At 40.2% G+C, this 1,036,956-nt stretch overlaps 4 protein-coding genes, 5 long non-coding RNA genes, 1 other non-coding gene and 3 pseudogenes across 35 annotated transcripts; 6 read left to right on the forward strand and 7 right to left on the reverse strand.

The window, feature by feature from the left end:
• Nucleotides 1–16,896: 16,896 nt before the first annotated feature.
• On the forward strand, nucleotides 16,897–17,701 carry LOC109027676 (uncharacterized). The gene is made up of 2 exons (XR_002006702.3): nucleotides 16,897–17,090; nucleotides 17,180–17,701. It is a non-coding gene; the product is annotated as an uncharacterized lncRNA (long non-coding RNA).
• A 77,307-nt stretch (nucleotides 17,702–95,008) lies between these two features.
• LOC101130396 (26S proteasome regulatory subunit 4-like) lies at nucleotides 95,009–96,199 on the forward strand (annotated as a pseudogene).
• A 28,475-nt stretch (nucleotides 96,200–124,674) lies between these two features.
• LOC101152164 (coiled-coil domain-containing protein 86-like) lies at nucleotides 124,675–125,758 on the reverse strand (annotated as a pseudogene).
• A 32,654-nt stretch (nucleotides 125,759–158,412) lies between these two features.
• Nucleotides 158,413–295,764, reverse strand: HIBADH (3-hydroxyisobutyrate dehydrogenase). The gene is made up of 8 exons (XM_004045229.5): nucleotides 295,459–295,764; nucleotides 282,236–282,396; nucleotides 265,316–265,425; nucleotides 262,352–262,473; nucleotides 175,882–176,015; nucleotides 171,320–171,396; nucleotides 164,178–164,334; nucleotides 158,413–159,354 (listed from the first exon to the last, which is right to left on the reverse strand). The coding sequence occupies exons 1-8, from the start codon at nucleotides 295,547–295,549 to the stop codon at nucleotides 159,196–159,198; spliced, it is 1,011 nt and encodes a 336-aa protein (XP_004045277.1). The 5' UTR covers nucleotides 295,550–295,764; the 3' UTR covers nucleotides 158,413–159,195.
• LOC134758908 (uncharacterized) lies at nucleotides 250,403–260,483 on the forward strand. Its single transcript, XR_010134628.1, has 2 exons — nucleotides 250,403–250,690; nucleotides 260,213–260,483. It is a non-coding gene; the product is annotated as an uncharacterized lncRNA (long non-coding RNA).
• A 183-nt stretch (nucleotides 295,765–295,947) lies between the features above and the next one.
• Nucleotides 295,948–297,439, forward strand: LOC134758858 (uncharacterized). The gene is made up of 2 exons (XR_010134518.1): nucleotides 295,948–296,048; nucleotides 297,281–297,439. It is a non-coding gene; the product is annotated as an uncharacterized lncRNA (long non-coding RNA).
• Nucleotides 297,440–310,704: 13,265 nt separating this feature from the next.
• Nucleotides 310,705–377,584, reverse strand: LOC129523871 (uncharacterized). Its single transcript, XM_055347827.1, has 4 exons — nucleotides 377,417–377,584; nucleotides 372,685–373,539; nucleotides 313,976–314,121; nucleotides 310,705–313,157 (listed from the first exon to the last, which is right to left on the reverse strand). The coding sequence occupies exons 1-3, from the start codon at nucleotides 377,582–377,584 to the stop codon at nucleotides 314,071–314,073; spliced, it is 1,074 nt and encodes a 357-aa protein (XP_055203802.1). The 3' UTR covers nucleotides 310,705–313,157; nucleotides 313,976–314,070.
• Nucleotides 372,709–460,941, forward strand: TAX1BP1 (Tax1 binding protein 1). Of its 25 annotated transcripts, none has more exons than XM_031012663.3 (18): nucleotides 372,791–372,938; nucleotides 380,854–381,022; nucleotides 390,359–390,461; nucleotides 399,812–399,999; nucleotides 403,645–403,803; nucleotides 419,095–419,243; nucleotides 419,328–419,418; nucleotides 421,349–421,534; nucleotides 423,600–423,824; nucleotides 424,660–424,806; nucleotides 425,912–426,035; nucleotides 427,708–427,811; nucleotides 431,576–431,701; nucleotides 434,731–434,802; nucleotides 448,023–448,068; nucleotides 448,564–448,712; nucleotides 459,421–459,503; nucleotides 460,313–460,941. In XM_031012663.3, the coding sequence occupies exons 2-18, from the start codon at nucleotides 380,861–380,863 to the stop codon at nucleotides 460,512–460,514; spliced, it is 2,316 nt and encodes a 771-aa protein (XP_030868523.1). In that variant the 5' UTR covers nucleotides 372,791–372,938; nucleotides 380,854–380,860; the 3' UTR covers nucleotides 460,515–460,941. The 25 variants fall into 25 exon arrangements, with proteins under 25 accessions (XP_030868524.1, XP_030868522.1, XP_030868523.1 ...); XM_031012660.3 differs by having other exon boundaries at nucleotides 372,801–372,938; nucleotides 448,023–448,194; XM_055346908.2 differs by having other exon boundaries at nucleotides 372,803–372,938; nucleotides 448,023–448,194; nucleotides 448,564–448,730.
• Nucleotides 460,942–462,271: 1,330 nt separating this feature from the next.
• Nucleotides 462,272–818,697, reverse strand: JAZF1 (JAZF zinc finger 1). 2 transcript variants are annotated; one of them, XM_063708432.1, is made up of 7 exons: nucleotides 657,731–657,832; nucleotides 630,333–630,405; nucleotides 616,989–617,017; nucleotides 568,342–568,424; nucleotides 533,086–533,282; nucleotides 472,377–472,546; nucleotides 462,272–464,670 (listed from the first exon to the last, which is right to left on the reverse strand). In XM_063708432.1, exons 3-7 carry the CDS (start codon nucleotides 616,989–616,991, stop codon nucleotides 464,494–464,496), a joined length of 630 nt encoding a protein of 209 aa, XP_063564502.1. In that variant the 5' UTR covers nucleotides 616,992–617,017; nucleotides 630,333–630,405; nucleotides 657,731–657,832; the 3' UTR covers nucleotides 462,272–464,493. The 2 variants fall into 2 exon arrangements, with proteins under 2 accessions (XP_063564502.1, XP_004045278.1); XM_004045230.4 differs by lacking the exons at nucleotides 568,342–568,424; nucleotides 616,989–617,017; nucleotides 657,731–657,832 and adding an exon at nucleotides 818,211–818,697.
• On the forward strand, nucleotides 599,437–700,359 carry LOC129523639 (uncharacterized). The gene is made up of 3 exons (XR_008667198.1): nucleotides 599,437–599,923; nucleotides 695,686–695,782; nucleotides 700,269–700,359. It is a non-coding gene; the product is annotated as an uncharacterized lncRNA (long non-coding RNA).
• Nucleotides 737,268–817,608, reverse strand: LOC129523638 (uncharacterized). Its single transcript, XR_010134630.1, has 3 exons — nucleotides 811,335–817,608; nucleotides 809,186–809,322; nucleotides 737,268–805,051 (listed from the first exon to the last, which is right to left on the reverse strand). It is a non-coding gene; the product is annotated as an uncharacterized lncRNA (long non-coding RNA).
• LOC115935554 (U6 spliceosomal RNA) lies at nucleotides 755,836–755,942 on the reverse strand. Its single transcript, XR_004071162.1, has one exon. It is a non-coding gene; the product is annotated as a U6 spliceosomal RNA (small nuclear RNA).
• Nucleotides 818,698–923,014: 104,317 nt separating the features above from the next.
• LOC101131479 (peptidyl-prolyl cis-trans isomerase A-like) lies at nucleotides 923,015–923,510 on the reverse strand (annotated as a pseudogene).
• Between the last annotated feature and the right edge of the window lie 113,446 nt (nucleotides 923,511–1,036,956).

Raw genomic sequence — 1,036,956 nt, forward strand, 5'->3', positions numbered from 1 at the left:
AGAGAAAAAAAATGATTTTAGAAAGATCTGTCACGGCCTCCTACACATCTGTGAGGTGCTAAGTGTGGTTGGAGAAGGGAAAGGAGAATGAAAATATGGAAACTCAAAGTAAGACCGTGTTATTTATGTATGTATCCAGGAAAACAAGATTTCTTGGACGATTTTAAATTTATTTAATAGTAACAGTATCTCATATGTGTATAACAGTTACTTGTTTCCAAAGCCTTTCGTATCTTTTATTTTTTCACCTCTTGTGATATTCCGCCAAAGTAAACAATAGAGGTATTACAATGGCCAGTTTTACTAGATGAGAAAACTGAGGTTTGGGTAAATTGGGACTTGCACAGAGTAGTTTATACAGCAAATTGGCTGGTGCTTAGAGCCCGATTCTTCAGAATCCCAGGTGGACTCTACTGTGAAGGATCATTTTGTGCTTTCACTGGCAGGTAATAGAAAGGCCACCCCACGCAAGCTTAAATAATAAAGAGTTGCATTGGCTTGTGTAATGAGAAACCAAGACGGGGTGGGCTTCAGGCTTGGTTCCATCTAGGTTTTGACTCTGTTTTTCTGTAGTTCTTTCTGTTCTGTGCCCTTCTGGGAGCTGACTTTGGCTTCTGGCTGGTGGTTGGTAGCAATTGAGGCAGCATGCCTCCTAGTTCACCCCTATCAGGTTGACAGAGTCTGATTTCCCCATTGTTATCTCTTAAAAGCAAGGTAGGACTTTCCTGGAAACTTCCAGCAAGATTTTTCTTTCTCCAGAATTGGAGTGCATGACATCCTCAGTCAGTGACTAGCGTGGACCATGGGATTACTTTGATGAGCTTAGTCTAATCAAAGCCAATTCTGAGTGACTGGTTATTCTGAAGAGGGAATCTATCTGAACAAAAGCAGGGTCCTTGTAGGAAGAAAGAGGTGAGAATGGGTGATGGGTAGACAATCAACAGAGTCCTCTATAGTTACTTTGTAAGATTTCAGTAGGCCACACATTTGAGGAAATCCATGTGTTTGTTATGGAACAAGGTAGCCAAAGAGACCTTTTTCGTTTGGCCAGAGGGACTGATGAAACATCTAAATCCTGGTTGTTTCGCAGTCTCTTATGCAGCTTCTTGTTTCCCCAGCAGCATCTGTGCTCTCCCACATGGCTTCTGCTTGGTCTTCTGCCAGACCCTGGGCTTCTCACAGGCACAATGGCTGTGCCTTACGCTCAGGAAAGCCAGGGGTTTGCCAGAAGCACTCACTCCCCGAGTCCCTAACTTCATCCTCTCCTAGACCCCATTTCTGAAGTGAAAGTACACAGAGGAGTTAGTCATAGAGAGTCTTGTGCAATTCTAAGAGGGAAAATGGGTGAGAGTTCATTGTTTTCCCTGAAGCAAGGCTTGGCAGTCCAAAATATTCCCCAATGTGCTGAAGTTAGTTTACCAGCAATGTGTTTTTCTTATACCAAACTGCTGTCCGAGCCACAACCTTGTTGAAAAGAGTAGGGCCATACAGCTTACACAACTCTATCTGTCCTCCCCGACAATTACCTTATAGAACAGTACGCACTAGGAAACTTTAAATTTTTTGTCTGGAGAATCCTTGGTGTTCTAAATATGCAAAGCCTTCATCGCATCAGGCACCACCTCTTACCCTGAAGACAAGCCACACTCTGGCTGTTAATCTAGGCCCAGCCAAACACACCAGGGCCTGATGGGCCAGATCCCACAGTACAGAGGATATATGCTCAGAGAGCACTGCTTAAAATGGAGGTCACTGGAGATGCTGAGGAGGAGGTGCCCAGCTTCCTTTAATACCATCCTGTGTTTTCAAGTGGAAGATTCATTTAAGCAAGGGAAAATACCTTCTCCCTAGGCTTCAGGCCCAGGTAGGTAATAAAAAGCAAAGAACACAACTCCAAACCCCAAACACTATGTCTTTTTAAATGAGGTTTGAGGCTTAGTTACTCACGTGTGACTAGCAGGATTGGTGTCATAATTTGCAGGGCTCTGTGCAAAATGAAAATGTGAACTCCTTGTTCAAAAATTATTAAGAATTATACGACAGTGACAGCAAAGCATTAAATCAAGCATGGAGCCCTTTTAAGCACGGGCCCTATGCAACTGCACAGGTCTTACACCTACAAAGCCAGACTTGGTGACTGTGCTCTTTAAAGTGACAGAGCACATTTTCTCTCACTATTTACTGTAGCTATTTCTTAGCTCTAAACAGTCATTTCCTTTCAAAGAGCTCGGAGTATGGAAAACTAAATAGTTTGGATATTAAGAATTCTTTTAATTGAAGGAGGAGAGCCTAAAGACAGATAAAATTGTGAGTTTTTGTTCTGGAGTCAGCCTTGATTTGCTAGAGTCAAACCTGGTTTGATTGTACTTTAATCTCTGAATGGCCTTCAGTGAATCGCTTCAGTCTCAAAGTCATTGTCTCATTTATTGTAAAGCAGGGGCAATTCTTGTGCCTACCTTATTGGACTTCTAGAAGAATTAAATGCAATATTGAATGTAAAGTACTTAGCATAATGCCTGGCTCATATTATTGCTCAACAAATATTAGCAATTGCCATAATAATTATGAACTGAGAAAGGGATGGTTGAGGACTGAGACTCCTCGAAGGATATCATAGGATTCGGGGGTTTAATTTGTGTTCTGTTTGCCTGAGCCTAGTTACCACTAGAAAGTTTAAAAATGTTTTCTGATGATATATTCTTTATTTGTAGAAAATTTTAGAAAAAAAAATTAAAGCGAAATTTATACATGGATTAATCATTCAAAGGTAACAACTGTTAGTTTTTTAATGTATTTCCCTCAAATTTTCTTTTTTGCATGTATGTGTATGAGAATTGTACCCTAGTGTAGCTTTAGTTTTATATTCTGCTTCCTCCCCTTCCTGTAAATATCACCTTATGGCATTAAATTGCTTTAAAAATTTTTCATGACAGCTTAATTCTGTATCGTGCAGATGTTCCATAATTTGTTTGTTTCCCTATCTCATGGACTTTTAAGCCATTTTCCATTTTTCAGTATTGTAAATTATGCTATGAATGGCCTTGTGCATATATCGCTGATCACCTCTGACTATTCCTGTCTTAGAGAAGAGTCCTCTTTTAAAGAAGGGATCTAGAACTGCATGGGTTAAGCCTCTTGCCATGTATGATACTTCCAAAATGATTGTACCAGTTTCTCTCCCATCAGGTAGGGGTGGGGGTTCCTATCTTCCAAGACCTTCTCCAGCATGGAGCTATTTGTAAACCTTTGACCATTTGATAGGCACAAAAATTGTCATATCTATAATACTCTCTGTTGCTTTGATCAATAGTGAGATTGGGCATTTTTTCATGTTTATTGAGTATGTTTACTATTTACTAAGTATTTATGTTTCTTTGTGAATCATAAGTTCATGGCTTTTTGCCAGTTTTTCTATTGGACAATTTGATTTGTGCCCAATTATTATCTGTTTTTTGCCCAATTATATTATTTTTAATAAGGTACCCCAGATTCTTACCTCTCCTAATAATAATGCATAACGAATACATCAGGTAGTTTTCTGTAATAATGCAGTGTTACTTCTAAAAACATTTAGGACCAGAACAGAGTACGAAGTGGTGAGATGGTAAGGTATTTGACAAATATGGCTATTGACAGCTTCTTTCACCACCATAGTCATGTTAGGTGAAACTTGCATTTTAAGAAAAATTATTACAATGCTAATAGAGAGCAGTTCTTCCGTATTTTACGGGGTTATCATCAAATGTTAGTAGTAATTAGGACTGTGATTTTTATTTTATTTTATTTCCTATTATTCCTTGTATTTTTCAAAATTTATATCCTGAACACATATTGCCTTTTATTATCCGTTTTACAGTTAAACAATAAAAACAAACAAATTCAAAGACCTAGTAATGGCTAGAATAAGCCTGTAATATTTTTGTTCCATATGATTTAGCAGAACTGAAGTTGCAAGTAAAATTATTTGACAAATTACAAATGAGCTATGTAGTCCTATTACCTTTTTAGTCTTTATACAATCCAGTCTTGTAGTTGCCTGCACTCCCCTAAAGGGGATGTAATGCAGTGGGTACCACAATAGGATTTCGGGTCAACTAGATCTGAGGTCACATCCACATAGCCTCATGTTGGTTGTGTGACCCTGGACATTAACATTTTTGTGCCTTAATTTTGTTTCTTTTAAGCTGGGGACAATAATATCTTCCTCTTCCTAATAAGGTTGTTGTGAGAAATAAATGAGAGTATTTAACACAGCCATAGGCACCCAGTAAGTGCTCAACAAATAGACTTCATTTTTATTAAATAGAGTTGATGTTAAGCCTATTTGAACAAATATATTGGATTCAGTGACAGCACTGAAAGTCGAGCCTACAGAGGCCTTTTTTTATGCCTCTTCTGCCTTCACCCTGAGCAAGTGATGTCAAGGGACAAAGTCCACTGCGATCACACCTGCCTGCCAAATAGGGTCTCATGTAAAACAGACCACTGTTCTCCCAGGAAAGGCCCCGTGTGGCTGTGTGTGTAGACTTCTCTGTCTCTGTCTCTGTCTCTGAGTCTCTCCCTGGCTCGCCCTCTCTCTGTTTCCCACACACCACACATCCACACACCCACACACTCACAGACTCACACACTACACACTTACACATCACACACACACTCTCATACACCACACACTCAGACTCACACACACACCATACACACTTACACCACACATTCACAAACCACACATTAACACATACCACACACACACCACACACACACCACACACTCAGACTCACACACATGCCGCACACTCTCACATATCACATGCTCAAACACCCACACATTCAGACATACCGCACACACACACACCACACACTCACACATACACCACATGCTCACACCACACAGACTCACACCACACACATACACTTACATAACCACACAGACTCAGACACTCATACACCACATGCTCACCCACCACATACTCACAGACTCACACACACCACACATTCATACAATCCCACACTCACACACTACACACTTACACACCCACTCACCACATGCTCACACAGCACACACCCACACAGCACACACTCCTACACTACAAACACAACACATTCACAAACCACACATTAACACCCACAAACCACACACAGACACACTCACACCCCACACACGACACGCCCACACACCACACACTCACCTCACACACTCCTATACCACACACACAACACATTCACAAACAACACATTAACACCCACACACCACATACACCACGCACACACCACACCCTCTCTGATCTGAGCAAGTTGTTGTGGGCAGAAGAAAAATATTTTTTCCTTGCACTCATCTTAAGTTTATTGGCTGGGGCCCTGGTAATAAAAGACAGAGAAGAGCACACACATTTATGTGATCTAAGTTTTCTGACACATGGGAGACTTCATCAGGAGACACAGAGCCGAAGGAGCAGTTAAACTCGTGTGTTTCTCTGCTAGGTTTGAGGAAGAGCGAAGAGTGTTGGAGAATATGACAAGACAAAGGAGGTCTGAATGAAATGTTAGGCCTGGGGACCTTAGTAAGGCCTGCTCATCCACATTCCTGCCAGCATCCCTGCGTCTTCAGAGGCAACACTGCTGCTTCTCTGTGGGTCTAGGTGGTCACCTCTCTCAAGAGGGGCTTATGACCTGCTTCAGGGGAAGGTCAGAAGCTCTGTCTTGCACATGCTATTTCTCAAATTCCTTCAGCTTAAGATATTCAATATACCCCATGCCATATTTTGGAGTAGCATGTCCTGAACCCCATTATGTTGTGATGGAGGGTATACATTAGTTGATTACTTTCCACTGATTTTCATTGTACACGAGGTTGTAACCACAAATATGGTGGCAGTCAATGAGAAGTTTAAATGACAGAATGCGTTCCCTTTAAATGTGGACATAATACTTTAAAGCACACTCTATAACTAGAATTAAGCATTAGAAAGCAGATGTTTTAACAGGACTGCTTGACTCAACAGACAGACCAACTGTGATTAAGGCAGAGGCCCATGGGTGTACCCAGGAGGCTGACGTCCTTTCTCCCAATTAGATGGGCAGGCCCTATAAATCTTAAACTAAATGTTGTCTATAAATTTGGCAAAGAATTGCAACAACTCTAACGCTGGTAAGGGGAGACAGGCATTCTCATATCCTACCAGGGCAGTATAACTCGAGACTGTCATCTGGAGGGCAATTTGGCAATGCAAAGTTTGATCATTAAACCCACTGTGTATCATTAGTGAGGATACTTTTAGATGCAAAGAATAGAAAACCTAGACAAAAACAACTTAGCCAGAGAAGAAATTCATTATCTCACCTAACAAGAATTCTAGAGGTAAGGGAAATCCAGAGCTTGTTAACTGAGTAGCTCTGCGGTCATCAGGGTCCAGTGTCTTTTCTACCTTTCTGCTCTGCCACTCCCAACATATGGGGTTGTCCTCATGGTTAATTCATAATGGTCATAGTATGGCTGCAGCAGCACCAGCCATCACAGACTCATTTGATAATGTCCAAGGGCTGGAAGAATGTCCCTCTCTTGTGTCCCTATTGAAGAGGAAGAAACCTTTCCAGAAGCCCCTCTGTCTGCCTTCACGTGGCTAATTTTCCCTCTAAAATTTCCCTCTAAATTTTTCCCTCACATGGCTAATTGACTAGAAACATATCACACATCTATTTTAAATCCTATGATTGGCAAAGAGAGTGAAATTGCACAATTGGCTTGAGGCTGAAGAGAAACTTGGCTTTTTCTGAAGCACAGACCCTCCCAAAATCTGAATCAGATATGAGTTCAATCAACAAGGAAGAAGTTGGTGGATCCTTGCTGTCTAGGCCATCAGTAGAGTCTGTCATCCTTTTTAAAGCAGGGCTTTAGAGAGCTTTCCACAACACAGCACACATAGAAAATTCTAGTACAGGCTGGGCACGGTGGCTCACGCCTGTAATCCTAGCACTTTGGGAGGCCAAGGCGGGTGGATCACTTGAGGTCAGGAGTTCAAGACCAGCCTGACAAACATGGTGAAACCCTGTCTCTACTAAAAATACAAAATTAGCTGGGTGTGGTAGTACACACCTGTAAACCCAGCTACTTGGGAGGCTGAGGCAGGAGAATCGCTTGAATCCAGGAAGCAGAGGTTGCAGTGAGCCGAGATCGCTCCATTGCACTCCAGCCTGGGCATCTCAAAAAAAAAAAAAGAAGAAAAGAAAATTCTAGTACAATATTTGCATGGCACTCTGAAGTAAATTGGGGAGCTTCAATATGGGGCTTGGTGAAAATTACTATCTTTATGATACATAATTATAATAAAAGTAAAATGCAAAGTATTGAGAAAGATATTACACATTGAATTTGTATAAAACTTCCAAATAAAACCTTTTCAAGTTGTAAGACAAGAAACTTGAGCTTGCTTCTAGAGACACATATTTTTCTATTTCAGGTTTTATGTTGAAATAGCTACACTGAACTCTTGATCAAGACTTTTCTTTCAATGATGATTTCTTCAAATTCTTTATAGTCACCAGAGGAGAACTTTATTCTTAAAATAGGTGATAAAAATAATTAAATTGGCCAGGTGCGGTGGCTAACACCTGTAATCCCAGCACCTTGGGAGGCCAAGGTGGGCGGATCACAAGGTCAGGAGTTTGAGACCAGCCTGGCCAACATGGTGAAACCCCGTCTCTACTAAAAATACAAAAATTAGCTGGGTGTGGTGGCACACGCCTGTAGTCTCAGCTACTTGGGAGGCTGAGGCAGAAGAATCGCTTGAATCCGGGAGGCGGAGGTTGCAGTGAGCCAAGATCCTGCCACTGCACCCAGCCGGGGTGACAGAGCGAGACTTAGTCTCAAAAAAAAAAAAAAAATTAGCTGGGTGTGTTGGTGTGCACCTGTAATCTCAGCTACTTGGGAGGCTGAGGCAGAGGAATTGCTTGAATCAGGGAGGTGGAGGTTGCAGTGAGCCGAGATCACGCTGCTGCATTCCAGCCTGGGCGACAGAGCGAGACTCCATCTCAAAAAAAAAAAAATTTTTTTTAAACCATTTTTACAACCATTTGAACATTTTCTGCAGTTGCAAATCTATTTAAAAAATTAATAGGTCTTCTTTTTCTTTCACTGACAAATATAACAGTGAAATTTCTTTTATTAATGAAAGTGGATTTCAAGCTCATTTGAACTTTTTCATAACAGGTCTTTCAAAATCATGACACTGTTCTAATGTACATATGAAATGGTAAAGTGGGTATTATTACCTAGCCAAGATGCCGGTACAAAGGCACCTCAGGTACAAGTGAACAGAGGTGTACGGTATAGATGAAAAAAATGCCTCCTGGATGAGCCCTTCCAGAGCCCTGTATTCAGTCTCCATTTTGCCCCTCTGTTTAATAATTGCACTTGGGACATAAACTCCCCCAGCAGCTCCATAGGTCCTTGTCTACCAAGGGCATGGTGTGATCCATAGCCACCTGCTTGGGGAATCACCCTTTCCCCATGCTTAATAGGTTACTCAATAGGTTACTCTAGAACAGTGGTTTTCCGAGTGTAGTCCCCAGACCAGAAGCAAGAGCATCATCTGGGAGCTAGTTAGAAATGCAAATTCTGGGGCCTTACCCTAGACCTATTGAATCAGAAACTCGGGGTGGGCCCAGGCTGTGTGTCACAAGCCCTCCAGGTGATTCTAACGCGCCCTGAAGTTTGAGGGCTATAGTTGCAAACACTGAAGACATGTTGCTCATCATGCCCAACTATACATGCCCTGTTAGTCCTCACTCCAACTGTGGACTGAGAGGATTGCAATCTTGTGGTTAACCTGTGTCTTACTCCATTTGTGTTGCTATAAAAGAATACTTGAGGCTGGGTACTTTATTGAGAAATTTTGGCTCACAGTTCTGCGGGCTGTAGGATAACGGTATCAGCACCTGCTTCTGGTGAGGGCCTCAGGAATCTTCCACTCACGGTGGAAGGCAAAAGGGAGCAGGCATTACATGGTGAGGGAGGAAGGAAGACTGAGGGGCAGGGTCAGAATCTTTTAATAATCAGTTATCAGGGGAACTGAGAGAGTGAGAACTCACTACCACGAAGACAGCACCAGGCCATTCATGAAGGATCTGCCCCCATGATCCAAACACCTCCCACTAGGCCCCACCTCCAACATTGGGGATCAGATTTCAACTCGAGGTTTGGAGGGGACAAACATCTAAACTATATCAAACTGTGACTCATCCAAGGCACACAGTCTCTGCTCCAAAGCAAGGGTGCAGCTCCACCTCTTGCCTCTGGCAGTTTTGAATGAAATAGCTGAAAGCAGAAAGCAGGACAGAACAACAGCCAGGGGAGGAAGGCCTGAGGCAGCCACCCATGGGATAGTTAGGGCCCATTGTATGTTTCCTTGGCTGTGGAAGTCATATTTCCCTTAGCATTGTTTAAAGTTGTCCAAGATTGATAATGGTGACAAGCCTGCCTCTGTCCCCATCAGAGCTCCAGAGAGCAGGAGTAGCCAATCTCAGCCATTGGTGCCACCCACACGGGAAATGAGAGCACTTCCTCTTTTACACACACACACACACACACACACACACATCATTAGCAGTTATGGTTGGGCACTGTCTCACAAGATCTCACCTCCTATAGGGCTTGTCCCTTTGTTCATGAGGAAAGACGGGACCAGAATGCTGTGGGATGCAAAATCAATTCATTAGATCACAGGGTGCCTGGAAAGTGGTGTTAGATTTTTGACTTTAGAGAGAGGGTCTAGCAGACACTCAACCACTTACCAGATGTCCCTGAGTCTACTGCTCAAAGTCAAGACAGTCTTTCCTTCCAGGGTAACACTTTTGGTAGTCAATAAAATGTGCATGACAGCAGAGGGTGGCACTGGCCCTAAGGAAGAATTTACACTAGGCTTTGTCTCTCCCCTCTGGTGTGTTTTTTTCTTACCCTTGGAGGGTGATTTAGGATGGAGAGCTGAGAGGGTCCCCAAGAGCCAAGGGGCATCATTTTCCATTCCATTCCTCACCAGCTGAACAAAATAGTACTACGCCTTGATGTTGTGGTACTGACTACCCTATAGCATTTGATGCTTAAAAAGCATTTTCACATACTGGATCTTTGGAGTCTCCCTAGGACAGTAGTATGAAGGAGAATTTGAACCTCAGCATAAGTGACTTGCCCAAGGGAATATGTTTGATTTGTGCAAGTGGAGATCTGAACACAAAGTATCTGGATCTAAGCACCGTCCTCTTCTTGCCCCAAAACAAGACCTCCTTGCCACTTCACCTTGCTCATCCTCAGCAGGTCAGGGTCAGTTTCTTTCCTACAGACTTTAATGATGAAACTTTCTGAGACTTGCTTTGTCTAAGAAAACCATCTCATGTTGTTAAACATCTTCACGCTTGGGAAATTCTTCTTATATTGGACTAACATCCTTGCTTTAAAAATTGTAAGTAAGCCCATTTTTTCTCTTTCTTTCCTGGTAAAAAGTGGGGTATAGTAATAACAACAACTAAATTTATCGAGCATCACTATATTCTAGGCATGCTTCCTCAACTTCATGAGGAAAGTACTATTATAACCCCATTTTATAGATAAGGAAAACCCCATTTTATAGATAAGGAAAAACAAGGCATAAGATGTTAAGAACTGGTATAACTGGCCCAAGATGGAAAAAAACAGAGGCGTAGGATGTTAAATAACTTGTCAGAGTTAAAATGGCTAATGAGTGGTTATGTAGGGATTTGAGCCCAGGTGGTTTGACTCCAGAATCTGCCTGATTCCAGGACCATGTTGACTTTAAGTAAAAAAAAAAAAGAGATCCCTGATAACTTGCTTTCTTTGTGTATCTCAGTGTAATTCCTTCATTCTCTCTCAAAATAAATCCAGCTGCTTTTGTAGTTTTCCCCAGGTGTTACTTACCATTCAGTTAATCTCTTTTCTCCCCCCTGTTAGCTGCACTTCAGCAGTAAACACATTTGGGAGGCTGTTCTAACATTCTTTTACTCCTGGGTTATTACTTCCATTGTGGCAAAACTGTTATACCAAATTTGGGTGTAGATCTCCCTTAGGAAGTTTTTCCAGGTCCTGCTTCTACATGACCAGCAGGAATCTCCACTCCTGTTTCCTCCGGGCAACACACTTCAAAGTTCACATTAGACAGACGCAGCTAACCGTTATTCTTGAGGCTGCTATAAAATTTCCCAATGTAATCAGTATGAAAGATTTCTATCATTTTGCATAATTTTAGGTTAATTTACATGAAGTAATTAAAATAAAGACAAACTAAAGTCTAAACTGTCAGTTGAACCTGTTTTGTTGTTGTTGTTTTGATTTGTTTTTTGAGAAAGGGTCTTGCTGTGTATCTCAGGCTGCAAGCTGGAGTGCACTGGTGCAATTATGGCTCACTGCAGCCTCCACTTCCCAGGTTCAAGCAATTTGCCCACCTAAACCTCCAGCAAAGCTGTTTATTATGTTTTGTAGAGATGGAGTCTCCCTATGTTGCCCAGGCTGGTCTTGAACTCCTGAGCTCAAGCAATCCCCCTGCCTCAGCCTCCCAAAGTGCTGGAATTATAGGTGTGAGACACTACACCTAGCCTGAACCTGTTTTAAAAGCTTGGAATTCAGAAACACTGAAAGGAGTGTGTATTAAAAGAACTACCTGAGACTGGGTAATTTATAAAGAAAAGAGGTTTAATTGGCTCACGGTTCTGCAGGCTGTACAGCAAAAATAGCTGGGGAGGCCTCAGGAAACTTAGAATCATGGTGGAAGGCAAAGGGGAAGCAGGCACGTTTTACATGGCTGGAGGAGGGGGAAGAGAGAGAAGGGGGAGGAGCTAAACATTTTTAAACAACCAGATCTTGTGAGAACTCACTCACTATCAGGAGAACAGCAAGGGGGATATCCACCCCCATGATCCGATAACCTCCCACCAGGCCCCTCTTCCAACATTGGGGATTACAATTTGACATGAGATTTGGGTAGAGACACAAATCCAAACCATATCAGAATGGGATTAAGCCCAGACTATAAAGCTAAGAAAAACTTCATTATTACTCCTAAAATATCTGGGGACATTTCTGGGCATGAGATTGGGGAGCTGAGACAGGGATTGCCCCATCAAGCAGTACACCAGCTGTTCCCTTGTTCTGAAACTTCTTCCTTCTTCATTCCAAACTGTCCTTGACTATCATCACAGTCAGATGTCCACTTAGACATCTCCTCCTCTCTGGGGAGCTCCTCCCCGATTCCAAATTCAGTTAGGTGTCCCCCCCACCACCCCACCACCCCACCCCCCACAGAGCCCTCCTAGTGTCTTGTCCTTGCTCATTCTGCTGAATGGCTTGGCTTCCATCCTGTCCCAGGTTGCAGGTCATTGCCTGCGGGCAGTGACCTTGCCTCACCCTTCATTGGCTCCTAGTCCTACCTCGTAAAGGAACTGATTCATAGATACTCAATAAATATTTAGTAAATGAATGAATGAGACCCTATTAGTGCAGATACTTTTTTTGTTTGTTTACTTTTTCTCATCTCTATAAAAGAGGCAACCTTACTTTTCTATGTCAGTGAATATAATGAGAGCCTTTTTTTCCTGACTTCTCTCCTTTAGTTAGGTGGATCATGAAAAATCACAAAATACTTTAAAAAATGAACTGGTTCAGAACATCCTTCCCAATTATTAGCAGCTCCCAAGGATTCTACAAGGCGCTTTTCAAGGCACTCCCTCCCTTTTCCTCACTGACGTTTCCAGAGCCTGCTGGCGTGGAAAGAATGTCTGAGAAGGAAAAAGAGCTACACTGCAGAGACTGCTTTTTCAAGCCAGGTTCCCTCCCAGCCAGGACATTTTCTTCTACAGTTTCCCAGAGATCAAGCCAGCAGCTGCTTCCTGCCCCTTGCTGAGCTGTACCTGGGGGCTGATGGTTTTACTGTTCTTTGGTAACCATGCAGATTCAGAGCTGCATGTTCAGTAGCTAGAGGGCTCCCTTAAATGGACAAGGTTGGAGCCTCACATTCCACGAGCCATTGGAAACTCTCAGCCTTTGGTTCCTTATTATGAGAATGTTACTGTGGCTCTGGGCTAGACAATGAACCTAGCAATGGTTTTGATGTCTTTTGTTTCATGCAGCCCATAAAAAGCAGCCGGGCCCTGCTGTCTGCACTTGGTTTGGGCAGATAGACCCTCTACTATGACAGCCTTTAACTCTCACTCTAACCTGCCCTCATTAACTTACCTACAACAGGAAATCTTGCATATCATGTTTCATTTTATAGTGGCCTGTAGCACCCTCAAGGTGCCCATCCCACCTACTCACTTTGAAACCCTGACTTGGGAAGCTAAAGTGCGTTGTCCCCATTTGGTGATTCTTAGAACCATACATAGGTCACTTTAGTTCACTGGCCCATTCCCATCTTCCCTCCATTAAGTAGCTGCAACTGAATTTTGCGATAGCCTTTTCTTTTCTGCCTCTGAGGTGATTTTAGGGAATATGTGGAAATCTAAATCTCCTGCTGGTCAACAGGCAAGAGTTGGGTACCAGAGGCTGAGCTGCTGATAGGGCATTTGATTCTTTTTCATTCTGATTAAGCCTCTGGGGACTCATAGTCCAAACATGAAGAACAAATGGATTTTAAATTAGTTCTTAGGATCCAAAAACTCTGGCTGCAAGTACAAAGAGGTTAATGGTCATGTAGGCATTTTTACTTGCTTCTCAGTTTTACAGCTTTGAATCCTTATGTGAGCTGATAGGAGCTTCTTGTTGGCAAGAGATGTTAGAGAACTAAACCCAGGAAGAATAGAAATAGTGCCAGGAAAGACAGATAACCTGCAGAAAGGCTATAAGGCTGTTTTGGCTTCTCCCAACCTGTGCAAACTGCCATCAGGAGGGTAGGGGTAGACAGGTGACAGCCCCCATCTTTAACTACAAAAGTGCCTGGAGGTAGCATAAAGAACCATCGGAGCAGTGTCAAACTCCCTTCCTCCCTATTAGACGTGCCACCCAGAAGGTATGGTCCTGTTGCTTTTCTGTTTAATTTTCTGAACAGTGAACATGTATTAAATGAGGAACAAGTCCTTTTGCAGATCTTTGTACAGTATGCAAATATTCATTCAATACCCAAAATGTTGGAAAGTCAGATGTAAGCCAACATTAATAACAGCTAAGCCTGCAGGAAGTATGATTTCCTCAACTGCTACCAAAGGAAGTGACAAAGTATCAGATATATGTTTTTAATGTTTTACTTTTTAATATTTATGGGTACAGAGTAGTTGTATATATTTATGGGGGACATGAGATGTTTTGATACAGACATGCAATGGGTAATAATCACATCATGGAGAATGGGGGATCCATCCCCTCAAGCATTTATCCTTTAAATACCAGGTATTTGATTAAGAGAAATTGGGATGGAGAAGATAAATAACTGCAACAGAAGTTGTAATGGTCTTCAACTGTCTATATCATCATCAGTCTTCTAGCTCAAATGATGGCTTGAATACACTGCCACAAGAAGTATTTTCTGGTTCAAAAATTGAAAGCAAGTTTTCAAGTGCCAGGATGAAATCCACTGCAATAATGTAAAATGTAATCACCCCATTTATTATTACAGAGATTACCAAAGGTCTGATGGTGTTTTTAATGGCAGTGTGTTTTAATGGCAGTGTGTTTTATTTCTCTGGTGGAAAAAAGGGTTATGCTCCAGCGACCTAAAATAGCCCCACTGAGCATATTTCGCACCTCCACACAAGGCACTTGGAGATTTGTATGGGAAGAGTCCATTTTCTTGGGTTCAATGAGATGTGATTTGGAAAGGGAAAAGGTTGCTGAGGGCAGCAAGTATCTTCGATTCAACTAAAGTCATAGGTAGCTGTTGTCCTTCTGGTACCTTCCTCTGTCCCATGGGGGGCAGCAGTGGGCAAGAGGGCGTTATTTAGTTGATGGAGGTAAGGAAAAAATAAAGCGTATGAAGTCGAAGATTGAGCACTATGAGGAAAAGTTTTATTGTTAAGCAGGGAACCTGTGTCTAGGCTCTGGGGGATGAGATGCCCAGACTTGGGAGGGGGTGTGGGGAGAACTAGGGTGGGTCCTTCAAAGCCAAGACACTGCAAACTCTATTTGTGCCCTTAGGATAGCAAAGCCTCTGATGGTTGCTGTTGGGTTGGTGATGTGTGAACTGTCCCTGGGAGGTTCTCCTGCTTGGGATATGGTGGTATAAGATGTGGTGCCCAGCTGCCCCTGCTATGCACAGGTCATGCGGGTCAGGATTGGGTGGCCCAGTCCACTCTGCACCAGTATCAGCTGGCTCATGGCCAGGCCAGGGTTTATCAGTGGCCACAGTGGTGGGAGGTGGAGACAGTGTCCTTGTCATATATTCCTTTTTTTTTATTACACTCCCCTGCCCATTTCTACCATCTACGTCATATGGCACTTGGGAACATGCAGTTTGATCCTGGACACTACTCTCAGACTCTCTGAGCCTCAGCCTGCTCACCTCTGAGGAAGGGGGATAAACGCCCAGCACAGAACAAGCTTAACATCAGACATCCTGAACCACTGACTGTGGACCACCCTGACCCTGCAATCTCACAATGGGATTTTTTTTATCTTATCTCTTCCCAAATACTATGAACTCCTCCAGACACTGCATTCCTTATTAAACTGGACACATATGTCTAACTTAAAAGGTAATTAACTAAAAAGTCAAGGTATAGATCAGGGAACCAGGCCCCCCAGCAGCCCCCAAAGTTGTTGGTGTCTTCACACTGGAAAACAAGCCATTTGATTCCTTTTAGCTGGAGAAAAAATGCATTAAACTTTGTAACTGAGAACATTTATGATCCACCTGACCCCAAATCTCAAAACCCATTGAAAATGGCATTTAAATCTCACGGTGCCCTGAGATTCTGCCAACACCAGTGGGGAACGTAGCTAAGAGATTGTGTTACATCTTTGACCTGAGCTTTTTTTTTTTCTTTTAAATATGGTCTTGATAAATGATTTCCCATTTACCTTTTTCCTTTCTCTATTGTCTGTAACCTTGAAACTTGGTTTGCTATCCACCAGGCAACACTGATTTGCAACTTCACTAGATAGGTTGGAGGAGGGGGGGCTTACAGCCTCAAAACAACCCTGCTTTCCCTATCACGGGGCCAGAGGGAGTGGAGCTGTTTCTGAATTCTTGCTCTGAATTCAGCCTTGCTGAGTGCTACTCAAGGTACAAGTGCGGTGGGTGGTGTCCCCAGTTCCTAATCTGGGGAATTATCCCAGTGTACTTTGGGCAGCAAATTTCTGATGCAAAAAGGTGGTGTTTGTACTGCAGAGCTGTGGTCTTAACATTTACACAAAGTCACAAAGTTTGATATCAAAGTCGCTAAACCTCTCTGTGCCTCAGTTTCCCCATATACACAAAGGAATAATAACCCTCACTATCAGTAGGGTGTTTTAGCAGCAAATAACAGAAAATCCAAATCAAATTGACCTCAACAATAAGAACATTTACTGACTCCCAGAACCAGAACTGCAGTGGTTGGGTATGGCTTCCTCTCCCGTCATCTCTTGCCCCCATCCTGTTTTGTTCTCATAACAACTAAATCCTTAGGCTGATAGGAAAATGGAAGCAACAATCTGCAAACTGACATGGGCCAAGGTTTCAAGGATTTTATTTAAGGTAACATCCTAACAGGAGATTTTTGAACCACAAAGTTTCCAGCCCTTAATGGTGAGATTTAGTGCCTTACAGTCACTGGTATATCCTTGGGATGCTAGATATTATCGTGGCTAGCATAAGACCATAGGGTCAACTTTGCTTCCCTTGACATTCTGGAATGTGTCCACACCAGGCACAGGAGCCGGAATGGCTGTGCCTTCTGTGAGGTCACCAATATCATCAGAGGATGCTCCTTTTAGGGGTTGCAGGTAGCCAATGAACAGCCAGAGCTGAAGAGGCACCATGAAGCTGAAAGGTCACCTTGGGTTCCTTTGAAGGGAAGGATACAGAGTCCAGCCAGTGCTCATTCCGGTTGGTGGTCTTCTTCCAGAAGCCTAAAGTAGTGGTTCTCAAACTTGAGCACTGGCTTTGAGAGCTTCTCAAGGTACAGATTGCCGGCCCACACCTCAGGAGTCTCTGATCCAGCAGTTCTGGAGAAGGTCCTGATCATTTACATTGCTTACAAGTTTCCAGATGATGCTGATGCTGCTGGTCCAGGGACCAGAATTTGAGAAGCACTGACCAAGAGGATGAATGATGGAGTACGCTTTGCAGCAGAGACTAACAGCAGCCACCCGGACTCAGTTGACTTTCTGCTTACTCTGGCTTATTTATTCTCCATATGCTCCCCGTCATCATTGAAGTATCCTGGATCATTCATTTATGGAGGGAACCACATTTTTACCTTATAGGCTAGAGCTCTCTGTGGGAGAGCGGTGGGATTTTATAATTTATCAACTATGAGGAGCTCACTATTTCATACCCATGGCTGTTTAGAATGCTTAAGAGAACACAGAAGCTCCCTGAGGTGCGGCCCTTTTTTGTGCTGGATCTCCAACACTGGAAGCGAAAGGAAGTCCCAAACAGAAACTATATGCAGTGCTGAATCTACAGTGGCTCTGAGAACTTTTAACTAATGGGCACTTGTAAATCTCACAACATTTCCTACTGGCGTGAATGCCCTGGGTAAAATGCTCATTAAACTGTCAGCCAGCAGAGAGGTGTCGTTCCTGGAAAGAAAGTCACAGCATCCAGGGGTGGCAAATAGAAGATTTTCTAAAAGTGAGGTTGCCAGGCCAAAGTTTGTATATATATTTTTTTCTTTTGAGATGGAGTCTTGCCGTGTCACCCAGGCTGGAGTGCAGTGGCACAATCTCAGCTCACTGCAACCTCTGCCTCCTGGGTTCAAGTGATTCTCCTGCCTTAATCCCCCAAGTAGCTGGGATTACAAGTGCGTGCCACCACACCCAGCTAATTTTTTACGTTTTTGGTAGACACAGGGTTTCACCGTGTTGGCCAGGCTGGTCTCGAACTCCTGACCTAAAGTGATCCACCCGCCTCACCTCCCAAAGTGCTGGGATTACAGGCATGAGCCATTGTGCCCGGCCTAGGTTTGTATATTTTTAATTTTGACAGATTGCATTCTAGAGATTGCACCAATTCTCACTCCTGTCAACAATGTTCAAGAGTGCCAGTGACTCCCTACATATGCTCACCTGTATAGTGTGTTGACAAGTTTTGAAATTTTTGCCTCATAGGCAAAAATAATGCTATAATCTTCAGACCTATAATTCCCACTTCTCTTCTTATGATTGAGCACCTTTTTTTTTTTTTGAGATGGAGTCTTGCTCTGTCGCCCAGGCTGGAGTGCAATGGCGCCATCCTCGCTCACTGCAACCTCCACCTCACAGGTTCAAGCGATTCTCCTGCCTTAGCCTCCTGAGTAGCTGGGATTACAGGTGCACACCACCAGGCTCAGCTAATTTTTGTATTTTTAGTAGAGACGGGGTTTCACCATGTTGGTCAGGCTGGTCTCGAACTCCTGACCTCGTGATCCGCCTGCCTCGGCCTCCCAAAGTGCTGGGATTGCAGGCGTGACAGCCACCGCACCCGGCCGTGCACCTTTTCATATGTGTAAGTACCACGTGTGTTTCTTTGAAGTTTGTTTATCTCTTTTGACCAATTTTTCTATTGGTTGTTGAACTTTTTTTGTAGGTTATTTTTACATATCAGGAATTAACTTTTGTATGTCACACATGTATATTCTGTTGTAAGAATTTTAAGCATTTTTCCCCATTTTGTCATTTCTCTTGATTCAGTTTAAAGTGTTTTATGCCATGGAGTCATTTTTTATTTTTATATAGTTAAATATAATCATGCGTTTTCTTAGGGACTTCTGGGTTCTATGTCAATTCAAGATTATTAAAAATGAAAAAGAATATTCCTTGCTTTCTTCTAGTACTTTTGTGGTTTATAGTCTTGTGGTTCCTTTCTAACATTTAATTTGGTATAAGGAGAGAGGTACTGATACAGCTTTATTTTGCTTCCCAATGGCTCTCCACTTGTCTCAACACTGCTTACTGATGGCCCATTTACTCTTTACTGATATACAATGTCACTGTTGTAAACTAAATTCCCGTTTGAACTTGAGTGTGTTATTTGTGGAGTCTGTACTCATTCCATTGATTGGTCTATTCATTTGCCAAAATCTCGTTATAAGAAATAGAGCAAATTTATCATGCATTTTAGCATCTGCTAGGACAAGTATGCTCCATTACTCTTCTTTTTCAGAATTTTCTAGACACACTAGCATGTTTACTTTTGTGTAGAAAATTGAAAATCTGCCTGGAATTGAAAATTACCATGTTGGTACTTCTATTGAGATTGCATTAAATAGGTCTATTTAGATTGATTTAAGAAGAATTGACTTTTTATGATTATTAAGTCTTTCTATCCAATAACAAGGTAGCATTTCCATTTATTCAGGTTTTCTTTTGTGTCCCTTAGTAGCATCTTAAAGTTTCTTCATGCACAACTTCAACATTTCTTGTTAAGTTCATTCCTGGATATTTTTCAGTTTCTTATTATAAATGAGTATTTTTTTTATTTTGTTTTCTAATCTGTGTATATTTTGTATCTTATTTTCATACCCATCAATTTTCTGAATTCTTTTACCTGCTATAGTAATTTTTCGATTGATTATCTTTTTGTACTCTCTGCAAGTAGTAATTTTGCCCACCCTCTTCCCATGCTTCCACTTACTTCTTTCACCTGTTCTATTGTAATGGCTACTGCATCTGGAACACTGTCAAAAAGCAGCAGGAAGAATGGATATCTTGGTCTTGCTCCTGAGTTGAATTAGGAAGGCTTCTAGGGCTTCTGCATTCTGTATGATTCAGGATTTGGTGAATGATCTTGTTATTTTATTGAGTTAATATGTTATGAAAGCATCCTCAATAATATTTTGTTAAAAGTTGGATAAAAATTTTACAATGAATGTTAGATAATTAAATAACTTTTCAGCATCCAGGGAAGCAATTATGATTTTTCTCTTTTGATCTATTAGTATGTTAAACTATAGTCATAGCTTTTTCCGGTATTGGAAAATAAATAGGTAATGTTTATTCTGTGTTTACTTTGTGCCGGGCCCTATTCTAAGCACTTTACATGTGTTAATTCATGGAATCCTCTCAATATACTATAATTAACCCCACCTGAAAAATGAGAAAACTAAAGCACAGAGAAGTTAAATAATTATGTGTCCAAGGTCCTATACCTGGTGAGTACCAGATCCGGGAATCTGAACACAGGCAGTTTGGCTCCCGAATCTACATTCTCACCAGCTACTCTCAGCAACGGTCTTTGAAATTCTCATCAAGAGGTAGCATTCTCTTAAAGTGTACTGGATTCTCTCTGCTAACACTTTATTTAAGTGGGTTTTTTGCCTTGATATTAATAGATAACTTTGGACTACAGTTTTTCTGTGTGTATATTATCATTGTTGAGTTTTGGAATTGATATCTTGTTAGCTTCAAAAACTAATTTGAAAGTTTTTCTTCTTTTACTGTGGCCTGGAACAGTTTAAGTAGTCCTGGAATGATCTTTTCTTTAAAACATTCTTTGCACCTGTGAAGTGTCTGATTCTAGTGCTTTTGAGCGAGTTGGATTTTTGATAATGTACGCTATTTTTCATCCTCTAATCATTGGTTATTTAGATTTTCTGTAACTTCTATGATTGGTTTTTGTAGTTTATGTTTTTCTAGAAAGCCATCCATTTCATTCAGGTTTTCAACTTTATTTCAGTAGAGCTGAGCAAAGAAATATCTCAAAATTATTTTGTTTTGTATACATACAAAACAGTTCCTAATGTACTATTTTGATTTTGTATTAGCCTATGTTCATATTTTTTTCTTAATTATTTTAGCCAGCAGTTTTTCTGTTTTGTTCTGTTTTCAGAGAAGTAGCTCATGGATTTATTTGTTGGTTTTCTATTTTATTTTAACATTTTACTCTATTTGTGGTTACTTCCCTTACCCATTTCTAATTTTGTATATGTTGTTTCATCTTTTTACTTGACTAGGTTGGCTAATGGTTTGTTATCTATTTTATTGTTTTTTTGTTGTTTATTTATCCCAAGTACCATCTTTTGGATCCATTTTTAGTTCCATTTAAAAAACTAATTCCTTTTGCCATATTTAGTTATATTTATTATTATTTTTATAACTTGCCAGAATGACTGTTCCTATTAATTATTTTCATTATTTTATGTTTCACAACACTAGTTAGTAGAACTATGTGGTGAGAGGCAATATCCCAAAGATTGTGATACATGATTCTTGCATTATCAATATTTTCTAGATATTGCATTTTAAATTTTGTTTTAATTTCTTCTATGGACCAAGAGTTAAAGAGATAACTTCTTAGTTTCCAGGTGGTTAAGATTTTTTTGTCTCTTATAAATAGGGTTATTTTGATCAATATTTCAAGGACAATTATATAATGGGCATATTCTTTGTATTCAAGGTTTAGAGGTATAGATATGTACAAATATAGATATAGAGATACACACTTATGTGTGCACACACTCCACCCTGTTAACTATGGGATTTAAGTTGTCAGTGGCATTCTTTTTTGTCTACTTGATCTGTCATGGCCTGAAAAAGTGCTCACCACAGTTGCCTTTTTGTCTGTTTCTCTTTGTTTTTATTGCAGTTTTTCTTTTACGCATTTTGAAGTAATGCTATTTGCTGCATGAAAATTCACTAAATTGTGTTTACCATTATAAATTGTCCATCTTTGATTTGTATAGTGTGTTTTTTTGTCTTGAATTTAATATTATGATCCTTGTTATTTTTTTGCTTGCACCTAATTTCCATGTCTTTGCTTTACCTTTTACTAGCAACCTTTCTGAGTAATTTTATTATAAGTGTATTTCTTGAATGTGTAATGTGGCTGATTTATATCTTATTTCAGGTAAGATATATATTCAGATATCTTATTTCAGATAAGATATATATTATTTCAGATTTATATCAATCTGAAAGTGTTTTTCTTCTAAAAAGGGGAGTTTCCCATTTACATGTACTGCTAAACTATTTCTGAACTTAGTTCTATCATCTAACAACTTACTATTTTACTCTTCCTTTTTTGTTGTTTTCTCTATGGCTTAGGTTTTATTGCTTTATGCTCTGAGTAAATGTATTTATCTTCTACTAGTTTTTAAGATTGACATTTGGTTTCTATTATTCTAATGATACCCCAGTAACTTTTTTTTTTGAGATGGAGTCTCACTCTTGTCGCCCAGGCTGGAGTGCAGAGGCATGATCTCGGCTCACCGCAACTTCCACTTCCCAGATTTAAGAGATTCTTCTGCCTCAGCCCCTCGAGTAGCTGGGATTACAGGTGTGCACCACCATGTGTGGCTAATTTTTGTATTTTCAGTAGAGATGGGGTTTCACTATGTTGGCCAGCTGGTTTCAAACTCCTGACCACAAGTGATCCGGTCTCCCAAAGTGCTAGGATTACAGGTGTGAGCCACTGTGCCTGGCCCCCAGTAACTTTTAATATATTGAAACCTTCTTGCTTTGTCAAGTTCAAGCAATATTTTTCGACACCCTGCTATGAGAAATGAGGCAAATTAGCAAGACTCCCTCTAGCCCTCTGCACCTTCCTGTCCTTATTATCGCTGTCACCTTTGTTTGTACTCCATCACCACCATGAGTCCAGTTCTTCATGGCACTTATCACAGTGCGTAATGATGCTACTCATTCATTTGTTTACTTGTTTGTTCTTTAACTCCCCCTCTGGACTATAAAATACTTGAGGCCAAGGGCTTTGTGTGCTTTTGTGTGATCAGAAAGAAGTGACACAATTACAGGATAAGAGAAGGGTTATAAGGGGCCTTTAAGATTATCTCACCCAAGCTCTCACTTCAAGTTAGGAAATCGAGCCCTGGTGGGTGGAGACACTGGCCCTACATCACAGAGCTAGTGAGTGACATCACAGAGCTAATGAATTTCGATCACTTCACCCAAGCTTGTTCCAGAACTCCAGGCTCCCTCAAACATATGTTAACCACAAGGGAGGCTTCACATTTACATAGAACCAATGTGGATGATATTTTTTAGCAATTTCAATTGCTGTCATTGAGCATCTTTTAAATGACATATTTGAAAATAGCTTCATTATAATGTACAATTTAAAAAAATCATTGTTTCATATGTTCATAATAATCTTGTAACTTTTTTTTTTTTTTTCGAGACAGAGTCTCACTCTGTTGCCCAGGCTGGAGTGCAGTGGTGGGATCTCAGCTCACTGCAACCTCCGCCTCCTGGGTTCAAGTGATTCTTCTGCCTCAGCCTCTTGAGTAGCTGAGACTACAGGTGCACGCCACCATACCCAGCTAAATTGTGTGTGTTTAGTAGAGACGGGGTTTCACCATATTGGTCAGGCTGGTCTTGAACTCCTGACCTTGTGATCCACCCACGTCGGCCTCCCAAAGTACTGGGACTACAGGCGTGAGCCACTGCGCCTGGCCATAATCTTGTAACTCTTTACAGATATATTCTGAATCTAATCTTTTGAGGTTTCTTGGTGGAGGAAGCCTGAGAGGAAGAACACCCCCATTGTAAGTTGGGAACCAAGATTCTAATAAGTGACACACTCCAAGTCACTTAGAATGGCAAGAAATGATTCCAGAAAAGAATCTCTGTTTCCTGGCAACCAGCTCAGTACTCTCTGAAGGGCACTTGGAAGGAAAGTTCAATCAATGGAAGGGTCAAATGTTTCTTTTTCAAATGGCCATTTTGCATGTAATGGCTGTTCTGTGCAGACATTGTGGGCTGTTCTTCTCTTGTTCATAAGATCTAGGGTCCTTCTGTGCAAAATGTATGTGCTGTGGGTAAGAAATTACTTTAACTGAGTTTATTGGCATTTCTTAGCACATACAAGTTCAAAGAAAATTATTACAGGTAAGAGCTCTGTCCGTTAAAACAATGCTGTATAGATTACATAGTGATACATTTGGTCAGAGAGACAGCCAAGAAAAGCTCAGGACAGATCTTGCCAATTCCAAAGACCAGCCTTTCCAAAGGGTCTGTAAATCTTTCTCCCAACCCCAAAGCCACCTGCTTGGCCCTGATAATGTTTTCAATTTGACTGAATTTCTGCTAATGGGAATGTACGCAGTGTAGGAAGGGTGCTGGAATCAGACCGAACCGTTGGTTCGAACCTGAGCTTCTGCATGCTTTTCAGAAAGGTCTTATCGTGCCCAAGCCTTCATTCCTTTAGATGTGGACAGAGTATAATAACATTATTTTAGAAGGTTGTTGTGCTGCTTCAACAGGATTATGTGTGGGTATCTGCTACTTGGTATATTTAAGCCTTCTCCTGATCACAACGCATTACTAGCTGTCAGAAGATTGACAGGGAGATCTGGACCAAATTGAAAACAGTACTGACCAATACTGTATCATCATCTGTGCTCAATCAGAGACTTTGGTTAGTTTCTCTGCCAGCTCTCGAAACTCTGTATTAAGTGTACGTAATAACTCCTTAGGACTTAGAAACACGGACTGCCAGTTAACAGAAGAAAAAGTGGTCATCGAAAAGTAAGGCAATGAACCTAAAGCTACACGAGTCACTGGCCAGCTCTGTGGATGAGCAGCTCTCACAAGGGCCACTGTGGCACCCTGGGGGCCGCCTGTGTGTGGTGGGGGACGGGTGCCACGGATCTCTGGAGCTATGGTCTCTGGAGGGCTCTCTCTCTTTCTGACTGATAGGAGAGACTTTCTTAAATTTCAGTTGTAACACTGCAGACATTTCTTCACCTATTAATAACCATTAGTTCTTCGTGTGCTAGAAATCATGAGTTAGAGGGAATAGGACAGTCCTTTGTAAGACAGGCCATTGAGGAATAACACCAAATAGAAACAGTGAGTTGCAATTTCTCATTCAACAAAAATATTACTGAGCACTTCAGCTGTGCTGGGCTAGGTGAGTGCTGGCTGATGGCAGGGACACCATTGGTGAATCAGACCCAACCTGTCTAGTGGGAGAGCTACAAATAACTAGAAAAGACTGTGTGGTGTTCACCTTCGCCAATTTAACCTGGACCTCGATTCCTAAAGTACAAAAAAAGGAGACCTGGGCCAGGTGATTCCCCAAGGTCCATTTTAGTTCTTCAACTCATGTTTATATGAAACTTCACCCTCAGTTTCTTAAAAAAACAAACAAAAACAAAACTAAACTAAAGGATAGAGAAATATAAGAAACATTTTAAATGATTTTACAACATCTTAATTTCCTCTGTAAAAAGGTTTAAACTGAACTGGTAATGATGACTTCATCCAAGCAGCCAATTTTAGCTCAACATTTAGGAATCGCTGTGGAAGAGTCCCAAGAGCCTTGGCTATTCTTTCTTTTTCCGCCTTTGCTCTTTCTGGCCTGCTGCTGCTCAAAGTTTTCCATGTTGATTTTTTTCCTTCTCTCCCTGCCTGCTGGTTCCTCCACATTATTTACTGCTTGTGTTAATTCACTTTTATTTGACCCTTAGCATCATCCGTCAAATTCTTGCATGTTCACTAGCATACCATTGTTTTAGTAGTGGCTCTGCAGCTTCAGTCGACCTCTGGCCACAATTCCCCTAACTGTTGCTGCTGTTTCTTCTTCTTTCCTCATCTGGCTAGCTAGAAATGGGTGACATTAGCATTGAAAGGTCTATTCCCGTACATTCCTGTTTTCCTAAAATTTCAGCTTTTGAAACTGAACAAAGTGATACTGTAGTAAATATGCCTGTGCTAAGAAAACTGGGACTTTCCTTTAAAAAAAAATGGAGTTTCAAATTATAATGAATTTGAATTTTTCCTTTGAAAACATATTACATTCAATTAAGCTGTATTGCAAGCTAGGCTCACAGTCTGTGATTTATATTGTTGTAATTAGCAGATGAAATAAAGATTATAAAATACACTGAACAGGGAAATGCAACTTGAGAATATGTTAGAAGTGTTCATTCTAAACATTGCAGTGTTTGTTTCCATCACCCTGTTTCTAATTAGAAGCACAAGCACAAACTAAAACTAAAGGGTAGGATAAGAAATGGAGGCTATTTTAGGCCAGATGCAGTGGCTCATGCCTGTAATACAGCATTTTGGGAGACTGAGGCAGGAGGATCACTTGAGGCCAGCAGTTTGAGACCAGCTTGAATAATACAATGAGACTCCACCTCTACAAAAAATAAAAATAATAAAAAATAAAGCTAGATGTGGTGGCTTGTGCCCATAATCCCAGCTACTTGGGTAGCTGAGGCGGGGAGGATCATTTGAGCCAGGAAGTCGAGGCTGCAGTGAGCCATGATCACACCTCTGTGCTCCAGCCTGGATGACAGAGCAAGACCCTGTGTCAAAGAAGACCCAATTTAGGGTAAATATCAGACTTTCTCAGGTTTGCCCTAAGTCACTCAATGTTTTTGTCCTTTCTTGGTATATATTTCAGTCATTATTTTGTTTATTGTCCATCCCTCCCTCCTCTAGGGTGTAAGCTCCATGAGGGTAGGGAGTTCTGTTGTTTTTGTTTAGTGCTGTATCTTTAGGGTATAGAATCATGCCTGGCATATAGTAGGTGCTCTCTCTATATTTGAGTAAATGAAAGAATAGAGGAATAGTCATATTTGCAGGACTAAATTCCCGCATTATAAAAGGAAATTACTACACTGCAGGCTAAACATGGTAAATGGAACACATGTGTTTATCTCCGTTCCCTCCAGAAATGCCTCTAAAATAACATAAAAGGCCTAAACTCACAAAGACTAAAAGAACTAGAGAGAAGACTGCAGCAGATAAGAGATTTCAACAAAATTTTGATGGCTGATCACCTCGATGATTTTGTCAGGCTGGGAAAAACTGAAACCTAAGCCCGTGGGGGAGAAGCCAATTAAAAATAAGCTATTTGTACCACAGCTCCCTAGAAAGGCTCAGGATTTGGAGGCACTTTGTTCCTCTCATGCACCCTTCTCAGGAAGCTACTGAAGGATGTACTCCACTAAAACAGGGTAGAAGTCAAGGAAGAAAAAGACCTAGGGTTGGGGAAACAGGAATCCAACACAGGAGAGAGATAAAGGACATTTCCAGGATGAGAGTAAAGGGAAGTCTCAGCCTGACAGGTTAACAGGCCTAGGGAGCGACCAGTCCAGATGGTGGCAGGGGAACAAAAGACTCCAAGGTTAATGTCTTAAAGAAATAGAAAACATGATACTTTCAGGAACCATTTCTCTAGGTGTTAAAGAAGTAGAAGCAGCAGCAACAACCTGGTGTACTTGAACGTTCCCAGAGGAGATTTTACAGTTCTGTCAGAGGATTTAGGGTCCCATTAATTATACAAATGAGAAAACAAAGCAATTATAATCTCCAGGGAAAGCAAACAGCTATATGAAAAAGGAAATGGAATTATATTTTACTACTAAGGCTTAACTATGATTAATATTTACTTATTCATCATAATGCTATATATATTGGGATGTTCAAGGGGAGGGCAAGTGTTTGGTGTGTGTGGGGAGGAGACAGTATAAGAAAATAAAACCGGTATCTTCCATAACTGAGAATCAGTGGATGCTATCTAAAACTGAAAAATCATGGCTGGGTGCAGTGTCTCACACCTGTAATTCCAGCATTTTGGGAGGCTGAGGCAGGCAGACCACCTGAGGTCAGGAGTTCGAGACCAGCCTGGCCAACATGGTGAAACCCTGTCTCTACTAAAAATACAAAAATTAGCCGGGTGTGGCGGCACATGCCTGTAATCCCAGCTAATTGGGAGGCTGAGGCAGGAGAATTGCTTGAACCCAGGAGGTGGAAGTTGCAGTGAGCTGAGATCACGCCACTGCACTCTAGCCTGACTGACAGAGCGAGACTCCATCTCAAAATAAAATAAAACAAAACTGAAAAATCAAAAAATAGCAGCAGAAACATAGTATTCAAAGCTATGAAGGTAAAAACTCAAATAAATGGCTAAAATTTAAAAGTGCTGGCCTTTGGAAAGCTTACAAAGCTATGTGCACATGTGTTATATTTTTATATAAGTAAAAATAAAATTAGCAAGAGGAAATGAGGCTTTCATTATTCACCTCAAGAGAAGGATCTTGAAGTCAGATGTGTTCATCTTTCAATCTCTATACATAGAAGATATTTGATAAATGATGAATGAATGAGTGAATGGAGAGCTGTCATGAACTTATTTAGAGTTCATAACATATCTCTGGCAGCTGGTGGAATGATGAGAAGTTCTGCAAGAGAGAATGATTTAGGAAGCTTAGAAAAGATATGCAATTGTGTATCCCACTACAATGGAGCCCGAGGTTTCTGCTCAGTTTAACCTATTACACAGTGTAAGGCCGGCAAAAATTGTTCATTTCCGTAGAGCTGACTTTGCAGATTTAAAAAGTCCTGAATGGGAAATAAATATGCTGCTCTTAATAAATGTCTAGTTAAGGTATAGTTAATATAGTTAAATGTGAAAGTGTATAAATGATATATTTTAATAGCACCCAGAGCACATTTCAGGACTGAGATAAATGCAAACTTTTGAAAAACTCTAACATCCTCTAAACACATTGCCTTATCATAGTAAATGATAAATTACTAAAGAAAAATGTTATTCTGCAATGTTTTGAAGATTAAGTAGCATATGAGTAAAATTAACATTGTGTGTAAGTGAAGCTGTGACTATATCATGTCAGGTTGGTAATAAAATTGCAAAGGAGAGAGAATTAGAGTTTTATGCCACAGAAATGGAAGTAGTTTTCATTTTAATTGTTTTTCTTTAAATGGATTGTTTCTGTAATATACTATATTCTTTCCAGTTCACAGATGTTCAGGAGGGATAAAAGAGTTATAAAATATTCTAATGTGAGCTTTTAAAATAGCTTTTTTGGAACAGGAAAAGAGCAGTCTAAAGAATTCAGAATTTTTAGAGTACAGTAAAGCATTCATATTGCAAATTTAGTAATTTGTGTTTTGTGATATGGAAAAATAAATGGCCTTTTAACATTGACGCCAGTGCTGGCCTGTTAGTCACGTACATTCACTTTATGATTTTATTTTTAATGTCAGAGTTCTGACAGTTCACTTTCTTCCTTGCCTCCTCTCTTGCTAGCAGTTCTTTATTCCTGGCCTTAGGAAAGTCCACCTTTTCTCTAGCATCTAAATCTGGCCCTGGACTTTGCCTGGGCTGACCTGGATGGATGAATTTGTTGTGCTAATATCAGAGGCTTCCAGCTGTGCCTCTGCCACTGGCCAGAGTTCCTCCCCACTCCATCCTTCCAGCAGGCCCCACCCAGGTCCTCCTCAGAGGCCCTCCGATGGCACAGAGCCAGGGTGCTGTGCTCCTTATACTTGCTGCACTTAGTATTTCTTGTCTACTTCTCCCCATCTTCATATCTTTCCATGATTCTTTCTAAAACTACATTTATCCTTTGTGCTGTGTACAAAAGCTCCTGTTTATCTCAGGGCTCTGATCTTCTGTTACCATCACAGCTGCTTTTTCCCTGCTGCACACATGATCAGAGCCTAAGATGTACCCTGAGAAATGGGCACCATTGTGGAAACCAACATTGGGATCAAAATGCCACTTTATTTATTTGTTTATTCAACAACAACAGCAACAGATATCTACTGAGTGCCTGTTATGCACGAGGTGCTGGGCTGGTTTTATAATGCTGAGCAAGAGAAACATGGGCTCAGCTCTTATGCAGCTTACCATCTGGTGAGCAAAATATACGTTGAAATGAATTCGCCAATGAATCTATTAATTTCCAGTATCATAAGCACCGGGAGATAGATGTACAGGGTGATATGTGTACATAAAGCAGGGGTATCTGACCAAATTTGGGAGTTAGGGAAAGTTTTCTTCAGGAAGTGACACTTAAACTAGAGTCAGCTGGAGAAGAGCAGAGCTTCCTCTGCAGAAGCTCAGGAGTGAAGGCCTTGAGGCAGGGGAGAGAATGGAGAATTTGAGAAACTGAGAGAAGGATCCTTGCCCTTCATTGATGAGGAGGCATTGAAGGATGAGGCTGAATGGGCAGGAGGAGATGTTATGGAGGGCTGGCACGTGAGGGGCAACAGAGGCTTGAATGGGAGCACAATGGCATCAGACCTGCACTCTGACAGAGTGATTGCAGGGTGTAGGTGTGGATGGGGGACATCTGTTCCAATTCTCCCTCATATCCGAGGTAAGCTGGTACCCCAAGCCTCCCTGGGTTTACCCATCACTTCATGTGGTCCTGCCACAGGGTCACACACAAGCGAGTGAGGGAGCCAGAGGGCGAGAAGTGGTACATACCAGCCTGGAGAAGTAGATGTGAGAGACGCATGCTACCTTGATTAGAAGACTTCTAGATTTTTCTTTGGGCATTTCTCTTATTTCTCAATGTACAGTCAATGTGTTTTTTTTAACCTTGCTTCTGCCTGATCCTCTGATACCTCTTGGAGGTAGAAGAGGAAACACTAACGTAGCAAAGGCAAAGGGGAGTACTCTGTTGTTTTGTATAAGGGCTGTATCATCAACCAAAAAAATGAAGCTACACTTGAGGTAGGGGAAAGTATGTCATTTCGAATGGAAAATCCAGTCGTTAACTACATTTTAAAAATTATTAACAAGAAAAGGACCAATGATAGAATGAGACATTAAAGAAAAACACAGATATCAGAGTTTCTGTTTCCCACACTGCAAAGTTGAATTCCATCAGTCAAGCCAGAAGGTTAGGATGACCCTGCTCTTCTAGCCTCCTCTCTGTAATCCAATACAAACATATTCTTTGCGGAAAGCAACACTGTTTGGTGATATTTTCTGTTATGTCAGCTTTTTAGAGAATAAGTTATTCTACTCATCACTCCATGTATAGTTTTCCACCACAGGGCATTTTCCAATTTTTTCCTTGTAATGCAACACTTGGTTTCATGGGCAAAAATGTTTTCTGAGTATAAGAACAACTTCCTTCTTCCCCTCCTCTCTCCACCCTCCTGTCCTTCTTTCCACCCTTTCTTCCTTCCTTTTTCCTTCCCTTTGCCTCCTTCGTCAATAAGTATTGTTTAAGACATTCAAAGCACTAACTTCAAAATCAAATTTGTGCGAAGTGGCGGTTTTGATCATCATCCTAGCATTGTCCTGAAATGACTCCCCGTTGATTGATGACCTAATTCTGCCTGGTCAAGTCAGAGGAAGTCTTGGCCACATGGACTTTGTGGCCACAAATCCTGTCTAGCACATTTATTTTGATTCAGCTGGGTCTTCCCTATTTGGACACCTTCTTCGGAGATGTTTGAGGAAAGATGGAATGTTGGAGGAGGGGGTTGTCTTCTTTTCTCCAAAACAAAAAGGAGAGAGAAGGTGACAGTACAGCTCTACACAATAGAAAAGGAAAACCCAGGCCCCTGAGTGAGAGCCAAGAAGCACTGCAGAGACAGAAGCTTGTGCCTACAGGTAAACGACAGCAGCGCCCCTACATAGGAGCAGGGCCACTGCTATGGAGTCCAGCAGGGAGAGAAGGGGGCAGGCAGGAGAAGCAGGGGGAGATTTGCTTACCCGGCTCTCAACACTGCTCGACTAGGGCAATGTGGCCTCCCTGACCAGGTGGTGGAGGCACTGAGGACATCCCACATCTCTCTTTGGCACCATTCCTTTGCACACCTGGCCACCCATCATGCACTCAGCAAGCATCTGTTGAGTACCTTGTATGGACATGACATTGAGATGCTCACATTGTCTCACTCCTCAAGGCGCATAAAGTCTAGTGGGAGGCAAATAAATAGAACACAATTTGTGGCAGAGCAAATGAAGAAGGTGCTTTAACAGAGGGACATTGGCAAATAAAGAAGGTGCTGTCACAGATGGACATTTTCAGGCACACAGGGAGAAGGGGAGAATTTATTATGGCTGGGTCTGAGATTTAAATACGAGAATATGATACTTAAAGTGACAAGGTCATGCAACATACGTGTGAGGTGTCTGATAAACCTTCATGTCAAAGAAGCCTAGTGTATGAAAATTTAATCTCGGAAAAGTTAGGTGGGGCTGTTACTTTATAAATAGGTGCTTTACAACAAAAGATTCTTAAAATAGTAAGTATGTCTTATGTTAATATGACATAAAGTATTAACAGAAGGCATAGACTTAAAGGGCTTTTGAAATGTTAATATAGCTATGAAAATATGGTTCAAGCTACTAACATGTCATTGCACATTATTTTTCATAAATATTTCTGTTGCATAAGCTAAAACATACCTGTATTCGGGATCATAAGTGCAAACACCTCTAGGAATAGGACCCAGGCATCAGGAGTTTTTAAAGCTCGCTGGGTTGTTCTGCTGTGTGGCCAACACTGAGGACCACTGCTATGGAGTAGCGCCCCTCAAACTTGGATGTGCAGAGGAAGCTCAGGGGGTCTCTTAAGTGGAGGTTCTGACTCAGTAGGTCTGAGGTGCGGTCTGAGAGTCTGCATGTCTAATGGGAACTCAGGTGGTGGTGATGTTTCCAACCCAAGACCACATGGTGGAAATGATGTTGGTTTTAAACCATGTGCACGGTGCATCCTGGGGAGCCTCTGATTGGACAGTGGGGCCTTGATTTTTCCAGGGCTTCTCATCCTGAAGTACAAATTGAATTACACAACAATTACAACTCAGATGCCACCAGCTCTCATTTGAGCCAGTTCTCACAGGTGTACCACACTCCTGTCCCCACTCATGGAAAGAGAGTGCTGTAAATATGTCCAATAGTCCTGTCGTAGTTCTTAGGGGTATGTCACGTGCATGTCCAGTTAACTGCCCCATAATCATTTCTCTCTCTTCTCTTGGTTAGCCTTGTGACCGCAAACCCCAGCCCTACACCAGACCCACAACGATTCCAATGGGGGACAGCCAGGAGACGACTCTAGCTAAAAGACACCATCCTGTCCTCAGAATCACTGGTCCCAAGCAGCTCTTATAGCTCAGGGTGTTAGGTTTCATCATCCCTTATAACGAGTTCTCTCTGGAAGGTCTTCATGGCTCACGATAAAAAAAATTCAGGGGGCCCACCCTACCAAGGCAACAGCCTTGTCTGAATCCCTGCTCATTTTCACATAGGAACCATAGCCATACCAAGCTTTGTTTTGTTGCTGGAAAGAACAGGACAAGCCTAGCAGAAAAAGGAGTATGTGGAGACAGGAGGAAAAGAGTTCTCCGGGGAAATTCATGCCAAGGACCTCTGTAGCCACGGTCTCCACAGCAGTGGGAACACTGCCTGGGACTCTGATCAATGGGTTATATCTATGCAGGGAGGGCTGGACTTGCTTGCAGTATGTTAGTACAGGGCCTTAGGACCTTCTCAGATGGCCTTCACAGACAGCGTATCTCATCCTACAATGGACATGATGTGACTGGGCAGAAACCTCAGTTAGGTGCAGAAACCTCATCAGTAAAGGTTTCTGTGGTTAAGGGAGCACCCCACCTCCGTCTGCTGAACCAATCTCTCTATAAACTCTTCTCATCATGTTTCCAGGTACTCTGTTTCCTCTCTCCATTTTTTCCATTCCCATCATGTGTGTGCAAGATGGACACATAGACGTGGCATGTGTCTACACCCTATGTTATTGTTAAACACACAATCATCTTTTTCTTTGCCAAAATGCACATTTTTGTTGTGTTATTTGAGGAGCTACTAACAGTTAAAGTGGCCCTCATAATGATTTAAAATGTCCATATGCAGTAATATACAGCCTTCAGAAAATACTGGCACAGTGTCTATTAACATACTGCAGTGTGTGTGTGTATATTTTAAGACAGGATCTTGGTCTGTCACTCAGACTAGAGTGTAGTGGTATGATCATGGCTCATTGCAGCCTCAAACTCCTGGGCTCAAGCAATACTCCCACCTCAGCCTCCATAGTAGCTGGGACTACAGGTAGGTGCCACCATGCCTGGCTAATTTTTTTTTTCCCCTGTAAAGATGAGGTCTCACTATGTTTCCCAGGTTGGTCTTGAACTCAAGGAATTCTGGCCTCAAGGAATCCTCTTGCCTTGGCTTCCCAAAGTGCTGGGATTACAGGCATAAGCCACTGCACCCAGCTCTGCAGTATAAAATAGTAAATTCCAGGAAAATTTAAATGAGGCCAGAATTTCCAAACCATTCTGCTGCCATTTATAACAAATGGGCCTATCATATTATCTATTTCACTCTTTTGTGTGTATTTCTATTGTTTCATAAATACAACTCTCTCGACTAAGTATTGCATGCTTTCGGAGTAGAATGGAGATGCTACGTTGTTCACATCCTCAAAGGTTTTGTTTAAAGAGACAAACAGCTTAAGCAACACCCCAATTGGTAAGTTTAGCACAGTTTAGATGTAGAAAAGCAGAGATGTGCCTTACTGCAAATCACCGCCTCCACATTGCCAATATGTGAAAACCCAAACTTCCCAAACACACAAATTAAATTAATGCTGGATGTTTCATTTTACAAAGCTTTCATTAGATAGTGGGTTCCTAGAATGCATTCATGTGAAGGCAGCTCTTCAGAAGTCAGTCTCCTGCACAGTATGAAGCAGGCCTGCCTCTCATTCTGCATGAAACATTCCAACTATTTTTAAATCATGAGGTCTAGATTTAACAGCTTTTCAAGGAAAAAATTATCTAGGTTTTTACATGTGCAATAAGAGGATACAGTAAGGCCAAAAACCATCTTGAGCCAAGAAAATTTAGTCTTGGAGCAAACAGTGTTTAAGGATTTCCGATGTTACAGCAGCCCCTGGCAGAGCTGCAAAGAAGCCGAGAGATCTCCGTTCAAGTTACAGCCTGGGGCCAGCTTGAGCACGTGGGTGCCACTACTGCTGGGGCTTCCGGTAGATCAATGAGGGAGTCACTGGCTGAAGAACACAATCATGTCCACTGTATGGGCAGACATCACTAGGCATTGGTTCACTGTTCACTAGTTTTTTTCCCTACACCTGGTGGGTGCATGGAACTAGACTTAACCAGGTTATTAACAAAGTATTTCTGGACTGGAGAGATCTTAGAAAACCATGTACATCAACTCCCTCATTTATTATGCATGAGAAGGCAAATAACTTGCCCAGGAACATAACACAAGTAAAGGTTAGAGTTGAGACTGTAGTGCTCTTGGCTTCTAGTGCAAGACTCTTTCTGTACCTGCTACCATAACTCTTCATCTCCCACCTCCAAAATGGGGCAACTCCCTGGGGTTAACCTGCCAGTTAACCTGTTCATCACTAAAAAATGACCATGGTGAAACTCTGGGCACAAAGCTTCTCTAGCCACAGTGTGGGCCCAGCAGCAGGTTCATGTAACAACCCTGGGCTTTTACAGACTCACCTGCTCCCGAGCCTGGCTCCCTTTTATTCCGCAGCCTCACTCCTAACAGGCGTCTCAGCCGTCTCTGATTCTCTCCTTGTGGAAACCTTAGGACCTAATACCTTCAGCTCCTGCATGCCCAGCCATGGCAGGGCATTAATGCTGGCTTGATTTCCTCCAGAAATGAGCAATAGCTCTTCAAGCATTTTCTACAGGCTTCACATGGCTCCAAGTCACAACCCATGGCCACAAGCACTGCCAGCTCCCTCAACAAAATTGGGAAGTTTGTGGACCCCATGAGAGGCCTTATTTATTACCTCTCCCAGAGAAAGCAGACTGGGGCAATAATCGTCAAAGTAATATTTACCCCTTAATAACTGCCTATTTTTATACTGGTGTTAGAGGTTAATAGCAGTGTTATTTACTCCTCTGCCAAAAAGAACTGAAGGATGTGAAATGTAGCAGTCAATAAAGCTCAACAGTCAGATAAATAACATTCATATTATTTCCTGACAAATCCTTCTGCAACCCGGGGATATAAATAACCCTAAGAAAGCACTTCCTGCATTACAAGTTTACTGATGTGTAAAATGTAATTTAAAAGAGAGCTTCGAACCCTAGAAGCACTGGACTCTGTAACTGTACACCAACAGACAGCCCCACGATTGTGCACACGCACGTGTGTGGAGGCCATCCTCGAATGCACATTCATTCCCAGACACACTTATTATCACTAGTCCTTGAGTGTGGTCATTCCTCTCATTTCCTCTTGACTTCCGGGACGTGCACTTCTGCTTTTCCTCCCACCTCTTTGATGACCTTTCTTAGTTTTCTCCTCTCATGCTCTAAAGAGGAACTTATCCCAGTCCCAGGCATTCTGTTCTGGTGCTTTCCTCAGTGGTCCCGCCTGTCTTCACAGCTGAATCACAAATATGTATCCCCACCCACCATCTCCCTGAGCTCTAACTCCCTGACATTCCAACTGGCATGTATAAGAGGCACCTCAGTCATGGTCTGGCCACGATGTGGCTCTAAATCCCACCGTTGGCCTGCTCCCCAGTCCCTCAGCCCCTGTGGTCTTCCCCAAACCAGCAAATGGAATTACCTTTCATGCAGCTATTTCATGAAAATGCCTAGCACTTTTTTTTTTTTTTTTAAATTTAAGTTCTAGGGTACATGTGCACAACATGCAGGTTTGTTACACATGTATATATCTGCCATGTTGGTGTGCTGCACCCATTAACTCGTCATTTACATTAGGTATATCTCCCAATGGGATCCTTCCCCCCTACCCCCACCGCACAACAGGCCCCAGTGTGTGATGCTCCCTACCCCATGTCCAAGTGTTCTCATTGTTCAGTTCCCACCTATGAGTGAGAATATGCAGTGTTCGGTTTTCTGTCCTTGAGACAGTTTGCCCAGAATGATGGTTTCCAGCTTCATCCATGTCCCTACAAAGGACATGAACTCATCCTTTTTTATGGCTGCATAGTATTCCATGGTGTATATGTGCCACATTTTCTTAATCCAGTCTATCATTGTTGGACATTTGGGTTGGTTCCAAGTTTTTGCTATTGTGAATAGTGCCGCAATAAATATATGTGTGCATGTGTCTTTATAGCAGCATGATGTATAATCCTTTGGGTATATACCCAGTAATGGGATGGCTGGGTCAAATGGTATTTCTAGTTCTAGATCCTTGAGGAATCACCACACTGTCTTCCACAATGGTTGAACTAGTTTACAGTCCCACCAACAGTGTAAAAGTGTTTCTATTTCTCCACATCCTCTCCAGCACCTGTTGTTTCCTGACTTTTTAATGGTCGCCATTCTAACTGGGCCTAGCACCTTTTTAATCCCCTCTGATATTCCCCTGCTCCCACTTGGTATTAAAGCCACCAGCAAGTCCTGCAAGCCTCCATCCCTGTTCTGTCTCTGCCCCATCCCACAGTCCAAGGTCTCCATCTTTCTGATTGCTTTCCCAGCTGCTACTCCAGCCCCTCATTCATTCCCCTCCCAGAAGAGTGAGCTTTTAAAATATGAATCCAAGGTCTTTCCTTGGCCTACCGGCCCTATGTGACCTGGCCCTGTTCCTCTCCAGCCCCTCTCCCTCTCTCATAGCCCTCCAGCCACAATGGCCACCTCTTAGTTCCTCAGACAGATCAAGCAGGCTCCTTCTACCCAGAATGCTATGGATCCAGTGTTCCCATGCTGGCTTCCTCCTGTCACTCTGTGAGGGGTCCTTCCAACCATACAGTCTAAATACACGCTACTCCCTTTATGACACCGTTACTATTTTCTTCATAGCACCCATCATTTCTTGAAATTACATTGTTCCTAGGTGTGCTTGTGTGTTCATTGTTGATCTCTACCAGACTTCGACCTCCAGAAGAGCGGGGTCTTGGGCTGTCATCTTCATCAATGTGCATCCAGTGCCTGGGGAGCCATTGGGCACACAGCAGGCATCTGTATTAGTTTGTTAGGGCTGCCATGCAAAGCATCACAGACTGGGTGGCTTGAACAACAGAAATTTATTTTCTTAAGATGCTGGAAACTAGAAGAAATCCAAGATCAGGGTGTCAGCAGTGTTGTTCCTTCCTTCTGAGGCTTCTCTCCTTGGTTTGCAGATGGCTGTCGTCTTTCAGTGTCTTCACATGGTCTTCTTTTTTTTTTTGAAACACAGTCTCTGTCGCCCAGGCTGGAGTGTAGTGGCGCAATCTTGGCTCACTGCAACCTCTGCCTCCCGGGTTCAGGCAATTCTCCTGCTTCAGCCTCCCAATTAGCTGGGATTACAGGCACCCGCCACCACACACGGCTAATTTTTTTTGTATTTTTAGTAGAGATGGCGTTTCACAATGTTGGCCAGGCTGGTTTCGAACCCCTGACCTCAAGTGATCCACCCACCTCGGCCTCCCAGAGTGTTGGGTTGATAGGCGTGAGCCTCTGCGCTGGGCCCACATGGTCTTCTTCATGCATCTGTGTCCTAATCGCCTCTTCTTGTAAGGACATATAAGTCCCAGTCATATTGGATTAAGGCCCACTCTAATGACCTCATTTTAACTTGATCCCCTCTTTAAAGACTTTGTCTCCAAATGCAGGCACATCCTAAGGTACTGGGGGTTAGGGCTTCAACATATGAATTTTGGAGGGAACACAATTCAGTTCACACCAGCGTCTAATACAGGGTAATAGTGATGATGATGAAAACTACCATTATTGTGATTTTATTATGTGCTAGACATTGTTTCAAGTACTTTTCCTGTATTATCTTAATCTTCACAAACACCCTGTAAGAATGTCATTATTATCAGTTCCATTTTCCAGGTGAGAAAACTGAGGCACGAAGAAATTAGGTGACCTGCCTGAAGTCACAGATTATATGTGGTAGAGCCTGTTTGATTCTAGCATCTGTGGTCTTTACCACCACCCTGTCCAGCTCCCTGGTATTTACAAACCTCTGTTGAATGAATGGATGCAGGGGAAGTGACCCAGAATTCATCAAGTGCACATACACAGCAGCTAAGGCAGGCACGTGGCCATGCTGCACACATTGTTTCCATGTAACTAAATTTATCCATCTCTTTCTTTATGGCTTCCATGATGGCTCCTTGCCTTGCTTAGAAAGGTCTTTCCTTCTCCAACATTTACAAATTTGGGAATCGGCTTTTCTCCCTCATTTTGAGACATGAATTGCTCCTTAAATTGATCATGAGAGTCACCCTTTTTCAGGGTGACTTAAACAAGGTTTTTCTTTTGTTCATTCTTTTTTTTTTTTGGAGACAGGGTCTCACTCTGCTGCCCAAGCTGCAGTACAGTGGCCATCATAGCTCACTGCAGCCTCCTGCCTCAGCCTCTTAAGTAGCTAGGACTACAGGTTTGTGCCACAACACCCAACTAAGTTAAAAATATACACTTTTTTTAGAGATAGGGTCTTGCTATGTTGCCCAGGCTGGTCTCAAACTCCTGGTCTCAAGTGGTCCTCCCATCTCAGCCTCCAAAGTGCTGGGATTACAGGCATGAGACATCGTGCCCAGCCTCCAGTGTTTTTCTTAATCCACAAAACTGGAACTTTTGGCCTTGAATATAGCAGTGGTGGAGACTTGAAAATGTGTTGTTTCCAAAGCTTCATCAGGACTTCTCCCCCAAAAATCTCTCTTCTCACGTCATGTTGAACAGTTCGTTGGTAAGTGATGTGACACATTTTTCTAAGCCAGAAATCTCTGAACTTTTTCCTGATGTCAGCTACTTTTGACTTCTCTGAAGTCCTCAGACAAAGCAGGGAGGCAAGTGTGGGTGGTGGGGTGGGAGGGAAGGTGGCTGTGGCTATAGGCATATGACTATTCTTCTCTCCACTTTGGAATCCCTAAAAATCATGGCAGACAGAATGGGAGGACAGGCCTTGCAGTGATCAGGGAAAAACGGGGGTAAAAATGCAAGATGCTGCAAGAAAATGATGTGACCAAGCTGACTTGGAGATTGACCCAGTAAAACTTTGAACTTTATTAGTTGTAAATATCTTAGCCTGTAAAAACAAATACTGCTGAAATATTCTTAGTGTGGCATGTCCCATTCTGGAAATTTCAGGTAGTTGCAGTCTGGCATCATGTGGCACGTCATCACTGTCTCTTCTGCAAATTTCTGAGAATAAGAAGAATTGGTTGAAAAAACTTCTGACATCTCCATCGGTTTGTAATCAGTGAATACAGTAAGTGCAGGGAGTTGATGACTGCTTGCAGAGTACATTATTTTATGTATCTTGTGGGAGAGGTTGAGAAGGTTCTGTTTAAAAAGGCTACCCTAATAAATGATTTACCAGGGCAGCCAGAGATCAAAGAAATTGCTCAGAAATTGCATCTCAGGGCACCTAAAATTCAGAGTTTATGGAAGCCCTCAGAACCCCAAACCTTTTATGACTTTTATATTAGCTAACCACTAAATTTTCAAAGCAGTGTGACTGCCGTGGGTTTTAATAAGAGCTGCATGGCCCAATCCCTCCTCTGTTAATAAATGGAACGACGATGCCGTGAGAGACAATTTGAAAATATGGCACATGTCATGGAAGATCTAATACGGAGCAAGGCTCAGGCTGGATGGTGGAAATTTTAAATTCTGATGAGAAAAAAATTGACCCAAAACAAATCCCACATACTTTGAAACAAAATGATAGGAATTCTGCCTTGGACGTAGTGCCTTAGCTGGAGTCTGCACATCAGAGAACTGTGAGAGGCCGAAGAGCTCCAGAGATTAGAAACCCAGTTTAGTGCTCTCAGAGCAAGCTGGGCACTGACTTACTCCTCATCACCGTTGACAATGATGAAAGTTACCAGCACCCCTAGGACTTCAGAGAGTTTCCCTAGAACTAGCTGGTGTTCCTCTTCCCAAACAAGCCATGGTCCAATCTCAAAATGGAGAACCAAAAATAGGAAGGATAGGTCCTCAAAGTGTGTTCCAGGGACCCTTTGAGGGTTGGTCCCAGAGACCCTTTTAGGTGGTATGTAAGGTCAAAACTATTGTTTAATAATTCCAAGACACTATTTGCCTTTTCCATTCTCATTCTCACATGAGCATCCCCCAGCAAGACAGACAGAAGGATCACCCAACTGAATGCTGCTCAGATTGCAGAATTATGAGCACATAAAATGGTGGTTGTTTCCAGCCACTGAGTTTGGGGTGCCTTGTTTTGCAGCCATAGATCATTATCATTGGAACAGTCATGCCAGGGATGCATGTTGAGGCTGGTAGTATTGGTGACTTTTATTGATGAGCTTTTTTTTTTTTTTGAGACAGTTTTGCTCTTGTTGCCCAGGCTGGAGTGCAATGGCAGGATCTCGGCTCACTGCAACCTCTGCCTCCCAGGTTCACGCGATTCTCCTGCCTCAGCCTCCTGAGTAGCTGGCATTACAGGCACCCGCCACCATGCCCAGCTAATTTTTGTATTTTTAGTAGAGATAGGGTTTTGCCATGTTGGTCAGGCTGGTCTTGAACCCCTGACCTCAGGTGATCCACCTGCCTTGGCCTCCCAAAGTGCTGCGATACAGGCGTGAGCCACTGCACCTGGCTGGTATTGGTGATCTTGATGGGGGAACCCTCTAATGTTTTTTCAGCCACTTGAGGACTGAGTCTGGGTGTCACCAAGGAGAACGTTTAATAAAGGATCACTCACAGAAATGGAGATCAGAATTACTGATTTCTTGGCATATTGATGGCTTGAATCAGAAAATGAGGGTATTCGCACAGCCATAGTTTCCCCTCACAGACAGAACTAAAAGTGGTTACTGACAGTTGAAGATTTCTGCCGATGAATAACTTTGAGGAAATTCATCGAAATGATGATGACGATGGTGGTGATGATGCTGATGATGGTGATAATGATTGTGTGGTGCAAATGGAACTTGGCCCGGGACTCCAGAGTACTGAACCAAGAGAAATGCATGTTGGAGAGAACATGTTGTCATGGAGAGAGTATAGGCACTGGTGTCAGAAGACCTGGTCCACGTCCTGGCTTCATAATCTTGGACAGGTCATCCCTCCCACTTAAGTCCAGTTTCCTCACTGCTAAATGCAGACAGTGTACTTCCTGCTTCTCCTTTCACAGAGTTTTCATGAGGGTCAAGCTAGAGAATGTGGAAGTGCTCTACAAAGTGCCATGCAGAGGGGAAGAATATTAAGATATGATATGTGAGCTTGTTGCTGGAAGGAATCTTCCTGATATTTAAGCAGTTATGAAAAAAAGTAGCAGGTGATAAAAGACCTTTTTGCAAGAAGTTTTTGAAAAAAAAATTTTTTTTTGAGAGTTACTGGACTTGGTGCCTCCTACAGCTGATGTCCAGGAAAAGGTGATGTGGCGCCACAAATAAGTGCAAGCTCTGTGTTCCTGATGTCTGGAAGGTGTAGCATTTTCTGTTCTGTTTACCATCATCATGTATAAACTAGTCATGTCCTAGTTGTTCAACACTGTCCCAAAAATTGGGGATGGGGATTGAAGCACAAAAAGCAGGTCCTTCCTTTCTAGCCTGCTCATGGTATGCAGAATAATCCCCATCTCCTTCCCAAAGACGGCCACGTTTGAATCCCAGAACCTGTGGATGTGTTAGGCTGTGTGGCACAGAGGAATTAAGGTTGCAGATAGGATTATGGTTGTTATTAGCTGACCTTGAAGTGGGAGAGTGTCCTGGGTTATCCACATACATCCAACGTAAGCACAAGGGTCCTTAAAAGCAGAAGAGGGAGGCAGTGGAGGAGAAGCAGAGGGAAGGCTGGTAAGAAGGACTCGGCTGGATGTTGCAGGCGTTGAAGACGGAGGAAGGGGCCAGGAGTCCAGGGATGTGAGCAGCCTCTAGGAGCCGGACGAGGAAAGGAAAGGCATTCTCTCCTAGAGTCTCCAGAAGGAACAAATCCTGCCAACACCTCGATTTTAGCCCCATTAGACCTATTTTGTCCTTCCGACCTCCAGAACTGTAAGAATAAGTTTGCATTGTTTAAGCCAACAATTTCCTGGTAATTTATTATATCAGCAATCAAAAACTAATATATTGCCTGACATCATCTTAGGCAAGCTACCTTTGTGGGAGGACTGGGCGGAAGAATGGGAAGATTTGACCCAGGGCCACATATGATGTCAATGGAATTTTAGTTCCATTTGCCATGATACGTTCAAAGACCTAAAGTTACTGGACTTGGTAACTTTAGGTCTTTACTGGCAGGCAGCATGGAAGGTCTGAGATTTTCCCATTTGTGAAGCTGTAGTTGTATAGGCAGGAAGTGGTATCAGCACCAAGAGCCAAGCTGCATACAATTTACCATCTGACATCTCCGCATTGACTTATTTGGCTTTTGTCTGGCTTCCCCTCCCTAGAATATAAGCTGTGTCAAATTCACTGCTGTGACCTCAATGCTTAAAATAATCCCTGGGCCATAGTAAATGCTCAAGAATTGCTTAACAAATTCACTTATTCAACAAATTTTTGTTAAGACTGTGTATCAGTACTAGAAAGTAAGTTAATTGTGGGCAGAGAGTTTTATCTGTTAGCTGCTGCACTTCTGTATGTAGAGCAGTACCTGGCACTCAGTAGACATGTATGGAATAGTTGAATGAATGATTTAAAGAATAACACACAAAGGCTCTGCTTTTGAGGAGTATATAGTCTAGGGACTTCTGTTTTTAGGCTTGTCAGTATAGCTCCTTGTACCAAAATTGAACTTTATTTCCTCTCCCAAATTTTCAATAATTGGCAATGACTTGTCAATTCAATGTGTTGCAGGGGAGGAGAGGTGAAGGCATGAAGAGGGGCTGGAGAAATGACATGAGGTTCCTAAGTTAATATTTTTCCAGGTTATATGAGGATTTATCTAGACAAATAGAGTATTTGCTGAAACAATTTCTATTTTTATTATTTTAATATATGTATGCATATTTGCAATTTGACTACATGACATGCTCACTGTAAGAGAGTCAAGAAGCAACGGATTCCCCACCTTCCCAGTTCCACTCCAACCCCTCTCAGAGGTAACCACTGTTCACAGTTTGGTCTGTGTTCCCTTCTTTTCAAATATCTTAATAGAGGCCTTGTTTTCAGAACTGCTTAAAATAAGTATAGGCCTAGACCTTGATAGGAACCAAAATTGCTGAGAAAACAGCTTAAAAATACATACTAAAAATAATATGAAAGACAACTGTGTAACAGAAACTCCTAGATGGGAAAAATTGTTTTTTAAATTGCTGTGATTTCTACAATAGCTGGTTTTCCCATGCTCTATGTTTTTGTCCCTTTAAATTTTTTTATATCTTAAAATTACCAGGAGCCCTAAATCTATTTGCCTGGGAATGAACAAATAAGCCTTTACTACTATCAACAGCAAAAAAGAGCCTTTCCTGGCATTTACAGGGATGATATTTTTGTGAAAATTTGAGTGGAGTACTTTGGAAAACTTTGTGTTTTGCAGCAATATAGGGAGATGAGGTTATCAGTTGCTATCTCTCATCCAAATAATTCTCACCCATGATGACATCAAACCCTTCCAGAAGGAAGATATGTCAGCAAATCAGGACTGAAGCCCAGGCAGTAATCTGATGGCTGTCCTTGAACTTGTCTCTCACTCTTATATTCCCTCCTAACCTTGTGTTGGCCTGATATTTAAAGGCTAAGTTTATCCTATAATAATATTTACTATTTTTATATCTTTTTACAGATTATGAAGCAATTTCCTACCTGTTTTTTTATTTGATCCATGAACTTTTCAAGAGATGTGTGCTATTGCTGTTGTGGTGACCATTAGCTCCCATTTCTCAGATGAGGAAACTGAGGCTCAGTGACCTTAAATGACTTGCCCAAAACTATAAGGTCAGTTAGTGGTGGAACTTCTGCCTTCAAATTTCTTGTCTTTTCCTGGAAGCCATGTTGACCCCCAGATAAGAAACCACAGTTCATAACCTCCTGTTATTGTTATCAAAACCTTCACCAACTTACTGGAAAAACAATAATTATAAAAATAATAAAATTAGATAAGGTGTTTTATTGCATTTCGTTTATGCAGCAAATACAAGGCATAAACTGTGCCTCTCTAAGGTGGTCTCCCAAGATGGAGAATGGACTTTCTTGAGGGAGAATCACCAGGATGTGCATGTGGGCATCTCTGACTTTTCTACTGCACTGGCTGCAAGCCCTGGCTAGGGCCCCGGGTAACGACTTGCACAAGAATCCAGGGCTAGGAACTCCCATTTTGTCCAATAGGGCACAGAGGCTCCCCACAGCATATTCACCGGCCTCCCTCACTCCAGTATCCCTCTTCCCCTGGCTTGCTGCCTCATTGTCCATACTACCCTCGTAGCAGGCTGGAAACACAGACAAGTGGGGCTGGCAATACAGGAGCCTTCCAAGACTTTAGAGTTTAATTTCAGGTCTGGAAAGATGGGAAGCCCAAAGGTAGGACCTCTAGGCCTTCCTGGAGGGTGCGGCAGGCTTCAAGTGCTCTGACCCAGTAGCTCCATTTGTGCACATGATTGGAAAAGAGCATTATGGGAAAGTCCTTCAGTGAATAAATACAAGATGGTGGTGGAGCATGGGGGTGGGGATTGAGTTTGAATCCTGCCTCTGCCACCTGATAATTACAAGACTTCCTAATCTCTGTGACTCTGTCTTATCATGGAAGCAAAATGGAGGTAGCATTATCTGCCATTCCTGGTATTTAAGGCTGTTATAAAAACTCAATGAGTCATTAAGTAAAAGCACTTTAAAACCTATAAAATACCAAAAAAACCACCCCACATCTGCTTGATTTTTGTTGTTGTTGGTTTGTCTTTCAGATGGAAATCTCTGCCCATAAAAATCTTCCACAGTAAACAGACACTGATGCAAACACACTGGGCTTCCTTCTATTACCTCATCATCCATGTGCTCCTTAAAATTGATCACCAGTGACTTCCTCTCTTCTCCTTTTCCCTGTGCTTACGTAATTCCTTTCCTGAATGACTTATCTTAGTACCAAGCTTTGTCCTCCTTCCCGAGTAGCCCAGTATGAAGAGAACATGAGGGAGACCCATTTAGTAGTGGGAAAAGTAACTACCGGGTGAAAATGACGTTGATGTTTTCCCAACGTCAGCAACACTGCTTAGACTACTACTCCAATAGTTAATCAAGCTGGACTTCTAATGTTAGGGACTGAGTTTTTTGTCCCCTACCTAGTATGTACTTTCTCTTCTATAATAACAATGAAAATACAGACCACCCAATTTAAAAGTGGGCAAAGATCTTGAATAGAGAATTTCTTCAAAGCAGATATACAAATGACCAATAAGCAAATGAAAAGATTCTCAACATCTCTAACGTTAGGGAAATGCAGCTCAACACCACAGTGGGATGCCACTGCACACCCATAGATGGCTATGCCTTTTTTTTTTTTTTTAAAGGAAAATAGCAAGTGTTAGGTAGGTTGTGGAGAAACTGGAATCCTTATACACTGATGGTGGGAATGTAAACAACTCAGTTGCTGTGGAAAACAGGTTGGTAGTTCCTCAAAAAGTTAAATACAGAATTACCATGTGGCCCAGCAATTCCACTCCCAGGTATATACTCCAGAAAACTGAAAAGTACTTAAATGCATGTACACACATGTTCATAGCAGCATTATTCACAATAGCAAGGTGGAGACATTTCAAATGCCCACAATTGGATGAGTGGATGAACACTGGTGGTACATACATACAGTAGAATATTACTCAGGAATAAAATGGAATGAACCACTGACACAGGCTACAATGTGATGAACCTCAAAAACATTAAGCTAAGTGAAAGAAGTCAGATACGAAAAGGTCACATACTACATGATTCCATTTATAGGAGCTATCCAGAATAAATAAATCCAGAGAGACAGAAAGTAGATCAGTGGTTGCCTGGGGCCTGGGTGGGGAGAGGGGAATGAGGAGTGACTGCTTAATGGGTATGCAGTTTCCTTTTGGGTTGATTAAATGTTTTGAAACTAGATAGAGGTGATGGTTGCACACCACTGTGAATGCACTAAATGCCACTGAATGGTCCACTTAAAATTAAACTGGTTTTATGTCATGTGAATTTCACCTCAGCTGAAGAAAAAAACACAAAAAGCCATGGAACCCCAAAGCTACAGTAGGGTTGTTTGTTTCCAGAAAGACGCCCAGCAGTGCAGGGGTCTGTTTCAAACAAGAACCTGAGCCAGCTGAGCAACTAGGCCACTAATGAGCTCCCCTCCTCCCCGGAAGCAAATGTTTCTCCTCCTCCTCCTCCCAGCCATTCATTAGGCTCCAACCTGCTACTTGTCAGGTAGCATTAGTTGTACCGGTATCCTGGGGACTGGGGTGCCCTTGCTCTTCCTGGTTTCCTTATTTATTATGTTAATGAGAACATAACCAAGCTTCTGAGGCAGAAAGTCTGAGATGGATATTTGGGCTCTATTCAGTGGGCAGGTGGTCTCCACAGGGTGCTGTGGAAGGACTCCCACCAAGATGTCTGGTTTCAAACCCAACTATGTCACACACTTGCTCTATATTCTTGAGCAAGTCAGTTCTGAGGCTGAGCTTTCTTACCTTAAAATGAGACTAAACAAAATTTTTCTTAATTAATTTCAATGTCCAGAAACAGATCGCCTTGGTAACCCCTCACTTGCAATCTCCCTGGGTCTGAGCCACCATCATCTTTTCCTTGACAAATGCAATGGCCTCCTAACTGATCCCCCTGCGTCTGCCTATGCCCTCTTCCCAGCATAAGACCGGCTCTTTCAGACATAAGTCAGACCACCACATTCCTCCTCAAAGCCCTCCAGAGAGTCCAGGCACGGTGGCTCAACACCTGTAATCCCAGCACCTTAGGAGGCAGAGGCAGGCAGATCACTTGAGGTCAGGAGTTTGAGACCAGCCTAGCCAACATGGTGAAACCCCGTCTCTACTAAAAATATAAAAATTAGTCAGGCATGGTGGTGGGCACCTGTAATCCCAGAACTTGAGGGGCTGAGGCAGGAGAATCGCTTGAATGAGGCAGAGGTTGCAGTGAGCAGAGACTGTGCCACTGCACTCCAGCCTGGGCGACAGAGCCAGACTCCATGGCAAAAAAAACAAAAACAAACAAACAAACAAAAACCAACCCTCCCAGAGCTCTCAGCTCACTCGGTAAAAGCCAGGTCCCGACACGGGCATTCGTGGTCCCACACGAGAGCCTGCCTGCTGCTTCTTCAATCACACCTCTCACCACCCATGGCCCCTTGCTCACTCCATTCAAAACCCGGAGGTCTCCTTTCTGTTTCTGCCTCAGGACCTTTGCACTGGCTGTCTTCCAACCTGAAAGGTTGCTTCTGCCCTTGGTTCCTCCAGGTCTTGACTCAAATGTCATCTTACCAGTAAAGTCTTCACCTTGGCAGTTTTTATCCCTTTCTTGCTCAGTTTTTGTTTTATATTACATTGCAGTTAACACCATTCCACACTTAATACCAAACAACGTCTTCTTTATTTGTTTATTATCTGTCTCCCCCTAAAATGTAAGTTCCATGAGATTTTTTTTTTCATTGCTATATCCAAAATGCCTAGAGTTGTTCCTGGAACATAGTAGGTGGTCTGTACACATGAACCAAATGAATGAGTTATTTTGAAGATCAAAGACAATGAATGTGAAAGTACTGTACAAATGTACAATGTTTGGTTATTCATATGAAAATGAAGTTTCCTTGATACACCAAAGTCTACACCAGTAGAATCGAATTTGTGATGTTTGAAAAAAGCAAATAGCAAAAATAAAAATTTTCAGCTGGAAAACTGCCATGAGCCTCAAAGGATATTTTAGGATCTGCCAGAGCCTGTTTCTAGACTCTCATCCCAAATGGCACTGTTCAGTCAGCTTCCCAGAACTCATTTCATCAACCTTAACAGAACCGACTTCAGATGAGCAGGTTTCTGACGTGTGTAAGTCGAAGGAGCCTGGCTATTTCATAGCTGGTGTGGGATTGTATGGATATCAAATTGGCTTTTTATTTGCTACTGCAAAATTAAATTAGGAATGAAAGTGATTTGGTTCAATGAAAATAAAAAACTAAACTCAAAGTCAGGGGAAAAAAGGCCAAATCACACAGAGGTCAGGACTGCCAGGAAGGGTCCTTCTTAAAGTCTTATAAATAGAAGGTAATTTCTAAAATGTCAAGGGTTTCTCGGCTCAATTAAAATTATTTGTAGCACAAATGGCTGAGACCAGGGAGTGCTTTAAACCATGGAAATGCAGTAACAAGAATAATAAGCAACTAGGTTATTGTTGTTCAGGAGATGTCTTATTTAAATGTTGAAGAATTTCAATCATGTCAGATGCCAGAAAGGGCCAGTTATAAAGGGAACGAAGCTGTTGTCCTTCAGGTTCTTTTCCTCCTACTTTCACTTAGAAATAGGAAACAGCCAAGAGCCATTTTGCAATCGAAACAACTTCATTTCCCATGTCCATTTGGAAGAAAGAGCCATAACTCAACTAATACACGTTTAGGACAGGTTGGGGAATGGCTGTGATGCCGCAGCCCTGAGCTAAGAGCATATAACTTCTTTCTAAATGTGTGTTGGACTCTGTGGCTGTCATCTACTAAAGGATGAATTTTGCAAATATTATGAACTTATCCATTAGGGAAGCAAAAACAAATATCTGATAGACTCAGCTTTTGTCACAGATAAATAGTTCTTTACATAAACAAGCCCAAGAGTGTTTGGCACAGCCTCGCAATGTCCAGTGACATGTCAATTCAAGCCAGAGGTGTGATTGTTTATTGTCAGCGTAGACTGTCATCACTTATGGTCATAATCGGGAAAACCGCTGATGATTGATACCGATGGCAATGATGATTACTCTTGCAATAAGCTTAATTAAAATAATGAAGTGCTACTGCATGTGACTTAGCTGTGGCACACGAAGGATGTTGTATAGGCACCACCAGGCAGCATGGGGTTCATCTTTCAATCCCGACACACCTGGAAAGCCCCAAGGTATTGGGCGTGATTCTTGAGGTCCTCTGCCTTCTCTCCTGGGATCACAGTTCCTCATTCCTCCTGCATACATAATTGCTGGAATAAGTGCAATGACAGAGGTCTGCTGGTTACTAGTTTCAGCTGCAGATCCAGCCCAGGAGATGGTCTGTCTCCTCCTGGTCAGTCTTCCCGCGGAGCTACTTATCAATCTCCATGGGGATGGCGATTTAACCTGGGTACTACGAGTGGCTTCAGTCTCCCCCACCACTGGCAACTGACCCCATCAAAGGTGAGGGAAACCCTGGAGAGAGAAACGCTTCTGACCTCCTGGAACACTGGCTCAGAAATCTCACCCTCCATTGGCCTACACCATCCAGTTCATTTTTCTTCCCGGAGTTTCTTGCTGCTGACTTTTCCTCTGTTCTTCAGCACCTGGGGTGTAGGGGAGAGGGGAGGAGAAAGAATAAAAACCTTTGAGGGACGTTTGAACCACCCAGAAGGCCAGCCTCCAACCCAGCCCTGAGACCATTTCCCATAATTGGTGAGGGCCTTAAAAACACAAACAGCCCTCATCCACGGGGGGAAGATCAAAGGAACATTTACCCACTCACTTAACTCAGAAAAAATAAAACACCCAGCGCAAATTGTGGGCTTTTAACTATCTTGCGGGACCAAAAACCTAATCAGGGTACAGAGGACTATAAACATCTAGGAAGGGAAGCAGACAGTCATTAAAATTTGATTATGAGACTAGCAGCTCTGATAGGGCCTTGTAGGCTCAGAGAAGAAAAATCCCGGACTGACTGGCCACCTTCCCTGCAGAGGGGTCTGCGTGAGAGCGGAGAGAGTGAGTGAACAAAATCAGCCTGGAAGATCTTTCCTTCACATGTGTAAGAATTTGGAGCCACACAGGCCTCTGCAACTTGCCTCCTATTAAGAGAAAAATTGGCCTCTGCAGTTAATGGATTTTTTTTTTCGTATGAGCTTGCTCATGAAACATTAATCATATGTCCATCACAGGAAAATGCAAACCTTCACAGAGCTTACCATAGTGACATCTCCGGCTACTTGGAACTGGGATTTGTTTCATTCATTCATTCACTCAGGCATTCAGCAAATATGTATTGAGCATCTGCTTTGTGCCAAGCTCTGTTCTGGGTGCTGAGGATATAACAGTATGCAAAACAAAGATCCTTGCCCTGATGGATCTGAGGAAGTGCTTCCTGGACAAACTGGGATTGGAATAAGAAGAAATATCAGGGCAAGTTATTAAAAGGAAAGAGGGACAGGATTGGCATTTCTGGAGTGCCACCCCGTGACCAGTACAGTGCTGGTGGCTTACGGGTATTCTCGCTTTAAATTAAAGAGTGCCAGCCAGGCGTGGTGGCTCACGCCTGTAATCCCAGCACTTTGGAAGGCCGAGGCGGGCGGATCACTTGAGGTAAGGAGTTCCAGACCAGCCTGGCCAACGTGGTGAAACCCCATCTCTACTAAAAATACAAAAAATTAGCCGGGTTTGGTAGCCTATGCCGGTAATCCCAGCTACTCAGGAGGCTGAGGCAGGAGAATCGCTTGAACTGGGAGGCAGAGGTTGTGGTGAGTCGAGATCATGCCACTGTACTTCAGCCTGGGCAACAGAGCAAGACTCTGTCTCAAAAAAAAAAAAAATAGTGCCTTCTGTTGGCACTCATCTGATTGCAACAAGTTAATGCAGTCAAGGTCAAAATTGCTGAGGTCAGAACCTCAGGCTGTTTGTCACCCCAATTCTAAAGTGCTCTCTGGAGTCTAAATGACTTCAAGAAGTAACTCTTGGATGAAGGTCTTGCTTGCAGCAAAGTAAAACCACACATTTTCAGGGACCCACCTCTAGTCTATTAATTAGTCCATTAATTGTGTCACCCTTGGCACTATTAACATCCTGGATTGAACAGTCTTCTGCTGTGGGGGGCTGTCCTGTGCATTGCAGGGTGTGTAGCAGCCTCCTTGGTCTCTACCCACTAGATGCCAGTAGCATCACCCCAGCTGTGACAACCAAAAATGTATGTCTCCAGACTTTGCCCTAGATGACAAAATCACCATGGATTTTTGTTGTTGTTGTTTTGTTTTTTGAGACAGAGTCTTGCTCTATCGCCCAGGCTGGAATGCAATGGCACGGTCTTGGCTCACTGCAACCTCCACATCCCGGGTTCAAGAGATTCTCCTGTCTCAGCCTCCTGAGTAGCTAGGATTACAGGCGCACACCACCACGCCCGGCTAATTTTTGTATTTTTAGTGGAGACGGGGTTTCACCATGTTGGCTAGACTAGTCTCAAACTCCTGACATCATGATCTGCCTGCCTCGGCCTCCCAAAGTGCTAGGATTACAGGCGTGAGCCACTGTGCCTGGCCTAAAATCACCATGTTGAGAACCAGTGACCTAATGTGCACTGAATTAACCTTGAAAATAAATGTGTTTAAGAGAAACTCACAGAAACCTCAGCACTCATTCAGCACCACTCATTCAGCCACTCGTGGAGCCACTCCCGTGTGCCAGGGCAGGACAAGGAGACTCTAGGTGAGATCACAGCTGTATCCCACCTCCTGGCCCATAGCGAGACTGTCCTCTTTGGTTTCCTTGCCACCAGCCTGCTGCCTGCCACAGCCTCTCCATCATCCACACAGTTTCTATGAAGAGATCTGAACTATCACTTATCTCTTTAAGACCCTCAACAGCCTTAGAGGATAAAATCCCAATGCCCGTTAGGATACTCCAGACCCTTCACCATCTGGCCTCAGTCACCTGTGTAGCCCCCTCTACCCCAGTCTCCGACTGAATGGTCTAGTCCCCTTCACCTTCTCTGTCTGTGGCCTAAATGGGATCATGCCTCCTCTACCCTGACCACACCCTTGTCTCCACCCCTGCCTTGGCTCCAATTGCTCACTTTTTTTTTTTTTTTGAGACGGAGTCTCGCTCTGTCACCCAGGCTGGAGTGCAGTGGCATGATCTCGGCTGACTGCAAGCTCCGCCGCCTGGGTTCACGCCATTCTCCTGCCTCAGCCTCTCCGAGTAGCTGGTACTACAGGTGCCCGCCACCACGCCCGGCTACTTTTTTGTATTTTTAGTAGAGGCGGGGTTTCACCGTGGTCTCAATCTCCTGACCTCATGATCCGCCCGCCTCGGCCTCCCAAGGTGCTGGGATTACAAGCGTAAGCTACCGCGCCCGGCCCTGACTTTTTAAAAATTAATTTTTGTGAGTACATAGTAGGTATATATATTTATGGGGTACACGAGATGTTTTGATACAGGCATGTAGCATGTAATAATCACATCAGAGTAAATGGGGTATTCATCACCTCAAGGATTTATACTTTGTGTTACAAACAATCCAATTATACTCTTTTAGTTATTTTTAAATGTACAATTAAATTATTATTGACTGTAGCCACCCTGTTGTGCTATCAAATACAAGGCCTTATTCATTCTTTCTATTTTTTGTACCCATTAACCATCCCTACCTCCCCCTAACTCCCCACTATCCCTTCCAGCCTCTGGTAGCCATCCTTTCATTCTCAATCTCCATGGGCTCAATTGATTTGACTTTTAGATCCCACAAATAAGTGAGAACATATGATGTTTGTCTTTCTGTGCCTGGCTTGTTTCACTTAATGTAATGACCTCCAGTTCCATCCAAGTTGTTGCAAATGACAGGATCTCATTCTTTTTTATGGCTGGATAGTGCTCTATTCTGCATGTACCACATTTTCTTTCTCCATTCATCTGCTGATGGACACTTAGGTTGCTTCCAAATCTTGGCTATTGTGCAGTTCCTCACCGTTAAGCCACAGAGGCTCACTGAGCCTTTAAAGCTCAGATCTAGTTCCAACTCTTCAGCTAAGTCTTTCTCAACATTCCTTTCAAGCCTTTAAAAACAAATGGCTTCTGGAACTACATCCCCATAGTACCCCGCTCACACATCTGCTGTACATTGTGCCTCAGCTGGCCTGTTCTTCCATCAGCAAGTGTGTGCTGAGGACCTACTATGCGCCAGGCACTCTTCTAGACCCCGGGAGAGAGAGGTGAACAGATCTGGCAAGATCTGCCTTTGCCAAGCTTACACTCTAGATAGGGAGCTAGAAAAGAAAATAAATGACCAAACATAGTCAGAGGGTCATGGTGCCAGGAGTTGTACTCGGTTTTGGGAGTAGAAATGAGCTAGGCCCAATCCCTGCTTTCAAGGAGCTTATGGTCCTGGGGATGGGGAGGGAGGGGAGCATGAAATGAGGGAGTAGAGGTGGGGGGTTATGGGAAGAGGAGGAAAGAGCATCTAAATACTGGGCCCAAGTGTGAGGAGTCCCCAAAGTCATGGAGAGGTCAATGAGCGATGGCCAGAAACCACAGGGAAGGCTGATTTAGAAACTACTGGAGAACCTTCTGAGAGGATCAGGACATTGACAAGGTAGAATGCATTCTAGGTAGGCCCAGCCTGAGAGGGAAGAAAAAGAGATAGTTTCCAGAAATGCTTAGATGGTATCCCCATCCAAATTTACCTCAGTCCAGAATTTTCCCCTTTGCTTCAAGGCCACTTGACAATAGTGGTCAAGACAGAACTGGAAGTCCTAAGATCACATCCCTGATTCATATCCTGTGCCTGAAACCCTGCTACTTCCTGAATTCCTGTGCTCCTTGGGTAAGACTTCCTCGTGGAGATGGAGCTAAAGAAACTAAAAAACACTCCCACCCTTGTTAGGATAGACTTTATTTGCACATAAGGTCAGACAGATTTCCATAATGCCACCTGCTGTGGACTGAACATATTCCTGCAAAATTCATGTGTTGAAAGCTACTCCCCAATGTAATGGTATTAGATGAGGTTTGGGGAGGTGATTTGGTCATGAAGGTGGACCCCTCAAGAATGGGATTAGAGCCCTTGCAAGTGGCCAAAGCAACCAGAGTGTTCCTTTTCCATGCGAGGACATAGCAAGAAGGTCCCACCCAGGAGCCGTAAGCAAGCCCTCACCAGACACTCAATCTGCTTTCAATGTGGACTTCAAGGTCTGTGGGAACTGCGAGAAATACATTTCTGTTGTATATAAGCCATTCAGCATATGTAATTTTATTTTAGCAGTCAGTTCAAATGGGCTAGAAGTTATGCTTGAGGGGACCTCCAGGAATAGATAAAGGCTGTGTCCCATGTCTCCTGCAAAGCAAGAAGTACACCACAATATATAAAATAAAAAGCCAAAAATCATCCCAAGAAGTCGACATTATATCGTCATTAAGACCCGGTTGGTCTTTACTTGTCCTGTTTTCCATGGTTTGTCTGAATTCTCTCCCACCTTCCCACCATGCCAAGACTGCAGGGGTGTGTTGACTTTCATTGCCTTGAAATAGTTAATCTTTGCAACCAAGGTTCCAAATGGGAGGCTTAAACTGGGAATCGGCTCACTCTGCGTGTAGGTCATTTAAGAGCTCAATCTCATCTTTGAAATATAGATTAACCAGGAGAGTATGAGTTCAGCATTTCTCTATAATGTTGTTTCATTGATCCTGCGGGCCAACTGGACATGGCTTCAGACGGATACCTAAAAATTAGTTTTAAAACTTTCCCATCTTTTAATATTTTATAACCTGTCAGAAAATCAATTATGGACTCTGCCCCCTTTCAACACTTGGTTTCATAGGAGCTGATGTTTAACCAAAGCAAGGTTCTTTCCTCTCCTTTACAAAAAGCAATGGACAAGTTTAGAGTAAATGATGACTTCAGGGAAATTCTTGGATTTGTAAAGATTTAGAGATGAATTGAATAGCTTTGACCTGCCAAGTCCACAGCTTGGGTTTCTCTCTTTCCCGAGCCATAGCCAACAAATGGTTTCCCTAAACACTGGGAAAGATCAGGGATCCAGAGGTCAGTATTGTGGGAACCCAGCCATAATTTAAACTTGTCAAATATCTTGATATATTTCTTCAAGCCCAGTGAATCACAAAGGGCTTTTCTCCAAAACCTGTCCTTCCTCTTATGCACACAGATGCACATGGAGCACAATCTTTCAGGTTTAAAAAAATTTGTTTTTCATTTTTTAGTTTAGGAGGATTTAAGGGAAGAATAAAGATTAGGAGATATGCCAGAGCGATTTTCATTTTTTCTTTTTCTGTATTTCATAACAGTTCTAATATGAACATATATTAATTTTGTAAGAGAAAATAAAGTTAAAAAAAAAGAACCTAGGTAAAGTCACACTAACATAACACTAAGAATCCATGTTGAAAGAAAGTGGAATTAATTTTAGGTTAACAATAAAAATTTCAACTTCCATAGCATGCATACTCCAATTACTTCTGAATGGCCATATTCATCAAAATGAACTATAGTTTGTCCCATGAAAATAGGTAGAAGCCAGGAACCATGGTGCACATCTATAATCCCAGCTACTTAAGAAGCTGAGCCTGGAGGATCCCTCAAGCCCAAGAGTTCAAGGCTGCAGCGAGCCATGATCGTGCCACTGCACTCCAGCCTGGGCAACAAAGTGAAACCCTATCTCTATTTAAAAGAAAGAAAGAAAGAAAGAAAATAGGTAGATTAAGCGTTCATGTTTAAGAAATGGGTGAGGAAGAAAGAGAGAGAGAGAGGAAAGGAAGGAAGACAAGAGGGAGGAGAAAGAGATAAATCCTGGCCAGGATGAAAGGGGAGAAAAAGAAGGGGAGTTGTAGAATGAAAAAGGAAAGTGGATCGAGTCAGATGCTATTGAACTGATAAAGTGTTCAGTTCTGTTGGGGAAATTCCAGCTGGCCTCACACCCATGTTTATTGCAGTAGGTAGCAGCAGCAGTATAATACCTCTCATCCCTGGTAGTACCCATGGCACAACTGCACATTATGCTGTAAATGGAAGCAGAACACTTGCTATCTTTATTGTGCTGACATTTAATAACTAGAAGAGGCCTGGGAGAGAGATACCCACAAGATCCTGCCTTTGGTATGTTGGCCACAACTTCCAGAATGGGGATGCCAGTTACTTGCCTCTCTTTATGCTTTTGAACAAACTAGCCACCAGCTGGGCTTTTCAGATCTCTCAGTGGTTAAAGAGCTGGGGAATTCTCGGGAAGAAGGTGGTATGTTTAGCCTGGGGCACAGGGAAAGTAACATGGCTGCTGCTAGCAGGCACAGTGGTGAGGGAAGCCCTACATGGATTACAGTGAAATGGAGTTTACCTAACAAATTAACAAATAATGTGTTCAATTTCTGCTTTCGGCCTACCTGTCTGGTTGGTTCTGAGAACTCAAGTTAGTTCTTCCTTATTTCATTTGCCAAATTTGACAAGTCCCTGAAATGCATCACTGGCAGCTTAACCCAGTTTGTTTCTTCTACCAAATGCAAGGAACCAAAACATTTTCTTTTCTTATTCCCATTTGGCAATGACATTTTACTTTGGGTAGTGGGACATGTCTAAACATCCTCCTACTTATTAGTTACAAAGGTGCCATAATGTAGGCCTCAATTCAAATCCACCTCCCACATGCAGTGGGAACTTGGGCAAATTAATTTACCTCTCACTACCTTAGTTTCCTAACCTCTAAAATGCAGAGGGTAACAACAGTATCTCCTTGTCATGGACTTGTTGCAAGGATTGCCCATGTTCATGAATGTAAAGCATTTTGAACAGTGCCCAGTGTGAGTTTAATGCTCTGTGTTCACTATGATCATTTCAATCATCCACACATATTTTTGAGTCCCTGTTATGTGCCAGGCACCTTCCTGAACACCAGGAATAGAAAAGCGAGGATGTCTTTGGAGCTTATATTCCAGTGGAGCAATAGAGTCATAACAAAATGAACAACAATAACAGCCACTAATATTTATTGGGATTATAATATGCATAGCCTTACTTGATCTTTCTAATAATCCTAAGAGGTAAGTAAGAGTATTATTTCATAGGAGAGGAATCCACAGGCTTAAAGGGGTTCGATAACCTGATCACACAACACAGCTGCTAAGTGGCCCAGCCCAGGGCTGGAATGGAACAACATGGTTCCCAAGTTTTCAGTCTTAACTGTGTCTTTCACTTTCATGGAATTGGGCTATTTTCAACTAACAACCGTGGTTCTAGGAAACAACACAGCCACTTTGTCCCTTTATGTTATTCTTAAAGAAGCATTGCCCTGTCTCCCACTTTTATGCCAGGCACTGAGTTTTTGGTAGCCATTCACTGAATATGATCAAATTTAACCGCCCAGTGTAAAGGATTTTACCCGCTGGTCAGAGGAACAACTCAGCATTTGGAAGAACATTTAACACTGTACGGCGTTGGCCTTCATGCTGAGAGACAAGCGCACATCTCAAGGCCTACCCTGAACCAATCACTGGAGAATGGTTTAATTGGTTAATCATATAAATTACAATCACTTAATCATTTTAAGCACCATCAGCCAATTAGCTCAGAATTATGGGCTCTGAGGTAACAGTTATGCAAATGTTTGTTCCACTGCAGGCTATTAACAGCCATATTTTCTCTATCAAGATGACAGAGACTGATGGGTGGGGGAAGAAAAGGAAAGAGAGCATTTGTTTAGTTTAAACTTCTTTCCTGTTGGGTTATAACGAAGCATTCAGTGGGGAGGAGCGCCATGTGCAGTGATTTCTGTATCCTACTCAATGTGAGTCTCCGAGTGGATTGGAGGGAGGCCCCTGAGCAAAGAACTGCAAGGAATGGCTTCGAAACTGCTGAATCAAGACTGCGCAGGAGTTTAGCCTACTCTTGCTGCCAGGTGCTGGCTTTGTTGACCACCTGGTGTGCTCAGCCATGATACAGATAAATTGAGGACTGGCTGGGCACGGTGGGTCACACTTGTAATCCCAGGAGTTTGGGAGGCCGAGGCTGGCGGATCACTTGAGCCCAGGAATTTAAGACCAGTCTGGGCAACATGGCAAAACCCCATCTCTACAAAAAAAAAAAAAAAAAAAGACCCCAAAATTAGCTGGCCACGGTGGCACACACCTGTAGGCCTAGCTACTCAGGAGGTTGAGATGGGAGGGTAGATTGAGCCCAGGAGGTCTAGGCTGCAGTGAGCTGTGATTGCACCACTGTACTCTAGCCTGGGCGATACAGCAAGACCCTGTCTCAAAAAAAAAAAAAAAAAAAAGAAAGAAAGAAAGAAAGAAAAAGAAAAGGAAAGAAACTGAGGACCAAAATGAGGACATGACTTTTGTGGCTGCTTTTTCTCCACCAAGCAACAAAGAGTGTCCACTAATCATGCAGGAGAATAGATCAAGTTCAGACAGAGCGTCCCCATCTACGATAACCATTACTGTATACTAACAATGAAGAAAATAAAACAGCTCTGGAAAGCAAGGTGAGTCATCGTCAGCCAACCAGAAGCTGTGAACACCTGAACGTTTGCCAATGTGGGCGTAGAGGAGCTGTTTGTGCTCATCAGTCCCTGGTTTAGGGCCTGGTACATGGTAGCTTCCCAGTAAACTCTTGTGGATGAATTAATGATTAGTGGCCAAATGTGAACGTAAGAAGCAAGGAGATGGAGGAGCACTCATCTGTTTGATGTGGCTGTGCTCTGCCAGCGTGCCTGTGCAAGTGTGTGTAAGACAGCTGGACCCTGCAGTGGAGTCTTTGCTGGCTTCTGGCTCCGGCAGAGCCTAGTGTAACTGAGCTTTCTGTCGGGTGGTCAATTGAGTAGACTGGGTCATTTGCTAGCCTGCGATTGTAATATTTGCAAGTGCTGTGATGGTAAGGAACATCAGAACTTCAAAGATTACTTTTGTCAGGAACGTGTAGGAAGCAACATGGTTTTGTGGTCCCCAGTCACTTTGTGACTATGGCATTGTGGTCTTCAGACTTCACCTGTCTTGACTGATTAATTAAAGTTGGGGGTGGGACTGCTCCCAGCCTCTCACCATTTCCCAAGCCCAAGCGCGCGCACACACACACACACACAGGTACGTGCAACATATTTGTCATAAAACTTCATGCATTCATTAAATAATACATACTGGACTTTTATGTGCCAGAGATCATGCAAGGGACCAGGAAAACCGCACAGAACACATAGCACTTGCCATGTGATGGCAAAGTATGGTCAAGTGCAGAGAGGAGAGGAAGACTCCTGAAGGCTGACATAATCAAGGAGAACTTCCCAGAGGAGGTGGGGATTGATCTAGGGAGAAATTAGATAGACAAAGAGATGAAAGTAGGGTACTTCATTGCACTTGTCATGTTGACCTAGACTTAAAGCTTCAGGGAGAAAGTTTTCCAAATTAGGAGTTTTAATTTCCTTAAGGAAGTAACTGGCCTTGTTTTATCTTGTTTACACATGTCCCGGAGGTGCCTTGCCTGCAGGCAGCAGGAAAGGGTTCCTGGTAACTCCCTGTCTGACCTGAGCCAAAGGTGTGTCTCCCTCTCTGGCCTTGCTTTTTCTTCCTTAAACAGGGAAAAATGATACTGACCTACCATTGTGAGGAAAAACTGATACAAAATATGACAACACACTTCAGAGAGTGAGGTGCTCTTAGAAAAAAGAAAAGCCTAACAATAAGTATGCTGAGACACAGAAAACAATGGGTGGAAATAGAAAATTGGACTAAAATCATATAAAGAGGTTTTAAAGATTTTCTTACTTCAGCATTTACAACACTCTATTATTGACTGTAGATTTTTTTCTTGCACTTGATTAGTCAGAAACCAGGCGAACACTCTCTAAAATCCTTGTACAGGTCAGACACTAGCAGAGTCCATATTCCTAAGGACCAAGCTGTTGAGCCACTCCCATGTTTGATTACTTCCCTTTTAGTTTTCATGCACACTCAGCTTGCACTATGTTTATTTGCCCTTGAAAGTATGAAGTCATTTTGTTTGTCTCTGGGGATTCCTCACACTCCCCACCCCTGCCACTGCCTTTGCCCCAAAATAGGTTCCTAATTTCCTGGGGGATGTGTTTAATGAGGGTGTCTTGGCAAGAGAACTCCCTTAAGAGATCTTATAACATCAGAGCTGAGTCTGACTCCAGCCCCGATGAGATGTGGTCAGCTCACATGCCCAGTGGGTTCCAATTCCTCCCACCTTTCATGGTTCAGGATGGAGTTGAAACTCACCCTGGGAGTTCCCTGTACTCTTCTGGCTTGATTTATATAGCATAGAATAGTTTGTGTCATTGAGTTTCCCCAGAAGTAGACCCAGAGACAAGGGTTCAAATGCAAATGATTTCTTTGGGCAGGGAAGGAAGTATCAGCAGGGGAGAGGGGAAACGGGACAGGGGAGGCAGCCAGTAAAAGGTGCGTGAGTAAGCCAGCTGCCCCAGTGGGCAGCTGGAGCCAAGTCTAGGAAATGGAGTAGGACATAGCCCATAATTAGACCTCCAGAGGTGAGCACACTGGGACATTTAGACACCAACTCCTGTCAGTCATTGGTTGAAGGCATTGAGGAGGGGTTGTTAATTCCGAGGAGAGGTACTGGCAGCCGGAAGTCATCTGTCTTTTGGGGAGCACCTGGAAATGGTGGGGTCTGAGGGATGTGGATGGGACAGGAAGAGTATCTGTTAGGATTTGCATCATAACATTGATACTTTCTTGCCTAACGGTCCAAGTTCAGGGACATAGTAGCAGACTTATAGCACAATTACAAGCTTATAACATGATCGCAAATTTACATCAGGAGCCAGAGGATGATGAAAACAGCCCTTTGTTTCCCCTTTGGATCATTTATCACAGGAGACTGGGCCCAACCACTCAGACCCTGGAGGGGAGTCTTGTTTGTTGGTTTCATTCCTCTTGCTGATGATTGGTGTCCACTTGGCCATATGTCCCGGTCTCAGCCAATGAAACCTGAGAGAAAGTTGAGGGTGGACGTGCGGGGAGTCTGGAAAACAATGTTCTTGCTCATAAGAGAGATACCTGGATGAGAGCATCCCTCTTTTTTGCTAGACATCTTACAGTCGGGTTCTGATGCCTGGAACTTCTGCACCCACTTTGCCATCATGTGGGGTAATTACCTCCAGAGGGCAGGATAATAGAAAGATGGAAAACAGGAAACCGTTGGGTCTTTGTGAGCCTCTGAGTTACAACCCTGGAGGCACCCGCCTTTGGACTTCTTGTTCTTTTAGTTCAAGACACTTTTGGTTGGGTTTCTTTCAGTTTAAGACACTTATATTCCTTGTGCCCAAAAGCATCCTAAATGATACAATGTCAGGTAACCACGTGACTAGTGAGGAGAACCCCTACTATATATGAAAGCAAGTGAGTGTGGGACTGCATGGATAGAGTGAGTCAGGCTGGAAGCCTGCTCCCAGCTTGTGTGTAGCTGTTTCAGTCAGCTTGGACTGCCACAGCATAATATCACAGACTGGGTGGCTTAAACAACGGTAACTTATTTTCCTATAGTTCTGGAGGCTGGAAGTCCATGCTCAGCATGTCAGCAGGGCAGGTTTCTGGTCAGGCCTCTCTTCCTGGATTTCAGAGGGCCACCTTCTCCCTGTGTCCTCACATGTCCTTTCCTCTGTGCCTGTACTCCTGCACAAAGCACTTCTGCATGACAGCGTGACAGTTGTCTTGACAAAAAGTACTGGTGTGATTGATGAAATTGGAGATAACAGTAATGGATATAACTTTTTAATATCCTATAATAAAATGTTGAAAGTATATTTTCCACATGACCAATGTATGATGTTTCAAAATTGTGTGTGGGTAAGTGATCTCATCAAAGTGAAAGAGATACCAATACGTTGTAATTTAACAGAGTATGAAAAGTTCATTGATAATGGTTTTAGATTCCACATTGCAACTAACATTTAAGAAAGTGCTACTTGTCAAGTTTTGGTGTAATATCAAAGAAGAATTATCTGGAATTATCTGAAAAGCTAGTAATATGTAAGACCAGATTTTCTTTATATATGTCAACCAAAACGACAAAACATATTGCAACAGATTAAATTTAGAAGATAAGAAAATTGAACTGACCTCTACTTATTCAGACATCAAAGAGACTGGCAAAAATAAAAATTAATGTTACACTTCTCACTAATTTTTTTGTTTTAGAAACATTTTTCATACAATTATATTATTTCTGTTGATGTGAAATAGGTTTATTATTGTTATTTTGAAATGAATTAATAGATACATACTTTCTTAAATCTTAAGATATAATATGGTAAATATCGATAAATATAGCCTATCTAAACAAAAACTTTTCAGAGTTCATGATAATTTTTTAAGCCAGTAAAGAGATCATGAAACTAAAAAGTTTGAGCATTTCTGACATAATGAAAACCGTCTGAATAGATAGCTCTGCCAGGGTTCTCAGTTGCAAACAACAGAAACCCCTCTAGCTAGCCAGTTCAAGCAGAAAAGAAATTTATTTAAGGATGTTAGCTCCCCAAAGCTAGATGTCTCCTCCAGCACCTTTCTGGAAAAATGGACTCCATCCTTCTTACAGAGCTCTCTTCCACATCAGAGCCTCATGGGGGAACCTCCCACAGTCAGGGACACAGGCTCGGAGCTCCTAGAAAAGCAGGAGACTAGAAACGTAAGTTCTGACGGCATCTCGGGGAGGTGTGGGAATTTCACAATGTGTGAAATTCCCCAAACATAGGAAGGCCATGCAAAAGATTGCTGGGCAGCCACAAATGTCCACTATAGTAATTACTAATAGTCCCATTTTTTTCAGAGCAAAACCAAGGTTGAGGTGAGAGCTGTAAGGGAAGGAAGAAGCCATCATTTAAACTCAATTACTGATGCTGGATCCACTTCTGAACCAATGCACAGAGCCCAGAAATTCTTTAAGCTCCAAGACAGCTTCACTGCAGTTCGTCCCATGGGGGTCTCAGAGATTCCAGGGCTCAGGGAGGAGGACAATGTATTTTTTAAATATATTTTTTGTTTTCCTTATGATAACAAAAGTGAACATGTAATTCTGATAAATAACCCTCATTACCCCATCATGCAGTGATAAACACTCATAACATTTTGATGTATTTCCCTCCAGATATTTTACATTTGTTATTTTAAACAAAAATGAGTTCATTCTGTACATGTTATTTTTAACCTTTGAGGCTTATATATCAGGATTATCTTTGCATGTTATTAAATATTAATATTTAATATTCTTAATTTCGTGACTGTATAGTAGTCTACTGAATGGAGGGACATAGTTTATTAAATGATGATACATTGCTCTAGAAATATATCCCATAATACTTCTATTTCAGTGGCTCTCCGTTTTTCTTTTTTTCGAGACAGAGTCTCGCTTTGTCACCCAGGCTGGAGTGCAATGGCGTGATCTTTGCTCTCTGCAACCTCCGCTTCCCGGGTTCAAGCAATTCAGTTGTCCTGCCTCCATCTCCCAAGTAGCTGGGATTACAGGTGCCCACAACCACGCCCAGCTAATTTTTGTATTTTTAGTAGAGATGGGGTTTCACCATGTTGGCCAGGCTGGTCTCGAACTGCTGACCTAGGGTGATCCACCTGCCTTGGCCTCCCAAAGTGCTGGGGTTACAGGCCTGAGCCACTGTGCCTGGCTGGCTCTCTGCTTCTAAGACTAAAGACATCAAAGTCAATTTTTACTGCATTCCTAATTTATAAAGCTAATCCTTTCCTTATATCCACAGTGCCTAGCATAGAGAAGACAATCCAAAAATACTTGATAAGTGATTAAAAGAGTGACATACATTCAACATGAAAAATATAGTGGATCAATTCAAGCCTCATGTTTCAGAGTTTCAAGATTTGGAAGTTAATGTGGAAAAAAGGAAAGGACATTTGGAAATAAATTTTTCCTGTCTTGTGGTTGTCAGACACCCAACTGTTACAGAAGGAATACCCTGAGATAGCACAACCGAGAGTGGTCTACATTCTATAGGAAACAACTGGCGCAGGCAGTGAATCTTAAAGCCATAAAACTGAGAAGCATTGAAAGCACGAAGGAGCCATTCTAAACTCCTGACTTAGACTTTTAATACAACTGAGATGTGGCATTGCTGCCAATGAGGATAATGACTGAAAATCATGCCTCTGTCCATTCTTATAGGTAGAGAGAGAGAGAGAAAAAAAAACTGAGGAAGAATGGATGAACAGAAAAATAATGGGAATATCATAATTTTTAGTCAAAAGCAGTTAAGTTTCCAGCAACCAATAACCAAAAGATCCTATTCACCTTTGGTTCAAAGAGTAGTTCTTAGGCTAATTTATTGCATACCCAGGCAGATAAGCTCCATGAGGACAGACACTGGGGTGCCTTGGTTGTCACTCTACCCCTAGTGCCTACAACAATACTAGGCATGCCCACAAAAATTAAAAATTAAAAAAAATTTAAAAAGAAATAAAAATACAAAAAATACTGGGCATGTCACAGGCACTCAGGAAACACCAGTCGAAGGAATGAATGAAAGAGACTTCCTTGCCTTTCTTGTATACTCCAGCCACTCTACATTTCTTCCATAGCCCCGACACTTTCATAGGTGTGTACCTTTGCATATAAACCACTCATTTTAATACAACAAATAACAACTGAGCTCCCACTGACCATTCTGAGCATGGGAGATACATGGACAAATGGGCACAGAACCTGCCCTTGAGGAACTCTTGACTCATCAGTGTGTTTGCCAGTGCTTCCTAGACTTTAATGTGCATAGGAGTGCCCTGGGGATCTTGTTAAAATGTGCATTCTGCTTCAATAGGTCTGGGGCAGGGCTTGAGACTCTGCATTTTGAAGAAGCTTCCAGGTGAGGCTGATGTGCTAGGAGGCACATTGAGGACAAAGTATTCCAGCACTTCTGATTGTAGTATGACAACCAGGAAGATGGTTCTGTCAACAGATACTCATAGCCTGATTCCCTGATTACCACATATAGACTTAGCTCTGGTCTTTTTAACCCAAGAGTTCTTTGAGGCCCAGAGTGTGTATACCTCCCAGCACAGTTGGCCTGAGGCCAGGCAGGATTACCTTACAGTTCTGCCCAGGTGTGAAAGGGACAGGGTAGATACGGCCTGGATGCTGACAGCAGGTGAGAAACTCACATATCTTGCATCAGTCATAGAATCAGGGTTTCTTTCTTTTTACCACTGGAGACAGTTGAGCACATTCTCGTTGTCACATCTCGTTGAAATATTTCATAAATCTGCAGGGTAATCATTTAAAATTTAAGTTATTTCCTTCTAAAAAGTGTTCAGAGAGGATGTGAAACTGAGCAAAATGCAAAGGCTTTTTTTCCCCACATCATAAATGTGCTTCCTCAGCAACTAATAACTTTCAAATGATCTGTCACACTTTGCATAATTAAATCACAGTCTCAGTGGCAGCAAATCACTGCAGGAACAGTAAGAAAACACTAAGAGAAGATAGAATATGAAGGGGAGAAACTTCCTTCGTTAGTAAATTTTTCTTACATCAGGCTAAATACTCCACACCAGTCAATGAAGGTGGAGCAAAATTAACTCAATTTTTTTTTTTTTTTTTGAGACAGGGTCTTGCTCTGTCACTCAGGCTGGAGGGCAGTGGTGTGATCATGGCTCACTGCAGCCCCCACCTGCCAGGTGAAAGCAATCCTCCCACCGAGTAGCTGAGACTGCAGGTGCACACCACCATGCCCAGCTAATTTTTGTATGTTTTGTAGAGATGAGGTTTCACCATGTTACCCAGGCTGGTCTTGAACTCCTGGCCTCAAGCAACACCCACCTCGGCCTCCCAAAGTGCTGGGATTGCAGGTGTGAGCCACCATGCCTGGCGTAAACTCTCCATTTAGATCCACCAATAGGATATTTATAGGGCACCAACTGGGGTGGTTCCTGCCCACAAGGGAGCTTATAGTCTTATGAACACCAAAAAGTCAAACAGCAAAACAGAGTTCGTCAGTAGTGTTTCAGGAGAACTGTCTAGATAATGATATAATTGCAGGTCAGTTATAAAAAGGATCACTTCATGGAGTCATGTGGATTCAAACTTCTCATGTCCTCTTTCTTAATACCTCAGCCACCCAACAGCACAGGTCTTCATCCCTTAGACCTGCTCTCCCTCCAAGACTTTGAATTCAGAGACAGTTCCCACCATATCCCCGTTTCTCCCTGCTTTTCCTGTACGCCACTCTCTAAGCACACCAGGACTTTTTATCTTTTGAGACAATATAGTGATTCAGAAGACAGGAACACACATACTGAAGCCTGACTGGGTTTCTGTGACCTTGGGCAAGTCACCTAACAACTCAGTTTCCTCATCTGAAGAATGAGGATCATCATAATACTAGTTCATAAGGTTGTGGGGGTGATGCATGTAAGCACTGTGTAGGGGTTTGCTGTCCTTACCAGTACTCTCCTTATTCTCAGTCATCTCCAGCCATGCGACTTCCCTCACCTCCTGACTGATGATGGTCAGTCGGCCCATGCCTGCCTTCACAATGTACAACCCTGAAGACCCAGAAGTTGGTTTTGTCCATTCCCATGGCTAGGATGCCAAGTGTTATTAGGGGAAAATGAACCCTTCTTGGTGTGTTGGACAGACTCACTATGATACCTGTTGTTTGGAACAGTCACCAGTACACAGAGATGGGCTGCCAGTGAGCCCTTGTGCTCTGGCTGTAGCTGATTGTCTAGGAGTGAACACGTAGCCTAGGCTGGGCCCATCATTCCGTCTCCCAGGAACTTGACATCTGGAATGGAGGCCTTGACTCGATCCTGATCAATGGCAGAACTTGGGAGAAAGAATCTCTGACTTCTTAATGCCAAGTCCCCAGGGACTGCCCTGCCACCCTTGCTTCTCCTGGCTTCTGCTGAGATACCCCTAAGTCTTTCCAATAAATTCCTCTCTCCTCATACCCTGGTCAGAGTGCACCTCTACCTTTCACAGACCAAGGGAACCTCAGCTGAGGTTGCCAAGAAACAATGACAGTGAGGTCTTGCACAGAGCCACACTATTTGATTTCAGATGACTTGTCTGTCACTACAGCCCAGCACTTACTGATCATCTCTTTTTGACTCCCTGGGACTTTCACCACAGCAGCAGTGGTTTAAAATTTTCTGCACTCAGGCCTCACCCGACCCTCCTCCACCTCTTCACCTGCTCTTTAGGGCAGTGGTTCTCAACCCTGGCTCCACACTGGAATCACCCCCAGGGTGCCTGAAAAATCCTGGTGCCTGGGTCTCAGTGGGTCCTGATGGGGTGGAGACTGGCCTGAGTTATTTTCATTTGTACCCTGGATATAGTCCTCTCCCAGTCAGACCAAGACTATTCTACACAAGCCCCTTCAGCCTTCCCCCTCTCCCTCCAACAGTTTTTACTTTCTAAACCCTTTTTCCCTTCCATCCAGGTTTAGAGGATGGCGTGCACCTGCATTTTGCCAAGACAAGGCCTAAACTGAAGAAGGTGGCCAATCCTGTCCCTGTCTTCAATCCCCACCACCACATGCACACATTCCTTGGGAATCACTGGCCTCTCCTCCTTCCGTTTATTTCCTCAGGCTCCTCAGAGGAGCGGGCTGCAGCCTAAAGATTCTATTATGTGCTAAACCAAGTTAGGAAGCACTAAAGAATATATTTATCCTCCTGGGCATCACATGATTTAATCATTGTAATTAAGAGTTTTTAATGAGCAGAAAATGTAAATCATAAGAATAAGAATAGAAAACATGTAATAAAGCACTTACTATCTGTCAGGCACTGTCCTATGCACTTTTCATATATATCTTACCTAAATCTCCAAGCACCCTGTGAGACAGGAGCTGTTATTGCCACCTTACTGGTAAAGAAACTGAGTTATCGCAAGGCTAAGGAGCTTGCCCAAGGACATATAGCTGGAATGTGATGGAGCTGGGATGCAAGAAGATTATAATAAACATTTAGAAATAGGGCATTGTATTTTATTTAAGAAACAGATACATAAATGTTTTGTTTTCAACTTAAATGGTTTTTTACATATGGTTAACTCTAAGTTTGATTTTTTAAGTGGCAGTATGGCCAGGATTTTAAAATTAAAGCAGAAATTAAACAGCTGCTGTCCCTTAGACTACAATCACTTATTTCTGTAGTAATAGCCTTTTTCTTAAAAAAAAAAAAATGAGAGAATGTAGGAGGGTAATTGACAGCATTTTATCGTCAGTGTGGAGGCCAAAAATTATCCAGCCTAGTCATGTCATATGCTAATGTTGATTAAATTTAATGCTGAGATTTTTCAGCAAGTGAAAAAAAATTCAATCTATTTGTTTCAACCTAAGAGAGACCATTTAAGGAATTCTTGCTGTTTGTAATTGACCACTATTAGAGAAGGAACTGTGTAATGCAGCTGCCCTCTGTGATTATTTTCTGCTTTCTTTAATAAATTACAAGTTACAGTAGCACTCACTAGGAGCACTGTTTGCCACCCCAGTCTGCATGGGCAGACGGCAGAATCACCAAATGAGCACCAGCAAGGTTGAGATGAGGCCACCGCATGCCCACCATCATAACCAGTTCACCCAAGTGACAAACAAGCCAAAGCTACCACCTTGGCTAAAAAAAGAAATTGACTGCTGCTCAATTAAGCAGAAATGAGACTGTCACTCAGGGGGGTGAAGACTGAGAATTGCCTTATTTAGTGCTCAATAGCAATTTGGGTTTTTGGAAGTTATTTTACAGTTGTAATTACAAAGGGAAATGAAGTCTGTTTTTGCAGTGTTACCAGGTGCTCTTCCTTCCATTATAACCTTGATGAATAGCCCCCCAGAGCAAACACACTGGCTGCTCTGCTAACTGGTTTTATTATGCAAGTACAGGATTAAAAGGAATGCCATTCAGTTGAGGCAGCATCTTAAGACCTGGGGACGTCTGTCCCCATGTAAACCTTTTGGTGAATGATTTAAACTATCTCTACTAGGCCAACATCCTTTTAAGCTAAGAAAACCACATTCTAATCTAGACATTTTATATAAAAATTAGATTTCATGAAATAGCGTATATGTATTGTCATTAGCTCTTCTCTGCCATGGAATCACTGGAGACAAATGTGATCATGTGACAAGGTCCAGGTCCTGAGCTGGCACAAGAGAGCAGAACTCAGGCTCCACTCCTAACTTTCTATAGTCAGACCTCAGGGCACACCCTTCACTTTTCTGTGCTCCACTTTTCCCTCCTGTTAAATGGGGTTTTCTAAACGGAATACTTGTCAGGAGGGCTACTGAGAGAGATGCTGTGGAAGCAGACCACAGCAGAGTCACGGACTCCTAGAATGTTGGCGGGGACTTGAGCAGCCATCCTGTCCAGTCCCCTCTTTGACAGTGGAGGGAACTGAGGCTTAAAGGAGGAGTGACTGCCCAAGGCCACACAGCCACTTTAGTGTAGGGCCAGAGAGGGAAGCAGATCTCCGAGTCACAGGCCAAGAGCCTCTCCAGGAAAACTTCGATGCTGAGTGGAATTCAATGCAAAAGTCACAACTTCCACCTTAAATCTGACACACAGTGGGTTGCACAGCAATCACAGCCTCAATCTCAGCAAGAATACTAGCTGATGTCCAAATGATCAGGATATTCCCTCTTGAAATGGGCATGATTGCTGTGCCTATGTTAAAGAGGGAACCAATGACAGGACATAATTATTAAGCATGTGCCATCTGTCAAGTGCTGCCCTGATCAGTAAGCTTGCAGATGGGATCCCCATCTCCCCCAAACAAATGAGGAGAATGAGATCCTTCCATTCCCTTCTGCCTAAAAGTTTCCTCTAAAGCACAGACACAACAATGGAACTAACCAATGAATCTGTGTCTTCCAAGTATTCCGGAAACTCTACACCTCTGGTGGCCTGAGTGGGAAACCACTTGCAAGAGTTGGGTTGGTGAGCTAAGAGCTAACCTTCTGACCCTGGCAATAAACAAATAGTAAAGTTGTCTTTTGCTAGTCAGTACAAAACTCCCTCTCACTGCTCTAAAAACCATTTGGAATTGGTCCAACTTGCATATCTGTTGGATGTTTAAGAAATAGATTAAGAGGTCAACAGAGAAAACAAGACATCTCCAGATGGTTGTCTAAATGGACAATGGTAAGAAGAAAGGAGTGGAGGGGCTAGGGAGTTCATTGTGGTGGAACAAAAAGGGGCTAATCAGATCACGGAAGCAGAGAGAAGCCCAGAGTCACCAGTGGAGGGAGCCTGCGATTTTTAGGATTTGTTAAATCGAGAGTCATGGAAAATTCAAGTCAACAGGATTAAACTATATTGGGCAGTGCTTCTTGAACTTTAAAGTGCACATTAATTAGCTGGGGATCTTGTTAAAATGCCGATTCTGACTCAGGAAGTCTAGGATGGGACCTAAAATTCTGCATTTCCACAAAGCTCCCAGGTAATGCTGATGCTACTGGTCCTCAGAACACACTTACTGGAGTATTTAAGTCCATGTGACTGACAAGACAGCTGTAGAGGTAGGCTCCAGGATACTCAGTCCAGAGGCTCAATCTCATCCTTGAGGACTCAGTTTCTTTCCATTTCTCTGCACTGCTGGCTACAGCTTTGGGTACAGCCAAACAATGTTTCATCTAGTGCTCATGTAACAGTTTCCAGTTGTAATCTGAGCTACTGGCCTCTTCATTCTCATCCGGTGAGAGAATGCCAAGCAGAGCTCTGGGAATTCACCCTAACTGGACCAGCTTAGGTCATATGCCCACCCATGAGCCAGTCACTGTCAGAGGAATGGGCTATGCGAAGTTTGCTTATGCTTATCAGGCCCCATTCCTTGAGTTGGGCAAGGGAGGAGGTTACCCTCAAGCACAAGGGCTTCGTGGGCAAGAGGTGGCTGCCAGATGAAAAAATTGGGTGCCGTAGGAAGTAGTATGGAAGAATGAACACTGGGTATTTTCAGTTAATGATCCTTTGGTTATGGTGGTTGGTAAGAAATGTGAGCATTAGCGACATCCTTTGCCAGTCTTGGGTCTTTGGATGCCCCGAAGCTTTCACTTTGTGTGTGCAAGATCATATTGAGGACTTCACACCCACAAAGGTGTCTGCTAGTGTCACCCACCTACATCCACCCACACATACACACTTGTAAACCCCTGGTTAAAGTGGATGAAAAGGGCTAAGGTCATCTGTGTTTCATGAATGAAATCTGTTTGCCAGCATCCTTCTGTACTGTGGACCTCCTTCCGTGCCTCTACCATTTCCATAGTCCTGGTACAAGATCCAAATGTGTTCTTGGGACCCCAGTAAAGTGTACTTATCCTGTGTTTCATTTTCCAGGGTGACAACTAGCTGATCTGATAACCTGCTTGATATCATGTGTGCCCAATGGTAAAATGTGTTACTTCTCCCAAAGGGGTCATGCTTAGGTTTTTAACTGGTGTCCTCTGCAGCCTCAGCATCTTGAATCAAAGGATTGAGCCCAATAATGGGAATTCAGGCATCATGACAGACTCCGATGGGAAGACATTTGGGGACAAAGGAGCTTTTGGAGCCCCTTAGGCCACAGTATGTTGGCAGCCATGTGTCCTTACCCAGAGGGAAGGGTAGCCAAGATTGAAGAGAAAATGCACTTCCAGTTTAAAGGCTATTTTTCACAGGGGCACATTCTCTAATAGAAACACACACACACCGTGACATAAAAAAGCATGTTGCTTACGCCTCTATTTATTACTGTTACTTTCAGTATTTATTTATTTTCTATTTTCTATTTCTGATAGAACCTCATAAGATAAAGTCAAAATTGGCCAGGCGTGGTGGCTCATGCCTGTAATCCCAGCACTTTGGGAGACCAAGGCAGGCGGATCACCTGAGGTCAGGAGTTCAAGACCAGCCTGACCAACATGGAGAAACCCCATCTGTACTAAAAATAGAAAAATTAGCCAGGCGTGGTGGTGCATGCCTGTAATCCCAGCTACTCAGAAGGCTGAGGCAGGAGAATCGCTTGAACCCAGGAGGTGGAGGTTGTAGTGAGCCGAGATCGTGCCATTGCATTCCAGCCTGGGTAACAAGAGTGAAACTCCATATCAAAAAATAAATAAATAAATAAGGTCAAAATTAAAAATTAAACAAGTGTTTTGAGGATGACATCATTTTGTCTGTACATTCTATCAGATATCCATTGAAGTAGCCAAGGGAGCCAGCTGCATTAGGGCTGGGACCCTGCCAGGTCTCCCTAGAGAGGCCAGGAACAAGGATACTGAGGGTCTCCTGTGTAGTTACCTCATCAGCTCTGACTTGGGATCCAGAAGGACCCCGTGCCAAGCAGGAGTTAGAATGATCGTTGTACCCCAAGTCATCCTGCACTTTTCTTTGTCCCCCTAAGCTGGTGAGAAAACTATTTAGGTTTCCATTTTAAAATGTGGTAAGTTTTGCTTCACACTGGTTTAAATTATTGCATATTAGACCAGTAAGAGAAGAGTTTCAGATATAAGTTGAGATCCTAAAACATTCCCAGAATCTGCCTCCACAGTAAGCTGTCAAAGGTGCTATTTTGTTCAGAAAACTACTGGAGGTAATTTTCAGTTCTTAGATCTGGCTGAGGGCATATTATAAAAAGTTAAGAGTGGAAGGAGGAGACAGTTTTTGTTTTCTTTCCTCAAAATGGACAGTATTCTATTGAAAAGACACAGGAGCTCATATGATTCCCAAAGCTCCAGTGAGTGTTAGTTTGGGGCCTTTCTTCTTCTGCCCTGGAGAACAGAAGGGAGGCCTGGAGCAGTGGACCATAGGGAAGTTTCCTTTCTTACTCCAAGAAGTGCAGTCAGCTGCGCCTGCCAGGAAGCTGTTAGGATGGGGACTTTATCTTCGGGGAGTGCTTATACCTTTCTAGCTGTGGATACAACTGTACACAGGAGGAAAGAATCAAGTGTAACTCCCTAAGAAAGAAAAAAATTTAAAGATAAGAACTAAGAGATGGATACTGAATTGTTCCTAGATACATATTTTAAACTCTTGCTTTCATAAAACCAGACTCTAAAATGACATTTAATAAGGGAAGACAGCTGCCTTAGAGGGCCAGAGGCTTGGGCTTTGGTGCCATTTCTGCTGTTTACTGCTGTGTGCCTTTAGAAAGGCCACTTAACCCAGTAGAGTGACCGGCTCATCCTGATTTTTATGCTGAAAGTCCCATGTGCCTGGAAACCCCTCAGTCCCAAGCAAATCAAGGTGGGCCTTGCTGGGTCTCCCTTTACTTACTGATAAAATATGCAAGTTGGATTAGTTTTTTTTTTTTTTTTTGAGACAAAGTCTTGCTCTGTCACCCAGGCTGGAGTATAATGACGTGATCTCAGCTCACTGTAACCTCCGCCTCCCAGGCTCAAGTGATTCTCCTGCCTCGGCCTCCCAAGTAGCTGGGATTACAGGCACCTGCCACTACCACCCGGCTAATTTTTGTATTTTTAGTAGAGACAGGGTTTCACCATGTTGGCCAGGCTGGTCTCGAACTCCTGACCTCAAATGATCCACCAGCCTCGGCCTCCCAAACTGCTGGGATTACAAGTGTGAGCCACCACACCTGGCCAGATTAGATTGTTTCTTAAGTCCCTGTTAGCTGCAGAAAAAACTGATTACCTTAAATTGTTCTATTATTTTGTTTATTTACATATAATGGACTATTTTTACTAAAGGATTTGAGGCAGCTTATAGAGAATGAGCAGTATAAAATAGAAAATAGACTTAAAAAACAGGGCCAGTAAAAACATACAGAATAGAAGAACAAGGCCAAGGTTCAAGCTGAAGTAGAGAGATGCTGGACATTGATCCAATAACTATTACAATTGAGTGGCAAATCTGGCTCTGAGCTTCCTGGCAGTCAAAGCAAAAAAACAAAACAAAAAAAAGCCTAATCTATAATATGATTCATTGTGCATGAGGAAAAGTATTAATTTCTCAGGGGAATAAAAGATTTTCCTGGGATTTGGTCTGAAAGAAATTTTACACATGCATCTTTATACAGAGGATATTGAATTGGTTCAGAAACACTGACTTAACAACATCTTAACAGTAAATGCAATAATGACCTCACATGGCTGTTTATTGGGAGTCCTTCAATGTAAACAGAGGAGAGTACACCAGAGCAAACTCCATGGAAATAATCCCAGAGTCTGCCAAAATAATATTGTACAAGATGATATTTTTGGCTTGAAAAAGAGAAAATCTACGTAACTTAGAACACTTGGTATGCTGCATGGCCATCAAATAATCCTCTACAGATTAGTATCTTTCAGCCAGACATTTCCTTGGGATTATAAAAGGGTTACAAAGCAGGGAACTAAAGGGTAAAACTGTACCTCAGATAGAACCACACTAGGAGTTCATTGGCAATGGCCCTTGCTGGAGGTTGCCCCTGGATCTCTTTCCTCACACCCCGGCCCCTCCCACTCCAACCTCCATGTGGCAGGTCCTCTTTCTTCTCCCAAATGGAGTCCCTTCCTCTTTCCCACAGATCAAATAAAATGTCAGTGCATATGGTGTAGATATCTTCGTATCACTGTCCCAAACTGTTTATCATGAAACCTCCAATTTAGAATTTGATTTGGGTTTTGTCTTTAAATAACAAATGTCTGTTGAAGTGTTTCATCCTAATTAAGAGCTCAAACTTCCAAGAGGGAATTCAGATCTCCACCTGGAACTACAGATGGAATTTTAAGGCCTTGGGCGGTGCTCCAGAGTCCAGGTCAAAGCCTTTGAAAATGAAAACATTTTCCCCCAAGTGCTTATGGAACCCACCATTCCCTGGGGAATGTGGCTGGGGTTTTTGGAAGAGATCTTTCTTTATTTTCCATGGCAAATGCCAACGTCTCTGAACTTTTCTTTGTTATACCCATAACACAGATGTAAAGACAGAGAGAAATTAAGAAATTAGATCCAGGTGAAGGTAAATGAACATCTTACAGAAGCAGGGTCCTTTTTAAATTAATTTTGGGGGGGGTTTATTTTGTTTTTATTATTATTATAAAGTCAACACATGCTTACAATAAAAACTCAAATAAAAAAGAGTAAAAAGTAATACTTCCTTTCCCTCCAGACCTACTTCCCAGAGGAGATAGGAAAGATGCACAGCTTGCATATTTTTCTAGATATGTTCTATTGAGCCATATTTCTGATCAAAGATGATCTGTCAAGGATCTGGAAGCTGACTTAACAAATAACTTGCTATTTTTTCAAAAAAAAGTACAAGATACTGATTGAGCATAAAAGTCATGGTTCTTAATTGAATCTCAAATCAGAGCGAGTACCTTATCATTTCGTCAGTGTTTTTCATAACTAAGACCCTTACTCACCTAACATAGGCTACCTACCATAGGTAGCCTAGTATGACAACAGGGAAAGTGTTGCAGAAGAAACACATGTGTCTGGAGCAGTTAGCAAACACAAAGGTTCATTAGGGATCCTGTGAAACTCAGCAGCATATTTTACCATCATCTACAGAAATTTAGATATCCTAAGATATAACTTGAGACACTGTGGCATGAGATGGTAGATCTGTTAGATTAAGATCCTTTAAGATGGTGGGATTCTGCAGGTGGTCATATAGTTCTAAAACTGATTCACCGTTAAGGTTACTGAGTGTTGGAAACTAGAGCATAAGTGGTACCAAATTCAGGAAGAAGAAATAACAATTTGTCTGACTTCCTTGACTCTTGCCTTATTTTTTATTTTTATGAGTCCTTTTAAGGGAATCAAAGTTTCCCTTTCTAATAAAATATAAGTAATCTCAAGTTAACAGTAATAATGAGAAAAGTAAATAATGCAGTTTAAAACTTTTAGCATATGTACACATGCAATAAAAAACACCAGAGACATGTCTCTGCCTTTCAATTTCTTTATCTGTAAAATGGAAAGAACTTTCCTCATTGTGCTTGCCTGAACTAACAGATTACTGTGAAAAACTTTTGAAACTGTCAACACTATTTGTATTAGTTATCTATTGCTGTGTAACAAAATTACCATATATGTGGTGACTCAAAACTAGACAATCATTTATTATCTTCTGCAGTTTTTGTGGGTCAAGAATTCAGACAGGCCCAGCAGGGATGTCTTGTCTCTGCTTCTCACTGTTAATGGTTTTGGCTGGAAAACTCAAAGCTTCAGAACTGGAAGCATGTGAAGGCTCTTCAATCACATGTCTGGCAATTGATGCTGACTGTTGACTGAAGGTCTAACTGGGACTGTGGATTAGAACACCCACATGTGGCTTCTCTATGTGGCCTGGGCTTCCCTAAAACATGGTAGCGGGGTTCCAAAGGCAAGTGTCCTGAAAGAGCCAAGTGGGAGCTATATCCTATGAGAGGTCACATAGCATTGCTTCCACCATATTCCATTGGTCAGGGTAGTCACACCAAGATTTGAAGAGAGGAGACAGACTCCCATCTCTTGGTGAAGAAGTGCCAGGCATCTTGCAAAAAGAGCGTATGGGATAGAAGAACCTTATAGATATTGCGATTTCTGGAAAATACAATCTGGTACACTATTCAATGGAGAAAGGATTATTGTTAGTGGTAATATTAATGCTAGGAAGGTTTTTTAGACATGATTATTAACACTCCTTTTTTGTCAGATCTTGGACTATCTCTATGTGCAAAACAGTGAAATAGGTAAGGCTTGTTTTCAAAGATGTGCCCCTGCCCCTAGCCTTCTACTTCACTCTTACATTTATTCTTCCTCTCTCCCAGGGGTTCATCTTTCCATAACACTTCCCAGATTCCCAAGCTCCAGACATTTCTATTTTTCTACCTCCCATGCAAACTCAACTTTTGCTGTCCCCATCCACCAAGGCCTCAAGAGATCTCACTTTCAACCCCACTTGCTAAAGTAAAAATGGTTTATGAGCTATCTCAGAGACAGAACTAATTTCTACAGCATCAAGGCTTTGTGAAAGCAATGTCATATGCCAACACATATCTTGGGGGACCAGTAAAGCCAGTAAGGTTCTTGCACTGTAAAGGAATTTGCTCCTTGCTTCAGAAGAGCCAAAGCATGTCCTTGATAGACACCAGAATGTTACCTCTTGTTATCTGTGGAATTATGGGTGACTTTTACTTTATCCATTTGTATTTTCAATCTTTTATAAGTTTTCCACAGAGAATGTGTATTGATTTTGTCATTTGGAAACAAAGCTATTTTTTTAACAGCTTTATTGAGATATAATTCACAGACCATACAATTCGCACACTTAAAGTGTACAATTCAATGGCTTTTAGTGTATTTACAGAGGTGTGCATCCATCACCACAATCAACTTTAGAAACATTTTTATTACCTCCCAAAGAAACCTCACACCCCTTAGCTGTCCCCCTCAACTCCTCATCCCCCATTTTCTGTCTCTATGGATTTGCCTATTCTGTACCCATCATGTAAATGGAATCATATAATATGTGGTCTTTTGTGACTGGTTTCTTTCACATAGCATAAGGCTTTTCAAGGTTTTATGGATTATGGAATGTATCAGTATTTCTTTTTATTGCTGAATAGCATCTCATCATATGGATATATCACATTTCATTTATCCATTCACCAGTTGAGAGATGTGCCAAATCTTTACCCCTGGAAGTGAGTCATAGGAGCCAGAATTTCTCTTCCCCAAAGTGAGTCATAGAACCTAGAACTCCTCCCCCCAAAGCAAGCCATAAAACCTAGGATGATCACTCTCCCTCTTCCCTTCTCCCTTGAAGACTCTCATCCCAGAAGGATCTTGCTCAATCCTCAAGGAAGGAATGCTACACAGAGAGGCCAAGAAGGATTTGAACAGACAGGCCTTGCTGGGTTCCCCCTCTCCATCTATTACTATTAGATCATACCCTTTCAATCTAATCACATTTCTGCATGGCCGTCCATTCTTCATTAAACCTAAGCATAAAAATACACAATTTTCCCTGGTTTTTGGATCTTTATTTCTGAAGGCTCCTATGTCACATAAAACTTTGATTAAATAAGCTATTATACTGTTGTCTTGTTAACCCATCTCCTGCTATAGGCGTGTTGGTTGTGATTCTTATGATGGATGAGGAAAGGTACCACACCTTTCCACCCCTATAGGGACATCTGAGTGGTTTCTATTTTTTGCCTATTATACATACTACTACTGCTGTGGACATTCGTTTGTAATTTTGTGACTGGACACACATTTTCATTTCTCTTATATATACACATGTGAGTGGAATTGTTAGATGAAGTGGTAGCTGTTTAACCATCTGAGGAACTATAGGGCTGTTCTTCAAAGTTGGTGTACCATTTTACATTCCTACCAGCAGTGTCTGAGTGTTCTAATTTTCTCTACATCCTCCCCAACACTAAATTATTACCTGTCTTTGAGTCTAGCCATCCTACTGGGGTGTATCACATTGCGGTTTTGATTCGTATTTCTCTAACTGCTAGTGATGTTGAGCATCTTTTCATGGGCTTGTTGGCCATTTGTATATCTTCTTAGGAGAAATGTCGATTCAAATTCATTGCCAATCTTTCAACTGGATTGTCTTTTTATTACAGTAGTCCCCCCTTATCCACAGGGGATATGTTCCAAGACCCCCAGTGGATGCCTGAAACTGAAAAGAGTACCAAACCCTATATATACTTTGCTTTTTCCTATACATACATACCTGTGTTAAAGTTTAATTTATAAATTAGGCACAGTAAGAGATTCACAATAACTATTAATAAATGGAACAATCATAAAAATATGCCAGCATCACTACGATTGCACTTTGGAGCCACTATTTAGTAAAACAAAGGTTACTTGAACACAAGCACTGCAATATTATGACAGTTGATCTGATAATTAGGAAGGTTCCTAAGTGACTAATGGGTGGGTAGAGGATACAGCGTGGATGTGCTGGACAAAGGGATGCTTCACTTACCCGGTGAGGTGAAGCGGGGTGGCATGAGATTTCATCACACTGCTCAGAATGGCCTGCAATTTAAAACGTATTAATTGCCTATTTCTGGAATTTTCTATTTAATATTTTCAGCCCATGGTTGACTGTGGGTAGCTAAAACTGCAGAAAGCAAAACCATGGACAAGGAGGAACTACTGTATAGAATTGTAATTGATCTTTATATATTCTAGATACAAATCCTTTACCAGATGTGTGATTTACCAAATTTTCTATAGATTGTCTTTTCACTTTCTTGATGGTGTCTTTTGGAGCATAAAAGTTGTAATTTTGATGAAGTCCAGTTCATTTGTTTTTTTCTTGTCCATGTGCTTCGATGTCATATATATGTAAAAAAATCATTGCTTAATCCAAGGTCACAAAGATTTACCCCTATATTTCTTCTCAGATTTTTATACTTTCAGCTCTTACACTTAAGTTTTTGATCAATTTTGAGTTAATTTTTGTATATGCTGTGAGGTAGGGGTTCAACTTCGTTCTTACACTTAAGTTTTTGATCAATTTTGAGTTAATTTTTGTATATGCTGTGAGGTAGGGGTTCAACTTCGTTCTTTTGCATGTGGATATCCAATTTTCCAGCATTATTTGTTGAAGAGACTATTTTTTCCCCATGGAATTGTTTTGACACCTTTGTCAAGAAAATCAATTGACTAGAAATTCAGGGGATTATTTCTGGTCTCTCAACTTTTTTTTACTGATCTACATGTCTATCCTGAGAGAATAACTCACTGTCTTGATTATTGTAGCTTTGTAGTGAGTTTTGAAGTTGGGATATGTGATACTCCAAGTTTTTCTTTACTTGCAAGGTTGTTTTGACAGAAGACATACAAATGGCCAACAGACATATGAAAAAATGTGCAATATCACTAATCATCAGAGAAATGCAGATCAAAACCACAGTGGATATCACCTCACCCCAGTTGGAATGGTTGTTATCAAAAAAGACAAAAAATAACAAGAGCTACTGTAGAGAAAAGGGAATTGTTAGACACCATTGGTGGAAATGTATATGGAAAGCCATTATGGAAAATAGTATGGAAGTTACTCAAAATATTAAAAATAGAACTACTATATGATCCAGCAATCCCATTACTGGGTATATATCCAAAGAAAAGGAAGTCAGTATATCAAAGAGATAGCACTCCAATATTTACTACAGCATTATTCACAATATCCAAGATATGAAATAACTTGTGTCCATCTACTGATGAATGGATAAAGGAAATTTTATACACACACACACACACACACACACACACACACACACACACACACACACAGAAATACTATTCAGCCATAAAACAGAATGAAATACTGTCACTGGCTAGGTGCAGTGGCTCATACCTACAATCCCAGCACTTTGGGAGGCCGAGGCAGCAAGATCACTTAAGCCTGGGAGCTGGAGACCAGCCTGGGCAACATAGTGAAACCTCATGTCTACTAAAATTAAAAATTAAAAAAAAAATAGCCAAATGTTGTGGCATGCACCTGGAGTCTCCAGCTACTTGGAAAGCTGAGGTAGGAGGATCGCCTGAGCCCAGGAGTTTCAGGCTGCAGTGAGCCATGATTGCACCACTGCATTCCAGCCTGGGCAACAGAGTGAGACCCTGTCTCAAAAAATAAAAATAAAAGGAAGGGAGGGAGGGAGGGAGGGAGGGAGAAAGGAAAGAAGGAAGGAAGGGAGGGAGGGAAAGACATTCTGTCATTTGCAGCAACATGAGTGAACCTGGAAGACATTAGGTTAAGTGAAATAAGCCTGGCACAGAAAGATAAAGATAAACACACTCTCATTCTTGTGTGGAATCTAAAATCATTGATCTCATAGAAATAGAGAGTAGAACAGCGGTTACCAGAGAGTGAGGAAGGGGAGAAGAGGGATGGGTAGATGTTAGCTAACATCTAGCCAGTTACAGTTAGACAGAAAGAATTAAGTTCTGGTGTTCTATTACACAGTAGAGTGATTGTAGCTAATAACAATACATTGTATATTTCAAGATAGCTAGAAGAGAGGGCTTTTAATGCTATCACCACAAAGAAATAATAAGTGTTTAAAATGATGGATATATGCTAATTATCCCGATTTTACCATTATGCAATGTCCACATGCATTGAAACATCACACTGTACCCCATAAATATGTACAATTTTGTGTCAATTATAAATTTTAAAAGACAAAATAGAGACTGTTTTGTCTATTCTGTGTCTCTTGTATTTTTATATGAATTTCAGGATCAGCTTATCAATTTCTACAAAGATGTCAGCTGGGATTTTGAAAAGAATGACGTTGAATCTGCAGATCAATTTGGGGAATATTGCCTTCCTGATAATAGTACATCTTCTAATCCATGAACATGTGATGCTTTCTGTTTATTTAGGTCTTCCTTAATTCCTTTCAGCAATATTTTGTAGTTTTCAGAGTATGAGTTTTGTGCTTCTTTTATTAAATTTACTGATGTTTTATTCTTTTTTTCTTTTTCTTTTTTTTTGATGGAGTCTTGCTCTGTTGCCAGGCTGGAGTGCAATGGCGCGATCTCAGCTCACTGCAACCTCTGCCTCCCAGGTTCAAGTGATTCTCCTGCCTCAGCCTTCCGAGTAGCTGGGACTATAGGTGCATACCACCACACCTGGCTAAGTTTTGTATTTTTAGTAGAGAGAGGGTTTCACCATGTTGGCCAGGCTGGTCTTGAACTCCTGACCTCGTGATCCACCCACCTTGGCCTCCCAAAGTGCTGGGATTACAGGCATGAGCCACCATGCCCAGCCATTTTATTCTTTTAGGTACTATTATAAATGGAATTGTTTTCCTTTTAGTTTTTAGTTTTTGGGGATGGAGTCTCACTCTGTCACCCAGGCTGGAGTGCAGTTTTCTTAATATAATTTTTGCTTGCTCAATGCTACTGCACAGAAATACAGTTGATTTTACTGAACACATTTATTATTTCCAGTAGTTTGTTAATGGATTTCCTGGGATTTTCTATACATAAGATCATGTCATCTGCAAATAGAGATAGTTTTACTTCTTCATCTCCAATCTGCATATACTTTATTTCATTTTCTTCCCAAATTACCTTGGCTAGACCCTCCAGTACAATGTTGAATAGAAGAGGCAAGAATGGACATCCTTGCTTTGTTCCTAATCTTCGGGAGAAAACATTGTCTTCCACCATTAAGTATGACACTCACTATGGGTTTTTCATAGTTATCTTTTATCAGGTTGAAGAAGTTCCCTCCTATTCCTAGTTTGTTGAATGTTTTTATCATTAAAGGGTATTGGATTTTGTCAAATACTTTTTCTGTATTTATTGAGCTGATCATGTGGTTTTTGTCCTTATTCTATTGATGTAGTATATTACACTAATTGATTTTTGGATGTTAAACCAACTTTGCTTTATGAATCTGGGTGCTCCTGTATTGGGTGCATATATATTTAGGATAGTTAGCTCTTCTTATTGAACTGATCCCTTTACCATTATGTAATGGCCTTCTTTGTCTCTTTTGATCTTTGTTGGCTTAAAGTCTGTTTTATCAGAGACTAGGATTCAACCCCTACTTTTTTTTTTGCTTTCAATTTGCTTGGTAGATCTTCCTCTATCCCTTCATTTTGAGCCTATATGTGTCTCTGCACGTGAGATGGGTCTCCTGAATACAGCACACTGATGGGTCTTGACTCTTTATCCAATTTGCCAGTCTGTGTCTTTTAATTGGGGCATTTAGCCCATTTACATTTAAGGTTAATATTGTTATGTGTGAATTTGATCCTGTCATTATGATGTTAGCTGGTTATTTTGCCCGTTAATTGATACAGCTTCTTCATAGCCTCGATGGTCTTTACAATTTGGCATGTTTTTGCAGTGGCTGGTACCAGTTGTTCCTTTCCATGTTTAGTGCTTCCTTCAGGAGCTCTTGTAAGGCAGGCCTGGTGGTGACAAAATCTCTCAGCATTTGCTTGTCTGTAAAGTATTTTATTTCCCCTTCACTTATGAAGCTTAGTTTGGCTGGATATGAAATTCTGGGTTGAAAATTCTTTTCTTTAAGAATGTTGAATATTGGCCCCCACTCTCTTCTGGCTTGTAGGGTTTCTTCCAAGGGATCCACTGTTAGTCTGATGGGCTTCCCTTTGTGGGTAACCTGACCTTTCTCTCTGGCTGCCCTTAACATTTTTTCCTTCATTTCAACCTTGGTGAATCTGACAATTATGTGTCTTGGAGTTTCTCTTCTCGAGGAGTATCTTTATGGTGTTCTCTGTATTTCCTGAATTTGAATCTGGCCTACCTTGCTAGGCTGGGAAAGTTCTCCTGGATAATATCCTGAAAAGTGTTTTCCAACTTGATTCCATTCTCCCTGTCACTTTCAGGTACACCAATCAAAACGTAGATTTGGTCTTTTCACATAGTCCCATATTTCTTGGAGGCTTTGTTCATTTCTTTTTTCTCTAATCTTTGTTCATTTCTTTTTTCTCTAATCTTGTCTTCTCACTTTATTTCATTAGTTTGGTTTTCAATCACTGATATCCTTTCTTCCACTTGATTGGATTGGCTATTGAAGCTTGTGCATGCCTCACGAAGTTCTCATGCCATGGTTTTCAGCTCCATCAGGTCATTTAAGGTCTTCTCTGCACTGTTTATTCTAGTTAGCCATTCATCTAACCTTTTTTTCAAGGTTTTTAGCTTCCTTGTGATGGGTTAGAACATGCTCCTTCAGCTCAGAGAAGTTTGTTATTACCAACCTTCCGAAGCCTACTTCTGTCCATTCGTCAAAGGCATTCACCATCCAGCTTTGTTCCATTGCTGGCAAGGAGCTGCAATCTTTTGGAGGAGAAGAGGTGCTCTGGTTTTTAGAATTTTCAGCTTTTCTGCTCTGGTTTCTCCCCATCTTTGTGGTTTTATCTACCTTTGGTCTTTGATGTTGGTGACCTACGGATGGGGTTTTGGTGTGGTTGTCCTTTTTGTTGATGTTGCTGCTGTTCTTTTCTGTTTCCTTCTAACAGTCAGGTCCCTCAGCTGCAGGTCTGTTGGAGTTTGCTGGAGGTCCACTCCAGACCCTGTTTGCCTGGGTATCACCAGCAGAGGCTGCAGAACAGCAAATATTGCAGAACAGCAAATATTGCTGCCTGATCCTTCCTCTGGAAGCTTTGACCCAGAGGGGCACCCACATGTATGAGGTGTCAATCAGCCCTTACTGGGAGGTGTCTTGCAGTTAGGCTACACTGGGGGTCAGGGACCCACTTGAGGAGGCAGTCTGTCCAATCTCAGAACTCAAACGCTGTGCTGGGAGAACCACTGCTCTCTTCAGAGCTGTCAGACAGGGACGTTTAAGTCTGCAGAAGTTTCTGCTGCCTTTTGTTCAGCTATGCCCTGCCTACAGAGGTGGAGTTTATAGAGGCAGTAGGCCTTGCTGAGCTGTGGTGGGCTCCACCCAGTTCGAGCTTCCCAGCTGTTTTGTTTACCTACTCAAGCCTCAGCAATGGTGGACGCCCCTCCCCCCACCAGGCTGCAGCCTCGGAGGTTGATCTCAGACTGCTGTGCTAGCAGTGAGCAAGGCTCCGTGGGCATGGGACCCACTGAGCCAGGCATGGGAGAGAATCTCCTGGTCTGCCAGTTGCTAAGACCTGGGAAAAGCACAGTATTTGGGCAGAAGTGTCCTGTTTTTCCAGGTACAGTCTGTCACGGCTTCCCTTGGCTAGGAAAGGGAAATCCCCCAACCCCTTGTGCTTCCCAGGTGAGGCGATGCCCCACCCTGCTTCAGTTCACCCTCCGTGGGCTGCACCCACTGTTCAACCAGTCCCAATGAGATGAACCAGGTACCTCAGCTGGAAATGCAGAAATCACTGTCTTCTGCGTCAATCATGCTGGGAGCTGCAGACCAGAGCTATTCTTATTCAGCCATCTTGGACCATCCGATGTTAAACCAACATTGCGTCCCTAGGACAATCCCACTTGAGCGTAGTATATAATTATTTTTCTATATTACCTATCCTAATATTTTGTCAAAGACTTTTGTGCCTATATTCCAAGTGATGCTGATATGTAGTTTTTCTTTTCTTGCCATGTCTTTGTCTGATTTTGCTATCAGAGTAATACTGGCCTCATGAGTGAGTTGGGAAGTCTTCCCTTCTTTTCTGTTTTTTGGAAAAATGTGTGAAGAATTGGCATCAGTTCTTTTTTAAATGTTTGGTAGAATTCATCAATGAAGCCATCTGGTCCTGGGCTTTTCTTTATAGGAAGCTTCTTGATTACTAATTTAATTTCTACTTATTTTAGGTTTACTCACGTTTTCTGTTTCTTCTTAAGTAAGTTTGGTTGCATCTGCCTTTCCAGGAATTTGTCCATTTGATCTGTTATCTAGTTTGTTGGCATACAATTTTTTTATAGTATTCCCTTATAATTTTTATTTCTGGAACATCAGCACTAATGTCCCTCTTTCATTTTTGAGATTTATCTCTTTTTTTCCTGTCTGGCTAAAAGTTTGTCAATTTTGTTGATCTTTTCAAAGAACTAACCTTCAGTTTCATTGATTTTCTCTATTGTTTTTCTGTTTGCTATTTTACTAACTTCTGCACTAATCCTTGGTGCTGCCTTTTTTTCTGCTTGTTAACAAAGCTTTTTTGACATATTAAAAAGAAGAAAAAATTACTTATCCAATATACTTTTGATGGTTATTTGGGTTATTTCCTGATTGAGGCTAGAAGCTATTATGTGTAAAGTTGTATGAACATTCTTGCACATATATTTATACGAACATATATTTTTATTTATCTTAAGTACCTTGGAGTGCAACAGGAATAGGGTTGATGTATGTTTCAGTTTACAGAAAACTGTCAAACAATTTTCCAAAGTAGTTGTGCCATGTTATATTCCAACTAGCACTCTGAAAATCACCACATCCTCCCAACATTTGGTATTGTCAGTCTTTTTCCTTTTAGCATTGTGGTGGGAGTATAATGGTATCTGGTATTTTAGTTTGCATTTCCCTGATAACTAACGAGACTGATCGTCTTTTCACTTCTCTCAAAGTAACTAATGAAACTTTTGTCCCCTTTTCTGTTGACTTGTCTCCTTTTGTCTTACTGATTTGAGTTCTTAATATATTTTTTATATATGTCTTTTGTTGAATAAATTACAGGACCTTCATACAATGGATTACTCTAGAGTAATCAAAGTCAATTAACTATTGCTATATACAGTTACGTGTATAAACTCACAGACATAATATTGAGAAAAAGAAGCTTTCAAAAAAGAGTACATACTGTGTAACTCTATTTGCATAAAGCTCAAAACTAGGCAAAACCAATGTACTATATTAAAAGTCAAGTGAGTGGTCCCTATAGGATATTGGGTAATGACTAGGAAGGGGGCATGTGGGGATCCCTGGGTATCCTGGTAACATTCTATTTCTTCAACTGTACACAGGTTACACAGGTGAGTTCACTTGTGAAAATCTATTGATATGCCACATTGCAGTTTGTGCACTTTTCTGAATGTTACATCTGAGCAAACTATTTTAAAAAAAGGAAAATTGAATGAGTTCTTGAAAAAAATCTGTTAATTATCACATGATATTTGTTAGCAGATTCTCTGTATATGATGTATTTCTAACTTACTGTATTAAGGTGGGGGTTTTTGTATTAAATGCTTTCCTTGTTCATACTTTATATTGTAAGCCTAAAAATTTCATTCATAGGTCAATAACAGCTTAACTTTTCCTTTGCTCTGGACTGCAGACATCTTGGCAAATAACACAATCTGAGTTCCCAAGGGCTATACCGATTTTAAAATCTGCTCCTTCCCCATCAATCCCATAATGCTGAATACAATGCTCATACAATGAAATGCCACAGCTAACACTGCTCTAGCTGTCCCCTTAGGAATTCATTGTAAAAGGGTTTCACTGTACTTTGTAAAGCAATTTGGAATCCTTCATGATGAAAGGTTCTATATAAAGAAGGTAATATAATGGACTTGGCTTTCAACTTATTTCATTTAAGCCTTAACAGAAACATGAATCTACTATATTAGCATCATAAACCAATAGGTGCTATATAAATGCTGAATAGAAATATTCTGGGTGAATTAAATTGCGAATATAGCCATGTATTAGCTAAGTGCTTTACCAAGTATTATGCAAATACTGATTAATAAGGCAATTATACTCAATTAAAATAATAATAATGTTACATTCTTCTATATTCTCCCAATTCTCTGAGCACCCATTGACTTAGTTATTTTGTTTGTGTCTGCCACATAAATCTGAAGCCTAAATGCAAACTCACATAAGATGTCCCTTTGGAAGGAAACAGTCTTCCTCATGGGTTGGTACCAAACAAAAACTTCAGCAAGTGTATGTCAAGGGGGTGGGTAAAGGAAGTCCCTCTAACACATGTGATTGACATGCTTTTAAAAAGTCCATAATATTCGAAAAAAATACTCCCAGGTCCTGTGTAATACTGCCCAGAGTTACTTTTATACTCCTTAGCATTTCTTTGGAGACCAGATTCTCCAATGCTTCCAACATTATAATCATGTCATTGAACAGTTGCTATGCTTCACCCCAAAGACAGTGATGACCAGAAATGCCTGATGCAACCCCTACATGAAGTTTAAAAAGTTACTGGAGGCTGGGCGCGGTGGCTCATGCCTATAATCCCAGCACTTTGGGAGGCCGAGGTGGGCGGATCATGAGGTCAGGAGATCAATACCATCCTGGCTAACACGGTGAAACCCTGTCTCTACTAAAAATACAAAAAATTAGCCGGGCATGGTGGAGGGCGCCTGTAGTCCCAGCTACTCAGGAGGCTGAGGCAGGAGAATGGCATGAACCTGGGAGGCAGAGCTTGCAGTGAGCCGAGATCGCACCACTGCACTCTAGTTTGGGTGACAGAGCGAGACTCCGTCTCAAAAAAAAAAAAAAAAAAAAAAAAAAGTTACTGGAATGCTTTTGATGAAAGGTGTGTTAACATGAATCATTATCATCATCATCACTGCTCTTTTAAAAATTTCATCTTTCAGGACTGATAGATGATTCCTACTTTTATAGGAGCTGCATTTTAAAAATGTTTTGGGTTTTTATTTTTGTATTTGTGAGTCTAGATTTACAGAGAAATGTATTTATGGAAAAATGTGTTAAATCTACAGCTATTAGTTTTGCAGGTATGTCAGATGAAGTACTCAACTTGATGGGTGAAAAATGGAATTTCTATTTCAGCCTCTCATTTACTGTGCCTTACTGTGATGGGACAGGGCACAGCAGGGTCTGGTTAGAAATCAATTTTCTTGCAGTTCTAGCCCTCCGTACAAAATAATATAAATCACCAATCCTGTTGCAGAAAGTTTCAAATTTCACTTTGAATGGTCACAAATTTGAAAATGAAGAGAAGAGGGACTGCCAGACTGGAGATGCTGCTAAAGAGAGGATGGTGACCAGCTGTTGACAGTGTCACTGAAGATGGGGCCTGGTTTAACTGAATCAGGAAGGGTGAGGGTTTATATCCCTGAAAGGAGTTGCAATGAAACATGCAAGTCCCTCATCTCAAGGAAAGCATAGAATGAACCTTATTCTTGTCTCTATTCCTTTGAGTTGTAACATCACACATATTCTGTGCACAAAGATTCTTATTTTAAGAGTAGTCTAGCTGGGTGTAGTGGCTCACGCCTGTAATCCCAGCACTTTGGGAAGCCGAGGTGGGTGGATCACCTGAGGTCAGGAGTTCAAGACCAGCCTGGCCAATGTGGTGAAACCCCATCTCTACTAAAAATACAAAAATTAGCCAGGGTTGTGGCACATGCCTGTAATGCCAGCTACTCAGGAGGCTGAGGCAGGAGAATCACTTGAACCCAGGAGGCGGAGGTTGCGGTGAGCCGAGATCACGCCATTGCACTCCAGCCTGGGTGACAGAGTGAGACTCTGTGTCAAAAAAAAAAAAAAAAAAAAGTAGTCCAGAGGGTTTCAAAGCTCTTGTAGCTGTGGCACACTTTGTTCAAGGAACCTTTAACATGAAACCTCAAAGAGAAAACAAAAGCCCCAGGATCCTCCAGGCCTCCTCTCCTTCTCCAGCCCTCCACAGGGGCCCTCCCAGCCTGTTGTCACTGCTCTATTCTTGTGGAATGAAGATCCACAAGGTGAGGCCATTGTTAGACTCCCAAAACCTTCAGTGAGCTTCATGAAGCAGATGGGATCTGAACCAGGACTCTGTCGTGGGGGATGAGGGGGGACAACTTCGGTCACATCAAAAAGAAAGGAATGAAACACAGGGAATGAGGTTCCTACAAAGTCACTGGAGGGGCCGGAGGAATGAGTCATGGGGTCGCTAGGCTAGATGATTGGCTTCAAGGTCACACCACAGCAGTTATGATGAAGAAGTCAGGAAACTACCAGACACTGAACTGCCTCCACTCTGGCTGCTGCCACAGTCACCCTATACCCAAGAAATTGTTAGAGACCAGCTGCTGCCAATAGTGCTTGCTCGTCAGGCAGCACTGCTGCAGGAAGATGGCCTCTGCTTCTCTCTTTCTAATCTTTATGCAAGGGCATATCTCACTGCAGAATCTAAATCACATCCAGAACCATAGTCTAGGAGTCTGAGAGTCTAGCTGTCAGCCTTCCAGCTCCATGAGAGGAGACAGAACTAGGCGGATCTCAGTGGATCTGGCACAGAACAATTGGGGAAGAGGCAATGCTGTGAAGAGCCTGAGCGAAAGGGGTGTCAAAGTAAACTGGAGGTAAATTCTGGAAGTGGAGAGCTTTAGTCCTGCTGTGAATCAACAAAAAACACCAGCAGCCTTCAATGGATAAGTGGAAGGCAAAGAATCTCCTTCCATAGAAAAGTTAAATAATGAGGCTAGGTACGGTGGCTCACACCTGTAATCCTAGCACTTTGGGAGGCCAAGATGGGAAGATCACTTGAGGCCATGAGTTCGAGACTAGCCTGGGAAACACAGCAAAACCTTGTTTCTACACTGAGAAAAATATTACCAGGCATAGTGGCAGTCACCTGTAATCTCAGCTACTTGAGAGGTTGAGGCAGGAAGATTCCTTGAGCCAGGAGTTTGAGGCTGCAGTGAGCTATGATCACGCCACTGCACTCCAGCCTGGGCGATGGAGCAAGACCGTGAGTCAAAAAAAAAAAAAAGGAAAGAAAGGAAAAATTAAAGAATAGCTCAAGCCATCATTTTTAGGATCATTTAAGATGAAGTCTTTGATTTCTTTCCTATTTTTGTAACATAAGAAACTTATGTTCATTGTAAAAATACTAGAAAATGCATTCACTCAAAAAGAAAAATAAAAACCACCCATAATCCCACCATCCAGGGATAATCACAGTATTGGTGACTCTCTTTCCTTCCAGATATTCCAGGGTTATTTTACTATGATATCATTGTTTTAAACTTTCTAAAAATTATGAACAATGTCATCCAGTGGCATTATCAATGTTAACAGCCACATTGTTGACAGCATTCTGTTATAGAGCTGTCTCATACTTTAATAAAATATTTGAAGTCCCCATTTTGTTGGACATGCTAATATGTTAGATTAACAGTGATGGAATGGATAGAAAAGGCAATATTGCAGAGGAGGTTTGAATTGGGAGGTGCTTTAAGCTAAAGTATTAATGACATGGGAGGATGCAGGAAAACTCACAATCCGTTGAAGCTAGAAGGAACTTAGAGGTCATCCTCGTCCACCTTCCTCATTTAAGGGATGAGGGTAACTGCAGCCACATCACACTCTCTTTACCCAACCTCTCCAGTCCTCATTCTTCGTATTTCTTTATTCTGTCCTCAGCCATGTGTGTGATTCTTATTAAAACTCCAATCTAAACAGCAACTCACAGAAAATATGACTTAAAGAATAAGAACAACAAAAAATCCAAGTTGTAATAATTCCATTCCATTCATTCCTTTCACCTAGCATTTATTGAGAGACCGCTCTGTGGCTGATACAGTGTTATGAGGGAGGGGTTTAAAAATCCAACACAGAGCCTGGCGCGGTGGCTCACGCCTGTAATCCCAGCACGTTGGGAGGCTGAGGCAGGCGGATCACAAGGTCAGGAGATCGAGACCATCCTGGCTAACATGGTGAAACTCCGTCTCTACTAAAAAAAAAAATACAAAAAATTAGCCGGGCGTGGTCCGGGCACCTGTGGTCCCAGCTACTCGGGAGGCTGAGGCAGGAGAATGGCGTGAATCCGGAGGTGGAGCTTGCAGTGAGCCGAGATCGCACCACTGCACTCCAGCCTGGGCGACAGAGCAAGACTCCGTCTCAAAAAAAAAAAAAAAAAAAAGAAAGAAAAAATCCAACACAGATCCAACCCTCCACACACTCACTATCTTACAAAGGAGATGAGAAGTCTTTCAGTCACATTGAGGCACGTGCTTTTCCTATATGTGGGAATGGCCCTGGGACCCAGACAATTTCTTCCACAATTTTTTCCTTCTTGGGTTTTGGTTGTAAAAAAGCAGGAAAGTGAGAAAGGAGGGTGTATGTGGTTTTATGTCTTCCAGTACAAGAACATTTAAGACATGATCTCTAATATTTTTCTTGTCTAGACATCCCCATCTTTTTATTTTTTAATAAAGCAAAAGGCAGTTGTCCCTTGTGGTTTGTAGCAAGAGTTCATTATCAGAGGAATGCTTGGCTTTTAAATGTTGTTAACACTGAAATCCTCTTCTCTTCTCTTTTCCTAGTTAGGATTTCCTCATCTTGATCCTCTCTCCTCACATATTGATCACACATTGCATGCTTCAAAGTGTTCACTGAATCATTCTACTTTTTCCAAGAGAATAGCTAACTCTTAACATGCTGCAGGTTTCCAATTACACTTCCTTTGCCTTAAAAAATGTCTTGAAAGAGTAAATCTGCCCATGAAGAAACCACTCGGACCAAAAAGCCTTTGTACACATTCTCCCAAATGGAGCTGGACTGTAAGCAGGGAAGATGTAGCAATAGCATCCACACACTGTCTGGGGTTCCTGGACCCATTTATCAACTGGTCCCATTTGAATGGAAACAAAGCCTCCACCTGTCACTCCCTCACACTTGACTTGCACCTTCTGAGGTCTCAGCCACATGCATCTGAAGCTGTCTGGGGATTATCCATTCTACGAATGGTTTCAGATCTGGTCATTTTACTCTGTTGTTCTTGTATTCCTTCTGTTTGACAATTTGTAGCTTTTAATTTGGGGGACAGAGTAATAGCTCTTAAGAAGATGGTTGTCATTGGTCCCCAGGGGTGTACTTGGGGAGGGAGGTTGGATGGGACTCTCACCAAGGTTCTAGGATTCTGTGACTCACTCGGCTTGATTCCAGGCCAGAAGTGAGGTTGCTGATTGCTTCTAACCTGTTCTTCGTCAAGTAGTAAATGTCAATTGATCTTTCTTCATGTGGTGGGGATGATATCCATATAAGAGAACATGAAAAATTGTATGTGTTAAAATGCATTCGCAGCAGCCAAACCCATGCGTGCTTAGAATTAAGTTGTTGCATCCAGTCCATTTGTCATTCTTTTTATGTCCAAGTTTTAGTAACAGAATGTTTGCAAATAGTTTACATTTCTCTTGGGACATCTTCCCTAACCAAATGTCATACTAGTGTTAGGCTGGCATTATTTGGATTGCTCAATTCTTACTGTTTCCAACAAGATTTAGGCCATTTCTGCAAGTAGAATTCTGCATTGAAGATAATGGGCTTTTTCATGCCTGTCCATAAGGAGAAAAATTATTAGATCGGTGGGAATTTTAGAGTACATTATTGAATTCTTGGACATTAAAAACTTCAGTTACTTGGAACACACACATGACAGAAACAAACTGCAACTGACACTCAAAAGCACATCTGATGAAAATGTTAAGGTTGATGTTTTTCTTAATATTATCTTATGTAATATCTAGTGTTCTCTAAGGAAATTATATTTATTAGGCCTTTCTTTTTTCTTCTAAACTCTTTTACTGTACTCCAAAATATCTTTATTTTCTGGTTATGAAGTAGTAGATCTTCACTGTAGAAAATGTGAAAACATATGGAAAAGTATAAAGACAATTTTTAAAGTACCTTTGATTCTTCAATCTTGGGGTCTTATTTATTTATTTAGAGGCACAGCCTTGCTCTGTTGCCCAGGCTGGAGTGCAATGGCGCGATCTCAGCTCACTGCAACCTCTGCCTCCCAGGTTCAAGCAATTCTCCAGGCTGAGCCTCCTAGGTAGCTGGGATTACAGATGCATGCCACCACGCCCAGCTAATTTTTGTGTTCTTAGTAGAGACTGGGTTTCACCATGTTGGCCAGGCTGGTCTTGAACTCCTGACCTCGTGATCCACCCACCTCGGCCTCCCAAAGTGCTGGGATTACAGGCATGAGCCACCGCGCCTGGCCAGGTTCTTAATTTTTAAAAAGATAGTCAACAGTGAACATTATTTGAAATCTTATTAAATGTTAAACACTTTTTTCTGAATTAAAGATTTCCTGATTTAAACCCTGATTCATTCTTCTGCTACGGATCTTGCTCTAGTGTCAAAGCTCCCTGATGCCACACTTCAAATGAAGCTTAGTTCTAGAATGACTCCTTTTCAGATAAGTGGACAATAAGTTATGGGCAAAGGTTTAGCCTGGTTCATCTCACTGGGGTCTTGGTGAAACCACTATTTCCTTTTTAATGTAATATTCTGTGAATAAAATCAAGATTAGAACAATGCTTGCAATTAAAGGGATTACTCAGTACTAATAAGATAATTAGAAAATGAAGTATCAGCCCCAGCTGCAAGGAAGTATGGGGATGTGAGTATTTTGAGTAGGACACATTGCTGCTCTAGGTAAAATGATGTTTCTGAAATGGAAGGTGAAAAGAGAGTAATAACTAGTAGGCAGCTAGCTGTGCCTGCCACAGAGATACTCACAGAGCCACTCAGAACAATTCTGGGACACTAACCTAAGACTTCTAGCCACATATCCCATGAGTTTTGAGCTACAGAGGAGTTATTATGCCCACCTTTCCAGATAAGCCTGAAACCAAGTCAATAAGACAGTTCTGTTTTAGAATTGTTCAACACAGGTAGTGAAAGATAAAGTAATAGCTTCACAGAGCACATGGAATTTTACTGAACCAAATCATGTGGATGTATTTATGGCTGAATTTACCTTCTATCTTCAGTAGGCTTTTAAAAGCCAAGTCTCTGGAAGCAAATTCTTTCCAGATACAACTATCCTAAGATAGTTGCATCCATGTCAAGAAATGTTTGTTCTGTGACGGGTGCGATGGCTCACACCTGTAATCCCAGCACTTTGGCAAAAGGATCGCTTGAGCCCAGGAGTTCAAAACTAGCCCAGGCAACGTAGCAAGACCTCATCTGTACAAAAAAAATTTAAAAACTAGGCAGCTTGAGTGGCCAAGGCAAGATGGGTCAAAGTCAAGAGTTGTGGTCATGGTCTTGGAGCTGGAAAGAAGGATGATAGGACAAGAAAAAGAAATATGAACCTCCTATGCCAGCTAGAGTGAGGAAGAAGAAGAAAACAAAGGGACCAGATGCTGCCAGCAAACTGCCACTGATGACACCTCACACTCTGTGCCAGTTAAAATTATTGAAAGTTAGAGATAATTAAATACTGTCTTCTCATGAAGGAAGAATTCATTAGAAATCAGGAACAAATGAAACTATTAGAAGGAAAGCAAGAGGAGGAAAGATCAAAAGTGGATGATCCGAGGGGACCCTGATGTCAGTAGGAACCTTGGAAGAGATTATTGATGACAATCATGCCATCATGTCTACATCTGTGGGCTCACAGCATTCTTGTAGACAAGGATCTGCTGGAACCTGGCTGCTCGGTCCTGCTCAACCACAAGGTGCATGCTGTGATATGGGTGCTGATGGATGACACGGATACCCTAGTCACAATGATGAAGGTGGAAAAGACCCCCCAGGAGACCTGTGTTGATATTGGGGGGTTGGACAGCCAAATTCAGGAAATTAAGGAAATCATTCTGAATATTATGAAGAGATGGGTATAAAGCCCCCTAAGGGAGTCATTCACTATGGTCCACCTGGCACAGGTAAAACCTTGTTAGCCAAAGCAGTAGCAAACCACATCTTAGCCACTTCCTTGCAAGTGATCAGCTCTGAATTTATTCAGAAATACCTACATGATGGGCCCAAACTCATATGGGAATTGTTTCTAGTTGCTGAAAAACATGCACCTTCCATCATGTTTATTGATGAAATTGATGCTATTAGGACAAAAAGATGTGACTCAAATTCTGATAGTGAGAGAGAAATTCAGCAAATAATGCTGGAAATGTTGAACCAGTTGGATAGATTTGATTCAAGGGGAGATGTGAAAGTTATCATATCCACAAGCCGAATAGAAACTTTGGATCTAGCACTTATCAGACCAGGCTACATTGACAGGAAGCTCGAGTTCCCCCTGCCTGATGAAAAGACTAAGAAGCACATCTTTCAGATGCACACAAGCAGCATGACACTGGCCAATGATGTAACCCTGGAACGACTTGACACTTGACATCAAGGCAATCTGCACAGAAGCTAGTCTGATGGCCTTAAAAGAACATGGAATGAAAGTACAAATGAAAACTTCAAAAAATCTCAAGAAAATGTTCTTTATAAAGAACAGGAAGACACCCCCAAGGGGCTCTGTCTCTAGTGAACCACAGTTGCCATCAGGAAAATGGCTGGGAGATTTCCCAAGCCCTCAAAGGGATGAGGTTGGGGGAGTTGCCCAGAGGAATTCGTGTTCCAGTTTATTTTTATTAGCAACACTTCCTGTGAGTCTTTTGGAGTATGATGTGTAAGACGTCCATTGGGCCGCCTTCGCCTGTCGGTCACTGTGCAACACTCTGCTTCCCAATAAAGCGTGCTTTTTCTTTCTCTCTCTCTACACACACACACGAACTAAAAACCAGAAATGTTTGTTCTAGAACCAGTAGTTTTTCATATAATCAATTGCTAAGCTGAAAAATACGCCCTGCCTAACAAACATCAGGTAGGAAAAAATAAACCTATTTATTTAATTCAGCAGATTTTTGTTTTGATGTGACTTAGTACCGTAGGTTTGTGTATAGCAATGACTTTAATCTTCTAAGACATCATTGATGTAATGCACTTCAAATATGTGTTGATGCCAAAATTATCTATAAATCTAAATTTCTATGAGTTTTTCTTAGGCTTTTATCTTCCCATTCCAATTTGAAAGTAAAGGCATTCTCTGGCTAATATTCACAACCTTAACCCAACTCTAGGTTGAAGAACTTGTTAATTCTTCATAACTTTCCCATTCTTCACCTTCTGTCTCCATTTATCACAGCCATCCACTCACACTAGCCTATGGATTGGGTGAAGTTTAGAAGCATAAAGGAGATATTATTTGGAACAAGGTGTTGTTTCATTGCAGTCTTACCCTTTCCTGCTCTTTTCTTCAAGTGAGTGACTAATTCCTCGGAATTTCTAAGATTTGGGTTTAAAACTACACTGTCTCTAGGCTGTACCTATTATTGAATGAGATAACTACCCTTGCAGAGGTGCATAGATATGTTTTGATGGTAAAGCACATTCATTTGCAACCACTGCTGCACAGAATGAAGGAATGCAACTGCTATCCTCCTGGGAGAAGCCACTTAGGCAAGAAAATAAATAAGAGGATTTTGATTATATTTGGAACTCTTAAGCTTGTGCTCAGGGAGGCTCCATCTTTAAACTCTTGTCGTTTCATGTTTACACAAAAATTATAATGGAAAAAATAAGCTCATAGTTCTCTGTGCGAGCATGGCACGTTTTACAAATGTATCCATGTTTTATTGGGATAATACCAGCCACAATTTGCACATGTTATTGTATGAGACAACAAATGAAAAGGGCTCAGCATGGTCTCTGGCACGGTGTGGACCAGAAGTATCCTTTTTCTTCCATTCTCCCTCTTTTGCATGTATCTTATTGCCCCTACTTCTTGTTAGAAGTTATTCTGAAGAGAATGCAGAATTCCAGGTATCTGAGCCAGATACAGCTGTCAGAGCCAACGAATGTAGCACTCTGCCATTGGACAAATTCTCCTACTTCTCACTATTTTCTGTGCACATCATGTCTCTTCATTGGTGAGTGCAAAGAATCCATGTTCACACTGCCTGCTCTTCCCCTGCCACAATTAATTCAGCAAACGGAGTATCGGTCTAGTTGGGGGAGAGATGTGCACATGGATAATAACAATATGATTATTACTAAATAACATTATTTAATAATAATACTGTGTACCAGGCACCAGGTGCAAATACTATAATAACTGTTACTACTATATTTATTGAGCACTTATATGCCAAACATTGTGCTAAATGTTTTTACACATGGCAGAGAATTATTCGCTAAATGGGCCCAAAGAAGTAGGCTTTAATCTAGAAACTTCTTAATTTATCTCCTTCAAACACAGTCTATCAGAAATTGGACAGTATTAGATGCCTATCTCTCCCGGTCACTTTCAGTTATTAAAACAGTCCTGGCCAGGCTTTGTGGCTCATGCCTGTAATCCCAGCACTTTGGGAGGCTGAGGCATGAGGATTACTTGAGCCCAGGAGTTTGAGGCTGTAGTGAGCTAAGATCATGCTACTGCACTCCAGCCTGGATGACAGAATGATACCCAGCCTCTACAAATAAAAATAAAACAGTCCTAATCGCAGACATGTTAAGGTCCAATTCATCCTAAAACAAAACTTCAGACTCGTATCCAGTTTAGTTCTGCCTGAGTCCCTGACGGCTTCCTAGTTGCCATCTGTAATCCCCATGAAGACCAGCTGCACCTGACTTCCGTGAGCCACTCCTATACCTGTTTAATAGTCTCCTGTCTTTATTTGAGCAAGCTGGCAACCTTACAACCCACTAGTCAATCCCTGACTAGAAGAAGATGGACAGTACATTCTCAGCAGAGATTTTGAAAAAAAGACACTTTGGCTATTGCCACCTCCACCCTGGCCACCACCCTGTAATTCTGTCAGGAATCAGCTGCCTTTCTCTGCCTTTCCACCTCGATCAGTTCATGTGTTGTGGTTTCGTGATTTTTAACTAACATCTTTATTTGTGTAAAGACACCAGGCACAGTGGTGCATGCCTGTAGTCCCAGCTACTTGCGAGGCTGAGGCAGAAGGATTGCTTGAGCCTGGGAGTTTCAGGCTGCAGTGAGCTGTGATCTCACCACTGCAATCCAGCCTAAAGACAGAGCAAGATCTTGTCATAAATAAATAAATATCTTATATATATGGGGGGTGGGTTGCCGGAAGGTATTTTAGAAAAGGCTTTGCCATAGATCCTGAGGGAGGTTTCTGCCTTCTCCCCTCCAGTGAGGTAGGGCCCCCATGGGGCTACCTGGTAAACTTAATATGTAAGCCCTATGAAGTGCAGTGAAGCTCTAGCCTCCTCTTGGAAAGTCTACTAGGGCCATGCTTGCTGAATCCCTTTGTGAATCCGGAGGGATGTTTCTTGTTCCACTCTTTCAAATACAGAGTTCCTTTCCCCCCATGTCTCCATTTGGAAGTTCAGTCAAAACCTAAGACAACAGGATATGTCCCCCTGTACATTGTGTTACGTAAACATCGGATATAATCCTCACAACAGCCTTCTGAGGCAGAGAATAAGATCCTTGCTTTATAAATGAGGAAGTGTAGGGAGACTAAATATCTTGTTCTAGATCACATATTTAGTGATGCTAATACAGGATTAAAACCCAGGAGGCCGGTCTGATTCTGAAGCCTATCCTTTCCACCACATCCTGGCGGAGAAGAAGGCAAAAAAAAGTTGCAAAAGGTTGGTGCAAAAGTAATTGTGGTTTTTGCAATTACTTTTTTTAAAAAATGACCAAAACTGTCATTACTTTTACACCTACTTAATAGCTTAGTGTGAGCAGGGTCCTCGGGGGCAACCGGCAATGTCTGTGCTCTGTGGACAGGGTGCTCCTGGCCAGCTGGCATGGAGGGAGTCCATGGGGGGATGGTAGGAGACGGTTCTGCAGAGGTAAGGTCTGGCCAGACCATGGAGGGCCTTGGATGTGGGAGGTGCATGTAAAAATGGTGGGGAAGTTGGACTCTGCCACGGGTAACTGGGGGTCATTCAAGTTTTGAGCAAGTAAAGGACTCCTTCATCTCTGCTTCAGAGATTGGCCAGGTGGCCAGGTGGAAGCAAGTAGGAGGGGAGCAAGGTTGCAAGTGGAAGCAGATTGCAGATCCTGAGTGGATGCAGTAAGAGTCCAAGCAGGCAGTGAGGCAGTGCAGGGATAGGGATAGGGATAGGGATAGGGATAGGGAAGGAAGGACTGGGCTAGGAGAAAAACCAGTGGCCTGCAGTGCCCACTAGTTCTTCCCAGACACAGACAAAATTGAGGCAGGAACAGGAAATGAGTGTGGGTGCCCCAGATAAAACAGTCCTAAGGGCGTCTTCAGCGAACCCAGCCCAGCTGGCACACAGGACGACAGAGAGGTTCTGAGGTCTGCAAAGGTGAGTTCAGTACTCACCCAAATGCATTCCTGCAGCATTAGATGGCCACAGCCCCCGACATGTGTTTTTAATGGATTCCCAGGCTGCTAACAGTTAACATTGTTAATGACCTGCGGAGAGTTCAGATCCCTGGATAAGGGCTACCTGCAAATCTTGGTTATTACTTTTAAAGTATGCAAAGTGAACCTGAGCTGGTTCTTTTCTTCTTCCTTAAAAAATGTAGATTCTAGAGTCTTAAGGGTGTGGGGTGGTGTGTGTGTGTAGTCATGTCTATATCATCTCTCGCATTGGCAGACCACTTTCTCTGCCTGAGTCAGGTCACCTTGCTTAGGCTGAGAAACTTCATGTCAAGCATGAAGCTTTTCACTCTAAATCAGTTTTTACTTCTAAATTAGTTCCACAAAACAGCATCCATTAATCAATACCCTGTTCAATCATGAAGCCTTTTAAGCTGGAAGAGGTTGAGTGCAAGTGTCTGACGTGGGCTTCCAGATCTGCATCCCTAATCCCTGGAGGCCCTTCATCCTCTGCCCTTTCTTGCCCTTGTAGCCTCATCTCTTCCCTCTCAAGGGCTCCCTATTTCTCAGCCTTTCACCCAACATGCTTCTTCACACTCTAGGGCCACGGCACGTTTTGTTCTTTCTGCCTGTGCCCTTCAAGTGCAGCACCATGTGCTCCATCCTTTCCTCACCCAGCCCCAGCTCACCTTTAATGCTTGGTGCGGGTGACACCTCTTCTAGGAAGCTCTCCCTCACCTGCTGCTCTGTGTTTTCATCTTCTGTGTTCACACAGTTTTGTCGCAACACTTTCACACTATATTTAAAAAGTATATTTCCCTTGATTATAAAAGTCACTCACACTTGTAGAAAATGTGGGAAATAAAAAAAAAAACCTTAAAGAAAAAAATGCATATAAATTGACTACTTGGGGGTTATAAGCACTGTTAACATTTTGATGAATTTCTTTCCAGTATTTTTTCCATCTATATATTTGTAAAACTTTCATACTCAGAAAAGAAAAATAAATAAATGCTGTAAAAAGACAAGGGGAACTTTGACTGAGAAAAAGTTCAGTGCATTTATTGTTTCTAGGTGACTGGCAACTTAAAAAATTGCTTACTTTAAAAATCAAATTACAAGGGATTTTGGCACCAGCATAACAAAAGTGTGTGCTGGAAGATGAGTGCTTACACAAACAGTTGCTGTCCTCTTTTTTTTATTTAGCATTTTGTCATGTCCTAAGACTTCTTTGAAAATGTGTTTTTACTCCATAACCCTCTGTTTTCTGATTCTCATTATATTGCCCTGTTTGTTTACCTTTTGGTAGCCCCTATTGGACTATAAGCTTCTTTCTTTCAGGCAGGGCCTGTGATCTTACTGTTTTTTAATTCAATCCCTAACCCATTCTGATGCAGTGGGAGTAGGCATGTAACAACAGAATGCATTACCTGAGATTACCAAAAGATTACCTGAGTCTTCCTGAATTGCTTACTTACTCAACCCCTATTTGTTCTCTATGCTGAGGTGTCGAGACTATACCAGCATCCACAGGTGTGGTGGGTGCCACAGGCCTGCACCACCCACATGCCCCTTAAGGGATGAAGGGCCACTCTACAGCTGCAGGGACTGCTGCCAGCAGGAAGCCCTCAGAGATTGCCTCGCCCAATGGGGAGCTGCTTCATCCAAGGTCACCCCCTTTCCCGGGGTGGCCTGCTGCATCCAATGACTGGTCCATGGAGGTATAACGTCCTGGCCTGTGTTCCCCAACTGGGACAACTCTGAAAAGTTCTGCTTCAGAACTCTCCTTAGCATCTACCAAGGTTGCCATTGAGACCACACCGCAGCTGGACTCCTCCCACTACCCGATCCTGCTTCCCTCTCCTCCCTTCCCTTGGGTGTCATCCCAAGAGCACCCCCCCCACAAAGCTCCTGCAAATTCATCTTTGCCTCAGAGCCTGCTTCCTGGGTAGCCCAGCCTGCAACAGCAGGCATCTAAACAATGCCCAGACACACCCCTAACTTGAAGTGACTTACAAGCCAGCCGTGTCATGTGCTTCCAGGTTGTAGATTGTGAGTTCCTTGAACAGTGACCATGTCTTATCCCTTTCACAGTGCTGGGCCTCACTACAGTCCCTGGAGCACAGAACATGGCCAAGCACATCCCATGCCTAGAGGGTAACATCGAATGGGGAGGGAATAAGAGAAGAGTTCCCAGGGAGCATCAGCTGGGTGCTAATGGCTGTTGGGATACAAGGTGAGAATGATGAACAAGTGGTTTCTGAGTCTCAAGCCTGAGAGACTGAGAGAAGAGTGACTGCTGGAGTGAGAAGTTAATATTGTGGAAAATTGGTTTGATATTAGATTGGTGTGAAAGTGTTACATTTGAAGCACCAAAATCTTCAAGGGGAACTGTCCTGTAGGTGGTAGTTGAGGCAGAACCAGGTCTTGTGTACAGAACGATTTAGAAATAACGTTGAGGCACTATGGGTTCCCACAGGGCTGGTATTAGAAGCCATGAGAATAAGGACAGGTTCAGAGGGTTTCTGTTTGTTTTTCTTTTCTTTTCTTTTTAAGTTTAGACATAGCAGAGAAGAAAAGCCACCTAATGATAGCTGGACTTGAAGTGCAACATCAGCTCTTCCCTGGGTCTCCAGCCTGCTGGTCTACTCTGCAGGTTTTGGACTTGCCAGCCTTCATGAGCCAATTCTTTATAATCTCTTTCACTCTCTCCATATGCATATACATAACAAGAATGACAAATAGGTGGTTTCCAAGTTTCATACATATGTGGAGAGAGAGAGAGATAACCAATAGACTGTGTGTGTGTGTGTGTGTGTGTGTGTGTGTGTGTGTTTCTCCAGAGAGTCCTGACCAATACAAATTTTGACTAAAATCTGACTAAGCCACTTGATTAAGGAAAAAGAAGCAGCACTGAAAGGAAGGGGAAGTCAAATGTTTTACAAAGAGATTCACTATGGTGCAGTGTCTTCAGGGGCTAAAAGAACCAGGTTTCAATCTTGATTTCCTTCTGTTTCTTTGGCTCAAGCTGCACATTGAGTTAGCTATCCTATGATGCAGGCTTTGTAGAGGACACAGAAACAGTGCAAGGAGCGGGGGAAGCTTCTGGAATAGTGATTGATATCCTCAGAGAGTAAGAAAAATCAGATACTAGAAGGAAGGAAGATCCAGCAAACAAGACATAGCTCTTGGAAATTAAGCCCATGACGACAGAAATTTTAAATGTAATAAACGAATTAGGAGGTAATTGAGTAATTCTCACAGTAAATAGAATAAATAGTCAAAGAAATTGAGAAGAGAAAATTGGAGAATCAATTCAGAAGGTCTAATTTCTGAAAGACAGGACAGATAAAATGGACCAAGGAATTATCAAAAAATTATACAAAAAATTTCCCTGATGGATGTGATATTTCAGATTGAATGGGCTTAAAAGCCTGGCATAATTAATGAAAATGACTAATAACAAAGCATTTCATAATGATATTTCAGAGTTCTGAAGATAAAGAAAAGATCCTGAGAGCTCTGAAAGGGAGAGAGAGAACCGGTCACAGGTAAAATAAATATGGGATCAGACTTCTCAATAGCAATACCAGAAGTTAGAAGACAGGCCGGGCATGGTGGTTCACGCCTGCAATCCGAGCACTTTTGCAGGCCAAGGCGGGAAGATCATTTCAGCCCAGGAGTTTCAGACCAACCTAGGCAGCATAATAGGACCCATCTCTGCAAAAGTAAAAATAAAAAAAAAATTAACTGGGTGTAGTGGCACATGCCTGTCATCCCAGCTACTTGGGAGGCTGAGGTGGGAAGATTGCTCAAGCCCAGGAGATAGAGGCTGCAGTGAGCTGTGATCACACCACTGCACGCCAGCCTGAATGACAGAGTGAGACCCTGCCTCAAAATAATAATAATAATAATAATAATGTTAGAAGATAATGGAATAATGCCTTTGAGATCCTAAAGGAAAATAATTTCCAAACCAGGATCTTATACTCAGCTAAGCTTTCAGTCGAGGATGAGGGGGTTAAGACAAGGTCTCAAATATATCACTTTCTGAGAAGTCACTAGAAGACGCACTCCACCAAACCAAGACTGTTGTCAAGAAAGAGAAAGACGTGAGATTAACAACAACAACAATAAAAATAAAAATAAACAAAAGCCAGAGGATTTTCCACAGAAGAGCGGGAAAAGAGTTTCAAGGATGACGGGGCAGAGGAATATAAGAAAGCTGAATTCTGATCTTTCATAGCAGGAAGTCAGTGGGTGATATCTGTAAGTGAAAAATAAAGGGAAAACAGTATAATATTGTTATTTAGAAATATGAAGGTATATAGCAGGAGGAACGGCTAAAGAGATGAAAGGAATTTCCTTTGGGAAACAGGAATTGGAGGAGGGGGTTGAGTCGGGAAAGGATTGCTGTTTTTCTTCATAAGTCGTGTAGTATTATTTGACTTTTAAAGTAAGCACATTTATTGCCTTCATACAAATTAAATTTAAATAGGCAAAAGTCTATTAATATGCCAAAAATAATTTGTAAATTGTGAGTAAAAATAGACTCCTTGCCCACACTACTAGAAGTGGTCTTTCAGGGGAGAAAGCACGACCCTCCGATTTGTCTTTCTTCCTCTGCAAATGGTTTTTAAGCAAATTCTTGGGAACCCATCAATCTGCCAATTAGAAGAAAATGCAAGAGTAACAGCAGGAATCATGACTGCAAGGAAACAGTTACCATCCCATAAAATTATTGCCTTTACCAAATTAGAATAAACCTGTCAAGACAATGTTTAACTATCTTTATGTAAAAATCAAAACGGTCTGACTTCAACTGTCAAACAGAGTCTTCGAACTTGTCTGTAACAAAGTGCTCCCTTAGTAAGTCGTATAGTTCAAGTTGCATTTGCAATTTGGGGAAATGGAGCTGCCTGGCCCATGAATCCAGCAAGCTCGACTTCCATGGCTGCTGTTCCTATAGAACGACTGGCTCATTTAGTTGGCTGGGCAGTTGCAGCAGGCTGGGTGGGTGTTGCTCCTGCAGGAAAACTATGAAATAAAATATCATTGCACCTAACTTACTGATCAATAACATAAAAGAAAAAAAATCTAGCTCCTCTATTTGGACAAAAGGCAATTTTCTGTGGCTTCTCACATTTGCTAGAACTTTACAAATATGTATCACAAACTACCAGATGAGACAAATCGGTACAATACTAGTTATTTTTATGTGCTGCCTCATCCTTTATACAAAGTATCTCAGATCACTTTAAAGTGAGAGGTCAGAATGGAAAGTGTGATTTATAGAGCCTAAGGGACCAAGGCGAAGGCTGCAGAATAGGCAAACGGCCCACTAAGGATTCTGGGAAAGGAAGGCAGGCTAGGAGTCAGATGCAGACCTCACTGCAGCCCCTTCCAGAGACCAGGGAGACAAGTGTAGCGGGTGGCACAGCTTCAATTTTGCAGTTGTGGAGCTCATTATGAAAGGATGATCAAACTAGAAGATAAATGAACATTAACAAAAGTTGAACTGCTTCTAAAATTATCGGCTTGATCAGTTCTTTTTAAAAAACAACTGCTTTTTAAAAACCTCCTGGATTCAAGCAATCCTCTTACCTTACCCACCCCCCACCCCATCCCCCAGGGAGTAGCTGGGACCACAGGTCCATGCCCCAACACCTGGCTAAGTGTTTGATTTTTAGAAAGATGAAGTCTCGCTATGTTGTCCAGGCTGGTCTTGAACTTCTGAGCTCAAGGGCTTTCCCACTTCGGCCTCCCAAAGCGCTGGGATTACAGGTGTGAGCCACCGCACCTGGCTTGATATTTTTTAGTATATTTACAGAGTTGTGCAATCACTACAATTTTAGAACATTTTTATCCCCCAACCCCATACCCCTTAGTAGTCACCCTCCTTTCTCTTTCTACACCACCATTCCCCTACACACACACACACACACGCACACACATATGTACATGTCCATGCAGTTCCAGGAAACCACTATTTCTGTCTCTGAACATTTCATATCAACAAAATCATACCATACATATTCTTCTGTGATGTTTCTTTCACACCGCGCTGTGTTTTCAAGGTCCATCATGGTGCAGCATTATCAGCATCTACTCCTCTTTCTGGTGGAATAATCTTCCATTGTATGTACGTACCACATTTTGTTTACCCATTTCTCCATCCATGGACATTTGGGTTGTTCCCACCTTTGAGTTGTATCAATAATGATGCCACGAACATTTGTGTACGAGTTTCTGTACAGACACTTGCTTTCAATTCTCTCTGTTATAGACCTAGAAGAGGAATTGCTGGGTCGTATGATATATCTATTCTTAACATTTTGAGGAACTGCCAAATTATTTTCCAAAGTGGCTGCACCACTTTACATTTTCATCACTGGTGTATGAGGGTTCTGATTTTTCCACATCTCCATGTGGAAATTGTTGTTATCCATCTTTTTTTTATAGCCGCCCTGATTGGTGTGAGGTGGTGTCTCATTGTCCCAATAATTTCTCATCTTTAATGATGCTGCTATGCTCTCATGTTATGCAGATTTTAATATCCAACAACCGTTTTGTTAAAATCCCAAAATGGAAAGAAAAGATCAATAAAGAACTCTTGAACTTTGGTGCACCATTCAGAGTTGTCCATGGATCCCAATGCTAGGGAAAAATGTTTATTTGAAGGTATAATCGTGGATACTGAATAAACCACATATTATTACTATTCAGCAGCAGCTATTGAGAACATATTGGCCACCTAATGGCTATTCTAAGTGTCTTAGAGGAAATTAAAAACACACAGGCTCCTTACTGCCAAGCACTTGTAGAATTCTGGTACTCATAATGATGGCAATAATACTGTTTACATGCACCTTTACAGATTATATAGGGCTTTGAAATTTTAATTCTGATTTCTGTTCCTGGGGCCGAGAGTTTCAGCAGCCACGTCATTCAGACCCTAACATTGTTGTATTATAGGGGACTGGGAGGGTTTGGCAGGCTGAAAAACAGTGACCCTCCCAGGTAATTGCCTCTGACTGCCCTGACCTGCCCACAGAATCTGATCTTCAGCTTTGTTAGTTTTCAAAGAGGTGCCAGGATTCAGGGGGCCCCCATCCTTGTTAAATCCCCCAGAGACTGACTAGTAAGCCAGGCTGGCTATATACGAGCACACTCTGCCAAGAGAATCAGGAGAGTCTGGCTGACATTCTGTGCATTCTATCTTCAGAGGGAAAGTCTCCTGGGAGGCCCCAAGAATTAAAGAAAAGTGGGTTGGATGGTTTGCAGAGCCAAGTGACTGAGCTAAGAGCCCCTGATAGACACAGGTCCGCCCCAAGGCTGTAACCACCAAACAGACATCAGGATCAATATCGACAGCTGGGAACCCCCCTCCCCACAAAACAGTGCTGAAATTCTCTCACAAACTCGTCTTTACACTCTTCCAAAATGCTGAATCGGTCACCAGAGCTTCCACTATTACTTCACCTAATGACCAGCTTAGAAGCCCAACACCTGGTAGGTACTCAACAAGTAAATGGATGAGTTGGTGAATTAAGTTTCAAAATTACCTTCATTTGCTACACATTTAGATAAGATTGTGGAGCCATTCTCCTCTTAGGAGTCAGTCGCACATTATTTCTCGGGATGAGTTATCTCCTGGGAAGATTTCCAAAGAATCATTCATTAGATCACTTTTCACTTATTTACTCACTATTCATCTAACAAACATTTCCTGAGGGCCTACTACATACAAGGCTCAACAGCACATGTAATGGGGCTTTTAAAAAATTACATATATAAATATACAAAGAAAAAAAGGCATATCAAAATAAAGAACAAAAGATATACCAAAATGTTAACAGTGGTGGGATCATTCATCATTTTTCTTTCCTTCTTTTTGCTTATTTGCATTTTCTACAGTGCCCATGTCTTGTTTATTTGAAGTGTTCTAAGGCATTCAAGATGCATCTTGCCCTCAAAAAACATGGATAGAGTGAGTGGGCAGGAAATGGGACAAGACAAGCTGAAAAATGACAACTCTGACACAAGTGCAGACCGTGATCATTTCCCTAAGAGGCTTAAATGCTGTCAGGGTTAAGAGGAAATTGCGATGACCTTGACAGATGAGAGACCAGGTCACAGAGGTACCATCCTTGAAGGACAGGAGGGTTTCTCCAGGGAGCAGGACCTCAGAGAGTGGGAAGCATAAAGGTGGGGAGACAACAAGAAGTCTTCACATTTTCTATTTTCTCTTCATTGAGACCATTTCAGTGACTTTGCTTGCTATTCACAGGGCTCTGGCTCTCTAACCTCCTACCCCAACAAGGCAAAGGATCAGGGCTTACCAGGAGGTGGGGATGCTGGGGGAGGGCAGAGTGGCAGAGGGAACATCTCTGATGGGACACGCTGGGGGAGCCCCACGATGCTGGAGCACAATGATGAGAGCCAAGAAGGATGGGAAGTCTGAGAAGGAAGTCCAGTCACATCATGATTCCATGGGCAGGAGAAGTAGCTGGGTACAAAGAGGTAAACTGGAGGGCCCAGTGCCCAGATAGGCCCCAACAGAGTGGGACCAACCTGGAGGCATTTATTAAAAGCCTTTACCAGCTGGGTGCAGTGGCTCATGCCTGTAATCCCAGCACTTTGGGAGGCCAAGGTCGGAGAATCCCTTGGGACTAGGAGTTTGAGACCAGTCTAGACAACATAGTGAGACCCCCATCTCTATAAAAAAAATTGAAAAAATTAGCCAGGCGTGGTGGCACATACCTGTGGTCCCAGCTACTTGGGAAGCTGAGGTGGGAGCATCACTTGAGCCCAGCAGTTTGAGACTGCAGTGAGCTATGATGACACCACTGCACTACATACAGCCTGGGTGACAGAGCGAGACCCTATCTCAAAACAAACAAACAAACAAACAAAAAAACACCAAAAGCCTTTGCCATCTCATCACCACTTATAAGAAGGTGGCCAAAGTGCGGCAATCAATGCTGTTCTCAATGTAGCCTCACCCTGCGCCGCCCACTCCTCTGCTGCCCTTCTCCTGGCATGGGTCACTCTTCCATATGCTCTGCAAAGCCTTCCCTGATGCCCCTGGGCAGAATTGACTCCCTTTTGCATGTGTTTCCTCACCCCTTGCTTTATACCATCATTGCCCTCATCATTGTCTAGCATGCTGTATATAAAGTTGTGCCTATTTTAGTTTCTCAGATTGTGAGGTCATTGAAGGCAGGGTCTCTGTCTCATTCATCTTTCTATCAACAGTGCCAAAGTGGGCAATCCAAGTCAAAGCATTCAAAAGGGAGGGAGGGAGGAAGGGAGGGAGGGAGGAAAGGAGGGAGGGAGGGAAGGAAGGAAGGAAGGAGTAAATGAATTTAAGGGAAATACCAGATTTGTTTAGAAAAATACTTGTTTAGAAAAATATTGTCTTGGATAAATGTCATGACTAAGTTTATCTCAACATGAGATCAGAATAATTAGCAAATTGTGCTTATGTTTACACTTTTGTTCTCAAGAGAGACTGTTTACATATGCTCTCCTGCTTTGATTAGAGCTCTTTTTGATTAGTTCATACAGGATATAGAAGTATTATTTCAACCAAGATTGCAATAAAAACAAAAGAGAAATTAAAAAATGAAATGATTTTATTTACCAATGGTCATCAATAGCAATGAGCTAGAAGTGCAAAGAAATTCACAGTTCCTGAACCTAATTACTTTCCATAATAGTAAGATACATTAAAAAAGGGAGAAGGGCTGGGTCTTTAGTGATTTTCTAAGAAATGTAATGCACTAGTACATTTGCAGAACAATCGGGCAACATCAGAGATACCCTTTGTGGTACTTTATGTCCTCAGAAGGGAATTGATCTGCCTGTAATGAATTAAAGATGGCTGCACATTCTCTAGCACTGCTCTCATGGAGAGGCGGAGTCTATACTCTTTCACCTTGTATCTGGGCTGGCCCTTGACTTGTTTCATCCAGTGAAAAGTAGCAGAAGTCACATTGCATAACTTCTGAGGCTGAGCCTTGAGAGATCTGCAGTCTCTGCTTTTATGTGCTGGAAATGTTCCCTCTTAGAATCCAGACACCATGCTATGAGAGGCTGCATGGAGGGGTCTTCCTAAGGTGGTCTGGTCAACAGCACTGAGCTTACAACCAATAGCCAGTGCCCACCGTCAGCCATGTCAGTGATCCAGCTTTGACATTCCAGCCCAGTGAAGCCTCCAAATGACTACAGACCCAGCCAACACCAACATGAAGCAGAAGAACCACCTAGTGGAGCACAGTCAACCCACAGAATTGTGAAATATAGCAAATGGCTGCTGTTATTTTAAACCACGATGTTTCAGGTTGTTTGTTACGCAGCAATAGATAACTGAAACAACCCCTGATTTGTATTTACTGGAAAGTAAGAACAATTTGAAATTCTACTCATCTCTAGGAATAGCAAAGTAGGACAGAAATAAGGCTTTCTGTCTCCCAGGCAATTCCTAGGAGAAATAGCTTAGTTGGCTGTAGAAGAATTAATAAGAACATGCAGTAAAGTAAGTAAGACAAACTATGCTAAGTCAGCAGTGTCACTGGCAAAGTGTGCAAAAACTTATCGCACCATTAAGGCACGCAATCCAATTACTACAATACGTACAAAGTGAAATGATAAAGTTGATGGGAAGAGTATATAAAATCAGTGGCTGTAAAGAGCATGGTAGAATCATTAAAGTTTATGAAAATGGAATTAGTTGTGCATGAACGTGGGTAACAAACGCACAACATGTTCTATATTTAGGAAATAAGGACGGAGCCCTATGTGGTCTGAGGCTACATTCAGAATAAAGGGTTAACAAATACTCGTCTATTCCCTGATTTATTTTGATCACATCTAAGACTATTGGGTTTATTCTAATTTTTTAGGCTTTCCTTTTGCCTGTGTAGCTTCTGCCTCCAACCCAGTGGACTCCTACTTTTCAAGGTCCAGTGAACACTACCTCTGTGAAGCCGCCTTTATTTCTCCTGCCAGTAATTAGTCATGTCCCTCACTGTGTTCCAATGACACTTTTTACGAGTTGTTGTAATAGCACTTATCAGCTCTGTTTCAAATTCTGCTTACATGAGCTCATTGGGGATGGGACCAAGCCTTATTGAGTTTGGTGTCCCCTCTCATGAGTAAGACATCGTTCCAGGCAAGTAGAAAAGGCTACACTGTGAGTGCTTAGCATTCAAATAGATAGATGAATGGATACATGGATAGATGGATACAAAGAAGATTAAATGGATGAGTGTGTGAATCCCCACTAAACTGGGATTTATGAAGTATCCTAAGAGCTGGAAAGATAGGAAAGAAAAGTTATGTGGTATCTTGAGTATTCTCTATAAGATTAGAACCATTCATTGTTCTAATAGCTTAAATTCCGATCCAGGTACAATGGCAAGGACCACACTGTGTACAGGACACTCTGGCAACAGAATAAAAACATTGTCTGCAGATGAAGAGAGCCACATTGTATATACATTAATTCAGATGACATTTATTGAGTGTCTATGATGTGCCAGGTCTGTCCCAGGAGCTGGGATACAGGGATATGCAGCTCTTGTAGAGTTTATATAAGTCTAGTTAGAGTATTAGACATTAAATAATAAACACACTCATAATTACAAATTATGATAAGTGCTATGGAAGAAAGGACAAGATGATGTGATACAGAAAAATCCAGCTTAGATGGGGTGGAGACAGAAGAGGAAGGCAGGAAGCAAGTACCAGTTAGATTGAGAGCTTAGAGTATAATTCAATTATATATATATATATATATATATATGGAGTTGGAAGTTACTGTTAGGTTGAAACACATGCAATTACTGATACTTAACCATTTATGACCTACAAAATGGCAATTTCATGTGGTTCAAGCTAACTTATGTGTGTATTCCAGGTAGGGTCAGAGACAAAAGGGTATTCTATAATACTTTCATCAGAGCAGGCACAGATGGCTGCAAGATTAGAGGGAACTGTAGCAATGGAAAGAAAACTCGCAACCCCACATTATAAAAGTAGCACCAGAATTTTAGCAGTATGAATTGAGGTTTATAGTATTCTTTTGATTTTAAATACCCATGCTTGTTCTCAAAACACTGAATGGATGTTTGGAGAAAAATCTGAACTTCTATGATCTCACCTCCTTATGAAATAAAGGTGGAGTGGGGATGTTGTTTAAGTTTAGGCCTTGGACAGCAAAAGAAACTATCATCAGAGTGAACAGGCAACCTACAGAATGGGAGAAAAATTTTGCAATCTACCCATCTGACAAAGGTCTAATATCCAGAATCTACAAGGAACTTAAACAAATTTACAAAAAAAAAACCATTCAAAAATGGGCAAAGGATATGAACAGATACTTCTCAAAAGAAGACATTTACGCAGCCAACAAACATATGAAAAAAGCCCAACATCACTGACCACTAGAGAAATGCAAATCAAAACCACAATGAGATACCAACTCACGCCAGTCAGCATGGTGATTATTAAAAAGTCAGGAAACAATAGATGCTGGTGAGGCTGTGGAGAAATAGCAACACTTTTACACTGTCAGTGGGAATGTAAATAGTTCAACCACTGTGGAATACAGTGTGGCAATTCCTCAAGGATCTAGAACCAGAAATACCATTTGACCCAGCAATCCCATTCCTGGGTATATACCCAAAGGAATATAAATCATTTTACTCTAAAGACACATGCACATGTATGTTTATTGCAGCACTATTCACAATAGCAAAGACTTGGAACCAGCCCAAATGCCCATCAATGATAGACTGGATAAAGAAAATGTGCCACATATACACCATGGAATACTATGCAGCCATAAAAAGGAATGAGATCATGTTTTTTGCAGGGACATGGATAAAGCTGGAAGCCATCATCCTCAGCAAACTAACACAGGAATGGAAAACCAAACACTGCATGTTCTCACTTATAAGAGGGAGTCGAGCAATGAAAACACATGGACACAGGGAGGAGAACAACACACACCGGGGCCTGTTAGGGGGTGGGGGGCAAGGGGAGAGAGCATTAGGACAAATAGCCAATGCATGCAGGGCTTAAAACCTAGATGATGGGTTGATAGGTGCAGCAAACCACCATGGCACACATATACCTATGTAACAAACCTATACGTTCTGCACTTGTATCTTGGAACTTGAAGTAAAATAAAAATAAAAACAGTTTGGGCCTTGGGAATTGTGTATTTCTAAATGAATCAGCCAGTACTGTCACCGTGTACTGTTATGCAGTCACCATGTACTGTTTTGCAGTCACAGTGACAGGAACATGAGCACACAGCATTAGGTATGCTCATGTCCCTATTACTATGACCACATAACAAGCCACCCCAAACTTACTGGTGTAAAACTACAGCCATGTATTATGCTCACAGGTTCCAAGGGTCAAGTACTAGGAAGGGCACAGTAAGGATGGTTCTTCTCTGTTCTATGATGCCTCGGGCCTCAGCTGGGAAGATACGAACTGTGAGAGGCTGGAATACAGATACTTCTTGACTTACAATAGGGTTTCATCCCAATAAACCTATCATAAGTTTAAAATATTGCTAAGTAGAAAATGCATTTAATTCTCCTAACCTACCAAACACTTAGCCTAGCCTGCCTTAAGCATGTTCAGAACATTTACATTAGCCTAGACACAGATGGGTGTTTCATAGACATGATGGGATGTGAAAACACAAAACACAATATCTAAGAAATGCTGGCAACGCAGTACATGGTTGGGTATGGGTTGTTTACCCTTGTGATTGCGTGGCTGGCTGGGAGCATGGGAGAGTATCACAGGGCATGTCGCTAGCCTGGGAAAAGATCAAAATTGAAAGTACAGTTTCTGTTGAATGTGTATGACTTTCACACCATCTTAAAGTTGAAAACTCCTAAGTTGAGCCGTCCTAAGTTGGGGCCGTATGTAGTATGGTATGTGGTGGGAACTGGAGGATCCACTTCCCACATGCGTTCTTCACTCATTGTCTGGTGCCTGAGCTGATATGTAGGTGGCTGGCTCCACCAGGACTGTGGTACATGGCATCCCACGCAGTGTGGGCATCTCGCAGCCTGGAGGCTCAGTTTTGAAAGGAAGGGTTCCGATAGGGGGCCTTTGGAAAGGGAGAATTCTAAAAGACTAGGCCAAAGCTCCATGGCCCTTTCTTCACAGCCCATTCCTTCTAGTGTACTTTACTGGTAGAAACAATCACAAACTCACTCAGACCCAAGGTGGCGGGGGTGGCGGGGGGGAGGCTGCAAAAAACCCACCTCTCAATAGGAGGAGCGTCAAGGTCACAGTGTAGAAAGCACCTGGGATAGGAGATATTGCCGCATCTATCTTTGAAAATATAATCTGCCAGACAGGTGCGGTGGCTCGTGCCTGTAATCCCAGCACTTTGGGAGGCCACAGCAGGCAAATCGCTTGAGTTTGAGACCGGCTTGGGCAATGTGGTGAGACCCTGTCTCTACAAAAAATGCAAAAATTAGCCTAGTATGGTGATGCATGCCTGTGGTCCCAGCTACTTGGGAGGCTGAGGTGGGAGGATTGCTTGAGCCTGGCAGGAGTCAAGGCTGCAGTGAGCCTTGATCGCACCACTGCACTCCAGCCTTGGCAACAGAGTGAGACCCTGTCTCAGTAAAAAAGAAAAGAAAAGAAATATAATCTGCCATGCAGTGATTAAAGAGAGAGTAACACCCAAAGAAACTTTTATTGGAGGGCCAGGTAATAGCTTTGCACAGGATCGTTGCGTATCTGTACAAAGTGAAGGCGAAGGTGGAAGTATCCCCTATCACAAGAAGGGAGTGGCCCCACCAACAGAAGTTTTCCAAAAACAATCCTTCTCTTGTCATAGCATGCATAAAACTATTGGCTGTTTCTGAGAAGATGGAAACACACACACTCTGTCTAGAGAGACAGGTGACTTCTGCCAGCAGCGTTAGCATTTTGGAGAGCATAGTAGGGGAAACAGAGTACCCCAAAGCGATCAAAGGTTCAGGTTGGAAAGGCTGCTCTTTGAGCAAATCACATAAGCAATATCTGAGAGTTAGTGGTCTGAAGCAAGAATCAGATGTCAAGACTTAGATATTGCAGACTTCAGCCCAGAAGAGGGGGAAGGAGTTGACCTTTCTCAACTCCTCCCATTCCGTCTTCTTCCACTTCCTACCATTGGCCAAACCAAACCAAGCCAGAGGGCAGAAAGCCTGAGTGACACTGTCCTTAGATGCCAGCCTCCAGAGACACAGGGCAGGGTGCAGATGGGTGGAGGATGAACCTGGAGCAAGCCCTAAATGAAAGAACCCAGAACCTATTTATTACATTCAAGATCCAGTGGCAGAGAATAAGCAACGACAATTTTGTGTTATTAAGGCTTATTTCTGTCTCTATGCTAATGGTACAGTACTTTTCTGAAAAAAAATCTTAATTTGAATACATCTAGAAATCAGGATTTCTGTGCTCTGTCTGAATTACTGTAAGGTGGGCAGCATGGTGGTTGAGCCTGAGGCTCTGGAATCACACAGTCTGGGTTCAAGTCCTGACCCTGCCACATATTAGCTATGTAGCCTTAGGTGAGTTACTTAACATCTCTGTGCTTTTATTTCTGTCATTCAGAAGTTAGGGATGATGATTGCACCTCATGGAGTGTTCTAACAACAAGGTGAGATTGTGTGTAGCAAGCAGAGTGCCTGATGGGTAGTAAGGGGTTGATAAATGCTACTATTGTTTTTGTGCAATAGAAGCTTTCAGAGATTAGTTTATATGTGAACAGCTCTGTACTTTTTCAATACAGTATAAAGTTGTTTAAAACATACTTTTTAATGCAATTTTAATAACTTGCCTCTTAGTTATTCTTTAACCTTCATCCCTCTGACAATTTTCAAATGGACAAAAACATTACCAGTCAAAATTTAAAATCCATATGCCTTTTGACCCAGCAATGCTAATACTAGGATTTATTTAAAACATAGACTGTATTGCCGGGTGCAGTGGCTCACGCCTGTAATCCCAGCACTTTGGGAGGCCAAGGCGGGCAGATCATGAGGTCAGGAGATCAAGACCATCCTGGCCAACATGGTGAAACCCCGTCTCTACTAAAAATACAAAAATTAGCTGGGCATGGCGGCATGCCCCTGTAGTCCCAGCTACTTGGGAGGCTGAGGCAGGAGAATTGCTTGAACCCAGGAGGCGGAGGCTGCAGTGAGCTGAGATGCACCACTGCATTCCAGCCTGGGTGACAGAGTGAGACTCCATCTCAAAAATAAATAAATAAATAAACTTTTTTTTTTAGAGTTGTTTTAGATTTACAGTGAAGTTGAGCAGAGGCATGAAGAGTTCCCATATAGCCTCTGCCCCACACATGCACATGGTTTCGCCCATTATCAACCACCTCTACCACAGTGGTACATTTATTACAATTGATGAGCCTACTCTGACACATTGTTTTCACCCAAAGTCCGTAGTTTACATTAGGGATCACTCTTGGTGTTGTACATTCTATGGGTTTTAACAAATATATAATGACATGTCTCTAGTATTATAGCCCCATACAGCATCAATTCATTGCCCTTAAAATCCTCTCTGCTCTGCCATTTTACCCTTCCCTTTCTTACCCACCCCCAATCCCTGGCAACCACTGATCTTTTACTTTCTGCACAGTTTTGCCTTTTCCAGCATGTCATATGCTTGGAATCCTACACTAGGTAGCCTTTTCAGATTGTTTTCTTTCACTTAGTAATATACATTTAAGGTTCCTCCGTTCTCCCATGTCTTTTCATGGCTTGATAACTCATTTCTTTTTAGTGTGGAATCACATTCCATTGTCTGGATGTACTGTGGTTTATTTATCAATTCACCTTCTGAAGGACACCTTAGTTGCTTCCAAGTTTTGGCAGTTATGAACGAAGCTGCTATAAACATCCATGTGCTGTCTTTTTTTTGAGATGGAGTCTCGCTCTGTCACCAGGGTGGAGTGCAGTGGCATGATCTTGGCTCACTGCAACCTCCGCCTCCCAGGTTCAAGTGATTCTCCTGCCTCAGCCTCCCAAGTAGCTGGGACTACAGGCACACGCCACCACGCCCAGCTAATTTTTGTATTTTTATATTTAAGGCCCATGCTGGAGTGCAGTGGCATGATGTCAGCTCACTGCAGCCTCTGCCTCCCGGGTTCAAGCAATTCTCCTGCCTCAGCCTCCCAAGTAGCTGGGACTACAGGCACATGTTGCCACACCCAGCTAATTTTTGTATTTTTAGTAGAGACAGGGTTTCACCATGTTGGCCAGAATGGTCTCGATCTCCTGACCGCATGATCTGCCCACCTTGGCCTCCCAAAGTGCTGGGATTACAGGCGTGAGCCACCGTGCCCGGCCCCATGTGCTGTTTTTTTGTGTGAACCTAAGTTTTCAACTCCACTGGGTAAAAACAAGGAGCACAATTACTAGACTGTATAGTAAAATTATGTTTAGTTTTGTAAGAAGCTGACAAACTGCCTTCCAAAGTAGCTGTATCATTTTGCATTCCTACCAGTAATGAATGCGAGTTCCCCTTGCTCCACATACCCACCAGCATTTGGTGTTGTGAGTGTTCTGGATTTTGGCTACTGTCCTGGGTACATAGTGGTATTTCATTGCTTTAATTTGCATTTCCCTGATGACATATGATGTGGAGCATCTTTTCATGTGCTTATTTGCCATCTGTATATCTGCTTTTGTGAAGTATCTGTTAAGGTCTTCGGTCCATTTTAAAATTAGGTTGTTTTCTTATGTTGAATTTTAAGAATTCTTTGTATATTTTGGATAACAGTGCTTTATAAGGTATGTCTTTTAGAAATATAATATTTCCTCCAGATGGTAGCTTGTTATTTCATTCTTTTGAAAATGTCTTGGCCAGGCGCAGTGGCTCACACCTGTAATCCCAGCACTTTGAGAGGCCAAGGCAGGAGGATCACGAGGTCAGGAGTTCGAGACCAGCCTGGCCAACATAGTGAAATCCCATCTCTACTAAAGATACAAAAAATTAGGCAGGCGTGGTGGTGCGCGCCTGTAATCCCAGCTACTCAGGAGGCTGAGGCAAGAGAATTGCTTGAACTCTGATGGTGGAGGTTGCAGTGAGCTGAGATTGTGCCATTGCACTCCAGCCTAGGCGACAGGATGATACTCCATCTCAAAAAAAAAAAAAAAAAAAAAAAAAGAAAGAAAGAGAAAGAAAAAAAGAAAATGTCTTTTGCAGAGTTGAAATTTTTAATTTAATTTAATTTTATTATTTTTTTGAGACAGAGTCTCTCTCTGTTGCCCAGGCTAGAGTGCAGTGGCACCATCTCGGCTCACTGCAGCCTCTGCCTCCCAGGTTCAAGCGATTCAAGTGCCTCAGTCTCCCGAGTGGCAAGGATTACAGGTGTGTACCACCATGCCGGCTAATTTTTGTATTTTTAGTACAGACGGGGTTTTGCCATATTAGCCAGGCTGGTCTCAAACTCCTGACATCAGGTGATCCACCTGCCTCAGCGTCCCAAAGTGCTGGGATTACAGGCACGAGCCACCACTCCCAGCCTAATTTTTTAATTTTAATGAAGTGCATTAAAATTTTTTTGCATTGATTGTGCCTTTGGTATTGTATCTAAAAAGTCATTGTCATATCAAAGGTCATCTAGGTCTTGTCCTCTGTTACCTTCTAGGAGTTTTATAGTTTTGCATTTTATAATACTAGGATTTTTAACTCACAGATATGTGTGTTGCATCCGAACAAGTATGCTTGAGGATGTTCTCTGCGGTTTGTTTATAATTTCACAAAATTAGGAACAATACAATTGTCCATCAGTAGGGGACTGGTTAAATTATGGCACAATCTATACATGGTGATGTTGAACAAACTTCAAGATATACTGTTGAATGGAAAAAAATCAATATACAAAGCAATGTTAACAATGTGCCACCTCTTATACTTTGAAAAGGATACAGTGTATACACACACACACAAGCAAACAAACATACAGACACACATACATACATGCTGGTATATATGTAGACTATCTCTGGAACGACACAGAAAAAACTAAAAACAATGGTTGCTCCATGTGCAGGGGAAACAAAGGCCTGGGGAGTGGGGCAGGGATGGGAGGAAAGGCACCTCATCCTCATTGTATATTCTTTTGGACATTTTTAGCTTTGACATTGTGCATGTATTATTTAGTAAAATTAATGAAATAAAAATCCAAATACAATAAATGCACAGCAATGGACACCTGTTCTATACAATTCAAGGACACATTTTAGGGTTGAAGAAATAATGCTAATACATTATTTAGAATTTAATATTTAGGTATCATATTTTTAATGATGGTAAAGCTGACATTTCTGGGGATGTGGAGGAAACGGAGAGCGATAATCCACATACAGGTGGGCTTGCAGCATGGACATTACCTTGGGCTTTCCTCTGCTGGGAGATGCAGCTCCATGGGGAAGTCTCTGGGGGCGAGGAGGGGTCTCTTGCTGGGTGTCTGCCAACCATCCACATCAAAGGTCATTCTCACTCCTGCCATCTGGCAAAAAGGGTGTGAATTTTAGGAGGCAAATTATTAGACTATGGCATTCTCCATTTCTTCTTTACCTGGGTGTCATTTACTAGCATATTTTAGCAAAGTAGGATGGTGTTAAGGGTGCAGAGGTGAGGAAGCCTGGGAAATGCTTGGGAAGCGAAGGCCTTGACTGGACAGCAGCAGAGGTCTTTGAGGGATCCTCAGAAAGCATGCCTTGCCCTTCCCCGGTTCTAAACAGAAAGGCTGCACAGCAGGGAGCTCCGTGTGCCCCACCATCTGATTGCCACCCAGTGCCATTGAAGCTTAGCCTGTGCCCCAGGAGCCAAGCAGAGATGGCCAGCCTCCAGCCTTCCAGGAGCCTCCATGGCCTCCAAGACCACACTTCATCTTCATTGGTGGCCCATCTGCAAATGGGCAGGGATCTTAGTGACCCCCTTGAAGCCATATCCCTGGACCCCCTCCCACATCCACCTGCTCTGATGAACTGAGTCTGGCCTCCTTGGCACAGTGGCAGTTCCCTTGTTGGAGGCTGGCCACCTAGAGGACAGTGATTAGACCCTGGACCAGGCCAGGTTAAAGCACAGGTCTCTAAGTCCTATTGTGTAGAGGGTGGTGGAGTGCAGGGTTCCCCTGACTGAAACTGTGAATAAAGAAAGAAATTCCATCTCATTGCCTATCAATTGTTCCTGGTCTTCCCCCACAAGCCAAAATTACCAGAAAAGTACACACAGGTGAGCCAGAGAAACCAGGGAAATAAAGACCTGGGCCAGAGCAGCAGGGCACTGAATCTAAACAGGTGCTAGGATCCAGCCCCATGGATTTCTTCGGGGCCTGGTTTCATCTGGTGGACACTCACCTGGCTCGAGTCCTACAGATGACTGCACGGGCTGTCCTGTCTCTGAATCTCACTTCATACTTGGATTCAGAGATGGCTTGTCTGGAAGGAACACTCTGCCCCACATGAAGACATTTTCTAAAGAAAGATTTTTGTCTTTTAATGAGAAGCATCTTATCATTTTTACTTGACCCCTGACTGCAGTGGAAGCCACGTCCCAGCTTGCACATCCTCCCACTCTGGAGTGCAGACGACCTCCCACTTGCACCACGCGTTCCCTGTGTGCTGGGCCCCGCTGGGCGGTCAAGGGCATTGTCTCACTTACTCCTCACAGCATCCTCTGAGGTGTGCACTATTTCTAGCCCTATTTTACAGAGAGGAGACGGGTTTGGAAAGGAAAAGCAAGTTACCCAAAGTCAACTGGGCAGCCTGACTCCATCCCTCCACCCCTCATTGCTCTTTTAGTAGTTTAAACAACACATCCAAAAGTTAAAGATCTAAAATCCCATTTCTTGATCCCCTAAAGTCCGATGCTTGATTTCAGTGATGTGGTCCTGTAGCTCAAGCAATGCAGGGTAAAGGAGACGGGGTCAAAATCTGCTGACAGTGCCCAGTGCCTTTGCCCACGCAGGAGAGGGGACGGCTGCCCACTGTTGTCCTATGGCTGGCACCTTCTCCTTGTCCTTCCTCCGGAGAAGAGATGTGGTCACAGCTGATCTGCCACAGTGAGAAGCAGCTTCTCTTGGCAGACTGGCAGTGTGTATGGATAACTTCGGGGTTCATTGGACCTGCTCTTGCAGGTGGGGGTCTGCCCCACCAACCATCACCTTGTGTCCGCTCTGGCTCGGGACATCTGCTCCTGGGCACACGTGCAAAACATCTCCTCCCCAGGAATGGCTTTTGAGGGGATATCCTTGAGTGCAGCCTGGCTCGCTCAGACTTCTCTCAATTGGGAGATCACCTGCTTTCATCAGTCTCTAATTTAGAGTTCTCTACCGGATTTAACAAGACACTAGTGCTGTCCTCAGGATTCCTGGAGTCTACAAGTCTTTGCTTGGAAATCCCTGGGGAGAAAGAAAGGTGCCCTAAACTTCTTTCTTCCTCACCTTTAAAGGGGTTCCCATTGAAAATCCTCCCTGCTCCCCTCCTTTCCTAAACAAAAGGCATTCTTTACAGTCCCCCTAACTCACAGTTTGTTTTATTTTTCAATATTTGGTGGTTGCTTTAAGGTCCTTGGGGGATTTAAACTACATGGATTAAAGAAGAGCAGCTGGAAGGTGGAGAACGTTTCGGCAGAGTATCTTTTCTCTCTCTAATTGGTAGCAGCACAATCTGTAACAAGGTGAATCTAATTCCATTCTGCTGAGAGAGGAAGAGTTTTGTTTTTATTATCCTTCCAAGACTGGCAAATTGGCAGGGTTTTTTTTTTCTAATATAATAAAAAGTAGAAAAGCCCCAGTTTCTTCCCATTTCTGAGGAATCATCAAATGTGGGGGTCAAATGAGGACACAGACATGTCCCTTTCATCACACCATTGCCTTGCTCTAGAGACCCCTTGCCTGCCAGGACCCATCTTATCTAGTCCAGCCTGGTTCAGTGTTACTTGGAGACACCTGCCACCTTCTCCAGTCCTACCACTCTGTGCCCACACCTGCTGGGGCTGGTCTGAAGGGCACCTGCTTCACATCAGCAGCTTTCTCCACCTCTGGACCGGTCTGTTACCCACCTTCAAGACCTTCCTCAAGCCTCATCTCTCCACAAAGCTTCTCCAGACTCAACCAGACCCATAAGACTGCTCCCTTTATGTGAATTCCTTTAGCCCTTATGCCCATTACTGCAACCATGCACTGCTTGGCATAGTTCTTTAGGTGTGACCACAGCAGCATGGAGGGAACCTTCAACTGTCATAGACATAAACCCTGTGCACACTGTCAAAACAATTACTATAACCCCCTCCATACTCTTATTTTGGCAAATTAAAAAGCAACTAAATACAGCCCTAACAGAGGGTGATTTGGTAATATGAATTTACAAACTTAATATTTTGTAGACCCTTTGACCCAGCAATTACACTTCTAGAAATATCTCCTCAGAAAAAAATCATGTTTGCAGGAATGTCCATTAGGAATATTTATTCTAAAAATTGGAAATAATTCAAATGTCCAACAATAGGCAAATGGCTAAATTATAGAGCAGCTATGCAAAGGGCTATTCTATAGTCATTCAGATATTATAGAATAGTATTTAATGACAGGGGAAGATATTAAGGTTTTATTATTCAGTAAAACAAAACAAAATCAGACTTCAAATTAATGGCAAATTTTACTTTAAATCATCTATCTACAGCTCAGAAGAGCTAAAAAAGAAATAGATGAGTCATAGAATTAGAAGGTAAAGCTCTTTCGATGGGTAATGATTCATTTTCTATATGCTAGAAAAAAATTAAAATACACATAAGCAAAGGAAGAGAAAAATTGGCCAGCTGCCTCCACCCACATATAACCAAAATTAACATTTTGGTGGAGGCTTCCCATGACTTTTCTATGTGTGCATGCAAGTGCATGTGTGCTTGGGTATGAGTGCATGTATCAAGAGTGGTACTCTTTTAATAGTCCTTGGGTCATTAACATAGAGATGCAGTATACATCCTGATTTATAAAAGCCTGATGTTATTTTATACTTCTACCCTCTTCTGATAATGCCTTAAAATACTGATTTATTAATTTACCCCCTTCCATCCCACTCTGACCTTACATATTATTGTTGCCATGCATTTTAATTCCATAGGTATTATAAATTCCATGAAGCATTATGATAATCAATATTTATTTATATTTCCTACATACATTTTCCATTGCTCTTCATTCCTTTCTACACCTCCAATTTCTGTCTTTAATCATTTTTCTTCTGTGTGAAGAATAACCTTTAGTATTCCTTCAGTACAGGTCTTCTGCTGACAAATTTATCCATTTTTGGTTGAAAATGTTTTTATTTCATCTTCATTCTTCAAGGGTATTTGTACTGAGTGTAGGATCCTCAGTTGGTTGATTTTCTGTCAACTCTTTGAAGATGTTTTGAACAGTTTTGCTGTGATGTGCCTAGGTCTGCTTTTGCTTTTATTCGTCCTGCTAGGAGTTGGTAATACTTCCTGAGTCTGTGGCTCAATGTCTTTCATCATTTTTTGAAGATTCTCAGCTACTGTCTCTTCAAATATTGCTTCTACCCAATCTCTCTCCTCACTTTTGGGACTCCAATTACACATTATGTTAGATTCCTCAACAGTATCCCCATGTCTCTTATTCTTTCCTCTGTCATCATTCATCGTTCCAAATATTTTTCCATATCTTGCAGATCATTAATTTTCTATTCAGGTGTGTCTATTCTTCTATTAAACTCACTCAATGAATTATTAGTTTCAGTTACTGAATTTTTCAATTCTACAGATTCCATTTGATTTTTCTCTGTGAAAAATCACAATGTTATTTATTTATTTTTGCATTTTGATTGTTTATTATGTTTTCTCTCCATCAGAATAAAAGCTCCTACTTTGGTCTACTGTTTGTATTGGTTGGTGCCTAGGATTGTGCCTGTATGCGACAGGCACGCAATAAATATAAATATTTTTGCTGTAGACTGGATGGACATGAGTTAGATTCTCTGGGGCTTCTGCGGAGTTTGGTTTGGAAAGGGGGTGCTAGGGGAAAACCCTGCTCCCTGCAGCCTCCCATTTTAATCTTTCAGTGTTGAAAAGTAGGGAGGAGCTGGGTTCAGTTTGCTGGGGACAGAGCTAGTGGGGCACCGAGGTGCCCAGAGCAGCCTTTGGGAAGGTGTGGGGGAAGTTGGATTCCCAACTGCCAGCCTCCAGGCCTGGGATGGACCTAGGACGCTGAGACAGGACATACATCGCTAGGGAAGTCGCCCACCAGTCACCAGCTCACTGAGGAACCAGAATAATATACTATTCTTGGTTTGAAGGCACTTGAAGAAGGAGAGGAAGGAGGGATGGGGGCTGAATCTCTTCCCGCCCCATCTCTGCCAGGTCCCAGCCCCACCTCTGGACTTCTGTCCCACAGAGACCTGCCTGCAAGTCTTCAAAGGCCAAGGAACCCCAGTTGGGGGTCCCTATTCTGGAGCCATGGGGTTGGAGTGCCGGCTCCAGCAGAGTTGTCTGAGCAGCGGCCTGAGGTGCTGGGTCTGACATGATTGTTGGCCGTGGAAGGCCTCGGGCCATCCTGAGCTCAGATCTTGGCTGCCGGCCGCTAGGGCGGCTGCTTCTGCAGCAGGGCTAGGGTGTCCCACTTCTCAATGGAGCGCAGCTGCTGCTGCTTTGCCCCCTTGAGCTTGGCAGGGTTTCGGATCACTTGGACGATCTCCACCTTCCGCTCGTTCTCCAGGCGGCATTTCAGGTTCTCCGCCCGACGCTGTTTCTTCTCCTGGCGGCGCCTCTCCTACTTCTCCTTCAGGTGACGGGCAAAGTCCTTGGCCAGCTTCCTCTCCTGCTTCATCTTCCGCTGCCACGATATACGCAGGAGCTTGTCCTGAAGCATCTGAGAGAATCTTTTCTTGGAGCGGTCCTTCCACACTTGCCCTGATTTGGGCTTCCCCTTCGGGATTACAGGAAGCTGCTCCTCCTTCAGCTTCTTGGACGCTGGGGCCTGGGATGAAGAACCCTTTGGCTTCTTTGCCCCGAAGCCGTCTGTCACCATCTCCCCAGCTGGAAGTGGTTTGCTCTGCTCGTGCTGACCCTGGGGGAAGCCAGGTGCCTCAAGTGTTAGCTGCAGTAGTGGCTGAGAGGGCTCCGGACCCGGAGCTTCCTGACTGGGGTTAAGGCTCTGGTGATCCTGGGCCTGGGCAGTAGCTGGTGCTGGGGGGGCCCCTGGGATCAGCTCCTCCTTACTTTGGGCCAACTCCGAGGCCAGGTACTCCCTGGCCCTGAGAACACTTGGGTTTCTCCTCACTTGGCTTCGGCTGACATCGTGGGGATTGAGGACTGGACTCCAGCTGTCTTTGAGGCGACTCCAGGTGTAGGCCTTGCTGACACTGGGGGGACCCTGGACCTGATTCTGGCCGCCCTTGGGGGGGACTCCAAGCCTGCACCCTGCTGCAAAGACTGGGTGATCCTGGGCTTCTCTCCAGCGTCCTTTCAGGGGGCCCCAGGCCAGCTTGTTGCACACTCGGAGGAGACCCAGGCTCCCTCGTTTCTTCTGGGTCCAACTCGAACTCCACAAGGACCCATCTCCTACGCGAAACTGAGGTAAGGCTCTGGGGGGATTCAGGCCCTAGGCCTTCCAGCTGTCAGCTTCGCCTTGGCGGTGTATCCATCGTTTAGTCGGTAAGTTTCCAAACCCCTACACACATCCACAATGTTATCTTTAAACATATCAGGCATGGTTATTTTAAAGTCTATGTTAATACCTTCCTTGTTTGGATCCCCCGTGGACCTGTTCTTTCTCTTGATTTTCATTTGTACTTTTCTTTTTTCTCATATGCCTGGTTATTTTTGCATAAGTGCCTGAAATTGGTTATGAAAAATAGTAGAAAAAAATTAAAAGTTAGAAGAATGTTACCATGTCTTCAGAAAGGATTTATCTGTGCATCTGGATGATAGCTGGGGCATTAGCAACCTAGGATCCCATTAATCCAATTCAGTAATGAGAGGATTTTAAGCTGAGTTTCAGTCCCTTTGAAAGTTAGTTTACTTCTAGTTCATCTTTTCTTCCAGAGTATAGATAATTATGAGTATCACCTCAAATTATAGAATCCAGTTTCTGTTCCCCTGTGTTCTGCAAAGCAGTCAAAGCCCTGTTTATGTTTTTAACCTCTCAACCATCTCTTCTGGGATTGGCAGAGGTAGTCCTAAATGCCACTGGGTTTCCATTGCTCTGGGTTTCTGCCTTCCCCCAAATCTTAACCTGGTAACTCTTTTCTGCCTTATTTGTTCTCCAATGCCTTCAAGCAGATTTTTACAAACTACTTTGTTCAGCTTTTCTGATGGTCTTCAACAGATAGGTAGGTTGGTCCAAATATCCTATTCTGCCACTACTGAAAGCAGAAATCTGATATCTATTATGAAATTCATTTTTAAAGGGCTTCTATAGCTATTTTTTAACCCCGATTACTGAATAATTTGCTACTTTCTGTTTCTTATTACTGTTGAATTAGTTGTCCTTTGTTCCTTTGAATCTCAAAAGAATTGCCAACCAAAACCGTAGAAAATTACTTCTGCCTGGGACTGTTTAAGGATTTTTTCTCCTGTGGTTCATCTACTTATATCCCACTTTACTGCTCAGAAACTCAACCATGATATTGCCTGGCCAATTGGGACCCAAGACAAGAGTGCTCTTGAAGTCTCCCTGAGTGCAGACTACCCTGCCTCTTCCTCCCTGGGGTCTAATTCTTGCCAATGGATGAAAGCCTGTCGTGGCCCAGATCTACTATCCTAATTCTAATGCTTTGGGGCTCTATAGAAGAAAAATGCAGTCTACAATTCCACACACCAAAAGCCTGGGAAGCAAAGCCAAAGCATCAACAAGATCATATTTTAATCTGCCTTTTGCCTGCCTCTCATTTGTATTGGTGAGAGCTACAGCTACTGGCCCCTTTTCTGTCAGTGATTCACACAATTTTGTTGCTAGTGCTGAATTTCCCAGCTACTAGAAAGAGGATCTAATGTTTCTTTTTCAAAGGTCAAGTCTATCGCAGTTATTTTTTTGTTTGAGTTGATTTTAAGAACAGTCTTTGGAAGGATAGTGGGTGGTGTGGTATTCTATAACACAACTTCCCTGTCCAGGGCTCCTAATGAACAGAGGTGGGACCTCAGAAGAGGTCATTGCAGCGGTATCCAAGAATTCAATGTTGGGTTCCTTTTGTAACTCATCCATCCACCCACTCACCCCCCTACTCTTTGTCTTGGTTTGGGCTGCTATAACTAAGTGCCACAGACTGGGTGGCTTTGAAACAACAGGAATTTATTTCTCATGGTTCTGGAGACTGGAAGTCTGAGACAGAGTGGTAGGGTTCTGGTGAGGGCCTTCTTCTGGGTTGCAGATTGTCAATGAAAGAGTATGAGAGAGCTCTCTGGGGTCCCTTTTATAAGGACACCAATCCCATTCATGAGGCTTCTGCCTTCATGACCTAATTACCCTTCAAAGACCCCCCACCTCCTAATAGCATCACACTAGAAATTAGTTAACGTACGAATCTGAGAGTGACCCAAACATTTAGTCCATAAAACTCATTCACCTCCTCATTGAATATATACTTATTAGACCTTACCACTTGCAGGACTTTATGCTAAGTATAGTATTTCAGGGGATCAAAAAGGTTAGAAAGGCAAGGCACAGTGGCTTGCGCCTGTAATCCCAGCACTTTGAGAGGCTGAGGCAGATGGATCACTTGAGCCCAGGAGTTCAAGACCAGCCTGGCCAACATGGCAAAGCTCTGTCCCTACAAAAAAAAAAAAAGAATTAGCTGGGTGTGGAGGTGCAGGCCTGTAGTCCCAGCTATATGTGCAGCTGAGGTGGGAGGATCACTTGAGCCCGGGAGATGGAGGTTGCAGTGAGCCGAGATTGTGCCACTGCACTCCAGCCTGGGTGACAGAGTGAGACCCTGTCTCAAAAAAAAGAGAGATTAGAAAAATCATTATAGAAGGATGATGATCTAATAGAGGCCACTATCATGGCCCTAAAATGTCTGCACCATGTGATGAACACTGAGATGCTCCTCTGAGATTTTCCCTTCAATGAAAGACCAGTTGTCCCAGCTACTGGGAGGCGTGGGCAGACAGCTTTCAGTTGTCAGACCCTTCAGGGATTGCCTCAGCTCCCAAGAGCCACCTGGCCTGGTCTTCACAGGTGGCCTACATCCAATGAGTGACTGATGCATGAATATAAAGTCCTGGGTCAACTTGGGAACAGTCTGAGAGGCTATTCTAGGTTCAGAGCTCCTTGTGTGACTGGCTGAGTCTATTGCTGGGCCTGAATCACAGCCCAGCTTCTCTATCCAGTCCAACTTCCTTGCCTATGTTCCACAGGTGTCAATACCAAAGGTGCTCCTTAATAAATATCTGCACATTAAACTCCATCTCAGAGTCTGCCACCTAAGAAATTCAATCTGCCATACACCTGTCCCAGAATATCTAATAGTTACAGAAACTGCTAGAATAAGTCAGCTTCATTTAGACTCTTGGCATAAGTCTAGCCAGGGCTACAAAAGCAGTACTGCATGGGGAAAGGGTTGGCAAATTTTTTTTCCCTTAAAGGGCCAGTAGTAAATATTTTAGGCTTTGCAGGCCACGTAAGATTCTTGTTGTATATTCTGTGTGTGTGTGTGTGTGTGTGTGTGTGTGTGTGTGTGTGTGACAGTCCATTAATGTAAAAAACATTCTTAGCTCATTGGCAGTAGGAAAACAGGCTGCAGGCTGGTGGGCTGTAGTTACTAACTCCAGTGTAAGGTATTAAGAGCATAGACTTGTTGGGAGGCAATTATCCATGGGTCTTTCATGTTTCTACACACCTAGCAAAGCACAGATACCAAATAACATTGTTCTAAACTATCTTTTTGCATTAGGCCATTCTTTCACATTGCTATAAAGAAATACCTGAGGCTGGGTAATTTATAAAGAAAGGAAGTTTAAGTGGCTCAGGTTCTGCAGGCTGTGCAGAAAGCATGGGACCAGCATTTCTGGGGAGGCCTCAGGGAGCTTTTACTCATGGCAGAAGGCAGAACAAGAATAGGGGCATCACAAGGCCTACTCCCACTGTGGGAGCAAGAGAGAGAGTGGGGGAGAGATGCTGCACACTTTTAAACAACCAGACATCGCAAGAACTCAGTCACTACCCTGAGGACAGCACCAAGCCATGAGGGATCCATGACTCAAACACCTCCCACCAGGCCCCACCTCCAACACTGGGGACTACATCTCAACATGAGATTTGGAGGGGACATCCAAAGTATATCACTTTTGAAAAATTTTGTAGAGTGGTCAGCCTTCAAAGATACAGTGTCTCTTACCAGAGAAGAGATTGGGCATACTCTCTGTCCGTTATAAAAGACTCAGGTTCCCTCATCTTAGTGTTCGTCTCCTACAACTCAATCTACCACATGTAAAGGAATCAACTGGCCCTCTTTGTATTGCCCTGTGGCAATGAGGCTCATGAAACCAGCACAAGAAAATGCTGATACTCTACCTACTGCTATTGCTATGAGCAATAAATTGCTCTTTGTCTCTGATCCAGGAGTTTTGTGTCTATGGCCAAGCCATGAAACTGTAGCAGGCTAATTTGTTAGATTACAAGTAGAGTAAAACCTCAGACCCTTCATAGTTCTTAATTTCCTAGGTTCAAATTCTGGCTCCTTCACTATTTATAGGTTGGTTAGGTGGCCTAATGCCCAGGAAGGCCCAGAGACAGGGACAGGTAGGAACCATACCCAGGGACTGCCCACAGACCTCACCAGCTGACTGCATGTTGGGCTTGCCCCATCCCTGGAGTACAGAACTCTGCAGCTGCTCCCAACTGAGCTTGCCCAGACTCTGTATTTCCTTCACTCTTCAGGTTAGAGCAGTGGTTCTCAACATGTGGCCACCAGGCCTGTAGTACGAGTGCCCCGTGAGAATTAGTTAGACATGTCCATTTTCAGACCAAGCTCTCAACTCAGATGCACTGAATTGGAAATTCTAGGGGCAGAACCCAGCACTCTGTTTTACCAAGCCCTCCAGTGATTCCCATGAGTGTCTTGCTCTGGCTTTTCATCCCAAGAAGAAAAAAGCTCTGTTTCAAAGCCCGAATTCATTCTCACCTATCAGAACCCCAAAGGCACCAGGGTTTCCAGTGAGCAACTACACCTTTTAAGTAAATTAAATTCTTTCTGTGAAACTTTGACCCCCATCCAAGGATGTGTTCTAAGCACAAAATTAAAGGATCAAGAAACATGCCTCAAAGTCAAGGGCTCCTGTGAGAAGACAACAAATTCAAGCTTGAGAGTTTTGCAGATCTCTCTAGGTACACATTTTTTCCCCACCTAAAAGCCCACTGCAAAACTTTTCCTACTTGTTATCATGAGAAATAGCCCATGCCCTTTTGATAAATATTAAAATCTCAAAATACTTCTTTAAACATTTGAATTATCAATATCCTGACTTAATATAATAGTACTTTTACAAGAAAAATTATTTTGGTATTAAAAAACATTTTGGGGCGGGAGTGGTGGCTCACGCCTGTAATCCCATTATTTTGGGAGGCTGAGGCGGGCAGATCACTTGAGGTCAGGAGTTCGAGACCAGCCTGGCCAACATGGCAAAACCTACTAAAAATACAAAATGTACTAAAATACAAAAATTAGCCAGGCATGGTGGTGGGCACCTGTAATCCCAGCTACTCGGGAGGCTGAGGCAGGAGAATCGCTTGAACCTAGGAGGTGGAGGTTGCAGTGAGCCAAGATCATGCCATTGCACTCCAGCCTGGGTGACACAGCAAGACTCCAGCTCAAAAAAACACACAAACAAAAAGCGTTTTGATCATGGGCTATCAGTGTGAGTGTCACACACTTTCTACCTTAGGTAAAACATGGAGGCTGGATCCAATCTAAGTCTGTTAGCATCAGGCCCAGTTCATGATGTGTGCAAAGTGTACTGTGCCCGCTTCTTCCACCCCTTTTCTTTGTTCCTCCTTAAGGGAGCATGCTTCCTTTCCTCTCAGTTGAGAATCTCTGATTTAATATCAGTAGAATCACAACAGGGTGAAAAAGTATAGACCAGCACCCTAGAGTGTCACCTCCAATTGTGTCTGGTTTTTATTAGACTATATTAATTTTATATACTGCTATTTGTAAGATATAGAGGCACAAATACAGAAAAAAGGAATGAAGTAAGTCCTCATTTAACGTTGCCAGTGGGTTCTTGGAAACTGCAAGTTTAGGTGAACCGCCATAAAACAAAATCCATTTTCCCATAAGCTAATTGCTATAAACGGGAGCTAAGTTCCTGGAATATTTCTAATCACAAAAACATCACCAAACTTCTAAATAAAGACCAGAATGCTCCTGATATTAAACACTGAAATAAATATGAGCAATACATACATTTAAGACAAATTCATAGAAACAAGATAATTATTTTCCTGCTTACTCCAGTTCAGGGTGGCAGGTGGCCGGAACCAGCTGAGGGTGCAGGACGGAACCTGCCCCAGCCCAGACACCATCAGATCTCAGGGCGCACTCACACACACCCACACTCACACTGGGACCAGGTAGACATGCCATGTGCACACCTTTGGGATGTGGGAGGAAACCGGAGTACTTACAGAAAACCCACGCGGATGTGAGGAGCATGTGCCAATTCCACAGACAGTGGCCCCAGCTGGAATTGATTTTTCTTTTCTCATCAATGTTGTAAGAAAATAACGTTGAACTAAGTGTTACTTGGCCGGGCATGGTGGCTCATGCCTGTAATCCCAGCACTTGGGAAGCCAAGGCGGGTGAATCATCTGAAGTCAGGTGTTCGAGACCAGCCTGGCCAACATGGCAAAACCTACTAAAAATACAAAATCTACTAAAATACAAAAATGAGCCAGGCGTGGTGGTGCATGCCTATAGTCCCAGATACTTGGGAGGCTGAGGCAGGAGAATCACTTGAACCTGGGGGGTGGAGGTTGCAGTGAGCTGAGATCATGCTACTGCAATCTGGCCTGGGTGACAAGAGCGATACTCCGTCTCAAAAAAGAAAAGAAGAAAAACAACATTATTTGAGGACCTGCTGTATTTACTAATACTAAGTGCCAAGTATTGAATACGCATTACCTCGATTCAGTACACAGCAACCTTCCAAGGTAGCAGCAGCATTGCCGCCCCGGGTGGTTCTCATGTGCAGCCAGACTTGAGAGCCACTGATGGGTGAAGTTTGTTGGCAGATGTCGTGGTTAGTGAATGCTGGGGCTCACCAGCCTGCTCCTTCAAGGCCTCAGGTTCTCCCTGGAGCCCTGGAGCCCTGAAGCTGACACCGCAGATGGTAAGGGAAGACTCACAGGAGGCCACATCTATTCATGGATGTCTGGGAAGCAGCCAGTCCTCTGCCTGCCCCTCCTGGACCTGCCTGCTCTGGCCGTGGGTCTGGAATGGAAGACTTGAGACCCTCCACTGCTGATGGCACTCTTAGGTTGCCACTCGCCAGGAACATTCTGTGGCTCAATATTTGTCAAGAAGGTGGTCAGTTAAAATGGAACCTGCTTAAGAGAAAGAGCAATTATTAAAGCACCACTGTGCCCACTGTGGAGGCTGGAGACTGCAAGTTTATATGGCCAGAGAGAGAGGGGCCTGATGTGGGTTTTTTCCCAAAGCGTCACCGGAACAAAAACCACATCTCTGGCCCTTGCATGGTTATTCTCCCCTTGGTGCCAAGAGGGGCCTTGTGCTGGGCTCTGGGATGCCTGTTAGGCCTAGCTTCAAGAGCTGGGTAGCTAGCAGAGGGCTGTCCAAGCTCCTCGGCTGTTTACTTCTCTGCCTCCCTTACTGCCCACATTTTGGTCATTTTGCTGCTCATTAGCACCTCCTCCAGAAGGTGACCTGGTTAAGGGGAGGAGGTGAAACTCAAATCCAGCAATTTTCCTGCCTGTTAGCAGCTCTTATAAAAGTCTTGACGGACAAGCAGGTTAATGCTGTTGGCTAACCCTGGAGCCTCCAGCATCCCCGTCCAGGGGCTGCATGGGGGCTTGCATTTACTGAGCACCTACTGGCATCACTAGAGCAGCAAGTGATGTTCTGTGAGGTGCTGATGAGTTCACGGAGCACTTTGGAATGTATGGCTCAGGTGATCCTCACAGCAAACCTGTGGGGTCACTATAATTCTTGTCTTATTTTACAGATACAGAAGCTGAGACTGGGAGAGGCAAGTGACTTGTTCAACATCCCACAAACCACAGCAAATAAGTCCACCAGGAATGTGAATTCTGATAGGAAATTGGGAGTCCAGATCCTACTCGCATTACTATACCACTCTGTTTTTCTACCACGTCACATTCGGTGTGAGGATTTCAAGTTCCCATTCTTGATATACTTCTGACCTAATGGGGGAGGGATGGCATCTTCAAGGTGAAAACCTAAAAAACAAAAGGGAAAGGGGCATGTGAGATCACAGCTGCTATGAGGAAGATGAGACATCAACAAACCAGGGAGAAGGAGGAGGGGTATCTCGAAAGCAGTATCATAAATGCACTTGAGGCTGGGCATGGTGGCTCATGCCTGTAATCCCAGCACTTTGGGAGGCCGAGGCAGGTGGATCACCTTAGGTCAGGAATTAGAGACCAGCCTGGCCAACATGGTGAAACCCCATCTCTACTGAAAATACAAAAATTAGCGTGGTGGCAGGCACCTGTAATCCCAGCTACTTGGGAGGCTGAGGCAGGAGAATCGCTTGAACCCGGGAGGTGGAGGTTGTAGGGAGTGGAGATCGTGCCACTGCACTCCAGACTGGGTGACAAGAGTGAAACTGCACCTCAGGTGGAGGGCATTTTGAAAGACAGAGCCCAGAGGAGGTGCTAGGCAGGGATAGGAAAGCTGGGGGCAGTGAGCAGGGGCAGTGAGCAGGGGCGGGGGACTGGGCCAGCACTCCTGAGGAAGGAGACCTTGCAGGATGAGAAGAGTGTATGGTACAGATAAGAGTGTCGTGGGAGGTGTGGCCACTGTGCAGAATGTTAAGGCAGGTGCCAGGCTGGGGAGGCTGCGCTTCCTTCACAACTTCTGCCGGTGTCTGAGCAGATCAGGTCTGTGGTTGGAGCTGTGCTCCAGGAAGGCCAAGTGGCAACTGTGTGTGGATTAGGCCAGAGGGGACAGAGTGGAGGCAGGAGAATGAGTCTCACTGGCCAGGAGGGAGAAACAAAGGAAAGGAGGGGCCTGACCAGCAGAAAGACATTGTGCAAACCGAATCACCTCTATTTATGACTGCAATGAGCTCTCAGCAGTGCCTGTTGCACTAGGCGGCAGGGCTTCCATAATGTTATCTTGTTGTAGCATCAAAAGGCTTAGTTTTTTTTTTTTTTTAAGTTTTTAAAATGGTTTAATTTCTTTGAATATCATCGGACTAGAGTTTGCCCAGGTGGCGGAATTTAGTTAGGGCCTTTGGCTGAAAATTGTTAGTGCAGTGAAGGTTTACCCTGGGTGGGCAAAATATTAAGGATCCCTTTCAAGCTTATTTTCAATTGATAAAATGCTTATTCTCCTAACCAATTTTTTTTTCTTTTTCAACTTTTATTTTAGAATCCAGGGGTACACGTGCAGGATTGTTACAGAGGCCTATTGCATGACTCTGAGGTTTGGGGTATGACTGAACCCATCCCCCTGGTAATGAGCATAATCCCTAATAGGTAGATTCTCAGCCCTTTCCCTCGTCGCTCTCTCCCGCCTCTAGCAGTCCCCAGTGTCTACTGTTCTCCTTCTTATGTCCATGAGTACCCACTGTTAAGCTCCCACTTATAAGAACATGCAATATTTGGTTTTATTTCTGCATTAGTTCACTTAGGATAATGGCCTCCAGGTGCATCAATGTTGCTGCAAAGGGCATCATTTCATTCTTTTTTGTGGCTGCATAGTATTCCATGGTTCATACCACATTTTCTTTTTTTTTTTTTTTCATTAAAGTAGGCCTTTAATGGTGGAATTACAGTCATCTTAGTTGAAGAGATTTGTTTTTTTTTGGGTTTTTTTAAAATTTATTATTATTATACTTTAAGTTTTAGGGTACATGTGCACAATGTGCAGGTTAGTTACATATGTATACATGTGCCATGCTGGTGCGCTGCACCCACTAACTCGTCATCTAGCATTAGCTATATCTCCTAATGCTATCCCTCCCCCCTCCCCCCACCCCACAACAGTCCCCAGAGTATGATGTTCCCCTTCCTGTGTCCATGTGTTCTCATTGTTCAATTCCCACCTATGAGTGAGAATATGCAGTGTTTGGTTTTTTGTTTTTGCGATAGTTTACCGAGAATGATGATTTCCAGTTTCATCCATGTCCCTACAAAGGACATGAACTCATCATTTTTTATGGCTGCATAGTATTCCATGGTGTATCTGTGCCACATTTTCTCAATCCAGTCTATCATTGTTGGACATTTGGGTTGGTTCCAAGTCTTTGCTATTGTGAATAATGCCGCAATAAACATACGTGTGCATGTGTCTTTATAGCAGCATGATTTATAGTCCTTTGGGTATATACCCAGTAACGGGATGGGTGGGTCAAATGGTATTTCTAGTTCTAGATCCCTGAGGAATCGCCACACTGACTTCCACAATGGTTGAACTAGTTTACAGTCCCATCAACAGTGTAAAAGTGTTCCTATTTCTCCACATCCTCTCCAGCACCTGTTGTTTCCTGACTTTTGAATGATTGCCATTCTAACTGGTGTGAGATGGTATCTCATTGTGGTTTTGATTTGCATTTCTCTGATGGCCAGTGATGGTGAGCATTTTTCCATGTGTTTTTTGGCTGCATAAATGTCTTCTTTTGAGAAGTGTCTGTTCATGTCCTTCTCCCACTTTTTGATGGGGTTGTTTTTTTCTTGTAAATTTGTTTGAGTTCTTTGTAGATTCTGGATACTAGCCCTTTGTCAGATGAGTAGGTCGTGAAAATTTTCTCCCATTTTGTAGATTGCCTGTTCACTCTGATGGTAGTTTCTTTTGCTGTGCAGAAGCTCTTTAGTTTAATTAGATCACATTTGTCAATTTTGGCTTTGGTTGCCATTGCTTTTGGTGTTTTGGACATGAAGTCCTTGCCCATGCCTATGTCCTGAATGGTAATGCCTAGGTTTTTTTCTAGGGTTTTTATGGTTTTAGGTCTAACGTTTAAGTCTTTAATCCATCTTGAATTGATTTTTGTATAAGGTGTAAGGAAGGGATCCAGTTTTAGCTTTCTACATATGGCTAGCCAGTTTTCCCAGCACCATTTATTAAATAGGGAATCCTTTCCCCATTGCTTGTTTTTCTCAGGTTTGTCAAAGATCAGATAGTTGTAGATATGTGGCGTTATTTCTGAGGGCTCTGTTCTGTTCGATTGGTCTATATCTCTGTTTTGGTACCAGTACCATGCTGTTTTGGTTACTGTAGCCTTGTAATATAGTTTGAAGTCAGGTAGTGTGATGCCTCCAGCTTTGTTCTTTTGGCTTAGGATTGACTTGGCAATGTGGGCTCTTTTTTGGTTCCATATGAACTTTAAAGTAGTTTTTTCCAATTCTGTGAAGAAAGTCATTGGTAGCTTGATGGAGATGGCATTGAATCTGTAAATTACCTTGGGCAGTATGGCCATTTTCACAATATTGATTCTTCCTACCCATGAGCATGGAATGTTCTTCCATTTGTTTGTATCCTCTTTTATTTCCTTGAGCAGTGGTTTGTAGTTCTCCTTGAAGAGGTCCTTCACATCCCTTGTAATTTGGATTCCTAGGTATTTTATTCTCTTTGAAGCAATTGTGAATGGGAGTTCACTCATGATTTGGCTCTCTGTTTGTCTGTTGTTGGTGTATAAGAATGCTTGTGATTTTCGTACATTGATTTTGTATCCTGAGACTTTGCTGAAGTTGCTTATCAGCTTAAGGAGATTTTGGGCTGAGATGATGGGGTTTTCTAGATATACAATCCTGTCGTCTACAAACAAGGACAATTTGACTTCCTCTTTTCCTAATTGAATGCCCTTTATTTCCTTCTCCTGCCTAATTGCCCTGGCCAGAACTTCCAACACTATGTTGAATAGGAGTGGTGAGAGAGGGCATCCCTGTCTTGTGCCAGTTTTCAAAGGGAATGCTTCCAGTTTTTGCCCATTCAGTATGATATTGGCTGTTGGTTTGTCATAGATAGCTCTTATTATTTTGAGATATGTCCCATCAATACCTAATTTATTGAGAGTTTTTAGCATGAAGGGTTGTTGAATTTTGTCAAAGGCCCTTTCTGCATCTATTGAGATAATCATGTGGTTTTTTTGTCTTTGGTTCTGTTTATATGCTAGATAACATTTATTGATTGGCGTATATTGAACCAGCCTTGCATCCCAGGGATGAAGCCCACTTGATCATGGTGGATAAGCTTTTTGATGTGCTGCTGGATTCGGTTTGCTAGTATTTTATTGAGGATTTTTGCATCAATGTTCATCAAGGATATTGGTCTAAAATTCTCTTTTTTGGTTGTGTCTCTGCCCAGCTTTGGTATCAGGATGATGCTAGCCTCATAAAATGAGTTAGGGAGGATTCTCTCTTTTTCTATTGATTGGAATAGTTTCAGAAGGAATGGTACCAGTTCCTCCTTGTACCTCTGGTAGAATTCAGCTGTGAATCCATCTGGTCCTGGACTCTTTTTGGTTGGTAAGCTATTGATTATTGCCACAATTTCAGCTCCTGTTATTGGTCTATTCAGAGATTCAACTTCTTCCTGGTTTACTCTTGGGAGAGTGTATGTGTCAAGGAATTTATCCATTTCTTCTAGATTTTCTAGTTTATTTGCGTAGAGGTGTTTGTAGTATTCTCCGATGGTAGTTTGTATTTCTGTGGGATCAGTGGTGATATCCCCTTTATCATTTTTTATTGCATCTATTTGATTCTTCTCTCTTTTTTTCTTTATTAGTCTTGCTAGTGGTCTATCAATTTTGTTGATCCTCTCAAAAAACCAGCTCTTGGATTCATTAATTTTTTGAAGGGTTTTTTGTGTCTCTATTTCCTTCAGTTCTGCTCTGATTTTAATTATTTCTTGCCTTCTGCTAGCTTTTGAATGTGTTTGCTCTTGCTTTTCTAGTTCTTTTAATTGTGATGTTAGGGTGTCAATTTTGGATCTTTCCTGCTTTCTCTTGTGGGCATTTAGTGCTATAAATTTCCCTCTACACACTGCTTTGAATGTGTCCCAGAGATTCTGGTATGTTGTGTCTTTGTTCTCGTTGGTTTCAAAGAACATCTTTATTTCTGCCTTCATTTTGTTGTGTACCCAGTAGTCATTCAGGAGCAGGTTGTTCAGTTTCCATGTAGTTGAGCGGTTTTGAGTGAGATTCTTAATCCTGAGTTCTAGTTTGATTGCACTGTGGTCTGAGAGATAGTTTGTTATAATTTCTGTTCTTTTACATTTGCTGAGGAGAGCTTTACTTACAAGTATGTGGTCAATTTTGGAATAGGTGTGGTGTGGTGTTGAAAAAAATGTATATTCTGTTGATTTGGGGTGGAGAGTTCTGTAGATGTCTATTAGGTCCGCTTGGTACAGAGCTGAGTTCAATTCCTGGGTATCCTTGTTGACTTTCTGTCTCATTGATCTGTCTAATGTTGACAGTGGGGTGTTAAAGTCTCCCATTATTATTGTGTGGGAGTCTAAGTCTCTTTGTAGGTCTCTAAGGACTTGCTTTATGAATCTGGGTGCTCTTGTATTGGGTGCATATATATTCAGGATAGTTAGCTCTTCTTGTTGAATTGATCCCTTTACCATTATGTAATGGCCTTCTTTGTCTCTTTTGATCTTTGTTGGTTTAAAGTCTGTTTTATCAGAGACTAGGATTGCAACCCCTGCCTTTTTTTGTTTTCCATTTGCTTGGTAGATCTTCCTCCATCCTTTTATTTTGAGCCTATGTGTGTCTCTGCACATGAGATGGGCTTCCTGAATACAGCACACTGATGGGTCTTGACTCTATCCAATTTGCCAGTCTGTGTCTTTTAATTGGAGCATTTAGCCCATTTATATTTAAGGTTAATATTGTTATGTATGAATTTGACCCTGTCATTATGATGTTAGCTGGTTATTTTGCTCGTTAGTTGACGCGGTTTCTTCCTAGTCTCGATGGTCTTTACATTTTGGCATGATTTTGCAGTGGCTGGTATCAGTTGTTCCTTTCCATGTTTAGCACTTCCTTCAGGAGCTCTTTTAGGGCAGGCCTGGTGGTGACAAAATCTCTCAGCATTTGCTTGTCTGTAAAGTATTTTATTTCTCCTTCACTTATGAAGCTTAGTTTGGCTGCATATGAAATTCTGGGTTGAAAATTCTTTTCTTTAAGAATGTTGAATATTGGCCCCCATTCTCTTCTGGCTTGTAGAGTTTCTGCCAAGAGATCTGCTGTTAGTCTGATGGGCTTCCCTTTGTGGGTAACCCGACCTTTCTCTCTGGCTGCCCTTAACATTTTTTCCTTCATTTCGACTTTGGTGAATCTGAAAATTATGTGTCTTGGAGTTTCTCTTCTTGAGGAGTATCTTTGTGGTGTTCTCTGTATTTCCTGAATCTGAATGTTGGCCTGCCTTGCTAGATTGGGGAAGTTCTCCTGGATAATATCCTGCAGAGTGTTTTCCAACTTGGTTCCATTCTCCCCGTCACTTTCAGGTACACCAATCAGACGTAGATTTGGTCTTTTCACCAAATAGTCCCATATTTCTTGGAGGCTTTGCTTGTTTCTTTTTATTCTTTTTTCTCTAAACTTCCCTTCTCACTTCATTTCATTCACTTCATCTTCCATTGCTGATACCCTTTCTTCCAGTTGATCGCATCGGCTCCTGAGGCTTCTGCATTCTTCACGTAGTTCTCGAGCCTTAGTTTTCAGCTCCATCAGCTCCTTTAAGCACTTCTCTGTATTGGTTATTCTAGTTATACATTCTTCTAAACTTTTTTCAAAGTTTTCAACTTCTTTGCCTTTGGTTTGAATTTCCTCCCGTAGCTCAGAGTAATTTGATCGTCTGAAGCCTTCTTCTCTCAGCTAGTCAAAGTCATTCTCTGTCCAGCTGTGTTCCATTGCTGGTGAGGAACTGCATTCCTTTAGAGGAGGAGAGGCACTCTGCTTTTTAGAGTTTCCAGTTTTTCTGTTCTGTTTTTTTCCCCATCTTTGTGGTTTTATCTACTTTTGGTCTTTGATGATGGTGATGTACAGATGGGTTTTTGGTGTGGATGTCCTTTCTGTTTGTTAGTTTTCCTTCTAACAGACAGGACCCTCAGCTGCAGGTCTGTTGGAGTACCCAGCCGTGTGAGGTGTCAGTCTGCCCCTGCTGGGGGGTGCCTCCCAGTTAGACTGCTCGGGGGTCAGGGGTCAGGGACCCACTTGAGGAGGCAGTCTGCCTGTTCTCAGATCTCCAGCTGCATGCTGGGAGAACCACTACTCTCTTCAAAGCTGTCAGACAGGGACATGTAAGTCTGCAGAGGTTACTGCTGTCTTTTTGTTTGTCTGTGCCCTGCCCCCAGAGGTGGAGCCTACAGAGGCAGGCAGGCCTCCTTGAGCTGTGGTGGGCTTCACCCAGTTTGAGCTTCCAGGCTGGTTTGTTTACCTAAGCAAGCCCGGGCAATGGCGGGCGCCCCTCCCCCAGCCTCGCTGCCGCCTTGCAGTTTGATATCAGACTGCTGTGCTAGCAATCAGCGAGACTCCGTGGGCGTAGGACCCTCCGAGCCATGTGCGGGATATAATCTCCTGGTGTGCCGTTTTTTAAGCCTGTCGCAAAAGCACAGTATTCGGGTGGGAGTGACCTGATTTTCCAGGTGCGTCTGTCACCCCTTTCTTTGACTAGGAAAGGGAACTCCCTGACCCCTTGTGCTTCCCGAGTGAGGCAATGCCTCGCCCTGCTTCGGCTCGCACACGGTGCACGCACCCACTGACCTGCGCCCACTGTCTGGCACTCCCTAGTGAGATGAACCTGGTACCTCAGATGGAAATGCAGAAATCACCCGTCTTCTGCGTCGCTCACACTGGGAGCTGTAGACCAGAGCTGTTCCTATTCGGCCATCTTATCTCCTAACCCAAAAGGCTTAGTTTTTGATCCCTAGATGGCTGACATATCTGCCCTGAGATTTATAATTTTTGTAGAAAAACTAACATTCCTGATAATGATTCAGATCTTTCAGTAATAATTTTAAAACTCACAAACTTTCTCTAACTACTTCTTCCAGGCTTCATAAATGCAGCTATGTTATTAGGCTCTTTGAAGAGAGGTAAGGGGGGTACCTGTCTTCTACATAATATATCAGAAAATTTCAATTCTTTAGACTTACTCTCACCAGCCTCCCAGGTATGTAGTTTTTTGTCTTACTATAAGTCCCTAAAATTAACTGGCCCACAAAATGTCTTTAAAATCAATGTTTAGTTCCCCATACTCATCTTTCCTTCTTTCTCTCCCTAGAATAGGTCTGGCAGTAAATAAATTTAGAAACTTTTTTTATTTCCTGACTTAAACTGACATTTGCATTGGGGAGCAGGTAAGAGTTTTGTTTTGTTGTGTATGTGTGTGTTTTTTTTGTTTTGTTTTGTTTTTGACAGAGTCTTGCTGTGTCGCCAGGCCGGAGTGCAGTGGTGTGATCTCAGCTCACTGCAACCTCCACCTCTGAGGTTCAAGTGATTCTCCTGCCTCAGCCTCCCGAGTAGCTGGGACTACAGGCACATGCCACCACACCCAGCTAATTTTTGTATTTTTAGCAGAGACAGGGTTTCACCATGTTGGCTAGGATGGTCTCAATCTCCTGACCTCGTAATCCGCCCACCTCGGCCTCCCAAAATGTTGGGATTACAGGCGTGTGCCACCACGCCCAGCTAAGAGTTTTTTCCCAAGTTGCATTCAGATTTTTTATTGTGCAGTTCCTACAAGCTGTGATAAATTTAAGGTGGCCAGGGTCCCACCTCTCAGGCCTCTCGAACTGCCTGCCAGTCCTTGGCCTCCTCCCCTGCTGAGGTCAGCCTTCATGCAGATCATTTGTACCCCCAGCCCCTCGAGCTGATCCAGAGTCCAATTCTAGGCTAGCCAGTGACCTGTGGAAAGTTGGGAGCAAAACGTTTTATTGGACAGATCAGATTCTAGCTCTTGAGAATTTAGATGGAGGAAATCAGGCATCAGTATGAGCTGAAGCTGAAGGGAGATGCTGATGGAGAAAGGGGTTGGAGGGGCCATGATGGACCACGTCAAAGCCTAAGTTGTGCAGCAGCAGAAGCCATGAGGAAGCTCTGAAATGTGGTCTGTGAAGGGAGGAGAGTGGAGCAGACACAGGAGCTAGGGGCAGAGGGCAGCCTGTCCCTGGAGCTGCCTCCAGATCTTGCTTTCAGACTCCAGTTCAGGTGCATGTATATCCCATGAGTAAGCCCTCTGCTTCTTGGAGTGCTCTGGGTCTAGGATTCTTTCCTCGTATAGGACATCCCTTCAAACTAAAAACCTGCCAACGACCCTAAACACCAGCATCCCCTGGCACAGTGCGAGCTGAGGGATACTCAGCAGCTCTTCTCACGACAGGTCTGGCTGGCAGCCGAGGCTCTGCATGTCTATCACAGCCCTAGGTGCTGCCACTCCTGCGGGCCCCCAGTTCACAAGGGCAAGAGAATGGGTGACTTGCACGAGCAACCCTGTTACTCAATTAGAAAGAAAGAAATCCGGATCTAAAACAAATAAAACAAACAAGAACTAGGTTTCCAACCAATCTAAAAGACAGAATAAGTGATATTTCCTCACTTTTTTTTTCCCTTTCTGTGGCATTTAGGAAAAGAGTAGAGGAAGATGCTCAAATCTGGCATGACCAAGAGCCTCTGAGGCCTCAGGATCCGTAGTATCTTGAGGAATGCTTTTTTCTTTAATTTCTTTTTTTTTTTTTTGAGAAGAATTCTTGGGTTTTTAAATAAATCTGTTCTCTGATATCAATAAATTCACCCAGAGAGGAGGAATTTTTTTTTTTTTTTTGGCTAAATGGATTGGTCTTGAATAGTTTCTAAGTCTCTAACAAGAAACTGCTAGATTTCTCTAGAAGGTAGTATGATGGAATCTGGTAATCATTCTAAACTCAGCAGTAGGTCTCCTGATGTGCAATTTCCAAACATGCTGCTTTCCATTGCTGCTGAAGTCTGTTGAAGTTTTTGATGCATATTTTGCTTTTAAAATGAGAGGGCTGACTCTTGACCAAATGACTGAGTGCAAATGGTAACATCATTTTCCTTGCACATATTTTCCTGTTCTAACTTCAGGCTAGATCAATGTTTGCCCTCTTCAAACACTGGAAAGGCTTCACTGGGATAGAGGTAACAGTGAGATGGGAAATAAAGGGAAAACAAAGAGAACATTACTGCAAATACCAGTCAAACTTGGATCTGGTTCAAAAAAACCAAAAGGTATAATATAAAAATGTAAGCTTGAAAAATATCCAGTAGACTAAACATTCACTCATCCTGATTAAAAAAAAAAAAAAAGGCTTTGCCTTGGTGTCTTCTGGGCTAAACTCTTGGGCAATGGCTTTTAGTACAGTATAATTTGTTAGCATTTACTGCCGGTGATAAATTAGGAGGCCCCACCATGAGATTTTACTGCTTCAGGTAGGGTGATCACAGCTTTCCAAATTGTAAATTACTTTAGCAACTACTTGGGACAGAAGGAAGTGAAACAGAACACTTAAGCTTAGAAGACCATTTCTTATTCTTCCTCTACCCTGGTGCTTATCTGCATGGAATGCTTGGGTAAAAGCAGGCTTTAAAACATCCCACCATCCCTTGCCTGACCAGCCTTTTTAATTGTCTTTTGAGTAAACTTCAAAGCCATCTGTTAGTTATGCAAAAGATATCAGTACAACTCACCTGATGTTAAACATAGTGCTTACTGGAAGCACCACATTTTAGGTAATCATATTTTTTAAATGCTACTCTTGGACTTAATAATCCATACTTTGTTATTTAACCAACTTCTTAACAGAGTCTTTAATCAAAAAGGTCACTACAAGGGTAAATTCCTTAAAACCCCACTAAGATAGTGGAAACTACATATACGATAATAAATCAGACTGTTCATCTGGGACATAACAGAGTTTTAGAGATGTCACATTGATCATGTTTTTTGAATCTGAAATCATACATTATGTAACAAAGGTTTCTTAAGGAGACAACAGGACAAAGTATTTGAAAATGAAACTCATTTTTATTGAGTACCTTCCCTGGGTCAGATGCTTTGTATATGCTCTTTCATTTAATTCTCCCAATAGCTCTACAAATTGCTTTTCCTATTTTGTTTTAATTATTTTTTTTTTTAGAGACAGGGTCTTGCTCTGTTGCCCAGGCTGGAGTACAGTGGTGTGATCATAGCTCACTATAGCCTCAAACTCCTGGGCTCAAGTGATCCTCCTGTCTCAGCCTCTCAGTAGCTGGGACTATAGGCATGTGCCACCAAACCCAGCTAATTTTTATTTTTATTTAGTAGAGATAGGGTCTCACTATGTTGCCCAGGCTGATCTCTAACTCCTGGGCTCAAGTGATCTTCCTGCTTCAGATTCCCAAAGTGCTGGGATTGTTAACGTGAACCACAGCACCAGCCTGCTTCTCCATTTTATAGATAAGGAAACCAAGCTTCAGAAGTGTTAAGTAGTTTGCTATTTATTGGTAATTCAGGTACTCAAATATAAGTCTGCTATATTCCAAAGCCCCTGTTCTATTCTCTATGTCCTAAGATACTATCCTAAACAATGGCAGCTCACTCTCTAATCCTCTTTCCTTCCCCCTACCATCTTCCTGTCTTCCTGTAGCTCTATTTTACTATGAGCTCTATTTACATTCTATGGCCCTATTATGCTGGAAGCATGTTTGGCTGGCTATATGCAGTTATTTGTATTCCCTGCCTAGGGCATTTATTAAGCATCTACTACAGGTCAGTAACTAGGAGAGCTGTGGATGGCTGCAAGTGAGGAGGGATAGATAATTTTCACCAGCCATGTCATGCCCTATTGACAATTTAACAGTGGTAGGGAATACTCCAGGGTTCCTATGGTTCTTTTTTTTTTTTTTTCCCCCGAGATGGAGTCTTGCTCTGTCACCCAGGCTGGAGTGCCACGGCGTAATCTCGGCTCGCTGCAACCTCTGCCTCCTGGGTGCAAGCAACTCTCCTGCCTCAGCCTCCCGAGTAGCTGGGATCACAGGCGCCCACCACCACACCTGGCTAATCTTTTTATTTTTAATAGAGACGGAGTTTCACCATGTTGGCTGGGTTGGTCTCGAACTCCTGACTTCGTGATCTGCCAGCCTCCCAAAGTGCTGGGATTACAGGTGTGAGCCACCACGCCTGGCGTTTCCTATAGTTTTGTGGTGGCTCTTCCTACTTCACTGCCATCTCCAAAGCCAAACCTCTTCACCAGCTGCACTGGGCCTGGCAAAGCTTGGCTAGAAAGGGCCCAATAAGGAGACCAGGGCATGGAAAAGGATCTGAATCACTTGTCAATACTATTATATAAAACAAGCTAAGATGAATGAATACATTTGTAAATATTTCAGTGTTTAATTATAAATCAGTGTTTTTAAAATCTATTGGCAAATGATCCTCCAGCAAGATTTTTATCAGTCTACACTCCCATCAGCTGTGCACCAGCTGAGTCCCTGGGTTTGCAGACATTTAGCTAGCAATCTCCAGTTTGGTTTAGAGTGATGTCTCCTTGTCTGGCGGCTTCAGAATTTCTAAACGGGAAAGACTCAGGGACAGGGAGGTGGGAAAGTGCTTTGAACCCGCATCTGCGTAGCACTTTACATGAGATTGACAAAGTGTCCATTTTCCACATCAAAGAATGGGGTAGGGGAGGATTGCACAGGAGAGAGGACTTAAAGCCACCATTTGCCCCACTGGGCTGAGCACTAACAGCCATGGGCTGCGCCAAAGCCCCAGCTCTGAGTGGAATTCATTCAGCAAGATCTGTCTCCCAGAATATGACCTTGCAGACCACTGCTTTTGTCTTAGCAGATACAGCCAGTGAGTCCGCACATGTCTGACTTATCTTCTGCCAAGTTTGAGAGAGCCAGGCTTTTCGTATTCGCTATCTCTACTGGGTCCTACGGCACTAGAGAAGAAAAATCTCCCACAAGCAGATTCAAATACCCTCTTGCTAACTAACCAGAAACCATCTGAGGTAGAAGATGGCTGATGGCAGTCTTGTATTTATCAAGTTTGCTCTTCACCAACTGGCTTCTTGGTTACCAGTAGCTCATAAAAAGAGCTCATAAGTTTTAGTGAGCATTAACTATGTGGCAGACACCATGCCATGCCCTGTACCTACACTGTCTTATTTAAGCCTTTCAGTTATCCCCTAGGACAGTTACTGTTATCCGTATGTTACGATGAGAAAACTGGCACTGAGAGAGGCTAAGTTACCTGCTGAAGCCCACACTAGAAAATGGTATTGCTGGGTTTAGAACTCAGGCCTGACCTCTCCGTGGCCCAACTTTTAATACAGTGTTGAAGGATGTGGGAGGTGAGTAGGGCAGCAAAGGATGGCTTTCATTATTTTCAAAAGTTGATTATAAATTTGTAAAATAAAGCAGAGTGTTTAGACATATCTCAAGATATATTAAGTGAAATGAGATTAAGCAGTTTCTGGTCTCCTGCTATGGTGGGCTTCTGTGTTCTCTAAGCTTGAGTAGCACAGCAGCATTTCAATGTAACAGGCTCGTGACTCCAATCAAAGATCCTACCTGCCAGTATTCAGATGCAGTCACTCTGAGAGCAAGGGCATTTATTAAGCATCTACTACAGGTTAGAAACTGTGCTAGTGATTTATGTGTGTAAAGGGATGTTTAGAGGGCCTATTCCTGATGCTTTGGAATCGGCCCTGGGCCCATAATAACAGAGGTTATGTGTTCATGTTTCTAACTCAGGGAAAGCTTCCAAATATTGGGGCTGGGCTTCCTAAGACTTGGCAAACCTGCCTCACTACAATCAGTCCCTCATTTCCTCCAATCCTTCCTGCTTTAGAGCTCATGGAATCAGGACCCTGGGAGCTTTGGCTTTGCCTGTGTTCCTGGACAGCTAAAGGAAAGGGAATTACTAGTTCCTTAGTAATTTTATTAGTAATTCAAGAGAATTACTAATAAAAACTGGGGTTATCTCATTCATTTGTTCTTTCACTCATGCACCAAACAAATGCTGTGCGTGGGATCCATCCAATGTGCCAGGTGCTTGTGATACCTCAGTCACAAAACCACAGTCCCTGCCCTCATGGAGCTCGTGTTTGAATGTCTACTCAGGCAGTGGACATGCTCATTTGCCTCGTGCCAGCCTGTGGTAGAAATGCAGGTGCTGCCACGCATCAAGAGGCCTCCTCAGTAGGTAGGTGGGTTGGAGCCTTCTTGTCAGTGCCCATCTAAAGAGCCCAATAAGGAGACCAGGGCATGGAAAAGGATCTGAATCACTTTTCAATACTATTACATAAAACAGCTTAAGATGAATGAATACAGGAGGTCCCTGCCTATAAGACGCAGGTCTGTGCCCATATGGAAGTTGAGAGAGATGTGGACAAAGGCAAGCTGGAAGAGATCTTCCCATCAGAAAATAGTGGGGTTGGGGAAAGGTGCCAGCAAGAGGGACTGCAAGGCCCTCTGAGGCCTCACACATGGTGCCTTGAGAGATACAGAATACCCCCAGTTTTCTTAGGGAGGGATGCAGCTGTCTTACCTGGTCTCAAGTAGATTTTACTAGAATGCTCTCCCTAGCCATCTTCACAAGCAGACTAACAAGGCCTCCTCTTCCTCCTTAGCCTAATCAAATCCATCTAGAGAGACAGAGGGCATGGCCTCCCTTTACACCCGCTATCCATCTGAATTACCTGGACAGGACCCGGAGTCTTGCTCACGCCAGTATGAAATTGTCCCCAGGCTCTCTTCTGACACTTCCCAGAGCTGCACTGTGTCTTCCTGAGTGCAATGGATCCAAGGTGACATTTACAGGAGTGCTGATTTGATCTTGCTTCTAGGAAGCAGGGTAAGGCTGAGGTCCTTGGCCTTGACAAGGCAAGACCCAAAGGTCAAAGGTTGCTATTTAAACACACGTTTCTAGCTGAGCAAGTTAATGTTGCCAACGTTGACAATATTTAAAAAACATCTCCCATAAGCAGGATGCTGCTGCTGCAAGCCAGACAAAGAAGCACCCACTGTCCCCCGGCAGCTCACTGCATGCTTGGAAGTCAGTTGAAAACTTCGGAGATCACTTTGTTTTACTCAGAAACTGCTTATTTTTCAAAGTTAAAATTTTTTAAAGTTAATATTTTTCAAAGTCAAAATTAAGCGGTTTCTGATTTTTTGTTTCTACTGAGCTGCTCCGTTTGTTATCTGTTAAGTGATCAAAATAGGCAAAGGCTTTCTTTCGACATTTTTTCTTTTTTTCTTTTTTCTTTTCTTTTTTTTTTTCTTTTGAGATGGAGTCTTGCTCCGTTGCCCAGGCTAGAGTGCAGTGGCGCAATCCCAGCTCACTGCAACATCTGCCGGTAGGGTTCAAGTGATTCCCATGCCTCAGCCTCCTTAGTAGCTGGGATTACAGGCATGCACCACCACGCCTGGCTAATTTTTGTATTTTTAGTAGAGATGGGGTTTTGCCATGCTGGCCGGCTGGTCTTGAACTCCTGACCTCAAGTGATCCGCCCACCTCAGTCTCCCAAAGTGCCGGAATTACAGGTGTGAACCACCATGCCCTGCCTCTTTGGACATTTTTCTCACTCCAACAATTTAAGGAGAAGAGAGGTTCTTAGTTACTGACAGGAAGGTGATTGCCCATTATTCTGAAACTCAAAAATAAAAGTGCAGTAAGATTGATCAGAGGATTTGCTCTCTCTGGAAATACTGGTCTTGCCATCTTTCAAGCAAATAGCGGCTCACTGGTAGAAATTTCAAAACCTGTGCTTAAACTGCCAAATTTCTTTCCTCTGCTGTTCCCATTTCTCTGTAATGATGGCCCCAGAAGGGAGGCTCAGTGCAGGCTGACGCTTTCTCTGCCTTGGGCAGCATGGAATGTCTCGCCTTTGACACACAGCCAGGCTCCAAGGAGGTCCTCCGTAAACATTTGTGGATACATGTTTGTGGTCTGTGTCTGCAGTGCATTTTCCTTCTCTATTATAATTCACATTAGTCCTCCTTTGTCTCTCTAACAATAGAGAAGGGTAGGAAAACCTTTTTTGTAACCTAATTTCAAACTCATCACCTATTTCTTTCATTACAACCTTCATCATTTACAGCAAGCAAAGCAAGCCTTAGGTCATCATTTTCCCATTAGTAGAGGACAGCAAGGGTTCACTTTATATGAATATTCTTTCCCTTTCCCACAAAGTAATGATCTAAGACTTCTAGCTAGGGGGAAAAAAAATGGTGTTCTTCCCAACCTGGAAATGGCATTGCTCATTAAGTGACTGAGGCTTGCTGAATCCTATGCAAATCAGTCCTGATGAGCCTTTAACTAATCTGTTTACAAACCAGACCTGCTAGACAGGCCTCAGTGATTTTCTATCAAAGCAAAAAGCACTGCTCTTTATGGGCATCTGGCTGTCCCTGAATGGGTAGTTTAAACATAGACTCTTTCCTTCAAAGTAAGATCAAAGGCTTTATGACTCCTAAATGAGTGCATTATTTCCACTTACTACCTTCTTGTTTGCAATTTGTGTTTATTAACAGCACTGTCTCAGGTTTACTTTGTGAATTACTAGTTTCTGAAAACAGTATGGCAGTTTTATGGACCACAGTATACATTTGTGGAGATTATGTAGCATATAATATATAGAATGGCCCATCAGACAGGACATTAGGCAAAGACAGTTCTCTGCAAAGATGACAATGCCTGACCATGCAGAATACATTCATGATTTTTTTAAGGAAACCATCTGGCATAACAGGGCTAACACAAGAAAAGATTCCCCAGCTCTCCAGATTTGATAACTCTTTGACTACCTTAGAAGAATTTTCTTTGAAATTTTATTTCTTTTGAAGAGAGTAAGTACCTAAAGCTGTATCGTAGGTGAGGGAATGCCACTGGTACTTTTCAAGGAGAAGCACAAACAGGTTCTTTTACAGAACAAGCAGATTGTTTTAAAAACCACAACAAAGATTCCAGCATGTAACTAACCACTTAAGAAACCCTTCTTTTAGTCCTTCAGCTAGCAGCTTCCCAGTGCGAAGACAGAGGTCTCTATCGTCCCTGGTCCTAAGACAGAGATTAGAACCCTGTCCTTCACTCCCACCATCCAATTCATCTTAGGAGGATAAAGCTGCCAAGAAAATTGCATCTTTTAAGATTTGTGGTGACTCGGGTATACAAGCTTCAAGGTGTCACTGACCTATAAAAGGGACTAGACTAAACTGCAATGAGTACAGTGCAATGCAGGGAACATCCCGCTTTGGAAGGGGCAGCTTTTAATGTCACTAGATGGTCCAGCCAGAAATTAAATGGGATGGCCAGGAAAGGCTATAATCAGGGACCAAGCCACTGTTCAAAGTCATATCAGTTTTTAATAGATTTTTTTTTGGACACTGAAGTGAGCATAAATTCACAAGGATAAAAACACATTTGTCAGAACCCCATGGACAGACCCCCTACCAATCCAAAATGAATTGGGCTGAAAGTGGCAAGCTGGACAACAGGGAAACTAAACCCATCATAAATCTTCTCCTTAAAAGTCTCTTCCAGCTTATCACCTTCTAAGTGTCCTTGATGGCCCAGTTCTGCCATTGCAACTTTGAAAAAAAAAAAAAATCAGAGACTACGTATTAAACTCAAGTCAGAAAAGTATGCCTGCACACACAAGCAGAATCAGAAATTATGTTACAGAGGCTGGAGAAATAAGACATTCGGATCACAAAGTGACAAACACGAAAAATTTTAACTTGGAGATATGACTCCTAGAACTCACAAGAGGAAAGTAGTGTGAACAGGAGCACATTAGGCTTTAACTGTATAATAAAACATGTTAATGAACATTTATACTGGAACTATAATATGGCAGTTGAGGTACAGGATATAAAGATACTCTCCCTCTCCAGCAGTTTATTTTGTGTTTCACTCTAGGGTAGTAGTCTGTATCCTGACTCTTGTTTATGTCAACTGTTTGCATCTCTTTGTCTAAGACATAAACGTTTCATCTCTGAGACAAAGGGTCAATTCTAGGCAAAGCAAAAGCCAAATAAATGAGTTAGGAGTTAACTAGTAGAGCATACTTACATTAGCGCAAATAAGCTATCAGGTCTCCTGGTCATCTTGGCTCATTAAAGGAACAAAACTAAACCAAGCAAGGAGAATGAATCATGTTTGGCACTTACAGAGAGTGGTCCTCAGGTCAGGGTTAAGGTCATTAAGGGGAGGGAGAGAGAGACGAGATGAAAGCTGCATTTGCTCTGGAGTCTCTGGGATTGGAACTCTAAAGTGAAATTTCTGGAAAAGGTCTCAAATAGTCTAAAATTACCATAGAATACTTCAGTTCTATCCATAAATGGTATACAAACGAAGTTCAAGAGGCTCAAAACAAACGTAAAAGACTAGTGAACTTAATATCATCTGAACTCAGAGGGGCTGAAAAGCTCCATCTGGAAGTGAATTAACTCTTTCAGGGCACAAGGCTATCTCTTAATGGTGCTGGGAGGAGTAATTCACTTCCAAAAGGCCCAGACCATCATTTTTACAAGGAGAACTGGCAACAATTATGCTCAATTCATATGATTAAAGGGAAAATAGTGAAAAGATTTTAAGTTTTGATTTGACAATGTCCATGAGAAGTTTTCCACTCTAAAATCCTGTTTAGTATTGACACAATATTTATTCTAACCTACAGTAATCCAAACTCTAAAGTATTTTAGGCATTTATCATTTTTAATGACTACAGCAAATGCCAAATTTTGTCCTTTTGAAGATAAAATGCTGCACTCAAAAAGTCATGGGATTTGCATATACAGCCAGGGCTGAGAAACACACCCCAAACCTGCTTTTGATTTTATGAGTCTGGCTGTGAAGAAGGTTTCCATAGTTTCTTCCTCTGCCAATGTCATTATTTCACAGAGAGGCCTGCCAAAATGCAGCTCGAAGCTAAGCTTATGTGTCAGTTTTATTCAAGTGGCTCATTCTAGATGAGCTTTCCTGCTATCTCTTTACCAGGCATGACGGACTATCATTAATAAAAATGTATTGATCTCTGAATCTATTCCTGGCTATTAAAAAACCTTAATAAATGAGATGGCTATTTGAGCAATAAATAATACCTAACCAGAGAGAGTCCAAAAACTCAGAAGCACATGCCTCATGTTTTCTTAAACCCTTAACTACGGGGAATCAGAATTTTAGAGCTAAAACAAACCTTAAAGATCAATGGGATGCCCTCATTTTAAAGAGAAGGAAACAGATCTACAACACACACAGCTTAGTGCTGACCTAGGGCTAGAACTCAGGTCTCCTATCTCCCAGCCCAGGAACCATTCTTGTAACCAAGGCATTCGAAAGCACTCCCTGTAGGCTGGTTGCAAAGGGCTTCTGATTTACTGTGTTTTCCTATTAATGCTCTAATCTGAATAAAGAAGTCTTCATCCCCTTTAGATATTCTTGAATTATTAAGTGATGAATACAATTACATAGCAAAAGGTCATCTTCAATCTGTCTGCCACCAATGAGAGACGATTCCACTTGCGCATCGGTATGATGGACACGCTAGTTTATGGGTCTGACACCTTGCATGGAATGTTACAAATCCCTATGATGTCCTTAAGCTCCCTCTTCAATTGAACTGAAAGATGGCTAAAAACCCCACTCAAGCAGACGCCTCCCCATTGGCTGGCCATTTGAGAATGCTCAAGGGTGCAGTTACCGCAGCTGAGGCTGGTAGTAACTCGTGCTGTTTTCCTGAGCAGCAGCAGGCTTCTAACAGTAGCCTGGGTAGAATTTATGCACATGGATAATTTTGCCCCATTCTCTGCTCAGATTTGCCTTTCTCCACCCTATAATGTGGACATAATATACACATTTCTGATTGCTTAGAAAACAAGATAGAAATTTGTGTAATGTGAAGAATGGCCAAGGAGTAGGCCCAGTTCATTTGGTGTTCACTTACATGTGGACTCAGCTGTGGCTGAGCCGTGTGCTCCATTATAATGGTGTCAGATCAGTAGGATGGCAGAGTCTCTCAGACACCTATTTACAGATTCCCTTGAATAAATCAAACCTAGATTATTCTGAGATTCACCTCATGTCTCAAGGTCTACATAGCATGTTATGTAAGATTACATTTGCAACTGCTGTACTCCATAAGGGGAAATAGGTGCATGCTTTACTGTATGCAAGTACATAAAAGTTTAGACTAAGCTTGCTACCAAAAATGCATACTTTCTCTTCCAGAATTTCTCCAGTTTTAGCAGCATAAGCTAAACTTTTGACTAATAAACTTGGTCTGTTAAGCAAGAATCTTTAAGAAAACGTTTATGCAGTCAGTAATTCACCTAACATAAATGTAATGCCCTAGCTTTCACTCATTCATTCATTTATTCAAACGCTTATTGAGCTCTTAATGCTAGGTGCTGAACTCAACGCAAACCTCAAAGCTGATACGACACATTCTGTGCCATCCAGCTCACAGTCTGGTGAGGAAGACAAATGAGCAAAGCTGCAAATATAATGTAACAGGGCAAGTCCTATGATGAGAAAGATGTCAACAAACTGCTATGAAAACAGAGTGGAAACGACTGAGTCTGAAGTAGCTGAGGAAGGCTTTTTAGAAGACAACAGTGCCGAACCGGTCACAGTGCCAGAAGGGGCGGCATTCCAAATGGAAGAAATGGCATGGGCAAATGTACTGAGGTGTGCAAAGCATGGCACGTTTGGGAAAAGACAAGTATTGTGGGCAGTGGTGCTGGTGAAATAGAATAGAAGCCCCAGCAGGATGGCTTTGGAGACCAGACTGTATCCTAGGCTCAAACGTTCTAAACAGGGTTGGCTGGATTGGATTTCAGTCTTAGAAAGACCTCTCTTGCAGCAGTGCTCAGCAATTGGGAAATAAAACCAGGCTGGTGGCCAAGAAGCAGCTTTAAATCTAGAGTCAGAAAGCTTAGTAGCTGCCAATGGCTGGGGGCAGGGAGAATGAGGAGTGATAACAAATGGATCCAAGGGATTTTGCAGGGGTGATGGAAATGTTCTAAAACTGAATTGTGGTGAGGGTTGTAAAACTCTAAATTTACAAAAAGTCATTCATTGTATAAAAGGAGCAAATTTCATTGTATGTACACTATACCTTTAAAAAGCTGTTAGGGAAAATAAAAGGTGTCGCTGCAGATACTGAAGTGCCCTAGATCAGGGGTCTCCAACCCCTGGGCTGAGGACCAGTACTGACCTGGTCCTTGGCCTGTTAGGAACTGGGTTGCAGGGCAGGTGAGTGGCCAGCCAGTGAGCAAGCATTACTGCCTAAGCTCTGCCTCCTGTCAGATCAGCAGCTGCATTAGATTCTCACAGGAGCCTGAACCGTATTGCGAACTGCACATGTGAGGGATCTAGGTTGTGCGCTCCTTACAAGAATCGAATGCCTGATGATCTGAGGTGGAACAGCTTCATCCCAAAACCATTCCTCCAACCACCACCCATGGAAAAACTGTCTTCCACAAAACCAGTCCCTGGTGCCAAAAATGTTGGGGACTGCTGCCCTAGATAAGAACTTGTGAGGGCATATAATAGGCACTAGAGATTTAGAATTAGCTAAGGAGAATGGGTGGAGGAATGGAGGAGTCAGGGATGGGTCCTGAAAGCCTGGGAGGAGTCGTGGGATAGGACCAGAAGGAGAAGCAGGGCTTTGGGGGAAAATGAGGAGCTCAGGTTTTGATATGCTGAGTTCAGGTCTTGTGGAACATACACCTAGAGCAGCATTTCTTAAACTTTGCCTGACTGGCATTTTGGGCAGGATAACTATTGTTGTGGGTGCTGTCCCGTGCATTATAAGAGGTTTAGCAACATTCTTGGCCTCTGCCCACTAAATACCAGTAAAATGGACAACCAAAAATGTCTCCAGCCATTGCCATGTGTCCCCCCTGGCAAGCAAAACTGCCACAGTTGAGAACCACTTATCAAAAGATCTTAACTCATGATATTTTCCTTAGGCTTTTTAAAAATTGAGAGGTAATTCACTATTTACAAGTATACAACTCAGTGATTTTAAAATATATCCACAAAGTTGTGAACCACCACTATTAATTCCAGAACATTTTCATCACTCCCCCCAAAAAACTCCATATCCGTTAGCAGTCACTCCCCATTTCCCCCTCTCCAGTCCTTGGAAACCACTCATCTACTACTGTCTGTATGGATTTGCCTATTATCCGATACTTCAAATAAGTAGAATCATACAATATGTGGCCCTTTGCGTCTGCCGCCTTTCACTTGGTATGTTTTTAAGTTCATCCATGTGGTAGCATGGATCAGTACTTTATTCCTTCGTACGGCCAAGCAATCTTCCATTGTGCAGATATAACGGTTTGTTCATCCAATCATCAGTTGGGGGATATTTGGATTGTTTCCACTTTTTAGCTATTATGAATAATGCTGCTATGAACATTTGTGTACAAGTTTTGTGTGGATATATTTTTTTCCTTTCTTGGTTATACATCTAGGAGTGAAATTGCTGGATCATGCGCCAACACTGTTTAACCTTTTGAGGAACTACTGAGCTATTTTCCAAAGTGGCTGCACCATTTTATATTCCCAGCAGCAATGTATAAGGGTTCCAGTTTTTCCATATGCTGCTATCATGTGTGATTGTCCTTATATCTTTTGTTTTCATTTCCAGAAAGCATTTAATATTAAGCTAGATTGCTTATGACAACTTCATAGATGAGAAAATGAATGGTCAGTAGAGGGTGGCTTGTACAGGGTCACACTCAGAGGTAATTCCTTTCCAGCACAAATATCTTGTTCATGTTGAAAACTGTATAATTAATTACAATTCTATTCTATCCTTCATGTAAGATGCTGACGGGCTGAAATGTGATCTGATCTGTTTTTGCTGGTTCCTTTAATTTGCAGAGATTTGGCCACAGTTAAACCCCTTCCCTCTCAACTACTCAAAAGATATCATTTAGCAAGTAGCCTCTCTGTTGTGTCATTACTTTCCCCCTCATTACTGGATCATTCCACTTCCATCTGTATAATCCCATAATATTTCCTATTTTAAAAATATAATAAAACTCCTCCTGATCCCTTATTTGCTGCCAATGTCTATCCCATTTGTCTGCTTTCCTCTGCAGCAAAGCTCTTCAAGAATTCTCTATACTTACTGTTTCCAATTCCTCTCCCACTCTCAATCCAACTCTCATTTCCAAGACTCCACCAAAACTCTTGAAAAAGTCACCAGTGATAGCTCTTTTGCCAAATCCAAATGATTCTCAGCCCTATTACTCAACTCACAGATCATCATTCCCTCCTTAAAATACTGTTTTCATTTGGCTCCCGGGACACTGCTCCCATGTTTTTCCCCTACTTTACTGATCTCTCCGCTTCAGTCTCATTTGCTTGTCCCCCCTCATTTTCCGAACCACTAAAGTTACAGTAACACAGGGCTTAGTCCTTGGACTTTTGTTCTTCTTTACTTAGATGTCTATTAAGGCATCTCATATAAATCTCTGATTTTTTTCTCCTAAACTTCCTACAATCCTCCCCAAATCTTCCTCCCATGATCTTCGCCATATAGGAAATGGCAACTTCTTTCTTCTGCTTTCTCAGGCCACTGACAATGGGATTATCCCCGACTCCCTACTTTCTCTCTCACGCCATCCATCAGTTAGTGGCTCTGTTTTCTAGGTTCAGAATCTAACCACTTCTTGCCTCCTCCATCATTTTAACATTCTGGTCCCAGCTACCACCTCTCAACTGGATTATTACTATTGCCTCCAAATTGGTCTCCTTGTTTCCAGCCTTGCTCCTACAGACTCTTCTCCACACAGCATCCAGAGTGCTCCCTTTAAAAAAGTAGGTCAGATCACATCAATCTGGTGAAAAAGTTTCACAGGCTACTTGTGATAGGCTGTTTGCAAAAAGGCCACCATAATGCCCCTCTTTGTGTCCACACTCTTATGCAGACCGCTCCTATGCTGATTCTGGGCTTGGCTATGACATTTGCTGTGGCCAAGGGGAAAGTACAAACATGAAGCAAGCAGAGGCTTAGAAAGTCAGGGCTTGTCCTATGCTGCTGCTGAGATGTTTCCACCACTATGTGAACAAATTCATACCAGCCTCCTGGAGAATGCATGAAAACATGGAATGAGAAGCCCCAACCATTCCAGCTGTCCCAGCTGAGTAAAGCCAAACTAGACACTCTAGCTGCAGATGAGCTGGTCTAGGCCAGAATAATAATATGGCCAACCCACAGAATCTTGAAAAACAATACATGTTTGTTGTTTTAAGCCACTAAATTTTGGGGTGATTTGTTATCCAGCAAAAGCTAACTGATACATTGCCCATTTTGCTCAGAATAAAAGCCAGTGTCCTAACATACCCTGCAAGGCCCCATATGACCTGGCTACCCTCATTCTGTGCCACTTCACTTATAGCCTCCCTGTTATTCCTCATATTCAGTACTGTCCTACCTCAGGGCCTTGGTACTTTCTGTCCCCTTTGCTTGGAATGTTTGTTCCTCAGATACCTGCATTGCTTACTCCCTTACTTATCTCTGCTCAATTGACACCTTATTGGGGAGAACTTTCCTTATCACCCTAAGAAAATACCCCTGGCACTCCCTATCCATCCCCGTTATCCTGCTTTTTCTTTTTAGTTCTTCTTATCTGAAAAATACATATTTCTTGTCTGTCACAAACACATGAGACACCAGAACTTATGCTCTGCAAGGGCAGAAATCTTGTGTCTTGTTCATCACTGTATCCCCAGCACTTATAACAGTGCCTGGAATTTTTTATCACCAGTAAAATGATGAAAGTAGTAATACTTCTGCCAAATTTGGTGTCTAGGTCTATTACCTGGAATGTTTCTAGAGGCTGAGGTGGGAAAAGTGGTGACTGTGCTCCATATCGGGGCATGTTACACTTAATGCTGGCTGAATTCCTAGAGAACTGATGACCTAAAAAACATTTAAATGAATACTCAATAAGGATTCAGGTAAAGCAGCAAAACACTAGCTTGCCACTGGCCAACTCAGAGCTTTGTTCCTTTCGACCTCCCCTCCTTTCTCTTTCTTCCCATCCTTTCCCCATTAGTGTGAACATCAGTTTGTCAGAACATTAGTTCACCAAATGATGGGGAAGAAACAAAAACACCAAGAAAGTATTACCAGTATAGAAATTTATTTGAATTCAAAATAATATGGCTATATTTATAATAATATAATAATTATCTAAAGCAAATATCATCATTGGCTCTGAAATGGGTCTAAAGATGTCATTCTTAAGTCAAAAAATACATAGTAAGAATGTACAAGAAAGAAAAAAATATAAAAACAAGTCTGCTGAGTGTCGGGAGTTGGTGAGGGATATCCTACCATATTGTGACGGAGTCCAAATAGAAAACATGCAGCAACAGTTCTCCTGCTTTATCAGCTCCCTGGAAAATAAACCAGTAACCCTGGTAGTGCAGTAACCATTTGGTTAACAGGACAAACTTCCTGATGGACACAGATAGTAATTCACTGCATTTCCCTTCTCTAACTTCTCTCTTCACACCAATTCCTTTTCTTTCCTTTAAGATGGGTTTCATCCTGTTGACAAAAGATTTGGTTTTATTTGTAAAGTAAAGCAGATAATATCCTGATTGAAGTATTCAATGATTTAGTTGAGGATGCTTGGGGATCAAACTTTGTAAAAAGGTCAATTCAGCTAGTTAGCAGAGACTATCAGTGGCTTGCAGAAAAAAAATTCGGATAATATGTTTGTTAAAAAGACAAAAAGAATAAGCGGTTAAAAATGGGTGAAAAATCCTAGGGATTACTGTGACCTAGACAATCAAAAGCAGATAGGTGACCTTTGATTAAATCCATTTACTTGTGGAGTGAGCTAAAAGGAGGCTCCGAGACAGAGTTTGGTTCCCAACAGTGTCCATGGCCAAAGGGCACACTCAGAAGGTCTCCTCCTCTCGTAGGAACTGGAACACGGATGAGAAGTCTTTCTTTGAGTAGCCCTTTGCACACATCATCCTATAGATCTGATGGGCCAGACTGCCAAGAAGGATTGGGCTCTTTGTGCTGGTAGCAGAGTCTTGTGCCAATCCCAGATCCTAAATCAAACAGGAGGAGAGAACACGTTGAGACTGGTGATAAAGGCTCTTTGGAACTGTGGTTCTTTATGTTTTGGTTTCAAAGAAGGAAAAATGTAATCTGAAAAAATAAGATACTTATAAATACTATGGTAAGTTAACATTTTTAAATAAGTGCTTTCATATAACTGCAAAACTGCTCCAGACAAGAAACCTTGATTTCTGAGTGTCTCTTTGATTTTTCCACCTTCCACAATACCTGTTTGTTTTGTTCCACAGATTTGAAGAAAAAAAATTTCCCTGTGTAATCTTATCTGTGGAAATCTTTAAGACATAAATTTTTTAAAAAAAATTCTTAAATGAAAACAAGGAGAAATAAAACTGCAAAACAGGAAATACAGTTGCAAATATTACTTCATCCAATAAATATTTGAAGTGTGCTGACAATGTGCCAGAAGCTGGGATAAAATGATGAGCAAAACAGCCACAGCCCACCCAAACTCACATTGTGTTAAGGAGAAAGACAATTAAATAAGCATGGTATAATTGGATAGGAGGAGTACTATCACGGGATCCAAGGAAGCAGGGTCTGGGGTGCTGGGAAAGGTGAAGAAAAAGAAGACAGTGAAGCACAGACCTGGAGCCAGGTGAAAACATGGGGGTGGCAGGGAGGTGGTGGGCAAGGAAGAATGATCCTGGCAGATGGGACAGCAAATGTGAAGGTTTCCAAGAGACAGAACAAGAGGGAGAAGTGAGTTCAGCACGATGAAAGCAAGGAGAGGGGGATGGGAAAGAAAATCAGTCTGGTTGAGGCAAGCAAAAGCCAAGGCATCTGGGGGCTTGTCAGACAAGTTGCAGGGATGGACTTTAATCTCCAAGTAACTGAAACTACAAAAGCTTCAAAGGAGAAGTGACACAATCAGGATTTTACATTTTAGAAAGCTCACTCTTGCTTTGATATGGAAAATAAACTGGAGAAGATCAGGCTGAAAGACAAGATCAGTTAAGATGTATTTGTAGTACAACACAAACGAGGCTCAGCCAAGGTACAGCTAGCTGGGGAGGAGGGAGCTGGATGAATTCAAGGCATATTCAAGAAGCAGAATGAACAAACGTCATGGGGAATGAGGGAGAGTAAGCCAAATATGGGCACATCTTGTCTTAGCGTGCTTCACTTTATCATGCTTCACAGATAATGCATGTTTGTTTTTGTATTTTAATAATTGAAGGTTTGTGGCAATCCTGCATTGAGCAAGTCTATCAGCACTGTTTTTCCAACAGCATGTGCCCAGTTCATGCAGCTGTCACATTTTGGTAATTCTCACAATATTTCAAACTTTTTCATTACTATTATTTCTGTTATGGTGATGTGCAATCAGTGACACTTTTTTTTGAGACGGAGTTTCTCTCCTGTTGCCCAGGCTGGAGTGTAGTGGCGCAATCTTGGCTCACAGCAACCTCTGCCTCCCGGGTTCAAGCAATTCTCCTCCCGGGTTCAAGCAATTCTCCTCCCGCAGCCTCCTGAGCAGCTGGGATTACAGGCATGTGCCACCACCACACCCAGCTTTTTTTTTTTTTTTTTTAATTTTTAGTAGAGACGGGGTTTCACCATGTTGGCCAGGCTGGTTTCAAACTCCTAACTCCAGGTGATACACCTGCCTCGGCCTCCCAAAGTGCTGGGATTACAGGCAAGAGCCACTGCGCCCAGCCGATCAGTGATCTTTGATGTTACTATTGAAACTGTTTTGGGGTGTCACAAAGCGCACATAAGATGGCAAACATAATCGATAAATGTGGTACACATGTGTTCTGACTGCCCGGCCACTGAATGGCAGCTCGCTCTCTCTTACCCCTCAGGCTTCCCTATTCCCTGAGACACAAAATATTGAAATTAGGCTAATTAATAACCCTACAATGGCCTCTAAGTGTTCAAATGAAAGGAGGAGTCAGCTGTCTCACACTTTAAATCAAAAGCTAGAAATGATTAAGCTTAGTGAGGAAGGCATGTAGAAAATCAAGACAGGCTGAAAGGCAGGCCCATTAAAACAAACAGTAGAATGCAAAGAAAAAATTCTTGAAGAAAATTACAAATGCTATTCCAGTGAACACATGAATGATAAGTGAAACGGCCTTACTGCTGATAGGGAGAAAGTTTCAGTGGTCTGGATAGATCAAACCAGCCAAAACATTCCCTTAAACCAAAGCTTAACCCAGAACAAGGCCCTAACTTTCTTCAATTCTGTGAAGGCTGAGAGAGGTGAGGAAGCTGCAGAAGACGTGTGAAGCTAGTAGTGATTAGTTCATGAGGTTTAAGCAAAGAAGCCATCTCCATAACATAAAAGTGGAAGGTGAAGCAGCAAGTGCTGATGGAGAAACTGCAGGAAGTTAGTTATCCAGAAGATCCAGCTATCACTGATGAGGGTAGCCACACTAAACAACAGATTTTCAGTGTAGATGAAACAGCCTGCTGTTGGAAGATATCATCTAGGACTTTCGCAGCTAAAGAGAAGTCAATGTCTGTTTCCAAAGCATCAAAGGACAGGCTAACCCTCTTGTTAACGGCCAGTGCAGCTGGTGACTTGAAGTTGAAGCCAATGCTTACTTACAATTCCAAAAATCCTAGGGCCCTTAAGAATTATGCTGAATCTACTCTGCCTGTGCTCTACAAATGGAACAGCAAAGTATAGAAGAAAGCACATCTGTTTATGGGATGGTTTACTGAATATTTATTTTAAGCCCACTGTTGAGACCTACTGGTCAGAAGAAAAGATTCCTTTCAAAATATGACTGCTCACTGACAGTACACGTGGTCACCCAAGAGTGCTGATGGAGATGTACAGGGTGATTAATGTTGTTTTCATGTCTGTGAACACAACATCCACTCTGTAACCCATGGATCAAAGAGTCATTTTTCAACTCTTATGTGAGAAATATTTCATAAGGCAATAGCTACCATATATAGTGATTCCTCTGACAGCTCTGGGCAGAGTAAACTGAAACCTTATGAAAATAATTCACCATTCTAGATGCCATTAAGAATATTTGTGATTCATGGGAGGAGGTCAAAATATCAACATTAACAGGAGTTTGAAAGAAGCTGATTCCAATGCTCATGGATAACTTTGAGGCCTTTAAGACTTCAATGGAGAAAGTCACTGCAGACGTGGTGGAAATAGGAGAACTAGTATTAGAAGTGGAGCCTGCAGATGTGACTGAATTACTACAATCTTGTGCTAAACTTGAAGGGATGAGGAGTTGCTTCTTATGGATGAGCAAAGAAAGTGGTTTCTTGAGATGGATCTACTCCTGGTGAAATGACAGAATTTAGAATATTACACAAACTTAGTTGATAAAGTAGCATCAGGGTTTGAGACGATTGCCTCCGTTTTTGAAAGAAGTTCTACTGTGGGTAAAATGCTATCAAACAGTAGCACATAAATCTTCTGTGAAAGGATGAGTAAATCAATGCAGTAAACTTAAACTTCATTACTGTCCTATTTTAAGAAATTGTCATAGCCACCCAACCTTCAGCAACCGCCACCCTGGTCAATCAGCAGTCATCAACCTCAAGGCAAGACCTTCCACCAGCAAAAAAGGACTATATGACTCACTGAAGGCTCAGATAATTGTTAGCTTTTTTAGCAGTAGAGCATTTTAAAATTAAGATACGTATATTGTTTAGACATAATGCTAATGCACACTTAATAGACTATGGCATAGTATAAACATAATTTTTATATGTACTGGGAAACCCAAAAATTTGTGTGACTTGTGGTTGTCTGGAACTGAACCCACAATATCTCTAAGGTATGCTTGTGTGGTATCTAGGTATATGTATTCTTACTTTTTCTTTTTTTTTCTATTTGAGACGAAGTCTCGCTCTGTCGCCCAGGCTGGAGTGCAATGGCACTATCTCAGCTGACTGCCATCTCCACCTCCCAGGTTCAAGCGATTCTCCTGCCTCAGCCTCCCGAGTAGCTGGGCTTACAGACACGCACCACCACGCCCGACTAATTTTTTTTATTTTTAGTAGAAACTGGGTTTCACCATGTTAGCCAGGCTGGTCTCGAACTCCTGACCTCAGGTGATCTGCCCACCTCGGCCTCCCAAAATGCTGGGATTAAAGGCATGAGCTATCGCGCCTGGCCGTATTCTTACTTTTTAATCAGGAAAAACAAACAAACAAACAAACAAAAACCAACCCTCAACTGGGAGAAAATAAGCACTGCAGAAATCTGAAAGTTAGCTGGTCTAAAAATTATTTTCTGTAGTTGAGAACACAGACTTTCTAAAGTTGAGATCTCAAATAAGAGAAGGATGACAGTTTGCTTTTCCAATGACTTAACTAGTTTTTATATATAAATCCATATATTAAAATCTTAAAGCAGGAAGATGTATTTGGAAATCTATTATCAATGGGAAAATCCTCTCTCCTTTTGTGATGCATATATGCACTGCCAGTGTATTATTAACAATGAGAAAATTCTCAGTTCTCATTTAAGAAGTTGGTAAATTAACATAAATTTATGGTGAACGAAATTTTACCGGCTCATATAAACAAACCTAAGTGCGCGCACACACACACACACACACACACACACACACATACACACACACACATGGTCTGGCCCATTCTTCTCAACCAAAAGGCCAGGAATAAAAATGAACAAGATAAGGACTTTCATCTAAGTTAGGTTTTTACTCATTTTCAGTGAGAGTGAATATTCTAGTAATTTTGCCTCTTACCTGAGACATATGCTTTATTAAGAGAAAGAGAAGGAAGGTGTTATTGGACCATGAAACATTTTTCCTTCTCTCTTGGTTAGTGTCTACATTTACCATACCTTAGCCATGAGTGTTGTTCCAAATCCACCCTGATAGTTATTAGCCGAGGGAACGCCATCCATCACTCCAGGTACAGGATTATAAGTGTCACTTGACCAACACCGTCCTGAGCTCATATTTAGGATTTTAGCCAGTAGTTTTGGGTCAAGCCCTAACCTGTCAAAGGTCAAAGAAAAGAAGTGTTAAGTGTCAAAATGTACACGTCGTGCGTGACTTATTTATGTATGGGGATGCTCCATCTTCTCTCTCCATTTATTATATGTCTTCTAAAATCTAAGCAGATTGATACAAGAGTGAAGAATCCAATTTTGAATTATAGAGTACTAAACACTACTGGTTAAATAAGAATATTTTTGAGCCAGGACCATTTTGCATTTAGAGAAAACCTTCTATGTTATCCTATTATTAAGAAAAAATAATATACAATTGCATAAAAATATTGTTGGTTTATCACACTCATGGGTTTTCTAGTCTTTGGACATTACTACATTTATGTGTCACATAAGAACCTTAAAACAATATGATAATTTAAATTCTACATTCTTTACCCACAAATGATATATTTCAGAAAGAAATACTGACAGATAAACGATGCATCATGGGAGTCTGTGTGAATGCATTTATATGTATGTTTATTCCTTTAGTTTTTATGAGAATAAATGCAAGAGATGAGCCAGGAGCTGTAAACGAGCTTAAGAAAAGTTATTATAAAAGAAGACTTTTCTGCTGCAAACTTTTCCTTATTTATTAAATCTTTATTAGACAATCTTGCTTATGAAGCAAGTCTGCACAGAGTTGTGACATATGCTATCTATTCAGAGACATGCATTATAGTTCTGGGTCAACTGCTGATAAGGTTACTGATCCTGATAAAACAAAGCTTGCCCAAGCGGAAACATCATTTGTTCTATCACTGGGCTGATGGCATAAACGGCTGTTCAATGTGGACCCTAGAAAAAATAATAGAATCAAAATGCTCCATTACTTGGATTCTAAAGATATAATGCAGTTTGGGAAGCACAATTTTGCTAAGTATCACTGAATCAAGTTTCAAATAAAACTTTATTCCTAGCAATTTATTTGGTTTCTTTCATACACAGAGCCATTATGAAACAATTGTCATAAAAGCTTTCTGCTTTTTCTTAAAACCAACCTCTTCCAGAAAATAAAAAAAACACTGAAAAGAGACACTTATGTAAATGTTAAACAAACTGTGCATCTTGGCACGCTCAGATTGTTTACTCTGTGTGTCTGAAACACATGCCTGTTTATTTCAAAATCTGAATATCATGGCCAATAAAACATTTTTTCAGATGCTAGAGCAGGGGGCTGAGGCTAACAGCCAAAAATATGTATGGAATTACCACATAATACAACTGTTATGTAATCAGGCTTTCAAGGGGTAGCTGTGGTTCCCAGACTGCTATGTGGCATATCATGTATCTGAATTCATATGGTGGCCCATGTTATAGTGATGGATTTTACTAAGGATTATAACAGATACAGAAATTCAGTCTAAACTGGCTATCATTCATTCTGTTCAACTGTAGATTCCCAGAGAGAAACCCAACAGTTTCATTCATTCTTTTATAAAGATCCAAGTTGACTGCATGCATAGTATGCTACTGATGCTTGCTTTCTCCTTTTAAATAAGATTAGGCTATCAGTATGCTACTGTAGTATATCACTTAGGAAAAGATAAAGCCAGTGTGCTTAGGGAATAATTGTGAAAAGTAAAATCACAAATTAACAATTAGTTAATTTGCTATAACTGCAGAGTACAAATGTTCAAGAATGCATACATCTAATATGCTCCATAAGGAGAAAATACTTTTAAAGACTCCAAAACGTCGCTTTCTCCCTCCATTTGAAATATAATTTCAGGGCTTCCTAACTTAGATCTTTTAAGATGGTTCATCACATTTAAAGCAGCAGAATTCCTTCCTTCTTTCTAATCTACCAGGTTACACTCAGTAGTAGCTCACAAGAGCTTTTACAGCTAAGGAAATTCACTCTTTTCTATAATATTCAACAAAATGGTGAGCAAAGCTAATTATCCTAACTTTGTAAAACCCTACATTTTTCTTGAATGTTCAAGGAAAAGTACTGGTATTGATTGATGGAAACCCTTTCTGGTGAACACATTACTATTTAGAAGCATCCTGAGGGGCACACACAAAAAATCAGGTGGCAGTTGTTTCATTCTCACTTTTCAAATCTGATGCTTCCCCACCGTGCTGATTCCCTTCAGGAGATAGTTATTCCCTCTCCACTTCCCTCCCCCTGCCCCCACCCACAGCAAAGTGTATCATTAAAACGAGCAAGTTAGAAGTGTTTTGCATTTCATCTTTCTGAGGATTCGTTCTCTGGCACATACATAACTGACAGTTAAAATTAGACACGATATTAAAATCAGTTACTGAAGTCCTCTGTTTTCCACTGTGCCCAAGGCTTGTAATGGTCTGAAACCAGCTAGATTACACAGTAATTGTCATTCAGAGTCTATCCTAGAACGTCATGCTTCACTGGAGAAGACTGAGTTTCCATTCGAAATCAACAAATTAATCCAAGACAGGTATCTGAAAGGGCAAGTTTAATAGGAAGCAGCTACTGGGCTCTCAACCATGATAAAATGTTATTGCTGTTTCCCTGTAAATTGGCTGGGAACATATGATACTTTCTGCATAAGAGCCCCATTGCTGTTCAGAAGATATACAGCTCAAGCCATCAAAAGAATGACAGTCTGTCAGTCCCCATAATAACTTGCCACTGGATGTGGTTCGAGAGTGCATGCGTGCATGCATGTGGCTTTACAATTGCTGGAATGTTCTCTGATATAAACAATGAATTCATCGCTCTGACTGCATATATAATGCGTCTCAAACGTCACTGTGTCAAATCTACTCACCTCTAAAACAAGAATTTTAAATGAGGTTTGGAAGAAGTAAAAATAATGCATAAACTGCAAAAAAATTTAAAAAATTAAACATTTGCCTTCATTGTAACCAAGACTTTAAGGGCCAAAAATGTTTGTTTATATTATCTGCGAGTAATCTATACTGTCTGGTTTTACATAAGAACGAAATAAATTATGTCACTAAACTGGGATGTTTGTATCACAGGAACAGATCTGGAAATGAAACATCTAAGACCATGTCAATTTTAATTAATCAATCACTTATCCATCAACGTTTACTCAGATCTGCTATATCCAAGTGCTACACGTGCAGCAAAGGAGACAGTAAGAAGGAAGCTAAGAGGAGGCTGTGCCTGTCTGCCAGGAGGGCTGAGTTAAGACCCACCTGGATAACTTTTACCTTTGGCAAGAGAAGTGCCATATCTTATCCCCTCACTCACTCACTCCCCTACCTCCTCCCTCCTCTCCTTATTTATCTGACAAATCTTCACTGGGTGCCTAATACCTGCCAGGTATATTCTTAAGATATGGCAATGAGTAAACAAATCATTTCCCATCATGGAGCTTCTAGATGGGAAGACAGGTAATAAACAGACAAACAAATATGTAATGCCAGCTAGTGAGACATGTTAGGAAGAAAAAGATTAAAGTACAATTTAATTTCAAACAATAACCACCTCACCACAACCACAAATATCATTACCACATATCGACACCTACTATGTGCCAGAAACTATTTAATAAGTTTTATATGGATTAACTCACTTAATCTTCACAACAACCCAGTGGATAGATGTAATTACTTTTGTCATTTTATAAATGAGAAAAGCTTAAGTCTGTCGGACAGCTTGAATGCAGACCTACATGTATGCCCAAATGCCATCGTACTGGCTAGTAGTTGACTATTAAGTAGGTGGTAAACTTAATACTCAACAACTAGCCAGTACGATGGCATTTTATGAGTTTATTAAGAAATTTATATGATGGATAAGTGAATGATTTGGATTGACATGGTCTTAGATGTTTCATTTCCAGATCTGTTCCTGTGACACAAACATCCCAGTTTAGTGACATAATTTGTTTTGTTCTTATGTAAAACCAGACAGTATAGATACATACAAAGAACAAGCTTTTTGGCCATTTACAAATTACAAACCTTTGCCATCTGTTATATTTATTAGGGTAAACAACTAAGGCTCCAGTCATCACATAAATGCAAAAGCAACATCTTCTAAGGGCAGTATGCAAGAAACTATTAACAAAACTACATTGGAGGGAAAGTTCTCATCTTGAACAGCTTTCCAGAAGTTCAGCTGCTTCAAGCTTCTTTTGGCGGAAGACAATACAGTGGTTGCTGGAGGAGCCTGGGCCTGGTTGGCAATGCAAGTAACTTGTTATACCACCAAAAAAAATTTTTTTAAATCAATTTCCAGTGGAGCTGGTAATTTAAAACAACAAAACATCATCAATGTTATTTCTATGTGATACACAGGAACAAAACCTCTCTAATACAAGTAGGGTACTTTCAGGACCATAAAACTATGCTTCTAATGCCTATGTAGGAATCCAATTAGAAAGCAGAAAGGTCTAATAAAAAAGGAATCTCAAAATATATTGAGATATATTTTTTACTCTTTACTTTTTTTTTTTTTAACAACATTTAAAAATTTTGCTAACATCCATAAAGACTCACTGTAAAAGAGCATAGGGTCAATAAGAATTTTAAACTGTAAGATTTTATTCTTCAATTTTTTTAAAAAAGGGGAACAGTGTTCCAGAAAAACCACTGACTTAGAATAAAATTAATCAGAAATGATCACTTCACAGGAATGGGTGACTCAATTTGTAAATGTTGACATTAATACTCTGAAAAAATTTCACTTCAGAGTGAGCAGAATATAAATGTGGCTACACCATTTTGATGCTATACTACTTTGTGGGAATTTACTACTTGGGAATTTATGCTTGCTGATGCCAATTTTCTCTTTCACCTTGCAAAGCTCAATAAATCGTGGCCGCTGTCTATACTCTATTAGAGAACAATCCTGTCACTTTAAACCGTGTCTGTAAACCGTGAAGAAAAGACAATAGCAGAAGCATTCATTTTTAGGGTCTTTAAACCACTGAGAATCTTCGTAAGATAAAGTGATAAAATCCTCATGTTATGAAAATAAGCAATTCATTGGCATAATCTGAAACACTAGAAACTTATAAATTATTTTTAACAGTTAAGTACAACTAGTGAGTTTCTGCCTTGTGTTCAGACTTTTAGAATATATTTTATGTTATATATATCAGTATATATGTAGAGTTTTAGAAAAACGAAAGATTTAAAAGTTTCATATTTCTAAATAACAATTTTGTCATAGTTGGTCAGAGCCAAAAATAAGGGAAACTCTATTAATTGCTTCTGCTCTCTTACATGTCTATTTTTTATCACTTTTCATTTTCTCCTTGAAAACAAACCCACTACAAGTAGCCAATGGTTTTTACTTCATTGTACACCTCGTATTCTATTGTATTGCCTACAGTTGTAGCTGGTGTTTGCAGTAGAACTTCCACAAGCACTTAGCCTATACAAAACTTCATTTTAGAAGGTGAAATGATCATCTTATAGTAAGAGTTCTGACAGGAAAATTATTCAAGAAATGCCAGAGGATGCATCACTATGACTAAGGAACATCCTGGTCCAGTGATGCTCAAGGTGAGAAGCACAGAGTCAATGGGCAAAGAGGGAAAGCTGTAGTACAGTATAACCTAGGTTCATCCAGCCTTTTACTTTATATAATCATTTATATCCAGAAAAATAAAAATAAAATTCTAAACATACATATGCATACCAATCCTGGTGTCAACACCAATTAATTGTATATGCAATTTATGTTCCAGAAATGTACATTTTCCTCTTCCATGAAATTAGTCTAGAGAATGAACATGAAAACAAGTTACTAGTAACCAGTTTTTCAATTATAATAAGTGACCCATATCCTAAAACTGGCCACAATACAAACATAACACTCTGAAAAGGTCCCTATATACTACCACTTTTATTAAGGCTCTGTACAGACATGCTTTACCATCTTATGGACATTCAATTTTAAAATGTAAATGGTACATGATATTGATAAACCAATTAGTGCTGATGCAAAGCAAATTCCTCTTTTATCTCAATTACAACATGACAACTTAATAGGTCAAGATAGTTAAACATCTGAGACAAGGGCAATTCAATAAAACAACAGCATCTTGATATGGTAATTAAGAGGAAATGTGAATCCATTACTGTGTTTTCAAAAATATCTCAAGTATGTTGGCTCTTTTTATTACTTTTATCAAAAGCTATGGTATGAAACACTATTCTGTTTTGTGATATATTTGGTAAGCAGTTTTGGGGAATGTGATGAAAGCAACTGAGTAAAGCATCCTGCTCATTAAGCATTTTCTAAAGTAAGAAATGTATATTTATTATTTTCATGAAATATAAAACATTCAAAAATTAGGTGATTAATCATATGTAGCATTACTAACCCAAAAGATTAAAGGCTAAAATTAAGACATTAACCTTAAGCACTTAAAAGATGATCATCCATAGGAAAAACAGAATTCCTGAATCACTTTAAGCAAAGTATGCCATTTTAATAGAAAGATACATACGAATGCAAAGTAACTAAACCACAGGCAAAATAAAATGAAAGAGTTATGCATATGAATTGCATCTTTATGAATGCTATCCAGTTTTTAGCCTGAGAATGAACCACCAAGAACACTTTTAGTGCAGATTTGGGGGACTATATTTTTAAAAGGTACATAAACTAGTCACATGGTAGCATACCACTTGAATTCACTACACACTAAAACCATGTCTTATACAAATTTGTCCCAACATTGCCAAAGTATGTTTAAATTTTATAGAAAAATGTTTCTTGTATTTCAACATAATAGAAGAAATGGGGGTCCCACATAAAAAGGATAATATAACTTCAAATGCACAACTTCAAATGCACAGGCAATACATTTTATGGCTATGGCAAAGAGTATTTATGCTCTCCTGGGTCCTATTGCTTGTCCAATAAGCAAAGTCTATTAAAGTTCAATAATGAAGTACTTTCAGAATGTTATTGGATCAACTCATTTATCTCTCATGAATATCACTTTTTTAACATCAGAAAATCAAATAGGAAAGCCTATAAAAATGTTAGTATAAAAACGTACTATTCAACAAACCTGATTCCAAGATTCATAGCTTCAGCAGTTCCAATCATACTAATAGCTAACAGCATGTTGTTGCAGATCTTTGCCGCCTGAAAATAAATTGAGTACATATTAAATATCTGTATTTTCAAGGTATAACTCACAGGACGTTTTTCCTTGCCCAATTCCAGGGGCTGCTTTCTAAAAGAAATAACATTCAACTGTTGATTTTCTCGAGTGGGGAAGAGAACCTGATGCAGCATGGCTCCCTCTGAACCTCACATGCTATCCCAGAGCAGACTTGCGGGTCTCCTCCACTAGGTAATAAATTTGCCTATGTGAAAATTTATTTTCCACATAGCTACTATGGGCTCAGCACTATAGGGCACAACTGCTCTTTAAGGGATGGAACTTACAATCTAATTGGGAAATGGGAGTAATATGCTGTATGAAAAGGCAACAAAAACAAGTGGTGAATTGTAAGGTAGAGGCTATAAGAGATAGGAGTTCACAGCAACAAGACCACTGAAGGCAGGAACAGAGAGGAAGTGGAACCTGAAATCATCCTTTAGGAGGCCAAGGCAGGATTTAAACAGACAAGAAAGACAAAGAAGGAGATCCGGGGCGAAGGGTAAATATATAAGAAGGATTAAATATTTAAGAACATGGGATGTTGCTGGAGATCAGTAAGAAAATTGTTTAATATGCCTGCGTTTTAAGGAATGGTGAGAAATTTGATCGTTAAGACTGGGGCAAGAACATGTCAGCTATGAAAGCTAGGGTGGAGAGTTAAAATTTGACACGGTAGGAAATAGGGATCTATTCACAGTTTCAGAATGGGGAAGCACTATGATGATACAAGTATCTTGATGGAGTTGGTCTGGGTTATGATGTTGGACAGAGTGGTAAATTTGATATTCAGAGACTATTAGGCCCCCTGACCAGTAAACTAGGTGTGAGACACTGAAAGAAAGGCTTGGACCAGGTCCTGTGTTGAATGGAAATGAAGGTCAACAATGAGAGTAACTTGAAGTAATAGAGCTTGGAGACTGACTGGACGAGAGTATGGAGACAATAAATATATCTAAGATAATACCAAGTCTCGAGTGAGATAAAGAGAGTCCTAGTGACCAGGATAAAAGCATTAAGAGGAGAGTGTGTGTGTGTGTGTGTATTGGGAGGGGGAGGGACACAACTAACGATTTCAGTGTTCAGTATTGTTTAATCATCTCTGTCAATCACCTCATACTTCTAAATGAAAGTTACTTGCTTTTCAAGAAAAATTTGAAGTCCGTGGGTTATTGCTACATGATTGTACTACAAATAGAGCTATGGCAAGTACAGTTGACCCTTGAATGATGAGGGGGTTAGGGGTGCCAACTCCCAGTGCAGTCAAAAACCCATGTATAACTTTTGACTCTCCAAAAACTTAACTACTAATAGCCCACTGTTGACTGGAAGCCTCGTCAATAACATAAACAGTTGATTAACACATATTTTGTATATGTATTATATATTGTATTCTTACGGTAAAGCAAGCTAGAGAAAAAAATGTTACTAAGGGAATCATTAAGGAAGATAAAATATATTTATTATTCATTAAGTGAAAGTGGATCATCATCTTAATAATGAGGAGGAAGAGGAGGGGCTGCTCTTTGCTGTCTCAGGGTGACAGAGGCAGAAGAGGTGGAGGTGGTAGAAGGGGAGGCAGAAGGGGCAGGCACACTCCGGATAACTTTATGGAAATTGTAATTTCTATCTGATGTTTTTGCTCTTTCATTTCTCTAAAAACGTTTTTGTATGGTACCAATCCGTCTTCCACTGTTTGCTTTATTTTCAGTGTCTGTATCATAGAAGGGTCCATGTTGTAAAAGAAGTTGAAAGGAGTCTTGAATAATCAGAACCGTTCTGCCATACTGTCTAATCTCAATTTGTTTCCTGGCACTGCTTTTGGTACATCTTCTTCCTCATCATCTGGCACTGTTCAGAAGCACTCATCTCCATCAAGCCTCTTCTGTTAATTACTCTGCTGTGGTGTCTATTAGCTCTTGAATTAATCCAAGATCCATATCTTGAAAGCCTTCATACACTCCCCACCTTTTTTGCCATATGCACAATCTCTTTAGTGATTTCCTTGATTGGCCCTGCCATAAATCCTGTGAAGTCCTGCACAACATCTGGACAGTTTTTTCCAGCAGGAATTTACTGTTAGGGGCTTGATGGCCTTCAAGGCGTTTTCTACAATAACAATGGCATCTTCAATGGTGTAATCTTTCCAGATTTTCATGTTCTATCAGGGTTTTCTTCGACAGTGACAATCCTTCCCATAGAGTACCATGTGTAATGAGCCTTAAAGGTCCTTATGATCCCCTACTCTAGAGGCTGAATTAGGGGTGTTATGTTTAGGGGCAAGTTGGCCCCTTGGACACCTTCAGTGTTGAACTCATGTTATTCTGGGTGGCCAGGGGTACTGTCCAATATCAAAATAACTTTAAAAGTCAATCCCTTACTGGCAAGGTATTTCCTGACTCCAGAGACAAAGCCATTGATGGAAACAATCCAGAAACAGGGTTCTCATCGTCCAGGCCTTCTTGCTGTACAACCAAAAGACAGGCAGCTGGTATTTATCTTTTCACTTAAAGCCTCAGAAGTTAGCAACTTTATAGATAAGGGCAGTCCTGATTATCAACCCAACTGCATTTGTACAAAACAGTAGAGTTAGCCTATCCTTTCCTGCCTTAAATCCTGGTGCTGCTTGCTTCTCTTCCTAATAAATGTCCTTCGAGCATCCTTTTTTTTTTCTCTGTAATAGGGCACTTCTGTCTGCATTAAAAACTCATTCAGGCAGATATACTTTCTCTTCAATGATTTTTTCTTAATGGCGCCTGGGAACTGTCTGCTGTCTCTTGGTTGGCAGAAGCTACTTCGCCTATTTCTTGACATTTTTTAAGCAAACTTCTTCCTAAAATTATCAAACCATCCTTTGCTGGCATTAAATTCTCCAGCTTTAGATCCTTCACTTTCTTTTTGCTTTAAGTTGTCATACTTTTCTTGAATCATATTAGATGTAAGTATGCCTTTCTATAGCAATCCTGCATCTACATAAAAGCTGCATTTTCAATGTGAGATAAAAAGATGTTCTGCAAAAAGTGCAAGCCTGCTGGAGTAGCTGCAGTGATGGGTTCATGACTATTCTTTTCTTTTTTTACAATGGTCCTTACATTGGATTTGTTTATCTTGAAATGGAGGGCAAACGCAGCCGCAGACCTCAATCCATGGTATGTATCAGGCAATTCAACTTTTTCTTGTAATGTCATGACTTTTCTCAGCTTCTTAAGAGCACTTCCAGCATCACTAGTGGCACTTTGTATGGGTCCCATGGTGTCATTCAAGGTTTATGGTATTGCACTAAACATGATAAAAAATACAAGAGAATTCCAAGAGATCAATTTTTACTATGATACACAATTTACTAAAGAGACGAACCGCTCACACAAAGATGATTAGTGTCACATGACATTTTATGCCCAATACTTGTAACACTTGAGTTCACTGCAATAGCAACAGGTGGCCACAAAATTATTACAGTAGTACAGTATTACTACAGTTAATTTTATGCTATTATGATTTAATGCATCTTTACATTTCTCTCAACTGTAAATGGTGCCATGTATGGTCTATAAATATTTGTAAACTTTGATAAATTTTAACTCTTTATAACAGATTTGTGCATATTTATAAACTAGTATCTATCTACATATATTTTATGCGTTCATGACATAGATCTAACTTTTAATGTTTTTGATATTTCTAGGCCATGTGGTTCATCTGTTTTTTCAAACTGTCACAAATCTTCAAAAAAATTTTCAATATATCTATGGAAAAAAATAGATGTATAAGTGGGCCCATGGAGTTCAAATCTGTGTTGTTCAAGGGTCAACTGTAATTACAAAATTAGATGGAGGAAAATAGCAACTCAGAAACAAGCACTTCGAATAAGAGCAGTTTTAAGGATGATTTCACTAGCTGCTGGGATGACAGACATGTCAAGATCCTAATAATGAATTTTTTTTCCCGTTTTTTTTTTTTGAGATAGGTTCTTGCTCTATCACCCAGGCTGACTGCAGTGGCTCTATCATGGCTCACTGCAGCCTCAATCCCCCACCCCTGGGCTCAGGTGATCCCCCCACCTCAGCCTCCTAAGTAGCTGTGACTATAAGTGTGTGTCACCACACTCGACTAATTTTTTTGTTTTTTGTAGAGATGGGGTCTTACTATGTTTCCCTGGCTAGTATCAAACTCCTGGGCTTGAGTGATCCTCCTGTCTCAGCCTCCCAAAGTGTTGGGATTACAGGCATGAGCCATCACGTCTGGCCAATAATGGAAGTTTTTTAAATAAGTAAATTGGCTGATGTCTGCTTAAGCCCACAAGGAATGATGCAAAACTAATTTATTCCAAATAAATGTTTTAAAATCTGAGCAAACAAAGAATCCATAGGTTGAAGAAAGAAGAATAAAAATATGGTCAGGAAAGAGAAAGGAACATTAGTCAATTTTACATCATCAAGTCAAGGTCATTAATGTAAAAATCTTACCTGTCCAGTCCCAACAGCTCCACAGTACACCACGTTGGAGCCCATGCACCCCAGCAACTCTTGGGCAGCAGCAAATTCATCTTCAACTCCTCCCACCATAAATGTGAGGTTTCCAGATCGTGCAGCTCCTACACCTGAATCATTTGGGGGTAAAGGGATAGAAGCAAAAGAATATATTTCTTAAAATGTTTAGGCAGATAATAAAATTAGAGAAACCAACTAAAAACATCCTGCCTCCAATCTGTATTTATGCCAGGCATGTATAAGATACTCTAAATCTCTACAGAAATATTCAGCAATCAAGTATCACCCAGATTAATCACAAACCAAGAGAGACATACAGATTCAGTTGTACTCTCAATCTCAACTCACCTTAATCATTTTGGCACGATCATGGCCTAACAGATAAGGGAACTTAAAATGTAAATGTTATTATTCCCATGCATCTATTATTCTCCTAAGAAACCTATTAAGTTATAGAAAGTATACAAAAAAAAGTTTTACCTGGGCCCTGATCAGCAAAGGAGCAGCCAGAGAGAGGTCTGCTGCCCACGTTTGGATTCGGGGTTCTTGCTCACTCACCCACTCTCCAAATACTATCTATAAGTGAGATCTACAAAGAGGGAGACCTGGCTCTTTGTTCCTTAAACAAGTAGGCATTTCAGATGGTAGATTCTTTTTTTAAGGCAAGGAAAACTTTGCTTATTTTGACTGATTATTATCATGTGTACTTTTCAATATTATTTGATTTTTCTTTTCCTTCTTTCTATACATCTTTTGGGCAATTTATTTTTAGTGATATGAGCAAGAAGAAGAAATAAACTTTAACACTGACTTCACTACTCCTTAGTAGCTTTTAACAGAGGCTTAATGCATGTTCATTCATTCTAATGATTGGAGAAAGAACTTTCAATTTAGCACAGAAAATATAATCTAGACTTGTCCTAAAAGGGAGAGGAAGAAGCTTCATTCATCTAAATTTTTATTAACTATAAAATAAAACCAAGAGCGTTATTACTGTTTTTAATATTGAAAGAAATCTTGATTCATAATTTTCAAGTTAGGCTTTATTTTTCAAAACTTCCCAGGCAAGTATGTGGAAGAACTTATTTTACAGTACAGTAAGAACAAAGAAACTGTAATTGTCTGTAGTATGTATCAGATCTGGCCATTAGACAGCTGCAAGTAATGGCCTGCTTTTGAATTTAATGTGTTCAGTGTAATACAGTATTTATATGTTTTTTAAAAGCCCAAGTGAAGAGATACCTATTTCATTCAAATTGTGAATATTTTGCTATTGTCAAATCAAACAGCTTTCTATTTTACAGTTTATACTATTCATAACCAATTATTAAAAGCCAAAAAAAGTCAGCATTATGCTAGCCAAACAGTCTTGGAAGAGTGAGTGCCCACATGTTATGAAAACCTGAGATGCTCACACATATGGTTAAATTACACCATTTCACAATATCTTCACTTTGGATTATATACAAAAACCCAATTTATAAAAAATGCTTTCAATTAGCCAATCTATGTCATTCAAACATTCTTATAACGTTAAAGTGACTGCTGTTTTGTTAGTTTCTAGTTTATCAAGATGGTAAACCATTAATGTTTTACAATTATTTCGCTCAATTTCTAGCCATTTTTATTTAAACCATATAACCACCATTCCTCCTAATCCTGTTGATCTCACCTAGAGAAATTAAGTAGATGATTTAAGTCAAAGCTTACAAGCAAATCCAGCACTATCCATCATAGATCAATAGCTTTGCTTTGTATTTAGATTACAGACTGCTAAATAGCTTTGGAGTCATTTATTTAAAAAAAAATTAATGCTGACAATGGTTCTCAGCTAGTTAGTCTTTTGACAGGTGTACTTTCTCACTTGTTCAAACACATATTTTAAAAAGCAGACATAAGTTGCTTAAGCAAGAGAAGACCAGAAAAGAAAGAATAATTTATCTTTTAATTCAGAGGTCTGTGGTAGTTTGACTCTTTCCTCATATTGATGTGGTATCATAATTATTTCCGACTTCATCATAACCTACATCCCAAAGTAAGCATCTAACTAAAATGGGTAATTCTAAAGTTTTGACATACCTCAGAACCAAATCTTATCTTCTCATACATATTCCTTTAATCATATAACACTATCAAGCCTAGTCCCACAGCAAAAGACCTAAATTAGCTAGGCATGGTGGCTCACATCTGTAATCCCAGCACTTTGGGAGGTTGAGGCTGGTGGACTGCTTGAGCCCAGAAGTTTGAGACCAGCCTGGGCAACACGGCGAAACCGTCTTTACAAAAAATGCAAAAATTAGCTGGGCATGGTGGCATGCACCTGTAGTCCCAGCTACTCAGGAGGCTGAGACGGAGGATTGCTTGAACCCAGAAGGTGGAGGCTGCAGTGAGCTGAGATCGCGCCACTGCACTCCAGCCTGGACAACAGAGCAAGACCCTGTCTCAAAAACAAAACAAAAAGACCGAAATTATCCTGAAATAAATGTAACCATTTTGAACTTAGGAAAGAATATCTAGAAAGCTGCGACTCTAAAACTGTGTAAGACAGCTTATGGATTTCAGGAGACATTGTATAGATGTTTATGTCTATCAAAAACGAAGAAATTTATTACAATGACACGCCATTTTGATTCTAGTCCATTTTCTAAAATAGAAAAACACACAATGCATACTCGGGTAGTTGCTAGAATACTGGAAGAAATACTTATTTTACATATATTTTATTAATTATATATACAAAACCAAAATCCACCCTGTGCTTGATTCTATTACAGCATTTATCATACTTTATTAAAATCTTGGATTTTCTTGTCTGATTCCTCCATTATAAACTTCCTACAAAGTCAGCACTGAGGTCATGGCTTGCCAGCATCCCCATTATCTATTACAGTGCATGATATACTCAACAAATGGTTGGTTGATAAATAGCATGGTAGAAAGGGTAAAAGATCTGGAAATATTATATTTTGTTTTGGGGATGTGCCACTTGCTGGCAAATTGTGTGACAAATTATTTAACTTCTGAGTCTCAGTGTATAAAACAGGAAAAGTATTAATAACTTCTTCATAGATTGGCTGTGAATATGTGAGTGTATGCTGTAAAATAAAAATGCTATTTATTTATTTATTTTTTGAGACAGGGTCTTACTCTGTCACCCTGGCTGGAGTGTGATGATCATAGCTCACTGCAGCCTCAACTTCCCAGGCTCAAGCAATCCTCCCACCTCAGCCTTTCGAGTAGCTCGGACTACAGGCATGTGCCACTGTGCCTGGCTATTTGTTTTTGTTGTTGTTGTTGTTGTTTTTGGTAGAGACGGGGTTTCACTTTATTGCCCAGGTTGGTCTCAAACTCCTGGGCTCAAGCAATTCTCCTGCCTTGGTCTCCCAAAGTGCTGGGATTACAGGTATGAGCACCGTAACCAGCTAAAAATGCTATTTAAATGTAAGGGCTTACTACTTTTTAACTTGAATTTGTGAAGTGGGCATTTTCCTATTTAGTTACTTAAGCCATTGTCTTCTCTGGGATAATTTTAGCCTCTCTTTTTAAGTATTAGCGGGTTTGGGCTGCACCTATAAATAACAGAAGTAGGCTGGCACGGGTCAAGAAGAACTTTAGTGGTCTACAGCCACTATGTTAAGATGACATCACTGTGAAGACTTCTTGCAAAATCTTTCTCTGGCAGCATAGTGAATGGGAAAGACAAGAAATCTGCATTTGTTTTATCTATTCAACACAATTAACTGGGCACCTACTGAGAATCAGGCCCTGTGGTAAGCCCTTGGGTGAAGGATGAATCACAAATGTCCCTGCTCCTAAGAAGGTACACACTGGTGATTCAGCCACTTCTCTCACTGTCCATCCCTACTACCATGGTCTGAGCTACAGGTAACTCCTGCCTGGATTACTGCAATAGTCTCCTACTTTATTTGTCTTCTCCTCTTGTCTCTGTAGTCTGTTCTCCATATAGCAGCTAGAGGAATCCTTTTAAAGTATAAATCTAGTTCACCCAGCTCATGTTTGTTCCCTATTCCCAACCCTCCAAAGACTTCCTATCCCTCTCAGTATAAAATCCCAAGTCCTACAAAGCCCTACGTGATGTGGCTCTGGGCTACCTCTCCTATTTCATTTCGTATCATTCTTCCCATCACTTGCTGCTTTCCAGCCACCTTGCCCTCCTTGCTGTTCTTGAAACAGGTGAAGTATGTTCCCATCTCAAAGCCTTGAACTTGCTATTCCTTTTGCCTGAAATGTTCTTCCTCCAGATACTCATGACTGGTATAGTTTAGTTCATTCAGGCCTCTGTTCAAAATTCACCTCTTCAGAGAGGCCTTCCCTGACCACTCAACCTAACAATCTAAAATAGCATCTCATCACTCTCTCCTTTTCCTGCTTCAATTTTATTCATAGCATTTATCACCTCTTTAACAGTTTCATTTGTTTCTGGTCTGTATCCCCTAGAATAACACTAGCTCCATGAGGGCAGTGATTGTTGGCTCATTCACTCACATCCACTAGCTCTAGTACATAAGAGATTCTCAGGAGGCAAGAGAGAAGGAAAGTCTCAAGGAAACAGACAACGACTGTAATACCATGTGATAACTGCTCTCACAAGATATGCACAAGAGGCCAAGGATTACAGACAAAGCATTTCTATCATTCCAGCAAGTCATTAAATGCTGCTCACCCTGTTTCTTCATCTAGGATGTGAAGTGGTTAGAGAAAATTATCACTGAATTCCTTTTAAGCTTTTGAAATTCTATGATAATTTTGGGTTTTCAAGTTCATAATCATCCACTTTCCCACATTTATTATATTAATACACAAAACTATGGCATGTTTTACTTTGTACAAAAAAAATTGTTCCAAATGAGAAAAAAGAAAATTTTCTCATGTAACTACATTAACTCTAAAAAGCCTAAATATTTGTGGCTGCCTTTAGTGCTTTTTCTAACACTTTCCTGTGATGATGTCTCTAGTGTTTCTCTCCCATAATACTAGAATCAGAAACATTGAACTCATTTGTACAAATAAATGAAAAAGCAAATGCCCAAACTATGCAAAATGGGTAGCTGACTACCCTGATTTTAAAGTGATAGACATCTGTCACTTCTCGTGGTAGTCTGTTTTGATTTTAATAAGCCTTATAGTGGAGAAGCACTTTTAAATCTAAGCACAAATCCTCTAAGTCAGCCTCTCTCTCTCTTAAAAAAAAAAAAAAAAGTATCATAGAGGACTCCATTTGCTAAACTGCCTTCTTTCTTCCCTTCCACACCTACTTATAGTTGACATCAAAAATGTGATCATTGGAGATCCATTCTTCAGTGGTCCTCAACCCTGAGAATGAGGAAGAAACAATCCTTGTTCTCAAGGAGTTTGAAATCTTGTGCTTGTGATGGTTGGGGGGAGGGAGAAGTTGGAGAATGGAGGTGGGGGAAGGGATAAGGAAAATACATATAGCTAATAAAAAAGTCAGATTCATGCTATTAGAGGGCATACAGTTGTACAAAGGTCCAAAGAGGAAAAATATCATCAGCAAATATTTATTCAGTGCCTTTAACAACTTGCTAGATCTCTGTGCTATGTGTAAAGATTCAATGAGTAAACATATTTGCTGAATCAAAAATAAGGACTTGTTTTCTGTTATATTCAGAAACTACTTGAAATATGACCATCACAGACAGTCCAAAACGTAAGGTCATGGTAGATATAAAACCTAGTCTTTGCACTCAAAAAGTCCAAAATATAATTAGGGAAAAGAGATGTATAACCAGAAGAAAATGCCAAAAGGTAGCATCACATACCAAGTGTCAGATGAATGAGGGCAATCGCCACCAAATCCTGATTCCCCCTTTCCTTTCATTTTTCAACCCTCGTCATTGAAAGAATAATGAATTCTCAGAGAAGGGGTGAAAAAACAAGATATTGTTCTTGAAGAGTAATATTCTTGCTGTCAACTGTAGGTAGGCATATAAAAACTGACGAGAATACAGGTATTCTGAATCCATTTGTGAATCTAGTTCAGAGCAGTTTAACATGAACTGAGCAAGTAATCTGGTATGCTTTTTATTAGACGCTGAGTTCTGCCTGTTATCTAAATGCACATAATACTCCACCTCTTCACAACCAATGTGGGTTTGCTTATCAGAGCAAAAAAAATAGAGAGCTTTTAGAAAATCAGAAATAAGGAGAAATAAGTTCAAGAGACCTACTGTACAACATGGTGATTATAGTTAATAACAATGTATTCTTGAAAATTGCTGAGAGTAGATTTTAAGTGCTTTTATCACAAAAATAGTATGTGAGGTAATGCATATGTTAATTAGTTCGGTTTAGCCATTCCACAATATTTACATCTTTCAAAATATGTTGTACATGCTAAATATATACAATTTTTGTCAATTAAAAAATGAAATCGAATTTTCAAAGGAAAACAAAATCAGTATTAAGAACAATAAAAAAGAAACCATAGTATCTCACAACAAATCTCAAATATAGATCTGAGTATCTTAGAAGTCTTGGGAAACTCTATTTGGGAGCAAGCATATATTTTCCTTGAACTCAGTTAACATATTTTTTTAAAATTCTCATTTGGAACTTCATGCAGGAACAGTAAATGAAGTAATGAACAATGTTTTCACATTTTTGCATCAAAAATAGTGACCTTTTTTCCCAAGATAAACTGAATTGAAGCTTGGTTCTTGCTTTATATCCTTTTCAGGCTAATCTTAGCCTTATACCTGATAAAATAAGTAAAACTTAAATCACCTCATTCTAACATTTATGCTAATCTGTCTTCTAATCTTTGGGCAGTTTTATTTGATATAAGAATGAAAACAGGCTCAAGGCTTAAGTTATACATTAACATGAAAATAACCAGCAACTGAAAACATTATTCACTATTACTTAGCAAATGCTTTTTTTTTCTTTTCTTTTCTTTTCTTTTTGAGATGGAGTCTCGCTCAGTCGCCAGGCTGGAGTGCAGTGGCACAATCTCAGCTCATTGCAACCTCTGCCTCCCAGGTTCAAGCAATTCTCCTGCCTCAGCCTCCCGAGTAGCTGGGACTACAGGCGCGTGCCACCACACCTAGCTAAATTTTTTTGTATTTTTAGTAGAGATGGGGGTTTCACCATGTTGGCCAGGATGGTCTCGATCTCTTTGCCTCATGATCCTCCTGCCTCGGCCTCCCAAAGCGCTGGGATTACAGGCATGAGTCACCACGCCCAGCCAGCATTTCTTATATAGTCTCAAAGTTCCTCCCATTTTTTCTCCATTAAGTTATTCTTTCTGAAGTACCTGTATATTTATGCTTCAGCAAAAAGGAGAACTACATAACTCACTGTACCCTCTCTTCTGTCTTGAGTTGTAGGAAGCAATGAATTTTCTCTTCTCTCCTTAAATGAGCTCTGATTTTTAAATCTTTATTTTCCTTGTCAGTGAATCCTAATTACTTCTCTGGTCTCCTCATCTAACCCTTGCAACAAAAACTACCACTCAATGCACACTGAAAACTATTTGCAATGGCCAGAATGTGCAATGATTTTTCATGCACCCATGCCTATCTTGGGCTGTTCCCTCACATGAAATACCCTTCTCTGCCTTCTTTGCCTGGCTAACTCCTGCTTATTTTTCAAGACTCAACTCATGACAACTCTGAGAAGTATTTCATGACCCCCCTTTCTCTATTCTTAAAACATTCCTGGTGATATCTCTAATAAAGCACTTACACTACTCTAATCAATGATTTTTCTGGTGTGTCTTATTAAGATCCTTATTGTCATGAGCTGTTTGAATCTTTGCACCCAGCACATGGCATGTGTCTGATAAATGTTAATTTTCTTCTTAGTAGGCAGGCAGATATCAATGGCTAATAAAATGACCAAGAATACTCATTAAGACTCATTAAGACTTAATATTTTCTAGTTTATCAAAAAGCTCTTTTTAGTATCAATGTGTTTATTGTAATCTTGAAAATTACTGAGAGTAGATTTTTAAGTAACTTCACCACACCACACCAAACACACACATACACATACATACACACAGATGGTTAGTATGTGAGGTAATTAACTAGCTCAGTTTGGCCAATCTACAATGTATACATATTTTATAACATGTACACAATATATACAATTTTTATTTGTCAATTACTTTTTTAAAAGCTCAACTTTGGGGCAGCATGATTCTTTACATGTGGTAATGGCATTTTCACTTACTGCTACATAAATATGCATAAGCTAAGTGTACATGTATGGGGACATTATTATGAAGAGTTAAAAGTGAAAAACGTGATTGAGTTAAAAGACTTGGAAAGAAATCACAGTGCAGGGTCACACCTCTTGGACAAGTTATAACACCTCTCAATCTTGGTTTCTTCATCTGAAAACAGTGATAAAAACACTGGCCACACTAACTTTGACACTCAAATGAAAAATACATTGGAAAGGTATATAGCTATTACACAAATGTTATAAAAAATTTAAACATAACAAGTAAATTTATTCAGCTTAAACATGTCGAAGTCTTTGACCTAACAGTAGCAAAGAGCTGAAATTTGGAATTTAGCCTTACTGAAAAGCTGACCCAAAGAATTATGATAGATAAACCATGATGCAGGTGCTGATAACTTAGACGAACTACTCCCCAAGTTACAAATAAGGAGATCATTTTCAATTCTATGACTATTAGAAAGAAGGCTTCAAATCCAAAGAGGGAAGAGATGGAAAACTAAAAAGTACAATTCAAATTATATTTGTCTTTAATACTGTAAAAACATTGCCACCAAAGCACTTCCATTGATATACAGCCAAACATAGTAAATCACTTAATTTACTCAAAAGAACTTAAATGTTTTAACCAGTGTGCCATCAAAAGAGATCAAGAAGAGGACCAATGGGACTTGGGCTGCAATGTGAGCCATCTTTAAAATGCAATTGTTCTAATCATTTTCTACAGATGCAGCCTCACAAGGGGCTGCTGTCACAGGGACCATTTACGACTTGTTATGGTGTCTCTATTGTTTACCAGCGACATTCGCAGAAAAAGGCGACAGCTGGGACAGAAAGCTGCTACTCAACGAACAATATAATCCCGTGAAAGTAATCAACAAATTTAAGGGTGTTAATTAACTTTACACTTTATCATGTTCAATTAGTTGTCCTTTCTAGAAAAGATTGCCGTGCACAATCAGTTTAGAGCGTGCCATGTTTGATTTGTAAGTGATCACTGTTTCTGTTTCAGAGTCCATGTCAGATGTTCTCTTGGGTTTTGGTGACACAGATGAATGGCTTTGCACATGTTAGGGGTGATCTGGTTTAACATAAGCCAGCATAACATAACCCCTTGTTAACACTATTTCTGGCATTATCCAAGCTGGAAACAGAAAAGTAAAAACACTCACAGCACTCTTCTGGAGTCAGATAAACAAAGTTTAGTTAGCTTTTCCTGAAATAAACACAGACACAAATACATGAAGAAATAAGCAATTTTTCATCATTATTTTTCAGAGTAAGACTTGTCTTTCAGGGGCATGTTTGGGATCATTTCCTCCCAGCAAGATCTCAAAGCTCTGCTGCGTTATGCACAAAGCACCACTGTATCCTCAGACTTTACATAACGCAGACAGTCTTTTCTATGGCAGTTGAATAAACGCTAGGGATGTGTTGTTAAGTGCCGGCTTGTGTTAAATTCTAGAATATGACTTTTAAATCCAGAAACTGTATTTCACAAGTATGAAAAATCTGCAGGAAGAATATTAATCTATGAATGCAATTTGCCTTCTCTTTTACCTTAATGCACCTGTTCCTACTTGCTAATAGGACAAGGAAAAGCTCATGATGGAGTGACAATATATTCAGTATTGCATTTTAATGAAAGTCACTGCAGCAGTTCCTCTGAATTGATAAATAGAGCTCTGCATCAAAATATTTCATAAGCCACTGACAAAGTGAACAAAATTCAAAACTGAGATTTGGTAGGTGTTTATCTTTAAGAAAACAAAAGCAAGGGACATGCATCTATCTCTTTTTTTAGAAGAGATACCTACATACGATTGTGAAACATCTTAATAAAGCTATACCTTGCTCTTACAGACTAGCCATTTCCTGCACAACACACAAATTAAATGCATATAAATAAACTATAGCTGATTAGCTAAAGCCTACACAAGGACAAAGCTGAACTTCTTCAAAATAGAAAAGTTGTTAACTCTGAAAGCTAATAATGTCCTAAGTTAAATATTAAAGAAGGAAATTATAGGCTATATCTGAAACAGCTGAAACCACAATACACAGCAGCAGAAAACATTAGTTTTCTGCAGAAGATCTGCAGGGAGAAGAGAAGCGGTCGATAGATCCTTAAATTGGAAGCAATAGCCGTTCTTCTATCCCAAGTTGGCAGCTGCTACATTTGCAGACCTGGTTCATTATTTACCCATAATGACCATCAAGCTGCAGTCAAAGTCAGATCACAACAACTGTCAGCAGCTCTTTTAATTAGCCTTGCTTGAATTCAGATAAATATCACAATAGACCTGCTTATGCTGAAAGAGCAACAGAATGTTCCGCATGGAGCTGGCTGGCTTGAGGAGGACCGATGCAGTACAGAAGCCGTAAGACAGAAATGCAGAGTGGGGTTTTTAAAAGGAGGGCAAATCAGAGATGAAATGGTCTTCTTTTATTCTAAAAATCACTTTAAAAAGCAATTCCTTGGCATTCACCTCAGATCAAGATGGTGCACAATGTTGGTTTACAATAAAACACTAAACTCCTGAAAGCTAAATAGCTGGAGCACAAAGACAGTTAACTTAATGCCCCTGGAGAATATGATTTTTAAAACTCCGTCTTGCAAATAATGTATCTTTCAGCTTTAAAAGTCATTTTTATTTTTACTATTTATTTGAGATGGAGTTTTGCTCTTGTCGCCCAGGCTGTAGTACAAGGGCGTGATCTTGGCTCACTACAACCTCTGCCTCCCGCATTCAAGCGATTCTCCTGCCTCAGCCTCCCAAGTAGCTGGGTTTGTATGTCTGTTTGTTTATGGAGTTTCGCTCTTTTTGCCTAGGCTGGAGTACACTGGTGCGATCCCAGCTCACTGCAACCTCCACCTCCTGGGTTCAAGTGATTCTCCTGCCTCAGCCTCCTGAGTAGCTGGGATTACAGGCGCCCACTACCACAGCTGGCTAATTTTTGTATTTTTAGTAGAGACAAGGTTTCACCATGTTGGCCAGGCTTGTCTCGAACTCCTGACCTCAGGTGATCCACCTGCCTCAGCCTCCCAAAGTGCTGAGATTACAGGTGCGAGCCACCGCGCCCAGCCAAGTCATTTTTAAAAGCCAAATAAGAGGAAAAAAAAGCCAAATAGCTTGTAATCATTAGGTCCTTCTATTTTACTTTCTTTAGGCAACACATGGTTTGTAACATTTCTGTGATTGGAGTTGGCTATTTTCCTGTAAGTTTCACATGCATCCTTTCATTCAGCATTAACAATCACAAAGTAAAACAAGGCCAATAACCAAATTCTCAGTAATCCAATTACCACCAATACCACACCCTTCTGGATATCCTCCCATCCCTATTCCCTGTCTAGTTTGCTTGAGAAGAAAAACAGGCATAATAATCATGTGCCCTCTATTTTAAAGAGAACTGATTATTCACATGAGTTCTGTTATAACTTTGGCTACACTTGGCTAACCAGGAATTATCTCTTTCATGTGAAAATCCCTTGAAAATGTGGACTCTCATATTTTGGGGTTGGGGTACAGTTGAAGAAGGGTGCCAACTCCTACAATGAGTTGAGTATGGTCCACTCTGCCATTCTTGGTAGCCCCTCAGCCAATGCATAGCCTTTTGCAACCATTTCTGACGGTGCATTAACATAACATTAAGGAAAGGTAACTAACCAGATTTGCGTGAGGACAAAGGACACAGTACTGCTTGTATAGAGTTTGGATGCCACGTGACTGTTTCCTTATTGAGCAGAAAAACACTCCTCTGGGAAGTAGTTTAAAAATTATTATATTTTTGGTTTACTTCAAGGACTAAAACCTTGGAATAAAATTTTTACAGAATTCTGTATATGCGATAAAGGCAACCACTTCTTAATGGTGATAATTTAAGTGGGGAGAACTGTTCTTCCGGTTTCATGAGAACCAATCACAGCAAAAGGAACATTTCTTGCTCTACTTTTTTTTTTTTTTAAATAAAGACTAAGCCAAATACATAAACCTATTATGGATAATGGCCTTCTCCCTCCTCAGCCCTTAATACAACCCACCTCCTGACTACACACAACTTGTTTCAGTAGAACACTGAGTACAAAGACAAGACTCAACTTGTCAGTTCCAAGTCTAGAGTCAAAATTTCAACTATCTATCAGCTAATTCTTACTACTGGCCCTCAGAAGCACAATGAATTCAACATGTCCAAACACCTTTTGTCCCCCTACCCTCTCCTCAAATAGACCCCAAATTGGTCTCCTGCATGTCCATTCAGTTATGATGTTACCATTACCCACTTATGGCAGCATTTCCAAATCTACAGTGATATAAATGTATAGATATGTATTATTTATTTGAATCACTTGAAAGACAATTCAATACTATGTCAAGAAGTTCAGGCATATAAAAAAAGTACCCAGCCAGTCAAAATCTAGAGACATGATTCATGCATTATTTGCCAAAGTAAAACAGAAACAAATCCTCGTAAAAATCATGTCTATCTTCTCAAGTCAAATATATATGCATGCAAGTGTGTGTCCTGAAAGCTTAGACCTGTTAGGGTCACAGGATCAAGGGCAGCCAACTGCATTTCTTTCCTTGCCCTTTCTCTTCAAGGGGCATACTAAATAAACACCTTCAAGTGTATTCTGAAAACAAAATTTATATTAAAGATAGTCGTGAATTAGAGAATACAGAAAGGATTTTAACTTAATGCAAAAAAATTCCACTTTGATAAATTACAGTATTTGAAAAAAAGTCCACCATAAGTTACTAATTCTAAGACTCAGTTTTCTCACTTGTTAAATGAATAATATCTGCTTCGACAGGACTGTGAAAGACTACATAAGCAATGCTTGATACACGATAGTCATTCTGTGTCCTCTAGAAAAGTCGAGTATCTTTTTACATAGTTCACTGGGTTTCCTCTTCAGTAAATTGCCTATCATATGTTTCTTTACTTTTCTCCTGATTCTTGGTCTTTTTCTTGTTAATTATAGATTTTATGTCTACTCTGTTATATATTTTGCAAATAATTTCCCTCAGTCTGTTGTTGCCTTTTAACTTTTCTTTTTGTCACAAAGATGTGTGTGTGTTTTCAATTCTTGGATCTGTTAATTTTTTTTAATGGTTTTTTATTATTTGTCTTGCTTCAGAAGGTTTTCCTCATTCTAAGATTTTGAAAGAATTCTCTTAGACATTTCTTTGGCCTTACACATTTTTTAAAACAATCAGTTATTTAATCCATCTGCTATTTATTTTCAGTGTATGGGGTGAAGTAGGGATCTGCACCCCCACAATGAATTGTCCTAACACAATTTATTAAAGAATTCATTTCCCCACTGATCTGATTGCCTTACTCAGATTCTAAGTACCTATACATACAAAGGTCTGTTTGGGGACTTAACTCTGTCTCCCAGTCTGTCTGTTCTTGAACAAATATCATGCTGTTTTAATCACTGTAACTTTATACTGTGTTCTGATATTTATGGAGTCCTAACTGTCTTATTAAAAAATTTTTTTGGGCAGGTGCCTATAATATTTGGGAGGCCAAGGCAGGAAGGATAGAGGATAAAGGAGGATAGAAGAGGATAGAGCCTGAGCCCAGGAAACCTGCCTGGGCAACATGGTGAGACCCTGTCTTGACAAAAATTTTTAAAATTAGCTGAACATGGTAACACATGCCTGTGGTCCCAGCTACTCAGGAGGCTGAGGCAGGAGGATCACTTGAGCCTAGGAGGTTGAGGCTATAGCGAGGCATGTTCACACCACTGCACTCCAGCCTGAACAACAGAGTGAGACCCTGTCTAAAAAGGAAAAAAAAAAAAAAATTGGCATTTCTTATTTACTTATTCTCCCAGATGAGCTTAAGGTTTTTTTTTTTTTTTTTTTTTAAGAAATAACACGGTTTTGCATTACAATTTATATATTATCTCAAGAGAATGGACATGTTTACATGCTTTTCCAAGCAGATAAGTGGTGTCTCCATTTATTCAGATCTTATTTTGCCTTTATAGTTTTGTCATCTTCCTCATATAGGTCTTACACATTTCTTGTTAAATTTGTTAAGTACTATTCTAGACCTTAGAACCAAGAATAATATTAAACTATATTATATAGTTACATATTGTCTTAGTCTGTTTTGTGCTCCTATCACAGAATATTACAGACTGGGAAATTTATAAAGAGCAGAAATGTATTTTTTCACAGTTTTGGAGGCTGGGAAGTCCAAGATCAAGGCACCAACAGGTTCAGTTGTCTGGTGAGGGCTGCTCTCTGTTTCCAAGATGGCAGCTTGTTGCTGTATCCCCTCTAGAGGGGAGGAACATTGTGTCTTCACATGGCAGAAGACAGAAGGGCAAGCAGAACAAAATCCCTCCATTAAGCTTCTTATAAGGGGGCCTAATCCCATTCAGGAAAGGAGGAACCCTCATGACCTAATCACCTCTTAAAGACCCCACCTCTTAATATCTTTACATTGGCCAGTAGTATTAACACCTGAATTTTGGAGAGGACACATTCAAACCGTAGCACAATATACAAGAACTAAGTATTACTTGAAGACTACATAAGATTTGTCTTTTAAAACCATCTTTACTTTGTTCTTTCTTAGTAATGGCTGTTTGAATATCTCTGGTCATTGGAAGTTTACTCATGTGTTTACCTCTTCTTGAATCAATTTTGGTAACATTTTTTCCTAGAAAATCACCTATTTCTTCTGGACTTTCCATTTTTCTGCCTACAAACTTATAATTCCTTATTTCATCCATATCTGTGTGCAATCTCTTATCTTATTCTTGATGCTTATGGTTTCTATTTTTCTTGGTGAAGCTTCTTAAAGATTTGTCTTCTGAAAGACCCGTTCTTGGTTTTATTCAATGACTCTATTTTTCTTGTTGTTAACTAATTTCCTAATTGATTCCAATTACCACATATGTCACATTTCTCTTCTTATTTAAATAGATTTATATTTGTTTTATCCTAGTTTATTGAGTTTTAGAGGCTCTGCTTATTTTCCATTTTTTGGGGGGACAGGGTCTCGCTCGGTCACCCCGGCTGGAGTGTGGTGGTACAATCTCGACTCACTGCAACCTCCAACTCCCAGGCTCGAGCAATCCTCCCACCTCAGCCTCCCAAATAGCTGGGACCACAGACAGGCATGACCACACCCAGCTACTTTTTTGTATTTTTAGTAGAGATGGCGTCTTGCCATTTGCCAGTTGGTCTCAAACTCCTAAGCTCAAGCAATCCACCTGCAGTCCCAGCTACATAGGAGGCTGAGGCAAGAGGATTGCTTGAGTCCAGGAGGTTGAGGCTGTAGTGAGCCATATTCACTCCAGCACTCCAGCCTGGACCACAGAGCGAGACCTAGTCTCAAAAACAAAAAACAAAAACAAAACAAAACACAAGCATTTAAAGTCTATAAAATCTCTTCCACAGTTTTAGCTTTATAAGGGGGCCAAATCACATTCAGGAAAGGAGGAGCCCTCATATTTTTTATGTAAAATGTTCTCATTTTCATTTATTTTAGCTTAAAACTTCTCTGATCTTAAAACTATCCAGCAGAATATTTTCAAGTTTGAAATGGTAGCTGTATTAGTTTGCCAGGGCCATCATAACAAAGTACCACAAACTGGGTGGCTTAAACAACAGAAATTTACTGTCTGACAGTCCTGGAGGCTAGAAGTCTCAGATTAAGGTGTTGGCAGGATTGGTTCCTTTGGATGGCTGTGAGGGAAGGATCTGTTTCAGGATTTTCTCTTTGGTTTGTGGATGACTGTTTTCTCCCCGTGTCTTCCCATCATCTTCCTTTTATGTGTGTGTCTAAATTTCCCCTTTTTATAAGGAGAACAATCATATTAAATTAAGGCCCACCTTAATGACCTCACTTTAACTTCATTACCTTTGTGAGGACCGTATCTCCAAGGTGGTCATATTCTGAGATACTTGGGTTAAGGATTTCAACATATGAATTTTGGGAGCCCACAATTCAACCCAAAACCACAGCTTAAAACTGTATTTACGCTGGGCACAGTGGCTCATGCCTATAATCTCAGCATTTTATGAGACCAAGGCAGGGGGATTGCTTGAGCCCAGGAGTTTGAGACCAGCTTAAGCAAAAAAGCAAGATCTCATCTCTAGAAAAAATTTAAAAAATAAAATTAGCCAGGTGTGGTGGCCCAAACCTACAGTCCCAGCTTCTTAGGAGGCTGAAGCAGAAGCATCACTTGAGCCCAGGAGGTTGAGGCTGCAGTGAGGTATGATCACCCCACTGCAGAGCAGCCCAGCCTAGGTGACAGAGCAAGACTCTGTCTCAAAAAACAACAATAACAAAAAAACCCCTATACTTATGAGTAGGGAATCACAAAAACTATATATGTCCTTGTGATTAGGGAATATGACAGGATTTTCTATTTCTGAATCTTTAAAGGTTTTATCTGTGGCCAGTTCTCCCCATGGAAATGTGATAAGAAAGTATATTCTCTATTTGTAGTATTCTATTAAACTAAGCATCACTGTTAATTACTTTTATATGTGTTGTCATTTTGATCTGTCAAATGCTGAGAGAACTATTATAAATTTCCAATATAACTGTAGTTTTAAATCAAACTCGTAAATTTCTAAAGATTTTGCCTTTATGTATTCACTGATATATAATAATGCTGTATGCATAAAAGTGCATAATTTTGTTTCCTCTTCACAAGTTGTACAGTTTTGTTCCACTATAAGACATCCCTGTTCATCACAAATTCTGCCCTAAGTTTTAGTTTCTGTAATATGATGTTGCCATCAAATCTTGTTTACATTTCTATTATTATTATTATTATTATTATTATTATTATTTTGATAACAGAGTCTTGCTCTGTTGCCCAGGCTGGAGTGCAGTGGTGAGATCTCAGCTCACTGCAACCTTCACTGCCTAGGTTCAAGCGATTCTCCTGTCTCAACCTTCCAAGTAGCAGGGATTACAGGCGTGCGCCACCATGCCTGGCTAATTTTTTGTATTTTTAGTAAAGATGGGGTTTCGCCATGTTGGCCAGGCTGGTCTTGAACTCCTGGCCTCAAGTGATCCACCTGTCTCTGCTTCCCATGGTGCTGGGATTACGGGTGTGAGCCACTGCACCCAGACTTTTATTCATTTATTTTAAATATTTTTTATTTCATTAACTTTTGGGGTACAAGTGGTTTTTGGTTACATGGATGAATTGTATAGTGGCGAAGTCTGAGATTTTAGAGCACCTGTCACCTGAGTAGTGTATATTGTACCCAAAATAAATATATCTTTGTTTCTTCTTTTATTGTTAGCCTTTAATATAATTTTGTTTCAGATATTTCTTAAAAAGAGCAAAGAGCTGCATTTTGTTCTTTAACCTTGAGAATACTGTCTCAATAACATTCCATTACGTGCATATACCACATTTTGTTTGTCCATTTATCCACTGATGGACATTTGGGTTGTTTCCACCTTTTGGTTACTATGAGTACTGCTGCTATGAATATATGTGCTTTCAATTCTTTGGGCATATACCCAGAAGTAAAATTGCTGGATCATATGGTAATTACATGTTTAATTTTTTGTGGAACCACCAATATCATTTTCCACAGTAGTTGCACTATTTTACATTCCTACCAACAGTGCAAAAGGGTTCTAATTTCTCCACATCCTCAACACCACTTGTTTTCTATTTGTTGTTTTAATAATAGCCATTCTCATGAGTGTTCAGTATAATCTCTTTGTGGTTTTGATTTGCCCTTCCCTAATGGTTAGTGATGTAGAGCATATTTTCATGTGCTTATTAGTCATCTGTGTATCTTCTTTGGAGAAATGTCTGTTCAAATCCTTTGTCCATTTTTAAACTGGGTTATTCACTTCTTGTTGAGTTCATTTTAGTTTTCACTGTGTACTTTATATTGGAAAAAATTTAAGTTTTCTAATACTCACCTTGCCCCTTATATTTTCAAATTCCACTCAAAACTTGCATTCTCAGTTTCTTAAAAGTCCTGCTGCAGCTGCATCCCAGTTTAATATACAGGATTTTCATTATTGTTGAGTTCTAACATTTTTTCTTATATGACTTATTTGACTAAAAAAAAAAATTCTTTAGAAATGTGATTCTAAATTTTAAATGTATAGGTTTTAATTGTATTTTTACTACTAATTACATTGCATTGTAGTCAACAATGTAGTCAATGCAGTCTATAAGATACAGATTCATTGATGCTGGAGACTTGCTTCATGGCCTATTGTGTGGTCAATTTTTAATAATTTTTTGATGTGTCTTGAGAAATACATTCCTTCAATTGCTGGATATGAGGTTCTACATGTGTCCACCTGATCAAATTTATTCAAGTCTATATATTTACCAATATTTTTGTTGTTTGATCATCAACTGAGAGAAGTATACTGAAAGGTCCCACTGTGACAGTAGACATTTATAAATTTCTTCTTGTGGTTCTACAATTTTTTGCTTTATACATTTCTGAGGTTATTAGGTACAATACATACACGTTTACATTGTCATATCTTTTTGTTTAAGCCTTTTAATTAGTAATGATCCTCTTTATCCCTAACAGTGCTTTTTAATCTTAAGAAGTGTTACATTTAATTAATTAACCCATTTATTAGATATTAGTAAATCCATATTTCTTTTGATTGGAATTTGCATGGTATGTAAGAAAAAGATACTTATATTTTCTGAGTCTTTATGTTTTAGGGGTGTGTGTCTTATAAACAAGATTCAGCAGGAGTTTTCAAAAATCCAACATGATAAAAATCTGTCTTTAATTGGGTACATTTAATCCATTTTTTCCTACTATTTTACTTTGTGCTTTTCCTCTGTGTGATTTTTATTTCCCCTCCTTTCTTGTTTTTTAAATTGATTCAGGAGTTGTTTCTGTTTTCTTTTTTCCTTTACTGGTTTGGAAATAATATACCAAATTGTTTTCAAAATTTCACCATGCATACTTGAAGATGAACTGAAAAGTTAATCAACATCTTGATCAGTCTTTCATAGAACACAAGACCTTTAGACATTCCTTGCTCACACATTACTTCTGTTCAGTATTTTAGTTCTTTAATTCCACAATTTATATTTTATTATTTTTATTTAGATATTTTCAGATGTATCCAAATAATTTAAATTACCCAATCTTATAGACCATTTAAATTCAAATTCTGTGTTTACATTTCTTATCATTTCTCTCTTTAAAATTGAGACAGGATCTTGCTCTGTTGCCCACACTGATGTGCAGTGGTGCAATCATGACTTACTGCAGTCTCAACCTCCCTGGTTCAAGTGATCCTCCTGTCTCAGCCTCCTGAGTAGCTGGGACCACAGGCACAAGCCACCAATGCTTAGCTATGTTGCCCAGGGTGGTCTCAAACTTCCGGGCTCAAGTGATCGTCCTATCTTGGCCTGCCAAAGTGCTGAGATTATGGGTATGAGCCACCACACTCAGCCTTTGCCATTTCTTTTTGTATCTCAGACTTCCCTTTAGGATCCTTTAGGATCAAAGGATAACCTTTAGATGTTCTTTTAATGTACATCTCTTGGTGTTAAATTTTATCAGTCTTTGTTTACTGAAAATGTCTATGTTTAATCATCATTCCTTTTTTATTTTGAAATTATCATGCTGTAAAATTAAATTTTATGTCTGTGTAAAGTTCTACAAGTTTTAGCAAGTATACATTCATTCAACCACCATCATCAGTGAGGATACGGAATAATTCTCTCACCCCCAGAAGTTCTCTCATGCTACCCCTTTGTGGTCAAACCCTCTTGCCTTCTCAAACTCCTGATCCTACTATCTGTTGTTCATTCCCACAGTTTTGCCTTTCCAGGATGTTATATGAACATAATCATAGAATATAACCTTTCACACTGACTTCTTTCACTCATATAATGCCTTTGAGTTACCTGTTATTGTGGGTATCAGCAGCACATCCCTTTATATTGCTGAGTAATATTCACTCTATGGAGGTTACACGGTTTGTTTATCCATTCACCCATTGAAGGATTTTTAAGTCGTTTTCAGTTTTAGTGGATCATGAATTCAGGTACAGGTTTTTGTGTGTACACAAGTTTTCATTTATCCAGGCTAGCATGAAGGTTTACCTAGAGGTAGGATTGCTGGAAACTTAGATAAGTGTATGTTTAACTTCATGAAAAGCTTCCAAATTGTTTTCCAAAGTGGTTGTGCTATTTTGCATCTCCACTAGGAATATGAGCATTCCAGTTGCTCCATATTCTCATCAGCACTTAAACTGTTGTATTTTAAAAGTTGCTGTAGCCATTCTATAAATGATGTGTACTGGTATTTCACTGTGGTTTTAGTTTGAATTTTGTTTATGGTAATGATGTCAAGCATCTTTTCATGTGCTTATTTGCCAACTAGGTATTTTCTTTGGTGACATGTCGGTTGAAATCTTTTTGCTCATTTTCTAATTGAGTTGGTTGTTTTATTGTTGACTTTTGAGAAATGTTTATACATTCTGGCTACATGGCTTTGGTTGAACATGTAGTTTGCAACATTTCTCTTAGGCTGCAGCTTGTCTTTTCAGCCTCTTAATAGTGTTTTAGCAGAGGAGAAGTTTGTTAATTTTCTTTTTTTTTTTTTTTTGAGATGGAGTCTGGCTCTGTCACCCAGGCTGGAGTGCAGTGGCACGATCTCGGCTCACTGTAAGCTCTGCCTCCCGGGTTCACGCCATTCTCCTGCCTCAGCCTCCCAAGTAGCTGAGACTACAGGCACCTGCCACCACGCCCAGCTAATTTTTTGTATTTTTAGTAGAGATGGGGTTTCACCATGTTAGCCAGGATGGTCTTGATCTCCTGACCTTGTGATCTGCCTGCCTCAGCCTCCCAAAGTGCTGGGATTACAGGCGTGAGCCACTGTGCCCGGCCGTTAATTTTCATAAAGTACAATTTATCAATTATTTTTTATGAATTATGCTTTGGGTGCCATATCACAGAATTTTTTCCAAACCCAAGGCCAGAAGGATTTTCTCATATATTTTCTTCTGTAAGTTTTACATTTAGCTCATTTTGAGTTAATTTTTATATAAGATGTGAGCTATAGATCAACAACCTTTTTTTCTTAATATATGTAGAATTGTTTCATTATCATTTGTTGAAAAGACCATCCCTTCTCCCTGAATTGCCTTTGCATCTTTGTCAAAAAACAAAAAAATTCACGAGTCTTATTTTAAACTCTCTTCTGTTTCACTGATCTCTATGTCTTTCACTAATACCACATTTTATTAATATAGCTTTGAAGTAAGTGTGAAAATTGAGTAATGTGACTTCTCCAACTTTATTAATCACATTCAAAATTGCTTTGGCTATTTTAGTTATTTTGTTTTTCCATATAAAATTAATGTCAATTTCTCTATAGATGCAATAAAAAGTAATAGTGCTAAATTGGGGGAAATTGACATCTTTACTACACAGAGTCTTCAAATCCATCAAGCCATGAACACAGTACACTTCATTTATTTAGGTCTTCTTTAACTTCTTTCATCAACTTTTGTAGTTTTCACATGTTCTGCACATTTAGATTTATAGCAAGTAATTTAGTTTTTGAAACAAATGTAAATAATAATGTTTTAAATGTCAGTTACCAATTGCATTAATTTTGCCTTTTAATTTATTTCTGATGTTTTGAAATCTGGGCCCTTGCTGATCCTGGAGAGACTACCCCTCCCAGGGCTAATCAATTCCTAGAGAGAGTAAAAGACTAACCTTTAAGCGTGCCTTTCATATGCAAACCAACCAATCTAAAGCTCACATCCCCAACTACCTGCATTATAGAGCTCTTACGCTCCAAGCCACTATTTCTCTGCTCTAATCACCCCAGGGCCAAGTACCAGACACTTAGAGATAGCCCCTACACCCCAAAACTGCTGAAATTATTCAAACTAGCCAAGCCTAAGCCTGCTTACCCTGCCTCACCCATTCTTTCATGTGGAAACCACAACAAAGGCTCTTGCCCACGTTTTCCTTCTGTTCCTTCTGCCTCCTGATCGACCTTGATGCATCCCCATATGGCCTTGTGTGGTGTGACACGGCCCCTCCTCTTGGGAACTGTAAGTAATAAACTATCTTCTCAATGGTAGTGGTGTCCTGATCTGTTGGCCTCACTACACCTGCTTAATAATAAACTCTATATCTTAAAACACCAATGTTGATTGCTAGTGTAGAGAAATATGATGAATTTCTGCATGTTGACCTTGTGTTCTATGACCTTAGGAAACTCATTTACTGTTTATAAGCATTTACTTGTAGACTCCTTGAACTTTTCTACATGGACAATCATGTCATTTGTGAATATGAATAGTTTTATTTCTTTTTATTTTTCTTTATTGTACTGGCTAAGATTTCTAGTGAGAGACTAAGCAGTGAGAGTAGATATCCTGTGTTGTCTGATCTCAGGGGGAAAGCATTTAGTCTTTCACTACAAAGTATAACGTTAGCTATAGGTTGTTTTTGTTTTAGTATATGCCTTTATCAGTTTTAGGAAGTTCCCTTCTATTCCTAGTTTGCTGAGAGCTTTTATCATGAATGGATGTTGAATTCTGACATATAGATATATGTCATCTATATGTCATACATACATATATATTCTGTATACATATATATACATATGGATATTAGCATCAAGTCTTCTTTAGACTATTAATATTACAAAGACTGATTTCAGCTGAACAAGATTTGCATTCTAAGATAAATCCCACATGGCTGTATTGTTTTTTATGTATTGCTGATTCAATTTCTTATGTTGATCAGAATTTTTATGTGTACAGTATAAAGAATACTAATCTGTACTAGTCTTATAGTTTATCTGGTTTTAGTATCAATGTAACACTGGTCTCAAAAAAGGAGTTGGGAAATACTGCATACTCTTCCAGTTTTCTAGAAGAAATTGTGTAGAACTGCTATTTCTTTAAATAAGAAGAAATGTGGTAGAATTCATCACAGAAAACATCTAGGCTTCTGTTTTTCTTTTTCAGAAAGTTTTTAACTACAAATTCATTCTTTAGTTTCTTTTTAAATAATTTTTAGTAGTTTGTGGCTCTCAAAAAAAAAATGGTCCATTTCATTTACACTGCAAAATTTATGTCAATTGAGTTCCTTACAGTGCTCCATTCCTGACATTGGTAATTTGTGTCTTCTTTTATTTTTTGGTTAGGCTGGCTTTTCAAAAGTAGCAGCCTTGGGTTTTATTGATTTTCTTTAATGTTTTTCTGTTTCCAATTTCATTAATTTGTTCTTTATTATTTCCTTTATTCTATTTGCTTTGGTTTTATTTTACTTTCCTTTTTCTAGTTTCTCACAATAGAACTTAAATTACTGATATGAGACTCCTTTTCTAATACAAGCATTTAATTTTATAAATTTCCTCCCAAGCACTGCTTTAGGAGCATCCTACAAATATGTTGTATTTATATTTTTGTTCAGTTCAAAATATTTTCTAATATCCCTTGACATTTCCTCTTTGACCCACAGATTACTTAGGAATGTGTTATTCAATTTCCAAATATTTGAGGAGTAAATCTCCATATATATGTTACTGGTTTCTAGTTAAGTCTTTATGATTAAATAATACATTTTGTTTAATTCTAGTTCTTTTCAAATTGTTAAGGGTGGTTTTGATCCAGGATACCATCCATCTTGGTAAATGTGCACTGAAGTAGCATGTGTTTTCTGCTGTTGCTGCATAGAGTGTTCTATACATGTCAATTAGGTTCATTTGATTGACGATGTTGCTCAATTCTTTTATATTGTTGTTGATTTTTCTGTCTACTTGTCATATCCATTACTGAGAGAGAAGTGTTGAAGTCTCCAATAATAATTGTGGGTTTGTTCATTTCTCCTTTTCATTCTGCTAGTTTTTATTTCATGTATTTTGAAGCTCTATTATTAGGTACCTACAAATTTAGGACTGTTAGTGTCTTCTTGGTGAATTGACTCTTATCATTATGTAATGTCCTTCTATACCTTTGGTAATTTTCCTTGCTCTTTGTTTTGACTAGTATTTACATGGCATATCTTTTTCTATACTTTTAATCTACCTACATCATTATATTTAAAGTGGATTGCTTGTAAACACACTTTGGTTTCTTTTTTAAATCCAATCTGATAATATCGTGCCTTTTAGTTGGTGTATTTAGGTCATTTACATTTAATGTTAGTATTGATAGGTTTGGATTTAAGTCTACTAGTTTATTTTCTGCTTGTCCACTATGTTTTTAGTTCCTCTCTTTCTCCTTTCCCACCTTCTTCTGCATTACAGTATTGGAATATTTCTTTGATATTCCATTTTAATTTATCTATTGCATCTTTGTATAGGGTGTGTGTGTGTGTGTGTGTGCATACACACACACGTGTGTGACTGACCTAGGGATTACAATATACATACTAAACTTTTCATGTCCATTGAAAATTAATATTTTACCACATCAAGTGAAATGTAGAAAATTTACTATTACTGCCTTTAATATTATAGTTGTCATCTGTATTACATTTACATATATAGAAAATTCCACCAATGTTTTACAGATGGCCTTCGACTTAGTTTGCCTTACGATTTTTTTGACTTTACATTGGTACAAAAGCCATATGCATTCAGTACACTCCTTGATTTTCCATGGGGCTACATCTAGATAAACCCATCTTAAGTTGAAAATGCACATTCAACTTACAATATTTTCAACTTATGCAGGAGTTACTGGGATGTAATCCCACTGTAAGTCAAGGGGCATTGGTAATTTTTAATCACAACCATCACACATATTTTTAAGAACTTAAAAGTAGAAAAAATACTGTATTTATCCAAATGCTTACAATTTCTGTTTCTCTTCTTTCCTGCAGTTCTATAGTTCTCTCTGGTATCAGTTTCCTTTTACCTGAAGAAGTTCCTTTATCCTTTTTTTGGTAAAGCAGATCAATTGGAGATAATTTTTCTGAGTTTTCCTTTACCTGTGAATATCTCTATTTCATCTTCATTCCTGAAGCATATTTTTGTCACATATAAAATTCTGGTTTCAGTGCTTCAAAAATGTTATTCCACTGGCCTTTTGGCCTACATGTTTTTTTCTGAAGTTGTTGCAATCATTGTTCCCCTGTAATGCATCATTTTTTTTTCTAGCTGATCTCAAACAATTTTATTTCTTTAAATAGCCTTTTATTTTTTTGAGACAGAGTCTCTCTCTGTCACCCTGGTTGGAGTACAGTGGTATGATCTCAGATCACTGCAACCTTCGCCTCCAGGGTTTAAGCCAATTCTCATGCCTCGGCCTCCCAAGTAGGTGGGATTACAGGTGACTGCCACCAGGCCCAGCTAATTTTTTTAAAAATTTTTTTGTATTTTTAATAGTGACAGGGTTTCACCACGTTGGCCAGGCTGGTCTCAAACTCCTGACTTCAAGTGATCCACCCACTTTAGTCTCCCAAAGTGCTGGGATTACAGGCGTGAGCCAGCACCCGGCCAACACTTTTTTCTATGTGTCTGGTTTTTAGTAGTTTATGATAATCTGGGCATAGATTTCTTTATTGTATTTGGGGCTCACTGAGCTTCTTAAACCTCTAAGTTTGTCTTTCACTAAACTTGGGAAGCTTTCAGCCACCTTTTTTGTTTTTCCAAATTTTTTTTTTCCAATTTTTTTTTTTTGTACCACACTCATCTCTGTATGAAACTCCACTGGCACAAATGTTAGATATTTCTTGGTATTATCTCAGGGGATCCCAACGCTCTGTCCATTTTCTTACAGTCTTCTTCTCTCTTTTAGTCTGATTAGATAATTTCCATTCATGTAATTTCTGTCTCCAAATCCACTGACCCTTTTCTTTGTCACAAGCACTCTGCTTTTGAACATATCCAGTGATTTTCTTCAAATTTCTAATTATTGTATTTTCCAGTTATAAAATTTCCATTTGGTTCTTTTTTATAGCTTCTTTTTCTTAACTGAGATTATTATTTCTTAAAGCATGGTTATAACAGCTGTTTTAAAATCATCGCCTAATATAAAACATCTGGGTAATCTCAGGGTTGGTATCTTGTCTCTTCCCTTGAGACTTAATCAGACTTTCCTGGTTCTTTTTGTGTCAAGTAATTTTGTATCATATCATGAACATTTGGGACATAAGATGCTATGAGACTCTGGGTCTTGCTCCAATTCTATGAAGAACAGGATGTATTTGAATCTGTCCTAGATGTGCATCAGCCAGGAGCCAGCCTGATCTGTGGGTGGGCTATCTATCCCACAGCTACTTGGTATGCTGTTTAGGGTCAGATCTATGTTGTATGGCTCAAGGGTGGGCCCAGAAGTTCATATATAACATCATGCGGTCCCTTTATGAGCTCCCTCTTATCTGTGAAGGGCCCCACTCTCTGACACTCTACTACCCCACCTCCATCCCCCACTGCCACCCAGTCCTCTGACTAGAAAGTCTTGTACTTCCTGCAACTAGATCTGTCTCTGGGGCCAAACAGCAAGAGAATTAAAAAAAGAAAAAAGCAATAGGAATCATTCTACACTGTTTGGACCATAGTTCCTCTGATCAGAGAGGATTCACCTCCCTTGGATTTTTAAGTGTCTGGTTGGCTGCTGCTGCTACCACAAAACTGCAGGTTCAGAAGAGAGGATCATGTGGCAGAGCTGGGAGGGAAGAAAAACAAGACAGAGCATTTCTTCCACTTTCCCTGTCTCATAGAGCCTCTCTTCCTGCTCCTTGGATCAGAAATTTCCCCTGGAATTCTTGTTGTTTGCACCTGTGCACAGTCCTAGGATTCATGCTGTCTTTGAATTCAGACTGGGAGATACAAAAAGTGGGGAAAGGATCCAGGAAACTCATTGCCAGAGCTTTTGTACTTAAAAGTTCTATTTTCCTTCTCCAGTCTACTTGCTATCATTTACCTTTCAGAGTCCTCAGACAGCTTCTCCAGGCACTCTGCCCAAGGTTTTTAGACACATTCAGTAGGAGAGAAAGGACAGTATATTTACTTCATCTTAACCACAACTGGAACCTACTATCATTCTTGGTTCTGTTGGATGCAAATTCTAAGGTGACAGTTACTTGTATTTTGATGATATTGTTCTACTGTTTTCTGGCTTCAGTTGTTCTTAGGAGGTCTGCTATTAACACAAAAGGCTACCTATTGTATGAATTCTACATGCATATGTACATATTTACATGATATTTTTACATGATATTTTTACATGATATTCTAGAAGAGGCAAAACTATAGTATCAGAAAGCAAATCAGTGTTTACCTAGGGCTGAGGAAGGAACTGACTACAAAAAAGCATGCGGGGAGTTTCTGGAGTGATAGAAACTCCCCTCTGCCTTAAACGTGATGACGGTTACACGACTATATATAGTTGTCCAAATTCATCAATCTCTACACTTCAAACAGGTAAATTTTACTGTATATAAATTATACCTCAATAATGCTGGGGGCGGTGGGGGGAGTAAAAAGAAAGTATGGTATCAGTCTGTATTGCTCTTTTATAGGTAATGTGTCTTTTTTTCCTAGCTGCTTTACACGTTTGTATTTGGTACTTTGTAGTTTTACTATCATGTACTTAGTAAGATTTCTTTTTAAAAAAAATTTAAACTCCTATTTGATATACATTGTGCTTCCTGTTTCTGTGGGTTTATGTCAATTTTGAAAAATTCTCAGATATCATCATGTTGACCACTCTCTTCCCATTCTATCTAGAACTCCAATTAGATGCATGCATAACTTTTTCTTTCTAGCTTTCTATTCATGTCTCAACTTTTCTTTCATATTTTCCATTTCCAACTCTTTCTGTAGTACCTTTGGGTTATTTCTTTAGATCTCTCATTTACTAATTCTCTCTCTTCTGCTCCCATATACCATTTATCTATTAATTTTTAAATTTCAATGATTTTTCTAAATTCGGTCATTTCTGACATTTTCTGGATCCTTATTCATTTTCAGTCTATCTTTTATTTTTATTTTTTTTTGAGACGGAGTTTTGCTCTCGTTGCCCAAGCTGGAGTGCAATGGTGTGATCTTGGTTTACTGCAACCTCTGCCTCCCAGGTTCAAGTGATTCTCCTGCCTCAGACTCCCGAGTAGCTGGGATTACAGGCATGTGCCACCATGCCCGGCTAATTTTTTTGTATTTTTAGTAGAGACAGGATTTCTCCATGTTGGTCAGGCTGGTCTCAAACTCCTGACCTCAGGTGATCCACTTGCCTCAGCCACTCAAAGTGCTGGGATTACAGGCATGAGCCACTGCTCCAGGCTATCTTTTATTTCTTTAAATGTTTTATGTATAGTCATTTCATATTCTGTTTTGGAAACATCAGTATCTACAGTTTGTAGAGATTGAATATTTTTGTTTCTGTTGGCTTGTCTGGTGACCTGTCTCCCTTTGTGTCTGGTAATTTTTTTTTAACTGTGAGCTTACATTTATTGTACTTGATATTTATGAGTTCTAAGATTCCTGGATTAAGGATGATTTTCTCCAGAAAGAATTTTTATTCTTCTATGGATGACAAGTTCTAGCCCTACCAAATTAAGGTCTTAAATTTAATTATTGGTTGAGTATCTTCCCAATTGGATGAGTAATTTAAATTTGAACTCTACACCCATAAATTCAGAGCTACTATTATAAAGATTCAGGAGAAACTAATATACTTTAATTTCTCAACCTGTAACCAGCATAGACAGACAGATTTCCTAGTTAGATTCTTTAACTAGCAGGCTTATTATCCACAGAATACCCTTTCTCCCAGAAGTTATGGCCTCTTTGGGCATTTGGCTTTGTTGGGGCCTAAGGGTTGGCTTTCTCACTTTGTGTGAGCATAGGGCCTAGGTTTCCATTACCCCATGATTGTTTTACTCACAAATGTTAACATCCAGAGCCCCTGTTTTCTGGAATCAGCATTTGCTTCCAGGTCAGCCAGAGCTTCTGGCTTTATTTATTATTCTTATTTCAGATTACTACTCGATATTTGGTCACTGAAGATCTCCCTTCTCTAATGAGAAATGTAAAGTGCATTTAAAAGTACATTTATTGTAATTTATCCAGCACTGGTATTTTATAGCAGCAGGGTATTTTAATATACCTAGTCCACCATATTGCCAGAAGCAGTAGATGGCTATGTAAAGAAACAAAACAGGTCCTTAAATGTCAAAGAGTGATTTCCATTGTATTTTTATGCCAAGATACTTTTAACTGTTTTCTCATAATAAAACAGGTTTCATCTTTACCATTAGCACCTTCATTATTCATTATTACAGCAGAATGTTGCTTTTATGGCATCTACTTTTACAAATGAAATCAAGAAATTTCATCCAACTACATACAGCAGTCAATCATGTTAATGAAGACTTTCCATGAAAGTAATCTACAAGAAACATTAGGTACTTGAAATCTCTAGATCACTTCAATTTTGTGCTTTTGTTTTAAATATCTCATAAAAATATTTATTATCCACAAATCAAGTATTTACTGAATATCTTCTGTATACAAGGAACCCACTCTCAGCTTTTCAGGGTATACAAAAATAATTAATATGCAATTCTTGCTCAAATTAAGAATTTGATTTGGTGAGCCAGACTATTATTGCATTATAAAATTAACTTTAATACACAAAATATTGTCATACAAAAGTTAAAATGTTCAAAATTCCAAGAAGAGAAATATCACACTCATTTGGGGCATAAAACTACAACAGAAGAGTAAAAGAAGCTTCACTAAAAAGATCAGATCAATATGGGCCATGAAAGATGATTAAGATTATATATACTGGTAAGAAACGACTAGGGACAGAGAAAGAAATTCTGTGTAAAGTGATCTGCAAAAGCAAACGCATAAAGGTGAAAAAAGTAGGGAATTTGTGCAGAAAATCGTAAGTAGCTGAATTTAGAACAAACAAAACTCCAGATACACTGACTCTCATTTAATCTTCAAACATGCCATGCCCTTTTCTAATTCTCAACTTTGAATACTATCTCTTCTTGAAATGTCCTCATCCAGCTCCATAATACATGGTAAACATGGATTACTTCTTCAGGAAAGCAACTGCCTAGCAATCAGATCTGGTAAATGTGGATGACCCTAACTACATCATCGTCTTATCATGGAACTTCTTTATATCTCTTTTATGGCAATTACCAATCCATACTGTAACACAGTATCTTTTTTCATGCCCATCTCACTGATTAGACATCATCTAGACTAGACTAGAGTATGAGCTTCTTGAGAGCAAAGACCATGACTTATTCTAACAAAGTGGCTGATATATGCATTATTCTAAAAACAGGAGTGGAAGAAGTATAGGAAAAAAGGAACGAGAAAAATTCTGTAAATTTCCTTGCATGTATTTAACGAACTTTGACAGGTAGTGCAGAACCAGAATATGTCACTGGCTAAGAGAAAAATGTAGCGGCAGACTCTCTAAGGCTGTGTCCTGTCCCACAGAGTAGCTACTAGCAACATGTGGCTGTTGAGAACTTAAAATATAGCTAGTTCACATTCAGATGTGCTTTAAGTGTAAAACACACATATTTCAAAGACTTAGTATGAAAAAATGTGAAGTATCTCAATAATTTTTATATTGATTACATGTTGAAATTATAATGTTTTTGATATACTGGGTTAAATAAAATGTATTCCTGAAATTATCCTCACCTGTGTTTATTACTTTTCTAATGTGACTACTAAAAAATTTTAAATTACACATGTGGCTTATATTACATTTCTATTGGACAGTGCTACTTTCAGAATTTGAACCTAAAAGATTAGAAAAACTGAAATTGTAATATACTATAGAGGACCAAGAGATAGAGCTGGTTTTACTGAAATGAAAAAGTTTGACTCCAAAAACGAGCTTGATTGAAGGAGTCCAATAAATAAAAATGCAGATCCAGAAATCAGAAAAGTCTGTGATGGAAATACAGAGTTAGAAAATCTCTTTAGAAATTAGCTAGTTGGAATTTTGGAAAAGCAGTTGAATCCCCAGAGAAAATTTCAGATCCCACAGCTTAGAAAAGGGGAGGAAGAGACAGCAGGTGATTTTTTTTCCTCAAAGGATAGGATAGGAGGGGCTGGTATCCCACGAAGAATCTCTGAAATCATTTCCCACAGAAATATGATGCTAATTGTGTTATAATTTAGGGATATTCTCAATATATGTGAGGTTGAAAATAGGGACCTAAATATATTAGAAAATATTTTTTCCAAGGAAAAGTACATTCCAAACTTCAAACAGGTAACTCTTTACCTTTTTTATTTGTAAACAAACAACCTTGCAAGTTAGCTTCTGTCATAACTAAGTACATAGATAGGTTCAGACATGCAAAACTTTATTATTGCTGCTCTAATAGAGAAAAAAAGTGGTTATGCACACCTCCCCCTCTAATAATAATGAAATTTACATACTGTACTCAGCCACTGGAACTAATACTTGAAAAGAGCCCCCAAAATATAGTTCAAGTTCAAAATCCATGTATCTTCCACATCTCTTATTTTTACCAAAACACAAGCAATCTGGAGCTGTTATAAGCAGAAGACTGTTTTAACAAAACTCAATTTCTTCAAAATAGAGCTATGTACATATAATTTAAAACGGTATGTGCATTTTATAAAATACATTTTCCTCTCATTTAGGAGATTTAATAGAGAACTGTTTGTATTCCCAGTGATATTATAAAGCAGGTAATCGAGAAGGGCAAGCTGACTACTATTCTTATGTGTTCAGACAGAGCTCAACTTATTGGACAAAGGCTTATCTTTTGTAGATGAGAGTTCTAGGATATCCCATGACCTTCCCTAATATTACAAACCTTAGCATTATAAAATTATTTTACTTTTCCCAGAATAAAATTAGAAAGCCAGATACTCTGCCAAATAGGTTTTTTAACTGGAAATTTTAGCACTCTTGATTTATTTGTCAAGAATCTCTGGACTTACAGTGTAGCTGAGAACATAGGTATACAGTAATTACAATGTGAGGTGAGACCCTAACCTGTCATGGTGCTTCACAGGGAGGGTGACTTTTACCTAAGGAGGGATCACAGGAGGTGGCATCTACATTGGGCTTAGAATTTGATGGGTAAAAAATGAAGAAGAGGTTAAAATCCTAGTAGAAGAAAAGCATAAATAAGCACCAGGGACTTGAGTAAATAAGGTAAGTATTTAAGAATTAGTGAATAGTCCAGTTTGGTTAGAATTTAAGGCATGTGGAAAGAAGTAGCAGAAAATAAGAATGGAAAAGTAAGTTGGATCCAGAGTGTGGAGAGCCTTGAATGGCAGGCTGAGAAGGAAGACTGGGCTGGACTGGGTGAGCATCAGGAACCAGAGAAAGTTTCTGAACAATTTATCAGAAGTATATCTTGGGCAGACTGAAATCTCAGAACAGTGAGGTGGATATAACTGTATAGCAGTGGCATAGCAGCAGGGATGGTAAAAGCAGCAAGAAGTAGAGGAAGTCCAAGCAATGGTATGATGTGCCTGCTTTCTAAGAAATAATGCACAGGGCTGTTTTCAAAAAAAGGAAACACATGTGCACATGTTGTTTTTTCCCTAAGATCATGAGGCCTCCTCTTGAGCAACTAGCCTAGCCTGTAAGGAGGAAAACAGTTTTTATCATGTAAGTACGGAAATCTGCTTTTTCCTGAATGGATTCTGGGCTGGACAGCCTGAAGACAGCCATCTGCTCGCAGCAACAGCAGCAGCAGCATGCTTGCTTATATGCATACAATCTTCCTTTGCACTGCTGGTTGGCTCAGCTCAAGTTGCCCACCCTAGGATTACTTTAACATATGCAGTAAAAGTCACATTCTTCTACTCATTGAATCAAGGTTGGAAAGCTTGAGAAGAAACATTCAATCACTGACAAAATAAAGTGGAAAAGGAATCCAAAGGAGGGAAGGAAAGGAATAAGACAGCAGAGAAAGGGATGGGAGCAACAGAAACCAAGAATGAAGCAGGAAGACAAGACATGAGGGAGGAGGAGGAACTGATCATAACCATTACACCTATGTTCACTTAAAAGTAAATGTTATTTAGAGTAAAACTTTATTTCCAAAAACCGTGTGGATGTGGAGGCGGTAACAAGGTTAATTATGTCTCATAATTAGTAATTAAGATTATATAACAAAGCCTTTGGCAATGTTCTATTCTAATGATGGAGGGCCAACATCAGAAAAATATAATAGTGCATTAGCATAACCACATATGCAAAGTACACAAAACCATTTCCAAAGTTAACTTGTCATTGAATGATTAAATACGAATTCATAATTAGAAAAATCCACACTGTAATTTATTGGCTCTCCTGACTGTTCTGGTTCATTAAAAGTTGATTACTAAACAGTGACCTCTAGTGGCCCATAATTTTCCAATGCTATACTGTTTCTCTTAAAGAGTCAGCATAGATTTGAAGAACCTATTTACCCTAAATAAGGCAATTACTTTGAAGATGTTAATATTCCTTTTCATTATAAAGGGAAATATTCCTTTTTCCTATACTTAGCTCCTTAAAGTACATTCTGGCAAATACAAAATGCCAAAAAGCTCTCCTGCTTCTACCCAAGTGTCACACATTCATTAACAAATTATGATCGAGCACCTATTTGTGAAACCCTGGGGCTGGGTGTTTGGGGTATTTTATTAATAATTAGAAACTGACTTCACTAATTCTTTACTATCCAATAAGAAATGAAATCAACATTAATACAATTGTCATGCTACTATCTATTCACTGCCTATACACAGGAGACACTCTGAAAACATACTTGATTTTAAAATTCAAAGACACCAACAATTTCTGATTCAATGCATACCAAATTACTAAGGTTTATCTTAAAAGGCAATAGATTAACAACTGTAAAAAACAAATCCAGCTCATCTCTTAAATTTTTCTTAAAGAGATTTCTATAACAATGACCTTTCGGAAGAAATTACTTCTATAGCACATTTGTGAACTTTCCAAGCATCATTTCTCTTTTTTTTTTTTTTTTTTGAGATGGAATTTCGCTCTTGTTGCCCAGGCTGAAGGGCAGTGGCATGATCTCGGCTCACCACAACCTCTGCCTCCGGGTTCAAGCAATTCTCCTACCTCATCCTCCCAGGTAGCTGAGATTACAGGCATGCGCCACCATACCCGACTTATTTTTTACTTTTAGTGGAGATGGGGTTTCTCCATGTTGGCCATGCTGGTCTTGAACTCCTGACCTCAGGTGATCTGCCGACCTCGGCCTCCCAAAGTGCTGGGATTACCGGCACGAGCCACCGCGCCTGGCCAGGCATCATTTCTCTCTTAAAATGAATACAAATCTTTTTAAAAGACCCATACCCTTATAATAATAATTTATGTTAAATTTAAACCCAATTTAAAAATCCATAAATATATTTGTTTTTATTACTTGCAACCCAGGTACACTCATTATGAAAACAAGGTTTCAGAAAGGCTTGCAATATAAAGAGAAGACTTTGGGTGTGTTATTAAAAGGATTATATATCCCTTCATCCCCCCCAAATCAGTCAAGATAATCATCCTCGTTCCCTAAAGTAGTGGCAATGCTGTAGCATCCTTTAAGAATGTAGGTAAGCCTCCAAAAAAATTTGAGATGTAAATAAAAGAAACAAATATACTTCCCTGATGTACCATTGCTGCAGAACACATGGGTGTGGAGTGCCAATTGTTTCTGTAATGATTTAATATAGTAGCTGGATAATGAGTTGTACCTTCTGCAACAACTGAATCACCATTTAATGCTATTATCAACAGTTCATGACCCACCAGCAAGAAATGTCAACCTGATTAATCTAAACACTGCTGACCTCAAAAAAAACCTTACTCCTCACAGAATACTGTTATTAGCATCCATTGTTCATTAGAATGAAAATATATAAATCAAATCATTAAATAGTTTAGAGAGTTCAGTATGCTAATTTTGCTAAGTGAGAGTTAATAGGGTTCTGCAAATGTGGAGCTGAAGACATTACTTAAGCATGAATATTTGTTAAAACTAAGAGAATCTTTTTTTGAAGATACATTATTTTATAAGTTCAATATGTCAATGAAAATATTTGTTTTCTTAGTATTGTACATTAGGGTTACAGTAAGATTTCATTTTGGTTCTAAAGTTCAATGTTTAGATTTTTTTTTTTTTTTTGAGACAGTTTCGCTTTGTTGTGCAAGCTGGAGTGTAGTGGCACGATCTCAGCTCACTGCAACCTCCGCCTCCCAGGTTCAAGCAATTCTCATGCCTCAGACTCCTGATAGCTGAGATTACAGGCACCCACCACCACACCTGGCTGATTTTTTTTTGTATTTTAGTAGAGACAGGGTTTCACCATGTTGCCTAGGCTAGTCTCCAACTCCGGGACTCAGGCAATCCGCCCGTCTCGGCCTCCTGAAGTGCCAGGATTACAGATGTGAGCCACCGCGCCCAGCCAAATTCTTACTTCTTAACATAAATTTCAAAAATAACCAGATTATATTTAGAGCGCATATTGGACACTGATTTTTACTAAAAATAAAACCACATTTTTTTTTTGTTGTTACAATAAGCTAGGTCTTCAGTACCCACAAAAGTAGTCAAACTCTGCTTCCTTGCACCTGAGTTGAGAGGTTAGGACTCTAAGAAAAGCAGGTGCAAGCAGGCAGAACAAGTCAAGATTCTCTATAACTGAATACTACACTTCTTAAAAAATAATCAGACTCTATATGGTAACCAGAAAGATTTAACCTAAAATTAACAGTAAGAAAATAATCAGACAAATCAAGAATGAGGAACATTTCATAAAATAACTGGTCTAGACTCCAGAAATGTCAAGATAGATTATTTTTATTTTTAAAGGGAGGGCATGGGAACTGTTTTAGATTAAAGAAAGATGAAGAAACAGAACAACTAAATGTAACATATGAACTTTTATTAGATGCTGGATCAAAGAAAATTAGAAAATCCAGTTATTTGGGGGACAACTGAGAAAATTTGAATATGGGTTATATATTAGATGGCACTGAATCAAAGTCAAATTTCTTGGGTGTGATAGTAGTTTTGGAGTTATGTCCCTATTCTCAGACGATATATACTAAAAGTATTTAAGGCTGAATGGTTCCACCAAAAACAAAAATTATGTGGCAGGGGGCTGAAGGGGGCAAGAGAGAACACATAAATTAAAATTTAAAATATAACAAATAATTAGATAGCAGAGCACTGATACCACACATAAAGAGAATCTCTATACACCCATTATTTAGAAATGTTTCATGAATTCTATTTTTACTGTGTCTTCCAAAAGGGCAGAAAGTGAAGGAGGAAAAACTTTGGTCCCAAATACCAATGAAGGTAAATAGTTATCTTTTGATTTACAAAAACGGATATTTTATTGAAACATCTGAGTCAAATTTCTATAAACTGAATACTTAACCATTACTTCGTATTATTACATTGCTGAGTTACTCTGTATCTCCACTTTAACAAGCAGGTTTACGTATGTGCTTTCTGTCTCTAGTGGCTCTGAGTTTGCCCTGGCAATAGCTTTCCAAGTAAATGACTAACCACATTAATGGTGTTTGTTCTGGGGTATCCACCACAACATTATGTTTAGAAATGACCTAGCTGAGTTCTATTTTAGGGTTGTCCTACAAATAAAAACACAGCCACCAAAAAAGCAGCGAGGTATCTTTACCATAGTACCATTTGACTCACCTTAGTAAGAACTGCAGGATTCATGGACTGGTTCTATAACCTACTGCCACGCTACTAAGTTATAGCCCAAGAAAATCCATAGTACTTGCTCCCATACAAAAACCACACTGCATGTATTTCAAAATACATAAGAGTCTGTTTGAACAGCCACACTTCTACAAATTAGGATTAAGGGAAAAGAGATATAGAACTAAATTAAAATACATGTGGCTGTTTTCTATGATTTTTCATGAAACACAGGTGTCAAGGAAACAAACATGCTTCCCCTGATTTTAATGAAAGAAATGCAATCAATTATATTGAGACTATACTAGGCATTTCTCAATACAAGAATCATGCCCAGATTCACTTCAGTGAGAAAAAGTGATGGAGCAGGCAGTTGAACTCAGGTCTTCCAAGTAGCAGTAATGAGTAAAATGAACAGTTCTAGATTTGTACATATCTATTCACTTGTGAAACTGCCACCAGAGAAATTCATTTGAAAAGCAAAGCTTAACCACTTAGAAATCAGAAAAATCTCAGTTCCCAGTAACAACAACAACAACAAAAATCCAGATAACTAGGACTGTGTGCATAAAAATGCTAGGAAAAGTTTTCAGGTGAGGATAGTTATAGTAAATCAGCAGAAAACTCTTTAAATGAACATTGTAAGATGAACAGTTTAGCTCCAATTTGATCATAAAACACAAGGAAAGATTATTTACTAAGCTCTTCAGAGCTTGTACTGCAATTTATATCTTTTTTACCAGAAAGATTCATTTGTTCATTTATCCATTCACTCATCTATCCATTAAACACAAGACTGAGTGCCTACTATTGGATTATGTATTGTTACAGGCATTGAGAATACAGCAATGAGCAAGAGAACAAATCTTTGGTCTGTGGAGTTTACATTCTAGCAGAGTGGTTCTCAATCTCAACTACGTATTAAGGAACAACTCCTAGAAATTGATTTAATGGGGAAGAAGGTAAGGGAGGTGGAGATCAAAGCAAAAGTAGAAAGGCTGACTTCAGAGACCACTGCTGCTTGGCCAATTGTAACAGGAGGATAGGCAGAGTACATGCATACAAATGCATGCAGGTTAAGGGGTAGGCGATCATGTGAAAGTTCTTTCACGACTGTGTCTATTCTCAGTGAAAGTAAAAAGGAAAGGTCATCAGCTGGCACTGCGGGAGGATACCAGAGGCATAGAGACAAGAGAAGGTGTGAAATAATTGTTTAGGTGATGGAAAAGAATGAATGGACTAAGGAAATGAAAGGGAACTGTCAAGCAGCCCTAAGGGCCAACTTGGGATTAGTGATCATTAATTTAAAATTCAAGCCAGACCAACATGGTCATCCATTTACTCCAACCATGTTCAGCTACTCAAGGGCCAATGCAGGGCAAATGAACAGTTGGATTTGACCAGGGGTGGGGTCAAATTCAATAGAGGAAAGGAAGAACGAGGAAGCTGAGGATGTGTAATCATGTACAGTGGAATATAAACCAGTAGGGAAGGAAGCTAGGACATGAAGAGGGTAGAGATAAAGAAGCAGGTGTTTAATTATTCTGCTTCAGTTTTATCTACAACAGGTACTGCCATCAACTATAATTGCTTATCTTCCTAAAATTTGAAATTCCCTTCCTTTAGAATTATTCAATTCCTTTTATAGAAGGATGGAAGGTAGATTTCCTTTTCTCCTCCAAATTTATTAAGGTTTAATTGATAAAAATTTTATAGATTTATGATATACAACCTATTTCGATAAATGTATACATTGTGCAATGATTAAATCAAGCTAATTAACATATCCATCACCTTATATACTTATCGCTTTTTATAGATTACTTTTGCTCAGGAGTGGCCAAACTTAGTTTCTTTCAAAGTTCAGAAGACTCTAGTATTTGTGGATCCTTCAGCACTTAAAGACCACCATACAGAATATCATTTTTCCATTCTCATTTAAAAAAAATGAGATTCTATTACAAAAAGGAATCTACAAAAAAAAAACCCAGTTCAAATGGATTTAGCTTCTTGTGTTTTCTCTGATAAACACAGATCCTCTAGAAAAAAAATATAGTACTTGATTTTAGTCCCCAACTTCATTTAAAGTGACACATACTTATTTGAAAGAAGATAAAATAAGAGATGCTTGTTTTCTCTCTTTGGATGTAATTATTAGCATTTGAAATCAGAGGCCAAAAAGACTTCATGCTTTGACTTAGGATTAACAGTCTCTTTTGAACAGAGCTATCACTTGTCTATTCAACTTAGTAAAGTAATTGCTTCTTTATTCTCCTTGAAATGTTGTTGTATGCTTTACAAGTACACAATCCCTTCCCTTCAACTCTTATACAATAAGCTCTGAAATGCAAAAGAGTTTTTCTTCACTTCATTTGGCAGCAAAACTTTACCTGAACTGATTTAAGGCTATAGTCTTCATTTCTTCTGCTTAGCGTGAATATTCATATATTTCATTGCAGAAATTATTGGTGTTTTGATTACAGGGGGCTGCCCTGGTCTCTGCTGGGGATGTTACATAGCATATGGTAAATATACATATTACCTTTCTATAATTCTAAAACAAAACTCACATGACTCCAAGAGTTTCAAGTAAGGGATTGTGGGACTATGGGAATTTTTTTCTTTTCCTATTTTATGAACAGGAACCTAAATTTCTGGCTTAGTCATAGAATTATTGTAATAGTTCACTCCCACTTACTAAATAATTACGATATACCAGGCACTGGGTTTTACATATTTACATTATTGTAATTGAATGCTGTGGAATGAATCCTTATGGCCTAGAGATCTAAGTGTATGGGACTTTATCCAGGCTTCTCCCCACCTCAAAATCAATCTGGTTTCCCAGAGTAAGAAGCTGGGCTAGCTGCTCTTTGTGTCCGTATGGTGGTTTTTCATTTCTCTTTGGTTGGAGATTATTATATGGATAAAAAGCACAAACCTTACAGTCAGCCAGGCTCATGTCTGAATTAGCTCTACCTCTACAAATGAGTAGGACAAATTCTTTAACCTCTTTATGAGACCATTTCCACATCAGTAAAATGGGGATAACAACAGTACTGACCTCACAGGGCTTTTGTGAGGATTAAATGAGATGATGTCTGTAAAGTACTCAGCAATTTTATAAAATACCTGGCCTAGTACTTAGTGTATAATCATAAGCTACCTTACCTATCTTTACCAATAAGCATCTGCATGATGATAATTTACTTTCTGTATTACAGCTATTATTCCACAAAACTTTTTTTTCACAGAAATAAGATGATATTTACAAGATGTGTTCTTGTTTTCAAAAGACCCTTATTTTGACTTCAAGGGAAGCTTTATTAAGCATTAATTGTCACACCGCTATTATACAGAATTTTAAAAGCTAAGGAGATGTTAGAGGGAAGTAAAATATATTGAACAGCTTACTCTGTTAACAACCTTGATCTGATTTTTAAAGTAAGGAGAACAAAATTCAGACTTGGCCAATGTTACAAAACTAGTAAAAAGCAAATACCTACACCAAAAGCCAGAAGGAAACAGTATCCCATGATGCAGTCTAATACTCTTATGACAACTTCAAAAAAACTTTTTCTACCTTCCTTTTCAAGAAAAAGCTACCTAATACCTAGGTATTATAGAATACAATATTAAGCATATTATATATTAATAACTTTTTGTGACATTAATTCATGTATTGTTTCATAACCTGCTTTTACTACTAACACAACACTGTAAAATATTTTCATGTCAAATATTTATCTACATCACTGATTCATAATATGTAATTTAATCAATTCTCCCTTATTGGACATTTGGGTTATTTCCAAGGCCTCATCATTTTAAACCAGTGGTTCTTAAACTTTTTGGTCTTACTATTTCTTTATACTCTTTAAATATTTTTGAGGACACAAAAGCTTTTGTTTATGTGGATTATATCTATTGGTATTTACTGTATTAGAAATCAAAACAAATTTTAAAAACATTTCTCAATTGACTTAAAAACATCAATCATAAACCTACTACATATTAACATATTTTGGGAAAAATAACAAGCAAAAAAATTTAGTGAGAAGAGTAGCATTGCTTGACAATTTTTCAAATCTCTTTAGTTCTGGCTTAATAGAAGACAGCTGGATTTTCATAGTAGATTAAATGCAGAAGCAGATATATGTTGTTTTGGTTGAAATATATAAAGAAAAGCTGACCTCATATAGATAATGCAGTTTAAAAAAGTAAGAGAGAATTCTAATAACTTTTTCAGATAATTGTGGATATACTTCTTTTATATTAAACCCAAACTTGACAAATGGTGGTTTCTTAAAGGCTTGTTGCAATGTGGAAAGAACTTTTTATACTATGTTACATTAAAATCTATCCCTCTATTTTGTACTTTGCATCTTTTATCTAGGCATAATTTGGTAACATCATACAACGGTCACTTGGAAAATACTGGTTCAGTTAGTTATGCAGATATTCTAAATTCCCAGTATACAATAACAGAAACTCACATTATTTAACTGCACCAACAATCTTTTCACAAAAGTCTTTAAGGATTAGAAAGTTGTTAAGTTCATATGGTCAGATACAAGTTTTCCAAAATTCTAATTTTTACTTGAAAGATCCAGTTTTATCATTGGTTACAAATACCCTCAGTTGCTTTCCTTGAAGTAAGACTCACTTTTTTCTTTCTATAAGATGTCTTGTTATTCTTTGAAACAAAAATGGTGTTCCACAAAAATGCAGATAGTATAGCTGGCAACTCAAACAATCACCTAAATACTTCTCAAGACAACCCCAATACCAACTGTAGCAGGATCGTTTGGGGCATATTTTCCATTACGTCAAATAAAATATACAAAAGACATGTACTCAACATTAAGATTTAATAAAATTAATAATTTTTAATGCTTCATCAAGGAACATTAAGTGGAATGCTTTATGTGTAGCTGTTAAGAATACGATACCACTGTCTTGACTCTTGCTAAGGGTAGCAGTTTTACTCACCATTCCTTTTGCACCATGAGTATTATTACTCTATTATTAGAAAAATAATTTTCACTTTATGGCCTCCTAGGGATCCATGGAGGGTACACTGAGAACCAGTGTTCTTAACAATGCTAAAAGTACATTCTTATAGTTAAATCTGTACACATATTCTTACTTTGGGGGGATAAATTCTTAAAGTGGAATTACTAGGTAAATTATATATATTTGTAAAAATATACATACATAAATTACTAGGTAAATTTATAGACCTATAAATATAGAGCTTTTATACATACATACAGGTGTGCATGTTTTTTATATATGTATATATGTGTGTATATATGCACACACATATGTATGTATAAAAGTACATGTGTATATTTGCATGTGCACACACGTGTGCATATATACACGTATGTGTGTGTATGTATATGCACACACGTGTGTATGTATATGCACACACGTGTGTATGTATATGCACACACGTGTGTGTATGTATAAAAGTTTTTGATGCATACTACCAAACTGTTCTCTGAGTTGGTTCAAATAACTTACATCACCAAAGCAGTCTATGAGGCTACACATCTTCCCTATCTATGCTAAGACTAGACTTTTGTATCTTTGCCAATCTGAAGGTTAAACGTAATAACTTTTCAGAACCATCCTGACTGCCACAAAGACTGGGTGGCCCCAGATTAGCCAGGAGACACTACATATATTTGCCTTCATTATGGCTCACATTTCATCTCATCAAAATGAAGATATTATTTACCCTGTCTAATTCACTGGGATGATATGAGAAATAATTAGGAAAAGAATGAAAAAGTAAAAAGCATTTGTAAGACGATTCAAAGAGAAACAGATCAAATGTCAATGACACACACTCAAAGGAAGTGTATAAACTGGTTTCACCAGATTTTGGTTGTCCTAAAAGTGAGTGAGTTTGGGGCCTGTAACATTTAAGTTTTCTGTTTTACTGAAAAATGAATCTAGAGTTTTCCTGCCCTTAAAAATGGTTGTATTTTCTAGGTACATGATTTTTTTTTTAAATTTTTTTGGAGAAAATGTTATAAGATGGCAAAATTCTCAATTTAAGAACACAGATGTAAACTTTATTAACAGCAGGCAGAAAGCTGGCCTTCTTCCATGCTATTCTATTCTAATCTAAGAAGATAGGTGGTTATGTAATTCCTCCACATAAATTCAGTCCACCTGGACGTGAAGGGGGAGGTGACTTAACAAACTGACTTCACATCAGTTCACTCATTTTCTCTGCAATTTATTCTTTAAAAATGTTTTTTTCCCTATGAACAATACATTCAATATAAATTATTAGATTATCACCAATTTCTACAAAAGCAAATATGCCCTTGTTGCAAATATGCAAAAACAGAAGGAAAACACAAAAAGGAACATTCTTTCCATTCCAACTGATAGTCTACATGAGCTCTCAGGAAGTTTGGCAACTGGGTTTCAAGGTTTTAAGAATATTACAATAATCCAGAGCCACTGCAGTGTACAGCAATGTGGAAAAAAAGAAAGAGAGAGAGAGAGACAGGGAGAGAGAGAAGGAAGGAAGGAAAGAAGGAAGGGAGGGAGGGAGGGGAAGGGGTTGATTAAAGATGGTTTCATGAATAAAATATATCATGAAACCATCTTATTCTCTGCTAAGACGATTTTACTAACTATAATTTTGCTTCTAGAAATTAAAATTTCCTCAATTCCATCTGAGCAATCAATACTCTAAAAGCATAAAGTGTTATATTCTCTAATTATTTTTACTTTTTAACTCTGTTCTTGACCAGAAATGAAGGGGAAGGGGAAGGGGAGAGACAGAGAAGAAGAAAAAGGAGGAGGAGGAGGAGGAGGAGACAAAAAGAAAAGAGGCCTGCACTCTTAGAAAAGGAGGGAAATCACTCTGTGAGGCGTTAGCTTTGTGGTTCCAACAGTGACCACCTCGACTTTCCTGGGACAGATTTATTCAGCTTAACAACCCTCACTGGTGACTTGTGACATTCTCCTGCCAGTCCCTGCAGGTACAGTACCCTGACAGGCCATTATAAAAAGGCTCTCTAACAGGGCCACTGGCTGTCAGAAGCCACCAGCTGGCGTGCCACAGCCCTGCAGTCGCCAGGGTCCAGCTGCCAGTCTGGGCGGTGCTGTCCATGCTGCGCAACGTGCCACCCAGCTGCTGCATGGTCACGTCCATCTGGAGCTCTCTAGCTAGACAAATCTCTATGCCTGTCAGATCTCTTCAGCAAGCCTTGTTATGCAAATTCAATTACTCAAGTGTGCCCTATTACTGCTGGCTAACTGCTCCTAGAACCGATCTCACACTGACAGTTCACATTTTTTGCTCACCAAAAAGTACCTCATTTATTCTTGCTTTGCTACCTCCTTGTATCATTAAAGATGAACAGCCAAAGTCCATGGTATTCTAACCTCTCTGCAGTGGGCTACTGTTCTCCACAAAGAGCTGAGAGGAAAATTAATTGCAAAAGAAAACCTTCTAATCAGACATGAAGTGGTGTTAAAGCTGCAGATTCCCCACACTTGACAGATGATTTTACTACCAGAAATATGAAATTTAAATCTTAATGACCGAAAGGAAAATCTGGTATAACAAGTTATATTGGACAAAAAAAAAAAATAAATTATTAGGAGAAAATGCTGTAGTAGCTTTTACTAATACCTACTTTTAAATAAAAAGAAAAGAAGTGACAAGAAATTTCATTAGGTAAAGTTCATGTTGATAGCTCACTGCCTTGTCTACATTCTCCCCTCCCCTGCACCCTCTAGCCCTAGCCATGCCACTCCCAAACACATGCACTTCCTCTCCCCACTGCCTATACCCTCTCGCCTTACCGCTACAATTAGGAGGTTTCGTTCTTTTTCAATAACTCATTTTAACCCATCAGTGATTTGAAGGTTGAGATGAGTATTCGAAGCCATTTAACCATTTCTAATCCATTCAAGACAACTGAGAAAAAATTCCAAGGTACAGCTGTAATTCCAAGATTCTCACCCAAGCAACCTCATCATAAAATGAGACATTTTAATCAACTGAGGAGGTAAGAGAAAAAGAGTCCATCAGTAGTTACACTTTCAAAATAGCAGTTTCCACAACATGAGTATAGCAGTTTAGAAGAGAAAGGGAATAAGTAATGTCTGTTTATGAATCATGCAATGATACAAATACCAACAGAAATTTAGCTAAAATAGGTATTACACAGTGATATCTGGACATCAGTCCCCAAGAAATGTTTCTAATGCACAAATCTTTAGGATCTTTACTCTGAAAATAACAATTAACTGTTGATTACAAAACTAAAAAAATGAAAAGGCTGCTGGCCAGGCACAAGTCAAATGTAACCATGTTTCAGGTTTAAAGCTTATGGACAATGGAGGGTTGTGGGTTTTTTTGGTTTGCTTCATTTTCTAAGTGAACTTGGAAAATGTGTAAGGAAAGGAGGTCCAGGATAAATACAAGGCAAGAAGTTTTGGTAAACAGTTTTTATTTTTTATTTTCTTTTGTTTAAGAGATACGGTCTCACTCTGTCACCCAGGATGGAATGCAGTGGCATGATCATAGCTCACTGTAGCCTCTAACTCCTGGGCTCAAGTGATCCTCCTGCCTCAGCCTCCTGAGTAGCTGGACTACAGGTGTATGCCACCACACGCAGCTAAGTTTTTAAAAATTGCTTGTAGAGGCAAGGTCTTGCTGTGTTGCCCATGCTGTTCTCTAACTCCTAGCCTCAAGTGATCCTCCTGCCTCGGCCTCCCAAAGTGCTAGGATTACAGGGATGAGTCACCACACCTGGCCCAGTATAGAGTATTTTAAAATATATCATGAAACCATCTTATTCTCTGCTGAGATGATTTTACTAACTCTATAATTTTGCTTCTAGAAATTACTAAAATTTCCTCAATTCCATCTGAGCAATCAATACTCTAAAAGCACAAAGTGTTATATTCTCTAATTATTTTTACTTTTTAACTCTGTTCTTGATCAGAAATGAAAAAGTAGAGTGCCTATATGCTTGGCCTTAAACCCCTAAAATCCAATTGTTTAGGAATTGCTTTTCAAATGCCTCATTTGTAACCACTTTTTAAAATCAGTATCTCTGACGTTTTGAGAGACCCGACCACAGTTTTTTTAAATTATACTAGTTAAAACTGAAAGCAAACTATTTCACTCAAGTATGTGAATAATATGTATGAAAATTAGGAACTATCTGCATTTGCAGGGACAAATAGCTATCCCACAGGAATGAATTTTAAAATGTGGGAATGGCATTATTAGGTAATATAGGTATATTGAAAATGTGTATTTTTATGTTATAAAATGGTTTTATCAGCATGTTATATTTCCACTTAAAAATTCAGATTAACAAAAAAGGGTAAGTATGCTTCTATTACATTTTTAAAAATCACTAAAATGCTTATATTTGAATTAGGAAAACCTTAATTTTTTTGTTTTAATTTTTATAGTAAATAAAACCTTTTCCTTCAAATCTTTATACATAAGTAGAAAATGAGTAACTAGAATTTATCCTTAAACTATGCTGCTAGCTCTCAAATTCTTGACTAAATGAGAAATTCACATTTTCCCCTTAATAATTCCAATAGTGATTTTAATAACAATAGGAGTAATTAACACTATTCAGTACATACTGTGGATCAGGCACTTTTCTAGACCCTTGAGAAATCAACCCTTGAGGTATGTGTTATATAATAATGCCTATTTCACAGATGTAGAAAGGCACAGAGATATTAAATAACTAGGATATATGCCCACTATGCATCAGAGAAAGTGATTCTAACTCCACTGTCTTCAAATGTATGGTAGAAACTGAAAGGAAAACTGAAATCAAGTACTTGATTGTAAGACAATCAGTAAAAAGGCAATTTGGGGAAATACTTCTCTGTATATAAAATGAAGAGAGTTATGTTCTCTGAGCAACCTTTTCTGTGGCAAAGACTCTGTGGTTGACTTTTGGGTATGTGTGAACATACCCAAGTCATACAACTAGTAAGTGACCTACATTGGAGTCCTGAATCCAAATCCTGTGATCGTCCCATCACACCAAACTGCCTCTTCTCAAAGTTCTAGAAGTCCTGTTTTGTGAACCAGAGTAAGAGTTCTGATTTGGGTTACAACATTCTCAAGTAAGTACTAATGTGTATCTTTCCACAATGGTTACATTAGAACATTCTGATAATGTCAGCCCTGAGGTTAGGATTTTGGTGAGAAAAAAAGAAAACATCAAAATCTCATTTGATTTTCACAAAAAGTCAGGCCCTAAAAATGGCATTAGAGAAAGGAATATGCCCACTCCAAGAGCTTCAATGGTACATCATTTCATTTAAGTCTCAAAATAAGCAATGCATTTAGACTCAGCACCAACAGTCCCATCACTTTTATTTACACCCAGAAAAGTTGAGGCTCAGAAAAGTTAATTTGCCCAAAGTCACACAACAGATAGAGGAAATAACAGAACTCAGATCTGAGTTCAGATTTCTCATGTAAGTGCCCTTTTCACTATACCTAATGCACTTCTATACTGTAATTAATTGTTCTGGCCCATGAGTCAGAATTTCCTGCTTATCCAAAACTGTCCATTTTACAAAGCAAAAAGAGTAGGCCCCAAATTTCCAAACCATCTGAATAGTTTCTTCTTGATACTTTCAGAAGCACTAAAAAACATCAAGGTTACTCATGGAACCAAGTCAGCAAAAAATAAGCACTGTACTTAATAGACCTCTGGTTTGAAGATTTTAAAAGGGACATCTGCTATTACTTAACCACCACCCATCTAATCCCTTTAGAGCTCTACATCTATCTAAACACACCTCAGCTGTAAAGCATTCTGGAGGTATCTGTTAATCCCTTCATAGTCCCAGATAAGGATCTCACTTAATTCTATAAAATACAACTATCACTTTCTTCAAAGTTTGGTCATAATATTAGCAAATATTATTATTTGAATTAGAAAAGCACTTTCTTATACCATTTAAGAAGATACTACCAGGTATGGTTAAGTGAAATTATATTTCCAGCCTTTCAGTGAGGGACTCTGTTCGCTTCAATCCTTGAATATCTCCCTCAAATAACAGACAAATGGTTAAAGGCACGAGACAGGATCTCAGGAAAAATACTAACACTGCAAGAGAAAAGTTGATTTTTCTTTTTATAAGGAACTTAACTGATACCATCATATTTTGGTATCAAATGGTCTCATCTAAGTCTTACATTTTTAATTTGAAGTTTAGCTTTAAGTTTTTCCAAATTGAGGCACCATATAAATTCAATTAGTTAAATGAGTACGATCAAAACATCATTTAAAAAATTCTCTACGAATCTCCGAGACTCTCCAAGTCTCTCCTTAGAAGTAAATTTTAAGTTGGTGAGGACCTGAGCCCTCTCAGCTCACTTAAGATTATCACCTGTGGCCGGGCGTGGTGGCTCACGCCTGTAATCCAAGCACTTTGGGAGGCCGAGGCAGGCGGATCACGAGGTCAGGAGATCGAGACCATCCTGGCTAACACGGTGAAACCCTGACTCTACTAAAAATACAAAAAATTAGCCGGCCGTTGTGGAAGGTGCCTGTAGTCCCAGCTACTTGGGAGGCTGAGGTAGGAGAATGACGTGAACCCGGGAGGCAGAGGTTGCAGTGAGCCGAAATCACACCACTGCACTCCAGCCTGGGTGACAGAGCGAGACTCCGTCTCAAAAAAAAAAAAAAAAATTATCACCTAACCCACCACAAGTTCTGACTGCCTTCAGTGAAGAGCGTGGGAACTTTCATTATTTTATTTAACTTTCATTATTTTATCTGCAAGCATTTACATATACACACAATGTAAGGCATTTATAAAGACAGTATTTTCTAAAAGTACAACTAAATCTGTCCCCTTGAAACTTAGTTTAACAATTTACTTGTTAACCTAGGTAAAAACAGCATCTTTTAAATGGAGTTGTGGGCTTCTAAAATCTAAATACATTGCTATGTTAATTTCTCATGCTAGCCTTTTATATCCCCCAATCAATGTAAATGCTTTTCTGAATACAGTGATTCTAGAAGAACCTTCATGTGAGTGTCTTGTCAATCGAGCTAATCTCATCTCTTCCCACTTTCCTCTCCACTTACAACCAGAAATGCCAAAATCCAGAAATATCAAACTTCCATATTTCAGCAAAAACATTGTGTTATTTCACATTTCTGTATCTTTGTAAATGCTATATTCCCTTTGCCTGAAAACAGCCTTCCCCTTCCTCACTTGGAAAATCTCTATTAATCTTTTAAAACATAATTTGAACCTCACCTATTCCAGAAAGGCTTCCAAATGATGCCTCAAATGTATCAACAGCTTCATTTTGTGTGTTACATTTAGTGCAATGTGTTTTTTATGAATATGCATCTGTCTCACCTAATACATTATGATGATCTTGAGGTCCCTGAGGGTCCATTTATCTTTTTCCTCAGCACTCAGCAGAATGCATGATACAAGAGGTACTCAAATGTTTGCTGGATGAAAGAATGTTTAAGATAACGAAGAGACTATCTGAAGAAAAGAGACTGAATTTTTAGGTCAGAAACCAAAATAGGAAAGATGAGAAGAAATAGCAGGATGAGAATAAAAACAATAAAACAAAAAGTACTCAGACCAACTTGGTTATTTTTTATCCCAAAAGCCACACCTTCGCCTGGCCCCATTCATCCTATGAGTTATTCTTGGTGAATGTTATAGGCTGACTTCTTGTAAAGGCTAAATTTAAGGTACTTTTAGGAAAATAAACAAAAAAAAAAACATGTGACAACTTTTCTCTATATCTACATCTCTAGCTCAAGCTACCATCCGTGTGTGCCTGGACTACTACAATTGCCTCTCACTTGTCTCCCAGCTTTTACTCACACCCTGTCTCTAAAATGTTTTCCACACTATAGCTACCATAATCTTTTAGAAATCCTAATCTGATTATGCTGTCTCCTTACTTAAAACTTTCAATGGCTTCCCACTGTTCTTAGCATATGAACAAAATTAGTAACATGGTGAAAAAGGTCTTGATAGTCCAGCGCAACCTCTCTCTTCAGCCTCATCCAGCACCATACTTCCCTGTTTAAAATGTGCCACCAGGTGCTCAGAGCATGCTTTTCCTCTGTGCCTAGTTAACTCATACTCTCCTTTAAGGTCACAATCAATGGTACTTTTTCCAACAAGACTTTCCTGACCTCCAAGAAAATCCACCTTAGGTAAATACTCCTATGGTTCAATGTAACCCTGCTGTAGCACAGGGCAAAATATGGTACAGTTTTTATGATTATATGATTAATACAGGTTGAAAGGATCCCCAGTCTAAAAATCTGAAATCCGAAATGCTCCAATGAGCACTTCCTCTGAGCATCATGTCAGCCCTCAAAAAGATTTAGATTTTAAAGCATTTTGGATTTTCAAACTAGGGATGCTCAGCCGGGTATGTATTCTGCAAACACTCCAAAATCCAAAACACTTCAGGTCCCAAGCATTTTGGCTAAGCAATAATCAACCTGTATCAGTTCCCCCAAACAGACTGTAAGTTCCAAGGGCAGGGATTGTGTCTACTATTCTGATTGCTCACTTTCCAGGGCCAATGTAGTAACTGACTCATACTAGAAACATAATATTGGTTGAGGAAATGAATAATGCAAACATACATTTTAAAAAAAAGATATTTCTTCAACATAATTTTTCAAAAACCTCCTTCAAACCAAAGCTACCACTGTGTTTAAGATTAACTCAATAAAAGCATTTTCATTAATGTCAGGAACATGACAAGGACACTTGTTATCACTACTATTATTCAATATTATTCTGGAAGTATTAACCAAATGTTTAATAACCAGTTAAGAAAGAGAGAGAATACTTACAAAAAGAGGCAATATGATTTAGGAAAAAAAAGGCACAAAATGATCATTTTTAGACCTAGAAAATCAAAGAGAACCAACTGAAAAACTAGTAGAATAAGAGAATTCAAAAAGGAAGTAGAGTTCAAATTAATATATAGAAATCAATACCTCTCATATGTATAAACATCGATGGAAATTTTTTTTTTAAAAAAGAGGAGTCAGTTTACAATACCAGCAACAGAGACAGGAGAATGGTATGAACCCGGGAGGCGGAGCTTGCAGTGAGCCGAGACTGCGCCACTGCACTCCAGCCTGGGCGACAGAGCGAGACTCCGTCTCAAAAAATAAATAAATAAATAAATAAATAAAATAATACCAGCAACAACAAAGATAAAAAGACTTTGGAATAAGCTGTTGAAGAAATGTTTAGGTTGTTACATAAAGATGTTTTTTGTTGTTGTTGTTTTTTTTTTTTTTGAAACAGAGTTTCGCTCCTTGCCCCGGCTGGAGTGCAATGGCACAATCTCAGCTCACTGCAACCTCCTCCTCCCGGGTTCAACTGATTCTCCTGCCTCAGCCTCCCGAATAGCTGGGATTACAGACATGAGCCACCACGCCTGGCTAATTTTGTATTTTTAGTAGAGACGAGGTTTCACCACATTGGTCAGGCTGGTCTCGAACTTCTGACCTCAGGTGATCCACCCGCCTTGGCCTCCCAAAGTGCTGGGATTACAGGCGTGAGCCACTGCACCCAGCCTAAAGAAAACTTTAAAGTCCTAGTAAGAGACACACAAATCAATGAGTATATCTTATTCTTAAATAGAAAGATTTAGTTGTGTAAATATATCAATTTTCCATAAATTAATCCATAAATTCAGTGCAATCCCAACAAAAATATTAACAGAATGTTTTGGGAGGACCATGATAAAATGATTTTCATGTCTCTTTGGAACAATAAACAAGCAAAAGTAGTCTGAAAAATTCTGAGCAAGGGAAAAAGAGCAATGAAAGACAACTACCCTTCCAGACAGTAAAATAAAAAGCAACGGAAAGTTGTCCTACTCAGGAAACACTCAACAATGAGATATCAACAGACAGCTCAGAAAAAGACCCAAATACATGTTGGAACTGAGTGTATGAAATTAATGGGGCATTTGAAATTAGGGTAAAAAAACAGACTTTCATTAAATATATTTTTAAAAGAAAAAGTAATCTAGATTTCTACGCTCACCCCTTCAACTAAAATAAACTGCAAAGGAATAAAAAATTTAAGTTTTTAAAAATGAAATCACAAAATAACTAAAAGAAGATGTACATAAATTTCTTTTTAATTTTACAAACTTAGTGACAGTAAACCTTTTCTGGATAGGACACCAAACTCAGAAGCCATAAAGGAGAAGACTGATACACTCAACTGTACAATAATTCCAAGCTTCTGTATTTTAAAAATTACCATAAACTGAATAAAGAAAGGACAAACTGGCAGAAAATATTTGCAACATTTTTATCTCCCCACACATATTCATACTCATTAAAATGTAATTTCCAGCCAGGCGCAGTGGCTCACACCTATAATCCCAGCACTGTGGGAGGCTGAGGTGGGCAGATTGCTGGAGGACAGGAGTTCGAGACCAGCCTGGCCAACATGACAAAACCCCCGTCTCTATGAAAAGTACAAAAATTAGCCAGACATTGTGGTACGTGCCTGTAATCCCAGCTACTCAGGAGGCTGAGGCATGAGAATCATTTGAACCTGGGAGGCAGAGGTTGCAGTGAGCCTAGACCGTGGCAGTGAGCCTAGATTGTGACACTGCACTCCAGCCTAGGTGAAAGAGACTCTGTCTCAAAATAAATAAATAAATAAAAATACAGTGTAATTTCCATAAGGGCAGGTGTGTGTGTGTGTGTGTGTGTGTGTGTGTGTGTGTGTGTGTGTGAACAGCTATATTCCCAGGCCTAGACTAGTACTTGGTATATGACAGATAATATTTATTGAATAAATCAATGAGCATTTGATACTTATACATGCCAATTAGAAAAGATCAATGCCTAGCACAGTGCCTGGCAAACTGTAAGTACTCAAGAAATAGCTGCTGAATGAATAAATCTAATAAAATTATGCATGAAGGACAGGAATTAGCAATCACTTTTTAAAAAGGCAAATAAATGGCTAATAAATGTTCTTAAAATGCCCAAACAAGATCATAATTTGGAGGAAAAAAAGAAAAGAAAATCAAAACCACACTATACTATTTTTTACTTCTTATTAGACTAGAAAAGAAATGTAAAGATAATGTATCAGTTCCCCCAAACAGATTGTTGCAAATGTATGAATAAATGCTCTTTTTCCTTTTGTGCTCCTACAACAAAATACCTGACACTGGATAATTTATAAAGAACAGAAAAGTATTTCTCACATTTCTGAGACTAAGAAGTCCAAGTCAAGGTGCCAGCAGGTCTGTTGTCTGGTGAGGGTTCCAGCTCTGCCTCCAAGAAGGCACCTTGAATGCTGTGTCCTCTGGAGGGGAGGAATGTTGTGTCCTCACATGGCAGAAGGCATAAAGGCAAAAAAGGACCAAAGGACCAAACTCCCTCCACCGTGCCCTTTTCTAACATTATTAATCCATTCACAAGGGCAGAGCCCTCATGATCTGAACAGTTCCCAAAAGTTCCCAACACTGTTGCATTGGGAATTAAGTTTCTAACACATGAATTCTGGGGGATGCATTCGGACCACAACATTCTCCTACATTGTTGGTGGAAGTAAAAACTTTGATGAAAAGACTGGCAACATCTACCAAAATTTAAAACACACATACTCTTTGACCTAGAAATATCATTTCTTAAAATTTCTCCTACTGATAAATTTGCCTTTACATGAAAATATCTCTGCTCAAGAATATTCAGAGTAGCCTCTGTAATAGCAGAAGTCTGCCTACAAAATAAAATATTTTGTAGTAATTTGAAAGTATAAAGTAAATTTATTACAGGCTGAATGTCCCTTATCTAAAATGCTTGGGACCAAAAGTGTTTTGGATTCCAGATTTTTTCAGATGTTGGAATATCTGCATTGTACTTACTGGCTGAGCATCCCAAATCCAAAAATCCAAAATCTGAAATGCTCCAATGAGCATTTCCTTTGAACATCATGTCAGTACTCAAAAAGTTTCAGATTTGGAGCATTTCAAATTTCAGATTTCAGATGCTCAAGCTGTATATATGAAAAGATACATGAAATTTTTAAAAAGTAATTTGCAAAAAAATCCCATTTGTTTTTTTAAAAAGTGTGTGTATGCATATATATGCAATAAAAACTTTTTTTAAATATTAAGGCAAGTGTTAAGGAAAAAGTAGAGGTAGGGAGTCTTAATTTTATTAAAAAATTGGAAAAAAAAGCAAAGAAAATAAAAATTAAGGCAGGAATAAAAGTACATAGAGAAAGATTTTAAAAAGAGACAGCGTAGCACAAAAACCTGATGGCCCTATAATTCATATATTTACTTCCAAAAAGGATTTTGAGATAATCTGTAAGATGACACAAACATATGCACTATAAGCACTAAAAGGAAGGCAGGCAGGTCTCTCATGTATACCATTGTATTCTCAGTGCCTACCAGATAGTAGGGACTAAATAAATATTTTTTAAGCTAAAGACACAAGTGAAAATAGAAACCACACAGAAAGAGGGAAGGCCAGGGGAAAACGATGATTATTATTGGGTACCAAAATGTAGCTCCGAGCTTCCCATAGACTCAGTAAAAAAAAAAAAAAAAAAATCATGATGCTCGGAGTCAATAATCCTGTATTTTCAGGCTTAGAATAATATGCTGGGTACAGAGGCTACACCACTATAAGAGGCACTACCAGAATCCCCCAAACCAGACTCCTTTGCATCCTGTATCTCAGATGCCATAATCATAGTCAAAGACATGAGTGGACTCCAGATACCACTAAGACCACTTACTGTTTTGATCATAGTTCACCACTTTCCTCCAACACCAATAAAAAGAGGGGCTTAAGACTGTGGATGCTGCTGCTATCTTATTTTGCTCCTAACTACTGAAGGAAAGAATACCTATAAGATAGAAAATAAAATATAAAGGAATTTGAAGAGGGCGTTTCAGATCCAAGATCAATTTTTGATTACCTGTATTAGTATAAGAAAATATTAATGGCAAATAGCTGAGATGGAGGATAATAAAAGTTTGCGAATCACCCCACAGACTCAGTTCAGGCTATAAATTTACTCCCAATTGTGTCAAAGCACATCTGCAGTGGGAATCACCCAAGAAAGAAGAAAGAAACTCTGTCTCTAAATGCCAAGCAATTTGATTAGAACCTCCTACTTGTTTTTAGTAACAAGTTTATTTGTTGGGAGAATTTAATCAATCAAAAATTTATTTCCATCCAGTAGGTAAGTGGTGGCTAACAGCTTTCAACACAAGTGTAGATAAATTACAGACTGCATAAAAGCTATTAGAAGTACACAATTATCTAAAAATACTATTAGTCAAACTAATCAGAATAAAACTAAAGATTGCTATGCTACATGAATGGGAGAATTGAACATTTTATTTCTGGAATATAAAAGAACCACATAACTTCTTTGCTTTTATTTTCTTTTATAAAATAAGGGCAATCCTTCATTATATAGATATTTCTCTCTAGAAGTTATGAAGAAAAAGGTTTGACTATTTCTACCATTTGTTTTATTTTAGACAAAACTAATAATCAATCCTGGTTTTTATTCCTAAACCTTTGTTTTAAAGAAGGAAAAAGAATCACAAGCATCAATTAGAAGTACACATTATTATTGCTGGTCTGCTCGTGGACTTGTTTGCTTAATGGTTTGAACACTATGATTCCATTTTCTTCAGGAAACTGAAACGAACAGTAATCTTTCCAGATCAAACTTCCACCAAGCAGTTTTAGTACAACATTTATCATACCTAGCAAAAACACCAGAGGACAACTCCATCTGCCACAACAAAACAGAGAAAGATAAAGGTCTCCAAACACTTTCCCAAAAAAGGGCCATATACCTAACACCACTGCAAGAGAAATGCAATCTGCGCTTTGCAGACCTAGACAGGAATTGCTTCAATACTATCTTTTCCCCTCTTCCTCACCATAAAAACTACCCAACCCTAGTCATGAGGTACAGATCTACATCCCAAGACTCTTAGAAGATTAGGAACCTACAAATACCAACAAAGACAGGAAACAAGGACTTCTTTCCCACACAAGCTTTATGTACTGAGTGAGCACTGAAAAAAAAAAAAAAAGTATGACCACCAAGAGCCATAAAGTGAGTACAATTCAAACTCGACATACAGTAACATAATCATCTATGTCAAATGCAGAACACCTTACAATGATATGCGATTGATCCCATTCAAAAATTGTAGTTCGTTACGGAGAGGGAATAATTAAGGACACCTTCAGAAAGCAAACATCATATCAAAGATGTGTTCACATATGAGGTATGTACCAATTAGTCCGTCAGAGTTGTTATTTTGGATCCAAACAAAAAAGTTTATCAAATGCATTCCTTAGGTTGAACTTAAAGAAGGATTAAAATGAAAGAACATTTTTTAAAGGAATTTCTATAGAAAATGCAGAAAAATAGCAGAGCCAATTAGATCAATTCCCTTCCCAAACTTTGTTTTAAACCCTTTGTATTTCGATTTTTAATTAGTTTTAAAAATTGATGGCCGGGCACGGTGGCTCACGCCTGTAATCCCAGCACTTTGGGAGGCCGAGGCGGGCTGATCACGAGGTCAGGAGATCGAGACCATCCTGGCTAACACGGTGAAACCCCACCTCTACTAAAAATACAAAAAATTAGCTGGGCGTGGTGGCGGGTGCCTGTAGTCCCAGCTACTGGGGAGGCTGAGGCAGGAGAATGGCGTGAACCCGGGAGGTGGAGCCTTGCGGTGAGCCCAGATTGCGCCACTGCACTCCAGCCTGGGTGACAGCGAGACTCCGTCTCAAAAAAAAAAAAAAATTGATTACAGCTGAACAACAGAAAGTAAAATAATACAAATAAAACCAAATACCAATTGTTTAAAACATTCAGTTCTTTTTTAAGGGAAGTTTTTTTTCTTCAAAAAAGGTTTGCATGGAAAATTGTAAGTAAATGTTTGTTGGTCCTTTATAATTGTATATATTGTCTTATAATCACACAAAAAATTCAAAATCCAGACATAAGTAAAAGGAATGCTATATCACATTTTTGTTGCCAATGGGAAAAAAATCAAAGTTTAAGTTACTATGGGATATGGAAGAAATAACAGAGATAAGTAACTTCTTATTTCTCAGATGCTAAAATGTTTTGACGGGGTCAGGGAGTTCTCTCCCTTAAACAACAAAAACAGAATGGGTCTTCTTTCACATTCCTTATTTTTCTTCACCTTTATTGCTATGGTTTTCCCATATCATCTCTCCTTCATGAAAACACTGTCATATGTTCACTTAGCATACTTCCTAGAATGTAACAATCTACCCTTTTAAAGTTACAGCCTCTATCTTCAAAAAACACATCACTCAAAACATGCATAAAGATCAAGAATTGTTCTTTTTTTTTTTTAATGAAGAATCTCATTATCATAAGGCATTTTGGTTTGAAAAGATAACATCATTGAAGTCAGGCAAAGCTAAACTTGACCTTGGTCCTGCCATAATCAAACAACCCACTAAAGGTCTTTGCCAATCCAACCAACCACAGGAAAAGAGTAAAATCCCACAAAAATAAGAGTTGGCTAAACTCCAGTTTTCATCACTATCTAGTTGGGCAATTTTCTGGCTAGCAATAATCCTTATTCCCTTGGAACTTTATCCCAGTAAGGGTGAGGGTCAGAATATATTTTCAAAAGTAATTTTCTCTACTCATCCTTTTCTAAACCTTTCCTTTCACAGCAACCTATCTAGTAAGCATTTCTAGAAACAATTTAGTATATAACGAGCCAGGAATCTTTAGAATAAGAACAAGTTGAAATGAAAAGGTCTTCAGACACTACTTCTAAAACAATCTGGAAACTGGTAGATGACTCTTCTTTAGTGCTCTAAGCTATAGTAACAAAAATACTGGTTTATATTTTACTTTTGAACACAACAATGTAAGAAGAAGAGCCTCTTCTTTACTCTTCTTTCCAAACTGCTGACAATCTTATTTGGTGCAAGAAATCTATGAGTTATGAAGCCAGACTTACCAGACTACTGAATTCTCGTTCTTAGAATATGTAAAATCTATTGGGTAAGTGGGTTTTGGTTTGTTTTCCAAAAATACACTAGCATTTCGTACTTTGGATACTTGATCTTTGCAAAATTCAGACAAACACTGGCAAAGGAAAATGTTATAAACATCAGATTTTCTTACAGCCTTCAATGAAACCTATGTATAAAACTGTAAAAGTTAAATCATGATGAGTATGGGCCGGTTGATTGGATCTTTTTAACATAATCTAGAAAGTATCTTTCACTGAGTTCTCTTCAAGATAAAACTATTACACACACCTCACACTCTTGAAGGTCCTCTGTTTAAAGTTGTTGGAACAGATTTCTTTTGATGAAACTACTGAAAGATTATATATATTGAGAGGGATTAAAAATACTAACAAGATGAAAAGCATCAGTTACCAATATAATTCTTTCAGTACAACACCAAATGATAATTGCAATGCCTAATTAGCACTGAATAGTGTATTTTATTATGATTGTGCAATAAGCTTGATACACTGTTAATCATGTATTAACGTTAAATACCTATACTATAAACGTACTAAAAAAAACTTATCAGTGATTAATGTTGAATACTGAAATTCTCATTGATATTTTGTAAAGGTCAATTTTGGGTATTTAAAAAGTTATAAAAGTGCATTTAACTGGGTAATGTTGGAAAATAAAAGTTTAAAAATTTAAGGTAAAGGGGAAAATACGTGAAGCTGTCCTGTGTACTCATATTACGATTAATAACTAAATAAGGTATTCTGGCTCTTTTTAATAATCCAATTGCTAAAAGACCTATGAAGGTTATTATGTTAGAAGGTTAAAAATTCTGGTTTTCACTTGTTTATACATGTTTGCCCTTTTTGTTCCTTTAGTTAACTAGATTAAAGCACTTAAAACCAAAAATAAAATTACTTTAGATTACCTATGTGAACTTTTTTTGGTTAGCTAATAATTCTTTCTATATTTTGATTGTGGGTATTGTGTGGGAGTGGGGTCATTGAATGGTGTGATATCGATAGAACAAGAAAAAGTATTTTTCTCTATTTTGTTTTTAAATGAAACAAACCAAAGCCTTTTAGTTATTCTAGCAACCCAAAGAAACTCCAAACTTGAATGTATTAGTCTCCTGCCATAATATTGAAAATCCTCTACCTAAAATGTCTTATTTTTGCTAAATCAGGCTAATTCTTAAAATTGCATATTGTCCTATTGTGCCTTCCTGAGACTCAAATTCCTCACTGAAAAAAAAAAAAAGAGGATAATCTGCATTTCATGGGGATGCTATAAGGATGAAATGTTTTAAAATACAGAAACAACCCAGTGTGAGAACCTGACACACAAGAGGTACTTAATAAATCAGTTGACTTCTAGAAAATTCTGCATTATAAAACTTTAAGGTGATTAGAGATGTTTTGAATCTACTTATTGATAAGGCTGTGTGCATTTTCACACTTTCCACTCCGTTAAGACTATCAGATTTTATTCCAAGAAAGAGTGCGGGGAAGAAAAAGCAGCAGGCAAAAACTGAAACAGAAAAACAACATGGATGTTGTAGCTCTTACTTTCATTCTCTTATTTTTAAAAATAAACTTGACTTTTCATCCCTCTTGTTACCTATTTTTCAAAGAAATACAAGTTTCCTTAGTCTTTTAGTTTTTAGAAGCCATGTTTAGAGCTAAGCTGATATACTATGCCAAAAGTACACTTAAAACTGGGTATCTTCATTGCTGAACGTTTTACATTACAAGGCATCAGTCTTTAAAAAAATTTTTTTTAAACCTGAAGATTACTGACAAATAAGCATTCTCTAACAATTATGAATTATTTCACATCATTTTAAGGTTTCACTTGATCAATTTTACATGCAAACATACTTTCTCATTCTTTACTCTTTCCTACTATGTTTTGCATGCCAAAAAAAATCCACTAATAGATTATAAGCTCTGCTTGCCAGTTCCCTTCTCAACAACCTCCATCCATCCCAGCACCCACCCATTCCCAAAGAGATACCCAGCATTGTTTATGTGGAGTTGGAAACAATACACTCCCCACTGCTGGTTAATTTACATCAGATACAGCCAGGCCCAGGAAGCAAAGTGCCTGTCGTTTTCACCCCTTTTTTCTTCTGCCTTGCTTGCTCATGCCCCCTCACCCCTTTAAATTTAAATTACTCGTTTTAACTTAAAAACTTCTGGATGTTTTATTACCTTGGCAGCTTTTTCTCTGGATTGACTAAAAAGGTAAGTTTAAACAGTTTTTGTCAGTTAATATCTCTTTTTTTAATACTTGTATCTGACAACCAGAATCCATAGTGTTAAAACTGCAATGATGATGATGCTGCATTTTACCAGGCTAACTCAGGTTGGGCACAATTTCATTGTTTTTTTGTAACCTAAACATACAAAAAACAAAAATGTTACTTTGCATGCAGTTAAATTGGTTGTTCTCTAATCATCTCTATCTCTATAATCTTTATGTGCTCCTAAGGGATATAAAAAGATTTTATGTTAGGTTTTGTTGTTTTCATTCTTTATTTTTTTAACCATAAAATATTACACATGCAGATACAGTAAGTCATTGTTTCCTTGCCTATATATTTATAGAAAATTACTAAAAATTTTATAGTATAGTATTAAAAATACTATAAAGCCAAAATGCCAGCTTTTCTTTGAAAGCCACATTAACTGTGTCCTAGTCAGTTTTTCTAAATTTCAGATATTTAAAAAGAATTAAATATGATAACATCTTTAATAACATGTATAAAGCCATTTCAAAGACTGAAATCCTAACTCTCAAATTTCACTAAATTAAATTTTATCTAAAACCAAGTAAGTTAAACATATTCCACTGTACGTTAAAAATAAGATATGCAAAGACTCCCCAGTGTGTGCAAATGATACCAATAATTAAGAATCACATTTCGAGCTTTAAAACACTTCTATCTAAAAGAATCCAAAAGTGTGAGTAAATTGCTTTGACTGGTAACATTTACTTTCTGTAGTACTTTCTCTCCCCTCTTCATCCTAGCTCTCACCCCCACACCAACACACATACATAAAATAGATCATTTAGGCCAGTGGTATTTCAGTACATCGCCCCTCCTCCTCCACTTAGACAGTATTGCCTTTTATATCTATGTGGAGGTTCCCATGGCAACACTCACTTACACCAATACTATTTCCAACTGAAATGAGAGAATCCAAAATCTAAATGCTTCATTACTAAATAACATATACCCTAACAAGTAAGAATTGTTTTTCTCATTATCATTATTTTTCAATGTTTTTAGATTTCTGGAATTTCAGCAAAAAAATCATCATTTTAATATTATAGAAATAACTAGAAAAACAGTCATTGTAGGCAACTATATGTATGCATATCATTACATGAGATTTGTATGTGCTTACTCTTACTGCATAAAATTGATATGCTGAGCCAAGAAACCTCAATTATAATTATGAATAGTAAGTATAATTTTTACTAGTCCAGTTTACTCTGTCAAATTTGATTTTTTTTTTTAATGTTGGCTACATAGCTCACAAAAGACCCTGGTGAGAAATTCTAACACAACAAGCCAAGAAGCAATTCATGGACAGCAGGAGGCAATTCCAGAACACAGGCATAATCTATAAAGAGAAACCTCTACAGCTTTTTGATGTTAAATAAGTAGAAATATTAGCATACAACAAAGCTAAGAAGCAGACTGTTGTATCAAGTTTAAAAGTAAAAATTTCAGGGTCAAATGTCATGAGTACCTTTGTCTAGACTACTTTCAAAAGTGAAATTTCCTAATTTTTAAAACCAAAAGGTCTCTTTTGGTAATACTGAAGGGTGCATATATTTAGTTTTAGTACAACACACATTCTCATCAAGTTATTCAAAATATAAGGGAGGGGAGGGTTTTGCTTTTAAGTGGGAACATCAAGGTGGGAGGTCAAACATTTACTTTGAAAACATATACATTTCTTAAAACAGGTTGTGCACATTAAGAAGCCTCAGAAGAGGCAAGAGTATAAAATGAGTAGCACTAAGCTTTTTGCTAAATGATCAAAGCTAAGCATTAAACATCACTCTGCATGGTGAATACATTTTTTAAAAGAATAAAAATCAATAGAATATACACTGAGCTTTATTTATTCTGACAACATATCCTAGCACCTGGATAGCTGTATTAAGTAATTTAATTGTTTCTGCTACAGTTTATTAACTTATATTTATGGGTTCATAAAAATAGAACATGAATACGTATTTTAATGAAAAAAATCACACTTTTATAAAATTTATAATGAGCCTTTTTTTATTGTGCTTTTTACATTATCACTGTTTTAAAATGAGCTGATTCAAAAGACTATAAAGACTCCCTGAAAACCAGTACAGGAAACTCAAGAATTTACTTTCCCAAAAACAGCTTTTAAGACATGAACATGAACTGCCTAATGAATCTCATAGTTAGGCTTGTGAAAAGGACCAACTTGCACCTTTCAGAGGTCTCTCCCTCTTTTTAAAAATTCCCATACAGTAAAACCTGCTGACACATTTTTTTTTTTTTTTACAAGACCCAGGGAGGGGGGTGGAATCTTGCCACATGGTGGGGGGCGGGGATTTGAAATATTTGTGAGAATTTTTATAGGCTGGATTCCCCTCTCCAGTGTTTAGACAAGCAAAAAAAAAAAAAAAAAAAAAAAAAAGCCAAATGTTAAATGCTTATTTTACTAAATGAAAAATAGCAATCCCCTCCAAATATTTCATTTTCATTTACTTTCGTTTTAATATCAACAACCTAAAAACAAATATTTACAGAGTTTAGAAATCTTTTCAATTCTTTGGAGATACTTAACCTTGATACCAGATGTAGTTTTCAGTCAACTTCAAAAGTAAAATCTTTATATCTTTAACAAAAAATGATATATTTTATAATCCTTTTATCATTAGCAGGTTTGGATGCAATGCCACCTGGTGGCACAGATAAATTCTTAGCTGGACTTAGGTTTTTGGAAACTGAGCTGTTCTATGAAATACTAACCAACTCTTCTGACTACTCTAACCTCCTCCCAAACAAGTTATTCATCCCACAGTTTAACAATAAATGATCATTTTTATTTCAAAAATTTTAAGATTTTTAAGCAATTAAACTGTACATATGCACATGACAATTTCCTCAGCATTTAAACATCATAAAACATTTTTTTCATAAACCAAAATTATACCAAAGACTTACTTTTTAACAGTTGAAATGTTTAAATATGGGGGAGGGGGTAAGATGGAGTAACCAAGTTGCTTTGTAAAATTACACTGTATAATTAATTCCATGGTAAGAATGTTTTTATGGTGTGTTTTGGTGACCTTTTATTACCATCAAGTTCACAATGCTGGTGGGCTGCCTTTTAATCCCTCCGCAGACAAAGGCCCTAAATAAACACAGATCCCTTCCTGGGAAAAAGTCCACTCTGGTTAAATGGTAAGGAAATGAGTAAATCATTAGTAATCTTTAAAGCCAAAGCTATAAACTCAAGTTACCTTAAGTTGAAATGAAAGTGTCCTGCAAGAGTTTCAAAGTTCTGTCACAGATAGAAATCTCCAGCTCTTGACTCCAGACTAGGCGCCAGCTGATAAACAAACAATTTAAGTCAAGAGCTGGAGAATTCCCAGCTTTTTCATTTAATGGCTTTGGCCAAGAGTATTTATTGCCTCCAGTTTTATTCTCACTTAGCTCTAAGAGGAAATTTAAACTCATCATTATCTTAAAGCCCCATATGGGTAGCAGTCAGCTCACCTGATAATAGCTCCTATTACTCTGCACTGATTGTTGAGTCTCTACTAAAAGTGATGTAATAATATAAACTAATTAACCATAGTTTTAGGTTGACTTTTTAACAGGCTAAATAAATTTTGTTCAATATAGTTTACATTCCCACTTGGGATAGTTACAATTCCAAAAAGTTAAACTTTACAGTTTTCAGTAGAAACTACCAACTAAAATGGAAGAGGACAATGTAATCTCTCTCTCATTCTTGCATGCTCTGCTCTCTGGCACCCCCACCCCCTAACCCTTGTTCACTAGCTCCTGAATATTGCGTAAGGTAACTTTTCTGTATCAAATGTAGACTTTTCCTATTAGCTTGAAATATCCAGTGTTGCTCTATTTCCTAACAGAGCAAAGTGCAGGATTTAAGATGTAAATGCCGAATCATGAAAAGCTGTTGATTTTATACGTGTACTAATAAGAATATAAAAGTTCAGTCCAATTAAAGACCATAAGATGTCATCAAACCTTTCTAAATGCTGTTTTTAAAAGTCTGCGGCTGGGCGCCATGGCTCACACCTATAATCCCGACACTTTGAGAGACCGAGGTGGGCAGATCACCTGAGGTCAGGAGTTCGAGGCCAGCCTGGCCAACACGGTGAAACCATGTCTCTAGTAAAAATATAAAAAATTAGCCGGGCGTGGTAGCTCATGCCTATAATCCCAGCTACATGGGAGGAAGAGGCAGGAGAATCATCTGAACCCAAGAGACGGAGGTTGCCGTGAGCTGAGATCACGCCACTGAACTCCAGCCTGGGCAGCAGAGCAAGACTTTGTCTCAAAAAAAAAAAAAAGTTTGCTATTAAAGATTACAGGTCTCAAAGTCAGAATTATGTTGCTGCTCTTATTCCTTTCTCAAAATTATCATTTATTTTTAGAAAAACCTCACCTCTACCCAGGATTTTATATGGAAATAATTATTTTAACTATCTGAATGTTTGTAGATATTTAACAATTACAGTAAACTAACTAGCCTCTTTCCTCCAGCTGCTTATCTAATGAAAGAATGCTGCAAAAAAAAAAATGTTATAGCCTAAGGTAAAGGGTTAATAAAATATGCCATTAGTGCATAGAAAAATACTTTTCTTCCCATTTCTTAATTTTCACAAAGTTTTATAAACCTATCTTGGCTGTAAAAGCCAATTAACTATTTCAGTGTCTGCCAAGACTAGTTTCTATTCTTTTAATATATGGACATAGTACATTAAATATGTTGGTCACTTAAGAACAAGTACTACTCTCACACATAAGAAGCATTAGGGGAAATGAAATGTAATTAATGATAAAATTATTTGTATTCTGGCCTCATACTAAGTTTGATTTTTTAAAATCTCCCTAGGTACAATGTCCTCCTAGAGGCTGTAGTAGATAAACAATTATGATAACCAAAACTAACAGTCAATAATAACTCAAAGCAAAAAGATGTCAGATACTAATGTTAAAATTCTTAGTACTCTTTTAAAAGAAATCCACATCTTTCCTATCCCTGTAGGTAACCTAAGCTAAATGCAAAAAAACAACAATCTTCTACCTTCAGGTCAGGTCAAAATCCCTCCAAGGCAAAAGACAGAAGGCATATCTGCTGCCATACTTTCCTTGGACCTGAAGGAAAGATGACTACTATGAAATTTGCATGTAAATTTAAAATGTTCACAACTACATCACCCAAGCAATGCAAAACAGAATTTTATGGCGAATACATAGAAAGAGACTTAAAACTTAACGTCATATACTTTTCATCTGTTAACATTATCAAACTTCAAGAAAATCGGACTTCTTGAAAACTTCAAATAAGTCTGCTAAGGTTTCAGTTTGATTATGGTAGCAAGGCCCTTGTCAAATTCTCAATTACATCTCCTCCTCCCACCTCACTGCCAATGCTATCCAGGGATCACAAACAAAACAAAATAAAGACATATAATACCTAGAGTATACTGGAACTAGTTTCACATTGCTTAGAAATCAATAGATGTTAAAGAAAAATAAATTGTACATAAGTAATAGCTTCAGATTTGCTAAATTCACCTTTATATAAACAGGGCTCAGTAGTCCTAAACTGTGACCAGACCCAATTGTGTCTGTCTGACTTACATCCTGAATGGCAATTAAAGGACATTAAAAATACCCTGGGATTACTTCAGGCAGGACCCCTGCCTCATCCATATACTTTCCAGCATACCCATGTAAAGAGAACACAGGTTCCCCCTCTCCCACAGAACAGAGCCTGGCAAGAACAGCTGGTGTCATGGTTACTTGATTGGAAATTACAGTGCAATTAAAATTTGGCCTTCAGGTCTGGAGATAAAGGAATTGCAAACTGCAAAAGTAAATTTTTAGAAATAAAGTAGCTTGTTGTTGGCAATAATAGTAATTATTACTAACAATAAATAATGAGAGCAATAATAAAAAATACTGTAAAAGTGATCACCTTGCCTTCTCTAACACATTCTTCTGTAATTTTCTTAGGCAACAAACTGCTGGAGCTGCCTCAACCATGTTATCTTGGGCAGTGAGTCAGCAGTCTTCTTTGAATGTGTTAAGAACTTAACACCTTATATATGAATTCTTGTCTATGACAACTGTTGCAAGGCAGTCTTAGGCATGCCAAAGAATGTAAAAAGAGATTTTTATGGGCACCTCTTCTTCAGGACTAATTTCAAAGAAACCCTTGGAATTTATTTACCAAACATTTCTGAACTACTTGTGCAAACTGTAGAAAATCCCAGGCTAAAGATATTCTCCAGAGACAGAAAGGATACTTTATGGATACAGAGTGATAAGTAAAATTATGGGAAAATGTAAATGGCTAACATAATTGACCCAGTTCTGTGTACTAGTATTGATGAATCTTAACTCATTTCTAAGGAAATGGATTTGTCCCTCAAAGTAAGGTATACTTTAATTATAAGAGTTACTAAAGTTTTAAATAATAGCAAGTCAGACCAAGGAAAGTCTTATTTTATTTAATTTTTTTAAGACAATGTAATTCAAGCCTTTCATATAATAGTCAATGCACTAAGTACTTTAAATTTTATAATAAATAACAGCAATTGCTAATTAAAAAGTAAGTTTTTAAAAATTTATTTATTTATTTATTTTTTGAGACAGAGTCTTGCTCTGTCGCCCAGGCTGGAGTAGACTGTGCAATCTTGGCTCACTGCGACCTCAGCCTCCCAAGTTCAAGTGATTCTCCCGCCTCAGCCTCCTGAGTAGCTGGGATTAGAGGCAAGCACCACCACACCCAGCTAATTTTTATTTTTTTTTAGTAGAGATGGGGTTTCACCATGTTGGCCAGGCTGGTCTCAAACTCTTGATCTCAGGTGATCTGCCCACCTCAGCCTCCCAAAGTGCTGGGATTACAGACATGAGCCACCACGCCTGGCCAAAAGTAACTTTAAAATACATAATAGTACTATAACTCTTTAAAGACAGGAACCCATGGAGATGAATTATTTTACCAAAATATTTCAAATCATTTTTAAAAATTTTCTTAAACAGCCTTATTGAGGTATAATTGATATACTGCACATATTTAAAGTATACAATTTGGTGAGTTTGGACATATGCAAATACCCATAAAACCACCACCACATTCAAGGTAATAAACATTTCCATCACCTCCAAAAGTTTCCTCATGCCCCAAATGTGGTGGTGGTGGTTGCTTTGTGGTAAGAACACCTATCCTGATATCTACCTTCTTAACAAATTTTTAATACTCAACATGGTATTGTTAACTACAGGCACTATGTTATACAACAGCTCTCCAGAACTTATTGTGTGTAACAAAAATAAATTCTTACTGAGGTAAGAATAAAACATAAGAATAAATATCACATACAAGACTACTGTATAATCGAAGCACTTGTGAGAGTATCAAAAAAAGACCTATTCTGATAGCCCTTTCCCCTCCACACATTATAAACCAAGGCAATTTCAGTTATATGAAATTTGATGGAAGAATTTGCTTTTGGACAAAAACAGCAATGTTTCAGCCCAAAGCCAAGTAAAACTGCCAAGTTATAAACTTCTCTAAGAAAACGTTTTAATGGAAATGCCAAAAGACCCTTAACTATAATAGTGTTAGGTGCCAAAACAGAAATAATTTTTTGTGGTCCTTTTACCATAAATTAGATACAGATCTAGTGGAAAAACAGTAGGTAACCAGTTCAGTGAGCAGTAAGAGCCAAGCCTGCATGGTTGATTTTAAAAACAATAATGAAGTCTACATGAAACTCACTGAGATTTACCAAGCAAGCCTACCTCTCTAAGAGAAATTTCTTAATAGGTTTTGTGCTTATTTTAAGAATGCCTCAAACAAATTACTAAAACTTAACTCAGCCAAGTAGAGTATAAAATTTGGTTTTCTGGTATGGAACTGTTATACAAACACATACACACAAGTTCAATTATTTAATTTTGACATTAACTCCTACCTAGAACAATACAGTTTAGCAAATCAATGAGGCTTGCCAACATGCAGTGCCTGGGGCTAACTACAAGCGCCACTTCAGAGTCACTTCAACTTAAGGTCTCCGGGCAAATCTACAGATGAATTAGGCAATCAGTGAGTTTATTCTTCAATTATTCAAGCACAGCTATAATGATGCCCTGGGAGCAGACTGAACAGTATTTGGTCATTAGTCACTAGCAATAGTTTTTAATTTAGTTTTAATTTGCTGTATGTCTAGCATTCATTATAGACGAGAGCTCATCAAGTTGGAACCAACACTGTGGTAGCAGACCCACTGCGTGTGTGCGCACACACACACACACACACACACACGTGTATGTATCCAAAATGGCATGACTAAACAACATGAGACATTAAATAAGGATTACAACTTTCATAAAAATGTGATTTGCACAAGTTAATAGGGCATCATACTTATGAGACCTGTGCCATGGGCAAATTTATATAAAGCCCAGTTCACTTTACTTTGGAAACAACAAACTGATAAACAAAGGCATGGTATTAGACATACGGGGAGTCAGGTACAGGTTATTCAATTGAACAAACTCTGAGTGAAACAACTGCTAAGTCTGGTGATACAAAGATAAATGTTCCATGAACACACCAAGCTAGTTCAATGCCTCAGAGCCCTTGCAGAGCAACTCCTTTCAGTGAAACACTCTTCTCTAAACCTTTTCATTCAAATTTCTGCTTAAATATCACTTCCTCAGAAAGGGCATCCCATCCACTATCCAAAAGAGCACTCTCAATACTTTCTATCTCCCAAACTGTTACTCTTCCTTTTTTTTTTCCTTCATAGCAATTATCACTGAAATTATTTTTATGTTAACTCTCTCTATTCCTCTATAAGTTTCAAGAGGCAAAGGACTTTGAGTATCTTTAAAGCCTTATCCCTAGTGCCTTCTTTGTACGAAGTGGAAAATAAGGCAAGTCCCTTGTGGTGAAGATGCTGTCAGCATAATACAGAAGATGAGATTAAAGTGTATGATCAGAAACAAGTAGATAATCTTATAAGGACTATATAAATAATTTCAAGTACAAGATATTTTGTTGAAGAAAGAAATGCAGACCTTGATTTTTGAAGTTACATTCTCTTTTTCTTTTCCTTTTTTTTTTTTCTTTTTTTTTTTTTGAGAAAAGTCTTGCTCTTGTCCCCCAGGCTTGAGTGCAATGGCTCAATGTCGGCTCACTGCAGCCTCCGCCTCCTGGGTTCAAACGATTCTCCTGCCGCTGCCTCCCAAGTAGCTGGGATCAAGGTGACTGCCACCACGCCCGGATACTTTTTATTTTTTAGTAGAGACGGGGTTTCACCATGTTGGCCAGGCTGGTCTCGGACTCCTGACCTTAGGTGATCTGCTGCCTCGGCCTCCCAAAGTGCTGGGATTACAGGCATGAGCCACCACGCCCAGCCAGTTACATTCTCTTTCTAAAAGTACCAGGCTCAGCCAGACACAGGGGCTCACACCTGTAATCCCAGCACTTTGGGAGGCCAACACAGGAGGATCACTTGAGCCTAAGAGTTGGAGATCAGCCTGGGCAGCACAGCCAGATCCCATCACTACAAAAAAAATTTAAAAATTAGCTGGGCATGGTGGTGCATGCCTATAGTCCTAGATATTCCAGAGAATTCCTAGATATTCCAAGCAGAAGACTGCTTGAACCCAGGAGTTCAAGGATGCAGTAAGCTATTATTGCATCACTGCACTCCAGCCTGGATGACAGAGACCATCTCCAAAAATATATATATATATTTTATATATATATTATATATTATATATATATTTTATATATAGGATATATATTATATATATATTTTATATATAGGATATATATATCCAAATATATAATATTTATATAATATATAAATATATATTATAGTTTATATATTACATATAAAATATAAAAATTATAATTTATATATTTATATAAATATATTTTTATACAAATATATAAATATTTATATATTTACATTTATATTTATATATTTATCTTTCTGAAGCTGTCCTCCAGGTTATCTCCAGATTATTTAACTCTCTTTGAAGTGTAAGCTAACTGCCTCTACATTTTGTTTTATATATATATATATAAAAGAATAAATTGAAAGAAGTTTCCTTGGATGGTAGAAAGAGCCTCGTTTAGATAGATAGATAGATAAAGCACAACAACAAAAAAATAAAGGTGGTAGGAGAATTATATGAACTAATTCCCTTTCTTCTTTATTTAAAGAATATGTACTAAGGAGCTGTCAAATCTAATTCCAAATTCCACTGGTTCCCCCCAGGTTGTTGCTGGGAAGAAATTTTAAGAAATTTCCAGTTGATCTTTAACAGAAACTTTCCATTTCCAGAACTAAAAGTCCTTCTGTTGGCCTGGAATCAGCTGTATAGATTAAATCTAGTGGGGTTTTTTGTTGTTGTTGTGGGTTTTTTTTTTGTTGTTTTTTTTTTTGAGACAGGTCTCACTCTGTCACCCAGGCTGGAGTGCAGTGGCACAATCTCAGCTCACTGCAACCTCCACCTTCCAGGTTCAAGTGAATCTTCCATCTCAGCCTCCCGAGTAGCTGGGACTACAGGTACACGCCACCATGCCCGGCTAATTTTCGCATTTTTTGGTAGAGACAGGGTTTCACCATGTTGGCCAGGCTGGTCTCAAACTCCTGGGCCCCAGTGATTTGCCCACCTTGGCCTCCCAAAGTGCTGGGATTACGGCGTAAGTCACTGCTCCCGGCCTAAATCTAGTGTTATTCTCTCTTTAAATATCCAGAAAGCTGACTATGAGATAAAAGTGTAAATAATAAAAGTCAACCGAGATGGGATGAGGACTGTTTCTTTATAGTGCCTAGAATGCTGTTAGAGATTAAACTGGTAATGAGGAGTTCCATTTCTGCTTGTTAAATACTGGGAATACTGCTGTATTGCAATATTTTGCATTCTGTAACTATTTGCAAGTATTAGTATGTTTTTCTAAATTCTAAACTTTTAATGTAAGAACTTTCTCTTTAAGTTGTTCTGAGTATTTCTCTATTTCTCTTATCTCATCCCCACTAAATTGATCATAATCACACTCACCACAATGGCACCTAATATTACAATACAACATTTTAAACATAGTATATGCCTGCTACCTGACTGATAACAAAATGTAGTGGCAGTTAGCTTACACTTCACAGAGAGGTAAATAATCTGGAGATATCCTGGAGGACAGCTTCAGAAAGATGAATAACCGCAAGAAGGCTCAAAATATTTAACATCAGTCTTGAATTTTAAAAGAAGAAAAGATTCTTGATTCAACCAACCATACTTTATTGTCTACAAGGAGATATACATTGGAGATATAAAATTAAATAAGACATGGTGTCTGCCCTCTTCAGTCTAGTAGAAGAGACAGGCACAAACATAAGCATAACACAGTTGTCCTTGCAATAGCATAGATTTCGTACTATCATTGTTGCTATATAAAAATCCTCTCATCCCTTTGCTTTCAACTATAATTCTGTTCAATTCACAAATCCTTATATCTAAAAACAGATCTTATCCCATTAAACTAAAACATGTTAAAGATATGTCAAGGTATCACTTTACTTTTCTTTCTCTGGAGGCTTATTTGATGAAACAGCACTAGTCAGGTGGATCTCAATCAGGAAAGACCCCAAAAACTGGTTCCATCCCAATCCATCCACAGAACAAATGCCCCTTAGAGCCAGTTAACAAACATTCCAGGATGGACCTAACCTAATAGGACTGATCTGATCTCTCCTGAGTTCTCCAGATTCAAGAATAGTGGCTTCTCAATGATTCTTCTCGTGTGAATCTGAAACAGAAATGTTAAGCCTCTAATCTTAACAGAAATGTTAAGATTATAAAATAGCCTCTGAGAACTAGGAAATATGGCGATTCCCTGTTTTTACTACATGCCAGTGCCTATCAGCTAGCAACATAGGAGATAGAGAAGCAGTTGCCGGGGTAAATAAAATGGATACAAATGGAGTTATGAGAATCCCTTCTGATAACTATGACTGCTATGAAGAAGACAGGAGGCCACCAAGGAACGAGATTGAAGGGAGGAAGGTGTGACATAGTGTGGGAAGAACATTAGATTTAGCTGGAAAACTGATTCTAGTCCTAGAGTTGCTAACAACCTAGAGAACCCTGGGCAAGTCACTTATCCTCTTTGAACCTCGATTTTTCCATCTATAAAATGTTAATAGAGTTAAATTAAATTATTAGTAAGGTCCTTTCTAATAATAAAACTGAAGTCTAGGAGCACAAGAGACGTTTAACAGCTAGACATACTATCGCCATGCACTGCATAATGACATTTCAGTCAATGACAGGCTGCATATACAACACTGGTCCCATGAGATCATCACGGAACTGAAAAATTCCAGTCACCTAGTAATGTCACAGCACAATGCATTATTCATGTTTGTGGTGATGCTGGTATAAACAAACCTACTGCACTGGTAGTCAAATAAAAGTGTAGCACACAACAATTATGTACAGCACATAATACTTGCTAATGAAAATAAAACAACTCCGCTACTAGTTTATGGATTTATTATATTTTTAGAGTAAATAAAGTATAATCCTTCTATTGATAAAGAAAAGTAAGCTATAAAAAAACCCAGGCAGGTCCTTCAGGAGGTATTCCAGAAGAAAGCATTGTTATCTTAAGACATTATGGCTCCATGCCTGTTAATTGCCCCTGAAGACCTTTCCAGTGAGACAAGATGTAGAAGTGAGAGACGGTGTGTCTAAATGGACTACCATTTAGTGTTGCTATAAAGGAATACCCAAGGCTGGATAATTTATAAAGAATAGAGGTTTATTTGGCTCGCAGTTCTGCAAGCTATACAAGAAGCATGGCACTAGCACCAGTCCATTTTCTGAGGGCCTCAGGCTGCTTCCTCTCACGGCAGAAAGTGAAGGGGAGCCAGCACGTGCAGAGATCACAGGGCAAAAGAGGAAGCAAGAGAAAGAAGGGGAAGGGGCCAGACTCATTTTAACAACCAGATATTGTGGGAATTAAGACTGAGAATTCACTCACTCCTCACCTCCAAGGAATAGCATTAATCTATTCACGAGGGATCTACCTCCATGGCCCAAATACTTCCCATGAGGCCTCTCCTCCAACACTGGGGATCAAATTTCAACATGAGGTCTGGAGGGCTCATATATCCAAACCACACAGCACAGTAATATCAAATGAGTGAATGTGAAGGCTTAGGAAAGGCCCAGGCTAATGTGTGTGATCATGTCTTCGTTGTTTTTTTTTTTTTTTTTTTTTTTTAATATAGGGTTTTTCTGTCACCTAGGCTGTAGTGCAGTGGTGCCATCACGACTCACTGCACCCTCAATCTTCCAGGCTCAGTCGACTCTCCCACCTCAGCCTCCTAAGTAGATGGGACTACAGGTGCACACCACCATGCCCAACTGATTTTTCTATTTTTTGCAGAGAAGGAGTCTTGCCATGTTACCCAGGCTGGTCTTGAACTTCCAGGCTCAAGTGATGTGCTCGCCTTGGCCTCCCAAAGTGCTGGAATTACAGGCATGAGCCACTGCGCCCAGCCCCCATGTCTTCCTTTTTTAGAAAAGAGTTAAAAGGTAAAAAAAAAATTTTTTAATTAATAGAAAAAAAGCTTATAAAATAAGAATATCAGGAAAAAATATTTTTGTACAGCTGTATAATGTGTTGCTGTTTCGAGTATTATTACAAGAGTCAGAAAGTTTTTTAGAAATTTAAGTTTGTAAAGTAAAAATGTTACAGTAAGCTGAAGTTGATTTATTATTGAAGAAAGAAAAATATTTTTTATAAGTTTAGTGTACCCTAAGAATACAGTGTTTATCAAGTCTACAGCAGTGTACAGTAATGTCCTGGGCCTTCACATTCACTCACCACTCACTCACTGACTCATCCAGAGCAATTTCCAGACTCACAAGCTCCATTTATGGTAAGTGGCCCTATACAGGTGTGCCATTTTTTATCTTTTATATTGTATTTAATATTGTACCTTTTCTAGGTTTAGATATGTTTAGATACACAAATACTTACCATTGTGTTACAACTGCCTACAGTATTCAGTATAGTAACACGTTGTATAGGTTTATAGCCTAGGAGCAATAGACTATGGCAATACAGCCTAGATTCAGGTTTGTGTAAGTACACTCTATGATGTTAGAACAATGACGCAATTGCTTAACATTAAGTGACACAACACTGCATTTGATCTCAGCAGTCCTAACACTACAACAACTTATATTAAATTTTCACCAACTTGGTCAAAACACCTGGTTGAAAATGGCTGACGACAGATACCAGACAGCCACCCTCTCCAGAAAGAAGAGCCAAAATTAGGAATAAAAATACCTCAAATAGAAGAGAACACTAGAGTCCAAGGGTGAATTCACAGCAAACACCAGAGGCATAGAAAGAGAAGAAAGGAAGCAGCCAGCTTAACCAAGATCAACCAAGAGCCCCGAGGGACTCCCTATTACAGGAAAACGGTAAGTAAAAGAGCTTCAGCAGTCCATGTCTCTGCAATGGACTGTTGCGATCTGAACCACAAGAGAGCTCCTCTACTTACATGAACCCTGACACTAGCGCAGGTGGAGATCTGGAAACCCTGCAAGGGCAGGCACTGCACCAGACAGGAAACTCATCCTGGGTCATTCACCATCCCCCAAGACCTGAATGGCTGTGGTGGCACAGCACTGGCTGGATCCAAAGTGCTTTAACCCACAGGGTATACTACTCCCCAGGAAAAAAATGGTGCAGTGCGCTGAAAGGCAGTACCTGGGACAAAGGAAACTGAAGCACACTCTACAGTGTCTGAGAGCTCCCTGTCTGGGGCTGTGAGAAATGACTCCAAGCCCAGCAATTCACAAACCCTGTGCTTGGCTTTGCAAAGGAAGAGTGAACTCTTCTCCTACTGGTGGAGCAGCCTCTGTGATCAAGCTCTCACACAGAGCATGGTACCCTTCCCCCGCTCTGTACACTTGCTCCTGCTATCACCGGAGGCTGGGCCAGGCAAGCTGGAGGGCTACCTATCCGGGGCAGAGAGTGGTGACTGAAACCCCACTGGCAGCATGGCCTCCATGCTAAGGCTCACATGCAAAGGCAGGGCCCATACACCACTCTGTATAGCATGGCAGCATTGCTGCTATAGACAGCAGAAAAGCCTGGTAGCAGCATGTCTGGGGCTGTTGGGGGTGACCCTGTATTGCAGCCACCACCAGTATCGCAGCCACCACCATCACCAGCCCACACAGATAGGGACCCAGAAGGTAATCAAACCACCACTATTGCCATTGCCCATACCACTCCAGCTGGCCAGTGACATAAGAACCTGCTCACCTACCCAGCCCCCACTGCCACTACTGGCATTGGAGTAAGCCATGTGAAAGCCCAAGAATTGGTCCACTGGTAACCACTGACACAGGTGCCAGCAGGTATGAGGCTGTTCTTGCATTGCTATAAAGAAATACCTGAGGCTGGGTATTATAAATAAAAGAGGTTTAATTGGCTTTTGGATCTGCAGGTTGTCAGGAAGCATGGCATCAGCATCTGCACAGCTTTTGGATAACCCTCAGGGAGCTTTTTCTCATAGTGGAAGGCAAAGGGGGATTGGGCATATTACATGGCCAGAGTGGGAGCAAGAGAGAAGGGGGAAGGTGCCACACACTTTTAAACAACCAGGTCTCCTGAGTAGTTACTCATTATTGCAAGGACAGCACCAAGGGGATGGTGTTAAACTTTCGTAAGAAATCTGCCCCCGTGACCTCCCACCAGGCTTCACCTCCAACACTAGGGATTACATATCAACATGAGACTTGGGGAGACAAATATCCAAACTGTATCAATTGCCCTGGGGAACAAAGCATGCACAGCCCACTGCTGCCACCACTAGGGCCTGAACACTGGCCTACCTGGCTTCCCAGTCCACACCACAACTTCACCACAGCTTCCACTAATAACTTCACCCTAACCCTCCAAGGAAATAACAGATACCAGAAAAGCTATTTACAGCCAAGGAAACCATGCAGTGACTATAATAGTGCATGCAACCGTAATCAAAGCCAAAGAGCCCTGCTCAATCATGAAACCACAGATACACCTTTAAGAAAAAGTCTTCCCCTATAAAAAGTAAATTCAAAAATAGGAGGAAGAGACTGTTACGCCAGATGCACAGATATCAACATGAGGACACAGGAAACATGAAAAAGCAAGGAAATATGACATCTCCAAAGGAATACAACAATTCTACAACAATATATTTTAATTTTTAAAAATCTTCAAAATTCCAGATAATACATTTAAAATATTGATTTTGAAGAAGCTCAGTGAAAAACAGATTAATTCCAAAACACAATGCAAACAAATCAGAATAACAATTAAGGATATGAATGTGAAATTTACCAAAGAGATAGATACCTTTAAGAAGCAACAAGTAGAAACTCTGGAACTAAAGAACTTATTGGAGGAAATATAAAATACATTAGAAAGCTTCAACAATAAACTACACAAGGAGAAGATAAAAAGCTCAGAACTTGAAGATAGATTTTTTGAAATAATGCAGTCAGACAAAAATAATTAAAAAGAATGAGTAAAGCATTCATGACATTTGGGACAACATACAGTGACCAAATATACAAATTATCAGTATCTCCAAACCCACAGAGAAAGTGAAAAGATTAGAAAATCTATTTAACAAAAGAATAGGTGAAAACTTCCTAAGTCTAGCAAGAGATTTAAATATTCAGATACAGGAGGTTCACCAATTCCCAGAAAGATACAATGCTAAAAGATCTTCTTCACTACACATTTTAATCAGACTGTCTAAAGTCGAATCCAGCGGGATATGGTGGCTCACTCCTGTAATCCCAACACTTTAGGAAGCCAAGGTGGAGGAGCGCTTGAGCCCAGGAGTTTGAGATCAGCCTGGGCAATATACTGAGATTCCATCGCTACAAAACTTTTAAATTAGCTGGGCATTGTGATGCGTACCTGTGGTCCCAGCTACTCAGGAGGTTGGGGTTGGGGGGAATCGCTTGAACCCATGAGTTCAAGGGTGCAGTGAACTTTGATCACACCACTGCACTCCAGCCTGGGCAACAGACTGAGACCTTGTTTCTAATAAATAAATAAATAAAGTCTAAGCTAAATAGCAAGACAAAAGCATCTGGTCACCTATAAAGGGACCCCCATCAGACTAACAGAAGATTTATTGGCAGAAACGTTATAGACCAGAAGAGAATAGGATGATATATTCAAAGTGCTGACAGGAAAAACAACAACAACAACAACAAAAACAAAACAAAACAAAACAAAAAAAAAACCCTGGCAGCCAAGAATACTGTATCCAACAAAATTACTGTTCACAAATGAAGAAGAAATAAAGTCTTCTCCAGAGAAGCAAATGCTCAAGGAATTCATTACCACTAGCCCAGCCCTACAAGAAATAATCAAGGGAGTCCTAAACCTGGAAGCAAAAAGACATTTACCATCATGAAAACACATGAAAGTATAAAACTCACCAGCAAAGCAATCACACAAAGAAAAAAGGACTCAAATGGTACCAATACAGAAATCCACCATGCCATAATGACTAACAATGAGAGAAAAGGAAAGAAACAAAATATATAACACCATCAGAAAATAATAACAATATGACAGGGACAAAGCCTTGCATATCAATAATAACCTTGATAGTAACTAAACAGATTAAATTATCCACTTAAAAGATACATAAAGGTTGAATGGATTTAAAAAAAAACAATCCAACTGCTTACAAGAAACTCACCTCACTAATAAGGACACATACACAGCTAAAGTAAAAGAATGGAAAAAGATATTCCATGCAAACAGAAACCAATAGCAAGCAAGAATCGTTATACTTACATCAAACAGACTTTAAATAAAGAATAATAAAAAAAGACAATCATTAATGGTGGGGCATTAAATAATGAAAAAGGAATCAATCCAGCAAGATGATATAACAATTCCAAATATATATACACCCAACACTGGAGCACCCAGATTCATAAAACAAATATTACTAGATCTGAAAGAGAGATCCAATAATAGTTGGGGGCTTCAACACCCAATTCTCAATGTTAAACAGATCACCTAGACAGGAAGTCAAGAAAAAAACGTTGAATTTAAACTGGAGTTTACACAAAATGGACCTAACAGACATTTACAGCACATTTTATCCAACAGTTGCAGAATATACATTTTTTCCATCAGTATATGGAACATTCTCCAGAATAGACCTTTTATTAGGCCACAAAATAAGTCTGAATAACTTTTAAAAAACTGAAAACAGCCGGGCGCGGTGGCTCACACCTGTAATCCCAGCACCTTGGGAGGCCAAGGCAGGCAGACCACTTGAGGTCAGCGGTTTGAGACCAGCCTGACCAACACAGTGAAACTCCGTCTTTACTAAAAATACAAAAATGAGCCAGGTGTGGCAGCACAAGCCTGTAAACCCAGCTACTCAGGAGGCTGAGGCAGAAAAATCGCTTCAACCTGGGATGTGGAGGTTGCAGTGAGCCGGGATGGCACCACTGCATTACAGCCTGGGTGACAAAGCGAGACTCGATCTCAAACAAACAAAAAACTGAAAACCTGTTAAGTATCTCTTCGCGCCACAATAAAATATAACTAAAATTAATACAAAGAAGAATTCTACAAATACATGGGTGGGGTGGCGGGGAAACATGCTCCTGAATGACCACTGGGGTTGACTAAGAAATTAAGATGAAAATAAAGGCTGGGCACCATGACTCATGGCTGTAATCCCAGCACTTTGGGAGGCCAGCACTTTGGGAGGCCAAGGTAGGAGGATCACTTGAGCCCAGGAGTTCAAGACTAGACTGGGAAAACAGTGAGAATCCGTCTCTACAAAAATTAGACAGGTATGGTGGTACACACCTGTAGTCCCAGCTACTCGAGAGTCTGAGGCTGGAGGACCCCTTGTGTCCAGGAGATTGAGGCTGCAGTCAGCTGTGATTGCACCACTGCACTCCAGCCTGGATGACAAGGCAAGAGCCTATTTTTTAAAAAAAAGTTAAAAATAAGAAAACATGGAAATTAAAAAAATTTATTGGAACAAATGAAAACAGAAACACAACATACCAAAACCTCTGGGATACAGCCAAAGCAGTACTAAGAGAAAAGTTTATAGCAATAAATGCCCAAAGATCATAACATAACATAAAATGAACAGGAGAAAATAAATAATAAAGATCACAGCAGAGCTAGATGAAATAGAGACTTAAAAATACAAAGGATCAACAAAACAAAAATTTGGCTCTTCAAAAAGATAAATAAAATTGATAAACCATTGGCTAGTTTAACCAGGAAAAGAAGAGAGAAGCCTCAAATAAAATCAAATGAAAAATGACACATTACAACTGATACCATAGAAATACAAAAGATCATCAGAGACTATTATGAACTACTATACGCTTAAAAAGCAGGAAAACCCTACAGGAAATGAAAAATTTCTAGAAACATACGACCTACCAAGATTGAATCAGAAAGAAATAGAAAACCTGAACTGACATTATAGGTAGCAAGATGGAAAGAATAATAAAACATCTTTCAACATGGAAAAGTCCAGGACCAGACAAACTGACAGCTGAGTTCTACCAAACTAATACTAATCTTTTTGAAACTATTCCCAAAAACTGAAATGGGGAGAATTCTCCCTAACTCATTCTATGAAGCTGGAATCACCCTGATCCCAAAATCAGACAAGGACACAACAAAAAAAGAAAACTACAGGCCTATATACCTGATGAACACAGGTGCAAAAATTCTCAACAAAATACTAGCAAACAGAATCCAGTAGCATATCAAAAAGATAATACACCACGATCAAGTGAGATTTACACCAGGGATGTAAGGATGGTTCTATGCAAATCAACAAATGTGATACATCACAACAGAATGAAGGACAAAAACCGTATGATCATCTCAATAGACACAGGAAGCTTTGATAAAATTCCACATCCCTTCATAATAATCCTCAACAAACTAGGCATAGAAGGAACATACCTCAAAATAATAAAGGCCATATACAACAAACTCACAGCTAACATCATATGGAATGGGGGAAAGTTGAAAGCTTTTTCTCTAAGAACTGAAACAAGACAAAGATACCCACTTTCACCACTCCTATTTAACATAGTGCTGAAAGTCCTAGCCAGAGCAGTCAGGAAAGAGAAAGAAATAAAAGTCATCAAAATCAGAATAAAGGAAGTTAAACTGTCCCTTTTTGCTGATGATATGATCTTACACCTAGAAAAACCTAAAACTCAACCCAGAAGTCTTAGATTTGATAAATAAATTCAGTAAAGTTATAGGATACAAAATCAACACACAAAAATCAGTAGCATTTCTATAAACCAAGAGTGATCTAGCCGAGAAGAACATCAAGAAAGCAATCCCACTTATAATAGCTATGAAAAATAAAATAAAAGTATCTAAGAATAAATTTAACAAGGTGAAAGATCTCTACAAGAAAAACTACAAAACACTGATGAAAGAAACTGAAGATGACATAACCAAATGGAAAAACATGACATGCTCATAGATCACAAGAATTAATATTGTTTTTTGTTTTTTGAGACAAGGTCTCACTCTGTCACCCAGGCTGGAATGCAATGGTGCGATCTCAGCTCACTGCAACCTCTGCCTCCCGAGCGCAAGTGATTCTCCCGCCTCAGCCTACCAAGTAGCTAGGACCACAGGCGCATGCCACCGTGGCCAGCCAAATTTTTGTATTTTTAGTAGAGACAGGTTTCACATTGTTGCCCAGGTTGGTGTCGAATGCCTGAGCTCAAGTGATCCACCTGCCTTGGCTTCCCAAAGTGCTGGGATTACAAGCATAAGCCACCGCATGCCCGGCCAAATTAATATTGTTAAAATGACCATATTGCCCACAGCAATCTAAATATTCAATGCAATTTCTACCAAATTACCAAGTTATTTTTCACAATATCAGAAAAAAAAAATCCTAAAATTTGTATGGACCAGAAAAGAGCCCGATTATTCAAATCAATCCTCAGCAACAAGAACAAGGCTAGAGATGCCACATTACCTGACTTCAAAACATATTCCAAGGCTATAGTAATGTTAAAGCTGGCCTTCATATCAAAACCGCATTACAATAATTCTCCTTCAGAAAGAGTTTATAACACTTGTACTAAATAAGCACAGGTAGCACACTGATAATACAAGCAACATTAAATACTTCTACATAATTATGGAAATACCAACTTTATTGGCTGCATCAGTTATTTACTGCTACATAACATCCACCCCCAAATTTAGTGGCCTTACTTGTTCACAATTCTGTAGGTAAGCACTTTAGATTGGGTCTAGCTGGAATGTTCATCTGCTGCTTAGCCCTAAGGTCACTAATTCTTCCATTTAGCAACCTTTATTTCCCTCTTGAAATATATGAGAACTCTAGAAAATATTATTTCCTAATACAGTAGAATATGCATTAAAGAACCATCATATCAGTCCTTCAATTCTGCCACTGATCAACAGTATGGTCTTGAGGTAAGTTATCTAATATCTCTTGGTGTTACTTCCACCCTTGGTAAAATGGGAGTATCACTGCTTATCCTGTCTATTTCACATGGTTGTTTTTCCAGTTGAAGTCAACTCAAGTTTTTAAACATTTACTGAAGACCAACCATGTTCTAAGCATTACACTGGAAAAACAGAGACTAAAAAGACACCTTTCCATGGTGTGTAAGAATGCCAATATTTTTTTAACTTGGAAATAATCCAAATGTATATCACAATAGAAAGAAAAAATAGTGATGTATTTATATAGAACAATACCACAGAGCAGTTAAAATGAAAGAACTGCACGTAACAACCATATAATGGCAATACACTTTATGTACTGCACATGGGCATCTAGCCAAATGCGTGAGCAGGGGCTGACATTTAATCTACATTCAATGTGTCAAACCGCAAACCCTGACATAAGGCTACATGTGTCCACAGAAAGGCATACCTTTTTCTTTATACAAAGGTTCATTGTGCTCACCTGAAGGGCTATTTTGGTATAGAGAGGTGCCCTTTCTAATTCTCACACAGGTACCAAGTAAGCCAGTGGCTCTAGTAACACCAGGGTTGAAACTCAGAAATACAGTGTAAAGTGAAAAAGCAAGTCACAGAATATGCTCATTATGGAACATTTCTATAATGTTCCAAAGGTGGAAAATAAACTACTGTTTAGAAATAAAAACATATGGAGTTAAACTTAAAAAAAAAAGCATGGGAATGAGACATGAAATTCAGGATGCTGGTTGAGAGAAAAGAAAATAGGATCGGGGAAACAAGAACTTCAAAGGTAATAAATAGCAAGGCTCTAGTTCTTAAACTGAGTAGGGGGTACGTATTAGTTCAATGTATACTTACACTTTATACCGCACATATATTTTATAAATATGTTGTACATATATTCAATATTTAATTTTAAAAATTGGGGAAAAAAGCTTACTCCCTGCACTAAAAAAGCTCAAACTCAAGAGGAAGAGAATCATAGCCTAGAAATATAGCGTGATGTGGGCTCTGATAAAGATGTACACTTTAAGGCCAGGCATGGTGGCTCACGCCTGTATTCCCAGCACTTTGGGAGGCTAAGGAGGGCAGAACACCTAAGGTCAGGAGTTCAAGACCAAACTGGCCAACATGGTGAAAACCTGTCTCTACTAAAAATATAAAAATTAGCCAGGTGTGGTGGCAGGCGCCTGTAATCTCAGCTACTCGGGAGGCTGAGGCAGGGAGAACTGCTTGACCCTGGGAGGCAGAGGTTGCAGTGAGCCAAGATTGCACCACTGCACTCCAGCCTGGGTGACAGAGTGAGACTCCGTCTCAAAAAAAAAAAAAAAAAAAAAAGATGTACAGTTTGACAGCTTCAAAAAGAAGCACCAACCCCATTTTACATGATGTGATTATTAGGCAGTGCATGCCAGTATCGAAACATTTCATCTACCCTTTAAGTATATACACCTATTATATACCCACAAAAATTAAAATTAAAACAAACAAAAAGAAGCACCAAATAGGCTGAGGCATGCCAAAGTGCTTTATAAACTACTATCTATACTATAAAGTGATAACTACACAAATATTAAAGTGGTTCTTCACATTGGTTTCAGGATGATAAACATAACAGTTTAAGCATTACTTTCGATTTTTAAAAGAAGTCATATAGCACTTAAATACAATTGTATTCTTTCTAATAAGGATAATGTACGCAGGAGCCATTACACAGTGGGTCTAATAAGTATCAAAATGAAACCTGAGGAAAACTTTCCATCTGTTACTCCATAGGCTAGAAAAATGATTAAGTAATAATTCTTACTTTACTCCCCAGAATAATACTTACCAGGAAGTAGGGGGAAACGCTTGACTGAAGAAACCAATTGCTTCTCAAAAATCATTACTATTTTAAATTCATCTGAGTTTTTTAAAAAAACTTCTCTTTAAAATACTAACCATAGGATAACAGAAGTATAGTATGTTCCCATTTACAGTTTTAGAATACTACTCTATTTGTATGTACCTATATATAAATCCATGATGCATTTTTTAAAGTCTGGAATAGGAAATAGATGAAGACTTGGGAGAAAGGGATGGGGAGAAATTCTTCAAGTTTTGTTCAAATGATCTCGAAGATTCCATGTTTCAAGATTGATGAAAACTGGACTTCTATAAAACTGTGGGCCCATTTTGGGTATCTAAGCCATGCTTTCCCCACATCCCTTTTGAAACCACCCTCACAGAGTTGATGGAGAACTACAAGCCAGGCTTTAGGCAGAATTATAGTCAGGCATTGACCAGGGTGCACTGGGGTACTTCAACCCACTTCCCTGTAGCTGGTAACTAACCAAGGGTCATGCGGCATGCTGACCACCTGCTCCCCCATTGTTCCTATAGACAGAATCTCTGACACTGGACCTTTTTACCCAAGAATTGCTTATGGTGTTTTTCAGGTCCTGAATTCCAGCAGAATGGCTGAAGCCAACCAGTCTCAAGACCTCAACCAAGGAACCAACCAACTCTGCACAGGAATGCGGTTTCTTCATCTCCCTGTCCCAGGAATTCACCCCTTGCTTCTTGACCAATCAGCAATCCCCACATTTTAGCCCTACCTGTTCAGACCCTTTACAAGCTCCATCTCCAAACCCTGGAGGGAGGAGGATTTGAAGGTTCCTCCGTCTCATTTGACTGCCCTACAATTATTAAACTCTTTCTCTACTGCAACTCCCATTGTGTCTGCATACTGGTCTGTTACCATGCAACAAGCAATCAAACCTAGTGGTCCTATAACACTTTGGTTTAACTTTATTTAGTTAAAATACAGTAATTTTTAAACCAGCCTATTTAAGTGGGAAGGTGGAACAGTTTGTAACATACCATATTAAAAAATATGAACATAATAACAATAAGACCAATATAAATAAGCTGCTATTATATACTGGTTAACCTCATAATGATCATGTGTCAATCAACAAATTACCACAAATCATCCCTGCACAAAGCTTTTAACCTACTACATGTGCAGGTTCAGGTGTATTCAGTTATGTTAGCATTTTTGTACACTAAAACAACAAACCAAAGTTTAAAAATTGCTTGATAAGAACAAAAGAGTAATTTCAAAGTTTTCTCATAAGATTATATTTTAAAGGTTAAAATAATGTTTAAAAATCAAATTGGTATTTTTTATTATCAGATTATAATTTCAGGTTGTACTCTTGAGACCAAAGAAAATCAATCAATGGCAAGAACATTTGTACCATACCAATTTTCAAATTCAACTGCAGAACCACTCTAAGAAAGACCTGTTCAGTTTATTAATTCCATCCAATAAAAACCACATTAACGCCAACCTTAAAACTGCTTATTAGTATTTTGTAGGTACTTTTAACCAAAGTACCTATACCACATCATAAATTTTTATACCTAAATCCTATTTAAGTAATTCAATATAACAATCAGAAGAGCCAGCAATTATTTATTCCTCCACCTATATTCAAAAATCATTTGGGATATAAGGTACCTCTACAAGATCATTAAGTTCTTTATAAAAAAATACGAAATGATTTAAATTATTATATTTTACTTTTTAATTCTAAAGCCCACAATCAAGTTTAATGTCACTGGGATAAAATTCACATTCTGCTGTCTACTGCTATACTGCTACAAATACATAATATAAATGTGTACACAGTAATTCTGATTACACAGTAATCTTGGAAATTACAGAGAAGTCATACTATAATCCTGCCATTCCAAACTACCCAGATACCTGCTATTAATGTATGAGTTAATAGTAAGTTTTTAGCATTTCATTAGTGGGTCTTTTCTTCTAATTGAGACAATCATATGACTTTTAACCATGTTAACATGGTAAATTATATGCACAGATTTTCTAAAATTAAGCCATCTCAGCATACATGGGCTAAAGGAAACTTGGTTATAGTGTTTAATCTCATTCATACACGGTTGGATTCAGTTTGCTAATATAAAGTTTTTACATCTACATTCATGACTAAAATAAACCTATATTTATTTTTTCTCTTTTATAACATTTCTATCTGGTGTAAATATCAGAGTTACACAGGTCTTACAGAATGAATTGGGAAGTATTTCCTCTTTTCCTGTTCTCTGGAAAAGTTCGTATAAAATTTAGACGATCTGCTCCTTGAAATTTTGGTAATATTCATCTGTAAAATGATCTGAGCCAATGCTTCCCTTGTGAAACAACTGTTTTTCTTTTTTTCCCACTTGTTCAATTTCTTTAACAGTTACAGGATTATTTAAGCTGATTTTTTTTTCATTAGTTCCAAAAAAAATTTTCTAAAAACTGATGTATTCCTATCCACAGTAAATGGACCAAAAATTCACAACACTTCAAAGTTATGACACTTTTTTATCTGAATTTAAGACTAACAATGTTAGTTATTTAGACTTGAGAGTACTAAATAATGTATCAGTTTGGTTTTATTTTTAATGAGAATCCTGTAACAAGTCTAAAAATAACTACCACAAAACCATATGGTACAACAAAACCATAATCGCTACTTTTGACAAACATAAATAGGTTTGCATATATTTTAGCTACCACTTACCACCAGAAACAGGGGCATCCATGAAAACTGCTCCCATTTTCTCAACTTCTTTGGCCAATTCTTTTGAAACTGCAGGATCAATAGTGCTGGAATCTATTAATAATGAGCCCTTCTTCACTTTTCTAAGTAAATAAATAAAAATATTTGTAGTTTACAACTCTGAGTAAAAATTTCATGCAACTACCTACAGAATTAGAATCTGCTGAAAAGCTGCCATATATCAAGGAGGATTTTAGTTTAGTATTAAAAACATTATTAATTAGAACACGTTTAAAAATCTCATTCTTTTTGAGACCAATTGTACTTCAAAAGTAAACCCAAACTCTTTCAAAAGATCCAAAAAAAACCTAATAAAACCTAATATACTACATGGTATAAATTCTGATTTCAGATGAACTACACACTAACCATAATAATAAACATGAAGCTAAGATGTAAGCAATTTAAAACACCTATTAACTTTAAAAGGGTATTAGATAGGACTTAAATTTTTGTCTGTAAAGTAGTTGGATCTTTAAAAAGTAATTTATTTGTCTTTAACAAGCCATACTGCAAATTTCATATATCCGTGTTATTTCCACAATGAAGAATAAACATAACCAATTAAAATCTAGCCATTTGTGTTGGGATGGCATATTATTTTATAATTGTAACTTTAATGACAAAATAAAATATCAAGCAGGTAGAAAGGAAAATATATGAAAGAATCTGGAAATCTCACAGTCTTTTTGGCTTTTTAGGGTAACTTATATATATATACACACTATAAGGCAGTGTCTATCTTCACTAGCTAGGAAACTCTAACCTAAATTATAATTTATTTAAAGGGTATGGCTAACCTTTAATTCAAACTTTCCAAAGTTCTTTAAGACAGGGTCTCCCACCTCAGCCTCCCAAGTAGCTGCGACCACAGGTGCATGCCACCATACCCGTCTAAGTTTTAAATTTTATATTTATAGAGATGGGATCTCACCATGTTGTCCAGGCTGATCTTGAACTCCTGGGCTCAACCAATCATCCTGCCTCAGTCTCCCAAAGTGGTGGGATTACAGGTGTGAGCTACTGTGCCTGGCCAAACTTTCCAAAGTTCTTACTATAGATATACTAACCCAGAGGGCATGGAATCATGATAAGAAAATTAAAACTGAATAAATATAAATACTGAAGAAGAAAACAGAAAAATCACTGATAAAAACTATTAAAAGGAAAAATCTTTCTATTAAAAAAATAGCACACAAAATGGTTTAAACATAACCAGGCATGGTGGCTTAAAGCTGTAATCCCAGCACTCTAGGAGGCCAAGGCAGAAGGATCACTTGAGGCCACAGGTTGGAGACCAGACTAGGCAACATAGCAAGACCTCGTCTAAAATAAAAAGAAAAATATACATATTAAAAATTGTTTAAACAACAATTTTAGACATATGAATTGTTACAATTCGAATGCAATTGTTGGGTATATTTCACAGAAGAGAAATAGCATACTCTAAGAGTATGTAGGTTTCTCTTTAGCCTAAAAGAATAAGAATTAAGTTTATCAATCTGTGATCTTAATATTTTAAGATCTTAAACCTTTCAACAAATGGAAAATCATCCCAAAAATTATACATGCACTGGGTGTATGGAAATGATCCTCACCCAGAAAAAAATAAAGAATCACCCATAAGAAGCAAATTATAGTTCAATGTAAAGTCAAACTTTTTAAAAACACTCCCTGGACCAAACTGTTCTGATAGCTAGTCACCATATTCCTTAGCAAAGGATATTAACAAATGTAGGGCTATGTCTCCTCAGAAGTTTTTAGTAACTTTTCCTTCAGAGGTAAAGCAGGACCATAACTGTAACAGGCTAGGTAACAGGACAGCTAGGATGCCTCTGGACCACACACACGGTGGCCCTGAGAGCTCCATCCAAAATGAGTGTCTTTTAACCTTCCCTGAAATCTAAACATTTATCTTATCAGTTTTCTGCCTAATATCCAAGTGTCTTTTGCTTCCTTCCAAGTTGGTTAGTTTTCCAACACAATTCAATTACCAGACACTTTAAATTTCACATATTACAGTTTCCTGAAATTAAACCCTTTCTTTTAGCCCTTCTTGTGACTACAGTGTCTACCAGTTTGCTCTAGCTCTTTGCTGAAATTCAACGACAAAATAAGTTAGGAATAGAAACAGTGACATGAGAAAACTAAGCTGGGAATTCAATCACTATCATCCTAACATAACCGCAAGGGTTTGGCAATAAGCAGCAATTAACCAAAAGGTTTCTCAGAGCCAGGGAAGACAGGCACTGATTAGGAAACTGACCTAAACTGTATTTTACTTAACCCATTTATGCCTAGTATTCCATTTACGCTAAGTTTGTGGGAGTTATTTACATCCTACTGCTCAAGCAGTACATCCTACTACTCAAGGTCATTGCCAAGGTCTGATTTTTCACAAAAAAATTTGCAACCTCTGACATAAATGGGTTAAAGAGCTACTGCTAACCTTTAATTCCAACTTCCCAAAGTTCTTAGTACAAACGTACTAACCCACAGGACATAACTTTTTTTCGTATAATAAAATGTTAAACGATGGTGTTCTTTCCAATGTTTGGCTATATTTTTCATAAAACCCTTTTCCTGAATTTCTATAAGCTGTAAGAAAATTACATTATTAACAGTTGCAGTTTCAAATGTAAGCTTTAAAAGTCTCTTAAACATGTTACTAGTGAAAGGGTAAGTTTAACGCAAGAGTTAAAGGAAAGAAACGGAACCAAAAAATTTTATACACATTGTCACATACTTGACTTCAGTGAAAAAATAAGCCTTTTACAATGAGAAAACCACCACACTATTCACTTTATGAAATAAAAACAGTATAGAAAGGTTTAACAAACACAATTGTAATTTCCTAATAGTTCTAACACGTGAAATTCATGAACTATCATAACAAGAAAATATCCACAGGTGAGAAATACATACTTTAGAATCCCATTTGCTCCGGAATAAGCTTCTATTGCATTGATACTGGTGGGCAGCATTGTAATAATTCTGTCAGCTTTTTCAGCAACATCTGCTGGGGAAGATACTACCTTTAAAAAAAATTGCAAAGGCACATTATTTAAATTAAAATGTAAGCAGTTTCTAGAGCACAAACAGGATCCACTTTTCATGCATGCCTATAACAGTGACAGTGCATAAAGACTAATCCTTGTTTGCAAATGACCAAAAAAAAAAAAAAAAGCTTACTGCCCAAAATAAAGGCACATCATTATACATATACAGATGCAGTTTCTGTGAAATCAAATCTATCGTTTATTTTTAAAAGTGTGAAGGGAGTTGAGGGTAAAAGGGCAAAACCCAGCAGTCCTGGGAACAGACACACTTCTCATGGGTTCTTCCAAGTTGGATTCCTAAACAGCATAATCTTTGGTATACACTTTGACTAAGAAAAATATTCTAGTACAACAACGCTGGTAACTCAACTGTAGGATTCATTAGTGATTTGGTGGGCAGCAAAATCCCCTAACAAAATCTCAAGTCCCAGTCCCCACCATCCTCCAGTCTGTATTTTCAAGCAAAAAAAAAAAAAGAAAAAAATATCTGTTTCAGAAAAGAAAAGTCTGTTTCAGGAAAGAAAAGTCTGTTTCAGAAAAGAAAAGGTCAGGACAAGGACATAAACACTTACTACAATGACTGCAAGTACCACCACGAAGGCTAACAGTATGAGCTACCGAAACTTATGTGGAAACTACATACAGAATAAAGATATATGAATAGGCATCAGGGCACTCTCTCAACCCTCATTTCTGCTTTAATAATGACCACGAACATACTGCAAAGGAAAATTGCGCTGTCTATCCTGTTTGCTTAGGTGCATGCATGAGTAGATGCACTGTTACTCACATCCCCCATCCCCAGCTCTCTGGCTCTTTTCCACATACTCACCTTGATAAACCTGGCCAGCCAACTGGCAACCAAAGAGGTCAGGAGAGACCAGGAGCTCCCTCCTTGACTCAAACTCTCCTTTAATAGAAAGAATCAGCTGGGCACAATGACTCACGCCTGTAATCCCAGCACTTTGGGAGGCCGGAGCAGGAGGATTGCCTGAACCCAGGAGGTGGAGACCAGTCTGGGTAACACGGTGAGACTCCATCTCTACCAAAAAATAGAAAAATTAGCTGGGTGTAGTGGGGCACACCAGTAGTCCCAGCTCCTTGGGAGGCTAAGATGGGAGGATAACGTAAGTCCAGGCGTTGGAGGTTACGGTGAGCTATGATCGCGCCACCATACTCCAGCCTGCCTGGGCAACAGGCAGGTCTCTTAAAAAAAAAGAAAAAGAAAAGAAATCCGGCATCCCAACTGTCACAACATCTTCTGCAAAGCCTTTTTTCTCTTTGTTAAAAAAAGACAAAAGACGACCAGGCAGATTATTGAGGATCTCTCTCCAGAATGAGTTACATATGTAAAAACCGACATATTTCTACATACATTATGCATGTAGAAACGTATTTCTACTAGAAAATGTGAAGGGACATGTAAGCATCTTATAAATAGGAATGCCTCTGCTTTTCATGTGGTAGAAGTTTACACATTTTCTTTTTGTATTTTATGTGCATTTGATGAAAGTAAAAGAATAGGAAGCCAAACAGAGTGTGTAATCTAAATATTAAGAGCTAGAAGTAATTACATTTCAATTTTCCACAAGAGACTATCAGCTTCTAAATCAAATTCAGGATAAATGTAGCTTTAACAAAAAGCAGTTTCATAAGTCACTCTTTAAAATTTCAGTAAATCAAGTATCCTGGCATATTGTGTATTAACAAGCTAGGAAATGATATTATAAAATATCTCAGACCCTAAAACAACAAAACAAGATATTCTCTTTTAATGTTTCACTCTAAAGACAATGCAGCATTTTATAATCTACAATGAGATACATTCAACCTGTATATTTTGATATATAATGAGGACTTGCTACAAATAATTCTAAAAATTAAAAAATTTTCCATCAAATTACAAAGAAATAAGCGCTTAAGTTGCATGAAAACCTTTCCTACACCTTCATAAATATTGAGACTCTAGAAGAGGCAACTATTTCCTGGCAAACAGTTCAAGTTTACTCAAGAAAAATAGAGCTCAGTGAAATAAGAAAAAAAAAGTTGTAGTAGTCATACTTCTCTACTCCTATACTATACCAAAAATATGTTACTTAGTCCCATTTGTTCATCCTACTCTAATAAACACAATGCAAAACAATGGCATACTTTCCTTCTATTGCAGCTCCATCCTTCTAGACCTTTAAGGGACATCAGTAAGACCTGAGGTCTAAGAGTTAATTTCAACTCTCTCTTAGGAATTGAGTTCTCTCCCACTGAAAGAAATTAAATTCCATCTACATAACTCCTTTAGAGGGGCCCTGAAGGGCACCAACAATTAGCTCACAGGTCTAAGGATGTTTCACAGCTCCAAGTTTCTTAATCCCATAAACTGGCAGTGCCAATTCGGGCACTTGCCAAGTGCATGGGGTGGCCAATCAGCCCCCTGCATCCCTAGCATCTGCTTCTTGAGATGGCTGCATTGCCAGAATACTGCTAACCCCTCAATTATATAGGAAAGTAGTGTCAAAGCTCACAGGCCCGGAAAAAACACACAACGGTAGTGACAGCTGGAACGTCACCACTGTACTGGCCACAACTGCTCTATACCTAATAACACACACTCTCTTTCTCTCTCTCTCTCTCTGTGTGTGTGTGTGTGTGTGTGTGTGTATTTGGTACATCCTAACAGTCTCTAATTTGTACTACAAAGGCATGTTTATCAGACAGATAAACAGACATTCAAATAATCTCACCATCCATGTGATGACTTCAAGACCCTGAAATAATTGACTGACAAAATCTGGCCACAACTCAAAAGCTGAGAGGAAAAAAAAATCAACCTTGGTGCCAGTCTGACATCAACTACAAAAGCCTTTAGAAGCCAAACTAATTAGAGTCCTTCAATTACATTTGCTAATTGAATGGATAAGCAAAGACAGCATGGATCAGTGAAAGGAACACTAATTTGGGAAGCCAGAGACCCGGGTTTAGTTGCAGCTCAGCCAAGAAGTCATGGGTGATTTTGTGTAAACTATGTAACATCTCCAGCTTCAGTTTCCAAATCTATAAAATAAAAACAGTGATTTGGGTTATCTCTCAGGGTTCCTATCTCCAAAGTAAAAAGGAAACTTAGACAGAGATATTTTTTGTATTAATAATCTCAAGTTCTAAGAAGGTATGGTTCCCATGAAAAAGGGCTAAGGGGACTGGAAGCACGCGCAATGATTCAGCACAATGCACAGCATTTGCAGGACTTTCACCGTGCAGGTTTTCAACACCTCCATAACTGGGGATGGTCATTGGCCTGGCTGACTCTGGGACATGGCTCTGCTCTGATTGTCAAGGCTGCCCCAGACAGATCTCCTGCTAATTCCAATGGCCTCATACTTATACTATTATGAATTAAGATAATTCTACTCTTCTATTATCTCAATTTTGACTACACGAAATTGGTTTCTGTGTAAACCACAATATAGTCTTTAAGAATTCTTGCAGCCGATTTCTCTGAATTAGACTTTGATTTATCTGCATGCCAGTATGCATCAATGGTGGGTGTGTAATATAAAGAGCAGAGGACTGAATAAATGAAAAATCTGCTAAGATAAATTAAAAATCTGTTTAATAACAAAAAATCTGCTTTGCAGCATGAGGAGGGGGGTGAAGAGCCAAGAGTAATCTGAAGGGACTACACCCCCTTTTTACATATCCATTGGAAGAAGACAAATGTTACCTAGTTGCTTTACATGAAGAGAAAAATCTTGCTGCCTCTTCTAGATAAAACAGTCACATAAGTCAAGTTCAGCATTGCTTCCAAGTAAACCAGATGGGTAACAGAAATTTATAAAGAAACAAGAAGAACGTGATCTTGTTAAACTTGCCACTCCTGTGTTTTTTAATCTTTAAAAGTACTCTTTAAAAGTACTTTTTAAATACTTTAAAAGTACTCTTTAAAAGTACTTTTTAAATACTTTAAAAGTAGAAAAGCACAATTACTTCAAAAGCAACTACACTTGAAAAACTGACAAAAGCGCTTTGTGCCTACATCTTGAAACATTTGGTCAACAATGATGGAGCCCACTCAGCAAGAGGCTTTTAAAGCTCTCATTTAACAAGACCTGAGTGGATGCCAGATTAGATCCCAAGAGAATTACTTAAGCAAACATGTTCAGCCTTACAACTCAGGAACAACAAAATGGTTTCCAAGTTTTTAAAGAGAAAACAAAAGAAAAGAGAATCTAATTAAGCCTAGTTCAATCAGAATAAACTCACACAGAAGTGGTGCATACATCCCAGACTTTTGGCATAGATCAGCAGCATCTCCAAGGAAAATCCTAGACAATGAAAATGAAGCACAAGTCACATGTCCTCGATACTAAGGCTTAAGTTAAAAAGAAAAACCAGTATCTTCCGCAAAATAAAGGTGGGTCAGAAGGGGCAGTGCAGAGCAGACTCTTAAACAGGAATGCTGTCAAATCACTTTACCTCCTAGTTTGGTTTTAATTTGTATCTTCATTCTTTCATTTAGAAATATGTCTACATATCACTTCTTGGCCTTTTGGCTATAATCAAGAATGAAAATACATCTATGATTCTTTTTCAACATATTCTGGACTCATTAATGCAGCTGAGACAGCGGTGCTTGGGGTGTGTTGGAGAATAAAGATTTTGGAGAAATACGGCATAGATACAATAACAGCAGCAGCAGCAGTAATAGTAGTAGCAGCAGCAGTAATGGTACTTTCTATGTGCCAGGTTCTTTTGGGCTAAGAGAAAGGTACTCTTATCATCCCCATTTTATATAAGAATAAGAAATTTAAGCAGAGAAAGGTTAAGTAATCTGAAGTCACACAGCTAGCAAATGGCAGAGCTGAGATTTGAGCCCAGACAGTTTGGTTCCGGGGTTTATGTTTTTAAATCACTGCATTCACAATTTATTGATTCAAAATTTCTAAAATATTAAGATCTGATCATTATTATCAGTTACGTTTTTTAAAAAGATGCTAAAAGTTGAAATGATGCATCTGTTTCCAACAGAAACACGAATATAATAAAGGGATAAGCTATAACAAACCCACAGCCAACATCATACTGAATGGGCAAAAGGTAGAAGCACTCTTCTTGAAAACCGGAACCAGGCAAGGATGCCCTATCTCATCACTCCTATTCTACATAGTACTTAAGTCCTGGCCAGAGCAATCAGGCAAGATATAAAAGGCACTCAAATATGAAGAGAGGAAGTCAACCTATCCCTGTTTGCAGACATGACGCTGTATCTAGAAAACCCCATAGTCTCAGCCCAAATCTCCTTAAGCTGATAAACAACTTCAGCCAAGTCCCAAGACACAAAATCAATGCGCAAAAATAACTAACATTCCTATATACCAACAACAATCAAGCCAAGAGCCAAATCAACAACACAATCCCATTCACAATAGCCACAAAAAGAATAAAATACAGGAATACAGCTAACCAGAGAGGTGAAAGATCTCTATAACAAGAATTACAAAATACTACTCAAAGAAATCAGAGATGACACAAACAAATGGAAAAACATTCCATGCTCATGGATAGGAATAATCAATTTTGTTAAAATGGCCATATTGCCCAAAGCAATTTATAGATTCAGGGCTATTCCTATCAAACTACCAATGACATTCTTCACAGAATTAGAAAAAAACTATTTTAAAATTTATATGGAACCAAAAAAGGAGCTCAAATAGTCAAGGCACTCCTAAGCAAAAAGAACAAAGCTGGAGGCATCATGTTACCCAACTTCAAACTCAAACTTTTCTACAGGGCTACAGTAACCAAAATAGCATGGTACTGGAACAAAACAGGCACACAGACCAACGGGACAGAATAAAGTACAGAAACAACGCTGCACACCTATACCCATCTGATCTTTGGCAAAGTCAAAAAAAAAAAAAAAAAAAAAAAAAAAAAACAAGCAATAAGGAAAGGACTCCCTATTCAATAAATGGTGCTGGAATAACTGGCTAGCCATATGCAAAAAACTGAAACTGGACCCCTCCTTATACCATACTCAAAATTCAACTCAAGGTGGATTAAAGACTTAAATGTAAAACCTAAAGCTATAAAAACCCTGGAAGATAACCTAGGAAATACTGTTTCTAGACATAGGACCTGGAAAAGATTTCAAGACAAAGATATCAAAAGCAATTGCAACAAAAACAAAAATTGACAAATGAGACCTAATTAAACTAAAGAGCTTCTGCACAGCAAAAGAAACTATCAACAAAAAGTAAACAGACAACCTACCTAATGGGAGAAAATGTTTGCAAACTATGCATCCCACAAAGGTCTACTACTCAGAATCTAAAGCGAACTTAAATCAACAAGCAAAAACCAAACAACTGCATTAAAGAGTAGGCAAAGGACATGAACAGACACTTTTCAAAAAAAGACATACACACAGTCAACAAGCATGAAAAAATGCTGAACATCACTAATCATTAGTGAAATGCAAATCAAAACCACAATGAGATACAATATCACACCAGTCAGAATGGCTGTTACTAAAAAGTCAAAAAATAACAGATGCTGGCAAGGTTGCAGAGAAAAAGGAACACTTATACACTGCTGGTGGGAATGCAAATTAGATGAGTTACTGTGGAAGCAGTGTGGTGATTTCCCAAAGAACTCAAAGCAGAATTACCATTCAACCCAGCAATCCCATTATTGGGTACATACCCAAAGGAATATAAACAGTTCACCATAAAGACACATGCACCTGTATGTTCATCATAGCACTATTCACAATAGCAAAGACATGGAATCAACCTAAATGCCCATCAATGGTAGACTGAATAAAGAAAATGTGGTACATATACACCATGAAATACTACGCAGCCATAAAAAAGAATGAGATCATGGCCTTTACAGCAACATGGATAGAGCTGGAGGCCATTATCCTAAGCAAACTAATCCAGGGAAAGAAACCAAATACCACACGTTTTCTCACTTATAAGTGGGAGCAAAACACTGAGTACACACGGACACAAAGAAAGGAACAACAGACACTTGAGACTACCTGAGGGGGGAGGGAGGGAGGGTGAGGATCAAAAAACTACCTGCCAGGTACCATGCTTATTACCTGGGTGGCAAAATAATCTGTACACCAAACTCCTGTGACATGCAATTTACCTATATAACAAACCTGCACATTACCTCTGAACCTAAAAGTTAAAAAACATCAACTGCAAGCTTCCTGTGGGCCTTGGAGGCTGCCCTACAAACACACTAATTTTCTGAGTCCATCATTCTGCCCAACTTATTTTAATAAATGCTTATATAATAAAAACTTCCCTCTGATTTTGTTTTTAAATTAAAAAAAATAAAGGGATAAGGAAACGTCCACATATTTTATGAAAATGACCACAAATAACAAGTTCAACCAATTATAAATGCCTTATCAGAATAGGTTAACACTTAAAGGCATAAACAAGCTATTAAGTAGTCCTGTAAAACATATTAAACTTATCAAAGTTTTTATTTCCCTAATAATCCACGTACAGTCAAGCAAAAGAGATACGTTCTGAGAAATGCATTGTGAGAAAAGAAAAATAACTTGAAGTAGTCTGAACCATGTGAGGTTTGCAAAATTTATCAGGCCCAGAGAGACATAAGCATAGGACTTTGGCCAGCGCCACCCTCCGTGCCCAGTGGCAATTGCTTAAAGGCATTTTTGTTCCTGACTAGCTGCCTCCCTTATTATTGTCATATTCCTGGAATTTGGAATACAAAGAACAATGTACAGCCAATTAATAATTTATGTTAATATAAACTCTTGTTAAACAACTTAGGAACTGCCTCTTCTTTTTTCCTTAAAAACCCACCTGGGGCCAGGTGCAATGGCTCACACCTGTAATCCCAACACTTTAGGAGGCCAAGGTGGGCTGATCACTTGAGCCCAGGAGTTCAAGCCCAGCCTGGGCAACAAAGCAAAACCCTGTCTCTACAAAAACACAAAAATTGGCTGGGCATGGTGGTGCACACCTGTGGTCCCAACTACTTGGGAGGCAGGGGCGGGAGGATCACTTGAGTCTGGGAGGTTGAGGCTGCAGTGAGCCATGATCCCGCCACTGCATTCCAGCCTGGGTGACAGAGAGAGACCCTGTCTCAAAAGAAATGAACAAACAAAATCACTTGTAACATCTGCTAATCATATATATTCAAGGCAACTTGAATTTATGCTTCCAGGTGGCCATTTTCCACCTTTTGGGCCTGAATAAACTCTATACCTAATCACAGTTTCTGAATCATTATTTTAATAAGGTTGACAGTTGTTAGGCTATTTCATGTTGTGCGAACATCAGAGAGAGCACTTACAAACCTTCATGGTGTAGTGTATTTCTTCTAGGCTACAAACCTGTACAGCAACGTTAATGTACTGAATACTGTAGGCAACTGTAACATAATGTAAGAATTTGTACATTTAATGATCTATACATACAAAAGGTACAGTAAAAATACTCTATTATAATCCTATGGGACCACCTTTATGTATGCAGTCCATGACCAAAACATCCTTATGAGGTGCATGACGACGGTTTTACTAAAGCTTGAAGAAAAGCCTCCAGGGTCATAATATTCTAAAACACTTCTTCACCTGGAACTGCAGGTGGCCATCTTGCACCTTGAAGGGAGAGAGGAGCCTGATGGAGAAAAGCAGACTCAAGAAGCAAAGAGAAAAGAAAAGAATCTGGCTATATCTATGTCACTAAATTCAGCTTTGCCAGAGGTCAGGCCACTCCCCAACTCTTCCAATACATGAAACAATAAATTCTCAGTTTTTGCTTTCAAAAAAAGAAAAGCACTTCTTCAAAACAACATCTGATTTTCTTCCCTGCAAATCTCTCACTGAAAGAACAGCTGACATTAGAAATCAACTAACCAGCATTTCTGCAATCTTGGTGGGGTGCTGGGGGATGGGCTTGTTTTCTTTGGCTCTCACTTCATCAGCTTGACTTGATATAGTAACATAGAGGGAGGAAATGGACGCCCGTCCTTAAAAATGTATGAGTCAACTCAAATATACGCTGAATTTTTTAACCTTTAAACCCTTCAGGGCACTATTGTGGCAAAAAGTTTCAAGGTTTCACACATACTTTTCCATCTCATCCCAAGTCGTGTCTTGGCCTTATGGTAATAGAATGAAATTCGTTTTTTCTTTTATCCAACATTTTAAAAAACTAAACATAGCTATGAAATAAGAATGTTGACATTTTAATATATCAGAACGTATTCATCCAAATTAATATTACCTTTTAAAGTAGTGCTCTTAGGAAATCACACTTGTTCTGATGACATGGCCACTGTTCAAAACATTCTCTAAGCTGCCAATGTAAATCATTTATCAACAAATGCTTTCATTTTCTGTTGCCCTCAGGACCAAAGCTTTTTCACCCTTTACCTTTCTCACTTCATTCATCTGAATTTCACACTGTCCTACCTTCCACTGCTGTTAAAATCAATACTCAGAGGACCTCTTAGAGTCAAGATGCTTAAGAGAATGAGAGATGTGAGGAAGAGAGGCAAGAAGATTCTTTCTTCCAGGCTTCCTGCCTCAGGGTGAACCACACACAGAATTTTCCCCACTGTGTATTGGGGGAGGAGTGGCAACTATGCACAAGAAGCTAAGTCTTCGCTATTATTCACTAATCTGGGAGAAGCACCGACCCAGAACCCAACTTCTTTCCTTCTTCACACCCAGTGACATATTGTAAGGAAGAAGAAAAAGGAAAACCCAGTAACTGAGTCTGTGTCCTGGAACCCTCAAATTTTTATGCAGGAATCTTGGAGACCTTGTCCTTCATGACTTTCATTTCAGACTACAACGATAATACAATCTTTGTTGGGTGAGTAAAGATTATATGCAATCTTCCTATAATTCCCTATCAGAAATGAAATGATCCTTAAGAGTTGCTTTTTTCTTCCTCAAAAATTGCCTTAGCACTTAATTATAGTAAAATTACAATAGAAACTTCCTTGCAGTATTAGTTGGTCTTGCCACCTAAGACATATCCAACACCTCGTCACATCCAACTCAACCTGTTTTATTTCCCAACAGCATCAGGTAAACTACTAGACATTTGGTAGTTACTCAAGCTATCTCTGTTGACCTAAAGTAAAAGTCTTCAGCAAAGACTGAGGCTCCACTTTTTGAGGAAATTGCTCCTTTGTCCTCATTCTTAATCTGGATAAATCCTACTTATTCTTTTGCTGTCTGCCTAAATGTCTAGTCTTTAGAGAGAATTCCCCTAATCACCCTCTCACCTAATGTAACACATATTTTATTAAAAACTAATGTGACCTTTTACTTTTTCTTTAGACTTATCATCATTTGGAATCACATATTTGTGTAATTTGATAATCTAACACCGCCTATTGGTCCCTAAAGGCAAGGACTGTGACTGTCTTGTTCTGAGCTATATTCCCAGTGCCTGGCACATAGAAAGTTCTCAAGAAACATCTGTTACATTAGTGACTTAATGAAGGTCCTATCCCATTTTGCTAAGGTAGTCTACAGTAGCCTTAACCCATAGTGATTAGAGCAATAAAAAGTAACTTTTCTTCACAAAAAAAGGACAGAATATCTGATACTACCAGTTGAATGGACAGCATGAGAAGAGGAACAGCTGTGTACAGCAGAGGTGAAACTAAGGCATACAGAAACTAATTTATAGTTAACATTAACATACAGTGATTAATATGTGCCAAATGCTACTTTAAGCTCCATGCATAATTAACTCACTTAATCCCTATAACAAGTCTATGAAAACAGTATGATTATCCTTCATACATGTGGAAACAAGCGTATAGAGACACTGAAAAACTTGCCCAAGATTGCACAGATACTAAGTGGTAAAGAAAGATTCAAAACCTACACATTTTGTAGATTCCCAATGTTTGCTGCATTAGTTTTCCACAGCTGCTGCAACAAGTTACCACAAGCACCGTCACTTAAAACAACAGAAATTTACTCTCGCACAGCTCTGGAGGCCAGAAGTCTGAAATCAGGGTGTCAAGAGAGACACACTCCCCACAAAGGCTCAAAGGGAGGATCCGTCTTTGCCTTTTCCAGCTTCTGATGGCTCCTGATATTCTCTGGCTGGCAGCAGCATAACTCTAATGTCTGCCTCCATCTTCATATGGCCTTCCCCTCTGTGTCTCTGTGTCTTCTTTTCTATCTCTGGTAAGGACACTTGTCATTAGCTTTAGGGTCCACCCTAAATCCATGATGATCTCATCTTAACTTTAGATCATCAAAGACCCTGTTTCCAAAAAGGTCACATTCACAGGTACTAGGAGTTAGAACTTGAATATATCTTTTTTAATAGCTTCACTGACATATAATTCACGTACAATTCACCCATTTAAAGTATACCAAAGGCCCTGTTAACATATTCACAGATATATGCAACCATGATGACAATCAATTTTAGAATCTTTTCAAGAAGAAACCTGGCCAGGCATGGTGGCTCACGCCTGTAATCTCAGCACTTTGGGAGGCTGAGGTGGGCAGATCACGAGGTCAAGAGATCGAAACCATCCTGGCCAACATGGTGAAACCCCGTCTCTACTAAAAATACAAAAAATTGGCCGGGCGTGGTGGCTCACACCTATAATCTCAGCACTTTGGGAGGCCAAGGCGGGTGGATCACCTGAGGTCAGGAGTTCGAGACCAGTCTAGCCAGTATGGTGAAACCCCATCTCTACTAAAATTACAAAAATTAGACAGGCGTGGTGACATGTGCCTGTAATCCCAGCTACTCAGGAGTCTGAGACAGGAGAATTGCTTGAACCCGGGAGGCAGAGGTTGCAGTGAGCCAAGATTGCGCTACTGCACTCCAGCCTGAGCGACAGAGCAAGACTCCATCTCAAAAAAAAAAAAAAAAAAAAATTAGCTGGGCGTGGTGGCGCGTGCCTGTAGTCACAGCTACTCGGGAGGCCGAGGCAGAAGAATCACTCGAACCCAGGAGGTGGAGGTTGCAGTAGGCCAAGATCGCACCACTGCACTCCAGCCTGGTGACAGAGTGAGACTCCATTTAAAAAAAAAAAAAAAAAATCAGAAATCTTATATGCATTAGCTATCATTCCTCTGTGCCCAACTTTCCCTCTTCCCCAGCGCTAAGCAACCACTGATCTACTTTGTGTCTCTATATAGACTTCCTTATTCTGGACTTTCAGGAAAAGTCTATAGTATGTGGTCTTTTGTGACTGGCTTCCTTCACGCAGCATGCTTTCAAGGTTTATCAATGTTGCAGCAAATATTAGTACTTCATTTCTTTTTATTACTGAATAATCATCATTGTATGGATATAACACATTTTGTTTGGACATTCTATCCGCTGATACATTTTTGCGTTGTTTCCACTTTTTCGTGATGATGAATAATGTTGCTAAATACATGTTTCCGTGTGGATACAAATTTTTTATTTCTCTTGGGTATATAGCTAGGTGTGAAATTGCTGGGTCATGGCATAATTCTAAACTTTTAATTATTTGAGGAACTCCCAAACTCTTTCCCAAAGTGGCTGTACCATTTTACATTTCCACTAGCAGTGTATGAGGGCTCCAACTTTTCTACAACCTCACAAACACATTGTTATCTAACTTTTTAATCTAGATTCTAGTGGGTGTGTCTCATGGTTCTGATGTTTGTTTGTTTGTTTGTTTGTTTTGTTTTTGAGACAGAATCTTACTCTGTCGCCCAGGCTGGAGTGCAGTGGTGGCAATCTCGGCTCACTGCAACCTCCACCTCCTGGGTTCATGCAATTCTCCCACCTCAGCCTCCTGAGTAGCTGGTATTACAGGTGCACACCACCACGCTCGGCTAATTTTTTTTGCATTTTTAGTAAAGACAGGGTTTCACCACGTTGGCCAGGCTGGTCTTGAACTCCTGACCTCAAGTGATCCACCTGCCTCGGCCTCCCAAACTGTTGGGATTACAGGCATGAGCCACCTCACCCGGCTGTTCTGATTACATTTCTACGATGCCTAATGATGTTGAGCATCTTTTCACATGTTTACTGGGTCATTCATATATCTTCCTGGGAGAAATGTCTATTAAAATCCTTTGCCCATTTAATTGAGTTACTTGTCTCATGCTGGCGTTGTAAGACTTCTTCATATATTCTAGATACAAATTCCTTATCAGATATATGATTTGCAAATATTTTATCCCATTCTGTGAATTGTTTTTCACTTTATTGATGGTGTTCTCTGGAGCACAAGTTTTTAATTTTGATAAAGTCCAATTTACCTATTTATCATTTTGTTGCTCATACTCTTGGTGTCATATCTAAGAATCCTTCGCCAAATCCAAAGTCATAAAGATTTACCTCTGTGTTTTCTCCTAACAATTTTATAGGACATCTTTGGGGGTTGGGGAGGTGGGCCACTATTCAACCCACTAAACAACCCACACAATAGATAAATATTATTAAATTGTAACTCCGTGGGTACAGAACCACACAAGAGAAGGCAAGAGAGACAAATGATCAGTGGCTTGACTGATCTAGGCACCTTATTTTCCAGCAATCTAGTTTATAAATAGGTTAACAGGTAGCTACATTTCAGAATCATCAACACAGATGTCACATACACACATTCAAAAATGTCTTTCACATTAATTTCAAAAAGAACCAAAACTCTGAAGTCGAAGACCTTTGTTTAGACATTGGCTTTTGCTATTCATTCACTACACAGTGGTAACCCCTCCTCTGAGAGGTATACATTCCAAGACTCCCAGTGGATGCCTGAAACCACAGACAGTACCAAATCCTATACAGACTATGTTATATAAACATATAGACTATGTTTTCTGGTTTGTTTTTTTTCCTTTTAAGGCAAGGTCTCACTCCATCACCCAGGCTGGAGCACACAGCTCACTGCAGCCTCAACCTCCTAAGCTCAAGTAATCCTCCCACCTCAGCCTCCCAAGTAGCTGGGACTACAGGCACACACAACCACGCCCAGCTTTTTTTTTTTTTTTTTTTTTTTTTTTTTTTTTTTTTTTGAGACAGAGTCGCCCTCTGTCATCCAGGCTGGACTGCAGTGGTGCAATCTCGGCTTATTGCAACCTCTGCCTCCTGGGCTCAAGCGATTCTCATGTCTCAGCCTCCCAAGTAGCTGAAACCACAGACACATGCCACCGCGCCTGGCTAATTTTTGTATTTTTAGTAGAGCCGGGGTTTCGCCACATTGGCCAGGCTGGTCTTGAACTCCTGGCCTCAGGTGATCCGCCTGCCTTGGCCTCCCAAAATGCTGGGATTATAGGCACAAGACACCGCGCCCAGCCAGTTTTTCTTTATATATACACTCCTATGATAAAGTTTAATTTATAAATTAGTCACAGTAAGAAATTAACAACAACAATAAAATAGAACAATTGTAACAATATGCGAGCAACACTACTCTTGCGCTTTGGACCATTATGAAATAAAATAAGGGTTACCTGAAAATAAGCACGCGATATCACAACACCCGATCACTGAGGCGGCTAGTAAGTGACTAATGGGCCAGGGAGTGTCTACAGCATGGAGACGCTGGACAAAGGGATGATTCACATCCAGGTTGGGACAGAGCTGGACAGCACAAGACTTCATCATGCTACTCAGAACGGCATGCAATTTAAAACTTATAAATTGTTTATTTCTTGAATTTTGTACTTAACATTTTCAGACCACATTTGACCATAGGTAACTGAAATCGTAGAAAGTGAAACTGCAGATAATAAGAACCACTATATAACGTTAGGGATATTATTTAGCTTCTCCAAGCATCGGTTTCTTGATAGCACTTCTGTTGCAAAGATAAAATGAGATAATACATACAAAATATTTAGCAAAAGACCTGACACACAGTAGGTGCTCACTAAATACTGTATTAGATTCTTTTCTCTCCCTTTCAAAACATAAATATCTCCTTCATGCAGGGATAAGCCTTATTCTTAAGGCAGTCTTCCTTCATACCTACCTAAAATTAGCAACACTAAAGAAATAAGAAACTTGTTGGGAAACAGAGGTAAGCCTGGTAACTTCAGAGTATGAGGTAATTCAGGCAGAGCATCAGAAAGCTCTAGAATTCTGGGAAAAAGCAGGAGAGATTCACAAAGCAGTGATGATCATTACAGTCGTTCCACATACAAGCTGGAAGTACTACAGGCACAGAGGGAAGAGTACCTGTGTCTGTAACAACGTAAAAGGTCACAAGCTTCTGCTTTGCCAGTCTAGGGTAATAGTCCCCATTCAATTCCTACCCCACTCTTTGGTTAAATTCTGTATTTAATTGAAGATATTTCCTCTGTTTAGAGATCAAGTACCCTTGTTACTCTTACTAACAGATAAACCACTGTAAAATGGCAATACCAAATAGATGTGTTATCCCAAAAAGTAATAACTGTCTCCTCAAAATAACTACTAATTGGTTCATCTCAGACTGAATATCAACTTGAAATGCTCACCATCTCTGAAGATGGTAAAAGGCCACCTTTCCCAGATTCTCTACTATACAACTGATCAAATCTCTCCAACAAGGCTACTAAGTCCCTACATTAATTAAGCCTGTAAGCCTGCTATACTGGAAGTGTGATATCCGTATTCAGAGACTGAACAGGCAGAAGCAGCCACAACACTACCCTGAAAAGTTCCAAAGTCATACTTCCATCCTCACACTATACTGCTGCAATTTCCATATGGCACAAAAACCATGGAAAGGAAAAAGATTCAGATATATAGTTCTGAAAATGGCTTCTAAGTTACCTAAAGCTGTTCTGTAACTAGGTATAGCATTTTTCAGTATTTACTTTCAAGTCTATTATCTAGAAGTTGGCTGTGTAATTTTTTCTCTCACCTTTTTCTCAGGAATTTTTTAGTATTCTCTGTTCTGGGATCACACACTATCCTCAGTTACCACTCTACAACTTGACCAAGAAGAATTTCCCTCATATCTAGAAAAAACAAACTATATTCAGATACTGATACATGGTCTCCTGTAATTTGAGTTACTGATAAAGTTTAACAAATCCAAACAACTCAAGACTTAACCAGCAGATGTTATCATCCAACATGATAAACTCTAGTACCAAAATTCTTTAAACATGAATGATAGCCTAAAAACACTAGAGATCCACTATAACTCAACTCTTCATTATAGGACATAGTGTTTTTAGGCTGTCTCCTGGTTTATGGCCAATAACTAATAATTATTCACAAAGTGCTGCCATATGATGTTTTCAAAGTATGTTCACATACATTCTCTCATTTGAGCTTCACAACCTAATGGCATAGGTTGTCATCGTTCACATTTTAAGAATGAGGAAATCAGCAGAACTGATGTAACTTGCCCCCAGTAAGAAAGCATGTATCTGAGCTGCAACTCAAACTGAGCTTTATATCTCTAAGCCTACTCTTGTTTTAAAGACATATGTGCTTTTAATAACACAGGAGGTTATTTCCACCAAACTAACTACTTTAACAGCACAATCGGTAAAGTTACTATCTCAGAAAACTGATACAGAGCTAAAACAAGGCCCTCTGACCAAACGTGCAAAATGTTCCAAGTCACCTGCCAAAGAATAGATACCCCTGAATGTCTGACGAGAACTCTCCTTTACTGCAAATCTGGATGTTGGATGAATGATTACATATATATAAAATTAACACTGAATTAGGTTTACAACTCCATTGGGTATACTTCTAAGAAGCTGTCACTTATTTGAATGTATATTCATTTTTCATTCTCAAAATCTAAAACAAATATAAAGAAAACGTCTTACCTGTTCACCTGCATCTTGAAACTCTTTGCAGGCATCAGGGAACACATCATAAATAATAAGTGGATAGCCATGTTTCATGAGATTTTTTGCCATTGGATTCCCCATGTTGCCCAGTCCAATGAATCCAACTGGAGTCTTTGAAGCCACTGACCTAGAACACACTGATTTCAATACATTATTTTCAACAGGGGCAAATAACATTTTTTATTGTAAACATTCATTTAATATTAGCAAGTCAATTGTTCGATTTTTTTTTTTTAATAAAAGAAACTTTCAGGAACCAGGTGCAGTGGTGCACACCTATAATCCCAGCTACTTGGGAGGTTGAGGTAGGAGGACTGCTCGAGCCCAGGAGTTTTAGAACAGCCTAGGCAACACAGTGAGACCCCATCTCAAAAATAAATAATAATACATTTATTAAAAAAAACCCCACTAACTTTTAAAAGGCAAATTTTAAACTAATGGACCTAACCACATTTAAAGTTATCAACAATGTGCAGGCAGACTAACTTCTAATTATTTAGTTTTCTGGGGCACATTCACAAAATTTTAAGCATTTTTCCTGTTTTGTACCTGTATAACATTCTTTTACCATTTTTAACAATAAACTAAATAATGTTATCATTTATAAAACACCTAATATGTAATTTACTTATAATGTGAAGTATTCCATATTATCTCCCTTAATAATGTGTATAAAAGACAGAAAGTATTCAATAAGACCTATGTCTTGGACCAGCTTCAAGCATGGAAAAACTTTTTACCTTCCCACTCCCACAGTTACAGAAACCATCCCCTCCAATGATACAAAAAAAAAAAAAAAAACTCAAAAAGATGTTAAACCCAGGAGAATGGAATCACCAGTTTATAAAGGTGGTCCTGGGGGAGAAAGGGGAGATACCTCCATAGGCTTTAAATGGCAAGTGTAACAGTATCAGGACCTTGGTCTAACAACTCTGAACTTTCAGAAAAGACAGACTTCCTTATTATATTTTTATTTATTTATTTATTTATTTTTTTTTTTTTTTTTTGAGACGGAGTCTCACTCTGTCACCCAGATTGGAGGGCAGTAATGCAATCTCGGCTCACTGAAGCCTCTGCCTATTGGGTTCAAGCAATTCTCATGCCTTAGCCTCTGGAGTAGCTGCGATCACAGGCACGCACCACCATGCCTGGCTAATTTTTGTCCTTTTAATAGAGACAGAGTTTCACCATGTTGACCAGGCTGCCATTAAAAAAAAAAAGCCTTAAAAACTATACAGGTTTTATTTATTCTTTTCTTTTTCATATAAGACTTTTTGAAATTACTCCGTGGGCATATGAATCAAAGTAATGCGTTACAGAGTGGGGAGGCTTTATATTACTATGGAAATAATGTTAGATGCAATTTTTCACTTTCTAGATTTAGAACTCCACTCAATAAATATTCACTGCATGAAGTACTATGACAGAGCTCAGAGACAGACACAAGCAACGTATGGTCCCTGTCCTTTAAAAGCTCACAGTCTAGAGAGGGAAGAGAGAGAAGTAACTCTCCCTGCTCTTCCATTTCCCAGCATTCTTTTTCTTTTTTCTTTCAAGAACTCCAGCTTTAAAATTTGTAGTGTAACAACTAATCACAGTCCCTCTTTTAAGTTTCAGGTCCCCTCAACTGAACTTAATCTGCTCTTCCCTGAACTGAATCTGAATGGAATGAGATTTGTTAAAAGCAAATTATTTGAAGCCCTAATGCTTAAGAACTAGAGGTCTTCTTGGGTTAGAAGCATATTTAATTCCTTTAACTTAATGACTGACTCTAACACTTCCATTAAATGTGGGTGTCCTTTCTGTGCAACATCATTTAACAGGCGCTAAGTTTAATACACTGGTTTAATAGTACACTGGTATAGTTTGTCTTTCTGGCCTGCAAGGAATTCAATGACAGAAAAGTGACACCAAACTGAAATTTTATTTTGATATTAAACAGAATGAGTACACTTCATCAGAGAACTCTAACTAATGCTCATAAACAAACTAGCAATAATAGCCAGAAAGAAAATGTGGCATTACTGTGTTAAGGTTGAAAACGTATAATTTAGCAATCTAAAAACATCAGCAACTAGGAAGATTATAATTTAAAGACAGTTAATTTAACAGGCAATTCACTCTAGGTCAAACAATTCATAAGTATGGTCAGGTAGAACCACAATTCATTCACAAATTCAACAAACACTAAGCAACCATCACATGTACCAAAAGAGATGCCAAGGAAGGTAAGAGACACAGTCCTTGCCTTCAACAAGCTTGAAACCAAGAAGAAATAAACCATGTACATAAACACTAACATAAGACAGTTAAAGATAAAAACACAATGCTGATGAAAAATGAGAATTCATGGTGTGGGAACTTGAGGAATGTGGCATCTGACCTGGATATTATACAAGGGGTAGGATTTCAAGTGGATAGGATGGTAAGGAGGAGGGGAACTCCATACAGAAAAAGGAACATGAATATATACAAGGAACTAGGAGAGCCATGAAGAAATGACAGTAATAGTTAATATTTACTGCAATTTTACTACATGCGAGACACTGTACTAAGCACTTTATAAACAGACCTATTACCATATGCTATATATGAAGCCCATCTTACAGCTGAGAACCCTGATGCTGAGTTGAAGTAAAATACCTAATACTTTACTAAGTTGTAATGCCAAGATTCAAATCCAGACATTCTAATTCTAGAGTCTCCACTTGTAAACACTGTATGATACTGCCCTCTATTCTTCCTAAAGGATGCACAAAGAAACAAAACAGCAAGAGATTAAGATTAAAAAAAAAATGCAACCATAATGTGGAAGGATGGAAGGATGCTAAACAACTTGTATTTTGTAGGCAAGAGGTAGTTATTGAAACAGTGGGCAAGAGAAATGACAGATGAGACTTACACTTTAGGAACAGAAATGAGGCAGCAGTGTACAATGAATGAACTTGAAGAAAAGAGCCTGGAGGCAAGAAGACCAATATAAAAGTGACAGTAATCCTCTAGATGCCTTAGTTTGAGCTACTATAACAAATATACCATAATGGCTTAAATAACAAACACTTATTTCTCATAGTTCTGGAGGCCAGGAAGTCCAACATGAAGGTGACAGCAGATCCAGTGTCTGGTAGGTCCACTTCCTCGTTTGCCGATGGCCATTTTCTCACTGTATCCTCACATGGTAGAGAGCAGAAAGAGAAGCAGCTCTCATGTCCCTCTGTACAACAGCACTAATCCTATTCACAGGAGCTCTACCCGCATGATCTAATTGCCTCCCAAAGGGCCTAGCTCCTAATATCATTATATTGAGGGTTAGGAATTTTGGCCAGGCACAGTGGCTCACGCCTGTAATCCCAGCACTTTGGGAGGCCAAAGTCGGTGGATCACCTGAGGTCAGGAGTTTGAGACCAACCTGGCCAACATGGTGAAATCCAGTCTTTACTAAAAATACAAAAATTATCCAGGCATGGTGGCATGTGCTTGTAATCCCAGTTACTCAGGAGGGTGAGGCGGGAGGATTGCTTGAACATAGGGGGTGGAGGATGCAGCGAGCCAAAATCGCACCACTGCACTCCAGCCTGGGTGACACAGCGAGACTCCGCCTCAAAAAGAAAAGAAAAAAGGAATTCAACATATAAATTTTGTGGGGACATAAAATTTCAGTCCATAACAAAGTCAAAATTAATAAAGTGTGGTAGCCACAGGAAAAGACAGGTATAAAAACTATTTCAAAGACAGAAGTAAAAGGATATAACAATGGATTGGATTATAGGCTAAAATAAGGGTGAGGTCCAAAATGACAGTAAGAGAATAGTGTTATCAATACCTAAGTGAAGAAATCAAGGAGAGCTGGCTCAGTTTTACCCAGGGTAACTATGAACTGTCAATGAGCTGAAAAGATGTCCAACAGACTATTAGAAATACCATGACCGGCCGGGCGCAGTGGCTCACGCCTGTAATGCCAGCACTTTGGGAGGCCGAGATGGGCGGATCACAAGGTCAGGAGATCGAGACTATCCTGGCTAACAAGGTGAAACCCCGTTTCTACTAAAAATACAAAAAAAATTAGCCGGGTGTAGTGGCAGGCGCCTGTAGTCCCAGCTACTCGGGAGGCTGAGGCAGGAGAATGGCGTGAACCTGGGAGGCGGAGCTTGCAGTGAGCCAAGATAGCACCACTGCACTCCAGCCTGGGTGACAATGTGAGACTCTGTCTCAAAAAAAAAAAAAGAAATACCATGACCAAGGTTTCAGTGATAGGATGAGAAAAAAGAGATATACCTGGTAGCCATTTGTCTCAAAAGTTAAGAGGTGAAATTTGTAAAAGTTAATAAAATCACCAGATGAGTATGAAGAGTCTGAAGGCCAAAGTTGAACCTCTCTGAAGCCCAAGGGAACATGTATACTCAAAAGTCAAAAAGTCAAAACCAACCCTAAGCTGAAACAGATGTTAGAATTAGAAAACAAGGACGTTAAAAATCATAACTGTAGTCCATATATTCCAAAGGTAGAATTATGAAAGATATTTTTAACAATACAAATTAAATTTCTTGAGATGAAATCTACTAATAAAATATGTGAGATGAAAATTATACCAGAAGATTAACTGAAGAGTAGATACCAAAGGAAAGATTAATAACCTTGAAGACACAGCAACAGAAACTATTCAAAACACAAAGAAAAAATAATTTAAAAAATAAAGAGAGCATCAATAAGCTGTGAGACAGCTTCAACCACCCAAACACATATGTAACTAGAGTCCTCAAATGAGAAGAGAGAAGTGGGGCAGAAAATATGTGTGAAGAACAAATGGCCAAAAATGTTCCAAAGTTGACGAAAACTACAAACCCCATGCATCCAACGAACTCTATGAACCCCAATACAAGAAACATGAAGAAAACCATATTAAGACGCATCACAATCAAACGCACAAGAGCAGCCACAGGAAAAAGGACACACTATGTAGAAAGGGAAAAAGATAAGGATAAAGGCAGATTTCTCATCAGAAACAATGCAAGTGAGAAGACAGTGGTGCAACATTTTTTAAATACCGGAAGAAAAAAACAACTGTCAAGCTAGAAATCTATAACCAGGAAAAATATACAAATATTTGTATATTCCAGAGGTATGAATCAATCTCAGGGGTATGGTGATGGATATGTTTACTATTTTTTTGTGGTTTTTTTTGGACAGGGTCTCACTCTGTGCCCAGGCTAGAGTGCAGTGGCATGATCACAGCTCGCTACAGCCTCAACTTCCCAAGCTCAGATGATCCCACTTCAGCTTCCCAAGTAGCTGGGACTACAGGCACATGCCACCAGACCTGGCTAATTTTTGCATTTTTTTGTAGAGATGAGGTTTCATCATGTTGGCCAGACCAGTCTCGAACTCCTGAGCTCAAGCAATCAGTGGGCCTCAGCCTCCTAAAGTTCTAGGAGCGCAGGCATGAGCCACCGCACCCAGCCACACTCTCTTGACTGTGATGATAGCTTCACTGGCTTATATACATCAAAACTAATCAAACTGTATACTTTATGTACAACTTATCATATATCACTACATTGCTAATAAAGCTGTTTTTAAAAAGTCAGTATCATATTTATAGAAACAAACAAGAGAAGACAGTTCTCAATTAGTACTAAAGTGATAGATCAAATAGATCAAATGTAAAGTGTGAAGTCTGAATGGATTCTGACTTTAAAAAAAAAAAAGCTAGCCTTTAAGAAAATAATGAAATTTTGAATGTAAATTGTACATTAGATGATACCATGGAATCACTGCTAACTGGCTTAGGTAGGATAATGGTAGTTTGGTTACATAGGAGAATATCCTCATTCTTAGATTCATGCTGAAGCATTAGGGTTAAAGTGTCATGTCAGCAATTTACTTTCAAATGATTCAAGTGGGATAGCTATATATGTGGAAGAAAAAAAGTCAATGTGGCAAAATATTAACAACTGTTGTTTCTAAGGAAAGAATATATGGATGTCAGTTATATTATTCTTTCAATACTTTCTGCTTCATATTTTTCATAATAAAACAAGGGGAAAAAGATTAGCATATCTATATGGAAAAAATATCACAAACAGATAAAATACAAATAATAAGAAAAACACTCCAACACATGACAAAAATAGAGCTACTTTGTTTTATATGTAAAATAACTTTACAATCTGGAAGAAAAACATGAATAATTTTTTAAAGTAGGCAAAAATCACAAAATGACAACAGAAAATATGTAAATTACCCCCCCAAAAAACCTCTAAAAATATACCCAACTTGTCATAATTAGAGAAATGCAAAACAAAATGATGTGATACCATTTTTCTCCTGTTGGATAAGTTTTTTCTTTGATAAAAACTACTCTTGGTAAGAAATAACTGATGAAAACATATGCTCTCATATACTGTCAAATTGTATATTAGGTCAACCTTTTGGATGGTAATTTGGCAAAAAAAACTACATTTGAACTTTTATTTAAAATTTAAATTTAAAACATGCATACTCTTTGACCTAGCAATTCCATTTCTAAGAATATATACTACACATGAGGGGCCAGCCAACTTTGTCTTAAAGAGTCAGGCAGTAAATTATTTTCAGCTTTGTGAGCCATAAGCCTTCTGTTACAACCATTTCATTCATCTACTCTAGTTTGAAAACAGCCATAGACAACATACAAACAAATGGGTATGGCTGTGTTCCAATGCAATTTTATTTACAAACAAGGTGCCCAACTATGGGCCATAGCAATCCCTACTATGTATTAAATTCTGAACAACACAAAGATATAGTTTATTACAGCACTACTTGTAACACCCAAAAAACTGCAAATAACTATGTATTAATAAGGCACTTCATTCATAACTAATTATATATTAATAGGGCACTTAATTCATAACTAAATGTACATTGTAGGGCACTTGATAATTCACAGTAAATCAACACAATGAAATGTGCAAATGTTTAAAAAAAGGTGACATATTTATCTAAAATTATAGGAAAAAATCTCCAGGATAAGTTATCAAGTGGAAAAAAAAATGCTGAACATTATCTATAGGATACAGTATAAGAGAAGAAAAAAGGATACATATGCGTTAATTTTTCTGATTTTCTGTATGGATACACACGAAACAGTACTTACACCTGGAGAGTTGGACTACTGGGTCGGAGTTGAAGAAAATTTTACTTTTAATTTTATAACCGTTCCCATTTTTTACCATGAGCATGTAACTTTCGTAACTACTTTTATAATAAAATGAAATAAATGAAGTGGCACAGTGAAATTTAATATATGCTATGTGAATGAATAATAAACTAGGTAAGTTTCATCAAATGGGCATATGGGAATAAAAGCCAGTTCTAAAGCAATTACAAAGTAATGCTGCTGATAAAAGTGGACTGTGTAAAGATAAACAGTGTCGCAGCAACCATTACACATTGCAGGTTGACTCTCCAATATTCTTTCCCCTAGATCCGAGGTCAAGTTTCAAACTGCCTAAACTAATACATGGTAATGGCATCCTTCTGCCAAATGACTGGTTCAGGAGCTGCCAGCCCTAAGTTAAAGCTCTGGAAATGCTGTGGAAAATCTGAAAATGTAATGGGGAATAAACAAGAGATTAATGAAAGCATTGTATCTAATCAGCAAACTTCTGCGACTCTCAATATCACCAAGCTAAGTGACAGCTGGGGAAAGGCACAAACAGACCACAACAATGGATTTATCCAGAAATACAACAAGAGGCTGAAAAAAACAGTATTAGGCATCAGTGAAATTCCTAATTATAAATAAGTTTGAGATTGGGTACAGACAAACCTAGAGAGAGACCTTAGGAAACGAGGAAACAAGAAAGCATGTCTATGTACTTGGAGGCAAAGGGAGGGAGTCAAAGGACCAGGTGATGAGCATTATGTAACAGTATGTTTGTTAGAACAAGAATCACAGAGGGGGTTAAATCAACCAGAGACTAGTTCTGCTGGTGAAATCTCAGCAAGAGAATCACTCCTACTACTAAGATCCTAGAAAAACTGAAGTAGAGTGCTGATGTTACTGAAGCTGAAGAAGTTAAGAACAATGAGGCCATGTTGGATGGGCCAACATGAATGTGAATGAAGCTAAAGTTTTCAAAGGACTCAGCTCTCTTTATTTCATCTTTGTCTGTGGCAAAGTTAAAGAAAGGCCAGTATAATTAGATGAGCTGATGTCAAAAGAGAATAAGTTATTTATTGATGGTGATAATGTTTAAAATTTTCTCTGAGTTGGGAAGGCCTAGGTTCCTATCCCGATAAGTTCACTTCTTAGATGTATACCATTGAAGTTACAAGTTACTTAACTTCTCTAGACAACATCTGATCAATAAAAGTACCTACTTCAGAAGATTATTGTAAAGATTACTTGAGATGATGCATATAAAGCGTTAAACAGTGCCTGGCACACGATCGATAATAAGTATTAGTTACTCTTACCGAAAATGGTCAAGTAGTAGCAGTACAGGTCAAGTCCTATGCCAACTGCCCCTTTTTGCCTAGTGGGTTAGAAGAGCCAAAGAGATAGAAAAAGGTATAGATGACTGTAGGAGAAGCCCTGTATCTGGGGAAAGAAAGCTTTTAGTTAAGGTGAAACACCTGAATAAGCGCTTGGCAAATATAAAATAATTTGCACCCAAAGGGGCAGAAATCCATGAGTATAATGGAATGATTACTGCCCTAAAAACTCTCAAACCTAAATAATGCATCTCTCTTTAAATAACTTCTGACAGTAGTGCGTGGAAAAAGTAGAGTTAAAACATAAATAAAACCAAGCTGGGAGAAAAATCAATCAACAAAATACAAAGGTGATACTGGTTCACTGATTAAGAAACTAGCATTAGTGTCTATTACTGAGGACCAATGAAAAGAAACTAGCCAGAAAACTTGGCAAAGTTTGTTTCTAAATTTACAGATGCAAATTTACCGATTATGACCTCTTTCTCCAATGTAACAAGGGGAGTTATCCGTATCTTGATAACCTTAAGTGCTATCAAAAAGCAGGTTTCACTAAGTGTCAAAATGCAAAAATTGGTAACAAGTTAATTATTTTACATTTCTGAGGCTTCTTTTCTATTCAAAGTAATGCATTTTCATTGTAGAAAACTAGAATGAAAAAGTATACAGTCGTAAGGGGAAGCAATCTCATTACACAAAAATAAAAACTACATTTTGCATGGACTTTCAGTCTTTTGACTGCATTTTTCATTATATCATAAGGTTATATTTTCTATACAATGTATGTCTATTTTATCACATTATACTTTTTTATATCTATTTTATCACATAATACTACGTCATAAGCACTCTATCTGCTTTACTATTAAGAGTTACTAAACTAAGGGTGACGACTTTCTCTATAAAGGCCTTTATGGTTTCAGTCAACTTATTTTAGTAATAAATACGCTCCTTATGTAATTTCACAAGTTTAGGGTCAACTTTTAGTCCCAGGACCATGAGCAGCTTTTCAGAACTTCATGTGCAGCCCTAGAAGCTAATGTAAAGGGAAAAACTGCCATTATATATTTGATTTATCCAATGAGTTATGCTACTTTGAAAGTAAATTTCACATATACAAAAAGGACCAATAATATTAAAAATTGTATTCCTGTTTCTATACATGATGCTAATTTTTCCATTCTACCTTTGGTCAGGTGGTCACTTCAAGATGATCTGATGTGATTTATTTTTCCATGTACAAGCTGTAGAGTCACAACGTGACATTTTGTAGAGGGCCTATAGCTGTAGATTTTCTTCTCTGTACAAATAAGTCTGAAACTAAACTTAATTACCTTCTAAAATAACATACACAATTTTATCAAACAGGTGATGAAATAGTAATACGTGTACACTTTAACATTTCTCATTCTTCTATTTCCTTTTCAATGCTTTAAGTATTTTAAAATTAGGCTTAGGCACAGTGGCTCATGACTGTAATCCCAGTACTCCGGGAGGCTGAGGCAGGAGGATCAGTTGACCCCCGGAGTTCAAGACCAGGCTGGGCAACATGGTGAGACCCCATCTCTACAAAAAAAATAAATAAATAAAAAAAGCCAGGTGTGGTGGTGTGCACCTGTGGTCCCAGCTACTTGGGAGGCTGAGGCAGGGGGATTGCTTGAGCCCACGAGGTTGAGGCTGCAATGAGCCATGATTGCACCACTGCACTCCAGCCTGGACAAGAGAGAGAGAGAGAGACCCTATCTCAAATAAACAAACAAACAAACATTTAAAAATTAAGATGTGGCAGGCTGGGCACAGTGGCTAATGCCTGTAAGCCCAACACTTTGGGAGGTCAAGGCAAGAGGATGGCTTCACGCCAGTAGTTCTAGACCAGCATAGTAGGCAACTAGCCTTGTCTCAAAAAACATTTTTTTGTTAATTAGCTAGGCATCGTGGTGCACCCTGCAATCCTAACTACTTGGGAAGCTGAGGCGGAAGATCACTTGAGTACAGGAGTTCAAGGTTGCAGTGAGCTAAGTAGGTGCCATTGTACTCCTGCCTGGACAACACAGGGAGACCTGTCTCTAAAACGTATTTATAAAAAAGTTAAAAAGATGTGCTACTAACCGGCAACTTTCAGGTTTCATTTTTTTAAACAGTAAATTATATAGCTCCTTATAATATTATCATTCATATGATAAAAACATCTTAAACATACTACAAATATCCAACAGAATTCAGAACATCACACATTACTATTTGAACATGGTTCTTTTTCTTAATGTCATTTGACTCCAAACTTGCAGGCAGATTTTTTTCTACTCTTTAAGAATCTAATGTCAGAAAAGTTAACACTTTTGCAGTAAACTAAAATTAACAGAAATTTAAATGTTTAAAACAATTCCAGAGAAAGGCCGGGCACAGTGGCTCTCGCCTGTAATCCCAGCACTCTGGGAGGTCGAGGCGGGCGGATCACGAGGTCAGGTGATAGAGACCATCCTGGCTAACATGGTGAAACCCCGTTTCTACTAAAAAATACCAAAAAATTAGCCGGGCGTGGTGGCAGGCGCCTGTAGTCCCAGGTACTCCGGAGGCTGAGGCAGGAGAATGGCGTCAACCCGGGAGGCGGAGCTTGCAGTGAGCTGAGATTCCGCCACTGCACTCTAGCTTGGGCGACAGAGAAAGACTCCGTGGCAAAGAAAAAAAAAAAAATTCAAGAGAAAAAAAAATTGCTGAAGTGATTTAACCACTTCATCACAAAAGAACTATTTAAAATTTATCAGAAATCTATATTCTGACAATTATCTTTGGGCCAAAGAACCCAAAGTACAAGACCATATGCCAAAGTAGTCTAATCAGCACTCTGAGGTAGGCCCTCCCAGTTTACAGAGGCAAGTATTACATACAGTCTTAGGCCTCAGGCTCTTTCACCATGAATTGGTAAGAACTTTCATAACTCTAAAAGGTACATCAAGGGTTCATTAAAATACCATTAGAACACCTTGTAAAACCACTAAACAGCAAATATGTCTTCCTTGGCTAATGAGAACTGAAAGAATTGTGAATTCATGTGAAAACTGGTGCTACTGTGGAAAAGTGTCTATTCTTTTAGGGTTATCTCAGAAGTCGGAAGCATTTTTGTAGCTCAATATATGAAGCTCAAACAGTGGTTACATTCAAGTTTGGCATATTCTGAGTTTTTATCTTGTTACTGTGGTTCTGTATCAGACATCTGTTCTCTTGCATCTCACCGAGCCTCTGTTCTTCTCCAACCAGAAAGGAAATTCAGAGGTTTCACTGAGGGGGAGAATGGGAAGCTGTTAAGAATTGTAAGAGAAAGTTCTTACAATTCCCGGCCAGCCACAGTGGCTCATGCCTATAATCCCAACGCTTTGGGAGGATCACTTGAGCGCAGGAGTTCAAGACCAGCCTGGGCAACACGGCGAAACTCCGTCCCTACTAAAAATACAAAAATTGGACGGGCGTGGTGGCACATGCCTGTAATCCCAGCTACTCGGGAGGCTGAGGTGGGAGGATCACCTGAGCCCAGGAGGTCGAGACTGCAGTGAGCAGTGTGACTGGGCCACTGCACTCCAGCCTGGACAACAGAGACCCTGTCTCAAAAAAAAAAAAAAAAAAAAAAACAGGGCGGGGGGCCAAGGGGCTCAAATCCTAACCCACTATTTTTTTTAAGCAAAGATTAGAAAAAAATAATGCCAAGGTTTTTTTTGTTATTAATCCTCAGTATGATCTTGCTAAACGGTGCATTGTTACAACTCTCAAATTTTCAGTTTGAGGAAGACAACGGCAGTGTCCCCACAAATCAACCAATTTTTCAATTAAAGAGGAGTCCTGGTGTGATAGAAAGTTAAGGAATTAAGAACAACTGAGAACAACTTTCTAGGTCTTGCTGGGAATATCCTGATTCACTTATCCAAGGGGCCTCATGTCCCTCGTGCGGAGTATGAAAGACTGTATTAGATCTCCGTGGATCTTCATCCTGGCTCTAAAAACTGCCTCTTTGTAAGTTCATGGCTAGCTTCCACAATTTACCATGGTATGAGAAGAAGGAGGCAGGATTAATTCTGCCCACAATCTTGAGGACGCTGAACGTGTTTTGGTTCATAATTTGACAAAAATGACATTTTTTTAGGTAGCACAGTTACAGTAGAGGGGGGAAGCCCGTCTTGCTGGTCAAGGGTGACTGAAACTTTGCTGAAAGACTTACTGCCTGGCTTGTACAGCCACCGCTTGTGTAATAAGGCCATCCCCTCGGACTCAGGTGGTTAAACATCAGGCCCTGCTGCCCAAGTGTGTCCCCAACCCAAGGTGCACCCTGGGGGCGCTGAAAGACCAGGGGTCGCTGGGGTGAGTGCGGGGTTGCTCCTGGAGTTGGGCCCTCCAAACGTCCTCGGAGTCCTAACTCCAAAGCAGCATGCCGGGGTCACAAACACTCTTCTCTTCAGCCCAAGCTCTTCCCCACCTCTTCCTAAATCCCGAAAAGGGCGCTGAACCCGTTCATCAGGAGCCCGGGAGAAAGGGAGGGAAGGCAGAGGGGGGTACTCGCGGAGTGAGTGGCGGCCGCAGAAGAGGACAGGCCTTTAGTACCAGCCAAAATATTGTTTTTTAAGCCCCAGCCCAACCGCAGGGCCTCCCGAGAAAAGACTTCTTCGGCCGTCTGGACAGAAGAAGCGAGCGGCCGAAAGAAGGACAAGGGGGAGGAGGCGTGAGGTCCTTACCCGCTGCAAAGCTGCCGGCTGCCGGCCGCAGCCGCCGGCTCCAGTACCGGAGACCGGAGGCAGCTCCGAGGAGCCGTAAGGAGGCTGCCATGCTGCCCCCGCCCCTCTCCCCGCGGTGACCTCCGCCGCCTCCCGGAGGGCCCACTGACTGCGAGCGTGTGCAGCGGGACTGGCTGGCTCGCCCAGGGAGAAGGGCGCACGCGCACGCGCTCTCACCGCTCGGGGGCGGGTGCCCACGCGCAAGAGAAGGAGCGCGGAGCCGAGAGGAGCGGCCTGACGCGGCAGGGCCTGTCAATCCCTTTACGGACAGGGAAGCAGACCAATCAGACTTCCCAGGTCCGCAGCTGTGCGAAGGACCAATAAGAGGCCTTTTTGAACAGTGACGTCAGGCGCCCTGGCGCTGCCCCCAAGCTCGTGCCTCATTTACAGCCTGAGGGCGGGAGTCTCCTTGTTTACCAAAGCAGAGGGCGTGTGGGAGGCGGGGGCGGTCGCTCGCTCCCGCCTCCTCGGAAACCTTGTCCCCACAACCACTGCGTGTTAAAAAGGACAAAACTGACTCGCAGCTTGAAAAACACTCAGAAAGCTACCATGTGTGTAATAACTTTTAAATTCATTTGATTTTATTTAACACAACAGTTTCTCAATACTAAAAATAGTAGGAAAAGAAGTTGGTAACATTATCTTTGAAGGGAAGAATTACTAGAAACTTGCACTTTCTATTTCAAGGCATATTTCTCTAATCTTTGAAAATTCTACACCCTAAATCCATTTTGTAAGCAAAACTAAATATAAAATCCAGAAAGTAGTAGTATATGTATGTGTATTAGAAAGACCTTTTTTTTTTTTTTGGAGACGGAGTCTCTCTGTCACCCAGGCTGGAGTGCAGTGGCGCGATCTCGGCTCACTGCAATCTCCGCCTCCCGGGTTCAAGTGATTCTCCTGCTTCAGCCTCCGGAGCAGGTGAGGTGGGACTACAGGCCTGCCTGCGCCACCACACCCGGCTAATTTTTTTGGTACTTTGAGTAGAGGCGGGGTGTCGCCATTTTGCCCAGGCTGGTCTCAAACTCCTGGCGTCAAGTGATCCGCCCGCCTCGGCCTCCCAAAGTGCTGGTTATTACAGGCGTGAGCCACTGCGCGGTGCAGAGAGACAGACATTTAGTCATTCTTCTGTCAGTGCTTAGTGTACATATTTGAGTCTGTAAACCCCTTGGGGGTAATTGCAGGCCTTCTCATCTCTACTGACTCCACCAAAGGGTTGGAAGCCATGACCACACCAAAGCAAGACTATAGCCTTTGGAGAATGGCAATACAGCAGGAAAGAGAATGTGTATGGAGTAGCTAGGGAAATGCGAACCCCAATCTAAGTAGCACAATCAACAAAATTTGACTTTGACCTTTTTTTTTTCACTCAGTAACCCATGGAGTTGAAAGCAAAGGAATTGGATCATTTCCATCTGGGCTCTTTCATGTTTCTGGGCATGCTGGCAACGTTTCCAAAAACTTGTACAGAGTGCAAGGTCCCTATCTGTAACTGGGAGGAAGTTAATTCCCTTGTTTGACCATCACTCCACCCCAACCCTCTACCAACACTAAATGAAAAGAAGGAAGGAAAGGGACGAAGGGAGGGAGGGAGAAAAAACTCATTTCGGCAATTAGACCTTCTCCTAGATTTGGGTCCCCACCCCTACTAGGGGTTAATTAGTTTCTGGAGCATTTCCCACCTGTGCCTCTCTTCCTGGTTTCGTCAGGTTTTAGCTGGAACAGATCTCCTGCAGGCAACAAATGTGGGCCTACAGGTTTCTTTTTCTTTTTCTTCCTCCAGCACTACAGGTTTCTATAATTAACTCCTGAACTGCAATTGGTCTTTCAACTGTGTCTCCTCCAAGAAGCCCTGCATTGTCTTCTCCAACAATGTCTCCTTCAAGAAGCCCTACATTGATTCATAAACTAAGGAATTTTCATAGGTTTCCATGATGTTAAAGAGGCGTTATGAATTTTTAAGTAATTCTTACTGTTTGAAGGTGCTTGCAGATATTATTGTACTGGCAAATGCAGTTCCTGCCTATGGCTGGTTAGCTTTCTTCATTTGATTGCCCTCCTGATGCCCTTGTTTGAAAGGCACTGCAACTCCTCCCTGAGTCTTTGCCACGCATTTTTGTTTGTAATTGTTTCAATGCCTTATAGTGGCCCCTGACTTCCGCTTCCAGGAAGATGGAGGAGATAGGTTTCTCCCTATTCTTCTAAGTACAACTAAAAACTCAACATTATATGTAAGATAAACATAGGGAGACTTTGAAAGGTGGAGAGAAGTCACACTGGCTAGGGTCCAGAGAGCAACATGGTGGGAAGTTCCTTGGGTTTTCATGTAGCCTTATATACCCCAAACTGGGTGCTGGAGAAGCCAAAACCAGAAACCCCAAAATGCCAGGAAGCATAGATAGACAAAAAGTGCCCCAATAAAAGGCTGCTCTTTCTAGCCAAGTGATGAAAAAGGAGTAGCCTAGCAAGAAAGGAAACATTTAGAAGATAATCACTCTACTGTAGACAAACAATACACACATACATACACACACTGACCCCACCCCATAAAGCAAAGACTGAGTTGGGAGCCTAGACTTCCACACTCTCCAGGTTGTGATGAGACACCCCAGCATCCTAACACCCCAATCACTCTACTCCTCAACCCCTCTAAGGTGATGTCAGAGAAAACCAAAGAGAGGAATGGGATTTTCATCTTCAACTGGGCAGTAACAAGTAATCCTCCACACACATCCTTCCCTACTCTCAGTGTCACTGGAAACCATGGGGCGACCCTGGATTTCCACTCCTACCTTACAGTGGTGAGGCACCCCTCCCTTTCCCTGCTTAGATGGTGTAATTGGAGGTGTATTGGAGAGTCAGAGCTTTCATCATTGCCCAATGGTAAGGATGTCACACCCCTTCCCCTCCATGGTGTCACTGGAGGCTACATGGAGGCAGTAAGGAGCCACTCCAAGCCCTCTCAACTAGGGAAGTATCAGTGGACAACTAGTGGGGAGCTGAAACTCCCACCATTGCCCAGCAGTAACAAGGAACCACCCACCCTTGGTGTCAACAGAGGTGGAATAAGGAACCTAGACTTCTACTACCAGTTGCCATTTACAAGTTGATGCCCCCTGCCAGAGCAGTGTCAAGAAAAACTAGTTAAAATAAAAGGTTTAAATAATATCCAAAATATCATAATACCCAAATGTCCAGATTTCAACAAAAAATCACTCATGATACCAAATTTCAATTAAAAAATGACTCATGATACCAAAACCCAGGAAGATTTCAAGCTGAATAAAAAACACAATAGATGCCAACACTGAGATGACAAGTTAAAATTATCTAACAAAGATTTGAAAGCATCCATCAGAAAATATTTCAAGAAGCAATTAAAACATGCTTGAGGCCAGGCATGGTGGCTCACACCTGTAATCTTAGCACTTTGGGAGGCCGAGGCTGGCAGATCACTTGAGGTGAGGAGTTCAAGATCAGCCTGGCCAACATGGTAAAACCCCATCTCTTCCAAAAAAATACAAAAATTACCCAGGTGTGGTGGTGGGCTCCTGTAATCCCAGCAACTCAGGAGGCTGAGGCAGGAGAATCACTTGAACCCAGGAGGCGGAGGTTGCAGTGAGCTATCACGCCACTGCACTCCAGCCTGGATGGCAGAGTGAGACTCCTTCTCAAAAAGTAAAATAAAACAATAAAACATGCTTGAATTAAATAAAAAGAAATCTCAGCAAAGAAACAACATATAAAGAAGAAATAAATGGAAATTTTAGAACTGAAAAAATGCAAGAAATACAATTTTTTAACTCAACAGCAGAATAAAGAAAAGAATCACTGAGCTAGAAGATAGAACAGCAGAAACTATCTAATCTAAACAGAGAGAAACTAGACTGGGATTTAAAAAGCCACGAAGCACTGGACGAGGTGGCTCAAGCCTGTAATCCCAGCACTTTGGGAGGCCAAGGCGGGCGGATCACGTGGTCAGGAGATGGAGACCATCCTGGCTAATACGGTGAAACCCCATCTCTACTAAAAATACAAAAAAATTAGCCAGGTGTGGTGGCGGGCGCCTGTAGTCCCAGCTACTCGGGAGGCTGAGGCAGGAGAATGGCGTGAACCCAGGAGGCGGAGCTTGCAGTGAGCCGAGATTGTGCCACTGCACTCCAGCCTGGGCGACAGAGCGAGACTCCGTCTCAAAAAAAAAAAAGCCACGAAGCTCAGGGGCATGTGTTGTGACTCTTAACAAAGATCTAACATTCAGCTGGGTGTGGTGGCCCACGCCTGTAATCCCACTTTGGGAGGCCCAAGCAGGTGGATCACCTGAGGTCAGGAGTTCAAGACCAGCCTGGCCAACATGGTGAAACCTCGTGTCTACCTAAAATACAAAAATCAGGTGGGCATGGTGGTGGGCACCTGTAATCCCAGCTACTCAGGAGGCTGAGGCAGGAGAATCGATTGAACCTGGGAGCACGAAGTTGCAGTGAGCCGAGATCGCGTTATTGCACTCCAGCCTGGACAACAGTAGTGAAACTCCGTCTCAAAAAAAAAAAATCTAACATTCCTGTCATCAGAATCTCAGAATCTGGGAAGAAAAGGAATAAGACTTTCCCAACAATACCCACACTATCTAGTCATTTTTACGCCTATTCCTAAGATAGCATTCTCTTTGTACTCACCTCCCTGACAATGCAGTACTCTTTCCCTTTCCCAGAGCACTCTGAGTTCCTCAGGTTCTCTGTTTTTCTTCTTTCCTTCCTTTCTCTTTTCCACACATTCTAATACTGCTTCTACACTCCCCACTTGTTAGGACTCAACTCAAAATGACTTTCCTCAAGAAGTCTTTTTCTGAATAATATATAAGCAGTCATAAAAACAATCCAGTTTGATTAAGAAACTACATTTAAAGTCACTTTCAAAAACTATCAGCATCAGGTTTGGTTGGATAAAACAAAGTCCAAACGATAACAATTTGGTTTTTCCTCTCATAAAAGTAGTGTGGATGTAGGCAGAACCAGGGCCAGTTTGACAGCTCTGAGTTGTCAAAAATCCAAGCTTCTCATTTTGTTTTACTGTCTAAAATGATTTTCTAACCTCATAATTACTTCATGATCAAAGATAGCTGCTAGTGGTCCAACCATCTTGTCTGAGTTCCAGGCAAGAGGAAAGAAAAGGAGGGAAAAGTAAAGGAAAGAGGTGTGTCAGCAAACTGTTCTCATTTTCAGAAGCCTCCCTATAAGTCCCACCCCACAATTGTCCTTCCCACTGGCCAGAACTTAGTCACTTAGCCATAAGATTTGGATGGCATGACAAGTCTTTGTTCTAGGCAGTTTCAAAAATTTTGGAACACAAAACACCGGTAAGATAATTGAGTTGTGTCCTAAGATAAGAGCAAATCTAAGTACATATTATTGCATTTATTTAAATGGATTAAAGTTGGAGACATCAGTATGAACTCATGCTTAACTTAATATAGATACAGATGGTTACATATAGAAATATTTATCAATGTGTATATAGACACAGGTTAGTATACACATGTCTCTTTGCTCTGTCATCTGAGAGGGTCTAGAAGCAATTATAATCCAGTAGCAACAATTGTGTGTTTTCCAGTTCTATATGTCTACCTTTGACTGTGGTCAACAATTATCTTGTAATTGGATTGCAAGAGCCTTGTAAATATGGATTACAAAAGGTTACTGAATAAATTTAATTACCATGAAATAAATATCTGTTGATTTTGCCAATTATTATTATCATACAACCCAATTTATATTCAGAGTTATTTTACTTACTATGTGGCCCTCAACATGCAAATTCAATATGAACATATAATCAAATGAATTAACTATATTCTGTTTCATAAAACATATCCAAACATGTTAATGTTCATAAATACTATTGAGCAATGCACTACATCTTTCGTTATCTTTTTTCTTTTATTTTCTTTTTCTGAGACGGAGTTTCACTCTTGTTGCCCAGGATGGAGTGCAATGGCGTGATCCTGGCTCACTGCAACCTCTGTTTCCCGGGTTCAAGCGATTCCCCTGCCTCAGCCTCCCAAGTAGCTAGGATTACAGGTATGTGCCACCACACCGGCTAATTTTATATTTTTTTAGTAGAGATGGGTTTCACCATGTTTGTGAGGCTGGTCTCAAACTCCTGACCTCGAGTGATCCACCTGCCTCGGCCTCCCAAAGTGGTGGGATTACAGGCGTGAGCCACCACACCCAGCATACTTTCTAATATCGCATGATAGTAAGGAGCCTGAGACTTAATCTCTTTTGATGATGTCTATGGTATAAAGGTGTTACAAATTCCCATAAATCACTGTTCCATCTTGATAATTTTGTTCCTCAGTCATGGACCTGAATTTTTATGATCTCTCAGTATGGGAAGATTCAAAATCATCCTTACTTTTTTTCTAGTTATATAACTAGCAAAAAAAAAATTAACTAGCATATGAATTAATAATATTAGAAAGGGATGTATACAAGTGATAAAACTTTTTTTTTTTTTTTTGAGACAGAGTTTCGCTTTTGTTGCCCAGGCTGGAGTGCAATGGCATGATCTTGGCTCACCGCAACCTCCGCCTCCCAGGTTCAAGTGGTTCTCCTGCCTCAGCCTCCCACGTAGCTGGAATTACAGGCACCTGCCACCAGGTCCAGCTAATTTTTTGTATTTTTAGTAGAGACGAGGTTTCACCATGTTGCCAGGCTGGTGTTGAACTCCTGACCTCTGGTGATCCACCCGCCTCCACCTCCCAAAGTGTTGGGATTACAGGCGTGAGCCACCGCGCCTGGCCAAAACTATTTTAATTCTAATAAAGACCACATAGTAAATCAGTCTTTATGTCACAAGTTGTCTTAGTTCATTTTGTGCTGCTGTAACAGAACACCACAAACTGGGTAATTTGTAAAAAACAGAAATTTATTTCTCACAGTTCTGGGGTCTGGGAAGTCCAAGATTAAGGTGGCATCTTCTGTGGGCCTGCTGGCTGTGTCCTCACATGGCAGAAGAGTGAAAGAGGGCAAATGTACTCCCACAAGTCCTTTTTATAGTGGCAGAGCCCTCATGACCTAAACACCTCCCAGAAGGCCCCACCTCCCAACACTGTTGCATGGGGGATTAAGTTTCCAGCTATCAATTTTGGGGAACACATTCAGACCATCGCACAAATTATTTTAAAATTTTAATTTGCTTAAAGAAATAAAAAGAGGGTGTTGGTCTGCATTACTGAAAAGTCTGTAGTAGAGAGACTTGTTCCACTCTACCTGCCATGGTCTTGGCTTCATCTTCAAGCACCACGCACTGTCCTAGTTGCTCCCCTGGCAGTGGCCAGTGGCTATGGCTGCTTACATTCTCATACTGAACCATCCTGGGGTGGATATGAACTTTCTTATGGAAGACGGAGGAAAGTTTTGTCCTCACAGAAACTGATTAGATTCTTGCTTACCTCTGAATCAATTACTATTGCCATAATAATGGAATAATACAAAGCTCTGGTATCAGGGCTCACAGTGGAGCTAAGTTGAGGTCATTCTCACTCAAACTATGGCTTGAGCATGGGAGATGAGGGAAAGATATGTTCTGGGTTTTTTAACCCACAAGAGGATGAAGGGCTACAGGATAACAACAATGGGTGTCGACCTCAGACAGTAACTGAGCAAATTAATACATAGACGTGACTGTAAACAGGGTTTTAGACTGGCAGCTCCAGGTAAAATCTCATCTTCAAAATGTACTGCAGTGCTTTTAAAAATTGGAATCACAATCTGTCATGGGATTAGACTGAAATAATAAAAGAAAAAGAAAAAATTGGAATCAGATGCCTTTGGAGAAGTCAGGCAGTCTCCCATGTTGACATCGTATGTTTATGTAACCTACTTGCCCCTTTGTGATTGAGGAAGCAGTGGATCAACTTTGTTCAATATCCCATATACCAATTAAAACAAAAAAAGCTGAAGTATATGGTTTTGCTGTTGTTTATTTGATTTTGTTCAAGAGTTTAATTACCAGAGACTCATGACATAATTCTGGTAGCCTTGGATCACTCTGATATTTCCTAGTCAGATTACTTCTACATCTGGCCCAAGATGGTTCAGTTCATCTTCCAACCCACTTCCAATTCATCTTCACAGATCATAAAGCAATGGCTTGCCATCCTAAGTGCACATTAGAATTTTTTCAAAATGTGAAAATCCAGTCCCCATCCAAAAGTAATTTCTAAGGTGAGTCATCAACCATTTGATTTTTTTTTTTTTTTCAGATGGAGCTTTGCTCTTGTTGCCCAGGCTGGAGTGCAATGGCACAATCTCGGCTCACTGCCACCTCCGCCTCCCAGGTTTAAGCAATTCTCCTGCCTCAGCCTCCCGAGTGGCTGGGATTACAGGCATGTGCCACCATGCCCAGCTAATTTTGTATTTTTAGTAGAGATGGGGTTTCACCATGTTGGTCAGGCTGGTCTCGAACTCTGACCTCAGGTGATCCACCCACCTCAGCCTCACAAAGTACTGGGATTACAGGCGTGAGCCACTACACCCGGCTGAATTTATTTTTAATTTCCTCAAGTTCTGCTTTACAGTGATCATTGAGAGCCACTTCTATAAAAGGTAAAACTATCTAAGACATAAGAGATGCTCAGGAATAAATCATGCTGGCAGTGATAGCAAGCATAGAAAGAAAGAGGCAGGTATGAGAGATATCTGGGGTGCAAAATTAATATTATCACTTACTTCCAGGGGTTGAAGGAGACTTGAAGGAGAATGGATAATCTAGGTAGATTCCCAGGCTTTTGGGTGAGTGGATAGATGAAAGTGCCATCTCCCAACACAGGGAACTGTGTAACAGTGAGTCGGAAGTGGACATTATTCAAGGGCAGTTGGCCATATGGAGAGTGTGAGTTAGAGATATATATCTGGGAGTCGTGGGCTAACAGATGATACTTAAATCATCAATGTAGATGGGGTCATCCAAACATTTATAAAATGAGAAGGCAACATGGTTTCTGATAAAACCCCTGGGAACACCCCTAAGGAGGTGGGAAAGGGTGTAGAAAAATAAGTTTATGAAGATGGAGAAGGAGGGGCCGTTGAGGAGGAAAACAAGAATGATGTCATAGAAGTTGAAGCAGCAACAAAGCTCAAGGAAGGAATATTTCACAGTGCTGGTTATTATAATCAGTGATTGGTAAGATAAGTACAGAAAAGTCTGTATAGGCTTTTACAGCTAAGAGTTATTGTTGACTTTAATAAGGGAGAGCAGGTTCAGTGAAATGGTGGGGCCACTCACAATAGGTCAAGGGAAGAATGAGAAATGGAGAAATAAAGACAATGAATCTTGCCCACTTTTTCAAGAAACATGGCCTGTGAAGGAAAGGAGAAATCAGAAGACAGCAAATTTAATGAAGGTTTTTATTTGTTTGTTTTCATTTTAAAGAGGAAAGAGATTTGAGTATGTTTAAATGCTAAGGGGGAAAAGTGAGTAGAGGGCTGGGCAGGGTGGCTCCCACCTGTAATCCCAGCATTTTGGGAGGCTGAGGTGAGAGGACTGCTTGAGCCCAGGAGTTCAAGACACGCCTGGGCAACCCAGCGAGACACTGCCTCTACAAAAAATAAAAGAAATTAGCCAGGTGTGGTGGTGCATGCCTGTGGTCCCGACTACTCGGGAGGCTGAGGTGGGAGGACTGCTTGAGCCCAGGAGGTTGAGGCTGCAGTGAGCCATGATCACGCCACTTCACTCCAGCCTGGGTGACAGAATGAATCCCTGTCTCAAAAACAAAAAACAAACTTCCCCATTTAGTTTATACATGTGGCAAAGTAGTTAGCTGAATTGTGTTTATGTTCTAGTGTTTTGTGGAAGGTAGAACTCACAAGTGATGAAATTGGAGGTTTCTAAGAAGTGTTAAAGGAGGGGCTTGGTTCCTTCCATTTATAGTAAAATGCAGCAGGAGAGAAAATAATTGAAGATGAAATTGTCAAGCAAAAAGGAACCAGAAGTCAAAGCAATGTTTAGCAAGTCGCAAAAGAGTAAGTGCATTTATATGGTACTCAAAACAGGCAGAACAAAAAGTATTTCATTTTTTGAATACATATACAGATAGTAAATCTATGGTGATTTATTATTATTATTATTATTATTATTATTATTATTATTATTATTATTTTGAGATGGAGTTTTGCTCTTTTTGCTCAGGCTGGAGTGCAGTGGCATGGTCTTGGCTCACTGCAATCTCTGCCTCCCGGGTTCCAGTGATTCTCTTGCTTCAGCCTCCCAAGTAGCTGGGATTACAGGCACCCGCCACTACGCCCAGCTCATTTTTGTATTTTTAGTAGAGACAGGATTTCTCCATGTTGGCCAGGCTGATCTCGAACTCCTGACCTCAGGTGATCCACCCGCCTCGGCCTCCCAAAGTGCTGGGATTACAGGTATGAGACACCGTGCCCAGTCTAAAACTATTATTTTAAGCAAGAGAATAATTAACACAGGTTTCAGTTAGAGGTTACCTCTGATTGGGAGGAAGGGAAGGCAGGTTTATTATTATTCTTTACGTAATAGTAAGGTCAGGAAAATTTCACAGGGATTATTCCATGAGTCTAGATCAATGATTCAGAGAAATCAACATGTTTTATGTATTCTTAGTCACAGGGCATGACACTGAGCAGAACATTTCCAGCCTACCTTGCAGCTAGATTTGGTTATATAACTAAATCTGGGCCCATAAGATATGAGCAGAAGTGATGTGTGTGACTTCCACATCTTTCCTTAAAGCCAGAGTCCCTTGCCCTCGACATTTTTTTTCCGTTCCCACAGACTAGAATATAAACATGGAGAGAGCCGGTTTCAACCATATGGATGAAGACAATACCTAGAGAGGTGGTAAAGCAAGGAGACAGAAGAAACTTGGGTATCCGAACGAAACCCAGGCCTCTGCTCTAATGAAGTAAGACCCCCAGGCCAGCCCTGGACCTCTTACTCTAGATTTATAAGAGAGAAAGAAACTTCATTTTATTTAAGTCAATATATTTTGGAGTCTCTTTATTATAGCAGCTTAGCTTGCACCTTGACTAATAAAGTCACTGCCATGTATTTTTTTTGTAAATGTCAGTAGATAGGCATGACTTTAAAAATGGAATAGTGTGCACAATAGCAAAGACTTGGAACCAACCCACATGTCCATCAATGATAGACTGGATTAAGAAAATGTGGCACATATAGGCTGGGCGTGGTGGCTCACACCTGTAATCCCAGCACTTTGAGAGGCCAAGGCAGGCAGATCACAAGGTCAGGAGATGGAGACCATCCTGGCTAACACGGTGAAACCCTGTCTCTACCAAAAATACAAAAAATTAGCCGGGTGTGGTGGCGGGCGCCTGTAGTCCTAGCTACTCGGGAGGCTGAGGCAGGAGAATGGCCTGAACCTGGGAGGCAGAGCTTGCAGTGAGCTGAGATCCCACCACTGCACTCCAGCCTGGGCAACAGAGCGAGATTCCATCTCAAAAAAAAAAAAAGAAAAGAAAAGAAAAGGAAAAAGAAAATGTGGCACATATACACCATGGAATACTACTCAGCCATAAAAAAGGATGCGTTCATGTCCTTTGCAGGGACATGGATGAAGCTGGAAACCATCATTCTGAGCAAACTATCACAAGGACAGAAAACCAAACACCGCATGTTCTCACTCGTAGGTGAGAATTGAACAATGAGATCACTTGGACACAGGGTGGGGAACATCACACACTGGAGCCTGTAGGAGGATGGGGGGCTGGGGGAGGGATAGCATTAGGAGAAATACCTAATGTAAATGATGAGTTGATGGGTGCAGCAAACAAACATAGCACATGTATACCTATGTATCAAACCTGCATGTTGTACACATGTACCCTAGAACTTAAAGTATAATTAAAAAATAATAATAAAGTAGCAAAAAAAAAAAAAATGGAATAGTGTGCATGTGCCGTGGTATACAAGAAGACCAGCTGCTTCCACATCCTGGAAATGTCATTTTCTCAGTGCCTGGGAGTAATCAGGCCCTGAGAGACTGGGACAAGTTGTCTGAAAAGTACAAGAGACCAAAATAGGTACCAGAATGCAAATGTATTAATTTACTAGGAGAAATAAAACAGCAATACCCCTGTGGACATAATCAGCATATTCCCTCTCCTGTAATGAAGCTACATAGGAAGCTAAGCCATATTCAGAAGTCATTTCCGTGATTTGCTAGAAATGTTTGAAGTTCAGGTGGTCAACCCAGGCTCTCCCTGGTTGATCTACATTGGAATTAGATGGTTCCTTCATGAGTATGAGAGAAACAGATAAATCAAATGTTTAGTGAATGTCCTGTTACTTTTGCGACCATATTAAGAGGAAGTACTCAAAATCAATGCCTAACTCTGCTATATTTATCTTCGCATTGGAAATGGTGTTGCAAGGCCAGGCACAGTTGTCTCAGGTCTGTAATTCCAGCATTTTGGGAGGCTGAGGTGGGAGAATCACTTGAGGCCTGGAGTTCAAGACCTGCCTGAGCAAAATAGTGAGACCATGATTCTACAAAAGAAAGAAAGAAAAAATAAATGGTTTCGCAACTGGAACCAGGAATAGGTCAAATTTAGGTGGCATAGTTTCCTTTTGCTTGGACAGTGGACACTACTGGTGTTTGCCTTTGTGACTTTTCTTTTTTTGAGACAGGATCTTGCTCTGTGGTCCAGGCTGGAGTACATTGGCATGTTCTTAGCTCACTGTGGCCTCAACCTCCTAGACTCAAGCAACCCTCCCATCTCAGCCTCCTGAGTAGCTGGGACTATAGACATGTGCCACTACACCTGGTTAATTAAAAAAAAAAATTGGTAGAGACTGTGCAGGCAGCGGGGGGCCTCACTAAAATTCCTCACTCAAGCTCAAGGGATCCCCCCACCTCAGCCTCCTGAACCACTGGGATTACAAGCACAAGTCACTGTGCCCAGCCCCAACTATGACTTTTCTCATCCCATGGGCTGATCCAAAGAGTATTGCTTGCCTTTCAGGAGATTTTCACCTGTTGGGGGGAAAAAATCTCCCTAGATTAGTAGACTTTCTGGGAAGTACTATCTTTGTTCTGAAGATATGCTATTTGTATTTTTTGGAGACAAAACATCTTTCTTTTAGGACATGACAGCGGTAGTAGACTGTTAGATCTTTTTCATGCCAGTCTTGGGTAAATTGAAAAGTTGGCAGCACTTCATCACACTCTACAATTTTTTTTCTAACTTGGTCATAAAATTCAAAGTCCTGGAACTACTGTTCTGTCCTGCCACAGTTGAACAACGACTTGTTTTGATTGATACATTCTTAAAATGTGATAATAACTTCAAACTGGTTTCATTAAAATTTTCTGGGTCTTTGGCCGGGCGTGGTGGCTCACGCCTGTAATTCCAGCACTCTGGGAGGCCAAGGCGGGCAGATCTCAAAGTCAGGAGATTGAGACCATCCTGGCTAACACGGTGAAACCCCGTCTCTACTAAAAATACAAAAAATTAGCCAGGCGTAGTGGCAGGCGCCTGTAGTCCTATTTACATGGGAGGCTGAGGCAGGAGAATGGCATGAACGCAGGAGGCGGAGCTTGCCGTGAGCCGAGATCACGCCACTGCACTCCAGCCTGGGAGACAGAGCGAGACTCTGTCTCAAAAAAAAATTTCTGGGCCTTCGAGCTATCCTTCATGTGATTCCTTTTAGTTAGTTTTGTAACTAAAAATTTAGGGGCATTTTGTTTTATCACATTTGCAAGTTATCAATGCATATCACTATAGCTCTCAATTATTCACAACATCCTATGGATTCACTTTCTAAGAGCACAGGAATCATGTCATAGTAATAATAACAATGATCTCTACCATTTATTGAGCATACTGTATATGCTAAGCACTATGTAAGTCCTTTATATGGAGTAATTCAGGTCATCCTTTCAGCAACCCTTTGAAGCAATTATAATTATTATTTGCATTTGAAGAGAAAACATTTAGGAAATGAAGAGGTTGTTAACTTGTCCAAGATTACACAGCTATAAATAGGACTAGAACTCAAAAAAAGGCATCTGATTCCAAAGGCCATGCTCATAACCACTATATATTCTGTCTTTCAAAAAATCAGGGGCTGCATCCCCATTGGGAATTTGAACTCTGGTTTTCCATGAGAAAACAAAACTAGTGAGGCCTTGCAGGGCTTTTTTTTTTTTAATATTTAATACATAAAAAATATTCAGTGCTAAACCTAATCTATACCATCCATATAATACAAAAAACTTTCATTTTATATGGTAGAATAATGAAAATATTTCTCAATAAATTTTTTTTTTACTCTTTCTATTTGTAAACTTTTTGTCCCTAAAGAGATTCCTAACTACAGCTTTATCAAGAACAGTATACTTTAAAAAAGAAGTGGCAAGATGCGGTGGCTCACGTCTGTAATCCCAACACTTTGGGAGGCCGGGGAGGGCAGATCGCTTGAGCACAGGAGTTCGAGACCAGCCTGGGCAACAAGGTGAAACCCCATCTCCACTAAAAATACTCAGGAAGCTGAGCTGGGAGGACCGCTTGAGCCTGGGAGGCAGAAGTTGCAGTGCGCTGAGATTGTACCACTGCACTCCATCTTGGGCGACAGAGACACTGTCCCTCCCCCCAGAAGAAAAGAAGTCTATTCTTTCTTGCAGGTCCTTTTTTTGTTTTGTTTTGTTTGCTTTGCTTTGTTTTGTTTTTCCAACACACTTTCTGATTTTAACCTACCCAGCCAATGTGACAGAGATAATACCAGCCCTTGTCTCTCTATTCCATTTTCTGGGATATGGTCTTGGGTTCTGTTTAAGGAGGGTCCTGTCTCTGATTTGCATGTCTTTCTGCCATACTGAATCCTTCAAACCTTCCTTGGTCTTCCCGCATTGATCTCTCCTGAGTGTACCCTATGTAACTTGTCCTAACGGGGGTCTTTTGGGAAGTCTACAACATATGCCAATTTTCCGCATATTATTAGCCTCGGCTTTAGTGCTTTGGATCTCCCAACCATATTATGTAATGCTTGATGTATTCAGGGATTCCCATTCTGAACTCTAAGAAAAATAATCAAACCAAAAATTACATTCAAGACTTTCTCCAGTGGTTTCCGTATATTAACTGATATGTCAAGGGCCCCCAAAACCATCCCCAGATTTGGTTATTTGCTAGAAGGACTCAGGAGTCAGCATATGGTCACACTCATGGCTATGATTTATTACAGCAAAAGGGTACAAAGAAAAATCAGCAAAGGCAAAAGCACATGGAGCAAAGTCTAGAGGAAACCAAGCTCAAGCTTTTGATAATTCTTTCCCAATGAAGTCACACAAGACATGCCTAACTCCTTAGTAATGAGTCATAATGACATGTGGGAAGTGTTTTCTACCAGAGAAGCTCATTATACACTCTGCACCCAGGGTTTTACTGGTGGTTAAATCACATAGGCATCCTCTGCCTACCACCAAATTCCAGACTCCCAGAAATAAAGCAGGTATTCAGCATAAACTCACATTGTTTGTACAGTTTAGGTATAGTAAGCCACTTTTATCAGTTAGCATAGTAGAAACCTTTCCCAAATTCAAGTTCGCAGATGTCAGCCAAGGGCAAACCTGGTAAGGAGCCAGGCCTGCTATGTTAACTGTTTTTTGTTTTTTTAAATATCTAAGGAAATACAAGTAGAGGAGCTCTGGTAGAACAGATCTAAGGCAAATCTCTTGAGGGAGAGCCAAGGGTCTGAGGCTGGAGTCACTAGACATAACTGTCAAGTCCAAAGGTCTGCAGCTTGACAGTGAATGGGAAAGAAAGCCAAAATGGGAAACCGAGCAGGAAGCTGATTGAAGTACAGCCCACTGAATGCTTTGGTCAGAATTGATTCTTCCCAAATGCTGCTAGGTGCCCAAAGTTACCCCTCCAGGTGCATAGGTGAATCAAGCAACTTAAAGATACAGAGTCAAGATTGGCAAACACTCTCCAGATGCCACCCCCCCCCCCCACCATGACATGGCAAAGATTCCTCAGGGAAGAAAGGCTATGACTGGTCACTGAGGTGAGTGTTTGTGTTAGAAGGCCAGTGTTCTGAGTTTTCCATTTGTTTTTCCATTTGCTTTTTCCATTTGTTTCCAGCCAAAGTCTAATAGCTCTACAGTGTCTGACATGACCCATTCTTTCAATGATGCATTTGTGGCAGATGCTGAATTATGTGTATAGTAGCCCACAACATATAGCCAACTATTCTTGAAGAAAAAGAAAAGCCCCGCCTCACTTTAAACCAGGCTGCAGTGTCCCATGCTCCTTGGGAAGAATGAGAGGCTATGTCAGGAATACTGTGGCCTGCACATAGTGACCTTAGGGCGTCATTATCCACTCACTTCCTCTGCAGCCAGTACTAATAGGCCCTGAGAGGCTCATCAGAGAGTTAGATCTCTAAGGAGGCTAAAGCCTTGGGCATCTCTCTCAGGAAATAAAACAGTTTTTCTAAGCCCAATTCAGATGTTTGAATACTGGCTATAAATATTAGTTTCCTAGCAATTGATTAACAACATTTTTTATGACTCTCTGAACTAATAGACTTATTTGGTCCCTGGATCTTGCCTCTCACACATCTCTGGTGCTGAAAGTCCTGGACTGAAATGGATGTGGTATGTTGATCTCCAGGCAAACTGGAGAAATTCAATTCTGAATGCCTTGCTTGTAGAGAGCACCTCCTCAGACCCAATATCTATTCATAGATTTTGGATTTTACAGCCTCTGGCCACACATTCACTAGTCTAACTCTCCCACTGACTATTCTCTGGAGCAGCACTGTGCAAAAGAAACATAATTTGAGCCATTTAAATTTTCTAGTAGCCACATTTCAAAAGAGGATAGAGAAATAAGTGAAATTAATTTTAATAATATATTTTATTTAACCTGATACTAAAAATAGTATTTCTTCATATAATCAATATTTAAAAATGATTAACAATATATTTTACACTTTTTTAGACTAAATCTTTTAATTCCAGGTTCTATTTTATGCTTGGAGTACATCTCAATTCGTACCAGCTACCTTTCAAGTGCTCAGTAGCCACCTGTGGCCAGTGGCTACCGTACAGGACTTTGAAGTTCTAGGTAAAGGCCAGGGGGTCACTCAGAATCCAGTAGTCAGGAAGTCTGCGACCCTGTAATGCACCCTACACATTAGCATTCAATACCATTGTCCTAAGAAAATACCTGCAGACGTGCCCTGCTACATGCTTAGTATTTTCACACAGACTGATGCCAGATGAGCTTAATTACTAGGGTAGAAGAGCAACTCCTCACCATAAAGTTCACCTTCAACTCCTAAAGACCCCACCTCAAAAAGATCTATTGCCAGGCATGGTGGCTCACGCCTGTAATCCCAGCACTTAAGGAGGCCGAGGCAGGTGGATCGCCTGAGGCCAGGAGTTCAAGACCAGCTTGAGCAACACAGTGAGACCCCATTTCTATTTAAAAGCAAAAATACAAAAATTAGCTGAATGTGGTGGCACAGGCCTGTAATCCCAGCTACTGGGGGTCGGAGGTGCGGGATGCTGAGGTGGGAGGATCGCTTGAGTCCAGGAGGTCAAGGCTGCAGTGAGCCATGATTTCACCACTGTACTCCAACCTGGGTGACGGAGCAAGACCCTGTCTCAAAAATAGAAAAAAAGACTTATCACTCCTATTAAGTTCAGAATGAAGCCCTTAGCAGATATGTGCCACTATAAATTAAGGCCAGAGGCTTAATTCTTCCACTGGTTAATTTTAGGTTTTAAGGTGCTTTGAGACCAAGAAGTCAGAAAATTATCCCCATTCCATATCTTTCACTCAAAAACCTCTGCTATATAGTCCTACAACCTCAAAAGAACTGGAAAAACTCATACAGTGCCACCAAACAAAATTTCTGTATCTGTCCAATCTTACAGGGCTCTGAGCATACCCTGAGAGTCAGCCATGTGAACTAGGAGTAAGGAAGGCCTCCCATGCAAATACAGCCAGTTACATGTCCCAGCAGACAAGGCCTGGGTCCAGGTCTTTCTGCTGTGCCAGGATGCAATCTGAGAGGGCCACTGGGGCCCTTTCAAGGAAACTAATTTGACTCATTAGGGACTCTAATGGTCCCGTGTGTAACATAACTTCTTTCATTAGTCAGGCAAGTGCAAATGGTACTCCTGGCCAAAAAATAAATGGGTGATTCCCAAAATGCTATTATTCTTTTTTCTGCCCCCTAAGCCTGCTAGGGTACAATGTCATCCAATTTAATCATAAACTTTCCTGTTTATCTGGGTTCATCTCAGGGACGATGGGGCTATTAATGAAGATAGTTTTATGTATCACTTGTGCCTGACTACACGACACTGGACACTCAACCATCACCTGCAAAATGTGATAGAACAGTATAGACCACTGAGTAGATTCCTATCATACATGTAGAACCCTTTAGAGGACCTACACTTGTGACTCACCTTGTAAGACATCACTTCCAGGTCCAAATGTACTTCCCGTTACCCGGAAACTCACGGCCAAGAATTCATCAACCACGTGCTAGAATACTTCAAATTTAGGGCATCTTCTTAATAGGGTAATTGCCCTTAATAGGCCAAACTTCACACTATGAAATTTTAAAAAATAACTTCAGCCAATATTTAAAATACATACTACAATTATGTGTTTCAATCTGTCTTACATTATTTGGGCTGCTATAACAAAACATCAGCCGACAACAGAGGAATGAATAAAGAAATCATGGAGGCCGGGCGCAGTGCCTCATGCCTGTAATCCCAGCATTTTGGGAGGCCGAGGTGGGCGGATCATCTGAGGTCAGGAATTCAAGACCAGCCTGGCCAACATGGTAAAACCCCATCTCTACTAAAATTACAAAAATTAGCCAGGCGTGGTGGTAGGCGCTTGTAATCTCAGCTACTTGGGAGGCTGACGTGGGAGAATTGCTTGACCCCAGGAGGCAGAGGTTGCAGTGAGCCAAGATTGCATCACTGCACTCCAGCCTGAGCGACAGAGCAATACTCTGTCTCAAAAAAAAAAAAAAAAGAAAGAAAAAAGAAAGTGTGGTATATTTGTATATATACAAAAACATATATAAATATTTACATATATGTGTAAAAATACAAATATATTTACATATCTATGTACCATAATGTGTGTGTGTGTGTGTGTGTGTGTGTGTGTGTGTGTGTGTGTGTGTGTGTAAAATGGATATTTATTCCACCTTAAAAAGGGAGCTCTTGGTCAGGCACAGTGGCTAACACCTGTGATCCCAGTGCTTTGGGAGGCCAAGATGAAAGAATCATTTGAGGCCAGGAATTCAAGATAACAGTGAGCCATGATCATGCCACTGCACTCCAGCCTGGGTAACAGAACAAGACCCTGTCTTTTTAAAAAACAAAAAACAAAAAAACAAAGGCAGGTGCAGTGGTTCACGCCTGTAATTCTAGCACTTTGGGAGGCCCAGGCAGGTGGATCACCTGAAGTCAGGAGTTTGAGACCAGCCCGGCCAGCATGGTGAAACACCATCTCTACAAAAAAAAAAAAAAAAAAAAAGAAGGCTGTGGTGGTGGCTCATGCCTGTAATCCCAGCATTTTGGGAGGCTGAGATGAGACGATCACAAGGTCAGGAGTTCGAGACCAGCCTGGTTAACATGGTGAAACCCCATCTCTACTAAAAATACAAAAATTAGCTGGGCATGGTGGTGTTGGAAAATTGCTTGAACCCGGGAGGTGGAGGTTGCAGTGAGCCAAGATTGCACCACTGCACTCCAGCCAGGATGACAGAGCAAGACTCTGTCTCAGGGAGGGGAAAAAAAATACAAAAAAGTAGCCAGTCATGGTGGCAGGAGCCTGTAGTACCAGCTACTTGGGAGGCTGAGGCAGAAGAATCACTTGAACCTGGTAAGTGAAGGTTGTGGTGAGCCGAGATTGTACCACTGCACTCCAGCCTGGGTGACAGAGCGAGACTCTGTCTCCAAAAACAAAGGGCTCCTGTGATTTCCCACAACATGGATGAAACTGGAGAACATTATGCTAAGTGAAATCAGCCAGACACAGACAGAAAAGTATTACATTATCTTACTTACAAGTTGAATCTAAAAAAAAAAGTGAAATATGCAGAGATAGAGAATAAAACAGTGGTTACCAGGGTTAGGGGGGTGGAAGGAAGAAATGGGGAGACGTAGGTTAGAAGTCACAAAGTAGCAGGTATGTAGGATGAACAAGTCTAAGGAGCTGATGTACAACACCATGGCTATAGTACGGCTAGAGTTAATAAAACTGTGCTGTATTTAGAATTCCTGCTAAATGAGTAGATTTTACCTGCTCTTACCCCCTCTACACACAAAATGAGTTACCATGTGAGATGATGCATATGTTTATTTGCTCCACTCTAAAAATTATTTTGCTCCGTGTATCCTGTAACATGATGTCGTATACCTTAAATATACACAATAAAGTTTATTTTTTAAAAAGTATCATAAATGGGGTAGCTTATAAACAACAGAAATTTATTTCTTACAGTTCTGGAAGCTGGGAAATCCAAGATCAAGGCACCAAGAGATTCAGTATCTAGTGAGGGCCCGCTTCCCGGTTCACAGATACTGTCTTCTTGCTGTGTTCTCTCATGTTGAAGGGGTGAGAGATCTCTCTGAGGCCTCTTCTACAAGGGCACTAGTCCCATTTGTGAGCACTCCACCCTCATAACGTAATGACCTCCCAAAGACTCCATCTCCAAATTTCACCACTGAATGTATGTTAAGAGTTAACATATGAATTTGGGGGTGACACAGACATATAGTCCATTACACACCCCAAATAGTTCTCCGTTATCACTTCAATCACCACTACAACAACTCATCTAGAAGAATCCCATGCAGCCCAGAACTATCAAGCCTTTTGAGACCTAAAAGACTAGACTCTGAAGTCTAAAATACGGCCAACAATAATTGTTTTATAGATGGTGTCCATGAAATGTTCAGCTTCGCTTCCATTATGAGGTTCTTTGGGAATATCTCCTTTTGCTGGGCATACAATGAAAAACAGATAAGCTTCAATGTTCACAGTTGCCATTGTTTCTCTTGATAGCATCAGTATTTACTCTGTATTGGGCTAAATCTGGGAGAGATAGAACGTTCATGGTAATTTTAACATAAATTTAACATAACTTTAAAATTTTAACATAATTTGTATTAGCAAGGAAAGATTCTGTAGCTTATTTGTTAGGCTTTTTGTGGGCTTCTCTCTGTAACCTTTACATTGTTTCTTTGTAGACAATCATTAGTGAAGGAAAGTTAGACCTAATGAGTCCCACTTTGGAGTTTATAATTATATCTTCATTGTGATGATAATTATTCTATATCCTCTCCAAGTCTGACATTCTTGAAGATATAGTTCTATTTCTATTCCCCCAATGGTTGTATCCTAAGTAATAGGATAATCTAACAACTGATCTGTATCAAATGAGAGAACTTCCTATAAATTACATCTTTTTAAAAGACATATTATGATCATTATTGCCAGGCATTATTCTGTTGCAATAGAAGAAAAATTAATTCATTTTCTTTGACAGTAATTTACAAACTTTTTGGAGGCAGCAGTGGAAAGGCTTTTATAATAGCATTGAGGAAGATTAGAGTGGAAGTCATGGTCTTTGTTGGTTGCCTGCAAGGCACCAATTTCCCTCTCTTCCCTTTTCTAACAGTTTCCTAATTCAGGTTCCAGTATAATTCTTCTCTCGTACTTCAGGGAACACTGTTATACCTAGCTCCAGAGGAAGACTATTTTGAATGAAGGGTAATGTCATCTCCCTTGCCACAGTGACTGGTACAGGAACCCAGGCCTAAGCTTATCTGCATATGGCATTCCTTTGACCACAGGGATTAGTTCAGGAATGACATAAGAACCAGTTTAAGCCAATGAAACATAAGAGGACACGTGCAGAATCTTCTGAGAGTTTTTCTCTCTTTCTCTGGACATTAAGGAGAGCAGATGTGAAGGTAACATTTGGTCATGAGAAAAGCCAATGTGAAAAGGAATCTAGCCAGGCACGGTGACTCACGCCTGTAATCCCAGCACTTTGGGAGGCCAAGGCGGGTGGGTCACTTGAGGTCAGAAGTTTGAGACCACCCTGGCCAATATGGTGAAACCCCGTCTCTACTAAAAATACAAAAATTAGCCAGGCGTGGTGGCTTGCGCCTGTAGTCCCAGATACTTGGGAGGCTGAGGCAGGAGAATCGCTTGAACCAGGGAGGTGGAGGTTGCAGTGAGCCGAGATTGCACCACTGCACTCCAGCCTGGGTGACAGAGCAAGACTCCGTCTCAACAAACAAACAAACATTAGCTGGGCATGGTGGTGCACACTTGTAGTTTCAGCTACTCAGAAGGCTGAGGTGGGAGGACCACCTAAGCCCAGGAGGTTGAGGCTGCAGTGAGCCATGATTGTGCCACTGCACTCCAGTCTGGGTGGCAAAGTGAGGCCCTGTCTCAAAAAGAAAAAAGAGAAAGAAAATAAATCCAACAAACAGGAATAAATAACAGTCTTGGCAGCCTGCACCAGGTGAAACCTGAAGCCTGCCCTACTCTGGACTTCCGTTATGTAAATTCCCAGGTACATAAGCCAATGAAAACTAAGTGAAGTCTGGTTTTCTGTTACTTTCAAAAACATTCTAAATGAAATGGTGAGTTAGTTTTAATTTTATTTCACTTTTCGAGTATTTTAGAGCCTTAATTCACGCCTGTAATCCCAGCACTTTGGGAAGCTGTGGTGGGTGAATCACCTGAGGTCAGGAGTTCAAGACCAGCCTGGCCAACATGGTGAAACCCTGTCTCTACTAAAAGCACAAAAATTAGCTGGGCGTGGCGGTGGGCGCCTGTAATCCCAGCTACTCAGGAGGCTGAGGCAGGAGAATCACTTGACCCTGGGAGGTGGAAGTTGCAGTGAGCCAAGATCGTGCCACTACACTCCAGGCTGGGCAATAAGAACGAGACTCTGTCTCAAAAAAAAAAAAATTATAAGCATATGGTAAAATTCAAGCAGTGTAAAAGGGCAATCAAAGTAAATGTCCCTCTCATTTCAGGCATCATTCATCTCTCCAGAGTCAACCTCAGAACAAGTTTCGTGTGTGTGTGTGTGTGTGTGTGTGTGTTTCATTTCTACTCAAATACAAGACAATATACACATTATTTTACATCTTGTTTATTGTACTTTATATATCTTTCAATCAGTACATATAGATCTATCTCCCTTTTTAAAGACTGCATGATATTATATTGTATGGATATACCACAATTCATTTAACCAATTCTAATTTTTTACCATTGTAAATAGTGATGAAATGGACAGCTTTAAATTTACATCTTTAGACAAAGATGTGAATAGAAATCTGAGGATAAATTCCTAGAAATGGAATAACTGATTCAAAAAACATGCATTTTACATTTTAACAGCAATCGCCAAAATTTCTTCTAAAGAGGTTCTATACATTTACATTCAAGAATAAGATAGTTTTGATAATAGAAAAAGTTCTATCCACCCTCATAGATTTCCAAAAGCCTTAGCTGTTGTCTATTTCAAAATTAGCAGACAATATGGTCATCTCCTATATGCTAGGCACTTTGCTAAGCACTTAATATACACTAGCTTATTTAATACTCAGAACAGTCATGCAAGGCACAAAAGGATGAAGTAATATGCCCAAGGTCACACAGATAGTAAGGAACAAAGGAATTAAGTAACATACCAAGGTCACATAGCCAGGAAATGGTGAGGCTGAGACTAAACACTCATAAACTGACTTCAGAGCTCATGTGTCAGTTGCTATCCTGCCTCACTACTTTACTTTGAGTTTTATATTAATCAAAGTAATATGTATATATAGTTAAAATTTTTTCAGCTTATAAAAGCAACTATAATGAGAGACAATAGTCCTCTGCTCCCCAGAAACCACAGCTTTTAATCACTATGATTTTACTTCTAGTAGAGACTTCCATACATCTAAATAATATGTTCATATTTTCATTCCTTGATTTATTTAAAATCCACTTTAAAAGATGAGGATTTAACTCACTCTACTTACATCTACATCTCTTTCCATTTTTCCTTTTCTAGATATTTGATTGTTCTATCATTTTTTAAACTTTGTAATATTTAAGCTTTTATTTATTGTTCTCTTACTCAAAGACAGTATTTCTTAATTCCCCATTATGTTTTTTTTTTAAAAAAGGTTATTAGTGTCCCTATGCTTCCATTTACTTCTCTTCTTCAATTTTACCTACCAATTTCTATCAGCTTTATCTTTCTTTTATATTGTCAAGGGTGGTTTACATTCTGTTCTGTGGTCATAACATAATAACATTTTCTGTATCTTATCTATAAATTGATTCTAAAAGTTGAATCATAATTAATAACACATTTATTATTTAGACTATAAAGGTATTGTTCAATAGAGAGCCAGGAAGCTTGCTTTTTTACAAACTATAGATTCCATTGAGGATTGCTGTATACATGAAGGAGAATGCTTCTGACATCATAGTCAACTAGATTGTTTTTGTTTTTTTGTTTTTGTTTTTGTTTTTTGAGATGGAGTTTTGCTTGTCTCCCAGGCTGGAGTGCAATGGTGTGATCTCGGCTCACTGCAACCTCTGCCTCCCGGGTTCAAGTGATTCTCCCGCCTCAGCCTCCCAAATAGCTGGGACTACAGGTGTGCACCACCACCCTCAGCCAGATTGTTTTTTATACTATACTCTGCCTTATACTGTATTGTATTTCCTTTATACTCTGCCTTATACTGTATTGTATTTTCCTTGTACTCTAAATACAATATAATCCTTGCACTATAAATACAGTATAATATACAATTAAGTTATACTGTATTTTAGATTGATTAATATGAGGAATACAACTTTATTTCAGCATTTTTGTTTTCCTGGAGTTTCTAATTGCCTTGCTTTTTTTTTTCATGAAAAAAAGAACATGCTTACTTTGTAATATCCAAATATCTTCCAACCCTTTATTTATTCTACCTATGACATGGGATTCTTTCCTTTCTTACTGAAAATATTCTCTTTAGTCCCCACTGAATTCTTGTTCCAATTTGGAAAGACTTATTTTTAGGCCCGCAGTACCCAAAATAAGTTCTTTTTATTGAACTCCTGAGTAGTTCCACATTTTCTGTATTCTAAGTCATTTTCTTTCTGATTTCCCTCCCTCTTATTTTTTTCTTGGGTACATCAAGTAACTTCCTAAGAAAAGGAGTTTCTGAGACCTAAAGTGTCTTTATCTTCTTCTCATGCTTACTTGATGTTTTGACTCCAAGTTCTCCAGCCTCAGAGTTTCTCTGAAGTGCTGCCGGTCAAATTCATTCCTATTGCCACTGAAGCCCCTCCCGATTGTATCTGGGTTATGGCTTCCTTCCTTCTGTTTAATCCATTACATGATTCCATCTCTTTTCTGACTTCCATGAATTTAAAACAAATCTCATCTGTTGGTGATTCTCATTCCATTCTCTTCATTCTCGTGATTTTATTTCCTTTCCAATTTTTGTTCCTTTATTGCCATTTTAATGGCATCCAGATCAAATACATGTGTACAGTCTGCTATTGAAAATAGAGGCTTCTCCCTTGTCCTTTTTATTTTTTAGAGTCGCAAAGATTGTGTTGTTGGTTGTCATCATGCATAAGAATCCACCTTTCTACTTTTTCAACGAGCCAGGCACTATAATGTATGCCTGTAATTTCAGCTACGTGGGAGGCTGAGGTGGGAGGATCACTTGAACCCAAGAGTTTGTAACCAGCCTGGGAAACACAGCAAGACTCCATTTCAAAAAAGAAAAAAAAGAAGTAGCTCATGGTAAGATCTAACCTCTTATGTAATTATATAAAATTGAACTATATAGATGGGAATAAAACGTTACTTTCCAAAAATAGTATGCAGTTAGCATTTCAACATGGTTTTAAAGTCTCACCATGGATCTCACAGGAGTTCACTTGTCTATTTGTCACGAAAGCATTTAAGGAAATAACTGAATGAGAATTCCTATTAAGCACTGGTGACAGCCTGAACTTTTTGTAGCACTGATGGAGTATGATTTAGGGTGGAGTCATACTAGTCTGGAACTAAGTGAGTGCAAGTGGAATGAAATGATGCATTATTCATATTTTGTTATTATTAGCAATTAATTACAAACATATTACCTAGAAGTAGTGGTGCGCTAGTAAATGTTTAAAAACTGACTCTTCAGGGAATAAAAGTGTGCATACATATTTATATGTGTGTGTGTACATATAAGTTTACTATAAATTTCGTGACATAAAAGATATAGAGCATACGATTTACAAATAATAATAAAATATACAATACTTTTATTGTGACTTCATGTAGCCAATGGATTTGTGAAGAATGCATTTGTTAATTTTTGCCAAACTTTTGTTTCTGTAGCCAACATATGGTTACAATTGAGCAATGATTTGACAAATGGAGTTGCATCTCAATCTGCTAACTCTTTCCCCAGTAAATCTTTTGTCATTAAATCTGACATGTGTACTTTATTTTTCATGATGGCTTCATTTAACAACCAGCTTGAAAAATTCCTGAAAATTTAATACTCAGCTCTCACAATCTGGTACAAGCCAACTCCAGCACACCGTCACTTACAACTCCACTTCACTTACAAACTCCATGCAGAGAAGTTTACACTCCTTCCAAACTCCACTTACCAACTCCACTTCTCTGACTTGAAGGACAAAATGAGGAGCCATCTATTTTTGTTATCCAAATAATACTTCTCTGACATGAAAATATCTTTCTTCTCTGTAATCCCATCTCTCTGACCATTCCCACATCCCACCATAGGAAATCCATACACCTCAGGGACTGCACAGTCAGGTCTGCCTCTAGAAGAGAAAACCAGAAATTTGGCTCAAAGTGGCACACTGGGCTAGATCTAGGCTGTTGCTGGTGTCATAGCCACATGATGGCACTATTGAAACACAGGTGTTGCAGCTGCCTCAGTACCCCCTCCATACCCAGCCCCCAGCTTGTCCTCAGTCATGCAAAGCCTACATCTCTTCTAAAAACCTCACATCTCTGTCTCCTTTCACACCCAGTTCCTTTCAGTACAGGAAGTTCCTTAAGTGCCAAAAGCCCATGGGCATTCTGCTTGCCTAAAAGTCATATCACAGGACCTTCCTGTTGCATCTGTCCTGGCAACTTCTACCTTTTGACATCTGATTTTTAGACTCTGTCATCCATAAGTCACCAGGGCCTTCTCTGTCTCTCACTGATGCAGGCAATGCTTTGTCCGAATACCATTCCAGGGCCTGGGTTCAAGTTCTTATAATTTGTGTGTCCTTATTTATTTGTGTCTTTCTGTCTTCCATTGTTTACTTTATCTGCATGGCCTGCTCCATATGAGATCCTAATGGGAAAACTTGATTGTTTATCATTTTCCATAAGAAATCCAACACAACTCAGCATTTTTATGTTTTGGTAGCCTCATTGAAGTGCTCCCAGTTTCATATAAATATCCCAGGGAAAGATTCTAATTGGCCCCGCTAGGGTCATATGCCTACTACTGGGCCAGTGTGTGGCCAGGAGGATGGAATACTATGAATGATTAGACCTGCATCGCATGACAACTTCTATGATGGTAAGAATATAAATGAAAGCCCAGAACTGCATGGAGTGAAGGAGGAGCAATATCCTCAAAGAAGTGGGAAAATATTACCTGAAGATGGGAGACAGAAATACCGAGAGAATAAATGCAACAAACATTTCCTACTGGTAGAGATTTTACCCTTCCTTATGGCTAGTTCTCCTTTTTGGGATGTTTTACAATTCATGGAGAAAACAGGGAATGATATGCTTTGGGAAAGAATGGTAAAATGAAAACATATTTACCATAAAGTGATGCTGAAGAATGTCCTTTGAAGCATTCCTTTGAAATATCAGCTTATCTATTATGAAGCTTGGATTTTCACCCATATAATTGGCATTATCAAAGCAGGGGCATGATTTTGGCATGCTTTCAAACTCTCTGACATGTGGCATTACTTTAAATTCTCCCTTAATATTCTGTCATTATAATTTAGGAGCTTCAGTGGAAAGTAAATCAGAAGCTGCCTTATACTATTTTGGTAAAGCCAAAAAATGCAAAATAATCCTGCTATTTATTCTACTATTCTAGTTTTATATTTTTGTCTTATAGACTTTTTCATCTCTAAAAATTCAAAACATATAGATTAAAATAAAGAAAATAATTTAACTTTGGAATGTGAGTTCTGCCAATAGTGGGGCGTGTTCACAAAGGAGTTCCTTTTGCCCTACTGATTTTCTAGCAGGCCTGATGCTGTTTGCATGCCTCACCACCGGAAGCCTATCTTCTATCTAGCATCTTCATAGCACATGCACTTCTAAAAAGAGTTCAGGGGAGTAGGCTTCAAACTGGATACTCATATATTCCTAGGGTACATGAAGATTTTCCAAAAGCACATTGTGATGGATAGTGCAATCAGTTTCCAGATTCCCAACTTCTACATCTTGGTTTCCTGAGAGCTCCTCTTAAGGCCTGCCAATATCTGCCTTTACACATTCACCCTTCTTCCATCTCAGAGAAGACAGACTTATCTCTCTCCCAACTTGAATCTTACCTTGGTGTATTGCTCTGGCGTATACAAATCTTGAGGATAACTCATAAGGGGATAATTTAAAATGCACTGCTTCTGAGGGGGCTTCTTCTCATTCCTCCCTAACAGAAGAAAGAAGGAAAGAAAGAGAGGGAGGGAGGGAGGGAGGGAAGAAGGAAGGAAGGAAGGAAGGAAGGAAGGAAAGAAGAAAGGAAAGAAAGAAAGAAAGAAAGAGAGAGAGAAAGAAAGAAAGAAAGAAAACAAGAGCAAAGACAGTCTCAGTAAAAATTACTAAAGCCTGGCCGGGTGCAGCAGCTCACGCTTGTAATCCCAGCACTTTGGGAGGCTGAGGCAGGCGGATCATGAGGTCAGGAGATTGAAACCATCCTGGCTAACACGGTGAAACCCCGTCTCTACTAAAAATACAAAAACTTAGCCGAGCGTGGTGACGGGCGACTGTGGTCCCAGCTACTCGGGAGGCTGAGGCAGGAGAATGGCGTGAACCCGGGAGGCGGAGTTTGCAGTGAGCCGAGATTGCGCCACTGCACTCCAGCCTGGGAGACAGACCGAGACTCGGTCTCAAAAAAAAAAAAAAAATTACTAAAGCCTTATTTTATCCAGGCAACAAACTCTTGGCAAATCTCCATGCCTTCTCTCTCTACCTTGTCTCTGTCTCTCTACCTCGTCTCTGTCTCTCTCTTGCAGAATTAAGATTCACAATGATAGGCCATTCATTTAAATTTTGAAATGATAGGCAGTAAGTCTGATTTAGCTGATTGGTTTGACAGGGGAGACTGGCTTCTCCAGTAACGTATTTGTACAGTGGACTTACTCCATAAAGTGAGTGAGCTAAACCTGCAGCTCCAAGGATTTGATAAAAATAAAATTAGGCCAGCCACTGTGCCTAAAGCCTGTAATCCCAGCACTTTGGGAGGCTGAAGGGGGAGGATCACTTGAGGCTAGAAATCCAGATCAGCCTGGGCAACATGGTGAGACTGCCACCCCCTCCCCCAACTCCATCTCTACAAAAAAATGAAAAATAAGCTGGGCACAGTGCTGTGTGCCTGTAGTTTTACTACTTGGGAGGCTGAGGCAGGAGGATCTCTTGAGCCCAGGAGTTTGAGGCTTCAGTAAGCTATGATCAAGCCGCTGCACTCCAGCTTGGGCCACAGACAGAAAGACCTTGTCCCAAAAAATAAAATAAAGTACATATTCAAATTAGAATACCCCAGGAAATACATTATTTGCAATGACTTAAACTTAAGATAAAATATTTTTAGATATCCTTGTAAAATGTTCAAGAGACCCGTTGTTTTTCAAAATGCTTTTGAGATTAAATTTGCAAAGAATTTTGAAGGCCCTGGGTCTAAAGAACCAGAAAAATACTTTGAACAGTTTAAACTCTATTAAGAAAATATAACTATATAACTTACAGCCATAATTATTAAAAATACCCCATTGAAAAGAGAAGGATGGAAAAGAACATAACATGTTAGTAAAAAGTCAGTTAACTAAGCAAACTTTTTTTTTTCTTTTTTTTCTTTTTGAGACGGAGTCTTGCTCTGTCACCTGGGCTGGAGTGCGGTGGCACGATCTTGGCTCACTGCAACCTCTGCCTCCCAGGTTCAAGCGATTCTCCTGCCTCAGCCTCCCGAGTAGCTGGGATTACAGGAGCCCACCACCACCCCTGGCTAATTTTTTGTATTTTTACTAGAGACGGGGTTTCACTATGTTGGCCAGGCTGGGCTCGAACGCCTGACCTCATGATCCACCCGCCTTGGCCTCCCAAAGTGCTGGGATTACAGGCATGAGCCACTGTGGCCGGCCCTTTTTTTACTCTTGAGTCTATTCAAATGTGGGGATTTTCCTGTTGAATATAGAATTTGGCCAGAGGACATACTAGCTTTCAGTCCCACTATCTTTTATGCTATAGGAGGGAAGTACCTGGTGTTTAAATTCAATTTTCCCAATATTTAAGCCTATTACACTTATATTTTAACCCCTACAAGAGCAAACGTTTCTGATTACAGTTCTCCTGGTGGTAGTTTTTCCCCTCTGCTAAATATTTCTCAAAAAAGAAGAAAATAGCAATTTCCCCATAGTCTGGTAGATCCCATGACTATTTCTACCCTATGAAAAAGAAAATCGCGGAAGAACTACTAACTTTTACTTTCCCTCTTCCACCTCTGCTGCTTAGATACCTTAGGGTCACTTAACACAATTATAATGAAAAATTAATTACTAAAGTTTGATTATATTAAATTGCCAGATGGTTTCACTGACCCAGAGCCAAACTGGTTTTTCTACCAGAATTTTCCTCCCTGTCTCTAATAACTAAAAAAAAAAAATTGAAACTATAATATAAAGACTGTAAATGCTAAGCAGCACAATTTTCTCCACAAATGGTACCCTCTTACCCATTAATTTGCTGCCAGCTGAGAGAAAAATTTAGCAGGGGCAGGGAGACCCCTGAGAGCTAGAGGGAGGGAGAAGAAGCGACTGCAAAGAGAAAGGGAGCTGTTTGGAGATGTGCGTGTGACAGAGACAAACTTCCTATTGCATAAGCTTGCTTCTGGCAAGGCCAGGCCTTGAGGACAAGGCTCTCTTTAATCACCACATTTAACCTGGGATGACCTTGGTTTGGGGAGACATAGTAATGTATTGATACATATTTGGAGCAGAGGGTTAATTTTTGATTTAGCTTTTCTGCACTTAATTTTTATTTTCTATCTGCCTTGTAGGCAAAGCCCTTGCGATAATAAACTAGGTGTGGCTACAGCTTTTGGTACAAAAATCGAGCTTTGAAAAAGATATTCTAGCTATAGACTTGGAAGCGTTTTTTTTTCTCTTGTTTCCATAATATTTTTGATGTAGTGGCTGATTCACCTATATTTTGCACTTGTATCCTGTAAAGATTTTTCTGTTGACTCATTTGAGGAGTAAAAACTCCCCAATTTTTTTTTCAAGAATATAATCCCAAAAGAGTAATTACCTGTTCCCTGTGGTGATAGGAACATTTTCTAGTCTCATCAGCAGAGACTGCAGAGCACAGCCAATGAACAATGAATAACTGTTAATAAGGATAAAGCCATAAATAAGCAAAATTAAAATGTGATTCATTTTAAATTGTAATGGTGGACATGTTACCAAGAAGAAACAAGTTAATTACTCATGTAACATATTTTAAAATGATGAGAAAACCATTCATTGGTACAGAACTCCTCCTCAGCTCAGATTAAATGAAGATTTAAGTGCAGTTAAGTGCATACACGTGCACTAGAGAGTAGACAGAATCTTCTTGCCAACTGCTTCATACTAATAAGGACACTGAGGTCACTGAGGAATTCACTGAGACTCTGTCTACACAAGGGCCCAAAGTCATCAGTTTTGAGACAGTTCTTTACAAATCTGTTTTCACTATCATGTAGGAATAATCATAATTTTATAATATCAGTATGGTCTACCTTATAACTTTTGCGAACCAATAGGCGTCCCCCCAATTCCCCCGGTTCCTCAGCAGGTGCTGTTAAGGTAAAGCTTCTGTTTGCCTAGCCTTATAAGGATAATCTAATCAATATTGAATTATGTATTGACTTACTTCTTCAAGGCACCAAACCTATTTTCCATCAAGAGAATAGGAGAATGATGTACCAGAAAGCATACTGCAGACCAGAGGACTGACTCAATGTTTTAGCATGATATAGGATGAAATACAGCATAAGAAAGTGCAGGCAAGGAGAAAACATATGGATGGGAAATATATCTTGTCTGGAAACACAAATTTAAAGCATTCCCTTCCATATACTCTGATCAAGATGACAGAATGAGTTTACTTGGAAGCAACATCCTACCCACAAGAAAACCACCCTCTGCCCTCCACAGCATCATAGACAGAATGTTTATTTTAATAAATCTATACTTAAAAGTGATAAAGAAAAAAATTATTCAATGATGCTTGTTAAAGCATGCTAAAGAAGACTTTATTCAGGAAGACTGCGATAAGTGTAAGAACCATGGCAAGGGGATTTTGCAGTGGAGGAGAGAGATTGGGCTCAACTCCGAATACAACACAGGCAAATGGGAATTTATAGCCAAGAAGCAGGGTAGGGCTCAGTGGATAAAAATTACTAAGAGGAAACATTAAGGGTAAGGGGGATTCTGGTGAAATTGACCTAACAGGATTCTTGCTGAAGACAGGCCAGGGTGATCAGACATCTCCTGCAGGATGGCGGAGTTTGAGGAACCTGATCAAGCTATTGAGGGTGATAGGATATGCAGGGTGGAGGGTTCTTACTAAACTGACTTAGCAGGGCTCTTGCCAAAACTGGATTTTACAAGGAAGAGCATAGATGGGCCTAGGAGAAGGTTCAGGAGCCTGACTAAAATTTGGTCAAGCAAAGCATCTTTGTCAAAAGACATCTCCAAGTTCCAAAATGAGAAGCTTAAAATGGGATTTGAAATATGTCTCTATGTACACATGGAGAAATAAGAAACATGATAAATTTATATATTTTCTTTTAGAGAAGTTTGTGATATATTAAGTAAAAAAATAGTAAATTGTGGATTCACATTTATAATTCTATTTCACAGAAAACAAACTCAAAAATCAATGTGTGTGTGTGTGTGATGAGCAAATTATATAGGCTACATTATATTATATAATTTGTGAAATGATACATGTTGGTCATTTAACATGTGAGCCTTAGATGGCAGAGACAGAATATATACATAAAATAGTTTTTTGGCTTTTTAAAAGAGACAGGGTCTTGCTGTGTTGTCCAGGCTCACTGGAACCCCTAGACTCAAGTAGTCCTCCTATCTTAGGCTCTTAAGTAGCTGGGTCCACAGGCATGTGCCAGGAAAAATTGTTTTTTTAAAATATAACTTTGTATAATCTCAGTTGTTACAACTAGCCTGTATCATTTTTATAGTTTGAAAATCCCCAAATTAAGGAAAGTGTAAAAAAAATTACATGACTAAGTTTAACATAGTTTCTAGATTCAATAGTAAATTTCATACTGATTCAGGATTCATTTGTAAATTTTCTAAATTTCATCTAATTATACAAATATTAAACATTCATTTAAGAAATACTGAACAACAGAAAATCACACAAATACAAAGAAAATAGGTAACACCAATAATTCCAACTCTTAGAGATAAATATTATGAATATTAATATTTTGGTGTAATTATTTCTGGTCTTTTTTCTTTCTATGTGTGCTATGTGTGTGTTTGTATATTTAAAACAAAAATTTTAAAAAAATACTGGCTATACCCCACTGTTTTTGAAACCCAACAAAGGTTTTCCAAAAAATCAAATATCTTTCTTTTTTTTTTGAGATGGAGTCTCGCTCTGCGGCCCAGGCTGGAGTGCAGTGGCACAATCTCGGCTCACGGTAAGCTCCGCCTCCCGGGTTCACGCCATTCTCCTGCCTCAGCCTCCGGAATAGCTGGGACTACAGGCGCCCGCCACCACACCCGGCTAATTTTTTGTATTTTTAGTAGAGACGGGGTTTCACTGTGTTAGCCAGGATGGTCTCGATCTTCTGACCTCGTGATCCGCCTGCCTCGGCCTCCCAAAGTGCTGGGATTACAGGCGTGAGCCACCGCGCCCGGCCTCAAACATCTTTCTTTAGCAGCAGTGTAGTGACTATACTGCACACTGTAAGGGCAAGGATTATATTTGACTAAAATGAAACGGTGATTTAAACACAAAAGCAGGCAGTTTAGGGATGGTGTGGTGGTTCCTTGACGTCAAGGCTGACTATGTAATTGTGGGGCCCAGTGCAAAATGAAAATGTGGGGGCCCCTGTTCAAAAATTTAAAAAGTGTTTCATTAAGAGTACTGAAACATAGGCTGGGCGTGGTGGCTCATGCCTGTAATCCCGGCACTTTGGGAGGCCTAGGCGGGCAGATCACCTGAGGTCAGGAGTTCAAGACCGGCCTGGCGAACATGGTGAAAGCCTGTCTCTACAAAAATACAAAAATTAGCTGGGCATGATGGCAGGTGCCTGTAATCCCAGCTACTTGGGAGGCTGAGGCAGCACAATCGCTTGAGCCTGGGAGGCGGAGGTTGCAAACAAACAAAAAAAGAGTACTGAAATATAAAGATTTTTCTTTTCTACTGGGACCTCTCTCTTGACTTGCCCTGGTGTTTTTCTAAAATTTCCTATTGTTGTTCTAAGTAACAAAAAAAAATACATAAAAACATAAATTGATAGCATGAATTTTACCCTTCATCTTTATATTAAGCAATGCTAGTTTTAAATGCAAATATAAGAACATTTAATGTGTGTACATGAGATCACCGAAATCACATAATTCATATTTTATAATATGTGTGTGCATTTGTACTTTGTTCTTAACGAGAAGAATGAAAATGTTGCACAAAATGAAATTAACTGTTTTTATTTCACTTCTTGATACAAGCACCTTCTACCAACACTCTCTATCTTTGGCTTACTGATAAGTAAGGAAGGACTGAAATTAAAAGGAACTATGGGCTGTCTATCTTCCCTTTTCCTTCTATGTTATTATTTTCAGGGTAAGTTGTTGACTACTACAGGGAAGTAACATAAGTAAGAAATGACACAACAGGATTCCTTGACTGTTTATGTTCCTAGAAATGCCACTGCCTTCTTTCTGCATAGCAAGTTCTAGCTCAGATGGAAAGTGTGGCCTCTTGGGGCCATCAGTACTCCAATTAATTAGTCATAGATCTAACACATTTTCCTTGTACACTCTGAGTCTCATTGAACTCTCACTCATTGTGGGGCCTCCGGAATTCAGAGCTCATGAGACTACATGCAAATAGGGCAACAAGAAACAGCAGACGTGCTGATTGTGTGTAACTTCTCTTTTCACACACATGCTTCCTTGTTCTACTAGACTTTATGTAGAAAGCACAACCTCAGGCTGGGTGTGGTGACTCATGCCTGCAATCACAGCACTTTGGGAGGCCAAGGCAGGCAGATCACTTGAGCTCAGGTGTTTGAGACCAGCCTGGGCAATGTGGCAAAACCCTGTGTCTACAAGAAATAAAAAAATAAAAACAAAACAAAACAAAACAAACGGACGTGGACGCACATGCCTGTAGTCCCAGCTACTTTGGAGGCTGAGGAGAGAGGATCACTTGAGCTCAGGAGGCAGAGGCTGCAGTGAGACTGCATTGCAGCCTGGGCCATAGAGGGAAATCCAGTCTCAAAAAACAAAACAAAACCAAAAAATATAACATCAAAGATGACAGTTATTAAGAGTTTCAAGGTAGCAATAATAGAGCATTGAACCACATGTGAGGCCCTTCTGAGCAGAGGTCCTTGTATGACTGCACACTCCAAATCTTCCAGGATTTGGTCTTCTTTTATCTTTTTCCTCCTTCATATGAGGGTCTCCAACCTCAAGGTCACTTCACGGTCCAAGCTGACTGTTGAAGTTCAACATCAGCAAAAGGGGTGCAAAGGAGTCTCCCCTTTGGGCTGAATCAGCTCTCTAGAGGGAGACGTCGCAGAGGCCCAGCTCTGCTTTCATCTCATTAGCCAGAACTTAGTGATGGGACTACACTTAACTCTAAGGACAGCTGGAAAATGTAGTCTTTTTGCTGGATACGTGGCCACCCAGCAAGAAATAAGGCTTTTACTAAGAAATAAAGGTGAATGGATATGGGTAGGCAACTAACAGTCCCTGCCATACCAAGTGAAAAAAATATTTAAGCAAACCTTAATTTTTATTTACAAAAATCAGGTTGTATCTGATTTTTCACCATTATCGACATTACTTGCAAACTTTTCAATTGTGTCTTGCTCTAAATTTTTAAAAAACACATCCCTAAATAACAAGTACACTTCTTTGGAATAATTTTCTGTTTATTAAATCAAATTAAATAATTTGTATTTAATTAAGCTTGCAACAATAACAGTTGAGTTCTTTTTAAAAAGGAGGGCAATTGAATGTTTATACTGATATTTAGTCCTGACATAAACTTGACCTTGTGGGTCAAGGAATAGATGGCTAAGATAAAGATATGTTAAATTATGATTTTCTTTTTCTCTTTCTTTCTTTCCTTTCTTTCTTTCCTTTCTTCTTTTTTGAGACAGTCTCCCTCTGTTGCCTAGCTGGAGTGCACTGGCACAATCTTGGCTCACTGCAACCTCTGTTTCCCCAGTTCAAGCGATTCTCATGCCTCAGCCTCCCTAGTAGCTGGGACTACAGGCACGTGCCACCACACCCAGCTAATTTTTTTGTATTTTTAGTAGAGATGGGGTTTCACCATATTGGCCAGGCTGGTCTCAAACTCCTCACCTCAAGTGATCTGCCTGCCTTGGCCTCCCAAAGTGCTGGGATTTCAGGCATAAGCCACCATGCCTGGCCTAAATTATGATTTTCTATTCTTGTACAGTATTGCTAATTAATGTGTGACTACATTACATAAAGCAAAAGTGATGTAAGCAGCTTCTGAAGGTTGCTGATTTTTTAAAGATCATTTATGTCTACCTAAATCAATCTACTGCCAATATCTGGATGCATTGTATCATCTTGCATTAATGTTATCTACTTGAAGCATTCTAGATGACTAAATTTAAATGAGAAATAGCTATTGTTAATTTCTGCATTAGCATTTTACATGGCGTATAATCAAACTGCTCTTTAATTGGTGAAAACTAGTTCTCTGTTTGGTGTTAGTAACTCAAGGCTGAAATAACTTGAATTTTCTTAGCTCGTTTTTATGTTTCTCACATCTTTGCCAAGCTTATCAAATTATTTCCATGTGAAATGAAAAAAGACTTTACTAGCCTCCACAACATTTTTATTTCAAGTAAATAACTGTGAAAGAATTTACTTATTCCAACCAGTTTTTAAAATTTGTTTTTAAATTACAAGAACTTGTAGTTTATTAAACAGAACAATTTCTGCATATTTAGATTCTAATGTGAGATTTTTCTGAATGAATTTGGGCACAATTCTATGTCAAAAATGGAACCATTAAAATCTGAGTATTATGAGTAAACTATTATTTATAGAGTATAGTTCTACATATTCTGACATTTTATCTTTCACATATAAATATCTGGGTACATGCACATCTGAGCGTATAAAATTAAACTACCTGAACACCTTTAAAAAATTAGAGTAAAATGTAAAAATGTCTATAAAAAGAAATTCATTAGAGATTTCAAAATATCCGTAAGTGCTAAATAAGGTTTCCAGAAATCAGTGATTACGCTGAAACGTGTCACAAGGGGAACTGTTAACAAGTGTTACTTTGCCAATGGTAGGAAGATTGCCAACCTTTAATTGGCTTTAAAGTTGGTGTTCTATCAATGGTGTATTGTAAAAGGTAATAATGCCCACATTTATTATTTAAGCCTGAAATGGGAACTCTAGATTTGACTAAAGGTGGCACTGTGCACTAGTCCTTCTAATTAAAAATATTCAAATGCCCACATTTTAAATTTGATTAAGATGCACATTATCATGTTTATCATTAACAACAGCAAAACAAAAGATTGTCTACACTTTACAATACACAATGACCAGTCAACCTTCCCTTTTGGTTTGCTATTCATTAACTGTTTTGTTCTAAGGAAAATGCTGAAAATAGCTCTTGGTAGGTTGATAGGAAGGTACAAGTTTATTGAATGAAACCCGAATTTGGCATGCCATCTTTCTTTGTATTCTGTAAAGGTCAGGGAGGCTCCTCATTAATAAATGCAAATAAGGGATTATCTTATCTTCCAGAATAAATAATGCTCTATCCATTGGTTTCTGGATTTCTAACCATGAATTACCATATAATGACCCAGAACCTAGGACAGCACAAGAGAGCTCTTGAATAACAATTATGAACAAATAAATATGAGGAAAAACCAGTCAAACACTTAAGATAGAAAATTCTCACAGAAAGATCACTTTCAATACGTGTGAGGCTTCAGAGAGTAAGAAAAAGATCCATTGAAGATTTTTGAGGGAAATCAGCTGAATGTTGAATATCAGCATTCATCTGATTAACCTCGAAGTTTTGTCCTGCTGACTTGAATAGCTTTGTGGATTAGGGATAGTTTACAATTTTTCTGACTCTGGCACATTACATATTCATCAGACTAACATTCTATACCAGGCATGTGTCTTTTTTTTTTTTTTTTTTTTTTTGAGACGGAGTCTCAATCTGTCACCCAGGCTGGAGTGCAGTGGTGCAATCTCAGCTCACTGCAACCTCTGCCTCCCGGGTTCAAACAATTCTCTGCCTCAGCCTCCCAAGTAGCTGGGATTATAGGCACCCACCACCAGGCCCAGATAATTTTTGTATTTTTAGTAGAGACAGAGTTTCACCATGTTGGTCAGGCTGGTCTCGAACTCCTGACCTCAGGTGATCTGCCCGCCTCAGCCTCCCAAAGTGCTGGGATTACAGGCATGAGCCACCATTCCCTGCCGCCATGTGTCTTTTAGCCCTCTCCTCTTCCTTCCACCCATGTGACATTCACATCCTCCATGTTTTAGCTCATTGGCCGTAAGAAAGATGCAAGGCACATGGAGTGACGATAGCTACAAGACCCTTGTGGCAGACCTCGCTGGTTGCCTTCCCAAGGTCTCCTTCCTTGCTGGCAGGGCCATCTATATTCTATAACAGAGACAGAAAATACCCAGTACTCCCATTCCTAGCTTCCCTGTGACCCCAGTTCTGGTTTATGATGTGAGGTGAAGTCTGCTGAGAATTTCTGGAAAGAAGAAAAGAATAAAAGTTTCTCCCCACCCCCCATCCCCAGGCTTTCTGTTTTTAATGTGATTATGTAAAAGATGTGATGTTTGGAGCCCAGAAGGCCGTTTTGTGACAATGAGGATGAAGCTTAAGATATCGCATAAAAGCCAACTTACTGTCTGTTACCCAGGCTGTCACCCGGGTGGAGTACAGTGGCTTAATCATAGCTCACTGCAACCTCAAACTCCTGGGCTCAAATGATCCTCCTGCCTCAGCCTCCTGAGTAGCTAGGACTAAAGGCATGCACCAAAAAATAAGCTATCTTTTAATGCCACTTGTTAATTGATTTTTTTACTTGTATCCAAAAGCATCTTATCAATACCACTGAATCAATATAGTTTTCTAATATAAACAGACTGACCTGTGATGACTTAAGTTGCCTTTCAGACCATGCATAGTATCTACTAGATCATTTCTGAATCCAATTTCTATTATGCTATAGAAAAGTAGTTATCAATCAAAGGTATACATCTAATATGTTGAGATTTAGATATAATCTACATAGAGGGCCAGGTGTGGGTGTGGTCGGTCATGCCTGTAATCCTAACACTTTGGGGGGCCAAGGTGGGAGGATCACTTGAGGCTAGGAGTTCAAGACCAGCCTGGGCAACATAGTGAGACTCTGTTTCTATAAAAACCAAAAAAACCTAGCCAGGTATGGTGGTGCACACCTGTAGTCCCAGCTACTTGGGAGGCTGAGGTGGGAGCATTGCTTGAGCCCAGGAATTCAAGGTTACAGAAAACTATGATTGCACCACTGCACTCCAGCCTGGGCAACAGAGTAAGACCCCATCTCTTGAGAAAGAGAAAACCTGCATAGAATGAGGGTCTGTGAAAATTACTTATCCTGCATGACAAAATTCACTCATCCTCAACATGAACGCATTTTTTTCTCCCTAGATGCTTCTATAAACATAAGGCAGAATGCCTGTGAACATAAAAATGTCTTTTCCAGAAAAGGTGGATTTAAAAAAGTCTTCGTTAATACAATGTCTTGTGGAATGTAAAATATGAAAAGATGAAAATCATATCCACTAAGAGCTAAAAGTAATGATAATAATTTTAAAAGAAAAACAAAATTGACTTTAATATTTTGTTCATGCAACTCATTCTCATATAATCACAAACTATGAAATAAAAATCTAAGTATTTAAACCTGAGGTTTTGAGGTCATCTCAGGAACATTAGCAAATGCTAAGGAATCTTTTGCATTTATTCTCAGCTAGAAAAAATTGTCAAAAAATTTACTATATCCTGTAAGCATCACAATTATTCATTAGTCAGAAGAATAAAAATGTGGAAATGATATTAAATATGTTTAAGAATTGGCAAATCTCTATGCTGGGATTATCACTGAATTAATGGGAGCTCAAATATAAAATATCGACTAAATCACCTCATCTCATAGTCTGTCCCTTCATAGTCTATTCTATGATATGGAAACAATATTATTGACAGTTCCTGAATGTCCCCTGTGAGCTTGGAAAATTTCCCATCATGGCCGGGTGCGGTGGCTCACACCTGTAACCCAAGCACTTTGGGAGGGCAAGGCAGGTGGATCACTTGAAGTCAGGAGGCCAGCCTGACCAATATGGTGAAACCCAGTCTCTACTAAAAATACAAAAATTAGCCAAGCGTGGTGGTGGGCGCCTGTAATCCCAGCTACTCAGGAGGTGGAGGCCGGAGAATTGCTTAAACCTGGGATTCAAATGGGTTCAGTCGCGCCACTACACTCCAGCCTCAGCGACAAAGGAAAATGTCATCTAAAAAAAAAAAAAGAAAGAAAGAAAGAAAGAAAATTTCATACACACTGAAGGTTAACCCCAAGCAATTTATAACCTTATATCATTTAGGATTAGGCTAGTTGTTGGCAACATAGACTGAAGTTATAGCAGCTTAAACATATGGTTTATTATCTCTCATAAAATAAGTCCAGACATGGCAGTTTAGGGCTGATGTAAAGACTTCACAAAGCCATCAGGGACCCAAGCACTGCTATCCTTGATGCATGGCTTCTGTCCTTATTCCAGCCATCATATCTACATTCTAGCAGGAAGCAGAATGAAGGGAGTGGGAGGAAAAGGGCACAAATAGGGTAATTGCAACAAAGACACCTTTTCAGAAAAGAAGAGAATGTGAAATGTACAGAGTGAAGAAATCTTTAGTTACTAGTGTCATTCCATCGTTGATTTCTTGGTTTTGACAAATGTCCCATGTCAAGGTAAGATGTTAATATTAGGGGTAGCTTGTTGAAAGGTGTAAGGGAACTTTTTTATATAGTGGTAAAACTCACCATTTTTAAGTGTCCAATTCAGTAATTCAGTGGAATCAGTGCCTTCACAGTGTTATGCACAATCACCACTGTCCAAGTCCAGAACATTTTTGTAACCCCAAAAGGGATCCCTGTACTCATTAAGCACTCTCCACTCTCCCTTCTCCCCAGCCCCTGGCAAACCACTAATCCTTTTTTGTCTCTGTGGATTTGCCTGTCCTAGATATTTCATGTAAATGGAATCATACAATATGTGGGCTTTAGAGAGAGTAATCAGAAGACTGGCTTCTTTCACTTAGTATAATGTTTTCAAGGTACGGGAATTCTTTGTACTATGTCTTTTCAACTTTTCTGTAAATCTAAAATTATTTCAAAATAAAAAGTTTATTTAAAAAATCTTAGTAGGCTTATGGTCTGTTTTCTTCTAATACGTTCCCCTTGCTAGTGACTATAGTCAAAGATCAGGCTACATTTGTGTATGCTGAAGCCATCATGTTCATATTCCAGACAGGAAGCAGGAGTGGGAGTTGCAGGACGCATGGGATCATTCAGCAACTTCTGCTTACATCATGGCTGGGGAGTTGTAGTCTTTTAGCTGGGCACATTGCTGCCTGAATAAAACAGTGATCCTGTTACTTACTGAAGAAAAAGGTGAGAATGGATATTGGGTAGGCAACTAGCAGTCTGCCACAGATCTCCAACAAAATTCCTCATGGCCGTGAAAATTTGAAGCAAGTTTGCTTGCTTGAAGCTGTTTGCTCTAGGGAGCAACAGCATGAAACTTGAAGTCTCTCTGAAACCTGGCTTTGATACTATCTTTGTTACTTACTAGCTATGTGACCTCAGACAAGCTGATATCCAAACCCTAATTTATCTTGCATAAATGCAGAGAAATAAAATATGCTCAGTACTTGTCAGAGTGCCTGGCCATCATCATCATCATCATCATCATCATCATCATCATCATCATCATCTTCGATGCCTTATCTCCCAGTCCAGGAAATTTTCTGTTACAATATTTTGACTCTTTTTCTTTTTTTTTTTTTTTGGCAGGGTCTCACTCTGTCTCCCAGGCTGGAGTGCATAGGCACAATCTCGGCGCACTGTAACCTCCACTTCCTGGGTTGAAGTGATTCTCCCACCTCAGCCTCCTGAGTAGCTGGGACTATAGGCGCGTGCCACCACACCCAGTTAATTTTTGGTAGAGACAGGGTTTCACCATGTTGGCCAGGCTGGTCTCAAACTCCTGATCTTAAGTGACTCGCCTGCCTCGGCCTCCCAAAATGCTAGGATTACAGGCATGAGTCACCATGTCCTGCCAATATTCTGCCTCTTTTAAGATTCTTTTTTGGTTTTGTTTTTTAATAACTTTTTAAAAAAATTAAAAAGTAGATAAATTTTTAAAAAATAAAAATAAAATAAAATATGCTTAGCAAGATTAACTGTAATAGTAAGTGGGAGCTATTTCATATTTATCTGATGAGAAGTGATTTGAAAAGATAAGATCTAGAGCTGGAGCAGGACTTGGAGGGGTTTCTCAGGATCAGCAGCCTTGATGTTGAAAACAGGAGCTAATTGGTTCTCACAGATTTCAAAATTTTCTCCAATAGGCTGCTGACTAGCAGTGACAGCAGGTATTCTTGTTTCGTTATGGAAGACCTCAAAGGCTCTTCTGCCATAGTTCTCCATGATGGTTACTTTTATGTGTCATTTTGGCTGGGCCACGGTGCCCAAATATGTGGACTATTCAGGATGTTTCTATGAGAGTATTTTTGGACGAGATTAACTTTAAATCGTTTAAATCGGTGGACTTTGAGTAAAGCAGATTACTTTCTCTAATGTGGATGGGCCTCATCCAATCAATTGAAGAAGCCCTGACTACAACAAAAGGCTGACCTCCACCACCCCCAGAGGGAGTTCTAGTGGCAGACGGTCTTCACACTTGAACTGCAGATTTGGGGTTTACCAGTCTCCGTAATTGCTTTAGCCAATTCCTTAAAATAAATCTCTCTTTCTCTCTTTATATATGTACACACACACACACACACACACACACACACACACACCATCCCCTGTTGGTTCTATTTATCTGGAGAACACTGACTAATACATTCTCTGACAGAAAACCTAAGGGTTAATTTCACTGTAGTCTCTTTTAGCCTAGATCCCTTAGTAAAACTTACCCTTTTAAGATGTGTCTTAAAACATCACTGTATCTGAGGAAAGCACAGGATAATGACCCAATTCCAACAAGATTGGTTACAATGAGCCTCTGTTCGGATGATTAAGTGCGGAGAGAATTAACTCTTAGCTGGGTATAAATGTGCATTGCCTATTCCAACCATGTTTATGATAGACAAGGCCTTAACACATAAAGTAGGGGCTATATAAACACAGTGTTAAAGTGACTATGTGTCTTACTCATATTACTTTTCCATATTGAGCTGGTGATTTCCTGGAACGCTTATTAATGTGCATATTAATTGCATTTCTAAAAGCCTTTTGCAGCTTTTAAAACACAATTTATTAGCAAATATAGTTCACAACCACAAACTCTTACTACTTTCCAACTGTGAATGCATCAATTCATCATTCCTTGATACTTTTTCATCATACATTTCAAAAGTGCATTCTCAATGTTTGGTTGGAAAAACTTCAAGTTGGCACTGAAAACAAATTATTGAGCATGAATGTGATTTTCCTATTCTAAAATATAAAATTATACATGTAATGATGACCCATTTGCACAGGTAAACTAGAGTTTTATATAAGTAACTGAGAAAGGAGATATTTACGTTATGATTTTTCTAGTGTTGAATAAGAATTTTATGACTAGGTATGAGCCTTTTCAATATAAAGTAATAATTATTTTTCCACTAAAGATAATATGTAGCTTGTGCATTCAGATGTTTTTGATCACTTAAAGCATACAGCTTTATTTTTAGCTTTTGCATTCTAAAGAGCTGAAATAGTTTTAGGAACTCTCTCATTAATCTTCACAACATTCCCTTTGAGCTATAATGGGAATCAGTCATTATCTTTGGGTAACATAAGGATAATATAATATAGATGTATATTTATTAATATAAGTATTAATATGCTATATGCAGAATACACACATGCTCTGAGTATGTTCAGTTCTTAACATTTTTACTTAGACACAGGTTAAGTAACAGAGCCAAGCAAATGAACCTCTTTCATGAAATCTTTACCATCCGTATCTCACATGCATATGAAGGTCTAAAGACATTTAGTCTTGACTGGGCACAGTGGCTCACGCCAGTAATCCCAGCACTTTGGGAGGCAGGAGGACGGATCACTTGAGGTCAGGAGTTCAAGACCAGCCTGGCCAACATGGCCAAACCCCGTCTCTACTAAAAATACAAAAATTAGCCAAGTGTGGTGGCAGGCGCCTGTAATTCCAGCTACTCGGGAGGCTGAGGCAGGAGGATCGCTTGAACCCGAAAGGCAGAGGTTGTAGTGAGCTGAGATAGTGCCACTGCACTCCAGCCTGGGTAAAAGAGCAAGACTCTGTCTCAAAAATAAACAAACAAAGACATTTAGTCTTGATTACATTTGTATTAAACACACGCACAAAACAGTACTATATTTTTCCTATGTATATAATGCATGGAAATAATCTGGAAGGATGCATATTTAACTAATAACAGCAAATACCTTTGGAAAAGTAGTGCTTGCATCAGGATGGAAGTGGTGTTCTAAGAGACTTTAGTTTTATCCATTGCATATATAAACTCCTGGTCTCAAGTGATCCTTGTGCCTCAGCCTCTTGAGTGACTGGGACTACAGGTGTGTGCCACCACACCCAGCTGTTTTTTATAAGAAACTAAGTTATGTATTGTTTTAGTAATTAATTAAAAAAAAAATTTCCATCCTACCCAGCCTGAGGCAGAATAGGGTCTGGAGGCAGGGAACTTAAGGTTGACTTCATGCTGACTTCCCTGGAACTGAATCAAAAGGAAAACTCCAACTTTCCACACCCAAGTAACAAAAGGATCAGAGGCTACTTCCTTTGCAACACCCCCCACCTTCTGTGTTGCAGATGAAAAATGGAAGGTACCTCTGATTGGTACCCTCCTGCAACCAATCAGACATTTGCGTACGTGTAACTTTGTAACTTCACTTCAGCCTCACTGGTTGCCTTGTGCCAGAAAATTCTGTAACCCGCGCTCTTGAGCTGCTTGCTGGAGCCTGCTCCCACTCTGTGGAGTGTACTTTTATTTTAATAAATCTATGCTTTTGTTGGTTGCTTTGTTTGTGCGTTTGTCCAATTCTTTGTTTAAAACACCAAGAACCTGGACATCTTCCACCAGTAACAACCAGGCAGGCATAATTAAAATAATTTGTAAAATGAAACTGCTGGGCTGTTTTTCCTCTTTGCAAGATAGAATTACAAACAGTATTTGTCATGCCCATCACCTGGGTCCCTATAATCCTATATCACCACATTTGACCCTGGCCACCCAGTATCTGGTTTTAGAGACTCTTCTTACCACAGAGGAAAGGGTTTTGTGGAAATTTGTACATGAGGCTTCCTTGTACATATATGATGGCTGAGAAAGAATAAGTAACACACGTATCCCTTAAAGCTCTGTTTGCAGTTTTGTTATGAATAATAATCTGGGTTTAAGTAACAATTATTTATTCAGTGTCTATTTGGTATCTAGGACCAGGGTAAACATTCAACATATAAACATGCATAAAAGTGTTCTTGCTTTTAAGGAAAGGTGGAAGGAGTGGGCAGACATAAACAAAAGAATGAAAATATAGTGAGATGAAAGCTAATGGAAGTCTGGGCCAAGTGCTTGGGCAACACAGAGGATGAGGTAACTAGTAGTGCAGAGGATAAAGGTGAAGAATAAATCAGGGAAGACTCATAGTGATATTTAAGTTGATTCTTGAAGCAAGAGTAGGTGTGTGCTTGGCAAACAAGAAGAAAATGAGCACAACCAGGCAAAATAATTGTTAGACTCTCTAATCAAAGATCACCAGGAGTACCTGTTGATTATCCAAAGCTGGGTTTATTATGCATATTGAGCAAGGCAGAGCACGACTGTGACGGTGTCCCAAAAGGAAGGAGTCAGGGAAGGGTACTTGGGTAGGGGCTGCAGTTAATCATCAGGTGGTTTTAGGTGGCAGATAGTAAGTGTGGTCTTAGCAGGGATTGGTCAGAATATGTAAATGAAGTGAGCTGTTAGAAGAGTCAGTGGTCCCATCTGCACAAGATATGAGTCTGCAAAATTTCAGTTAAGTCAGTTTATCTGTGGTCTTACTTGGAAGATGTGAATCTGAAAGAGATAGGGTTAATTTGATCTTAGATTGTGTGTGTGGCACATTATGGTTTGGTGCAGTTTATCTGTTTTGTGAGTCATGGTGCATTTTCCAAGTTGCATTTCTGTTTCATTTCTAGGATCCATTTGTGCACTAAATATAAGGCCATAATCTGAGTAATATGTCACATGAAAATAATGACTCAGTCTGGATGTCAGCCTCAGGGCCAGGGCAGTGATCCATCACAGATGGTTTTTTGTTTCTCATTGCCCAGCAGGTCCATGGGACGGTATGGGGCAGGAGGACCAATCATAGCTCCAAGTTGTATGCCAGAAGGGCAAGAACAAATCTGCGAGATTTCTAATGTTGGAGCTGGAGAAGTGACTCCAAACAGGTTGTCAAAGCAAGGAAAGCCTGAGATGAGGATCTTGAGCCAGAGTAAGAAAGAACAAACAATAGTGATTTAAGCTGAACAAGTGGGATTCCTAGTGATGTGTTTGCCTATAATACCAGGGGTCAACAAGAATGTCAGAAAATCACACCCCAGATAAGAACTACATAGTCTCTGAAGTCCTTTCCAAATTCAAAACTTAATGGATCAAAAGGATGAAGGTAGAAAAGGGCAAGGTAGAACCGATGGACATAAGGATAAGCAAATGGTCATAAAATATATACAATTTTGTCAAGTGAAACTTCGTATCTACTCACTGCAACATCCCCTCAATGGGTGGTCATCTGCCTTCTGCATGACAACTTTCAAAGAGTTTATATACTACTTTATAATGTGTCCATTTTGTGTGTGTATGTGGGGGTACAGTTTTAATCATTAACTGAGGTAAAACTGGATTATCTGTCATTTCTGCTCATTATTTCTGCCTTGGGAACTATACGGCATATATCTTACCTTCCACACAATAGAGGCATGCAAATATTTTAAGAAAGTAACCAATATTATTATCTCCCCAATATGTTTCTTATTCCTGACTAAAGGTCCATTAAAATAATTTCTTGGCCAGGCATGGTGCCTCAATGCCTATAATCCCAGCACTTTAGGAGGCGAAGATGGGAGGATTGCTTAAGGCCAGGAGTTTGAGACCAGCTTGGTCAACATAGTGAGACACTGACTCTACCAAAAAAAAAAAAAATTCCACTTTTATTCTGATAATTTCTTGTCATGTACATATAGGAATAAATTATAAACATATATGTAAATTTTGACTTTTATGGTTTTAATATTGATAAATATTTTTAACAGTGAATAAACTTTTTATTTTAGAATAGTATTAGATTGATATAAAAGGTGCAATAATATTACAGCGAGTTCTCACATACCCCACACCTAGTTTCCCCTATTATTTATGTCATTATGGTACATTTGTTACAGCTAATAAACTGATATTATTAACTAAAGTCCATACTTTATTCACATTGCCTTAGTTTTTACCTAATGTCTAAAAGTCCACTTTTCACATGACAGTTTTCTGGCCTTTATAGTCCTGGACAAAGCCCTCTTCAAATGCTCAGAAATAAACATGATTCTCCGGATGTAATCTTCCCAAAGAAGATCCCTGGTCAGAAACTAGAAAGTGAATGAAAATAAGAAAGAGAGGTTGGGACAACCCGAAGAAAGGATATGAGGCCAGGCGCGGTGGCTCTTGCCTATAATCCCAGCACTTTGGGAGGCCGAGGCAGGCGGATCACCTGAGGTCAGGAGTTCAAGACCAGCCTGGCCAACACAGCGAAACCCCGTCTCTACTAAAAATACAAAAATTAGTTGGGCGTGGTGGTGGCACACCTGTAATCCCAGCTACTCTGGAGGCTAAGACAGGAGAATCGCTTGAACCCAGGAGGCAGACGTTGCAGTGAGCCGAGATGGTACCACTGCACTCCAGCCTGGGCAACAAAGCAAAGCTCTGTCTCAGAAAAGAAAAAAAAAAAGAAAGGATGTGAGATCAGCATCAAGGAGACTATGTCTTAAAAGCTGTGCACTGCTCATTGATGGATTCATTTAATCCTCCCAACCATTCAGGAGGTAGGTGCTGTCATTATCTTCATCCTTACAGAGACTCAGATAGGTTAATTGATCTCCCCAGGGACACAGATGTGTCTGACTCAGAAACTCATTGCATTGCCTCCCCTTGGTATATTTCAAAGAAAGGATGCCACGTCTCTCTCTCTCTCTCTTTTTTTTTTTTTTTTTTTTTGAGATGGAGTTTCATTCTTGTTGTCCAGGCTGGAGTGCAATGGCGCGAAGTCAGCTCACCGCAACTTCCGCCTCCCAGGTTCAAGCGATTCTCCTGCCTCAGCCTCCTGAGTAGTTGGGATTACAGGCATGCGCCACCACGCCCAGCTAATTTTGTGTTTTTTAGTAGAGGCGGGGTTTCTCCATGTTGGTCAGGCTGGTCTCGAACTCCTGACCTCAGGTGATCTGCCTGCTTCGGCCTCCCAAAGTGCTGGGATTACAGACATAAGCTACTGCGCCTGGCCAGTATGCCACGTCTCTTATCCATGAACCACTCATTGTTCATCCAACATTGTAACATGAAGGGCATTTAGCCATTCTCTGCTGTGAATTCATTTATTTAACAAGTGCTTTAGCTCCTGCTATGGGGCAGAAATGACTGCACTTTGCAGAAAGGACTTTGGATAGAAACAAAGGTCAGGCTGGGGCATGTGGCCCCAGCTAGTAAATGTAAGTGTGAAATATCAACACATTAGTGTTAAAGTCAAATTTCTTGCCTTTAACCATCAGACTCCTAAGACCAATAAATGCAGGGAAACTGTGTTCAATTATGATTTGGAGTTGTCAATAAAGATAGACCATAATTAAGAAACCAGTAGTACCCAGGTCCATACGTGTGCTATTTGTACTTCTATCTTAAGAGAGTAGGACATTATTAAGATTCAAGGGTAAACAGGTGACTCTTAATGTGTATCTCAAGGTTGAGAACCACTGGTTTACTGAGTAGGTTCTACATGGGTGAGAGACTATGTAAAAGAAAGTCCTTTTTTCTTTTGATATGTATTGTCCACCTAACTGTTGATGTAAAGTACTTGTGATATCATAAATATGTACTAATGATGTTGGCCACCATTTACTGAGCCTGTGGTGATGTGGACCAGCCTCTGCATTAAGTGCTTGGCATTCATTTTCTTATTTAACCTTCACAAAGACTCTTGTGGGAGATACCCTAATCACAATTCCACAAGGAGTGAATTGAAAATTAGAAAGATTAAGCACTTACTATTAGTAATTTCGTACTGAGCCCAGGTTTGAGCCTGGATTTGTCTGATGCCTGGCTGGCAGTGAAGAGGCTGTGGTTTACCTGGCTCAAGCATGAGCCATATGAGTCGGGGAACATGTGATGAATGGCTGGCCTCGAGGAGGTTCACCACTGGGGTTTGGAAAATAAAGATATCCTTTAAACATAAAATAGAAATGTTTAGCTAGTTCTGATGTATTAGTCCATTCTTGCACTGCTATAAAGATTTACCTGAGACTGGGTAATTTATGAAGAAAAGAGGTGTAATTGACTCACAGTTCCACAGGCTGTACAGGAAGCTTGGTTGGGAGGCCTCAGGAAACTTACAATCATGGGCAGAAGGTGAGAGGGAAGTGAGCATGTCCTTACATATTGGAGCAGAAGAGAGAGAGCAAAAGGGGAAGTGCTGCACATTTTTTTTTTTTTTTTTGAGACAGAATTTCGTTCTTGTCACCCAGGCTGGAGTGCAATGGCGCGATCTTGGGTCACTGCAACCTCTGCCTCCTGGGTTCAAGCGATTCTCCTGCCTCAGCCTCCCAAGTAGCTGGGATTACAGGTGCCCGCCAGTACGCCTAGCTAATTTTTTGTATTTTTAATAGAGACGGGGTTTCACCAAGTTGGCCAGGCTGGTCTCAAACTCCTGACCTCAGATGATCCACCCGCCTCAGCCTCCCAAACAGCTGGTATTATAGGCATGAGCCACCACACCTGGCCTTGCTACACACTTTTAAACAACCAGATCCTGTGAGAACTCACTCACTGTCACAAGAACAGCAAGGGGGAAATCCACACCTATGATCGAATCACCTCCCACCAGGTTCTTCCTCTAACATTAGGAATTACAATTTGACATGAGATCTGGGTGGGACACAGAGCCAACCTTATCAACTGGGATGTAATATTGTGTCATTATACTAAAGTCCAGATGCCAGGCTAGCACTGTAGGTAAAGAAGCCAAGCTTTGCCTAGGGGTGGATTGATAAGTTTGATATAGCTTATTCCAACAAATCTATGATATAGTTTATTCAATCAACAGGGCAATCAGTTTAAAGGAAAAAGAAATAAACTTTACCTACCCATGAGGGTAGGAGGAATGTGAGAAAGAATGAGGAAATTAATACATATAAATGTAGAGAGAAGGAAGACAGAGCCAGGTGGTGTCTTCCCATTCTGATATCATTAATACTAGTAATAATAATGATGATGATAGCGTTTTAGTCAGTTAGGGCTGCTGCAACAAAGTGTCATAGACTGAATGGCTTAGAAGCAACAGAGATTTACTTGATGGAGTTTTGGAGGTTGGAAGGCTGAGATCAGGGTGCCAGCATGGTTGGTTCCGGGATGGCCCTTTTCCAGGTTGCAGACTGCCAACTTCTCAATGGACTCTCACAAGGCAGAAAGAGGACAAGAGAGCTCTCTGAAGGCATTATAAGGGCACTAATGCCATTCATGAGGGCTCCACCCTTATGACATATTACCTCCCAAAGCTCCCTCCTCCTAATATCATCATACTAGGGGCTAGGATTTCAATATATGAATGTAGGGTGTGGAGCGGGGGGTATATATTCAGTCCATTGCAGATAGGAAACTTTTTTGAGTATTTATCATATGCAGGCACTTATGTGAATGTTTCATAACTATGAAATAGGTGCTATATGGATGATAAAAAGCTCAGAGAGGTGAAGTAATTTTCATAAGGTCACTCAGGTCTATCAGACTCAAAAGCTAAGAAACAGTACTATTTCTTTATCCATGTGTGTATCACCTATTATCCAGCCAGGATGTCCTTCAAACCTCCCTCTAAGAAGGCATGAAGACTAAGAAGGATGTGGAGCACAAGTATCTGGGTGATCTGAGATACAGTTTCACTGGATGGGATTCTCAGGAGGGTGTGGACACCACTGGTGAGAGCCTAGTGCTGTTTGGTTATTGTAGGAGGAGAAATCTGTGCTTTCTCAGCCTCACTGTACTTATGAACTTTGTGTTTTCTTTACGTTCTTTTATCTTCAATCATATTCCTTTGGGAAATTCCAGCTTGCTTTACTGTGCTGAGATAACAATGTTCTTTTGTTCATGTCTGAGCCAGAAAGTTTCTCTGCCAAGGGTAGAGGAAAGGATGTGATGGGATGGGGGTGGGCATGGAGTTAACAGTGGATTTCAAAATGTGAGAAGCTTAAAAGGGCGACCCATCTGCACACACACACTCCTGGGTCCTTTTCTCCTCCATGTACCGTTGCAAGGGAGAGGGCAATGAAAAATGGCAAACATCTTTTTACTTAACCTCGCTATGTTGTCCCCTCTTGGCTGTAGACGGTCTCTGCAAAACAGGCATCCAGTGGAGCATATGTAGGGTTCTCTGGGGACCGCTGTAGGGGTCCTCCCCACTGTTTAGTTCTCTGACTAGAGAGAAGCTAGCCTGATGCTTTTAAAAATCCGCCAACCCCCTCTCCTATCCCTCTTTTCCAGTCCTGCCGCCCCTTGATCTTGGGTCCTTTTGCCCCACAGGCAGCCCTCTTGGGCGGGGCACCTCCAAGATGGCTCAAGCCTATCTGTCTTCATCAGGGTCCACTCAGATCCTTGCCAAGCCCAAGAGAAATCTGACAAATTACTCATACAAAAAAAATAAAACCAAAACACACAACTGTTTCCACTGACCTATTTGTGTTTTACCAGCTAAGGCTAACATGGAGCCCTCTTTGAGTGCAGCTGTTCTACTACCTCAGCAAGGGAGCAGCCTGCTCCTAAACTGTCCTGTCTCCCTTCCTTGTTGTCACTCCCTGATTTCTTTTTCCTTATGCTCAAATGGGCATGAAGGATAAATCAGCAATATCAGGGCATAATTATAACTTCAGCCGGGGAATGACTCTCTCCTCACAGGCCCTTTCCAAATGTACAAATTTACCAGAGATTCTCTTACTGTCCTCCTCATGTGGCTTCGGTTGGGAATGGAGAAGGAAGAAGCACAAAAGAAGCATGGTGAAGAGACGGAACTCACCACATAGCTGAAGGATTTCTTGAGAATTATGAATGGGAAGTACAAGCACCTATTTTCCTCAGTTTTAGGATCCAATGTTCTCAGCTTTGGGGTTTTCCCAGCAATCAAGAGGTGACAGGAAAAATCTTATTTAACTTTCGGTTATATGTATATACTGAACATATAGGTGCAGAAATATATACTGAACAGCAAAGGTGCAGAAATATGTTTATCTCAATCATAGGGTTGATGTGAGAATCAAATGAGATAGTCAAAAGGCTAATAGCTCCAGCCTACGGTATCTCTTAAATTAGTGATAGCTATTCTAGTTCCACGATCCCTTATTTGAAACCTGTAGGGCCGACCATATTCTAAGATTCAGAAGTTTTTGGACTTTAGAATAGTAATTCTATATATTATAGCACCTCCAGGGAGTCTGGAGCAAAGTCTTCTAATCAAATACATTCATATTTCTGCAGTGAAATGTATAAATAGTAACAGTAAATGGTTTAAATAGATTTTAAATAGCCTGACATCAGTTCAGGTGATAATTTGCCACTAAATGAGTTCAGACTAGTCCAAGGTTTTGGCATTTTGAGATATGACAAATTGTCAATTTCAAGAGTTCTTTGGATTTCAAAATTTCAGATAAAACATTGTGGACTTGTTTTAAGAATACAAGGTCTTTGTCCTAGGAACTAAAGCCCAACAAACCAAGTGCTAGACTGTAGCTTTCCTTGCTGACAGTTTCCGTCATTGTGTCATTGACCCGGCCCTTCACAAAATAAACTGTGCTTTGTGAGACCCATTCATATTTTCCTTACCCAGCCTAAAACAATACCCTTTCTAAGTGTATCAATTTTTCTCCCACTCTGGCAAGAGCAGTTGGCTTCTAGTAGGCAAAGCCTCTTGGGTGACTATAACAGTACAGAGATTTATTAAAGGGTGCCCTGCTGGTTAACAAGCATTCACACAACTCTGAAACATGCCTAAGTTATAAGTAGGGATGGTCAAACACAAGGCTGAGTTCATTGGGAATTTTGCTCCCCTTAAAGAGTATAGAATACACTGTTTAGTCATTAGCCCCTTTAAAGTGTTTGGTTCTGGCTACTGTCCGTTGATTAGATATGCCATGAGCATTGGCCAAGCTCCAGGTAATCAAGGGTTCCTTCTACTTTTGAATGGCTGATTTTTTTTTTTTTCAGTTTAAAATAAGGTAGAATGAAAACCATAAATTTAATCCTCAGAGTCCCCAGATCACTTGCAACTATTATTTGACTTGGGATATTTACTACCAATTAGTTGACTCATTTAAAATAATATATGGTGGAAAGCTTCATTTTATGCTAAAAATATTTTTAATATAAACTTATTATAGCAATGAGAGATATTTTTAGCACAAATTAAAAGTGCCCTAGAGCTTTAAATTGAAAGAGTATGTTAATAACTTCCACAGAGTTGGCATGAAATATAATTTTCAAGAAACACATGGGATGATAAACACTCAATTCAGAATATTAGTTACCCCTGTATGGAGGGGAATGCAATCTCTGGGAGTACACAGAGCCCTTCTTTATCAATAAGTCAATACTCTGAGAGATTGATTTTGATAAAGTCAATATTGATAAAGTTTTGATAAGGTTTTATTTTTAAGATGGATTAAGGGTACATGAGAATTTATTACTCTTTCTTTTCTCCCTTCCCTTCCTTTCCCTGCCCTTCCCTTCCCTTCCCCTTTTCCTTCCCTCCCTTCCTCCCTTTCTCTCTTTCTTTCTTTCACAGGGTCTCACTCTTGCACCCAGGCTGGAATGCAGTGGCATGATCATGGCTCATTGCAGCCTCAACCTCCCTAGCTCAGGTGATCCTCCCACCTTAGCCTCCTGAGTAGCTGGGACTACAGGCACATGCCACCACATCTGGCTAATTTTTGTATTTTTTGTAGAGATAGGGTTTTGTCATGTTGCCCCGGCTGGTCTCAAACTCCTGGGCTCCAGTGATCTGCCTGCCTCAACCTCTCAAAGTGCTGGGACTACAGATGTGAGCCACTATGCCTGGCATTTATTATTCTTTATGCTTTTTTGAAAGTCTGAAATATTTCATGATAAATTAAATATACATACAATTTCATGAATTCATCTAGGCTAGGGTAGTGAAGCACAAAATAGACTTCTATATCATACATCTTGATAATGATGAACTATTTACTAACCAGCCATCCTTCCATGAGTTTGCTTCTCCCGTCCTCCAGTGATCAATGTTTCTTCATCACTGGCTGTCCCCCAAGCTCAGAATTCATTTTAGGAACTAGTCATTAGACAAAGGGAAAGGCCTCTCCATACAAAGTCTGTGAAAAATGATTTCATTTTAATGTGAGGTGTGACATTTTATTCTTAGAAGGAGATTGAAAGCACTCCTGGCCTCCCCTAAGGCCCACTGTGGTGAACATTTTTGCTTTCTTGCTCAGTTCTTGCATTGTCTCCTCCTGGCCTCACCTTTGCATGAGGCAGAAGTCGGTCATGCTATGTGTATTTTTTGTTCTATGCTTCCTTTCTCATGGAAACTATTGAAAATAAGGCATCATTACTGCATGGGAGTGGCCCTTCCCAGAATTCCAGGCTCTTTTCCATAAAAATTTATTTGTGAAAAGAGCCACAGTCCACATTAGTCAGATTTACAAAATGTGGGAACCTAATACTGGGCCTACTTGGTCTTTTCTAAGCAGAAAAATCTCCTTGAAGGCAGATATAAAGCAAACATTTTGAAAATGCTCATTTAGCACTATTTACACAAACTTTAGTAAGTTTAAGAATTTCTCATATTAAAATCGTATTCTCCTTTTATGCATTATTATAGTAATTATGTAACACTCCATTATGAGTATAGTTTAGATAAGAAAGGTCTTTGATATCATATACATATGCTACATATGTGTTATGTGTAATGCCTGCAATATGATTGTTCATAGAATCTTGGAGAAGTATGTTTATTTGTCTGAAGTAAAATACACTAAATGTGAAATCCTTAAATAAACTCATGATTTTCAAAATTTGTTGCTTCATAAAAAAACACTGAAGTTTTGTTGGAGTTGTTTACCTTCTGCCTGTGGGCAAGTCTTTGTGGAATGGGCAGCTCTAAAGCCTTCTAAATCAGTAGCTGTCTTTACTATTAACTCCTTGAAACAGGTGTGGGGAGCAGAACCAAAGTCCCAGAAGTCAAGATCTGGCAAGAGTGTCCAGAAATGACTGATATCACATTAAACAGAGCAGGGAAGGTAAGGAGGGAGAATGAGAGGCATATGTCCTTCAAGTCCCTTTGGTTTGCTGTGTGAAGACAGGATGCTAATTTCCTTAGTTCCATGGGCAGAGGCCAGGTCAGCCTTGTGTTAATGTGCACAATGGTACAGAAAAGGATCAGTCTACAGCTGTAAGGAGCTCAGAGTAAATTCAGTACTATTGGAAATGCAATCCAAAATTACGTTTTTCAAAGGATAGGGCAGTTATATTATGTCCAGGAAAAGGAGAAGCCAGTGTTCATTTGTGGAATAACATGATGGTCTATGTTTCTTTTCTTTCTTTTTTTTGAGATGGAGTCTTGCTCTGTCACCGAGGCTAGAGTGCAGTGGTACAATCTCGGCTCACTGCAACCTCTGCCTTCGGGTTCAAGCAATTCTTCTGCCTCAGCCTCTTGAGTAGCTGAGACTACAGGCGCCTGCTGCCATGCCCAGCTAATTTTTGTATTTTTGTAGAGACGGGGTTTCACCATGTTGGCCAGGCTGGTCTCGAACCCCTGACCTTGAGTGATCGGCCTTCCTCAGCCTCCCAAAGTGCTGGGATTATAGGCGTGAGCCACCGCCCCTGGCCAATGTTCTGTGTTTCTAAGGGTTAAGTTAGCCACAGTACATTTGTTTCTAGGCAGTGACCTCGAGAAGAGCCTATTCTAAAATGGAAGCTTTTCTAAGACATTACTACACTGCTGACCTCAGTGTAGTAATCTGACAATTCTTTTAGTCCCTCCAAACTGGACTGGAAATAATGAAAACTAAACTCTATAGGGCCTTAGCATTTGCAAAGTGCTTTCTCCCACCCCTAAACGCATGAGTCAGACAGACTCTGGACAGACAATCAATTGGTGGCAGACAGAGTAACTCAAAATAGCAGGTTTACTGATTTGGCTTTGATGAGGACTCTGAGCTGTATAACATGTACCTTCATTCATTTAAATTATATATATATATATATATATTTTTTTTATTTTTTTGAGATGGAATCTCACTGTCACCCAGGCAGGAGTGCAGTGGCACAATCCTGGCTCACTGCAACCTCTGCCTCCTGGGTTCGAGTGATTCTGGTACCTCAGCTGCTGAGCAGCTGGCATTACAGGCATGCGCCACCACACCCGGCTAATTTTTGTATTTTTAGTAGAGATGGGGTTTCGCCATGTTGGCCAGGCTGGTCTGGAACTCCTGGCCTCAGGTGATCTGCCCGCCTTGGCCTCCCAAAGTGTCGGGATTACAGGCATGAGCCATTGCACCCGGCCTATTTATTTAAATAACATTTTTTGAGTTTCTCTTACATGCAGCACACTGTTCAAGGCATGGAGACATTGCAGTGCAAGAAACAAATTAAGTGCCTCTCCGAATGGGGCCTATAATTTTTACAATCGCAAAGATGACAAATATCAGTTAATGAAGAGTATTATTTTAAAAAAGCAGGATAAAGGACTAGAAAAAAGAGTAAGTAGTAGGATAAAGGACTAGAAAAGTAAACAGAATAAGAGGGATGCTGTTTTGCGTAAGGTAGTCAGAGAAGGCCCCTCTTAAGAGGTGACATTTGAGCAGAGGCCAGAATAAATTAAGGAAGCACACTACATGGCGACCTGGAAGAACAATATTCCTGGCAGAGGTGACAGCATGTGCATAGGCCCTAAGGCAGAAGCATATTTGCATCATTTTTTCTTACTTTTTATTATGGAAAAATTTGAACTATACAAAAGTAGACAGAATTGTATAAGGAACCCCATGTATCCATTAATCTGCTGCTATACTGCCAACCAATTAATCAACACCCCCACTGGATTATTTTAAAGCAAATCAAGACATCATATAATATCATTCCAAAAAAAATTCAGTACGTATTCCTAAAGATAGGAGCACTTTCCTTTGACATGCCACATCACTGTCACACTTCAAAAATTGTCAATAATTCCTTAATATCATTGAATGTTAACTAGCATTCAACTTTCCTAGATTGACTCATATATATTTTTACTAGTCGGTTTGTTAAAAATCAGTATGTAAATAAGATTATCTACAACATCTGAAAAACAGCAAGGAGGATGGTGTGGCTGGAAAGAACATAGCTTGATACCAAAGATTACAGCTTCACAGAGAGGGAAGAAAAGCAGGATTGGAATCAAGATGTCCGTTAAAGGAAGTGGGAGAAGGTGATCAGTAGTTATGAGGATGCAATGAACAGGCTAGTGCTGGTTGGCAGAGGTGCACAGGCTTCTGTCAACATTTATGAGAAGTGTTGTCCTGTGGGTCCAGCTCCAGGAGGGGCAATCTAGAAGATGCTATTGCCCCATCCTTGAGATCCTTGGATCCTCTTGCCCCAGACAGGAGAGAATACTAATCGTTATATACCAGCTCCTAATTCTCACAGTAGCCCTGCAAGATGATAACTGTTGTTTATAAAAGATGAAAGAGGCTCAGAGAAGTCAAGTGTCTGGTGTGGTGTGGAGAATGAATTTGAGCACTGGCCTATCTGGCCCCAAAACTGGCCTTCACTTTCTGATATTATATCCTAAATCTATTTCTTTATTGTCCCCATCACGAGGGCAAGGACTTGTCTGTTTCATGCACTGTGATATCCTTGGACCTAGAAAACTAACTGGCACTTGGAAGAAACAAAACTATACATATATATTAATTTAAGGTATGAATGTACATGTTACATAACCTTGGGTCTCACTGACAATGCTTTTGCAGGGATCAACTCAATTTCAGATCAATTTCTGTGTCTCCATGGCTCAACATGATACTTTCTACCTCTCTCTACTTCCTTTAATTTTTTCTAGATCCACAGGTCTTGGATGGCTTGGAATATGGTCAGAGTTGGGAAAGATGAAAACAGCTCAGGAATGACCCCAACTGAGATACTATTTTATACTTACTAGATTAGTAAAAAGTAAAGGCTGACTATATCAAGTGTTGGTGAGGATGTGGACTAACAGGAACTCTTACATATCACTGGTGAGAATGTGAGTTGATAAAATCACTTTGGAAAAGCTTGGCACTGTCTTGTAAAACTGAACTTCTGCATATTCTAAGACTCAACAATTCCACTCCTAGACCTTATTCCTGGACAACTCTTGTACCTCTTTACAGGAGACTTTCATGGCAGCTTCATTCATAACAGCAAACAACAACAATACTTGTAGTTCTATTCACAGTAGAATGAGTTCATAAATCATGCTATTGTCACACAACAGAATTTTGTTGTTGTTGTTGTTGTTTTGAGAGGAAGTCTCGCTCTTGTCTCCCAGGCTGGAGTGCAATGGCGTGATCTCGGCTCACTGCAGCCTTCGCCTCCTGGGTTCAAGCGATTCTCCTGCCTCAGCCTCCCAAGTAGCTGGTATTACAGGCTTCTGCCACCATGCCCGGCTAATTCACACAACAGAATTTTATACAGCAGTGAAAATGAATGTGTGAGCTACAGCTACAAGCAACAATATAGATGAATCTTGAAAACATACCCTTGGGTGAACAAAATCAAGTTGCAGAAGACTATTTTAAATATGTTGTTTTTATAAAGCACAAAACAAGGAAGGTGAAACAGTGCAAAGTTTAAATATCTATATATTTATATTATATCTATCTACTAAAACCATTTTTTTAAAACATAGGAAAAACAAATGCAAACAAATCAAGATTTCAGTTACCTCTGAAAAGGCGGCAGAAAAATGAGAAGATTCTGTGAGGTAAAGGAGAGAAACATATATAGGTAGGTGAAAAAAATAGATAATGTTGTCATTCTTCTCAAGTTTGGGTGGTGTGTTAATGGCTACTTATTTTATTCTAATACTTCCAAGCTCAGAAATTAACTATGTGACTTGTTTTGTAGGTATCAAATAAATAAATAAATAAAACAAGCCAGTCAGCAGGATGGAGCAGTGTGTGAGGGCATCCTGTCTGCCATCCACACAGCCATCTGCTGGCTGCTGGCAGGAGTGTGCTTTTGGCATCTGGAAGCTGTTGTTTACTGTATGGCGGGTGCCAGGAGGTGTGCTGAATCCCTTAAGTGAGGAATGAAACACTTGCTCAAACTTGGAACTCCCAAGTACACATCCAGTAATTACACACCAGGGAGCAGACTTCATTCAGGGAATGCATAATTTATTTGTGCTTAGACATTCCTTTACTGTTTGACAATGTAGTGATCACACCAAGAGGTACCAAGGATTCAAATGTGTTCTTTTATAAACATTTTTCTTCATGCCCATCACGCTGCATAAAGCTGCCAAAGATCACGCCTTAAGTTCACTGAGCTTCTTTGCCACAGACACGGAGGCACACACATTCTCAGCTACATGTGTAGAATTAATATGTCTGATCTCACTTGGTCTCATGTGAGAAAAGTCACAAATTTCATCCATCTTTCTAGTACAGTTTCAGGACTCCTGGTGGCTCTTGCAATCTATAAATGGGGTAACTTTATTAATTCTAATTAAGTGTCAGAAATGAAAATAGAAAACATACAGACGGACTTTTTCCTTAATAAGAAATGTTAACACCATGTGATCTTAGCTTGTGCCAAAGACAGTAGTTGTACTGGAGTCTAAGGTGTCAGACTGTTTTGAAGAGTTTTAAAAGTATTGAAAAGGAATTTATTCATTCTTTTTAATGATAAGTTTTAGAGAATAAAAATCTATGCTTGCTCTCCCCACAATGAAAATGAAGATTTATAAATCATCCAGAAAATATGATCAATGTAAATAAACTGGTAATCTAGATACCTTTAGTTTTAGGCTTATATTGTCAACTGAATGTCTTTATCCCATGAATCAGACAATTGCTATATCTCCATTTTACTTTCTTCAAATTAGACACAGTGTTAATAATTACTCTGGCCTACAAGATCACTTTCTCGCAAATTAAAAAAAAACTTTGAATAAACCAATTGAAGAAGCCATGTGCATATATATAATATATAAACATATATGTGTGTATAATACATACATATTATATATGTATATAGTAATAGTACACACATACTTAAATACATATATATGGAAAAACATTTTTTTTTTTCTTTAGAGACAAAGTCTTGCACTGTTGCCCAGACTGGAGCGCAGCGGCATGATCGTAGCTCACTGAAGCCTGGAACTCCTGGACTCAAGCGATCCTCCCACCTCAGCCTCCTGAATAGCTGGGACTACAGGCATGTGCACCATGCCCGGCTAATTTTTTTTTTTTTTTTTTAGACAGAGTCTCACTCTGTTGCCCAGGCTGGAGTTCAGTGGTGGGAATTAGCTCACTGCAGCCTCCACCTCCCGGGTTCAAGCGATTCTCCTGCCTCAGCCTCCTGAGTAGCTGGGATTACAGGCACCCGTTACCATGCCCGGCTAATTTTTGTATTATTAGTAGAGATAAGGTTTCACCATGTTGTCCAGGCTGGTCTCGAAACTCCTGACCTCAGGTGATCTGCCCGTCTTAGCTTCCCAAAGTGCTGGAATTACAGGCATGAGCTACTGTGCCCGGCCTGCCCAGCTAATTTTTAATTTTTGTGTAGAGACAGGATCTCTACACAAACTAGCCTTGTTGCCAAGGCTAGTTTCAAACTCCTGGGCTCAAAACAATCCTCCTGCTTTGGCCTCTTAAAGTGTAGGGATTACAGGCCTGAGCCACAGCATCTGGCCAGGAAAAGCATTTTTAAAAAACTGCCTACTATTCTTAGACTATGTAGCAGTGGGTTTATAAAAATACTTGTATTAAAATGATATTCCATTAGATTAATTCACATGTAACTTTAAAATTTTTTTTTTTTTTTGAGACGGCATCTCACTCTGTCTCCCAGGCTAGACTGCAGTGGTGTGATCTTGGCTCACTGCAACCTCTGCCCCCTGGGCTCAAGTGATTCTCCTGCCTCAGCCTCCCGAGTAGCTGGGATTATAGGCACACACCACCATGCCCAACTAATTTTTTGCGTTTAGTAGACATGGGGTTTCACCATGTTGCCTGGGATGGTCTTGAACTCCTGAGGTCAGGCAGTCCGCCCACCTTGGCCTCCCAGAGTGCTGGGATTACAGGCGTGAGCCACTGTGCCCGGCCCACATGTAATTTTTAAAACTTACAATCATCAGTAAAGAATGACACTGTACACAACATGATGTACAAGTGTCCTTTTGTAGCTTAAGGGTCTGGTCACGTTGCTGGGACTATTTCTTACATAGTTATTAGTATTTTCCTTTACAAGCTTTTGGTTCTTGGGCACCATGATTATACAATATCCATTCATTTATTCATTAATTTATTCAACAAATATTTATAAAATATTTGAAAATAATACTGTGAGATGCTACTCACTTTGGTGCTGGGGCCATAATGATGGACAAAATCAAATATGACTCTTTACCTCACAGAATCTTCTGTCTAATGCTAAATATATTAATAAAATAATCACCAAAAAAGTTTTTTTTTAAATTTTTTTAAATTTTGAGATGGAGTCTTGCTCTGTTGTCCAGGCTGGAGTGCAGTGGCATGATCTTGGCTCACTGCAACCTCTACCTCCTGGGTTCAAGCGATCGATTCTCCTGCTGTAGTCTCCCAAGTAGCTGGGAAATACAGGCGCCCACCATCACGCCTGGCTAATTTTTTTATTTTTAGTAGAGTCAGGCTTTCACCACATTGGCCAGGCTGTTCTTGAACTCCTGACCTTGTGATCCACCTGCCTCGGCCGCCCAAAGTGCTGGGATTACAGGTGTGAGCCACCGTGCCCGGCCCCAAAAAGGTATATAATTATGAAATGTGAATAAAGAAAAGTATGTGGTGCTGAAAGATTATAATGGAAATATGCCTTAGTTTGGGAACATCTCAGAAGGCTTTCCTGAGAAAGCCATGTTTAAGGCGAAGAGGGCCTGGTATACAGAATCAGCCATGTGAATCTCATTTTCTTTAGAATTCTTTTTAATGCCTGGTGTTTTGCCAGTTACTCTCTAATTACTTTCAAAGTTGTATGATTAGTTATAATCAAATTCACAAAAACAGACTGAATACTTACTATGTGATGAGTAGTATAAGTACTAAAATAAAGTCCTTCCCTTCAATGAGTTACTTAGGGAAAAAGCACAATGTGATAATACAAAATAAAACTTACAAGCAAAATAAGAGATATGCAAGCTAGAGCACAAAAGAAGGAAAGCTTTCTTCTAGTTAGAAGTAGATTCTAGAGCATTTTCACTAAGCTTGTGGCATATATCTTGGGCCTTGCAGTATTGATAGGAGTTTGAAGATACAGATGGGGGAAAGTAATTCAGTGCAATGTAGGGATGGGAAAACATGAAACATATTCTAGAAATTGTGGGTCTAGTTTGAGTTCTGTAACAGGAAGTGGTGAGAGTTGTGGCTGGACAGTTAGACTGGAATCAGCCTGTGACAGTCCCTGATGGCCATGAGTTTGTATGGGCTTTTCAAAGTAGTAGATGAGCCAGCCTCAGTGGCTCACACCTGTAATCCCAGCACTTTGGGAGGCGGAGGTGGGCGAATCACTTGAGGCCAGGAGTTCCAGACCAGGCTGCTCAACATGATGGCACCCCATCTCTACTAAAAATACAAAAATTAGCCAGGTGTGGTGGCTCACGCCTACAATCCCAGCTACTCGGAAGGCTGAGGCAGGAGAATCAGTTGAACCCGGGAGGTGGAGGTTGCAGTGAGCCGAGATCGAGATCGTGCCACTGCCCTCCAGCCAAAAAAAGAGAGGGAGGCAGGGAGGGAGGAGGGAGGGGGAAGGAGGTAGAGAGAGAGAGAGAGAGAGAGAAGAAAGAGGATAGATAACTCCTTAGATGTGTAAAGAAGTGGATGATAGATAACTCCTTAGACGTGTGCATCCAGCCCTGCTCAGCTCTCCTACTCCATACTGTGGCACTAGGTCAAGAAAATGATTAACACTAATATCCCCGTCTGTTTCTGTTCCTTAAGCTGGGCAAAAGTGAGGCAGATAAATTGTGTGCATTTGGAGGAACACAGAGGGACTATATCCTTGAGGTTAGGGACCTTGTCCTATTCATATTGATATGCCTATCGCCTCACATAAGCCTGGCATTTGATTAGTAATAAGTAACTGTTAGTTCCCATATTAATCTACTCAGTCACTAAGTAGAAGACAATAAAAGATCAAAACGCATATATTGCCCTTTTTTCAATTACATTTTTTATTACAAGACACTGAGCAGACATAACCAAATACAATGTATTTTATTGGACCTTGGCTTGAAAAAAATAGATAAAAAAGGCATTCTGGGGACATTTGGTGAACTCTGAATATGGCTCATTTATAGGAAGATATTATGAAATTATTATTCATTTTCCTAGGTGTTTGCAACTTTCTCAAATGTTCAGAAAGCACACAAACATACATATAAGGCAAATATATAAAAATATTACTAATTGTTGAATCTGGATGGATGATATGCAGTTATTCATTTTACTACTCTTTTAACTTTTTTTTTTTTTTGAGATGGAGTCTTGCAATGTTGCCCAGGCTGGAGTGCAGTGGCACTATCTCTGCTCACTGCACTCTACCTCCTGGGTTCAAGAGATTCTCCTGACTCAGCCTCCCGAGTATCTGGGACTACAAGCACATGTCGCCACGCCTGGCTAATTTTTGTATTTTTAGTAGAGACAAGGTTTCACCATGTTGGCCAGGCTGGTCTCGAACTTCTGACTTCAGGTGATATGCCTGCCTCAGCCTCCCAAAGTGCTGGGATTACAGGCGTGAGACACCGTGCCTGGCCTTAACTTTTCTATATGTTTGAAATTATTCATAATAATAAGTTAGGGAGGCTTTTCATTTCAAAAATCAGTGTTTTTAGTGTCTAGTAAAGAAACAAACTCTGGCTTATCTAGGAAAACAGTTTTTACTGAACAGGGAGTGGACAGCTCACAGATCCTCTGGGAAGGCTTGAAAATCATAATATGAGGGACCAGTCCTTCGAAGAACTACTTACCTTTCCCCCACCATCCACGCAGCTGGTTCTGCTAACACTGATGCTACAATTACTGTCATGTCTCCCTCTGGAAACCCCATAGTTTCCACTGAGCTGCTGCCTCTCCCGGGCCAGAATGAATTCTATATGCAGTTAACTGGTGGAGCCCAGGACCCGATAACAAGGGAGTGTGAAAACACACATTTCTTCCATTTTCAATATTTATAATGGAATACAAAATCTGCTTCATAAGGTGGGGGATTCCCCAAAGCAAGGTGGTTCAGAAGTTGATTGGCCAAGAACAATAACAAAGGTCAACTACAGAAGTATGTATGTATGTATTATTATTATCTTTTTTTTTTTTTTTTTGAGACGGAGTCTCGCTCTGTCACCCAGGCTGGAGTGCAGTAGTGCAATCTCTGCTTACTGCAAGCTCCGCCTCCCGGGTTCATGCCATTCTCCTGCCTCAGCCTCCCAAGTAGCTGGGACTACAGGTGCCTGCCACCACGCCCGGCTAATTTTTTGTATTTTTAGTAGAGACGGGGTTTCACCATGTCAGCCAGGATGGTCTCGATCTCCTGACCTTGTGATCCACCCGCCACGGCCTCCCAAAGTGCTGGCGTGATCCACCGCACCCAGCCCAGAAGTATGTATTATTGAAGATGAAAGTTATACTCCTTCTCAGAAAGATAGGAGACATATGAAAAAAAAGTTATACCCCTTTCCAGAAGGCATCACAATTTTATATGTATCCTTCCATATATACAGATAGATATAAATACATATAGATATATAAGATACTGGTAAAAATATATATATATTTTATATAAACAATAATAATGGTAGTAGCTAACATTTACTGAGTAATAGCTATGTACTAGATACCATTTTGAAATATTGCTTATGTAAACTAACACATTTCTGCTGACAACACAATCCTCTGAGATGGGTACTAACATTACTACTCTAATTTTCCTATAAGAAAACAGAAGGCTAAGTAAATATTTAAACTATCCAGGTTTCCAGAACTAGTAAGTGGTGGAGCCAGGATTATGAATTCAGATAGAGCATACACTCTTTAAACACAGCCTCTCTAATACCTATTGTTTATTATTTTCCTTATTCACTTACAATATGTGATTGTCTACTTCATTCTTTTAATGGCTACATATTATGGGCATATCACAATTAATCTAACCATTCCCCCATTAGTCAACATTTAGTTTGTCTAATTTTTCCCTATTCAAAGTAATATGTCCTATTAAATATTTTTCTGCCTATGTGTAAGTATCTCCAAGAGTCCTGGAAGTACAGTTGCTGGTCAAATAGTACAAACGCCTTTAATTTTATGTATATTGCTAAATTGTCCTCTAAAAAATTTTGTACCAATTTACATCCCACCTCTCTGAGTATGAGGGTCTCTTTCTGTTATCAATCTCTACATTTGTATCAATTTAATGGTGAAAAGCATTTCATTGTGATTTTATGTTTCCCTGACCATTAGTGTAGCTCAGCATCTTTTCACGTGTTCATTGACTGTTTATAATTTTCCTTCTATGAATTGCTTATTTATGTATTTTAATCCATTTTTCCATTGGTTAGTCTTTTTTTTTTAATTTGAAGCTTTATAAAAAAATCCTTTGTCATGTTACTAATGGTTAAACTTTATCTAAACTGAGAACAAATAATTTAAAAAGCAAGAGACATGTGTGTGTCTGTGTATGCACTTGTGTGATTAAAAAATCAATCAGCGGTGAAATCTACACAGGGCCTGTGGTCTAGTTAACAGTATGGTACTAATGTCAATTTCCTTGCTTGGATATTGTACTATAGTTATACTAAATATTACCATTGGGGCAAGCCGAGTGTATTAGTTTCCTAGGGCTGCTGTAATAAATTATCACAAACTGGATAGCTCAAAATAATAGGAATTTGTTCTCTCTTAGTTCTGCAGGCTAGAAGTCTGAAATCAAGGTATTGGCAGATCCATGCTCTCTGAAGCGTCTAGAGGAGGATCGTTTCTGGCTTCTTCCCCAGTTTCTAGTGGTTTCTATCAAATCCTTGTATGCTGGTGTTCCTGTGCTTGTACATACAGTACTTCAATGTCGGCCTCTGTTGTCATGTGGTGTTCTCTGTGTACCTATGTCCAAATATCCCTCTTCTTACAAGAACACGAGCCACTGGATTGATGCCCACCCTAATTCAGTATGACCTCATTTCAACTTGATTATATCTGAAATAAGGTGACATTCATAGGTTTCTGGGATTAGGACTCGAGCATATGTTTTTGGCGCACGCAATTCAACTCGGGGGTGAAGGGTACAGTGGACTCCCTTTACTTTTTTTTTTTTTTTTTGCCACTACCTGTAAGCCTAATTATTTCAAAATAAAAACATTTAAAAAAATCTATCTGGAAAAACATAACAAAATTATTAACAACGGTTACCTCTTTAGAAGATTTTACATTTTATTTAATACATTTCAGGCCAGCTTGGCTTTCCTTGGGAGTTATGGTATATGACTTTTGTCATTTAAAAACTAAAATGACAAAAAATAGAAATTTGGGAGAAAAGAATGGTCTTGTCATTAAAGCACTTAGATCTTAGCCTTTTGGAAAGAAAACTTTAGTAGCAGTGTGAAGGGATGGTAAAGGGATGGTTTGATGCTAGAAGCTGAGAGACTAGATAAGAAATGTGTGCACTTATCAAGGTGAAAAGAGATAAGGACCTGAGCTGGGAGCACTGGTAGGGAACAGCAAGGAGGAGGTAAATGTGAGAAACATTCAGAATGCAACATAGACAGGATTTGGTAACTGATTGCATATAATGGAGTAAGTAAGAGCGAGGAGTTGAGACAAATTCCCAGGTTCCTGGCAAGCAAGACTGGGTCCTTGGTGTTGCCATTCATTGAGATAGGCTGGTTTTTGTCCATTTGCCCCAACAGAACTATTCTCCACCCTTTACCTCACTACTTTCTGCCCAAGAAGCTGACCTCAAGAGACCGAATCCCTGGGCTCCTTTTATCCCTGGTTTCAGGTTGGGTTTGGCCAATGAGTGGTATTAGCAAGAGATCAGAGAGAGGCCACACCTTCTGACAGAGAGCTCTTCCTCCACATCCAGGTCTCAAATGCTTCCCTGACCCAGTTGGGGGATAACAGCTTCCTCTCTGTTTCTGCTCCTTCTGCTGCTAGAGAGAAACTTTACTGGATTCTTAAAGGGTCCTATCATTAAACTCTCATCAATGACTTACAGAGTGTGTCATCCATTTCCTGCCAGGACCTTGATTGGTATAGAAAAGGAATGCAGGTGAAGGGGAGTGAAGTGAGAGAAAGATGGCAAATTCACTTTTAGAAATGCGGGGCTGGACATGGTGGCTCATGCCTGCAATACCAGCACTTTGGGAGGCCAAGGCGAGGGGATCGTTTGAGGCTAGGAGTTCAAGACCAGCCTGGGCAACACAGCAAGACACTGCCTCTACAAAAAATGAAAAATTAGTCAGGTGTAGTGGTACATGCCTATCATCCCAGCTATTCAGGAGGCTGAGGTGGGAGGATTGCTTGAGTCCAGGAGGTCAAGGCTGCAGTGAGCCGTGATTGTGCCACTGCCTTCCAGCCTGGGTGACAAAGCAAGACTCTGTCTCTTAAAAAAAAAAAAAAGAAGGCCAGGCGCATTGGCTCATGCCTGTTAATCCCAGCACTTTGGGATGCCAAGGCCAGCGGATCACAAGGTCAAGAGATCAAGACTATCCTGGTCAACATGGTGAAACCCTGTCTCTATTAAGAATACAAAAATTAGCTGGGCATGGTGGTGTGCACCTGTAGTCCCAGCTACTCGGGAGGCTGAGGCAGGAGAATCACTTGAACCCGGGAGGCGGAGGTTGCAGTGAGCCGAGATTGTGCCACTGCACTCCAGCCTGGCGACAGAGTGAGACCCCGTCTAAAAAAAAAAAAAAAAAAGCTGGGTTTAGGATGTTTGTGTGACATGTAAGTGGATATCTATTATACATAGGGTTGATGTCAGGAGGAAAGCCTGGGCTGGAGATATAGATCTGGTAGATCTGGTAGTTATTAATACATGTATTAGTATATTTGGCAATTGAAAATATGCAATCATAATCAGAAATAATTTAAACCTGAAGGGACTGATGGCTGGACTCTGAGGAAGATTAGTACTTATGGGAGCAACTGCAAAATGAGAAGCCCACAAATGAAATTGAGAAGGCATATTCAGAGAAATAAAAGGAAGACTAGGATGCAATTGTATCCCAAAGGGAATAAGGAAAAAATTTTAAGCAGGAAGGAGTGAACAATTCTATCATTAGAACTTCTTGGTTGAAAAGTTTGTGGAATAAGGTCTGAGAACTGAAAAGTAGGTTGGGAAATGAGGGTCATTGATGACCTTACCATGGTAACTTTCAGTGGACTGGTGGGGGTTGAGCACACTTCTTTTTTTTTTAAGATGGAGTCTGCTTTTGTCACCCAGGCTGGAATGCAGTGGCACGATCTTGGCTCACTGCAACCTCCGCCTCCCGGGTTCAAGTGATTCTCTTGCCTCGGCCCCCTAAGTAGCTGGGACTATGGGCACCTGCCACCACACCCGGCTAATTTTTGTATTTTTAGTAGAGACAGGGTTTCACCATGTTGGCCAGGCTGGTCTCGAACTCCTGACCTCTGGTGATCTACCTGCCTCGGCCTCCCAAAGTGCTGGGATTACAGGCGTGAGCCACCATGCCCAGCCTGAGCACATTTTATGGGGTGAGGAATGCAAGATTAATGAACATGTAGCAGTATGAATTTTAGCCCACAACTCAAGCTTGTAAAGAAATATGTTTTAATATATTCCACCAATTCAATTTCTGTTTTGAGTCTCCATTCTGGTTTTGTCAGGATTTTGAAATATTGCTCTGTACTAAGATAGGGTACGGGATATTTTGGAGACCCAGGAAGGTTAAACGGGCTGTGTGGTTTTGTCCACCTAGAAGCACCCTCCCACCCTCTCAGACCCAGAGAAATCTGTTTCTAGAGTTGAGGGGGAGGAAGATGCTGCCTGTTCTCCCTCCACCTATATACCCCTGCCCTTGGCTTCTCCTGAAGCCATTTCTCTGTGGCCTGAATCCTCTCCCCATTTGTGGGGTTTGAGAGCCTAGAAACAAAAGCCAGAAAGATTTTCCTTCAAGGATTTTCCTTTCCTTGAAGAAAGGATGTAGTCCTTTCTTCAAGGCAACAAACCTATGGGTGAGGGTTGGGAAAGTGGCAAGCTATACAAGGAATACCAAGAAAAATAGGTTAATATCTAAAATATCACATCGTATAGGTTGGTCCTTAAGAATTTCAGCTGGGAAGGAAAGAAAAAAAATAGGATGCTAGTTGGAAGAAGATATGGGTTAAAAGGAGCTTCTCCTGGAATGATAGCAACTGTGCTTAAAGAAGCACAAGGAAGTTTCCTTACTTAAAGAGATCCTCCCCCATGCATGGAAATCCAGCTTGACAGACTCATTACTTTATGCTCGTAGGTCTTATTTTGAGATCCTGAGACTTGCATTAAGTTCCTCACAGGCACAGAGATTACTACTGAGAATCAGTCTCTTTTTTTTTTTTTCCTGGATAAGACTGCTTGGTGCCCGAGGGGTGGAGACTGTTAAACCTGTGAAGGGTACCTGAAAAAGAGGAAAAAGTGTAGAAAAGGAAAGATTCAGGAAGGGGAATTTTGTCTACTCACAGCTTGTCTTAGAACTTGCTATATCGCACTATGTAACGTCAGAAGTCAATTTTCACAATTAACTAATAAAATGTATTACAAATTACTTTCTAAAGATGCTCAGCATAAGTACTTAGTAATAATTTCATTTTTCCTTTTGTCCTCATGGCAGGATCAGCCTAGCCACGGTCTCTTGTGAGAATAAAGGCATTTCTTTCATCTATTAAACCCAATGCTAAATGGCAATAAATCATCATTCATTGAATTCTGCAACCTAAACTATACCTTACTGAAGAAATTCTAGCCCCTATGCATCATAATTAACATCAAGTAGCAGTAGAAAATTACAGTACAACAAAGACCTACATTTTGGCAGCAACCCTACTTGGTCAGAACGGAATGAACTCTGAGTAATTACTTCAGGGGAAGAAAGAAAAATAAGACAGGCTTTACCTATGAAGCTAAACGAAGCAGTAGAATGGTTGTGTCAGTCTGGGTCCAATTAGTAGAGAAAAACCATATACGTAATATGAACAAGGAAAGTTTAATATAAAGAATTATTAACTATAACAGGAGATTGAAGTAACAAGGCTAACAGGAGTAAAAGAAACTCTAAAAAATATAAGAATGGCTGATATAAGGAGAGGCACCACCCCTAGATCTGAGATAGAGTGTCCAAGCAAGATCACCTCTCAGGGCTGACATCTAGGCCCTGGAGAGGGCACGTCTGTGGGTCCCTGAATAAAGTCCCACAGAGAAGTCTCACAGAGAAGTCCTTGTGTTGCTGAGCTGGTGAAACTTGCTGGAAATTCACCTTCTGGAACTTGCCAGAAATCTACCATCTGGAACTTGCTGGACATCCACTATCTGGAACTTGCTAGAAATCTGCCCTCTGCATCTTGCTAGAAATATGCCTTCTGGAACTTGCTGGAAATAGATGGAAGATGAGGAAGTATAATATAGACAATTCTTCCCAGAAGCGAGAAGGTTGCTTGTAAAGACAAAAGACAATAGGAGCTGGAAGGAAACAGGGAGCTGGGAAAGTTTTTAAAAATTGAAGAGACTTCAATATGTTTAAAAAGACAATGGAAAAGATCTCGTGGAGACAGGGGGCTTGAATATAAAAATGAGATAATGCAGGGTTCCTGAGAAGGTGGGAGGTGTTGGGATCTGTGAAATAAAAACATATTTGAGCCTAAAACTTTGATTTAGCCTTGGTTAAAATTAAACATTTGAAGATTATCTTAACATTTCCTTAAAATAATTTTTATTAACTTTAATTATCATTGATACACAGTGACTCACAAAATACAGGTATTTAATAAGAAACACTGGGAAGGAAGAATCTTGTTGACATAAGTACCTTAAAAATTCAAAGTACTCTGCTGGCTATTACTCTTCTCAGTAAGATGAGGAAGAGAGGTCGGAAAATATTTACATTCTAGTGACCTTTCAGTTGCACAAGGAACAAAGAACACTGTTAGGAGCCAATGGGGCAAAGGTCTTATATAAACCTCTGCAGGCTCTGTTTCTTAGTATCATAAATTATAGTTTCTCTTTTTGATAGTGCAAGAAACTTCCCAAAACACTCAATTTTAACTTCAAAGTTTCTGCTTAGTATTTCCAGACGTAAACTTTAGTGTAAAGCATGTGATGACTACAAAGTCTGTAATGCATTTGTTATAGGAAATTTTCCTTAATGTGCAAGATAGGAAGTCAAGGGAGTTTAAGGTGTTGGAAGTCGTGTTAATGAAATTATAGCCTATGGACTCTAAGTTGGATACTGAGGGAAGTATTAAAAAAAGAAATGGATTGAGATGCTGATGAGTTTGAAAAATAGTTCTGCTGGGCATATTTGAATGAGCAAGTTAGAAGAATAGGAGATTGTGGTCAAAGAGTAGGAGGCTTGCTTTTCAAGATGATGGCAAGGGCCAAGGTGTGACCACAGAAATAGGTATCTGGAGTGGAGTATTTGAGATGAGGGATTCAGGAAATTAAAATGCTGGGATGTTGGCCTTTTCATTTTAATCTCATCCAAGTAGACAATGAATGGGTTAGAATGGAGGAGACTGTGCACTAGGTGACACTCTTCACTGAATGAGGAACAGTGACTTGGAGATCAGAAGACGACAGCCACAGGGAGGGAAGACGGAGCATAACACAACAGTGTATATCTCAAAGGAGCAAAGGTGTGTTACAAGCACCTAGGTAGGTAATGATTGGGAAACAAGGAGCAATGAATATATCAATAAAATCTAACAGACAGGGAACGAGAAAATAAGCCTATTTTAGAGTGTTTGGAATCCTCTCTTTCTCTGCCTATCCAAAGCCTACCATTATTCAAATCTCATTTTTAAAGGCTCTCTTTTTAGATTGAGACCATCCTGGCCAACATAGTGAAACCTCGTCTCAACTAAAAATACAAAAAAATTATCTGGGTGTGGTGGCACGCACCTGTAGTCCCAGCTACTTGGGAGGCTGAGGCAGGAGAGTCACTTGAACCCGGGAGGCAGAGGTTGCAGTGAGCTAAGATTGCGCCACTGCACTCCAGCCTGGGTGAAAGAGTGAGACTCTGCCTAAAAAAAAAAAGCTCTCTTTTTAAAACAAAGGTTTACAAAGGTGTTTTTTTCTTTTTAATTAAGAATCATTTATAACAAAAGGAATCTTTAATACAAATTCTAATGTAAACCATTGTTCTAAGAAAGGAGAACAACTCATTTGCCTGGCTTTTAAAACCTGTAATGTTTCTAATAAAACATGTCTATTTGAACTTTTTCAAAAATTTTCAATCCATGTTTTGCTATCTAGTTGTCCCATCTGTGCCTTTTAAATTATATTATTCTATGTAAGCCTTTTTTTCATCTTTTCAAATCTTATCAGTCTTTTGAAGTTTAGAGACCAATCTCTTTTACAAAGTCTAGCTAATTTCAAAATCAATTATTCTGTATATCTTTCTACTTTATTTCTCATAGTCCATTTCCTTCAAATTTGCAGTTATCTATACCATCCGGTAACATCTTGACCTGATTTTAAGCAGTTTCAGGGAAGAAACCATGCTTGATTCCTTGTTTTTCCCAGAGCACATAGTAAATGAACAAAATGCTCTTATTAAGAACCGACATGACACAATGGTGAATGAATGAACTTTGGAGGAAATTATTATTTTTGGTTAACAATTTTCTTCTTACCTGATTCCCTTGCCCAAGCTCTTAAATCCTGACTGGAAAGTCCTCCTCCTCCATCTCCTCATCGAAATCATACCTCACTTTGACAGTCCAGGCCTGCCTCCCCCATGAAAAGTGTACTGCTAACATAAGCCTGTACTTTCTCCCATCTCTGAATATCTGTCTTCCTATTCATTTACACTTTAGTTACCTACATTTTCATGGGCTCATTTCTTTTCTTCCCTTTGCTATCATAAGTTCCTCTAATGAAAGAACAGTGCCTTTTAAATATAGTCAGCATATTTTCCCAATCAAACACAGGACAACTGCCTAGAAACTACTTGACACTGTAGTTGCTCCAGAAAAATCATGAGTTACTCACTAATTTACTTTCCAATAATTCTCTCAATATTCACCACTTCGAAATCTAAAAAGCTCTGAAAATTGGCCAGGTGCGGTGGCTCACGCCTGTAATCCCAGAAGGAGAATCACTCGAACCTGGGAGGCAGAGGTTGCAGTGAGCCGAAATCTTGCCACTGCCCTCCAGCCTGGGTGACAGGGCAGAGGGCAGAGACCCCCTCGCAAAAAAAAAAAAAAAAGCTCTGAAAATCAAATGTTTTCTCAACATTTGGTGGCAAAACCTGTTTGACCTGACTCATTTGTCATTAAAACTTGACCTGAACCCAAGGGCAAAGTGGCAGAACCTGACCTGAAAAACTTGACTTGAGCGAGACTATACATTTCACTTATCTTAGTGTGATATTCATAATTGCTCCGGAAAAAAAAGTTGACTGTGGGTGCTGCCCCAGATAGTGAGGAATGTCACATAAAGCACACCTCTCTAAAGTCTGAAAAATTCTGAATTCTGAAATCCATCTGGCAGAAAGATTTCACTTAAAGGAAGTGAATCCATATCTCTTCTAGCCATAGTCCACTGCCATACAAATAAGAGGCTAACTTTAAGAAATTCAATTAAAGCCGGGTGCGGTCTCTCATGCTTGTAATCCCAGCACTTTGGGAGGCTGAGGCAGGCAGATCACCTGAGGTCAGGAGTTGGAGACCAGCCTGGCCAACATGGAGAAACCCCGTCTCTACTAAAGATATAAAAATTAGCCCAGCGTGGTGGTGTGCACCTGTAATCCTAGCCACTGGGGAGGCTGAGGCAGGAGAATTGCTTGAATCTGGGAGGTGGAGGTTGCAGTGACCCGAGATCATGCCACTGCACTACACCCTAGGTGACAGAGCGAGACTCTGTCTCAGAAAACAAACAAACAAACAAAAAACCCAAACCCTACTCCCCCAAAATCCAGAAATTCAATTAAATACTAAGAGGGTATCTATTTATCTTGGCGGGAAAAACGTGGTCTAAAAATTAAAGGATCATTATTAAAATGAATGAAGCAAGCTAAAATTCCAGAACAAATACCTTCCTGGGGAAAATAAGGTCTAAAAATTCAAGAAATAATTAAAAATAACAAAGTAAAAATACCTGTGAAAATGTCTTTCGAGACCAGCCTGACCAACACGGCGAAACCTCCTCTCTACTAAAAATACAAAAATTAGCCAGGCATGGTGGCTGGCTCCTGTAATCCCAGCTACTTGGGAGGCTGAGGCAGGAGAATTGCTTGAACCCGGGAGGCGGAGGTTGCAGTGAGCCGAGATCGCGCCACTGTACTGCAGCCTGAGCAACAAGAGCGAAACTCCGTCCCTCTCAGGGCAAAAAAAAAGTCTTTCAATTATGGTTTTTATTAAGCATACTGTTTTTCTGATTTCATTAACTGAAAATTAGTGGTAATTAAAAATGTATTACATATAAATAGGAATGTGATTTAAACATACAAAACAGTGACATCTCTGACAAATTGTGCTTATAAAATTCACTGCTATGTTTACATTTCTTAAGGGACACAGTTATTTCTACTACCAGAAGGTTGCTACCAGTAACGCGAGTGATAACTTATGTTGATTATTCACACCGTTTTCTTCATCCATAAAATAAGGAGACTGGGACCAAATGATCTATTAAGGTTCTTCTGAAATTCTATGATCAAGTATAATACCCAGCACAAGACCAAGTTCAAAAATGTCAATACACAGGAAACAAATCAGTCTGTAAATATTGAGAACCTATGTTATCAAAGCTAATGTCTTCTGAAATAACTGGAAGTAAAGATGAAAGTATATGAAAGATAATTTTGAAAGTTCTGTATTTAGAATGTGCTTCAACATTTAATGCGATCTAATTTACATATCCTTTCTGGTGCTATTGCAAGGTTTATCAGGGTTTTACGGCAACAGAAGACTGATGAATTCGAATGGGACACATTTGCTTCTGTGGAGTTACGATTCAAACTGAATGTCTACTATAGGAAGGCAACATATACAACAAGCAAAAGTGATTTTAGAAATAACAGAACGCGGGAGAAAATTCACACACGGAAAATGATACGGATAACAAAAGCAGGTAACTCACAGAAATGCGGCTAGAAAAGAGGCCTCTGCTGGAGCGAGAGCAAACAGAATCAGAGGGCATTAGAACTGAAAAGCTCCTAGGAGCTTTCAGCGAACAAAACTTCATAGCCAAAAAAGCACAGGACTGGGCCAGGAGTTCAGAGACAGTCTTGGAGCTCAGGGGTTTGCAGCCCTAGCCGTGTGGTCACTCCCTTGCTTCTCTGGCTATTTCCTTATCTATAAAATGAGTGGGCTAGTTTAGGCCGACTGAGACGCAGACAGGGATACGGTACTGTCCATGGACCTCTGAGCTGCCCTTTCCACATCGCTGGTGAGTTACTTAAACCTCGTGTGTGTTTCCCCCTTTCGTATGTCAGAATAATAACATAAAATCAGAATGTAAATCCAGACGCATTGTTTTGCTGCGATTAAGTTGAACGAAAATAGCAAGGACGAAGTAAGGAGAGAGCCAGCCTACCGGCTGGATGAGGCGTCCCGCGGCGGAGTGGGCTGGGGGCGTGGCGTCGCGGAGGGGAGCTGCGAACCAGCCAGAAGGCGGAAGAGACCGCCCCGTGGGCGGAAGTGACGCAAGGCCTACTGTCGGCTGTGAGGGGAGGTGTAGCCGGTCTTCGGGGGTAGGCGGTAGTGGTGGAAGAGGTTCGGCGGCTGATGGCGGATCAGGATCGGAAGCCTGCGTAACTTTCTCCCTTGATCCGGGAGTCTTTCCACTGGGTAAGGCGCCTCCCCGGTCCACCGCAGCGCCTTGTGCCGGGCGGACTCCAGCTGCATCTCTTTTAGGGCTCGTGCTACACCCTTCAGCCCCTGTATTGTAGGGGCCTGGCCGGTCTCGGGAGAGGTCTCTGTAGTGACGAGGCTTTCCTTCCCGAAGACAAACCTTCCTTTCCAGACTGCGATTGTGACGGGGGTGTGGGCGACTCGGATCAGCTGTGGAGTTTTGGAATAGCAACGGGTGGCCGCCCCACGCGGTGGGAGGCCGGCGGGACAGGCCTTCGCGATTTGGGGGAGGCGTGTGGGACGGGGGCCCTTTGGCTGGGGACGAGTGACGCTGGCGACCCCCGAAGGAAAAGCTTCTGGTGTCCAAGGCTAAACTCTGGGGTGACTGTTTTGAGGGCAGTGTGGGTTTTACCGGCGCAGTAAGCTGAGAAAACACGTAGGTCGCGTCCGAGAAGGACGCTCGGGTTTTCCTTTGCGGAGAGAAACCCAACTGTTTTGGTTTGAGTCGCCGGTGGCGAAGGGGGCGGAGACTCCCTGCGCCGCCTACTTTTGAGGGCCGCGGGCGGAGTTGGCGGTTCTGGCTGATGGCCTGCTTCACCTGGAATCCATTCCCCACCCCGCCCCGTTCGCAAGGTGTGGACTAGTCCGGACCGACTTGCACTCCTGGCTTAAGGAATCTGTGGCTAGAGTTTAGCGTGCGCGCGCGCGCGCGCGTACACGTTATTAGTAAAAAATTGAGCTTAGCGTGCGTCTGTGTGGGTGTGTGTACACACCTTATTGGTAAAAGTTTTGTTAGAAAACACTGGCATTTGACTTTAGACATACACAGTGTTAGATTTCCGGTTTCACACAGTGGTTATGAATTGCTATTATGTTAGGCTTTAGATGGGAAAATAAGTCTTGATTTTTCAGCTGTCTGCATTCTGCTAATGTTAAAATTTCTACGAGCTGTGCACAAAGAATTAATAGTTACAAGTTTGGTGCTCAATTCCTAAAGGATTTAAAGAGATCATTTGAATAGAAACTAAAAGTGGGTCGATTGTCCTCAAAGTGCTTTTCGGGTTTAGGGAGGGAGCTTAGGACAGCCTTTCTCTTTCGTTCTGTTCTTTTCAAGGGTAAACTTGAAGGATTGTTTGATGATGCCGACTTCTAATAAGGTTTTATTTATTTATTTTTCAAACTGATTGTTCAACTTCAAAGAACATTGTAGTTTTTGTTTTCTAGTCATCACTTTCTTTTTTTTTTTTTTTTTTCCTTGAGACGGAGTCTTGCTCTGTCTACCAGGCTGGAGTGCAGTGGCGCGATCGCGGCTCATTGCAACCTCCGCCTCCCAGGTTCAAGCGATTCTCCTGCCTCAGCCTCCTGAGTACCTGGGATTACAGGCGCGCGCCACCACACTGAAGGGGTGGGTTGCCCCTCCACACCTGTGGGTGTTTCTCGTTAGGTGGAATGAGAGACTTGGAAAAGAAAAAGACACAAAGTACAGAGAAAGAAATAAGGGGACCCGGGGAACCAGCGTTCAGCATATGGAGGATCCCGCCAGCCTCTGAGTTCCCTTAGTATTTATTGATCATTTGTGGGTGTTTCTCCGAGAGGAGGATGTGTCAGGGTCATCAGACAATAGTGGGGAGAGGGTCAGCAGACAAACACGTGAACAGAGGTCTTTGCATCATAGACAAGGTAAAGAATCAAGTGCTGTGCTTTTAGATATGCATACACATAAACATCTCAATGCTTTACAAAGCAGTATTGCTGCCCGCATGTCCCACCTCCAGCCCTAAGGCGGTTTTTCCCTATCTCAGTAGATGGAACCTACAATCGGGTTTTATACCGAGACATTCCTTTGCCCAGGGACGGGCAGGAGACAGATGCCTTCCTCTTGCCTCAACTGCAAGAGGCATGCCTTCCTCTTATACTAATCCTCCTCAGCACAGACCCTTTACGGGTGTCGGGCTGGGGGACGGTCAGGTCTTTCCCTTCCCACGAGGCCATATTTCAGACTGTCACATGGGGAGAAACCTTGGACAATACCTGGCTTTCCTAGGCAGAGGTCCCTGCAGCCTTCCGCAGTTTTTGTGTCCCTGGGTACTTGAGATTAGGGAGTGGTGATGACTCTTAAGGAGCATGCTGCCTTCAAGCATCTGTTTAACAAAGCACATCTTGCACAACCCTTAATCCATTTAACCCTGAGTTTGACACAGCACATGTTTCAGAGAGCATGGGGTTGGTGGTAAGGTCATAGATTAACAGAATCTCAAGGCAGAATAATTTTTCTTAGTACAGAACAAAATGGAGTCTCCTATGTCTACTTCTTTCTACACAGACACAGTAACAATCTGATCTCTCTTGCTTTTCCCCACACACACCCGGCTAATTTTTGTATTTTTAGTAGAGACGGGGTGTCTCCATGTTGGTCAGGCTAGTGTCGAACTCCTGACCTCTTGATCCGCCCGCCTCGGCCTTCCAAAGTGCTGGGATTACAGGTGTGAGCCACTGCGCCCAGCCCATCACGTTCTTAAATTGTAGACCGCTGTTTATAGTTCTCACTGCAGCCATGTTTGTAGAATTAACCAGCAAATACCTTTTCCATAACAAAAGTAAAATTTTGGAATTCAAAGTTTCAACCTTTTTAATAATGTTAAAATAATCATGAAAGATCCTAATGATGCTCCTTGTATACTTCTTTTGGGGACTTTGTTGTGTTCTTTTGGAATGGATATGTTAAATCTGGGCTTTATGCATTTCTGTCTTTTTAAAGCTTATTTTGTCCCAAATAAACCTTTAGAAGAAGATAAAAATGTCCTCTCCCCTAATATGTGTGGGCCAACATCATAGCATTTTAGAAACCAACTTATAAAATCTAAAAAGTAAATAAAAGTGGTGCGGGTGACACCTGGGCGGAATGTCTTGGCACTCAGGTGTAAAGGATTCTGGAAATAGGGATGTCTGCAAGGGTGCAAATTAATAAGACTGGGGCTTTTGCTGTTGCCTCCTAGAAAAATTGCTGATTACATTTTTGGGGAGCAGAGGTCTGTTGAGAGTTGTTAGTCTTTCTTTTTTTGAGCCACAGTGTGAATAATTGGAAACTATTTGAATGCTGGACATTTTTTCCTTTCATATGTTTGTGTGTCCTATCGGATTAAAGTTTGGAGATAATTCTAAAGGTTTTTTAGCTGAAGATGTGAAAAACTTTCAGTAACTCTGTCAACCATTACCTGAATTACAACACTTCTAAGGGTACAAAGCGTTCATATTCTAAAATGCAGTGTTTCTGCTGCAGTGGGTCATATGTGGAGTGTTACTAATCTGTTTCATTTCTTTATTTGCTTTGGTTTTACTATTACAGAAATTTTCAAACATACACAAAGGAGAATGAACAGTAAAATGAACCGACACTTTACTAATCTTGTTTTATTACCCCCTGTAACATTAATTTTTTCCCCTGGAGTTTTTAAAGCAAATCTTAGACATCAAGACATTTCACTTACAGTTAGTTTAGTATCTTTATTTTTTATTTTTGAGACGGAGTCTCGCTGTCACCCAGGCTGGAGTGCAATGGCGCGATCTCAGCTCACTGCAGGCTCCGCCCCCCCGGGGTTCACGCCATTCTCCTGCCTCAGCCTCCCGAGTAGCTGGGACTACAGGCGCCCGCCACCTCGCCCAGCTAATTTTTTGTATTTTTAGTAGAGATGGATTTTCACCGTGTTAGCCAGGATGGTCTCGATCTCCTGACCTGGTGATCCGCCTGCCTCGGCCTCCCAAAGTGCTGGGATTACAGGCGTGAGCCACCGCACCCGGCCTAGTTTAGTATCTTTAACTGATAAAGACTTTAGAAAAACACAGAATCACCATAATTATATTATCACACATAACAAAATTACCTTATTTTTGAATTCTAATTGTTAGGACTGGCAAATTATATTTAGTATTTATCTAAATTAAAAAGCTTAATTTGGCTTCATATGTTTAATGTACAGAAGTTCTTACTATGGTCTATTTTTCAGTGAGTTCACTAAGGCTTACATTTTTGGGCTAAAGTAAAACAAGTATTGGGAACCACTGGAAAAATACTACCACAAAAGTCAAATCTGCTTTGGGCTTGAAAAAGTTACAAGAGGAGTAAGTAAAGATAACATTGAAATGCTTCCCCGCCCCCACCGCATGTTTATTTTAGCTGTATACATAACTGAGTGCCCACTATGTATTATTTATCTTTTTTTATAGACATTAATACATTCGCAAAATAATAAAATTGGAATTTAGACCAAAGACTTTATAATATACAGTTTACAGCATAACACACATAAAGAAATTCTAGAGGCATTGGAACTTGGGGAAGTGTAGTAGGAAACCTGGAAGAGGGCACTGTAGCCAGCATGTATAAGCATTTCTGATTTTGTTTCCCAGCCAAATGTGTCTGGCCCCCTTAATTGTTGACTGGACGTTTCGTACTTATCCTTGGCTTGCCTACTTACTATACTCCTGTTTGTAGAGGTGCACTTTAGAGAAGGGGAATCAGAATTTGACATGGTAAAACTGCTTGCTTCTACTTTCCTTTTTGTGTAGGGAGTGTACTTCTCTCCAACTGAGAGGAGGTTTGTACTTTTTCTCAGGATGTTAGTGAAGCTACACTTCCCAGGCATTACCACAAGGTGATGCAGTGACTTTGCATATTATTTCTCCACTCCTATGCGACCTTGACATTCTCAGTGAATTCCAACATTTTTATAAGCTTGCCTGTCTAAGTCTGTTGTCTGTAGGAGGAGTGAACCAGAGGAACTATGTGGGAATTAGAAATTTTATTATTTAAAATGGGTTGATTAATGACATAATTATATTTAGATTGCATTCATCCATGTAAACTTTTTAAATGATTAGTAGCTATATTGTAATTTAATAAGAAGAGTAAAAAATGACAAGGTACTGGAATGACTTTTGTAAAATATTTCTATAATTATAGCAATGAAATTTTAAAAAGATTAGAGTGTTGGAGAGAGATTAATGAAGGCCATTAATAGGATAATCACAAATTATTTTACTTTTCAGACTTGTAAACATTGTGAATACTATATTTTAAAGTGAAATACTAGTGTTTTCTATTAGAAAATGTGAAATTCAGGGGAGGGTTTAAAAATGGAATTTCTTGTTAATAGGGCTATTTAAAACAATAGAAATAATACATTTATGTATACTTGTAAAAATTCAAACAATAAATTGATGTAAAATTTAAGGCCCTTAAGTCTTCTTTTTACACACATCCCTTATAAGACTATTAACTCTATAGTGTATACTTCTTGAGTTCCTTTTGATGCGTTTGTAAACATATACAAATACATATATGTATACCTATGTGCTATTTTGTACCTCAAAAACTTCAGTGAACTAAAAGTATAAGGTTGGATTGTGGATTTTTAAAAAACTTATAATTGAGGTTAACAGAAGTTGAAACACTTTTGCCTTGTTTTATAAAAAAATAGTTACAGCTTTGTTGGTTTAATTTATTTTAGGAAATGACATGTTAAATTTTAAGAAAAAAGTATTATCCTTAATCAGCTTTTGATTAAAAACATGGGACGTTTATTCTAAGCTAGTTTATTTCCTTCTTACTGAATATCTTTCTTAAAGGAAGCGTGACTATTCACTCGCTTCATAGAAAAATATTATTCTCTTAATTCAGTTTTGGTAGTTGTATCTAATAGATGTTGGTTCTGTTGATTTAGCTATAGTTTCTTTTGTTGGTGTCTTATAACCAGTAGTGAGTTTTTTTTTTTCTTTTTTTTTAAAGAACTGGAATTGGTGTTTTTTTTTTTTTTTCCTTTGTGAAGCCAGTGACTTGAAAAGAGATAATCATTAATGACTTCATTAGTATCATGACCTCCCTGGGAGCCCAAATTAGCTCAGACAACTCAAAGAAACAAAATAATAGAACTCTTCAGTTATCTTAGGCAGAGTTCTCCAGTGTTTGTAAATGCTACCTGTTCATTTTTCTGATGGCTTTAGGTTACCAGGTAGAGAGTATTCATAGTTAAGTCTTTCCATGAAATATGGTTGCTGGTAGCAAAGTCCCTTTATTAGTGCAGAGATAAAGGAGGATTGCTACTGAATATACTCTTTACCTTGGAATGCTTGCAAACCTCAGGTAGGGAGAGGCTGACAACTAGCCTGGTACTCTACAGTGGTTTCCAGGTTCATGATTGACAGTCTCTTTTTGGGATATCCATTATATTCAGTAAAGCAGGACTTTGGCCATAACAGAAGCAGAGGGGACACAAGAAGAAAGTTGATATTTTTTAAAGTGCTTATTATTACAAAACTTTAAAAATTTGCCTTAGTATTTCAAACAGGTCAGCAAAAGAAACAGTTGTAAAAGCACACTGTTTTAGATCTTAGCAATAAGCCTTCTTACTAATGGCTAAAATATGAGTAGAGCCTTACTGCTGTGCTTGCTCTGTAGAAACTTCATTGATTTGTGAAGTAAATTAGATTAATTTGGTTAGCAAAAACCTTGCCCCAGTTTTCCCCATTATTACAGAGATGCCTGTTTTAATGACTCAAGCAAGTGCAGTCAGGACAGTCATAGTTTCTTATGTGTATTGTAGAATTAGTGATTGTACGGAGCCTGTGACAAACTCTACAGATTGCTTTTTTGGGTAAATCCTCATTTGTTTCTGTTTTCTCAAAAGTAGAGCACAAAATAGGGAAAACATTTGGATCTTGCAGTTTTTTATAATCTGCTTTCACCATTCATCTGCTATCCAGTGCTTAGTGTTTACTAAGCCAGTGAGCGTTCATGAATCTCTAAGAGATTTTCAACAGTGTGTATTTTATTAACACTACACTTTTATTTTTATTTTTAAATATAAGTTTATTTTAATCAGTAAACATGTGGAAAGGGTATGTGAATACTAGAAGTTGAGGTAGGATCATTGATTGGACCTATGATGAAATGATAGGTTTGTTGTAGGTGGAGAAGAACAAATAGGCTGAGCCATTTCAAGTAGACCAGCTAAGATTTTACATGGTTTGAGAGATTTGAACAAGCTTGTACCAGAAGCCCAAGAAGACAGGCTGGGTCTGGGATCTGTGGAAATGAGTGAGAGGTAGAAGTTGTTGGATAGTGGTTCTCTTTTCTGGTTGCATTACAGGATTGAGATTACTTGGGGCGATGTAGGGGCAGGGCTATGTATATTCGTATACACACCCACAGACACACATGCACACACTCCCAGGCCCCAATCCCAGAAAGTTGTTGTCATCTATTTTTTTTTTTTTAAAGGCCCCTAATGATTCTAATGTGTAACCAGGGTTGAGAAATGCTGGTCCAGGGGATTAGAAGGGCAGGAATGTAGGCACAGAGATGTTAGCGTCAGGTTTAGTTATAGGACCCCAAAACCTAGGGAGAGGGGAAGAGATGAATGGGATGGGCTAGGTTAGGGAGGAGAATGACGAAGCTCAAGGGTTCTACATAGGAAGGAAAAGTTAATTGACCCATAGCCAGTAAAATACTGACTTTTAACTGTTCTTGTTTCTGTTTCTTAGTGTTTGTTACTAGGAGCCAGCAGGTTTATATTGGCAGCGTGTGCACAAAAACACCTCTGGTTCATTTGCTTTTGATTTAAATAGAAGCAGAGGGCTAGGCTTTCCAGGAGAGTTAATTTTTGGTTTTGGTTTTTTAACTTTTAAATGCCCATATAACTTTCTGAGCCAAATGAGTTTTAGTTATTTTTCCAGTTTGTCTGTATTTTTATATTTAATCATATTTTTAAGAAGTTCCAGTATTTACAAAGTATATATTTTCTTAATTATGACATGCAAATATTCATGAAACTTATATTAAATATTATGTATTTTCTGAAGGCATAAGTTTATTCTTAGTTGGTATAATTTAACTTGTATGAATTACTTGTTTCAGATTCACAATGACATCCTTTCAAGAAGTCCCATTGCAGACTTCCAACTTTGCCCATGTCATCTTTCAAAATGTGGCCAAGAGTTACCTTCCTAATGCACACCTGGAATGTCATTACACCTTAACTCCATATATTCATCCACATCCAAAAGATTGGGTTGGTATATTCAAGGTAAGAAAGCTTTCTGAATATGTTCTCCATGTAAACACTTATGATTTTCTTTTAAAACAGATTGATAAGTAGCTTTTACTTGCCTTGTCTTAACTCTGCATTAAGACTCATTTTTGTAAACATCACCATGAAATATTTAACAGCGGGGAGTAGATAAAATGGATGTTGGGAACTCCATTTCACCAGATTTTCCTCTCCCTGATCAGAAAGTTTACCTTCACTTAAGGACTTGTGAAAATTTTTTCAGAATCTTCTTTTCCTATTTTCTGCATTCATTACCTGCAAAAAAAAAAAGATCTTTTTCTTTGGGTTCTTATATTATTTACCATTTTTTCCAGTCATTTGAAATTAATTTTATATAGCTTGACAGCCATGTTATTATCCCTTCTACTGTCCTGCATGGCTTAAATATTGCTCAGATTGTATTACACGGTTTTAAGAGTATTCTGTTTGTATTACACAGTTTTAAAGTATTCTGTTTAACATGACTGAATAGTAAACTCTTTGATGGCAGGAGTTCCAGTTCTTATATTTTACCAGTGATTTTGTATAATACTTTCTTGAAAATAAAGGTGATCATTACAGTGGTACACTTCACTGTGCAGGACTTTTTCTGGCAATTTTAACTCTTCAAAATGTAGTGGAAAACCAAAACATAAGAATGTCCTCTGAGCAGTCAAAATAATGTCACGAATGTCCAACCAGTAAAACACACTCACTTTTCTCCTGTGTTATTCTGTAGTGTTCCTCAGAATCAGTTTGTTTTATTTTAGTTAAGATTTTTATGGGCTTGAAATTTTGATTGTCTAATCTGTATAAAGTTAAACAACAAGGAAGAAAGAAATGAATAGCTGCTAGAAATTAGGCACATTGAAAGTGTCTAGAAGTAAAAGTCCAGCCTGACGGGAAGGCAGAAAAACATTTGGACAAAACAAAGTTTTGGCATTTAATGACTTAGTTCTTTTCTTTGAATTCCTCATTTCTTGATGTTTCTGAATACAACACAATAGTTATTTACTGTTTACTTTTTGTGTCAGTTTTTTAGGCTTGTCAAATCCCAAAATGGAGAAACATTCATTGTAACAATTTTATGAAATCAGGAGTAGTTTTTAAATTTTATTTCTTATTTTTTGAGACAGGGTCTTATTCTATCACTCAGGCTGGAGTGCAGTGGTGGGATAGTGGCTTACTGCAACCTGACCTCCTGGGCTCAAGTGATCCTTTCCCCGCAGCCTTCCAAATAGCTGGGATTATAGACACAACACCACGCCTGGCTAATTTTTAAATTTTTTGTAGAGACAGGGTCTCACTATGTTGCTTAGGCTGGTTTTCACTTCCTAGGCTTAAGTGATCCTCCTGTCCCAGCCTCCCGAAGTGCTGGGATTACAGGTGTGAGCCACCGCACCTGGCCTCAGTAGTAGTTTCGATTTTATGGGAGATACTGGTATCAAGTTAAAGATACTGATTGAGAACTGATGTTTTCTGTAGTAACAGAGCAGAGAGGAAGAAAACAGAAATGTGACTGAGGAAAAAGAAGGGCATTTCCAGCAGGAAAATGGTACAGGTTGAACATCCTAAATCTGAAAATCTAAAATCTGAAATGCTTTAAAATCCAAAACTTTTTGAATGCTGACATGATGTGCAAAGGAAATGCTTATTGGAATATTTTATGTTTTGGATTTGGGATGCCCAACCAGTAGGTATAATGCAAATACTCCAAAATCTGACAGATTTAGAAATCCAAAGCACTTCTGGTCTCAGGCATTTCGGATAAGGGATACTGAATCTGTATAAGCAGAGGCTTAGAGGTAGGAATGTTCATGAGAATGAGTAAGTCAGTTTAACTAGAGCATAAGCTTCAGTTAGGGAAGTTGTGGGAGATGAGATTGGAGATAAGTTTCATTCTGTCTATGGACGACCTTCAGTGTTAGAGAGTTTATGGACTTTTTTCTGAAGGGCAGTGGGAAGTCTTTGTATATGTATAGGTTGTTTGAAAAAGTATGTTTCAGGAAGATGAATTATTACCTTTTTCCTGCAGACTACTTGTTTATTTCTTATAATTTTTCATTTTTTTAAAGCCAAACGCCTGTGACTTTCCCTTCAAATCCAAACAATCAGTTCTAACCATTTTATTGCTTACGTATTTCTAAATCCTTAATATCACTAGTTCATGCCTTCCATATTTTTTACCAAGACTATTGCAATAGGTCAGCTGTTTTACCCACTTTCATTCTTGTCCTCTAACCTTTGTTTTTTAACTGCTCTATATAAGCTGTAAAATGGAAACCTGAACATGTCTTTCTGTTGTTTGAAACTCTTCATTGGTTCTTCATCATCTGTAGAATAATGCCAAGACCAAATAACCTAGAGCCATACAGGGCTCCTGTATAAGATTTTATTTCCAGCTTCAGTTTTGGTCATTCCTGCTGCTGCCTTTTTGCTTTGGTAATGCTAAACTATACTTCTTTCATTGTGCACTTTAAGGATTGTAAGTTATCTCTCAGCAAAAAAGAAAAAAAAAATCTTCTGTTTAATACCCTTTCCATCGTTTTTGCCAGCATAAAACTTTAAAACTCAATAGGAAGTTCAGGCATGTAGTAAAAATTTCAGGTAATACAGGAAGGCTCAAGGAAGAAAATAATCATGCTTAACACTTTTACCTACTGTTAACTATTGTTAACATATTGGTATATAGCTACATGTAATAAAATTACAAATAATTATACACATGCATAATGTGTGTATAATAAATATATACACACATACTACTGATGCATCATAGTGTGTGTATATATTCATTGAACCAGTTTCTTACTATTGGAATTTACATTGTTGCTAAATGCTTATCATTAATACTTAATAAAGATCTCTACCTATCTTTATTTTGTCTACTTATTTCATAAGGTAAGTTCTTGGAAGTAGAATCACCATGTTTATGGCATTGTATGTTTTTAAGCACTTTATGTGTACTGCAAATTGCCCTCTAGAGTGATTTTGATAGACACCATATTGACAAGCAGGCAGGAAGAGAGTGCCTGGGTAGCAATTGTAAGGGAGGAGGAATGAAGATGGGAAAGTAGTATGCTTGAGAAAGTGTTAAGGAATTTGATTTGCCTGGGACAGCTATCAATTAAAAATTTATTATTATTATTTTTTTAGAGACGGGGTTTTGCCATGTTGCCCGGGCTGGTCTCGAACTCCTGGACTCAAGTGATCCACCCGCCTCAGCCTAAATAAGTGCTGGGATTGCAGGCGTGAACCACCATGCCCAGCTACAGATACCAGTTTTAGAAGATGAATGGGAAAAGTTAGTTTGGATCATGTTGTAGATTGTTTTAATATTTGAGGGATAGTTTTTAAGTAAGGAGTAATAAAGTTTAGAAGTGAAGCTTAATCTTATAGTGCTGAGTAAGATAAGTTGGAATTCGAAAGGAATGGAGGTAAAGAGAACGTTTAGACTATCCTAATTTTCTATGTGAGATAATGAAAGCCTAAAGTGGAGAAGGAAGTAAGTTTTGTGTAATAATCCATAAGTAGAATTCATAGGATATGTCAACAGTCAATTGAATTAGAACTGGCACTCATTCTATGGCATCTCAGTAAGGAGGAGCAAGGTCATATGTTAAAAGTTGGGGAGGGCTTGAGTATAGATAATTGGCCTTGCTACTGTGGAAGAATGTCATAGGGAATCGGAGTGGCTTAACCAGAAGATTACTAAGCAGCAATTTTATGACTTTTTCCAGAGAGATTCAGCATCTGGAGTTGTGTCAAGAGTGCCAGAAGTGGCTGTCATTCAAATTGGGTGTTGGAAAAGGGTGGGAATGGGAAGGGAAGTTAAGAGGACAAAGGATACTATGGTGGTTTTCAGTACATTATTGAAATGATTGACTGATAGTGAAGTCCAGGTTGGGTAGGGAAATCAGTGAAGCCAAACAAGGGATATAGACCGGGTTGGAGGTTTTTGTTCCTTTTACTTTTTTTACTCCCTCTGAAGTATTGATTGATTAGTTTTAATTATAATGAAAATAAACATGTAACATGTTTATTATTTTATACATTCACCTCTCATCTGAGCATTATACTACCTGTTTTACAGATGAGGGAACTGAGGTCCAGAGAATAAAGTGACTTGTTCAAAGTTATCCATTATACGTTGGAGCTGAGATTTGAACCTTATGTAAATTGGCATTCAATAATTATTCTCTGGTTGTTTGGTTAAGTGAGAGATCTGATTATTCAAAATTAACAACAGAGTTGCTAATAAGTTCAGCATGGATTTTCTTTAGTGACAGAATTGAAGTAAAATTACAGGGAAAGATTTAGAACTGCACCTGATGCAGGCTGGGCACAGTGGCTCACGCCTGTAATCCCAGCACTTTGGGAGGCTGAAGTGGGCGGATCACTTCAGGTCAGGAGTTTGAGACCAGTCTGGCCAAAATGGCGAAACCCTGTCTCTACTAAAAATATAAAAATTAGCCGGGTGTGGTGGTGCATGCTGGTAGTCCCAGCTACTCAGGAGGCTGAGACATGGGTATCGCTTGAACCCAGGAGGTGGAGGTTGCAGTGAGCAGAGATTGTACCACTGCACTCCAGCCTGGGCGACAGAGTGAGACTCCGTCTTAAATAAAAAAATAAAAAGAACTTCACCTGATGCCATATCTTTATTATTAAACCAACATTAATTGCAGTAAAATATTATATGTTACATTATATTTGAGTTTTGTTCCGTTTTGTGTTTATGAATTTGATTTGGTCCTAGTTGTGTAAGTACATAAGCATGAGGAATTGGTGTATGTTTAGATTTATGCTTAGTACAAATTAAATTACCTTACAGTTAAAGACCCCCAGTGGATGCCTGAAATTACAGGTAGTACTGAACTCTATTTACACTGTATTTTTCTGATACAGTCATACCTATGATAAAGTTTAATTTATAAATTAGGCACAGTAAGAGTTAACAATAACTAAAAATAGAACAATTGTAACATGAAATTGTTATATTACCTGATACCCGGCCTGCATCATTAGCAACTCTGTTGCTAATTTGAATAATCAGATATTTCACTTAACCAAACAGCCGGAGTAAAAGTTATGTGAATGTGGTTTCTCTCACTCTCAAAATATCTTATTGTACTATACTCACTTATTTTGGGGTCTTGGTTGACCTTAGGTAACTAAAACCACACAAAGTGAAACCTTAGATAAAGGATGACTACTGTAGTAATGTTAAAGGTCCATGAGTTTTTGTTTTTTAAACTTTAGAGTCTTAGAATTCTCACATCTCCGAGATACTGTTCTAATTGGAATTCTCACATCTCCGAGATACTGTTCTGGTTGAGGAAACTGGAAGTGCAAAGTGGTCATGTGATATGTTCAAAGTCACATTGCTAATGCATAACATGTCCTATACTAGACAAATAAAACCTCCCTGTAAGGTACTGTTTTCACTGCATCCTGCTGTCAAGCACATCAAAAACTAAGTTGCCTGATTAGAAGGTGGATCCAAACAGTGATTTTATGCTTGAATATCCTGTTTCAAGCTTTTGTTTCTTTGTTCCTTGTTTTTCCTTCTCAAATTTTTTTCCTCCTTCTTCTGTTTTCCTGCCTTGGTCTCCCCTTCAGTCCTGTCTCATTCCACTCATTTTCTGTTTTTAAAAAAAGTCCTCTGGTTGTAAAAAAAATTTACAATTATAATATATATAATATATAAATATTTATAATTATACTTATTTATAATTATAAAATTAAAATGTCCTACAGTCCCACTACCAAAGTATATCCCTACATAATATCAATGGTTAGCACTGTTAATGTTTTAAGTATTTCCTTCCAGCCTTGTTTTATTAATGGAAGGAGACTTTCAGTCTTTTTTGTTTTTTGTTTTCATTTTTGTTTTTTGAGACAGAGTCTCGCTCTATCGCCCAGGCTGGAGTGCAGTGGTGTGATCTCGGCTCACTGCAACCTCCGCCTCCTGGGTTCATGCCATTCTCCTGCCTCAGCCTCCTGAGTAGCTGGGACTACAGGCACCCGCCACCACGCCCGGCTAATTTTTTTTAAATTTTTTTTATTTTTAGTAGAGACGGGGTTTCACCGTGTTAGCCAGGATGGTCTCCATCTCCTGACCTCGTGATCCCCCCACCTCAGTCTCTCAAAGTGCTGGGATTACAGGCGTGAACCACCCCACCTGGCCTGTCTTTTTTCTAATGCATATATTTTGAATGTTGCTGGCATATCTCATGCCTTTTTTAATGCCGTGATTTTTTCACTTAATCACTTACAATTAGTTCTGTACCATTTTATCTCGTTGAGGAATTTATGCTGTTTATGATATTTCTCTGTTGAATCAATGTTGCATACTCCCTGTGTATATCTAGGCATTTTTGCAGTCATTTTTTTCCTAAAGGAACTTTTCTAGTAACATGATTTTTAGAAGCTACATTGTATACAGAAGAAGGAAAATGAATGCTTCTACCCATTGTACTCCTACCTTCCCCAGTGATGTCTGTTGTTGTATGTTTCTGGATTAGAAAAATTCATAGGCTCATTTGATACTTTTTTGTGGGCGTTTTTCCTCACTTAATTATATTTCTTGGGAATCCTCCTATATCCATATGTAATCAGCTCATTTATTGTCAGTGCCTTTCCTACTCCAAGGCTTGTCTCCCTTTATTCATCTCCAAACATCAGTCCCCTCTTCTCTATTTCTTTCTTTCTTTCCAAGTGGTGTCTCATATGCTTTCCTCACTCTAATGTTTCTGTCTTTTTCTCAGTGTTTCTCCAGGATTTATTATCTTGATGTTTTTCTAGGTAACTTTGATGTTATTCTGGTCTTCTGTATGTTCTTTCTCAGAATTTCCTTTATGATCAAAACTTATCCAACATGTTTTTCTGAAATGTTAATCCTATTTAAAAGGAACACTTTGTGGCTTTCTCCCTTCTCTGTCACCCTTGTTTAATTTCCATTTTCTCATTTATTTTGCTGTTGCAGTAGTAACAAGAATGATGCCCACTGCTGTTGTAATTCTTCAGACTAAAGTATGTGACATATTCATTGCTTTAGTTTCTCTCTTAACATACATACAGCCTCCAGTGGTATCTGTGACTACAGTTAACTGGTTAACTAGATTCAGGTATATCTCCTAGAAGCAATGTATTTTGGCAGTTTTAGATAACTGGTATTTTGTCCCATTGTCTGAAGTGTTGCCATGTTCTCCCTGCCATTTTTCAATGTTTGAAAATTGCTGTTATTAACTTGAAGTGTAATAATTTTCTTTACACTTGGTAATGGTGGACTAAAAGACAAGATTTCTTGCATTTCAGTGTGTCCTGTAGCATTGAGCAGCAAGTTCTAGCCCGGTGACCAGGAAAATAAAACAGAGAATCAACCTTTGGTTTGGACACATTATGGTTTATTGACCCTTCTAATTAGATTTATTATTATTGCAGTGGACTCCTACATAATTTCCTGATGTTCATCTTTTGTGTTCCTTCCAGTATTGTCCACTCTAGCGTACTTTCATGTGGGAGCTTAGATATAAGACAGTTACATCCCAAAGGAGCCCATTCTCTGTATCTTTCCAGGTTGAGAGACTTCTACATTTATTTTTTATGTATGCCCAACATGCCCCTCTCTAAGTAACTTAAGAACTATTGTTTAGTTTTAGTTTTCCTTACTCAAAAGCAATTTGAAGTGTAGTTCTATATTTCTGACTTTTTACTCAGGATTGTATCTTGCCCCCAACTTCTTGGTAGGCTCAGTTCTCAGGCTGCTAACAAGCACTTATGTGATAGGCACTGTGCTGAATACAGGGATGAACTCACTTAATACAGACACAACCTTTTGAGACTGTTTTTGTTATTAGAGGAGAAAATAGAAATGAATAACTTTTCCAAAACCATACAGCTAGCAAATTATCTTTTCTGGTATTCTGACCTCACACCCTATGCTCTTAGTTATTACAAAATACTACACCTATAATAACTACCATTCATGGAGTGTTTGCCATGGATTAGGCACTTCAGATGCTGCTTTTAGGTTCATTATCTAATTTAATTCTTCCAACAACTGTGAAAGGAAAAATGGGCTCAAACAGGTGAGGTAAATGACTTGTTCACTGATTCCTCAGGTTTCATATCTGTAAAGAGATGAATAGTGTCAAATGTTTTTTACCTTGACACAGAACAAAGTAAATTGTAAGATTTGTCCCAGCATGCAGATACACCAGAAACTAAATTTCATGAAACACTTACCCTTAATATACTCCAGTACTTTCTCTTCTATATAATTACAAAATAAATGCCAGTCATGAACCACTAAATTGGTTTTATCACTTCTTACTGGGTTTGTAACCTGTAGTTTCAACCATTCCTTTGGAGGCTAAAGGTAACTAAGGTTCGTCCAGCTTCAGTATTCTGTTGTCTACAATCAGGCCAATCAGAATCATAGAACATGTATAATCTAACCTTGTGGCTGATGCATAAATTTTTGTAATATTACTAGCAAATGGATATCTAGTACCTGCTTTAAACATCTCCAGTTTTCAATATTTAACATGGTATATAGTCTATCTGGAAAATACAGATTGAGATATGTATATATTCATGTTGTAAGTAGAAAATGTGTTAGCATTAGGTGAGACATGGGTGGTCTGTTTGTGAATATATAAACATCTTGGTGCTAAAGTTCTTTTTACAAAATTTGCCAATTGGCTGCAGGCAAGACTTGCCAAAGATGAGAGATTAGTGAATTTAGTGGATTTAGGGGGAGGCAGATGTCTAAGTAAAACAAATAAAACACTTAAATTGGAGGTTTAAATTAAGTTTTTTGAATTTTGATATATCTGAAAATTCTTCAGAGGTGAATTTGTAATGCGTGTCTAATGTTTTAAATATTAATTTTCTTTAGTCTATAACTCCCTCAGTTGTTGGATCTGCTAGACATTCAGTATGTGCCACCTTTGAAAATAATACTCTGTGGTCAATAAAAAATAAATAACAAGTATTTAAAAACTCGCTGTGTTTAATGAAATTAAATTTTAATCAAAACACATTTGTATATTTGATCATATGGATAGTTAGATTATCCTTGAGAAATTGGATAGCAAATTGCATTTTAATATAGTAGAAACTCTATTATTCAATTTATGTAGATTTTTATAGCATTAGGCTGTAGTTTAATTTAGAAATAATTTGACATGCTTGTTAAAATACTCATGATTTGTAAACATATTAAATGTATATTTTAGCTGTAAAATACAATAAATAAACAGTATGCTGTATGAGCCTAATACTAAACTATTTGCTTATAAATCCGCCTTTTTTGTTATTTCCCTTTAGGTTGGATGGAGTACTGCTCGTGATTATTACACGTTTTTATGGTCCCCTATGCCTGAACATTATGTGGAAGGATCAACAGTCAATTGTGTACTAGCATTCCAAGGTAAGGACTGAAAACTGCAGAACTCAATGAAACTAGATGTCTTATTGCCATTAAAGATGTTGTACTCCATTGTAATGATTTGTTCAGGTATCTCCAGGGTACCAAAGTTGAATTAATTAGTGTCTTTACTTAGCAAAAGCCCTAAGAATGTAACTGTCTAGTGTAGGCCACATGATATTTTATGTAGACATTTAAAAGTTGTTGGTTGTTGTCTTAACTTTCACTGAAGAGTGGGTTTCTTTTTAGGTACTAATTTTTGGGGATTTTTTTTTTCAAGTGAGAAAACAATACAATAGTAATAACAGATATTAGAATAATGTAACAAAAAAGAGGTGAGGAAAATAGTCCAGATGAAAACCACAAACATGATTAACAGAACTTATAGTTATTTGAATTCTGTCATGTGTAAGTTCCTTTATTATAAAATGATAAAGTAATATAAAATTCATTTTTGTGTTAGCTTGGCATTATTTACAAAATTTAAAAAATACTCTTATTCAGGTAATTCTGACATATGCTACAATATGGATGAACACTGAGGATGTTATGATAAGTTAAATAAGCCAATCACAAAAAGAAAAATACTGTATAATTCCGCTATATGAGGTACTTAGAGTAGGGATAGACACAAAGTAAAATGGTGGTCTGCAGGGCATTCAGGTTCCCTCAAGGGAGGAATGGGGAGTTATTGTTTAATGAGGGTAGAGAGCTTCAGTTTTAAAAGATGAGAACAATTTTGGAGATAATGGTGGTGGTGGTTGCACAACAATATGAATGTGCTTAACATTGAACTATACACTTTAAAATGCTTGAGATAGTAAATTTTATGTGTTTTTTAGCACAACTTAAAAACTTGAAAGAAAAAATAACACTTATTCAGAGATCTATCACAGAATTTGCTGCAGAGTAATTTTGTATTATAATTGTACTGACTTTAGGATTGTATTAAAGTGAATTCTTACCCTTGTATATGTCATAGATTTCTTTTGGTCTGGTGAAGTTTATGGACTCTGTCTCAGAATAATATTTTAATGTATATAAAATAAGACATAAAATTGCAAAGAAAACCAATTATATTGAAATAATTAAAATATCACAGTAACAAATTTTTGATATATTAATACATGTGCTTCAAAATCTGTGTGTTAACAAGATGTATTTTATTGGCAGATTTAATCACTGCCATGATTTCCAAGTAAGATAACATTGAGATACCTGTAACAATTGTAATGTGGTATTAACAATATAAGTAATTCCTGTTAGTGACAAAAATCACAAATACTGATAGTAATCAAAGTACATGCTAAAATTTTAGTTAGATGTTAGTAAAAATAAAAATATAATGTTTTTCTCCATTAAAGTTGATGGATGACCTGAATTTTCTTTATCCTTTAACCCCAGGTTGAACATTCCCTAAAACTGCCTCTTTGCTATTGAGAACTTTATTTGCCTTTATGTTTAAAAAAAAAAAATTCTAGGACTTTATTGCTTTCCCCTGGGGCTGGCTATTAATAATTAAGACTTTTTCCTCTGGGTTTCTCATATCTTTAAGCAATGGGCTCTGTTAAGAATGTTCTTATGTTAGTAGAAAGAAGTTTACATTGTATGAATCACTACTTTAAAAAAATGTGCTCGGGATTATGAGATGAATGATTTAAAATAAAGTTTATTGTCTCACACATTTTCACATATTTTAATGCAATTTTAAAATTTTGTAAATCTTTTTTTTTTTTTTTGAGCCAGAGTCACACTGTGTTACCCAGGCTGGAGTGCAATGGTGTGATCTCAGTTCACTGCAATCTCTGCCTGCTGGGTTCAAGCGATTCTTGTGCCTCAGCCTCCTGAGTAGCTGGAACTACAGGTGCTCGCCACCACGCTTGGCTGATTTTTGTATTTTTAATGGAGACGGGGTTTTGCCATGTTGGCCAGGCTGGTCTCAAATTCCTGACCTCAGGTGATCCACCCGCCTCGGCCTCCCAAAGTGCTGGGATTACAGGTGTGAGCCACCATGCCTGGCCCTAAATCTTTAAAATGAAACCCCAAATCATTTCTCCCTTATCTGATCTGGTTTACCATCTTCAGAATGTTAAAAATTAAATTTGTTTTAACAAACTAAAAGAAAAACCTCTAAAAAACCAAACTATACTAAAATATTTATTTAATGAAAATACTTTGTTAGCATGCAAATACTTACTTCAGAAAGGAACCAAAAAACAGTTTGAATTTGGGATAAACATTTCTAGTATTATTTATTTTATTTTTTTTTTGTTTTTTTTTTTTGAGATGGCTTCTTGCTCTGTCTCCCAGGCTGGAGTGCAGTGGCGCGATCTCGGCTCATTGCAAGCTCCGCCTCCTTAGTTTACGCCATTCTCCTGCCTCAGCCTCCCAAGTAGCTGGGACCAGAGGCGCCCGCCACCATGCCTGGCTAATTTTTTTTGTATTTTTAGTAGAGATGGGGTTTCACCGTGTTAGCCAGGGTGGTCTGGATCTCCTGACCTTGTGATCCGCCCGCCTCGGCCTCCCAAAGTGTTGGGATTACAGGCGTGAGCCACCGCACCTGGCCGAAAAATTTTTACAGTGATCCCTCCCTTGAGTTTCAGTCAGTTTTTGTTATAGTCGCATCAGCCTGTTTTAAGGGCAGCACAACTTGGAGCCTATGCACATAGCTTTGGTATAGTGATATCCAAACTTAACTTTAATTTGGAATCCTGCGTGCTTTAAGACACACAGAAATTTATGTCCCACCTCCAGATGTTGTGATTTAATTGGTCTGTGGTATGGCCTGGGTTTTAGAATTTTGAAAAGATCAACAGGTGATTCTGTTATGTAGAAGTTTGGGAACCAGTGGCATGGCAGACAGTTTTCAGCAAATAATTGTTAACATTATCTAATTGATATGGTCTTATCTAAGTTAAAATGTCCTGTTTTTTTATCAGGCAATATCTGACTTGGATTTTGGTGACATGTGCAGAGCAGCCTTCTAAAATAACTAGGCTCAGATTAATCAGCTTCAGATGGTTTAATTTTAAAAAATTAAGATACTTTTTTGGAGCAGTTTTAGGTTTACAGAAAAAATTGAATGAAAAGTAGAGTTCTCTTGCAATCCCTTACACCACCCTTCCCTGCTTTCCTTAATTTTAACATCTTGTGTGCTCCATTTGTTATAATTGATGGACCAATATTAATACACTATTATTGTCTGAGTTCATGGTTTACATCAGGGTTCACTGTGTGATGTAAATTCTGTTGATTTTGATGAATGTATGAAGACATATACCTACTGTTGCAGTATCATAAAGAACAATAACTTCACTCCCCTAAAAGTCTCCTGTGTCCCACCAACTCATCTCTCCTTCCCTCCTGGTAAAACCCTGGCAACCAGTGATGTTTTACTGTCCCCACAGTTTTGCCGTAAAATGTCATAGAGTTGGAATCATAACGATATGTAGTCTTTTCAGATTGGCTTCTTTTACTTAGCAACATGTGGTTAAAATTTCCTCATGTCTTTTAGTGGTTTGAATAGCTCATTTCTTTTATTACTGATTAATATTCTATTGAATGGATGTATCATAGTTTATTAATCTATTGAAGAAGATCTTGGTTGCTTCCACGTTTTGGCACTTACAAATAATGCTGCAATAAAAACACTCGTGCAAGTTTTTGTGTGGATGTTAAGTTTTCATTTCATTTGAGTAAATACCAGGGAATGTAATTAATTAATTGTATAAGAGCATGTTCAGTTTTGTAGGAAACTGCGAAACTGTCTTCCAAAGTGGCTTGTACCATTTTATTTTCCTACCTGCAATGAATGATGAGAGTTCCTGTTGCTCCACATTTTCAGCAGCATTTGATGGTGTCATTGTTTTGGATTTTGGTGGTCTGTTTGTTTAAAAACTTTTTTTCACTTTATTCTGAATTTTGCATATGTTTGGTCTAAACATGAATTGGCAATGTGAGTTCATGGAACTTGCATATATAAAGAAATTTCCTTCTGTTCTGTGCCAGGAAACCAGTATGCAGAGGATAAAACTTCTGGTGAAATATGGGCAATGATTTAGGTACTCATAGATGTTTTTTGGATAAGGAAATGTTGTAAGTTATATATGTAGTTTATCTTTTAATAGCCTTTTTTAGATAATAAAATTTAGGTGTGTATTGGAACCAGTTTTGTTACATTTAAAACTTCTTTCCTGAAAGCTGTTGGTTTATTTTTAATCATTTTTATTGTGATTGGTTTCCCCTTAAAAAATAAGTTAACTGCCAGGTTAACTTATTTTTTAAGTGGTGACTCACACCTGTAATCTCAGCTGTTTGGGAGGTTGAGGCAGGTGGATGGCTTGTGACCAGGAGTTAGAGACCAGTGTGGACAACATAGCGAGACTCCATCTGTTGAAAAAAAAGTTATTCAATTTGTTATAGTGACTATTGCTTTTGTTTATTAGGGACTTAGGAGTAAGTTTAAAAGTGGTTAAAAAGTAGAGAAAAGCATCCAGTTTATTTCTGTTAATACTTTAAAAACATTTTTGGGCCAGACATGGTGGCTCACACTTGTAATGTTAACATTTTGTGAGGCTAAGGAGGATGGATTGCCTGAGCCCAGGAATTTGAGACCAGCCTGGGCAATTTGGCAAAACTTCATCTCTACAAAAAATACCCCCAAAATTAGCCAGGCATGGTGGTGTACACCTAAAGTCCCAGCTACTTGAGAGGCTGAGGTGGGGAGGATCACTTGAGCCCAGGAGGCTGGGGTTGCGGTGAGCCGAGATTGTACCACTTCACTCCAGACTCGGCGACAGAGCGAGACCCTGTCTCAAAAATTCATGGGCACTAAGCCTAAATGCAATATGTTTTACAAGTTTCTGAAAATTCAACAGTTCATTTTTATTTTGAATTTTGAAATTCAGAAATAAAAGCATCTCCCTGCCTAGAACTTTTTTGTTATATAAGGAAGTCAGGGAAAGCTTAGTCATTGAATATTAGAGTTATAGAAGGGCTTTCAAGCATAATGCAAATCACTCTGCTCATTTTGTGGATGAGTCATGAGAATCCTGAAATGCAAAACCCAAAACATCTAACAATACCTAAACGTGATTGTTTTCCTAAATGAACCCTTATTTATTTATTATAATCTTGTTGAATACTAAAGGCACAGTCTGTAAAATTTGACTCGAAAATTTAATTTTCACTTTTTCCCATTTTATTTTCAGTATCCATCTGACAAGTTTTTCCAGGCAGCTTTAAATTGCAGCTCTGAATAATTATGTCTATCTCAAATGGTTTTGAACCATATTTTTTAGCAGTTTATTTTAGTGAAGTTTTTGTTTTTTAAAGAATCAGACCTTGAGGCCGGGCACGGTGGCTCACACCTGTAATCCCAGCACTTTGGGAGGCCGGGGTGGGTGGATTACCTGAGGATAGGAATTCAAGACCAGTCTTGCCAACATGGTGAAACCCCGTCTCCACTAAAATACAAAAGAATTAGCTGGGCGTGGTGGCGTGTGCCTGTAATTCCAGCTACTCGGGAGGCTGAGGCAGGGGAATTGCTTGAAGCAGGGAGGTGGAGGTTGCAGTGAGCTGAGATCAGGCCACTGCACTCCAGCCTGGGTGACAGAGCGAGACTCCGTCTCAAAAAAAAAAAAAAAAAAGAAATCAGACCTTGAATACCTAGTTTGTACAGTTTCTAATGTCTTGATGCCAGAGCTGATTAATTATGCTATGTATTTGTTTTCTAGTTAAGCTTTTAAATAAGCCTAGTGGCTATTTGGAAATTGGTATGAATTAGTAAGTTTTTAGTAGATATTAGGAGGGTGGATTTTTAAAAACTTTAAAAATGTATGTTGCCAGATACATGTCTATGATATTTATTTAAACTTTGTATTTTGAAGTAATTTTAGATGTAAAGAAAACTTGCAAAAGTAGTACACAGAATTTCTGTATGCCCTTTGCCCAGCTTCCTGTCATGTGAGCATCTTACATGACCATGGTACATTTATTTAAGAAAACAATAGTTTAACAGTGGTACAGTACTATTGACTAAAGTACAAACCTTACTCAGATTTCACCAGTGTTTCCATTACTGTTCTTTTTCTGTTCTTAGATCCAGTCTTTAATCCCTCTTTGTATTTAATTGTCATGTTGTCTTAGTCTCCTTGGTTTCTTCCTTATCTTTCATAACCTTTACTTTCTTGTGAAGTACTGTTAGCATTTTGTGGTGGTGTTTGTTTTGGTAGCTTGTCTCTCATCTTGGTTTTGCTCGATGTTTTCTCATGATTAGATTGAAGTTATGCATTTTTGGGAAGAATGCCATAGAAACAGTACTGTACCTTTCTCAGTACATTTTATCAGGGAGTATGTGATGTCCATACATCTTATTACTGGTTATAATAATCTTGATTGCTTGTTTAAGATTGTGTCTTCTGGATTTCTCCACTGTAAATAAAGTTATTATTTTTTTCCCTTGTAATTAATGAATATTATGAGGGAGCTACTTTGAGACTGTGGAAATATCTTGTTTCTCCTCATATTTTCAGCCACTAATTTTGGTATCCCTCTGTGCATCTTGCCTACGATTATTGTGGTGTTTGCCTAATGAAGTTCATTACCTGTATATTTTTTAGTTGATCATTACGTTAGAAGGAATTTTCTTCTTCTCCATGGAATCATTAATTTCTTCTGTGAAATAAAGTCTAATACCATTTTTTTTTTGTTACTTAAATTGTTTCAGCTTTAGCCATTTGGAGCTTTTCAAGTGGGCGCCTGTATTTTTTTTTGACATGCTCCACCCCTCTCTTAATTCCTTTTTGTGGACTGCTACTTTGCTTTAAAGCGCCACAAGAATTTCTCTTATCTTATAGATTGTCTGCCTCTCCTCTCTGTTTCTTTTTTTTTTTTTTTGAGGCGGAGTCTCACTCTGTCGCTCAGGCTGGAGTGCAGTGGTGCAATCTCGGCTGACTGCAACCTCCGCCTCCCGGGTTCACGCCATTCTGCTGCCTCAGCCTCCTGACCAGCTGGGACTACAGGCGCCCACCACCACGCCTGGGTAATTTTTTGTATTTTTAGTAGAGACAGGGTTTCACCGTGTTAGCCCGGATGGTCTCGATCTCCTGACCTCGTGATCTGCCTGCCTCGGCCTACCAAAGTGCTGGGATTACAGGCGTGAGCCACTGCGCCCAGCCTCCCCTCTCTGTTTCTAAGGAGAAAAGCCAGCTGTTTTTTAAAGAGTGAAATCAGGTGAAGTAGGTATAATAACTGAGGCTGAAAATTTCAAGACATGAAAGAACAGCAGGTATAGTGACTATAGCTTTTGGGGTAGATATTAATAAGGTAAGTATATTCATCTTTGTTTATTCATTTCACAATTATTGAATGTTTCCTTTTTACAAGTCATTCTGGGGAATTCTGAATTTTAATATGTATGTGCACAAATATGTACATATATATGTGCCCTCAATGTGTGTGTGTGTGTGGTATCTATGGCGTTTTTGAGGTCTGATGTAGTTGTAAGGCATGTACATAGTAACTAGTAATGTTAGGTTTGCCGTGGAGGTATGTAGTTTTTACATTTGATCTTAGCCAAAAAGGCTGAGAAGCAAAAGGAGATATTTATTTTTTAATGTAAAAAGTACTACGTGAGCTTTGGTGAGGAGGCAAAGATTAATTTTAAGTTATAATAATCCAGCAGAATTTAAAATGGGATAACAATTAAATTGAAGAAAGAAGGGGGCAAATATTGAACACATTATTCTAGATACTATAAATATATTATCTATTTGTTAATATTTTGGATCTCTGAGACAGATGGCCCCTTTTTTCTTTTTTTAAAAAATTTTTTTTGAGATGTAGTTTTGCTCTTGTTGCCCAGGTTAGAGTGCAGTGGCACGATCTCGGCTCATTGCAACCTCCACCTCCCAGGTTCAAGCGATTCTCCTGCCTCAGTCTCCCGAATAGCTGAAATTACAGGCATGCGCCACGGCACCTGGCTAATTTTGTATTTTTAGTAGAGACGGGGTTTCTCCATGTTGGTCAGGCTAGTCTCAAACTCCCAACTTCAGGTGATCCACCCGCCTCAGCCTCCCAAAGTGCTGGGATTACAGGCGTGAGCCACCGCCCCTGGCCTTTTTTAAAAAAACAAAACAAAACAAAACATTAAGAGCCTGCGGCGGCCGGGCGCAGTGGCTCATGCCTGTAATCCCAGAACTTTGGGAGGCCGAGGCGGGCAGATCACGAGGTCAGGAGATTGATACCATCCGGGCTAACACGGTAAAACCCTGTCTCTACTAAAAATACAAAAAATTAGCCAGGTGTGGTGGCGGGCGCCTGTAGTCCCAGCTACTCAGGCGGCTGAGGCAGGAGAATGGCGTGAACCCGGGAGGTGGAGGTTGCAGTGACCCGAGACTGCGCCACTGCACTCCAGCCCGGACAACAGAGCGAGACTCCGTCTCAAAAAAAAAAAAAAAAAAAAAAAGAGCCTGCGGCTCAGGGAGGTTAAGTAAATAATAGTGGTAGAGCTGGATTTCTGAATAGATCTGTGTGGTTCGAAAGCTTTTTTTTTTTGGAGACAGGGTCTCACTTTGTCGCCCAGGCTTGAGTTCAGTGGCACCATCATGGTTCATTGCAGTCTTGACCTCCTGGGCTCAAGCGATCCTCCCGCTTCATCCTCCCTAGTAGCTGGGACTGCAGGTACATGCCACCACACCTGGCACATTTTTGTATTTTTTGTAGTGACAGGGTTTCACCATGTTGGCCAGGCTGGTCTTTAACTCCAGGCTCAAGCGAATCTGCCCACCTTGGCCTCCCAAAGTGCTGGGATTACAGGCATAAGCCACCGCACTGGGTCCTAAAGCTTATTTTTACCATACTGCACTAGCAGACCTCATCTTTTCTGCCTTCATATAGTTCACATGTGCAGCATATTACTTTAGTTAATATCTCTTATTTACATGTAATGAATGTCAAATTGGAGGGAAGATTTCTCTAAATGACATATTCCCACCCCTACTCCCAGTCCTCAGTAGACTTTTATATTGGTTCTTCCCTTGCTCCTCCTCCAGCCTCTTTCCCATTGTAAAGTATATACTTGCCTGTCCTAAATGAGTGGGTTTTGCCCTAGTGAAGATACAAGGGGAAAGGATATTCTGGGAATATAAGCTTAAACCTAAGAGAAGAAAAAATTTAACTTTGAGTAGGAAGGAAGAATCTAGTTTTGATAATTTGCAAAAGGAGGAAGGACATATCCCAGATTCTTGTCAAGAACAGTGTGGGGAATGAGACATGGCAAGTATTGTTAAATTGAAATAACATGAATTTTATAATAGGAAGTTTAATAATTTTGTTTGTTAACTTCCTCTTAGGATATTACCTTCCAAATGATGATGGAGAATTTTATCAGTTCTGTTACGTTACCCATAAGGGTGAAATTCGTGGAGCAAGTACACCTTTCCAGTTTCGAGCTTCTTCTCCAGTTGAAGAGCTGCTTACTATGGAAGATGAAGGAAATTCTGACATGTTAGTGGTGACCACAAAAGCAGGCCTTCTTGAGGTTGGTGTTCACAGTGAGATAGTGATTCATTGATAATTTTAAGAACAGAGCTCATGTTGGTTGGCATTTTAAGAATTTTAAAGTTATGTGAGAGTTGCCACAAAAATCGAATGCTTTGGCTGGGCGCAGTGGCTCACGCCTGTAATCCCAGCACTCTGGGAGGCCGAGGCAGGCAGATCACGATGTCAGGAGATCGAGACCATCCTGGCTAACACGGTGTAACTCTGTCTCTACTAAGAATACAAAAAATTAGACGGGCGTGGTGGCAGGCACCTGTAGTCCCAGCTACTCGGGAGGCTGAAGCAGGAGAATGGCATGAACCCGGGAGGCAGAGCTTGCAGTGAGCCGAGATCGCGCCACTGCACTCCAGCCTGGGCGACAGAGCGAGACTCCGTATCAAAAAAAAAAAAAAAAAAAAATCGAATGCTTTTTAACTAAAATAATAAAACTAGAGTGTCTTTTTTGAAATGCTTAAAAAATCTTTTGGCCACATTATGCTGTTGGTTCCACTGTGGCAGGGACTTTCCCTAGGGCCTATCCTTATTTTGCGCATAGTGGATAGTGCAGTAAGTACCAATTGGGAGAGTTTAGGTCTAAAGCTTTCCTTACGTTCCTTTGCCTGACTTTTTGTGGTGGCGTAATCAGTTCATTGTAGAATGTTACCGATTTGGGGATGAAGCTGCTTGGGATAATGGTGTAAATCAATACATCTAACTGTAATTGGATGTGAACTTTGTTTCACTACCATGAGCATTCTCTTTCTAAAGTGTGGCAGTGAGTCAGGGGAGCTTCGCAGTCTCTTAATTTAGATTGTACATTTTTAGAATGATTCCTGTTGTACTTCGGATGAAATGAATAAGCCTAGATTAACCATAATTTAAAAAGAAAATTTAAAAAGCTATTTACTCCTTACTGTTTTTGTAAATAGAATATTGTGGGGTCATGATCATGGCTTTAATATAAATTTACTATGTAGATGGTCTAATAATGCCTTGTGTATTAATTTTTAGTAGTCATTGACAGAAAAAATAGAGTGACATTCTTCTCTCATTTTAAGATCACATTTTTCAATATCTTTATCCTATACCTAAAAAACTACAGTGTTATATTTGAGTTGTTGTGATTAATTGTATATAGTGCTCTCTATTATAATAATAAGAAAAATAGCTTCTCAAATTGGTTCAGTATACATTTTTGGCTAATTTATATTCATATTTCTTTTATTACAGCTATTGCTTTTTCTTTATAGTTGGATAGATTTTTTTAACATGTAAATATTTAATACCTTTGATTTTACTTTTATTTACCTCAAAGAACTGAGACTGGAGTAAAAAGACAAGAGGTTACAGATATAATACTTTTATTAGACAGTCAAACTAGGTTAGGAGGAACTAATGATTTTTTATTGTGAATTCTTTCATATCTTTCCTTCCCCTTTACAGAAATTCCTCTCTTATCTTAAAGAAATGTAACTTTTATAGGGTGACTAAAACATTTTGTGGTGCAACTGCCTGATGATCAAGGTTTTTAGCTTTGTATTTGAATGCCAGTCAAAGATGCTGAAACAAACCCAGATCTTAAGAATGCAGTCAGTATTTATATTGTAGCTTTTTGAATACTTATTAGACCACCCTCATTTCAGGGCCTCCAACAGAAAAGTGATGGGCATTTTGGCATTCGCATCTATCTTGTAGTTTTTCTTCAAGTAGATTGAGACATATCTCATTCTGTTTCACTCCTTCCTACTCCACAAAGGGTACTTTATAAAGAAAATGAAAATTGCTGTTTCTTAAGTAAATATTTCTGAGATTAAATGTTTTTTTAACAAATATTTTGGTGAGTCTTTAAAATTCTCACATTCATTGAAATCTTTATCTAAAACTGCACAAAATTAGTACAAATGTGAGACATTATCTGGGGCCCTGTTGACATTAAAAGTGATTAGTGAGACATAATTTTGCAATCTGTGGACCTTGATTGTATCCTAGATTTAAAAAAAATTGGGGGGATAGTGAGGGATATTTGACTATGGCCTATTGGAGGATATAAAATTATTCTTAATATTCTTAGCTATAATAATAGTGGTGGTTTAAAGCCAACTGTCCTTATTAGGTGATGCTTGCTCTGAAGTATTTAGGAGTGAAGTGTCTGCAATTTCACATTAAATGGCTTAGAAGAAAAAAGGATACATAAACTTAGGTATACAAAGAGATAAACATGCAAGATATTAATAATCAGTGAATTTAGGTGATGGATGTTTGGATGATCATTGTAAAATTTTAACTATTTTGTATGCTTAACATATTCCAAAATACAAAATTGAGGCAAGAAATGAGACATATACATTCTTATCTAATTTGAATTCTTCTAAAAATGTCTACTTAAGCTTTAGTGAACTCTTGAGAAAGTATATGTGAATTAAATAAATCACCGGAAAAGGTGATTCTTTTATAAAGTCTATGTTGTGCTATGTCAAGATATATCTTTATTTTTAAGTTGCCAGAGTTTTGAGCCAGATTTAATGCCAAATTAATAACGACATTAACCTTTATGGGTGAAATACTTGCCTGGTTCTAATTTTCTGTTGACTTTATTGAATGCCATTTATTGCAAACTATTTCAAATCATTTTTTTAAAATAGATAAGATATAAAAAAATTCAATGATTGAATAAATAAACTTTTCCTGGCATTTTGATTTGATTTGTTGGAACAGGTAGAAGAGTCATTCAGAAAGTTTGCAGCTATTCAACTTTGATAAGAGCCATTTTAGAATTTAATCAGTTTGATTTCATAATCTCATGACCCTGGAAAATCAATTTGGGGTGTATGGAGGAAAAACATTTTACCAATTAAATGTATAATACCACCTTTGTTAAGTCTTCCCTCTGAGTCTTCATTCTTCCTGTAAGAGAAATATTAACTTTGTTTTGCTATCTTATGACCATTTATTTAGTAATCTTTTAGAATATTGAAGTTTATATTTTCCTGAACTATTAGCTGTTCCCATAAGAATCAGGTATATTGTTAATATATTGTTACAGTCTGCATGTTTGTCCTAAAATTTGTATTTTAGGACAAAACAAAAAAAAATACATAAAAATGAAGAGTATTTTAATTTAGCCAAGTAGAGGCCGTTTTATGTATGGAAACTATACATTTCTTGATGTCTTAAGGAATCAGCACTTTTAATAGTAATTCCATAGATGAAGGCCTTATATACCATATAGTAAGTTTGTGATAGATTCAAAGATTTCCTATAGGTTTGCATTCAAGAAGAGGTACAACTTTTCCTCTTGGAGTATCTGATTATTACTGTGGATAAGAAAGCCCCGTAATTAACGGGAACATTAATATGCCTTATTTTTAGTTCTGATCTCAAAAATGATTAGCAGCCAACTTCATAATACAGTTCTCTCATTTTGTAATATTTTCTTCTTTGCTCAACCAAAACAAGGTTTAAATTTATGATTGATGAATTTTTCTAACTGAAGGCTAAAAAAAGGCTGATTGATATAAAGTAGGTAGAATGTAAGAGTTCTTTCTGTGAATGTCTTCACTATTTTTTTGGAAATGGAAAACTAAATTCGTAATAACATTTTAGGATTAAGCAAAAAACTAATTAATCTGAGTTTTTTGCTTTATAGTTGAAAATTGAGAAAACCATGAAAGAAAAAGAAGAACTGTTAAAGTTAATTGCTGTTCTGGAAAAAGAAACAGCACAACTTCGAGAACAAGTTGGGAGAATGGAAAGAGAACTTAACCATGAGAAAGAAAGATGTGACCAACTGCAAGCAGAACAAAAGGTTAGTTGTGTCTTATGTAACTGATTGAAGTTGATAGTATATTGCCTGAAACCCACCTTTTTAAAGAGCTGAACCAATTAAGTAAGTGAAAACCAGGTACTGAGAAAAGTAGCCTTTTAGATAGACGTTTATACAAGAACAGGTCAGTTCCTATTAACCTTCTGCCACAGCTGCTTTTATGTTTGTAAGATGGTTAAAATACTTTTAGACTTTTGGTACCAGGCTTGTTGAGGTAGTCCCTGACAACTATTTCCAGATGTTTTACATCTAATTGTAGAATACTTGATTTTTTTTGTTGTTTAGAAATACAATTAGAAATGATAAATGCTGAATAAAGGAAAAATGGGATACATAAATTAAAATTACTTTTCAAAAACATAATTTGGTGAAATAAGATGTAGTATTAGACACAATTTTGAAATTTTTAATGGGTGAAATGCTATGTTATCCTAAGAAACAAACTAGTTAAAATTGGCAGAATTTCTTGAGCTAAGAAAGAGAGAGACAGGTACAATGAAGCAGAAAACATTGTGGCTTCATTAGTGATAGAAATAGACTTTTAAGAAGCCAAAAACAGTGAAAAAACAGTTATCTAGTCATTGACTTGTTTATTTAATATTTTCACAAGAAAAGCAGTTTGTTCTGATGAAACTTACACAGACTGTGATCATATATATTACAGTCTCATGTACAGTAGAGCCAGTTGGGCATATTTATGCCCATTTACAGTATTGAGCTATTGTTTCCTGAGGGTGGGGTCTGTTCCGTTATCCTTTTGTCCAACAAGGCCTCCAGCAATTGCTTAATAATTGCTAAATGAACCGCTAGTGCAGTGATTCTCAAACATTTGTATACTCCAGTGGAGTGGTTATATATTGCACACCTGGGCAGAGACGTTATACAAGTAAGTCTTAAATTCTGAAAAGATTTTCCTTGCTTTGTTCTATTTGTTTGAGGATTGCTCTTTTGAGTTAGAGGGTAAACATAATGTCAAGTACTATGTACATTTACAAATCTCCTTATAAATGTGAAGTCTTCAATTCTGTCTTTTCTATCGTTAGCCTTTTTAGTTAAAAATATGCAAGTATTTCCCAGTTTTACTCTTGGGGAACACTTAGTGTCCTGCAGCAGACTATAGGAGTAGGCTTTTCCGTTTGGTTAAGGAACTACTTTTTTCATTTGAACCTTTGAAGCAGGTATACCAAGTATTAAAATATAGTAAAATCTCATAATATGTGCCCTCGATGACTATTAGGACATTCAGCTATTTTTTTTTTTTTTTACTCATTTGTTGTAATTCTCTTGCTGCTTTGTGTAGTTATTACTCTCTTTTTCTCCATTCTTCACATATTTTTCTCATGATTTATACCTGGATTTGGCAGTTTTCCAAAGTTTAATGTCAATCTTTTTTTTTTTTTTCTCACTGTATTACAAGCCAGAGGGATCAAGGTGAGATAGATGACTCATGAAAAAGGCCCATTTCACCATGTCCTAAGCCCATGAGATCAAGAATATCCTGAAATGTGGCCTTTGAGGTTTTGACTCTGATTACTTTGAAATCCAAGGAAGGAATGGATGATTGTGAGAATAGGAATGGCGGAATGATAGGCCTTCATTTGTGTGAAATTACATATATATATATATACACACACACATTGGGCCATTTCTCTGGTCCATTTGAGTAGTAGCTGAGATTTAAACAGTCTCAGATTCTCTGTGCTCTCCAGGTGATAAAGGGGTTAAGGACTACAAACAAGACTAAAGTGGTAGACTGAGGTCAGGGGATTAATGAAGCAAAACTTGTAGGACATTGTGGCCTTGGTGATCAGAAGAGGTCTTCAGCAGAAGTTTTTATGCCAACTCTTAAATCTTGATGACAGTCGCTAATCTTGGAGGAGACTACTTCTCTGCTGCCATTCTTGCATTGGGGCATATTCTCTGGGAAGCACTTGAAAGTGATTTTTTAAATGATACTCCATATTATAGAAAAAAATTGACAAAGGACCTGGAATGGTACTTGATGCATGGGAAGTTCTCTCTAAATGTAAGTAGCTATTATTATTTTACTGTTTTTCATAATAGGAACCAGAGAATCATCAAGGAAGGACTACAATATAAAGTGTCATCCAACAGGACTGGAAATTCATAGCATTTCCCTCAGATTCTAAAAGTATAATGGATACATAATGTAACCAAAAAGCCCTCTAAGTTATAAGACATATGTGGTGACAATTGTTTATTTCTGGGGATAAAACGTGTTTGCCAGGAGAGATAGTTCCTCTTTGTTACTAGTCAATGGACTTTTAGTTTTTTTTTTTATGAATTTGCTTCATATTCCAAAATTAGTCTCCATTTTAATCAAGCATGCCTGCTGGGCAGCTACAACTCCAGACTTTCAAACTGGTCTGGTTGGATGGCTTATAAAATCTGTGACATTTCTTGGCACTTGTTTTAAATCTGTTCCATGGTGTGAATCCTATAGTAGTTCTAGAGGTCTTCTATTTGAGGTACTGAGTATATAAACTGTTGAATATCTGAAAGATTGTTCTGATGTATCATCTATAATTCATTTAAAGTTTTGTAATGGATTCTGCATGTAATAAGCAGAGACCTTCATTTTCTTCATAATAGGAGAAATTTATTGCATTTCCATTCTTTTATAAAATAATATGACTAGCTTATTACCTATTCCATACTTGACAAAAAATAAAAGTGAATTAAATTCTGTGATTGTTTATTAATAACATTTTTCATGTTTTATCACATTGACTTATCACTCTAAAGTGCTCTAATAATTAAATGAAATTCTGATAATTACAGTTCTTTAACTTGGTAAATTAAAAGAATTGGATATGTTGGGATTATTACAACAGATTGGTTTAAATTATATGTTTGTTTTTAATGTTATTTTATGAAATTGGCTGCTTGAAGGAATAAACTAGGATTACAAAGTAGATTAAAACTAAAACAAGATAATGTTTATAAATTGAGAAACAATAAATTACATATTGTATTTCCGCTAGATTTTTGTGGTATCTACTTCATTATTCATGTACATCCTAGATTTAAAAAGTAACTCTATTATTAAGGATAATTTTCCATTCCTTTCTGGTTCAACTGTAAGGGAAGATTTCTCCCCTCCTCTCTTGAAAAAGGCTCATTAATAAAAATAACTCATATAACACTTAATAAAAGCCAGATGGTGATTTGAGTGCTTTACATATGTTAGCTAACTTCGTCCTGTGAAGTAAGCAGTATCGTCTGCATTTTTCAGAGGTAGCACAGAGAGGCTACTTACTTGTCCGTGATTGCACAGTTAGTTAGTAAGTGATAGAGGCTAGCAGTATGGCTCCAGTCAGTGCTTTTAACAACTGCTCTATACTTCTGAGGGCCAAAGATGTGAGCTGATCTAATTGATTATTTTTCAAAACAACTTTATTGAGATGTCATTTGTATATCACAAAGTTCACCAGTTTATACAATTCAGTGGATTTTAATGTATTTACAAAATCATGCAACCATTACCATAGTCTAATTTAGGAACAAATTCATCCCCAAAAGAAAGCTTTTACTTACTTGCGGTTACTCTACCGTTTACCTTCTGATTGCTTCCCCCAGTCCCAGACAGCCACTAATTGAAATTTCTGTATCTATGGATTTGTGTATTTTGGACATTTCACATGAATGGAATCATATAATATGTGGCCTTTGTGACTGGCTTATTTCACTTAGCATAATGTTTTCAAGGTTCATCCATGTTGTAATATATATTGTTAATTCACTCCTTTTATTGCCAAATAATCTATTGTACTGATGAGTATTTTTGAAAACCCCATCTTTAATTTATCAAAGACTTCTGTGAAAATTAGCAGTTTGTGTGTTTCATTGTGTTCTTGTTTGTATTTTGGAGTGCTAGATACATATTGGAAATTGAAAGAGTTAAAACTGAGGCTCAGAGAACCAGTGATTTTGAATCTTGTTTTTCAAATAGGAGTAAAAAGAGCTGTGCCTCTGTTAAGTTTTTCAGTTAATTTAGTTTATAATTTTTTTCGAGCCTAAACTATGAATTGAGTTTTTTTCATATAATTGTATTTTCAACTTGAATAATAAGATGGATATGATGTACTTCAAGGCATTTTTGAACTATATTTGAGAATATTAAAGTAATATTGCCAAAACAATGTAATGGAGGATGTTACAAACTGTTAAATGTATTCATACTGTTTTGATTCTTAAGTTTCACAAACTGGGTAGGAGACATCATCAGGTATTTGGGAAGTATCATAGGTTTGGGAGTGAGAGAATGTGCAAGATCTCTTCTCTGGTTAGTGTGGACCTCTTAAGCTATCTTTATCTTTTTGGCTGTTTCTTCTCTAAAACGTAAAGATATTTTGTGTTGTTGTAGAGTGACAGCATATACTGCAAAGAATAACTTGTCATCAGATAGAGTTTTCCTTTTTATTCTCATTGAAATAAGGTGGTCACTTAGTTTTTCTGAGTTCAGGCTTCCTCATGGATAAGTTGTCTAGTTAACAAGTGGCAAAGTTGAGAACCTGAAAACCCAAGCTAGGTGTTTTTGTTACTATATTACAATGGCTTATAATAACAGATACAAGTATAGTATGTCTTTTTATTCATCAAGTATTTGTGGAATAAATAGATAACAATGAGTTTTGGGGCTTGTGGCATTCTGACCAGCTTTAATTGTAGTCAAAAGAAGGGTCTGAAGGTGACATTTTATTTTGAATATGGGATTTTATGGTCTTGAAAAAGGATTTAAAAAAACATATATTTAAAAACTATCATTCTTGGACAGTCCTGGCTTACTATATGTGAGCTATTTACAATGTTTTCTTTTTATGCATCTTTAGTGTTTTTCTGTGGCCTTCCAGTTCTTTTAAGAAGTTTTAAAAAAGCAGTATTTTGTACTTTATCATTTTATAAATATTGTGGGTATTCTGGTATTTAAAGGGATGAAAATACCAGTTTTTAACAGCTAACAAATGAATTGAAAGATTTTGTATTACTAAAACTCAGCAGTCATTTGTCTCCCTCTAGCGATCACATAACTGTGCCACATTGCCCATTTACTTATGTTTTGATTGAAAACCAGAAAAAAGAAGTTTAATACCTTTTAAATTATGTTGCACATTTTATGGAATTTGGTTTACATTTATTTAAGATTGTCCTGATTATAATTTTAATAGAAAATCAGTAGTTCCTGCAAAGATTTTGGGAAGCCTTTAATATCTTGCTTCATTGAGCCTGAGAAGCCATGGTGATACATCATTACCGCCAGGAAAAAAATAATCCAAGTAAACTAAGACATACCATTGATTGTAAGATGCATCTCCATTTCGGAAAGGATAAATTGTGGGAAAAAATCAGCATATAGTTTTAGTACAGTAATGTAATGTCTTTGTGGATATTAGTCATTGAAATGGTTTTCTCATTTATAGAAGAAATTTTTCTTATCAGAATATACTAGGACACATAATGGTATGGTTAGATGAAACTCATTGATAATACAATTGAAGGATCATATGTATTAAAAGTTTAAAGTTTAGAATTTTGAGTTGCGGGAACTTAAGTCAAATGGAGTTCTTTCTGATAAATGGAATTTTGTGGTGGTAGCTTTGTAATATGTCACCTTGCTAGGCTGAACTTATTTTCCAGAGTTCTCTTCTCTATAATTTGTTTAGGATGAGACACAAGAGAGATTCTTGCATGAGATTTGAAGGCAGAATTGAAGCAGCAGCCATTTTTGTAGCTTATACAAGTTGTGGCTTCTCTCCTGGCTCACCTGTTGGTATGAGGTAGTAGTAGCCAGGCTGCAATTGCCCTACCTTCTGTGGAATCCTCTTTCAATTTCTCCATCTCTTGGGTTAGGTCTGTCAGGAAGGACCCCAGCATGCTCAAGACATCTTGAGACTATCAGGGTCAGAATAAAAACCAGCATGGACTTCAGTTTTCAGTCCGTTGTGGTGGGCTTCAGCTGGTGATTGTGGATCCTATTTTGTTCTTGCTTTTCCCACTTTATAATGTCTTTCTTGATTGCCTGCCTTACACAAACTAGTTCCAGCTTCTACAGTTACACAAGATCAAATCTCTTAGTGTCTCTCTCAGTCTGTCTGTTCGTCTGTCTGTCTTTCTCTCTCTCCCCAGCTGTTTGCTTATCTGGTCAAGCACTGACTGATAAATTTACCATGGTACATAATTCTTAGGGAGATTTTATGCAATTTCAAATTTGAAATTCTAGTAATGTAAATTAACATTTAGGAAATTGAATTAACCATTTTCCCTTCAAAATGGTAGTGGTACCTTTTGGAGTACTTAAGTATTCTTCAGTGTATTGTAAGTAATTTTAAGGATTCTTATAAAGAACCAACCTGGTAAAATGCGTAGATAAAGGTCTGGTATAATTTTCCTTCTACCTGAAAGGACTTTCTTTAACATTTTTGTAGTGCAGGTCTTCTGTTGATGAATTTGTTCAACTTTTGTATGTTAGGAAAAGTCTTATTTTACCTTTAAGAGATTTTTGTTGTGTATAGAATTCTAGATAGATAGTTTTTGTATTTGAGTATTTTAGAAATGTGGTTCTTCTCACGTTTATTGTTTTTGATGAGAAATTCAGTGTCATTGGTATTTTTCTTCCTTTATATTTAAGGTGTTTTTTTCCTCTTACTATTTTTAAGATTTACTCTTTATCATTGAATTTAAGTGGTTGATTATGTTGTGTCCTCTTTATTTTCTTTATTTTTTATGCTTGGGGTTCAGTAACCTTTTTGTATCTGTATACTTATGGTTTTCATTAAATTTTGAAAATTTTAGGCCATTATTTCTTCAACTGTTTTTTCTGTCTTTCCTCTTCTTCAGGGACTCGAGTACACATATGTTTTGTTGCTTAAAGTTGTTTCAGAGCTCACTTGTGCTTTTTTTTTTCACTCGTGGTTTTTTTTTTTAAGTCCCTTTTCTCTCTGTTTCATTTTAAATAGTTAAATTTTATTTGTCTGCAAGTTCACTAATCTTTGCTTTGCAATATTTAATCTGCCATTAGTCCCATCCAGTATATATATATTTTTTATCTCAGACATTGTTGTTTTCATTCCTAGAAGTTTGATTTGAGTCTTTTTCATGTCTTTCATGTTTCTATGTATTTACTGTGTTCAATTTTCTTCTAGCTTCTTGAACATATGGAATACACATGTTTAAATGTCCGTTCATTAACTTGATCATCTGGCTCATTTCTGTATCAGTTTTGATTGATTGGCTTTTCTACTCATTATGGGTTATATTTTTCTGCCTCTGCATGCCTAGTAATTTTTGATTGGATGTCATATATTGTGAATTATACCTTGCTGGGTGTTGGGATATTTTTTATATTCCTAAAAATATTCTTGAGCTTTGTTCTGGGATGTGGTTTAATTACTTGGCAACAGTTTGATCTTTTTGAGCCTTGTTTTCAAGCTTTGTTTGGTGGTACCAGAGCAGCATTTAGACTGGGGTTACTCTCTCCCCACTACTGAGGAAAGACCCTTCTTTCAATTAGAGAATACTGTAATTGTTCTCCCATGAATTATGAGTTTTTCCACACTGGCTGGTAGGAATAACCACTATTCCTGGCCCTTTTTGAGTTCCAGGCACTGTTCCCTGTAGTCCTTTTTGGGTGATTCTTTCTCCAGCCTGGGTTAATTTCCTCACATGCATATGCTGATCACTAATCAGCTCAAGACTTGAGGGGGACTCCTTGCAGATCTCTCGAGTTCTTTTTCTACATGATTCTTCTCTGGTACTCTCTCCTGAAACTATTCTCCTTAGCTTTCCTAGACTCTCAGTTTCTCTCCATAACTCAGGGAGACCACTGGATTCTGCCTGAGTTTGCCTCTTTGCCCTGTGGCCTTAAAAGTCTCTCTAGACGGTAATAAGCTGGAGCAGTTATAGAGGTGACCTCTGTTGTTTCTTTTCTTTCAGGGATCACTGACCTTTTATCCTGATGTCCAGTGGCTTGAGAGCTGTTCTTCATTCATTTTTTTAGTTTTCAGATGGTAGAGTTCATTTGGTTCTTGTTACTTTATCTTGGCACTATTTTAGTTGCATCTAATTGTGTGTTTTAGAGTCGCTATCAGGAGAAATGTTTATTTAGAGGAGCCAAGATATTCTTTCTCAAGTGATTTGAATTATCTGGTATTCTAGGTACCCAGGTTTAAAAGCCTGTATGGTTTTTCTGCACGTATTTGGCATTCTGTTCTTAGTTTTCTATTCCATGGTACTCAAAGTAGCTGGTTCAGAAACTTTGTTACTGGTCTGTGTTGGAATGAAAAATGTACACTGCAATGTATGTAAATGCATTACTTTCTTCACTGAGAAAGTATTGCTATGAAAAGCTGTTAAGTGAACCCAACAGTGTGGTTAGTGATGTAGTTGATTTATATTTTGTACAAGTGTCTTGTCTTGATATGGCCTGGTAACTGTCGGTGGTCTAGTATTGTTCGCCTAGTCACACTCTTGAGTAGCTGCTTGTACTTTATATTACGTAGTTTAACAAACGTGGACTTTTATTTAATATGCTTTTTATTGTACTCAAGAATATAGATAGGTTCTGTAAGATTGTATCCAGGATTATTCAGTTGCAGATATAAAAGAAAGCAAGCATCCAAAAGCCAACCTATATTAACTTCAGTTACCTTGATTTTTAAAAAACTTATACAATTGGCCAGGTGCGGTGGCTCACGCCTGTAATCCCAGCACTTTGGGAGGCTGAGGTGGGTGGATCACAAGGTCAAGAGATCGAGACCATCCTGGCCAACATGGTGAAACCTCGTCTCTACTAAAAATACAAAAATTAGCTGGGTGTGGTGGCGCGCACCTGTAGTCCTGCTACTCGGGAGGCTGAGGTAGGAGAATTGCTTGAACCTGCGAGGTGGAGGTTGCAGTGAGCCAAGATCACGCCACTGCACTTCAGCCTGGCAACAGAGTGAGACTCCGTTTCAAAAAAAAAAAAAAAAGTATACAATTTGGATGGTTTTTTGTATATTTATAGACTCATGCCACTATCACCACAATTTACTTTTAGGATGTTTTTTATCATCCTGCAAAGAAACCTTGAGTCCATTAACAGTCACTCCTTACATACCCCTGTCTCCAGCCCTAGGTAACCATGAGTCAACTTTCTGTGTCTCTGTATTTGCCTTTTTTTTTATATTTGTGTAATGATTTTGAGGTTCATCCATAGATCAGTACTTTGTTTCTTTTTATTGCTTAATAATATTCTATATCTTGATGTAAAATTTTTTTTTTTGAATATAGAGGCAAGGCCTCACTATGTTTCCCAGCTGGCCTCAGACTCCTGGACTCCAGCCATCCTCTCACCCCAGCCTCTCAAGTGACTAGGACTACAGGTGTGCACCACTGTGCTTGGCTCATATCTAGATTTTTGATTTTTGAGGCAAATATCTTGAGGCACTTTCTGACAAGTGCTTTACTGTTTCGAGATCCTCTACCATATATATTTGTTGCCCTTCAAATTGGCTGTTTTTGGATTAAGTGTACTCAGTATCATAGCAGTGTTTGAACTAGCTTTGTAATTTCCCTATTTTTGGCTTTTAGTTGCTACATTTTCTCTTCAAGATTCAGATATTTAAAGTAATTTACAATAGTAGTTGAATTTGGGTATGATCAGTGATGCATATCTTATACTTTATTACATAGCCAATTTAATTTTTTGTCTTAATGGCAGTGTATCAGATGAGTTACTTGATTTGAATACTAGTCAGGGATAAATAATGAATTAGAGTGAAGACAAAGAAACCCAACAGTGTAAAGTTTTTGTTGTTCTTAATATAACAGTCTATGTCATAAGTCATTGAAGTCTGGGGAGGGGATCGCAGATATGCTTTGCATGATTATTCAGGGGCCTTGTTACCTTTTATATCATTCCACTGCCCACCCTTAGATTCCTAGAGAATTTATGTCTTCGTGATAGAAACTTGGTCACTGACATATCCTGGTTTCAGCTGGATGAAAAGGGGAAAGAGATCTTAGACAAGGCATGATCAATAGTGTAAGTTATAGAGGTGGAAGTAATATATATCATTTCATTTATATTTAACTGATGATAATTTAGATGACTATAATGCATTGCAAGAGAAGCTGGGAATACAGTGTAGTTGGGCAGTGATATGTAGTTACTATGGTTGAAAGGAGGTCATAATTTGGCAGACAACCAGCAGTCTCTGCCACAACACACAACACCAATATAGTAGTCTTTGAATTTAGCAGTTTGTGAATGAGATCTGGAAATTATCTTTGGAGAGTATCTTATAACTTAATCTGTTTATTAGTACCACTGTTAAGAAAGGTCATATCAAGAGTAGATAAAAATCAAATTACCAAAATTTCAGTACCTCAGTTATTAAAATTTTCAGTTATTATTTTAGAAAACTTTTGTTTAAAGATATTGGAAAGTTGAAATCATTCTCAGTTCTTCCATTTACTAGCTGTGTAACCTTTGATAAACTACTTAACTTCTCTGTGGCTCACTTTTCTCATGTGAACGAGCCTTATAGTTGTTCCTAATTCTTAGGCCATGTGCTCATCAAATGAGAATGTATTATACATAAAGCACATAGCATTTCCTACACAGTACCTCTCAAGATAGCTGTTATTGTTATCATAGCATTAGGTACCTGGTTTTGGACAGAGGCAGTTTAAGGCATTTAGTATCTAATACATCGAATTGCCAAAAACCAGTTTTGAATTTATGATCTCATTGAATTTGTTTTTGTTTGTTTTTGCCAATTGTCATCAAGAAAAGATACAAAAGGCTTAATTTTAATACATGGGGTGATGATTATAACTTATGTATACATAGCAATATATTTCTTTCAAGCCAATTACTTTAATTTTGTATCTGCTTTACAAAGTAATAGTTTTAAGAAACTCATATTATTTCTACAATATATTTATATACTTTTAAACCCATAATTTTTGTATTGATAAGTACAGAACTGTACAATGAAGCATTTTCATAGTTTATTTCATAAGACTACATCGAGTAGTTCCCATTCAATTTAATTAAAAGGCATTTTTAAGTAAAGTTATACTACCCTAAATTTTTGTACTTATTCCCTAACTCTTTAAAAATGTATATGAAACCTAATGCTAAAAAAAATCACTAGTATGTGGAATAAATTCATATTCAGGAAATAATTTAGACACTAATATATTTGTAGGCTGTCTCTCTTCCCCCTCCTCTCCACTCCAACCACAAAAATAGTGCTTGGATCTGTTATTTTCTATAAAAGTTGAATTTAAGTACATTTGTTCATAGCACATTTTTCAGTGAATTGAAGGTAGCCCTCATCACATTTTTTACTATAGTCATGCACCACTTAACAATGGGGATATGTTCTTAGAAATGTGTTGTTAGATGATTTCCTCTTTGTGCAAACGTCATAGAGTGTACTTACACAAACCTAGATAGTATAGCCTACTGCGCACCTAGGCTATATGGTATAACCTGTTGCTCCTAGGCTACAAACCTGTACAGCATGTTAGTGTACTGAATACTGTAGGCAGTTGTAACACATGGTAAATATTTGTGTATCTAAACATATCTAGACATCTTAGAAAAGGAAAGGTACAGTAAAAATATTGTATAAAATGTAAAATTTGTTACACCTGTATAGGGCATTTACCACAAATGGAGCTTGCAGGACTGACAGTGCTCTAGGTTATTCAGGGAGTGAGTAGTGAGTGAATGTGAAGGCCCAGGGCATTGCTGTACACTACTGTAGATTTTATAAATATTGTATACTTAGACTACACTAAATTAATTAATTAATTAATTTTTTTTTTTTGAGACGGAGTCTTACTCTGTTGCCCAGGCTGGAGTACAGTGCAGTGGTGTGATCTCGGCTCACTGCAACCTCCGGCTCCTGGGTTCAGGTGATTCTTGTGCCTCAGCCTCCGGAGTAACTGGGATTATAGGCGCACACCACCACACCTGGCTGATTTTTATGTTTTTAGTAGAGACAGGGTTTCACCATGTCGGCCAGGCTCTTGTACACCTGACCTCAGGTGATCTGCCCGCCTCGGCCTCCCAAAATGCTGGGATTACAGACATGAGCCACCGCACCTGGCCAGACTACACTAAGTGTATAAAATATTTTTTTCTCCAAAAATAAATTAACCTTAGCTCACTGTAACATTTTCACTCTCTTTTTAAAAACTTTTTGTTTCTTTTGAAATAACATTTAGCTCAAAACACAAACATGTACAGCTGTGCAAAAATATTCTTTCTTTGTATCCAAATTCCATAAGCTTTTTTCCATTTTAAAAACTTTTTGTTTTCTTTTCTTGTTTCATTTTATTTTATTTTTTTTTGAGATGGAGTCTTGCTCTGTCGCCCAGGCTGGAGTGCAGTGGCATGATCTAGGCTCATTGCAACCTCCACGTCGTGTGTTCAAGCAATTCTCCTGCTTGAGTAGCCTCTCAAGTAGCTGGGACTACAGGCACACACCACCACGCCCAGCTAATTTTTTTTTCTTTGGTATTTTTAGTAGAGATGGGATTTCACCATGTTGGCCAGGCAGGTCTTGAACTACTGACCTGAGGTGACCCACCCACCTAGGCCCCCCAAAGTGCTGGGATTACAGATTTGAGCTGCCACACCGGCCAAATATTATATTTTTGTCTGGTGGATTTGTGGAAACCAGAGAAGATGTCTTTATAGTCTGTGTAGCTGTCATCATAACTTGGTATTTTAGTTGATTTCAAAATTAGGTGTTTGAGAAAAGCCAGATTAAGTAAAATGAGTGATATTTGATTTAAAATCTGACTAGCAATTTTCATAAATAATTGTTTTGTCAATAATTTGTTATTTAAAGTGTTCAGGTGCTAGTTTACTAAATTTTACTCTGTGTATGTGTGAACCTAGAATACCATGCCTTTTTTCTAGATAATTGTTAGTGATACTGTATCTGGTTTCTTCGTATGCTTTTGTTTATAATCAGAATTTTATTTTTTAACATGAGAATAAATGTGCTCTGTTATTTTAAATACTTTTAAAATGTGTTTAGCCACGTAGATGAGTGATTCATAATCTTTTTATCTGGTTATTCATATGTGAGAGTTATGACTTGTGGGAATTGGTAATAGTGGCTCATGGAAACAGTGATTTTTTTAGTTTAGGAGTGGGAGGAAAGTTCCTGCATGAATCTGAAGTACTCAAATCTCTTTATCTCCCTTTGCGCCAATTTTTGTGATTGTTTTCATATCGGCGTACAATGTAGCAGGCTTAATTATCTGATGGAGGTTTTCTTTGTTTTAATATTAGAATTGTGATGTCCTTTTGGCATGATTTACAAATGACCAAAAGTGTTTTAGAAAAATTGTCTTTTAGATTTTATCTTTTAAAGTTAATTTTTGAAAGCATGATTCATAGTTGTTTGAAATGGCAAAGCTCTTAGCTTTTTCATGCTAAGAACGACTGAACCACATTGAAGATGCTTATGCTTAACTCAGACATGAAAACTACAGGCCTGAAGAATAATCCTTACTTTATTGTTTTCATGTGTTTTGAAAGGAGGCTTGGATGCTGGGAAGCTATCAGGTGCCTTTATGGGCACCAGAGAAAGAGTCTAAGACGCTTGTTGTAGTCAGAGTTAATTTATAATTCACTGTAAAGTTAACTGACTCAAAGCAATTAGTTCATGATTTACATTCAGTTGCTAGTGATTTTTTTCTCTTTTCCTATGCATTTTGTAGAATGCTGTATACCCGTTATAGGGCTTCATTACTTACAGGATTGGAAAGTAATTTTGTCCTAGGGAGAAATATTTGGGTTAAATCTGTAGTGTATTTGCAGTGCCAAGAGAGCACTGGTAAAACTAAAAATAAAAAAAATGTGAACATTATTTAGAAACCTCTCTGGCCGTCTTTATAAATCAACAAGACAAATCCTGAAAATGTGCCCAGTTTCACAGCAATCATTATGATTGCAGAGGAAATAAATATTATTTGTTTTTTTCTCTGGTATTATGGCATTGGAACCAAAAAAGCATTTTGTACAACAGTTTTTGGTTAGTGTTACAAATTCAGTCAGACAAACATTTGCTTTGACCAAAAATAAATCAATAGGGTGTATCTGACTTTTAGAAAATAATGTAGCAATGTTCATATTCTAGCAAGATATTTAAAATGATATTCTATCAATAAAATACTTGAGTGAGTTCTTTTATGTGAATTAAAGTGAATTATAAATACTATATAATCTTTCATACTTTTAACTTGGCAGAACGGTGATTTTTTTAGTTTTTGTTGCTGGGTAGGTAAGTATTACTGTTTTGGGGAGAAATTTTAAAATTGTTCTTTAATAAAAATAATTTTATCTTAATTTACCAATTCTTTTATAGTATAGTTTTCTATAACAAAGCACCTCCCTATATACACTGTTATATTTGAGTCTTATGAATTGTCCATTTAAAGTAGAATATTCCAAGTATAAATTCAATTCAACATTCAATTTGTTGCACTTACTACCTCTTTTATATTTGTCTTAGTGTCTTTGAATATTTGTTTAGGCCTCTGAGTCACACTGGCAAGAACATTAGGAACATGGCTTTAGGCATATGTTAGTGCTTTGATGGCAGTTAGTGACCTGTGCTAGAAAAAGTGGGTGTTAACCTTGATGGTGTCGTGTAAGACTTGATATGTCATGACTAATTTTAAAAATTTTTTTCTCATTTTTCTTGCCTGCCCCCTGGTGGAGAAAAGTTAGTAAAATCAACATACAGGGTACATGAAAAGTCTGAAGGTGGGGGGAAAATGTATATAAAAAAACTAATCATTGCTCATGCCTGTAGTCCCAGCACTTTTGGAGGCCGAGGCAGGAGGATTATTTGAGCCCAGGAGTTTCAGCCTGGGTGACATGGCAAAACCCTGTCTCTATTAAAAAAAAAATTAGCCAGGCGTGGTGGTGGGTGCCTGTAGTCCCAACTACCTGGGAGGCTGAGGTGGGAGGATCACCTGAGCTGTGATTGTGCCACCATACTGCAGCCTGAGTGACAAAGTGAGACCCCAAACAAAAAAACAAATTATCGATTAATTTAGTATATGAAAATTTAAATATATGTTATCATTTCAGGTTTTATAGTCTTAGCTTCTCAAATTTGGAGGGAACAAATGTGGGATTAAAATTCTAAGAATACATAGTTTTCTTAAAGATATGCAAATTTGCTTTACTGATTATGTTTCTGTGTTTTCTCAAAATACCTTGTTGTCACTTCTCAGGGTCTTACTGAAGTAACACAAAGCTTAAAAATGGAAAATGAAGAGTTTAAGAAGAGGTTCAGTGATGCTACATCCAAAGCCCATCAGCTTGAGGAAGATATTGTGTCAGTAACACATAAAGCAATTGAAAAAGAAACCGAATTAGACAGGTATTTCTCATGCTTTTAAAAAATAAATTCAATAAAAATTTTAAAACTTTAAAACATAATGTTACTTTATCATACCTATCTCAGTTTAAAGGACAAACTCAAGAAGGCACAACATGAGAGAGAACAACTTGAATGTCAGTTGAAGACAGAGAAGGATGAGAAGGAACTTTATAAGGTAATTTATTTTTACCATATCTATTGCCTGTTGCTTCAAAAGAAATGACCCCAGAACTTAGGGGCTGTAGGTCAGCAATTTAGGAGCAGCTTAGCTGAGTGGTTCTGGCTCTAGCCTCTTGTGTAGTTGCAGTCAGGATGTTGGCAAGGGCTGCAGTCAGCTAAGGGCTTGATTGGGACTGGAGGGTTTGCTTTCAAGATGGCTTACTCCAGTGGCTTTTGGCAGGAGAACCTTCAGCTCCTCTTGAAGTGGTCTTTTCATAGGCTGCTTGAATATCCTCACAGCATGGCAGCTAGCTTCTCTCAGAGTAAGTGATCCAGGAGAGAGCAAGGAGGAAGTCACAGTCATGTATATCACCCCTAAAAGTTAGTTTTCAGGGAATTAATTTGCTGCTGTTTTAGATACTTAACAGGTAGTGTGTAATAAGTTGAAGAGGTTTAATGGCATTAAGATACTTGTTTATCACAATTCAGGTAACTATTTTTCCTTTTTAAGAACATACACATATATATATACACATTGGGGAGAACATTAATTTAGTAATAATCCCATTTGAGAGTTTGACTTTTAGAATATCTTCAGAGATGTCATTTTGTAAAAATATCCTCACTGCTAACAAATCTTGACCGCTTGAAGTTTTGAATTTTTTTTTTTTTTTTTTTTGAGATGGAGTCTTGCTCTGTCGCCCAGGCTGAAGTGCAGTGGTGCGATCTCGGCCCACTGCAAGCTCTGCCTCTCGGGTTCACGCCATTCTCCTGCGTCAGCCTCCCGAGGACCTGGGACTACAGGTGCCCGCGACCACGTCCGGCTAATTTTTTGTATTTTTTTAGTAGAGACGAGGTTTCACCATGTTAGCCAGGATGGTCTCGATCTCCTGACCCGCCTCAGCCTCCCAAAGTGCTGGGATTACAGGCGTGAGCCGCCGTGCCCGGCAGTTTTTATTTATTTATTTTTTTAAGCAACCCTGAAATATAGGGTAGTTAGCTTAATTGTCAATAATGCTGTGGGTGCAAATTGAGACTTATTTTTTTAAGTGGCTCATAAGCATTTCCTGAAGGCAATTCCAGATGAGGAATTTCAAGAACATTCTGAGTTAAGTCCATTTCTTGTTAAGTCAATTTAATGAGCTGATGATTATGAACATCAGGTAGTGTTTTAAAGTGATGCTGCAAAGGTGTTGGTTGCTGCTGTCTTCAGAGAATCAGGAGTTAATATTCTATCCTTGTGAACAGGAATTAGTCCTTCAGCATTCTGTATATTTAAAGAGTAAAGTGCAAGAAGTAAGTTAATTCATTTCTCCTCAGTACTCTTAACTAAAGCAGGATATACTTGATAGTGTACACTACGGGTCTGTATTTATAATTCCAGTTATTGAATTTGATTTGTATGTCTGTTAGGAGCAAATCAGCAATAGCGAAAGTCATGGGAAAATCAATATAGTTGGGTTAGTCAACAAATACATTTTTCAGCACATTGAAACTAAATGATATCGTACTTTTCGCCTGCAGAAAATGGAATTGTTTGAGATGTTGTTTTTGAATGTACCCCTTCTAGTTTTCCAGAGTCTTGTCGTGCCAGATTTGAATATGCCATATAACATAATTTGTTTCCCCAAAAGAACAACCAAATCTATTTGCATTTTTAAAGAGAGCCTGAAACCATTAAATGAAAGGAAAAGACTTTAGAGATCAGGTAATGTTGTTAGGGCTTAGAATAATCTCTCTGGAAAATAAAAAAGCTTAGAAAAGCTGTGTTCTGCTCCTACATGCTTAACTAGTCATTTGGCAGAACCTGGGTCTCCTAAATCCTAGTCTAGTATGTCTTTCCTTCCTTTCGTTGTCTATGGGTTAGAAATATAATGGTATTTTAACTTTGACTAACTTAGGTCATGGAGTTAGAATATTCTTGACATTTTCAAACACCATTACAGGTACATTTGAAGAATACAGAAATAGAAAATACCAAGCTTATGTCAGAGGTCCAGACTTTAAAAAATTTAGATGGGAACAAAGAAAGCGTGATTACTCATTTCAAAGAAGAGATTGGCAGGCTGCAGTTATGTTTGGCTGAAAAGGAAAATCTGCAAAGGACTTTCCTGCTTACAACCTCAAGTAAAGTAAGTACTTTTGCTATATGTATTTGAAGATTGTAAAACATACCTATGAAATGTATGCAGTATGATTTTCATTTTTAATTCCCCCAAGCTTTTGTTTTAAAAAAGTTCAAACTTACAAAACAGTTGGAAGAACAGAACAATGAATACTAATGTACCCTAAAATATTTTACCATTCTTTGTTTTATCTCCCTCATTTATATGCCTTTTTTTCCTGAGCGATGTGAGTTGCAAGTATTATGATAATTTACTCTAAATACGTTAGCATGTCTCCCTAGTGCATTCTTCTTCATAGCCATAACACCATTATTACACCTAAGAATTTAGCATTGATTGAATAATAGTCATTCTCATAGTTAGTTCACATTCAAACAATCAAAGTCTTCAGCTTTTATAAGCATCCTGCAGTAAACATCCTTATAGCAATATGTAGGCACATTTATAATCCGAAGAATAAGTTCTTTCAAGTGGAATTACTGGGTCAATGAGTATTTAAATTTTGATAGTTATTTTCAAATTACCTTTCAAAAAAATGTTCTATTGATTTTTTTATTCCCACCAAGAGTATATGAGATATGTATCGTTTGTAATGTCTGCACAGACTTTGATTATATAGAGGTAGTATATCATAGTTTATTATAAATTCTCATGTTGGTAGACATTTTAGGTTCTTAATGATTTTTCATTATTTTAGTATTTTATTGAATCCTTGTAAAGCTAAACCTATGTCTATACCCTTTGATAATTTTCTTGGAAACTTATGGAAATAAAATTGCTAGATCAAAAGCTGTGAGAATTTTTAAGGTGCTGATGAATGTTGTAAACATCTGATGAGAAAAGATGCCAGTTGCAGTTTATATAAGCTCACCTGTTTGTGAATGTGCCAGTTGCCCTAAACCCATGCAAATATTGGAATGTTACTGTTTTTTTGATCTTTGTTAGTTTGAAAGGTGAATGGCATTTGTTTTAACTTATGTTTGATTGTTGGTGAGTTGAATTTTTTACTGCATAATCGCATTTATTTCTTTAAAAAATTTTGTATGTTCATGACTTTTGACTTTTGTTTTGTTTCTCCTTATTGACTAGAAAAGTTATTTATATCAAGTATTATTATACCTTTCTTGAATATATTACATATAATTTTCTTCTAGTTCTTTTTCTTCTCCTTTGACATATAGAAGTTGGCGATCTTTTTATAGGTAGATCTATTTAGTGTGATGCCTCCGAAGATTTTGTCCATGCCAACACTGCATGAAATCATCATTTACATTTCCTTCTAAGGGGCTAACAGTTTAGAAACCAATATTGGGTTGCATTTTTTTCCTGATTTTACATTATTTTTAGTACAGAGATTAAAAACAGGAAGTTGAATAAACTAAATTTATTGTGTTTATAATGTTTAAATGTTATAATGTTTAAACATTAATATTAAAGGAAATAATTTCACCATGGCAATTTTAGCTTTTTAAAGATACTTTTAGATTTGTCAAGCAGTATGAATTACTTTTCATTTTCCCAATGCCTCGTCTTTACTATTTGTATATCAATATTTTGTTTTTAGAACTAAGGCCTAAATCTGTTCTGTGTTTTTATAATGATATGAAATAGATTTATATTATATTGGATGTCTCTTAGGGTAGAAAGTAGGAAACATGTTTTAACCAAAATTTTTGGTGTTACAAAGAAGCTTTCGGAATGATTTTTACTGGTAGTCATACAAAATGAGGGTCAGTATTTCTAGCTGGAGAGATTCTGGGGGATGGGATCTTTTGTTTGAGCCTCAGTTTGGGCAGGTCCTTAAGCACTGGGTATGTTGCCTGACTCGCTGTACTTTAGTTTCCTTGTGTATAAAGTAGTAGCAGTGAAACCAAGTACATAGGGTTGTTATAGAGGGAACCTAAAACAAAGTTACTTCTTAAGTTTTTTGTAGGCATATACTCTGTAAGTCATGAGTAGAAAAACCAATATCTAAAATTTTGGCCCTGTTGAAATATGTGTGAAAATTGTTTCTGCTTCTGTTTTTTACTTGAGTGGTTGAATTACAAATATATTTATCTGCTTTCTTCAGGAAGATACTTTTTTTTTAAAGGAGCAACTTCGTAAAGCAGAGGAACAGGTTCAGGCAACTCGGCAAGAAGTTGTCTTTCTGGCTAAAGAACTCAGTGATGCTGTCAACGTACGAGACAGAATGATGGCAGACCTGCATACTGCACGCTTGGAAAACGAGAAAGTGAAAAAGCAGTTAGCTGATGCAGTGGCAGAACTTAAACTAAATGCTATGAAAAAAGATCAGGTAAAGCAAGTTAATTTTGAATTTGCATTTTGATTTAAAAAACCACTATAATCTCACAAAGTAGTAAATTGTGTTAAGATAAGACAGGTCAGATTTCTGCCTTATTTTAAATTTAAAATTTTCATTCCTTTTGTTTAGTCATTGTGACTTCTTGGCTTACAGTTAATGTGTGCTGTAAGGAAAACTTCTGTAAGCAGAATTCTTAATGGTTGGTGAAAGCTGCCCTATTGATTAAATATATTGATGTCAGATATGTATTGTTTTGTTTGGAATTTCTTACTAGCTGTATAAAACAGTATTATGGTTGTTTAAGGGAGTAATAATTGCTCTTCAGGAGGTGGATTATTTTTCTCTAGTTTTTTAAATGAACCTTAGTCCTAAGAATGTAAAACTGGACTTAACAAGAGACCCTATGTTGCTCTGTAGCCAAAATCCCAAAATAAAAAAGTGGCCGGGGACAGTTGCTCACACCTATAACCTCAGCACTTTGGGGGGCTGAGGTGGGAAGATCGCTTGAGCCCAGGAGTTCAAGACCAGCCCGGGCAACATAGTGAGACCTCATCTCTACAAAAATTTTCAAAAGTTACCCAGGTGCGGTGGTGTGCAGCTGTAGTCCCAGCTAGTCCAAAGGCTGAGACAAGAGGATTGCTTGAGCCAGGAGGTCAAGGCTGCAGTGAGCCATAATTGGACCACTGTGTTTCAGCCTGGGTGACAGAGCAAGACTCTGTCTCAAAAACAAAAAAAAGAAAAAAAGTAAGATTGAAGTTGGGGTTACTATTAACATTAGGAGGTATCAGATTTTTATTTTTTTCTTAGAATGTTTGTTTCTTTCTAGGACAAGACTGATACACTGGAACACGAACTAAGAAGAGAAGTTGAAGATCTGAAACTCCGTCTTCAGATGGCTGCAGACCATTATAAAGAAAAATTTAAGGAATGCCAAAGGCTCCAAAAACAAATAAACAAACTTTCAGATCAATCAGTAAGTATCATTAAATTTACACATAGTAAAATGTGTTGTTAGTATTTTTGTTCGAAAATCAAATTTGTAATATTCCAAATATCAACCTTTTAAATATTATTTATCTCTGCTTGATTTCAAGTCATTGGCCAAATATTGTAATAACTCTTCTTTAAAAAAGTCTGGAATTTTAATTTACTGGACAGCCAACAAAGGAAGCAAGGGCAGTAGCAAGGAAAAAACAGAAAAAAGTCTTCTTTTCTAGATAATTTCCCTCTTAAGTTCTTGATAAATATCTGTCACTCAAAACTCAATACTTATTATTGACTCTTGTGACCGTGACATCTATTCTCATTGTAGTTCACCATTAATCATCCCTAGGTCTTAGATGGTGTCTCAGTTGTAATTGGCAAGTTCTTCTTACTCATATTATGAAGATTCCTATTCCTATTAGATTAGGAACAGTTAAAGAGTGTTAGCTAATTCTTTTTTATTCCATTTGAGAATAGGTAGGTAGATTTGTAATATAGCAAAGAAGATGTTTTTGTTTTGAGGTATGTATGTTTCAATGTGGGTCCTTAAACTGTGCTTAAATACAAGGCTTACTATCTGAGGAACTCCTGGAAATGTAGAAGAAACATTTAAAACCTGAAATTGAAAGTGGTACTATAGCTCTCTTTTACTATGTGATGCATATACTTTCCTGGTCCTACTTTTTTAAATCAGAGGAGACAAGCAAGGAATGCATGTAGTAAAGTAGGAAGGCTTTTGTGAAAAAATATGATACTTTAAGTGTGACTCACTTACATGTATGAATTTGGCCTGGGGCCTTTTGAGTACATTATAACTTTGTAGTAGATTTCTGTGAATGACTTATTTTGGTGGTCTTTTGATGAGTTTATAAGAAAAAGCAAAATATAGTATATTTCTTTTGCAACATTTAGGTCAGTTAGCAAAATGATGTGTATAACTTTAGTCTTTGTTGGCTTTTAAAACAAGAGCAGCTTTGTGGACTTCTTAGGATTTCCTAAAGTAATATGTAAAGATATTATTTACTTAGTTACTGCAAGGAGGAAATATAACTAATTCATTGACTCATTTAACAACTTATTAACATTTTGAATAGGCTAATAATAATAATGTCTTCACAAAGAAAACGGGGAATCAGCAGAAAGTGAATGATGCTTCAGTAAACACAGACCCAGCCACTTCTGCTTCTACTGTAGATGTAAAGCCATCACCTTCTGCAGGTAAAAATCTTTTAGACTTTTTGTGTAGGGTGTCCTACATTGAAAAGTACTAATACTGCCTTCTTCCATGTGTAAGAATTTCAGGATATTCATAAAAATTTTCATGTGATAAGTAGGAATTGAGGCAACAAGAAAATAAGGGTATAAATGTAAAATAGAGTCATGCGTGTGGTGAATATACACAACATGAATATATAAAATGTGAATGTAAACTAGTAGTTATCTTCTTGAGACTATTCACACGTGTTAAAAATGAGCTGGTGCTTGTGAGTACTCATTTGGGCTACATAGGACAAAAGCCACGAATTGAATTTTTACTTTATGTTCCATTAAATCTATGGAATTATGAAGCATTTTATTTGTGGATTTTAATTTTTAAATTCTGCAGGGGAAAAAATCCCCTATTATTCACATACTTTTCTATTTATTCATTTATTTTTGGCTGCTTTGGATCAATGGGGGTACTTCTTCCCTTGTCAATGTACCTGTTGGCTGATGAGTTAAGTTTTTATTAGTTTATTAACTTATAGAACAGAATAGAGAGACATAGTGAAAACATTAATAACATGAAAATTTGGATTAACTAGGTTTTCATCTGTCCTGATTTTTTCACTTTTATGTAAATTTGACAGTAATGACGTTAAATACTAGAGAAAGTATATTTTCTTGTTTAGTGTGTGTAGTAATTGATCTTTTAAGTCTTTTTAAATGTAAACATCTTAGACTATTAAATATTAGGTTTATCCCCTGTAGGACAGAATTGAGCCTTCTGTTTCCGTGTATCCTCTGTAGTACCTAAAATGGTGTTATAGGGTATTTACTTAATAAAGACTTAGTGGTAATGAAGGGCTAGAAGAATGATTTAAAATGTGTTCTTGGTGGGGTATGGTGGCATGCGCCTGTACTCCTAGCTACTCTGGAAGCTGTGGCAAGAGGATCACTTGAGCCCAAGAGTTTGAGGCTAGCCTGGGCAACATAGTGAGACCCTGGCTTTCAGAGAGGGGAAAGAGAATTCTCAGAGTATGGTTTTCCTACTTACCCTGTCTATTCAGTTATATAAGGAGAACAATTTTTGTGCTGTTTTGGAACTCTTTTTAGCAAATTTTGTTTTGTTTTGTTTTGTTTTTGAGACAGAGTCTCACTCTGTCCCCCAGGCTGGAGTGCAGTGGTGCGATCTCAGCTCCCTGCAGCCTCTGCCTCCTGGGTTCAAGCAATTCTCCTGCCTCAGCCTCCTGAGTAGCTGAGACTACAGGTGTGTGTCACCATGCCTGGCTAATTTTTTGTATTTTTAGTAGAGACAGGGTTTCACCGTGTTAGCCAGGATGGTCTTGATCTCCTGCCTCGGCCTCGACCCGCCTTGGCCTCCCAAAGTGCTGGGATTACAGGCATGAGCCACCGTGCCCGGCTGCTTTTTAGCAAATTTTTAAAAAATCAAAGAATAATCCTTTATTATTGAATGCGAACTTGGTTCTGGCCAAACACATATTTTAAAATTCTCAACTAGAGTTTATATATCCTTCTTTGTATATCTAGGATATGAATAGATATTTCTGTCCTTCAGCATTCCATTTACTATATTTTACAGTATACTGACCTTTAAGTTATTCTGAACAGGAAGATAATATAAGGGGCAAAATACTTTTTAACAGTCTTATATTCTGCCTTTCTACAGCAGAGGCAGATTTTGACATAGTAACAAAGGGGCAAGTCTGTGAAATGACCAAAGAAATTGCTGACAAAACAGAAAAGTATAATAAATGTAAACAACTCTTGCAGGTAAGTTAACTACCTTGTAAGTGAAAGAGATTTATAAAATGTTAATGACTTAGCTTACCTTTATTGTTTCGATTGATTGGTATCTTTGAGTTTCTTTTCCATCTCCATATAGTGTTACTTAGTTTCACTTTGGCTTTTGGGATGATGAGGTGGGTGTTTTGTGTACCTGTTCACATAGGCGTGTGTGTAGCATCATGAGACCTAAAGTTACTATTTTCTTTTCACCTAATAAAATGTTCTTGTTTGGGTAATGGGCAAATAGTTAATTGAGGTTAGAAATTATCTGTCATCGTATAAAGATTCATGAAAAATATTTGAACTTCATAAAAGGGAAGTGCTGTTTTTAAATTTACTATTATCGGCCAGGTGCGGTGGCTCACGCCTGTAATCCCAGCACCTTGGGAGGTCGACGCGGGTGGATCGCTTGAGGCCAGGAGTTCGAGACCAGTCTGGCCAACATGGTGAAACCCTGTCTGTACTAAAAATACAAAAATTAGCCAGGCTGTGGTGGAGCATGCCTGTAGTCCCAGCTACAGTCTCCTGAGGCAGGAGAATCACTTGAACTCGGGAGGCGGAGGTTGCAGTGAGCCGAGTTTGCACACTGCACTCCAGCCTAGGCAACAGAGCGAGTCTCTAAAAAAAAATAATAAATAATTACTATTATAATAGCAAAGATTTTTACATCTTAAAGTGACTAGACTTGCATAGCGGAAAAGGGAATGTTAACCAAATGAATTGTCTCTTACGGTGTTTATTTTGATTATTATTATTATTATTATTATTTTTTTTTGATACGGAGTCTCACTCTGTCGCTCAGGCTGGAGTGCAGTGGCGCGATCTCAGCTCACTGCAATCTCCGCCTCCTGGGTTCATGCCATTCTCCTGCCTCAGCCTCCCAAGTAGCTGAGACTACAGGCGCCTGCCACCACGCCCAGCTAATTTTTTGTATTTTTAGTAGAGGCGGGGTTTCACCATGTTAGCCAGGATGGTCTCTATCTCCTGACCTCGTGATCCACTCGCCTCGGCCTCTCAAAGTGCTGGGATTACAGGCATGAGCCACCGCGCCCGGCCTATTTTGATTATTTTAAACAGCTTCATTCAGACTTTTCTGGTTTGCAGCCTTCTTGGTGTAGTATTCAGTACTGGAATATTTAAAGGAAAAGGGAAAATGCTTCTCATTTACATCAATTTGGCATAGAGAGGAAAAAGTGTTGTTTGTGCAAGTGATTTTTGTTTTTTTAAATGTGCTTTGTGTGTGTGTTTTTGTGTGCATTGGGAAGGGGAGGGGCATTTTTTAGAGCTATAGAATAAAATTTACACATTAGCTTCATGTTACTGTAATTTAATTTACAGTAATTATTTAAAATATTTTGTTGCTTATAAATAGCAAAATCTTTTAACCAAAGTTAAAATGAACTTTTTTTTTTTTTTTTTTTTTTTTGCTTGAGAGAATCCTGTGGAAGGGTTGATTAGAACAGTTTTACTCTTGAGTTCAGGGTAGTTTTTTGTAAGAGTGAACTACATTTTCATTAAAGATGAAACAATTCTGGATGAATATTTCAAGATTTTTCTATAGAAATAGTATTGAAAGGAAGATAGAATAATGTTCAAGCAAAAACCTTCCTCAGGGTGCTTTTTTTTTTTTTTTTTAAACAACCATATTGAGGTATAATTGAAATCCAATGAATTGCACGTACCTAGAGTATACAGTTGGATCAGTTTTGACATACACAGTTGTGAAACTATCACCACAGTGCCATCACTCTCCCAGTTTTTTTGGTACCTGTTTACAACACATCCCTTTCGTTATCCTTATCTCCAGGAAATTATTGGCCTGCTTTCTGTCACTATCAATTAGCCTACCTTTTAGACAATTTTATAAAATGGAGTCATGTAATATGTACTTTTTTCTACCCACTTTCAGCATGATTATTTGAGATTTATTCATATTATTGCATATATTTATTCCTTTTTTATTTTATCATTTGTTTATCCATTCACCACTTGATGGGTAGTTGGGGTTGTTTTTCGGCTGGTACAAATAAAGCTGCTTATGAACATTTGTTTAGAAGTTGTTTATGGACATATTTTTTTTTTGTTTCTTTTGGGTAAATGTCTAGGGGTGAATTGCCTGGGTGATATTGTAGTTGAATAACTCTGTAAGAAATTACCTCCTGGGTGCAGTGGCTCATGTCTGTAATCCCAGCACTTTGGGAGGCTGAGGTGGGAGCATCACTTGAGGTCAGGACTTTGTGACCAGCCTGGCTAATATGGTGAAACCCTTTCTCTACTAAAAATACAAAAATTAGCTGGGCATGGTGGTACACTCCTGTAATCCCAGCTACATGGGAGGCTGGGGCAGGAGAATCGCTTGAACCCGGGAGGTGGAGGTTGCAGTGAGCCAAGACTGCACCACTGCACTCCAGCCTGGGTGACAGAGCGAGACTCTGTCTCAAAAAAAAAAAAAAAAAAAAGAAATTACCAAACTGTTTTGTAAGGTGTTTGTACCATCTTACATAGCCAGCCTAATGGGTGTGTACTGATAGCTCATTGTGGTTTTAATGTGCATTTCTGTAATGACTTGATGTTGAGCATCTTTTCTTATGCTTATTTGCTCTTTATCTCTTGTGTGAGTGGTCGAATCTTTTTGGTAGTTTAAACATAGGGTTGTTCACCTTGAGATGTGTTTTTTTTTTTTTTTCTGTATATGTCTTTTGTCTGATATATGTAAGGTGAATATTTTCTCCAAGTCTGTAGCTTGCCTTTTCATTTCCTTAATGATGTTTTTAGAAAAGCAAAATTTTAATTTTGATAAAGTACAGTTTATCAGTTCATTTATGTTTTATGCTTTTTACCTTCTAAGGAATGTTTGCCTAATCCAAGGAGATAAAGATTTTCTCCTGTGTTGTCTTCTAGAAGTTTTATAATCAGCTTTTCTATTTAGGTCTGTGAATCATTTTGAGTTAATTTTTGTGTATAATATGGAATGTATAGTATGGATATTAAACTGACCTAGCGTTATTTGTTTAAAAGATTTTCCTCTCCATTGAATTGCTCAAAGTATATTTTTAAGTGTTCACATTGAACAAAATGTTCCAAATGGAATTGGACTAATTACCTTTTTGTCATGATTTGTAACTCTTCCTTTAAGATAATCTGGGTTGTAGAGAAGAGCAATGTATAAGAAGTCAACCTAAAAATTATCTTGGTCAGCAAATCCTAGAGTTTATCACTGCATGGAAACAACAGCATTATAAATATGACTTTATTTCCTCCCTTTGCAAAAGTAATATATACTTATTGTGAAATGTTGTAGTGTTCCGGAAATGAAGAGTAGAGATGGCAAAAATTACCTCTATCATTCTGATCCCCTGAGATAAGAACTATTAATATTTTGGTTTATATTTTTGTATACAACACAAACATATAGATATTGTATTATAACTGTGTAAAACAACTTATAAACAAAAATGGATTATATTATATATTCTATTTTAGCAACTTGCTATTTTCAATTAATGTATCTTAACATTTTTTCTTGTCAATTTGTACATCTGCCTTATTTAAAAATATATATACTATTTCATTGTGTGGATAGCAAATGATTTATCCAATTGTGTATTAATAGACATTTGATTATTCCAGTTTTTATGCTGTTACAACAGTGTTATAATAAATGTTCAGCCCATATCTAAGTACGTTCGTATAGATTTTCACTCTACATGAATGTAAAATCTTTTGGTAATTATACTACTTTCATTTAGGATGAGAAAGCAAAATGCAATAAATATGCTGATGAACTTGCAAAAATGGAGCTGAAATGGAAAGAACAAGTGAAAATTGCTGAAAATGTAAAACTTGAACTAGCTGAAGTACAGGACAATTATAAAGTAAGTTTGGTACTCCTTGTATGTAAACTTAAGGCATAAACTTCTGAAAATTAGTTATGTATAATTTTATTCAATCTAATGTACATTTTAAATATGGATAGTTGATAGTTTTTTCTACAAATAAAAATGTACTATATATTTAGTTACATAAATACTGTTCATTAACTTTGAATTGAGAAAATGGATACCATTTGCATTGCTATTGTGGCTTTAATTCTGTGGGTTCAGATGGCTATTAAAATTACATCTTTTAATTGTGTTTATTTTTAAGGATGAAAAGTGATCATTATCCTCCTGTTCATTTTGAAACAAACATGAATGCATATGTAAAATTATTTTAGGATGGCTGGGCGTGGTGACCCACTCCTGTAATCCCAGCACTTTGGGATGCCAGTCTGGGAGGATTGCTTGAGTCCAGGAGTTTGAGATCAGCTTGGGCAACGTAGGGAGATACCCACCCCCCTACCAGTCTCTAAAAAATAAAAATTAATAAATAAAAATAATTATTTTAGGGCCTTGACTTTTTTTGGAGTACAATAATATGTCATCAGTAATTTTAAAAATTTGGCTAGAGTTTTAACATTTATCACTAAAGTATGTGACTGTGATCCTAAATGAAATACTGTAAAAGCAAGTGATGTAATCTTAACTAATGAAAATTATTTTTCCAATATAATCTTGGGCAACAGACAAGCCCAAATGATAAATGATACTGTAAGAATGTTAGAGAAGGTCAGGCATGATGGCTCATGCCGGTAATCCCAGCACTTTGGGAGGCCGAGGCAGGTGGATCACGAGGTCAGGAGTTTGAGACCAGCCTGGCCAACATAGTGAAACCCTGTCTCTACTAAAAATACAAAAAATTAGCCAGGCGTGGTGGTGGGCACCTGTAATCCCAGCTACTCGGGAGGCTGAGGCAGGAGAATCACTTGAACCCTGGAGGCGGAGGTTGCAGTGAGCCAAGATCATGCCACTGCACTCCAGCCCGGCTGACAGTGTGAGACTCCGTCTCCAAAAAAAAAAAAAAAACAAAAAAAAAGAATGTTAGAGAAAAAAAAAAAAACAGGCTGTCCAGCTACTTAATAAGTAGAAATACGTGTTTCTTCTAAGGAATAAAGTATAATTTAATATATTTTAAGAAATGTATGTAGATATAATTTACATTTTTTTTTTTTTTTACTGAAGACCAGGAATTCTAAATGGTTTAAATATCATAGCTAATTGTACCTATGATCTAATTTTAAAGTTAGAATTACTTTAGTTTTCCCTTTTAGGGGCTGGAGATGTAGCACATTACAGGCTAAGTTACATTAGCTTATTATTTCCGTGATCCTTGTGGATATTCTTTTCAATAACTGGAACCTTCCTTAATTATTTATTAAGTGTGAATCATGAATTCATATGAAAAGAATTTTTTGCATATTGACTAGGAAAATGGTTTAGTAAATGTCTATTGAAGCCTATTTTACATAAAGTGCTATGTTAGATATTATGTGGGCGATCACATAAGGCACAGTGCTATGCTTAAGGAGTTTATAATCTAGTAGAGTGCTAGAAGTGTAATGGTAGTATGCACAAAATTTTCACACCACCCTAGGTAATCATCTATAAGCCATGGGAAGCTAAACAGGTAATTTTATTTCATTAATGTTAAAAGTAAGCATTGAGATCAAACAACATATCTAAAATATCGTAGTTGGTAAATGTGTTTGGCTTTTTATTTAGTTTCTTTTGCCCTATTTTGTACTGTTTTGACACAGACTAACACTGACCAGACAAGGCAAAATGTGATAAAGCTCCACATGAATGATAAGTTTAATTGCCTTAGAGTTGTGTCCAATCAAATATTTAGGGGGAAGACATTATGGAGTAACTAGACGTTTGAAAGAACAAACTGGAGGGGAGGAGAAGCAGAGCTAGGGAAAGGAAGCAGCAGCATTCTAAGTAGATGGAAGAGCATTAAGACACGTTTGGAGTTCAGAAGTGGAGCGCGTAGTCTGCGAACTGTGAGCAGTCTTGATCATTAGGACTTGAGTATCTATAATGGAGTAGCTTAGGCTTGAATGATAGCTTGAAGCCAGGTTTTAGAAGGCCTAAAATGGAATTTCGGTGCTAGTTCTGTTAAGAATGTTCTAGGAGAAAAGAGACCCAATCACAGCGAGTCTTTTTGAAAATAATTTGGCAGCATTGAAGAGGATTTAGAGGTGGGAAGGGTTTGAAGGTGAGGAAATCAGGTAGGAATATTCTTAGAATGAATTGATAAAGACCACCTCCTTTTGGGTACCTTCCCTGATCACCTGCCATTGAATGGGTTATGTGTCTACAAGAGAAAGCTGTGAAAGACATCTTTAGGGAAGAGCCATTGAAGAATGATTTTATTTGTATTTGTATCCATTAATGCTTAAACTGTAATAGGTGACCAGTGGGTGATTGCTGAATGAATGAATGATTTAGAGACTGAAAGTGTTGGGGAGTGGAGAAAGAGGAAAAGGAAAAAGTATTCCAATATAGTTTCTAAGCTTTAGTCACAGTTTAGTCGGAGATTGAATTCTGTTAACAGAAGTACGAAAGTAGGCTTGGGACATTAACCATCAATTTAAAAGGCAGATTTGGAACTTGGGAAAGAGAAAGTGGTACACGAGTTAATATTTGTGATTTATTCCCGGGGGCGTGATATTTGAAGGTATGGAAGAAGGTGAGTTTTCAGAGAGAATATTGAGAGAAGAGGCCAAAGAACAAACTTTGGAGAATACTCATATTTGGATTGGGAAGAAAAAACACACAAAAAAGGGCATGGGATGTTGAAAATATTCATGCAATTTCACATAAACCAAAGGAATAGTTCTAAGAATAAGGCAAGTTGGTCAATAAATGACAAGTAATTCAGAGAAGCCAAAGAATTAGCTGAGGAAAATACGTGGATTTAGTAATAGGAATTATTTTCATAAAACAGTATAAACCAGATCTCAAAGTTGCAAGGAGGGAGTAGGTAAATGAAAAAAAATAATGAAATTTCTTTCTTTATTCAGCTTCAATTGGTAGAGAAAGACAAAGAAATAAGTGGTCTGACTTCACATTTGGAAAACCTCTCCAGGGAGAAGGTATTGAGCAATGTAGTTAAAAAAATGTGTATCACATGAAACTGAATAATAATAGAGCTTTATGAAGAGACACATTTTGAAGTTCATGTGACAGTACAATGTTCAAATTTAGGAAAACAGTGAAATTTCTAAAAATTACATGAAATGTTTATCTGGTTTTCTGTTGTAATAGGAAACATTTTTGAAGTTGTTTAATGACTTACAGCAAAACCTCACATTCACATAGAGCAATACATTTGTAATGTAAAAGATGACTATAGTGCAGCATTTCTGAAAGTGGTCTGTGGTCCTTTTGGTGGTTCCCAATCCCCTTTCAGGGGCCTGCAAAGAAACAATTTTCATAATAATACTACAACATTATTTGATTTTCTCCCCACTGTTACATTCGCACTGTGTGAAAGCAGTGTGGAAAACTGCTTGTGTATTATTATGAATTAAGGCAGTGGCACCAAACTGCATTAGTAGTTATTGTATTCATCACCATCATGTGCTCACAGTAGAGAAAAAAAAAGCCAGTTGCACTGAAGATGTTAAAACAATAAAATGTGTTAATTTTATTGACGCTTGATCCTTGGGTACATGTCTTTTTAGTATTCTGTGTGATTAAATGGAAAGTACCCCTAAAGTTCTTTTGTTGCCTAATGAAATATGATGGTTAATAAAGGTAAAGTGCTTGTTTGTTTGAGTTGTGAGTTGAACTAGTCTCTTTTTTCATGGAAACCATTTTTACTTTAAAGAACAATTTCTATATTCAGACTTGGGTGTTTGACAGATATTTTCTCAAAGTGAAATGAAATGAGCCTGTTATTTCAAGGAAAAACAATTGATAATTTTTTTTGCCATTGATAATATTTGAGCTTTAAACAAAAACTAGAATTTTGAAAAACTTGTTATCTTCCAGTGTAAGCTTGATGCTTTCCAATGTTTACAAACTTTTCTAATGAGATGGTTGTAATATTTAGACTGTATTTTTTTAATTGTATAGCAAAATTTGTCAGCATTTAGAAGATCCACATAACTCAGTGAACCAATAGTTTTCCAAATGACCAGCGATGTTACAAAATCATGTATCATAAAAGAGCCATTCTAAGTGCAAGTTAGATTTCAAGGTTGTATGAGGTTACTGTGATAGTTGTGAAATTCTGATTTTTCAACTCATCACTTTTTCCACATTTGTCCTTTGGCATTCTACTATAAGGACGAACCTTCCTTTGTCCTTGTTTATGTATGTCTGTGTGGTATTGTTCCAGCAACGATTTTCTGATTCCAAAACTGGTATTCTACAATTCAGTTCAATTCTGATACTAACTACCATGAGTTAATGTAAACCTCTCAGGTTAAGGCTCAGTCCCACAGGACTGCTCCCACTTTAGAGGCCAGTTACAAGTGAGGTCCTCAGGCTACTGATAGCAGTCATTTTCTCACACTTATTCACACGTAATTCACACGTAAGTACTTAATAGCAAAAACTATTATGTACCATTAATAACAGTGAAAAAATAATGTGGCAGATGGGGAATTGTCTACTTGTGGCATCATGTCAGTGCTCAAAAAGTTTCAGTTTGGAACATTTCAGATTTTGGATTTTTTATCAGGGAATGCTCAACCTGTGTATGCTTTTTCTCAGCACTACTATATTCTGAAAATCATTCCATATATGAAGCTCATAGAAATCCTCCATCTTTTTTTAAACAGCTGTGTAGTACTTCATTATACTTACCATAATTTATTCAACCAACTTCCTGTATTTGGCCATTTAGGTAGTTGCTAATATTCTACAAATAATACTGCAATGAATGATTCTGTGCACATGTAGTTTTCTGGTGTTGGGGTGGTACCTTCAAGGTAAATTCCTAGAAGCGTGATTGCTGGTTTGAAGAGTAAATGCATGTGTAGTTTTGTTAGAGATTGCCAGATGCCCTTTCATAGAATTTGTATTATTTTTCGTTTCCACTAGCAATGTATGAGAAGTGGACCTGTTTCCCATATAAATTGTAATCAGGCTTTCTAATTTTTGCATATGGGAGAGATTAGGAATAGTACCTTAGTGTAGTTTTAATTTACATCTCTATTATGAGCAAGGTTAAACATCTTATCTTTTTTGTGAGTTCTTTGGCTCATTATTCTCTGATTTTTGGTTTGTTTTACTTATCTTGTTATATATATTTTTTCCCCTGTTAGAGATATTACCCCTTTATTTGTGATACATATGTGGTAAGGATTTTCTCTCAGTTTATTTGACTTTTGACTATGCTCACTATACTTACTTTTACCATGTAAATGTTCTTTATTTTTTTGTAGTCTAAAGTGTGGTACTGCCTTGACCAGCAGTGTTAGCACCATCTGGAAACTTGTTAGAAATGCATATTCTTTGCTGGGTGCTGTGGCTTACGCCTGTAATCCTAGCACTTTGGGAGGCTGAGGCTTGTGGATCACCTGAGGTCAGGAACTCGAGACCAGCTTGGCCAACATGGTGAAACCACGTCTCTATTAAAAATGCAAAAATTAGCCAGGCATGGTGGCTCATGCCATGAGCCCAGCTACTTGGGAGGCTGAGGTGAGAGAATTGCTTGAACCCGGGAGGCAGAGGCTGCAGTGAGCCGAGATTGTGCCACTACACTCCAGCCTGGGCAACAGAGTGAGACTCTGTATCAACAACAACAACAACAACAGAATGCATATTCTTGGGCCCTGTTCTGGTCCTGCTGAATCAGCAGCTCTGGAAGTGATGCCCCAAAATTTTTGTTTGACAAAAACCCTCCAAGTGTTTCAGATTTATGCTCAGCTTTGAAAACTACTGATGTGTTGCATTTGAATTTTTAGTTTTCCACAGAAAGCATTCCCTACACCCAGGTTATAGAGGAGTTCACTTGTGTTTTGTTCTAATACTGATAGAGTTTCAGTTTTTTTTTTTTTTTGAGGTGGTGTCTTGCTCTGTTGCCCAGGCAACAGTGCAGTGGTGCAAGCTCGACTCACTACAACCTCTGCCTCTCAGGTTCAAGCGATTCTCCTGCTTCAGCCTCCTGAGTAGCTGGGATTACAGGCTCCCGCCACCACGCCTGGCTAATTTGTATATTTTTAGTAGAGACAGGGTTTCGCCATGTTGGCTAGGCTGGTCTCAAACTCCTGACCTCAGGTGATCCACCCGCCTCAGCCTTCCAAAGTGCTGGGATTACAGGTGTGAGCCACCATCAGTTTTTTTTTTTACATTAAAATTTCTTATCCATTTAGAATTTATTCTTGGATATCACAGAAGGAATGCATCTAAGTTTATCTCGTTCTAAATTGCTATCTAGTTATCTCAATCCATTCATCAAAATGCCGGTTTTGTGTCCGTGATTTGAGATACTACATTTATTGTATAATAGATTTCCATATGCAGTTGGGTCTCTTTCTGTACTTTGAGTACTGTTCCATTGATCTGTCTACTCATATGGTAGTAACATGGTGTTTTAATTGTAAGAACTTTGTAGTCTATTTTAATATTTGGTTGGGTTAGTCCTTTCTCATAACTCTTTGTTTTCAGTGTTTTTCTAGCTTTTCTCTTGAACGGTTAGTTTTCCATAGCAATTTTAGTACCAACTTTTCTAGCTCTAGAAATGATTGTTGGTGTTTTTATTGATATTGCATTAAGTATATACATTAACTTAGGGATAACTAACATCTTGGTGATATTTCTACCTTTTAATAAAGAACAGGCAATATGGGATGTTTTGTTCAAATCTGTTTTGTGTCTTTCAGGAATTTTAAATAATTTTTTTCCTATGGGTGTGGAAGAATTCTTTTTAAAGTTTATTCCTAAGTATTTTTGTTTTTCCTCTAGAAAATGGGATTTTCTCTTTCATTGTATGTTGTAACTGGTTATTGTTTTTGAATATGGGGCTCTTGAACTTTTTATAGTTTTAAATTTTTATGTGATTTCAAACTCAAGTTGAAAAAATAGTATAGTGAACTCTCATTTATATTCTTTCCCCAACATTTGACAGTAACTGGAGGTGAAGACATAACAGTCCCTGCATATTGTATCCTCAGTACAAGGATGTTCTTTCAGCCATGTTAAAGTTAACAGATTTAGGAAGTTTTAACACTGACACAGTATTATCATCTAACCTACAATACATATTGAAATTGTATCCTTAGTACTTTGTTTATCGTTTATAGTCTTTTCCTCCCTGATCTAGGATCCAATCCATGATCATACATTGCATTTAGTTGTCATGTGTTTAGTTTCCATTTATCTGGAACAACTTTATAGCCTTTCTTAACCTTGACATTTTTGAAAAATATGGGCCAGTTATTTAATATAATACTAATTTTGGTTTAATATTTTGTCATGATGAAACTTGGGTTATGAATTTTGCCAGGAATACTATAGAATTTAAATATCCTTCTCAATACTGGTGATCTTTCATTATTTGGTTAAGGTATTGTCCACCAGGTTTTACTGATGTAAAATTAATATTTTCCCTTTGTAATTAATAAGTAATTTGTAGGGAGATACTTTGAGACCATGTAAATATCTTGTTCTTTATCAAACTTTCACCTGGTATTTTAGTATCTATTAATGATCTTCTAACTCCATAATTCCTTCTATATTGATTAGAATTTTTCTGTAAGAGCTATCTTTTCTTTCTCCCCAATTTGTTTATTTATTCATTGATTTTTATCATTGTAGACTCATGGATTCCCGTTTTAGTCAATGGATTACAGTCTATTTTTATAATCATTTTGATACTCAGATTGTATCAGATTTAACTAATAAGAGCCCCTGCAAACTAGCTCTTGTGGCTTAATATGTCTTTCATTATTCTTTGAGCACTTATTACTTTCTGGTGCAGAAGGATGTTCCAGGCTCATCTTGTTATTTTCCTGCCCCAGCCTGGAATCAGTCTTTTCTCCAAGGAGCCCTGTTCCATTTACTGGTGAATGTAGTTTAGAAACCAAGATCTGGGCTGTAGGTGTACCCTCATTGATTCCAAGTCCTTAGCAGACAGAGCTAGAAAATATGTTTCTCCCCGTCTCTTTCCCTCTCTGTATATTAAAAAAATAGCAACACACACAAAAAAACCATGAGTAAATACTTATACCTCCAATTGTAGTCTAAAACTACAGCATAAATTCTACTTCCAATTGTAGTCTAAAACTACAGCATAAATTCTACTTCCAATTGTAGTCTAAAACTACAGCATAAATTCTAGACTTCTCTCTTTCCATAATATAACTTCCTTTTCTAATTAGACTAGGAACCTGGTCTGAGTTTCCTTGATATATTTACTCAAGTGTTGAATACACAGAAAATAATTTCAGAATTGCTAACCCATAGCACTGTGAAAAGCACATCTAACTAGAGTTCAACATTTGTTTCATTTTTTTGGTGGGTGGGGTGGAGGGTATAAAATTTACATGTTTAGTTGTCCTATGGTGTACTCTCCGTGCTCCTTTACTCTCAGAACATCCCCATGATGGCAGAGAAGAGGAATATATTATTTCTCCTATTTACCAGTTGGAATATCAGAAACATCCTTAACTTGTCAAATAATTTGTAAAACCGGGGTCACTGTGAGCCATTTTGGGTACCGAAGAAAAAAAGTATTTAGGCACCCTGGCAAAGGCAACCAGCTAAACAGACTTGTTCCTGGGAGCTGGAACAGTAAGAGATGACTATTTCTGACAAAATCTCTTTCTTAAATTGTGGTGGCTATTTTAGGAAAATTATGAGTCAGCAGTTAATATTGTTTTGCTGAGTTAAGATAGCTACACTTATGTTATCCATGCCTTTGTAAGTAGGAGAGGTCCCCCAGGGATTCTTGACCATTTTTGTCTCTAGAACGCTTTGATATTTTGACAAAGTCTATTTTCAGAAAATGATTTAAAATGAATAGAGCAAAATGTGTAGAATCACAAAGGAAACACATTATTGTAGTTATCAAAATATTAAGACAAATTTGTGATATATATGATAGTAGAGTATGTGCTTATTCTTTTAAATGTTAAATAAGATTTAATAGCATGTCTAATAATGACTATAATTTTGAAGTGGTGATCAATAGAAAGGCTATTTTGAGATGGCTACAACAAATGTAATTCGAAACAAATGTAAGATTTAGCAGCATGTCTGATAATGACCATAATTTTGAAGTGGTGATGAATATAAAGGCTATTTTGAGATGGCTACAACAGATGTAATATGAAACAAATCTGTTTGATTTCTGTAGGTGGCCAAGTTACAGGTACTACAACCATTACTGTGTTTTTTGGCCTACATTCCTAATGGAAGAAAATCCTAAATTTTAGTTAGAAGTTAGTGGATAGATACAATTTTTTTGCCCATGTAAGTTCATGGACCTCCTGAAATCTAAACGTGGACCCCTTGAGGGGCTTTGTGAATGCAAGTTTAAGAACCTTCTCTAAGTCCAGGTATTATGTTTTGGAGGGGAGAGTTCAGTCTTCTGATTTGCAAAAGAACCTAACCTTAACTATCTTGTCCATGTGCATGCATTCTCTTTCCCCCATGAGGAATCAAAGCTGCTTGTCACCAATCCTATTCTTACCCTGAATCCTATTTGCAAATAATTTGTTGTATCTTTGATGGTAGAGTAGGCATATTAGATTAAACTCCCTATTAGGTTGGAACTCTCTATAAAGTTGCTCGACTGTACCAATGCAGCCTAAATCTTTTCATGAAACCCTTGACTCTATTTCAGTAGTGTATTATTTGCTTACAGAAGAATTTAAACTCTACTTCTTTAATTTGCATAAACTTTTGAATAAGTATTTTATTATCTCTAACTTCTTTTGTGCCTTTTTTTTTTTTTTGGAGACAGAGAATCTTGCTCTGTCACCCAGGCTGGAGTGCCGTGGCGCGATCTTGGCTCACTGCAACCTCTGCCTCCTGGGTTCAAGCGATTCTCCTGCTGCAGCCTCCTGGGTAGCTGGGACTACAGGTGTGTGCCACCACGCCTGGCTAATTTTTTGTATTTTTAGTAGAGACAAGGTTTCACTGTGTTAGCCAGGATGGCCTTGATCTCCTGACCTCATGATCCGCCTGCCTCAGCCTCCCGAAGTGCTGGGATTACAGGCGTGAGCCACCACACACAGCCCTTTTTGTTTTTTGAATCGTGTTTGAAATGTTTCTTGGATTTAACCTTTCTTTTTTTTCTGTAGTCACATGCCAGTCTTGAATGACTACAGTAGCATCTCTGGGGTTTTCAGTCATGGCAAGAGATGAAGGATATCTTTTGAATGCCTTTCTTGTTCTAAATGTATCTCCTATTTCTCAATAGCCCTGTAAGGCTTAGAAAAGGTAAATTCCTTAGGGTTATTAGTGCTGATCTGATAATCAAATCTAGGTCAGCCCGATTCCAATCTACCATGCTGTGCTGCCTTCCTACTAATTTGCTTCTGGTTTTGAGTATGCCCATTATTGTTTTGCTAGATTAACCTTACCAAGGACCATTTTTACCGTGTTGTTATTGTTAAAAAACCTGAAGGCCCATTGTAAGTAAATTGTATAACAGATTTGATACATCTGACCTCCAACTTGTCTTTTCAGCTATATCTCCTGCCTGAGACAGGGTCTTGCCTTGCTATGTTGCTCTGTAACTCCTGGGCTCAGGTGATCTTCCCTCCCAAAGTGCTGGGATTATAGGCGTGAGCCACCATTCCCGGCTCCTGCTGCTCTTAATATGCATCCTTTGCTCTAGTCGTATTTTACCAAGCCTGAAATACATTACTATTTCTCATATCTTCTGTATCTTTTTATTTACTTTATGTCAGAATGCTCTTCATCTGCTTGGTGAGAATTCCTTAGGATCCATCTCAAATGGCTCTTCTCTATAGTCTCTTCCTAGTATACAGTGTTTCCATTTTGATACATTGCATTTTACCTTCATCTCTATACGAGACCACTTACCACAATTAATTGCTAATTATTTATCTAGAGTTGTACCTTTTATTAGACTGAATTCTTTGCAGGCAAAATCCATTTCAAGTTCATCTTTGTATCTCTAGTTCCTAGTATGGCACCTGTTACATAATAGATGGTGTGCTAGGTATCTTGAAAGAGTATTTTCCTTTTTTGCTTAAAATTTCACAAGTCTTATTTTTGCAGTTAAATAATGAGTGATTGAAAGGCAGGAATGCCATCTTAACCTCACAGTTTTACACAGTACCTGGCATAGTTGATATGTGGACGTGTATGTTATGTATGGACTTGCTTAGAAAGAACTTTTAATTCCTGCATCTCTTATCAAACCTAAGTTGACTTGCATTTTTCTTAATGTTTGAAAGTTTTGCTCTTGATTATGACTTTCATTTTAAGGTTACTTAGTCCATTTATTGGATCATTTATGTAGGTAAAAATGTGTTAACTTAGACACAGTCTCATCTCTACCCCCAAGAAATGACAAGCAGCAAAACCAGCTCAACTTTCCAGACTAAATTTTTCATTCTTATATCCTTTGTTAATAAGGCCTCTGGTTGATTTTCTTTTTTTAACAGCTCTGTTAAGGTGCAGTTTACATGTAATAGAATCTGTTTATTTAAATAGAGTTTGATGACTTTTGGCAAATGCATGTAGTTCTGTAACTACCGTTTCACTCAAGCAGTGTAACGTTTCCATTACTGCACAAAGTTCCCTCTTGCTCATTTGCAGTCGTCCCCTCCTGCTACCCCCCGTCCTAGAAAACCTCTGGTCTGCTTTCTGTCCCTGTCGTTTTATGGCTTCTAGCATTTCATGTAATTGGAATAAAGCAGAATTTATCCATTCATTAGTTGATAGACATTAATCTACCAGCTGATGGACATTTAAATTATTTCTGATATTTTGCTATTACAAATAATGCTGCTATGAACATTCTTACGTAAGTCTTTTTGTGGACATATGTTTTCATTTTTCTTGGGTAGATACCTAGGAGTGGAATTGCGGGCTTATATGGTAAGTGTATGTTTTTAATGAAACGGCCGAATTGTTTTACAAAGTGGCTGTACCATTTTGTATTCCCACTGGCAGTGTATGAGCATTCCAACTGCTCCATATCCTCACCAGCACTTGGTATTTTTGTCAGTCTTTAATTTTAGTCATCCTAGTGGGTGTATTAGTGTTATCTCATTGTGGATTTTAGTTTTAATTTCCCTGATAACTAGTGATGCTGAGCATCTTTCCATGTGCTTGCAGGCCATTTGTACATATTCCTTTGTGAAGTTTCTGTTCAAATCTGTTTTTTTTTATTGAGCTGTCTGTCATCTTTGGTTGCGACAGTTCTTTATATATCCCAGATATAATTCCTTTGTCAGATATTTTGGTGTTATTTTCTTCCAGTCTGTGATTTGTTTTTTCTTTTTTTACATTATCTTTTGAAAAGCAAAAGCCTTGAATTTTGAGGTAGTCCAGTTTATCAGTATTTGTCTTAATGCTTCATGCTGTTTGTCCTATCTTAAATTTTTGCCTAAATCAAGGTTATGAAGATATTCTCCTATTTTTTTCTTCCAAAAGGTTTGTCGTTTTAGCTCTCTTACTTTAGATTTATGATCTATTTGTTTTTTATATGGTATGATATGTAGTTAAAGTTTATTTTGTATATAAGTACCCAGTTTTTAAAGATCATGTTGAAAAGACCATCCTTTTCCTCCATAGAATTTCCTCTACATCTTGAGGTATTTTAAATGTTGAAAATACTCTATAAGTATGGGTCTACTTTTAGAATCTATATTCTATTTTATTGATTTTTATCAAGGGTCAGCAAACTAAGGCCTATATGCTAAATCTGGCTTTATATAAATAAAACTTTATTAGCACATGGCCATGCCCATTCATGTAGGTATCATCTATGACTGCAATTGCAGAGACAGATTTCAGTAGTTGCAACAGAGACTGTGTGGCCTACAAAGGTGAAAATATATACTGTTTGACCCTTTGCAGAAAAAGATTGCCAGCTCCTCATCTATATTCTTATGCCAATACTATACCGTCTTGTTTACTGTAGCTTTATAATACGTCTTGAAATCAGGTTTCATAAGTCCTCCAACTTTGTTCTGCTTTTTTTTTTTTTTTCTTAAAGACGGCATCTCCCTGCCATCTTCCAGGCTGGAGTGAGTGGCTTGATCGTAGTTCACTGCAGCCTTGACCTCGACCTCTTGGGCTGAAGTGATCCTCCTGCCTCAGCCTCTGAAATAGCTGACTACAGGCATGTGCCACTGTACCTGGCTAAATTTTTTCTCGTTTTTTTTTCTTTTTTTTTCTGAGACAGGGTCTTACTCTGTCACCCAGGCTGGAGTGCAGTGGTGCCATCATGGCTTACTGTAGCCTTGACCTCCCAGACTCAGGTGATCCTCCCACCTCAGGTTTCTGAGCAGTTGGGACTATAGGCACATGCCATCACGCCCAGCTAATTTTTGTATTTCATGTAGAGAAAGGGTTTTGCCATGTTGCCCAGGCTGGGCTCAGGTGATCCATCCACAGCCTCACAAGTGCTGGGATTACAGGTATGAGCCACGGTGCCTGGCCATTTTAAAATTTTTTATTGAGATAGGGTCTCACTATGTTGTCCAGGCTTGTCTCAAACAGGCAATCCTCCTGCTTCGGCCTTCCAAGTGCCACATTGTGAAAATCAGTGAGAAACAGGAAATGAAGGTGGCTTGTCCAATCTGATTCAAAGGCTTGAGGAGTTGTACAGTGGCCAATAGTCACACACATCCCATTAGTAACTACTTATTTAGGAATGAAATAAACACATTAATTTTCTTTCAATTTATGTGTAGTTTTTTTTTTTAACGGTCACTATATTTGTTAGAAGACAAATACTTAATGGTCAGTAAGTCCTCACTTAACATCATAGAGCAGTTCTTAGAAACTGCAACTTTAAGCGAAAGGACTTACAGCAGGTTGAAAGAAATAACTCCTCATGATCCGCCCGCCTTGGCCTCCCAAAGTGCTGGGATTACAGGTGTGAGCCACCGCACTTGGCCTTTTTTTTTTTCTTTTTTTTTGAATCGTGTTTGAAATGTGTCTTGGATTTAACCTTTCTTTTTTTTCTGTAGTCACGTGCCAGTCTTGAATTACTACAGTAGCATCTCTGGGGTTTTCAGTCTTGGCAAGAGATGAAGGATATCTTTTGAATGCCTTTCTTGTTCTAAATATATCTCCTATTTCTCAGTAGCCCTGGAGTTACAGGCATAAGCCATCATGTCCAGCCTGTTCTGCTTTTTACATATGGGCTATTACAGGACCTTTGTGTTTCTGTGTACATTTTAGAATTATTTTGTTAATTTGTACAAAAGCCTACTGGGATTTTGTAGGTATTGTATTGTATCTATAGTTAATTTGGGGGGGGGGGAATTAATAGCATAAAAATACTAAGTTTTCTAGTCCATGAACATGTTATATGTCTCCCTTTGTTTATGCTCTTCTTAATGCATTATTTTGTTTAGCGTATAGGCTTTGCACATCTTTCATATATTTATTCCTAAACATTTTATCTATTGATTTTACTCTAAGTAGAATTATTAAAAAATATCATTTTCCAATTATTTGTTGCTGTATGTAGAAATACAATTGATTTTACATATTGATCTTGTATACTGCAACCTGACTAAATTATTTACACTCATTTTTCTAGTTTTTTTTTTGAGACAGAGTCTCATTCTGTCACCCATGCTGGAGTGCAGTGGCGTGATCTCGGCTCACTGTAACCTCCATCTCCCAGGTTCAAGCAATTCTTTCTGCCTCAGCCTCCTGAGTAGCTGGGACTACAGGCGTGTGCCACCACGGTTGACTAATTTTTTTGTATTTTTAGTAGAGACGGGATTCCACCGTGTTAGCCAGGATGGTCTTGATCTCCTGACCTTCTGATCCATCCCCCTCGGGCTTCCAAAGTGCTGGGATTACAGGCGTGAGCCACTGTGCCCGGCCATTTTCCTAGTTTTTATAGATTTTTTGGGATTTTTTACATTTATCCTCATACTATTGTGAATAAAGATTGTTTTGCTTCTTCCTTTCCAGTCTACCTTAATTTTGCCTTGATCCGCTGGCTATTTTGAATGGAAGTGTTGAGAGCGGACATCATTGTCTTATTATTATTGATCTCATTTTGATCTTCAGTAGAATCATTTAGTTTTTCACCATTAAGCATCACAGTAGGTTTTTATAGCTGCCTTTTATGAGGTTAAGAGAGTTCCTTTTTATTCTTTAGTTTCTGAGATTTAAAAAAAAATCATGAATGACTTGAATTTTGTAAAATATTTCTTCTGCATCAATTGAAATGATCATGTTTCTTTTTCCCCTTTATTAAAAGGTAAATTACATTTATTGATTTTTGGATGTTGAACTGCATTTGGTTTTTGGATGTTAAAATGACTTTTTTTGCGGTAAAGTCCATTTGATCATGTTTTATTTTTTAATATTGGGTTTGACGTGCTATAAGTTAAGGCTTTTGCATCAATATTTATGAGGGATAAGGTGTCTAGTTTTTTTGTGAAATCCTTGTTTTTGGTATCAGAATAATACTGGCTTTGTAAAACAAGTTAGGAAATGTTTCTTTGTTTTTTGAAAGAGTTCATACAGGACACATTTTTATAAAAAAATCTTTAAGTGATAGAATTCACGTTTTTCTTTTTTTAAGGAGACTTTTTGGCCGGGTGCAGTGGCTCATGCCTGTAATCCCAGCACTTTGGGAGGCTGAAGTGGGTGGATCAAGAGGTCAGGAGTTCAAGACCAGCCTGACCAACATGGTGAAACCCTGTCTCTACTAAAAATACAAAAATTAGCCAGGTGTGGTGGTGCGCATCTGTAATCCCAGCTACTCAGGAAGCTGAGGCAGGAGAATTGCTTGAACCCGGGAGGTGGAGGTTGCAGTGAGCCAAGATCGTGCCATTGCACCCCAGCCTGGGTGAAACTCTGTCTCAAAAAAAAAGACTTTATTCATACCTAAGTTGTAAGAGATTCACAGTTTACCCTACATTAACTCAATGAGAATGATGTACTTTCTTGGCACAAATAAATTTGAAAATACATCGGCTTTATCCTGCTTTCTGGTTTTGTTATATGTGGAGGATACATTTATGAGAAGTTGAGAGCCAGCTTTTCTAACTGTGTTTCCAGTTGCATTCCAACTTCATAATAGGAAATAATTTTATTGTTATATTTTGACTAAATGTTTAATACTGCTGTACTTATGAAATATTTTATTGCTTTGCTTATTCATCTTTGTTTTTGTTAATTTTAGGAACTTAAAAGGAGTCTAGAAAATCCAGCAGAAAGGAAAATGGAAGGTCAGAATTCCCAGAGTCCTCAATGTCTCAAAACATGCTCAGAGCAAAATGGTTATGTTCTCACATTGTCAAATGTACAACCAGTTCTGCAATATGGTAATCCTTATGCATCTCAGGAAACAAGAGGTTATTACAGTATTTTTGGTTTGGGATTAGCTGCATCTGGAGATTTTTTTATGGTTTATATTTTCATGGATTAGCAAACTGCTGGTATAATCAACCCTAATACAAACATTATTTTATTTGTATAATTAGCAGTTTTAATATTTAACACTGTAACTGGCTTCATCTAGAAGTGATGCACCATGAGATGAGTACTTTATTTACTTATTGCATATAGTTCACAATTTAAAAAATCACCTGGGTTAAAAATAAAAACATCTATTTTTTTCACATACCAAAGTGGTTCTTTATATCCTGTTCATCATATCTGTATATACAGATGTTAGTTGTAGTAACCAGTTTCACTCTACCTTTCCAAAAATTTTATTACAGATGGAGCAGATGGTGCTTTTTACCCAGATGAAATACAAAGGCCACCTGTCAGAGTCCCCTCTTGGGGACTGGAAGACAATGTTGTCTGCAGCCAGCCTGCTCGAAACCTTAGTCGGCCTGATGGCTTAGAGGACTCTGAGGATAGCAAAGTAAATGGAATTTTCATTGTGTGAGCCTGTCCCTTTTTTATTTTTTAGCTTATGTAGAGAGTTAAGGGTATGTGTGCATATGTGTATCTTTGTGCGTGCATGCGTGTGTGTGGAAGGAGAGTGTGTGCTTGTGCCTGCACACAATTGCCTACTTGATTTTTTGAAAAATGTGCTTTTATTTAAATTTGAAAAATCTACCAGTATGCTTCAGACTTATACTTTAGGATTTATATACTAAAGTAAAAGATTAAGTTTAGAGAATAATCTCAGAATATTGTAGTTATCAGATAGTTTAATCTTAAACATCACTAAGTAACTTACTATATTCTTTTGATTATAGATGTTAGGCTTGAAGCAGCAAAGTGTTAATGGCAGTATTATGCTTCAGTGTACATCTTTTCTTTATAGCATTTATATCCCACTTTAGATTTTAGTGTGGACTCTTTATTATCTTCAGTCAGAAAAAGAGAAAAGTGTATGTATCATATAGTGGTTTTCTTTTTTGGAGAAATACTATTTGAGATGTCTTTAGTATTTAGGTAGGATTTCTTATTCTCTGGCAGCAACACAATACTGATGATAATTGAATTAGTTTGTATAGCATGTAATTATTTTTGTAAATTTTATTTAAGAGATTCCTTCAACATTTAATGAATAGGTTTGTTTCCTTACAGCAGCTCTTTTTGGATAGATAATATGTTCTTTTCTTCATAGAAGCTCTTTTTGGATTTCCTGTACATTAAGATGAATTTAAAAGAAATGCTTTATCGTACTCTTTGCAAGTACAGTGGTATCATGACCTGTTTCTTATTTAATCTAGTTTGCTGCATTTAATTGCTATTAACCTTTGCAGAAACTGATCAGTGTTCAGACAGGCATGATTTTAGCCCTAGTGCTCAACACCCATAATGGAGAAAAATGTATTTCTCCCTCCTGCCTTTTGGCCTCCTGTGTCCATTACTGGGAATAATTAGGAAAACTGTCAGAACTTTTGTAGCCTATTTGAGGTCTAGAGTATCATCTTACTGCTTTTTCACAGCTTTACTTTACATTTTGCATATTTAATCTGATCATTCTTGGCACAGATGTTACATGTGACAAGCCCTTCTCTTCCGTAGTCATCTGCTTCAGTTTAATTAGCAGAATGTTCTTTCTGATCTGTGTGCTTTGCCCTCCTGCAAACCCAGGAGAAGCAGTGTTAGAGTCTTGTGCTCATTTGCTGACATGCTTAGATTTGGTAATGAGATGGAGGACTCTTAATATGCACACCTCGAGTAACTTTATTTTGCAGTCAGAAGATTTTTCACATTAGAAAGTAATTCTTATGTATATTCACAATTAAAAAAAATGTTGTTACAACAACAAAAATCACTTGCAAATGAAGTGTTTTAGTAAGTAATTTTAGTAAGAATATGGAAAGCAAATTTGAGTTGACCTGTTCTTTCTTTCTGTTTCTCTGCCCTGGGAGTGATTAATAGCCACAGGCCCCAGCACTTTTGAGTCAGGGTTGAGGTGACCTACCTACTCTTTCAGCTTACCCTAGTGCCTACACCTGCCATATCTCCTCTCTTCTGCACCAGAAACTGTGGTCAATTGTCAGATCAAAAACCTTTTGTGACTCCCGTTTACCTAATGATTGTAATAACTTTAACATCATAATTATGACAGCAGCAAACATTTCTATACCCCTCTTTGCCATTAATGCTGAACTCTTTAGATAGAGTCACTTATTTGTTCTTCATAGCAGTCCTATGAGGTAGGAATTGTTACTGTTACAACTTTATAGTGGAGGAAACCAAGAGACACATTAAATAGCGTGCCCCAAATCACTTAGCTGCTGTGGGTAGAGACAGGATTGAATCTCATGAGATTGGCTATAGAAGCTGTGGTCTTAGCCACCTGTCAAATGGACTAAACCAGAGGTTTTCATACTTTCTTAGTTCTAGTAACCCCTAGGCCAAAAGAAATACAGTAAGTCCTCACTTAATGTCATATATAATAAGTTACTGGAAATTGTGACTTTAAACAAAATGATGTGTAACAAAACCAGTTTTTTCCCTCATCAACGTTGTAATGAACCGATGAAAGAATGAAGTTATTTCTTTCAACCTGCTGTAAGTCCTTTCACTTAAAGTTGCAGTTTCTAAGAACTGCTCTATGATGTTAAGTAAGGACTTGCTGACCGTTAAGTATTTTATTTGTCTTCTAACAAATTTAGTGACCATTAAAAAAAAAAAGAAAAAACTACACATAAATTGAAAGAAAATTAATGTGTTTATTTCATTCCTGAATAAGTAGTTACTAATGGGATGTGTGTGACTATTGGCCACTGTACAACTTCTCAAGCCTTAGAATCAGATTGGACAAGCCACCTTCATTTCCTGTTTCTCATTGATTTTCACAGTGTGGCACTTGCTTTATATCACAGCAACTGCCAAAACCAGCATCTCGAAGATAAGATGGCATTGAAAGGAATGTGTAGCACATTTAAAGTTGAATCTGTGAGCCATCTCCAATGATTGTAGTTGTTCACGTGGTATATGACAAATGCAGATGCTCCTCAACTTAAGATGGGGTTACATCCTGATAAACCCATCATAAGTTAAATATGTGTTTTCGACTTGAAGGATATTTTCAGCTTACAGTGGGTTCGTTGGAACATAACCCCATCATAAGTTGAGGAATGTACTGAATGTGTATTGCTTTTGTACCATCTTAAAGTTCAAAAATTGTAAGTCTAACCATTGTATGTTGGAGACCAACTCTAATGAGTATTTCTATGTACTTCTGCATATATAATATCCTTAGAAAATTAAAATTATCCCACAGTAACCCTCGGAATTTACTGTGGTGCCCTAGGTACTTTCATACCTAGTTCTGCGAACTGTGGGTCTAAATCCTTGCTCCTCAAAAAAGTGGTTTGTAGACCAGCAGTAGTGGTATCTCCTAGGAGTATGTTGGAAATGCAGAATCTCCTGCCCCACTCCAGCCTTACTGAGAATCAGACTGCATTTAACAAAATCTTTAGGTGATCATATGATTTTTAACATTTGGGATACGCTATTTTAAAACTGCCTAACCCCAATCATTCAAGGCCAGATTATTTTCTCTTCCCTTAATTCATATCTTACTTTCTAGTTGCGTTCTTGCATTTCTTGGTGTTTCTCTTCTACCTTCATTCCTTTCTCCTCTGTCAAAGACGAAAGCCCACACATTCTATTAATATGTGGCTTATTTGAAACTTTTCACATGAGCCCTTCACTGTGAACCCCTAAACTGCAGACATTTTTTGTTGATAGACAATTTTTTCTTTTTTCTGGTGAGTTCTAGCTTTTATTCTCAGAAGCGTCTGTTACTCCAAAATGATTGAGAACCAGTGCTTGAGAGAGTCGAGGGCTGTTTCCCATTTATCATGGTGCACTGTTTGAGTTTTTGCCTTTCTCAAACTTGCCATTTTTCATATATTATCTTACGTTTTAAATTTAATTTTAATGTGTTCTCTGTTCACAAAAATAGTGTGTGATTACAGTCAATTCATTTTTATCAAGAGAGCCAAGACAATTCAAGAGGAAAAGAATAGTCTTTGCAACAAATAGTACTGGAAAAACTGTATATCCTGTTCGATGAAAGAATGAAATTAGACTCTTGATTCATAGCCTGTGCAGAAATTAACTCAAAATTTGATTTTAAATGTCAAGAGCTAAACTACAAAACTCAAAACATACAGATAAATCTTTATGACTTGGATTAGGCAGTAGTTTCTTAGATATGACACCAACAGCATAAGCAACAAAGGAAAAAATAGATATAGGTTGACTATCCCTTATCCAAAATGCTTGGGACCAGAAGTATTTCAGATTTCAGATTTTTTCAGATTTTGGAATATTTGCATTATACTTATCAGTTGAGCACCTCTAATCTGAAAATCCAAAGTCCACAGTGCTTCAGTGAGCATTTCCTTTAAGTGTCATCTCAGGGCTTAAAAAGTTTTGGATTTTGGAGCATTTTGCTCTTCAGATTTTTGGATTAAAGATAGTCAGCCTGTAATTGAATATGTCATCAAAAGGATTAAATGAATCTTTGCTGTTCCATTTAAAATTTTTTATACACAGTTATTTCCAACAGATAATATATAGCTGGTTGGCATCTCTTAATTCTGAATATTCCCTTTTCTATACCATATTAGTATAATACCTTTCATATAGTAGAGGCTTTTAAAATGTTATTAATGAGTTTAAAGAAATGTGTTTGTTCCATTTTTGTCTATTAAACTATTTAAAATTCAGGCCATCTTAGAAAAGTAATTGTTGGGCTGGGCATGGTGGCTCAAGCCTGTAATCCCAGCACTTTGGGAGGTCTAGGCAGGCAGATCACTTGAGGTCAGGAGTTCGAGACCAGCCTGGCCAACATGGCAAAACCCCATCTCTACTAAAAATACAAAAAAAATTTATCTGGGCATGGTGGTGCATGCCAGTAATCCCAGCTACTTGGGAGGCTGAGGCATGAGAATTGTTTGAACCTGAGAGACAGAGGTTGGAGTGAGCCAAGATTGTGCCACTATACTCCAGCCTGGACAACAGAGCAAGACTCAGTCTCAAAAAAAAAAAAAAAGAGTAGTTAATTTTTTGTGATAGCTTGAGATATAATTCACATATTATACAATTTGCCATTTAAAGTATACAATTTAGTGGTTTTTAATGTATTCACAGAGCTGTGCAACCATCACCACATTCAATTTTAGAACATTTTCCTCACCAGCAAAAGAAACCCTGTAGCCTGTAGCAGTTAACCTCTTCCCATTTATTCCCACCAGCCCAGGAAACCCTCAGTCCACTTTGTTTCTCTATAGATTTGTCTGTTCTGCATAGTAATATAAGTCAAATCATAAAATTGTTATCTTTTGTGACTGGTTTCTTTCACTTAGCATGTTTTCAAAGTTATCCGGATGTTTTAGCATGCATCCATGTTTAACATGAAGAATGGGTTTTATTCTTGTTTGTTTGGATGTTTAGATTGAGCATCCAAAATCCGAAACTGAGTGCTGACATGATACTCAAAGGAAATGCTTACTGGAGCATTTTGGATTTTCAAATTTGGGATGTTCAGCTGGCAAGCATAATGAAGTATTACAAAATCTGAGAAAGTCTGAAATCTGAAACACTTCTGTTCCCAAGCATTTTGGATAAGGGGGACTCAACCTGTCCCACATTTTGTTTACCCATTCATCTGTTAGACATTTGGGTTATTTCACCTTTTGGCTATGGCATACATGCTTTTGTTTTCGTACCTTTTTACTTCTTTGGAGAAAGTGGAATTACTAGGTCAGTTCCACTAGCAACTGCTGGAGTGGAAATCCTAGGAGTGGAACTGCTGGGTCATGTGGTAACTCTTATGTTTACCTAAACCTTTTGAAAAACTGCCCGATTGTTTTCCCCAGTGGCTGCATGACTCTACATTCCCATCAGTAGTGTATGAGGGTTCCACTTACTCCACATCCTCAGCCACACTTGTTACTGTCTTTGTGAAATGGTTCATCGTCGTGATTTTTGATTTGCATTTTCCTGGTGGTTAATGATGTTAAGCATCTTTCATGTGCTTGCTGGCCATTTGTATATCCTCTTTGGAAGAATATCTGTTCAAATCCTTCTGCTGTTTTCAAATTGGGCTCCTTATCAGATAATAGGGTTTGCATATATGTCTCCCATTCTGTGGGCTGTCTTCACTTTTACGATGGTGCTCTTTGCAGCACAAAACTTTTTAGTTTTAGTGAAGCTGAATTTATGTTTATTTTGTTGCTTATACTTTTGTTATACCTACGAAACCATGGTCTCTCCAAGGTTTTTAATTTACTCGTATGTTTTCTTATAAGGGCTTTATAGTTTTAGCTCTTATGTTTGGTTTTTGGTCTATTTTGAGTTAATTTTTGAATATGTAGCAAAGTAAAGCTTTTGAAAACTAACAGATTTGCAAAATTATTTTTAATTTTTGAATATGGAGCAAAGTAAAACTTTTGAAAACTAATAGAGATTTGCAAAATTATTTTCTTTCTGATTTTAAATGCTTTTAAATTAGATAAATTAAATAGTTCAATGTTATTTCTTCATTGATATATTACTAGAAATGAATGTCTGGCAAAGCATAAGCAATAACATCTCATAAGAAGAGGAGGAATACTGACTAATACTGTATAGTAATACAAAGTTTTGAGGGGCAAAGAGATATTCTCTTGTTTTAAATAAAAGTTACCCAGAGTCATTGGATACTCTCTTTTCTCTTATGCATTGATTTTGGCCTTAGCAAATATGTAAATTTCTTAAAGTGTGAATGCTCTTGAACTAAAGTAATAATTATCAACTTAGTAAGACTTTTGTTAAGTGGTGAAACTTTTCTTCCTCAATATTAATTACTAATTCCTGAATGATAACTAAATATTTCAATTAATAGTTCCTAGCAAAGGTAGAATTACAACACAGTTTGGGAAATGCTAAGTAGATAGAGTCCCACAGTCTGGATACTGATGATACAGATTATGTAACTCAGTCATTTACCCCTGAGTATGTATTGCCATAACTTGATCATGATAGATGGCATTTTTTTTATTGTGGTAGAATAAATATAAAATTTGCCATCTTAGCCATTTTTAAGCATATAGTTCTGTAATGTTAACTTTACTGCTGTGCAGCCAATCTCTGGAAACTCTTCATCTTGTAAAACTGAACTCCTTACCCATTAAACAACAACTCCCATTCCCTCTTCCTCCAGTCCCTGAAAACCACCAGTAATTTGAACTTGACTACTCTGGGTACCTTATGTAAGTGGAATCATATAGTATTTGTCTTTTTGCGAGTGGCTTATTTCACTTAGCATAATGACTTCAAGGTTCATCCATGTTGTAAACATGTATCAGAATTTCATTCCTTTTGAATAAGGGTAAATAATATTCTACCCTATGGATATATGCCACATTTTGTTTATCCGTGCATATATCAATAGACATTTGGGTTGTTTCTACCTTTTGACTATTGTGAATAATGCTGCTATGAACATGGGTTCGTGATTGAACATATCTGTTCAAGTCCTTGCTTTTAGTTATTTTGGGCATATACCCTGAAGTAGAATTGCTGGATAATATGGTAATTTTATTTTTAATTTTTTGAGGAACTACCGTGTATGATCATGATTGCATTTTGAAGTTAGTGTGATCTAACCCTAATTTATTTTCCAACAGGTTATAACCCCCTTTACCATCAGGCCAGGCAGGTGACTCATGTCTGTAATCTCATCACTTTTGGGGAGGCCAAGGTGGGAGGACTGCTTGAGCCCAGGAGTTTGAGACCAGCCTGGGTAACATAGTGAGATCCTGTCTCTTAAAAAAAATACCGAGTGTGGTGGTACACGCCGGTAGTCCTAGCTACCTGGGAGGCTGAGATGGGAGGATTGCTGGAGTCCAGGAGGTCGTGGCTGCAGTGATCCATGATCGTGCCACTGCACTCCTGGGTGACAGAGCAAGACCTTGTCTCAAAAAAAAAAAAAAAAAAAAATTACTATTCAAATGTCCAAGGTGGTCATATGCTTTTAATAAGAAAACAAGAATGTTTTTGTACAGAGTATATCCTGAGCAGATAATGAGAAGTTTTTGAGTTTCAAATTGAATGTCAGTTTATCTTAGCTTGTTTCCTTTGCTTAAAAACCAGTTTGTAATGGAAAGAGTATTGTGCTGATGGGTGTAAACATAGATGAAAACAATAGGGCGTTTAGATCTTTAAATGGATTAAAGTAATATTAATAAAAGTTTTCTGAAAAGGTATTTCTTAAAATTTGGAACTGTTCATAAATATATTTCAGTATGGTATTCTCAATAAAATTTGCTTACAAGATTATTTTAGTAGTTTAGCTAAAATACTAGGTGGTGATATTTTAAAATGTGCTGTTAAACCCTTTGGGTTTGTAAGGTTCAGTGCTGAAACTGATAATTTAATAATTTGGGGTAGAAATATTTCTAAAACAGAATGCATGATTCTCTGGCTTTCCATGCTTTCATTTAATATAACCTTGATGATTAAGGTTTATTTAAAAAATCAGTGTTACATGGTGTCATATTCTTTTAAGATGTATAGTAAGGCTGTGTGATCTATTACTAATAGTGAAATGCCTAACATTGGATATTTCAAGTTCTTGTCTTGCTTTTCTTTTTCCCAGTAGCTTTTTTTTTTTTAACTGTCAGTCGGCATGCTTTAAAAGCTTCATTTCCAAATTAAAGTATTTTTAATCTACTGTGGCTTTGAAACTAATTAACCAGGCTTGTTGAGTAAAATAGAATAAATGTATTCTCGAGTGAAGATTTCACTCATCATTTTGCCTGTCAATATCATGAGAGACTTTATTATATGTATTGATTGGCTCCTTAGAGTGCTTACTGCATACTCTCTGATTTCAACCTATGCTCTGGGTAGATGGTTCATGTTTTATTTCATGAGAACTTATTGTTTCTCATTATAACATGTAGAATTACACTCTTGAGCCCCTCTCCCCTTTTATTAGGTAATAGGTGGTAGAAGATAACAGAATAATCGGGTTATCATTGCCAAATTATATATGACTTAGAAAGTATAAATTACTTCTACCTTTTTTCCCCTCCAGGTATTTAACGAGCAGGGTTCACATGTCTGACAGTTTGTCTGAGTCTGGAACCTTAGCTACAAACTCTACTGTTAGCTGATTCATGGAAGCAGTAAATTGGTGTAGGCTGTTAGCTATTATAAAACAGGAAAAGGAGGTTATGAAACTTTTGGTTCCATTACATTTTTGGCCCCTAGAAAATTGTATTCTATTTTAAATATTTGTCGTTAAAAATTCTAAAAAATATAATATCAAGACCTACCTCATTTTATCTTTTCCAATTATTTTCTTCAGCATTTCAATATTTTGGATTTTTTTTTCAAAGATGAGTGAGAAAATTTTGTTCCTTATCACTGTTTTGTAGTTATTTAAGTATACTCAGTGTTTCAAAGATTGTTGCTGGGAGGCCTAAATCTGGGAGCTAGAGTAACCTGGCACAGAATCAGAATTCACTGTCCTACATACTAAGCTCAGCAGATTCAACTACTTTCTCATCTTCCTTCTTTGTATCTACAGACTTAAAAGCTGTCTGGATTTTAGTTACTTGATTGAATTTTTGAAGTATATAAAGTATTCGTGTTTTATCTCCCAATTTAATCCCCCATTAGGTTATCTGTCCCGTTTTCCTTTTGCTCAGTTATATCCTATGGGACTCACAGATAAACAAAAGTATTTTACCCCTTCTTTTACTTTTCAAGAGGGGAAAATTGTCAGAAGGATAGTCAAGTACTAGAAATACTCATTTTGTCTTTTGTTTGTTCACGTTGCACTTCACACCATATATACTTTTTTTGGTGCTCCTTCCCATGACAGACTTAACTGACGCATTAATAGCAGCTCTGGGGCAAGCATGCCTACCCAGTAACATAAAGGCTTCCTCAGTGCCGGCTGCACTTGGGGATATGCTGTTAGTTCATGACATGAGAGCAGCTAACGGCTGCTGAGAGATAAAAAGGAAATAGGCAATTTAGATGATGTGCCTGGTTTCAGTGTTAAATGAGCCTGTGTGTTTGGCTGTTGATGTAGCACGTACAGATCTCTAAAAACTGACTGCTGGGATGCAGCCATGGGAATCCAAATCAGTGTTTTCTTTCTGATTAAAACTAGATGCACAAATTTTTAGAAGTCTCACTTGACAACCTCTGAAATATTTAACTTTGGATTTTGTTCCTCTATAGCAGAGTTTTGAGGCTTGTAGTTTAGTGCATTGCTTTGCTTTAACATGTGTTAATCCAGTTGGACTTGCTTCCCCAAGAATATGCATATACAAACTCACACATACTTTATTAGTTTTTCATTATGATTTCTGTATATCATGCAATGGATGTATCTTGTCAGAGAGACTGTCTTTCTTGTAATTAAGCTTACAGTTATTAAATGAGAACATTTGGGACAATAATGCAGTCTGACAGTATTGAAAGTAGGGCCAGGCACAGTGGCTCACGCCTGAAATCCCGGCACTTTGAGAGACCAAGGAGGACGGATCACTTGAGGCCAGGAGTTTGAGATCAGCCTGGCTAACATGGTGAAACCCTGTCTCTACTAAAAAATACAAAAATTAGCTGGGCATGGTGGTGCACACCTATAATCCCAGCTACTCAGGAGGCTGAGGCATGAGAATTGCTTGAACCCAGGAGGCAGGGGTTGCAGTGAGCCGAGATCGCGCCACTGCACTCCAGCCTGGGTGACAGAGTGACGACTCCATCTCAAAAAAAAAAAAAAAGCAAAAAAGTGGTCACTCAGTCTGCGGAATGATAAAGTCAGTAAAAGTTACCTATGTATATAGGTTTGAAAAGGTCTACTGTTCTCAGCTTCATTTACACATACAGGTATGGTAAATGGTATTGTAAGTGGTATGTCTCTATTCCTCTGAATACTGCTTTTTATTTCAAGAACACCACAGTGTTAGTTTATAGAGAAATACTCTGCAAAGTTTCAAACATGTTTATTTGAAAGTCTAATTAAATGATAGCAGAGAGAAAATTTCCTGAAGTGTAATCTTCTTTTATACTGTATGTGCTCGATTGAATTAAGGAATTTATATTTGGTTTTACTTTTCTTAAAAGTTCCAAAATTATTTTTCCCCTAGGAAGATGAGACTGTGCCTACTGCTCCTGATCCTCCAAGTCAACATTTACGTGGGCATGGGACAGGCTTTTGCTTTGATTCCAGGTAGTTTTTTTCTTTCCTTTGTAGAATTTGGGTTATTTCGGCCAGTGGTTCTCAAAGGTGGTCCTTGGGAACTCATTAGAAATGCACATGTGTAGGGCCTGGCCTAGCCGAACCAGAAACACCAGGCGTAGGCCCAGCAATATGTGTTTTAACATGTCCTCCAATTTAGGGAGTTTTGTCAGAAAACATTTTTAACTTGCAGTATTTAAAAGAATATTTACTGTTCCTAAAATGTCATTCAAATGCATGTATTGTCTGTTGTTTGGGGATGGGAACTAGTTTTGCAAAAAACACCTAATGTTGTATAATAATGCACCAATGATCTTGCTGGTTAAAAATACAGTATTTTTGGCCAAAAACAAAAACATGTCCTCCGACTGATTCTGATGCATACAATCATTTGGGAACCAGTGCCATAAAAGCTTTGAGCTATTAAACCAAATGCACTGGTGGGAAGTTATGAGTTGTATTTATCCTTACAGTCTTACAAAAGGCATTTTCTGTGAAACGTGGAAGAATTCTTGGTACTAATTTCACATAATTGTGATTGGATTTGGGAGGTTTTAAGGGGGAAAAAAGGTTTTGTTAATCTAATTGTAAAACTGAATTTAGAGGCTCTATAAATGGGTTACACAATTGTCTACAGCAAGCATTTAGAAGCAGAGAAAGGTTTCTGGAGTAAAGACTTTTAAGGTAGGTTGTTTAGTATGAATATCAGCTAACTAGATAAATGGAACCTTGTCATATACGGACAAGTTGTTGTTCTACATTTATTAGAAATATGTAATTCTTTCATTTTTCTCTTTAAGCTTTGATGTTCACAAGAAGTGTCCCCTCTGTGAGTTAATGTTTCCTCCTAACTATGATCAGAGCAAGTTTGAAGAACATGTTGAAAGTCACTGGAAGGTGTGCCCGATGTGCAGCGAGCAGTTCCCTCCTGACTATGACCAGCAGGTGTTTGAAAGGCATGTGCAGACCCATTTTGATCAGAATGTTCTAAATTTTGACTAGTTACTTTTTATTATGAGTTAATATAGTTTAGCAGTAAAAAACAAAAAAAAAATCACCTAAAATAGACCACTGAGGAGACCATAGAGCGATGCTTTCATGCACCCTCTACTGCACTTTCTGACCAGGAGCTACTTTGAGTTCGGTGTTACTAGGATCAGGGTCAGTCTTTGGCTTATCAATAAATTTTAATCTCTGTTAATCTTACCTGCTTTAAAAAAAAGTTCTTGTGTGTTCATATCTTTATTTATTCCCTAGTTTGCAGAATTGTCTGAATAAAGGATACAAGGATTATCTCAATGTTACTGCACTGAAAAACGTGTATGTATTAGTGTGCTAGATTATTTAGCAGAATATTCACAAGTTTCTGTTGACCTTGTTGATTGAGCATGACTACTAAATATTATGTAATAAAAAGCATTTATCATAACAGTCTTGTGAAGTAGTTCTTCGAATATAGAAAGTTCTATAATTTAGCCCATGAAATGATAGGTTTTTAATTTTCAGAAATGGAGCTGCATGTAGAATGAGATCACATGCTTTTATATGTGAAATATTGGTTTTAGCAATTAACAGAAGGCATATTTTGCTAATTTTATGGCAAAATTTTAGAATAACCTGAATGATTATTTTTAAACTATCTTGAAGTTGTATGTATATATCTAATGGGAAAATGGAACAAGAGATGTCAGTATAATTGTTTTCCTATTAAATGATCTCATAACAGGGGTGTTTGTGGCATAAAATCACAGAATATATATCAGTATCTTTTTTACATTTTCCTGATGAGAATATATAAATTTGAAATATTCTCAGTAAGTGATTAAAAGTACAATACATAAACCCAAATCAAAGTAATGTGTTTCTTCAGTTATGTCTGTGCGGTATAGAACTCTCACTAACATTAAAGAAAGAGGACACATTTTCCAAGATCTGTAATTTCATTGTTGTCAAATTTATTTGTGAAAGTTTTTCATTAATCTAGCATTTTGAACATCTTTTTTTGGTTTGGGCCTTTAAAATACTTCTGAATTGTATTCCCTTTCCCTTTTATAATGTGCGTGTGAATAATTTAAAGTACCAACTAACTTTTGATTTTGCCGCTTTTGTAGTTATCATCAAAATAGTTTACATTTGTTCTGAGCAAACTAGCTATTGAAGATGTTAACCTAATATTTAGACTTGGTGGCATTTTGAGTTGCTATATGTGAACAACTGCAGCATATCATGTCACTTGTATTTGTTTGTGGAAGCAGAGTTTGTATATTGTTAGAATCCTTTAAAAAGTTTTTTGAGTCTAGGGCAAACCAGTATTAGGCATTCATATGCCAGCTGTTAGGACACAGCAGTCCTAGGAAGCAATAGCTTTGGAGACTCCAAGTTTCAGCTTCCAGATAGGTTATATGACAAGCAGAATATACTTAGGTAAAATATGTTCAACAATGGGAGCATTTTTGTTGGAGTTAATAATTATGGACCATGTTAATCCAAAAGTATCCTTGGAATATTTATTATAGTAGTAGACACTGTTCATCTTACTAGCCTAGAACTTATTTTAAAATAGTTTAAGTCCAAGCTTAATTTGTTATTGATAGAAAAGTAATACAGCCTAATCTAATCTAAGCAAAAATGTAAGGGAATAAAGTCTACATGCATCAACTGAACAGCCTTAGAATGAGGAACTGAATGGATATATTAATTTCCATGGTAAACTTGATACTGGTTTTCATAACGGACACTAAGGAAAATAAAGAGCCATATTTATTTTTGGGTCAGAGGCAGTTTATTTTAAATGTGATTTCATTTACATTTATAAGCAGCTTTTCTTGACAGGAATTTTGATTAAATTGCCTTCAGTTCTAAAACAAACCTCTGTTGCTTTCTGACTTAATGTGCTCTGTCCCCAACAAAACATATGAAAATATAATTTAAAGCACAGTTTTCACAGACACAGTACAATACATTCACTATACACAGTATAACAAAATATTCCCATCCTTACCTGTTTAGTAATACTGTCACAATGAATAAGTAAATAGAAATTGGAATTTATCTTTGAAAGCATTGAAAGAAATTTAACATGCACAATGACTATTTTATGACTGTTTAGCTGTTGAACTACTGATCCAGCCTGCAGTTTCTTGCACTAGAAAGAGCGAAGCTAAATAATAATTGCTGGCCTAAAAAATTTTTTTTGGTCAATTGTAGGTAGATATGAAATAGCCAAGTGGGGCCTTCTTATGCACCAACTAGTTGCGTCTCATGTCTGGATCACCCTTTTAAACATAGGATAACAACACTGTATATTCAGGACCAAGACCATACTTCAGATCTGAGGAAATTTTTAGAGGGCAGTGTTTTCATAAATACTTTGAATCCCTCATAATGAAGGATTTTAGAACTTATGAATATAGAGGTTTACTCATCTAACAGAACTGTCATCCTTTCAAAATGTCTGAAAATTGAGGAGGGACCCCTGCTTCCCAGTTATATGTGATGTAAGACTTTTCATCAAATGGGAACATGGAAGAAACTTTTTTATAAGCAATTTGAGTTTGTTTTATGGGCAGTTAGCTATCTCAAAGCATTTTTTATTGCATAATTAGGCAACTGGTAAACTCTCGTGTTTAAGGAATAGCACTTGGGAGAAAAGAACACTCAAGGCATGATGGTACTGTCGGTGAGGAAAAACTTAAGGAACGGTCCAGATGTAGGTTACTCTAATAGGTCGTATTAGTCACGCTTTTCTTTGACCACCTGCTGCAAGAAGCACTTGTCAATAAGGCTCATTTTCCTATTTCAGCAAAGTGTTTGTTTTATAAAGCTAAACAGACATTTCTAATGAGAATGCAGACCTCTCTACAATGTGATGAGAAAAGTGCCTTTTAAAAAAAGGAAAAAATGAGCATGAAGAAGAGGCAACAGGGGTCTTAACAAAAGTGTTCCTCTTTGAAACGTGCTTAGAATTTTAGTTCTGATTTGCAACCCACAGGTTTGGTAGGGCAGTGGTTGCAAGAATTGGCAACACATAAACATTAAATTGTTGGCAATAGAGAACTACAAAGTGCTTTAAAACTTCATCTGAATATGAAGATATAACTAAATTTCACACACACACACTTTGCACTTAAGTATTTCAAAGTGTTTTCTAACAGATTTCAGGGAAAAAAGTATTTCACTAAATGTGTATCTTGGTCCGCAGATATCAATAGGCGTAAATTGAATCCCTTGTACCCAGCAGGCACTCAATCAATGTGTGTTAAATGAATGAATGAACTGAATAGACTATTTTGTACAAAATGCCATTTATAACACTAAAATGACTAGTAAGTCAGATGGCAAGATTTTCAGCTTTTTAAAGGGCAAAAGGATTTGCAAGTAATATAAAACACAGAAAGCACACCTTTATGTATGTTATTTAAATATGAAAATATTTTTAGCATATTATGTTAAACATTCTTTCTTATTTATATTTCCATTACCTAAAGTCTTTCTACTCACAAATACTAACTCCATTATGTAAGGCATGGTAACCAGTTTGATAATGAAGGTATTATTTTGGTTTTGAACATACGTGAGTTGATGTGTTGAAAACTTCAATCACATTACAATCTTGAAAAAAAATCTCAGTGCCAGCCCCTCCTCCCCCCAGGTTGATACCACTGCAATACAATTCAACAATATGCAACATGCCCTCAATTTTATTTTGTTTTGGGGGAAATGTGCTGAAGAACCTAGAGCTTTTTTTGTTTAGCACCTTATATCAAAGTAATGAAAATGGGTATGATGATTACATGTGCAAATGTACAAAATCATTAACTCTACAAAGATACATCATTCCAAAATTACAGAAAAAATTTAAAGCATGCATTTAATTCTTTTTCTTTAAAGGGTTGCTGAATGCTTCCCCTGAAAAAAGGTGGCTGTTTTCAAAATCAGCAACTGCTGGTGAGGATTTCTTGGCACAGTTATGACCAGCATGTTATTGCTGCATCTTCCTGATAATCTCAGCCGACACCGGGGGATGGAAATTGATTGTGTGGTGCCGCAGGCCCTGAGCTGTCTTGTAACTCTTCCCACAGCGACATTTGAATGGTTTGCGGACACGAATCTGTGTTCTGTGACCATTCTTAGCGTGATACTTTATGCCATTCACATTCTGTGGAGAAGACAAAAATATTTATTAGATGGATTCACAGAATACCTGTCAAACTTTGGAAACCTCAATTTGGGTCTGGATTGCAGTTCCTGGATGGCAGCTGTTTAGAGCGTAGTCTTTTGCAAGGACTCCAGTTGGGACCCTTCAAGGACATTCTGGTGTGTCGGTCATGGGCTGTACGGATGGTCACACACACAGCTGACTCAAAATTTCAGATGTGCCTCAATTACTCTGAAAATGAAAGTACTGATTTCTTCCAATTTTATATAAAATATATATTTAGGACTTACAGACTGTATAAAGAAAATCCTCCGAATCTTTTCCACTCTAGAGAAAGTTAACAGTGAACAATCCTACACAAATATCCTCGGCATGACCAACAAAATATCTTTCTAAAGAACAACATCAGGGCATATCCCAAAAGTTTAACATATAGAAATTTTTGATTTGGAAACTCAATTTACAGCTTGCTTCTAGACAACTGTGTTAACAGTTCCCTACCATGCCTTAACCAGAGTTTTTGTCAGTTTTCTGCTCTGCACTAAGCCAGTATCTCTGATGCCACTGTGGGAGCTACTTGTTGCCCAAATCTTGTCCCCCCATACAGTTGTACATGTTTAATAAGCACCTGTAGTCAGACTAGTCCTTACCTTAAGTATTACATTCCAAACATACAATGAACTTTAAAAATTTAAGGTTATACAATGTTAGTCACTAAGATTGGACTTCTTAGCATCTGGATACTAAAGTTATCAAAATGCTTTCTAAATTTCTGTTTGTCGGTTTTGCTAGTTCACCAGCATATTCTGTGTAAGATTCCGTATTCTATGTAAGAGTCACTCTCTACAGTTTTAACCACCAGTAATCCTCATCTCAATTAAATGGTGAGGAAATGGGCTCGAGGGTAGTAAGTAACTGGTGGAAGATCTAAGAAGGGACGGCGGACGTGTGGTATTTGAGATAGGTCTTAATTTCCAAGTCAGCAATTGCCAGATTAGAGAGTAAGGGAACACAGAAGAGACAGCCTGAAACAAAAAGCACAGATTTTAGGAGAGTGAGCTGTTTCCTAAAATATTACCTAAATCCAGTCCTGCTAGACCCAGTCCCTTGCCCAAACTGAAGGATTCCAACACAATATTGTTCCCACTCTTCATGGGATGCCTTCAAAGAGCTCCCAGAAAACAGCTCCCTGCTGTTGTCTCATGAATATCTAGCACAGTGCCTGGCACATTGTAGATGCTAAGTCTTTGTGAGTGAATGAAGTTACAACAGCACTTCCCAAGTTCATGCCTCACTAGTCTGGAAGAAGGGTTGCTACTAAATATAAACGTGGTGGTTATTATTACTACATTAGAGATGTGCAGTACACATTAATGTTTTTTTAAAAGTCCTTGGAAGAGAACTCTGCTGGACTTTGTTGAACCCAGGGGTGCCAAGTAGCAGCTGGCTATGCTCAGAGTCTGAAGGTTGTCCAGTGATTTGAAGCAGAAGGACAAACACTCTCCCCTGAACACCTGGCTCCAGGCCTTCTGCACCTCAGCCTTGTCCTTCCAGCATCAATCCTTTCAAACATAAGGTACTTCAGTCTTGTTAAGAGGCATGCTGGGGGTTTCAGAGCCTGCTGGGGCAGGAAAGGGGAGGGTAGTGGCAGTGGCAGAATCAGACCCACTGAAATGTTAGATGGGTAGATATGCCCTGCCAGTCCCTGGCGGTTCCATCCCCTCCGAGGCCCAGGCACATGAGTGAAGAGGCCAACGTGTGTATCCAGCCCAAGTGAGCCTTCAGATGATTCTAGCCCCAGCTGGTGTCTTAGAGCAACTGCATGAGACCCCAGGCGAGAACCACCTTGTTGAACCAGGCAGCCCAGAGAACTGTAAAAGATAATTGTTTTAAGCCATGTATTGTGTGTGAGAGAGAGACAGAGAGTGAATGTTAGTTTTATGACCATTAGATAAAGACTTTCAACTTTAATATGGTGGAAAGTATCCTGGGTTACAAATGCTAGAAATGTGCACCTGCCTGCTTAGTAATATCCCATGTATAGCTCAACGAATATTGAGCACCTAGCAGGGTCCTCTTCCGTGGATGAAGGGCTACTAAAATATTTCATGTCCTTGTTTTCATGGGGAACTTGATGCAGGACAGCTCATTAATAATCCAGCTACCTCTGTGCCCCAAAACCATTCAAACCTTGTCAGAAAATAGAGGAAACCAAAAACAGAAAAGCATTAACCAAGAAACAAAAAGGCACAGCAACTCTTAACAGTATCAGGGCTTAGCCATTCCATTGAGGGCTGAGGTTTTTATAACTAATTAGGCTAAAAAAAAGATTTAAGACCAGAAATTGCTAAAGCCACAGAAGCCAGTCCAATGTGAAGCCAGATCTGTCATTCACCAAGAGAAGGACAAGCCAGGGCTGAGGGGATTCCGGCAGGCGCTGTGGCCCGTTCACAGCTTGAACGTAAACGCCATGTTGTGTGTCTGGCATGAGCTGTGAGGAAAACAGCCAACACCACACACACATCAGCTTTATGACTCTGGAAAAATCAGGAAGCACATTTAGAAACATAAAGTATTTCCAGGGTTGGTCAAAAAACCTGCTGTGCCATCACTCCTTTGTCTTTGCTGCTGTGATTAAAAAATGTTGACAAGTGTCAGTGGGTTGCCCTTATCACAAATGTTAGTACAAGGTCAAGTTAGACTCTATTAAGACATTTCCTCCATCCAGCCATTCAGTTATAGGCCACGGGAATGTCCTCTTTACAAGACCAGAGGAGCTCTGAAAAGATCCACCGAAGTTTATTTCATCAGTCCTGAAACAAATTTGATCTTTCAGAAATATTAGTAAAAAAATAAAATAAATGGCCGGAAACTGAAATACTGAAATTGCTGAAATTCTTTGGTCTTTGAAAAAAATGGAATCAAGCTTCAAAAGGGCAAGGAAAGTTGCTAACATTTATTAAGAGCTTACCATACTGGGTACTTGATGTCAATTGCCTTATTTAATACTCATGTTCTGGATGAGAGAATTGACTCCTAGAGAAGGTGAGTGACTTGGCCAAGATCACATGGCTGGTAAATTACAGAACTGGAATAGGAACCCAGGCATGTCCGATTCCATAGTCCATATTTCCTCATTTAGTCTCCTAATGTGCTAGGTACTTGTTAATTAGAACAACCAGCTAGTGGTCTTTGAAAAATCTTACCAGTTGGGAAGAAGGATTGGGATAACAGTCTGGAGAAAACTGTCTTTGAGTTTTCTCAAAGTGATGCTCTGACATCAAGCTAGTAAGGGAAGAAAGTGGGAAGGTAGGAGGTAGAAAGGAGAACTTAGGTGGGGGGTTCCACCATTAGGAACTACCTGTCCCCTCTGATGGAATTAGGCCAGTCAATAGACAGCAGGCGATTTAGAGGCTTTTCTAAAAAGTCTCCTCCAAATCGAATCATGAAGCCTAAAGTCCAGATGCTGAGCTGGGCCATCCTGTCCTTACCTGTATGGGATCTTTGTTGTCAGTACTCAGGCCTTCATGTGTACAACATGTGACACTTGCCCTAGATAAGCCCAGTGGTCAATTTCCCAGGGCCTGGATGTTGTACACAGCGGAGAAGATGAAGTTGCTTGGGGATTTGATGAGGAAGAAGAGTAAGAAAACAAATTGGGGATGGTAGTAGTGGTAATGGTGGGGGTTAAAAGTGAAACCACTTGCAGCAGTGTGGACACCTCACCAGCCCCAGAAAGCAGGAGGCCGAGGCGCACGCAGTTCCCTACTGGCCACTGCACAGCAGCACACACTGTGTCCAGCAAGTTGGGTGGGGTCTTCAGGAAAAAAAGAATTGCCTCTTCCCTCAGTCATTTAAATACCATGTTCAGTTAGACAATTGCAGAAATTCAGAAAACACAGAAGAGGATAAAAAAGAACAGATACTATCACTGTTAATATTTGAGGCATTTCTTTTCACTATTTTTTCATACACACACACACATTCTCTCTCTCAACACCTTTTTTCCACTCAATGTTACTTTGTGAGCACTCCCTCATCATTAAATGTATCTCGGTGTTTGGAAATGGGACACTGTATCTGGATCTGTCTCAAACAATCAATGTACTCTCTGCAGCAGAGGACTCCAGAGGAACTTTGGGGGGCGGGGTATTGTTCTGTTTTACATTTCTTAAAACAAAACAAAAAAACTTTAAAAATGCCTTTAATCCTCGCCATTCTAACATAAAAATTATCAAAGGTTAAGCACTTCAACCCATCTTTTAAACCTATCTGCATTATAAGGAAGGGAAGTCCTCTCTGTTCCCTGAATTCAGGCGAGCATGAGCAGGGCAAGGGTGGTGGGCTCAGTGGTTGTGGCCTGGAACGCCTCTGGGAAGGATACAAAGGAAAAGAATCCTCCCATGGCTTTGGGGCTCAGTGGGGAGCCCACATTTCCCCGTTCCCATGGACTACACCTTGATTCCTTTGCCCTCAGAGCATCTGTCACATCTGAGACATGTGCTGGGTGCTGAGGAGGGACAGTGAGCTCTGCGGGTTATGGGAGCAGTAAGGGAAATGGCGCCTCAATGTAGAAAGAGCATGTGGGGAGGATGAGAACTTGACCTATGAGGGGCGGAGAGGGGAGTCAGTCTGGGAGGTTGGTGAGGGGTCCCAGAGGTGGAGGCACTGGAGCTGTGCTGGAGAAAGGAGTGGAATTAAAATGAGAGATACTGAGGGAGAGAGGAAGGGACGGGGGACCCGAATATGCAACCCAAAAATGCCTCTTTGCCCTAAGGACTCTTTAGCCGAAGGCAGTTCAGCAGCAGCAGATGCAGGAAGGAGGCTCCTTGCTCTCCCTCTGTGTGCCTCAAAACAGGACACAAATTTACAAAGACAAAAGAAAGCCCACTCCCACTTCTTCCGGGGAGATCAAAGGTTAACCAATGAAGAGGACTTTAGACTCTTATTGGCCTGGAAATGGTACTGGAGGAATCTACATTAACAAGCTAATACACTAACAGGACTTTGTCTGCCTTTTTTTTTTTTTCTTTTTTCCTTCCACAAGTTGCTGCTTCCAGAGACTCAAAGCCCTTTTCCTTTGTTACTTCTCTAAAAATGTACTTAACTGTTCTTTGTTGAAGATGCCGTATAAGCTATGAGAACTGCCCATTCCCTGGGTGTCTTGTCTCCTGTGTGTATATGAAATACACATGTTGATAAACTGTTTTTCTCTTGTTAATCTCTCTTTTGTTAGAGAGAATCTGTTGCAACTAGAACTTATGATGACTGAGGAAAACATTATTTTTTCCTCTACAAAGGGCAGGGAGCGTCCTAGGCTAAGGAGTTAACATGGGAAGGAAATGTGGAGACTTGGCCTTACAGTGGGATCCTTCTCCCATTCCCTGCTCTGCATGAGGTCTGGGAGTTCGGTACCTCATCTTCTGTCTGATCCGTAAATGCCAATGAAATGGTGAGGACTGTGGATCCTGAGTCAGTGCCCAGGAGACTTGGCTGGCAGAGACTGCTGCCAGCAGCAAGCAGGGAATAAGAAAAGTCTGACTTGCCCTGAGAACAAATGAGGTGGCAGCACTTCTGGATTCTGCCCGAGTCCACAGTACCCAGCTTATCCCACCCTCTTCTCTCCAGTACCCAAGCCAGCAATGATGCTGTGAATAAGATGAAATACTAATCGCATTGGAGCACAGCCCTGCCTTCCAGCCAGCAACTTCGGGGCAGAAAGAGTCAGCCGCCAGCTTTGGGATGTAGGAGCAGCTCATCTCCAGCGCCTGGTCAGAGGTGTGGTCACAAGCCTGCTAGGGCCCTGTGTATCATGACCTGGCATTCTGGCCAGAAAAGGAAACTCACGCTTCCCTTGTGGGATCAGGACCACCAACTGCCACCCATGTCACCTGCCAGTTAATGGGGCTGGAGCCAGCAGCCCCTTCAGCCCAAGGCTCATTGAATTCTCAGTGGCCTTAGGTGGAGAGAGAACACTCAGAAAAGCCCCCACCAACCCAGACACAGATAACGGAAGGGGGAAACTGCCAGAAACCCAAGCAAAGGAAAAGTAAAAGACAAAACAGAAATGACAAGGAGGAAAGGATGCGAATAAGAAAAGGGGATGGAGCTGGAGGTGGGAGAGAGGGGATGCCTCCCCTGCACCCTGTGCCCAGAACCCAGGGCGTAGCTTGTATTTCCTTTGTTTTTTGGCGGGTCAGCCTGAGTACAGGTCATTACTTGGCTCCCGCTTTTAACATGGCCGATGTGCAAGACACCCCCGGCCTGGTGCTCGGCCCTGGAGAGCAGGCAGCAGGACCGCAGTGGTGGGGAGGAACAGCTGGGGTGAGACGCGGTGGGAACCAGCCCCAGCCCAGGCAGTGGCCAGTCACAGCCTTATCTGTAGAAATCAAGAAAGAAGGAGAAAGTCTCTTTCTGCAATGAAGCACTGCCCTCTGGAAAAATGGGCTTGTCCAACAATCCTGTGGATGTTTTGTATCCCAAGGTAACCCCTGAGCGGCCCTTCCCTCCTCTCCCAACTCCACGCTTCTGACACAGAATGTACAGATGCGTCCTGAGACCTGTTCTGACCCAAATGCAGCGCTCCTCTGCCAGCCCTCAGAGGCTTCTCACATCTGCATCCTGGGGAGTTCATTTCAGTTTAAACAATGAGCATCTGGACTTTGCATGATGGAATTGTAACAGTACATAGGGAAGGTGAAACCTAGAAATGCTAACTTTGTGATACATTTGTGTGCCATGCTTTTATATCCATAGCTGCTATGAAAAGTACTGAAATAGATTAGTGTTCAGAGACACATATTTAAGAAGGGGCAATATAAGTGCTTATGCTGTCTTTTTTTTTAAGCTTTAAAAAATAGTCAGTCTGCTATCCTATGAGTGAATTAGCATATCATCAAGCATACCAGGTATGTTTCTGATTTTTATACTCCTTGCTCACAGCTGGATGTGAAAGAGCTGCTAACAGCTCATGGGGAAGTTTGCAATTTTGTTTTTTAAAATGCCCTCTAGACCCATACTTGACTATTGTGCTGTTTCTCGTTGTTTTGTCCCTGTTCCTTATTAGAAAAGTTAGCACCCCCAGCTGCCCATGACACCCAGGCCCTCAGAGACCTGGGTCAGCAGACAGGCAGCTGAAGCTGAAGTGGGTGGTTTGGTGAGAAAAATATCAAAGACCTTTTTTCTCCTGATCCCCTTTCATGCCAGTGGGTGGAAGGAAGCAAGAACTTCCTCAGCTGGAAGCTAAATACCCTCCACACTCACCAAATGGCTCTGGGAGCCATCTGGGGCTTTTACAACTTCAAAGTGGTCTCCCGTGAGCCACCTGCAGGGCCATCCATTGGGGAAGGTGCTTAGCAAATAAATAGGTTGACATATTTGATATTCTGTTCTGATGGGTCCCCCAATATGACATGAATTTGAAGACTATCAAAGACATGATCCTCCTACAAAAGCTCTCTCTTGACTGCCAGGCTCCCACGTAGGTGAGCAGAGGGGAAAGCCCCGGCAGCAGCCGTGGCGGGTGAGCGCTTCCTTGAGGGCACCTGTGTGCACACAGGGGTGAGGCCCACACACTCCAATGCAGGAGAGGGGAGTGTCTCCCCCAAGCCCATACGCTCGCTTGAAAATCAAGAAAGGGCTGCTGCCTTCCATGAAGCTTGCCCTGTTTCCATGTGGTTATGCCAAGCATGCAGCACCTCTGTTACCTTGTATCTCTTTTTACATCCAGGAACTGGGCAGGCAAAAGGCTTCTCTTCCCCTCCATTCATGCACATGGAGCTGAGGATGGCTTCGGAGCTGATGGCACTCTCTGTGGTCCAGGACTCATCGCTGTCCGACTCCTCATAGTCCACCTCCTCCTCGTCATACTCGCTGCCTGCAGGACAAGAGAAGTGCAAGGACTGTCAGGAGCGCTCATCTCCCCACAGGTTCACCCGGCCACTCCCAGGACAGGAGATGTGGCCGTGGCAGAGCAGCGCTGACGGCCCAGGGAGAGGGCACTCCCGGCACCAGGGGACTGCAAACACGGCTATTCCCTTACAACCCTGGAAGCAGGAGCCCTGCATTCCCACCTAAGAGACCAGGGCAAGGGCTTCCCAACAATTCACAGCTAGGAGTTGGCGGAGCAAGAACATTAACTCGGTTCTATGGCAACCCAGCCTGTGGCTGCAAAGGCACAGGGAAGACTTGCTCTGGGGCCAAAACCAAAAATAAGCAACGATGACAGGCTCCTCACACTCCCCATGCTAGTGCCTGACACTCCCAAATGAGCAGAACCCTGTCCCCTTAGTTTTATGCTTTACTGGCCTAGTAAATGCAAAAGTCTCCAAGGTCGGGGGTTACGTTTTGGACTTCTAAGGCATTTCTACTTCAGTGGAATGAATTTCAGGTCTTTTTCTTTATAGATTTGAGCTGGGAAATTTGGAACTAAAAGAGGGTTACCCTCACGCTAGTGAGCAAGAGGCATAGAAGGCCAGGAGGTCTAAGGATAAATCGCCAGCGGCAGAATGTGGGGCAGCTCCTGGAAGACGAAGCGATCCCCTACACACGCAGTCCTAGGCACCGCATCTGCCCTTCAGCTCATGCGACACTTCCTGCTAGGGCTGACCCATCGCAGTTACGCAGCTCAGACAGGAAGCAGGGATTCTCTTTTATTCCTAAGGGCTAAGAGCTCTGCTGAGAATCGAATTGAAATAGACTCCACTGACTTCTTTGCAAGACGACAGGGATGGAGAACCACTTCAACAGGCAGCCTCTTTTGCTCTTTTTTAATGAGGCCCAAAGCCATTTATTTGGAGCTTTTGCACAATACAACCCTGAAGGACATAATTCTACCGATCATAAACAGTGTAAAATAATATGTTGACAAGTCCTAATGCATTTACAAGCCCCGTGGAATAAATAGGAATTATAGCACAACATTAATAAGAATTATATGGTAGCAATTACAGTTGTGAAATTCATCCCCCAGGTGTGAGGCTAAATTGCACCAGGGGCCTGCCTGGGTGCTTCAGGGGCTTACTCTGCTACATCAATTATTTCAACACCAAATATTGGCACTTTTATTGGGTTTCATTTTAATAGGCATTAATAAGATTGTTTGAAGAGCCAGTTGAGCCAGGAACAGGGACGCCAGCATCTGAGGCTAAAAGTTGAAAGGAGCCAGGAAGGAAGGAAGGGACCTGAAGTTTACTCAGTGCCTATGATGTTTCAAGCACATTCTGTGCATTATCTCATTTAATCCTCCAGTAACCCTAGGAGGTGGGGATTACTGTCACTGTTATACACACGAGCAACTGAGCCCTCGTGAGGTGAAAACGCGCATGCATTCTGAATTAGCCATTAAGGGACAGTGTGCTTTTTCCCTCATTGCTTCCCAGCCCCCAGTGCCAGGCTCTTCTGAGGGGTTCCCTTTTCATCTCCTTTGAGCTGCTGGCTCTTCACCATTTAATACTGGGATGGAATTCAAAGCAGTCTGTTTTGAAGTCTGTTAGAAATTCTCGGGTGGCGCAGAAAAAACAATTTGGCAAACATGAAGCTTTGGAGTTAAATGTGGGTTTCAATAAATTCTGCTGTACTTGGCCGTAGCTCCCTAAATAAAGAGAGCCGGTTTGGAAACGCTTGTACCAAGTGACACAGTGGTACCACTCGGCCACGTTGCTTGGGGTCTGTCCTGGAGCAAATCGTGAAATCTGTTTTTAAGTAGGGCATTGTTTAAGACATTTTACTCTTAAACAAATGCCACATGCTGGCGTCCTTTAACTTGCTTGTTAGAAAACTATAAATGCTATTTCGCAAAGCTCCTCCAGCGGGACTTCAGAAAGTTAGAATGACTAATTTATCCATCTAATTGGGCTAATTTGTTAACCTGAATACCAAGAGCCATGAAACATTTAGAATGGGGGAGGGTGGGGCACCTCAGACCAACTGGGGGATTAATGAAGCCCAACAGAAGAGAAAACTTCAAAACTCCACTGGATCAAAAGCGATCAGCCCGAGGGGTTGAAGCAGCCTACACCGTCTGCGTCTCAGGGGGAAGGCACGTGGTATCCAGCCCCAGGCAGGGCAGGAAGGGGCCACACAGCTTACCCTGCAAGTTGGAACACTTCTGAGAGGGAAAGGCAGTGTGGGCCGACAGGTGGTAAGTTGGGACTGTCCCAGGCAAGGTGGGACTGTCCCAGGCAAGGTGGGACACACACCACTCGGCAGCAGCTTACCACCAAGTCCTTGGGTGAAACTAGTCATCTCCCTCGGTTGCGACAAGATGGACTTTTGTTTATATACTGAGATTTGTCCTCTAACAGAGAACATCAACACAGACCTGGGTTCATGCCTTTGCTTTCGTTAGCTGAAGGATAAGCCACTTGGCTTTTATTTTCTCTTTCATGAAACAGGCACAAGTCTCTTCCTTGCAGGTTGAATTTAAGGATCAGAATGAGTGTGTATAGAATACCTGGGATAGGAGGACCTCCATAGAGTATGCACTGAAAACATGGAAGGCAGTGTAAGCAATGCCATCTTTGTGATCATATTACATATTCCATATAAAGTAAGATGATCTTTAGAAAGGCCTGTTGTGAAACCAAACAAAATAATTCCAAAAGGGTTGGGAATCCCTACTAGAAAAAACACAAGAGAGACTCCAGGACCAGACAGTCCCCATCTGCTTAAGCTCTGAGCTTAAGCTCAGAGAAGGAGCAAAGCACACTCCAGGCTCCACCTCCACGAGGCTACAGAGGCCAGGAGGGAGCGCAGCTGGGGCTCAGAGCACTGTGAGCCCAGGCAAGTGACGCCACCTCTCTGAGCTTCAAATTGCTCATCTGTAAAATGGGCGAACGCCTGTGCGCACTAAGGCTGTTGTGAAGAATAACTGAGTTCCTGTTTTCAGGACTCTGGACAAAATGCCTGGCCCATGGTAGGCATTGGAGTAGTACATGGTAAGAAAATAAACAAAATGCTATGTGAGCTGTTTATCTCATCTACTGTTGCCTTGCTCTCTCTTGAGAACAGTCCCCTTTTTAAACCAGAGGAACATGCTGGGGTTCTACTACAGCTTTTCTTACTGTACCCCAAATGCTCCCCTTTTATTAACCAGGCGTCCACAGCACCAGGCGGCAGCCAGAGGGCCTGCGGCGGGCAGCGTAGGGGCTGCGGGACTCGAGTCACAGGCGCTCAGATGCTGGCACCCATTCGCGTCCCTGACAGGGCGTGGGGTGTCCTGCAAAAAACTTTTGAGGCCAAAACACAACCGCTGTTAGTCTCCTTTCAAACATTTTGGAACTCTAGAAAGAAATACCCTAAAACTAAGTCACCAAAGCCCCTGGGCCAGCCTCTATCCTCTGCTTTATCCATTTCCTCATGTTTTCCCACAAGAGGAAAATAAATCCCAAGCTCCTTCATTCATCTTCAATCGCTGCTTCAGCTGCTATCTCTCAACACTCACCGCAGAATGAACAAATCCCCAGCAGTCTCCACACCCTTGCTAGGGAACTCCTTCCCCATTCCTGGAAAGCAGGAGGTAGCAAAGCTGCTTCTCCTAGCAACACCCTCCTAAGCTTTTACTCCTGCACTTCAATCAATAAAAAATCATGAGCACTGCCCCGACTACGAATGTGTGTGAATATTTTTATTATAAATGCCATATATGTACGAATATATTATTGCAAAAACCACATATGCAAAGAAGCAAAAAGGGTAGGGATAAAATAAGAATAAATATCTTAATACAGGAATAGTTTTAATAAATTTTTTATAAGTAGGTACAAAGAATTAATATCCCCTTCTCGCACCTCACTTTGAGCCCACTGCCCTGCATGCCAGCTGGGGCTCCAACGGGGCACATCACAGTCTGCACTGAGGCTATCAGGTTGAAATGAGGCTCTGGGCTACTCTAGGGGAAAATGAGGGGACCTTAAGGATGAATACATTCATTTATTCACATGGCAAACTTTTACCCAACTCCTGTCATTAAGTAGAGTTGGTGGTCGTTAGGTCCTGTCTACACTCCACCCTATAAACCAAAGGAGAGGTGCCGGGTGCCCCGCCAGGAGACAGAAGATCATAAGGAAATGAAATGATGTTCTTGTTCTGTGCCTCGCACCATCCCGAGACAAGAAATGTTAATTTCCATACAATTTTTGAAACAACAAAAAAATATATAAAGTATTTCCTCTGTGTAAAAGAGAGGGGAAAAAACAACTATGTGTATGTATAGTTATAAGCAGTTGGGGCAGGACAGGTCTTTGCAGTGTGAGAGTCACAGAAAGAATCTACCCTTTTGGGGCCCAGAGTGGGCATCTGTGGAGACACTGGCAGGTGTCCTCAATGCCACCCTCTTAGCAAGCTCTGCTGGGGAACTCTGGACTGGGGGGTCAGAATGTTGCAACTCACTTTAGAATGAACAATGCAGACCACTGAATCCCACGCTCATCTTGGTGTCTCAGAAGTTAGTGACTAGGGCTGGGCGCAGTGGCTCATGCCTGTAATCCCAGCACTTTGGGAGGCCGAGGCGGGTGGATCACGAGGTCAGGAGTTTGAGACCAGCCTGGCCAACATGGTGAAACCCCGTCTCTACTAAAAATACAAAAATTAGCTGAATGTGGAGGCACGAACCTGTAATCCCAGCTACTCAGGAGGCTGAGGCAGGAGAATCGCTTGAACCCGGGAGGCAGAGGTTGCAGTGAGCCAAGATGGCGCCACTGCACTCCAGCCTGGGCAATAGGGTGAGACTCTGTCTCAAAAAAAAAAAAAAAAAAAAAAAAAAAGAAAAAAGAAAGAAAAGAAAAAGAAAGAAAAGAAAAAGAAATTTAAAAAAAATGTTAAGTGACTGGCCCACAGTCACACAGTGGTCTGCAGCCTTTTCATGGGGGCTTCCCTTCTCCAGGTCTACCTCATGCAGGATTCTAAGCAGGAAAAGATCACACTGTGGCCTGCACCCATTCACATTCCCTCTCTTCTCCCTCTCTCCTCTACCCCACCCTTTCCAGCCCTAAATCGCAGGATGCTTCAAGGGAAAGGGACAAGGTGCTAAAAAACAAAACAGAAAAAACCTGTTATGTGCCAACCACCCCTCCCCATACGTTCCTGCTTGGGGGTCCAGAGGAAAGCTTTCTCACCACTACCACAAAGCTCTCTAGCTTTGTTCATCCTACGTACCTACTACTTCATAACTTCTAAGCTACATCTCCCCATTTCTTCCCTCCACCCCACAACCACTGTTTTATTCTCTATCTCTGTATATTTGACATTTTCCACATATAAGTGAGATCATGTACTATTTTTCTGTGTCTGGCTTATTTCACTTAGCATAATGTCCTTCAGGCTCATCCATGTTGTGGCAAATAGGATCTCCTTTTTGTAAGGCTGAATAGTATTCCATTGTGTGTGTGTGTGTGTGTGTGTGTGTATACACATATATATGTATATATGTATACGTATACATGTATATATATACATATATACACACAGATTCTTGGTGCATTCATCCACCGATGGACAAGTTGGTTGTTTCCAATTCTTGTCTGCTGTAATGCTGGGAGAACATGAGAGTGCAGACATCTTCGTGAGGTGATGATCTCATTTTCTGTGGGTATATATCCAGAAGAGGGACTGTTGGGTCATATGGTAGCTCTATTTTGCTAACACTTGTTATTACTTGTCTTTTTGATCAGAGCTGTCTGAATGGGTGTGCTCTTTTAAGTGCTAGCTCATGGTGGTTTTGATTGCATTTCTCTGATGCTTAGTGATGCGCACCTTTTCATATCCTGTTGGCCATTTTTATGGTTTATTTGGAAAAATGTCTATCCAGGTCCTTTGCCCATTTTTTAATCAAGTTATTTGTTTTTCTGCTATTGAGTTGTATGAGTACTTTGTAAATTTTGGCTGTTAACCCCTTATCAGATATATGGTTTGCAAATATTTTCCCTAATCCATAGGTTGCTATTTCATCTTATTGTTTCCTTTGCTGTGCAGAAGCTTTTTAGTTTGATGTAGCCTCATTTGTTTTTTATTTTTATTTTTTTGAGATGGAGTTTCACTCTTGTTGCCCAGGCTGGAGTGCAATGGCGTGATCTCGGCTCACCACAACCTCCACCTCCTGGGTTCAAGCGATTTTCCTGCCTCCCAAGTAGCTGGGATTACAGGCATGTACCACCACAGGCATGCACCACCACGCCTGGCTTATTTTTTTTTCTTTTTTTTTTTTTTAGTAGAGACGGGGTTTCTCCATGTTGGTCAGGCTGGTCTCGAACTCCCGACCTCAGGTGATCCACCCGCCTCAGCATCCCAGTGCTGGGATTACAGGCATGAACCACCATGCCCAGCTATGCAGTCTCATTTATTTATTTTTGTTTTTGTAGACTGAACTTCAGGTGTGATATCCAAAAAATTCATTGACAAGGCTAATGTCAAGTTGCTTTCTCCCCCACATTCTCCTGTTCTCTAAGAGTTTTACGGCTTCAGATCTTATATCCATTTGGAGTTGATTTGTGTGTATGGTATAAGATAAGGGACCAATTTCATTCAAGTCTATGTAGAAACCCAGTTGTCCTAGCACCATTTACTGAAGAGATTATCCTTTTCCCATTGTGTTCCCTTTGTGCCCTTGTCAAAAAGTAGTTGAATACATGTGGGCTCTCTCTTCTGTTCCACTGGTCTATGTGGCTGATTTCATCACAGTACCATACTGTTTTGATTATCTTGCTTTATAATTTTTATTTTGAGATGGAGTCTTGCACTGTCGCCCAGGCTGGAATGCAGTGGTGTAATCTCAGTTCACTGCAACCTCCGCTTCCTAGGTTCAAGTGACTCTCCTGCCTCAACCTCTTGAGTAGCTGGGATTACAGGCACCAGCCACCATGCCCAGCTAATTTTTGTATTTTTTGTGGAGACAGGGTTTTGCTATGTTGGCCAGGGTGGTCTCGAACTCCTGACCTCAGGTGATCCGCCCGTCTCAGCCTCCCAAAGTCCTGGGATTACAGCATGAGCCACTGTGCCCAGCCTATAATATAATTTTAAAGCAGGAACTGTGATGCCTCCAACTTTACTTTTTCTTTCTTAGATCACTTTGGTTATTTAGGGTCTTTGTGGTTCTACATCAGTTTTAGGATTGTTTTTACTGTTTCCGTGAAGGATGCCATTAGGATTCTGACAGGGATTGCACTGATTCCATATGTCACTTTGGGTAGTATGGACATTTTAAGAACATTCATTCTTCTGATCCATGAGCAAGGGATATTTTTCACTTATTTGTGTCTTCTTCAATTTCCTTCAATGTTTTAGTTTTCAGTGTACAAATCTTTCACCTCCTCATTAAATTTATTCCTTTTTTTGATGTGATCATAAATGGGATTGTTGTCTTGATTTCTTTTTCAGCTAGGTTGTTATTTGTGTATGGACATGCTACTGATTTTTGTATATTGATAATGTATCCTGCAACCTTACTGAATTCATCTTCCTCTGTACTTAAAAATAAAAATCAGTTGGATCAGATTTGTAATTTTGATGAAACCGTTCTCTATCAGAGGAGAATGCTCTCAGAGATCTACCTTTCAAAAGGACACAAGGTTTAAGGACACAAAGGATCCACCGGCTGTGACACTAGGTGAGTGCGACAATAGGGTGGAGAGTCAGCCCAGCAATCCCTTTTATTGGGATGGTTAATTGTTTCTGCTGATGCTCTGATTGAAGTGCCACGGTTTTGAGGCCCTATTATTTTTTAATGAACAAATGGGCAGATTGTAGGAATGTGTACATGTCATGGCAGCCAAAATGCCTGTTTTTTGATTTGGCCTCCTTTTGCTCTAAGCTATTAGCTCCTTAAATTCTGGCACTTGCCTTTATACCCAAACCTACCTGTACTTACTTGATTTTTTATTTTAGTAAAAATTCTAGCTGCCTAAGAATGGGCAAATTTTGTTTTACATGTGCATTTAACCAGAGAAACATCTTTGCCATTTAGGCTGGAGGTGCCACCTATGAACCTGGCCCTAGGAGAGGTGCTTTCCACATCACCAGCCTTTGTCTCCCCAACTGATCAGAGGGGAAAGCTGGGGTGTGGGAGGGTAAGGGATGTGCCACAGGTCACCTGGCTAGCAACAGGCCCATCAGGTCTTTGGTTGCAAAATTTGTGTTCCTTTGATTTATTTTTAAATTGAATATCCCCTGTGTGACGGGGAGAACAGAGACGCAACAAAGCAAGGCCCTGGAGACGGGCTGCAGAGAGAAGAAAACGAACACAATGCATGGAGTCGCTCAAAACCACACATGACATGCAGTGTGTGAGCAGGTGGGAGCAGCAGGCTAAGCCTCGTGACAGCCAGTGATGGGACCCTGCCACCCAGGTGGCTGTGGTCCAGTCTTCCAAAGGCAAGGGACAAGAGCTGTCTTTGTAAGGCTCTCTGTAGTCTCAGATATGATTAATCAATTTTAAAATGGTGTTCGCTAATGTTAGAGTTTCTGCAAGAAAATGTAATTTAACCTCAGACTGTCACATATAAAAATTGGCTGCCACTCATCTTTCTTGGGTTGAGCTTTCTATTTTCATACTCCATGGTTTCATAACCACTGTGGTGGGAGCCTGGGGCAGGCAGGACAGCAGCCGAGAGGGGCCTCAAGAGCTCATTTCAGCATTTCAGTTGGGGAAATGAGCAAAACCAAGGTAGGACCCTGTGATAAAACAAATATATTCCACGGGATGGCTGGGGAGCTTCTACTGGTTGTTGGCAAAGGAGGTAAAAATCAGTGTCAGTTTCACGAATCAATATTGGAACTCTTACACACACACACACACACACACACGCACACACACACACACATACCCCTACACCTCTTCCCGGCCGCCCACCTACACGGAGCCCACATCGCCATCCAGGGGCCCCGCCGGGTGCTTCTGCCACGTTTGCTCTCTCACTGGCCACAAGAAGATTTCCAATCTTGGGGGAGGAGCCAAGATGGCCGAATAGGAACAGCTCCGGTCTACAGCTCCCAGCGTGAGCGACGCAGAAGACGGGTGATTTCTGCATTTCCATCTGAGGTACCGGGTTCATCTCACTAGGGAGTGCCAGACAGTGGGCGCAGGCCAGTGGGTGCGCGCACCGTGCGCGAGCCGAAGCAGGGCGAGGCATTGCCTCACCTGGGAAGCGCAAGGGGTCAGGGAGTTCCCTTTCCGAGTCAAAGAAAGGGGTGACAGACGCACCTGGAAAATCGGGTCACTCCCACCTGAATACTGCGCTTTTCAGACCGGCTTAAAAAACGGCGCACCACCAGACTATATCCCACACCTGACACAGAGGGTCCTACGCCCACGGAGTCTCGCTGATTGCTAGCACAGCAGTCTGAGATCAAACTGCAAGGCGGCAGCGAGGCTGGGGGAGGGGCGCCCGCCATTGCCCAGGCTTGCTTAGGTAAACAAAGCAGCCGGGAAGCTCGAACTGGGTGGAGCCCACCACAGCTCAAGGAGGCTTGCCTGCCTCTGTAGGCTCCACCTCTGGGGGCAGGGCACAGACAAACAAAAAGACAGCAGTAACCTCTGCAGACTTAAATGTCCCTGTCTGACAGCTTTGAAGAGAGCAGTGGTTCTCCCAGCACGCAGCTGGAGATCTGAGAACGGGCAGACTGCCTCCTCAAGTGGGTCCCTGACCCCTGACCCCCGAGCAGCCTAACTGGGAGGCACCCCCCAGCAGGGGCACACTGACACCTCACACGGCAGGGTATTCCAACAGACCTGCAGCTGAGGGTCCTGTCTGTTAGAAGGAAAACTAACAAACAGAAAGGACATCCACACCGAAAACCCATCTGTACATCACCATCATCAAAGACCAAAAGTAGATAAAACCACAAAGATGGGGAAAAAAACAGAACAGAAAAACTGGAAACTCTAAAACGCAGAGCACCTCTCCTCCTCCAAAGGAACGCAGTTCCTCACCAGCAACGGAACAAAGCTGGATGGAGAATGATTTTGACGAGCTGAGAGAAGAAGGCTTCAGACGATCAAATTACTCTGAGCTACGGGAGGACATTCAAACCAAAGGCAAAGAAGTTGAAAACTTTGAAAAAAATTTAGACGAATGTATAACTAGAATAACCAATACAGAGAAGTGCTTAAAGGAGCTGATGGAGCTGAAAACCAAGGCTCGAGAACTACGTGAAGAATGCAGAAGCCTCAGGAGCCGATGCGATCAACTGGAAGAAAGGGTATCAGCAATGGAAGATGAAATGAATGAAATGAAGCGAGAAGGGAAGTCTAGAGAAAAAAGAATAAAAAGAAATGAGCAAAGCCTCCAAGAAATATGGGACTATGTGAAAAGACCAAATCTACGTCTGATTGGTGTACCTGAAAGTGATGTGGAGAATGGAACCAAGTTGGAAAACACTCTGCAGGATATTATCCAGGAGAACTTCCCCAATCTAGCAAGGCAGGCCAACATTCAGATTCAGGAAATACAGAGAACGCCACAAAGATACTCCTCGAGAAGAGCAACTCCAAGACACATAACTGTCAGATTCACCAAAGTTGAAATGAAGGAAAAAATGTTAAGGGCAGCCAGAGAGAAAAGTCGGGTTACCCTCAAAGGGAAGCCCATCAGACTAACAGCGGATTTCTCGGCAGAAACCCTACAAGCCAGAAGAGAGTGGGGGCCAATATTCAACATTCTTAAAGAAAAGAATTTTCAACCCAGAATTTCATATCCAGCCAAACTAAGCTCCATAAGTGAAGGAGGAATAAAATACTTTACACACAAGCAAATGCTGAGAGATTTTGTCACCACCAGGCCTGCCCTAAAAGAGCTCCTGAAGGAAGCGCTAAACATGGAAAGGAACAACCGGTACCAGCCGCTGCAAAATCATGCCAAAATGTAAAGACCATCGAGACTAGGAAGAAACTGCATCAACTAATGAGCAAAATCACCAGCTAACATCATAATGACAGGATCAAATTCACACATAACAATATTGACTTTAAATGTAATTGGACTAAATGCTCCAATTAAAAGACACAGACTGGCAAGTTGGATAAAGAGTCAAGACCCATCAGTGTGCTGTATTCAGGAAACCCATCTCACGTGCAGAGACACACATAGGCTCAAAATAAAAGGATGGAGGAAGATCTACCAAGCAAATGGAAAACAAAAAAAGGCAGGGGTTGCAATCCTAGTCTCTGATAAAACAGACTTTAAACCAACAAAGATCAAAAGAGACAAAGAAGGCCATTACATAATGGTAAAGGGATCAATTCAACAAGAGGAGCTAACTATCCTAAATATATATGCACCCAATACAGGAGCACCCAGATTCATAAAGCAAGTCCTGAGTGACCTACAAAGAGACTTAGACTCCCACACATTAATAATGGGAGACTTTAACACCCCACTGTCAACATTAGACAGATCAACGAGACAGAAAGTCAACAAGGATACCCAGGAATTAAACTCAGCTCTGCACCAAGCGGACCTCATAGACATCTACAGAACTCTCCACCCCAAATCAACAGAATATACATTTTTTTCAGCACCACACCACACCTATTCTAAAATTGACCACATACTTGGAAGTAAAGCTCTCCTCAGCAAATGTAAAACAACAGAAATTATAACAAACTATCTCTCAGACCACAGTGCAATCAAACTAGAACTCAGGATTAAAAATCTCACTCAAAGCCGCTCAACTACATGGAAACTGAACAACCTGCTCCTGAATGACTACTGGGTACATAACGAAATGAAGGCAGAAATAAAGATGTTCTTTGAAACCAACGAGAACAAAGACACAACATACCAGAATCTCTGGGACACATTCAAAGCAGTGTGTAGAGGGAAATTTATAGCACTAAATGCCCACAAGAGAAAGCAGGAAAGATCCAAAATTGACACCCTAACATCACAATTAAAAGAACTAGAAAAGCAAGAGCAAACACATTCAAAAGCTAGCAGAAGGCAAGAAATAACTAAAATCAGAGCAGAACTGAAGGAAATAGAGACACAAAAAACCCTTCAAAAAATCAATGAATCCAGGAGCTGGTTTTTTGAAAGGATCAACAAAATTGATAGACCGCTAGCAAGACTAATAAAGAAAAAAAGAGAGAAGAATCAAATAGACACAATAAAAAATGATAAAGGGGATATCACCACCGATCCCACAGAAATACAAACTACCATCAGAGAATACTACAAACACCTCTACGCAAATAAACTAGAAAATCTAGAAGAAATGGATACATTCCTCGACACATACACTCTCCCAAGACTAAACCAGGAAGAAGTTGAATCTCTGAATAGACCAATAACAGGAGCTGAAATTGTGGCAATAATCAATAGTTTACCAACCAAAAAGAGTCCAGGACCAGATGGATTCACAGCCGAATTCTACCAGAGGTACAAGGAGGAACTGGTACCATTGCTTCTGAAACTATTCCAATCAATAGAAAAAGAGGGAATCCTCCCTAACTGATTTTATGAGGCCAGCATCATTCTGATACCAAAGCCGGGCAGAGACACAACCAAAAAAGAGAATTTTAGACCAATATCCTTGATGAACATTGATGCAAAAATCCTCAATAAAATACTGGCAAACCGAATCCAGCAGCACATCAAAAAGCTTATCCACCATGATCAAGTGGGCTTCATCCCTGGGATGCAAGGCTGGTTCAATATACGCAAATCAATAAATGTAATCCAGCATATAAACAGAGCCAAAGACAAAAACCACATGATTATCTCAATAGATGCAGAAAAAGCCTTTGACAAAATTCAACAACCCTTCATGCTAAAAACTCTCAATAAATTAGGTATTGATGGGACGTATTTCAAAATAATAAGAGCTATCTATGACAAACCCACAGCCAATATCATACTGAATGGGCAAAAACTGGAAGCACTCCCTTTGAAAACTGGCACAAGACAGGGATGCCCTCTCTCACCGCTCCTATTCAACATAGTGTTGGAAGTTCTGGCCAGGGCAATCAGGCAGGAGAAGGAAATAAAGGGTATTCAATTAGGAAAAGAGGAAGTCAAATTGTCCCTGTTTGCAGATGACATGATTGTTTATCTAGAAAACCCCATTGTCTCAGCCCAAAATCTCCTTAAGCTGATAAGCAACTTCAGCAAAGTCTCAGGATACAAAATCAATGTACAAAAATCACAAGCATTCTTATACACCAACAACAGACAAACAGAGAGCCAAATCATGAGTGAACTCCCATTCACAATTGCTTCAAAGAGAATAAAATACCTAGGAATCCAACTTACAAGGGATGTGAAGGACCTCTTCAAGGAGAACTACAAACCACTGCTCAAGGAAATAAAAGAGGATACAAACAAATGGAAGAACATTCCATGCTCATGGGTAGGAAGAATCAATATCACGAAAATGGCCATACTGCCCAAGGTCATTTACAGATTCAATGCCATCCCCATCAAGCTACCAATGACTTTCTTCACAGAATTGGAAAAAACTACTTTAAAGTTCATATGGAACCAAAAAAGAGCCCACATTGCCAAGTCAATCCTAAGCCAAAAGAACAAAGCTGGAGGCATCACACTACCTGACTTCAAACTATACTACAAGGCTACAGTAACCAAAACAGCATGGTACTGGTACCAAAACAGAGATATAGATCAATGGAACAGAACAGAGCCCTCAGAAATAATGCCGCATACCTACAACTATCGGATCTTTGACAAACCTGAGAAAAACAAGCAATGGGGAAAGGATTCCCTATTTAATAAATGGTGCTGGGAAAACTGGCTAGCCATATGTAGAAAGCTGAAACTGGATCCCTTCCTTACACCTTATACAAAAATCAATTCAAGATGGATTAAAGATTTAAACGTTAGACCTAAAACCATAAAAACCCTAGAAGAAAACCTAGGCATTACCATTCAGGACATACGCGTGGGCAAGGACTTCATGTCCAAAACACCAAAAGCAATGGCAACAAAAGACAAAATTGACAAATGGGATCTAATTAAACTAAAGAGCTTCTGCATAGCAAAAGAAACTACCATCAGAGTGAACAGGCAACCTACAAAATGGGAGAAAATTTTCGCAACCTACTCATCTGACAAAGGGCTAATATCCAGAATCTACAATGAACTCAAACAAATTTACAAGAAAAAAACAAACAACCCCATCAAAAAGTGGGCGAAGGATATGAAGAGACACTTCTCAAAAGAAGACATTTATGCAGCCAAAAAACACATGGAAAAATGCTCATCATCACTGGCCATCAGAGAAATGCAAATCAAAACCACTATGAGATATCATCTCACACCAGTTAGAATGGCAATCATTAACAAGTCAGGAAACAACAGGTGCTGGAGAGGATGTGGAGAAATAGGAACACTTTTACACTGTTGGTGGGACTGTAAACTAGTTCAACCATTGTGGAAGTCAGTGTGGCGATTCCTCAGGGATCTAGAACTAGAAATACCATTTGACCCAGCCATCCTATTACTGGGTATATACCCAAAGGACTATAAATCATGCTGCTATAAAGACACATGCACATGTATGTTTATTGCGGCATTATTCACGATAGCAAAGACTTGGAACCAACCCAAATGTCCAACAATGATAGACTGGATTAAGAAAATGTGGCACATATACACCATGGAATACTATGCAGCCATAAAAAATGATGAGTTCATGTCCTTTGTAGGGACATGGATGAAATTGGAAACCATCATTCTCAGTAAACTATCGCAAGAACAAAAAACCAAACACCGCATATTCTCACTCATAGGTGGGAATTGAACAATGAGATCACATGGACACAGGAAGGGGAACATCACACTCTGGGGACTGTTGTGGGGTGGGGGGAGGGGGGAGGGATAGCATTGGGAGATATACCTAATGCTAGATGACGAGTTAGTGGGTGCAGCGCACCAGCATGGCACATGTACACATATGTAACTAACCTGCACAATGTGCACATGTACCCTAAAACTTAAAGTATAATAAAAAAAAAAAAAAAAAAGATTTCCAATCTTGCCCACTCTCCTCGAACCTCTGCCCGCAGTTCCCTTTGCTGACCCCTTACTCCGTGGAGATGGCCCAATTCTGTTTTACTACCTAAAGAGTTCTCATTCTTCATAGTCATAAACATAAAATAGTGACATACAGATAAAAGTCAACCTTTTCCAGAAACCCAATATGCCACATTTTTCTTATAATGTATATCATTAATATTCATGAAAAAGTGATAACTGCAGTGACAGCAAATTAAAACTTTCCTGGGGTATCAAATTCTGGCAAATACATTAGCAAAGAGTTGCCTTTCTGTCTTATAGATTTATCATTATAAATTAGCTTTAATTGGTACTGACCCACTTTACAGGAGCTGAAGCAACAAGTCTAAATGAATTGGCAATGAGTGATTACAATGAAAGACACATTAATGGCTCTGGGACCACGGGCCATGCCTGGAAAATTCTTGACCTCTTTGTTCCTGGGCCTTAGCTCATTACTGGAACGTCATTCTCCCCTGTCTCCTCCTTAACTATGGAATTGGTTCTGGTTCTCCAAGCCAGAAGTAATACTTCCATAGGACTTTACACTTTCTAATGAATTGCCAGCCCGGTGTTGGATTCATCTCTGGTATTTGGAGTTCTTGGTCATTATTTGTGATTACCTGACAGTTCCCAGGACACTGCTGGAACCACAAGGAGCCACTGGACATGTTTGTTGAATGAACGAATGAATGAATCAAGTTCAGAGGGGAAGGAGGACCCAAGATGACACAGCTTCAACTCTTGACTCCCTCTAATCTTTTTTAAAAAATTACATTATTTCACTTGCCTGCTTAAACCCTCCAGGGGCTTCTCACAGCAAAGAGCAGCCCTGGGCCTCATCATGACCTTTTTCTTTATCAAGGTTTCTTTATCAAGCCATCTTTCAGCTCTGAAGGACCATTTTTTTTTTTTTTTTCACTTAAGAACTATTTGTACTTGGTTTAATGATAAACTTTTACAACTATAAATCTAACAAACATTTCTAAATCTTTAGATAGTATTAAGTAATAATACATCGGAATGAATTTTTAAAATAAATTTTTTTTTTGAGACGGAGTTTCACTCTTGTTGCCCAGGCTGGAGTGCAATGGCGCGATCTCGGCTCACTGCAACTTCCGCCTCCCGGGTTCAAATGATTCTCCTGCCTCAGCCTCCTGAGTAGCTGGGATTACAGGCATCCGCCACCACGCCTGGCTAGTTTTTGTATTTTTAGTAGAGACAGGGTTTCACCATGTTGGTCAGGCTGGTCTTGAACCCCTAACCTTAGGTGATCCACCCGCCTCGGCCTCCCAAAGTGTTGGGATTACAGGCATGAGCCACCAAGCCCAGCCTAAAATAAAATGTTCTAATACATTTAAATATTGATTACAAACACACTCAAATTTGACATATTTCAACAAAATCATGCCAACTTTACTATGTAAGTTTTAAAAGATCTTAAAAATACATAAAGTCTGGGCATGGTGGTTCACACCTGTTCACACACACTTTGGGAGGCTGAGGTGGGAGGATCATTTGAAGGCAGAAGTTTGAAACCAGCCTGGGCAATGTAGTGGCACCCCATCTCTATCAAATAAAAATTAAAAAATTAGCTGGGTGTGGTGGTATACACCTGTTGTCCCAGCTACTCAGGAGGCTGAGGCGGGAAATGAGCAAAACCAGGATAGAACCCTGTGATAAGTTCGGGAAGATCACTTGAGCCCAGGAGGTCGAGGCTGCAGTGAGCAGTGATGGCACCACTGTACTCCGACAAGGCAAGACCTTGTCTCCTAAAAAACAAAAAAATGCAAACCAAAAAACGAATCACACCAATGATCACAGTGACTATCAAGCCTAAATTTAGCCTATTACACAGTTGGTTCTAAAGAGCTGAATTATTTTTTCATAATTTCCATACTTAGCTTTGACCTTCCTGGGTCACAAGAATCTGGTGAGACCTAAAAGACAGAGGAACTGACCTCGGGCCAGTGGAGGGTGTGTGTTCTGAGTTATGGACCCACACTGATGCCTGGGGGTTCTGAATTATGCACCCAACTGATGCCTGGGGGTTTTGAGTTATGGACCCACACTGATGCTTGAGGGTTCTGAGTAACGGACCCACACTGATGCCTGGGGGTTCTGAGTTATGGACCCAACTGATGCCTGGGAGTTCTGAGTTATGGACCCACACTGGTGCTCGGTCAGTATGCAGTCAGGACAAGATGATTCAAAAGTGAGCCTGTGTTTCCTTGCCTAGACTCCTAGGTTTTTTGACCAACGTTTGCTTCCTCAATAAACAGGACTTTTTTTTTTTTTTTCTTTGAGATGGAATCTCACTCTGTTGCCCAGGCGGGAGTGAAGTGGAGCGATCTGAGCTCACTGCAACCTCCACCTCCCAGGTTCAACTGATTCTCCTGCCTCAGCCTCCTGAGTAGCTGGGATTACAGACGTGCGCCCCAACAGCTGGCTAATTTTTTTTGTATTTTTAGTAGAGATGGGGTTTTACCACGTTGGCCAGGCTGGTCATGAACTCTTGACCTCAGGTGATCTGCTCACCTCAGCCTCCGAAAGTGCTGGAATTACAGGCATGAGCCACTGCACCTGGCCATTTTTGCCACTTTGATGCCTTCAGTCTAATTACTAGGGTCATTTGAGGTTGCACTTCCCTCAGTGTGGCCAGCCCTTTTCTTGGGGCACACGGCCTTTCTCCCATCTTGCAACCCTCTCTCAGGTCCTCTTTCTACCTGTTTGTGACCAACACAGTGTTGGCCAGTCTTTCCTACTCTTGCCCCAGGCCCTACTTTTTCTAGAACTGTGGAGTCACTCACAAGTCCCTGCCTACCTGCTAAAGGAGATGGAGAAAATATCTATATTTTATAAACAGCAATCTACTTTACAGAACACATTTCACCTGTTCTGATATTATAGCTACTGTTTGGGCACACTTTATACTACCTTCCCCATTTTGGACTCACTTATTTTCAAAGATTCAATTAATTACCAGTCATTATCCTACTCTGTGATGCTCAAATTACCACACCTTGGTCGATGGAAGTCCCATTAGATGGCCTCCTGGCTCTTTTGGTAATCCCCATTACTATTTTTTAATTTAAATTTTCTTCTCTTTAATCAAAGTTACAATTGCATGCAGTAAAAAGTCAGATAGGGCTATGAGGCTTGCCATGAACCACAGGAGTGCCCTGTCCTGCCCCTCCCTGCGGTGACGCCTTCCCAGTCTTTGACCTGACATTTACCTCCCCATTTCTAAATAATGTGCTTCTGCTGGTTTTTGGTGTCAGTTTTGGATTTCCTACTATGGAAGAGAAGAGTTTTGATCTTTTACATCCTCCCAACCCTCTTTCTGCACTTTCCCTCCTCCCAGAAAAATTTCATTACATTACAGCAGGTTTTTGTTCAATGTTGTTTTGTTGGAACATTGATGAGAAAAACTGATTCCCAGTAGGGGCCATTGTGTATGTGGAGTCTGCTGGTTCTCCCCTCATCTGTGTGGATTTTCTCAGGGTCCTCTGGTTTCTTCCCACATCCAGGGCTGTGCACGTGAGGTTCATTGGTGTGTCTGCATGATCCCATCTGAGTGAGCGTGTGGGTGGCCCTGCGACGGGAGGGTGTCCTGTCCAGAGTTGGTTCTTGCCTTGTGCCCTGAGCTGCCACGATAGGCTTTTGCTACCCGAGACCCTGAACTGAAATAAGCGGGTTAGAAAGTGAGTGGATACTCATTGGTTCCAAAGAAATTATTTATTTCTGCCTTCATTTCATTATTTACCCAGTAGTCATTCAGGAGCAGGTTGTTCAGTTTCCATGTAGTTGTACAGTTTTGAGTGAGTTTCTTAACCTGAGTTCTAATTTGATTGCACTGTGGTGTGAGAGACAGTTTGTTGTGATTTCTGTTCGTTTGCATTTGCTGAGCAGTATTTTACTACCAATTATGTGGTCAATTTCAGAATAAGTTTGATGAGGTGCTGAGAAGAATGTATATTCTGTTGATTTGGGGTGAAGAGTTCTGTAGATGTCTATTAGGTCTACTTGGTCCAGAGCTGAGTTCAAGTCCTGAATATCCTTGTTAATTTTCTGTCTTGTTGATCTAATATTGACAGTGGGGTGTTAAAGTCTCCCACTATTGTTGTGTGGGAGTCTAAGACTCTTTGTAGGTCTCTAAGAACTTGCTTTATGAATCTGCGTGCTCCTGTTTTGGGTGTGTATATATTTAGGATAGTTAGCTCTTGTTGCATGGATCCCTTTACCATTATGTAATGCCCTTCTTTGTCTTTTTTGATCTTTGCTGGTTTAAAGTCTGTTTTACCGGAGACTAGGATTCCAACCCCTGCTTTTCTTTACTTTCCATTTGTTGGTAAATATTCCTCCATCCCTTTATTTTGAGCCTATGTGTGTTTTTGCACGAGATGGGTCTCCCGAATACAGTACACCAATGAGTCTTGACTCTTTATCCAATTTGTTAGTCTGTGTCTTTTAATTGGGGCATTCAGCCTGTTTACATTTAAGGTTAATATTGTTATGTATGAATTTGATCCTGTCATTATGATGATAGCTGGTTATTTTGCTTGTTAGTTGATGCAGCTTCTTCATAGTATCTATGGTCTTTACAATTTGGTATTTTTTTGCAGTGGCTGGTAATAGTTTTTCCTTCCTATATTTAGTGCTTCCTTCAAGAGCTCTTGTAAGGCAGGCCTGGTGGTGACAAAATCTCTCAGCATTTGCTTCTCTGTAAAGGATGTTATTTCTCCTTTGCTTATGAAGCTTAGTTTGGCTGGATATGAAATTCTGGGCTGAAAATTCCTTTCTTTAAGAATGTTGAATATTGGCCCCCACTCTCTTCTGGCTTGTAGGGTTTCTGCAGAGAGATCTGCTATTAGTCTGATGGGCTTCCCTTTGTGGGTAACCTGACCTTTCTCTCTGTCTGCCTTTAACATTTCTTTCAACCTTGGTGAATCTGACGATTATGTGTCTTGGGGTTGCTTTTCTCAAGGAGTATCTTTGTAGTATTCTCTGTATTTCCTGAATTTGAATGTTGGCCTGTCTTGCTAGGTTGGGGAAGTCCTCTGGGATAATATCCTGAAGAGTGTTTTACAACTTGGTTCCATTCCCCACTTCACGTTCAGGTACACCAATCAAACATAGGTTCAGTCATTTCACATAGTCCCATATTTCTGGGAGGCTTTGTTTGTTCCTTTTCATTCTTTTTTCTCTAATTTTGTCTTCATGCTTTATTTCATTAAGTTGATCTTCAATCCCTGACATCCTTTCTTCTGCTTGATCGATTCAGCTATTGATACTTGTGTCAATGAGAACAAAGACACACTATGTATCAGAATCTCTGGCACACAGCTAAAGCAGTGTGTAGAGAGAAATTTATAGCACTAAATGCCCACAAGAGAAAGCAGGAAAGATCTGAAATCGACACCCTAACATCACAATTAAAAGAACTACAGAAGCAAGAGCAAACACATTCAAAAGCTAGCAGAAGACAAGAAATAACTAAGATCAGAGCAGAACTGAAGGAGATAGAGAAACAAAAAACCCTTCAAAAAAATCAATGAATCCAGGAGCTGGTTTTTTGAAAAAGTTAAAAAATAGATCACTAGCCAAACTAATAAGAAAAGAGAGAAGAATCAAATAGACACAACAAAAAATGATAAAGAGGATATCACCACTGATTCCACAGAAATACAAACTACCATCAGATTATACTACAAACACTTCTATGTAAATAAACTAGAAAATCTAGAAGAAATGGATAAATTCTTGGACACATACACCCTTCCAAGACTAAACCAGGAAGAAGTCGAATCCCTGAACAGACCAATAACAAGTTCTGAAATTGAGAGAATAATTAATAGCCTACCAACCAAAAAAATCCCAGGACCAGATGGATTCACAGCTGAATTCTAGCACAGGTACAAAGAGGATCTGGTACCATTCCTTCTGAAATGATTCCAAACAATAGAAAAAGAGGGACTCCTCCCTAACTCGTCTTATGAGGCCAGCATCATCCTGATACCAAAAACCGGCAGAGACACAACAAAAAAAGAAAATTTCAGGCCAATGTCCCTGTTGAACATCGATGCGAAAATCCTCAATAAATCCTCAATCCTTCTGTAGTTCTTTTAATTGTGATGTTAGGGTGTCGATTTCAGATCTTTCCTGCAAACCGAATCCAGCAGCACATCAAAAAGCTTATCCACCACCATCAAGTTGGCTTCATCCCTTGGATGCAAGTGTGTCCGGAATTGGTGGGTTCTTGGTCTCACTGACTTCAAGAATGAAGCTGCGGACCCTCGTGGTGTGTGTTGCAGTTCCTAAACGTGGTGTGTCCGGAGTTTGTTCCTTCTGATGTTCGGATGTGGTCAGAGTTTCTTCCTTCTGGTGGGTTCGTGGTCTCGCTGGCTCAGGAGTGAAGCTGCAGACCTTCGAGGTGAGCGTTACAGCTCTTAAGGCGGCACATCTGGAATTGTTTGTTCCTCCCGGTGGGTTCGTTGTCTTGCTGGCTTCAGGAGTGAAGCTGCAGGCTTTCGCAGTGAGTGTTACAGCTCATAAAGGCAGTGTGGACCCAAAGAGTGAGCAGCAGAAAGAGTTATTGCAAAGAGCGAAAGAACAAAGTTTCCACACTGTGGAAAGGGACCTGAGTGGGTTGCCACCGCTGATTCAGGCAGCCTGCTTTTATTCTCTTATCTGGCCCCACCCACATCCTGCTGATTGGTCCATTTTACAGAGAGCTGATTGGTCTGTTTTACAGAGAGCTGATTGGTCCGTTTTGACAGGGTGCAGATTGGTGCGTTTACAATCCCTTAGCTAGACACAAAAGTTCTCCACGTCCCCACTAGATTAGCTAGATACAGAGTGTCGATTGGTGTATTTACAAACCCTCAGCTAGACACAGAGTGCTAATTGGTGCATTTACAAACCTTCAGCTAGATACAGAGTGCCAATTGGTGCATTCACAATCCCTTAGCTAGACATAAAGGTTCTCCAAGTCCCCACCAGAGTAACTAGATAGAGAGTGCTGATTGGTGCATTCACAAACCCTGAGCTAGACACAGGTGCTGATTGTGTTTACAAACCTTGAGCTAGAGACAAAGTGCTGATTGGTGTATTTACAATCCCTTAGCTAGACATAAAGATTCTCCAAGTCTCTACCAGACTCAGGAGCCCAGCTGGCTTTACCCAGTGGATCCTGCACCAGGGCCGCAGGTGGAGCTGCCTGCCAGTCCTGTGCCGTGTGCCTGCACTCCTCAGCCCTTGGGTGGTTGATGGAACTGGGCGCCATGGAGCAGGGGGCGGCGCTCGTCGGGGAGGCTTGGGCCGCGCAGGAGCCCATGGGGGTGGGGGGAGGCTCAGGCATGGTGGGCTGCAGGTCCCGAGCCCTGCTTTGCAGGGAGGTAGCTAAGGCCCGGCGAGAAGTCAAGCACAGCAGCTGCTGGCCCAGGTGCCAAGCCCCTCACTGCCCGGGGCTTCCGGGCCGGCTGGCCGCTCCGAGTGTGGGGCCCGCTGAGCCCACGCCCACCCGGAACTCATGCTGGCCTGCAAGCGCCGCCCACAGCCCCGGTTCACACCCGTGCCTCTCCCTCCACACCTCCCCACAAGCTGAGGAAGCTGGCTCCAGCCTTGGCCAGCCCAGAAAGGGGCTCGAACAGTGCAGCGGCAGGCTGAAGGGCTCAAGTGCGGCCAGAGTGGGCGCCAAGGCTGAGGAGGCGCCGAGAGTGAGTGAGGGCTGTGAGGGCTGCCAGCACGCTGTCACCTCTCACAAGGCTGGTTCAACATATGCAAATCAATAAACGTAATCCATCACATAAACAGAACCAATGACAAAAACCACATGATTATCTCAATAGATGCAGAAAAGGACTTTGACAAAATTCAACATCCGTTCATGCTAAAAACTCTCAATAAACTAGGTATTGATGGATCATCTCTCAAAATAATAAGAGCTATTTATGACAAACCCACAGCCAATATCATACTGAATGGGCAAAAGCTGGAAGAATTCCCTTTGAAAACAGGCACAAAACAAGGATGCCCTCAAGGTCTCACCACTCCTATTCAACATACAATTGGAAGTTCTGGCCAGGGCAATCAGGCAAGAGAAACAAGTAAAGGGTATTCAAATAGGAAGAGAGGAAGTCAAATTGTCTCTGTTTGAAGATGACATGATTGTATATTTAGAAAACCCCATTGCCTCGGCCCAAAATCTCCTTAAGCTGATAAGCAACTTCAGCAAAGTCTCAGGATACAAAATAAATGTGCAAAAATCACAAGCATTCCTATACACCAATAATAGACAAACAGCCAAATCCCACTCACAATTGCTACTAAGATAATAAAATACCTAGGAATAAAACTTACAAGGGATGTGAAAGACCTCTTCAAGGACAACTATAAACCACTGGTCAAGGAAATAGGAGAGGACACAAACAAATGGAAAAACATTCCATGCTCATGGATAGGAAGAATCAATATCATGAAAATGGCCATACTGCACAAACTAATTTATAGATTCAATGCTATCCTCATCAAGCTACCATTGACTTTCTTCACAGAATTAGAAAAAACTACTTTAAATTTCATATGGAACCAAAAAAGGGCCCATATAGCCAAGACAATCCTAAGCAAAAAGAACAAAGCTGGAGGCATCATCCTACCTGACTTCAAACTATACTACAAGGGTACAGTAACCAAAACAGCATGGTACAGATGCCAAAACAGATATACAGACCACTGGAAAGAACAGAGGCCTCAGAAATAATGCCACACATCTACAACCATCTGATCTTTGACAAACCTGATAAAAATAAGCAATGGGGAAAGGATTCCCTATTTAATAAATGCTGTCGGGAAAACTGGCTAGCCATATGCAGAAAACTGAAACTGGACCCCTTCTTACACCTTATACAAAAATTAACTGCAGATGGATTAAAGACTTAAACATAAAACATAAAACCATAAAAACCCTAGAAGAAAACCTAGGCAATACCATTTAGGACATAGGCATGGACAAGGACTTCATGACTAAAACACCAAAAGCAATGGCAACAAAAGCCAAAATAGACAAATGGGATCTAATTAAACTAAAGAGCTTTGCACAGCAAAAGAAACTATCATCAGAGTCAACAGGAAACCTAGAGAATGGGAGAAAATTTTTGCAATCTATCCATCTGACAAAGGGCTAATATCCAGAATCTGCAAAGAACTTAAATTTACAAGAAAAAAACAAACAACCCCATCAAAAAGTGGGCAAAGGATATGAACACACTTCTCAAAAGAAGACATTTATGCGGCCAGCAAACATATGAAAAAAAGCTCATCATCACTGATCATTAGAGAAATGTAAATCAAAACCACAATGAGATACCATCTCACTCCAGTTAAAATGGCAATCATTAAAAAGTCAGGAAACAACAGATGCTGGAGAGGATGTGGAGAAACAGGAAGGCTTTTACACTGTTGGTGGGACTGTAAACTAGTTCAACCATTGTGAAAGACAGTGTGGTGATTCCTCAAGGATCTAGAACCAGAAATACCATTTGACCCAGCAATTCCATTACTGGGTATATACTCAAAGGATTATAAATCATTGTACTATAAAGACACATGCACAAGTATGTTTACTGCAGCACTGTTTACAATAGCAAAGACTTGGAACCAACCCAAATGTCCATCAATGATAGACAAAGAAAATGTGGCACATATACACCATGGAATACTATGCAGCCATAAAAAAGGATGAGGTCATGTCCTTTGCAGGGACATGGATAAAGCCAGAAACTATCATTCTCAGCAAACTAACACAGGAACAGAAAAGCAAACACCACATGTTCTCACTCATAAGTGGGAGCTGAACAATGAGAACACTTGGACACAGGGAGGGGAACATCACACACCGGGGCCTGTTGGGGCATGGGGGGCTAGGGGAGGGATAGCATTAGAAGAAATACCTAATGTAGATGACGGGTTGATGGGTGCAGCAAACCACCATGGCATGTGTATACCTATGTAACAAACCTGCACGTTCTGCACATGTATACAGAACTTAAAGTATAATAAAAAAAGAAAATGAATACAAATTATCAAAGTCTGTCAAGTCTATGATAATTGTACAAGTGCACGACAGTAAATGATGATGTGCAAAAGTGCTCAGCGAGCCTGCCACATCTGTTATTGCTGGTTTTTGAACTGTGGTGGGAGGAGATGCTCCTTACAATAGTCACACATTTATTTCTTAGTTTAACCCACTACCAAGAGGACCATTGTTACTCACTGATGCATCAAAACTTGGGCAAATAATTATCCTGTTTAATTAATTTTCTTAAATGTATGATAGCTCATATTTATTTTAATGTTTAATACTAGAAGTGTTTTGGGTCTTTATTTAGAAGTTTGCTGTTGTTTTTGTGACCAGAAATATGCTGTAGGAACTTCTCTTTGTATAAATTAGCCTTTGGGAAAATTGGTTCTGTTATATGTCATTTCACTTAAAGTGAAAATTTCCAACATTAAGTGAGGCCTTCTTGACAACATTAAGTGAGGCCTTCCCGTATTTGGCTTCATTAGTATTCAATGTTGCACTATGATGACACTGAGCCATGGGATGAACCAAGCTCACATCTTTATCTTCCTTGGAGTTCAACACCATTTCCACAACCTCTGTTGTGATCTTTCTCATCTTCATCTCCTCATCCTCCTCACTGCATGAGCAGCTGATGTGTATCTGGGGCTCACTACAGGCCAGGCACAGCTCTAAGTGCTGTACATCTATTAGCTCATTTAAATGTCACAACAACCCTTTTAGGTGAGTACTAAGATTATCTTCATTTTACATAAAATGGAAGCCCAGAGAGGCAGAGTATCTTGTCAGAGGTCACAAAGCTCCTCCGTGGGGTGCAAGGGTTCCCAGCTGGCCAGAGTCTGTGTTCCCAGCCAGCGTACTGCACTGCATACTTGAATTCAGCCTGACCCTCGGATGGACTGTAAGCCTCCTCTCAGTGTGTTTAAGCCCCCAGGTATTCTGGTTCCCCCCATCCCCACTTTCCTCTCTGCCTCCCCTCATCCCTCCTTTTTCCTAAGAGACAGTCTCTGGGCACCTGGTGCCCTCTGTCCTTCTACTCCAGAACCACCCTGCACGGCTGCCATCCTGGGATTCCCCTTCTCCACTGTCCCAGCACTTCCCTTTTCCTCTCCCCACATGGGGCCGATGCCTGTTCCAAGGTTCTGTGTCTTCCTCTTTCTTCGTTCACCACTTGCTTGGGTCATGGGAGGTAAAATCTGGAGTCCCTGAATGTCTGAGGACATCTTCATTCTACTCTCAGGTCGATGCCCACGAGTCCTGAGCTGCACTGACTCCCATTCTCAGATGTGTCCTCCTCCTGGGAGACTCAGCTTCTCGCTGCTCTCTGTCCTTCCACCTGCCATCCTTTTACTACTGTGCGGGGGACTCATCCACCTGGAAACTCACGCCCTTCAGTTCTGGGAAATTTCTTTGAAAATTTTTTTTTTTTTTATAATTTCCTCTCTTAGCTGTCTTTCTGGGAATTCTTTTTATTCTAATGTTACACCTCCTGGACTAATCCTCTCATATTCTTATCACTTCTGTTTTCTAAATCTCTGATTTTTTTTTTCCTTTTTACTTTCTGGGAGATTTTTCTAAAATAGCTCTCTGTCCTTTCTATAAATGTTTTCATTTCTGCTATCATCTGTTTTAATTTCCAAAGACTACTTTTTTATTCTTTTTTTTTTTCCATGCACAAAGCTTTCTTCTCTCTGTAAGGAGAAGGTTGTTGTTTGTTTTTATTTTCTCCTGCCCCATGCACTGTCACTGTTTCTCCGGTGTGCCTTTTTTCCTCTTTAATCTGGTCTCTGACACTGTCTGTCCTGGAAGCCATTCCCAAACCTTGAGGATCCTTGTCTGTCTGCTCATATTTAAAAGTGAGGCATAAAAAGCAGATTGGATGCTCTGGTGCATGGGTGGGTCTATCAAATGGTGAAGGTCCACACAGTGAACCTGGAGGGGGACCACCTCACAGGTCCTTTCCCCTTGGGCTGACCGTCCTGGGTGGTGTGAGTGGCTGTGGGTAGGGAAAGGGCACTGGACTTCTACCACTCAGGATGGAGTCTCTTCCTCAGCCTCCCTGTTCTAAGAACTGTGCCCTCACCCTGGGCTCTGCCTGGCAGCTCTGGTTCAGCATCTCCAGAGCCATGCTCTGTCACGGGAAGGATGGCAGCTGCCTGGCCTCGCAGAGTTAGGGAGGATACAGAGGGGGAAAGGAAGGGACATCCCGTGGAGACTCTCAGCCAGTTCTCCTGACTTCAGCCTTATCTCCACTCCCACATTCAGAGGTATCTGTAGCTCCATTTTTAAAATAGAACAGATTTTTTACTTTTTAAAAAATATTTTCAAGTTTTATTTTAGATCTAGGAGGTACACATGCAGGTTTGTATATTGTGTGATGCTGAGGTTTGGAGTACAATTGATCCCATCACCCAGGTCCTGGGCATAGTAATCAATAGTTAGCTTTTCAACCCTCGTCCCCTCCCGCCTCCCCCGCCCCAGAGGTCCCCAGTGTCTACTGCTGCCGTCTTTATGTCCATGAGTACCCAATGAACATAAGGCTTTACTGAGGTATAATTCACATACTATACAATCCACTTATTTCAAGCGTACCGCTCAAGGTTTTCCATATATTCACAGAGTAGTGCAGCCATCATCCCAAAAAATTTCAGACCATTTTCATCTCTCCAAAGAGAGACCATGTACCTATTAGGTTGCTCCAGATCTGGAGGCTTTCTGGGATTATTGAATGTGAATCAGCCCACCTCTGAGCTCACCCTTTTCAGCTTAAGTTCCAGCTTTTTCTAGTCTGCTAAGTCAGTGACCTCTTTTCCACTTGCTGTCCAGCTTCCACGCTTCTGTTGCTGCTGCCTCACCTCTATCTTTATCTTTGTGGATTATGATTTTGAAACCCCGCTTTCTGTATTTTGGGTGCATGTGCGTGTTCACACCACCTTTTTAAACTGGAAGTTCCCTGGCTGCTTTGAAATTATTCTTTTTTCTAGCAAGAACAAAAGTTCCAGGCCTGTCTTGGATTACTCCTGCCCTAAGACATGGGGTCAGCTCCTTTCCTTTCAATAGACGACAGCACTGAGACCAAAATCTATGTGCTGCTTGTGGGGCCCGATGGTCCCATGTGAGGGCTGCTTCTGGGTAGGGCCACCATTCCGGCCTGCCTTGGGGACAGGGCTCTCTGGGCTTCTCTTTAGGATCATGAATTCACTACTGACATTTCCAATTTAATGCTAACATCAACATGTGCTTCAAAATATTATTTCAGGTGAACATGCAGATTTATTTTCTCTGCCTACGGCTACTTCGTTGTCTATTCCTTCCCTGCCCATCATTATCCTTCCCTCTCTTTTATGACACTTGTATGTCTCCATGTCCATCTGGCTGGGGTCCCTTTGATGACCCTGTTCTCCCTGCTCTGAATTAGAGACCGGTGGCTATAAAATGCTGAGCCTGTCCCCGCCACAGGGCCTTCTTCTCATGGTGCCCTCTCCTTGGACTTTCTTATTCCGGTTTTTCTCATGGGTGGCTGCTCAGCATTCAGGTCATGTCAGCTCAAATGTCACTTCCCCCAGGAGGCCCGCCCTGATCACCTCCCTGCCGAGGGAGCCCGTCCTTGCCCAGGCACAACCTCCGTACCTGGGTGTCTCCCTCATAGTGCAGCTAACTTTCTAAATGATGCTGTTTTCGTCTTTGCCATCCTTCTTCCCCCGCCCCGCCACTGGAATGCAAGCTCTGCAAAACTGAATTCCTGGTATCCTTAAAAGTGACTGGCACACAATATATATTTGTTGAAGAAACAAATCAGAGGCAGACAATGTGCAAACACAGGGCCTCCTGACCCCCAGGCCACTGTCTTGTGACTACGCGATGTGGTTCCTTGGGGAACAGAAATCCAAGTACAAGGCTCAAGGGAGGAAGGCATAGTGAAGACACACAAAAACATCACCTACCTGAGATTCAGCTTCCAGCAAATGAAACGCCTAAGTTCAATTCCCTGTCACATTTCTCTTTGCCAGTTTTTGGCAAAGAAGTGAAACTCACAAGTTGATGGAATGCTTGTGGGCAGTGGCACTTCCCGCTAGGTCAACTGCCAAAGAGAGGAGCACAGGAGAATGCAGGGGCTGCCTCCTCCAAGCCGCCAGCTTTGTGAACAGAGCCCAGACTCACCAGGAGTGCAGGGCCCTGACTGCCGCCTGGCCGCTGTAACGAGACCGTCGTCATCCTAAGGGCTAATGACGCACAGAGGAGGCTGTGACTCACCCCTGGCTCCCTCACTCTGCATCAGGGAAGAAGGAAGAATGTCACCCTAATTCCATGGCCCGCAATTTAATTTGAGGTCAAGATCAAAGCTATTCAAATCAACATCTTCTAAAAACTGGAAATTCAGATTTTAAGACAATTCCACAAAGCCATAACAAGAAATTCTGCATGTATTTAAATAAGCACATTCTCAGAAAAAGATGAAAAAAATGCACACCCTAGGAAAAAACAGTCCCTTTCTCATTAACCCTAGAGTGCCAGGCCCCTTCATCCTTTTCTTCTTTTCATTTTGAGACTTCAAAGCAGCCCTCTGCTCACCTACTCAGTTTGGAGTCAAAACCCATGGGTTTGCCCGGCTCAGAGCCTACTGCCCCCCTAGCAGGAGTCCTCTCCCTGCTGAGGGCTCCGGTCAAGCTGACTTCTCCTGGTACCTGAGTTCCCTGCTCTCCCAGCTTGGTTAGAAGAGAAAGAAACCACCTGAGTAGCACCAAGAAAATATCATCTCCTTTATTGTTTCCATATGTTGTTTCAGGTCTCATTTCTTAAAAAAAATCCTACATTTTTAGGAAAAACTGAGCAACGAAAAATGCCAACGTCTCTTCAGGACAGCAGGGAGCTCAGAGAGACACCTTTCTCCATCTCTTAATCAAGTCAGAAGTCCCACTACTTCCCTCTTGGGGAGATCAAAATGACTTATTTTCCCTTAACAACATTTCTCAATGTTGCTACAGACTTGGGGAAATTTACTATAAAGTTTTCCTGTGGCAATGGGCTCCCTCACAGGACCTGCTTCCCCCAGAGTCTCGAATAGTGCTCCCAAACTGCAGACCGTGACCCAGGAGTAGGTTGTGAGATCAATTTAATGGGGCATGACGAGCATTTGAAAAGGGACAGAATGGAATAGAGAGTATCAGAGTATAAGGTGTGTTCATGGGCTGGGCACAGTGGCTCACAGATGTTAATCCTAACATTTTGGGAGGTTGAGGCAAGCAGATCACTTGAGCCCAGGAGTTCAAGACCAGCTTGGGCAACATGGTGAAATCCTGTCTCTAAGAAAAATACAGAAATTAGCCAGGTGCAGTAGCACACACTTGTGGTGCCAGCTATTCAGGAGGCTGAGGTAGGAGGATTGCTTGAGCCTGGGGAGGTTGAGGCTGCAGTGAGCCATGATCGTGCCGCTGCACTGCAGCCTAGGTGACAGAGTGAGACCCTGTCTCCAAACAGAAAACAATGACAAAAGAGATGTGTTCATGAAGCTTTTGTTTCAGGGGTGTATGTGCTCTCTCACATAAAATGTAGTTCTTACTACTTCAAACAGTAAAAATCTTTAAAGCCATATTTAACCATCAGCATCTAGTTTATAGGATTTCTTTATAAAAGAACCAACATTTAACCCAGAAAAAACATACTACTGAATAATGGTACCCAACATTTAAATAGGATATAAAACAGGCTAACAGAGAAAGAGAAAGGGAGTTTTTGGCGACCATCGACAAGATGTTGTGTTAGCTAGGAGTACAGTGAGTGCCACCCACCAGCCCTCCCCACCAGGAACCTAAAGTTTAACTGGGGAGCAGAGCTGTTGCCAATCCGACTTCCGTAGCTTCAGAAGGGCCCAAGTAGAAGGGAGCTGACAGCCACAGACACGAAAGTGACAGATACACAGATTGATGGACAGTATGCAGAAGATTCCCAGCTGATTCAGTATCCTTTAGGACACGGGGCCTATTCTTTGTGAATATTCTCAAGGGCAGTCCACCCTTGCTTTCTGAGCAGGTGACTTTGCTCTAGGGAACAGCCACAAGTCACTTGGGGCTGTTCTGCTGGACTAAGAATGATCATGTATGCGGCACTTTGAACTCCTTACTCAGGCCGTCATCAGGCTGCTACCTAGAATGGGTTCGCAGACAGGTTCAAGTCTTGCAGCACAACCTCAGCTCGTCTTCATGGAGTGAGGGCAGCACTGCCGGCACTGAAAGGATGGTGCTCTGTGACACAGTGCACGTAGGCATTTGTATGTAGTATGGATATTTTGTACTTAGTAATTTTGCTTACTTAACAGACCCTACAATTTCTATATGATAAAATGAAAGGAGACACAATGATGATAGGCCAGATTGCGATGTGCAAAGGTGCACACAGAACAGCTTCATCCTTCCATTAACCCTGATGAGCACAAAGACATAAACTCAACCCAACTGTCCAGAGCCCACATGGTGAGGTGGCTAAGAGAGGCACTTGGGAGCAGGCATCCTGTGCTTCATTCTGCTCTGTTCTGACAGTTATCTCACCTCTCCACACCTCCATTTCCTCATCTGTAAGATGGAAGTAATATTAGAGCTAACCTCACAGGGCTGTGGTGAAGATTCTGTGGTTTCATAAGCATATTAAGTTGACTTCCAGCACACAGTTAACACTATATTAGTGTTGGTTGCTACAGTCCTGTTAATCAGTATTTTAAAATTAAATGTCTGGATTTGAACGACGACCACGGAACCACAAGGGACTAACAATAATCTAATTTGAATTATCTGCCTATAATTAGTGGACTAAAATGTCTAAAATGTAGTTTACATTTCGAACACACTCGATTACAATACTGCTTCCTAATGGTGTTGGAGAAACATAATGTGCTGATTTAGGATTATATTGCTGAATTTATTTTCATTAATCCATTCACATTAGTGGAGACCTGGGGATAAAGAAGACACGCTGTCTCTCTGGCCTCGAGGTGCACGATGCAGAACTTGGGCGGGCAGACTGCATCACACCGTGGAGGAATGCAAGGTTGGAGATGGCCCAGACACTAAGGGAGTGCCTCACTCTTAACGACATGACTTCTGAAGGCAGTGAGAGTGAGTACTGTCTTTGTTGGACCAACTGCTGCTTGTGTCTGCACTGCGGCAGCCCTTGCCGGAGCTTGTTTTGGTATGATGATTTCCTTCTTAACTGTGAAATAAAATGTGCTATATTTATAGAGGGTACACCTACAGACAGGGTGGATATTTTTATGCCAAGAGAAAGCTCAAAAGGAGGGTTGGGAAAGGGAGGATGATTGATATAGAGAAAAATGTTGCAATGATCAAGATGAGAAATAATTAGGGTCTGCCAGCCAAAACCAGTTCCTACTACATCAGAGTAATTGTCTCTTCCCAGACATAGCATATGACATGAAAATGCACCAACAGAAAATAAGCTGCTTCTCTCGAGAATAATGTCGTGAGAGTCACTGAAAGTTCATGCAAATCTCAGAGATTGCCCATAAAAGCTTAGTTTCACACTTCGTCCCATGTGGAAACTACAGCCTATGCCGCATGAAAAACGAGTTTTATGAGAGTACCTCTGATTTTTAAGAAGGCTATTTGGCTTCCTAACAGGGCAGCTTCCTAAGAGCACCAGCAATGTCGCTTTTACATATTGCATGTACCAGGCAGGCCTCATAACCATCAGGGCTGCATTTAAATCTGGTAAAACGTTATGCGGGTGACAAACTTTGACAAAAGCCATTGGGAGAAACTGCAAGGGCAAGAATTTCCCACTCAAAGAGATCGTTTTAAGCATGAGATCTAAAAATCAGTCAGAATTTTACACTCCAGGCATGACAACAAAGACCGAGGGAGAGGTAGACAGCGTGGCTGTCCCTGCTCCCAGTGCCATTCATGTCCTACATGCTTACCTACTAAGCTTCTCTTAGACATGGGCATTGTGGCCAGTTTCAGAGGGCCAAGGTCTCAGTGGGAGTGCCCAGTGACCCTGGCGATGCTTTTCCTGTCATTTCTATTTCTTTCGCAGGATCTTGCCTGGTCATGAGAGGACACTTTGTGACCCACTAGCCTGGGTTCCATGTTGGTTTCTTCATGGACTCGCTTGGTGACTCAGGCAAGACATTCAATTCCATCTGCCATTTTCTTCTCTTGCTACAGAGCTCACTTCAGAGGATTCAATGAGTGAACACGACATCGGTGCTTGGATCAGTGCCTGCCATACTGTCAGCACTACCCGTTACTATTTTCACTGGTTGAACAGACACGTGAGTTCACACATGACACCATCTATCGGGACGAGTCATGTTGCTTGCTCAACAACTTTAAGGCCTAGGATCAGTGACAGAACTCCAGGAGCAGCGGGGTTAACACGGGTGACCAATTTCCCCTGCCCACTGTCACTCACATGGCCCATGCCTGCTCCTGCAGATGCTGTTCCCCGGTCCTCACCGCAACTCCCTGTGGGGTTGACTGCCGCTTGCTTCTCCCGCTCCCATCCCCCTCTCCAGATTCCTCCGCCCCTGCATGGGCTGCCTCATGGGGCTTTCTCACCATCCACTCTGAACAAGGCGTGGAGTTGCTTGCTCCAGCCTGGCTGGTTGGCTCCCCAGCTGCCCTGCCCCAGCCTATCTAGGTGACAAAGGCATGATGTCACTTCCTCTGAAGACTGGATTCTTCTTTAATTTGGACACAGTGGACTTCAAAAGTGGCACTCAGATTTCCCTGTTGCTGTGACTTATAAGCATTAACTCTGGCAGTGAGAGGTTGCCTCCTGGTAAGAGAGAGCATGGTACCCAAGTCAAACTGCCAACATTTAAACCCTGTTTGTGGGATTTGGGGACTTACTCCTTCAAGCTCCAGTTACCCCACTTGAAAAATGACAACCACAACAGTAGCTCGCTGTGGCAAGGATACAACTAATACATGGAGAAGGCTTTTCACGGTGCCTGGCAGAGAGCAGTAGCTCAGTCTAGACCCTGGGCAGATCGGTCACACCAAGAATGAAAGGCACGATATCTTTCTTCCCCAGAATAGAGGTGTGTGGGCTCTTTCCTCCACTCTTGTCCTTTGTTCATTCAACTTCAGGGCCTCTCTGGATACATGTATTGTTATGTATTGCTACACTGGAAATCCTGCATTCACAAGTCGCAGACTTCTCTGCGTGTTCATAAAATGTCTTGTGGAACAGAACGATGCCACATAAACACCACATAGTGATAAGCAAGAGGTTTTTACATGGTTTGGTAATAAGACTAAGTGTTATTAGACCTCTATTCAGGGCTGAAAAACAGGAACAGTCATGGCCTAATAAATCACACCTATCAGTTCCCAAACAAGCGGCAACAGAAATAAGGGAGGACCCCGCACCCTGCTGTGAATGGAAATGCGATGAATGACGTATTTACCAGTAGGACTCCAAAACCATCAGGTGCTTCCATTAGGTTCTGCCTGAACTGCGGGTGGCCAGTTTGGATAGTAGTTTCCATTGTAATAAATGCGGACAGACTAGGTATTTTTGGGACTCTAGACAGCGGTATCTCGACGGCACCAACATGGAGGTACAAACATCTGCAGCATCAGCTGTGCCATCCCCCTTCTCCTCCCCATGCTTCCGAGACAGATGATTAAATGGACACAGGCTTCTATTTGGGTCCCTTCCTAGTGTGGTGATCCCATGCAGGAACCAAGGGGTTGCTTCTGGCCTGTTTTCCAGAATCACATCCAGGACGGGGCAGGCCAGGAAGATGTCCCACCTGCCACTCATAATGTGCAGTAGGAAGTAGGCTTTGTGTAAAACAAAAATAGAAACACGGCAACAAAAGACACTATCTCTCTGTCCTTCTGCCATTTCTTCCCTTCTAGGGTTAGGAAATGGTATTTCTACCAAGGGCTGACTTTCTGTGCAAAGTAAAGGGAGGCTGGTTTGAATTTCTGTGTCGTATTTTCCTAGCCCCTCCACCATCAGGCCCTGCCTCCCTAACTACATTTATTTTATTTTGAGACGGAATCTCGCTCTGTCGCTCTGTCGCCCAGGCTAGAGTGCAGTGGGACGATACTGGCTCACTGCAACCTCTGCCTCCTGGGTTCAAGTGAATCTCCTGCCTCAGCCTCCTGAGTGGCTGGTATTACAGGCGCACACTGCCACACCCGGTTAATTTTTTTTTTTTTTTTTGGATTTTTAGTAGAGACTGGGTTTCACCATGTTGGTCAGGCTGGTCTCGAACTCTTGACCTCATGATCCACCCACCTCAGCCTCCCAAAGTGCTGGGATTACAGGCGTGAGCCACCACGCCTGGCCCCTAACTGCATTTAGAAAGCCCCCATAAGCTCATTTCCTGGGGTCTTGGAGGAGGTACTGGTCCTGCTGTGCCTCTCCCTCCAGCCCCAACTTGCTCATTGCCCCTGGCTCCGGCTCTGCTACCTGTGTTCTGGCCACGTCCCACCCCTTTCATGTATGAATTCCACATCTGCTTTAAGTTCCAAGTGGGCTGGGACCCTGTTTGATGAGTCTCTCCTACACAAGTCCCAAGTATGCCATCAGTACATACTTTCTGATAGATTTTAAAACACTCAAGCTTGACCTAAATACAATGTTATCACTGTGTCATAGAATAATAATATTTCAAGGCTGGAAAGAACCTCAGATTTCCTGTGCCAACCTCCCCTCTTACAGAGGACAAGACCAAGGGCCTGGGGAGGGGGTGACCTGTCCCAGGTCACATACTCAGCAAAGGTCCAAGCAAGGGTGGAAGTCCGGCCCCCAGGTCACTGGCAACCCCTCCAAGGTCCTGCTAGTGGCTGCCCAGGTCAAATAAATGGGAAACCAGCATTTGCAAGCCAGGTGACAGAGCCCTCCTGAGTCACAGATGCTGCTCGGGAGGCTGCTTAAAACTCATTCTCAGGCATACACCAGCGCACACATCCAGTACTCTGTGATTGTGTCCACCCAAACAAGCTGCTTATCTACTTTTCTGAACATGAGGTTCGAATAGTGAGTGCTTTTGAAAACTCCAGAGTAGTTGGCAATGCTTCCTGGATGATTTTCACTGGGTTCATGTACCCCCAGCCACGGTACGTATATGTAGATGCAGTTTCATGAATAGAGGAAGAATACCAGGTTTAAATGTGTCTCTTAAACTGTCATTGTAACGAGAAGTTACAAGTTCGGTCCTGAGGGAAATAAAAAGGAGAGATTTTCCAATTCTAAGTTCTCAAACCACTGAATAACTTCGCTGCTCCTCCTCCTCAACTGGTTTGGAGTTTGATTTGAAACCAGCACTAAATACAAATGGCTCATTTTTCAAATCAATCTTGATCTAGAGACATACAGGTCAACCTTGGGAAAGCAAGGTCAGTGCTGTGTGCCAACGGGGTTGTGACATCTGTAAGGAGATGATCACAATCTTTAGCCAACCTCCCATTTGTCAGCTCAAGTCTATTAACTGTTTCTTCCCTTGCTTTGTTTTGCTCTGTAAGGAGAATACCCCTTTTTATCTCAGGACAAACCAACGATATGTCATCCACAGATGTCCTAATGGGATAATCCATGTGTCACAGACAATAAGGAAAGTACTTTCCAGTTAGCTAAATAAGGATTAATGAACAGATACTCAGCAAACCTTCGGGGGAGACACAGACAACCTCTGCAACGGGTAGTGTCATCAATGTCCAAGAAGCCTGCACAGTATGCATTTGTAAATGGCCATTTCAAACTGCTTCAGGGGCATAATTTTCAAGTTTGTGCATCCAAGAGAAATGTTTTCTATGTCTATATTTTTCTAAAAAGTGAAGGTTTAGAAAAACATGCTTCGAATGTTAATTATATGATGATCCCAATCTTTTGGGGTGGGTTCTAGAATTAGAAGCGTGTGAAGGGTATATGGTTCAAGTGGGCAGAACTTTTTCTGCCTCAGCCGACTGTCACACGAGAACTGTCAAGGATGGAAGGTGGGGAGACACACATGTCAAGGATGGAAGGTTGGGAGAAAGTGGTGGTACTATCTGTGGCATGTGCTCCGTTCAGCGGGGCTCACTTCAGAAAATGCAGCTGAAACACTTCTGAGGTGCTAAAGCAAATTTTTTTAATGTCACTGTCTATGGTGCTGTTGAGGCTTTATAGCCACAGAGCACCCATAGTCTCTGGAAGTCATTCTGCATTCTCACATAAACTCTTCCCCGCCAGCAAGCTCCATTCTCCACAGAAAAAGGCCTTTCAATAATGAACAGCCGTCTGTTCCACAGAGCACAGGAAAAACATGATAAACCAAGTCACACAACCTTGGCTGTAAACATATTCTTACACAAGATTTCTCCAACTCCATATAAACAAAAAAACAAGCTATTAACCACTTGCAGAACAACAAAAAATGCATTGGGTTTCCTGCAATTAAGCTGCAATGTTTTACAGTGCAATTTTATTTATAACTGAAAAAGAGTAAATAAGTAAATATATAAAACGTCGAACAGACCCCTCCCGCCAAAGGCTTTTTCTGCAAATTAACTTTGCAGTAATAAAACCTGTGCCAGCTGGAATCTTTCCCCTGTGCTCTGTGGCAAGGGCAGCCCATGCGGGTATACGGCTGAGAAAAAACACAGTAGGGCATTTTCTACCTTCAGCCAGGGGATGTTAACTGAACTTTGGCAAGTGTTTAAAGATTTCTCTCTCCACATGTTCAAGAAAGAATTAAAAACAGTTGAACTGGGGAAAATGAACATCTGTTACTTACTTACACTCACAACCACAATGAAAAACATTCACAATTAAAGCGATTTTGCTTCCCTGCTAGTTACAGCTGTAATCTTGGGTTAAAAATATAAATGCGGAGGCTCCTTATTGTCTTTGGGGCTTTCTTCTTCAGGCTGCTTGTAAAAAAGGTAGTTTACTTGGGGTCGATTTTTTTTTTTCCCATTGGAATAACAATATCAGGAAACAGGTCTGCATAAAAAGATAGGGGATGACAACAAAAAGTACCTACGCAACGGAGCCTTGTTTTATGAAGCTATGAACCAGTAGTCAATAAGTGTTTTATATTTGGGAGTTAAATACACTTTACAGCTGTGTAAAAAACCAGAGCCATTTTGGGCCAAACATAAACATTCCAGCGTCTACAAAGTTTACTTATATTAAGCAACGGGGTAGGTTTCTATCAACTGGGAGGGATTTGTGTGTTATGCATGACAGCACTGAAAAGCTTCCACATCAAGTCATTTCCCGTCCAACATGCAGAAATTTCATCAAGAGAATCAAATCTATTTCCGACAAGGTCTTCATACTTCCACCCAGGCTAATGAAATAACCTCCTAACTGATATGCCAGGATCTAGTCTCTTGGCCCTCCAATCCATCCTCTTTCTGGCTGCCACATTCAACCTGCCTCCAAATAGCTGCAATCCATATCGCTCTTCTTTGATTGCATTAGTTACTTTGCTTATTAAAAATGGCTCCACTGCCAACTCTATTAAACACAAATTCCTTAGCGTGGCATTTAAGGTCCTTATATCTATGCATATGCTTCCCGAACCCAACACACCAGTTCACTGGTGTGGAATGGGTCCCCAACCATCCCCTGGCTGGCTGTCTAGGTTTTTCTGGCTTGAAATACACAACACTCAGCCCACGCTCTACCCTTTCCTGCACTCATTCTTGAAAACCTCTCAAATGCTACTTTCCCCCGGTCATTGTTAACTGAATTGTTGCCAGTAGATGTGCCCACTACCCCTTTTAACCATGATAGCGGTTCACTGAAGGCACTGAGGTTGAGTCTCCTAGGAGCTTTATTTACACCTTGTCTTCCTCTGTGACTTCACTGCCATCTCTCTGAGCGTGGCTCATCTTTGCATCCCCTCCAGCACTCAGTGCTGGGTCTTCGAGGAACAGCCGTTAGAGCCAGTTGCTTGTCTCTCTTCTAGAGAGTTGGTGGAACATTTCCTGACTCCACTCTGATATGCTGCTGAGAAGGTAGACTGAGACACTCTGATGCAATTATTATATGGACTAAAAACAATCAGACTTCCACCAGGATCATGTATAATTCAGTCAAACAGATTTGCCAGGCGTGGGTTCTAATTGGAATGGCAATCATAAGCAGCCTTTCTCCTTGGTCAGGCCAAGAAGGAATTAATTTGTAACTCATTAACATTTATTTGGAGGAATCTTAAACCATGGTGGGAATGAGTTCATCTCCAGCTGGGCGCAGGGCCTTGCTGCTGAAGGTCCAAGGTCACTGCCCAGGAAGGCTGGCTCAGCCTTGGAATGTGCCCATGGGCTCGTGCCAGCCCTGGCCCTGATCCCACACCACAGAACCCATGTGGCTGAAGGAGCTGAGGCTGGGAAAATCCCCAGGGAGCGGGCAGAAGACTGTTACTTCCTTAGCAGAACATGAGGCTTTTTCTGAGGTTCTGGAAAATAAGTCTGGACAGTTTTCTTTCAAAGTGGTATGGTTCAGCACACCTCTGCCCTCCTTTGCCACCCCCTCAGGAACAAAAACCAGAAGTGCAGAGGGAGCTGTCATGTTATTCCTGGCCCGACGAGAGCAGGAAGTGCCATAAATCTCTCAAGACAGCCTAGGCTCATGGGATTTCCAGAACCAATCTGTCGATTTATGAGAATCAGATCATTCAGACAGACATCCGAACCTTAGATCCTTATGAAAAAACATTAACATACAGGACATTCCTGTCACTTAGGAAAACATTATTCTTTCAAAGTTCCTCCCATAGAACACATCTCACATCTAGGAGAAAAGAGCAAAGAAGCATGGCCTGAATCAGGCCAACCACTGAATCTTTAATCTCGGAAGGACTTATCTGGGGAAATCGCTAGCAGCCTGCTGGACAATGATCAATGAGGGCTGGCTTGGCGTGGCACTGCCTTGGGCCCTGGGTGGGAAGGCTGGTCAACAGCCTTTGGGATCATCAAGCCTGGCCCCAGAAAACAGGAAACAAAAGCAGTGGCTTGCAAACACTATCTACAGATGATGTTGGACCGGCAGTGCTGGAGCGCCGGGAGCTGCAGAAAGGACCTGAGGTCCAGGCTCTATCCCCTGGAATTTGACTTGCTAGATTTGGGGTGGGTCCCAGAGAGCCGTATTTTGAAGGTCACTGGGAAAAGCTTGGGAACTATTGAAATACCATATATTGTGACAGAGGCGGTCAGTGATTTAAGACCATGTCTTGATTCTAAAAGAGAGTCCTTGACTGTAGGCTGCCCCTGAAAACCTGCTTGTCTCCCATCTGCGCAAGAAATGGCCCAGCCTCCACTCGACTGCCTGGGAGTCTTTCTCTCTCGCTTTCTCTTCCAGCCTCATCCAACTCCCATCGGCTCTACTCCAGAACATTCCGAGTTCATCCGCACCTCCCTGCTCTGTGATCCTCATCCCAGCCTTACATCACTTTCCTCTTTCCTCTGCACAGCTGGAATAGAGTCCCCCTTTTAGCCATTTTTACAGCCCAATCCCAGCAGTCATTGGTCAGTCAGAATAACCTTTTAAAAATGTGAAGCAAACCATGACATTCCCGTTTAAAACCCTCCCTTAACTTGCCCTCAATGTAGCAAAAAGTGCCAACTCCTGTCATCTGGGCATGTTTCCCCCACCCCACCCACCAGACCCAGCTAGCCTCACACTCCTGTTTTTTCTCTTCATCTAAGAGGTACTCATCCTTAAAGCTCAGACTGGGCATCATTGCTTCCAAGAGGTCTCCTGACTCTTCATCCAAGTCTGGGCTAGGCAGGTGCCTGCCCTGCATGGGCTCTGAGCTCATCCCTATCAGAGAACTGTCCACCCCATGTGAATCTTACCATCCGTCTCCCCACTAGTCTCTGGGATACTGGGGTTATGTCTTTTATCTCTGTACATTCATTAGGTACACAGTAAGCACTCAGATGTTTGTTCAGTATATTAATAAGACCTATCCTAGTTATACCTGGAAAACTAGTAATTATTCTAGGAGCTAAAATGAATGTTATGGAAGGACACACAAAGGAATCACATTTCCTATATTTCCAGTCATTCCTAAGTCCTCAGAGGCAGCAGAGGAGAGCACTCAGGAGTCTGCTTTGCAGCAAGGCAGCCCTGGGTTAAGATCCAGGCACCAAAACTTCCTAGCAGTGTGGCCTGGGGCATGTTACCTAATGTCTCTTACCTTCTGGTCTACATTTGCATAGAAAATGGGTATGTGAATGACCTGGTTAGCCAAGTGCCCAGTACATCCTGGGTGTCCCCGCATGGTAACTCACAGTGTTGTTCTTACTCCTTTAGGGGGCTAACCTTCTAATGCCTCTGGCCAAGGTGGGGTGGAAGGGACAGAGGGTCTCTCTTCAACCTGCTTCCAGAACTGTTTTATCTAATAAAGCATAACTCCTGATTTGTTTTCCTCTTTAGGTAATATTGATTTTTAGTATTTCTGAAAAGTCAACTCTACTGGACTCTAGAATAGCTTTGGTCATCTGTTTCCACCTTGACTCTTGGGAGAGCATCTGATAGGACCTCGAGGGGCACACCGTCCCTTTCTGCCCTTCTCCCTCCAGAGTGCACGTTTCCATTTTCCAGTCCCATTAACACCACCGTTATCATAACTGCTAGGATTTTGCTAAGTACTTAAAGCAGAAAGAGGCCTGGATTAGAATTCTGAATCCTTTTAATCTCTCTCTAGGTAAGTTTTGCCAGCCTAGTTTCTTAAAATGTCAAGTATTAAACTGCTTTTATCTCACTAATTAATAATTAGCTTTGGCAAGCAAGAAAGTAAAAGGCATGGCTGGATCTTTCTCAAAAATAAGATCCCGGATAGCAGACTAGGTATAAAATGCAAGGTGATGGCAAGATCATTTGGATTCAAATAAAGCAGAAATCATGAGCTGAGTGTGCTTCCTCAGAGGATGGAACTGGGCGGGAGAGTTTCCATTACTCTCCCTGGAGAGAGGTCTGTGCACTGGTGGGTTTCCACAATGAGCGCTCTATACTTGAATGCCCTTAAAGACTAGGGGCAGTCTTTTCTATTGCTGCTTTGTAGCTTGGAAATCCCAGCTAGTGATGACTTTATGGGGTTGTATGGTCTAGACAAGAGGGTTACTCTTTGGTGAAATTGCTCCTTGGGGAGGTTACTGTGAAAAATTCCCATACAACTAATTAGCATTCAGAAGGGCAGGCTACCGAGAGGGCGCTAGACTTTGGCAGAGGCCGCTGCTGGAAAGCCAGCATCCCCAGCTTTATCACCGACCACGTTTATTTTCTTCCCTGTCAAAGCACGGACAGGAAAGGGGAAGGAGAGAGCTAGCGAAAAACAACTCGAGGTAATAGTGGAGAACAAAAAATGAAGCCTGCCCATGGCTCTGAATGAGAGGTCAAGCCTTCTCCGAGAAATATGGAAATACCAAACTTTTTTTTGTTGTATATTTTCTACATAAAACATTTTCAGCTTTCTCAGCAGCTTCAGATCTTTGGAAGCAAACATGGAAAGGTATAACGGTCTGAACGGGGTATGGGGTAAAATGCTCCCCCAAATGTCAGCAAGTCAGTTTTAAAACCCAGAGGAACTCAGAACTATTTTCACCTCAGGTTTTACAGGGCCAATAGAGGTAGGTGGTTGTATGTGTTCCTTCAATACGGGGAAGAAATAACTTTCACCTACCCTAGGACTGAGCCAAGAGAAAACACCTGTCTAGAAAGCCTTGGGTTCTGGTCAGCTGACAAGTGGCCTCTGTGCAGGGATGTCAGCCTGTGCTCCCGAGTCTCATATCCAAATGCAAAACCCATTCTGGCAAGTCAGCATCTTCTCCAAGAAGTCCTTAGAGACCGGCCCTGCACAGCGGCTTTCCTTGCCATACGTGCTCTCAGATGATCTCACACTTACACAGACGTGGTTTCTTCACGTCTACGTTATTTGTGGGGATGCAGTTTCTTCTTCCTGTTGAGTTCATCAGGGTGTGGCACCTTCTCCACCTGCATTTCACCCTGATGGCCCTATGATTGTCTTGCACACTAAGTGCTTCACACCTAAGATGGAATAACTTAAGTATGCAAAGGGGGACCATCTACAAAAGAAGCCATATTTTAAAAAAGCATTTTTCTTCCTCTCTGTGGTTATGCTCCAGACATGGACTCTGTATGCATTCTGTTGATGCCGAGTCTGCAAGTGTTCCAGGGTCTGCAGGCCCAGAGGGAATTATATAGCTATGGCTTGATGGGGTCTCAGGAGTGAACTACGAACATGATGCAGTGTGATTATGGAAACACACTTGCTGTTTTGTAGTGGCTGGAATGTGACTGAGAGGAATAAGCACTACAGTGGGAATCAAGAAGCTTGGACTGTGGTACTGTTTTATGCAATTTAGCTACATGTCCTCAACTCTACACTTACGAAGAGATGAGCCTAGATCACTTGTAGCCTTCCAAATTTTTTGACCATGATCCATTGAAAAATATATTTTACATTACAACTCAGAAAACATCTAACACACACACACACCCCCACACACACCCCATTTCCCCAGGTAATACTTATCCTTATGAAGTGTGAAACACTCTATTTTCTGTTGTTTTCTTTTCTTTCTAAAATGCTGGTTATATCTTACCAATTAATTTCATGACCTATCAATGAGATGTGACTTCAGTTTGAAAAAAGTAGCCAAGATGATCTCTGCATAAATTTCTGGTTCCCAAATTCCATATATGTAAAGATCTGATGCTATTTCATACCATAGTGTTTTTCCTTCGTTTTCTTTAATTGGGAGGAGTTCGGGGCAGTAACACACTTTGTAAATTTAGGAGTGTTAAGGAACGACAACTTCCATAATGAAGCCATTGCCTCACCTGCCATTCTCCTAAGAATTCTCATCTAAGTGGTGGAATAGGGAATGGAGTCACTCTCTGGCCTCTTTGACCATCATTTTAAAAGAGAGCAGTAGGTGGAAACAGCTCCCTTCCATCCATGTCACTAGAATCCCTGTTCTTACCAGGCAACAACTACTGAAATGGTTTGCAGCTTCCCCATTTTTAAGACATACATTATTATTTTTGTTGATCTGTTTTCCATTCTTTTGAATATTCTGAGGACATCTGTACCGAACACAAAAGATGAACAGGAAGATCCACAACATGTTACAGCAATGCTGCTACTCTGTCAATGCATAAATGGAGGCCAGAGATCTTAACACAGAGCTCTCAGGAGTCTCTGAAATCTGTAATTCTTTTATTTCCAAAACATATGCAGTAAGACACGCATTGTAGTTGTTTTCTCATAACCATGATATTTTCACACTGACCTTGAGGGTAAGGCCAATCTTTGAGAATGTGATTTGTCCTATGTGTATGTTCCATTTCTTCATATCAAGCATCCTCTCTTTTCTGAGAGTCAAGGGACCACACTACCTGTTGTTTGACATTTAGCTAGCTTCAAGGACATGGTTCATGGCGCCAGGATGAAGCTAAGTTAACTGGCCCACAAGAGAATTAAACCCATGACCTCAGACTTATTAACACCATGCTCCTATCACCTGAGCTCCAGTTTGCAAGCATCATGAACAGAGAGGGAAATGACTTCTTATAAGACAACAATGAACAGGTATGCAGAACTGATGCGCTTTAGTATCTTCTCTAAGATACTTAATGAGTTAGTATCATTTAGTATCTAACTTCATCATAGTGAATTTTAGGGAGACTTTCAACACAATAATGGTCTAAAACTTGGTGGAATATTAGAAAGTAACCATTTAAAAGGGTAGGGCCTGCTCAAGATATAGGGTCATGATCACGCCTCAAAAACACCATCCTACATTTAGTATCTTAGAAAAGATACTAAAAGTACATTTATTTAATATCTTAGAAAATATACTTGAATGAGAGGAACCAATGATAAATATTAATTTGGCATCTAAGTAACAATATGGTTTATTAGGTTAATAAATTCAGACCACTCAGAACACTACAGACAAGAACCTGCGAACACTCTGAAGGAGCCACAAATTGCCATCTTCTGGAAGATAACAAAAGAGGCAAAATGTACTGAGAACACATCCATTCACTTTTCAGTCCTGCCATCTTTCCAAAATATACTATTATATAATAGAAAACACACAGTAAATAGAAATTCTAGGAGGCTGTTAGATGCTATTTTTAAGAGGCACAGCTACCACGAAGATGGAGCTACTTTCAAGTTTATACATAGCATAATTCATTTTCCAGTTTCCCCTCCTTGCTTGACAGAATTAAAATGACAATGTTCATCAGTGTGCCACATTTATAGCTTTAGCTAAAGGTCTCCCACATGGCAAAGGACAAGCTTTCTAGTCCTGGCAAAACTTCCATTTTTGACGATGCCAAGAAACACATATTTGTTGGAAAGCAAAAAAGGGAAGGAAAAAAAATTCTTTTTGAATATTTATTACTTATTCATTTTAGAAAACAGAGCCCTATAGATTACTTACAAATGTGTTAACTAGCTGGGCACAGTGGCTCATGCCTGTAATCCCAGCACTTTGGGAGGCTGAGGTGGGCGGATCACGAGGTCAGGAGTTTGAGACCAGTCTGGCCAACATGGTGAAACCCTGTCTCTACTAAAAACACAAAAATTAGCCAGGCACGGTGGCGGGTGCCTGTAATCCCAGCTACTCGGGAGGCTGAGGCAGGAGAATTGCTTGAACCCAAGAGGCAGAGGTTGCAGTGAGCTGAGATCATGCCACCGCACTCCAGCCTGGGTAACAGCAAGACTCCATCTCGGGGGATGGGAGGGAAAGGTTAACTAGATTTTACTAAACTTTGTTTTGTTTTGAGACAGGGTCTTGCTCTGTTGCCCAGGCTGAAGTGCAGTGGTGCAATCTAGGCTCACTGCAGCCTCAATCTCCCAGGCTCAGGTGATCCTCCTGCCTCGGCCTCCTGAGTAGCTAGGACCACAGGCACATGCCACTGCACCTGGCTAATTTAAAAACAGTTATTTGAAGAGACAGGGTCCCCCTGTGTTACCGTGGCTGGTCCTGAACTCCTGGGCTCAAGTGCCTCAGGCCTCACCTGCCTTGGCCTCCCAAATTGTTGGGATTATAGGCGTGAGCCACTGTGCCTGGCCTGAACTTTTAATTTACTATTTACTTGGCAAGTACTGCGTATTAGTTACCAAAGGTGTATTTATGTTTCTGTAATGCATATTTATTATACAGTTATTCCAGAAATGGTTTCATTTTTCTTTGATTTAAAGAAAAAGCCAATTTTTGTATTTGCAGTTACTTCATAATTTTATGGTTTTAGTTTCCAAAAGGGGCCTATTCATCTCCCGGGGTGGGGGCATGGGGAACCATTCCAGGTTAAGGTACATGGCCCACAGGTGGTGGCAGTAGCCCATCTAGCCCTTCAGAACCAACTCCAGTCAAGATCCCCTTGGTAGCTCACTCACAACTAAGTTGTGACATTTTAATTGCATGCTTTTAAATATTAACCATTTGTCAAGTTTTGTTAGTCTTAATTTTCCTTTACACACAACATAGCATAAATTATATATACTGGTATTACAGAAACCAAGTGGCTTTAATTAAACACTTTTTTCAAAGAATGCTTCCTTTTAATGGCAGTGAAATACCGTTCATAGCATCTAAGTGCTCTGCCAAAACTAACTTCATCATGGTGAATTTCAGGGAGACTTTCAACACAATAATGGCCCAGAACTTGGTGGAATATTAGAAAGTAACCATTTAAAAGGGTGCGGGCCTACTCAAGATATGGGAGTCACAATCATGTCTCAAAAACACCATCCTACATTGATGGCCCAGCATCAGTCCCCGTAACTGTTAGCACACTGTTAGTTCAGCCTGGATAACCCCAGACAGTTCTGTCTAGAGGAGGAGAGCTGAGGATGCACCAACAGAAACGCATATCGAGGGCCTTTCCACCCCGAATTTAAGACTCTAGGCAGCCATTTTCAAGTCAAACATTCTGATGAGACTTTAACTATACGGTGACACAGCTTATCTTAGAGAGCTCACATGAAAACAGATCACATGAAAAGCACCACTTCATCTGCCAGAAAGAAGTCTGCTTGACTTTTATTTTTTACTGAAAAATTTTGGTAATTTTGAAATAGGAATCTATGTGAAAAATAAAAAATGCATCCAGTCTCAGGCTGCAAGGAAACATCTTAGTTGGTAGACAATGTCAGGGACCGACTAATTCATTCAAAATTATTCAGGCTCCCTGAGAATGATTTGTCCTGGGGCCTGTAACTACTTAGAATACTCTGGCTGCCTTAAAATAAAACTGAAGAATTGGGGTACTGAGATAGAAAACACAGTACATCATGAGATCAGTAGATGTCAAATTCATATACAGTTGTCCCCCAACCAACTTTAGTTTCTTATGGTTGATTTTACCTATGTGTTCCATACTAAGCAGAGCCTAATTGGCTTGTTTTTTTTTTTTAAACAAAAATAACAAAAAACAAAAACTTATTCAGCCTAGTGGAATATGAAATAAATCTTTGATCTGATAAGATCAACCCAACTTGTTACAGCTAAATATGAATTAACACCAGTCCAATTTTCCAAGGAGGAACTATGTAATTTTGGTTGCAAGGTGCCAGACATGCACAATCTCTTTGTCCATGGTCCCAGAAAGGTTCTAGCAACCTCAGTTTCTTCCTGCCTGTCAAATACCACTTGTTCTGAGTGCATTTCCAACATCTGACACAAGTCCTGGGACAGGAGCGGTGAGATTCTGTCCCTTGTCTTTTTAGCAAAAACAAATTAGCTTAAAGCATTCTCAGTTTTCTGCAGGTTCTTTAATGCTGTGCAGCTGGGTGTGCCTGGGGATCATTTTATTGTTAAAACTTGAGCCACATGGAAAAGACATTAAAACAAGTTTGCCGCCGTGATACTCATGAAGATGAAAGGGCTTCTCTGATTTTAATATGCCATGTTTTAGACTGGTAGTGGCAGGGACGGGGGTGTGGAGAAAAGGTGTCTTTGGAAATATATGAGTTTGTCTGGGCTGTGAATTCTTCAGGTGCTAAATCTACACGACCTTCACAAGGGAGGTGTATGGCAGTCTCGGGCGTCTGTTTGTTTATTCATATTTTCAGTAGAATCCACACCATTTTCCAGGCTTACAATATGTTGCTCTCTTTAGCACTCATATTTCAGTTCTGGTTTGTGCTTCCAAAGGAAAATTACTGAGAAGTGTGCACTGATGGATGTTGGCATATGAGTGAGCTCTGGACGTTGGCTTAAAAAGATGGCATTCTTTCTTGGGGAGACAGGGTGTGAGCAGCACAGTCTTAATGTGTGCTCTTTAAAACAACTTTACCTTGTGATCTTTTTTGATATTTTTTTGGCCAATGCAGAGACCCCTGCTGGGACAAAGAAAAAGCAGCTAGGACCTAGGACCAATGCCTCACCACTAACCGTGTTTCTAGCACGAAGTGAAATATGGCTGTAAAGACCTTTGAGATTTCTTATGGGAATTCTTAACAGTGGACATACTATTTTTATTGAGTTTGATTAAACAACACAGTTAATAGTAGAGATGAAATTCAGGTTTTTAACTAAATGTAAATGGTCAAGTGTGGTATAGGATCACTTTGCATGAACATTATAAAAAATAACACAGAAACACTGAATTATTGGCTTTCTGTTAGTACAGATATTAAATCTGAGGATTTAAGTGCCTGCCCATCAGAGAAACTGGATTACTTAGAGTTTCTGAGGATGTGCTCAACATGGACTGAACCTGGACGGCTTTAATTTTCTTTCTGGTAATATTCTCAATGTAAGGAAGCACTCTTTATCTCATGGGAAACAAAACATTTTGGGTATTGGAAGACGTAGGTGCTGTAAATTCTATCAGAAACACTTTCAGTCATTAACCAATTCTCAACTGTGTCACCGGACTGAGAGTTTGGCAACAGCCCTTCTTTATCTTTTCTTCTCTGCTCCTTCTTTCTACTTAATATGTCCCGTAACTGGTTTATTTGTCCATGTTACTGCTTCCTTAGTGTTCCCATGCTAAGGATGAAGAATTCCGCCTACTGTCTTTCTTCAATGAACAGGAAATTCCAGAGATTTTCAAACTCAAACTACTGCATGTATTTACTTCATTGTTCCTAAATGAATTGTTTATAACAGAGGAAATGCTATTTGCTAGTTCAAAGAGTGACTGGAAGTTGTGGACTCCTGTTCTTCATTCCTGCCTGAGCAACCACTCTTTTGTTTCAATTAAGGTAAGATTTACACACACTGAAATGCACAAATCTTAAGTATATGCTTGTTTTTTTCTACAGGGTCTCACTCTGTCACCCAAGCTAGAGTGCAGTGGCACAATCACAGCTCACTGCAGCTGCGACCTCCTGGACTCAAGCCATCCTCCCTGCCTCAGCCCCGAGTAGCTGGGACTACAGGCATGTGCCACCACACCCAGCTAATTTTTTGATTTTTGTAGAGACCAGGTCTCACTATGATGACCAGGTTGGTCTCAAACTCCTGGGCTCGACTAATTCTCCCACCTCAGCCTCCCATGCTGGGATAACAGGTGTGGGCCACTGCATTGGGCAGGTATATAATTGGATGAGCTTGATAAATGTATACATTTGTGAAACCAACATCCCAATCAAGACACAGAATATATCCATCACTCAAGAAAGTTCCCTTGTCCACACCTTCCTCCTCACATACTCAAGTTAACTATGGTACTGATTTCTGTCACTGCAGGTTGGTTTGCCTGTACTTGAACTTCCTGAGTACCCTTTGTGTCAGGCTTAACTTGCTCAGCATAATGTTTTTGAGATTCATCCATTTTTTGTGTGTGTATCAGTACTTTCTTTTTATTGCTAAATTATACTCCACTGTCTGGATATATCACAGTTTACCCATTTATCTGTGGATGAACTACTTATCATTTTGGGGCTACTGTGAATAAAGGTGCTATGTACATCCTTGTATCCGTCTTTTGTGGATACGTGTTTTCACTCCTCTTTGGTAAATACCTAGAGTGGAAGTGCTGGGTCAACATCACTCAGCTCTGTGGCCCCGAGGAACCTATATCACACCTCTGTCAGTTTCACTCTCTCTGCTGGGCGGAGGGATAATGAGATCTGCTCCCCTCTCCCCTCAGAGCAGGTTTGAGGACATTCTCTGCTCTGCACAGGAAGGAGGGGAGGGAGTTTCAGAGACACTATAGTCAAAACTCCCCCGGTTCTAAAGACTTTGAGATGCCCTTTACATGGCCCCCTGACCTTGATTTAAATATTACCAGTGGGATGTTCAATTCTACACACCTTAAAGGGAATCTGAAATGTAAAAGTACCCCAAATTGGGTAGCACAAAGGGGTGTCCCCCCATTCCCAACTGTGATGATGGCTGGGCCTATGTGTGCACATCCTTCAACAAGAAAGAGGACAGAGCTCCTTCACCAGTTTGTTCACCTGCTGGAAACATCCAGTGCTCTGTTTCTTAGTACTCTGAGTCTCCACATTTAAAAGGGTTATTGCTACCTTTACTAAAATAACAACCAGGATATAAAAATTGGTCAACTTGCTCCATCTTCACTTCTGCCACCCCTGGCTATAAAATGATAATCTTAAATGCTTCTGTGTTAATAACAACAGTGTCATTTCCCCCCATTTCTAAATTGGGTTGTCCTTTCATTGTTGAATTGTAGGGGTTCTGTACGTATTCTAGATATGAGGCCTTTATCAGACACATGGCTTGCAAATATTTTCACCTATTCTGATTGTCGTCGCAATTTCTTGATAGTGTCCTTCAAAGCACACACTTCTTTAGTGTTGCCGAAGTCCAACTTCCATTTTTTTTTTCCTTTGGTCCCACAGACACTTTAGATATAGTGTTTGTATCCATTCTGACAAGAAAATGACCCCATCTCCTTCCTGAAAATTTATCCATGTCCAGAGCAGTCATTAGCAAATACCACCTGTAATGCACATTCCTGGAATCAGCCTTCTCTGAGGTTAGTGCAGACCAAAAGTAAAAATGCACAAGCAGCCCTCGCCAGGGCTGGTGAAATATTGTCTGCCCAAAAAGGCTGGATTCAGCTTAGAGCAAAAACTGTTTTGATTTACACGTGCTATATAGCTATTTCTAGAAGCCCTAACCTGACAACATAAGCCATTTCCACCATTGACAGTCAACAGTTCCTGAACACGGGGCTTATTTACTAATGCAGGGTATCTTGAAAGCAGAGCGGGGATATTCCTATGCTGATTTGTTTTCTGAACTGGTGGTTTAAGTAGAATCAGTGTAAACGCAGCAGTTGTTCCTGGCCCTATCCTTATTTTATTAATCCTCACAGTAAGGTAAACACCGCCTCCATTACACAGATGAGGAAACTGAGGCTTGAAAAGGTTTAAGTCCACCTGTCTCTCAAGCAGCAGGACCAAGATTTGGATCGAGACCCCTTTGGTGTCAAGGACTCTTAGCACTTTACTTCTGTGCTCCCAGAGTTCTGGAGGGTCTCCCAGAAAACTCTAGATTTGCATACCACCTTTAGTCAACACATCCAGGTCTGCTCACTAATTCCCTAACCTGACACATTCCATAATCATGGACTATAAAATTGTTTGCCCAAATCACTTTCCCTATGATCTCACCTTATTCCAACTCCTTTGGAACTTACATTTGCCTTGCAATTATCTATGACATTTTATGGGTGTGACTATACATCTTTTAATTGCATTAAAACAGCGTAGAATGACCCCATGTGTATCTCTTTATCGTCTTATTAATCATCTGTGCTAATTTAGCCCATGTGTGTATATATCATGTTCATTAGTTGTCTGTTCCACAAGCATATGTAGCCTGCTTCTATTAAGGGATGTAAGTTCTAAACCACAAAGGCTATGGTATGCCTTATGCTTTTCTGTATCCCCAATACTTGGCACAGTGCCTTATAACAAGATAGATGCTCAGATAAATGTTCATTGCAGCACTATTCACGATAGCAAAGACATGGAATCAACCTAGATGCCCATCAATGATAGACTGGATAAAGAAAATGTGGTACGTATACACCATGGCATACTATGCAGCCATAAAAAAGAATGAGATCATGTCCTTTGCAGGGACTTGAATAGAGCTGGAGGCCATTATCCTTAGGAAGCTAACACAGGAACAGAAAACCAAATACTGCATGTTCTTACTTATAAGTGGGAGCCAAATGATGAGAAAGAGCTAAATGATGAGAATACATGGACACATACAGCGAAATTATACATACTGGGGCCTTTCGGAGGGTGGAGGGTAAAGGGTGGGAGGAGGGAGAGGGTCAGGAAAAATAATTAATGGGTACTAGGGTTAATACCTGGGCGATGAAATAATCTGGACAATAAACCCCCATGACACAAGTTTACCTATATAAGAAACCTGCATTTGTACCCTGGACTTAAAATAAAAGTTAATAACACTTGCCTTGTGTCCCATCAAGTATTAACAAGGATCAAATTAGATGGTGAATGTGAAGGCTGTTGTGCACTATAAGGTTAGAAAAAGATCTATTATGATTACAGATCACCATTGATTTGTATTTATTTATTTATTTACTTATTTGAGATGAAGTATCACTCTGTCACCCAGCCTGGAGTGCAGTGGAGCAATCTTGGCTCACTACAACCTCTGCCTCCCAGGTCCAACTGATTCTCATGCCTCAGCCTCCCAAGTAGCTGGGATTACAGGTGCGCACCAACATGCCTGGCTAATTTTTGTATTTTTAGTAGAGATGGGGTTTTGCCATGTTGGCCAGGCTGGTCTCGAACTCCTGACCTCAGGGGATCTGTCCGTCTTGGACTCCCAAAGTGCTGGGATTACAGGCATGAACCACTGTGCCTGGCCAATTTGATTGTTTTCTTCAAGTCAAAAAAATGTTTTGTTTAGGAATGTTTTTTTCTAAGTGGTATAGCTGTGGAAAAACAAATAAAATCCTATTTCCTTGTTGCCATCCTCACTCCAACATTTTCAGTAGCAAGAAGAGATTAAAAATAAGTGGCTGCAGAAGATGCTGGGGAAGCAGAATTAGCCATAAGACTCGACCATGACACTCAGGCAGAGGAATAAAGGTTTTTACTAGTCAATCAAAAAGGAAGAGGAAGAGACAAGGATTAGAACATAGTAGTATATAAACAAGCAAATAAACTGTAGGCCAGGAAAGGGTCTTTCAGTGACCTACAGAACGCAGGCGGAGAATATAGCAACATCTTCTCATTCTCCAGCTACAAGAGCGGGTATTTATGTGAAAAGGGAAATGTAAATCAGATCAATACGAAGATTTTAGGGAACGTTGCTTAGGTATCATGCAGACATCCAACTCTTTAGGGAGAATTTGTTAGAAAAACCAAATCACAGCCTCAGGAATTCATATCACAAAATTCAGTCAGGCTGAAGAATTTCACCTTTCTCCCCTCATTTTCCACTATTAAACAGAATAGTATTTCTCTCTGAGATTTTTCCTTCCATTTTGTTCTTTTCTTTTGGGTAGGTGTGAGATGTATATTAGTTTATACTTTATTTTGGTTATCTTTTTTCTGTCTGGGATTTTTTGTCCTTACTAAGCCTATTTAAGTTTATTTTGCTTTCTAACAATAAAGGCATGAGGGAAGAGCTCACCTCAACTCCATTCAGATAGAGCTTCTAAATGCCAAGCAAAATTCTATCAGTCCTGTAAGTCTGTATTGCAGAGAAATGCCCACCCCGAGGGAAAAATGCTATATTATTTAAAATAATTTGCTGTGTATTAATAACTCCTGAAATTTTCAATATTTTTATAATCTGAACAATTTATTGTAAAAGCCATAAAGAAATGTTTTTTAAAAGGCCATACCAAGATACACAGGAATATGAAGTAAAATAAAACAATGCAGAAGCTTAAATTTTATATTAAGAATCTAAACAAGAAAACCTAAAAATTGGTTTAATTTCCTTGGGTGCCTTTCTGTGGTTTAATACTTGAATTTTTCCCCCCAGAGTGCGCCAAAATATATATACAAATATTTTCCAGGAGTAACTATGCGATGCTATTAGAACCAGAAACCCAGCCAGCTCTTTCCATGGCTTCTCCATTAAGACATGAGTGAGCATCTGTCAGTCCCACTGGATTCGTCCCAGAGGTCAAGGAAATGGATTACAGTAATCTTTCTCCAGACAACGTGGAATATGTTCAAAATTCAAGCTAGAAGGCACATAGATACTACAATGAGATGGGCCATGTTTTAAAACAGTGGTTTCTTAACTCTGGTTGTAGAATGACCCACCCAAAAGAGCTTTTAAAAACTCCCAATGCCCAAGCCCCACCCACCAGCTGAATCAGAGTGGCTGTGGGTGGAGCCCAGGCAGAGGTAGATTAAAATTTTTTCCAGGTGATTTCAACGTTCATCCTGATCGAAAATCACTGTTTTCAGAGGTTCAATGGGGAAATATGGGGGGAGGGGGGAGAAATTACTTTCTTAACTAAGCTGTAGGCAATAATAACCAAGACAACCTGCTCTCTAATGATGGATGCAAAAGCAAAAAGGCCTTTGCTATAGGATGACCCCACGTCAAAGGTCAATTAATTTGATGGAAAGAGATCCATTCAACTCTTTTTAGGGCCAGTAATTCTATATCTTCCAATCATATGTCCTAAGTTGTTTTAATTATAAAAAGAAAGACAAACTCATTTTAGAAAATATGGGAAAAGAAAAAGAAGAAAATAACATTCATCTTCCTACCATATTAAGGTAGTTAACCATGGTTAACTTCTCTTAAATAAAAGATAAAATTGAGATCATGGGCCAGGTGCGGTGGCTCACGCCTGTAATCCCAGCACCTTCGGAGGCTGAGGCAGGAGGATCACTTGAGGTCAGGAGTTCAAGACCAGCCTGGCCAACATGGCGAAAACCCGCCTCTACTAAAAATACAAAAATTAGCTGGGTGGTGTTGATGCGCACCTGTATTCCCAGCTACTTGGGAGGCAGAGGTCAGAGAATCTCTTGAACCTGAGAGGTGGAGGTTGCAGTGAGCTGAGATCACACCACTGCACTCCAGCCTGGGTGACAGAGTGAGACTTTGTCTCAAAAAAAAAAAAAAAAAAAAAATTGAGATCATATTGCTTATGCAGTTTTGAAACTGGATTTTCTTGTGTAACAAGATAATTGTGGTGAGTGCCTACAAAGCAGTCCATTGCTTGAAATGGTCATTATTTATTTATTGGTGATTGACTTTAGATTTATTTGCAGACACATGGATCCACGATTCCTTGACCTACAAACTAAGTAAGATTAATCTGGTAAATACTGAAAGGAAAAAACAGTGGTATAATGGTAAAGTGGGGCAGGGAAGGTCCTGATATGTAGCATTTGCCAATTTCACTGGTGTAAATACTCCCACCATGGCTGATTTCAAGGTAACAGTTTAGCAAACAGCTTGCAAACCCGATTATTTAACAACCGGCTATCTAGAGTCAGCTGACCCTTAGAGAAACCCTGGCTGAACGAAACTGTTAAGTCCTTCTGTTATGACATGCTGTTTGAATGGTAGAGCTGTGTGAAAATGAAAGTTACGGTGAATGAAGTCAAACCAAGGTTTCAGTAACTTAACATATTTTGAGTTTGGAGGTGTCAAGTTCACACACAGTGTGGATGGTGTAGTAAAGTTTAAAAAGAAGTATTAATGTAATAATAATGAATGTGGATAGAAAGTGTGGGTATACTGGAAAGAGCTCATTCTTTGAATAGACAGACATGGATGTGTGAAGTTAACCTTAGTAAGCCTCTATTTCTTATCTGTACATGGGAATAATAATGTCTCAGTGAGGCTGGTGTTAAGATTAAATACAATGTCATACATAAAGAATACAGTAAGCACACATAGCAAACACTCCACAAGTGCTACTTGCCTTTCCCTCTGAGTAATTGTACTTTAGATGTTACTACTTTTTTTTTTTTTTTTTTTGAGATGAAGTCTTGCTCTGTCACCCAGGCTGTAGTGCAGTGGTGAAATCTCGGCTCACCTCCACCTCTCAGGTTCAAGCAATTCTCCTGCCTCAACCTCCCAAGTAGCTGGGATTACAGGCGTGAGCCACCACACTTGGCAAATCTATATTTTTGGTAGAGATGGGGTTTCACCACGTTGGCCAGGCTCATCTCGAACTCCTGACCTCAAGTGATTTGCCTGCCTCTGCCTCCCAAAGTGCTGGGATTACAGGTGTGAGCGACCGTGCCTGGCCCATGTTACTACTTTTAAAAGGAGAAGGGTATGAATTGTCTTAACACTTTATTTTCAGATAATTTAATCACATTTATTTTTCAATTCCATTTCTCTATTATGTAAACCAGGGGTTGGAAAACTGTGGCCTATGGGCCAACTCTGGCCTGTTTTTGTACATAAAGTTTTAGAAAAACTTTTAATAGAACACAACATGCCCATTAATTTAGGTGGTTCTATAGCTGCTTGCACATTACAATGGCAAAGTTGAGTAGCTGAAACAGAGACCCTGTGGCCTGCAAAGCATATTTACTATATGGACCTTTATAGAAAAAGTTTGCTGATCTATGATTTAAACTATTCTAAGCTTTTCTTAAATGAATACTTTTTCTATATATTAAAAGAAAAAAAGACAAGGATAGGAAAGGAAAACAATGAGAGAAAAAGATTCTTCTAGGACGTAAAAATGGCAAAACAGGCCATATATGGTGGCCCCTGCCTGTAATCACAGAGTTTTGGGAGGCAGAGGCAGGAGGACTGCTTGAGGCCAAGAGTTCAAGACCAGCCTGGGCAACATAGCAAGACCTCATCTCTACAAAAAAAGTCAAAAAATTAAGTGGGCATTGTGGCATGTGCCTGTAGTCCCAGCTACACAGGAGGCTGAGGTGAGCTACACAGGAGGCTGAGCCCAGGAGTTTGAGGCTGCAGTGAGCTACGATAGCATCACTGCACTCCAGCCTAGGTGACAGAGTGATACAGTAAGACCCTGTTTCAAACAGAAAAGAAAAAAATTGCAAAACAAACATTGATTCCAAGTATACCTAAGAAATACTTGAAACTTTAGGATAAAGCTGAGCTCTAATTCAGTATTGTCAAGAAAGTATACCTTAAAGAACATTTTATAAATGAAGTTCCTACAAGATGACTATTACTTCTGAAGTGGGAATGCACCATGAATATAGAACTTGGAAGAGTGAATTTAAGGGGCAGAAATGTGGAATTTTATAACCTGGCAATGAAAGTGACTGAAACCACATTAGTCAGGCAAAATAAGCTGATCTCTCTAACTACAGGTAAAATAACATTCCAAACATTGAAAAATGTACACAATCAAAATTGTACATGGTAGGGGTTTAAGAAACCATTTCCCCTGCTAATTTTTGATGTTTACATGGAATGTTCTTCCAGCAGCAAATAACTTACCAATAATCTTGACAGACTGAAAATGATACATCTTTACCACAACATAAATTAATTCTCTCAATGGGAAATTGCTAAAATAGGCAAGGTGTCAGAAAGATTTCTTTATGTCTGAAGGAAAGGAAATGATTCCATTTCTTCCAAACATTCTTACATGAAAGATAATAAACTCTCACTTTTAAACTGTCTTTATTTTCATGGGGTCCTAGGCACCCGTCACTAATTGGGGCAGTCATAGTTATCTGGGGTTGGACATGAGTCAGTCCATATTACTTCAGGTATAAAACACAGCCAATGGGAAACTGCTCCCATAATTCATATTATATGTGAATAAGTATCATAGCAATACCCAGAAAAGAGGATTGCGAAATTACACTACACTCTCTTTCATTCCTTAGATTTACAACATAAATGTTACACAAAGATCCTGGAAAGTCAATCTTCACAAAATAAAATATAAGGGAAACATGGTGGTCTATTCAAGGAAATGGACAAATGCCTAACACAAATGAACTGGTTTGTCCTCTAGAAGCATGACCTTGATTCTGTTCCTAAAATACAAAGTTGAAAACCCCAGATGAAAGAAATGAACATTTATTGAGCACTGTGTTATACATGTGCTATCACATTTAACTTTGACAAAAAATCTATATAATGGGTATTAGTGACTTGCCCAAGGTGACACCATTTGTCAAGAAAGAAGTTAAGGCAGCAACTCTGGTTTATCTCCCATACCTAATCTGTTTTCAAAATGTTCAATCCTGATTGAACACAGGGTGTCTGTCAACCATGAGTCCCCTGAGATGCCCCATAAAGAAAGAGGTCCCCTAATCAGAGCAACTAAGTTTGGGAAATTTACTAAATCCTCCCCTTGGAGACTAACAGTGCATATTAAAGCCCCGAATTAAAGAAATCCATTTAACTTTGTCTAACTCATCATCTCCCTGAACTTACTAGGAAATCCCTTTTCCCCAACTAGTATTTTGTGAAGTTAGTATTCTGAAACACACTTTGCACAATGGAAAATGGATGACAGAGAAATACATAAACTGTCAGAGAAGATAATTTTAATCATGGCTAAGGAGATGATGGTGTGGTTACAAGTAGGTTCTCTTTGCTCTTCGATTCAACCAAAATTTTGAATGAGACCCCCAGTGCCCTAGTCCCCGCCTACCTCCTCAGTCTCATCTTACACTCGGGCCACCTGGCTTGCTTTCAGTACTGGGGACCTGCCAGGCTTTCCCCCTCCACGGAGCCTTTGCAGAATGTTCCCTTTGTGACATTGCTCCCCCTTTCCTCTTTACTTAGTTGACTCCTATTTATCTTTCAAAGGAAGCCTTTCCTGACCGGGTCAAACTTCTCTCCGGATGCCCTCCTATCACAGAATTCTATATAGCACTTGTCATGATTACAGGGTTATATTTACTTGCGTATTGATTTGATTAGTGATGGTCTATACTCCCACTGGGGGAAGAGAGCTATTTCTCTGTTTCTCAGACAGCACAAACATGCGGACCTCTTCCACCATCTCTATTCACTCCTGCCCAAGGAGGAACAGTGACTTAATGAAGCATGAACTAGGGAGGAAGGGCTGGGCACGCTCTGCTCAGGGTCCAGAGTGCGCTCTGGTCAGCTACCACCCTGGGGTAAGCTGAGAAGTGCACTTTGGGAAATAAATTGAATTCTGGGAAGACATACTAGGAAGCCCAATTGTTACAGATCCAAGCTCCATTCTGTGGTTTAGCTTTATGTAATAATACAGTTGATATTTTGTTCTTCGTCTGCGACTGCTGTTTTACTTTTTAATCATTTCCACACTTGGGAGAGGAAGACAAGAGTGATCTTGTTTGGCCCCTAGAATGCCAATATCCTCCAACAGGTGTAAGCTCCTGAGGTCAGGGAAGGGGGCCTCTCTCTGCTCACCTCAGTAGCTCAGTTTCTGGCACTTGTGAGGCATTCAAAATGCCATTTCGCCCAGGCTGGTCTTGAAATCCTGGCCTCAGGTGATCCTCCTGCCTCAGCCTCCCAAAGTGCTGTGATTATACATGTGAGCCACAGCACCCAGCTGAAGTCCTAGTTTCTTGAGACATGTAAGTCTACCAAGGTTTTCTTACTAATATTTTCTTTTAAACAACTGAACTTTGTCTTCAGATTATTATAGGCTAATCCTAATGTGGAACTGAGGATAAAGTTTTGGGCAGAGTTGATCCAAATCAATGAAGATGGTACCCTTAAAAGGACAGAAGCCTCTTTAAGGTGAGGATCTGGAGGACAGCAGATGAGAGTGCTGGAGTAGTGCACATCCACATGTGTGTCAGGGAGACTGACGGGAAAGAGAAGGCAAATAGGAGAGATGGACTGGGAAAAATAAAATGGATTACTTGATTGGTGAATAGGTGGGTATAAAGAAGCAAATGAAAAAGCTAAATTGAAGGGCAAGTTTCCACTATCTATAGAAAAAGCTGGAGAAGACAAGGACTCCCCCTTCTTCTCAAGGTGTTGTAAAAACAATGAAGTCTCCTTGGAAGAAAAATTATATCTAAATTTCTCCAAGACTGCTTAATAAATTATGTTTTCTCTAAAGGATACAATTATTTTAACTGTTTTAGAAGAGAAAATGTTCATAATATATTTAGTTGTAAATCGGGTGATGAAATATGTATTACAGAGCCCATTAAAAATGTTGTGTAGATGGGTATGCACAGTAAAAATGGGAAATATATTGACAAAAAATCTACAAAACCATTATCACATGCATATTAACAATAATCTATAAATATTTCTTCAATAATAACTTAAAGAATTTATCAATATATAGAGACTAGTGAAAAGATCAACGATGTGGTGGGTCTGTGTCGTCATCTGTCCCCAGCCCCTTTCTGCCCCCAGCACATCACACACACTTTCTCTTTCTCCCCTCTCCTCCTTCTCAAGGCGGTAGGGCCAGGCCACTCACCTGTCGGAGTGCTGCTGCGGAATGAAGAGGAGGGGGTGATGGGTGGGGTCACGGGGGGAGTAAGGCTTCCACTGCTGTGGCGTGGGGGAGTGGACACATTCCCTCGAGACACTGAGCTGGACAGAGTCAGTGAGAGCTTCGGCTGAATCTTCTTCTTTAGGGACTCCTGCTCTCGGCGGGCAGCATCTGTCATGAATCTGAAACAATAATGGAAGGTAAGGAACCTGGGCCATGTATAGAGCATGAGGACTGATGACATTCATTAGAGTTTCAGACATGCATGACCCTGGAAAAGGACCTTGGCCACAGGTCAGTCCCAATCTCAAAAACTCACAACAGCTTCCCTTTTCCAATGCAATGGAATTATCTTCTAGCTTGTTATTTTTAAGGTTTCTCAAAGTCAGGTCCATTTCTTCCCCAGCAAATCCTCCTTGCCAGGAAGCTTATACACACGGAATACATCTGCACCCACTGTAATACTTTCAGTTACAAGACTTCCTCTCTTGGAAGGTCTGCTCTCTTTTTTTCTACCCATAGGAAGCCCACACATCCTCAAAGTTCCCCAACCACTCCTAAGTAGACAGTGCTTCCTTTATCTGCAGGTTGGCAGTATTTCTTCTTTGTACCACTTAACTGCCATCTAACATAAACGGCCTCATGAAAACTTTTTTTTTTTTTTTATTTTTTGGTATTCCTTTGATTCTCATATTGTTATTTGGGTTTAAAAACTTTTCTTGGCTAATTGAGTCCTTGCTTCCCTAGTCATGAAGGCAAGGATTCTAGTCCCCAGTTCCTAGCACAGGGCCAGGCCCACCTCAGGAAAGACGGACAGAACTGCATACATCTGCCCAGGAAGATTCCAGAAGAAGGGAAGAGAGCAGCACAAGGAGGGAGGTCACCACTGATGATTTGTTTATGTTCTAATTTTATTACTCATAAAGAGAAAGGTGACTTTTCCTGATAGTTTCACTTTGGAAACTTGAGTTATTCTTCCAGTGCTTCTCTGATGTTGGTAATATTCAAACTTTGTTCTTTTCTGACTGTATAATCTACCATTTTGTAAATTCGTGTAATATGAGATTCAAAACAATCTATGAAATGGTATCTCCTACCTAAAGAACATTCACCTTTTCATATTGGCAGGCAAACTTTGTCAGCTGCATTTTTGAAAATTGCCATAGAAAGCATAGTCCATAAATGTATGATAGCGTTCAGATGATAAAACCACAGCTGTCCCCACCACCTAGGCTAAGAAACAGAACATTCCATGCCCCTCAAGGCCTCTCTCCAACACCTCCCGCATCAATTATATTTTGACTATTTCAATATAATTTATCATAAGCTCACTGCATTGCACTTAAACACGGTATTTTACCTAACCTATTTCACATTTTGTCTACAAAATTCCTTAGTATTTTTCCTCATTACACGATGAAGTTTTGGAAGTCAACAGATAGTTCTAATACCTGGCGAAAGCTTGAAGTCAATTAAACACCCAATGAAACAACAGTAATACTGTTACGCTGTCTTAAAATTTCTGTTTTTATACTTGGAACATGGATGGCACATTTCTTGAATGGTTCTTGCAATATAATCCAGATATATAAACTGGATTTTATATGCTGAACTGAGCTTAGTAATAAAGCTTTGCCTTGAGCTCTTAGGTTTTGTGCTATAGGATAGTGATGATTTAAAAAGAAGAAAGGACTGTCAAGGCAAAAGAGAATTGTTTGCACCTGGTAGCCAGGTAGGTACTCATTTATCTTCAGATGCAAAACTGGTTCTATTGTCCTTAAACTTCTTTTCCTCCGCCTCATAAACCTCTACTAAAAATACAGACTCACAGAGAAAAGCAAAGAACTAGTGCTTTTTTTTTTTTATTATCCTAAGAAGAACTGCTAACTAGCATGGTGCTGAGCTTCTCACACTGGGGTATGCAGTGTGCCAGGGAGTGGCAAAGCCACAGGATAAACAGGCTGTTGCTTCCAGGAAGGCCAATTGTTCTGGAGGGTTAAGTAATTCAAACTAGTGTTTCAAATAGCAAAATAAACACGGACATGCTTATGGGGGTAGAAAAAAATTTTTACATCTTGCATTTTAGTTAAGAGCATGGTATTTGGAGTCAGGCCGGGGTTCAAATCCTGGCTGGGTTATTATGTAATTTGAGGCAAGTTGATAAACTTCTCTGAATCGCAGGTTTATTCTCTGTAAAATTGGAATGAGAGAGTAGGTAAGGAATTAACATATGTCTTTTCCCTTTCTGTATGGGAGTCTGATCTTTGGCTAAATTTGGTAACCTGCTAAAAGACAGTATGTCAACTATGTTACTAGGCAACACTATCTACATAAGAATGACCTCTGACTGGTGAACTGCACAGCCTGGGAGGATCTAGGAACCTGTAGCTATCTGATAGGAAGCCAAGAATCCTGATTTGGACTTACCGAGCGTGGTGATCTTGTAGCTGGGAATGTCCCTTGCACAGAATGGGGAGCTATGCCCAGAGCGTGTTTCAAGAGCTTTGGCTCCTGTGGGGCATGAGGCTGTTCTACCAGGATAGCTTCCACTCCTACCTCTCTGCACCTGAACAGACTCCCACGTGCACTGCTGCAAGGGTGCCCGCAGAAGGTGACTTGTCCTCCACCCTCTGAACAGACCCAGTGCCCTATGTGGCCCACGGTCATCTGTGAGTCTGAATGTTCACAACCTAAGAAGGTGACCTGTTGGCAGACAGGGCAATAACATTTCAACTTCAGAGGACTGTTGTGAGAGTAAATGAGGTAATTGGCCTGTCATGTAGCAAGTGGCTCAAAATGCAGAAGCTGTTATTAATTACATAAAGCATTATTATATGGTTATGTCTCTATATTTTGTCCACCTTACTCAACTCCAAGTGTCTTGAGGACACACCACACGCCTATGGCTCTGAAAGCACTGAGCACACATGTGCCTCGTGTAGAGCAGAAATTCCGTTTGTGGAACGGCTGAATGGAATAAACCCAGAGGGTGCATATCCAGTGTAAGAGACAGAGGGAGAGACAGCCAGAGGCAGGGAGAGAAAGGCTTCTCTACATCTAACTCATATATATATATATACATGGGTTTGTTTGTTTGTTTTTTTTTGAGATGGAGTCTCGCACTGTTGCCCAGGCTGGAGTGCAGTGGCACGATCTTGGCTCACCTCTGCCTCCTGGTTCAAGCGATTCTCCTGCCTCAGCCTCCCAAATAGCTGGGACTACAGGTGCCACCACCATGCCCAGCTAATTTTTGTATTTTTAGTAGAGACAAGGTTTCACCACATTGGTCAGGCTGGTCTTGAACTACTGACTTCAAGTGCTCCACCTGCCTCAGCCTCCCAAGTGCTGGGATTACAGAACTCATACCTCTTGTTGTAAAATACTCTCCTACAGCTCAGATATAACACAACAACTATAAACAACCATAACAACATTCACACACACAAACCCCACCTTCACCCTCACATGGGTTTGGCCAGCTACAGACAGCAATCTGGATTGGGGTTATATCTTCTATAGTGCTTTCTAGAAGCAAGAACAAGGCACCCATGTTAAAAGCATTAAACATGAAACACATTCTTAAAGCCCTGTCGCTAAGACTTCCTCCTGCAGTTCTCCCTCCTCTCTTGGTGTTGTGAACTTGGACATACAACCTATAAATCATGGTAACCTTGACATACCAAGGTACACAGCTGCAAAATTTGTTCTAGTGACAACCATACACACACACACCCACACCACCCGCCCCCACAAACACACACAGGAATGCCACACAAACGCTGTGGGAACCCTGGTTAAAAAGGGCCCGTGTCTCCCCTGCACTAGCATGCTGCTCCTCTTCCTCCTCCCTTCATTAACCATGACTTAACCCATTTTCTGAGACTTAATTTAGTAAGTAAATTCTCAAGTTTTTGAGCAATGTTCCATCAGCACAGCTGTCTGTCAAAAGGTGGGCAGATTCCTAGTGGCAAGGAGCCATTTGGGGAGACAAAAGTGTCTAGAGAAGCCAAGGAGGCACAGCAAAGGCTGTGATTCTGGCCAACAAATGAGGACTATGTTCCCCGTTTCACCAAATATCAGGTCTGGAAAGATTCACCGTGTTGCCAAGGCTGAGTTCAGGTTAAGCGAGTCATGTGACTCAGTGGCCTAAGCTTTCCTCAATGAGTCTGGACACCACTGGTGATCTTTCTGAAGCTCTCAGTAATCAAGGCTGATGTGGATATTTTTTTGGAGACAGGGTCTCGTTGTCACCCAGGCTGGTATGCAGTGGTGTGATTACAGTGCACCGAAGCCCCAACCTCCTGGGCTCAAGCAATCTTCTTGCCTCAGCCTCCCAAGTAGCTGAGACTACAGGCACGCCCCCCCACACCCAGGTAATTTTTGGATTTTTTGTAGAGATGGGGTCTCACTATATTGCCCAGGCTGGTTTCAAACTCCTGGGCTCGAGCAATCCTCCCACCCAAAGTGTTAGGATTATAGGTGTGAGTCACTGCGCCTGACTCACTTGGGTTTCAGAGCAGGAAGGAACCTTGGTTAAGTCAGATCATCAGGTCCAGCCCCCTCATTTGTTACAGTAACTGTGAACTGAGGTGGTGTGACTTGTTTGAGGTCATTTAGGATAGTGGCAGAGCTGGCATCAGAGCCCAGTCAAGCCTGGGGACGCTGTCATGGTTTTCACAGTTGAAAGTGTTCAGGGAGCTGGAGCATGTGGCCTGGGGAAATGCAGTGAGGACTCCTCTGGCGGTTTACATGGGGGCAGTGGGCAGCTGGGAGAACAAAAGGCTCATCCTCTCAACGTCAGTCCATCCTGCTGTGTGGGACCACTGGGCTCCCCGGTTGTGGCGGGGGAGGTCTCTGGAATTGTAGCCCCACTGGGCTACAATCTGGGAAAGGCTGGCTGTGCCCACCTCCCAGAATTCTCTCTGCTTTGCAATGGTGACACTGCTCTGATCTGGCAGCCGCCGTGTGCTGGAGCTGGCTCATACTGGGTTGTGAAAGCTGACTTAAATTTTCAGGGATTTGGTGAGTCTGTTGTTAAACACAGCCGTTATTAAAAACTAAATGATGTAAATAATTAAATCAAGTGCTTTGTTAAAAACAAGGATATTTAACTCAAGGCTCATCACTTATTTTATTGCATTTTAATATTATCTATATTCTTGTTATTTACATTAACATTTTATCTATTTGGTAGAATTATTTATAACTATATTCTGTATAATGCAAAGTAACCTACTCTGTGTTCAGTAACATGTGGGTAGCTTAAAATTGGCTATGGCAGGAGTATTTACACCACAGAAACTGGCAATAACACAAATTGAGACTTTTTTCCTCCCCAAGTCAGTTCAACATTTGCCAGTACACCTTCTAGTGATTATTATTTTTTAATATGGGGGAAAAAAAGCATTTGAACCGGGCTTCTTGCCTACTCACTAAAGGAATTAATCAGGGAAGGAACGAAGAATGAATAAGAAAGTCTTCTTTTTGAAAATTGTAAAAAGTAATATATCTCAGTAAAGAACATTTACAGAACATTTTTTATGGATTTGTGACTTATGTTTAAAAAGTTTTTTAATTGACCAACACACAGGTTAGGAAAAGAAATGAAATAAAGGTATTTTTTAAAATTATGGAATATATATGCAAATCAATATATACATTTCCACACATAAAGATTTTAATAAAATAGAAATCCATGTACCTACCATTCAGCTTAAGAATTTTTGATGTTTCCTGTGTAAAAACTTTTTTTTTTTTTTTTCTAAGAGACGTATTACCCAGATAAAACTATGGTTGATATTTTAGGGTTTTTCCTTCTAACATTTTTCTACACATAGAGAACACTGAATATTTCTTAAAGAAAAAAAGTCACTTGAGACTCTTTCACTCACTGTTGACTAACAGCCTGAAAATCTGTGGTTAGGCAAAGCAGTGTTTTCATTTTGAAACTGAAACTGCTGTAAGATTAATTTCAACTTCCCTACAAATCAGAAATGTCTAAGTTACTTTAATTTAATATGGTCATTTGTAGCAATATTTGTTATTGCTAGGGGAAGTACATATTCCTTAAGTAAATTTTCAAGACTCTATTATAAATCTTTTAAATCCTCAGACCACAATGTTCATTCAGTCTGACATGTTCAACGTGGAAACATGAATATAACTCCACAGGGGGAAAATGTCAACTGCTGGTCCAGGGAGACTAGTTTCAACCACAAACTCAGGAAATGTACAGTATTTGCTGGAACCTGGGCAGAGACTCCATTGCCACCTCACTCCATGGCCAAAACACCTCGGTCTAAGTGACCTGCTGGGGAAAAAAATCACTTGGCTTTCACTGGATCAGAGAACTCAGAAACTGAAGTGACCACTTGAAACTGCAGTCTCAGAAAAAACTGAAAACTCCAAGATGTGTGGTGTGGTGTGGCTGTGATTATGAGACTCTGGAGAGGGCACATGGTCCAGAGGTCTGCACTGCATGTCGCCAGGAGGCTTGTTCTGGGGCAAAGAAACTGGTGGCCTCCGGGAGTCACTGTATTCACTTTTGTGGTCCTGGTTTTTCTACCTGTTAAAATTGAGATTTGGTTTTATGGATATATGGAATACATCACTGCTAGGGTCCTTCCCAGTTCTAACAGTGAATGATTCCAGCAATAGCACTGTGCAGTATTTTTCAAACTTTGTTTTGACTTCAACCCATTATAAGAAACGTAACTCACAGTGTGACCTGGTGCGCTCACATGTATAAACAGGCCTGCAACCTGCAATTCTGAGATCTCCAAAGCTCTGAAATCTGAAATTTTTTAAAAATAAAGTTTGGCACTAAAACGTCATTGGAAGGCAAACTAACCTGACTGGGTGAAAGGCTACTTACAGATTGTATTGTATTTACTGAAAATATTCATGTGTTTCACTGTATAAATATTAATGTACGTGACTATATGGGGCTGCCCCAGACCCTACTGGGGGTATTATGTAATATGAAGTATTTATACTATATTATCTTTATGAAATCTAAATAATTATGAATAATGAAACATTTCTGGACTCAAGGACAAGACATTTTAATATAAATATCTGAAACAGAAATTTCACAAAACAATCTTTACTACATGTGATATACTCTGGCATTTTTGTGTTCTATTTCATTTTAACAAAATATGATGGTCATGACCACCACATTGACTTCTTGACCCCCTGGGAGGTCATGGTCTGGAGTCTGAATATATTAGTGTAGCAGTTAAGAGGGTGGGCTTTGGAGGTAGACTGTCTAGATTCAAATCCCTGATCCATGCCCCGCTAGCTGTGTGATGACATTGGGCAAGTTACCTACCTAGCCTTTCGGTGCTGCCATTTTCTCATCTATAAATGGTGACAATGACAGGTCCGACCAAGGGTTGTGGTGAGGATTAAGTAAGTTAATATTCATAAAGCACTTAGAACAGGGCCTGACACTTCATGCTTAACAAATGTCAGGTTCCTGGTTCATAAAAGAAGTGATTAACATGCTGGGCGCGGTGGCTCACGCCTGTAATCCCAGCACTTTGGGAGGCCGAGATGGGCAGATAACAAGGTCAGGAGATTGGGACCATCTTGGCTAACACAGTGAAACCCCATCTCTACTAAAAATACAAAAAATTAGCCAGGCGTGGCAGCATGCGCCTGTAGTCCCAGCTACTCAGGAGGCTGAGGCAGGAGAATGGTGTGAACCTGGGAGGCGGAGCTTGCAGTGAGCCGAGATCGCGCCACTGCACTCCAGCCTGGGCGACAGAGCGAGACTCCGTCTAAAAAAAAAAAAAAAAGAAGTGACTAACACTTGTACTGGAAATCTTAACTCGCAAACCTTTCACCTTCTGCCATCTACACTAGCATTTGGTTACTTTGGGGCATGGAATATTAGGATTTTAAATACTGCCATCATGAGTTTTGCTGATTCTGAAAGCAAAGAGCCACCTTTACTGATTCTGCAGGCATTAATGTTATTTTTATTTATTTTTGGGCTCACTCTGTCGCCCAGGCTGGAATGCAGTAGCATGATCATGGCTCACTAGCAGCCGTGTGATTTTCTCATGTCAGCCTCCTGAGTAGCTGGGACTACAGGCGTTCACCACATCTGGATAATTTTTTGTACTTTTTGTAAAGATGGGGTTTTACCATGTTGCCCAGGCTAGTTTTGAACTCCTGGGATCAAGCAATCTGCCCACTTTGGTCTCCCAAAGTGTTGGGATTACAGGCGTGAGCCACTGTGCCTGGCCCAGGCATCTATTAAATTGCAATGGTATCTATTAAATGGCAATCACAGGCAAATTCAAGAAGACAGATACAATAACTAATTCATAGAACAGAAAAAGAAGGTTCCTCTCATTAGACAACACGCTGGGGCCCATCTATAAACTCATACACCTCTTCTTACTTCCTGGCCTTGATTTCTAGAGTAGAACAAAATTATAGAGGGTCTTTCCAGCAGGACAGGCAACAGGAGACCCTCCATGCCATGAGCTGCTGGACTGACATCCTTCCATCCAGCTAAGGGCTGTTCTCTGCTTGGCAGATTCATCAAGTTGCACAAGGCTCTGACTTCGTCTGCTAGCAGACCCTCTGTAGAACATCACATCCAACTACGCTTCATTTGAAGTTCAAAAGCTTTGTTCTGCCTTTTCAATGGCCCTTTCTTTGGGCATTGCCATTTTTCAGCAAAAACAAGCTTTTGAGAAAAGCTGTGGGGAGTTGGCAGATAGGCCCTGAGATTCCAAGCACTCCCAAATCTGGTAATTCATTGCTCCAGATGATGGTATTTCTGACATGACAATCTAACCTTCTGAAGGATAGTCTAACATGGAGAGTAAGGATTTTTCTTTTCTCTGGCTGTTACTATGCAATCCAGGACAAGGATGGATAGAGAACCAGTAAGTAAGCAAAACAGTGCATGGCACATTTGAAATGTGGCTGTAGGAAACGGTGATGGAAATAATGGGTACATTTCAGCATGCAACCATGTGTGGCCCACATGTCAAAGGATCTTGCTGCTCTAGGTCTCAATGTAATGATGGCTTTCAGAACATACATCTGCTAATAAATTCATGTGGCGGATCTTCTTATTTTAGCAGCAACTTAATTCCATAGTGAAACTAAAAGCGTATTTGGTTAAAACAGTGAGTTAGTAAAACGACCTAGAAACAGCAAGTGGAGTAATCATTTGTCAGCACCCCTTCGTTAACAGAATGGCCTTTTTTGGTGATCTGGGAACTTAATAAATGTACTTTTTAGTAGAAAAGAGAAAATCCAGATTTCCAAATAACATTAATTTCAGAAAGTTTCTAGTAATGCTTCAAATAATCCTATGTTTCACTTCTTATCCCGGAGTTATTTTTGACTTCACGATCTGAGGCCCATGGGGTGGATTTTGAAGCTTCATAAAACTTTTTGCAGTATCACCGAAACTCTGAGCCCCTTTTAACATGCTATTAAAATTCTAATGCAAAATAATAAAACTAAAAGCAGCACCAGGAAAAAAACCCACTTCATTTGATCAGATCAGTTTGGCACTTAACTTGTAAGAGGTATTTTTTGTGATTTTTCACTTGACCTTTACAATGGTTGTGGATATAATCTGAGTAGTACACAGCTAATGAAACAGATTGTGTTCTTGGGTACCAAACTAAAACTGACAGACTTACTGCATTAAGAGAGACGTTATTTTCTCTCTCCTTTTCTTTTTAAGACAGGGTCTCACTCTGTCAACCAGGCTGGGGTGCAGTGGTGCCATCACAGCTCATTGCAGCCTTGACCTCTTGGGCTCAAGTGATCCTCTTGCTTCAGCCTCCCAAGTAGCTGGGACTACAGGGATGCACTTCCAAACCCAGCTAATTTTTGTATTTTTTGTAGAGCACCACATCCAAGGCTAATTTTTGTAGAGGCAGGATCCCACTCTGCTGCCCAGGCTTGTCTCTATCTCCTGGGCTCAAGCAGTCTCGTTGCCTTGGCCTCCCAAAGTGCTAGGATTACAGGCATGAGCTACCCATGCCTGGCCTGTTTTTCTAAGTTTCCTAAGTTTATATTTGACATATATGGAAGGATACAGTTCCTGGTCTTTGGAGAATTCTAATTTAATTTTGCATAAAATAAATAAATATGAGGGCAAGCCAATTTCATACCAAACCTTGTAGCTTATTTTGCTTCTAGATGTTCATTTCTTTCTTTCTTTTTTTTTTTTGTGGGGGAGAGGGAAGAAGAAAAGGTGGGGTAAGGATAAAAAAAGATAAAAGGTGATCTTTCCTTCATCTACTATCTTGACAATCATATTTTATTTCTTTATTTTTCTTTTTATTTTTTATTTTTTTTCTTATTTTTATTTTCTTTTTTAAAGGCAGCTACAGTAAATTTATATTCTCTTTGGTATATTATAGTTTGGATATTCTATACCTTTTTTAGTATTTAAATAACATTGGGTTGCCAATTTTTATATTGCCATGTACACCTTATCTAACTACCATCTATCATCACCAGCCTCTAATTAAAAAGGAAAAACTACTTTAACATAAAATATAGGAAGAGCATAATCTTGGAATAAATCCTTGAGAAAGGCTTTCTTGAGAAAGATTCTTCTTTATTCTGAGATTATGATAACAGAACATAGGAAAAATCTACTTGAACTGTTTTGATGAAGAAAAGCCACAATATAAAATTTCATGTTATCATAACTTTATACTTGCATCACATATATATAGTATTATTTATAACATACTGTTTACAATTATTCTCTAGATGCAAATTTTTAAAAATATCTAAATGTGTTTTCTATTATTATCATTGCGAAAAATTCAGTTGCAAGGAATGCTGACCAAACAGAACTCTTAAATTTAGGTGGAATTGCTTGAAATATGCTGAGCAAACTAAAGAAGGCAAATACAAGGGCACTCAAATCCAGTAGCTTCTCCTTTCCAAGAGCTGGGAGGTGGTGAGCAAGAGCTGAGTGTCCTCTCACAGCTGGACACACAGAGGGGTGGTGAGGTGCTGGATGCCCCCTGTTCCCTGGCCCCACATGCCCCAGGCAGCTCAGACACTGCGGACCAGTGGAAACGTCCTCATGAACAGCAGCAGACTAGCAGCTGTGGTGTGGATAGCACTTAAGAACCACTTTTTTAAACCAGTAGTATCTTTTCCTAAATTTTGGAACTCAAATGAAATCCAGGCACCAAAGCTGAGCCATTGAAATAACAAAATCCCATTCCTGAATACTATTTCTTTGTATGTTCCCAACAAATATTGTATATTTTCTTCACAACTATGGAATGATATACTCAATCTACCTTAATGAAAGCTTGCTCAGGCTCTGGCAATCACTCTTTAAAGCCACAGGTCAGCATAAATTATCAGTGAAGCAATTAATTTTCATTTACTTTAGCCTGAATAAAATAAACCATGGTCTTTTCCGTCATTGATGCCAAGAATAAAAAACACTTCTGAAAGTTACTATACCACAAGTCTTTGGTTTGGAGACCAATGGAATATCTTTCTCTTGGCAACTCCCTATCCTCCTTTCTGTTCCTTTTCTACCTTCACTGAATTGCAAATAACTATGGCTATTTCTTACACATGGTTTTCATTGCTAATTTGACATCCACGTAAAGACTAATGAACAAAACAAAGAAGCTGCACTTTACAAGGTTTTGTGGTATTAAACTACAAATAGCTTTTCAGTTTTCTTGTTTTGCCTCCTCTAGAAGTAAATTAAATGAGTTATTGAGGTTTCACTGTAAGCTGCTAATGAGATGATGCGTAACTTTCCCCATAAACTAGAAGAAATTTAAAAACTGAAGAGAAAGTTGCACTTAGGTCTCTTAGAGTTTTAAATCCAGTATACAGCTGGGAACACAGCCTGGTAGGTGAAAAAATCTAGGTTCTGAAGGCAAACTCTTAATCTGACTTAGTTGGTGTTCAAGCTTAGGCAAATTAATGACTCCTTCTCATCTTGGGGTCCTCCTTATAAAACAGAGGTAATCCTAACACTTACCTCATGGGGGTTATTATCAACATCTCATTGGATAAATGCATGAAAAGCCCTTGGCTCCACATAATACTCAATATATGTTAGGAGACCACTCAGAGTTGTGGTATTTCCATGGGTGCTGGCCTTGTGCTCCTGACCCTTTCCCAGGAAGGAGAAATTGTTTATAAATTTAACAGCCATCTAGGAGAATTCTTACATAAGAGGTAATTTCTTGGGGGAACCTATGCAGTCCACAGTTGGGCTAAGATAGGTATCTAAGCCTGGGATTGGACATCTCCATTTCCAAAGAAAAGTACTTCTCTGATGTTGCATGGCCTTATCCTTAGGTGAATTCTTCTGACAAGGTCGGGTGGGTGACCATCAACATCCAGCTAAGAACAAGTGACTCCCGGGGAATCTAGCACCAGGGGGTGGGGCACACTGAAGGTGTCCAGTTAATTAAACACTGGGTTGAGAACGGGGAGGAGAAGCAAATGAGATGGTAGAAGATTCTCAATGTGAGAGGAGGTCTCAAACAGGTAAGGTTTTTCTAAGCCAGAGATGGCACACACAGTGCCACTTAAATGCACTCTGCCCAAGACGGCCACACTAATCGATTACAGCACTCTTGCCTGTGCTGCTTTGGGACTCAGCCTTACAGTTTTCTTCAGCACTGTCCCCTAGGTAGTCACTACAAACCAATGAAGGTGACATGTAAGCTGAAAGTTTGTGCCATCGTGGACTTACACATTTTCCTCTATATCTACTGAGATTTCCACTAATACCCTGGCCTGGGCATTTGGTACATACTTTATCCCTTCTCAGAAAATCAGAGAACAAAGCTGGCAGACTGTAATATCTGAGAGAGAAAGTTGAGTATGTCTAAGACAAGAGCTGTCCCCAAGCTAAAGCAAGAATATTAGTGACATATTCAGATAACAGCATCTATTCATGAAATGTAATTATGTATGGGCCAACTGCTCAAATTTATGGTGTATATGAGACTTATTTATACACAGAATAGCAGTCAGCAAATTAGCATTGTTGAAAGATAGAGCAGAGTTTACAGCACTTTTTCTTAAATGAACTACTAATAATAAGACAGTAAAACTATTTTGGGGGCAAAGCCAGTTTCAAGCATGGGCTGTTCTGTGACAAAGCATGTGCATGTGGGCATCTCAAGCTTACAGACCTCAAGTCTCATGGGTTTTGGGGGTTGATTTTTTTTCAGTGATTTTTTTGCCTTTTGTTGCAAGAGTTCAGTTAAACTACTACTGAACTTAAAAGCATTAAATAAAATTCATGGACAGTCACTGATTTGGACTAAGGTTCTGCACTAGGCCCCAACTGAGCAGACCAAACCAGAATGGAGTTGCTCAGGCTAAACTTTGAAATGGGCCAGTTTTCCAAAAACACAGGACAGTCACAGCAACCAATCAGAAGGGGCCCAGTTTACCTAAGCTGGAAGTCCCCTATAAGAACAACAAATGACTTTAAAAGAACCAATGCACTTTTTGTTCTGTTTCTGCTTTTCTCAGCCCTTTTCTGCCTATCAGGCCAACCTCATCTACTCAGCTCATTGGAACACACATTCTATTTTATAAAGAGGTGTTGCCTGATTCTAGAATCACAAATAAAAATCAAGTGAAGTCTTTAAATTTGTTGTAATTTTGTCTATTGACAAGTTTAGTTTTCCCTGTTATCCAGGAGGCTGGCACCTGTTGAATGTGTTCAGGTATTATTAGGTTATTCAGGTAAGTACACACTTGAATAATATTCATTCATTCATTCAGAGACAGAATCTCGCTGTGCTGTCCAGAACGGAGTACAGTGGCGTGATCATAGGTAACTGCAGCCTCGACCTGCTGGGCTCAAGCAATCTTCCTGCCTCAGCCTCTTGAGTAGCTAGGACTATAGTTGCACACCACCAGGCCCTGCTAATTTTGAATAACCACCCAGGCCCTGCTAATTTTGAATAACCACCCAGGCCCTGCTAATTTTGAATAACCACTTTTTTTTTTTAATTGAAGAAATGTGAACTTCCATGCCTCCTCTTCTGCCTACTGAAGGTTAACCCAATTAGTCTGAGTGCTAAATATACTTGGTAAACTGTGAACTGTGTGTAAATCTTGGGTATGGAAAGGATGCAGATGTTGATGATGGTGATAATTTAAACTTTTTATTAGGCATAATTTCAAAAAAAAACCCACCACTGGCCGGGCGCGGTGGCTCATGCCTGTAATCCCAGCACTTTGGGAGGCCAAGGCTGGCGGATCACCTGAGGTCGGGAGTTCGAGATCAGCCTGACCAACATGGAGAAACCCCCATCTCTACTAAAAATACAAAATTAGCTGGGCATGGTGGCACATGCCTGTAATCCCAGCTACTAGGGAGGCTGAGGCAGGTGAATCGCTTGAACCTGGGAGGCGGAGGTTGCGGTGAGCTGAGATTCGCCATTGCCCTCCAGCCTGGGCAACAAGAGTGAAACTCCATCTCAAAAACAAAAAACAAAACAAAACAAAAAAACAAAAAACCCACAACGACCGCCACAATGTCAATATTTTGCTATCTTATTTAAGCTTTCTCCCTTCCTCCCTTTTTAGGCCATGATTGATAATTCACATATTTTTCATCTTGTGTTCACATAATCACTTAAAAATATATAGGGATTTTTAAAAATGGAAGAAAGGAAAGACAGAAGAGAACAAAGGGAAAAGGAAATTTTTCCAACATAGTTCCTGGGAAATACCTAACATAGATTCACAATTAAGATGGCCAGCAGCATAACTGCAGGGACACAACACACACTGCCAAATGCTTGCAAAGGAGGGGCACTGTTATATAGAGTCTATACTACTGAATGACACTAAATGTTTATTAATTTGAAAATATCAGCCAATGGTTCCCAACTCTTTCAGGTATGAGAGTCTGTTATAATGTCAAATGGTATGCTGTCTTGCACAGTATAATGAGATTTTGGTGGTTAAGTTAGAGGGAAAAAAGAATGACATAAAACCACTATTCAGTAATGCTTTGAAATCAATGTGTATTTTATAAGCTCTCCTAGCCACCTTTCCCCTACATGCTCCATCCCATGCACAGCTCCCATGCAAAGCCTGCACAAATTTATGGGTTATCTGGAAAAAAATTCAGGGGGTATGTGTGTGTTTAAATTTTTCAAGAATGTCACTACTTAACTGCTAATGAAGTATTTCTTGGAGGGGCCTCTGGACCTTCTGCTGATTTACAAGGAGCAGCCTTCATTTGCATGCCAAAGGCATGCACTAATCCTGGGCATCAGCTGGCTCCCAGGAATGCATGCGTCCTACAATCCTGTTTATCCTGCTGGTTTATTTAGCAAAGCTTTTCTTCAGAGAGTACAGGCCCCTATTTCAGGCCAGCCAACCTGATTATCCCAAATCCCTAATTAGTGTAATTAAAGCTTTAATGGATTGCAGCCGGGATATAAACCAGGCAAACCCTCTTTAAAACCCATTACTTGCGTATGCAGGAATGGTCCACAGCAGAGGGCTCCTCGTTGAGTGACTGAAGGTCCTGGACACCTCTGCACCCAACACCCAAGCCATTTTTGGTGACCAGGGAGCCTCTTTCACCAAGTTCGTGTATGCAAACCAAGCGGTTGTTCCCCCTGCCCCAAGTATCCACTGAAGCAATGGGCATTTTCAGATGGGGTTACCTCTCAATCATTACTGCACCAGATGCTAGCCTCATGGAGATTTTCCTCCTGTTATTGTGCCCTGGGAAATGAGACAAATACCCTAACTAAAATAATTCCAACCAACTAGGAGAATCTTGTCAGACCCTGCCGAGCACTCTTATATTAACCATGATGCAGAGAATTGCTCAGAACTTTTCCAACAACCAAACACCGAAGCACTACAGCTTTAAGCCAGATTTAATCCATAGCGTTTTTAGGCGTTCCCAACAGTGTGCAAACTAACCCCTTCTTAAAATGGCTCTGGAGAGCGTTCACATTATCCAAGCTTCAGGTGGATATCTGGATGTTAATATTAAAGAAGGAATAAGGGCAAAAGATCTATGACTTTTAAAGTCTTTTTAGTATGTGATATGCTACGTGCTTTATCATTATTACCTTATTTAATACTCATAACAGCTTGCAAGGGGTTATCAGTCCTATTTACAGATACAAAATTGAGCCTTGAGACATTAGGTAGTTTGCCCAAGGACCCACAGCTAATATCATGCCATAGGAAAGTTACAAAATGCTAAAATTCTGTGTTGTTCAATACAGTAGCCATTAGCCATACGAAGCTATGAACACCTGAAATGTGGCTAGTACAGCCAAGGAATGAAATTTATAATTTTATTTAATTTTACTTAATTTAAGTAGCCACATATGGCTAAGGGCTACCATATTGAATAGAAAAATAAAATTTCCACGATCACAGAAAGTCCTATTGAGCAGTGCTGTTACAACTGATAAGAGCTCCATCTGGATATGCTGGGTGTGAAATGGTGGTGGGATACTCAAGGATGTGGACAAACAGGTCAGTGATCTAGATTTGGGAGTCATCCACCCAGAGGAGAAAACTAAGGGAGCAAGCAGGGAAAAAGAGGCAAAGGTTGAGAAGAGAAACTTGGGGAATACCTGCAGTATAAATGGCAGGAGGAGAGACTGAGTAATGGGTCTCATATATTTTTTTCAGACAATATTTTTATGTTTTTAGATGAACATCTGGGGTACAAACATTATTTGAGTGAAGATCTGAAATGAAAAAGTACATTTATTTATGAGTGTTTTATGCAAAGACGTCCTCTCAAAGGCATAGCATTTATATCTTCCAGCTCAGAATGGGGGTGTACTGGGAGCTGAAAAATGTTAATACAGGACATAAGCATCACGTGGCTTTTATGCAATAAGTAGCTCAAATTCAATTTCAATCTGTTCACAAACCCTCCTAAATAATGGGATCCCAACAATTTGCTGAAATAAAACTCTAACATTGGTACCTGCTGTGAAGGGTACTTTACAATAATTTTCACTTACACTTTTTTCAGTTGCCTGGGGAATTCTTTGTGATGTTAACTAACCTTGTATTTCTTACCGTGTAACCAAAAACACCTAGAGAAAAAGTCGACTCCTTTTCCTTATTGGAAGTGAAAAGTCTGCTCACAATGCAGGAATTTTACTTGGGTAAGACCTGAGACCAAACTGGGTTTCCCCTTGGAGAGGGTGAGAAAAATCTTGGGGCTAGTTTACCTCCATACTCTGCATCCTATGGAACGATAGGAGTCCGAAACTCTGACTTCAGAAGAAAATTTTTCACCCACCCCTATAAATGGAGGTGGGTGATGCAGAGAGGGAGGAAGGAAGAGGGAATAGTGAGAAAGGTATTAGAATGGGCTGTTAAGATTAAGGTTAAAATTAAAACAAAAACCTTGAAATTTAGAGTTCTGAAAAGCCAATTACATTTCCAACTTTTTTCCCCCTATATAATTTACAATGGGGCTTGGGTGACTATTTACAGAGCATGTGGCCCTACAATGCAGAATTTGGAAAAGAGGAATTCTGGGAATTAAAATGCAAAAAGTGCACAAACAGAAGGCCAGAGTTGCCTATGACAGCTGGGAAAAGACTGGAGACGGCCAACACAAAGCTCCCTTTCCCCTGTCCTCACTCGTGATGGTGGCAGGTACTGTTTCCACTCACGGTGCTGATGATACAGCTGACTCTGGCCTCATTTACGCAATTAACCACACATTCTCTGTGTCAGTATCGCTCCCTCGGAGAACATGAGGTATTTGTGAGGAGACATTGTATCTTTCAGGATATCTGGGAGCTACTTAGTGGGTAATTCACTGAATGCTACCCCAGTGTCTTTGAAAGAGTTAATTCACCTCCTGAGGGCCTCCAGAATCTGCCTCCTCATTAGGCCTTATGGGACCAAAGGAAGGTCAATACAGAACAGCATACATTAAAAAAAAAATTTATATACATTTTTTATATATGTATATACATAGATATTTATGTTTATATATTATATATTTATATATATTATATATATATTTGTGTGTAGCCAGATTGAGATTTTCTAACCATACAATGTGTTAAGAAAAGGGAGAAAGAAAAAAACAACAAAAGAACCAGAAGGCCATACCTTTTGGACAAGTAGGACAGTGAGGAGGGAGGTCTTCTCTAGGTCTGTCTCATCTCCGCTGTCTGTGGGCGGAGGAGGGTGGGGAACAAGGAGACCCCACGTGAACAGAGCTTGGTGGGAGGGGCGCTGCGGAGCTGAGTGGTCAGCACAGCTGCAGGAGGAGTGGAAACCCCTTGCTCTCTTTCACACTGAGTCAGAGCACACTGGGTCAAGCTTGCTCTTACCCTCTATTCCTTGACTGATTAACATCTCCAGAAGAAGAAAATCCAACCCACCTGTGGGAGCCCTTGCAGATGCCTCATTTCTTTTGCATTCAGGCAGTGAGATACCTTGGCCATTTGCTTTCTGACCTACCTTCTTCTTACTATAATTGAAGTCTAATTTCTCTCTTTCACTCTTAGTGAGTTGTTACCTAGCAGGGGCTCTTAGCAGAGAAGCAAAGGTGGGACCTGCAGGCAAGCCCTGTATCCAGCTTTACCACGTGCTAGTTACATGCCTGTGATGAGCTTTTAACCTCTCTGAGCTTCAGTTTTCTTATCTGTAAATGGGGGTTTCATTGATGTGTTTCTTTATTTCCACAAGTTCTGAAAGCACGTAAGGTGGCTCTTCAGGATAAAGATTTAAAACACAGTAAAATCGAATGAATAAGAGGGGCGGAAGAACTGAGAGAGAACAAACCTGGGGACAGAGCACAGGGGCAGGAGAAACAAAATGTGGAGGAGAACCGCCTGCTATCTGTTTGCTATGTGGGTTGAAAGTTCTTGAATACTTGTAAACTGGAAAGTTCTGAGTCAACAATGCAAGGAATTGCTCCTAATATTTTCAGATGCTGTAACTCCACTTCACAAGTAGTTATGGAGGTACCTGTACATGGGCTGAGGGGGCATGGAGATGGGGACAGGGTCTCTGCTCTTCAAATGCTGCTAACAGCCTGGAATAGGCACCTGACGGAGGGCACAAAAAATTCCAAAGCCAACTGTGGGGAGTATGTTATGCACAGGGTGAGGCCCAAAGCAGAAGACCACTGTGTATGGTTGGGCCGGGGGCTGTACTTTGGTCCTGGATGTTAAAAACTACTGCGTGTGCTCGTCAACCCCAGCTTCTGTTTTGTTTAGGTTTATATAAATCATGGCAACCTTTTGTTGCCTGACTGCATTCTGATTTTCTCATGCCTTCAGCAGGACTGCCAGGGAAGTAACCCTCACATCCCTTATTAACAATGGAAACTGCTGCTCACCAGCCAAGGACAAGAGTGCTGTGTGGCCAACATTTACCTTGCAATTGTTACTAGATCTCCCATATAGATATAGCACTTCTTCAGAAGCACAGGGCAACAGTTACCTTTCATTTCCACACAGGGGCCTCTCAGGATGCTACAGTAGATCGGTTCAGCCTTGACTCCATCTGATGCCCAATGTCCCTACAGGAAACAGCCTTCTGGATTTCACAAGCCATGCACTGGGCTCCTCTGTTCTAGAAGCTCCCTCTAGTGTGCTCATAGGACCTAGTTTATTCATGGCAGTAACGAGAGCACCATTTACTTTATGTAAAGGATTTTAGCTGGTGAAGAAATGAGCCCCAGCCCTTAAGCGAGGATGAGACCCAGCCTCAGCAACCAATAAGATGACAACCACCAGCCATTTTAGCTACAAATTACTGTTAAGAGTTTACTATGAGGATGATTCCTTCAAGCAGGCCCTATTAAAAAAATAATCACCATCTGCTAAACTCCCTTCTTTATTAAACTGGTCATTAATTACTGGTAACAACTAATTTTGTCTGGATTTTATTGAGTAATTATAAAATAAACAGGGAGGAGCTCAAACTTCCTGCCTTGCTGAAGGCAGGAATTCTTTATAATGCTATGTTTCAAAAGGGGGCTGTAATAAATCACCAAATTCCATTTAATATGGTAATTATAATTTGCAAAATTCATCCTTCCTGTGGTTAACGAGTGCCTTCTTTCAGCTTAGCTCAGCCTGACTTCATCTTGGGTCATTAAATAGCAAACTAGTCTTTACTCACTGGTAACAATAGATCTTTCATGGGTTATTGCCTAATTAATCAAGGTGCATAATTTGATCGCTAGCACTTTTTAAAAAGTGTTATATTCCAGGTATCATATAACAATATGGTATTGCTGTAGAGTAATTAAAAATGAAGTAAGTTTTAATGTTTTGATTAGAACAGGTTTATTATCCTGAATAAGGTGAAGTGCAAAGTTTCACTGATGTTCTTCAACTACAACATTTAGGTTGAAAAATTTGAAACAAGCCATTAATTTAACAACATGCTCATCCAAAACAAATCATAACTCATTTCTTTTTACTGCAAAAGTAATTGAGTAATGAATAATGAAAATCATCCCACTGAAAAGGGCAGTAAATATATTGACTTTATTATTAATACTCAATTTTGGTTAATAAGGCAGCTATTAAATTTGAAACATGATGGACCTGATTTATTGACTTATTCAAGATAACAGTGAAATACTATCCAGTAAATACTTGGGTTCTTACAAGAGAAGATTTGATTCTGAAAAATTAAGTAGAATTCAACTGAAATTTCAGTTCATATTTAGAATGATTTGACCTTAAATCTCTTATCCCTGTACTTTGCTTGTTCCTTCAAAGAATTTAAATTGCGTGTGTGCACAGGGGTGGGTATGGGAGGCCTCAGAGGGCCTTACACCATGCACTCTAAACCCTAGTGAGCTGGAATTCTCTGGTGAAGTCAGTAGTGGTTTGATCATTCTTAGACTCTCTCCAAAAGGAGTTCATAATAAAATACCACAAGGACATTAGTTACACCTAAAGGATTAGTTGCAGCCTAAGTCTCAAACCCAACATTTCAGTGATGGTTCAGGGAAAAGAAAAAAAAAATGTAAAAGGGATCAGTGGAATTTTTTTTCTCCTTCAAATAGGATTATTTATACTAATATGAATACTTGTTATTCATAGTACTAAGTTTCTTTGAAACCGAGTTAGTGTATACTGAACCATGCTCCTAGGGGAAATTCAAGGTTAGGTTCCTGCAAGCCTCTGGCCACAACATTTTCCTCAACGGATTAATACATGACCTTGTTTTAGGTGTGTTTCTGTTTAAACTTATCTTCTGTAAATACATATTGTTGATTCCTTGAACTCAGGGCCAACAGTACTATGACTCATGCTGGTGTAAACTTACCTGACACATATTTTCTCCTTAAGTCACCTCACAGCCTTCTTGTGCTTAGGGACTCTAGATAGCACTTTAGCGCTATGCTTGGTGCCATTTTAAACAGCAAGATTACCAATAAAAAGCTCAAAATGCAAACAACATGGCACTAAATACAGTGTGAAAAGGACATGCGTATAATATAAGAGCTGAAACAAGAAAGCAGAGCACTGCTTTGCTCAGCCTCAGCTGGGAACGTGTGCACTGGTCAACTCAAAAATCCCACCGTTCTGTCCATGTTGGTGAGTGACTGTGAAAGCACCACAAGTAGTGATTTGGGGACACAAATACATTTTAGTAAGAAGGCAAATTTACAAACACTTAATCCACAGATAATAGCAACTGACTAGGCCTGGCACAATGGCTCATGCCTGAAATTCCAGTACTTTGGGAGGCCGAGGTGGGAGGATTCCTTGAGCCCGGGAGCTGGAGACCAGCCTGGGCAACAGAGTGAGATCTCGCCTCTTAAAAAATAACCGATTGTACCTTAAACTACAGGCTCTTACTATGCATTCACCCATGTATTATATTTGCTTATCCACAATTTGGGGACATTTCAAGTGCTTGTCAAACATTTTCTTATTTATCTGCATATTTCAGAGAAGGGCTTCATTTCATTAAGTGGCATTAGGTAACATCCTGAGTTTGCTTTCCATGGAGGCACAGTCTTCTCTAAAGGCAATCAGGACCTGTTCCAGAGTGCCTCTCCTCACTCTCAACTCTGGCGTATTTCTCCTCAGGTTTCACTGGCTAGAACTATATCACAATATTGTTTACATCAATCACTGGCATGAGGAACCAACTGCTTCCATTAGCTTAGACCACAGTTCTGACTCAGTAGGTCTAGGGTGGCAACTAAGAATCTGCATGTCTAACAAGTTCCCAGGTGATCCTGATGCTGTTGGTTTGAGAACCACGGAGTTCAGACAATTTAAGATTTACCACCTGAACACACTTATGGCCCTTCCAGCAAATGAGAATGGGAGGGAGAGTTTTAGGTGGAAACAGGCAATGGAGCTCTTCTACATGGTCTTTGCAGACTTTTGATGTTTGCTGAGACACTGGTCAGGGTACCTGCGAGTGGGGAAAAGTACTGCAAAGAAGGCTAGCAACATGTATACCAGTATTCAGAAGCCAAGCAAGCTATTTTAAGATCCCTGGAAGGTAAGCTGGAGATTTTCATGCTATGACAAGTTTGCATAGACCGTTTTATTTACTCTAAGCATTGTATTCTGGCTAAAGATTACACAGAAAGATGTGGCAGTCACTGATGCTGTTTCCCACATATTTCTGACTCTCCACTTTTGGGCCACATGATAGTACTGCACTTCTTTGTTCCCCTTGAGGTTACATACGGGCAGATGACTTGATTTAGAAAATGTACAAGCGATGATGAACTACAGTGGCACCTCCTGCTATAGTGATTACAGAATGTGGGTTGAGATAAAGCTTCTATCAGACTAGGTTCCTGAGTGAAGGAGCAGGGCCTCTCTAATGAACCACGGTGGACACGCAGAGTAAGCAAAAAATAAACTCCTGTTGTGTTAAGTCACTGAAATTTGGGGATTTGTTACTGCAGTATAATCAAATCCATCCTAATACAAAGGATGTAAAACTTTTATACTGCACTTTAATTATTCATTTTTTTCCTTTAAGCTCAAATGCCCCTTTAAAAAAAGTCCTGATTACCCTTCAAGCTCTGGCTCGAGTTACATCTTCATCATCACTCCAGCCAACATTTATCTCTGTGTGTGAACACCAATTGCAACTCTAAGAAAAATCACGAGGTTTAGCAGTTATTTTATAATTGCCCATATATATTAGTATCACCTCACTGACTATATCAGAGACTTAGGAGGGCAGAGTTCATGTTGTAGGCATCTTTGTGCCATCTTGAGCAAAGGAGGAAAATGAGTAGTTTTTAGATAAAATCTAGCTGGAGAATGGATGTCAATATTTTCTAGTATTGGAACTTTTCCATGTGTTATTTGCACACAATCAGGCAGTTATTGAGCACATATTGCTGCAGAGTTATACAGAAAATTTGAGAGCAGAGTTGCAAGTAGCCACGTGCTTGCTTCATTAACTGTGCCTGTGGCAATTTTTACCACCTATGCAAATTTCCATTTCTCTGAACAATTTGACTATACATGTCCTGTTCACTCCCTCTTTCCAAAATGAATTAAGGAGAAGAGAAAACAGTGGTGATAAGAGAAAAAAAAAATCAGCTAGTGAGATTTAAAACAAAATTTGGTGAGCTTATACTAAATTGCTGCTTAAATATGGGAAATGACATTGATTGTTGAAAAGAAATACAGCCTAAGTTTCATTAACACCAATAACCTAAACATGGGACTTTGTGACGTTATCTGGCCTAGTCCTTTGTCTTCAGATTTGTGCTTTCAAGCATGAGAAGTATCATGGTTCTTAAAAGTTAAGAGGCTGACTGAAGGTCCCTTGCTTACTAAGTGATGAAGGTAGCACTGAAACACAGGTCCTAGTAATGGGCAACTTTAAATGCTCAACACATGTGGGTAGACTATCTTGTTAGCATGAAATGTAAAATTATATTTTGAAGAATTACAATTTTTGAGATCTTAGGAGGAAATGCTCAACATAGGTGTGTAGTCTATCTCATTAGCATGAAATGTAAAATAATATTTTGAAGAATTATGATTTTTGAGCTCTTAGGAGAGAAAAATATTTTGAACCTGGCCCCCCATTGTGAATAGAAACTAAAATGGGAAAATTTGGAGAAATAAACCAATAAGGAATAAAGATCATAAGTCACTCATGCTAAAACCTGTGATGAGAGTTAAAGAAAAGTCATTTAATTTTTCAAAGGTAAACGGAAAATGCAAGCATGTCTATAATGCCTTAAAGCTCAGTAGCTGCTTATCTTGTCAAAAATGTAACTATCAGAGCTGGATAACACAGAACAAGCATGAGGATGCACTTTACGATGATAAGGTAGCAACAGGAAATAACATATTTATAATCAATAAAATAGTGCCAAATTTGCTTGGGTGAAGTCATACAAAAGAGGGGTGACTTATGGTTACAAAAGGAAGGAGCAAGCTCAGTTTTGTGCTATTTGACTACAGGAGTGCTCTGGAATGCCAAGGAAGATTGGACCAGCAGTCCAATTCTACCCACACCATTTATTAAATAATTAATACATAATCATTTCAAAAAGTACTAGCTGGGAACTGGCTCTAAATCTAAATATCACTAATGACAATGTATGTAGAGGCAAATTCAATCCTGGTTTCCAAACAACTTCACAATAAACAACTTGTGGAGTTTACTCTGTGTGCAAGTTGTATTACTGCTTGCGCCTTGGAATCCTCCTTCATTGCTACCCTTAAAATCCAAGCTAAAGGGACTGTCTTACAGGAGTGAATGCCTTAAGGGAAGTGCCTTTGGTGTTTGAGGAACCAAAAGCTCCTGGCCCTGACCCAAAACTAATCCACATTATTGTAAGGTACATCCAATATTAAAGGCACTATGGTGATGTTTTAGTACAGTGAGTCCTTAGCGTTCCTTAAAACTTCAGCTTCATTTGGCAACTGATGCCTCTTGGGGAGCAAAATTACTTACATCGTTAAAACTTCATCAAGTCATAATTTTATTATAATTGTTAACATAAATAACTACAGTAAATAAGTATAGAGTGATCGATTTGTTCTTGATATCTCAAGGGAGTCTTTATTTAGCTTTGATATATAAAATCAGGACATTATTTATTTGCATTACAAACTGCATATCAACTATTCACTTGGGCATGTTTTAATTGGTTTTAGGTTTTGCACATTCCATAACTGAACTATGTAAGCAGGTTGGCTTCAAAAATAAGGTCTCATGTAACAGCTAAGTCTATATGACGATGTGTCATATGGCGTGTCAAACATTTTTCTGCTTTCCTCTGCTTCCCTTCCTGACATCAGAAAAAACTTTGTTCTAGTGAAATAGAAAATAAATTCTGCTAAGATGGGATAAAAGGGGAGCATGTGAATAAGACCCTCTTCTTTCCTGGCCAGCAGGAAGTGCCTCCAGCTGTCTGATCTGCCTCAGTAGCCCAGCACAAATTTTTCAGTTGACTAATGCTCCCCACTTCCGCAGACAACAGAGTAAGATATCACCTGCTAAGATAAATTACCATAATATAATGATTGAAGGGAAAATATATGTTGTAATAGAGAGGTCTAAATACCTGTAAGTGGAAAAAAGCATAAACGACCATTTTAATTAATTTCCTAATGTAAAACACAGCTGTAGTAATGTTGGCAAGTCTCACCTGCCCGTTTTAAATTTGTGACATGAAATCATGCCACTTAATTAAGTCTTAATGCACAAAAATATATTTTATTTACTTTTTATGGAATACCAGCATTTAAAGCTTTCTATTTATGTGTGTAAGCGCTTTATAAATTACTTGAAATACTGAAAAAATCTGACTACTACTAACCGGCAGTTACAAGTACCAGTTTTAGTTTCAATAATTAAATGCCTTTTTGGTGGACTCCTGCTGCTATGTGAACTAGCTGTAGGCTATTAAAGTAATGAGTCCCGGACAGAGTCATCTGATCTCATGGTTGGTGGAAAACTCAAGGAAAAGGGCTTTGCCCACAATTCCTAGTCTGTTTACCAGACTGCAACCAGACTGACTGCTGGAAGCATTATAAAGCCTCTGGGCTTCCCCTTCCCCCTTCCAGCAAGTATCTTTTTTTTTTTTTTTCCTTTTTACAAGTGTTGTCTAGGAAAATATGGTATTATAGAGCCCTCTGCAGGCCAGAAGTTTTGTAGTGTAGCTTACCAGCATGATTTTTCTTAAAGTGGCAGTAAGAGAGGGGAAAAGCATAACTGTCAAAACTTCGTAAATCAGATCTCATTAAGAAATATGTTTGTCATAAGGGCAGACTGGCATCAATTCTTCCAGAAGAGTCACTGAAAAAGAATATCTCTGTTAACTTGTTTAAGGGATGTTGCCTTGATAGCAAAATTTTGGTGGGCCCCTGGTAACTTCATAATGGGTTGCAGTGTTAGGGATTATATCATCTTCATCATCATCGTAATTCTTAAAATAATCCATGAAAAATACAGGGCTCTGAACTGTTCACTTAAAAATGCAATTTCTGGCCAGGTATGGTGGCTCAAGCCTGCAATCCCAGTGCTTTGGGAGTCCGAGGTGGTAGGACTGCTCGAGACCAGGAGTTCAAGATCAGCCATGTAGTGAGATCCTGTCTCTACAAAAATAGAAAAGTATTTTTTTTAAAAAAAGAATTTATATCACACCTGGGCTTTAGAAGCCTAGGTATAAGGAAGAAGAAATTGGAAGTCAGTTATACAAACTCTATGATTTCCTCAGCCAAGTTTTCATTAGAATGAATGAAGTGTATGCCTAGAAAAATTCAGTGAATTTCTTAAGTGTTCTAGGGAACTTAGTATAAATGTTTACAGGGCATTTTATATTGTGTTTTAAACTTTTTGGATGAAATGGATATAAATCATTACAGAAAGAAATACATAAAGATAAAAATGAGGAAGTGCATTGAAGACAAACAGAACAAATAAATAAGGTCTGATTTTCATTTAGATGGTACTTTTCGAACCACATTTTATGTTGGTTATAAAGTATTCTTTTTTTGTTGGAGACGGAGTCTCACTCAGTCGCCCAGGCTGGAGTGCAGTGGCACGATCTCAGCTCACTGCAACCTCCGCATCCCAGGTTCAAGCAATTCTCCTGCCTCAGCCTCCTGAGTAGCTGGACTGGACTACAGGCTCACACCACCATGTCTGGCTAATTTTTTGTATTTTAGTAGAGATGGGGTTTCAACGTGTTGCCCAGGCTGGTCTCGAACTCCTGAGCTCAGGCAATCCGCCTGCCTCGGCCTCCCAAAGTGCTAGGACTACAGGCGTGACCCACCGCGCCAGGCCTTATAAAATATTCTTAAAGTCAGCAAAATAACCAAATAACTTAAAGTCAGCAAAATAACTTTTAATAGGAAAATTTTTCCTAATATTTTCAAGTCAGCAAAAGTACTAACAGCTTTTAATAATGGTTTTTTTTTGCATAATAGTCAAGAGAGTATTAATTTAAAAGAGGAAGCATTTGACCAAAATATTTCCTTTTATTGAGCTTAATCTGTGCCAGGTAACTCATAAACCTCCTGGATCACCCAGAGATACATGCTTCTAACAACTCACAGAGGTGCCAGAGCCGTCTCCTCAAAGTTCCTCACCCTGGCAGTAAAACATTATGATCAACATTCGCCTAGAAGCCAGGATAAGTGGAAAAAATGGGAAGTGATATGATGATGAAAAGAATCAGATATTGCATATGTTAAAATTTCCTTCCACAGCATTTTAATCATTTAACAGGGTCTCTTTAAGGACCCGAAGGGAGTTATGGGGAGGCCGTGGTCTGGAGGCGAGAACCCAGGCTGTGGTTGTTGGCGGCAGTCTCCAGATGAGCCTCAGCAGCTCCCTGGGGACTCTGGTGACATTCTAAGACCATGCCTTCTGTGGTTGTTTAGCATAACTGACTGCTGCTTTTCCCAAGGACAGCCATTTGGTGTTGGAGGTTTTTCTAGTCTTCTCTACTCAGTGGTATAGACAAGACCAGCATGTCCTTAGGGTAATGTCTGCAAGGATTTGGGTTCCAGTAAAATGACTCTTCCAAATGAAAACCCGAAATTAAAACGTCGAGTTTCCAGATTTGTTGAATTCAGAAACAAGTGCTCTCAGCATGAACTGTCAACAGCCAAAGTTAAAATAGGCCAGCTGGTGGCTCCTGTGGGATCGTCTCCACACACTCTATCCCAACTTTGCAGAGTTGAATGTCAGACATTATTCTATCAGGCCTGGAATCCGCTGCCAGACTCAGCCTCCTTCATCCGGCTTATCTCCTACTGGGAGGCTGTGGCTGACTGGATGGAACTGCACACTTCCCAGCAGATGCTGGGCTGCCAAAGGATGGGAGCACGGCTGGGCTGGCGCCGCCAACATTTACAGTCATTCCTCTTGCTCCATTCCCCCTGCAGCCCCCAAGCCCTGTCCCACCAACGCCTGCTTGCAGACTCGGCACACTAGGAGAGGACAGGTGATGAGGATTAGGCCAAACGTATTTGCATATCCTCAGCACAGGGAAGGAAATTAACACCACAGTGACATGATTTAGTGGCTAACCTTAAACCTGAGAAAGGCCTGAACCAAGAAGTTTTGAGCACTATGAGACTGAGGGAGATGTAAAATGCAACGCATCTGGCAGGGATGGGCTTGTCCAGGGTTAATGGAAGAAACAGAAATGAATTAGTTTGAGTATGAAGTGTTGTTTAACGTTCACTCACAAGTTATGAGTGGGCCTTATACTTGGGCACAAGAAATGCCACCTTTACTGTATTCTTGTGGGATGGGGATGGGGACTGAAAATGGTGGGACAGTTTTCATGATCATTTTCTCCTCTGGCAGCTGTATCACAATCTTTTGAGACCGAGTCTTGCTCTGTCGCCCAGGCTGGAGTGCAGTGGTGCCATCTCAGCTCACTACAAACTCTGTCTCCCTTGTTCAAGCAATTCTCTGCCTCAGCCTCCCGAGCAGCTGGAATTACAGGCGCCCGCCACCATGCCCGGCTGATTTTTGTATTTTTAGTAGAGATGGGGTTTCACCATCTTGGCCAGGCTGGTCTTGAACTCCTGACCTCATGATCCACCCGCCTTGGCCTCCTAAAGTGCTGCGATTACAGGTGTGAGCCAGTGCGCCCAGCTCACAATCTTAATAGGCCCTTAAGGACGATGTTGACCATTTGTCTGCAGCCAAATTCAGAAATGCTCTGACAATTAGGTATTTCAGAAACTGAACATTTCATACAATTTTTGTTCACTATAATAAGAGCATAAAAACTTTTCACAATCTCTCACAAAGTTAAGTAAAAGAGAAAATGAATTAGTACCCATGAAGTATATTTTCATTTTTCTAAAGCTGCTTCTCATGGGAAAGTCAGAAAAGGGGCTGATTTTTTAAAATGATTATTTAGACAACTGAGTCATTCTGTAATTTGAAGCCAGCAAGAAGGCAGCTAATGCTATTTCAATTTGCTGTCATATGAAGGTACCTAGAAAAATGAATGCCGTTAAAACTTTCTTCTCATTTTTATGAATCCAATAAGGTAATGTGTGCATTCTCTGGGCAAATCCACATAAAGCTGCTTTAATTTGTTTTCTGCTAAGACAATGGTGAGTTAGTTTCTCTGTAAGTAAGCACAAGTCTAGCATCCCTTGGAACACAACATGACATCCATCGTGAACACAGTGCTTTACCAACACACAGTGACGGACTACAATCAAGCTAAAGACAAATGCCAGACATATATTTTTAAAAATAGGGTTATTCCCTTTAATGCTGCCATCTTAGGGGGATATATGTACTTACTCTACTGCACTGCCATTTTATTACTCAAAAATATTTTGGACTTCCTATTGAAAACACCTTTGGAAAATACCTGGACTTCTATGGAAGATCACTAAGGGTGGTAACTATCACTGAGGAGCCAAAGGCCATTTGTAGTCAAGTTTGGAGAATAAAGTAGGTAATTCAGCTCCCAGAACCCCTTAAAGTAAAAACCACACAGCAAAAACTTACCGAAAACAAATAAGGTGAAGCTAAATAGAATCTCAGCTTTTCATGAGATTGGAAATTATCTTTGAAGGCCATTCCAAAAAAGCAGCTGAAGACATATTTTGAGCAATGGTAGAGTCATTGAAACAGGTCAGGTAAACATCCCCCAGTGTGGTACTTTTTTAAAAGACAACATTCATTTATTTTATTTCTCTAGAGACAGGGTCTCGTCCTGTTGCCCAGGCTGGAGTGCAGTGGCAGTCATAGCTCATTGCAGCCTCTAACTCTTGGGCTCAAGTGATTCTCCCACCTCATCCTCACAAGTAGCTGGGACTACAGGCATGGGTCACTGTGCCTCACTGATTTTATTTTTAATTTTTTTCTAGAGACAGGCTCTTGCTATGTTGCCCAGCCTGGTCTCGAGCTCCCAGCGTCAAGGGATCCTCTCGCCTCAGCCTCCCAAAGTGCTGGAATTACAGGCATGAGCCATGTGCCCAGCCCAAGGCCAATATTCATTTGGATGTATACGTTCTGGTATGTTGTGTATTATGCGTCTTTTGCAGAGTAAGCAAAATGCCCATCGGAGGAGTTCTTAAAAATCATGGCAGCCCCTCCTACAACTAGGAATCTATTGAGGTCACCTGGATGCAGATCACATTTCTTCTGGGAAGCCACTTGAATGATACCTCTGTAGTTACAAAGAGAGGTGTACTAAAAACCTTAGAAACCTCACCATGGCTAGCCTGGAGAGTCCCCTGTGGTATGCAGAGCTGAATACCTGGAAGGAAGTGAACCACTCTGCACGAGTGATAAGAGAGTCCCCAAAGGGGAGTGATGTTATCATTAGGGCAGGCAGAGTGTGGACAGGCTCAAGACAGACAGGACATCTTAAGGACAGGCTCAAGATGGAGAGGAAGGCTGGTTTGGGAAGAGTATATGATGAGTTAGAAACTCCTTTGTAACCATCTTCCTGGACACAGTACTTGGGTTTGGGGAAATCTTGGCTGAGAGTACAATTATGAAACAAATCTGTGAAGAGAGGCCCACATAAGGATCTACCATGGTGTGAGCCATAAATGGACCTGCAAACCCCCCAAATAGCAGCTAATCCTTGGAACTGGCAGGACATACCTTCAACAGCAACACTGTACAAGGGAGATGGTGAAAAAGAGCCATTCAGGTCCTGGCTCGCACTTTTTCCTTAACATCTATAAAGCAAGACTGACCTTTTTGACTCTGAGCAAACCACTGGGTTCTTGGGTAATTTGTGCATGTCAAGAAGACATCAGACTTTCTTCTAAGAACATATAGGTGCTCTACTAATTGGAAAAAGTCACCATATCAGCACTCTAGCCTATTTTGTCATCTCTCATTCATTGCCTTCAACGTATGAACACACTCCACAAATATTTGTCAATACAAACGTTGCGTGATTCTCACAACAAAGTCAGTGATGTAGACAAAAAGAATACTACAAGACTCATTTTACAGACAAGGACACAGAGGAATGGAGGCACTGAATGGCTGACAGACAGCACTTCTTTTGAACGAGGAGTTCAAGAATCCTCTCAGGCTGGGGCTCTTCCCAGTTCCTTCCATGTTGGGGATTGGAGGTATGGCAGAGTCCAAATGTAGTGGCAGGAGGCAACAAAGAGGTAAGGTTTCTAGAAGCAGGTATGTATTGACAGCATTGATATCATGACAACAGCAGCCTGGCCCTCTTCTTTAGGGGATTAGACCACATCACTGTGGATTCTCAGGGGACAGAACATCTCCCCGGGAGTTCTTCATTTTGTATGGACAGACATATTCCTCCCTTCCATCTTCATGGTGTTGCCAGGGGCAAAAGAACGGGGTGAATTTTTTCTGCAAACTGATTCTGTTATCTTCTAGAAGTTGAGGAACAGGGAGAAGGGAGTAACTGAGTAGCCGAGGATGCACAGAAGATCCAGGAGCTGCTCTGTCTCCCCCTTCAGAATTTCCCAGGATTCCCAGAGGCAGTGGCTCCAGCACTCTCGTGCTCAGCTGGGAGTCCCCTGTGGAGCCCCCATCCTAATTTCTTCCCTGCACTTCTATTTATAGTATTTACTAAAGAAAGGAACAAAGAAACTCTCACTATTGGGAAGGTCACTTAGGAACATTAAGAGGATGGGCTGCGAAACCCTTCTGCTGTGATTTGAATCCCAGCTTGATCATCTACTCTCTGTGACAATGGACAAGTTTCTCAACATCTCTGTGCCTTAGTATCTTCATCTGTAAAATGAGGATAATAGTATCTTCCTTATAGTGTTGTTGTATGCATTAAATCATATAATAACTATAAAGTACTTATAGTCGTGTCTGGTATATAGTATTTAACAAGTAGTGAGATTTTAATGCCTCCCTCTGCTTTTTAAAGTAAACTATAAGCCTTTGTGGGCAAGGGCCTCATAGAATCATCAAGCTATATTTCTCATTTGAATAACATCTCACAAGAGATTTTTTTTATATTGCAATATAAAAATATAAAAAAGAACTATGAAGAGAAGTTACCAAAAAAATAATTCATAATGGTAGATATGGTAATGCTGTTTGGGTAAGGAGTTCTCAGCACCCTTTAAATCACCCCAAATGCTAATTAGTACCCTACAAGAAGGTCAGAGCAAATTCTAGAGGCAAGAATTTCTTCCCCAAATCAGTTTTCAGGAACCCTATGATGAAAACGTCTCATTTTACATGTACTTGATAAAATGAAATAATAATTGAATCTACAAGGCCCACATGCAACATGAGGTCATATAACTTTACGTCAACATGTTTGTGTTTTATTTGAATAGTTCATTTGTATTTATTTAATTATATATTTACTGAAAAGCAACAGAGACTTGTACTAAATTGTGCCAAATGGTATGTGATGGCTATACTTAAAATGCTCAGATTATTTTGAACAGAGGGATTTATTTTCTTCTCATAGCTTTTGGAAGTCTGGGCCTATCTGGTTTCAGTTAGGCAATAGTCTTTGGCCAGCATTTTCTGGTACATTTGAAACTGTTGAACAATGAAAAGTAGAAACTTTTCATTGCCAGTGCAGCTTAAGCCTAATACAGATATAAACACATTTAATAGCACTTTATTTAGGTTCAGCTTTATTATTCTTAACTTTCATAGCAATTTTGAATCACATTGCATTAACAAATTTTTATTGGGTTTCCCAATGGAAAGCCAATTGCAGGCAAGGCCTTTTACGACTGGGATGTCGCAGTCAATCTTAGATTTGCCTTCTAACAAAGAAGAAAACACAATTCTTAAAAGCTTGCTTTTGTTAAGTTCTGATATAGTATGCTCTAAAGGACACTAATTCTTTGCTTTGTTCTTTGCTAGTGCCCTTCCTAGGTATTGTGCAAGTACCCTTCTTAAACATCTTTGAGTTACAGCCTTCTAACAGAGCAAGCACATGGATGGAGCTGGAGGCCATTATCTTCAGCAAAGTAACGCATGAACATAAAACCAAATACTGTGTGTTCTCACTCATAAGTGGGAGCTAAATGATGAGAACACATGGACACATACAGGGGAATAACACACACTGGGGCCTGTCAGAGGGTGGAGGGTGGAAGGAGGGAGAGGATCAGGAAAAATAATTAATGGATGCTAGGCTTAGTACCTGGACGATGAAACAATTTGTACAACAAACCCCCATGACACTTTACCTATGTAGCAAATCTGCATATGTACGTATGAAAATATGTACCCCTGGACTTAAAAGTTAAAAACAGAGCACATGGCAGTTGGTGACAGGAAGGGCATGGACGATGCTCACCTACAGGCTCAAAATCTAACCTGGGCAAGAGGGGCACGTTCAAGATTTGATTTAAACTGGCAACTCACTTTTCTTGCAACTGAAAGTATTCTAAGCAACTTATCCCTCTGGACTCCTCTTCAAAACTAATAAATAAAGCAGTCTTCCAGGAGCCAGCTCCTTTAGAGGAGCTGCTATATTCTGGTTTCTGATTTATTTAGTGGTTAAAATATTTCCCTGTGATTTAGGGTAGGGTGGCTCCAGTGGGCAGCCAGGCATTGCCCGGTGGCCTGTGGCATGCCCAGAGCATATCGGGTGCTGTGGCCCCAGGGGGAGGGAGCAGAAGTGGCAGCCACCCTGAAAGATCTGGTGGCCAGCAGGCCAGGGAGTGTGTCCAGCAGACCTGTGGAGGAGATCCAGGCTCACAGAAGGAAGTTAAGGGTCAGCCTGGAATCTTCAATGAAAACCTTCACTACAGGGTATAAGAACCACTTTTACTAAATAGTACCTTAACCACAAAGAAGTTACTTAGTTTGCCAGTTACAAGCACTTTAGCTTATTGACTGTAAGCAGAAGTTTGTAGGTAGAAGAGTACATACAGTACCTAAGAATGTGAGTTTAGGCATGAGCTGTGTGACTTTGGGCAAAAGACTTAACCTCTTGGGTGAAATTTCTCATGGGTAAAATGAGGTTTATCCCATCTGTACATGAGGGATGCTGTCAGGATTAAGTGATTAAGCTGTTGCAAAGCGCAGAGTGAAGCCAAATAATAAATGGCAGTATTATTATTCCTAAGACAGTATAATAGCAATTTTTAAAAATGCATGTAATATATGTGGGAAAAAAGCCTAGAAAGATATACCCCAAAATATCAACAGTGGTTATCTCTGGGGAGCAAAATTTTGGGAGAATTTATTTCCTTCTCTATCCCTTCCTCCATATTTTCTGCATTTTCTCTCTCTCTCTCTCTCTCTCTCTCTCTCTCTCTCCCCCTCTCTCCCCCTCTCTCCCTCTCCCTCTCCCTCTCTCCCTCCCCCTCCCCCTCCCTCCCTCTCTCTCTTTCTTTCTTTCTTTCTTTTTGAGACGGAGTCTTGCTCTGTCGCCCAGGCTGGAGTCCAGTGGCACGATCTCGGCTCACTGCAAGCTCTGCCTCCCGGGTTCACACCATTCTCCTGCCTCAGCCCCCTGAGTAGCTGGGATTACAGGCACCTGCCACCATGCTCGGCTAATTTTTTGTATTTTTAGTAGAGACAGGGTTTCACTGTGTTAGCCAGGATGGTCTCAATCTCCTGACCTCGTGATCCACCCGCCTTGGCCTCCCAAAGTACTGGGATTACAGGCGTGAGCCACCGTGCCCGGCCAATTTTCTGCATTTTCTATAATGAACATATATTACTTTTTTTTTTATCAGAACACAGTTATTACAATACTAAAATGTATCTTACATGAAAATATAAAGAAAATGGCTACGAAGAACAAGATGAGAAAATGTTATTGCAAACCTGGCCACTGTTTTCCCTGACAGTATCTCTGGAACATTCCAACCTTGTCCTTTTCTCCCAAGAACACATTGCAAGTGGTCACACTGAGGTTAATGAAAACAGGCACATTTATAGCATACAAAAAGGCAATACAACACAAGTATGTTCACTTTTTGATAGTTTTATTGGTTTTGTGATATATTTTTTAAAAAGGAAAGACTAAACTTTTCTTCATGAAAAAACTGTTCAGTTATTTTTAGACACTTTCATAAAAACTCAAAATTGTAGGTTTTTGCTCTACCACTAAGAAAACGTTCATATAATCTAAATTTTGCATTCTTTTAAGAAACTATATTTATATCTTACCACTATAGCCCAAATATTCCAAATAATTTTATCCTATAGACAGCCATTTTTTTTTAAAAAAGGAAGAGATAAGTTGACAAAACAATATGCTAAATATAACACAGCCATCAGCAGGACAGTGGTATTATATGACCAGTAATTGAAGTTTTCCCATCACTTTGCTCTCAGAAAAAAAGCCAGTGTTAAAAATCACATCTTTACTGAATGTGAAACTAAATCTAAGTAGATTAAATGACTTGGCCAAGTCCTTTCTGTAAATTTGTGGCAAAGGAGAATTTCTCAGTGCAGTAATTACATCTTTGCCTTCCAGAAGGCCATCTACAATGAGATTACATGTAGAGCATGTGTTAGCAAACTTTCTGTACAGGGTCAGACAGGAAATATTTTAGGCTTTGTGGGCCAGAGTATTTCTGCTGCAATGACTTCACTCTTATAACAGTGTGAAAGCAACCATAGACAATTCATACATAAATGAATATGGCTGTGTTTCAATAAAACTTTATTTACAAAAACAGGTGGAGGGCCAGATTTGGCTCATAAGTCATAGTTTGCCAGTTGCTGGTGTGGAGGAACCTAACTGTTGAATTATAAAACCAGTCTTTAAAACCTGTATCCTAAAAAAACAAAACATAACAAAACAAAAAACACAGGACTATTACAAGAATAAACTCTGCATGTGGGAATTTGGGAGACCTTGGCACAGCAATGTGTGTGTTTGCACATGATGGCAAAAATCAGGTTTGGAGGCTGGGCGTGGTGGCTCATGCCTGTAATCCCAGCACTTTGGGAGGCTGAGGCAGGCAGATCACCTGAGGGTCAGGAGTTTGAGACCAGCCTGGCCAATATGGTGAAACCCCGTCTCTACTAAAAATACAAAAAAATTAGCTGGGCGTGTTGGTGCACACCTGTAATCCCAGCTACTCGGGAGGCTGAGGCAGGAGAATTGCTTGAACCTGGGAGAACTGCTTGAACCTGGGAGAACTGCTTGAACCTGGGAGAATTGCTTGAACCTGGGAGAAGTGCTGGAACCTGGGAGAATTGCTTGAACCTGGGAGAACTGCTTGAACCTGGGAGGTAGAGGTTGCAGTGAGCCAAGATCGCACCACTGCACTCCAGCCTAAGTGACAAAGTGAGACCCTGTCTCGAAAAAAAATAAAAATAAAAAATAAATAAATAAAAAAAATCAGGTTTGGGTGACTTCTTGAATGTACTTGGAAAGTACATTCCCTGGTTCATCATGGGCTCAGTCCTGAGCAGGAACTCGTTTGATAAACTAATAGCGTGGGCTATTTTAATTTTTTTAAAAACGAGGTTTGGGGGACTGGAGAAATAAGCCAAAGGAAAAGGGGGTAAAGACAGAGAAGAGTTTTATGTGTATGGAGAGTGAGAGAGGAAAGAAAGAGAAACCCAAGGTTTGGGAAGGTCATCTGGAGTTGGATAGGACTAAGGCAGTAAGTTTCCTAAGACATTTCCCCCAACTGTTCTCAAGTCCAACTGGGGATGAAAGGAGGCATGTGTTGTGTGTAAATCCATGTATAATGAGAATGCTGTTTGAAGTAGCATAATCTTGGCTCTATAGCCTGTCACAGTTGAGAAAAATATTGGTGTTTGATAGGTGCTCCCACATCATAATGTAATACTTTATGAGGACTGTTGCTATGTAAAGCCACAGACACAGTCATCTATAATCTAGGTGCAGGTGGAAGAGAGGGTACATCTTGTGCTCTCAATCAGCTGGAAACAATAAATAAATTTATGATTCGCAACATGAAATACAGACTTTTAAAAAGAAAGACTTTAAATGAAGGTTTTAGTTACACATTGTTTATCCCAAACCATTTTAATGTATATCCATTTACTGCAAACTAATCTTTTATTTAAATAACGACAGCTAGAAGTAAACCGAGACTGAAGACAAAAAACAAAGTATTTCAAGATGTGAAAATGAACTTGGTGATGATATTCAACAGACTCCTCACTCACACTCCTGCAAACCTATAAGCTGAAGAGATTTAGAACTATTTACATGTGTGGTGACTGGATAGGCTACCGAAAAACAATGATTCTTTTCTTCTAGCTTTAAGGCTTACATACTTTTTCATATTTATAATTTTTTTATGCTTCTTTAAGATGTTTTTGATATTGCGTATAAATATGAAAGGGCTGCACCAGACACGTGTAAAGATGATATACAAGATCTGGTAACGATGACTGTCATTCCCTGAGCATAAAGGCAGGCCAGGAGATGCTTTACAAATGTTACTGGGATGGACATTATAAACAGCTCTGTGGAATGGGTATTATTAATTCAATTTTCCAACGGAGGAAAATGGGCTCAGTGATGTATAGATGTTCCTGGTAAAAGCAGGACAAAGATGATTAAACATTTTTAAGATAATGCTCTGAAATTAGGGGTGGAGGGTTTAATAAAGACAACATTCAATCTATATTCTAAATGGATATATGATGTGATATGAGCATTTTGAATACAGATGGAGAATTCAAAAATAGTAAACAATCACTAGCTGACCAATAACTGCTAAGCAGAGATTTTCCCAAAATAATACTCCAAGCACGGAGAGGGTAAGAACTGACTGAAATATAAGCTCTAGAAAATGAGCAGAGCTGCTTCTGCAGTAGGAAATAGTCTACAGTAAAATCCTTCCTAGGCCCTCCTTTGGGACCCTCCAGTTTATTACAAAAAACACACATAAATATTACTATGTTTTGTGTTTTTGAAAAGGTGCCAACAAAACAGGTTGTTTGGCTATAGATTTTCTTCTCTAGATTTAGCAGTTTTGATCTTTGAATCACATTTACAACAATAGAGTAATTTTAGTAAGCCATATTTGGCTAAATATTCTTTAAGGCCTTGTTGCTTGTGGATATACTGTATTTTTGCACACTTGTGGACAAGATGTTGGCTTCATGTTACAACTAACATCTTGTCCACATCAGGGGAGCTTTCTCACACAGACATGCATACCATGTGGGCTACCTGCTGAGTTCTGGCAAGCTTGGCAGACTGCAGAACATAATGGGAAGGCGGTTGGAGTGGAAAAAAACCTTCCTGGGAATTTTTTAAGTGGTTAAAAAAAAGGCATACCATTTCCTAATGTCCCACACTGTGAGTTGGCACAGGAAAGATAATCCAGGAAATGAGATGTAAAAACTGTACACAGGTTTCTTAACAGAAGAGGCATTTTGCAAACAGCCAACATAAAGAATGCATTTCCATTTAGGAAGTCAACCACTTGAAAGTTTTACTTTTTAATTAGCCGCATGGAAATTGAAAGAGTATGAGCTGGAAATGATCATTAATTCCACATGGAGATCTTACAGTTGAGCAACCAGTTCTCAGAAGCCAGTATGCTCATTTGTTAGTTAGGGTGCACATTCAAAATAACCCAGTTGGAGAAGGATACTCATTGGGTAATGTCTTCAAGAATTTCAACTGAAGAAGCCATATCAGGTAAATGTGATCTAAATGCAGTTATTTTAGTTTTCTACTTTGGTGAAAGGCTTTTCTCTAGGAAATTACGTGGTTTACCAAAGCAAGATGTAAACCCTCTGATTTTTAAAGCCAAAAGGAAGAAAAAGAGAGAAAATGCAATAGCACCACCTAAAGAGCATTTCAATAGCAATAAAAACTAAATGAAGGTTGAAAACCAGTGAGGATTTTTCATTTTACCATACATACACACACGCACACACACATACACACACACACCCCATATATATTATATATAAAACATATATATTACAGTGTACCAGATTGTTATGATAAATGCAGTTTGACAGATGGTACACCTTGGTGGTAGCCTCTGGAGCACTTACATTTGGCTCCATATCCCATCGGGTGGGGGGCGGAAATCAATCCAATTTACAGAAAGGATCATTTTGCAAGGTTCAAAATTCAGTTGAATGAACTCATACACCAAGACGATCACAGACCTAAATGTAAATGTAAGAGCTAAAACTATATATAAAACTCTTAGAAGAAAACACAGGAATAAATCCTCCTTACTTTGGGTTAGGCAATGGTTCTTTAGATATGACACCAAAAGCACAAGTGACAAAAGAAAAAACTGGATAATTAGACTTCGTTAAAACTAAAACCTTAGTGTTGCAAATGATATCGTCAAGTAAGTGAAGACAACCCACAGAATAGGAGAACATATTTGCAAATTTTATATCTGATAATGAACTTGTATCCAGAACATAAAAAGAACTCTTACAACTCAACAATAAAAACATAAATAACCCAATTAAATAATGGCAAATGATTTGAATAGTTATTTCTCCAAAGAAGATATACAAATGCCAATAAGCATTTGAAAAGATGCTCAACAATATTAGTCATTTGAGAAATGCAAATCAAAATCGCAACGAGATTCCACTTCACACCTGCTGGAATGGTTATAATCAAACAGACAATAATAAGTGTTGGTGAGGATGTGGAGAAATTGGAATCGTCACCCATTGTTGGTGGGAATGTTAAACGGTGCAGCTGCTTTGGAAAATAGTTGGCGGATCCTCAAAATGGAACTGTACCTCAAGTGAGAAATGAATAAACAAAATATGCCATATTCATACACAAGAACATTCTTTGGCAATAAAAACAAAGTATTGACATATGTGATAACATGGATGAACCCTGAAAATGTCATGCTAAATGAAAGCAGCCAGACACTTTAGGTCACATATGATTCCACGTGTATGAAATCCAGAATAGGCAAATCTATAAAGGAGTAAAGTAGATTAGTGGTTTCCAGGAGCTGGGAAAGAGGGGAAATGGGCAGTGACAACTAATGTGTACGTGGTTTGAGAGATGACAAAAATATTCTAAAACTAGGTTGTACTGATGGCTGCACAGTGCTGTGAATATACTAAAACCAATGAATTATATACTTAACTATGTGAAATGTATGGTATGTGAATTATATCTACAAAGCTGTTACATTCAGTTGAACAGTTCTCAATTGCTAGCCCCCAGCAAAATAGAAGGTATTGTTTATATACAAAAATAAACCAAGTACAGCCTCTGTGATCCTGTAGTTTGCAAACCTCTTCTACCCAATTTTGAAGGGGGAAACAATGACAAGTTGGTGAGGTCACACAGCAGCAGAAGTGGGACCAGGAGCTGGGTCGCCCAGAGTTCCATGCAGGGCCAGGACTAGGGTGAGGAGTGAGGTACTTGGAGTGCCCCAGTGAAGAGGGTGCTCACTCCCAGTACCTCGTGTGCCTTGCCCTAGTCCCAGCCCTGGTTCCGCTTTCCATGCCACCTCCCTGGGAAGTTCGAAACAAGAACAGCTGCAAGTAGAAACACTATTGTTAAAGCAACAACCATCATTCTTCATTTGTTTTTCCTAAAAATGTTGTTAAAGAACAAGAAAAGATTTTTTCTTCCCCTTTACTTTTAGGGAATACTTTAGGGAAAAGAGAGATGACACAAAGAATGAGAAGTCAGGCTGAGCCTGGAAGAAAAACTAAGTGTGAAAAAATACATGCTTGCCAAGAGGACATGCTTTCTCTGGTGACCAGAAGTACCACCACCACTTATTTTAACAGTTTCATCTAGCATGGTCTTCCACGACATGCCTACTACAGCTGCCAGTGGAATCCAGATTGGCCAACTCTCTTCCTCATACGTGTCTATGCCAACATGCTTCAACTGGATTAGTGAGTTTCTTTGTGAGTGCAGTGGACATAGTGTAAATGCTACAATAAAAATGTGGCCTTACTGCTACCCAATAATCTTTTATTTTTTATTTACACATCTATGCAGTCTCTCTAAGGTAAGCTCAGCACACACTCTCTGCATGCTACATGGTTATATCCAATGCACAAACTCAGGCACAAAGTATTCCTGAAAGAGTACATAAGCTTTCAGCTTTATTTTGTCCGTTTGTTTACTTTGACATGAGATGGTGGTAGTAAAGATTAAAATGCTCTCCCATGTCTATCCTGATTATCTATCCTGCCTGTCGATGGTATAAAACGGCTCGTAAGGCCAGACTTTCTATTTACATGTTCTGATTTATTTGCTGTTGTCAAAGATTCCCTGTTTATTATCCCCTCCAGAATGAGCTCCATGCTCCAGCTAAACATATTTTTAATACCCTTTCCTGCTTTAATCATAGCCAAATATTTGAAATCACGGACATGCTTGCTGACTCTAAGTTTAAGTATCCCATTACACAGCAAGTTAAACAGATGCTTGGGCTTTACAGTTTTAATGTTTAGTTTTGCTCTATTCGTTTCTCTAAATAAGCATTGTACTCATCCTTAAATTTTCTTGTGAGGCTTTGCCAACAGTGTTAGGTTTTTTCTCATGCACTTCTATTGCTTGGTGTCAACTAGAGTTGTCAAAGCCTTGCCAAATTTACTTTCTTGGTATATATCTTACAAACCAAAGAGATTTGTGCATTATGAAGAGAGCTCTTATGTCCACAACATTTACGCCTCAAGCAAGCACACAGGCTTAATGTTTAAAAAGGACTCCACAAGACTAACTCATATACAGGGTCTGAAACCTCCCCCTACCACTTACTAGCTCTGTGCACATTCTTTACCCTAGCTCTGCCTATTTTCTTTAATGGAAAATGGCGACCACTATGAATAGCTCCTCCATCAGGCTGTTGTGAGGATTAAATGAAGTACATAGCAATCACTCAATAGAGGCGGTTGCCATTAGTATTGTTGAACTTTTGCCTTTAGGATGTTCCCATGACATCCTCTTATTCTGGTTTGCTTAGAGATAACCAAAATATGATCCTCTCCTTTAAGAGCATATGTGCTAATTGAAAAATAAATATATTATTGACTCAAAAACACTCAAAAACCTGTAGAATAGGTTTATTGCTCATAAACAAGAAAAAAAATTAAGCAATCAGTGTTCCCTCTTGGTTTTATGGATGGATGTATAACAAAAGAATCAATATGCTATGAAAAAGCTTTATATTCCATTAGGAAATCTTATACCTGAGTCAATAGAACTATCCATTTAAACCTGTTTTCTATCTCTTTCTTTGGAATTCAAAAGCAACATATCTTTCCATAAAAATGCAAACATCACCGGATTATTGATACTGTAAAAAAGGGAAATTCTTACAGTCCTATCCCAACAGCCACTGTCAGTTATTGGGAAATACTCCGGATTGCATTTTTTGGTGCATTTTCTTTAGCAACTTTTTTTTCTTCTTAAACTTAGCAGTAGATCTTGGACATCTTTTCAGGTCAGTACATATAGATCTACCTCATGGTTTTAAACAGGATGGATACACTCAATTTACTGAACCAATCTCAAACTGAAGAATATTTTGGTTACTTCCATTTTTCTTTTTCTATCACAAACACTTTCGTGGTCAAATTCTTAACAATTTCACAACCTGACCCAATCTCTATGTTTGAAAGGTTCTTCCAAGTTTCATGATTATCTATTGAAATGAATGGTAACATCCATCCTCAAATGAGCCCCGCTATTTTATGTCCTCTTCTCTTTAGAATCCTTAGGTTATATTGTATCCAGGAGCATGGTTTGTTTTGTTCTTAACTTTCCAACATTACCTCTTCCCTGGGAAAAACAAAACAAAACAACAAAAACAAAACACCAAAGCATCTGTGTCTATGTTACAATCCTCTGAAAATCTGTTTCTCTGTCCTGGCCCATTCATCTATTGACTAGCTCTTTGTCCTGTAGCAATTTCATGGAGGTCCAGGGCATATTAACCTCAGCTTCACACCTCACTGGTGCTACAGCCTTGGGCAAGGTACTTATCTCTGTGCCTCAGTTACCTCATGTGTGAAATGGGAATAATACAGTTGTGAGGACTGAATGAATACAATGCAAAGGGCTTCAAATGGTGCCTGGTAATAGCTATTCAGTAGGTCGCAGCCATTATTGTTAATAGTTGGTTGGTTGCTTTTAATGATTTTTTGAGATAGGGTCTGGCTCTGTTGCCTACGCTGGAGTGCAGTGGCATGATCATGGCTCACTGCAACCTCCACCTCCCAGGCTCAAGCAATTGTCCCACCTCAGCCTCCTGAATAGCTATTTTTTTTTTTTTTTTTTTTTGGTAGAAATGGAGTTTTGCCATGTTGCCCAGGCTGGTCTCAAACTCCTGAGTTCAAGCCATCCACCCGCCTCGGTCTCCCAAAGTGCTGGAATTACAAATGTGAGCCACCATGCCTGGCCATAATGATTCTGTTTTAAAGAACTGAAAATACTGATTTCTGCCCCCTTCAGGGAGAATGGCTCTCACTTGTTTCCATGACTGATGCCGCTTTTGCCACCATCACTGTTTAGCAAGAAATCTGAAGCTTGGGCCATTTCTCTAAAACACCTTGTGTTGCAGAGCCAAGTAGCAGCTGGCCATGAGGTCTACGGAGCACAGAGCAAACCTTCCTGCTTCAAAATGATATGGTTAGAGGCTCATTACTTGGAGCTTTAGGAATGGTTTTGTTATCAGGAATTCTCTGCTTAAAATATCAAAACTCCTGGGAGAAAAAACCTTTAGTTATCTCACAGCTCAGCAAAGATGAACTGACAGTCAGCTAAGCTAAAATAGGTGGAAATCACAGCTGGGGGTGGGAAGGACTGAGTAGCAGGCTGAGAAGCAGCACTGTGGCAGGGGAGGCAACAGGACAGGAGGGAGGCCTTGCTTCCTTTGCAGGGTGTGGTTCCCAGGTCCTGCCATACCCCCAATACTCTGAGGGCCCCAAGCCAGGTTTAGAGGCCCCTGGATCTGGAGAGAAGGGGATGAGCTGTGTGTCCCTGGGGTGAGATGGCCCCTGTGCCCTCTCCCACCTGCCAGTTACCCATGGCCTCAGGCTTTTTTCCTTCTCCATGCCCCTCGGATGGCAACTTCAGCAATGAGCCAGTGTAGGGAAGAAATGGCTGTGGCCTCCTAGAGGGGGAAGACCCTGTGTGTAAGGCCACAAGCCAAATGCGACTTTGCCATCAGCAACCCTAATGTGTTGCTTTTCTTGGGCACTCACAATAGGGAGACTGGTTTTATAACAAACTCACTCATGGTCTGTCTCTCCACTTCATGAGAAACCCCTTCAGAATTCAGACGGTTTTCACTCCTCGGTTCTCATCATAGGGTCTACACATGATGTTTATTGGGATGAACACATTGGAATCTGGGGCTCTGCTTTCCTCCTTGCATGTAAGTGACCCTGCCGCTTGCTAACAGTGGTTGAAAACCATTCCACGGCTGCCGTGGCCAGTGAGGAGGGTTCTGAGGACTGAGGCAGGCAGCAGGGCCAGACTGCAGGTGTTGGCCAGGAGCCCCGGCACAGCAGTGAGCAGCTCCCCGTCTTCTGGGAAGAAGAAACCCGGCTCCTGCCTGCTGCCCTCCTCTCACCTGCTCCCTACAGAGTGCTGCGCCAGCCCTGAGCATGCCCCCGGTACCATTCTCAGTGAGCCTGGAACACAAAGTCCTCTTCATGTTTAGTTTTGAGATAAGTTCCTGGGAAAGGCTGGTGAAGAAGGTGACACCTTTCTGCTCTCCTATCTTTCACAGGGCCGGGTCACGGCGGTGTGGTGATGGGGGTGCTCTCCCCGCCACCCCCCGTGATCAGCCTTACCCTGGCACCTCCTGAGCTCTAGCTCCTTCATGCACCCTGTGACCCAGACTCACCTCACAGTTCTTCTGCCTCAGCGTAATGCATCTTATTCTACAGCCTGCATTTCCAATACACAGCACACACACATGCCCAGATGCCGTCTGAGCAGTCAGCCTGCATGGTTTCACAGAGAACGACCACAGGCACAATTAGGCATTGAACAAAAGCTCTCTGATGATGCTGCTGATTTGGCTGAAATCCCTCAAGTCTGATGACAGCACTGAGATGCCAACCAGTCCACGAGAATGACTGACTGCTGCATCTTGGGTGGGTGACATACTTGGGTGGAGGCTGCCTGGGTCTTGGGTCTCCGATCAGAAGGGTTTTACACCAATGCAGCAGCCCTTAAAATTAATTTTCCATTAAAATCTAAGCCTTCAGTCCGATAAACGAACTGCACATTTACTGTGGATTCTGTATCTGACCTTTTACACTGGTTTTGTCAACAAAATTTACTGTATTCATAAATACTAATGTTCTCATTTCGTTCCCTATCTTTAGTATACTGTAAATTATAAGCAAGTACATAAATGTCTTGGCCTGGTAATATAGTGGCCTGAAATGACTTCCTTTTTCCTTTAAAGATGTTGCATGTTTTAATGGTAGGTGTTTTTAATTAACTTGAAGTGCCATAAACTGCCCATGTATGAACAAAGACAAGTGAGTTGCATTAAATTAAAAGTGCAGTATCTGACTAATGTTAACAAATTAGGCACGCCTTCAAGAGGCACAATTTCTGTTTGGAGTTGTCATTTTATTAATGCAGAGATACCAAAGCTCCTAGAATAGCCGCGCCAAATGAGCCTTTCGAAATTAATATTTTTGGCAATCAATTAGGAATAAGATTTCAAGCTTTAAAAAGATTCCCACTCAGGAATCTCAACATAGCATCCCTTCCCTTTTTCCTTCATAAATGAGCTCAATTTGGGGATCTGATCTTTTTGCCAATATCAGTGCAAATAAGCCCTGTAAATATTGAAATCAAATGTTACTACTTCGCCTAATTTTCTTTCAGCCTCCAGTTAATCTTTATTCAGCCTTAATGAGTATTTATTGTGTGACCCTGACAGCTTGCTACTGCTGTGATAAATTATCTGACTCAAGTCCGATTAAAAATGCAACCCTGAGTGCTAATTATCTCAACAGACCTGCTTAATAATAGCATTTCTTGTCAATTATGGAATCTCAGCATGGGTGTCAATAGCAACAAATGCACAGGCCTACCTTGGATGCTGACTTCCCATAATGCCCTTTTACTTGCCATATGTAAATCAGAGTGCTTCTGTACCTGTGATGACCTTTTATTAGCAAACTGTCAAAATGATAAAACTAGCCGTAGCAAAACCCCCACCACCATACAATTAGGGGCTACAGCTTAGGACAACAGGAGGGCAATCAGACACAGCTAATTATGATGCATCTTACTTGTGGCCTATCCAGCAGGAAGAATGAGCTGTTTTTGAAATTTATGCCAGCTTCAGCACGGCCCACAGGAGGGAAGCTGCTGGAAAGTGGGGTAAGGGGGAGGGGACAGGCAAGGAACTGCATATTTCTGCAGTTTTTCTGGGAATCTGGAATCAGATCCGAGTTCAAATTTCAGCTCACTTATTTGCTGTGTGACGTTGAATAAATCACTTCATCAGAAAAATGGAGGCAACACCATTTCACCTCATCGGGGGCTGGGTGAGTGAGGGGAATGGAAGGTAACAAATGTAGAAACACCTAGCAGAGTGCTATCACATAGAAGGTGCTGAGTATCTGTTTACTTTCTTCCCATTTGCCTTTTCCTTTCCTAATGATCAAGATAACAGATAACAACAGCTAGAAGTACCATTTATGGAGCTCTTGCATGCACCTTGCACAATGTCTTATGTGCAGCCTTCCTCCTTCACCCCTGTGGTCAGAACTGATGAGAACACAGCAGAGCTGAAAGCTACCCTACCCAGATCATTTAGTGCAGTCTCCCCTTTGTAGGTACAAATGTCTTAAAGAATTCAAAAGCAAAGACGACTCTCTTCTCAAAGGGTTACCTGAGTCAAACATTTTGCAACCTGCCTTGGTAATAGCAAATGGAGTAGCATTTATTTAACTGAGCATTTACTATGTGCCAGTCACCATGGGGAGCGCTTCACTTTGTTTAATCCACACAGCATCCCTATGAGGTGGCTACTCTTAGCATATTCCCTCTGGAGATGAGGAAAGAAGAGAAGAAAGGTTAAACGACTTGTGCAACATCCACAACTTGTAAGTTTCAGAGCCCAGGCCTGAGTTGAGAGCCAAAACACCCACTTCTCAAAACAGGGGGGACACCACAATACGTTTTAATTACCTCCACAATGCTTTTAGTAGAAAAGGACAGGGTGATACTAGCCTGAAAATGTTCCCCACACTGTTATGTGGCACTCTAATTATAAGGAACAATAAACAATACATGCCTTTTTGGCCCTCTGCTGTGACACTGCAAAGGCAGCAGGGCAGGAGGCAGGTCTGAAACATAAGCCTTGGCCTTTGCATGGGGCAAGGGGTGCTGGGAGTGAAGTAAGATGAGGCGCTATTTGGTCACATGACCTCAAGCGTGATCAGCCTTGGGTGGTAATTTATGGGGCACAAACCTCCTCTGGCTTAATCCAGAGAGGCTTCTTTTTCATGACGAAACAAATTCTGTCACATCGACGCGTTCCTGACTCACCTGCCTGCCCTTCCTAGGCCAATCTGACAAGAACCCGGAATAGAGCAGGGTTCTGAGCATAACTGGAAGCAACATCCTCAGATACAGTTCTGAATTTTCCCAGAATAGAAGGGGACTGTCTCAAGTGAACCCCTATTAAAACACAGATGTTCACATCCCCTACATCCGGACTGCCTGGCCTATGCAGACAGAACAGGGAATCCATCCTGTTCTGTAAGGAGCCAAATAGCATTTCCCTGGTGGCCACACCCAGGTTGTGATAAGGCTCAGGGTCGTGGGAAACAATGCAGAGGAAAGGAGGGTAGTGTAGACGCCTCCGCTGCTAGCTGGAGGCCGCGCACTGGATGGCTAATGAGGCCCAGATGCGGGTCTCTCACAGACTGATCCGGGGAGATGTGAGAAAGGAATGCGATCATTTCCGTCTGAAATAACGTGCTCCCTCTTCCCCGACACCTCGGGCCCACTTCATTACTTCCTCCACAGATGATCTCAAATTAGGAAGCCAATCCTTCCCCTCGATATGATGCCAAGTTAGTGCCACGAGGGTGTAAATCAAGTGTTTCATAAACACTGTGTGGGCTAATTTCTTTCCAGGGGTACTCAAGTCAGTCATCTCCCTCTCATGAGCATTTGCTGCTTTCCCATAAAGTGAGCGTGCCTGTGCTTTCTCTGATGAGTGATGCTAATTGTCATTTGGGGTGAGCTACAAAGCTCTTTCTCTAGAGCATTAGCTGAGAGTTAATGCATTCCACAGAGATATCTGGGGGCCCAGTTTTCAACATCCTGATGCTTCTCATCACCTTGTTCTGTCAAGGTAAACCCAGATTTCAGCTGGGAATAAAGCCTTGTGGGTTTAAGTCTGTCTCCTGATTTTCATACTTTCTTTGATTCCTATGACACAAAGCAATGTTGATAGGAAATTATTTTGTACCACACTTCCCTCCTTGGCGTGTCCTTCAACAGCCATTCAAATTCCACATAAGTTTCACAGGAACTATGGAAACATATCCTCTACAGATGAGCTTAGCATGAAAGTTATTGCCCCACTGTGCAGAGCCCCATGGTCTGACATTATTTACCTCCCTCTGAACACTACTACAAAAGGAACTACATCTTGCCGAACACTTTAGCAACAAGGAACATAATACATGTGCCCAGTGTGCTGTTAGATGCATATCTGTAGTCTCTGTATTCCAAATTGTTCTATGCATGAGTCCAGTGCAAGAAAAAATGTGGCTCAAAGGCTGTGTCTACAGTGCATAAGGTTTTAATGGCCTTTGCTTGCTTGCAGACCAATCCCTTAATTTTCCGGTTATCCAACCATTTGCCATTTGGCTTCCTATTTTGAAGAATATGCTTGTTGACACATTTTACTGAAAAATCAAGTAACCTGAAATACAAACTGTGACTTTAGTGGTAGATTATTTGTTTTGTAGGTGGGTGCCCAATTTGAGCAGCTATTATCTACTTTTTTCATTTTATAATGTTGACCAAATCTTAAAAAAAAATTTTATTTCAGTCTGGGTCTCAGGCCAACAAAACAGTCCCTTGAACTTGACTGAAACATACGGATGTGAGATTTCATTTATTGTTTTTGGTAAAGTCATGTTCCTCCACAAATTGTGCAGGGATCACATGAGAATCTTGGGTGCTGCCACTTGCCTGAAGCTGTTTCCACTAGCAACGATCTTCCTAAAAACACATGTCAGCAGTTAGCAATCCAGCAGTATGACTGAAGCCAGCCCTAGGGAGCTTCATTTCTATTTTGGAGACTCACTGGCCTTCCAAGGGACAGAAAAAAAAAAATTGGATCATTTGGCTTTGCAGGAAACCCCTTGCCTAATTTCTATTTCTCTAAGCCACACCCTTTCCGGAACGCTGTCATCAGCTACGATGTGACTGGTAATACATTTCGGATTTCGAGAAATAATCCTTGACACCTCCCAACTATGCATTATCATCTTAAAACTATCACAAGACCCGCAGGAAAACAGTTCTTCTATCTAGGATCTTTGGAAAAGTGATTGAGAACTCACTTTGGTACCTCTGGGGATACTGAAGTAAAAAAATTAAAAAAAAAAAAAATCTTGTTTCAGGGCCGGGGTTTAAGCACACCGCTGTTGGACACACTGTTAGAAAAGAAAGTAAATCCAGAAGCCGTGATTTCAAGCAGAACTGAGTGTGGGTGTTGGTTTTATGCGGCATTATGACAGAGCTAGCCTGTAAGATGTCCAGGGAAGCCCAGCGGGGCAAGCCATGCCCAGCACCAATTCCCTGGACTAGGAAAAGCTCTGCTGATCATCCCCTTGAGCTTCTGCGTAGCACCTCCCGATTCCTGACCTTGGTGTGGGCCAGCAGGGTCCTCTGCACCTCTTCTTAACCCAGGCCTTGTGGGTCCCTAAAATCAGATCTTTTCAGTTCTTCCTCCTCCTCTTCTCTGAAAGTTACTACCACTTCCCATACCCAGGTCAAGTTACACCTGTCCGTTTTTTACGGTTGATTTCCTCCAGACCAGCAACCAACACATATCAAGGGTTGTGGTTCATCACCATGCCCTTGCTGGGAGTTCTCAGAACCAGCTGCATCGGCGTTGCCTGGGCACTTGTTAGAAAGGCAGAATCCTAGACTCCACCCCAGACCTATGGGATTTGTATGCACTTTAAGTTTAAGAAGTACTGGTCTGGAAATGATAGGTCTTTCTTGAAAGCAACTTATTTCTGAGAGTTCATGAGTGATCTAGAATTCTGGGCCAATTCACAGAATATTGACAACCATGGCTGCCTTCTAAAATCTCACAGGTGAAGTGTTCATTCTGCAGACAGACTGATTTATGATAATTTGACTTACAATTTTTTGACTTTATGATGGTGCAAAAGTAATACACATTCAATAGAAACAGTACTTTGAGTACATACAACCATTTTGTTTTTCACTTTCAGTAAAGTAGTCAATAAATTATTTAATCCTCTACTATAAAATAGTGTTTGTGTGAGTTGATTTTACTAGAATAAAGGCTAATGTAAGTGTTTTGAGGATGTTTAAGGCCAGCTAGGCTAAGCTATGATGTTTGTTTGGTAGGTTAGGTGTATTAAAAGCCTTTTTAACTTAATGTATTTTTAACTTATGATGGGTTTATCAGGACATAACTTCATTATAAATCCAGGAACATCTGTATTTGGATATCCAGGAGATATGTTTAAATCTGTAGTAAATTTGTTTAGTTTAAAAGGGAAATTAAATGTTCTGGTTACCACACACACCAAATAAAGATATGTAATTTTTGAAGAATTAACCTAAAGAAGATCTATCTAATACGCAATCTGAAGGCACTTTGAAAGCTTGTAGTGTCTCATATTTAGCACCAGCTGACAAAGGCTGGGGATAAAACAGCCTTTGTTTTAACTGAAATTCTCCTGGAAAAAACATCCGAGAGTCTCCATGATTCCCCCAGTGACCAAATGATTTTCCTTGAAGTTTTGGAGTACTCAGTATTCACAGGGTTGTGAGTGGCTTCCAAAAATAGATTTCTGGGCTGCATGTCATCCCTAATAGAGCAGAACTGTCAGATGTTGGGGTAGGGATTTGTGGTTTTAAATCTCCCTAGTGACTGCAGAAGGACCATAAGTGGGAGCAATTATTCTAGGCCACTGAGGGGCTCCAAAGGTGGCTTCTGTCTTATGTTGTAGCTGTAACCTCAATCACAAACACAGATTTATACACAGAGATTTTGATGACATAGAGTTCTGAATCCAAAGGTGAGGAAGGGTTTTGTTGTCTACATGTCAGTCCTTGAACTTGTGTCTACATGTTTAGTAAACTACGGTGGTCTTTTATTCCACTGAGGACAGAATATCACTGTAACACGTAAATATATGCTACTGCCCTAAAGAAAAAAAAGAATGCAAAATGTTCTGAGTAGCTATGCTATGCCCACTGCATTCAGTCAGAAATGGTCCTGAATTTTTTGTTTTCAAGCAAACTTGGCTAAAGTCTAGATCATTTTATAGTGGAATCACAAAGCAATTTGTTTTTCCCCTCTGAGGTGAAAATATAAAGCCTCCTGTTACTTATGCCATGACATCTAAAAAGCAGATGATATTATACATTTTCATTATCTTCAAGAGTCTACATTTTTGTTCCTTTCTAGCAGATTATTTAATTACTCTGCCAAAGGATGCTCATAATGTCATGTTTGCAAAACAGCTTTAAATGCTTTCAAATACTTCCAAGATTAAAATAACTGCTCAGTTATTTTGCTTTCTGTGGACAGTTCAATTCCATTTCATCTCTGAATATACTCTTTTTCTGATGGATTTATAACTACTACACAATAGTAGCTATCCATAAAGAACAATATAATAGGTACTAAGAATCTAGCACTCACAGTCGTTCTGTTTTTGGCATTTGTGGCTCATGAGAGCCTCTGCTATTCCTTTCAAGTGAATCTGCTTTCATACAGCATTTACTTCTTGACAGTTCACATAATTTAGTCAACACTCCTTAATTTTTTCCCCTTTGATCCATGACTATGTGTAAACCAACCAAACAAAAAACTATGAAATTCTAAACATAGTGAATTTCTCCTGTTTTTCCTCCCTTCTCCTTCTAGTTGGTTATTTACATCACTAGTGACATAGTACAATAAATTGCCATCACCATCCCCTCCTCACTGTGGATCAAAGCCTTGGAGTGCTTGATGAAAATTTATTAGACCTCTGCCCACTGATTCCCACCTGGCTGCTCACAGCACCCTTGGCCAGCATTGCCTTGAGCTGGCTGGAGACGGACACTCTGATGACTAACAGCTGGGTGTCTCAGACAAGCCGTCTCTACCTCCAGCATCCACGGGCTAACTCTGCTTGCTTTCCTACTTCTCTTTTCTTATCTTACACTTAGGTCTTTGGTCAATTCATGGCAGAGGCTGCCAAGGATGTCAAAAACAAGACGTGGGGGCGAAGGGGTGGGTGTGGCCTGCAGATGGTCTATGTGCCGTACCAGGCCACTGGACGGTGCTGCTGGGCTGGTGATCTTCGGGTCACTGATGTGGGGTAGCCAGCCACTGAGAGGTCCTGGGGAGCCTGAAAATCACAGGCCGGGCAGAGAGAAACACTCTGAGGGGCTTTACTGTGGGAGATTTATAAGACCCAGGGGTGTTTACATCTGTGCTCAGTTTCAAGCATTTTCCCGACTGCTTCATGCCACGGTGCTCCAGCTTATCACTGCAAACACAGCCAAATAAAAACTACATGTGGCATTTGGTAAAATTTATACAGAGGGGCAGCTGTTGTATCCTGCCTCACCTGAGGCTCATCTCATCAAACAAATCTGGCAATAACGATGACAGACTGTAAAGTCCAAATGAAGCATTACTTTTTTTCTGCATCCCCTTTCCCACTGTGCCACAATGCCTATGGAAAATGAGACCAAATCAAAACCTTGTAAGAGTCTGTAATTACCCTGACAGCAATGACTTATCATTTGTACACCCCTGTATTTTCTGTCCCTTCTTCTGAAGATTCACTTCAGGCATGCGGGAGCACTTACAGCCAAGATGTCAGGAACAGAAACACAGTAACCATCTGAATATTGATTGTATACAATCTGTATACAATATACAATCTTTATATTGACTGTATATTGACCATCTGTATATTGATAACCTACAAGGGTTTGCAGATGGATTGCTAGATCATGTTTTTGGTGATTAAAAAGAGAATGGGGGCTCCTCGATGTAAAATATCATACTTGAAGGTAGTGGTCAAGTTTTGGAATTTTTTCACTTGCTTCATTCTACATTTGTGCAGCGTTCTACCCTATGTCAGTGATTAGAAAACTGGGCAATTAACTTCACGGATTTCTACCTGCCCTTAGAAGACATCCATTTTCTGAACACCCAGGAAGTCCTGACATATGCTAAAATGTGCACCCACAAACTCACAAGGCTGCATAAGAGGCCAAATTCAGCAGGCCCTGCTGTCAGCCACACCCTCATCCCACAACAGCTGCTCTCATCAGTTACACCCTTTGCATCCTTGTCTAGATGTTATTTTCTGGACTCCTCCAATTCCATAGTCACTCAGATAAATTCTGTAGAACAATAATACTGACATCTGGATTTTGGGAGGCCAGGGAGAGTTGAGGAGAGAGAAAGGGATGAGCTGAGAAGGGAAGGATTTGCGATGCAAGGCAACTGTCAACACAACAATTCTGGCTGATCACGCTGTTCCTTGGGCTCCCTGTTTGACCTCCACCAGCCTTTCTATTGTCGTGCCCTCCTGTCATTCCCCAGTGTTTTCTTTTCCTTTTGGTAGTGGAGGTCCCCACACTGTCAGCCTTTACAGTGCATGTGTAGTTCCAGGACCCAAACTACAAGCAGGGAAGTGTTGCCATGCTCATGCATGATGCTGACCTCCCTGTGGGTCTGAGCCACAAAGTGTGCTCTTGTGGTTATTTAAACGTCTGCCTCCGGCCAGGTGGATCATGTGAGGTCAGGAGTTTGAGACCAGCCTGGCCAACATGGTGAAACCCTGTCTCTACTAAAAATACAAAAATTAGCCAGGCGTGGTGGCACATGCCTGTAATCCCAGCTACTTGGGAGTCTGAGGCATAAGAATTGCTTGAACCCAGGACAGAGAGGTTGCAGTGAGCCGAAATTGTGCCATTGCACTCTAGCCCAGGCAACGGAGCAAGACTAGCAAGACTCTGTCTCAAAAACTAAATAGATAAATAAAATAAAATAAAATTAACAGTCTGCCTCCTAGACAATGCCAATCGTTAAAAAGCTGCCTCTCACAGCTCTGCTAGCCTCATGAATGTATGTCAGGAGTCTCAAGTTTACCCCTCAGACACAGGTCAAAATTATCTCTCCACTGTCTCCCAACCCCCAACTTAGGAACTTCCCAGGATTCCTGACTTTTACTAGACACTCAGCTTCAGACCTAAATTAGAGAGATAACTTACCTGCTTTTCATGATACTTTTGATACAATCTCATTCCACCTTCCACCCCTCTTTGTGAAACATTGGCATCATTGAGCTTTGCACCGGTTAACATTTTCAAGGTTCAAGACTTTGTAGTATCATCATGAGCATATCAAATGAGACTATGTATATCAAAATATTTTGTAATCTGTTAAGTAATATAGAAGTGGTTAGATCAGCCAGATACCAGAGCATTAAGACTCTCTGCAGAGTTGTTGAGGCTATACAGTCTGATGTCAGAGCAGGAGTCTCAGCTGACACCCTGAGCAGTTGACAGCGAATCACTTGAGGGACTAACTATGCAAAGCTGCTTCAAGCTCCAGGTGGCCCAGTGCCCGTAGGCACGTTTGGATCCATTGCCTTGGAATGCCATCCCTCCCAAGAGGGATTGGGATCATCCAGTAGCCCTATCTAGTTGAAAAGATCTACAGAAGACTACCAATGAAAAGCCACTATCACACCCACACCCACGGGACCTTTGAGTAGGTCTAGGTAGGCGTACACTTTACCAAAAACCAGGATTTTTATGACACTAGCCCTAATGATCTTCAACCTATAATAACTGAAGAACCAAATGTCAAACACAGGTCTGGTACTTATGAAACCATTCTAACTTTGAACCAAACTTGGTTAACAAAACTTCAATTCTGTATTGTCCAAGGGACCTGCAGAGTGTCCACTATGTGCCATGAGCTTGATATTTAGCCAAGTACATTGCCTGCATTGTACTACATAAGACTACATCGAGTAGTTGGTCACAGCATTCATAAGCTAATGGCTACCTCAAGGCCAAACATAGGACACAAAATAATTACAAATCAGTGCAATAGGCTTCTGTTAGAAATGAACAGATGGCTCAAACAACCTGAATTTCAATGACAAAAAAGGCACAACTCCTGTATGCAAGATAATTTCGTCTTTCTCTTCTAATTTTCTGCAAATACAAAATGAAGCAACTACATTTTCCATTTTAAATGATATTTAAATAAATGTTGGTATGAGTTCCATGGAATTTTGCCCATTCTTTTAGGATGGTGAACCCACGTAACCCAGCTTTAATTACTTCTATTCCCCATCTTACTGAAGAGGCTTAGCTCAGTGCCTGGCCCATAGTAAGGACTCAATAAAAGGTTGTTATAATTAAGCTTATCGCTCCTATTTAAATATGCTGTTCAATTTTCATCTGGGTGTGCTAACTTCCCTGCAGGAATGCTACTCTGGCTCACATACATCTAGAACCCCTCTAGATGTGTAATGGTCTTTACCCTGGCATTGCTTGATGCATTAGCCCTGCTAAGCCAAAAGAACAGTACTATTACCTTAAGAAATTGTATAGGTCTCTATTTAATAATGCAATTTCTTGCCAGGTTCTAAGGCATTTGCTGCCACAGTGTACATGAATAAAAAGGAAAAGCATGCATTTTAGACATTAAAGCATAAGCCTTATGGTTACTTTTCTGAAATGGTCATCTTTCCTGGGCAACCAGATTTGTTTTTATAGCTTCAAGAATCCAGGTGTGTCCAGTTTTGTAAAATGAATTAGTTCATTCAGCAAACATTCAGGATCCTGAATCCTTTTACTAGTTAATTATTACAGTATTTAGGTCCTGATGTTGGTGCTTATACTCAACAATTCTTCCAAAGGCAGAGAACCAATTAAGAAGAACACAGCATTGGTCCCACACTATTGGAACAAGACAAAAACACTGCTCAGCCATCTCCTAGTTTTAGAATCAACACATCAGAAAAGGTATCTGGTGTAAGAAGAGAAAGACGGCGGGTTCATAAGCCACACTGCTGACATTCTACAACCTCTCTCCTTTGCTGCCTCTGTGTCCTTCCTCAGATTGAATTACTGAGCTGAGCCACAGGTTCTGTCTCCTTTCATGCTCACTCCATTCCCTCCTATAGAGAAACTACAAAAGCCTACTCTTTGAGGAACTGAGCCAATGCAGAATATTCCTTGCATATACCTGTAGGATGAGACTAGGTTAACCTGTAGGTTAATGACTAGGCAGGTGGGGTGGGCACTCAGAGCAGCTGTGTCATCAGCAGTTCATGGCACTATAATAATGAGTTTGTGTTCACTTCCAGGAACATAATGAGTAAGAATTAGCACCTGCCTTCAAGGAGCCCATAGCCTAGTAGGGAAGGCAGGTTCACAAATGGAAAAACTTAACTACTTTGCACAAGGTAGAGGCCGCACCTAGCACAGAAGGGGTAATGAACCCTAAAGAGGTGGAGAGGGGTCAGAGAAGACATTTCGGAGGAGGTAGGTTGTGAGAAAACATCTGAAGTTTATCAGCCCTAAATGGGGATTAGGGGACCGATCCCAGCACCCAATGAAATGGCTCCCATGCTTCATCTGTGTCACCAATGTCAATAGGGGACCTTTCCCCACTTTCCACGAGGGGCTTTGCCCATGCAGACACAACCTATGAGTACAAAATTACATTGTAATCCACCAATTCTCTCTTACATTCTTTCGTAAGTCTCACAAGTAAACCAACAGCTGAAATACAGATCTGGCTACAAGAAGTTAAATCCCTTTAGGCCTTCCCAAAGTGGCTGAGCTGTAGTTGGCAGTGGAGTTGTTCTGTGGGCTATGAATCACTGAGGGAAAAGGGCCGGAGAAAACTGCAACCAGCTATAGGGCTGGGGGAGTTGAACAACAAGCATATTCCTTTCTATTAAAATCAGATGTTATCAAATTTCATCTGTTTTCTTGTTATGCACAGAAATGCACTGAAAACATGTTTGAAACATGTTTAGGAAAAAACACATTAAGATATTTTTATTCTTATGAGTGCAAGCACGGAGGGATTTGAAGTCATCTGCTATCAATATTCAATAAACAAATCTTACCTATTTGATCTCTTAAATGTTACCAAGTGGAACCACATCCTGATAACAAAGAGCTTCATAAGATTAAGCAAAATCATCTTTAGCAGAAAGAAACATGCAGTTTCCTCTTGTTGCTCTAAAGGCAGTAACATAGGATATTAGTTACAGCATTAGCATAATCCTGAGCTTACTTTATTTTAAAAGCATGGAACAAATATTTGATGATGCCTCAAGTTTTACCAAACTCAAGTTTTTCCAGCTGGCAAACCACAGGCTGAAAAGTTAAGTCATATAAGGCTTTATAGCCCCATGTACTAAAAATATTCCCAGCCAATGGGTAATTTTTTAAGCTGTTCTAATCTTACCTGTAGGTGGATAAATTTTAAGCTTGAACAACATTTTAAGGGGTAGGCTTTTTGTTAACTATAGCCAAGAGGTAAAAATAGTCCAAACCCAATTCTGGCATTCATTTGCAAGGTCATGTTTGAGACTAAAATTTATGTGTACAAAAAGGATTTACAAACTTAATGCTGAACCCAAAATGTGCCATATTAGTTACCATGACAAATGACAAATCTAGCCCTCTGACTTCACACTTAGCTGAAGTGCCTGCAGCTTAATGCAAGCTCAGCTTTGAGAGGATGAGAGGGCAGTAGGCTTCAAAAGGTTCTGTGGTTTGGCTGGGATGCCTGACCTCAGAATCCACCTACTCAGAAATGTCTGGATCCCAGGAATCTCTAAAGAGACTCCAACGAGGTGGCACGCACACACCTATATTCTTTGGGGGTGGAGGGTTATGAAGGATAAAAAAGACAAATTTAACTTGAACAACTAGAAAATAAATAGACTGAAAAGTATGTTTAAACCCCTTGATGGATCAAAGATCTGTAAAATATATACTTATCCTAAGTTATGGGCTGAGTCTGTGAGATGATAAGAAGTGCAGCTTCAATGATCTGGAGAAAAGATGGATGTTTACCCTGGATAACTGTAACACAGTCAGCTTCTTACTGGAGATGTCATCAGAGAAGCCACAGTGACAGTATTCACACTGCCTCAGCATGGCAGATAAAGGCATACATCCTGAGCTAGATGACATGACCCACTGGGCTTCCAACCTCTTCCCACCCTGGTGTCCTGCCATGTCCCACCCTGCGGTGAGCTCATTAATCCCTCAGCCAGTCCTTCCCAGTTAGTCTGTCTAGGAACCAATGAAGATGGGACTTTAGATATCTAACTGCAAACATCCTAGAGGCTTCTGATAGACATCATTTGTCCTTCTGTAGTAGCCCAGCTCAGGGATCCAAGCCATCATAGCTCCTAGAGGTAAATACTTTGGTTAGTGGGGTCCATGGTGCTTCTTCTTCCTGCTGCCTTTCACTATTTCCTGCTCAACTACTCTGCCCAGCCTGACTGGGGCTGTGTCTCACTGATCATGCAATGTCAGTAAAGATGGCCCCCGGAAGCTCAGTGCCTGCCGTCATCTGCAGAGGAACATTCTCTGTGGAATAGAGTATGGTCGGCAGTGGGTGTGGCTGCTGAGTTTGGGAACACTAATTTAGGATGGTGGCTTTGGCAGGGCATCCTTGTCCATCTGCAATATTGATCTTGTCCTCCACCCCTCAAAAAAGAAGTTCAGTCTTGTACTCCAGCAGCTTTTCAATATTATGACTAGTCAGCCCATATATAAAGGTCAAATTCAGCAACTCAAATGCAGGTGGCTTAGGGTATCAACTGGTAATGTGTAAATGCAGTTACTTCTGTGACAATCGAATGTGTGAAGGTTGAGGCCCATGGGTGGAGGGCAAGGCAGCATGTCACTCCAATCTGTAAACAAGGTCACTCTCTAAGCATCACACTTGATTTTCCAGACTGCGAACAGGACTTATTATTTTTTTTTTAGACGGAGTTTTGCTTCTGATGCCCAGGCTGGAGTGCAATGGCATGTTCTCGGCTCACCGCAACCTCTGCCTCTTGGGTTCAAGGAATTCTCCTGTCTCAGCCTCCCGAGTAGCTGGGATTACAGGTATGCACCACCATGCTCAGCTAATTTTTGCATTTTTAGTAGAGATGGGGTTTCTCCATGTTGGTCAAGCTGGTCTCGAACTCCCGACCTCAGGCGATCCACCTGCCTCGGCCTCCAAAAGTGCTGGGATTACAGGCATGAGCCACCGTGCCCAGCCAGGACTTCTTTCTAATTGATGTCTTCCAACTAAATGACAATTAAGTTGCCTGGCCAATAAATTCTTGTGGTTTGGTCTACACAAATTTCTTAAAAAGTATATTAGTCTTTTACATGTTCAACATTGGTTTCTGCCAGATTTGTGAAGTAATAGAAAAAAGTGGTCATAAATGAAACACATCCTTTGTAGCTCATATGAAAAGGATGCCAACATGCATTCCCTGAATTCAGTGTGTTTTTAGAAAAAGCAGTATAATTTATATCATTTCATTTACAACAGTGCTAAGTTAATGCTCTTGGCTAATTTTGACAGAGGCCTTTCCAATCGAACTGCAATGATTTGTTTCCCTTAAACACTTACCGTACTGAAGGACTTTTAATTAGCTTTCTAGAGTGTTTTCCTGATGGACATCACCTCCCTAAAGCCTTGTAAGTTTCCTGGCTTCTAAAAAAGAACAAGAAGTTAAGGGGCATTCTTTGGGTTTCAGGCTTTCTGTGAGTCAAGAACAAATCGTTGTTTCGTAAAATTGGGTGCAACTGCTTACTGGGAATCATGGAGAGGCTTCTTTCTCCACCCTCTCAGTCCAGTCCCCAAACCTGCTCAGCAATTTGACTATATTTTATTTTACAACTCATTGTGACAGTGTCACTAAAAGGCAAGTTTTTACACAATAATGTCAGCTGGGAGTGGTAATATGAGACCACAATTAGGCATGACATTTACTTAATGAAGCAATCCCTAAAGGGTGGTGGAGGAGTGCCAAAGCTCAACAAGGTTAACCAGATTATCTTTAGTGAATAAAATTCTCAGAGGCTTGAATCTGCACTGTGAGTCTTTTAAATCTGTACCTACAACCTACAGCAGGTCCCAAACTCAACCACAGACTCCTTCTTTGGAAGAGCATCTCATGAGATGAGTGTTCTCAAGAACTCACTTTGGGCCAAGTTGACTTTCTTCACTGAATTAAGAAAGTGCTGGAGGAAGGGACGATGACCTTGTTGTGTTCTGATTGGGTGGGATGAGGTAGCAGAGATGAAGTAGTGACGGAGTGTCAAGGAAGTTTCTGAGTAGGGTGTAGCAGAGCTTAAAGGCGTTTCACAAAAATCAGAACCTTTATTTGGCTCCAAGATCTGTCATGAAGTACAGCGAGGAACGTAGTGGAGGGGCTGATGTGGCACCTGTGAATGTGCAGCTATCATTTCCCCTTCACACTCTCATGAGAGCAGTCGACTAGCCATATATTATAAAACTGAGGGTCCTTTGACTCAATTACTTCCCTCACTGATTCTGCCAGGTGACCAAAGACCCCTATTAAGATCATGCTCTTTGGGGGTGTAACCCAGGCATTCCGAAGATTTTAAAGTGGGAATGCTATCAAGGAGAATAATGTGCTAGGCCATGGTTAGTCAATGCCCTTGAACCTCATGACTTGCTCATTATTATTCCCTAATATCCCCTCCACTTGGAATCTTCATTTATTGTTCCCTGTTTTCCACTCCTAACCAGGCCTCTCAACACTACTGGGGAGAAAGTCTATTTTCTCTTCATAAAAGTGCCAGGGACTGCTCTTCTGGAAGAAAGGGCCCTATGTGGTAGGGCTTCAGAGTACAAGGCCAGAAAACACCAGGCAAGTCACACCATGGCCCAAAAGCAGGATGGGGTGAAAATGCGGTCATGCCAAACCTCACCTCACAGTTCTGGCTACGGCCAGTCCGGGCTGCTGAGGACATCTGCCTCCATGGCTGTCGGAGAAGAATATTTTCAAATTGTCAATTCAACCACTGGGGGACTGGGAGGCTAGAGAGGCAGTAAACTCTGTTGAGTGTCACTGCCAAAGCAAGAGTCTATTTATGTGAGATCACACTGAGGCAAGGCTGCACACGAATAATGGCAAATCTTGCTCTTGAGTTTTAGTAGAAAAATGAAGTGTGGTACCTCATAAAGCCATTTGTCAATGGAAAGTTCGTGCCGCTGACTCAGTTCTGCTCTGCCCTGAGTCTGCATTTTTCCCTCCCTTCCCCCAGTGGCAAAGGCCTATTTGGACCTGACATAGGAATCATCTTTGGTTCTCTTCCGGGTAAGTGAACTGAATTTAAATCCTCAAAGCACTCCTCCTGTGACCTTCAGGAACAGCAGCTAGACCCTGACATCAGTTGGCCACATTTATTCCTGAAACTTCTAGCTTTTGTGTCCTAGATATGAGGCCCCACTTGGCACTTGAGAAGTAGTTCAGTGCTTATTTATAAAATAAATAACATGATTTTGTGCTTTTATTTTATAGGATATGATGACATAAGGGATGATGTATGTTCAAGGTAGCCTCAGAGGAAGCAATACCTCGAGGTAGTTCATCTAAGTGGGGACATTTCTGCAGGATTTCAAACGACGCAGCTGGTGTGAAGCATTGTACATTTCAAGAACACCAGATACAGATGTATAAGAAAGTGGATGAATGAAAACAAACTCAAAAGTACATTCAAACGGAGCACTTTGGTTACGCTGGACTACTGTATTTTCTACCCAGCCCAGTTCCATTGATGTAACATCCTACCATCTAGAAGATTCTCCTATTTTAAGACACTATCTTGCAAATGCCCCTGCTCCATACTCAGACTACTGCAATTACACAGTAAGATTAATGAATTCACAGGCTGTTTCTGAGGATTTAATGACTTCTTAATAGAACAGAGTGCACACATAGCTAGACTATGACAAATCATAAAAGCTTCTTAATAAGAAACCCCAATTAGTTAATTAAAATTTGCTAATTGAAAATTCTAAGAATAGCATGTAAAATATTCCAGACCTTGAGATAAAGCAGTAAAACACATATCTAACGTGCCCACCAGACAAGTTTTACATATCTATGCAATAGGAGACCTTGGTAAGTGAAACAAGAAATGAGGGAATAGGTCATCACATAGAAACCTTGAAAGTGGTCTAATAGATCAAGAGTGAGAACTGGAAATTATTATTATTTATCACACAGAGAGGAGGTGCAAGGAATGGGGTCACCTTTATTAATTTACTCATACATTTCTTACTCCCCCTACTCCGTTACAGATTCATCTCTCTGTAATGGTATAAAGGCATATGTAAGAAACATTGCACGGATCTTATCAATTTTGGATATTTTAACATTCATTCCTGTTCTTAAAATATGCACTTGATGCTCAGGGTGGCTCTACAAGAAAATGCTCAAAATGTGCCTCATTAAGATAGCTGATGTAAATTTTTACTAAAGAGTAGGTGAAATGTTGTAAGGAAAGGAATACCTTCTAAAGCAAGTAGAGAGAAACCATTTTTTAGCTCCAAATGCCACATAACCAATTCTAAGTTAAGGGGAAAGGAGGAAGAAGGATAACAGAGCTACAGGACTCAACCTCCATGAAGTCATCACATGGAAACCTTGACAGCAGTCTAATACAGCAACCCCTAGTTTGTGTGCTGCAGAGGGAACATGGCTGCTGCTCCACCAAAGCAATCTGGCAGGCTAGACTTTACAGCTCACTCAAAGCATCCTTGGAGCTGTCTACATGGCTCCAAGCCCAAAGCGCAGCCCAGGCTCTCTGATTCGTTCTTGTTTCGAGCCAGGGGTCCAGTTCTGTGTGACTTACCTTTCCTCACCATAACTTGGGAGTAAAGTAAGGTCAAATGTTCTGGCTTTGACTTCAGCCTTCAAATTTGATTTTGCAGTCCAGACGGTACCAGATCCACCCTAGCATCCCCAAGTCAGGGCTCCTTACAAAGAATTTTTGGAAAGAAGAATGGATGACAATGGGGAGGGCAGAAGGAGACAAGCAGGGAAGGAGCCGGGATGTGACCTGCTAATAGAAATTAGAGTAGTACTAATAGCGGTAACTGGTTTTACTAGTAGTACCAGTAAAGTGCAAGAGTAATGGCAAGATTAGCAATGGCAGTGGTGGTGGCAGAACAGTGACAGTAGTAGGAGTAATGTTAATGGCAGCAATCATTTGAGGAAATGCCTACTGAGTGGTAAAATAAAAAGACATGTTATTAACTTTTCTGTATTATCTTTACTTTGCAGATGAGAAAATTATAGCTGTAACCTGCCAAGGGAACCTGTCCAAGGCCACACACAGAGTAAACAGCAGATAAAGATTTGACATCAGGTGTCCCAATGCTTTCTAATTATGATCAGGGTTCCCTGAACAAATCTCAGGAAATACTTCTAGGCTAGTCATTTTACCATTCCTTTTACATAAAATGTCATTCTCCTTCTCTAGCTAGCCAACTCCTCTTTATACTGCAAAGTCCATCTCACTTTTTCCTCCATGAAACTTCTCTGATTACTTTAACCCTATGAAGTTATAGCACTGATCATTTGAGCTATTAGCTTGGCACAAGGACATACTGTGACATACTTTACATTGCTATTTAAGTTTCCATGTTTGTCATCTTGAGTATCTAGACCCACCAGTTATATTTCTTTGTCTCTTCTAAAGCACCTGGCACCCATGAGTATATAGTAACCATTCTCTATACAGAGCATATGTTACAGACACTCTAAAACTGAATTAACAGCTGGGCGCAGTGGCTCACGCCTGTAATCCCAGCACTTTGGGAGGCCGAGGCAGGCAGATCCCCTGAGGTCACGAGTTCGAGACCAGCCTGACCAACATGGCGAAACACGGTCTCTACTAAAAATAAAAAAATTAGCCGGGCATGTTGGTGGGTGCCTGTAATCCCAACTACTTGGGAGGCTGAGGCAGGAGAATCGCTTGAACCCAGGAGGCGGAGGTTGCAGTGAGCCGAGATCATGCTATTGCACTCCAGCCTGGGCAACAGAGTGAGATGCTGTCTCAAAAAAAAAAAAAAAATGTGCAGATGAGTTTCTTAATCTTGTGGAAGTGCATGATACTCAGATCAGATGCCCTTTCACAGATGATAAGGACAGACTGTACCAACATACCGGGGGTCTAAAATGAGGTTAGAGTGAAATACTGCTACCTTGCCACCTACTTTACTCAGCATAAAAATGCATTTAAATCCCTCAGTTCTTCTCTCTGGAAAAGGTATACATCTGTGAGCACCTCCTAAGAGAAAAAGGCAAACTTCAGAACATGAAATCTTCCCAGTTAGACTTGTTGTGCTTATTTAATTGAATGGCATTTTCACTGGAAAATTTTAATCAATTCATGTGTCTCCTTTAAATCACAAGACTGAAAGGACCCAGGGAATCCAGTAGTGAGAATTTACTCCTTTGGGTAAAAAACCTCTAAGTGCTAATTTTTAACCTGCATATCTTTCTTGCCAAGGGCACTACGTTTATCTTGTGTGCACAATTTCTTTAGGTTACACTCACTTTGGGGTAACCCATGCCAAATGAACCCAGCAGGCGGACTTAGAAGAGAAGGCATTGTGTAAAAATGTAACAAGGATTGACTGGCTCTAACAATGTCTGACAGTCTTGCTGGTATATTCTTCAGTGCACAACAGGGTATTCTGTAGGAGTTAAGCTGTGGCATGAGGTGGAAGTTCAGCCTGGCTGCTGACATATTTTGGACAGCAGAGAGGGCTGAGGTTGCTGTGGTTGCCCTGACAATTGAGGGGTTGGCACATCAGCAGAATGAGAATTGGAGAAATCTGGCAAAAAGTAAAGCCACAGGAGGGTGAAACCTGGAGGAACAAAGCCTGGTTTCCCAAGCCACCCAGCAGGCTCAGGTCCGTGCGGCTCCAACTCATAACCTGGTCGAGGCTGCTGGGAGAAAAGTGCAGGAAGGTACGCAGACAAGGAAGGAATGGCAAGGGAAGGAGCAGAGGGGAGATGCTGAAGGTGGGCAGAACAGACAACAAACACGGCTAAGAATGAGGAGTCCAAGAGAAGCATGACAGGCCAAAGAAAACCCTGGGGTGTTATAGAGGGAGCATGTGAGAGCAGGCAGTGCAGAAGCAAATGGAGTCAATCAAACCTCTTCATCAAAATGGAAACACAGCATTTGAGGACTTACTGTTTGAACTTCTATGAGAAACCAGGACAATAAAAGCTGGCAGTTTTATTGCTTACTATGTGCCAGGCACTGTTCTAACTGTTTTACAAACATTAACTTATTTAGTACTTATAACAGTCGTTAGGGTAGCTATTACAACCTCCATTTTACAGATGGATAAACTAAGGCACACAGAGGTTAAGTAACTTGTCAAAGGCCATCAAGCTTATCAGAAGCAAAGATGAAATTTCAACTCAAGTAGTCTACCTCCAGAGTCTGTGTTCCTGGTCACTAAGCTATACTCTCTCCCACGGACCCACGACATGTAATTATAATATATGATTTGTATATGAAACGTAATTGCCTGAGGCAGGATTCTCAATTCCGACTGCTGCCCAAGGCTGGTGTGTGGGTGAGTGGCACAGGCGATGACTCAGACCCACTGATTGTCCCAGACCACATCATAACTGGGAGAAGCTGGTTTCTATTTGTCACCACGCATATGCCCAGGAACTCTGGTGAAGACATTAAAGAGTTTATTTTTCAGGAAAATATTCTCCCTAAAGAAAGCTTACTGCAAGAGCCAGAGGTGGCAGGAAAGAAGGAAAAAGGGACAGGTTTTGCCAGATTACAGAAGAATTCCTTTTTGGATAAAGAATAGAATGCCGACTTTGATGCTAGTTGGACTTGTCCACCAGACAGTCAATATAAAACAAGGAAACACTGTCATTTAAACAGTTCCAGTAGGAGCTCCGGACAGAGAAACACTGCATTTTAAGGGGGAAACTGTACACCCATGCCATGGTATTTGAGAATCTAGGGACTCATGGTGCTCTCCGGATCTTTCCATCATGGGTATCAAAGGTTTACTGTCATCACCTAGAGGCAGAAGGCTATATGCCGGTCCAGGACTTTGGCACTGGAGAGACCTGAGTTCAAATCCCAGCTCCACTAGTGGTGAGTAACCTTTTTGAGCTCTGTTACCTTATCTATAAAATGAAGATGGCATCTCAGCCATAATAATAGATTATTTAAATAGTGATCATAAACACTCTTTGCTTTTTCATATCAACTTTTGTTTGATGTGAATTCTTGAGAGTCTTCATGTACAACAACACGATTCACTGCAGTATGGATATTCTCACTTAATTTATTGAATATTTACCAAAAACAAGACTAACTGTACACAAGAGGAAATACACATAGGTAAGAAGTATTAAATCATTTTCCTCAACATTTTCTGATTGTAGATGTGCCTTTGTTGATGTTATGTTAGAAAAGGATAAAAGTGATCATAGTAATATTCAGGAAATTACCCTGACAACCATACCCATTAAGTGTTAGGAAGGCCAAGCCTCACAGTTCATATGCATCACTTATGAAAAGTTTATCCAACTGGCTCTCATGGCTGGGTGATTCACGGTCTTCCCCAATCCACAGAGAGTCAAGACTTGCTTTTCTAAAAACAGAAAGCTTTCATGCTAATCCTGGAATCTCTGAGGGACAAGAGAAGCCAAAGGGATCAGTCCTTGTATTTTATAAATGGTGGATACAAGTTATATTTGGAATCCCATATTGAATGCAGAACTAACAAATTCATAGAGGAAAGGCAGTAGGCTTTCCCAGCCCATAAATTAATTACCTTTAATGGCCAGGCTTAGGGTAAAAGCAAGAAGATATGCAAGGGCTTCCCTATCTGCTGCTTTCATTTTGTATTTAGTCCTGGAATTAAAATCACGTCTAATCAGCAAGAAAAGCAGTTGTTTTAAAAACAGTAACATGCTGAGGGGAGAATTTCCCCTGATATTCTAGGGAATTTGAACTTTGGCCCTTGCTGTGGAATAATCCTACATATGCCTTTCTGAAATACACTGCAAATCTTTTTTGTCCTTGTTAAATGAATCGACTGAAGCTCTGAAGCTTAACAGAAATGATCTACCCACTATCCCTCCTTTTAAAACCTCACTGTGTGGGGTTAGCATTCACCTGTTTAATAAACTCAGCAAGCTGAACATGGCAAACCTTCAGAATTAGGGAATCTGAATTCCAAATTCAGATTGTGCTGCAAAGTTTAATTCTTTGGGATGGATATTCTGTGAATGAAGGGGAATACACAATAATACAGAATTTTCTGGAGAATATGTTCTCATGTATACTATGTTACAATTTGGCATACAGCATTCTGCAAACATTTTCTATTTAAGTCAAGGACAATTTTAGGAGTATGGTAATAATCATGTTCCTCCATATCACAGTTAAATTTCAATTAACTTTAAATTGGAAACAACGTAGCTTTGGAGCTCTCTTTCCAACTGTTAAGAGGATCAGAGCAAATTCTTGGATGAGAAAAAAAAAACTACTCTTTTATTTCATTCCAAATTCAGAATTGCCATGCTTGTTCCCTATGATTACTCATATTAAGTTATAACGGTAAATTGGGGGTAGCTGTCAATCCTGGGGTCTTGCATATTGTTGTGATGTCACAAACATTCAAATAATTGCACCAATGACAGCAAATGGATCAATGTTTGCAATTCCCCCCTCCCCCTTTTTTTTTTGGAGACAGGGTCTTGCTCTGTCATCTAGGCTGGAGTGCAGTGGTGCAATCACAGTTCACTGCAGCCTTGATCTCCTGGCCTCAAGTGATCCTCCTATCTCAGCCTCCCGAGTAGCTGAGACTGTAGGTGCACGTCACCACACTGGTTTTGTTTTGTTTTGGTAGAGGCAAGGTCTTGCTACATTGCCCAGGCTGATTTCAAACTCCTGGGATCAAGCAATTCTTCTACCTTGGGCTCCCAAAGTGCTGGGATTAAGGCATGAGCCAACATGCCAGGCAATGGCTCCATTTTTAATAAACTGAAGTAGATTGAAGATTAAAGGCCTGGATGTAAGCAGCACTTTCTTTTAACACAATTTCTTCAATGAAGAATGAGGACAACATCTGAATTGGTTGCTTATATACCTATATACCCATAATATAGTGATGGCAATTGTGAATTTCTCTAGTGCTTCCATTATACCCTCTTCCCCCAACATGTTTTGGGATTTAGTAAAAGTCTAAGTTTTCCCTTGGAAATGTTTAATGAATATTATCATCCAAAACACACAAAAATTGTTACAAAAATTGGAAACTCACTGGTAAATAGCATTGTAACATCTGTATCCTTTTCCCCAGTCTAACCACTTCTGAGAAAAGGTTCTATGAAAATGATCTAAATGGAAAAAAGATCCATTAGGTGGATCTTTTTTGGAACAATGAAAAATGTTTGCTTCAGTGTAATTTATAATAATGAAAGCTTGTAAGCAGCCATCATGACGAAATGAAGGGCATGTTTCAGTGAACTCTATCTTATGGAATATTATGTGGCCATTAAAACAGTAATTTTGAAGATGCAGCAACATGGAGAATGCTCGTGATACAATAGTTAAATGTATGATCCAATTATAATCTTGCCACAGATGCTTATAAAATTAGAATGGGACTCAAAAAATTGAACCACTGAACATAAAATACTGTACAAGAATGGGTACAATATAAATGATCCACCCCTACCACCAAAATCATTTTCAAAGCTTACTTTTTACTATTTCCCTAATAATCAGAAAAAGTTTTTTCTTTTTTAAATGGCTGACACAGTATATTATGTTTTTAAAAAGAAGTCAAGCAGAAGATGACCAAGGAAACCAAAGGAAAAAAGAACCAACATATTTTGGTAGTCATGAATCTTACCAAAGGCTAGTTGGGTCACCTCAGATGCCAACAATGGTAACTCATGAATCTGTTAGTCCTTAAAATATTGGCTAAAATGGTCAAACTAATCTCAATAAAAGTCATTTTAAAAAGCAAGAGAGCAAGAGAGATGCCTTTCCCAGTATATCTTGTGGTCTGGAATTTATTGCGGTATCTGTGACGGAGAAGAGTGTATGTTCGCATGTGTTTCTTTTTTCTAACATTATCAGCATGAGAATGACTAGAAATGAGCTGTAGGTTTTTCAGAAGTCAAGACAGCTGCGACAGCTACAGGGTTTCATTTATAGATACTGACACTGCATATTTCAGTATATATCAGACACAAAGGTTAAAATATGTACATACTGTTCTTCAGCATAAAATCTAAGCAAAGATCTTAACTCTTGACAGCACCAAAATGTTGCTCTTACTTTTTCCAGTCATTGTACACCCAACATACTTTATTCCCCAATATTTATAACACAAATAAGCAAACAAAAAATCAGGCATCTAATCAAAATGCATCCATTCTATATTCAAAGTCTAAGAAAGTAAAACTGGTGACAGGTATTAAAAGAAGATCTGAACATGTTTATTTTTATAGTCAAGTTGTCTCACAAAGCATAGATACATATGTTTTCCTTATAGCTAATATTAACACACATAAATGTCTTTCACTTAAGTCTTCTGACATCCCAAAATTACTGCTTGAGATGAATCAAGGCTGTGGATCACAACATCCTTAAATTTGACTGCAGGAAGAAGACTGGCAAATGTCTCCCTGTTTTAAAAAAATGTTATATTTCTATATGAGACATCTTTTTGGAATACATTTGAGCATATTCAGTAAAATGCTGATTAACCTTTCTTGATCTTTACTTGTGACAATAAATGAAAGATCCTTGTATTTTATAAATCTTCAGCATATTAGATTTCGGTAGTCTAAAGACTAATGAAAAACGAAAGAGAAAAACAAAGCCAAAAATCATAAATCCTTCCTGACCAGAAGGCATTCCTCCCTTATCCCTAAAAGAAATTCATTCCTGCACATCTTGTTTGAATTTAACTTCTGAAGTTTGTCTTGTTCCATCTCTAGGACAAGTCAGGCTGCAGGGTATAGAGATACGACTACATGAATAAAAACACATGAGCAATGCAACCACTGCATATACAAAACCAAGATGACTGTCAAGTGACATGTCACTTGGATACATGTGTTTCTGTATTTTGTCATGAATGTTCAAGCTGAAAGCTACTGGAAGAATCTGAATTATCCTTCCCCTGCTATTGCAGAATATGGTAATGTAATTAGAAAAAGCTAATGCTTTATGAGCAGCATGCTGGCATCCCTTTTTAGCTGCAGAAGATTCATTTTAAAAAAAGCACCCAACACATTAACACTACACAATACATTCCACAACTCTACAGTGAGGGCAAGACTCTCCTGCGAACACAATCCCAGGTTCTTCTGAGGAGGTGCCTTGCACAGATGCTGGGTTTGAGTTTTACTTGGGAAGAGGGTGCTGCTTTTCTTTAATCCCTACCCACTCTTTCTTACACCAGCCTTACATGATTTATAGCATTTTTATTACAAATAGAGAAACGAAACCTTGGTTTGTGCAGATTGAAGCGGTGATGAAGGAATTGGGGTGGTTTGGCAACGGATGAAGGTAGAGAGTGAGATGCAAAATTCTATTCCCATCACAAGTGAGAAAAACACAATTCAAGGCTGACCCTGGACACAGTCAAGTTCACAGGGGTAGTCCAGGAAGGGAAGGGCACTGATGGTGTATGTGGCCACGCCTGTAAAGGAGATGAGGTCCATAAACTGCAGTTCCCCTTTTTCTGGGTCTCCATAAATGCATGGGAGAAGCAGAAGCAGGGTAAGTTTGCAGCAATCGTTAGTGGTGGCCAAATTTCTCTGGTGGAAAAGGCAGGTTTTCTTTTTCATGCTTTTATATTAGTTAAAGCCTTTGAATAAACAAAATTCTTAGGCAACTCTCAAGGGGTAATTTTGTCCAGAAAGTTCCTTCTACTTATTTCTTAATTCCTTTAAAGCTGTGGGATTCTGACCTGGTAACTTGCAATGAAGCAGTATAAGCAACAAAGATGAGGTACTGGTTTAACTTTCCAGCTGCTTCAACTTTAGACACGAAAAGAAACTGATGGGGGCATCCAGGTTGCTTGGCAAGATGGTGCAGACTGCACAGGTCTAAGGAACTGACTAGTCAGGGTCTACGCCAGTGATAAACCAAGAGATCTGAAAAGGCCCAACTACCATTTCTTATTACAGTCTCCTCTTCATAAAGCACATTTTTATGCTTTCATTATACACATATGTATCCCAGACACATCGGTTTTATTTTTTAAAAATAAAGCTGTCCTCATTTGAGGTGGGGGAAAGAAATTCAACTAGCTGCACCCTCCTCAAGATGGTTCTGGGCAGCGGGTCAAAGCCACTGGCAGACCCATGATGCACCTGACAGAGCTTTGGAGTAGATGATGCAGGACCCCCGTACCATGCTCTGGCCATACCCCTACCCCTGAGACATGAACAGGAATAGCTAAGGGATCTGTGGGGTCCTCTGCTTGCACATCGGAAGAGAAAACAGAACATAGGGACATCTTACAGCTTTCTGACTGTCCGATCCCTCTCATAGTGATAAAGGGAGGGACCCGAGAGACTAATACTTTTAGTTGTAAAAAGATGAAGTAATGTCTTCTTGCCAGCCATATTTGTGTACTCAGATCAATCAGGGTCATTAAAAACTATATATTACTAAATAACAATCTACAAAAACATAGGTTAAATGAAAAAGCAAAATTTAAAGAAGTTCCTCTAATGCAATTTTACACATACGTGTGGATAAACACTTGAAGGGAAATATAAAAGCATCTTATTTGTTGATAAATTCCTGGTGCTATTTCTTTCCATTTTTGTTCCTATTATTTTTAAATAGAAAAAGAGATAAGATGGATCAAAAATAAATTGCTCTATATACCACTATACAACTACAAGAATGACTAAAAGTGAAATTACTGACAATACAAATTGTTGGTAAGCATGCAAAACAACAGGAAGTCTCAAACCTTGCCAACAGGGCAGTATTGTGGTCCCACCATTTTATTTTTAAACAGTTTAACTGGTTGCCTGTTTCTACTAGCTAAACACACATCTATACCACAAGCCAGTGATTCCACTTATAATAATATATTAGAAATGAGTGCTACATACACAAAAAGACTGGGAAAAGAATATTCATAATCTCTCTCTTTATAGTAGTCAAAGACTTTCAACAGAGAATAAATAATTGTGGTAATTCATATAGTTGGATGGTATATAACAAACAACAAAACATCTACTAACACATGCAGTAATATGGAAGAAACTCAGAAACATGCTGAGCAAAAGAAATCAGACATAATTAAATGAAAGTTAAACGAAGACCACCTGAAATTCCAGATTAATTTGCTTTGCCATAACAGGTATTATTCTATACATAATATAATTAGTCCCATAACTCACAGTCACATAATAAACTTATTAACAGATGGGAGAGGTGGTAGCAACTGGTGAAGTACTTGTCTTGAAGATGGAAAAAAAAATGCTTATATAAGGTAGAATTCCAGAGCCTGAGCCTGGTCTTTTTGCATTCAGCATCTTTCAGTGGCTACAAGGGTGTTTGTGCCTAGGAAATCAGAAATTGCAGGGCTTACCACAGTTTTCCAATTTAAATTAATAACTTTGACTTTGCTATTATATACAAATATGCACATGCCTCTTTAAAACTGTAGAAAATAAGACCTTGATGCCTTAGCCCTTGAGACAAATTTATGCCAAACACCAGAAAGTGCTATTTTCAAAAACAGTAAATAAGTTAAGAGCATAATGTGCCTTTATTATTAAAAGCATTCTGGCTTTAAGTTTTCAAAAATATTCCTGCTGTCTAGCAAAGATTAATGCAATATAGAAACCAGCTTTCCATCATACTTATTTGGCCCAGGAGAACTGTACATCACTGAATCTGGTTGGTGTTGAACATAATGATAAAATGGGCAATAAAAGAAAGTAGGGATGTTTGTATGGGCACAAGGAAGACAAGTCTAAGCAACTTCCCAGCTAATTTGCTCCAAATGAATTTATCCCAATAATAAAAATGAAAAAAAATCAATCAAGTTTGTACGAATAATAGATAGTATTTTTCCTAGTAGTATACAGTACCAAGATGGCCCCCAATGTCTAAGAGTAACATAGCACTCTTTCTCTGGGTATCAGGATGTGATGCCATTTATCCTTTTCTGCTAACCTTTGTCTGGTCAATAGGCAAACTTGGACAACTCACAATTTGCCAAGGTGATACTGTGATTTCTGAGAGACACAACTATTGACTATTGCTAAGCTCTCTCAATTTGAAATGAAAGAGTGAGTCAGCCAAGTCTGGCATCATCAAGAAGAGATGCATGCAGACATCACCAAGAAGGCAGGGATAATTCCAAAAGCCAGATCCCATTTCTGGTCTTGGCATGCTGAATATCTCATTAGGGGAGAGAGGATGTTGGCAAGGACTGATTGTATGCCGGCCCTACCAACTGTAAATTACACAGGGCCATGTTGTCACCTAAATCTGCAGGGAAATTTCGGTGGTCACGGAAGGTGGAAGCTGCTTGGAGGGCTTCTCTGCGAATCCTTCTGCTTGTTGAACATCACGTTTATGGCCTTAGCAACGGTGCAGAGTGAATTGACTGTCAAGGAAAATGCACTAACTCATATCAAGCCAGGGAAAAAAGCTCCTGGGACAAGACTGACACGAGTGCAATGACCAGAGACTAAATTACCACCTGCTTAGGGTGGAATGAAAAAAACAAACAACAAGCAAGGGGATTTATCTGCAACTGGAGACAATGACATAAAATACAAGCTAGCACTTCAATTATTCAAGTCTGGTAATTCCACACAGTCTGTATGTCTGGTTAAATAACTCTGTGTAAATTCTGAGCTGCAGGTTTTTAGAGGCAAAGTGTATGAGGCAAGACAATGGAGTTGGAGATTAGGAGACACAGGCCTTGCCTTGGCCATGCCTTGATTCCGTGCAGTATGGCGAGAAATCATCTAGCATCTTTTTACCTTTGTATCTGAGCAATCCAGAATAATGATAAAAACAGGGATGTACAATAGAAAGATCTCGGAGTTCAAACCTTGTCTGCCATTTATTAGCTGTGTAAACTTGGGCAAGTCACTGAATTTCTCTGATCCTTATAAAAAATAGTGGTAAGAGCAATCTTTTAAAGTAGAATCATGGCTCACATGAGCAAATGACTTTGTAATAAACTAGACACCTGGAAGTATCTGCGCAAGTTCTTTGTAAAATAGAGAGGGTTATATACATTTTGGTTTTCATTACTGCTTCTGCTATGACTTACCACACAGGGCAGTGTGATGAAGTGTACAATATATAAAAGATCTTACAGAAAGCAAGGTATTAGTATGGAGAGGTTCTATGATATCCAAGAAAAAACAAAACTTTGGAATCACATAAATTTCGGTAAGAACCCACTTCTAAAAGCTTGACTACTTAGAACTGTGATGACACCTTACTCAGGCATTCTTAACCTGAGGTCTGTGGACCCAAAGGGGTCATGGGGAGAATTTAAGAGATCTGTGAACCTGAACAAAAAAAACAAAACAAAACAAAATAAAAAAAAACCCAAAAAACTTACATCATTACTTTCAACTAGCCTGTAACTGAAATGTAGCATTTCTTTCAATTATGAGTATATGGAATGAGTCACAGTATTTTTACAGTATCTACGTATGACTTTGTACCTGTAGAAGTCAGATATTTTGATATCACAGTACGATTGTAGCAGATATCTCAAAATATTATTTGTACTCATTACTAATTGAAATTATGGAAGCTACTAACCCAGTGCCTAAGCTTCCTTATTTAAGGCTTTATTAAAGAAGCACACATTAGTGTATCACAAGTTTGTAATTTTACTATTTTGACAACAGCATTTCAATGTAACTGGTTTTCTTTGGAATCTTACATATTTTAGTTTATGAATCTTAGTTTACTTTAACTAGTTTTAGTTAATTCCAAAACACTATTTTGGGAAGCAGTCCACAGGCTTCACAAGTTCGCCAAAGGGCTCCCACAACCTCCCTGGGAATCCATTTCTTTAGGTGTCAAAGAGAGCTAAGAGCTATGATGTATGGTCACCGTGAAGATTCCAGATGACAGAGAAGCACACTGCCTGTGCTCCACACATAGTAGGCATTCAAAAGAAGCCAGTATGCGTTGAAAACAATGAGAGAAGGGAATTAATTTCTATGTTATGCCTTTCATTCTTCCTAATTTCAATACAGTTTATTTTTGGTATTTCAAGGATTTAAGTCAATGAAGACTTGACTGTCTTCATTTGCTGGATGGCTTTGGGTGTCGTTTGTGATGATATGGTTATGTGGATGTCCTTTCCTTCTAAGTTCAAAGTGCTATCGCTGGAGACAACCTCTGCACAGGCCAGACGGGAGAGCTCTGGGGATGAGTCCACGCTGGCTGAGGATGGGGGCGCCTTACAGGGGATATGCCGCTGACTTAGCTGCACTGCTTTGAGCCAACGGGCAAGGTCTTGGCCACAGGGGAGGAAATGAGAACAAGTAATTTAGAAACTGGGAACACAGAGCTATTTTATTAAAGCTTGCCAGTGAGAGAGCCTTCAAAGACAGGACTAGTCTTTAGGCTCAGCATAATGAACCTCAATGTGAGAAAATTAAGTAATGTTTCAACGTGAGTCCCAAATCAACAGTCTCAGCAATATGAGAGTATTCTACAAATGGGAATGCACTAGAGCTACAGAGGGAAGATTCATGGCCTTCTTAATTAACTCCGAGGTGCCGCACATAAGGGGAAAATGATAAATCAAGTAGATTACTGCCGGCAATCTGAATTTCCAAATGAAATAAGAGAGGTGTAGCACCTTGAGTCATTTTGTAAATGTGTATGGTGGGGGTGGAAGGGAAATCTCCAAGGTCATCTCTTGTGTTTAATTCGCCACTTTATGATTTAATTTCATACCATGTGCAAAGTACTTGCTATACAATCAGGTGTGAAAAGATAGGAAATAGAAAGATTAGTAAGACATGATGGGAGGGCAATGCAATATACACACATGTAAAACTGTAAACTTGTTACTTATGCATTTATCCCAAATATATTTATTGAGCTACTACTGTGTAACAGTGTACTACCTACTGTGTAACAGTGTTCTAGAAGCTGAGGATGTAGTAATGACCAAGATGGACAAAGTCTCTGCCCCAATGGAGCCCACATTCCTTAGGGGAAGACAGGTACTCAACAAGATAATTACATAAACTGTGATTTCAAGCAGTGATAAGCACTATGAAGAACAGAAGAGAAGAGTAAGGGCACAGAGAGGGATGAACAGGATACTGTTTAAAGGAGGGAAGCCCTGCTGTGCAAGTGACATCTGACCAGAGACCAAAAGAAGGGGAGGACATGAACTGTGTAAAGCTCTGATTGGAGGGAGAGCATCCCAGTAGAAGGGCCAACAAGGACAAGAGACTTGGAGCAGGCCTGAGCTGGGTGTGCTCAAGGGGCAGGAACCCCAGCTCTTTTAGGGGAAGGAGGATGGGGGTAAGAGGTGAGGCTGGAGAAGTGAGGGGATGCCTGGTCGCAGAAGCCATGTTGGCCATGATAAGAAGTTTCACTTTTACTTCAAGTGTGACAGGAAGCCTTTGGCAGATGAAGGAGGTGATATGACTTAGCTCCTGCTAAGATAAAAACACAAGCAAAGAAATATAGGTCTGTAGAATAAATAAGGATTAATCCACATTGCAGGATTATCGTTAGTGGTGAAAAACAAACACATGCAAGCAAGCCTGGAAACAACTGGGATATCCACCACTTAATAGTGAAATAAATCATTATATATCTGTATCATAGTATTTTGCACTGCTGTTAAAAAGAACGACTTAGATCTATCTCTATTGACCTGGAAGGATGTTACATGAAAAACAAAAGATAAGTGTGTGGGGGGAATGATATATATATATACACACATATACATATACGTATATATCTATATACGTATACGTATGCAATATATAGATATATTTTATGCATATATATGTATATGTGTGTGTATATATACACACACACACACATACACATGTAATATATGATGTTTATTTTAGGCTTGCTCTCAATTTTATTTAAAAAATGTCACAACCAATTAGAGCTATATATATACATATCTCCATACATGGAGAATACCCACCACAACGTTAACATTTGTTAACTTGGGGTGGGGCAGGGTGGGGTGTTAGGGAGACAGGAGAGAAGCTATTAATCTTAAATATATTTGTACACAATTTTAAAATTTATATTATTCAATAGTCATAGCCAAATGTGTTAATGTTATGATTTTTAAAATTTTAACTTTTTAGGAGATGGAGGTCTCACGTTGTCACCCAGGCTGGAGTGTGTGTGTGTGTATATATATTTATTTTTATTATTTTCTGAGACAGGGTCTCACTCTTTTACCCAGGCTAGAGTGCAATTATAGCTCATTGCAATCTTGACCTTCTGGGCTCTGGTGATCCTCCTCCCTCAGCCTCTTGAGCAGCTGGGACTACAGGCTCATGCCTCCATGCCCAGCTAATTTAAAAATTTTTTTGAAGAGATGGGGTCTTGTTTTGTTGCCAAGGCTTGCCTCGAACTCCCGCGCTCAAGTGATCCTCCTGCCTTGGCTTCCCAAAGTGCTGGGATTACAGGTGTGAGCCACCATGCCCGGTAGGGGGTGTATGATTTTGAAAAAGGAACTTAATCAAATATTTAAACTATTTATTCTCAGTGATTGGGGAATCTTTGTAAAATAGATAGTGTTAAATGTCCATCTTGAAGAACAGGATTATCACAGCCAGAAAGAAGTGGAGAGAAGAAGGAGGATGCTGCAAGCCAACGGCAAAACAATGGAAGGTTTTCATTCATGGCACTGACAGACTGATGCTTTCCACAGCTCTTGTGATGGCAGCTGGTGGACAGGGTTTCAGTGGAGAGAATGGAGGCAGGCAGGGAGATCGGTGAACTCTTGGGACAATCCCAAACAGGAAGTTAGAGCTTCAAGTAAGGACAAGAGCAGGGGAAGCATTCAAGAGGTGATGAGGATGCAAAGGTAATACATTTGGTGCCTGATTATTTGGAAACAGGGGTGAGGAAATGAGATGGCTGGAATATAATTCCAAGCTTCCTAGACTAATGAATGGGTAGGTGCCATTAAACATAGTATGAATCAAAAAAAGAGGAGGCATTCTGGAGAAGGATATAAAATAACGGGCCTGGCACTAGATGAGCTGAGCCTGTACTGAACATTCCCAAACCCCACAGGTAGTGGGGTGTTAAAAATGGGGGCTGAAGGAAGCATGGGACTAGGGTCCTCTCCACGTCGGTTAACAGCCAAGGTCAAGGCACGGAACAAATACAGATAGAACAGCAAAATGCTAGGGACGAAACTTAGGGAGAGGCCACCGCTTTTATGGCAAAGAAGTAGAAGAAGAACCAGGACAGAACAAACTAATGGGCACAAAGGAAGAAAGAATTTCAGCACTGAGAGCATCCGCTGACGAGGGGATGGGGACTTCCTTAAGGAACTTGAGTACAGTGTGAAACACTTCAAACTGAACTGCAGTAAGTTTAGCAAGGTTTTGACCTGAGAATGTTACAGGTCAGTCTTGAGGGTCCAGCCGAGGTTGGAAACATTGCATTTGAAGTGGGACAAATCATCCTGCTATATACTTTTAAGTAGCAATTCTCCGCGTCCACTAAGTAGAGAGGCACATATTAGGTTCATCTGAGGCTGAGGACTGGAGATGATGAGTGGGCAAGGTCATGGGGACAAGTCAAAGTTGAATTTAGCAATTGAGTGAAGGCAAGTTGTGTTTGGCTGTTCTTCTGAAGCTATGAAGGAATACCTGAGACTGGGTAATTTATAAAGAAAAGAAAAGAGGTTTAACTGGCTCACAGTTCTGCAGGCTGTGTAAGTATGGTGCCAATATCTGCTTGGCTTCTGGGGAGGCCTTAGGGAGTTTTTTTTTTTTTTTTGAGATGGAGTCTCGCCTCTGTCACCCGGCTGGAGTGCAGTGGCACGATCTGGGCTCTCTACAACCTCTGCCTCCAGGTTCAAGCCATTCTCCTGCCTCAGCCTCCTGAGTAGCTGGGAGTACAGGCATGTGCCGCCATGCCTGGCTAAGTTTTTGGTATTTTTAGTAGAGATGGGGTTTCACCATGTTAGCCAGGATGGTCTCGATCTCCTGACCTCATGATTCACCTGCCTCGGCCTCCCAAAGTGCTGGGATTACAGGCATGAGTCACCGCGTCAGGCCAGGGAGCTTTTATTCAAGGGTCGAGGCAAAGTGGGAGCAGGTGTGTCACATGTTAAGGGCAGGAGCAAGAGGAGGGGGAGGTACCACATGCTTTTAAACAACCAGATCCTGTGAGAACTCATGATCTCAAGGACAGCACCAAGGGGATAGTGCTAAATCAGTCATGAGAAATCCACCCCTATGATCCAATCACCTCCCACCAGACTCCACCTCCAACACTGGGGATTACATCTCAACATGAGATTTGGAGTAGACATCTAAGCTATATCACATGTCAAGGAAGGACGGGCTGAGACCCTAGAGGTCTCAAGGCAAATGTGACACCCAGGAGAGGACACAGCAGGGGAAACACTGGAGCCTCTGGTCAATAGGTCAACTTCACAGTTTGAGATGAAAGTACAGCAGCTCTTGCTTATGACAAACTCCAGGAAATGGCTTCCTACATAAAAAAGAAATAGGAAATCCACGTCTATGTCTAGGGTGTTTCTTTATCACTGAATTTCTACTGACCTGTGATAAGTTTAAAAATTTTGAAAAATTATAAAGCAGCTTTGAATTGGGCTCAAAGATGCATAAAAAGATCAGTCATAAATACTGATGAGTGGACATAAAGATTTTTAAAAATGGTCTGATGTGATTTCAATTGTATAAGCAACCTGTTTAAAACACAGAGTGTCCTAAGAATGAACTGTAGACTACTGGAGGCACAGTTCCTAACAAATGAATCACATCACCCAACTGTGACAAGACTCACCTCTCCTACCAAGTGTTTTGTGTGAGCAATGCAAACTAATTCTGTTGGAGCAAGCCAAAATGTCACATAAGGGTTGTCCTTCCAGCTTCCCAGTGTCCCTCAAGAATATATGGTCTTTCTGGGCTAGTCGCAATGGCTCACGCCTGTAATCCCAGCACTTTGGGAGGCCAAGGCGAGTGGATCACGAGGTCAGGAGATCGAGACCATCCTGGCTACCATGGTGAAACCCCGTCTCTACTAAAAATACAAAAAAAATTAGCTGGGCATGGTTGTGTGCTCCTGTTGTCCCAGCTACTCGGGAGGCTGAGGCAGGAGAATGGCGCGAACCCGGGAGGCGGAGCTTGCAGTGAGCCGAGAAGCGCCACTGCACTCCAGCCTGGGCAACAGAGCCAGACTCCGTCTCAAAAAAAAAAAAAAAAAAAAAAAGAATATATGGTCTTTATGGAACACAATGAGCACACCAAATCAAGTTACAGATATTACAAGGAAAATCTGGCAGGCAGCCATCTCAGCTTTGTTTCAACTGATGTCCATAAAAATATAGGCTAAGAAAATGGTAGCACGATGCCTGGTGATTGAGACCTAAGAGCATGCAACATGTTTATTATGGCATGTATTAGGCCACAAACTTCAGTCTGGAGCTGGGGCACACAGCAGAACCTTAGTTCTAGTAGACAAGGGAGGAAAATAGGAAGGCATGCCTTGTACTGTAATAAATATGACTGCTCTCAGAAGACCATAAACAGGTGGTTTCATGAAAAAAAAAAGTCACTGCTTTTAGATTTAAAAAACATCAAATGCTTCAGGCTTGTTTGTATTAAAAAAATAGAAGGCCAGTACACACTCAGCTAATTATAGCATTTTTTATGAGGCTATGGCTGACTAAAATCTGGCAAAAATGAGTCCAACTGAAACACCAAGAGTGAGAGTTTGGGAGGATTAGGTGAGGTTTTGGAGTGGGAAGAAATGTGGGAAAGAGGAAGAAAGCTTTCATTAAGCAGCTCACATTCTGGTAGAAGGAGGAAAAAAAAGCATCCAGACTGATTTTATTTTCATTCAAAACAACCTCTTATTCCATACATTTTTACTTTAAATCCCTGAACATGTTTATAATGGCTACTCTGAAGTCATTGTCTCTTAAATCCAACATCTGGGCTATCTCAGGAAAGATCTCTATTGACTGCTTTGTTTTGTCTAAGGGAAGATTTTCCTACTTCTTTCATGTTTAGTAATTTTTCATTATATATTAGACATTGTGATATCTGATCCATTCCTATGAAAATACTGAGTTTTGTCCTAGCAGGCAGTTCAATTTCATGCTGATCATGTTGAACTTGCATAGGTCTAGACTTATACTTTATTAGAATACATCTCTTAAAAGCCCAAAACGTTTCCCAAGACCCTTTAACTTGTCAGAACTCCAAATTCTGTCTCCTCTGACAATCTTATGTGGGTTTGGTTTTAGGGATCATTGGGGTGCTTTTAGAGCAAGTCATACCCTAGAGCAAAGTCCTTATTTCTAATTTGAAGTCTTTCTGGTATCTCAGTTGAATGACTAGGTGTCCACAAATTGTTTCTATACTGGCTGGGCTGGAGTGCAACATGGTTTCTCTGTTCTAGTCTCACCCTTGCGGCAGCCACTCTTTGATTAAGACTCAAAGTCTTACCCTGAACATGAGCAACCCACCCTCAGCCATGGACTCATGGAGGATCCTGATATAGATTTTTGGAAAGTCTTCACAGATCCCTCATCTTCACTTGCACCCCCCTTCTCTCCACACACATACACACACAGGCAGATTTCAGCAACTTTAGTTGTGCCGACTCTGACCTCTGCCTCCTCAGTTCAGCGAAGCTGCTGTGCTCTGCCTGGACTCTAGCTTACTCCACTGCAGTAAGGACATTGTCCTCAGACAGTGAGGGCCAGGTAGGTGATCATGGGGCTCGCCTCCTAAGCTTCCTTTCTTTCAGGGATCATGGTCTTGCACTACTTATTGTCTAGAGCCTGAAAACCATTATGTTGTACATTTGTCCAGTTGTTTATGGTGACAGAAATCATGATGGCAATTTAATTATTTAAATATTTTTATGCTGCATGCCATATGAATGTTGAATAAAAGTTGCAATAACATTCCACATAGCTCTCTCAATGCAAAAAGGCAGTAGCAGCTCCTTGTTTCACATCAAAGTGTCCCTAGAGTTCTTAGATCATTCATTCTTATTCTTTCATAAACAAATTCATTTATTCATTCAATAAATACTTATTGAGAGTCTTATATATGACAGACACTGTTCTGGGGGCAGAGACAGGATTCGAACCTTAACAGTCTGACTCCTGCTCCTACACTCTTAACCACTACATTGTTCTACTTCTCAAAGAGAGGAGAAATACACTGGAAATGTGGGAAAAACAGTGATAGTTTCTGAGCAAAAAACAGCTTGGTGTCTGAGCAGGTTATGAGTAGTTGGGAACACCACTAAAAGAGGCACAAGAGGAGAATTTGATTGAGTTAGACCATTAGGGCAAAATTTTGCCCTTGTTTTTCCCAGACGATGATGAGTAAAAAGAGTATTCTGCCTTTTGTATCAGAAAAAGAACAAAAAGCCATTCTGAATAAAAGGCTTCAGGGTTCCTCGGGGAAGTTGAAGAAGTAGGTGGAAGTGATATTACTCTAGTGATATTACAATTACCTCAAACTATATACACAACACTACTCTCATCAGATGCTTCAAGAAAAAGTGCTCTGGAATCAGGTACATATGAGAATTATATTACTCCTCTTGGAGACTTAAAATGCATATCAGCATAGCAGAGGATCTGATAAATCTTATGGTAAAGAAAACCATTTTATTTAACTCAAAATTTCCCCAACATAAAGACCACAGTACCCTACTGTGAGTAAGTGTGTGAGGGCGTGAGGGTGTGGGGGTGTGTATGTGTGTGTGTTTTTTGGGGGGAGAAAGGCGGGGGAGAGGGTGAGAGAGAGAGAGAGGGACAGTGTGAGAGTGAGTGCATGTGAAACTGGTGAATATCCCTTGGAATTACTGTTCTATGAAACAGATTTTAGAATTTGCTAACTAATGTCAACAGCAAATACTAGGTTAAATAAAAATAATTTTTAGAGGTCAAGCCTACCATTACTGCACCAAGTAGTACAGGGAGTCCTACAAAGAGAATGAGAGTAGATCTGTAACTAAGTTATAAGAACATAGTATATTTTTGTTAAGTAGTAAATGAAAAGAATCGAGTATAAAAAGGCGCCAATTTGTGCCTAGGCATGACAATTCTTTACATCTTACACTAAATGCTATATATATATTTTTAAGGTAAAGTTAATTTGGAAACTCCAATTTATGTTACTTTAATAAAAGCATATTTTGCAGAAGATACAGTATAATTAACAGGCGTGGCCAGGTACACTACATTTTTTTTTTTTTTTTTTTTTAAGAAACAGAGTCTTGTTTTATCGCCCAGGCTGGAGTGCAGTGGTGCCATCATAGCTAACTGTAGCCTTGAACTCCTGGGCTCAAGCAATCCTCTCATCTCAGCCTCCCAAATAGTTGAGATTACAGGTGTGAGCCACTGTGCCTAGGATCATATCTTTAAGTTATGTCAGTTATCCATTTCTGGGAAGCCACAAGTTATTACTAAGCTATCTGAACTACTCTGACAATAATTTGAAGGAAACACCCAGGGACAGTCCCATGCTTCTCAGTAACCTTTTTATGGAGACTCACCTGCCTTTGCTCTCCAGCTCCCCCAATCCCCTGCCTCTCCCCTATCCCCTGCCTCATTGGTGAGTCACGATGGAGGATAATTTCCTGGGTGCTATGCCCTTTCTTTCCTATCGATTGGAGATGCTAAGGTGTCCTTATCCATTACAGCTGAGGCCTGTTATGCTAGAGTTTGCCTTGCACAGTCAACCTAATTCAGTGGTAGCCATCTATCATATAGGAATTACTGGTTACCTCTCTCATAGAGTTTCCAGCTTCTTAAGTCTCCTACTGTTTCATCTTATTGGGTTGCTAACCTCTAATTATCTAGGACATGGCAATTATTCTTATTTTTATGTCTGTTCCCTCTGCCCAGGCGTCCTACCCTATTTTTCCAATATTAGATACTTTTTCAAATTCTCCTCTTACTTTTCTATCCTCTAATACTTAAGTTTTAACTCTGATATCCCAACAGGTCAAGCTACACAGTGGCTAGAGCCTAGAGCCTAACTGTGTAGGTTTGAACCCAATGCCCCACTGTGTACTATCATTTGCCTTTTTCATTCTCATTTTTCACAGGTATACTGTGGGGTTTTCCAGAGGCTGTACGATACATAGCATTGCAGCAGATTGGATGCAAAATCCAAAATCTAGCTGATGTCCATTAAGTCATTAAAAAGCCCACTTTTAAGAAAATCATAGGTTTTTTCCTACCTGTAAATATCTATTATGTTCAACATATTATGTTCAAGAGTGTAGAGTAATTTTAAATAGGTATATAAAGGCAACAATTTTTACTTAAGTGTTTTCTTCTTTTTTTTAATAATCCAAAAAGCTAGCTCCATTTTAAGGAACCTAACCCTCTGTTGATTGATTAGTCAATGTTATTGCCAAAGAAAGTTTCATCTCAATTTTGAGATGCCCAAATGTCTATCAAGGTTGTTTAAACAGATATTTGAGCAGAAAAATCATCATTCTTTTCCGGTCTTCACTGCTCAGGAAAATTAGAGTTTATTTCCCCTGAGGGGAAATAAAAATCTCTTATTTGTATAAATATCATTTTTTTAAAAGCACCATCTTCTGTCATATTTAGCCTACTGTTGTCAAGCCGATTTTCTTTCACATGACTTAACCCTTATTACTATCATCTTGAATGCATACTGGCTTCATCTGAATTTTGATACTGCATGCTTCCTTTCTCTTACCAAAGGTCCCCAAGACTCCTTTTAGTTATCTTTCCACTATGGCCAGGCTAGTAGTTGTCTGTTGCTTGGCCCTCTCTTTCATTTACTATGTTCCTACAAATACATATCCAAAGTTCCTACTGTGTGGTAACTTTATCCTCTGAAAGTGGCACTAGAAATCCTGTATGAGTGGAGGTATTAGTAACTCGGGCAACCTTCCACTCAATCTTTCTCTTCACTTAAAAATCATTGGTAAACTTACTGATCCACTATACATGTCTACTTCTCTCCCAGCTAGGATTTGATCTGTCAAATTCCATATTTTCTCAGGCTTGTAATTATAATGAGGTGCCCAGTTCAAGACCCATCTTCTCCAGATCTAACTTCTAATTTACAGTAAATACAGAAGACAGAGGAACCCATCAAACGACATCTAGAGGAAACAACCAAGAGAAAATCCAGAAGGTAGAAACATTCTGTGGGACAACAAGCCTATCTCTTCAACAAGTTATTGTCAATAAAAGGGACTGTGATTCCCTGAATTGGGATGCTAGACTAGACCGACCAGCTATAAAGAACATGTTTAGACCACCTGGAGAAATCTGAATATTAGATTAGAAATCTGGGTATTAGATAAGATTTAAATTTAGCGAAATGGAAAAGTAGAGATGAAAGACTAAAGAGTAGATTATGAAGTAGTATGTACAGCTCTCAATTAAAAAATTATATATGTATTTTTATAAAATGATCTGAAAAATATGAGTTAAAGTTTTAGTAGCAGTGATACCTGGGTGGTGGGAATGTGATGTTTTAATTTGTTTTTACATTTTTGTCTGACTATATTTTCTAATTTTCTATAATGCCTATAGATGGCTGTAATAAAATGTTATTTTAAAAATTACTCACTTTCTCCGAGATGACTTATCCAAGAAATTTCACACCCACTGATCATGCCCTGACTCTAGAATTCCAGCACATCCTACTGACAGTTTATGCCAAACCACTGCACTTGATTCAAGTTCTCTGGTGGTTTTTGTATGTGGCCCCATCCCTATTCTTTGACTTCTTTTGTAGTCCCAAACCATGCTTGGCAAAATATTTGTTACTTTAGTGAGTATAACTCCTACATAGAGGAGGTTCCAAGATGGCCGAATAGGAACTGCTCCAGTCTGCAGCTCCCAGTGTGAGCGATGCAGAACATGGGTGATTTCTGCATTTCCAACTGAGGTACTGGGTTCATCTTACTGGGGCTTGCCAGACAGTGGGTGCAGCCCATGGAGTAGGGTGGGGCATCACCACACCCGGGAAGCGCAAGGGGTTGGGGAATTCCCTTTCCTAGCAAAGGGAAGCCATGACAGATGGTACCTGGAAAATTGGGACACTCCCATCCTAATACTGCACTTTTCCAACAGCCTTAGCAAACAGCACACCAGGAGATTATATCCCACGCATGGCTCAGAGGGTCCCACACCCATGGAGCCTCACTCACTGCTAGCACAGCCGTCTGAGATCGAACAGCAAGGTGGCAGCGAGGCTGGGGGAGGGGCATCCGCCACTGCTGAGGCTTGAGTAGGTAAACAAAATGGCTAGGAAGCTTGAACTCGGTGGAGGCCACCACAGCTCAAGGAGGCCCGCCTGCCTCTGTAGACTCCAACTCTGGGGACAGGGCATAACTGAATAAAAGGCAGCAAAAACCTCTGCAGACTTAAACGTCCCTGTCTGACAGCTTTGAAGAGAGTAGTGGTTCTCCCGGCACGGAGTTTGAGATCTGAGAATGGACAGACTCCCTCCTCAAATGGGTCCCTGACCCCCGAGTATCCTAACTGGGAGACACCTCCCAGTAGGGGCCAAGTGACACCTCATACACCTCTGACACGAAGCTTCCAGAGGAAGGATCAGGCAGCAACATCTGCTGTCCTGCAATATTTGCTGTTCTGCAGCCTCCGCTGGTGATACCCAGGCAAACAGGGTCTGGAGTGGACCTCCAGCAAACTCCAACAGACCTGCAGCTGAGGGTCCTGACTGTTAGAAGGAAAACTAACAAACAGAAAGGACATCCACACCAAAACCCCATCTGTACGTCACCATCGTCAAAGACCAAACATAGATAAAACCACAAAGATGGGGAGAAACCAGAGCAGAAAAGCTGAAAATTCTAAAAATCAGAGCTCCTCTTCTCCTTCAAAGGAACGCAGCTCCTTGCCAGCAATGGAACAAAGCTGGATGGAGAATGACTTCGACGAGTAGAGAGAAGGCTTCAGATGACCGGTAATAACAAACTTCTCCGAGCTAAAGGAGGATGTTCGAACCCATTGCAAAGAAGCTAAAACCCTTGAAAAAAGATCAGACCAATGGCTAACTAGAATAAATAGTGTAGCGAAAGCCTTAAATGACCTGATGGAGCTGAAAACCATGACACGAGAACTACGTGATGAATGCACAAGCTTCAGTAGCTGATTCGATCAACTGGAAGAAAGGGTATCAGTGACTGAAGATCAAATGAATGAAATGAAGCGAGAAGAGAAGTTTAGAGAAAAAAGAGTAAAAAGAAATGAACCAAAGCCTCCAAGAAATACGGGACTATGTGAAAAGACCAAATCTATGTCTGATTGGTGTACCTGAAAGTGACGGGGAGAATAGAACCAAATTGGAAAATACTCTGCAGGATATTATCCAGGAGAACTTCCCCAAACTACCAAGGCAGGCCAACATTCAAATTCAGGAAATACAGAGAATGCCACAAAGATAATCCTCGAGAAAAGCAACTCCAAGACACATAATTGTCAGATTCACAAAAGTTGAAATAAAGGAAAAATAGTAAGGGCAGCCAGAGAGAAAGGTCGGGTTACCCACAACGGGAAGCCCATCAGACTAACAGCTGATCTCTCAGCAGAAACTCTGCAAGCCAGAAGAGAGTGGGGGCCAATATTTAACATTCTTAAAGAAAAGGATTTTCAACCCAGAATTTCATAGCCAGCCAAAGTAAGCTTCATAAGTGAAGGAGAAATAAAATCCTTTACAGACAAGCAAATGCTGAGAGATTTTGTCACCACCAGGCCTGCCTTACAAGAGCTCCTGAAGGAAGCACTAAACATGGAAAGGAACAACCAGTACCAGCCACTGCAAAAACATGCCAAATTGTAAAGACCATCAAGGCCAGGAAGAAACTGCATCAACTAACAAGCAAAATAACCAGCTAACATCATAACGACAGGATCAAATTCACACATAACAGTATTAACCTTAAATGTAAATGGGCTAAATGCTCCAATTAAAACACACAGACTGGTAAATTGGATTAAAAGTCAAGACCCATCAGTGTGTTGTATTCAGGAGACCCATCTCACGTGCAGAGACACATATAGGCTCAAAATAAAGGGATGGAGGAAGATCTACCAAGCAAATGGAAAAGAAAAAAAAAAAGCAGAGGTTGCAATCCTAGTCTCTGATAAAATAGACTTTAAACCAACAAAGATCAAAAGAGACAAAGAAGGCCATTACATAATGGTAAAGGGATCAATTCAACAAGAAGAGCTAACTATCCTAAATATATATGCACCCAATACAGGATCACCAGATTCATAAAGCAAGTCCTTAGAGACCTACAAAGAGACTTAGACTCCCACACAATAATAATGGGAGACTTTAACACCCCACTGTCAACATTAGACAGATCAACTATACAGAAAGTTAACAAGGATATCCAGGAATTGAACTCAGCTCTGCACCAAGCGGACCTAATAGACATCTACAGAACTCTCCACCCCAAATCAGCAGAATATACATTCTTCTCAGCATCACATCGCACTTATTCCAAAATTGACCACATAGTTGGAAGTAAAGCAATCCTCAGCAAATGTAAAAGAACAGAAATTATAACAAACTGTCTCTCAGACCACAGTGCAATCAAACTAGAACTCAGGATTAAGAAACTCACTCAAAACCACTCAACTACATGGAAACTGAACAATCTGCTCCTGAATGACTACTGGGTACACAACAAAATGAAGGCAGAAATAAAGATGTTCTTTGAAACCAATGAGAACAAAGACACAACATACCAGAATCTCTGGGATACATTTAAAGCAGTGTTTAGAGGGAAATTTATAGCACTAAATGCCCACAAGAGAAAGCAGGAAAGATCTAAAATTGACACCCTAACATCACAATTAAAAGAACTAGAAAAGCAAGAGCAAACACATTCAAAAGCTAGCAGAAGACAAGAAATAACTAAGATCAGAGCAGAACTGAAGAAGATAGAGACACAAAAACCCTTCAAAAAAAATCAATGAATCCAGGAGCTGGTTTTTTGAAAAGATCAACAAAATTGATAGACTGCTAGCAAGACTAATAAAGAAGAAAAGAGAGAAGAATCAAATAGATGCAATAAAAAATGATAAAGGGAATATCACCACCAATCCCACAGAAATACAATCTACCATCAGAGAATACTATAAACACCTCTACGCAAATAAACTAGAAAACCTAGGAGGAATGGATAAATTCCTGGACATATACACCCTCCCAAGACTAAACCAGGAAGAAGTTGAATCTGTGAATAGACCAATAACAGGTTCTGAAATTGAGGCAATAATTAATAGTCTACCAACCAAAAAAAGTCCAGGACCAGACAGATTCACAGCTGAATTCTACCAGAGGTACAAAGAGGAGCTGGTACCATTCCTTCTGAAACTATTCCAATCAAAAGAAAAAGAGGGAATCCTCCCTAATTCATTTTATGAGGCCAGCATCATCCTGATATCAAAGCCTGGCAGAGACACAACAAAAAAAGAGAATTTTAGACCAATATCCCTGATGAACATCGATGCAAAAATCCTCAATAAAATACTGGCAAACCAAATCCAGCAGCACCTCAAAAAGCTTATCCACCACCATCAAGTTGGCTTCATCCCTGGGATGCAAGGCTGGTTCAACATACGCAAATCAATAAACGTAATCCATCATATAAACAGAACCAAAGACAAAAACCACATGATTATCTCAATAGATGCAGAAAACGCTTTAGACAAAATTCAACAGCCCTTTATGCTAAAAACTCTCAATAAACTAGGTATTGATGGGACATATCTGACATATCTCAAAATAATAAGAGCTATTTATGACAAACCCACAGCCAATATCATACTGAATGGGCAAAAACTGGAAGCATTCCCTTTGAAAACTGGCACAAGACAGGGATGTCCTCTCTCACCACTCCTATTCAACATAGTGTTGGAAGTTCTGGCCAGGGCAATCAGGCAAGAGAAAGAAACAAAGGGTATTCAATTAGGAAAAGAGGATGTCAAATTGTCCCTGTTTGCAGATGACATGATTGTGTATTTAGAAAACCCCATCGTCTCAGCCCAAAATCTCCTTAAGCTGACAGGCAACTTCAGCAAAGTCTCAGGATACAAAATCAATGTGCAAAAATCACAAGCATTCCTATACACCAATAACAGACAGAGAGCCAAATCATGAGTGAACTCCCATTCACAATTGCTTCAAAGAGAATAAAATACCTAGGAATCCAACTTACAAGGGACGTGAAGGACCTCTTCAAGGAGAACTACAAACCACTGCTCAATGAAATAAAAGAGGACACAAACAAATGGAAGAACATTCCATGCTCATGGATAGGAAGAATCAATATCGTGAAAATGGCCATACTGCCCAAGGTAATTTATAGATTCAATGCCATCCTCATCAAGCTACCAATGACTTTCTTCACAGAATTGGAAAAAACTACTTTAAAGTTCATATGGGCTCTCCCTCCCCCTCCCCCTCCCCTTCCCTCTCCGTCTCCCACTTTCCACGGTCTCCCTCTGATGCCAAGCTGAGGCTGGACTGTACTGCCGCCATCTCGGCTCACTGCAACCTCCCTGCCTGATTCTCCTGCCTCAGCCTGCCCAGTGCCTGGGATTGCAGGCACGCGTCGCCATGCCTGACTGGTTTTTGTATTTTTTGGTGGAGATGGGGTTTCGCCGTGTTGGCCAGGCTGGTCTCCAGCTCCTGACTGTGAGTGATCTGCCTGCCTGGGCCTCCCGAGGTGCCAGGATTGCAGACGGAGTCTCGCTCACTCAGTGCTCAATCTTGCCCAGGCTGGAGTGCAGTGGCGTGATCTCGGCTCGCTACAACCTCCACCTCCCAGCCGCCTGCCTTGGCCTCCCAAAGTGCCGAGATTGCAGCCTCTGCCCAGCCGCCACCCCATCTGGGAAGTGAGGAGCGTCTCTGCCTGGCCTCTCATCCTCTGGGATGTGAGGAGCCCCTCTGCCTGGCCACCCAGTCTGGGAAGTGAGGAGTGCCTCTTCCCGGCCGCCATCCTGTCTAGGAAGTGAGGAGCATCTCTGCCCGGCCGCCCATCGTCTGAGATGTGGGGAGCGCCTCTGCCCCGACACCCCGTCTGGGATGTGACGAGCGCCTCTGCCCGGCCGCGACCCCGTCTGGGATCTGAAGAGTGTCTCTGCCCGACCGCCACCCCATCTGGGAGGTGAGGAGCGTCTCTGCCTGGCCGCCCCGTCAGAGAAGTGAGGAGCCCCTCCGCCCGGCAGCCGCCCCGTCTGGGAAGTGAGGAGCCCCTCCGCCCAGCAGCTGCCCCGTCTGGGAAGTGAGGAGCATCTCCGCCCAGCAGCCGCCCCGTCCAGGAGGTTGGGGGCAGCCCCTGCCCAGCCAGCCACCCAGTCTGGGAGGTGGGGGGCAGCCCCCACCCGGCCAGCTGCCCCATCCGGGAGGGAGGTGGGGGGCAGCCCCGCCCGGCCAGCAACCCCGTCCGGGAGGGAGGTGGGGGGCAGCCCCTGCCCAGCCAGCCGCCCCGTCTGGGAGGGAGGCAGGGGGCAGCCCCTGCCCGGCCAGCCGCCCCGTCCGGGAGGGAGGTGGGGGGCAGCCCCCGCCCGGCCAGCCGCCCCGTTCGGGAGGTGGGGGGCGCCTCTGCCCGGCTGCCCCATCTGGGAAGTGAGGAGCCCCTCTGCCTGGCCGCCACCCCGTCTGGGAAGTGAGGAGCCCCTCCGCCCAGCAGCTGCCCCGTCTGGGAAGTGAGGAGCATCTCCGCCCAGCAGCCGCCCCGTCCAGGAGGTTGGGGGCAGCCCCCGCCCGGCCAGCCGCCCCGTCCGGGAGGGAGGCGGGGGGCAGCCCCCGCCCGGCCAGCCGCCCCGTCCGGGAGGGAGGCGGGGGGCAGCCCCCGCCCGGCCAGCGGCCCCGTCCGGGAGGGAGGCGGGGGGCAGCCCCCGCCCGGCCAGCGGCCCCGTCCGGGAGGGAGGTGGGGGGCAGCCCCCGCCCGGCCAGCCGCCCCGTTCGGGAGATGGGGGGCGCCTCTGCCCGGCTGCCCCGTCTGGGAAGTGAGGAGCCCCTCTGCCCGGCCGCCACCCCGTCTGGGAGGTGTACCCAACAGCTCATTGAGAACGGGCCATGATGATGATGGCGGTTTTGTCGAATAGAAAAGGGGGAAATGGGAAAAGAAAGAGAGATCAGATTATTACTGTGTCTGTGTAGAAAGAAGTAGACATAGGAGACTCCATTTTGTTCTGTACTAAGAAAAATTCTTCTGCCTTGGGATGCTGTTAATCTATAACCTTACCCCCAACCCCATGCTCTCTGAAACACGTGATGTGTCAACTCAGGGTTAAATGGATTAAGGGCGGTGCAAGATGTGCTTTGTTAAACAGACGCTTGAAGGCAGCATGCTCGTTAAGAGTCATCACCACTCCCTAATCTCAAGTACCCAGGGACACAAACACTGCGGAAGGCTGCAGGGTCCTCTGCCTAGGAAAACCAGAGACCCTTGTTCACATGTTTATCTGCTGACCTTCCCTCCACTATTGTCCTATGACCCTGCCAAATCCCCCTCTCTGAGAAACACCCAAGAATGATCAATAAATACTGAAAAAAAAAAAAAAGATCATGATTCTAATCTCTGTGGATGGTTGAATCATAATTCATTTAAACAATCCCTGTTGGATATTTAGGTTAGGTCTATTTTTTAGCATAAGTAAGGCTTTGACAACCAGCCTTTATACAAATCTGTACCCACATCTCTACATTTTTCCCCTTAGGTTAAATTGTAAATTTTTTTTTTTTTTTTTTTTTTTTGAGACAGTGTCTCCCTCCATTACCCAGGCTGAAGTGCAGTGGTGCGATCGTAGCTCACTGCAGCCTCAAACTCCTGGGCTCAAACCATCCTCCCGCTTTAGCCTCCCTGTGTAGCTGGGGATACAGGTGTACACCACCAAAACTGGCCAAAACTTTTAAATGTATCACCAAATTGCCCTCCAAGTGAAGTTACACATATGTACACTCTCATGAGTAACATTTGAGTGGCTATTTCCCCATGATCTCTCCAACATCGGTTACTGTGATTTTTTAAAAGACCTTGCCAATGTCATAGGTAAAAAAATAGCATATCATTGTTTGAATCTATTGTTATTTTCATTATACTGTTTTATTTCTGGTAGAATGTAAAATTGCATACATACTATTTTTACAACTTTCTAAAAATACATGGAACACGCATGTTTCAAGTGTGGAAAGAACAACAGAAAAGTGTCAGTAGTTGTATGATGCGATTGTAATATAATTCCTTTATGTTGTAAATTTTTTAAATTAAAAAGAATCTCTGAAAAAAAAAAAGTTCATATGGAACCAAAAAAGAGCCTGCACTGCCAAGTCAATCCTAAGCCAAAACAACAAAGCTGGAGGCATCATGCTTCCTGACTTCAAACTATACTACAAGGCTACAGTAACAAAAACAGCATGGTACTGGTACCAAAACAGAGATATAGACCAACGGAACAGAACAGAGCCCTCAGAAATAATACCACACATCTACAATCATCTGATCTTTGACAAACCTGACAAATACAAGAAATGGGGAAAGGATTCCCTATTTAATAAATGGTGCTGGGAAAACTGGCTAGCCATATGTAGAAAGCTGAAATTGGATCCCTTCCTTATACCTTATACAAAAATTAATTCAAGATGGATTAAAGACTTAAATGTTAGACCTAAAACCATAAAAACCCTAGAAAGAAACCTAGGCAATAGCATTCAGGCCATAGGCATGGACAAGGACTTCATGACTAAAACACCAAAAGCAATGGCAACAAAAGTCAAAAATGGGATCTAATTAAACTAAAGAGCCTCTGCACAGCAAAAGAAACTACCATCAGAGTGAACAGGCAACCTACAGAATGGGAGAAAATTTTTACAATCTACCCATCTGACAAAGGGCTAATATCCAGAATCTACAAAGAACTTAAACAAATTTACAAGAAAAAAATCAAACAACCCTATCAAAAAGTAGGCGAAAGGTATGAACAGACGCTTCTTGAAAGAAGACATTTATGCAGCCAACAGACACATGAAAAAATGCTCATCATCACTGGCCATCAGAGAAATGCAAATCAAAACCACAATGAGGTACCATCTCACACCAGTTAGAATGGCAATCATCAAAAAGTCAGGAAACAACAGGTGCTGGAGAGGATGTGGAGAAATAGGAACACTTTTACACTGTTGGTGGGACTGTAAACTAGTTCAACCATTGTGGAAGACAGTGTGGCAATTCCTCAAGGATCTAGAACTAGAAATACCATTTGAGCCAGCCATCCTATTACTGGGTATATACCCAAAGGTTTATAAATCATGTTGCTATAAAGACACATGCACATGTATCTTTATTGCAGCACTATTCACAATAGCAAAGACTTGGAACCAACCCAAATGTCCATCAGTGATAGACTGGATTAAGAAAATGTGGCACATATACACCATGGAATACTATGCAGCCATAAAAAATGATGAGTTCATGTCCTTTGTAGAGACATGGATGAAGCTGGAAACCATCATTCTGAGCAAACTATTGCAAGGACAGAACACCAAACACCACATGTTCTCACTCATAGGTTGGAATTGAACAATGACAACACTTGGACACAGGGTGGGGAACATCACACACCAGGGCCTGTCACGAGGTGGGGGGAGGTGGGAGGGATAGTATTAGGAGATATACCTAATGTAAATGACCAGTTAACGGGTGCAGCACACCAACATGGCACATGTATACATATGTAACAAACCTGCACGTTGTGCACATGTACCCTAGAACTTAAAGTATAAAAAAAAAAAAGAACTCCTATATAATTAGTAGGTACCTGCTGTCCAACGTGGCTGACAATATAAATACAAATAATGAAGGTGAAAACTTCATAGATTCTTATTAGAATATGGCTTAGTATTACACAAATTTGTATATACATAGGTGACATATTGTACCCAAAGTGACAGCCACACTATTAGAAGTCCTATTCAATACCATAATTAATCTATATGCCTGTTCATCCTATTCTCCAATATTAGTAGGCCAATATTATTAGTTATATTAATTCATATAACTTCAATATATAATTAAAGAATTTCAAAACCCTTGCTAATTACAGAAAACAATACTGGCTCTGTAAGAAACCCAGAAAAGTGTATGTCTTTATTTTCATTTGATGTAATTTTGAAGGCGTTCTATTTAACACATGTCAAATATTATTGGTAATGAAAAACTGGAGATATTCCATCTCACTTCTTGGGAAGGCTGATAAGCAAGAAATCCAAGGGAGGTATGGAAATAGATGTTTATGTCAATACATCCTTTTAAAAACATGTTCATAGAAGAACCTGAAACTGAACAACAGGTGTCTCTAATTCACAACACTATCTGGGCAAGAATCAATTAAGTTTTCTAAAAAGGCACTCAAATGAAACAGTACAGATAATTCATTCCCAGCTTTCCACTTCAGACCCTGAACCTCAACTCTGGTACCAAGAGACTAAAAACACTCCTCACCTTCTATAAAAAGACCTATCAATAGAAATTCATTCCCTGAATTATGAGCAGAGAGTTTCTCATTCTCATTAAAAACTAGTTTTGCTTTTACTTTGTCTTTTTTGCTTTGGGACTGTGTGTTTTCTTAACCTAAGTTGATTTCAGTTTCTCTCCAAATATTACTGTCTCCTTAATTATTTGAGTTGGCTGAAACACTAAGTCCTCTTTTAGACCTGATATATCAAGTTTGAAATGGTGCTCTGAAGTTGGGCTCACATGTTCAGTTTAAGTAAAAACTCAAGTTACTCTACAGTTGGGGTCAGTTGTTGAGAATGTTTTTACTAAAAGATGAGCTGCTACTAAATAACTTTCTGATATTAAATTATTTCAATTTGTTATATTCTGATATTACAACAATGTTTTGAATTCATAAAGTACTTCTTCACCTCAGGATTTAAAATGTTCACTCGAACATAAATCCATTAATCTCCCAAACTGCCCTATGAAGTCAAAAGAGCATATTCTAACTCTGCATATAAAGTACTTCCAAAATGGGCTTATAAATCAGTCATGTTTGCAGCATATGCACAGAGCATTACAATTCAACTTCTCCCTAACAAAGAAACAAAAGCATTCCATATACAGGTTGCTTTTAAATAGTTTCATGCAAATATTTTAAGACTGAAAACATTTTCCCACTCTGTTAAAAAAGATGTGTTTAAAAAGTCAATCAGCAGCAGATATAAGGTTGTTATAATAAATTCTGAAAATGGCTTACCTATTTATGTAACTCAGGGCAACATAGGTTGGCTGCTGTAATTCTTGTTTTTCTAAAACCCGTGGATCTGTATCTGTAATAAAAACACAATTACGATTTTTTTTAGATTTTGCATCAGAATATATGAGGCTACCTAACACAAAGTAACAGAGGCTAAGCAGAGAAAAAGATTAATTTAGTACACCACTTTTTAAAGAAAACTGAGTCGGCAAAGCACAATCATTTGTTCATTCATTCATAAATAATAAGATATTGCATTACTTTTCAAGGGAATTCCAAACATCAACAGTGATAAAATGTCCATCTGTCACACAAACTCTTGCACAATCCCCCTTATAAATATTGGTTTTCACTGCTTACAGTTACAATGTTGGCATGGTTTTTGGTGGTTCATTGGCCTAAGAAAGAAAGTCTCTGTTAATTATGCTCACTTCAATGCTGGAACAAATTAGTTTCCATTGGAAAGCTCCATCAATTTGAAAACCTACTGAGTATTGTTCTTGTTCACGGAACACTTTTCTGCATTTGGATTCATATTCTGAAGGGCAGTTCTTCTCTTTTTAAAATGTATAATGAGTTTATTATAACTTTTCTAGACTCTCAATCAGAAATTCTCATACTGGTTCAGAGTCAACAAACACTACATTCATCAGAGGACTTTTCCCCTCAAAGAGACAGAATTCAACACCATAGCAACGCTTTGTAATGGTGCTTCTCCAGCACAGCACCAAAAAGGTACTTTTTTCATAGCCAGAAATGTATTCTCAAACTTCTCACATAGAGAAATGACTGTATAAATATATGTATAAACAATGTTTATGTAATAAGGACATACAAGGAAGAAAATGAGCACACAATTTTAATTTTCTTAGAAAAAGGTTCACAGATTTCACACAGATTTCTTTTCATTATAAACTCACTTAAAACTATCTCATTATTAGAAACCTTCCAGGTGCACTTGGCAGTAACCCCTTCTTTGATGTAATGACAGATGTTGTTTCCAGCACCTTTGCACAGGAAGTGTTTACTGCACATGGTAGATGTAAGCTATGTCCACTAGCTCCAAAGTGCATTAACAGGTGATGGGGGGAGGGGAGCAGATACAGTGGCAGAGAACACGGGTGGCAACAATGACAGCATAAAAATCAATTTACAATGCTTTTAACTCCCAGACTAAAACTGGACACTAGTACCAGTTTTATTCGTGGTGTTAAAATTAAGAATCTCATGTTCAATTTATTGTTTTTTCTATGCCAAGAATTTCAGGGACACACTATTCAGAAATCCTGCCTCCTGGGTCTTTGCCACTGCAGGTCCTTGAAAGCCAAATTCTGAAACAAGAGACAAAGATTCTCTGAATGGCTCCATCAAGTCGGGTCTGAAGGTTTTGGCAGTGCAAATGAGAACAGATCGGTAGCTCTGCGCTTCCTCCGTACACATGCAACTGAGGCTATTCCTCGATCTCTGGCCTAGGGATAAAAGGAGTGGTTCTCTAAATAACAAAAAAACCACTCTTCACAGGGAAACGCAGTTTTCAAACATAACTCTTACTCACACTCATTTAAATTTGCTGTAATCCCAACATATATCCATGCTTCTGAGAGGAAGATACTTGCTGGAGGAGACAGTAGAACAATGTTCAACAAGGAAAGGTGTTTTGTCCAAAGAAATGGCACATTGGTATGCTGGGTGGGCCATTTGTGCAAATGGTGACTGACATGCTAATCCTACAGGGTCTTTCTAGGTGCTTAACGAGGTAAGAAACAAGAAATTAGAGATAAAAATCATGAAAATGAAAAGAAAGGAGGAAGGTAAGAAAGAACAGGGCAATGTAGAAAATTTCTCAAGTGCTCACAAAATGGTTTCACCTCAAGTTTAGGTACTGATGATCAAAGGGCTTTGCTTTTGAGACTCAAAGAGATATCTGGTGCATGATTTAATAAGGTGTATTATTTTGAAAGAAAAGGGCACCGTTAGGAGTCTAAAATTTGTGTATAAAGGGGAAAAGAGGCCCATAAACATTTTTATAATCATTTGCTTGTCTTCATTCCTGTAACTGACATTCCCCAACCTAACAATATTCCCACAAACCATCTTCTAAAGATTTCCTTTGTTCCCAAATTATATAATTTCTAAAATGTTCTAAATATTACCTCTCCAGACTACCTTGATTTTTATTTTTTCCCGTGTGTATGTGTACAAAGACACATTTATATTATCCTTTTCCTTCTTCAAGCTCTAGAATCTCTTTGGGAAATGGGAAGGAAGTATCTTATATAAATGTCTACAATTTTGTTGCTCAAATAAATGGCGTCAGCTCCTGCTGATCACACAAACTGCATCTTGTAATCTTGATTTACAAAAAATCAAGAATGTTTAGCACTTTATTTGCAAAGCAAGGTTTTAAAGTTTTGTTTTCTTAATTTGCTTCATCATCTTTCATAACCTATTCTAGACTTAGGCTCACATATCCTCAAATTGTAAGTGGGAAACAGACTTCTGGAAGCTTCCAAACACCACCCTCTCCATCACAAAAACACACACACACACACACACACACACACACACAAAACCATTTGGAAGCACTTCAGGTAGGATTCTACTTTTTCTAGAATGTACTCTGGTAACCAACAAGACAGCAGAACTTCTGGACAGACATCCACCAGGTCCCCAAATCTCCTTTTCAAACCAATGTTTCCTTGGACAACCTTTAGAATATCCATTAAAGCGCTGAAATCTTAAAATGAAATTAGGCACTTGGTGCCCACAAATCAGGAGAGGCCTGCACCAGTGCTACCGGAGGAGTAAAATCAGCTGCTGGTCACAAATAAATGTCGGTTCTGTCACTTGCTTCCTGGCTGGCTGGTGTGTGGGGATTATGACTCACCATTTTATGGATTTAATTATGCTGTTGAGCACTTCACATTCAGTAAAAGTGTAATAGCTGCCTTCACTATTTCTCCCTCCCTGACAGAAATGTAACTGTCTGATGCTAAAAACTCTCCACAGGATAGGAGGAGAGAGACAAGAGAGTATGATTTTCAGAGCAGGACAGATCCCCACATCCTGCACAATGACATACTCCTCATGAGGATTATATAAGGGCAGAAAGGATACAATCAGAACAAACTGGAAAGAGTAACACTATTCATTAGACATTACTAAATCCAACAGGAAGAACTTCCTTATACCATGCCACATTGTTCAGATATTTTTTGAACATGATAAATCGCCACACTAAGGAATATAATATGAAATGAGATGGCCATGGCACACATTTATGGTGCCGATAAAAATCTGGAACTAGAACATTGGCTACAATTGCCCAGAGATATAATCCACCTCAGCAAATGGTCTATGGAATAACAGCACTTGGTTTTTTCATAGCCACATGAGGCTCCTTAAGCTTGCAATTTGGCAAGAGAGTAAGCATTTCTATAACATTGCTGTCAACAGCCACATAACAACATTCGACCACTTTCATATCACTAAGAAGTGACAGGAAGATAAACTCAAAACTTCAACTTTTTTTTAGCAGGGCAGGGTAGGGCCAAACACAGCACCGACAGAGATTATGACACTGTTTTCCGCCCTAGACTACTCCTTGCACAGTCCCTTGCATACTCACAGATTTCAGGTTGACTGGAGGATAAAATAATTCACATATTAAAATATATTTTAAAATACCCAAGTGATAAACGCCTACACTAGCTTACTTCAAAGTTTCTAAAACATAGCATTCTTGACATTAGATGGCAATGTGTCTATCTTTATTTCAGGGGACGAGATTCTGAATGCACAGCTCTATTATAAGGACTTGGCTATGTAACACTAGACACAGGTACAAATTGAAAGCTTTCTGTAGCTCCTGTGGTCCTAGTAACTTATGGTTTTACAGACTCAATTACATTGCGAAAGGCTGGGGGTCACAGCACTAGCTCCCATTGTTTCTCAAGTGGCAAGGAAACAGCAAGGCAGATAGCAGAAATAAGGAAAGGACAGCATTCAGACCTTTCTCAGTAGGAACTGGAACTGCAACGTGACCAAGGAAAGGCAAACACCACAGACCACCTTACTGTCTCTGTGAAGCCCACGTTGATCGGCTTTGTTGTCTCCAGCACTGGAACCAATGGCCATCAAGCATCAGGATTGCCACGGTTCTGAAGAATAGCCTTTTGCAGTGCTCTTGTCAAGTCTAAATGAAAACTCTATCAGGGTTATTTGCCTGGTCAAGTGAGGCTAATTAATGAGCTCTTGGGCTTTGGCTATGCTTTAGCTGGTCTACATTTTATAACCTGGATTACTTATAATGTAAGAAAGTCAGAAACCAGCCACACAATGTCTCAACAAAACTAGGGAGGCCTCTAAGGGCAATGTGCTATTCGCAGGCTGGGAGGTAGCAGTGTGGGGAAGATGTGATATCACGCCGTTTGAGAACTTGTTCAAATTCGATATCCTCCAAACACCAGGTTCTTTTTTAACTGTGTACAGCAACAGTGGGAGGCCTGAGAGGATGTGGGTGGGAAGGCAGTGGGGGATTTGCAGTGTTGGAAGACCCTGGGAAGGCAAATGCCCACCCAGCCAGATGAGTAATTTTGAAGATCTGGGCTGGATACGACACTTTTCTTGGGAATCAGTAACAACTAATGGGTGCTGTCCGTTCTTGGCCTTCCCCCAGCTATAGAACTTGTGAAGCCACAGAGTTGTAGACTTTGTTCAGCACAGCCTTCCACAACATTCCGTGTGGAGTTTGCTGCATCCTCCTCTTCCTCACTCTGCACCACTGTGTTCCTAGCGCTAGCACTGCAATTATGCCCCTGGAGGGATGTTATCCAGGCATATCCTCTCTTCTTTGCACACTTTTCAGACATGAAGAACTTGTCTCAACTTCTTTCATTTCTCTGGCACTCAGCTCAGTGCCCTGCATGTAAGAGATGCAAAGTAATTGCTGAATGAATACACTGATCCATTATTTTTATAATGAGAAAATTGAAGGCTTTTGCTTACAGGTAGCAGCTTCATCAAGGGTATTTGTTTCCTTCACCATCCAAAGCCCCACTAAAATAGAAATGAATGAATAAAAAACTAACCAAGGATAGAAGAATGACAGCAGAGGCATCAGGAAATAAGTTATTTGAACCAGTGTTTTGGAAAATGGAAAATCCATATAGGAGTAGACAAAGACCTAGAGTAGATACAGCCTCAAGTACCTGCAGTGGGGGAGACCCACAGCCAGGATCTGAAGACCCTGCAGAAACCCTGATAGGCCCCAGACTTAGAGGTGTCAGGTATGGCAAAAGGCAAGTGGGGGAAGGTTCAGGCCTGAAAATAGGGGTGTTGTTTAAAAGGTTGATTATCCAGGGACACCAAAGCAAGACACGAACAATAGTGGAGGGAGGAGAGGCGAGAGCGCAGGGCTGAAAAAATAGGGGAGTTAAAATGGAAATATGCCAACTCCACTGCTCCCAATAACAATGGTAACCAGTCAGGGGGATTCTTCTCTGATTCAGTTAAGTGGGTGTGGAGAAAAGACTGCCAATGCCAACATCTGGTGACTCCCTAATTAAACAATCTCCCTACAGTTAAGTGCATGGTCAACAAGCTCCATCCATGCTTCCATCCAGAGCTTCCTAGCAGCTTTTTATTGCTGTGATATATTTTCTTAAGAGTCAAAGTCTTGCTCTATTGCTCAGCTGGAATGCAATGGTGGAATCAGACCATAGCTCACTGTAGCCTCAAACTCTGGGCTCAAGAGATCCTCCTGCCTCATCCTCCTGAGCAGATAGGACTGCAGGTGTGCACAACCATAGCTGAGCAATATTTCTATTTTTTTTTTTTTTAGAGTTGGGGTCTTGCTATATTGCCTAGGCTGGTCTTGAACTCCTGGCCTCAAGCAATCCTCTTGCCTCGGCCTCCCAAAGTGCTGGGATTACAGTTGTGAGCCACTGAGCTCAGCCTGCCTTAGCTTTAAATATGAACCAAGAACAGTCAAGAAATTGTCTCTAGACATTGGAGGAAAAGTCTTAAACGTGAATGAGAGAAACCAGAACAAACAAATGGGGAGGGCAGGACAGAAAAAAGGAAGGGTGGAAGAGAGGAATGGGGGGAAGAAGGAAGGAAGGAAGGAAGGAAGGAAGGAAGGAAGGAAGGAAGGAAGGCAGGCAGGCAGGCAGGCAGGCAGGCAGACATGAGCAAAGGAACAAACACATCAACGCCTGGGAAGTTAAGTGACATGTCTACTTACACAAACCCAGTACTGGCAGGGCTAGGACCAGAAGCCCTGCGTCTTGAGTCTTATTGGGTCAGCATTTGGACTATTAAAAATGCTGCTTATCCTCTAAAGACATTTCATTGCTACTATCCAGTTCTAACACTGGACTCTGTATAGATAATCTTTTTTATACTTTCTTAAAAGCCCCATAGTTCTGTTGGCTGCAACTTTTACCCCACTTTGAAGACTGAATTTGTTGCATCAACAATTTACAAAGACCAACTTTTAATTCATGGCTAGTTTACTTCAGCTGCTGAAACAAATAATGCTTGTTGGCAATGGCCCTTTAAAAAAAAAATTCTACAATTGCACATAACCAGCCTTTGAATGGATCAACTTTTCCTTAGTTTATAGACACGTCATTTGAAACTTTTCCCAAGCCATAATTTCCATTACAGGGAAGTCAGTGCAAATTTCAGTGAGATTCTTGGTTTCCCAAATTCAATGTGAAATCCAGATGCGGTTAAGTGTTGCTGTAAACTTTATGAGTTAAATATCTAAAAGTCAGGGACACTGTGCAGCACAATAACACCATCTATTAAAACAAGCATTCATGTTCACATTTGTAGCCTGAGTTTTCCTGCCACAAGTGAATGAATAAACATTATTCAACCAAGAACTGTTTGGACAATGTTCCATAGCCTAAATCAGCCGGCTGCTGCAACCTTCCCTATTCCTGGCAGACCAGAGGGTTAAAATGATCAAAAATAATTCTGACTAGGATACTTCCCAACTTTACCAATCTATCCAGCTTGTAGAATCATCAATAACTGCTTGAATTTTTCTCCAAGTATAAGATGTATAGTCCTTCTATGAAAATGACACTACCAGTTCACACTCTTCAGTGGTGATGGGGTGTGCTTTGTCCACCCAAGCTCTCGCCTTGTTACTTGTGAGAAAAGAGCCTGCCAGAAACCATAATGGCTGCAAGATATGCTTGTGAAGTATACAGCCTGCATATCTGTATACAGCAGCCCTGGAAACTGGGGTGCTGAGATTAAACAACAATAAAATTCTTTCAAACTGGAGTAAGGCCAAAACTTGGTCCCATTTAATCCTGGGACCAAGTTAATTTGTGTGCATACACAAATAAATATACATGCCTGCTTTCTCCAGAAATGAACCTGATGACGGATCCAAGCAGCATGCAACACAAAAGATCATAAAGAAGCTGGTATATCTCCCCTGCTCATGAGAAGAGCCTATGAGAAGGTATCTGGAAGAGAAGACAGCTGCTTGTGAGTGAGGCTTAGTGACAAAAGAAAAGGCAGAAACATGAGGCTCTCGAATTCATCTCTGAAGGCTGGAAGGCAAAAACCTGTTTATGGAAAGGAAACCTTTCCCTCCTTCTGCTTAACATTGTTTGCCCAAGGAAATCCTACCCATCTTCCAAGGCTTTGGCCCATATAGTACTTTCAGCATGCATTGTACCATATATATTTGCAAATATGTCTTATCAGCCCATTAAAATGGAAGCTCCTTAAGGAACCAGATCTTAGAGGCCACAAATCCTAAGCCCAGTGTTCTGTAAATAATCAGTGCCCATGATGATATATGATGAATACATGAATGAATGCCCTGGACATGCAGTACCACAGAGGATACAAAAGCATTCAGGTCAGACAGCTCTGCCTTGGAGAGTCAGGCAAACAGGAGGGGAAAACAGGCCCATGGTAAATGACTTTACCAGGATATATACTTCCATCAAAATACATCCCACCAAGCGCAGATGTTCAGAGGGCTATAAAATGATGTACAATTCACAATAATAAGGGACAGAGGGCAGATAGGGCTAATCTGGGAAGGCTTTACTGATGAATGGGAACTGAGCCAGGTTTTGAAGGGAGTGAGCGTAGCGAATCATTCACAGGTGAGGGCGGGAAACCTAAGAACAGCATAGGGGAGAAGTCTGTGGATACTGTAGAAAAGCAGTGGAGTTGAAGAGTATTAGTTGTAGTATTAGTATTAGTTGTAGAATATTTATAGAGACACTTTTTAGAGATACTTCAGAAGAGTGGTTCTGAACTGCAGGCAATTTTGCAGCACCCCCCCGACCCCCCATCCCCGCCCTGGGATATTTGGCAAAGTCTGCTAACAATTGGAGGGAGGGTTCCAGTATAGTATCTAGGGGGTAGAGGGCAGGGACGCTGCTGAACACCCTACATACGCACTCAGAGTAGCGCCTACAACAAAGAATCATCTGGTCTAAAATGTCAATAATGTCAAAGTTGAGAAACCCTGCTTTAAAACTACACGAATATTATGAGAAACAGAGCTATTGCTCCTAGATTGCTTCTAGGTGATAATTTGTTGTTTTCTGCAGTCTAAATCAAGAAGCCAGAAGGCTGGTGAGGAGACAACAAGAGAAGAATAACACAGAGGCTGTTTGGACCTAGATAAGTGCTCCTATTTTCTTTTTCTTTCTTTCTTTCTTTTTTTTTTTTGAGACAGAGTCTCACTCTATCACCCAGGATGGAGTAGTGGGATTTCAGCTCACTGCAACCTCTGCCTCCCACGTTCAATCGATTCTCATGCCTCAGCCTCCTGAGTAGCTGGGATTGCAGGCATCCGCCACCACACCCAACTAATTTTTGTGTTTTTAGTAGAGATGGGGTTTCACTATGTTGGCCAGAGTGTTCTCAAACTCCTGGGCTCAAGTAATCCACTGGCCTTGGCCTCCCAAAGTGCTGGGATTACAGGCATGAGCCACAGCGCCTAGCCAGTTCTTATTTTCTTAATGGAGACAAATAAATTGAATTCATTTAAAAAAGACATTGAATTCTTGCCATGTTTAGTTGCTTAGGGGAAACTTTAAGTCAGTAGGTTCACAACTGAGCGAAAAAGATGAACAGAATTCACAGTTAACAATAATCTGGCCAGGCACAGTGGCTCATGTCTGTAATCCCAGCACTTGGGAGGCCAAGGCGGGCAAATCACTTGAAGTCAGGAGTTCGAGACCAGCCTGGGCAACCTGACAATACTCTGCTTCTACTAAAAATACAAAAATTAGCCAGGCATGGTGGCGTGCCTGTAATCCCAGCTACATGTGAGGCTGAGACATGAGAATCGCTTGAACCTGGGAGATAGAGGTTTCAGTCAGCTGAGAACGCGCCACTGCACTCCGGCCTGGGTGACAGAGTGAGACCCTGTCTCAAAAAAATAAAACAAAACAAAACAAAACAAAAAACCTAAACAAAAAAACCCAATAATCTAAGACAGACTACAATGTTTGTCAATATACAGGAATATACTTACTACTCTAGAAACAAAACATGATTCTCTGTGCAACTGAGAGGAACTTCTTGAAAGAAAAATTTACATGAGCCTTGAACTAAATCTACATTCGGAAAAGATGAGAAAATGATGAGTCTGAATAGAAAACAGTTTGAGCAGACAAACAGAAGTATTTAATAGAAAGGAGCAGGGGTTGGCAAGAAGTCAGTGGGGCTGGAACTTGGCAAGAGACCTGAAATGCAGATTGGGTCACATCATAAAAGGCTTGCAATGCTTTCCTAGAGTTCAAACTTAGTTCTGCAGACGATGCAGAGCACTGAAGGTATAAACTGGTATGGCCCATGTTTTAGAAAAATAACCGGTGGTGGCAGGGAGGACTGGGCGGGGGCAGGAAACTGGGATGTAGAAATATAAGATTTGGTGAAAAAGAACTGGAAATAGAAGACTTTTCTTATGTTATAGATCTGAGTATTTCATTACAAAAACAAAGAAGTAACTAGAAGGTGAAAAGGAGTTTGATAGACAAGAATATGAGGTCTGCTTCTGACATGTGGTAAGATATTCTGCAGAACCAAGAAGTCTGGAACTCAAACGGGAGATAAAAGACTCATGGTATAGATAGGAAGTGAAGTGCTGAAGAATCCCATCATAACACCACACATTCCAACAGGCAACTGAACCAAAGCATGTCTCTCAAAACAAAACAATCATATTCCATAAAATCCCAACTACCCTGATTAAAAACTTGCTTATCATATAACTTGGCCAAATACTGGCTGAGAACCTACTAGGCCCAGTGGAATTCCAGCAGGGATTTTTTAAAAGCCAGAGGTCGTGCTGCATTTGAAACCAACTGAATGGTAAATTTCCCAAAAGATGACTATGAAAGACTGGGGGGAAAAAAGAATAGAATAAAAGTTGGCCCTGAGTTCAGTTTTGATCTGGTACCCGAGTCTCCAAGGCTTACTATGACAATCGACCTCTCATTGGCACATTTGTTGTTGCATACAAGTCAAACTGCCTCGATTCAATCCTAGCTGTCTAACTTCTTTAAGCCTCAGTTTTTTTCATCCACAAGAAGTTGATAAGGATAGTCCTTTCACCCTAGGGTTGAAATGTGGATTAAATTAGCAAGCATGTTAAGTGTAACTACTGCTCAGTTCTTTAGTCCATAAGGCGTTTTGAAACTAAAATTTGCATTGTTCTGGATTATTTCCATTTTATGTGGCATAATGATACATGGAAAATCTAAGAATTCATCACTCACTTAAGTGTGGCTGGGACTGCTGGCTGCTGCTCAAGAGCTATTTTCCCCCCTTTCCCTCCATAATGCTTAGAAACATGGCTTCCTGGTATAAAAACCACACTTCCCAGCATTCCTTGAGCCAGGTGCATTCATGTGACTAAGTCTTGGCCAACAGGATAAGGCTTCAGGAAGCCTCCTTAATATGGTAGATTTCTTTCAGGCTGCCTGAAAGACATTCTGGGTATGAGATAATCTTGTGAATGGAAGTCATACATGGTGAAGCAACACAGTAGGAGTCTGGATCCCTGATTGGGTGAAGCTCCATACTACACTTGAACTGAGCACCTCCAGCCTTCTTTAAAGTGAAAGAAATAAACTTATCTTCCAATTAAGCCATATATTTGAAGGTTTTTCAATTACATGAAGCCAAACCAAAACTTGACTGAAATACAAAACAACCGGAATTCTGGTTTATTTTGTTGGACCTAAAACTCTCATCTGAAACATGAAATATTTCATGTTTCATTTTATTTTCTTGGATTTAAAAGAAAAAAAAACCTCTTTAAAAATGTATCATACTAAGTGCATGGAAAGAAAATCAGAGTAAAATCACACCTGAATCACCACAGCCTCTGTGGCTAACTCTAAACAGGGATGGTTAAAGACTGGGAGAAAGAGGAGGAAAAAATCATCATGTCAAATTATGGCTCTTTTGGTCGTTTTAAGACTTTCTCCAGAATTAGTTATTAGTGGGCAATAATGAAGCAAATTGCACATGCATATTACTTCTGAGTTATGACCAATACAACCAGCAGTAACCTTTGAAGCTGTCAGGATCTTTTCAGGCAGGCAATTAAAGTGAAAAATGAGTGTGCGCACAACTTCCATCACCCAATACTACATGTAATAACACCACCTACAAACACTGACATAGGAGTGGGGCTCAGTCTGAATATTTATTAATGCAGATCTGTTCCCATTTGTTCCTCTCCATTTCCTATAACCCATCCCACCTCCACCTGCCAAAATTTTTTTTTCTTTAAAGGGCAGCTCTGACATCATGCATCACATTTACCTGAAACCTACATGCACCGTGACATCTCTCCTATCTGCACTGAAAGAAATTTTCCTCCCTTTCCCTTGACTCAAATATAAATTTAGGACAAGCTTGGATTCTAGAAGGAAAAGAAGTCTATAAAGAAGTAAGCCCAATCAGGAAAACACAAAATAAGATGAAAATAATCAATAATGGATATTTACAGATGGCCAAATATATACGTCAAGTATTGGGTGCTAGGCATTGAAGGTCCTCCTGCCTGCCCCTACCCACGCCTGCCAACACACATACAAAAAGGAATCAGCTCTCAAGCAGACTGGACTATAGAGGATGTGACTTATACTGATCTAAGAATAATCTAGTGTAGAAGTATCAGCTTTTCTAATAAAGTGTAAGAATCACTATTTGCATGTTTTGTGATTTAAGTACTTGGACTTTAGAGAAATGGCAGGGATAACCAGAAAGGGGGGGTACCTGATGAGCCAGTTGGAGTAGGTGTTCCCAAGCTAAGAAGAAACACCCATGCTACAGGCCTAATACCTGATGCCTATGATCCCATCTGTGAGTTTGTCTCCTGTGGTTTCAGCCATTTCTAAATCAACAAGAGCCTAGAGGGCCAACGGTTTCTAGACAGAACTGCCCATTATTATCACCTGGGTAACTTAAAAAAAAAAAAAGTCTGATGCCAAGGACCCATCCCCCAAAGATTCTAATATGCAGTCAGGGTTGGCAATTACTATTACAGACTCTGAGAAGGCTCAGAAACTGGAAAAGGGATAGAGAACTGGTTGGGAAAGTTATTTACACCAATTTGCATCTCTCCCACCCTTCCAAACTAAAAAGACAATTGTGAAACTGGAAAGGAACTACTGGAAGTGATTTAAAAGCTGTATAAGTCCGACATCCAGTGAAATAATTTTTTTTTTTCTTTTCTGAGATGAAGTCTTGCTCTGTCCCTCAGGCTGGAATGCAGTGGCATGATCTCAGCTTACTGCAACCTCCGCCTGTTGGGTTCAAGTGATTCTCGTGCCTCGGTCTCCCAAGTAGCTGGGATTACAGGTGTGCACCACCACATCTAGCTAATTTTTGTATTTTTAGTAGAGATGGGGTTTCGCCATGTTGGCCAGGCTGGTCTCGAACTCCTGACCTCAGGTGATCTGCCCACCTCAGCCTCCCAAAGTGCTGGGATTACGGCGTGAACCACAAGACCTACCTGAAATCATTAAATTTTGACTTCACTTGGGACTCAGGTTTATTTCCCCCCCTTTCACTTTCTATACAGAAAGTATTAAGCTTAGTAATTATGTAGACAAGTTAGTGTTTTCATGTATTTCGAAAACCATATCACAATCTTTGAATTGTGATATGGTTTTCATCTATTCAGTAAGGGTGTTCTGACAAGACCTTTGACTGGGAACCATTTATTTTTCTTCACAGTATGTGCCTACAATTAATAAGACCACATCACTTTAGTTGTTCTGTGGTTCAGAATTTTCTGTAAGTCAGATTGGCCAGAACCAGTGTGGTTTTCCTGTGCTGTCATTATTCACCTCGGTAACAAATCAGGCCGTATCCAAGTATATTAGTTTTGTATTTCGGAAGCCAGTTTTGTCAAGGATTTGACAAAAGGAATTGCCTTCGTTACTTCCTATCTCCCAGGGAAGCCAAATCATTGCTTAAAAAAAAAAAAAGTCACAGGAGAAAGAGCTGAACATCTGGACACAGACTGACTGGATGGCCCTGCCTAAGAGTTATCAAATGTAAGTGCACATAGGTCACAGCTTACTCAGGTCAAATTCTGGTCCAAGAGGCTCTGCCAGGCTGGCTAGAGCATTATGCATGCCGACTCCACACCCAGGTGGCAGCCAGGAACACAGTGTTCAGGTTCGTGGGCCACAGAGGTTATGTGCTAGCTGGGGATTTATCGCTCCTGATTCTGTGCAAGTTGTGTATTCATTCTACTTGCTAATGAGTAGGGGAGCATGCTGAGCTGTAACTCAGATTGATCTCGCTGATGGTGTGAATTTGGGTGTCTGGGAAGTCCCTGGACCTTCTCAGTTATCTGGCACTTGGCAGATGGCTCCTGACAATCTTGGCTTCTGTGGAAGGACTTCTGGGAATTAACTCTGGACTTTCTGTTGCTTAAAAAAAAAAGGCTTAAATTTCTTTAGACAATGTAAGATGGTAGTTACTGACAGTCTGCTACTTTCTGTGTGACTTGAGCAAGTTTCTCAGCAGATAAAGATGACAGTGACTCATGGCTCCTACACATGAAGTGGTTATTAAGAGGATTAAAAGAGATAAGCCATAGACAGCACAGAGCACAGTGGCTGGTACATGATAAACACTTAATAAATCTTACCCACTAGGGGCCAGGCTCAGTGCCTCATGCCTGTAATACCAGCACTTTGGGAGGCAGAGGCAGCTGGATCACCCCAACTTGGTGAAACCCCATCTCTACTAAAATACAAAATTCAGCCAGGCATGGTGGTGTGCTCCTGTAGTCCCAGCTACTCAGGAGGCTGAGTCAGGAGAATTACTTAAACCTGGGAAGCGGAGGTCACAGTGAGCCAAGACGGCACCACTGCACTCCAGCCTGGGCAACAGAGCAAGACTGTGTCTCAAAAAAAACAAAAAACAAAAACCCCAAACACCAAAAACTTACCCACTAGGTACCATTATTATTTTAGGTAGTAAGGTCTGAAAGCATTTAGTGCTTGCGTTGTGGGACTACATTTGTGAACAATCAATAGTTCTCAAGTAGCAATAATAACTGATAATAAAGATATTATTACTATCACTGCATGTCTACTATGGGTCAATACAAAATGATTTGCTTTCTGTGTGCAGTCCTCATGAAAATCCTGTAAGGGATTTTCCTGACCCACCCCGCTTCCCAGAGGAAAATATAAAGCTCAGAAAAGGCCCAAATCACAGGACCAGGAGATAAAGCCTTAAATCTGGGTTTGTCTGACTTCAAAGTATGTGCTATTTGACCACATTTGCTGCTTCCCCTGAGTAGAAATAACTTGTTTCATAGCATGGAGCCCTGAAACACTGTTCAGTAACAATGCTCTCTAATTAAAACGCCAGGTGGCCTTTCCTTTGTATTTTAACTTTTAAGGTGATTTTATTATATCTCTTCCATAAATGAACATGGATTTTTTATAACAAAATTAAAATAAGCATTATGTAACTATTAGCATAAAACATTTTTGTTCTTGTATGACCCAACATCATCTCACGTGGCCCCAGAAGCACATGGAACACTTTCCAGGCACCTCACCTTGCCCAATTCCCACTCTTTAAGTGCTATCCAGCTACTGCAATGGGATGTCAACAGCCCCATAACTTAGGAGCAGGTAAAAGTATGCTATTCCTGATCTTTCCAATAAAGTTTATGTTTTTGATTGCCCATGTCTGACTAGGCATAGAATTATTTCTGGACCCAAATATTTCTCATGCCCAGTACTTTGGGAGGCCGAGGTGGGCAGATCACCTGAGGTTAGGAGTTTGAGACCAGTCTGGCCAACATGATGAAACCCCATCTCTACTGAAAATAAAAAAAATTAGCCAGGTGTGGTGAGGTGGGAGGATCACCTGAGGTAGGGAGTTTGAGATCAGTCCGACCAACATGGTGAAACCCTGTCTCTACTAAAAATACAAAAATTAGCCAGGTGTGGTGGTGCGTGCCTGTAATCCCAGCTACTGGGGAGGCTGAGGCAGGAGAATTGCTTGAACCCGGGAGGCGGAGGTTGCAGTGAGCCGAGATCATGCCGCTGCACTCCAGCCTGGGCAACAGAGTGAGACTCCATCTCAAAAAAAAAAAAAAATTATTTCTGGACACTAAGGTTGCTCTTGGGGCTGGCAGGCAACTCTCTGAATTAAGTGGTTGGTTTTGGCCTCATTGCCATGGTGGCAGGAATCAATACAAACTGACCAGGTGACCAGCTGGATGGGAAAGCATACAGGTCTGAGACATGCCCCTTTCCCTTTTTTAAAAAGACTTAAAAATTAGACTTTTTAGAAGAGCAGTTTTAGGTTCACAGCAAAATGGAGAGGAAGGTACAGAGATATCCCACATACTTCTGCTCCCACCCCATGCATGGCCTCTCCCATTACTAGCATTCCCCACTAGAGTTCTTTTTTTTCCTCGCTAAAAAGTGCTTCATAGAATGCTGGAATGCTTTGGAAGCACTGGGATGAAATATTTAGACAAATTCTGATGGAAATCAGAACCCACGACACAAGCTGCAACACTGTTACTGCACCTGCATCTTTTATTAAATTTCTCCTTTGGGTGACTGATCTTAAAAAACACCAGAGGTTCTAGTCCAGGTTCTAACTATTTCTAGCTTAGAGCTTTCATCAAGTCAGTTTCTTTACCTGTGAAAAGATAATGATATATGCACCAACTCCCTCACAAGCTTTAAGTGAGAATCATACATTTTAATTACTTATTTTTAAAATTAATTATTATTATTTTTTTTAGAGATAGTGTCTGTTGCCCCGGCTGCAGTACAGTGGCACAAACATGGCTCACTGCAACGTCAATCTCCTGGCTTAAGAGATCCTCCCACCTCAGCTTCCTGAGTGGCTGGGACTACAGGCGTGCACCACTATGCTCAGTGAATTAAAAAAAGAATCCTCCCACCTTGGCCTCCCAAAGTTCTGGGATTATAGGCGTGAGCCACTGTGTGAATCATACATTTTAATTGAGCAATTCCAGTATAAATTCTAAGGTCCTACCCCAGCTTCCAAGACAAGGTGGTCTGAGAGTCATTGTCTCTCCAGCAGGAATAACCCAGTGCAGCCATGTCTTAACTCATTAGTCTCTCTGGCAAATAATCTCTGGGAAGAGAAGGCTTAAACTATACACTAAAATAGAAACCTGAATTATTGTATAAAGAACTTAGATTTCATTTTACTTTGCTATCCTTGGAACTTGAATGCACACATGCACTCAGATTATGATTTTTCTCTTGCAAGAGTAGGGACTTGCATCAGAAAAGTTCTTCAAAAGTTTTTCCAAAGAGCCATATGACTTTTCGGTAGAGATAGAAAACCTTTTGGCTAGCTTTAAGCTGAGTTTATTAAAAGCCATTCTGATTCACTACAAACTGTGTGATCAACTAACTTGTTTTATACATAAAGGAAAGCCTTTCAATTGATAAAACCAAGATACATTTAAATTATTTTATCACACATTCAAGTCAAATGCAAAACTTTCTATCATGGTTAAGTAAAACAGACATTATCAAGGTAATCACAAGACATCAGATTCCTCAGAGAAGCTCGGGAGACCTCTGGGATTTGGTAAACGTTACTATCAGCTGAGTTTCAACAAATGGAAGGCAGAGACTCTGATGGATTTTCTAGGCTTACTTAAGATGAGGTTTAATGCTCTAGACATGGATTCAATATAATAAAGATACTGCGTCTTCATTTCTATGGCTTGGTTTTAAAAGGAATGCAGAGATAACATACTTTAAAAAAAAAAAAAAAGGTAGTTGCTGAGTATCTACAACTACTCTGCCTGTCAATCTCTCCTCTCTTCAGCCCACACCTTCCTACTTTAGCCAATCAGTTCAGTGTTTTTACAGTATTTTTGATGCAACTCACAGTAAGACATACATTTTAAATCATAACCAGTACACCCCTCTAGACACAAACATACGAAAGTTTCACAAAACATTACTAAACTTCACCATATGTGATGTACCCTGATAATACCATTGCCTTTTTTTTTTTTTTTTTTTTTTTTTTTGAGACAGAGTCTCGCTCTGTCACCCAGGCTGGAGTGCAGTGGCACGATCTCTGCTTACTGCAACCTCCGCCTCCCAGGTTCAAGCAATTCTCCTGCCTCAGCCTCCCGAGTAGCTGGGACTACAGGTGCATGTCACCACGCCCAGCTAAGTTTTTGTATTTTTAGTAAAGACGGGGTTTCACCGTGTTAGTCAGGCTGGTCTCGATCTCCTGACCTCGTGATCTGCCTGCCTCAGCCTCCCAAAGTGCTGGGATCACAGGCGTGAGCCACCACACCCACACCCGGCCACCATTGCGTTTTTTAAAAATGTTATGACAACCCATTAAATTGATGTTGTCACTGACTAATGAGTCCTAAATGGTGACTTCAAAAAAATTCAAATCTTGCTGAATTACAAATCAATAATGTCATAAGTCCACTCCCACACATGGCTCTTTATTGCTTACATGATAAGAGATTTAGGTAAAACATAGAAGATCATTTGCAATTTGGCTCCATCAATCAAATTATTCAAACTCATCTCTAGTTCTCTACATGCCCCCTACACTCCAGCAACTCCTAACTTCTTCCCGTCCTCTGCACATACCTCATCTACACTCTATACCTTCGGTTCTGATTATCCTGTTTGCCTTTCTGTGTCCTGTTCCCTGTGCCAAGCACTGTTTTACACAGTCTCTCTTGCCTTTGGTTAGGTTCAGAGAAAATCAGGGGTGAAAGGAGAGGGTGGTCCAGTATTTGTTCTCCTACTCCCTCCTAGCTAGGCATGGTTTTGGAAGCAGCTGCTATGCTCCACCTAGGGCCACAGCTCTGGGAGGGCGGTCGTCCCCCTTGCAAGGCTGCCACTCTCCAGGTTCTGTTCACAGCATCACCTCCCCTTCCCCTTCAGCCTTCTGCTGTTGCTAGGTCCCGGGTGCCTCAACATCTCTTACCCTGCCACACCCCTATAAATAGCCCCCATATTTAATTCTCTTCTATTCTTTCGGGGCCTAGAATGATATGCCTTTGTAACACATGCTACCCAGAACACCTCGTCCTCACCTGCTTTTCTGTGGTCATCCTCAAACCCATCATCCAAAGTCCACTATAAAAGTCACCTCCTCTACAAAACATTCCATGAAGCTACATGGTAGAATCTGCCTTAATAGTCAGGTATATTAAAAAGATAGATTACATTTTAAAGTGCTTTGTTCCCAACAGACTCAGCTTCTCCAAAAGCCAGCAACTTGGTTCTTTCCTGTCCCTAGCATTTAGCACAACGGCTGGCAAATAATCATGATCATTGAAAGAATAAATGAATGAAAGGTAAGAGGATTTTCAATTATTAAACGACATCACAACTGCATGCCAGTAGGTCGTATTTTCTAACAAGAGTGTCTACAGAGCTGCTTTGTCTGAATTCCCATTCTGGGGTGATCTAGTCAATTTTCTCTACATGTAGCTGCTGGGATCCAGCTAGAGACAACTGCTGCTTACTGTGTGGTGAACCCAGTATCTCTGGTGGTAACTAGCGGGCTCCCCACAATCCCACATCACCTGGCAGGGTGTTTCTGCTTACGATGCTAATGAGATTTTACTTGAAAGATGTAATTATTGCCGCAACCCAAGAAAATAATTAATGGCCAATTTTAGTGGGCGAAATATTCATTAATCAAGTCAACAGACAAGAGACCTGCAGCGTTTAGGAAAAAGGTCTTTAGAGAGAAGGAAAAAAAGATAATCACCTAGAGATTTCTCCTTTTCATAAGTATAGGTTAAATCTATTCAATTATAGTCTCTTGAAAGTTTACATTTCAGATTTAGTCCAATGACTTCTAATGAAGTCTAGGTTTAAACTTTTGAGTTTTAGAATGCATTGCACAACTGTTATTTAATCATTATACTGCACAAAAAGGTAGCGATAACAAGGAGACATTAGTCTCATATTTGGTTGGTTTAAAACACTTCACGCAAGGATTTCTGAACATGACAAATGTCAGCTTCTGTTTTCTTACAAGTGAGGAGGAAGAAAGGTGTCATGATGAGAACACCATTGGGCTTGGTAAACATTTACGTCATCTTTGACCCTTATAAACACACAGCTTTTTAACTGAGGGTGAGAGGACATTTTAAATTCTTCTAACACCTTGGTAATCAGAGCGCAGGGAAATATCTGCCCAAAAAACAACACAGTGACCCAGAGATCAAATCAAACGTACACCTACTATTAAAAGATACTTCAATCCCAAAGAGCATGGGCCCTCATAAAAAATGATAAACAAACCCCTCCAGCCTCTCCCTCCAGCCCTTCTTCTCAATGCCCTTTTATAATATTCATGTCCTCAGATTTATGTCGACCATATATTGCCTAGATGTGTCTCCCCATTCCATTAAAAGGGACTTAAGGGACGGGAGATGGGTCACAGAAGGCAGCAAACAATAACTGACAGTTGAGTTTATTTTTTAAAACCAAAAAAACTTCCATGTTTTCATTTAATTTTAAATGCTAACAACCATATTCCAGGCTCGACATGCCCGTAAAGCTGTTTCACAGTCCAGGGAAAAAAATTTTTTTTATTGTAAATAATGTTCACCATCCACATCTTAACAGTCTGGATGCTGAAGCATTTTTCATTTAGAGTAATGATCTCCAGGAGTAAAAATAATATAATTATAACTGAACTACTTGGTCAGCTAAATCACAACCAGAAATGCACTGGTATGTATTTCATTCACCGTGTCAAAAAATCTTCATTCTGAACCATCAACACAGCACTAAATTTTGATCTGTCATTGAAAACAGGTCGCTTCTATTTCTGGCTTACAGCATGGTAACAGGGCACAGCAATTGGCAAAGACAGTTAATATTTCACATTAAATCTCCCTACCTGACCTTCTGAATCAAAAATGGAGGGACTCATGAAGAAGAAATTAAGTAAATACTCTTTTTTTCCTTAAAAAACAAAAACAAAAAACCCCTCTTAAAGGATAGAAAAGAAACGACTGAAATTCTTGGGATGCAAATTTGTTGTTGATAGGTCAGCCAATAAAGGCCACTGAAGGGTGTGGGTGGCACCCCTGGGCTGCCTCCTCTTAAAGACAGATAGGAGGGAAGAGGGAGTTTCTTGGTGTCCAGGTGGTCCTTAAGACAAAGCCAGAACTGGCATTTCCAGTGGAGGGAGGACTACAAGGTCAAAGGGTATGTCAGCCACTTTGGGTGTGGCCTCAGCTGGCCCTTTGCAACCCACTGCTACTGAGGGTTGAGATGTGGACAGAGGTTGATGGACATGCATTGCAGAAGGAAGCAACATCTCTTGAGACTCTTCTCCTCCATGAGTCATTTTGAAATCTCTTGTGGATCTGTATTTAAACCACGTTTTTATCTTTCTTTTAGTTTACCTTTAAATACAATTTGAAGAAAGTTTTGCAGATACTTCTCCCTCCTTTTTCCCACCACAACCTAAGCCTGGGTAAAGTGACCCTCCCATCTGCTCCTTTTAGTTGCCCCATCTTCACACTTACCCCATGGTTTGAAACCTCCTGATGGGCATTCTCTCCCACTAGCTCCGTGTTTCTCAACCTGGGTAGGTTTATCAAGTAGCGGCTCCTTGCTATAGCCCCAGTGATTCCAGTTTAATTTGATCTGGCATGAAACACCCACTGAGACACCTGAGTGCACCGCAGGTGACTCTCATGTGCAGTCAGGGCTGAGAACCACTGCTGTGCTAAGCTCCCCGGGCACAAGCCCCAGGGCTGTTCACCTTTGAACCAGACCTAGCGCAGGGCCTGCTTGCTAAATAAGAACCAGACCTAGCACAGGGCCTGCTTGCTAAATAGTAATGGAATACATAAAAGAATGTTGTTCAGTGATTAAAGAAGACAGTGGGAGGAAAAAATAGGAGGGCCATTCAGGATGGCCTCTCAAACTTGAGTGTGCATCAGAATCACCTGGAGGCCTGTTACAGCTCAGGATAGCGGGGGTTGGGGGAGTAGGGCGGGCATCCCCAGTGTTCCTGATTTAGTAGCTCTAGGGTGGGCCCTGAGAATTTCCATTTTTTACAAGCTCCCAGGTGACGCTGATGCTGCTGACTGATCTCAGAACCACGCTTCTAGAACCACGGCACTGAAATGACCAAAGCAGTTTAGTAATCTTAGATTAGATGACACATAGTAACGGGCTGCAGGATCTGATGAGGTGGTCAAGGATAGTAATTCTATGAGAGACATCACAAGGAGGGGCTGCACAGGTCTTTAATCCTATCTGATTGCTGGCCACAGACAGACCAGGGCTGAGGAAATCTCCCTTTTAGACCGTGATTCCAATTCACTCAGCTACCTTTAATCTTCATGGCTTAAGTATATGAATTATCCATCACATGTCCACTACTATTCAGAATTAGGGTGTGGTTGGCAAGAAGAACAGACTGCCATCAATATCTAAATAAAAATTACAGTTAACACTTTCTTAGAAATAGGCCTAAGAAAAAATTTTCCAAAAGCAACCAGTGGCAGACCTAGGCCAGAAAACAAACCCATGGCTGCTAGTTAAATCAACTGAGGCAGTGGATTCTACAGCTGTAAAAATACAGTGGTTTAAAATCCAAGCTTCCAACAGCCATCCAAATAGATGCTAAAATTACATGGTGGGGCAGGGGCGGGGAATGCATGCTCTCTTTACTGCCAGTTAAGAGATTTCTTTCTTAACAGATAAAGGAAAGGAATAGGAAAATGCCAATTGCATTTGGTTTTCCTAAGAGAGCACTGGCTACTGGTTCCCAGTAACCCTCCCATCACCCAAGCCATTGAACAGTGACACAAATGGCATTGTGACAGTAACACAAGCAGGGGTTCTCTCTCCATTTCTGATGAACCATCTTATGGGTTGATATGGTTTGGCTGTGTCCCCACCCAAATCTCATCTTGAATTCCCATGTGTTGTGGGAGGGACCTGGTGGGAGGTAATTGAATCATGGGGGCAAGTCTTTCCCATGCTGTTGTTGTGATAGTGAATAAGTCTCAAAAGATCTGATAGTTTTAAAAAGGGGAGTTTCCCTGCACAAGCTCTCTCTCTTTGCCTGCTGCCATCCATGTAAGACATGACTTGCTCCTCCTTGCCTTCCACCATGATTGTGAGACTTCCCCAGTCACGTGAAACTGTAAGTTCATTAAACCTCTTTCTTTGGTAAATTGCCCAGTCTTCGGTATGTCTTTAACAGCAGCACGGAAACAGACTAGCATATGGGTCCTAGACAGCAGTAATAAACCTGGGTGTTAGACAACTGAATGTCTCTCTACTTTGGGGTTGTGAGACAGTCTTCAAGGAGTTTCTAGAACAGAAGTAAACAGGAAACTATGTTCTCTGAAAACACAGTCTGTTATTGGGAAGGGAGTGGCATAAAGATGGTGGGCTCACCCACTCAACAAGGATCAACCCTTACATTTGCAGAGAGCAGTGGTTTAAAGTGCGGTCCTGGAGCAGCAGCCCCCAGGATCCTGCCAAATTCTCAGCTCCTGCCACTCCCCAGACCCAGCAAAAGCAGAAAGTGTGTGTGTACGTGTGTGTGTGTGTGTGTGTGTGTCTGTGTGTAGGGGTAGGGGGCAGTGCAACCTACATTTTAACAAGTCCCATGCTAAAAATTCTGACGCAGCTCAAGTTTGAGAGCTACTGACAGAGCTTCAGAGTCCTCGAAGCACCTCGGCATAGCGGTATCATTCCATTTTAAACATTAGGGAACTCAACTGAGACAACCAAGATAAGCTTAAGGAGGCATAGTGGCTAAATGTTAATACAGGATCCTGGAACAGAAAAATGACATTAGGGGAAAACGAAGAAATCTGAATAAAGAATAGCCGACAATGCATCAATTTGGTTCATTAATTGTAACAAATAGACTATACTAATGTAAGACATTAATAACAGGGAAAACTCGGCATGGGAATATATAAGAACTGTACTATCTTTGCGATTTTTTCTAAAATAAAAAGTTTGTTTAAAACAATTAGGGAACAGATGCTCTGAGATACATGTTAAAGCAAGATGCTAAATACACAATGGGTGCCTATGGCATTATTTTCTGTATGTTTAAAATATTTATGAAATATTTTATAATAAATTATACAATACTTTGAAACTGTAAAAACTATACATACTCAGACACTGTTTTGTCTTTTCTCCGGAAAAGGACTGGCATGTGTTTAGATAAGGATACTGTGCTTACAGCAGGCCTGAAACACACCCTCGTTCCAGCAGAGGCTGTGGATCCTTTTTGTGCAAGCCCTCTTTGTATTGTCAGCTCTGGCACCACGAAGGGGACCTGCCCATGCTCAGGATCGTCCCTGAAAAATAACTGCTGCGATGGAGATGCTCCAGGTCCCCCCTGCTCCCCAGGCTCCAGGTCCCTGCCTCTCCCCTCACACCCACCACAGGCCTGGGCATCTCATCATGCTTATAACCCCACAGGGCCCTCATCTCAGCTAGGCCTCCTCTAACAGTAGCTGCTCCTCCTCCAGACAGTGACAGCATTTTAATGAGGGCACTATAGAGCCTCTGAGCCCCGCAGGAGTGAACTGCATGCTGAAAGCTGCCGGTGCCTTCAGACCAAGCCAGTTGGCCATTTCCCTCTGCCTTTCTTTGCTGCAGACTGGACTGCCCTTGGTCAGAGGTAAAACCCATGCCTCTCGCCCCAGTGGCTTCTGATGGAGCAATGCCTCTGAGGTCAGCCTGGAGCTCTTGATGATGCATCAAGTCACTTACTTACCTCTTTCTTTTCCAACCTCTGAAGGAGTTAAAAACAGGTGGTGAAACCGACAGAATGTGGATTCAGAGGAAAGAGCTAAGAGGCCTGAACAACCCATAAACTGAATTTTAATCCCTAGAATAGTGGGACATTCACGGCTGCCCACATGTTTCTGAGGCTGGCTATTTTCACTCTGCTGTTTTAATGCCAACACCAAGGAATGTGTGTGGCAGCCAGCCTTCCCCTGACACCTTTGCCTTGGGTCTCACCCAGACCAAATGAGTGAGGATGAGGGGACAGGGGCCAAGGGGGCATTGTTTGTGAGTTCAAGAAACAACACTGAAAGCTTACTGGTTTGTTTTCTAGACCAAATACATCACCCTCATGTACCTGCTGGCTCCCCCTGCCCTTACTCATGCCATTATGTCATTTTTGACTGCTCTCCTTCCACTCCTCAGTGGAGTCAAACACAATCCCTCCCTAAAGAGCCTGTTGAAGTCCAAAAGGCAGCCCAGGGGATCGTTCTCTGCTTTCTTTTGTATCATTCATTCTTTCATTCAACCAATATTTATCGAAGACCTACTATGTGCCAGGTACTGTTCTAGGCACTAGAAATATGGCAGTGAATGACAAAAAAAAGAGGATTTACATTCTGGGAAGGACAAGGGTCAATAAGGACATCACTAAATATACATTGTTATGTGTACTATGTCAGATGGTAACTTCCAGGAAGAGAAACAGAACAGGGGAAGGGATGAAACAGAACAGAACAGAACAGAACAGGGAAGAGAGCCATCCTGCTCTCTTCACTGGCACTTAGGTTAAATATGCCATTATCTGGCCGGGCCCAATGGCTCACACCTATAATTCCAGGACTTTGGGAGGCTGAGGCAGGTGGATCACCCAAGGTCAGGAGTTCGAGACCAGCCTGACCAATATGGTGAAACCCCATCTCTACTAAAAATACAAAAATTAGCTGGGCATGGTGGTGGGCGCCTGTAATCCCAACTACTCAGGAGGCTAAGGCAGGAGAATTGCTTGAACCTGGGAGGCAGAGGTTACAGTGAGCTGAGATCACACCACTGTACTCCAGCCTAGGTGACAGTGAGACTCTGTTTCAGGGAAAAAAAAAAAAAAAAAAAAAAAAAAGCCATTATTTAACTCAGTTAATGTTTCGTTTCCTCTTCAGCTAGATCCTCTATGTTCTCAAACAATAAGGGCTGTTTTCGGCTTCTTCCAGCATAGGATTGTACATACTGTCGCCGTTCAACCAATTCTGTTGAACAAAGAAACTTATACAGCTGATTCATATTTTAGAAACACAGACCTTCTGGGTGCAAAGGGAAGTCAGGAGATGAATTAATCCATGTGGAACTGCAGGCAGTGAGTCATCCATTCCACACCTATTTTCCAGCAGCCATGTCCTAGGCACATGAGTGCAGCACTGGCCAGATACTTGTGGGCTAACCAGTGAAATCCTGCCCTCGTGATGTGTACATTTTGGTGAAAAAGACCAGCAAATGATAAGTGATTACTTCTTTGTTTTTGTTGTTGTTGTTTGTTTGTTTGTTTGAGACAGAGTCTCGTTCTGTTGCCCAGGCTGGAGTGCAGTGGCACAATCTCGGTTCACTGCAACCTCCACCTCTGGGGTTCAAGCGATTCTTGTGTCTCAGCCTTCCAGGTAGCTGGGATTACAGGTGCCTGCCACCACGTCTGGCTAATTTTTTGTAATTTTAGTAGAGACAGGGTTTCACCATGTTGGTCAGTCTGGTCTCGAACTGATCTCGGGTGATCCGCCCGCCTCAGCCTCCCAAAGTGGATAAGCAATTACCTCTATGAAGGAAACGGGCAGGTAGATGAAAAGGAGAAAAGCAACACGGAGGATAGGAAAAGGCTTTCCATGGAGATGATGTTCCAGCCAAGACAGGAAGGGGTAGAACGAGCCAGCGAGGCCAAGGGCAGGATGGGGGTGGGCAAGGATACTGAGAAACAGCTCCTGGAGGAGGAGTCGGCCAGGGCACAGGCCTGGAGGCGGAAATGTGCTGGGTGCATGGTCACAGAATCCAGTTAGTGTGGGGATGAGGCTGGGGAAGGCAGGAGCCAGCTTTCACAGGCCCTTGTGGGCCACCGTTGGGAGTGTGGGTTTCATTCTAGTGCAATGGAAAGACACAGGAGAGTCTTAGCAGGAGAGAACACAAGATTTCTATTTTAAGAGGATCCCTCTGAAAAGACGGCCCCAGAATCAGGGTGACCACATGTCACATTTTGCCAGGGACAGTGCCACTTTATACCTGTTGTCCTAGCATCATTATTAACAGCACCCCATTTCACTCTCCAAAGTGTTGCAGATTAAGGGAAAAATTATACAGTCATCCTATCCAGAACCCATTATTACAACTAACATGATTCACTGTTCTGAGAAACCTGATATGCTCTGTACCAGTCACATCCCCCCAAATACAGCAGAGGCTGAATACAACATATTCTATGGTGGGAAATTAAGCCTGTCCTCCAGCATCGCAATTATAAAAAGGTTCTACTGTGTTCTGGTGGTTTGTTTGAAAGACAGGAAGAAGAGAAAATTCTATAAACTTCGCTCCATGATGTACTCCATATTTTACAGCTGCTGTGAGGGGAAAACTTTTCCACAGATCAAATCTAAAATTTTCGTGGTTCAGTTGGAGTCTCCTCACTTGATATGGACAAAAAGGGCCAGTCATTGCTGTCTGTGCAGAGATCCTGAGAGTCCTGTTCTTGAAGAAGCCTGCCAAAGTCACCTCTGAGCAGCTCCAGGTTACATAAGCCCTGTTTCTCTAACCTCTCCTCTCAGGTCTTATTTTTCAAATGTTCAGTCATCCTTGTGGCTCCTCTGTTTATCCTTGCCAAGTTCTTCACACTGACACAGTACTTCTAAAGTTATCCTCCAGAAGCCCTCTGCTATTTTCCCTACCAAATCTTTCCAGAAGCCTCAAAGCCATTCTCCTCTGCATCTAAGCCATGGGCCAGGACACTGGAACCAGTGCTGACAAGCCACACTGTACCTCCTGCCTTGCTTCCACCTGTCCTCCTTGGACCAGACCACCTAAAGAGAGGATTAAGCATAATCTTACCGTGTCTGGGGGACAAAGGCACGTAGGGTGGCAACCTCTGTCGGCTTGGATTATGCCCCTTCTCATATTCCACCTTAGAATCTCAGAATGTTGGGGTAAACGTGACCTTAGCAACACTCTTTTCATTTGGTAGATTTATTGAAGGCTGATCCTACAAATTGCTCATAGATGGGACAGAACTCACCCTGGACCGTGGCCCTTCCCCTCTGCTTTGCTGCCCCTCCAACCACGTCATGGAAATGTTACCATCCTCTGATTGATTTATACTGAGCTGAATTTACATGTCTTTTCCTACCCCCCTCCTTGACTTTATTTAGCTTCTTGAGGGCAAATAATATATTTAATAGGTCTCTGTATTATTCACAACATGGCATCTTCCATGTAGCCAGGTCTCTGGGGAGATATTTGCTGAAACTCCTGAATGGATTCTTAAGACTCCTCCTTGCTTTATGATAGAGACAAGAGTAACACTCCCAGGCTTTTGGGGGTCACAGGCTCTGCGACAAACAGACCTGACTCCAAATCCAGGCTATGCCACTAGTTTCCAGGCTATGCCACTAGTTTACCAGCTAGTAGTTAACTAGTTGTAGGAAAGGTATTATAATTCATCTTTTCTTCATCAGAATAATGGGTGCAATATACCTACCTCTTTCTGAGGGCTACAAAAGCCTACCTATGTTGCACAGAAATGCCTCAACAGACACATGTTCTGCCCTGAACACCACTTCTCCCTCTTTTGCTTGCTCTGCTCAGCTATTTTCCCTATAGGTTAAGCTTTTACCAAAAAAGAAAAAACATCCTAACAGTGCTGTTCTTACCAGAGATACCATTTTTTCCTCATGCTGAACTACTTAAAACCCTCCTTAGATAAGAGATAAAACTATGCTGTAACTTATATCCTTTTGCAAATTTTTAAAGTAGAGTGCTGCGATAATACCAAAATGGGGGAATCCCTAAGGTGACTTGGGACATAAGTAGGAGTGAGGAAAAGTATTTAAGCTTAGAGAGAAAAGCGAAGAGAAGCCTTCTGATGAGGTGTGAGCCCATGGAAAACGGCACAGGGAAAATGAATCGGAAATGCAGCCTGTGGGGTAACACTGCTGCAGAAGGAAACAAACGAGGAGAGCCAGCGCCTCCACGGTGCCTTCTCCTCCTGGAAGCAGGAGTTGAAGCCTATGACCCCTAGGACTGATCCCATACTGACATCTTGTGGTTACAAGTGTCATGACACTTACGTGGTCCTACGGCAGGCATGGACATGCATATTCGTACCACAACCATGTCTTCATTTCGCAGCATTTCAAAAGCATCAAACGTTTTCTCAACCCCAAGCTCCCTGTTCTCAGTAGAGGTAGAAGTGAGCGAAGGAACTGCTGATGAATGTGACACTGGCATTTGTCCCTCCCAACTGCATCCACGCTAGTGGCTGAAGCCTCTGCAGCCTTGGCTGAGCATGTCTTCTCCAGCACCCAAGGCCTCTTTAGGAGAATTACCAAAACTCACTGGTTGTTTTAAAAGTGAAATGAAAACTGCAGCTGCTCAGAGCTTTCAAATACCAACCGAACCACTCCCTCATGAAGTCTGAGGGAGGAAGTCAGGAAATAGAAAAGTAACCTGGTTCTTTGGAATTTCAAAATTAAATTTCTTTTCACAACCATACCCCAGAGCTACTCAGTAATGGAGGTGCGCCAGAAACCCTCCATCTTGCAGAATCCCAGATGGTCCTGAGTGCCTGCTACATTCAAAGCACCTGGGGGATACTAGTGCACCTCAGAGGGCCCACGGTCCAACAAGAGATGGGCAGGACCCCATCACGGTGAAGTAAAGGAAGAGTGGCAAGGGGCAGACACGGGCCGAGAGAGTTCTGGCAGGAGACACCAGGAAAGACTCCCATGGGAGAGCAGCATTTTTTCTTTTAGGATGAGCAGTGTGGGGCAAATAAAGTTGTGCATGAAGGCATTTATAGCAGGTGGTTAAAGTCACAGGCCTTAGGAATCAGACAAAACAGGATTTACGCCCAGGCCCATCACTTCCTAACTGTCCATCTGAACATGATCTGTGAGCTCTCAAAACCTTGTTTTCTTCCTCTGAAAAGCAGGGATGAAAATTCTGACTTGATGGAGTTGTGAGGAATGAGTAAAATAATGTGTAGAACTGATAACTCGGCACACACTAAGGACACACACCAGTTGCTAACAGCTGGAGGAGCAGCAGGAGCGCAGTGACGGGCAGGAAAGGCCGCCACCGCCTCTGGAAGTCAGGGGCAGGTGAAGACAGTGTGGACGTAGGACAAACAAAGACATGGTGGTGGGGCAGGGTTGGAGGACAGAGGCACTGGACACCAGGCAGGGCCGCCTGACCAGCTCTTGCTCCTCTCTGCTCTCCCAATGCGTCACCTGACTCTTCACTTGGTTTCTTTTTGCCTGTTTATAACCTGTCTCCCCAGGGATGTTATTTTGGCTTTCTGGAGACAAGGGCCCACAGTTCATCACCAAGGGTCCAGCAGAAGGCCCAGGTGCAGAGCAGACATTCACTGAGCATTTGGCCTGGCCCCTGCCTGTGCTGGGTCACTTTCGGCAAATTAACTAACCTCTGTTAGAAGGCAGGTTTCTCTTCAGTAAAATTCAAACAAAGAAACAATACTTGCCTCTTTTGGTTGCTGTGAAGATTAAATGAGAAAATGCAAGTGAATGGACAAATGACTGGGAAAAGGCTCAATAAAAGATAACTGCTATGACAGCCGCACCTGCTAGAGTCCTAGCTGCCAACTTCACAGAAAGCACTGAAGACTGTTTTCTATGAAACCCAGTCTCAAAGACCTAAGGATATGCTCAGATAAATCAGACAGCGTTGAACAATATCGTCACAACAATATTTTCTAAGAGATTTGTTAAGAAAATTGGGTTTTCATCTGAATTTCTCCATATTATGTAACTTTCCCACTTCTTAAGCATAGCTTTCAAAAACACACCATGGCAGCACTGCCCTTAACTGCTTTTCCAGACAAAATCTTTTCAAATTTCCACCAAAAGAATGCAGTTGGCACCACCTTTTCCTGACCGTCCTAACAAATGGATAAACTTTGCTGCAATGAGACAGTTTAGGACAACATCTGCTCCTATCTGCCAACAAAGTTCAGCTGTGGCTTCTGACACTAAATAGGGCAAGAAAATCTCTTCCTTTAAAAAATAATAACATTTATACTTTTTTTGTTGATCAAAAATAACAGATGACTATAGAAAAAGTGGAAAATCTAGAAAATTATAAAAAACAAGTTACCCATAATCAACTATCCAAACATAGTTCAGGCTGTGCATTTTACTATATCCTTTACTATCCTCTTAGTCTTCTTTGCATATATATTTTTAAAATGGAGTCAGTCTTATCTTTTCACTTATTATACCTGAAGATTTTCTTTAATATTTCACTTTGTTGTTGTTGTTTGTTTGTTTTGAGACGGAGTCTCTGTCATCCAGGCTGGAGTGCAATGGCATGATCTTGGCTCACTGCAACCTCCACTGCCCAGGTTCAAGTGATTCTCGTGCCTCAGCCTCCCGAGTAGCTGGGATTACAGGCACGTGCCACCATATTTCACTTTGTAAAAAATTACCAAATTACATAAAGCTGTGCTGGATGTCAGGCAGTACTGAAAGAGATGTGAGGTGAAGTCTTTATTCTCTAGAGGTCGGTGCTTCGTGAGGATACAAGACAAACACACAGGAAAAACAAATAATGGTATACAATAATGATGGTATATAAGAATGACTTAAGACAGGGGTAGTACAAACAACGTCTGTGAGGTTCACACCTAGATGAGATTACCATGGCTTAGAATGGCCTTGCAAGGACTCCATGAAGGAAGACAGAAACGAGTCCAGCCGTGAAGCATTGTAGTTCTATAGAAAATTTTGAAGTGATAATGACTAATTTACCTCCCTTTCTCCAATATATCGAAGGACAGATTCACTGAAATAATTTCCCTTGCTAAGCCTTTGCTCTTATGGACAAAGCTGAGCTCCCACAAAAGCTGTTTTTCAAATATCATAAATGAGGATGTAAGTAATTCGAAACGATTTTCCAATTATGTTTGCATTCATGAGGAAAACTAAGGTTTTAAGAGAAAATAAAAAAGGTTATCTGAAGAATTAGAAGTGAATTCTGAAATTCCAGATTCCTGGTGTCTAAATAACACATAATACAAGAATTAGCAAGAATCTACTCCACACATGATACTGAAACTTGGAACCACTTAACAACCAAGCTTAATTCCTAGGACAGACCTTCCTGCTTAACCTATATTCATCCACTCATCCATTCAGGAAATACTGTTAAGTATTTTAGAATGTGTGTTAATGAGTCCAGCACTGGGCTAGGCACTAAGGCAAAGTGAACCATATGGACAGGTTCCTGCCCTCATGGAGTGGACAGTTTTAGTAAGAGAGAGGCTGACAGGTAGACAGACAATGACAACCCAATGTAATAAATGCTTGGTAAATTAAGCTACCTTAAGGACTTATAGATGCTATAGATATAAATGCTTCATTAAGAAATGAGCACCTAGAAAAAACACTATATTAACCTACACTTGGAAAATTAGGAAAGCTTCTTAGAATAGATGACATTTAAGTTTAAGGAAGAAGAGCAGAAAGTCAGGAGCGGCAGTAAAAGAAATATCTAGGGCTAGGCACAGTGGCTCATGCCTGACATGCTAGCACTTTGGGAGGCCAAGGTGGGAGGATTGCTTGAGGTCAGGACTTCAAGACCAACCTGGGCAGCATAGCAAGACCCCATCTCTAAAAAAAAATAATAATAAAATAAAAAATTTAAAAATGAATATGGTGGCACCACCTGTAGTCCCAGCTACTCAGGAGGCTGAGGTGGAAGGACTGCTTAAGCCCACGAGGTTGAGGCTGCAGTGAGATGTAATTATGCCACCACATTCCAGTTTGGGTGATAGAACAAGACTCTGTCACAAAAAGAAAAAAAAAAAGAGAGAGAGAGAGATGTTTAAGAAGAGAGAACAGCATATTAAAAGTTCTAAGGGAGAGAAAAAAATATGGTGAAAGAGTGGAAAAAAGATATTCAGAATGGCTGGGTCCGAGGGTGGAGAAAGGAGGATTTTGGTGAGCTAGAGGTATGCACATACATAACCAGGTGTGGGCATGTGTGTATACACACATACTCATTTAGACCTCAAAACAATCCTTCCATAATTATCATCATTTTGAAGATGAGGAAACAGGTATGAGAACACTAGTTGGTGATAAACAATAAGTAGCCAAAGGACCCTGAATGGAAGAGGGACATGATGAATTTTGCATCTCTGGCAAAATACCAGTGATGCAGTGTAGAGAATGCTTTGGAAGATAGGAAGTGATGATAAAATCCTTATTAAGCTTCCCAGAGAGATTAAAGGGCTCACTTTCTGTCATCTGACATGCCATGCCCTGAGCCTACAACTTGAGAGATCATGAAACGTAGACAGAACCTTTTCCTTCAAGGAGTTTATAATCTACCAGGGGCAACAAGCTTATTGGGACACTGGGTGCTCTCTGTATTGCTTGACAAGGATTCCACAGACCAACTACTTTCTAAAGCACCATGACCAGCAGAATCATAGACTGAGGTTCCTTCTTTGAAAGACAGCCAAGCTTCTTGCAGGAAGAGAAAGCCCTGACCACAGGGAAACAGTGACCACAGCTACAGCCCAAGCTCTTCTCTGGGTCTGACAAACTCAGGACAATGGTTCTGTTCCCTAACACCTTTCTATAATCCCTAATCCTAATCTGGTGACCCACCAACAATGTCCGTTGAGTGTCCAGGGCTGTTCCTGGCTTAGTCACACTCTTCCCCTCTTGGGGTTTAGCTACTTTGTCACCTCCCTGCTGGAGAAATGCCACTTACCAATGATAGTGTTAAAGAACATTTGTCCTCATACTTAACAACAACCCAGTCAACCCTTTATTCTACTTTCTTCAAAGCTATGAGTAAGAAAGAGAAATTAAACTAAAATTTTCAGTGTAGGTAATACGCTCTCCATACAACAACATCATATCTAAATCCTTACAACCACCACCATGAGAAAAAGATGTGCTTGTCCTCACAAAACATGAAAACACGGGAAAAGGTAAATTGACTTGCTTTGGTCCACATGGCTAAATAAGAGCATAAGCAGTCTTCAAACCCAGTTCTGACTCCAAGGCCAGCCTCATTCTACTATATTATTTAATTTTTCAGAAGTAAAATATGTCATTTAAAAACATACTATCTTTCTCAAGTTGGCAGTTAACGTGTTTGCTACAGAAGATTGGTCAAGAAACCAATCAGGGGTTTAAAATCTGACTTTGAAATTATATCCTCAACTCTTAAACCTTCACTTATGGTTTAGTGGTGTATTTAGTCTTGTCAATATGGCCCTTGCAGCAGCAGATGTTGGACTGATGTGAGATGGAAAGATTTTTGGCCAGGTTTCTGAAACCCTAAATTCTAGACCAGCTTTCCATAGTGAATACAGGTTCATGAGAACTAGGGCGGAGCTGGGGTTACTCTAGCCAAATGCACACTGTTATTATTCAGAGCCTTGGCACCAAACTTTGCCAAGGTGCTGATAAATCAGGGTAGGTTATATGTCAATTAATTATAAGTAGAGAATCATATAATTCATTGTCCAAACCATTGGGACACAGTGAAAGGGAGTGTTATTAATAATGACAACAGGACAAATGTGTAATCCAGGTCTGGCCATGGCAAACCAACACTTATGGTCACCCTGGTCATAAGGAGCCCCTTTACTTTCTAGCTTAAGGCCTAGGTTACAGGAAGTCTAGAGGCCCCACTGGGTCTGGTTGCCCAGGCTCACACCCTCATCCTGTTGCTAATAGCAACAAGTGACTTCTAAAGATGAATCTAAGGAAAAATGCTCCACAGGAATAAAAGCTACAAAAGTATTCTTCTCTAAAGCCCAAAGTTAGCCCAAACCATCTACCCTAAACCTTGGAGCAGGGTAGGCTGCAGTGGAGGAAGTCTGTTTTTCTTACTACAATATCCTTCTCAAAAGAGGACTAAAAGAATAAGAGAATGTAGTGCAGACACAAGAGCTCTGAGCCTTTCGTGCACCAAACTGACAGTCCCTGGCACTTGTGGCCCAGTAATAGCCCTGATTTTGAACCTGTTCCAGCTGCTTTCCCCCTCAAGGCTCAGGTTCCTCTGGGTGACTGCAATGCTTCTAACATATGTACAAAATGAATGTTGAAAATTCATTCCCCCTAGAATGTGCTACTCATAAGAATTCCTTGGTGTAGGGGAATCTAACCAATGGTGCAGGTATCATTTATGTAACTAAGGTACCATGCAAAGGCTATATTTTCATGTTTATAAAAACAGACCCAATTTCTTGCCCCTAACACAGAACTCTATACCCAGTAGTCATTTACTAAATGTTCTCTCAACTGAATAGGACCTAGTTAAGTATTCCTGAAGCCACCGGCACTGGAGAAGGGAGCCAGCACCTCCTTACTGGTGAGTGGTCAGGAGATGTCCGCAGAATGGCTTATGCCACAAAACTTACTGCACCCCTTACCTCGGTTTTCCACTGCATCAGGTCACAAACTTATTTGATTTGCTGCCCCAAGTGGGCTTCACACCTTCCCTCCTATTCGCCAGTGTGTCTTTTTCCATTACCCGTGTTTAAAAACAGACTCTTTAATTTATGGGCATTTAGGGCTGGTGAAAGTCTCCAAGCTCTGGGCTCACCACAGACTCAGGCCCCTAAATGGTAACAGCTGAGCTGGCTTGTCAGGAGGGGTGAGGCCCCTTCTCCCGTCCCTGGAGAAAACAGCCTGAATGAACAGATGTACTGACCCCAGCCCCATGCCGGTCTCAGGGGCTGCCCCAAAAGTGGCTCACTTGGGGATAAGGGTTGTTGCTTCCATGGTGAAGAAGAAAATCCTTATTTGTGCCTGGAGAGTAGGAAAAAGTGGTTCCTAATGCTGGCCCTGGCCTGTTTCTGATCTCTCACAAGGGATGAAACACTGATAAGGACAGTCCTTTATTTGTGGGTTATGTTCTTGTTTGGTTATTAAAATACCCTTTCTTTCGTGAAATAATGTGGGACAGTAGGTGACATTTTAAAATGTCTTTCATTGGCAAAATAAAGAGTTACCATTGGCATATTGATAAAGTTTTTTGATAAAATTTTACTGCCCCATGAAATGCAAAAATCTGGGAAATACTTCCTTAGACTCCATGCCAAGGCTTCTGAAGAGCAGAGAAATGGGAACGTGGGTCGGGAGAGTGGGGAGAGCACTCTCATCTCAGAACTCCAATCTGCTGGCTGCAACATAAACATTAAATAACTAAAGGGGATGGCAACAAAGCTATCTTCATCACCTAGTCCAGGCCAGGCTGGGTACTTATATTATCTCAGTTAATCCTCACAATTACCCTGCAAAACAGACACTACATTTTCCATTTTATAGCTAAGGAGTTAAATGTGCAGCTATGTACCATCAACAAGTAGCTGTGGAAGGCTGGGATTCAGCCCCAATGCCTGTTTCTTTCCCTGATGCACGGGGTATGCAGTGGGGAAACAGGGCTATCAGCTTCACTGAACAGCAAAACAGAACTTTTGAATTAATCAAAGTCATGAAGGGACCCATTTCTCAATAGAGCCTATTACATTCTAAAACCCAGATGATCATGAAGACATTATAATGGAAGTTCGTTTATTCTCTGTATTTTCTAATTGGTTTATTTGAAAGTTTGGTCTCAGGAACTGCTCTGCAAGGCTCTGGAAATGACTGAATCAAAACAAGCCCAAGTTCAATATGAAACAAGCAACCTATCTTCTGCAAAGCAATAGTCTTCAGCCAAATCTGAAACACCCAAGCAGTCATTACCCTCCCTTTCTTGACCTCTGGGTATTTCATTGCTTGTTGCCATTTCCAAGAGTTCAGGTAGGCTTGAATAACGGTTCATTAAAACCAGAGTTTAAGGGGGAGGATTTTGAACAATATCAAAGACCAAGGAGCTCACTTGAATATTACCTGCAGATTTAACTTAACCATGTTGTTGCTATTTCCAAAAAGGCACAAACCACACTATGGCTGTATTCTTAAGGGTCATGTAGCACTAAATACTAAATCAAACTTCTTGTGTCCATTGAATCTGCTGAAGGCAATATGTAGAGATGTTGCAACATTCTTCTCTACCACCTTTCCATTCTGCTCCATTCCCACTTTTAGACACAAAGCAAAACCATCCACCCCAGGAATGTAAAAACAATGCATCCGCTCATTAATATGTACAAATAAAGATGCAAGAGTCAATTGTCACGAATAAGGATAGGATTTGGCATCTCATTTGGAATGTCTCCTTTGCCTTAACAACTCTATTAAGCGTTGGTGAATAACATTACGCAACTATTCATCCAACCAATATGTACTAAGTGTCTATTAAATGCCAGCCATTGCTCAGGATGATGGGGATGCAAAAGTGAATTAAGAATAAAGACAAAAATCCTTGCCATTATGGACTTCTCCCTGTAGTGGAGAGAAAACTTGATATTATACAGTAAAAACTTTACTCATTAAAGTTATAATTTAAAAATAATAATTTCACTTTTAGGTGGTTTTCATGGTACATGGAAACTCATGAGTTTCTCAAATTTATTGCTTCATCCTAGGAGAAAAAATTATTTTGCAGATGATTTAACATAATATACCTAACTTAAAGCAAAATTATGCAGACATCTTTTGTTAATATCCACATTCCTGACATCTTCCTTGCAGTTTTTCACTTCTAAGGGCTGCAGTGATTCAAGGGACTGCGCCGAATGCTTCTTAGAGGATGGCCCCGGGGAGGAATAGGATTCCCAGCACAGGACTCATTCTTGTGATGTTCTGCCAAGTCAAATTTACTTCCTACAAAACCAACAATTCACTTTTATGCTGGATCACTAAATAATATGGCAAAATTTTAGTCAGAAAACTTAGGCAGAAGCTTATGAAATATCTTAAGAATGAAGGAGAAAGAATGAGGACAAAACAATGGAATCAAGATATCTGACACATCACACTTTGTCTGTTGTAAGGAATTGCTAACAGATGAAAAGAACGTCCTCTAAAAATCCCCTCTCAATCCACAATCAAGCACATGCAACAGAACAGACCATGGGAAGTTACTACAAAGGCAACTGCTTTCTTTATCCTAAACAGATGTATCACAGATAAAAATGGCTACAGAACTTGGTAATACCTATGTAGAGAATGAAAGGCTACATGGGAAAATCTATAGAATTCTTAGGAAATAATGTTTTCGATAAAATGGGAACCATTTTAAGTACTGAGGCAACAGAGATATTAAATTTTTTAACCTAAATGTTTAGATCTTTTCTTACAGCATATAAGCTAATTATTTAAAAGTTTGAAAAAGAAAGCAATGGCACCTTTGCAATGATCAGAGCCAAGTTTGCTGACAAGGTGAAGAACTATACAGTCAGTACTCAGGTGCTGGCTACAGTGCATCACTAGGTGGAAAACAAATCATAGGAATCAGTGGTAAGTTCAGACTCAGTAAAGTGCTACACATTTCTTCAAAGTCAAGGGGTTGAGGTGAATGGAGCACTGGCCTCAGGTATACCTGGGTTAAAGCATCCTTACTTTCAAAATCTGAAAAATAGCAAGAGTTAATAATACAACTTGGCATCATTATATCAGAGTGTCAGAGCAGGTGAGCTGATGAGATTCAGAAAATAAAGACAAGGACTCTGCAGGCGGTGCCCCTCTAGATGCAGACCTGAGCAAACCAGAAGGAGCAAGAGCCTTGTAGGGGCTGGCGCAGGATGGAGAATGTTTCTAAAGAATTGAAAAGGAGTGTTCAGTTTAAATATACAGATACAGAACACAGCCTCAGTTCTGACTGTAGTTTAGGGAAGTTTTATAGGCTTGTGGAAGGCAGGCATGGAATACAAACAAATCAATGCGGACAGGAGTAAGAGATAAACAGTTTTAAATGTCTTGTACAACTAAAATGTTTCTGCAGCCCACGTTTACTGCCAAAAGAGGAGACTTGGAAAATTTTGGTCTGGCTATTCCAATTATAGCGCTTTATGAAACCACACAGGATACAGCACTACCTTCTTGAGAAAAGCAACGATGCCTTGACCAGGTAAACCTCCATGGTAAATGTGACTTGTTATGGATAACTGTGCATAAGTAAGGGCTGTTCGTCCTTTCAAGGCCTGGCTTCATTCCTTCTGGAAGACAGTTGCAAAGATCTTGTAAATTTTGCTTTATCTATTTGTCAGATTGAGACTTGTACCACTAAAAAAAAGTACATGAGTTACTATGAACCATTATACTATTTATAATGTGAAGTACAGGTCGTCAGTTACCATCTTGACTTTAAAATAGTTTTTATTTATCTTTGTGTTGGTTTAAAACTTAAACTTTAAATAATGTCTCTCTCTCTTTTGGTTTAGGGAGAGAGAAAAATGAAAGTTTTGATTTCTATTTTGGTCTTGCCCAAAAGTATTTCATAAACATTTACTAAGAAGGTTGTCAAGCTCTACCTAACTGCCCCCATGATAAAGATAAACCTTCTTATGATATATTCAGATAAATACATTCATCATTTTCATCCTTGTGTCATTATTCATACCAACAAAGGCACAGTTGTCATTAAAAGTAACCACAGTTCCCAGGCATCTCATCAATTACCTAACTACCTATTCTTGGCAAAGCTTGGTTGCTATACACGAAGCATATTTACATCTACTTAGTATATGGTCTAGCTGTTGAGTCCTCTAAAGCCAAAAAGACATCTATACCTCAGGTTCAGCTCTCCTTTGCATCCTTTCTCTATCGATGGCACCTTCATACATTAGATCCTAAAAAAGAAGTCACCCTTAGGTCTTTCTAGACCTTAGGAAAGAGAAGAGTCTTTAGAAGTTGATATGGGGAAGAAGGGGCCAGGAAGTATCATCTTTCTGATGGCCATTTCTGCCTGTGTGTCTAACAGTGAACGTTCATATAGAACAAACACCGGCATGGTGATGGTGGGGGATGACAGATGTTGAGTGGACGATGGGGAGAAGAGAAAGTGTTTGTGGGAAGACCCTCACTCCCAATATCCCACCCCTCAGCCCCAGATTGCTTCTGAGACTAGGAAGCAGAGACCAGGAGGAATGTAGCTGGCGATGCAGTGAGACCTTATGCTGGTTACTAGCATCGTCCTGCAGAGCGTACCATTTGTACATGTACGTTTGCGTATGCATAACTTTTTCACTTAGAAAATGGGCTTCTTCCATTATTCTCAGCAACCTAAAGCAGGAACAGAAAACCAAACACCAAATGTTCTCACTTATAAGTGGGAGCTGAACACATGGATACAGAGAGGGGAACAACACACACTGGGGCCAGTCATGGTGGCTGGGGGAAGGGAAAGCATCAGGAAAAATAGCTAATGCATGCTGGGCTTAACACCTGAGTGATGGGTTGATAGGTGCAGCAAACCACCACGGGACATGTTCACCTGTGTAACAAACCTGCATATCCTGCATATGTACCCCAGAACTTTAAAACAAAGAAAAGAAAATGGGCTTCTTTTCTCTGATAAAGACTCTCTGGGAAGAGACAGGATCTACACTTTGTCACATGGGAACCTGCAATGGGAGACATGAGGATTTTCTTCTTTCTGCGTGTGGGAGGCTTTGCTTTTCCAAGAACACTTTGGAGTGTCTCACGCAACCATTAAGTGAAGACTGGGGCTGGTTCTCTTCCTAAGCTTCACAACAAATCTAAAAGTTCTAAAAGTGATATGATCTATGTTTATAGAAGTTCATCTTGTATATGTACAAATCATATGAATAAAACATGATTTCTTCCTTACTTTCATGTTTACCTTCTCCTTCTCTCTTCTTTAACCCGCAAAAGGGAACTGTGAAATCTGCATAAGAATCAACACTGGCACTGCACATTTTGGACAGAAACCAAGGACAGAAAATATGGACTCTGAAAATACTAGTTCAGAACTAAATAAATAGATCTGCAATTTGGAAATTAATAATAAGAAAAAGTTACTGGCTTTCTTTGTAAGACTCACAGAGGATAAATACATCTTATAGTTTTGGAATTAAAGAGAAAAAAATGGCTCTGCTGTGCCTTGCTGAAAGCTTTCTCTGCCCTGGCATGTTTGTAAACAGCATGTTTCACTTTGCTAGCAGGAGTGACAGCTTAAGAGTGTCAAGCCCACTCCCTCATTTGCTAGATCAGATAGCCTCTTCTGTTTGTGAGAAGTGAAACCTTATCTTCACTTTAATGAGAATTTGCCCAATATATTTAGAATATGAGGCAGGGCTATCCCTGAAGCAACCTAACTGCCTCTGTGCTTCATGCATTTCCAGCTAGGTCTAAGAATCAACATAAAAAGATTGAAAGCTTTAAACACCTGAGTTTGGATAATTCTAGCCAGGAAGAGACCCCAGGACCAGGCCAGTGTCATTACCACGTAAGGAAGTAACATTAGCACAACGGGCCCAGTCTTTGACCCTAACCTGTGCCGCATCCATATGCTCTACCATCTCCCCTTTATACCTCTTGGTCCTCCCACTGCAGCTCCAGCACCTCCCCTCAGCTCCCCACAAGGAGGCGAAAGCAACCCAACACAAACGTGTGTGCCCAAGCATCTCCTCTCAGTCCTTGACCCCTTCATCTTTACTCTCTAAAGATATTACTACAGTACCTTGCAAATTGAATTTAACAAAGGACCTATGTAAGTATGGATTATGTTACTTAAGCAAACTAGATGGGGAGTCCATCTTTTCCATATTTACCCCTAGAACAAAGCAAAGTGCTTGGTACTTAGTTGACATAATGCTGACTCAAGTGAAAATAAGGAGACTGCACGGCCACTGGGATGGAACATCGATTATGCGATCAGAAGTCCACAAAAATAAAAACATTTCCAAGGAGTTAAAGAGGAAGACCACAGATTTGGAGCCTAGTGTGTAATGTGGATAAAGACTTGAGGCTGGCAAGGTGGCAGAGGACAATGGCACCAGGGCTGGAATGGCAGCAGACTGTGGCTCTAATTAGAAATGAGACACTCCAGGACCCAAAACTGGCTAGGCCTAGGGTACGCTCGAGCTGCACATGTAAGCCTGTGAAGGCTCCAAAGTTATTTGGGGAGTAAAACCCTTGGAAGAGAGTGGTCATACCGCTAATGAGAATTGAGGGTGTGGAGCAGATGTGGGGAATTACTGTAATGTGACCACAGGGCACACCCCAGCTGAGGAAAGCAAGAACTTACCAGCTACCTGTGTAAATACTATCCTTTGTGCTTGACAGCAACTCCCCTTTCTTTCAAATGACATGCACCTCTTTCCTTCCTGATTTTCAAAGAGCCCTGATTGCTAAACTTGTAATTATGGTACTCTATGAGAACTCTTTTTTGGGGGGGCAATGGGAGGAGTCTCACTCTGTCACCCAGGCTGGAACGCAGAGACACGATCTCGACTCACCACAATCTCCACTTCCTGGGTTCAAGCAATTCTCCCTGCCTCAGCCTCCTGAGTAACTGGATTACAGGCACCGCCACCATGCCCAGCTAATTTTTGTGTTTTTTTGTAGAGATGGGGTTTCACCATGTTGGCCAAGCTGGTCTTGAACTCCTGACTTCAGGTGATCCACCTGCCTCGGCCTCCCAAAGTGCTGGGATTACAGGCATGAATCATCGCACCCAGCTGGAACTCTTAATTTTCTCAAATCAGTTAGTCCTGATGCATAAGAAATACCAATACCTCTCTAAAAAAAAAATTCTCTTTTATGACTTTCTGAAATAAAACACCACAATATGAATTTCAAACTGTTCTGTGTTCTACTGATCCCAGGCAAAACACACACATGCACACACACACACGAAGTTTAAGTAGAACCTTACTTAAGCAATTTGAGTCAAAGGAACATGAGAATCTGAAAGGTTAGGGTGGGTTTTTGTTCCCTTTGGCCAAATCCTAGAAGGCTTTGCCTACTGGGGGCCCCACTGCTTTTAAGACAAACAACAGGGAGAAGAACAATTGGAAGCACAAAGAAATCCTTTCAGTTTCTTTTGTTATTTTGAGGCAGTCTTTGAGGGTGGCCAGTTATAATAAAAATATGAAAGAAAACTAATACACACACACACACACACACTGATTTATAATTTTTATAATGGAGCATTTAATATTCACATTCTTGTATGGAAAATATTCTTATTTTTCCCAATCCTGCTTCATTCCAAAAGCATTTACAAAAGAGACAGCTCTGTCTTTAACTCACAAATGAGAAAACAGAGGCCAAACTGTGTAAGTGACTTCCCTATACTCACATACCCAGGTGTATGGCCAAGTTGGAATCTGAACACAAGTCTTTTGAATTAAAATGCCATAATCCTTCTAGAAAGTACAGAAATGACACCATCATCCTCTTAACAGAAACAGAGATCTGGATGAAATATCAGAAGACAAATCCTGCTTCCCTGTTCACTCAGAAAGGAATTTGCTATTGAGTAAAAGGTAAACATGCCATGGCCTCTGCAAACAAAGTGTGATTTTTTACTATCCTGTATATTAATGAAATACCATCACAGCCAGCAAGATGAGAACTTACAACGTGAGGCTAAGACATGAAGGCTGAGCCGTTACCATCCTCAAATTGCAATCTTTTATATATATAAAAGAAATAGGCTGGGTGCAGTGGCTCAAGCCTATAATCCCAGCACTTTGGGAGTCCGAGGCAAGTGGATCACCTGAGGTCAGGAGTTGAGACCAGCCTGGCCGACATGGTGAAACCTCATCTCTACTAAAAATATGAAAATTAGCCTGCTGTGGTGGTGGGCGCCTGTAATCCCAGCTACTTGGGAGGCTGAGGCAGAATTGCTTGAACCCAGGAGGTGGAGGTTGTGGTGAGCTGAAATCGCACCTCTGCACTCCAGCCTGGGCGACAGAGTGAGACTCCATCTCAAAAAAAAAAAAGAAAGAAACAGGCCCAATTTATCTGTTATAGTGTTGAAAAACATCAGTGTGGCATTAATCTCAAGTAAGTAAAAAAACAGGAAAAGAATGAGAAACTTAAGAAATCTAGAGATAGAGAGTATCATCAAAAATAAATTTTTCAGAAAATATTTTTTCACAACATGTTTAACAAACTCTTAAAAGCAAATAATCCACTCAATTTTGGTGTAGAGCCCTTTCTCCTAATGGATGACTGCAGGAGAGATTATTGTGGTTCCTTGCTTTACTTTTGGGAAGGGCTGGACGAGAGAAGCAAGCTGGAGGATAAAGTGCAGAGAAATTATGGCATGCACAGAAATTGTTAACATGTACTCATTAGTGAGTACACAGAGTGACAAGATGTAAATCAGAAAATATATACCCGATTAATTTTTCTTCTGGGTTTTCAAAACCCAGCAAAGCTTTCAACCATTGTCCTGAACAATTCTCAATTTCAATTCTAAAGCAACAGCAACCTGAAACCCTGAGAACAGACCATAGACATGTATGACAATAAATACATGAAAATAAAGGAGAAAAATTAAATGCAATTATCAATAATATCTTTAAGTGGAAGAAGATATATTTGTGAAAATTCAGCAGGAAGACCTTATCTTTTTTTCTAACAATGTAACATACATAAAGTCAAATGGAGTAGCTCTAGCCTCTCTATAAGTACATGTATGTGAGATGATTGCCAAGGACCTTTGCAACTTTACTCAGTAAATTATAATCATTTCTTTGTCTTGATGCACTAATATGTAACAACTGTGGGGGAAAATACAAGTAAATAACACCTTCCCCCAACCAGTCATTTTAACATGCAGTACTCTGCAATAATTATGATTCCATTATACACTCAAGTCCACCAGGACAGCAGCCCTGCCTAGAATAAACTTCAGGTTAGAGTCAGTTTGATAAACACTGATTAACAAACTACTGACATACTAACAAACTAAAACCTATCTGACTTCTATAGTGATTTTTTTCTTATGTTTTGTACAGTTATTGGGGGCATGCATATTATTTGAAAATATTAGTAACCCGAAGTTGTTTTCCTTGTTTATTCTTCATCTGGTGCCATAGTCTTCACTCATTTTTGGGGGGAACAATGAGGATGCAAACAGAAGTGGTAGAGTAACGCAACCTCACTCTGCAGACAGCTTTGGACACAGAGCATCTTGAAAAAGGCTCGCACTGGAGGAGGTAGGGTCATCTCTGGAGGACATTTGGGCTTCCTCATGGCACACAGGTTATTCTGGGGCCTGCCCCAAATGCCGTGATACCTTGTGCCAAACAGAGGAAAGGAGGGAGAGCTACCTTCTTAACGTAGGTTAGTGGCTTTTACCTCCCTTTATTAGACACCTAGAGGTTCCTAACCCTGCCTGGGCACTCAGGGGTATGGGATGTTGGGGGTGAGGCTGTGCTCCTGGAGAAGGTAGGAAAGTACGGTCAGGGATGGGGAGAAACATCTGCAAAGAATGCACATAGCAAGACCAGAGAAAGTGAATAACCAGCAACCCTCACGGCAGCCCACTGGCATCTACAGAACAAACTCCCTCTAGCTACAGCAGATGTCAATCTTTCGGCTCACTAATGGGCACAGTTCAGTGGCCCAGTTTACTTTAGGAAGAATCTGGGCCTGGGGACAAGGGAACACAGTGCAGCACACCCTTACTGGGGTGCAGAGGGAATCAATCTGTTCAGAGTTTATTTGGGTACGTGCAGAACTTGCTTAACTGTCCACCTCTGTCTGAAAAGAGACAATTATGATGTAGGAAAAGAAAAAGCAGCAAGACTAGATGTACTCAAACACAATAAATATTATGTTTTCTTGCAAATGTCCTCAGCAATGAGATACAGAAGCAGAGGAATTTAAAGAGCACATCCAAGAGATCTGCACAGTCAGAGAAATCAGTGACTTTGTTTTATTTTTCAGTTTTCCAGGCAGGACCAATTAAACCTGTCTTAATAAAATTCTCAAGCAATGCTGACATGATTCATCTATGTAGTATTATAAGAGTTTAGCAGGCCCCATTTTAACCTTGGTTGAGTTTTATGACTCATGTAAAACATTCTGAAAATGACTCAGGGAAAAAGAGGGGACATAGTGAGATAAAAGTGGAAGAGGTGAGTCATGAGATCTGAGTTCTTATTCCCCAGATCAGTAACTAGCTGTGTGGCTTTGAACGGGTCCCTTCACTTCTCGGAGCCTCTTTTTCCTCATGTGAAAGAAAGGGAAGGAATTTTTACAGTTTTATTTGTATGTGTCTATTTCATCTCCATTTTATTAAAAACTGGGCTCAGGTTGAACACACTTGGTCAAAATGAACCCTCTTTCTAAATGCCAATTCACAGGATTGTTCCATATCCAGAGATGTGTGGATGGAAAGGTTCCTTATTCAAATCTTATTAATGAATTCCAGACACCCAGGACACCCCCAGCAACAAGGAATCTTTCGCTGAGTTGCTTCATGCCATTTTTGGACAGCATGAATTATCACAGATGTCTCCTCATAATTTCTACATCAAACTCACTTTTCTCTACTCTAGTCACGTGTACGCATAAATTGCTGTACTAGAAATGGGCAGAGAGATTTTGGAATTTTCATTGCCAACATCACAATTTCAAATAGGAAAAATAAAAAGCTTTTTTTCTTCCAGCAGAGAATGCATGAAACTCAGTTGATAATTCTTACAAATGGTACCAAACAAAGGAAGAAAATACCAGAACCGATGGGCTAATAATGCAACACAATACAAAGAACAGAGGAGAATGGGAATTTCCATGAAGTGGGTAACCTATTTTTGGCAAGGTAAATGAAACATTAACCTATTATATTAGAGTAATTCAGGTGAAAGAAAACATACAGCCTATAAACTTTGGGATGGGGGAATGATTGTGGCAAATAGCTTCTCACTGTGCTTGTATTAGCATAACTAGTAGATATAAGCTCATTTTTCAGGGTTTTATAATTCTGACACTATAAATCCAAAGTAGACTTGAACTTGTTAAGTACATGATTCATATAATTTTGTTTACATAACTGAACTAAAGAAAGGAAGACAAGATAAAAATTCTACTACGGAATTTGTTGTTTTCTTTCAAGCATTTACAAATATTAGAGATAATCTTCCTTTCTATTTAAACAAAACTGTTTAACATCTGCTTTTTATAATATTGTTATTTCTTGTGAACATTCAGGTTTGAAACTCTTGTTCCCAAGAATTACTTGCAAATATCACATAACTAAAATTCCAAAAAAAGAAGCATGCACACACCCCATAACTCCAGCAAATCCTTGATTAACTGAAAGTCAAAACCCAACCAAACAGAATTCCAGACGAGCTGAAGCTTGTCCTTTCCATATGACTTTTATAAGAAAGTAGGAAACTACAAAAAAGATACAAACTTATTTAAAGCAAAAGATTTGCTGAACTTATCGGTAGTTTAGTAGATATTCAGCTTCACTGTCCATGCTTGGTATAAAGTATTGTACAAAAAACCATGCTCATGATGAGGTATGAACTGTTCCTTTTATCTCTACCTCAAATTCTTTTGTGGAACAAAGCAGAATGTAAGTAGGTATTATCTTTTATCTCTACAACTTTAATGCTTAGCACATTGATTAGACCTGCATACTAAAATATTTGTGTTAACAAATTAATAAAGAGTGGCAAATTAGAGGCAAAGCATGCTAAATTTAAAAAGATTCATGATTGCTCTGCATATGGAACGTAAGCTCACAGCATCTTAAGGTTTAAAGAGACCTTGGAGACTTACTTAGCCCTCCTTGGTGCAGGGCTCCTCCAAGAACATTCTAATGTTTTAAAAAATGCTTTGGTATTAGCTACCATATTGGGAACACACGTACATGCGCACGTGCATACAAACACACACACACACACACCTTATTATTTCAGTCTTATGAGATAGACGTATTTATCTTGCAACCGGGGGAACTGAGGTTCAGGAAGTGACAGAGGGAAGACAAGGAAGAAGAAAAAGTCAGAAGTGTAACAAGTTTTTGCCAATTCTTTTCTATGGTCTAAGATCCAAGAATAAGTAAGAAATTAATCAAACAAGATGAAAATGTGCCTCCCCTGCCCCATGCAAATACCAATATTATAACTGACTTACTGAGATATATGAAGCTAAGATAGTCCCTGGAACACACTACACACATAAATGTTAGCTTCCTTTCTTTTCAGTACGTTACAGCATCTTGGGGACAAGTAAAGATATTTAGGACCCATTCTCAACTCTGAAAATTTTGGAATTATCGCATAACTAAAGAGAGTTATGAGGAATGCTAAAACCCATTCCCCTAAGAATAATCAGTGCAATTGTGTTTCTTACTTTAATTTAAAATTCAATGTGTATATGTCTCCTTCCCCCCACCCCAAGGATATAAATAACTGGAATGACTGAATACAGCACAAAATACAGACGTGGGGAAAGAGTGGCAGTTTTAACTTTGAAATTCACTATACTTGTCAGTTAAAGTCAGGCCTAAAGCATTAATTTATTCTGAAACATTAATTAACTGGAGCTTTTTTGCATTTAATTTTCTCTGGCATTTTGGAATCTATTCTAAGCCCTGTGGAAATGGCAGGTCTGATGTTATTAAAGTTAGCCTTTCAGAAAGTCTTCAAACTGAAGACTCCTACACATTAAAAAATGCTGAGAGTCCAGATAATGCAAACCTAAAGTATTATTAAAGGGTATTCTTTACACATGAAAGAAAAACCTTACTTTTATTAAAAATTAATTAAACTGTCAGAAGTCTTCAATTTTACATAATGTTTGAGCTCTTTAAACACATAAAAAAAATCTAAAGCCAGTTTCATTTTTTTATTCATTCATTCACCCACTCATTTAAGAATCTGTTGAGTGCCAACTATGTGCCAGGCAGATACTGCTCCAAGTGGGGCAAGCAAGGTCCTGTTCTTGTGCAGTTTACAGTCTAGATGGGAAAATAACAAACAACAAATATGTAAGAAAATATCGAAGAGAGATGAGTACAATAAAGAAAATTAAAGAGTAATGTAATCAAGAGTGACTGGGAAGGCCTCTCTGAAGAGGAAGAACTTATGTCAAGTCCTAAATGATCAGCAGTTGGCTACACAAAGTCTGGGGGTAAACATCTCAGAGAGAGGGATACACGGTGCCACAGTGGGGAGGTGGGAATGAGCCAGACAGGTTTGAGGAGGAAGGCAGCCATAGAGTCTAGGCCACCCGGCAGATGAGGGTGTGGGGGTGTAGAAGTGTGTTTGGTGGGATCAAGAGCTGTATTTTGGACATATGGAGTTTTAGATACCCACTTAAAAGAATGGTATGATAAAACACTAATGTACAGCAATTCCATGATTGCCCAGAGTTAAGAGAGGAATTGGGAATGGAATTCAGAGATGGATGCCAGTGACTGCAGCGACGTAAGCTAGAAGACCACAATTCTCTAACAAGCTTTATCCCATGAATCACTTTAGATATTCCATTTAATCGGCTAATATTTAATTTAATATGGCCCAAATTCAACATAGTAGACACTATGTTCCTTAATGTTCTATTAAGGAAAGAAGAAGACCCATCTAGAAACCACAGAGATTATTTCTATTACATAGATAACACAGTGTGCTCTCAAAGACACAAATTCTTTCAGAAATGCATATAAATGGGTGCCCTAGATATATGTGGCAAAAATTTTTAAAAATTAAAATGTGTGTAATCAGAGAGAGTATTTGGAGAACGTAAGAGCAAAAGGCTTTCTAGGCGTGGTTCACAACACAAAAAACTATTGTCTACCTGGAGAATGTGTGTTTGAGCCCAGTTCTGTGCGTGTCTGCATGGGTGTGAGTGCACGAGTGTGTATGATTTGATATTGCTGATGGTGGAGGGAGGGAAGTTCACCCTCTTTCCAAGTCAGATTGCCCAAATGATTATACCTCCTTGCTTGGGATGCTTTGAGCTTGATTTTAGATGGATAAATAGTTTATAATTTGGTATAAGCTATTTTTAAAAAGGTGACATTTTTTAAAAGGTATGGGAAAAATGAAACTAGACATCTTGCTATGCAAATTTCTGAGGCAGCACAGAATTCCACAGCCACATCTACTTCCCAAGACACAGGCTTCCAGAAGCCAGTGAGATATCACCGCTTCTTGTGCCTCTTTACTTTCCAAGACATGTTTGTGTCTGAGCCTCAGCAGCCTAAGGGCAAGACCTACATACTTCAGATGATTTGCATTGATGGGTTATGACTATAATACATACCAGAGTTAACAATCTTGATTCCAAGTCTCCTTGACTACATTTGGGAAAGGGCCACCTTACTTTTTATTAATAAATCTTCAGAGAATTCCCCTGTATGCAGCTGTCTGAGATACTCATCTTGAGTATCTCAGAAACAGTATTTCTCATACCCACAAATGCTACTCATGACTAAGTTCTCTAAGAAACTGGCAGGGAGTCATTTCCACAACTGTTTGACTTTCAAAGAATGGCTCCTTTCTACTCCTGTAGGAGGAGATCAAGCCGAACTGGGCACCAAGGATCTAGATCACCCTATGAGGTGCTGCCCTCAAACACATTCTCTGTACAGTCACAGATGGTGGGGTCACCCAAGGAAAATAAAGCCCTGGGTGCCTAAAAGAGGCAGTCCTCTTGGGGAAGCACAGAAGTAAACAGTGACAACCAAGAGGAAGAATGTGCTGAAAGCACACAGGATAGGTTTTGAAGGATCAATAGGAGTTCGTTAAGAGGGCTGAAAGATGGTGACAATATTTCAAAGAGATGGAGTCAACTGTGACAGAAAGAGGCAAGGTGGAGTGTGATGTGTGGAACAAGTAGCCCCATCTGATTACAGTGCAGGGTGTGGGGAGGGAAGTGGAGACTACTGCCAGCTCCATTCAGAAAGACCTTAGAGTTCCTGCTAGAGTGGGACAATTGCCCTGAAGGAAATGGAGAAGCACAGAATTCTGAGTCTGAGGGGGAGCTGGGGGGAGTTGGGTTCCTGACATGATCAAGTTTTAGAAAGATCACTGGAAATGGCAGCAGCTGAAGAATGGATGGGTTAAGGCCGGGGAGGTGTGAAGACTAAAGCCAAAGCAGAAAGCAAATTAATTTATGTTAAAAACCAAAGTAACAACTGTCCTTTAACCAACTGCTTGGCAGGAGGGATTGTTTTTAAAACATTGTTGTCTTGGTTGTCTCCTATGCACTATAACATATAGACATGTACTGCAGAACAACATTTTGGTCAATGATGGAACACTTATATGATGGTGGTCCCATAAGATTGTAATGCTGTATTTTTACTGTACCTTTTCTATGTTTAGATACACAAATACCACTGTGTTATAATTACCTACAGTATTCAGTACAGTAACATACTATATGGGTTTGTAGCCTAGAAGCAATAGGCTATAGCATATAGCCTAGGTGTGTAGCAGGCTCTACCATATAGGTTTTTGTAAGTACACTCTTATGATGTTCAGGTAATGATGAAATCACCTAACAATGCATTTCTCAGAACATAGTTTCTCAGAAAGTATTCCCATTGTTAAGTGATGTATGACTGTATTCTACTAAGTACGTGTGCTTTGCCTACCTGACAGTCTCCTGCGGTACTATGATCCTGCAAAAATGTAAGATAGATTTGAAACTGCTGCAAAAGATGCATATGATCTGAGCATCACTAGGGAGTATATGGGAATACTGAATGAGGATTCACATTAACAGGTGAAGCTAAGTCTGTAACAATGAACTGTGACATAAGGAGGCAAGGTAGAGTACTAGGAAGCCAATAAACTGGCGAGCTAATGGCCTTATACAAAAGATGGCTGCTTGTTAATGGTGGACCACTAGCTCTCTTTCTCCAAGAACATGAGCTCTTCGGTTGCAAGAATGCCAACTGTTGCGAGTCTGTTTTTTTCTGTGACCTATCACCTCCATCTTTCGGCTCTCTTCTGAGAGCCAGAGCGTGAACTACCCTCCCCTAAGCTCGGCATGTTCCACCCACCTTACGGCCCCAACATTTTCTTGGGGGCTACTTTTTATTCATATTTGTGCTCTCCTGGCCTAGACAAGGGCTGGATACATGAGTTGGTGTTTGTTTTCAGAAACACTGTGAGTTAAACGTTGCTCTAAAATTATTACACAGCCATTGTAGAAAACTGGCAGATCCTCACAAAGTTAAACGTAGAATTACCATATGACGGGCAATTCCACACTTAGCTTAATACCCAAGGGAGTGGATACAATTGTTCAAAGACTTGAACATAAATGTTCAAAACAGCATTATCCATAGTAGCCAGAATGGAAACAACCCAAGTGTCCATTGACTGAGGAATGGGTAAACAAAATGTAGTATATTCTTACAGTGGTATATTATTCAGCCATAAAAAAAAAAAGATGTACTGATGCATGCTACAATATGGATGAACCTTGAAAACATTATGTTAAGTGAAAGAAACAAGACACAAGAGGCCAGATATAGTATGATTCAACTTAGAGGAAAAATCCAGAAAAAGCAGATCCATAGAGGCAGAAAGCAGGTTACTGGTTACCAGGAGCGAGGGGGAGGGAGGAGTAGGAAGAAACTGCTTAATGGGTTTGAGGTTTCTTTTGGGGTGATGAAAATGTCCTGAAGTTATACAGTGCCGATGGTTGTACATTATTGTAAATGTACTAAAAACCATTAAATTGTACCCTTTAAAATGTTTAAATGGTGAATAGTACGCTATGTGAACTTCACCTCTACTAAAAAAAATGCATCAAATATATCTCATCTCACTGAAGACCATAAAATATATCTCATCTCTTCTTAGCTAGTAAGTGTCCATCTGTCCTTCCTTCCTTCCTCTCAACATTCCTCTCTTCCTCATTCCTTTCTCCATTCCCAGCTTGCTATGAACCTTGAACAAAGGCAAGCAAACAAAGTCTTCACCTGCAAAATGGGAACTGCATGAAGATGATGATCATACAATTTTCTCTGCTTTAGCATCTGACAGATAATTTGCTGGGATGCTGCAGTTCCTATGGACTGGACATCCCATAGTAGACAGCAGGTACAGGGATGAGTGATCCCCTTCCTCCCAACTGTCTGCACTGTCCTAGCTGATGAGGTGATATGCCAAAAATTTTAAGAGTCTGCCCACCTTCTTTGAAAGTTCAGCAAGACAGTGGGAGTTACAAAGAAAGCTAATAACCTATTCTTCTAAGGAAAAAAAAATTCCACAAAATGTATTTTTCTTTAGTTTTTAATTAAAAATGATCTTTCTGATTCTATGGCTGGAGGCAGCTATAGTAATGAAAAACGATGTCATTTACTGGTGATACTAACAGTGTGACAGTTACAATGAAAAAGGTTATAATCATCAGAGAATTCCTAGGTGTCTACACACCACCTAATTGCTGGGATGCGGGGAGGATACAGATTGAGAGACATTGTAATCACTCTGGAGCAAAAGACTAACCACCAACCCATTTGGAATATGGTACTCTTGGGACTTTATTCTCAGCTTTTCCTTTAATGCTGCCAGCAACCAGAAAAGCAAATGAGAAGGAGTTCAACCCTAAAAGAGATGAAATTTTGACACCAGGGGTCACCATCCTCTTAAACTCTGAATGAGGTGAGACCAGTGCCTAGCCTAAGGGGCAGGCAGGCAGGAAGGAAAAAGGCTGGGAGGAAGCCAGGAGGAAGGTGAAAATTAGGGAGGCATAAAAGAAATTCTTTTGCTTTGCTTCTTCAAAGAAGGTGAGGGGCAGGAGGTGGGTGTGGGGATGGGGATGAGTGGTAGGAGTATGTCTACAGAAATGCTGCTGAATGGCTAAGTGCCCTGAAGCCCATTTTCCCTAAAATCCAAAATATGCTTTCTTCGGACAGTATCTGGGCTACTTTCTTCTTCACCCAATTCAACCCAACCTGAATAACAAAAGAAGGGGAAGCTGCCAGGAATGGGAAGAGTTTCTAAGAACTCTTGAGAAAAAGGTCTGCGGAACTGAGATTAAACTATTTCTCTACCACTATGCTTATTTTCTGCTATATTCAAAACCCAGGGCAAAGGGGAGTGATTATATTCAGAGTAAGAAACATCTATTGGTTTAGTGGGCTAGAGAGGATAGACAGAATTGTTAAAAGTGCAATGAGTGTGTGGATTAGAAGAACTTCACAGCAGAATCTTGTTTTTGTTTTTTAGAGACAGGGTCTCACTCTGTCGCCAAGTTTGGAGTATAGTGACATGCTCATAGCTCACTATAGCCTTGAACTCCTGGGCTCAAGCGATCTGCCTACCTCAGACTCCCAAGTAATAAAGACTACAGGCATGCTATACCATGTCCCGCTAATTTTACTTTTTGTAGAGACACGGTCTCACTGTGTTGCCCAGGCTGGTCTTGAACTCCTGGCCTCAAGTGATCCTCCTAACTTGGCCTCCCAAAGTGCTGGGATTACAGGAATGAGCCACTGTGCCTGGCCTGTTTTTATTGCTTGTTTAAAAGCATTTTACTGGCCTTAAAAATTACAAAATAGCATTTGCAAATTTTTTAAAAGTGGAAAACCATTAAACAATTTAAGAAAGCCATATAGAAGTGTAAAGTTAAAAAGTGAGTATCCTTAATCTCCCACTACACCTTCCTAGGTTAATTACTACAAGAACTGTGATAGGTTTCCTTCTCTAATGTTTTCAATGTATGAGCAAATATGTAAATGCTTTTGTTATATTTGTATCTGTTTCTTATTCAGTGCTTCCAGCTGTGTCCAGCATGACACAGGAATTATTTCTTTAGTTTCTACAAAATCTTTAGGAGCCAAGTACTACAAAAAGCCCCATTTTTACTGATGGGCAAACTGAGGCGCAGAGAAGTTAAGCAACCTGCTCAAGGTCAACCAGCTGGTAGATGACAAACCTAGTTCCAGACCTGGCTTGTTAGCCCTTATGCTGACATATGGCATCTGTCCGTGTCAAACCATGGAAAACTAGCTTCTTCTTTTCAGACGGCTGCATGGCATTACATATAATGAATACTCCAAATTTTATTTAATCTGTTACCTTACTGAGGGACATTAGGCTGTCCCAAACTTTCCTCTATTATAAATATCATTATGATGAATGTCTGCAGTATAGCAGAACTGTTAGGTCAAAAATAGTATGGTTTAAGTTTGGATAGGTGTTACCCTCCTAAATAGCCTATGTAAATCTACATTTCTAGAAAGAATGTTCCAAGAGCGTCCTTTTTGACACAACTTCCCAAGTGCTGGACATTGCCAATCATTTTCATTTTTGGCAATCTGATACATGAAAACTGATTTCAATATTTGTTTTCCCTGATTGTAACTGAAGTTGAAAGTATTTTGATATGTTAAATAGTCATTTGTATTTCTTCTGTGGTTGTTCACATCCTTCCAACATTGATCTATTTCATTGTCTTTTCCTTACTGATTTGTGGGAGCTCTGTATAAATTTTGAATATTAACGCTTTTTCTGTTACATATGTTTCACATATTTTTCTCCCAGTTGGCCCTCCATATTTTAATGTTGTTTATGGTCTCTTTCACCATAATTTCATGAAATTGAATTTGTTAAACATTTTAAGACTTCAGGGCTTCTTGTCATGCTTTTAAAGGACTTCTCCATGACTATAAAAATATATTTTCTTCTAGAATTTTATAGATTTGAAATGTAGTTATGTTATGAATTAGGGATCTAAATAGCTATTTTCCCAAAGAGATTGCCAGTTGACTCAACACTATATATTAAATATCCCATCTATTCTGAGTTGAAAGTTACCTTTATCATATATTAAATTCTCATGTACACATGGATCTCTTTATGGATTCTCCATAGGATATTTTAAAATCTGGTGGGGCATATTCCTTCTAATTATTTCTCTTCTTAAAAATAGTTCTTTGATATTTTTGCTTACTTATTCTCCTGTATGAACTTTAGAAACAAACTTTAAAGTTGTAAAAAGAAATTCTATTAGAATTTCATTGAAATTGCACAGGAATGTTACATTAATTTGAAGAGAATTTATAATACTGAGCTCCTAGCCAGGAGTGAAATGTATGTCCATTTATCAATATCACTTTCCAGATACTTCAGTAAATTTCTATCATTTATCTCATAGACGTTTTTTGTTAATTTTACGTTTACATTTTTATAGATTGTGATGCAATTGTGAAAGGTATCCCTTTCCTCCCATAATACTATATATATGGTTACTGATATGAGATGAAAAAAATATTCATTTTCTTCAACTTTACTGAAGCTTTATTTCTCCTAATCCATTGCTTCTGATATTTATCATATATGGAGATGTTCACATGGATTTTGGCCTTTTATGCCATTAACTAAGCAAATTACACTGATTTCCTAATATTGGACTATCCTTGCTTTCCCAGGCTAAGTTTACAATACCATGGAGTATTATTTTTCTGGTATTTTGCTGTACTTGGTTTACACTTACATTGATAAATTAGATGGTTTCGTGTTTTCTTGATCATATTCTTGTCTGGTTTAGATAACAAGAGTTAAACCAGTCTGTAGAATAAGCCTGGATGTGTTCTGTCTTTCTCTATGCTTTGGAGGTGTACAAATTACCAGTAAAATAACAAAATCTGTCCCTAGTATCATTGAGGAGGAAGGAGATTTGGCTACTTTTCAGAAAGAATTAGATGGTTGGTTAGAATGAACGGTGCATGGATGGACAGACAGATGAAAGACCAACTTTCTTCTGTGGTTCCTTTCTATTCATATGTTCCTTTTTGAGTCATTTTTGGTAATTTTCAAATTCATTTCTAAAAGATGGATACATAGAAAAATTTTACAAACCTTTGGTTCTATCTCCCTCTTACCGTAAAGTAAGCTTGCCAGGTGTTCCTATTTTATCAACGTTTTCAAAGAGATTAGTTTTATTTTATCAAATCCATTAGGTTTTTGCCTTTAATCTTGTTTTCTATAATTTCTGGACTTACAGCTATTACTTAATTAGTTGACTTTTTGCTTTATTATAACAGTTGCTCTTTTTCTCAAATATTGATTTGAATACTTAGTCCATTTATTTTCAGCACTTCTAAGTTTCTTTTATTTTTTAGGCCAGGAATGCTGGCAAAAAGCTTGTCCAATTTTCTTATAAATGTCTTTAAGACTATAATTTGTTCTCTGAGAACTGCTTTGGCCAGACTTCTGGGTTCCTATATGAAGTACTCTCATTCTTATTAACTTCTAAATAGTTTGTCATTTTCATTATGATTTCTTCTTTCACTGAAGAGTTATAAAAAATGCTCACACAAAACCTTGTAAATGAATGTTCATAGCAGCATTATTCATAATAGCCAAAAGGTAGAATCATCCCAAATGTCCATCAACGGATGAATGGATAAACAAAATGTAGTATAACCATACAATGGAATATTACTGAGCCATAAAAAGGAAGCCAGTACTGACACGTTACAGCATTGATGACTCCTGAAAACATGCTAAGGAAAAGAAGCCAGACACCAAAGGCCCCATACTCCATGTTTCTATTTATACGAAATGTCCAGAAGAGGCATGAGGAAACCTTTTCTTTCTCCCTTCCCTTCCTTCCCTTCCTTCCTCCCTCCCTCCCTTCCCCTCCCCTCCCCTTCCCTCCCTCCCTCCCTTCCTCCCCTCCCCTCCCCTCCCTCCCTTCCTCTCTCTCTCTTTCTCTCTTTCTTTCTTTCTTTCTTTGACAGATTCTTTCTCTGTAGCCCAGGCTGGAGTGCAGTGGTGTGATGTCGGCTCACCACAACCTCCGCTTCCTGGGTTCAAGTGATTCTCCTGCCTCAGTCTCCAGAGTAGTTGGGATTACAGGTGCCCGCCACCACAACTGGCTAATTTTTTGTATTTTTAGTAGAGACAGGGTTTCACCATACTGCCCAGGCTGGTCTTGAACTCCCAACTTCAGGTAATCCATCTGCCTCGGCCTCCCAAAGTGCCAGGATTACAGGCGTGAGCCACCGCGCCCGGCCGGAAACCCTTTCTTTCTATTCTACTACTTCCAATACTTCACTTCCGACACCAGATGTGTGGGGGTTTTTCCCTTACACCAAGCAATTCTCTAATCCTTGGCAAAAACCAACTGGTGTCCTACAATATATTCAATTCAATTATGACACTAATCAGAGTTAGTGTCAGTTCCCACAGGTAAAGGGCTCAGTCCTGCAAGAATGTCCCTATTTCAGATGCCAATTGAAAGCCCAGGTAGCTGCTTATGCTTCTGAACAACTGGCTATAAACAGGAAGTTCTGGTAAATAGGAAGCTCTCTGCAGGTTCAATTATTTGCTAGGATGGTTCACAGAATTAGGGGAAACACTTTCCTTAAATTTACCCATTTACTATAAAGGATACAACTCAGGAACAGCCAAATGGAAGCGAGGCATTGGACGAGCTATGGGAAAGAGGCACAGAACTTCCATGCCCTCTCCGAGCACACCACCATCCCAGCACCTTTCTATGTTCACCACCCCAGAAGCTCTCAGAGCCCCATGCTTTAGGAATTTTTATGGAGGCTTCATCACATCGGCATGATTGATTATGAATTTAATCTCCAGCTCCTCTCCCCTCCCTAAGGCTGGCAGGTGTGGCTGAAAGCTCCAACCTTCTAACCATGGCTTGGTCTTTCTGGTGGCCAGCCCCATTCAGAAGCCCACCAAGAGTTGTCTCATTAAAACAACAGATAGTCCTGTCACTCAGGAAATTCCATGAGATGGAGGAGCTCTGTGTCAGGAACTGGGGTCAAAGACCAAATATTAGAATTAAAGATATATTTAGCACCCCTATTGCTCAGAAAATTACAAGGATTTTAGGAGCTCTGTGCCAGGCATCAGGGGCAGAAACCAATATATTTATATTTTTATTATGTCGCAAGGCAAATCCATAGAGACAGAAAGTAGGCTAGTGGTTACCAGGGGTTGGAGAAAGAAGTGAATGGGAAGCGACTGCTGATGGGCACAGAGCTTCTTTTGGGGGTGATGAAAATGTCCTGATTTTAGACAGTGTTGATGGCTGCACAACTCTGTGAATAGAAAACCCCTGAATTGTACACTTTAATAGGGTCTATTTTATCTTATATGAATTGTATTCCACAACAACAACAGTTATAAAGAATAGTATTTTTAAACGTCCATGTTGTTAGATTTGGGAAGGCTAACATCTACTATCACTGTATCTCGTTTGGAGAATTTAGACTATGCATGGTGTCCAATTTTTGAAGTGTACAGAGATTTTCTTTGTGGCTTAGTCTCTGTCAGTTTTTGTAAGTGTCACTAAGTACTTCAAAAGAATATGCATTCTCTTATTGTTGGATTAAAAAAAAGAATTCCAAATACTCTCATTAAGTCATGCTTGTTGATCGAGTTATTAATATTTTACATATTCTTTCTTTTGTTATTGATTCGGTCAATTTCTGCTAAAGGCATATTAAAGCCTACCACAATGGCCGGGTGTGGTGGCTCATGCCTGTAATCCCAGCACTTTGGGAGGCCGAGGCGGGCGGATCACAAGGTCAGGAGTTCAAGACCAGCCTGGCCAAATAATGAAATCCTGTCACTACTAAAAATACAAAAAATTAGCCAGGTGTGGTGGTGTGCACCTGTAATCCCAGCTACCTGGGAGGCTGAGACAGGAGAATCGTGTGAACCTGGGAGGTGGAGGTTGCAGTCAGCCAAGATCGCGCCATTGCACTCCAGCCCAGGCGATAGTGCAAGACTCCATCTCAAAAAAAAAAAAAGTCTACTACTATAACTGTTTTTTTTTAAGAAACTATTGCTGTATTTTAAGTGAGTAGAATTTTTTATTTTTATTTTTATTTTTTGAGACGGAGTCTTGCTCTGTTGCCAGGGTGGAGTGCAGTGGTGCGATCTCAGCTCTGCTTCCTCCACCTCCTGGGTTCACATGATCTGTCTTAGCCTCCCAAGTACCTGGGATTACAGGTGCACACCACCACGCCTGGCTAATTTTTTTGTATTTTTAGTAGTGACGGGGTTTCACCATGTTGGCCAGGATGGTCTCAAATCTCTTCACCTGCCCACTCAGCCTCCCAAAGTGCTGAGATTACAGGCGTGAGCCACCGCATCCGGCTGTGAGTATAATATTCTTACAATAAATAATAGCTCTAATCTAGTAAAGTTCTGCATTGTCTCCTGCAAACTGGCTACTGAAACCTAATTTTTCCAGCTCCTTCTGTATACCCCTCATCTGTTTCACTTATAACCAAGGCGTCTCCCCAACAAGCCTCACCCATCACACTTCCCCACTAAAAAAATGTCCTGGGGTTCATATGCAAACTCCCTACAAAGGTCAGTGCCACCAAACAGTGCTATAAATAACACAGTCCATCAATATTTAAAGCCTGCAAATAAGAACAATTAAAATCAACTAGTAACTCAGAGAACAGAAATCACAAGGAAAGAAATCACACCTAAAATTGATTTAGACGGGCATTAGAAACCTTACAAAGTGATTTACTGACAAACTAAACATTCTAGTGTGGCCTAGTGGAAAAGAAAAAATACTGTCATTTTTTTCTGTTTAGAAGCCAATGCATAAAATCTGAAACTGCAGGTTCACTCTGAGGGCAGGCCTCATGTGATGTTTAAAGGAAAAAAAAATTAACCTTGTGCACACCTCCTATACTCAAGATCATTAATGAAAAGCGAAAATGTTTAATTTGCTCTGATGTTTCTGTTTTCTGTCATTTTTGTATAGTTAACAGGATCATAATTTAAGTAAGTCACACATTGTAAATAACCTGGGTATATTATTCTCTCCTCCTTGGTAATTAGACCACCTTTTGTTACAAAGAATCCTATAAACCATTTAACCACGAGTAGCTGTAAACTACTCATATTAAAAAATGGGTGCTTCTGCTCTTAAGAAGTTGAATAGTACCAAGGAAATTACATAGCTTTTTGTCTCTCCTTCACTTGCATTTTATTTGAGTTTCTGGAGTCAGTTTGCTAATTTGATAATTGATATGCAGATGTAAAAATCTACTATAAAAACTTTTGGAAGAAAGCAATCCCTATTGACCCCATCATTTTACTTCAGTGCAAAGCAGACAATCTACACTCAAGACCTCACCTACAAGTGGCTTCTCCAGCAATGCATAAAAAGGATGAAGCCATCTGGCACAACAGGAATTGCAGAAGTATTCAACAAATTAAAACAAAGAAACAAACAACACCTCCAATCACTTCAGTTTCTTAAGCAGAGCAAAGCAACTTGTATCTTTGTGTTACTTGTGATTACTTGATATGCTGATCAACTAGGATGTAAAAATAAAACTTGCAAAAACCAAGCTAAGAATCCTAGTTTTAGAATATAGGACATCCACAAAGATGAGGAATCATTTTCACCCAAAGAAACAGCGACAAGTATGGATACTGGCTTTTTTTTTTTCTGATTGTGGTAAAAAATATAGTATTAAATTTTACCATCTTAACCACTTTTAAGTATATAGTTCAGCAGTGTTATGTATGTTCATATCGTTGTACAACAGATCTCTAGAATTTTCCATCTTGCAAAATGGAAACTCTATACAATTAAATACTAATTTCCTCCCCCAGCCTTTGACAACTGCTTTTCTACTTTGTTGCTATGATTTTGACCACTTTAGATACATCATATGCTTTGACTCATAGTACATGTCCTTTTGAGACTGACTTATTCTGCCTAGCATAATGTCCTTGAGGGTTAGCCATACTGTAACATGCGATAGGATTTCCTTCATTACATCTGCATGATATTCCACTGTAATTACACACCACACTTTCTTAATCCACTCATCTGCTGATGGATACTTGGGTTGCTTGTACTCCTTGGCTATTGTAAATAATAGCGTAAATAATTTCGGCGTGCAAATATCTCTTTGAGACCCTGCTTTGAATTATTTTGGATATATACCCAGAAGTGGGTTTGGTGAATCACACAGTAATTCTATTTTCAGTTTTTTGAGGAACATGTTTTCTATAATGTTTTGTGGAACTGTTTTCCATAATGGCTGTACTGTTTTTAATTCCCATAAACAATGCATAAGCTTTCCAATTTTTCTGCATCCTTGACAATTCTATGACGATTACACAGATAGGAGGAAGAAATCTTTTACAGGAGTGTATTCAGGAAATAATTGAAGAAATTGATTCTACTATATAGCAAAAGAAAACAATAGATAAAACAGGGTTTTCATACCTCTTATTAATGGCAAAAAGTATCCCAAAGAACCAGAATATGTTGTGATCCCAATGACAGATTTCAACCAATAAGAGTTTGAAATGAAATAGCTTTTCTTAAATTTCATAACACCAGCACTTGGCTTTTGAGCAAAGGAGTGGAAAGGTATGGAAAGAACTGGAGGGGGCTAAGAAGACACAGGCTGAATCCACTCATACTGAGAAGACGCTAGAGGGCCTCACAGGACCCTTCCATCCTCACCTTTCCCACCCCACCTCACACCCCGAGCAGCTCTGCATCAATCTTTTTAAAAAACTGTTGAATAAAGCAAAAAGAAAAGGAAAAAAGGAAAGCCATTAGTCTTTATGCTCCTTCCAGGATTAAAATTCAATTTCTTCAATTAGGGTAGGAATCCTTGTCTATTTCTCACTTTGCATATATACCTCCCCAAGTATAAACTTCCCATCTTCATTCTGAAAAGTAAATGTGCCTCGAACCAATTAGTGAAGTAGAACAAAACCTTCAAATTCTATTTTCCACAGAGCATATAATCCTATATCTACTTAAATATACAAAGCACTACTTTCAGTCATCATTCTTGCTCAATCAATACCATTTATCTATTAATAGGATGGCTCTCTTATTTGCTCTAGCATAAAACTGACCCCATAGTGGTTATAGAAGTTGAAGAGATACAACTTAAAAAGAATCTACCCTTTTAAATTTAACCAATCCCAGTTGTCCTTTATAACAACTGATGCATGGATATTCAACTAGTGTATGGCAAGGCAGTCACCAGCACTGGAACGAAAATGGGTCCTTTCCTATATACGAAGAGAACACTGTACAATTACTTTTGAGAGGGAGAATGGCAAAAAACACTGACCCTAGGGCCCTTGCTCCCTAGTCATGCCCCTAGACCCAGTGAAGCCTCCCCTTGTACACTTGCTGACAGGATCTCTATTTGCGGTCTGTTTGGGTACGTTCTGGCCACACTAAAGCTACTTGTAAATATTTCTGCCATTTCCCTTTAGGAAACCCAGGGCCTGGTATAATATGTGATTCTCTCATGCTCGAGGCCATTAGGGTAAATGTGCCTCGTGTATCCCACTTAAAAAGTTAACGCAGGAAGAGGTGCAGACGCTGGTAGACACAGTCTGCCTTTCTTCCTGCTGTCTGGTTAATGTAGCAACTGGCTGCTCAGGAAGGAAGGGGAGGGAGATGGACCGGAGAGCTGAAAAGACGGCTGGCGCTAGGTAGGATTTACCTCATAGACTTACCCACACCATCCCTCCCTAAAACAAGCTACAGTGCATGGCGCTCACATTGCATTTTGAGGTAAAAGTTCTCAATATAGGTGCTGGCAATGTGCTCTATCTCGATCTGGATGGTGTTTACCAGGGCTATAGATGAACTATGCAATGGTTAAAAATCAGTCAAGTACACTTAGAATTCGTGTACTACATGTTAATAAGACTTTGAGAAATTAAATTTTAAAAGTTCCCAATATAGACTTACTAAATGACAGAGGATGGCTCCAATTCATTCCTTTCAGGTGTTTTTTTAAAAAAAAAAAAACAAATTTTGCAATGACCTGATGTCTCCAACTTCTAGTCTAGTCTCTCTCCCTCCCATCCCCTTTTTGCATCACTAACACATTAAAATTCCTGAAGTTCCACTCTGATCAAGTCATATTCCAGGGTAAAAATCCCTGATGGCTCTCCATGGTTTATCACTGTCTATAAACTCCCTGGCCTGGCACTCATTCCCCACTCCAGGGTTAGCCACATGCCCTGGCCCAAAACACCCCTCAACAGCCTTCCCTAAGCCCGTCCTATGAAGATCTCCCAGCCCACACTTTGGTGCGTGTGATTTCCTCTCCTCTACCTCCACTCCTCCCCAAATTTCCATCTTGGACTGTTAAACATATGTATGTATACCTTTCCAGCTTCCTCCAAATGGATACTCTAATAGTAACAGCAAGAGATCTTTATTATGGATTTGATAATTAATAATGTTTTAATATCATTTACTACATACAATGTAAGCTTCACGAAGACAAGGCTCTTTGTTGTATTCACCAATGTATCTCTTGGGCTTGGAAGAGTGGCTGGCACATAGTAGGTGCACAACGATTATTTGCTGATTTGATGATAATAGCTTTCCTGAAGGAGAGCCTGTTTCCCACACACTGTGCTTTAATACAGATCATTTCTATTCCTGAAAACACCAAAGCAATACGTATAACATAAGCCCCACATTCCAGATGGGGAAATTGAAGCTTGATGATGTTAAGTAACTTGTTTAAGGCCTCACAGCTCAGGATAGTCAGGATTCAACCTCCTCTTCCTTTGAATTCTCAGAAAACATTGTACTATGGTGCTTATCTTCTGCCTGATACTACAGCTACACAGTAGCCTGTTCTCTCTGCTTTCCATTCTTTGTGAACAGAGACAGTGTCTTACCCATCACAGTATCCTCTGAAGCACCCAGCTCAGGTCTTCACAGTGCAGGGGCTCCATAAATATCTAGTGAGTGACTGAAGAGTAGGTAATAAAGGGGTGAGGGAATATGATTTAGGGAGTATCTCTAAAAAAAAAACCTGGAGCATGCAATAAACTAAAGCATAAATGAGCACTAATTAATAAAAGGAAGCAAGTTAATTAGTAAAAGGAGGCAGTTCATACCACACGTACATGACAGGAGAGAACAGCCTCATGTCAGATGGGACTCCTGGGAGCGCAAGTCTTTACCACATAAAAATTAACTACAAGACTCAAAGGGCAACATCACGTGGCAGCTTCATTCCTTGAACTATTTCAACAACTACACACACACACACACACACACACACACACACACACACAAAATAAGAAAGAAATTGTTGAGGCTGGACTGAATGTATTATCTGAGTGTGAGCATGAAATTTCACAGAAGAAATCATTATAAACCTTTTCCTCCTTAAGAATCATGTCCACCATGTCACAAGTGCTAAACTAGTGGATTAAACTAAAAGCAAACACAGCTCACGAAATCAGGACAGCTATCTGGCTTTATGCTCAGCTGGGGCTCAGGCTGCTTCTACAATCACCAGTGTGGCTGCATACCACCCTTCTCTTTGTCTTCTTCATCCTAACAATTCCTGATGCACACTCCTGTCCCCTGCTCCTGAAACCCTTTCCCAAGTCTGTAGCTCCTCACCTCCATGACTCAAGAACTAAGTAAGGTACAACGATATTCCAGAACCCACGCATCTCTTAAGCTGGGGGCTGCCTGTACTCTCCTTTATGAATACGTATATATCAGAACGTTTTGTGTCTTTAGGGGATAAGATTTTGAGCTGCTATTCTAGAGCATGCTAAAATGTTAATTCTATACATTTATTCTGGAACACCTGAACAATGACACTATTTTGGCTATTTTTCTGAATTTCTCCATAATAGAAAGTAAGATTAAAGCAAGTTCCTAGCTATCCATCATGCTGTGACCCTCATCACTGAAGTTCAGAAATTACTGCACATTAAAGAGGGTTTACCTGATAGGGGCTAGGCTGAATCTTACCTTTAACCCATGCCTTAGTAAACAATTTGCTAAATAAATGAATTGGTAATATAAGGAAGATTTCAGCCTGACTATTGTAAAAGCACATAAAAAATGCTTTTATGACCTTAACCTCTACCTGTATGAGGTTTTCAGAGATTATCTATTTTAAACTCTACTTTTGTACCTCAGTATAGGTTGAAGAGAGACCCTGCAAACAAGCCCAAGGAATGTTAAGAGTGATAATAGCTAAGATCTACTGACCACTTAATATTGTGCCGAGTACTCTGTAAGTACTTTATATGTATTATCTCATTTAATCCTCAATCATCTTCTGTGATAAAAACATCTGGGCCTGGTGTTTCCTCTATGAAAAGATTTTAATTTTTAACTTTTTATTACAGAGATTTTTCAAACATACACGAAAGTAAAGAGAATGTTATAATGAATCTTCACGACCCATCACCCAACTTATGAGATTTTTTACTCCTATTTTTAATGGTTATAAGCTACTTAGGTCTTTGTAGCCTTTGAGTCAGTTTTAATAAGTTAGGAATTTTCCCATTGTGTCTAAGATTTAAAATGTATTGGCCCCAAATTTTGTTCAAAATATTCTTTTATTAGATTTAAATCTCTGCCCTAACTGCAGTTACTAACATCATTTGTTCATGGCTTTTCTCTTTTTGTTTTCCTTGATCAATCTTGGCAGAGGTTTGTCAACTCTATTCATCTTTTCAAAGAACAAACTTTTGGCTTTCTTGATCCTGTCTAATGTAAAAAAGTTTTTTCCACTTAATTCCAGTTCTTGTTTTATTATATCCTTCCATTTTCTGAGGGGTTTTTAGGTGGTTATTTTTTCTAACTGAGGCTGGATGCTGTACCAGTCAGGGATGCAGAACCATTACCAGTGACGTGACAGGAGGAATGCTTACAGCAATTAGACTTTGCCAGTGTGTGAGGGGCTGGGGAAGTGAAGGCGGTGGTACTGATCCTGGTGGGGACACCAATCACTCCTTCTGAAGCCCTGGAGCAGAAGGACCAGTCAGAGTTTGTATGCAAGGAACTCAGAAGCCAGGCTCATATATACCAAAGTGAACCTACAAAGTGGGGGATGCACAGAGAGGTCTATGGAAAGCTCACTTTTTATGAGTCCACAGCAAAGAACCTGGGGTGGCCAGCCAGAGGAAGAAGAGCTAGATGCAGAGAGGATGAAAATGAGGACAAGCCAGAACCTGCCTGCACCTGCCTCTATTTCTGTTCATCATCCCATCTCACCCTGAAGCACTCTGGAGAACCAAGGCCACTGCTTCACTGATTCTACCCCCCAGTCTCCTACAAGTTCATCTTTTGGCCTTCCTGTACAAGGAAGGAGATTCTGGGAAACACAGTTCCTAGTTTAACCAACTTGATCAGGAAACAGTATAGCATAGATGCTTTCATCTCATTAATGTTCCGCCTTTCTTCAATACATTTCTAAGTACTATTCAGCTATATCCCATAAGTTTTAACATAGATTCTATGTATTTTCATTACTATTTATTTCTAAATATTTTACATTTCCCATAATCTCTGCTTTGTCCTGTGACTTATGTGCATGCATGCTTCATAATTTCCAAACATATGGGTTTTCTTCTAGTTTTTGTTACTGAGTTTATAGTGCAATTTTCTTAAATATTTTCATTGCAGTCAATTTTCTTAAGTATTTTACATGCCCTTAAAATGCTCTCCCACTTCAAATGTTGGATGCAGCCTTCTTTATATGTCTTTCACATCAAGCTTAACACTAAGTGTGTTACCGTTTTTTTGCCTGCTTGATAAACCAATTAGACAGAGTGACAAAGAAATTAAAATCTGCCCCATGATAACAAGACTGTTTTATTTTTCCTTGTGATTTCAATAATTTTGACTTTATATATTTTGGGGTGATAGTAGTAACACATAATAAGTATATAAACATTTAGAATTGTTTGATGTTTCTGGTAAATGGAACCTGCTAGGACCTTCTTTATAATTAATAATATTTTTGCCTTAAATTCCATTATTAATTTACCAGGTTTCTTTTGGTAGGACTCTGCCTGGCATATAATTTTACATACTTTCATTTCAACTTTTCTTTGTGTTTGTGAAGATGATTCTTGGAAGCAGCACATTGCCAACATTTTTAAAAATCCAGATTGATAATCTTTGTCTCTTAACTGGAATAATTTGTCCAGTTATATTTAATATAATTTAGTGGTTATTCTGAAAAGACTGAAATTATATATAATGTATCAAAACCTAAACATTACTAATTTCTTTACCTTCTTCCTAAGTAATATGTTATATGTAATCACCTCCTGACTGACATGCTATAAACAGCACATATTTTGGTTTTTTAAGCTCACAAGAAAGTCACTGTTGATTCAAATTTACCCACATATTTACCACTTTATTTTTTGTCCCTTCTTTTAACTCTGATCTTTTTATTCATGATCGCTTACCTTCTTCTCAAAGTACATATTTTAGAACCTCCTTTCATGAAAATATGTTGCTCCTCTTTCCCTGGTCTGAAAATTGCTTTATTTATCCTCATTTCTGAAAGACAGATTTGGCTGAGCAAACAATTACAGGCTAATTTTCTCTCTGTATTCTGAAGACATTGTCCCACTATTTTCTGCCCTGTCATCACTATAGTTAGTTGAACCGCTCCTTTGAAAGCTACATGTCTTTTCTCTGTGACTGCTTAAGGGTTTTCTCTTTGTCATGGTGCTCTGCTATTTTACCATGCCATATCTAGGCATACGGATCTCTTTTAAACACTTAGTCTTGTTTAATGTGTTGGTATCTTTAATCACTTCTGGAAAATTCACTCTTCTCCTTGTCTTTTAGCCCCCTTCTATATTTTTCATCTTTTGTGTCTACTACATTCTAAATACTTTATTCAATTTTATCTCCTAGCTTATTAATTCTTTATTTGATTCTATCTAATCTGTCATTGATTGCCTATCAAGCTTTTAATTTAAATTTCTATATTTTAGTTAATAAGTTGTATCTGCTTTTCAAATTTTCTTTGTTATTTCAATACTCTTGCTCCTTAGACATATTTTCAATCTTCTCTTCCATTTTTGTAAACATAGTAAACATACTTATTTTATGTATTATGTCTGATAAATTCAGTACCTGAAGTCTTTGCAGGTTGATTCTGCTGACTCTTTTTCATAATGATTTATTTTTTGTGTGTGTTTTGAGATTTTTGAATGGGAGCTAATGTATTTTAGGAATTCTGTAAGGATTCTTTATGGTCAAATAAAGAATTCCTTCACAAAGAATCTGCATTTGCTTCTGCTAGGTGACAAGAGCAACTACCAACCTGGTACCATTTTAATTAGATTCTAAGCTGAATGTTTTTCTGACCATTCAGCCAGTGTGAATTTCAGCTGTAAATCCACAAGCTGTTCTGTGGTTACAGATTTTCTGAGGAGATTTATTTTTCGCTCCTCCACATAGCTCTAAGGTTCAAGAGAGAAAATTTTCCTTGGAGGAGTCTCAGGTTTTTTTCTAGCTTGCCATTACCAAGAGAATATAGCTTAGAGGTACCAGTTCCATGGTGGGAGGAGCCTTTGCTAATTATACAGTTCAACTTGGGTGGGCCTAGAGTTTTCCTTCTGTGGCTCTGGAGGTTGTAAAAACCTAAGAGCAAGTTCAGGGTGAAAGTCCAGAGCCTCCAGAGCTCTCTCTGGGTTTCCAAATTTCACTTGGTATTTAGCATCTGAGCATTTCTTCCTGTCTTGTCAGATTGGCAGAACAATTGAAAAAAATCTCTTCCACTGATCCTGCAGGCAGTATGATTTACAATGGTTCAGAATAAGAGCTTTGAAACTAGTGCCTGGGTACAAACTTCTGCACAGCACTGATTAGCCAGGCAGCCTTGGGAAGTTATTTAAACTCTGCTTTAATATTCCTACTTCTAAAATGGGAATAAGAATAGTACTTGCCTCATACATGGGTTTTTGTAAGGATCAAATGAGTTAGTGCAGTAAAGCACTTAGAACACGGCTGGCCATAGTCAGCATTCAAAAGAAAACAAGGCATTATTATTACTATTACTATTAGATTGTGGTACCATAATGAGATCTTACAATGCAGATGCTGCTTTCTACTCCTTAACATTCTCTCTTGTATGATCATGTTATAAAATCAAGCTCTGCAAAATGTAATTTTATATAAACATTTCTGCCAGTGCACTCATTTTTATGAAGCTTCTGTTTAAGAAAGTACACAAAACACATAAATATATGCATAACAATGAACGGCAGACACACTCCGCTGAACACTCCTATTTAACTGCTCTTACAATTTAGGACCAAGAGGGAGTACAATGAAAGTAAAAAGCATTAATCAAAATAACCCAAAGAATAATTTTAATGATGCCTAATGGAGGGATTCAGCTGTTGCCATCAAGTGTAAAGGTGAGCATGTTAATAGCAAAAAGAAATGGCTTTGTTAAATGTGATTATCCCTTGCTCTTACTAAGCCTTATGAGATAGAGCTACACAAATAAGAGCCAGGAGAGATTTCAGGCCCAGAGTGGCTGTATTTACAATGGTGAAAACCCAGCATATTACAAATAATGTAAAAAGACATATACCATGCATACAATCTGAAAGAGCTGGCTTTAGTAAGACAAGTGTGTATTTCTTGATTTTAATATGCGAACATTTTTAAAGTATCAAAATCAATCTTATTATCATGAACACATTTTGCCCGGCCACGAAAAGCTTTATTTTTATATTTAGGTTTGATGAATGAACAGCCATACAGAAATGTGATTGGACACAAAGGATCTGGCCTAACGGTGAAGGACGGAGTGGGGAAACCCAGCAAAACCACACAATTTTTTACTGAGTACTTCAGTTACAAGGTAGAGCGTGAACCCTGCAAGAGAAATGAGCTCCTATTGATTTGTTTATAAATTATCACAACAAAAAAAATGCCCCTGGCTAAACTGGGATCTGGGATTTGGGGTTGTGCCAACCGTCAGGTGATCACTGCTCAACTCCAAATACACCCCTTAATAGCTGCTCTGTGATAATGGACTGGACTCGAAGCATTTCTTCCTTACTCAAAGCCTAACATTGAGTGAGCTCAATATTAGTTAGTTAGAGTGAGCTCAGTGTTAGGCCTTGTCAGTAGAGGGCACCGCAGGGACACTGTAATGGCTCCAGAGTACTGTGTTTTGACGTTTTCTTGCTGCTGCTTCACTGTCCTTCAGCGGTGCATGTATATAGGGACATCTCTGCTCCAGTCTTGTGTGCAGAGCATGCAGTCCCTTAGTGACTATGCAGCCCTGTCCTGAGGCTGAGTAACCACCTTTCCACAGGCCTCCCACACAGACCCTGCATGCTGCATGCAGGCCTTGTGCCCACCGTGATACTCCAACTCCCCACCAGCCTCAGGTTGCCTGTGCCCCAAAGCCAGCAAACTTCTGTGACATCACAGGGAGCGACATCCACATCCTCTCCAAAGCAGTCTGAACCCAGCCTTGGGGAGTGGCTTCTGAGTGTGTCCTTCCTTGCGTATTTTTCTTCAGCCTTAGGGCACTTATTGAGTTCTCTTTACATCTTTATAGTTACTCTCCTATCTTAGTTTAGTAATTCCTTACACTAAACTTCCTGTTTAAATTCCTTTGTGGTTTTTGTCTCCTCGTTTGACCCAGACTGACACAGTGTTTAATTATCATTTCTGAATTCATATAGTCATGTACTCTTTCCTCATCATACACCACTTACTCTATCCATTAAAAATATGCCATCTTTTCATGTATATGTCAGCTGAAATGTTGGCCAACAACATGTTTTGAAAAACTTTGATGCAAGAAAACATCTTCTAAGCTTATTTTATTCTTTGCTTATATCATATGAAAAAATTCCAAGCTCAGCACCTTGCCTACCCAAGGATTTAAAGTCAAATTAATTATTTCTTCCTCTTTTCACACTCTGTTCTTTCTCTCTTCCACAGAAAAGGGCTGGACTTTTGTTTATAATTTAAAAATAACAAATAATTTCACAATGCCTTATTCTAAAACATTTTAACAAGAATTTGCAGATCCTAATTACTTCCAGAATAACATTTGAAACTAACGTATTAAAAAGTGCGTTTAAAAATACAGATCATTTATTCATCTTTCCTTTAGTATCCAGTATTGGACAGACTGTAGACTAGGAACTGTGATATAAAAAGATGAATGAGGCATCCTCACTTCTGCAAACTGCAATAGAACCAGAATATAGGTGAAAAAAGAGAAGGAAAGGCAGGGAGACTTCATAGCAAGATATAACAAAAAATTTCCTCCAAAAAAATCACTCTTGTAATAATGACCAACATTATTAAACACTTCTTAAGTGTATAACCCATATAATTCAGTGGAAAAAAGAATCAAATATCTTTAAGAATAGTTTCATATCACATCTATTTGAACGTGGGCTCTTAATTGTAAAAGCTAAATTAAATCAAAATATAAAACAAAACTATACTAAAATAGAACAGAAAGAAAAGAATGATATGTATTATTTGTAGTATATTCCCGTGTTCCTTGGTAATAGAAACAAGCAAATATCTGGGATTACAAAAATTTTTAGGACATCTAATTCACCAGCATGCAAATAACTTGACATTTTACAACTATATTTATAGTACCATTTGAGGTTCCCTGAATAAATAGTTTCCAATCTATATGCATCTCTTTGACATGTGAGAGAGGGCTCAAGAAATGCCACAGTGTGAAAGTTACCAAAATGGAATTTTAAATATAATGAGTTGCATATCATATTGAAGCAGAGTTTCAACATGACTGCAATAAATGCTCCATTTTTTCTCTTCCCAAAATATTCTAAAAGGTCACACCGTTCTAACAGTGATAGGTAACTGCCAAGAGTTCAAAAAAATTGGACATCCTGTAAATTATAATTTAAAATATATATATATATATATATATATGTCTGAGGTAGGCAAAATCAAGGAAACCAAAGATATGGAATTAACACCCCTCAATGACCAGAACATCTGGCTATATATTTACTTATTTTTGTCTTTTAATTTTAATTTCCCCCCAAAATAGAAACATATTTCAAACTTCATCATTTTCTACTTTAACCAGCCAGCAGGAAACCAACATAAAATTTAAAAGAAGGAAACTATGTAAAAATCTTATATAAGCAAATGCTTTTTCAATTTTTATTCCAACATGAGAGCAGAAAGCAAGATTTCTGGAAACTGATTATTAAATAGAAAAGAACAAAAAGAAATGTGGTCCTATTTATCACCCATTCAACAAAGAACTAGTTTTTAAATTGAAAAACTAAGCAATGCATTCTGAAATGTAGCTACAAAAAAATTCTATAAATGTTTAAACTAATATCAATATAATGACAGTTGAGGAAGCAAACTTTCAACAACACTCAAGTAGTCAAACAGAACTTCCTCATACTTCATGTTTGCCAAACAAAATATCAGGAATGTGGGATAAAGCATAAAGAGATCTTATTATCATCTAACTCAGTCTTCTTTCACAGATTAGGAACTTGAGAACCAAAGAAATTTTTTTGTTTTTTGTTTTCCTCTAAAAACTGCTCTGCTAATGACCTTACTGGCAGGTGGAATAAACAGGGTACAATTTCAGAGGCACTAGATCACTTAGCCTTTAACATTTCTTGACCAGCTTAACAGGATATCTTAAATTCTACCATTAGAGATTCATTCTATAGGGTTATTCATTATATAACTTTAGATCTAAGAATCTAAACTTCAGATCTGAGAATCTAAGTTTGAAGGGCATTTGTAGATCCTGAGTCCAAACTCACTCAAGCAGCATATCCAAATCACATTTAGGTTAAGTTCTTTTAGGGAAATGACTGGGTCTTCTTTACCTCCATAGTCCCAGATCCTGGCAGACAATAACCTACATATTAATTGTGGTGTTGGTGAAAATGACCAAAGAATCAGTCAGCTGACTTTCTCCCTAAGCGCTGATAAGGAATCTTTTGGGAGTAAGAGTTGGGGGTGGTAGGTTTTAAATAGGAGAGGACAGAAGGGAGCCAGACTTGGGTCCAGCAGACATAGTTTGGGGTTCTTGACAAATGTAAGCAGAGTGAAAACCTGGGTAGAGTAGAGGAGTGGGTGAGAGAAGCGGGGAGGCGCCTCAAGAGAACAGTCAGACAGCGAGGTGAGGGAATGGAAGAAACACACTTTGTTTATTGCACAATGTTTCACAGACCTTCTCCTGCCAACAAGCAGACCATAAATGTCACTATCCTATCCCAACATGTGTTGTTAAGTCAGCACAGGATGGCCTACAAATTTTGCAACTATTTTGAAAAATTACCAAAAATGTTTTACATCCTGCCTAGCATCTTGTTATCTAGGTAGTAAAATACCAAGGGTTAATGTGATAGCTAAAGAAAACGAAAATCACCCAACCACCTCATGCCTTTTCTTTTTCTTTCCTGGGAAATTGCCAGTTATATGAGTCCTATATTTGTCCTTGTTTTTAAATGGGAAAAGGCAGAGAAAATAAAACTACAACACGTTTTATTTGTGTGTTAGCGATTACAGCCCGGGGCTATTTTTCCTTTCCCAAACAGTGCGCATTTTAGACCTGACACCAAGCAGGGGGTGGGATGTTGAGCTCCATGAAGAAAATTTTTACTTGTGACCAAAATACTGGACCAGATGGATCGCAAAACTTGCCAAGAGCACAGTTAAATGTTCACGAGAGGACTACTAATGTAAGCAAGGAACTCACTAGTGCTATCTCTGTTTTTTGTTTTCATTCCACCTAGAACCAAGAATTTAGGAATGCTAAGGAAATCACCCCCAGGCAGATTTAGTCTTTGCTAAGCTCATTACAGAAGTGTTAACACACACCTTAGATGCACTGAATTCTAACAATTACAGAAACAAATCTCTAAGGCTACGGAACTTCACCAGAGGTATTTCTAAGAACTGCTGGATGCTTTGTTAAAAGAACACTGGAAAGGCTCCGATACAGGCCAGGTCAGGGCTGGAAGTGGCAAAGAAAGCATCAACAACAAGGCTGGGCGCGGTGGCTCACACGTGTAATCCCAGCACTTTGGGAGGCTGAGGCAGGCGGATCACAAGGTCAGGTGTTCGAGACCAGCCTGGCCAGCATGGTAAAACCCCATCTCTACTAAAAATACAAAAAATTAGCCAGGTATGGTGGTGCATTCCTGTTATCCCAGCTACTTGGGAGGCTGAGGCAGGAGAATTGCTTGAATCCAGGAGGCAGAGGTTGCAGTGAGCCGAGATCGCACCACTGCACTCCAGCCTGGGTGACAGAGCGAGACTCCATCTCAAAAAAGAAAAAAAAAAAAAAAAAAAAGAGAAAGCATTAACAACAAAAGGTGGGAACCATCAAACCAGATGATGATCCTCAACCAGAGTACTGCAAGGTCCCTGCTTGGAAAAGAAGTGTCTGTGCTTGCCTCAAGCTCACGGTTACCACCTAATGGCACCTTCCAGAGGGTGGCTGCTGCTGTTGATTTGATTGTTACCGCTGTTTTAAAACTCTAATTGGAAAATCAGTTTGTAATTCCATTTTATGACTCCTGAAAAGATGAATGGTCTTTTTAAGAAAAGCTATCCAAAAAACCCTACAAAATGCATCCAAAGACAGCTTCTGCTCATCCAGAGCCAAGAAGAACTAGCAGGTACCTCCAGCATCTTGGCACAGGGCTGGTCCCCATTCCAGATTAAGCTTCCACAAGTTAACTCCTTTGTACCTGCCTACCCTTGAAAATGAGAATCTTTGACAAGCTGCTGCCATCCCTCCATGGCTGTGAGACCACCTGGACAAAAACTCTAGGAGAAAATGCTGGAGTCTGTGTCCACTCCAGATAACTAAGTGAAACTTTGTCATTTACTAGGTCCACAGCACATGGAGATAGGAAATGCTGGGTCTGAAAAACCTGAATTAAGGTAAATATTATCCTCAGTGAACATGTTTCCTTGCTCCATCAGTGTTGTGAGGGGGGTAAGATCCCAGAGATGACTCAGACATCAACAGGGATGAGTTCTGTTGTTCCGGTTGTTAAACCAGTGGAATCTTTATCTCTCCATTGACAAATGCTGTTGTGCCCATATCCCCAAAGGAATCCCTTGCTGCTCCTGCCCTCTCCTTGGGGCTACCTGAGGTCCCCCTACAATCCAGCAACTAAAGAGGTGACCACACAGCACAGCCAAAGCCCTGTGAGAATCAATGCCAAGGCTTCAGCCAGAGCCTCATCAGTGCTGCCCAGGCTACACCAGGCTTTAGGTAATCTGACTTCTGCTGGAAAGCTCTGGAGAACCAATGATGGAGCAAGTGTTGGGCAAACTTTCTCTTGTTTTCTGCCCAGTCTAATAAAATGAAAAAACGAGGAAGAAGGTAGATTTGGGCCACTTAGAAAAACACATTTGAACCAAGTAGGGCAATTTCGTTTGAATTTGTTAAATCTCAGTGTCAAAATAGGTTGGAAGGGGACTTCGGCAGGTGCTCAAACCAATCTTCAAACTGTACAGATGGGATAAACGACTTTTGCTCACTGCTAATCAGTGCTGAGGCGAGGAACAGAACCTAGACTTCAGCCTCAGTCTCTCAGCCTAGTGTCCTTTCCCGTCTCCTTCTGCTTCTAAGTAGTTTTTGTCGTTTGTTTGTTTTTGAGACAGAGTTTCGCTCTTGTTGCCCAAGCTGGAGTGCAATGGTGCGATCTCGGCTCACTGAAACCTCCACCTCCCGGGTTCAAGTGATTTTCCCACCTCAGCCTCCGGAGTAGCTGGGATTACAGGTGCACACCAACACGCCCAGCTAATTTTTTGTATTTTTAGTAGAAACAGGGTTTCACCATGTTAGCCAGGCTGGTCTCGAACTCCTGACGTCAGATGATTTGCCCACCTCGGCCTCCCAAAGTGCTGGGATTACAGGCGTAAGCCACCGTCCTCAGCCTAGTTTTTTTTTTTTTTTTTTATAAAGACAATTTGTAGTACTTTCAAGTGTGCCAAAAACTGGGCTAGGAGGTAAACAATATAAGATGATTATTATCTCTAAAATACAAAAAGGATATGTAATGGGCATGCAATTGGTCAGTAAATACCTAGAAGCTTCTCATGCATGCATAATAAATTGCTTCCCTTAAGTTAAACAATCCTCTTGTTGTATCAATTATACCATTCACCTAATTAACAGAATCTTTCCTAAACTGTGCAAAGGCAAACTTCCCTGAAGACCTTGCAAATGATCCCAGTGCCCAATTGCTGGAATGGCACTAATAAGATTTGACTCTACTGACAAATTAAAATTTTAATCAGGGCCACATGAAAATCTCAAGAGCAGGAAAAGTAAAGCAAATTGAGAGGTTTACATTATAGGTTTTGAGATACTTTTCCATACAAGCAACATAGAACAGAGAAATTAACAGGCCAAGGAAATGTTATTTTTTAAAAAAGGAGGAGGACAAAGAAAAAAAAAAGACACGAGTCACTGGTAAACAATGTTGACACTGTTGGCCACTTTGTTTTAAAATCATATAAAATCTTTGGGGTATTAACAATTGCCCATACTTTCCCCTGGAATTGCGGAAAAGCTGGCTCTGCAGCAAAGGGAGATGGTTTAGGCCACTGACTGAAAGACTCATCCCTGTGTATGGTTTCAAAATGCTGCCTGGTATCATAGCAACCATACATGACTGAATGTTGTACAAAATGTGATCAAGGCCTCCCCTGGGAAAATCTCATGTAATTTACTCCATTTCTAAGATGTTCCCTGGGCTCTGGAAATCAGGTCCTCAGTTCAAGGATCTTCAGCACAGGAGGAACTTACACATCATCCAATCTGCCTACTGACAAGGCAGAGAGGGGATGGAAGAGCCCAGTAACTTAACCAGCACCACAGCTGGTGGCAGAGCAGAGAGCAGAGCCAGCTATCTGGACTCCCAGCTCAGCGCTGCTTCCTCTTGATCTCACGGCCTCATCTCTCCAATTTAGTGAGAAGTGACCTTCCTCACCGATCAGCTGTTTTCACAATGAGACTCATGCATCATAGCTGTATTATATTTTAACCTGGAGATCAAGTATGGTACATCAATTGGATGTCTGTACCCTGGGGATTTTGCCTTGTTCTAAGGTGACATGACAAATGGCAGATTCTGCACCTTTCACTTCACTAAAGATAGTCTTAAGGACAACTGCCTCAACTTCCTTCGGCCTTTAGCTCCCTGCCTGCTCCCTAGCATTAAGAAACAAAGGAAAAGTCAGCTGATTTGTTCCATGAGCCTGAGCCATGCACCTGTAATGAGAGGTACCGAGGGAGAGGCCCAGGTTTCCTGGGTCTGTACCAGGTTCAAAGGGCAGAAGAGCTGCTCTCCATGCCCAGCTTGGAACATACATAATGACCTAAGGGGTGAGAAAACTAATCTCCAACCCTCTGGTTCACAGGCAATCATGTGCAGAGGCCTTTAGCTTTAGAGTTTGGGGCGCTTTTTTCTCCTGGAGGTGCCAGGTACGGCTCCATGCTAGGTCTGCAGCATTCACCATGCTGAGCGTTGAGCCGTGTTCTCAAAAACTCATGCCCCCAAGTTTGAACAAACTCATACTTGTCCCCTAAGAAGTCCCTGTCATCCCGGTCTGTCGGCCATGAGCTCGTTACTCCCCTGACCTTGAGGCCCACAGACTGGGATGAAGCCAGGACCTGGCTCCTCACTCAGGTCCTCCCGCGCCTTCTCTGGATGCCTCTCTCTCCCTGCTCACGGCACACTGCACTTTGTAAAACGTCTTCAGATGTGGAGAGCTGAGTCCTGGCAGTCATCCCAGGAAAGGCGAGCTTTTTTGTTGCTCTGCCCTTGATTGGTCCTCACTCTCAAACAGCTGTGAACCTTTTTCTTCGTTTATTTTCAAGCAATTAAAACTACAGCTTGATAGCATTACTGTAATCTCTCCCATTGTGTTTAGAGAAATTTTTCTTTCTTCAAGACTTCATGTATCTATCCAAAAGAGAGAGAACAGTCTAGAGGCACTGCATACCTCACGAAAGTGATCTGATTGGTTCTCATCCCTGAAAAAGCCAAATACTTGGAAATAAGAAGTTGAAAACATACATGTGGCCACATTTTCCTCTCCTTTGCTTCCACATCCACATGGAAAAGAAGAAAAGCTTCTAGATATTTGCAAAGGTTTTGTGAAATATGAGCTTTGGCTAAGCACATGTTTTTAAAAATATTTGGACCCTCCAAACAGAACAGATGTTTCTGCAAAATTTTCCACCATCCAGTAACAGCAATCCCGGCACGATCCTGCCCCATGTCCGGCTCCGGGCAGGCTGTCAGTGGCAGCTGGTCTGAAGAAAGTTTTACAAATCATCTAGCTCTTCTTAGACTTTAGAACAAGCTCCCTCTAAGCCCTGCAATGTTTCAAGGTAGAGGAGGTAGCAGGAAGATGGGCATTTGAACAGCACAGAGGGCCAGAGGTAGAGTGTGAAGGCAACAGAAAGGTACATATTCTCTTCATGACATTCATCAACAAAGCCTAACATTTCACAAGTACTCGGGCTTATTTCTTACTAAGTCCTGAAGCATTAAGGTCATCCAAAATCCCCTATTAAAGCGTGAGCTCCTCGAGGGCACAGACTGTGGTTTTATTCATCTTTCTATCCCCAGCACTTGCGTATTGCACACACACAGCAGACACTCAATAAATTTGATTGACTGAAATGAAAACTGTGAATACCTTCGTGGGAACAGGGCCATGACCAGCAGGCATCTTACCTAGAACTGGTTACCAGGTGAAGGCAAGATAAACAGAGTATTCCTACATGGGGAAGGCAGCTGCCTAAAACGGAATCGGCTCTGGAGAGCCAGAATCCCTGTGTGTAGCGAAATACTACAGGTCAGCAAGCAATGTGGTGTGATACAAAGATCCAACTAGGTGCAGCCGGAAGCCAGTGCACAGGGAGGTTTGACACGAAAAGAGACTGTTCTAAGTCACAGGCAAGACCTGCATTCATAACGTTATGAAAAGAGCTCATCACAGCATACTTTTCCACTTTTACGCACCAGGACAAAGACCTAATACCCTCAGCAGATACACCTCTGTCAACTCCAACACCAGCAGGCGTCTACAGTTTGTGGCTAAATGCAAATTCTGAAAACCCTGCCTCAACTGCCCTGAAAAATCTTTAATCCTCCTTTCAAACTTTTATAATTCAACTCTCGTTTCTTTCCTTCCTCATAGAACCATTTGGAAAGATTTTGGTTTTTCAATAAACATATTAATACACAAAAGTTAGTATGTCCCGTAAAAGTATTTTTAACCAGCTCCTTATCTGCCAAGATTTCAGTGAAACCTTTCACTTACCATTTGCCACCCACGTACAGACCCAAGGACGGACCTTCTATCCAGTGACAGCACTTACAGCTGATTAAAGGGTTTGGAGGTGATGACAAAAATATGCTTGGTTTACAAAGACAGGCAACATGGAAGGACACATCTGTGATCAGAAAAAGTGCAAATTTGCAGAGGAGGAAGCTGCTTTCGATTTGCATTATTACTGCTCGGGTTCAGGAGAGATCCCGCTGTTTCAAGTGATTCCATATTTAACAAGTTCTCGGCATTTCTTATTCCAAAAATATGTAATGGAACTACTAACAATACAAAAGAGCTGATTTTAACTTGTGTTTTCTTGTCAGAAGACAGAAAATGTTAAAGAAGAAATTCATGATGTTGTAAGTTTAACATCATAGTATGAAGTCTGGGAGACGTGTCTGAATCAAACACGTCTTCTGTTCTAAAATCCATCAAAATGAAGAACTTCTGAGAAGATGAATAAAGGAAACACTGTATATATTGCTTGCATAAATTGGATCTCATTAAAAATATGGTGGCTGGGCTTCACACACAGTTTGCACCTTAACCTTGCATCTGTTATAATTGCCCCAAGCATTATTCCAGCTCTTTCATTTCAGTGAGAAAGTGTGATGATTTTGTCAACCAGGGTGTAAAACTGACTTGAAACAAACTGCTATAATCAACTTCCCACAACCCACTGAACTGTGCAAAATGGCAGTATGTAATAAATAATTAATGCAATTAACAAAACGGCATGAGCCTACTATAGAATATAATCTGTTCAGGCTGAAGAATAAAGTTCACTTCAAATAATTGTTACCATATTTACTTATGGATATGGCTATATGCAACTCTATGCTTAAATAGCATATAACAATTCCCAAAGTCAGGTCTTTAATGTAAATTGGCATTGCTTCACTTTTGAGATAAGTATCTCCAGACATACAAATTCTTGGATAAAACTTAAAAAGACTAGAAGTAATTATAAAAATTAGAAAAGATAAACTAAAGAAAAAACAGAAACCATCCATAATTCAGCTCCCTTCCACCACGCCCCCACCAAAACATGTATAATTAACATTTTAGAAGGAAAGATATAAACACTTAACAGTTGTTTCAAAAGTTGGGATGGGGTTAGAGGATCAGGGAAGGATGAGTTTACCTTTCTTTGTATCATTTAAATTTTTCAAGTCATGTGCATGTATTTTTAATTTTTAGAAAATAGTTCATATAAACTTGCATACACCTTTCAGATTTTCCTCTGGATACATATTTTTTAAAAACCAAAATGGTGATGACATTATGTGAATAACCAAAAAACATTATATATTTAAGAAAAGTACAAAGACAACCTCTCTCACCTTGTTCCCCTCCTCCCAAACCTCAGAAAAGGAAACTCCAGGCTTGCCTCAGTATGAAAATACATGACTTTTTAAAATAGCACTATCGGTAGGCGTTAGCAGTGGGCAATGTGTGACCCACAATCTTCCTTTCCCACAAAACACAACACACATATTGTCTTCTAAATTTCCTTCATCCGAGTTGGAGATGAACCTCTCCAATCCCCTAGGTTTTAAAATAAGCAACTAATATCTAGATAGGTTACAGGGTACTTGAGTTAGCAGAGCTCGTCGTGCCGGAGCGTGGCTGGAGACCTGGTCTCTGGGCTTCCCATGAAGCCCACACACCCATCCATGCTGTTGTTTGTAGGGCTCTTTTATACTGAGAGGGAAGGTCAGTCCTCAGATTTGCCCTGGAGTGTGATCACTTCAGGCTGCCTCCCCTCCCTTTCTCTCAGGCAAGGGCGCACCCAGGGGCTGAAAATCAAAGCCAGGACCACATGACTCCCATCCTGACTCTCTGGACCCGAATCTTTGCATTTTGCCTTATTCTCACTTTAAATCAAAGTAGTTTGTTAGGCTGTCTCTTAATAATTTGGCCTAAAGTATTCTCCCGGGAGACAATTTCACAAGGTACACTTACAACCACTGAGGCACAGTCTCTTTGGAAGAATAAGGAGCCCTCACGTCTCATCACAGGGAACGTGCTTATTTACGTCACATATGCATTATTGCCCCTGCCCGGGCCAGTGCTGGCTGGCAACCCCAGGAGGAAAAACCACTCTGTTGTGGCCATTTTCAAAGAAACTCACCTACATGCAGAAGTCCCTGGATGTGTGAATTTTCTTTGCAACAAAGGGAGAGAAGGTCCAGTGATAGTCTCATGATTACATGGTCAAAGGGGTTGATAAGAAGCAAAACATAAAATAAAATAATCATAATTAGAAAGAAATTGCATAAGAAAAAAGAACCTAAATGCCAAGTAAATTCAATTATTTAAGAGTAGATGCTTGAAAAAAAAGTTTACTTAGTTAAAAAAAAAAATCAGAGGTGAGGCTTTTTCCCTTCAACGTATTCTATTGCTTTCTTATGCTTTATTATAAAATTAGCTAACAGTACTGTACAGGGTCATTGCAACATTTTCTAAGTGCCTCATGTCTACCTATGTGCTCCTACTTTTCCAGGCCTCTGGGCAAGGATGTTTACATTATTTGTCCTAAGTAATTAATTTGCCCCAAATAAGTTAAAAAGTCAGTGTCACAATGTCAGAAGAAGGGCCATGAAATGTTTGTTAAGGTCACTGGAAGAGGCTAACTTGTGGCTAAATTTAGTAATTATTTCTTTCATAGGAATAATTCCAAAGTTTGAGTCATGGAATAGAGAGGAAACCTGAAATGAGATTTTAATATTATGCACAACACCTTAAAAAGCCAACAGGAAAGCAGTATCCCACATGAAGCAGAAATCCAAGCTAAAGAAGATATGGGAAACAAACAAAACATTGTGGAGAGCTTTTAAAAATCAGAAACAGAAATACACATATGTATGTACTTATGTGTACATACACACATACATACAGAGTCCTAGTTTTTGTTGATGAAATAAGCTTATTTTTATGAAATCAAAAAAGATTTGTGGCTTAATAAATATGTTAGAAGAAATGAGCTATTTGAGTAAGCTGCTACTTAGCAGGAGTAAGTTTATAAAGGAGTTTATAAAAATACTTTTATAATTATTCTGATCTTTAAATTTTGCATAATATTTCTCATTAATGAAGACAACCCTGGCTTGTCTGATGTGTGAAATTATTTATTTTTAAATTGTATTTCAAATGAAATTAACTGACATTATTATACACTGCCTCATTTTAGGACAAAGACTTCCACTCACTGGAGAATCCACTGTGAATCCCATGAGCACAGAATAAGACTTCTTAATGACTAGTCTAAGCATTTATAAAAAATGTCAACCATTAACGACAATAACAACTACTCCTGAATTGTGTCCTCATTTTCTTGAAAGAAATGAAGAGGGAAAGGACACACGTCCCAGGAAATCAAATCCGCTTTTAAAGAACTGTCCTCAGAAACCAAGCAGGCAAAAGGGAAGAGGTTATGGGCATGTCGCTAGAGCCAAGCTGACCGGGGTTCAAAGCCTTACTACACTCACTGCAAATTTATGACCCGGCAAATCAACACATCTCTCCAAACCTGTGCATCCTCAGGTATAAAGTAAGTGTAACAGCATCTACCCCACAGGGCTGTTGGAAGGATTTTCCAAAATGAAGAATGTAAAGTTCTCCCTCAGTGATAACCCCTCTCATCATTACTATGCCCCAGCATCCCTTAATACCAGAAGCTTCTCCCCACTCCTCCTGGACCACAGAAGCTCATTTATTTACTTACAACACGGCATTTACCTGATAGTGAGCTAAATTATCCCTAGAATATAAAAACTATTTATTAAGTAAATATGAGAAAATAATTTTAAAATACACACATACGGAGAGTAAAAAAACTCTACCTCCCTCCATCTCCACTTTTCCTGATTTTTACCATAAACAATTTAGTATGCTTTCTTCCAAACCTTCTCTGTCTACCTATAAATGTATATTGTAATTGGTTGGTTTTCCCCAAAAACCACATCATGCTCTATAAACTGTTCTATAAGTGACTTACTTTACTCAACAACATAAAACAGACAGTATTATTCTTTTTAATGGCTGCATAGTGTTTCCTATAGTGAATATACTTTACTTAAGCACTCCCCATATTAATGGATATTTAGGTGAATCCCCTTTTTTGCTATTTAAAAAAAAAAGGCTGTGCACTATTTTTAGGGTGGATTTCTAGAAATGGGCTTGCTAAGTCCTTGATTCATTTGAAACTTAATTTGACACTGGTTATCTTGACCACAGTGACATCAGATCATAAATATGGTCATAATGACATCATAATGGGAGAGACAAGAGATAGAGAACTTCTACAGGTATTCAGAGCATTTTTTTTCTCTTGGACATAAAATGAATCCATTGTACAGGAATGCCTTCTCCCCATTCTCAGTGCAGAGACAAAGCTGACAAGCTTAAAAGTACATGTTTAGGATTCTAGACTTGGTTTAACTCAAATGGCCTTGATTGGATGGGGTCCCTCTGCAGTATTAAAACTGCTCTAATTGCATTCTTCAAGCCAGCTGAAGGCTGACAGCTTCCGCTCCCGGCTCATTATCAGAGCACTTCAAGGGGCTCCATTATGAGCAGAGCACCTGGTCCAAATTTATTTCAACGGCCCAGAGCAAAATGGGAAGGTGCTTAATGTTCAACCACAATGGTGACATTTTTATGAGATATCCAAGGTTCAGAAACAAATAAATGAAAGGTTTGAAGGGAGCATGAACAGAAACTGTGACAATAAAAATTCAACATTGATATATCAATTTAAAAACATATACCACCCATACACTTGGGGTAAGGCCAAAGGTTCAATGCAGGCTAACCAGAAAGAAAAAGAAGAAAAAAGGTCAATACTCAACTCCTCCCATGACTGGCTCTGCTAAAAAAGACTGATGAAATTCTAAAAATGTTTAAGGAAATCAGAATGAGATGCGAATTCTGAATTCCGGTTAGGATAACAATTATGTTATCTATCTGCACCAACATGAGAATGAAAGAAAATCCAAGTGGAATTCAGAGTGAATTCTAAATGTATTATGTTCATAGTTTTTCCCCGGTTTGCTTACACAATTGCTGTCTTTCTCTCTCTCAAAAAAAAAAAAAAAAAAATCCCGTGTGGAAATGAGTAAGTTAATAATTCCTTACAGATGTTTCCATAAGAAAACATTGTGCAAATATATATTTAGAATTTTTTAATAAATGTATAATAGGGAAATTTTTCCAGGTAGATCATAGCAGGTCCAAAGTAAACATGACATCCTATTGCATAAATCCATATCTAGAGACTGCTTGTCAAATGGGATTTTGCTCTCTGAGGCTGAGTACTTGCAGAGATCTTAGTGTGTAGACGACAACCAATTTTAAAGCCCGAAACCCAGCTGCAGAGCATTAGAAAGCTCTACCCTCCACTAAGAATCTGTTTAAAGAATGTTAAAATAAATATTTGTATTCTTTCACTAAACACAACAACGACACTTACATTGGAATCTAAGAAAATGATGAATGAAAAATTATAACACTGGCACTTTACAATGGGAATGCTGACTAAATCGGAACTATACAAACTGGGAGGATTTACTCAATGTTTAGTCTCTTAAGAAAAAAAGAGGAGGACAATTAATCAACTACATAGAAATTTTTTTCAGCTATTAGTTGCTTTTGGTCTTGTGATTTTATCTTTCTCAAGCATTTTCCCTGTTAAGCCGACCATACAGATGTGCAATACATTAATCCGCCAGACTATAAAGGCTTTAATTATTTTACTGATTTAGAAAGGCAATTAGGCAGCACCTATTTTTCACGTATTGATTATACCGACTCTGGTTTTAGATCTGAATTCATGAATCATCAGGCAACTGGTATAACCACAAAAAAAAGGCTACTGGAGGCTTTTTTTTTCTACAACAAATAAATAAAAGCACTTAAAATTAATTACTTGATAGAACCACCTTAACTACAAAAAAAAAGTGGCAAATTCCCAGTAGAATAAATTTGGTATATAAGTCCTCCAGCAAAGTGACCACTTGTCTGACTGCTTGCAGGCCACCCAGTCTAAGGTCTCAGAATTTGAGAGCTTAGAAAAATCTTCATCTGGGTGTACAAAAACAGGGTGCTTTGTTTTGGTTCTGATTTAGCCTTGCTTCTGCCTTTACTGTATTCTGCTCTCTCCTTTGAAACTACTTAAAGAGCTGGAGCTCTGGGAGTCCATAGGGAATTTCCACGTTCACCATGGAAACTGAGGAAGTGGTAATTTGGATTATGTACATCCGGGTCCTGATTTCTCCTTCACTTTGACCTCTTTCTCCTCCCCATCTACTATTTAAGACCCACTATGTAATCTAGCTCAAAATAACTGAGACTGCAATGATGGCTGTGCATGGTGGCACTTATGAGACAAATAATTCCTGGCCTTTCCCATCTTTATGGAACAGAAGAAAACGTAAGTCTTGAAAGTTTTCACAAGATGCTGTGTTAGATGAAAAAAATTGAGAATTTTTCCCATAGAACAGATGTTTCCTAGGTTTGTACAGCCTCTCAACTCTACATTAGGAAGTCGCTCGTATGATGATAATGTACCACTTACGGGCAGGATAGTATAGTGGCAAGAGACTTGGATTCAAGCACTGGATGGCATTTATCAGCTGTGCAACTCTATACAAATTATCTTTAAGCCTTTCTAGCATTAGTTTCTCCATCTATAAAATGGGAGCGATTATGCATGCTTCACCCATCACAGAGAACTGCTGAGACCATCATATGTGCATGTGAAAATGCTCTCTAAGCTGGAAACTAGTGTCATAAACGTCATTTCTTTTTGCAGAAGCCATCTCCTTCATGCAATCACCTACACTGCCCTCTTGTGGTAGGCATCTGCATTGCTACTCAAAGGCAAAGAAAATTACTTTGTGAATTGAAGATTGTATTACTACCAGATTAATTTCATGTAACCAACTCTTAATTGCCAGGCGAATAGAGAGAGGGCCACTTGACATGAAATATACAATTCAAATGATCTACTTGGGTTTTTTTTGTAATGCCATTTATGAACAGTGAATCCAGACACTATACTCTGGCCCCTTTTCTTGCACTACTAGTCCATGATAAAAATTTTTGAAAAGTGGAAAACACTGGACAAGAAGAGAAGCAGGAGATCAGTTGAGTATTGGTGAAAAGTCCTACCTTCCCTGTTACTTTGGACATGGATATTAAAGCCAGTGAAAATGTTCATAAAAATTGTAGGAACAAAAAGCCATCCATAGTTTTGCCTGTACTCTAGAACTAGAATAACTGACTTTTAGAACTGGTAGGGACCTGAGATGCCACATTGTTCCTCCTCCTTTCTTTACAGATGGAAAATCTAAAATGCCCATAATTTTTTTTTTTTTTTTGAGACAGAGTTTGCTCTGTTGCCCAGGCTGGAGTGCAAGTGGCGTGATCTCTGCTCACTGCAACCTCCACTTCTCAGGTTCAAGCAATTCTCCCGCCTCAGCCTCCCAAGTAGCTGGGATTACAGGTGCCCACTACCAAGCCTGGCTAATTTTTAAAATACTTTTAGTAGAGACAGGGTTTCACCAAGTTAGGCAGGCTGCTCTTGAACTCCTGACCTCAGGTGATCCGCCTGCTTGGGCCTCCCAAAGTGTCAGGATTACAGGCGTGCGCCAACCACACCCAGCCATGCGCATAATTTAAAAGATGTACCTCACTTGGACTCTGATCACCAAATTCCATCACAGCAACCACCTTCATTTGGAGCTGCCTCCCGCTTCTGTTTTTATCACTTCTTAACTCAAAATACATCTTCAATCCCATTTTTCTCTGACAGACGCTGATATAGAATAAGAAATACTGGAAAACTAAGCCACGAGGAGCAAAATAAAATATAAATATCACTTAAGAGAATTCATTATGAGAAATCATAAAACTGACAAGTCTCCTGAACAAAAATGACCTGAGAGTTTACCCATAGGTTAGCAAATATTAAAATAATGATAAGGATGACAACCACAGGCAAATCAATACATGCTTGCTGATGAACTGAGTAGGAACTTAAGAACTTGGCGCCTCTCTAAAATTTTTAATTAAGAAACATTTAATTATACTCATTGTGTAGTAGGCCATGTTTCAAATGCTTTCTTCTAATCTCATCACAACATCCAATATGCTGTTAATAACCTTTATTGACTGCAGCATCGGTTTACGAACCCTGCTGATTGTTCAGCTAGCACCAGGGATCAGGGAGGCATAACTCAGAGATCAGTTAGAGGCATAACTCAGAGATACTGCTGGTCTGGTTCCAGACCATTGCAATAGCAAATATCACAATAAAGCAAGTCACACTAATTTTTTGATTTCCCAGTGCACTATAGATTACACTATACTGTAGTCTATAAAGTGTGCAATAACATCTTTAAAAAGTATATATCTTAATTTTAAAATATTTTATTGCTAAAAAATACTTTGTAAAAATGCTTATAGTCATCCGAGCTAGATCTTCTGGATAAATTGTTGCAGCTTCTCCATCAGCACTTGCTGCCTCACTTTGCACTTTCACCTTACGGAGATGGCTTAGTTTCCTAAACTTCATGAACCCAACTTCTGCTAGCTTTCAACTTTTCTTCTGCAGCTTCCTCACCTCACCCTTCATAGAATTGAAGAGACTTGGGGCCTTGCTCTGGATCAGGCTTTGGCTTACGGGAATGTTACGGCTGTGTTGGTCTTCCATCCAGAACACTCAGACTTTCTCCATATCAGCAATAAAGCTGTTCTGCTTTCTTATCATTCATGTGTTCACTGGAGTAACACTTTTAATTTCCCTCAAGAACTTTTTCCTTGCATTCACAACTTGGCTAACTGTTTGGTGCAAGAAGCTGAGTTTTCAGCCTGTGTTGGCTTTCAACATGCCTTCCTCACTAAGCTTAATCCTTGCTAGCTTTTGATTGAAAGTGAGAGACGTGTTACTCTTCCTTTCACTTGAACACTTACAGGTCATCATAAGGTTATTAATTGGCCTAATTTCAACACTGCCGTGTCTCCAGGAATAGGCAGGCCCAGGAAGAGGAAGAGAGACAGAGGAAGGACCTGTTGATAGAGCAGTCAACACATAAAACATTTATTGAATAAGTTCACCATCTTATATGGGTGCAGTTCATGGCACCACCAATTACAATAGTAAAGTCAAAGATGACCGATCACAGATCACAATGACAGATACAATAACAACGAAATTTAAAATATTGCAAGAATTACCAAAATGTGACACAGAGACATAAAGCAGGCACATGCTATTGAGAAAATGGCCATAAACCTACAATCTGTAAAAAAACGCACTGTCTGCCAAGTGTGGTAAAGCAAGGTGTGCCTGTAGGGGGGAAGGGAGGGAGGGCATCAAAGTTCCTCAGAAGATACAGAGTAGTAAGCTGGTAAATTAGAGGAAAAGTAAAGCAAACCTCGTGGGGACCAGCACAGGAAAGGCAGCTGGCAGAGATAAAGCAGGCCTTGCATTCTTTGACCTCAGGGCAGCGGGGGACATCTCTGGGATGTGACCCAGTCAGGTTAAGGTTTTGAGACAGGGCTAAGCCCAGTATTGTTACTCTTCAGTAAGCCTGGAATGGAGCCACCCCCTCCCCAAGGAAATCACATAACGATGAGGAAGTCACATGCAGATAAACAGTAAATGAAGACAGGACGACCAGCTCGGAGGAACCAACACCAACATGGGGGAAGGAGTGCAGGAGTGCCTGGGGGGCTGTGCCTGCAGAGGGGAGCAAGAGGGAGAGCATCCAGCACTTCGGGGCACCAGATGCTTTTTCTAAGATTTGGTCATAACCAGCACCAAAAAACAGCAAGCTGCGCCATTCCCCCAGCTATTCTACTTCTTCACGCTGCTTAGCTGGGGTTTTGGGGACTTGAAAAATTACCTGGGGCTACAGAACACAGTGTCCACGCACTTGGACAAGCTGGTGAGCCTGGGGCATTGTAGCGGCCTCTGCTCCACCCTTTCCCCTTGTCCAGAAGCCTCGACACCACCAGAGAGCAAAGTGGGACAAGACCCCAAGGAAGAATTTAATAAAACATCAAGGCCAGGGAGTTTGTGATACTCAAAACTTTGTGGAGGATGGGTCAATCTGCATTTATATGTGTTTCCATCTTTCCAGAGAGAGAAAAAAATTAACATGGACTGAATTTTCTCTATTTCTATTAATTCACATATTATGCCATTTTCATTACCACAAAATGCTGCACTCTTATGCTTTCTTAAAAAGATCACTATAGTAAAACTATTAATCTATATACCTGGATGATACTAGAGTTTAATAACCATTTACAGAATAAATCAATGACTGACAGTAATATTAAAGGGCTAAATAAGTTGATCTCTAAAATTACTTTCAACCTAAAAATGCTACATTCTACGATAACAATAAGTTTATTATTTAAAAGTCCTTAGGCTATTTTAGAGTAGAGTATGTTTGATGATTATGAGAAAGTATCTGGAGACTTGAAACTTTAGCCTGCTAAAGCATCCTTTAGACAGGTCCCTCTGACAAAATGAAGTAAGACCTGGTAGAATTTCTCAGACAAATCATGCCAAAGCATCACCTCCTTCAAGACAATGCATGGGGGCGTGGGGAGGCGAGGATGTCACTCACCCTTGCAGCCCTTGTCTATTTGGCTTTCTCTGCAACATTTCACTGGGCTGACGAGTGTTCCTCATTGAACTCTCCTTCCTGGGCTTCCCGTTGCTCTCCCGCCTCTGCCCGTTCACTCTACTCCTGTGCAGGCTCCCTTTTCTCTGTCCACCCTTGGTAAGTCTTTGACCTTGGGGATCTTCTTAGGTTCTCTTCTCATGCCACACGGTCTTTCCTCTCCTGTGATTTTAGTTAATATCTGTATGCTGATGGCTCTCAAATCTCTTCCTCCAGCTCCAGCTGCCTATTGGACATGTATAACCAGTAGCTCCCCAGGCAGCAGTATGTTTGAAGCTCCCTTGCCCTGGTCTCCCTCCTCGCAGCCTCTTCTGGGTGAAAGGCACATGTCCCACCAGCCACCCATGAGCCATCCTTGGGCCCCTCTCTGGAACCTTACCCCTCACATCCCATAAATCCCCAAGGACTGTGCATCCACCTGCTGAACATCACCAAAGTCCACTTCCAACTCCACTCCCAGTGACTGCAAAGGGGGCCTTTGCCTCGGTGCCACCATTACTATTCCCTGCTCCACAAGGTAGCCAGGGTCAGCTTCTCAAATGCTGACCTGGACACCTCAGTCCCAGCTCAGGACCCACCAGTGCCTTCCTTCAGTCTGTGAGAAAGTCAAAACTCCTCCAACTGGGATTGCAAAGCCCTTCCAGAGCTGACCACTACTGAGTGCTCTGGCCTGTCCCTCATGGAAACACATTTTCTCATCTCCTTTGCTTCTGCTGTACTCGTGGATTAAAATGTTTTCCCTCACCCAAATCCCCTCTACCTGGCTGGGGCCGTTGCCTTCCAGCTTTTTGGCTTCTGGTAAGTTTTGCCTGAACCCCCTCAATCCTAGATCAAGCGCCCCTTCCACATGCTCTCTTGGGGTTCACATCTCTCAGTTTAGCCCTTGTGCCTCAAGTGTAAGTTCCTGTAACGTCTCAGTATCCCTGCCCCACTCGTGCATATACCCTAAGGCTGTCTCACTCCTATCACAACCCCAGAATCTGCACAAGGCCTACCACATGACAGCCACTCAATGGATATTTACTGAATAAACTCATGATTATGAATATTTTAGTACCTGACCTATGAGTTATTGATACATAATGGGAGTACCATGGGTTGCAGAATAACACAGACCTTGTTTCCCATCCCAGCTCCACAGCTCACATGCTATGTGATCTCAGAAAATGTACGGAAACTTTTTAAGGCTGTTTGCAAAGCTGTAAGAGCACAACCAACCACTTACTTCATAGGGTTGCCGTGAAGACTAAAATACACACAGCATATGAAGTGCCAAGAGTGCTGTATTATTTTGTATTTTTCAAAATGCAGTGCTACAAACTTCTTTATCACTATGTCAATTAATGCTATTGCTGCCTTAACCCACAGGCCATCAGATACATTTTTAAAGTTATTTATGTGAGCATTATTCAAGGAAAAGCCTTGTCCGCTGACCCAGCCAGTAAAACATTGGGCCCTGACATTGGGTAAGAAATGTTGCTTACAACATTGTAACATTGTTGCAACATTGTCTTACCCAATGCCAGGGCCCAGTGCTATTACTCAGGCAGGCTGGAACATCCAATAATTTCTGCCAGCCTAAGAATTATTGGTATTGCTTTTACATTTTACATTTTATGACAACAAGTCTAACAATATAAAGCAAATAGTGAAATAGCTTGTTTCTTTCCAGGATTATCGAATGAGGGCAGAAGATGTCATGGGTATATTTTGATAAATATTTCAGGCATTACAAACAATACTGAAATATATGCCAGTCTTGTAACCATCACACTGCAACATTTTCTGCTGCCTTCTGAAGACTGTGGAAAAGCCCCCTTGCGAGGGAGGGTGGAAGGAAGAGAGGGAGTTTCTCAGAAAGAGAAGAGAAAAACCTAACACTTGCCCAGTATCATTGTGGGTTTAACAATTCTGCTTTACTGATTTTATGGCACAATCTAGTCTCCCCATACGCCAAAACAAAAACAAACTAACAGCAACAACAAAAACCCTTTCCATCAGGCCAACTAGTGGCTTTGGAACCAATTACAAAGTACTATGAGATGACTCTTTAAATGAAAACTCTTAAGCTATTACCAAGTCAAGTACATTGTGGGAGCTGAACTCCCACTTCAAAAGTTTGGGTTCTGACCACGGCCTCCAATCCAACCTCCCTTAAATTCCAAGAGAGTTAATCCTGGCTTCCTGTCAGGAAGTTTGTTCTCACAAACTTGTAGAAGTACTGGCTATTAAAAAGTGTATGGGTTTTTTTAGTCTTTCTGTGCCATGGTCAGTAAGGGCACAAAACAAATGCTGAGCTTCTAAGGGTGACCCCACCCCACAGGGGGCAAGCAGCATCATGCCATCGCCATGCCCAGGAGGGAGACATGGAGATGGCCTTGGAGCAGCTCTGGGCAGGCTCCCTCTCTCTTCACACAAGAGGCAATTTATGTTCTAGGTCAGAAAGGATGTTTGTTGTCTGCTGTGGTTTGAATGTTTATCCTCTCCAAAGTTCGTGTTGCAATTTAATCCCCAATATGGCAGTATTGAGAGGTGGGGCCTTTAAGACGTGAATGGATTAACATTTATGGATTAATAGGTTCATATGGGATTGGGGCTGGCGGCTTTAGAAGATAAGGCGGAGAGACCTGGGCTGGCATGTTTGCACACCTCAGGACTCTGCAGAGTCCCCACTTGGAGGAAGGCCTCACAAGATGCAGCCCCTCAAACCTTGGACTTCTCAGCCTCCATAACTGGAAGAAATAAATTATTTTCTTTATAAATTACCCAGTATCCTGTATTCTGTTGTGTGCAACATTGTCTTGCCAAGGTGGCTCAGTTCATACTATATTTTCCAAGGCTTGCAAAAACTAAGCTTTGCCCTAGTATTCTTGTTGAGAAGATCTGAAACATATGATTTTTATGTGGCTAACAGGCATAAAATCCCAAAGACATTAATACAGAATGATTTTTTAAATATCTTCTGATATGTACCATACCATGTTTAAAATGTTCCCTTCCAGTTTAAAATGTATGCTCTAACTATACAGTATTTCCTTAGAAAAACTGAACAAGATGAGCAATAAGAAATCCTATTTATTTAAAATTTTTCTCTTTAAAGTACATAAAACTTGAAATTTTTATATGCAGCTTAGGTCTTCATAAACCTACAAATAGGTAAAGGGAACACTTAAATCTTTTCCTGAAAATATCTTTGTTTCCCCAGACTAAGACCTCATATTCAAAGTGTCATCCCCCCGTGATTTTTTATGACCACGTTATAAACCCCTCCAAAAATGGGGTTTACAATGGAAGTGTTGACATCATGTTAACTATTGCTTTGCAAACTGAGCTCAGTAATCAAGGCCCATTATATTTATGAGGCAGGTAAAATCTGTAGCCATTAATCACAGAGCCATATTGACAGATTCTAAGTTTGAGGTCCAGCAAAATTAATGTATCCCATTTCTCATATCATTGATACCAAGAAGAAAATTTGCAGGCAGCTTTATAATTGTGAGGCTTTTACATTTTTACAGAAATCCAGAGGCAGACTTGTTGAAACATTTCATTTATTTACACCTGCTGTGGTCAGTTTTTGCACATCTGCAAAGTACTAGAGAAGATTTTTCTTTCCCATAGATAATTCATGAGAATTACATGCATTTGCACAAACACAACCTTTATTAGAAGAGCACTGCAATCATGAATTCTATGTATCCATACGCCTAACCCACACTGGGGTTGTGCCAAATTGTGATTAATTACCAAAAGAATATTCCACTCCTAAATTATAATTCAACATCCCTAAATAAAACAATCTGAAATGTCAGCACTCTGTCTTTATGACATCATGCCATCCCAATAATTCTGTTTTACAAGTAAATTCCTATTATACATTAATAAGGGCTGTTGGTGGCTAAACATCTTGCCTCCCCAGTAATGACTAGGTTGAAGGCAATTAGAGCAGCCAGGTGCAGCTGAGCTGGGTACTCATAAAAGTTTTTAAATTTTACTGTTTCCGTTTCATTTGGGGAGGTGCATTCCAATCTGCCCAAATTAAAGAGGAAGCTCTGCCCATGTTTTCAGCTGTTGTGTGTTCTAACCATTACTGATAAACCCCTTTAATATTTCTTTGCTCCTTAGAAGCTGATGATCTGAGGAGTTCAAGTTTCACCACGAGCATCTATATTTCACTGCCTGTCACAGTGGTTACTCCAGACACACACATACATGTGCACACACACAGTCCCAGGGTAACAGAGCAGCACCTTCATTTAAGACTTTCTGGGGCAGCCCTGAGTAGTAAAATTGATGCATGAAAGAAAGAACTTTACTCACTTTGTTAACATGTTTTTGCTGTAATTAGTTTGGGTCAGTGGAGGAGACATCAAATTAAAGTTTTATGTCATAATAGGAGCGATGATTTTCCCATTACAAGAAAATCAATTTCCTTCTACAAACTACAAACACTACATAAAAGAATTAATAAGTGTAAAGACTTAACACATCTGAAGCAAGAGAAAAGGTTACCACTGATGATGACAAATATCCTTAGAAGTAGAATTTTAAAAAGAGTTAACAACTTCCCCACAGTAGTATTATAAGGGTGATGCACCCTGGGAAATTTTCCTACCATTCAGAAAACACAGAGCCCTTTATTTAACTTACTATGTGTCTTTCTTCTCTTTACTCTGTAACTCATACTAATCAATTTAATTTAATTCAGTTAAAAAATTTTTAATGTTATAAACAATCAGTTTTATGACATCAAATGACTGACCTAAGTAGGTTTTTGTTTAGCTTTCAACAAGTTATATGGATACTCTACACATTAATGATCAGACAGACAAAAGTAATTATGTAGCAGCTGCTAATCCAAGGACCAACACCATCCTTAAAAGGTGGATTCATGTTTATGACAGTAAGACAGGGTCTCACTTGATTTCAAGAATACATCAGCCAGAGCTATTCTAGGAATTAATCTTGGAAGGGCCCCTTTAGAAGTAAAAAAAAAAAAATCATAATCCATTGAATTTCAGAGGGCAAAATAGACGTGACTGCCTCTGAATGAGAACAGTCCTCAAAAGTGATCCCTAATTTTTGTCTAGGTGGTTTGGGGGATTTTCCTCTTTGTTTGCTTCATTTTTGATAAAAAGTTTACATTTACCAAAATAGGATTTAAAAAAAAATAGAGTAGTGCAGCATTAATTCAGAAAATAACATCATTCAGAAATGTACTGTTGGTCTGTATTAACAACCAACCTCTCCATTTTCTGAGGGGAAAAAGGACACATAAAATGAAGACCCTTTGCATACAGTTAATCATCTCTTGCTTCTAAGCAAAGAAAAATTTATCAAGGACTCATTTTCTTAGGATAGTGAGCTTTAGAATGTCATCATTCAACATAAGGTTTTTCAAAATTCCTAATCAGGAAGAATGCAAGGAGGAGGCCATTTGTCCATATCAAAGAAGGAGCACCAAAATCTAGATTTATCTTTGTTTCCTTCCTTTTGTTTTCCTTAATCAATGAAAATGTCCATTTTAAAAAGGAAAAAAATAGTCAAAATCAGTATCCCTGTATATTTTCTTTCTCCTCTCCACTTTTTTTTTCCTAGTGGGAATACAGGAGATAAAGAGAAGGCTTTGACAAAGGGCCTTTATTTCTTTAAGCAATTACCAAGACAAGTCCTGCTTCCCAGTGGATGTCTCCCTGGCAGCTTTGAACTACATCCTTGTCCCCCTCATACAGATTAGATGCCCTACGTTAACAGAAACAGCCTGAAAACCAGGGGGTCTGAAAACACATCCCTTCACGGAGCTTAACAGTCACTCAGGGTTAACACCACGGGGCTACAATCTGCTGCAAGAGGCAGTGGTGCAGGGACATGGTAGCCGACAGCAGTTTCAACTGGTATCATGTTCCGAAAGTTTCATCACTTTTAAAACTGCAACTTCTACCTTTTTCTGCAAATCTCTCTTCCGCATTGCTAAATCCTTTCTGGATTCTGAGATATTTTGCTACTAGGAGCTAGCTTTCTTACTGGCTCCCTGTGCCTTATAAGGAAATTAGGCAATACATTAATAAGTGCTATTGGTGGCTCCCTTCTGACCACTGAGCCACAACTAGGTTGCAGGTAATTAGATCTAAAGGCTCCACTGTCAAACACACCTTTCCTTTTCCTAATTACATGAGAAAACCTCAGTAAGTCCCAATTTTAATAATAGTGCTTCCTGCCACAGGGATCAAAGTCAGAGATGTGTGTGATGAAGTGTAGCTAGGTTTGTTTAAGGAGTGTCTCCTTTTCCTTCTACTTCCAACCCTAGTCCTAATATCTCCCAAAGAAAAGGGGGCCTGTCTCCATTCCCAAGGACTGGTCCTCTGATTCTCCTCTGTTAGAACTCTGTTATTTTCACCTGCCAAACCACCACTATGCCATTAAATCACTATTTGCATTCTGTTGTCCCTTGTGTTTCTTTTTTATTGTTTTAAGCAGGGATGGATGTTTCTGTGAGTTTACATAATCTCTCTCAGGATACATTCATTCTTAAACTAATAATGGGCTTGATTCTCATGTTAATTCCTCCCTTCAATTAATTTTATTTTACCAACATCTCCAAACTAGGGGGACACTGGACAAATCATCAGCACTGCACATACTCATCATATTTCCAATCATCACCAATTTCCAACAAGAATAAAAATGCTCCCAAGACATAATCTCCCATTTGGATACACTTGGTCATCACAGTGCATTCCAATGAGCAATACAGGAGGAAACTAATAAAACAGAAACAGAAAGCAAAACAATAATAGTATTGAATATTTAAGGAAACTTAAAAATCTAATCCCCAATGTGATGGTCTGTGGTGATGAGGCCTTTGGGAGGTAATTAGATCATAAGAGTGGAGTCCTTGCCTATGATGGGATTAGTGCTCTTATAAGAGGGGACTCGAGAGAATTTGCTTCCTCTCTCTCTGCACTATTTGAAGACAGCAAAACCACAGCCATCTGCAAACCAGGAAGAGGACCTTACCAGACCCAATTATGCTAGCACCTTGATCTTGGACTTCCCAGCATTTAGAACCATGAGAAATAAATACCAGTATTCTATTATAATAGCCCAAGCTAAAACAGAAATTTGTACTGGGAAGTGGAGTGCTGCCTTAACAAATACTTAAATATGTGGGAGTGGCTTTGGAACTGGTTAACGCGTAGAGAGGCTGGAAGGTACATGCTAGAAAATGTTGATATTGCTGTGAAGGGACTTTGGAAGGTGATTCCGGTGAGGGCTCAGAAAGAAAAGAGGAGAGATATATAGAAAGTTTTCATCTTCTGGGAAAACACATAAGTAATCCTGTTCAGAATGTCGTAGAAATAGGGATGGTACCAATGAAGGCTCAGACAAATGAGGAACATGTTATTGAATAATTAAGAAAAGTAAATTCTTGTTATAAAGTGGCAAAGAACTTGATTGAACTGTGTTCATGTACTAGTATTTTGTAGAAGGTAGAATTGGCAAGTGATAAATTGGCTATTTAGCTGAGGAAATTTCTAAGTGTTGAAAGAGGAGCTTGGTTCTTCCTGACTACATATAGTAAAATACAAGATGAGAGAAATTGAGATGTGAGGGAAACAAGAAACTCCGTGGTGAGATTACATCATTTAGATTCAAAAGTCCATGTAAGATTTGGGTCCCCAAGAAGTTAACCACAGGTACCATCAAATCCAGTATGGTGCCATTGTCAGTCAAGAATCAAGGTTGCCTGCCAGGGCTTCAATCCCAATATCCACTGTAGATACTAACAAGTTACTCAACCTCTTTAAACCACACTTTCCTCAACTTAAAAATCAGTTTAATGATTGAACCTACCTCATCAGACTATAGTGAAGATTGGATAAGATTGCCTGTATAGCTCTTATAGTGCCTAACATACCTTATGAACTCAATGAACATTAACTGCCATTATCATCACCATCACCTTCTTCATCATGAACAACAAATCTCTCTGCTTAACGAAGATGCTAATATCCAGTCAAACTGCAATCTTAATACTGGGTTTCCCCAGTTTCTTCAATAACTGCCTAACTTGCCCATTCATCTTATTTTTCATAACTTTAAACATTATTAAATCAAAGCATAAGACTCTAGTATAAATTCTAGGCCAATTACATGCCAAAAGGAAATTATTTTAGTGTTACAGTGCATTCTTAGCATTATCCTATTCTATCTACATGAAAAGTAAAAACTCACTCTTTGTTTAAAATATCTCATTTGAGCATCACAATATCCTCCAACACAGGTACTAGTACTCCCATATAATAGAGAAGAAAAGTGAGGCGGCTTCACTGCTAATCTACCCAAGGCCATAGGCTAGTAATTGGTGGAACCTGGATCAAAGCCAGCTCACCCGACTTTTAACCACGCCTCCTCATTCTCTGTCTTCCTCTTTTCCTATTCAAGCTCTTATTTTTTTTTCTATTCCACAGACTTTTTTTTAGTTTTTTAACCTAAAAGTTAATTAAAATTATTACTATTTTTTCTAATTATATCAGGGGAAATAATGTTATTCATATTTTTACATACTTTTGAGAGATGCACTTTCTTCTGTCAACCTGAACTTCAATTTTTTATTATGTCTCAACTAGAAGTCCATATTTTCATGAATATTTAATGTTTCCTCCTAACAGTCATGTTATTTTTCACGACTATTTAAAACCACAGTTGTTAAACTAGGTATTTATGAGGCATTTTCCCTTGCTCCCAATATGCTACCATAACAATTTTCACCACTAAGAACATTCTTAAAATAGTTTAGATTTTTTTTTATTTAGGTATTTCCCATTAAATCCACTTTTGGAGAAAAGAGAATACAGTTTTACTTTCTTTTATGCTCTTAAAATCAACTTAATACTAACCTGAATAAACAAAGTCCTGAATGAAGATTTCAATGTAAGTTAAATATACATATATATTATATATATAATATATACACACACACACACACACACATATATATATGCACATGCAGAGAGAGAGAGATCAAAGGAAAATCTGTTTAATGTAAACTTTATTACTTTGGGTTTTTAAAATTCAGAAATACACTTCAACATTCATATTGCTGTTAGAATAGTCGGTGTGTGTATGGCCCAACTGGAAAATATTCTCTTGTTTTAAATGATGATGGGCCCTTGAATCCTGTGTAATGGAACTTAAAAGACTCACACCTTCTACCTTAGCACGTCAATAGGTCAAAACCTTGTAAAATCAACTTGGCAATAACATTTCATGCAGTCCAAGTACGTTACCGTAGCAGAAAATTTGCTACGATGGCTTAATTACACAAGTACATGGCAACATTCAACTTCTAGTGAGAAAAGGTTTAGATTTGGGGAAACTTTTCAATATTTTCTTTTTCCTCTCATTGAGGGTATATTTGGGGTATTACATATGACTTCACATATATATGTAAACACAATGTTGTATTTGTGTATATATGTAGACACTGTAATTACATATATAAACGGCACTCAATGGGTAGGAGTCAATGTTTAAACTATCAACTTCTAATTAGTTTCAATTTTTTTTTTAACCTGACAGCAATAATCTAAACTCTAACATCCCATTTCAGGGACAAAAGGCAAAAAAAAACCCAAAAAACCAACTAATGTCAAAGTAGAGGAAGAAGGAAATAAAAAGATCTCATTTTTAGAAATGACAGCTCCTTATTTTGGCTTCTATTTAGTTAAAATACACGGTTGGACTGACCTTTGATGTTATATTGCCTGTTCAGAAAGGGATAAGCAATATTAAAAGTATATAAAAAAATTAAAAGTAGGGAAGAAAAGGAAAAGAAACTGCTTAAACTACTTCATAGAACTGCTTTTAGAAATTTCTGGCTGGATGCGGTGGCTCACACTTATAATCCCAGCACTTTGGGAGGCTGAGGCAGGCAGAGTGCTTGAGCCCAGGAGTTCAAGTCCAGCCTGGGCAACATAGTGAAATCCCATCTCTACAAAAATACAAAAAGAAAAAAACCAAAAAAATTAGCTGAGTGTAGTAACTTGTGCCTGTAGTCCCAGCCACTCAGGAGGCTGAAGTGGGAGGATCACCCGGGCCTGGGAAGATCGAGGCTGCAGTGAGCCGTAATTACACAACTGTACTCCAGCCTGGGCAGTAGAGTGAGGCCCTGTTTTAAACAAAAAAAGAAAGAAAGAAAAGAAAAAAAGGAAATTTTTACCTAGAAATTTCCAGTCATAGACAAATAATCAAAACATTATTTCATGTAACTTAAATATCTTTCCTAAAACATATCCCTGAAAGGGTTTCTACAAAGTGTTCTAGTTGCCATGTGCACTGGAAGAACACAGAAGGGCACAATCTTTTTAAAAGCATTTTAAAATTTTGATGTTTCAATACTTCAGTGTGACTTATCACCCCTTACTTCCCACCATTAATTAGCATCTGTGAATTTGGTGTTTGATATGGTTTGGCTGTATCCCCACCCAAATCTCATACTGAATTGTAGCTCCATAATTCCCACGTTGTGGGAGGGACCAGGTGGGAGATAACTGAATCCTGGGGGCGGTTTCCCCCATACTGTTCTTGTGGCAGTAAGTCTTGCGAGATCTGATGGTTTTATAAGGGGTTTCCCTCACTCGACTCATTCTCTCTTGTCTGCTGCCATGTAAGACATGCCTTCTGCCTTCCACCATGATTGTGAGGCCTCCCCAGCTACACGGAACTGTGAGTCCATTGAAACTCTTTCTTTATAAATTACCCAGTCTTGGGATGTCTTTATCAGCAGTGCTATCAGCAGCGTGAAAACAGACTACTACAATGTTGCAGACAAAAAAATTACTGATTGGATGACTTCAAACTTATCTGAAAAACTTGATTCTTCATCAATTACCACTTACATATGTTCCTTTCAATTTGCTAAAAATTTCTCCTGGTATATGACCATTTCACATTGCTAAAATCCAGTCAGCTCTCTCAGGCGGCGCGTTCACTGGGTTGTTTTGCCCATTCAGGGGGAAATGAAGAGAGTGCCACAGTGATAGTTCACTTCTCACCGAGCTTTGGGCAAACCCAAAAGACAGGTGCCTGCCTGCGGATGCTTGTCCACTGTCTCTTTTCAAATGCTGTAGCGCCCCCCTGTGGCAATGCCTGCAAACAAGCCAATAACAGGAATGCCTTTTAGAATGAGCTGCAGACAAAAGTAAGGGTGTGGGTGGGCAGGAGCCAGGGAGGGAAGAATGCATTCAGTGCTCAGGACAACTTGACCCTCCCTCTTCAGTATTCCATATATTCATTCGCAAATCTTTATCAAATGTTACAAGCACATCATAAATGTGGAGACACCGCAGGACAGACCATGGTTCCAGCCCTAACTGGAACTTAGATTCTTGTGTGGCCAAAGCAAGAGACAGACATTAACTATGAAAGCACATAGACAGTGATAAATGTCCCCACCACTCAGAGGTTCAAAATAGGGTAAGGCTATGAGACATGGTAACATGCATAAATCAGCAATGTAACCCTCTGAAGTAGAAGTCAACATTCGATCTGCTCGGAGGCAATAGACATTTGTATTTCTTTTTCGGATCAAGAGAGGATCTAAAATTAAATCGTTGTCTGCCTCTCCGATATCCCTTCTTCGCTTTTCCCATCAATACAGATCCCTAATGTTCACTCAGAACAGAGGCTACATTGCCAGCCTGAAGGTCCCACAGCTGGCAAGGAACAGGACAGAAACCAAAGGGCTGACTCGCCAAACATCAGCAGTCTCCTTTCCAGCCCCAGCACCGCCTCTCCAGGGCTGCTCGCTTCTGCCTATCCGCTCCGTAGCACGAAAAGCCTGGCTTGGCCTGGCCTGGGTTTCTGTCCTGACACATCAGCTAACTTGTTTGTGACCCTATACACATTAATAACTTCTGTCTCCAAACTGTCATCTGCTGAAAAGCAGCCATTTATCTTACAGGAATGCCATGGGGGAAGAAGGAACCCAGTAGGCACCCAGCACTTGAAATTTTCTGGCAGAAGGAACATGGGCAAGCAGACCCGAAGCTTCTCCTTCCAGGCAAGAACACCTGCTTCACCTCCACTTATTCATGTTTTGCTTATGGTGCTTTTTAAAAATTATTATTTTTTATTTTTTTTGCCAGCTCAGCCCCACCCTGTGGCCAGAGGGGACCAAGGGCCGAGCTGCGCCTGCTCATGATGTTTTAACAATGCCCTCTTTCCTCCACTGCCCTCAATCGTCCTACCAAAGCTCCCTTAGTAAGACGGCAAGGAGGAAACACACAGAAATACATCTGGAGTCCCAACAGAAAAACTGGCACCCCAGAGAAGGGCACAGTCTCTACTCTGTGCTTTGGCTTACCTGATACCCACATGTACCCCAAGGATGTGCCATCTCCGAATTTGAGAAGCTCCCACAGCACCAAAGCCAAACTACTTTCAAGGCTCCACGCAACCTCTCCCATCTTATTCCCACAAGTCTTCAGTTTCATCCCAGTCCCTCTCTTCATTCTCCATCAAGAGCACCACAATCATTCTACATATTTGTTCACTCTGTTGGGCCTCCTAGGCAAGCCCTGTATTAGTCCATTTTTATACTGCTATGAAGAACTGCCCAAGACTGGCTTATTTATAAAGGAAAGAGGTTTAATTGTCTCACAGTTCAGCATTATCGGGGAGGCCTCAGGAAACTTACGATCATGGCGGATGGTGAAGGGGAAGTAAAACATGATCTTCACAAGCAGGGAGGAAGGAGAAGTGCCAAGCGAAGGGGGAGGAGCCCCTTACAAAGCCATCAGATCTTGTGAGAACTAACTCACTATCATGAGAACAGCATGGGGGAAACCACCCCCATGATTCAATTACCTACAGCTGGTCTCTCCTTTGACACGTGGGGATTATGGGGAGTATAATTCAAGATGAGATTTGGGTGGGGACACAAACCCTAACCATATCAAGTCCATACCTCAAGGAGTTCTCTGGCTTTCTGCTCATCTTCAGTCCACCTGTCCTTCTAGCAGAGCCTCTGCTGCCTTCCAACAGGTAATCATGGTCCCCTCCGCTGAACCTCAAATCCCTGTGAGATCCTAAGAGGGCATCAGTCAGCTTAGGCTGCCATAACAGAATACCACAGCCAGAGTGGCCTGAACGACAGAAGCAATTCTGGAGGGCAGAAGTCCCAGATCAAGGCACCATCAGGACTGTTCTGCTGAGGCCTTGCTTCCTGGCTCATAGGCTGGCCCTCTTGCTGTGTCCTCACACGGCTGAGACGGAGAGCTCTGGTGCTCCTCCTCTTCCTATACTAGCACTAGCCTTTATTGGGCCCCAACCGTACGACTCATTTAACCTTCGTCATCTCCTCAAAGGCTCCATCTCCAAATATCCTGGGGGTTAGGGCTTCAACATATGAAATTTGGGGGGGACAAAAACATTCCACAGCATCAAGGATGGCGTGAGACAGAAGACACTAAAAGGGAGAGGGATAAGCAGAACTGAGAGGGAGGCCACTGAAGAGAGAAATGGGAGGCAGGGCCTCTGTCTGCTCTTGGAGTTGGAGAAAACAAGAATGAAGGGAACAAGAGGGCCAGTGGTTAGGGTTGTCCGAGAAGTTCTGTGGTGAGGAAAAAATTATGAGTAAAAGGCAACACTTTTGGTTATAAAGCACAATAAGCTATGACAAGAAGCAGTCCTTTGCTGTTAATTCTCTGAAGGTTAACTTGACTGGACCATATACATCAGAAATGACCTTTCCCTTGTCATAAAAATAACTGAAACCCTTACAGACATAATGAAAATCTTACTCTCCACTATTGAGCAAGGAAAAACATCTATAATCAAATTAAATATTTTGTCTTTTAAGTGCATTAGCAAAATGATTTACGTAAGAACTACACTTTTCACATAATCATTCAAGCATGTTGATAGGCGATTCAAGGAAAAATCCATAAAACAGAATTGCAGCTCAAATCTGTTCTGAACAATTTATCTTCTTACTACAAGATGGCCAATAAGAGACTATTTTTTAACTTTTTCATTTGCAATTTTTTTTTAAATTCTCAAATTGCATCTATATCTCAAATAAAGTAACGGGAACATTCTAGCTCTGGGGTGTGGAAAAGCAGCCACGGCCATGGGAAGCTGACTGCAAATGAAACACTGGCTTACACTGCCCTCTGCTGGTATACTGACCACATTTCAAGTTCCTTCGTTTTTACAAAGTTGCCAAAAGACGTTCAGTATTTTGAAACAGCAAATTCAAGCCTAATTACTAAGAACAGGTTGTGGAAAATATTACCAAGTGGCTTAAATGCCATCTGCACCACATCAGGCACACATTCCTAATGAAAAGGGCACATGTGTAGAAAGAAATGGTGCCAAATCACACCTGCTAACCTGATATAAAGGGTTTTTAACTAACTCTTTAAAATATGCATTAAGTTAACAATAATGCCTTTAAATCACCCCCCACCCCCACTTTCCCACCCAACCTCTGCCACACTAACCAACTTTTCATCAAACAAATATTGCAAAAAATGAAATCTTGGCTCCCACCACTGCATTTGGGCCTCTGCTTAAATCAGCTCAGCAATAAATAACTGCATGTTACCACAGTTTACAAAATTCATTTTCTAAGTACAGACTTTTTTTTAAATTTAGATGCTGCTAATTTGCCAGAATGTTGCTGGAAAACATGCCATTTGTTTGAACACATACAACATCAGCCTCCATTAAAATGATTACGGCATCAATTCAAAAGTCTGAAGCATTTATTAGGTGTCTCTAATTCCACAGAGCCTTTTACAAAGCCCTGTATAAATTAGTTAAGCCAAATTCCTGCCTCAGAGCTTGTTTCCTAAAATAGATGAAGTCACACACACTGATACCATAGAACAACACAGGTACATTAACTTAAGTGAATGGACCTACACTGTGTTCTGAAGCAAGAAATGGGAGAGTTGAAGGAGCTGGATATATAAAGGGTGGGGCAAGAAGAAATCACAGCTGTCTAGGAATCAGTCAGCAAGTCCTTTGGGAGGAGGTGGGATTTCAGGTAGCTGAATGAAGGGGAAGGTTCGGGGAGCTAAAAAGAAAGGTGGCAGCCACAGGCCTGCTAGAGTCTGGGAGGTCATTTTGCATGTAGAAATGGGAGGGTGACAGGAAAGAGGTAAGTCTTGGAAATGCCATGACTCCCAGCAGCCACACAGCAATCTGCTTTAACCAAACCCAGAACACTACGCACTTCTGCACAGGGGTGCCCAGCTCCAGGCTACTCATTAAATTCTCAAACCATTCCATAACGTAGCTATTATTATTAAATCTCATGATGAAACTGAAGCACACAAAACGGAACATTTTGTCTCTAGACCCCAGAAACCTTAAGCTTGCTACTATGGACTGAATGTCTGTGTCCCCTTAAATTCCTATGTTGACTCTGTAATCCGCAATGTGATGATATTTGGAGTGAAGCCTTTGGGAGATGATCAGGTCATGAGGGTCTCTGGATGGGATTAGTGCCCTCATAAGAAGAGAAACCAGAGAGTTTTTCTTCTCCCTCTCCCTCTCTCCCTGACATATGTGGATGTAGCGAGAAGACAGCTATCCACAAACCAGGTAGCAGGCCCTCACCAGGAAGTGAATCGGCCAGCACCTTGATCTCAGATTCCCCAGCCTCCAGAACTGTGGGAAATAAATGTTTGTGTGTAAGCCAAACAGTCTGCAGTATTTTGTTGTAGCAGCTCAACCTACGACACTTCCTGAGTGCAAGGACCAAGTACGTCTTCTTCCTCTTTATGCTTTTAGCACTTAGCCAAGTGCCTGGCACACAGAAGGTATATAGCGACCACCAAGAGGCATTACTAAACAAATACCACTCAATCATAATCTCCCCAGTAAAATGTAAATTCTGGTTCAGAATGGAACATTATTCACTTTTTATTTCAGAGTCTCCTTTATCTAAAGTGCAACTAGATTCTAGCTCCTTTGAACTCTGGGATGCCTCACAATGTGTCCCACTCAGGAGAAATGAATGCTAGACTCACAACTAAGCATTTGATGGTAAGAAATGATTAGTAATTATGATGGTAATGGTAACCGCTAACACTAACTGTGTACTGACAACATGTTGGGCACCGTGCTAAGCATATCATGCACAACATTTCACCTGACCATCAGGAAAACACTCTGAGGATAGAACTATGACCATGCTCCAGTGCAACAAGAAAGTCCATAAACGGAGGTCCGCTAGTCATGCCCAACTCCTAGTCTGGGATTATTCATAAAACAAAGCAAAATGTTCTGAATTAAATGTTCTCTCTCTCGGGCCATGATAGGCATCCATGGGCTACTCTACCTTTTCCTAATAAGCAGCAGGGCAAAGTTAGCACTAGGACTGAGGGATGCCAGCACCACTTTCTTGGGACTTTCTATTATTGCTGGCATGTTAGCCAATGTGACTTAGAATAATGTGGGGATTATTTGTAGTATGGAATGGAAACCTTCCTCTTCTTTTCAAAGAGGATAGTGTACTTTGTTCAAATGTCCAGTATCTTGTCTCTTATGATGACAGTCGGCCACATCTCCATCCCCAAATTCCAATGCTCTTTAGCATTTGATACTTATTTCTTAAATGTGTATTCAGTCTGACTAAAGAAAATTCTATGAAATTTTCATTGTCTATTCACAACTTCCAGCAAGACTAAAAAGCTTTTTTTTTCTTTTTTTTTTTTTTTACAGCTAATAAATTCCAGCTTAGAAAAGTTAAAACTTCTACACTTTGGAATCTCACCAACATGGGGGAGAGGAGTATGCAAGATGGAACAGCCTTTTAACTCTTTTTTTCTTTTGAGACGGAGTTTCGCTCTTGTTGCCCAGGCTGGAGTGCAATGGAGCGATCTCGACTCACCGCAACCTCCGCCTCCCAGGTTCAAGCATTTCTCCTGCCTCAGCCTCCCAAGTAGCTGGGATGACAGGCATGCACCACCATGCCGCGCTAATTTTACATTTTTAATACAGACGGGGTTTCTCCATGTTGGTCAGGCTGGTCTCAAACTCCCGACCTCAGGTGATCTGCCTGCCTCGGTCTCCCAAAGTGCTGGGATTACAGGCACGAGCCACCGCGCCTGGCCTTTTAAACATATTTTTAAAAGCTAACCAGTGACAAAAACAGAACTGATGAACAAGAAGGGGTCCTCACTTTCCTACAAAAAGATATGGCCTTTTAGTCTCCAAGATTTCAGTGCTTGGAGCTATACTTGGCCTGCCTCAACACTGGAAACAGCCAAGAGAAGTTTCTGTGCTCACTAAGAGAAGAGAGATGCACTAAACATCGTGTTCTTTTTAATGGTCCTGATTATATATACCCAAGTACTTAAAGTCAAGTTTTTGAAAGATGCTTGCTTTCTTCTGTTAATTAGTCTAAAATCTAATGTTGGAAGGAAGAATCATGGACAGTGTGTTCCACACTCCCAAATTTATTAGAAAGGACAAAGCAGAAAGTTCTGAAGAGAGGGTGGGGAGAGAAACCCATCAGCCTTAATAAATGAGAGTAATACTTCTGTTCATAAATCAAGTTCAAAATAAACTATAAACCAGGATTACTAAACCAATACATAAGAGCATTTTCATAAACCACAATCCTTACATGAACTCTGGGTTTTAGATTAGCATCTCTCTGAGCTCGCCTAAAACTTGTATAAAGTAAATCACTGCAAATCCAAATCAAAAAAGTTTTATTTTTCAAACTACTGATTGTTCAGGTAGAGCATATATATATAATAATAACAAGATATAATCCCTATTAAATGAGGAGGTCTCCATTTACCAGCAGGAAGAGGTACTTTCAGATGGATGGAATTATATCTCAGACAACTTCTCAATGCTAAGCGTGATTCTGCAAGTTTAATTTACAGTCCTCTAAGTTAAGGCTCTATGAGCAACATGATTAGTGTCCTACAAAATGGCTCAGTTTAACTTAACCCATCACAGAAGTGCCTTCACATTCTGATCACTCTAGACTCCAACTTAAAGAAGTATAAGAAAGGAAAAGAAAACAGAATCACAAGACCACCATCCATATGCACTGCTTTAAAAATGTGCTGAAATTCTGAGAAGCAAAGGTGTGTCTGGAAAAGAAGAATCCAAAGAATAGCTGGACCAAGTCTGTGGTAAGTGGTCATGGGGCCACCAAGAAATAGGTTTGAGGCATCTGTGCATCTACACTGTATTTTGTATTGGGTTAAAAACTGGAAAAAACAAAACAAAACTTTAGGCAGCACTCATCCACTCTGGATAAAGAATAAATTCTCCATCTAACAGTGAGCTGGTGATAGGAATTATTTATAGATCATGTCATCTAAGCACCTAAAAAGATAAAAATATCATAGTGATTTTTATGAAGTTTACATTTTCAGAATTGCTTTGAAGCATATTTAGTGACTTAATGACATAAGCATTCCTTCAGCATTCCAGATAACAATAGAGGCATTGGAAATACAAGTGGAACTCTGTTTTTATCCTCATCGTGCCACATTAATTTTGTAAATAATACCACAACTGTGACTTCAAACACAATTAATCTGATATTTCTGCCACTACAGCTTTTCAATGTTTTAGCTCTTGCTGTATACCACATATTAAACACACCTCTATCACAGACACACAGTTATACAATGTGTTATATATTATTACATATATTGTGTTATATATTGATTCTACTGTAAGAATATCTAAGAAGACTAGGGTGCCCAAGAAGGGCTGAAAGGGAATCACAGAAGATTCTGACACATTTACAGTTTTGGCCAGTCATGGTGGCTCATGCCTGTAATTCTAGCACTTTGAGAGGTTGAGGTAGGAGGACTGCTTGAGGCCAGAAGTTTGAGACCAGACTGGACAGCATAATGAGACTCATTTCTACATTAAAAAAAAAAAAAGCCTGGCATGGTAATGCACGCCTGTAGTCCCAGCTACTTGGGAGGCTGTGGAGGGAGGATTGCTTGAGCCCAGGAGGTTGAGGCTGCAGTGAGCTGTGATCCTGCCGCTGCACTCCAGTCTGGGTGATAGAGCAAAACTCAGTTTCAAAAATAAAATAAAATAAAATGTAAGCCCATTTTAAGTGTGTGCTTGGTGTACTTGAGAATCTGTAAAAAAAAAAAAACAAAAACAAACAAACAAAAAAAATAAATACAATTTAACTGCTTGAGGGAAATGCCATTTTTTTTTCTTAGCTCAAAAGGGATCAATACGGCATGGGATGCTTTTAGATGTATTTTTAACAGAATACAGCTAGAGGGATAAAATGCTAATTTTCTACACGTTGTCTTATGAACCACATAGGAATAAATGGTGCCTCATCAGGCATGTCTCAGTGGCAGAACTGGGGAGTGGTGCCACCCTGGGTGGGAGGCAGGGCACCAACAACCCCTCCCAGCCTGTGCCACCACCCTGATTGCCCAGCACCCCCGAGGGACAATGCAGAGGCAGGCAGCTGGAGGGACAGCTTAGCCTGGGCTCAAATCTGAAACACACAAAGAGATAAGAGATGGACCAAATCCATCCCTGCTCCAACATTTGCTGCAAGGTAACCACAAGCAAATGTCTTTATCTCTTAGGGCATTTGCTACAAAAGTGGAAACAGTAACAGCTACACCTCAGAGGACAATTGTGAGAATTAAAAGACATATTGTGAATAAAATGCCTGGCGATAGCGCCCAGCGCATGCTTAAGGCTCAGTGAATAGAAACGATTCCCATAAGTATCACTCTCTGATTTCTGGGCTTGTTTTCATTGGCAATCCCTAGGTTATTTCTTATCACCATGACCTTGCAAACCATATCATAAATATCCAGGCACTATTTGAGAAAAAAATACAACAATGTATACTTATTATACATAGTTGGTGAAAAGGGGTATATAATATTTAGCACAAATTCATTTTTTGAAAAAAAAATGTCTGCATATGTGGTTGAAAAAAAGTCTGAAAGAACATATACTGATTTGTAAACATGGTAGGTTCTGAGTGGTTTAACTACAGTCAACAGCTTTGTCTTTCCTTTGCTTCTCTGTTTTTCTAATTTTTTTATAATGAGCATACACTCCATAGTTATATAAAAATATGAGAAATCAAAATTTTCATACATACTGAAAAACAAAATCATAAGATACTGCTGCTAAAATATCAGAACTAGTACAAACACAATACCACCTCCAATGCAAAAGAACACGATGACGTAAAACAGCACTCAAAGGTCAAGCACAGCCAGAGGACTCTCATGGCAGAGAGAAAGTGAACTTGACCTTGAGCCCTAACCCAGCTTTTCCCCAGCCACAGCCCTTGGTGAGTCACCCATCTTGGGCCTCAGCTTATGACCAATTGATGTAACCATTTTTGCCCCAGTGGCAACACTTGCTAGGGATGACCAGTCCCTTCTCTTTGGAACACTCTGCCTTGGCTTCCAGGTCACTCCCTCCTGGCTTTTCCTTCCACCTCGGTGGTCCCTCCTTCTTGGTCTCCTTTACTGGTTCCCGGATCTCATCCAGTCTATTGTTTTAATGCCCACCATTCCCAAATGCCTATCTTCAGTCCTGACCTCTCTCCTGAACTCCAGAAGTGAATATCAAAAATTGCCCACTGGATGCTGGGCATGGTGGTATTCACCTACAGTTCTGGCTACTTAGGTGGCTGAGGTGGGAGGATCGCTTGATGCCAGGGGTTTGAGGCTGTAGTGTACTATGATTGCGCCTCTGAAAAGCCACTGCACTCCAGCATGGGAAGCAGAGCGAGATCCATCTCTAAAATATATTTTTTTAATTGCCCACTGAAGATTATCATTTGGCATCCAATAGGCATCGCAAACTTAACCTGGCCAAATCAGAGATCCTGATTTCCATCTTCCTCCAAAACTTCCTCCAGCCAGTCACCCTCATCTTAGTGAATGCCAACCAAATCCTTCCAGTTGTTCAGGTCAACCACTCTGGAGTCATCCTTGGTTTCTTTCTTTCTCTCATACCTAAACCAAACCTGTTGACCTTATCTCTAAAATCTACCCAGAACTCTACCACTTCCCACCACCTTCACAACTACCACCTGGACCAGGACCACTGGTTATCTTGTTACTGGACTATTGCAATCCCCTCTTAATCAGTCTCCCTGCTTCCACCCTTGTCCCCTCCAGTCTACTCGAGACACTGCAGCCAGAGTCACACTATTAAAGTACCCATTCATCCATCCTGTCCTCCTCTTCTCAAGGGCCACTGGCTCCCCATCTCCCAGAGAGTAAATGCCTCAAGCGCAAACTGGCCTACGTGGGTGCCCACCACGACCTTATCTCCCCCTGCCCTCTTTCTCACTCACTCCAGCCCCACTGGCCTCCCTGCAGTTCCTCCAGCACACCGGGCAGGCTCCCACCTCAGGGCCCCAGTCCGAGCTGTTCCGTCTACTTGGAATGCTGTTCTCCCAGCTGGCCACCTTCCCACTTCCCGCAGGTCATTACTCAAATGTCTTCTCCCTGGGGCGACTCCCCGGCCACCCTAGGTAGTACTGTGACAACCCCACACTCCCCCTCTCCACTTTCCTTATCTTACTTTTCTCCATGGCAGTTTCATTTCCCAACATAACTTTTGTTTCACTCACTTCATTTATTTGTGGTCTGTCTCCCTACAGCTAACACATAAATTCCACAAAAACAGGATTTCTTTATTGTTTTGTTCCCAATTGTATCCTTTGTACCTAGGACAGAGCCTGGCAAATACTAGGCACTCAATAAATATTTACTGAATAAACAAATAGGATTTAACAACCTGCCCTTACATGTCTGAGTTACATAAGAAGCCCACAAAATAAGGAATGTAAATGTAACTACTTAATAATTTGTCACTTAGATAAACATGTGGATAGTGTTACTATTATCACTGTTGTATTGAAGATATGTCCCAGTTCTGCCAGATGTGGCCTTATTCATGCTTGACCTGTGATTCCCCACCTCCCTCCTACTTTACTTATTTCAGTACCAAGGTTGGTAACTGAGAATTCCTACAACACTAGGATTCTGGAAAGTATTAGGTTCGCAGACCCACTCAATGTCCAACCCTATAAATAATTATCTGAATCTTCCCATTTTTGTCTTCCCATGGGGAAGAATAAGGGGAGATTAAAAGATTAAACGTCATCACCGAAGAGTGCAAACAGTGCCTATTCTTTCTTTACTGTGCATCAGAAATAGTATACCACTTAACCTGAGGCAGCTCAGGGTAGAAGACTCTGCCCTTGACTTTTGCTTAGCCCTCATGAAACAACCATGTCTCACCCGAGGTGGATTTCTGTGTGACCTCTCAATAGACAATAGCTTGGGTTCAGCTCAGAGATCTTCATCTGGAAACCAAGAGTATTTAAAATATGCTAGTAACTCTAGGAGATACAGAAAACTGCATGTTAGGTTATGACATGCCCAGATTTTTTTTTAGAGACACCAAACAGAAATGATACAGAGTTAAAAAAACAAACAAGAACTCTCCTCTAAATGCCAAAGTCTCTTGGCAAGTAGAAAACTCTACCTGAAGACAATTTTGCTGACCCATATTCCATCTTGGTTAGAAATAGTTGTTTGGAACTCTTCTCTGTAAGTTCAAAGGAACTATAGCCCTTTCGAGGTCAATAACAGTACCTTTTACTTACAAAACTAACATTTAGTTACCGCAGATAAACTGCAAAGCATTGTGAATCCTGGTGAGGAAGGTAATTAATCTAATTGAGCTGAACACATAACGGTTTTCGAGTGGATAAAACTGCACCTTGGGACACCTGAGCCCAGCAGCAACGCCTGCCCTATTTCAGGAATGCGCAGAGTTGATAGGAAGGCAGTTGCACTGAGTTCACCTTTTAGTTTGACAAAAGGATTTCCTTCGTCACACCCTAAGGCTCCTTTAGAAAGAAGCAACTTATAAAATTATATCCTGTTAAATACCCTAATATCAAAGTGGGAAACTGACCGATTTAAGACTTAATCAGCTTAATTGTAAGATTTTGCCTGTCAGCAACATACCAAGCTTGACTTGCTCCTCCCACCTCATTGCATTGAGTCTGTGTTACCACAGACGCAAGAGGAAGAGTCTACCAGAAAGAATTATACAAGCGGCTACAGAAAAAGCTTTCATTTCTCACTTTATCAAAGTGACTCGATGAGCACACAGCATCTCATCCTCATCAACCGTGGCTTCTTTCTTCATTAAAAGTAAACCAAACAAACAAAAAGCTATTTTGCATTTGGACTCTCTTCCAGGAGTAACAACATATTCCCAAGAAAAATGAGGTAGCATGGGAAACTGTTTTAAGGATGACACACTGGCAAGCTCACGATCGGTTCTGCTAGGATCCAATCCAAGCACACGTGGAGGTTTTCAGTAGGTAACAAGAATAACCTTCACTGTGAATGCTGTCTTACAGGTTATTTCAGCGTTTAAAATGCTTTATTTATGATAGTAAAACTAGAGAAAATAAATGAATCCATATCAGACCAAAGGATTACAAATAAATCCCCTAGTATTGTTGATGTGGCATTTTTCCTTCCGAAGAGCAATGGTTTTTCTTTTCACTTGCTTTTGGTATTGGTTTAACTCCACATTGGGGTTGATATTTTCATCACACACAAGTCAGGAAATCTGGAGTTAATGTTCCAACAGCCACTCTCCCAACAACCTCTGACGCAGACATGCACCTGGCTTGCTGAGCAGCAACGTCCCAATTACCACATGTCATCATTTCAATAAATAGAACTCAAGTGTTACAAGACAACACCGAGTTCTAGGGAGACACAGGATCTGACACGTGTTAATACCTCATTATACATCCAAGCCTTCTGCCAAGCAGAAGAAACACAGGATCACCTTCTAACATAAACATTATAGGCCTTTCTTGCTATGGGGATCAAGTCCAGTATATTTTTCATTCACCATATGGTCATTTCCCTCCACTGCAAAGGAGATGCAGTGAATAAAAGCTATGTTAGGATAGCAATATGCTTGAGAATTTTAAACAAACCAGTGAGGCAGATCACTTACGGTTTTCATACCAAGCATACCTCTGAAGGCTGCATATAAATACTCCTTTCAGCTGTGAGCACCATGCACCCCGATATGAAATACTGTACTATATATATAAGCAAGAGACACAGCATTCCACTGACTTAGGAAACACAGGTTCAGACTTTTACACTTTCATCTTCCATGCAGGCCCCATGGTCTAGTGGGCTAGCACAAGGCTGGAACTGGAGGAATCTGAGAGTTAGTTACAGGACTGCCTTGGTTCCTCACAGATTTTGAGTTCAGGAAAATTATGTAAATTATACCTCGGTTCTTTATTTCTGGAAGAGGAAACAAAGTGACTACAAATTCCTAATTGCAGCAGAAGCATCTAAATTTTGATGACTCAAGCTGCCAACATCGAATTAATCTGCCACCTGATTCTCCCAGTTTTACAGGTGTGCTTTATATTTGTCCCTCAAACACCAACCAATCCACAAACATCCCACTAGAGTACGTTTCCAGCACTTAGTGAGTGAAGTATCTTGAAGGTATTTCTCATCATGGGCAGAGTTTTACAACCAGTCTCTTGAAGCACTTTTGTGTATTTCAAAAACCATGACCTACTACAGAAATGTGAGCCCATATAGTAGCTGAGGCAAGTCACCTGTGGAGAATACAACCAGGAACACCTTGGTATCAGATGTACTTTACTAAAGTGCTTTGGGGCACTGAGAATGTTCTCAGTACCTGTACTCACTGAGCTTCTCCCTCCAAATTGATGAAACCTAAACTGGAGATGTGTTTCATGACATACAGCATGAAACAGCCAGGAATATAGGAATCTAGTGTCTCCATGGGCTTCAACTTCTCAAGCCAAAAATTACACTGTAGCTATCTAAGCCAGAGGCCACCATGGCAGACCAACAGAAACAAGGCAAAATTAAGTGAACGTAGTCAACCCAAGGCACATACACAAAATGAGGACATAAGGACCTCACAGGTTACAACATTATCAGAACAAAATGCCATTCAATAGTGGTTCAAAGGAAAGAATACACAGAGACACCACTTCCGTTGTTAGACACACATATCTAATGTAGTTTACTGCCAGAGAATGCATACGGAGTTCCACTTTACAGACCCTACGATGGACCTAAAGCATTTTCACAGAGATGACTTATTAAAAGTAAAATAAATGGTGGCCTACAAATGAAACCAGAGACATAAGCGTAAAGGCTTAGATCCAGCACCACACCCAGGCACGCCTCACTTCCCTGAGCTCAGAAGGCATTTGCTCCATCAGGGCTAAAACAATGAGCTCCCAGGTCCCAGACGCCCACTGATCAGACCTGGGGGGTGGGATGCAGTAACTCTCTTCTTCAGAGAACAGGCTTTTCCAGATGGCAGTGTGACAATACAACCTCAATTCTGCAACTGCTTCTCTGCACTATCTTTATTGTACCCACTGATTCACTCAACAAGTATTTCCTCAGCCCTTGCTCTGCCAGGCACTGGACTTGGCATTACTTTTTCCTAGCCCAGACAGTCATATCCAGGTCCAGTTAATGCCCCGATTGGATTAACCTTCCAACCTCTCTTCATGCTTACCTTTCCAGCAATGCCAAATTCATTCAGTCCCCAAGGTCACTGGCATCCTAGTTTCAAATGAGGAGCCTCGTCATGGTGCTCTTATTATTACATTTTGGTGGCAGGATAGCCCCTGCCCTTGGTTTCCAAGCTTGTCTCTCTATAATCAAAACAACTCATGTTGTCTTTACTCTTCCCTGCCAGTTCTCTCTGCTCCTCTAACATTCACTTGCTCAGTTTCTTATGGATCTGATCATCCCATGAGGCAGCCTGATCAAGGAGGGCCTGTCCTCTGTGGAGAAAATGAAACCCTTGTGCACTGCTGGCAGGAATGTAAACTGGTATAGCCACTATGGAAAAAACAGTACGAAGGTGCCTCAAAATATTAAAAACAGAACTACTGTGTGATCCAGCAACCCCACTTCTGGATAGATGCCCAAAGAACAAAAAATCAGTATCTCAAAGAGATACCTGCACTCCCGTGTTCACTGACGCATTATTCTCAATAGCTAAGCCATGGAAACAACCTAAGTGTCCATCGATGGATAAACAGATTTTAAAAATTGTGGTATTCAAACACAATGGAAATTATTCAGTCATAAAAAAAGGAAACTTTGCCATTTGCAATAACATGAATGAATCTTGAGGGCATTACTCTAAATGAAAAAGTCAGACACAGAAAGACAAGTACTGTATGATCTCACTTATATGTGGGAACTAAGAAAGTCGAACTCATAGAAACAGAGGGTAGAATTAGAATGGTGGTTGCCAGGGTCTGGGGGTGGATGGCTGGAGGAGGAATAGGAAGCCATTAGCTAAAGGATATAAACTTCCAGTTATAAGATGAATACTTCTGGGGATGTAATTAACAGCACAGTAACTATCGTTAACAATACTGTTTTATATACCTGAAAGCTGGTGAGAGGGCTGGTCTTCAATGTTTTCACCACACACACAAAGGTAACTATGTGAGGTGATGGGTCAGTTAATTAGCTGGTTTCTGGTAATCATTCCACAATGTCGACATATATCAAAACATCACGTTGCATATGGTAAATATATTCACTTTAAATTCATCAGTGATACCTCAATAAAGCGGGGAAAAATAAAATTGAAATTTAAAAAAATAATAATTTAAAAACTGGCCTATCCTTTTCCTTATTCAGGTAACCGATACGCCACATGCCTACATATTTCATCTGATAACCCATAAACGCTCTCTCAAGGTATATCAACCACCTGCCCAGGAAAAAAACATCTGTAATAACAATAGCACTGAATACTGTAAAGCACTTCCAATTATACCATCTCAATCCATCCTCAACACTGTGAAATGGCTATTACTTAACTCATTTTACACACAAGGAAACTAAGGTTTGTACAAATTAACTAGTCCTAGATAATAGAGCTAGTGAATGGCTGAACTGGGACGAACTCTGTCAACAGGCTGCTAAATAATGGTCCTTCCATCACCCACTCTGCCAACCCCTGTTCAGTATTAGCCATGAGAGACTGTGGGGATGGAGGGCACTCACCTTGCCTCATCTCCCGAAGGCCAAACAAGGCCAACAACTGAAGAGAGAATCAGCCAAGCCAAAAGAGATGGGCATATGAAGACTTGAATCCTAAACAGCCTAAGTGAACTTAAAAGAGTAGTAGTATCCAACGAGAAGTTGTCACAAAAGAACTCAGAATGAAGCTGCAAAGGTTACATTACAAACTACACTAGATATTTTTTTAAGGAACAGTTGCACGTCACACACATTTATCAATAAAAAGGAAAACATTCATTTGACTCCTGAAGAGTTAAAATTTTAAAAGAAGACTGGTCAAGAGGAAAAGAATCAACTGAAAAGAATTATAATTAGAAAGTTTAGGCCGGGCATGGTGGCTCACACCTGTAATCCCAGCACTTTGGGAGGCCAAGGTGGGCAGATCACCTGAGGTCAGGAGTTCGAGACCAGCCTGGCCAACACAGTGAAACCCCATTTCTGATAAAAATACAAAAATTAGCTGGGTGTGGTGGTGTGTGCCTGTAATCTCAGTTACTTGGGAGGCTGCGGGAGGAGAATCACTTGAACCTGGGAGGCAGAGGTTGTAGTGAGCGGAGATCACGCCATTGCACTCCAGCCTGGGCGACAGAGTGAGACTCCATCAAAAAAAGAAAAAAGAGAGAGAGAGAAAGAAAGAAAAGAAAAGAAAAGGTTAGTTTAAAAACAAATAAGCAAAAAATCTAGGATTCTCAGGCTGAGATGTTAGAGTTCAGTTACCAAGGTGTGAATGGGACGGTGCTTTCTGCCTCAGTGTCCTGAAGACTAAGACGTGGTGATGTGCCCACATGGCTGGCCACAGGGTAGCATGATATCTCAGTCACCTAAAATCACACTCGCAACCCGGGAGCCTTGCCTGGGAGGGACTTCTAATTCCATCCAAAAGTTTTGTTCGCCTCTTATTTTTGTAAAGATAGCAGTAAAAACTACCACTGCTAATACATTTAAAATTAAAAACTAGGGTGGGGGAAAATGCTTGCAATCTGGTCAACAAGATGGACAAATGACCCTGATTTTCTGGCTTAGAGTTTTCTGAGGACTCTGCTACAGCAGACAACTAGATCTGGCTGAAGAAAAGTAAGGAATTCATAGAAAATCTTGGTCTATTTTATGCTTGATACAACCCGAGTATCAAAGTATTCATAGATAAAGGGATAGTCTGTTGTTTTCCTACTTAGCAAAGTAATGCTAATCCAGTTAAGTTCAATAAATACTTATTGCAAATCTACCGTAGGCTTGCCTGCATCCTTGCCACATCTGGTTATAGGCACAGAAGTAACAAACAGAAAATATTCATTTGCTTCCATGTTTCTACTTTCTGACCACTGAAGACATTTCTCTTTAGGGTTCTGTTTTATTTATTAGGGTTTTGTTACATTTTATTTATGTGTTTGTTTGTTAATTCATTTGGTGAGCTTTTTATTGAGGAAGAACATGCAATAAAGGATTTTCCTTCAGTTTTATGGTAAAATATAAAACTAGGCCTTTATAAAATATCATCACTTTCTATCACATGATAGCTATGTCTTTGAATAAGTCACAATGCTTCTTTGAGGAGGTTCCTCAGTAAAAGGCGGATAATAAAATCTATGCTATTCATCTTCAAGTGGTTTTCTGAAGGCCAAATCAAATGATGAATCAAAAAGTGCTCTGTAAGTATTAGAGGATATTGTTACTTATTATTAGCATAGATACCTATGGATCAGAAAACCTAATAACAACAACAGTGTATTTACCTTCAGGAGACGTCCCAGGGGTGTGTGTGTGCATGCAGCATGCATGCATGTGCATGTGTGTGTGTGTTACCAGCAGGAGAAGTAGGGTGGCTCTGTGCCTTGCAGCCAGGGTGATCATTTCCCAGGTACAACCATATTTCTGCAAGCATCAGAGTTCAAGGAAGAAACAAGACTTGGGACAGCTGTCTATATGCCTGACCTAGAATTGTGTAGTATTATGGTGCTGTACCAACATCTAATTTTTAATCGTTCCAACTCTAGAGCTGTTTTTTCACTTTGCTCTTGTTTCCAGAGCTTGACTGGTGGCAAAGGATACTTGAAACGTCCCATACCTATGATTTTATGATCATGAGGTGTCTTTGCCTCTCCCCTGCTGGTGACAGATACTTGGCTGTCCCAGAGTTACTTAGAACAAATACCACTAGGAAAGAACTTTCTGAAGAAACCTTAGTGGCCTCCAAATTGGCAACGGAAAGAAACCAAAAGTTAGTGGAGGTGAAGTCACTGACATAACAATGGAGGCCAGTTTCATTAGTTTCATTCACTGAAGCAAAACTTGGACCAGAAGACTCATTATTCAAACCAGATGCTGATTTTGTAACATCCATTTCAGTGATGAACTGTCTCCATTTTCTTTTTATTTTGAATATGCAATATTACAAAGCAGACATATCACCACATTAATAAGAGCACATTTAAAGTTTGTAAAGTTGGTTTTAAAAAGAACTGAGTGTAGAAAATCTGTTTTCAAAAGTTTATTGCCAAAAGCATTTTTTTTTTAAATTTTTAAATCATGTGACAAAAGAAATGCTACAATTGGTTTAAGATAAGATCAATTACGGGCAGCAATGAAATTACCTTTTAATGATAATTAGCCCCAAACTTGATTACTGTCAGCTTGAATTATCTGGTCATAAGGCATACAAAGTACTGTGTTCATCTGTCTCAAACAAGAATGAATGGTGGGCCTGCCCAGGTTAGCAGTCAAATAAGATGGGAGGCAGGGGAGGAAGGGGAGCAAATGAGGCAAAGAAGGCTGACTGTACAGACCTCGAGTGCTTAAGAGAAAGCAAACATCATACAAATTTGTATCAAGCACAAAACTCACTTTTAAAAACAGCCTGCTGATAAACTTCCTCTTAAAAATGATGATTCTGTATCTCTTGTCAAAAGAATGACGAGGATCAGATCTCAACCCCAGAAAAAATAGTGAGCCTCTCCAGGGAGAAATTGAACCAGGTCGAGCTCAGGAGAATATGAAAGCAGAACAAGGGGAATGGAGCCTGGAAAGATGACCTGCGCCTCTGGACATAATCTCGAAGGGGAAATGGGAACCCGCCTCCAGTTCAGGGCATTCGGAGATGACACAGCCTTGTTGTGCAACATCCAGGTTCGTTCTCAGAGTCCGGCCTGGTGAATCGGTATCCTACAAACAAGGCAGTGTAACTTCTGGGGGCCCAATTCTGTTGCTTTATGGCGACAGACTATAGTATTTAGAGATGGAAATGATCACCAGCCTCGTTTTACAAACAGGACCAAGGAGGCAGAGTGAATCCTCATGGGACTAACTAATGGCAAAGCCAGTTCTCCAACCCACGTGTCCTGACTCCTTTACCCAGCTGCTCCTGTCCTCTCTCCCTGGGCTGGTGGTGAGGCTCTGAAGAACTAACCTGCTGCTGAGGAGCACTCACTCACCACAGTCTGCCCACTATGAAAGGACATACTCCTCTCTGACCTTGGGCATTCTCACCTGGTTATTCAACACCAGATACCTGCAAAAGAAAATGTGTATTCATATCGGAGCTATAACTCCTATTTACCAAAACCTACTATGGACCAGGCACAGTGCTAGGCCCCTGCATTCATTCACCTCTTGTAATGCCTATAACTTAGGATGTGTTTAAGCCTCATTTTACTCAATAATGAGGGCTTAAAGATGTGAAGTAGCTTGCAAAGTCCACACCACTAGGTAGTGACAGTCCTAGGTTCAGACTGGTTTTTCTAGCCACTGCAGGTACTGTACTTTCTACTACACTACTAGCTCTCAAAATTTTGCTAAAGAAAGAGCTCCTCAACCAGCTGATTATGAGAGCTGCACAGGAAGCTTTACCTGATGAAAATATCCGGATCTCTATATATGAAATTAGTAGATTCTGAACAATGGCAATAATGCTTCTAAAATCTTGGAGGGTAAACACAGGCCCTTTCAGTTTACTTTGCTAAAGAGAGAAGTTTCTTGCAAAATTCTAATTTTTCCTTCCAAAAATCTTTACTCCACATAGTTTGGGTATTGTTTATTATTCTTCATTTCTCTTTAGAACAAAAGCTTAACGCAACAGAAGAGAAGGACAATGGGAATATTAACAAGCAAGAATAACTTTCCACGGAGTTGGTAACCGAAGTAAGATCCCACAGACCAGACTGTGGAGAACTTCATTATTCCAGCTCACCGCCTCCTTGGAGCTGGCCATGCTCCACTGATGCTTTCACCTTCTGGCAACCACCTGCTACCTTTATCTTCTGCAAACGCAGGCACCTGGCCAGCCTGGAGAATTCTGCTCTCTGAACAGAACACAGATAATTCCCATCTTCCAGTCTGAACACAGCCCTGAAAACTAGAACTCACTGCGGGTTTGGTGCTACTGACATCTCTGCAGTTTGTAATCTTCTGCTTGCAGGGAGGCTGGCTTGTTCAAAGCTAGAACACTCCAAAGAGGCCTATTCTTAATCAAGGAAGGCTGACAGGTTGCAGCCTGCTTTCCTCAATATACAGATTAGACATAGAAGCATCATCAAGGCAAACCGGGCATGGTGTACTCTCAACCAAATACAACCAACTTCTTTTTAGGTTTTTTTTTTTCTTTCTACTTTTAGGGTTTATTTACTGGCAGTTTCAGGTCTGGAAATACAAAAAGGAACATGACATGGGTTCTGCCCTTGAGGTGCTCCCAGTCTGGTGAGGGAGACAACACCTTTCAGGGGACAACCGTGGTACTGAGGATGAGTGTGAGAACATAGAGGTCTACTAGCTGCTATAAGAAAATGGGACAGGGGAACTAGGGATGCCTCATCAAAAAAGGGGCCACGTGAACGGGGCTTATAGATGAGTAGGAATTTTCTGGGCAACAAAATGGGGGCGAAAGGACATTCCAAACAGAAAGAACAGTGTGTTCAGAGACTCAAATTTATCAAGAGGCCTGCAGTCCAGGGAGTAAAGAGAAGCAGCGTTTGTATGTGCAGGGAAGTGGGGAATGGGTAAAGGAAGGATCTCAGAGACTATTTACAAAGGGTCTCTTTAGGCATGTAGGAGGCGAGAGGTTTTAAAGCAGTGAAATGACACATGTAGGTTCTGTTGTTGTTTTTAAGTAATTCTGGCAGACATGCTGACTGTGGATAGAAGGCTACATCAGGGCTGCACAAAAGAAGTAAAATGCCAACCACAGGGCCAAGCCACATATGTAATTTTAAATTTCCTAGCAGCCACATTTAAGGTAAGAAAAGACAAGTGAAATTAATTTAATAATATGGTTTAACCCCTCAAACACAAACTACTATCTTTCACCATGTAATCAAGAGTTTTAAAATTATAAATGAGATAGCTTACATTCTTTTTTTCATACTAAGTCTTCTAAATCAGGCACAGTGCAGCACATCTCAATTTAGACTAGCCACATTTCAAGTGCTCAAAAGCCAGATGTGGCCAGTGACTACCACAACGGACAGCACAACTGTAGATAAACCACTACAGCTAATACAAGACCCACTTAGGAGGCTGTAGGCAACAGTACCAACAAGAAATGATAAAAGCTCTGGGAAGGTATTTCTGGCCCTTGGACATATGTTGAATTGGCACTGAAATACAACTGTAAAGACATGTAACTTATTTTTTGTTTTGAATAGGTAATACTTTACAGGCTTCAAATATAAAAATAATACAACAGAGTACACAATGAAGAGTATTGCCCCCTGCCTCTTCCTGCTCACACATCCTTATCCATGCTATCCCCCACCCACCCACTAAAAGTAACCACTTTTATTGAACTCCTTTTGTTTATCCTTTCAATGTTTCTTCATGTGGATTCAAGCAGATATGACTATAGACTCATATTTTGTCTCCTTTCTACATCAAAGGGAGCATACTATATATGGTTCTATACTTTGGTGGGTTTTTTTTTCCATTTAATAACATATCTTGGAGGTCTTTCCATATCAACGTATGAAGAGTTTCCATGCTCTCTTTAAAATGCTGCACAATATTCCATTGTAAAGGTGGATCATAGTTTATTTAACCAGTCTTTCACCAGTGGATACTTGAATTGCTTCCAGTCTTTTCTATTATAAACAATGGTCTAATGAGACACCTACTCTATAGGTCACCGCATATGTATTCAGATGTATCTGCAGGAGTAATTGCCAGAGCCAGACTGCTGGGTCAAAGGGTAATTGTATTTGTAATCTCGATAGATGAAAACTGGCCGAACTGGCCTTCATGAGGGTTATGCCATTCTGTACTCTCAGAAGTACAGTGCTGATGTTTCCACAACTGGTCAACAATTTCTAAGTGTCACACTGTAGAATTTTTGCCAATCTGATAAAGTTAAAAGTGCTACTTCAGCACAGTTTAAGTTTGTGATTCTCTTATTATGTGTAAGGCTGAAGATCTTTTGGTAGGTTTGAAAACAATGTATTTCTTTCTCTCTCTCTTTTTTTCTGAGACAGAGTCTCGCCCTTTCACCCAGGCTGGAGTGCAATGGTGCGATCTTGGCTCACTGCAACCTCCACCTCCCCGGTTCAAGCAATTCTCCTGCCTCAGCCTCTGAGTAGCTGGGATACAGGCACGTGCCACTACGCCCAGCTAATTTTTTGTATCTTTAGTAGAGACAGGGTTTCACCATGTTGGCCAGGCTGGTCTCGAATTCGAACTCCTGACCTCGTGATCCACCTGCCTCAGCCTCCCAAAGTGCTGGGATTACAGGCGTGAAACACCGCACCCGGCCAAGACAATGTTTTTCTTATTCTGAGGATAATCTGTTCATATCCTTTGCCTAGGCTATTGGTATTACAAGTCATTTTCTTTTTCTTTTTTCTTTTGAGACAGAGTCTCGCTCTGTTGCCCAAGCTGGAATGCAGTGGCGTGATCTCAGCTCACTGCAACCTCCGCCTCCCAGGTTCAAGCGATTCTCCTGCCTCAGCCTCCCAAGTAGCTGGGATTACAGACATGCACCACCACACCCAGCTAATTTTTGCATTTTTAGTAGAGACAGGGTTTCACCATGTTGTCCAGACTGGTCTCGAATCCTGACCTCAGATGATCCACCTGCCTTGGCCTTCAATGAATAAGAAAGTCATTTTCTTATTCATTTGTAGAAACTCTTTATATGGAGGTTAACTGTCCACTGCAAATAGTTTCTTCTCTGATTGTCATTTGAATTTGCTTATGGCATTTTTTTAATCAGGTAAAAATACTTTATTTGAATTTAGTCAAATTTATCATTTTTTTTAATGGCTGCTGGATTCTGAGTCACAGTTAAAAAGTCCTTCTTACTTCAAGGTTATAAAGGAATGTCTTCCAGTTTCTCAGCATTTTATGCAGATACAAATATATATTTGTATATTGAAATCCTTCTTAAAAATATCATTTTTCACTTTTTTCCAACTGAGGTAGACTAGACATTTGCTGAATTGCCTTTCTGATTTCTCCTTCCTTTCTTTCTTTGTCATAACTCTGTTGAATATGACACTGGTCATCATATAAAATTAATTGATCAGGTTGGAGTTTATCTGAATGGTATGAGATATGAAACCAACCTCACCTTTCTCCAGATAGCTACCCACTTGGCCCAATAAAAATTTCATCATTATCCCATGGAAAACACAATTTTAAATACTATTCTATTTGTGTGTAGACAGCAACCTAGATTTTTATAAACTCGTGATTCTAATTCTCTAGTCTAGACACTACAGAGGTAAATACAACCTATGTTATTCAATTATTTATGGGAACTGCCAAGTTTCATGAAACTGCATTTATCACATCATCAACAATATCTTTTGAGCAGATGCTTGACTTGAAGAGATATACAGACACAAACTGCTATTTAGAAGTTTACAACTGGGAGGTCGCTAAATTATTTTTCACTATTAATTTGTTTAAAAAGCAAGCAATACAACACAATTAAAGTCTGGCAAAACTCACAGAATTCTGGTTTACTCAAGTTTATTTTATATGAACACCAGTAAGTGCGGTATTAAAAAAAAATTACAACAAAAATAGGACAGGGAAAACAGGCAAATCTGAAAATGTCTGGTCCACCGCAGCTGGAAAAGTGGTAAATGACGTTTCTTTGAGTGTTTCATAAGGATAAAAATATAAAATGCTTCATAAATGTGTGTGTCATCCTTGCATAAGGGCCATGCTAATCTTCTCTGTGTCTTTCCTGGTTTTGCATATGTGCTGCCAAGAGGAGCACAAAAAGAATGTTTCTGGCCAGGCGTGGTGGCTCACACCTGTAATGCCAGCACTTTGGGAGGCCGAGGCGGGTGGATCACAAGGTCAGGAGTTCAAGACCAGCCTGGCCAATATGGTGAAGCCCCGCCTCTACTAAAAATACAAAAATTAGCCGGGTGTGGTGGTGGGTGCCTGTAGTCCCAGCTACTCAGGAGGCTGAGACAGGAGAATCACTTGAACCCGAGAGGCAGAGGTTGCAGTGGGCCAAGATTGCACCAGGGCAACAAAGTGAGACTCTGTCTCAAAAGAAAAAAAAAGAGTATTTTTTAACAAGGATCTAACGTTCCCAATTATTTCTATTTGAAAATTTCTCGTAAACTGGAATTTTTAAAGTAAAAATGTGAAAGCTACAGTATTCTATGGCAAATGACTTTGTATTTCATTACTAATTCTAATTTTCCATATTAACATTCTTCAAGTTTTTATTCAATCCATAATGTACACATTACTCTGTCATTTGAGGTTGTAAGATTAGTTGTTGGAGATCTATTTCTAAGAGTTTTACACACACACACACACACACACAACACACACACACACACACACACAGAGTCATGAGCAGCATATCCTCCAAAAACAGCAGAGGGATCTGTTCCTGCAGAGGATGCTCATTCATTAGACACAAATTATAAAACTTTCACACAGCAGATATCTTACCAGATAAATAGCTATGACAATAAAATGCCCCTACATAATAAATAAAGGCAATGCTGGGGAAGAGAGCAGGGAGAATCCCTTGGAATGAAAGCTCCCTAGACATGAACAAAGTATGGCTCCTAAGACCTCTGTGCTGTTAAAAGAAACAGTTGAACTGGAAGCCAACAGCTCTGTGAACCAAGAGGCAGTGGCCATGCTGCTCCCCAGGCAGCCCCCAGTCTCCCTACCCACTCCCACCCTCAAGAAGCTCCTGCTTCCCATGGCAACCTGCAGACCATCACTCACAAACCTGATCTCCAGCCCTGGGAGGACGCTCCTGAATTTCAACCTTTTTTTTGGCTTGCAAGTAAGTGCCTAATGGAGATGATTTGCCCTTATATCATATCTAAGTATCTAAAACTAATCATTAATACCCGCTGCCCCTCCCCTCCAACAAAACCCTACTTTGTTTCCTCTATGCCAATCATATGATCATTTTCCAACTTATCTGGACTCCTTAGCACCTCAGACTGCAGGCATCTTCTGACTCAACCTTCCCTTGACACCTACTATAACCATTCAGGAAGTCTGTTTTTGTGATGTCTCCATCCTGCCCGTCCTTCTTGTTTCCAATGCCACTCATCTATTTCAGACGCTCCTCATGACCCTGTGCCCACTTTATGACATAATCTCTTAATTTGCTTCTTTATTCCTCCATTTACAATCGGCTTGTCCACATGGCTGCCATGGACCTTTCCTAAATGGTACTTTCTCAAAAACCTTCCATGCTTCCCCCTACTACTTACATGACAGCCCCAAATTATGCCATTAATCATTTCATTAACTCAACAGATATTTACTGAATGCCCACTACATGCCAGATGCTATTCTGGGCATTTGGGACATATCAATTAACTGATAAAAACTCTTGCTTAATCTTGTCTTAACCTGTTTTCTCCTGCACCTTACCCCACTAGTCCCCTACATAACTGTAAACATTACCTATACATATATCTGTATCAACAGTTATATTCTACTGTACTGATACATTCAATGATGCCTAACAAGCCCCTACCATGTGTTAGATCCAGCAGTCAGCAAGACAGATGTAGTCTTTTCTGTTCCCTCTAACCCTGCCATCCTAAAATATGCAATCCAACCCCTCCAACCTCCACAAAGACTCTCGTAGGTACCCAAGCCCACATCAGGGGCCATTAATTCCTGTCTTGCAACAGCGCTTATCTTGTCTTGTAAAAGTACTTATGGTTTTCATTTGTTTGGTGTTTTTTTTTTTATTAAGCTTTTCAGGGGTTTAATGAAACTCCCTAATTAGAGTAAAGGTCTTAGAGGATTGGATGCTTATTCTCTTCTTTGCACTCCCTAGAACGCCATGATCACTGAACACTACAGCCAAAGGAAACTTCTGACCCTTGTTCATCAAACCCATATTATTGCTTGAGGAATCTGAGACACAGAGAAGCTAAATTGTAATATCAAATGCTAAAAAGAAGTGAATAGAAATATGAAGGAAGTCTAGCAGGCATCCTTCCCTTTGTCCCTAGGGGTAGAGGAAGGAAGATGTCTGAACCACTAGCCACACACAGTTCTTTTTTTTTTTTTTTTTTTGAGACAGAGTCTCACTCTTTTGCCAGGCTGGAGTGCAATGGCGCGATCTTGGCTCACCACAACCTCCACCTCCCGGGTTCAAGTGATTCTCCTGCCTCAGCCTCCCGAGTAGCTGGGATTTTCATTTAACTCTGGAATTCATGCAGGGACTCTCAAGCTGTCTGATGAATTATTTGGAGCTTCTCCCCACATGAGGCCTAACTAAGCTGGGAAGCCACCCCAAGTGGGAGATTTGCTCAGCTCTACCCTGCTACTCTCTTTTCAATCCTCCACTCCGTGCATTTGCTTGGGACCTAGACAATGCTAATAAACTAAACCCTAAGCCCAGATACTTACCAGAATCTTACCCTAGGCCCAGATATTACCCCCACGCCTTGAAATCCAGGGGTTCCACTGGGCATGGTGGCTCACACCTGTAATCCCAGCACTTTGGGAGGCCAAGGCGGGTGGATCACCTGAGGTCAGGAGTTCAAGACCAGCCTGGCCAACATGGCTAAACCCCATCTCCACTAAAAATACAAATATTAGCCAAGCATGGTGGCACATGCCTGTAATCTCAGCTACTCAGGAGGCTGAGGCTGAAGAACCCTTTGAATCTGGGAGGCAGAAATTGCAGTGAGCCGAGATCGCACTACCGCACAACAGAGGGAGACTGTCTCGAAAAAAAAAAAAAAAAAGAAAGAAAAAGAAAAGGAAAAAAAAATCCGGAGGTTCCCTTATTGTGCCATATCAATGCTTTACCTTCCCCTCTGGCCAGTGAGATGCCCCTGCTGGAAGCTAGAGAGCTCTCTAAGGGAGATAGCTGTTACCCTCAGCTAGAGGTAGAATGGGACTACAATTAAAAGGATTTACAAGCGCAAAGTAAGAGTAATCATATGAGACATTCAATTTGAAACAGGCTGGTAGAGTCCAGGAATCATCTATAAAGCTGTGAGATGTAGCATGGTATATCCTGCTATAAGATTTTTAACACGAGCTCCATTTCTGTATCCATGTGATTTCCTCTCCACTATTCGTATGACACTCAAGGGGGAAATGTGTGATCCTATTTTCATCCCACCCCTGTGCTCACTGAAATGACAACTGGTGCTCAATACTGTTTCCTGGATCCCCTAATAGTGAAAGTCAAATTTAACAGAGGCATAGTTGCATACACGTGACCAATGTAGATAAGAATGTCTCATATGTTTGTACATTTCTCTGTGGGGCCTAGAAAAAGTGATAGCACTTAATTGGGCATAGATTATGAAGTCCATGTTGACCAAGTTAGACACCCTTCAGGTGTTGTTTTACACAGCTTTCCCATTATTCACAATAAATCTGCACCCGCAGTTTATAATCATCCTTCAATGTCCCAGTCTTTTGGTTTAGCCGAATCCCATAATCTTGGAAGCTGACAAAAGTTCTCTCCCAAGCTGCCATCACACCTAGAGGATAGTTTGGTGCCAATGTTCACATAAAAAGAAAAGTTTTCAAGATCAAAGAATATTCCTTGCATTTATGAAAATCTTTGAAGTATAGAGACTTTCTACCTAGCAGCAGCCAGCAAGTGGCCTTGTTTATTTCTGTTTAAATGAATTGTTAAAAGCAGGAGAAACATACCATTCTAAGCTCCAATTTTAAATCTTCTATCTGATTTTAGTTTCTTGGGGGAAAGAAGTAAGAATTCATGTCTGAGCCAAAACCAAATACATACAAGTCCTGCCATCAGTGATACAGCTGCCAGAGTCTTCTCTAATGCGCTCCCAAACTCATGTTTCAGTTTTTCCTCCCCTTCCTCCCCTGCAAATAGGACGGGCATCTTCCACCCAATCCAGGCTCCTACCATGTCTGGAACATGCTCTGTAGCTCAGCTTATGTGAACATCTGAACCTTGTTTTCCAGAACCCAGCCACCATGACCCAGGTCAGCCTAACAGTAACTGCTGACCCAGACCACAGGGCTGGAGCTCTTTTGGGCGCCTCCTGGCTTGAGTTGAAATTGGTTCAAGCAACTAGGGTGAGGCTGGGGCACCAAGCAGGATTTAAGGGATTCTCCAGGCCCAGATCTGTGAAGGAGGAGAAAACAGTGGCTGAGGAACCAGCTGGGCCTGAGATGTCAATGCGGCCTGCCTTCCATCAATCCACCAGACCTGAACAGATGAAATATTAACGTATCATTGTTTGTAAGGTTAGGGCAATCCCGGAACACCAACCAACACCACTCAAGCAGGGACGCAGCACTCATGTGTTCATTCATTCATTCTCTATGTAATGAGCCCCTCCATAGTTATAGGGAGATACATCCCAATTTGGAAAATCTAGTGAGCCTCTAGTTAGCTAGAACGCAGAGAAGTATAAAATTCCATTAACTGGAATGATGGTTCCTTCACATAAGTGACATTTCAGCCTCGATGAAACTCTCATTATTTCCTGAACACACCAAGATGCTGATATCCTATCTAAAGATGCCTCTCCCTCTTCTCTACCAGCAGCAATCAGTTCTATTTATCCTTAAAGACAAAGATGTCACCTCCCTGGGAAGTTTTTTCCAACTCCCCCAGCCTTCCCAGGAGACTTTCCAGCTACGTCACCCTGCATGCCCCATCCTCCCTCTCTCCTCTAGCCACACTGCCCTTTTCTTCATTGCTTCCATGTTAAGTTGCTTTCTGTCTCAGGGCCTGTGCACATGCAGTTTGCTCTTGAGAAATGTTCCTCCCTGTATTCCGAATCATGACCACCCCCAGCACCTCAATCCCTACCACTCACCCCTTCATCGAAGTAAGTCTCATCTTCTTCAGATCTCAGTTCAACCAGCAAAGCCTTCCTTAACCCCTCAACATTATTCACCCTCACAGCAGCCCATGCCTTTCCTTTCCTGCACTTATCAGAGCTGTACTGGTAGAACTGTGATATGACCTGATTAAAGTCTATTTCCCCACTAGACTGTAAGCTCCGTTAAGAGTAGGGACCATGACTATTTTTGTCTATCATTGCAACCCCAGTGACCAGCACAGTAGCACATAGTAGGCACTCAGAAAAGATTAGCTGAATGAACGAATGACCTTCTCTATAGTGTCTGTGTCATTATATTCTAAATGCCCATTGTGTGCTGGCCACAAAGCCTGGCCCCTGCCAGCCACGTCAAGAGGCACACACTTTCCCAGAATTCATTTAAAAATGGAAATGGACATGTATCCCTATCACCTGTACCTTGTACATACACATCTATAGCAATGATGGAAGGTGGAAATAAGCGTCTTAAAATCCTGGGATTGATGACTCTTACTAAGGTCAGGAAAAAGTGGCCATAGAACAGATCCAAAAAGGTAGAAATACTAACCAAAAATCAAGGGGGCAGGTAATATTACTGTTTCTGATCAATTCTAACCTAAACAGAAATGTCACAACCAAGAAACCCCATTTCCTGGCTCTTCTGTTGATGTTTCAGCTGTTTTGACTGCTGAGAAAGAACAAAACTGAGTGAACAGGAGACGCAACGTGCCACATGCAGCATCTCGGTCAGTCCCTGTTTGGGGCTGACTTGTGTCCTTCCAAAATTCAAATATTAAAGTCTTAACCCCCAGTGCCTCGGAAAGTAACTATTTGGAGACAGGGCCTTTAAAAAGGAAATTAAGTTAAAATGAGACCATTAAGGTGGGCCCTAATCCAATCTGATTAATAAGAGGAGAGCAGGACACACAGAGAGACCCCAGGAGTGTGCCTGCACAGAGGAAAGACCCCGTGAGGACACAGCGAGGGGGCGGCCATCTGCAAGCCACGCAGAGAGGCCTCAGAGGAGACCAACCCTGTCAGCACCTTGCTCCTGGACTTATAGTGTCCAAAGCTGTGAGAAAAATACATTTCTACCCTTAACATCAACTGGCCTGTGATATTGTGTGCTGTGGCAGCCCAAGCGGTTCTCGAGAGAAAGGGAAGGAAGAGGTTCCAAGTATCTGCTGCCCAACCCACTCTTCACCATCCTGGGTGTCATCTTCTCCCCAGTGCCGTCCTTTCATCTTCATTTGACCAATAAGGACACTGAGGCTCAAAGCCACAGAGGGGGCTGAGCCAGAACTTGACTGCAGGGCCATGTGCTTCCAAAGTCCATGTCCTTTGCACTTTACCTTCAGTTCAAAAGATCAAAGTGGAGTATAAAATATGAAAGCAGATTCCATTTTGCTTTTCTTAGCCCTTAGAAAAGGGGGGAGATCACCATTCTAACTAAGTTGAAGAACCAGACACATTTAAATAAAGTGACTGAAATGCTGTGGAACAGATGTGAATAGGAACTAATTTTGCTTTTTAATGACCATTTTGATCAGATCAATACTACAAAATGCTAAACTGTACAATGTCATTACTGTTTAAATGCAACTACCCAGTTGACTGGCTCAAAGGGGCATTACAGTAGCTAAAAAATATACTTTCTCTTTATAAAAGCAGGGTCTATTATGTAAAATAAAGTCATAAAAATTTTAATTGCACTGCATAAAGGACAGAACCTGATCTAGCCTACAAACCATGGAAAGCGGAGAAAAATAAAATGCAGCTGAATGCTTAATCAGCTGTCTGTCACTTTCTGAATAGTGCCTAATATTCTAATTATTAGTCACCACACTGAGAAGGTGCAATTATGGAACAGGGAAGATTGCTTTTTTTTTTTTTGTTAACCCACAATTTGGAAGGCCTTCACAAAAATATTATTTAAGACCCAATAAGCTATAAAGGGAAAAAAATGATTAACAGTTAAAATTCAGTTTTCCCCCCTAAAGCATTTTTTAAAAGCTTTGAAATTGTATTGACAGATATGACTAACAATTGTAATCACAGAAATAAATGTAGTAAAACGATAATTTATCTGTCACAATTTACCGAGGGGGAAAAAGTGCAGCACAAGCAGCTGAATTGTGAAGTTAAATGAAAGCAAAGATAGAAACCGGTTTTTAATGAAATGTGGAGCATTATTAATTGGTTTCCTAGCAACAGCGGGGCTAAAATTACTTAACATGTCTGTTCAATCAGATGCAAATTTGAGTGTTATCCCTTAAATGTTGATTATAGCTGGTCTTTTCAGATGCAAATCCAATGTGTAAAGTGAATGTAAATGTTGACAATGCTGATACAAAAAATCCCCTGATTAACATCATTCTGGTGTTCAAAGCACTAGAGTTGAGGATATTCCCTTGGAAGGACTGCAAGCTGCCAGGGTTGCCCATCTTGTCTGGCATTTTCCTGTACCTGTCCTCCCTGTCCCACCTCACCACCACCCTCACTCAGTGCAAGCATGACAGATGACTAAAAAATGAGATTGCTGGGCCTTGTGATTTCTCAAACACTGGTTTCTCATCAGTGCTAAATGATAGAGACAGATGATGTTTTCAGCTTAGAATTCCATCAGCTGATGCAAGGGCCTTGCCAACCCAAGACCAAGGTTGGTCTCAAGTGTAGTTTTTCAGATGGAACAAGACCTTTGGGTGACTCCACCGGAATGGGATCCAAGCAAACAAATTCCCTACAAGACTGCCAAATAAGGCAGCCTTCCTCAGCTATACCCTGGCCTTATCCTATGGTTCAAGTGTAGCATATTCCAGTAAATGGAGGCATCAGGAAGGGGTTAGGGATGGGAAGGATGTAGCCCCTTCATAATCTCCATCATCCCCCAAAGCTACCCTAGTAACACACTACTCCAGACAAAAGCAATGTGCTTGCCTCACTTTCACTCTCATGCAACAAATATTTATTGCACAGTTACTATTTGCCAGGCAATGATCTTAGGGAGCTGGAGACACAGAAGTGAATTAGAAAAAGTTCCTACTCTCACCCCTAGTAGTTCAGGGGAGAGACAAATACACAAATAAACTTAGAAACAATAATTTCGGGTAGTGTTAAGAGCTAGGAAGAAAAAAGTAGCTTAATGAGGAGAGGGGGATGGGCATGGCTGGGGGACCACTTTGGATAAGGTCTTTTGGAGGGAGGATACCTTCTGCACAGACCTAAAGGAAAAGGAGCAAGCCAGGCAAGGTGGGGGGAAGCGAGTCTCACTCAGAGGCAGGAATGACCTTGGAACAGCACAGAGACCAGAGGCCCTGAGTGTGACGCAGAACAGGAAGGGGAGCGCTGATGATGCAAGAGGAGCAACTTTGAGATAAGCTCCTAAACCATCTTCCAACAAGACTGTACTCCCCATTCCCCACCTTATGGTGTTTCAGGGACACAAGTGTCTCTAGAGCCACCTCAGGGTACAGTGCAGGAGCAAAAGTCTGCCATGTGAGGAAGAGGAGAGGGAAAGGAAGGGGAGGGGAGGAGTGAAAACAAGAAGGGAGGAGAGAGGAAGAGAAGAGAGAGTGAGTCCACGGAACCCTAAAGGTCATCTCCTTTCCAGGTCAAGGCCCAGTCCCTTTCCAACCCTACCCCACCCCCAAAAAGCTTCCATGCCAGTGGAAAGTACATTCTTAAACTGATCTCCTCTAGAAAACAGTGAATGGCTTTTCTGGCCAAAGCCCCATCTCTCAATGAACAGTTTGTTCCAGACACTCAATCAAGGCTCTGGGATATCCCAGGCAGTGGTCAACAGGACATATATTCCAGAAAGTTCTGAAGCTTGCTTTTCATTAGAATTGACAGTCTCCTGACAGCTGCATACTAGGTGAAGGATCCTAAGGCTAACCTTAAGAGTACTGGGGCAAGGGAAAATGGACAGACCCTTCCTGCAGAGCATCTCATTATAGCCTTAGAAGTCATGCCTTCAGTCTTTGAAGTATTTAAGGGTTACTATTAAATGCGAATGCCCTTCAGAGAAACATGTGTAACCTTAGGTATAACCCATGTCAGGGTGGGGATACAGATGCCAGAGGAAGCTGTGGAAGTGGGATGGAACCTCGTTTATCAAGAGGCCTAGCATGGACCTGCATTGGGAATGGTGACAATGTCAAGGTATGCAAGGGGAGTTGTGATGCCTGACTGGAAAACACAAACCTTCACCAGGCTTGCCTTAATTCATGTTAACCCTTAGAGAGAAACACCACTGGCACCTCATTTCACCAGGGAGGTCTAAAAGAAAAAAAAAGTGCCAAAAAGTTTTATTTCATGAAAAGCAGAGATAAATGTCAAAAAAAGGGAAAATGTGGCTGTATTAGTCCATTCTCACACTGCTAATAAAGACATCCCCAAGACTGGGTAATTTATAAAGGAAAGAGGTTTAATTGATTCACAGTTCAGCATGGCTGGGGAGGCCTCAGGAAACTTACAATCATGGCAGAAGGGAAAGCAAATGCATCCTTCTTTGCATGGCAATAGCAAGGAGAAGTGCCGAGCAAAAGGGGGAAAAGCCTCTTATAAAACCATCAGATTTCATGAGAACTTGCTCACTATCATGAGAACAGCAGTATGGCGGGTGTTCTCATGATTCATGAGAAGTGCCCTCATGATTCAATCACCTCCCACCAGGCCCTTCCCACAACACATGGGGATTATGGGAACTACAATTCAAGATGAGATTTGGGTGGGGACGCAGCCAAACCATTTCGGTGGCCTACCACTCAATTACAAAAAAGAGATATCCTCTCTTAGTAGCATCTACTCAAAGTTCCAGGAGGCCATATTAAATTGTGAGTTAAGAATCAGGTTGTAGATGTGATCATAGTCCTGGTTACTGAGATGTATCTTCTAGGTCAGTGGTTCCCAAAGTCTGGTCCCTAGAGTAGCAGCTGATGCAACACCTGAGAACTTACTAGAAATGCATATTCGACTGGGCGCAGTGCTTCATGCCTGTAATCCCAGCACTTTGGAAGGCCGAGGCAGGTGGATCACAAGGTCAGGAGTTTGAGACCAGCCTGGCCAATATGGTGAAACCCTGTCTCTACTAAAAATACAAAAATTAGCCAGGTGTGGTGGCACGCACAGGTAGTCCCAGCTACTTGGGAGGCTGAGGGAGAAGAATCGCTTGAACCTGGGAGGCAGAGGTTGCAGTGAGCTGAGGTCGTGCCACTGCACTCCAGCCTGGGCAACAGAGTCCGTCTAAAAAAAAAAATAACAATAAATAAAGAAATGCATATTCACAGGCCCGGCCCCAGACCTAATGAATTAGAAATCTGGCAGTGGCCCCAGCAACCTGTGCATTAATTAATAAGCCCTCCAGAAGCTTCTGATGCACAGTATATTTCAGAACTAACATTCCAGGCCAATTCAGCAAGAAGGTGTGTCTTGCTGAGTTTATACTTAGCACTGACTTCATATTTGCTGAGTTTATACTTAGCACTGACTTGCTGCAAATTATTTCAATCAACAGGAAACCAAGGATAGCTGCACTGTACCTCCTGCATGATGGCACACATTCAAAATAAGCACATTCATGGTGTGAATTCTTTCACATAATGACTTCTTCAAAAGAATGTACTACTCAGAACACAAGATGCTGATTTAGTGATTTCTTAAGATAACCCATTGTTCTGACTGGGAGAGAAGTAAAAAGAAAAAAGTGAGTTATTCTTTAGGAAACTTAAGTTTGGGGTAGCCTTCTGAGAGTAGCTCTGAGAATCACTGGGTTCTCTGTTTTTATGCAAGACTCTTTTCCTTGACCCTTCATGGCCAGCTGTCAGGTCTCCATCCTAAACAGCAGGAGCTCCCTAGCATTGGACAGAGGGTCTTAGTCATACAAGAAGACCCTCTGTGAATACCCCCCAAACTCCCTCTACCTCTCATATTTTAGAGAGAATCATATAATCTCTTAGTGTTCCTGACAACAAAATGGATATTATGCAGCTGTATGGTTACTTAAAAACTCTGAAGATGAAAAAAGAGCCTAGAAGATACTTTAACATTATAAGACAGCTACACATGGAGAAATCTACAAGCAGAAGGATGACTCTCAAATGTAACTGCACATCAGAATCACTTGTGATGCCTAATAAGAATGGAGATTTCTGGGGCCCGAACATTTTTGATTCATTTGGTGTGAACTGGGGCCCAAGAATCTGCCTTTTTGGGGGGGGTCCAAGAATCTGCCCAGGTGATTTTCATACAGGGATTTGTGTTTAACTTATCTACATGGTAACTTTTCCAGTTTTCAAGGGGTATTAATATGGCATAAGAGAGAGGGCTTTTTAACTTAGGGAAACAAAGCAATGCTATACCAAAAGAACTACAAGTTCCTTTTCCCATGGGTGTTTACTAAAGCAGCTGAGAAAAAGTCTGTATGTCTCTCATTAAAGTAAGTTTTTAATAAGTAATTTTTTCTTTTAATAAAAGTTATACATGTTCATTATAAAAAATTTAAAAAAGAAAAGAAAGAAAAACAAAAGGGAGAAAGTATAAAATACCCACAATCACATCATCCAGAGATAAGTTGGTACATTACATTTTCCCAGATAATGTGCTGGCTGTTTCCAAATACATTTTTTTTTAATAGTGGGATCAGAGTATATGCAGTTACTGTGTTATGTGTTTTTTACATCTAATAACACTATCGATATCTTTCCACCACTCCTCAATTCTTTAAGATATAAAGTGAAAGAATGCCTAAACATGAACTATTGATTTTTTTTTAAATCAAGGAATTAAAATTCTATGTAACCAGCACATAAATACAAATATTTGTCACTTGTACAAGTATGCTAAAAATCTGTTTTTATTAAACTGGTTTTGTATTGACGCAGAGTTTATTAGTAATCTTTACTAGCTCATTAGCTCATTTTAGTGAAAGCATGCACATTACTGGAGGCCTCTGGATACATCTACAATATATTCATACAACAAGTATCCACTTTAATGAAATGTATTAGACAAAGGTTTTTCTCATGAAATCCAAAGGGAGCCAAAAGACTCTACTGGAAAAAAAAAAAAAAAAACAAAACTGAGGACCCTCCCCCCCACAAAAATGTTTTTTTAACCTGCCCTGAGAGTCTACAAACTAATTCTGTTCAACTAGGGAGTGGTTGAAAAATAAATATATTTCACAGAATGCACTCATCATAAACTGAGAGCTAAATTCTTGCATGTTTATAAATGAGACACAAAGAATGTGAGTTTATGTAACAACCTACATTCACGCTCCCTTGCAAGGCCTGCTTGGTATCAGAAAGCTTGTAAAAGCTTCAACACAGTAGTCACATGAATGCAGGCAAGCCACTTAATGCTTCTATGTTTCAGTTTCCTCATCTGGAAAACATGGATGCTACTAAACAGCATCTGTGCTAATTTACTCAGGGTTTTCTGAAGGCCACATGGGATAAAACATGAAGCTCTATGTAGACTGTCGAGTGGTACTCCAATGTGATCAGGAGTCTAACTGGTATTTCTCTCTCTCTCGAAAGGGTGCTCGCTCACCATTCCTTAGTCTATTGCCCACACACAATATTCCGCAACTTCCTGAACCCAAGAGATTGGATAGAATACCAAATGTATGTGTGTTGGGCCAAAGAACATAGATTAATTTAATCTTTCAATATTTGGCCTGACGACTGCTTTACAATGGAATCAGACCCATGGATCCCTCACTACTATCATGAAAAGTTATATATTCTGGGAAAATCTTTGTGAATAATAATTCTCTGAGAATTATCGGGCATGGTCCCAAACTGAGCTTATCATCACCATTACCTGGTAAGCTTTTCAGAAACAAAGGATTCTCAGGCCTTACATCAGAGATTCCGGAGCTTTTAACTTAATCACATACAAAATTTTAAGATGCCCTAACTTCCCTTAGTAGTTTCTATGCCAAATTATCCTTGACAAAAGATTGTTCATTTGTTTCAGTAAGACTGGGAACCCTCAATGCAATATGATTGAATTGCATGTCAGTGATTTATATATTCACAAAGACAGATGACCCTTAAAATCAGTGTTCTCTATCACTTAAAAAAAAAAAAATCTAAATGAGTATACCTGACTGTACACAATAAACTTTCTCCCTATTGCCCTGTGTTAGGGAAAATAACAGAAGATTCTCAATCCCTTTCCAAAACACTTTTTATTTCACCAGAGCCTTCTCTCCTTACATAAATAAAACCACAATATGCACTAGATGACTAGAATCTTTAAAAAATCCTTAAAATTATAGGTATTATCTCTTTTTCCTATAAGTATTTCACAAAATGAACAGACATTTGGTCCATGGTCGATACAACCTTGCCTTTGAATATATGGACTAAGCTCTGTTCAACATTCTGTTATTCATCCAACAAATGACCAAAATAAGCACTTCTCAACACTAACCACATATCTTCAGGGCTCATCCCAGAGCAGTATCCTACAATTTGCATAGAGTTTTGCTACCACTCTCAGAGAGTCAAATATTGCCTAATTTTTCTAAGCTCTAGGTTGGAAAACTGGGCTGTTACTTTGCCATGGGCATTTGTTCTCAAAAGTTTCTTCTGCTATGGGAAAATTGACAAAACACTTCACTCGATGTATTATTTAGAAGTGATTCTTGAAATTTAAAGGAATGGAAAATGCAATGCACAAATCTTCAAATTTATTGTACTAAACAATCTCTCTGGAATATATGGGCAAAGACTGACCACATAAAATATTGATTTGAAAAAAAAATACTCTTTGATCCTACTACCCTCATGATCAGATGCTTCTCGGGTAAAACATTTCCTACTTGGAATTCCATGGAGAATATCATTACATGTAATTTTCCTACTATAACTGATGACATGGAATGCAATAAGTGCTCATTTTGAAAACATGTGAGCTATTGGTCACTTGGTTTCCATCAGAGAATACTAATTAGGGTAAGCATACATGGCAGTCTTGGCCCAAAAGACAGTTAGCAATGAATTCATTAGGGAGAACGAGGATCAGCAAGGCTCAGCTAATTTATAATATTGACCACAACATGAAATTAAATCATGTTCCAGAACCAGAACTCATTAAAAATGCAGTGGGAGAAGAGGGAGCAAAGACTGTTTTACTTAGAAGCTTAAAGACTTGTGGGAACAAAGTATCAGGATACCCATAGCTTAGGGGAAACCAGGGCTGCCCGCAAAGATTTCAAAGGAGTCAACTTCAAGGACATGGAAAGATTCTTAAGGGTGGTAAGGAGAGGATTAAATAGAAGTTATAAAGTGAAATTATTGCGATGGCAATTGGAGCTACACATAAGGAAGCAATTTCCAGCCATAATTTTAATTAGGAGCATAGAATGATCTTCTGTGTAATGATGACCCTTCATCATTAGCATTATTCAGAATTACCCTGCATCCACATGCATACACATAGAGTGGAAATTAAACATAGACATGGAAGAAAGGTCAACCATAATCACATCTTTCAGATCCTCCAACTGCAGGTGAAACTTTTCAAACAAAATACAGTTAGCTCTCAATGTATAAATATTCAATTTACAAACAATTGATAAATACATTGTCACCACTGCCCCCCACCCCTACCCATCTCTGAGCCTTCACACTGTGTACTCCTGACTATGGAACTCCATGCTGCTGCTGCAGTAGCAACACAAATACCTTTATGGATAAAAATGGAACTTTCAAGAGAATTTGTGCATGGAAGAAAGGAAGAAGCCGTAAAAGCAGATGTGCTTTAAGCACAGAAGCAAACCACCTCTGGCAAGCAAACAAGGCTGGCTCACCTCTTCCCAAAAAAGATCACCCTCCAAACCTCTGACATAGATTACTCATCTTTATTTTACCATCTTGTTCACTAAAACAGAAGATTCATTCGGCTTAACAAACACCCTTTGTAAAATGCAAATGACTTGATAAGTGGACCAGACCACATCCATTATGCACATTATGAATCAGATTTACTTTCCTACTACCAGCTACCATCAGCTGCCCTGAAGGAATGAGAGTTTTGACTGAGAATGATTAAAAGAGGAAGAAAGGTAAAATTAAATTCAGAAAATGGAGTGCTACAGGGATATGACAAGGAAGCAGTATCACAACAGGGAAAGAAAATCCAAGAATCATAAGCCTATCAGCTGCTTAGATAAAGGTCTCTAGATGAAAAGAGATGATGACATAAATTGTGCTTTTTAAGATCTGCCAGGAGGATCCAGGAAAGAAAACAAATGTTCTTTTCTCTTCTTCCTTCTTTCCCTAGCAGCAACTTGCTTCCAGGCCCCAGAATTCAACTTAGTCTCACTAAAAAGGAAAAAAACCTAGAACCGGGCTTCCATTTGAGATAAATGGTCTTTTGTGCACTAGCCTAGGAACCTATCCACTGTCATAATTCCTTATCATGGCCTCCCAGGACACCAGCTCCCCCACCAACCTCACCACGGTCCTTACTCAGTGTTCTAGCCATACGGGTTTTCCTTCTGTTCCTCTAACAGGTCAACTTGCTCCTGCCTTAGGCCTTTGCTGCTTCCTCTGAGAAACAGTCTTCTTCCAGAGAGTCCTTCACATCACTCTGGTCTCAATAAATTTCACCTCTCCAGATGGGCCTTCCCTGACCCTAACCAATGTTGTCCCACTGCCACTCCACAAAACTCATACATAACGACTTGTCTATATCAGTCTTACTACATGCTTATTTCCTTCTTAGCACTTAGGCCTATAAGAAACATTATCTTGTTTATTTATTTATTCACTTAGCATCTGTCTTCCATACTACAACCCAAACTTCCTGTAGGCAGGGGTGTCATCTCTTGATGGCTGCTGTCAACCCTGTGCATTGAACAGCGCCTGGTGGGTACTGAGCACTCCATGCATGTTGGCTATTCAAAAAAGATTTTCAGTAACTATATGGGACACTTCTTTTTTTAATTTGGGAATTTCTCTATTATGAATAGTTTCAAAGGCATAGCCAATAATCATCTCCAACTAAATATTTATAGTTCTAATAGCCCAAGTTGGGTCTCCACATATATTTGTTTCTTTGATGATTGATTGAGAGAGACAGGGTCTTGCTCTGTCACCCAGGCTGGAGTGCAGTGGCACAAACACAGCTCACTGCAGCCTCCATCTCCAGGGCTCAAGTGATCCTCCCAACTCAGCCTCCCGAGTAGCTGGGATTATAGGTATGCACACCCAGCATGCCTAGCTTTTTTTTTTTTTTTTAATTTTTCATAGAGACTGGATCTCACTTTGTTGCCCAGGTTGGTTTTGAATTCTTGGCTTCAAACGATCCTCCCTCTTCAGCCTCCCAAAGTGCTGGGATTACAGGCACAAGCCACTGTGCCCAGCCTCTATCATTGTTTTAAATTTACCAATATTTGTCTTTTACTGAAGAAATACAACAGGATCCTGGTTCCTGCAGGCCATCAATTAGAACCCAGTCTAAGTGATATATTTATTTTTTTTTTTACACCCAAATGATATAAGAAGAGAGAATTGAAAAATATGTGTATATAGGTGTGTGACTCCCACAGTATACTGTTTTACACTATCATTTATAATCTTCTATTTTGTATTAAGGTTTTATGTATACACATATTCTCTCGCTTGGACTATAAGCTCCTTGAGGAGTGGAATCCACATCTGATTCCTGCTACCTCCCGAATGCCTAGAATTGTGCTTTATGTATACACGTGCTCAACAGACCCCAAATGAATGCACAAATTATACTTGCACTATTGCTTAAAATGACTCAAACTATGACCTATCCTGTTTGCAGTAGCAATTTCCCTAAGTGATAACTGGGTGATTGTAGGGAAGCTATATTTTCCTTATATAGTAGCAGCCTAAATGACAATTGAGAAATATAGACTATTTGAAATACAAACATGCACAGGTTACATTGCATACACACAGACACAGGTTTGAGTGAAAATTAAATGTGAACATGTAAACATGGACAGTTCTATTCCCAAAGTTTGTGTTCCCCAAAACTAAGGAGCCCTCTCTCCTCAACCAGCTTGATACCTAACAAGCAGGCTGTGTTGCTACCACAAACATTAACTAAAAGGCAGATATGAGACAGAGCTTTCACCACGTAGCACTAAATATATTGTTTAATATGTAAGGGTTGCTACATGTTACGAGTTTTACAATTGTTCTTATGTCAGTTAATTGCTTATAAGAACAAACAGCACCTTGCCACATGCTCACAGCCACATGTTCTTTGGCTATTTTAATAAGAACTGGACTGGATTTACAGCAAAATAACTTTACTTAGGACTTTCTGCCAAATCTTATCTGATAACCGCCCCCCACACATGGACATCTGGGGACGGCATTTTGAAACACTGTTTTGAAAGAACACGGAGGAGATGTTTTCAAGGGCAAAAGAAAGCTTCAAAAGAGGCAATTACTTTTTAAGTCTGATCAATAGTGAAGAGCATGAACCATAAAATACCTCTTAAAAACTCATTTCAGGGTGAGGTGCAGTGACATTTACAGCAACACCAAGAACAAAATACTTATGAACAAGCTGGTGGTATTCTGGCTAAGTAGGTGGTATAAACATAAAATTCTGTTTGTATCTATGTAACTAGGTGGATGGAGATTATCAACCAATTCATCTCTGGTCCTCTTCCTGTATTAGAGTCTTGTACTATTGTACTGGCTCTCTTATTTTAAGCAACTCTGTGTAATGAAGTTTCTGCAAGCTGCAGGGATTGCCAACTGTACAAATACCTTTTTCCATTCTCCATGTTTCACTTCAAGAAATAATTTCATTCTTCTGAAATGTATGGATAGCACTGCCAATCTACAACGCTGCTATGGAAGCCCAAAATACAACAACAACAACTAGCATGATCGCAGCAGGGAGTAATTACTGAATGCTCACTGTGTCAGGCACCCTGCTGAACGTTGGGTATTTATTATCTCAAATAACCCTCACACTCTATTCTCCCTATTTTACAGGTGAAGAAGCTGGGACACAGAGTTTAAGTTACTTGATTAAGGTAGTTCAGCTAAGAATGAGTGGTAGGCCTGGGATTCCAAACCAGTTTTTCTAACTCTAACCCAATACCCTTATCTCCCATATTGAACCAGTTCCTGCCCTGCTGATTTCATAAATGGAAAATTCAACCTCCCTCAAGAAGGAAAAGACAGAAATCCCTGGACACATATAGGGATCTGGGCTGCACCACTCCAACAAGGATGAGTCTAGAAACAGCAGCGTGCTCAGAATCTAGAGAGAAATAACACATTGGTGGAAGTGGGTCTGTGCAGGGCTGCCTTCGGCACTGAGTTGAATGTGTGGTATGATTAGACAGCTCAAATCCATCTATTTTTTAGTGAGCACCCACTATACACTCACCATTTCAACACACACCACAATTTCAGAGATGAATAACAGAGTCTTTGTCCTTACGGAGTTTGTGGTCTAGTTAGGGAGAGAGACAGGAGGAGGAATTAAAATACTGCATGAAGAGACCCAATTCTGACCTAAGTACTAATTGTTCAGGGACAAAGGTATGTCTAGACCCAGCCTATGGTGAGGAAGACGAGGGACTTCCAGGAAGGCTTCCTGAAGGAGAAGGCCTGAGGGAGCCCACAGAGTGGGATGGGTGGACAAGCCTGCAGGCCGCAGGGTGGATGAGTGTTCACACAGGAGGCTCACAGGAGATGAGGCTGCAGGGCCAGAAAATAGCAATGGCCAATGCTGAATGCTTATGCCGTGCCAGACCCTGTGCAAGTGCACTTTCCTGCCCAACAGCCCAACAAGCTAGGCATCCTGATACCATCTTACCGAGGCAGCTGGGGCACTGGAAAGCAGTGACTTGTGTGAAGTTGCTCAACAGTTACCATGGTAGGGTAGGGACTGAGACTCAGAACCTCTCACTCCAAAGCCTGCAGAGAACTGCGGTGCTGTTTGGCCCCTGAGGCTCAGTAAGCATCTGAGGGCAGGAAGGAGCAACACACAAAGGGTCTAGGTAGAGAAGTAACATGATTCAATCTGTGTCTTAGAATACCACTCTCACAGCTGTGAAAAGTAAGGGGCAGGGGTGGACCAGAGGCACGGAGACCAGTCAACTGCTCAGCAACAGCATCTTCCTCGTGATCAAACTTCTCATGCTGATAGCTCCCTCTCCTGCTGCTAGTCACCCTTCACAACCCTGCGGCATTCCAAAACAAGGAAGGAATCTATTTGGAACAAGCAATCCATAGCAAATCAGAATGCCCTTTTCCAATCCCCCACCTAGGTCTCCTTAACAGCATTTCTCACAGGCCTCAAGAGGCCTTGCAAGTCCTTTTCTGCCTCCACAGGGTGCGCTCTTGGATGAACTGTGCATAATTCCTCTACGTATCCCTGGGATATAGATGGCAGTGGTTTCTGAATGATGCCTCCCCCTCTCCACAGATGCCGTTTCTTAATAGTCACCACAGGAATGGTGTCTGCCGTGCAGCCAGAAACTCAGGATGGCCAACTTCGATCCTTTGAGACCATCTGGCAACTGAGAGCCCAAAGGAATTCCATTATTAGTGTGAACCAACGTGAGTGGTACTTAGAAGGTATCTGACACTCTTCCAAGAACTTTCAGTGTATTCATTCAATTGTCATGACAATCCTATGGGTAGATACAATTAATTATTACCCATTTTCCTGATGGGGAGACTGAGGGACAGGCAGGTTAAGTGCCTTGCCCCAAGTCACACGGTAGGTAAGTAAGTGGCAGAGCCAGGATTCAATTCCAGATAATCTCACTCAGAGCCCTTGGTCTTAATTACTATCCTCTGTTCAATGCTTCTCACAAGAAAAACTAAAGAAAAGAGATCCATGTTCCAGAACCATACCTACTACCTGCTATGAAACAAGCAGGTATAAACTCTCTGCAGGGCTTATGTATTTATTACCAGCAGGGAATAAACACAGATTTAAAAAGCACATATTTTCAAAAGCCTGATGCTGGTAGAAGTCACAGTGGAAGCAGGAGCCAGAAGCTACGAACAGACCCAGCCAGGTAAGACAGGCACAGAGAACAAGTTAATAATGGCCTAAATATAAAGACATAGCTTCAAATCCAACCTACTATTAATTAATTTATGTATTGCCACTAGGGAGGAGGCAGTTAGTATTAAGTTAGATTAAATTATGGAGAAGCTTCAGCATTGCTATGACTATTTCAACAGTAATTATTAAGTTGCTATGCCTTCCTTCCCTAATAAAAAACCCTTTATTCTCATTCTCAGAATGCTTCGCTGTTCACCTGTTGCCAGCTTCTTTTGACAGGCATGACAGGCTTTTAAGATTAGACTAAAGACACTTTTCAAAGAGAAAAAGGAAATCTGATTTCTAAATCCTAGTAGGCTTCTCATCCTAACTCGCTCTGTGAAGAATATTTGCCACCCTTCTTCTTCTCCAAAGGGTTTTGGATTTCCTTGTTATGCTGAGTGTTACATTTGCAAAGACTGACAGTCCTGGAAGGAAACTGTAGACATCGAGTGCTGGAGCACTAAATTAGGAGTCCAAAGACCTGGGCTCGGACCCCAGACTTACCACTTGTGAGTATGGATTTGCCCTCAGTTTACATATTTATAAAATAGAGGCACCTCCCAGACTACCTCCCAGAGCGGCTGGAGGCTCAAATGAGATAACATACATGACAGTTGTTTAGAAACTGTACCACCACATAAATGTGAATGACTTGGTGAACTGGCTAATTAATTAGGTCAAGGTAGACCTGAAGTGGAGGGACTGAGTCACCGCCCCACTGCCCAGCACTGAAGATCAGGGGCCTGCTACTAGTTGTTTTGCTTCACCATCAGAGACAAATTTTCTGGCTGCCTGTAGTGACCTTGGTTTAGATTTTGTCACAAAACACTGATTTTGTATCCTCCTGTCAGTGCCTGAAGACCTCAAGGGCCATCAACCCACTCCATCTATGAAGCTGCCAAGTTTTTCATGGAAACACCAAAGGAAACTCTTTGCAAGGGCATATTCCTTCTTCTGTGCATCAGCCAGAGGCCCAGGGAACAGTTAGTGCCATGAGGTGAACTGTGTCCCCCAGAGCTGATCCACTGAAGTCCTAACCCCTGGTACATCAAAATGTATTTCATTTGGAAAAAGGGTCATTGCAGATATAATTAGTTAAGATGAGTCATTAGGATGGACCTCTAATCCAATGCGATTGGTGTCCCTATAAAAAGGAAACGTGTGGACACACAGACAGACATGCACACAAGGAGAACTTCCTATGAAGACTGGAGTTATGCTGACAAGAAACTACCAGAAGCTAGGAAAAGGACCTGGTATCGACCCTTCCCTAGCACCTTTAGAGGGAGCACAACCCTGCCAACACCTTGATGCCAACAATTCTAGTCCCCAGAAGTGGGAGAAAATAAATTCCTACTGTATCAGCCACTCAGTTTATGGTACAGTTATTGTAGTCCCAGGAAACCATATATTTAGGATTTGCTTTTCCTGTTTCCCTACACTCAATAATTCATTCATTTAATCATATTTACTGAGGATCCACTAAACGACTAGGCCTTGGACACAAGGTTGAAGAAGACATCTATATCCTGCCCTTAAAGAACTCAGAGCAGGGTAGGAGGTAACAGCCCTATGGACAAACATGATAAAGTGATGTGGAGGTATGTTTAGAGTATACGTATTTGGGGAACAGGGAAGAAGGCATGGTTCTTTCTGGAAAGAGAAGGAGGTTGGGGAGGGAGACTAGAAAAGGTTGCAGAAAGAAGTACTTACTCTGACAAAGTAAGTCCTTCAAGGTCTCCAGCTCCTATAAAAGTTGAAAGTCACAAATCTTTTTTTTTTTTTTTTTTTTGAGATGGAGTTTCGCTCTGTCACCCAGGCTGGAGTGCAGTGGCGTGATCTTGGATCACCACAACCTTCACCTCCCAGGTTCCAGCAATTCTCCTGCCTCAGCCTCCTCAGTAGCTGGGATTACAGGTGCCCACTACCACACCCAGCTAATTTTTGTATTTTTAGTAGAGATGGGGTTTTACCATGTTGGCCAGGCTGGTCTCGAAGTCCCGATCTCAGGTGATCCACCTGCCTTGGCCTCCCAAAGTGCTGGGATTACAGGCATGAGCCACCACGCCCAGCCAAAAGTCACAAATCTAAGTAGCCCAGAAAACAGGCAGAGAATAAAGTGACCAAGGTGTCAAAATATGAGGAAGGCTAACAGACAGAAATACTCACTACAGTATTTTTACTGCAGTCTAGGAAACATAACACCTACCACCCCTCACCCCAAACCCCACCGAGATTCTGACTCAGTAGATCCGGGGTGGGGAGAGAACATGTACGCCCTTAAAAAATTCTACAGGAGATTTTACTGTCCACTCCCCCGTGGATTCTGTTGGTGCTTCCCAACATTTTCACATCATAGCACATAGAGTCAATAATAATATGTGTACAACACATTGAATTAAAGTAGAGATAACCTCACAACATTTATGCAGCAACCGGTGAGAAGAATCTATTTTTATTCTTTATATCACATTGTTATGGTAAGAGAAATAAAATACTAGGAAAGATCTTAGCAAGAATTTTTATAAATATTCCAAGCACAATTTCTTAAAATCACTGACTTCAAGAACTTTACATAAGTTCCGTAAGGAGCCATATAAGTGATGCTCAAATATAATTTGAACTGTTATAATGTTTTGAATGGTTGTAGGAAATGTTCAATGTTTTAATGCAGAAAGAACTTTACAGCTGTGAATATCTGGTGGCAATGTGAAACTCATTCACAGCATATAGTTTAGTAAGCTCTTGGTTATGTTATGCTATCCCAGCTTTTAATTTGGAGTAGAACAAAATTTCATAGACTCAAAAGATGCAGCCACAGCCCTGTATCCTGTTACAGTGAAATCCTAAGCCAAATGTGAAATAGAAAATCGAGACAGACACAACTCAGAGACATGTGACTTCTAGAAGGTTGAAGTTAACAAACAAAATGAACAAGCACCTCCTACATGGAAAGCCTGACAACCAGAACAGAAGGTTTAAGGAAAGGATTTTTCAAAGACTCGGCTTTTTAAGCTATAGAGGTGGATTCTGAGAACTTGCCCTAAGTTCTTTAGGTACACAGTCATGGAATGCCAGAAAATTCCTGTAAGGTGTTGGTAAGAGGCCAATGCTACTCAAGCCAGGCCAGTTTTCTTGGTTAAAAAGGTGCAGTTAGAATATGTTGAGTTAATTCCAATAAGACTGTCAATTCAGCTTTTACAGGATTGTATTATGGCCCTAAGATCAAATTAGATGTCTTCAATAACACATGCCTTAAGAACAGGAAGCCTTCATTAGTATCAGGCATAGACTAAACTAAAAAAGAAAAAGAAATCCTGGTTTTTAGTACAAGTGTTCATATACAGTAAGTTCAGCAGTTACTGTGACTGCTCCCCGAGAAAGAAAATGCAAGGTTCTGATGTTAGGTGCTTGACAGATACTTTACATATAGTTCTCTTAACCTATGACTTCCAGAGTTTTGACCACAGATCACAATAAGAAATAATTTCTAGTATCTTCATCAGTATACCTACACGTTTAAAATGAAAAAGTTTCACAAAACACTCTTTTCTAATTTCTTTTATTATAAAAATAATACTTGTTACTGGTCAATATTAATATACAACCTCTTATTGGGTTTACAGTCAGAAAAAAGACTACAGTCAGAAAAATACCAGTTAGCTAAATTATACTACATCTGCAGAGCAAAATATGTGGCGGTCATTAGAAACAATGAGGCAGTTCTACTTCTACTCACATGGAATGATTTTCAAGGTATATGATTAAATGAAATAAAATTAATTTAAAAATATTAGGATTACCTTCTTGATGTTCAAGCATTTTTTCCCTCTTCTTTGTAAACAGGACATGAAAACAGAATTTCGTAAATGCTACTGCCCATAAACATCATCTGGGGAGCTCAGTGAAATTCCTGGACCTCATCCTCAGAGACTCTGATGTGATGTTCAGAATCCAGGATTTTTGGTATGTACCACCCCCCACCCACAGACACATATGCACACGCAACAATTCCAACAAAGGTACTCTGAGGACCACACTTCGAGAACCATTTCTAAACCCTCAGTGACACTCAGTCTTTCAGAGCCAGTTGAGCAGTAACATACTCCCTGAGGCTCGCTGAGGAGCCTCCACTTTAAAATACTTAGGGAGCACTGACCACCAGGAGTCAGAAATAAGTTCTAAAGGCAGCGGAGGAGGTGACTCCATGAGTACTTCCCAAATACTCAAGGCCCTTCTACTGTGCGCACCTTTCCTTTGTCCTGCCATTTTTAGCTCCCAGCACAAAGGACGCTTCAGTAAGACATCAAGTATAGGAGGCCTTGCTGTTGAACTTATGTTGCTCACTGTATCTGTCCCTTGGAGCCAGAGTATGTCTCAGCAGGCCACCCAGGGCCCTGCTAGCCCATGCGGCCCTTTCATCAAAAGAGGTACCACTATTTCTGGGTAGGACAACAACCTAGCATGAGATGCAGGGTATGGCCAGCAGAGAGCAGGCTGGATTTCAGCACCCTTTCCCCAACCCAGGCATTCATGCACAGTGACAACGTGCACAACCACACCAGATGCAATCCAATTCACTGTCAACCCTGCCTAGAGCTTCTTCTGTGTTCTGGGGATAGAAAGTATGGGCATTGTGTTGGAGCAGAAAGAGCATTGTACTGGGAGTCAGGAGAGCTTTCAGTCTCTACCCTGCCTCCAACCAGCTACTGAGATCGTCACTGGGCCACACTGCTCTGCAGTCTCTGAGAGAGAGAATGAAGAGTTTTGTTTAAGCTTAGGTCCAACCCTCTGGGTCTAGTCTCACCTTCCACAACTCTCATCTCCTTCTCTACACTGCAGATTGACTCAAACACTTCTACTTCCAAAAGTCATCAGACTTTCTCTGTGATGCCTCTAGCCTTGTAGTGCTGTTCCCTGCTCAGGAAGCCCTTCCTGATACTTGTGTGTCTTCAGAACCCATCCATGTCTTTCAAGTTTAAGTTCCAGCAAATTTAACTTTGATTTTAAAAGGCTGGAATAGAAATAGTAATTTCTATGGCCCTTTGTCTCTGGTGAAGCCTTCTCTGACTCCCTCAAGTACTGCTTCCAACCACTACACCTTGAACATATACACCCTCCTTATACAAAGCATCACACTGTATTATAGCTCCTGGCCGGTGTGCCTGTCTTCCCATTCCATGCAGGTACACAACCTTTGGAGATGATGTTCCATTGACTATACAGTCCCAGGTTTAGAAGGCTCAGTATTCATGGAAGGAATTAATAAACGGAAAAACTGTTTCTTCTACCCTCTAGCAGTTACTACAGTGTCCCTCTGATCAAAGAGACGGATGGACCTACGCCCAGTCTTTGGGGCTATAGACAGATCCTTTAAGTAGAAGAGAAAATGATACTATCCATAAAAGGAATTTATGGTATATTCTTTTCATCAATGCAGCCAGAATGCAGGTCTTAAAGAGGGTCCTTTTATGGATAATATCATTTTCTCCTTACATATAAGCTCCTCCTTATATACCGTAAGCCAGGTCATGTTTATTATTTTATTATCTGTCTTTCCTCCTAAAACGTAAGCTCTAGCAGATCAAAGTCAATTTTCATTTAGTGCTGAATCCTCACCACCTAAAATAGTACCTGGAGCCTAGAAGGTGCTCCGTAAAACGTTGTTGAATGATGGAATAAATGAACAAATAAGCCCATGAAAATGAAAGTTGCTGGGTGGGGGTGTTAAGAGGAGGGAAAGAACTAGGAACAGGTTCTGCATTTGTAGCATGTTTACAAATTGCTTTATAATCACTAATTAGATTTTCTAAGCCACATTCTCTCCACTGCAGACAGTGCTATCCTCCCAATTTTAAGATAAGGGAATTCAAACCCAAGGTCACACAGCAAATCAGCTTCAAGTTCAATGCCTAGCCCTTAGCCAGTAATAGGAATAAGATTAAAGATACTGCTGATCTCCAAAAGGTTGACATATAAGAGAAAATAAGAGTTGAAGGCATGAGACCCACAAAGCTTTGCACATATTCTCAGCACACTGCATCGAAAGAGAAACAGACAGTTCTGTCTGGAATTGTAAGTTCTCAGTGTGTATACACTGCATTATTCAGTCATCAGTTTCCAAGGCCCTGAGAGGCAGACATTTGCAGGAAACAATGGGAGCAGCAGTCTCGCTCCAGAGTCTCAGGCCCTGCCTGCCAATCAGCAGTGACACCACTCTGTCACCAGGAGGCTGGGGCTCGCTCACTGCCAGGGGCCTGTACAGGCTCTTTACAGAGCAGCTGGAGAGGAAAGAGAAAAGGAAATAAAACCTAACTTAAAAATAATTAAATCAAACACACAATAGGCTGACATCAAAAATAAATATATTTAATCACAGTTTAATCACAGTATAATCATCTAGCAGCAAATATGCTCATTTATATTATACATGAGACTCCAAAATAAATTTTTAAAAAAGGAAAATGGACAGATGGATAAAGACTCCTAATTTTCCGATTTCAGCCTTTTTAAATCAAAGGTAAATCTGCTGGAAAATGGCACTTGGCTTCCAGTATTATTACTCATATTCCAAGAAGGGAAAGTAAAATGTAAATTTTGATGAAACTTAAAATTAATTTTGGTTGGACTTTTTCAATTTACTTTTTACTTACAGTTAGGAGATGAGATCACTCTCCTCTTCTGTTTTAAAAATCATTTTCCACAGAACTATCCAAACACATTCAATACTGCTAGATCTAATGATAGAGGTCATAGTGAGTTTGCATCACTGAACAAGGAATAAAGAAACCAAGAGATCAAAGCATGATTTAGGCTGATAGAAAAATTAAAAAAATAAAGCAAGAGAGCTCCCATCCTTGATCCCTTCTAAACCGGATCCACATTTCCAGCAAGTAGAAGGACAAAGGAAAAGGTAACTAAAATGTCCAGGGCAGTAAAAAGTCTGTGAGTCAAGGTTCACATGTATAATCTTTGCTTTTCCGGGTACTGAGGGTATGATACTAAGAGGTCATGCCTCCCAAAATACTGGAGGTAAATACGAAAACACGCCTAAGCACATACTGAAATGGAGACCAGGAAAATCCAAAGATAAGAATAAATTATATGCTGACTCTGCAGCTTAATCATCAACCACTTAATCTTACCCCTAACTAACGCCACATGAAGCATTTTAAAATATTTAGCACCATAGTTTCTTGTAGGCATCCAACAAATAATAACAATAGGGAGAAGGGTTTGGTAACAATCCATCCTCAAAGAGCACAGAAAGTGACTGGAAGCTTTCCATATCACTTAACAGCTACTGAGAAACAATTTATATAAAATCAGAGTCATCCATTTTTATGTGTGTAGTTTGATGGGTTCTGGCAAATGCATACAGTTGGGTAACCACCACCACAATAAAAAAAAACAGAACATTTGCAGCACCCCCATAACGTTCCCTTGTGCTTCTTCGTACAATCTCCTTCCCCCATTCCAGGACCCTGGCAACCACTTTGCTGTTTTCTGTCCCTATAGTCTTGCCTTTTCTAGAATTTCATAAAGTAAAATCAAACTGTACGTAGCCTTTGTGTGTGACTTCTTTCACTCAGTATGATGGGTTTGAGAGTCATGCATGTTGCTACGTGGATGAGGAGTTTGTTCCTTTTTATTGCTGAGTAGTATTCCATTTCTCCATGTCAATTTTCTACTCTTCCTAGAAGCCTTAAGATAAGCCCCATGCTACTATTCTAAATACTATTTATTGACTTTCCTTGATTTTGTCTTTGGCAGAAATGTCAACACAGCTGTGGCCACTTGGCCAGGTACAAAAATAGCACCTGTCAGGAGGGTCAAGCTAGGCAAGCCAACAAGAATTTAAACAAAGAGTTGGAAATGCCTAGCCATACTAAGGAGCAGAAGCCAGCAGATGACAGGCCGCCATCTTGAAGAAATCTCTTGACTGTAAAAGATTAGAACAACATTAAATTAAGGAAAACCGTTTCCCCATTGATCGATCGATCAGTAAGTATTTCCATTTAGGGAACAGTGATATACCAGATGATCTGTAACTTGTCCCACTGTGAGGGTGACATGAGCTATCCCACGGCACTTCAAGATTCAGGGTGTTCTGGTGTAACACAGGAGTGAATCTTCAGATAACTGAAATTTATCTTATTAAGTACTGTAAGTACTAATTAAGTATTAAAAGGTGCTAATTCTATGCCTTCTTAAACAGAGTCTACTGAATATAATCAAGTGTTTACTTGATGACGCAGAGTGATCATTATCAACAGTCTGACTGCATGATAAGCCCTTAAATAGAGTTGTCCTCAGGGATGGCAGACAATTGTCTCCCTATTCCAAATGGTCCCAGAGTATTGTCATTTAAAAATAGAAGTTCTGATCTTCTTCCTATAATGTTAACTAACACTAGTCATACTGTTGCTATGTTCTTGCTTTTAATCTACTACAGGTTGAGTTTCCTTTGTCTAAAATGCTTGAAACCTGAGCACTTTGGAATTCTGGTTTTTTGCTTTTTTGTTTCGTTTTGGTGTTTTGTTTTTTTTTTTTTGAGACAGAGTCTCGTTCTGTCACCCAGGCTAGAGTGCAATGGCGTGATCTCAGCTCACTGCAACCTCTGCCTCCTGGGTTCAAACAATTCTTCTGCCTCAGCCTCCTAGGTAGCTGGGATTACAGGCGCCCGCCACTACGCTTGGCTAATTTTTTGCATTTTTAGTAGAGACGGGGTTTCACCATGTTTGTCAAGCTGGTTCAAACTCCTGACCTCACACCTCGGCCTCCCAAAGTGCTGAGATTACAGGCATGAGCCAGTGCACCTGGCCCAGAATTCTGATTTTTTTTGGCGTTTGGGATATTTGCATTATACTTACTGGTTGAGCATCCCTAATCTGAAAACCCAAAATCCAAAATGTCCCAATGAGCATTTCCTTTGAGCATCCCATCAGCAACCCAAAAATATCCAATTTTAGAGTATTTTGGATTTCAGATTTTCCAATCTGGGATGCTCAACCTGTACTATTTTCTCTTTTTATATAAAAAAATTATAAAATATTTCCTTCATACAGAAAAGCCCAAAGAATAAGTATCCAAGTACTCACCTTCTGATTCAGCAACTGTACACACTTAACATACTTCTTTCAGATCACTTTTCCTCTACTAGTAAAAACAATTTTTTTTTTTTTTACATTATGAAAGTTTAGCTACCTTCCAAGACATCTGGAAAATAGAGAAAAGAAATCACTCTTGGCTGGGTACAGTGGGCCATGCCTGTAATCCCAGCACTTTGGGAGGCCAAGGCGGGTGGATAGCTTAAGCCCAGGAGCTCAAGACCAGCCTGGGCAACATGGCAAAACCCCACCTCTACCAAAAAAAAAAAAGTATATATACATATATATATACACACACACAAAAATTAGCCAGGTGTGTTGACACATACCTGTAGTGTCAGCTACCTGGGAGTGGGCTGGGGGGAGGGTGGAGAGAGAGGCTGAGGTGGAAGGATCACCTGAACATGGGGAGATTGAGGCTGCAGTGAGCACTGATTGCACCACTACACCCCAGCCTGAGTGACAAAGTGAGACCCTGTCTCAAAAAAAAGGAAAAAGAAAAAGAAATCACTCTTAACATAGCACAACCACTCTTTACATTTTGGTAAATTTCTTTCTTTCCTTTATCCCCATGCAACTGGGTTTCCCAGATCTTTGTGCATTATATATATAATGTGGTATGTCACTTTATCACATGTTTCTTACTTTTTTTTTTTTCAGACAGAGTCTCACCCTGTTGCCCAGGCTGGAGTGCAGTGGCACGATCTCAGCTCACTGCAACCTCCGCCTCCTGAGTTCAAACAATTCTCCGGCCTCAGCTTCCCGAGTAGCTGGGATTACAGGCACGCACCACTACACCCAGTTAATTTTTGTATTTTTAGTAGAGACGGGGTTTCACCATGTTGGCCAGGCTGGTCTCCATCTCCTGACCTCAGGTGATCCATCCACCTCGGCCTCCCAAAGTGCTGAGATTATAGGCGTCAGCCACAGTGCCTGGCCCACATGTTTCTTTAGATTGCTACACACCATAATTTTTTAGAGGCCGCATAGCAGAGCAAGTGAATGTACCCATTATTGAACCAATCCTCTCTCATCATTACTCACTTAGGATATTTCCAATTATTTGCTATTGTAAATAGACTCCAGAGAATATCTTTAAGCATACGGTTTAGTCTTTGGACTTTTAATCTACTGAGAAGGCATATCTGAGTATTTCTTGACTTGACTTGTTATCATCAGAGTGAGGCCTAAGAAACTGTTGCATTCATTCATTCATTTATCCATCCATCTATTCATTTATTTGAAACACATTTACCAAGTTCCTTCTTAAGGTTAGAGATCTTTTTTAATGAAATAAATTAAAATGCATGGTTGCTGCACTCAATAAGCTCATGAACTAGCTGTGAAGACAAACTCACTGCACTTGAAACAATCAGACAGCAACAAAGGAACGAGGCAGGATTCACTGATTCACTGCTGAGTGAATGACACATGCAACTCAGGGTCTGGAGGAAGAAAACCTCCTTGCGGTTTACGTAGTCAGAAATGGGCAGCTGAGGAGTCCTTAAGGATAGGCGAGGTTTCTACTTACGTTGGCTTTACTTATCTATTTTACTGCTCTCATATTAACGAAGAGATGGTACTCAAATCTTTCCCCCAATCCAAAGTCAAGTAGAGCAAAAATAACTCTTTGTCTCCTGGCATTACGTGCTGTCCCCATCATTTTTGGTGAAGGAATCAGGATGGTGGGCCACCTTTCCTGTGCTACCAGGGAGCATTCACACATAGGCTGGGCTGCAGAGCCTGCAAACAGCCTCCTCTCCTCAAGCAGCCCAATTTCTCATATCTTAGCAATTGAACCAGACAACTATATCCCCTTTCTTGCTCTGTCAACAAATGCATGAAAAGCCTCTTTTTTTCTTAATGCCTATCAGACTGGAAAAAGTGCCAAAGAAGTATGTCGCCAGTGTCAAGAAAGACGTCCATGGAGAAAGAAAGGGCAACAGTTCACCTATTTTTTTCCCTCTGAAGATCAAAAATGTAAACAGGCAGGCAAAGGCAGGCAAGCAGAAAGGCCTGGGTCAAACTCAAAGGTCCCCACCCCACCCCCAGTCTCTCTGCTCTATGAGGCCCTGTCTTTTTGGGCTATTGCAAGTCCTCCTTGGCATGCCTCCCTCACCGGTGAACTTCTCAGTGTCAGAAATAGGGAGGTGCATCCAGTTGGTAAAAGCACAGAAATAAAGAGGCAATGGGAAAGCCTGAACCCACAGGTTCAACTAGATTCCCACACAAGCACACATTGATCTTCAATTTGAATCAGTGGGGGGAAAGGTCACTTATCTTTAAATGTGAGAGTTGTCTAAAACGAATGTATCTGCTGAAACATGGGATATAGCAATGGGCTAAATAATTACTGATTAATTCACTTAGCAGTCATCTCATTTTCTTCCCATTGTCCATTTTCTTACTCCATTGTCTTCCCCACATTTTCTTCCCCTGAGGAAATAAACACACTGATGAAATAAAGTCTCACAATGCTGATTGGAAAGTCCCTTCTGGCAGGAGCCTCAGCAGTGACCACTAGAGCAAACAGAGCGCCCATGTAATCTGCAAGAAGGTTTTACCTTCCTCTATTCCCTTGCCAGGAGCACCCTGACAAACATTACCTGGCTTCTTTGAAGATAGGTTTTCTGAAGAGGATTCCATTTCCTTCAGGAACTTTCTAGGGGAGGCAGTCAGAGGAGGCAGTCAGAGGACTGAGTAACTGAAATGAGTGTTACTATAAGGAGGACAGGATCATCTTGCCCGGTGGGGAGGCAGGTCCAGAAAGCTTCGGGGGGCAGGGTACTGCTTCAGGGAGTTTTGACAGAATCTGTCATCTTGTCAAAGGTGGGCATTCAAGGAAGTAGAAACAGGGTGAGCAAAGATGTGCTGGGAAGACTCAGGGAATTGCCAATAATTTGGCACAGATGGCCTGCAAAAGAGTTGCTTCCAGACTTTTGGATTTCACAAAGCAGGCCATGAAAGAAAAGTAATGCCCATGGAAGAGTCCAGAAAACAAAGATATTGACTATCATTATCTTCATTTTGTAAAAGAAACAACAGTTTAGTGCACACATTCATCAACAGGCATCACCTTCGAATAAAGGCCACAAATGCCCCCATATCTAACTTGAGGAAACAGTCATGACAGCGTGTCTATGTTTTTTTCTCATTGCTTGAGGACCAGTGGGAACATTGTCATGGGGCCAGCCCTGGTCTGCACATTTGGGCATGATGACTACAGGGCACAGGAAGGGGCCTTCCTCTCCTAAGAGGCCACACAACTTGCCCAAGCCTCACACGGGGGAGACATTAGGAAGCACTCAGGTGGGGTCTGAAGGGAAGCCTGTGTGTCCACCTGCTTCTCATGCTACAAGCCACTTCGCCTCCAGGCCCATGCTGATGGCCTGACAACTGAAGGAGACTGGCTCTTGAGGTCCAAAACTCCACCAGTCATTTAAGTGTCTGCAGGCAGCATGTGATGTATAGTCATCAAGTATTTTAGATAAAAATGTGTTCATTCGATAGGTAAAGCCATTAAAAATTTCATGCATGAAGAATTTGTAACTAGAAGTGAAAAAGTTTTAAGTTATAAGGCAAATGGAAAAGCACAATACAAATTATACATAATAATTAATAATGTAAATAAAGACTGAAAGGAAATGCATCCAAATGTTAACAGCAGTAGCTCTTGGGAGGGGGGATTTTCGATATTTTTTTTTTTTTTTTTTTTTATGTGACGGAGTTTCACTCTGTTGCCCAGGCTGGAGTGCAGTGGTGCAATCTCAGCTCACTGCAACCTCCACCTCCCGGGTTCAAGTGATTCTCCTGCCCCAGCCTCCCAAGCAGCTGGGATTACAGGCACATGCCACCACACTCGGCTAATTTTTTGTATTTTTAGTACAGACAAGGTTTCACCATGTTGCCCAGGCTGGTCTTAAACTCCTGACCACAAGTGATCTGCCCGCCTTGGCCTCCCAAAGTGCTGGGATTACAGGCATAAGCCACCATACCTGGCTTGGAGGGGGAATTTTAAAAATGCTTTTCTATGTCTTATAAATGTACTATAATTTATTTTCATGTTTTCCTTTATTTTCTATATTTTCTACAATACTTTCAAAAACAAAAGGATGAGGCCAGGCACGGTGGCTCATGCCTGTAATCCCAGCACTTTGGGAGGCCAAGGCAGATGGATCACTTGAGGTCAGGAGTTTGAGACCAGCCTGACCAACATGGTGAAACCCTGTCTCTACTAAAAAAATACAAAGTTAGCCGGGCATGGTGGCGCATGCCTGTAATCCCAGCTACTTGGGAGGCTGAGGCTTGAACCCGGGAGGCGGAGGTTGCAGTGAGCCGAGATCATACCATTGCACTCCAGCCTGGACAAAAAGAGTGAAATTCCATCTCAAAAAAAAAAAAAACACAGAGGATAAAATCTTTTAATTTTTAAAAGTTTGAGTCAAAACTAATGTTTTTTAAAAACCTGCATTATGCAATTGTCATAAATTGCCACAATTCACTCTACTAGTGAAAAAACAAAAAAGAATTGTGGCTCATGTTGACATATACTTAATTATTTTTCTTTCTACTTTAGTATATCTATCTCATTAGCATTTTATTTATAGATTTCCCAAATCAAACCAGCAGCTTCATGTCTTTACGTAGTTTCATCCTCACATGATGATGTGAGAGTTTCGATTTGACTTAATTATGTCACTATGCAGAGGAAATTTAGCTAGGTCTGTTGATGAATCAGATGTTCTCTTATATAAAACAACAACAACAACAACTACTACTACAGGTCAGCTAATGATATAGATGGTTTTTAAAGGAAATGAATCGGGTTTCATGGTGTCATGACAGGGTTGCTAAAACTTTGCTCTATAAGATTTTCCCACATTTGGCTACATCTCTTCAACAACTTCACAAATATTCATCTGAATACCTAAAAGTCCTATACTTGGAATAAATCAAAAGGCTTGACTTACTACTCATGAAACCCTGAATCTAATCCCTGGTATAAGTAAGCTGGCCCTCTGACCCACTCCATCTCCCAGTTACCTCACTATGCTACTGAGCACACCTTTTCCTCTCCCAAACTCTACTGCATTTCTTCTAATACTCAATGTTTCATCTATGCCAGGCATTGGATTAGTTTTTTCTATCTCCCATTGACTCAGAAAAGAAAAATCAAAGGCCATATAAGTAATAACAAATGAATCCTGACTTACTATTTCTTTGTAAAAGAAAAAGATAAAAATTAAAAATTCGACTCAGGAAATACAAGAATAGTAAGTAAATATGGCGAGATAATGAAGAATTACAGATAAGAAAGTAGTGATTGAAGAATGAGTTATGCAGAGGCGAAATTCAGCTAGGTCTATTGATACAGGACAGGAAAAGGAAGAAGGTAGGAGGTTTGAAAAGGGGACACTGCAAAAAATGGCAGTGGAAAAAGTACAAGAAAGATACAGAGATAACCCAATACAGATACACAGAAATACATTTGAATTTTACAACTTTTTCATAACTATTATGATAAAATGTTTTTGAAAACTGTAAATTGGTGTTGCATTTTCACAAAGCCGTATTATATAGTTTCTTAGTTTCTAGGGAGAATTTTTAAAATTTATAAATCATGTAAAAGGTTTGTTGAGCAGTCTAGGTAATTTCCAACTTCCAGAGACCAGTGTCCAGTTCATTATAATTTCTCCCTCGAATCAGCACCTCCACTATGGCCCTATGAGCAGTGTGGGACCACTAGTACTCTCCAAGGGTACACTACTTGGTTTGCTCATCTTGGAGCATACAGTTCTTAACACTGTCAGCCAGGAAGTGGGCTCTCAGAAAATGTTTGCTGAAATAAAACTAATGAAATGTAAGCATCTGGCTCTTTGCGAATGATAAAAAGCATCACATTTCCACTAAAAATAAAATTAGCAACAATGTATTTTATAAATTTATTTTCCTAAAGTCTGTATTTAGAATATGATTATTCAAAAAAGTGACTAACTTCTATTGGGGAAATTTTCATTAATAACCAGATTGCAGCTTTTTCCCAACTATAATAAAAAGGCAAAGACCAAAACAAAACAAAACAAAAAAAGGATTGTTCAGTTCTAGATGACGATACCAGGAAATTCTACCTGAGGCAAACCTATCCCACAGCCATCTCCATTCTAACTGTCTCACTCTCTGCAGCCATACTGAACAAACCTATTCCCTCTTTCTTGACAGCCCTCCTCATATCTGGAACTATGTTCTCTTCACCAAGCTAAGCATTACCAGTCCCTCTTCTCTTCCTCATTCATGGCTTCCAGAGCCTTCATTTCTTGATAGCCTTTCTACAGAGACTTATTTCATTGAATATGACAATCAGAATTGATGTGGTCTGGCAATGACCATGGTGGGGTTACCACTCACCATACCCAGAAATCCATACCTCTATTAGGGTTGCTTTGGGATGTCTGCAGCTCAGAACTGTTTGCAAAACATGTATCCTCTCCTGCCCTCCATCTACCTGCCCCTCTACCCCCTCCCCTTGGAACAACTATCATGAGACTCTTAAGAGAAGTCCCTATCAAAACTTCACTATGAAAAATCCAGGGAGAACACTGGGAAATGCCAAGAATTCTCAGTCCCTGGGTACTTTCATAATGGGATGAAGAGGTACACATGAAGATGGCCCCTAACAAAGCCTCCCCGAAGTTTTGGGGACTGCTGTCCTCCTTGACTGACTCCCTCCCATCCCTACCCATGAGGGTAACTGGCTTATATGACTATTTAAGGAAGAATCTGCAAAGCGCAGATGAGCTTTTGCTACAATCCCACAAGTTGATCCCACAATCTAAGCTGTCCAGCAACAGCATAGACCTGAAATAAGCTAATGTGAAATAAGCCCTTAGTGATCACAATGTTCAAGCATGGCAGAGGGCCACTGTCAGGGTCCCTACAGAAGTCTCCAATGGGTAGAGCAGATGGGTTTGAGACCACTAATGACTCTTCTAGTACTTAAGATATGATCATTATACAGCCTCTTCAAGATCCTCTGGTCAAACTTAACCTCATATCCAATAGTCTGATGTTCTGGAGTGAGTGCAGGACTCAAACATTTATTCAACAATCAACCAACTAACCAAACCACATTTACTGAATGTCTCTTGAATGTCAACCATTGTGCCATACAGGTGAAAAAGGAATTCCACTCACATTCTCTGGCCAATGGGATCCTTTATTTTTCTGCTTGATCTTATTAATCTATCACTGAGCAACCTTAGGCTGCTGCTGACAATTAATACTAAATAATTATTTATGATTCCCTATTCCTACCTTTTATTAATTATGGTACTTAATTTCTCAGTTTCAAAATTTCTGTAACATCAATGATTATAAATACATTCTATTTCCTACTAAGATGATGCCTACAATATTGAAAAAAAAAGGGGGGCTCTCAATGATAGAAGGAAAAAATGGCCTTTTCTCCTAAAAACAATTATATTCAAAATAGACAAAACATACTAGGGAGAGAAAAAGGCAAAACATTAAAAAAAAAGAAAAGTAAAAGCTTAGAAGTAGATACAGTAAGATATTTGCAATTGCTATCTGCCCTTGCTCACTACAACTAAAAATAAAATTGGCTTGCGGTTTACTAAATTTGGTTGCAAGTACTTTTCCCCACCAAACCACTCTGCAATCACATCAATCACTAATGAAAATGATTGGGAGGGGGGATGGAAAGGAGGCTGCAGTAAAAATACACTGTATATTTTCTGGAACATATGATGAAACAGAAGGTTTCACTTCTTGTTTCAACCATTTTAGCACCTTCTCCTTTTACTCAATTTCAGGGCATGAAAGAGACTGGGCAGTTGTGCAGAATATGAGGAGAACTCATTTTGAGAGAAGATTAAAACCTGGCCCACTAATAAACTATCTTCAGTTACTGTACACATCAGTCAAACCAAATAATTCACTCTCAGTTTAACTCATTCTGCAGGGCTCTGGAATAATACATCACTCTTCTGATACAGGCACAAGTCCATTAATTACCAAACTGTGCTGCCACAGAGTTATACGGTCTTCTTTCTTCCCCTATAAAGTGTGTTTTAGTTTTCGAGGCAAGAGGAGAAATTCAGAGGGGAAATGAGTAATTTAGGAACCTTTTACAGCTCTCTGGCCTGCACTAAGTAATCCTTTCTTCCCTTTCAGAGTTAATCATCAAAGGTACTGAACACAGTATGGAGGGCCTGGCCACCCATGCCCATTCAGCAACTACAACCTCCATCTAAATTCAGAATTATCATACAAGAAATGACCCATGCAGAAGAGACCAAGAGAAACAACCACACCTAGGCTGTGACAGCACAGAATGTATGTGTGTGTGTGTGTGTGCACACGCACATGGGAAGTATAGGAACCAAATACCTGGGTCCAAATTCTAACCCTGCTTCTTCCTGGGAAGATGATCTTGTGCAAATTAACCTCACAATGCCTCTGCTTTTTGATCTGGAAAATGATCTTAAGGGTATAAGGGTACCTACCTGATAAGGTGTCTATGAGGTTACATGAGCTAATGTAGGTAATGTCCAAATCACAGTAGCTGGTATGTACATATACATACACCCTTGATAGATACCGTATTCATTCAATCCAAATTGCCACTCACTCCAGCACACTGGTATCTCTGGCTGCCAAGAGTTATGCAACAACATACTTAAACACCAAATCATCTAAATCATTTGGGTGGAACCATCGATCCTTAACCAGGCTTGTGAAAGGTTCTCTTGGCTCTGTTTACTTTGGACAGGCATCAAGCGCCTGTTTTCCTCAGAATCTGAAAGTCACTGGGTCAAGGCTGTAGAGGCCCCTTTTCACACAGAGGAATCAGTCAAGGACTGAGATTGCTCTGTGTGGTGGTGGTGGTCACCTGGCCAATTGCATGGGGAGTCACTTCGTGGCTTTGGCAGAGTCTGCCACTGTCTGCTAGAATAAATGTGGAGCCAAAATATGATTTGTCTATTTTGACTTGTGTACATTTTCTGAGTACAAGAGACTATTGATAAGAAGTTTAGGTAAGTGGAGAAAATGTTTGTTGATTCCCCAGAAAGCACAAAATGTTCATTCAGTGAAGAGAGAAGACCATTCGCTCATTATAGTTATGAATTAACGCTACATCTTCTACAGCAGAGGTTCCCAAGAGTGTATTGAAATTGCCTGGGAATTTGTTGAAACACAAATTGCTGGGTCTCAGCCCCATAGTTTCTGATTTCGTAGGTGTGGGGCAAGAGGACACAGTGTTGAGAATCTGCACATCTAATACAATAATCCAGAAAATACTGCTGCTGCTTGTCCAGAGACCACTCTTGGAGACCACTGCTCTATAAGCAAGAGTACGTCACTAACTTAGAAATTTAAATTCAGATCCTAGAACTAGAACACTACCAAGCAAGGGGGGAAATCATTCTTATGAGACAGTCATTGAATGAATGCATGAATCAAAGGGCGGATAAATACCTTCTCTTCCATCATATGCTACATTTCCCATATTTGTTTATACCTGACTTCATACTACGTATAAATAAAGACAGTCTTCAATATCCATTAAGATGACCTTCGATATCCTTCAACCAACCACAGTGGATTCTGAAAGCATACATACATGTGCATGCACACCTCCCCTGTGGTGGTCTGCTCAATGTAACTCAATCTCCACTCTCTCCTTCCTTTTAATAGCAGAACCTCCAGAGTGTCTGCTGGGCAAATGGCTGTCCAGCTGCAGACTGATCTCCTCAGCACCCCCACAGCTAGGTGTGCCCACTAAGTCCCTCTTCCCACAGGCTGATAAGCAGACAAAGTGAGAGGAGGCTGGCCTCAAGCACTGAGTCAGGACCACAGCCTAGAGTAGAAGGTGGCAAAGTTCTTTTGTAAAGAGCCAGACAGTGAATATTTTTGGCTTTGTGGGCCCTATCAGCTCTATCACAATTATTCAACTCTGCCATTGCAGCACAAAAGCAGTCACAGACGGTATGAAAATAAGGAGTATGACTGTGTTCCAATAAAACTTTATTTATGGACATGAAATCTGAGTTGCAAATAATTTTCACATTTTTTCCAACCATTTAAAAATGTAAAAGCTATTCTTAGTATGCGGGCTGTACAAAAACAGGAGACATGCCAAATCTGTCCCAAGGGCAGCAATTTGCCAACCCCTGCCCGATGGGAAGATGATACAAGACAGAAGGAACCCATCCTTAGACAGTTTCGTGGAGGAGACATACTACCCACCCTGAACCACAGTCTACTTCCATTAGTGACAGAGACAGCTTTTATCTTCTTTTAAACAATTGATTTCAGGGTCCCTGTTAATGAAGCTTAGCATGTAATGCTAACTCATGCACCTGCATACACAAAATCACATTTTGGTGTGGCACAGTTTGAGTTTAGTACTGTTCAAAATGAACAAAAAAATAAGGAATGGAAGAGTCCCCTTTATTTTTTTTTAATCCCCGATGTAAGCTTAAATTCCCCATGGTCTCCTCCTAACTTTCTCAGGTAGCAGAACTGACAGGAATAAACACTCATGTTGGTTCCTGCAGCAGGGATTGCCCAATGTCTATTCTCTCTTTATCTCTGCATAACAGAACCCTGGACAAGGTGCCCTGCAGGGGGAATTATACTTCTCGACCTCTCAAAACTTGGTTGAGAGCAGGCACTCTGGGCCTAGGGAGAAAGGAGACCACATTGAAAATGTGCGCGCGCGCGCACACACACACACACACACACACACACACACACACACACACACACACACACACACACACCCCGAGAGATAGAGAGAGAGAGATACTTCCTAATGCTGCCTGGGCCTCACCCAAAACCCATGGTCCATAGGGGACTGACAGGAGATAAAAAGGCAAGGAGGGGTAGCCAACGTAATGGAGGCAGTAGTTATTGGTGGGGCTTTCCAGTAAGCCCTTTTGGCCTTCCTGCCCTTCCTTCTGGAAGCCTAGAAATCAGGAGTGCTAACAAAAGGGGAAGAGAACGGCAGAGACTCCAGCTGGCACAAACATCCTGGACCACTGAAGACAGCAACAGGTGAATTCCAGAATTCTTGACTTAAGCTGCTGTGTCAGGTGTCTGTTACTAGTAGCCAATGCAATTCCAATTCACATAAGCCCCAAATTAGATCCTATTTCCACAACCGAATAAAGGTAGCACCCACATCAACGCAATGCACAGCTCTGAGATGGAGAGAATTCTCAGATATAAAGGAGCAACAATACATGGGGCTAAGATGCGGGTCTCATAGGGTGACTCTGGGAAAGCCAGTTTTTTTGCCTAAGTCCTCTCACCATCAGTTTACCCAAATAACTTCTGACTGGTCCTCTGTAGAAGCAGTCCTATCTTTGATTGCCATTGAGAATTCAATCTGATATGGACATAGACTGGGCTTAATGATGTCGAGCATTTGAATGAATGTCAAGAAAATGAGCTGCTCATTTTGGCTCTCCACTCATGGCTTTAGGCCTTGGACCAGACTTCCCTGACTGAAAGCCAGTCAGTAGGTCAGAACATCCTATGTGCCAGCCACTGTCCTGGGCCCTGGGAACTGCAGTGCACTTGGCTTTGAGTCCCTGCCCTTAAGGAGCTCACAAGCTGATGAGGGGAGAGAGACGCTGAACAAACAAATACATAAAGACAATTTCGATAGAGGAAAGTTTTATGAAAAGACATAACGGGGTAATGCAATAGCAAAATAAGCAGGAAGGTGGGCTCCTAACTCAGCTGACATGGAGAGAGAAAGCCTCCGAACAGATGAGACTTAGATGCTGAGGGGATATTCATAGGAAAACCCAGGGAAATAACTGGAAGTGGGGTTGATGGGAACTCCCTGTACTACTTTTGCAACTTTTCAGTAAGTCTAAAATTATTCTAAAAATTAAATTCATTTTTAATATAACAAATTTTTTAAAATCTAAAGAGAAACACAAGCAGAAGAAACAAGAGCAAAGATCTTGAGACATGAACAACACTGGCCAACTCAGGAGAGGAGGACCGTGAGTGGGTGCAGCACAGGAGCAGAGAGGAAGGCGGGAGGTGGGACCTTCGAGGGGGCGTGGGCAGGAGGTGTTGAGACCATAAGCCTTGGGAAGGTGTCTGGGTTTTCTTTTGTTGGAATGGAGAGCCTTGTCAGCACAGTGGCTTGACATGATTGACATTTTGAAGGATCACTCTTGCTGCTGTGGAGGACAAGCTCTAGGGTGGTGGAGGAAGTAGAGGCAGGGAGGCCCAGGAGGAGGCTGCAGCACTGGGAGATGGGGCTTCAGTCGCAGTCTTCAGCCTCCTTACCAACTGCAGGAAGAATCAGTTTTACCTAGTAAAGTTCATTCTTCCTGGTATACACATAGCCTATTATACTGTAGACTGCATAAAAATGGGGAGTCTAGATTCTCATACTTCACTCCTAGTGCCTGAATAATTTTTTAAAATATTCACCCAAGCCCTGATACCCCTTATAAACAAAACCATAATTACAAAATAAAGTGCTTTGAATTAAAAAGTTGTTTTAGGTTAGATTGTGATAGTTTAAAAATGGCTACTTCATGAGTTTGGTTTTGCTTATAATAGCAAAAAAGCAGAACTTAACAGAATGATGGGGTGATACTGCCCTCCAGGTGGTGAAAATCGGTTCTGGGTGGGGTACGCAATCTCACTCTAAGTGTAAAGCACAGGTTACATATAGGACATCAACAGATGCACAGTTTATCTGTGGTATTAAAATCTCATGAGGAGGGATGGGAATAGGAAAAAAATGTCAAAAAAGGCTCCAGGATATGGGGGTACATAGTGAAAAAAGAGTTGAGAAATGTGAATTTGCATAAACACCCCAAATATAGCATAACCCAGGCAGAACTCCGCTGTCACTCTCTCCCCTCACCCTGTTCTACCTTTCTTTCCAGCCCTTACCACTACCTAATATGACATACTTTTGTTTCTTTGTTGTCTATCTGTGTCCCCCATCTAGAATGTAGGCTCCATGAGGGCAAGGGCTTTGCTTGTGGCTGCACCTCCAGCACTTACAGAAGGGCCTGGCACACGGTAGGCAAGGCTTGTTTTGTGAAGGGAGGCTGTTGGGTGAGATGTCCTCAAAGGTTCCTTCTGCTGCAAAACTCTAAGATTCTCAGATGCCCTCGCAGCATTGTCAGCCACAAAACATCGCTTTAGTTCCATCCCAGGAGGCCATTCCTTGCATACCAAAACCATCTCATCAGAAGGTGGCCCCACTTATGATCTCCACCAGCTGTGTTTTAGGAAGGTCACGATATATTTATCGAAACAGCTCCATAGTCAGAAACTTCAGCATGACAGTACCTCATGCTGCATCAGGTGATCATGAAAAGATTACAGGCTTTCTAAAATTATCAGCAAGATATGGACCTTTATGGTTTGCATTCAGCTTCTAATTGTCAAGAAGGAGGTAGTAAATCATTTGGAAGTTTGTTTTTGGTTTGGTTGGAGAGAAAAGTTCTTGAGCTATCAGGTATAGAACCACAGCATTTTTTGATCTGAAAGAAACCTCAGAAATCATCCATTCCTGCATTAGAATGTAGCTGTGGATCTCAACGTCTAAGTCTGAACTCTGGTTATGTTCTAGTAAGTGACAGTGAACAGATTATTTAAGCACTCTGTAGCTCAGCTTCCTCGTTTGTAAATTGGGAATAATAATAGATGCACCCCATAGATGAATTAATTCATGTAAGGCTGTCGAAACAATAATAATATGTAGCATAATTCAGGCATTCAACAAATATTAGCCATTATCATTATAACCAGCCTTTTGGTTTTTACTTTTTTTAACTTGAAAAATCCTTTAATCTAAAAAAAAAAAAAAAAAAAGTCTACTCAAAAGCCCTGTAGGTAGAGGATGAAAACTACTAGGAAGTCCTACAGAAACCCTAGAGCCCCAAGAACACTCCTAGAAAACCAGTGATTAAGCCCAATGCACACATTTTATTCCCCAAGAAATGGAGGCTACAGGTTGAAGTGACTAGTCAAGGTCACAGAGAACTCCAGTTTCAACTACTGGCCCTCTTGCACTCTACGTTACCAGGTGCCTCCTCATTATTAAGGAAGTACAGAACATGTGCTAATGGGGGCTTTGCTGCTGTCACAGGAATGAGTGTCAGGAGTGACATTCAGAAACTGCATGTGATCTTCACAGAGAATCATGGAGGTCCCCATGGCAAAGTGAAAAGCAGTAAGTCCCTCTGGGGCTTCCCTGGCAGATGGTTATACAGCCTCTGCTTGAATATTTCCAATGAACCCACTGCTTTCCCTGGCAGCCTTTGCTGCTAACTAGCTATAAAAACCAGACTTAGAAGCAGTATATGATTATCCTTTATTCCCCAAGAATCTCACCATTCGCATGGCAGTATGGTGAAGGCTTTGGAGTCAAGCAGGCCTGACTGTGTGATCTTGAGGGGGTTACTTACTCTCCTTAAGGCTCAGTGTCTTCGCCTACAAAATCCAAATAATATATAGTACCTCCTTTGCAGCCTTTCCGAGAGGGTCAAATGAGAAAATACATTCAATTGTGTTTTGTAGTCCCTAGTACTTAGTTGCAGCACAATAAATTGTAATTGCTATTAATTGTCATTATAACCATCTACTCTCTCCATTAAACCATTAGGCTGTATGTTACCTATTCAAAGGAAAGGCAAAGTTCTCAACAGCAGGCTCACTTATTTGGTCCAAGGCAGGAACTTGCTAACTGTCTACCCAAATCAGGCCTTCCTTTCCTCTACAGTAATAGAATTATAGCTAGGCCATGCTGAGGATACATGCACCAGTGCCTTTGCAGTTCCATGTAGCCATGCAATTAAGTTCTCACTAATGCAATGAAAGTGGAAATAAGAAGTTATCACTAATAGCCTAGGCCATACACATTGTATGTGTACTCCTCCATACTCTTTCCCTTTCCCTCTAGAGGAACACAAAGTTTCATCCTCAGGCCCCAGAGAATCCAGCTTCTACCTTATGTGAAAGAGAGACAAACTTCTTGAGCCTTTAGTTCACGTAAGGTTGGGCCTATTTGTTACAACAGCTGAACTTTTTGTCCTAGAGTGACCGCTCCTCGGGATCAGTGACTTAAGCTGAAACATTTACAATACCTGTCAACAAGCTAAATGGTAAGATCATGGCCACAACCTGACAGACAAGTAAAAGGACAGGTGTTAGAAGAATATTAGAAGGATATATTCTTTAAATACCCTTTAAGTCTTGCAGACACACCATGAAAATTAGTCTCCATGCTTTTTGCAACTCTTCTGATATAACATAAAGACACCAGGGGCTTCCTTGGGTGTATAAAATGTCTGATGAAAGGTAAAGCATGAAACTAACTCAAAGCCTTTACATTCCTATGGCTTCAAGAGTCTTTATTTCAGGCAAAATATGTAAGTGAAAAAAGGAGGACTGAATCTGTTTTTAGGAATAATCTAATCTGGTCCTTGGAGCTTAAGACTTCATGGTAGAGGAAACATCTGAATACGATTCAGTGGCTATCAGTTTAAGTTCCTGCGTCATAAACTTAGTGCCATTGCAGATGAGATGCAGAGCCATGGATCATGTCTTCTGGAGGCCCACAATTTAGTGAGGAGAAACAGGAAGATACTGGCATAACAATAATAGAATGCTGCCTGTTGTGCCTGTTATACCAGATAATAACAAAAGCATTATCAGCTCATAGTCATTAAATGTTTAACATGTGCCCCTCACACATCAGCCTTATATGGCAGGTATCCTATTCCTCAGTTTGCACATGGAAAAATCATACCTTAGTAAGTTGCCCAAGGTCACACAGCAGTCCAACCAGAACCTGGGACAACTGACATCAGGGACAGCTCTCTCAGCCACAAGAAGGTGTGGCATACAGTGGGAGAAAGGGAAAAAGAGGTTCCCAACTGGCTGGGCTGTCCTTTTCCATCCTCCGTGACACCAACTTGGAACTGGGGAAGAGAAGGGCACAGGAACAAGTGGCAAAGCACCCCAAAATTCTTAAAGCTCTCTATGCTAGGGGAGGGCATCACAGGAAGCACCCCTTAACCTTCTCAGCCTTGCCAAGCAGCTCAGGAATTGAGAATACAAGTACAGAAGACTTGGCAACCCAAATTAAAGCTTTAGGTTCTTAAGGAACCTTGTAATGAAAAGGGGTCATCCCTAACCAAACAAGCAGGTTCCCCTATTCTTTGCGGCCAAGGAGAAATCATTTAATTGCTTTTCTCCCCTTCAAGTCCCAATTTCCCTGCTTGAAATGCTTATTAACTCCTCCATGGGGAGTTACAACATATGCGTCCCAAGCCCTCTGGGATGTCGTAGGGACAGCAACCTCCTGTTTAAAGAGTACCGTGGTCACTTTAGGAGAAAATTTTTATCTCTGTACTAAACATCAAAATCCTTTTGGACTCTTCCTATTTCTGATAAAATGCATCCATAGTAGATTGGATTACTGTTCACTCACAGCTCTTCCTCAAAAGAAACATACTTCCTTGACCTAATAATTCTGGCCTTGGCCATATGACTTAATTTGGCAAAAGGAATGTTATGTGCATGATGTGAATAGAGGCCTTAAATAAGCTTCTGTGGTTTGGCTTGGCACTTGAGCTCTAGTAGTCCACCATGAGAAAACCATGTCCCTACTAGCTACTGCCCCTTCAGCCTGGTTCCCAGAAGGAACATCTGTGACCAGATGTGAGCCCAACCCACAGCAGATTAGCTGACCAGCAGCCTAACACAGAGCCACCCAGCTGAACCCAGCCTCAATCAGCCAAACCACAGTCCCCCTGCAGACCAGATAGCATTAATGCTTATTGTCTAAAGCTACTGAGTTTTGGGATAGTTTGTGATGCTGCATTATTGTAGCAGCAGCTGATCATCATTTTAATTTAGGAAAGGCTAAATTACAGGTACGAATATACGTATCTTGGCATATCTCACACTCTGATTTTTCTCTTGAACTTCATCGACTGCATGGGCATCCTGTCACTCAAAGCACACTACTTTTAATTACTTGAACAAAGATGCTGACAGGTTAAAATACAGACAACAGGTCCAGATGTCCTCGGTAAAACAAATGGCTTATTCTGACAGTAAAATGTTTCCACTAACATCTCTCCATAACATGCAGATGTGAAAGAAAAAAACTGTTCATGGAATTCATAAAATACTACCTTTCAGAATTAAAGAAATGGCACTGTGATGGTGAAATAGTATCTTCAGAGGTGGAATCTATACAATCTCCCTCAGTACTTTTTCTCAAATAAAATACATGTTACGTTACTGCTTTCAAGACCATTCTCCTCCCCTGCCCCCATTTCTGGCAGTCTCATAACCACTAAAATCTATGCAGATTTCACAAAGCTACTGAAGAAATTTTTAAAAAAAAATCTATAGGCTCTCAGTTTGAAAAATGTACCAAACATTATTTTTAATACAACACACTTGGCCCGGCATGTGGCTCACATCTGTAATCCCAGCACTTTGGGAGGCCTAGGCGGAAGGATCACTTTAGCCCAGGAGTTTGAGACCAGCCTGGGCAACACAGGGAGACCCCATCTCTACAAAAAATATAAAAATCAGTCAGGTGTGGTGGTGCGCACCTGTAGTCCCAGATACTCAGGAGGCTGAGGAGGGAGGATTGCTTGAGCCTGAGAGGCGGAGGCTGCAGTGAGCCAAGATGGTGCCACTGCACTCCAGCCTGGGTGACAGAGTGACACTCTGTCTCAAAAGAAAAAAACAAAAACAAAACAAAAACAGCAACCTTATTTTTCACTCCCACTTCCAAATAGCAAACACTAAATAAATTACATTAGTCAAGTGAGTTACATTAGCCAAAAATTTTTATTTCAATACAGAACACAAAAAATAAATAGAGCTTTTAGAATTAAAAAACAAGCAAACTAGATTTAAAGAGAACTAGAGTGCCAGTTAGGGCTTCTCAGGTCCCTAGGGGGCTTTGAAGGTGGTAATGGGGTTTTGAGCTATTTGAATGTTATAAAAAAGCAGAATGGAAACTGACCATAACGAAGTCACACAACATTCCACATCATCCTTTGGGGCTGGAATTAGGTTCCCTCTGTGTGGTGACATTGGCTGACACAAGGCTACACATGCAGGTCCCAGCTCCCTCTCCTATCCCACCCCCACCACTCTCCTCCTCAAACACACCAGATACTCCGATCTCAGGCCCTTGCAGCCTCTGCCTGGAACATTCTTCCCCTAGACGCCCCAATGGCTCATTCACTCCCCTTCATCGAGCTTCACTGAACTTCATTCAGACCCCTTCTGAAATGTTTCCCTCTCAAAGAGGCCGTCCCAGACCACTTTATCTCAAACAGGCCTTTCAACCTCTCTCTCCTGACTCGCTGTCTTTTTCTTCACAAGGTTATGACTGTTTGAAATTAGCTCATGTATTGTGTTTTGTCTGCTTCTTCCATGAGCATGAGGCTTTAACTGTGTAGTTCACTACTATGTCCCCAGCTCCTAGACAGTGCCTGCATAGTTGGCACTCAATAAATAGTTACTAAACACATAAATTGGGTGTTTGAGATGTTGCTGCATGAAAAATAAAAAAAAAGCATTTAATTACTTATTAAATCAGCCTGTTTTGTTAGACAAAATCTTTCAAGAAATAGAGCCCATGAGAAGGGAGAAGGAAAATTAACAAAAGAGGCCCTTGGTTACATATATATATAAAAAAAAGTTGGAAACCATTTTCTTACTCAACTACTGCTAAGTCAAATAAGCCTGGACCAGCTGCTTAACTGTATCAGGGCAATATATTCTATAAGACTAAAAATGGTTTCAAGTGATGTTGACAAAGATTGTTTAGGAATAAAGTATTTTAAATATTCTCTGCAATAAGTAAACAACTCAACTATTGCTATGCAAGCTTCTAAAACAAGGCCCAGTCTGGGGTTTTCCTGAGAAGCTTCCAGTGTTTAAGTCTGTAACATTTCAAGGACTATTATTAAAGAGATGCACAGCCCCTTAAAGAGGAAGGCATGGCATTTTGTGAGTCCTATAGTCATGTTCTTGGATTTCTTCATAAAAGCCCTACAAATCTTTCGAATGATTCACCACAAACCTTTACAAACCACACATATAAAATCATCTTTTGTTTTTTCCATTGCTTGGTTGTTGCAACATGTAATAATTATGTTTTCTGCTTATATAGATTAACAAACCTCTCTAGACTCTTGAAATGCCTTCTTTCCGAAATAGAAAATTATATTTATCAAACATGGAAGTATTTTTCTAATCACATGATCTAATGTCTCAAAAACTTAAATCTGGATAAACAATACTAAATTAAGGCTGCTATATTTTCAAACAGCAAGAATTTGTGTGTGGAATGTTTTAACAGCTCATGAATTCCTACGACCACTCAGTATGACTTATACAAACACAAACCAAAACTCCACCAGGGAAATCAAATTTCACCTAATATCTCCAAGTTAAAATATTTAACAAAAAGCAGAAATGTATATGGTTATTTTGATTGTTTTTCTCCCATCATATTATGGAAATATGAAGAGGACAGGAGACTTTGAGGAGTATGTGGCATAGGGAGCATCACCATGGATGCAAAAAAAAGGTAAATCCTATCAGTGTTATAACATGTGTGGGGGCTTCCTGATCTCCAGACCCTTCGTAGTCATGTTTCTACTTAATCCTCATAACAACACTGGGAGATAAATACTATTCCCATCCTCATTGCACAGAAGCTGAGGGCTACAGGAATTAAATAAGTTGGCCAAGGTCACGTAGCCTGTGGGATTCCAGTGGCATGCGTAACCGCTTCACAGTAAAACCTCCACCCCAGCCTCCTGCAAAAGACAAGGAAGGGAAATGATCAGACAGCTTTCTTTTCTTCAGAATTCACTAGCTAGCACACTGAATATAGGTGGTGTCTCACAAAACACTGTGATATGTGCATACTATCACCCCATCTTAGAGAGGAAGAAAATGAGGCACAGGGAGGTTCTATAACTTGACAGGAGCAAAGCCAGGATCACAAGTGAGGCAAGCGAGCTCCAGGAACCTCACACTGAACCACGGCTTACTGCTATTCTCTCAACTTTTCTCATCCAAGCACCTGCACTCACTCAAGACTTAAAATTTTCATCGACAGAATTAGCTAGTTGGCCTAGATCATCTGTAAGTTTCCTTTCCGTTTTTAAATGATAGGATGCTCAATTCACCTGCAAAAGGGTTTTTGCCACAATAAAAACACTCTGGAGAGAGTTTTTCAGTGGTCCTGCTTTTTTTCCCAGGGGAAGGAAATGGTACTGATAATAATCTTAATACACTTTTAGGATTAAGGCTTACCATTTTAGAATTTAGTATAAAAGAAAAAGTTTTAATTACAATGTTTTCATGTTAAAAAATAGTTAACTGCTTCATAAAGAACAATGGAAATTTTGAATAAAAACCACTATAAGCTACTATTCTTTTCATTTTCTATAGTTCAGATAGCTTCTTTGCAGGAAGCAATGGTATACAAGGTTTACTTTGCACCCCGCCATTCATACGTGCTTCATTAAAGCACATGGCCTGTCATCAATGGCTCTTATTAAACACAGTGCTTGGGTGGAGTGGAGCAGTTGTCTTGCACAATGTTTTTAAACCCATCTGTATTAGTTGCCAGCATTTACAGATGAGTTCCGGCCGGGCGCAGTGGCTCACGCCTGGAATCCCAGCACTTTGGGAGGCCGAGGCGGGTGGATCACGAGGTCACGAGATCGAGACCATCCTAGCTAACATGGTGAAACTCCGTCTCCATTAAAAATACAAAAAATTAGCCGGGCATGGCAGTAGGTGCCTGTAGTCCCAGCTACTTGGGAGGCTGAGACAGGAGAATGGTGTGAACCCAGGAGGTGGAGTTTGCAGTGAGCTGAGACGCGCCATTGCACTCCAGCCTGGGTGACAGAGCGAGACTCCGTCTCAAAAAAAAAAAAAAAGATGAGTTTCACGTAAAAATCTTAATTCCTAGCTTCTCTCTCTCAAATAATAATAATAAATAAAAGCATCTGCCAACAAAGGGCCTGTACTCCAACATGGCAACACTGGGTATCGGCTGCCTTTTTAAGCAAAGCAAAGACTCTTCAGTTTGCCAGTCTCCGCCACGCCCCACTGCATTGAACTTGGTTACTTCCCTCATACGCTGTGTCCTGAGGCATGTGAGTTTGAGACCCTTTCACCACCACAGGTGCCCTGGTTTGAGCATTTCTACTCTAACTACATAGCTGAGACAGTAACACAGCATCAAACTTGCTGTATATTAAAGGCCTGCCTCCAGTAAAACTAAAAACTACACCCACAGAACTGAAACCCAAAATGGACACACACCTTTAAAAGTTTGATTCCTTTTTGAAACAACACAATCCTCCCAATGCTCGATATTTCATTAGTGTAACCCAATGAGTTCCCAACCTTGGCAACACATTAGAATAAACTCTGAAGGGCTAAGAACACATAGGCTCTGACTCAGAACCCGGGAAACCTTTTTTCCCCCAGCTTCACCCAAGTGATTGTGAATGGCAACCCATGTGTTAAAGTACTGGTGTAAACACTGACATACACAGTGTGACTTATAAATCAATAAGGCTGATTTTCCACAAGCCACAGATGAGAATCATTCTCATTACAAGTTATGTTAGATACACTACACTGAAGGTGCCATGATAGTTCCAGGGATTGACAAAAGACGATTCCTTTATTCTAACATCTGAAGTGAAGTGCATGTATAACTTAACGTTATACGTTAATCTCTTGATTTTTCTGTGTGATGTTTGCATATTTTAACAGCAAATATTTTGGTGTGGGCCCCTGAAAGTGCTGAAGTGGAGCCAATATATAAAAGGGAGTTTCCAATCTGGGCAGAATATCGAGACACATTAGTTTAAATCACACATCATCAACCACTTTGAGTTGATGCCAAACTCCAGATGTCTAGGGTCAGAAAGATCTTATTAAAAGATGTACTTGGCATCTCTCTAAAATCTAAACTATCTCTAAGTTACACGAGGGCTGCAAAACACCTGTGTGACACTTGCTATCAGTCCTGAAGATGAGTCATACTCCACAGTCTACCAGCCGGTGAGATTCCCAAGTAAACTGAGATGAGCTCAATGAGGAAAAGAGAGGCCTAGAAAAAGTTAACTGAGAACTGTTGAGGCCACAGCTTTCCATAAGAAGTACTTAGCTTGGGTTTACAAAGAAACTTCAAAAACCCCATTTCCTTCATGTGATGTTTGATACCTGAGGAAGCCTGGGCGTAATTTCTGCTTATTTATGCCTATTACCATGGTGTTCAATTTACTTAACAGAAAACTGTACAAGTATGTCTCTACAGATTCCCCTGCTTTTGCCATTACTTTCATAATTATGCCATATATGGAAAATCAGGCAGCTAAATTAGCATTCGAGAGGCTCTCACTAAATGAATTAGGTAAGAAAACGAGTGCTTCAATTTTAAGCCCAGATGTGCTCCTGCAGAAGCGATTTAAGGTCTGGTGCTGGAGTGACAGGACTTGATGTGTGCCTTCTCTGTGGATGGCACCAGGGAAGCATCCAGCAGTGAGGGCTCTACACATAGGCCACAAGCACTGAGGGTTTTCAGTGCTTAATTCACAGTGTTTACAGTTGGGCCCCATATGTACCGCTGGTCAAAAAAAAAAAAAAAATCTTTAAAATAAAGTACATGAGCTGAGTACTGGGCCATGTGCATGCAATCCCAGCTACCAGAAGGCTGAGGCAGGAGGATCGCTGGAGCCCAAAAGTTCAAGATCAGCCTGGGCAACATACCAAGACCCTGTCTGAAAAATAATAATAAAATAAAGTACCTGAACATAATTACATGATTTTAATTTTGGAAATCTGAAGTAAAAGAGAAGTTGATATGTGTGTGTGTGTGTGTGTGTGTGTGTATGTGTAGAGGGTTAGGTATTGTGTTTGTCAGGAGAACCTATCCCTAAATGATCATCGGTGAGAGAGAGAAAACCAGTTAGCGTCTTTGGACAATTCAGTAATTACAACCATTTTAGAACTGACAAATTATTGTTTTCATTGTTGTTACTGTGATGGGATGCTCATGGACCCTCCTGTCCTACCTAAGTGTTTTCTTCAGAAGCCTTGACACATTCAGAAACATTTCTACCTCAACCAGACAACCGGCATCAAAATATGTCATCAACCATCCATACTGCTCCCATCCACACTGCTCTTGGTGGAAATCCAGCCTTTCTGTATTTATTTCTGCAAGACTTTCAGGTGCGGAAGAGCCTTCAATGAAAATGCAAACATCTTGTAAAACATCACAACTTAGGCTGTAAAGAGAAGGCACTGAGTATATGGGCACACCTGGCAGCAAAGCCGGCCCTGGCTACCCCGGGCATTTTCCTGGCTGTTCTTTGCTCTGTGTCCTGGCTTCCTCCTGCGTCGCATGGGAACACTGCATAATGCATATTAAAGCAACTAGCCAGTAGGTACTGTGAAAGGAAAATCAATCTCGGGATCCCCCCAAATAATAAATAATAGTATTACTATCTCATACAAATAAGACTGTAAGAGCTGCCCAAGTTTGAAAAGCTCAAGTTAGTGAGATCAGGAGGATTCAAAATCCAATTCTGTATAGCTTCACAGTCCATGCTTCTCACCACCCAGGCCTCTGCCTCCTGTGTACCAAATACCCCTGGCAATTTAACAAGGAAAATCAATTTCCTTTTTAAATCAGCTTTAAAAAGAGTCTCTTTCAGATTCCCTTAATATAAACTATACTGGACTAATTGCATAATGGATATTTGTGTGAATGCCATAAACACATAAACATATAAATATACAGCCCTCATTGATGCAAACCTACAGAAATTAATTTCAAAGATGTTTTTCACTGTCCAAAGTTACCTTTGTAATTTATTTTTTTCACAGCCCAAAGTACTTCTCAATTTTTATTTTCATACCATTTCTGAAAACACGTCTTGGGGAGGAGGATAGGATGATGACAAGACCCTGAGTTTCTGGGGGAGGAAACAGTGCACAGGAGGTGACCACACAGTTCAGAGCACATCCCCACTGGTGCAGCAGCTGTGGGCAGGGGCTACAGGACAGAGAGGGGAAGACCCATTAAAATAATGACATTTATTGAGGTAAAAGAGGCTTTCTGTCCTGAAGAAAAATATTTCTGTTCTATACCAATATAAACAAACACTCTAGTTCATATTTCACTAAGTGTGTTATTTAACTAATATGGTAGCATACTTAACTCCAAAGCGGAAGGCAGTACTTACAGGATGGGGGTAATGTCTACTTCACAGGCTTGCTATGAGGGCCAATGAAATACTATACAAAAATTATTTAGCACTGTCTGTGGCACATATAGTAAAGATTCCCGAATTGGGAGCTCAAGGAATAGACCCAAGTTTTGTGGGCCTGCAGATTCAGACTTTTCTTAAGAAAAAAAATTGAATGTTATAAAATGTTTACAAAAGTGATTATCTATTGAGATTAAGAAATCACAATAAATCACAAAATTTTACAAGCCGCAATACCAAAACATCCTAAAATCAGAATCCAGGAAAAGAACCCAGTATGTGTATTAATTAACTTCCTGACACACTGCTATAAATACTTCTTTTGGGCTGTATACTCTGATGAATCCTCATATCACAATGACTTATATTCATATCATTTTCCACAGGGCAGAAAGATGAATCAATCTCCCCTCAAGCATGGGTGATCAAAATTTATTCCTAATTATTGACAATTCAGAAAAGTTACTTTTAGCCTTATAGTTCTTTATTGGCAATGACATATACATTTTTAGGATTGTTGTCAAACCTGTAATCACATCTCTTAATTTTCTTTCACATATGAGCCATGAAAATCCAGGACATTTCAAGTTTTCTCGTGCAATGACTAACTTTAAATATTCTTTTTATCAGTGATACTCATTAACCAGTTTGTTGTCAGTATTTTTGGTATCAGGCATATTCATGTCAAATGAACAAGAATCTTAAACACAGAATTCCCATTAAAAATGGTGCATTTCTAATAGTATATTTGTATTATTGAGTATATTCCTAAAAGAAGAGAATTTTCATACTGACTACACTTAGATAAGAACTGAATCCTCCACGTAGAATTTTACACATCTAACAAGTGAAAGAATTCTCCACAGACCTGGCTCCATGCACCATAAACCATCCCACAGCAGATGTCATGGTACCCGTTAACACTGCAATTCTCTCTCTGACCCTCCCCTTTGCGTAAGGACCCCAGGTAAGCTGGCACGGTGGGTGGCGATCCTATGAAGCAACTTCTACACTAGGATGGCTAGGGATAACCTGACACAGAGATGACTGTGAACTGCATAAATACATCCCACTAAACCCAAACAAAATGTGGACCCAATTCGACTTCCCCCTATCTATATCTCAAAAGCACTTTCAAGTCTAATGTCATCAAACCCAAACAGAAATGTGACAGCAGGGAAGTCAGAATGAGGAAGAAAAACATTAAGGGATTGCTTAAAATCTTCTTCCAATTTTACCAGTTATGATCCCATGAAGGCCCAGCTACGTATACTGCTAGGGCTCCTCCAGGGCCCTGGAAAGTGCTGGGTGGGCCCTGGCAATATATTCAAAAACGGCAAGGAATGCGTTGTACAAGTCAGGGGCCCTGGGGCTGGAGCTTCATTAGCTTCACAATAAATCTGCCTCTGTGGTCCCTATTATTATTCATCATTTATCTCAGTCTGTACATGTCTGGTCTCTCCAAATAAATTTCAAATCCTTAGAGATAGGGAGTACTGTCTTAAGCACTAACATAGGAAATACTCAAAAATGTGTGGCTGTCCTCACTATCCATGGTGATCTTGAAAGAGAGGGAGGGAAAAAATGTATAATACAAATGTATACATACACACACATAAATATATACACACATATGGATATACGTACACACATATATGTGGTATGTGTATTAGACATATACATGTATTATATGTGTTAGATATCCTACATGCCTTTGTGCCTAAAATATATATTTATTTCTATATATCAATTATATCTACAATACCAAAGAAATGGTGAATTTTTCAGTGTTATTAACCTGGTATCCAGATCATGTCCCTTCAAGGAGGTCTATCTCAGGAGAAGGTCACCATTGTAGTCTGGCAGACAATAAACAGTGCTTCCTTGGGAGGCCAGTGGGTGAGCTGGGCAAGGGACAATGGCCGTCAGGGGACTATCAGTGCTCTCTGGTGCTGGGCAGACAGTCTATTGTTAGTGACCCAAGAAGAGTCCCTCTGACTCCTGCCAAAGTTGACAGCAATTGGAAAGACTTCTCCCTTAAAGAGGATATCCATTAATCTGGTCCCTGCTTGCAGCTAGCTTTAAAAAAAAAAAAAAAAAAAAAAAAAAAGTAGGTGAAAACTACTGCAACATTCCAGTGCTTACAGCGAGGGGAAAATACAATTTTCTTTACACCAATTAAATATATTAAATGGAAGGCACTTTTAAAAAATACACACATAATAAATTTCTGACATCTATGGTTTCCTATCTTCAGATTCTAAATAAATAACATTTTTCAACTTAATACGTTAGCCAGGTCAACATGGAATAAATCTATTACCTCACCATGAAACAAAATGAGTATCTACAATCCGGCAAGTATTTCTTTGTACACAGGACACGTCTGTACTGTCAAGATCTGAAGGTGGGTGTAAGAATGGGGTAGAGAAATATAAGGGAATGTGGGGTATGTATGATTGTTGCCCTACAAGCTAAAACTAGAAAAGGAGGATTTTTAAGGAATTCAGAAACATTGCCTCCTGTCTCTCAGACTCAGTCTACAACACCAGGCCTCTGGCTTCCAAACAGTCCCAGGGAAGCCCCTCATCAAGTGTCACCAGCCTGTGCCAGCCTTAAGGTATCCTCACTGTCATCTACGGGAAGAATTGGGTTTTCTCAAAACAGCTGTCAGTTTGTATTTCTAGAACTGTCAATGTAGGAGATATCTCCGAAATATATGAACTCTAAAGGAAACCATTTTCTGAAGAATATGTAGGTTTTTGTCAACCCAGTCAGTTACAGGCAGAGTTTTGGTGTCTGTACATTTCGGTCACATGTCAGAAAATGTGTATACTAAATGAAAACAATTAGAAGCTTGTGAAACTTATGAGACAGGATGTTCAACAGTGATGTTTTATAAAGGATGATCTGACTGTTTACAGGTGAGAAGAGGCTAATGGAAAAACCAGTGAAGAGAGAGTTTTGGAGACTGCCGTAAAGTTTCAGATTTCGGGTTCCCTGATCCTGCCTATGGGGTGTGTGTGTGTGTGTGTATGCACATGTATTTAAAACTTCTCCTAGCATTACACCTGGGGGCTTCTCGGGAACCCTGGGAGTAACAGGGAGATCTTGCCGCCAAGCCACAGGGCACAGGCAGAGAGCAGGGCAGGCAGCAACAAGCCTTTCATTCATTCATTTATTCATTCAGTCATTCCTTCTCCCCACAGGAAGTGTCCTCAATGGAATGCACCCACAGGCCCAAGGCACAGTGCCTCTTTCTAGTCCTGGATTTTTTCAAATAAATTCAGGCCACAAGGAAAGGCCATGTTGGAAGCCGCTGGCTTTGACACCACTTTCCCAGTCCACTGTGGCAAATGCCTCTGCCAGGGTGTAAAGTGCCTCTGGCCACACAAAAGAGAACGTGGCCAGAAGCTGCAACACCAGCACTAGACTGTTGAGGAGTCTCCTATTTTCCATTCTCAGTCCTTCCCAGGAAGAGCCTGATGATGTCATAGTTATAAAATGCCCAAAACAGCACCACTAATAGGTGGATACAACCCATGTTAATCTCGAAGGTAGACTCTGACAGTAGGATTACATATTTATTTAGCAGATACACAAATGGCAAGAAACTAGATGATGTAGACAACTTATTATTGCAGATAAACACTTCACATATATTATCTCGCTTAATCCTCACTAACCACTCTGTGAGATGGATGCTGCTACTATCCTCATTTTACAGAGGAGGCATAGTATGGTTAATTTGCCCCTGGTCATAAGGCTGACAAGTGGCAGACATGTGTGTTCAACTCCAAGCAGGCTGGATTCGCTGTGCCACTGCTCAGATGACCTTCATCTCGAGTTCAGTTACTTTCTAAAGGAGGAAACACAGTCAATCGTGTGAGGGGAGGTGAGGAGGGGACAGTCATGTTCTTCACCTAATTGGCAACTGGCATAGGCTTAGCTTTCCATACCTGTCTGGAATTCAAATCTCAAATCATACACATCAGCCACGAAAGCTTAGGCAATTATAAACTGTACCTTAGTTTGCTCACCTAAAAGTGGGAGTAATAAGGGCCTATGACATATTGCACAGCTTATCTATTTAGTACACTGTGATGCTCCTTTGAGAAGATAATGCAAATATTTACTAAATCATCTTAGGAGCTAAATTCTATAGTTTTGATAGTAAATGCCCTGATTTTTTTTTCCAGAAACTTTGACCTTTATTAATTAGATGGTTTATAAATCTATACTATGAAATGAAGCACTATAGGTTTATTACCTGGGTTTTGGAGATGAGGAAACTAACAAGTAGAGACTCACAAGAAACCTGTTGATATTTGGGGTCAAGAACCAAGTCATAGCTAATGCAAGCCATTCTTGGTCAATGAGACTCTGCCCCTTAACTGGGCCCTTGCAGGGAAATGTTTCAATAGCAAAGCTGAGGATCCTAACATCTGAGGAAAGTTCTAAATGACCTGCTAGTCTGGTACGATCACATGAATAACTGAATTGGGTCAGATTCCTGTGTTTCTATTCAAGTGGTGCAGGCCTGCCTTGGGGCCTGTGTACTGCCTGCGCCCAGAATGTCCTCATGACTAACTCTCACACCTCCTTCGAGGTTTTGTCTCCCATATCAGCCTCTCAGCAAGGCCCACCCTGACCAATCTATTTAAAATTCTCATACTTTCTCCTCCCAACCCTCCGGACCCTGATCTAGTTTTTCTCTTTTCTGTATCACTAACCACCTCCCAACATACTGTGTATCACATACTTCAATTGTTTATTGTCTGGCCCCCTATCCTAGAATATAAACTTCCTAAAGAGTGATATTTTCATTTTGTTAACCAAAAAATATCAAGTGCTCATAACTTTGCCTGGCATAAACTAGGGACTCAATACATATTATTACATAAATAAATTCAAAATGCAGAGGTACTTTTAAAAATGCACCAAATAATCCAATAAGAATGATTCAACAGTTGTGTTTCTGAGACAAAAAGCCATACGATTTCATAGAACTGGGATGCAGGGTTGTAGCAGGCATTTCATGAGCCTGGGACATGACCTTCAGTGCTAAATTTAGTGCTCCTGGTGTTTCTAAGATTCCCAGTTACCAGTTTAACTTCATCTATCTAGGATGTTCATACCAAGAATGTTTCTACAAACTCAATTATCTACTCAAAATAAGAAGCAAGCAAACCTGGACCTGCTTTTCCCATCTCCATACTGTAACAGACTCAGACCTATGAATGAATTGATAACAAAATTGATGGAGAAGCACTTCACAGTTGCAGGGCTATGGGATTTCTCGGCAATTTAAATTTAAGTGGGGATGGGGGAGAGTTTTAGCTAGGATATTCAGTGTATACACTGAGACAGGTACTCCAGTACTGAACCAGCAGTGAAATGCAAGAAAGAAAACAGGAACACCAGTACAGCACTCTTCCAGGAGGGAAAAGAGCTAAAACAGTGGGTGGTGAAAATCACACTTCCCTTGGTTCCAAAGCCCCCAAATCCTTGTTCATTATGGGGAGAGGAAAACAGTTAAAAACAAAAGTTAAGCATACACATATAAGATAACAGAGAGTTATTCTCAACTTAATGCACTTAATTAATCCAAACTAAACATAATACTTTTATAATGAAAAACACAGGCCTTGAAAAATCTGCCAAGCAAGAAACACACCATATTCCCATAAATATTCATTTTATCGCTGTTTAAGGGTTTTTACTAGTGGCTAAAGGTAATAACCCAGATAGGCCCCCAAAATGGAATGCTCGCCTAAGCATATCTCTAATACTCACGGTTGCTAAATAACAAGACTGTTGAACAAATTAAAAGCAAAATAACACACCTCTTATTCTTTTCATTAATCTTTTTAATGTAACCACTCACCAACAGACATGAAATCAGTAAGTCAATCATTAACGGTCTCCAAATACTTATAGATTGAATCAAAAACGATAAATACCACATAACAATACCTGTCTAGAACTTTGACTAAATGCTTTATATTTTCACCCATGTCTTTTCATCAGAAGTGTATTTATATGACACTATCTACTAATTGGGATGTTTTTATTCTTCTTAAGATCAGTTCTTACTTCTTTCTGCATATAGGGCTGCCTTTGATAGTAAAGGGCCTCTCCCCAGCAGAGGTGTATAATAGTTTGAGCCTCTTCATCCTGGGAATTGCAAGTGTTTGTTCATTTTAACATTTGCTTTTCATAAAGTTTGCTGGTTCAAACTGTTTTCAACTGTGTTAGCCCTGCGACACAGTTCACCTAGGTCACTGCTATTGCTGTAAACTTAATTTTTCCACATTTGCACTATTAAAAGGACAACACTAGCCTTCTGGGAATGAGGTAGCGTTACTTCAAAGCTGAGTTTTAGAAAACGTATCAAACTCTTAACCTTCTTTAAAAATGTGTGCAAAATATTAAGACAATTTCTACACTTAAAAAAAAACACCTCATGATTCACCAAGTTTTAAACCATCTCAAACTAAATCCTCAAGAAGGATAACTGTCTTTAACACATTTTTATAAATATAATTTATACTGTCTTTTAACCAGCTTGTCTAAGTAGGTAGGCAATGGGGTAAAATTATTACTCAGCTTATATAAATTATAGTTTATTCTGAAATAACTGTTAGCGAGAATGGATGGGATATGCAATGACAGCCTTCTGTAAGTCAAGAGAAATTATTTATATTACTTATATCATACATATTAATTTATAGCATTATTTATATTTTTTTTTACTTATTATTGGGAGTAAGGGGAAGAACTTGAACTAGTAACATTTCTACCAGAACTTCACAGTACCGGTGTTTTCGCTTTATTTTAAACTAGCCATCATGAAAAATCTGATTTAATACTTTCAAGCACTTTCAGTTATGACTATTCAATCATGATATGAATCAGCACATTTGTTGCTCCATTAAACTGCTTTTAAGACTACCAAAACTTGCCCAGCTCTTCTGTCATACCTTTAGCAGAGGAAATGGAAGAAGCTATTACAAGGACGCCTGAAAACTTGAAAAGTTTCAAAACCTGGACAATTACTCAACAGCATTTTCCTCTGAAAGACATTTTGTAGACGTTTCCCATGATTATCTCCTATTCCGGATGGCCCATCAAATCACATTCTAAACAGGCATTCAACACTTATTAAGCAGCCACTGTGTGCAGAGACAGCACTATACTAAGCAAAGGAGCATAGGGTTCTGCCTCATTTTATTCCTGCATAAATACACAGCAGTCGTGATTTATTCTCTCAACTTTGTAGAAACGTGAGCTGCATCCACATGGCTGAATCCATGGCATTCATTTGGACTTCCTGGGGGCAATTTACAGGTTCTCTGGATTAGACAGCCCCATTGGGACATCGCTCGGACCCTTCACCTTCTAGCCCACGCAGGACAACTCGCTGGCGTCGGTCACACCTTCCGCAGGTGGTTGGACCGCCTAAGCCAGATGCACCCGGCCCACCTCCCTTAGCAGGGGTTCCGAATAGAAGTGTGCAAATGTGTGCAATGACTTCTGCAAATCAGAGGACTTGTTGAAAGGTCCAGGGGTCCAGGCGTGAAGGGAAAGCAGCCACCCTGCGGGGCGCCCCCTCCCCGGCGTCTCCCGGGCCCGGGGCGCTGCGCAGGCCGCCGCCGATGCCAGGGCGCAGCCAGCGCACCTCGGGCCTAGCACCATTAGAAAGGCAAATCGAAGAGCCGGGGTGCAGTTAAATGCCCGGCCATGGGCCCTGGGGGTGTCTCTCCAGCGGACGCCGCCGCAGGGGCCTCCAGGGCGCGTCGACCCCGGGGCGCTGGGCGCGGCCCGCGGGCGCACCCAAGACCTCAGCCCGCAGCGCCCGGGCGTCCGCGCCAGGCCGGGGCAGGGGAGGGCACCCAGAGCCCCCGGGCCCGCGTCCCCGGCCCCGCCCGGGCCGCTCGGCCGCCTCCCAGGGAGAGGGCAAGCTCCCCGGCCCCCGCCCGCGGCCGCCGGCCCCGGCCCCCTCCCGACGCACCACACCTAGCAACCGGCGCTGACAGGACGCAGTGGCGGCGGCGGCGGCGGGAGGAGGAGGAAGCGGAATGGCTGCCGCGGTGGAGCCACCCCCGCCCCCCCGCTCCACCTCCCCGCGGCTGCAGCCGCCGCCGAGCCCTGACAGCTCGAGCCGGGGCGGAAGCGCCCGGCGGCGTGCAGCGCCCGCCCCCGGCTGCCCTCAGCGCCTCGGGCTACTCCTCGGGCTACTCCGACCACCCGGGCCAACTAACTCCGCGACCCTGCCCAGCGCCCAGCGCCCGCCGCCCGCCGCGCCCTCCGCCCCGCGCCCCGCGCCCCGCGCGCAAGCACTCGGCCCCGCCGCCGCAACCCCGCCGCCCCGCCGCGGAGCTCCCTGCTCCCACCACTTCGCAGCCCGCGTGCACGCCCCTGAGTCCCCCAGCCGCCCGCCCGCCCGCCCGCGGCACCTCGGGGCGCCCGCCCCCTCCCCCACCCGAGCCCGCTCCCCGCCCCCCGGCACCTCGCGCCCCCGCATCCCGCCACCCCCACCTCGGGGCTCGCACGCGCCCTCCCCGCCCTGCCGCCTCCCTCCCCGCCGGCCACCCCTGGCCATTCCGGGGCTCCCCGCCCGGGCAGGAGTTTCCGCGCGCCTGGCACCCCCGCCCACCCCCGGGCCATTTACCGATGTGGTTGTCCTCGATGTGCTCGATGAGGTCGGCCAGGGTGGGGAAGTGGAGTCCGCAGCCCCCGAATCGGCAGGTATTGGAGAAGAAGGAGGCGGCGGCGATGCCTGTCATGGTGCTACATCGAGAGCCCCCCTGGTGTCGGCTCTGCGAGCGCCGGGCGGGCGAGGGAGGGAGGGAGGCCGGGTGGGGTGAGGAGAGGAGGGGCTGGGGGAGGGGGAGAGAGGCGGGGTGAGGGGAGCGGCGAGGACGGGACGGAGGGAGAGGGGGCGAGAGAGATGGAAGGAGAGCGAGGAGCCACCGGGAGGCAGAGGGGAGGCGGCGGCTGCGGCGGCGGCGTCGGGAGCGGCGGGGGGAGGGCGGGGGCGGGGGCGGGGGGGACGCCGCCGCAGCTGGGAGGAGGGACCAGGGCGCGCGGCTACAGCTGTGCGGCCCCAACCTCAGCGCGCGGACCCAGGCCTCACCTGCGAGCCCTGCCACCAACTTTATCTCGCTAGGCCTGCCCTTTACGGCTTGCCATCCGTGCCATCTGTTTGGAGCCTCCTTGGTTATGTATATGACGTTCTTAATACACCCACATCGATTAATTACACCTACCTCCCTGCGAGGAGAACTCAGGGAGTTACCCTGGCCCCTCTCGGGGACATTTTTTTTGTACTCAGCCACCTGTCTAGGTGTGACACATTCACAGGGGACCCAGGAAAGGTAATTGTGTGCACCTTCTTCTTTAAACCTTCTTTAGAAAAAGTCCACATTCTCCGGAGGTTTGAACTAACTAATTGATTTTAATGAAGCTTTCCCTCTAGGCCAGAAGAAAATCTTAGCTTTATTTAAATTTCAAAATAGAGTGCTTGGTTGTCAAGTGCATTTGCCTGTGTTTTACATATGTGCCACGTTTTTTATACTCCCTGCTCCTTCTAGGAAAACAAAAACTAAAATAATTTCATCACCCGAAATTACAGCACCCTACTGCACCCACTCCACCATCTCAGGTCTGGTAATTAACCCATCCTCGTTTCAGCCACTGCAGAAAGGACAGTGCATTGGTTAAGGCTAGGAGTGGAAACAACGGCAAGGGACATAGTGACTCTTCATTTAAAAAGGAAGCGATTTCATCCTGTGAGCATTTAAAGCATAATGTTGACCAGGTAACCACTTAAGCTGAATTTAGTAGCTTCCCTGAAAACCAGCATTTTGCTGAGAATCAATTACTTTCTTGTCCCCACCCCCTCCTCCAGTTGCAGTCATATTTCTGCTGTAAAGTGTGTATTTTCCAGTAGCACTTTTCCAGGTGTCTAAGAAATATTACACATTATCAGCAGTTTATGACCTAACAGTACATTTTTTTTATTAATATTAATATATGCATACTGAATTTAGCATTTTTCCTTATGGCAAATTTCACTTACCCTCTGGTGCAGATGCATGGAGAAATAGTATTCCTCCCTCCATAAACTCTATGCATCTCTATCTAGTGTTATTTCTAATAATGGGATTGTTTGCTTTTCATGTAAGTGCTTAGAGTAAAGGCACATGTAATATGTCTGTTGCTAAAGGAAGTTTTATGATCTGACCATCACCGGTGGCATTTTCTCTTCTCGTCTCTTCTGTCTTGCAGCTCACAAGGTGACAAACTTGCTGAGATGAGATTCGGCTTGGGTGGGGCTGGGGCAGCTGTGTCTTGAAGTTCAGTTTGGTGCCAAGAATGGTTTCGTGGGCCCAATGAGGGTGGGGGCAGGGCCCTGGTGGGCCTGATAATGAGCCAGGGACCCAGTTGGCAGGGGACTGAGGCCAAGGCCAGACAAGGGTCTAAAGAGCAGGAGTTAGAATTCTAGATCTTGAATTAGAATTTTGGCAGCTGTGCAGTACATTCAGCTGCCCAATCTGGGAAGGCCTTCAGCTGAGAGCGGGCAGAATATCTGGCAGGCACACACCACACCAAATGACATGGAAATGCAATACAAAACTTCAGCCAAAAATGATGCCAAAACAGCCACCCTTAGAGATGAGTGTTAGGCACCCCCACTATGCAGCATCTGGGAGCCCCAAAAGCTTTGAAGAAGTAGCAGTTCTGTCCTCCAGAGGAAAAATTGTCTACGTGGAGTTATTAACTCCCAAGAGTGTGGAGAGGTGGTTCAGGCAAGAGAGTTCCGAGATGGGAAGTGCCAGAAATGTGCAGGTGAAAGATGAAGGAAGTAAGGGGCCTGGGCTTCACTAATGCATGGCTTTCTACTACCTCCTGTCAGTTTCACTATTCCTAAAATAAAACCTTGCTAGACCAAATTGAAAAAAATAGATTTTTTAAAAAATGAAGTGAGCTAAAATAACTTCCAAAGTAAATCAAGATTTTGGTTTTTAAGACAAAATTATTTTATCTACCTTGGATAATTATTACTGTTTTGTAAGGAATCAGTTCTTTTGCCTGAAAATAATCCACCCTACTACTTCTTCATATGTGACTGAAGCTTTGTTTATGTGACGTTCTGCTCATACTACTTTTTAAAAATCTGTACACTCTAGGCATTTCCGGTCTTTATATAAGATACATGATTATGATCTCTTAGATCTGGAAGATACTCTGGCTGTCAGAACCACTGGTTTTGGACATGTGGTAAACTGAGGCCAGGGGCATCAAGCAAGTTCTCCCAGGTGCACACAGACGGTTTTTTTCTCTGTACTCATGGTGCATTTAGAAGGCATTGATAGACAATAGAAGGACAAATTGTATATAGATAGTAACCACAGGCAAAGTTTTTTAAAATTGCTAATAGCATGCTTACCTTTCTGTACTTATATTTTTAAAATGTTTGTTTCCAGGATATCCCTTTAGATAAAGTCAACATCTAAGCTACAAAAATATATAAAACAAACAATTCAACTTATTACATCCGAGAGAGAAGGTGATGACTGATATACCTCTGTACTGGCAAAAAACATCTGTCTGATTTGGAAAGTAAAAATATTTGAAAGGAGAGGGAAAGTGAGGGAACTGAAAAGTCAGAATGATATGACAGTGGCTGTAGACAAGAAGCATTCTCTGGGTTTAAGAGCCTTTTCTTGAAAACCATCTGTCTATCCCCAGAGCCCAGTGCCTCCCAATGTATAGGCACAAAGTATGGATGTGCAGTGGCCCCATAATATGGTACTTAGCATTACGAATGGTTTGAGATCGCATAACAGTCTCCCCAAATCCAGCATGTCCAGTGCCCTCGAGATGGGGCAGCTGCCGGAAGGTGTGAATCCACTGGTCTAATGGAGCCAACTGAAGACACTGAGGATCCTGCTTCATACAGCTGTCTGTCCTCCACATACAGGAATTGGTTTATTTTGGCATACACTGATAATCAAAACCGTGCACTTCCTGTGTCCTGTGTGGACATCTGTTAATGATGCAAGAGGATCTATATGAACATTAGATTCTATCTTGAATCTAACACTATACTGCTTCAACTGTAGCTTTCTCTGGCTTTTTAGATTGTTTTCCAGGTCCCTCTTGAGGTGCTTTTCAGGTTTACTAGATATTTCTTCTATTGTCACCACTTCGTCGGATGAGCAGATCATGAACCTCGGTCTTCTTCAGCTCATGCAAGTCTGTGGACGCTTACAATGTCTGATGTTCCCTGGCTCTTGAATGCTAAGGCTGCCACTTCCACCAACAGCAACCTTGGGCTCAAAGGGATGCCTTCTTTTTAGGCTCCATCTTCTTCTAAGGAGGATGATTTCTATTCCAGGTTTTATTATTTAATATTTATGCAACCAAGTTTTCTGTATTTATTTTATTCCAGCTCAGAAATGAATCAGCTTTATCTGCTCTCTGGTGATTAATTCTCATTTTGTCCCTCAGTCTCATTTTGCCTAGGATTAAGAGCTAGCCTTAGAATGAGTAATGGGGGTATTCTTATTAGTTGCCACCAGTGACCTCATGAGTGTTAGCCCCTAGCTCTCCACCTGGCTGCTCCTGCCTACTGACTGTATACATAGTTTTGGCATTTATTTCCAGTTCCTTGAAGGACTTTTCCAGAACTAAAGTAGTAAAACACCCACCCAATCACTGCAGCTCTAATTGAGCATCCTGGGTCCATTCCCCTACGTTATGTGCCACACTACTACCCAGATGATAACTCCAAACCCAAATCTGATGGGAGCCACTGCTGCTCAGGCCACCCCAACCTGAGATTTAGAATAATGTTAACAGAAGCAGCTAAGCAATTACTGTTTCATTTTTGCCTTTAACCTATCTTGATTGAACATCTATGCAAAGCCCCTGTTACACAACTCCAGAAGGCTCTATTTATATAGGCAACTGCATGAACAGTGACCCTGGGATCTGTGCAGCCTTGCAGTCCTGTTCCACTATGCAAGATATGAGGGATACAATTTGAATAAGACAAGCCCAGTCTCTCCTCACATGAGAGAGCACTAGGTGCTTTACAAAGTCCTCCTCAATCTATTCTAAGGGCCTGCTAGGGGTGGCTTGGTTGGACTCCGTGTACTACCCTCTTGGCTGCTCTGGTATCTATTATTTCCCTTCTTTCCAGCTTTGGCTCACTCAGATAATAACTTCAGTTGCTGTTGACTGTAATGGAGCCACTAAGGCCACTAATGCTTGTAAAAGACTGCACAGACTTTTTTGCCCAAAGATGTGTTTTTAGGCGTCACTGATTCTCACCCAGCAGTGCACAGTCTTGAGGATTTCTATAACTTCAAAGGCTACTAGCACCTTTTTTGTTCTAGCTTTTTGAGGTTTTACCAGCTCACACTATTGCAGTCCGTTTCCTCTGGACTCAGACAAGTATCACTGGAGATTGGACTAGAAGATCAAATTGGGAATACTCCATGATCTCATCTCCCCTGCTAGAATGTCTTAGTGGTAACTTTCACTACCAGAATAGGCTTCCTGCTTTTCAGTGACCAAAATTGATCCCAGCCTTACCTCCTACAGTTTCCCCACATGTATTGACAGTTCAAGATGTACCAAATCATTTTAGTTTGCTTTCTTCTTCTTCTTCTTTTTTTTTTTTTTTAAGATAAGATCTCACTCTGTTGCCCAGGCTGGAGTACAGTGGCATGATCAAGGCTCACTGCAGCCTCGACCTCCTGGAGTCAAGCGATCCTCCCATTTCAGCTTCCTGGGTAGCTGAGATTACAGGTGCACGCCACCATGTCCAGCTAATTTTTTGTATTTTTTAATAGAGATGGAGTTTTGCCATTTGCCCAGGCTGGACTCGAAGTCCTGGGCTCAACCACCTTGGCCTCCCAAAGTGCTGGGATTACAGGTGTGAGCCACTGCATGCTGTCATTTAGTTTTCAAAATGCGCTCACTTGTTCAACAAAAACCACCTTGCCTTTCTTTGCAAATATTGTGTAGCCTGTCTGGAACATTCTTTTTCCCTCTTCCCTATTCCCTCCCCCAAATACACTGTAGCAACTCAGCATGTCATCTCCTCCAGGAAGCCTTCCCTATAACTTCCTCCTCTTCCTTCCCTGCTGAGCTGGATGCCTGTCATCTGTGTTCTAGCCAAATTCCCTCTGCATCAGATTCTGACTGCTGGCTTGCTGGTCTTCCATCTCCTGTGTACCAGTAGTTCTCAAACCTTTTGCTCAAGAATCCACTTGAACCTTGATCTCATTAATATTTATATTTATTTATAAATTATATGCAAGTGCTACTTTTCACATATAGTATGTATATTATAGGCTGGGCACAGTGAGTCAAGCCTGTAATCCCAGTACTTTGGGAGGCTGAGGTGGGAGGACATTTGAAGCCAGGGGTTTGAGACCAGCCTGGTCAATATAGCAGGACCCTATGTCTGCAAAAAATTAAAAAATTATCTGGGTGTGGTGGTACACCCCTGTAATCCTGGCTATTCAGGAGGCTGAGGCAGGGGGGAATAACTTGAACCCAGAAGTTCAAGGTTACACTGAGCTATGATCACACCACTACACTCCAGCCTGGGCTACAGAGTGAGATTCTATCTCTAAACCAAAACCAAATGTAGTATGTGTGTTATGAAATAAATCAAATTCTTTTTAAAACACAGGAATAGAAGGCCTAGTATCTTCATACCGTACCGCAGAGTATTGCCTGGCCCACATCCTGGGGTGAATGCATTCCTCCTTGGAGGCCTCTGCACTTGATGGTAGCCTCCTTGAGAAAAGAAACTTTTATTTTATTTTTTTTTAGCCGGAGTCTCGCTCTGTCGCCCAGGCTGGAGTGCAGTGGCATGATCTCGGCTCACTGCAACCTCCGCCTCCTAGGTTCAAGCAATTCTGCCTCAGCCTCCCGAGTAGCTGAGACTACAGGCGCCTGCTACCACACCTGGCTAATTTTTTGTATTTTTAGTAGAGACGGGGTTTTGCCATGTTAGCCAGGATGGTCTCAATCTCCTGACTTCATGATCCGCCCACCTTGGCCTCCCAAAGAGAAACTATCTTTAGGCCTGCACTGCTCAATAAAAGTTGCATGGGAGTATAGTTCAGCACTGTGATAAGGCAGTGTGCTAAGACTTCAGTTTTCAATGTTAAAGCAATTTCTAACAATTTGTTACTGTTCCTCTCTTACGTAGCATCGAGGAAAGATAGTCTTCACTATCTCTTAGCTTGGATAGATTACAAGTCATTCCTTCCCGTGGTTGTGGACACACTTTTGACGAGACCTCCTTCTAAGGTCTAACACAGGGACTGTGCTGCGCCAATAACAGGCACTTAGAAAATGCTTGTCTCATTTGTTTTGATGGTGCTAGTTTACTAGCCTCTGCTGACGCAAAGCCATTCAACTGGACAGAGATAAGCAGGGAGCCATTCAGCCATGACATGAGATCTGACACTAGCTCTCCTTTCATAGACTTGACTACGATACCTTTCCCTTTCACAGATGTTCAAATTCATTATGGTGATTATTTTAAATAACTATTACCACATTCATTGAGTGCCTACTATTGGACTTGATGCCTTAACACAGAGCAGTTCTTAAATCCTATGAGGTAGACAAATGCTATTATGCCCAAACTATGGATGAGAAAAAACAAGACCCTGGGAAATAAGGTAACTTGCTGAGGTCCTTAAAGCTAATAAGTGCTGGAACTAGGATTTGAACTCAGCTCTGTCTGACTCCAGAGTCCTGGCACTTAACATTCTACCCGTACTTGAATTTGTGGATTATAGAACACTTTTGTTCTCTCCCCTTGAATCTGGGGGCAGGACCATGCTCACATAAATCACAGACACTGGGCTAGAGGGTCAAAAGCATCCTAGTTTGCCAAATGCGCTTAGGTGAGGATACTGAGAATCAGGATGGGGAATTGATGATGGAGATGTCATGAGGCCTCCAGCAGGAACTGAAGCTCTTGGCTTGTCTTTTGCCCTCTCCTTCTCTATTGGGAGGTCCTCTCATTGCTGTTACCAAGCTTGTTTCTGGTCTTAAATACCTTATTTTAAAACTAAACTTTATAGAGACGTCAGACTTTTAAAAGATACCCTTGGGTTGCTCTTCACCCTGTTCCTGACAACCTCCACTCTGCGCCTTCCTGCTGGTGATTTTGGGGTGGAGTAGGGAAAACAGGCATCACCTCTCATGAGGAAAGGTGACCCTTTTGCTTTTGTCATGCTCTTTATCTTTGTCTCCTGTTTTGTAAGGACTTAACTCATGTTGCCTTTCAGCTAATTGTTCGGCATAATTATATTTTCTGTTGCAATTTTTGTTCCCAGAGTCACAGAACAAACAGTCCCATTAAACATCATCTCAAAGGGCTCTGCAGCTCAATCCTTTCTTTTCCAGATCTGGACCAATGTGGAGCCTACTTTTGCCTTTCAAAAAATGGACCCAGATTCCAGTCATTTCTCTAGGAAATGACTTTTCCCCTGGGTTTTATAACTCAATTTGCCTTTCTGTAATTTTCATCCCATTATGTGTTTGCCAAGATAAATGATTCTTTCTTCTCTGTATTACCTTATATATGTAATGACTTTTCTTATTTATAAGGCCTCACATTCAGAAGCCTTAGGGTCAGACACAGGATGCAATGAGAGAAGAGGTGTGTGAATGCACCTTTGTATTGTGTGAATGGTGGGGCAATGATGACCTGGAGAGAACTGTTCTTTTAAAACACTGGAAAGAAAACACATTCCACCTGCAACCCACAGTTGGCCCATGAACCTTCCAGTTTGCACCCTCTGTTTTTCCTTCCATGCCACGGTACCCAACTTAGATTACTGTTATTGCCACAACAGCCCAAAAATATCCGGATTAATTATTTCTCATCACTGTGAGATTAGATGTAATCTAATTCTTGTTGTTAACAATTCAAGAAGGGTCATTTGCACCTTAAACACATCTTGAAGATAATATCTGAGCTGCCCAGGTAAACGGTCATATCAGAGGGAATAAATAGTTGATAAGGACTGCCTTCCTGGTTCTAACACTTCTTGGTTCTCAACATCTTTCTGTATTACCCAGTGCAGATCAAAGTCATAAGAAAATTTTCAACAAGCTGACTATGTAAGTACTACAAATTTATCTAAAGCAAGTGCAGTAAAAGATAATGTTGTATAGTGCCTGACCAGTCTTCATCTATAAAATAATTAACAAAACCCTTCAGTTGGTAGGTTTGGACTGCCCAGTCTTTGAGTATTCCCTCTCCTGTGTCTGCAGCTCAAAGTCACATTACTTGCAAGGTATTCTCTTTAAAAATGTGTATAGTAATCAAACATTTTAGATAACGGTCTTCAGGGTTAGAGCCAACTCATGACTCCAATTTCTTCTGTCTCTTCCGCCATTCCCATTCTCACTCTCCCCTTCCCAATCCAATATCCCTCCCCTGCTGCCTTTCCCTGCCATCCCTGCCCCCCTGAAAATATGGTGCCTTTTCAAGATTGATTCTTGAATGGGGCCTAGGCATGGAGAGTGTTCGGTATTGTGTTTGAGAAAGTTGCACCAGAGACGAGAATTCAAGAAAGAAACAAGAAAAAGGAAATTGGGAAAGAAAACTAAAAAGGGGCAGAAGCAAAGGTTGAGAGGATCTTTTCTGTCTTCTCTCTCCTGTGCACCAAAGTCCTGCAGCAGAGGAATCCTCTCTTCAGATAATCCCTACTTGGTCTCTTATTCTTATGAACCACAATCAAATTTGCATCTTATCTTCATTATTCTATACCCTGATCCAAAAGACTGATCAGAGGAAAGGTCTTCACAAAAGTTCAACATTGAAAAGACCTAGATCCTAATGCCAACTCTATTTTTTGACTTACAGATCATTAACCTTGGGGAAGTCACTCAGTCTCTCTGAGACTTCTTACCTACACACTGGATTTAACAGTACAGATCCTACCCAGCTTCTGGGGATGAAATGAAATGCTGCATGTGAAAACACCCTGGAAACTATAAAATGCTAATCAAAGATGAGGTATTATCATTATTATCTCTGAATCCAGTGCTACAAATGCTATGGCATGTGGTCATCTAACCAAATTTTCTTTGATTTTTTGGAGAAGGGTGTGGGTGTTACAGGCTGGTGCAGCAATAAGGTAGAGCTTTAAGTTATAGGAAGGAAACTTTAAGTTGTCAACCATTGCTATTTCAGAGACATCATGAAGATGTGAAATCACTTTGGAGCATACCAGCTTTATTTTGAGATGAGCCATTTGAGTGGACCCTTTTGAGTGATGTAGACATAGTAAGACACTTATTATTCTGGGGGGAGTGCAACAGGTATTGTTTTAGTTTTGGTTTTGGTTTGCTTGTCTAGGGCTTGAGGCTTCAGCACTGCAGGCAGCTGGAATCTTGCTGCCAAAATGATTGGTTCGGGAGGTGGGCATGTGGCCAGAAAGTCCCATCAGAGTTAAGTTCAGTGCTTTTATCCAGTGGTTATCTGCATTTCTATCCAGATAAGCCTCTGCCTGCTCTCTTCTCATCATTTGAGAAGGAAGCACGTAGCCCAGTTGATGCTGGCAGACATCTTAAGACCATGAGGGACTTCTGCCTGAGGACAAAGCCAACTTGGCAGAATGCAGAATTAAGAGATCTCAGAGAAACTGAACTGGAATTCTGATAGAACTGTGCCCGAAGCCCACATTGGTCTTATGCTGTTACATGATCCAGTGATTCATCTTTATTGTATAAGCCAGTTTGTGTTGGGCTTTAGAGTACTAGATAGTGACAGCAAAGTCATTATCCTAAATGATACAGAGTTTGAAGGTTTCTGGAGAAGGGGTGAGAAAGTTTACATAGTGTTCAGGGAGCTTACTGGAGGAAGCTGCCCGTCTCTTAATCTTTTTTAATGAGGTTCACAGCAGTTAACATGCCTCTGATGGGCTAAGGTGGGACCACCTATGATCAGCTGATGGAGAGAACACTGCAGGAGGGAGACCTGAGCTATCACAGAGGCAGGAAGGCTGAACTGGGTCCTGGCATTGGGATGAGGCTGTGGATAAAGCTGTGTCACTAAGTTGATGGCCATGAGTATAGTCCGTAAATATGCGTATGTTCAGTTTTCATAGATTCTGCCAAACCATTTTCCAAGCCAGCTTAGCAATTTACATACTCACCATCACTGGTTCAGAGTTCCCAGAGCCTTTTACATTTACATTGTCTATAGGCTAAATACATTTCAATTCTCTTAAGTTTTTTTTTAAATGCAAGTGTAACAAAAGTGCCTGAGTACCTGCTGGCTGTAACCTATTCTCCATGAAATAGGAATATCTCAGCACCCCCATCAAAATTTTCCTTCCTGATATGGCAGTCATGTGGGGAGAGAGAAGGGGAAGGAGTGTGGGGGGCAAATGATGAAGGGGTGGGTAATGGTAGGGAAGGTTGTTTTCTGCACAAATAACAGCCAGTCAAAAACATTTTATTACAATTAGGTTGATTCCATGTCTTGGCTATTGCAAATAGTGCTGCAATAAACATGAGAGTGCGCATATCTCTTTGACATGCTGATTTCATTTCCTTTGAATATATATCCAGTAGTGAGATTGCTAGATCATACAGTAGTTCTATTTTGAATTTTTTGAGGAACCCCCACACTGTTTTCCATAATGGCTCTACTAATTTGCATTTCCATCAATAGTGATAAGAGTTCCCCTTCACCTGCATGCCACCATTTGTTATTTTTTCTTTTTGCTAGTAGCCATTCTAGTTGGGGTAAAGTTATATCTCATTGTGGTCTGATTTGCATTTCCCTGATGATTACTGATGTTGAGCATTTTTCATAAATATCATCAAGGAATGAAGGAATAAAGAAAATATGGTATTTTCACTGCGATAGCCTGAGGAAAGAAAGAGAGCAGAAGAGAGAGAGAATGTGTTATCTATAAATAGTAGAATACTATTCAGCTATAAAGAAAGAATGAAATCCTGTCATTTGCAGCAACATGGATGAACCCAGAAGACATTATGCTAAGTGAAATAAGCCAGGCACAGAAAGACAAATATTGCATGATCTCACTCAGGTGCAACTTAAAGAAGTTGATCTCACAGCTGCAGAGGCTGGGGAGGAAAAAGGGGAGGGTGAGATGGGGAGAGATTGGTCAATGGGTACAAAATTATAGTTAGATAGGAGGAATAAGTTCTGGCATTCTGTTACACAGTGATTCTGGCTAACAATATTATACTGTATATCACAAAATAGCCAGAAGAAAGGATTTTGAATGTTCTCACCACAAAGAAATGATAAATCCATGAGGTGATGGATATGCTAAATACCTTGATTTGATTTTTACACAATATTTACATGTATCAAAACATCACGCTGTACCCCACTGATATGTACAATTATGTTTCAGTTCAAAAGAAAACAACATTCCATTATATTAAATTATTCAATATATGTTGATGAAACAAGCAGTAAGATTTGGTATTATTTATACTATTGCTGGTTAATTTTATATTAATTTTTACTTAAAATAATGCCTCAGTTATCAAAAAAACTTATTTCATTGGACTTAGTTGACTAGTGGCACCAGCTTGTTAAGCATGAAAGATTTACTTGAAGATAGAGGAGAGAGTTGATATAAATTTAATTGACTTAATATTTTCATTTAAATGTATATCTCCTAAAAAGCAAAACATGCAAACTGGCAAAACTATGCATGTTCACTCAGGTACTACCTAACATATTCCTATGTTGCCTTTCATGGGTTCTATCCTTGGAGTAGGGGGTGGCAGCCTCATGAATTGGAGTCCATGTTTCCAGAGGCAATGTCTTTCACTGTCTATACGTAGGCTTGTCATATATGCTAGATTAGTGGGATTATTATCAGTTAGTGTTACCTGCCAGCCTTTGGGAGCTAATGAACAGAGCTCAGGAGTTTCTGAATTTTTCTATGAACTTGTTCCTGCCATGTTACAGTTGGCACTTTCAAGAATTCACATTTTCGTGCATTCATAGACATCTTGTGGCAGAGACTTCTAGGTGCCTATCCAATATCTATTCTCACCTTGCTCCTTAGTAACAGGATGAGAATAAAAAACATACTGACTCAAATACTGGGCATTGTTTTCACTTGGCCCATCTTCCCTTCTGTTTCCAAGAGCACAACATGACAGCCGGAGCGACAGTAGCTATCTTATGAATGTGAGAATGTGGATCATACTAGATTGATGAACTGCAATTGCCCTATCAGCCCAGCACTGCCTGCTTCTGGAATTCTCGTTGTGTGTGAGAAAAATAAATTCCTATTTATTTAAACCACTGCTTCTCAGATTTCTATTACTCATAGTCGAATGCAATTCTGGTATTCTAAATATTCATTCAATGTAATCCCCCATTTGATTTGTTCAACATTTTACAATTGACTTGGAACAGAAGTCTATACAACAGAAATGCATACAACTCACTCAGGCTCCCTGACCTGGGTCATGAAAGACTAAGCTTTAAAGGCTCTGCCAAGCCAAATTATCCACTATAGAACAAGGGGCTGAGTGGCAGGGCAGGTCCTTCTACTCCAAGGTAGCGTCGGGAAGTCCACAGGGTGGAATCAAAAGTTGAGGTCTGAGGGTCATCATAGCAGAGCTCCCTGCCTGTTGTCATAGCAGGAAGGAGTGATCCATGACAATGTGTTGCAACAAATACGAAACTTCCCCCTGCTTTTACCCTAGAGACTTGCAGGCCTGCCTGTTGAGTTAATCAAGCCCCATGAATCTAAATGTCGAGAGCTTTTGGAAGCTGTAAAGGATTCTGTCATCAGCCCATAGGCACTTTCTCACTGCATCTGCCTTTTTCCACCTGGCCTCAGACTAAGGATGATTCTCCACCCTCTTTCCCCCACCCCAACACCACCACCATTGGAAAGATCACTGCACTTGTGAAAGGAGCAGCAAAAATGCTCACTGTGGCAGCTCTCACTCCCATTCCCTTTCTATCTCCCACTCCATTTCCCCTTTTTAAAATTTTGTTCCCCAAATCATTATTTTATGTTATGTTATTTTATTTGAGATGGAGTCCTGCTCTGGCCCAGGCTGGAGTGCAGTGGTGTGATCTCAGCTTACTGCAACCTCCACCTCCTGGGTTCAAGTGATACTCGTGCCTCAGCCTCCTGAGTAGCTGGGGTTACAGGAGTGCGCCACCACACTTGGCTAATTTTTGTATTTTTAGTAGAGATGGGGTTTCGCCATGTTGGCCAGCCTGGTCTTGAACTGCTGACCTCAGGTGATCCACCCGCCTAGGCCTCCCAAAGTGCTGGGATTACAGGCATGAGCCACTGCGCCCAGCCTCATCGTTTTATTAATAAAAAAAGTGTTCACCAATAGAAAATGTTTGTAGGAACTAAAACAGGTCAACTGCATACTGAAACATTTTGTGAGTACAATTTCCCAAAAGCAATTTGTAGATACAGAAAACTAAAGCAAACTGAAGATTAAAGCAGGGGGAAAAAAACAAAAAAGAAGGAAGAAATGAGTTTAAACTTAAGCAGGTCTGATCTACCTGCTTGGTAAATGAATCAGACCATTTCCAAAATCAAGAACTTTTTTTTGCTCTGCCAGTTATTAAATTAATTATCTGAGCTATATCCCTTAATACCAGAGTCATTTTAGTAATGGTATAGCTTATAAACTTTTCACTCTCCTGTGGTTTCTTAAGCTGAGCTGGAGCCAGCTTTTCAAACTACATTTAACTCAAAGCGCTGTTTTAGTGTGTTATAGACTTCAATGGAAACTAGAGCAGGTGTTTCCCTGGACCACCATGCTAGGTGTATACTCAAAGTGGTAATGAGGAATGAAACTCATTTTCTGTGTCCTGACTCCCACAATCTCCTCCTTCATTTTCTGTTTTATTTTTATTTTTTTGAGACAGGGTCTTGTTCTGTCACCCCACCTGGAGTGGAGAGGGGCAATCATGGCTCACTGCAACCTCGATCTCCTCGAATCAAGCGATCCTCCCACCTCAGCCACCTGAGTAGCTGGGACTACAGGCACAAGCCACCATACCCAGCTAATTTTTTGTAAACATAGGGTCTCACTATGTTGCTCAGGCTAAATCTCCTCCTTCTGGTCCAAACAAGACAGGGAATTGCTGGGGGCCCTATAATGGCTTCCATTCCTACAAGTGTCAATGTCTGTCCCTGGCAGCCCCACCTGGAGAATCCAGGGGTTCTTGCAGGGTCCTGCATGTGTTACCATAATGCTGCTCCACTCAGAGCCCTATTCCAGAGTCACACCAAGCCCACTGAGGCCTCCTCTACCCTGGGAATGTGAGTGAGGAGTCCCAGCAGCACAGGGCACGTCAGGCTGCCCCTAGATCTGTCATCTCCAAATGTGCTCAGGGGGCCCATTTTTTCTTGCTCCCACCAGCCACACAGGAACTGTCACTGGAGCAGGCCTAGTGACATTTGTCTGGATTCCTCTGATGGGGACCTGAGCCCCACAAGTTAGGTCACAAAAGCACAGTTACTTAACAATTGAATCAATCCTTCTAAACCTCATTTTATTTATCTGCATGATGGGGATAAATAATGGTACCTTTACATTGCAGTCATCATCACCACAGCCACAACTACCATTTTTTTCCCATTTACTACAAGACGTGTATGTCTTCGTGGTTAAACATACAACCTGTAATGCCAAATTGCCAAGGGTCAAGCCGCACTTCTGCTACTGAATTCCGAGATAACCACAGCAAGCTGTTTGAGTGCTCTGTGCCTCAGTTTCTCCATTTGTAAAATGAGGAAAAGAAGGAGCCTACATTACAGGGCTGTCATGGAGGGAAAGGGAGCTAATGGTATTAAAACACTTGGAGAAGCCCACAGCACGAGAGATAGTGAACGCCAAGCCCATGCAAGCCCTAAGTAAGCCAGCAGGTGCCAGAGTGTTTGCCAAGCACAGAAAGCTTTGTTTACCCTCCCACAGAGGCAGGTACCATTTATTCCCATCTCACAGATAAACGAACTGAAGTTTAGAAGGGTTAAATGATTCAAATGTTAAGCAACTGTGCTTTTGAGTACCTGGGGGGTTTTCTCCTTTTCTCTTTTGCTTTGAGAAGCCCTAGATCTCATGGGTCGGGGGTCATCACCCATACTTCCCAAATTGATATTGGATTTCACAAGTTGTTTCCCTATACCTCAAACCTAAACTGAAAATACGTTCCTTCACCTTGTCCCAGTGCTAACTCCTACCCTTCACCCACAATTAGGCGCCTCCTCCCTCCTGGGGCCACATTAGCCAGGGTTCCTGGTGAAATCCTGGTTGGGGGAGATGCCTCACTGCAGAGAGAGGGGTGTAGTCCCTGCTGAGAGTGAGGCCTGCAGCCCTGCAGGGACAGTTGGCTGCCTTGAGTGATAACTGCTCCAGTTTGCAGGAGTGGCTGCAGACTGTTTCATTTCTTCTCCAGTTCACACTTCATAATTAGCTATAACCTCACCACCTTCTTAAATTTCCTGTTCTAGGTTTCTAGCGCACAAAACGAAAATCTCCTTCTAACATTTCTCCTTCACATACTTCTGGGAAAGAAGCACTATCTCTTTTTCTGAATGGTTTGATCCTGAACATGGAGTTAGTGCCTACTTTTTCCACAATGACTTTGGGTTTTTTTTAATTCTCTCTCAGCTTCCATCTGAACTTCAAGTCTGGCTGCTCTGGACCAGCGATTAGCAGTTCTCACACCCAGCAGCTAATTGCTCGTGTCAGAGAATGTTATTTATCTACTCTCCCCTGAAGTTTAGAGTAACATGCCTGCAAAATGCCAATAGGGCTTAGTATGGTTTCTTTATCTTCTTCCCCAAAGAATTTGATGTGGAAACGGATTTTCTATCTAGTGACAGTTCTCAAAATGTATTACAGTTCTGAAAAGTACATCATGAAGAGTAAGTCCCGCTTCCGATTCTGACCACTCCCTCCCCAGTTGGCCCCTTCCCAGAGGCAATCACTATTACTCACTTTTTGTTTTGCCTTCCGGATACGTACAGGGCCATGTGTATGTCCCTTGTAACCAAGGGGTAGCATGATATTCACATTGTCTGAGACTTTTATGTGTTTCATTTAATAATACGTCATGGGGATCTTCCCGTATGAAAATGTGTAGGTGCTCTTCATTCTGTTAAATGGCTGCATCGTATTCCATTATATGTGGAAGTACTTGTAGTAGTTTCCTATTGTTTCCATAACAAACCATCGCAAATATTGTGGCTTAAAACAATACATATTTATTATCTTATGGTTCTGGAAGTGAGAAGTCCAAAATTGGTCTCACTGGGTGGAAATCGAGGTGTCCTCAGGAATGCATTCTTTCTGAGGCTCTAGGGCAAAATCCATTTTCTTGCCTTTTCCAGTGTCTAGAGGCTGCCCCCATTCCTTGGCTCATGGCCCCCATTCACCAATCCTATCGTTGTGACTTTTGTGTCTGTCATCACATCTCATTCTCTCTGGCTCTTACACTCCTCCCTTGTGATTACATTGGGCCCTCCTGGATCATCCAGGATAATAGTCTCCCCATGTCCAGATGCTTAATCAAGATCCAGCTGAAATGCCTCTTTTGCCATGCAAGGTATTCACAGATTCACAGGATTAGGATGTGGACGTCTTTGCAGGGGACACTATTCTGCCTACCACAGTATCCTGGTTTATTTTATCTGTTTCGTACACATGAGCTTTTAGATCATCTTTTATGACAAGCCGTGCTTCAGTGACTATCCTTCATTTTGCTTGAGGAACTCTGAATGCACAATATCACTAAACCATTTAGAAGGAAATATAATTTACTCTCTTATCTGTGATTGCTAGGATTGGATCCTTGACTTTAACAAAGACTCTGAGTCTCAGGAAGTGGTTTTATATTCATGGAACTGAAATAATTTATTTGGTTAAAAACCCAATACTCTGAAGCTGTGGCTACTTTAATTTAAATTTAGGTAATTCAAAATTAAATAAAATTAAATATTTAGTTTCTCAGTCACACTAGCCACATTTCAAGTGCCCAGTAGCTACATGTGGCTAGTGACTGCCACATTAGAAAATACAGATATGGAACAGTTCCTTCGTTGCAAAAAATTCCATTGTACAGTGTTGGTACAACGTGATCTTTTAATCCACTATCAAATTAAGACAAATCTGTTGCCTGGACTGCATTTAACTCATTCCTATAGAGTGAATGTTTATGTCCCCTAAAATTCATGTTTTGAAACTTGATCCCCAAGGTAGTAGTATTAGAAGGTAAGGCCTTTGGGAGGTGATTAGGTTATGAGGGCAGACCCTCATGAATGGGATTACTGACCTTATAAAAGAGACCCCGGAGAACACCCTCACCCCTTCCTATCTCTATGTGAGGGCACAGTGAGAAGGAGCCATCTACAAACAAAGAAGTGGGTCTTCACATTCTGCTGATGTCTTGATCTTGGACTTCCCAGCCTCTAGAACTGTGAGAAATAAATATAAATGGTTGTTTATAAGCCACTCGGTCTTTGATATTCTGTTATTGCAGCCTGAATAGACTAAAACACCACTAATTCAATTAACATTTATTAAATGCCTACATTGTATGAAGCATTGCATCTCCCAGATACTCCAGGGATACAAGGACTTTTTTTTAAAGGATCCTGTCTCAGGTACATCACATATCAATGGAGGAAAACAGAAATGTTTTCTGGACTTGCCCCAGGAACACCAACCAACTATAACCAAGAAAAAAACAAGTACGATAAGTTCCAAAAGAACTTAGAAGCACAAAAGAAGTACATATATTGTGTGAGTAATCCTGGAGGCAAGAATATATAAATTCTTTTCTGATCTTTAAAAATAGCTTGGTCATTGTCCATTGTTCTGATGCTTTTGAAATATTGAAATGTTCATTGACATTTGATATGTAAATAATACAATGAATAAGATTTAAAGGCTTTTTTTTTTTTCTTTGAGACAGTCTCTCACTGTTGCCCAGGCTGGAGTGCAGTGGTGCAATCTCCACTGACTGCAACCTCCGCCTCCTGAGTTCAAGCTATTCTCCTGCCTCCCAGCTAATTGTTTGTATTTTTAGTAGAGACGGGGTTTCACTACGTTGGCCAGGCTGGCCTTGAACTCCTGATCTTGTGATCTGCCCGCCTCAGCCTCCCAAAGTGCTAGGATTACAGGCTTGAGCCACCACGCCCGGCCTTAAATAAGGCTCTTAATAAGGCATTATAGAGAAGCAATTACAGCACAGATTCTGGAAAGGGACTGCACAGGGTTCAAATCTAGATTCTGCTGTTTACCAGCTATGTGACCCTGGGCATGTTACTTAACTGTTCCGGGCCTCACTTTTCTCATCTGTCAACTTGGCTCTTATCTTACAAAGTTGTTATGAAGATTAAAAGAGTTAATGTCTGTAAGTACTTAGGATGGGGCCTGGCACTTAGTACTAAGTGCCAGCCCTTATTATTTTCTAAACGTGAATAACTACAGTGCTGGAATTTGAGCAGCTCAGAGTGAGCCTAAATGTTTCAATTGGTTCTGAACTGACCATAGAGGAGTTGGTAGTCTGTGGAAGTATTCTAGGCTCTGAGCAGTCAGTGAGATAGGGGTGATGTATGTGTGGTTGTCTTGACTCAGGTCCAAGCTGCCCTCCCTAGACTCCTTGAGGGACAGTGACACTAAAGAAATTTGCAAGCAGAAGGCCTGAGTTTCCAGTTTCCTCTCTGACATTCACTGAGAGGGAATTCTGCACTCTCATAGTAGTTAGTTATGGCCCGGTCATTTGTAAATTTGGCCAAATACTACCTCCTCATGTTCTATGTGCTTCTTTTTTTCTTTTCTTTTTTTCTTTTTTTTTTTTTTTTGAGGCAGAGTCTCTCTCTGTCGCCTGGCTCGAGTGCGGTGCCGTGATCTCAGCTCACTGCAACCTCTGACTCCCTGGTTCAAGTTATGCTCCTGCCTCAGCCTCCCAAGTAGCTGGGATTACAGGCACGCACCACCATGCCCAGCTAATTTTTGTATTTTTAGTAGAGACAGGGTTTCACCATGTTGGCCAGGATGGTCTCCATCTCCTGACCTTGTGATCTGCCCCCCTCAGCCTCCCAAAGTGCTGGGATTATAGGTGTGAGCCACTGCGCCCAGCCCCATGTGCTTATTTCTAAGTGAGATAAGTAATATGTCCTTTCATTGATTATGACGTCTCAATCTCTGAAAGATACCCCCTCGCTACAGCCTAGAAATTCAGTTTCTATGCTGATTACAATTGCATTCATTTCAGTTATATTTGCCTTTGGATTTCTCCAATATTCCCACTGCTTGGAGGCTGTCTTCCTATGGCATTTGTGTCTTTCTGCCCTTTAGATCATTTTTTGTAGCCTCTGCCTTTTTCTCTCACCTTTCAAGTGATGCTGGTACCCACCAGGATTGGTCTCACTAGATCACTAACAGAAACAATTAAAGGTTAGAAAACATTTAACAGATACAAAGCGCTATATAACTGTGAAATAATGCTTTGCACTATAAAATGCATATATCATTGCTTTTATTGCAATATGGGTTACCTGACTCATTTGTACCTACAAAGCCTACTTCTTAGGTACAAAATTCATCATGCAACATTTGGAAATATATATTATAAAAGCCATTTGTTGTACTGACTAACCACTTAGCACCTGCTTTTGAGTGTCTAGGGCTGTTGTTTATCTCCCTGCAACTGTCAACTTCGATCTTAAAGCCAAACTACAGAACTTTAGATTGTTTTCAACAGAGAAGACGTTGAAAAAAAAAAGAGTAAGGAAGTAAAACACACCATGCTGCTTATATTTTCCTTAATGCAAATTAGCTAGAGTTCTTCAGAAAAACAGGAAAGATGAATCAATTTACAGGGGGTCCCACTACAGTCTGTACTTCTGCTCTGAGGCGGTTTTCAGGCACCTCACTTGCACGAGTCCTACAAGACCCTGTGTCTAATGCTGTATTCTTTTTCTTAAAGAGTTCCCCCATCAGACGTATTAGCATCAAGCACCACAAAACCTCATATCCTCTGTTGGTGCCATAGTAATTATCACATTTGGCCACTGGCAGCTGCAATGTCAGGGTGGTGGGGGCAGGGGGGTGTGTGTTCTGTGCCAAGTGTTGATCTCTGCTGTGCAGAAGATTGTGCCCTACTTGGTCCAATTGTTCATGGAGTTGCTGACCCAGGGCCTAGGACACCATCTCTACTTTCATCAGGCAGCCCCTGTGGGCTGAGAACTCATTCCCTAAACTTCACTCCATATTTCTTCTTTAGAATCCTGCAGCTTTGAGAAGAGTGGCTCAAGTCAGTGAGAGAAGAGGCCATGTTTAGAAGCTATTCCTTTAATCCAGGGTTTCTCAGCCTCAGTGCTACTGATATTTTGGGCAAGATAATTATTTTTCTGGGGGGTTTCCTGTGTGTTACAGGATATTCAGCAGCATCTGTGGCTATTGCCCTGCTCCTGCCCCCCAAGTTGTGACAACCAAAATTGTCTTCAGGTAATGCCAAATGTCCCCTGGAGCAAAATCTCTATTCAAGAACTGGTGCTTAATCCAACATTCCAGTAAATACTCTCAGATGAAAACCCTCCTTTTCTCCTAAATAGCAAGATGCCCATCTGCTCATCTTGCTGCTCACAGGCAAGACTACTGCCACTCCAATGCAGACAGGACTTCTGACTGGTGAATTCAACATCCAAAAGCCAATTAGTTCTTAACAGATGACATGATCTCATATGTAGAAAATCCCAAAGTACACACACACACACACACACACACTCACACAATTATTAGAACTAATACACAAGTTCAACAAGATTACAGGATACAAGATCAATATACAAAAATCAATTGTATTTCTACAATTGATTTGAATAATTGAACATGAAATTAAGAAAACAATTCCAATGAATAATTGAACATAAAATTAAGAAAACAATGCCATTTACAATAGTATCACAGGGAACAAAATGCTTAGAATAAATTTAACAAAAGAAGTACAAAACTTGGACATGGAAAGCTATAAAATAAAACATTATTGAAAGAAATTAAAGAAGACCTAATTAAATGGAAAGACATTTCATTAGAAGATTTAATATCGTAAAATGGTAAAACTCCCCAAACTGATGTACGGCAATACTCCCCAAATTTAATAGCATAATCCTTAGAGAAATCCCAGCTGCTATTTTTTTTTGGCAGGAATTGATAAACTGATCCTAAAATTCATATAGAAATTCAAAGAACCCAGAATAGTTGAAAAAAATCTTGAAACAGAAGAACAAACTTGGAGAACTTAAACTTTTCAATTTTAAAATGTAAGCTGACAATAATCAAGCCAGGATGGTACGGGTACAAAGATGGACAGACAGTAGTCAATGGAATAGAACTGAGAGTCCTCGGCCGGGTGCGGTGGCTCACTCCTATAATCCCAGCACTCTGGGAGGCCAAGGTGGGTGGATCACCTGAGGTCGGGAGTTCAAGACCAGCCTGACCAACCAGGAGAAACCCTGTCTCTATTAAAAATACAAAATAAGCTGGGCGTGATGGCGCATGCCTGTAATCCCAGCTACTTGGGAGGCTGAGGAGGGAGGATGTCTTGAACCTGGGAGGCGGAGGTTGTGGTGAGCTCAGATCACATCATTGCACTCCAGCCTGTGTAACAAGAGTGAAACTTCATCTCAAAAAAAAGGAAGAAGAATTGAGAGTCTTCTTGTATTTATGGTCAAACGACTTTTCAACAAGGGTGCCAAGAGAGTCAACGACGGAAATAATAGTCTTATCAACAAATGTTGCTGGAACAGCGGGATAGCTACATGCAAAAGAATTAAGTTGGACCCCTACTTCACACCATATACAAATTTAACTTAAAATGTATTAAAGACCTAAATGTAAGAACCAAAAGTATGAAACTTGTAAAAGATAACATAGAAGTAAATAGTCATGATATAGGATTAGGCAATGGTTTATTAGATTTGACCCCAAAAGCACAAGCAACAAAACAAACAAAAGCAAATACATTGGACATCATTTAAATTAAAAATTTTATACTTCAAAGGACACCATCAAGAAAATAAAGACAATCCACAAAATGATGTAAAATGTTTGCAAATCATATATTTGACAAAGGACTTGTATCCAGAATACACAGAGATCACTTACAACTTAACAATTGAAAGATAATCCAGTTTTAAAAGAGACAAAGAATTTAAATAGATATTTCTCCAAAGAAGATATACAAATGGCCAAAAAGCACATGAAAAGACATTCAACATCATTAGCTATCAGGAAAATGCAAATCAAAACCACAATAAGATACCACTTCACACCCGCTAGGATGGCCGTAATTAAAAAAACAAAAACAAAAACAAAAATCTGGCAATAACAAATGTTGGCAAGGATGTGGAGAAATTGGGGTCCTCATACATTGCTGGTGGGGATGTAAAATGATGCAGCCACTTTGGAAAACAGTTTAGCAGTTCCCCAAAATGTTAAACATAGATTTATAATGATCCCACAGTCCTATTTCTAGGTATTGAATTAAAATATGAGAATGAGATATGAGAAATATGAATGAGAGTTTGAAACACGTTTCTACAAACAAATGTTTATAGTAGCATTCTTCGTAATAGACACAAGTGGAAACAACACAAATGTCCATCAGCTGATGAATGGATAAATGCAATGTGCTGTACTGGTATACCCATACAATGGAATTTTATTCAACAATAAAAAGGAATGCAGGGCTGATACATGCTGCATTGTGGATGAACCTTGGAAACATGCTAAATGAAATAAGTCACATACAAACAACCACATATTGTACAATTTCATTGAATGAACTGTCCAGAATTGGCAAATCTATAGAGACAGAAAGTAGATTAATGGTTGTCAGGGTCTGGGGGGATGGGGTAATGAAGAATGACTGCTAGTGGATATGGGGTTTCTTTTCGGAATGATAAAAATGTTATGGAAATAGTTAGTGGTGATGGTTACACAATATTGTGAATATACTAGAAACCACTAAATTGTACATTTAAAAAATAAACTAGAAAAATGACAGAGCAATTGGAATGCAAAAAAATAAAAAAGCCAACCCTTGGCAGAAAAACAGGATTTCTATAAAAACTTCATCAGAGAGGGTCTTATGGAGAATAGAAGCTGGGGATGATGATAACCTGGCACCTCTTAGTAAGGGTTGGGGAAAATGCCTTTTCACCTTATCATACCAGCTGCACCAAATATATCACAGGAAATGGCACTGCTGAAGGTCCCACCCTCTCCAACACCTCCCATGTTGTCTGGTCTATAAGTTAGTCTGATGAAACTTTAAGATCTCACAGGAGGGAGCCACTGATAAAACCCACAGGGAAAGGCCCAGAAAAAGACTTGCTTGCAAAGTATGATACACCAAGCGCCAGGAGCAATGGTGCAAGGATTACGTGCCTCCCTTATTCCCATAATGAAGATGAGGTTTCCGTCCAGGAACCGAACCCACAACTTACTCCTAGTTTTTACCCATTGTAGAAATCTACCTCCTTTTAGGTTTGCCCCTTGCCAATTACATCAGAATCAGGACTGCCCTCTTTTGCAGTTTATTTTAAATAGAGAAAAAAAGAAGGTAAAAGAACAGTGCCAGGCACTGTCCAAGGCACTGGATAATACAACAATAAACAAAACAGAGCCAAATTCCTGCCCTTTGGAACTTACATTCTAATCGCTTGATGCCAACCTTTTTTCCAGGAGCGTGACATGTTTTTTATTTAAATTCATGCCACATTGTTATGATATAGCTACTATTATAATACCCATTACCCATGAGGAAAACTGGTGGAAATAATAGTCTTATCAACAAATGGTGCTGGGACAATGGGAGGCCTCATTACGCCTCTAAACTCACACTGTAAGGGGTGGGCCAAGATTTGAACCCAAGCAACTCACTCTAGGAGCTGAGCACTGAACTGCTATGTCCACAGTTCCCAAACCAGGGTGGCCTAGAGGGCCACAGGGAGGAAAGTCCTGCAGGATCTTTTACCTTTTGAGAGAAACACAGACCCATCTTTCAGGAACCACATTTACTACTACTATTCAGTTGTTTGGAATTAAACTAAAAAATAAAACCATTAGGTATTCCTTTTGACCTCGGGGCACTGTGAAATATTATGGAGATGCTACAGGCACCATGAACTGAGAACACTTGGGAACTTCTTCACTATGCTATTGGCTATTTATATGTCTGGTACCTCCTCTAGACTGAGAACTCCTGAGAGCAGCCTGGCACACAGTAGGCACAACAGCAGTGTTTGTTGAATGAACGAAGAATAGAATAGAAGTAAGAAGAGATTTATAAGGGAATTGGAGCCGAGATATCAGCAGCGGGGACAACAGAGAGAAGAAATGGGAGAAGAGGGTGCAACATTTGAAGAATAAAAATTATGTGGGGAACATAATACAGCAAAAGGCAGTACAGTGAAATTGTTAAGTTGTTGCTCTCTGAAGCCAGACTACCTGACTTTCAATCCCAGCTCTACTACATACTAGCTCTGTAATCTTGGGCAAGTTATTTAACTTCCCTTGGCCTCAGTTTTCTCATCCATGACAGGGAGTTAGAGTTATTATGACTGGTTAAATGAGTCTACATGAATAGACTACTTGCAACACTGTCTAGCACACGGTAATTGTTTCATATGTATTGTTTGATATCATTATTAGTATTACTCGGGTTCTATTCAACCAGGTTTATTTTTTCATAAATTTGAAGTCATTTGGACTCTAAGAGGATGGGACATCAGCCAAGCTGGCAGCAGCCAGGATGGCCCACTGTCCCCTTTAGCCTGGGACTGAGAGGTTTCCCTGGAGATGAGATTTTCATTGCTAAAACTGGGGAAAGTTTTGGGGAAACTGGGATGAGTTGGTCGCCCTAGTGGCTGTCATCTCTAACTCCTGAAGGCTTAATTTAATTGTAGGCTTATTCCTAGCTCAGGAGAGGTCATTTCCTTGGAGGCCCAGAAGAGGCGACAGTGAAGCATTCAGGTTGTGATGTGTCTAAGCCCCATGAGGCAAGGAGTGTGCAATTTAAGGCAGTAAGGCATACATGATTCGATTTATGGCAACGTTCTAAGAACAGAGGAAAGGATCCATCGCTACCCACCTTCATAAGTGCACCAAGTTGCTCAAACACTTTATGTTTTTGAGAGTTTTCAGAGGAGGGGAAAAAGGGGAAACAATTGCTTTAATTAAATTTTATAGATAATTCAGATGACCTAAATATTATTGGACCATGTGAATACATACACCAAAAAAAGCCTTCCTCCACTCTTGTCATCTAGCCAGCCAGCTCCCTACACACAGAAACATCCTTCCAAGAGTTCTTTAGCCACATGCAAGAAAATACCAATATATATTCTTATTTTTACCTTGTTTCTGGCATTAGAGACCTTAAAGGTGGCTGCAAGCATTCTGATCACTACAGAGGCTATGCTTTAAGAAACATGCAGCCCAGAGTCAAGCTCTAAAAGACTATTCCCCTTCTGAGTCCACTGACAAATTGAGGATTGGGACCTACAGAATTAAAGACAAGCCCCTAAGAGGCAGTGACTACATCAAGGCCCAGCTACCTGGCTGGCTACCTTCATAGAGGTCTCCTTTATCTCTTTACTCTCTTGCCTCCATAGAAGAACTGCAGTTTTTTACATATTCATTGTCAAGATTCACAACCACTTTTACATAGAATTGTTGGTGGTCATTTCATTTTTATTTCCTTTGTCATATTGCCCATTCAGGATGCTTGACACCTCTCTCCCCCTACGCCTACAAGTTAACCTCATGATTCCCTTTATCTCAGTTTCTAACTGGTGGTTTTTGTTTTGTCGACTAATTCTACCTTTAGGTACTTGAAACTCCTACCCCAAAAGTTATGTGGGATGGGGGAAAGATGCTGTAGGTGTGGGCTGGTTCACTCCAACAGTTTGTCCAACCTCTGCCTTTGCCCTCGCGTGCCATTGCCCCACCCCTCTCTGCTTGCCATTCTTACGTCCTCTCTCTTTTTCTGTGTTTACTTCCTTCTCATATCTCAAACCTTCCACCTGAGTTCACTTACATTCTGACTGCTGTACCTTTAGAATTTCTTTGAATAAGGGACATCTAGTATTAAGTTGTGTTTTTCCTTTACAAATGTCTTTATTGCCTTCATTACTGAAAGTTATTGTCACTGAGAAATATATACAACTCTGCATTGGTAGCTATTATCTTTCAGAATAATGAAAATATCATTTCTGTTAAATGTATTTTAGACCTTATCACTTTACAGTCCAGGCATCTTAAGCTGTCTTCCATTTTCTTCCCATCTTTTTTTTCGCCTCTTAGTGTATTCTGGATACATTTTTTTTTCAGAGAGGGTCTCTGTTGCCCATTCTAGAGTACATTGGCATGATCACGGCTCACTGCAACCTCGATCTCCCTGGCTTCAGTAATCCTCCCACTTCAGCCTCCCAAATAGCTGGACTATAGGCATGTGCCACCACACTAAGCTAATTTTTTTTTTTTTTTAGTAGAGACTAGGTCTTGCTATGTTGCCTAGGCTGTTTTTGAACCCCTGAGCTCAAGTGATTCTCCCGCCTTGGCTTCCCAAAATGCTGTGATTACACTGAACCCATGGATACATTTTTCTGTATCTAATGCTACTGTTAAGCCCATCTATTGAGTTTTTAATTTGAGTTATTATTTTCATTCCTAGACATTCTAGACATTTCTAAACATTTAGTTCTTTTTCAACTATGCTAGATCACCTTTTATATTTTCTATATCTGCAGAAATTTTTTCAAGCTTGTGTCTAATAATTCCAATACTTCAATTATTTGTGGGTCTGTTTCTACTTTCTATTGTTCCTGTTCTTGCTCATGATGCCTCATTTCCTGTGGTTGGTTATTTTTGGCTGTGTGCTTCTCATCACCTTAGAAAAGTTTTATGTGGGGGTTCTTTGAGGTCAAGGATAAAGGTGCCTCCTCTGTAGAGAATTTGTTTTTGTAGTTGCCGCATAAAAACTGTACTATTTAGCCTGGGATCACTTTAAATTCATGGCTTGAGGTTCTTTTGGACCACCCAGATGATGTAAATTTTAGGTAAAAATTTTTGTTAGAGCTACTTTGTAGTTAAAAAAAAAAAAAAAAAAAATCTCAGGATGGGGATTTCCCTCTTGGTCAGCTCAGCATAAAGGCAACTTCCTTTGCATTCCCCTGGAGATGGTGTTGGTGTTGGTTATATTTCTGGTCTTGGGGTACCTTGAGTGCTTTGATTTATTTCCCTTCACCCCAACAAGTAGAATTTTGAAGTTGCTGGGACTGACAAATGATCTCAGGATAAAGATGGCTGCTGTGATCACTTATCTCTCTGGGTTCTCACTTTTGTTCAGATATCTTTTGTTATTTGTTGGATCTCCCTTGTCTTAAGGGCTAATTTAAAAATATTTTAGCCAGCATTTTAAATTGCTTTCAGTGGGAGGGTTGGTATGAATAACCTAGCTTGCCATTACCAAAAATAGCAGTACAATTTTTTAACAGCTGCATAATTTTCTATTGTATGCATATACCAGTGTTATTTAACCACTCTCCTATGATGGATATTTATGTTGTTTTTATGTTTTGTATTATAAATAATAGTGCAGCGAAAATTCTTCATCCACCATGTATGCATCACATATATATTACACACACACACAGACACACACACACACACAGGCACACACACATCTTTCTGTATGGTAAGTGTTGAGAAGTAGATTTCAGGATCAGATTTTATTATACATTTTTCTTTTGTTTTTTACTTTTGAGAGCTATTAACAAGCTACACTCCAACATACCAGCAGTGTAGGAGAGCTTCACCACAGCCTCGAATTTGGGGGAAGGCAGATATTTCTTAAAGCTATGTTCTCAAATGCATGCCATCTTGGCTTGTCTAGAAATTGTGGCCATGAGATTGTGATCAAGGTGGGGATCTTCCTGGGTAGGACCACAGCTGCTTTCAAAACCTACCATAAGATGAGTATTAATTGAGGGCTCAATCATATCCTCAAGCCCCATAGTATCTGGACTTAAAAAAAATATAGTAAGCCCATTAAGGATATTGACCAAGTTGGAATTTAATACTAATGCTGGTCTCTCAAAGATACAGTGCAGAGAGACCTGAATGGCCTCTGAATTAGTGGGCTAGGGAACTACTTCTCCAAGAATGAAGTTGTCCACATAGCTCTGAAAGTTTTCTAGAAATTTTAGTCATGGAATAAGCTTTGTCTATTTTTAAAATGTGTGGATATTGTTATTGATAAAGGCTCTAATCCAGGCAAAAGGAACAATTCTTAATCAATACCTACTGTAGGGGCTGAATTATATCACCCCCAGATTCTTTTTCTTTCTTTCTTTTTTTTTTTTTTCTTTTGAGACAGAATTTTGCTCCTGTCCTCCAGGCTGGAATGCAGTGGCGAGATCTCAGCTCACTGCAACTTCCACCTCCCAGGTTCAAGCAATTCTCCTGTCTCAGCCTCCTGAGTAGCTGGAATTATAGGCACCCACCACCACACCTGGCTATTTATATTTTTAGTAGAGATGGGGTTTCGCCATGTTGGCCAGGCTGGTCTCGATCTCCTGACCTCAGGTGATCTGCCTGCCTCAGGCTACCAAAGTGTTGGGATTACAGGCATGAGCCTAATCCCCAATATCTCAGAAAGTGACTGTGTTCAGAGATAGTCTTTAAAGAGGTAATTCAGGTTAAATGAGGTTTCTGGAATGGGGCCTAATCCAATGTGACTGCTGTCCTTCTAAGAGAAGATTAGGACATAGATACACACAGAGGGAAGACCATGTGAAGACACAGGGAGAAGACAGCCATCTGCAAACCAAGGGGAGAGGCTCCACAATAAATCGACCCTACTGCTACCATGATCCTGGACTTCCAGCCTCCAGATAAATTTCTGTTGTTTAACCCCCCCAGTCTGGGGTATTTGTTATGGCACCCCTGGCAAACAAAAACAGTTAAGCATGGCTGAGGAATTGTTCATCCTATCTGATGTTAAACTGCCTAAAACTCTGAGTTAAAGAAAATATGGTGAGTGGAAACTTATTTCATAACTTACTTGCCTGCCTCTTCTCTACTTATTTTAATACAGTTCTTAAGGAGTCCATAGGGTGATTTATAGCTTGGTGCAAAAAGAATTACAGTTTTTGCCATTGAAAGCAAAACCAAAAACCACAATTACTTTTGCACCAACTGAATAATTTTGAGATGAATGAAAAAATTTTTTTTGAAACTTTCAGAACTGTGATATTTCATTATCCTTGCATTTTGTGAAAGTAGTATGATATTAAATGACATGATGGACACATGACAACTAGAACTTTTTGAGTATGATTTTAAGATAGACAGGGCAGGACTTAATACTTCTCTGGGCACTGTGCTCCCTCATCATGGAAAGCAGAGTCCAGGTTGACCCTTGGTCCCTAGCACAGGTACACATTCAATAGAAACCCCACACTGTATGACTGGCCATTTGAGTGGGATGGATTACACATGCTTCTGTTGAGGGAGGCGATCTGGGACCTGAATCCTTTCTCTGAAGGATTACTTAGAGACCAGCTCCTACACCTGTTAAGCTAAGATTTCGAACTTCTCACTGTGTCTCTTTCAGTAGATGAGGGTGGAATTTGGCCCAGAAGGCAGTGTCAGGAGGTGCATGCTGGGATGGTCCACAGAATACCTGTTTACTAGTGAGTTGAAGGGCGGCCCCTTTGGGCACAATTTGCCAACTGTTGACATATGTTTATGAATATAGAAAAATAAAATCTTTGCTTAATAAACTTCTCTTTTTTTATTTTATAGACTGCTTTTAAGAAAATATTTTGCCTTTTTTTGAAGACAATTTTTAAAAATCTTCATTTCATATTCTTCTGGCCAAAGGAATTTACTTTTGTTAAGCATGGGGAAAAAGCTCAATGCTTGGGGGTCTTTCTCTTTCTATATTTTGAATTTAATGGCTTTCTGAGTCATAGTCTGTTGGCATGTACTATAGATATCCATTCAAATTACTGAAGACCTGGGTGAAAATAATTTCTTGGTACACATGCCTAATTGTCATACCCATATTTCCCTAGAGCATATCACTGTTCTGAAACCATTAAGTGATTGTGCAAACTTAAATATAAAAGACAAACTTGAATGATAACAATCTTAAAAAAATTAAGATATTTGTATTAGTCAGTTTTCATGCTGCTAATAAAGATATACTCAAGACTGGGTAATTTATAAAGAAAAGAGGTTTAACTGACTCACAGTTCTGCAGAGCTGGGGAGGCTTCAGGAAACTTACAACCATGGCAGAAGGGGAGGCAAACACTTCCTTCTTCACATGGCAGCAGCAAAGAGAAGTGCAGAGTGAAGGTGGGGGAAAGCCCCTTATAAAACCATCACATCTCATGAGAACTTCACATCTCATGAGAACTCACTATCATGAGAATAGCACGGGGGAAATGCCCTCATGATTCAATTACCTCCCACCAGGTCCTGCCCATGACATGTGGAATTATAGGAACCACAATTCAAGATAAGATTTGTGTGGGGACACAGCCAAACCATATTATTATCAAACTTCAATAACTTTACTAAAAATAAAGAAAACACACCATAGCTAATTCCAAATAATTTGAGATTACTCTCAAACTTCCCATATTTTTTCAGATTATAACATAAACCTGAATTGGAAGTCTATAAAATTATTACAAATTGCAAAAACAATATGTTTTATTTTGAAATAGTTTCAAAATCACAGAAAAGTTGCAGGAACAGTTCAAAGAGCTCCTATATGTCCATCACTCAGAGATCCCATTCATTTCACTAATTGTCTCAATAATGTCCTTAGGGAAATGATCTAATACAGTGTCATGTGTGGCCTTTGGTTGTCATGCCTCTTCAGTCTCTTTCAATCCAGAACAATTCCATAGTCCTTCCTTGGCTTTCATGACTGTAACATTTTTTAAGATCATGGGCAAGTTATTTTAGTAGAATGTTCCTCAATTTAGGGGACTTCAATGTTTCCTCATTATTAGAGCCAGGTTATGCATGCATTTTTGAGGGAATATTACAAAAGCAATCCCAAGTTCTTACATCCTGTCAGTTGGCACATGATTTCAATCTGGTGATGTTACATTTGATGTTATACTTGAGTAAGGTGGTTTCTGCCAGGTTACTTTACTAGAAAGTTATTCTTTTTCCTTTATAATGAATATGTCTTTTGTGGAAACATACTTTGAGACTATGTAAATATTTCATTTGTCTTCTAACTCTTGCCCACAAATGTTAGCATTCATTGATGTTTCTTGCCTGAATCAGTTATTACTATGATCATTGCCAAATGGTGATTTTCTATTATTTCTTCTACATTTAATAGCTAGCATCTGCTAAAAAGAGGAACTTTCTCTTTTTTCCATTTATTTATTAGTTTGTTTAAATATGATTGGACTCAATGATACTTTATTCAGTGTGTTAATGGTTCAACTGGCTTCAAACTGGCTTCTATGTCCTTTTGACATGCCCCCATCATTTTTGAGTACGTCATTACTTCCTGACATTAAGTTATTGTTTAGACTGGACTCAGTGGCTCACGCCGGTAATCCTAGCACTTTGGGAGGCCCAGGTGGGCAGATTGTTTGAACTCGGGAGTTTGAGACCAGCCTGAGCAACGTGGCGAGACCCCATCTCCACACACACACACACAAAATATAAAAATTAACTGGATGTGGTGGTGCCCGCCTGTAGTCCCAGCTACTTGGGAGGCTGAGGTGGGAGGATGGCTTGAGCCTGGGAGACAGAGGTTGCAGTGAGCTGAGATTGCACCACTGCACTCCAGCCTGGGCAACAGAGAGCCAGACCCTGTCTCAATAATAATAATAATAATAATAATAATAATAATAATAATATGTTATTTTTCAGACTCAAAAAAAGCAGAAGCAAATTGTGCTTTTGCTGCACCAGCCCTGAAATCTGTCTTTCTTTTTTTCTAAGATCTCTTCTGTTAGTGGAAAATGGTTTCTAGAAATCTGTAAGCTACGTAGGCTTACTGCTATTGGCCTATTGCTGCTTCCAGGATCTCTCAGTGGACAGAACAAGGACAGAACATTGAAACATCTAGATTCATTTTTATATCTATCTAATTTTATATATATATATAAGTTTATAGCAGTTCCTCCACTTCAATTCAAACACAATCCTTTCACCTTTTCATATTTAAAATTCTCTTATCAGGCAGCAAAGGAACCCAGCTGCATAATCCTCAATATACAGTTATCCCTTCATATCCATGGGGAGATTGGTTTTAGGCCGTCCCAAGGATACCACAAGCTGCAGATGCTAAAGTCCCTGATCTAAAATGGCATAGTATTTGCATATAACCTAATCATATCCTCCTGAATACTTAAAAAATTATTTTGGAGACACGGTCTCTCTCTGTTGCTCAGGCTGGATTGCAGTGGTGCAAGCATGCCTCACTGCCATCTCAACCTCTGGAACTCAAGCAGTCCTCCCACTTCAGCCTGCTGAGTAGCTAGGACTACAGGCATGTGCCACCATACACAGTTAATTGTCTAAATTTTTTATAGAGATGGCATCTCACTATGTTGCCCAGGCTGGTCTCAAACTCCTGGCCTCAAGCAATCCTCCCCTCTCAGCCTCCCAAAGTGCTGGGATTACAGACATGAGCCATCACGACCAGCCTGTCTGAATACTTTAAATCATCTCAAGATTACTCATAATACTAAATACAACGTAAATGCTATGTAAATACTTGTTTTACTATATTATTTGGGGAATAATGACAAGGAAAAAAGTCTGCACATGTTCAGTGCAGATGTCGTTTAAAAAATATTTTGATGTACAGTTGGTTGAATTCACAGATGTGGAATCTATAGCTAGGGAGGGCCGACTGTATTTATTTGTTCAGCCCCCCTGTGTGCAACAAATCCTCCAGCCTGCTGGGCCACCACCCGCTCAACTACTTTCTAACTTTCCTTCTTCTTGGGCATCTCCAGTGATTCTTAAAATGAGTGATTAAGTAGAAAGGAAAGAAAAAAGGAGTGAGAAAAGGAGGAGGAAAAGAAGAAAGAATAAAAGTAAAGAAGGAAGGATGGATATTAATTGTTAATATTGATCATGGAAAAGCATGTGAGTAGAAAATTCATGAATTAGGGAAAGAAAATACAAAATTAGGGATCTGCCTGGTTGAGAAGGTAGTTACTAGGTGAGACTAGGTTGTGCTGCAGTAATAAACTGCATTTTAGGTAATAAAGACCCTAAAATCTTAGTGGTTTAAAACAATGCATGTCATGAGTGGCTCTGCAAGGTAAGTGCTCTCTGTGGGGTGCTCAGCGCTCCAGTGTGCTTTGACCTCATCATCCCTCTGTCTTAAGATGTTACCATTGCCATCCAAGCCTTCAGGGATCACTGAGGTGGGGGAAGAGAACATGTGACCAGCTCTTACATGCTTCCTCATGGAAGAGACACACATCAATTCTGCTCACTATTTATTGGCTAAAGAGTCAGGTGACCACTCATAATTTTAAAGGGGCAAGGAAGAATAGTCTTCCCACTGCCCATGGTAGCAGAACAGAAAATGCTGGTAAGCACAGGGATAGTTACCACAAAAGCTGTTTTCTCCCAACTGTTAGGAAAAGCTAGCAATATTGAGACTATTCAGAGTCATCTTTTTTTTTTTTGTAAAAAAATTTTATCATGTCCCCTTTGCCATAAATATTCTTGAAACCCAAGATAATTAAGATAAAGGTCACATTATAGATACCAAGAAAATCATCTGAAAATTATTTACTTTGACTTTACATGGAACTGAAATCTGAATTTAGAGATGGTTCACATCGTTTCCACTCTGAAACACTTTTTAGTAAAGATTGAAGTCACTGATTCTAGAATAGGGCTGCACATTAGAATCACTTGTGGAGATTTATAAAAATTGCTGCCTGAATGAACCTTGTTCTTGGAGATTCAGATGGAATTGGCCTGGGTGGGTCTAGACAGCAGTAGTTTTTAAAACTCTCCAGGTGAATCTAATGCAAAAGTCAGGCTTGGAATCCCTGCTTCTAGCCCTGACACCATTGTACTCCCACTGGTCCTTCAGCCTGCATGTCAATTCCTAAAGGAAACCTCACCAACTCCTAAGTCTAGTGATGTGCTCCTATGTCTCTCTGTGCTTTCTGTCTTATTCTCTTTGGAGATGGAGTCTCGCTCTGTAGCCCAGGCTGGAGTGCAGGAGCACGATCTCAGCTCACTGCAACCTTCGCCTCCCAGGTTCAAGCAATTCTCCTGCCTCAGCCTCCCAAGTAGCTGGGACTACAGGCGTATGACACCATGCCCTGCTAATTTTTTGTATTTTAGTAGAGACAGGGTTTTACCACGTTGCCCAGGCTGGTCTCCTGAGCTCAGGCAATCCACCTGGCTTGACCTCCCAAAGTGCTAGGATTACAGGTGTGAGCCACCGCATCCGGACTTCTGTTTTATTCTTTATCACACTGTGCTCTGTTTGCCTGGATGCTTTGCTATATTTAGCTGTAAGCTCTATAATGGTAGGGACATGTGGTCTTCATTTTTTGAATGCACAGTCCCTGACATAGATGCCTACCTAACACATAGTAAATGCTCAATTAATGTGCATTGAATAATTAATACATAATATTGGACTTAGAACTTTCTTTATATTGCTTCCTGTTCCAGTGTAAAGCTTGGAAGGACAGACATAGGGTTAGGAAATTAGTTTATTTGGATCCTTTATGAATAACTGATAGATATGGACCTCTTTTAAAATGATCCCGGACTATGTACACAATGAACATTTGTAAGATGGAGTAAAAGCAGAAAGTAGGCTAGGTGCAGTGGCTCATGCCTGTAATCCCAGCATTTTGGGAGGCTGAGGAAGGCAGATGGCTTGAACTTAGGAGTTCGAGACCAGCCTGAGAAACATGGCAAAACCCTGTCTCTACCAAAAATATTTACAAAAATTAGCCAGCGTGGTGGCACACTTATTGTCCCAGCTACTCGGGGCACTGAGACGAGAAGATCACTTGAGCCCAGGAGGTTGAGGCTGCAGTGAACTGAGATTGTGCCAACGCACTCCAGCCTGGGTGACAGAGTGAGATCCTGTCTCAAAAACAACAAACCCAAAAAGAAACAAACAAACAAAACCCACAAAAATGGCAAAACAAACAACAACAACAAGCAAGTAAACATTTGATGCTTTTCATTTGAACTCGTTTACAGGTTAAATACACTGGGAAATTTTCTTAAGATAATCAGAAATGGCTAATCTATTTTCCTAAGCATGTTGTAGCTGTATGCCTTTAGATAATAATTATAGTGCCTGCAAGGTAAAGGATAAACTTCTCTGTTATTCAAAGACCTTTGCAATCTCTTCCCAGCCTGCCTTTCTAACTTCTCCCAGCTGAGTGAAGGTGGAAAGAGAGTACATTTTGAATTCAGAAGCCTCAGAGTCAAATTGCTATTCCACAGTATTCTATCTGAGAATCTTAGGCCTGTTTCTTAATTTCTCTGGGCCCCAATTTCTCCATCTGTAAAACAGGGAAAAAGGAGCTACCTCTCGCAATTGTTTTGAAGGTTAAGATATTGCATCTGATGGTGCTTTGTAAAGTGCAAAGCCCACTGCAAACAATTCTTAATATTAGTTGCCAAACAGAGTTACTGATAGGTGTCACCCTTTAGATGAGTACCTGAAGTTTCTCAACCTGGCGCCTTCCCCGGCTGAGAGTACTTTTTCTTGTCATTCTATCTATCCAGTTTTTATGCTCAGTAGTTATTAGTCTCCTTCCCTCCCTTCTTGAATTGTTATTTCTCAATACGTCTGGGCAATGGAACTCAAGCCGTGATGCAGCGATGGGAGGAAGATGCAGCAGTGGTTTGTCTTTTCTGTGGCACTGCAAGTGGAGAACAGGGTAGGAAAGAAACAGTAATGCCTGCAAGCATCTGCTCACTAATCTCAAATGTGCTATTTACTTTTAATTATTTATTATAATACTTCAAAGCGTATTTTGTAAAATTAATAAAGCCTGAGTAATTTGAAAGCTCTCCATTTAGCTTGCCAATACATCTTTGCTGAGAAATGCAGTTGAGTGGAATTCTGAGAGAATGATTTGATCTATGGGCCAGGGACAGAAGGATTACTGAGGATTTTTATATGTTCTTAGAATGCCTTTCTATTTCAGGAGAAAAATAAAACAAACATAAAGCAAACTCCACTTCATAGAAGCAAGCCAAGTTATACCAGAAAATCTCTTATTACTTAGTGAAAAAGAGAATTTCTACTCTAAATCACACTCCTTATGTTTACATATATTAAATATAGAATGAAAAGAATTTAGAAAGCAAAAACAATGTTTATAAGTGAACTTTTAAAATCAGATGCAGACATGTAAATGAAAATGTTACCATTGTATGAGGACCTATGTTAATTTTTGCATAACATTTGTTTCCAGGGGTTCCTGTTGAGATTAAAGTAAATGCATTTACCAGCATACATGTCATGGAAGACTGACTCTGCACCATGCTCTGTGACAAAAGGCTTCAAGATTAAACCGGTTTGGTAAATCCTCTTCTTGGAGATGCGCAATGCATGTCTGCCTATTAAATCTCTGAGTGCTCCAGCAGTAGAGATCCTGTTGAAATTTAACTTTGTTGTTCTTAAATTTCCTTGATTGTGGAGCCTTTTAAAACAATTATTTCACCTATTAACAGCTGAAAACATGCTGTCCTTTAGAGTACTTCTTGGGAAGCTCTGAACGACGTCAATTAAATACATTCACTTGCCCCGCTCATCCACAGTGTCCTTTCTGGAATGGCCTTGCAATAACAGTTAGGTAAATTTTTACATAAAGCATAATGTGCTTTAAAACTAGTCATAAAAGGATTTTTCTTGGTAAGAGCTTTATTGGGATATAATTCATATAACATGCAATTCACCCATTCAAAGTGTACAATTGCATGGTTTTTCGTATCTTCACAGAGTTGTGCAAGCATCCCCATGGTAAATCTTAGAACATTCTCATCGCCTCAAAAAAGAAAATTCATTTGTTTTAGCTATGATCCCCTATTCCTCTATCCCTCCACTCCACCCCTAAGGAGAAACTAATCCATCTTCTGTCTTTATAGATTTGCCTATTATAGATATTTTATGTAAATGGAATCATACAGTATGTGGCCCTTTGTGCCTGGTTTCTTTCACTCAGCGTAGTGTTTTCAAGGCTTTCATGTTATAGCATCTATTAGTACTTTACTCCTTTAAAGGTTTAAAGATGGGCAGAAGCCCAGGAAGGTAAGAAAGTAAAGAAGGGCAGGGTGGTGAGTTAGTGCCCTGGGGATCCTTGAGCTTGACTAGGATAGGAAATGCCCTGCCTGGGAGAGAAATGCCATATTCTTTCCTTTCTTCCATAACTTCTTATGGTTTGGGCTCCAAATCTTTTTATACACACAGAGTTGATCTCCTTTGCAAAATCTGCTTCCTGAAAATTGCTGGTGGATCAACACTGATGCTTTTCTTGGATATGAGGGCCACAAGGCTTGCACCTGTTTCTCAAAATGAGTATCTGAAGTTTGAGACGCTTGTATTTGTTTCCTGCTTATTTTACAGACTTGAAGAGGGAATTTCCAAGGGGATTGCATGGCGATTCAGTTAAACCTTTGAAGCCCCATCTCTACTGAAAATACATAAAATTAGCCAGGAATGGTGGCGTATGCCTGTAGTTCCAGCTACTCGGGAGGCTGAGGCAGGAGAATGGAGTGAACCCGGCAGGCAGAGCTTGCAGTGAGCCGAGATTGCACCACTGCACTCCAGCCTGGGCGACAGAGCGAGACTCTGCGTCAAAAAAAAAAAAAAAAAAGAAAAGAAAAGAAAAAGGAAAAAATGCTGCTTCTCTCCTGAGGTAGCTACTAGAATCATTGCAGGGATATTGCATTTTGTAAAAAAGCTCGTAACAGTTTTCAGTAGTTAGCTCATAAGAGCTCTGGAGGTGAGAAGAGTTCTTTTTCCTAGCAGAGTAGGTGAGTCAGGGTCTGGGTACAGAATTTATCACCCCGCCAATGCTCTTCCCAAGAGGAGAAAAAAATGAAAAAAAAAAAAAAAAAAAGGAATGTGAGTGTTCCCAAGCGCTGGGGATTAAGGTTGATTTAATCTGGTTGCTTCTATTTTGCCATGTTGTGACTTTCACGTGCATCCCATTGCCTGATGCTTATAAATGATGGTTGTGCATAATGTCCCATCTTTTGGGTGCAGAGTTCAAGGACCCTGAAACAGCTGTAGGGGGTGTTTTGGATCCTGGTCTAGCAATGGCCTCAGAAGATTCTGATAGAAGTTTGATTGGTCACTTTACAAGTAACACTGGTCTATACTTAGTCTGTGTTACATGCAGGGAAATATTGATTCTGAGGCATTGAAGTCACAGAACTTAAGATGCTTTTATCCACTAATTCGGCCAACGTTCCTTGAATGCTGCTGTTTCTACACAATAGGGATATAGTAGTAAACAAGACAGTCCCTGTCCTCGTGTAGTTTATAATCTGGCTCAGATTCCTCTAAATCAGAATTGTCTAATGTTTCTTGTGGACGCTATGAAATGATCAAGATGTCTCAAATTAACTTGTTTCTGACCTGAGCTCCCTAGACAGACCCCGCATGAGCAGGAAGAAGCATTCTGTGCTATGTGTCAGCCACTCCTTTGGATGTGTCACATGCCTTTCTTCTTTCATCTTCCCGACAAGCCTACAGGTAGGGTCTTGTTACAACTCTTTGGTGGAAGTAGTTGAGGCTCAGCAAGGTTTATTAAGAGACAGAACCAAGATTGACTCTAAGACTGTCTACCCACCTTCTTTCAATGAATCAATGCTACTCCAACAAACTGAAACACTTTGATATTGACCCCAAGTTCAAGGGATGCCCAAAGGAGCACTAACAGGTGACAACAAAAAGTGTGTTCAATTCAACAGTAATAACAGAAGGCATTTTTGTGCCTTGAATCCTGTAGCGTGGTGGAAAGAGCATAGGCTTTGATAAATCAGTGAGGATCACATTAGTCTCCAATCAATTAAAATTCCAAAAATAGAGGCTTAAGATTTAAACGTATTTTCCTGTAAAAGGTGGCATGTAATTCCTTGGTCTTCAGGGTCGAAGGCTCTTCCAGCTTTCTGTTTCCTTGTCCTCATTGTCCAATATGGCTGCTAGAGCTCCAGATATCACATCCTAGTTCCAGGCAGCAGGAGAAGGGAAAGGCTGAAAAGGGGCATTGCCCCTTCCCTTTGGAAGACTTTTCAAATGTTTTACATAATACTTTAACTTCCATCTCCTTGGTTAGAACTTAGTCACATGGCCAACCTAGCTACAAGGAATAATGGAAAGTGTGATCTTTTAGCTGGAGAGCAGTGTACCCAAATGTGAATTGAGGTTCTGTTACTAAGAAGAGGAGTCTTGTTACCAGGAGGTAACTAACAGTCTTTGTTGTAATATATTCTATGCTTTTTAATTATATGGTAAAAAAAAATTTTTTTTATTATGCTTTAAGTTTTACAGTACATGTGCACATTGTGCAGGTTAGTTACATATGTATACATGTGCCATGCTGGTGTGCTGCACCCACTAACTCGTCATCTAGCATTAGGTATATCTCCCAATGCTATCCCTCCACCCTCCCCCCACCCCACCACAGTCACCAGAGTGTGATATTCCCCTTCCTGTGTCCATGTGATCTCATTGTTCAATTCCCACCTATGAGTGAGAATATGCGGTGTTTGGTTTTTTGTTCTTGCGATAGTTTACTGAGAATGATGGTTTCCAATTTCATCCATGTCCCTACAAAGGACATGAACTCATCATTTTTTATGGCTGCATAGTATTCTATGGTGTATATGTGCCACATTTTCTTAATCCAGTCTATCATTGTTGGACATTTGGGTTGGTTCCAAGTCTTTGCTATTGTGAATAATGCCGCAATAAACATACATGTGCATGTGTCTTTATAGCAGCATGATTTATAGTCCTTTGGGTATATACCCAGTAATGGGATGGCTGGGTCAAATGGTATTTCTAGTTCTAGATCCCTGAGGAATCGCCACACTGACTTCCACGATGGTTGAACTAGTTTACAGTCCCACCAACAGTGTAAAAGTGTTCCTATTTCTCCACATCCTCTCCAGCACCTGTTGTTTCCTGACTTTTTAATGATTGCCATTCTAACTGGTGTGAGATGGTATCTCATTGTGGTTTTGATTTGCATTTGTCTGATGGCCAGTGATGATGAGCATTTTTTCATGTGTTTTTTGGCTGCATAAATGTCTTCTTTTGAGAAGTGTCTCTTCACGTCCTTCGCCCACTTTTTGATGGGGTTGTTTGTTTTTTTCTTGCAAATTTGTTTGAGTTCATTGTAGATTCTGGATATTAGCCCTTTGTCAGATGAGTAGGTTGTGAAAATTTTCTCCCATTTTGTGGGTTGCCTGTTCACTCTGATGGTAGTTTCTTTTGCTATGCAGAAGCTCTTTAGTTTAATTAGATCCCATTTGTCAATTTTGTCTTTTGTTGCCATTGCTTTTGGTGTTTTGGACATGAAGTCCTTGCCCATGCCTATGTCCTGAGTGGTAATGCCTAGGTTTTCTTCTAGGGTTTTTATGGTGTTAGGTCTAATGTTTAAGTCTTTAATCCATCTTGAATTGATTTTTGTATAAGGTGTAAGGAAGGGATCCACTTTCAGCTTTCTACATATGGCTAGCCAGTTTTCCCAGCACCATTTATTAAATAGGGAATCCTTTCCCCATTGCTTGTTTTTCTCAGGTTTGTCAAAGATCAGATAGTTGTAGATATGCGGCGTTATTTCTGAGGGCTCTGTTCTGTTCCATTGATCTATATCTCTGTTTTGGTACCAGTACCATGCTGTTTTGGTTACTGTAGCCTTGTAGTATAGTTTGAAGTCAGGTAGTGTGATGCCTCCAGCTTTGTTCTTTTGGCTTAGGATTGCCTTGGTGACATGGGCTCTTTTTTGGTTCCATATGAACTTTAAAGTAGTTTTTTTCCAATTCTGTGAAGAAAGTCATTGGTAGCTTTATGGGGATGGCATTGAATCTGTAAATTACTTTGGGCATTATGGCCATTTTCATGAGATTGATTCTTCCTTCCCATGAGCATGGAATGTTCTTCCACTTGTTTGTATCCTCTTTTATTTCCTTGAGCAGTGGTTTGTAGTTCTCCTTGAAGAGGTCCTTCACATCCCTTGTAAGTTGGATTCCTAGGTATTTTATTCTCTTTGAAGCAATTGTGAATGGGAGTTCACTCATGGTTTGGCTCTCTGTTTGGCTGTTATTGGTGTATAAGAATGCTTGTGATTTTTGTACATTGATTTTGTATCCTGAGACTTTGCTGAAGTTGCTTATCAGCTTAAGGAGATTTTGGGCTGAGGCAATGGGGTTTTCTAGATATACAATCCTGTCGTCTGCAAACAGGGACAATTTGACTTCCTCTTTTCCTAATTGAATGCCCTTTATTTCCTTCTGCTGCCTAATTGCCCTGGCCAGAACGTCCAACACTATGTTGAATAGGAGTGGTGAGAGAGGGCATCCCTGTCTTGTGCCAGTTTTCAAAGGGAATGCTTCCAGTTTTTGCCCATTCAGTATGATATTGGCTGTGGGTTTGTCATAGATAGCTCTTATTATTTTGAAATACGTCCCATCAATACCTAATTTATTGAGAGTTTTTAGCATGAAGGGTTGTTGAATTTTGTCAAAGGCTTTTTCTGCATCTATTGAGATAATCATGTGGTTTTTGTCTTTGGCTCTGTTTATATGCTGGATTACATTTATTGATTTGCGTATATTGAACCAGCCTTGCATCCCAGGGATGAAGCCCACTTGATCATGGTGGATAAGCTTTTTGATGTGCTGCTGGATTCGTTTTGCCAGTATTTTATTGAGGATTTTTGCATCAATGTTCATCAAGGATATTGGTCTAAAATTCTCTTTTTTGGTTATGTCTCTGCCCGGCTTTGTATCAGAATGATGCTGGCCTCATAAAATGAGTTAGGGAGGATTCCCTCTTTTTCTATTGATTGGAATAGTTTCAGAAGGAATGGTACCAGTTCCTCCTTGTACCTCTGATAGAATTTGGCTGTGAATCCATCTGGTCCTGGACTCTTTTTGGTTGGTAAACTATTGATTATTGCCACAATTTCAGCTCCTGTTATTGGTCTATTCAGAGATTCAACTTCTTCCTGGTTTAGTCTTGGGAGAGTGTATGTGTCAAGGAATTTATCCATTTCTTCTAGATTTTCTAGTTTATTTGCGTAGAGGTGTTTGTAGTATTCTCTGATGGTAGTTTGTATTTCTGTGGGATCGGTGGTGATATCCCCTTTATCATTTTTTATTGTGTCTATTTGATTCTTCTCTCTTTTTTTCTTTATTAGTCTTGCTAGCGATCTATCAATTTTGTTGATCCTTTCAAAAAATCAGCTCCTGGATTCATTAATTTTTTGAAGGGTTTTTTGTGTCTCTATTTCCTTCAGTTCTGCTCTGATTTTAGTTATTTCTTGCCTTCTGCTAGCTTTTGAATGTGTTTGCTCTTGCTTTTCTAGTTCTTTTAATTGTGATGTTAGGGTGTCAATCTTGGATCTTTCCTGCTTTCTCTTGTGGGCATTTAGTGCTATAAATTTCCCTCTACACACTGCTTTGAATGCGTCCCAGAGATTCTGCTATGTTGTGTCTTTGTTCTCGTTGGTTTCAAAGAACATCTTTATTTCTGCCTTCATTTCGTTATGTATCCAGTAGTCATTCAGGAGCAGGTTGTTCAGTTTCCATGTAGTTGAGCAGTTTTGAGTGAGATTCTTAATCGTGAGTTCTAGTTTGATTGCACTGTGGTCTGAGAGATAGTTTGTTATAATTTCTGTTCTTTTACATTTGCTGAGGAGAGCTTTACTTCCAAGTATGTGGTCAATTTTGGAATAGGTGTGGTGTGGTGCTGAAAAAAATGTATATTCTGTTGATTTGGGGTGGAGAGTTCTGTAGATGTCTATTAGGTCCGCTTGGTGCAGAGCTGAGTTCAATTCCTGGGTATCCTTGTTGACTTTCTGTCTCGTTGATCTGTCTAATGTTGACAGCGGGGTGTTAAAATCTCCCATTATTAATGTGTGGGAGTCTAAGTCTCTTTGTAGGTCACTCAGGACTTGCTTTATGAATCTGGGTGCTCCTGTATTGGGTGCATATATATTTAGGATAGTTAGCTCTTCTTGTTGAATTGATCCCTTTACCATTATGTAATGGCCTTCTTTGTCTCTTTTGATCTTTGTTGGTTTAAAGTCTGTTTTATCAGAGACTAGGATTGCAACCCCTGCCTTTTTTTGTTTTCCATTTGCTTGGTAGATCTTCCTCCATCCTTTTATTTTGAGCCTATGTGTGTCTCTGCACGTGAGATGGGTTTCCTGAATACAGCACACTGATGGGTCTTGACTCTTTATCCAATTTGCCAGTCTGTGTCTTTTAATTGGAGCATTTAGTCCATTTACATTTAAAGTTAATATTGTTATGTGTGAATTTGATCCTGTCATTATGATGTTAGCTGGTGATTGTGCTCGTTAGTTGATGCAGTTTCTTCCTAGTCTTGATGGTCTTTACATTTTGGCATGATTTTGCAGAGGCTGGTACCAGTTGTTCCTTTCCCTGTTTAGCGCTTCCTTCAGGAGCTCTTTTAGGGCAGGCCTGGTGGTGACAAAATCTCTCAGCATTTGCTTGTCTGTAAAGTATTTTATTTCTCCTTCACTTATGAAGCTTAGTTTGGCTGGATATGAAATTCTGGGTTGAAAATTCTTTTCTTTAAGAATGTTGAATATTGGCCCCCACTCTCTTCTGGCTTGTAGGGTTTCTGCCAAGAGATCTGCTGTTAGTTTGATGGGCTTCCCTATGAGGGTGACCCGACCTTTCTCTCTGCCTGCCCTTAACATTTTTTCCTTCATTTCAACTTTGGTGAATCTGACAATTATGTGTCTTGGAGTTGCTCTTCTCGAGGAGTATCTTTGTGGCGTTCTCTGTATTTCCTGAATCTGAACGTTGGCCTGCCTTGCTAGATCGGGGAAGTTCTCCTGGATAATATCCTGCAGAGTGTTTTCCAACTTGGTTCCATTCTCCCCATCACTTTCAGGTACACCAGTCAGACGTAGATTTGGTCTTTTCACATAGTCCCATATTTCTTGGAGGCTTTGCTCATTTCTTTTTATTCTTTTTTCTCTAAACTTCCCTTCTCGCTTCATTTCATTCATTTCATCTTCCATTGCTGATACCCTTTCTTCCAGTTGATCGCATCGGCTCCTGAGGCTTCTGCATTCTTCACGTAGTTCTCGAGCCTTGATTTTCAGCTCCATCAGCTCCTTTAAGCACTTCTCTGTATTGGTTATTCTAGTTATACATTCTTCTAAATTTTTTTCAAAGTTTTCAACTTCTTTGCCTTTGGTTTGAATGTCCTCCCGCAGCTCAGAGTAATTTGATCGTCTGAAGCCTTCTTCTCTCAGCTCGTCAAAGTCATTCTCCAACCAGCTTTGTTCTGTTGCTGGTGAGGAACTGCGTTCCTTTGGAGGAGGAGAGGTGCTCTGCGTTTTAGAGTTTCCAGTTTTTCTGCTCTGTTTTTTCCCCATCTTTGTGGTTTTATCTACTTTTGGTCTTTGATGATGGTGATGTACAGATGGGTTTTTGGTGTGGATGTCCTTTCTGTTTGTTAGTTTTCCTTCTAACAGACAGGACCCTCAGCTGCAGGTCTGTTGGAATACCCTGCCGTGTGAGGTGTCAGTGTGCCCCTGCTGGGGGGTGCCTCCCAGTTAGGCTGCTCGGGGGTCAGGGGTCAGGGACCCACTTGAGGAGGCAGTCTGCCCGTTCTCAGATCTCCAGCTGCGTGCTGGCAGAACCACTACTCTCTTCAAAGCTGTCAGACAGGGACATTTAAGTCTGCAGAGGTTACTGCTGTCTTTTTGTTTGTCTGTGCCCTGCCCCCAGAGGTGGAGCCTACAGAGGCAGGCAAGCCTCCTTGAGCTGTGGTGGGCTCCACCCAGTTCGAGCTTCCCGGCTGCTTTGTTTACCTAATCAAGCCTGGGCAATGGCGGGCGCCCCTCCCCCAGCCTCGCTGCCGCCTTGCAGTTTGATCTCAGACTGCTGTGCTAGCAATCAGTGAGATTCCGTGGGCGTAGGACCCTCCAAGCCACGTGCGGGATATAATCTCGTGGTGCGCCGTTTTTTAAGCCGGTCCGAAAAGCGCAGTATTCGGGTGGGAGTGACCCGATTTTCCAGGTGCGTCCGTCACCCCTTTCTTTGACTCCGAAAGGGAACTCCCTGACCCCTTGCGCTTCCCAAGTGAGGCAATGCCTCGCCCTGGTTCGGCTCGCGCACGGTGCGCGCACCCACTGACCTGCGCCCACTGTCTGGCACTCCCTAGTGAGATGAACCCGGTACCTCAGATGGAAATGCAGAAGTCACCCGTCTTCTGTGTCGCTCACGCTGGGAGCTGTAGACTGGAGCTGTTCCTATTCGGCCATCTTGGCTCATCTCTCCCTTATATGGTAAAATCTTAGCTACAGCTTATTAACTGAATTGATTGCATTTTTTGCATTCACTCGACAAACACTGATTGATGCCTACTGTAGGTATTGTGTTAAGTGCTAGGGATGCAAAGACCAATAAGACACAATAGGAACTCGATATTATCAAAATAAATATTAAGGGTGATGACTAAGGGATGCAGGGTTTCTTTCAGAATTCTAAAATTGATTGTGGTGATGTATATACAACTGTTTAAATATACTACAAATCATTGAATTGTACACTTACATGGTGAATTGGATGATATGTATTCTATCTCAGTAAAACTGTTTTAAAAAGACAATGTGTGCCAGAGTAGAAAGGAGTCTGTATGCCAATGGTTAGGAGATTCGTGTCAGTGCAGAGAATGGATTAGAGCAGTGGTTCTCAAAGTGTGTTCCTGGACCAGCAGCATCCACCTCACCTGGGAACTTGTTAGAAATGCAGCTCCTCAGGCTTTACTCTTCATCTGCTCAGTCAGGAACACTGGGGGTGCGAGCAACAATCTGTGATTGAACAAGCCTACCAGGGGATTCTAATGCACGCTCAAATTTGAGTCTCTAGATTAGAAAATATGAAAGGACTGAAGGAAAGCATTTAGGATGTTACTTCAGTGAACACCGGTGAAATGACAGTGAACACTGGTGACACTGAACACTGGTGGCTTCAAGTAAGGATAAAGAGACAGATGTGGAATTATTAGCTATAGCTGGAAACACTTCTAAAAGGGTCTTAATATACTTAACTATTAAAGTGATGAATCAGGAGGTAATGGCCAAAACTGATGAAAAAGAACTAGAAGTCTATGTAAGCATATAATGAAAGTAACCTATAAAGGAACTAGGGTGATAGTCATTAACATTTTGGAGGAGGGGAGAAAAAGAATAATGAAAATGAATGACGTTTTTGCCTTTCTGGCAATCTCTTGAATATTCTTGAATCTTTTGAACAATAATCTCTTAAACTGACAAATAGATTTTTGAAAAAATATATAAACTTATTATGTAAGGAAGAACTAAACCCAGAAATGGTTAGGTTTCCTCTGATGAGGTGGTCAGGGTGGAGCTTTCAATTATCTGCCTTTCTGCACGTTTAAAAAAGTGCAAAAATAGAATGTTTATTTAAAAAAAACCACTTAACTCTCTAGGTCGATATACTATTAGTCTCACTAATCTGATCCCCCTTAAGACATCAGCTACAGTTTATGAGTAAATCTGAAAAACCAAGAGTTTCAAGAGGTAACACCAGAGAATTAAATTTAATCTGAGAAAAAAGTCATCTAACAGTAACACAAATAATCTTGGGTGTTTCTAAAGCCCTATAGCTGGTATCTTTTCAGTGTGAGTTAGTACCTGAAGACTTATGATGTTCTAGTTACTTTTCTCTCTAATTTGAGTTGCTTTTGTCCTGTCTCTTAGGTGTGTATCATCTCTCTCAAGAGATTTGTTTCACTGGGTCCACCCAAGTCAATAGCATCCACAGGTTCCTTCATGTGCTAAATTCTTTGTGCTATTATACTTCATGGAGATGAGCATCCCAGGAAGCCTGGGCCGCATTTCACTCAGGACTTCAGCCTCATCATTTCTCCAAAACCTGTCCCTTCAAGGCCCGAATAATCTTTGTGCTTCCAGTCTCAAAGCTCATTTCTTGGTGTACATCTTATTCAACCTACCAACCCCAGCTGACCATTTATTCATTGACTATATCTTCACTTGGCTTCCAGGACCCTACTACCTTGGTTTTCAGGTTTTCTCGATGGCTTCTTCTTAATCTTCTGTGTTGCTTGCATCTCTGAACCTTGCTGAGTCTTAGGGATCAGTCTGAAGATCTCCTTTCCTCTCTAGCTTCACTCACCTACTCATTCCCCAAATGATCTTATGTAAGTCTCACGACTTTAAATACTCTCTATATGCTGGTAACAACCAACATTTTATCTCCAGCCCTTACCTCTGAACTTACACCTCCAGCTGTCTATGTCATGTCTCCACTTGGGTGTTTAAGTACCCATTTCGAATGTGGCATGTTCCAAAACACTCCCTCTGCAAACTCTTATTCTTTTGCAAGCTTTCCCAGCTCAATATGTGGAAATGTCCTTTTTCCAGCTGCCTAGGTCAACATGGACTCATTCTTTGTCCCTCTCTTCCTCTCATTCCTTAGGTGTGATCCATCAGTCATACTGCAGCTCTCCCATCAGGCATATTCAGAAGATGACCACTTCTCAACATCTCCACTATCACAACCCGGAGTCAAGCAGCCATCATTTCAGCCTAGAGTATTGCAATAAATGGTCTCCCCACATCCACCTTAGTACCTTCTCAATTAATTCTCCACATAGCAGCCAGAGTGAGTGTCTTAAAATATGCACCAGATCTTGCCACTTCCCTGCTTAAATCACCCATGACTCCCATCTTACTCAGAGAAAAAGCTAAAGTCCTTACATATTCCCCGGAGCTGTGGCCTTATCTAGCAAACAATACCATGGTTTTCTTTCCCTAATCAGTGTTGGTTTCACTCTGTTCTTGATAAATCCTTTTCCTGCAGCTGGCTATCTTGAACATAGAGGCCACTGAACACAGAAAATTCAGTGAAAGGAAGTGGCTGAATCAGTGTATTTTAATCTGCTAAAAACAAACAAAAGGTTAAAAGAAGAGTAGAATTTATGATACCCTGTTAATGAGGAATGTGTATATGTACAGCAAGTAATAATCTCAGTCTATAAGCATAGATATTCCAAAGATGTAACTTTATTTTTCTACAATTCGGTTTATATATAGAGCAGTGTGCGTCCTGTAGAACCTTCTGAGATGATGGAAGCATTTGCTGTCTGCAGTGTCAAATAGAGAAGCCATCTAGTTTCTTGGACAGGACAGATCCAGAGCCCCCATTCCTCCCAGTGGTGGAAAACATAATCAGTGCAGGGCAAACTCAATCAAAACAAGGATTTCTGTTATTTTAGGGGATGTCCCTCCTCTCTTTATCCCTAGGTTGCATCTAAGTCTTACAAGGCTCCTTGAGAGTTTCTGGTTCTCAATCCTCTAACTGTCATCTGCTGAGCAGTCTGAGTTCTTATTGGTCTCTGGTCATTGGTCTCTCAGGTGACTGTATCTTCTGGTTTGCTGGCCATCCCATAAGTTTTTTTAGGATGAGAATGTACACTACAGGTGTTTTTATTTGTGACCTTATGGGGTATGTGAGTGTGTGTGTGAGTGCTAGATAAATATGCATTTGCTCTAAATTTGAGAATATTCAATTCTGCTATAGAAAATAGAAATGGATGGTGATACTCTTAAGATGTGTTAAATATAGATAAGGAAGTTAGTAACTTGTGAGATGTGTTAAATGTAGATAAAATAAGTAGGGTTTATGCATACTGAACATAGATAGGGAGAGATGGAAGAACTAAGAGACACCTAATTTTCACGAAGCGCTAAATATACATGGGGTACCAGAGGCATCTAATTTTCATGAGACACTAAATATACTAGAGGTATATGAAACCCTTTATATTTATGACATCTGAAATTGACAACCCATTGGTGACACCCATTCTGACTCCAAATGTCCTCTGCCAAATAAAATCCACAGCTGCTCAACAGGCTAACTGGTGAGGAATAGCTGAAGCCAGATATAATAAATACATGTGTTTCTCCTAGAAAACAATGTCTGTGCTGGTCCCAGGCATATTCTGTGTCTTGGGCCTCTTTGCTCATCTTTGGTCCTTATAGCCTCACCATCAAGAGGGAAGACTGATGGTGTGGGGAGAGCAATGTCTATGGGTCTTTCATAACCCAGGTTTTATGTAGTGTGGTCCTTCTACCTTTCCTGCACCCTTTCCTAAGTACATTACCCGACCCCATTTCTTTTCTCCTTTTTATTGATGTGTGGATAAATTGATTTAATAAATTGTCTGCTTTGAGTATTTTAATTTGGTCTCTGATCCTTTTTAGTCCTGCATCTCTGGGGTAGCTTGTGCAACAGTGTACTGGTAGCATAGAGGCTATCATGGCATCAAAGTAATTTCCCTCATGACACTGGGGGTAGATGGGATTGAGACTGCCTCAGGGTGACTCTGCCCAGACAGGCTGTGCTATCATCACTATCTACTGCTGCTGCTCTACTGCACTGCTGTGGAAGAGGGCAAGAAGATTTGGCTCTTCTGTGAACCCCAACTAAGGAGTGAGACCTAGCCCTTGATCGTGCTCAGATTCCGAAACTTACTAGGGGGCTCTATCTAGCCAGACTCGGCCAGGGGCAGGAGTGACTCCTTCTTTGGGACACCCACCAGTGTTTCAATAGCTTTCCTCCTCCTCCTCCCTCAGTATGGAGGGTCTGTATGTCCTTTGGGAAGCACTGTTTCCAAATCTGTGGCTAATAGTATAAACTTCATGCCTCTAGTCCTTAAGTACCTTGGTTTTGATTCTCATAATCCAGGCTTTTGAAATTCAAAAACCTTTTTTGAGTTAAACTTTTTGAGTTTATTGTCTCTAGTTTAAAAAGGCTATTTCAAAACTCTACTATGGCCTGAATGTCTCTCAAAATTCCTCTTCATCCCCACTGTGAAACCTGACCCCACTGTGGTGGTATGAATAGGTGTGGTCCTTTGGGGAGTGATTAAGGATTAGTGCCTTATAAAAGGGCAGGAGGAAATTAGCTTAGGTCCCTTTCTGCTCTTCCGCCCTTCTGCCATGTGAGGACACAGCAAGAAGGACCTAACCAGACACTGAATGATGGCATCTTGATCTTGGAATTTCCAGACTCCAGAACAGTGAGAAATAAACTTCAATTAAATTACTTAGTCTGTGGTATTTTGTTATAGCAGCACAAATGGACTAAGACAAAGTTATTTCTCTTTTCTATCTCTGCATTTCTGCCATAGCAACCCTACTGTGAGGGCAGGCGCACACCCACATGCACACACAGACACACACACACACACATACACCCAACATCTCTGCTGCCTGAATTGGAGGAAGGTTGAGGGTAGGCCTGGAATACTGGGGAAAGAATAAGCCTAAGTCAATATTTCAAATCCCCATTCTTCCCCATTTGCGAAGGACTGCATGTAGCTATGAGTGAGTTGTCTGGACACAGGGTTTGGAGGACTCTGCGGGCTGCTCCTTCTTTGTGTCTTAGTCTACTCTCCTGCTTGTCTTTATTTAGCAGCAGGATGGACACTGGCAGTTCCACAACAACATTATCAGTAGAGTTCAGTCGAGTTCAGAGGATGCTTTGACGTCCCTCTGGATCTGAAAATATCTTTCTTACCTTCTAAGTTTGCTTTGGTTCTTCAACAGAATGGAGATAGCATTTATTGATTACCTTCCACATGCTGGGCATCACTTTCCAAGAGGCCCCTTTTAAAATGTAAATTCCCTCTGGCAGGGAAAAACCCTTAAGCCCTCATTATCTAACCCCTAGAATTAACTTATTAGAACCATTTCCATCTGTCATAGCCAGCTGCGATCAAGGCTGTGTGAGACTGGCATCAGGATAGCTGTCCTGGGGAGGGCCCTGGAAAGGGGAGGGAGCAATGAGAGGGGCAGGAGTGGAAGACCTTCCAAATCAAAGTTTATCTGCTCCACAACATTTGCCCTGTGGTAGCCCTGAAGTAATTGATGTGCTAATTAAAATCCCTGTAGATTCATTAAAGCAATCCAGAGAAAATCCCTGCTTTGCACTTAGGTTGTCTAGCCAGTAGTTTGGGTATAAATATGAAAGTAATGAAACTCATTGCTTTAACAAAAATGATCCCATTTTGGCTTTTTCTATCAGTCCAAATGATGAGGTTGTAACTTCATTTTAATGCTTAGAAGTGCAAAATAGTGATAGATAAGAGAGGGTGTGGGTTATATACACAGGCTGGCTTGTGATTTACAATTTGTATTATACAGACTAGCCACAGACGATCAATTAGCATGCATGAATTAAAATGGCCTATTCACACAATGAGATACTCCTCAGCAATAACAAGGAATTACCGATTTATACAACCATGTGGATGCATCTTAAAAACTTGTTGAGCAAAAGAAGCCAGACACAAAGGAATATACACTGTATGACTCCATTCACATGTTCTTAAATGGACAAAACTCATCTACAAAGAAACAATCTGAATAGTGGTTGCCTCAGTGGGGGTAAGAGGAGAAGATTAAAGCATGACGGGACCTTTTAGCTAGGTAGAAATGCTATCTTGATTTGGGTGTTGATGACAGGATCTACAAGTTTGTCAAAACTACTAGAATTGTGCACTTCAGATATGTGCCTTTGGCCCCATGTAAATTATAACACAATGAAAACAATTTAAAAAACATTTCCTGGCCTTTTTTTGAGCTAGCTTTCCTCGGCTGACTGCATGTTGGTTTGGTGTCTGAGGTAACTAACAGCATAGGTATTATCTAGCATAAAGCCATAACTGCAGATTGTGTAAAATGCAAATTGCTTTAAGTCGAAGAGCTAAACATTTAGGGTTGCCTACATGTGATGTTATTAATCACTTTATTATGTAATACTTGCTCTGAAATACAGACAACACAAGCAAATTCCATCAATATTCTTTTGAACTTTTTATTTATTCTGTGTGTGTGTGTGTGTGTGTGGTTTTTTTTTTTTTTTTTTTTGGACGGAGTCTCACTCTGTCATCCAGGCTGGAGTGCAGTGGCGTGATCTCGGTTCACTGCAAGCTTCACCTCCCGGGTTCACGCCATTCTCCTGAGCCTCCCGAGTAGCTGGGACTATAGGTGCCCACCACCACGCCCGGCTAGTTTTTTTTTTTTTTTTTTTTTTTTTCAGTAGAGACGGGGTTTCACCGTGTTAGCCAGGATGGTCTCGATCTCCTGATCGCTTGATCCACCCACCTCGGCCTCCCAAAGTGCTGGGATTACAGGCGTGAACCATCGCGCCTGGCCCAGAGTGTTTTTTTAATAGGAAAAGTGTGGACCATATTTAATCTGTGCTTCATTTAAATTCATTCTTCAAATGACTTACCTCTTTCTCTTTCTTTTCTTTTCCTCTTTCTTTCTTTCTTTCTTTTCTTTCCTTCTTTTCTTTTCCTTTCCTTCCTTTCTTTTTTTTTTCTTTTTTCTTTTTTTTTTTTTTGAGACGGAGTCTCTCTCTGTTGCCCAGGCTGGAGTGCAGTGGCGCTATCTCAGCTCACTGCAAGCTCCGCCTCCTGGGTTCACGCCATTCTCCTGCCTCAGCCTCCCGAGTAGCTGGGACTACAGGCACCCACCACGCCCGGCTAATTTTTTTGTATTTTTAGTAGAGACGGGGTTTCACCATGTTAGCCAGGATGGTCTGGATCTCCTGACCTCGTGATCCGCCCGCCTCAGCCTCCCAAAGTGCTGGGATTACAGGCTTGAGCCACTGCGCCTGGCCTCCCTCCCTCCCTTCCTTCCTTCCTTTCTTTCTTCTCTCTCTTTCCCCTTCCTTCCTTCTTTCTTTTTTTCTTTCTTTTTTTTTTGAGACAGAGTTTTGCTCTTGTTGCCCAGGCTGGAGTGCAATGGCGTGGCTGGGCTCACTGCAACCTCCACCTCCCGGGTTCAAGCGATTCTCCTGCCTCAGCCTCCCGAATAGCTGGGATTACAGGTGTGCGCCGCCATGCCCAGCTAATTTTGCATTTTTAGTAGAGATGGGGCTTCTCCATATTGGTCAGGCTGGTCTCAAACTCCCAACTTCAGGTGATCCGCCTGCCTCGGCCTCCCAAAGTGTTGGGATTACAGGCGTGAGCCACCACGCCCTGCCAACTTACACTTTTCTAAGCTACTCCCTATACACCCCTTTTGCTACAAAAAAAGTAAATTAACACAATAAAATAGTTTAACTCTGGCCCTGTAGTGTGCTACACATAAAAACTCACATACACCTATAAATATCTTTCCAAGATGCTATTGGAGAGTATTTCCGTACAATTGGCATGTACCTGATTGGAATGTTATGGAGCTTTGATTAGGCTTCCCCTTGCCCCTTTTGTTTATACAACGTCTACAGTATAGGAGTAGCTGCATCTTAGGGTAGGTGAGGTCTCCTAGAAAACTGAACTGAAGTAGTTGTTTTGAAGGCTGAAGAAATTCTGAAAGACCTATAGCGTACATTCTCATCCTAATATTCCTTCTGTTCTGATTGAGAATAAGGATCATGATTATTTTCATTATTCATCTGCTCCTCTTGCTTAGTCCTTTCCTGAAGTCTTAATCCTCTCCTTGAGACATCCCAGTTGGTTGCCATGGAAATGATTATTTTGCCACAAACACAGAATTATGACCTACAGTAAAGAATAAGCAGCAGAAGCCAATGAACTCTTCGAAAATAACTTAGTCTTGCTGATACTAAAAGAAGACTAACACTATTAAAACTGGAAGCAAAGTTGTCCAAAGTTTTTCATGAGGCAATAAGTTATCATGAATTTTTCTCAAATAATTATTAGATCAGTTGTTGAAGAATTTATGGTTTGAACATATTTATGGGCACTAATACCTTTTTACAAGTTAAAGTCCTTCCAAAATTTTGAACCTAAAGGTTCAAAGCAACTAATGATTGATATTAGTAATAATCATTTAATTGTTTCTGACCTGTCATACATACTCAAAAAGTACAGTTAAAACTCTACTTCAGGCTGGGCGTGGTGGCTCATGCCTGTAATCCCAGCACTTTGGGAGGCTGAGGCGGGTGGATCACCTGAAGTCAGGAGTTCGAGACCAGCCTGGCCAACATTGTGAAACCCCTTCTCTACTAAAAATACAGAAGAATTAGCCAGGCATGGTGGAGAGCGCCTGTAATCTCTGCTACTTGGGAGGCTGAGGCAGGAGAATTGCTTGAACCTGGGAAGTGGAGGTTGCAATGAGCCAAGATCGCACCATTGCACTCCAACCTGGGAAACAAGAGCAAAACTCTGTCTCAAAAACAAAAACAAAACAAAACAAAAACTCTACTTCAAACTCAGCCATTTAAATTCTTGTGCACACCTTTCTGGTTTTATACACAGATATAGCCATAATTTACTAAAATATATTTATATTAAATAATTATTAATATGATTATATCTACTTTTGACATAATAAAATATATCTGTACTTAATAAAATAGAAATATACTTATGTTTCTATCTATATTCTTTTCTATGTTTCTATACCATCTTAATATTTACAATTTTCAAATTAAGAAACTACTTATCCTGGTTCCATATAGTGGAATATTTCTGTTGTATCAAATCCTTTTGCCATTATAAATGAAATGGCTGTAAATACCTTGATAGCAGGTCTTGAAAGAAATTCTCTAGAATTAGCTCAGAGAAATTGTGTTCTGGGCATTAGGAATGTGAGAATTTTAATGTAACAACCCTCCCTATATATAGTAGGCCATCATTAAATATTTGTTACATGAATGGACCTCATCAAATGTATTAAATTGAAAAGTAATGGCAAAAACCGCAATTACTTTTGCATCAACCTAATACTTACTTTATGGCAGGTAATATTTATGGCTCTTACAAGTCAGAGAAACTAGGATAAGAGAAAGTTCCAAAGAATCTTAGGGAAGAAAGTAAATCTTTCATAGACTAAGGTCCAAGAGTGTCAGTAGCTTGACTCAGGCCCTGCTTGTGAGAAGGGTGTGTTTAGAAGTCTCATCTTCCCCCTTTCCATTGAATTTTCTTTGCACTGCACAAGCTGCGCTTCTCAGGGAGCTCAACAGAACTTGCAAAGGCCCTGAGGGAATACAGTGTGTTCCCGACTCTGCTTAATTTGTTAATTTTCGTGTTCTTTTTCTTCCAAAACGATTTTAGGCAGGTTATATAAGGACATCAAATACAGTGGAATAACACCAAAATTAAAACAAAAAAAAAAAAATCAAGCCAAAGAGGAAGTATAAACAACAAAATAAAGTTGTCCCCAAAATGTGTACCTAGGGTCATATGGAGTTGGAAAAGATGTAACACAATTGAACTCTGAACTTCCTCAAGGCCAGAGGAAGGCAGGACATAAAAAACAGCACCTGATCCATAGCGTCTGCAAGACAAAAACCAGTTACCTAAGGGAAGAACAGCACTCTTTGTCAGTGAGTCCGTGTCTGTCCCTGAATGCCAAGATATTGCTAAGTTACACTTTGACCTCTACTGCGGAGCTTTCAAGCTTCGCTGTTGTGACAAGTGCTGCCACTGACATCGGCTGGTTTCATAACGCCTGGCCCCACGAGTGCTTCACGCTAGATGGCTGAATTTTGATGACCGCCATGAGGAGGGTAGAAATACAGCCTTGATGAGAGAATTTATGTGTAAATACCTGAGAGTCTGAAAGTGTATCTCAGATGAACTTGAGTAAAAACTTTTCCTATTGTGATTAAGAAAAACACATAAAATTCAATTGATTTTAAATATTTTTTCAATTAAAAAAGTAATATATAATAGTCTTCTTGTAGAAAATGGAAATTTTAAAGAAGAAAAAATATCACTGTAAATCTATAGTATATAAGGCCAGGCACTGTGGCTCATGCCTGTAATCCCAGCACTTTGGGAGGCAGAGGTAGGCAGATCACTTGAGGCCAGAAGTTCATGACCTGCCTGGCCAACATGGTGAAACCCTGTCTCTACTAAAAATACAAAAATTGGCTGGGCGTGGTGGCAGGCACCTGTAATCCCAGCTACTTGGGAGGCTGAGGCAGGAGAATCATTTGAATCTGGGAGGCGGAGGTTGCAGTGAGCCAAGATTGCGATGCTGCACTCCAGCCTGGGTGACAGAGAGACTCTGTCTCAAAAAAAAAGTACAGTATGTAGAATTTTTCAAGGCTTTGGGTGTATTTCTTTCCATAGTTAGGGTTTTATGTGTGTGTGTATACATATAAGTGTGAGTACGTGTATGTGTATATGTATGTGTGTATATCTATCTATATTTATATACAGCTATAGCCATATATGTAGTGAGAAAGAAAGAGAGAGACTATCTACAAACAAAGCAAATTGAAAAGAGGTAAGATGAAAAGATTCTTCGAGGCCCTGCAGTGTAACCGCAGGGGGTTTAATAGGGTCTCTTTGGTCTTATCCATGGGTGGAAAGGGAATTAAGGACTCCAAGTCCCTTCATGTGGCTGTCCCTCGGTTTCTCTAAGACTCATAGTTCTCAGTATAATTTTGTAATTTTCCACATATAAACACCACCTATTTCTTGTGGAGTTTAATACTACTATATGTGTTATTTTTTATATTGTGAACAAAAATGTTTGTTCTACTATATTTTTCTCTGGCCATTTCTAATATCTGTAGATTTTTATACCTTTTTTTTTTGCCTCTGGCTGCTTAACTAAATTCTCTTTTAATAATAATTTTTTTCTTTGTGAAGGTTTCCTTGGAATGAAATATGTCTTGAATATAATAACATTATTTCCTCCTTGTTGATGAGCATGTTTTTAAGACTCAGTTATCTATAGCATTTATCTCTAAATATGAATAGTATGCCAAAACACTTTTTCTGCTCATTAAACTTTGTGAATCAGTTTTTTCATCAGTAGCTGTTATTTTCATTATCTTTAATGGATCCTTGGTGGGATTAAGGGAAAAATAAGCCAACAAAAAAAATGAGGAAAACTGTCTTTGTCTTTAATCCTTGCTTTTCTGGTCCCACCCTTCTTTCTATTCCCCTCCTATGGATCAGTCTCATATCTGCAATATTAGGAAAACAGGAATAGCATGTGTGGAGAACAACAAACGTGTACTCTAGGGATGGCTAAATCTTTCTAAATTGTATAATATTTTCCAACTTACCAGGATACCTGTTGTGATATATAAAATTCTGCCACAATTATAAATAAGATGCATTTTTCCTTTATATCAGTACTATATAAGTGGCATGCCTGATAGAAGAAATGGACAATTTTTTTTTTTTTGGAGACGGAGTCTGGCTCTCTCACCCAGGCTGGAGTGCAGTGGCGCAATCTCCGCTCACTGCAAGCTCTGCCTCCCGGGTTCATGCCCTTCTCCTGCCTCACCCTCCTGAGTAGCTGGGATTATAGGTGCTCACAACCACGCCCAGCTAATTTTTTCTTTTTTTTTTTTTTGTATTTTTAGTAGAGATGGGGTTTCACTGTGTTAGCCAGGATGGTCTTGATCTCCTGACCTCATGATCTGCCCGCCTCAGCCTCCCAAAGTGCTGGGATTACAGGCATGAGTCACTGAGCCCAGACCAGAAATGGACAATATTTTTAAAGCACATATAAAAAAAAAGTCTAAATTATCCAGAGTTGTCATATCCCAAAATAACCTCTGTCTTACTTCGGTTTCCCCAGAAAGACCCTGGGATAAGGGTTCATGTGCAGATTGTCTTTTGGGAAGTGATCCCAGGGAATGGGAGGGAGGGCTAGAGAAAGGGAAGCAGGGAAGGAGGGAAAGGCCATTCAAAAGTGTATTATCAAATCGTTCACCACTCTGGGTAACTAAGGCTTAGTCTCACTGTAGAACGAGCTTCAGATTGTCCATTGAAGAGATGGAAGGTCGAGGCTGCAGTGAGCTGTGATCATGCCATGCACTCCAGCCTGGGTGACAGAGTGAGATCCTGTCTCTAAAAAGAGAGAGAGAGAGAGAGAAAGAGAGAAAGAGAGGGAGAGAGAGAGAGAAGAGAGAGATGGAAGAGGTGAATATATTCAATGGTGTGTTGGAACCTGCTTGCCCAGCTTGGCATGGCCTGTTGTGCATATGTCGTGCCAACTTTGTGCTCAGTGACATCAGGTTGGTAGCTTGAAATTGACCACAGTGGGAGTGTTTACACCATGGAAATTGGTGAAAGCCACAAATCAGGGCTATTTTTGTTAGACAGCTGGTTGTTAAAGTTTATTGGCATATCACTTGAAATATTGATCCACTGGCTCCCATCTTCTCTTAGTCAAGGGTCACCCCATAGGGCATGAACTCCCTTGTTCTTCTAAATTTGCACAGACATCAGAAGGCTGAGAGGGTTTCTGCAGACAACCCACAGGGCTGAGAGGACCTCCTCCCAGCCGAGGCAATAGGCTGTCAGTTTACACCTGTGTAGCTGCTTTCCACAGCAATGACTGAAGTAAAATGGACGGCTGAGGGGACGTAAGGCCCCAGAGATGTCTAATCCAAGCACTATTAATGTTTTGGCAGTTTTCATGTACGTGTGCATGCACACATATAAAAACACACAGTTTTAAACTTACTAAAATGGCATCATACCAACTATACTTTGTCTCCTCAGCTTTTTATGTTTACTTAACAATAAATGGTGAACATTTTCCATGTAAACAAATGCTACTTTAGTGGTTGCAAAGTATTAGATATACCATAGAGTATTTTCTAATCTTCCACTGTTGCACACCTAGGTCTGTTTTCAATTTCATGCTATTACAAATAGGGCCATGATGTACATATTTGTATATATATCTTTATACCTCTGATAAATTCCTTGAAGTAGAATTACTGGGTCAGAGGGCATGCCTATTTCTAAGACTTTCGAACAGATTGCCTAGCCTAGAATATGTGTATCAACAAAGCCCATACCTTATGATCTTTCGAAGTCTTTTCTAGCCTGCCTTCCTTCCTTCCTTCCTTCTTTTCTTCCTTCCTCCATTCCTTCCCTCCTTCCCTCCTTCCCTCCCTCCCTTCCTTCTTTCCTTCCTTCCTTCCTTCCTTCCTTCCTTCCTTCCTTCCTTCCTTCCTTCCTTCCTTCCTTCCTCTTTCTTTCTTTTCCTTTCTCTCTCTCTCTTTCTTCCTTTCTTTCCCTTTTTTCAGACAAGGTCTCATTCTCTCACTCAGGCTGGAGTGCAGTGGGGCGAACACAGCTCACTGCAGCCTCCACCTGCCAGGCTCAAGTGATCCTCCCACCTCGCCCTTATGAGTAGCTGGGACTACAGGTGCACGCCACCATGCCTGGCTAATTTCTTGTATTTTTTGTAGAGATAGGGATCTCACAATGTTGCCCAAGGTGGTCTCTAACTTCTGGGCTCAATCTGCCCACCTCAGCCTCCCAAAGTGCTGGGATTACAGGCATGAGCCACCATGCCCGGCCTTTAACTTTATTATTCTATAATTCTCTCATTCCAATGCAGAAGCATCAATGATTCCTGTAAGACTAGCATGAACCACAATAAGTAAATAGATTGCTTATGACTCTGTATCCAATAGCCCTGAATAATACATACTTAGAAAACAAAAGAAAGCTACTTTACTTTAATATCTCTACCCAAAGAAATAATGTTTTTCCATATTTATAATTCATATAAACAAAACAAACTTGCAGCACTCTAAAAATTGAGTTCTTTAGATTTTAAAACTTAAGGCATTTCTATAACTGCTATTAATCACCAGTCTTAAATATATTATCCTCATGTCTTCAGACTCAAGAACGCTTTTGTCTATAAATCCATTCTACATAGCTATTTTATTTGGAAGAGAGCATAATGCAGATGACAAATGATTCATTGTTTCTGGAGCAAAGCAATGTTATTCCAGAACAAAAGGAAAGAGAAAAATAGTAACAAACATTGTGATATTTTTGAATTTGGATTGATTTGATCCTTCAACACTGTTCTAAACTATCATATTTCTATTTGATTACTTTTTTTCCTAGTCATATGTTTAATGACAAAAAAATAATGTTTGAAATCTCGCATATGTGCTCAGGTATTTAGTAACTTAAGACATTCGTACTGCATTCAATTCTATTGCACGCAAGAAATTAGAAAATACAAAATCAGTGTAACAAAGCCAACATGGGATTTCTGAAAGGCTTTAATTCAACATTTGTCACAAATGTTGACTAATCACCTTCTCTGGTCTAGTTGTAGTGCTAGGCACCGGAGATAATGCAGTGAACCAGACAGACACCATCCCTAGCCTCATAGAGCTTGCAATTAAAAACCATACTCGAATGGAAATAAGGAAAGAAAGAGGCAAATGCCCAGACTTCTACTTGCTCTTCTGGTCTTCCATTGCCTTCTCAGCTGTTAAACAAACTCTTTGTGTCATTTCCTTTTTGAACAATGAAGGGCCTGCTACTGGCCTAACTTGCAAGGAAAAGCTCATAAAATTGATTTGCCAGATTGACTCACAACCCAAATGCATCTCATTTTTATGGCATAAAACGAAGATGTGGTGTGAATAACAAACATACTTACTTTAATGGATGTTAATTGTATTCTTAGTCTCTCTTCAGGCAATTAATATTTTCCCTTGCCATTTTATACATAAAGATCCTCTGAAAAACTCAGCTAAGGGCATAACAGGACTGTTGTCAGTGACCATGGATCCTAAAAGATCCATATAGGCTCCCAGGGCAAGCTGGTCATGGGTAAAACTGTGAAGGTAACGGTCGCTGATCATTGTTGCCTCTCCCTGGAGTGACGAGATATCTCCTTCCCACCCTCTGCATCTAGCATCTCATACTTGTGCCATCCTTTCCTTGTTAAAAGGTTTTCAGGAACTGATCAAGTATTAATGTCCAAAGAATAATAAAACGTGAATTTTAGCGAAAGTCAAAAGGGTGAATTTAGCAGAAAACAAATCTTTAAATCAAAGGGATAGCCCTACATACGTAATTTAAGGTATTAATTAGCATATAGAATATATCTGGGCAGGAGAAAAGTCCAGATATAAAATAACTCTAGAACAAAAATAAGAGAAAACTAGTTAAACATTGGTGGGTGGATGACAGGCATCTGGGTGTAGTAGGGAAAGCCCAAACTCTGGATGAAAGAACATACCTGGGTTCAAATTATTCCTGAGCCTCAGTTTCTCCAACTACAAAGTGGGAACAATGACATCTATAAGATTTTTTCTATTTATGGGATTAAATATGATAATGTATGTAAAGTACATGGACCACATGAGCTGTCCTTACGCCATCATGAAGTCAGACCACAAAAGTGCTTGCAAATTCTGCATATGCGCACTTCCTGAATGCATTTTCGTATCTGTAAAATGAGGTACAACAGGATTTTCAGCTGAGTCTGAACCCCAATAATTTGGAATACCGATGGAAAATCATGGAAGGGAGAGTGGGAAAAGCAGACTTTGTTTTTTGTTTTTGTTTTTGTTTTTGAGACAGGATCTCCCCCTGTCACCCAGGCTGGAGTGCAGTGGTGTCCTTTTGGCTCACTGCAACCTCCATTTCCCAGGCTCAACCGATTCTCACACTTCAGCCTCCTGAGTGTCTGGGACTACAGGAATGCACCACCACCCCGGCTAATTTTTGTATTTTTTGTAGAGACGGGGTTTCACCATGTTGACCAGGCTGGTCTCAAACTCATGAGCTCAAGCGATCCACCCGCCTTGGCCTCCCAAAGTGCTGGGATTATAGATGTGAGCCACCAGGCCAGCAAAAGCAGACTTTTTTTTAAACTTCAGTTTGTTTTTCTAGAGCAAAACAGTGGGGTCTTTAGTTTGCATTAGAATTACTCAAGAAACTCCTCCCCACCTTTAAATGTTCATTTATTTATCACAATGAACAGGAAACATGTAAGCCAGGTAGCTTTTTCCTCAGGAAATTTGTTTTTAAATGCACATTCTGGGGCCCATTCCTATGAAATTCTGATTCAGAAGATCTTTGGGAATCTGCATTTTTAAAAAGTTCCATAGGTCATTCCAAGGCAGGGCAGCTGTGGGCAAACTTGGAGAAACAGGGCTGGAGAGAGTGTGCCTTGATTTCCACTTTGAGAACACAGTGTTTGAGAGTCTCTTTAATGTGGTATTTGGTAATGTAAATGGAAAGCAAAACTCCTTTCCAAAGTGGAAGGATTTAAGACAATGAACAACTAAATTGATTGGCAAAGTAAAGTAAAGGCCGTTTTCATTGTGAAGTGAAATCTTGGCAATGTGTTTCTTTAAGGAAATGCTTCTTGTTCTTAATATAGATTTGGGCTACTACGAATCTGGACATTCTTTTGGTTCCCAAAGAACCAAATCATTACGCCAGGAGAGCTGGAGCAGAGGTGGGCATGAACAAAGGATGAAGGAGTCTAGTTTCTCTTTGCTAATGTGAACGGAACACAGAGGTGGGCCTGGTAGTTCCAGAGCCCAGCACCTTCAGTTCTGTGCGCAGTTCCCTCTTGGTGTTTTTTTATACTGGATGTTTCAAAATGTGAAAAAGATGCTACTGTCAGCTTGAATTCGGATGCCTTGTCCTTTTGGCAATAGGAGGTGGGGCCTTCCTGAATGTCAGGGCTTCCTGGATGGTTGGCCATCCTGGAAGGCAGAAGTTTGTGAGCTCTGAAGTTTTCCTTCAAACATTGGTTGGGGCCTGGGCTCTGCGAGAAGACAACTGGTCTAGGGGCTCTTGCTGGGGAAGGCGCTGGCCACTGCAAAGTGGTGGGCGCAGGCCAGGGATGAAGGAGAAAGTGCTAGTAGGCCACTTTCCTCTGGAAGGGCTCCTCTTATGATTCTGCTGGCAGTCACATCCAGTGTGAAGGTCTTTGTTATTCTTTGATCTTTTATTCTTTTTTGTTATTTCCAATCCTTCAGTAAAGTTGGGCACTTGAACAGATTTTTCAGTTCCACAAATTGAAGAGCACCTCCCATATTCTAGGATACTGAAGTTAGCATGGCAGACAAGTGTCCTATCTTTATGGGCTTTCTAACTTTAGATCCTGAGGTCTGAAGGGAATTAAGGAATGAGCTGGCATCCAAAATTGGACTGGGTTGTATGAGGTGAGCTACACAAAGGGTCCGCACTCCTGTTGTGGACCTGGTGGAGTTTGCCTGGAGCGACACAGATCTGACTACTCAATCCACCTTGAGGTTACCACTGATGGTCTGTTATCCTTCTCTCCTATAGAAAATCCTTTTAAATTTGGATTAAAGATTTATAGAGCTTTACTAATGTCTTCAAAGAACGGGCATATGCAGTTTGAACTCTATCACAGAAGTAATTCAGTTCTTTGCAACTAAAAACATTGGCTTCTACTTGAAGTATAAGTAAAAACTGCCTGATTGACTTGATGAAAATGAGAATTGTTTGTAATTAGCAATCACTTGTTTGGCATCCAAATAGCAGCCTGTCTGCTCTCTTGAAGCATGCTCAAATCACTCACCATCTTACTTTAAGAAAAATTTCTTTCAATTACAGATGTAATGTATGCTCCTATTGAAAATTTAGAAAATAAAAATGAAGAGAAGGAAAAAAAGATTATCAATAGTTTCACTTACATATACATTGTGATTTATTTTCTTCTTCTGACATACAAACAGTTGCCACTTTATGAAGGTTTGACCTACAATTTTTCACTTTTTGTACATTGGTACAAAAATGAAATGCATTTAGTAGAAACCATACTCCAAGTATCCACACAACAATTCTCAGTACAGTATTTAATATATTACATGAGATATTCTACACTTTATTATAAAATAGGCTTTGTGTTAGATGATTTTGCCCAACTGTAGGCTAACGTAAATATTCTGGACATGTTTAAGGGAGACAAGTTTAAACTATGATGTTCTGGAAGTTAGGTGTATTAAATGCATCTTCACCTTATGATATTTTCAACTTAAGAATGAGTTTATTGGGATGTAGCCCCATCGTAAATTGAGAAGCATCTGTATTAATTTTTAAACAGTTGCAATTTCATGGTATATGTGCAATTGCATAGGCTGGTTTCTTAAAAATCTGTTTTTAAAATATCTGCTAACTATATAAAGCAGGAAAAATATCACTTAGAAGTCTACCTCCCAGAGGCCAGGCACGGTGGCTCACACCTATAATCCCAGCAATTTGGGAGGCCGAGGTGGGTGGATTACCTGAGGTCAGGAGTTCAAGACCAGCCTGGCCAACATGGTGAAACCCCGTCTCTACTAAAAATAAAAAAATTAGCCAGGCGTGGTGGCACACCCCTATAATCCCAGCTACTCGGGAGGCTGAGGCAGAATTGCTTGAGCCGGGGAGGCAGAGGTTGCAGTGAGTCAAGATCGTGCCACTGCACTCCAGCCTGGCCAACAGAGAGAGACTCTGTCTCAAAAAAAAATAATAATAAATAAATAAAAAGTCTACCTCCCAGAGAAAATATCCCTTCCTTCCTTTAACATCTGGTTGCATTTTCTTATAATTCCTTTTTTTTAAAACACATAGTTGTGTTTATGCTGGATTAAAGTTTTGTTAATGTGCACAGATCTTGTAAGAAAGAGTTTCAAGAGGCTCAGTTGCAGATCATATCTGTTATTGGTGGTTTAGTAGTCTTTCCCAATTAAACCTCAATGACTCAGGACTCTCAGTATGACTTTTAAAGGTGCAGAAAACCATCACTCATGTTCCATGGCAGAAAAAAAAGGACGATTATGTTGCACTATGTCATTCTACTTTTGTGCAGGGAAAATACCTTTTGAAAGTAATTCTCCTGGTTCAGTTTCTTAACAGTGTGACCCACACAGCCATTGTTAGCAAGCACTGGAAGAGAACACTATTAATTACAGCTTTAAGTGGCCACTAAACATGCAGAAGATTTCCTCTGAACTGAGAGTTGAAGGATATGGTGCAACAAGCCCATTTCCTGGCACTGGAAAGCGGAGAGAGAGCTGCAGAAGAGGCGGTGGTGAAGGAAGCACTGCAGGGCCATGCTTGGCCCCCGACGTGGGCATTTGGCTGGAGCTCTTGATTCTAGGTCCCAGCCTGAGTACACGAGGATTCCTCTGGCCTATTAGCTACAACTTCCTCTTCTGGAGGTCTTACTTGTCATCTATGTCTTGGTCGTCTGCATCTATTTTCTAGAAATTTCCTCAAGATACTGTGATGATTCACTTTCTGAGATGTCACAAACTTGAGAATGACTTACTATTGTCTTCATATATGTGTGTGTGTACATACACACACACACATACGTATGCATGCATTCTGGTGTCATGACCCTTTCCCTAAAGTCTTTATTGTCTTCTGAAACTTACTATTATAGATGTCAAGAATGAGCAAAGCCTGATTTGCATCCTTTTGTAGAACCTTTTGTTCTTCGTATGTTAATTTTTAGTTTAATAATTTTTCTAGAATATATATATTGTGGATACTTCTTTTGTAAACCCCTCAACTATACTTACTTTCTGTGTAATCCAGTTTTTTTTCCCCCTTTCTCTTGCAGCCCTTCTACCGTGAAGGTGAGCCGTGAAGTCTATTGCCCAGGGATTGGGGACGTTTGTATTAAAGAAGGTTTTGGAGTACAGAAGCAGGAAGATGTGTTGTGGAGACACTGTTGGCAGAAACAACTGGCCTTGTACTAAACAAACCAAGAGCTCCTACAGGAGCAGAGGCAACCGGGTGAAGGCTGATACCCTTGCACAGGCTTGGGCAGCTCTTCTCCACATGTCCACGTGGCTCACTTCCTTACCTACTTCAGGGCTCTGCTCACATGTCACCTCCTCAAGAAGGCCTTCCCCAACTACCCTGTCCTCACTCCCACCCCTTACCCCTGCATTCCCTGTCCCTCTCACTCTGCTGTGGTTTATCCTACCTGACATAGAACAGGTTTATCTCCCTGTTGTCTAGCAGGCTTTTATCCAGTTCTGCTTTGCTGGACTGTATTAAGTAAGTCCCAGTTCCTGGGCTTTATCACTCAGCATGGGTGGAACACACGAAAATGGGATTTTCCTGTTCCCACTACAGCACTTTCTTGTGGATACCACATCTCCCCACGTGCAATATTCTATTCCCATCTCACTCTTACCTTGTGCAGAACTATTTTCTCAGAGCATGAGTCTCTGAACGGAAAATCTACTGCTTTGTGCCCTGCCTGAGGATAAGCTTCACCAGAGCAGTCTATATTGTTGTTGCTGTTGTTGTTGTTTATTGCTGTATTCCTAGCTTCTAGAACAGTGCCTGGCATGGCACTCAGTGGCATGAGTAAATTTATGAGTATATATAATGGACAAGTTTGGGAGAAGATAATTAGTTTGGAAACGGGAGAGTTTAGTGGGAGAGACAGGGCCCTGACTACCTCAAAAAGCAGCGGTACTATAAGAGGACAGAGTTTCTATTTTTCTGCCTGGTCTAGGACTTGTACTGGTCTTTCAGCTTGAATTCATGCAGCAAGACAGTGGTGGTGAAAAGCTACAGGCATTTCTACCTGGGTAGACAGTTTCTTTTTCTGGAGACAAGAATTGAGAAGGCCTACCAGATTCTGGCAGTGAGTTGACTGTACTTGTTTTTAGCATTGTGAATTTTTGCCTTCATATGAATTTAAGTAGGGAGTTCAGCAATGCTGTTTCAGGGTTTCCATCCAGATTTTCCATTTCAAATTGGGCATCTATTTGCACCTTTAATTCGCGTAACAAATACTTCACAGAGAATACAAAGTTGAACTATGGGCAGCTCAATTCATCCCCCCAAAGGCAGACAAGAGATGGCAGGTCCAAGTTATGCCTATATTACACAGTAGAGATTATTTTAAGTGTTTTGTCATTGCTTCCAAGTTCACACAAATGCTTCTTATTAATTTATATTGGTCACATTCACTATTCTTATTTGGTACTCATTAGTGACTTTGTACTCTCTTAAAGAAAATAAACCTCCAGATTAACTAAAACATTTAAATATGAATTGTACATAGGCTTTATTCATTTATAAAATGCAAAGAAATTAAGATTAAAAGGAAAACCACATCAAAACCCAGAGACATAAATAAAATGCATTTAAATGACTCTTTGGTAGTTTATTGATGCTGAGATAGTTTTTTTCTCCCCTTGAAAATATATAAAATTTTCTTTTCATCTTCCCTGAAGCATATCCAAATAAGTTAGTGACTACATAATTAATATCCAGGTATTTTGTGATATTTGGATAATAGGCTTCAACTTCTTCTAAACTTATTTTATATTTCAGACCGCACATTTGCCATTTGTTGATAATGTTTTTGGTTGCAGCCTGAGATATTTCCAGGTCTAAAGCCAGGTTCACATTTTGCTTTGAAGAGACAGAAATTCCAAACAAATACAGACAGTCAGGCCATAAACTTAATTAAAATTTCTGCTTTACTGGATGTTACATTAAATATGGCCATAATGCCAAGAGATATACATGAAAAATCCATTTGCATCCACATACTGCTGCTTCCACATAGAATAAAATAACAGAATGCTAAGAAGTACATGTTTGTGTGTATGTGTGTGAGAACACATTTGTATTAAGCTAGTTCTCGCTTTTGGCTGGGCAGCCATACTAGTCATATTTTGACTAATAAAAGATTTTTTTAAAAAAATTTAAAATTTTTTTTTTTTTGAGACCGAGCCTGCCTTTGTCACCCAGGCTGGAGTGCAGTGGAGTGAACTTGGCTCACTGCCACCTATGCCTCCCAGGTTCAAGCAATTCTCATGCCTCAGCCTCCTGAGTAGCTGGGATTACAGGCATGCACCACAATGCCCAGCTGATTTTTGTATTTTTAGTAGAGATGGAGTTTCACCATGTTGGCCAGGCTGATCTCCAACTCCTGACCTCAGGTGATCTGCTCGCCTTGGCCTCCCAAAGTGCTGGGATTACAGGCGTGAGCCTTGACACCTGGCCTAAAAGATGGGTTTTAATTAAAATCTGGGATTGGCCAGCTCCATATCTGTTAACTTTCCCATATAGTGCTGGAGCACTAATTTAGAGAGCTTTTGAACTACTGTGTGGTTTGTCTGCCTCCTTTTTGTGTAAATCTAGGACATCTTTTTTTTTCTTTTCCAATTTGCCTGGAATATTTTCTTATTTAGAATTCTATGGAGATCATAACTCATCTCCAGGAGAGTGAACAAGGTCACTCATAGGAAGGTGGAGCATGTCTTTCTTATACAATTGGAAGGGAGGAAGGGACCCAGCCCTGTCATTTACAGGTGAGGACTCTGTGTCCCAGGAGGGCAAGGGAACATGCAGAGTCTGGTGTGGTGAGCACAGGCCAAGCCCTGTGCAGATGGGGCAGTGAGAGCAGAAAGGACAGCTGGGGCCACATTTGACAGGTCTGGTTGACCCTGCAGTAGGACATCATCCAGAATTTCCATTAGATGCCTTAGTCCCAATTCCTCAGAAAGAAGGGCTTGAGAGCAAGCCTATGTATGAAGTCTTTATTGGTGAGTATGATCCCAAAGAAGAGGAGAGTTGTAAACCAGGAAAGACGGGTAAGTCGGCCACTACAGTCAACTGGTTGTTCTGCCCATCAGGACCTTGTGAGGAGCCTAATGAATTGTAGCCTGGGACCCTCTGTCATGGTTTGAATTGTGTTTCTCCAGGATTCATATGGTGAATCCCTAACCCTCAGTATCTGAGAATGTGACAGCATTTGGAGATAGGGCCTGTAAAGAAGTGATTAAGATAAGTGAGCCTGATAGAATGGGCCCTGTTTTAATCTGACCAGTGTCCTTTTAGGAACAGAAAATTTGTACACACACAGAGACATCAAGGATGCAAGTTCACAGAGGAAAGGCCAGGTGAGGCCATAGCAGGAAGGTGGTCATCTGCAAGCCAAGAAGAGAGACCTCAGAAGAAACCAACTTGCTGACACCTTGATCTTGGACTTCCAGCCTCCAGAACTACGATAGAATAAATTTCTGTTGTTTAAGTCACCAGTCTATGGTGCTTTGTTATAGCAGCTGTAGCCAACTCATACGTTCTTTGACAGGGAAGAAGAAAGACTTCAAGTTTTGACTCTTAGAGGGCTCGTTGCCTAGCACTCTGGGTTGCATATGCTTGGGTATGAAGAAATTTCCCCTGGAGTCTCATGCATTGAGGTCAACAGAGATGTCCCAGGGCAGGAGATGACAGGAGGACAGCTGGGTTTCAGGTGAGGCCCTAGTAGGTGGCAGATGTGAGAAGCAGATTGGAGCCTATGCAGAAGTGGACTGCAGGGGTTGAGAGGTGGGGAGGGGAGACAGGTAAAGCTGGGAGGAGCAAAAGCAGAACTGAAGTGGTGTCTAATACACAAGGTAATAATGGTATTGATAATATGGATACTGATAATGGGTGATATTTATTGAACATATTTTATGTGCCAGACACTGGGCTATGCACTTTACATAAACTATTTCCCTTTCTATCTCACTAACTCTCCAGCAAACACTCTAGGATTTAGGTACCACTCTTATCCCTATTTTACAGACAAAGAAACTGAGGCATAAGGAGTTTCAGGAACTTATCCCAGGGTCATAACAGCTACTAGTCAGTTGCCTCAACTCAAGTGACCTGGCTCCAAATTTTGCATTCTTACTCTGCTTTCTCTTGATGCTGTCATTAAAAAAGTGTTCTAGAAAGATAAATTTGAACAGTTATTTTAATTCATTTTAATTTCATATACAAGTTATTTTTTTAAAGAAAATATAAGGTATTCCGTGTGCAAGATTAACACAAAAAGATCAATATAATAGAGTGGTTAAGCAGTCTGACCATAGAGCCAAGTTCCTAGGTTCAAATCCCAGCTCTACTATTTTCCTGCTGTGAGAATTTGGGAAAGTTACTCAACTTTTCTGGGCCTCACTTCAAACCTGTGGATGATAAAAACAGCCCCTACCTCATAGAGTTAGTCCCAGTTTTCCAAAAAGGGGAGGATTAAATTATTTAATATACATAAACTGCTTTTTGTACGTAATGAGTACTAGAGGTTTTTATTAGTATAATCTTTAAAAATAATTTAGCTGGGCACAGTGGTGCAGACCCGTAGTCCTAGTTACTCAGGAGGCTGAGGCAGGAGGATCTCTTGAGCCTAGGAGTTTGAGGTATACAGTGAGCTATGATCATACCACTGCACTCCAGCCTGGGCAACAGAGCAAGACCTTGTCTCTAAAAAAGTAATAATAATAAAATAATAAATAAATAAATGAGGAAAAATTGACCAGATGTGACTTTCAATAACTCTTACTCATATTAAATTCTTGAATTTTACATGTGGATCTCTGAATTTTTGCAACACTTCAGTTGCCGTGTAAGCTAAGGGACACAGTTTTTTTGAAGTACTGGTCACATGTCAGCTGTTAAACATCACATTACCGGCATCATAAATGGAGTCACCATTTGGCAAATAATTTGTTGGCAGGAGTGGCTCTCACCAACAGGGAAAATGAAAAAACACAAATAAAATCCCTATTGCAATTATTTAACGCATTTCAGACACATGGCTCAGCAATTTTTTCAACTGCAAATCTCTTTTCCTTCCATCTTTGAACTCAGATGGCTGAGCTGTGAGGAGGAATTGAACTGTCCGGTAAATCCATTTATTTATTTATTTTTTCTGTAGCTGTCACTTATCTGCAGGTGATGCTGTTTACCACAGAAAAAGATAAGCACATTACGGAAACACATGCATGGGCTTTGTCTTAAAAGGCCATAGTTTGTTATCTGATTGCTTTAAGTTAACGTGGGGAACCCGCATGAATGGTTGCAATAGTTGTCCTTATGTCATTTCCTCCCTTTCAAGTGTAGATAGAGCAAGTTTCCTCATGTGAGAAATGAAGGGGGTTGGACCAGATATCCTCCAAGCTCCCTTTTGGCTGTGACATTCTGTGGCTTCAGATTCTCTTCTTCTTGGGCAGTGTTTTTGGTTTTTAGGGCACTGAACCCAAACAGCCCTACCTGCTAATTTCAGTTTGGGCTGCTGTGAAGACAAAAGGCAAAGCCTGACGTTTCAGTAAAGCATTATAACATATAAAGTGGCTTCACATATGCATCCTTTATAAAATCCTCCCAGAAACTTCCAAGGAATTTTGCAGATGAGGAGAATGAGATCCCAGGAGGTCAAGTGACTTGTCCAAGGCCACACAGCTTGTAGGAAGCAAGGCCAAGTTTAAAACTCAAGTCCTTTTATCTGTTGGTGCAGTGTTATCTGCAGCATGCCACAGTCCCTCACAATCCAAGGGATAAACCTGATGAGATTATGTGAACTCTTTCAGTTCCTTCAGCCAATCGGCCAGCATTGACTCTACTAGTTCTGATTGGGTCATGTGTATAACCCTGAACCAATCATTGTGGCAAGGGCAGTGTAAAACTTCTGATTGGCCAGACCTAGTCACAACCTCCCCCTGAAACGTGGAGAGGTTCCCTGAAACACAAAGCTAAAAATAGGAGATGAAAAAAAACATTATGGGCCCTCATCAGACAAGACAGAATAAATGATGCACAGAAAAATAAGAAAATTCGCATTGTACACAGAGAAAGAATTTCCCCTAAGATACACTTCAAAAACAAGTTGTTTTAAAATGTCTTATTTTCTATTTTGTCTTAATTGAATTTAATTTTTGCAAAAGCAGTTTTTTTTGAACTGATGTCAAATCAAATACTAACTCAAGTGTGGTTGAGGGAGCACAATGATAAAAGCCCAATCATTTCGAGTACTGGGATTTCTGAAATTCACATCCATTTAGTGCCTTTGGGTCCCAGCTCAAATGAGATAGGCTCATTCTTCTTTGGGAAATGAAATAAGGATTTGAACTGCTCCCAATCAGATCAAATCAACAAACATTTCTTGGACACCTTACGTGTAAGGTGCCCAGGATAAAGAGAGGTGGCTGAGCCAGCCATGTTTCCAGCTTTGTTAATTTGACAATACCTTCTAGTTTTCTGTTTCTTGCCTTGTGATCCCCAGATTTTATATCTGTGAGACATTTTACTTGTTGGGCGTGCATCATTCACATTCCCTTTGGCTTCTAGAAGCTGCTCAAAGGGTTTTTTTTTTTTTTTTTTAAATTGCTTTTGGATTGTATTCTGTTGAGCAAAACTTTCCCCTTGGTTGTTATGGCAACTTTCAAATTGCAAGAGTTAGATGTCAGCCCAGAGGTTTGACAAACAGATGACTTCCAGACAGAGGGGCTGATTTAGGAGTTTTGGATGGGGACACAGGGCTTTTACTGTACTCTGAATTAGTTTACATAATTTGCAAATTGTTTTGGTTCAAGTAAGCTAACCTCTGAACCAACCATACAGTGTTCGGTTACATTCCAAGTCCCTACAAGGAACTACTCAATTCATTCATTAATATTCTATAAGTTTCAACTAGCAGCTAACTAGTTAGCCCATAGATGTGGGGACAGTGGACGGTGTCTGCATCTTGCCGTTGTTAGCAAGCTGGGTGCAGTTGTGCTTTTGCTTCACATGTCTCCTAGCTCGTCCTCAAGTTTTACTGACTTCCAAAAACACAAATCCATCCCATTACTAAACCTCTGTCCAGAATCCTGACTCTTACACACTATCTGGGACTATCTGGGACTGTTAGGGTGAATGTGATTGCAAATCATAATTTTCTCAGTGAAAGGAAGGTGTTCCTGTTAAATTCAGGGTTGTGGCTTCCCCCTCCCAAACCCCCAACAAAGACTCTTAGTCTACCTTTTCAATGAGAGTCTGTATAGTTATTTTTTGTTTTTATTGTTATTGTTGTTTGTGTTTTCATTAGGACAAAGAGTTATTTGTAGTTCCAGTTCTTGAAACTAAAGTCTATTCCTTTAAACTGTCATGTAAAGGAAATTAAAAAAAAAAACTGTTGAGAGGTAATTCACATACCACAAAATTCGCCCATTTTGAATATGTAATTCAATAATTCTTAGCAAATTTACAGAGTTCTATAACCATGATCACAATCCAAATTTAGAACATTTCTAACACCCGAAATAGAAACCCAGTGCCATTTTAATCACTTTCCAGTCCCACCCCAGCCCCAGGCAACCAATAAAGAAGGATGATTTATCCTTAGTCTACTTGGCTTCACTACTAAATCCTGAAAGTCCCTTTTGGGATTCATGAATGACCATCATTCCAGGAAAAAAATAGAGGAAACAAAACCTTTATTATTTTTTTCCTGGGTATAAAAGTAAGACACGCTTATTGTGAAACAAATTCAAAATTTAAAGAAAAGTACTTTTAAAATATGTGATTTGTAGCAGAAAAAAACCACTGTTATATTTTGGCATGAAATATTTCAGGTTTTTAAATCATATTAGAAACAATAAATATTTATAGTGGAAAATTGGGAAAAATACTTAGAAGCACAAATAATTTTAAAAATCACTTAATTTCACTATCCAGAGATAATCTCTATGTATTAGTTAGCTTTTTCAGTGTAACAAATGGCCTCAAAGAGCTCAGTGGCATAAAACAATGAGCAATTATTTCTTGCTTATAGTTCTATGGGTAGGCTTGGGCAGCTCTGTTTCATGCTACAGGCCAATTTTAGGTTTGTTTCACAGATGTCACTTTATTTCTTAAACTCAGTAATTACTTGGAACATGTCTACTCAGAGGATTAGTGGAAATGTGATATTTCTTAAGGCCTGCAATCAGACCTGCCATACTCCATTGCCCAAAACAAGGCACATGGAGAAGTCCAACTTGAATGGGCGGGGAAGCATACTCCTCTCATGGTGATACTGGGGGAAGAGAGCCAGTATTTGCTAAACAGTATATCGGTACCCTGTAAAGATTTTGATGTCTAGTCTTTTCTTTTTTCCCCATATAATATTTGTATAAAAACTTTTTTCGGTTATGAAAATGGATTCTTTCTAATAAGCACATGAAAAGATGCTCAACATCACTAATACTAGGGAAGTACAAATCAAAACCACAATGAAATACCACTTCACACCCATTAGGATGGCTATTTTCAAAAAAACAGAAAACAACAAGTGTTGGTGAGGATGTGGAGAGACTGGAACTCTTGTGCACTATTGGTGAGAATGAAAAAGGGTGCAGTTGCTACAGAAAACAGTATGGCAGTTCCTCACAAAATTAAAACTAGAATTACCATGTGATCCGGCGATTCCACTTCTGTGTGTACACCTAGAAGAACTGAAAGCAAAGACTTGAACAGATGTTTGTACATTAATGTTCATAACAACATTATTCACAATAGCCAAAAGGTAGAAGCAACCCAAGTGTTCACTGACAGACAAATGGATAAACAAAATATGGTATATCCAAACAAGGAAAAATCTTTCAGCCTTAAAAAAGAAGGAAATTCTGATGCATGTTACAACATGGATGAACCTTGAGGACATCATGCAAAATGAAATAAGCCAGTCACAAAAGGACAAATATGAGTTCCCTTATATATAAAGTACCTAGAATAGTTAAATTCATAGACACAGAAAGTAGAACTGTGGTTCCTAGGGGTTGAGGGGAGGGAGAAATGGGAAGTTATTGTTTAGTGGATACGAAGTTTCAGTTTTACAAGATGAGATAAATTCTGGAGATGGGTAGTGGTAGAAGGGGCATAACAATGTGAACGTACCTAGTGCCACTGAACTGTACACATAGAAGTGGTTAAAGTGGTACATTTTATGTTAATTTTATCGTGATAAAAATGGTTTCCTTTGCTACATATGGTTTTAATTGCCTTGTTAGCATTTCCATGTCAATAAACATTACTTTGTAGCATTATTTTAATTATTTAATTATTTTTTATTTTTTTTTGAGGCGGAGTTTTGCTCTTGTTGCTCAGGCTGGAGTGCCATGGCACAATCTCAGCTCAATGCAACCTCTGCCTCCTGGGTTCAAGCGATTCTCCTGCCTTAGCCTCCTGAGTAGCTGGGACTACAGGCATGCGCCACCACGCCTGGCTAATTTTGTATTTTTAGTAGAGACGGGGTTTCTCCATGTTGGTCAGGCTGGTCTCGAACTCCCGACCTCAAGTGATGTGTCCACCTTGGCCTCCCAAAGTGCTGGGATTACAGGTGTGAGCCACCGTGCCCAGCCTGTAGCATTATTTTTAATGATTGCTTATATAGTTTCTCATAATGTAGCTATAATTTACTTAATTTCTTATTATGGGCATTTACTTTTTCAATTTTTTTCTATTGTAAATAATACACTTTTGTTCCCACCTCTGATTACATTCTTTAGATAATTTTCCAGAAATGGAATTTTGAGGTCAGTGGTTATGAAAATTTAAAAATATTTAAAAATCTGGATTCTCACTTCTTCAATTACTTGCCACTATGGCATGTTACTATCTTAAAAACCTTTTTTTTTCCACATGAAAAATGCTATTCCATAGGTATTTTAATTTGGATTTCAAAGATTAGTGATGAAGTTGAATGTATTTCGACATGGCTTTCCTTTTTCTCTTCCCCTACCCACCCCCCGACCCCCATCTCTTCATTTTTTTTCTGTGTGTCAATTGCCTGCCCATGACATTTGCTCAGTGTTCTGTTGGGACAGACACACACTAAGGGCAGGACAATGGCATCAGCCTACCCTGGGTACAGGCCATATGGGGGTATATTGCCTGTAGACAATTTAAAACCAGTAATGAAACCTGTTAAAGGTCAACCTACACCAGCTTTCTAAACAATGTCAGTGATAAAATACTCCACCCAGTCCTCTCTTTTCTTTTCTTAATGGTCTATACATTCTTTATATATTATAGTCATTAAACCTTTGTCTGACATTCATGATATCTGCCCTTTCATTTTGTGGATAGCTTTTAAATTGCTTTGAGTAAGTGATTCATTCACATGTTTAAAATTCAAAAAGTATGAAAGGGTCATCAGGGAAAAGTATCCCTCTCATCCCAGCTACCTAATTCTCCTCTTTTCAGACACCATAGTGATTAACTTCCTATGCATCCTGCCAAAAAAGAATTTATGCATAAATATTTCTCGTCTTTTAATCAAGTAGGAGCATACTATAATAATTTCAGTGCCTTGCTTTTTTTTTCACTTTGTAATAGAGATCGTTTTATATCACTACCTTAATAGCATCCATTTTCAGTGCCCTGAAAAGTTCGATTTGTGCCTACTGCCAGTGATGGAGGGACACTGCTTCAGCATGCAAGGAGGAGGTGAGGATCTAAGTACTCAGAAGACAAGACGAATTAACTCGCCAAATCATTCTCAGTATGAATGCAAAAAAAACTTGCATAATGAAGGATTGCCTCCAGTACCACCAAGCATCCATTTTCTTGCTTTTCTTAACCTTGGAAATTGAGGTTCCAGAAATCCTCATAACTTTGTGTGGTGTTTGTAACAGTTGCATGTTTTAGTATCAAACAATTCATATATATGTGTGAAGTGTGATATCTAATATTTATATGGGCAATGGATGACAATTAAACACTTGAATTGCAAAAAAACCCCTTATTTCTATAAAAGTATGTAATAAGCTTTTACTAAGTTTTCAAAAAAAAATGAAATATGCTTTCAGCTTTATTAAATACTTTTCATTTAACCCTATATAAAACTTTGATTTTTGTTAATAATAAATTGCATTTGCCTTTTAATAGATTATTTTTAATATTTAGAATAAAATATTTTTGGAAAGCATATATAAAAGTAAATTTAAATTTTTTATGTTTATATTTATTTAACTTATTTTTTGATAAAATATTCAAATTTTGGATATTTTAATACCATTACATTTTATATTTTTAATCTTTTAGATTATTACTTTCTACAGGCCACAATTCATGTGAAATTATTAATTATAACAACCTAGTTAGAGATTAAAGTGAGGGCAACATATATTAATTTTGTCCAAATAAATATATAACTTACAAAACTATGTGTGTCTATTTTATTACAATATCACAGCATAGCAATACAGCATTCACATGTGTACAATAATAAGGCCAAACACAATGGCTCACACCTGTAATCTAGCACTCTGGGAGGCCAAGGCAGGCGAATCGCTTGAGCTCAGGAGTTTGAGACCAGCCTGGGCAACATAGTGAAACCCTGTCTCTACAAAAAATACAGAAATTAGCCAGGCATGGTGGCACATGCCTATAGTCCCAGGAGGCTGAGACTGGAGGATCCCTTGAGCCCAGGAAGTTGAGGCTGCAGTAAGCCATAATCATGTTACTGCCACTCCAGCTTGGGTGACAGAACAAGATGCTATCTCAAAAAATAAATAAATAAAAATAAAATTAATCATAAAATTCAGTTGTCTTTGATATTTTTCCAGCTTTCAGTTATCTAAAAATCCTGGTTTGAAAACCATAGCTTTACATGTATCTTACATGCATTTAATACACATTATAAAGGTATATTTGTCAAGATATGAGAATGAAATGTACTTTACGAAGGTTGGTAGTTCAATTCACAAGTTTTAAATGTCTCGACAATAGCATTGGGCTTCTGTGTGTTCTTGAGCTCCAGGCCCTGTAAGTGTGAGGCGAGCTGGCACACATACAGTCAGGTTTTCCCACTGAATCCATCCTCAGGTTTGATTACTTGGTTAAGACTGGTGACCGCTGAATCTCTCCATTGGGAATGTACAGTTTGTCTTTGTACGTGGTCAGTAATTGATGGGGTGAGATTTTGCACCGTGTTTTAGCATCCATTGTCTATCTTTGCCAAACCAGTTATTACCTTGGGGACTAGAAAAGGATGATTTTTTTTTCTAATTCCAGTATTGCTTCTACATGTACTAGATGACATTGTTCCGTAACAAACAAAAAGCTAGCCTTGCCTTTGTACTTTCCCTGCCCTAGGCTTGGAATCACCTGGATCCTCAAGGAGCCTCTCAATGCAATTTAATCTGAAAATTAACGGTCCCGGTTTGAGTGATGTTGAACATTATTTTATTTATTTAAGGGCCATTTGCTTTTCTTTTCTGGAACAGTTTGTTGATATCCTTTGCCCATTTTCATTACCCTTTAGTTTTTAAAAAGTTTGAAACATACTATCGTGGCAGCCACAAAGATGCACTTTTCAAATCTCCCACTGTGGGTAATGTGACTGACATCGCAGCTACTGCCTTCTGAAAGCACCTCTGAATTCATACCAAGACCATGATTTCCAAGGCTGGTCCTAACTGGTGGCTGGGTATGACATGAACACTGTCCCTGCAAAATGGGGACTCCTTGATGGGTGACTTTGACTCCTTATGGATCTGGTTGAAACTTTCTTAGAACTGTGCTGCAGTCCAAGGCTCTGACTATCGAATCCTGCTTCCTTCTCCTTCTCCTTCAGAGGTATCAGACCTGCACCGTGGTCCCTTCCAGGCATTTCCCTAATAAGTCTCTAGCATGTTTAACCCCATTTTGGCATCTGTTTCTTAGAGGACCTGAGCAAACACAACTCCATAAACATAAGAGTGTATAAAACACATATGCACACTTTATATAATAAAAAAATAGATGTGTGAACCTGCCACCTGGGTTAAGAAATAGAAAATAACCTGTAACTCCCTCCTTTCCCCCATCAATTCAAAATTAACCATCGTCCTGAAATTTGTGCTATTATTCCCTCACTTTTTGTTATTGTTTAATCATTGATATATGTACTATTAAGTAAAACATTGTTAATTTTGTCTGTTTTGGAACTTTATGCCAATGGGATTATACTTTAGGTATTCTTCTGTGACTTAATTGTATTATTCACTCAACATCCCAGGGCGTCAACACAACATTTAGATGTGTGCACTCTAAAGTGCATAACTACAGTCAATTGACTTTGATATTTGCCCAGTTTTTTCTATTTGATTATTTGTTTTATTCTTTTGTAGTAGCTAATTGTATATTCTTGATATTGATTTTTTTTATAATTACAAGTGTTGGAAATATCTTCTTATCATTTGGGGCTTGACTTTTCACTCTCTTTGTGACTCTTTTGATGTACAGATGAACAGAAGTAATCAAATATATCTACCTTTTCCTATATTGTGTCTTATTTAAGGAATTCTTCCTTACTCTAAGATCTTAAGTCACATTTTCCTGTGTTGGGTATTAAACATTTTTTGTCTTTTATGTTTTAATCTTTAATGTACCTAAAACTGATTTTTAATCTGGCACGAAATAGGAATCGGATTTAATTTTTCTTATTGAGGTGTGATTTACATCTGGTAAGATTCACCTTTTATAGTTCTATGAGTTTTGACAAATGCAGGTGGGTAACCACCACCATCATCAAGATATAGAACCATTTCCTCATCTCATAAAGTCCCCCAGCCTCCTTTGTAATCAACTTCTTCCCCTGAGTCAATCCCTGGAAACCACTGCTCTATTTTTGTCTCTATAGTTTTACCTTTTCTATAAGGTCTTATAAATGTCAGATTCATACATATATGGCATTTTGAGTCTTCTTTCACTTTGTAAAATGCATTTGAGATTCATCCACATTGTATGAATCAGCAGTCTGTTCATTCCTTTTTTATCACTGAATAGTATTTCATTGTATGGTTGTAGCACAATTTGATCCATCATTCACTGAAGGATATTTGGGGTGTTTTCAGTTTTTGGTGATTCCCATCGGCAATATAAGAGATTTCCATATCTCTGCATTCACCAGCACTTGGTATTATCGGTGTTTTTTTTTTTTTTTTTAAACATTCAAATGGGTATGTGCTGGTATCTCACTGTGGTTTCAATTTGTATCTCCCTTAGGATTAATGACATTGAGCATCATTTCATGTGTTTATTTGCCATTTGCATCTCTTCTTTCATAAAGCATTTTTTAAATTATACTTTAAATTTTAGGGTACATGTGCACAACGTGCAGGTTTGTTACGTATGTATACATGTGCCATGTTGGTGTGCTGCACCCATTAACTCATCATTTAACATTAGGTATATCTCCTAATGCTATCCCTCCCCCCTCCCACCACCCCACATCAGGCCCCGGTGTGTGATGTTCCCCTTCCTGTGTCCATGTGTTCTCATTGTTCAATTCCCACCTATGAGTGAGAGCATGCGGTGTTTGGTTTTTTGTCCTTGCGATAGTTTGCTGAGAATGATGGTTTCTAGCTTCATCCATGTCCCTACAAAGGACATGAACTCATCATTTTTTATGGCTGCATAGTATTCCATGGTGTATATGTGCCACATTTTCTTAATCCAGTCTATCATTGATGGACATTTGGATTGGTTCCAAGTCTTTGCTATTGTGAATAGTGCCACAATAAACATACGTGTGCATGTGTCTTTATAGCAGCATGATTTATAATCCTTTGGGTATATACCCAGTAATGGGATGGCTGGGTCAAATGGTATTTCTAGTTCTAGATCCCTGAGGAATCGCCACACTGACTTCCACAATGGTTGAACTAGTTTACAGTCCCACCAACAGTGTAAAAGTGTTCCTATTTCTCCACATCCTCTCCAGCACCTGTTGTTTTCTGACTTTTTAATGATTGCTATTCTAACTGGTGTGAGATGGTATCTCATTGTAATTTTGATTTGCATTTCTCTGATGGCCAGTGATGATGAGCATTTTTTCATGTGTCTTTTGGCTGCATAAATGTCTTCTTTTGAGAAGTGTCTGTTCATATGCTTTGCCAACTTTTTGATGGGGTTGTTTGATTTTTTTCTTGTATATTTGTTTAAGTTCTTTGTAGATTCTGGATATTAGCCCTTTGTCAGATGAGTAGATTGCAAAAATTTTCTCCCATTTTCTAGGTTGCCTGTTCACTCTGATGGTAGTTTCTTTTGCTGTGCAGAAGCTCTTTAGTTTAATTAGATGCCATTTGTCAATTTTGGCCTTTGTTGCCATTGCTTTTGGTGTTTTAGACATGAAGTCCTTGCCCATGCCTATGTCCTGAATGGTATTGCCTAGGTTTTCTTCTAGGGTTTTTATGGTTTTAGGTCTAACATTTAAGTCTTTAATCCATCTTGAATTAATTTTTGTATAAGGTGTAAGGAAGGGATCCAGTTTCAGTTTTCTACATATGGCTAGCCAGTTTTCCCAGCACTATTTATTAAATAGGGAATCCTTTCCCTATTTCTTGTTTTTGTCAGGTTTGTCAAAGATCAGATAGTTGTAGATATGTGGCATTATTTCTGAGGGCTCTGTTCTGTTCCATTCGTCTATATCTCTGTTTTGGTACCAGTACCATGCTGTTTTGGTTACTGTAGCCTTGTAGTATAGTTTGAAGTCAGGTAGTGTGATGCCTCCAGCTTTGTTCTTTTGGCTTAGGATTGACTTGGCAACTTAAAGCATTTTTTTAAAAATCAGATTTTTGTGTTCTTATTGAATTACTGAATTGTAAGAATTCTTTATTTGTTGTAAATAAAAGTTCTTCATGAGATAGTGGTGTGCAAACATTTTGTCCTAGTCTGTCATTTGCCTTTTCATTTTCTTAACCATGTTATTTAAAGAGCAGACTTTTCTAATTTGATAAAATCTAATTTGTTAATATTTTTATTTTAAGGATCATGCTTTGTGTGTCATATCTAAGGATTCTTTGCCTACCCAAGTTCATAAAGATTTTCTTCTAGATATTTTTTAGTCTTAGCTCTCGTTTTAGATCTATGATTCATTATGAGTTAACCTTTTCATATGGCATGAGGTCTAGCAAATTATTTTTTATTTGTATGAGGTCAAGCAAATTATTTTTTATGATACTTTTAAAAAATTTCTTCTAAAAAAACAAGATACATGTGCAGAACGTGCAGGTTTGTTACATAGGTATACATGTTTCATGGTGGTTCACTGCACCTATTGACCCATCCTCTAAGTTCCCTCCTCTCACCCCCACCCCCTCAAATTATTTTTTAACAATAATTTATCACCATTCTAAAATACTCTATTGAAAGTTATATGAGATATAACTCAACTACTTCATCTGAACTTTTTTTTGTTTTAGTTTTGGGGTTTTAAAAATTTTATTTATTTAAAAAAATTTTAATTGAGAAACTAATTGAACCATTTATGGGGTACAATGTATTGTTTTGATATATGTGTATATCATAGGAGATTAAATCAAGCTAATTAACATATTTATCACCTCACCTACTTGCCATTTTTTGTGGTGAGAATTTTAAAAATCTACTCTTTCAGCAGTTTTGAAATATACAATGCATTGTTATTGACTGTGCTCACCATGCTATGCAGTACATCTCTAAAACTTATTCCTCCTAACTGATACTTTGTATCCTTTGACCATCTCCCCTTTTCTCATCTCTCTCACCAGCTACCTCCCCACTGAATCCCCAGCTTCCATTCTACTCTCTGCTTCTAGGAGTTTGCCAATTTCACATATAAATGAGATCATGTAGTGTTTGTCTTTTTAAATGAGAGAATGTGGCTGTTTTCCCTCACTTATTTTTTTGAACTTTATTTATTTAGTTTTTGAGACACAGTCTCGCTCTGTCGCCAGGCTGGAGGGCAGTGACGCGATCTCGGCTCACTGCAACCTCTGCCTCCCGGGTTCAAGTGATTCTCCTGCCTCAGCCTCCCAAGTACCTGGGACTACAGGCACACAGCACCATGCCCAGCTAATTTTTGTATTTTTAGTAGAGACAGGGTTTCACCATGTTGGCCAGAATGATCTTGATCTCTTGACCTCGTTATCCGCCTGCCTTGGCCCCCCAAAATGCTGGGATTACAGGCGTGAGCCACCACGCCCAGCCTGAATCTTATTTTTTTAACCAGGCTGTATGCCACAGGATAAATCGATCTACCCATTAGTCAGTTTTCTTAGCAGCATGAAAACTATCAGGTAGGATATTTCCAATGCAGAGAAAATTTTGCTTCTAAATATAAAAACACTTGATGTTACTGAGTTGAAAATATAGATCTCAAAACATGTTTAAGAGAGACTTGCTTTATTTTTAAAATTTCAATAGGAATATTGTTTTAGTAATTTCCTTTTTCGTAAAATTCCTGTTTACTCAATGAATGCATTTAAAAACAAAACCCTCAAGTGTGGTATTTTGTAATAAGATTTATTTTTATATAGGCTCCGAGAAAGCTTCTACAACTGGCGTTGTCTGCCTGCAGTTTGCCCATGGCAAGTTGAGTTGACATAGCAGGTGCACCTTAATTTTTCCCTCATCTTTGAAGATGGTTATTAAGATTTATGGGGCATGTGTGCCTGCATATGTATGCCTGAAGAGACCTCATGGAAATGAAAAGGCTCTTTCACTTTGTGCACGTAGGGAGCCAGCCCTTTGATTAGTTACTACTGTGGAAGAGGCTGCTAGCTAAGGCCTTTTGCAGTTCATGATGCTACCTTTTTTTCCCACTATTGGCCTGAAAACTTTGTCCACAAACAGCAACTCCATTCAGCACTGCTGAACCTGTGCCCAAAGTCAGCCTTTCTGGGGAAGGTTCTTCAAAATACAGTGTGACTTACAGTTTGAAGTGACAACCTTAGCAGGTGTCAAGCAGCACCCAACACTGCAGAATCCCACAAGTAAACATTTCAACAGATAAGTGATATTTTCTGTCCTCTACATAATGGATTTAATGAGGGGTTAGGTCAAAGTCATACACAGAACAAAAGGAATGATGTTATTGAATGCCCAGCATGATATTTACAAAAACTGCTGAACACAGTAAATTATCAGTCTTTTCAGGACTGATAAAAGCCAAAATGGGCTGGAATGCTGACATTGAGGGGAACCTAATAGAATCCCACTTTGGCTTTGGGCTTGGCTATCTTTAAACTCTGTCTTCTTTTTAAAGTCACAGAGACAAGGACCATACACAGGGTAATTGATACCTTTTACTTCTGCCTGTGTGAGCCTGCCACAACTGTTCAGGACAGGGAAGTTATGAAAAGGATGAAAAGAAAAGATGTACTTTGAAACTCCATGATATTGTTAGCAATGCAAGAATGGCTAGGATCTTAATATCCTTGAAAAACTAAATAGAAGACTCTTCATGTCTAGCTCTGTGAATTAGTAAAATTTAGTTAATACATCAAAATTAAATGTTACTATTTAAAAACCTAAATAAGATTAACTAAATGCTTCCTCTTTCTCAATTTGGTTGGTTGATTCGTTCCTGGGTGTATCTAGGTGAATTCCTCTATTGACTAATTTCCCGATTTCTGTGTGTAATGAATTAGATTCTTCCCAGTTCTGCAGGTACAAGCCTATCTCCTTTGTAGCAGAGTGAACTTGAGTCACAACCCGAAGTCATCCTGGTGAAGCGGCTTCATTTGTCTGGGGTAATACCCGAGGTTCGTTGTCTCCTGCCAAGGAAATCGAGGACGTGGACACACAAGGAGTGGGTTTAAGGGCAGAAGTTTAATAGGCGAAAGAAAGAAGAGAGCTTTCTTGTGCAAAGGAAGGAGTCCTGAACAGGTTTCTGGGTTCTCAGTGAGATGCGGTGTGTTTTATAGATGAGCTTAGGGAGGTGGTCTCTGATTTATATAGGGCCCAAAGATTGGTTGGACCAGGTGTATCATATACATAGCCTGCAAAGAAGCTGGACATATTCCACCCTAATTTTTTATTATGCAGATGGAGTCTCTACCTGGCTGGCGGCATGTTGCCTGCTTTTTTACTGCACACACGTGGCAACAAAGAAAAGGGAAGAGGGAACCTCCATGTTGAATATACCTGGCCCTCAGGTAGTCTTTTCCTATTGGCACAGCTGCTGGCATTTACCTATGCAAGCTTCCAGCTTGCTTATCTATGTCTGTAGCTCAATTTTACAAGCTGGTCTTTGTTAGAAAAGAAATGATTTGGGGGCTGCTTTTTGTTAAAAGATAATTCCACTGAGAACTCTCTTACCCTTACTAACTGCCTAAATAATTTTTGTTTTTTTTTTAGCTCCTGTATCACTGGTTACTGGCCCGTGTGGTTAGGTTTAAATGGCAGGGTTACAGAAAATCTCCAGAAGGGCCAGTAGCTATTAAAGGATTATGTCTGCTTTTTGAGTACTGTGCTTACAATTTTAGCTGTTAATGACTAATGTTTCGCAGAAATTGTTGCAATAAGCAATTTTATTAATCATTTTATTAACTGAATTGTAGAAATATACATATGCATATAAATAATACAATGTTTTGCATAAGTTCACTTGTGGATGCCAACTGTCACAGAACTGAGAACTCTAAAGAAAACAGTTTAACAGCTACCAAATGTCTTGCATTGCATTAAAAATTCTGCAGATAAAATTCTAAATTATCAAATATCTATAACACTTTTAGAAAGCAACAAGGCAATATACAGCAAATGTGGGTTCATATTCTTTGACTCAGTAATTCAACTTCTGGGAATTCTTTAAAGGATATAATCCAAAAGAAGGAAAAGGAGTGTGTACCTATATTTTCATAGCAAGGTTGTTTGTAACAGAAAAGAAAGGAGATAAATTTCTCATGAAAGATAGATGCTTAAATAAATTGTTAAAAATGCAAGGGGTGATTATAGTTTTAAAGTGACTCTTATTATTTCTATTTATAGATACATAAAATGCCTGTGATTTGATATTAACTGAACATGCAAAAATGTGTGTCTGATATGATTGAAACTATATAAGGATATTTATTTATATGAGCAAAGAACGAAATGTTACCAAAAATAAAAGTGTGGTGGTGATCAAATTGTAGAAGATTTTTGAAATATTAAATTATTTTTTATCTGTTTCTTTTTTTTGAGACGGAGTGTCGCTCTGTTGCCCAGGCTGGGGTGCATTGGTGTGATCTTGGCTAACTGCAATCTCTGCCTCCGGGGTTCAAGGGATTCTCATGCCTCAGCCTCCCAAACAGCTGGGATCTCAGGCACCTGCCACCATGCCCGGCTAATTTTTGTATTTTTAGTAGAGACGGGGTTTCACCATGTTGGCCAGGCTAGTCTCGAACTCCTGACCTCAAGTGATCCACCTCCTTGGTCTCCAAAGTGCTGGGATTACAGGCATCAGCCACTGTGCCCAGCTTATTGTTTAATCATTATTTTAACAGTAAAAGATATTAAAGTATCTTTAAATTGCAAAACCACAGAAATTTTGTCAAATATTTGTAATCTTAAACCAAACTAATTCTTCACATATTTTCAAAATGCCAAAAAAAGTAACTTAACATCACTAAGCTTACTGTTTAGTTCAGCTTTTTTTCTTTTTTTTCTTTTTTTCTTTTTGGCGAGATTTTCTTGCCGAAAGAGCAGTACTTTGATTTATATGCTGGCACAAATCCCTTCCCTTGTTGTGGACAACCTGTTGCAGGCAACGCTCTGAAGAGCCCTGCCCTGCCACACTCACCTTTCTGTTTCTCAAACATGCCAGGCTGGTTTCTGTCTCCGGGTTTTGCACTTACCGTTTCTTCTGCCTGGAATGCTCATACTCTGGATTGTCCTGAGTCCTTCTCAATGTTTAGGTCTCAGAATATTATCATTTAAAAGGGATCTTCCATTAACCTACCTTAGTCAAGATTGTGGCATAAAATTTCTTTTTTCTTTTCCTGGAACTCTTCAGCAAGATCTCCAACTTTGGTTATGCATTGGGAGGTGGATTTATGGGTAATTCTTTGGATAGTACAATGATATGTTCAGAGCATATTTCAGTTGGAACCAGAGCAAACCACTGACAGTTACCAATACGTGGGAAGAGACCAGCATCTTATGTTTGAAATAGGAAGATTCCAAAGATCTCACAAAGGATCTGGGAAAGCTCCCCACTTAGGTAGGACACAGGATGGAAGATCAGGTAGAGGAAACGGGATGAGACATGTGACTTCAGAGGCCTCTTTATTTTCTAGTCCCAAAGAATGACATGCATTCTCATCCCTCTCATTCCCAAGTGGCCACATATACCTTTGTTATCCATGTCTCAAGAAGTCCCAGATGAAGTGATGGTGGTGGTGGGAATTTTGCAAGGGCAATACTCCTGTCATGTAAAAAGCAAAGTCACTGTTTTAAGTAAATTTATTCTTGATACGTCTTTCCTTTCAGCACTGAACCAAATCCTAGTACATTCTTTGTGATGTGGAGAGGCTGCTGCTCTGGGATTGCCTGGGCACCATCTTTCCTGGCACCCACCCTCTATACCAGCCTTTCTTCTCCTCCTCAGTCACCAGGAAACTGACTTCTTTTGCAAAGCAGCAGTGATGAAAACTTTCCAAGTTTCAGTGGGTGGAGGATATCCAGCTTTGACCCTCAAAGTAAACAGAGCCTCAGAAATTCCATGGAGTAGGCAGGGACCAGGAGCAGAGCTCTTCAAACTTTTTGAATTCACAACACTCTTACTTTAAGTTTTCTGGTTAACTAAATATATACTAGTACAGCAAAAATTAATATTGGTACAGAACCAATAAGCCAGATATTCATAAAGAGTCTGAAAAAGCAGTAATTAAACATTGAGAATAGGAGTTGTGGGACACATAGTAAAATCTTCCTCTCTACTTATTATGGTCCTCGTCTAGGCCAAAACGTGATAAACTGAGTGGATATTTCATCTGTCAGTGCAATTTGCTTTCTGGAGTGGTTCTTGGTTATACTTGAGTATAAATATACTGCCACAGGATGAAGATGATCATATAATTTGGAAACAGAAGAAGAGAAAGAAATTGCTTCCGAAATACCTTCATAGAATCTTAAAGTCAGTAGAGCCACAAAGTCACCTAAGCTTAATATTTCTTCCAAATGTCCCGAGGAACTAACATACGTTTCAGAAGACTCTTTCGGCATCATGAAAATATATTTAGAAAGACTCTAATTTTTGCCTCTAATATGTTGACTGGTTTGACAAGTATGGTTAAAATTCTTCAAAATTCAAATTTCATAGGTAGGTTTCTTTTTTCTCGCCCTCCCTCCCTCCTTCCCTCCCTCTCTCTCTCTCTCTCTCTCTCTGTCTCCCTTCCTTCCTTCCCTCCCTCCTTCCTCCTTCTTTCCTTCCTTCCTTCCCTCCCTCCCTTCCTTCCTTCTCCTAGAAATATCCCTTAAAACGATTTATTTTACAAAGTTTTTGCCCCAAGATATTCTAGCAGTTAGGAACAGGGACTCTAGACTCGTGTGGCCAGGGTTGAAATCTCAACTGTCATTTACCAACTGTGGGACCTGGGAAGGTTACTTAATCTGTCTCAGCCTCAGTGTTTTATTTGTAAAAAGAGGGTAAAAATAGTACATATCTCATAGGTTTTCATGAAGACTAAATGAGTTAATCAATGTAAAACTCTTAGAACAGTCTCTGGTGATGGTCAGTGTTTGAAAAGTGTTTGCTATTGTGATTTTAAACCTAGGGGATCAAAGCATTAGCTTAGGTATTTTTGGTAAAACATTTAGCTGAATTGGATAAATATTCTTAAATGAGTTAATATTAATTTCACTGTAAGCAGGTCCAAGACTTAAACATGCAGATGTTGTTTGTAATATGTTGTACTGATCAGTTTTCCCAGTACTTCAACAAAAGAAACTCTAGCGCAGTAATTCTAAAATTTGAATGTGCTTCAGAATTATCTGTAGGACTTAAGACGCAGGCTGTTGGGCCTCACTCCAGAGTTTGTATTTCTGTAGCTCTAAAGGGAACTTTCTTTTCCAGCAAGCCATCAGGTGCTACCCGTGCTGCTGGCCCTCATACCACACTTTGAGAACCACTCACTGCTTTACAGGATTGAGGAGGTCATGGTAATTGTATAGAGGAAAAATCCTCCTCTTTTCCTTTCTTTTTCTGTGAGGAACACAGCCTTCCTGTGGTTTCTTGGGAACTATAGTATTCTTTATAAACAACTTGATCTCTTTAATTGAATTAAAATCTCCATTACTACTTTACTTTTTCTCTGCAAGTACTTCCCAGACCGCTCATCTCTGGTCTAGAGCATTGGTGTTTTGTTTGTCTTGTGTTTTGTTTTGCTTTTTAATTTGGTGAGGAACATTAACTTTGCATAAGACAGATCACTTTTTGCTTCCTGGTGGTGGTTACACCAGTTACCACAGTGTCATCTTGGGCAAGTTTTCTAATCTATCTTTGGTTCTCTCATCTGCAAAGAGGGTATCATCTTCTGAGGCAGGAATGTAGGGTCTGGAGGCAGGGAACTTATGGCAGATTCACACTTCAGCTGTGACAGGAAATATCCTCTCCATAGGGCATACGCCAAGTAAATGACTTTGTAACTTTACTTTATCCTCTTCATTCACATTGGGCGTACACCAAGTAACCAATGGAAACCTCTAGAGGACACTTAAAACCCCAACAATTCTGTAATGCGGCCTTTGCGGCCCTGTGCTTAGGGCCGCTCCCACACTGTGGAGTGTTCTTTCATGTTCAATAAATTTCTGCTTTTGTTGCTTCATTCTTTCCTTGCTGTGTTTGTGCGTTTTATCCAATTCTTTGTTCAAGATGCCAAGAACCTGGACACCCTCCACTAGTAACACTTCTATTTCACAAGGGGGTTGTGGGAGTTGAATTAAATAATGTAAGGAGAGTCCTTAGTGTATACTTGGCCCAGAACAATGGCCCAATCAAGTGAGCTATTAGCGTTCAGTAAACATAACACAAAGCTGAGAACTGGATTTAAAAAGCAAAGTAATTGAAAAGTAATAGAAAAATATATAATTTTTTTTACAAAAAGGAGTTGGGAGTGAGGGGGATTTTAATTTTGATCAGATCATGGAAGCCAAGTCACCAGTTACTTCACTTCAGCACTTAATAATATCACACATCAGTTAAAGCCAACTTACTTGATTATTTTGACTTGTTTCAACTTGAGAGACCAGAAAACTTTTGCTGGGGCTTATTAACATGTTGTTGGAGGAATTTTGCTGTCTTTTTCTTCTCTCCATCGGTACTCTTTACATATAACTTCTGAGTAGAGGGAGCTAGTCCATTTTGCATCCTTTCACATTGTGAATACGATCCTTTTTTTTCAATTAATTTATTTCCCTGATGCATACATTTTCCAAACCACATTTCAGAAAATCACAATTTAACATAATTTGGCAGAATTTGCCATGAGTGGGTAACTCACTTTTACAAAAATTTAAGCTTCTTTGGAAGAAATTCTCAGACTCACTTTTGCCTGATATCAAGTTGATTCTTCTCATGCATACATATTTGTCTTTCTCACAGCACCAGATATTAACATAACAAAGTTATCTCTACAAAAGTGGATCTCTGCAGTAGATATATTAAAATTCTAAACAAATCTTCAAAAACTTCCTTTAATTATAAAACAAAGGAAGTTATTATTGTTGACATTAGTATTGTTGCTAAACAACTTTTAAATTTATTTTGGGTAGGGGGCACCACATAAGGAAAAGAACTTGGTGAAATATAAACTTTTATGGAGAGAATTTCTTATAAGAACTAACCTTTTACAGAGGCAATCCAAAGCATAAATATTCAGTAAAATGAATTAAACAATAACTTTTGGCCTTGTAGCAAAATATAAGCCCAAAGCATTTTTCTTTTGCTTTTAGCTGAAATATTCATAATGTGTGTATAGTTACCAATTTGCAAACCCCTGACTTACGAATTACAAACCAAACAGCTAACCTTGTTCTGAGCCCTCAAACTTTTATAACCAGTATTATAAAATAACTCAGGAGAGTGATTTTCGGAAGAAAAGTCTAAAAAAGAAAAAAAAATCCAACTGGAGACTTTAGAGCAGTAGTCCTCAAAGTGTAGCCTGCCTCAGAATCACCCTCAGGGCTTGTTTAAACACAGATTGGTAATCCCACCCCAGAGATTCTGACTCAGTGGGTCTCAGGTGGGGCCCCAAAATTTGCATTTTTACCAAGTTCCCAGGTGATGTTGATGCTGCTGATCTAGGGCTCCCATGTTAAGAACCATTGGTTAAGAGTCTTTGAGGTCGGCCAGCCTGGCTTGCACCTGTAATCCCAGCACTTTAGGAGGCTGAAGTGGGCAGATCATCTGAGGTCAGGAGTTCGAGACCAGCCTGGCCAACATGGTGAAACCCTGTCTCTACTAAAAATACAAAAATTAGCCGGGTGTGATGGCGGGTACCTATAATTCCAGCTACTTAGGAGGCTGAGGCAAGAGAATCGCTTGAACCTGGGAGGTGGAGGTTGTAGTGAGCCAAGATAGTGCCATTGCACTCCAGCCTGGGCAACAAGAGCGAAACTCCGTCTTGGGAAAAAAGGAAAAAGAAAAAGAAAAAGAGTCTTTGAGGTCAAAATATTGGAAAAGAGACTAATGAATTGTTAAAGATAGATGAATTCTATTATTTACCTGTGGAAACCACACAGAAAACAACAGAAACTACTTGCTAGAATTGTGATGAGGATCAAATAAGAAATTACATGTAAAGCGCTTAGATGTCTAATGAATGGTAGCTTTTACTGATACTGTCACATTGTGGTTCCTCTGTTTTCAATATCTACTGAAGTATCGCTGAGATGTATCTAGGCACTAGGAACATAAAAGTGAATGAAAGCCAGGCTTGCTCCCTGTCCTCATGGACTTTACCATTTGATATTGATAAAATAATCAGTTGTTAAAAGAAAGACTTTTGACAAATTAAACTTAACAGAGTTTATCTGAGCAATGAACAATTCACAAATCAGACAGCTGTCAGAACCAGAAGAAGTTCAGAGAACTCTGCTCTGCAATGTAGGCAGGCAGCATTTATAGACAGAAAACAGAAATGAGGTACAGAAACAGCTTGATTGATTACAGCTCAGCGTTTGCCTTATTTGGACGTGGTCTGATCAGTTGGCAGCCTGTAATTGGCTGAAGCTCAGCTGCTATGATTGGCTGAAGTGCAGCTATCTGTTATAAAATATACTCTTAAATTAGGCTTTTGGTTTATTTAGGTACTGAATTGGATTGCATTTGTTATTTAGGGACTCGGTGCAGAGACAGCCTCAGGCCAAATTTAGTTTAATTTAACACACTCAAATTAAATAAAATAACAGCTAGAGCAAGTACTAGGAAAACAAGGTACAAAGTGCTATGGGCATATGTAAAATGAAACCTGACTGGTATTTTCTGACTGAATTTTTTCACTGTCTGCTTTACTGTATGAAATTTCACCAACTAGAAATTCATTTGATTTGACCATCATCTGTCCTCAAGAGACAAATAACCTCTGCAAGGTATTTTATATGGTCAGGGACACTGAAAAACCACAATAGACAATATTTTCCCACACTTAGTTTTTCTTTTTAAATTGTGGTAAAATACACATAACATAAAATTTACCACTTTAACCATTTTTAAGTGTACAGTTCAGTGGTATTAAGTACATTCATAATGTGCAACCAATCTCTGGAGCTTTTTTAATCTTGCAAAACCAAAACTCTTATACTCATTAAACTAAAACTTCCCATTCCTCCTCCCCTCAGCTTCTGGGAATCACCATTCTACTTTGTCTCTATGAATTTGACTACTCTAGATATCTCATATGAGTAGAATCATATTGTATTTGTAATATTGTGACTGCCTTATTTCACTGAGCATAATGTCCTCCAGGTTCATTATGTTACAGCATGCCAAAATTTCTCTTCTTTTTTTTTTTTGAGATGGAGTCGTGTTCTGTCACCAGGCTGGAGTGCAGTGACGCGATCTCGGCTCACTGCAACTTCCGCCTCCCGGGTTCAAGTGATTCTCCTGCCTCAGCCTCCTGAGTAGCTGGAATTACAGGCACCTGCCACCACACCTGGCTAATTTTTTTATTTTTAGTAGAGACAGGGTTTCACCATGTTGGCCAGGCTGGTCTCGAACTCCTGACCTCAGGTGATCCGCCCACCTTGGCCTCCCAAAGTGCTGGGATTACAGGCGTGAGCCACTGAGCCTGGCCAATTTCTCTCCTTTTTAAAGGTCAATAGTATTCCATTGTGTGTATAGTATACACCACATTTTGTTTATCCATTGATTCATTAATGAACACTTGAGTTGCCCCCTTGTTTTGGCTGTTGTGAATAATGCTTCTATAAACATGAGTGTAGAAATATCTCTTCGAGACCCTGCTTTCAGTTCTTTTGGTTATATAACCAGAAGTTGAATTGCCAAATCATTTGGTAATTCTGTTTTTAATTTTTTGAGAAATTGCCATATTGTTTGCCACAAGGCTGCACCATTTTGCATTCCCACCAACAGTATACAAAGGGTCCAGTTTCTCCCATCTTTGCCAACATTTGTTATTTTCTGGTTTTTTAGATAGCAGCAGTCCTAATGAGTATGGGGTTTTGATTTGCGTTTCTCTGATGATTAGTAATGTTGAGCATCTTTTCATGTGCTTATTGGCCATTTGTAGATCTTCTTTGGAGAAATATCTATTCAAGTCCTTTGCCCATTTTTATTTTATTTTTATTTATTTATTGTTTGAGACAAGTCTCGCTCTGTCGTCAGGCTGCAGTGCAGTGGCACAATCTTGGCTCACTGCAACCTCCACCTCCTGGGTTCAAGCAATCGATCCTCCTGCTTCAGCCTCCCAAGTAGCTGGGACTACAGGTGCGTGCCACCACACCCAGCTAACTTTTTGTATTTTTGGTAGAGACAGGGTTTCATCATGTTGGCCAGGATGGTCTCAATCTTTTGACCTTGTGATCTGCCTGCCTCGGCCTCCCAAAGTGCTGGGATTACAGGCATGAGCCATTATGCTTGGCCTCTTAGCCCATTTTCAAAATCAGGGTTTTTGTTGTTGTTGAGTTGTAGGAGTTCTTTATGTATCCTGGATATTATTAACCCTTATCAGAAATATGAATTGCAAATATTTTCTCCCTGCCTTTTTGGTCTGTTCTTTGTGTTTTTTGATGCACAGAAGTTTTAACATTTTTATGTAGTCCAATTTATCTATTTTTTTCTTTTGTGGACTATGCTTTCAGTATCATATCAAAGTAGTCACTGTGAAATCCATTGTTATAAAGATTTGCTCCTATGTTTTCTTCTAAGAAATTTTTAGTTTTAGCTCTTATGTTTAGGTCTTTGATTGATTTTGAGTTAATTTTTGTATATGGTATAAAATAAGTCACTAATATTCTCTTCAGCTATGTCTAATTTCTGTTTAACCGATTCACAGTTTTAACATTTTAACAATTATTATGTTTTTACTAAAAATCTAATCTGATTATTTTATGAATCTGACTGGCCATTTTGATATTTTTTCCTTGCTTATTTGTAAATACTTCATTTTTTAATTTAAAAAACATTCCCACATGGTTATATTTTGTGTGGATAACTTCAATATCTGAGGTCTTTTGGAGAAGGGGTTCTAAATATGCTTTTTTTGTGGTTTCTGTGAACTCTCACTCATAGTGTCTTTCTTTCTCGCATGTTTGTTGATCTTTGTTTATTAATTCATATTTTATCTAGTCAATTATTCTATTCATTCAGTGAATAGATATTGAATGCATACTCTCTCTAGCCTTTGTTTGTATGTCGGGCATACAGAAGTAAACAAAGTAGATAAAATCCCCTTCATGGAGTTTACATGAGGGAGAAGAAGAGAGAGAGAGAGAATAAACAAGATAAGTATGTCAAATATATAATATGTTATATGATGACAAATTTTAAAGATAAATTAAATAAGTGGGATATAAAGTATGAAGTGTTGGGTTATGGGTTTTTTGTTTGTTTGAAAAGTTGGATAGGATGGCCAAGAAGGCTTCATTTAGATGAATTTTGAGTAGGCGTCTCAAGTGAAGAATCTAGACAGGCAGATATTTGGGAGAACATTACATGGAGAAAATAGTAGGTGAGAAGACCCTAAGGGCTCTTGACTTCCAGGTGACAGTGAGGGGCAGAGTGGCTACATTGGTGAGCAATGGGGGACAGACTAGGAGATGAGGCCAGAGAGGCATGGAGGACCAGATTATATAGAGTCTTGTAGGTCAAAATAAGGACTTTGGCTTTCATTCTGAATGAGTTGGGGAGCCACTGGAGTATTTTGTCCAGAGGAATGACCACTTTAGCTTATGTTTTAACAGACTCATTTTGGCTTCTGTGTTGAGAATAGATGACAAGGAGGTACATGTAGAATCAGTGCACCATCTTGGAACCTATTTCAGTAATACAGACAGGACATGAATTGGCTTGAAGCATGGTAGTGGCAATGGAGATGGTGAGAAGTTATCACATTTCTTTACATCTATAGTTTTAAATTTTAAGGTGGAACCAACAGGATTTTTAGGATTAGATGGGGAGTGTGAGAGAAAGGGAAAAGTTCAGAATAACCCCAAACGGGCCTGAGCAACTGGAAGGATGGAATTGCCAGGAACTGAGATGAAGGAGGCTTATGGGCAGAGAGGTTTGTGAAATGAAAAGAGGAAGTCAAGAGCTCAGTTTTAGACATGTTAATTTTTGATGCGATTAGTCACCCGTTTGGGGATGGCCAGTAGGTGGTTTCATATATGAGTCTGGAGTTCTGGTAGAGATCTAGAATAGAGATATAAACTTGGGAGTGTTGGCATAGAAATGGTACTTAAAGCAATAAGATTGGATGAGATTACTAAGGAGAAAATATAAAAGAGAAGAGGTCTAAAGTCTAAGCCCAGGAACTCTCTAAAGCTTAGAAATCAAGAAAATGAGAAGGAACCAGAAAAAGGACCAAGAAAGACCAACCAGGAAAGTAGGGGAAAAAACCAGACAACTGTGGTGTCCTACAATCCAAGTGAGGCAAGTGAATCAAGGAATGTCAAATGCTGATGACAGGCCAAGTAATATTGATAGCAGTGGTATTTGGATCCCTGAGGTTCCTGGCATCTCCAGGCTTCAGGGTGCCACCGTGTTCCCTGGTGCCAACTGTGGAAGCTGTTTGCGGTGCACCTGGTCCAGCCGCAGCCTTGCAGAGAGCTGGCGCCTGTGCTGGCACCTGGAGCTGCCCGCTCCGCTGCAGCAGCTGGCACGTATGACTGTGCGGTGGCCAGACCCCATACTCGCTTACACACCCCCTACCGCTCCACGCAGTCTCCCTTGGCAGGCATGGGATCCAGGCTGGTACCATGAGTCAAAGGAAACCTGCCAGGCTGAGTGGGCAGAATGAGTCCAGCGGGCCTGAGCAAAACTCGGGCAAAGGTGTCACTGGCCACAGAGGTTTCTGGCCAGAAAAGCAACACCCTAAAGATTCTGTGACAATATGAAGACTAAGAAACATTCAATGGATTTATGACATCAAGGATATTTGGGACCCTGGTAAGAGTAGTTTTAGAGGAGTCTTGGGGATGAAAACCTGATCAGAGTGGATTCAAGACAGAATGAGGTACACTCATGTTTCTGGCAGCATTATTCATAATAGTCAAAAACTAGAAAGAACGTGAATGTCTATCAATGAGTGAATGGCTATGCAAAATGTGGTATATACCTACAATGAAACACTATTCAGCCTTAAAAAGGAAGGAAATTCTGACACGTTCTACAACATAGATAGAACTTGAGGACATTATCCTAAGTAAAATAAGCCAGTCACAAAATTATAAATATGGTAAGATTCCACTCATATGAGGTACCTCGAGCAGTCAAATTCATAGAGATGGAAAGTAGAATGTTGGAATGAGGAGTTGTTTAATGGGTGTAAGAGTTTCAGTTTTGCAAGGAGAAAAAGCTCCGGAGATTGGCTGCAAAATAATGTGAGTATACTCGACACTACTGAATTGTACACTAAAAAGATGGTACGTTTTATGTCATGTGTATTTATCATAATTAGAAATTTAAAAAGTTAAAGAAATGAGAAACAGAAACTGGAGACAGAAAGTATAGAATCTTTTGAGGAGTTTTTCTGTGAAGGAAAGGTGAAAAATAGAGGTAGAAATAAGGCCAAGAGTGTTTTGTTCTTGTGATCCTGGGTTGTCTGTTCATATTTATGAAGAATTATGTTTATTAATCTAAGAATGCTTGCATAGATTCCTTCTTTTTTAGTGGGAAAATTGAAGAGAGCAGCGTGTGCATATGAATAGGTCTGAGTTAGGAATGTCCAGGTGAGAGATGGGCAGATTAATTTTTGCATTTAAATAAATGGAGTAATAATATTATCTACACCTGGGGTAGTGGTGATTATTAAAAAGTACATAAAAAGTATTTTCTTGAGCAGTTAGTGCTGAGTAAGTGGTAGGTACAATTATTATTTGTTTTTCTTCATTATCTGTTACTTGGAAAAGGCAAAAGTTAAATCTTTTACATTACTTTTAAATGTGCGAATTAGGAGACAATGTTAGCTATTTTATTAGAGTGACGTATATGGTTAAACAGATTTAGTGGAGATGTCTTTGTCCATATCCTTTATACTTTTCTATTTGATTCCTGGATCTTTTATGAGGGAATTATAATAAACAGGAATTTCCCCCTTCAAATTTGATTTGGTTGTGTTTTGCTATATAGGAAAAAATAAAACAGACTATGTTTGTAAAGCAATGGTTGCTTGTGAGCTAGAAAAAAAAAAAAACTCCGTCTGAAAAGAAAAATGTATAAATTTTCCTGATCCTTTACCATAGAGAAAAAGAAGAAACAAACAACACAATTTGCTTCGACCTTTTTGAAAGACCCTAGTTATCTAGGCTCCAAGAAAAAGGCATGCTCAATTTTGTGAATCACCATTTTATGTGAACAAATTGAAGTCTTTATAGCATTCTTAATTTGGTTTCTGAAAGACATTTAGATAATTGGGCAATTTACAAAAGAGTATGTTCTATTTGGGGCAAAACCTGCTTTTCCTTTGGGTTGCAGATTCTCTGCCCCCTTGTGGCCTTCCTCCTTCCTCTGCGGGAGTGTGTGTTTAATGCTACTGCGTTTTGCATTTCCAGGCTGGTTTGAGAAGAGCGCGGCTGCCTGGTTCCCTGAACACCAGACGGGTTGCTAATTACATTTGCCCAGATGGCAAAGGGGGTCCCTCAGCCTACGGACTTAATTTCGGAAATTTACTTTCAGAGAGAAGCGAGAGAGAGGATTGCTTTCCAAATTAAAGAGAATTATGTTACAGGCATTTGATTGTGTGAGGAGACAGAATCACAGAACAGGAAGGAAATCCTCAGAAGTTATTTAATCCAATCTGGACTCCAGAAGACATTCAAGACAGATGGGCAATCTCCTAATCTCCATGTTTTGTCTTCCTGTCTCTTTTTGAAGATAGTGAAAGGATTCTTTTAAAAAACATTATTTATCAGAAATATATTTATTTTAAGATATTTGGAAAATGTTGAAAAATATAATGTAGACAATAAAAATCATCTATAACCCCATCACCCAGAGATAGTTACTATTTAAGGGTTTAACTCCTCTTCATATTTTTTGACAGAGAAAAATCAAATATACACTTTTGCATTGTATATATGATACATGTTTTCAGATGGGAGCAGAGGCTGGCAAAATATGGCTTGTGGACCAAATCCAGTCCACATTCTGTGGGCCTGTATTGCCTGTAAGCTAAGAATGGTTTCACATTTTTAAATGGTTGAAAAAAAAGAATAACATTTCCTGACATGTGAAAATTACATAAAATTCAAATTTCAGTTCCTGTCAATAAAGTTTTATTGGAACACATGTATATTCATTTATATATATTTCTGTGGCTGTTTTTGCAGCACAGTGGTAGAATTAAGTAGTTGTGGCAGAGACTATATGTATTAGTCCATTCTCACACTGCTATAAGGACATACCTGAGACTGAGTAATTTATAAAGGAAAGAAGTTTAATTGACTCACAGTTCCACAGGGCTGGGAGGCTTCAGGAAACTTACAATCACGGTGGAAGGGGGGGCAAACATGTTCTTCTTCACAAGGTGGCAGGAGAGAGAAGAATGAAGCAAAGTGGGTAAAGAGCAAAGCCCCTCACAAAACCATCAGATCTTGTGAGAACTCACTATCAGGAGAACGGCATGGGGGAACCACCCCCATGATTCAGTCACCTCCCATGAAGTCCCTCCCCCAACACGTGGGGATTACAATTTGGATTACAATTGAAGAAGAGATTTGGGTGGGGACACAGAGCCAGACCATATCACTATAGCACTATAAAGCCTAAAATATTTACTGTCTGGCCCTTTACAGAAAGTTTGGCAACGCTTGGTACAGAATAAGCATTTTCTAATACCCTTAAATGCTTTTCAAAAATAGACAGCAATGCTGGGTATGGTGGCTCATGCCATAATCCCAGCCCTTTGGGAGGCCAAGACAGGAAGATTGCTTGAGCCCAGGAGTTTGAGACCAGCCTGGGCAACATAGTGAGACCCCATTTCTACCAAAAATTTAAAAATTAGCCAGGTGTGATGGTGCACACCTATAGTCCCAGCTACTTGGGAGGCTGAAGTGGGAGGATCCCTTGAGCCTAGGAAGTTGAGCCTGCAGTGAGCTGTGATTGTGCCACTGCACTCCAGCCTGGGCAACAGAGAAAGACCCTGTCTCAACAAAAAAACCCAAAATTATTGCTCATATAATTTTGTGGATGAATTCAAATTTTATTCCCTTAATTCTCCTGCTTTTAAACATTTTGTTTACAATGGTCCTTTAAATAATATTCATTATAAAAAGTTAAAATATACATAGAGAGTACAATATGGCCATATGTCCATCATCCAGATTCAATAATTACCAAGATTTGGCCACATTTAATTAATATTTCCCTTTGTTGAAATATTTGAAAGTAAATTAATAGAGATTGTACAATTCCATCCCACTTGAGCAGTCATTTTTTAAAAAAAATTATAAAACAATTTGCCAGAGAATCAGGTTCAAAAATATTATAAAACTAGTCCATGTTCATGATGAGTATTGAAGCACATAAAAACAACACAGAATGTGTAAATACTTGAAGTAAATCCCTTTTTCACCTCTCTTCACCCCTCCTCCCCTGCCAGTTTAGTGGGTATCCTTTCAGTTATTCTCTTTTGTATATAGGAATAATTTTTTGTAACTTAGATTAACTGTTTAAAACATAATTTTGGAATAAAGGAACAAGAGAAGAAACTAGAATGTGAGCGCATATGACAGCACTCCAGACTGGTGCCTTAATTGATGGAGAGTGAGGACTGGGCCCCTTCTAAGTTGCTAGTTAGGGTAGGATACATTTTCTTCTTCAAATACCACTGATCACCAAGAAACTCACATCAGAAACCAGGAATGGGAAGATGATATTGGTGTGGACGCTCCTTTTACTGCCCCTTGCCACCTCCCCACTTAATTTCTCAGGTAACAGGTGGATACATATAGTAAATTCGAGAGACCCTGATTTAGGCTCCCCCAAATGAGAGTCACTGTATATAATCACCTTATTACTTTTTGCACTTCTTATCTTAAAAGCAAAACTCAAATTTAGAGAAAGTCTGCAGGAATAATGTAATAAATTGCTGTATATCCACAACCCAGATTCACTAGTTACTACTGCTATATTTATTTTCTCTCTATATAAATACTGATATTTATTAATATTGTTGTTATTGCTGAAGAATATGAGAATAAATTGTAGACATCATGACTCTTTACTCCTTGATCTTCCAGCGTGTAAGTGCATTTTTGGGGAAGCTTCTTTTTTTTTTTTGAGACGGAATCTCGCTCTGTCACCAGACTGGAATGCAGTGACGTGATCTCGGCTCACTGCAGCCTCCACCTCCCGAGTTTAAGCGATTCTCCTGCCTCAGCCTCCCCAGTAGCTGGGACTACAGGTGTGTGCCACCAAGCCCAGCTAATTTTTGTATTTTTAGTAGAGACGGGGTTTCATCATGTTGGCCAGGATGGTCTCGATCTCTTGACTTTGTGATCCGCCCGCCTCAGCCTCCGAAAGTGCTGGATTACAGGCGTGAGCCACTGCACCTGGGCTAGGAAGCTTCATTTTAATGTGTACTGAAGTCTGGGGCAAGGACCCTAAGGGTCTGCTGGATGCAACATTTCCATGTACAGTTCACTTGAGTGGTTTGTGGAGTTATCGGATCATTTTTATACTACAAATTGACAAATTACACAGTCTCTTCAGTTGTTTCATTTTTATAAAAGAAAAATATTTCTTTTAGAAAATAAATTTTGCAGGGATTTTGTAGTGTTAGAATTGGAGTAAATTTTTCCCATTCTGGTTTTTCTTTTTCTGAAACATATACATAGTTTTAAAAAATAACCCCTTTATTAAAATATTACTCCTCTAACATAAAATTCATTCTTTTAAAGTACATATATTCACACGTTGAATTGTTATCACTACTTAATTACAGAAAATTTTCATCACCTCAGAAAGGTACCTGTCAGCAGTGATTTTTCCTTCTCACATCTCTGTAGTCTCTGGCAGTCACTCATTCTGTTTTGCGTCTCCATAGATTTGCCTATTCTGGACATCTTATGGAAATGGAATCATGTAATATGTAGCTCTTTGTGTCTGATTTCTTACGTTTAACACAATGTCTACAAGTTTCATCCACGTTGTAGCATGTATCAAAACTTCAATTAATATTCTTTTATATAGGTATGTTACATTTTGTTTATCCATTCTTCAGTTGGTAGACATGCACATTGTTTTCACGTCTTAGCCATCATAAATAATGCTGCTGTGGACATTTGCATACAAGTTTTTTGTGTGGAAATATGTTTTCAATTCTCTTGGGAATATACCTAGGACTGGAATGGGCCATTTGGGAACTACGTTTAATCTTTCGAGGAACTTTTCTGAGAAACTTCCAGCCTGTTTTCCCAAGCAGTGTACTATTTCACAATCTCACTAGCAATGCATGAGCATTCCAGTTTTTCATATCTTTACTGAGATTTGTTATTGTCCACCTTTTTGATTATAGCCATCCTAATGTATGTGAAATTTCACCATAGTTTTGATTTGCATTTCCCTAATGACTAATGATGTTGAGCATCTTTTCATGTGCTTATTGGCCAAATTGTGTATCTTCTTTGGAGGAATGTCTATTCAAATTCTTTGCCCATTTTTTAGTTGAGTTATTTGTCCTTTCATTGTTGAGTTTTAAGAATTCTTAATATATTCTGGAAACAAGTACCTTATCAAATATATGATTCAAAATATTTTCTCCCATTCTGTGAGTTGTCTTTTTATTTTCTTGATGATGTTTTTTGAAGCACAAATGTTTTAATTTTAATAAAGTCTAATTAATTTTTTTCTTTTGTCGTTTGTGCTTTTGGGATCACATCTAAGAAACTATTGCTAATCCAGGGTTATAAAGATTTATGCCTATGTTTTTTTCTAGGAAAGTTGTATAGTTTTAATTCTTATATGTAGATCTATGATCCATGTTGTGTTAATCTTTGCATATGGTGTGAGGTAGGGACATATGATATTTTAAGAATAAAGATATTTAAGAAAAAATATTTCAGAATAAAATGTTTTTAAGAATAAAAAGTTTTAAAAATAAGTTTATGATCATAATGAACTGACAGCTTTCAAAGTCCTAATATTTGTTGTTTCAAAATTTGTATGCCTGTAGCCTAGAAATTTAAACTGGTCATCATTAGACTGAATTAGAAAAAGATATACAAAAACAAAGTAAGCTTTTTCCTTTTTAAAAAGATCAAATAATGTAATTGTCAGATGGCTGCTACCTGTGTATTGTTCCATTAACTATGTATATGCATGTGGTTTTTTGCTCCTCCCAACAGCCAATCTCATTTATTCACAAGAAAGCTAAAACAGTCATAAAGATCTAGGTGATAAATTTTAAGCCAACAGGCAATTCAAAAATAACAGGATTGTGAAATATCCAACTAAAATCATATTTGAAAATGGTCCAGGAATCCCCAAATAACTTTTATGAACGTTATATGAAGATAAATGGATTTTAATGTTTCTGGTTTTCATTTTCAGAGGTCATAGACATTTAAAAAAATTTTGATAAGGAAAGGATATTTATTTCCATGTTGTGCTCAGGCCTGAGCTAAAGTACATTAAGACATTGAATGATGTCACCCAGGGATATGTAATCAGACAACACACAAGACTGAGATGAACAAGTGGTGGTGGTTGTAGAGGGGGTTGCATCGGTAATTCATGCAGAAGGAACCAGGCAGACAGTAAAACAAAAATTTGCAGAACACACCAACTGATCAACTCTCACATCTTCAGGATAGGCAAACTTGATTGCTGGGTTAAGAACCTTAGAGGTCAGTTAAGGTGGGCAGTGGTGGGGTTTTCTCAGCTTAGATTGTCCTCTGATATGTATATTTCAGCCTATACATCTAATTGCCAGCACTGTACATTTAATTTCATGAGAAACCAAGTCCTCAATTAAGGGAAGGGAATCGCTTTGACCAGATCTTATGGCTCAGATTCATCAGGCTGGCAAGACCTCAAAGTTTCCATAATCAAAGCTAGGGAGAGGCTCTATATGCTAGAAGCAGTAACTAGTCACTGCATGTGGTCTGGGCCTTAACCCTCTACAGGGAGACTGACTACAGCACCAGGTACCTGGCTTTTCAGTCTCTACATAGGAATTCCACCATAATTAAAAGATATATAATATATAAACTTGACCTACGTACTCCAACTCAAATTACTCAAAGGGCCCAAGACCCTTCCCCATAGAGCCTAAAGCCCAATAGCCTTCCCTCAAGGAATACCAGCAGTGTTCAAGTTTAGCTTTGTTACAGAAAATGAGCCATAACAGATTTCTCAGTTTGTGACACTAGTCACCTTGAAGAACACCTCTAAATGCATGAACTCATTGAGCACTGGTCCAACCTCTAATTTCTGGCTCCTTGCTTTTCCTGCCCCTGCCTACCTTTAAGAGACAGAGTCTCACTCTGCCACCCAGGCTGGAGTGCAGTGGCATGATCGTAGCTCACTGCAGCCTTAACTCCTGGGCTCAAGCAATCCTCCCAGGTCAGCCTCCTGATTAGCTAGGCCTATAGGCATGCACCACCAGGCTGGGCTAATTATTTTTTGTAGAGACAGGGTTTCACTATGTTGCCCAGGCTGATGTTGACTCCTGACCTCAAGTGATCTTCTGCCTCAGGTTCCCAAAGCATTGGGATTACAGGCAGTGAGCCACCACGGCCAGCCCCTGCCTACATTTTCAATATTCCACTCAACAAATAACATTGAGACTTCCTGGGTCTGGAAAGTAAAAAAAAAAAACTGAGTACTGTGTAGAATTAAGCAAGCATGTAAGTGATGTTTCAGAAGTAACCTGTTTCTGCTTCAAGTAAGGCCTACATCAAAGCCCTAACTCAAACAAGAACAGACAATTATTATTTAGTTTTTATTTCATAATCATAAACTTAACTCTGCAATCCAGCTAGGCACGGAAGGGAACGAAGAAAACATGGAACCCAGAGGCAACTGCAGTGGAAGCACAAAGATTCTAGGATACTGCAAGCAAAAGGGGTGCTCTCCTGAGCTACAGAAGAAATGGTCCAGTGGTTAAGACAAAACACAAGTCAAACTTACCAGAGCTGTCCACAGTCAGCAATGGTGGTCTTCTTGCTGGTCTTGCCATTCCTGGACCCAAATTGCTCCATGGCCTCCAAAATATTCATGCCTTCTTTCACCTTGCCAAAGACTACATGCTTGCCATCCAACCACCCCGTCTTGGCAGTGCAGATGAAAAACGGAACAGTTTGTGTTGGGTCCAGAATTTGCCATGGACAAGATGCCAGGACCTGTATGCTTTAGGATAAATTTCTCATCTTCAAATTTCTCCCCGTAGATGGACTTGCCACCAGTGCCATTATGGTGTGTGAAGTCACCACCCTGACACATAAATGCTGGTATAATTCTGTGAAAGCAGGGACCCTTATAACCAAATCCTTTCTCTTCAGTGCTCAGAGCACGAACGTTTTCTGCTGTCTTCGGAAACTTTTCTGCAAACAGCTCAAAGGAGACGTGGTCCAAGGGCTCACTGTCGACAGCAACGTCGAAGAACATGGTGTGGTTGACCATGGCTGATAGTACCGGGACTCCTGGCGGCAGTAGCCTCTGCAAAGCCGCTCATAGAAATTTGAGAGTTTCTGCTAGATGTATGTTTTAGCTAATTATTTTTATATTAAGTGGTAAATTCTTGACTGTAGGTACCTTGTCTTAATCCCCTTTGTTTTTATTTTTTTCTGTCCCCAGGGCAGCCATGTTTGCTTTTATGGATTGTATAGCACACAGCTCTAAAGAGTGCCTAGGGTTGAACAGTGCATGTCTGTCTCACTGTACAGGGAAGCCCAGACCATCACAATAAACTGCAGGCAGCAAGTCTTTTTATTTATTTGCTGAGTTAAAATGATTCCAGTAAGTTCCCTCTAAAACCACCGCCAGATTTTTGGTGGGAAGAATGCGTTGGAGACAGGCATTAAACACCAGTCCAGGTTAATATTTGCATTGAATGACTCTCTTATATCTTTTAGCATGCATTAAAATGGACCCTAGCCTTGTTCTAGTAAAACCCACGACTGAGTGAACCAAGGATGAGACTGCCGGCTTGTAGTGCACACTCTGCAGGGTGCCAGGAGGCTGGCTTCATCCATGTTGCAATGTTTCCTAAGGAATATCTTACATCTAGAGGCTATGGTGTCTCACATTTTTGTCCCTAGCTATCTACCTTGTGTGTACCTTGCATTTCTTCCTTTCAGCATGCAGAATTGAACTTGGCTTTGAAGTAAAACAATACAGGTTTTTGAGTGATCCAGCAGCTGTTCTACTTTGGTGAGAGTTTTCTTCTCCACCCAAGTCTGGTTTTCCATTTCTCTCTCCATCACTTTCTCTTGTACCCCCACCTCTTCCAGCTTACTCTACCCAATTACCACGCCAGAAACAATTCCTGTCTATCTCTTTTCCCAAAGAGATGCTTCCTTTATTCAACTGCTTAAATAAATAAAACAAAGTTTCCCTTTCCCCTGAACCACCTGCTCAAAATACAAGCGGGAGACCAATTATAACCCAGGAGACAAATCCCCTTTGAACAGCTGATCCAGGGAATGGATTTGGAGGCTTATCTTTGGTCTGAAACACAGGGTCATGCCAGGGTCATCCCTAGAGCAAATTGTCCCCTTGGCTTCCACTGAGCTTACCCTGAAATGTGCACACTGGGTCTCTTTTCCCATGGATTATGAAGCTATTTGGTGAAGGCTGCCCATTTGATGTACTAATCAGTATCTTGACATAACACATGGGAAGAGTTTTAAAGTTTGCTTTTGCACTGCAAGGCTTCTAGGGTACTTTCTAATTATGTCCTTGTAATCACAGACAAAAGCCTGTGACTATAAACCTGAAAAAATGACTTCCAAAGCATAGGGCAGTGCTTCTCAGACTTTCATGTGTATACACATCATCCAGGGATGTCATGTAAATGCATGTTTTAATTCCCTACGTCTGAGGCAGGGCCTGAGATTCTGCATTCTAACAAGGTTTCAGGTGAGGCTGACGCTGTGGTCCGCTGGACTGCACTTTGAGGAGACCCTACTTGATGGACAGTCAGCCAGGAAACTTTCAGTTTGAGGCATAATTAGTGAAACTTCATATTCCTTAACGACTGCCCAAGGGCCTTGAATGGTAGACACACCTGTGTTTGGTAGACGCACCTGACAGTGATAACCTGACTTCAGCATACCCTAAGAATGACCCTGCATGGCAGATGCACACAAACGTGTATTTGGAGTTCCGAGCTAAGGAATCCAGAAGTTGCCAACCTGGAGATTCATTCCTTATCTATGAGGAATATCTGAGCCCCTCGCCCATCCCAAGGAACACAGGCTGTACAGGAGATCAAAGCCCTGTGTTTTAGGTTAAATGAAGGTTACCAGTTGGAGGTTGTTAGGAGGACGGTGCTAAGTGAAAACGCTGTTTCAACTGCATGCTTCTTACAAGCGGCTCTCCTGCCCTGTCTGCTGCCACTGGGCAGAGCAGTTCTGTGTAGCCCACTGTCACTGGACCATCCCTGTATGTAAGTAAGTTTCTCTCAACAAACCCCATGTCTACTTTGCTGGCTCTGGGTCTCTTGTTCGGGCTCTTGAAGCTGGTGCATTCCCTATTGGAGTTGAGAGGGGTCTGGCATAACTGATCTCCTCTCTACAACTGCCCAAACTTCGCTGAGCGTTCTTTATTTTTGCCCCCTTTCCCTAGTTCAAATGTTTTATTGTTGTAGTCATCATCTGAATGATATTTATTTGTTTACTTGTCTGCCTCCTAGACTCTGAGCATGTAGGGATAAGACAGCCAACTCTCATTCATCTTTGGATAAAGGGCACCTAGAACAGCATCTGGTACACACACACACACACACACACACACACACACGCACAGATACACACACACACAGAGTAGGCACTCAACAAATACTGGATAAAAGAAAAACTGATAGATTAAATTCACAAAATTAAAACCTTCTATCCATACCAAACAACATAAACAGGATACAAACGCAAATGATAAACTGAGAAAGATATTTGCAGTGTATTAAGATCTCTTATGAGTTGTTATGGTTTGAGTTGGGTCTGTCAAAAGATATGTTACAGTCCTAACCCCCAGTACCTCAGAATGGGACCTTATTTGGAAATAGAGTCATTGCAGAAATAATTAGTTAAGCTGCGGAGTAGGGAGGGCTCTTAATCCAATATGACTGGTGTCATAAGAGGAGGAGACATGGACATACAGGGAGAACCTCATGTGTGGATGGAAGCAGAGATTCGACTGATAACAGCCACAGGCTGTGGAACACCTGGGGCTGCCAGAAGCTGGAAGAGGCAAGGAAGGATCCTCCCTAGAGACCTCAGCAGGAGTATGGCACTGCCAATGCTTTGATTTTGCACTTGCTGTCTCTAGAACAGTGAGAGAATATATTTCTGCTGTTTTAAGCCACCTAGTTTGTGGTATTTTGTTACAGCAGCCCTAGGAAACTGACACATAAGCAACAAGAAAAAGAATGATCTAGTAGCAAAGGGGGCAAAAAACCCAATCATAGGTAGTGCACAAAAAAATGCAAATTGCTCATAAATAAACAATGTTCAAGGGCTAGTAATCAAAACAATGCAAAATGAGCACAACACTGAAATGCTATTTTTATCTTATTATATTTATTATTTTAATTAGGAAAAAATACAGTGTTGTGAGTTTAGGACAACCAGGCCCTCTTCTGGGCTTGAACCACCAGTAGCTGTTGATATGATCTCCAAATATATCTTAAGTAATTCCACTTCTCTCCACGTCTTCTGCCATTGCTTCCTTCTAAGACATCATTGTCATTGCCGTTTACTTTTTTTTTTTTTAATTATACTTTAAGTTCTGGGATACATGTACAGAACGTGCAGGCTTGTTACATGGGTATATATGTGCCATGGTGGTTTGCTGCACCCATCAACCCATCATCTACATTAGGTATTTCTGCTAATGCTATCCCTCCCCTATCCTCCCACCCCCTGACAAGCCCCAGTGTGTGATGTTCCCCTCCCTGTGTTCATGTGTTCTCATTGTTCAACTCCTGCTTATGAGTGAGAACACACGGTGTTTGGTTTTCTGTTCTTGTGTTAGTTTGCTGAGAATGATGGTTTCCGGCTTCATACATGTCCCTGCAAAGGACATGAACTCATCCTTTTTTTGGCTGCATAGTATTCCATGGTGTATGTGTGCCACATTTTCTTAATCCAGTCTATCATTGATGGGCATTTGTGTTGGTTCCAAGTCTTTGCTATTGTGAACAGTGCTGCAATAAACATACGTGTGCATGTATCTTTATAGTAGAATGATTTATAACCCTTTGGGTATATACCCAGTAATGGAATTGCTGGGTCAAATGGTATTTCTGGTTCTAGATCCTTGAGGAATTGCCACACTGTCTTCCACAATGGTTGAACTAATTTACACTCCCACCAACAGTGTAAAAGTATTCCTATTTCTCCACATCCTTTCCAGCATCTGTTGTTTCCCAACTTTTTAATGCTCACCATTCTAACTGATGTGAGATGGTATTTCATCGTGGTTTTGATTTGCATTTCTCTAATGACCAGTGATGATGAGCTTTTTTTACATGTTTGTTGGCCGCATAAATGTCTCCTTTTGAGAAGTGTCTGTTCATATCCTTTGCCCACTTTTTGGTGGGGTTGTTTTTTTCTTGTAAATTTGTTTAAATTCTTTGTAGATTCTGGATATTAACTCTTTGTCAGATGGATTAAAGATGTAAACATAAGACCATAAAACCATAAAACCATAAAAACCCTAGAAGAAAACCTAGATAATACCATTCAGGACATAGGCCTGGGCAAAGACTTCATGACTAAAACACCAAAAGCAATAGCAACAAAAGCCAGAATTGACAAATGGGATCTAATTAAACTAAAGAGCTTCTGCACAGCAAAAGAAACTATCATCAGAGTGAACAGGCAACCTACTGAATGGGACAAAATTTTTGTTGTTGACTTTCTAGACAGCTGAATTAATCTAAATAGTGTTGTTACTTACCTTGCTTAGAGCTGCCAGAAGGAATCATTAAAAAACATTATTAATCAGACCACGTGATTCCTCTGCTTAAAACCCTTCAGTGATAGCTTTCATTGCAGTTAGTGTGGCCCCTGCCAAGCTCCCATCTTCTCTGTCACTGAACTTCAGACCCATGGCTTCTTTCAGTTCCTTTGTGGAGCTCTTCTTGTGGGGCCAGCAGACATTGCTAGGCCCTCTCTCAGAATGCTTGTCCTGCCACTCTTCACCTCCTGGTCTTAGCTTCAGTGTCCCAGTGGAACTTCCTTGGCCTTCCTCCTCGAGCCCTGCCTAAGTGAAGTCACTGTGTTATATTTTCTCATGGTATTCTGTTGGTTTTGCTCATGATTTATTACTGTCATGAATATTGAGTATTTGCTTATTGTCTCTCTCTCTCTACCTATATTGTAAACTCTATAAAGGCAAGGACTGTATTTATGTTGTCCCCCAACTGTAACTCAGACTTGGGCATAGAAGCAAACAGATAATAGGCAATCAATGTATATTTGCTGACTGAATAAATGGAGATTAATTTGGCAAAAGAGGTGAAAAGCCTTAGAAATGTGTATATTCTTTCAATCAGTAATCCTATTTCTAGGAATATATTTTAAGAAAATAATTAGGGATGTGTGTCAAGACTAGTCACATTGCAACTTAAATAACAGTAAGATAAATTTTAGCAATGTATTGGGAACAAAAATAAATATCTAAAAATGACCAATATAATAAATTATGATTTGTACATTCAAAGTAATATCACATAGGTAATCAAAGTGGTGTTGTAGAAATATATTTATTGACATATAGTTTCAGTAAGCATATATTTTTGTAAAAATAAAATATATATATTTATATTTTTCTCGAATGCACAGAAGAATATTTAGAAAACTATATACCAAAATATCAATTGTGGCTCCTTTTAAAATTTATTTAAACTTATTTAAAAATTGTATTATGTGTATTTTTAAAACATTCCATAAAAAGAATATTTCTCATATTATTAGAAGAATAAAAGTTTTTTTGAGTGAATGAGAGTTACCTGGAATGTTTGGTCTGAATTTCAAACTTTCATTCCTACAAAAAATAAAATGACTGATATAATCAAAAAGATACCTTCTAGGTTTCAGATGCTGTCATTCACTTCCACACAAGCTTATGCTGTGAAGGAAGACATCCCATCTGCAGTTAAATCCCAGGTCATCACTGTTTTCCATGGTTGAAAGTTTATTCTGTATTTTTTTGTTGGATAAACTCTTTCTTTTATGTTGGATTTTTTTTCATCTTAGGTTTTGGGTGAGAATTGAATGTAGAAATCTGCCGTTTCTCCTGTCAAAGGAATTTCAATACTTTGGTAGGCATCCAAACAACACATTCTACCATATAGACCAAATATTGTGTCAAAAAATGGGCTCTGGATCAAATTTATGAAAACATATTGGATGGATTTTATCATTTGAAAAGTTTCAGAGATAAAATTATATCTAATCTTAGATCTTCATTTCCTGATATGTCTTTACATTAGGAAGCCCTTAGGTTCTCTGGAGACCTTTGTTCTAACTTGGCAGAGGTGATCTGTGTTACTTCTTTATTTACTCCTTGGACGTGGCTCCTTGGTTTTCATAGCCACTTGCAAGCACGATATTGGTTTGTTTCCAATCTCCAGATTCGACTGTGTTACACTATTTTTCACTAGAAAGAACAAGTTAAGGGCACACATTTGTTTGTGTATTTACTTATGTGTACACACACACACACATACAAAATTGACAATATAACATTGGGCAATTTTTAATCAATGTCTTGCAGATAATGAAGCTATATCTATTTTAAAAAGTGGTACGCACTCTCTCTTTCCTTTCTCAGAGTCTGAAATGCTATTACTTGAGAGAGTGGAGGAAGGAAGAGGGAATGATTTAGGAGGAATGAGGCAGGGTATGGGAGAGAATGGGTAAGGAGAAAATTCTTAGAGACACTGCCAAGTTCAAACTAAAAAAACCAATTAATAAAATAATTACTGCCCTTCCATGGCCCCTCTTTGTATACTCACAGCACTTACTCATGTGGGTAGTTATCATTGCTCACCCTGTTGCTATGATAAACTCCACTTCCAATACTAACGATGTGTGTGACTGCTAGGTCTCAGTGTCCTCAATTACATCTTTGTGAGAATCAAATGTGATAAGGCATAACACTCTTGGCATGGTGGCTTTAGATATTAACAACTGTTGCTATGTTGGTTGTGCTTCTATGTCTATCTTCATCAGGGGTTGTGTCTATTTTTCTGCATCCTCCTGGGTATCTAGCATAGTGATCACAGCATTACAGATGCTCACTGAGTATTCATACCATTTAAAAGAAATGTTCTGAGCGCAGCGGCTCATGCCTGTAATCCCAGCACTCTGGGAGGCCAAGGCAGGTGGATCCCTTGTATTCATAAGTTTGAGACTAGCCTGGGCAATGTGGCGAAACCCCGTCCCTGCATAAAATACAAATATTAGCTGGGTGTGGTGGGGCATGCCTGTAGTTTCAGCTATTTGGGAGGCTGAAGTGGGAGGAGGGCTGGAACCCAGGAGGCAGAGGTTGCAGAGAGCCGAGATCGTGCCACTGCACTCCAGCCTAGGCAGTCGAGCCAGACCTTGTCTTAAAAAAATGAATAAATAAAAGAAATGCATAAAGCTCCTGTTTTCACTAAAATGCATTCTAATCCAGGCTAACTCTATAGGAAATTACAACTTTTAATTTTCCAATTAACATTTTTTGGGGATGTGGTTGAATGCAAAAAGAATTAACACCTTCTGTTTTTTTTTTTCCACATGATTCATTTAATCATTTTCTTTCTATTTAAATAAATGAAAACATTTAAATTTTGCACATTTTGACTTCTGTATTAGTCAATTTTCACATTGCTATAAAGAATACCTGACACTGGGTAATTTATGAAGAAAAGAAGTTTAATTGATTCACAGTTCCACATGACTGGGGAGGCCTCAGGAAACTTACAATCATGATGGAAGGTGAAAGGGAAGCAAGGCACATCTTACATGGTGGCAGGAGACAGGCAGCATGAGGGGGGAGCTGCCAAACACTTTAAAAACCATCAGATCTCATGAGAGCTCACTCACTATCATGAGAACAGCATGGGGGAAACTGTCTCCATGACCCAGTCACCTCCCACCAGGTCCCTCCCTTGAGATGTGGGGATTACAATTGGAGATGAGATTTGGGTGGGTACACAGAGTCAAACCATATCAACTTCAATCTTTCATTATTCATGTATCTTCTTAACTGTTAGCCCCAGATTCCACTAATTTTTATAATAGTAATTATGTCTCAGATTTTCTGGTTTAAATATTTAGTTTCTGTCTACTTTATTTTGATCTCCTCCTCCTTTTTCTTTTAAAATAAAGACACAGCTAACCTAATGATTTTGCAATTCAGTATTCCCTACCCAGGACTGATTACATAAATTCTAGGTGTAGTAAAAAATAAAAATGCAGGGTCCCTTGTTCCAATTATCAAGAATTTTAGAGACAGCAACAGCAGAGCATTTATCCAAGTGTGGCTCCCTCTGAGCCCAGGGCACTGTGAGACTGCATAAGTTGTAGGCCCATGAAATGGGTCTGTGCAGTGGGTCCTGTCCATAGCAAGGACATAGTCTTTGTACAGGGCAGTGATTAAGAGTGTAGGTTCTAGAGTCATTAGATCTGGATTTAAGTCCTTGCTTTGCTAATTACTAGCTGAAAGGCCATAGGCAAGTTACTTATTTTCTCTGGGCTTTAGTTTCTTCACCTGTGGAATGGGGAAAATAGTATCACCAAACCATGTTAAATGAGCTAAGATATATGTAACATGCTCTGGCATAGTATTGCCCAATAAATATTTGCCGTGTGTGTGTGTGCACACATGTGTGCGTGTGTGCACACATGTGTGCATGTGTGTGTGTGTGTGTGTATTGCCCTACATTGCCGGATTGCCTGTAGGCGTAGCATTCACATCTTTGAGGACTGAAGCTCCATCATTTTTCTTTCTCTTTCATTTATTGAAACAGCTTTTGTGTGTGTATCACAGTTGTTAAGAGTTATCCTGCTCCTTCTCAATCCCAAGAATTTCAAATGATACATAAAATCTTCATAATTTATAACCACAAGTAAAAGACAAATGCTCTAATTTACCTGCATCTTGAAGCAGTGTGGGCTAAAGCCACTAGAACAGCTTGGCCTGTTTTCTGTTTCTTGCTCCATTACCTGGTCTGTGTGGTATCACACAGAGTACTTCCCTTTGCTCTCTTTCCATTGCACAATGTATGCTACGTAACATTTCTACACCCTGATCTTTTTGATATGATATTTATTTAGTTATAGGTGTATAGAAACAGACAGATCAAGGTGATAATCATGTCTCCAAAACCAGGCCGGTGATGAAGAGTGGGTCTGACCAACTCCAAATTGAACCCATTTTGAAGAGGGCTTTCCTGAAGGGAGAATGCTCCATGGCTCATTGGAAGTGAATACAGATTCGTCAGGACTATGGCCTTGGAGCATCTGACAGTGGTGCTGAGAAGACAGAGGTCAGGGACAAAAGCCTAAGCCAGAATGAAGTCTGTACCATTTAGTTGTTGATTGACCAAGTCCTTCCCTGGGCCTTTTCTTGTCACTTAAGACATCAGGATACTATTCCCTGCCTCAGATGGCTGTAATAAGGATTGGGAAAACATAAGGGAAAGTGTTTTGTAAACATAACCATAGCTCCTATACTCTGTCACGATCTCAAGGAACAGCTGAGGAATATATGTCTGGCAGGTGAACAAAAATCAGTGCTTGTAATGATTCTTCCTTCAGGAGTCCCAGGGTCCAGAAATTTGCATATAAAGGAAACTAGTGACTTTGTGATTCAGAATATTTATACCATGAAACAAAAGCTGGTGCTCTGTAGTCAGATAGACTTGGATTCTGGTCCCTACCCAGCCATTTAGCAATTGGGTGTCTTTGTGTAAATTGCATAAACGCTCTCAGTCTCAGCTTTCTCTTTGGTTAAATGGAACGAATAACAGTGACTTACGTGGTCATAGGATTGTCCTTTTACAATTAAATGAGATAATGCAAAGCCAACCACTTGGTGCTGTGGAATTGCAGCTTGCAGACCACATTTTGAGTGGAAGCGACTAAATTACATACAGTGACAGGGGCAAGTCACAGTTTGTTATGACCAGCCCAGCAAGCATTTTTCCAGGAATGATTTGGAACAATCCCATCACCTGTGGAACACTCACTTTGGCTCAGAGAGTCAAAAAGAGTCTTTTAACTTTATTCCTTCACAAAACAAATTAAAAATCAGTAGCCACAGATCATTTCCAAGGGGGCCTTTAAACACTTCTTGAAAAAGAGCTTGGCATGGCTTTAGGCAGCTTTATGCAGGTTTTAGCTGCATTTTAACCTATAAAAACCAACTTATGAATCTATGAAAACCACAGTCAAATTAGATACATTTCAAAAATAATTGAGGTCAGAAGTAGCTCTTCTAATTTTCTTGGGCCATTACAGCATTGGATTATGAAAGAAAATTGTGACTGTGAAATTGAGGCCTTCTCGGGGTTTATTCTGAAGACAGCCAAGCTCGATCTTTATGACCATGGCCTCAAAGCAGTTGAAGCTATTCTCTTCTAATATTTAATGTTGTGGTACTGTCTTCAGATCCCCCATTCAGGATTGAGGGGCTCATCCCCTCAACTGTCAAGAGCATGTTCATAGCTGGGTTTGTCCTTGGGAATGGCTCACTAATGGAAGAGAGCAGCCTTGACAAGGTCATGCCCATCCAATGGTGGGGGGAGGGGAGGGGTGGTGGAGAGGGAAGAACTCAGCTTCTTGCCTGTATTTGGGACAACACTGAAGGGCTCCAGAGCCCCTCGAGGGATCTGTTGAAACCTTTATTGTAACTGCATCTCTGTTCAGTGTTACTCTCTGTCCAATCTGCCTTCTATAGATATTGTTTGTGTTACTCAGTAAACCCCTTACATAGGGAACCTGACCTAAGATACTTCTCTAGGATTACCTTCTGAGACTTCAATAACCTAAGACCAGTAGTCTCAGCTTGGGATAATTTTGGCACCTACGGGACATTAGGTAAAGTCTGGAGACATTTTTGGTTGTCACAAATAGGGTGCAGTGGGGAGAGGGTGTTACTGGCATCTAGTGGGTAGAGGCCAGGGATGCTGCTAAACATTCTACAATGCACAGGACAGCTCTGATATGGTTTGGCTCTGTGTCCTCACCCAAATCTCATGTCCATTGTAATTCCCAATGTCGGGGTGGGGACCTGGTGGAAGGCGATTAGATCATGGGGGCAGATTTCCCCTTCCTCTTCCTGTGATAGTGAGTGAGTTCTCATGAGATCTGGTTGTTTAAAGGTGTGTAGCACATCCCCCTTCACTCTCTCTTCCTCCTGCTCCAGCCATGTAAGACTTGCCAGCTTCCCCTTTGCCTTCTGCTATGACTGTAAGATTTCTGGGGCCTCCCCAGCCATGCTTCCTATACAGCTTGTGTAAACATAAGCCCATTAAACCAATTTTCTTTATAAATTATCCAGTCTTAAGTAGCTCTTTACAGCAACGTAAGAACAGACTAATACAAGCCCCCACAACAAACAACTATCCACCGCAAAATGTAATCGAGTAGAGGTTGAGAAACCCTGGATTATATATGTTTTGATTATGGCTCTTTATTTCCAAGTATAAGAGGGAAGATGGAAAATAAGTGTTGTAATTCAAATTATCAAATAGTGCTTAAGGTAAGAAGAAAACCTATGATCATGAGCTCCAGCTTCCCTCCCCCAGCCTCATTTCTTCTTTCCATGTGGCTGTTGACCCCAGATACCTGTTTGCTCTAAAAATGCCCTCTGCAGTAAGGCCCCAGAACTTCTCCTATTGCCAATTACAGCAGACAACACTGGAAAATATGAAGTAGCACTTCTCATTAATAGTGTTTTTTGCTTCCTTTTTTTTTTGTTTGTTTTTAGAGACAGGGTCTTGCTCTGTTGCCCAGGCTGGAGTACAGTGGTGCAATCATGGCTCACTGCAGCCTCAAACTCCTGGGCTCAAGTGATCCTCCCACCTCAGCCTCCCAAGTAGCTACAACTAAAGGTGTGTGCCACCATGCCTGACTAATTTTTATTGTTTTTTTTTTTTGTAGAGACAAGTTTGCCCTATGTTGCCCAGGCTGGGATAGTGTTTTTTAAATGAGGTTTTTTCTCTGTCAATCTGCTTCTGCTACCCCATCCCCCTTGCTTTCCACATCAATAATGACTCTACTCACCTATTGCTTTTTGGGAAGGAATTTTTCATTAACTAAGAAATAGCTGATTTGCTCCTTGACTTAGTGCTGGGAGGTCTCATGCTTTCATGAACTGGAGCTATTTCTTGACCCAAATCAGGCCAGACTGAGTTTGCATTACAAATGTGCCACATTCAGCAAATAGTTGACATTGCAGACTGTGCTTTGCCTTTGAAGGCCAATGCTGACTCCCCGAGGAATCAAAGCTTTCACCCCAGTGGGGGCCAGGCAGCTGGTGACTTCTGCATACTCCTCCTCTCCCATTTGTTCAGGAATGAGACACACTTGGGGGCTTAGACTACGGTTCCCTGAATTGTTTTCATTCAGAGGGTGAGGTGGGGGGAAAATATGTGGTGGCAGAAAATAAATGATGAGTCCTTTTTTGCACATGTCAAGTATAAGATACCTATTAGCCATGAAGTAGAGAAAGTGGGTGAGAGGAAATGAGAGGTCAGGGACAGAGAGAAAATCTGATTGACATTGAACTGCCGGTGGGATAGAAGGAAAACTAGTAGATTGTAGGGTTAAGGAGAAAGAGGGGAAAGTATTTTAAGAAGGAGGAGCTGTGTCTAATGCTGAAGAGAAGTTTTAGTAAAGTGAGAACAGAGAAAGAAAGTTAGATTCCCAAACTCAGAAAATTAAATGAGAAAGGAACAGGCAGCTAGGACACCCACTTGGCGATGGTAAGAGTTTGTGCCTTGGCTGCAGTACATTGATTAATAACAGTCTGCTGAATGGTCTGTAAAGGTAATTTTGAACACCCTCTGCCACTGTCCCCTGCCTTCACTTCCCTCATCTCACCCCAAATTGCAAGGCCCTGAGCTTTTCATCATTACAAGAGTGTTTAATGCCCTCACCTAACTAATCAACAGGATTCCCCCAAGTGAAACAGAAAGGGAGAGGTGACAGAACCATGGCCCTGAGTGATTTGTGCTCATGGTCCCTTGAGTTGCCTCCTTTCCACACCACGCCCTCACTACATTGGTTATGGGCAGGGCTGTTAGACATGGCGGAGTGGCAGAGCATTGGTATGAAGCCACTTTACCTCTTTGAGCCTTGGTTTATGTTAAGGGAGAGTTTGGGACTAGAGGATCTTTAAGGCCCCTTCAGGCTCCAATATTGCATAGATCTGAAGTGGTTCCATTTCATTTACCAGCAGTGAAAAGCAGCATGCATTCAGCTGTTCCGTCAATTTAGTCAAGGCAACACATTTCCCCTTCTTGAATTTACCTTCAACAGAGGGGGAAATGTAGGCGGCATTATTCCCAGCATGTAGAAGCTCTGTCTGAGATTCTTAGTATTGCAGGGTACGTTTACTTTTGCTAATGATCCCTGAAGCCGACTGGTTTCAATCGTGTGATTCGAGCAAAGCACAGACACTCTGATTTGTAATAACGATGCCGTGAAATCAATATCGAAAAACCTTGGGCTATATGAAACTGCTACTACTCAGTGAATCATACTAGGCAATATTTCCTGAAAGATAATGGGTTTCAAAACCAAACATAAATCTTCAGTGACAGGTTGGCTATTTGTCATGTTTTCTGGTGGTGGAATTACAGCAGCTTCAATAAAATCCATTTGGTGGTTGGGTTTTAGATTAATATATGATACAATCATGGTCTTAGGGCCACAAGAAGTAAAGCTTAGAGGGAGGGAAGCAAGTTTGCAATTATTCTAGGGTTGTAGTACCCCTTGTGCCAAATGTTGGCACAGAAATTGCTCAAAAATTACAAAAAAGCAATACAATGTGGGACTTTGAATACTAAGCACTGTAAAGTGATACTATATTCTTGAAATAGTAAACATGTCTTCCATATGTGGCTAAGTGTGCCCAAGACTGCCAACTGTAATGCAAAGCAAATTGATTTGCAACTGTTTTGTTCTCACCACTTTAACTCCTGGCTTTCCATTTGACTCTTTGACACAAAATAATTAACTCTACATTTTTCTTGACTTAGCAGAAATATTTTCCCCATGACAAGGAAAATGAAATTGATTTTCTGATTAAATGACTTCAGTTAGTCCTTCTGAGTTAATATTGCTTCCCTGTGACCGATGAGTCAGCAACATTTATTGAGCCCCCACAGGGCAAAAAGTATTTACAAGGTGTTACATGAATCTGTAAGAACAATAACTTTCTGGCCTTGCTAACCCATCCATGTTTGGAATTAAGCAGCTATTTCTGTCTAGATGCCAGGTTGACACCTAATTCTCTCAATATTGTGGAGAAAGGGAAGGTTGTCTTGACAACAGTGTGGAAAAAATCAACTTGAAAAATTTATTTAACCCAAAACTGTAGTCTTAGCAATTGAATATGGATGCCAGTTCTCTTGGTAATTTAGGCCAGTATCAGGATGGATACCTCTTTTTAAAACAATGAATAAAATGATAGGTAACATAGTCACAGGTTACAAAAACTAGGAAAGTACAAAGGATACACAGTAAAAATCCTCCATCCCACCCCAGTCCCTCAGGTGCCACTTCCAGTCCCCATAGGTGTCCACGGTCCCCAGTTTTCTTTTATGTTCTTCCAGAGATATGAAATGCATAAACAAGCAAAAACATAAAGAATATTTGTTTTTTATTTTATTTTAATATGAATAGTGACATACTATATATATGTGCTTTCCAAATAATAATATTTATTGGAGATTCTTTTATAGCAGCACAAAGAAAGAGAAATGTTCTTGTTCTTTTTAATGATCCCCTAGTATCCCGTTGCATAGATGTACCATGATTTATTTAACTTGTTCTCTATGGATGGATTTGTTTCCTGCCTTGATTTTTACAAGCAAAGTGCAATGGATAACTTTGCATAAATGTCACCTTTCTTATACACTAGCATAGCGATAGGGGAATAAATTACCAGAATTGAGATCACTGAGTCAAAAGGTATGCAACATGTATTTAGCGGATAAATGGAAAGATGAATGCATGGATGAGTGGAGGCTGACTTGATGTAGATGATTTAGTGTCATTTTAATTTACATCTCTCTTATCAAAAGTATACTTGAGGCCGGGTGCAGTGTTCATGCCTGTAATCCCAGCACGTTGGGAAGCCAAGGTAGGCAGATCACTTGAGGTCAGGAGTTCGAGATCAGCCCGGCCAAAATAGTGAAACCCCATTTCTACTAAAAATACAAAAATTAGTTGGGCGCGATGGCATGCACTGTAATCCCAGCTACTTGGGAGGCTGAGGCAGGAGAATTGCTTGAACCTGGGAGGTGGAGGTTGCAGTGAGCCGAGATCACACCACTGCACTCCAGCCTAGGCAACAGAGTGAGACTCCATTTCAAGAAAAAGTATACTTGAACATTGTGTCATGTTTCATGTCTTCATGGGTGGCAGTTTCCCTAAAAATTACAAATGGAACTATGATATGATCCAGCAATTCCAATTCTGGATATATTCATACATTTTCAATTTTGATAAACACTGACAGGTTGCCCTCCACAGGGGCTATATTAATTTATTTTTCCACCAACAATGTATGAGAATGCCTATTTCTTCATATCCACCCTAACATAGCATGTAATAACATAGCATGTTAAAGGTATGTCAGCCATGGTCGGGTGCAGTGGCTCATGCCTGTAATCCCAGCACTTTGGGAGGCTGAGGTGGGTGGATCACCTGAGGTTAGGAGTTCGAGACCAACCTGACCAACAAGATGAAACCCCGTCTGTACTAAAAATATAAAAATTAGCCAGGTGTGGTGGCAGGCACCTGTAGTCGCGGCTACTTGGGAGGCTGAGACGGAAGAATTCTTGAACCTGGGAGGCGGAGGTTGGAATGAGCCGAGATTGTGCCACTGCACTCCAGCCTGGGCAACAGAGCGAGACTCTGTCTCAAAAAAAAAAAAAAAAAAAAAGTATGTCAGCCTTTTTTGACTTTTGCTAATCTGAAAGTGGAAAATTGTATCTTAATGCTTTCGCAGTGTTGGGAGAAGGCAGATCAGGGGCCGGATCTAGATAGAATCCAGGTCTACTGTCTTCTAGTCCAGAACTCTTCCCTCCAGAATCTCATACAGAAGTCACAAACAACACACAGTAGGCATGCAACGTATGTTTACTGGATAAAGAAAGAGGTGGATGCATGGATGGAGGATGATTTGATGTAGATGGAATGGTTAGTGTCATTTTAACTTATATCTCTCAAGTATACTTGAACATTGTGTCATGTTTCATGTCTTCGTGTATGGCAGTTCCCCTAAAAATTAAAAGTAGAATTACCCTATGATCCAGCAATTCCAATTCTGGGTACATACCCAAAATATTTAAGGCTTATAAAGACTTGAACAACTATTTGTGCACCCATGTTCATAGCACCATTATTTCAACAGCCAAAAGGTGAAGGCAACCCAAGTATTGATCAACGAATGAATGAATAAACAAAAGGTATATCCACACAAGGGAATATTATTTCGTCTTAAAAAATGGGAAGTCTGACACATACTATAACATGGATGAGCCTTGAAGACATGCTAAGTGAAATAAACCAGTCACAAAAAGAAAATATTGTATGATTTCACTTTCCAGAAGTACCTGGAGTAATCAAATTCATAGAGATGTAGAGACAGGCTGCGGAATGGGAGGATTGGAAGCTAATGTTAATGGGTATGGAGTTTCTGTTTGGGAAGATGAATGATTTTTGTGATTGTTGTGTGGGTTCCACAACACTGTCAGTGTGCTTAATGTCACTGAACTGTACACCTAAAATGGTTAAAGTAGTAAGTTTTGTATTATATATATTTTATAACAACAAAAAGTGGGGATATTGAGTTCTAACAAATATCTTTTCAGCATCTATAAAAAGGATCATGAATTTTCTCTTTTGCTGTAACTATATGATGAATTAAATCAACAGATCACCTAATATTGAGTCTTTCTTGGCATTTCACAAAATAACCTCAACCAGGTTATGGTTTAATTATTTTAAAATGCTGTTGGGTTCTTTTTGCTAATACTATATTCAGGATTTTAAAAAATTGAAGCCCATAAATGAGATTGTTTTGTTTTTCTTTTGTTTTCTCTTCCTTCTTTCCTTCCTTCTTCCCTTCTCTCTTTCTCACCCTCCCTTCTTCTCTCCCTTTTTTCTCTCCTTCCTTCCTTTTGTGTTATGTCTTCTGTTTTTCTCCTGAGTCTCTCCTTAATAGCTACAGTATTTTTCTCTGACTCAGCTACACCATTGCCAGAATATTCCAGCTATATTTCTACTTAGTCACAAAATTCTGAATGTTTTGTCCTGTTGATAAATTATTTCTATTTTGAATAAAAAATACATCCTAAGGAGAGACTGTGAGCTTTTCAAATGATGTTGCTATTTGAGAAATTAGATGACAGTGTTTTGAAACATATTAATATATTTCACGAGCATTTGTTGGTCACCTTCTATGGGCCAGTGACTAAATTAGATGTGGGGAATAAAAATATGGCTGAGATAAGACTTTTGTTTGGTGGAGACAGAGGAGTAAACAAGCAATTGCTATGCTGTAAGATAAGGGCTATGAAAGAAGCATGTTCAAGGTGCACAGTAGGGGGCGCCTGGGGGCCTCAGGGAAGCCTTCCTAGCTGAATCCTCCACCTCAAATCTTGTTTCTTATAGTATATGCTTCTTCACCTAAACTCAGAATTGGCACGTAGCCTCATGTCTGGTAAAATCTCCCTCTTCTACTTATCCAAGGGTTGTCCCAAGATCCAAAATACTTCTGGTGACTGTTTGTACCTTCTTTGGATTCATAGACTTCTCTGGAGATAAGCCTCCAGAGCTTATAAGTGGCCTGCCCAAGGATACACAGACAGTAAGTGGTAGAGTCAATGAAGGACTGATTTACTGTCAAAAAACAAATGTGCTAAGTTCCCACTGTGTGCTGAGAACAGGCTCTGGGGATGACAATGGAGAAACTGGAGCAGAGCCCTTCTGAGAAGGACTTCAAGATCCTCAGGAAATAGCCAGACCTGATGGTGTGGGCCTCTAGTCCCAGCTACTCTGGAGGCTGAGGCAGGAGGATCACTTGAACCCAGGATTTGGAGGCTGGGACTATACCACATCACTGCAGTCCAGTCTTGGTGACAGAAACAGACCCTGTCTCAAAAAAATAAAATAAAATAAAAAAATAAAAAAAAATTCAAGAAGTAACAAAGGTCTTTGCACTACTTACCTAGTACCAATCTGGGTAATTGTGTTTGTTCAGTCTTTGTCTTTCTGCTAGGACTGCCAACAAAAGTATCAACGCTTGCTAAGTGGGCCAATGTTGTGTTCATGTCATTTTCTTAGGTTTAAGCTTGATCTCTCTGCATTTGTGCCAGGGAAGATTTGCAGCTCCTATCACTTTAAAATGTCCCCTGGAGTTACATTTTGTTAGATCTTGAGCTCCAGCAAGATTCTCTGCCAAACTTAGTACAGTCTTGGGGCCTCTTGAGTTGTGGAAGCCGGAGGTGCGCCATCTGCTTACTTTAAAATCACAGTGAATGCTGTATGGAACTGGTTATTTTCAGTTCCTTTTTTTTATTTCCGAATTTTATTTAAATTTCAGGGGTACATGTGCAGGATGTGCAGGTTTGTTACATAGGTAAACATGTGCCATGGTGGTTTGTTGCACAGATCATCCCATCACCTAGGTATTAAGCCCAGCATCTATTAGCTATTCTTCCTGATGCTCTCCCTCCTCCCCACCCGCCTTCCTACAGGCCCCAGTGTGTGTTGTTCCTCTATTTTCAGTTTCTATACAACTTTCTGTTCCTTAGACATTTGTTTCTTGGAACCTACATCTATAAGAAGCTTAGCTATACTTCATATTGAGTATTTTTCCCATGAGTGGAAATTCTAAATTGAAAAAAAATCAACTAATCCTACACACAATTCTGTAACAGTGTAGTCTAGGTAAAATGCAATACTAGAATGCCATTCAAATTCTTTACCCGAGAATTAGCTGCAATAGCCAGAGACTAATGTGGCTTTTCAAATATTTAGGTTTAGCGTAATTATAAATGTACATAACTAATGATTCATGAACTCTCAAATTATACATCTGTGTTTGATTTTATGTTGAAGTGTTTTTAAATCCTCAGAAAAGGATGTTACCAAATGTTTCTGGCTCACTAAATGTTCTATTTAAAAAAATTCTTAATCAAAGGCAAAGACTCATCTGGCACCTTCATATAAAATTTGATGAGTGGGAGATACATTTCTTGTAATGTAAATACATAGGGCTGAAGGAATTCAGAGACAATCTTCTGGAATCTTAAACACAATTAATAACCCACCAAGATGATGATCACTGGTGTTTTATATTCCTTCTGAGAAAGGCTATAAGACAAAGCATGGACTGACTGAAGATGGAAATACATGTGACAAAGTCACAGTGTGAATGGACAGGTTAGGTCCCCCATCCCATCATCGTCACTGTCTTACCTGACTGCTTACTGCTTATCATCCTGACGGTGCAGGATTCTTCCTTGGCCAGAGAGGATTTTGCTGGAGTCAGAAATTCAACCAACCGTATTGCCACTGGGTGGCACAATTGGAAGTCTCTAAAGAGGTCTGGGCTTTAAAAGGGCCTTTTTCCCTCTGTCCGAAGGACTGGGATTTATAAATACTAAAGCTGCCGGCCATTGTGATTGCTTTTACTTTGGGACTGTTTATAAAAGTGAGGGAGTCTGTGGCCTTTCAAAGAGTGTGGATTTCACATTGGAAGCCTCTGTGTTGTTATTCTATAGGAAATTAACTGGAGTATTTTTTAAGTTTGTCTTATTTTTGATCTGATGAATCCAAGGAGTGGAGCAAGAGGCAGATTTTGGACACGGTTATGAGAATGACAGAAACTGCCTAAAGCATTTATGCTCTGGCATTCGTCCCTGTTTCTGGAGGTCCAGTAAGGTAGGCAACAGCCATGTGTAGCTATTTAAATTAAAATTAATTAAGATTGAATAAATTAAAAATTCAGACCCTCAGTCATACTAGCCACATTTCAGTTGCTCAACATGTGGCTACTAGCTACCATATTGTACAATACAGATATGGAACATTTCCTTCATTGCAGAAAGTTCTAGGCAAGGCTACTGATATTCTTTTCTTATTGTCCTCAAAAGAATAGACAAATACTGGATGTTTTTTGCTCATGCTACCTGAAAACCTTAGGAAGTCTTATTCACTAGCATTGATTGTGCAATGTGACCCAACAAACATTTATTTAACATTTACCCTATGTTAGATAGATATATTTTGCAATGCTGCAATGTTGTGTTACCAAAGTTTAGGAGCCAGGGCAAACTAATATACACATTGGATAATGTGTTTGATGGACATCAACATGGTCTTGAAATTGAATCTGCATGTTGCGTATTGTGAGAATCAACCTATACCACTAAGATTTTGATAATTAAATGTAATTATTCAGTCAATCCTAATTTCTCCGGATCCATTTTTGTGTAATGTGTTGCCCTTTTCATCCTGTTTTCCATTTTGTTATTTATACTGCTTTTTAGCTTTATTTATTTATTTATTTATTTATTTATTTATTACTACCTTAGGTGTTTCATTTCAGTCATACAGGGAGGGATGCTCACCTTGTCAAACTTGGACCCTCCATTACCCGTGCAAGGATTGCTTGAACTAGGCTTCTCACCTTCCTCGTATCGTGCTAGTTCTCAAGCTTTGGCTCCCGTTGAGAATATCACATTTACACACTGACTGAATGGGCTGTGAGAAGATAATTTGCTTGTCTAATATTTGTGTCAACATTCAGGAGTTTTGATTACATTTATATGCTGTCAAGGCAGCTTGGTGAAAAATGAAAATTTCAGGCAATTTTGTCCTTTTCTCAACAGAGCGTATGCCCATCTCCAGGTGGCTGGTGTTGGGTGGACAATAAACAGATTCAATTCTACAGTTATTGAATATGTCTATGTGCCATGCCCCTGTGCGTAGTACCTGTGGGGACAAAGGTGCATTCAAAACAGCCCACGCTTTTGAGGAGTTTTCATACTAGCAGTAAAAAAAAATACACATTTAAACAAAAATCCCAGTGAACGTTTCCTGTTGCCAAAACGTTTTGAAACCATGGATAGTCTGTGCTGAAATTGGTTGAGCATTAGTGTGTGTGATTTAATATGACGAAACACATTTCACACGGAGTTAGGGAACTAATATGATTTTTTTATAGACTCATCTTTCTGTAGGACAGTGGTTATCAAACTTGGCTGCACATTAAACTCTCACGAAGGGCATTTTTTAAAAAATACTACTCTTCAGGGCCAACTCCTGAATAGTGGTTGTCAAAGTATGGTCCACAGACACACAAAACCTTGGAACTTGTCATAAATGCAGATTCTCAGGCCCTGGTCCAGACCCCTGACTCAGAGACTGGGTTTGGGGTCCACCAATCTGTGTGTTAACAACTCCTTCAGTGATTCAGATATTTAGAAATTTAAGAACCACTGCTCTAGAGACTGTGATTTAATTGGTCCACAGTAGGATCTACATTTTGATCTTTTTAAAGGCTCTTTTTAAAGGTGACTCTAATATGTAGACAGATTTGAGAACCACCGCTCTAGCAGAAAAGTCGCTCAAGCTTACTTTTTGATTGGGAACTGTTCAGGTTGGTGTGACGTCAGAGAACCAGTTGTTTCAGCTGTCCTTGGATTGTGGTCAAACTGTCTGGCAGGGATTTTCATGCCTTTCAGGTACATGAGGGGAAGAATCCACTCACTCTAGACTAGTGTGTGTGGGAGCAAACTTTAGTGTTGACCAAAACCCATTGGGAAATAAATCCTAAACTGAGGTAGACGAGTGCTACTCAAACACAAACGTTCATACAGATCACCTGGGGATCTTGTTATTATACATGCAGAGTCTGCCAAGGTAGGCCTGGGCTTGGCCCAAAGTCTGAAAGTCTGCAATTCTAACAAACTCTGAGGTGCTGATGTTGTAAGCTCTGGAACTTTGAGCAGTGAGTTAGAAATTATGACTCAGGTCCAACCCCGGATATACTGAATAAGGACCTACATTTTAATAAGATCCCTATATTGTCTAAAGGGACTCTATATTCTAGAAGAAGAGAAAGCATTCTCATCTCTGGAAGACACAGCCTGGCTATGAATTTCTGTTGTCTGTATTGCCAGTCCTAATCCTAGAATTAATTGTAGCTTGTCTAATTCCAAATGTTTGTTCTGTTGTTTACAGGTTTGTTTTGTTTAGCTCAGAGGAGGAGGATGCACAAGGCACATCCATGTGACTGAGTTCCCGGGGTTACTAATGTGACAGAAACAATTGTTTAAAAAGAATTTCTTTGGATTTGATGTCTATTCTTAAAAAATTTCACCTTGAGACAAATTCTCTGGAGGTTTGCCAAATAGGAAAAGTGACTGAGTGAAGTCAGAGCTTTGATATCTAGAGAGGGTGTTTTAGATGGAAGCTACTTCAGAAAATAATAAGCAATTGGGTTGGAAATTGAAATTCGTTAAAATAGATAAACTCAGAGAATATTTGAGTGGCCTATGTGTCATCAGAAAAGTTAATTTCTTTCATAATAAATGTGGTATATTATTTAAGCTAAAAATAACAAAATGTGAAATTTCAGTATCCCTATATATCACATTAAAATATTAATTCTCTAATTTTAAAGCACCAAATAAATAGCTGCATCACATTAAGCATTTCATTAATAATTTGAGGGTTTTTTGGACTGATTTTTGGTTTCTACTGAGAAGACATAACCCATGTCAAATTAATTTCCAAACAAACATTTATGCAATTCTCTAGTGAATATTACATGTTAAAAATCTGCCTTAGTTCAAATGATTCATACACGTTAAAGCTGAAATTGACAATGGACTTTAATGTGTTTTTGTCATGTTTACTGTTTGGAAATCAAACTACATGGAACATAATTATCTAAATTGCAGGATTTTAATATGATGAATTCATAGGATTTAGAGCTGGAGGAGATATTAGATTTTGAATCCAATCCCTTCATTTTGTATGTGGGGAAGCTGAAAGCCAAAAAGTTTTCATGCCTCTTCCAAAGTCCCAGAAAGGAGGATTTAGGGTGTGATGTGCTGGGGCCAAAAGAGGCAGGGAAGGCCATGAACGTCCTGCTCAGGAGCTTGTGCACACCCCCTTTCACCTTCCATGGAGAGCCAGCCCTCTCTCCAGCATGGAAAACAACCGCTAAAACACCACCTTTAAAGACCAATGTGGAAAATCACTTTAGGAGAACAGAAAACCACATCTGTTTGGCTTTGGACCCACAAGAATTACATAAATCACCTCTTGTTTGCCCACCAATTATGGTGATTAAATTACTATAAAAATCAAACTTGAAAGAAAAGAAATACTGTTCACAGAATGATGGTGGAATATAGGGTTGCTCTCCCATCCCCCCCTCACCAATATTTTTAAGAAAATTCAGAGCATAGGTCTATATTGCTAGTCCTAATCTTGGAATTAGTTGTAGCTTGGGAGGTGCTGGCAGGAGAATCGCTCGAACCCGGAAAGCAGAGGTTGCGGTGAGCCAAGATTGTGCCATTGCACTCCAGCCTGGGCAACAAGAGCAAAACTCCGTCTCAAAAAAAAAAAAAAAAAGAATTAGTTATAGCTTATCTAATTCCAAATATTTGTACAATATATGTTTAGTAAGCAGACTATGATGAACCTTATTTATTTGGGTAAGTGCGATTGGTTCTGGACTGCCCCAATTCATAGGCATAATTTTTGAGGCCAGTTGAAAATTTGGGCCCTCACTTAAATGTTGGCACAGTTAACTAAGACCCAATAGAAAAACAAAGTAACATATGATTACATTTCATTTTACAAGATAAAAGCAATAAAACATTAAGAAATACTATAACAATAAATCAAGAGGGGGAAATTAGCCAGCCTTTATCTAGTTAACATTTGAGGATTTTAATGTAGAGAGGCTCTTACCTCTGGTTTTCTAACTTTGCTGATGTAAAAATACATGAACACCTAATAAATGCATATGTGCTTTTTGATTAGGTTGCTTCACACAAATATTTGCATGGTTGCTGAAGATGAACAGGAATTTTATATTGTGTTGGACCTTCTTCTATGAGGCAGTAAAATAATAGGATTGATATAAATATCTAGTTTTGCCTCCCTGTGGCCAATTTCTCACTTTCTAAAACTTTATGGATACAATCCAAAATATACACATGTACATACATATTTAACTTAATGTTATTGCAGATAAGAATTTGAGAAATGTGGACCTGATTAATGTTAATGGGATTTTATAGTATTTTTTGCACAAGTGTTCAAAAATAAAATTTAAATATATGCAAAGAAAAACACACATTTAATTTACACTGGCAATAAAAGTGGAATAAAATAAATATAGTTTTAGAATAGAAATCAGGCAACCTTGCTAATAAGAGAATAATAAATAGCTCAAAAGAACAGTTGCTTTTTTATGATTCCAATATTTCCATTTGGAATGCTATAATGTGGCTCAAATGTATAAATTAAACAGTGTTATTCTAGTACCTAATGATAGCAAGAATAAACATAAGGCTTCATCCTGTTTTCTTTATCTACAAGTCTTCTATTAAAGATGTGAGCCTGGTCTCAGGGGAAAAATAAGTGAGAGTCCTGGCAATTTTTGTGTGTGACCAGGACATAGAAGAATATCATGGTTTAACCATCCACCAAACTATTATTTAAATAAATGAAGATTTATAAGAAAAGAAAATGAATGTATATATTTGGCTCTGTCTCAATCATAGACTTATAGTACAAGAGGATATGTGAAAAATCCATCTAATGACAGGTATGTGGAAAAATGTTCTTCACAAGTAAACAATTTCCATTTATAGTAGATATTTCATTTTCTCCCTTTTCATCTCCTCTTTCAAATGCTAATACCCCATTGATTAGGGTGGAGGATGGAAGGAAAAGCACTTTCTTAGCCTGCTGGTGGGAGTATTTGTTGATTCTTTTCTGGAGTACAGTTAGGCAATGGTTATGGAGAACAACAAACTTGTTCCTATCTCTTTCACCTAGGGAATCTCAAAAGCAATGAGAGGCATGCATAAAGATGAATGTTTTTGTAAGTCCATAAAAGGAGAAGCCACATAAATATCCAATAATTGCGGACTAGTAGATAAATTATAGTACAGTATACACATACCATGGAATATGCTATAGCTATTAAAACTCACATTGTAAAAAATTGAATAGAATGGAAACATTTCCGTGATAGACTATTAAGTGGGAAAAAGCAGGCTGTAGGACAGAAAATAGTGTATGGTTCTGATTTTTATAAAAATACATATGTATTTGTAGAAATGAAAGGCTGGAAGAATATACACTGAAGTGTGCACAGTAATTATCTCCGGGCAGTATACGTACTCTGGGAAGTATTTCTTCACTGAAATCTTTCATAGTTCCCAAATTTGCAACATGTTTGTCAAATTTTATAACTAGGAAAAAATACATTTTAAAAAAGTTTAGCTCCTCCAGCCTCTTGTTCTAAGTTACAAAGCTATGAGTTGCCAATCTTGTCCTAAAACATAACTTAGGAATATTTAGCATCTCTCTTTCAGCGAAGTTATTAAATACACTTCTCTTAAAATTCACATTCATAGTCTCCCCTGTTCTTCTGGGGAAGAACTGTCTTTTTTTTTACAATACCTTTGATTTCATGTTGAAACACAATTCTGAATCCACACCTTGGTTTTCTCATCTCCAGTCTTTACAGTATCTCTTGTCCAGCCTTTTGCTCTTTCCTTCTTTCTTTCTTCTTCTCTGAATCTCTCAGAGAACATCCCAGGAAAACCTACAGTCCACTACTGAACACGCCTGGAGGCCAACCCACTCTTTCCTTCAACATCAGTGTGGGCGTCAGGGGAACCCAGCTTTCCCCTGGGAATTCTAGCTCTGTAGCTCAGTAGAGCTGCCCCAGTGCTGTGGAGAAATGGGCACTTACCCCAAAGCTACTGCATTCCCTTTGGGCATTCTTGGTCTCACAGTGAAGAGTGAGACTAAGAAGACCTCCTGAAGTGAGTTCATTGAATTAATGGGGACTCTGCTATTCAGAGCTCCCAGTAGCCACACTTTCTCATCCTTTCCTGGATCACTCAGCATTAGCCTTCATGGTGAATACCATCTGTCTTCTTGTTTTTCTTTTCTTTTCTTTTTTTTTTAAAAAAAATTTCATTATTTCATTTTAATCGATGATTTCGTTCATTCAATTATTTACTTTTGATTGATTCCAGTGACATATTCTCCTTGTGAGCTAATTCAAACAATACAGAAGTATATAAAGTTTGCCCAGCCGTAACAACTAACATTATGCATGAACCCATCCAGATATTTGTCTACACACCAAAAATAGTGTGTGTGTGTGTGTGCATTTACACATATGTGCATGGACACGTATACAGATTTTAATTAGTTTTTTTTTGCAAAAGTGATATGCTATTGATAGCAATGTAGGCTATTTTCAGTTTTTCATTATTACAACCAATGCTACAGTTACTCCTGGATGGTATCTTTGTGCCACCTGTTTGAGAAAGCCAGACTCTGTCCTGGGCTCTAGCTGCAACCAGCCAAAGCGTTCATAATTGTAACACTTGCTGTTCATGCCTAGGGTAGGCAGAAACTCACAAAGTGTGAAACTAATACTAGTTGTAATATTTATTGTTTACGGAGAGCTCTTTATGTGCCTGCTGTGTTACTCTTTTCTACACCTCCGTTTTACAGAGGAGGACACTGAGGCTTAGAAGGGATAATAGCTTGTGAACCATCACACAACTCTGAAATATCTGACTCTGACCTCTGCCATTTTTTTATTCCACCACTCCAGCTTCCCTCTGAAACTATAGCTCATTCCTAATTGGGTTGATGTCTGCCAGGGCAGACTCCCAAATCAAAAATATTTTTTGCTCATAATGGCACAAGATTTTAAATGGGTGATGAAAAAAACTGGTGCCAGTACATACAGATACAGTTTTATAGATATAAAAAGGTATTCATGAATACATATGAAATGTGAGAATGATGATTGGAGTAGGAATCTAATAGATGACAACATTTTGGTTTACTTGCTTTTGCAGTACAATTATTGCTCCAGCAGTTTTTACCTGTTCAGATAAGAGTCACCCTCATACTTTTTCTTTAAACTTTATTGGCTGCTATGAAACCTAACAGTGTTTCATGAAATGTTCACTCTCAGCCTATAAAGAGGTGGATGTCAGATGCCCTTGCCCCTCCTCTAATGTCCCTTGGCCATGGCAGATGTTGCTTGTGATAGGATGCTTTCACACTCAGCCAGCTCTGTGGTTTGAATACATTCCCTCCAAAATTCAAGCTGAATCTTAATACCCCTGGTGGTACTACTAAGAAGTGGGGCTTTCAGGATCTGATTAGACCACGAAGGCTCTAGCCTCATGAATGGATTAGTGTCTAATAAAGGGGTTTGAGGGGGCAAGTTTGCCCTTCCATCCCTCCCAGCATGTGAGGACCCAGTGTTCATCCCTTCCAGAGGACACAGCAACAAGGTGTTGTCACAAAAGGGGAGACTGGGCCCCTCACCAGGTACTGAACTTGCTAATGCCTTGATCTTGGACTTCCCAGCCTCCAGAACTATAAGAAATAAATTTCTGTTCTTTATAAATTATCCAGTCTAAGGTATTTTACTATAGCAGCACAAATGGGCTTAGACAGTTGCCATCTGACAAAGCTCCAGAATCCTTCTCAACCTGGCTTCTAAAATGCCACTGGAAATTAGTTGGACTTAGCTGAGAGCTGAAACCTGTCATCTCTAGATTTATTAAATTCTTGCAAACATGTATTTGCTGAGCACAATGTGCCTGGCACTGTGCTGGGTCCCAGAGGTTCAACTGTGAATGATACAAACTTGATCCCTAGTCTTAGGGAGCTGGGTGAGGAGGAAGACAGATAATGATTGCACATCTAATTCCAAGGCTTTGGATGATTGATGCGAAGAAGAGCAGGGGCTACAGAAGCACACCTTGGGGAGACTTTTCCTTAAACGGAGCCCCTAATGATGCATGGAAGCTGGTAGATAAGCAGGGCAGCACCCAAGGAGGGCTGCTCCAGGCATAGGTGACAGCACTGCAGAGACCCTGAAGATAATTCAGGGAACATGGAGAAACCTGGCATCCCTGGTGCCTGGGCATCCTGGATGAGAGAGGTAAGAAGTGAGTCAATGCAGAGACACATCCAGAGCAAATCAGGCAGCCTTAGGGGCCCTGATAAGAACATGAGTCCGTTTCCTAAGGCAACAGGAAAACTCGGAAGAATTTTAATTAAGCAACTTAAATAAAATTGCCTTTAAAAAAAATAGGACTGAAATATAAGACAGTCTTTATATGGCTTAGTCCCTTTTCATTTTGTATTATTTGAAGAAAAATTTCAGTTCAAAATTTCCCGAGTGCTTAGAGCACAATATGTAAGCTGCTCTAGTGCTTTCGACTAATACTAGCAAACAGTTCCACAGCACTTACATGTACCAGGCTTTACAAATATTATTTGTGCTTTACAATTACTTAACTTGTTGAATTTAGATATATTTGATTTAGGTATTACTAGTAGCCTCATTTTGCAGAGGAGAAAACTGAGACGCAAAAAGGTGAAGTAACTTATTCAAGTTAGCAAGTGGTAGACCTGGACTCAAACCCAGGCTGCCTGGTTCCGGTATTGTGTGCTGGTGGTGAATGGCTTGCTCCCTTGCTCCCTTCCCTCCAATAGCTTAAAAAGCTGCCCGTCTTATGCCAGTCCCCCGGCACAACCCCTTCACAGCCACCCCTACAAGCTCCTGGTCTCATCCTTTCTTGCCCATTGCAGGAATCATATAATTACCTAGGTCTTCATCCAGGTATAAGGCCTTTTAGTCTTCCGGTTTCTGCAATGAGTTGAGATCTTTTCTGTTTGTCCCTGATGGTTAATTTTATGCGTCCATTTGGCTGGGCCATGGGATGCCCAAATATTTGATCAAACATGATTCTGGATATTTCTGTGAGGGTGTTTTTGGATGAGATTAACATTTCAATGGGTGGATTTTGAGACTTCCATAATGTAGGTGGGCCTCAACCAATCAGCTGAGTAGAACAAAAAGACCAACTATCCCCCCAGCAAAAGAGAATTCTACAGCAGACTGTCTTTGGACTCAAACTGGAATATTAGCTCTCCTGGGTCTCCAGACTGCCCATTTTGCCTTATGGCTGGAACCATAGCATCGGCTCTCCTGGGTCTCTAGTCTGCCAGTCCACCCTGCAGATTTTGGACTTGCCAGCCTCCATTATCATGTGAGACATTTGTTTATTCTTTGTAATAAATCTCTTTCTCTCAATGCACACAAGCTATTGGTCTGTTCTTCTGGAGAGCCCTGACTAATACACCCCTGTATCCCTGGCATTTGGCTTAGAGTATGTGCTTAATAAATACAAGTGAAATTAACGCACCTAGAACACCTGCTCACAGAGCCTTAGTCTCAGGCCCCTCTTTTCTCTTGATGCCATAACCATGGCCAGTGGATTTGCCTGGCTTTCTGGCACATGCTTCTGATTTGTGTCCACTTTCCTCTGTATTTCCTTTCCAGGGATAGAGGCTTCCCTGGACCCAGGCCTCCTGGATGACATCCTGCTTAACCCTCACCAGCTTCCCCGTTTGAGAGCTGGGCTGGTGTTGCCCTGCCCTCATTGCTGAGCTGCCTGAGTTGATTTTGCCAGTGCCAGGAGAGCCCACCTACCAGCCCTAACCCCTCAGGCTGGCTCCTTTTGGATATTGATGCTCCCAGCTAGGAAAAGTTCAGGTTTTCTTCATACCCTTTAGAAATGATGTTTGGATTTTGGTCCAAACCTCTATCCCTCCCTTGCTATTTCCAGGACAAGCCACATCATAGCTCCTGGCCCTACATTGCCTCTCTGCTTCTGGCTTCCTCCTTCTCTGATTTCTGCCACTGCATCTCAGCACACCTGACATGAGATCATTGAAAGGGCAGGTCATACATGTGCTTAACCATTAACAAGGAAGGAGATAAGGACATTAGTGAGGCTCAAAACAAGGGCTAAGTGGGGGTCTAGAGAAGGGCGGGAACACTTTCTACTGGAGGAGGGATGAAAGGGTTCATGGAGTAGCTGCATTGTCCTGGGCTTTGGAGCTAAGCAACATTTCTGCAGGAGGAGCTAGATGTTGGAGGGTGGACACAGACACCCAAAATGCAGTATGAGGTCAAAAGCAGCAAAGAATGCAAGGAGCCCAGAGGATGGGGTGTCCTTGCGGATGGAGAAAGGAGTGGAAGGGAGTAGTGGGGGGTGAGGCTGAAGAGAATAGGGAGAATTATTTCATGCAAACGTTTACTCAGAATGAGCAAAGGAAGTGTTCATTTGGCCTTTGACCAGACCTGCTTCTGTAAAATAGTAATAGTACCTTGTCTGAGAGTTTATAGCATAAAGATTAGAAAGCAACATTCTTATGCTTGTCTGATGGTGTTTGGTGTAGGAGCTCTGGACAGAAAGCCTGGAGAACCAGATTCTAGTCCTGGCTGGACTATTAAATAGTTGAAAGAGCTTTGGGGGTCTGAAATCCCTCATCTGGAAGACAGAGATGGGTGGAGTGGACTGGACAAAGTCTAACATTCTTTTCAACTATGAAATTTTTAGCATTTCACATCAATTTTGCTCTTTGGAGTAATTGCAAGCACAGGGTGATACATTTCTCTATATATTTGTCTAAGGATTTTTAAATTACGCAATTTCAAACATATACGAAAGTATGTTTACCTAATTGTTAAGATCTTGCTTTATTTGCTTCATCTATTCAGTCCTCTCTCCCTCTTTTCGGTTGAATTATTTTAAAAGACTGACTTCATGTCATTTTTACCTCTACGTGCTTCAGTGTTCTGAATTATGCTGACATTAAAAAGAAGAATTACAAAATCATTATTACACTCGATGAACAGAGCTTTGTATCATCCAATATGCAGATCATAACCAAATTTTCCCAATTGTCTCAAGAATATCTGTTTACAGTTGCTTTGTTTGAATTGTGATCTAGATAGAGTCCACACAGGACATTTGGTCATTATGTCTCTTTAATCTCTTTTAAAGAATAAATATTTTAGTCCAGGCACCGTGGCTCACGCCTGTAATCCCAGCACTTTGGGAGGCTGAGGCAGGTGGATCACGAGGGTCAGGAGATCAAGACTATCCTGGCTAGCACGGTGAAACCCCGTCTCTGCTAAAAATACAAAAAAAAAAAAAAAAAAAAAGAATAAATATTTTAATGCAAAAGCGGTTTTGTGAAACCAGTAAGAGTGAGCCTACACTGCATTTAAGGAGACAATATAAACGGCACTGTGACCAGTCACCTCTGGGTTGGCTTCCCATCTAAGGGAGGCAGGTACTGTTTCTATCTCTCAGTTCCTTTTTCACGGACTCTTGAGCCCTTAGGACCTATTTTCAAAGAACTGTGCTGAACTTTAGCTGTGTCTGCATCATTAAAACCAATGGGAACTGAGCAGTTAAAACCCTGGGCAGTGCTTTGAAAACATATCCCCCACTGTCCTCTCTTCCCTCTTCCCGTGGAACATTGATCAGAAACAGACCTTTGGAGCTGTCCTCCTTTTACACATTTAAAACGTTTTTCGGTCCTACACAATGTACTTTATATTCTACCCCAGGAAATTAGTGTAGCCACTGATGTTCTTAGTCTCTTTCTTTAATTTTGACCAGTTTGCCACAGACTCTGATTTAATACTGTGTTAAGACACATTCCTTTAGAAAACAGGGAGTCAGGAGCCCTGGGCGCTGGTCCTGGCTCTGCCACGCCTGGCCGGTGTACTCCTGGGCAAGGTACGGCACCTCTCTGGACTTCCGTGGCTTGTCATTGAAGACCCTGACTAAACTAACCAGTGCATGGAGTTGCTGACCAGAACCTTCTCCGCAGCAAAAGCGTCACGTGGCAGGCACTGTCTCTGCTGTCTGCGCTCCTCCCTCCCCAGTGTCAGTCCCCCTGCTGGTGTGGCTCCTCCCATAGGCCCTTTGTACTCAGAGGTTTGGGCTGTTAGGACCCTGACTTCTCCCTCCTTTCTTCCACGTCCTGCAGAGCCAGTCCTCCTGTGTTCTGCACCCTTTTGTTCTTCTACCTCAGTAAAGACCATTTTTTTTGAGTTGGAAACGATCTAATTAAGTGAATTCACACCCTAAGATGTAATTGGCTGTTATCAACTTGATGTGCTCTTCCTTTGGGGTCATTTTAATTTCATTTCATTTTAGTGAAAGTAAATACTTAGCTAATTGATAAAAAAAAAAAAAGTGGAATTTTAGCTAGCAGTGCCTAGTTGGCTTACAAGGGTCTTCCTGGTGGCCCTCATATCACAACCCAAAGGCAGCCTCTTTTTCTGCTCATGGATGGTGAGTTTTGAGGGCAGCCAATGAAAGCATATTTGCGAGAGAATGAAATACCCATGATACCTACTCGGATTTCACAGAGGGGGAGGCGCAGAGTGGTGGAGCTGCAAGGAATGCTGGCATGAGCTGAGGGGGCTCAGTGACAAGACCAGTGCAGCCAGAGGTGGCTTGGGGGACCATGGACATGCAGAAAGTCTCTGGTGAACAAAGAGGGAGGGAAGCGGGTGGAGGCGAAGGAACATGGGTGCTGAGTCTGGCATTTACTGGCTCTGTGAACTTGGACAAGTCACTCAACCATTTTGAGGCTTTTTCATCTGTAAACATGGGGATGGTAATAATACCCATCTCATAAGGTTGTTATGGAGACTAAATGAGATAATTAACGTGAAAGTGCCTGGTAAAGGTAGGTCCAGGTGTCATCTCCAGAAATTAGTCCCAGGTATTGGTATTTTATTTTATTTTAAAGCTCCTCGGGCCATTCTAATGTCAGAGTTTATAACAATTGCAGTAATGTATTCCAGTTCTCTTTCCATAACTCATAGTGTTGCCAGTGGTCAAGCCTGAGTGTTGGTAGAGCATCAGTTTCTCATTCCAAAAAGAAAATAATGCAGACCAAAGAACCTTATGAGACTTGTGAAATTACAGAATTGAATGGCCATCCAGTTCAATCTCCTATCTGATGGTTGAATGCTCCCTGCCGTATTCTTGACCAGTGGTAGTTTAGGTCGGTGTTTCTCAAGCTCCAGCAGACATTGGAGTTACTAAAACTGAGAGTGCTGAACCTCAATCCCAGAGTTTCTGAATTAGTAGGTCTGGGACGGGTCTTGAGAAATTTCATTTCTGGTATGTACACAGCTGTTATTGATACTGCTCGTCTGGGCACCACTGTTTGAGAACCACTGATCTAGATGGTGCTTGAATACCTTTAGTGTCAGAGAACTTCCTGCTTCATGAGCCTGCTCATGCCATCTTCCGAGAGCTTGAAGCATGAACACACTTAATCTGATGGAAAGTTCCTTCCCATATGAACCTGAAACCTGTTTTCCTATCCCTTTTACCTATAGGCTGTTTGTCTTGCCCTTTTGACAGTAGAGTTAAATTTTATTCATCATAGTTTTAACAGAAAGTATTTTTATTACTTTTGGTCTGTGATTCACTGTCCTAAGGATAAAAGACAACCTGACCGTATTGGCAGTCTGAAACTATGGCAAAAACCTCAAGCCATTCTAAGGAGAAAAGAATCTGATCTATTCCTGGGAAAACAATTTCAATTGAGCAAATGCATTTTGAGTGCCCAGTGTGTTTCGGGGATGGGAGATGTACAGATGAACAACCAGTTCAGGGATTTCTGTGGAAGGTGGGAATAACCACTGAAAAACCACTCCTCACTCAATGGATGTAGATTTCTAGTGATGGACAACTCAATACCCCTTCACGGTTTTAACACAGCTTCGTGGACTTGTGACCATTTCAGCAATGAAATGCATATTTTGGCACACACGCCACTTGCTGAAGAAATAAAAATTTAATAGACATATATCTGAAAGTTTCTAGCACTTCAGGGAGATTTTGAGATTTATTCTAGCATACCATACAATGAGTTTTATTGGGAGCTGCAAAAATATATAATTTTAATAGAAATAGGTAAGCATAAAACATTGACACCACTGAAAAAATATTGGCCATGCCAAAGCAACCCCCATAAAAGTTTGCAGAATGTTTCAGAAAAGAATCAGAGAATTATTAAGGGCTGATTTTTCTAGTGGAGCTTTGGCCAGGGTCTCATTTTTAAGGAAACATATCTATGTTTCCAAGGAAAAAGCAGGTATTCACTGCCTTTGAAGTGCAGTGATCCTGATGTTTCTTGTAGCTATGTGAAGAAAGATCATGGAGATTGTTTTGTGCAGATTTGATGAAAAAGCTTAATTAATGATTAAAAGCACAACAGTCCTGTTAAACCAGACATGTTTTAGGAAAACACTTCAAGATGAAATGACAGCGCCCTCAAGTAATTCAAGTATTAGAACATTCATTACTTTTTCCTTGGAGATGGTGCTGTCTTTATCATCCATTTTCATCACTTGCTCCAAGTTAAAATGGTTGATTTCTTGCTGCTGATTATAGGGCATGAATCTTAGGCCTATGGAGCTTGAAAGCATGATGCCTTTGTGTTCTTCAGTATCTCTGAGCCTCATTTTCATTGTCTGGTCAAAACCAGGAGAGTAACATCTGCCACACAGATTATTGTGATATATAATGTGAAGATACAGACAACACACACAGCACAGTGTCTGATGACCAAGACATGCCAGTGTCATAGTTCATATACTTTGGGGTAAGGCTTAGTGAGCAGCGACACACCTACCCCAAGGGAAAGAAAACCAGAAGGGCACTTCCTGAAGGGGAATCTTGCTCCAGGTCCCCAGTGTCTCTTTACTGAGACACTTTACTGAGACAGTTCTTCCCCAACTGGATCACCGGTGTGCAATTTGACCTTCAGAAGTACGTTGTAGAAAAGTGCTGTACGGTCAATAAATTTGGCAAATGCTGCTAATGGGCACATCAGCATGTTAAAGTCTGTAGAAAGCCTAACAATAGAGAAAACTGTTCAACTTTGTTTAATGTAGCATTTTTCTAACCATATTCCAGTGACAGGAACATATTTTCCTGCCTCAAGACTGGTATGCCTCAAAGCACTGTTTGGGAGCTGCTAATCCAAGTCCTTGAAGTCAGTAGGAGATAAGGGTATCTTATCTTGTCCTTGGTGTTTAGTGTGGTCCCAGCCTATACAAGGTATGGAACAGACGCTGGGTGAATAAATGGCTCAATGTATATGTCAATTTCCTGATGATTCTTGCCAAGGCAATGACTTCCTGTGGGCACAATTCATTTGTATTGTCACCACCAACAGGGACTACAGCACAAATCCTTCCCACATAAGCTGGCATTCCTACTATGTTGCCAGTTTAAAGAATTTTGTTAAAAACAGACTTCTGACCAGCCGGGTCCTAATTTGACACTTTTATTTTTTCGGAAAAAGTCACTATGATGACTCTGTTTGCAGCAGTTGTCCGAAGCTGAGGTTGCCTTCTGTTAGCCGCTTCTCTTGATTGGACCTGAGCAATGGGCAGGTGCCAGAGAACCCTGGACAAGAAGATGCTTCCAGCCGGGTGCTGCAGAAAACTTGTTCTGCAAAAGCAGACAGGAGACACTGAATGGAGGACTCTGTTCTCCAACAACAGATTTCATCATTGTGAGGTTCACATGGGGTGTGTTTTCATTTTGTTTTTCCCTACAGTTTCAATCTTCTTTCCTCCCAGAAAGGGTTCTTTTGTGTTTGACCTCGTCCCGACGCGTTGGAAAACGTCCTGCTGCACCAGCTCTTAATTCACCTTCCTGTGTGGACTTGCCTCGGTGGCAAAGTCACACTCATTAACAAGTTCTTCCTCCCTGGGCTCTGCACATCACCCAGCTATATATCTTCCAATGTGTTCCCTTCTGTGGGGAAATGAGCTATTGCCAGAGTCGGGCTCTGGGACGCGGAGGACTGGCTCATTGGCTGGCTGCCCTGGTGATAATCTGGAAGTGATCAGTGGAGGAAAAAGATAACACAGCTGTGATTTTCAAGGAGACAGGTCCTGGTTTTTTTACCTGCCAACCACGTTTCCTCCGGGGAGTTTTTCGGCAAGTGCTGTAAAAGAGACCTTTTAATCTTGTTTCAAAAACCTGGAGACCCAAGTTGTTCCAGATCTTGAGTAGAAAACAGGCCAGAGAAATGTGCATTGCCGAGGAGGCGGGTGGGATGCCATTGCGATTCCGTGGTTTAGTTTTGCATGTGCTTGAGAGGACTTGGTGAACTTGGCCTTCAAGTGCTTTCAGCCACAAGTATGATATGGTTTGGTCTGGGGGTGGAGGGTGTTGCAGAGGTTGATGAACATAAATCTGTCAGTGGGTGATTTTCAGACATCTGCCTGGAGCACTTGCAGACAAACATTGGAGTCATTGGAGCCAGGGAAATGCCTGACAATGCCTGGGAAAACCTGAGCCAAAAAGCTGGCCCGGGGACACTGCTGGGCCGGAAAAAAAGGATGTGTCAGTAATAAATAGTTTATAATTTAAATTGGGAGCAAAAAGGAGAGAGGAAAAAAAAGAAAGAGACAAATCAATCAGGATAGGGAGCTTGGGAACTAAATATTGTCTTTGTTAGGAGTCAGTGAATGCTGCAGAAATGCACCGCCAGATCCTGGCAGTGTCTGCCATCCATTGGGCATCTCGTATCTCTCCTGCCAGCAGCCTGAGCAGCAAGGCCCAGGAAGTCCCCAGTGTGTGGTTTCAGAGATTTACTCAACTAGGGCATTTCATTTTTCTTAGTGTATAACTGGCAGAGTTACATCCTATTTTCTAGCTGAAAATTCTACTGCTTAGTACAGCATGATCGAGTCAACAGTTCTAACTGTGGTTACATTTCAGAATACTTTCAAAATCTCCTTACTGATTCACAGTGCAGAATGTATATGGTACATGGCAGCTGGGTTCCTGTGGCTTCTCAAAGCCTCCATATCCTAATCTTTAAAAGGGGGATGATAATACTTGTCTTGAAGATTGTTGAAAGAACAGATACACTGTTGGGTCAACAATAAATATGACTTCGCCTACCATAAAATGCAAGATTTTCATTCTGAAGGTAAGTCTTGATTTAATGGTTGTCTTCTCTGGCTGGCATACTTGATACTTATATAACTGACACCCACATAGGTATTTGGCAGAAATACAAAAGGAGACCCATCCCATCTCCTCCCTGGCAGTATTTATCTGATGATTTTTTGCATTCTGCTGCCCATATTTCTGGTTCAGTTTCAGTTTCTCCCTGTTGCATGGTGTAAACTGACATCTCACACAGAAAAGGAGGGTTCAGATTACCCCAGGAAAGTGTAATGCAGAGAACTCTCCATCAGCGTGAAACCAGGGTGGGCACCAGCAGTGAAAACCTTTGAATCAGAGGTGGATTTCTGGCTGTTGTTTACCACGTGACAAAGAGCAAACAGGCAGTTTCTCCTTCATTCCACCTGGGGCATCCCATAAACTTCAAAGTTCAAAACACACTTTGAGTGGGCAAGGGAAGAGGCATCTTCCTAATAGCCTTGACTTCCTCATCTCTGAATTTCTAAGGCAGCAATAGTTGATGCTGTGGTATAGGCATCAAGAGGCAAAAGAAGACAGGAGCTAAAAGCAATGGATTTGCATTTATTCAGACAGACGTGGCTTAAAGCTCAGCTCCACAATCTACAATTATGTAATTTGGGGCATATTCATTTACTTGTATGATTCCTATTTATCTTCTTCCTTCATTGTGTTGAGAGAATTAAATTAGGTAATCTATGTAATTAGCACAGTGCACTGCACATTGGTAAACATCAGTAAATATTTTTCAATAATAATGTACAGTGTGTTTTATATTATTGTTCTGTACATGTCAGGCTAATCTCTTCATTTCAGTTCTAAGCACCTTAGGAGAAGGACACTGTCTCTATTTGTTGAGTTCTATATTGAATGACTGCAGCGTAATTGTACCACAGAGTAGATGGCCATTCAGTAGTTGAAACATTGGTCAACTACCAGCAGAGAAAGATGGATCTTGAATCTATTTAAAGCTCTTTAAGTCCTTTAAAGAAATTTCCAAATACACTTCTGAAATTTGCCAGTAATACCAAAACAATATTCCCAAATTTCCAATAAATTCTTATATTTCTAGCCAATTGTTTTCCAAATATATGAAGTTATCTGATTTTAAAACCTGCCAGACATTCCTAGTATTTATTCCTAGAATTTTAAGTTTGGAATGATTCTGACATTCCAATCTACCACAGCCTATGTTTCTTCTACAAATCCTATGATACTAAGCTCATTCCCTCAGTTCAGATTACCACAGAGGGCTGTTCAATTTGATACATGAATGTTGTATTATTGACGTAGCCAATCTGCAATGTATTGGTTCCAAGAACAGGCGGCAATAATGATGCCTCAGCAAACAAGATGCAGATGTTCTATGAATATCCATGCCAGACAAAAGTGTGTTGCAAAAATGAATAGGTGCTACTTGTAAAAGTATACAAAATTATTTTCTAAGTTTCAAAATATGTTTACTGCATGCCTTGAGGCATTGGTGGGTTAAATTGAAAATGTATTATTCATTTTAGAAAAAGTATGACTAACAATACACATATTTCCAACATCACTGATTATCTATAGAGCCTCCCTTCTCTGCTACAATGCCTCACTCTCAGGGTTGCCTGAGACAGGAGTTGGACCACATGGCTTGACCCAGGAGGCATGTTCAGGCTGAAAGAGACTGAGAGACAGAACCAGTTCCTGGTTCAGGGATCGTGCCTAAAATGTCCTGCATCTAGTTCTACAGAATGAAATACTAGACTCTTAGAAGAGGCACAGAATATCATCGTAAATACAGCATCCTATGCTGCTACATTGAAGAGGAAGAATTTCAAGGCTCATCAAAATCAAATTGCTTAGGCTTCTGTAGATTGATAATATAACACCTGGAAATAATTATGTGGGGAAGAAAAACAAAAAGTACCAGAAAAGTCCTCCCAAATATCATCTACTCAATAGATTTTGATTCTGGACTGACATTCTATCTGTGGCACTTCAAGCAATTCGACTAAAGGAAGCCCGCTTATCTGTATGTTAAATGTACTAAGTCAGTGGGTGGAGTGACATGTGGGGTCATTCCAATACTCTTTTCTAGTTTCTTTAAGGTCAGGGCCTAGAATGTACCTTGAGACCTGTTGCCCGGCTCGAGAAGGAGAGGGAGCCATAAGGAAAAACTCCAGTGGAGGGAAAGGAAGAAAATGGCATCTCCTATTAGGTCTGCCATATTACGTGGCCTGTATAGAAGATCGGTGGGTCAAAGGGCAACTGAAAAACTCACTAGTAAGGGCAAAAAGGGCTTGTTTCTCTTATAGAGTAATTCCTGTGTATCATATTTATCTTTCACTTGTGCCACTCATTTACATAGAATACCTTTGCCCATAAGTTGGAGTATTTTTACCCCTCAGTGTTGGCAAGTTGCAGGGTAGCTTTATGGTAAAAGAGAGCAAAGGTGTGTCGTCCTTTGATTCCCAAGATTCCTAGTGCAAGTATTTTCTTTGTTATTCTCTGAACAAAAGATAAAGAGGAGGCTGGACTTCGGAGTATTTGTGAAAATGCTATTTCTAGCCCTCCATCCACACAGTGCCTTTCGGTGTTCATCTGGAGGTGATGAAGGTGGATGCGGGTGACTCCTCCGCTCTACCCATGCTCACAGCCCAGCCCACTCTTCTCAAGAGTGCCCCACCATTTCCCCATCAAGTCCAAAGGCAGCACCAGAAGGGTAGAGTGAGCATCCCCGGAGTCTGTGTCTTTATTATTTCCGTGGTCTGCTTCAAGTGTTATCCCATGTGCTTGGGGTAATGTGTTCGTTTAATTGATGAAAACTCCAGGTGGCAGGAGGCTGGGAAGGTGGCTAGGCTTTTTCATATTTATTCTCATGGAAAACATTCCCCTTTATAAATCTTTTTGCTACAAATAGTGTTTTTTTTTTCTTTTATGTAATTTTCTTAATTTTTTAAAAATATTTTTGAGACAAGTTCTCACTCTGTCACTCAGGCTGGAGTGAAGTGGTGTGATCTTGGCTCACTGCAACCTCTGCCTCCTGGGGTCAAGTGATTCTCATACCTCAGCCTCCCAAGTAGCTAAGACTACAGCTGCGTGCCACCATGCCTGGCTAATTTTTGTATTTTTAGTAGAGACGGGGTTTCGCCATGTTGTCCAGGCTGGTGTCGAACACCTGATCTCAAGTGATCTGCTTGCCTCGGCCTCGGATATGCTGGAATTACAGGCATGAGCCACGACACCTGGCCGCTTTTATGTAATCTTGATGTAACACCAATCCCATGTAGTCAGCACAAATTATAAAGTGTGTAAATGACTGGTGAAAAAATAATGCCCTTCTCAAAGAGAAGATAATTCCATTACAGGGAATCTAGGGGCCGTTCAGTGCCAGAGGATCCCACCCAGGAAAGCTGGTGGCTGCAGGGATAAAAGCCAGCAGTTTGGAAAGAAACACCTATAAGAACATAGACCACGTAGGAGCCTAGCTTCAAGCTCCGCTTTACCAGGCTTCCCTTCCCCTTTGCTGAATTGCAGCTCCTGATCCTGCCTGCATCCTACTGGCCTGTGTTACATAAAGATCTAGTTCTGGAATACAGGAAATACGGTGGAGATTGTTCTATGTTAAGGTTCCAAGCCAAGTACGGGCCCATATCCTCAGCTAAGATAATTATTGGTGGGTGAATAAATTAGGCTTGCCGACACTTGTCTGTTTAAGCAAAGACAGCATTTTAAACATTAGAAGAATGTCCACTTCACTCTACAGAGTCAACATTATTCAGCACTTCCATTAGCTGTGGATTACTAAAGCAGAAGACAATTCTTAAGTTAAGAAAATTTTGAGTGAAAAGACAAACGTAAGCAAAGTGGATACATATTCTGAAAGTTTTATGTAAAAACCAAGGTGCAGGTGCAAGTATATGTAATTGATACATAATGCGGAGAGGCAGAATGGGAGAGCAGAGGAGAACACGGACTCGGGAGCGAGATGGCCTAGGTGTGGAGCATGGCTCTGCCACTGACTGCCTGGGAAACCCTGGGCAAATTACCTGACCTCTCTGGGCCTTGCTCTCTCCTCATCTGTACAATGGGGCAATGATAGAACTTGTCTCAACTGATTGTAGAGAGGATTAAATACGCTAGAGCATGTAAAGAACTTGGACACACTGCTTGACACTTAGTAAGTGTTGTGAAAGTATTAGCTTCCTAATGCAAGCATCGTCTTTGCCTCTTCATCCTCTTTTTTTTTGTACCCTTCATCCTCCTCTTCTTTTTCCTTCTCCTCTTTCTGTCTCTTCTCTTCCTCCTCGTCCTTCTTTATTAGCATGACTGTACATGCTAAATGGCCAGGGCTGGCTATATAATTTGTGGAGCACAGGACAAAATGAAACTTCAGGGCCTCTTGTCCAAAAATCAGGGGGAAAAAACATTTCTTTTTCTTCTATATCTCTCTCATACCCAATCTATCACAGGGTTCTTTGTTGGCTATTTATTGACCCATCTTCTCTCAGGCACGTATATTCTCTGGGCAAGTATAGACTCACAAGTGCCTGGAGTCCCTCCTCGAAATTTGGTGTGTGAGTGTGCGCCCAACTCCACCCTCTGCTGTGTTTGTGTTCAGCCTTTCGCCAGGGGTGAGGTGACAGGGCTAGGGGCAGGAGAGGGTTGGCAGAGAACCCATCCCAGGGAGGCAGGGAGGTGGTGAGTGGGGGACTGCACAGGAGCAGAGGCCCCAAGCCCTAGTGCACACTTCGTTGTTCCACTGGACTTCACTTAGGAGAAACACATTCAAAGGTAAAATTATTAAGAATTTTCAACATGATCACAGAGCACCGATGCTCCAAGGGGTGGCCCCCTTCTGAGTGTGGGACCCTGTGTCAGATACATGAAGTTGGCACTGACAGTAGCAGAAAAGATGTGAAGTGAGCAATCAACTAAACCCCATTTTGGTTATTACGTGATTCTTTGGCTTAAGATGTAGAAATTGGATTTTATTATCAGTTTTAGTGAGACGAACACAAATTAGGTAACTCATTTTATCCATTTATTAAACTTAGGGACAAAAATGCACATTTTAACCTACTGGTCTACCCCAGAGATGTAGTAAAAAAGTAGCTTTTAAAAAGACCTTTGTGCTCTTCTACCCAAAAGCATTAGATGGGCGTTTTCCAAAGTGTGTTACTTGAGAAAAGCGTTCCGTGAGGAACAATTGGCTCCTTGGGTAAAACAGAATTAACGGATTTTTGAAATTCAGGACAACCCACTTACTAAGTGGGTAGTCTAATTGTTTTTCTGTTTATTTACCTTAGGTCTTACTCTTTTCCAATTAATCATCTTAGACTTTGGAAGGTGAGGGGAAACATGGAAGCAGAATCCATTTAGCAAGCTGAGATATTGTCAAATTTCAAAATGAATTTTTTAAATTAAGTTTAATTTTTTTATTTTAAAAGTTTTACTTTAAGTTCTGGGATACATGTGCTGAACATGCAGATTTGTTACATAGGTACACATGTGCCATGGTGGTTTGTTGCACCAATCAACCCATCATCTAGGCTTTAACCCCCTAATACATTAGGTATTTGTCCTAATGCTCTCCCTCCCCCAGCCTCCCACTCCCCGACAGGCTCTGGTGTATGATGTTCCCCTCCCTGTGTCCACGTGTTCTCATTGTTCAATTCCTACTTATAAGTGAGAACATGCAGTGTTTGGTTTTGGTTTTCTGTTCCTGTGTTAGTTTGCTGAGGATGATGGTTTCCAGCCTCATCCATGTCCCTGCAAAGACATGAACTCATCCATTTTTATGGCTGCATAGTATTCCATGGTGTATATGTGCCACGTTGTCTTTATCCAGTGTATCCAAAATGAATTTTTAATCTTAAATGTAACTAGCCTCTCAGTTCTTCCACCATGTCCCCTCCAATGATCATTTTCTATAATTATCCACTCCTAAGACCATATTCTTAGTCCCCTCCCTCTGTCCTTTAGCTAACCAACTCTAGTACTCACTAGTAATTCTTCTGCCTTGTTGACTAATTGACCACCAACAAATCATTGACCAGCACTTTAATACCTCCCTTAGTGCCCTCATTTCCTTCTGTATCCAGCTTAATGACCATGCCCTGTCACTGGGAACATTAGCACCCTAATTCTTTCATACCCTCCTCTCACCGAACTTGGTTGGGAGAGCCCCAATCCTGGTTAAAACCCACAACTACCTACTATGTGCCTGCACTTGGTTGGAGAAAAACCCACAACTGTGCTGACTGTTCTCACTTTAAATCCTTGCCCTCAAATCTCAAATGGACATTCAACGTAGCAGCAAATCTTATTTACTTCACTTTTCCATGCTTCAAAATTACTCTTTTTATCCCTTCTCCTCTTCCCTTCCTCCGTGTTCTTATCTTGGGACCCTGCTTCATTCTTCATTGGAAAAATAGAAGCAACTAGGTAGTAATTCTTTTACTTTTTTTCAGAAGTTAATCTACCCATACCCTTTTCCTTTCCTCCTTGTGTCATAAACAAAGTGCCCCTTCATCCTCTCAAGGAGTTATTCTTACTCTGTACCACTTTTCAGCTCCTGAACTCTTATCAGTATCTCCCCTCCTGTGTGACTCACTGTATCTCCAACATCCCTACTCCGTCTAGGGCAGTGAACCCCAGCCTTTTGGCACCAGAGACCAGTTTTATGGAAGACAATTTTTCCATGGACTTGGGGTGGAGAGTGAGGGATGGTTTCGGGATTATTCAAGTGCAGTACATTTATTGTGCACTTTATTTCTATTATTATTACACTGTGATATATAATGAAATAACTATACAACTCACTATAATGTAGAATCAGTGGGAGCCCTGAGCTTGTTTTCGTGCAAATAGATGGTCCCATCTGGGAGTGATGGGAGACAGTGACAGATCATCAGGCATTAGAGTTTCATAAGGAGGATGCAACCTAGATCCCTCACATATGCAGTTCACAACAGGGTTCATGCTCCTATGAGAATCCAATGCCCCTGCTGATCTGACAGGTGGTGGAGCTCAGGCGGTAATGTGCATGATGGAGAGCGGCTGTAAACACAGAGAAGCTTTGGTCACTCGCCCACCGCTCACCTCACGCTGTGCGGTCCCCTATGGGGGTTGAGGAACCCTGGTCGAAGGGATAGACAACTAGAGCCAAAAATGTGTCCCGAAAGCTCCTGTTTAAAGAACAAAATATAAAACAAACCTTACATGATCCCATTTTATCCTTCTAGCTTCTGCTCCATTTCTCTGTGCCCCTTCAGAGCAAACCTTCTTTAAGAGCTGTCTATAAGCACTATCTTCACTCCTCACTTCAGTTCTCTGCTTCAGTCATTCCGGTTGAGTTTCTGTCCCCACTCCTCCTCCTGAAGCTGCTCATGTCAAGGCACCATTACCTCCATGCTCTCAAGTCCAGTGGTTTTACTTTATATAATATTGCCTCATTTTTGATATGCCTTTAAAAAAAATCTTGACTTTCATGATGCCACATACTCCTGGTTTTTTTCCCACCTCACTAGCTATTCCTTCTGTCTCCTTCACTGGCTCCTCCTCTCTGCTAGAGCTGTAAATGCTGGAGGCTTTTGGAGCACATTCCTGAGCCCTCTTCTAATCTCAAGCAATATTTTTTCCTGTGGGTGATCTCATCCAACCGTAAGGTCTTCAATATAATCTGCACACCAATGACTCCCAAATCCATGTCTCTAGCTCTTTGCTTTGACTTTCAGATTTTCTATATCCAATTGTCACAGGCATCATCTTCACGTGGATGTTTGCTAGAAAGCTCAAATTACCATGGTCAAAACAGAACGGTTGATACTTTCTTTCCCTCCCAAATCTGGTTCTTTCACAATCATCCTATCTCAGTAAATAGCCCTGTCATCCACTTAGCTACTGAAGCCAAAAATCTAGGAACTATCTTGATGTTCTCTTTTCTTTACCTTTCTATGTCAAATGTATTAGCAAGACTTGTCAACGCTTCTTTCAGAACTCATCCCTAAACTGCCCACTTCTTCTACCTCCAATGCATCACTCTACTACATACTGTCATCTTTTCTAATCTGAACAACCGCAATAACTTCTCAATTAATTTCTTTGCTTCTACACTTATACACTTATAGTCCTTTCTCTACACAGCAACCGGAGAGATGTTTAAAAAATGTAAATCAGGCCGGGCGCAGTGGCTCACGCCTGTAATCCCAGCACTTTGGGAGGCCGAGGCGGGTGGATCACAAGGTCAGGAGACTGAGACCATCTGGCTAACACGGTGAAACCCCGTCTCTACTAAAACTACAAAAAATTCGCCAGGCATGGTGGCGGGCGCTTGTGGTCCCAGCTACTCCGGAGGCTGAGACAGGAGAATGGCGTGAACCCGGGAGGCAGAGCTTGCAGTGAGCCAAGATCGTGCTACTGCACTCCAGCCTGGGTGACACAGCAAGACTCCGTCTCAAAAAAAAAAAAAAAAAAATGTAAATCAAACCATGCTTAAACCATTCCGAAGGCTTCCCTTGATGCTGGGAGTAAAATCTGACCTTCCTGCACTGGTTATGCCCTACCTGGTCTAGGCCTTGTCAACATCTCCATCTATCTCATATGATTCTTCCTGTGCCTGCTATGCATACCTCAGCCACTCTGGCCTTTTCTTTGTTCCTCTAATATGCCAAGGTCATCTTAACTAAGGGACCCTTACTCTAGGTTCCCACTGCCTGGAATGCTCACACCTCTGATTTCCATATGATCAGCTTCTTCTTCTCACTCAGATGCTGACTTAAATGTCACCCTTGTTATTTATGTCATCATGTAGCAATGAATTCCTGTTGTATTCAATGGGTTATAATCAATTACTAGCATTATGCATTTTGATGCTCAAATTGTTCCAAACTTGGGTATTAGGAATCCCTTCAATCTGGCTTCTGTGTCCTTTTGACACAGCTCTGTCATTCTTTGAGTACTTTATTATATTCTGCCACAGAAAGATGTTTCAGGCTCATTTTATTCTTTCTCTGGAATCAGTTATTCAAGGAGCTTTAATTCCTTTTAGTGGAGGATGGCATTTAGTAACCAAGATATGGGCTCTAGATGTACTCATTGTTATTGTGATGTCATTGATTTTAGACCTTCTCAGCAGACAGAACTGGTACACACGCACATTATCTATCCATCTATCTATCTATCTATCTATCTATCTATCTATCTATCTATCTATCTATCTATCTATCTTGAAAAACATGAGTTCACACTGATACCCACAGTTCCAACCTAATACTACATACTTTTTTAAACCAACCTCCTTTCCATGTTTTTAGCTTTTTATTTTTCCAGCAGTGAGAATCCTGGCTCCCATTATCCTTGATATATTTATTTGCTAAGTCCCTCCATATGTAGCCAATCTCCCTACATGGACTGTCTCCTTGGCCCAGCACTGCTGGTTCACACAAGCTCATGCCAATTGGGAATCCATGCTTCCAGCCCCACTGCTGTTTGATATTAACAACTTATAACTTTCCAGTAGGTACGTTCATTCTGTCTGTTCATTCATTTATTCATCTATCAAATATTTACTGAGTGTTTAGTCACAACAGGCACAATGCTGAATGCTGCATAGACACCAGTGAACAAGGTGGCCAGAATATCTGTCCTCATGGTTGCTACCCTAGACCTTGTGTCTCTGCTCTTCACAATTCATCTTTATTAAACTTGAAAGTTTGTTGAACATAAATAGGTTGAGGTTGCATATAATTCTTATTATAGAATTAGGGCTCAATTATTTTTAATATGCCTTTGGATGTCCATACAGTTCTAAGTTAAAGAATATCCTAGGTAGACATAGGTGGATAAACATATAAAACTGTATTTAGGCTGGGTGCGGTGGGTCATGCCTGTAATCCCAGCACTTTGGCAGGTAGATCATGAAGTCAGGCAGATCACGAGGTCAGGAGTTCGAGACCAACCTGGCCAACATGGCGAAACCCTGTCTTGAGTAAAAATACAAAAAATTAGCTGGGCGTGGTGGCAGACGCCTGTAATCCCAGCTACTTGGGAGGCTGAGGCCGGAGAATCATTTAAACCTGGGAGGCAGAGGTTACAGTGAGCTGAGGTCAACCCATTGCACTCCAGCCTGGGTGACAGGGTGAGACTCCATCTCAAAAAAAAAAAAAAAAAAAAAAAAAAAAGAAACTGTATTTAGTAGATTTTATCTGAATATGATTCTGGAATGTGGAGTAGGCACAACAAAGTGAGCAATGCTTATTTATCTCTGGTATGTTATGCATTAGCCATATTCAAGAGTTGTAAATTTTGGCTCCAAGAAATGCTTCCAACCCATGAATCTGCATTTTGTCATGTACCTCAGAGTGACTTGATGACCTGCCTCATACATTGTAGTAAAACACCATGGGCTGCTCTAAAGGAAATGAGATTTAAATATGCAGATGAGGCCTAACACTCATCTGCAAGTCAGCGGCGTTCCTTGCACATAGAAGGTGTTTGATAAAAAATGATTATTTGAATTAAAATTTATTTATATAACTCATCTTCTGCTGTAGTATGTGTTAAGATACTTATTAATAGCGTTACTTATTTGTCTCTGCCCTTCCCACTTCTCCCATAATTGGGCATTTCTGCTGCCTTTGCAATCTGATCCCTTGAGAGTTTTAATTCTTTTTTGCCTTTTTCTTTTTATCATGGCCGCACTTCCTGCTGAACAGTCTTGGCAAAAACATTCTTCCTCCTTTTAACATCTGTAAATATAGGTTCTCAGAATTTCACTGAAATAATTTTTGAACCTCCCCCTGAGAGAGAAAATGCTAACACAGATATTAGAAATTGTTTATGAGGCCTGATGTGTGGCAGATAAGATGGCTTCTTCAAGACTCAATTTGGGGATAAATGAGTTACTTTATATTCCACTTCCTTTTTCAAAAAACAAGTCTGGTTTTGTTCAGACCCCTTATTACATTTAGCCTCTGCTCTCATAATCCATCAAAATTACTAGCTGAAAGATCAAAAAATAAAAATCTTCTGGTGTAGATTGAGAATGTTCCTGTTTTCAAGCCTGCTGTTTAAATAGCTGCAGCACCCCTCAAACACATGGGCCTATCTCCTACTTGCTTCTAGGATTTCCTGCAAACCAGAGTCAGTTGTCTGCAATATCAACTGAACTCAGAAGAATGGATGAGAACAAGCTACTCCTTTTGCGTGGCAACTTTTCATGACTGCCTTCAATCTAAGCCCATCATCCTCATTCAGTTTTAGCCTCCCTTCTTAGTAAAATCCAATTTATAAACTTTATTGTCATGTCTATAGTTGGCCACAGGAAAGAACTAAGAAACAGAGCAGTTGAGACAGATTCCCACACAAAAGGTTATGACTGTGTCTCAACTGTCATTTTTGGTGAGGCACAGACCTCATTTTCAAATCGTTTCAAGTATCTTTGGCAAGAGAAAAGCCTTCAAACAAGGTGTGTGAATGAATAAGAGCTGTGTATTTTTAAGGTGTGGCCATGTTTCCACCTGGCTTTTCTTCTTTTCCATTAGGATGCCCTGTCAAAAGGCTTTTAAATGTTTATTCTAAATAATAAAAATAATGATAAGAATAATATTTGCTGAGCACTTATTATCTGCAACGACTCTTCCAAGTTTAGAGGGCGTCTGCTATATGTATAGCCATATACCGTCATTAGGCACTCTGCTTCTGGGAAGTGGTTCTCAAACTTATCAAAAGTAATCACCTGCTTAAAAGACAGATCACTACCAGATATCTGATTAGTGTGCTTAGAATGGGGCTCAGGAACTGAAAATATTCACAAGCTGCTGGCAAAATTCAGCTATGATGGGTCAAACTTTGAAAACCACGGCTTAGGGTATTGAAAGGGCTCTTGGCTGTCACTGTATACACTACGATGTGATGGATAGTATTGCTGGAGAGCCATATGCAAGTACACTTTTGGTGAAGCCAGTTGAATTTTGCCGGTGACTTACCCTCTCCTTTCTGAGAGGTATGTGTCAACTGTTCTTTTGTTATGTCAAGTAACACAGGTGTCTGTAAGCATCACTTCAGTGTAACCCATGAAACTCTCTGTACAGAGGAATATCTCACTGGTTCATTTTGTAAAGCTGAGAATCCATTTCTGGGGTAAATAACCACCCTTAATAGATGAATAGGGATTAGCATATGGGGAAATTTCTCACAGAAAGGGAACCACCATTCTATCTCATGGAACCACGACGATTGTCAAATCTACGAGCTGAAATCACTGGGATTCCCTTTTTTGGCATCGTGCTCTTCATCACTACAGAAGTGGTTCTAGTTTTGCTGCTAGCAGATCATAGACTGAGGTAGAGGCTGTGTTTGCATTTCCAGAAATTTCTAGAGTTCATCCTCCTACTGGCCTTCCAGCTGTAGAATGGGGTAACGCTGGAAAGAATAGACTGAATTGGGGCTGAAGCCTCTCAGGCTGGCTCAGTGCCCAAGGTTCATGCATTTGGAAAACAAATGTAAACTCAAATTGTAAACATTCATAAAAATCATAATGATATTTTTGACTTCTCGCCAACTTGTTTAAACTTTTCAACTTCTTTCTTTTAAAAAATCGAATTGCTGGAATATGGTGTGTGAGATTTTAGAGCCAGCATTTCTTCCCACCACTGAAAAAAGTTCCCTAGAATGAGAACTTTTGCATCCAGTTTTAGCCATGAAAGGGTTCAGCTCTCTGTCAAAGATAACACTGTAATTCTCCCCACATAATGTGATGATTTATGCCCTTGGCACCTTACAGTGTTAATAGGACAGAGGGGCATGAATTCTCTGTTGTTAATACAGAAATAGTTCTCACAACTTTAGCTGTGCCATCCCATGTGGCACTGGTCAGAGAAGTAAAACCAAACCAAACAATTCCAATAAGAGCAGATGCTTAAGTACTTTTTACACTGATGGGTTTGTGGAGCTGTTTTCTCTTAAGGATGGAATAATTTGAAACACCTTTCCCACCAGTTCATCCACTCTGGCAGCAGCTAAGCAGCTCCATGGGGCCTCCCTACTCTTGATGCCTGCAAGGTTAGATCCCCTGAAGGGCGAGAGTGGCCCAAGATGCCCTTGCTTGGCCACAGGTTTCAAAGGACATCTGCAAATCATTGTGCAAAACTGAAAAGTACAAATTCACCACAGCCCGATTCTCTCGTGTTGCATGTGATATTTCCTGTTTTGAAGGTTTCCTTGGTATCGTACATTGGCTGTGAAACGCCAGCTGCTCTAAGTGACTCAAATTTATAGATCCTTTGATCAATTATCTTGTCATGTTACTCAATTGCTAGATAATTGAGAGGAGGGTTAAACTCTCCCCTTATGTAAATATGACTTAATTGTTTAAAAATTCTGTCTTTCAGCTTGTGCTAAAAGAACCTTACTTTTTTTTTTCTTTTTTTGCATATTTAGTTTGCATCGTCAGTGGAACCTTTTCTCCCTAATGATATCCCATAGTGCTTTGCAGGTAGACCAGACTGGAAATATTATTAATGACAGATTGAAAGTAATAGAGTGACTTATCTAAGTTTTGCATTCTTTGATGATTCATTTAGTTTGTAATACGCTTAGATCTTTGCAAAACAGAATAGTGAAAGTGAAGCAGCAAAAAGAAACAACCACAGACTATGAACTGAGTCTCCCAACTGAAGGGCAGGTTGAAAGCAGCAGCACAAATTTTTGTCAGGTTCTTGTATTTTCCTTCGTGGTACAAATTCCAAAGTGATGGTTAGGGTGTAGGTATGGTCATAGAGAGACATTCGAATTTGCAATAATTGGACTTGTTTTTCCTAAAAGCCAAAATGGCTGGAAAAATATCCAAGGAAATTTATGGTATTATGACATTGGTGCGTCATGTGCTTGTGAAGCTTAACAAATATTTCTTTACTAATCCTGACACTTATCTCATGAAAATCCTCACCTAGCCTCTGCTTGCAAACTTCCAAGGACAGGATATTTACTACCTTGTGGGGACAGACCTGGTTCACTATGAATCAGCTGTATCAGTTACAATGCTTCTTCTCATTAGTGAGGCCCACTTTGTCTCCCTGAGTTTTATCCATTTATTCAATAATTGAGTTAACAGTTACTGAGCACTACCCATTAATGACCATAACATGGTTCTTAGTTTTGAGGGACTTCTAGTTCAGTATTCCTCAATCATTTTTTTATTATCGCTACCTTAAGGAGCCCTTTTAGATTTTTTTCCTCCCTAATCACCCATCCATCCCATGAAAATTTAATACCATAGTTTGGTGTTCCTAAGACATTTTTTATTATTGTTCCCTTAAGGAGCCGTTTTAGAATTTTTCCCCTAATTACCTCTCCATCTCATGAAAACTTAATATTGTAGATCTGTTTATGTGCTATAGGTATACCTGTGCTTATTATATAAAAAAGTAAGGTGTTTTTTTGCCCCTCATGAACCAATTTCTGCCCCTTTGGGAAGAGAATGCATGGTCTAATGGGAACTACTACAGACGTGTGCAAATGACTAAAGTCTTGTATGGGGATGCCAGCATACTCTTCCCTCTGTCCTTATTCTTTTACTCCTACACTTTGCACATGCTTTTAGAAAGAATTTCGGGAGGCCAAGGTGGGTCGATCACTTGAGGTCAGGAGTTCGAGACCAGCCTGGCCAACATAGTGAAACCTCAACTCTACTAAAATAAAAAAATTAGCTGAGTGTGGTGGCACGCACCTGTAATCCCAGCTACTCTGGGGGCTGAGGCAGGAGAAGTGCTTGAACCCAGGAGGTGGAGGTTGCAGTCAGGCGAGATTGTGCCATTGCACTCCAGCCTGGGTGACAGAGCAAAACTCCATCTCAAAAAAAAAAAAAAAATCTTGTTTCATATTTTATTTTAATTATTTGCTTAGCCATTTGTAGTGAGTTGAATGATGACCCTCCCCCAAAAGATATGTCTTACCCAGAACCTTTGAATATAACTATTTGGGAAAAGAGTCTTTGCAGATGTAATTCAGGATCTTGGAATGATACCATCCTGGATTATTTGGATAGGCCCTAAATTCAAGGACAAGTGAGTGTCCTTATTAAAGAAAGGCAAAGGGTATTTGAGACAGATACAGAGGAGAAGGCTACATGAAGATGGAGGCAGAGATTGGAGTGATGTGGCTGCAAGCTAAAGAATGCCAGCAGAAGCCAATAGCCACCAGAAACTAGAAGCGATTCTCCCGAGAACCTCTGTGAGGAGTGTGGTCTGGACTGAAACTAGGCTGTGGACTTTTGAACTCCAGAACCGTGAGATAATGCATTTCTGTTGTCTGAAGCCACCAAGTTAGAAGTAATTTGTTATGGCAGCTTTAGGAAACAAATATACTGTCTTTCTCCTCCACTCTACCCTAGTCTCCAAAAGGCACAGCATCTTATTGATTTAAGTATTCCTAAGTGCGTAGCCTGATGACTGGCATATAGTAGACGCTCAGTTTACGTTTGCATGGTAGAAACAGTAAGTGGGAAGTGACTCTAAGCTTGCTGCCTCCCCTGCTACATACACTTGGAAGTATTTGAAGATTACAACCCTGTACACCTTCCCATCTCCTCACACCCCCAGCAACCTTCTCCCGGGCCACTGGCACAGTCCCTGTGTCTTATATTTTATGTTTAGAAATAAACATTTAAAAAATGTTAAAATATATAAACCCACAACTTTATGCAAATTAGATAATAACATGTACATTTTTCTGTAGTCTGCTTTTTTCCCTCACTAACTAACTTATCATGCGCATCTCTCCATGGGAATAAATGTAGCTATACATCATCATTTTGCTAGCTACCTGGTTTTCATTGTATGGATTCCTATAATGTATTTAACCAATCTTCTATTGATGGATGCTAATGTCTTTCTTGAAATGGAATAGTCATTTTGACATAAGACACTGTATATATCACCAATATAATGAGAATATTTTTGCTTTTGACTTGAACACTACACTAGTTTTATTGTGACTGACAATTTCATTAGCTTTGTGAGATAGTGGCTACTTTCTTTTGATAGCAGACTGCTATTGTCTTTTGACTCTGTAATTAACTAAAACCCCTACATCTTTTAATCTGAACAGCTATGAAGTGGGAATGCTCCTAACTTGTGTTTAAATAATTGATTATATAGTTAAAGAATTCACGTGGGATTTTTACGTAACTGTAATCTAACCTTCGGCATGGTCTTGTTTCTACTTTTATATTTTGTTTAGCATGTTCGTTTTATAATTTTTAATTTTTGTGGTTACATAGTAGCTGTATATATTTATGGGTTACATGAGATGTTTTGATATAGTCATACAATGTGTAATAATCATCTTGGGGTAAATGGCATATCCATCAACTCAAGCATTTATCCTTTGTGTTAAAAACAATCCGATTATACTCTTTCAGTTATGTTAAAATGTACAATTAAATCATTATTGACTGTAGTCACCTTGTTGTGCTGTCAAATACTAGATCTGATTCATTATTTTTACCTTTTTTTTGGTACCCATTAACCGTTCTCACTCCATCCACCCACTACCTTTCCTAGCCTCTGGTAACCATCATTCTACTCTCTATCTCCATGAGTTCAATTGTTTTAATTTTTAGCTTCCACAAATAAGTGAGAACATGTGAAGTTTGTCTTTCTGTGCCTGGCTTATTTATCTTAACATAATTCCCTCAAGTTCCATCTATGTTGTTGCAAATGGTAGGATCTCATTCTTTTTTATGGCTGAATAGTACTCCATTGTGTATATGTACCACATTTTTTTAATCCATTCATCTGCTGATGAACACTTAGGTTGCTCCCAAATCTTAGCTGTAATGAATAGTGCTGCAAGGAGCATAGGAGTACAGATATCTCTTCAATATACTGATTTCCTTTCTTTTGGGTATATACCCAGCAATAGACTTGCCAGATTATATGACAGCTCTATTTTTAGTTTTTGGAGGAGCCCCTAAACTGTTGTTCATAGTGGTTTTACTAATTTATATTCCCACCAACAGTGTTTCCTTTTCTCCACATCCTTGCCAGCGTTTGTAATTGCCTGGCTTTTTGATATAAGCCATTTTAACTGGGGTGAGAACATATCTCATTGTAGTTGTGATTTGCATTTCTCTGATGATCATTGATGTTGAGCAGCTTTTTTTGTTTGATTGTTTGAGATGGAGTTTCACTCTTGTTGCCCAGGCTGGAGTGCAATGGTGCAATCTCGGCTCACTGCAACCTCCACCTCCCAGGTTCAAGTGATTCTCCTGCCTCAGCCTCCTGAGTAGCTGGGATTACAGGCATGTACCCCCATGCCTGGCTAATTTTTTGTATATTTAGTAGAGACGGGGTTTCACCATGTTGCCCAGGCTGGTCTCCAATTCCTGACCTCAAGTGATCTGCCCACCTTGGCCTCCCAAAGTGCTGGGACTACAGGGGTGAGCCACCATGCCCAGCCAACCACCTTTTTATATAGCTGTTTGCCATTTGTATGTCTTCTTTTGATAAATGTCTACTCAGATCTTTTGCCCATTTTTAAACTGGATAATCAAATTTTTCCTGTAGAGTTGTTTGAGCTCCTTATATACTCTGGTTATTAATCTCTGGTCAGATGCATAGTTTGCAAATATTTTCTCCCATTCTGTGGGTTGTCTCTTCACTTTGTTGATTGTTTCCTTTGTTGCGCAGAAGTTTTTAAACTTGTGATCCCCATTTGTTCATGTTTGCTTTGGTTGCCAATGCTTGTGGGGTGTTACTCAAGAAATCTTTGCCCAGTCCAATGTCCTGGAGAGTTTCCATGGTGTTTTTCTTAGTAGTTTCATAGTTTGAAGTCTTAGATTTAAGTCTTTAATCCATTTTGATTTGATTTTCGTATATGATGAGAAATAGGGGTCTAGTTTCATTCTTCTGCATATGGATATCCAGTTTTCCCAGCACCATTTATTGAAGACTGTCCTTTTCCTATTGTATGTTCTTGTCACTCATCCAAAAGAATTCACTGTAAATTTGTTTATGGGTTCTCTATTCTGTTCCCTTGGTCTATGTGTCTTTATGCCAATACCATCCTGTTTTGGTTACTATAGCTCTAAAGTATAATTTGAAGTCAGGTAATGTGATTCCTCCAGTTTTGTTCTTTTTGCTCAGGATAGCTTTGGCTATTTTTGTCTTTTGTGGTTCCATATAAATTTTAGGATTTTTTTTTCTATTTCTGTGAAGAATGTCATTGGTATTTTAATAGGGATTGCATTGAATCTGTAAATTGATTTTGTAATATGAACATTTTAACAATATTGGTTCTTCCAATACATGAACATGAAATATCTTTTCATTTTCTTCTATCTTTTTTTATTTCTTTTATCAATCTTTTATAGTTTTCATTGTAGAGATATTTCACTTCTTTGATTAAATTAATTCCTAGGTATTTAATTTGATTTGTTGCTATTGTAAATGGGATTACTTTTTAAATTTCTTTTTTTCGGATTGATTGCTGTTGGCCTATAGAAATGCTACTAATTTTTGTACGTTGATTTTGTATCCTGCAACTTTACTGAATTTGTCAGTTCTAGTAGTTTTCTTTTTTTTTGTTGGAGTCTTTAGCTTTTTCCAAATAAAATATTGTATTATTTGCAAATAGGGATAATTTGACTTATTCCTTTCTAATTTGGATGCCCTTTATTTCTTTCTGTTGTCTGATTGTTCTAGCTAGGACTTCCAGTACTATGTAGTGTAACAGTGTTGAAAATGGACATCCTTGTCGTTTTCTAGATCTTGGATGAAAGGCTTTCAATTTTTCCCCATTCAGTATGATACTAGTTGTGGGTCTGTTGTATATGGCTTTTATTATGTTATGTTCCCTCTATACCCAGTTTTTTGAGGGTTTTTATCATTAAGTGATGTTTAATTTTGTCAAGTGCTTTTTCAGCATCAATTGAAATGATCATATGACTTTGGTCCTTCATTCTGTTGATATGATGTATCATGTTGATTGATTTGCGTATGTTGAACCATCCTTGTACCCTGGGATAAATCCCACTTGGTCGTGATGAATGATCTTTTTAATATGGTATTGAACTCAGTTTGCTAGTATTTTGTTGAGGATTTTTGAATTAATGTTCATCAGAGATATTGGCCTGTAGTTTTATTTTTTGATGTGTCTTTGTCTGGTTTTGGTATAAGGGTAATACTGGCCTCATAGAATTAGTTTGAAAGTATTCTCTCCTCCTCTATTTTTCAGAATAGTTTAAGTAGGATTGGTATTTAGACTTCTGTAAATGTTTGGTAAAATTCAGCTGTGAAGCCATTGAGTCTCGGGCTTTTCTTTGCTGGGAGACTTTTTATTATGGCTTTGATCTTGTTGCTTGTTATTGGGCTGTTCAGGTTTTGGATTTCTTCATGGTTCAATCTTGGTAGGTTGTATGTGTGTAGTAATTTATCCATTTCTTCTAGGTTTTCCAATTTATTGTCGTATTGTTGCTCATAGTAGACTCTAAAGATCTTTTCAATTTTTCTGGTATCAGTTGTAATGTCTCCTTTTTCATGTCTGATTTTGTTTATTTGGGTCTTCTTTCTTTTTTCTTAGTTTGGTTAAAGGTTTGTCAATTTTGTTTATCTTTTCAAAAAACCAACTTTTCATTTCATTGATCTTTTGTATTATTTTCTTTATTACAATTTCACTTATTTCTGCTCTGATCTTTACTATTTCTTTCCTTCTACTAATTTTGGGTTTGATTTGCTCTTGCTTTTCCAGTTCTTCAACATGCATTGTTAGATCGTTTCTTTGAAGTTTTTTTTTTTACTTTTTTGATGCATGCTTACAGCTATAAAGTTCCCTCTTAGTACTGCTTTTGCTGTATCTGATAGGTTTGGATATGTTGTGTTTCCATCATCATTTGTTTCAAGAAATTTTCCAATCTCCTTCTTAACTTCTTCATTGACTCACTAGTCATTCAGGAGCATATTGTTTAATTTCCATGTGTTTTTATTGTTTCCAAAATTCCTCCTGTGATTGATTTCTAGTTTTATTCCATTGTGGTCAGAGAAGATAATTGATATTATTTCAATATTTTGAACTTTTTAAAGACTTGTTCTGTGGTCTAACATATGGTCTAGCCTCAAGAATGATCCATGTGCTGAGGAGAATAATGTGTATTCTGCAGCTGTTGGATGAAAAGTTCTGAAATATCTATTAGGGTCATTTAATCTACAGTGCAGATTAAGTTCAATGTTTCTTTGTTGATTTTCTATCTGGATGATCTATCTAATGTTGCAAGTATGGTGTTTGATTTCTCTAGTTATTATTGTACTGAAGTCTATCTCTCTCTTTAGCTCTAATAATACTTGCTTTATACAACTGGGTGCTCCAGTATTGGGTGCATATATATTTACAATTGTTATATCCTATTGCTGAATCGACTCCTTTATCATTATATAATGACTTTCTTTGTCTCTTTTTTATAGTTTCATCTTGCAATTTATTTAGTCTGATATAAGTATAGCTTATCCTGCTCTTTTTTTGTTATTTATTGGCATATTTCATTTTCCATCCTTTATTTTCAGTCTATATGTGTCTTTATAGGTGAAGTGTGTTTCATGTAGGCAATAGATCATTGGGTCTTGTTTGTTTTTTAATCCAGTTAGCCACTGTATGTCTTTTGATTGGAAAGATTTGTCCATTTACATTCAATGTTATTATTGATAAGTAAAAACATTCCTGCCATTTTGTTATTTGTTTTCTGTTTGTTTTGTGGTCTTATCTTCCTCATTTCCTTCCTTCTTGTCTTTCTGTTAGTGAAGGTGATTTTCACTGGTGATATGTTTCCATTTCTTGCTTTTTATTTTTTGTGTATTCGTTGTATGTTTTTTCATTTGAGGTTACCATAAAGCTTGCAAACAATATCTTATAATTCATTACTTTAAACTGATGACAACTTAATAATGATTGCATAAACAAACTAAAAAACAAGCAAAAAGAAAACCTAATAAAAATTCTACACTTAACTTCATTCCCCTACTTTTTAACTTTATGTTGTTTCTATTTTTATCTTATTATACAGTCTATGTCTTCAAAAGCTGTAGTAGTTATTATTTTTAATTGGTTCATCTTTTTGTTTTTCTCTTTAAGATATTAGTAGTTTATACACCATAATTACATTGTTGTAATATTGTGTGTTTTTCTGCATACTTACTATTGCCGGTGAGTTTAGTCAGATGATTTGTTATTGCACAATAATGTCCTTTTCTTTCAGATTGAAGAACTCCCTTTAGCATTTCTTGTAGGACTGGCCTGATCTGATGAAATCCCTCAGTTTTTGTTCATCTGGGAAAGTCTTTATTTCTCCTTCATGTTTGAGGGATATTTTCAGCAGACATACTATCCCAGGGAAAAAGTTTTTTTCCTTTAGCATTTTAAATATGTCATGCCACTCTCTCCTGGCCTGTAAGGTTTCCACTGAAAAGTCTGCTGCCAGATGTATTGAAGCTCCATTGTATGTTATTTATTTCTTTTCTCTTGCTGCTTGTAGGATACTTTCTTTATCCTTGATCTTTGGGAGTTGGATTATTAAATGCCTTGAGGTAGTCTTTTTTGGATTAAATCTGCTTGGTGTTCTATAACCTCTTGAATTTGACTATTGACATCTCTCCCTAGGTTTAGGAAGTTCTCTGTTATTATTGCTTTGAATAAACTTTTTACTCCTTTCTCTTTACCTCCTCTTTAAGGCCAATAACTCTTAGAGTTGCCCTTTTGAGGTTATTTTCTAGATCTGGTAGACATGCTTCATTCTTTTCTATTGTTTTTTCTTTAGTCTCCTCTGACTGTGTACTTTCAAATAGTGTGTCTTCAAGCTCACTAATTTTTTCTTCTGCTTGATCAGTTCTGCTATTAAGAGACTGATGCATTCTCCAGTTTGTCAATTGCATTTTTCAGCTCCAGAATTTCTGCTTGATTCTCTGTATTTCAATCTCTTTGTTAAATTTACCTGATAGGATTCTGAATTCCTTCTCTGTGTTGTCTTGAATTTCTTTGAGTTTCCTCAAAACAGTTATTTTGAATTCCCTGTCTGAAAGGCCACATATCTTTGTCTCTTCAGGATTTGTCCCTGGTGTATTATTAAGTTCATTTGGTGAGGTCATGTTTTCCTGAACGGTCTTGATGCTTGTAGATGTTTGTCAGTATCTGGGAATTGAAGAGTTAGGTATTTATTGAAGTCTCACAGTATGGGCATGTTTGTACCCATCCTTCTTGAAAAGGCTTTCCAGGTATTCAAATGGACCTGAGTGTTGTGATCTAAGTTTTTAGTCATCACAGCCATATCTGCATTGGGGACACTCAAGCCCAGTAACACTACGATTCTTGCAGACTTTTAGAGGTACCAGTTTGGTGGTCTTGGATGATCTGAGAGAATTCTCTGGATTACCAGGCAGAGACTCTTATTCTCTTCCCTTACTTTCTCCCAAGTAAATGGAGTCTTTCTCTCTCTATGGGCTGAGCTGCCTGGAGCTGGCAAAAAGGTGACATAAACACCCCTGTGGCCCCCACTACTTGGGCTGTGCTGGCTTAGACCTGAAGCTAGCACAGCACTGAGTCCTGCCCAAAGGTCCACTGTACCACTGCCCAGCTACCACCTATGTTCACTCAAGGCCCTAGGGCTATGCAATTAGCAGGTGGCAAAGCCAGACAGGCTTGTGTACTTCCTTTCATGCTGCTAAGTTTCTCCTGGCCCCAGGCTGGTCCGAGATGATGTCTGGGAGTCAGGAACTGGAGTCATAAACTTTAGAAATTTACCTGGTGTTCTATTCTACTGCAGCTGAGTGGACACTCAAACCACAAGACAAAGTCCTTCCCACTCTTCCTTCCCCTTTCCTCAGGAAAAGGAGTCTCTCCCCATGGCCAGTGCCACCACAGGCCCACAGGCAGTACTATCATGCTACCGCCAATGTTCACTTAAGGCCTAAGGGCTCTTTAGTTAACTTGTGGTGAATAATGCCGGGTGGAGGACTTACCCCTCAGGGTAGTGGGTTCCACCCTGGCCCAAGGCAGTACCAGAAATACTATCCAAGAGCCAAGGCCTGAAATTGGAGACTCCAGGAGCCTGCTTTTTGCCCTACCCCACTGTGGCCAAACTCATACCTAAGGTGCAAGATAAAGTCCTGTTTATACTTTACTCTGCTTTTCTCAAGCAGAAGGAATCTCTCCTCATAGCCACCACAGTTAGGAATGTTCTGGGTCACACCTAAAGCCAGCATGGCTCTGAGTCTTACCCAAAGCCCACAGCAAGTATTGCCTGGGTACTGATGCTGATTATTTAGGACCCAACAACTCTTTAGTCAGCAGGTGATAAATTCTGCCAGGACTGGGTGCTTCCATTCAAGGCAGTGGGTTCCCTTCTGGTCCAGGGTGTATATAGAAATGTTGTCTGGGAGCTAGGGCCTGGAATGAGGGCCTCAGAATAGGTGCTCTATCCTACCATGGTTAGGCTGGTCTCTAAGTTGCAAGACAAAGTCCTCTGTAGTCTTCCCTCACCTTAAGTGGAAGGAAGGAGTCTCTTTTGGAGCTGTGAGCTGCACTGCCTGGGGTTAGAAGAGGGGTGGTGCAAGCACTTGACCACTCTGGCTGTCCCCACAAGTCCACTGGCTCTGAGCCCAGCACAGCACCAGGACTTGCCTAGGAGTTGCAGTCCTTGTAGCCTAGATTGCCTTTCAAGTTTATTTAGGACCCCAGAACACTTTAGCCTGCAGTGGTGAGGCTTGCCAAAACTCAAGTTCTGACCACTGGGATGGGTGATTCCCCTCTGGCTAGGGCTTGTCTAAATGCTCCCTTGGTGGGCATCAGTTGAGTTCTGCTCTCTGTTGGCAGCACTGAGTTCTAATGCAAAGTCCCATAATCACTGTGCTGTCTCTCCCCAGATTCTCTCTCTGCACAGATTTTCTCTGTGCCACACGGCTACTGCTGGGGGATGGGGAAGGAGTAGCATTGGCAATTGAAGACTGTATTTCTTACCTTCTTCAGAGCCCCTTTCAGTGATATGAAGTTAAAACTAGGTACTGTGACCACTCATCTGATTGTTTGTTCTTATGAAAGTGCTTTGTTGGGTAGATAGTTGTTCAATTTGGTGCTGCTGTGAGGATGATTGGTGGAGGCTTCTATTCAGCCATCTTGCTCCACCTCCTCTAGTTTCTACTTTAAAATTTTACACTATATCATAAGCATTTTTTTCTACTGATTTTCATTAGTTTAAACCTATAATATTTTACATTTATCTCTGTTTATTATTGGAAAAATATTCCATCATTTCAACTCACTGAGATAATCCTGGAACTAAACTTTGTTCTCAATTATACCAGTCATTCACACCCAATAAGCAGGTATTTTATATTTTTGTCTATGTTAGGGATTGTAGTGTTGACTAGTGCAAGGCAAGAGATGAAACTCTGACTCTTACCTCAAGATGTCTACTTCCTGGTTGATACTAAATTTCTAATGGACACCTTGTCTTCATCATCCATATACTACCTCCAACTGATTGTATCGGCTTTCATCTTGGCTCATGTAGAAAGGGGCTTGCACTTTATTTTGTCTTGCATTCTTTGTAGTACTTAGTACAGTGCTGGATGTGCAACATAAGATGTACCCAATAACCATTTATTGTTTTACATTGAATTGTCCTGGAGAATATAGTGAATTGTATGTAGTGGATCCACACAGCCGCTTAACAATTAGCACTTTCTCTTGCCCTTGCTCATTTATCACCTATTCAATAATTCATTCTAAAATTCACAAGGGATTGATGCCAAGTTCACTAGAATATATGTACCTTTACCCCTTTCTTGAAAGTCAGCAGTGAGGGCTGGGAAAGTTTTGTGTAGAAAGTGAGGTTTTGAGTTGATATTGATGGACAGTTATAATTTGAGAAGAGGGAAGGGAAGGAAAAGGCCATTTGGAAATCAGGAGCTCTTCTTAGTAAATGTGGTTGGAAGACAGAATTGTTCACAGACAGAGAATCATTTTATATTAGTAAAATTTCAGCTCAGCCAGCACCTGGACAGTCTTGAAAAAGTGAAAGCTGTGTTGGAAGCAGAGAATGTCCTGTCCCCCTCTGCTCTTCTCCATCTATATCCATTGACACTCATGATCCTTAAATGTAAGGCCTCAAGTATGTAAAAATATTAATGCATTTATTATCACCATTCCTCTCTTCCATTTGGTGCCTAGATGTGGCTATCATCCTTGGTCACAGTGTGGAAGGATAGCTGAGGGTTAGTAGGAAGATCAAAGTGGTACAGAAGCCCCCTTTTTCCCATGAGCTGAGAGTGGCTAAGAAAATAACCATACAAGATATCAACTTCATTGATTCAGACTAATTAGTACTAATACTGGTAAAAGTGCAAAGTTTAAATTACTGAATACTCAAGAAAAAAGGAGATTTGTAAGTGATCAGTACATCAAACAACTCAATTAACAAATGCTTGCATCTGCAATGTTCACTATAATACAGCATCATAGTTGCAGAATTAAGATGGCAAGATTATAAAACATAAGATTTCTTGAGTTTCAAACTTCTATACAGTAGTAATGCCAAAAAGTAACTCTTTGTTTCTAGAATATCACTCCATCTGTATTTACAACCCCTCTCTCTGTTCCACCTCATGCTGGGCCTGTGTGGCCTTGAAAGGAACAGATTACAGGAGGAAAAAAACCATATCCCAATTTCAGTTGTCACTTTTTAAAAACTGACACATAATAATTGTACATATTGATATGGTACAATGTGATGTTTTGATAATGTATACATTGTGTAATGATCAAATCAGGGTAGTTAGCATGTCTTATAAATCTATCATTTCTTTGTTGTGAGAACATTCAGAATCCTTTCTTCTGGCTATTTTGAAATATGTAATACTTTTTTTTTTTTCTTGAGATGGAGTCTTGCTCTGTCGCCCAGGCTGGAGTGCAGTGGCGCAATCTGGGCTCACTGCAAGCTCCGCCTCCCGGGTTCACACCATTCTCCTGCCTCAGCCTCCCCAGTAGCTGGGACTACAGGTACCCGCCACCACGCCCAGCTAATTTTTTATATTTTTAGTAGAGACAAGATTTCACCATGTTAGCCAGGATGGTCTCGATCTCCTGACTTCGTGATCTGCCTGTCTCGGCCTCTGAAAATGCTGGGATTACAGGCATGAGCCACTGCACCTGGCCTGAAATATGTAATACTTTATCATTAACTGGAATCACCCTACTGGACAATAGAATACCAGAACTTATTAATCCTGTCTAACCGTAACTTTGTACCCATTGAACAATCTTTGCTTATGCTATCCCCAGACCCTGGTAACCACTTTTCTATTCTCCATTTCTGTGAGATCAGGGTTTTTAGATTCCACATATGTGTGACATCATACAGTATTTGTCTTTCTGTGCTTGCCTGGCTTATTTCACAGTATTCCCTAGCTTCATTCATATTATTGCAAATGACAAGATTTCATTATTTTTAATGGCCAAATCATATTCCATTGTGTATATCTGTATCTGTATCTATATCTACATATACCATATTTTCTTTATCCATTCATCTGTTGATGAACACTTAGGTTGATTTCATATCTTGGCTATTGCACAATAAACATGGGCATGCAGATATTTCTTTGACATACTGGTTTCATTTCTTTTGGATGTATACCCAGTAGTGGGGTTGCTGGATCCTATGGTAATTCTACTTTTTACTTTTTGGGGAAAGAAACTCCATAATGACTGTACTGATTTCTGTTGCCACCAACAGTGCACAAGGATTCTCTTTTCTCCACATTCTTGCCAACCTTTGTTATCTTTTGTATTTTTTATTACAGCCATTCCAAGTGGAGTAAAGTGATATCTCACTGTGGTTTTTATTTGCATTTCCCTGATAATTAGTGATATTGAGCATTTTTTCATATACCTGTTGGTCATTTGTATGTCTTCTTTAGAGAAGTATCTATTCAGAATTTTTGTCCATGTTTTAACTGATTTTTTTTTTTTGCTATTGAGTTGAGTTCATTATATATTCTGGATATTAATCCTTTGTCAGATGTATAGTTTGGAAATATGTTCTCCCATTCTGTAGGTTGTCTCTTCAGCATGTTGTTTCCTTTTTTGCTTTTGTTGCCTATGCTTTTGAGGTCTTATCCAAAAAATTCTTGCCAAGACCAATGTCATAAAGCATTTTCCTTTGTTTTCTTCTAGTAGTTTCATAGTTTTGAGTCTTACATTTAACACTTTAATCGATTTTGAGTTGATTTTTATATATGGTGAGAAATTGGGGTCTAGTTTAATGCTTCTGCATGTTGATATCCAATTTATTCAGCACTATTTGTTGAAAAGGTTGTCCTTTCCCCAGTATGTGTTCTTGGTCCCTTTGTTGAAAATCAGTTGGCTGTGAATGTATGGATTTATTTCTTGACTCTCTGTTCTGTTCAACTGTTCTGTGTGTCTGTTTGTATGCTAGTACTATGTTGTTTTGGCTACTACAGCTTTGTGGTATATTTTGAAGTCAGGTAGTGTGATACTTCCAGCTTTCTTCTTTTTGCTCAAGATTGCAACCAGAAAACAAGTAACAAAATGGCAGTAGTAAGTTCTTATCTATCAATAATTATTTTGAATGTAAATTGATTCCAATCTAAAGACAGAATGGCTAAGTGGATTTAAAAAAAAAAGACAAGATCCAATTGTATGCTGATTATAAGAGACCTTCTTTAACCTTAAGAACACAAATGGACTGAAAGTAAAAAGGTAGAAGATATTCCATGCCAATGGTAATCATAAGAGAGCAGGGGTGGCTATACTTACATCAGATAAAATAGACTTCAATAAACAAAGTCCACGAGAGACACAGAATGACATTATTTAATGTATAAAGGGTACAATTCATCTAGAAGACATAATAATTGTAAATAATTTATGCACCCAACATTAGAGCACCTAAATAGATAAAGCAAATATTAATGGACATGAAGGGAGAAATAGATAGCAATACAATAATAGTAGGCGACTTTAACATTCCACTTTCAACAATGGACAGATCAACCAGACAGAAATTAATAAGGAAATACTGGAACTGGACTACACTTTAGACAAAATAGACCTAATAGATATATACAGAACTTTCCATCCAAGTGCAGCAGAATATACATTCTTCTCTAGTGTACATGGAACATTCTCCAGGATAAACCATATGGTGGCCCACAAAACAAGTCTTTTTTTTTTTTTATCTTTTCTCTCTGAGTGTGACAACTAACACAAAACATGTCTTAACAAATTTTTTAAAAATCAAAATCATGACAAGTATTGTTTCCAACCACAATGGTATGAAACTAGAAATCAATATCAGTTGTTACTTTTGAGAGCCCACTGAGCTAACAATGCCACTTACTGTATAACAGGGTTTGTTGTGATGGGGGATGGGGATGGGGTGAATGGTGCTGGGAGGGGCCAGGCTTGACCTCAATTTATCCTTTAGGGAAGGGCAGGTCCTGCAGGCAGAGAGGTACTGAGGCAGGGAGCATGTCCTGTTCATTGCAGAGCTTCAGCCCAGTGGGTGAACTAGACACACTGTTCAAGGGGGCAGGAGTTAGCAGTATCTTGTGTTGGTTCTGGCAGATGGTTAGCACTGGGCAAGTGGGGAGGTGATTGGGATTGTCCAACAGGATGGTGGGAGCTGCTGATGCCAGATGAAGATAGGCCAGAGGCAGGAATCCATGCAGGCTCTCAGCTATCATCCAGGGACTTGTGCAGAGGTGGTGTGACCCAAAGTGACACATTGGAGCTCAGGAACACAGGGATTGCTGGTGATGAGGGTGGGTGGCATGGCAGGGGCTTATCCTCAGCAAGAGACAGGCAACTTTAGTATGGTGGCCCATCAGAAGCCCAACCCTACAAACTGTAGGGCGGGACCTCTGTTCAACTCAAGATTCAGACACAGATACCACGTTATCAGAAGGGGGGCACTGTAGTGATGGGTTAAGTGTCCCAGGTTGGGTTTACTGGGGAAGTAGATTCTGAGATGCAAATCAGCATATTTGGGAATGCTCTTGTGATCAACACCTGTGGAAGGAAGCAATTGGAATATCGAGCAGAAAAAGAAATTTGCTAAGACACCATCTGTCTTAGTCTATTTAGGTTGCTAAAACAAACTACCATAATTTGGTTGGCTTATAAACAACAGACATTTATTTCTCATAGTTCTGGAGGCTGAAGGTGTAAGATCAAGGCATCCACAGATTCAGTGTCTGCTGAGGGCCTGTTCCCAGTTGGTAGCTGGTGCCTTCTTACTATATCCTCACATAGGAGAAGGAATGAATGAGCTAGCTCTCTGGGGCCTCTTTTACAATGGCATTAATCCCATTCACGAGGGCTCCACTCTCATGACCTAATCACTTCCCAAATGTCCTGCCTCCTAATACCATCACCTTAGGGGTTAGGATTTCAACATGTGAATTTTGGAGGAACACAAACATTCAGGCCATAGCACCATCCCAACAAAGGCCTTAGCCAACTCCATGGGGAAACTTGAGAGAACCCCTCAGAATTGCCCTGAGTTAGGGGAATCAGGAATCAGGTCTTTATACCCCTATATTGATAAGTCTGGATGCAACAGGAAGCAGGTGGGACTTTGGGCCAGACACTTTTCTTCAACAGAAGCAATTCTCAAAGGTGGTTAAGAGCTGAGGGCCACCTTCTGGCTGAGCTCCCAGCAGCTGGGAGAATAAGTCCATCCTTCCTGTAAAGGGATCTGGGGACTGCATCACAGCATCCACCACAGTGGATCTACCGCAAGCTACAACTTGAAAGATTTGAGTGCCAAATGGTCATGAATAATAGGATGGGGGCATTAGAACTTTGATCAGTATAAAAGGGAAGACATAATATTATATTAAGTACCACTGGGTTGGCCTTGGTAGGAGAAGAGGCAAGGACAAAAGAGGGAGTGGAAAAGAAAGAATGGGAGGAGCGGGCCAAGACTATTTGCATACTTGAACCCAATTGCTCAGTGAATATCTGTGGGCATTTCTCCCTGTTCATTCTAGCAAATCTTGTACACTGTGGCCCTGGGGCTTATCATGCCATAAAAATATTCAAACAGTCAAATCTGCTCATCATGTGCAAACATGCAATGTTAATTTTAAGAAGTATTTCTTAAGGCACTGATGTAATTTCTCCCTTAGACTTAAATTAATGTTTGATTGTGAGATTTCCAGTGTGTTGTTCCAGCCATTTTACGTTACAAGACCAGAGCAGGAGATTTTTGATTAATTTATTTTAAGGGAGACCTGTTCCCTCTCTGCACAGCTCAAAGTGATCTTTGACTTAATACGACTTAGAAGGCAGGAAAGAGGACAACAGTGTTTAGATTGAGTTCAAGAATAGAAAATTCTTATATCAAAAAATCTTTCCCCTTTAAAAAATGAAGTGAGTAAGCAGAGAGGAACTCATATTAAAGCATATTTCGATGTCAGCATTTAATGTGTCACAATATTTTGCTCATCTTGGCAAATTATGAAATTTTTCTAATTCTTAGAGTGTTCTTAAACAGCTGTTGTTTCTTTTCTAAATAATACTAACCCTGCCCCACTCCCCACCCCAGAGTGTCCAGGTTTCAATAGCTTGAAATTTCAATGCAATAGCTTCAATTTCACTTTGGAATCCTTTCACAGATTATGTATGTCCAGTTTGCATGTGGGGTGTGACTCTGCATGAGTCTGTTGTTCATGAAAAGATTCAGCTGTAGCAGCATATGGACAACACACTTTAAAAAACGTGGTTATTTCATAATTGCATCAACTCTGTCCAAGAAAAGGGAGCACATTCGAATTCCCTATAATTCAAACCACTTGTTAGCAGAGCCCTCCTTCCTGAGCTGGGGAGGACTGGTGTCCTTGAGGGATTGTTGTGTTCCAGACAAGCAACCTGGTTTGAAAACTCATCCTGGAACCAGTGCCCTGGCCAGGGAAATTGTAGGGAGAGAGGGTTCCCAGGTGTGAGCTATGAAGTGCTGTCCTGGGTTGGGCATGGGCTATGTTTGTGTGCCGAGATTCCATGTGTTATTCAGCCGAACACTCTCACTGGTCAATCCAGAGGTTTCGTGTGCACAGGATCACTGGTTATCCATGTGGCTTCTTATTCCACAAGGGCAGAAGGAGGTCATGGCAATAGATAGTGTGACTCAGGGAGAACAACGTGGGCTCAGGAGCTGATGAAAACTGAGTCTGCGTCTCATCGCTGGCACATTACTAGCCTTAAACAAGTCATGCCAATTCTCCAAACAGCAGCTTCCTCATTTATAAAATGATGATCAACATGCGCCTGCTTTCTCTCTCTCTCTGTATCTCTCTCTCTCTCTCTCTCTCTCACACACACACACACACACACACAGACACCTTGCATGGTAGTGGTGAGAATTAGAGATATGTCTAAAATGCTCAGCATACTATCTGGCCCACAGTAGGGACTCAATGCCTTGGAAGCTATTATTATTAGCTATTACTAAATAAAGTCTGTGGAAAGAGTCTTTCTGTATAATCGAAATTCCCATTATGCTCATCTTATGCCCAATCTGGCAGCAAAAACGGCTTGCCAACAGCATCCGTCTTTCCATTCACAAGTCACATGAAATATATGACCTTTTTCCTAAAGGGTTCCCAAAGGTCTGCTAGCTTTCCTGGCAATGAGACAGCAATTCAAGCCAGTCCAGGTACAGAACAAAGTGGTGCCAAGAGCCACATTCCTTGCATAGAACACTCCCCAGCCAGGCCATCCACATGGTGGCTGTGTGTGCCAGCCTCTCAGGCCTGGCTCACCAGGCAGCTGCATAAATTGCTTCAAACATGAATTTATTTATGGCATAACCAACCCTGATTTTGGCCTAGCTCTTGTTCTTATTTCTTAAATGATAGTATTAGTGCTGGGGAAAGACATGTGGTGTAGGAAACTGAATTCCACAGACAAACGTTGCCAGGTGCAGGCTTACCAATGCAATTGCACTGGGCCTTGTCGGTTTATTGTCAGCTCCATAATTCCAGGCTCTGGGGTGGCAATAACTATCCTAAGTGAAGACACTCCACCGCACATCAGTGATGCCTGGGTGGAGAGGAACGGTTTGATTTTTCTGTAATTTTGAAGTTTCGAGAACTCTCAGCAAGGTTTTCGGAAAGTAGTTATAACCTTATAAGTAAGGTTAAAAGAAAATATCAAAGTGCACCAACGATATTTTCCAATTTTTCCCTCTTAATTTACTCTTCATCTGAAGAAGTTTAGACAGATCGAACAGTCTTTCGTTCTTAGCTTTCCCTAATTTTCAAGTCAAATTAGCCATATATTGAAATCCAGAGTCAAAATTCAATTTTTGATACAAATTCCCCCCATTCCCATTCAATCTAGTATCCCGTTGTGGTGGGAAAAGGGAAAGAAGGGATGTAAGCCATGGCATTGATTTCAGGAGAAAGGGCCAATAGGGAGGTGTGAAATTTCATAATTTTATAATTTTTGCTTTTGCTCCAAGTTCTTACGACCTATGAACCAACTAAGGAAGTAGGACCACCATCGGCCCATACAACTTAAGTCCAATATATAGACTTTTAACCTATGTCAGTGTGAATAGTTGCCTGCTTGACCAGGGACTTTAATTTCAGCAATGGAGGGACACCAGGAGAGGATGTACAACTGGGGGATGTCACCATGATGATTGCTCCTTTTTACTTTGATACTTGTGTTTGTATCTTCAATCATCCAGTCAGATGACTATTTGTTCAAATATTTATTCTACTACATGACACACTGTGCTGGACACTTCAGAGATAGCTGTGAGTTTTGCTTCCTGTGTGGTAGCTCTGTGGAAAAGGTGATGTGATGTCACAAAAATCACCAATTCTAATTTTATTTGCAGTTGAATTACTTACATTATTGCTTTCAATTCTAATCAAGGCCTTTTAAGTCATAGGCTGATTGCTATATAGAGGCAATTAAACAGGAAGGTTAGCACCTTGAATTTACCTTATGGATACAGGCATTCAGCCATCATTGGTGGGATGCAGGACAAAGTGTTTACTTTTGTCTTTCAGAGTCAGAATGGGAAAGGTTAACACAAGGAGTAAACTAAGAAAATATATCCATATCCATATTCATACTTATATCTCTGTTTATCTTAAAGATAGGTCATTTTTTACTCCTCCAACACTCTCCAACGTGTTCCATCCCATGCTATCTCTGAGAGAGAAGACTGGCTGCCTGTGGAGGGGAAGCTACCTCAGTAGAGGTGGTGTTATTGCTTCCTGCTCAGCACACATTGCTTCTCCTCACAGCTTATTGTCCTTCACTTTCCTTGTGGGAAAGCCCTCTTTCTCCATTTTTATCATGTGATGTGGGTGGAATTTTTGCCTCCTTAAAACTTCATAGGAGAGTACTAACTGGCTTCAGCCAATTACTATACCTGTTTCCTCTGGCTATAGTGATTGGTTCAGGGAGAGGCCCTTAATCTAGTAGCTGTTGAGATGGAAAAAAGAAACAAGCAAACAAAAAACAAACAAACGAACGAAACCTCTGCTAGAATTTCTGGAAAAGAGAGATTCCTCTCTTTGCTCCATGAAATCTATTAGATTTCATAGTGTGCGTAAGCATGGAGGCCAGACATTCATTCTGCGATCCCAGGGAGAGCCCTGAGCTTCAAGGGTAGGCAAGGAGAAGAGGGGAGTCTGGGGAGCTGGAGGAGGAAGCCAAGCTGCAGAAGGCAGAGCTGGGAAATGGAGAGAAGTCAGATCACTCGTGATAACTGCGCTGCTAGATTCAGCCTTCTGTAAAGTCAGCCTTATCTCTGCTTTCTAATCATATGAGCCAATACATTTTGCTTTATTTTCTGAAGGCTCTTTGAGTTGGACTTTGTGTCAGTTGTGACAAAAAGAGACTCAACAGTTACCATGGACTTTGAGCTTTTCCTGAATGCCATCCATACAATGAGTTTTACGAATTTCCATCTGACACCTTTATGTAATGACAGAAGTAAATGTATTCTAAAGATGGATTATATCTGTTTCTTCTCAAATAAATTAGTTGGTAACTGTGATAAGTGGCTGGGATGGTAAAGAGAAACAAGAGCTGAACCTATGTAAGAGTGAAAATGGCATTTTCAATTTTGGGGAGTAACATATGATTTTCTGGAATAGCTTCCATTCCCCCAAATATCTTCATGAAACAAATCTATAAGAATGATCCTAGGATTATATGGTTATTAATAATAGATTTTTCAAAGTGCTCCATGTCCTCTTCCACTCACAGGAGATAGTTCCTATTCAGGACACACACCCAGTGCTTGCAGATCCATACTGCTAGACTACATGAAGGAGGAAGAAGGATGTTTGCAAAGGAGCCAAGGGGAAAAGCAGGTTGCCTGCGCCAAGATCGGACTGTCTTTTGTGTTCTTTGATAACTTTGAGATTTCCCTTTCCTATTCCTTTCTTCCCATCTATTAATGAGCATGAACTACATCCTGGCCTTTAATCATTGGTATCATTTCATATATACTTTTTCATTATCCTCATCTCTCTTTTGCTTCTATGAACATCTGTTTCCCAGACCTCTTGATAATATAGTGTGTACATGGCAGCTTTCCCCATCTCTGAGCCACGAAGCTGAATTTCCTATGCACTTTCAAGCATTACATTGAAAATTAAGCTAAATGTACCATATTTTGTTATAATTATGGTTTAGAAAAAAAATCCTTGTTAATTAGGTATTCAAGAAAGTTATGTGGTCCATATGCTATAGAGGAATTTATAGTCTACAGTAATAAAGTTTGGTAATAAAGGGATAGTGATGAGTGAAAGGGACAAATGTAAATTAACATCCCCCAAATAAATCAAGCAGTTTAGGAAATTGGGCCATTCATGGAAACCACATGCAACTAGTTTTAATTGCCAGTTTTAAAGTGTCTGATTTTAGTTTTTTTTTAAAAATTATTTTTAAAAAACCAAATAGACATGATTTGAGGCTTAATATTCTGTTATCATTTGAAGGCATAGAGCTGCTATGTTATCATCAAAAATTATTTGTTATCATAAAACATTATTCTGATCATTTTTCATAGAGTCTTTGGCATTGGGTTGGACAATGATGGAAATTAGTGAGTTTTACTCAGACAAGGTCCCTTCCTTTGAGGAATTTATCCTCCATAATGATCTGCACTTGCCTGAGCAGTGTTGGGAATGGTCTCTCTTCCTTGGCATGGAAGAGTCCCCTGGATGATAATGATGATTGACATCAAGTATCAAGGGCTTCCTCTGGGCCAGCTCCTGCACTGAGCACCTCTGCTTACAGTCCTCAGAGGGAGTGCACATGCTTACAGTCCTCAGAGGGAGTGTATTACCTAAGATATTTTTTAGTTGTAAGTATGAAAAACATAAACCAGAAATTACGTAAGTGATAAAGAAACCTCTCTTGTAATAAGAGGTTTAAAGATTGGGCAGCTCCAGGATTGGTAAATTTATCATTTGACACTGTTAAGGACCTGATTCTTTCTTTTTGCTCAGCTCTTCTCAGTGTGTGAGTTTCTCTTTGGGCTGGCTCCCTTCAAAGTCACAAGATGACTGCCACAATCTCAGAGTCACATTCCTCATATCAATCCCCAGAGGAAGCAGAGGACAAAAACTTTTCCTGGCATCTCGTTTTCTTTATAGTAGGAAGACTTTTGCAGAAGACTTTCACAATAGGTAAGGAATAGATGTAGAGTAGGAAACCAACCACATCTACTGTAGATAGAGGCTACCATTATCTCCATTTTATAGACAAAGAAACTGAGTCTTGGAATGGTTCATTAAGGTGTCCACTGTCTCTCAGCTAATAAGTGGAAAGCTAGGGTTTGAACCAAGGCATTCAGACTTTACACGTGTTCTCATCCACTGCACAAACCACTTGGCTATGGCAAACACATGCCTACCTCTGAATAGAACCCTGGAGTCAGTTGAAGTGAAAGAAATGGGTAAAAATTTTCTTCAATTTTTATCTTTCTTCTTTCCCTTAGAAGTGCCTCTTTTTCTTTTTCTTTCTTTTCTTTTTTTGTTTTGTTTTTGTTTTTTGAGAGTCTTGCTCTGTTGCCAAAGCTGGAGTTTAATGACGCAATCTTGGCTCACTGCAACCTGCGCCTCCCAGGTTCAAGTGATGGTCCTGCCTCAGCCTCCCGAATAGCTGGGTGGCCAGCCACCACGCCCAGCTAATTTTTGTATTTTTAGTAGAGGCGGGATTGCACCATGTTGGCCAGGCTGGTCTTGAGGAGTGCTTCTTTTTCTTTCCAAAGTCCTGTCCTAGATCCCATACTCTGAAAGAAAAGTACAGGGTTCTAGGAGAATCTATGGGAGGGGCAGTTAACTTGGCCTTGGAGTGAGTGATGGCTTCTCAGAAATGAGTTACGTTATCTCCAACAAGATGTGAAGAACAAGGAAGACTAGCCGGGTGGAAAAGTTTATGTGCACACATATAAGATAAAGTGTTTCAGGGAAAGGAAGCAGCATACAAAAATGGGAGAATGGGTCCAGGCGTGGTGGCTCACACCTGTAATCCCAGCACTTTGGGAGGCCGAGGTGGGCAGATCACGAGGTCAGGAGGTTGAGACCATCCTGGCTAACATGGTGAAACCCCGTCTCTACTAAAAATACAAAAAATTAGCTGGGTGTGGTGGCAGGCGCCTGTAGTCCCAGCTACTCAGGAGGCTGAGGCAGGAGAATGGCATGAACCCAGGAGGCGGAGCTTGCAGTGAGCAGAGATCGCACCACTGCACTCCAGCCTGGGGAACAAAGCAAGACTCCATCTCAAAAAAAAAAAAAAAAAATGGGAGAATGGGGTGCAGTAGGAAAACTGAAAGTAGCTCAGATAAGCAAGGTGTCAAGCACAAAGGGTGATGAAGTGGACAGACAAAGCTCTAGAGGTAGTAAGACACCATTAAAGACATTATTAAGCAGATTAAGGAGCTTAGACTATATCTGGAGATAAGCAGGAAGTCATTTGGAATTTTTAGCAGAAGAGGGACTTGATCAGAATAAAATTTAGGCACGATCTTTCTGCCAGCAGGATAGAGAATGAATTTGTGTACTACTAAGGAGTGCTTGCATGTCTAAATTAAGTATGGAAGGAAGGCGTGATGGTTAATACTGAGTGTCCACTTGATTGGATTGAAGGATGCAAAGTATTGATCCTGGGTGCGTCTGTGAGGGTGTTGCCAAAGGAGATTAACATTGAGTCAGTGGGCTGGGAAAGGCAGACCCACCCTTAATCTGGGTGGGCACCATCTAATCAGCTGCCAGCGCAGCCAGGATATAAAACAGCCAGGAAAACACGAAAAGGTTAGATTGGCCTAGCCTCCCAGCCTATGTCTTTATCCTATGCTGATGCTTCCTGCTCTCTAATATCAGACTCCAGGTTTTTCAGTTTTGGGACTCAAACTGGCTCTCCTTGCTCCTCAGCTTGCAGACGGCGTATTGTGGGACTTTGTGATCATGTGAGTTAATGCTTAATAAACTCCCCTCTATATGTATCTCTCTATACTATTAGTTCTGTCCCTCCAGAGAACCCTGACTAATACAAAAGGTTACAACCTAATTCAAGCTCCCACCTCACTGCAGTGCCAGGGCCCTCCCTGTGCCAGACTCTGTTGGTTGACTCATCAACCCTTCCCTCCTTTGCCCACATCCCAGAGACTTAAGAACCCAGATACTTGTTTTCCCAGCCATTTGGCAAGGGGTAGCCATGTGATCCAGTGTGGCTGCAGGCTTCTGGGAGAGAGTTTAACTTGTTGATAATGGGAGAAGGTCACTAGGAGGCTGTGTAAGAAGTTGACGTCTGGACCCACCTTTTAACCGTGAAGTCACAGACGTAAGGATGAATGCCTACATGGAGCAAAAGGATGGAAAGAGCCTGGGTTCCAGATGACAGCTTTCTTCTAAACCAATGGGGCCTAGCCACCCCTGCATGTCTTGTTAAGTAAGCAGTAAATGTGCCTCTGGTTTAAGCCACTGTTGGTTATGTCTTCTGTTGCAGCAGAAAACATCCCTAGGAAAGTCACATGCATTAATGCAAGTGACTTGCAATTTTCTATTTCATTTTGACTGTGTATGCACTGCCTGGATTCTTCAAGCAAGAGAAGGACATTTCTATAGTGCATCTGTTATGGTGACAGGTTACAAGACAGAGCTCTGTGAAGCTCCTGCTCCCTTTGGGATGAAAGCGTGCATGTGCAGCACCTGCTCTGGACAGCACAGAGGAGGTCTGGCGGATTCCTTCAGCCGTGGCTCAGTTTCTTTCTGCTGACCCTTGGCATGGCATGAAACAAAGTCCATTTGGCCTGTGATTTCATCTGAGACACCCACAGTCATAGTAGAGAGAATCATGAAATTTTTTTATTACATGATTTCTTAAAATCATGTAATAAGACTTTATGTTTGGAGAAAAATATTACAACATACTTTTCCTTCAAGCAATTTATGTTAATAGAAGAGTGTCCTAAAGAAAAGATTAAACACAGCAGTGGAGCCTGTTATATTTTTCTCAGACAGACACAGCCCTTTTATTGAAATTCTAATGAAATATATACCCATAAAAATGCTCCCCCTGCCACCACTTAAATGGTATTCGCATGTACAGCATACCCATGCCAACAGCCACTGATTAACATGTCATCTGAGGTCTGCCATCACCTGACAGGATAAAGCTAATCCGAATCGACTACCTGCCGCATTTTTATGACACGCAGCTATTGAAAAGTACAGGAATAATTAACTGGAAGTGTAATAAGAGGAGGCTCTCTCTGAGCTCGGGGCTGTCACAGAGCGTAACACCTGATATGGCTTCCCTGAGCGCCAGGCCCTCTGCAATAACACTTTTTAATGCTACTTTCTGAAGAAACGAGTGACTCAAGTCGTCCATCAGGGCAATTCGTTGTGAGGAGAGCATGACAGCTGTGGCAGGTATAAAACAGAGGTGCCTTGTTCCACTGAGTGACACTAATTACGGGTAAGGGCTTTGTAAACACGCCTCTCTGTTCGGAAGAAGTGAACAACATAGAGTAAAGCACCAGCATAACCAAAATGACGTCTATAAATAAATAGGAAAGAACGGCACTTTTCTAATTGAATGCAGATAGGTAAATAAATCAGGGGGCACTTAAGCCCATTTTAGATACAATGAGTCATTTTCTACTCTTCGACAAAGTGAATGGCAATTGGCTCTTGGAGTTTACCCAGATGTAGCATGCTGGAAAGAAGGATTTCCACCTCCACAGCTGCTATCTCAATGAAGTGGGTATGTATTTGTATTATAACACACATATGTGTGTGCATACATGGGTTTGTGTGAAACACCCTCTCTACTTAGCAATAGGTTTTATTTTTACAACGTCGTTTTAGGCAATGGTTTGGTACTCTGAATGCATTTAACTAGAGGTGGAGTGATACATGAGTTGATCCTTTACCCAAGCTGGCCCACAAATATAAACCCACGGGCAGACCGATCAATAGGCTTTTGGGGGCGAACGTGATAACCTACCCTCACCTGTTGTCTTGGTTAGCATTGCATTCAGCTACAAGTGAGATAAAACCCAAAGGAACCACTTGAATAAGTTCCTTTATGTGTCATGTAAAAGTACAGGTAGATGGCCTAGGGCTGCTGTGGTACTCCTGGGGCAGGGAGACAGGCTGCCCCTGACGTGTGGCTTTGCTACACTGAGTGCTGTGTTTCAGCCATACGATGAGAATTGACAAAGGGCACACACACACTGTTTCTTAATTAGGTTTCTGGATGCTGCCACATGGCACTTGTCGTCAGCCAGAGCTAAGTCACATGGCCATCTGTGGCTGCAAGGGAACTGACAGTGTGTCTCCTTTCCTGGGGGTTAACAGTGTTATCACCATAAAGAAGGGCAACATGGACACTGGGGAACAACCAGCAACTCTGCCACATGTGATTATATAGAGGAGGAAGCTGTTTTGTAACAAGTAATAAGACAAAAATGCCAGGGGCCCTGGCACACGCTCACTTTCTTCTTTCTTTTTTCCCTGCATCCCTCACTAAAGCCACAGAAGGAGTTACCTGGTGTGGGTCAAGAAACAAATGCTAAATTGAAGAATATTTCCCACTCTCCAGAGAGGGTTAAGGGAAGGCTGTGTTGCTGGCTTCTTAAATCTCACCTTGCTGATGTCCAAATTCTACAGCACATCTTTCTTCAGTATGGATCTAGATTCTTATTCGAAAAGCAGCTTCCTCTGGGAATAACTTTCAATGTCTATCAGATTTTTACATTTTCATTTGAAAGGGTTTCTGAGTTTCCTTTCTTTTCTTGCAAGCAGACGTCTTTACTGGGAGAAAATCAGGTTGGACCTGCCCATATAACTTGTTGAAGATGAAGGGAGGTATAGTAAATTTGGTATTTAAGTGTTTGTGTGATTTATTTAGGATTTTGCTGTTTGCAGTCATTGGATAAGAATGCTATTAATCTGGATTGTTTTAAAGAAAAATTTTTTTCGTGGGTCTTTTTTCACTTAAGCAATGAAGAAAAAGAAAATAAAATTACTCTCAATCCTTCTTTTCCTTTTCCTGCTAGGCTTTTCTCTCTCTGCTTTAGAGATGCGTGACTTCGTGTGCATGGACGTATGTCACTTAGCACATGCTCTTGGCGAACATGGAGCGTATGCATTGGAGTTCTTCAATGTATAAGAACTAAGTAAATACAGTATTGTGCCAGAAGTTAACTGTGGAGGCAAATGCTTGGAATAGCATTTAGTACCACTCTACACAAGTCAGAGCTTTTATTAAGGAATTCTTGGAAATGGCTGTGGTTCATGAAAGAAAGGAAAGATCCTTAAGGTGAAAGGAGAGGGTATTTTGGGGTGTTACGGGCGGAGTAAGGTGGGTGGGGGCAGAATTTAAACTCATATCATTGGATTTAGTATGTGCTTATTGATAGCAGAGGAAGAGGCCAGTGTGGAGAAAAGATCCTGAGTTTTGGGGGTTCTACAGTGAAGGAGCTGGTAGCCTTCACTAAGCACCTACTGTATGTCATGCATTGTCTGAGGCATCTTGCATACACACTTTTTTTTAGTCTGCACAACAACTGAAGTCCAAAAGAAATGAAGGACCATGGTCAAGGTCATGTCCTCTGAAAATCAGAATGGGGGCTTAAATATGCTCTGCTGACCTCACAGGCTCTGTCTACCTTATCATAAACACTGGGTTAAAACATAAGGAGAAGAGCTGCTAAGCTGGTTTAACTGGGGGCTCCTGCTCACACGACTCTCAGATCTCCCACTGTTCCACCTGTGGACCCCAACCATCACACATTCCCCAGCTGAGGCAGCTGCTGTGTCTCTGGGACTTGACATGGCCACTTGTGGCTGGAGAGACCATTGATGGTGTGCAGTCAGCATCAGGACCATTAGTGGTTCTTGGATATCACTGTTGGTCACCACTTATTAGCAGATGGGACAGGCCGGGAGCTCTGGTGGTTAACCAAAGCATGTTGTTTTCTTTTTAGACATTGCCTTGATTGCCAATTAGCCAGAACTTTTGTTTTGCTTTTAAGTCACGAACATCCCAGCTGTCAAAGTCTTTCTTTCCCCAGCATCTGCAGCCGTCCTGCCTGGGGCCATGAGCTCATCTGATCTCTTACTCCAAGCTGCCTTACATTTGACCTGGTCTTGGCCATGACACTGTCAATGAAAGACCAAGTGGTAAAGTGGTATTTGTGAGTCAGTCCTCCCTCTGAGTCAGAAATGAAACAATGCCTCAGCATGTTAGAGGGAATATAGAGCCATCCTGAGATGAAGCCTAAAGGATTCTTCCCCCTTAGTTCTTTGAGGTGCAAAGTGACTTGGTATACATATTGGGGAGTTGTTAATAGGGGTGAGGAGAACCCCTCAGGGCAGCCAGATACATTCTCATTTTTCCTTCTTTCTTTTCCCCTCTCCTTTCTTTTCTTCTTTCTGACTTTTTACTTCTTTCAAAATATAGGAGCTAATCATTCAGGAGAATTTGTTTCTCTTTAATATTTTGATCAATGAATTTATTCCCAATTTAAATTCTGTCATTTGTAAAACTGTGGTAGGTGGAAAAAACACTGGGTAGGGTGGGAAAGAAGGAAGAAAAAAATCCCAAACCCAAAATGAAACAAACAAACAAAAACCCAAGAAAGCGAATACACACACAAAACAAATTAAAAAAAAAAGCTTTAAGTACTGGCTGGATAAAGAGATAGTTGAGATATGTTAAGCAAATCACAATCTCTTTGAAGCTGCATTTCCTCAAAAGAAATATGAAGACAGCCAAACTTGTCTTACCTCCCCTATAAGAGCGTTGTCAGAGACACTAATGAAATAATCTGTGTGAAAGTACTTTGTAAATCCATGCATTTACGGCCAATTGATTTTTGGCAAAGATACCAAGAACACACAATGGGGAAAGGACAGTCTGTTCAATAAAGGGTGTTGAGAAAACTGGATATTCATGTGCAGAAGAACGAAATTGAACTCTTATTTCATACCATATACAAACATCAGCTCATGATCATTTAAATACTTGAACATCATACCTGAAACTGTAAAACTACTAGAAGAAAACATAGCAGGTAAAAGCACACAACACTGTCTAGGCAATGATTGTTTGGATTGGACCTCAAAAGCTCAGGCAATGAAAGCAAAAATAGATAAATGGGATTACATCAAACTTAAAAAGCTTCTGTACATCAAAGAAAACAATCGACAGAGTAAAGAGACAATATACAAATTAGAAAAAATATACTGGTAAGCCACACATCTGATAAGGAGTTAACATCCAAAATATATAAGGAACTCAAACAACTCAATAGCAAGGAAACAAATAACCTGATTTAAAAAACAGGCAAAGGCCCTGAAGGGACATTTCTCTAAACATGACATACAAATAGCCAACAGATATATGAAAAAATGCTCAACATCACTAATCATCAGGGAAACACGAATTAAAGCCACCATGAGGTATCATCTCATACCTGTCAGAATGACTATTCTCAAAAGATGAAAGATAATAAGAGTTGGTGAGAATGTGGAGAGGGAACAGTTGTGCACTGTTGGTGGGAATGGAAATGGGTACAACCACTGTGAAAAACCATATGGAGATTCCTCAAAAAGCTAAGAATAGAATTACCACATGATCCACAATCTACTTCTGGTTATAGATCTAGAAGATTGGAAATCAGTATGTTGAAGAGATATTGGCATTTCCATGTTTTTGTAGCATTATTCCCAATATCCGAGTTATACAATCAACCTAAGTTTATATCAGTGAATGAATAGATTAAAAAATAGGATATCGATCCACAATGGAATGTTATTCAGCCTTTAAAAAGAAATTCTGTCATTTTCAACAACATGGATGAACCTGGAGGACATTATCGTAAGTGAAATAAGCCAGGCACAGAAAGACAAATACTACATGTTTTAGATTCACTTATATGTTGAATCTAAAACAGTCAGACTCACAGAAGCAGAGAGTACTGTGGTGGTTATGAAAGGCAGAGAGTGGGGGAAATAGGGAGATGTGGTCAAAGGGTACAATATTTCAGTTAGACTGGAGGAATAAATGGAATTTGAGGTAATAAATAAGCTAATTAACTTGATCCAATCATTCCACATTATATACATATAATATCACTTTGTGCCCCATAAATATATATAATTTTTCAATATGTAATAACACTTAAAAAATAGAAAGTGCCTTATAAAACGTGTAGTCTGTCACAAGCATAGTTAGCAGTTTGTGTTCTGGGTTGGGACTGGTCTGGGAGCAATCATTCCTAGTGGTGTGAGATGGGAAAAATAGTTTTTGTCAGTGATTCTCCACTGGGGGAAACTTTGACCCCAGGGATATTTGGCAATGTCTACAGACATTTTTAGTTGTAACAACTGAGGGGCAGGGTGCTACCAGCATCTAGTAGATAGGGGCCAGGGATGCTGCTGAACATCCTCTAATGCACAGAACAGCCCTCCACAACAAAAAATTATCTGACCCCCAATGTCAATAGTCCTGAGGCTAAACACCTCTGATTTGTTTTAATAAACCTCAGCTAAAAAAAAACTTACTGTAGGACAGAAATAACTGTAATAATAAGATTACTTATTGCACGGAGGTTGAATAAAGCAGCGCAACTAACTCATAGCTCAGTGCCTGGCATATGTTGCGTTCATAGCCTATTTCATGCTCAGTGTTCCCGTTATGGCTCTTTCTAGAATCCTTCCTACATATTTGCAGTCCTTCATCATCAACCCTTCCTAATTTTACATGAGTCAATGTTCATATTGCTTTGGCTGCCTACTCTCCATTTCCCCTCTTCAATAGCACACCCGTTTTCTTTTTGAGAATTTCTTCCCTCCAATCATTGTGAGGCCTTGGTGGCAACATAAATCCAGATGCCTCTCTAAGGAAGCAAAAGAGGCCACATCCTTTTCCCTGCCCCAGCCCAGCTAGGTGGTGGGCATATGACCTGACATTGGCCAAATAATTTCTTCCAGGGTGTTGACTCTTGAGTGGAAGAAGTGATAAAAACATGCAGCAGTTTGCTGACCTCAGGGTTCCTGCTTGAGTTTATTCCTCTGGGGCCTGCTTTCCAACTCCACAGCGCCTCTTGGTTCCTGTCTTTTTCAGGGCCTCTTTTCAGCCTCCTGCGGGCTCAGCAGGGCTCCCACAGCATTCAATACATTTCCAGAGTTTGTTCTGTTGCTTGCAGCCAAAACTCTTGACTGATCACTTAACCACCAGGGACCCAATGCATAGAACAATAGCACTCTGTATTGTGTCTTTTGGTAGAGGGGCTGGGGATGGAGGCATGGATTTGTAGCCTAACAAAACAGCAAAGAGCTTCTAATTGTAATTTTCCCACCAGCACTGCAGCAATATTAAGTTCTAAGTTCTTTACTGAAGTAAAAGTTGAATCTTCTTCCTCCAGCCAGGTCCTTATCAATAAATATAAATTAGCAAAGTGTTTTAGCTCTTCCCTTGTGGTGAACCCTTTACATTTGGCTAATAGAATTGGGCAACAATATGACTTAAAATATTGATTTAAGCAAATTCTCAGAAGTACATAGTATACTTATTGTAAAATATACATTTGAAGCTATCTTTTTTCATCCCACTTTACCTTTAGTGTTTGCCAAACCCTATTTTCATATCTGTATAGAATGGAAACTTACATTTTGTGTCCATCTGGGAATAGTCCAGCCAAGCAATGGCAGTGGCTAGTGATAAGCACAAAAAAGAGAAATTAACAAATTAATTAATACTTATTTTTAATTTAGGTTGTTTCTCTGGACCTGAAGTATGACTGTTAGAAAAAGAAAAATCTGATAAGCTTCACTTCCTGTTTTGAAAAAAATAGTAAGAAATCACGTGTGTTTAGTGGCTTAAAATATTTTAGTCATTTTTAAGTTTGCAAAATAGATTGTGCATATGCCTTTTCTCATTATAAATATATACCTGTGAAACTCAAGTGCATGAGAGATTTAAACAGCTTTTATTTTTCAAAGGCATGAAAGACAATATTTGGAACAGAAATAAGAAATAGAACTGCAATTCTTGATTTTGTCACTAATTCTCAATAGATAACACTAGCAGTTTTCCAAGTTTAGATTGAATTGTATGAGCTGTAATTAATAGGTATTTGTAAAATCAAATTATGTATTTATACATGCCTGTAGCAGTAGTTACCATCCTCATTGTCCTTGGGTAGAGGTACACACACATGAAAATTGGATAAACAAGCTTTGCAAATATTTTTAAATAAAATCATTAAGTCTCTGATGAAGCTGGTTAAAAGTTTGACACCGCTGAGGCTCAGTTTTCTCATCTGGAAAGTGGGAATGATAATAGTAATTATTCTAGCTGGTTGTTTTGATGATTAAATGAGACCATGTGTGCACAGGGTTTTAAATGTATTTGAAGGGCTATGCTATGGGGAAGGATTTTATAATATCTAACACTAGGGGGAGAAAGCATTTTCTAAGTTAAGATTGTGCTAAGTATAAGCTCAACTAAGCACTAGAAGCAGCCATTGTGTATCACTTTGGGTCCATTTAAAAAAGGAAAGAATTATGGATGACATTACTAGAGCAGCCAAATATTTCAGGAGGATATTTATGACTGGAGAGAGTTTGGTCATCTCATTATTAGTGACATCCTGGGGACAACTAACTCTCTTCACTTTTCTTCCCCTGTCTTTCCCTAACATGGCAACACGAAGCAGGTGTTCTTGGTCCTGACCCATGAAGAAGGCAAGCACGTAATTTTCCTTTGATCAGGCTAAATGCAAGCAAAGGAAATTGGCTAGGATGACCTAATTTTGGGATGCTGACCCTGAAAGGAGTGTGACTGCTGCTTCAGGACTGAGCCTCATGGCTGTGAATGTGGCCGTGAATGTATCTTCCCTTGTCAACCTGCTGCCTTCTTGTCCATTCTTCGAAGACCATCTCAAGCAGCCTCTCTTCCATGTAGTCTTTCCTGATTATCCAATTAGCTTTGATCTCATCCACCGAGAATGGGTTTGAACTTCCTTACAGAACTTACTGTGCGTCTGAATCCCTTACTAGATAATAAACACCTTGAGGGTGAGAACTACATCATACTCATTTTTGTATCCTCCTTATTCACAATACAGTGCCCCACATAGAGTAGCACTGTGCTATCGAAGAAGAAGGATAGATTTTTGGAGGGCAGCAGAGCTGACCTCGAATCTTGGCTTCCCATTACCTAGCTAGGGGACTCCAGAATGCTACTTAATCTCTCTGAAACCGTTTGTTCTCATCTGTGAAATGGAGAGAATAATACCAGAATTTGAGGGGAGAATTGTCATTGGTCTCAAATATTAGTTTCATGTATCATATTCCATTGATATGCATTATTTCTGAGTTGAGTTAACATGCACAAGGAAGTTTTAACCCCATATTTACAAGAGCAGTGTTTGTAGTAAAGGTACATTCTAGTTAAAATCTATGAGCCAAATTAGGCTTACAACTGAAGTTTTAGTTAGTTGAGATGGATAAGTAAACATTTACCTAATTGCTTATTTCTCTAAAATTTCATCTCAAGTCTTACCTGTGAATGGCTTAATGTTTGGTGTTTTCAGTTTATCTCACAATGAATTTATGTTTCTTCAGTTGGGTGTTAAAAACTTTTTGCCGGAAATCTTCAGAAGCTTGGGCAGAAAGATCCCTGGAATAAACGAGAAAATGCCAGCCTTAAGATCATATGATTTTTGCACAATTGCTCCCTGGTGGTGACATACCCAAATTGCAGGAACATTAAGAAAGAACTCTAGCTCTTTGAGGAAAGTTATGAAGAGACAGTTCTTTTTTTTTTATTATTATTATACTTTAAGTTTTAGGGTACATGTGCACATTGTGCAGGTTAGTTACATATGTATACATGTGCCATGCTGGTGCACTGCACCCACTAACTCATCATCTAGCATTAGGTATATCTCCTAATGCTATCCCTCCCCCCTCCCCCCACCCTACAACAGTCCCCAGATTGTGATATTCCCCTTCCTGTGTCCATGTGATCTCATTGTTCAATTCCCACCTATGAGTGAGAATATGCAGTGTTTGGTTTTTTGTTCTTGCAATAGTTTACTGAGAATGATGGTTTCCAATTTCATCCATGTCCCTACAAAGGACATGAACTCATCCTTTTTTAGGGCTGCATAGTATTCCATGGTGTATATGTGCCACATTTTCTTAATCCAGTCTATCATTGTTGGACATTTGGGTTGGTTCCAAGTCTTTGCTATTGTGAATAATGCTGCAATAAACATACGTGTGCATGTGTCTTTATAGCAGCATGATTTATAGTCCTTTGGGTACATACCCAGTAATGGGATGGCTGGGTCAAATGGTATTTCTAGTTCTAGATCCCTGAGGAATCACCACACTGACTTCCACAATGGTTGAACTAGTTTACAGTCCCACCAACAGTGTAAAAGTGTTCCTATTTCTCCACATCCTCTCCAGCACCTGTTGTTTCCTGACTTTTTAATGATTGCCATTCTAACTGGTGTGAGATGGTATCTCATTGTGGTTTTGATTTGCATTTCTCTGATGGCCAGTGATGGTGAGCATTTTTTCATGTGTTTTTTGGCTGCATAAATGTCTTCTTTTGAGAAGTGTCTGTTCATGTCCTTTGCCCACTTTTTGATGGGGTTGTTTGTTTTTTTCTTGTAAATTTGTTTGAGTTCATTGTAGATTCTGGATATTAGCCCTTTGTCAGATGAGTAGGTTGCGAAAATTTTCTCTCATTTTGTAGGTTGCCTGTTCACTCTGATGGTAGTTTCTTTTGCTGTGCAGAAGCTCTTTAGTTTAATTAGATCCCATTTGTCAATTTTGTCTTTTGTTGCCACTGCTTTTTGTGTTTTAGACATGAAGTCCTTGCCCGTGCCTATGTCCTGAATGGTAATGCCTAGGTTTTCTTCTAGGGTTTTTATGGTTTTAGGTCTAATGTTTAAGTCTTTAATCCATCTTGAATTGATTTTTGTATAAGGTGTAAGGAAGGGATCCAGTTTCAGCTTTCTACGTATGGCTAGCCAGTTTTCCCAGCACCATTTATTAAATAGGGAATCCTTTCCCCATTGCTTGTTTTTCTCAGGTTTGTCAAAGATCAGATAGTTGTAGATATGCCTCTACAAGGGAGATGCACTCTCAGTGCATTCTAAAGTCCTGAGGATTTAGCTAGAAGATACATGTTCTTGACACTCAACGTTTTTGTTTTACACTGATAGAAAAAGCAATAGATGTTGAGGAATTGGTCAAAGAGCAACTGTCTCAGAAGAGACAGTTCTTAAGTACAGTTGCTCTTTGACCAATTCCTCAACATCTATTGCTTTTTCTATCAGTGTAAAACAAAAACATCGAGTGTCAAGAACATGTATCTTCTAGCTAAATCCTCAGGACTTTAGAATGCACTGAGAGTGCATCTCCCTTGTAGAGGCCAACAGGCAAATTCCTTCATTACTGACATCATCAACAGAAGCTCAAGCCTCCTGGGCCATCCCTCATGCTCCAGACCCCCTCCAGTGTTCTTCCATTATGCATGCTGGCACTCTCAGTCTGTCATCAGCAAACCCTCTCCTATCCTCAGGCTCCTCTCTGAACTGATCTTGACCCTCTTGCTCCATCTGAACCTACCTTGCCAATATTTGTCTAAAGTGGCAGCTGCCTTTTCTCTTATGCTCCTTATGCCTCAGATCATAGAGGTAGAATAGCTGTCCTCCTGGCTACCTATCATCTGCTAGAAACTATCTGTCTTCCTTCATCTTTCAGAAATCACAACTCTTCTAAAGCACATGGTGTCTTACTATTTCACCCAACATTCTTTTATAGCCCTCTTCTACTAGCCTCCCAGTGATGCCCCTTTATTTATGAGATTGGTACCTGGTTCATGGTCTTTTTCATTCTACTCCTGTTATTATTCTTGGTGACACCAACTTGGTGACACCATTCAACACCCTGAATCTCAGCTCCTTAGCTTTATCACCTCTAATTACTTTTTCCTCCATTCCACCTCACCATCAATTTCCTTGACCAAACCACGAATTGCATCTCCTCTAGAATAACAGTCTCAAACATTCGTCTCTCTGGTCCTTTCTATTCTTCCATCTCGTTTACTCTATTAATGTCATTGCAATAATTTTTTGGACCATATCAAGATGGCCAATTCCTTACCCCTACAACATTTTCCACTATTCATTTTCCTTGTTTTCAAAGAACACAATAGTACTGGCGTCTATACCCATACATCACACACCTTCCTTCTTACTACAATGGAAGGTATGTTCATCCTTCACTTGTGCTCTGGATCCCACACCCTCACCTTTGCTCCAGGAATTATCCCCTTTCCTCCCGGAATTATCCCCTTTCCTCAATGCATTATCAGTTTTTCCATCTCTATTGAACTCTTCCCATCAGCAAACAAATGCATTGTGATATCTTTATCTCCCTTCTCTTGATCCCATCTACTCCTCTGGCTCCCACCCCCTTTCTCTGCTCTCCTTCATGGCAACATTTATTGAAAGTTGTTCTTACTTGCAGTCCCTACTTCTTCACCTCCCATTGTCTCTTCAACAGATTCCAACTGGGCATCTGGCCCCTTCACCTGCTCTACAGAAACTGCACTCCTCTAGGTCACCCATGACCTGTCTGTTGCCAATCCAAATGCATTCTCATTTTACCTCTCAGCAACATCCAACGCAGCCAAACACTCCCTCTTTAAAATATTTTTGTTTCTTTTGGCTTACTTGCGTTGTTTTCAAACATTTTTACTCATATAGCACCTAAAAAAATTTTGTAAAATTTTGTAGACCATTACACATTTTTAGAATTGACATCTATATTGTTCATCCTAAGTTTAAATAGTTGCTAGGGATAGAATTTCCGGTATGTTACAAATATTGACATCTTAAAACTGTTACATGGTTCTTTTTAAATGTGCCCAGTGAAATCTAAACACCATAGAAATTTGATACCATAATTCGTGTAGAAAATACACAGACTTCTTTAACAGAAATTTTACATTGTTTCCTTTTTCCTTAAATTTATATTTTCACTCAACTTCACCCGCAAAAAATTTTCCCAATATATTTTATCACTCCACCAACTTCTCTGCAGCTGATTATATAAATTGAAGTTAGAACTTGAAAAATTTCCTATAAGGCTCTATAAGTCAAAACTTTTTTAGATTTAGTTATTATTGTAGTTATTTAATTATTTATACACTTGATCAAAATAACATAAACATTATAGATTACAAATTTTGATGAAAAAGCATTACTCTAAAAGAAAACTGTATTGTAAACATAGATTCTTAGGAGATGGCTAGGATGTTTTTCCCCACCCATTTAATTTGTGTATGTGAGGATACTACTACTTATTGTTATTGTGAGACAGAGTTCAGCATTAATCCTCTCCATACTTTGTCTTTTTAAAAGATGTCAGCTCTGAGAAATACTGTTTATATACATAAGTAGATAGAAACTTTATCATAGAAGTGCTATCCAATTCTTTGAATTCCTTTTGAGTTATACATCCAAAATCAGAGTAATTTATCACAAAAAAGTTTTCTAATGATCTAGCTCTTAACTACCAACTTTCAACTCAGTTAAGTTCTCCTCCAATTTTCTGGAAAGCAAAATATTGGACATCCTTCTGCAAATCCTTGTGTAAGTCGGGTGATGTCCAATATTTGTTACCTAGCTATTACAGTTATTAACTTCATCAAACTGATACCAGTATTTCTAATTGTTTTCTTTTCACGCCTAGGATGTTTTACACTGTTGGACACTACAATATAGTAAGATTTGGGACAGATGCAAGTTGTAGAGGGGTAATCATGAAAGGAAGTTGGGATGGAGAACATCTTTATTTTATTAGGTACATTCTGAGGCTGAAAGGGTTTGGAGAGAGTACATAGGAAGTTGAAGATCTGAAAATCGCTCTCCTTAAAACTATCTGTGCATATATTCCCCTTGGAAATTTTCGGCATACTCTTAAGACCCCTGGTTTTTCTCTTAACTCCATAGCTTTCCTTGTGAGTTCCTTTGCTGGTGATTTCTTCCCTGTTTATCCCTAAGTGTTGAGCAAAATGGGTATCATTCCTGGGTCCCCATCCATCTCCTTTTTGGCCATCTCTTCATCAGTCCCAATGCTTCAACTACTGGCCATAGGTTAATGGTCTTCCTGCAAGCTCAGAGTCATACATACAACCTCAAGCTCAATTGCCCAGTGTGAAGGCCCAATTGGCATCCCACACTGCTCATGTCTAAAAGAGAAATCATGATTCTCTGGCACCACATCCAACCAACCTGTTCCTCCACAATCTCCCACATCTGAGAAAATGGCATCATCATTCTTTCAGTTGTGAAATGAAAAAACCTAGGAGTTATTCTTGATTTCTCTTTTTCATCACTTCCTACAGCAAGCTCCATCAGTGCTACCTTTAAAACACAGCCTAGGCCAGGCACGGTGGCTCACACCTGTAATCCCAGCACTTTGGGAGGCCGAGGCGGGTGGATCACGAGGTCAGGAGTTTGAGACCAGCCTGACCAACATGGTGAAACCCTGTCTCTACTAAAAATACAAAAATTAGCCAGGCGTGGCAGCGCATGCCTGTAATCCCAGCTACTCGGGAGGCTGAGGCAGGAGAATTGCTTGAACCCGGGAGGCAGAATTTGCAGTGAGCTGAGATCCAGCCACTGTACTCCAGCCTGGGTGACAGAGCAAGACTCCATTTCAAAACAAACAAACAAACAAACAAAAAACAACAAAGAAACACAAAACATAGTCTGGATCCATCCACTTCTCTACGTCACCTTCCCTGCTCCCTCCCTAGACTAAGATGCCACCATCATGGCTTGCCTGGAGGACTTGATGCTTCCTACTGACCTCCCTGCTTTCATTCTGCCATACCCCACCAATGATCTATGCTCCATAAAGCAGCCAAAGTGTCTTTTCATATTGTCAGTTGGATCATGTTACTCCACTGGCTAAAACACTATATGAAAAATAATTACAGGATGGAACTGGAGGCCATTATCTTAAGTGAAGAAACTCAGGAATGGAAAACCAAATACCGCATGTTCTCACTTATAAGTGGGGGCTAAGCTATGGATGTGCAGGGGCATACAGAGTGGTATAATGGACATTGGAGCCTTGGAAGGGGAGGTGAGGAATGAAAATTACCTACTGAGTACAATGTACAGTATTCGGGTGACAAGTACACGGAAAGCCCAAATTTCAACGCTCTACAATTCATCCATGTAACCAAAAACCACCTGTACCCCTAAAGCTATTGAAACAACAATAAATTAATTAATATAGAAAAAACAAAAATATTCCGATTTTATATGTGGGTCTGAAGTGCTCTGTGGTCTGGGCCCTGCCTACCTTTCTGATTCCACTTTCATGCCTGTCTTGCTGTCTTGCTAACAGAACTCCAACCACATGGACCCTCTCCTTGTTCCTAAACATGGCAAGCTTGCTTTTTACTCAGGGCCTTGTTCTTGCTGTGTGCTGAGCCTAGAAATTTCTTCCCTCAGATGGTCCCATTGCTACCTCATTTTCTTTCCTTATACCTCAGCTCACATAACATCCCCTTTTAGAAGCCCTCCCTGACCACCATGCTAGCTCATTACCCTATATTTTTAAATAGCAAATATTCTACTAGAAATTGATTATATTGGTTGGGCCAAGTGGCCCACGCCTGTAATCCCAGCATTTTGGGAGGCTGGAGCAGGAGGATTGCTTGAGCCCAGGAGTTTGAGACCAGCCTGGGCAACATGGCAAGAACCTCTTTCTACAAAAAGTGAAAAATTAGCTGGGCATGGTAGTGCACACCTGTAGTCCCAGCTACTTGGAAGGCTGATGTGGGAGGATCGCTTGAGCCTGGGAGGTCAAGGCTACAGTGAGCTGGGATGGTGCCGCTGCACTCCAGCTGGGCAACAGAGTGAGACCTTGCCTCAAAAAACCAAAACAAACAAACAAACAAACAAAATAAATAAATTGATTATATCTGTTGTTATGTATGTAAACTGCACAAAAGCAGAGATCTTTCCTGTGTTATTTATCTCTGTATACCCAATGCTAAAAATGATTCAAACATGTAGTAGTAGGTGCTCAATATGTAGTTGTTGAATAGATGCAGAAATTTTTACTGTTTGCTACAGTTTTATTTAAGCACAGGAGCATGGCCAGTGGTATTTCCAGGGAAGAATACATTAGTAATGCAGGCTTGGGTAACCACTCGCAGCTCACCTCACTACGGAGCAATGACGTGGAATTGGAGCTGGTATCACAGAACAGGGAATGATCATGGGTTCTGGAGTCAAAAGAGGCTTTTCAAGGATTTAACCCCTGAGCTGTCAGTGTCCAGCTCTATGGACATTGTGGGCAAGTCACATCATTCTTTACATCCCAGTGTCCTCATATGTAAAATGGAGATAACTTCTAGGATTGTTGTAAGAATTGGAAATAATATAGGCAAGTGATTGACACATAGTAGGCATTCAACTAACGGTAGTTGTGGTAGATGCTGTTATCACCCCATCCGATTCCCCTGAGATTCCTTTTACTGCTTTGTCCCATGGCCAGTGGCAGACTAGGATAGGGTGATAAAATCCTGCTCGCTTGCCTCAAGGCAGGGCAGACCCTGGGGAGTCCTGCAACAGGAGACCAGGACTTCTATGTCTGCAAATCTTCCTGTGAGTTCAGGCTAAAGCTAATCTTCACCAGACACCACCTCCTTCCCCTTCTCTATTCTGATTGCTTCACTTCATATTACTTTCTCCTAGGAGCAACGCTTCAATAAATCATGGGTATGTGAATCCCTGGCTCACGTTCTGCTTCTGTGGAACCTGAATAGGGCTGTGGTTATCACCTCTTGTTCCACTAGAAAACCCTAGCAGCTACTTTTTTTCCGTAGTAATGCTGTCTGTTAGTTGTACTTATCTGCTCATAGTAAAAACCATAGCTAGAAGTGAGAATTACTATAATGTCTTTGCATTAGTTTAATGTTGATAAGAACAGCCACCTATTATTAAAAGAAGAAAGAATGGGAAGGGTAAGTATTTACATTTCTCATTAGTGGAAATAGGAGAGGCTCTAGAATTTAAACTCTCAGGCCTTTCTATCTGTAAGGCCACGGTAGGACGTGCCCTAGCCTCAGCTTCAGGTATCCTGAAGCCAGGCCTCTACCACTCACTGCTGAGCTGTGAGTTCTGGGAAGAAATACTCAACATCTCTCTGCCTCATTTTGTCATTTGTAAAGTGAGAAAAATAATACAGAGTTGTTGAGTGAAGTAAATGAAATCTTGTATGTGAAAGAGCTTGGTAATTATAAAACACCTCATAAAGGTGAGGTGTTTGGGAGGATAAAAGTGACGTTCTGGTTCATTCAAGAATTGAAAGTAAATGCATTAAGATATTGCACAAAAGTGTGAGCCTCTTTAAATATGTAGAAATAGGGAAAATTGTATTTGAGTTATGTGTATTGTGTTTTAAAGAAATTACTTTTGGGGAAAATATATTTTATACTTAAATAATAATAAATAAGGTAGAAGCACTTTGTAAATGATATAAAGTATACAGACACTGCAGAAAATGTATGCACGTGAACACATACGCACTGTAGCTCCAGTGACTTCTGGGAACTATTTTGGGGGAGTTGCAGTAACAGAATTTCATAGGATTTATTAGCAGTAGAAAGTTCCCCAGAGCTGCCTACATAAGGCTTTAATTATTCAAAGATTGCACTTTGGCACTTCAAACATTGCCAACCCAAGAAATCAGAAAAATGAGCACATTTCTGGTGGCAAAGAGAGGCATTTTGTGCAGGAAGCAGCAGTAAAAATGCAAACCAAAACCTCTGAGGAAGCCACCACTGCAAGGTAACTTTGAGGCCTGGGAATGAGTTCTTCCCTAGACTGAAGGAAAGAAGTATTTTCCTTCAAAGGATTGAGCCAAAGCCAAGAAGCGAAAAAATAAATGACAGGAGACAGCAAGTAAGGATGAGCAAAGGAAAGCAGGAGTGGAAAGGTTCAGAAAGTGGCAGACAGCGGCAGCTGGGGGAAACCAGAAGAGGTAAAGGGACCGGGCAGCAGCAGAAGATTCAGGGAGGCTGGGCGTGGTGGCTCACGCCTGTAATCCCAGCACTTTGGGAGGCCGAGGTGGGAGGATCACAAGGTCAAGAGATGGAGACCATCATGGCCAACATGGTGAAAGCCCATATCTACTAAAAATACAAAAAAAAAAAAAAAAAAAAAAAAAAAGCTGGGCATGGTGGCAGGCACCTGTAATCCCAACTACTCGGGAGGTTGAGGCAGGAGAATCGCTTGCACCCAGGAGGCGGAGGTTGCAGTGAGCCAAGATCGCGACACGGCACTCCAGTCTGGGAGACAGAGTGAGACTACTCCATCTCAAAAAGAAAAAAAAAAAAAAAGATTCAGGGAAAATGGGGAGGTGGGGAGGCCAGGCCTGAGCTGGAACAGGTCTTCAGCCCTGGAGAGCCCTGCGGGCAGCACCACCATGGCCCCAGCAGTCCTTTAGTATCTGGCCTTCTCAGGCAGCCCTGCTTCTACATCCAGGACGGAGGCTGCCAGGTTGAAATGCCTCCCTCTTTTGGTCCTCCAGATGGAGTTGGAAGTCCCGCCCCTTTGTCGCCTCTGCAGGTTGCTCACTGCACTTATTCTAAGACGCCGTTGCTTATGCGTGTCCTCCAGTAGTCTCCAGTGGGAGCCCCGAGGGCAGGCTGTCTTTGCCACCTGAGCGCTTGTGACTGGCCTGGTAGACACCACGCTCCCAATCATGGTTAAGTAAAATCTGCTTAAGAAGGCAGGAAGACTTCATCCCAACCTGTACCATTTGAATGGCCCAGGACATAGAGGGTTAAGATATCAGTTATTAAAAGGACCTACGTGTCCGTCTATTTTTGAGTGTGCCAGACTCTGTTCTGGGGAGTATCGAGCCCAGAACAAAGTCGAAAATAAAGACGCTGTTAGCAGTGGGGAACATCAGGTCACACTAGCTCTGTGCCAGGCGCTGGGCTGGCGTATATACAATTAGTTAATTCTCACGGCAGCTCTCTGCCCTCAAGAAAGGCAGATTGATTGATGATTTAAAGAGGGAGGCAGATACATACATTACTAATAAATGGCAAATAAATTATAGTAAAATGCAGCAAGTAATATAAAAGGGTGAGAACCAGGGACTGGGAGTGAGTTATTTTGTTTTCCTGAATTTGGGGAGGGTTTCCCCTAGAAGGAGTGGCCAAGTAATAATGGAGACGTCCTGGTAATTTTAAAATTATTTATTTCTCAAGGAGACAAAAAGTCCAAAATAGACCAGGAAAAGTCCTTCCTTGTGTGTTAGTCTGGTAAAAAGCAAAATAAAGCTCAGCAATATACTTTATCTCACTGAAAAGCAAAAGCTCCACATTACAATCGTATTATTTGAGAAGGATATATGAATTGCATAAAGGTGTAAATATTATTTATGATGCTTATATTTAACTGGGACGATAGTGTTATAGCTCTTATTTCTCCAGTTTATTATAGATTGGTATTAAGGCATGACTATAAAGCCCTTTGAATAAATCATTTTAATTGCCTAGTAATATGAGTGTTCATGTTAATTAAGTAGATATTTTGCACATGGCAAAGATAATTCTTTTCAGCTTTTTCTTTGGAAAGACAGCCTTATAAAGTGCCCTTTGTGGAATAAATGACTTTCCTATTATCAAACTGAGGACCATGCAACTCTCTTAAAAATTGTATTAAAACATTTAATTTTGATCTTAAAATATAGAGCTGCCTAGCAGAACTTGGGCTCCGGATAGCTAGAATGTGTCCGGCTTTGTCATGCTGCATTAGCAGTGTGGTGCGGCGGGGATGGTGTTTATTTGGGGTAAGGACACACCACTCTGGCTCCTGCCTGGCTCTGTTTTGCTGAGTAGTCACAGGAAAGTCAGTCTGGTTCTCTGGGCGTCGGTTTCCTCACCTGTTAAATGCAGCGTCTGGACTCCAGCTCTAATAGGCTTTTATCTGCGACTAAGTCCTAGCATAAGACCTGCATTCTATCCCCTCTCATGGAGTAAATTCAGACTCGTGATGTCCCTCCTGACTGGACATCAGAAGAGTAGGGGCATGTCCCTCCCATGACAGTCAGGATAGACAAAAAGGCACAGAGATTTCAGAGATTTCAGTAAGTTGCTCTTTGTTATATTGGAATTGAGAAGTATATTAGAAATTGCTGTTTGTTTGGTTTTTTAAATGGTGCGCATTATGTTAAAACATGTACAGAAGTGACAAAATGTTAAAAAGTGGTAGTAGGATATGTGGTCTTTAATTTTCTTCTTTTTCTTTTTTTCTTTTTTTTTTTTTGAGACAGAGTCTCACTCTGTTGCCCAGGCTGAAGTGCAGTAGCGCGACCTTGGCTTACTGCAACCTCTGCCTCTGGGTCTTAAGCCTTCCAAGTAACTGGGACCATAGGCACATGCTACCATGCCCAGCTAATTTTTTTTTCTTTTTGATAGAGACGAGATTTCACCATGTTACCCAGGCTGGTCTCCAACTCCTGGGCTCAAGTAATCCACCTGCCTTGGCCTCCCAAAGTACTGGGATTACAGGTGTGAGCCACCGTGTCCAGCCTAAATTTTCCTCTTAATACTGTTACATATTTTCTAAATTTTCTGTAATGAATGTATTCCACATACATATTCATATACATATATTCAGGAAAAATGAAAGCACTTAAAAAATAAGTGTGGTTAATATTCATAAAATGCCGGCAGTGAACCAAACTCTATCCAACACTTGTTTCTGCATCCATATATATATATATGTATAACTTTCTAGTTTTATAAACACTTTTATGCCCAGCAGGGACACACCAGTACCTTAAGTGAAACGGGGAAATTAGAAGTTACCAAGGTTACCACTGGTCAGCCTTTTTTCTTAAAAGCCTGAGCTTCAATGGATTTGAATAAATGCTTAATTAAAGAAGACATACAGATGGCAAATAAGCACATAAAAAGTGCTTTACATTGTTAGTCATCCAGAAAATGCAAATTAAAACTACAAGGAGATACCACTACACACCCACTGGCATGGCTAAAATCAAAAAGACTGACAATACCTAGTGCTAGAGATGACGCACAGAAATGGGAACCCTCCTACATTGCTGGTGGGAATGTAAAATGGTGCAATGGAGAAGTTTGGCTGTTTCTCCAAAAATTAAACATACATTTACAGTATGACCTAGCAACTTCATTCTAAACATATTTCCACACGAATACTTGTATGCAAATGTTCACCATGGTATAATTAATAATAGCCCCAAACTGAAAACAAACCAAACATTTATTAACAAGTGAGTGGATAAACAAAAATGTGGTATATTCATACAATGGAATAACTCAGCAAGGATAAAAATAAGAACAAATTACTGATACATGAAACAATGTGGATGAACTTAAAAAATATTGCGATAAGTGAGGGAAGCCAGGTGCATAAGACTACATATGATTCTATTTGTATGATTCCATTGGTATGAAATTTCTAGAAAAGGTGTATCTATAAGGAGAGCGTTTGGTTGCCTGGAGCTGGGGGTGTGAGTGGGTGTTGGCTGTTTGAAACAATTTCAGTTCCCAACTCGTCAGTCATAGTATTATAGCCTCAGAGCGAAATAGGCCTTTGGGATTATGCATCCCAGGCTCATCCCTTTGGGAATATCCATCCCAGGTTCACCTCATGCCCAGGTAGCCCTTGATAGGAGGTCACTCAGTGTCAGTGAAACCATGCACAATAACAGAGAGCTCTTCGCTCTACAAGGGAACTCATTCTATATTTGGACAGTTCTGTTAGAAAGTTCTTCCCTCATTGACATCTATCAGTTGGCTCTCTTCTGCCCCAGGAAGCAGAAGACTGTGAAGTTATATGTGGGCAGTAGGAGGAGGTAATGGAAATGGTTTAAAACTGGATTGTGTTACTAAAACTCGTTGAACTCAAAAGGGGTGAATTTTATGGTATGTAAAGCATACCTCCATAAAGCTGTAAAAAATTAAATCCAGAATTACCTAAGACCTCCTTAGAAAAAAAAGTTTGGGACATCTAAGATTTTGTTCTGTTTGGTTATGGGAAATCTACCTTCAACATTATTTCTTGAAATAAGCCAGGCACAGAAAGACAAACATTGCACGTTCTCACTTATTTGTGGGATCTAATAATCAAAACAATTGAACCCATGGAGACAGAGAGTAGAAGGATGGTTACCAGAGGCCGGGAGTGGTAGTGGGGGTTGGGGGCAGGAATGGTTAATGGGTACAAAAAATTAGAAAGAATAAATAAGGCTTAGTATTTGATAGCACAACAGGGTGACTATAGTCAATAATAATTTAATTGTACATTTTAAAATAACTAAAAGAGTATCATTGGATTGCTTGTAACACAAAGGATAAATGCTTGAGGGGATGGATACCCCATTTTTCATGATGTGATTATAAATAAATAAATAAATAAAAAGAAAAAAGGAAAAAAAACAGATTTCTTGAGGGCATCATGAAAATAGTTTAAGTTTTGAGATGGGTTGTCCGTGCAGCTGTCAACAAAGATACAGCTGTTCTGATCTGGAAGTGAGTACTGTTCAAAATGGACCACTTCTGTTATTGGAAAAAAAAAAAAAAGCAAATATGGAGGCCTGGAATGTTCCTAGACCAGGGATTTTTCAACTGACAATAAGAAAAAAGACAGTGTTTAATCTGTAATAAGTGTTTTACATGGGTTATTTGCTTTAATCCTCACAACTCTGAGGTAAGTACTATCATTACTCCCATTTTACAGATGGGAAAACTGAGGCACAAAGAAGTTAAATAACTTGTCCTAGGTCACATAATTAGTGAGAGGCATGAGTGGAGCTTGAACTCATGCAGTTGGCCTCCAGAGGCCATCTTGTCTCCCACCATGCCCCTTCCAGTTTCTCCCAACTGCTGTTGCAGTTGGCTCATCAGACTGATTGTTTATTCAATTTTGGTCAGGCTGACTGTATGCTGGTGCCAATCATCAGCTGCTGCAGATGGTGAGGCTTGGGACTGTGACTTGGTTAATGTCACACAAGCAAATGGTCTTCCTTTGTGGGCTGCTTTCCTTTTTGAATAGCACTTTCAGGAGTTCCTCCAGAGAAGTACTTTTTTTTTTTTTTTTGAGACGGAGTCTCGCTCTGTCACCCAGGCAGTGCAGTGGTGCGATCTCAGCTCATTGCAACCTTCACCTCCTGGGTTCAAGCGATTCTCCTGCCTCAGCCTCCTGAGTAGCTGGGACTACGGGTGTGTGCTGCCACACCCAGCTAAAGTTTTGTATTTTTAGTAGAGATGAAGTTTCGCCATGTTGGCCAGGCTGGTTTTAAACTCCTGACCTCAGGTGATCCACCTGCCTCAGCTTCCCAAAGTGTTGGTATTACAGGCACGAACCACCGCACCTGGCCAGAGAAGTACCTTTATGTTCTCAACATGTTAATTAATTTAATGCAGAACTGAAGCCAAAGGTGAGCTGGTTGGATGAGTGAAGCAGGTAAGTGTGTATGTTAGACACATGTTCTATGTGGGTTATTTCCAGACTCACCTTAGCTCAGTGATGTGATAATAGTCTCCCTTCAGCCTCATATCAGAGCCTGAGCCAATAATATGAGCTGTCTTCTTGGATAGCTTGGGCTGGGCTCCGCAACAGAAGAAGCTGGGGCAAATTGGCTCTGTTGCTGAGACCTGCCATGTATTTACATAACTAGGTTGGCAAGATCTTCTTAGAAAAGGTTGGCTGGCCACTTGTACCAGAATGTTATGAAGTTGATGATTCAAACAATTTCTATTCCCAATCATACAATTATAGGCTTAGAGTGAGAATTAACTACAGGATTATCCATCCCAGCCCATGCCCTCTGTGGAAATGCCTTAGTAACCCTTGACTCATGATCTCCCAGTCTGAATTAGAACATATCCGATGACAGGCATTTTTACTCTACAAGGGGTCTTCTTTCATTTTAGACACTTCTATTAGAAAGGTATCCCTTCCTAACATATAGGAATTGGCTCTCTTTTGCTCTGGGAAGCTACAGAGTTGTATTGTCCAATATGGTAGCCACCAGCCACATGTGGCTGTATTGAGTACTTGAAATGTGGCAAATCCTAATTGAAGTATTTTGTAAGTGGAAAATACACACAAGATTTCAAAAACTTAGTATGAAAAAACTTTATACTGATTATATGTTGAAGTGATAATATTTTTGATATATTGGGTTAAATATAATATATTATTAAAATTAATTTCATCTGTTTGTTTTTACTTTTCAATATGGTAACTAGAAAATTTTAAATTGTGCATGTGGCTGGCATTATATTCCTACTAGATAGCACTACTATAGAATATAAGTCTTTACCCTCTTTATAATGCAGCCTTCAGATTTTTGAAAGACTGCTATCGTTTTTCCCTCAAACATTTTTAAAGGGTAGACTTCTCAGGTTCTTTTCAATGTTATTTATTTAACATAATTTCCTTCACCATTAAATGTGTTCTAGCTTTTCAGTCTCTACATTGAGCTGAATACCGTAAGCTGAAGATTAGAATTAAGATATACCATGCCCTGTCAGGCATCCTGGCTAACACGGTGAAACCCCTGTCTCTACTAAAAATACAAAAAAAATTAGCTGGGCGTGGTGGCGGGCTCCTGTAGTCCCAGCTACTCGGGAGGCTGAGGCAGGAGAAAGGCGTGAACCTGAGAGGCGGAGCTTGCAGTGAGCCAAGATCGCGCTACTGCACTCCAGCCTGGGAGACAGAGCGAGACTCCATCTCAAAAAAAAGAAAAAGAAAAAAAAAGATGTACCATGCCCTTTAGGGCTATTATCTCTCTTGTTTTAATATTACACTTCTGTTAAAACAGCTGGTTTGCTATAATTTGTATGGTGGCACAATTATACCATTCAAGGGTCCTTAACTTAGGGTTAGTGAACACTGGTTGGTCATAGATGGGCTCCAGGTTTCCATGATCCACCTGAAATTGTAAACAAAATTTTACAGCTATGGGCATTTGTCTGTAAGTTAGTCTTTAGCTCTCTTAGGTTTTCAAAGAGATCTGAGGCTTTTAAAAGTTAAGACCTATTAAATTGTTTTGCGGCTACAGTCACTTTCAACTCCTGGGATTTTTTTTTTCTCACAAAACTCTTTTTAATTATACCTAATGTTAAATGACGAGTTAATGGGTGCAGCACACCAACATGGCACATGTATACATATGTAACAAACCTACACGTTGTACATATGTACCCTAAAACTTCAAGTATAAAAAAAAACTCTTTTTAATTTCAGTCTCCCATATGTTTGCATTTAATTTTTTAAATGGATGATTTTGTGTTTATTCCTCTTAAGTCTATACCTGTTCCTATTACCCTTCTATTTTAGCTTATTGATACCTTTTGCCTCTCTTGGTTTATCTGACATTTAATGAATTGGGCTTCTGTCCTGGCTTTGTCACACCTGCAATTTTGATAAGCATGTCTTTTCTGTGATCATCCATCACTAATTGAAATTTTAGACTGCATAAACCATAGATAGCACTTGGGAGTCTGCCATAGTGATTGCCCTTTGGATAGGCAGTGATTCATCAAGTAGTCAACATTCCTTGGGTAGAGTTGTTCAACCAGCTACAAATCTACTCAACTCTACTGGCATTTGTGTCTTCAACTTGTCCAGCGGATGTCAAATTCTTTGCTGAAATGAAGATATATTTTTGTCTATGGCATTCCCCTGATCTTCCTGACCCGTAAGCCTGTCAAAGAAGGAAATGTGACTGGCTTGGTGAAAGACTTATTTGAGGAACCTATGCTGGCTCCCAGTGATCACTGTCCTTAAAATAGTTAAGTCCAATGTTACTAGAGGTTTGACATAAATCTCTCTAGGCCACAGTTTCTGGCATCTTCTTTCCCTCATAGTTTCATGGCTTTCTGAAAATTGGAACAATTGTCTTGATAAAGGTGTGGTTGAAAAATTAAATTTATATTGGATTGAAAATGAAAAATAACATGCTTTTAAATTAGCTGAGCCTCAGTAAGAAAGTGGTGATGCTGAGTAATGATGCATTAAGTCAAAGGGTAAAGTTACAGGATAGCAGGGGCCTGGATACAGACACTGTCTACTACACTCATATGTTCTAACCACCAATTTAAGCTAATTGCGCTCCCAAAGCAATTCAATTTGTTTATCACAATATGTTCTGCTGACCCTCAGTGTTTTAAGGTTCTGAGAGCTATTGTCTTTGAGATATCCATTTTGTTTTAAAATCTAGAACAGCTAAGTTCTTTTCTACTAATAATCATAAACATGTTCTCTTCTATCAGATAAAGTAGATGTCAGATGCTTCCTCTGCTTAACTCTCAGGAGTTGTGGAGAAAGCCAAGGCTCTGCTCTCACAGATCCAGGGCCAGTGGTGCCCAATCTTGGATGCACGTGAAAATCACCTGGAAACTTTAAACATCCTGGTGCCTGGGTTACACACACCCCGAAAGGTTCAGATTTAATTGGTCTGGATGTAGTTGGGCATCAGGATTTTAAAAAGCTCTCCAGGGATTCTAATGTGCAGCCAACACTGAGAATACTGATCTAGGTCAATGGTTCTCAAAGCAGAGTTCCAGACCAGCAGCTTCAGCACCACTTGGAATCTGTCAGAAATACAAATTCTTGAGCCCCCACCTCAGATCTATTGAGTTAGAAATTCTGGAGGAGGAGTTTGGAAATCAGTATTTTGTTTTATTTTGCTTTGTTTCTCGCTCTGTCACCCAGGCTGCACTGCAGTGATATAATCATAGCTCACTGCAGCCTCAAACTCCTGGGCTCAGGTGATCCTCCCACCTCAGCCTCCCGAATAGCTGGGATTACAGGTGTGCACCACCATGCCTGGCTGGAAATTAGTGTTTTAACAAGCAATGTAGGTGTTTCTGATGCATGCTATGGTTTGAAGACTACTGCTGTAGGCTTTCTTCCTCCTTGGAAAAAGCTTCTCTGTCAAATGTTATTGACCCTAAGGACGTCTGGTCTGAGGCCAGTGAAAGTTCTCTACAGCCATAGGTAAGTTACACAGGAAGCTTTGGGTGCTCACTTTTCCACTCAGCCAGTGAGCTGGCCCTGCAGAAGGCGCTAGGAATGCTTTCATCTAGTGTCTGCACACTACTAATCTATCCTTCATGGAGGCTGCTCATCAACCTTTGCTGCCTACTCCACTGTGCCTTCCCTTCCTGCCATTTATTTTATTCTCTGACAAGTGGTTTTGACCCATAATGGCTGACACCAGGTCTGCTGCGATGGTGCTAGATTGCTGCAAAGAAACAAAAGGAAGAATCCCACTGTGGGCATTAAAACACAAGTTTTACAGCCATTTGAGGCACTTTGAGAAAAAGAAAGTAAATATCAGTATGCAATTAGAAATGAGTGGAAGGTCTTTGGCATCACAACCGAGGGGTGGGTTGTGGGGAGACAGTTCGGAGAAACTCTGACCCAGACTTGTAGTGTTTGTGGCTGCAGAGTCACATGTCTTAGCAAAAGAAGGCAGCCACAATGGCCAGGTGGGCACTGAAGGAACCTGTCACCATTTTTGACTCTTCTTTCTGGCAGTGTGAACTTCAATGGCCCACATAATTTTTTTGACCTAATGTGTAAACATTTTACCTCATGTGTAGAAATAGGGACAATGGTACTACCTCGTGGGGTTGTTGTTAGAATTAACTGAGATCCTATATGTGAAAATACCCAGCACAGCAATAGTAAGGGGTGGTTATTTGATAAGCCTCCCATGTACCCTCCATGAAATTATAATGTTGTCTGTAGTGAATTTTTCAGAACTAGGGATTAGTATAAAACTAGGGGGCAGGTGGTTTGTTCACAGATGCTCATTACATCCCGGTTCCAGAAAATCCTTTTCCTCATGGCATCTTTCCTCCCTTTCAAGCTAGGATCTTGACCTCTCTTTACCCTCCTGAAACTCACCCTCGCTTATTGGTCAGTCAGAAGAGGGCTAAGGTATTAATCAAGATTAGGGTGAACATGACTTACAACTATTTCATGTGTTAGTGTTTCAGAGTGAGATGCAATGTAACCGTCGTTAAACATCTTTTAACCCCAAGGAGGGAAGGGAGCTCATGTATATTGAGTGCCTTCCTCATAACAGGAAGTTTGCTTTCGTATTCACAGTCACTTAATCCTCAGAAGAGGTGCTACTATTATCCCCGTTTTAAAGGGAAGGAAACCAATGACAGTGAAATTTAAGAAACCTATCAGATTATTGGGAAATGGAGTATTCTTCCCAGAGCTCCTCAAAATATCATGTAGCTTTCGGACTTTGATTTCCCATAGGGTTGGCATAGATCACTGGAAGAATCAGACAGAAAAAAGTTTGTTTTCAAATAAAGTTATTTCTTTGCCTAATTGTGAAGCATTACAGAATGATTGGCAATAGCCCAGAAAACACATTCCTCTACCCTCATTGTTTAATAAACCCGAGTACCCTGGCAGAATGAGCTATATGGGTTTGCTGATTGGTTAATCCCTGATAAAATTGGAATTTTTCTTAACCCACCTGAGAAAGTAATCACTCCTAAGTACAAATTAGAACCATAGCGAGGTGGATAATCTCTCTCCAAGAGGAACTTGGTAGTGGCTGAGTTTTGCTTATGTCTTGTTACATTGTGTTTTAGTCAGTGATCTCCAGAGCAACAGAACTGAGAGGATATTTATGGAGAGACAGTATATATAAAAAAAGTTTTATTACGGGAATTGGCTCACTTGATGACAAAGGCTAAGTCCCACCACAGACCGAATGTGTGATGGAGAACCAGGGAAACCTGCTGTATGGCTCAGTCCAAGTCTGAAGGCCTCAGAATGGAAGCCAATGGTGTAGCTCTCAGTTCAAGGCAGAAGGCCCGAGAGCCCAGGGGCCACTGGTTGCAAGTCCCGGAGTCCAAAGGCCAGGGATCCTGGAGTTCTGACATCCAAGAGCAGAAGGAGAAGGGTGACCTGGCTCCAGGAAAGAGAATTCATGCTTCCTCTGCCTCTGTGTTCCATCCAGGCCCCCAGCTGATTGGATGGTGCCTGCCCACGTTGAGGGCAGATTTTCCCCACTCAGTCCACAGACTCACATGCCCATCTTTTCCAGAAACACCCTCACAGACACACCCGGGGCAGTCCAGTCATTCTAATTTAGAAGCAAAACCATCTGGGTTTCACTTTCAGCAGAAGCGTGGCAGGCTCAGGGCCTCCTGAAGCATTGAGAATAATTAATGCAATGATTGAGAATAAATAATGCTTTACCAGCTATCTGAGTACCCCTTAACTCAGTGAGGTAGACACCCAAAAGCAACCATCCTGCATTTTTTTCCGTGAGCATTAATAAAGTCTATTGTTCATTGTAGAATGTTCTGGAAAATGTTCACTTCTCAAAATGACAACTCATCTTTCAATCATCTCCTCCTCTCCAAAGTCTTTCCTACCCTTCCCTCACCTGAAGTATCGATCCGTCAGCCCCGGTTGGTGCTCTCACAGTACTCATTTACAATTGCACTTAAAATTCTGAGTAGCTTATTGGTCTATTCTCAGCACCCCCCTCACCCCCATTAAACCACATACTTGTCAGAAAAAGGGGTCATGATACTCACCTGGCAGCAGAGGAGATACCAGATCAAGAGAACGGGGTCATTGTCTTATTTAGCTTTGTCCCTTTCTCCCAAGTTATCATGAGAAAAAAACTAAATTTAATGAATCAGTGAAAATTGCCTGGCTGTCTGAAAGAGGGAAGAAATGTTGAGTAGGAATAGGGAACAAGGCTACATTCTATGTAGGGTTAAGCCTTGAAAACAAGGCAGAGGGATTTATACTTAAATTTGAAGCAGCTAGAAGCCACTGTAGAGTGTTGAGTGAGTGGTGTGGTGATGAAGGCAGCAAGAGGCATAGATTCTACAGAATGAAGCCAAGTGGGAGGGTCTGGAGGCAGAGACCAATGAGCATGCCAGTGGCTGCATGGGATTGGCGGATTCGTGTTAGGCATAATGTGTACATGTTAATGGTGAGAAAGATGGGATGCAGAGAAAACTAGGACTTGGGGAGAACCTCTTCTAAAGGACTAAATCAAAGGGAGAAAAAATGTGATTTCAAAGCAGCTAGATCAGAAAAGTGGCAGAAGGATGGAAAACTTAGTTGGAAAAGGGCAGCTGTATTAGTCCATTCTTGCATTGTTGTAAAGAAATAGCTGGGACTGGGTAATATGCAAAGAAAAGAGGTTTAATTGGCTCAGGGTTCTGCAGGCTGCACAGGAAGCATGGCACCAGCATCTACTCAGCATCTACTTAGCATCTGCTGAGGCCTCAGGAAGATTTAATGGCGGAAGGTGAAGTGGGTGGAAGGTGAAGTGAGAGCAGGCTCATCTCACATGGCAGGAAAGCAGGAGCAAGGGTGGGAGGAGGTGGCACACACTTTTAAACAACAAGATCTCCAGAGAACTCACTCACTATTGTAAGTACAGCATCAAGGGGATGGTGCTAAACTATTCATGAGAAATCGCCCCCATGACCCAATCACCTCCCAACAGGCCCCATGTCCAACATGGGGGATTACAACTGGACATGAGATTTGAGTGGGGACACAGATCCAAACCATGTCAGTAGCCAATTTGGGGAGTACAGAAGATGGGGAAGGAAGTTAGGATACATTTCCTTAGTTGACGTTCTATTTCTTTGAAGTGTCAAGTACACCTACAAATCACTTAATATTTAAATTTTACTTTTTCCTGAAATTGTAACGAAGGGGTGAAATAACCTCATTGCTCTTTACATTTTAAGGAGTCCTTATTTTATCTGCTACCAATGTAGGTTTTAATTCTCTTTGGAAAATGAATACTCTTCTGGGTCCCATGGGAGCTGTTCCTTGTGGCTTTTGCACAGACGGCCATCTGAGCTGAGTGCTTATTAGATCAGATGAAATATCATTTAAGGTTAGCAGCCAGACATCACAGGCCACCCACTGGACATGCTGGGAATGAAAAAGAGGCCAAAGGACGAGCGTCTGTAGTTAGCAAAGTACAATTGCAAGATTAACAATGGCAACCCCAGTGCGCAGTACTGCTGGTGGAGAGCGAATGCATGATATCATAACAGAGTAAGAAAAGGCAGCAAATTCGCATTCAAAGCTCACAGTATGACAGCTTTACAACTGTCTTTTGAATAGTGTCTGTATTAGTTTCCTATTGCTGCTGCTGTAACAATTACCACAAATTTAGTGGCTTAACATGACTTTGCCTATCCCAGTATTGTGGCATTATGCTTCCAATGAGGTTCCCATCCTTGCCCCTCAGATAACCTGGCACAAACAGGCGTTAGGATCTTCATATATGAAAACAAATCATTTCATTTTAAAGACAACTTGAGCTGTCAAAGCAGTTACCTCTCCTAATCAAAAAAAAAAAACCCAAAAGATAGATTATTTGTTTAATGTCTTGGGGACTTATTAATTAATATGTATACTAGATGCAGTCAGAGAAGGAGACAAGTTTAAGATAGTATAGTAATCATCAGAGCACTGATAGCATATTTGGTGCAAATAGAAAAGCAGAACACTAAAATAAGACCACTGCAGAAGTATTTATTTTTCCCACTGCAATGAAACAGAAAGATATTAATCTGAGTTCCTGTGAAACTCTTGCCATAGAATACTGTAATCAATTTAAATTGGTAAATGTTTCCTTGTTAAAACTATAATAATTTTATGTGAAAATTCAAATGCAGCTCTCTGTCTTAGCCCAGAGATGTTTAATATTCCAAATTCACTTCAACATACCAAATCAGTGTTTATATAATTAGTTCTCTCTTTAAAAAAATCCAAGTATTAACATTAGTTATCTTTGAGGAGGGTGTTTCATTTATTATGCGCATCTGTATTTTTAAAGGGAAGTATATATAACTCATAGTTTAAAAGAAATAATGTTAAAATAGTACTATAGCTTATACCAACACTCAGTTCCATGTTAACTTGTGTAAGTATGTATTAACCAGTTGAAAGATAAAGAGTATTGATGTCCTCTGAAAACAGTTCTTACCTGGCAGCAGAATTGTGCTTTTAAGTCATATTTTTACAAAAAAAAAAAGAATCTTGCTCATAGATATCACCTTTGCTAGTTAACCAAGTATCTACACATATGATTCTTCTGCAGGTTTCTTGACTAAATTGTTCAACTTTGAAGTCAGTGGAAGAAGTATGTATATGAGGCCAGGCGCGGTAGCTCATGCTTGTAATCCTAGCACTTTGGGAAGCAGAGGTGGGCAGACAGCTTGAGCCCAGGAGATCAAGAACAGCCTGGGCAACATGGTGAAACCCTGTCTCTGCAAAAAATAAAAAATTATCTGGGTGTGGTGGTGCGTGCCTGTAGTCCCAGCTACTTGGGAGGCTGAGATGGGAGGATCACCTGAGCCTGGGGAGGTGGAGGCTGCAGTGAGCCATGATCACACCACTACACTCCAGCTTGTGTGACAGAAAGAGACCCTGTCTCAAAAAAAAAAAAGTATGTATATGAGAATGAAAAAAGAGGTAAAATGGTATGAGTTTTTTTTATAATTGGTTTTTAGAATAAAAATATAAATATTGCTAAAACAAAATAACAGACATAGAATGTTAGCACCACATGGTTTCTCAGATATAATGCAGTCACACGAGTTTCTAGATCATTTTTTAGAGTGCTGTGGCTTCAAGGTCACAGCTTGGGGGTGAACCCCACTGGTAGGAATCATGATCTCTGGCCTACACTTCCATCAGAATGGCTCCATTTTATCTGATTTATATATGTATATAAATAGACTTATGTATCTGCCAGTCTAATCACTTTCCTCCCATCTTACATAATATTGTTGCCCATTAATTTGGGGCAACCTTTTTTCACATTCCCAATTTAGACATTAATATTGTTGTTTTATAGTATCAATGTTTCTTTGGATTCACCTACTTATTCGCATTTTCTTTGTCTATTTTCCTTTCTGACATCTCAGACCTTCCTTCTAGAATCATTATCCTTCTTTCTGAAGTACATCCTTCAAATTTCTTTAATTGAGTGGCTTCTGGCAGTAAATGGACTCAGTTTTAGTTTGTGTAAAATGTATTTTACCCTAATACATTTTCTCTATGTAAAATTCTATGATGATCGTTCCTTTACACATTTTGTAGACTTTATGTCATTACAGTCTGGCTTTTGTTGCCACTGTTGAGAAATCTGCTGCTGGTTTAACTATCCTTATTTTATAGATAATCTGCCTTTTCCTCTAGGTGCTTTCAATATTGTCTTTATGGCTGGTGTTTTGCAGCTTCGTTTTGATGGGTGTAGGTGTGAATTTCTTATTATTTATACTCCTCGGGACTTGTGCTTTCTGAACTTGAAAAGTATTATCTTTCAACTATTCTCAAAAATTCTATGCCATTTTTACTGGCATTTCTCTAAAACCATCTTCTTAAACTCCAAGTGGACATTTATCAATTTACGATTCTATTCTCCATTTCTCTTAAGTATTCTTTTGCAGTTACCATTACTTTGTTTCCCTTGCTTCTGTTTTGGTTAATTTCTTGAGTGTTATCTTCCAGTTTCCCAATTCTTTCTTTAGTTTTGACTAATTTATTAAGTTACCCTGTGCTTTTAAATTTAATTTTTAGTTTTTAAAATATCTCTCTGTTCCTGCATTAGTTTGCTGAGGACAATGGCCTCCAGCTCCACACATGTCCCTGCAAAGGAGATGATCTTGTTTCTTTTTATGGCTGCATAGTATTCCATGGTGTATATATACCATATTTTCTTTATCCAGTCTATTATTGATGGAAATTTAGGTTGATTACATGTCTTTACTATTGTGAATAGTGCTGCAGTGAATATACATGTGCATGTATCTTTATAATAGAATGATTTATATTCCTTTGGGTATATACACAGTAATGGGATTGCTGGGTCAAATGGTATTTCTACCTCTAGGTCTTTGAGGAATTGCCACACTGTCTTCCACAATGGTTGAACTAATATACACTCCTACCATCAGTGTAAAAGCATTCCTTTTTCTCCATAACCTTGCCAGCTTCTGTAGTTTTTTGACTTTTTATTAATAGCCATTCTTACTGGTGTGAGATGGTATCTCATTGGGGTTTTGATTTGCATTTCTCTAATGATCAGTAATGTTGAGCTTTTTTTCATGTGTTTGTTGGTTGAATGTATGTCTTTTGAGAAGTATTTGTTCATGTCCTTTGCCCACTTTTTAATGGGGTTGTTTGTTTGTTTTTCTTGTAAATTTGTCTAAGTTCCTTGTAAATGTTGGATATTAGACCTTTGTCAGATGGACAGATTGCAAAAATTTTCTTCCATTCTGTAGGTTGTCTGTTCACTCTGATGATAGTTTCTGTTGCTGTGCAGAAGCTCTTTAGTTTGATGAGAACACATGGACACATGTGAAAGAGCAACACACACTGGGGCCTGTCAGAGGGTGGAGGGGGAGGAGGGAGAGCATCAGGAAGAAGAGCTAGTGGATGCTGGGCTTAATACCTAGGTAATGGAATGATCTGTGCAGCAAACCACCATGACACACATGGTGTCATGTAATAAACCCTTGTAATAAACCTGCACATCCTGCACATGGACCCCTGAACTTAAAATGTTTTAAAAAAAGAGAAAAAGAAAGAAAAAAATATGTGGTGTTTTGAGAGTACCTTATTACTTTCTCAGGTTTTTATTTCATATTCATATTATTTCACTAACATTTTATACTTGGTTATTTTATTCTGCATCATCCATTTCAATATTTCAAATTCTTGAGGGTCTAATTCAGCTGTTGTTTTTGCTGACTCTCAATCATGGAACCTATTTCCTCATGTACTTTGTACTTTCGGATTTTAAGTTCCTATTCAGCTGTATCTGGAGGAGTCCTGCAAGACCTGAGTTGAGGGTGAGTTCCTAAGAGAGAATCTACATCTACTTCTGCCAGGCCCTGCAGGTCACTACCCATCTGAGTCCACATTAGATTAATTTGTTGGCCTAAGGTTTCCTGAATTGCACAGGTAGTATCAATTTAATGCCAGAATTTATGAATTCTGGTTAAATTTATGAATTCTGGTTATGAATTTTCAGAGAATATGTAATATTCTGACCCAGAGCCCAGGCTGAGAAGATTTCCTTGTTCTCTTTATGTGGTTTCTGTGGAAGTTGCACCCTTCATTATTTTGGTTTTATGTAAGGTCTCGGTTCAATTCCCCATCTTGCTTAGGCCTCAGTGTGGCCATTAAAATCCAAACCTCTTGGTTATCAAGATTGGCAGATGCCTACAGGGCAGCCATAGATTCAGCTAACACCTGCTTTCCAGCCCGTAATGAGCTCAACTATTTGTTTACCCTTCCTTTCTTATGAGCTCAACAATTAAATGGTTGTTTAGTATATTTCATCCAGCATTTCTAGGTACCTAGTTCCAAGTATTTCTCCAGACAGAAGCTTTTCATCATTTTTCTGATGAAGAAACTAAGGCGCAAAAAAATTAGTTGACTCTAAAAAGACACAGCAATAGTAGAAAACCAAAACTGAGCCTCTGAACTCCTTGCTTACTTCTTTCTCAATCACGCATAATGCCTCAACTCTTAGAGCTGGCATTTGTTGTATCCTAATAACTCTTGAGGTATCTCTGAAATCAGTAGTAAATTTCCCCCAAATTATGATAACTTGCTAAAATAAGATGAGATTAAATCATTGTCCCAAGGTCATTTGATGTATTACAGCTGTGAGATAAGAAGACTGCATCTCTAACTTTCAAGGCTGTGGTGACATGTGTAGAAAATTTAGTTGTAACTATTTCTTCAAGCACATCCTGGTTTCTAAGTTTGAATCTGAACCACTAATCATGGAGAGGAACTATTTGTAGTAATTAAACAGCCATCTCTTTAGGATTCATACAGGCATAGTTTATCAACAGCGTCAGAGCTTTCTCACATGCAAAAGCCTCACATTCATTATTTACTGAATATTGGGGAAATAATTTGAAAAATCTGCACATTAGTTATGTATGCATTCTGAAAACAGTGAACACTATTTGCATCTTAAAAAGATCTGAGTAATGCTGTATAATATTGCAACTAGCAAATCTTAGACTAGAGAAAACTAATTTTGAGATTTCAACATAAAGAAAATAAGATGGATTAGGAATTTCAATTGACCTCTCTCAAATGACCCAGTGTTAACAAACCAACAACAACTGCGCACACAAACACACACACACGCACACTAATCCAGGGCTACTGGCTGTGGTTTTATTTTGCTTTGTTCCAAATTCCCAAATCTCCATGTAAAATGGAGACCTCATGGACATTCCAAATTTTTCTTCAGTTTAATCTTGTCCTCAGATGGTGTTCACCTTACTTAGCCTTTGTCTTCAAATTCAAGAAAACCAGTTGTGGGTTTAAAACTTCCTGTAGAGGGCGCTATTGATATTGCCAACTATACTAAACTTTTTTTTTTTTTTAAAGGGTTCATAAACTACAGTTTCTGCTTAGAAGTCGTTAGATTGATATTTGGGAGTTAAATTTAAACCAAAACTCTAAGCGGACTAGTAACTATTAAGCTGTCTAATACTTTTGAAACAAGCGTCCCTCTGCTGGCTTATTTAATGCAGAAGTCTGAGCGGCCCCTCCCCTCCCCCTTGTATTATTTAATGAACAATTCCTCTTCTGGTCTGTATTAACAATGGTGCTTGGAACTCGGCATCGATAACACACTGTATGCCCTGTTGTGCTACATGTTGAATGATTTGTGTGTCTTTGAGAAAGTCCAGCTTCTCCTCTTAATCTGGTATCCTGGAGGCTCTGTAATTTACTCCTACAGTTCCCGGCCATAACGTATTTCATGTCAAGTAGGAGGGGTTTTTTTTTTTTAAACTCTTAATAGAGATATTTTCAAACAAAGACAGAGGGCAAAGAGGATCTTCTTAAGATATTAAATGAGAACATAACCATCGCTTATTTGTCTTTTGTATTATTATGAGGCAATTGATGATTGCCTGGGGCTCTGCTGATGAATCAGACTTTTAATAAGTTTCAGCAAGAACGGTGTTCACGGAGATAAGTTAATTAATTGCTCTGCTGTGTGAAAGCTCATGTAGATAGTGTTTTATTCTACTGTGCAGTCCGTTCATAAAAAGGCACACAATTCTTCACTGCACTAATGCTTGTCGGCAAACCTTCACAGAAAACATTATTTCACTCTTTTTAAAAATAAACTGTTAATAACCTTATTAAACCAGAAATGAAATATGTTACTGATCACTTGCCAAACGTGGTACTGAAAAGAAATCTTTCCATTTGGAGCCTCTGATGTCTTGCAGCTATTTGTTTACAAAACTCTTCTAGATACTGACAGAAACTTCTCCCTTTATTACTTTTAACCGTGGGGTTTTGGCAAAGTGCTTCTTCTTCCTCCGCACCACTTGGCTGATTTCAAACCAGAAGAGTTCTCTATTTCTTCTTTACCATCTCTGTATAGCAGCATTTTAAGGGACCATAGGAAAAAGACTTGGAAAGTGTCACATTGTAGTACAGTGGGGTTTTCTCCTGATGGCTACAATTTACATGCCAGGAGCCCTGTAAGCCCTCTAGCATTTTCTTGATGCTCTGAAGGAAAAAAAATTTCAAACAGTTCTTAGAGTCTGGAATGCTTTCCCCGGCAATTGACAACAGAGTTCAAGTCAAGTTTATGATTCGAACTCAAACTTAGCGTTTCCTTATGCACTTTTAACTCTTTGAAAGATGGGTTGAATATAATATAATATAATATAATATAATATAATATAATATAATATAATATAATATAATATAATATAATATAATATAATATAATATAATGTATAGCACTTTCCTCCTGGTGTATTTGTTTTACTTTTGTTGAATTTTCAAGTCTTTGTTGATAATTGTGTTTTGTAGATATTTTAAAATAGAGAAAACAATCTATTCAGTCTTGTCATCCTAGCACATTGGCTATTCGTTTCTTAGTTTAAAATTATCCACTAGGTAAAACAAATATGTTTGTATCATCACTCAGTTTTCTGTTCTATTTCAAATTAATATTATATCATAATTTTATCAAAATTTTTTTCACATACGTTGGCATGATCTTCAGACCTGTGGTAATAATCACACCTCTCTTAACGGGTGGTGTGCTGATCAAATAAGTTCAAATATCAGTAGCCAACACACAGCGTGGCACATAAGCACTTCACAGATGTTTTGCCTTTTCCTCCATCTTTTCTCACTGGTTGTTTAATTGGATTTCATCTGTAGCTACTAATCGGCCGTTATGTGCCATAGAATGAATGTTTTGAAAAGTAATCATGTGAGTAAATAAAACTTGTATTCAAAATGTTTTCATGCTTTCCAGTATAATTACAGCATAAAGTAAATGAAATCAGAGCAACTGGCCATTGAAGAATTGCTCTGTGCCACCACAAACTTTGCTGTGATATAAGATCTACTCCAATTCTGATGGTCAATCACTTGGCATCCCTCAGTGTGCTTTTTGGTGACAGCCACCTATATAATTTGCTTTCAACCCAATCTAAGTATTCCCATGTCCTCTGGGAAGGATTGGATGTGGTTCTTCTCACCAAATATCAGAACAACAAATCAATCTTCCATCTCTGTCTCCTTTTTTCATTTCTGTTTATCCACCCCCAGTGTTCCTTGCCCTTTACCTTCTATGTAATAAGCAGCTATTTTATTTGCTGTTTTGGGGTCTGCTTCCCAGTAGCCTTTGCATTCCTAGCCAGGGTCCCTCCGGAGGACATCTCTCCTTTCCTAATGTGGCTGTTCTAGGAATGCCAAAGGGAATTCTTCACAAAATCCTGTCCTTTGCAGGGACATGGATGGAGCTGGAGGCCATTTTTCTTAGCAATGTAATGGAGGAACAG

Source organism: Gorilla gorilla, chromosome 6 (genome assembly GCF_029281585.2).
Source record: "Gorilla gorilla gorilla isolate KB3781 chromosome 6, NHGRI_mGorGor1-v2.1_pri, whole genome shotgun sequence".
NCBI lineage: Eukaryota > Metazoa > Chordata > Mammalia > Primates > Hominidae > Gorilla > Gorilla gorilla.

What these genes read in the sequence shown, in the direction of transcription:
- HIBADH (XM_004045229.5), bottom strand. Translation starts at nt 295,549, where the DNA reads ATGGCAGCCTCCTTACGGCTCCTCGGAGCTGCCTCCGGTCTCCGGTAC. An exon ending in TTCAAGATGCAGGTGAACAG is followed by an intron (nt 265,426 to 282,235) that starts GTAAGACGTTTT and finishes TTTTTTTTAAAG; the next exon opens with GTAGTATCTTCCCCAGCAGA. An exon ending in GAGCTGTTGGGACTGGACAG is followed by an intron (nt 171,397 to 175,881) that starts GTAAGATTTTTA and finishes ATTTATTTTCAG; the next exon opens with GCGGCAAAGATCTGCAACAA.
- JAZF1 (XM_004045230.4), bottom strand. Translation starts at nt 818,325, where the DNA reads ATGACAGGCATCGCCGCCGCCTCCTTCTTCTCCAATACCTGCCGATTC. An exon ending in CCGCAGCAGCACTCCGACAG is followed by an intron (nt 472,547 to 533,085) that starts GTGAGTGGCCTG and finishes CTTGTCCTGCAG; the next exon opens with GCAGCGAGTATGACGAGGAG. An exon ending in GATGTAAAAAGAGATACAAG is followed by an intron (nt 464,671 to 472,376) that starts GTAACAGAGGTG and finishes TCTTCTCCACAG; the next exon opens with AATGTGAATGGCATAAAGTA.
- LOC129523871 (XM_055347827.1), bottom strand. Translation starts at nt 377,584, where the DNA reads ATGCCTGGGAAGTGTAGCTTCACTAACATCCTGAGAAAAAGTACAAAC. An exon ending in CCTCTACAAACAGGAGTATA is followed by an intron (nt 373,540 to 377,416) that starts GTAAGTAGGCAA and finishes AATGGATTCCAG; the next exon opens with GTGAAGCAGGCCATCAGCCA. An exon ending in CGGGACGCCTCATCCAGCCG is followed by an intron (nt 314,122 to 372,684) that starts GTAGGCTGGCTC and finishes AAAATTTCATAG; the next exon opens with TGTGAAGTTTGGCCTATTAA.
- TAX1BP1 (XM_055346908.2), top strand. Translation starts at nt 380,861, where the DNA reads ATGACATCCTTTCAAGAAGTCCCATTGCAGACTTCCAACTTTGCCCAT. An exon ending in AAAGCCATCACCTTCTGCAG is followed by an intron (nt 426,036 to 427,707) that starts GTAAAAATCTTT and finishes GCCTTTCTACAG; the next exon opens with CAGAGGCAGATTTTGACATA. An exon ending in GGCTTTTGCTTTGATTCCAG is followed by an intron (nt 459,504 to 460,312) that starts GTAGTTTTTTTC and finishes TTTCTCTTTAAG; the next exon opens with CTTTGATGTTCACAAGAAGT.